Consider the following 1,093,808-nt stretch of genomic DNA (forward strand, 5'->3'; position numbering starts at 1 on the left):
TTTCTTCCAATCCATGTGGCTAAATGGTTAACATAATCTACTTGTCAACTACATTGATGAGTAGACAAAAAACAGCAAACTGCAATAAAAAACTCTCACCATTTTTCTTATCATAATTCTTATTCCACATACACAGTTGAGATGTTTTCAAAGAACAGGTAGCAAGACACACCAAATAAGTTAATACCTCTAGGAATATGATATATAAACCGCTAATTCCTCAATACCATAGAATCATGGCCTCACTGTGGACCTAACACAGTGAGGCCACAACTGGATCCATATGATCTTAACTTTAGTTTTAAAGTAACCTTAGTTGGAGAGTAGATAATCATTCATATATATACAGCCAATTTATTAACCTATGTTTTAATATGTGAAGCTGAAGGTGTAATAAGTACAACAATGTAGGTATTCATTGTTATTATTTAATTTACCTTCTAGTTACTTATGAACATTTGACCTATAAATCTTGGGCAGTTAACTTTTTTTTTTTTTTAAGAGCATTAGCAACTAAGGCCATATTGCTCCGGGGATATGCGGTGGTCATTCCCTGACCTTTCCGCATCCTCCGTATTTGGTGGTCACGGGCTCGAACCCTGGTCTAATCAAGAAGCATGTGCTACGCACTGCTGCTCCTGCCCACTTGGCTACGGAGGTGCCTCTCGTTAACTATTAAAATTGTCTATTAATTAATTATGATCTGTTCTGATGTGTATATTTAACTATTAAGTAAGAAAGCTTATATCTAAGTAAGATTATTAAGATAGCTCAAAATTAAAGAAAATCCCATGTTTAGATAGTTACCAACATTTACGTGTTTTGCTGTTTTCACAGTCACAGAAGTAGTACCGAAAGTACTGCAACATATCTGAGACTAATCTGTAGTCATTTAAGAAATTAAAAACAGTTTATACTCTGTGGAGGTGCTTAATTTCTCCAATGCCTATCTTTAGTAATATCTTCATAGGATAGCCACTTATTTAATGATGGCTGGGTTAGATACTGTGCTATGCAACGTATCAGTACTCATCTACAATGAATTCTACTTTCTCCTTGAAGAATAAGATTCCAACACAATTATATGCAGATTCATCTCAGCACAAATTTTCAAGCCATGCATATTAATGCCAGAAATATAAAGTGAGTCTAATCTGGCTCACTTTATATTTCTGGATAGATAATATTCTTTTCAAATCACACCACAAGTTTAATATGACTGTTTCTCAACATGTTCTAAGAATTAAGAATACGATCCCAACAGAAATTCAGCCTTGATGTTTCATGTTAGTTCACCTGGACTAAAATGATAAAGTTCCACTTGTCAATACAAGAAATATGAAGAATTATCTGTCAAGAATATACTGCTATGCCAGAGCTCATTCTTTTCCAGTTGTGCTGTGTGTTTGATTAGGAAGTTTTCTATCTTGGTCAAGCTAAAATTTGTATGGGAAGCTTTATTGGTTGGCAGAGCATTGTCCATGTAGTCAAGATCATAACAATGGTACCAGCATTTCCTCCTATTCCTGTGGCAGCCCATTCCATTAAGGATTTTATTGACTATATTTACTGACAGTTAATATTACAATCCATGATTTCCAGGAGCAGCCAATAGTTAGATTTGTAATTTTATTCTCAGACAATTCATGATAAGCTTATTTAATACTGAGAGAGAGCATGAAGAGGGATATCAAGTGCATATTCTTTGTAATATAGATATTTCATGCAGGAGTGCCAATGTTTCTTTATGCCCACTTCGTACATTTTTACCAAAAATGATGTTTTATTTGTCTTTCTGTTGTAATGCAGCTTCAAGCCTTTGAAAAGAGACTTTTCTTCCTAGTGTAGCCATTACTTCTACTACTGGTGGTCCTTGCTAAAGCAAAAAAGACAATGACATTTAAAATCAAAAAAAGAGAGGAAAGCTCACCTATTTCCAAAAGCTTAACTACTAATATAGAGTGGAAAAATTCTATAAATAAGAGTAAAAAATAATTTCTGCTGTTGTAGGTATTTATCAAGTTTTTGTTTAAGTTTCAACAATTTAATATTGAATTCTATATATACTGAGTATTTAAGTAACAGACAAAGAATGTTTTAAAGTTTATACCGCTTTCACAAATTTTGAAAGGATTTAAAAAGCACCAATGAAAGGACACTGGGTCTACTGAGACTCTCTTTTTTTTATTTATTTATTATTATTATTTTTTTTTTTTTGTTAATTTTTTTAATGATTTTTTTCCTATATTTCAAATCATAAGCTGGTAGAAGAGTCAAAGACAGTCTCAGCAGACCCAGTGTCCTTTCATTGGTGCTTTTTAAATCCTTTCAAAATTTGTGAAACAGTATAAAGTTATAATTACCCAGAATTTTCTATTTCTGGGGAAAAAAAATTATTAAAGCCATAACAGTAAAAAAGTAAAGTAAAGTGCAGCCATTATCAACCCACTGCAGGATGGAAGCCTCCTCAACAATTCATGCTGAGGGAAGTGGACCATAATCTGCCATGCTGGTCCAGTGCGGGTTGGCAGATCGACCGTATTCAGCAGTCAGGGGCTTGAACCCCGGTCTACTCAAAGAGCATGTGCTACTGCACTCCCGCTCCTGACCACTCGGCTACGCCATAATAGTATCACATAGCAAAAAGTGAAACTATAATTAAATACTTGGCAGGTTTAAATTCAAGGTTATGCTTGTGACCAGAACTTTCAGTTTATTTTAAGATAGCCATAATTAAAGTAAAATGAAGTTCCTCAAATATTTAATCATGCTGTTAATTTTGTCCTGATAGAAATTTGCATTGCAAATTCTTACATTGCTATTAAATACAATTTTTCAAAATTTGAACTGTTTGAAACAGTTTGGTTTTTTACTTCTATCTTAACTCAAAATGAACAGTTTTCAACATCAATAAATAAAGTTGCAAGACTGACTGGTGTTATTTAATCTCCCTTTTTATTTTATTTTTTATAATTAATTTTAAATTTTTTATTATTAACTTTTAAAACATTTTTTTCTCTTATCTTTGCTGAAAGGAATATCTATAATATTTAAATATTTTATTTGTTATTTTTAAAAAAGGATTATAAATTAAAAAGAAAGTTGTTCCTAAATATCAACATTTTCACATACTTCTTTGTTTGCATTCGCTCTGTGTTAAAATAAAAGCATATAAACATGTAAGATGTTTCCTTTTATAGATCAGATGTCCAACTCAGTATTATTGTATAAATATTCCCTAAAAATGTAAGGGAAAAAATTAATAAACCACAGCATTTTTAATGTTGAAAACTATGAAGACAAATGGTGCTGCAATAATTATGACAAAAATATGTATATGTGATTTACATTAAATGTTTCAATAGCTATATATTTAAAAGAGAAAAAAAACTTTACTATATTTATGAAGTAGTAATTTTTTTTTATCTTTTAACTAGTAACTTTAATTTTTTTAATTAGTAACAGATTTTATTTTTTACACTAAATTATACCCAAAGACTAAATAACTTTAATTGTACATTAAATTATAACTATTAGCATTAGCAAAGGCACATGATGCAAGAAATCAAGCTTAAACAGCATCAGCCAAAAAAAAACAAAAAAAAAAAAAAAAAAAAAAACACACACCTTTCTCATTTCACCCATCCACTCGCTCCAAATGTTTGTCAAGTTCTGCCTTGAATCTATTTAAGCTATCAGCTTCTACAACAGATGGAAGTTTGTTCCAGCAATCAACACCCGCTGGCTAAAGGCAAACATCCAGTCTACAACTGTCTTTCCTCAATTTGAATTTATGCCTTCTTAAGCAATTATTCTGAGCAAGAGGAAGAATCCCATCAGCACTGAGCATGCTAAAACCATTCAAGGCTTTATACACCTCAATCAGATCATCTTGTAGGTGCCTAGTCACCAGACACTGTAATTTCCAAAACTTAAGCCTTTCTTCGTAAGAGCAACCCTTTTGTTCCAGTCACTAATCTTGTTCCAACTGCTCTACACCTTTCTTAAAATGAGGTCTCCAGACCTGTATACAGTACTCAAGGTATGGCCTGACCACTGCCTTATACAAGGGGATAATCACCTCATTATCTATGCTAGAAAAATTCCTGTATATCATTGACAAGACACCATGAGCTACTCTTGCAGACCACCTGCACTGCTCAGAAAACTTCATATCTGCTGCACAATTACCCCCAGGTCCTTTTCATTCTCTACCACTGTCAGTGTAGTAACCCCACAGTTGATACATTACTGCTTCCCATGTGCAGTACTTTACATTTGTCAATTTTAAACTTCAGTTGCCACCTCTCAGCCCATCTGCTCAACTTTTCTAGATCATGTTGCAGCAGCATACTGTCATTAGTGTCAATAACAACCCTACTAACCTTCATATCGTCTGCAAACCTGAACATTAAGCCTGATATACCATCATCAATATCATTTATAAATACAGAAAACAATGGGCCCAAAACTGAACACTTAGGAACTCCACTAATAACATTAGCCCACGAAGAGCAGTGTCCATTGATTACCACTCTGTCTTCTCCCACTCAACCATCCCATTATACACAGCAGAAATTTGCCTCCAATGCCACACTGCTCCAATTTGTGCAGCAATCATCCATGTACAACAGTAAAAAAGCCTTTCTAAGATCCAAATATATGATATCAAAATTATTCTTTGCATCCAGTTCCTTTGTGGCCACATCATAGTATCCAATCAAATTGGTCAGACAAGACTTCCCCTTAACAAACCCATGCTACGTCTGAGCTATAACTGAAGTCTTGTCTAGATGATCCTGCAATGCTTCTTTAACCAGTGCCTCCATTAATTTCCCTGGAACAGAACTAATAGGTCTGTAATTACCTGTGTCTCCCTTTGATCCCCCTTTGTGGATTGGGGTCACATTTGCACATCTCCAGTCCATGGGGACCTCCCTCCCCAGAGCCCAAGGAAGCTCTCATAATTATGGCTAAGGGTTTGCTTACTTCATTTGCTGCCTCCTTTAATATAACTGGACAGATTCCATCCATCCCAGGTGCCTTTATGTTTATCTTCAACAATTTCTCCTCTACTTTATTCTCAGTTATTTCAAGAATATCTAGCTTACTGCCAGAGTTTAATACACCTCTGGCAATCCCCTCCCTGAATAACTCCTCATTTTTGAATTTAGATGGAAAATACTCATTTAGTTTGTTAGCTACCTGAGATCACCAACAGTTGAACCACTGATATCGTGGACCAATCTGATTCATCCCCTTTCTTCTAGAGTTTACATAAGTAAAGAACTCTTTGCTGTTTTTCTTTGCATCCTTTGCCAAAGATTTCTTGTAATCTGCCTTTGCCTGCCTAACCTCCTTTGTGACATGGTTACAGACCAGTTTCTATCTATCATAGGCTTCTGTGTCACCAGTTACTTTATATGTATCCCATTCATTTTTTTTTCTCTGCCACATGTCTCATTAGTTTATCTGACATCCATTTAAGCCTAAACCTTGAACAATATTTCTTAGTTAGTATGAAAAGCCTAGTAGCTTCCGAGATTAATTCTTTGAATGCTTCCCAATTTGAATTTGTTGTTGGTAACATCATCAATTGGTCCCACCGTATGGAATTTAAAAACCTTTACGAAAACAAAAACCCTTCCCTTTTTCCTTGATGGTATTTACCTCTGAGTAAGTCCCACTTCAGCACACTGTGATCACTGCCACCTAGTGGTTCCTTTATCTGCAGATTCTTAATGCATGAAGAATCACTACTGAAAATCAAATCAAGAGTATTACTCCCTCTAGTTGCCTCCCGAACATGCTGATGTAGAAAACAATCATCCAATAAATCCACAAAAGCCTTGCTAGTGTGTGAGCGACAACCCACAAGTTCCAGTCGATATGGAAAGTTAAAATCCTCCATTATAAGACATTCTGATTTACTGGCCTACTATTTCTCTGCACAACTGCTCATTATACTCATCAGATTCATTAGTCCTATAACACATACCTACTCTCATTTTTCCTTTTTCAGTGCTTATGTCACACCAAACAGACTCAACATTGCATTGTACAACATCAATTGGATGCACTTCCATTAATTTTATGTTTCTTAACTAACAGCATAACCCCTCCTCCCTTCCTGTACTCATTGTACTCCCCAAATTCCAATTTTGCACTGCTTATGTCTGACACATCTGTGATATCCCAACAATATCGTCCTTTGATGTCTTGACTAGCACTTCAAGCTCATCAAATTTATTTACTATACTCCTAGCATTGGTGTACATGCAAGTATACATGCACCTGTTTCTACTCTTAGTTACCCTAACACAGCCCATGTATTTACTTGTTCCACTATGACTCCCAGCAGGCCTGGAAATCCCCAATGCCTTGCTTTCCAGGCTGCTGCTCAATTGCATTTCAATAGAAGCAGTGAAAGAATCACTTTCACCTCTGCCAGCAGCTACTGTTAATCTATTAGTCCGTGTATCCCTCCAAGCTAGCAGTTTTCCGACCCACCTAACTCTGCTTCGATAGCATTCTTGTTCCCTCTCTCTATTTAAGTGTATCCCATCCCTGTAGAAGGAGTCTCTCCTGTTAACAAGCACAGACCAGGCTGAGAAAAATTCTACTCCTTGAGCCTGTCACAATCTCTCCAGGGCAGAATTGATCGACAAGGCTCTCATCATATACTCCCTGCTATCGTGTCTGGGCAGAACTGCAGACACTTTCAAATTCAACCCTAACTCGCATTTTTCATACTTATACTACCCTTGGTACCCTTGCTTATAAAACAGGTAATCCTTATTCCAAATAAAAAAAAAAAAAAAAAGGTTATTTAAATAAGTTTTGCAGACAGTAAATAACAAAACAACTTTCAGTTTAACCAGACTGAACTGGACCAAATTCGGCACAAACTGAAACAAAAATTCAACCTCTAGTTTACTTTGCACTATACCTGGAACTACACTGATTATCTGAGGTAGCTAATGTGACTAAAGTTGTAAATGTATACAATTTGGGATATTTCTTTGAAAGTAGCACCTATTTACACAAGACTGGACACGTAATAAATACAACAGTCTAACAGTTTTAACTTTTACAGTACACAAACAGATTTACTGCCATATGGAATTAAAAATTCCTTAAGGATATTTATACAAAAAAGAATTTAAGATGGAAGAAGTTCCCTCACACATCTACGAAACATGCATAAGGCAGACAATGCATATAATATGCATAGCTGCCACGTTTTGACTTTCAAAAAGCTGGAGTCTGTGAAACAGGAGGAAAACAAATTTTGCACTTGTGCTGTAAAGTATCTAATTGCACTACTATGTTCCCTGTATATACTATACTGCTGAGTACACTTCCAAGTATCTTGCACAGCTTTTGCAAAAAACATCAACTCAATTCCAACAATGCACAGCTAACAGACTTTACACACCATTATTGAAAGGAGGAGAGGAAGCTAACCATTGGTTAGCTTTTCACATGAAGGCACATAGTACAAACAATATCATTAACAGAGACCAAGGTATGCAGATGCATCCAATTCTGGCATCTATCATCCTTAAACAAAATCAACATATTTACTGTTGGATGTGTATGTGCATGCATTTATGTAAGCATTCCTACTACTCCTTTGTGCCCACTTGTATATAAAAGGTCCTTGAACTTACTGTGTGTGCACGCACGCACACATATTTGGTTTATCATGTTTCATTATTGCTTCTGAAACTACTTCCCCTGAGACCCTTTTGCCATGCAACTACACAATGGTCAGTAGCAAGCATGGGTTTTAACTTCGAGTTTTTGAATACAGCTGTTACAACTGCCACTGTTAATTTTATGGTTCACAAAGGATGTAGGCAGCATCTGAAAGCTATCAATATCCCTTTTTATATTTTTTGTTTAAGTATTTGTTTCCACTCTGATGCTAACTGTACCTGTGTTCAGTTATGTTCATATATATATATATATATATACCTGGTTTTTTTTCCCCTCTGTATTAAATGATTTCCAGGCAGTGAGAACTCCTTGTTCTATGTAAAATACAGACTCATTTACTACATGCTTTCCATTTCATAAATATGCAGATAAATATCATTTTTAGGTCTTAAGAATATAAGTATAAAAAATAAGCTCACCTTTTTTCCTGTAAGGGTTTTTCTTAAGAGATGCATGCAGGTGCTTGACTGAAGCCCATGCTCACTACAATATGACTTTATGACATCATTAAATTTTTTTTTCTCAAATTCTACATCAGAAATGGTCTTCAGTTCTCTAATCATGTATTTAAGGAACATCACTGAAAGAGGATAAGTCGGAATGAAGACTCAGTTACTTCATATTTCCTGTAGAATGAAGTCCACACATTTTGTATACTACAAAACATCATATAAATATCAATAGGAACCAATTTTGGTAATTTTAAGTTTCTTTAGCAACCCCCTATTTATTTGAAGGTGCAAATAAATGCCATAATTTAAACAAATTTATTAAAACCAATAAGACAATGTGTTTTTAAAAAAATCGACGTTAGCTTCATGGATCCAAAGATGGATCCTTGAATAAACTCATGTGAAATGAAAAAATACAATTTAAGCTTAATAAAATTAGTTTTATTTTCATTTACAAACAACAATAAAGGTTCGTGGTAACTAAAGTAGAATACGTGGTTGAAACAATTCAAACTAACATCGCAATTGAAGACCAAGTCGATACACGATTGACCAAGTGTAGTAGATTTTGTATGATCTGATGCGAGTTTAAGATCAAATGTTGATTCCATGAAGTTGAGGAATATGCTTAGATTTGTGATTTTGTCAAAACATTTGAACACGTTTAGTTGCTGTAACTTTTGGCATCATCACAACTTAACTAAATGAAACACAACTGCACTGCTCGACAAATGCGAAGTAACTGAGCAAAGGATCTTCAGAACAAATGACATCATCCCACTGACACTCGATAACTCTGCTTCATACTGCTTCAGGCACCTCCGTAGCCAGGTGGGAAGGAGCAGCAGTGCGTAGCACACGCTTCTTAATTAGATTGGGGTTCGAGCCCGTCACCACCAAATACGGAGTATGCAGAAAGGTCAAGGGAATGACCACCGCATATTCCCGGAGCAATATGGCCTTAGTTGCTAATGCTCCTAAAAACCAAAATAACAATAACATACTGCTTGAAACCGGTTCAAACAGGTTATGGGTGAATAGGCCAACAACACAACCGCACTGCTCGACAAATGTGAAGTAACCAAATGAAGTAGCTACTTTAACAAGTTGTTCAATCCTCGAAAACTAAAAACCCGATTTGAAATCTAGTTATATATCCTTGTAGAGCTCTCAAAGGGCAACAATTTTTTTTGCTCAATTGTATGCAACTCTTTGCATCACTGCACTTGTTGCATACAATTGAGTTTTCTTGGGCACATGCATTGTACTTGTTGCGTCACTGCTATTGGGAGTGAAAGTAACCAAGGTGCAACGGCAAATGACCAAAGTGTGAACTTTTTAGTTTTTTCAAAAAAAATGATATTAAATATCAAAATTTCTAATTTTTTCTTGCACATTTGTCGACGGCATTATATACCTGACAAAATAAGTATAAATTGTTTATACTTTTGTCTATTAGTTTCAGAGATATAACAGCGGTTAGGTGTTTCACTTTTTCTGACACCCTGAGCATCCTAGGGTACCCCCCAGTATAGACATTATTCACGTCAAAATGTCTTTACAGGTTTTTTTTTTTTTTTTTTTTTTTAAATTGTCCTGACTTTGGCTTCCATTATATATTTGCTTATTGATATTTCTTATCAAAATTTATTGTTTACAATCATGTAGAAATTAAATTATGGACTTCGTGAACTGACCTGGTTAACAAAGCACAATAACCAGGAATAATATAAGTGAAAAATCTAGATTTTCTCAACAAAAAAGCAACACTACCTAACAATGGTTTAATGTACGAGAGAGAGTGCTGCAGATTGCATGTATCTTCTGTAAAAATTTAACAGATGGAAAAAGCAAAGAAATACTATGGCAATTTGCTGTGATTGCCTTATAACATGTTGCCTGTGAAAGATAAGTGCTAATGTAATAATATTATCTTGAGTGAAGTTACTGCTTGCTCTATTTCTTTTTATAACGAGTGCACAAAAATGCAACCCTTTGAATATGTAAGCTTAAGCTTATTTAAAAAAAAAAAAAAAAATTTATATAAATAAATAAATTAAGATAATAATAATAAAGTATATGGGTGAAATTAACATGGGAACATTCTGTATAATTAGAAAATTTCAGTGAACAACAATTATACATGCAACAAACAGTTGTAATGGGATTAGGAATAGTCATTAGAAAAATATTTAAGGGTGAGACCATTATTCTCAGAAGTACAGTGAACATTCGACTTACTGAGGGGAGGTCAGGTCGAAATTTAGGTAAAGTTCGGATATATAAGGACTGGTTCGGTGGCAAGAAAGAGTGAGTTTTTCGGAGTTAGCGATAATTGTCGGAGTACGGGCGAGAGAGAATTTTGGTCGGAGTACGAGAGCGAGAATTTTGCCGGAGTACGGGCACGAGAGTTTTTTGGAGTTAGCAAGTTGGAAAGCAGCGAGTAAGTTAGTAGTCAAGAGAAGTCGTGATTGGGAGTTGTAGTTAGTTGCGGATATGTAACTAGAAGTTCCAAGAGAGTAGATAAATTTAAAGTAAGTGGGCAGTTTAGTATGAATAGGCCACTTTAAATGAGTTTGGTCGAGGAGAATCTTGGTTAAAACAAGGCATCTGATGTGGAAGCTATTAAAGAAAGTGCCAGAAGACCAAGGAGCTGGTTCCAAAAACTTGGAGAAACGAAAGTTATTATAAGTACTGTTTCGTATTATTATTCCTAGTCAAGGAAATAATCCAAAAAGGGGGAGAAAGGCATTCTGAAATCCTAACTGTGATAACTTTGACTAGCCTATCAGGTAGCTGGATAAACAAATTGGATGTCGTAAAGGAACTATTTATAATTCAATTTAGAAATGAGATATAGAACGGATTTGTTGTAATTGTCTATCCCAGTGGGGACACCTGTAATAAGGAAAAGTTCTGTGATCAATTTTGTATGTATTTAAGTCAGTTTCTATAATTTAACATGCTAATTTTTCATGTGTATTGTCAATTGTCTCACTAAATTTTCTAGCTAAATAAATAAATTGCCTGGAATTTTGTTAACGTAGTCAGAGGCCCCAGGATAACTTATAGTTACCAGATAAAATTGACATGCCTATTAAGAAAGGAGTCATGCAAACAGTTTATTCTGTAATAGACATTATGCACCACATTACCTATGCCTCCATAATTTAATCTTAACTTTGTTTTAAAATTTTAATATTATAGTTAACCATTGCACAGTGATAACAGCATCTTCCACATGCACTGTTCATATACAGGTAGCCCTTGTTTTGTGCTGGTGTGATTTTCAATAGCGCTGATCACTAACCACAGCACTATTTTTATTTTTATTTGCAATTTTTTTATAAATTGAAAGTTTAAAAATCGCCAGACAAAATTTATCGGTATCATACTGTACTGTGTATCATGCACTGTTAGTGATTTAAGACAATCTGAGCTGATCAGCAATTAGCACATCCGAATCAGAGTCGAGAAAAATTCCCGCCATCAAAGTAGCCACTCGTGGATGTGGGTGATAAAGGTCTATGCGGTGAAGCATTCAGTTGGTTGTTGTTTACGCTATTTACACGTGTTGGAAATCTATTACGCTAACATGTTTTACTAATTGTGCTATTAATAAATTAAATAATAATAATAGTGATATCCGTGTGCAGTTTTTGCCAATCCTGTTATAAGGATTTTAATTTAATAGAATAAAGAAATGTCATGTTTTGTAAAAGAAGTTCATTGAATAGTGCAATATTTGGAGGATGGAATCTGGTGAAAGCCGCCCTAATGTGTGTAGGGCTATGAATAAGCCTCCATTGACTATTACTACGACTATGAAGAATGCTAATAAAATAAAACAATCAATGCAAAGTGGTAGGTAAAATTTTTTGTGCCAGGAACCTAACCCTGTGATTTCCGATTGATTCCATTATATAAAGGGTTCCATTTGCGCCTGTCCCCCCAGGAAACTAACCCTGACATAAATCGAGGGCTATCTGTATTTGCAATGCTTGAAGGTGCCTCTGTAGCTGAATACACTAATAATATACCTCTCGATCATTGGTAAATGCATTAAAACCATAACACTTGATAAGAATTATGCTGGACCTCTGGAAGGTTCTCTTCATTCATTTCTTCACTGGACTTCCTCACTCTCTGTCACTCGATAAGCCAAACAGTGGGAATGAAAGCTACTGCCGTGGCACTCTTCAACAACAGACTTCAAACAAATCTTTACATGTAAACACACCTTTGGGCCTTGGATTATTACCCCCCCCCCCAAATCCATACCCAAAACTATTACCATTTTAGAACTGGACCTCAAAAGTGGCCAGAAAGTGTAGATATTAGGAATTTTTATTTATTTTTTAAGTATTAGTCCCAAATACAAAAGGCTAGTGTAACCTATAGTACTGTACCATATTTTGAGGAAACACATAAGGAAGACTGTTCCAAAGAACTGAAGTAAAAGAAAACTTAGTTTGGGGAGTTTAAAGTTGAACGTGAATTGCTGTTGACATACTAATGAATGTCTTCAGGTTGATTTGGAAAAAAAGAGATGAAATGACATGCTAATTCAGTAGGGATGGATTGTTGGTTGAATAGTGCATCAGCACCTTAGACCATATTGCACCTCTGTGTTATGTCTGTACAAATGTATACCCAAAAGACTGTTATGCAACTTGAAAAACCCAGAATAACTCATGGGGAGAGGGACCCCTACTCCTTTACCTTGAAATCAGTTAACTATAGCCCCAATCCAAGATGCCTTTAAGAATTCCTCCAGTTACCAGCAAGATTTGAACCCAGAATCCCTAAAGGGTCTGGGTTAAAATATTTTGGTCCATTCAGTTTTGCCAATTGCAACTCAAATGAGTTGCAGTTATGTATAAAGTGTAGTGATGTTTCCTGCAGGTATCATATATACATTACCCCACTGGCAAAAAAAAAAAAATAAAAACGCATGCGCATTTTATGTGTAAACGTCTTTGACAAAAATCAGAACCGTTTTAAAATTATGAACGATGTAACGTTTTACTCTACCAAATCAATTTAGTGATATTAGTATCATACTTCAGTCCAAAATATTTAGTATGAGCTATATGTAATGTTTTATGCACATGTCCACTGCTTATTCTACCGAATCAATGTTTGGAAGAGGTTAGGCCAATAGCCTAATTACCCATTTGATTGCAGCTATTTGTTGAATAGTATGATTGCAACAATACAAGTATTTGTATTGTTGAAAATAAATAAAAATTCCTAGTATTGTTACAATCTGCATTTTCATTCCATTCCATTGTTCGGTGCCTAGACATTTTCATATCAATAATTTTTCTGAGTAGTGAAAGGGACTGAATTCCACACTGCTATAACCTTTGTGTGGAACATTACCATCTCGTGCTTGTACATTCTTGAGTTCACGAATAAGACAAACCGAGGGATTGGCAATTTGCAGCGGCAGATCATTGTGATCATGAACAAACATCCAGATTGTCGAAATCACAAAAAAACTATCCATCAACATGCTCAACAGTGTTGAGATCACAAGTCATGCCTGGTACTTGGTACATCAGCCCGTGTCGGAGAGTGCCACGGCAGTAGCTTTCATTCCCACTGTTTGGCTTATCGAGTGACAGAGAGTGAGGAAGTCCAGTGAAGAAATGAATGAAGAGAACCTTCCAGAGGATTCGTGCGACATATGGAAAGAGAATTGGTTTGACTTGATAAATACGAGAAGAGACCACACCACTTAGATAATGTTACTGTCATGCTTTGTCACAAATTACACATGCAGTGCTAACGAGATCTGCAAGGAATGGCAGTATCCATGCATAATACGCTATCGAAACTATGACTTGGCTCAGGATCTCAATAAGTACAAGCACGTGATGATAATGCTGCACATTCCATTTCACAATGAGGAAATAGATACTGTCAGAGATGACATACGTCAAGATCTGATGACAGTGAAAGGCTCATACTAGAACAGTGTAAATTGTATGAATTGGACTTGGGACATTTGCAAAACAATTTAAATATGTAAGATGATGTGTCGAGACAATAGTGACCCTGATGAAGCATGCACTAATGACCTGCATAGCCTTGTAAGGCAACTGCGAGGAGAAGACTCCTTTTGAAACTTTTACAATCATCCAAACAGCAAGATGAATGAGAATCAAAAGCTTGCCATGCTCACCCAACTCACCACAATTGCAAAGAAACGCAAAAACTTGATAACCAACAAGGACTTCTGCAACTTAATGAGAATAGTCAACAACAAGCAAAAGATTCTACTCATTCATGTAATTTGGAGTCTGTTATCTCCCAATCGCGAACTGATTCAAATATTCTTGACCAGCCTAGCCGGTCAAAAAACATTTATAATTTGCCTCTTGATGGAAATATACAACCGCTTCAGTACTACAGACGGGTACTGTAATGCCTACATTACATGCACTTCAACAGGTAAGGCTGCCGGTGCGATAGATGGAACTACTGTGCACACTGTCCTCAAGATATCCATTTCGAGAAATCTGCCTCTGTCAGTGGAAGTTGCACAACAATACAGTTTGCTGTTTAAGTACGTCAAAGTGCTAATCAACGAAGTCAGTAGGATCAGTGCCGAGCTGTTATCACAAATAGATAGGAGGTTAAAACGGATAACTAGAAATGTTGAACCGAGCTTCGGTGGACAGGACATGTTCCTAATCAGAAACTTAGGTCAGTTACCTCTTTTAGTCACCAGTTAACTTAGGTCAGTTACCAGTTTTAGCAACCCAGTCTATAAACAGATAAAGCAGCATATCACCAGCTCCACTCTCTGACACGGCCTCAAATACTATGAACTCTATAAGGCTAGTGCAAACCGTCACGTGAACAAGAACAAGTTGCATTTCTTCACTCGAGAGTAAGCCAATCGCTTCTGCCCAAACAGTATATGACTCTACTTGCGAAATAATTCTGTCAACGAGTATAACCACATGATTCTTGTGGTTGTACTGATTGAGCAACTGATTCCACTTTCTCCTCTGTGGCCATGTGGCCACAGAGGAGAAAGTGGAATCAGTTGCTCAAGACATCTTCGGGGATTGCACGAATGCAGAGCAAGAAGCACATGTTCACCAGAAACTATAAAATGTCGGTTATTGACACTGGTGGATTACCCTATGAACTCTCATTGGTCATTGGAAAGCCATATATCATCACCACCAACGTGGACGTTACTGATGGGCTCACTAACAGAGCCCTTGGTAAATTATCCAAGATTGAATACAACAAAGAGCAACAATTGTGGCTCAAATTTACCACCTCGACTAAGATCGGAAAGTTATCTCAGAAGAAGGCGACGAGATGCTATTTGTTATTGTTATTGTTTGTTTTTTTGGTTTTTTAGGAGCATTAGCAACTAAGGCCATATTGCTCCGGGATATGCAGTGGTCATTCCCTGACCTTTCCACATCCTCCGTATTTGGTGGTGACGGGCTCGAACCCCGGTCTAATCAAGAAGCGTGTGCTACGCACTGCTGCTTCTTCCCACCTGGCTACGGAGGTGCCCGCGATGAGATGCATGCAAGCAAACAACATCAATCATGCAGCCATGCTGCTCACAAGACGAATTGTGAGTATATCATTGAACAACAACAACCACACAATCTATGCCAAAAGAAATCACTTTCCTTTCATATCAGCTTGTGCAATGATGATACACAAGTCGCAAGGTGGCACATTTGATAGTGGTTTAAGAGTATGAAAAGGGGCATGAACAGTAGCTGGTTAATGTCACTCTACTGGCACACGTAACTGACATCAATGGAGTTTACATCATCTCGCCAACCAGCGACAAGAGATTCTACCATGGCCTGAGAAATGCTACATCCAATATCGATCTAAAAAATGAGTTTACCAGGCTTGCGATTAATCAGCTACAAATAAGACAGCTTGCTCGAATTCATCCATGATAGGAAGTCTCATTTCTCTCACTCAACTGCCAAAGCCTACGGGCGCACCACACTGACACTGTTAGACAGCAATACCAAATCTCGCTGCTACTTGAGATTGTATCAGAATCCTGAACTTCGATTGTGTAGTTCAGTTGAAGCGTGAAACCAAACGGACAGCTGGAGTCGCAATATAAGACAAGACGGACAAGGGGCACAATGTTACGCCATACTTAGATGTCATCTATCGACAAATGACTGGTCGGAGAGTCACTATTTGGCCCGCTGGCAATATGTACAATGGAGTGCTTTTTTACCCAAATGGCGAAGTGATACAACGGTTGTCTATATTTCTCCTAACAGTGATATACAGGATATAATTGACGTCATTCATTTCGCTTTGCTCCTGTACTCAATTCACGGTGCAGCACTGTTAAAGAAAGATTTATATAAAATACTCATGATAATGAGCGGTTATTTCAACATTTAACTTCAGATTGGAAGAAACTAAACCATTAATTAGTTTCCTACAAGAAATGTTCAATCTCACAATGAACACTAATCCCTCAATCTCTACAAGGTTGGGCATATCAATCAACACTGTTTTTAAGGGGGTTTTAGATACATTGCAGATGCAATTATATGTCTCTTACTTCAGTTATCATAAATTAGCATTAGCAAAGGCACATGATGCAAGAAAGCAAGCTTATATAGCATCAGCCAAAAAAAAAAAAACACCCTTATTTCACCCATCCACTAGCTCCAAATGTATGCCAAGTTCTGCCTTGAATCTATTTAAGCTATCAACTTCTACAACAACAGATGGAAGTCTGTTCCAGCAATCAGCCACCCGCTTGCTAAAGGCAAAAATCCACACATCTATCCTACAACAGTCTTTCCTCAATTTGAATTTATGCCCTCTCAGGTGATTATTCTGAGCAAGAGGAAGAATCCCATCAGTATTGAGCATACTCAAACCATTCAAGGCTTTATACACCTCAATCAGATCACCTCGCAGGTGCCTAGTCTCCAGTCACTGCAATTTGCAAAACTTAAGCCTTTCATCCTAAGAGCAACCCTTTGTTCCATTCACTAATCTTGTTGCCCTTCTCTATACTCATTCCAAAAGCTCTACATCCTTCTTAAAATGAGACCACACCTTGAGACCTGTATACAGTACTCAAGGTATGGTCTGACCATTGCCTTATACAAGAGGATAATCACCTCCTTACCCCTGCTAGAAAAATTCCTGTATATCATTGACAAACCACCATGAGCTTCTCTTGCAGACCATCTGCACTGCTCAGAAAACTTCATACCTGCCTACACAATTACCCCAGGTCTTTTTCATTCTCTACCACTGTCAGTGTGCTACCACAGAGTTTATACGTTACTCTGGGATTACTGCTTCCCATATGTAGTACTTTACATTTGTCAATGTTAAACTTCATTTGCCACCTCTCAGACCATCTGCTCAACTTTTTCTAGATCCTGTTGCAGCAGTGTACTGTCATTAGTGTCATTAACAACCCCGCCAGCCTTCGTATCTTCTGCAAACCTGAACATTAAGCCTGATATACCATCATCGATATCATTTATAATTACAGAAAACAACAATGGACCCAACACCGAACACTGAGGAACTCCACTAATAACATTAGTCCACGAAGAACAGTGTTCATTGATTACTTCTGTCTTCTCCCAATCAACCATCCCTTTAATCCATAGCAGCAATTTGCCTCCAATGCCACACTTCTCCAATTTGTGCAGCAGTCTTCCATGTGCAACAGTATCAAAGGCCTTTCTAAGATCCAAATATATGATATAAAAGTTATTTTTTGCATCCAGTTCCTTTGTGACTACATCATAGTATCCAATGAAATTAGTCAGACAAGACTTCCCCTTAACAAACCCATGCTATGTCCGAGCTATAACTGAAGTCTTGTCTAGATGATCCTGCAATGCTTCTTTAACCAGTGCCTCCATTAATTTCCCTGGAACAGAACTAACAGGTCTGTAATTACCTGTGTCTCCCTTTAATCCTCCTTTGTGGATTTGGGTCACATTTGCACATCTCCAGTCCATGGGTACCTCCCTTGAGTCCAGGGAAGCTCTCATAATTATGGCTAAGGGTTTGCTTACTTCCTTTGCTGCCTCCTTTAATATCACTGGATTGATTCCATCCACCCCAGGTGCCTTTCTTGTGTTTATCTTCAACAATTTCTCCTTCACTTTACTCTCAGTTATTACAAGATTATCTAGCTTACTGCCAGAGTTGAATACACCTCTGCATTCCCCTCCCTGAATAACTCCTCATGTGTGAATGTAAATGCAAAATATTCATTTAGTTTGTTAGCTACCTGAGCAGGATCATCAACAGATCCATTGTATCTTGTCTTCCAGCTAAAAGTATTGAAATTTGTGAATGATCAATAAAATATTTACAATACAAAAGCACTTTTATTTCGTAATCAATATAAACTTTCCAGAAATGACATTATTGACATCACTTCCAGAAAGTAACTGAGTTAGTGTCAGACCCTATCCAGAAAGTAACTGACATCATTTCAGTTTCATAAAATTGTGTCAAATTGGTTTTACTATGGTCTGACAATTGTAGTGTCAGACTCTATCTGGAAAGTAACTGACACCATTTCCATTTCATAAAATCAAGACAAATTGGTTTTACTACAGTCCAAAATTTGGTAGGTGCTGCAAAAGATGTTTACACATAAAAAAAAATCTAAAGCAGAGTAATATTAAAAGAGCATGGTGCCAACAGAATCAGTCCATTCTGTCCAATCCATAATTCTGGAAATGTTTCTTAGCCCAGTGAGACAAGGTGAGGTACAGTCTTGCTGTAAACTTATTGTTCTGCTTCTTTCAGTTCAGTTATCATAAACAATTGGAGCATGTCCAAGTACATATTTCCAGCTACAGTTTACATTGAGGAAAAAAGAATGAATCAGAAGGGAATTAATGCATGATCATACCATATATTAATCTCTCGAGTGACATAAGATCCATATGGACTCTTGGTCTTCCTGCTATTCATGAAAGACCAAGAGTCTGTATCCTTTTGTATCCATAGATAAAAATGGCTTCATATGAAAACTTAACTTGTACCAGAAATTCACAACTTCTGTTAACACGCTGGCTGCTGCTGATGCTTATGTTTGCAAGGATCCTTTCTATGTGATTTTAGTAATATTTATAAGTTATATTTTTTCTAGATTTTGATTCAATATCATTGTTCTGTAAGTATATTTAGGAACCAAGTGTCTTTTTCCACACAAAAAAAAAAGTGTCACGTATTTTCTTCACCAGGACGGGGAATGAACTTTGCTGAATGCACGCTATTGAACATGCATTCAACAAAGTAATGATTAGTTATAGTTCTGGCCTTTCCACTCCATGTGATGAAGATCTGTACTGAAATCCTGGCAAGATGGTTTACATTTTGTGGACTTTTTTTTTTTTTTTTTTTTACATAATTGCTGAATTACGAAAGGGAAAACCCACGCAGCCCTTGGCCACTGGCATGGGTTGCATGGTTTTTGCCTTGTGGAAACTCAGATTTTTTATCTGGTAAAATAGGCAAAGAGATCACAGAATACATGCAAATTTACAGGCATAATACAGTAGTGCATTGTAGTCTTAACAAAAAAAAAAAAAAAAGCAGAAAAATTGAATAAAATGAACACAGTTTTTGCAAGAAAATATTTCTACTTTATATTAGTTAAATTACATACTCAACTTCACTTTATATATCACTGTAGTTCTTTATAATAATCTGCAATTCAGTCCAAATAAAATGTTGGCTTCTCCGGAAACTTTTCTCGCAAGCTAAAGAATTAAAATTCAGCAAGCATAATCTTCAAAAAATTTTACCCTTTCTTCTTGGGGAAAATACTACACTACAGTGCCATAATTAGCTTTTCATGTGCCCTGTGCAAGGTTTTATTTTTGGATCCCTTAATTTTTTTTTTTTTTTTTTTTTGGGAAAAATAATAAAACAAATATGATATAACAATTGTTTATAAACAATAATTTTTGTGTACACAAGAAATATAAAAGATCATTCACATGTATTTATAAATGAAAATAATTATTTTAATTGCACTTTTCCGGCTTTCATTTCAGCAAATTCATTGATTACATCATCATAATTAATATCTTAAATGGTATATTCAATCGAAATTATGGAAAGACTGGATAATCGTTCTTGTCTGATAGTCAATCTTAAATAACTCTTAATTAATTTTAACTTGCTAAAACTTCTCACACGAAGCAATAGAAACAGGAAGAGTGAGAAATATTTGGAGAGCAACATTGATATTTGGATATAACTCAATTAATCCAAAGTCACGAAGAGCCTGTAGAATAACAAGTGGAGTTGCAATTTTAATGTTTTGTATTAGTGTCGAGGCTTCAAACTAAAAGCTTTGAATTTCACATGTGAGCTCGTACATATTTAAATCTTTGCTATACTTAATAGTGACATCTGCAACCGATTTTTCTAAATCAGCAACGCTCACTGATGAAGAAGAGCCATAGAAAAAGCAAAAATCGTCACAGACAGTTCTCAGTTGCTCATAACGCCAATCTATTTGAAACAACAGTGTCAAAAATGCTGTAAATTTGCATTTTAAATAATTCTTCGGGTGTCATGCTACTTCCTTCATCCGGTGTTTCATCTATTTCCATTTTCTTAACTCTTCTCTTCCGTTTATTAGGGAATCCAATCTCTATATCCATCGTTTCAGCCAAATTTTTTGCTTCCAGGAAATTTTGTTCGAAACCTGTTTCTCGTAGTCCTTGTAAAGTACCACATAGTCCATCAATTAATTTCTTTGAATGGTCTATCGAAAAATCTTTTCGTTGTAATGTTTTATTTGTTTGTTCAATGCATTGTAGAATTTTATTCCACACAGAAAGTGTACAGATAAATCCATAATTAATTTGTAATAGCAAACTTTTTACATTTGATACAGCTTCTGGATTTGATAAATCATTTGTAATCGTTTCCAATCCTTTCTTTACTTTGGATAATTGTAAACATAGTAACTTTATTGCATTGGCCTTTGATGACCACCTTGTATCAGAAAAACTTTTAAGTGACTATTTTAAAGACTTCATTAAAGTTTCCCATTGAGTTGTTGAGGATGAGAAAAAATTAAATATTCTCTGCCTGGGCCCACTCGATGCACTTCGTTCACCGACATCTGAACAACAGAGAACGGCGAAATTTAAAATTTGAAAATATTATATTTGACAATTTTTTTTGTCAGTTCCATTTCAGGGCTCCCTTCGTCCTCGGCAGCTGCCTAGTTATGGCACTGCTACACTAGATAAAATAACTTCAGCACAAGCAAAGCACATATAAAACTGAACCAAGTACACAGCTTTTACAGCACTCTCATATTAGTGCGATTGACGCCAAGCAAAATCCTGGCCATAATTCAAATAGCCCGCTGTTCAATCAGTGTGCTGATACCGATCAGTTTCCCCTTTCCCTTTACAGTGCTCATTTATTGACACCAATTCAATGGACATATTTGCACTAAGACACAACTTTGCAGTTCATTTTGATACAAGTTTGCTTTCTGGCAGCAAATGTGTTATTTTATTTATTTTTTTTTTTATGAAAACCCCAAACACGAGAGGTGTTAGAACCTATAGTACTTAGTATTGTGCATGGCTTGGAGGTTGAGAAGACAAAAGAAGATATCTGTTGACATTGGACTTTAACTTCTGTAGACTGTAATTGTTAGAAAATATGTATGAAGAAATGTTGTTTCAGAAAATGGCAGTTGAATGAATAAACGAGGAAGATGAAAAGTTGGTTCTGTAAGTTTGAAGTTGGACAGTAAATGGATGTTGACTGGTGGTGGCATGTGTTAGAACTGTTTTGAAAGAAACAGCGGGAATTATAGAAGCCAATTCAGAAGAACAGTGCCCGTGGAAGTATCTGTAAAGAGAGGCAGGCAGCAGAAATAGAACGTCTATGAGACAGAAAGTGGAGAGACTGTTAGAGACAAGTCATTAATTAACCTAATTGCTCTCTTCTAAATGGAATCTAAAAGCCTGAGAGAGGTTTTGGGGGCACTGCCCCAGATGTGGGAACAATATTCCACGGTAAGGCAGATTTGCGATATGTACTGAGTGAACAGTTGTTTGGAAGTAAAGTAACACCACGAGCAAAAGAGAAAACCAAGTTTTTTAGATGCAGAGGAAGCAATATTTGTAATGTGCTTGTGCCAAGAGAGATTAGAAGTCAGAGTAATCCCGAAAAGAGATATATCATCTTGCCTAGAAATCGGAGTGTCACCAAAGATAAGCATAGGAGCAGAAGAATCCTTTTTGCGAGATATAAGACAGGAATGAGTTTTAGAAGGATTGAAATCAACTAAGTTGTCTTTGCCCCACTGGAGAATTACCTGGAGATCGACAATTAAGGAACTGTTAGCGGATATTCAAGAAGTTGAAGCTGATTGAGCAGGGTAAGATTTCTCAAACTGGAAAGTGGAATGCAACGTGCTATCATCGGCAAAACTATGGATAGGATTTCTGATCAATGGAAGGTCGTTAATATATAAGAGGAAAAGAGTGGGGGAAAGAACTGAACCTTCAGGGGCACCAGCATTAGTGGAGAAGTTAGAAGATAGAGAGCCGTCTACCATCACCCTCAGTGAATGGTCAGAGAGAAAAGTGGATAACCAATTACAAAAAACAGTTGGAAAACCATAAGATGGAAGCTTGTTTACAAGACCTTTTATACCAAAATCGATTGAAAGCCTTTGAGAAGTTAAGAGCAACTGCTTGTGTTTCACCAAACTTTTCCATTGAATTTGTCATTAATGGGTAACATAAGCCACAATATCACCAGTGGATCGACACTGATAGAATCCATACTGGTGATTGTTAAGATGGAAGGTTTCTAAATAGTTTAAGAGTTGGCAGTTAATTGATTTCTAAATTACTTTAGAAAGAGTAGAAGTAATTGCAATGGGATGATAACTGTATGGGAGGGATTTGTCACCCTTTTCAGGAACAGGTGGATATCAGCAAATTTCCAAGTAGAATAAGAAATTTTGGAATAAGAAAGTGCAAAAAGGCGGCAAAGAACAGGAGTAAGTTCAGGAGCACAGGTTTTGAGAACAAGTGGAGAAATACCATCAGGACCTAGAGCTTTCTTAGCATCGAGATTCATCAAAATCCTTCTGATATCCTTTTGACGGAAGACCACAGGAGGCATTGAATGGAGCGTGTTGGGAATGGTGGGGGTGTTTTTCCAAGAGCATTAATACATGAGTTGGAAGAAAAATGGGATGCTAGCAGGTCAGCTTTATTCTTGGCTGAAGTGACAATAGAACCATTTTAGCGTGACGGTGGAGGGGGGGAGAGCAGAGATGGGCAAAAGTTGCAGTCAATAGTTCTGGCAAGAGACCAGAATCCTCAGCTACCATTAGGGCAAGAAGAAAGTTTTCTACTCGCCTGATCAAAATCTAATTTGGACTGATTAATAACTACTTTACAATTGTTGCAAGCTTTGGTGTAGGCAGAAAATGAAACTGAAGAATTGGAAACAAGCCAATTGTGATATGCAACATTCTTCTCTTGAACAGCCTTAGCACATTTACTGGAAAACCAAGTTTTAGATAAAGGACGAGATTTTAAAGTGGAGGGTGGAATAAAGGGTTCCATTCCTACAAGAATAATTTCATTGACACAATCTGAGCAAATGTTGACATCAGAAGTTTTGAAACAGTAATTCGACCAAGGAAAAGAAGAAAACAAATCTCGCAGGTCATCCCATTTTGCATTCTTGTAATGCCAAACAACATGACATGAGGTTGGGAATAGCCATGAGATAAAGGCTCCATTGGAGAAGAGACAATCACCAAGTTGTGATCTGAGGTGCCTAAAGGACCACTCCCTTCAACCATGTACTTAAAAGGGTTGTTTGTGAGAAAAAGGTCAAGCGTGTTGTCTGTATGGTTAGGATCGTCCGGTATTCTGGTAGGTAAATGGGCAATCTGTGCAAAGTCATTAGTAATTGCAAAAGCCTCAGCATCTTGACCATCTGGGTCTGTGTGACTAGAAAACGGAAGTCAGCTGGAGTTGTGAATATTAAAATCACCAAAAAAAATTCCCTCACTGTTAGGAAAGTTGGACTGGCGAAAGTCAAGTTGCAAAGAGAAGAAGTCAAAGAGTTCCAAGTGATTAGTGAGGTTGGGAGAACGGTAGAGACAACATATGAATTTGACACAATGAGGTAGAGAGATTTTAAGCCAGAGAAGATCAAAAAGAGGAGATTCAAAATTACCAAGTCTCTGACAGGGAATATCGGAACAGACATATGAACAAGTACCACCTTTGAAGCAAAAAGTATCATACAGCAAATAATTTGGGCAACTGAGATGAGCAGTGGTTGAATTAACTGATAACTGAGATTCTGTCATTTTGGAGATGTTAACCGCGAAGGGTATGATTGAGTGGTGAAGTTCATGGTTAACATGAACTTCACCACTCAAGTAAACTTAAGTTCTTGTACCATCTACAGGTCGAATTTTGTGGAATAATGGCTGAGGTTACAATCTTTACTGCTCCTATACTTTTTGTGCTGTAGGTAACTTTAACTCATGTGACGTACAATGAACTGACTTTCTATGATTATACAAACAGCCTTCTTATATACATTATCAATATTCTTTCAAGACAGGTAAACATCAGATTCACTTTTTAACATGCTACCTCTCTTGAGAAACTTTTGCAACCACTTCTAAAAAGTCAGTTTTGAAGAATACTTCTTATTTGCAAAACCGAGAATAAAATTTTAATTCAACAAGCAGCATCAAATGTTTTATCTTTTCCTTCAGAGGTTTTTTTTTTTTTACAAACACCAAGAAATTATCACATAGACCCAACAGAAAAATGCTAAATGAAAAAAAAAAACTCAATAAATAAATAAAATATATAAAATACTTTAATATTTTGTAATGTGTGCATGTGTAAAGTTCTAAAGCAAAACAATAAAAAATGGTTTTCAACAGAACAGAAACAGTAGAGTTGCTACCAGCTTCTCTAACAAGCTTACAGCAATGCAATCTTCCAATTTTTTTTTTTTTAACAGCTGGGTTTTAGTTAAATGTATTTGTTTCGTGTTAGTTTTTGTAGCACGTGCATTTCATATTTGTTTGCTTTTTTTTTTATTTTGATTAGATAAATATTACCACCAGATTTATGAATGGTACTATTTTGAATAATGCTTCCAAATTTTACACAACACTTCTATTATTCCAATCAGATAATCATTCTAATAGCCCAGATTTCAGATTGTGCATTTTTTTAATATTTTGTCTTAAAATATTATGTTTGATTGATTAACATTTCAAGTATAGCTCTTTTTTTTTCCCTTTTTTTTTTTTTTTTTACCCTAGTATAGCCACTTTCTCTTATAAATTTGGTTAAAATAAGATTTCTCGAAGTCAGAAGAAACCTAAAACTAATACATTTCTGAAATGGATTTTAAGGAACCCATTTCAGAAATGTATCAGACTTATTCGTAATGCACACAGTGTGAAATTTTATGAAATCCAAGCAATATGTAGATATATATTACCTTTATTTGGTTGTAATTCTTCTAATTCTTTATTATCAGGTACAACCCATAAATATTCCATGTCAGGAGAAACTAATTCTGTTAATTTGCTGATTCGGTCCTAGAAATTAAAATACATCAGAATTAAGAATACCTTTGCTAGTTACTGGTATTTTTCAAGCAAATAAAATAGTTTTAGATAAGATAGGATGAAGGACAAAGTGATGAAAGACTGGTAAATCTTTCATCACTTTGTAGTTTAACATCGACAAATGCAAAGTACTGTATATGGGTAGTACCCAGTACACGTAACCCCAGGGGCTCACATCTGGTGAGTATGGGCTTGGCACACCCAGGGTCCTCAGCTGGATATCATCATTCTTCTCTTTCTTGGTGATTTCCTTCTACTTCTCTCTCTCTCTCTCTCTCTCTCTCTCTCTCTCTCACACAGGGTAACTCAAATTTTTTTTGGCTGGTGCAGCATAAGAGTCAGGCTTCCTTGCACCATATGGCTAACAATAATAATAATAATAATAACCCCAGATTAAAGTAACAACTGTGTGGTAGTACATTCAGGATAGTGGAAAATGAAGAAGACCTGGGGATAACTGCAGCGAGATATGAAGTTCTCTGAGCATTGTAGACGGTTTCCAGAGCAGCTAATGGTGTCTTGTCAATAATATACAGGAATTTTGCTAGCAGGGATAAGGAAATTATTATTTCCCTTTGTATAAGGCAATGGTCAGGCCATACCTTGCATGCATGTCTGGAGTTCTCATTTTAGGAAGGATGTAGAGTTGCTAGAATGAGTACAAAGAAGGGCAACAAGATTGGTGAGGAGAACAAAGGGGGCGTTCTTAAAAAAAAAAAAGCTTCAGTTCTGCAAGTTTCAGCATCTGGAAACTAGGCACATACGAGGTGATCTGAAGAGGTGTTTAAGGTTTTGAATGGATTGAGAAAGCTCAACACTGATGGGGTTCTTCCTCTTGCTCAGATGATACACACGAGGGGACATAAATTCAAACTGAGGAAGGACGGTAACAGAATAGATGTGTGGAAGTTTGCCTTAAAACCAGTGGGTGGTTGATTGACAGAACAAACTTCCATCTATTGTTGTGGAAGTTGATAGCATAAATAAATTCAAGGAAAAACTAGACATACTATTGGAGTGAATGGATATGTGAAATGGGATTTTTTTTTTTTCCTTTTTTTTTGGCTGATGCTGTATAAGCTTGCTTTCTTGAATGATTTACCACTATAAATACTAATACTAAATGTGCTGAACTACATAAATCTCATAACACATGCGAAGAACAAAGATAATTGCATGACAGGGCAGCCTGTGCAATTGAGAAGTAAACACAAAGCACTGCCGAATACTGTGCACTTTAGTGTGCCAATATTGAGCAATTATCACATCCCAGTGCTTGTGCCTTCATAGTAGGAATTGTATTTGTGCATTGTAATGAATGGGTTAAACATTAATTTCAAAATACTGTTTGCTTTTATACTCATTTTTACTTTGTTTTTGCCCTATTTCACCTTATGAAGTTTTGTCAGTTTTAAGTAAATATAAATTTTTATTTAAAAAATTTATATTATGTTTATTTTGCCTTTATGTCTGTGTTTAATGTTATACCTAGAAGCAATAAAGAATTTTAAGTGGTGAACTATTTTTGACGAATATTAAAACTGTATACCTTCTTGCTCTATACATAGAGTGAGAAGTTGAGTCTGAATGTATCTGTGATTTAGTTATACAGCAGACTCTCGATTAACCAGGACACTTCAAGACTCCAAATAAAAAAAATAAAAAAAAATCAACCAGAAATCAAAAAATTCAAGTAATAACTAGAATAGGTATAAACATATATTTTGCAAGTCGTAAATAAGCGACAAGCGATATTATAAGTCATCATTGGGAGATTAGTGTACCTATTATCTTGCAATCCCCACTGTCTTCACACCCGCCACTCAAACAAAAAAAAAAAAAAAAAAAGAGACCTAATGTTTAGTTTGTTTTAGTGTGTCGCATCAATTTTGTTGTGTTCCATTGCAGCACAAAAGGAAATTTTTTTTTGTTATTTATGTCAGGGATGTCAGAATTTTTTTTATAGTAAAAAAAATTTTTTTTTTTTTTTTTTTTTTGTTTAGAAATCGCAAAAATGATGGGTAAATGCAAAAGAGTTGCGTTTTCAGTTAAACAGAAACTTGAAATTATTCAAAAGTTTGAAAACGGTGCATCTGTTAAATCTCTAAGGGATAACGTTGGTGATCAAACCATATAATGTTGGTGATCAAACCATACGCAACATCGTAAAAAATAAAGGGAAGCTATTAGATTTAAAATCGACATCGTAAAAAAAATATAGGAAAGCTATTAGACTTAAAAACGACATTACAAAAAATAAAGGGAAGCATCGTATTGGACACGCGAGTAGTGCGTAGCAAGTTTTTTTGTTTTTTATCTATCGCTATATTTTTTACGTAGGTTGCTCAACGTTTTTCGATACAGTAAGTCCCCGACTTACGAAACTACGGATTTACGTAAATTTTTTTTCACTCAATTTTCTTTTTTTTTAGGATTGTAAAATTTAAAACAAACAAAAATAATAAATAAATAAAATAAACAATCAATAACGATGATCACGGCATACACAAATTGCACAAGTGAGATACGGAGTAACAAGCAAAAAAATAGGAAAGGAGAGAAGATTCTTACAATTTATGGGGTTTTTTTTATATGACTGAAGTTTTCGTGAGGGGAATGCATTTCGCCATAATAACGTAAAAACCCACACAATTCTAGCTATCGGCATTATCGCAAATGCAATAAGATCGAGTTTACTACTCATTTATAATTAGATGCATGAACAGAAAAGCTCAGTAACCCGGAAGATGCAAATTGTTTAACTCTGTGAAGTTCTTTTCAAAAAATTTAATTTTGACCGTTATGGTGCTGACTAAAAGAATAAGTGACAGTGGTACTAGTAAATCTACCAACAAAAGGAAAGCCATCGATTTGGATCAGAAAATTAAACTAATAAGGATGTATGAAAATGGGCCAAACATCAACAAGTGTAGCACGGAATTCAGATTTTTCAATAATAATATAGTAGCAATATGTTATTAGTCATTCCCGAGTTACGTAAAACTCGACAAAGTAAGAAGTCCTGAAACGTATCTGTTACGTATGTCGGGGACTTTTGTATTTTTGGATTAACCGGGAAATCGATTATCCGGGATTTGTTTTTTACCATCTATCCTGGAAAATCAAGTCTATTGTATTTTATTTTTCTTTTATATTTAACATGCAGGATTTTTATTATTTTTATAAATAAATAACTCTTGTTATCCCTTAGTTTTGCAATAAAGTAATATACATATATACAATACCTTGTACAGTTCCAGCACTCGAATAATGTATTCCTCACTAATATCTGTGAGAAAGCTATTAAAAAAAAAAACACCATTCAATAAGACTATAACTACTTTAAATTTATTAAAATTTACTAATACATATTAGGTTTTTTATTAGTATATTTGATTTGGTATTTTTGAGGAAATAGAATAGAGATTTAAGTAACTTTTTTAGAGGAATTCAGTAAATTGAAGACCATCATGTCCTATGTGTTTTTTGAGGCTTACAGACTTTTGACTGAATATGAACACTATGGTCTTACAATATACTCATAATAGAACTTTTTATATCTCAGAGAAGCCTCATAAATGTTATCGTGAATTCCCGCCATTTTTACACGATAGCATAAGCTTAGTGTAGTATACTGCATAATATAATATTGTCAATTAATCAGTAAATCTATTAATCTTGATAAACTTTATTGTCAATTAAATTATATTTTTAACTCTATAAATATATATAACGACTTAATCGTAACAAATAATTAATACATAACTATAGTGGTACACGTGATACGGAAGTTGTATAAAGGGAACACTAGATACCGAAAGAAAGAAGAAAAAAAAAAAATATATATATATATATATATATATATATATATATATATAACATAACTGTTTTGGGATATAACTTAAGGATTTAATTTTTGTTTTAAATTTTATTGAATTAAATTGGAATCATGACTCTAACCAGAGCAGCAAAGCAAAAGGCTCAAGCTAATGGGAGTGCTGTGGTTCAGGGGAGAACTGAGGGGGGCAGTTGCCCTCTGAATCACAGTCTATTAAAATGCACTGTTTGCTTGATGTTTGCGGAGCAGTCGGGTACGGGACATGATACGGCCAAGGGGGATGTCTTTGTGTGTGCACGATGTAAGGAGTGCAAGGAAATCAGGCGACAACTCAGTGTTGTTATGGGCCTTTATGAGACCTTGAAGGACAGGGTGGATGCCCTCGAAGGAAATAAATTGAGGGGCCCATCAAGCTCTCAGCTGCCCACATCAACGCCAGAGCTTGCACTTGGTCATCAGGCAACACAGGGGCAGCCCCCTAGGCAGAATGCGCTGGTCCCACAGGAACTAGTAGTTGTTGGTGACTCTATTGTCAGGGAAACGGGGAACATGCTTTGTAAAAAGGATAGGTGGAATAGGACCAGGGTAGGTCTGCCAGGGGAAAAGGTTGATGACGTTGTAGAGCGGATATCATCTTTTAAGGGCACAAAAGGTGATATAGTTGTACACGTTGGCACTAATGATATTAAGAGTAGGAGACCGGCGGAATTAGTTAGCAAGTACAGGTCACTGTTGAAAAAAAGCCGTGAATTAGGGTTGAACTTGAAAGTGTCTGCAATTCTGCCCAGACACGATAAGAGGGAGTATATGATGAGAGCCTTGTCGATCAATTCGGCCCTGGAGGGATTGTGCAAGGCTCAAGGGGTAGAATTTTTTTCAGCCTGGACTGTACTTGTTAACAGGAGAGATTGCTTCTACAGGGATGGGATACACTTAAATAGAAAGGGTGCAAGAATTTTTGCTGATGCTGTCGAGGCAGTGTTAGGTGGGTCGGAAAACTGCTAGTTGGGGGGGGGAATACAAGGACTAATAGATTAACAGTAGCCACTGGCAGAGGTGGAAGTGATTCTTGCACTGCTTCTATTCAAATGAGCAGAAGTCTGAAAAACAAGATGCAGGATATTTCAGAGACTGCTGGTAGTCATTGCGTTACAAGTAAACACATGGGTTGTGTTAGGGTAGCTAAGAATAGAAACAGGTGCATGTATACCTGCGTGTACACCAATGCTAGGAGTTTGGTAAATAAATTTGATGAATTTGAGGTATTGCTCAAAACATCAAAGGCAGATATTGTTGGGATATCAGAGACGTGGTGTCACACAGATATAAGTAATGCGGAACTGGAATTTGGGGAATACAATATATATAGAAAGGATAGACAGGACAGGAGGGGAGGAGGGGTTATGCTATTAATTAAAAAACACATAAAGTCAAAGGAAGTGAAGCCAGTTGACATCGATGGACAGGGCAGTGTCGAGTCAGTTTGGTGTGACATAAGCATAGGGAAATCAAAATTGAGAGTAGGAGTGTGCTATAGGCCCAATGACTCTGATGAGTATAATAATATATTGTACAGGGAAATAGAGTGGGCCACTAAATCAGAGAGTCTTATAATGGGGGATTTTAATTTCCCAGATATTGACTGGAATTTGTGGTTTGGTCACTCGCACACTAGCAAGGCTTTTGTGGATTTATTGGATGATTGTTTTCTACATCAGCATGTTCGTGAGGCAACAAGAGGGAGCAATACTCTTGATCTGATTATCAGTAGTGATTCTTCATGCATTAAGAACCTGCAGATAAATGAACCACTAGGTGGCAGTGATCACAGTGTGTTGAAGTGGGATTTACTCAAGGGGGTAACTACCATCAGAGGTAAAGGGAAGGGTTTTTGTTTTCGTAAAGGCGACTATGATGGTCTGAGACAGTATTTAAATTCTATACAGTGGGACCAACTGATGATGTTACCAACAGCAAACTCAAAATGGGAAGCATTCAAGGAACTAATCTTGGTGGCTACCAGGCTTTACATACCAACTAAGAAATATTGTTCAAGGTTTAGGCCTAAATGGTTGTCAGATGGACTAATGAGACATGTGGCAGAGAAGAAAAATGCATGGGATACATACAAATTAATGGGTGACATGGAAGCCTATGATAGATATAAGTTGGTCTGTAACCAAGTCACAAAGGAGATTAGGCAGGCAAAGGCAGACTACGAAAAATCCTTGGCAAAGGATGCAAAGAAAAACAGAAAGGAGTTCTTTACATACTTGAACTCGAGAAGGAAAGGGATGAATCAGATTGGTCCACTGGATATTGATGGTTCAACAGTTGAGGATCCTGCTCAGGTGGCTAACAATCTAAACGAGTATTCTGCATCTACATTCACGCATGAGCAGTTATTCAGGAAGGAGAATGATGTAGGTAAAGTAAACATTGGCAGTGAGCTGGATGATTTTGTAATAACTGAGAGGAAAGTGGAGGAGAGATTGTTGAGGATAAACATAAAAAAGGCACCTGGGGTGGATGGGATCTATCCAGTTATATTAAAGGAGGCAGCAAAGGAAGTATACAAACCCCTAGCCATAATTATGAGAGCTTCTTTGGACTCAGGGGAGGTACCCATAGACTGGAGATGTGCAAATGTAACCCCAATTCACAAAGGAGGATCAAAGGCTGACACAAGTAATTATAGACCTGTTAGTTTAACTTCTGTTCCAGGTAAATTAATGGAGGCACTGGTTAAAGAAGCACTGCAGGATCATCTAGACAAGAATTCAGTTATAGCTCAGACGCAGCATGGTTTTGTTAAGGGCAGGTCTTGCCTGACCAATTTGATTGGATACTATGAAGTAGTCACAAAAGAACTGGATGCAGGGAATAACTTTGATATTATATATTTGGATCTTAGAAAGGCTTTTGATACTGTTGCACATGGAAGACTGCTGCACAAATTGGAGCAGTGTGGCATTGGAGGCAAATTGCTGCTATGGATAAGGGGATGATTGAGTGGCAGAAGACAGAGAGTGGTAATCAATGGACACTGCTCAACGTGGACTAATGTTATTAGTGGAGTTCCTCAGGGTTCAGTGTTGGGTCCATTGTTGTTTTCGGTGTTTATGAATGATATTGATGATGGTATATCAAGTTTAATATCCAAGTTTGCAGATGATACAAAGGTTGGCAGGGTCGTTAAGGACACTACTGACGCTATGCTGCTGCAACAGGATCTGGAAAGGTTGAACAGATGGGCTGAGAGGTGGCAAATGAAGTTTAACATTGACAAATGTAAAGTACTACATATGGGTAACAGTAACCCCAGAGCAATGTATCAACTCTGCGGTACTACACTGACAGTGGTGGAGAATGAAAAGGACCTGGGGGTAATTGTGCAGGCAGATATGAAGTTCTCTGAGCAGTGCAGACGAGCTGCAAGAGTAGCTCATGGTGTCTTGTCAATGATATACAGGAATTTTTCTAGCAGGGATAAGGAGGTGATTATTCCCTTGTATAAGGCAATGGTTAGGCCATATCTTGAGTACTGTATACAGGTCTGGAGGCCTCATTTCAAGAAGGATGTAGAGCTGCTGGAACGGGTACAGAGAAGGGCAACAAGATTAGTAAATGGAACAAAGGGTTGCTCTTACGAAGAAAGGCTTAAGTTTTGCAAATTACAGAGTCTGGAGACTAGGCACCGGCGAGGTGATCTGATAGAGGTGTATAAGGCTTTGAATGGTTTGAGCATGCTCAATGCCAATGGGATTCTTCATCTTTCTCAGAATAATCACCTCAGAGGGCATAAATTCAAATTGAGGAAGGACGGATGTCGGATAGATGTGCGGAAATTTGCCTTTGGCCAGCGGGTGGTTGGTTGGTGGAACCGACTTCCATCACTTGTTGTTGAAGTTGATAGCCTAAACAAATTTAAAGCTCAACTGGACAGGTATTTCGAACGAATGGAGGGGTGAAATGGGAGAGGGTTTTTTTTTTTTTTTTTGGCTGATGCTGAATAAGCTTGCTTTCTTGCATCATATGCCTCTACTAATGCTAATGCTAATATGCACTAATTGTATACTATAGTACTCTGCTATAGTATACTCATAACAGAACTTTTTGTATCTCAGAGAAGCCTCATAAATGTTATTATGGTAATTACATGCACTAATGAGTGTGATAGGCAGAGAAATCTCCTTATGTATCTTGCAATTTTGTATGATGACTGTTTGGCTTGAGTGTTTTCACAGGTAAAAATACAGTTCTTGCATTGATAGGCAGTCGAGAAGGGTAGCAAAACATCCAAAGCCCTTCCTTCTTCCACAGGTAGTCAATGTGCAGATTGAGAAAGATCATGAAATTCCATTTTAAACATTGTCACAAGGTAACTCAATAGGTCTCCATTTCCACAGGACTAAGATTTGATGCATACTTAATGAGATCTGTGGAAGAACCAGCAGTGAGCGCAACAACCTAATCATATCCATTTATAGAAATAGACAGAAAGTAATGCATCAAAGCAGAATGCAGTGTGTAATTAACTCTTTCAGGCACTCAACCTCTATCAACACTGTTTATTCACACTCATGATGAGTGTGAATAAACTTCTATCAACACACTCATATGGATGAGGTAGTCAATCACCGAATTTGACTACCTCATCCATAATGGACTGTGCCACACAACTAACAGTATAAAAAGCTGAACAGCTCTGCACACTAGAGAAGTAGTAATCTGCATCTGGTTGTGAAAGCCAAAGTGATAAAATAGCAGTTATGGGGCATAGTAAAGATATCAGGGAGTTTCAAAAGGGCGTGCTTGTGGGAGCTCATGTATGGGACACTTCTTTATTGGAAATGGCATGTCTTGTTGGGTGCTCACAGCTCACTGTGGTTAAGGTGTACAAAGAATGGTGTCAAACGGGACAAATCACCACTGACTGACAGAACTGTAAAGGATTACACAAGATGGATGTTCATGGCGATTGAAGGGGACAGAGTGTTGTACAGGCTCAATAGTAGGTCACTGTGCGACATTTGACAATGAAATACAATATAGGGAATGCAAGAACAATATCCCAAATGACAATGCTCAGCACACTTAGATGTATGGAGGTTCCACAGCAGATTAGCAATAGCAGAGGCATATGATGCAAGAAAGCAAGCTTATTCAGCATCAGCCAAAAAAAAAAAAAAAACACACACACACACACCACTCCCATTTCACCCCTCCGTTCGCTCGAAATACCTGTCCAGTTGAGCCTTAAATTTGTTTAGGCTATCACCTTCAACAACAAGTGATGGAAGTCAGTTCCACCAACCAACCACCCGCTGGCCAAAGGCAAATTTCCGCACATCTATCCGACATCCGTCCTTCCTCAATTTGAATTTATGCCCTCTGAGGTGATTATTCTGAGCAAGATGAAGAATCCCATTGGCATTGAGCATGCTCAAACCATTCAAAGCCTTATACACCTCTATCAGATCACCTCGCCGGTGCCTAGTCTCCAGACTCTGTAATTTGCAAAACTTAAGCCTTTCTTCGTAAGAGCAACCCTTTGTTCCATTCACTAACCTTGTTGCCCTTCTCTGTACCCGTTCCAGCAACTCTACATCCTTCTTGAAATGAGGCCTCCAGACCTGTATACAGTACTCAAGATGTGGCCTAACCATTGCCTTATACAAGGGAATAATCACCTCCTTATCCCTGCTAGAAAAATTCCTGTATATCATTGACAAGACACCATGAGCTACTCTTGCAGCTCGTCTGCACTGCTCAGAGAACTTCATATCTGCCTGCACAATTACCCCCGGGTCCTTTTCATTCTCCACCACTGTCAGTGTAGTACCGCAGAGTTGATACGTTGCTCTAGGGTTACTGTTTCCCATATGTAGTACTTTACATTTGTCAATGTTAAACTTCATTTGCCACCTCTCAGCCCATCTGTTCAACCTTTCCAGATCCTGTTGCAGCAGCATAGTGTCAGTGGTGTCCTTAACAACCCTGCCAACCTTTGTATCATCTGCAAACTTGGATATTAAACTTGATATACCATCATCAATATCATTCATAAACACCGAAAACAACAATGGACCCAACACTGAACCCTGAGGAACTCCACTAATAACATTAGTCCACGTTGAGCAGTGTCCATTGATTACCACTCTCTGTCTTCTGCCACTCAATCATCCCCTTATCCATAGCAGCAATTTGCCTCCAATGCCACACTGCTCCAATTTGTGCAGCAGTCTTCCATGTGCAACAGTATCAAAAGCCTTTCTAAGATCCAAATATATAATATCAAAGTTATTCCCTGCATCCAGTTCTTTTGTGACTACTTCATAGTATCCAATCAAATTGGTCAGTCAAGACCTGCCCTTAACAAAACCATGCTGCATCTGAGCTATAACCGAATTCTTGTCTAGATGATCCTGCAGTGCTTCTTTAACCAGTGCCTCCATTAATTTACCTGGAACAGAAGTTAAACTAACAGGTCTATAATTACTTGCGTCAGCCTTTGATCCTCCTTTGTGAATTGGGGTTACATTTGCACATCTCCAGTCTATGGGTACCTCCCCTGAGTCCAAAGAAGCTCTCATAATTATGGCTAGGGGTTTGCTTACTTCCTTTGCTGCCTCCTTTAATATAACTGGATAGATCCCATCCACCCCAGGTGCCTTTTTTGTGTTTATCCTCAACAATCTCTCCTCCACTTTCCTCTCAGTTATTACAAAATCATCCAGCTCACTGCCAATGTTTACTTTACCTACATCATTCTCCTTCCTGAATAATTCCTCATGCGTGAATGTAGATGCAAAATACTCGTTTAGATTGTTAGCCACCCGAGCAGGATCCTCAACTGTTGAACCATCAATATCCAGTGGACCAATCTGATTCATCCCTTTCCTTCTTGAGTTTAAATAGGTAAAGAACTCTTTTCTGTTTTTCTTTGCATCCTTTGCCAAGGATTTTTCATAGACTGCCTTTGCCTGCCTAATCTCCTTTGTGACTTGGTTACAGACCAACTTATATCTATCATAGGCTTCCATGTCACCCATTAATTTGTATGTATCCCATGCATTTTTCTTCTCTGCCACATGTCTCATTAGTTCATCTGACAACCATTTAGGCCTAAACCTTGAACAATATTTCTTAGTTGGTATGTAAAGCCTGGTAGCCTCCAAGATTAGTTCCTTGAATGCTTCCCATTTTGAGTTTGCTGTTGGTAACATCATCAGTTGGTCCCACTGTATAGAATTTAAATACTGTCTCAGACCATCATAGTCGCCTTTACGAAAACAAAAACCCTTCCCTCTACCTCTGATGGTAGTTACCTCCTTGAGTAAATCCCACTTCAACACACTGTGAACACTGCCACCTAGTGGTTCATTTATCTGCAGATTCTTAATGCATGAAGAATCAGTACTGATAATCAGATCAAGAGTATTCTCCCTCTTGTTGCCTCATGAACATGCTGATGTAGAAAACAATCCTCCAATAAATCCACAGAAGCCTTGCTAGTGTGCGAGTGTCCAACCCACAAATTCCAGTCAATATCTGGGAAATTAAAATCCGCCATTATAAGACTCTCTGATTTACTGGCCCACTCTATTTCCCTGTATCTTATTATACTCATCAGAGTCATTAGGCCTATAGCACACTCCTACTCTCAATTTTGATTTCCCTATGCTTATGTCACACCAAACTGACTCGACACTGCCCTGTCCATCGATGTCGACTGTCTTCACTTCCTTGGACGTTATGTGTTTCTTAACCAATAGCATAACCCCCTCCTCCCCTCCTGTCCTGTCTATCCTTTCTATACACATTGTATTCCCCAAATTCCAGTTCCACATCCCTTATATCTGTGTGACACCACGTCTCTGATATCCCAACAATATCTGCCTTTGATGTTTTGAGCAATACCTCAAATTCATCAAATTTATTTACCAAACTCCTAGCATTGGTGTACACGCAGATATACATGCACCCGTTTCTATTCTTGGCCACCCTAACACAACCCATGTGTTTACTTGTACCGCAATGACTCCCAGCAGTCTCTGAAATATCCTGCATCTTGTTTTTCAGGCTTCTGCTCATTTCAATAGAAGCAGTGCAAGAATCACTTCCACCTTTGCCAGTGGCTACTGTTAATCTATTAGTCCTTGTATCCCCCCAACTAGCAGTTTTCCGACCCACCTAACTCTGCCTCGACAGCATCAGCAAAAATTCTTGCACCCTTTCTATTTAAGTGTATCCCATCCCTGTAGAAGCAATCTCTCCTGTTAACAAGTACAGTCCAGGCTGAAAAAAATTCTACCCCTTGAGCCTTGTACAATCCCTCCAAGGCCGAATTGATCGACAAGGCTCTAATCATATACTCCCTCCTATCGTGTCTGGGCAGAATTGCAGATGACCCAAGAGACACCTCCCCTCTCCTCACTGCTGATCACCATTGACAGCAAATGCTGTGGTGTCAACAATATGCTGGTCAGACACTGGAGGACTAGAAACAAGTGTGCTAGTGGGATTAGTCCAAATATCTGGTGCAACACACCGATGAAGGATTTTGTGCGTGGCAACAAACAACATGAGCTCATGTACCCATTGTGCACAGTGCCCACTATCCAGGCAAGTACTTACAGTGGTTGCTTAATATGGAGCATGTTTTTGTGGCAAGAACTAGGATCCCCAACATTTGACTAGTGAGGTCTACCGGCAATCCTTAGAAGACCTTTTTGCACCCTGTCATGTTCCATTTTTTTTACAGACAGAAATGGGGGTCTCCCAAGACAATGATTTGCCATGTCATCAGGCTCGCACTATGTACAAGTGGTTCAAGGAACACCAATCTTGATTGGCCTCCAAATTCATCTAACCTCAATCTAATTGGAGACCTGTGAGATGTTTTGAAATGGGAAGTGAGGTGCATGGACATGCAACCATCATCTATTCTGACATTGTTGAAAGCCTTGCAGGCAGCATGGCTGCAGATCCCTACAGATGTCTTCAGATATATATTTTTTTTTTTTTTAGGAGCATTAGCAATTAAGGCCATATTGCTCCAGGTATATGCGGTTGTCATTCCCTGACCTTTCCACATCCTCCGTATTTGGTGGTCACGGGCTCGAACCCCAGTCTAATCAAGAAGTGTGTGCTATGCACTGCTGCTCCTGCCCACCTGGATACGGAGGCACCAATGTCTTCAGATATCTATTGAAGTCAATGCCTAGGTCAATAGTGGCTGTTACCCATGCAAACAGTTTCCAATATGGGATTAAGTAGGTGATCATAATTCAGCAATCAGTAAGTATAACTTCCTTTTCTTTACAACAAATTTGTCCATTGCAAATAAAATTAGAAAACAAAAGGAAAATATTCCTGCACCATTGTGGCAGAGTCTCACAATTCTTCTATTACAACTATAGGAAGCTCATTGATGATACCAAATTTACTCTTTGCAACACCAACATTGCAAAGTGGAAAAATTACAGGAATAAATCCAGATCCACTGTTTGTTCTATAAAATACAGCAAGAGCCAATTTCCAGAATTAACTGCTTATATTCAATGGCTTGTTGTACCAAGTTATACCAACTGTGAGCTATGAAAGCAAGATTAAATCTCAATAGAGGGGCTAAATGTGGTAAATTTTTTAGCATGCCAGTTGGGAATGTCTATTCTAGACCATTTAGTTTTCTTTAAAGGTAGCATATTTAAGAAAAAATGCAAGCTAAATATATAGGCATTTTACACATACAAAGCCCCTGTTAAAATATTATCATCATTTAAAAGTTAACCTAAAAAATGTGCACAAAAAAATGGTCTTTGGTTCCCCCAATCAAATACAAATGGTTGAAAATTACTCATATCAATACTGCTTTTAAACAGTACAGATACAAAAAAATCTAAACCTGCATGCCATGACTAATCTAAAAGTCATACTGAGTGTTCAGCTTCAGGTTGATATCATTACAGTGGTACCTTGGATTACGAGTAACTTGGTATGCGAGTGTTTTGCAAGACGAGCAAAAATTTTTAATAAATTTTAACTTGATAAACGAGCGAGGTCTTGCAATACGAGTACAGTCAGTTCTCGTATAACACGTGTTTACACTACACGAATTCAATCATACACGATTTATAAATAGGGGAACGATATCTTATATAACACGAACCGAATTCGCTTATGCACAATTAGCCTTTGCGTTTACAAGAAATGGCAGTCGAACGCAGAATCACCCCAACCGAACGCAACTCGATAGGAATGAAGAGAAGATTTTGAAAATGTATTTATGGTTTTTTATATCCATGAAGGGGAAACACATTTCACCATAATAACGTGAAAACCAACAATTCCAGCTAGTATAATCGCAAATGCAATTAGATCGAGTTTACTACCAGTTTATAACAGATTCCACTAGCAGGAACGCAACTGGAAATTGTTTTATGGTAATAACCCCTAGAAATGTGCTTTAGTAAAATGTGAGGTGTTAATAGTGTATCTCCGCCTTTATGGTGTTGTTTATTCAGTTGCTACACGCGGGCAGCTTTGTTTATGTGTATCAAGCGTGCCTCCTCGTTTTGTAATAGTGCGAGCGATGAATCTGATTTCCGTGAAATCCTCAAAAGGAGGCAAAAGCAAGCGTCATTGGAAAGATTCCTTGTTAAAGTCGCACAAAAAGAAAAAATCAACAGATAGCAGTGATTCCATTAGAGACAGTGAAAGTCGTCCTACCCAATAATTAATAAATTCGATTGCTTTATGTATATTAAATTTAAATATTAAAAATATAAAAAGGTATGTATTTTGTATTAATCATTTTTACAGTATATGAATATTTTTGAGTTTTGGAACAAATCATCTGGGTTTCCATTATTTCTTATGGGGAAATTCGCTTTGATATACGAGTGCTTTGGATTACGAGCACGTTTCCGGAACGAATTATGATCGCAAACCAAGGTACCACTGTATATCAATTTAAACTGTGGGATTGAGAAATCACTTGAGTTATCCATCGCTAATTATATTATCAATATACCCTAATCACGTTTGTGAATATCAGTAAACATTCTCACAACCTTCTAAAGAAACTTTCAGATAACATAAATTATAGCAATGCAAAAATCCCTTAATTCCAAAACAACTGTTTTGTGTTATTTTTTGCTTACTTCAATGTGGTTAGTATTAGTGGTGGCAAATGATCTAAGGAGCATCAGACAAAAAAAAAAAAAAAAGAAAGAAAGAAAGAAAAATCCCTTCATCTGTTCACCCCCTCTAATAATTTGTTAAGAGTAATACCTCCTTATAAATTAATCTGCAGATAAAAGACCCACTAAGTGGCAGTGATCATAATGTACTAATGTGGAATTTACTTAAAGATATAACTACTGAAGGCAAGGGAAAGGGCTTTGCTTTTGTAAAATAACTATGGCAGCCTTACACAGTTTTAAAATCTATGCAGTGGGAGTAATTGATGAAGTTAATAACAGCAAATTTTAAACGGGAAACTGAATCCTGAGGGAGCTCCACTAATAGCATTAGTCCAAGAAGAGCAGTGCTCATTAATTACCACTGTTCTTCTGCACAGCCATCCCTTTATCCACAGCAGTAATTTGCTCCAATCTGTACAGTAGCCTTTCATGTGGAATGGTAACTGTTTGTTTGTTTGGGAATTTTTTAGGTGCATCGGCATCTATGGCCATAGTGTTCCAGGAATGGTAACAAAAGCTTACTGGAATCTAAATACAAGGGCTGTTCAATAAAGGTTAGTTGTTTTGGTGTTTATTGGCGCATTGACAACAGAGATCATAGTGCGCCAGTTCAATAAAGAATGATCATAATTTTTTTTCACACCATACCTTTATTAATCATCCATATTTTGATGGTTCTTTTCAAAGTAGTGCCCATTTGATGAAATGCACTTACTCCATTTTTGCCATTCTTCAAAAATATGGTGGAAGCAATGTTTTGCTGCATTTCAGAATTGCTTCTGATGGCTTTACAACTTCTTCTGATGACTGGAAATGTTTTCCTCACAGCAACGCCTTTAACTTTATAAATAAAAAAAAAAAAAAAAAAATGCAGGGTGCAAGGTCCAGGCTGTAGGATGGATGAACACATTTGACATTAATGCTGGTTAAGTACTCAATGACAGTACAAGCAATGTGATGTATTGCACTGTTGTTATGCAGCATTCACCCACCTGCATGCAGTTGTGATCGTTTGCAATGAATCTGTTACTGCAAAGTGTGCAGTACAGTTCTGTAGAAAGGTCCCATAACAGTCATATGACATGGCACAGCATGCTGGTAAACCATTCCTTGAATGTTAAAGAAAGAGATAACTATACCCCTTCCTGCAGAAGCCACAACTTTTGCTTCTTGATGATGCAGACTTCCAAACAGAGCGTTGTTGTTTACTCTCTGTGTCAAAATGATAAAGCCATGTCTCATCCACCATCATCACCTTGTGCAGAACCAGTCCATCTTCAGTAACCATCTGTTGCAACTTCTGCCTGACAAACCTCCATGCAAACTTGCTGTTGCTCAGGTGTGAGCAGTCTTGGAACCCAGCGTGCACAAACATGTCATATGCAAATGGTCATGGAGAATACCATGTGCTTCCTACTGATATTCTCACATCTCTGCCAGTTGCCTTACTGTTATACAATCTTTTCTCATGATTACAGAAGCAATGTTTATGGTTTCTGCAGTGATAGCAGTGGTTGGAGGCTGCCAATTTTTGTGATTGAATCATGTTCATCTTTAAACATTCTTAAACCACCTGCAAGCTGTGCTATATGGAAGCATAGAGTCACCATAAGCCTCTTTTTGACATTTCAAACACTTCAGCTGATGTTTTCTTTAGACAGAAACAAAATTTGCGAGCAGCATACTGTTCCTTGTGTGTAATGTCTATTGTTACATAGGCAAAATTGAACCGGCATAAACTTGACTGATTGCCAAGGTCACACCATGCACATGAGTCAACTGTGCAATTGCTATGTGATGCAGATTAAAGAAATTCTGCAGCTCAGCTAGAAATAGAAAGCAGTACATTTAATGAAGGATTATGATCATTCTTTATTGAACAGCTCTTGTATATGATGTCAAAAGTATTTTTTGCATCCAGTTCCTTTGTTACTTCATCCTAGTAGATAATTGCATCAGGTCAAACAAGATCTCCCGTTAACAAATCTCTGATGATATGTAACTGTGTTTCTGTAAAGCTGATCCTGCATTACACCTTTAACTGTTGACTCCATTGCTTTTCCTTGTATAGAAGCCAAGTTATGGGTCTGTAATTATTCACACTGACCTTTGAATAGGGGAAACATTTCCAATCTGTAGGGAACTTTCCTGTGCCCAAAGATGCTCTCAAAATCATGGCAAAAGGTTTAGCGGGCATGGTGGTTGGTGGACATTTAATACCTTTTACAGCACTCACATGAAAATCTGTGCATGTCCGCCTCATGGAACCAGCTTTGATATGCCATTTAGAATGATGGCCAATCCGAGAAATAACTTTTCAAATTATCAGGTGGGTTGTTGGATTCATTCAACAAACACACCTGAGAAAAGGCAAAGTTAAAAATATAAACATAAAATGGACTGCTGAATTTCTGAAGTTCAACTGTATTAAGAGATTGCTGCTATGGCAGATTCTGACGCAAGGGCTACTTAGGTCATATTGCACCTCCGAAAGTAATTGGTGTTACATATGAAAACTGCCTGGGGAGCAGTTAGAAATGGTCATACATTTGAATTTGTTTTAAATAGAAAAAAAGAATTCAGAGAGATTTGCTTCTTTACCTATGATGCAGTTGAGTGATAAAGATCCTTGAAAGAACATGAAAGGAAACTGAAAGAAATGCATTGGGCATTGTTGAATAAACTACATTCATTGAGTATATGTTTTACTATAAGTGGCTGTGAGTTGTGCGTACACTGCAGAGGATCACTTCCTGTAAGCAGAAAGAGATGTGAGAGTGAGTATGACTTATTTGGATTCTTGCTAGGATTACTATTTCTTTTCTATTTTTACACAAGTAAGCAGTCCATACTTGTGGTTCAGATTTTAGTTGAAACAGCTGAGTAGTTCATCAGTAACATCTTTCTTCTGATGCTGAGTGAAGATTCATGAGCCTCAACATAAAGACTTTGAACTGGAGATATTCTGTATCCACCTAGGGCTATCCTAAGAGAAGCGTGTTCGAGGGGAGCAAGACGGGCTAAGGTACTCTCCCTAGCAGTCATAAACAGGTGCTCCGTAATCTAGCCAAGATCTAATTACGGATATATAAGTGGAGCAGGGTATAATGATCTGCAGCCAAAGGTGCACTAGACACAGTGTCATAACTAGAAAAAGTGGGCCCCCAACGCAAAGTTTAGTGTGGATCCCCCTGAAAATATTGAGTGATACAGTGGATTCCGGTTATTTGGGCCACTGGTTAATCGGAGCAGCCGTTTATTTGGGGCAAATATTAAAAAACAGAAACCAATCAAGAAAATAGCCAGGGTTTACTTCACTTAATTGGGGCAGGAGACCGCAGCACTGGAGATTACCCTACGGATTGTCTCCAATGGTACCACGTGGTTCAGTCGAAATTCTGGAGGTCACAACCATAAAACAATAAGCAGTCACCTGTTTATTGGGCTTTTCTGTTAGTGAAATCTATCATAAACGGACAGTAAACTCGATCATATTGAATTTGTGATAATACCAACAGCTGGAATTCTGTGGGTTATTATGGTGAAATGTGTTTACACTTCCATGAAATCTTCAATCATATAAAAAAATTAATTTTCAGCTCTTCTCTTCATTCCTATTTTTAAAGCTTTGTAACTTGTTACTCCGTTCTCACTTGCGCGTATCGTGTTACTTGCAAATTGTGTGTGCCATGTTCTTTGTTATTGATTGCTTATCTTTTTACTGTTTTAAATTTTAACTCCCACCTACAAATGTCAGTGAACAGAAATGTCAACTAGTTCATATGTACATATTACAGTACATATTAATTATTCCGATTATCACGTATATTCTTCCGATTTTCACGTATCATTTAATTTTTTTAATTGGTAAGGTAATAAAGGGTAAATTTGTGCTTAATATATCTTTGCTTTTATAGCCTGTGGATAATATTCCTCCTATTTTCGCTAATTAGAATTGCTGTTTAATAGAATTAAAATTCAATTCACAAACGTGATCACAATGACCGGCGCTTACTGCACATCGTATAGGGAATGGTACTTTACTATGTTGAGTTCGTTGTAACATGATTTGATTGTATAGTGTAAAGGGGGGGGTACATTGTATTTTTAACTATTTACGTGAAACTTCGGATAATTGGGGAAGCTGCTTAATCGGGCCAAAATGCACTAGTCCCGATGTGTCCCAAATAACCGGAATGGACTGTACTATTACTCAATAATAATGACCCCGGTAAGTGGGCCACCTTTTTGACTTTGGCCCCCACAGACACAAATCCTTAAAAATTGCCCTGGAAGCAGTAGCTATGCTAATACAATTTCACCTCTATTCACTGCAGTTTTGCTTGTGCAGCTAGCTAACAATAAACATAATAGAAAATTTTATTATAAACATAATTAAAAAACTTACATTTTTATTCAATTAAATTTTTTTCAGTTTTGGGCGGGAAGCCCCTTTCAAACTTGCACTCCTATGTACTGCAATGGCATAGTCACACCACTGACTACACATGACTCAGAATATATCCATTTTCTTTGTGCAAGTGATTTATAAATATTCAATGTGTTCTGGAAGTTTAGCTTCTTATCAAAAATTACCCTTGGACACAAATACTGTTCATGATTGGAAGAGAATGATTGGCCAAGTGTAACGCGGATTCAGAATGCATTTTGTGCTTGGTGCAGAAATGTATGGCTGTAGATTTGTGGCTTGTCAGTTTGTATCCATTTTGTGCCATCCATAATTCAATGTTAATTATGGACATCCATAGATGCCTCTCAATGCAGTTCATTAGTATTACCATCATGATGCAAGAAAGCAAGCTTATACAGCACCAGCCAAAAAAAAAAAAAAAAAAATACCCCTTCTCATTCCACCCATCCAGTCACTCCAAATGTTTGTCTAGTTCTGACTACACATGGTCCTTGAGGTTGTCACAGACATTATCTCAGATATGCCAGACAAGCTGTACTTGCTACCTGGGAGTCAAACACTGATGGAACTGATATTCGGGTGACACTCAAGTCAAGTGGACCCAATTTCGGCGAAGTCCGGACGGTCTGTGACAGCCAAATCCTCTGCTTGCAACTTAACGATGGTGGGACTGTTAGTAATCCTGGGTATAACCCCCATGCACAGGCACACTGTGGGTGACCACCCAGGTGTGAACCAACGTAAGCAAGGGTCGAGGTGTGGTGCCCATACCACATGGAGGAATGCCGCCCCTCTGTGATACCAGGCGATACTAGATGGTAGATGACTCTCATCAAAAGGTGAAATACCACCACTTTGCTTCTTGGAGACGTCAAGTGGTGGAACCCATGTTTAGCCTCCAGAGCCAAGTTCCGGTCAACCCTTCCCCATCTCTTCCATCGTGCAGTATGATTGATGACTTTGAGGTTATGGTGAACATCATAGCGAGATCCAATCTTCCTTACATTTCGAGGGTACAGCTCTAAAACGGTGTTCACAGGCCAGCCGCTAGTTAGTACACCGGTCCGAACCTATTGGTAACTTTTTAGGAGGCTTCCGGATCAGCTAGTGTATAATCTTGCTACCTCTACTCTGCCAGACAGTGACTGGAGGGAGTCCAAGAAGTGTGTATGCGCGGGGGCATTGTCGAGGCCACGTTATGTCAAAGATCTGTGTATATTCTTACCATGTGTACGCCATATCCAAAAATTTCATTACTCCTTACAGCATGTCCCCCACTTTTTCTTACTATTGAATACACCTTGAATTGTCAAACTAATAGAATAAGATTTTCTACAAAAAGATCTAAACCTCCCAAACACTTCCTAGTTCATTTCACAAATATACGTGGTCTCAGTTCTAATCTTAACGATGTCCATTTCAACTTGCAGTCTGCCAAACCCCATGTACTTTTTCTGACAGAATCTCAGTTATCGATTGATTCAACTACTGCTCATCTTGGTTGCCCAAATTATTCACTGTACGATTCCTTTCGCCTCAAAGGTGGTACTTGTGCATATGTCCATTCCGATATTCCCTGTCAGAGACTTAGTAATTTGGAATCTCCTCTTTTCAGTCTTCTCTGGCTTAAAATTTCTCTACCACATTGTGTTAAATTCATCTGTTGTCTCTACCGTTCTCCCAACTCCACTAATCACTTGGAGCTCTTTGACATCCTCTCTTTGCAACTTGACTTTCTCCAGTCCAACTTTCCTAACAGTGAGGTAATTTTCCTTGGTGATTTTAATGTTCACAACTCCAGTTGGCTTCCGTTTTCTAGTCACACCGATCCAGCTGGTCGATATGCTGTGGCTTTTCAATTACTAACGACCTTGCACAGATTGTTCACTTACCTACAAGAATACCAGACAATCCTAACCGTTAGACAACACACGTGATCTCTTTCTCACAAACAACCCCTCTTAGTACACGGCCGAAGTGAGTGGTCCTTTAGCCACCTCAGATCACAACTCAGTGATTGTCTCTTCTCCAATGGAGCCTTTATCTCATGGCTAGTTCCAACCTCCTGTTGTTTGGCATTACAAGAATGCAAAATGGAATGATCTGCGGGATTTATTTTTTTTCTTTTCCTTGGTTGAACTAATGTTTCAAAACTTCTGATGTCAGTGTTTGCTCAGATTGTGTCAGTGAAATTATTCTTGTAGGAATGAAATCCTTTATCCCACGGAGGATGTGAAAAAGTCAGGAAACGACCACCGCATATCCCCAGAGCAATATGGCCTTAGTTGCTAATGCTCCTAAAAACCAAAAAACAACAACAACTTTATCCCACACTCCACTTTAAAATCTTGTCCTTTATCTAAAACTTGGTTTTCCAATAAATGTGCTAAGGCTGTTCAAGAGAAGAAGGTTGCATATCACAATTGGCTTGTTTCCAATTCTTCAGTTTGATTTTCTGCCTACACCAAAGCTCGCAACAATTGTAAAGCAGTTATTAATCAGTCCAAACTAGATTTTGAACAGGCTATGAGTAGAAAACTTGCCTCTTGCCTTAATGGTAGCCGAGCATTCTGGTCTCTGGCCAAAGCTATTGGCCGCAACTTTTGCTCATCTCTACTCACACCTCTGTCAAAACCAGATGGTTCTGTTGTCACTTCAGCCAAGGATAAAGCTTACCTACTAGCGTACCATTTTCCTCCAATTCATGTATTAATGACCTTGGTAAAACACCTCCTACCATTCCCAACATGCTGCATTCAATGCCTCCTCTGGTCTTCCACCAAAAGGATGTCAGAAGGATTCTGAAGAATCTCAATGCTACGAAAGCTCCAAGTCTTGATCGTATTTCTTCATGTTCTCAAAACCTGTGCTCCTGAACTTACTTCTGTTCTTTGCCGCCTTTTTTTCACTTTCTTATTTCAAAGGTGTTTTTCCTTCTGCATGGAAATTTGCTCATATCCAGCCAGTTCCTAAAAAGGGTGACAAATCGCTCCCATCCAATTATCGTCCCATTGCAATTACTTCTAATCTTTCTAAAGTAATGGAGAAATCAACTAACCACCAACTCTTAAACTATCTACAAATGTCTGATCAACAATCGCCAGTATGTATTCCGTTAGTGTCGATCTACTGGTGATATTTTAGCTTATGTTACCCATTTATGGACAAATTCAATGTAAAAGTTTGGTGAAACACTAGCAGTTGCTCTTGACATCTCAAAGGCTTTCAATCATGTTTGGCATAAAGGTCTTCTAAACAAGCTTTCATCTTAAGGTTTACCAACTGTTTCTTGTAATTGGTTATCCACTTTTCTATCTGATCGCTCACTGAGGGTGATGGTAGATGGCTCACTGTCTTCTAACTTCTCCACTAATGCTGGTGTCCCCCCAACGTTCAGTTCTAATCCCCCACTCTCTTCCTCTTGTATATTAATGACATTCTTCCATTGACTGGCAAACCTATCCACAGTTTTGCCGATGATAGTACATTTCATTCCAATTTCCATTTTGAGAATCCTTGCCCTGCACAATCAGCTTCAACGTCTCGAATATCAGTTACTAATTCCTTAATTGCCAATCTCCAGGTAATTCTCCAGTGGGACAAAGACAATTTAGTTGATTTCAATCCTTCTAAAACTCATTCCTGTCTTATATCTCGCAAAAAGGATTCTTCTGCTCCTATGCTTATCTTTGGTGACACTCCGATTTCTAGGCAAGATGATATATCTCTTTTTGGGATTACTCTGACTTCTAATCTCTCTCTTGGCACAAGCACATAACAAATATTGCTTCCTCTGCATCTAAAAAACTTGGTTTTCTCTTTCGCTCTCAGTGTTACTTTTCTTCCAAACAACTGTTCACTCAGTACAAATCGCGAATCTGCCTTACCGTGGAATATTGTTCCCACATCTCGGGCGGTGCTCCCAAAACCTCTCTCGGGCTTCTAGATTCCATTCAGAAGAGGGCAGTTAGGTTAATTAATGATTCATCTCTAACAGAGTCTCTCCACTCGCTTTCTCATAGACGCACTGTTTCTGCTGCATGCCTCTTCTACAGATACTTCCATGGGCACTGTTCTTCTGAATTGGCTTCTATAATTCCCGCTCTCTCTTTCAAAACAGTCCGAATACGTGCCGCACATCAGCCAACATCCATTTACTGTCTAACGTCTTCAAACTCACAGAGCCAACTTTTCATCTTACTCATTTATTCATGGGTGAGTTGAGCCAACTTTTCATCTTACTCATTTATTCATGGTGCCTCCGTAGCCAGGTGGGCAGGAGCAGCAGTGCGTGCACACGCTTCTTGATTAGACCGGGGTTCGAGCCCGTAACCACCAAATACGGAGGATGCAGAAAGGCCAGGGAATGACCACCGTATATCCCCGGAGCAATATAGCCTTAGTTGCTAATGCTCCTAAAAACCAAATAACATAACATCATTTATTCATTCAACTGGTGTAGTCTACAGAAGTTCAAGTCTAATGTCAACAAATATCTTCTCTTGTCTTCCCAACCTCCAACCCAAGAACAGTATTAAGTACTATAGGTTCTAATACTTTTCGTGTTTGGGGTTTTCATAAAAAAAAAAAAAAAAACACCACTGGTGTTCAAAGAAAGTGCACCACTTAGAAATTTCACATTTCTAACTCTTTTTCGCAATGGTATGTTACATTAATGACTAGCATCACAAATAGAAATATAAACAAAAGATATTTATTAATAGTTAAGCCAAAGCTAAGTAATATTTGATGTGCTCTCAAAATATTCCAAAATAAGCATTTGCAAAGTTTATACAACAGTTTTGGTAAACACAACAATTACAGCTGAAATGTTATCAGAAGCCCTCAATTTGTTCAGTTTATCATTTTAAATGAAAAACAAAACGAAAAGTTCACCAGGTGCAAACTAATATTTACTTCACCTGCCTCAGGTCCTGATGACAGCAGCACACTGTCGAGGCATTGACAAGATCAACTTCTGATGATAATCAACTGATAGTTTGTGGTTCCAAACACAAATTATGGCTTCCTGAAGTTCACAAAGGGTCTTTGGTTTCTTTCTGGCAACTGCAGTTTCTACACGATGCCAACAGTTCTCTATAGGATTCAGGTCCGGCTGGGTTGTTTCCTGGCCAGCTAACAGTTGTAATGGACCATCCTTCCAACCATTTTTTCACCTGTAACAAATGTAAACACATTACTGTCGACCCTCTATGATAATCAACTGATTTACACTTTTTGCCCAATGACAAGGAGCAATGTCGTCCTGAAAAATGCAGTTACTTGGCAGGTTGAAATGATCTGTAATGGTTGGCAGCCAGATGGAACCATTTATAAACTGCAGGTGATACTAAATGCACTCCCATATCATTTGGCTGGTACGGAATTACAGTCTGGATGGTATTCTTCACCACGTCTATGGATAATCGTTTGTCTGGTAGGGAAATACAGTCTGGATGGAATTCTTCACCACGTCTACGGAGAATCGTTTGTCTGGTAGAGAAATACAGTCTGGATGGTATTCTTCACCACATCTATGGAGAATCGTTTGCCTCCATTAAGAGCCATGCAGGTTGAATTTCTCATCCAGGAAAATAACTGATTTCCACTGCTCGGGGATCCATTTGACATGCTCCTTACACCAGATTAATCAGGTCTTTTTCATTTTTTGTCTGAGGAGGGGCTTCTTTGAGGATGATGGGATACAAGTTCATTTTTGAAGAGGCATCTTCTGACTGTTACTGCACTTGATACCACTCCTGGATGTTCTTTCCATTCTCTTTTCAGCTCAGATGAAGAAGCTTTACAGTTTTTAAGGCATAAGCGCTTCAAAATGCAGTCCTGTTTTGGCATAGAGATTCGTTTGCGTCCAGTTCCTTATAGGGGAAATTCATGGGGACTTCCCATGAGTCCAAGGATGCTCTCATAATTATGGCTAAGGGTTTGCTTACTTTCTTTGCCTTTAATATAACTGGATAGATCTCATCCACCTCATCTTAAGTTTGGAAAGAAATCACTCATTTGAACGTCTTCTCTTATCCAGATTGGAAAAACTATAAAAATGCAAATCTCCAGTCCCCAAACCAGTTCGGTTTTCGGTTTTCAGCAGAACATGCTCTTCGACAGCTCACAGATTCAGTCAAAAATTCAGCCACCAAATACTTCTTAGTAATATCAATGGATTTCGCCAGGGCCATTGATTTGCTCTGATGGCCAAGTATACTACGAAGACTCAGAGAAGCTAGCGTTCCAGCAAATCTTTACAGCTGCATACAGGACTATCTTCACAACAGAAGTGTTACAGTCAGAAATGCCTATCTACAAGTCTCCAGAAACGTCTACAGAGGATGCCCCCAGGGCTCTGTCCTTGGCCTTTCCTATGGAATGTGGTCATGGACGAGTTCCTGAACCTAGACCTGGGGGATGTTTCCACCCAAGCCTTCGCAGATGACTTAATACAGACAGTCACTGGAAACAACAGCCAACGGAGTCTTACAAAGCTACAAGAATGGGCCAGCCTCCATAAACTCCATATATCCCCTGAGAAAACTATTTCAATTCTACTCAGAGAACCCTTCAAATAAGCAGGCCGCCACAGATTAAAATTGCTAGTAGAACCATCAAACTAACAACTGAGATGAAGTACCTTGGGGTAATTCTCGACCCCAAGCTCACGTTTTACCCACATATAGACTACCTTCATCGCAAAGTCAGGAACTACACGGCAATGGTAGTGAGGATCAGCAGGTCTGACTGGGGCCTAAATTGCCGCTCACTGCAAATGCTATACAAAGCTGTATTTATTCCCACTATAACCTACTGTGCAGGTGTCTGGTATCATCGTGCACTCATTGTTTGTAACCAAAGGAAGCTCACCTCCATCCAGCGTAATATTCTTCTCACTATCACCCATGCCTGCTGCACAGTAAGCAACCCAGCGCTCCACGTCTTGGCAGGAGTTCTCCCTCTGGACCTGCAGATAATTCGCAAAGGCGTGCACTACCGGCTCGCAAAGGGACTCCCTACCACCATCCTGGATTTTGCTACAAACACAGCAAACACCATCAAAGAAAAAAAAAAAAAAGCACCTTGCAGTCTACCTTCTTAACACCTGGCAAAACAGATGGAATACCACCCTCAGATTCCATCACTAAAAAATTCTTACCTGAAATAGCCCAGATCTACCCTAAAGCTCCAGCATGGTACAGCCAGGGTTATATACCACTTTCCTGATTACAGACCATGGATCCATAAATCACAAACTTGCCTCTATGAACATCGCGGATGACCCTTGCTGTCTTTATGGTGAAAACGAAGACTGGGATCACCTATTCTATTTTTGCCCGCTCTACGAGGACCTGCGAACGTTGTTCATATCAAAAATACGTCTTGCCTCGAGGAAATGAACATTTTCTGATCAATGAGGAAGACCAGTACAACGCTTTCTCTGCCTTCGCCCATGATCTCTTCACCAGAAGAAGATCACTGGTGCAATGTCCTAGAACTGATGCACATTGATCAACACCCTTTTCTCATATACTGAACATCTTCACCTAAATTGTGACCACTTCTAGCTACTAAACTTGACACTCAGGTCACTTGAATTGTTTCATCCATGTCTCTCTTGATATGTGATTGTCTTCCCATCCTCTCGTGGGCCCTCTTCTTCCACTTCCTCTTAGGTGGGAGAATTCCCACCCAAGCTGCGGAGGATGCCTTCCCTTACATCCTCCGTCGCTCTGTCTATACCTCCTTTACTTTACCCTCTCCAGTACATCCTGTACTCCCCTATTTTTTTTTTTTTTACTTTGTCTCTTTCCAGGAAGCTCAGGCGACCTGGAGGAGACTAGCCGGAGAATTATGGGCAGCCTGGCTACCTCCTAGTGGTGTGTGCGGGCAATGTGGGGTCCCACCAGGGGCCCTGCAGCCAAAAGCCAGGACACTCAACAGAACCCAGAAATACTTCATTTACAACACAAAAAATTTTTCTGGCTTTCAGTGATACTGTTTGTCTCCACAGAGTTCATATGGCACAGATGTGGGAAACCACCGGAAGCACCTTTCTCCCAACACTATGCACACTATGTCAATTGATTACAAGACACTCTATAAGCAATATGACGGGAAGGCCAATGTAAAGCAACAATAGCACTCTTACTTCATGGCGTCAACTGCACGTAACTCGCCATCCTGACATAAGCAAGGAATGACTGCAACTCTTGTGGAGCATTCTTATATATCTGAAAGTAACAGCTGATGCAATATTACGTCATCACCTATGCGTGTCAATCTTATCTGATGCAATCGGTAAGAAATATTCCATATACTTACGTTATTTGGACAAAAATTACAATTTTAAGTTGTGATGCACTTTCTTTGAACACCAGTGTATTTAAGCTATCAACTTCTACAACAACAGATGGAAGTTTGTTCCAGCAATCAACCACTCGCTGGCTAAAGGAAAATTTCCGCACATCTTTCCTACAACTGTCTTTCCTCAATTTGAATTTATGCCCTCTCAGGCGATTATTCTGAGCAAGAGGAAGAATCCCATCAGCATTGCGCCTGCTCAGTCCATTCAACTCCTTATACACCTCAATCAGATCGCCTTGCAGGTTCCTACTCTCCAGATGCTGAAATTTGCAGAATTTAAGAATTTCTTCATAAGAGCACCCCTTTGTTTCCCCTCACCTCGTTGCCTTTCTCTGTACTCATTCTAGCAACTCTACATCCTTCCTAAAATGTGGCTTCCAGAGCTGTATGTAGTACTCAAGGTGTGGCCTGACCATTGCCTTATACTAGGGTACCTTGTCCCTGCTCGCAGAATTCCTGTATATCATTGACAAGACAACATGGCAGCTTGCCTGCACTGCTCAGAAAACTTCATGTCTGACTGCACAATTACCCCCAGGTCTCTTTCATATGCAGTACTTTGCATTTGTCAATGTTAAACTTCAGTTGCCACTTCTCAATCCATCCACCCAATTTCTCCAGGTCCTGCTGCAGCAGCATACTGTCATTACTGTTATTAACAACCCTGCCAACCTTTGTATCATCTGCAAACTTGGACATTAAACTTGATATACTTCATCAATATTACTGATAATTATACAAAACAACAATGGGCCTAACATTGAACCCTTGGGGACACCACTAATAACATTAGTTATTAGTGGTGTCCAAAGAGCAGTGTCGATTGATTACCATTCTGTCTTCTCCCACTCAACCATCCTTTTATCCATTGTAGCAACTTGCCCTTAATGCTATACTGCTCTAATTTGTACAGTAGTCAGCCATGTGCAACAGTATCAAAAGCATTCCTGAAATCCAAGTATATGATATCAAAATCATTTTTTGCATTCAGTCTCTTTGTGACCGCATCATAGTATCCAATCAGATTTTTCAGACAAGACTTCCGGTTAACAAACCCATGATGTGCCTGAATTATTACTGCAGTCTTGTCCAGATGATCCTGCACTGCTTCTTTAATCAGTGACTCCATTATTTTCTCTGGAACAGAAGTCAAACTAACAGGTATGTAATTACTCATGTCACCCTTTGTTCCCCCTTTGTGATTGAAGATACATTGCACATATCCAGTCCATGGGGACTTCCCCTGAGTCCAAGGATGCTCTCATAATTATGGCTAAGGGTTTGCTTACTTCTTTTGCCTTTAATATAACTGGATAGATCTCATCCACCCCAGGTGCCTTTCTTATGTTTAACTTCAAGAATTTTCCTCCATTTTGCTCTCAGTTATTACAAAATCATTTAACTCCATGTTAGAGTTTGATAAAAATCTGGCCCTCTCCTTCTTGAATAACTCCCCATGTGTGAATGTAGATGCAAAATACTCATTTTGTTTGGCAGCTATCTGAGAATGATCATCTACAGTCAAACCATTGATATCAAGTGGATTGGTATCACGAATCTGATTCATCCTCTTCCTTTTAGAGTTTATATAAGTAAAGAAGTCTTTGCTGTTTTTCTTTGCATCCTTTGCCAAATATTTTTCATAATTTGCCTTTGCTTTCTTAATCTCTTTTATGATTTGATTACAGGCTAACTTATACCTACCATAGGCTTCAATGTAAGCTGATAATTTATATGCATCTCATGCATTTTTCTTCTCGGTCAAAAGTCTCATTAGTTCATCTGACATCCATTTGGCCTAAACCTAGAACAGTATTTCTTAGCTGGAACAAAAAGCCTAGTAGCTTCCAAGATTACTTCCTTGAATGCTTTCCCTTTAGAATTTGCTGTTGGTAATATCAGTAACTGTATAGAATTTAAAAAACCTCAACAATGGATCATCCAAGTAGTAGTAGTGGCATGTGATGCAAGAAAGCAAGTGTATGAGCCTATGCAGCATCAGCCAAAAAAAAACACACCATTCCAGTTCCTCCTTAAATTAATTCAACCTATCAACTTCCACAACGACAGATGGAAGTTTGTTCCAGCAATTAACCACCTGCTGGCCAAAGGCAAATTTCCGCACATCTATTCTACATCTGTCCTTTCTTAATTTGAATTTATGCCCCCTTAGGTTCGTAATCTGAACAAGTGAAAGGATCCCATCAGAATTCAGCTTGCTCAACCCATTCAAAGCCTTATATACTTCAATCAGATCACCGCGCAGGTGCCTAGTCTCCAACCACTGCAATTTGCAGAAGCCTCTCTTGGTAAGAGGATCCCTTCATTCCCCTCACCAATCTTGTTGCCCTTCTCTGTACACGCTCAAGTAAATCTACATCCTTCCTAAAATGAGGCCTCCAGACCTGTACGCAGCACTCAAGGCGTGGCCTGACCATTACCTTATACAGAGGGACAATCACCTCCTTCTCCCTGCTAGCAAAATTCCTATATATCATTGACAAAACCCCATTACCTGCCCTGGCACCCTGTCTGCATTGCTCAGAAAACTTCATATCTGACTGCACAATTACTCCCAGGTCTTTTTCATTTTCTACCACCTTAAGCGTAGTACCACACAGTTGGTACATTTCTCTGGGGTTACTTCTACCCATATGCAGTACTTTGTATTTGTCAAGGTTAAACTTCAGTTGCCACTTCTTAGCCCATCTGCCCAAATTATCTTGATCCTGTTGCAGTAGCACACTGCCATTACTGTCATTAACAACCCTGCCAACCTTTGTATCATCTGCAAACTTCAACATTAAGCCTGATATACCTTCATCAATATCATTGATAAATATACAAAACAACAGTGGACCTAACACCGAACCCTGTGGGACACCACTAATAACATTAGTCCACGAAGAGCAGCACCCATTGATTACCACCCTCTCTCTTCTCCCACTTAACCATCCTTTTATCCATTGTAGCAACTTACCCTTAATACCATTCTGCTCCAATTTGTACAATAGTCTTCCATGCGCAACAGTGTCAAAGCTTTCCTGAAATCCAAATATATGATATCAAAATTATTTTTTGCATCCAGTTCCTTTGTAACCACATCATAATATTCTATCAAATTTGTCAGACAAGACTTTCCCTTAACAAACCCATGCTGTGTCTCAATTATTGCTGCAGTCTTGTCTAGATGATCCTGCAATGCATCTTTAACCAGTGACTCCATTATTTTACCCGGAACAGAAGTTAAACTAACTGGTCTGTAATTACTCGTGTCACCATTCGATCCCCCTTTGTGAACTGGGGATACATTTGCACATCTCCAGTCCGTGGAAACCTCCGAGTCCAAGGATGCTCTCATAATTATGGCTAAGGGTTTGCTTAGTTGCTTTGCCGCCTCCTTTAATATAACTGGATAGATCCCATCCACCCCAGGTGCTTTTCTTATGTTTAACTTCAACAATTTCTCCTCCACTTTGCTTTCAGTTACTACAAAATCATTAAGTATCCTGCTACAATTTGATAACCTTCTGCCATTTTCAAACCTTAATAATTCCTCATGTGTGAATGTAGATGCAAAATACCCATTTAGTTTGTTTGCTATCTGAGCAGGATCATCAACAGTCGAACCATCGATGTCAAGTGGACCAATCAGATTCATCCCCTTCCTTTTAGAGTTTATAAAAGTAAAGAAATCCTTGCTGTTTTTCTTAGCATCTTTTGCCAGGGATTTCTCGTAATCTGCCTTCGCCTGCCTAACCTCCTTTGTGACATGATTACAGACTAGCTTATATCTGCCATAGGCTTCTGAGTCGCTTGATAATTTATATGCATCCCATGGATTTTTCTTCTCTGTTACGAGTCTCATTAGTTCATTTGACAACCATTTAGGCCTAAACCTTGAACAATATTTTTTAATAGGTATGAAACTTTTAGTAGCATCCACGATTAATTCCTTGAATGCTTCCCACTTAGAATTTACTGTTGGTAACATTGTCAGTTGATCCCACTGTACAGAATTTAAAAACTGTCTGAGACCACTGTACTCACCTTTACGGAAGCAAAAACCCTTTCCTTTACCCCTGATGGTAATTAAATCTTTAAGTAAATCCCACATCAGTACAGTGTGATCACTGCCACCTAGTGGTTCCTTTATCTGCAAATTCTTAATGCACGAATGATCACTGCTGATAACCAGATCAAGAGTATTACAAGTAGAGATACGAGTTGACAGTGTTTGGAATGCTGTTTGATATTGTTTATTCGTATTGCAAACAGAGTGGTGCTGAGAACGGAACCTTGTTGGATTCCTTCTTGTATGTACATTTGAGATAGAACCTGCCAGTACCGAATTTGGAAGGACCTGTTTCAAAGGAAGTTTTGAAGAAAATATGGTAAATGGCCTCATATCAACAGAATGGAGATCTCTTAGGATGCCATGTGGTATCAAAAGCTTTTTCTGTATCAAGGCATATCACGAAGAGATGTTGATTTCTAATGGATGCATTCCTTATGTTTGATTCAGCTTTTGTCATGAAGTCTAGGAAAAGTTCTATTCTTCTTAAAGACATATAAACTGATTATGTTTCGAGATTCAAGGTACCAGATGAGTCAATGGTGCATCACTTTTCCGAAAGTTTTATTTAAGTAATTAGTTAGAGAAATTGGTCTATAGTTGTGAGGAATCCAATGTTCTACTGAAGTTAGTAAGTTTGTTGGACTGAAAGTTAAGATTATAGGTAGGGACTAAACTGTTATCTTTTTGGGTCATGATTCGTTTTGCTTGCATGACTGTTTGATCTTTAAGTTCCTGAACTATTTTACCTACATAAACATTTAATAAATCCCATTCAGTGATCACGCCCTTGGAAGAACTGGGTGTGGTATGATAGATGACTTGAATTGAATTCCATCAAGGATGTGAGCTGTAATAATAGTTCAGAGTGTCATTAATGAGTGGTCTCTATTAGTAAATCTCCTGATATTAGAGATGTTTCACCATTTTCAGTGAGACTGCAGCATTTTTAAGGCATCTCTGAATATGAAGTGGGAGAGCTTGCCCACCCACAGGTTGTGTTAACAGAGAATGTATTATCTGGAATGCTGGTGAGTCCTGTCTGCCAGTATCCTTTATCATTCTCTTTGAGAGAGAGAGTGAAGGCAGTCAGTATTATCATGATTGTCACTTTGTTGAGAGGTATTAGGAGGAAACTGGAGACTATCTCAAATTAATCTGACTAACTCACACACTAGCAAGGCTTTTATGGATTTAATGGATGATTGTTTTCTACATCAGCATGTTCAGGAGGCAACTAGAGGGAGTAATACTCTTGATTTGATTATCAGTAGTGATTCTTCATGCATTAAGAATCTGCAGATAAATGAACCACTAGGTGGCAGTGATCACAGTGTTCTGAAGTGGGAGTTACTCAAAGAGGTAACTACCATTAGGGGTAAAGGGAAGGGGGTATTGCTTTCGTAAAGGCGACTACAATGGACTGAGACAGTATTTAAATTCTATACAGTGGGATCAACTGATGATATTACCAATAGCAATCATTCAAAGAACTTATCTTGCAAGCTACTAGGCTTTACATACCAACTAAGAAATATTGTTCAAGGTTTAGGCCTAAATGGATGTCAGATGAACTAATGAGGCATATGGCAGAGAAGAAAAATGCATGGGATACATACAAATTAACACGTGACACAGAAGCCTATGATAGATACAAGTTGATCTGTAACCAAGTTACAAAGGAGGTTAGGCAGGCGAAGGCAGATTACGAGAGATCCTTGGCAAGGGATGCGAAGAAAAACAGCAAAGAGTTCTTTACTTATGTAAACTCTAGAAGGAAGGGGATGAATCAGATTGGTCCACTTCATATCGATGGGTCAACTGTTGATGATCCTGCTCAGGTAGCTAACAAACTAAATGAATATTTTGCATCGACATTCACACAATAGGGGTTATTCAGCGAGGGGAATGCCAGAGGTGTATTCAACTCTAGCAGTAAGCTAGAGAATCTTGTAATAACTGAGAGTAAAGTGGAGGAGAAATTGTTGAAGATAAACACAAGAAAGGCACCTGGGGTGGATGGGATCTATCCAGTTATATTAAAGGAGGCAGCAAAGGAAGTAAGCAAACCCTTAGCCATAATTATGAGAGCTTCCTTGGACTCAGGGGAGGTACCCATGGACTGGAGATGTGCAAATGAGACCCCAATTCACAAGGGAGGATCAAAGGCTGACACAAGTAATTATAGACCTGTGAGTTTAACTTCTGTTCCCGGAAAATTAATGGAGGCACTGGTTAAAGAAGCACTGCAAGATCATCTAGACAAGACTTCAGTTATAGCTCGAACACAGCATGGTTTTGTTAAGGGGAAATCTTGCCTGACCAATTTGATTGGATACTATGATGCAGTCACAAAAGAACTGGATGCAGGGAATAACTCTGATATTATATACTTGGATCTTAGAAAGGCTTTTGATACTGTTGCACATGGAAGACTGCTGCACAATTTGGAGCAGTGTGGCATTGGAGGCAAATTGCTGCTATGGATAAAGGGGTGGTTGAGGGGGAGAAGACAGAGAGTGGTAATCAATGGACACTTCTCATCGTGGACTAATGTTATTAGTGGAGTCCCTCAGGGTTCAGTATTGGGTCCTTTATTGTTCTCTGTATTTATAAATGATATTGATGATGGTATATCAAGCTTAATGTCCAAGTTTGCAGACGATACGAAGGTTGGCAGGGTTGTCAAGGACACTACTGACACTATGCTGCTGCAACAGGATCTGGAAAGGTTGAGCAGATGGGCTGAGAGGTGGCAAATGAAGTTTAACATTGACAAATGTAAAGTACTACATATGGGAAACAGCAACCCCAGAGCAACGTATCAACTCTGTGGTACTACACTGACAGTGGTAGAGAATGAAAGGAACCTGGGGGTGGTTGTGCAGGCAGATATGAAGTTCTCTGAGCAGTGCAGACTGCATGGTGTATTGTCGATGATATATATGAATTTTTCTAGCAGGGATAAGGAGGTGATTATTCCCTTGTATAAGGCAATGGTCAGGCCACACCTAGAGTACTGTATACAGGTCTGGAGGCCTCATTTCAAGAAGGATGTAGAGCTGCTGGAACGAGTATAGAGAAGAGCAACAAGATTAGTGAATGGAACAAAGGGGTGCTCTTACGAAGAAAGGCTTAAGTTTTGCGAATTACAGTGTCTGGAGACTAGGCACCAGCGAGGTGATCTGATAGAGGTGTACAAAGCCTTGAATGGTTTGAGCATGCTCAATGCTGATGGGATTCTTCCTCTAGCTCAGAATAATCACCTGAGAGGGCATAAGTTCAAATTGAGGAAAGACAGATGTAGGATAGATGTGCAGAAATTTGCCTTTAGCCAGCAGGTGGTTGGTAGGTGGAACAGACTTCCATCCCTTGTCGTGGAAGTTGATAGCCTAAATAAGTTTAAGGCTCAGCTGGACAGGTATTTCGAACGAACAGAGGGGTGAAGTGGAAGTGGTTATTTTTTATTTATTTATTTTACTTCTTTTTTTTTTTGGCTGATGCTGCATAAGCTTGCTTTCTTGCATCAAATGCCTCTACTAATGCTAATGCTAATTAAGTTCTTGGACAGTGTTGGAATTAGTGGAGAATACTATTTGATATTTCTTGTCTTTCTGTTTAGAATCTTAAACTTTTATATTGAGAAGCTTGCTAGCTGGAATAAATATATGGGTTGTGTTATGTTATGTAATGGTCTGATTATGCATTTAGACAGGGGTGTGTGTGTGGTTAGCTGTCTCTAGATATGGGTCAGAAATTGTGTGCAAGATTTTCCATGTTTAATATGTTAAGAAATTGTCTTACTTAATTTAAAAGTTATTGCTAAGATTAAAGTTTTGTAAAGTGTGTCACTTTATTCATTTTGCCAACAGCTATCACTGTACATCAGAAGTTGCTAAATACTCCATCAGTGTAGCATGCCTCACATGGCTATGTCCTTTACTTCTACTGTGACCATTTGTACCACAACTGTAAGATTTTAAAGGTTTTTCCCTTTGAGGTTATATGTCAAAAATGAAATTTTCGTTCCTTCAAAGCTGCAGACTTTGGATTTTTGAAAAACAAGATATGTGCTGCTATATGGAAAGTTTGACCTGATACGCTATGAAGTGTATGGAGGAAAACAGAATACTATTTGATGTTTGCAGAGTCATAAATAATGCATTCATTACAGTAAAAATAAAAACGATTGAATTTTTCTTTATTAGTACGATTTGCTTTCTATGCTTTTTTTTAATTTTTCAATAATAAAATTTTAAAACTGGGATCATAATTTGTAATCATAGCATATAACAGGAATACTGACATTCACAAATTTGCTAACACTTAATACTGTATATTGCAAATAAGACTACGAGGCTTTTGATAAGTCAAGTGCCAGGAGTAAAGTAGCTCTAAGTAATAAGCGGAATGCCACTAAAGGAGGGATTATACTGTTAGTTAAGAAACACATAAAATCTAAGGAAGTGCATCCAACAGATTTGGTGTGATATAAGCACTGGGAAAGGAAAAATGAGAGTAGGGGTGTGTTATAGGCCTGATGAATCTGATGAGTATAATGAGCAATTGTACAGAGAAATAGACTAGGCCAGTAAATCAGAGTATCTTATAATGGGGGATTTTAATATCCCAGATATTGACTGGAATTTGTGGGTTGGTCACTCACACACTAGCAAGGCTTTTGTGGATTTATTGGATGATTGTTTTCTACATCAGCATATTCGGGAGGCAACTAGAGGGAGTAATACTCTTGATCTGATAATCAGCAGAGATTATTCATGCATTAATATTTGCAGATAAAGGAATCACTGGGTGACAGTGATCATAATGTACTGATGTGGGATTTACTTCAAGATATAACTACCAAGGGTAAAGGGAAGGGCTTTGGCTTTCATAAAGGTGACTACAGGGGTCTCAGAGTTTTTAAATTCCATACAGTGGGATCAACGGATGACGTTTCCAACATTGAATTCTAAATGAGAAGCCTTCAGGGACTTAATTTTGGAGGCTACTAGGCTTTCATACCAACTAAGAAATACTGTTCAAAGTTTAGGCCTAAATGGATGTTGGATGAATTAATGACCTCAACTTGTGGCAGAGAAGAAAAATGTCTGGGATGCATATAGATTATCAGGTGACACAGAAGCCTATGGCAGATATAAAATAGTCTGTAATCAAGTCACAAAGGAGGTTAGGCAAGTGAAGGCAGATTATGAGAAATTTTTGGCAAAGGATGAAAAGAAAAACAGCACTTCTTTACTTATGTGAACTCTAGAAGGAAAGGGATGAGTCAATTTGGACCACTTAACATAGATGTTGTTGTTGTTGGTTTTTAGGAGCATTAGCAATTAAGGCCATATTGCTACGGGGATATGCGGTGGTCATTCCCTGAACTTTTCGCATCCTCCGTATTTGGTGGTCATGGGCTCGAACCCCGGTCTAATCAAGAAGCGTGTGCTACGCACTGCTGCTCCTGCCCACCTGGCTACGGAGGCGCCTTTAACATAGACGGATTGACTATTGATGAACATGCTCAGGTAGCTGATAAACTTAATGAGTATTTTGCATCTACATTCGCATGAGTTATTCAAGGAGGGGAATGCCAGAGATTTATCAAACTCTAACAGAGCAAAGTTTTGTAATAAATGAGAGCAAAGTGTAGGAGAAATTGTTGAAATTAAACATAAGAAAGACACCTAGGATGGACGAGATCTATCCAGTTATATTAAAGGAGGCAGCAAAGGAAGTAAGCAAACCCTTAGACATAATTATGAGAGCTTCCTTGGACTCAGGGGAGGTCCCAATGGACGGGAGATGTGCAAAATGGGGGAAAGTAATGGAGTCATTGGTTAAAGCAGCATTGCAGGATCATCTAGACAAGACTGCAGTAATATTTAAGACACAGCATGGGTTTGTTAAAGAGAGGTCTTGTCTAACCAATTTGATTGGATACTATGATGTGATCACAAAGGAACTGAATGCCAAAAATAATTTTTATATTATATACTTGGATTTCAGGAAAGCTTTTGATACCATTGTACATGGAAGACTGCTGTACAAATTGGAAAGGTATGGCATTAAGGGTAAGTTGCTACAATGGATAAAAGGATGGTAGAGTGAGAGACGACAGAGAGTGATAATAAATGGACACTGCTCTTCGTGGACAATTGTTATTAGTGGAGTTCCCCAGGGTTCGGTATTGGGCCCATTGTTGTTTTCAGTATTTATCAAATGTTATTGATGAAGGTATATCAGGTTTAATGTCCAAGTTTGTGGGTGATACAAAGGTTGGCAGAGTTGTTAACAACAGTAAAGACAGTATGCGACCAACTGGATCTAGATAAGTTGGGAAATGGGCTGAGAAGTAGCAACTGAAGTTTGCAGCATTCAACTTGCTCAACCCATTCAAGGCCTTATACACCTCAATCGGATCATCTCGCAGGTCCTCCTCTCCAGGCACTGCAATTTTCAGAACTTAAGCCTTTCTTTGTAAGAGCAACCCTTTGTTTCAATCACTAATTTTGTTGCCCTTCTCTGTACTCATTCCAGCAACTCTACATCCTTCCTAAAATGAGGCCTCCAGACCTGTACATAGTACTCTAGGTGTGGCCTGACCATTGCCTTGTATAATGGGATAATCACTCCTTGTCCCTGCTAGCAAAATTCCTATATATATCATTGATAAGACTCCATGACCTGCCCTGGCAGCCCATCTGCACTGCTCAGCGAACTTCATATTTGACTGCACAATTACTCCCAGGTCTTTTTTGCTTTCCAATTCCCTGAGTGTAGTACACGCAGTTGGTATGTTTCTCTTCAGTTATTCCTACCCATATGCAGTACTTTGCATTTGTCAATGTCAAACTTCAGTTGCCACTTCTCAGCCCATTTGCCCAACTTATCTAGATCCAGTTGGAGTAGCATACTGTCTTTACTGTCATCAACCCTGCCAACCTTTGTATCATCTGCAAATTTGCACATAAAACCTGATATACCTTCATCAATATTGTTGATAAATATACAAAACAACAATGGGAGCAACACCGAATCCTGTGGAACTACACTAATAACATTTGTACACGAAGAGCAGTATCCATTGTTTACCACTCTCTGTCATCTCCCACTCAACAATCCCTTTATCGATTGTTGCAACCTACCCTTAATGCCATACCTCTTCAGTTCCTTTGTGACCACATCATAGTATCCAATCAAATTGGTCAGACAAGACCTCCCTTTAACAAACCCATGCTGTGTCTTAACTATTAATGCATTCTTGTCTAGATGATCCTGCAATGCTTCTTTAACCAATGACTCCATTACTTTCCCCCAGAACACAAGTTAAACTAACAGGTCTATATTTAGTTGTGTCACCTTTTGAATCCTCTTTGTGAATTGGTGATACATTTGCACATATCCAGTCCATGGCGACCTCCCCTGAGTCCAGGAAGCTCTCATAATTATGGCTAAGGGTTTGCTTACTTCCTTTGCTGCCTCCTTTAATATAACTGGATAGATCCCATCCAGTTATATTAAAATTCCCCTCATTGAATAACTCCTCGTGTACGAATGTAGATGCAAAATACTCATTCAGTTTATCAGCTACCTGAGCATGATCATCAATAGTCGACCCATCTATGTTAAGTGGTCCAATCTGATTCATCCCTTTCCTCCTAGAGTTTACATAAGTAAAGAACTCTTTGCTGTTTTTCTTTGCATCCTTTGACAAGGATTTCTCATAATCTGCCTTCGCCTGCCTAACCTCCTTTGTCACTTGATTACAGACTAGCTTATATCTGTCACAGGCTTCTGTGTTACCTGATACTTTATATGCATCCCATACATTTTTCTTCTCTGAAGTATATAATAATGGAAGAGAACACTCAGTAATAAGATCCTGAAATTTTGCAGAGATATTTAGTAAATTTATTAGTAAAACTGACTATAACAGTGAAATACAGGAAATGAAATTTAAGAATAGAAGAAAATATGTGACAAAAAAAAAATAAAAAATATTATTTTATTATAATTATTCTGAATGTTTTATCAAAACAAGATATAAATTTATAACTGAAACAAAAGAATAGAAGAAAATAGGTGACAAGGTATATTTAAACAAGTTGCTAAGTGGTTCAAGAGAAAACTAAAAATCAATACTTATCTTTCATATGTGTGTAATAAACCCCTATTAGTAGGATGTGTCATAAAATAATACACTGCCTCCTTACTTGATTGCTGCACTGGGTCCAGTTTTGGCTACTCATTTAAATTTGATACGTGTATTCACTATTTGACACAAAGTTCACTTAATTGAGGCTACCTGTTTTCTAATGAGTGACCCAAACAGGTCCAAAACTGGTCAAATGGCCTTGAGTTTTTTAACGAATGATAGATCCACCTACTGAGTGATGTTATTTAATTAAAAATGACATTGGTTACTTTAGATTGGCTCATGGATAAACATAGCCATTTCTAGACAGCTTAAGTCCAAACTCTTTACTGCCTGGGAACTATATTTCCCCTCCCATGTCAATGGGAGGGGCAATATAGTTCCCAGGCAGTAAAGACAGAAACACATATGCAGTGTAGTGTTATTTTCTCAAAAAAATGAAGAGGAGTCTCAGAATACATTGCTGATCTCAAACATAAATAAATACTGACCAATAACAAAGTTTAAAATGAAGTAAAAAAAAAAATGCAATTTGTAACATGTAATTTTTCAATAATTTCTTGGTATGTTATTTCTTAGCGTGTTAAGAAACTGCTTACCTCATATTAAAATTTGAAAAAATATATTTTTTGATATCTCCAGTAAGTTTTTCTTTTCCTTGTTTGTTTTGCAACAGGTTCTTTATATGCAGTTGATTATAATTTTCAAGTTTTGCAAAATCTATTTGAGAAGGATAGCGATTTGCCTCATCCAAACTAAACTAAACAGAAAGAAAAAGCAAAATATAATCAAGCTCATTAAAATCAGATATTAACTAAGTTAATTTTAATTTATAAATAATTTAATTATTTATTATTTCATTTAGTTACATAAGTGAATCATAGTTCCTGACTTCGTGGCATATGGGTGTGGAATAGTATTCTTCTCATATTTTGCTGTTAAAATTAATATTTTATGGGAGTGGGATGTGCTGTTGGATATAATATTAGCATTAGTAGAGGCATATGATGCAAGAAAGCAAGCTTATACAAAAGCTGAGAACTATGATTCACTTTAGAGTACAGTCATTTCTGCTACAACATGGTACATGTGTTCCTAAAAATCTGCACATTATGGTATTTCATGCATTAAAAGTAACAGCACTTATGGGAAAAATAGGGATAGAGGCAGAGCACTCATAAAAAAAAAAATGTTCAGTCTGGTAAATAAACAGTAAAAAAAGTTAAAAACCCAATAAAATTTGCTAACACAGGTTTAAAATATCTTAAATTTTTAATAAATAAATAAAAATTACTGTAAATATAGCACTTTTACCTTGATAAGATATGTTTTACTTAATTGATATTTCTTCACTATTTTTTTTTGGATTGTGAAATTTAAAACAGTAAAAGAAAAAAAAAAAAGATAAGCAATCATTAACAATGAACATGGGATGCATAAATTGCACAAGTGAGACAAATTTATGAAGCTTAAAAAATAGGAATGAAGAGAAGATTCTGAAAATTTATTTATGATTTTCATATGATTGAAGATTTCACAGAAGGGAAACACATTTCACTATAATAACGTAAAAATCCACAGGATTCCAGCTATCAGTATTATTGCAAATGCAGTAAGATAGCTTAATACCCATTTATAATTACACTGGTGTTCAAAGAAAGTGCATCGCATCTTAAAATTGTAATTGTCGTCCGACTTACGTAAGAATATGGCAATATTTCTGACAGATTGCATCAGCTGTTACTGTTGGCGATGACATAATATTGCATCAGCTGTTACTTTCAGCTTTATATAAGCATGCTGTGCAAGAGTTGCAGTCATTCCTTGCTTGTGTCAGGATGGAGAGTTATGTGCAGTTGATGCCACAAAGAAAGAGTGCTATTTTCGCTTTACGTGAGAAAGGATGTCCTTCCCATCATATTGCTTATAGTGTCTTGTAATCAGTCAACAGTGAGTAGATTTCTTTCTAAACTCAAGAATACTGGTTCTGCTGATAGGAAAAAAGGAACTGGACACAAACATGTCTTTATGCCAAAATAGGACCGCGGTTTGAAGCGCTTATGCCTTAAAAACCGTAAGGCTTCTTTGTCTGAGCTGAAAAGAGAATGGGAAGAACAAACAAAATTGGCAGCAAATGCAGTAACAGTCAGAAGATGTCTCTTTAGAAATGGACTTGTAGCCCACCATCCTAAGAAGAATCCCCTCCTCACACAAAAAAATGAAAGGCTCGATTAATTTGGTGTAGGGAGCATGTCAAATGGATCCCCCGAGCAGTGGATGTCAGTTTTTTTCTCAGATGAGAAAATAATTGACTTCCTGCATGGCTCTGATGGGAGACAAACGATTCGCCATAGACGTGGTGAAGAATGCCATCCAGACTATATGGTGTCTACAGTGAAATTCCCTACCAGCCAAATGATATGGGGGTGCATTTCATATCGCGGAGTAGATCACCTGCAGTTTATAAAAGGTTCCGTAAATGCCAATGGTTATATGGAAGGCAAATTGCTGCCAACCATTAGAAACCATTTCAACCTGCCAAGTAACTGCACCTTGCAGGACAACACTGCTCCTTGTCATCGGGCGAAAAGTGTAAATAGGCACTTCTGCAGTTACTTTAGCTTCATTTCTGCATTAGAGGGTCGACAGTAATGTGTTTACATTTGTTACAGGTGAAAAAATGGTTGGAAGGATGGTCCATTACAACTCTTAGCTGGCCAGGAAACAGCCCAGCAGGACCTGAATCCTATAGAGAACTGTTGGCATCATGTGGAATCTGCATTTGCCAGAAAGAAACCAAAGACCCTTCGTAAACTTCAGGAAGCCATAATTCGTGTTTGGAACCACAAACTATCAGTTGATTATCTTCAGAAATTGATTTTGTCAATTCCTTGACAGTGTGCTGCTGTCATCAGGACCTGAGGCAGGTGAAGTAAATATTAGTTTGCACCTGGTGAACTTTTCATTTTGTTTTCTGTTTATAATGATAAACTGAAGCAAATTGAGGGCTTCTAATAACATTTTGGCCATAATTGTCGTGTTTACCAAACCTGTTGTATAAAGGTTGCAAATGCTCATTTTGGAAATAATTTGAGAGCACCTGTCAAATATTACTTAGTTTTTTCGCACTTTACCTAGAGAGAGAGAGACTGCATAGAATGACTGCAAAATCCATGAAAAAAAGTTTATTTCATACTTTGCCAGTAATATATACATTGAATAAATAAAGCAATGAATTAGATGAAGAAATGTGCATTATAACAGAGAGAGAGAGAGAGAGAGAGAGAGAGAGAGAGACTGCACAGAACAACTGCACAATCCATGAAAGAAAAAAAGTTTATTTCATACTTTGCCAGTAATATATATACATTCAATAAATAAAGCAAAGAATTAGATAAAAAAAAAAAAATGATTGCCAAACAGCAGAGCAGCAGTTTTGCTAAATAAAGTATCAATTCAGATTTAAAATTGTAGACTAGTGTGCAAGATTTCCTGGCCACCATTAACACAAAACAAGTTAGTTAATGTATGCAATATATTATGTTTCAGAGGTGTTCGATTTTTATTTCTTAAATTACGTGAATTTTTATTTTTTTTGTGATTAATAGAAGTGAAAAGTAAATAACTAATTACCTTTTTACCAATTAATTACTAAAAGATTGATTGACTAATAACACTGGTCAACACGTAAAATGCTATGAAAAAAAAATACCTAATCATGACTAATTTTATGCTGCTGAATACGAAAATCACATTAAAATTTGTCGATTGGCTCTCGTTTTTGAATTACAGTTAGGCGTCTCATATTAGCAAGTTACTCTACATTATCAACTATGGCTCTTGGCAAAACGCATGGCAACATGGTCCTTGAGGTTGTCCCAGACATTCTCTCAGATATGCCAGACAAGCTGTACTTGCTACCTGGGAGTCTAAAACGCTGATGGAATTGGTATTCGGGTGACACTCAAGTCAAGTGGACACAATTTCGGAGAAGTCTGGATGGTCTGTGACAGCCAAATCCTCTGCTTGCACCTTCACGATGGTGGAACTGTTAATAATCCTGGGTATAACCTCCATGCACAAGTACATGGTGGGTGACCACCCAGGTGTGAACCAACGTAAGCAGGGGTCGAGGTGTGGCACCCACACCACATGGAGGAATGCCGCCCCCTCTATGTTACTAGGCAGTACTGGGTGGTAGATGACTCTCATCAACCGGCACAATACCACCACTTTGCTTATTGGAGGCTTGAAGTGGTGGAACCCATGTTTAGTCTCTAGAGCTAAGTTCCGGTCAACCCTTCCCCATCTCTTCCATCATGCAGTATGATTGATGACTTTTGAGGTTATGATGAACATCGTGGCGAGATCCAATATTCCTTACATTTCGAGGGTACAGCTCTAAAACGGTGGTCGCATGCCGGCCGCCAGTTAGTACACCGGACCGAACCTATTGGTAACTCTCTAGGAGGCTTCCGGATCGGCTAGTGTATAATCTTGCTACCTCTACTCTGCCAGATAGTGAGTGGAGGGAGTCCGAGTAGTGTGTATGCGGGGAGCATTGTCGAGGCCACGTGTCAAGGATCTGGGTATATTCTTACCGTGTGTACGCCACATCCAAAAATATCATTACTTCATACAGCATGTCCCACCCACTTTTTCTTACTATTGAATACACCATGAATTGTCAAACTAATAGAGCAAGCTTATCTGCAAAAAGATCTAAACCTCCCAAGCACTTCCTAATTCATTTCATAAATATACGTGGTCTCAATTCTAATCTCAACGATGTCCATTTCCACTTGCAGTCTGCCAAACCCCATGTACTTTTTCTGACAGAATCTCAGTTATCGGTTGATTCAAACACTTCTCATCTCAGATAAGGACGTCAAAATCCCACTGTATAAGGCAATTGTAAGACCACATTTGGAATACTGTGTTTAAGTATGGAGACCTCGTCTGAAAAAAGGCTGTGCTTCTTGAAAGGATTCAAAGATGGGCAACTGGAATGGTGATATCAGCAGAAGAATGACCGTATGAGGAAAGACTCTGATTATGTAGGCTACAGATCCTCTGTAGTTGAGTGGTCAGGAGCGTGAGTGCAGTAGCACACGCTGTTTGAGTAGACCGGGATTCAAGCCCATGACTACTAAATACGGTCGATCTGGCAACCTGCACTGGTTCAGCATGGCAAATTACAGTCCATTTCCCTCAACACGAACCGTTAAGGGGGCTTAAACCCTGCAGTGGATTGATAATGGCTACAGTTTACCATTTTTTTTTTTTTTTTTTTTTTAACAGGGTTTGGCAACCAGGCACCTCAGAGGTGAGCTGATTGAGGTTTATAAAGCAGGATTAGTAAAATGGGATGAAGAGGGATTAGTAAAATGAATGAAGGTGAAACCCCCAGAGCTGCATTATAATTAACACTATACAGAGTTCTAAACAATTCCAGAACTAGGGGTCATAAATTCAAATTTCAGGGCTTGAGGTTTAGATTAGACTGTATGAAGTTTTCTTTTAGCCAGCAAGTCATTGATAGTTGGAACAAGTTACCCTTGCAGATAGTTGCTGACAGTTTGAATAAATTCAAAGGTCTACTGGATACTTGTGTGAGGAGGGAAGCAAATTATGTGTTTTCTTATCTGCTTGGTTGAGTTTTTTTTTTTCTTTTCTTTTTCTTTTTTTCTACCAGTTCAGCAAAGGCCTGTGGCTTCCTTGCACTGTCTAATACTATTACTGAAACCATAAATTATTCATAATATAGTTTAATAACATTTTCTAATACAGTAAACCCCCGCTATTCGCGGGGGTTACGTTCCTGAGAAATGCCGCGAATACCGAAAACGCGAATACCGAGTTATGGCTCCCATAGTAATAAAGGGGTTCCGTTCCAAAGTATGAAATATATAAGAAAAACTAGTCTAAAGTTTTGTCTATGTATGTATTATAAGTACCTTCATAATATGACTATGTACATAGACAGTACATAGTGAAATGCAAGCATATGGCATCGAAATGAAAATAAGAAACAATTTAATATTAAATGTAATATTTATTAGAAATTTCAAACAAATCTTTCAAACCAGCGTCTTTGCTAGCTAAAAAACTTATCCCGCCAGTGCTATCACCAATTTCTCTAAAGTGTTGATAAAGGAGTTTTGCTTTTTCACGAATGATGAGTGAACTTAACGGAATTTTATTTTGGGTTCGGTCTTCTATCCGTAGATTTTAAATCTACAGATAGAAGATTTTTCCATTTTTTCTAATTTAACATCACGAGTTACAGAGCAAATTTTTGAAGCAATTAGTGCGTTTTCACGGACACTACGGCGGATTTTTTCTTCCGATTTTTTGATTGATCGTACCGTTGACTCATTGATTTTATAATGTTTTGCCAGTGAGGAGACACTTTCACCATTAGAAATTTTGTCTAATAGCTCAATTTTATTCGCTAATGTCATCACCTTCTTTGATCTTTTCACATTTCCCTTGTTATTCATAGCCATATTTTTGTATGGGTTAGAAAGAACTTGTCCAAATAAAGTCACTTTCTTCCATTAACACACTCGAAAAAGTCTGTTTTACACTGCAAAACGGTAGATTTATCACTTTTGTAAGCATATCAATTTATAAATTGATAAATTTATAAGCATATAAATTAAAAGCAAACAACAAAACCTTCCATGACAAGCGCATAACACGTACTGAACAAGGATTAGCGAGAAACATCCACACTCGCGATTTTGTCACCCTTCTCAACTGAGCGCTGTTTTGACCGGGAAAGATAATTTTAGCGACGCCCAGGTTTTTTATGGCGAAAATGTTCACGGCGCTTTAAAATTTTTTTAGGTTTCATTTTATATTAAATCAGCGACCGCGAATACGCGAAACCGCGAATACAGATACCGCGAATAACGGGGGTTTACTGTATATGCAAAATGTGATAAACATCAGTAAAAGATGCATACCTTACTGGCTAATTCTTCTAGGCTCAGTATCTTGGCAGTACTCTGGTTACCAAATCCACCTCCAAATGAGCTGAAATAATTGATCAAAACTTCAGGAAAATAGCCTTTTGACTGAAAACAGAAATCAAGTATTAACCATTAAGTGATCACATACTGAACATATATTGTTCATGAAAATACTTTAAATATCACAATTATAAGAAAATAAAGCTCATTAATTCCTACTTAATTCCTACTTGATAATATTTTATCTTTACACTGAAGACAAAATATTATTGTTACATTTTATATTATATTACTCAGCCAAAGCAGAATAGCTGAAATGAGACATTTAATTGTGATCTTGTCAATAAAAAGATCGGAAACCTAAAATATTGGAACTTACCTCCCAATTGTTTGTGTTAATGGATGAGATTAATTTTAAAAAAAGAAGTGTGGATATTAAAAAAACTGGTTAAAATTAAATTGCATAGAGGAAAGTGCCCCTTTCTTAATGCTTGTCATCTGGATTTCACTATATACAGGGTGGCCACTGAAAGACTGAAGGGTTTGAAAAAGTCATAACTTGTTTATTTTTAATCTTTTTTATTTTCTTTTTTTTACAGGTTATAGAGCATCCCTTGGAAATTAAAATGGCTATGTATGACGTCCAGCAACGAGTAAAACTTGTTGGGTTTTTCTATTCCAGTGAAAGATCAATTATTGAAACTCAGAGAAAATACCGGCAACATTTTAAAGTCCTCCTAGCGATAACATGATTCGGAACCTAATCGCCTGGTTTGAAAGAACTGGATCAGTTGGCGATCTTCTGGTAAGAGGTCCTAAGTGCACTGTGCCCACTGATGCAGCGGTGGAAGCTGTACGGCAGAGTGTCCTTGAGGATCCATCTGCCTCTACTCGTCGTCGCTCTGCTTACCTAGGCATCGCCAGAACATCGCTTCAGAAGATTCTGAAAGGGTGGTCAGTTTTTCAGTGGCCACATTTTAATCTCCAAGGGATGCTCTATAACCTGTAAAATAAGAAAATAAAAAAGATTAAAAATGAACAAGTTATGACTTTTTCAAACCCTTCAGTCTTTCAGTGGCCACCCTATAAAATCACTGTTGACCAAAGAGACTGAATGGGGAACTTCAGAATCATTGTCAGTTGGTTCATATTGATAAGGAAGGAAGGAGAGTTTATGTGTTTCTAATTCCTGTGGTGCAATTCGATCATGCACATTGGAAATTTCATGCTATTCAAATTCCATACTGCCAAAAATATTTTATGGAGTTTAGCATTAAGAACTAAAAACCGCATGCTTTGTTTGAACCATTCTATTGCAAGTGCTTCAAAAGTGGTTAATTTATAACTGGAAGGTAATTTGATTAGTATTATTGCTGATTCAATTTTCAGTTGAGGATGAGTGGTTTGGATGTGTTAGCTGAGTTCAGTTGTATGGTATCATGTATGTAAGATAGCTTGGTGATAATAGGCTCTGATATTAGATATATTTTAGGTGCCATATTTAACTGTAGTGCTAATGCTGCAATGACTGTAGTGTAACATGCATTACACTCTTGTTCACACTGAATTAAATATACTATATTTAATGATTTGTGTATAAGTGATTTGTCACAGTACACCCTTGCATTCAGATATCTTCCAAAGCCCATATGTCTTTACTTCCAATCCATTTTAAGCATCCCCATCACTAGGGATATTAAATATATTGATAGCTGACAATTTGAATGTGGCTAAATAAGGAGAAAAAGTCTTTGGCAAGCATTATAATTCAAGGAGTTGCACCATTATGCATGAAGGCCACTTTATTCAGGACACTATATTCTTCCAGATATAGCTTAACAAGTCTTGTAAGAGGCACAGATAACATGTACCTGTCAGTGTGTGCATCTGTATCCTCAGCCTTATGTATGGGCTGTGTAAGGGAATCTGAATGCGGATAATCTACAGCATTTTTTGTTGTTGACAGCACCATTTAATGCAAAATGTGCCTCATCTGACCAGAAAATATTAAGCACCCTTGTTATCAGCAACTTTTGAGACCATACAATCAGTGAAGTCATACAGTTTCTGAAAAGCCAGCAATGCAGCTACTGATCTTGTGGGTACCAAGGAAAGGTAATCTGTAGATCAGACATTTGGCAATCCCAATGTGTTGGAACATGTGATTTGCACACTAACTATCCAATATTGACTACTTGCTGTCAGCTGATCAACTGTGTCCTGTACCCTTTCAATATGAGTTTTTAGAATCTGGGACCTTCTACTTCTTGGGTGATCCAGAACAGGACACAGTTGATCAGCTATATATATAATTTATAACTCACTATTCCCTTTATTTTGATTCTCTTTGGTTAGTTGCTTATTTCTTAGATGGTTTGTTGGAGATTATTTCTTTCCTAGTTATGGTCATAGCATAAGGCCACTTGACCACTTGAATCAATTTAATCTGCCTCAAGTAGTCATCAACGCCCATGATCTTCACCTGAAGAGATTAGTTCTTTGTTCATTTCTCTCTTCCTTTTATTTTCATTTTCTCTGTAATTTATTTTGCTTAACTTGCAATACTTTATCTGAGAGTTTTAGGAATCTTTCAGGGCTTTTATTATCTGATGCTGATTATTTTTACTGCCTTGAAATAGTTGTTGATTTATTACAATCAACCTGATTTCAGCTGGATAAGATTCTTAATTCATTGGGCCTCTTCACAATATCCAGCAGTACTCTCTAATGTTCTAGAGGTAGTTTGGTTTGGTTTTCTGAAGGAGACTGTTAAGTTTGCTTCCAGAGCAGGGATCATTGATTTAAGTGTCCTTGGAGAGAGAAATTATGGGTTAGCAAACTGTTTTCAAATTATTTAGGTCCTTTAAGAATGACACGATTTCTATCAGATCCATTCCATTTCCCCCCTTTGGTAATTTCCTCTTTCCTTTTTGTAATACACATCAAAGAGGGTCCCATATATAGTAATCTTAACTGCATTATTATTCTCAAATTATACAGTACAATGTCATATTTAATTACAGTTATATATTCTTTACTGTGGTACGAGAAACTACACACAAATCTCTTCATGGTTCAGGAATGCCAGGGATTTACAATCTGAATGATGCATTTATAAATAACACATAACAATTAATAGGACAAAATGTTAATATAATAAGAATACCAAATAACAATTATGTTAATAAGACAATTACATGTGAAATGAATTAGATTTATATACACAGGTCAGGGGTCGACAACCTTTTCTGTGTGAAGAGCCATTTTTGATCTAATTAAAAAAAAAGAGAATCCGAAGAGTCACTTAAATTCCCCCCTAGCTCAAGCTAGGGGGGTTTAAGAAATGGAATAGAGTGGGAAGGTGTTTTATTAAAAAATATATATACAGTAGATCCGATTTTCTGAGGTTCCATGTTATCCAAGCTAGCTCTTAGCTCAATTTTTACATAAAGGCTAAGTGATGCCTTAAAGAATTGTGTTCATACGTATGTATGTATGATGAGAACAGACTGTGCTGATTCACGGAATTTCGATGACACATCTCCCTCCACGCCCCTCCACCCACTCAACACGAAACTTCAACAGTTTTATCTGTCGGGTTCAGTTTGACATCTCGTTCAGGTGATTTTACTTGTGACTAAAAAAAAATTAAATTTTCTGTTTATACTCCTGCATGACAACCAAGTCAGTAAAGTTTACAATAAATTGTCAATACAAATATTTATCGTATTTAGTAGTCATGGGCTTGAACCCCAGTCCACTCAAGGAACGCATGCTATGCACTCTCGCTCCTGACCACTCACTCAGCTACATCAGGCCTACCACTAGTTTATTGGTTCTGCGTGGCTTCTTTATTTTTATTTTATGTATGACGAGTGTAAAACAGAAACGTGTCGTAGTTTCATTAGAGTCTAAGTTCGAGTAGACAAGGGCGAAACAATTAAAAAGCTGACTAGAGAGCTAGGTGTAGGTGAAGTGGCTGTAGGAGATTGGGTGAGAAATCGACAGAACATTGAAAAATGGTGTTCACAAAGATCATCTGAGAAAAGTGATGAGCACATGAGAAGAAAAACAATGAAAAAGGGAGAGTTTGAACAAACATCTGAATCACTTTTTTGTGGTTCACGCAAATGAGACAGAAAGGAAGCCCGATATCTGAACCAATTCTACAAGCAAAGGCTCTACAATTTCAGAAAAATTTTCGTGATGGTGATGAAGAATTTACAGCTAGCGTGGGATGGTTAGATAGATGGAAAATGAGGTATGGAGTAAGACAGCTGAACATCACTGGGGAAAAAGTATCTGCTTGTCAGGAAGAAGTGCAGTCTTTTACCAAAAAGTTGGCAGAAGTCATAGAGGAGGAAGGTTTAAGTCTGGATCAAGTTTACAACTGTGACAAAACAGGTTTAAATTATCGAATGCTTCCGACCAAAACGCTCACATCACAAGAAAAAAAGCAGTGCCCAGGTATAAACGTAGTAAGGAGAGACTGACAGTGTTGGCATGTTCAAATGCTCCATAAGTTGCTACTTATTGGAAAGGCTAAGAAACCAAGAGCCTTCAAACATGTGGAAAGTCTTCTTTGTAAGTATGCTAACCAATCATATGCATGGATACATTCATGTTTGTTTGAAAAATGGATCCATGAAGACTTCGTTCCTGCAACAAAGAAATTTTTGGCAGAAAAGAAACTCCCAGAAAAAGCATTGTTGCTTCTGGACAATGCACCATCTCATCAAGATGAAACTGAACTAGTCTCTGGTGACATTAAAAAACTATTTTTTTGCTTCCTAACATAACATCTCTAATCCAGCCACTAGATAAAAGTGTCCTGGAGACTGAAATGGAACTACAAATGACGACTTTTAAAACAACTCCTGAAGATCTCGAAAATGGTGGAACTGTTGCTGAAAGCCTTAAAAACATAAACGTGAAAGATGTCATTTACTGGCTGGCAGAATCATGGAAAGAAGTAAAAACATCAACTCTTGTGAAGTCAGGGAAAAAAAATTATCAGTGAAACCGAGAAAGAAGATGATGATGAAGATAATCTTCCGCTTATAGAGCTAGTAAAAAGTCTTCCAAATTCAGAACCTATTACAGCAGAAGACATTCAAGATTGGATGAATGAGGATGAGCAACAGATGACCGTTGACATGATTATAAATTTAGTGAGTGAGGGGAAACAAGAGAGTGAAGACGAAGATGTGTGTCCAGGAGAAGGCTCAAAAATTTCACATATTGAAGGCCTAAATACAATTGAGACTGCACTGCGATACATCGAACATCAGAATGAAAGCACACCCACTCTGAGAAGCACTGCAGCAAACAAGCGAGAAACTTCTTTAAAACAGAAGACTTTGAAAGACTTTTTTTCTAAAGCCTGATGTTGTAATCACAATGATGCATGAACAGTACATGTACTTAAAACAACTAAATGCACAAGGCATAATACATTAAGAGTTTAATATCTATATAATATTGGTGTGTAGATACACCATAGACAACTCTTAAGAAACTACAAAGTAGTTGTTGTAGACATCATTTGCTCTTTCTCATATTGTGCTCTGCCTTCACGACGAGTTGCCATGATATTGCACCACCTCGAATAAGTAACGCTTCACTAATAGAGAAGACTATTGTTACTTATATATGTATCTACACACCGATATTATATAGATATTAAACTCTTAATGTATTATGCCTTGTGCATTTAGTTATTTTAAATATTGTCATATACACCTTTTGGCATCTCTCATATTGTGTGATTATCTTCACAACTGGGTCATCATGTCTGCAATACCAGGGTACCTGCCCACCCACTGATGATAGGCCAATAGCCTTGAAACATGTCTGGGTGGTGGTACTCACTGAGAATAAGTAACAATAGTCTTCTCTATTAGTGAAGCGTTACTTATTCGAGGTAGTTCAATATCATGGCAACTCGTCGTGAAGGCAGAGCACCATATGAGAAAGAGCAAATGATGCCTATAACAACTACTTTGTAGTTTCTTAAGAGTTGTCTATAGTGTATCTACACACCGATATCATATAGTACATGTACTGTACGGTACTGTCCGTATAGTACAATACTATGTAAGTAAATAAACACAGGCTAAGGTAAAGAAAGGCCACACGAAAAATACAGAAAATTTCGGCAAAGTTTAGTCATGAAAGTAGTATACTTTGCCGTACCGCACTTGTAGCGTTGCTTGCTCGGTAAACAGACAGTGGATGTTATCGGTCTGTAGTAGAAGTTGAAATTGACAGGTAGGCATGACAAACAATGTGCTGATTGGCGCATGAACAGAACAGATAACAACATTTGTTGGCATTATGACGTGTATTAATGAATAAAGAATGGTGCATAATTTAGTTTCGGAAAGAATGGCATATAGATAATATTAGCGATGAATCTTAAAAGTTGGAAGAAATTTGTGGGGAAAAATGAAATGTTGCTTCAACTTCCTTGATTTTTTGATGAAATCTAAATTAATAAGACTGAAACTGTACTGTTTTAAGTGCAATAATTATTTTAAACTAATTAAATCACAAACGGAGTCAAGTGGAAAGTTCTGGCCTTGTAAAATATGTTCTGCACGTGCGAGTGTCTTTAAAAATAAAAATAAAAATTACAAAATAAAAATACAGTAATAATAAACAAATTATCCTCTAGCCCGCCCATGATTCTATAGAAAAAAGGTCAGGTTACCCCCTCCACTTCGGGATTGGTTCAAGCCCCCAATGGGTTTCAATTTCAACTCCTGACCAATAACAGCCACCGTCTGTTTACCAAGCGAGCAACAACACAAATGCCGCCATGGCAAACTAGTTCCACCGGTAAACCACTCTGAAAATTGCTGTACTTGTCATGTGGGCTTTCTTTACCTTTGCCATAAACACAATTACATACATACGTATGTATATGTACTTCCTTAATGGCAGGAATGAGGGAGATCCTAGAGTGAAGGGGAACATTGTCACAAGGTCAGTATACGAAAATTTTCAGTGATTGACCATATCCGAGCTGTTCTTGGTCCACATTAGCTCAGATAATCAGGACTAGATAATTTGGACAGATGGGCTAAGAAGTGGCAACTGAAGTTTAACCTTGACAAATGCAAAGAACTGCATATGGGTAGAAGTAACCCCAGAGAAACGTACCAACTGTGTGGAACTACACTTAAGGTGGTAGAAAATGAAAAAGACCTGGGAGTAATTGTGCAGTCAGATATGAGGTTTTCTGAGCAATGCAGACAGGCTGACAGGGCAGGTCATGGGGTTTTGTCAATGATATATAGGAATTTTGCTAGAAGGGAAAAGGAGGTTGTTGTTGTTGTTGTGGTTTTTTGGTGCAAGGGCTACTTAGGCCATATTGCACCTATCACCGTTATGAATGTTACATATGCATGGTGATTTTGATGGTATTACTCAAAAATGATCATATAATTCGATCTTTTTTATAAAGTGAAAGAACTCCAGCAGATTAGCGTCGTTACCTATGATGTGGGAGAGTGTCAAAGGTTCTTTAAGGTTTGGCAGAAAGCTAAAAGAGACTTGGCGGGCAGTGGTGTATAATGTACGCTCAATAAGAATATGCTTCATTGTGAGTGGACAGTTGCACTGTGTGCATTGTGGAGGATCATTACCTGTGAGGAGATAAAGGTGAGTAAGATGACTGTGGCCAATTCGCGCTCTGGTTAAGATTACTTCCTCTCTCCTGTTTATACGGAAACTGGAGGTCCACGGTTGCGGTTCAGGTTTTATTTGGCGGAGTTTATTGTGCGTTTGGGCTTGCCATTGAATTCTCCATTGTTCTTTACACATTCTTCGAATGTTACTTTTGTAGTCAATATATGGAACGTCATGCTGTGATAATTCTCTGTCGGATGGGTGTTTGGCGGCATAGTCTGCACATTCGTTTCCTTGTATCCCAGCATGGCCTGGGATCCAACAGAAAATGGCCACTCGTTGTAGTTCTTGAAGATGCATCAGTTTCGATTTTATGAGCTTTATTAAAGGATGTGTTTTAGAAGAATTGTTCTTTGTTCTGTAAAGCTATAATCGCACTCTGGGAGTCCGTATATATCATGCTTTTATGGATGGCCAGATGGAGGATATTTTCCACTGCAAGTTTGATGGCGTATAATTCAGCTGTATAGCTGCTGCATTCATTGGGAAGTGGTACGGAGGTTTTATGAGGGAAAATGGCTGAAGCACCCACTCCACTCTCAGATTTTGATCCGTCAGTATATATTTTTGAAAAATGCAGATAATTTTGTGTATGGGCTATATGGAGTTGTTGTATATTAACATTTGCAAGAGAGTGTTTTCCCCAGTTTAGAAAATAATTGTCACAGAGTGGTTTAATAGACCTCCATGGGGGATCCGTACTGCTTAAATCTTGAAGAACTTTATCGGGCTCTATATTCCAAGTTTCTGATAATGCTTGAGCTCTGAGAGCAAAAGGCTGAATTGCTCTAGGTTTATTTCTATAGAATGTTGTGAATTGTGGGTCGTTAAGTATTGGCCTAATGGGATGGGTAGGTAGACTTTGGATTTTAGTTGTTTTTTTTTTTTTTTTTTTTGATTTGGTAGTTGTTGGCGCATCAGCTTCTGTGGTCATATTGCACCTCCCAAGGTTTTTGCAGTACTTTGATCCAAGCCCGAGGCGGGAATCGAACCCGCGACCTTTGGGTTGCCGGGCAGGTACTTTACCCACTAGGCTAGCCCGGTCGGCGATTTTAGTTGTATAGTTAAGAATTAACATCTTTCTCCTGAGGGTTAGAGGAAGTTCATGAGCATCAATATAAAGACTTTGAACTGGTGAAGTTCTATAAGTGCCTATAGAAATCCTCAGGGCAGAGTGTTGAATTGGTGCAAGTCGCGCTAGCACGCTTTCCCTAGCAGAATCATACACCGGGGCACCGTAATCAAGGCGAGATCTGATTAGGGCTCTATACAAATGCAGTAACGTGTACCGATCTGCACCCCATGATGTAGAAGAAATGACTCTGAGTATGTTCATTTTTTCCAGGCAAGACGTCTTTAGATGTTTAACGTGCTCTATGAAGTTCAACTTACTATCAAAAGTCAGACCAAGCAGACGAATGTTGCTCACAACTGAGATAGGCTGATTTGTTAAGTGTACTTCTGGATCTGGATGCATCTTCCTTTTGTTACAAAAGTGAACTACTTTAGATTTTGAACAAGAGAGTCGATACCCATTCTGTGCCATCCATAACTGAATATTATTAATTGAAATTTGGAGCTGCCGCTCAATGAAAGTCATGTTTTGAGAACTGCAAGAAAAAGTGAGATCATCGGCATAGAGGTATGAATTCACAGTGCTGGGCATATATTTAGTAATATGGTTTATTCTTATTGCGAATAAGGTGGCACTGAGCACAGAGCCTTGTGGGACCCCTTCTTCTTGTACATATGTTTGAGAGAGAACTTGTCGGTATCGGACTTGAAAAGATCTGTGCTGAAGGAAATTCAATATGAAGTACGGTAAGTGGCCTCTCAGGTCAAGGGAATGCAGATCTCTTAGGATACCAAAACGCCATGTGGTGTTGAAGGCTTTTTCTACATCAAGGCATACCATGACGAGATGCTCATTTCGAATGAATGCATTCCTGATGTTTGTTTCCACTTTGACCATGAGATCCAGGGCTGATCGATTTTTCCTGAATCCAAATTGATTGTCAGAAATTATATTTTTAGAGTCGAGAAACCAAGTAAGTCGACGGTGAATTATTTTTTCTAGGGTTTTGCTTAAGCAGCTGGTGAGAGAAATAGGTCTATAGTTTTCAGGAATGGAATGATCTTTTCCTGGTTTCGGAATTGCTATTATATAGGAGTGGTGCCAGGAACTGGGGAAACAGTGTTCAAGAAAGATGCGATTGAAAAAAGTGAGCAGTGAAGAGACCGATTCTTTATTTAAGTGTTGGAGCATTATGTAGTATATTCCGTCGGGGCCTGAAGCACTGTGTTTTGAGCTAGATATGGCTTCTTGAAGTTCAAGCATTGTAAGCGGCTGATTATAAGGTAAAGTACATTTACTCGTGGGTCTGAAGTTCAGTTTGGACTTTTCAGCTAATACTTTGATCTTCTGGAATGATAGATCATATGCTGTTGAGGCAGATAACTGTGAAAAAACAGTCCCTAGGGCATTCGCTATATCTGTAGGAGAAGAAAGATCCTGTCCATTCCAGTTGAGAATTGGGGAGGATAATCGGGGAACTTTGCCACTTAGTTGTTTTATTTTCCGCCATATTATTCTTGAATCAGTATTTTTATTAATCGAGCTCGCAAATCGAATCCAAGATTCTCTTTTGGCTTTCTTCCTAATGTGACGGGCCTTTGCTCTGAGTCTCTTGTAGTTTATAAGATTGGCGGTGGTGGGATATTTTCGAAACAGATTCCATGCTCGGTTTTTTTCTTTTTTTGCACCTTTGCACTCTTCGTTCCACTAGTAGTTTATGGTTCTATGGGTTGTTGACTGTGATTGTGGAATCGCAGTGCGTGCAGCAGCCAGTATTTGTCTCGTGATGTGGTCAGTAGCTCTGTCAATAGGACAGGTTTCGATTATCTGTTCATCAAAGGACACTCGGGAAGTGAATTTTGTCCAATCTGCTCTGTGAAATTTCCATTTTACATAGTTTTGGGAAATTATGGAATGTCCTGTTTGAATCTTACATATTAGCGGAAAGTGATCACTATTTAGCGGGTTGTCGAGGGCCGTCCACTCAATACTAGGGAAGAGGATCGGAGAGCATATTGAAAGGTCTATTGCAGAAGTTTTACCCGTAGAGAGATGGATGTAAGTTGGCAAGCCAGTATTTAGTATAGTCAGATTTTGTCTGTCAGCAAGCTGTTCGATAAGTTGTCCTCGTCTATCTGCATTGGGAGAACCCCACAATGGATGGTGTCCATTGAAGTCACCCAATAAACAGATAGGGGTTGGCAACTGCTGAATAAGATCTTCCAGTTCATGGATGGTATAGGAGTGATTGGGCGAAAGGTAGATAGAAACAATTGTGAAAGTAATACCAATCACAATACGTGTTGCAACAGCTTCGATGGAGGTTTGTAAAGGAATTAATCTGCAAGGTACTCGTGAGTCTATGAGTATGGCTACCCCTCCGTGAGAATTATTTGTAGCAGTTCTGTCTTTTCTAAAGAGTGAATAATTCTTAACTGAGAGTGATACATGACATGTTAAATTTGTCTCTTGTAGGCAAATGCCTACGGGATGGTAACGATCAATTAACTCGTGAATATCATCAATGTTACTGCGAATTCCTCTACAGTTCCACTGTATGATTTGGTGCATTATTTGGTTTTGTTACTTGAGGAAGATTCTGAGTCTTTTTTATTCCCAGGCTGTTTGTGGCGATCGAGTTTCATTTTCTCTTTTCTTGGAAAGGTTGGGCGTCCGGTATCCAAGACATCTTCTGCATGAAGATCTAGGATAGGTTCATTTGGGTCAGTGTTGTTATCAGTGTCCATATTTTCTGAAGTGATATTGTTTGTCTTCCTATTTGTAACTGAGTCCGTTTTTGACTTTGAAATATCTGATGGTCTATGTGGGGTTGCTGGTGGGACTGTGACAGGGGTGTTGTTGGCTCTATCTACTACCTTTTGTTCTTTTGGGGTCTGTTTCACTGATGGTGACAGTATAGATCGGGCCCAATCTGCAATCGACATGGTTGGGGGAACTGATACTTCAGTTTGTGTTGCTGTTGTTTGGTATTTTTGCATTGCTGCTGCATATGTGTTCTTAGGTGCGTTAAGCATAATTTGTTTTCTTGCCTCTTGGTATGTGACTTTTCGTTCTACCTGTACTTTTGGATTTTTTTTTCAGTTTTCCATAGATCGCATGACTTGGAGTAGGCTGGATGCACGCCTTTGCAGTTCAGACAGTGCGGTGTTTTGGCGTCACAGTCTGTGTGCGAATGTTCTTTCGACCCACAGTTTGGGCAGACTGGATCTCCTCGACAAGCCATTTGTGCGTGACCAAATTTTTGGCACTTATAGCATCTTATAGGATTCGGGATAAAGGGTCGTACTCGGCAGTTGAGATAGCCGGCTTTGACACTGGATGGCAAGATAGGTGTTCCGAATGTCAGGATGATGTTGCGGGTGGGAACAAGTTCTCCATCTTTCCTGATCATGATGCGTTTGGCTTGTATCACTTTCTGATGTTTGAGTTCTTGGGCCAGTTCATCTTCTGTTACATTTATCAGATCCCACTCTGCAATTACTCCCTTGGAAGTATTTAGTGTTGCATGAGGGGTAACTTGAATGGGTAGTCCGCCAAATATTGATAGCTTCAACAGTCTCTCAGAATGTGCACAACTCACTGTTTCTACCAAGAGGTCTCCAGATCTTAGTCTTCTCACCATTTTGGGAGAGCCCGCCACATTTTCCAAACATTTTTGTATAAGAAATGGTGAGAGAGTGCTCATAGATTTGTCCGACAGACTATGTAAGATAAGGAATGATGGGCATTCCTGTTGGTCTGTGTCTGTACGCAGTCGTTTAGACTTTGTTACATCGTGAGAAATTTCATGATCAGCATTGTTGATGGTACTGGATGAGCGCCTAGGCTGCTCAAGCTCTGGGTAATTGTCGTAGTCCATGTTAGGCTCCTTTTTGCCCTGGGAGGTTGACTTTCCCTCCCAAGTTTCCGGCCCCGCCACGGGGAGGCAGGAGCAGTGCCGCAAGGAGGCCAAGCGGTTAGATAAGTTAGTTGGTTAGTAAAATAGAGTAAATATATGTAATGAAAAAGAAAGGTGAGCTTCCTTCCTTGTTCTTACTTGTGATTTATCAAGTATAGAACTGAATTATTAATGAACTTCCAGTAAAAAACGATATAACTTAAAATGAACTTTTATCACTGGGAAAGATCACTATATATTCGCACTTTGAACGCTTGACCTCGAATTCGCTTGGCACCCGGGGCCGAAAAGGAGGTGACTGTCCCTCTGTATAAGGCAATGGTCAGGCCACGCCTTGAGTACTGCGTACAGGTCTGCAGGCCTCATTTTTAAGAAGGATGTAGATTTGCTTGAGCATGTACAGAGAAGGGCAACAAGATTGGTGAGGGGAATGAAGGGATCCTCTTACCAAGAGAGGCTTAAGTTCTGCAAATTGCAGTGGCTGGAGACTAGGCACCTGTGCGGTGATCTGATTGAGGTGTATAAGGCCTTGAATGGGTTGAGCACGCTGAATTCTGATGGGATCCTTCCACTTGTTCAGATTACGAACCTAAGGAGACAAATTCAAATTAAGAAAGGACAGATGTAGAATAGATGTGTGGAAATTTGCCTTTAGCCAGCGGGTGGTTAATTGCTGGAACAAACTTCATCTGTCATTGTGGAAGTTGATAGGCTGAATAAATGTAAGGAGGAACTGGACAGGCATTTGGAGGGAATGGTGCAATTTTTTTTTTTTTTTTTTTGCTGATGCTGCATAAGCTCACACTTGCTTTCTTGCATCACATGCCACTACTAATACTACTACTCTACTGTATTTTGAAATATTTATTAATACTGAAAAAAACGTAACAAACATCCAATTAGGTACGAGTTAAGGAGTGTCTCGTTGTAGCCGTTGTAGGACTGTTTGTAGCCGCGTGGTCAGGAGTGGAAGTGCAGTAGCACACGCTCTTTGAGTAGACCGGGGTTCAAGCCCCTGACTGCTGAATATGGTCGATCTGCCAACCCGCACTGGACAAGCGTGGCAGATTATGGTCCATTTTCCCTCAGCATGAATTGTTGAGAAGGCTTCCATCCTGCAGTGAGTTGATAATGGCTGCACTTTACCTTTTTTTTAATGTTACTTTTTCTGCTGAACTTCTTGAGCGAGTTTCTCAACATCAGACGAGTATACCATAATATATCTTTAAACATGTATGTTTGTGTCAGACGGCACCTGGGATTTCTCCCATCTCCGCTTTAAACATGTGGAGAGACTCTTATTGCAGCCAGTTTCTTGATTTATTTTTAATATAGTTCATTTTTTAAAACATTTGCTTGCAGAAATAGTCAAAACAAAAACTAAAAGAAGTCCAAATGGAAATATTTTCAAATCTACAGGGTGTCTCAAAAATATTGGTACAAACATTTAGGGGAGGTAGGTAACATCTAAAGGAATGTGAATCGCACAGGAACCCACAACAGGAAACGTCACCATAAGTCGGTAGACGGTGCTGTTCATCAGTTCGCGAGAGGGAAAATTTATGGTTTATTCATTCAAGCAGTAGTCGCCGCACGAAGAGCATGCATCAATATACGAACTGTGAGTTGGCAGACATGCACCTAGTGTATGGATTAGCAGAGGGCAATGGACGAGCCACTCAATGAATTTATGGAGAATGCTTCCCAGACAGACAGACAGACAGATATGTACCGGACCACTGTTTGTTTGCGTGTGTGCATCAAAATTTGTGCGATTATGGGTCATTTAGAGGTAACAGGAGTAGTGTGGGCAGACCACATTCGATGCGAACTCCCGCCATGGAAGAACGTGTGTTGAATGCCATCCAGAATAATCCTACTACCAGCATATGTGCCATTGCCTCTCCCTTAGGAGTGTCTCGTTGCAGTGTACAGTGTGTCTGGCATGATGATTCCTTACGCCTCTTCATCTCCAAAGGGTTCAGTTACTGCTCCCCCAAGATCATCCTGCACGTGTGGATTTTGCGCAGTGGTTTCTCCAAGAAAGTGTTCAAGACTTGAATTTTCCAGCCTATTTTTTATTCACGGATGAGGCTTATTTCACTCGGGAAGGATTATTCAATCACCACAATGCTCATGTGTGGGCTCATGACAGCCCACACGGTGTACACCCCATTTGGCACAAGATCGCTTCGCAATAAATTTTGAACTTAGACATTTTGTGGGTTATTACTTAGTATCGGTAATACTTGTACCATTCGAAACTTGCCATCATCGTGTAGTTGTTGTTGTTGTTTGGTTTTTAGGAGCATTACCAACTAAAGCCATATTGCTCCAGGGAAATGCGGTGGTCATTCCCTGACCTTTCCGCATCCTCCGTATTTGGTGGTCACAGGCTCGAACCCCGGTCTAATGAAGAAGTGTGTGTGCTACGCACTGCTGCTCCTGCCATTGTGTAGCAGCTATACAGAATAGCATTACATATACCTCGAACTTGACAGCGTAAGGTATAACGTAAAACTAGATAGCATAATACATAGCACTGTAGTAGGAATCTGTCAGCTTAGTATAATATTGGTAATTAATCAATTAAATTTATATATCCTTTTAATTTTTATTGTTAATTAAATTGTAATGGAAATCATGCCTCAGACTAGACTAGCATAGCAACGTGTGCAAAATAGCAAAAGTGCTGTGTTTTTGCGGTAGAACCGAAGGGTACAATTCTCCAACACATCACAGTCTAATAAAAAATGTGCAAAATGCATGTTTGCGGAGATCTCTTGAACAGGATATGATCTAGCTGTGGAGGATGTCTTTGTGTGTGCTAGGTGTAGAGAATGTGAAGAAATTAGGCGCCAACTCAGTGTTCTGATGGGCGTCTATGAGAGCTTTAAGAGTCAGGTGGATGCCATTGAAGGAATTAAAATGGGGCTCCCCCATCAAGCTTAACATCCAAGTTTGCAGGGTTGTTAATAACACTAATGACAGTATGCTGCTGCAACAGGATCTAGAAAAGTTAGGCAGATGGGATGAGAAATGGCAACTGAAATTTAACATTGACAAATGCAAAGTATGCATACGGGTAGCAGTAACCCCAGAATAACATACCAACTGTGCAGTACTACACTCAGTGTAGTGGAGAATTAAAAAGACCTGGGGTAATTGTGTAGTCAGATATGAAGCTTTCTGAACAGTGCAGACAGGCTGCCAGAATAGGTATTGGGGTCTTGTCAATGATATATAAAGAAATTTTTCTAGCAGGAATAAGGAGGTTTGTTGTTGTTATTTGGTTTTTAGGAGCATTAGCAACTAAGGTCATATTGCTCTGGGAATATGCAGTGGTCATTCCCTGACCTTTCCGCATCCTCCGTATTTGGTGGTGACGGGCTCGAACCCCGGTCTAATCAAGAAGTGTGTGTGCTACGCGCTGCTGCCCCTTCCCACCTGGCTACGGAGGCACCCGAATAAGGAGGTGATTATCCTCTTGTATAAGGCAGTGGTCAGGCCACACCTTGAGTACTGTATACAGGTCTGGAGGCCTCATTTTAAGAAGGATGTAGAGCTGCTGGAATGAGTACAGAGAAGTGCATCAAGATTAGTGAATGGAACAGAGGGTAGCTCTTATGAAGAAAGGCTTAATAACTGCAAATTGCAGCTTCTGGAGACCAGGCACCTGCAAGGCGATCTGATTGAGGTGTGACTGACAAACATTTGGAACGAATGGATCAGTGAAATGGGGTTTTTTTTTTTTTTTTTTTTGGCTGATGCTGTATATAAGCTTGCTGTCTTCCATGATGTGCCTCTACTAATGCTAATCTATCAGATGACCCTCAAAAGAAAAAAGAAGAAAAAAAAAAAAAAAAAAACAACTTGCATTAACTGTACCTTTGTTTAAAAATCTGTAATTTCTTCTGCCTTCCTAAATATAGTTCAACTGCAATAGTTTCTGAACTGATTTTTTTTAGTTTTCATGCAGGAATTGCATGTAAGAACCCATCAGATAACCCGCATTGTTTCTACAACATTTTGGTTTTTTGCTTGAACAGTGGCATTGTACTGAACAAGTGTCAGATGCTATGTTTCTTTAGTTTCACATTGCTTGTTTTCTTTTTCCCACTAGTTTGATAAACATCTATCTTGCTCTTGTCGTACCGAAAGATCCATTATTGTTTTTGATAAGTGGTTTTACTGGTTTTAATAAAACAAATATTCATTAATTTATATCTCTTGAGAAATTACAAAAAAAAAAAAAAAAAAAATCATTTAGCTTTATTAGTTGTCTTGAAGAGTACATATTGATTGTAATATTAAATTTATAATTAGAAATTGTATATATATATATATATGATATACTTCTTACCATATAGTTCTCAATGTGGACATCTCCATCTCTTTTAGACAACTTTTTACCATCTCTGTAAATAATGAATAATGTGCTGCTTGAAATCTATTACCAAAATATACACTATATATTAACCCAGCAGTAGTGGCAGGTCGCCTGATAGGTGACCTTAAAATAAAAATATCCCACATTAACTGTTAAATTAGTGTTTAAAATTCTTAAAATTTGTCTGCCTGTCTAAATATTTGAACATTTACTGCAACAGTTTCTGAAGTGAATTTTTTTATACTTTTCATGCAAGAACCTGTCAGGTGATCTGCACTGTCTTTGCAACTGTTTAGCTTTTTTGCTTGAAGGGGGGCATGGTACTGGACAAATGCTGATTCTTTTTTCCACTATTTATATAAACATCTATTGACTTATCGTTGCCATATTGAAAGGCTTATTATTATTTTCACATAGTAAAGACAATAACACAAAACAAGATATTCTCTCAAGTTGATCATTAAACTGCACTAAGCAAGAGATACATAGCTTGAAATTCTGAAATACACCTGAAAACATAAGTAACTAATAGTACTGAATAGACGTAATAAGAAAAATTAAGCACATATGTATGTTTGAAATTTTGCACACTTGACAGTCTTTTAAACTGGAAATAGAAGAGAATAAGAGATTGATGTTTCCATTTTATGTCCTAATGTTTTTTGCATGTTTCAGCAGAAGTAATTTTTTTTTTCCTCAAAAATAAAAGGTGCAAAATGCATAACATGTTTTACATTTTTAATTTTTTTATTAAAACATAAAATGACATTGAAAAAAGTACTGCAATATATTAAGATAAGATGAAATATTGGCATTGTTTAACTGGAATTCAAAAAAAAAACCCAAAACCCTCAGATATTAAAAAGAAAGATGGGCACTTGTCAGTTGACCTGCCACCATTTATTTTTGTAGTACATGACTAAAGTTACAGAATTACAAAAACATGACTAAAAACAAGTAATATAAAAAAAAAAAATTTTTTAAAGTCAATTCCTACTTAGGTCAACAAAGAAAAATTTTATTTTAGTTACTTTTTTATTAGTGGCCCTGATGATGGAGTAAGGCTTCTTACAACAGGGGAGCACCCGGTACTCTGAGGGGCACGCTAGCGACATAATTATTTTACTACCCTATGCCATTCACCTTCTCGACACGTAGCTCAATCTTAAGGTTAGGTAGGAGAAGTGACCAACAATTGATGACAAAGATTTTAAGGAGAGAAATCGGAATTGAAACCAAAGCATAAAATTTCTTCGATTTTATTTTTTGAGAAAAATCCTTCATTCTAACCACTAAGCCACAACTGCTAACTCACTCTCGAAAATCATTTGGATAAAACATCTACTTAAAGCAAAAATTTTCAAAAATTTATCAAAAAATTATTGATTTTCGCAAGAATTGAACTCTCATTCTTCACCTTCACGTGAAAAATACTGAAATCCTTGCATTTTACCGATTGAGCTACTGCCTGTTGATTTCAATTTTATTCCTAAATTTATATCCTGCTAAATATCTTATATAAGAGAAATTTTTTTCTCCCATATAAAACTAAAATTAATTAATTAAATTTAATTAATGAATTAATATTTGAAAAAACTGTATTAACATCAAGTGTCATCCACTACAAGTTTAAAAAAATGTATTTGAACTTGAGTGGATGAATAAAAAGTATTTTATTAACGATTGAAAATTTGAACAAGATATATAAATATATATAGGGAGAGTGTGAACTAATAGTAGGAATTGAATAATGGTTGTATTTTGCACAATCTTTGATCATTAACAATTAATTAATGTACATGTGACCATTTTAAATCAACAAAAATTAAAATAATAATAGTAATAAAAATCAAAAAACCAAAAATTAGTTTTCCATCATTCCAGTTTTTTATTTGTTTAGAACTGATTTTAAATCTGTGGAATCCCCCAGGTTACTGCATGTCCAAATAGAAGCATTGCAAAAATCAATTTATCACTGCCATTAAACTATTATATCGGCATTCACCAACTTGCTTTTCACAAGAAATGCACATAACAAATAAATCTATAAATATTTACATATATATTTATTTATTTATGATACATACCTATTTTTAAATTTACCTAAAGTTCGATTCAACAATAAATTAAATATATAATGAATACAAAACTTTTAAAAAATTACCCTATGGGGGCATTGTTTTTTTACATGATCCAACACCCCTTTCTTTTATTGAATATTTGCTAAACATGGTTTTAATCGGCAAAGAAATGTTAAGTATTGAAGAAAAATTTCACTACATGCACATGATGCACAAAGCTTACCTCAGATATATCAGGCTGAATAACAGGCATGGTAAACATAAACATGCTTTGGAAGGGAGAGAGCTTTGTGAATGTGTCACCTCTAAATCCTATGCTAGACTTGAATTTTTTTACCACTTCAAGGCTTACAAAAAGTTGGGTTTAAGTCGAGGTTTACATAAATCAGGAACTAGCTGTATTTTTCGCTGCACAAACAAATTCCACAATGCAATTCATAAAACTTGGAATTATTTAACTGCGCTTCATTCCACATGATCTCTCTCTGCCCATTAACAGCTGAATCCACTCAGTGATTAGCATTAGTAAAGGCACATGATGCAAGAAAGCAAGCTTAAATAGCATCAGCCAAAAAAAAATAAAAAAAAACCCACAACCCATCTCATTTTATCCATCCACTCTCTCCAAACGTTTGTCTAGTTCTGCCTTGAATCTATTTAAGCTATCAACTTCTACAACAGATGGAAGTTTGCTCCAGCAATCAACCACCTGCAGGCTAAAGGCAAACTTCGGCACATCTATCCTACAACTATCTTTCCTCAATTTGAATTATGCCCTATCAGGTGATTATTCTGAGCAAGAGGAAGAATCCCATCAGCATTGAACATGCTGAAACCATTCAAGGCTTTATACACCTCCATCAGATCACCTCGCAGGTGCCTAGTCTCCAGACACTGTAATTTGCAAAACTTAAGCTTTCTTCGTAAGAGCAACCCTCTGTTCCATTCACTAAACTTGATGCACTTCTCTTTACTTGTTCCAGCAGTTCTACATTCTTCTTAAAATGAAGCCTCCAGACCTGTATACAGTACTCAAGGTGTGGCCTGACCACTGCCTTATACAAGGGGATAATCACCTCCTTATCCTTGCTAGAAAAATTTCTTTACATAACATTGACAAGACACCATGAGCTACTCTTGCACACATTCTGCACTGCTCAGAAAATTTCATATCTGCTTGCACGATTACCCCAAGGTCTTTTTCATTCTCTGCCACTGTCAGTGTAGTACCACACAGTTGATACGTTACTCTGGGGTTACTGAGTTCCATATGCAGTACTTTACATTTGTCAATGTTAAACTTCAGTTGCCACCTCTCAGCCCATCTGCTCAACTTTTCTAGATTCTGTTGCGGCAGTGTACTGTCATTAACAACCCTGCTGACCTTTGTATCGTCTGCAAAGTTAGACATTAAGCCTGATATACCATTGTCGATATCATTAATAAATACAGAAAACAACAATGGACCCAACACTTAACCCTGGGGGACTCCACTAATAACATCAGTCCACAAAGAGCAGTGTCCATTGATTACCACTCTGTCTTCTCCCACTCAACCATCCCATTATACACAGCAGAAATTTGCCTCCAATGCCGCACTGCTCCAATTTGTGCAGCAATCTTCCATGTGCAACAGTAAAAAAGCCTTTCTAAGATCCAAATATATGATATCAAAATTATTCTTTGCATCCAATTCCATGTGACCACATCATACTATCCAATCAAATTGGTCAGACAAGACTTCCCCTTAACAAACCAATGCTGTGTCAGAGCTATAACTGAAGTCTTTAGCATTAGCATTAGTAGAGGCATACGATGCAAGAAAGAAAGCTTACGCAGAATCAGCCCAAAAAAAAAAAAAAATCCATTTCAATCCTCCGTTTGTTCGAAATACCTGTCCAGTTGAGCCTTAAATTTATTTAGGCTATCAACTTCCACAACAAGGGATGGAAGTCTGTTCCACAAACCAACTACCAGCTGGCAAAAGGCAAATTTCCAAACATCTATTCTGCATCTGTCTTTCCTCAATCTGAATTTATGCCCCTCTCAAGTGTTTATTCTGAGCAAGAGGAAGAATCCAATTGGCACTGAGCATGCTTAAACCATTCAAGGCTTTATACACCTCTATCAGATCGCCTCGCCGGTGCCTAGTCTCCAGACACTGTAATTTGCAAAACTTAAGCCTTTCTTCGTAAGAGCAACCCTTTGTTCCATTCACTAATCTTGTTGTCCTTCTCTGTACTCATTGCAGCAGCTCTACATCCTTCTTGAAATGAGGCCTCCAGACCTGTATACAGTACTCAAGGTGTGGCCAGACCATTGCCTTATACAAGGGAATAATCATCTTATCCCTGCTAGAAAAATTCCTGAATATCATTGACAAAACACCATGAGCTACTCTTGCAGCCCGTTTGCACTGCTCAGAGAACTTCATATCTGCCTGCACAATTACCCCCAGGTCCTTTTCATTCTCTAATACTGTCAGTCTAAACAATAGTAGAGAATTGTCTTGTCTAGTCTCTTCTTCTAGATGCAAAATACTCATTTAGTTTGTTAGCTTCCTGAGCATGATATCAACAGTATTTAAATTCTATACAGTGGGACCAACTGATGATGTTACCAACAGCAAATTCAAAATGGGAAGCATTCAAAGAACTTATCTTGGAAGCTACTAGGCTTTACATACCAACTAAGAAATATTGTTCAAGGTTTAGGCCTAAGTGGATGTCAGATGAACTAATGAGACATATGGCAGAGAAGAAAAATGCATGGGATACATATAAATTAACACGTGACACAGAAGCCTATGATAGATACAAGTTGATCTGTAACCAAGTTACAAAGGAGGTTAGGCAGGCGAAGGCAGATTAAGAGAAATCTTTGGCAAGGGATGCAAAGAAAAACAGCAAAGAGTTCTTTACTTATGTAAACTCTAGAAGGAAGGGGATAAACTCTAGAAGGAAGGGGATGAATCAGATTGGTCCACTTGATAACGATGGGTCAACTGTTGATGATCCTGCTCAGATAGCTAACAAACTAAATGAATATTTTGCATCGACATTCACACATGAGGAGTTATTCAGTGAGGGGAATGCCAGAGGTGTATTCAACTCTGGCAGTAAACTAGAGAATCTTGTAATAACTGAAAGTAAAGTGGAGGAGAAATTGTTGAAGATAAATACAAGAAAGGCACCTGGGGTGGATGGGATCTATCCAGTTATATTAAAGGAGGCAGCAAAGGAATTAATTTTCCGGGAACAGAAGTTAAACTAACAGGTCTATAATTACTTGTGTTGCCCTTTGATCCTCCTTTGTGAATTGGGGTCACATTTGCACATCTCCAGTCGATGGGTACTTCCCCTGAGTCCATGGAAGCTCTCATAATTATGGCTAAGGGTTTGCTTACTTCCTTTGCTGCCTCCTTTAATATAACTGGATAGATCCCATCCACCCCAGGTGCCTTTCTTGTATTTATCTTCAACAATCTCTCCTCCACTTTACTCTCAGTTATTACAAGATTCTCTAGCTTACTGCCAGAGTTGAATACACCTCTGGCATTCCCCTCGCTGAATAACTCCTCATGTGTGAATGTCGATGAAAAATATTCATTTAGTTTGTTAGCTACCTGAGCAGGATCATCAACAGTTTAACCATCGATATCAAGTGGACCAATCTGATTCATCCCCTTCCTTCTAGAGTTTACATAAGTAAAGAACTATTTGCTGTTTTTCTTTGCATCCCTTGCCAAAGATTTCTCGTAATCTGCCTTCGCCTGCCTAACCTCCTTTGTAACTTGGTTACAGATCAACTTGTATCTACCATAGGCTTCTGTGTCACGTGTTAATTTATATGTGTCCATGCATTTTTCTTCTCTGCCATATGTTTCATTAGTTCATCCACTTAAGCCTAAACCTTGAACAATATTTCTTAGTTGGTATGTAAAGCCTAGTAGCTTCCAAGATAAGTTCTTTGAATGCTTCCCATTTTGAATTTGCTGTTGGTAACATCATCAGTTGGTCCCACTGTATAGAATTTAAATACTGTCTCAGTCTATCGTAGTTGCCTTTACGAAAGCAATAACCCTTCCCTTTACCCCTAATGGTAGTTACCTCTTTGAGTAAATCCCACTTCAGCACACTGTGATCACTGCCACCTAGTGGTTCATTTACCTGCAGATTCTTAATGCATGAAGAATCACTACTGATAATCAAATCAAGAGTATTACTCCCTCTAGTTGCCTCCCGAACATGCTGATGTAGAAAACAATCATCCAATAAATCCACAAAAGCCTTGCTAGTGTGTGAGTGACCAGCCCCCAAATTCCAGTCAATATCTGGGAAATTAAAATCCCCCATTATAAGACTCTCTGATTTACTAGCCCACTATTTCCCTGTACAATTTCTTATTATACTCATCAGGGTCATTAGGCCTATAGCACACTCCTACTCTCAATTTTGATCTCCCAATGCTTATGGCACACCAAACTGACTCGACACTGCACTGTCCAGCAATGTCGACTGGCTTCACTTCCTTGGATTTTATGTATTTCTCAACTAATAGCATAACCCCTCTTCCCTTCCTATCCTGTCTATCCCTTCTGTAGACATTGTACTCCCCAAATTCCAGTTCTGCATTCCTTATATCTGTGTGACACCACGTCTCTGAAATCCCCACAATATCTGCCTTTGATGTTTTGAGCAATACCTCAAATGCATCAAATTTATTTACTAAACTCCTAGCATTGGTGTACACGCAAGTATACATGCACCTGTTCTTTTTCTTAGCTACCCTAACACAACCCATGTGTTTACTTGTACCCCAATGATTCCCAGCAGTCTCTGAAATATCCTGCATCTTATTTTCCAGGCTGCGGCTCATTCCAATAGAAGCAGTGCAAGAATCACTTTCACCTCTGCCAGTGGCTACTGTTAATCTATTAGTCCTTGTATCCCCCCAATCTATCAGTTTTCCGACCCACCTAACACTGCCTCGATAGCATCAGCAAACATTCTTCTACCCTTTCTATTTAAGTGTATCCCATCCCTGTAGAAGCAGTCTCTCCTGTTAACAAGTACAGACCAGGCTGAAAAAAATTTTACCCCTTGAGCCTTGCACAATCTTTCCAGGGCCAAATTGATTGACAGGGCTCTCATCATATACTCCCTCCTATCGTGTCTGGGCAGAATTGCAGACACTTTCAAATGCAACCCTAATTCACGGCTTTTTTTCAACAGTGACCTGTACTTCTTAAGTAATTCCTCCGGTCTCCTACTCGTAATATCATTGGTGCCAAAGTGTACAACTATATCACCTTTTGTGCCCTGAAAAGATGATATCCGTTCTACAACATCATCAACCTTTGCCCCTGGCAGACATACCCTGGTCCTGTTCCACCTATCCTTTTTACAAAGCATGTTTCCCATTTCCCTGACAATAGAGTCACCAACAACTACTAGTTCCTTTGGGACCAGCGCATTCTGCCTTGGGGGCTGCTGGTGCTGTGTTGTGTGATGACCAAGTGCAAGCTCTGGCATTAGTGTGGGCAGCTGAGAGCTTGATGGGCCCCTCACTTTTAATCCTTCGAGGGCATCCACCCTGTCCTTGTAGCTCTCATATAGGCCAATAACAACGCTGAGTTATCGCCTGATTTCCTTACACTCCTTGCATCGCGCACACACAAAGACATCCCCCATGGCAGTATCATATCCCGTACCCGACTGCTCCACAAACATCAAGCAAGTAGGGCATTTTAATAAACTGTGATTCAGAGGGCAACTGCCCCCCTCAGTTCTCCCCTGAGCCACAGCACTCCCATTAGCTTGAGCCTTATGCTTTGCTGCTTTGGTCTGAGTCATGATTTCGATTTAATTTCAATAAAATTTCAATTTCAGTACAAAATTAAAACTCTAAACTTATATCCCAACACAGTTATAACGCTATATTTATGTTTCAGTATCGAGTGTTATCTACGAAATCCCTTTATATAATTTCCATATTAAGTTAAGTATTAATTATTTATTTTTTACTAATTATTTATGTTACATAACCCAAGTCGTTATTTATAGTTAATAGTACAATTTAATTGACAATGAAGTTCAACAAGATTAATTATCTGATTAATTGACAATATTATGTACTATACTATACTATATTAAGCTTATGCTATCTATTATCGCGTAACAATGGAGGCAATTTACGAATGGTAAACACGTGGATTTGATACCCGTTCCGATACTAAGTAATACCTACAAAATCTCTATCTAAGTTACTTTAAACTAAGTATCGTAAATAAGAATATAAAGCTACTCTAGAAAATAAGTTAATATGCCAATTTAAGCTAATAAAACAGAAAATAAATCAGAAAAAACTTCTCTGTTCCAGGAGCGGCTTCTCTGTTCCAGGAGCGCACAGGCTACGCTCGTTCTCGTTCTCATGGAAGACTGCTGCACAAATTGGAGCACTGTGGCATTGGAGGCAAATTGCTGCTATGGATAAAGGGGTGGTTGAGGGGGAGAAGACAGAGAGTGGTAATCAATGGACACTGCTCATTGTGGACTAATGTTATTAGTGGAGTCCCTCAGGGTTCGGTGTTGGGTCCATTATTGTTTTCTGTATTTATAAATGATATTGATGATGGTATATCAAGCTTAATGTCCAAGTTTGCAGACGATACAAAGGTTGGCAGGGTTGTCAAGGACACTACTGCAACAGGATCTGGAAAGGTTGAGCAGATGGGCTGAGAGGTGGCAAATGAAGTTTAACATTGACAAATGTAAAGTACTACATATGGGAAACACCAACCCCAGAGCAATGTATCGACTCTGTGATACTACACTGACAGTGGTAGAGAATGAAAGGAACCTGGGGGGTGGTTGTGCAGGCAGATATGAAGTTTTCTGAGCAGTGCAGATGGGCTGCAAGAGTAGCTCATGGTGTATTGTCGATGATATATACGAATTTTTCTAGCAGGGATAAGACGTGATTATTCCCTTGTATAAGGCAATGGTCAGGCGACACCTAGAGTACTGTATACAGGTCTGGAGGCCTCATTTCAAGAAGGATGTAGAGATGCTGGAACGAGTACAGAGAAGGGCAACAAGATTGGTGAATGGAACAAAGGGGTGCTCTTACGAAGAAAGGCTTAAGTTTTGCAAATTACAAATGTACAGTGTCTGGAGACTAGGGCACCAGTGAGGTGATCTGATTGAGGTGTATAAAGCCTTGAATGGTTTGAGCATGCTCAATACTGATGGGATTCTTCCTCTTGCTCAGAATAATCACCTGAGAGGGCATAAATTCAAATTGAGGAAAGACAGATGTAGGATAGACGTGAGGAAATTTGCCTTTAGCCAGCGGGTGGTTGGTTGCTGGAACAGACTTCCATCCCTTGTCGTGGAAGTTGATAGCCTAAATAAGTTTAAGGCTCAGCTGGACAGGTATTTCGAACGAACAGAGGGGTGAAGTAGAAGTGGTTATTTTTTATTTATTTTTATTTTATTTTTTTTTTGGGCTGATGCTGCATAAGCTTGCTCTCTTGCATCAAATGCCTCTACTAATGCTAATGCTAACAGTTGAACCATCGATATCAAGTTGTGCCAATCTGGTTCATCCCCTTCCTTCTAGAGTTTACATAAATAAAGAACTCTTTGCTGTTTTTCTCTGCATCTTTTGCCAAAGATTTCTCGTAATCTGCCTTTGCTTGCGTAACCTCCTTTGTGACTTGGTTACAGACCAGCTTATATCTATCATAGGCTTCCATGTTACCTGTTAATTTATATGTATCCATGCATTTTTCTTCTCTGCCACATGTCTCATTAGTTCATCAGACATCCATTTAGGCCTAAACCTTGAACAATATTTCTTAGTTGGTATGAAAAGGCTAGATCTTCCAATATCCTTTGAATGCTTACCATTTTGAATTTGCTGTTGGTAACATCATCAGTTGGTCCCACTGTATAGAATTTAAATACTGTCTCAGACCAACGTAGTCGCCTTTACGAAAGCGATAACCTTTCCCTTTACACCGATGGTAGTTACCTCCTTGAGTAAATCCCACTTCAGCACACTGTGATCACTGCCACCTAGTGGTTCCTTTATCTGCAGATTCTTAATGGATGAAGAATCACTACTGATAATCAGATCAAGAGTATTACTCCCTCTAGTTGCCTCCCGAACATGCTGCTGTAGAAAACAATCATCCAATAATCCATAAAAGCCTTGCTAGTGTGTGAGTGAACAACCCACAAATTCCAGTCAATATCTGGGAAATTAAAATCCCCATTATAAGACACCCTGATTTACTGACTTACTGGCCTATTAAGCATGCTATTGCACTGTACAGCTGTTTATTATACTCATCAGTCTTTAGGCCTATAACACTCCTACTCTCAATTTTGCTTTCTCAGTGCTTATGTTAAACCAAAAAAAGAGTCTACACTGCACTGTCCAGCTATATCGATTGGCTGTACTTCCTTGGATTTTATGTGTTTCTTAACTAATAGCATAACCCCTCCTCCCTTCCTATCCTGTCTATCCATCTTGTACACACTGTACTTCCCAAATTCCATTTCTGCATTCTCTATATCTATATGACACCAGGTCTCTGATATCCCAACAACATCTGCCTTTGATGTTCTGACCAACACCTGAAAGTCATCAAATTTATTTACCAGACTCCTAGTATTGGTGTACACAGAAGTATACATACACCTGTTCCTATTCTTAGCTACCCTAACACAGCCCATGTACACTCTTGTTCAAAGAAAGCGCATTACCCCTTAAAATTGTAATTGTCATCCGAATAACGTAAGTATATGGCAATATTTCTTACAGATTGCATCAGACAAGATTGACACATGTAGGTGATGACATAATATTGCATCAGCTGTTACTTTCAGATATATAAGCACGCTCTGCAAGAGTCACAGTCATTCCTTGCTTGTGTCAGGATGGCGAGTTACGTGCAGTTGACGCCACGAAGAAAGAGTGCTATTGTTGCTTTATGTGAGTGTCTTGTAATCAGTCGACAGTGAATAGATTTCTTTCCAAACTCAAGAATACTGGTTCTTCTGATAGGAAAAAAGGTACCGGATGCAAAGGAGTCTCTACACCAGGACAGCGGTTTAAAGCACTTATGCCTTAAAAACTGTAAAGCTTCTTTGTCTGAGCTGAAAAGAGAATGGGAAGAACATACAGGATTGGTAGCAAGTGCAGTAACAGTCAGAAGACATCTCTTCAGAAATGGACTTGTAGCCTGTCTTTCTAAGAAGAAGCCCCTCCTGACACAAAAAAATGAAAAAGGCAAGATTAATTTGGTGGAAGGAGCATGTCAAATGGATCCTCGAGCGGTGGAAGTGTTATTTTCTCGGATGAGAAGAAATTCAACCTGCATGGCTCTGATGGGAGGGAGACAAACGATTCGCCGTAGATGTGGTGAAGAATACCATCCAGACTGTATGATGTTTACAGAGAAATTCCCTACCAGCCAAATGATATGGAGGTGCATTTCGTATCGTGGAGTAGGTCACCTGTAGTTTATAAAAAGTTCCGTAAATGGCAATGAATACCTGGCTATATTAGAAGGCAAATTGCTGCCAACATTAGAGACCATTTCAACCTGCCAAGTAACTGCATCTTTTAGGACGACTCTGCTCCTTGTCATTGGGCGAAAAGTGTAAGTAGGCACTTCTGTAGTTACTTTAGCTTCATTTCTGCATTAGAGGTTCAACAGTAATGTGTTTACATTCATTACTGGTGAAAAAATGGTTCATTACAATGCTCAGGTGGCCATGAAACAGCCCGCATCTGAATGCTATAGAGAACTGTTGGCATTGTGTGGAATCTGTAGTTGCCAGAAAGAAACCAAAGACCCTTCGTGAACTTCAGGAAGCCATAATTCGTGTTTGGAACCACGAACTATCAGTTGATTATCTTCAGAAATTGATCTTGTCAATGCCTCAACGTGTACTGCTGTCATTAGGGCCAGAGTGATTCAAATAAATATTAGTTTGCACATGGTGAACTTTTCATTTTGTTTTCTATTTAAAATGGTAAACTGAAGCAAATTGATGGCTTCAGATAATATTTTAGCCATAATTGTCGTGTTTACCCAAACTGTTGTATAAAGGTTGCAAATGTTCATTATGAAATATTTTGAGAGCACCTGTTAGATATTACTTATCTTTGCCTCGACTATTAATAAATATCTTTTGTTTATATTTCTATTTTTGATGCTAGTCATTAATGTAAGATACCATCGCAAAAAAAGGTTAGCAATGTGAAATTCCTAGGTGTTGCACTTTCTTTGAACACCAGTGTATTTACTTGTTCTGCAATGACTCCCAGAAGTCTCTGGAATCCTCTGCAACTTGTTTTCCAGACTGCTGCTCATTCTAACAGATGCAGTGCAAGAATCACTTCCTCCTCTGGGTGCAGCTACTGTTAATCTATTAGTCCGTGTATCCCTTCCCAAGCTAGTAAGCAGTTTCCTGACCCACCTAACACTGCCTTGATAGCATCAGCAAATATTCTTGCACCCTTTCTATTTGTGTATTCCATCCCTGTAGAATACACATTTATATTTATATCCCTGTGATATAAATATGCAAATGAGAATACATATAAAATAAATTTAAAAAAAAATCTGTTTTCTTTATTAATCTAGTTTTTAATGGAGCTGATTTCTTCTTCTTCTTTTCCTATTAAGCATGCTGTTTGTTGTTTTGGAGAGATCATCTTTCCATCTTCTTCTTGGCCTTCCTCTACTTTGTTTGCCGATGGGTTTCCAATCCTTTAACGTTTCTGTTAAACTGTCTTCTGCATCCTATCTATATGTGCTTCCCATTCTTTGTTTTCCCTTATTATCCACTCATTAATTGGTTGTATTTTACATTTTTCCCCCAATTTACTCAACATTTAACTTTATCTTTTAATCTTTTATTAGTTACTTTCCTTGGTGTTTTCAATTGTATGGTTTGGACTGTCCAAATGATATTATTTAACCACCAATATTCTACTTGCTTTTTAATGCTTGTTCTTCTATTTCTTCTTGATTCATTAATAAACTAATCTCTATTCCTAGATAGCTAAATTTCATAATTTTTTTTTTTTTTTTATCATTTTCTCTTCTACTTTACATCTAAGTGCTTGCTATTGTTAGGCTCTTTATTTTCCCTTTGGATATTTCCACATTACTCTTTTTGCTTTTTTTTATTAAAGTTATGCCGCATTCTTTATTGCAAAACAGATAATATTTAATTTTTTATTCTTTCTATTTTATGTCATTAATTAATTAATTCATTCATTCATTGTCAAACTGAAGAGAGTTTCATTACGCATTTACTGTTCATATACACTGAGTGATCACTGAATTATGACCATCCCCTATGAAAACTGAATGCGACCTTTTGACCACGTGAAGTATGAGAATGCAGAGTTAGTCGATCTACGTAGCATAGATAAGGTGTCAGTGGTTCGATAGGTAGTAAAATTCTGAGAGTGATGGGTAAAAGGAAGGATTTATCACAGACTTTGATAAAGGACAGATTGTGGGTGCTCGACAAGCTGGTGCCTCAATTTCCCAAACGGCTGAACTGGTGAGGTGTTCAAGAGCCGCCGTAGTTAAAGTGTACCAGGACTGGCATCAAAATGGTCAAACAACAACCCGACAGCAAAACTGCAAAGGTCAGCGAAAGGTTGATGTTAGAGGTGAGCACCGGATCCGACGACTCATACAGGCGAATAGGCACAGCACTGTTGAAGAGTTGACTACCTAATACAACATGGGCCAACCCGGAACAATATCTGGCATGACCATGCATTGCACGTATGGGCTATACCAACAGACGACCCCCTACAGCATCCTCTCCTCATAACCAAGGTTCATCGGTGTAAAAGACTTGCCTGGTGCAAAGAGCATGCAAGTTGGATGTTAGAAGACTGGAAGGAGGTGTGCTGGTTGGATGAGTCACGTTATTTACTCCACACCATGGATGGTCGTGTATAGATTTGGCATCAACAACATGAGGTGCTTGATCCGTCATGCATGGTATCAAAAGTGCAGGCCAGTGGAGGCAGTTGTATGGTGTGGGGCATGTTTCACTGGCAGGAACATGGACCTCTGGTGCATGTGGAACAATGTATCATTGGTCTCCGCTATCACCAACTGCTTGCTTACTGTGTACACCCCACTATGTTACACTTTTTCCTGAATGTGATGATGAAAGATGACAATGCACCAAGCCATTGGGCACTTGTTGAGGAATGGTTTGAGGAACACAGTTCTGACTTTCAGCATATCGATTGGCCTCCGAACTCCCACGATATCAATCCCACAGAGCACTTGTGGGACACTATGGAAAGGCACATCAGGTGTCTGGATACACCAATCACCTACATACCTGCATTGCTGACCGCATTACCCACAGCTTGGTTGGCCATACCTCCGGAACACTTCCAACACCTTGTTGAATCAATGCCACGTCAGATAGTTGTTGTGAGGGCAAAAGGAGGACCTATGAAGTATTAGGCAGGTGGTCATAATTCAGTGATCACTCAGTGTATATATACAGACACTTCCCAACTTACGTAATACTTGCCTTACGTAAATTCGACTTAACATAAGTTTTTGCCTGCCAGTGCAAACTGATAAAAACATGGAAACGTATTTTGCATCCTGTATGAATAAAGGAAGGTATTGCCAAAATATCGTAATTGAACCCAACAAGACATCGTAATTGAACTCAAAAAAATAAATAAATAAAGACATATCTTTATTTAATTATTTATTTATTTTTTTGGTAATTCGTTCCAAGATCTCAGAAATTGAAATTTTTCGCTATATAACTAAGATATTTAACTCTCTAAAGATCATTTTTATAATGTAAATTGTATTAGTTTTATATAAATTTAAGTCAAATAAGCACAACACAAAGATCACTTTTAACTAAAGGATGCAAAAATAGAACACATGGCCAATATGTTTACAAATGCTATTGGCTCAGAGAGGAAGGGCAATGCGGTCCAGCCAGAGAATGCACTACACTTTCATCATTATCATAATTATGTTCCATCATAAGAATCACTTTTGAACACCTTTGTGATATTTTTCTAAAGCATATTTCTGGAGGTCACGACCATAAAACAATAAAACAATTTGCATTTTTTGGTTACTAGGCTTTTCTGAGTGAAATGTATTATAAATGGGTAGTAAACTCAATCTTATTGCATTTGCGATAACTGAAATTGTGTGGGTTTTTATGTTATTATGGTGAAACATGTTTCCCCTTCACTGAAATCTTCAATCATATAAAAAACATAAATAAATTTTCAGAATCTTCTCTTCATTCCTATTTACTTATTATAATGATGAATGGAAAGTGCAAGAGGTGGCAGTGCTAGGAAATGAAACAAAATTGATTCAGTAATGAAGATTAGTAGTAGTAGTAGTGGCATGTGATGCAAGAAAGCAAATGTATGAGCTTATGTAGCATCAGCCAAAAAAAAAAAAAAATCACACCATTCCCTCCAAATGCCTGTCCAGTTCCTCCTTAAATTTATTCAAGCTATCAACTTCCACAACGACAGGTGGAAGTTTATTCCAGCAATTAACCACCCGCTGGCTAAAGGCAAATTTCCGCACATCTATTCTACATCTGTCTTTTCTTAATTTGAATTTATGCCCCCTTAGGTTCGTAATCTGAACAAGTGGAAGGATCCCATCAGAATTCAGCATGCTCAATCCATTCAAGGCCTCATATACCTCAATCAGATCACTGCGCAGGTGCATAGTCTCCAGCCACTGCAATTTGCAGAACTTAAGCCTCTCTTGGTAAGAGAATCCCTTCATTCCCCTCACCAATCTTGTTGCCCTTCTCTGTGCCCGCTCAAGTAAATCTACATCCTTCCTAAAATGAGGTCTCCAGACCTGTACGCAGTACTCAAGGCGTGGCCTGACCATTGCCTTATATAGAGGGATAATCACCTCCTTTTCTCTGCTAGCAAAATTCCTATATATCATTGACAAAACCCCATGACCTGCCCTGGCAGCCTGTCTGCATTGCTCAGAGAACTTCATATCTGACTGCACAATTACTCCCAGGTCTTTTTCATTTTCTACCACCTTAAGTGTAGTACCACACAGTTGGTACGTTTCTCTGGAGTTATTTCTACCCATATGCAGTACTTTGCATTTGTCAAGGTTAAACTTCAGTTGCCACTTCTTAGCCCATCTGCCCAAATTATCTAGATCCTGTTGCAGTAGCAGACTGCCATTACTGTCATTAACAACCCTGCCAACCTTTGTATCATCTGCAAACTTCGACATTGAGCCTGATATACCTTCATCAATATCACTGATAAATATACAAAACAACAGTGGACCTAATACCGAACCCTGTGGGACTCCACTAATAACATTAGTCCAAGAAGAGCAGCACCCATTGATTACCACCCTCTGTCTTCTCCCACTTAACCATCCTTTTATCCATTGTAGCAACTTACCCTTAATACCATTCTGCTCCAATTTGTACAATAGTCTTCCATGCGCAACTGTGTCAAAAGCTTTCCTGAAATCCAAATATATGATATCAAAATTGTTTTTTGCATCCAGTTCCTTTGTAACCACATCATAATATCCTATCAAATTTGTCAGACAAGACTTTCCCTTAACAAACCCATGCTGTGTCTGAATTATTGCTGCAGTCTTGTCTAGATGATCCTGCAATGCATCTTTAACCAGCGACTCCATTATTTTACCTGGAACAGAAGTTAAACTAACTGGTCCGTAATTACTCGTGTCACCCTTCGATCCCCCTTTGTGAATTGGGGATACATTTGCACATCTCCAGTCCGTGGGAACCTCCCCTGAGTCCAAGGATGCTCTTATAATTATGGCTAAGGGTTTGCTTAGTTGCCTTGCCGCCTCCTTTAATATAACTGGATAGATCCCATCCACCCCAGGTGCTTTTCTTACGTTTAACTTCAACAATTTCTCTTCCACTTTGCTCTCAGTTATTACAAGATCATTAAGCACCCTGCTACAATTTGATAACCTTCTGCCATTTTCAAACCTTAATAATTCCTTATGTGTGAATGTAGATGCAAAATACTCATTCAGTTTGTTTGCTATCTGAGCAGGATCATCAACAGTCGAACCATCGATGTCAAGTGGACCAATCACATTCATCCCCTTCCTTTTAGAGTTTATATAAGTAAAGAAATCCTTGCTGTTTTTCTTAACATCTTTTGCCAAGGATTTCTCGTAATCTGCCTTCGCCTGCCGAACCTCCTTTGTGACCTGATTACAGATTAACTTATATCTGCCATAGGCTTCTGAGTCGCTTGATAATTTATATGCATCCCATGCATTTTTCTTCTCTGTTACGAGTCTCATTAGTTCATTTGACAACCATTTAGGCCTAAACCTTGAACAATATTTCTTAATAGGTATGAAACTCGTAGTAGCTTCCATGATTAATTCCTTGAATGCTTCCCACTTAGAATTTACTGTTGGTAACATCATCAGTTGATCCCACTGTACAGAATTTAAAAACTGTCGGAGACCACTGTACTCGCCTTTACGGAAGCAAAAACCCTTTCCTTTACCCCTGATGGTAATTAAATCTTTAAGTAAATCCCACGTCAGTACACTGTGATCACTGCCACCTAGTGGTTATTTTATCTGCAAATTCCTAATACATGAATGATCACTGCTGATAACCAGATCAAGAGTATTACTTTCTCTGGTTGCCTCTCGAACATGCTGCTGCAGAAAACAATCATCCAATAAATCCACAAAAGTCTGACTAGTGTGTGAGTGCCCAACCCACAAGTTCCAGTCAATATCTGGGAAGTTAAAATCCCCCATTATAAGACATTCCGATTTACTAGCCCACTATTTCTCTGTACAATTGTTCATTGTACTCATTTGAGTCATTAGGCCTATAACACACTCCTACTCTAATTTTTGTTTTCGCAGTGCTTATGTCACACCAAACTGACTCAACAGTGCACTGTTCATCTATATCAACTGGATGCACTTCTTTTGATTTTATATTTTTCTTTATTAACAGCATAACACCTCCTCCCTTCCTATCCTGTCTATCCTTTCTGTACACATTGTACTCACCAAATTCCAGTTCGGTATTCCTTATATCTGGGTGACACCATGTCTCTGATATCCCAACAATATCCGCCTTTGATGTCTTGACCAACACTTCAAATTCATCAAATTTATTTACTATACTTCTAGCATTGGTATACATGCAAGTATATTAAAATGATTAAGAAGAAGCAGGATAAAGTTTGTCATTTATTGCTTCAACAGTGCATACTATTTTAAAGGACAGTGTGCTTATAAAAGAACTTGTTAAAGGATCAATGCATTTAAGATCAACAGTGATCACAAAACAGCTTCGAGGTGCTATACTGAACGTGGAAAAGCTATTAATAATATGGATAAAAAAATCAGATTCAGAAGCAAGTGCCCCTGAGCCTAATGGGCCATTCAAGCAAAAGCAAGAAGAATTAAGGAAGATATTAAGGATAAGTACGGCTAACCCCCCAAGCAAAGTTCATGGCAAGCAATGGGTAGTTTATTAGGTTCAAGAATCGCAATGGTTTCCACAATGTTAAATTAAAATTTTTGTAATTGTACACTTTCAAAATTTTCCTGCGCATGAGATAAAAAAAATTGAATAAATAATTCTATTTACATGTTCATCAAACATTTCTTTTTTGCTTCAATCAAATTCCATGCAGACAGTGTTCTGCACAAGCCTTTAAGGAAATTCCAACTTACGTAGAGTTCCGCGGAATACAACCCTTACGTAAGTCAGGGAATGGCAATATATATATATATATTTATTGACTGATATAATTAATAAGGATATTAAAACTAACATTAACATACTAAACATAATAAATATTTAAATTTATCTCCTGCTGATTACAGCCTGTATACATTGATGGCAATCAACAGAGAGCAAACATGCATCAATGTACAAGTGAAAGCAATCAGCATAAAATTCTGTTTCTATATAATCCATATTCCAGTTTAACAGATATTTATTAACAGGTATAGAATTATATCAACTGGGGAGTTAATTTAGCTGTAAACTACAAATAATGGGCATTTAATTTGGTTGTAAACTGGAATTAATGGACCATTGGTCCAACAGATAGTGGCATAACTAATTAAATTGCAGAATTAACCTGAAGACATCCCTACCGCAGTGCAGCTAAATGAGAAAAGACCAAAGTGCATTTTTTGTCTTGCTGCTATGTGTACGTTGCAATGCCCTCTAACCAATTTCGTTTAGGTTAGTATTATGTGATATAATAAGGAATAGGTACATATGCCTGTTGTATTTAGGATTAAAATAAATAAGTAAGAGAATAAAGGAAAATGAAGTAAAAATAAAAAACTTATTCTAATGCTTATTTTATTCCTTTTTATTTTTACTCCTTTTTTGGTTCACTGTGTGTTCATTAACTCACTGAAAAATTCCTGGTATTATTTTATTTCCTATTCAGGAAATAAAGTCTCCTGCTATTATTACTAATTCATTCTTATTATCTATTTTATTAATTAAATATAATAGTTAATTATAAAATTTACCAATTTCTTTAGGTTTTCCATCTCCTGGGCCATAAATTAATACATTTAATGTTTGCTCTCACAATTTCAAGCTTTCTCGCTTTTTACAAGCTGTTTGAATTTTAGTAATTATTTATTTTGTCAACACTCATCAGCAACGTAACATTTTATCATGCATGATTAAAACAAACTGAAAGAAAAAATAACCAATACTGTAAACACACTTGTGGAAGTAACAGAATTTAACTTACTTATTTATAATAACAGGTAAATGTGCAAATGCTGGAGGCTTCCATTTAAATGCCTTATACAACATTATGTGTTTATGGGTAGATGGATGCCATTCTACTCCTCTAAGAACATGAGTAATGCCCATTAAATGATCATCTACTACATTTGCAAGATGATAAGTAGGGAATCCATCACTCTTCATTATTATCTATTAAATAAAATAGATATGTACACAGAATTAAAAAAAAAAAAAGTTAATGGACATCAGAAAATAAAATTTAAATAATATATATGAGTGTTAAAATTGAGATAAAAAAAAAGACTGATCAAAAAAGATTTGAGACAAATTAAATATAAAATATATTGAGCCTCTAACAGTTATTCTCCTTCAACATAACTCCCCCACCTAGTACAATACATTTGTCTTTTTTCTCCACCAATGTTTTAAATACTTCAGAGATATCACTGTTTCAGAGAATATTTAAGATACCCAAAGTAATGTCTATTAGCTCAGTGTCTGTTGGAAAATTCCAACCCTTAGTTTACCCTTGAGCTTAGGAAACAGAAAAAAATCACAGAGGCCAGATCTGAAGTAAAGAGAGTATATTACATTTACATTAAAGTGAGCATCCTAGTTACCTCCTAGGCTTCTGCTAATATGCAGCTAGTTCTCACCTGTTCACATAGCTCATCAACTTCTAGTTGGTTAGTTATGTTATATGAACAGTCAAACAGAGATCTCATCTAGGTTAACTTAAATATAATTGCAGCAAATTAAAACAAAGTGCTTGCTTCTCAATCCAGTGACCTTTTGGCTTCATGGAGGGGACAGGTCATCACACTCAACATACAAGGAGGTAGGTCTCTATTATCAAATAGTTGCTTGTATTGCAAAGATGTTTCTGATAAAATCCTAAAACAATGCAAAGAACTACTGACAATCAAAGTGTTCACATACAGTGCCTTCATAAAGAGTGAGAATCCCTTGCTTGAGCTATGTATGGAGATCTGTATATATCAGACAATACAGCATAATGTGGAGGCCAGTCTACAGCTCTCCACACGAGCAGAGGTCCAAAGGTGTTAGGCCCAGCTGAAAAAAACTTGGACCTCAAGCTATGTCCAGTCACTGATTTGCCTCTGCTCGGGTGTCAGGCCATCAGCTGCCCACCCCACTGGGCATGACTGGACACCCAAAATGAGCAGGTCTACAGGCAGTGTTGAATCCAGAGTGTTTGCACCGGGGGGGGGGGGGGTTAAACTTCAGGGGTATATTCACCAGGGAGGGAAGAATGTAAACTTTGGGGGGGGGGTATGAGTAGTATAGGTATATACTTTTTTATCTTTATTTACAATATATGTATAGATTGAGTGATCAGTGAATTACAACCATCTACCTATATGGACCTAATACTTCTTAGGTCCTCCTTTTGCCCTCAGTACAGCAGCTGAACGACATGGCATTGATTCAACAAGATGTTGGAAGCGGGAGGTATGGCCAACCAAGCTGTGTGTAATGTGGTCAGCAATGAAGGTATGGAGGCGTTTAGTGTATCCAGATGCCTGATATGTCTTTCCATAGTGTCCCACAAGTGCTCTATGGGATTAATATCGGGGGTGTTCAGAGGCCAATCGATATGCTAGAAGTCAGAACTGTGTTCCTCAAACCTGCACAAAAAGTGCCCAATGGCTCAGCGCACTGTCATCTTGGAAGACACCATCGCCATTCGAGAAAAAGTGTAACATAGCAGGGTGTACACAGTCAGCAAGCAGTTGATGATAGCGGAGACCAATGATACATTGTTCCACATGCACCAGAAGTCCAAGTTCCTGCCAGTGAAACATGCCCCACACCATACAACTGCCTCCGCCTGCACTTTTGATACCATGCATAATGGATCAAGCACCTCATGTTGTTGATGCCAAATCCATACACGACCATCCATGGTGTGGAGTAAATAACGTGACTCATCCGACCAGCACACCTTCCAGTCTTCTAATGTCCAACTTGCATGCTCTTTGCACCAGGCGAGTCTTACGAACCTTGGTTAGGAGAGGATGCCATAGGGATTGTCTGTTGGTATAGCCCATATGTGAGACGCATGGTCATGCCAGATATTGTTCCGGGTTGGCCCATGTTGTATTCGGTAGTCAACCCTTCAACAGTGCTGTGTCTGTTCACCTGTATGAGTCGTCGGACCCAGCACTCACCTCTAACATCAACCTTTTGCTGACCTTTGCAGTTTTACCATCGGGTCGTTGTTTGACCATTTTGATGCCAATCCTGGTACCCTTTAACTATGGCGGCTCTCAAACACCCTACCAGTTCAGCCGTTTAGGAAATTGAGGCACCAGTTCGTTGAGCACCCACAATCTGTCCTTTATCAAAGTCTGATAAATCCTTCCTTTTACCCATCATGCTCTGAATTTTACTACCTACTGAACCACTGGCACCTTATCTATGCTACGTAGATAGATAAGGTGTCAGGAGTTTTGCCATTCGGAGGCCAATCGACTAACTCCGCACTCCCGTACCTCACGTGGTCAACGTGAGGTACAGGAGTGCGGGTGTTCATAGGGGTGGTCATAATTCAGTGATCACTCAGTGTATGTTACAAAAAAATCTAAATATTTATGAATGTTATAATAAGAGAATGTGAGAAAACAAAACAAAACAGGAAACAAAAGCAAATATTTATTATTTAACATCTAAAATGTTATTTAGATGTTAAAGTCAGTTCACAAAAAAAAAAAAAAAAAACCGGTTCGGTTGACTTTATTGTTGGGTGGTAACGCTACAGGGGATTTAAAATTAAAACCCCTTTTAGTTTACCAGGAAGAGAGCCAAAGCACAAACCAAATTCAACACATTTTTCATGATTAAATTAAATCAATTAAAATCAATTTAGATCAATTAAATTCATGATTTTAATTGGAATTTTAAGTATAATTCTTATTCACATAATTATATACATATGTAATGCAGAATATTTTATATGTACAAATATTTGAATATTAAATATTTTGACCAACATTTTTGCATCTTATCACTACCGTTTATTATTGATTAGGAAATATCCTATGGCACCAACCGCAACTCACAAATACACGTTTCCTTTATGGGAATGTGGCGCTCTGTTTTTCCGGAACGAATTATAAGCGTTAAGTGGGGGTAACCTGTAATTTTATTCCTCTTTGCTTTTCCTTTGCATATGTATCAATCACTTTATTTATTAATTTTTCCAATAACTCATTCAGGCCTTTCTAAGCTTATCTTCATGCAATCTTGCAATATTACAGTATTGATACATATATAATAAAAAGATTATAAAATGTATTGTTTATAAGCTGCAACCAAGCCATCTTGTTTGTATACCACAAACATAGGAAGAATTAGCCACAAGACTCTTGCTGTGAAAAAAAAAAAAAAAAAAAAAAAAAAACAAATAAAGGGAATATGAAAACCAAAAAGTGAAACTGTCGACAATTCAAAGAGTGGCTGCAGTAGACTCCTCTCTCAATCCAGACATTGTTTAGCCCTTCCCCCTGAAAGCCCTGGGACACTTTCTAATTACAATAGCATCCGTCACTGAGGAAACAATTCAGGTGAACCTATTCATGACCTCCGATCCAGTCATCTTGTTTGCGATATACAAACAAAGAATTAGTCGCAAGTACACCGTTTGTGTAAAAATAAAGGAACCTGAAAACCATAAAACAAAAATGAGACACTTGAAATAGTGACTTTTAGTTACAATTTGTGCAGCCGGAAATATTGCCCATTTAATTATTTTGAAAACTGTGTGTCTTTTGAATTTCAGCAATTTATTTTCGCCGTGTACCACCTAACAAGTACTAACACTTAGTTGATGTGATTTTTTGTGTTTATTTGACATAAATTTATTAAATTTGTGTTTTATAATTGCAACATTGTGAAAACTGATAATATGGCCCCTAAAGACAGCAGTAAAAAGAAAATTTCAATTAAAATTAAACAAAAAATGTGACAAAAATTTCAATGTCCGAGGTCTGAACGAAATTAAAATAAAAAATACTATTTTTCACTGGTGGGAAATTTTATTCCACCATGGGTGAAACTCATCCCTGGTCGCCTCCCCCTGGATTCAACACTGTCTGCAAGGATCTTCCCTACAAGAACACCCACAATGCTTGTTTGTTTTTTGGTTTTTAGGAGCATTAGCAACTAAGGCCATATTGCTCCGGGATATGCGGTGGTCATTCCCTGACCTTTCCACATTCTCTGTATTTGGTGGTGACGGGCTTGAACCCCGGCCTATCAAGAAGCGTGTGCTACGCACTGCTGCTCCTTCCCACCTGGCTATGGAGGTGCCTACACACAATGCTTCTGTGGCAATGTTATATTACGCTCAGGTAATACCCAGAAGTATGAACTTTTGTGCAAAGAGAAGGGACTTTCACATACTGCTGTGAGAGGCGTGCTCTTACAAGCACCAGCTGCATAAGTCATGGTTGGGACAAAGATGTTGTCATAAAGGAGATGGAAGACTTTCCCCTTTATGCCCCAATCAGTGTGTATAACTGATTGGGGCATAAAGGGAAAATTCATCAAGACTAATGGGGAACGGTCCATTATCTTGATTACAGACTAATGGAGCTTGCTATACAGTCTCTTCACCTTCTCTTTGACATAAAGGGAGTGGACAAGAAAACTCAGTCATTCTTACAGGCATACACCAAGATACATGGTCTGTCTGATTACCTTTAGTGAGAAGTCCCAGAACAACAAACAGGTGGCCTTGTTGGGCTAAGCTGCCCCTTCAGCAGCAGGGCTAGGGACTTTTGATCAGAGACTTGCAGCTTATGCAAGGTGGACCGTGATAACAGTCTGCCCAGACAAACAGCTGCCTTGACTTCAAGCTCCTCACAGGAGCTGCTCCCACAAAGAACACTAAATCATCTGTATAAGCTACATCAGGGGTGGTCAACAAGTCGATCGCGGCTTTAATTTCAGTCGATCACGACGAATTTTAAATGTATATAAAAATAGATTAGTCAAATTCTAAATGTTATTATTATTACGCCCCCACTGCATATGCTTATTACAAATCCGTTGAACCAAGTAACTACTCTTGTTGCCACTAGACTTGTCTAGTGAAAATTCACACAGTTACGTTTCGGAGAGCATAGTGTATGTGTCGAATTCTTATTTGGCTTACTTAATAACTGGACAGTGCTTATACATTAATTTAATACTCTTCGATTTAAAATGAATACTATGAAAAGGAGTATTAGTAAATTAATAAGAGGAGTTTACCTCAATATAGTACGTGGAACACTTCCGTATGATACCCTCCAGAAATTAGAACGGAAAAAACGAAAAAATCGACAACTTACTGGTACATTAAAGTAAAATATAAATAATTAAATAATTAAAGTAAAATATAAATAATTAAATAATTAAAGTAAAATATAAATAATTAAATAATCAATTCAAAATCAATTCAAAACAATTAAAATTCAAATTAACGCAATTAAAAGAATTAACGAAAATATTCAAAACGATTTTCCTTCCTGAAGCTGACAATGCTTTTCGACCGACTGTCGTGATCACAGGAATGAAAATTACCGAATCAGGATAAACCTGCAACTTAAATAGTGATTATATGTCTTCGCGCATGCGCGTAAAGGTCCATGCATCGGAGATCAAATATGGCCGCCGAACATTAACAGAATTCTCGTGTAATTTAATTTCAACGGTTTCTGCAATTAATAGTCGCGTATAATTACGTTGAACGTTAAGTATTTTGGCCTCGTTAAATAAAAAAGTATGTTTTTCGTTAATGGCATGAAAGGCTAATTCTGACGCTGCTGACCGAGAAGCACGAACTGAGGCTTCGTGTTGATGTACACGAATATTAAGAGAAAACCGCGTCGAACCCTGGTAAGACGAGTCGCAATCACCGCAAGAAATGTTGTATACTAGATCATTAATTTGTGTTGCGAATGCGGAAAGAACCGAGCGATTGTTCAATATAGTGTGTAACTTCCGTATAGGCCTAGCTATAATTTTAAATTCGGTATCTTTAAAGAATCTGTTAAGTTGTTTGTGCCACTGTTCAACATATGGGACAGAAATAAAGTATTTTTTGATATTACTATTGCTGATTGGTGTAGTATTTTTTATCCTATCCTTAGCTTGTACCCTAATTCGATTTATTGTGTTAATGGGATAACCCCTGTTCAAGAATCTGCTAGTTAATATTTGTATTTCTGAGTCCAAAGCAGAATCCGTCGTTGAATATTTATAGGCATTTAGAAATTGATTAAAGATAATCGATCTTTTGTAGGTGAACGGGTGGTAGCTATTATAATGAAGAAGCATACCGGTGTTTGTGGGTTTTCGATAGATGCTAAATTGTATTTTGTTCGAGTCACGGGTAAGCGTGAAATTTAGAAAGTTTAATGACTTAGTATCCGTATCTTCCCTTTCCAATGTAAATTTGAGTCTAGAATGAATATTATTAAACGAATGTAAAATGTCTTGGATAGTACTACTATCAGTAATAACTAGAACATCGTCTAAATACCTCCCATAGTATGTGATACGGGGACGAAAAGGTGTCAAATGTATCTGCTCAATCGTTGAGAGATAGATCTCTGACATTAAGCCACTCAGGCTCAAACCCATTGGTAATCCAAAAATTTGTTTGTACACCTTGTCTCGAAAGGTGATGTAGTTAGCCTCAGCTAATAGTTTAATTAAGTGAAAAATTTCCTTAATGGGCAGCTTCGTATAATTAATCGGTGTCGAGTTTTTATTTAACATATCCCAAATAATATCTAATGTGTATTCAACGTTTACATTCGTATATAATGAGGTAACATCTAATGAGAATAAATTGTCATTATCGCCGAGTCTACAGTCTTTAAGATTATTAAATAATGTATCGTAATTCTTAATCCCAAATTGTTTTTTTTTTTTTTTTTTTTTTTGGAGCATTAGCAACTAAGGCCATATTGCTCCGGAATATGCAGTGGTCATTCCTTGACCTTTCCGCATCCTCCGTATTTGGTGGTGACGGGCTCGAACCCCGGTCTAATCAAGAAGCGTGTGCTACGCACTGCTGCTCCTTCCCACCTGGCTACGGAGGCGCCTTCCCAAATTGTATAACCTGTCTAAAAGGTTTTATAATATTATATACATGTGTGGCTAAGGCTGAAAATGCCGAGTTCCTGTAGGAAACAATAGGTCGAATCGGAAATCCAGGCTTGTGTAATTTTACCTGACCAAAAAGTGCAGGAATATTGTATGTTCTGGACTTCAATTCCTTCAACTGAACCATACTAATGTAGTCGTTTTTACGATATGTGGTTAACGTTTTATTGTATTGATTTACCAAATTGGTAAACAGTGCCGGTTCCACTTCACGATAAGTGGAGGTATCAGACACAACTGAATCTAACTTATTAATATAATCATGTTTATCTAGTATTACCACTGTATCTCCTTTATCTGCCCTCTGTATAATAATGTCCTTATTTTCTCGAAGTTCTCGTAAAGCCGAACTGTCATGTGTATTCAATTTAAGAAGTCGCGTTTCTTTTATGTTATTTACTACTTGGTTAACTTGTTGAATAAATACATCTTTTTGTGGAACACTACGAAGTCCAAATTCAATATCAATTACGCATTGTTTTTTTGGCAGCTTTCGAGGTGGTAAATTATAATTTAATCCTTTGGATAAAAGTGAAATCTGGTCCTGCGATAGTGTACACGAGGAAAGATTTGTAACCTGTTGATATGTTGGTTCGTTGGATACTGGGTGAGGGGGTGTTCGTGAACTAGCCGACATATTCTGTGGTAGTGCGTTATGTGTCTGTGGGGGGGATGTCACCCAACTCGTGTGAACTTGGTCGCAAGCTCGCGACAATGTGTTAGAATTCGCATGAACGTGTCTTGAACTATTCGATAATGTTTGCAACTTATTAACGTGTCTGTTTTTTATTTCTGAGGCTTGTGCTTCCCGTCGCAAATCTATGGAGGTCTTCAATACAGACTAATCGTTTGGATGTAGATAATTTTTTAATTTATCGCGAAGCTTCCTAACTTGGGAAAGGTATTTTTGTTTATCCGAATATCGAGATTTTAAGGCAAGCTTAACAATATTACGTGATGTCGTTATTTAATTATTTATATTTTACTTTAATGTACCGGTAAGTTGTCGATTTTTTCGTTTTTTCCGTTCTAATTTCTGGAGGGTATCATACGGAAGTGTTCCACGTACTATATTGAGGTAAACTCCTCTTATTAATTTACTAATATTATTATCAACGTAGAACATATTGAGTATTACAGCACTGATTCATACTATCTAATTAATTTTCAAACTCTTATTGACTATTTCATTCACTTCCTGTCTCTCCAGTAGTATACAATCGATACACACAATTACGGGAGATTTTTTGAATGGCTTGGTACAAAATTACATTAAATCTACACTAAGGTACTCGGCCCAAAGTTACCATATTTCTTTCCTAAAATATTGCCTTCAAAACAACATCGTTCCGAAGTTCGCCAGGGTGAATTTAAATCAAAAAATTTCAGGCATAAAACAACTATCACTGGCGACATCACGTAATATTGTTAAGCTTGCCTTAAAATCTCGATATTCGGATAAACAAAAATACCTTTCCCAGGTTAGGAAGCTTCGCGATAAATTAAAAAATTATCTACATCCGAACGATTGGTCTATATTGAAGACCTCCATAGATTTGCGACGGGAAGCACAAGCCTCAGAAATAAAAAACAGACACGTTAATAAGTTGCAAACATTATCGAATAGTTCAAGACACGTTCATGCGAATTCTAACACATTGTCGCGAGCTTGCGACCAAGTTCACACGAGTTGGGTAACATCCCCCCCCACAGACACATAACGCACTACCACAGAATATGTCGGCTAGTTCACGAACACCCCCTCACCCAGTATCCAACGAACCAACATATCAACAGGTTACAAATCTTTCCTCGTGTACACTATCGCAGGACCAGATTTCACTTTTATCCAAAGGATTAAATTATAATTTACCACCTCGAAAGCTGCCAAAAAAACAATGCGTAATTGATATTGAATTTGGACTTCGTAGTGTTCCACAAAAAGATGTATTTATTCAACAAGTTAACCAAGTAGTAAATAACATAAAAGAAACGCGACTTCCTAAATTGAATACACATGACAGTTCGGCTTTACGAGAACTTCGAGAAAATAAGGACATTATTATACAGAGGGCAGATAAAGGAGATACAGTGGTAATACTAGATAAACATGATCATATTAATAAGTTAGATTCAGTTGTGTCTGATACCTCCACTTATCGTGAAGTGGAACCGGCACTGTTTATCAATTTGGTAAATCAATACAATAAAACGTTAACCACATATCGTAAAAACGACTACATTAGTATGGTTCAGTTGAAGGAATTGAAGTCCAGAACATACAATATTCCTGCACTTTTTGGTCAGGTAAAATTACACAAGCCTGGATTTCCGATTCGACCTATTGTTTCCTACAGGAACTCGGCATTTTCAGCCTTAGCCACACATGTATATAATATTATAAAACCTTTTAGACAGGTTATACAATTTGGGATTAAGAATTACGATACATTATTTAATAATCTTAAAGACTGTAGACTCGGCGACAATGACAATTTATTCTCATTAGATGTTACCTCATTATATACGAATGTAAACGTTGAATACACATTAGATATTATTTGGGATATGTTAAATAAAAACTCGACACCGATTAATTATACGAAGCTGCCCATTAAGGAAATTTTTCACTTAATTAAACTATTAGCTGAGGCTAACTACATCACCTTTCGAGACAAGGTGTACAAACAAATTTTTGGATTACCAATGGGTTTGAGCCTGAGTGGCTTAATGTCAGAGATCTATCTCTCAACGATTGAGCAGATACATTTGACACCTTTTCGTCCCCGTATCACATACTATGGGAGGTATTTAGACGATGGTCTAGTTATTACTGATAGTAGTACTATCCAAGACATTTTACATTCGTTTAATAATATTCATTCTAGACTCAAATTTACATTGGAAAGGGAAGATACGGATACCAAGTCATTAAACTTTCTAAATTTCACGCTTACCCGTGACTCGAACAAAATACAATTTAGCATCTATCGAAAACCCACAAACACCGGTATGCTTCTTCATTATAATAGCTACCACCCATTCACCTACAAAAGATCGATTATCTTTAATCAATTTCTAAATGCCTATAAATATTCAACGACGGATTCTGCTTTGGACTCAGAAATACAAATATTAACTAGCAGATTCTTGAACAGGGGTTATCCCATTAACACAATAAATCGAATTAGGGTACAAGCTAAGGATAGGATAAAAAATACTACACCAATCAGCAATAGTAATATCAAAAAATACTTTATTTCTGTCCCATATGTTGAACAGTGGCACAAACAACTTAACAGATTCTTTAAAGATACCGAATTTAAAATTATAGCTAGGCCTATACGGAAGTTACACACTATATTGAACAATCGCTCGGTTCTTTCCGCATTCGCAACACAAATTAATGATCTAGTATACAACATTTCTTGCGGTGATTGCGACTCGTCTTACCAGGGTTCGACGCGGTTTTCTTTTAATATTCGTGTAAATCAACACGAAGCCTCAGTTCGTGCTTCTCGGTCAGCAGCGTCAGAATTAGCCTTTCATGCCATTAACGAAAAACATACTTTTTTATTTAACGAGGCCAAAATACTTAACGTTCAACGTAATTATACGCGACTATTAATTGCAGAAACCGTTGAAATTAAATTACACGAGAATTCTGTTAATGTTCGGCGGCCATATTTGATCTCCGATGCGTGGACCTTTACGCGCATGCGCGAAGACATAAAATCACTATTTAAGTTGCAGGTTTATCCTGATTCAGTAATTTTCATTCCTGTGATCACGACAGTCGGTCGAAAAGCATTGTCAGCTTCAGGAAGGAAAATCGTTTTGAATATTTTCGTTAATTCTTTTAATTGCGTTAATTTGAATTTTAATTGTTTTGAATTGATTTTGAATTGTGTTAAATTGATTATTTAATTATTTATATTTTACTTTAATTATTTAATTATTTATATTTTACTTTAATGTACCGGTAAGTTGTCGATTTTTTCGTTTTTTCCGTTCTAATTTCTGGAGGGTATCATACGGAAGTGTTCCACGTACTATATTGAGGTAAACTCCTCTTATTAATTTACTAATATTATTATCAACGTAGAACATATTGAGTATTACAGCTCTGATTCATACTATGAAAAGGAGTAAAACGTATAATTTTCATCAAGAATGGGAATTAGAATTCTTTTTTTTTTGTAATGATAAAAGAAACGTTTGATTTGCACTTCCGTGGCTATACCCAAAAAAGGAAATTTAGAAAGGCACTTCAACGCACTCCATGGTAAATACTAATCAGATTTTCTGCCTAATAGTGACCTTAGAAAAAATAAATTAAAAGAACTTAAATCCAGATTATTTGCACAAAATTTCTTCAAGAAATTTACAATCTACAGCAGTAACTGTAGCATAATTTAAAGTGATTCACCTTCTTGCAAAAAAATGCAAATCAATTCATCAAAGATGCATTTTTAGAAATAACAGATTCTCTTTTTTAAAATTTTAAGAACAAAAATGAAATTAAAAGTGCTCTTCAAGATCTGCAATTATCTCGAAATACTGCGACACGTCGAAAAAATTAGTAAAAATGTGAGCGAACAATGTGCATGCTCATATTGGAAATTGTGTCTCTTTCTTCACAACTGGATGAATCTACAGAGTCAGTGATACATCTCAATTGCTCATTTTTGTTCATATTGTTTTTGATGATTTTGCCACTAGAGAAGAACTGCTGGGTATGGTTTCATTAAAAGAAAGAACTAGAGGTCTTGATATATTTAACAAATTCAAAAATTTTATTGAAAAAATTAAATTACCACTATTTAAGCTCATATCAATAACAACAGATGGCGCTAAAGCAATGACAGGGCATCTTAACGGATTCATTGCATTATGCCAAAAGGATGATGAATTCCAAGATTTTTTGAATTACCATAGTACCATCCACCAACAAGCTTTAGGAGAAAAAGATTAAATACTAAAAGTGTTATGGACATAGCTTCCTAATCATGAATTCCATCAGAGGACAATCTCTTCAAAGGAAACTTTTCAAAATGCATCTCGATGAAAATGAATAAGATACATTACACACACGTGAGGTGGCTGAGTTGAAGTAAGTTTCTACAGAGATTTCGAAATTTGCTAAATAAAATTTAAAAATTTGTTGATCAAAGGGGAGATGATTATCAGTAGCTACAAGATATGGAGTGGTTGTGTGATCTGGCTTTTTTGGCAGATTTTACCAGCAAATTAGGTGATCTGAATTTGGAATTACAAGGAAAAAATAAAAATGTGGATGACATGATTAGTAGTATTTCTGCATATAAATATCAATTTTTGGCAATGGCTAAGGATCCCAAAGGGAAAAAAAAAAAAAAAAAAATCGATCATTTTGAAAATATGCAAGATCATTTGCAAAAATTTCTTGTTTTTGAATTCAGTGATTTTAAATCAATTGAAGACATTTTTCAATATATTTCTTATCCATTTAATGTAAACTTAGATACAAAACAGTATCCAAATGTAAAAAATTGCGGTGAACTTTTAAATTCCTGTTCCGATTCCTATGCGAATCGGCCTTTTCGTATTCGAAACAAACAAAGAAGAATCGCTCTACTCTTATGGACTTGCATACAGGAATTCTTTATGGTTGGCCTTATTACAGTATATCCCCGATTTTGAAAGCTTGGCAGATGACATGAAGACACGAACTTCACATAAATTAAAAATTTATGTACATATGAATTTAAAATAAGCTTTCTGAATTGTATTTAATTTTAAAATTTATAAACAACATTTATGTGTTGATTAACTTTTTTAACCATGTGCAATGAAATTCTTGAGATGGTAGATCAAGGCACATTTTGAAGAAAAAAGTAGATCACATCACAAATTAAGTTGGCCACCCATGAGCTACATTATGTTTGGCCAGGAACTGATCCAAGACCATATTCCAATGGAACAGACCCCAGGATAGACCCCCAAGGGAAACTATATTCCAGTGTTCACCATTGTTCTGCAAATGCCATCCTGACCACAACCTGCCTTTGATGGAGACAGCCATGGAGAAAGCAGTCAAGATTACTCAGGCAAAGGGACATTCTAAACCTACAGAGGACACCTTCCCACTGAATTTCCCCTTAAAGTCCATGAGCAAACTCAGGACATATTGACTAGGGTGTTCAATTACAGTGGTGACTAATTGATTCATGGCATCCTCAGCAGATGAAAACCCTTTCTGAATCCATATTGAATTGGTGAGGCCAAGCCCTGGGCACCATAATATGTCATAAGGTGCCCCAAAACTAGCCTCACAAGTATCTTACCCAAAATGGGTAACAACAGGTTGATGTGTGAGGTTTACTCATGGGCAGGACCTCCGAGAGGAATTTTATCAGGGGGTACAAAGTTTCTTTCGTGCCCACTTCCCTTGTCCATTAGTCATCCTGTTTTTATCCACTATGGTTTTATGCCATGAGCTATATACAGCAGACTCTCAATTTACCAGGATCGGATTAACCAGGACACTTCAAGATTCCAAATAAAAAATAAAAAAAAATCAACCAGAAATCATAAAATTCAAGTAATAAATGGAATAGGTATAAACAGATGTTTTGCAAGTTGTAAATAAGCGACAAGGCATTATAAGTCGTCATTGGGATATTAGTGTTATATTGGGATACTATCTTGCAACCCCCGCTTGTCTTCACATCCGCCGCTCAAAAAAAAAAGAGAACAAATGTTTAGTTTGTTTTAGTGCGTTGCATCGGTTGTTGTGTTTCGTTGCACCGCAAAAAGACAAATTTTATTTTGTTATTTATGTCAGGGATATCAATTTTTTTATAGGAATTTTTTTTTTTTTTTTTTTGTTTAGAAATCGCGAAAATGATGGGTAAACGTAAAAGAGTTGCACTTTCAGTTAAACAAAAATTTGAAATTATTCAAAAGTTCGAAAACAGTGCATCCATTAAATCTTTAATGAACTATTATAATGTTGGTGACCAAACCATATGCAACATCGTAAAAAATATAGGAAAGCTATAGACTTAAAATCGACATTGCAAAAAATAAAGGGAAGCATCGTGGTAAATTTTTTTATCTATCGCCATATTTTTTTATGTAGGTTGCTGAACATTTTTTGATACAGTTAAGTCCCTGACTTACGCAACTATGGATTTACACAAATTTTTTTTTAGGATTGTAAAATTTAAAACAATCAAAAATAAATAAATAAAATAAGCAATCAATAACAACGATCACTGCATGCACAAATTACACAAGTGAAATACAGAGTAACAAGCAAAAAAATAGGAAAGAAGAGAAGATTCCTACTATTTATTTATGTTTTTTTTTTTTTTTTTATATGACTGAAGATTTCAGTGAATGGGCAACACATTTCACCATAATAACGTAAAAACACACAGAATTCCAGCTATTGATATTTTTGCAAATGCAATAAGATCGAGTTTACTACCCGTTTATAATTAGATGCACGAACAGAAAAGCCCAATAACACAAAAAGTGTAAATTGTGTTTATTGTTTTTATGATAGTGAGTTCCAGAAATGCGCTTTAGCAAAATGTGAGCTCACGTGGGGTGATAATAGTGAGTTTTCACCTAAACCCTGTGAAGTTCTTTACAGAAAATTTCATTTTGACCGTTATCATGATGCCGACTAAGAGAATAAGTGACAGCGCTACTAATAAATCTACCAAGAAAAGGAAAGCAATCGATTTGGATCAGAAAATTAAACTAATAAGAATGTAGAATGTACATTAACAAGTATCGCACTGAATTCAGATTTGTCAATAATAATATAGTAGTAATATGTTATTAGTCATTCTGGAGTTACGTAAAACTTGATGAAGTAAGAAGTCCTGGAATGTATCTTTTATGTATGTCGGGGACTTCTGTATTTTTGGATTAACCGGGAAATCGATTATCTGGGATTATCTTGTATTTTACCATCTATCCCAGAAAATTGAGAGTCTACTGTATATTTTTATGCTATAAGCTATATATATAGGTTATATGCTGCATTCAAGAGGAATCTGCTCAGATATAGTATTATTTGGAAAACAGCAACAGATCCTACACACAATTCCAACTTTGAGCCATCTGTGTAAACTGGCAAGAAGTCAGAATGTTCTGCACAGTGTTGTGAATGGAGCTGAAGGTAGACAGAAGGCAGGATTTTAGACTGTCACAGTCTTGAGCGAAAAGTCACATGCTGGTATTTGAGCATGCCAGGGTGGAAGGGGCTGTTTTGGTGGTTGAGCAACCTTCTCAACCATGATGTTAAGCACAGTGAATAGCTCTTGAACATGAATGCTGAATGGGCGATTGGCAGTCGGACGTACAGTATAAAGATTTTCCCATAATGGCTCAAAGAAAGATGTCCACGTGGGATGAGCTGGCAGGGAGTTCAGCTTAAAGGCATATTGCAGAAACAACTGTTTTCATAGAAGTGACAAGGATGGTTTGTTTGCTTTGACATATAGACTTTGGACAGGTGATGCTCTGAATGCACTAGTAGCAATACGAATAGCCTGATGGTGAATGGGATCAAGCCAGAAAAGTGCACTATTTCTGGTTGCCGCATATACCTGAGACCCATAATCTAATTTTGAGTGTGCAAGTGCACGGTAGAGATGGAGTAAAGTGTATTTGTCTGTACCCCAAGAAGTAGATGAGGGAGAGTGGAGAATGGTAAGCCCTCTCATGCACTTTGTGTATAGCTGACGAATGTGTTGGAGGAATGTCAGCTTTTTTGTAAAATATGAGATGTGAAAACAATACAAAGGTTTGCAGGGTTGTATCCCCAATTCACAAAGGGGGATCAAAGGGTGACATGAGTAATTACAGACCAGTTAGGTTAACTTCTGTTCCGGGGAAAATAATGGAGTCACTGGTTAAAGATGCATTGCAGGATCATCTAGACAAGACTGCAGCAATAATTCAGACACAGCATGGGTTTGTTAAGGGAAAGTCTTGTCTGACAAATTTGATAGGATATTATGATGTGGTTACAAAGGAACTGGATGCAAAAAATAATTTTGATATCATATATTTGGATTTCCAGAAAGCTTTTGACACTGTTGCACATGGAAGACTATTGTACAAATGAATGGTATTAAGGGTAAGTTGCTACAATGGATTGGTTGGTTGGTTGGTTTTTAGGAGCATTAGCAACTAAGGCCATATTGCTCCGGGATATGCGGTGGTCATTCCTTGACCTTTCCGCATCCTCCGTATTTGGTGGTGACGGGCTCGAACCCTGGTCTAATCAAGAAGGGTGTGCTGCGCACTGCTGCTTCTTCCCACCTGGCTACGGAGGTGCCCACTACAATGGATAAAAAGATGGTTGAGTGGGAGAAGACAAAGGGTGGTAATTAATGGGTGCTGCTCTTCGTGGACTAATGTTATTAGTGGAGTCCCACAGGGTTCGGTGTTGGGTCCTCTGTTGTTTTGTATATTTATCAATGATATTGATGAAGGTATATCAGGATTAGTGTCAAAGTTTGTAGATGATACAAAGGTTGGCAGGGTTGTTAATGACAGTAATGGCAGTGTGCTACTGCAACAGGATCGAGATAATTTGGGCAGATGGGCTAAGAAATGGCAACTGAAGTTTAACCTTGACAAATGCAAAGTACTGCATATGGGTAGAAGTAATCCCAGAGAAACATACCAACTGTGTGGTACTACACTTAAGGTGGTAGAAAATGAAAAAGACCTGGGAGTAATTGTGCAGTCAGATACGAAGTTTTCTGAGCAATGCAGACAGGCTGCCAGGGAAGGTCATGGGGTTTTGTCAATGATTTATAGGAATTTTGCTATCAGGGAAAAGGAGGTGATTGTCCCTCTGTATAAGAGGCAATGGTCATGCCACGCCTTCAGTACTGCGTACAGGTCTGGAGGCCTCATATTAGGAAGGATGTAGATTTGCTTGAGCGTGTACAGAGAAGGGCAACAAGATTGGTGAGGGGAATGAAGGGATCCTCTTACCAAGAGAGGCTTAAATTCTGCAAATTGCAGTGGCTGGAGACTAGGCACCTGCGCGGTGATGTGATCGAGGTATATAAGGCCTTGAATGGATTGAGCACGCTGAATTCTGATGGGATCCTTCCACTTGTTCAGATTACGAACCTAAGGGGGCATAAATTCAAATTAAGAAAAGACAGATGTAGAATAGATGTGCGGAAATTGGCCTTTAGCCAGCGGGTGGTTAATTGCTGGAACAAACTTCCATCTGTGATTGTGGAAGTTGATAGGTTAAATGAATTTAAGGAGGAGCTGGACAAGCATTTGGAGGGAATGGTGCGATTTTTTTTTTTTTTTTTTTGGCTGATGCTGCATAAGCTCATAACTCTTGCATCACATGCCACCACTACTACTATGTCTGATGAAGCCAGCAGACATTAATGCAGCTTTCGTGCATTTTTATTGTGTTTCAGATTAATAATGCAATCATTAAGTTGATAATCTGACAACTATACAATCTGAAATCTAATCTCTAATTGACTGGAAAGGAATGCTGGAAAGAGAGAGCGATGTTGTGTTGTGGAACTATGTGTGCTTATGTGAAAATTACATTCTGGTTACACCCCAATGAGTAACAGGTTTGGCTAAAAATGGATAAATGCGTGCTGTTTTAAAACCATACTTTTGTCAATTGTATGTCTTTGTCACTGACAACAATTTGTTTAAAAAGTTTCAGTCAGGCCCTGGGGAGGGTTTTTATTTATCATCTGTGTTTGAGGTGATGTTTTAGAATCCATTATAGTGAGTTCAACTTATTTCTATTTTTTGTTATCACGCATATTACAAATGTATTTTCTCGAGATATTGTGCAGTTTTATCCGGTTTTATTGTAGTATTCTAATTGACTCTGCTGTTAGATTGTCAATTACTATACTTCTAGTAATAAAAATGGAAGGGGCTATTCTAGTTAACTGAAAGATAAATGTAAATGTGAGTTTAAAGAGATACCACAAAATAAATCACAGGTAATCCTTTATTACAGAAAAGTTACATATGTATATTTTATATACATATGTATATAAAATATAACATATAAAAAAAACTATAAACATCCACATGGATATACATATATATATACTTACCGGATCTGATTCAATTTTACTTAAGTCTTGAGTACAAGATCCAAATATTATATCACTGTAAGTCAGAGGTCCCTCTAATAACTGTAAAAACAATAATAATAATAAAATTGTTCAGTTGATTCTTAAGTATTAAATACATCATTCAAAGTATTCCAGCAGGCCTGACATTTTACAAGTTTCAAATAATCACGTTTGATTTAAACAAGTAATATAAAAAAAAAATTTTTAAAGTCAATTCCTACTTAGGTCAACAAAGAAAAATTTTATTTTAGTTACTTTTTATTAAATAATTACAATTAATATAAATATGTATATACATATGACAGAATCACAATATTAAGTGGCAAAATAGAAAGCGAATTTCCTTGCAATTTTCAATTTTCCTTTCTATATATGGTGTTGGACTATTATTTTTATTCACATGTTTCATTTTCCATTTTGTTCCCTCCTTGACTCAGACTAGAACCCAGAATGAAAAAAAAATCTGAAAAAGAAATTTTTTTCCAGCGATCTACGCGCTTCGCCACTGACGGCATTTATTCCTAAATTTATATCCTGCTAAATATCTTATATAAGAGAAACTTTTTTCTCCCATATAAAACTAAAATTAATTAATTAAATTTAATTAATGAATTAATATTTGAAAAAACTGTATTAACATCAAGTGTCATCCACTACAAGTTTAAAAAAATGTATTTCAACTTGAGTGGATGAATAACAAAAATTTATCAAAAAATTATTGATTTTCGCAAGAATTGAACTCGCATTCTTCACCTTCACGTGAAAAATACTGAAATCCTTGCATTTTACCGATTGAGCTACTGACTGTTGATTTCAATTTTATTCCTAAATTTATATCCTGCTAAATATCTTATATAAGAGAAATTTTTTTCTCCCATATAAAACTAAAATTAATTAATTAAATTTAATTAATGAATTAATATTTGAAAAAACTGTATTAACATCAAGAGTCATCCACTACAAGTTTAAAAAAATTTATTTGAACTTGAGTGGATGAATAAAAAGTATTTTATTAACGATTGAAAATTTGAACAAGATATATAAATATATATAGGGAGAGTGTGAACTAATAGTAGGAATTGAAAAATTAATTCTATTTAATGATTACTAAAAAAAAAACGATTGACTTGCAAAATAGTTTTCATATTCAGTCATCCTTTTCCATACAAAAATAACCAATATTTCAAAACATTTTTCTGTTTATTACCTAAATAAGGATTAACTGTAATGTCAACACTAACGGCAAACCTTTTTTTGGCCTTGATGGAAAAAATATGGTAAAACAAATTGTTTTTGCTCAGCACTGGGAATGGGGAGCCTAAAATTAGTTTGTTTGTTTGTTATTTGGTTTTTAGGAGCATTAGCAACTAAGGCCATATTGCTCCAGGATATGCGGTGGTCATTCCCTGACCTTTCCACATCCTCCGTATTTGGTGGTGATGGGCTCGAACTCTGGCCTAATCAAGAAGTGTGTGCTACGCACTGCTGCTCCTTCCCACCTGGCTATGGAGGCGCCCTAAAATTAGTAAATAGTTTTCATTGATATTATAGAATGGTAACAATAACTGAGAACTTTGAGAATTCTCAATACAATTTTCTAATGAGGGTTTTGTTGCTATATAATTTTGTGCACTAGGTTTTCGGTTTTGTGCTGGCTGTGGCTGATAGGCTATAAAATAAATCTGTCCTTAAAAAAAAAAAAAATTTATAACAAACTTTTTGAATGACTGGCTCAAGCAAGCCTATGTGAGTACTAAATATGGCAATGTTCTTGTATTCTTTCTATACTGTGAATTCCTCTAACCTTATGTGGTCATACTAAAGTACAAACAATAAATAAATAAATCAGAAATTTATTTATTTATGAGTGGCCATGTGCCAGAAGTTCTCCATAAGTCTAACCCATGTTCTCATTGCAGAGGATTCAAGCAGCACAGTGAAGGGGATTGCTCTTCAGGGTGAAGTACGGTGGGTCCCTTGGGAGCCCTGGGCTGCTATAGTGGCCATGACGGCTGGCAGAGAAAACTTTAAAAGTGGCTGACTAAAGGGGCTCTGGTAAACACTCGTCAGTGTGGTATTTTATGGCCAAAACCTCTTTCCAGTGGAATCTCAAACTGCAACTATATAATGGCTGAACTGTTGCCAAGAATTTAGGCAAAGAGTCACTGGTGGAAAATTTATTATAGTCTCCAAGATTGCTAGAGTACTCCAACCTCACAAGAGGTATAAGAAATAGCAGGGAGAAGGCTAAGGATGGAAGAGAAACAATTAAAAAGGCAAGACTGTTTCTACTCAAAGCGACAGCTGACTAGAGGAATTGATGAAAACATTACAAGCGATAAAGTAAGACATAATCAGATTATCAGAAATGAGAAGAAAAGAGAATCCTTTGATACCACAAAATAACCATCAGTTTTATCATGGTGAATGTGAAAGCAACTATAAAAAGCACAGTGAGCTTCTTAATAAATAAATCACTGAAGAACTAGACAATATTTATTAATAAAATATCAACTAGAATAACTGAAATAGAGCTTCATAAAAATGATAGATATCAAATGAACAGCTTGGAAAAAAAAAAAAAAAAAAAAACCACCCTTAAGATGGACGTGGAGAGGCAAAGCCTGAACAGATTAGCCTTCAATGAAATATATTTTTTCCTTACCAATAAAAAATGTGAAAGAGTTAAATAAATTCAACACTGGAAGTGATCAGAGGATAGGTACAAGTCTTTAAATCAAGAGAAAAAATAATATACAAAAATTGAGCAGCCAAGTTGAACAGTGAAATGAATAGCTTAACAGATTCTTTATAAATACCGAATTTAAAATAGTGGCCAGAGCAATATGCAAATTACACGCTATACTGAACAATCGCTGAGTCCTCTTTCACTACACAAGTAAATGAACTGGTATACAACATTTCTTGCAGGCAGTGATTGCAACTTGTCTTATCAGGGCTCCACGTGGATTATGCTGGATGCGAGAGTAAAACAGCACGTGTCTTTAGTCCATACTTCTATTTCAGCAGCATCAGAATTGGCCTTTCGTACCATTAACAAAAACCATCATTTTTAACATTAGCATTAGCTGAGGCATACGATGCAAGAAAGCAAGCTTATACAGCATCAGCCAAAAAAAAAAAAACTTTCCATTTCACCAGATGGAAGTCTGTTCCAGCAATCAACTACCTGCTGGCTAAAGGCAAACTTCCACAAAACTGTCTTTCCTCAATTTGAATCTATGTCCCCTCGGGTTCTTAATCTGAGCAAGTGGAAGTATCCCATCAGCATTGAGTCTGCTCAAACCATTAAAGGCCAGACCTCATACACCTCAATCAGATCACCTCACAGGTGCGTAGTCTCCAGATGCTGCAACTTGCAGAACTTAAACCTTTCTTTGTAAGTGCACCCTTTTGTTCCTCTCACCAATCTTGTTTCCCTTCTCTGTACTCATTCTAGCAACTCTACATTCTTCCTAAAATGAGGCCTCCAGACTTGTATGCAGTACGCAAAGTGTGGCCTGATCATTTCCTTATACAAAGGGATATTCACCTCCTTGTTTCTGCTAGCAAAATTCCTATATATCATTGACATAACTCCATGACCTGCTCTGGCAGCACATCTGCACTGTCCAGAGAACTTCATATATGACTGCACAATTACCCTGAGGTCTTTTTTTCATTCTACACCTCCCTGAGTGTAGTACCACACAGTTGGTACATTTCTCTTCAGTTACTGCTACCCATATGCAGTACTTTGCATTTGTCGTTAAACTTCAGTTGCCACTTCTCAGCCCATCTGCCTAACTCCTAAATCCTGTTGCAGTAGCATACTGTCTTTACTGTCATTAACAATCCTGCCAACCTTTGTACTATCTGCAAACTTGGACAGTAAGCCCAAGTGGGCTTACTGTCCAAGTTTGCAACAATGGGCCCAGACAGAACCCTGGGATACTCCACTCATAACATTAGTCCATGTACAGCAGTTTCCATTTATTAACATTCTCTGCCATCTTTCACTCAACCATCCCTTTATCCATTGCAGCAACTTACCCTTAATGCCATACTGCTCCGGCAGTCTTCCATGTGGAAAGTATCAAAAGCTTTCCTGAAATCCAAGTACACGATATCAAAATTATTTTTTGCATTCAGTTCCTTTGTGATCACGTCGTAGTATCCAATTAAACTGGTCAGACACGACATCCCCTTAAGAAACCCATACTGTCTGAACTATTACTGCAGTCTTGTCTAGGTGATCCTGTATCATCTTTTTAACCAGTTATTTTCCCCAGAACAGAAGTTAAACTATCTTGCACCATAAAATCACAAACAACAACAAGTTAAACTAACAGGTCTATAATTATTTATGTCACCCTTTGCACCCCCCTTTGTGAATTGGAGATACATTTGCACATCTCCAGTCCATGGGGACCTCCTCTAACTCTAAGGATGCTGTCATAATTATGGCTAAGGGTTTGCTTACATCCCTTTCTGCCTCCTTCAATACAACTGGATAGCTTCCATCTGCCCCAGGTGCCTTTTTTATGTTTAACTTCAATAATTTCTCCCCTACTTTGTTCTCAGTTATTACAAAATCACTCAGCTCCCTGTTAGAGTTTGATAAACTTCTGGTATTCCCCTCTTTGAATAACTCCTCATGTGTGAATGTAAATGCAAAATACTCATTCAGTTTATCAGCTACTTTAGTCACCAATAGTCCACTGAACGTCATCTATTTTAAGCGGACCAATCTGATTCATCCCCTTCCTAATAGAGTTTACATAAGTAGAGAACTCTTTCCTGTTTTTCTTTGCATCCTTTGCCAAAGATTTCTCGTAATCTGCCTTTGCCTGCCTAACATCCTTTGTGACTTGATTACAGACTAGCTTATATCTGCCATAGGCTTCTGTGTCGCCTGATAATTTATATGCATCCCATGCATTTTTCTTCTTTGCCACGAGCCTCATTAATTCATCTGACATCCTTTTAGACCTGACCCTTGAACAGTATTTCTTAGTTGGTACAAAAAAGCCTAGTAGCCTTGAAGATTAATTTCCTGAAGGCTTCCCATTTAGAATTCACAGTTGGTAACATCATCAGTTAATCCCACTGTATAGAATTTAAAAACTGTCTAAGACCACTTTAGCCACCTTTACAAAACCAAAAACCCTTCCCTTTGATGGTAATTACGTCTTTAAGTAAATACCACACCAGTACAGTGTGATCACTGTCACCTAGTGGTTCCTTTACCTGCAAATTCTTAATGCATGAATAATCACTGCTGATAATCAGATCAAGAGTATTACTCCTTCTGCTTGCCCCTCAAACATGTTGCTGTAGAAAACAATCCTCTAATAAATCCACAAAAGTCTTGCTAGCGTGCGAGTGAGCAATCTACATATGGATAGTAAAAATCCCCCTTTACAAGACATTCTGCTTTACTGGCCTGCTCTATTACTCTGCACAACTGTTCGTTGTACTCATCAGAGTCCTTAGGCCTATAACACACTCCTACTCTCATTTTCCTTTACCCAGTGTTTATGTCACACCAAACAGACTCAACATTGCACTGTCCACCCATGTCAACTGGATGCACTTCCTTAGATTTTTATGTGTTTGTTAACTAACAGCATAACCCTTCCTACCCTGTCTGTTCCTTCTGTACACATTGTACTACCCAAATTCCAATTCTGCACTGCTTATATCTGTGTGATACCATGTCTTTGATATCCCAACAATATGTCCCTTTGATGTCTTGATCAGCACTTCAATTTCATCAAATTTATTTACTATACTTCTAACACTGGTGTACATGCACGTATACATGCACTTGTTCTTATTCTTAGTTATGCTAACACAGCCCATGTATTTACTTGTTCCATGATGACTCCAGCAGCTTTTGAATTCCCCAGCAACTTGCTCTCTAAGCTGCTGCTCATTACAATAGAAATGGTGCCAGAATCTCTTTCAATTCTGCCTGCAGCTATTGTTAATCTTTTCATCTGTGAATCCCCCCAAGCTAGCAGTTTTCCAACCCACCTAACACTGCCTCAATAGCATCAGCAAATAATTCTTGCACCCTTTATATTTAAGTGTATCCCATCCCTGTAGAAGCAGTCTCTCCTGTTAGTAAGTACAGACCACACTGGAAAAATCTACCCCATGAGCCTTACACAATCTCTCCAGGGCCAAACTGATTGACAAGGCTCTCATCATATACTCCCTCCTGTTGTGTCTGGGCAGAATTGCAGACACTTTCAAATTTAACTCTAACTTGCAACTTTTTTTTCAGCATTGACCTATACTAGTTAAGTAAATCTGCAGATCTCTTATTCTTAAGGTCATTAATGCCATCATGAACAACAATATCACCTTTTGTGCCCTTAAAAGATGATATCTGCCCTACAACATCTTCAACGTTCGCCCCTGGCAGACATACCCCTGTCCTGTTCCACTTATCCTTTTTGCATAATATATTCCTCGTCTCCCTGACAATAACTAGCTCCTGTGGGACCAGCACATTCTGCCTTGGAGATTGCTGCTGTTTTGCCTGATGCACAGGAGTTAGTTCTGGTATTAAGCTGGGAAGCTGAGAACTTGATGGGCCCCTCATATTAATTTCTTTGAGGGCATCTACCGTACACCTCAAGCACTCATGGACCCCCATCAGAAAGCTGAGTTGGTGCCTAATTTCTTCACAGTCTCTGCACCTAGCACACACAAAGACATCCTCCTTGGCTAGATCATGTCCTGTTCTAGAAAGTTCTTCAAACGTTTCATATTTTGCACATTTTTTTAGACTGATGCGTTAGAGAATCGGCCCGTTCGGTTCTCTCCTGAGCCACAGCACTCCTGTTACTTTGTGCCCATTGCTTTGCTGCTCGTGGGTCATGATTCCATTTAAGTATAATTTAATTAACAATGAAATTTAATAAGATTAATAAATTTTACTGATTAACTGCTAATACTATACTAATCTAGCAGATTTCTAATACAGTGCTATGTATTTCAGTACCTAGTTTTACGTTAAACCTTACACTATGAAGTTTGGGCTTGACATTACGCTATTCCATATCGTATAACAATGGCAGCAAGTTACGAACAGTAAAATTTACGGACATTAAGTATTAACTTTCAAAATTGATATCTATATTCAAAATAAACCACAGAGCTTGACTAGAATTATAAAGCTACTTATAGAAAATAATTTAGTATAACAATTAAGTCAATAAAACAATTAAATATAAATAAAAACTTTGCGTTTGCCGGAGCTGCAAAAATCTTGGCCAAGATTTTTATTATTTTATTTTATTCAACGAAGCCAAAATACTTAGTGTCCAACATATTTATACTAGACTATTAATTGCAGAAACCATCAAAATTAAATTACTTGAGAATTCTATTAATGTTCATTGTCCATATCTAATCTCCAATGGTCTTTTTACACACACGTGTGAAGACAAATAATTTTTGTATTTAAGATTCCGGCTGACACATACTCAGTAATTTCTATTCCTGCTAGGTAATTTTCTTCCTGAAGCTGACAGACCAAAAAGCCCTGTTAGCTTCAGGAAGAAAAGTTTATTTTAAAATTTGTGTTGAACTTGTTTTAATTTTTTAACTGTTTTTTTTTAATTAATTTTATTACTGTAATCATTTTGCAATAATTTTATATATGTTTATTTGGTGGAGAGTGTCATTAGGAAGTGTTCTATCATATTAAGGTAAATTTTTCTTATTCTTCTACAAATTTTAATGCCTGTATACTTTTCATGTGCTATTTTCAAAATCTTACTTAACTTGTCATCCTCAACTAGTGAGATAATTAATGGAGACCAGATTTTGCCAGATGTGATAAATTTCTATATTTTTAATTCTATAAATACTCTTTTTTTTAATATAAAGATTAATCGAGGCACAATTCTGGAGAAAATAAAGTTGTAAAATCTTAAATAAACGACTGTCTTATTTTTACATGGTTCCTCATTTAGTGTTGACTCAAGGGTGTTTTAAATCTGTGCAAGTTTAAAACTAGAAGAATCCACAGAAGTATGGATGTTGTCTGGTATCCATTTCTTTCTCAGCAAAAAGTTCCAAGCCTGAGTTTTCTGTTGCCTCCATCTCTATATCTGTTTGTTCTTGCATTTGAGATGAGGCAGTTTTGATTGCTTTTCCTTGCCACTCACTTTTGGTAGAGTTGATACAGCAGGTGGTATTGATATAGGTGTGGCAATTGATTGGCTCTTTTGAGTTGGTTTTTACAAACTCAGTAAATGGCAGGAAGAAAAGTAAATGACTTTGATGGTGGTATGTCACCTCTGTTTATGTCCTTCCTTCCTTAATTCCCAGAAACCTGGGGGAGGGGGTTTGCTGTTATTTACTAGTTGGATGCATTTTCTGGCCACTTGATGGGAAATGTTCAGTTATGTTTTCAGTTTTTGAATTTTTCTCTTCCTTTCATTGCTGACATGCTTGAGAGTATATCAGGTGCTCTTCTGGGCAATTTCTACAAATTACCTTTGGTGTGGAACATTCCTTGCTGCCACGGTCTTTGGCACCACATGAAACAAAGACAGGGGAGCTAGACAAGCTGTTTATGAGTGGCTGTACTTTTCGCACTTAAAATTACATTGAATGAAAACTTGAGTAGGAATGAGATTCCCATCCAGGCTACATACATACATTCATTTGAAAGGTGTCACACCTTGATCTTTCAGTTCAGAGCAGATCTCTTCCTAGAGATACGAAGATCCCACTCTGATATGACACCTTGTGAAGAGTTCAGAGTTTTATAGGGGTCTCACCAGTGGTCTCAAACTGGTGGCCTGCGGGCTGCATCCCCCCCCCCCCAGAAGCAATTTTATACGGCCCGCAAATACATTTCAATTATGTATTTGTTGTAAATACGGTGCTTACATTCACTCTCATTTTGTTAAAAAAAAATTCCGGTCCGTCAGCTGCTTTCAGATCGTGCATTCGGCCCGCATACAATTTGAGTTTGAGACCACTGATGTAGGCAGTAACTAGGATTTCCAACATAAAGACAGGAACTAAAGATCCAGCAGAAATATACACCAATGAGCCAAAACATTATAACCATCTACCTAATATGATGTTAGTCCTCCATGTGCAGCCAAAACAGCTTGTTGGCAAGACATGAATGCTACAAGATTTCTAAATGTGTCTTGTGGTATCTAGTACCAACACATAACCAGCAGATCCTTTAACTCCTGTAAGGCCTGTCGTGGTTGAGATGCTGCAGATCCAACACAAACCATAGATGCTCAATGGGATTGATGTCTGGGGAATTTGGCGGCCAGGGAAATACCTGGAAGTCTTCCGCGAACCAGTCTCGAACAATCTGGGTGGTGTGGCATGGCGCATTATCCTGCTGAAAGATGGCACCGCCAGAGTGAAAAACCATTGCCACGAAAGGATGTACCTGGTCAGCAATAATGTTTAGGTTGGTGATACGTCAGAGTGCCTGACACATGGATGACTGGACCCAGGGTATCCCCCAGCAGGACATCACCCAAAGCATTACACCACTGCCACTGGCTTGTTTTGGTCACATTGTGCATCCAATGCCCCATCACTTCCCCAGGTAAACGACACACACCTGGCCGTCCACATGGTGCAATAGGAAATGCGATTCATCGGACCAGATGACCTGTCAATCACTCAAGGTCCTGTTTTGATGCTTGCGTGCCCATTGTAGGCACTGTCACCAGTAAACTGTGGTTAGCATGGGCACTCAGAGCAGCCCCATTTTCAGCAGGGTTCGATGTACTGTGTGTGTGTGCGTGTGTGTGTGTGTGTTGTGACACATTACTCCCGTCACCAGCAACTGGTGAGTTGCGCCACAGTCGCCCTTCTGTTGCCACATACCATCCGGAAGAACCTTCCCTCACCTCAAGCATCGATGAGCCGTAGTCGTCCAACACCTCGCAGGCGGTTTATGCGTTTCCCCTCCTCAGACCACTTTCAGTAGGTACTAACCATGGCTGACCGTGAGCACCCCACCAGCTGTGCTGTTTCGGATATACTCTGACACAGTCGTCTGGCCATTACAATTTGGCCTTTGTCAAACTCGCTTAAGTTCGCTGCCTTTCCCATCTGAAGAACAAGAGCAACACTGATTACGGAGCTCAGTATCAGGTGTTTTTTATACCATGTCCCGACCCACACATGCACCATAGTTCACCTGCGGTTGCTTCAATTTGCATAACGACTCGCTGGGCATAATGTTTTGGCTCATTGGTGTATGCTCATGGATTAATACATGTTATATAATTATTGTTTTAATATTGTATTAGAGGTGTTATAATAAAATTATATAGATCCTTGTGTGTGTGTGTGTGTGTGTGTGTGTGTGTGTGTGTGTGTGTGTGTGTGTGTGTGTGTGTGTGCAAATGCACACATTTCTTAATCCTAAAGCAATAAGCTGATAAGAAAGGAAATAATTACAAAACTGACATCTGTATCTCATTATTAACAAACTTTCTCTTACCTTAAAACGAACAGTATAGGACTGAGAATTTTTAAGATATTCTTTTATATCTTCTGCAGAAAGATGTCGACATTTGTTATCATAACGTGGATGATGATGAGCACGAATAGCTTCTTTGCGTAATAAATTTAAACGATTCTCAGTGCAAAAGCATCTATATGCTGCTCCAACCTTAACAAGTCACAGGAAATATTAATATTAATTTAGAATATAAGTGGAAATAAAATAAAAAAAAGTATAAGGATGATTCAGAATTCACCCCAAATTTATTTTTTAGCAAGAACCTTATATGTATTACACTGACAATATTATTACTCCTTTTCAAGATAGTCTCCCTGTGCACTGATATATATATTTATTCCATCATAGTAGCAAGGCACTAACTGGGCAGAGAAAGATACAGACTGGTTATATAGCCACTTCGGAATGCTGCGCTTGAGTACTAAAGAATTTCTTCCCTTCCAGATACTTATTCATTGGTCTGAGCAAGTGAAAACTGTTAAAAGCCAAGTCCTGGCTCATGATTTCTCAGCCCAAAGGTTCCAGCACTGTTGTAAAAGTTGCAGGACAAAGTTATGTACTGTCATACAGCAGGATCATCTACTTTCACAGTTTCTCAGGCCTGGCTCACACTTTTGTACAGCAAGTTACTGTCAAAACCTCAAAACCCTCACAGCAGAAAATCAACGTGAATTATTCCTGCATGACACTGGTCGTGTCTTGAATTTTTGGAGTTGCAGAGAGTCTGTAGCTACTCCATGCTGGAATGCTTGACTTAGGTGTGAAGTAGTGCACCCAGGTCTTGTTACGTTCTTACTACAGGAATGCATCTCCCTCCAATTCAAAACTGGTGCAAGTTTCTGTGGACACTGCGATACGCTGCATCTTCTGGTCAACTGTTAACATCTTTGGCATACACCACGCACATTTTTTTGAATAGCAAGTAGCTATGAATGTTTCTATTTTGAACACTTATGCACAATATGAATAGAATATAATGCACTCTAACACACCTGTTTGACAAAACCAGCTCCTAAATGTAACAAACGTTCATACTGGTGTGAACATTTGTTGCATTTAGGAGCTAGCTTCCAGATGAAACAAATATTCAACTCAGTCAGCTAGTGACTACATAAGGACCACAGATTTGCAGCAGGCTTCATTCTCTTTCATCAGAGATTCAATGACATGGCATCAATCCATACTTACAGTGTCAGGGTTTGATGCCATCTTATACCATGTGTCCACTATGTAAATGTTGGGACCATAATTTCATAGCAACAAGTGAGAGCTATTAAAAAAAAAAATATCCAGGTCAACCTTGAGCCACCAAGGACCAAATATTAACTTTTCTTATAAATGTATTTACAGAATATAATTGAGTATTGAGAGGTTTAGCCTGACTCAGAAATTCTATAAATATAAGAAAAAGTTTAATGGCCTTCTTTGCTCTTCTGATGGAATTAAATGATTAAATTAGTATTAGCATAAATTCAAATCACTGTATTTTTATTATATATAACTCTATATTAACATTGGCGAGTAACAATCATGTGGTAAAGCCATATCAAATTTTAAAAGAAATGAGTTGTAGTACACTTACTTTATATAATGCTTGTGATGAAGTATATAACATCTTATTGAAACTAAACTCAATAGTAACTGAAATTAAAATTTAAAAGTTTAAAAACAGAATGAAACCATTCAGATCATGCAAATAAAGGTAAACTCAATAGGAATTTTAAAAAATTGTAATCTGAAATGGGAAAGGTACTGAAGCATTAAGAAAAGAACACTAGAAACTAAATAATGGTTAACATAACCAAATTTGTTAAAATCAGGCTAATTAAAGGAAATATACAAAAATTCATATATAAACTTGCAAATAATTTACAATACAGGAATAAAATTGGAGAATTGAATTACATAAAATGGAAAAAAGTAAGAAAGAAAATAGGGGGAAAAAAAAAAAAAAAACTGTCAAATAAGGGTGAAGGAAAATTTACAGTAGAATTTTTCTGTATAGAATTTACAGAAAAATCTACCCCCATAAGTCTTTCAGTCTCTTCAGAGACAAACATTGACAAGGCTCTCAAGTGTGTTCTCCCTCCTATAGTGTTTGGGCAGGATTGCAGACACTTTCAATTTCAATCCCAACAAGCAATTTTTTCTCAGCTCTGCCCTGCACTTGTTAATTAAATCCTTAGATTTCTTACTCTTGATATCAGTAGCATATTACCAATGTGTACAACAATATCACCTTTTGTGCCTTTAAAAGATGATGACTGCTCTACAGTGCCATAAACTTTAGCCCTCTGGCATACGTACACTACTAGTAGTCCACCTGCCCTTTGTGGACGATATATATCCCACTTCCTTAACAATTGGCACTTTGACACTAATGATATCAAGAGTAGGAGACCGGCAGAATTGCTTAACAAGTACAGGTCACTGTTGAAAAAAAGCCGTGAAATAGGGTTGAATTTGAAAGTGTCTGCAATTCTGCACAGACACGATAAGAGGGAGTATATGATGAGAGCCTTGTCGATCAATTCGGCCCTGGAAAGATTGTGCAAGGCTCAAGGGGTAGAATTTTTTTCAGCCTGGATTGTACTTGTTAACAGGAGAGATTGCTTCTACAGGGATGGGTTACACTTAAATAGAGAGGGTGCAAGAATATTTGCTGATGCTATCGAGGCAGTGTTAGGTGGGTCGTAAAACTGCTAGCTTGGGGGGATACAAAGACAAATAGATTAACAGTAGCCACTGGCAGAGGTGAAAGAGATTCTTGCACTGCTTCTATTGGAATGAGCAGAAGCCTGAAAAACAAGATTCAAGATATTTCAGAGACTGCTGGGAGTCATTGCGATACAAGTAAACATATGGGTTGTGTTAGGGTAGCTAAGACTAGAAATAGGTGCATGTATACTTGCGTGTACGCCAATGCTAGGAGTTTAGTAAATAAATTTGATGAATTTGAGGTATTGCTCAAACCATCAAAGGCAGATATTGTTGGGATATCAGAGACTTGGTGTCACACAGATATAAGGAATGCAGAACTGGAATTTGGGGAGTACAATATCTACAGAAAGGATAGACTGGATAGGAAGGGAGGAGGGGTTATGCTATTAGTTAAGAAATACATAAAATCCAAGGAAGTGAAGCCAGTGGACATCGCAGGACAGTGCAGTGTCGAGTCAGTTTGGTGTGACATAAGCATTGGGAGATCAAAATTGAGAGTAGGAGTGTGCTATAGGCCTAATGACTCTGATGAGTATAATAAGAAACTGTACAGGGAAATAGAGTGGGCCAGTAAATCAGAGATTCTTATAATGGGAGATTTTAATTTCCCAGATCTTGACTGGAGTTTGGGGACTGGTCACTCACACACTAGCAAGGCTTTTGTGGATTTATTGGATGATTATTTTCTACATCAGCATGTTCGGGAGGCAATACTATTGATTTGATTATCAGCAGTGACTCTTCATGCATTAAGAATCTGCAGATAAAGGAACCAACCACTAGGTGGCAGTGATCACAGTGTGCTGAAGTGGGATTTACTCAAAGAGGTAACTGCCATTAGGGGTAAAGGGAAGGGTTATTGCTTTCGTAAAGGCGACTACGATGGACTGAGACAGTATTTAAATTCTATACAGTGGGACCAACTGATGATGTTACCAACAGCAAATGCAAAATGGGAAGCATTCAAAGAACTTATCTTGGAAGCTACTAGGCTTTACATACCAACTAAGAAATATTGTTCAAGGTTTAGGCCTAAATGGATGTCAGATGAACTGATGAGGCATATGGCAGAGAAGAAACATGCATGGGATACATACAAATTAACACATGACACAGAAGCGTATGATAGATACAAGTTGATCTGTAACCAAGTTACAAAGGAGGTTAGGCAGGCGAAGGCAGAGTACAAGAAATTTTTGGCAAGGGATGCAAAGAAAAACAGCAAAGAGTTCTTTACTTATGTAAACTCTAGAAGGAAGGGGATGAATCAGATTGGTCCACTTGATATCGATGGGTCAACTGTTGATGATCCTGCTCAGGTAGCTAACAAACTAAATGAATATTTTGCATCGACATTCACACATGAGGAGTTATTTAGCGAGGGGAAAGCCAGGGGTGTATTCAACTCTAGCAGTAAGCTAGAGAATCTTGTAATAACTGAGAATAAAGTGGAAGAGAAACTGTTGAAGATAAACACAAGAAAGGCACCTGGGGTGGATGGGATCTATCCAGTTATATTAAAGGAGGCAGCAGAGGAAGTAAGTAAACCCTTAGCCATAATTATGAGAGCTTCCTTGGACTCAGGGGAGGTACCCGCAGACTGGAGAAGTGCAAATGTCACCCCAATTCACAAAGGAGGATCAAAGGCTGACACAAGCATTATAGACCTGTGAGTTTAACTTCTGTTCCAGGAAAATTAATGGAGGCACTAGTTAAAGAGGCACTGCAGGATCATTTAGACAAGACTTCAGTTATAGCTCGGACACAGCATGGTTTTGTTAAGGGGAAGTCTTGCCTGACCAATTTGATTGGATACTATGATGCAGTCACAAAGGAACTGGATCCAGGGAATAAATTTGATATTATATACTTGGATCTTAGAAAGGCTTTTGATACTGTTGCACATGGAAGACTGCTGCACAAATTGGAGCAGTGTGACATTGGAGGCAAATTGCTGCTGTGGATAAAGGGGTGGCTGAGGGGGAGAAGACAGAGAGTGGTAATCAATGGATACTGCTCATTGTGGACTAATGTTATTAGTGGAGTTCCTCAGGGCTCAGTGTTGGGTCCATTATTGTTTTCTGTATTCATAAATGATATTGATGATGGTATATCAAGCTTAATGTCGAAGTTTGCAGACGATACAAAGGTAGGCAGGGTTGTCAAGGACGCTACTGACACTATGCTGCTGCAACAGGATCTGGAAAGGTTGAGCAGATGGGCTGAGAGGTGGCAAATGAAGTTTAACATTGACAAATGTAAAGTACTACACATGGGAAACAGCAACCCCAGAGCAACATATCAACTATGTGGTACTACACTGACAGTGGTAGAGAATGAAAGGGACCTGGGGGTGGTTGTGCAGGCAGATATGAAGTTCTCTGAGCAGTGCAGACGGGCTGCAAGAGTAGCTCATGGTGTATTGTCAATGATATATAGGAATATTTCTAGCAGGGATAAGGAGGTGATTATTCCCTTGTATAAGGCAATGGTCAGGCCACACCTAGAGTACTGTATACAGGTCTGGAGGCCTCATTTCAAGAAGGATGTAGAGCTGCTGGAACGAGTACAGAGAAGGGCAACAAGATTAGTGAATGGAACAAAGGGGTGCTCTTATGAAGAAAGGCTTAAGTTTTGCAAATTACAGTGTCTGGAGACTAGGCACCAGTGAGGTGATCTGATAGAGGTGTATAAAGCATTGAATGGTTTGAGCATGCTCAATGCTGATGGGATTCTTCCTCTCGCTCAGAATAATCACCTGAGAGGGCATAAATTCAAATTGAGGAAAGACAGATGTAGGATAGACGTGCGGAAATTTGCCTTTAGCCAGCGAATGGTTGGTTGGTGGAACAGACTTCCATCCCTTGTCGTGGAAGTTAATAGCCTAAATAAGTTTAAGGCTCAGCTGGACAGGTATTTTGAACGAACAGAGGGGTGAAGTGGAAGTGGTTTTTTTTTGGCTGATGCTGCATAAGCTTGCTTTCTTGCATCAAATGCCTCTACTAATGCTAATGCTAATTAAGCTGCCAACTACTTACTTCCTGGAGGATCAGGATCTCTGCTACTGAGGATGTCGTTACATTGTCTGCTGCTGAAGTATGGGCTCAAGCATTGGGCTGGGCAGCTGGGTGCTTGATAGGTTCCTTTCTTCTAATCCTTTAGGTGCATCAAACCTGCGTGCATCTGAAACAACTCTGTGTGCTTCTCACGTAAGCCCATCAGAATGCTGAATAGTTGAATGATGATAGTTGAACAGCACTATATTGTCAAGGAATGGACAGTGCAAGGAGTTCATTTATGCCTATGAGGAGTCTTAGAAGATGATTACAGTTAGTCATAACTATAAATAACCAAGATAACTGCAGAGCTTGGAGACTAGACATCTTAGAGGTGACCTGATCAAGGTGTTTAAGGGCCTTAAAGGAATAAGCAGAATGAATGGGAGAGGTATATTCATCTCACAGATGATCCTAGAAAGGTGGCACAAATATAAAGTTTGGGAAGCATGTTGGTAATCAATGAAATAAATTGCCTCCCAGATAGTTGTGGAGAGTCAAACAAAGTTCAAGGCAGAAGTGAAGTCATTTTTCAGAAATGGGCAAATTGTGATCAATGAATGGTTTTTCCCTTTCTTGGCAGATACAAAAACAAGTGGTTCTTTGCATAATTTGGCCTGATTAATACTAAAACTATAAGTTGGCTGATAGGCATGTATGATTTACAAATGTATAATATAATGTAATCATTAAAATTATGGTAATGTAATAATTAAAATAAGTTATAATTTACCTTGATTAAATCATTCACTTTCTCCTGGTATAATTTCAATCTTTCAGACTGAAAAACAAAATATTTTATTCAAAATGAGACAAATTCATATTAATTCTGTTACTTTCTTTATCATATAAAATATACTGTTCACATTTTTTTAACAAAAATAAATACAGCATATTATACAACTTACACTGAATAATTAAAATAGCCTAGGCAAAACCCAGTATCAGAAAACAAGCATTCATAGTTTTAGCCAAAACTAAAAAAAACTAATTTCATGAATTTGAGGCCTTATCCTTCTCAAAGTACTTGTAAAGAGTTGAAATTTTAGATACATAATTATAGGTTTGCATATTGCATAGTTTAAGGATATTCTGTCTGAAAAATTATTTTAAATTTATATAGTATAAATATTTGTAAAATAATAAGAGGAGTTTACCTCAATATAGTACGTAGAACACTTTCGTATGATTACACACTATACTGAACAATCGCTTGGTTCTTTCTGCATTCGCAACACAAATTAATGATCTGGTATACAACATTTCTTGTGGTGATTGCGACTCGTCTTACCAAGGTTCAACGCGATTTTCTCTTAATATTCGTGTAAATCAACATGAAGCCTCAGTTCGTGCTTCTCGTTCAGCAGCGTCAGAATTAGCCTTTCATGCCATTAACGAAAAACATACTTTTTTATTTAACGAGGCCAAAATACTTGATATTATTTGATCTCCGATGCGTGGACCTTTACGCGCATGCGTGAAGACAAATAATCACTATTTAAGTTTCAGGTTTAACCCGGTTCGGTAATTCTCATTCCTGTGATCACGATATATGGTTGAAAAGCGTTGTCAGCTTCAGGAAGGAAAATCGTTTTGAATATTTTCGTTAGATTCTTTTAATTGTGTTAATTTGATTTTTAATTGTTTTAAATTGATTTGAATTGTGTTCAATTGGTTTTTTAATTATTTAATTATTTATATTTTACTCTAATGTACCAGTAAGTTGTCGATTTTTTCGTTTTTTCCGTTTTAATTTCTGGAGGGTATCATACGGAAGTGTTCTATGTACTATATTGAGGTAAACTCCTCTTATAATTTTACAAATATTATTATCAACGTAGAACGTATTGAGTATTACAGCTCTTATTCATACTATCTAATAGTATAAATATAAAATTTTATTTAAATTTTATAATCTGAACTGTAATCATGTTACTATGGCTACTGATAAAATGTGGGTCCATCAAGAATTTTACAAAGATAAAAAGAAAACACTTTAAAGTGTTTACTTTAGGTGCTTGATGGGTCCCTTTCTTCTAATCCTTTAGGTGCATCAACCCTGTGTGCATCTGAAACAACCCTGTGTGCTTCTCACATAAGCCCATCTCACATACTTTAGTGTTTACTCGAGGCAGTGGATTTTCAGATGCTGAAAAGGGATAAGTAGTTTCGATATTTTTACCATATTCTTCGTTAAATAACATACTACATTCTGTTCTACAAAGATATTAAATAGGCTTAGTAATGTTCGTTAGCTTATTTTTTAAATTTAATGAGTGATTTTTGTAAGTTACGACTCACTGCTTGTACCGGTGTTGGCTCCAATATTGTTGAACTTGCTGCCATTGTTGTAGTCGGTATGAAATAGCATAATGTCTTAAAGACTAAATGCATAAGGAATAATATGATATGGGTTGGAATTAACTACATAATATCAGTGTATCATAATATATAATATCAGAGTATATCAGATACACCATAGTTTAGCCATAAATTTAACTACATACATAAGTAGTGCGAAGGCATTGTTTAAATTTTATCTCATATTGTGGCTACCTTCACAATGAGATACCAGATACTTCAAATAAATAGTTTCTCTAGTAGAGGAGACTACTGTTATTTAATCTCAGTGGGCACCACCACCCAGACAGCCATTTTGGAGCTTGTTGGCTCATTTATCGGTGGGTGGGCAGGTACCGTGATAATGCAAACTCTTCTCTAGTAGTCTCCTCTACTAGAGAAGAGTTAGTTATTTGAAGTAGTGCAATACCTGGTATCTTGTTGTGAAGGTAGCCACAATGTGAGATAAAATTTAAATGATGCCTTTACACTACATATGTAGTTAAATTTATGGGTAAACTATGGTGTATCCACACCGATATATAGTAAATTTCAACCCATATCATATTATACCTTGTGCATTTAGTGTTTAATACATTATCATTCTCTTCACCATTTGGCATTTCTCATATTGTGGAATTAACTTCGCAACCATGATGGCATGTTTGCATTATCAGGGTACCCACCCACCCACTGATGAGTGAACCACCAAGCACCAAAACGACAGTGTAGGTGATGGTGTCCACTGAGAATAAATAACAGTAGTCTCCTCTACTAGAGAAGCATTATTTATTTGAAGTAGTGCAATACCTGGTATCTCATTGTGAAGGTAGCCACGATATGAGATAAAATTTAAACAAGACTTTACACTATGTATGTAGTTAAACTTATGAGTAAACTATGGGGTATGCACACCAATATTATATAGAAGTAGCGTAATGTATCTGACAGCATAAGGTATAATGTAAAACTAGATAGAGTAACACATAGCACTGTATTAGAAATCTGTTAGCTTAGTCTAGTATTATCAATTAATCAATAAAATTGTATTTAAATGGAAATCATGAATCAGACTAGAGCTGAAGCAATGATCACACATTAGCAGGAGTGCTCTAGCTCGCAGGAAAAACAAAGGGGTGATTTTCCAACGAATCACAGTCTCAAAAAATGTGTGCAATGTTCACAGACCTTTCTAGAACAGGACATGATCTAGCCAAGGATGATGTCTTTGTGTGTGTGTGTGCTAGGTGCCTAGAATGTCAAGAAATTAGGCAGCAACTCAGCATTCTGATGGGCAACTATAAAAGTATGAGGTGTAGGGTAGATGCCCTCGAAGAAATTAATATGATGGGGCCCATCAAGCTCTCAGCTGCCCAACTCAATGCCAGAGATCACTCCTGTGCATCAGGCAACACAGAGGCAATCTCAAAGGCAGAATGCCGGTCCCACAGGAACTAGTTATTGGTGACTATTGTCAGAGAGATGGGAATATATTATGCAATAAGGATAGGTGGAACAGGACCGGGGTATGTCTGCCAGGGACAAAAGTTGACGTTGTAAGGGCAGATATATTTTAAGGGCACAAAAGGTGATACTGTTCTACATGTTGGCACTAATGGCCTTAAGAGTAAGAGATCTGCAGATTTAATTAACAAGTACAGGTCAATGTTGAAAAAAAGTTGCAAGCTAGGGTTGAATTTAAGTGTCTGAATTCTGCCCAGACAAGACAGGAAGGAGTATATGGTGAGAGCCTTGTCAATTAATTTGGCACACAAAAGATTGTGCAAGACTCATGGGGTAGAATTTTTTATGCATTTTCTGTGCTCGTTAACAGGAGAGACTGCTTCTACAGTGATGGGTACACTTAAATAGAAAGGGTGCAAGAATATTCGCTTATGCTATAGAGGCAGTGTTAGGTGGGTCGGAAAACTGCCAGCTTGGGGGCTACACAGACTAAAATATTAACAGTGGCCACAGGCAGAGGCGAAAGCAATTCTTGCACTGCATCTATTGGAATGAGCAGCAGCCTGGAAAGCAAATTGTTGGAGATTTCCAGGACTGCTGGATGTCCTAGTGGAACAGGTAAATACATGGGCTGTGCTAGGGTAGCAAAGAAGAGGAACAGGTGCATGTATACTTGCATGTACACCAATGCTAGGAGTTTGGTAAATAAATTTGATGAATTTGAGGTGTTGGTTAGAACCTCAAAGGCAGATATTGTTGGGATAACAGAGACATGGTGCCACACTGATATAAGGAATGCAGAAACGGAATTTCGGGAGTACAATGTGTACAGAAAGGATAAACAGGAGAGGAAGTGGGGGAGAGGTTATGCTGTTAGTTAAGAAACATACAAAATCTAGGGAAGTGCATCCAATTGATATTGGTGGACACTGACTCAACATTGGTGACTCAATGTTGAGTCAGTATGGTGGGACATAAGCACTGAGAAAGAGAAAATTAGGGCAGTTGTGTATTATAGGTCTAATGACTCTGATGAGTATAATGAGCAATTGCACAGAGAAATAGAGTGGGCCAGAAAATCAGAATGTCTTATAATGGGGGATTTTAACTTTCAAGATATCGACAGGAACTTGTCACTTGCACACTAGCAAGACTTTTGTGGATTTATTGGATGACCATTTTCTACAGCAATATGTTCAAAAGACAACCAGAGGGAGTAATGCTCTTGATCTGATTATCACCAGTGATTATTCATGCATTAAGAATTTGCAGATAAAGGAACCACTGGGGAACACTGATCACAGTATACTGATGTGGGATCTATTAAAAGTTGTAACTACCTTTAAGAGTAAAGGGAAGGGAAGGGCTTTTGCTTTCATAAAGGTGACTACAATGGTCACAGACAATTTTTAAATTCTATACAGTGGGATCAACTGATGATGTTTCCCATGTTGAATTCTAAATGGGAAGTCTTCGGGGACTTAATCTTGGAGGCTACTAGGCTTTTCATACCAACTAAGAAATACTGTTCAAGGTTTAGGCCTAAATGGATGTCAGATGAATTAATGAGACTCGTGACAGAGAAGAAAAATGCATTGGATGCATACAAATTATCAGGTAACACAGAAGCCTATGGAAGATATAAGGTAGTCTGTAATCAAGTCATAAAGGAGGTTACACAAGCAAAGGTAGATTATGAGAAGTCTTTGGCAAAGAATGCAAAGAAAAACAGCTAAGAGTTCTTTACTTATGTGAACTCTAGAAGGAAAGGGATGAATCAGATTGGTCCACTTAACATAGATGGTTTGACTATTGATGATCATGCCCAGGTAGCAGATAAACTGAATGAGTATTCTGCATTTGCATTCACACATGAGAAGTTATTCAAGGAGGGGAATGCCAGAAGCTTATCAAATTCTAACAGGGAGCTAAGTTATTTTGTAATAACTGAGAGCAAAGTGGAGGAGAAATTGTTGAAGATAAACAACAGGGGTGGATGGGATCTACCCAGTTAAAGGAGGCAGCAAAGGAACTGAGCAAACCCTTAGCCATAATTATGAGCATTTCCCTGGACGACTCCGGGGAGGTCCCCATGAACTAGAGGTATGCAATATCCCCAATTCACAAATGGGGGGGGGGGGGTTCAAAACGTGACACAAATAACTATAGACCTGTCAGTTTAACTTGTGTTCCAGGGAAAATAATGGAGTCACTGGTTAAAGAAGCATTGCAGGATCATCTAGACAAGACAGCAGTAATAATTCAGACATAGCATGGGTTTGTTAAGGGTAATTCTTGTCTGACTAATTTGATTGGATACTATGACGTGGTCACACAGGAACTGGATGCCAATAATAATGTTGATATCATATACAGAAGACTCTCGATTTACCGGGATCGGATTAATTGGGACATTTCAAGACTCCAAATTAAAAAAAAAAAAAAAAATCAACCAGAAATCATAAAATTCAAGTAATAACTAGAATAGATATAAACATATGTTTTGCAAGTCATAAATAAGTGACGTTATAAGTCATCATTGAGAGATAATGTACCTATTATTTTGCAACCCCCGCTGTCTTCACATCTGCCGCTAAAAAAAAAAAAAAAAAGAGAAGGAATTACTTTGCGTCGCATCGATTGTTGTGTTCCGTTCCATCACAAAAAGTCAAATTTTGTTTCGTTATTTATGTCAGGGATGTCAGAATTTTTTTTTCTAGTAAATATATATATTTTTTTGTTTAGAAATTGTGAAAATTATGGGTAAACGCAAAAGACTTGCACTTTCAATTTAAAAAAACTTGAAATTATTCAAAGATTTGAAAACAGTGCATCTGTTAAATCTCTAATGAACCATTATAATGTTGATGACCAAACCATACGCAACATCACAAAAAATGAAGGGGAGCTATTAGATTTAAAATCGACATCGCAAAAAATAAAGGGAAGCATTGTATTAGACACGCGAGTAGTACGTGGCAAGTTTTTTCTATCTATCGCCATATTTTTTACATAGGTTGCTGAACATTTTTCGATATAGTAATTCGGGGACTTACGCATTTACTTAAATTTTTTTATTCACTCAATTTTTTTTTTTTTTTTTGGATTATAAAATTTAAAACAAAAAAAAAAAAATAATAAGCAATCAATATCGATGATCATGGCACGCAAAACTGCACAAGTGTGATACGGAGTAACAAGCAAAAAAATAGGAAAGAAGAGAAGATTCTTACAATTTATTTATGGTTTTCTTTTTAAATGACTGAAGATTTCAGTGAATGGACAATACATCTCACCATAATAACGTAAAAACACACAGAATTCCAGCTATCGGTATTTTTGCAAATGCAATAAGATCGAGTTTACTGCCGTTTTTAATTAGATGCACAATGGTAGTGACCTCCAGAAATGTGCCTAAACCCTGTGAAGTTCTTTAGAGAAAATTTCATTTTGACCGTTATCATGGTGCCGACTAAGAGAATAAGTGGCAGCGGTGCTAGTAAATCTACCAAGAAAAGGAAAGCGATTGAGTTGGATCAGAAAATTAAACTAATAAGGATGTACGAAAATGGCCAAACATTAACATGTATTGCGCTGAATTCAGATTTGCCAATAATAATATAGTACCAATATATTACTAGTCATCCCCGAGTTACGTAAAACTCGACGAAATAAGAAGTCCTGGAACGTATCTCTTACGTATGTCGGGGACTTCTGTATTTTTGGATTAACCGAGAAATCGATTATCCAGGATTTTTTTTTTTACCATATATCCCGGAAAATCAAGTCTACTGTACTTGGATTTCAGGAACGCTTTTGATCCTCTTTCACTTGGAAGACTGCTGTACAAATTGTCGCAGAATAGCATTAAGGGCAAGTCACTACAATGGATAAAGGGATGGTTGAGTGGGATACGGCAGAGAGTGATAATCAATGAACGCTGCTCTTCGTGGACTAATGTCATTAGCGGAGTTCCCCAGGGTTCGGTGCTGGGCTCATTGTTTTGTGTATTCATCAATGACATTGATGAAGTTATATCAGGTATTAAAGTCCAAGTTTGCAGATAATACAAAGGTTTGGCAGGGTTGTTAACAATAATAAAGACAGTATGCTACTGCAAATGGATCTAGATAAGTTGAGCAATTGGGCTGAGAAGTGGCAACTGAAGTTGAACATTGACAAATGCAAAGTATTGCATATGGGTAGCAGTAACCCAAGAGAAATGTACCAAATGTGTGGTACTACACTCAGGGAAGTGGAGAGTAAAAAATACCTGTCAGTAATTGTGCAGTCAGATATGAAGTTTACTGAGCAGTGCAGATGGGCTGCCAGAGCAAGTCATGGAGTCTTGTCAATGATATTTAGGAATTTTGCCAGCAGTGACAAGGAGGTGATTATCCCATTGTACAAGGCAACGTTGTACATAGTATGCAAGGTGTGGCCTGACCACACCTTGCATACTGTGTACAGTTCTGGAGGCCTAATTTTAGGAAGGATGTAGAGTTGCTAGAACAAATACAAAGGGTAACAATATTGGTAAGGGAACAAAGGGTGCTCTTACAAGATAAGATAAGTTTGAGACCAGGCTCATACAAAGTGATCTGATTGAGGTGTACGAGGCCTTGAATGGGCTGAACAAGTTCAATGATGGGATTCTTCCTAATGCTCAGATTAAGAACCTGTGGGGGCACATGTTCAAATTCAGAAAAGACAGTTGTAGAATAGATGTGGGGAAATTTGCCTTTAGCCAGCAGGTAGTTGATTGCTGGAACAGACTTCCATCTCTTGTTATGGTAGTTGATAACTTAAATAAATTTAAGGCTGAGCTGGACAAGCATTTGGCATGAATAGATGGGTGAAACAGGAAAGTTTTTTTTTTTTTTTTTTGGCTGATGCTGCATAAGCTTGCTTTCTTGCATCATATGCCTCAACTAATGCTAATGCTTTAGTTTTTAATCCATAATTTACTTACAACAATAATAATATATGCCTTCTATGCAATTTTACTATAAAAATTTGGACTACTATGGAATTCAATATGCAGGAATATACTTGTATACTCAACATACTCAAAGTACTTGTTGTAAAGAGTTGAAATGTTAAATATATAATTAAAGATTTTCATACAGCATAGTTTGAGGACATTCTGTCTGAAAATTCCATATGTTCTATGGTTGATCTGTCTGTTTCGCTGGATGAAAACTCGAGTTTCCAGAAGGAAAAAATATGCAGTCTTTGCCCGAGACCAACTAACCAGTGTAAAAATAGCTAATAAAAATTCTTTCCACAGTGACACATTTTTTAACTATTTTTCCACCCAGCGTAAAAAGACAGCTGTCAGCCAGCAGGTTTTACTAATGACCTCAATGAAATGCTAAAATACCAAAATACCAGACGATCCTAACCATACAGCCAACACGCTTGATCTTTTTCTCACAAACAACCTTTCTAAGTACACGGTCAGAGTGAGTGGTCCTTTAGGCACCTCAGATAACAACTTCGTTACTGTCTCTTCTCCAATAGAGCCTTTATCTCATGGTTATTCCCAACCTAGTGTTGTTTGGCATTACAAGAATGCAAAATGGCATGACCTGCGAGATTTCTTTTCTTATTTTTTCCTTGGTCGGATTACTGTTCCAAAACTTCTGATGTCAATGTTTGCTCAGATCGTGTCAGTGAAATTATTCTTGTAGGAATGGAATCCTTTATTCCACACTCCACCTTAAAATCTCATCCTTTTTCTAAACCTTGGTTTTCCAATTAATGTTCTAAGGCTGTTCAAGAGAAGAATGTTGCATGTCGTAATTGGCTTGTTTCTAATTCTTCAAGTTTTATTTTCTGCTTACACCACAACTCACAACAATCGTAAAGCAGTTATTAATCAGTCCACACTAGACTTTGAACAAAGAGTAGAAAACTTGCTTCTTTCCCTAATGGTAGCCGAGCATTCTGGTCTCTTGCCAAATTTATTGGCCGCAACTTTTGCCCATCTCTATCAAAACCAGATTATTCCATTGTCACTTACACCAAGGATAAAGCTGACCTGCTAGCATCCCATTTTTCTTCCAACTCATGTATTAATGATCTTGGTAAAACTCCTCCCACCATTCCCAACATGCTCCATTCAATGCCTTCTGTGGTCTTCCGCCAAAAGAACGTCAGAAGGATTTTAACAAATCTTGATGCTAAGAAAGCACCAGGACCTGCTGGTATTTTTCACACTCATTCTCAAATTCTGCACTTCTGAACTTACTCCATCTTTTTTCACTTTCTTATTCCAACGGTGTTTTTCCTTCTGCTTGGAAATTTGCTCATATCCAGTCAGTTCCTAAAAAGTGTTACAAATCCCTCACATCCAATTGTTGTCTCATTGCAATTACTTCTACTCTTTCTAAAGTAATTGAGACATCAATTAATCCATTCATTTGATCAATAATCACCAGTATGAATTCTGTCAGTGTTGATCCATTGATGATATTTTGGCTTATGTTACCCATTTCCATTGAAATGGGAAACATAAGCCAATTGAATTTGTCATTATGACAAATTCAATGGAAAAGTCCAGTGAAACACAAGCAGTTACACTTGACATCTCAAAAGCTTTCGATCGTGTTTGGCATAAAGGCCTTCTAAACAAGCTTCCATCTTATGGTTTACCACCTGTTTTTTGTATTTGGTTATCCAGTTTTCTCTCTCACCGCTCACTGGGTGATGGTAAATGGCTCTCTATCTACTAACTTCACTAATGCTTGTGTCCCCCAAGGTTCAGTTCTTTCCCTCTTGTATATTAATGACATTCTTCCATTGACTGGAAATCCTATCCATACTTTTGTTGATTATAGCACATTGCATTCCACTATCCATTTCGGGAAACCTTGCCCTGCTCAATCAGCTTCAACTTCTGGAATATCCGCTACCAATTACTTAAATGGCAATCTCCAAGTAATTCTCCAGTGGGGCAAAGATAACTTAGTTGATTTCAATCCCTCCAAAATTCATTCCTGTCTTATATCTCGCAAAAAGGATTCTTCTGCTCCTATGCTTATCTTTGGTGACACTCCGATTTCTAGGCAAAATAATATATTCCTTTTGGAGATTACCCTGACTTCTAATCTCTCTTGACACAAGCACATTAAAAATATTGCTTCCTGTGCATCTAAAAAACTTGGTTTTCTCTTTCTCTCTTGGCATTACTTTTCTTCCAAACAGCTGTTCACTCTCTACAAATTGCAAATCCGCCCTACCATGGAATATTGTTCCCACATCTGGGGTGGTGTCCCCAAAACCTCTCTCAGGCTTCTAGATTCCTTTCAGAAGAGAGCAATTAGTTAATTAATGACTCATCTCTAACAGAGTCACTACATGTTTACTTATTTATTATTTATTTTTTTTTGTTTGGTTTTTTAGGAGTATTAGCAACTAAGGCCATATTGCTCCGGGATATGCGGTGGTCATTCCCTGACCTTTCCGCATCCTCTGTATTTGGTGGTGATGGGCTTGAACCCCGGTCTAATCAAGAAGCGTGTGCTACGCACTGCTGCTCCTTCCCACCTGGCTATGGAGGCGCCAGTTTTGTCTCATACACGTACTGTTTCTGCTGCATGCCTTTTCTACAGATACTTCCATAGGCACTGTTCTTCTGAACTGGCTTCTATAATTCCCGCTATCTCTTTCAAAACAGTCCGAACACATGCCGCACACCAGCCAACTTCCATTTACTGTCCAACTTTAAACTCACAGAACCAACTTTTCATCTTCCTCATTTATTCATGCAACTGCCGTTTTCTGGAACAACCTTCCTTCATACGTATTTCCTGAAAATTACAGTCTACAGAAGTTCAAGTCTAATGTCAACAAATATCTTCTTTTGTCTTCTCAACCTCCAACCCAAGCACTGAGTATTATAGGATCTAATACCTCTCGTGTTTGGGGTTTTCATAAAAAAAAAAAAATAAAAAAAATCTTAGAGAAGACTTTATTGGGTGTTTAAGGCACTGAGAAGTAAAATGAATGAAGACGAAATTTTCACGGTTATAAGTGATTCTAGAACTAGGGGCCATAAATTAAAGTTACAGGCAAGATGTTTAGACTGTACTGCAGGAAGCTTTATTTTAGCCAGCAAGTTATAAATTGCTGGAATAAATTACATACATAGGTGGTTGAGGCTGATAGTTTGGAAAAATTGAAAGATCAACTGGATAGTTAGCTACAGGAGGAGGGAAATGGACACTGTTAATCAATGGACACTGCTCATCTTGGACTAATGTTATTAGTGGAGTCCCTCAGGTTGTTTGTTGTTGTTGTTGTTTGGTTTTTTTTAAGGAGCATTAGCAACTAAGGCCATATTGCTCCGGGATATGCGGTCGTCATTCCCTGACCTTTCCGCATCCTCCGTATTTGGTGGTGACGGGCTCGAACCCCGGTTTAATCAAGAAACGTGTGCTACGCACTGCTGCTCCTTCCCACCTGGCTACGGAGGCGCCGAGTCCCTCAGGGTTCAGTGTTGGGGGGTCTATTATTGTTTTCTGTATTTATAAATGATATTGATGATGGTATATCAAGCTTAATGTCCAAGTTTGCAGACGATACAAAGGTTGGCAGGGTTGTTAAGGACACTACTGACGGTGTGCTGCTGCAACAGGATCTGGAAAGGTAGAGCAGATGGGCTGAGAGTGGCAAATGAAGTTTAACACTGACAAATGTAAAGTACTACATATGGGAAACAGCAACCCCAGAGCAACGTATCAACTCTGTGGTACTACACTGACAGTGGTAGAGAATGAAAAGGACCTGGTGGTAATTATGCAGGCAGATATGAAGTTCTCTGAGCAGTGCAGCCGGGCTGCAAGAGTAGCTCATGATGTCTTGTCAATGTTATACAGGAATTTTTCTAGCAGGGATAAGGAGGTGATTATTCCCTTGTATAAGGCAATGGTCAGGCCACACCTTGAGTACTGTATACAGGTCTGGAGGCCTCATTTCAAGAAGGATGTAGAGCTGCTGGAATGAGTACAGAGAAGGGCAACAAGATTAGTGAATGGAACAAAGGGTTGCTCTTACGAAGAAAGGCTTAAGTTTTGCAAATTACAGTGTCTGGAGACTAGGCATCGGCGAGGTGATCTGATAGAGGTGTATAAAGCCTTGAATGATTTGAGCATGCTCAATACCGATGGGATTCTTCCTCTTGCTCAGAATAATCACCCTGAGATTGAGGAAAGATTGAGGTTGAGATTGAGGAAAGATGTCAGATTGAGGAAAGACAGATGTAGGATAGATGTGCGGAAATTTGCCTTTAGCCAGCGGGTAGTTGGTTGGTTGGTTGGTGGAACAGACTTCCATCCCTTGTTGTGGAAGTTGATAGCCTAAATAAATTTAAGGCTCAGCTGGACAGGTATTTTGAAAGAACGGAGGGGTGAAATGGTAGTAAGGACTGAAATGGAGTCTGGTTACCCACAAGCAAGACCATCCACAATTCTATTCTTAAAAATTACGCATGGTGCATTAACATTACACACTGTGCAGTTATCATTTGCCTTTAGACAGGTCTCCTGTAAGCAAAAAAAAAAAGTGGCTCATACTTTTGCAGGAGTGCCTTGATGTCTTTACTATTTTGCCAGAATCCACAATAATTCCGCTACAGGAATTTAGCCATTACTTGGGCTTGGTGAATCTGGTGGTTGGCTTCTGATGTGTTGAGGACTTATTATTTCTATCTCTGGTTTTTTATGGGGAGGTATGGATGCTGTTCTGTGTCCATTTCTTCCTTCACAAGGCATTCCAAGACTGATTCATCCTTGGTACCTCCTGGTTTTAACATTCACTTTTCTTGTAAAGCCACTGGCATTTGGATTTTCTGTACTGTTATTTTACTATTCAATTTTTGTAATGCTAGAGCACGGGGAGATACTGATGTTGGAGTGGCAGTTGACTGAATTTTCTGTGCAGTCCTTTTCAGAACTCAGTAAACATGGGTGTAAATGACTCTTCTGGTGGTAGTCATTTCCAATGGTGGTAGTGCATATGTTGCCTTATTGCTATTAACTGGTTTAACTGCTTTTCTGGCCTCCTGGTATGAAATGTTTAGCTCAGCCTTAAGTCCTTGTATTTCTTTTCTTCCTTCCAGCCCTAATATGCTTGAGAGTATGCAAAGTGCTGCCCTTGGCAGTTAATACAGTTGGGTTTTTTAGCTGAATGTGGTGTAATTTCATGATCCTTTACACCATACCAATCACAATGCAACGGCATCGTGGCAGGCCGTTTGTGAATGTCCTCATATTTCTGGCATTTGAAGCACCTTAATGGGTTTGGAACATATGAACATACTGTGCAGTTCAGATAGCCAGCTTTGATCTCATTAGGAGAAGTTGGTGTATTGAAAGGATTAGGTTTCTAGTTGGGATAAAATTGCCATTCTATATACCAGGAGTGGCCAACTTAATTTTTGATGCGATCTACTTTTTTCCTTCAAAATGTGCCGCGATCTAACATCTCAAAAATTTCATTGCACAAGGTGCACAAATCAAGGGATGACTGTACATTTAAAATTCATCGTGATCGACCGAAATTAAATCCGGAATCAACTGGTAGAGCGCAATTGACTCGTTGGCCACCCCTGCTATATACAAACATTCACTTTGCATCTGTCAATCCTTGTGATTTTAGCTCTAAAAAGATCCCCTCTTCAGACACTACACAGAGGTCCCATTCTAAGATAAGGCCTCAGAATGAGTTCAGCATCTTTTGGGGCATTATTGTAATTGACATTTCCACAACAGAGGTGGCTCGGAGGCACTGTTTTCAGTGTTTATCACATTTGGTTTCAACAAGGATATTCCCAGAACACAGCCATGTTACAGATTTAGAGAGCCTGCCAACCTTCCAAACCCTTCTGAATAAAGAAGGGCAACACTTTCCTTATGGGCTTATCTCCAGTGGAATGGAGTATCAGGTATTGAAGTGTAGGACCTAACAGGGTTTCACTTCTTGGCCTGTTTCCTGAAGTGCTAGTGTTTGTATTGGTGTCATTATTTTCTGGTAGGGGCCTTGTTGAGGCAAAGAATAAGGGGATTTAAATTACTCATAAGAGTATAATAAAAAGTTTCCAGTGCCTTTCCTCACGGAGCCATAGCAAGGGGATGTCCACTCAAAAATTAGCAGGTATTGCATATGCAAATGGGATGTAAAGTACGCTAAGCTACATTTCTAATAATTCTTGACCCAATGCCAGGAACAAAAGGAAGGAAATCAATTGGAATGCAGTTGACCTTGGTAGTAATAACCAGACCTATTCGATTGATTCCAATCGAGGTCTGGGAACTCTCATGTTGTCAAAGCAGGGCCAAATTGGTATATTAGGATTGTGTACCTCCCCACCATGATCCCCTTTCCGAATTAACACATGTCACAGTGCATGGCTGCACACATTGTATTTCAATGATGTAACCCTGGAACTAAGGTACAGGCAATGAATCCCAGTGATTCCAGATTAGCATCACTGGGAGATCATTTCACCAGGTGATCTGGTGAGGTGATCTCCCAGTAAAATATCCCCTTGACACCTCACCATGTACAGGTACCTGTACATGGTGAGGTGTCAAGGGGATATTTTATTGCAATAGAATTCCATGATTACCGTCGTTAATCACACCACCAACCTTTCTATCATCTGCAAACTTAAACATTAAGCCTGATATAACTTAATAAATATATTATTAATAAATACAGAAAACAACAATGGGCCCAACACTAAACTCTCGGCTCCTCTAATAACATCGGTCCATGAATAGCAGTGTCCATCGATAACCACTCTGTCTTCTCCCACTCAACCATTCCTTTATCCATAGCAGTTCTTGGGTCATCTGCTGTGGAATCCCATACATTTTGAGTAAGGCGGCGCATTGTCATTTGGGATATTGTTCTTGCATTCCCCATATTGTATTGTACTTTGCCCTTAATGCCACACTAGTCCAATTTGCACAGCAGTCTTATGTGTAACAATATAAAAAGCTTTCCTGAAATCCAAGTATATGATATCAAAATTTTTTTTTTAATCCAGTTCCTTTATTACTACAACATTGTATCCAATCAGACTGGTTGGACAAGATTGCCCCTTATCAAATCCATGATGTGATTGCAACATAACTGCACTCTAGATGGTCCTGCATTCATTACTTCTTTAACCAGTGACTCCATTATTTTCCCTAGATTAGAAATCAAGCTAACACATCTATAATTAATAATTTACCCTCTCGTCTCCCTTTGTGAATTGGATACATTTACATCTCCAATCTGCAGGAACCACCCTTGAATCCAAACATGCTCTCGTAATTATGGCTAAGGGTTTGCTTGCATCCATTCTGCCTACTTAATATACACTCAGTAATCACTTAATTGTGACCATCCAATCCATAATGGGCTATGCCACACAGCTGGCTGTAAAAGAAGCCAAAGCTTACGAAGCTTTGGCTTCTTTTTACAGATTCTTTTACTTCTTTTACAGCTTACCACTGCTCTAGCTTACGAAGCAACTTCGTACGCTAGAGCAGTGGTAATCTGCATCTGGTTGTGCAAATCAAAATAATAAAGTAGCAATTATGAGACATAAAAAAGAAGTCACGGAGTTTCAAAAGGGCATGATTGTGGGCGTTTCTGCTGGGTACTTCCATATCGGAAATACAGACCTTGTCAGTTGCTCCTGGTCCACTGTGGCTATGGTGTACAAAGAATAGTGTCAATCCACTTCCTACTGACAGAACTGTAAAGGATTACATAAGGTGGATGTTTGTGGTGAGCAAAGGGTGAAGAGCATTGTACGGGCTCAACAGCAGGTCACCATGTGACAGCTGACATCACAATACAATATGGGGAATGCAAGAACAATATCCCAAATGACAATGTGCCACCCTACTCAAAATGTATGGGATTCCACAGTAGACGACCCAAGAACACTCTTCTTACCGCTGATCATCTTTGATAGAAAATGCTGTGGTTTCAATACTGGTGGACTGAAAATGAGTATACTGGTCAGATGAGTCCAAATACCTGGTGCAACATGCTGACGGAGGCCTTCATATGTGGCCTTCATGTGTTTTGATGGCAAGAACTAGGACCCCAGGACCAACGTTTTACTGGTGAAGTCTACCAGCAGCTCTCAGACCTTGTGCACCTTGCCATGTTGCATTTTTTCCCAGACAGAAATGGGATCTTCCAAGATGATAATGCACCGTGCACAAGTAGTTTGAGGAAGAGAGCAAAGTTCCTCAAAGTTTCTCCAAATAGTTCTATGTTACACTCATCACAGTCATTAGGTCTATAACACATTCCTACAACCATTTTTGTTTTCCCATCTTGATTGGCCTCCAAATTTGCCTGACTGCAATCCAATTGAACATCCGTGGGATGTTTTGGAACAGGAAGTGACACACATGGACATACAACCATCATATATTCTAACACTGTAGAAAGCCTTGCAGGCAGCATGGATGCAGATCCCTACAGGTATCTTCGGACATTTAATATAGTTAATACCTAGGCAAATGGTGGCTGTTATATGTGCGAACATCAGTCCAAGATGGTATTAGGTAGGTGGTTACAATTCAGTGATCACTGAGTATAACTGAACAGATCTCATCCACCTTTGGTGCCTTTTTTATGTTTAGCTTCAATCTCTCTTCCACTTTCCTATCAGTTATCACAAAATCATTTATTTCCGTATTAGAATTTGATAAACTTCTGGCATCTCCTTTCCTAAAAAATCCTTCGTGTATGACTGTAGCTGCAAAAATACCTTTTCAGTTTATCAGCAACCTGAGCAGGAACATCAAGTTAAACCAATGATATCAAAAGAACCAATGCAATTCACCCCTTCCTTCTAGTGTATACATAAGTAAAGAAGTTTTTGCTGTTTTTCTATGCATCCTTTGCCAGACCTCTCATAATCTGCTTTAGTTGCTAACCTGCTGTGTAATTTGATTACAGACTAGTTTATATCTATCATATGCTTCTATATCACCTGATGATTTATTTGCATCCCACGCATTTTTCTTCTCTGCCATGAGTAATCATTAGTTCATCTGACATCCATTTAGATCAAAACCTTGAGCAGTATCTCTTAATTGGTATAAAAAGCCTAGTAGTTTCTATGATTACTTCCCCTGAGGCGCCTCCGTAGCCAGGTGGGAAGGAGCAGCAGTGCGTAGCACATGCTTCTTGATTAGACTGGGGTTCGAGCCCGTCACCACCAAATACGGAGGATGCGGAAAGGTCAAGGGAATGACCACTGCATATTCCCGGAGCAATATGGCCTTAGTTGCTAATGCTCCTAAAAACCAAATAAACAAACAACAACACTTCCCCCTGAACACTTTCCATTTAGAATTTGCTACTGGTAACATCATCAGTTGTGCTGGTCAGACTGTATAGAATTTAAAAATTGTCTGATTCCTTAAGAAAAAAAAAAAAAGCCCCTTTCTTTACCCTTGGTGACAGTTGCATCTTTAATTAAATTCCTCAACAATACACTGGTTACTACCATGTATTGGTTCTTTTATATGCAGATTCTTAATGCATGAAGAATCACTTCTGAAAATCAGATCAACATTATTGCTTTCTCTTGTTATCTCTCTATCATGCTGCTGTAGATAACAGTCATCCAATAAATCCACAAGTCTTGTTAATGCATGAGGGACCAACTCACAAATTCCAGTAAATATCTGGAAAGTTAGTCTCCCACTATAAGACATTCTAATTTACTTACTGGTTCACTTTATTTCTTCAAGTAGTTCTATGTTACACTCATCACAGTCATTAGGTCTATAACACATTCCTACAACCATTTTTGTTTTCCCAGTGCTTATGTTGCACCATACTGACTCAACATTGCACTGGCCACTGATTTCAATTTGATCCACTGCCTAAGATTTAATATTCTTCTTAACTAAATCCTCCATTCCTTATGTCTGATTGACACCACATCTCTGGTATTCTCACATTTGCATTTTGATGACATGACCGGTGCTTCAAATTCATCAAATTTATTTACTGTGCTCCTAGCATGTGTACATGCACCTGTTTTTACTCTTAGTTATAACACAGCCTATGCTTCTTCTATGAGAATTCTCAGCGGGTCTTGAAATTCTAAATGCCTTGCTTTCCAGGCCACTACACATTCCAATAGAAGCAGTGCAAGAATCACTTATACCTCTACCTACAGCTATTGTTAATCTATTATTCTGTGTATTCCTCCAAGCAAGCAGTTTTCCGACTCACTTAACACTGCCTCAATCGTGTCAGCAAATATTCTCACATCCCTTACATTTAAGGGTATCCCATCCCTGTAAAAACAAGCATAGAACACACTGAGAAAAATTCTATCTTGTGAGCCTTGAATGATCTCTCCAGGGTCAATTTGATTGAGAGGGCTCTCATTATGTACTCCCTCCTATTGTGTCTGTGCAGAATTGCAGCTACTTTTAAATTTAATTCTAACTCGTGGACTTTTTTCTCGACATTGCCCTGTACTTGTTAACCAAGTCCTCAGATAGTCTTAACATCATTAGTGCCAATGTGTACAATAATATCACCATACCCTTAAAAGATGATATCTGCTCTACAACTTTTGCCCGGGGTAGACATACCCTAGTCCAACTGCACGTATCCTTTTTGCACAATATATTTCCCGTTTTGCTGACAATAGGGTCACTAATAATAACTACCTCCTGTGGGACCAGGAGGTAGTTATTATTAGTGGCAATCCCCAAATGCATTCTGCCTTGGGGATTGCCACTGTGTTAGACAAGTGTAAGCTCTGGCAGCTGAGATTTGTGATCTAGAGTGCTGTGTGGGTTCACTGTATTACCCACAACATTTTCAATTAAAATATTATCAACATTTTCATCGCTTGATCTCCCACATCAAATCAATTGCCTGCCTTTCTCCTTTTTCTTTCTGTTGAACCTTTTAATTCAGGTCTTTCAGTGTTGTGCAGCAAAGCAATGATTTTATAAAATTAAAATTGGAACAGCACCCAACCCATGAACTGCAAAATTACTTGAGAACTGGTCCCCACTGTGAATAATCCACTAGTACCTGACCTGATGCAGAACTCTACTGTGATCAACGCTTAATTCACACATATTAATTAATGAAGTTGTTGCATTATATTTCAAGAGTGTTTGCAAATATTAATAATTCATGATTTATAACAAAAAGCAAACAACTTTTAATGCACAAACACTGAAAACATTTCTGTGCATCCTCCATATTGCCCATTCATTCCTTCAATCAGTGCAATGCAACAAACATAATATCCTGTGCTTCAGCTACAATATATGGATAGCTTATGTAATATGTATGAAAATGAAATCTGAAAAAGCTCGACAAATCATTCTAAAAAGAGCCAAATGTAAAATTAATGAAAATCGATCCATTGGAAACTGAGTTATTACATGTGAATGGACAAAAAATAATAATTGCTAGATTTCTATTGGTCCAGTTTAATGAAATTTGGGGTGACTTGACAAATCTTTCTAAAAGAGCTAAATATAAAATTTTATGGAAATTCATCGACTAGGAGTCCAGTTGTTACATGTGGATGGACATAGTGAAGACAATAGGCACTTTATGCAAATATCCTAATGTACCTATAAAGGTAAAGAACCAACTATAAAAAATATATTCTTAAAAAATGTGGTTTTGCTTATGCATGCAAAAAAAAAAAAAAAAAAAACCAATCAATATACAGTTAAAGAACATACTTTTGAATATGCATATGGACTTTGTACTTGACCCTGTATGAGTCAAGGACATATCGTTGATCCCACACCAAAACCACAAATCTGCAAAAAGATAGTTTTTCTCAAAACTTTGAGAAAAACACATTTAAAGATCCTTTGACTTTGGAAAAATCAAGTTTTTAAGTTTTTTTTAACTAAATGTTGTTTTATAAGTACCTTCCAACGATGCTGTTTTTAATCCATTTATTAATAACACGTATCGGACCGCCTGGCAGTCCTTACTGTCAAGGGCACCATCAAGACCCATATTATCTCCGCCTATGCGCCAACTGAGACTAGCCTGGACCCGACCAAGAATGACTTCTACAACCAGCTCCAACATACGCTGGATTCAATTCCGCAGACAGAAGTGATCATCCTCACAGGGGACTTTAATGCCCATATTGGCGTGGACAGATCTGGTTGGGAAACAACAATGGGCAAGTTTGGTCATGGGAAGATCAATGACAACGGCTTACGTTTGTTGTCCTTTGCCGCATCTAACAACCTGATCATTGGAAACAGCCATTTCCAGCACCCTCAAAAACATCAACTTACATGGCGAAATCCATCTGGCAAGGACTCAGCAATCCTGGACTACATTTTGATCAATGCCAGATTTCGCTCATCACTCATGGACGTTCGTGCCATGAGGGGACCTGATTGCGGATCTGATCACTACCTCATCCGGGCTAAGGTGCAGCTCAAATTACGGCATGCAAAAAGATCATCTCGGTCAGCCAAGCTGGACTGGAGGCAGCTAATGAATGCTGCCAACAAACAGGCATATCAGATCGCCCTATCCAACCGCTTCGAGATGCTGGCCGTGCCCGAGGATATAAATGAAGAAGAAAAGCAGATCTCTGATGCCATCCTGGAATGTGCCAAGCCCCTATGTCCACCTGCCCGACGTCGAACGCAACCATGGATATCAGACGAGTGCCTCGACCTCGTGGACAAACGGAAACAGGCAAAGTTGGTCGACTTTGAACGGTACCGGCAGCTAAACCGAGAAGTCCGACAAAGAATGACAGCAGAAAGAGAAGCATACTGGAACCAAGTGGCAGACGATCTTGAAGTGGCGGCATCCAAAAACGAGTACCGCACTCTCTACTGCACCCTCAGATGTCTGAGTGGAAAGACCAAATTGACTAGTGACAACATCAAGAATGCTGATGGGACCTTCGTGCGATCACCATCCGAACGCCTGCAACGGTGGAGTGAATTCTTCAAAGCTTTGTATAATCACGACCCACCTCAGGGACCGCCAGCAACAGCACTCTCGATCGACCCCCCTGAGGTCTCCATGGTCGATGTTGAGCCTACAGTAGAAGAAGTGAAAGCAGCCATACAATCCCTGAAGCATGGCAGGGCACCAGGAGTGGACCAAGTCACCACAGAAGTGATCAAAGCCGGGGGAGATGTACTGCTTCGCCGACTACACTCACTCCTCAAAACCATCTGGTGCACTGAACAAATTCCGTTAACATGGAGGAAAGCCATTATCGTACCGATCCACAAGAAAGGTGATAACCGGGACTGCAAGAACTACCGTGGCATCAGCCTCCTTTCCATCATCGGAAAGGTCTTTATGAAGATCATCCAGTCAAGACTGCAAAAACATCGAGATGCAAACCAGTCGAGAAGAACAGGCAGGATTTAGACCCGGGCGAGGATGCTGTGATCAAATCTTTGCCATTCGTCAGCTGATGGAGGAGAGGATCCGGTGTGGACAGCGAACTGTCATTGTTTTCATTGACTTTAAGTCTGCTTTCGACTGTGTCCACCGGCCTGCCTTATGGAAACTACTAGAGGTTGAACATGTACCTCGAAAAGTCATCACACTCCTCCAAACTGCATACAACGGTTTAACCAGCCAGGTGCGCATCCAGAACGATTTATCAGAGGAATTTACCATCCAAACTGGAGTCCGCCAAGGGGATGTAGCCTCCCCGTTGCTTTTCAACATCGTGGTTGACGCCATTATGAGGCAAGCATTCAGAAACAGACAGGGCATACAATATGACAAGGATCACTATGTGACTGACCTGATGTTTGCTGATGATAGTGCTATCCTTGCCGGTAACGACGGTGAAGCCACGGACATCCTCTACGACATTGCCCGCATTGCCCGGCCATACGGTTTGAAGATCAATGCTGGTAAGACAAAGGCCCTGACAACAGATGGGTCGCAAGCCACCATCTATCTCGAAGGCGTCCAGATCGAGCAAGTGCAGGACTTTAAATATCTTGGGTCGCTGGTCCAGGAGAAGAAAGTTGCATCCACCATGGAAATCCACAGCAGAATTGGACAGGCGGCCACTGCGTTCGCCTCGCTCAAATGGTGTCTGTGGAAGAGGACCAACATTTCCACAAAGACTAAAATCCGACTCTTCCGGACTTTGATCCTGCCCATTCTTCTTTACGGATCGGAAACATGGATTTGTCTCAAGTTAGATTTGAACAAACTTGAGGTATTCCAAATGCGATGCCTGCGGCAGATCTTGGGCATCTCTCTTCGCGACCGCATCACTAATGATACCATCCGCGCCAGATGCCAACAGCAACCAACCATTGCCGACCAAATCCAGAAGCGAAGGCTCAGATGGTTTGGCCACGTATGTAGAATGGGCACGAACAGAATACCATCCACACTCCTTTGGAGACAACGACCCACCCAATGGAGCATCCAAAAGACCGCGCCTAGGAAAACGTGGGCCAAGCAAGTGGAAGATGACTTGAAGAGCCGACGTGTCGACCTTAACCAGGCCAGGACTGAAGCCATGGATCGTAAGGTATGGAAGAACATCACAGAGCAAGTCCGAAACCCTGCGGCACCTACAGCAGCATACTGGTTGCGTGGCCAACCGCCTCCCCCAGCTGCCAGCTAAGGACCAAAGAAGAAGAAGAAGAAGAAGAAGAATAACACGTATTTAATTACAATAACATACAAGTTGGTATAAATTAATTTCAATATCTTCTTCATATTCAGATTGTTCACTTAAATCCGGTTCTTGTACATTATCTGTTATTTCTACTGAAGCTTTTAAATTTAAATAGAATTTGTGATACTCCTTCGATATTGTCAAATCTTGGCACATTTTCATTAGATCTTTAAGCTTTGCTTGAAATATACAAAGTTCCTCATTATAGGCTTCGTTGGGAAGGTTAGGTTGCTCATTGCTGGGTCTTCCTTTAGGTCTTTTTAGGTTTACTGTTATAAATTCATCTTTGTTGTTTGTTTTACTTTCTTGGCTGCTTTCTTTCAAAGTGCATATTAAAATCATCTGTCTTATCTGTTTTTATTTTGGGAGTCAAACTATAATAAACCAAGCATTTTTTACATTGGTCCTTCTTGGAGCAAAAGAAACCTAAATTGAACTCTCTAAACACTTGCCTAAATTTTTCAAATGAAATTTTTTTCAGGCCCTATTCAGTACATTGTTCATTACACATCCTGAACATTATTGAAATGTTGAAAGTAGCATCAAGATACGTTTTAGATGTAGTTTTACAGCAGTAATGAGATTCTACAGGTGGGAGAGACTAAATAAGTTTATGAATGAAATCAGCAGTTTCTTGGGTTGTTGTTGTTGTTGTTTTGGTTTTTAGGAGCATTAGCAACTAGGCCATATTGCTCCGGGATATGCGGTGGTCATTCCCTGACCTTTCCGCATTCTCCGTATTTGGTGGTGACGGGTTTGAACCCCAGTCTAAAATCAAGAAGCGTGTGCTACGCACTGCTGCTCCTTCCCACCTGGCTACAGAGGCGCCAGTTTCTTGGGAGAACTTATTATGAGGTGGATGTTTCCCCCTTAAATCTTGAGATACTACTCATGTTTTTGTGATTTTTGATAATGAGTTACATATTAAAGCGTCAGTAACGTTCAATGTTGCCATGAAAAATTCCCAACAAACTATAACTTTTTCCCCCATTTACAGACAGAGTAAATATTAGTATTTGATCATCTCGAATTATCACCTCTTGTCCTTTTCTTTGGTATCCGCTTGATATGATGTGCAATAAAATTACATTGGTCATTAATAGTTGGCAAACTTCTAAAATCATTATAAATAACTTTCTTTAAATTGTTTTGTTCATTTACCATTGAACTTCACTGATGTTTACTCTTACACCGAACAAGGGGGTGGTAGCAATAGGCGAGCAGCATGCTGTACACCACGAAACCCAATGTATAACTCTCCTTCCAGCCTCATCTCATGACAAATATGTTTTTTCCAAACTATTTTCTTTTGTTTCATTGGTAAAGGCTCTAAAAATCAAACCAAAACAATTAGAATTGTCTACATAGATTAGAAAGTGTTAAGAACTCATCCAGCTAATTATTACAATAATTCCTAAAAGAAATTAATTACCTGGTAATTTGTTTTCTTCTCCATTATTAGAATGTGTTCAGTACATTGATGGGTGAGTTCCCCCAGTAAAGACTCTGACAATACCCCAGGTCAAGGGGTATTGTCAGCAGTACTGCGTACAGGTCTGGAGGCCTCATTTTAGGAAGGATGTAGAGTTGCTTGAGCATATACAGAGAAGGGCAACAAGATTGCTTAGGGGAATGAAGGGGTCCTCTTAACCAAGAAAGGATTAAGTTCTGCAAATTGCAGTGGCTGGAGACTAGGCACATGCAAGGTGATCTGATTGAGGTGTATATAAATAAGGCCTTGAATGGGTTGAGCACGCTGAATTCTGATGGGATTCTTCCACTTGCTCAGATTACAAATCTGAGGGGGCATAAATTCAAATTGAGGAAAGACAGGAAAAAAAAAAAAAAAAAAAAAACTTTATGAAATATTCAAATAAAAAATTATGTCATGATAACCATGTCATATAAAAATATCTTGCAACTCAAACTATTTTTATTTATTTATTTACATTTCAAAATAATAAAATCAACAAAATACTTGTCAGATTATCTTGATCTCCATTGTTAGGACGTGGATGAATAATGCTTGAGAATGAGTCACTATTGTCATTGGAGAGTACATAATTTTGATTGTCATCTGAAACTTAAGTCATTCAAGGAATTGCAATCTTCATCTTTTAAAACAGATTCCATTTAAAGTGAGGAACACATTGCAAGAATTTTTTGTGTTCTTGTACTCATTATTCCAAATTTTACCTTTGACTGCAAAAATGAGATGTTTCAAAGGACAACTAAATAGTAATACTGACTGTCAAACTGAGACAAACAAAACCATACATGTAACAGCATGCACGAGGTGGCCTCCCCCCCCCACCCTACTGTACATGCCAAAAACACAAAAATGGTACTTCTGTGAATTGCTTTGACAGTATCTACCATGCCAAACTAACGAAAGTGCCACATTTGAGAATCTGCATGATGAGAAGTGTTTTTTCACAGATTAGTGAAAATGCATGTAACATTTTCAACCATTTGGCCTTGAAATACACATATGCATCTTTGGCAAGGTGTAGATGACCTCAAATTTGCACCAACCTAAAAAGTGCCAAATTTGCACATTCATGGTTTTGGCGTGGTGCTGACAAAAAATTAAGTGAATGGAGACTAGAATGATTTTTAGCTTAATATAGTTAACAAATATTTTAAGAAATTATTATAAGCAGTATAGTCTTCTTAAGTTTATATTCATACTAATAATTGTATATATAAACTAAATTAGACTTTGAAACATTTTGAACTTACTTGAACATATGGACCATATAAACCACCAACAGAGGGCCCTTCATCAGGAATAATACCTGCCCATTGCAATGTTTCTTCTAAACATTTTACAGCACCAGTTACTACACGTTTCTAATAAAAAATAATAACCCATTTCATAATTTTGTTGCGTAAAATATAAGATAAAATACGAAAAAATATTTCAAATGCATGAAAGTTATTGTTGTTTGTCTATAAAAAATTAAAGAAGTTAATTTGTTGAGGAACAACTGCTCTTATCAAATGACTTCTTTCTTCTACCAGAACAAAGCAAATCAAGTTGGGATTGCCAATAGTTTTGCTATCATATTCCCTAATGCCAACATAAATAAGAATTATTTCTTAGCTTATTTATATACGTGTAGTAATTCTACTCATTCCATTATATTTTTGTCTCATGAAAATAATCAGATAATCCTGTGAGGAAATATTTTTGCTTGTACTTAAGTGAATTTATTCTGTTATTTTAATTAGTGTGCAATTCTATATTATAGAATGTAGCACTGGATATTTTTTGAAGTACATAATTGCATTATGATTATTGTTGTATCAAGTATATTGTGATATTTTTATAATTATCTAATAATAGTTAAGACAAGATAGAGTTAGAATGCTACAACATATAACGGCATTACTCAGCTGGGAGTGGCTGTGATTCCCCTGAGTGATTAGTTCATTGTTTGTACAGCTTCTAGCATGTATTCCAAGGTCACTTGTAGATAATCCTGTTTCAACTGACAATTCTTTTCTATGTGAGGAGTGTGCTTATCTTAAACTAAAAGTTCATGCACTTTTGGCTGAAATTTGGTGCACATCTGAATCACTGAAGATATCAGTGAATGCCCTAGAAAGAAAAAAAAAATTGGGCATAATTCTCAGGATCTCAAGGTTACAGTAACTTGACAGGTTACGCACTCCCAATTCAGAATTTTGAAGAGAGCAGTCAAGTAGACTACGCTGATCACAAAAGCACGGAGCTCACTGGCTCTGGTTCATGCCATAATATGAGATATAATTGAAATGATGCCTTTACACTACACGCGTAGGTTAATTTTATGGGTTAACTATGGTGTATCTACACTGATATTATATACAGAGAGTCCCAAATATCCGAGTCCCAATTTTCTAAGTTTCCGTGTTATTCGAGCTAGCCCTTAGCTCAATTTTTACGTAATGGCTAAGTGATACCTTTAAGAGTTGTTTGTGTTCATATGTATGATGAGTAAGATTGTGATGCTGATTCATGGAATTTCAATGACTCATCCTATCTCCCTCCACACCTCTCCACCCACACTACGAAATTTCAACAGTTTTATCTGTCAGGTTCAGTTTGATATCTCGTTCAGGTAATTTCGCTTGTGACTAAAAAAAAAATTAAATTTTCTGTTTATACTCTGGCATGACAACCAGGTCAGTAGACTTTACAATAAATTGTCAATACAAATATTTAGCTTATTTAGTAGTCACGGGCTTCAGTGAACTCTGGTCCACTCAAGGAACACGTGCTATGCACTCTCACTCCTGACCACTCAGCTATGTCAGTCCTACCACTAGTTTATCGGTGAAGACGAAGATGATGTGCGCCCAGAAGGCTCAAAAATTTCACATACAGAAAGCCTAAATCCAATTGAGACCGCTGCAATACACCGAACAGCAGAATGAGAGTACGCTCACTGATCTGCTGTTGTTGAGATGCCTGAGAAATATTGGAGCAAACAAGCGCGGAACTTCTTTAAAACAGAAGACTAGAAGACTTTGAAAGACTTTTTTTTTCTAAAGCCTGATGCTATAATCACGATGATGCATGTACAGTACAATCCTATGTAAGTAAATAAACACAGGCTAAGATAAAGAAAGCCCATACGAGAAGCACGGAAAATTTTGGCAAAGTTTAGCCATGAAAGTACAGTATATTGTACTTTGTGCCGTACTGCACTTGTAGTGTTGCTTGCTCAGTAAACAGATGGTGGATGTTATCGGTCTGTAGTAGAAGTCGAAAATTATATATTGATAGACAGGTAGGCGTGACAAATGATGTACTGACTGGTGCATGAACAGAACAGATGATAACATCGGTTCATTCATTGGTTGGCATTATGACGTGTATTAATGAAAAAAGAAAGGTGCATAATTAGTTTTGGAATGAATAGTATAAAGATAATATTAGCAATGAACCTTTTAAAGTTGGAAGAAATTTGTGGGGAAAAATGAAACGTTACTTCAACTTCCTTGATTTTTTGATGAAATCTAAATAAGACCGAAACTGTACTGTTTTAAGTGCAATAATTATTTTAAACTAATTGAGTCACAAACAGAGTCAAGTGGAAAGTTCTGGCATTGTAAAATATGTTCTGTGCAGGCGAGTGTCTTTAAAAATAAAAATTAAAATTACAAAATAAAAATACAGTAATAATAAACAAATTATCCTCTAGTCCAACCTGATTCTATAGAAAAAAGGTCAGGTTACCCCCTCCACTTCGGGAGGGGTTCAAGCTCCCGTGGGATTCAATTTCTACTCCTGACCGATAATACCGAAGGTCTGTTTACTGAGCGAACAACAATACAAATGCCATCATGGCAAAGTAATTTTACTGGTAAACCACTCTGAAATTTGTTGTACTTGTCATGTGGGCTTCTTTACCTTTTCAATAAACACGATTACAGTATGTAATTACATACGTACATGTATTATTTTTCTTACAGTACATATGTATGTACATGTACTTCCTTAATGGAAGGAATGATGGAGATCCTAGAGGGGAGGGGAACATTGTCACAAGGTCAGTATATGAAAATTTTCCGTGTTAACCGAGTATCCGAGCTGTTCTTGGTCCACATTAGCTCGGATAATCAGGACTCTATTGTAGTTAATTTAAACCCATATGGAATTATGCCTTGTGCATTTAGTCTTTAAATACAGTATCATTCTGTTCACCATTTGGCATCTCTCATATTGTGGAATTAACTTCACAACTGTGATGGCATGTTTGCATTACAAGGATAACTGCCTGCCCACCGATGATAGGCCAACAAGCCTTGAAACTGTGCCATCTGGGTGGTGGTGCCCACTGAGAATAAGTAACAGTAGTCTTCTCTACTAGAGAAGCATTACTTATTCAAAGTAGTGCAATACCTGGTATCTCATGAAGGTAGCCACAATATGTGGAAAAGTCAAACTCGTTTATAAAGAGCATCAAGGGACCGACAAAATTTCCTCGTTATAACAGTTACTCGCTATATCAGTGATAGTGGAAATGGGGAACCCCCTCGGGCCATTAAACAATGAACACTTTATATGAGTTAAAACCACCTCTTATTTTTTTAAAATTCTCAACAACTTGATAAAAAGATAGATTCAAAAAACAAAAGAAATATTAGAGAGATAAAAAAATATAAGTGTATACATACATATTATTTGTATTAATATGCTTGTATAAACAACAATGCACTTAATATTAAAGACAATTTATTTGTAGTAATTTAAAACCATACACTTAATACTAAACAATTTATTTCTCTGTAATTAAAAAAAACAATACTATTTAATAATAAACACGATTTCAATTAGTCTTTATTTATGAATCTTAAAAATTGATGTTTGTTTTAAAGATTTCACTTTGATATTTCTTAAGTTTCCCCTTAACACACTGAATGCATTAAGTCTCATTACTTGCCTCAGTTCCTTTCAAAAAAATTGACTAATGTGTCCATTGCATCTTGAGCTTGTGAGATTGTCAGCACTGATTTTGATTTCATTTTCAAATGTCCTCATATCATCATCGTCTTTGCCATCGTCGTTATAGTCTTTGTTGAGCACAACATTGCTCTCTATAGACCACTAATCAATAAGTTGTCATCGACTAGTACAAATTCATCGATGTTATCTGTACTAAAACCTACAACGTTGTTACATAACAACTATTCGAATAATGGTAAGTTGTTTTCTTCGTTTCCATCTTCTTCATCTATAATTGAAAATTCATTTGAATTTAATTTCGATTTCTTGAAGCAATTCAATATGGTTGTCGAAGTAACGTTGTTCCATGCATCATTCAATAAATTTATAGCATCCAATAAGTTTCTGTTCTCTTTGACTGATCAGATGTAGATTTAGAAATCTTTTATAAAATCCTTTCAAACTCTTGATTACATCTATGTCCACTGGTTGTAAAATTGATGTCACATTGGGAGGCAGAAACATCAGCTTAAGGTTGGACAATTTTTGAATCTGGGGATGTGCAGTATAGTTATCAAGTAACAATAAAATATTTTTCTTATTTTTTGAATAGCTCCTTATTCCAATCATTTACGTATTCCTGAAAAATATCTGAAGTCATCCAAGTTTTCTTGTTTGAATGTAATCCACAGGAAGTTTCTTTACATTTTTGAAACACCAAGGTTTTAATGATTTTCCAACAAAAAACAGTTTGATTTTTATCAGTTCCTGTCATATTTGCACATACAAGCATCTTTGATTTTTTTTCCACCAACACATTTTTCCCCTTTGAATTTAAATGTATTGTCACGTGTCAAATTATAAAAAAGTCCTGTTTTGTCGGTGTTGTAGATGTCTTCATCATTGAAATCTTTCCTGATTTCTGCCCAAACACGGTCAATCCATTCATTTGCCATTATTGGATCTGCAGATCGAGATTCTCCACTAATTTTTGCATAAACAATGTTATGTCGGTTTTTAAACCGATCCAGCCAACCGCTGTTGTTGCACACAAAATCGTTGTGTCCAAATTGTTTAGAAAATTTTTCCGCTTGAGCCTTCAAGATTGGACTGTCTATGGAAAATCCAGCACTTCTTTGTGTGATAAGCCATTGAAGCAATGCTTCATCAACTTTCTCGCACTTTCTAATTTTTTTTTTGGTTATGTTCTTTTCCAGTGGCGATATGTAAACTTTATTTTATCTTTATTCTTCCACAATGTCGATACACTTGAAGATGACAAAGAAAACATTTTACACACTTCAACATTTATTGTGCCACGTTCTAACTCACAAGGCGCCTCCGTAGCCAGTGGGAAGGAGCAGCAGTGCGTAGCACACGCTTCTTGATTAGACTGGGGTTCGAGCCCGTCACCACCAAATACGGAGTATGCGGAAAGGACAGGGAATGACCACCGCATATCCCGGAGCAATATGGCCTTAGTTGCTAATGCTCCTAAAAATCAAATAACTAACTAACTCACAAATAATTTTGACTTTTTCACGAATCGAAGGAGACACTTTCTTTTGTTCGTAGACAATTTTCCGAGGGAATAGCTCGTTTCTAACTGATTTTCCTTTAAAATGATTAAGTGATTTGCATACAAAGCTCTTAGAAGTCCCAAAATGCATACAAAGTTCTTAGAAATCTGTTGACAAAATTCTTAGAAACTCAAAATAAATTTATGGCTCAGTAAATACAAGACAATCTGCAAATAGAGTAATGCAGCAAGCACCAATGCACTATTGTACAGCCCTTGTCCCCAAAAGGGCAAGATCAAAAACCGGCCACTAATCCGATGCGATGCGGTGGTCATATAAGCTAAGTTGCCCTTTTCATTTTTGTTTATTCCAAGAATTGGGTCTTTTTCGACTACCTGAGTTATCAAAATTTGTTTGGTATATCCATGTAGTACGCTAGTTGTAACAGTGAGCGATTGTATGGGAATACGCATAAATTAAAATCATTATGGCATTTTGCTCATTTCAGCCGTGATCTCATTATTTCCCGCTTGCTATAACCAAGTTCGACAGTAATTAAAACGATGCCTTTATACACTACGTACTTAGTTTAATTTTATGGGTTAACTATGGGGTATTGGCACTGATAATAGACAGTTAATTTAAACCCATATGGAATTATGCCTTGTGCATTTGGTCTTTAAATTAATATTTATAGATTAAAGTCTCTTTACAGTAAGGGCAAAAACTGCATTTTGATTTTAAGCATTGAAAAATCAATGACACAGAAATTAGAGGTTCATATACTAGAAAAATTAAATTTACTAGAAAAAATTTTGAATCTAAAGGCAAGGGAAGTAATGGTCCTGGGGTAGATTGCATATATCCAGTTAAAGTTCATAGGGGCTTGGTTAGACTCAGGGGTGATTGCCTTGGATTAGTGAAGTGCCACTGTTTTATCAATCCATAAGGGTGGTTTCCAAGGATGAAATGAGTACCCACAGACCACTCAGTATGACTGTAGCGGTAGGAGAAAATCATGGAGGCAATGATTAAGAATAGACTATAGGGTTACCTATAGTATTAGCATTAGTAGAGGCATATGATGCAAGAAAGCAAGCTTATTCAGCATCAGCCAAAAAAAAAAAAAACCCTCTCCCATTTCACCCCTCCATTCGTTCGAAATACCAGTCCAGTTGAGCTTTAAATTTGTTTAGGCTATCAACTTCAACAACAAGTGATGGAAGTCGGTTCCACCAACCAACCACCCGCTGGCCAAAGGCAAATTTCCGCACATCTATCCGACATCCGTCCTTCCTCAATTTGAATTTATGCCCTCTGAGGTGATTATTCTGAGAAAGATGAAGAATCCCATTGGCATTGAGCATGCTCAAACCATTCAAAGCCTTATACACCTCTATCAGATCACCTCGCCGGTGCCTAGTCTCCAGACTCTGTAATTTGCAAAACTTAAGCCTTTCTTCGTAAGAGCAACCCTTTGTTCCATTTACTAATCTTGTTGCCCTTCTCTGTACCCGTTCCAGCAGCTCTACATCCTTCTTGAAATGAGGCCTCCAGACCTGTATACAGTACTCAAGATGTGGCCTAACCATTGCCTTATACAAGGGAATAATCACCTCCTTATCCCTGCTAGAAAAATTCCTGTATATCATTGACAAGACACCATTGAGCTACTCTTGCAGCTCGTCTGCACTGCTCAGAGAACTTCATATCTGCCTGCACAATTACCCCCAGGTCCTTTTCATTCTCCACCACTGTCAGTGTAGTACTTTACATTTGTCAATGTTAAACTTCATTTGCCACCTCTCAGCCCATCTGTTCAACCTTTCCAGATCCTGTTACAGCAGCATAGCGTCAGTAGTGTCCTTAACGATCCTGCCAACCTTTGTATCATCTGCAAACTTAGACATTAAACTTGATATCCCATCATCAATATCATTCATAAACACCGAAAACAACAATGGACCCAACACTGAACCTTGAGGAACTCCACTAATAACATTAGTCCACGTTGAGCAGTGTCCATTGATTACCACTCTCTGTCTTCTGCCACTCAACCATCCCCTTATCCATAGCAGCAATTTGCCTCCAATGCCACACTGCTCCAATTTGTGCAGCAGTCTTCCATGTGCAACAGTATCAAAAGCCTTTCTAAGATCCAAATATATAATATCAAAGTTATTCCCTGCATCCAGTTCTTTTGTGACTACATCATAGTATCCAATCAAATTGGTCAGGCAAGACCTGCCCTTAACAAAACCATGCTGCGTCTGAGCTATAACTGAATTCTTGTCTAGATGATCCTGCAGTGCTTCTTTAACCAGTGCCTCCATTAATTTACCTGGAACAGAAGTTAAACTAACAGGTCTATAATTACTTGTGTCAGCCTTTGATCCTCCTTTGTGAATTGGGGTTACATTTGCACATCTCCAGTCTATGGGTACCTCCCCTGAGTCCAAAGAAGCTCTCATAATTATGGCTAGGGGTTTGCATACTTCCTTTGCTGCCTCCTTTAATATAACTGGATAGATCCCATCCACCCCAGGTGCCTTTTTTATGTTTATCCTCAACAATCTCTCCTCCACTTTCCTCTCAGTTATTACAAAATCATCCAGCTCACTGCCAATGTTTACTTTACCTACATCATTCTCCTTCCTGAATAACTCCTCATGCGTGAATGTAGATGCAAAATACTCGTTTAGATTGTTAGCCACCTGAGCAGGATCCTCAACTGTTGAACCATCAATATCCAGTGGACCAATCTGATTCATCCCTTTCCTTCTGGAGTTCAAGTATGTAAAGAACTCCTTTCTGTTTTTCTTTGCATCCTTTGCCAAGGATTTTTTGTAGTCTGCCTTTGCCTGCCTAATCCCCTTTGTGACTTGGTTACAGACCAACTTATATCTATCATAGGCTTCCATGTCACCCATTAATTTGTATGTATCCCATGCATTTTTCTTCTCTGCCACATGTCTCATTAGTCCATCTGACAACCATTTAGGCCTAAACCTTGAACAATATTTCTTAGTTGGTATGTAAAGCCTGGTAGCCACCAAGATTAGTTCCTTGAATGCTTCCCATTTTGAGTTTGCTGTTGGTAACATCATCACTTGGTCCCACTGTATAGAATTTAAATACTGTCTCAGACCATCATAGTCGCCTTTACGAAAACAAAAACCCTTCCCTTTACCTCTGATGGTAGTTACCTCCTTGAGTAAATCCCACTTCAACACACTGTGATCACTGCCACCTAGTGGTTCATTTATCTGCAGGTTCTTAATGCATGAAGAATCACTACTGATAATCAGATCAAGAGTATTGCTCCCTCTTGTTGCCTCACGAACATGCTGATGTAGAAAACAATCATCCAATAAATCCACAAAAGCCTTGCTAGTGTGCGAGTGACCAACCCACAAATTCCAGTCAATATCTGGGAAATTAAAATCCCCCATTATAAGACTCTCTGATTTACTGGCCCATTCTATTTCCCTGTATCTTATTATACTCATCAGAGTCATTAGGCCTATAGCACACTCCTACTCTCAATTTTGATTTCCCTATGCTTATGTCACACCAAACTGACTCGACACTGCCCTGTCCATCAATGTCAACTGGCTTCACTTCCTTTGACTTTATGTGTTTCTTAATTAATAGCATAACCCCTCCTCCCCTCCTGTCCTGTCTATCCTTTCTATATACATTGTATTCCCCAAATTCCAGTTCCGCATTACTTATATCTGTGTGACACCACGTCTCTGATATCCCAACAATATCTGCCTTTGATGTTTTGAGCAATACCTCAAATTCATCAAATTTATTTACCAAACTCCTAGCATTCGTGTACACGCAGGTATACATGCACCTGTTTCTATTCTTAGCTACCCTAACACAACCCATGTGTTTACTTGTAACGCAATGACTACCAGCAGTCTCTGAAATATCCTGCATCTTGTTTTTCAGACTTCTGCTCATTTGAATAGAAGCAGTGCAAGAATCACTTCCACCTCTGCCAGTGGCTACTGTTAATCTATTAGTCCTTGTATCCCCCCCAACTAGCAGTTTTCCGACCCACCTAACACTGCCTCGACAGCATCAGCAAAAATTCTTGCACCCTTTCTATTTAAGTGTATCCCATCCCTGTAGAAGCAATCTCTCCTGTTAACAAGTACAGTCCAGGCTGAAAAAAATTCTACCCCTTGAGCCTTGCACAATCCCTCCAGGGCCGAATTGATCGACAAGGCTCTCATCATATACTCCCTCCTATCGTGTCTGGGCAGAATTGCAGACACTTTCAAGTTCAACCCTAATTCACGGCTTTTTTTCAACAGTGACCAGTACTTGCTAAGTAATTCCGCCGGTCTCCTACTCTTAATATCATTAGTGCCAACGTGTACAACTATATCACCTTTTGTGCCCTTAAAAGATGATATCCGCTCTACAACGTCATCAACCTTTGCCCCTGGCAGACATACCCTGGTCCTATTCCACCTATCCTTTTTACAAAGCATGTTCCCCGTTTCCCTGACAATAGAGTCACCAACAACTACTAGTTCCTGTGGGACCAGCGCATTCTGCCTAGGGGGCTGCCCCTGTGTTGCCTGATGACCAAGTGCAAGCTCTGGCGTTTTCTTATGGAAACCAGCATGGTTTTGTAAATGGAAAACCTTAACTAAACTAATAAACTATTATGATTGATAGTGTAACTGGTGAGTTGGATGCCAAACACAATAAACACTGTGGATGCCAAACACAATAAACACTGTGCTCAAGTCAAAATAACCACTTGTTTATTTTGACTTGGTACTGCATAAAAGATAGCTATATGTAAGCTGGAATATATTTTTTTAATTATAGTTGGTGAGTGCTGATATACAAGTGGTTATGCCAGTAAATTTTCACAAATTATTCAGGAGCACAGATACAGCTCTAAGCAAGTTTCCAACATAGATGAAATGGAGCTGTTCTGGAAGGTGTCCAGCAGAACTTCCATTACAAAGGAGGAGAAGAATTTGCCATATTATAATCACCTAAGGATCAACAAACTTATCTGGGAATTTCAAACCAAAACTAAATACTCATTTACCACTCACTCAAGAATCCAAAAGCTTTGAAAGGCTCCCTGAAAGTTAACCTTCCTGTGGTTTTCAAGTCAAGAAAGACAGCATGACTTATAAGGACCTTATTAGTATCAGCGAAACAGTGCAAAAAGAAAAAAAAAAAAAAAAGAATACAAAACAACAAATTATGTACTTCCCTCCTATTCAGTTCAAATTATCAAGCTGCAGAGGTAACTTGTTCCAGTAATCAACAACTCACTGGCTAAAAGAAAACTTTCTACAATTTAGTCTAAACCTCTTCCCTGTAATTTGAATTTATAGTGTCCAGTTCGGGAATTCTTTATAACAGTGAAAATTCCACCTTCACTCATTTTACTAACTCCTCTCAGAGCCTTATAAACCTCAATCAGGTCCCCTCTGAGGTGCAGGTCGCCATATTCTGCAGTCAACATAACTGGAGTCTTTCCTCATATGGTCACCCTTTTGCCAAACTCACCACATGAGGTACTCATCTTTGAGCCCATTCAAGAGGTGCAATGTCTTTTTTTTCAAATGAGGTTTCCACACTTAGAATTCCAAATGTGTTCTAACAACTGTGTTCTTATTCTAGGAAAGGTTCTGGTTCTTATTCAGCAGTCAAAATTTACCTCAGAAGAACAACTCGGCAGAGAAGAGATTTGACAATTCTGCAGGTTACCCAAACAACCTTAATGAGTTTGCTAATGGGATATTAACGTCCACCTTCTTGTTTCCCAATAGAATGTAAAGCTTACAACCAATGGATCAGAATGCAATTTCTAATTTCAAGCATTTTTTTTTATGTAAACCTCAACATGAGAGGTGGTTGTTATTGTTATTTGGTTTTTAGGAGCATTAGCAACTAAGGCCATATTGCTCCGTTATATGCGGTGGTCATTCCCTGACCTTTCCGCATCCTCCATATTTGGTGGTGACGGGCTCGAACCCTGGTCTAATCAAGAAGCGTGTGCTACGCACTGCTGCTCCTTCCCACCTGGCTACGGAGGCGCCGCCATGAGAGGTATTAGAACCTATAGTACTTAGTACTGTGCTTGGGTTGGAGGTTGAGAAAACAAAAAAAGATATTTGTTGACATTGGACTTGAACTTCTGTAGACTGCAATTTTTAGGAAATACGTATGAAGGTTGTTCCAGAAAATGGCAGTTGAATGAATAAACGAGGAAGATGAAAAGTTGGTTCTGTGAGTTTGATGTTGGACAGTAAATAGATGTTGGCTGGTGGCGGCACGTGTTCGGACTGTTTTGAAAGAGAGAGCGGGAATTATAGAAGCCAATTCAGAAGAACAGTACTCATGTAAATATCTGTAGAAGAGGCATGCAGCAGAAACAGTACGTCTATGAAACTATAACTATGACTCATCTCTAACAGAGATGAGTCATTAATTAACCAAACTGCCCTCTTCTGAATGGAATCTAGAAGCCCGAGAGAGGTTGTGGGGGCCACCATCCCAGATATTGGAACAATATTCCATGGTAGGACAGATTTGTGATTTGTACAGAGTGAACAGCTGCTTGGAAGAAAAGCAACGCCGAGAATGAAAGAGAAAACCAAGTTTCTTAGATGCAAAGGAAGCAATATTTGTAATGTGCTTGTGCCAAGAGAGATTAGAAGTTAGGGTAATCCCCAAAAGAGATATATCATTTTACCTAGAAATCAGAGTGTCACCAAATATAAGCATAGGAGCAGAAGAATCCTTTTTGCGAGATATAAGACAAGACTGAGTTTTAGAAGTATTGAAATTAACTAAGTTTGTCTTTGCCCCCTACCTGGAGATCGGCATTTAAGGAATTGGTAGCAGATTTTTGAGAAGCTAAAGCTGATTGAGCAGGGTTTTAGCTTCTCAAATTTCATTGAGCTTCTCAAAGCTTCTTTAGCTTCTCAAAGCTGATTGAGCAAGGTTTCTCAAAATGGAAACTGGAATGCAATGTGCTATCATCGGCAAAACTATGGATAGGATTTCCAGTCAATGGAAGAAGGTCATTAATATACAAGAGGAAAAGAGTGGGGGAAAGAACAACCTTGGGGGACATCAGCATTAGTGAAGAAGTTAGAAGACAGAGTCATCTATCATCACCCTGGGTGAGCAATCAGAGAGAAAACTGGATAACCAATTACAAAAAACAGTTGATAAACCATAAGATGGAAGCTTGTTTAGAAGACCTTTATGCCAAACACAATCGAAAACCTTTGAGATGTCAAGAGCAACTGCTTGTGTTTCACTGAACTTTTCCATAGAATTCGTCCATAAATGGGTAACATAAGCCAGAATAACACCACTGGATCGACACTGATGGAATCCATACTGGCAATCGTTGATCAGTTAGAAGGTTTCTAGGTAGTTTAAGAGTTGGCGGTTAATTGATTTCTCCATTACTTTAGAAAGAGTAGAAGTAATTGCAATGGGATGATAATTGGATGGGAGGGATTTGTCACCCTTTTTAGGAACTGGCTGGATATGAGCAAATTTCCATGCAGAAGGAAAAACACCTTCGAAATAAGAAAGTGAAAAAAAGGCGGCAAAGAACAGGAGTAAGTTCAGGAGCACAGGTTTTGAGAACAAGTGGAGAAATACGATCAAGACTTGGAGCTTTCTTAGCATTGAGATTCTTCAAAATCCTTCTGACATCCTTTTGACAGAATACCACAGGAGGCATTGAATGAAGTGTGTTGGGAATGGTGTGAGGTGTTTTACCAAGATCATTAATACATGAGTTGGAAGAAAAATGGGATGCTAGCAAGTCAGCTTTATCCTTGGCTGAAGTGATAACAGAACCATCTGGTTTGGACAGAGGTGGGAGCAGAGATGAGCAAAAGTTGGGGCCAATAGCTTTGGCAAGAGACCAGAATGCTTGGCTACCATTAGAGCAAGAAGCAAGTTTTCTACTCTTAGCCTATTCAAACTCTAGTTTGGACTGATTAATAACTGCTTTACAATTGTTGCGAGCTTTAGTGTATGCAGATAATGAAACCGAAAAATTAGAAACAAGCCAATTACGATATGCAACATTCTTCTCTTGAACAGCCTTAGCACATTTATTGGAAAACCAAGGTTTAGATAAAGGACAAGATTTTAAAGTGGAGTGTGGGATAAAGGATTCCATTCCTGCAAGAATAATTTCACTGACATGATCTGAGCAAATGTTGACATCAGAAGTTTTGGAACAGTAATCCGATCAAGGAAAAGAAGAAAAGAAATCTCGCAGATCATCCCATTTTGCATTCTTGTAATGCCAAACAACATGAGGTTGGGAATAGCCATGAGATAAGGGCTCCATTGTAGAAGAGACAATCACCAAGTTGTGATCTGAGGCTAAAGGACCTCTCACTTCGACTGTATACTTAGAAGGTTTGTGAGAAAAAAATCAAGTGTGTTGGCTGTATGGTTAGGATTGTCCAGTATTCTTGTAGGTAAACGAACAATCTGTGCAAGGTCATTAGTAATTGCAAAATCCTCAGCATCTTGACCAGCTGGGTCGGTATGACTAGAAAACGGATGCCAGCTGGAGTTGTGAACATTAAAATCACCAAGGAAAATTACCTCACTGTTAGGAAAGTTGGACTGGAGAAAGTCAAGTTGCAAAGAGAGGATGTCAAAGAGCTCCAAGTGATTAGTGGAGTTGGGAGAACGGTATTTGACACAATGGAGTAAAGAGAGAGAGAGAGAGAGAGAGATTTTAAGCCAGAGAAGATCAAAAAGAAGAGATTCCAAATTACCAAGTCTCTGACAGGGAATATCGGAATGGACATCCTTAATGAACTTTGAAATGTACTCTGTATATTTCAAAGTATGTACTCTGTACGCATGTACTCTGTATGCATGAAGGATGGTTTATTTTATGTGAAAACATCTATGGTGGCACTAGAGTAAAACTGTTTAAATTTTTGAATGGTTTGATCAAAACTTACTTATGCTACTTAAAAGGTTGATGTTGATCAAAATCTTGAGAAGCAGATTTTATTAAAGTCCGCATTTTATTGTTGCATAATATTACTACCTGCTGCCTACTCTACCTAATCAACGTTAGTGACTGAGTTGGTGTCATTTAGGAAGTGACATCATTTCCATATCTTAGTATGAACTTACTGTACTGAATCAACTACTTACTCTACCGAATCAACGTTAGTGACTGAGTTAGCATCGTTAGCACCAATTAGGAAGTGACGTCATTTGCATCACTTAAAATCTAACAGCCACCTAATAGGAAGTGACATTGATTGTGCCATTTCAGTAAAAAAAAAATTTGTTAACAATCAGTTGTGTCATTTCCGTTACCAATCAACTTTACTCTAGTGCCGCTATAGATGTTTTCACATAAAAAAAAACAGTTTAAATGGTTAGCATTAGTAGAGGCATATGATGCAAGAAAGCAAGCTTATGCAGCATCAGCCAAAAAAAAAAAAAAAAAACACTTCCACTTTACCCCTCTGTTCGTTCAAAATACCTGTCCAGCTGAGCCTTAAATTTATTTAAGCTATCAACTTCCACAACAAGGGATGAAAGTCTGTTCCACCAACCAACTACCCGCTGGCTAAAGGCAAATTTCCGCACATCTATCCTACATCTGTCTTTCCTCAATTTGAATTTATGCCCTCTCAGGTAATTATTCTCAGCAAGAGGCAGTATCCCATCAGCATTGAGCATGCTCAAACCATTCAAGGCTTTATACACCTCTATCAGATCACCTCGCCAGTGCCTAGTCTCCAGACACTGTAATTTGCAAAACTTACCTTTCTTCGTAAGAGCAACCCTTCGTTCCATTCACTAACCTTGTTGCCCTTCTCTGTACTCGTTCCAGCAGCTCTACATCCTTCTTGAAATGAGGCCTCCAGACCTGTATACAGTACTCAAGGTGCGGCCTGGCCATTGCCTTATACAAGGGAATAATCACCTTCCTATCCCTGCTAGAAAAATTCCTGTATATCATTGATAAGATACCATGAGCTACTCTTGCAGCCCATCTGCACTGCTCAGAGAACTTCATATCTGCCTGCACAATTACCCCCAGGTCCTTTTCATTCTCTACCACTGTCAGTGTAGTACCACAGAGTTGATATGTTGCTCTGGGGTTGCTCTTTCCCATATGTAGTACTTTACATTTGTCAATGTTAAACTTCATTTGCCACCTCTCAGCCCATCTGCTCAACCTTTCCAGATCCTGTTGCAGCAGCATAGCATCAGTAGCGTCCTTAACAACCCTGCCAACCTTTGTATCGTCTGCAAACTTGGACATTAAACTTGATATACCATCATCAATATTATTTATAAATACAGAAAACAACAATGGACCCAACACTGAACCCTGAGGGACTCCACTAATAACATTAGTCCACGATGAACAGTGTCCATTAATTACCACTCTCTGTCTTCTGCCACTCAACCATCCCTTTTCCATAGTAACAATTTGCCACCAATGCCACACTGCTCCAATTTGTGCGGCAGTCTTCCATGTGCAACAGTATCAAAAGCCTTTCTAAGATCCAAATATATAATATCAAAATTATTCCCTGCATCCAATTCTTTTGTGACTACATCATAGTATCCAATCAAATTGGTCAGGCAAGACCTTCCCTTAACAAAACAATGCTGTGTCTGAGCTATAACTGAATTCTTGTCAAGATGATCCTGCAGTGCTTCTTTAACCAGTGCTTCCATTAATTTTCCTGGAACAGAAGTTAAACTCACAGGTCTATAATTACTTGTGTCAGCTTTTGATCCTCCTTTGTGAATTGGGGTTACATTTGCACATCTCCAGTCTGTGGGTACCTCCCCTGAGTCCAAGGAAGCTCTCATAATTATGGCTAACGGATTGCTTACTTCCTTTGCTGCCTCTTTTCAAAGGTTTTGTCAAGAAAATCTTTTGCTTGAAGATGAAGGAAGGAAGAAAGAAAGAAAGAAAGAAAGAAAGAAGCAGTCACCCATCAACATGGTGAAACAATTAAAACATCAATGAAATTCACACCATCACTCAACTGGTTTGACATCTGGCCATTTAAGAAACTGCTGAAATGTCTCTCTCACTTGGTTTGCATCAAGCCATTTTGACTAAGCATTGGTTAAACACGTCAGTTGGATAAAAGATAATTTGATGTATTTATGTGAGACAATCTGATGCATGACATTTCATTGTATGTGACAATTTGATGAAAGACAATATTATTAGTGATAAACTGGCAAGTACGACATTTCAGTATATCATAGAGACCACAAATTAAGGAAAATCAATGGAGGTTTGGGAAACCAAGAGAAATTTTGGTCACTTATAGAGGAAGAATGCAGAAATGCAGAAAAGAACATAAAAAATAAAATATATTTTAAAATAATTTATTATTTATTTACAGGTTGGAAAGTCCATCCATATTGCAACAGCTTTACAATATGGATGAAGCTAATATTTGCTTGCTCCCATTTGATGCTCCTGCCCTTAACCCATCTATAGAATTAGTCTACCACTAATTTTAACTACTTTCAATAAGTATGTGGGTTGCAAATGAACACCAGAAATGCACATTAACCAGCCATTATCCATTAATGATCTCTACTTTTTCCCTCCATAACAACTTACCTCAATATACAGAGTGTTTATAAATGGTGGGAACACTTTCAGTAATTTATTGCACAAAGACTAGGACAGATATCAGTGTCATAACCTTGTGAAAGAGAAAATATCAAAATTATTTTTACATCACATCACTTCACAATGATTCAATGTGGGAACCATGTGTGACATGGCAAATGTCCACACGGTAATCAAACTCTACGTGGTAGATGACTTTCATCAACCAGTGAAATACCACCACTTTGCTTATTGGAGGCTTGAAGTGGTGAAACCCATGTTTAGTCTCTAGAGCAAAGTTTCCGGCATCCCCCTCCCCCCATACTTCTCCTTCAACCCATGCACGGTACTAAGTACTATAGGTTTTGATACCTTTCGTGTTTGGGGTTTTCATAAAAAAAAAAAAAAAAAAAACCCTGTCCAGCATATCCTGTGTCAACATGGTTCCCACACTGAATTGTTGTGAAGTGATGTGATGTAAAAAAAAACTTTGACATTTTCTCTTTCACAAGGTACGAATATGACACTGATATCTGTCCTAGTCTTCCCACCATTTATAAACACTGTATATTTCCTTATAAAAAGCCTACAGAAGCAAAAGTAAAATAATTGGAAGTAAATAATCAAAAAGAAAGTAACAGTGTTCCAATCTTTAACCTGTCCATGCTACTTTTTTTTTTATAAGATCTCTCTAAAAAAGTAGAATGAGCATAAAGCAAGTTAGTTAATGTACACAGTGCATTACATTATATTGCCATTACATTACATTATAGTGCATTACATTATCATTCAGACATCCACTATATTGCCCATTCAATCAGCACACAGCAAAAAAACAGTATCTAGTGCTTTAGCTACAATGCACAGCATATGGATAGCCTACGTGATATACATGAAGAGAAAAAAAAAAAAAAAAAGAAAGAAATAATATTTTCTGGATTTCTATTGGTTAATTTTAGTGAAATTTTGGCTTGACAAATCATTATAAAAGAGCTAAATATAAAATTTAATGAAAATTCATCCAGTAAGAGTTGAGTTATTACATGTAGATGGATGGATGAACAAAGAAACAATAATTGCCAGATCTGTACTGATCTGAGTTTAATGATATTTGGGTTGACTTTATAAGCCTGTTTGAGAGAGCTTAACTATAAAATTTCACAAAAATCCATCCACTGGGTGTCAAGTTATAACATACAGATAGACACAAAGAAATAAAACCATTGGATTTCTATTTGTACAATTTTTAAAAAAACTTGAGATGACATTTTTTTTAAATTAGTCAAATATAAAATTTTATGAAAATCTTTCCATTAGGGGTCAAGTTATTACATATAGACAGATGGATAGATGTGGTGAAGATAAGAGGTGCTTTACACATATATGCTAACATGTCTAAAAAGGCAGTTGGTGTGCTCTATCAAAAATATGAACAATACCATTATCACCAATTAACTATTTACAGCATAGCATATTAAAAGCTTGCATTTTTGGTCTTGTTTTGTCATATATTGAATTCACCAAATTGAACTGTTGTAGCCACCAACTGTCTTTCACCAAATTTTCACATGCAGCAAAATATCATGCATCAAATTGTCTCATAACCAAACTGTTGTACACCAAACTGTGAAGCACTAAACTGATGTGGACCCAAGGCAAATGAGCACAGAATTTGTTCCACATATTCTCACTTAACATCCCTGATAGCACTAGATGACACGGACAGCATCTCACTTTATGTGAGCTGTTTGGATAAGCTGCATTAGAGCCTATATTTTAAAAAAAATTACAGTAAGTGATGAGTCTTAGGTGTATAGATATGAACCAGACCACTGAGATTCAAAGCAATGTGTGGCACTTCAAAATCACATACCGACTGTATTCTTTAATGAGAGAATGGTATTATCAGAATTTGTTCAGTAAGGTGTCACTGTTAATGCAGCACATGATCAAGAAGTTTTAAAACTGTTGAGAGATAACAATCTGCCATGAATGACCTGAAGAACCATTACAGTGCATCGTGCCACACATTTTTACTTATTTTGTTGTGCCACTTATTTTTGTTGGTCAGAAATTGCTGGATAACAATTTCTGACCAATAAAAATTCTCCCATTGTACTGTTGTTGTTATTTGGCTTTTAGGAGCATTAGCAACTAAGGCCATATTGCTCTGGGGATATGCGGTGGTCATTCCCTGACCTTTCCGCATCCTCCGTATTTGGTGGTCATGGGCTCGAACCCCAGTCTAATCAAGTAGCGTGTGCTACGCACTGCCACTCCTGCCCACCTGGCTAAGGAGGCGCTCTCCCATTGTACTGTACTCACCTTATTTGTCTGATTTGGCACAATGAGAAATAAAAACAGAACATGAAAAGGAAATGATTTGAACCAATTCAAGATATTCAATCAAGCATGATGGACTGACTAAAAGTACTCATGAAGGACCTCCAAAACTGTTTGGATCGGTGGCAGGCACAACAGAACGAGGGTATCATTAATATCTGGATATCTGTTTATCTACAAATAACCTTATTTACAGGAAAACTAATAAAATCAGTAAAGGCACATGATACAAGAAAGGAAGCTTATATAGCATCAGCCAAAAAAAAAAAAAAAAAAAAAACCCTTTTCATTTCACCCATCCTATGTGGCTCAATTTGATCCCATGCAAAGAATTTTGTGCTTCATCTACTCTGTCCACACAACTGAAACTTCTCATACCTGTTGTTGGAAGTGGTTTTTTGAATTGTTTGCAGAAAATTCTAGAATTTTTGTGATAATTAGCAGATTTAGCAAAACTGCATGATTAAATTAAACCTAATTATATACAGGTGTTAACATGCGTCATGAAGAGATACTGAAAATAATTTTTCTTTAATGCTGCAAGCTTTCCTCGAATCAGTCATGCTCTCTGGCTTTGTGACATTGATGCACTATCTGGAATCAAACTGTTTACATGCACACACGCCACTTTTTCATGCAGTGAGTGCTGCTGTGATGCACTCTCCTCACATCAAAGTGTAAATTGAAGGATGAGATTTTAAAATCTGCATTTGCTTTGCTCTCCAATACGTGTAAATCGAATTTTAATTTTCAAAAATTAATTAAAAATATATGTTTTTAAATACAGAAAATAGATTTTCACAGTTGTGTTCAGAAAAATTTGAAATTATAAGCGGTATAAAAAAAATGAACACTTCTGAATTACGATTTTTCAAATTTTTGCAGGCACAGAAGAATTTTGAATTTTCCCAAGACTAATACAGGGTTAATGATGAATATTGAGGGCCCACCATACTAATATCTCATAGCCTGAGACCAACAAAGCCAGAAGCAAAATGTTCATTATATTTTGATTTAATGCAGAGCAATTAGATAACTTTCTGAGGAAATAACTTGCCTACACAGTCTGACATCAACAAATTGAGAAGCAAATGGAAGTTAATCTTGAAGAAAAATGCCCATTGATTCTCCCTGAAGAATCCAAAATTAAATTTATTGTTAAATGTAAGCATTCCTTACCTATTAACACAAGTCTCTTGCTTTATCTCAAATATTCAAAATTATTTTGATCACTACCATACTATTACTATACTCTCACTACCAGGTACAGCTGAACCTGACTGAGCTTTTTGTTGGGGGGGGGGAGTTACATAAAATAAATAAATTATACCATGCCAAGCAAGACTAGATTTACCAACTGTAACTCAAGATGAGCCCCTAGAACAGCTGTGTCACTTTACAAGGTGAAGTGACAAGTTGCTCAAGGCAGCAGTAGGCCCCAGAACAATACAACTGTTATTGGTTCAGTATCTCCCCCCCCCCCATACCCATGATTTAAATCCAGCACTGGCAGCCCAAGCTCAAGACAATACACTACCATGGCAAAGCCTTCTAGTATAATCCAAAATTATCTCTAAACTGGATAATTTGCTAAATAAAAACTGTACATAAATACCTGATCTGTATCTTCTATTCTTAAGATAAATGATCCTCTATGTTTTTTTGCAAACAAATAATTTAATAAAGCTGTACGCAGGCCTCCTAAGTGAAGAAAACCAGTTGGACTCGGTGCAAAGCGGACACGGATTACCATTTTCTACATTCAAAATATAATATGAAACTCAATAAATATATATATATATATAAATAAAGAATTTCTAATGTCATATTCAAATAGAGAAAGAGAAAAAAAAAAAAAAAACACACTTCACTCTATATATGATGAGATAAAAGACATTTAATGGCCAAAAACACATACTCTCATATATGATGAGATAAAAGACATTCACTCTATATATGATGAGATAAAAGACATTTAATGGCCAAAAACACATGGTAGAAGAATAAAACTAGATTATAGGGTAAATATACACAAAAAGTGAAAGAAACAGGTTTGTTTTGACAGTTCAGAAGGGCATAAAATCCTTCAGGGTCTCTTCACCATGGCCTTAGACATTGAAAATATCATCTATGATATGGTTCAGTTTGGAGGTAGGGAGGAAGAACTGTCTGGTAGTTTCTAGGCCCAAAATTAATGTACTCAAAGAAGAACTATGGTCGTTCTTTTGAAATGGAGGTAAGTTTGCTCAACTGTTAAATTTATCAGGTCCATAATATCATCTGTATATAGGGTGGCACACCATACTTGTTTTAATATCAAGAGGGAGATGATGTAAAATTTGAACTCTCTACACTGAAATTTATTAGCATGAGTTGTAAATAAATAAATTTCTGTTTATACTAGAGATGGCAGAGTATAAAACTGTTTTATTGTGGCTAATTTACCAGTGCAACAGATAACAATGTGCCATGTACTTTATATAGAGGTGTACAGGCTCAATATTTTTATTAGTAGAGGTCGAACCTGAGGATTAATGCCTAAGATATCAACTTATGTCCCTGTGTTGCAGTCGTAACTAAATTTCTCTAGTTTTTTTATAGTGTGCAGGTTTGTGTATACAGCAGCAAGCTGTTTTGTAATGGCTTGCCTTACATAGTTGGCGCCTCTGTAGCCAGGTGGGAAGGAGCAGCAGTGCGTGGCACACGCTTCTTAATTAGACCGGGGTTCGAGCCCGTCACCACCAAATATAGAGGATGCGGAAAGGTCAGGGAATGACCACCGCATATCCCGGAGCAATATGGCCTTAGTTGCTAATGCTCCTAAAAACCAAAATAATAACAATAAAATAACAGCCTTACATAGCATTTGCTGAACACTGAGGAGGAAACTGGAACATCCCTTTTCATGAGATTTTATGCTCTCAAAAACATATGAGGCTTCTGAATTGTTAGGGGTGAGGCATTTGAACATGATCTAGTCAATTTTGTTAGTGCTATGAAGGTCCTTAATTTTAAGGACCACTGCAGCACTTTAATTGCCAATTTCTAGCTATTTAATAGGATTGAGTTCCAGAATGGAGTGCATTTTGGGTTCCTATAAAATGTCCAGCATCTTGTTATTATAAACCTCAGTGGTAAGAATGCTTAATTCCCAATCCTTTGGATGATTTAATTTTTGGATGTTGCAGTGCCTCCTTTAACAATTTTATTGCTCTGAACTCCAAGAGGTTCGGATTCCTGTGTTTTCTATACATCAGCAATGGGTTAGTCTTTCTTAGCATGGACATCCTGAACTAGGGCTTACAATACAGAGATTCTGCGATTTTGGTCATTTTTTTTCAGGTATTCAAATCCCAGTATTGATACAAAAATACCGGTTTCTCGGTACTAATTTAAAAAATATAAAATTTCCAAGATACCCCTTTTTTAACATTTGAAATGGGGAATTTGAAAAAAGCAGTAATCATAAAACACCCTGTTCAGATGGTTATTTAGGAAGAATGAATTAACTGACGATAAAGTTGTTGTTGAAATGCACCCTTAATTAAAGACTCGAAAAACGACATTCTATTCTATTTACAAAGACGGTTGTAGAATATTTATATTATGCTTACTCTGTAACCTTTTACATTCTACTTGACTTCTTTTTTATTTCGTTGTAATGGTTTAAGGCTCGGGCAACAATTTTTTTATTTAAAATTCCCAATATCAGTATCGATTTGCTGTATGAAGAATACGTATGTTCTGTTGAAATCATTCCATAAAAATATTGCGACAAAAGACCTCAAAAATACCACAGATGTTTGGATAAAAATTTTAAATGCGTACAAAGTACGTACTACAAAAAAATATATTAATTTTGTTTTTGCTTTGCCTCACTCAAATGCAGTGAGTGAGGGAGTATTTAGCTTAATGTTTAACGCGTGGAAAAACGACAGAAATAAGAATGATGAAGGAGAACTGTTGCCGAAAACAAACCAATCACAGTGTGTCATAAAAATAATTTTACGCAAATGCACTAAAAAATTAAAAACTGTTAAAGAAAATTCGCTCAAATGAAAAGTATTGCAAGGTAAATATTTTCTTTTTGATAAAATAAATCAGGTTTATTGAATGTGTATTGTAAACAATTATGTAAAACATTTGACGTTAATATTTATAAAAAGTTTCCTTTAGTGTTTTATAACTGTTGCAATAAAATTTTCAGAATTAAAGCACGGGCTATAATTAGGTTAATTTTATTAAAATTTGACGAATTTTGCATTCCACGAAGTTGTAAAAATCAACAAAATAGAAATAAAATGTTATTAAAATTGTTCGGTTTTCTTAAGATAAATGCTTTGCCTGGTATGTTACTAAACGTGACTTACCTTTGGCCACAGATGGGGTTACCATCTGTACTCTTTTACGTGTGGTAAAACAGCGTACTCTTACTTTTCACTTATCGAAGCCGAATATACTCTTTTTGAAATTATAAAAATCAGATTATTTAACCCTTCTCTTCAACCACATATATTACATAGCACGCAAATTCCACACAACAAATTGCAAGTAATAAACGATAACTGTGCGCAAAGAGTAGTAACTGTAACGTGCGTACCCAGTTTCGCTTTCACCGTTACTCGTTTGATTTGAATTGCGCGATGGCGCCGCTACTGTAGCAACACCCCACCTAGACACATAACCTCTGTGTACCAAACTTGACGTGTTCAAGATTCGAATAAAACTAAAGTTAGAAAAAGTTTAATTATTGAATCAGTTTGTAATGTTGGTTGAAATTTCTTGTTGTTTTTAAGAATTATCTATTACTATTACAGTTACGCAAGTTTTACGGTTACGTCGTGTTATTCAGTTACAGTTACGTCGTGTTACATTTACGTCGTTACATTACAGTTACATCGTGTTATTCACGAAGAACGGAAATAAAGAAATTGTTGTATATTATTGTACTCTTGTACATTGGCGTCTGCAGAGGGGGGAAAGGGGGCACTTCCCCCCACCCCACACACTGGAATCGAGTAAAAAACTCCGCAAATTATAATCAAAAATTTCAGAAATTATAAGTGTGCACAGGAAGAAACTAGAAGAGGAAGCGGTAAAGAAGAAATTTATTGTAAATGTCATCAATAGGTTTGCAAGCGATAGACAGAGAATTCAATTCTTATACGATAACTAAGCGAAAACTATTTTCGATTAGTTATAAAGCATCGTCGATTTCTATAGTTTTTAGAAATCGATGATGCTTTGCTATACGACCAATTTTCTAACTTAAGTAAATTTTTGGATAATGTGAATACCAATGCCGAATTTTCTATGAAAAATCATCGGATAAATGGTTAGATTACTTCTAAAACGCGAAAAAAACTGCGAGTTCGGAGTTTTTAAAAATATGTTCTTTCGTTTTTGGAATAACAAGCCACAATGCTAGTGTTGAATGAATCTTTCGCATGATGATCGCTCAATAGACAGATGAAAGAAATAGATTGGCTGTCGACTCCGTGAAAAATTTGTTAATTAATGGTTTAGTATAATTTCAAACAATTTGATTGCTTACAATTTTACATTATTATATGGGGAACCAAAAAATGTTAGCCGAAGTTCGAAGTAAGTCAAAATATTCATTCAATTAAATCTTTATATTTATATTATATATTTTGTTAAAGCTATAATTACACTAACCAACATGATTTTTTACCTCCAGCAAATCAAAGGTTGTTTCTGGTAAAGTTTTATGTATAGAGTTTAAAATCAATCAAAAAAATTTTCCTATCACCTCTCAGTTTTACGATATAGATAACTGGGTTCTGTACAAAGATATCATTACTGTTTGAAATACAATTTTTAAACTTATTAACTTTTGATTGGTTTTGTTTATTGGGCTAAAAGTTAAGCAAGTACATCATTACTGTTCTTGCGATATAGTATATTCTGATTCTGATGCACTTTTCCAGTACAAGTCAGTATTTTTATTACACCATTCAACTCTTCAATATATAGTGTATGATAAACTACACTACAAGAATTCACCTTCTGTTCAAATTTACCAATTGCTTTTACTGTTTTTAGGTTAATGCATTGTTAAAATGGAGAAGACAAAACACAAACTGGTGTCAATCACCCAGACAACTTCTGCTATGTTTGTGGACACTTATCCCCAAAAAACTCAAACGAAGAAAATATACAATGTTACAAAATTTGCATATTCAATGTACTTCGGCTGCAAGATCGGTGACCAAGAAAAAAAATTGGGCTCCGCATATCTGTTGTATTACTTGTACGAACTTAAGGCTGTGGTTATATGGCAGGCTGAGAGCATTATCTTTTGCTATCCCTATGGTGTGGCACGAGCTCAAGAATCATTTCGACGACTGCTATTTCTGCATGACAAAAATAAAAGAAATTTCTAAAAAGAGCAAGCAATACATCAAATATCTCATCAGCAATTAGGCTAGCGCCACACGGTAAAGAACTGCAAGTACCTGTGCCACCAAAATCGCGAGGTATTTGAAGTACTGATGAAGGTACAGAAGAAATCGTTTTACCAGATGTCGTGGAACCGTGTACTTCACATGATTTGGACTACAAGCCAGAAAAAGAAAAGGTCCCACACTATATTGAATAAGAAGAATTAAGCGACTTGATCAGAGACTTGGGCTTACACAAAGAGAAGGCCGAATTACTCAGTCCAGACTACAACAGTGGAATTTACTCGCCAAAGGTACAAACATTGCAATATACCGTAAGCGAAATGAAGAGTTTTCAAGATATTATTTTGTAATGGAAAACAACATGTGTGTCTGCAAAGACGTCGTTGGTCTTCACTGATATCTTCAATTTTTTTTTCAGAATTTTCAGAAACTTCTCTTCATTCCTATTTACAATATAATATTGGTGTAGATACACCATAGTTTACCCATAAATTTGAACTACGTATGTAGTGTAAAGGCATCGTTTTAATTATATTTCATATTGAGGGTGCCTATCTCGTTGATTGAAGGCACCCACAATCTGAGATACAATTAAAACTAATGCCTTTACATTTACATTACATACGTAATTCAAATTTATGGGTAAACTATGGTGTATCTACACCGATATTAAATAGTTAATTACCTAAACCCATAAGAAATTATGCCTTATGCATTTAGTCTTATGATTTCTATTTACGTATTTCAATGATGAAGGGAAATCGACCAACGGAAAGTGCAAGTGCTGACAGTATCAGGAAACGAAACAAAATTGATTTAGAAATGATGAAAATGATTAAGAAGAAGGGACAAAGTTTGTCATCTATTGCAAGGGAATTAGGTCTAGCTGCTTCAACAGTGAATACTCTTTTAAAGGACAGTGCGCGTATAAAAGAACATGTCAAAGGATCAACGCACTTAAGAGCAACAGTGATCACAAAACAGTGTTCAGGTGCTATGTCAAAGATGGAACAGCTGTTAATAATATGGATGGAAAATCAGATTTAAAAGCGAGTGCCCCTGAGTCTAATGATCATTCAGACAAAAGCAACAAGTATTTATAAAGATATTAAGGATAAGTACGGCGAACCCCAAGCCAAGTTCGTGGCAAGCAACGGGTGGTTTAATAGTTTCAAGCAGCTGATTTCCACAACGTTAAAGTATGCGGTGAAGTCGCTAGTGCCAATTCTGCAGCTGCAGAGAAATTTTGTGTTGTATTGTAAAAAACTATTGATGAAAGCAGCTATTCAATGAAGCAAATTTTTAACATTGACGAGACTGCTCTGATTTGGAAAAAAATGTCGGATTGAACATACATTACCAAAGAGGAAAATACAATGCCAGATTTAAAGTTGTCAAAAGATAGGGCCACTCTCTTGCTTGGGGCTAATGCAGCGTGATATTACTGATTAAAACCACTGCTTGTGTACCATTCTGGAAATCCTCGTGCATTTAAGGGCATCAATAAAGCTACCCTACCTGTGCATTTCCGATCGAACCAGAGAGCATGGATAACAATATCTCTCTTTCAGGCTGGAAAGAGAGATATTGTTTAAATGCTGCTTGATTCCCGAGATTGAAAAATATCTTAAACATTAAGAAGGCCTGCGCGGAAATTACTAAAAGTTGTTTAAATGGCACAGGGAAGAAAATATGCCCACGGCACGTAAAAGGCTTCAAAGGATTTCAAAAAGACGAATCATATGACGAGGTTACAGATAAGATTGTAAAGGTTGCAGAGCTACTTCAGTTGGAGGTTGATGTCAAAGACGTCGAGGAGTTAATGGGGGATGAAGAGAAGGAATTATCTAACGAAGAACTTATTGACTTGCAGGCAGCGATAGTGAAAGAAGAAAATGCTGACGTAGCTCAAGATGAACAATATGAAGTTCATCTTGATGAACCAGAGAGATGGCAATGGCATTTCGTGAAATTGCATCGGCAGTGGCAAGGTTTGAGAAAATGGATCCTGACAGCGAACGAGTCTTGTGATGATGTCACGACATCATTGACGTGACTCCCGTATGTAAATAACTTCACAGCTATTTGAGCACTGCGCACAAAACTGCAAGTGGGAGACGGTTCTGTCAATTAGAACACCTGTTAGTGTTCAATGTTGGTTCGCTATGAGATTCGGCTTAAAGCAAAAAAATGGACGGGTAGAACAGAATTGTAATCGCACGAGGGAAAATTGAATCAGCATTTGTTTTTGTGCAAAAAGAACAATTCTTTGTCGATAATCGGAACCAGTTTTCTAGATTAGAAGACCAAGACAATAGCCATTAGAAATTCGGCAAATGTCTTTGTTCGTGAAAAATCTGCGAATGAAATGTTTTAACCTTGATCGAATGTTGTCATTTCCTCACAATCCTTAAGCAAACATTTGGGGGGGGGGGGGTGATATCTGAAGAGGCGCAGTAATTTCTGTAAAGGAAGCCGGTATAAGGTTTCAATCGACATGGCAGTGATATGGGATATGGCTTGTCATGTGAGGCTGCGAAATATGCAACTCGGAGTGAAGATAAGGTGTAGAAATCCAATGCAAATCAAAATCAGTTCAGCATTGAACATTGTCTCATCTTTAAAAAAGTCTGCCACAAGCATAAAATTCTGTTTTACTAGATACACTGTGCTGCCACTTTATTAGGTACACCTACCTAGTAGTGTGTTGAGCCTCCTTTAGCCTTCAAAGCAGCCTGAATTCGTCTAGGCATGGATTGAACAAGATGCTGAAAACGTTGTGCAGGAACGGAGTAACATCCAGACATGATTGTGTCACGCAGTTCCTTGAGATTCGACGGAGGTGTAGGCCTGCAGTAAACAGCCCTTTCCAGCTCATCCCAAAGATGTTCAATATGATTGGGATCCGCGGACTGAGCAGGCCACTGCAGCAAAGAAAAGTCATTGTCATGTTCCTGGAACCCTTCCATAGTGACTCGGGCTTTGTGCACCGGCGCATTATCCTGCTGAAAGTAACCATCTGACTGAGGATAAACTGTCAACATGAACGGATGCACTTGATCAGCATCGATGTTTAGATACGATGTGGCATTCAGACGTGAATCTATGAGTATCAATGGACCCAACGTGTGAAAAGAAAACATTTCCCACACCATAACACTGCCCCCACCACCTTGCGCAGTAGTCGTCAGAGATGACGGGTCCATGGATTCATGTTGTTTTCGCCAAATTCTGAGCCTTCCATCAACATCATACACCAGGAACTTCGACTCGTCAGACCAAGCAACTCTTTTCTAGTCCTCGATAGTCTAGTGCTGGTGTTACTGTGCCCACAGGAGGCGTGCTCTCTTTTTCTTCATTGATAACAAAGGTACGCGATGTGGCCGTTGGCTGTGGTAGCCCATTCGCGACAAAGTGCAACTAATGGTGAGTTGCGATATTTTGTTCTGCGCACCAAGGCTGTATTCTGACGTGATGTGTGACATTGTGGCCCGTCTGTTTGCTTGCACAATTCTAGCCATCCTCCTCTGACCTCTTTTTCTTCATTGATAACAAAGGTACGCGATGTGGCCGTTGGCTGTGGTAGCCCATTCGCGACAAAGTGCAACTAATGGTGAGTTGCGATATTTTGTTCTGCGCACCAAGGCTGTATTCTGACGTGATGTGTGACATTGTGGCCCGTCTGTTTGCTTGCACAATTCTAGCCATCCTCCTCTGACCTCTCTCATCAACAAGCGATTTTCTTTCACAGGAGTGCCGTTGAGAGGATGTTTTCTGTTCGTTGCACCATTCTCGATACACCCTTGAAACTGTGGTGCATAAAAAGTTCAGAACTGCCGTTTCAGAGATGCTATGTCCAGCACGTCTTGCACCTACTACCATGCCACGTTCGAAATCCATTAGATCACTCCTTTTCCCCATTCTTGCTACAGTTTGTATGCTTAACTGATACTAGAACGGTTGTTCTGCTGCATTTATATCCGCAACTGTGATCATGTGCCTTGCAACGTTGTGGGACAAACCATTTGTGTGCACAGCAGGGGGTGTACCTAATAAAGTGGCAGCACAGTGTATATACTATCAGGTCGGTCCTGAATATATCATTTGATGCTATGTGTGTCCATAAGAAAACTTTGTGGAGTTTCTGCAGCTGGTTTCTTTCTGGACATTGAGGAAATTTCTACAAATAAAGGCAATTTCTTCTTCCAGGATTATTGAACTTGTGAATAACCTTGTGACTGTCTTGTAAATTATTTTTAAAAACATTCACAAACATGCAGACCATGGAGCCTAAAAGTGGTAGGTCAGGTAAACAAGATGATAAAGACTACAAACTCATCTTCAGAAAAACATGATTGTGTTGTGGAAGATTATCTCCTCCTTTCAGTCTCAGCATTGAGTTAGTCTAGTCAGACTACCCAACGAAATACTGCCAAGACAAAGTATAAGAAACTGAAAGTTATTCTCACTAGGATAGATCAATCTTCTTATCAGGAGAGCACTAATTCTTCCCCTTGTCACAGCAAATTCTTGGTTCTGATTTTGGTGGAATTGATAATCCAGGAGCTCACATCTGGTGAATATGGACTTGGCACAGCCAGGGTCCTGAGCTGGATATCATCATTCTTCTTTTTCTTGGTGATTCCTCTCTGTCTCTCTCTCGCTCTCTGTCTCTCTCTCAGTGTAACTCGGGGAATTTTTTTTTTGGCGGTGCAGCATAAGCCTCAGGCTTCCTTGCACCATACGGCTAATAATAATAAAATAAAATTCTGTAAATAGCGATAACGAAGAATCTGCCCTTCTTCCGAAAAGTAACGGTACGGTCGATGTCAATCGTAGTTCTGATTCTCACGTGCAGTTCGCCTCGTTCATCTGCTGGAAGGCTGATTTGCTTTGCTGAACAAATATGATATCCTGATGCTTTAGGAACCTATTAGTTTAATTCTCAGAAATTACAATACATATAAAGTTATGAGGTATCCACTATCTGCAAGAACTGTTTCTGACTCCGTACAGCCTAAAACTGCTATTGTGATCTTCAATAATAATCCGACAGTTACGATTTCTTGCTTTTGTACATATGTACAAACATGTACATATCTCCACTCCAGGGGCATATTTAGGGGTGGGCACAAGGAACATATGCCCCTTAACCAAATATTTTAAATTAAAGATAAAGAACGAAAGCGTTCTAAAAAAAAACCTCAAAAACCTGATCACCATGCCCCTTATGATGGTACCTGGACCTGGTCGCCATGCCCCCTTACACTGCTCCGCTCAACTTATTGAATTTTATCTAGTCTCATTATACTGTGCCCCAAGTGAGGATACAACTATCAATACATCTTGAAGAAATCTGTAAACAGTGTGCACATTCTAACATATCACCGCAGGGGCTCACATCTAGTATGGGCTTGAGTATGATGTGAGTATATATATATATATATATATATTTTTTATTTTTATGAAAACCCCAAACACGAGAGGTATTAGAACCTATAGTACTTAGTACTGTGCTTGGGTTGGAGGTTGAGAAGATATTTGTTGACATTAGACTTGAACTTCTGTAGACTCTAATTTTCAGGAAATACGTATGAAGGAAGGTTGTTCCAGAAAACGGTAGCTGAATGAATAAACGAGGATGATGAAAAGTGGGTTCTGTGAGTTTTAAGTTGGACAATAAATGGATATTGGCTGGGGGCGGCACGTGTTCGGATTGTTTTGAAAGAGAGAGTGGGAGTTATAGAAGCCAATTCAGAAGAACAGTGCCCATGGAAGTATCTGTAGAAAAGGCATGCAACAGAAACAGTACATCTATCAGACAGCGAATGGACTCTGTTAGAGATGAGTCATTAATTAACCTAACTGCCCTCTTCTGAATGGAATCTAGAACCCTGATAGAGGTTTTGGGGGCACCACCCCAGATGTGGGAACAATATTCCATGGTAGAGTGGATTTGCGATTTGTAGAGAGTGAACAGCTGTTTGAAAGAAAAGTAACACCAAGAGCGAAAGAGAAAACCAAGTTTTTTAGATGCAGAGGAAGCAATATTTGAAATTTGCTTGTGCCAAGAGAGATTACAAGTCACCGTAATCTCCAAAAGAGATATATCATTTTGCCTAGAAATTGGAGTGTCACCAAAGATAAGCATAGGAGCAGAAGAATAATTTTTGCAATATACGATAAGACTAAGTTTTATAAGGATTGAAATCAACTGTTATAAATGGTCATGGTGCCCTAAATGAAAAACTTTTCAACTTGGACTTGGTTGCCACTCTCTTCTGCTTCTGTGAAGAAAGAGAAGGTTGGTGGCACGTGCTGTTTTACTGTCCAGCCTATCATGAACTATCAAGGTTTTCTCAACCTTGTTTTTGTTGAGAATGCCAAAACCAGCCCAACTTTGAAGCTCTGCAGAGATTCTGTTTAAGAGATTGACTTTCCTGAGTAACAAATTTTGTTATACCTGACAGACAAACTGACTTAGATGATCTGAACTGTAGCAATGTTTATATATCGTTATGTGGCTGAATATGTATTGTCGTAGCATTTGACTAACCTTTAATCGCCGAGTTGAATGATTTTGAAACATTGTAAGGTCCAGATAATATTTGCTAAATTATATGGTTGTACTAAAATTTTCTCAGTTTTAAAGTATTTATCTTCAGTTCTAAATGTATATACATTTTGTATTTGTATATTGCCTAATAATAACATCTTGGCTTGGCTGTTGTGTTGTCTCTCATTGGAGAGACAACACAACACAACACAGCACATTGTGTTGTCTCTCATTGGAGAGACAACACAATGTGCCTACTAAACTTCCTTTTGTCCACTGCTGGGTAAACTTTGTGGCCTAATTTAATTGTCTATATGTATAGACAGAGCCTGTCACCAGTTTAATTTTCCTTAAACTTAACTGTATGTAGTATTATATTCCGGTTTATCTTGTTGGGCTGGTTTTGGGCTTATCTTCAAGTGTTGGTTAAAAGCTTATTATGCTAGGTTCTAAAACTGTAACCATAGTAACTCAAATTACTTATTTAAATTAAAAGAAACTAAAATTAAAAGAAATTACTTATTTTCTGAATATTTTAATTATGCCCTCAAGCCATAACTTTGAAAGTTATAATTCTCCTTCAACTAAGTCCCTCTTCTGCTAAGTTGGCCACAAGTTCTAAATTTTATGTGCAGTTGGTAATGATTCCAGAGCCTACAGCTACCTGTGTGAGGCTAGAAGATAAATGGCAGTCATACAGTTGATCTTTTTAGGCTTCCATAGTCACGTTTCAGTGAAAATGTGGGAATATGTTATGGGTAAAAACCTCGAATGCTGAATATAAGTTTGATTCAGCACTTTAATCAGATCTTTTAGATAAAGAATTTTTTTTTTATTGCCTGGAATTTATGGATATGTGAAATTTATGGTTTGGAAAGAATGGATGTGTGAAATGGGAATTTTTTTTTTTGCTGATGCTGCGTAAGCTGCTTTGTTGCATCATATGCCTTTACTAATTCAATTAATTCTAAATTAATTCTTCCAATATTATGCTGTAAATGCATGCCAACTAGGGGTAATCCAGAAGTCACCAAAATACTTATTCCGATGATCCATGCCAAGTTACATGTAATGTTTTTGCTATGTAAAGGAATTTTAGGCTGAGTACTTGTAATAAAGAAAAATAAAACTTTATTTATAAAAAAAAAACAAAATAAAGGTTAACAAATATTGATCCTCAGATAATCAATATCTTGAGTTCACTAGCACTCCTATTTACCTGTGCTAAATTAATGCTAAAAGACCATAAATATGATCCAGTAAACAAGGTTCCCATTACACCCAGCTCATAATTTCTGACAATAAAGATGGAATTTAAACTGTATGTCAGTGCTTACAAGACCAACACCCCACACATGCCACCAAAAAAAAAAAAAAAAAAGATTCCAGCCAGAATTTTGCAATTATTTAACGCACCCTTTTTTTTTTTTTTTTTTTTTTTGTTCCTTTTCTTTAATTTTTTTTGCAAATGCATTAGCGCAAAACTTTCTGTTTCAGGCCAAAAACATATAAAGAGTAAAGAGAAAGATGTTGGGCACGTTCTGTCTTATATAGGGCAGCTCCTAAATGTCTATCCTCTAACTTCTTCATTAATGCTAGTGCTCTTCAAGGTTCAGTTCTCTCTCCCACTCTTTTCCCCTTGTATATTAATGACCTTCTTCCATTGACTTGAAATCCTATCCATACTTTTGCTGATGATAGCACATCGCATTCTACCTTCCAGTTTGAGAAACTTTGCCCTGCACCAACAGCTTCAACCTCTTGAATATCCACTACCAATTTCTTAAATGCTGATCTCCAAGTAAATCTTCAGTGGGGCAAAGATAACTTAGTTTATTTCATCTTCTAAAACTCAGTCCTGTTATATCTCATAAAAAGGATTCTTCTGCTCCTATGCTTATCTTTGTGACACACTGATTTCTAGATAATATCACATATCTCTATTAGGGATTATCCCGACTTCTAGTCTCTCTTTGCATAAGCACATCACAAATATTGCTTCCTCTGCACCCATCTAAATAATCAGGTGTTCTCTTTTAACTTTTGGTGTTATTTTTCTTCTAAACAGCTACTTGCTCTGTACAAATCTCAAATCTGCCTTATCATAGAATATTGTTTCAACATCTATGGTGGTGTCCCCATCTCTCTCTCTCTCTCTCTCTCTCTCTCTCTCTCTCTCTCTCTCTCTCTCTCTCTCTCTCTCTCTCTCTCTCTCTCAGGCTACTAGATTCTATTTAAAAGAGGGAAGTTAGGTTAATTAATGACCCATCTCTTACAAAGTCTCTCCACTCATAGGTGTTGTTTGTGCTACATGTTTTTTTTTATAGAACAGGGCCATGGGCACTGTTCCCCTAAATTGGCTTCTATAATTCTGGTCCCCCCCCATGCCTATCTCTCTCTCTTCAAAACCAGTCTGAACACATCCCCCAACCAGTCAGCATCCTTTTAAAGTTCAACTTCAAACTCACAGAACCAACTTTTCTTCTTCCTCATCATTTATTCCTTCAATTTCTGTTTTCTGGAACAAATTCCCTCACACATATTTCTGGAAAATTACAATATACAGAAGTTCAAGTTTAATGTCAACAAGTATCTCCTTTCATTTTCTCAGCCTACAACCCACACACTGCATTAAGTGCTATAGGTTCTAATACCTTTCATGTTTGGGGTTTTATATAAAAAAAAAAGAAAAGAAAAGAAAAGAAAAAAAACGCATGTTTCTTGCAATTGTATGAATAAAGGGAATCCATATCTTACAAGTAACAGAACAAGTCTTTAGGTATTACTTTATTACAACTAAGCATTTACATTTTTAAAATTATAGTTCATGCAGCAATTCCTATTAATTACATATCATTTTTAACTTCATTTATGCATGATAAAGAAAAAATGTAATTTCTACCCATAATTTCCTAAAAAATTAACTTTTTTTTGGAAAGTCAGGAAGTCCTTCTAGTCCCTGTAAAAGGAAATATAAATCATAATATAAATTTGTCCTAAATCACAAATATAAGAAAATAATCTTTTTTATATTTTTGTAATTGCAGTAAAATAATATTACAGCAAGTCATCTATGCAAATTAATTTAGGTCTTGTTGTACATCCAGAAGCAAATAACCTTATTGTTGTTAAAGTTTTATGACATAAGGGCAACTAAACCCAAAATGTGTCTGTGAGAATTATTATTTCTGTATCTATTTTATTTATGGTTAAAACATCAAAGAACATCTATTATCCAAAAATGTTTGAAATATAAATAAAAAGTCAGCCTAAGTGTGATTTATCACCAAGTACATGAGAGGTTAGAAGAATTTGCAAGTTTGCCAATAACTGGAAGGGATAGACTGGGAGGCTGAGAATGGTGAGTAAATCAAAATGTTCCCAAGTTAAATTGAATCTGACATATAAAACAGTTCCTCTGTTATCTTCCTCTAGGAGCAAGTGTTTGTGCATAAAACGATGTGTTCAATACAGTCTTGTCAGCATAACTTCCCTTCATCTATTTGTCCATAAATTTAACTCCATAAAAAAAGACCTATTAAGCTATGGAGTTTATTATACACTAGTAGGCGTAGTGTAGTTTGCACAAAAGATATCTAAACTGTATAAGGCACAAATTGAAAGTTATCATTATGATCTGGATTTTTTCCAACTCAACCTATGTGATCATTTCAATACATAACAAAATGGCTAGAAATCCAATTGACTAACTTTCAGTAAGTTTTTTTCTCTTCTTATTAAAAATCCCTGAGTTGATATAATATGCTGCAGCAATGGGTGTGAGGAGAGTTTTATTGTTGTGTAGATCTAGTAATGTGCTAAGAAAATCTGTATAAATAAGGGCAGAAAATTGTGATGTTCACTTATTAGTGAACATCAACAATGCTAATTTATTTCATTTTCCACTATAGTGAGGGTAGTTTAAAAGCACATAGTTTTGCCAAAAAATACTACAATACAGTACACAGATATGCAGTTTCAGGTTTTGTAATAACAAGGTTGAAATTGTAAAAACTGTACCTTTGTGCACACCTTTTAACACCAACTTAAGATTTGTCAAACAATAATAAGAATAAGAAGATTTAACACAAGAAAAGTAGAACAAGCATTAAGGGAAAACAAAGGATTTAAATCAGCAGCCTTGAGCAGTAATACAGAAAGACAAATGATACTGAAACTGAAGAATAGCGATGGTGTACTTATAAACAGCAGAGAAGGCATAATTCAAATAGCAGAAGACTACTATAGAGAATTATACAAGGAGCGAGGGAATGATACCAGCAGTGGGGAAGATGGATTGCAAAGTAGCAACACATACGACATACCCGATATTCTTCCTGATGAGGTAGAACATGCATCGAAGAAAATGAAGAATCGGAAAGCCCCGGTAACTTCATAAAGTTACAGTAACTTCATGAAGATGAAGTTACTGTAGAGTTGTTAAAATTGGGAGGAAGAGACATAACACAAAAACTGGCAAGGCTCTTCACAAAGTGCATTAGAAAAGGTGTGACGCCTAAGCAGTGGAATAATGCAATCATAGTTCTGCTGCATAAGAAAGGAGATAAATCAGAAATTGGAAATTATAGACCAATTAGCTTGTTATCCCACATCTACAAGTTGTTCACAAGGGTCATTACTAACAGATTAGAAAGAATACTTGATGAGAATGGAGAAAGCAAATGAATATAAAACACCATTATGCCTGGCATTTGTGGATTATGAAAAGCATTTGACTCCATACAGCATAAGGCAATGTTTCGGGCACTGGAAAAACAAAGCATAGATACCCCATATATTATGATTTTGAAGAAAATATATGAGAACGCTACCTCCTTTATTAGCCTAGACAAAGACAGTAGCAAATTTAAAATCGAGAAAGGAGTTCGACAAGGAGACACAATATCTCCGAAGCTGTTTACTGCTGCCCTTGAGGAAGCTTTCAGAAGATTAGACTAGTCACAGAAAGGAGTCAATGTGAATGGAGAGTACCTAAACCATTTACGATTTGCAGATGACATTGTGGTTATAAGCCACGATCCCAAAGAATTAGAGGAAAATCTTAATCAGTTATGCACAGTTAGTAAGGATTTTGGACTAAAGCTGAATATAGCTAAAACAAAAGTAATGATGAACAAGTATGCCACGGAAAGGGAAATAATGATTGAAGGAGCAGTAGTTGAAAAGGTGGAGTCATATACTTATCTGGGACAAGTTATTAGCTGTAATAATGATAAATGGCTGGAAGGCAAGAGAAGAATAAATTTTGGATGGATAGCATTCAGGAAATATAGTCACATACTGAAGAGCAATATCCCAGTTTGTCTGAAAAGTAAAATAATGAACCAATGTATACTCCCCACCATGACTTATGGAAGTGAAACTTGGGCACTCACCAAAAGAATGGAAGAGAAGCTGAGAACTACACAGCGAAGAATGGAATGAATTATATTGGGAATCAGACTGTTAGATAAGAAGAGAAACACATGGATTAGGCAGCAAACTCAAGTAAAGGACATTCTTATCAAAACTAAAGAACTAAAATGGTCTTAGGCAGGACACATAGCTCGAAGACATGATGACAGATGGACTAAGAAAATAACAGAATGATACCCAAGAGGAGCAAGAAGAAAACCTGGAAGACAAAGGCGGAGATGGATAGATGAAATTCATGAGTTTTTGGGTAGTAAATGGATGGCCAGTGCTCAAAACAGAAGGAACTGGAAAGTTGCTGGAGAGGCCTTCATCCTGCAGTGGATTGAAAATGGCTGATGATGATGATGATGATGAATAAGAATAGCATTTTGTTTAAATTTTATTTTATTTAGAAGAGAAACAAAGAGAAAAGAATAACTGAAATGAAATCATATAATTAGTATGACATAAACTAGGTAAAGTATTATTAGTATTAGTAGCGGAAACTTATGCAAGAAAAAGCTTATAAAGCAACAGACAAAAAGTTCTTCCTTGAATTTATTCAAACTACCCACTTCCACAACAACAGAAAGAAGTTTGTGCCAATAATGAACCACCCACTGGCTGTACACCTATCCTGCAACCATCCTCCCTCAATTTGAATTTATGGTCCCTCATTGGCGTAATCTGAGCATGAGAAAGAATGTCATCAGCATTGAGATTGCCCAATCCATTCCAAGCCTTAAACAATCTAATCAGATCACCTTGCAGGTACTTAGTCTCCAGAAGCTGTAATTTGCAGAGCTGAAGCCTTCCTTGGCAAGATCATCTTTTTGTTCCCATCACTAATCTTGTTGCCCCTCTCTGCACCATTTCTACATCCTTCCTAAAATGAGGCCTCCAGACACAAGATGTGGCCTATCCGTGGCCTTGTAAAAAGGAATAATCACCTCCTTATCCCTGCTAGCAACATTCCTGAATATAATTGATAAAACCTCATGAGCTGTCCTGGCAACCTCTTTGTATTGCTCAGAGAACATATCTGACTGCACAAATACCCCATTTTCATTTCCCACTATAGTGAGTGCAGTACCACACAGGTGGTACATTAATCTTGGATGACTTCTACCCATATGCAGTACCTTGCAGTTGTCAATGTTAAACTCGCGAATATCATCTTTTAAGGGCACAAAAGGTGATATAGTTGTACACGTTGGCACTAATAATATTAAGAGTAGGAGACCGGCAGAATTACTTAACAAGTACAGGTCACTGTTGAACAAAAGCCGAGAATTAGGGTTGAATTTGAAAGTGTCTGCAATTCTGCCCAGACACGATAGGAGGGAGTATATGATGAGAGCCTTGTCGACCAAATTCGGCCCTGGAAAGATTGTGCAAGGCTCAAGGGGTAGAATTTTTTTCAGCCTGGACTGTACTTGTTAACAGGAGAGATTGCTTCTACAGGGATGGGATACACTTAAATAGAAAGGGTGCAAGAATATTTGCTGATGCTATCGAGGCAGTGTTAGGTGGGTCGGAAAACTGCTAGCTTGGGGGGAGACAAAGACCAATAGATTGACAGTAGCCACTGGCAGAGGTGAAAGAGATTCTTGTACTGCTTCTATTAGAATGAGCAGAAGCCTGAAAAACAAGATGCATGGTATTTCAGAGACTGCTGGGAGCCATTGCGGTACAAGTAAACACATGGGTTGTGTTAGGGTAGCTAAGAATAGAAACAGGTGCAGGTATACTTGCGTGTACACCAGTGCTAGGAGTTTAGTAAATAAATTTGATGAATTTGAGGTATTGCTCAAAACATCGAAGGCAGATATTGTTGGGATATCAGAGACGTGGTGTCACACAGATATAAGGGATGCAGAACTGCAATTTGGGGAGTACAACGTCTACAGAAAGGATAGACAGGATAGGAAGGGGGGAGGGGTTATGCTATTAGTTAAGAAACACATAAAAACCAAGGAAGTGAAGCCAGTCGACATCGCTGGACAGTGCAGTGTGGAGTCAGTTTGGTGTGACATAAACATTAGGAGATCAAAATTGAGAGTAGGAGTGTGCTATAGGCCTAATGACTCTGATGAGTATAATAATGAACTGTACAGGGAAATAGAGTGGGCCAGTAAATCAGAGTGTCTTATAATGGGAGATTTTAATTTCCCAGATATTGACTGGAATTTGGGGGCTGGTTACTCACACACTAGCAGGGCTTTTGTGGATTTATTGGATGATTGTTTTCTACATCAGCATGTTCGGGAGGCAACTAGAGGGAGTAATACTCTTGATTTGATTATCAGCAGTGATTCTTCATGCATTAAGAATCTGCAGATAAATGAACCACTAGGTGGCAGTGATCACAGTGTGCTGAAGTGGGATTTACTCAAAGAGGTAACTACCATTAGGGGTAAAGGGAAGGGTTATTGCTTCCGTAAAGGCGACTACAATGGACTGAGACAGTATTTAAATTCTATACAGTGGGACCAACTGATGATGTTACCAACAGCAAATTCAAAATGGGAAGCATTCAAAGAACTTATCTTGGAAGCTACTAGGCTTTACATACCAACTAAGAAATATTGTTCAAGGTTTAGGCCAAAATGGATGTCAGATGAACTAATGAGGCATATGGCAGAGAAGAAAAATGCATGGGATACATACAAATTAACACATGACACAGAAGCCTATGATAGATACAAGTTGATATGCAACCAAGTTACAAAGGAGGTTACACAGGCGAAGGCAGATTACGAGAAATCCTTGGCAAGGGATGCAAAGAAAAACAGCAAAGAGTTCTTTACTTATGTAAACTCTAGAAGGAAGGGGATGAATCAGATTGGTCCACTTGATATTGATGGGTCAAGTGTTGATGATCCTGCTCAGGTAGCTAACAAACTAAATGAATATTTTGCATCGACATTCACACATGAGGAGTGATTCAGCGAGGGGAATGCCAGAGGTGTATTCAACTCTAGCAGTAAGCTACAGAATCTTGAAATAACTGGGAGTAAAGTGGAGGAGAAACTGTTGAAGATAAACACAAGAAAGGCACCCGGGGTGAATGGGATCTATCCAGTTATATTAAAGGAGGCAGCAAAGGAAGTAAGCAAACCCTTAGCCATAATTATGAGAGCTTCCTTGGACTCAGGGGAGGTACCCATAGACTGGAAATGTGCAAATGTGACCCCAATTCACAAAGGAGGATCAAAGGCTGACACAAGTAATTATAGACCTGTGAGCTTAACTTCTGTTCCAGGAAAATTAATGGAGGCACTGGTTAAAGAAGCACTGCAGGATCATTTAGACAAGACTTCAGTTATAGCTCAGACACAGCATGGTTTTGTTAAGGGGAAGTCTTGCCTGACCAACTTGATTGGATACTATGATGCAGTCACAAAAGAACTGGATGCAGGGAATAACTTTGATATTATATACTTGGATCTTAGAAAGGCTTTTGATACTGTTGCACATGGAAGACTGCTACACAAATTGGAGCAGTGTGACATTGGAGGCAAATTGCTGCTATGGATAAAGGGGTGGTTGAGGGGAGAAGACAGAGAGTGGTAATCAATGGACACTGCTCATCGTGGACTGATGTTATTAGTGGAGTCCCTCAGGGCTCAGTGTTGGGTCCATTATTGTTTTCTGTATTTATAAATGATATTGATGATGGTATATCGGGCTTAATGTCCAAGTTTGCAGACGATACAAAGGTTGGCAGGGTTGTCAAGGACACTACTGACACTATGCTGCTGCAACAGGATCTGGAAAGGTTGAGCAGATGGGCTGAGAGGTGGCAAATGAAGTTTAACATTGACAAATGTAAAGTACTACACATGGGAAACAGCAACCCCAGAGCAACGTATCAACTTTGTGGTACTACACTGACAGTGGTAGAGAATGAAAGGAACTTGGGGATGGTTGTGCAGGCAGATATGAAGTTCTCTGAGCAGTGCAGACGGGCTGCAAGAGTAGCTCATGGAGTATTGTCAATGATATACAGGAATTTTTCCAGCAGGGATAAGGAGGTGATTATTCCATTGTATAAGGCGATGGTCAGGCCACACCTAGAGTACTGTATACAGGTCTGGAGGCCTCATTTCAAGAAGGATGTAGAGCTGCTGGAATGAGTACAGAGAAGGGCAACAAGATTAGTGAATGGAACAAAGGGGTGCTCTTACGAAGAAAGGCTTAAGTTTTGCAAATTACAGTGTCTGGAGACTAGGCACCAGCGAGGTGATCTGATAGAGGTGTATAAAGCCTTGAATGGTTTAAGCATGCTCGATGCTGATGGGATTTTTCCTCTAGCTCAGAAAAATCACCTGAGAGGGCATAAATTCAAATTGAGGAAAGACAGATGTAGGATAGACGTGCAGAAATTTGCCTTTAGCCAGCGGGTGGTTGGTTGGTGGAACAGACTTCCATCCCTTGTGGTGGAGGTTGACAGCCTAAATAAGTTTAAGGCTCAGCTGGACAGGTATTTTGAACGAACAGAGGGGTGAAGTGGAAGTGGGGTTTTTTTTTTTTTTTTTTTTTTTGGCTGATGCTGCATAAGCTTGCTTTCTTGCATCAAATGCCTCTACTAATGCTAATGCTAACTCCAACTACCATTTCTCAGCCTATTTGCCTAATTTTTCTACATCTTGTTGCAGTAGTTTACCTTGATTACTATTATTAACCAGCTTGCCAACCATTGTAACATCTATAAACTTAGACAATAAGCCTGATATACTTCTTTAATATCATTAATAAATAGAGAACACAACAACAATGGGTCCAGCACCAAATGCTAGATGACTCCAGTAATAACATTAGTTTATGAAAATCAGTGTCCATTGTTCAATTAATAACCACTCTCTGTCTTCTTACACTCAACCATTCCATTATCCATAGCAGCAACTTGCTCTTAATGCCAGACTACTCCAATTTATATAGCAGTCTTGTATATGAAATAGTATCAAAAGCTTTTCTGAAATCAAAATATAAAAATATCAAAATTATTTTTTGCATCCAGTTCCTCTGTTACTACATTATAATTTCCAATGAGATTGGTCAGACAAGATCACCTCACAACAAATCCATGCTGTGACTACAATATAACTGCATTCCTGTCCAGATGGACTTGCATTACTTATTTAATCAGTGATTCAATTATTTTCCCTGGAACAGAAGTTAAGCTAACAGGTCTATAATTACACATCTCCCCTTTTTATCATCCCTGATGTGAATTGGGGATATATTCATGCATCTTCAGTACACAGGGACCTCTCCCGAATCCAAAGACGTTCTCATATTTATGGCTAAGGGTTTGCTTACCTTCTTTGCTACCTCCCTTAATATAAGTGGACAGATCCCATCCATCCCTAGGCATCTTTTTTATGTTTAGCTTCAACAATTTCTCTTCCACTTTCCTTTCATATATCACAAAATCATTTAGCCCGATTATAGTTTCATAAACTTCTGGCATCCACTTCCCTAAAGAATTACTTATGTGTGAACATAGATTAAAAATACCTATTCAGTTTATGTTTCTGTATATCCTATACTGTTTTCCAATTAGTATTATAAAGGATAAACATTGCAAGGAAGCAGAATTTTTCTACATCTGCCAAAAAATAAATAAATAAAAGAAAAACAACAAAAAATTATCATTTACTTTTCCCATTGCCAAAAGGTCTACTTTCCAGGTCTACTTTCAACTTTACTAAACTATCAGTCTCAACCACTGTGGCTGGAAATTTATTCTGATGATCTACAATACACATTATGTATGCCTGAAAGTACACCTCACAAGATCTAGCCTTCTGTTACTTCCTAAAAGTTTGTATTTGTGCCCTCTGGCTCTTCTCTCTTCTACTATTGAAAATATACTTCCCTTATTCATTTTACCAATTTCTTTCAGTGCCTTATAAAGGGTGTTTATAAATGGTGGGAACAAGTTCAGTAATTTATTGCACAAAGACTAGGAAAGATATGAATGTCATATACATACCTTGTGAAAGAGAAAATGTCAAAGTTTTTTTTACATCACATCACTTCACAACAATTCAATGTGGAAACCACGGTCACACAGGATATGCTGGACAGGGTATGGCAAGGGTTCGATTACCGCGCTGACATTTGCCATGTCACACGTGGTTCCCACATTGAATCATTATGAAGTGACGTGATGTAAAAAAACTTTGACATTTTCTCTTTCACAAGGTATGACACTGATATCTGTCTTAGTCTTTGTGCAATAAATTACTGAGTGTTCCCACCATTCATAAACACCCCTGTATATCTCTATCAGGTCCTCTAAGATGTCTTATTTGCCAAGCTTTACAGTCTGAACTCTCTAGGCCATTATTCATATAAACATCAATTACCAATCCTTACTAATCTGGTTGCCCTTCTTTGAACCCTTTCTAGAAGTTCTACATCCTTCTTCAAGTGTGATCTCCAGACCTGAACACAATACTCTGAATGTGTCTCATCACTGTCTTATATAAAGGGACAATAACATCCATTTCTCTACTTGCAAAGGCCTATCTTTCCTGTCTATGATATATACCATCTGCTTTCCAAGCTGTCTATTTGCATTGCATGGAAAATTTCATGTCTGATTGAGTCATAACCCTTAAGGTTTTTTTGCCCTGAAATGCTTTTAACTCCACTCTTCCTAGCTTGTAAGTAACTCCTGGCTTTATCTTCCTTAAGTGCAAAACTTTACATTTAGAAGTATTAAAGTTCAGCTATCATTTATTAGACCATTTCGATCTATGTAATTTTGGAAGCAAAATGGCCTGGTTCTGGTCATTAACCACCCTTCCTACCATTAAATCATTAGCAAACTTTGACAACTTCCTCTGCACTTCATTAATGTCATTAAGGAAAATAAGAAACAGAAGTGGTGCCAAGACTGATCCTTTAGGGACTTCACACTTGTTACACTAGTTCACCCTGCAGTATGTCCATTTATGACTACAGTCAGTCCTTGTATAACACGTGTTTACACTACATGAATTCGATCATACACGATTTATAAATAGGGGAACTGTGTCGTATATAACATGAACCAAATTCGCTTATGCATGATTCGCCTTTGTTTTTACAAGAAATGGTAGTCCAATGCAGAATCACCCAACCGAACGCAACACAATAAGAATGAAGAGAAGATTTTGAAAATGTATTTTATTTTTTATATTAGTGAAGGGGAAACACATTTCACCATAATAACGTAAAAACTGGCACAAATCCAGCTATCGGTATTATCGCAAATGCAATTAGAGCAAGTTTACTACCAGTTTATAACAGATTCCACCAGCAGAAACACAACTGGAAATTGTTTTTGTTTTATGGTAGTGACCTGCAGAAATGTGCTTTAGTAAAACGTGAGCTAGTCAGGTGTTAATAGTGTGTCTCTGCCTTTACGGTGTTGTTTATTCAGTTGCTACACGTGCCAGCTTTGTTTATGTGTATCAAGCGTGCCTCCTCATTTTGTAATTGTGCTTCATTCCTTAAAAATGAGTAAAATACTTAAAAGGTGTGAAAAGGAAGCATCCTGGTGAAGACACTACAGATTCAGAGAGAAAAAGAAAAGCAATATGGATAGACAGAGGTGGACTGGGTCAAAAATTCTTACCGGGGAAAATTTGTAGTGGCCTCATACTAGCGTTTATGGCCAAAATCACACCGGCCTCCACCGTCATTCTGAAACGCTGTGCCATAAACCCATATGACTGGTCATTCTTAAGCAGTCAACCAACAAGTTATGTCATGTTATGTTATGTTATTTGGTTTTTAGGAGCATTAGCAACTAAGGCCATATTGCTCCAGGGATATGCGGTGGTCATTCCCTGACCTGCCACATTTGGTGGTCACGGGCTCGAACCCAGGTCTAATCAAGAAGCGTGTGCTACGCACTGCCGCTTCTGCTCACCTGGCTACGGAGGCGCCAACCAACAAGTGCTGTAAACATAAAGGCACATTAAATTAACAACTACTCGGCTTTGGCACTACTCGGCATTGGCACACTGATTGAATTCTTTGCATCAATAGTTGGCTTTTGTTTATAGACTCGGCATACAGTTTTATTTGTTCTTTGCTTGTTGATGTTAGTTTATGTATGTGAATAAATATTTTATAAAATTTTATCATCTGATTTACAGCTTGGTACAAAAGTGTTTGCTTTTAGTAATGAATTTTAAACTTTTAATTTCAACCATTTTGTATGAATTTTTAGAATGGGTATGGTGGAATATTGATTTTTTTCAACATTCTAAAAATTACAACAGACTGAATGGGTTCCCTCATGTTTAGGTTAGTTAAACATGATTTTCCCTTAACAAAACCGTGCTCCATATCCTTCAGAATTCCATTTCTGTCTAAAATATATTATATTACATTCTTTATCACTCCCCCCCCCCATTTTTATTGCTAAAGTTAGACTGACAAATCTTTGGTTACCCACTTCAGTCTTAGAATTATCTTTATGCATTGGTGATAGATTTGTATTTCTTCATTTCATTTCACAAACCTATTACCAAGATAACAAATATTCTCGCGCATTCTTATTCACCACTAAATTAGCACACATGATGATTCGTGTTTTTTTAACTGTATGTGAAATGGTAGCATATATTTTGCTGATTGAATAAAATTGGTTTCAAATACTTAATTCCTCTCTATCTTGCTCTAAACAGCAGCTTTCAATGTCTTTTGTCCAAAAGGAAATTTTAGAAAACTCTATACACATTTATGAAATAATTTTTTTCCCTTGTAACAAGAATGAAAATTCATAATAAATTTTAATTACTATAATACTTATGGTTACAGAGTTTATAACAACAATCAAAAATTCATAACGAAAGCATTTTAGGATTAACTTACAACTGTTTTATGAGCATCTCCCGTAAGCTTTTCATCTCTGAAATATAGCCATCTTCCTTCTGGAGATAATACAGACCTTCGGTAAGGCTAAAATAAAACAACAATGTTAATTATAATTATATTCCTTTGTTTTTACTTCATTGTATTTATATTTCTGTCTGTGTGATTTATTTTTTCTTAAAATTAACATGAAAGATGCATTCCCAAAAAGTGCTGCACAAATTAAAAATATATAAATAAAGAGCTAATTTCCTATAAGAAATAATGGAACTGGAGAGGAGCTTACAAGAATTATTATTTTTTTATTTTATTATTATTAGCCATATGGTGGAAGGAAGCCTGAGACTTATGCTGCACCAGGCAAAAAAAAAAAAAAATTCCTGAGTGAGTGAGTGAGTGAGAGAAGAGAGTCAGAAATAGAAGGGAATCACCAAGAAAGAGAAGAATGATGATATCCAGCTCAGGACCCTGGGTGTGCCAAGCCCATACTCACCAGATGTGAGCCCCTCACTTGAGGTTGCGAAGAAAGAGACTTAGGGTAATTGTACTATCCAACATGAAATTCTCTGAGCAGTGCAGAAGGGCTAGAACAGCTCATGGGGTTCTGTCAATGATATACAGGAACTTTTCCAGCAGAGAAAGGAAAGTGATTATCCCATTGTATAAGACAATGGTTAGGCCACATCTTGAGTACTGCATACAGGAATAGAAGTTCCATCTGGAAGATGTGGATCTCTTAGAATGGGTACAGCAAATAGCAACCGGATTAGGCAAGAACACAATGGGTTTTTCCCCCACAACAGACTTTGGGTCTGCAAATTGCATTATCTGGAAAATTAAGTACTTGCAAGAAGACCTGATTGAAGTGTTTAAAATTTTAAATGGATTGAGTAAATTTTGCATTAGCATTAGTTGAGGCATATGATGCAAGAAAGCAAGCTTATACAGCATCAGTCAAATGTTTGTCTAGTTCAGCCTTAAATTAATTTAAGGCTATCAACTTCCACAACAACAGATGGAAGTCTGTTCCAGCAATAAACTATCTGCTGGCTAAAGGCAAACTTCCGCACATCTATTCAACATCAGTCTTTCCTCAATTTGAATCTATGCCCCATCAGGTTCTTAATCTGAGCAAGCGGAAGTATCCCATCAGCACTGAGCCTGCTCAAACCATTCAAGGCCTTATACATCTCAATCAGATCACATCACAGGTGCCTAACCTCCAGATGCTGCAACTTGCAGAACAATGGTATTCTAACTTTTTTCTCAGATTGCATACAGCAGGGTATAAACTGAAAAATGATGGCCAAAGGATAGATGTGTAAAAATTTGCTTTTCAGCCAGAGAGTACTTGATTGTTAGAATAAACTACCATCTAGTGTTGTGAAAGTGGATAGTTTGAACAAATAAGGAAGAATAATCATACTATTAGAGGAAATAGACAGATGAAGTGGGAGTAGCATTGTTTTTTTTGGCTGATGTTGTTTAAGTTTGCTTCTTTGCAGCACCTGACTGTACTACTACTAATAATAATAAAAAATAAGAAGTCAAGCTAACAAACAACATTAACTTTTGGATAATCTTCTTTTATTTTGTTAAATGATTTTATAGTTTAAAGTTCCATTTCATGTCTTTTATTATTTTGTATTTCATGTTTTTTTTCCTTTTGGAAAAAAATTTTTTTTTTTTTTTTCACCAAATCTAAGGAAAGATGATTAAGCAGACAAAGTTTTCACTTTGGGATGCAAGGATTTTTTTTTCCAGCATCAAAACTCATGCTACAATATTATTGAATAATTAATTGATTTACAAGCATATATTTGTCATGAATGTCTCTCATTGAAAAATGAATTTTATATCGAGCTTAATAGTTCTTAAGAATAATTCGATTACAAGAATTTTTACAAGTATTCAGAAGCAACAAAGTGTCAAACCAGTACCATACATAAATTTCTTGCTGTAAGCTAATAAGAAATTATTGGCATATTCTGACTGGAAAAAGTTGTCAGATTATGAGGAACCAATGAGAGAATGATTCATCAGAGTTTGATTATAAATAATCCATACAATATCATAGTAGAAATGTGACTGACACAAGTAAAAATACTGCATCTGTAAGCCTAAACTCACTTGCCTGGTGAGGTGCAGTATACTGGATGGGCAAGACTAAGTCAATAAAACAGCTTTATATTTTACTATTAGCAGTAGATGAATAAAATAAATAAAATACATCCATCATGCATCCAGCACATAGACACTTGATGTGGGCTTTGTTGCTAACCATATTGCTAATCACGTTAACTTAAAATGTGTAAATGAAATGGGCATAAGTTAAGAAATTACTACAATAATGTAGTCATTTCTTAATTAGCATTAACACATGATGCAAGAAAGCAAGCAACATCAGCCAAAAAAAAAAAAACAAAAAAAACAACTTCCCATTCACCTCTCCATCCACACCAGAAGTTTGTCCAGTTCTTTGATTTTAATCTATCAACTTCCACAATGACAAATGGAAGTTTGTTCCAGCAATCAACCACTCACTGGCTAAAGGCACATTTCCATACATCTATTCTGCAATTGTTTTCCCTCAATTGGAATTTATGCTGCTCAAATGCGTAATCTGAGCAAGAGGAAGAATCCCATCAGCACTGAGCTTGCTGATACGATTTAAAGCCTTAACACCTCAATCAGATCACCTTGCAGGTGCCTAGTCTCCATACACCACAACTCACAGAACTTAAGTCTTTTTTGGTAAGAGCACCCCTCTGTACCCCTTACCAATCTCATTACCCATTCCAGCAGCTCTACATTCCTCATGAAATGAGGCCTTCAAACCTGTATGCAATACTGTAAGTGTGGCTTGACGGCTTGACCATTGCCTTATACAAAAGGATAATCACCTCCTTATAACTGCTAGCAAAATTCCTGTATATCACTGACAAAACCCCCTTGTCCTGTTCTTGCAGCCTGTCTGAATTTCAGTCAGATATGAGAATGAAAAAGACCCCCCCCCCCAAGATCTTTTTCATTCTCTATTACCCTGAGTGTAGTACCACATAGTTGGTATACTCTGGTGTTACTGCTACCCATATGCAGTACTTTGCATTTGTCAATGTTAAACTTCAGTTGCCACCTCTCAGCCCATATGCCAACTTTTGTAGATCCTGTAGCAGCAGCATGACATCAGTACTGTGATTAGCAACCCTGCCAACCTTTGTATCATATGCAAACTTGGACATTAAACCTAATATACCTTATCAATATCACTGATAAATATAGAAAACAACGATTGGCCCAACATCGACCCCCCTAGGAGACTCAAATAATAACAATAGTCCGTGAAACGCAGTGTCCATTGATTATCACTCTCTGTCTTCTCCTCTCAACCATCTCTTTATCCACAGCAGCAACTTGCACATAATGGCCAATCAAAAGTAACCAATCAAATTGGTTAGACAAGATTTCCCTTTAACCCATGATCTGTCTGAACTATAACTGCAGTCTGGTCTAGATGATCCTCCACTGCTTCTTTAACCAATGACTCCATTATTTTCCTCTGAACAGAAGTTAAACTAGCAGGTCTGTAATTACACGTGTCACCCTTTGATCCCCCTTTGTGAATTGGAACACATTTGTACATCTCAAGTTCGTGGGGACTTTCCCTAAATCCAAGGATGTGCTCATAATTATGGCTAAGAGTTTGTTTACTTCCTTTGCTGCCTCTCTAAATAGAATTGGATAGATCCCGTCCAGCCCAGGTGCCTTTCTTATGTTTAACTTTAACAATTTCTTCTCTACTTTCCTTTCAGTTATTACAAAATCATTTAGCTCCCTATTAAAGTTTGATAAACTTCTGTCCACCACTTCCCTAGAAAATTTGTCTTGTGTGAATGTAAATGCAAAATTCTCATTCAGATTGTCAGCTACATGAGAAGCATCATAAAGTCGAACTGTCGATATCAAGTGGACCAATCTGATTCATCCCCTTCCTTCTAGAGTTTATATAAGTAAAGAAGTCTTTGCTGTTTTTCTTTGCATCCTTTTCCAAAGATTTCCATAATCGACCTTCACTTGCCTAACTTCTTTTGTGACTTGATTACAGACTAGCTAATACACTTCTGTGTTGTCTGATAATTTAATGCATCTCATGAATTTTTATTCTCTGCCATGAGTCTCATTAGTTCATCTCACATCCATTTAGACCTAAACCTTGAACAGTATTTTTACTTGGTATGATAAGCAAGTCTAGTACCTTCCAAGATTAATTCCTTGAATGGATTAATCCCATTTAGAATTTGCTGTTGGTAACATCAGTCAGTCCCACTTTACAGAATTTAAATACTGTCTGAGACCACCATGGTCACCTTTTTGAAAGCAAAAATCTCTCCCTTTACTCCTGATGGTAGTTACATCTTTAAGTTTGTTTGTTTGTTATTTGGTTTTTAGGAGCATTAGCAACTAAGGCCATATTGCTCGGGGGATATGCGTTGGTCATTCCCTGACCGTTCCACATGATCCGTGATCACGGGCTCGAACCCCGGTCTAATCAAGAAGCGTATGCTACGCATTGCCACTCCTGCCCACCTGGCTACGGAGGCACCACATCTTTAAGTAAATCCCACGAATACAATGTGATCACTGCCATCCAGTGGTTCCTTTACCTGCAGATTCTTAATGCATGAATAATCACTGCTGCTAATCAAATAAAGAGTATTACTCCCTCTGGTTGCCTCTTCAACATGCTGTTGTAGAAAGAAGGTGTAAAATCAGGGATTAAACTGTAACTCGTCTACAACTATCTCAGTACAAAGCACCAACCGGCACAGAAACCAAAAGGTTGTTTTCTGCCACTAATTAAATATGTACCAAAATTAGATCCAGTTTAAACCATAACACTATTGAGTTTTTTAAGGGCTCACTTTATTCGGATAGGTAGTGTGGATGTTATTTTTTTGTTTTTAGAATAACTGTATGTTTAATAATTTTTGCCACAATATTTATTATTGTAATAAAAGTTTGATTTCAAACGTGAATTCAAGTAATTACTTGGTTTTCCTTACTTTATTGCACCTAATTGTCATCAAAATTTATTGCAAAAAATGTGTTTTTTGGAATACCGGTATCCCAGTTTCATAAATTAAAAATACCGAAATACCGGTATTGTGGGCTCTACTTGTGACCAAAGTGATCTTTTGGGATGGTGATATTCCACAGACAACTGTCGCTGAAGAAGTGGTAAGAAATTACAACAAAATGTTTTGACTACATTATATTACATATTTCCAATTTGGAAATAAACATAATACCAATGTAAGTTTTGAGTGCTTTATTATCTTCAAACAACACAGTTTATCTATACATCATGCTGCTCAAGGAACACCCTAAAAATAAACCTAATATAGTTCATATAAAATATATGAACTATATTATATGAATATAGTTCATATAAAAATAAACTAATATAGTTAATTGAGGCCCATCTTGTTGGAAGGCCACAAGACAGCAAAAATAAATAAAAATAAGGAAACATGTAATTAGTATGAATAAACATTTTACCATGTGTGTGTTTTTATTCTTTTTTTTTATTAGTTTTTACATAAAAAAAATCTTATCTTTTCAATTTCAAATAATCATAGCTCTGTAACTGTTCAGAATCAGACACGTTTGTATAAACATTTTTCAATGTTTTCAGATCATGAAAGTATGGCCCACATTACAAAACACCCTACACACACACATATATATATATATTTTAAATTTAAGCATATGTGATCCTTTTAGTGGTTTTAAATAGAGAAGCAAAAGTTCTGTGCAAAAATAAAAAAAGAAAATTTTTTTTTTTTCCCAAGTAGATAATTTGTCTCAAACTGTTGTATACAAAGAAATACACTAAATATGCCACAAAAGTAATGCCGTTCTCAAAATAGAGAATGTGGATTATGTTACACCCATAACACAGTCCACATTCTTCTGTTGCTCCCCTCTTTGATTTCTGTGTTTCTTCTGTTCCACTCTTTCCTTTTTAATTCGAATACTCATGACTACCCTTTGATTTCTTCATTACATTTTAATTTAATCTGTCATTTGTTTATTTTAATGTCTTTATTAGAACTGATTTATTTATGTAAATTCTATTTATTATGGCTTAGTTTTTGAGATTAATTTGCAAATAAATTAAAGTAGGTAATGCAACCTACTGTTAGCTGGTTGCAGCAGCATATTTTGGAGTTGTTACATTTGATTATTTAAACTACAGAGGGCAGTGGACATGGCATATGATATGTCTACTGCTCTCTACAATTTTGAATTTAGTTTGTTCGTTACTTTCATTCTGTATCTGGATTATATAAGGATATCTGTATGAGTGGCACTTGTTCCCTGTCTTTTGTTTACTGTGAAATCAGCACTTTGATTATTAAGGTATTTTGGTAAAAACTATAAAAGCCCTACTCCTTTACTAAATGATCATATTATTTCACAACAAACTTTTTTGGCAGCTAACTTGATATTTACTTTTCATAAAGAAGTATTTGCTGGTTCAATCTTCTTTGAAAATCCTACTTTCAAAACAAATTTTGTTTTCTTGATGCCATGATTCAGAAAACACAAGTTTATATCATTCACAAAAAACGAACAATCAAACCTTTACTTAAAAAGCACCGCTGAACAGAGCCTTACACTCACTAACGTCCAAAAGGGCCCTACTCACTTAGAAAGGGCTGTGGAAAGTATACTTTTCTGGAACATTACAAGATTTCTCTAGTTGTTCTATGCTGAATTAAAGTGTCACATTTGTTTACTTCTAATAATCAGTGTGGCACAATGAATTATTTTAACCGTTTTTCTACTCTTTTCTACATCCAGAGCAAATCCTTAAAATTATCTTCCCCTCTTTATTCTATATCAATCACCTGTTTGGCTAAAGTATGCCATTCGCTATCGAGTTTCATTTTGTTACCTGCTTTTCTACGCATTTTATACTCTTAGTTGATCAGAATTCATAAGCGCGCAATATTTTGCGCTATCGTTCAAATACCGCGGGCTACTAATTATAAAACTATGGCTTGGAATATGCGCGGAGGAAACTAAGGCCATCAGGCACTTGTGTTTTTTTTTTTTTTTTTTTTTTAAAGTAGGACCCATTGGTAACCTCTATGATTGTATATTGGATGCAAAAAATTTACAAGCAGTGAACTCCTCTGATCCTTCCCGTGAGAAGCATAAACGGAAATTGTTTGTATTGTTCTTTAGGTTGAAGTTACTAATATCTTTACTTACTCTACCAAGATATAAATACTGAAGACCATACGCGGCCACCGAAGGTACGGACAAGGCAATCAAAATTACTGCAGCAGAAGGAACTATTTCGTACCACATGCTGCCGGTTTAAAATACTCACTAAACGCACGAGTAAAGCTAATCGACTACAGCCTAGCCAACCATTTTTCAGCCATTACGTTCTCAGTGGGAAAAGGTATCCCTGTTATTAACAAATCCCTTTTCTGACATCTAATCAAAATCGAATTTTAATTATCCTCTCTTGTTTGAAATGGAACATAAGTTTGTAATGTAGTTGTCAGTGTGCTCTAAACTTTCCATTACCATCTCCCACTCCAACAAATGAATTTTTGTTATAAACAGGGCCGGTGCTATCATTACGTTTACTAGGCTGCCGCATAGGGCTCAAACGGGAAAGTACTGAACTTTGAGGGGCACAGTTTTATACAGATTAGTTTTTTTTAACCCATATAAAAAAATGCAACTGACAATTTATATTTTTTATTTTAAGATAAATACTACAACAGTGCTATGAATTATAATTAATTATAACGTTTTATAAAAAAAATTCTATACTCTAAAGGATGTTGTGCATGTTACAACATCCTTTTTGAAGTCAATTTTACAAGCAAGCTACTAGAAAATAAGGAAGCTGATTTAAATTCAGCTACAAGCCAACTGCAAGTCACCAAGAATTACATTGTGGGCTATTGATCTAGAGAACTACCAAACTTTGAGACAGAAAAAGTTAGAAAGAGAAGAAAGAAACGATAATCTGAGCATGAGGTCCAAGAAGAGGGACCGCAAGATTCAAAGCAGAAATTCAAAGTAGGTTTCTATTATGCTGACTTAGACATAGCCTTACAATCTGTTGAAGAAAATTCCCTATTTGGCTTCCTATATGATATATATGGTATCAACAAAAAAATCTACTGAAGATGTGCTTAAGGCCTGCGAGAATTTGGAAAAATCATTGATGCACAATGGAAACAAAGATATTGATGCTGAAGATCTCTGCTGTGAACTTATAGTAATAACTTATAGTCGAAGACTTCCAACGTCTATGCCCCCACAAGGAGTACTCTTCATACTACAACAAAAACACTTGGATAATGTGCCTAATGTGTCTGTTGCTCTAAGGATGGTTCTCACACTTCAGTGTCAGTGGCAAGTGGTGAATAAAGTTTCTCAAAGCTCAAACTTATAAAAACTTACATATGCTCAACACTGTTGCAAAAGAGACTAGTTTGCTTGGCATCAATATCAATTGAACATGCCCACTTGACCTGAAGGAATCGGCGACAAAATTTGCAAAGGAAGAGGCATGCAAAGTGAGATTTTGATATGCCTGAAATTGAAACTTTTAAGAAACTTAAATTTTAACATCACAATTAACAGGGTCTGAGTGGGTAGCACAGTGGTATCGTCACCGTCCTCCCCACACCGGTGGAAAAGGCCTGGGTTCGAATCCCGTCGATGATGCGAGGAACTTTAATGGGCTTTTTTCACTCCGTGGCTGAGTTAGTTGGTCTCAGGCGTAGATAGCAAGGTTTTTCTCCCCAGTAACTGGGGTTTTTTCGTCCAGCAAAACAGGCAAATCAACCATAGAACATACGCAATTTACAGACACAAATACGGGTTAATGTATTTAATTACGGGCAACCCTAAAATAATATTTTTTTTAAATCACAATTAACAAGATTATTCAAAATGATTTGTGTGCTAAAACATTTTATTTTGTATTTGAGAAAGATAATCAAAGATTGTTGTGTTACTTATTCTTGCAATTTAAAATAATTTAGCAGTTTCAAGTTTTGTGCTTTTCACTTTCCCTACAAGACATCTATTTTTGAAATTTGAAGTTGGAAATTTTTTTGGGGTGTGCCTTGCATAGGGCGCGAAATAGCCTGCCACCGGCACTGGTTATAAGGTATGTTTGTGGTGCACCACTAGTTATGACATTAATGTATATCAGAGCTTGTTCTAGTTCCACGATCTCGCTGGTATCACAGAGTGATACCAGCGAGATAGATTAGGTTATCTTACTACTCTATGGATTGTATTGTATTACAGTGGTTTAAACTGCGGTCCCTCTTAATATGTGCAAAAGGCTTGGCTAGGATCTGTCAAGCTAGGAGAGAATTTTCTGAACTTTTTTCATACTCTGCCTGAGCTAGTTTAATGCTAGCCAGAAACGCAAGGTTTCCCGCTCCTGAAAACCGGTTAATTATCACAACGACAGGCACACCCAAGAAAGCCACTGACGTCGCAAGGCTTCACTTACTTTGAAGCAAATAAAAAAAAAAAAAAAAAAAGGGAAAGTCCCTCAGTTTATCATACTGCCCGCTGCTTAATGAACGTTCATAGTGTAATGAGATATGGCCAGGCTGCAGGTTTGCTATCAGTGAGTAATCAGCGTGGATGTTGTGAGACATAAGACACACAGCACGGCAAATGAATTTCATTATTCGGGTGCCCTCAAAGTAATAGTTTTTTTTTTTTTTTAGACTGATTACATGCTGTGAGGGTTGAAACATCGGAACAACTCAAAGGAAAACAACTACTCAAAGGGAGTAGAGCAGTTCCCCATCTAGACATTAGCTAACTACATCCCTGATTAAAGAGGCCTTTAAGAATTCTTCAAGTCTCCAACGAAATTTGGGTAGATGCCCTGGAAGGATATAAATGGGGACCTTTCAAGCTCTCAGCTGCCCACATCAACACCAGAACTTGTAGCTGATCACCATGCAACACCAAGGTTATCCCAGGGGCAGAATGCGCTGGTCCTTCAGCAGCTAGTAATTGTCGGTGACTCTATTTTTAGGGAAACGAGAAATATATTGTGCAAAAAAAGAATAGATGGAATAGGACCAAGGTATGTCTGCCAGGGGAAAAAGTTGAGGACATTGTACAGCAGATATAATCTTCTAACTGCGTACAAAATGTGATCTTGTTGTGCACGTTGCATTAATGATATTAAAAGTGGGGGTTAAACTCCATTATTTGGGTACCACTTGTCTTCACGTAGTGGGTGTGACCGTAGTGGGTGTGATTGTACGATCGAATTCTGGGATTGGGTGATTAAACAATTATTATTTAGTAGTTTAATCACCCAATATTTCTCGTTTCCCTAAAAATACAGTCATCGACAGTTCCGTGATTGGGTGATTATTGTGAAGGCGTTTTCTTTCTGATTATTTTGTGTCATCAGGGAGGGGGTGATTAGCTCAGGTAGGGTATTTACCTCCCCATTTCTCTGTTTTAAAATCGGAAATCGAGTTCGCCATTTAAAAATAGTTTGCAAGTGGGGGGGGGATAAATACCCTAGGCATATCAACCTAGAAGGACAATTGGCGGGGAAAGCAGTGGGTGGCACATACCAATCACTGCTTTATTCCTGTTCGTTAGTCGAAATATGAACTAGTATCCAAGATCTGGATAATTACCAAAGTAGGAGATCTGAGGACTAAAAAGTACAGGTCAATGCTTAAAACAGGTTGCGAGTTAGGGTTAAATTTGAATGTGTCTGTAGTTCTCTACAGATACGATAGATGGAGTACATTATGAGAGCCTTGTCAATCAATTCGGCCCTGGAGAGATTGTGTAAAGCTAATGGGGCAGTATTTTTTGCAGCGTGTCTGTGCTTGTTAACAGCAGAGACTGTTTCTACAGGGATGGGATATATTTCATTAGAAAGGGTGCAGGAATATTTGTCGATGCTATTGAGGCGATGTTAGGTGGCTAAAAAAACTGCTAGCTCAGGGGTGGGATACACAGACTAACAGATTAACAATAAGCAGAGGTGAAGGTGATTCCTGTTGGAATGAGCAGCAGCCTGGAAAGCAAGGTGGCGGGGATTTCAAGAACTGCTGGAAGTCATAAAAGAACAAAAAAATACATTGGCTATGTCATGGTAACTAAGAGTAAGAACGGGTGCATGCCCACAAATGGTAGGAGTATAGTAAATAAATTTGATGAATCTGAAGTAGTGTTAACACATCGAAGGCAAATATCGCTGGGTGTCACAGACGTGTGTCACACAGATATAAGGAATGCAGAATTTGAATTTGGAGAGTACAATGACTACAGAAAGGATAGACAAGATTGGAAGGCAGGAGAGGCTATGCTGTTAGTTAAAACACACACAAAATATAAAGCAGTGCATCGAGTTGACATGGGTGGCTAGTAAAATGTTGAGTCAGTTTGCGTGTGACATAAGCACTGGCAAAGCAAAAATAAGAGTAGGTGTGTCAAAGGTCACGTGACTATGATGAGAACAACGAACAACAAGACAGAGAAATAGAGTGGGTCAGTAAATCAGAATGTCTTATAATGTGGGATTTTAACTTTCCAGATAGAGACTGGAACTTGTGGATAGGTCACTTGCACACTAGCAAGACTTTTGTGATGATTGTTTATTACAGTAACATGTTCGAGAGGTAACCCGAGGGACAAATTCTCTTGATCACATTAAGAGCAATGATTAATCATGCATTAAGAATACGCAGATAACGGAACCACCAGGTGGTAGGATCATAGTATACTGATGTGTGATTTATGTAAAGATGTAATTACCATCAGAGGTAAATGAAAGGGTTTTTGCTTAGGTACAGGTGACTGTGATGGTCTCTGGGTTTTAATTCAATAAAGAGGAACCAACTGATGATGTTACCAGCAGCATATTTTAAACGAAAGCACACAAGAATTAGTCTTTTAAGCTATTACACTTTTCGTACCAACTAAGAAATACTATTCAAGTTTTAGACCTAAATGGATGTCAGATGAACTAATGAAACTCGTGACAGAGAAGAAAAATGCATGGAATGCATATAAGTTATCATGGTAGATATAGTCTAGTCTGTAATCAGGACACAAAGAAGATTCGAAAAGCGAAGGCAGATTACGAGAAATCTTTGGCAAAGGATGCACAGTCGATGGTTCGAGTGTTGATGATCTTACTCCGAGAGCTGCCACACTGAGTATTTTGCATTTACATTCACACATTAGGAATTCTGTTGAGAAGTGGAGGCAAGAAGTTCATCAAATTCTAATAGGGAGTTACACCGAGGAGCCAAAACATTATGACCATCGAGTCTTGCTGCAAATCGAAGCAACTGCAGGTGAACTACGGCGCGTGCGCGGGTCGGGACACGGTATAAAAACAAACACCTGCTACTGACCTCCGTTAATCAGTGTTACTCTTGTTCTTTAGATGGTGAATGCAGCGGACTTAAGGGAGTTTGACAAATGTCAAATTGTAGTGGCTAGATGACTGGGTCAGAGCATATCCGATATGGCACAGCTGGCTGGATACTCACGGTCAGCCGTGGTTAATACCTATCGAAAATGGTCCGAGGAGGGAAAACCCACGAACCGCCGGCGAGGTGTTGGACGACCAAGGCTCATCGATGTTCCAGGTGAGCGAAGGCTCTCTTGGATGGTACATGGCAACAGAAGGACACTGTGGCGCAACTAGACGGTAATTAGAATGCTGGTGATGGGAGTAATGTGTCACAACAGTACAACGAACCCTACTGAAAATGGGGCTGCAGGCCACTCCGAGTGCCCGTGCTACCCACGGTTCACCGGCGACAGTGCCTACAATGGACACGCGAGCATCGAAACTGGACCTTGAGTGATTGGACGAAGGTCGTCTAGTCCGATAAATCACGTTTACTGTCGCACCATGAGGACGGCCAAGTTCACGTGCGTCGTTTACCTGGGGGAGTGATGGCACATGGGTGCAACAATGGAAGAAAACAAGATGGTGGCAGCCGTGTAATGCTTTGGGTGATGTTCTGCTGGGATACCCTGGGTCCAGTCATTCATGTGCTGGGCACTCTGACGTCTACCGTCTACTTAAACATCGTCGAAGTCCCATTTCACCGATCCAAGCACAAAACTGCCAAGTAATAACAATGTTTGTTTTCCCTATTCCCCACCATAAACTTTCCATGGGGTTACGCAAACATTAGCATTAGCATTAGCATTAGCATTAGTAGAGGCATTTGATGCAAGAAAGCAAGCTTATGCAGCATCAGCCAAAAAACAAAAAAAAAAAAAACCCCACTTCCACTTCACCCCTCTGTTCGTTCAAAATACCTGTCCAGCTGAGCCTTAAACTTATTTAGGCTATCAACCTCCACCACAAGGGATGGAAATCTGTTCCACCAACCAACCACCCGCTGGCTAAAGGCAAATTTCCGCACGTCTATCCTACATCTGTCTTTCCTCAATTTGAATTTATGCCCTCTCAGGTGATTTTTCTGAGCTAGAGGAAGATTCCCATCAGCATTGAGCATGCTTAAACCATTCAAGGCTTTACACAACTCTATCAGATCACCTCGCTGGTGCCTAGTCTCCAGACATTGTAATTTGCAAAACTTAAGCCTTTATTCGTAAGAGCACCCCTTTGTTCCATTCACTAATCTTGTTGCCCTTCTTTGTACTCGTTCCAGCAGCTCTACATCCTTCTTGAAATGAGGCCTCCAGACCTGTACAAAGGTGTGGCCTGACCATTGCCTTATACAATGGAATAATCACCTCCTTATCCCTGCTGGAAAAATTCCTGTATATCATTGACAATACTCCATGAGCTACTCTTGCACCCGTCTGCACTGCTCAGAGAACTTCATATCTGCCTGCACAACCACCCCCAAGTCCCTTTCATTCTCTACCACTGTCAGTGTAGTACTGACAGTGGAAAATTCTGTCAGTGTAGTACTGACAGAAAACAAACTTTTCTCTAGTGTAAAATACAGCATATTAGATCTCACCATCGTTTTTTGCCACCCCCAGAAACGTCACAGGGAATTAGTCCCACTCCTCTAGGCGAATTTTAACTGTTGGCTGTTTCCCCTCACCTGAACTCAATGGTAGTCAGCCCAAATCTTTGCTGATGGACGTCAGCCTTATTTCACTTTGAAATACGCGACAGCTTTCGATCTCCACCGACCTACGGGCTCTATAACGGAAAATCCAAGCAACCTCACTGAACAGGATAGTCTCGAAAATCAGGATTTTATTCAATATGGCAGACCCCCCCCCCCACAATGAAGCCCCACAGACTGGCAAGATGAGAAATAGAAATCCATCAGTGCTCAAGTTGGAGCGGAAGTCGTGGTCACAAACCGAATTGAAAGAAACAAAATAAATCCAAGATAACCAGCCAAGTTAGAGAGAAGCCAACAATGAAAAACAACCGGAACCCCATACACCCCTCCCTGCCGGAGACCATCGTTCCTGAGAAGGCGATGTTCCTCGAGGCTGTTCTTGAAGCCTTGTTCAAGGAACAGACCAACAGGGTAACCACAGCAAATTGTCAACCTCTGGAACAAGCTAGACATACTCTTAACCGAAACCTACATTGAGAGCGAAGGAGAACAGCCAAGTTCCAGGCTTATTTGAATGTGGAGCGAAACAAATTCAACAGCGTGCACCCATATATGCAGAAACGCTGAGGAATTCCTCCAACGTACCCAACAATATACAAACAAAAAACCAACCTGCCAAAAGAAAAACTCTTCTGCCAACTCCCAATATTGTTGTGCTGAGACCACTCATCCCTGATGGTACCACCTCCAGTAAAAGTATAAAGACCCACTTTATACAAGAACTATCTCATTATCTGAAATCGACAAGAATAAAAACAATCAGAAAAACAAGGATTCCGGGAATCGTCATAGAGACGGAAACTATCGAATAAGCCAGCCAGATTATGACTAACACCATAATAATAATTCTAGGATTGAAGGCGGAAGCATCGAAGAAAAAAGGACCCTCCATCAAAATATATGACCTGAATAGCAATATTATGCCAGAAGAACTGACCTCTGGGATATACTTCAGAAACCTGCAGAGGTCCTCTCAAATACTAACATGAAAGAACTGGTCATAGTGAAATATGCGATGGAACCCATGACAGAAAACTCCGAGAACTGAGTCGTATAATTAATCCCCGCCGCATTGCAAGTCCGTGCCAAGCAAACAAGGATCTTTGTAAACTGTAGCAGCCACAGATTTTACGAGCACATCGTGGTATCCAAATGTTATAGGTACTGCAAGTTTGGCCACACCACCCATACTTGCAGCCAAACAATCCAGACATGTGGCGACTGTGCCGAAAAAGGGCAGGACTGCAAGTACTATCCTAAGAAAGATGAACAACCAATATGCGCCAACTGCAAAGGCCAATAACTCGACGCAGCGCACTCAGTAAGAGCAACAAATGCCCGATCTACATTAAAATCAAGAGTTTGAACCAATCCAGAATCGACTATGGCAGCACACCATAAGCAATATAACACCACGATTGTCAAATTCTTCCAACACAACGCACAAAGGGCGAGGGCTGTAAGAGACCAAATCAGGCTCAAAGCCGACGAAGTAAATGCTGACATCATCATCCTTCAGGAACGATAATTCCACTCCAATCTAGTCAGAGGATATTCCCTAAAATACAAAATAATACAGACAGAGGAAACAACTCCATGGACTGCAATTCTAATAAGAAACCCGGATCAATTTATATCACCTTGCAACTGTCTTTCTACCATTTGCATATTAGGAGAATGGCAGGAGATACTGAAATCATTGGCATACAAGGTAGTGGACACTGTTTGTGGTAGATCCTGTGTTATAGAGTTCATTATTATGTTAAATAGGGTGGCACTTAATACTGAACCTTGTAGAACCCCTCCTTCCTTGATAAAATTGGAAGATAACTGGTTGTTGACTCTAACTTGAAATGAGCGATGGTGGAGGAAGTTTCTGATAAACTCTGACAGGTGTCCGTGTAGTACTAGATTGTATAGGTTTCGCATTATAGAATACCTCCAAGCTGTGTCAAACGCTTTTTCTTTGTCAAAGAGAACCATGACATGGTGTTCTTTTTGTACAAAAGCATCACGGATGTTTATTTCTGCCCTTCATGGAAACCGCACTGTACTGGGTTATGAAGGTTGTTTTGGACTACAAACCAGGAGAGGCGGGTATTGACAATTTTTTCCAGGACCTTGCTCAAACAGCTGGTGAGCACAATAGGTCGGTAGTGTCGTGGATTTTTAGGATCTTTTCCTGGTTTGGGAAATGCCAAAACAAAAGAGTGATGCCATTTGACCGGGAAGGTATTCTGTTTGAAAATTCTGTTATGAAAGAGTAACAATGTCTTAAGGGCTGGTTCAGTAAATTGTGCTATCATGATGTAGTGTATTCCACCTGGTCCTGCTACACTCAGTTTGCTGGTGGCTAAAGCATTGTGCAATTCTGTCATTGTGAAGAGGAGATTGTATGCGGCACTAGATGCTGATTCGAAGTTGAAATATTTCCCAGCCTGTGCCTTGCGTACCTAAAAATGACGTGGGTAAGATGTCGTGGCTGAGATTTTCATGAACGATTCGCCCAGTGCATTTGCAATCTCCACTGGTGTTGTAACATCACAACCAATTACAGTTAGTATGGGAAGGTTGATGTGTGGACGTTTAGAGTATATACATCGTATCTTTTGCGTTCTTGTAATTGTGGAGGCGAAACGTCTCCATGCTTCCCTTTTGCTAGTCTGCCTAATGTTTTGCTTTGGCCCGAGCCTGTTTAAAGTGGATGAGATTAGCAGCTGTTGGAAACTTCCTGAAGATGTTCCATGCTTTGTTCTTTTCTTTTTTTAGCCGCGCTGCATTCCTTATTCAACCAAAATTTGAGCGTGCTGATGTTTTGTTGGAATTCTTTAGAATCGCTTGGTCTGCTGTCTGTAGTATTTAGTTAGATTTATATTCTGTGGCTAAGTTTATGGATGCTTGCTGGACCTGCTTTTCTTTCAATATTGCTAGTTGTTTGCATATATCCCATTTCGCTTTGAAAAAGTTCCATTTGACAGTTCTGTTAGAAAAGTGGGGGATGTTTGTATCAATCCGGCATATCACTGGGTAATGATCACTACTCAGTGGATTGCTATGAATAGTCCATCCAAATAGAGGATATATCGATGGTGAGCATAATGAAACATCAAAAGCTGAAGAAGATCCTGTAGGTAAATACATATAGGTGTGTGCGCCATTATTGAGAATAATCAAATTGTGCTGGTCAAGTAACTTTCTATAATTTGTCCTTGTTTGTCCATATTTTGATTTCCCCATAATGAATGATGACCATTGAGGATGAAGTACGGTTGAGGAAGTTGTACCACTAGTTCTTCTGGCCGGTGCAGCTTAAATTTTGATTAGACGGCAAGTATAGCGAGACGATAGTGAAGTCAAAATTAACTTTGACTCTCACTGAAACTGCCTTAGAGTTTGTTTTTAATGGGAGTGGTTTGGAGGGTATTTGAGCGTTTATTATCAATGCGACACCTCCATGCGCCTGATTGTTATGGTTGTGTACAAACACGATCTTTTTATTGTGCAAGATCTAGGATGTCATTTAAATTGCTGCGATATCCTCTGCAGTTTCACTGCAGAAATATAAGCATCATTTGGGTTTAGTAGAACTCTCGATTTGTTTTGGAAAGTATGGTTTTCCGGTGTCCATATCCTCATCAGCAAATAGTTCTAGTACGTGCTCATCTTGTGTGAGCTGTCATCTGTCCATGCAATCTGTTTGGTTTGCATCAGGAATAGTTGTTACTTTAGTGTTTTGCTGTGCAGAGGCATCTGGCTATACAGTAATTGAAGTATTTATGGCTTTACTTTGTCCTTGTACTGTTTACTTTGTACTGTTTGGTTTACTGGTACAGTGGCCAATACTAACCTTGCCCACTGAGATAGCGATTCGCTTGGTGGTATGGTTGCCACAGTTTGGGCTGCAATTGATATGTCTTTTGGTTGCTTGAGCATACGTTGGTTTATTATTATTCCGGACTGGTAAAGATTTTTTTGGCCTCTCGATAGGTGACATTGTGTTCAGTTTTATATCGTTATATGTGTTTTTTACGTTTCCAAAGGGGACACTCTTTAGAAAACGCCGGATGTGCTTCTCTGCAGTTTGGACAACTAGGTGTTGTAGCTGTGCATTCAGTGTTCGTGTGCGCAGTGGATCCACATGCGGCACAGGCAGCTGCTCCTCTACAGACTGGCTGTGAGTGCCCAAACTTCTGGCACTTGTAGCAGTGTAGGAGTTTGGAATTTACGCTCTAACACGGCAATTAAGATAACCTGCTTCGATCGCTGTTGGTGGTTTAGGGTTATCGAAAGTGAGTATTACGTTTCGAGTAGGAATTAGTATGCCATCTTTCTTTGTCATTATTCTTCTTACATTGATTACTCCTTGATCTTGCAATTCCTGTTTTAACTCTTCATCTGACACGTTCATGAGGTCCCATTCGATCATGACACCTCTTGACGTGTTCAGGGAAACGTGTGGCGAAACAGTAACGGAAGTTGCACTAAACGTTTTTAGTTTTAGTAGTTGCTCAGACTGTCGAGCAGTGGCAACTTAAACCAGTAAGTCTCCCTATCTTACGCGATGAATTGTCTTGGGGTACCTATTATGCTTTCTAGGCATTTTTGCACTAGAAATGGCGAGAGTTTGCCAATAGGTTGTTCTTCGGTTGAGTGAATGATAAGAATGGTTGGAGTTCTCATTCTGGCTAGGTCAGTTTTTGACGTTTAGCTGCAATGAAATCAGTTCAGACTGTTTTTGCCCTGTAGACTGTTATGCACCCAGTGGATTTCTGGGTTTTAGGAACTGTTTGCTTCATTTCGCCCTAGTAGAGCAGGTTACCCCCCCTCCCACCTTTGTGACCAAGCGGTAGTGGGTTAGTATTAAAAGTAAAAATTAACAGAAGAAAGATTTCTTTTCCTCATGACCTAGTAAAGTGTTTTCTTTACTGAATTAATTGAGTGTTAATATAACGCTGAAAACAAGGAAAGCGATTTTATTTTATCAAGAAAGAGGGCAAATTTACTGGCAAAGACACTTGATCACAAAATCGTTTGGCACCTAGTGCCGTCTGAGATGAGATGCGACCATCGATATCTCCCTCACCACTCGAAATATAGCGGGTAACATTTCTGGTTGGATGGTGCATGTAGACATGTATAGTATCTTCTGTATAGCGGCTCCAGGAACATAAATTCATCTCTGCCCTGTTACTCTGTGATGATACAAAACTCTGTAGAGCGGCCAGAAACTTTTAGCGTTATGTTTGTGTATATTATGTGTTGTTTAGTTGTTTCTGGCCTCTTTGCCACTGGGTAGGCAATCTCCTGGAAAGCGTGCCCGGTGCCCGTCTACACCACGAGAGGTGGGCCACAATTAGATATGTCCTTAGCCAAGTGGAGATAGACCATTACAATCTTTGTTTGCCCTGAAGAGGGCGAAGTCCCACACCCACTGGAGATAGTGCTATATCAGTGGGTGCCAAGAAATCCCGTACCCACAGCTACCCAAACTTGAGGGTACCAGCATAGAGAAAAAAATTAATAAATAAAATCATAATTTAAAAAAATAATAATAAATAAAAATAAAACGAAAAAAAGTTAAAAAAAAATAAAATAAAATAAAAATTTATAGATCACCAGATAGATAGAATACAAGAACCAGCACCGTATTCAGTGGTCACGGGCTTGAACCCCGGTCACTCAAGGTACGTGTACTTATGCACCCGCGCGCCTGACCACTAGGCTACAGCGGCCTCATGCGCTTGCCTATCAATGTACTCGTGAATCACTCGCTTCAGCAAGACCGCACAATATCATGTGAATCCAGAAACCCTGGGTTTTAAATGATCTATCTAGCCATTTAAATTAGGACAATATCCTGCGCCCTGAAGTCTCACTCAACATGTCACAGTGAGCAACTCGCAGCAACAGAATTGCGTTGTGTTCAACTCAAAGGTTTTTTGTGTATTGGCCTTTGAGCCCCGCATTTAATGGTTCTACAAGTTTGTTCAGTGAATTGCATGTAATTAAAAAGAATGGTCAGGACGTAAAATATTAACAACAAAAGGTTTATTAAACATATATGTATACAAATGAGGTACAATATAACTGGTACATAAGTTCGATTAATTGGTATGTAATTGTTAGTTAAACTAACTGGATACAAGCAGTATCTTACTTTAGCAATATTATAATTTTGTAATGTTCTTCATGTGGCTTTTACATTAATTCTCTAGCAGGAACAAAATAATTTGTGTTCGTCATGACATAACACTGTTCAAATACTAGAACAGGGAATTATATTAACTTAATAGTGTAATCAGTATTTGAGAATTAAATTAATAAATCGCATTCTCCATTAAAACTGAATACTAAGAAAATAATACAATTGTCGGGGTATATTTATATATATGTGAGAAAAGATGTCTTATAAATGCCTTAAAACGTATGCAGATGGTAGGTTCGGCTTTTGGGTAATTTAATAGTTTGTTATTAAACAATAAGGGTTGACTTACACGAAAATATTCTGCACCGCCTCGGTGGGGGGGGGGTATCAGACATCAATATGGTTCTTTTCTCATCTTTTCCCTAGTAATTATTAATTTACCTCTTCTTCACACAATGACAAAAATCGGCCAAAACTCTCACTGCTCTTCTGTTCCTGTCATGTTTCACTCATGAACTTCCTATCCTCCTTTCCCCTTTTCCATTATATATATATACCTCCGCATCCCCTCAACTGAAATTTCTCATGGCCTTTTACTGATCTCACGCGTCAACAATGTGGGGAAAAGCACTACACTTGTGACTTCCAACTCGTGGGATTTAACACCTATAAATGATATGCTATATTAATGTGTTTATAGAGTTGATTACTCAAGACGTGCTGTGTCTTGTTCTCTAATTTTGACTCGTATAACAATCTACTCTGTCCTTAGGACCCTGCGTGATCGACGGTCCCGTTACACAGGAGAACAGGTGACGTGACTGAGTGTAGTATTACGGTGACCGCATCCCTGCGGTGATTGAAAACGAATAAAAGTTTAAGCTCCATCAAGTGACGCTAACGTTATATCCTTTAGTTGTACAGCTCACTGAAAAAAGTATTCGGGCACTATGAGACGAAATTACTTCTTGAAAGCAAGTAAAAGGGCTAAAAAAATGAAAATATTTGCCTTTTTACAAAATAAAACAGTATTAAAAAAAGAGAAATAAAAAAAAGGAAATTGCTAATAAAATAAATAAAAAAATAAATTGAAGGTGAAGTAAAATTATATAAAATAAAATAAGATAAATAAAATAAAATAAAAAAACCCAGCTGCCCGGACTTTCTTCTATTTTCTCTAGCTGGTACAGTTAAAGAAAATAGAAGGAAAAAAATTGCACAAAAGTAAATAAATAAAATGTATTAAAAATAATAAAAAATAAATAAATAAAAAAAAAAAAAGAGAAAAAAAATATAAATAAATTTAAAAAAAAATAGTTAAAAAAATAAAAGTAAATTGTCTAAGATTGGACAAAACCCACACCCACTGGAGGCAATGCAAAACCAGTGGGTGCCAGCAATCCTCAGGTTGCCTAGGCTTGAGGGAATAAAAGTAAAAAAAAAAATTGGATCTATGTGATCTTTTAAGAGCTATTGAAGGTGACAATATTTTATCTCTGCAAGACACCACTCATTGTTGAGGCTGACATTATTGTAGGTGAAGCTGAAGCAGGATTGGCCAACAGAAGTTTTCTAGCAAATAAATCAGAAGCCGATTGTTGTAGGATTCCAAGGTGTGAGGCAGATTCTACTAGATGCTTTTCGTTGCCAGGTGAGAAGGTGTTTATACGGTGTTGTAGGGATTTCCGTAGGTCACCATAAAGAGGGCAGTGATAGAGCAGCTTGTTCCAGTCTTCCAGCTGGAGACAAAGGCAAGAATCTGTATTGCTTATTCTGAATTGAAAGAGTTTGGAGATGAAAGAGCCATATTCAGTTATGACAAATAATGTGTAGAGGTTTGAAGAGAACCATAGGGAATTTTTCTTGTTGGCAGGAAAGGTGACGTCTGGTATAAATTTATATGTAGTTCTGCTTTTAGGGGTCGTATTCCAACGACCTTGCCAAATTTTTGTTAAAGCAGACCAAATCCGGGTTTTTTCAGCTTTGGTGTCTACAAGGACATCATTCTGTATTCCATAGAATTCGATGGAGGTCTGATGTTTTTGAAAGTAGCAGAAGGTACGATGTAAAATGTGCAAGTCGAGAGGTAATACTCCAGCTATGACCTGTAGGGTATCAGTTGAGACAGTTCTGCAAGCACGGAGCATTGTAAGAATCGTGGATCTTTGCAAGGAGTAGTTTTGATTTCAGTTTGACGTTCTTAATTCTGTCATACCAAACCAGCATAGGTTGCAATAGGTATGAATATTGCCTTGTAATATAAGAGAAGAACTCTGCATCCAAGCCCCCAGTCGGTTCTTGTAATCCAAACAATAGCCATAGTAAATTTCTTGATTTTATCTACTAGGTGCTTTATGTGGAGAGTAAAATTGAGCCTATCATCAATGATCCCATCAAGGTGTTTTAAGTGAGTGATATATGGTATTTGTTTGTTAGCTATTTTCAAGATAGGAGGACAATGGATAGTTAGTTGACCCTTAACGATCATGAGCCAGGTTTTGGATGGAGATATTTTAAGTTTGTTGAGAGTTGCCCATTTAATGAGATCCTTTAAGACCGGAGATCTTTTTTGAATTTGTTTCCCCGAGTTACCTGAGAAGACAATGACAAGGTCATCAGCATATGCGAATGGGGTAGCAAAATAAAAAAGGTCTGGTTAGCCACGTATTTAGTGTAATGTTCCAGAAGAGCGGCCCAAGAACAGAGCCCTGAGGACATCCTCTATTGACAGCTCGTGTTATGCTGCAGGTTTTTAAAATAACCCGTATAGACCTGTGATCAAAGTAGGCTCGGAAAGCTTGGTACAACTAAGAGGAGCATGAGGTGTTCCGAAGGCTTGCGAGGGCACTCTACAACTAGAGGGAGTCAAAAGCACCTTCAAAGTCTATGAAGATGGCCATTTCATATTTTGACATGGAATTCTGGCTGTAATTTTTTAATGCAAGAAGTGCATCTTCATAAGACTTGCCCTCAACAAATCCATACTGGTGAGGTGAAAAGATGTCTTGAGCTTGGAAAAGATCATAGATTGTTGGGGCAAGTAGTCATTTGTAGAGTTTTCCCAAATTTGGTAGGAGAGAAATGGAATGGAAGGCTGTGGGGTCTGATGGGGGCTTGTTGGGTTTCCTTAGTAATTTGACTAGTGCATTCCTCCAGAGATAAGGGAAAGTACCACAGAGAAGACATTTGTTGAAGAGATTTAGGATAAGTTCCTCCGAACTTCTTAATGACAGTATTCTCCAGCGTCAGGTCCAGGACATTGATTTTATTTAAAGCTGTTTGAAGCTCTTGTTGAGTAATCAGGTCAGTATCCACAGTGGAGGAGTATTGAAGATTGAGGGTCCTTGTTATGGACTGAGTGAGAGAATCTGTTGACTGATCATCCTGAGGGGTTTATCCAGAATCATTGTGACAGTATCATGCCAGGTCGTGGTTTCAGGGTCATTAGTCACTATAATTATAAATATCATTGGTTGGCACTTTATCTCTGCAAAGTTTATAGAGTAGTCCCCACGGGTTCGAGTTGCCCACAGTGGAGACGAAAGACTGCCAGGTGGTGATTTTTTGCTTTGAGATTTCGAGATTATACTGATTTTTTATGGTTCTGTATTAATTTCTGAGTCTTTGTACTTCATTGGGAGGCCAAGAGTGTCATCTTTGTTACAGTTTACTTGCCCTATGAACACGTCTTCTTAAAACCGTTAGCTGGGGAATTCCACCAGGGAACAGATGATTTCTTTGGAGCTATTCTCTAAGTTGAGCATTCAGTTGCTCATAGTAAGGCAGTTTGGATATAGAAGGCTTGTTCTTCGGCATTAAGCTGATTCTGAGAACAGTGGCCATTTTGTGCTTTATAAATCCAATTAACCCAGTGCCTTCTTCACAATAAATGGTGAGTCTAACATCGACCTGACTCTCACAACTGCAAACATCACTAACAAAATATCAAACTGGGCTATGATCTTCTCAAATCTTGAGGAAGTAACCTCCGATTTTGTAAATTTGTGATTAGTTTAAATGAAATTGCACGGTGGTCACTACATTTTAGATCCTCAATCACAGCCCAGTTTGATATTTTGTTAGTGATGTTTACAGTTGTGAGTCAGGTCGATGTTAGACTCACCATTTATTGTGAAGAAGGTACTGGTTTGATTGGATTTATTTAGGATGTGCAGGTTATGTGCCAGTATGAAGTTCTCCAGTTGTTGTCCTCTGTGGTCAGTGGAGGTACTAAACCATAATGGAGGCTTGGTATGATTGGAGTCTGTAGCTATAATGATTGGTGATGGGCATAGTTTTTCAATGATAGAATCTAGGTAGTTCAGGGAGATTTGGATATCTTCAGATGGAGAACAGTAGAGTGATCCCAAATAGAAAGTATGAGAAAGTGACGAGATTTGTACACGTAGCATTTAGTCTACACAGGGAAGAAATAGCTGTTATATCAAGTGAGGTATTAAATGCCACTATTACAGATTTTGGATGTTCTGCATCAGCATGTATGATCTGGGCAGAGACTGGGAAACCCAATTAATTTTGAGTTGTGTCCATGGAGACTTCTGGAAAAATAGGGTTCTTGTTCTTGATGCATTTTGGTGTAACCTGTTTTTGAGGACAGTCTCCCATGGTGCAATGACCACATGACACTACTTTTTGATTAGTTGTGGGATGAATGACCAAAAGCCAGGCATCTAAAGCATTTGTTCACCATTGTAAACCGATGGTACTTATGGGCTTGATACCCAAGATAAAGTCTGTCCTGTTCAAAAAGACATTTTAGAAATTTTTCAGAGAAGCCCAATGACCCAATTTGTTGAGCTGGCTTTAGATCCTGTATTAAACCTGTGATTGGTGGATTCTTTGACTTCATCAAATTTCAAGCCAAAATTCTATAGGTTCTTATGGTATATGTCAGACATGATATCATCTTTTGATAATTCTTTGGGAACATCATACACAAGTATCGTGGGATCATTCATCTTCGGCTTGGCTGTAGAGAGAGACCTTGTTTTATAATTGTCTCAGAAGATGCAGTCTTGTCTAGATCATCAGAGCTAGCGGTTTCCAGAATAATGCCTTTATTCTTAATTGTGCGTAAAGATCTAATTTTAACATTTCCGTACTCTTCTCTCAGTGTTTTTGCAATTGTGTTTTTGATTTCATTACTTGTTTCCATTTTGCAATTATTTGTGGTGTATGATCCATACATTGTTTTGGAGTTGTCTGGAAAGTTTGATGCTGTTCATTTGATCTATGCTATCTTAGAATATAGTTGTATTCTGCAAGTTGTGGTGAAGCAACAGTCAGAGTAACTTTTGCACTTCACAGTGTTCAATCCCTGTTGCAATGTGGTGGCACATGTCTTCTTAAGAGTCCGATGGGCCTTGAAAATGGCATTCTTGGTAGAGAACTTGTTTTCTGAGTTCTTCTGCTCTTACTTTTAATTTCTCATTTTCCATTATGAAAGTTGCTGTTATGGCTTCCATTTCAGTCCATTTATCCATAATAAAGTTTATGGCAGACATTGTTATTTGCCTTATGGGTGATATAGACCACCATGTCACTTTTAATCTGTGATGTGGCTTCATTTATAGATGTTAGGGAGTCAGTTATATCCTCTTTATTAATGTAATTGTTATTTTTTGTTATTGTATCTTCTGCTTTGCTCTGCAGGTGTGCACCTGGCTGGAGTCATCAACAGCACACAGATGCTGTTCTGGCAGTTGGGAGCATTCTTGTGTTTCATTTGCTGGTGGGAGATGGTTTGCCTCTATTTCTTGATTAATAATTTCCCCCAGCTTTTCTAGTTCTGGGAATTCCTGATGGTCTAACCTGTCAACCTGCACCACCAGTCTTCCCTTATCTGACATTGCACTGTCTGTGGGCCTATTGTCAGGGGTCTTGAACTTTGGGTGTTCCATTTTGTTTTTGTTGTAGGTGTGGTTTCCAGAAGAGAGTTGGATAATGGTTGGATACATGGCTTACTTTTAAGGCTGGGGTGTTTGGTTATTGTTTCACATTCTTTGAAAGTCCACAAAAGGGGATGAAAACTGATGTGGTTTCAGGGACAAGTCTTTTTTATTATCAATTTTGATGGTGTGGTCCTAGAAGGGTATAGATGGTCTTAATGGAAAAAGGAGATCAAACTGATCCTGGGAGATCTTAATTCTTATCCAGAAAAGTACTTGGATGAAGGTGAGGGGTAAACTAAGACTACTCTTGGAGGTGGTTGCTGCAACATAGATACTGACACATTTTGCCTCCAATTTTTGTAAATAAATTTGTTTCAAAGTGGGGTTCCTGTCAGAGGTAGCAAATGATGCTGATTCTTTTGAGGCCTGTCCTAAGTCTGTGGGTAGTGTAGTTACAGAGAATCACCTGTTGTAGATGACACTCATCCACATGAGAGTAGTGTGGGGGTTTGGTGTCACAAATCTTTTTGACAGGAAATTCAATGAACAGCCTCTTGGGTGCATATAAGGCACTGGGAGGGTATACTTATATGCTGCTGATCCTGTTGGGATGGTTATTTCTTCCCCAGCAGATTCTTGTGGAAAGCTATAGTTCAATTAATAGCCCTTTTTCCAGGGTAGTCATTAGGCAGGTGTTATCCATGGTAGAATTTTGAGAGTAAGGCAGATTGGTATAAATAAGGATGCTTTTATCTTAAGGGAAGTCCTAACGAGTGTTTTGAGGTGTTTATTGTTGGAATCCGTTAAGTAGTTGATTTGTCATGGGAGTTTGAAGTTGACTAACCTCCATAGACTTAGCATGGGGGCGGGGGATGACAGAATATTTTGGGAATACTGATGATTCCGATTCAGAGAAGCGATTTCTGATCGATGCTGGTTTCGCTGGTGTTCAATGATGATTTATCTTGATGGGGTTACAAAGTTATTGGTCTTGGAAGTTACAATATCGTAACATTATCCAATATGGCGAAAAGACAAAGGCAAGTACATCGTCAGGGGTATGTCTTAAGAAATACTGTCAAAATAATTTGTGAAAATGGTCTCAAGAGAAATTTCACAGTCTTTTTAAATCTGGAAATTCAAAGCGGCAGATGATGGAGAGTGACGATACAGCCTCTCTAATGTTAATCCTATGGCTTACCATTGGTTACTACCATAGGAACGTTAGATTGGTTCTAAGAATTTCCGGCCCTCCCCATTATAGGTACTTGAAATTTTACTTACATGTACTTCAAATAATTCTATATCAGATACATTTCTTGGCACTATCTGGAAACTCGATAGTCCGAAGTTCTTGCTCATTAATTTGGAGCACTGAAATAGGCAGCCAACATTTCATATAGAGGGCATACAGAGGGCTCCACCACTACCCACTCCACACTGCAAACTAGGATCTATTTAGGGAGACCATAACTGCTAACAAAAACAGGAGAACAATAAACTTAGAAAACACCAGAAGCTCAGATGAATTGCATAGGACAATCACAGATATCATCACCAACACTGCCAACACTGTAAAAAGAAAATGGCCTACACCTGGCGCTGTGCCGTGGTGGACTCATGAGTTGCAATGAATCCGGAAGTCCAAAACAGGACGAAAACCTTCCAAAAAAAAAAAGAGCAGACGGACTTGGCCCGCACAGGAAGTGGAGACACTCAGGGAACTCTATAGAGAATCATGGAACTCATACACTGCTCTAATACGGAAAAAAAAAATCAAACAAGAATCATGGAAATGACTTGTGACTAACACGGGGAATGCTGACTCTTTGGACACTGTCTATAAAATCGCCACAAACAAATTCCCCTGGGGGAAGGTAATAACAACCACAATCACACCAGGTCTTGCAACGTATTCCTGGGACGCATCGACAAACAACAACCTGGATACTGCCTTTTGCCCTCATGTGGACCCATAAACAGAGAAACAGATTAGGACATGTCGGGAAAATGATGATGTGGAGCCACAATTTTCTAAAGGGAGCTCTTCTCGTCTGCATCACTAACTGCTAGAAAATGCACAGAGCCGGAGATCATTAAGGTCGCTGAAATAGACCCTGATCTACTGCTCCAACTGTTCAACCGATACATGCTAGACGGATCCTTCCCACTCGACTGGAAGATAGCAAATGTAAAACTTATAATCAAAAATTCGGACAAACCACCATAACAACCATCTTCATTCTACAGACCAATCACCCTTCTCCATCTGCAGTAAACTTTTTGAAAGATTACTGCTAGCAACAATCCAACACTACCAACAAGTGAACCTACTTTCATCCAACCAATATGGATTCAGACAGGGTCGCTCCACTGTTGATGCCCTTCAAAGCTTAATCGCACAACCACAGGAGACATAAAAAATACCTACTAGCTATTTTCATTGATTTTGCCGAGGCGTTCAACACTCTATGGTGATCGAGCATTCTGAGCCGGCTCCGGGAGGCCAGGGTCCTCGGAAACCTGTACGTTATTCGGAGCTACCTCACTGACAGAACGATCATTGTTAACACCCCTTACAAGGCACTACAAAGACAAATCCGCAGAGGCTGCCCACAAGGGTGGTGTTGGGACTAACTATGTAGAACTTGCTGATGGACGATTTCCTGAACTAAGACCTAGAGGAATATGGTCTTAGCCGCTGATGCCACTAAAATCCGCTTACCACTAACAACATTCAACCTATGCTTTGTGTTTATGGTTTAATAAAAAGTAGTTATTGAATTAAGATCTCGCTAGGGCATTAGTTGTTATCGGATTCCAAGTTTAATTTCTTGGAGCATTCAAGCTTTTCTATAGATTTCTTTTTACGGAGAGCTCAAAATTCACCCAGCTGTTTGCACTTTTCTGCACGAAGGTCGTCGAAGAACAAGGAACCACAGAGAAAACAGAAAATAATGCAATCTAAAGGAGTTTAGGAGACTATCTGTAGGATAGTCTCCTAGAGAGGATGGCTGGTTTGTGTACCTGCTGCTAAAGGTTTTTTCTGGTCATTAGATAGCATACATTGATGTAAGTGTAGTAAGTGGACATTTTAATTACACAATTCTATATATTTAATTCTAGTAACATTGGTACAGCTTGTGTCACTATAAGTGGTCGCGGAAACTCTGAACTAGTCCGACAATGCTAGGATTATGCTGCACTTTGAGATTACATCCTTCTCAGATATGTCACCCTAAGGAGGGAAAACATCATGCTACCATGACAGACCTTCTGAGATCAACTAATTCAAGCCCCTTGTGAAAAAAAGGGCTCATAAAATTCCTCAAATTCGACCTGGTCTTTTCATCCCAGTGTGGGGACTGCAATTATATCAATTGCACTACACACAAGGGCACTATCATCTGTATAGGGAAAAATTTAAGTTTATGAAGGTTGAATATTTATTCTGCATTATTTATTTACCACATATGGTAGATGTTCATTGTGTTTAGGAAGCTAAATGCATGTTCATTGTGTTTAGGAAGCTAAATGCATATGTTCATTGTCACTTAGGATATCTTAGAGGGCGATGTTTTACCATTTCTAAAATAATGTGACAATCCTTCATCAATAGTTTTCATATGTTGAGTTATCTATTAATGTATGTTAAACTGTTTGATTAGTGTTGCATGTTCAATATCTTGGGAGTTCTCCAGCATGGAATAACCATGTGTAACATGTGCATCCTGTCTGTAGCCTGGTCAGCAGCATGACTTCCCTTCTCAATTTCATCGTGCTTGTGTCAGGTTTTCTTGATTTTTTAGGTGAATTGGTGACTAAGGCAGTGTTGCTCCGTGTATATTGTTTGTAAATTGTGTTCTGAGGTCTAATTTCTGTTTGCTGGATGAAAATTCTGAATTTCTGGCTGAATAACTCAGCCACATCGTGAATGAAGCCCATAAAAATTCTTGGTCTCTTAGATGGGACTCAACCTCAGCTCTTTTTCACCTGGCATGGGAAGGATAGCAATGCTACCAACTGTGCTACCCACAAGGGCAAAGCCATGGGATGAATTCAGGATCTCATGGAGGAATTGTGATTTGCATTCCTCCACACATTAGCATAAATAGTGGCTAATGTTGCAAAGAAGCAAAGCTTATACAGTGTCAGCAAAAAAAAAAAAAAAAAGTGGCTCCAGGAGCTGGAATGTTTTTCACTGTGGCATATTTTCAGGTTAAATCCTTGTAGGGACCAGTTCTTGTCTCTCCAAGGCTATCACTTGAACAAAGCTGTTTGCCTGATCTAGAAAGGCATGCCAACCTTTCTGGATAAATTTTCCCATTACGTTTCTCGCTAGCAGTATATTATGAAGTAACGAGGGGGTTAGACCCGATTTTTCTTTTGCATTATTTTTGCTGAGGTGGGTTGATGACTAGATTTTTCTGGTAGGGACCATGTTGGAGACTTTAGAAGGAAAGTTTACAGTACCAGGATTCAGTTTTTGCATTTTGGTTGTGTCCAGGCTCCTGCACCTCCACAAGTCTGAATCCTATCCTCAGATCATGAGGGTAGGGACATGGCATTGACAGGGTAGACCCTTGTAGGTGATCCCACGCCAACTGATCCTGGGTGAGAGATTCCAGAACCACCTGCATTGCAAAGAGGGGCCAAAGGGGTGTTGGAGCTGGGCTCCTCAACCACCAAGTCCACCCCTTCTGAGTTTCCACATCACAACACGACCTATGATATTAACCTGACATTTAAGTTGTGGGCAGGCATTGCATCCAGTGATGTTAATCTGGAGGACCAGCAGCATCACTGGGAGGTCCTGTCAACACATACAGGTGCCCACATCGTGGGGCTAATTCAGGTAGAACTAAGGAAGTGAAAGTAGGTATGCTGACCATTATGAGTAGAGAAATCTTAGATCGTCTATTATTCCTTTGTTGATGTCATTTCCCCATAGAGGTTTACATTTATATTTGTTCAGGTTTCCCATCATACAGGTGGTGGGAGTTGGGAAATTAGTTGGGCTATTTCTTCAAATGGTATAACTTTTCCTGGTGGTGCATACAATGAACACATTAGTTCCCCATTAGGTGTTTGAGATGCCCCATCCAAAAAAGAATTTTTACCATAATGCTCTTCATTTTAATTTTCTAATCAGCTGCAGTTCACAGCACCTGCCTTCAAAGGAACATACTTTGATTTTAATTGCCTTTTAACTGATACTGTAATTAAAGAAAGAAATGGCCGAATTTCCATTCACACTGGAAATGATGCATATCAAATTTGTGACCAAGGAGAAATTTTGAAAGCCATGCTTTTGCCTCAAAAGTTATCTTTTTCTGTGTCCATGGCTGTAAATTGTTAGTCATTCTTTGCTATACATGGAAAATATATTAAAGTAGTTAGTAGTTACACCATTTCTTGCATATTACAGAAATATATTTTATATATCATACTCAGTGTCATTGAAAAGGGAGTGCTACTTGGGAAGGAGGGATTAATTAGCTGAAGTTTATTAAAGTGTTTATAAAACTCTTTAGGAACCATTGTTTTCTGACAGGTAGTTGCTTTGAGCTGCACACTTTGCAATAGCACTGCTCAGCACATTATTTTCAGTTTAATCCTGGCTTACATACTGTTTGTGAATTTTATGTCCATGTTATTGATTTCAGCTTACCATGTAGCTAGTTTCAACTTTTCTCTCTCTCTTTTTTTTTTTTGGCCTCAAAGAGATTCAAATGAGTCAGCTAGTACTAATAACAGGAAACAGGTAAAACTTTTCAATGGAAACTAAATTGGACATTCTAAAAGGAAAAAAAAAAACAATCTACATTTGGATGAGCATTAGATTTACACTCCATTTAGTGGTTTTTGATTAATTTGAAAATCAACAGCATTATATACTGCTTGTAAACACAGTGTACACATAAGATTTCATAATTTTAAGGTGAGCTTTCTAGCATTTTATTGAACATATAGTATTTACATTTTATTGCATAAATTATGTATTTAAAGCTTTAAATGTTCCTGCTACAATTAATAAGTATATAGAGGAATGGTGTCATAAAACCAGCCGGAAACACTGGTCACACTAATCAGTTAAACTTATCAACATTATACTCCGTAGATAAATCTCTCCCGTTTAGCTTAGATTCATTTAGTGCTTAGGCGCCTCCATAGCCAGGTGGGCAGGAGCAGCAGTGCGTAGCACACGCTTCTTGATTAGACCGGGGTTCGAGCCCGTCACCACCAAATACGGAGAATGCAGAAAGGTCAGGGAATGACCACCGCATATCCCCAGAGCAATATGGCCTTAGTTGTTAATGCTCCTAAAAACCAAATAACTAACAAACAAACAAACATTTAGCACTCCATTTTTAAGGCCCCAGTTAAGAGTACAGTGGTACCTCGACATATGAGTTTAATTCATTCCGTAACCTTGCTCGTATGTCAAATTGCTCGTATCTCAAAGCAATTTTCCCCATTGAAATTAATTGAAATGCCATTAATCCGTTCCAGCTCCCAAAAAACCACCTCAGTTGTTTTTGTTAAGTGTTTTTGAATAAGAAAAATGTATTTACAAGAAGAAACATTTATTTATAAATAACAAATACATATTCTATAGAAACAATAAAAGAAAAGGTGAAGTGCTTACGGAAGCGTATAATTTTCATCATTGGTCTTCGCTTTTTTTGTCACGCTTTGCTCATTTTCACCTGCAGATCATTTAAACTGTCCAAGGAGGTTTGTTTCTTCCTCCCTTTCAGGATATTGCGGAAATGTGTTAGGCAAGTTTCGTTGAACAACTCCGATGCAAGACCAGTTGCAACTTTTTCGGGGTGATTTTTATCCACAAACTCTATAACTTTCTCCCACATTCCCAAGATCTCCTTTATATTTCTTGTAGAGATAACCTTCTCCATCTCTGGCTCCTCTTCAAAACTAGTTTTTCGTTGAACCACCATATGCTGCTGCGAATGTAGATCGTGTAACTCCTCGGTTGTCAACTCCTGAGTCTGTTCCTCGACAAGTTCGTTCACATCTCTCTCATCCACCAGCAGACCCATGGATTTTCCCAGAGAAACAATCTCCTCTACCACTGACACTTCGGGTTCCAATCCTTCAAAAGCCCTTTCAGCTACAGCCACAGCTTCTTCCATGCAGATATTAAGGTCCTCGTTGTAACACCCAGCCAGGCCTGATCAATAATTCTTAGGCATATCACGATGTTAAAGTGGTCCTTCCAGAACTCTCGAAGGGTAAGGTTTGTGTTCTCCGTCACTTCAAAGCAGCGCCGAAAAATGTGCTTGGTGTACAACTTCTTAAAATTAGAAATCACCTGCCGATCCATGGGCTGCAGGATAGGAGTGGTGTTGGGTGGTAGGTAGAGAACCTTTATAAACTTGAACTCTTCGAGTAAATCATCTTCGAGATTTGTTGGGTGAGCAGGGGCATTGTTGAGGACGAGAAGGACTTGCATGGGTAGGTTGTTTTCCTGTAGATATTTTTTAACAGAAGGGCCAAACACCAGGTTTATCTACTCCACAGAGAATTTCCTGGTGACCCACGCCTTTGGATTTGCCCTCCACATAACTTGTAGTTTTTCTTTTAAAATCTTATGTGACTTAAAGGCTCTGGGATTTTCCGAATGGTATACTAGCAGAGGCTTGATTTTGCAGTCACCACTCGCATTGGCGCAAACTGCTAGAGTTAATCTATCCTTCATGGGTTTGTGACCTGGCATCGTCTTCTCCTCTGCCGTTATGTAAATCCTATTCAGCATCCTTTTCCAGGAAAGCCCTGTCTCGTCACAGTTGAAGACTTGCTGAGGGATGTATCCTTTGGCTTCTATCAGTTCGGAAAACGTTTTGATGTAAACCTCAGCTGCCTTCACATCCGAACTTGCTGCCTCACCATGCCTGACGACGGAGTGAATGCCGGTCCTTTTCCTAAAGTTGTCAAACCAGCCCCGACTGGCTTTAAACGAGTCTACCGATTCCTCGTTTGTGGAAGTGTGTGGGATCTGCTTCAGCAAATCACCGTAAATCGCTCGTGCCTTCTCACATATGATACTTTGTGTTAAGAATCCTCCTTGAAGCTGCTTCTCTGTCACCCACACCATCAGTAGTTTCTCCATTTTCTCATGGAGAGAGGTCCGGAGCTTAGAAATTATTGTAACGCCCTTGGCTGGCGTTATACCCTTTATCAACTTCTTCTGTTTAAGCACAGTACATATCATTGATGTGCTACGCCCGTACATCCTCGCCAAGTCAATTACTCGCACACCTTGCTCATGTTTTTCTATGATTTCACGCTTTAATTCAATAGACATCATCTTCTTCTTCGGACCCATGGTTATAAAAATAAATTTGATAATGTTTTGTAAATGTACAAAAAGCAAAAAACCCGAACCCAACTTATCAAAAATGCTACGAAAACGAGGGAAACAAGCACACAGACTGAGGTCTAGTCTGAGGTGGGAGAAACTGTTAGACGCTGCACACGACCCCAACATGCGCCCCGCATGTTGGGGTTGTGTGCAGCGGTGTAGTGTGCGATTCCTCGTATCTCAAATCTTGCTCTCATCTCAAAGCAAAATATCGCTCGCTCGGCGGCTCGTATCTCAAAACACTCGTATATTAGGGCACTCGTATATCGAGGTACCATTGTACTAAGAAGGGGATATCCGTACAAATCTAATTTCAATTAAGTGAATGTGTAGATAAAGAGAATAAAAAAAATTCCTTGATAAAAGAACAAACAAAATAATAAAACTTAACACTTAAGGCAAAATTTACATAAAACTGATTTACTAGTTCCTATAATGTACATTTACAGTGTTGACAAATATTTCATTCGTGAGAAACACATTTGTAAAAATGGACATGTTATTTCTGCTGTGCACCTCTTCTGATTGGCATTTTTAGATCACAGTATTGATGATAAATGGCAGTGAAGAAATGATTTATTGATAAATCCTTTATAGATGATTTTAAAATAGTCGATAAGCTAGAGGATACCTCACTAAAAGTGATTTCTCAAACATTTCTACACAGTGGGACCAACCAAGTCTTTTGTATAACTGCGAAAAAAAAAAAAATTATTATAAGCATAATGCCAATATAAATAAAATTATATTATAAAAGCTAATCCATAATAAACTGACATATTTTAACAGACAAGAAGGAAATAAAAATTAAGTTAAATATTATATTAATGCTTTTATTTATTTAATTGGGGAAGCATGGTAATATGCACATTAGTTTAATTTTCACATGCTTAATGGTTTTATGTTTACATTTTGTTTGTAGCATTTTTTAACAGAATTAATAAAAGTTTTATTGTTGAAAATGGGTAAAAAACATTTAAATTTTTTGAAAATTTCATAAAAGAATAATAAAAAATAAAAACATTTAATGAGTACAGCAATCCATCACTTAAAGGTCTAGAATTTCTTTATTTTAAGACTTCATTTTAAAATAAAGCTTTTCAGAAAAAAAAAAAAAAAAAAAAAAGACAGTCCCCCTTTGCTACTGATGCAAGATTGAGAAATGAAAAAATTTCAAGCAAAAAGTTACTCAAGTGACAATATCACACTTAATTTCCAAACAGCCAAAATCTTGTACAGATGAACAAAGCTGGAACTAGGGTGGGACAAGCGGAGTGCAAGTCCCAGGTGCAGCATTTTAAGGGTACATTCAACCAGTTATATATTTTAAAATTGCTTATTTTTGATTTAATTACAGTCGGAGGGACCTGTGTTTAACGAAGTTCTTTATAGCAAATTTTTTGAATTCCTTTTGGTAATTACATTTAAAAGTTTCTGTAGAATGAAGAGAATTTCCATATAACAAATGGATTAAGAGAGAATTAACTTTGTATGCTTTGTTCCCACCACCTCTAGCCTTTAGGCAATTTAAGCAATTAGAAAGCACAAATTAAGGGTTAAAGGGATTATTCCAAAATGTAAGTGGAACATAAAACATATGCAGCCGCCTATAAATATTTTATTAGAAGAAATGCTGCATTTTTGTGAGTGAAAAAAAAATTAAATTCGGGATTTATATTCACTTACAGAAAAAAAAAAAAAAAAAATCAGGGAGGAACAGTGTTTTACAAATTTCGAAAATAACAGAGAAACTCCAATTACAAACTTCTAAAAAGTATGGCCCATTTTGTGACATCACACCTCTAAGCATTTCGGTTTGTCCTCCAGTGCTAACCACTGGAGGACAAAAGTTGTTGAAATATCAAATATCTGTTGAAATATCAACAGATATTTGAAAAATCATGTTTTATCAATTCTTCAGGATATAAAATCTGTAACCCCTTTACAACTTCTCCAATTCGTTCATGAATTCTATTATGTCTAATAGAATCTTATCCAAATATAGAAATAGTGCTATGAATTTTTCTTACCCTGCCTATAACGGTAGCTTCTTGTGAAAGGTCCTTCACAGCAAGAAAAATTAAATTAAAATGATACACCTTCATTGTATATTTTGTTTTTATGATTTTATACTAGATATATAAACAAGCTATCTGGTTTTCTAATTTCTTTGATATTTTTGTTATATTCATTTTATTATTTAAATTATTTTGGACTATGTATATATAAAGTGCTTTAGCATCATAATACACAGCCATTTCTGAATAAACAGAAAATTTTTTTAAGGCGGCATCGTTTTAGGTTATATCTCATATTGTGAATACCTTCACAACTAGTTGCCATGATATTGCACTACTTCGAATAAGTAACGCTTCACCTAAGGAGAAGACTAATGTTACTTATTCTCAGATAGGTACCACCACCCAGACGGCACCGTTTCAGGGCTATTTGGCCCTTCTTCGGTGAGCGGGTAGGTACCCAAGTGATGCAATGATGGCAAAAACAGTTATGAAGTATAACTCCACAATATGAGAGATGCCTGATGGTGTATGATGTATCAGGCATCTCTCATATTGTGGAGTTATACTTCATAACTGTTTTTGCCATCATTGCATCACTTGGGTACCTACCCGCTCACCGAAGAAGGGCCAAATAGCCCTGAAACGGTGCCGTCTGGGTGGTGGTACCTATCTGAGAATAAGTAACATTAGTCTTCTCCTTAGGTGAAGCGTTACTTATTCGAAGTAGTGCAATATCATGGCAACTAGTTGTGAAGGTATTCACAATATGAGATATAACCTAAAACGATGCCGCTTTAAAAAAATTTTCTGTTTATTCAGAAATGGCTGTGTATTATGATGCTAAAGCACTTTATATATACATAGTCCAAATTTGTTCGCAGCTTGAGGCTCTAGCCCTAAATGTGCCTTAGTTTAAATTATTTTGTTAATAAATATATGCAAATCGTAGACCGTTGCAATAATAATTTTTATAAATTCATAAAGACTGCAGAGGCATAGTGGGGGAATTTCCCCCAGGTGTTGACAATCTTAGCTAGGCTACTGAAAGATTGACTACCTGCATATAATGGGGGCATACTTAACACTTTTTCCACAGGCATAGGATTGCTTAGTTCTGGCTCTGCAGATGAACATTAATTCCTTATGCAGTATGTCACAGTTGCATTTATAACTGCGGTGACAGTCTACTGGCTTTAAAAAAAAAGTTACAAGAAAGCTGTAAATCCACTGACCACATTGTATAAGATCGTGAATATCAAATTCACAATCTTATACACATATATATCTAATATGTATCAAAATACTATAGTTAAATGAGAGAATTTCTTTTTCACTCAAGGACACAATTACACCCATTCACAGTATTGCTATTTGCTGTTCTCTCTCTCTTCTGAATAGTAAAGCAAACATAAACATAGAAGAAAGAGAGCAGCAATCTTTTATAAGTAACAGCTGAAACCAAAACAGGTTCCAGCAAATAACTGTACCCTTAGATCTAAAAGATAAGATTTAAGTATTTATATTTGTTTTATCACAATCACTCGTTCACTGTTAAAAATGTTACTGGTTTGGGGTTTCCTAGCAACAGATTTGAAACCAAGCTTCGATAAAACAAAGATTATATATGTTTAAGGAAAAAAACTAAAAGAAATTGTAATTCATGTAATGCTTAGGGGTAATATTTTAGTGAGATTATTTTTTCAAATTTATAGTTTAACATTTAGCTTCAATGCACTTGAAAGTAAGCTCTACACTAACGTCTGAATATGGCATTTGAATTTTAATCAATGGCAGCCACTGGTATACTATTAAACTTATGAGTTAACATTTATAATAGAATGGATAATTCTTAAATAGCATATATATAAACATTTTTCTTTTTTATAAATAAAAGTGACTTAAACCATATTGTGCTGTATTAGGTCAGAGAAGTTCAATTATTTTGACAATGAATACAGCCATAAACTGTATCTAACAGTCACACAGAAAATAATCATGGTCCACTCAAATGCATGTGCATTACTGCACTCTTGTGCTTGACAACTTAGCTATATTGTGACTAAAATGTGAGTACTGTTTTAAGAAAATGTTCTTGAGAAATGTTATAAACATTTCTCTTTTTTATAAATAAAAGTGACTTAAACCATATTGTGCTGTATTAGGTCAGAGAAGTTCACAATTATTTTGACAACGAATACAGCCATAAACTATATCTAATATTCACACAGACAAATCATGGTCCACTCAAATGCATGTGCATTACTGCACTCTTGTGCCTGACAGCTTGGCTATATTGTGACTAAAATGTGAGTACTGTTTTTGAGTTTCACTTTTAACAATTTCTTTGGTTGCAACTTGTAATGCTTTAATTCAATATTTTCCATTTCATATTTCCTTAAAATTCCACAGGTCTTTTCTAACAGAAAAGGTTCCGAAATGGACCTTTGCTGAATACATTCATAGCATACTAATTAGTTGGTACCATACTGAAGGTTGTGGAGAATAAAAGAGATCTAGGGTAACTGTGCAGTCTGACATGAATTTTTAGTTCTGAGTAGTGCTTGATTTTTTTTTTTTTTTTTTTTTGATTTGGTAGTTGTTGGTGCATCGGCTTCTGTGGCCATATTGCACCTCCCAAGGTTTTTGCAGTACTTTGATCCAAGCCCGAGGCGGGAATCGAACCCATGACCTTTGGGTTACCGGGCAGGTACTTTACCCACTCGGCTAGCCCGGTCGGCTCTGAGTAGTGCAGACAGGTTGCTAGAACAGCTCATAGAAGCCTCATTTCAAGAAATGATGTGGATCTCTTGGAACAGGCGCAAGCCGACCGGGCTAGCCAGATGTGTAAAATGTCTGCCTGGCAACCGAAAGGTCGCGGGTTCGAATCCCTACTCGGGCTTGGATCAGAGTAAAATGTGAAAACTTTGGGAGGTGCATTATTGGCCACAAAAGTCGATGCCCCAACAACTAACAAAAAAAAAAAAAAAAAAAAAAAAAGAAAAAAAAAAAAGAATGGGTGCAAAAAAGAGCAACGAGAATAGTCAAGACCATGAAGGGGCACTCTCTTACTACAAAAGCCTTTGGTTCTGCAAATTGCACCCTTTGAAAACTAGACACTTGAGTTGAGGAGACTCAACCAGGTCTTAAGGCTTTAAATGGATTGAAAACACACACACACACACACACACACACACACACACACACACACACACACACACACACACACACACACACACACACACACACACACACACACACACACACACACACAACTAAACTTAAATTGAAAAAGGATGGCTGAAGGACAGGACAGATAAGCGAAAAATTGCTAACAGTCAGAGAGTAATTGATTGCGGGAACAAGATACCATCTTCTGTTGTGAAGTAGGTAGTTTTTTTGGGGACTGATACTGTGTAAGCTATCTCCTTGCATTATTTTCCAGTACTAGTTAATAACAATAAACTGCAGAATCCAAGTCTGAGCATTCTTTGTTTTATCATTTTACTTTTAAATCATGCCACAACAGGAGTCCAATGATGACAAATTTTAGCATTTTTTTCAAAATATTCCTCATTGTATGTACATCAATATCACAATCAACAGCTAATTTTGAAACACATCCTCCATTTTGCAATCGATCAGTGATTTACAGTTTACCTTGCAATGTCAAACCATTATGTTTTCATTTTAGTGGCATTTCTGTTTTATACACAGTTTTCACCAAATCACTTTACAGCCTATGGAATCTCCAGAATAATCACTCATGGTTGTGCTACATTGCAAGCTGAAACATATTTAAGATCAAGGACACGTTGCCAAGTGACTTAATGATGTCATAAGCATGGTTAACAGAATGCCTTGGTTGACAGAAGCATGGAAAAAACAGAAGTCCCACTGTATTCAAATCTTCAGCTTTTAAATTTTTGACATTATTCAAGTCCAGTTTTCGAAAACATGAAAATAAGCATGCGTGTTAGATAACTGGAATGACTACATATATAGAAGAAGTGGAGTTGTGTATTTACTACGCATTCTTCCCAACAATTATCATATTTCTTGGAAAACGTTGCCTAAAACTCTTTTGCATCTTATGGTATGAAGGTACTAGGTGCACATAGTGTTTTTATCTTTAGCTGTGGCTATAGAAGTGTGGTCAAATGTTCATGTATTCTTCTGAAAATGTCAGCCCTTTTAGTGTGTAACCACTTCAGATTACATATCACAATGGCAAAAAAAAAAAAAAAAAAAAGGGTGCAGGGCTGAATTAATCAGTTGCCAAATTCCAGCAGGCCTTAGCCGACTGCAGCCACTGGACATCTATATTAATAAACCCTTTAAACCAACTATGCTTGAGGAATAGACTGAATGAATGAAGACACAAAACCATGATTTCATGCCAAGTGGAATGAAGTGACTAAAAATTTCATGGGTGTGTGAGTTCAGACTGAAACAGTCAGCAATGCATTCTTAGAGTTATAAAAGTAAAAGCTTCATTATATGTCAACATTTTATTTAGTAAGCACTTTAGAATTTCTGTTTAAAATATATGCAATAAAATATTTTTTCCCAAAATCTGCCTCCTAAAACATGGGGCACACCTTATCATCCATAAAATATGGCAATCAAATATACTATATCTAAGTAAGAACTTCCACAGGACCAATTTATCCTACGTTATATTAACATTCAAGAATAAACGAAGGAATTTAGCTTTATTCTATCTATAGGACATCTTATCCAACTCTTCTAGAATGCTGATAAACTAAGAATGATAATTTAAAATAATTTTAAAACTCAAAATGTGTTCCTTAAAAATCAAAGTGCACGAGTAATTCAATACCCCAGGATTGCAGTCATAGACCCCAGAAATATCGACCCCATGTAACCTCTAGTGATGGAAGACATTGTCAGAAAAAACAAGGGTTAAAAATATAAAATCCACTAAAAATTTCCTCCCCGAAGTGGACCAAAACTGATGAATTTTGTGCATATGTATTACTTTATTAATAGGACACTAATCTTTAGTGCGCCTGCATTTGAGCAACCACGAATCAGATATGAGAAATGGTCGGCGGATGTTTTATAGAATTACTTTGTAGTTTCATCTCTAAAGTTTCAGCAATTAGCAACTTAGTATAATTATGCTGAATATTCTTCATTCATTAAAAAGAAATGTGTGATTTTTGTTTATCGCATGAGTTCCAAGCATTGGCACGCGATCCATGAATAGTTGCTTCTTGCTGTTTAACGCTAAGATTTAAAATGCATCTGGTTGATCCAACATAATACTGAGTGATCCCTTAATATTACATGTAATTTATGTGTCGGTTTAGCCACTATTTTCATTTCAGTACCTCTAAAAAGATTAAGTATTTTTTATTTTTTATTGATCCTGTCATTATGTCTAGTGTTAATTATTTTATTTTTAGCTTCTAATTTAATACTAATAATAGAGGCAAGACGGCTTCCTCTATTTAGAAACCTTTTTGTTATTTCATCTATTTCTGTCTGTATGGCAAATTAACAGCAGACATGACAGGATCAATAAAAAATATTTTATTACAATTCCGTATATTGAAAACTGGTAGGGACAACTTAATCTTTTCAGAGGTACTGAAATGAAAATAGTGGCTAAACGGACACATAAATTACATTCGATAATAAGGAATCACCCAGTATTATCTTCTTTTGAACAGTCACATGACCTAGTTTAAAACATTTGGTTGGTTGGTTGGTTGTTAGATTTTTTTTTCAGCGCAAAGGCAACTTTGGCCATATTGCGCCTTTACAACATTTCTTGTAGGGATTATGACTGTAATCTTAAGGTTAAACAGCATGAAGCATCTGTTCATGCATCGTATGCCAATGCTTTGGAACTAGCTTAGATTAAGTTCTAACATCGGAACGTTTCTTGTTGCAAATGGGTCTCTTACCCACAAATATTTTGGTATCAAGAGATGGGAAGTAATGCTCAATTTTTGTCTTTAACAGCTCAAATGTTTTGCTTATTACATTAATTATTTTAGTATAATTCGTTTTGGCAGCAAGGGAAACATTTATAATTTTTTTTCATTTACATATTTTTTTCCATATACTCAACTTTTCTTTAAAGATGAACTTGTCAGTAGAAGTGAGTAAATTTTCCTATGGGCCTTGCACACTGATATTTAATTCATTAAGCTGCACGAATAAATCTGCTAGAAAAGCTAATTTACAGCACCAAATTTCATCACTTAAATAATCACAAAATTTTGATTGCTCCTGTGAAAAAAATGAGCATTTCCTCATGCGCAACTCGTATGTACGGATAAGTATATTTCCTTTTGATAGCCACTGAACCTCAGTATGAATCATTAAACAAAAAATGATGCATCTTGGCTGGTTGTTCTTTCATTGAGTTCATCGCAGCAACAACAACAACAACAACAACATAATAATAATAATTGTGTCATTTTTGAGAGACCTGACAAATGCTATTAATTGGGCTTTCCCGCTAATATCTGAAGAATTATCTGCTTGCAATGCAAACAGTCGCCCAAAATTATTAATATTTCGAACAAATTGTCCTTTAATATCGTTGGACATTTCTTTTATATGCCTGCTAATTGTGTTGTTCGAAAGTGGTACTGTCATTATTTTATTTTATTTATTTTTTTTTTCAGCTTCCTCTCCCAATACCTGGGCCCCCTTCCCAGTTCTTGTCATTTTTGAGAGACCTGACAAATGCTATTAATTGGGCTTTCCCGCTAATATTTGAAGAATTATCTGCTTGCAATGCAAACAGTCGCCCAAAATTATTAATATTTCAAACAAATTGTCCTTTAATATTGTTGGACATTTCTTTTATATGCCTGCTAATTGTGCTGTTCGAAAGTGGTACTGTCATTGGGAGAGGAATATTTCCTCTCCCAATACCCCCCCCCAACAACAAAGTTGCCAGGTGCCAGCACTCAACATTCAATAGAACCACACACGACACACCCACACTCTCACATACTGCTGGCTTTGGCAGACGAAACTGCGGCATATAGGGGAAACCCTGGAGACCGCATGAAAAACAAAAATACTTTGAACCTCCAATAATGTGACTTTGCTGTTGTGACTCTCGCAGGTTAGTAGTAGTGGCATGTGATGCAAGAAAGCACGTGTATGAGCTTATGCACCATCAGCCAAAAAAAAACACACCATTCCCTCCAAATGCCAGTCCAGTTCCTCCTTAAATTTATTCAACCTATCAACTTCCACGACAGATGGAAGTTTGTTCCAGCAATTAACCACCCGCTGGCTAAAGGCATATTTCCGCACATCTATTCTACATCTGTCTTTTCTTAATTTGAATTTATGCCCCCTTAGGTTCGTAATCTGAACAAGCGGAAGGATCCCATCAGAATTCAGCGTGCTCAACCCATTCAAGGCCTTATACACCTCAATCAGATCACCGTGCAGGTGCCTAGTCTCCAGCCACTGCAATTTGCAGAACTTAAGTCTCTCTTGGTAAGAGGAGCCCTTCAATCCCCTCACCAATCGTGTCCTCTCTGTACACGCTCAAGCAAATCTACATCCTTCCTAAAATGAGGCCTCCAGACCTGTACGCAGTACTCAAAGCGTGGCCTGACCATTGCCTTATACAGAGGGACAATCACCTCCTTTTCCCTGCTAGAAAAATTCCTATATATCATTGACAAAACAAAACCCCATGACCTGCCTGCATTGCTCAGAAAACTTCACATCTGACTGCACAAATACTCACAGGTCTTTTTCATTTTCTACCACCTTAAGTGTAGTACCACAAAGTTGGTACATTTCTCTGGGGTTACTTCTACCCATATGCAGTACTTTGCATTTGTCAAGGTTAAACTTCAGTTGCCACTTCTTAGCCCATCTCCCCAAATTATCTAGAGCCTGTTGCAGTAGCACACTGCCATTACTGTCATTAACAACCCTGCCAACTATTGTATCATCTGCAAACTTCGACACTAAGCCTGATATACCTTCATCAATATCATTGATAAATATACAAAACAACAGTGGACCCAAAACCGAACCCTGTGGGACTCCACTAATAACATTAGTCCACCAAGAGCAGAACCCATTAATTACCACCCTCTGTCTTCTCCCACTCAACCCTCCTTTTATCCATTGTAGCAACTTACGCTTAATACCATTCTGCTCCAATTTGCACAATAGTCTTCCATGTGCAACAGTGTTAAAAGCTTTCCTGAAATCCAAATATATGATATCAAAATTATTTTTTTCATCCAGTTCCTTTGTAATCACATCATAATATCTTATCAAATTTGTCAGACAAGACTTTCCCTTAACAAACCCATGCTGTGTCTGAATTATAGCTGCAGTCTTGTCTAGATGATCCTGCAATGCATCTTTAACCAGTAACGCCATTATTTTACCCGGGACAGAAGTTAAACTAACTGGTCTGTAATTACTCGTGTCACCCTTTGATCCCCTTTGTGAATTGGGGATACATTTGCACATCTCTAGTCCATGGGGACCTCCCCTGAGTCCAAGGATGCTCTTATAATTATGGCTAAGAGTTTGCTTAGTTGCTTTGCTGCCTCTTTTAATATAACTGGATAGATCCCATCCACCCCAGGTGCCTTTCTTATGTTTAACTTCAACAATTTTTTCCTCCACTTTGCTCTCAGTTATTACAAAATCATTAAGCACCCTGCTACAATTTGATAACCTTCTGCCATTTTCAACCTTTAATAACTCCTCATGTGTGAATGTAGATGCAAAATACTCATTCAGTTTATTTGCTATCTGAGCAGGATCATCAACAGCCGAACCATCGATATCCAGTGGACCAATCAGATCCATCCCCTTTCTTTTAGAGTTTATATAAGTAAAGAAATCCTTGCTGTTTTTCTTAGCATCCTTTGCCAAACATTTTTTGTAATCTGCCTTCGCCTGCCTAACCTTCTTTGTGACCTGATTACAGACTAGTTTATATCTGCCACAGGCTTCTGAGTCGCTTGATAACTTATATGCATCCCATGCATTTTTCTTCTCTGTCATGAGTTCATTAGCTCATTTGATAACCATTTAGGCCTAAACCTTGAACAATATTTCTTAATAGGTATGAAACTTTTAGTAGCATCCACGATTAATTCCTTGAATGCTTCCCACTTAGAATTTACTGTTGGTAACACAGTCAGTTGATCCCACTGTACAGAATTTAAAAACTGTCTGAAACCACTGTACTCACCTTTACCGAAGCAAAAATCCCTTCCTTTACCCCTGATGGTAATTATATCTTTAAGTAAATCTCATATCAGTACATTGTGATCACTGCACCTAGTGGTTCCTTTATCTGCAAATTCTTAATACATGAATGATCACTGCTGATAACCAGATCAAGAGTAATACTCTCTCTGGTTGCCTCTTGAACATGCTGCTGCAGAAAACAATCATCCAATAAATCCACAAAAGTCTTACTAGTGTGTGAGTGACCAACCCACAAGTTGCAGTCAATATCTGGGAAGTTAAAATCCCCCATTATAAGACATTCTGATTTACTAGCCCACTCTATTTCTCTGTACAATTGTTCATTGTACTCATTCGGGTCATTAGGCCTATAACACACTCGTACTCTTAGGTTGGAGAGTGATCAGAAAGATTCAAATTCTGGTAACATGGTGATAGGCACATTCAATAAAAATATGTAAGCATAGAGTTACAGTAAGCAGTAGCATAATGTGAGGGAATCCTCCTGCAGCAATAAAAGGAGAGCAGTTCAGGGCTTAGCTGAATTCAGATGTTATTCACTGCACACCTAATGTCCTATTTTTCTGCTACATTTCTTCCATATCTCAAAGCTGCTACAGCTTTGAGATATGGAAGAACCACTTAATTTCCAGTCAAACACCTTTGAGATGGATGCATTTGAGAAACCTGTTGTCTTTCATTTCTTGAACCATGGCTCTTGCTAGATATGCACTCACAATAAAACCTTTCCTAAAGTCTGATAGATCACGTATTTTCACCATTATGGCTTCAGATTACTGCAGTTGAAAAGCCTGTGCAGTATTTATACACAAAAATGCAACACATCATCATCCATCACAGTTTTATTTATATCTATTTGCATTTATTCACATTCCTTCTGTTTGTGACTGTCTTAATACAAAGATTCACATCTTTTTTTGCCAGTGCATGCAGTCAGTAAAAGGATTCTGGATGGATTTAGTATGAGAAGTATCTCTTTTGTTGCTTCATCTGTGAATTCATTTACCAGTATTAAGCATTCCCAATAACAAATGAATGCAGCAAAATTTTTATCTGTTTACTGATGTGAAATAGCCGAAATCTAATTTGCTTTAACAGCTGATGAGAAGTTTTTGGAAACAGTTCTGCAAGGCCATCATTGCAATTAGAATCAGTACAAGGCCGTTTTAATAATAATAACAATAAGTGCAGGAAAAGTTATTTATTTTTTTGCCCAACACAGAATAAGTTTACATCATTGCATCCTTTAGTCATTGTGACACTAATAATCATATATTATAGGACTGCTGTGTAAGTATGGGTGTTGGATACTCAACATAAGGCAGGACTGTTGGTTATAGTTCATGCTGTGAACAAGTATGGATATGTCCAGACTTGTTTCACACTCAGCATTAGGGAAGGAAAGATGATGCTAATATTCTTTTTTGAGATCAAAACAGACTGACAGCCTGGCTGTTCCATGGCACTATAGTCAATGTTTCATAACTATGTGAACCAAAACACAGTTCTTTCTGTCAGCTATACGGTATAAGCGGGAAGTACAAAAGCTTCTAGCTGCAGCCTTGGCCTGTGACTACATCTCTCCCACCCAATTAGGCATTCAAAGATTTTTCCTTTGGATGATGAGCTGATGACAACAGCAGCTCAAGAGTTTTGTTTGGTTTGGATTTTATTGGCGCATTAGCAACTAAGGCTATAATTCGCCAAGACCAGGTACAAGAGTTCTGTGATGTCTCATCTGGTGAGATGATACCAATGTGTGAATGTTGTGGGTGCTTACTTTTAACTGAGTGAGACAGAGTTGTTTATTCCAAAAGTACACTTTATAAATAAATTTGCTGCAAAGTATATAAAATTGTTTTGTTTGAATGACCATTTCAAATACTTCATTAAAAAAAAACATTAATGAAGATGGAGACAACTAAAACTACCTATATATCCTAAACTGAATCTGCTGTTCAAAAATTATACTACTTAGTGTATGATTTCATTCACATTTCCATCTTTTACTACTTTGTTATCACTAACTTAACCCCTTTTAATTAAAGGTATGTTGTTTGTGCTACTTAACAGCTGTGGAAGGCTACAGCAGTGAAACTCTTATTAGACAGGAACTATCAACTTGATTAAGAATGATGCTAATAATTAACAGAAAGCTATCAATAACACTCACTCATTAGACAAATGATGGACCCCTCACTAAATTTTAGGTACAAATCAAAGCTATAAATTCAAATTGAGGAAAGATAGGTGCAGAATAGATGTGTGGAAATTTGTCTTTAACCTGCAAGTGGTTGATTGCTCAAACAAACTTCCATCTGTTGTGGAAGTTGATAGCTTAAATAAATTCAAGGAAGAACAGAACAAACTTTTGGAGCAAATGGGAATTTATTTATTTTTATTTTTTTTGGTCGATGCTGTATAAGCTTGCTTTCTTGCATCATATGCCACTACTAATGCTGATGCTATATATATATATTTTTTGGTAATTATTGGCGCATCGGCTTCTGTGGCCATAATGCACCTCCCAAGGTTTTTGCAGTACTTTGATCCAAGCCCGAGGCGGGATTCGAACCCACGACCTTTGGGTTGCTAGGTAGGCACTTTACCCACCCGGCTAGTCCAGTCGGCAATGCTATATATAATAAATAAGATGCGCATTTTAGAGGACATTGCCTTTTGATTTTGGATGGGATTTTCTACTAGCAGTTGTTGCATTATTACTAAAAAGATCTAGCTGGTGATTTATACAAGACACTGGCTAGCAGTTAAACAGAACTAGAAGAATAAGAATAAGTTAGTACCAAACATCATTTTTGTTACATCTCATATTGTGAATACCTTCACAATGAGTTGCCAGGATATTGCACTACCTCGAATAAGCAACATTTCGCCAGTAGAAAAGACTAATGTTACTTATTCTCATCAAATACCATCAACCAGAAGGCACCATTTTGAAGCTTTTTTTGGCTTCTTGTCGGTGGGGGAGTAGCTATCCTGGTGATACAATGAGTGACAACCCAGTTATGAAGTATAACTCCACAATATGAGAGGTGCTGGACAGTGTGTGACAGTAAAGACTAAAGAGGAGTTTATGGCTAAAACCTTTAAGTCTGAGGCTTTTAGCCCCAAACCCCCTTTTAGTCTTTACTATCGCACACTGTCCAGCACCTCTCATATTGTGGAATTATACTTCATAACTGGGTTGTCACTCATTGTATCACTGGGGTACCTACCTGCAGAGAATAAGTAACATTAGTTTTCTCTATTGTTGAAGCATTGCTTATTTGAGGTAGTGCAGCATCACGGCAACTCGTGAAGGCATTCGCAATATGAGATGTAGCAAAAATGATGCCATATCACCTACTTCGGTGATTGTCTATGAACTGAAATGATGCTTGGCACTAACTTGTTCATCTAGTAAATTTCCTGCAGTCTGAGGCTTTTAGCTCTAAATCCTTTTTTAGTCTTAAACAGACCTAACAATACCTACGTAGTATTTAAAAAAAGATTTAGACATTGGTGAAAGAAAAGGGGTTAACAGATACATTCTATAGCAGCAGGAATTTGGCAAAAATGTGGAAATGATGATTCTTACCTCTATACATTTCTTTTCAGTTTCTTTAGTTGGTTTTTCTTCTTGCTGTTTGAGTAATATTTTGAGAGCTTTGTTATAATGTTTATGGGCAAGAGCATGCTTCTCTGCAAAAGGACTAGCCTGTACAGAGAACAACGAAACAGTTTATGAAATAAAGTAAGATAAAGTATTAAAAATTTACCAGGTGAAAACATATAATAAATAAAAATAATTAAATCACAATTTTAAATCCTGTTATTTAATGGTTTGGTGATTAGTGCTGCATGGGCTTCTCTGGCCATGGTGCACCAGAACTCAATGTTTACAAATACCGTGCTGAAACGTTTCAGTTTGGAATGTGTTAAAACACGGCAGTTTTTTTAATGAAAAAGTGCGTTTTTTTATTTGGATATGTGTATTTTATGTTCATAACACAAAGTTATAGTAGTTTATTGCATTCAAAAATTTAAATACATCATGTATGTTATTTCTGTTCCCTAACACAGTACAGGAGTAAAAACAGAAGTAATCTGTTTGTGTGTCTTAAGTAATGAATTAACGGACTTAATACCATTTCTTTTAAAATTTGGGAAATCTATTAGTATGTTAGAGTAGCATTACAAATCTGGCACTTAGGTTGATTGTCAGCCCAATTCTGAGTCTAACTAGGAAGATGACTTCTTGCCTATTTGATCTTAAACTGGTGTTCCATAGTTATAACTTCTATTTTATCTGGAACAGTTTGTTTTCAGTTTGTCGGCCACCGTGTTATACAGATATTGCAGATCAGTGGTATAAAGTTGGTGCATGATATTTTAAAGTCTTCATATATCAAAGTAGTGGTTGATTTTGTGACTTAGTCAGCTGCTCTGTTGCCAGTTATACAGCAAAAGTGGGTACCTTTGCTTTGTTTAAAGAATAGGATATCTGGAATTTGCCACAGAATTGGATTATGAGTGTTGTAAGGATCTCTCAGTGTTCCTAGTGCACTCAAGGAATCTCCATAGATACTCTTCTGTATTTGCATTCCTGTGGTAGCTGTTGTGTCTCAGTTTTCTCTGGAAAGATTGCTGCTGCTTCTACACAACATCTGGATTTTGAGCCATCCATGTATATTGGCAAAAAAAGGTTACAAACTAGATGCAATGAGCTGCATGAAACTGTTGATAAGCTTTGTCAGACATGGACTTGTTTTCCCAATTATGGAATAGGGGATCACTGGTTATCTGTAGGCATCCGCAAGGCAGAGGTGGAAGTTTTGGCAAGCCTGCTATTCTGTTCATTATTAGGTTGTGTTGAGTTAGACTCTTGAAGACAGATGTATAGAGGGAAATTGGTGTGTTTGGTACATGGCTTCCCACTGTGAAAGGGAGAGGATCGGAAACACACAGGGTAGTCCAGTATGGATTTTTTTTTTTATTATAAGCATAGTTCAGAATCAGTTTCTATCGTATTATGGATAGTGGTGGTTCATAAACTTCAGTGTACAGGCTATGGATTGATTAAGTTCATTCAGTATGTTCTGAAGGCCATATGGATTGCTGTGATGTATTGGGTCTAGCCAGTGAAGGGAACTTAGTCTGGCCAAGCTTTAACAATGTGTCTCGATCTGCTCCCCACGCTGCAGCAGAGAATGCTTGAAGCAGATTTTTTTTTTCAAGCATTCAGTTGTTTTGTGTGTTCAAGGAAGGTTAATTTCTTGTCAAATATTAATCTGAGGAATCATATACTTGTTTGTACTGGAAGTGTTTGTCCAGGGAAGGAATGGTGGAGGTTACGTTTTTGACAGAAGTGGATACATGTTTTTTGAGTGGACAGTCAGAACCCGTTGGTTTGAGCCCATTTACTGATGTTGTTTACGATTGTTATAGTTCATCTGTTTAACAGTGGGGCAAAATTGTGAAGTTGTCTACACAGAAGGCACTGTTTACTATAGGTGGTTTTTTCTTTTATGGTGAACTGTATGGCACTAAGCAGGGTTGTATCGGGGGGGGGGGGGCATATGCCATCCCCTAACCACATGTATAATTGTTTCTAGGTCTATCTAAAAAAAAAAAAAAAACACACACACACAAAAACTTGGTCATGACCCCTTATGATGATACCTGGAAACGATGCATGCACTAAGAACAGATCCCTGCAGAACTCTTTGATGGCAGATGAGAAAGAGAGAAGTTCATATTCGAACTTGAGAGGTTCTAATCTTCAAGAAGTTCTGAACAAAGATAAGTGTCCCTTAGGCCTAATGTATGTATATTTTTCAGAATTATGTACTTCCATACTGTGTCATATGCCTTTTCTACATCAAAGCAGACTGTTAACTGATGATTTGACAAATGTGTTATATGTGCTGGCTTCCATTTTGACCAAATAATCTAATGTTGATCTATTTCTTCTGAATCCACATTGTATATTGTTTAATAGATTGTTTTCTATGTACCGGTTCAGTCTAGTAGCGATAATTTTTTGCCAGGATCTCACATAATCAGCTAGTTAAATGTGATTAGATGAGTTTCTTGGTTTAGCAAAAGCTAGTATTATTGCATGGTGCCACTGTTCTGGGAACTTGTTTACCAGGCCAACATTACATTTGGTTATAAAATACTGTATTCAATGATTTATTGTTTAGCTGTTTTATCATGGAATAATGTATGCACTTCTGTAGAGCTTTGTCTTGTTTGGTTCAGTGTTCTGTTTAGTTCATCTGCTGTGAAAGGCAAGATGTATGGTTTGTGATTTTCAAATTGAAAATTCTTTTGTTTTTCTATTTTCTATTTTTATCTATGGAAATTTAAAGGCAGGAGGTTTCTACTGGTAAGGCTGGTGAAAGCCTTGCCTAATGCATTTGCAATTTCAGTTGGTTTGCTATTTTTCACCATTCCCAATGGAGTATCAGTGGTCAGTTCTGATATTTACCATTCATTTTATATTTTGATTTTATCCCACATTACTTGGGTTTTGGTTGCTTTATTGCTGAAGCAAATTGTATCCACGTAGCTTTTTTTTTTAGCTTTTGCATATAATCTTTGTTTTTGCTTTAACTCATATCATATTAGATTATCTTTATGGAGGAATTTCGAAATTTATTGTTTTGCTCCTTTTTGCATTCTTCACCACCATGGTTTCAGGTATATTGGAAATCATGATGTTTTGGGAATAGCATGCTCTGCCATATGTAATAACTTCTCTGTGACACATGTTACAGACATTTCAAGTATTTGCCTTGGACAATTAAAGAATCTAATGTTGGCAAATTTCCATTTTTCTCCCAGTTTGCTTCTTCAATTTTCCATATCACAGCAGCTGGTATTTCTTATCATTGTGGTTATAACAGGGAAATGGTCACTCTTTAACTGATCTCTGAGTACATCATGAGTGAAAGTTGGGAGAGTGCTGGCATTAGTAGGAGTATGATCATATGTATGTGACCCATTGTTTAGCAGGTTGGGTTAGACTGTCTTGATCTAAAAATTTTTGAATAATCTGTCTCCTGTTTGTGTTAGAACTTCTCCAAATTGGGTTATTATGACCATTCAGTTGTATAGAACTGCTTTTTTGATGTATAGAGGGTGGTGTGAGTGGTAAAATAAGAATTTACCTGTATGTGTGTTTTTTCTGTATATTTTGGTGCCTAAAGATGTGCTTATTTTGTATATAGTGAGGTTTAGAAAATTAATTTTATTATCGGTTTCTACTTCGAGGGTAAATTTGAGTCTTTCATGTGTTGTGTTAAAGATGTTCAGTAACTGGCTAGGGTAATTGTTCAAGGAGGTCATCCAAATTTTTGTATTGTACATCTTTGTTCAGTGGCAAATATATAGTGCATATAGTAAGAAAGACACCAATGGCTATATAGACTGCTGTTGCTTCTAAGTGATTGAGTAAGCTCAATGCTGAGACTACAACATGAAGGGACATAAATTCAGATTGAGGAAGGATTGTTAATAAATGGGTGGAAATTTGTCTTAAGATAGTGGGGTAGTTTGAATGCATTCAATCTTGAAGGTAAGGAAGAAGACAAACTATTAAAGAAAATGAACAGGTGATAGGGAAAGTGATTTTTTTTTTTTTTTTTTTTTTGTATCAGTCTGCTTTTTTGTATTATTTGCCACTACTAATACTAAATTGCTAATTATTTTAATATAAACAGTGAACAAATTAGAAAATGAGAATGATGCTAGAAAAAAATAATGATCCATGTATGAGTAAATTAACCTCAGTTTATTCAAAGTAACTTCCTCCCATGTCCTCACGCTGCACGCAATGATCACAAAGTAAACGGAACAACTGGTGAAAGGCTGACTAGTATACTGTTTAATATTCTCATTACAGTTCTTTGAATGGTATTGATTCATGAAAATAACAGTATTTCAGTAGTGCCTTGAGCTTCGGGAAGAAAGAAGTCACATGGGACTAAGGCTGGTGAATACAGTGGGTGCGACAGTATACAGACTTTTTTTTGCTAGCCAAAAACTCACGAATAATGAGAGCCTTGTGGCTTGGTGCATTGTTGTGCAAGAGGAACCAACTGCTGCCATCTCCATACTGAGACCACACATGACAGTCTTTGCAACAAGCATTTTAAAGCATCCAGATAGCAGGCAGCAGTAACACTTTGGCTATTGGGTACGAAAATAAATTCACTTTCTTTTCGTACAAAGTGATGAGCATGGTTTTGATTTTTGACCTTTCTTGACAAACTTTTTTTGGCTTCGGAGAGCTTGCTGACTTCCATTTCACACTTTGTATCTTTGTTGAGGGGTTGTACTGAAAACACCACGTCTCGTCATCTGTAACGACTGAATTCAGGAAGTCAGGTTTGCTTTCAGCAGCCTCAATGAGTTCTCTGCAGTGTTCAACCCATGCCTGTTATTGGCCATTTGTTAAAAAAAAATGTGGAACAAACTGTGCACAGACCTTTTGTTTTTTTTTCAAATACTAGGTTATTGTTTATTTAATGGTTTCTTTATTAATGCACAGATCTTCTGAAATCATTCAGAGAATTGCACAATGGTCATTGGTAATGATTTCCCACACCTTTTCATTCAACTCTGGTGTTTGAATCATTTATGCTAGGCCTAGGATGTTCATTGTCTAAGAGTGATGCTCTTCCGTGGGTGAAATATTGTTGAGTTTAATGACACATAGGCTGCTAGGACCATATTGTGACTTTCAAATGGTGAATATGAACAAATAAATATATTTTATGATATATTCCTCTGATTTAGGAACGTAAATAGTTCTTTTTATTAGGATCAATCTCCCAGAATCTGCAATAAATCCATTGATGACAGTGTATTCGCAATTGATTTGAAGGTATTTAAGCAGATATTTTGGAAGTGGGGACAGTCCACTGACAAATGGTCAATTGTACATGACAAGATGTACATTGGGGAGCGTTGTCAAATCTAAAATTGTTTCATCTCATCTGCTGTCCTGGAAGCTGGAGACCCAAAGTAGTGGTTCTGGTTTTATTTGGTATAGTTTGTTTCCTGGATAATGTCTCCAGATTAGTGATCAGATCAGCCCTGTAACATGCTTTCCGGATAATATGTTTATAATCAGTATATGGAGTTTGAAAAGTCTGCAAATGAGTAGTATCTGGCTGTTTGGCTGCAAGATCTGCTCTTTCATTTTCTGTTATTCCAGAATGTCCTGGAATCAGCAGAATGTAGTAGTAGTAGTGGCACGTGATGCAAGAAAGCAAGTGTATGAGCTTATGCAGCATCAGCCAAAAAAAAAAAAAAAAAAAAAAAATCACACCATTCCCTCCAAATGCCTGTCCAGTTCCTCCTTAAATTTATTTAACCTATCAACTTCCACAACGACAGATGGAAGTTTGTTCCAGCAATTAACCACCCGCTGGCTAAAGGCAAATTTCCGCACATCTATTCTACATCTGTCCTTTCTTAATTTGAACTTATGTCCCCGTAGGTTCGTAATCTGAACAAGCGGAAGGATCCCATCAGAATTCAGCGTGCTCAACCCATTCAAGCCCTTATACACCTCAATCAGATCACCGCGCAGGTGCCTAGTCTCCAGCCACTGCAATTTGCAGAACTTAAGCCTCTCTTGGTAAGAGGATCCCTTCATTCCCCTCACCAATCGTGTTGCTCTTCTCTGTACACGCTCAAGCAAATCTACATCCTTCCTAAAATGAGGCCTCCAGACCTGTACGCAGTACTCAAGGCGTGGCCTGACCATTGCCTTATACAGAGGGACAATCACCTACTTTTCCCTGCTAGCAAAATTCCTATATATCATTGACAAAACCCCATGACCTGCCCTAGCAGCCTGTCTGCATTGCTCAGAAAACTTCATATCTGACAGCACAATTACTCCCAGATCTTTTTCATTTTCTACCACCTTAAGTGTAGTACCACACAGTTGGTACGTTACTCTGGGGTTACTTCTACCCATATGCAGTACTTTGCATTTGTCAAGGTTAAACTTCAGTTGCCACTTCTTAGCCCATCTACCCAAATTATCTAGATCCTGTTGCAGTAGCACACTGCCATTACTGTCATTACTGTCATTCATCTGCAAACTTCGACATTAAGCCTGATATATCTTCATCAATATCATTGATAAATACACAACACAACAGTGGACCCAACACCGAACCCTGTGGGACTCCACTAATAACATTAGTCCACGAAGAGCAGCACCCATTGATTACCACCCTCTGTCTTCTCCCACTTAACTATCCTTTTATCCATTGTAGCAACTTACCCTTAATACCATTCTGCTCCAATTTGTACAGTAGTCTTCCATGCGCAACAGTATCAAAAGCTTTCCTGAAATCCAAGTATATGATATCAAAATTATTTTTTGCATCCAGTTCCTTTGTGACCACATCATAATAACCAATCAAATTTGTCAGACAAGACTTTCCCTTAACAAACCCATGCTGTGTCTGAATTATTGCTGCCGTCTTGTCTAGATGATCCTGCAATGCATCTTTAACCAGTGACTCCATTATTTTACCCGGAACAGAAGTTAAACTAACTGGTCTGTAATTACTCGTGTCACCCTTCGATCCACCTTTGTGAATTGGGGATACATTTGCACATCTCCAGTCCGTGGGAACCTCTCCTGAGTCCAAGGATGCTCTCATAATTATGGCTAAGGGTTTAATAAATGTTTAATAAAATATATGAATCATCAGGAGGCAGTGGCCACAGAGAAAAACTTGCTTACGTAGCTGTAAGGGATGTGTCAGACAGCAAACCATGATCGAATAAAAATGTATCCCCTCTATATAGTAGTGACAGAAGTATTATAAACAAAATAAAAGAATCTCAGCTCCTGGTTAAGTCAATTAACGTTGATATTGTAGGAATAGCTCAGACATCCGGGGTTTCCGGGAGACAGTTTAGTTTGTCATGGGGCGCTGATCGACATACCTTGATCCATCTTTGACATGATCCATCATGTCACAGTTTAGTTTGATTTATTACAAGCAAGTAATTTAGAATGGTGAACATGTACCTTGAAAAGTCATCACACTCCTCCAAACTGCATACAACGGTTTAACCAGCCAGGTGCGCATCCAGAACGATTTATCTGAGGAATTTACCATCCAAACTGGAGTCCGCCAAGGGGATGTAGCCTCCCCGTTGCTTTTCAACATTGTGGTCGACGCCATTATGAGGCAAGCATTCAGAAACAGACAGGGCATACAATATGACAAGGATCACTATGTGACTGACCTGATGTTTGCTGATGATAGTGCTATCCTTGCCGGTAACGACGCTGAAGCCACGGACATCCTCTACGACATTGCCCGCATTGCCCGGCCATACGGTTTGAAGATCAATGCTGGTAAGACAAAGGCCCTGACAACAGATGGGTCGCAAGCCACCATCTATCTCGAAGGCGTCCAGATCGAGCAAGTGCAGGACTTTAAATACCTTGGGTCGCTGGTCCAGGAGAAGAAAGTTGCATCCACCATGGAAATCCACAGCAGAATTGGACAGGCGGCCACTGCGTTCGCCTCGCTCAAATGGTGTCTGTGGAAGAGGACCAACATTTCCACAAAGACTAAAATCCGACTCTTCCGGACTTTGATTCTGCCCATTCTTCTTTACGGATCGGAAACATGGATTTGTCTCAAGTTAGATTTGAACAAACTTGAGGTATTCCAAATGCGATGCCTGCGGCAGATCTTGGGCATCTCTCTTCGCGACCGCATCACTAATGATACCATCCGTGCCAGATGCCAACAGCAACCAACCATTGCCGACCAAATCCAGAAGCGAAGGCTCAGATGGTTTGGCCACGTATGTAGAATGGGCACGAACAGAATACCATCCACACTCCTTTGGAGACAACGACCCACCCAATGGAGCATCCAACGGACTGCGCCTAGGAAAACGTGGGCCAAGCAAGTGGAAGATGACTTGAAGAGCCGACGTCTCGACCTTAACCAGGCCAGGACTGAAGCCATGGATCGTAAGGTATGGAAGAACATCACAGAGCAAGTCCGAAACCCTGCGGCACCTACAGCAGCATACTGGTTGCGTGGCCAACCGCCTCCCCCAGCTGCCAGCTAAGGACCAAAGAAGAAGAAGAAGAATTTAGAATGGATTTGTTTTATAACAGGATGAGATGTGTTCGTATTATTATTATTATTACTAGCTATATGGTGCAAGGAAACCCGAGGCTTATGCTTCACCAGCCAAAAAAAATTCCCGAGAGAGAGAGAAAGAGAGAGAGAGAGAGAGAGAGAGAGAGAGAGAGAGAGAGAGAGAGAGTCACCAAGAAAGAGAAGAATGATGATATCCAGCTCAGGACCCTGGGTGTGCCAAGCCCACACTCACCAGATGTGAGCCCCTGGGATTTATTACTGCTTAAAGAAGAGATAGCACTAAACGAGTCACTGCATATCAAGGCAAACGAAATTAGAAGTTGAGTAATATGATCCTTTTATAAGCTCAGCAGTGAAGATACTGCATTCGGTTGGTAATCAAGCAGAAGTGGTGAATGACGGGAAGACTGCCGCAGCACCTACGTGGGTATCAGTTTTTGATCCATGTATATAGTCTTCACATGCCTTTGAGTTAGAACGAGAGTAAGTTGCATGTAACTGCACGATATTGGAAGGAGATAAGGTGTTCTTTCCCCATTGTTGAAAATAATCGTCATAAATTGTAGAGATATTTGTCCAAGGTGGATTTGAATGTCCCGAAATATATTACCAATTTCTATATCCCATGATTCAGCTAGTTCTTTGAGTCTAAGGGGAGCAGGTTGGTTTTCATTTGGTTTGCTATTGTAAAATGGCTCCCATTCGGTATTGTATAGGTATCTCCAATTAGGGTGACAAGGAAGACTGTGGATTTTTGCAGCATACAGGATAAGTAATGTTTTTCTGCAAAGATGTAATGGAGGTTCTGAAAGCCACTAGAGAAATTCTCAGAGCACAATGCTGGATGGTGTTTAACCACTCTATGCTGTATAGTAACTTTCCTCACAGAGTCATACACTGGAGAGCCACAGTCCAGGCAGGACCTGATGAGAGCCCTACAAAGATGGATCAAGGTATGTCGATCAGCGCCCCATGACATGGATGACAAACACCGGAGAATATTCAACTTCTTCTCTTCAAAAAGATGGTTCGAAGATAGGCCACATGTGCTTGAAAGTTAAGTTTTATATCTAGTACCGGGCGAAGAAAACCTACAGTGGAGCAAGGAGAATTGAAACATTATTGATCTTTAGCTCAGGATCAGGATGAAGTGACCATAATTTGCAAAAGTGAGTAGTGGTGGATTTCTGCTCAGCAAGATGATATCCATTATGTAAGGTCCAGGATTCTATTCTGGAAAGAGCAATTTGTAACTGTCTTCAACAGTATTCATACTTTGTGACTGGCAGAATATGGTAAGGTCATCCGCATACATGTATATTTGAATGGTTTTTGGAAGATCTTCCAATATGTTGTTGACCTGAATCGCAAATAGGGTAGCACTCAATATGGAAGCCTGCGGACCACCCTCGTAATGTGAGATGCTGACAGCATGTTTCGATATCGGACCTGAAAGATGCATAATCTTAAAAAAAGTTCTGAATGATTTGAGGAAGGTAGCCTCTCAGCCCCAAATGATGCATATCTTTAATAATACCATGATGCCAAGTGGTATCAAATGCTTTCTGAATATCTAGATTCACCATCACTAGATGTTGCCTCATGACGAAGGCATTACAAATGTTCAATTCAATTTTGACAAGTAAATCTAGGGCAGACCTGTTTTTATGGAAGCGATACTGGTGACCAGAAAAGAGATTTTGGGAGTCTAGAATCCAGGTGAGCCACTTATGCACCATCCTTTCGAAGATTTTGCCCAAACAGCTTGTCAATGATATTGGTCTGTAATTCTGAACTAGAGAAGGTTGTTGTTATTTGATTTTTAGGAGCATTAGCAACTAAGGCCATATTGCTCCGGGGATATGCGGTGTTCATTCTCTGACGTTGCCGCATCCTCCATATTTGGTGGTCACGGGCTCGAACCCCGATCTAATCAAGAAGCGTGTGCTTTGCACTGATGCTCTTGCCCACCCGGCTACAGAGGCACCAACTAGAGAAGGATCTTTGCCTGGTTTTGGAAAAGCATAAATATGATGCCATGACAGAGGATATGTATTTTCTGAGATCTGATTATAAAAGAATAATAGTATGTAGAGATAGACTTCACATAGATGTTTTAGCATACTATAGTGAATGCCGTCTGGTCGCGCTGCACTATTTGAGGATTTGCTTATAGAGTCTCTGAGTTCAGATAAAATAAAGGGCTGGTTATATGGAAGCGAGAGTCTGAAAAATTTAATTTATGGCATTCTTCATCAGTTTTAATGCATTGAAAGGAGGTTACATAAGAGGAGGAGGCAGAAACGTTATAAAAATATTCTGTTAAAGTATTTGCAATATCAGTTGGGGAGGATAGGTCATGCCCATTCCATTGTATTATCAGAGATTGAAGCGGAAGAAATTTCCCATTTGAGAGCTTGTATTTTTTTTTTCTACATAATTCGAGTGTCAGTATTTTTGTTGATAGCTGAAGCGAAAATAGTCTAGGAGTCACGTTTTGCTTTCTTCATAACTTGTCTCGGGGTGGCTCTGAGTTTTTTTTAAGCAATTAGGTTGGTGGTAGTTGGGAATTTGTGAAACTGGTTCTAAGCATGTTTTTTCTCGTTTCGCTTTGGAGCATTCTTCATTCCACCACGGATTTTGGTGTACAAGCTTATGCGGGTCAGATTTTGGAATGGAAATTTCTGCTGCAGATAATATATGGCTGGTAATGTAATCAGTTACATCACTGATATGTTGTTTCTGTACATATAGTTTGTCAAGTAGGACACAATTGGAATAGTTTTTCCAGTATGCTTTATGAAAATTCCAAGAAGACAGCCTTTAGGACATGACATGACATGACCTGTGTTTGAATTGAACTGATGATAGGAAAATGATCACTGTGGAATGGATCAATCAGCACTGACCATTCCATGCTTGGAAAAAATAGATGCTGAACAGATGGATAAGTTTATGGCTGATGTAGCACCTATAGAAAGTTGAATATGAGTTGGAGAGCCAGGTTGTGGTTATCGAGAAATTTTTCAATTAATTGGCCTCTCATATCCATAGTGGAAGATCCCCACAATGGGTGGTGACTGTTGAAATCACCAAATAAACAGACAGGAGGTGGTAGTTGTGTGATAAGATTATCAAGTTCAGTCTGAGAGCAAGGATAATTCGGTGGGATATAAATAGATGCAAAGGTTAATGATATTCCCACTGTCATCCGAATTGCTACAACTTCAATTAGGTCTCCAGATTGGAGATGTTTAACCATTTTAGGAGATCCAATAATCGATTCTAAACATTTTTGTATTAGAAAAGGTGATAGCTTGTTGACAGGTTGTGTGGATAAGGAGTGCATTATGAGAAATCCTGGCATATCTCTGTTTTTCAGTTCGCCTTTTCGGAGTCATGTTCTGAGACTGAGATACTAGGTCTGGAGCCTGCTGGCTCTAGCAATCCATCATTGCTCCTTTTAGCTCTGGAAGAGGGAATTACTTCTCCCAGGTGTTGGCCCTGCCACGTGGAGACAGGAGCAGTGACCAAGTGACCCAGCAGGATAGGAGAGCAGCATGTTGCTAGCAATAGCAGTAATGTTGCAAGCGGGGTAAGCAGTAACGTTGAAGCAGTGATGTTGCGAGTGGTGGAGGGTTTATGAGAGCACTAGTACTTGCCCTAGGAAAAACGCAAGAAAACCCCACTAGAAAGATCGCTTGGCACTCGGGGGCGTGGTGAAATATTTATGCCACTCAAACATACATGCACAAGACAGACCATTCTCTCCATACATTTGCTTCATCATTTGAAATGTTTCTATGGAACTTTTGCCCAGTCAAACATAAAACTTGATGTTTGTTCTTTGTTCCATTGGCCCCTCACAACACACAGAGGAGATGTGTAGTTCAGGTATCACTATATTCTGAAATGGCAGCAGTTTTCCGCTGACCTTGACTGCAGTGCTCAAAAAGAACAATCACTCTTTCTTTTTATGTTTGCTTCTAGTAGATGGCAGCAGAAGCACTCATCTCATAATGTCAGTCTTATTTTTCGATTGCCACACCATGTATATAGCAATCATCAGAAAGGTAAATCCATTATTTAAAGTTCAACGCATCAACATGACATGTTTTGAGACTTACTCGTTTCTCATCAGACAATAAGCAGTTTCTATTAGGAAACTTATTCTGACAAGTAAATAATGTACAGAGTCTAAATAAACATAAATTGGTGTGTGGAAGAAAAACTTTCAGACACCACTCAATATACTGAATGCGGAATTTGAGTATGGCAAATACAACATGAACAGGAGGGAGAGATTTGACAGAAGGGGAGGAGTGGTAATGCTTTTAACTGCCAAGCATACAGATTCAAGGGCAAGCATATCCAGTAGATAACTATTTTATCAGTATGGTGTGACATAGTGGGAAAACAAGGAGAGGGAATCACAAGCTTTATTAAGGATGATGACTGACTTTGTTAAGGATGATGTCTCTCTGAGAGGGCGGTGAGTGTAATTGCAAGTGGAATTCAAGCTCCAAGAAATAGGTTTTTTTAGCCATTTTATTTACTTGATTGTCATGTTATATTGTACTTTATAAGTAGCTTTACAGACCTAGTTATGCTTGTTATGCTTGTTATTTTTAATTTAGATAGAGATTTTGTAGGTTACTACTTAATATATGTAAAACCATTGTTTCTTTTAAATCTTGCTGCCATTGTTATAGTATAGAGTGAGTGATCGTCATCAGCCATTTTTAATCCATTGCAGGATGAAGGCCTTTCCAGCAACTTTCCAGTTGCTTCTGTTTTGTGCAATGGACATCCATTTACTACCCAAGAACTCGTGAATTTCATCTCTCCATTTTTGGCATTGTTTTCAAGGTTTTCTTCTAGCTCCTCTTGGGTACCATTCTATTATTTTCTTAGTCCATCTGTCATCATGTCTTTGAGCTATGTGTCCTGCCCAAAAGAATTTTAGTTCCTTAGTTTTAATAAGAATGTCCTTTACTTGAGTTTGTTGCCTAATCCATGTGTTTCTCTTCTTAACTAACAGTCCGATTCCCAATATAATTCATTCCATTCTTCACTGTGTAGTTTTCAGCTTCTCTACCATTCTTTTGGTGAGTGCCCAAGTTTCACTTCCATAAGTCATGGTGGGAAGTATACACTGGTTCATTATTTTACATTTCAGACAAATTGGGATATTGCTCCTCAGTATGTGACTATATTTCCTGAATGCTATCCATCCAGAATTTATTCTTTTCTTGACTTCCAGCCATTTATCATTATTACAGCTAATGACTTGTCCCAGATAAGTATATGAATCCACTTTTTCAATCACTGTTCCTTCAATGATTATCTCCCTTTCTGTGGCATACTTTTTCATGATTACTTTTATTTTAGCCATATTTATCTTTAGTCCAAAATCCTTACAAACTTTGCATACCTGATAAGATTTTCCTCTAATTCTTTGGGATCGTGGCTTATGATCACAATGTCATCTGCAAATTGTAAATGGTTTAGGTACTCTACTTTCACATTGACTCCTTTCTGTGACCATTCTAATCTTCTGAAAGCTTCCTGAAGGGCAGCAGTAAACAACTTTGGAGATATTGTGTATCCTTTTTTGAACTCCTTTTATTTAATTTTGCTACTCTCTTTGTCTAGGCTAATAAAGGAGGTAATGTTCTCATATATTTTTTTCAAAATCATAGTATATGGGGTATGTATGCCTTGTCTTTCAAGTGCCCAAAACATTGCATTATGCTGTATGGAATCAAATGCCTTTTCATAATTCACAAATGCCAGGCATAATGGTGTTTTATATTCATTTGTTTCTCCATTAACTATGATATTATGTGGAAGCGATCCCTAGTTGAAAATCCTATCCTAAAGCCAGCTTGCTCTTTTGGTTGATTCTTATCAAGTATTGTTTTTAATCTGTTAGTAATGACCCTTGTGAATAACTGGTAGATGTAACAAGCTAGAGCTTGCACTTGGTCATCAGGCAACACAGAAGCAGCCCCCTAGGCAGAATGCGCTGGTCCCACAGGAACTAGTAGTTGTTGGTGACTCTATTGTCAGGGAAACGGGGAACATGCTTTGTAAAAAGGATAGGTGGAATAGGACCAGGGTATGTCTGCCAGGGGCAAAGGTTGATGACGTTGTAGAGCGGATATCATCTTTTAAGGGCACAAAAGGTGATATAGTTGTACACGTTGGCACGAATGATATTAAGAGTAGGAGACCGGCGGAATTACTTAGCAAGTACAGGTCACTGCTGAAAAAAAGCCGTGAATTAGGGTTGAACTTGAAAGTGTCTGCAATTCTGCCCAGACACGATAGGAGGGAGTATATGATGAGAGCCTTGTCGATCAATTCGGCCCTGGAGGGATTGTGCAAGGCTCAAGGGGTAGAATTTTTTTCAGCCTGGACTGTACTTGTTAACAGGAGAGATTGCTTCTACAGGGATGGGATACACTTAAATAGAAAGGGTGCAAGAATTTTTGCTGATGCTGTCGAGGCAGTGTTAGGTGGGTCGGAAAACTGCTAGTTGGGGGGGATACAAGGACTAATAGATTAACAGTAGCCACTGGCAGAGGTGGAAGTGATTCTTGCACTGCTTCTATTGATATGAGCAGAAGTCTGAAAAACAAGATGCAGGATATTTCAGAGACTGCTGGTAGTCATTGCGGTACAAGTAAACACATGGGTTGCGTTAGGGTAGCAAAGAATAGAAACAGGTGCATGTATACCTGCGTGTACACCAATGCTAGGAGTTTGGTAAATAAATTTGATGAATTTGAGGTATTGCTCAAAACATCAAAGGCAGATATTGTTGGGATATCAGAGACGTGGTGTCACACAGATATAAGTAATGCGGAACTGGAATTTGGGGAATACAATGTGTATAGAAAGGATAGACAGGACAGGAGGGGAGGAGGGGTTATGCTATTAATTAAGAAACACATAAAGTCCAAGGAAGTGAAGCCAGTTGACATCGATGGACAGGGCAGTGCCGAATCAGTTTGGTGTGACATAAGCATAGGGAAATCAAAATTGAGAGTAGGAGTGTGCTATAGGCCTAATGACTCTGATGAGTATAATAAGATATTGTACAGGGAAATAGAGTGGGCCAGTAAATCAGAGAGTCTTATAATGGGGGATTTTAATTTCCCAGATATTGACTGGAATTTGTGGGTTGGTCACTCGCACACTAGCAAGGCTTTTGTGGATTTATTGGATGATTGTTTTCTACATCAGCATGTTCGTGAGGCAACAAGAGGGAGCAATACTCTTGATCTGATTATCAGTAGTGACTCTTCGTGCATTAAGAACCTGCAGATAAATGAACCACTAGGTGGCAGTGATCACAGTGTGTTGAAGTGGGATTTACTCAAGGAGGTAACTACCATCAGAGGTAAAGGGAAGGGTTTTTGTTTTCGTAAAGGCGACTATGATGGTCTGAGACAGTATTTAAATTCTGTACAGTGGGACCAACTGATGATGTTACCAACAGCAAACTCTAAATGGGAAGCATTCAAGGAACTAATCTTGGAGGCTACCAGGCTTTACATACCAACTAAGAAATATTGTTCAAGGTTTAGGCCTAAATGGTTGTCAGATGAACTAATGAGACATGTGGCAGAGAAGAAAAATGCATGGGATACATATAAATTAATGGGTGACATGGAAGCCTATGATAGATATAAGTTGGTCTGTAACCAAGTCACAAAGGAGATTAGGCAGGCAAAGGCAGACTACGAAAAATCCTTGGCAAAGGATGCAAAGAAAAACAGAAAAGAGTTCTTTACATACTTGAACTCGAGAAGGAAAGGGATGAATCAGATTGGTCCACTGGATATTGATGGTTCAACAGTTGAGGATCCTGCTCGGGTGGCTAACAATCTAAACGAGTATTTTGCATCTACATTCACGCATGAGGAGTTATTCAGGAAGGAGAATGATGTAGGTAAAGTAAACATTGGCAGTGAGCTGGATGATTTTGTAATAACTGAGAGGAAAGTGGAGGAGAGATTGTTGAGGATAAACATAAAAAAGGCACCTGGGGTGGATGGGATCTATCCAGTTATATTAAAGGAGGCAGCAAAGGAAGTATGCAAACCCCTAGCCATAATTATGAGAGCTTCTTTGGACTCAGGGGAGGTACCCATAGACTGGAGATGTGCAAATGTAACCCCAATTCACAAAGGAGGATCAAAGGCTGACACAAGTAATTATAGACCTGTTAGTTTAACTTCTGTTCCAGGTAAATTAATGGAGGCACTGGTTAAAGAAGCACTGCAGGATCATCTAGACAAGAATTCAGTTATAGCTCAGACGCAGCATGGTTTTGTTAAGGGCAGGTCTTGCCTGACCAATTTGATTGGATACTATGATGTAGTCACAAAAGAACTGGATGCAGGGAATAACTTTGATATTATATATTTGGATCTTAGAAAGGCTTTTGATACTGTTGCACATGGAAGACTGCTGCACAAATTGGAGCAGTGTGGCATTGGAGGCAAATTGCTACTATGGATAAGGGGATGGTTGAGTGGCAGAAGACAGAGAGTGGTAATCAATGGACACTGCTCAACGTGGACTAATGTTATTAGTGGAGTTCCTCAAGGTTCAGTGTTGGGTCCGTTGTTGTTTTCGGTGTTTATGAATGATATTGATGATGGGATATCAAGTTTAATGTCCAAGTTTGCAGATGATACAAAGGTTGGCAGGGTCGTTAAGGACACTACTGACGCTATGCTGCTGCAACAGGATCTGGAAAGGTTGAACAGATGGGCTGAGAGGTGGCAAATGAAGTTTAACATTGACAAATGTCAAGTACTACATATGGGAAACAGTAACCCCAGAGCAACGTATCAACTCTGCGGTACTGCACTGACAGTGGTGGAGAATGAAAAGGACCTGGGGGTAATTGTGCAGGGAGATATGAAGTTCTCTGAGCAGTGCAGACGAGCTGCAAGAGTAGCTCATGGTGTCTTGTCAATGATATACAGGAATTTTTCTAGCAGGGATAAGGAGGTGATTATTCCCTTGTATAAGGCAATGGTTAGGCCACATCTTGAGTACTGTATACAGGTCTGGAGGCCTCATTTCAAGAAGGATGTAGAGCTGCTGGAACGGGTACAGAGAAGGGCAACAAGATTAGTAAATGGAACAAAGGGTTGCTCTTACGAAGAAAGGCTTAAGTTTTGCAAATTACAGAGTCTGGAGACTAGGCACCGGCGAGGTGATCTGATAGAGGTGTATAAGGCCTTGAATGGTTTGAGCATGCTCAATGCAAATGGGATTCTTCATCTTTCTCAGAATAATCACCTCAGAGGGCATAAATTCAAATTGAGGAAGGACGGATGTCGGATAGATGTGCGGAAATTTGCCTTTGGCCAGCGGGTGGTTGGTTGGTGGAACCGACTTCCATCACTTGTTGTTGAAGTTGATAGCCTAAACAAATTTAAAGCTCAACTGGACAGGTATTTCGAACGAACGGAGGGGTGAAATGGGAGTGGGTTTTTTTTTTTTTTTTTTTGGCTGATGCTGAATAAGCTTGCTTTCTTGCATCGTATGCCTCTACTAATGCTAATGCTAATGCTAATGCTAATTGGTCTACAATTTCCAATTTTTGATTTATCTCCTTATGCAGCAAAACTACGATTGCATTATTTCACTCCCTAGGCTTTACACTTTTTCTAATGCATTTTGTGAAGAGTTGCCAGTTTCTGTGTTGTCTCTTCCTCTCAATTTTAACAACTCTACAGTAACTTCATCTTCCCCCAGGGCTTTCTGATTCTTCATTTTCTTCAACGCATGTTCTACCTCATCAGGAAGGATATCGGGTATGTTGTATATGTACAAAGTGCACTATAAAGGGCATGATGCCTTAGGACTGGAATACTGCAATCACAGTTTTGTGATCCATCTTTCCCACTGCTGGCATTTGTTTCCTCACTCCTTGTATTTGAGTGAGTGGTAGGGAACTCAAATATTTAATTGTGGTAAATAGGTAGCTAATGTAAAACTAGATAGTGTGGTACGTATCACTGCATTTAGGAATCTATTATATTAGTATAGTATTGACAATTAATTAAGTTAATTTTCATTATCAATTAGTTATAAATTATTATTATTATTCTTATTAATTTTCAATATTAATTACTTGAATGCAAATGTCAATCATGCCCCAGATTAGAGCAGAAAAGCAACAGGCAAAAAGTAGCAGGAGTGCTGTGGCTTGGGGGAGAACTGAAGAGGGATGATTCTCCCATGCATCACAGCCTAAAAAAATTTACAACTTGTGAAATGTTTGCAGACCATTCTGGAACAGGACATGACCTAGCCAAGGAGGATGTCTTTGTGTGTGTGTGTTGGGTGCAGTGTGTCAAGAAATTAGGCACCAACTCAACATTCTGATGGGAGTGCATGAGAGTTTGAAGAGTGAGGTAGATGCCTTTGAAGGTATTAAAGTGGGGGACCCATCAAGCTCTCACCTGCCTAACTCAATGCCAGAGCTCACTTTTGTGCATTAGGCAACACAGAGGCAACGTTCAAGGCAGAATGTGCTGGTCCCAAGGGAGCTAGTTATTGTCGATGACTCTATTGTCAGGGAGAAGGGTAATATATTGTGCAAAAAGGATAGGTGGAATAGGACCAGGGTAATGTCAGGAGCAAAAGCTGATAACTTTGTAGAGCAGATATCAACTTTTAAGGGCACAAAGGGTGATATTGTTGTATACATTGGCACTAATGACATTAAGAGTAGGAGATCTGTAGATTTACTTAACAAGTATATGTTAATGTTGAAAAAAAGGTGAGTTAGGGTTACATTTGAAAGTGTCTGCAATTCTGCCAGATATGATAGGAGGGAGTATACGATGAGAGCCTTGTCGATCAATTCGGCCATGGAGAGACTGTGCAAGACTCATGGGGTAGAATTTTTTTCAGCATGGTCTGAGCTTGTTAACAGGAGAGACTGCTTCTACAGGTATGGTGTACACTTAAATGGTGCAAGAATATTTGCTGATACTATCGAGGCAGTGTTAGGTGGGTCGGGAAACTGCCAACTTGGGGGGGGGGGGGATTCACAGACTAAAAGATTAACAGTAGCCGCAGGCAGAGGTGCAAGTGATTCTTGCACTGCTTCTATTAAATTGTAGCCCGGGGTGTTGGGTTTTTCAGAGACTGGTGGGAGGGATAACAGAACAAATAAATATATGGGCTGTGTTAGGGTAACTAAAAATAAGAACAGGTGCATGTATACTTGCATGTACACCAATGCTACGAGTATAGTAAATAAATTTGATGATATGAAGTGATTTCCAGGGCATCAAAGGTGGATATTGTTGGGATATCAGTCACACTGAAATAAGGAGTGCAGAATTGTAGTTTGGGGAGAGCAATGTGTACAGAAAGGATAAACAGGATAGGAAGGGAAGAGGGGTTATGCTGTTAGAAGAAACACATAATCTAAGGAAGTGCATCCAGTTGACATATATGATCAGTGCAATATTGAATCAGTTTAGTGTGACATAAGCAGTGGGAAAGCATAAATGAGAGTAGGAGTGTGTTATAGGCCTAATGACCCTGATGAGTACAACCAACAACTTCTATTAAATTAAATTGTAAATTAAATTACAGAGAAATAGAGTGAGCCAGTAAATCTTACTGTCTAAAAATGGGGGATTTTAACATCCCAGATATTGACTGAACCTTGTTGGTTAGTCACTCGCACACTAGCAAGATGTGGATTTATTTGATGATTGTTTTCTACAGCAACACATTAGAGAGGCAACCAGAGAGATTAATACTCTTGATCTGGTTATCAGCAGTGATTATTCTTGCATTAAGAATTTGCAGATAAAGGAACCACTGGGTGGTAGTTATTAGTGTACTGATTTCTAGTACGAAGGCAGATTATGAGAAATTTTTGGCAAAGAATGCTAATAAAAACAGCAAGGACGTCTTTAGTTATATAATCTCTTGTAGGTACGGGAGATTGGTCCACTTGATACTGATGGTTCAATTGTTGATGATCCTGCTCAGATGGCTGACTATCTGAATGGGTATTTTGCATCTACATTCACACATGAGGAGTTATTAAGGGAGGAAAATGCCAGAAGTTTATCAAACTGTAACAAGGTGCTTAATGATTTTGTAATAAGTTAAAGATATTACGACCATCAAGGGTGAAGGGTGAAGGGAAGGGTTTTTGCTTCCGTAAATGTGACTAAAGTCTCAGACAGTTTTAAAATGTTATACAGTTGGATCAACTGATGATGTTACCAGCAGCAAATTCTAAAAGGGAAGCATTCATGGAAGCTATTAGGCTTTTCATATCATTTAAGAAATACTGTTCAAGGTTTAGGTCTAAATGGATGTCATATGAACTAATGAGAATTGTGGCAGAAAAGAAAATATGGAATGCATATAATTTATCACGTAACATAGAAGTCTATGATAGATATAAGCTAGTCTTTAATCAATTCACACAGGAAGTTAGGCAAGAGAAGGCAGATTATGAGAAATCTTTTGCAAAGGATGCTAAGAAAAATAACAAAGAGTTCTTTACTTATGTAAATTCTAGAAGGAAGGGGATGAATCAGATTGGTCAACTTGATATCGATGGTTCAACTGTTGATGATCATGCTCAGGTAGCTAACAAACTAAACGAGTATTTTGCATCTACATTCACCCATGAAGAGTTATTCAGGGAGGGGAATGTCAGAGGTGAGTTAAACTCTGGCAGTGAGCTAGATGATTTTGTAATAACTGAGAGGAAAGTGGAAGAGAAATCAAAGTTAAACATAAGAACATAGGAACAATATTAAGAAAGGCACCTGGGGTGGATTGGATCTATCCAGTTATATTAAAGGAGGTGGCAAAGGAAGTAAGCAAATCCTCAGTCATAATTATGAGAGCATGCTTGGACTCAGTGGAAATCACTACGGACTGGTGATGTGAAAAATGTACCTCCAATTCACAAAGGGGGATCTAAGGATGACACAAGTAATTACAGACCTGTTACTTTAACTACTGTTCTGTGGAAAATAATGTAGTCACTGGTTAAAGATGCATTGCAGGATCATTTAGACAAGACAGCAGTAATAATTCAGAAACAGCACGGGTTTGTTAAGGGAAAGACTTGTCTGATATATTCGATTGGATACTATGATATGGTTACAAAGCAACAATATTCAAAAATAATTTTGATATTATATACTCAGATTTCAGAAAAGCTTTTGTCACTGTTGTGCATTGAGAAATGCAAAGTACTGTATATGGGTAGAAGTGGTAGATGACTTTGGAGGTGGGTAGAAGTATTTATTTTATTTGGAGGTGGGTATATGGGTAGAAATGGTAGATGACTGTGGAGGTGGTAGATGACTTTCATCAACCGGTGAAATACCACCACTTTGCTTATTGGAGGCTCGAAGTGGTGAAACCCATGTTTAGTCTCTAGAGCAAAGTTTCCGGCATCCCACTTCCACCATACTTCTCCCTCAACCCATGCATGGTACTAAGTACTATAGGTTTTGATACCTTTCGTGTTTGGGGTTTTCCATAAAAAAAAAAAAACAACCAAGAGAAATGTACCGACTGTGTGGTACCACTGTAAAATTGGAGCAGTATGGTATTAAGGGTAAGTTGCTACAATGGATAAAAGGGTGGTTGAGTGGAAGAAGGCAGAGAGTGGTAATCAATGGATGCTGCTCTTCGTGGACTAATGTTATTAGTGGAGTTCCCTAGGGTTCAGCTTTGGGCCCACTGTTGCTTTGTCTATTTATCATGATAGTGATGAAGATATATCAGGCTTAATGATAGTAATAGCCATGTGCTACTGCAATAGGATCTAGAAAATTTGGGCAGATCGGCTGAAAAATGGCAACTGAAGTTTAACATTGACAAATGCAAAGTACTGTATATGGGTAGAAGTAAACCAAGAGAAATGTACCAACTGTGTGGTACAACATTTTGGGTGGTAGAAAATGAAAAAGACCTGGGAATAATTTTTCAGTCAGATATGAAGTTTTCTGAGCAATGCAGACAGGCTGCCAGAGCAGGTCATGAGGTATTGTCAATGATATACATTTTTTTTTTGGTTGATGCTACATAAGTTTTTTTTTTTTTTTTTTATGAAACCCCAAACACAAGAAGTATTAGACCTTATAGTACTTAGTACCATGCTTGGGTTGGAGGTTGAGAAGATGAGAGAAGACATTTGTTGACATTAGACTTGAACTTCTGTAGGCTCTAATTTTCATGAATTACATATGAAGGAAGGTTGTTCAAGAAAACGGCAGCTGAATGAATAAACAAGGAAGATGAAAAGTTGGTTCTATGAGTTTGAAGTTGGACAGTAAATTGTTGATGGCCGGTGGTGGCACATGTTCAGATAGTTCTGAAAGAGTGAGCAGGAATTATAGAAGCCAATTCAGAAGTGGCCATAGAAGTATCTGTGGAAAAGGCATGCAGCAGAAACAGTATGTATATGAGACAGTGAGTGGAGAGACTCTGTTAGAGATGAGTCATTAATTAACCTAATTGCCCTCTTCTGAATGGAATCTAGAAGCCAGAGAGAAATTTTGGGGGCACCACCCCAGATGTGGGAACAATATACCATAGTAGGGCAGATTTGTGATTTGTACAGAGTGAACAGCTGTTTGCAAGAAAAGTAACACCAAGAGCGAAAGAGAAAACCAAGTTTTTTAGATGCAGAGGAAGCAATATTTATAATGTGCTTGTGCCAAAAGAGATTAAAAATCAGGAAAATTCTCAAAAGAGATATATCAACTTGCGTAGAAATTGGAGTGTCACCAAAGATAAGCAAAGGAGCAGAAGAATTCTTTTTTGCGAGATATAAGACTGTTTCAGAAGGATTGAAATCAACTAAGTTGTCTTTGCCCCACTGGAGAATTACCTGGAGATTGGCATTTAAGGAATTGGTAGCAGATATCCCAGAAGTTGAAGCTAATTGCGCAGGGCAAGGCTCTCAAAATGGAAAGTGGAATGCAATGTGCTATTATTGGAAAAAAATTTGGATAGGATTTCCAGTCAATGGAAGAAGGTCATTAATATACAAGAGGAAAAGAGTGGGGGAAAGAACTGAACCTTGGGAGACACCAGCATTAGTGGAGAAGTTAGAAGACAGAGAGTCATCTACCATCACCCCTCAGTAAGCGATCATCAGAGAGAAAACTGGATAGCCAATTACAAAAAACGGTTGGCAAACCATAAGTTGGAAGCTTGTGTAGAAGACCTTTACGCCAAACATGACTGAAAGCCTTTGAGATGTCAAGAGCAACTGCTTATGTTTTTCACCGAATTTTTCCATTGAATTAGTCCATAAATGTGTAACATTAGCCAAAGTAAAGAGTATCACCAGTGGATCGACACTGATGGAATCTATACTGGCGATCGTTGATCAGACAGAAGTTTCCTAGGTAGTTTAAGAGTTGGCAGTTAATTGATTCCTCAATTACTTTAAAAAGAGTAGAAGTAATTGCAATGGGACGATAATTGGATGGGAGGGATTTGTCACCCTTTTTCGGAACTGGCTGGATATGAGCAAATTGCCAAGCAGAAGGAAAAACACCTTTGGAATAAGAATGTGAAAAAAGGCAGCAAAGGAACAGGAGTAAGTTCAGGAGTACAGGTTTTGAGAACAAGTGGAGAAATACCATCAGGACCTGAAGCTTTCTTAGCATCAAGATTCGTCAAAATCCTCCTGACATCCTTTTGATGGAAAACCACAGGAGGCATTGAATGGAGCGTGTTGGGAATGGTGGGAGGTGTTTTACCATGATCATTAATACATGAGTTGGAAAAAAAATGGGATGCTACCAGGTCAGCTTTATCCTTGGCTGAAGTGATCACAGACCCATCTGGTTTGGACAGAGGTGGGAGCAGAGATGGGCAAAAGTTGTGGCCAGTGGCTTTGGCAAGGGACCAGAATGCTCGGCTATCATTTTGGCAAGAAGCAAGTTTTCTACTCATAGCCTGTTCAAAATCTAGTTTGGATTGATTAATAACTGCTTTACAATTGTTGCGAGCTTTGGTGTAGGCAGAAAATCAAACTGAAGAATTGGAAACAATCCAATTACGATATGCAACATTCTTCTCCTGAACAGCCTTAGCACATTTATGAAAACCAAGGTTTAGATAAACGGCGAGGTTTTAAAGTGGAGTGTGGGATAAAGGAATCCATTCCTACAAGAATAATTTCACTGACAGGATCTGAACAATCATTGACATCAGAAGTTTTGAAACAGTAGTCCGAACAAGGAAAAGAAGAAAAGATATCATTCAGGTCATCCCACTTTGCATTCTTGTAATGCCAAACAACACGAGGTTGGGAACAGCCATGAGATAAAGGCTCCACTGGAGAAGGGACAATCACCAAATAGTGATCTGAGGTGCCTAAAGGACCACTCACTTCAACCATGTACTTAGGGTTTTTTTGTGAGAACAAGATCAAGCGCTGACTCTATGGTTAGGATTGTCCGGTATTCTTGTAGGTAAATGAACAATATGTGCAAGGTTTAGGGAATAATTTCGACATTGTTTATTTAGATTTCAGCAAAGCTTTTGACTCAGTCCCACATGAGCGGTTGCTTGATAAGCTGGAACAGGTTGGAATCACTGGGAAAATCCTTAAATGGATAACAGGATGGCTTCAGGGCAGGAGGCAGAGGGTTGTGATAAATGGCTATTCCTCAGATTGGGTTGATGTAAGAAGTTGGGTGTCCCAAGGAGCAGTATTAGAACTGCTGTTGTTTTTAATTTTCATAAACGACATCGATGAAGGGATAGAGGGCGTGATGTCTAAATTTGCAGATGATGTTAAAATTGGTAGAGTAGTTAATGATCACTGTCAAGCTGAGCTTCTTCAGAGAGACTTAGACAGACTTCAGGAATGGTCAGAAAAATGGCAGCTATGCTTTAATCCAACAAAGTGTAAGGTATTAACACCTGGGAAACAGTAATCCCAAAATAACTTATTCACTTGGTGGAGTTCAACTAAACCCAGTACTGGAGGAAAGGGACTTGGGTGTTACGATATGGTCAGGCATGAAATTCTCTGAGTATTGTAAACAGGTTGCAAGGAAGGCACATGGTGTCCTACCGAACTTTTGCAAGTAGAGATAGGGACATGATAATCCCATTATATAAGGCTTTTGTTAGACCACACTTGGAATACTATGTTCAAGTATGGAGACCGCACCTAAAGAAAGACATCGAGCTTCTTGAAAGGGTGCAAAGACAGGTAACTCGCCTGGTGAGATCGGTAAAAGGGCATCCTTATGAAGAAAGACTTTGAATATGTGGGTTGCAGAGTTTGGAAACTTAGAGGAGATTTGATTGAAGTGTTTAAGGCTCTGAGAGGCATCAGTAAAATGAACGAGGACGAAATATTCAAGGTTATAAATGATGCTAGAACTAGGGGACATAAATTCAAGTTATGGAGGGAAATGTTTAGATTGGACTGCAGGAAGTTTTATTTTAGCCAGCGAGTTATAAATTACTGGAATAAGTTGCCTACACGGGTGGTAGAGGCTGACAGTTTGGGGAAATTCAAAGGTCATCTGGATAGTACCTTCGGGTGAGGGAAGCGCATAGGATGATAGGTTTAATTTAATTTTCTTTTCTTTTATTAATTATTATTATTATTTTTTTTATTTTAATTTTTTATCAATGTTTTATTTGGGTTTTTTTTTTTTTTTTTTTTTTTTTGGCTGGTGCAGCATAAGCCATAGGCTTTCTTGCACCATGCGGCCATTACTAATACTAGGTCATTAGTAATTGACAAACCTCAGCATCTCAACCAGCTGGTCTGTATGACTAGAAAACGGAAACCAGCTGGAGTTGTGAAAATTAAAATCACCAAGGAAAATTACCTCACTGTTAGGAATGGTGGACTGGAGAAAGTCAAGTTGCAAAGAGAGGAAGTCAAAGAGCTACAATCACTTGGAGCTCTTCGACTACCGTTCTCCCCAACTCCAATGGTGGAGTTGGGAGAATGGTAGAGACAACAGATGAATTTTACACAATGAGGTAGAGAGATTTTAAGCCAGAGAAGATCAAAAAGAGGAGATTCCAAATTACCAAGTCTCTGAGAGGGAATATTGGAATATACATATGCACAAGTACCACCTCTGAGGCAAAAGGAATCACACAGCGAATAATTTGGGCAACTGAGATGAGTAGTAATTGAATCAACTGATAACTGAGATTCTGTCAGAAAAAGTACATGGCGTTTGGCAGAGTGCAAGGGGAAATTGACATCATTGAGATTAGAATTGAGACCATGTATATTTGTGAAATGAACTAGGAAGTGTTTGGGAGATTTAGATCTTTTCGCAGATAAGCTTATTGTATTAGTTTGACGATTCATGGTGTATTCAATAGTATGAAAAAGTGGAGGAGGACATGCTGTATAAAGTAATGAAATTTTTGGATATGGCGTACACATGGTTAGAATGTACCCAGATCCTTGACATAACGTGCCCTCGTAAACTCCGCTCCGCCCCCCCTAGATATAACGTACTATTTGAGTACCACCAAACTCAAGATGGTATTAATGAAAATGACTTGGGATTAACTATACAATTTGGTACGAAGTTTCTTGAACAATGTAGACAGGCTGCTAGGCCATCTCATGAGATTTTGTCAATGATATATGCATTTGATTTAGATTTTCTTGGCACATCAACTAAGGATATAATGCACCAAAACCAAGTCATAAAACAAATAAAAACATATAAATAAAGCAAGGTTATATAATGACCTACAAGGATAGGTCACCATGTCTAAAGGAATTTATGGTGTATATAAAGGTAAAATATACAAAATGATATATGAATATAAATAATTATTTAAAGTATATTTTAAATAAAACTAAATAGGTTTTATGGATTTTATGTAATTAAAAACATAAGCCACATGGTTGTCATCAGATAAAATCCGACTGCGTATAAATGTTAAATTCAATGAATTGAGTAAGATGATTATATAGAGGCAAGCAAGAACAACAACCTCTCTAGGGTTCCCATGCAAACTAGACTAGCAGTGTTCGATTACAGGCTTTACTTGATATAGCTTATTTGTGACCTGTCTGCGCCACAAATGTTGATACTGGAAGTATAATTTGTTACATAAAATCTGTATTATATTCTGTATAGGGCAGGGCAGGGTCAGCAACCTGCGGCTCTTTGGGGATGTAACTGTGGCTCTTGAACTTTTAGCCCACACAAAGCACAATTTGAAATGGAGTTAGAGGCCTTAAAAATCAAGGACATGTGGAGTGCAAGACTAAAATACTATAAAACGGAAATTGAGGATTTGGAGAGGCCTACACAAATAGACAGATAGATGAGTTGAAAAAGCAAGACCAAATTGTGCTTGATGAGTGGAGTAGTTGGAATTTGAAAATATTTTAAAATATTTGCATTTGGACTTCTCTCAGTTTTTGGTTCGACGAATTCCTGCAGGCAAATATTTTCAAACATGAACTATATTAAAAATAAATCAAGAAACCATCTGAACAACGTGACTCTCTCAGCATGTTTAAAGATGAAAATTACGGTATACTCGCCTGATGTTGAGAGACTCGCTCAAGAATTTCAGAAGCAAAAGTCACATTAATTTGTACTTAATCGAATGTTTGTTACATTTTTTCAGTATTAATAAATAATATTTCAAAAAATATATATTTTTTATAAAACACCTTCCCACTCTATTCCATTTCTTAAAAAACTCCCCCACCACTCCTCCTCTTCCTCCTTCCAGCTTGAGCTGAGGTGCGACTCTATGGATTCTCTCTCTTTTTTTTTAATTAGATCAAAAATGGCTCTTCATTCAAAAAAGGTTGCCGACCCCTGGTATAGGGGATTAGTAGGCTGTGACTGTTCAGGGATTGTGCTGACCTGGCTGCAACATCCAGTTCATTAACCCTGATCCCAATGTGATTTGGAATCTAACAAAAATCAATGTCAAATAAACATTCTTAAAGAGCATGTAGTAACATCTGCTGAACCTGGGACAGGATTGAATGAGACATATCTCAGAGCCGATAAAGCCCGTGATGCACTTAAAGAATCAGTACATATTGTTCACCTTTGGTAATTGTGGTTTTTAATATGGTCCAAGTCCAATGCTATAGTATACAATTTTGCTGTGTATATGCTGCATTTGGCTTGATGGGCAACATAGACAGAGTAGGAAGGGGGAGGAGTTATGCTGTTAGTTAAGAAACAAAAAATCTAAGGAAGTGCATCCGGTTGACATAGATGGACAGTGCAAAAACAAGTCAGTCTGTGTTACATAAGCACTAGGAAAACAAAAATGAGTACAATGAACAATTATACAGAGAAAGAGTGAGCCAGTAAATTAGTGTCTTATAATAGGAGATTTTAACTTCCCAGATATAGACTGGAACTTGTGGGTTAGTCACTCGCACACTAGCAAGGCTTTTGTGGATTTATTGGATGATTGTTTTCTACAGCAGCATGTTAGAGAGGCAACAAGAGGGAGTAACACTCTTGATCTAATTATCAGCAGTGATTATTCATGCATTAAGAGTTTACAGATAAAGGAACCAATAAGAGGAAGTGATCACAGTGTACTGATGTGGGATTTACTTAAAGATGTAACTACCATCATGGATAAAGGGAAGGGTTTTAGCTTAAGTAAAAGCTACTACAGTGGTCTCAGATATTTTTTAGGTTCTATACAGTGGGACCAACTGATGATGTTACCAACAGAAAATTCTAAATGGAAGCAATTCAAGGAAGAAATTTTGGAAGCTACTATGCTTTTTGTTCCAACTAAGAAATACTGCTCCAGGTTTAAGCCCAAATGGATGCCAGATGAACTAATGAGACTCGTGGCAGAGAAGAAAAATGCATGGCATGCAAATAAACTGTCAAACAACACAGAAGCCTTTAGTAGATACAAACTAGTCTGTAATCAAATCACAAAGGAGGTTAGGCAAGCAAAGGCAGATTATGAATCTTTGGCAAAGGATGCAAAGATTTCTTTACTTATATAAACTCTAAAAGGAAGGAAATGAATCAGATTGGTCCATTTGATATCAATGGTTTGACTGTAGATGATCATTCTCAGATAGCTGCAGAACTAAATGAGTATTTTGCATCTACATTCACATGAGTTATTAAGGGAGGAAAATGCCAGAAGTTTATCAAAGTAACAGGGTGCTTAATGATTTTGTAATAAGTGAGAGCAAAGTGGAGTGGAAATTGTTGAAGTTAAACATAAGAAAGGCACCTGGGGTAGATGGGATCTATCCAGCTATATTAAAGGAGGTGAAAGCAAATCCTTAGCCATAATTATGAGAGCATCCTTGGACTCAGAGGAAGTCCTCAAGGACTGGAGACATCTCCAATTCAAAAAAAGGGGGGGGGGGTCAAAGGGTGACATGAGTAATTACAGACCTGTTAGTTTGACTTCTGTTCCAGGGAAAATAATGGAGTCACTGGTTAAAGAAGCATTGCAGGACCATGCAGATAAGACAGCAGTAATAATTCAGATACAGCATGGGTTTGTCAAGGGGACGTCTTGTCTGACCAATTTGATTGGATTCTATGATGTGGTCACAAATGAACTGGATGCAAAAAATAATTTTGATATCATATACAGTAAGTGCTGGTTATAGTTATCACGTTTGCAAATTGAATTTTGATTCTAATAAGCAAATATCGACAAATATTATCCAGAAGCTATAAAAATAAAGATATAAAGCAAAAATATACACTTTATTACCAATTAAATTATTCGTAAAAATCGGAAGAATATTCCAATTTTTACATTCTGATTTTGTAATAAAAATAAATTTATACTTACGTACATAGCTTAATTAATATACGGATTAATTAAACAACACTTTGTAATATGATTATAATTTTAAAGTCACCTATTTTAGATTGCTTTAAATTATTGCTGCAAAGTCTATAGATTCATCAATATTGTATAACAGTCTATATTCACGATCACTTGCACCAGTTTCTTCCAACGCTCTCCTCAGGATGGCTATAGCTTCACGAGCTTACAGTTTTATAACTGGAGTTCGTTTGGGGTTCATCTTCATTTTCCTAATTCACAGCGAAATTATCAGTAATAGACTGGGCAATTTCTCCATCTGTTAAAGCTGCAGTAACTTGTAGATCGCCATCTATGTTCACCCAATTATTAAACTCCTGTTCACCCATGTCTTTGGGCTTTTCAACATGATCAGTATTGCAACTTAGTTGCCCATCATGAATAATTAATCCACATTTTTTGAAACAGTTGCTAAAGCAGGTTTCGGAAACTTCCAGGCACTCGTTGTCATATGAAGTGTATCTAGAACAGTTATCTGCTTGGCAGTATCAGATGATGTTCCCAAACCTTCATCTATAGACTGAATGATTCTTTGCCTCACATCCAATCTATAAAAGGTCTTAAAGGTTTTTATTATTCCCTGGTTGAGAGGTTGAATCAGTGATGTGGTATTTGAAGGTAGAAAAACTAATTCAATGTTTTTGAAAGTCAACTTTGGATGAGCTGGGCAGTTGTCCAAAACCAATGCAATTTTTGTTTTTCTTATCCAATTTCAAATCCCATTTACGAAGATAATCTTCAAATGAAGAAGCTGTCATCCAAGAATTAGTATTATTGGCATATTCAACAGGCAGCTGTTTTACTCCTTTAAAACATCTAGGCGATTTACCCTTGCCAATAATGGCTTCATCTTGATTGTTCCATGTTAAAAGAACTGTAATCCTGCCCTTGATCTTCTTTCCTGCAGATGAAGAGGAATTTTTAAAAATCATGCAGTGGTCTGGGGTAGTCCTGTAGTTGTACTACAGGACTACCCCAGTCTGTATTAAAAATTGTATTAAAAATGTCTTCAGGATTATAAGTGCTTACAGTTTGCCAAGAGGTTTTCAACCAGGTGTCAGCTGCAGAATCATTGGAATCCTGTTTTTCTCCGTGAAGTTTTTTGTAAACAATATCATGCCTCTCTTTCCATCCTGTCAGCCATCTGTCCGTCACCTTAAACTGTGTGTAGTTTTTCAACAAAATAATTAGCTTTTTGAAGAAGAATACTAAAACTGATTGGCGCATTAAATGAGCTGGCCTGTTTGAACTAAACGAACAGAGCTTTGCCTACTGTTTGGCATTTCCCTTCCGGTTCCTTCTTCTGGTTTCACCAATCACATTAGTGTTTAATGTGTGACATGATTTTAACAATTTTGATAAAGTTGACTGAGGCACTCCTAATTTTACTGCCGCTTCCCTTTGAGACATATTGCCTAAGTTTAATTTATCATACGTTTCTATAATTCGTAATTTATCTTTTACACTCGAATTCACTCTTTTTCTGTTTACTGACATTTATTTTTGGTAGTAAAATTTAAAACCTAGTAAAAAAGATACGCTTCAATCAATAACAAAGCACATGGCACACATACAAATTGGAACTAACATGACACACACAAGTGAAACGAAGCTTAGATATAGAAATGAAGAAGATTTCAGCAAGGGGAAACACATTTCACCATAATAACGTGAAAACACAGAGTTCCAACTATCGGTATTATCACAAATGAATAAGATTAAGTTTACTACCCATTTATTGCACTAACAGAAAAGCCCAATAAATGTAAACTGCAAATTGTTTTCTGGAGGTCAGAAATGTGCTTTAGAAAAATATCACAGAGGCATTCAAAATTGATTCTTATAACCGAAAATGTGATTCTAGTAAACAATGAAAGTGTAGTGCATTTTGCTAATTTTGATCGGTTCTTCGAAATTTGATTCTATTGAGCGGCTGATTCTAATAACCAGTGATTACTACAACTGGCACTTACTGTACTTGGATTTCAGGAAAGCTTTTGATACTGTTGTGTATGGAAGACTATTGTACAAATTGGAGCAGTATGGCATTAAGGGCAAGTTGCTACAATGGATAAAAGGATGGTTGAGTGGGAGAAGACAGAGTGGTAATCAATGGATACTGCTCTTCGTAGACTAAGGTTATTAGTGGTGTCCCTCAGGGTTCGGTGTTGAGCCCATTGTTGTTTTGTATATTTATCAATGATATTGATGAAGATATATCAAGCTTAATGTCAAAGTTTGCAGATGATACAAAGGTTGGCAGTGTTGATAATAACAGTAATGACAGTATGCTGCTGCAACAGGATCTGGAAATGTTGGGTAGATGAGCTGAGAAGAGGCAACTAAGTTTAACATTGACAAATGGAAACAACTGCATATGGGTAGCAGGTAGCAGTAACAACAGGTAAATGTACCAACTGGGTGGTGTTACATTCAGGGTAGTGGAGGATGAAAGAGACCTAGGGGTTATTGTGCAGTCAGATATGAAGTTTTCTGAGCAGTGCAGACAGGCTGCCAGAGTAGGTCATGGGGTCTTTTCAAAGATATCCAGGAATTTTGCGAGTAGGGGATAAAGAGATGATTATCCCCTTGTATAAGGCAATGGTCAGGCCACACCTTGAGTACTGTGTACAGGTCTGGAAGTCTCATTTTAGGAAGGATGTAGAGTTGCTAGAATGAGTATAGAGAAGGACAACAAGACTGGTGAAGGGAACAAAGGGGTGCTCTTATGAAGAAATGCTTAAGTTCTGCCAATTTAGATTCTGGAGACTAGGCACCTGTGAGGCAATCTGATTGAGGTATATAAGGCCTTGAATGGATTGAGCAGGCTCAATGCTAATGGGATTCTTCCTTTTGCTCAGATTACAAACCTAATCTGAGGGGAGCATAGATTCAAACTGAGGAAAAACAGTTGTAGAATAGATGTGCAGAAGTTTTGCTTTAGCCAGATGGTAGTTGATTGCTGGAACAAACTTCAATCTGTTGCTGTGGAAGTTGATAGCTTAAATAAATTCAAGGCAGAACTAGACAAACATTTGGAATGAATGGATCAGTGAAATGGGAAGGGTTTTTTTTTTTTTTTTTTTTGTGATGGTGTATAAACTTGCTTTCTTGCATCATGTGCCTCTACTAATGCTAATTACACGAGCAGCAATTGTGGATCAGTTCATATGATCCTCAATTGTTTTGGTGGCCATGTTCTGGTTACTTATAAATCAAGAAATGGAATTTATCTTTCAAAACATTCATACTTAAGACTAAAGAAAATTGACATACAACTGTCAGTACTCATTATTAGCATACCTTTTCCTTTAATGTTTAGTGTGGTGTTCTTGGAGACAATCTTATTGTTCCTTATTATTTTACTATCAACTTTCAGTACTGCAACAAGTTTGGCAGCTTGAATTTATTGCTTTCAGCAGAAAAAGAAGCCTCAATTACAAGGCTTATGTTGAATAGGGGAATAGCAGAATAATGATGATGATAAATACTTTCAAGAGTGACATACTTATATTTTCTGTGGAATAATCTGTTGGAACTATGGAAAGACATACCCCTTAAAAACCAGCAGAAGATATTTGTTTTATATAAGTGCACTGGGCTAATTTTCCCCACGACTATTAATAATAATAATAACTATTATTATTATTATTTTATTTAAACACAGAGCATTAATGGGTGGAATGAACAGCCCTTTACACCCGATCTTAAACTCTTAGATGACCTTTTGTGGTGACCTGACATCCATGGTTTATTCTATATGTATTATCATGCAAGATGAACTGAGAAATAGCATTTTTGAGAGAAACTATTAAGAACAGCCCTAAATAATAAGGCAGGACAGGGAATAATCACGAATTCGTTGCACTGAATGCTGACTTGAACAAATTGGAAGTCACTTTGAACAAATGATATGTTTAATATCTTGGAAATAACTATTTTTGAGATATTTATAGGAACTTTTTTCTACATTTGTTCCCTGCAATTTTAAAACAACCTGTACAGTAAACTAAACCAAATGAAGCCTAAGTGATAATGTTTTTGGAGGAATGTGGATCAACTAGAAAATAAGCTTTTAGATTGACTGGAGTGAATCTGAGTTGAGTTACAGAGAAAGTACCATTGGTACTGTACTTGGTTTATCAAGAATGCATGCAGTAGTGGTTGTCAGTGATTTCAACTGGTAGTGCCAAAATAAATTTTTTTTTTTTTTGTTAGAATATTGCTTCTTCATATTAAAATCAGGTAGAGCCCAACCTAATTATTCAATTTCATCATCACATGATGGTGAAAAGATTTTATTTATTTATTTTTTTTTCAAATAAATAAATTACTTATCTCATTGAGAATAGCCATTAACAAAAGTAGGCAGGACTAAAAACTGGAGCCAATTTCACTCTGGCACATTCAGTGATGTGCCAGAGTGAAATGGATGGTAGGCGAAGCATTCAAAATCAAATCATTAATATCACATTTGTAGGTTATTTGCTATACGTAAGCAACGATAGTCAATTTTAGAGCAGCACCTTGTTCGTCCTGTTCACTTATGAATATAGCTACATTATGTACCATTTAATCATTTAGAACACTGATTGTATAAACACAAAATAAATACCAATCGTTAATAAAAAATAAATATAAATCAGTAATAAGTACAAAAAAAATTTTATAGTCATCCATAACTGGACACATATAAGCTATTCATCTTTTCATTATCTCTTATTATCCTTAATTCTATTTCAATAGAATATTTAATAGTTCAGATGTAGTGAAAATCAAACCAATTTAACAAAAGCTTGTTTAAGTATATATATTCCTGTCCTATTTTCTCAACTTTCACCTTGTAATATTACACTGAATGGACAGAAATCATGGGATACCTACCTAGTAAGGGGTAGGTCTACCTTTCGCCTGGATAAGGGTAGTCACTTGGTGAGGCACTAAGTTCACGAAAGCTATCCACAGGTATTTCCATCCATGCTTGCCACGGCTCTGTAGGGAGGCACACTGTCCTGCTGGAAGAGTCCATTGCCCTGTGGGTGCATAATGACTACGAAGGGATGCAGATGGTCTTCAAGGATGGACACAACCTGGACCATTCAGAGATGCATCTAGAAGTATCAGAGGTCCAGATGTGTGCCAGTTGAACATGCCCCTTGTTGACATGACAAGTACATAGCTTCGTGCGGTTTCAGCCAGATACGCACCCTCTCGTCTGCTCGAAATAACTGGAAATCAGACCAGGAGACCCATCTCCAATCATCCAAGGTCCAGTCTGATGTTGTTTTGCCCAGTTGAGGTGTAGTCCTGTGTTGTGGTATTAGCAATGAGAGTCTGGTTGGTAAGTGGCTCCCATAACCTACTGCAGCTAATGATCGCCTGATGGTCTTGGTGGTGGAGATGTTTCCAGCACCTCCCTCTTGAAGTCGGTGGCGATTTATGCCACTGTCGCTCTTTGGGTGGTTGAAACAATGCAAGAAAGACATCAACAGCACGTTCATCCACCACCTTTCTCTGCCCACATGCTGTACACAATGAGATGTTATTCCGGAAATGGCATATTTCCACTACACTCTTAATACTGTCGAACAAGGATAGTGTGATTTCTGTACCATCTCCATGATAGAGTGACCCATGCGTCGGTGCATTCACTATCATCCCTCTTTCAAAGTCGGTTAACTCATGACATTTATCCATACAGTCAATGAATACCACCTATGGGAATGCAGCGATGCAATGTACTTACATACCTGCCAAGTGGTGGGTTCGTCTATTAGTGAGAGGAGTGACAGTGTAGCGTTACCCAGGAACCAGGTAACCCATGAATTCTGTCCTTTAAGATAACACAAAAAATTAACAATTCAGTGCTGTTTGTTCTAGATGTAGCTTATTTCTACCAATCATGGAACTGTATTGCATCTAGATCTTCCCAAGAACACCACATTACTAAAATGAATTTCCTTTTTTAAACTAACTTTCTTATTTTACAAGAAATATTTGATCTCAGTCAATTCCTTCATTCTACTTGAAATAATTTTTGAATTATTTTTTGAATTTTAGAATTTTTGTAAAGAATAGCAGAAAGGGACTTCTTATTACTGAAAAAAACTGATTATAAAGATAAACTGAAATAGCAAGTATATATTTAAATGCTTACTTTCACATCATTCATTTCTATCCACCTTTGCAATTCATTATATACATTATCCACTTGGGCTATAGTAACTGTAGTATGTGCATCGACAGAATGAGTGTCACCATGATCATTACAAACTTCTACACTGTCATCTTGATTTGTAGCACTTGTACCACGATCATCTGAAGTTCTGTGCAATGTATTCTCTTCTGTGTTTTGCATTCTGTTATTTTCTAATTTATTATTTTCTTCAATGTCCACTAGATCACATATTGCAATTCCTTTCTTCACCAATGCTTCTATCACTATTTGTTTGTTTTTTTCATTCCTAAATTTTAATTAGGCATATAAGATAATAAACAATATCATTTAAATGATTAATTAAAATGTTACTAAAGTTTTTATACTTTAGTAACATACTAACAAAGTACTTTATACAATACTGAAAATTGCTCAAAATACTATTAAAACTGACTACAGAAGACTTAAATAAAAGAGACTTAATATTTACTTAAACCTAAAAAGAGAGAAAGGAAAACTTAAAAAGCAAATAAATAAAACATTTCAAATGTTTCTCAATACTGTGCACAATTCGTTGTTTGGTCAATGAAAGAATGAGCTCTTATGATGTGGAAACTGGCATTATATACTGTTTGGGGAGAGGTGTGGATCTACCGGGTTAGTCAGTTGTGCTGGTGCCTCCGGCAGAATTAAACTGACTAACCTATTAGACACAATGTGTCATTGTGTCAATACAACCTCATGAAATCTGAAAGGCAATTCTGAGCAGTTTTTGCTTTGCGAGAATGCTAATTCTTTTCTCATTGGCAAAATTTCATACTTGTCTTTATTGAAAATATGCACCTCAATAAAGCAATTACACGAGACCAAACCATGTGTAATAGTAACAGAGGTATGTGATGTAAGAAAGCAAGCATATAAACTTATGTAGCATCAACCCAAAAAAAAAAAATACTCTTGATCTGATTACCAGTAGTGATTCTTCATGCATTAAGAATCTGCAGATAAATGAACCACTAGGTGGCAGTGATCACAGTGTGTTGAAGTGGGATTTACTCAAGGAGGTAACTACCATCAGAGGTAAAGGGAAGGGTTTTTGTTTTCGTAAAGGCGACTATGATGGTCTGAGACAGTATTTAAATTCTATACAGTGGGACCAACTGATGATGTTACCAACAGCAAACTCAAAATGGGAAGCATTCAAGGAACTAATCTTGGAAGCTACCAGGCTTTACATACCAACTAAGAAATATTGTTCAAGGTTTAGGCCTAAATGGTTGTCAGATGAACTAATGAGACGTGTGGCAGAGAAGAAAAATGCATGGAATACATACAAATTAATGGGTGACATGGAAGCCTATGATAGATATAAGTTGGTCTGTAACCAAGTCACAAAGGAGATTAGGCAGGCAAAGGCAGACTACGAAAAATCCTTGGCAAAGGATGCAAAGAAAAACAGAAAAGAGTTCTTTACTTATTTAAACTCAAGAAGAAAAGGGATGAATCAGATTGGTCCACTGATATTGATGGTTCAACAGTTGAGGATCCTGCTCAGGTGGCTAACAATCTAAACGAGTATTTTGCATCTACATTCACGCATGAGGAGTTATTCAGGAAGGAGAATGACGTAGGTAAAGTAAACATTGGCAGTGAGCTAGATGATTTTGTAATAACTGAGAGGAAAGTGGAGGAGAGATTGTTGAGGATAAACATAAAAAAGGCACCTGGGGTGGATGGGATCTATCCAGTTATATTAAAGGAGGCAGCAAAGGAAGTAAGCAAACCCCTAGCCATAATTATGAGAGCTTCTTTGGACTCAGGGGAGGTACCCATAGACTGGAGATGTGCAAATGTAACCCCAATTCACAAAGGAGGATCAAAGGCTGACACAATTAATTATAGACCTGTTAGTTTAACTTCTGTTCCAGGTAAATCAATGGAGGCACTGGTTAAAGAAGCACTGCAGGATCATCTAGACAAGAATTCAGTTATAGCTCAGACACAGCATGGTTTTGTTAAGGGCAGGTCTTGCCTGACCAATTTGATTGGATACTATGATGTAGTCACAAAAGAACTGGATGCAGGGAATAACTTTGATATTATATATTTGGATCTTAGAAAGGCTTTTGATACTGTTGCACATGGAAGACTGCTGCACAAATTGGAGCAGTGCGGCATTGGAGGCAAATTGCTGCTATGGATAAGGGGATGATTGAATGGCAGAAGACAGATAGTGGTAATCAATGGACACTGCTCAATGTGGACTAATGTTATTAGTGGAGTTCTTCAGGGTTCAGTGTTGGGTCCGTTGTTGTTTTCGGTGTTTATGAATGATATTGATGATGGTATATCAAGTTTAATGTCCAAGTTTGCAGATGATACAAAGGCTGGCAGGGTTGTTAAGGACACTACTGACGCTATGCTGCTGCAACAGGATCTGGAAAGGTTGAACAGATGGGCTGAGAGGTGGCAAATGAAGTTTAACATTGACAAATGTAAAGTACTACATATGGGAAACAGTAACCACAGAGCAACGTATCAACTCTGCGGTACTACACTGACAGTGGTGGGGAATGAAAAGGACCTGGGGGTAATTGTGCAGGCAGATATGAAGTTCTCTGAGCAGTGCAGACGAGCTGCAAGAGTAGCTCATGGTGTCTTGTCAATGATATACAGGAATTTTTCTAGCAGGGATAAGGAGGTGATTATTCCCTTGTATAAGGCAATGGTTAGGCCACATCTTGAGTACTGTATACAGATCTGGAGGCCTCATTTCAAGAAGGATGTAGAGCTGCTGGAACGGGTACAGAGAAGGGCAATAAGATTAGTGAATGGAATAAAGGGTTGCTCTTACGAAGAAAGGCTTAAGTTTTGCAAATTACACAGTCTGGAGACTAGGCACCGGCGAGGTGATCTGATAGAGGTGTATAAGGCTTTGAATGGTTTGAGCATGCTCAATGCCAATGGGATTCTTCATCTTGCTCAGAATAATCACCTCAGAGGGCATAAATTCAAATTGAGGAAGGACTGATGTCGGATAGATGTGCAGAAATTTGCCTTTGGCCAGCGGGTGGTTGGTTGGTGGAACCGACTTCCATCACTTGTTGTTGAAGTTGATAGCCTAAACAAATTTAAGGCTAAACTGGACAGGTATTTCGAACGAACGGAGGGGTGAAATGGGAGTGGTGTGTGTTTTTTTTTTTTTTTTTTTGGCTGATTCTGAATAAGCTTGCTTTCTTACATCATATGCCTCTACTAATGCTAATGCTAATTCTTTCCTCATTGGCAAAATTTCATACTTGTCTTTATTGCAAATATGCACCTCAATAAAGCAATTACACGAGACCAAACCATGCGTAATAGTAATAGAGGTATGTGATGTAAGAAAACAAGCATATAAACTTATGTAGCATCAACCCCAAAAAAAAAAAAAAAAAATTATTTACACATCCATTCCCTCTAAAAGATTGTCCAGTTCTTCCTTGAATTTATTTAAGCTGTCAACTTCCAAAATGACAGATGGAAGTTTATTCCAGCAATTAACCACCCGCTGGCTAAAAGCAAATTTTTGCACATCTATTCTACAACTATCTTTCCTCAATTTGAATTTATATCGTCTTAAGTTCATAATTTGAGCAAGCAGAAGAATCCCATCAGAATTCAGCGTGCTCAACCCATTTTCAAGGCTTATACACCTCAATCAGATCACCCTCACCTTTGTTCCCTCACCAATCTTGTTGCCCTTCTCTGTACATGCTCAAGCAACTCTACATTCTTCCTAAAATGAGGCTTCCAGTCCTGTACGCAGTACTTAAGGTATGGCCTGACCATTGCCTTATACAAAGGGATAATCACCTTTTCGCTACTAGCAAAATTACTGTATATCACTGACAATACCCTGCTCTGGCAGCCTGTCTGCCTCCGGCACCAGCACAACTGACTAACCCAGTAGACCCACTACTCTCCCCAACAATACATAATGCCCGTTTCCACATCATAAGAGCTCATTCTATCACTGACCAAACAATGAATTGTGCACACTATTGAGGAACATTTGAAATGTTTTATTTGTTTGCTTTTTAAGTTTTCCTTTCTCTCTTTTTTACATAGTCATAATTTAATGACAAATTTTTTAGGTTCAATTTTATGTTCACCCTGGGGGTCAACTACAATTGGCATAAGAGGCAAATTGATTGAAGATTTTCTTAACAATAGCAATCTTAATTTACTAAACTTTAAACTCGGCTGCAAGAGCAGGCCATGGGGTATTGTCAATGATATACAGGAATGAAGGGGTCCTCTTACCAAGAGAGGCTTAAGTTCTGCAAATTGCAATGGCTAGAGACTAGGCACCTGCGAGGTGATCTGATTGAGGTGTATAAGGCCTTGAATGGGTTGAGCATGCTGAATTCTGATGGGATTCTTCTTTAGCTAGTGGGTGATTAATTGCTAGAACAAACTTCAACCTGTCGTTGTAGTTGATAGCTTAAATAAATTCAAGGAGGAACTGGACAAACTTTTAGAGGGAATGGTTGTGTGAATTTTTTTTTGGCTGATGCTACATAAGCTCATACGCTTGCTTTCTTGCATCACATGCCTCTATTACTATAATATAAATCTCATGGTGTCTAGCATTCTTCTGCCTGTGCAGTGGCAGAAGAATGCTAGTTGTAAAGCTTTAACTCATTTAAACCTCTCAAAATTGACTATGGCGGATGTTATTCAAATATGCAAGGCCATAGGTGACACTTTGATGAAAAAAGGTCTGGACAGCTTGTGCAAACTTGTAGAACATGTTGAAAGAACCAGACAGAGGGTAATTTGTACTTCACCAATCATTGCCTTCAGAAAACATCAATGAGCAAGTCTAAGAGGTCATAGGAACAACTACTATCGGTAACTATAAAGACTTCAGTCCAATAGCAGGGAGTGCTGCCATCACTGTCACCAATGTGAAGCAGCATTTGGGGGTGGCATCTTCCCAATGTGCATATCCTCTAGAGCAGTGGAAGAAGGTTGTACTATGGAGTTAAGAATCTTGCTATGCAATGCTTTGTTCTAATGGATATGTTTGAATGTGGAGATTGCCTAGAGAGCACTTCCTGTTGAAGTGTATCATCATTATTATTATTATTAACCATATTGTGCAAGGAAGCCTGAGGCTTATGCTGCACCAGCCAAAAAAATTTTGAGTTACCCTGTGTGTGTGTGTGTGTGTGTGTGTGTGTGTGTGTGTGTGTGTGTGTGTGTGTGTGTGAGAGAGAGAGAGAGAGAGAGAGAGAGAGAGAGAGAGAGAGAGAGAGAGAGAGAGAGAGAGAGAGAAGGAAATCAACAAGAAAGAGATGAATGATGATATCCAGCTGAGGACCCTGTGTGTGCCAAGCCCATACTCACCAGATGCGAGCCCCACCAATCAAAGTTTGGAGGCTGTTTAATAGGATGGAACTGCTTTAGCTGGCTTTTTGTCTAGTGATAAAGTAAAGTGATAAAGTAACAACAAAGTCCATAATGTACTCAGACATGCTGAATAATTGTGCTACATACAGTCTAGTATAACTACAGGATTAGGTCCTATCAGTATTAGCAGTAATACTTCACATCATACAGAAATGGTTTGTAGGTGGAGTTGCTGAGACGTAAGATTGACTGATCTGGGGTTTGCACTTCAACCCTACTAAATGCATGCAGGATGAATCAGAGCACTAAATTAGGCAGCAGTCAAAATGGTCATCTTACAAAAAGACTCATTTTGGAGGTTATTTTACAGAAGGAATTAAGGTGAATTGACTTAAATGTGAATTTTACAGCAATTGTGACAGATTCCACAGTCACCTCATTTAATCTGGGCCTTCTAGTTCACAGTTTATTATTAATGGAAGCAGCCTCTCTAAACTTCTTCACTGAGTTTGAAATGCGCAGTGCTTTTGCATAAAATGCTATAAATTTTCCTCTAACCACTGATATGGACTTAAAGCTGTGCAAGCTAGAGATTTTTCAATCCATGCCCAGTACTAAGTACTACAGATTCTAATACTTCCTGGGTTTGCAGTTTTCATAAAAAAGAGAGATAGTTCACTTTCTCTTCTACTGAAACCATCTCCTGTAGAGCAGATAACCAGAAAAAATAAAAAACAAAATTAGAGTAAATTAAGTAATTTTTCTGTGAACAGCCAGATTTCTGGCAATTAAAACAGTGGCAGTGGTTTAATTGCTAATATGGCAATGTAGATACTCCACTTTTACTGAATTTGTGGCTTGGCATATTGAAGGTGAGTTGTTAGAGTTATTCCTCATACAAAAGAGCCTTGAGAGTTTTAAGACCTACAAAAAAATGTTAAGTGACTAAAATCAGGTGATAAAGGGCGATAAACGACCTACTGATTTCTCTTTATTTAAGTGAATTATCAAGAAAGCATGTGTAAATAAATTCATTATATGTGTTCATTAGTCTTTAGCCTCTTCATAGTTATGAACTTGTTTCTTTTGCCTTTTCTGGTTGCTTGGGCTGAAGCTGTAAGGGAATGCAGTTCCAAGTATCTATGATTAGTTATATTTTTATCCACGTATTGAGTGTATTTCAGTGTTTTGGAGTCAGTTTGCTCCATTTTATTCCAGAGAAGAAGACCTCTTCCCATTCAGGTTGCTGATCCTGCCATGTGAAGGAGGGGCAGTGCCTCCTTATGCTCAAGTGGTATATGGATTTGTAACAAGCATATACAGAAAAAAAAAGGAAAAGAGAAAGTAACTTTCTTTCCGTCCTACACCAGTGAAGTATGTTTCTTAATATATATTAATTCATTGGGTATTAGTATATACTTAAAATAAGAAAAATGATTTTTCAGTTCAAGAAAGTGAACAAAAAGAAAAAAGAAAGTGAAAACAAGAAAGTGAACAAAACTGATTCCCATGAGGAGGCCCAGGTGTCAAAGCAAACCTTTGTGATCAAGCAATTCAGGGAATTGCTTGATCACGAAGGTTTGCTTTGACACCTGGGCCTCCTCATGGGAATCAGTTTCATACATAAGGATAAACCCAAGAAGGAAGAACTGTATATTACACAGAGGCTTCAGATGAGATCACAAAAACTGAATAAGGCAGGAAAACGTTTAACAGGAATTTAAATCAGGGTTTCAATGTATTTATATCTGCTATGCAATAAGGTTATATTATCAATAAGCAAAATGGGGAGGAAGAAAACAGCTATTCTCATAATAAGGATATTACATTGCAACTAATATTGTTTATGGGAATATAAACAAAAAGAAAATTTTTAATCTCATATCAACTGTTTCTACTTGCATTTTATGGTTGGCACTATTTTCTTTTTTGCCATTTTTTGTTGCCAAGGAAGCCAATAATTCTGTAGTATTAACAACTCTGAGAATCTGATCAGCTAAGTTAATTATCTCACGAAGATGCTCTTTCCGATCCTAAAGGGAAAAAAAAAATCTGAATATTCAAAATATCATTCATTTAATGAATTAATCATTCTACAGGGTGACACAAATAAGACAGGTCTTCTGAACAAGAGATTTTAATTAGTAAATAAAATCTTACAAATTTTAGAATAAGTAATAAAAAATATGTAAAACATGACAGATGGGGTCACTTATGCTGAAAAGCTAATCAAATATCAGATTTTACATAAAACAAAAGGCAAAACTGTCTTATTTGTGTCACTCTGTTTTTCACAGAGAATGTAACTCTTATGCATATCATAGGATCTTTATTATGCAAGGTACATGGGATCAAGACCTTTGAATAACAAACACCAGGGATAATAGATGTCTAACTGGGATAAAAGCAGCTTTTATTAATTAATTTATTGTTTATTAATTAAAATACTAAATGTTACAGCAATATTGTACGTGTGAAATGTAAAATATACAGTACCAAACAATAAGTAACATACACTATAACATTTAATAAAATTTTAAAAACACTGTGTAAACAAAGTTCTAATAAGTTTCCATTTTGACTAGTAACTGTAAGCATACTGTTCACAGCTATCTTTTCAGAAAAATTAAGTTACCTTCTTTTGGAAAACACAGAAACTTAAACAACAGCTGTGCAATCTTGACAGTACTTCAAGAACAGGAGATCAAGTGGAAAACATTTCTTGTTCCAAGTAGGGGGAGAAGTTTATATAATGCTGTTACCCACTCTACATGGCTAATTCTGAAATTTGTACAGTTTTCTTGTCTTTCTTCCTTGCCACTTAAATTTGTTTCCTTTATTTTTTGTTATTGCACAAACGATTTCTTCACCATTTGGAATGTGAACAGCAAGTATATTATTTTCTGTAATTAGACAATCACTGATGTCATCTACAAGGATTTCTTCACAATCATCAATCATTGTAACTAAGTAACAAATACCTAAGCAATAGGTAGGGGTACACTCAGGGCTTATGAATATTTTAACAATGGGCTCGCAGTTCTTCCGAATTTCTACCGAGTAATTTGATCGGTCATGGAAGTGAAGTCATCCGCGGTTTCCACCAGAGGTGCTTCCCATGCTCCCACTACTAGTAGTGTGATTAGTGCGCGTGATGCATTATTCACGACTGACTTGTATGATGTCTCGAGTCAGGAGCGGATTCAGGGGGGTGGAGAGATGGGGCTTGTTACCCCCTTAACCATGCATATAAGTGCATGTGTATAAGGAGGTCTATCTAAAAAAAAAAAAAAAACCTCGTCGTCATGCCTCCCCTTACAATTATACCTCAATACGATAGTGACTGGAGTTCTTTTTAGAATTTTTGATTAGTATGACATCACAATCATACTTTCTGAAGTTACTACTACAGTGTAAGTATGAATGCAACAATAAAAGTATGTCATATGACTGCGAGAATACAAGTGTTTATCATACAACTGCAACAATACAAGTATTTGTCATACGATGGTAACAATACAAATATTTGTCAACAATTTCTTTTTTTCATCTCGCATTTTTGTTACATTCCATTGTTAGGTGCCCCTAACTATAGTTCAGTACTTCAATCAACACTGTTTTCCAGAGATATTTAGATACGTTGCAATCGCAAGTATACGTCTCTTATTTTAGTTATCATAAATACATTGTATCATGCCTTCCAGAAATTATGAAAATTTGCAAATTTTCAATAAAATATTTACAATACAAAAGCTCTTATTTTGTAGTCAATATGCACACCCAGGGTCCTGAGCTGGATATCATCATTCTTCTTTTTCTTGGTGATCCCCCCCCCCTCTCTCTCTCTCTCTCTCTCTCTCTCTCTCTCTCTCTTAGGATAACTTGAGAATTTTTTTTTTTGGCTGGTGCAGCATAAGCCTCAGGCTTATGCTGCACCACATGGCTAATAATACTAATACTAAGTCAAATTAACTAAAAAAAACGCAAATGATGTTTCACATAAACCGTCTACCGCATGTGCTCGACACGCGCAACTTTTTTATTCGTCTTTTTTTTTTTAACAACTCGGGAAATATAATGGATAAATTTTTTTATGATAAAATTTTAATATTGCGAATAAAAAATAACATGAAATATTTCCCATATCACAAATAACAAAAACTATCTCAAAACATTCTACAATATAAAAACAAATATTACATGAAAAAAATAAAATAAATAAAAATACACAAATATTCAAGAATAATTTATTCTAAAAATTGCCATATGCAAATTTACTTCTTTATTAATATCTGTTGTCGATCTGCTTTGCTCAATTCCTGAGCGATGATTACAGAGGAGTGATTTAATGTAACGATCTGGATCAAATTGAAGCATAGTGTGCATAGTATTAGGGTTAGGCGCCACTTGTGGTTTCCCACATCTGTGCCATATGTTTGCTGTGAAGGAATACAGTACTACTGTAAATGTCAGAAAAGAGTGTTGCGTGTTGTATATGACATATTGCATTAGGTTCTGTTGTGTGTCCTGGCATTTCGCCGCAGGGCCCCTGGTGGAACTCCACGTTGCCCACACACACCACTAGGAGGTAGCCAGGCTACCCATTATTCTTTGGCTTGTCTCTGCCAGGGTCACCAGATCTTCCTGGACGGAGACAAAAAAAAAAAAAAAAAAGTAGAGTCGGGGAAGTACAGAGTGTACGCAAGAAAGGAGGGTATAGCTAGAAATATTTAGGATGTAGGCGAAAGCACCCTCCAGGTTATCAATCGAGCAATAAGCGCCATCAGGTGAAAGGGGAACCTGGGAAGGATGATAAATAAGACACAGCAAGAGAGCTGCGTGTAAGTTGCCACTGAGGAATCAGGTGGCCTGTACGCCAGTTGATCCTATCCAGGTTAAGATCGGTTGGCCAGTTAGGTAAGGATCAGATGTTTGGGTTGTTCCTATTTTGTGTTGGTAATAGGGTGCTCCGTCTTGTGAAGAGGGCTTGCGCAAACTTGGTAAATTCATAGTAGTAGTTTTCTTCTGTGATGAATAAGTGTTCGTTTCCTTGAGGGTTATCTTGCATACGAGTAAACAGGATGCTGCGAAGATCCTCATAGTGTTGAATCAGTTCTATTTCACCACATGCACAGTAGGGGTTGTCAATGATTCCCATGGATGTTAGGTTATGGTTTATTGATCCGTGTCCGGTAATAAGGTAGGTGGCATAAAGACCAGGAGAGAACCAATTTGGAGACTTGGGAAATACGGCATTCACATAAGGTATAAATTTCTTGGTGATTGGGCCCGTGTCGGTAGCAGTCTATCTATCCTGCCAAGTCTGAAGTAGTAGGATGGCAATTTGGTCTTTTCCTGCCTGATTTCATTCAGCTTATTGATGGAGTGTCCAAGGATAGTTGCTGGTATACCACATGGATAGACAGTAGTGGAGGTCCCTTCGAATAACCTCCAGATCAAGCAGAAGAACACCCACAAGAACCTGAAGGACTGGGTTGCTAACTGTGCAGCATGCCCTTGTAATAGTAAGAAGGATGGTGCGCTGAATGGTTCCTAGTTTACATTTGTTGTTGTAAAGAGTTGCCCTGCAAAATCAGACCCCAGATCCATATGTTATGAAGGGAAGGAAGATTGATTTGTACAGAACCTTAAGGGTGCATTGATTCAATCACCAATCACAACAACTCACCCGTGCAATGAGAGCAGTGTAGTTTCTCATTTTCGCATGGAGGTGTGAAAGATGCGGAGAGAAAGTGAGCTTAGGGGCAAGTACTATTCCCAGTAGTTTTAACGTAGAATCAAATTGAAGCAATGGTTTTCCATTTAGATCATAATAATCTGCGATGTATTCAATGGTCAACATTATTCATTCATTCACACGATATTTTTCATTACGCTGAAAGCTCGCTCAGCATCATCACTGCTAATCGCAATGGTTTCAAATATATTTCTGGCTTTCTTAATTGAAGAGGGATTTTAAAGATAAACCGTCTTTGACAAAATGTCTAAAATCATTAATTTTTATTTCATATTTTATCAGAAAACTTAAATTTCTTATTTGGTTTTCACTGTCTGACCACCAAGACAAAATTTCTTTCACATTCCACGATTTTGGGTAGCATATGTTTCAAATTTCTTTCAATTTCTCATTGTCATTGGAATCATTATTTAATTTAAAATTGCTCTGTTGCATTAGTAACTTATCCTTTAAGGATAAAACAATGTATTTAATAACTTGTCACGAGGTAATTTTTTAAATGTGTTCTTCCTTTCGAATTTGATTCCTTCAAATTCTCTCCACTTCAACATGCTCTCAATTTTAGCTTCATAATTTCCTTCAGAATTTTTCGATTTAGCAACAGCATTTATAGTTTGAATAATAAATTTATCTGCTTTTACCATTGTGATTCTGTAAAGCTTCTGAAAGGTAAGAGAGCTACTGCAGGATATTGATCATTAGTGCTAAATTATAACAGCTATCACCCATTCACCTAAAAAATATCTATTATCTTTAATCAGTTTCTCATTGCCTATAAATATTCAGCGACGGAATCTGCTTTAAACTCAGAAATACAGATATTAATCAGCATTCTTAAACAATAAACTGAATTAGGCAGATCCTTGCTACAATAAACTGAATTAGGGGACAAGCTAAGGATAGCATACAAAAAACTATACCAACCAACAATAGTAACATCAAAAAATACTTAATTTCTGTTCCATATATTGAACAGTGGCACAAACAGCTTTAAAGATACTGAATAAAACTGTGGCCAGACCAATATGAAACTACACACTATTCTGAACAATCACTCAATCCTTTTGCAACACAAATAAATTACTTGGTACACAACATTTCTTGGGGTGATTGTGACTCGTCTTATCAAGGTTCTATGCGGTTACCTCTGAATTTTCGTATTAATCAACAAGCAACCTCAGTTTGTGCTCCTCGTTCAGCAGCGTCAGAATTAGCTTTTCATGCTGTTAACAAAAAACATACATTTTTATTCAACAAGGCCAAAATACTCAGTGTCCAACGTAATTATACGAGACTTAATTGCAGAAACCATCGAAATTAAATTGCATGAGAATTCAGTTAATGTTTGCCGGCCATATCTAATCTCCGATTTGTGGTCTTTTATGCACATGTGTGAAGACAAATAATCCCTATTTAAGATTGATGCTCACCCCTATTTGGTAATTTTCATTCCTGTGATCGTGACATACGGTTGAAAAGCGTTGTCGGCTTCAGGAAGGAAAATTATTTTGCAATATTTTCGTTAAATTCTTTTAATTTTATTTTTACTTAATTTTTAATTGCATTCAAATTGATTTTTAATTGTGTTCTATTGTTTTTTTTTAATTGTTTTCAATTAATTTTTTACTGTAATGTAATATTTTCGATTTTTTAATTTAATTTTTACTGTAATGTTATGTTCGTTTTGATTTCTGGAGAGTATCATACAGAAGTGTTCTACGTATCATATTGAGGTAAACTTCTTTTATTCTTTTACAAATATAAAAATAAATAAATAAACTTTGGTTAATGCTCATAAAAGCTCAGATAATTATGGCCCTACTGTAATAATATTAAAAGAACATTCTGAAAGGAAGCCAGATGGTTCACTTTCCTAAAATAAGGTTTTTTTTTTTGCCAACATTACATGCATCGGCGGTTAATTATATTTTCAATAGTTAATTTTATATGTTTACAGATGTCTAAAAACAGTTTTTGTTCATATGAAAAGATAGAAGCTAATCAGGTAAGTTTTAATGTGTAAAGATACTCAATATGATCAATTAACTCCTCTTTAATCTAAAGTAATCTAATTTCACTTGCATTTACTATCTTATATGCATTATTAAATATTGCACAGACATTATGAAATGAAAAATTTGCTTTTTTGTTACTCAATTACATTCAATGCATTTTGGGCATCTTTTTTAGAAGGCAAACTGTGTGCTTTTTCACTTTCACCACTGGTAACAAAAACTTCATTTTGCTTGGTACTCAGCAACTCTTCTTGTGTTGGCAATGCTATAGTAGCAACTTCATCATCCGCCACAATAAACTCCTTACATTCACCAACAAAATCCACATGCTCCTCCAAGCTTCCCCACTTCTCAACTCTCAAGAATTGAACAAGCACATGCAGGCTTCCTTAAAATGAAGAATTTCTATGCCACAGTGATCTTATACTTCCTTTAAGAACAAGAATATTGAGATGTTTTGTCTTTTCTGTCCTCCTTTATGGAGCTGAGGCGTGGACACCGACAAAGAAAACCCAGAATAAGTTAAATGCTTTTTAGATGTGGTTGTTACAGACAAATGTTAAGGGTGTCATGAACTGATAAGATAAAGAATGATGAGATCATGAGACGAATGAAGAAAAAGACAGAAATAACTAACACTATAAAGCAGAGGAAACTAAAATATTTAGGACATTTGATGAGGAATGACAAATATAAGATGCTGCAATTGATAATCCAGGACAAGATCAATGAAAAGAAGTCGAGGGAAAAGAAGGAAATCTTGGTTAGCAAATCTCAGAGAGTGGTATGATCAGAGTAACGACGGTTAAGGGCTTCTACCTCAAGTTCGTCCATGAAGATAACAGCCAACCCCCTGCAAAGAGACAGCAAACTAAAGAAGAAGAGGATTCTCGTCAATATTGCTATCACATTCATTTTCTGGACCATGTTCTTTAATGATATTCTTTCCAAAGCCACTCTTTCTGAAACAGTTGACAATATTATGCTTGATACAATACTGTTCCAAGCAATAACAATATTTTGCATAGCTTGGTTTGGAAAATTTATAAATCATAAGTGGGTTACGTTGCAGCACAGATGCATCATATTTTTACAAGAATGGACCATACAGAACACCATTCTGTGGCCTTTTCTTTGTCAACTAATCCAGACTTTCCACAAATATTTTGCAAAGTTAAGTTACTCCTATCCTTAAATCTTGGGAGCCAGCTACTGATGCATTTGAAGCCACTAATTTCAAGTTGTAGATAATCAGCTTTTTCTTGTAAAATTGGATCCAATACTGGAAAATTAGATTCACACATTTGTTGGTACCACTCAAAAAGTTTTGTTTCAAGCTCATGTTTTGCACAATGAATTTGTTTCCTGTTATTTTATCGCTGTTTCAGTGCCATGTACTTCAAGTTTTTTTCCCATTTTTTAGTATCATAGCCAAAGTAGGAAAAGGGAAGTCGTATTCTTTTTCAAATGTCTGTTTTATTTTGTTCCATCCTACCACACTCTTGTATAATTTTCAGTTTACGTTCCAGGCTAAATTCTCTCCATTTTTGCTTTGTCACCGTAACTCTAGAAGACATTTAATATAAACAGATGTTGAATTAATTTAACAATACAAGCTCAGATCCTTTTAAAAATGTCACAAATAATAGACTATAACAAAAGACTGAACATGGTGCAACAATTGCAACTGACATTTTTCAGATTTTATATGTTGTAGCAACCATAAACTGGCTTTGTGGCTTTGTTTGCATAAAAGTAAATTAACAAGTCCGTGCTATCTTTTGGGAAATGCAGAAGCAGGTGGTCACCTACATGCTGGTCAGAATGCAATAATAGAACAACTATGCCAAGGTTTGTATTAACCATGCAAAATGACATTATTTCTCAGGAGATAAAAATGAACTTTGTAATACATATTAACTGAAATTTGTAAATAAATGAATATGAAAAGAAAAGACTCCTTTTGCAAGGGAATAATATGTGCTTCATACAGATGACAATTTTATATTAACTGAGTCTGAATTAAACAAGATGCTACTGTAGTGGTAAATTTCCACCAATTATTCATCTACTTTCACAGGAAGGCATACCAGCTCCCTTTCAGCACAAATTAATAATATAGCAAGAATAACACATTACCACCAAATACTCAATCGCCTCTTTTATTATCCTTGCCATGCCAGATTTTAGGCTTACCATAACAGGAACATTATCAACACTAGTGCTAGACAGTTTATTAAAGGAATCCCACATGCTTTCAAAGTTGTGCAGACGAAGATATCTATGGAGATATCTATGCTCTCATTCTGCTGAGAGCATAGATATCTCCAGATCATAGTTCTTTACTCATTGTAGCATTCTGTTGGCTTCTTCCAAACCTTTCTGGATTAAGAAGGGTAACTTTTTCTGATAACCTGAATAACTGTTGAATGGGTGATGGGTGGGAGAGGACTTTCATATGTGGGGTTTCAGTCTGTTGTCGTTTAATTAAGCGAGACTCTGTATGGTCATTTTGTTGGTTAGATTTGCCATTTAAAGGAAGATCAAGAAACAGTAAGATTTTTGAATTTTTTCTAGTCTAGCCTGCCATGTAGAGCCAGGAGTGTTGCCTCCTAGTGACCACAACTTTATGAAAATCAGTAAAAATGAAAAAGAAATGGCAAAAATGGATTTTATATACAGTGTGTGTTTCAGAATTCCAGAACAAATGAAGGAGCACACTCTACAACTTAATATAAGAAAAAAGTTTCTGCAAAATGTCTCAAAACCTTATTTCCAAGATATAAAGCAGAGTAAAGTGGCAAAACATTTTTATGTTCAAATTTATGCCATAAAAATATGACTACGTAAAATGGGATTTAAAACAGAGCAACACATATGTATCAACATTGACATGAATAATACCAATTACTCAGTTGTGAGTAAGCATAGCAGAGTACATGCTTGCAGTGTCATGATGACTGCCTTGTTGTTCACAGCACAGCATGTGTTAACCTGACATTATGGGGGACACTACACATCTGTTTGTTTTGTCAAGTTAAATGTGATTTTAATTTATGGCGAGGTTTATAGGAATTTCTTAGCTGCTGTTAACAGATATGAAGAAAAATTTTTCAACTTGATGAGTACCAAATCATAAAAATTTACTGCTGCGGAGAGCAGACTTAGAGAAACAGGTATGCTAAAACAAAAAAAAAAAAAACTACAGCTAAATGCTGGTAGAAGATTTCAACAAAATGAAAATTTTGAATATAAAATACTTCATGCTGTACAAGTATCTTCTACCAAAGTACCAAAAGGTTGTCAGGTTGCATAAACAATTCATCTGAAAGCATATGGAGGACATTACATGAACAGCGATTGAATCCATTTCAAGAATTGTTGTCACAAGTTAATGAATAAACAGAGAAACTTTTGCCCAGTGACTCAATTTGTAACGTACACCTCATCCTACATTTCTCAGCAATTTTCTAGTCACAGATAACTCACATGTTGCAAGAAATGGTATTCTCAGCTCTCAAAACACTCATATCTGGGTGAAAGAAAACCCATATACAATTGTCAATTTTATATGATTGATAGGACATTCTTCGGGCAATCCTATTGGTCCTTGTTTATTTTATTTTTTAACCAGCAAAGCATATATTTCTGAAGGACAATTTGTGCAAACTACTGGAAGACAGACCCCTTGAAAATTATCAGAGTTGTAGTTTATGCATGAAGTCACCATCCCACTTTTCCTGTGATATTTCAGGCTTTTTAAGTACTGAGTACTATAACTAATGACTTGGTCTTATGGTCCTGAACAGTAGTCAACAAGATTAGCCAACCACACACCCTTAAATTATTTTATGTGTAGTCACATGAATCTCTGGCAATCCTGGCATGTAATGTGTAAAGATATTATACAGGTAAAGGCCAAGTAGTGAAATTGTGTTTGTTTGTTGCATTGTTTTATTTTCTGTCTTTTTTTTTTTTAAAGTACATTAGGGACATTACATGAACATTAAGTACATTAAGGACATTACATGTTCTACTGTTGTCTGTAAGGTGACTGGTCACTTGTCCAGGAGGCTGAGGAGTATGCAATCACATGGTTTCTGTCACTGTTCCATGGAAGCAGACTAGGATCTGCTATGCACAATGCATTCCAAATAACTAGTCCCCCGCTCCTGTACACTTCATCATGTTACCACCCAGTTCTACACTAGATGAAAAAAAAAAAAAAAAAAAAAATATATATATATATATATATATATTTTGGAAGCTGCTCACTACCATCAAGGACAGTTCTGAAACAATAAGACAGGCCAGGGAAATGTGAATGTGTCATGCCCAACTGAACAGAGGTCATTTTGAAGAGCTCTGGTATTTTTTTTTTTGAAGTTATTTCAGTTCATTTTTTATAATTTATGTTTTATGAGATATATGTTTATAGGAAGTTTCTTCCTTTTTCTTTTTTTGCTGTAGACTTTTGTTTAGTGCAATTTTAAAACTCTGCATGCACACGCACACACGTATGTATGTACATTTCATTATGAACACAAAAAATAAAAGAACGTAGGAATTTTAAATCAAAGAGTGGCATATATATGTACCAAAACCTGACCAATTTCCTTGAGATTTAGTGGTAGCTTACTGAAAGATTCCAGAGGCATTAGTGTTCGATCAGAGACTGTTAGACAGAAGAACCATTTATGTGTTAGTAAGGATTAATGATAAAGAAGCATCCTCACGTGATTAAGTTCACTCTCCTACTAATGTTTAATACTAGTAAATTCATGCCTAATTCATGCTGTTCCAAGCTATATGGAAAATATGTTTATCATTATTACTATTATTATTACTGACTATTTTAAGGAAAATAATTGAGAGTAATTACAAGTTAATCTAAAATTCAAAGGCAGGCAAGTATAAAGTTTCACTCTCTGTTGTTGATACTATTCAAGGACTTTAAAGGATTTGTTAGTTAGTTAGTTTGTTAGGTTTTATTGGCGCATTAGCAACTAAGGCTATAATGTGCCAAAACTAGGTGATATCTAAAAATTTTAAGACTTTAAAGGACATCTCAGTATGCTGCCAAGTTGACTTAGACATCTGTTATGGCATCTGGAATGAAGTTTCACACTATTGCTGTTGTTAAGTAAAACATTAGTTTGAATTCTTTATGTTGGAAGAATTTAATTGAAAAAAACCCTCCCAAGGAAAAACTTGGAAGGATCTGCAGAATGATCAATGTTTGTACATTTTCTTCATTAATTGGTGGCTATCTGTGTATAGCAGAATTCTTTAAATATTAAGTATAGTGACCTTATCTGTGTACCTGGTGCATATATTGGTTAATCAAGGGTAATTTCATTAGATTTATATCCTTTCTACTGTTGTCTGTAAGAACCTAATCTGTATTGGCATCCTAAAAACTTTGTTTTTAGGATGCCAATTATGTAGTAAATGAAGACATTACCTTGCTAAAATGATATCATACCAAGAAGCATATTTTAAGCTCTTTCCTTAGCATTTACATGCAAATAGTATTAAAGCATCCTTTCTGTAAATAGCTGATAAATTGCAAGCTAAGTTGTTTAAATACAACTTATTTAAACAACTCTTTTCTTAATGTTGGCTTGGCATTTATCATTATTCATAACAAATAATTAATCTACAATGAATAAACAAATAACTAGTTCTTCATCTACCCAGTATACTTCATCCTGTTACCACTCCGTTTTATAAAATAAACTGAGAAATTGTATTTTTGGAATTACAAATAGCTCTCCTGAGCAGCCACGGAATACGGCTTCTGATCTGATAATCTATGATTAAATAACATAAAGCTGATCAAAATTTCATAGAGGATTTTAACAATGGATGACAATTTCTAATGTTTAACACAAAAACAAAAATGGTAATCACAATGGAAGCAGTGAGTCACTAGCAAAGAAAATTCACAGAACAGCTTCTCACTCAATTTTTGTTGAATTATTTTTGCCCAACCCGATTGATGTCAATAAAACTATACATGGTGAGGAAAATTATGCGAGCGTTCTTGCCACTTCAGAAAACCATAACCAGCCAACCTGTTGTTGACTGGCTGTTTTTCATTACCACAATACATCTACTTGCTAATCATGCTCAGTTAAGTTATTTTTCCACTAAACCAGAACTGTTTTAAAATAATACCTCATATATTCTACCTTACTCAATTCTAATGACTTCTGACTACCTAGTTCCCAAATATTGCTTAATAGGCAATCATTTAGTATTAAATTTACTAGTATTAAACAAAATAGAAATTCTCAGCAGTACTCCTAATCCACACTTATTAGGCATTATGGATATTTTTATTATTTTTTTTTTTTGTAGTTATTGGCACATCGGCTTCTAGAGCCATAGTGCACCTCCCAAAGTTTTTTGCAGTACTTTTATCCAAGCCCGAGGCGGGATTCGAACCCACGACCTTCGGGTTGCCAGGAAGGTGCTTTACCCACCCAGCTAGCCCGGTCGGCACATTATGGATATAAAACTGTGGATGCTGCAAACCTTTTGTTCCCCAAAATAAACTTGCAAAATGCAATGTTGTTTGTGAATTCTATTAAAGTGATTGCTATTGTATAAATAACATTTATCTTGCTATAGGGAGAGGAGGATTCATAATTATGAAAGTAATTTTACTATGCTCACCTTTTCTGAATCTAAAGACTGCAACCTTGCTTGAAGAAGAGGTAGATGTTTAGGATCTGATGCAATAATTTCTTCAAATAATTCTTTAGATGCTTTACCCTGTAGCCTTTAAAAAGAAATTAATTTTCTATGAAAAATTAATAGACTGTAATTCCAATTAAATCACAAGTGAAAAGTTTCACATACACATTTCCATACCTGCCAACTTTTAGAAATTGAAAAACAGAAGACTTTTAACAAAACAGAGATCCAGATTTCTTGCAAATTATTGCATGTCATATACTGTATTTTAAAGTTCTTTGCTTAATTTATTTTTAATGTTCTGTTCAATTACTATGCAATTGAAGAGAACAAAATTCAAAATCTTTTTCAAAATTTTGTTGATTCCTCAAACTCAGCAAAAATTAGATTACAACTCAGCTGTAATCTAATTTTCTTTTACAAACAAATTATCTTAAAAAGACAAAACATATTGAAACTAAATCCTTTTCTAACAAAAAACACAACTATAATACACAATTGTGATAAATAAGTAACTCAAAGTTCTAATCACTTGTGGGGCATATATATTTTTTTTGTGTTTAGCTAAGGAATTTAACATTGCAATCGTTACAGTATAGCATAACTTTATAGTGCAAGGTATATTGTTTGTTTGTTTGTTATTTGGTTTTTAGGAGCATTAGCAACTAAGGCTGTATTGCTCCAGGGATATGTGGTGCTCATTCCCTGACGTTTCTGCATCCTCCATATTTGGTTGTCACAGGCTGGAACCCCAGTCTGATCAAGAAGCGTACTGCTGCTCCTGCCCACCTGGCTATAGAGGCACCGAGTGTAAGGCTGTGATTTTAAAGTTCTTTGCTTAATTTATTTTTAATGTTCTGTTCAATTACTATGCAATTGAAGAGAACAAAATTCAAAATCTTTTTCAAAATTTTGTTGATTCCTCAAACTCAGCAAAAATTAGATTACAACTCAGCTGTAATCTAATTAAGAGGTACAACTAGATAATATAATACATGTATCGCTGCATTTAGGAATCTATTAGCTTAGTGTAGTATTGTCAATAAATTAAATTTATTAATCTTATTAATTTTCATTGTTAATCAATTAAATTGTATTTAACTGCAAATCATGCTGCAGACTAGAGCAGCAAAGTAATGGTCAGAAAGTAACGAGTGCGGTGGCTCAGGAACAATTGAAGAGGGCCATTCTCCAACACATCACAGCCTAAAAATATTTAGCATTAGCAGAGGCATACGATGCAAAAAAGCAAGATAAATGCAGCATCAGCAAAAAAAAAAAACCTCTCATTTCACCCCCCTGTTCGTTCCAAATACCTGTCCAGCTCAGCCTTAAATTTATTCAGGCTATCAACTTCCACAACAAAAGATGGAAGTCTGTTCCACCAATCAACTACCCACTGGCTAAAGGCAAACTTCCGTACATCCATCCAACAAATGTCTTTCCTCAATTTGAATTTATGCCCTTTCAGGTGATTATTGTGAACAGAGGAAGAATCTCATCAGCATTGAGCATGCTCAAACCATTCAAGGCTTTATACACCTCAATCGGATCACCTTGCAGGTGCCTAGTTTCCAGACACTGTAATCTGCAAAACTTAAGCCTTTCTTTGTAAGAGCAACCCTTTGTTCCATTCACTAATCTTGTTGCCCTTCTCTGCACTCATTCTAACAGCTCAACATCCCTCTTAAAATGAGGCCTCCAGATCTGTATACAGTATTCAAGGTGTGGCCTGACCTTTGCCTTACACAAGGGGATAATCACCTCCTTATCCCTATTAGAAAAATTTCTGTATATCATTGACAAGACACCATAGGCTACTCTTGCAGACCGTCTGAACTGTTCAGAACATTTCATATCTGCCTGCACAATTAGCCACAGGCCCTTTTCCTTCTCTACCACTATCAGTGTAGTACCACAGAGTTGATACATTACTCTGGGGTTACTGCTTCCCATATGTAGTACTTTATATTTGTCAATGTTAAACTTCATTTGCCACCACTCAGCCCATCTGCTCAACTTTTCTAGATCCTGTTTGAGCAGCGTACTGTCATTAGTGTCCTTAACAACCCTACCAACCTTTGTATCATCTGCAAACTTCGACATTAAGCCTGATATACCATCATCAATATCATTTATAAATACAGAAAACAACAATGGACCCAACACCGATCCCTGAGGGACTCCACTAATAACAGTCCACTAATAGCAGTGTCCATTGATTACCATTCTCTGTCTTCTCCCACTCAACCATTCCTTTATCCATAGCAGCAATTTGCCTCCAATGCCACACTGCTCCACTTTGTGCAGCAGTCTTCCATGTGCAACAGTATCAAAAGCCTTTCTATGATCCAAATATATGATATCGAAGTTATTCCCTAGAACCAGTTCCTTTGTGACCACATCGTAGTATCCAATCAAATTGGTCAGACAAGACTTCCCCTTAACAAAACCATGCTGTGTCCGATCTATAACTGAAGTCTTGTCTAGATGATCCTGCAGTGCTTCCTTAGCCAGTGCCTCCATTAATTTTCTTGGAGCAGAAGTTAAACTCACAGTCTATAATTACTTGTGTCAGCCTTTGATCCTCCTTTTTGAATTGGGGTCACATTTGCACGTCTCCAGTCCAAAGAAGCTCTCATAATTATGGATAAGGGTTTGCTTACTTCCTTTGCTGCCTCCTTTAATATAACTGAATAGATCCCAGCCACCCCAGGTGCCTTTTTGTTTATCTTCAACAATTTATCCTCCACATTCCTCTCAGTTATTACAAAATTATCTAGCACACTGTCAGAGTATAATTCACTTCTGGCATTCCCCTCCCTGAATAACTCCTCATGTGTGAATGTAGATGAAAAATACTCATTTAGTTTGTTAGCCACCTGAGCAGGATCATCAACAGTTGAACCATAATTATCCACTGGACCAATCTGATTCATCCCTTTCCTTCGAGAGTTTACATACTCTTTGCTGTTTTTCTTTGCATCCTTTGCCAAAGATTTCTCATTATCTGCCTTTGCCTCCCTAACCTCCTTTGTGACTTGGTTACAGACCAGCTTATATGTATCATAGGCTTCCGTGTCACCCATTAATTTATATGTATTCCATGCATTTTTCTTCTCTGCCATACATCTCATTAGTTCATCTGGCATCCATTTAGGCCTAAACCTTGAACAATATTTCTTAGTTGGTATGTAAAGCCTAGAATCTTCCAAGATTAATTCTTTGAAAGCCTCCCATTTTGAATTTGCTGTTGGTAACATCATCAGTTGGTCCCACTGTATAGAATTTAAATACTGTTTTAGACCACCGTAGTTGCCTTTACGAAAGCAAACACCCTTCCCTTTACCCCTGATCGTAGTTACCTCTTTGAGTAAATCCCACTTCAGCACACTGTGGTGTGCTGAAGTGGGATTTACTCAACACCTCAAATTCATCAAATTTATTTATCAAACTCCTAGCACTGGTGTATACACAAGTATACATGCACCTGTTTCTCTTCTTAGCTAGCCTAACACAACAGATATGTTTACTTGTACTGCAATGACTTCCAGAAGTCTCTGAAATACCCTGCATCTTGTTTTCCAGGCTGCTGCTCATTCCAATAGAAGCAGTGCAAGAATCACTTTCACCTCTGCCAGCTGCTACTGTGAATTTATTAGTTCGAGTATCTCCCAAGCAAGCAAGCAGTTTTCTGACGCACCTAACACTGCCTCGATAGCATCAGCAAATATTCTTGCACCCTTTCTATTTAAGTGTATCTCATCCCTGTAGAAGCAGTCTCCTGTTAACAAGTACAGACCAGGCTGAAAAAAGTCTACCCCTTGAGCCTTGCACAATTTTTCCAGGGCCAAATTAATTGACAAGGCTCTCATCATATACTCCCTCCTATCGTGTCTGGGCAGAATTGCAGCCACTTTCAAATTCATGGCTTTTTTTCAACAGTGACCTGTACTTGTTAAGTAATTCTGCCGGTTATGTTGTTTGTTATTTGGTTTTTAGGAGCATTAGCAACTAAGGCCATATTGCTCCGGGGATATGCGTTGGTCATTCTCTGACCTTTCCGCATCCGTATTTGGTGGTAACGGGCTCAAACCCCGGTCTAATCAAGAAGCGTGTGCTATGCATTGCTGCTCCTGCCCACCTGGCTACGGAGGCGCCAATTCTGCCAGTCTCCTACTCTTAATATCATTAGTGCCAACAATATCAATTTTTGTGCGCCCTTAAAAGATATCTGCTGTACGTCATCAACCTTTGCCCCTGGCAGACATACCCTGGTCCTGTTCCACCTATCCTTTTTACCTACCATGTTTCCCATTTTCTCTGACAACAGAGTCACCAACAACTACTAGTTACTGTTGGCGATGGGAAATGTGCAACTTGTGAAATGTTTGCAAGACCTTTCTGGAACAGGACATGATTCAGACAAGGAGGATGTGCATGCTAGGTGCAGAGAGTGTGAAGAAATTGGTGTTCTAATGGGCATTTATGAGAGTTTGAAGAATAGGGTATTTGCCCTCGAAGGAATTAAAATGGGGGGCTCATCAAGCTCTTAGCTGCCTAACTCAATGTCACAGCTCACTCGCTCACTCTTGTGCATCAGCCAACACAGCAGCAATTTTCAAGGCAGAATGTGCTGGTCCCACAAGAGCTAGATGATGTTGTAGGGCAGATATCATCTTTTAAGGGCACAAAAAGTGATATTGTTGTACATGTTGGCACTAATGACATTAAGAGTAAGAGATCTGAGAACTTAATAAGTATAGTGCAATATTGGTAAAAAGTTGTGCATTAGGATTGAATTCGAAAGTATCTCAATTCTGCCCAGGAGTGGGTATATGTTGAGAGCCTTTTTGAATCAATTCAGCCCTGGAGAGACTGTGCAAGACTTATGGGGTGGAATTTTTCTCATCGTGGTCAGTGTCTGTTAACAGGAGAGACTGTTTTTACAGAGTTAGGGTACACTTAAATAGAAGGGATGCAAGAATATTTATTTGCTCATGCTATCAAGGCAGTGATAGGTGGGTTCAAAAACTGCTAGCATGGGGGGGGGTACACAGACTAATAGTTTAATTAGAGCCACAGGCAAAGGTGAAAGTGATTGTTGCATTACTATTATTGGTACATGAAGCAGGCTGGAAAGCAAAGTGTCACTGGGATTTTAGGTCCTGGTGTGGGTCATCATAGAACAAATGAATACACGGGCAACTAAGAGTAAGAACATGTGCATGTATATTTGTATGTACACTAATGCTAGGAGCACTGTAAATAAATTTGATGATGAAGTACTGAGAGAATTGTAGGAATAGGGGAAACATGGTGTTACTCAGACATAAGATAGGCTGAATTTGAATATGGGGAGTACAACGTATACAGAAAGGAATTCGTAGGACAGGAGAGGTGGAGGGGGTTATGCACTTAGTTAAGAAGAATATTAAATCTAAGGCAGTGCATCCAGTTGCCTTGGGTGATGAGTGCAATGTTCAGTCAGTTTGGTGTGATATAAGCTGGGAAAACAAAATTGAGATTAGGAGTCATTAAACCTGTAACACAGGTTTAATGACTTTGACGAGTATAACAAACAGCTATACAGAAAAAGAGTGGGCCAGCAAATCAGAATGTCTCAATGGGGGATTTTAACTGCCCAGATTTTGACTGTAATTCGTGGATTGGTCATTCACATACTAGCAAACTTTTCTGGATTTCTTGGATGACCGTTTTCTACAGCAGTTCTTGATCTGGTTATCAGCAGTGATTCTTCAGGCATTAAGAATCTGCAGATAAAAGACCTACAGTGTGGCAGTGATCACAGTGTACTAGTGTGGAATTAAATTAAAGACATAACTACTGTCAAGGGTGGAGGGAAAGGCTTTTGCTTTCATAAGGGTGAATACAGTGGTCTCAGGCAATTTTTGAATTGTGTGCAGTGCAACCAACTGGTGATGTTCTTCCAGTCACATAGTTCCCTGAGGAGCTGTTGAGTTTAATGGCACACAGGTTGCTGGGTCCATACTGTGTCTTTCTAATGGTGAATATGAACAAATAACTACATTTTATAATATACTCCTATTCGATTTAGAAACATAAATAGTTGTTTTTATTAGGATCATCACCAGAATCTGCAATAAATTTATTGATGACTGTGTATTAGCAATTGATTTAACGGTGTTTAAGCGAATGTTTTAAAAGTGGGGACAGTCCACTAACAAATGGCGAATGGTCAGTTGTACTTGACATGTACATTGGGGAGTGCTGTCATTAGTTAATAGATACAGGTGAGTATGCCCAATCTTTAGCCTTCCTAAAATTGTTTTTTCTTATCTGCTTTCCTGAAATCTGGAGAGCTGCCACAGCTTTGGTTCTGGTTTTATTTGGTATAGTTTATTTCCTGGATAACCTCTCTAGATTAGTGACCAGCTATTCTAACATGCTTTATGGATAAAATGTTTATAATCAGTATATGGGGTCTGTAAAAGAGTAGTATCTGATTGTTTGGCTGAAAGATCTGCTCTTTCATTTCCTGTAGTAGTAGTAGTAGTAGTAGTAGTGGCATGTGATGAAAGAAAGCATGTTTATGAGCTTATGCAGCATCAGCCAAAAAAAAAAAAAAAAACCACACCATTCCCTCCAAATTGCCTGTCCAGTTCCTTCTTAAATTTATTCAACCTATCAACTTCCACAATGACAGATGGAAGTTTGTTCCAGCAATTAACCAGCCACTGGCTAAAGGCAAATTTCCGCGCATCTATTCTACACCTGTCTTTTCTTAATTTGAATTTATTACCCCTTAGGTTCGTAATCTGAACAAGTGGAAGGATCCCATCAGAATTCAGTGTGCTCAACCCATTCAAGGCCTCATAAACCTCAATCAGATCATCGTGCAGGTGCCTAGTCTTCAGCCACTGCAATTTGCAGAACTTAAGCCTCTCTTGGTAAGAGGATCCCTTCATTCCCCTCACCAATCTTGTTGCCCTTCTCTGTACACGCTCAAGTAAATCTACATCCTTCCTAAAATGAGGCCTCCAGACCTGTACGCAGTACTCAAGGCGTGGCCTGACCATTACCTTATACAGAGGGACAATCACCTCCTTCTCCCTGCTAGCAAAATTCCTATATATCATTGACAAAACCCCATGACCTGCCTTGGCAGCCTGTCTGCATTGCTCAGAAAACTTCATATCTGACTGCACAATTACTCCCAGGTCTTTTTCATTTTCTACCACCTTAAGTGTAGTACCACAAAGTTGGTACGTTTCTCTGGGGTTACTTCTACCCATATGCAGTACTTTGCATTTGTCAAGGTTACACTTCAGTTGCCACTTCTTAGCCCATCTGCCCAAATTATCTAGATCCTGTTGCAGTAGCACACTGCCATTACTGTCATTAACAACCCTGCCAACTTTGTATCATCTGCAAACTTTGACATTAAGCCTGATATACCTTCATCAATATCATTGATAAATATACAAAACAACAATGGACCCAACACCGAACCCTGTGGGACTCCACTAATAACATTAGTCCACGAAGAGCAGCACCCATTCATTACTACCCTGTCTTCTCCCACTTAACCATCCTTTTATCCATTGTAGCAACTTACCCTTAATACCATTCTGCTCCAATTTGTACAATAGTCTTTCATGCGCAACAGTGTCAAAAGCTTTCCTGAAACCCAAATATATGATATCAAAATTATTTTTTGCATCCAGGTCCTTTGTAACCACATCATAATATCCTATCAAATTTGTCAGACAAGACTTTCCCTTAAAAAACCCATGCTGTGTCTGAATTATTGCTGCAGTCTTGTCTAGATGATCCTGCAATGCATCTTTAACCAGTAACTCCATTATTTTACCCGGAACAGAAGTTAAACTAACTGGTCTGTAATTACTCGTGTCACCCTTCGATCCACCTTTGTGAATTGGGGATACAGTTACACATCTCCAGTCCGTGGGAACCTCCCGAGTCCAAGGATGCTCTCATAATTATGGCTAAGGGTTTGCTTAGTTGCTTTGCTGCCTCCCTTAATATAACCGGATAGATCCCATCCATCCCAAGTGCTTTTCGTATGTTTAACTTCAACGATTTCTCCTCCACTTTGCTCTCAGTTATTACAAAACAATTTGATAACCTTCTGCCATCTTCAAACCTTAATAATTCCTCATGTGTGAATGTAGATGCAAAATACTCATTCAGTTTGTTTGCTATCTGAGCAGGATCATCAACAGTCGAACCATCAATGTCAAGTGGACCAATCAGATTCATCCCTCTTCCTTTTAGAGTTATATAAGTAAAGAAATCCTTGCTGTTTTTCTTAGCATCTTTTTCCAAGGATTTCTCGTAATCTGCTTTGGTTCTGGTTTTATTTGGTATAGGAAATTTCCTGGATAACCTCTCTAGATTAGTGACCAGCTATTGTAACATGCTTTACGGATAATATGTTTATAATCAGTATATGGGGTTTGAAAAGTCTGTAAAAGAATAGTATCTGGTTGTTTGGCTGCAAGATCTGCTCTTTCATTTCCTGTTATTCCACAATGACCTGGAATCCAGCAGAATGTCACTGTTTGGTTTGGCTCATTACATGCAAGTAATTTAGAATGGATTTGCTTTATTACAAGGTGAGAGGAGTTGGCATTACTATTTATGGCAAAGATAGCACTGAGTGAGTCAGTGTATGTTAAGGCAGACAAAATTAGAAGTTGAGTAATGTGATCTGGAGCTAAGTTTATAGCATAAAGCTCAGCAGTGAAGATACTGCATTCTACAGGTAATGAGAGAGAAGTGGTGAATGACAGGAAGATTGCTGCAGCACCTACTTGGGTCACAGTTTTTGATCTGTCTGTATAGATCTTACAGGCCTGTGAATTAGAAGCAGAGTGAGTTTCATGTAACTGTGCGATATTGAAGGGAGACAAGGTGTTCTTTCCCCACTGTTGGAAATAGTCATTGTAAATTGCAGTCCGTGATGGATCAGGCAACATCACATCCTGATATATATTGTCGATTTATATGTTCCACGTTTGAGTCTGTTCTTTAGGTCTAAGTGCAGCAGGTCTGTTTTCATTTGGTTTACTATTGTAAAATGACTCCCATTCGGTGTTATTATTATTATTATTATTAGCCATATGGTGCAAGGAAGCCTGAGGCTGATGCTGCACCAGCCAAAAAAAAATTTCTGAGTTACCCTGTGTGTGTGTGTGTGTGTGAGAGAGAGAGAGAGAGAGAGAGAGAGAGAGAGAGAGAGAGAGAGAGAGAGAGAGAAGTAGAAGGAAATCACCAAGAGAGAGAAGAATGATGATACCCAGCTGAGGACCCTGGGTGTGCCAAGCCCATACTCACCAGATGTGAGCCCCTGGGGTTGTACAGAGATCTCCAACTAGGGTGAGAGGGAACACTGCGGATTTTTGCAGCATACATCAAAAGCAATGTTTTCCTCCGAAGATGTAAGGGAGGTTCTGAAAGCCCCTAGAGAAACTCACAGCACTGTGCTGGATGGTATTTAATTGCTCTAAAGTTCTCATCCTCACAGAGTCATACATTGGAGAATCGTAGTCCAAACGGGACCTGATGAGAGCTCTATAAAGACGGATAAGGGTATGTCGATCAGCGTCCCATGACATAGATGACACAACCGAAAATGATATTCATTTTCTTCAAGCACATAGTTCAAAGATAAGACACATGTGCTTGTAAGTTCAGTTTTCTATCTATCAGGTCAAGAAAACGGATGGTGTTAGCAAGAAGTGGCACATTTTTTATTTTTAGCTCAGGATCAGAATGAAGTGATTGTAGTTTGCAGAAACATGTGGTTGTGGATATCTGTTCAGCAAGATGGTATCCACTGCGTAAGGTCCAGAATTCTATTCTGTTTAGGGCAATTTGTAACTGTCTTTCGATAGTGTTCATACTTTGTGATTGGCAGGATATGGTGAGGTCATCTGCATACATGTATACTTCAATATTTTTTGAAGATCTTCCAATATATTGTTGACCCTAATTGCAAATAAAGTTGGACTCAGTATGGAACCCTGTGAGACACCCTCTCACATCTCAAAATGTGAGATGTTGGTGGTGTTTTGATATCGGACTTGAAAGGAATGTAACTTTAGAAAGTTCTGAATGATTTGAGGGAGATAGCCTCTCAGCCCTAATTGATGTATATCTTTGATGATGCCATGTGGCATCAAATGCTTTCTTAATATCCAGGTTTACCATCATGAGATGCTGTCTCCCGATGAAGGTGCTACATATGTTAGATTCAATTTTTACAAGTTAATCCAGGGTGGACTTGTTTTTACAGAAGCCATATCAAGAAGATTTTGGGAGTCTAGAATCCAGGTGAGCCTTATATGCACCATCCTTTCGAAGATTTTGCCCAAACAGCTAGTCAATGATATCAGTCTGTAATTCTCAACTAGAGATGGATCTTTGCTCAGTTTTGGTATGGCACAAATATAGGAATGACACCATGAGTGAGGGTATGCATTTTCTGAGAAGATGCAGTTATAAAATAGCAATAGTATGTATAGATAAGCTTCACACAAATGTTTCAGCATACTGTAGTGAATGTCGTCAGGTCCTGCTGCACTATTTGGAGATTTGTTTAAAGATTCCTTGAGCTCAGCTAGAGTAAAGGGCTGGTTATATGGAAGTGAGAGATTAGTTGACAAATTCAATTTATGATGTTCTTGATTAGTTTTAATGTGTTGAAAGAAAGTCACATAAGAGGAAGAGGCAGAAATATAGAAAGATCTGCTAAAGCATTTGCAATGTCAGTATAGGTCTTGCCCATTCCATTGTATTACTGGAGACTGTAATGGTAGAATTTTTCCATTGAGAGCTTGTATTTTTTCCCATATAATCCGAGTCAGTATTTTTGTTAATAGTCGAGGCGAAGTTAATCCAGGAGTCATGTTTTGCTTTTTTTCCTAATTTGTCTTGCTTTGGCTCTCAGTTTTTTGAAAACAACATAGGTTGTTTTCAAAAAACAACCTATGTGGTAGATTGGCAGTAGTGAGGAATTTGCAAGACTGGTTTCCAAGCACGGTTTTTTTTTCTTATTTCGCTTTGGAGCAATCTTCATTCCACCGCTGGGTTTGGTGTACCCATTTGCACTGGTCAGATTTTGGAATGGAAATTTTGGCTGCCAATAATATATGGCTGGTAATGTGATTGGTTGCATCATCAATATTTTGTTGCTCTATGTACTGGTTGTCGAGTAGGAGGACACAAGTGGAGTAGTCTTTCCAGTCTTGGAATTTATGAAAATTCCAAGAAGTACGACCTTTAGGGCAGGACACGACCTGTGTTTGAATTGAACTGATTATAGGAAAATGATCACTGCGGAATGGATCATTCAGCACTGACCATTCCATGCTTGGAAAAAAGAGATGCTGAACATATGGATAAGTCTATGGCTGATGTTAGTACCTGTAGGTAGTTGAATATGAGTTGGAGAGTCAGAATTTAACAGAGTCAGGTTGTGTTTATCCAGGAATGTTTCAATTAATTGGCCTCGTACCCATGGTGGAAGATCCCCACAATGGGTGGTGACTGTTGAAATCACTGAGTAAATGGACAGGAGGTGGCAGATGTATGATAAGATTGTCAAGTTCAGTCTAAGAGCAAGGATAATTCAGGGAGATATAAATGGATGCAAGGGTTAGCAACATTTCATTTCCATCCAAACTACTACAACTTCTAAGGAAGTTTGCAGTTAGAGATATCTTGATGGTACTGTATTTTTGACAAGAATAGCTACTCCTCCATGAGCAGGAATGCCAGAATCCCTCTAGACTAAATACAGTGCCATTTTTGAATTTCAGAGAAATTTGTTGTGATAAAAATGTTTCCTGTAAGCATACACCTAATGCATCAGTTTGTATGAGTAAATCATTCTGGTCATCTGTATTACTACATAATGCTTTACAGTTCCATTGTAGGAATTTATTCATTGATTGGTTTTATTTGAGGAAGATTAAGCTGACTGTTTTTTTCTGAGAAGGCTTCTGTCTGTTAGTTTTTATTTTTCATTTCTGGGAAATGTTGAGTGTCTATGGTATCATTGGCATGTAATTCTAGTACTCTGTAATCATCTGATTGAACATCAATTTCCATGTTGCCATTGCGTGTTTTCACTTTTTTCTGTTTTTTAACAATACTTGATTTTATGATCTCAGGCAAGGTTGGGATAGCATCAGTTGGGATACTGATTGGCTTATTGCTTGTTTCATTGACTGTAGGTTTCTGATTGCATGTTAACACAATTTTTGCCCAGGTGGCAAAGGAAATGATCAGTTCTATACAGACATCTATTTGGGTTGCAGTTGAGCGGCTGTTTCTGGTAACCGATGCATATGATCGGCTAGGCATGGTTAGCGGCACTTGCTTTCTTGCTTCAGGGTATGTGACTTTATGCTCCACTTTATATTTTTGGATATTTTTGTCTGTTTTCCAAAGGGCACACGCTTTAGAAAAAGCAGGATGGCTTCCATTAGAGTTTGGGCAAGTAGGAGTGGAAGCTGTACAGTCTCCTTGGGAATGCTCCTTTGAGCCACAAATAGGAGACACAGCATTGCCTCAGCATGCTGTCTGAGAATGGCCGTACTTCTGCCACTTAAAGCAGCGAATGGGATTTGGAAGGTCAGATCTTGCAGTTTAGGTAACAGAAGATGGAAGAGTTGGAGTACTGAACGTTCAAAATGATGGATGGTTGGTAGTTGGTTGCCATCTTTTTTGGTCATTATTCTCTGTGCATGGGTCGCTTTTTGTTCACAGAGCTCTTGTACTATTTCTTCTTCTGAGACGGTAAGTTCCATTCGCCGATAAACACTTTTAGAGGTGTTTAGAGTATTACGGGGCGTAACCGACACCGGAATATTGTGAAATATTGTTAAATTTTAACAATTTTTCTGAATGACTTTGGCTTGGAAGCTTCAATCAGAAAATCTCCAGATTGGGGACGTTTGACCATTTTAGGAGATCCAACAACTGAACATTTCTATATAGCAGGTCCTCATTAGAATGCGATTCGCTATAATGCTGTTCTTATATTATAACCCATATGACTATAAGCTGTCACAAATCACTATAATGCTCTTTTATAGATTGCATTTTTGGCATATTTAATGAAATCGTTTCATTTGATGGAGTCGATAGCTTGAAAATGAATAGCAAAACAGCATTAAAATGTCTTCCATGCCGACTTGAGAAATTTTCCCACACTCTTTGATATTTTCTCGCATTCTAATTTAATTGCAGTACAGTGACTTGTTACGTAGTTCCGAGATTAACGTTTAAAAAAATGATCAAGTATATTGCTTATAATATTTGCGTTATATGCATTTATCCGAAGTCTAGTCATCACTTGGTACTGTGTTAGACATTGTCTGTAAAGGACAGTTTACTCAAACATTGTATCATAATTAATGCAACCAACACAATTACATTTATGAAGAGTTAATAATAGCGGATAAGAATGAAAAAGCAACAACGTCTGGACACAGACGTTGTTGCTTTTTCATTCTTATACAGCTTTTTCATTCTTACACAGCATGAAGATTATAAATGTAAGAAAAAGACTGAATTTGAAAATTAAATTAGGAGTTTTGAAGCGAATCGATTCCTGTCAACGACAAGCGGATGTGTGCCATAATTTAGGACTGGCAAGTTTAACTGTAAGAACAATTATAAAAAATAAAGAATTAATTTTAGCAGCGGGAAAGACAGCTGCAAGCAACTAGGGCTAGGCCGGCTATTAGGATTGAAATGGAGAGACTTTAACTAATTTTATTGAAGATAATATCCAATGCAGAATTCAGTTAAGTTAAATATTATAAAAAAAAAAAAAAAAAGAGGGAGAGAGAGAGAGAGAGAGAGAGAGAGAGAGAGAGAGAGAGAGAGAGAGAGATTAGCCTATATGATGATCTGAAGAAAACTCACCTAAAAAAAAAAAAAAAAAAAAAAAAAAAATGTGGAACCACTTAAAACTAGTAAGGGCTGGTTGAATAGATTTAAAATCCAGAGAGAAGCCGCAAATGCAGATCAAGGAGCCGAAACTTTCAAAAAAGAACTTGTTAAAATTATTGAAAAGGAGTATTATGTGTTATACTTCTCAACAAGTTTTTAACATAGATGAAGCAGGAATTTTTTGGAAATGAATGCCTAAGAGAAGTTTCATATTGAAAGAAGAAAAAAAAAAAAAAAAACATGCCAAGTTTCAAAGCGGCGAAGGATCGGTTGACTTTATTGTTGGGCGGTAATGCTGCAGGGGGATTTCAAATTAAAATCCCTTTTAGTTTACCAGGAAGAGGGCCAAAGTACAACCCGAAATCGACACATTTTTCATGATTAAATTCATCAATAAAATTAAATCAATTTAGATCAATTAAATTTTAATTTTAATTTTGATACGTAAGTAGTTACCACAATAATACATATGTAATGCAGAATATTTTATATGTACAAATATTTGAATATTAAATATCCTATGGCACCGACCACAACTCACAAATACATATGTTACCTTATGGGAATGTGGCACTCGCTTAGCGTGGATTCACTTAGTGCTCTGTTTTTCCAGAACGAATTATCAGCGTTAAGCGGGGGGGGGGGGGTCACCTGTATTAGAAAAGGTGATAGCTTCCCAACAGGTTGTGTGGATAGTGAATGCATTATGAGAAATGTTGGCATATCTGTCACCATCAACCTTGCCAGCATTTGGTTGTGCCTCTGCCTTTTTTTGGGAGGAAGGGTGGCACATGCTTCCACTATTTTTGACACTTGTTTATTTTTGGAATCATAGTGATGGATCCATGTTTCATCCATGGTGACTAGCTGTCGAAAAAATACTCTTGCTTTTCCTGGCACATCCAACAACGTTTCGTGTGCACGCTGTGCCCTTTTCTTCTGGTAAGGAGTCATGTTCTCCACAGACCCTGCACTAATTTGGAGCTCTGCAGCCAGTTTTTTTTTATGCTAATACAGCAACCTACCAGGATTAATACCTCAATTTTTGAAACACTCTACTGTTACAGCAATTGCTGGGGATCCTGGGATTTCTTCATCATGCACTGTGGTTCTTCCACATTTAAATTGTTTATACCAATGTACAACAACACTGTAACCCGGGCAGTCTTCTCCATAAACAGTGATTATTTCTTCGTGGATTGTTTTGGGTCTTTTCCCTTGCAGAAAGTGGGCCTAAATCACTGATCTGTATTCCACTTTATCCATTGTGACACTTCACTTCATTCAGTGCTGCAAAGAAAAAAATAAAAAATTAAAAATTGCCAAATCGAAACAAATTTGTGTGGTTGCTATAGAGATTTCAAGGTATTAAACAAAAAAAAAAAAAAAAACATCTTTCTATCAACAACTACTCCTGAGTGAATACAAATTTTTTTTTGAACCTCCTTTGTATTAATTGCATTTTTGAACTTTCTCTACAAATATGGAATCTCCTGCAGGCTCAGTAGTGGTTATACTATTGGTGGACATCTCACAAGTTTAGTGAGCATTGTGTCGTGTTGAAGTACTTTTTCTGTCATCGCTTTGGGTACATTTTACACAAATGCACACACAAAAGGATAGAATGTGTGGACACTGTGCTACCAATGGACATGCATACAGCCAATGTGAGTTTAGAAACAATCCACCTAAATACTCTAACTGTAAATTGCCACATTTAAATCCAAATCATTCTATACAAGGCCCTAACTGTCCAGTTTATCAGCATGCTGTTAAACAGTACAAATTTAGGTTAAGTTATGGATAATCACCCATCTCACACATCACTGAAGTTCCTCCAATTGAATGTGCAAGGAGCACATGCCATACCAGAGCAGGTTAAACTTTAAAATGGACTCAAGAGAAGATGCTATGCAGCACCTGCTTAACAGAGCTAACATAGAGGAAAAATACATGCCAGTCATTTCTGTTAACTTGCCGGTGCCTTTGACACCTTGTGGTAGCCTGGCATTCTCAGAAGGCTATGCAAGGCCAATGTGCCAATGAACCTCTACAAAATCATCTGTTGCTACCTTGAAGATGACAAGCTACAGTAAGAACCAGATTCAAAGAAATGTTCATACCAGTTTTTAAAAGCTGCCCACAGGGTTCAATACTTGATTCATTCTTTTGGACCACAGTGTTGGATGAAGTTTTAAATATGAATCTAAATCCTTTGGATGCTTTTGCCTTTGCACATTATCTTGTTATCACTGTGATGGCAAACAAATGAGTAGAAATAGAAAATTAGGAAAATTTCACTTTGAAGAAACTACAGGAGTGGGTGCAAGTCAGAAAAAACAAACTATATTATTAAAGGGCTCACTCAGAAGGGCACCAGTTATTAAAATCTATGAGTCTCTATCAGGATGGTCAAAGAATTAAAGTATTAAAGTATCATTTCTGATAGTAAGTTATCCTTTGCACCCAATACACTTGCTATATATATTCCAAATCATTAATACCACTACTTATTACAATGGTACAATAATATCATGTGCTTTCGACATTAAGTGCATCAGTATGACATCCATTGTTGCCATGGCATAAGATAATTCTTCTCCATGTACGATGTGAAAACCAATACAATGTTTTGTGTGTTATCATTGAAAAGTGCATCCTGAATTCATTGTTTCAGTTCATCAACAGATGCTATGCAATATTCTGTAACCTTAGCTTTCATGTACCCCCCCCCCCACAGGGCATTATCACAAGTAATCAGGTTGGGACTGTGCACTGCCCACAGAAGTGTTGGCAAAAACCTGACAATCCAATGGAGGGAAAATTTGGTTGAGATGATTTCGAACTACACAAGTGTGACGTGCAAATGTCTCATCCTGCTGAAAATAAATTTTATGGGCTACATCTCTCAAGTTCTGGTAAGAAATAATTTTCCAGAATGATATGACTGCTAGTTGAAAGGACCTTCAAAAGTAAGCACCAATGAGATGGTGGACATAATGCTGCCAAAACCATAACATGTGGTGGATGGTCTTGCACTTCTTTCACATAATGTGGATTGGCATCACTCCAGTATACATTGCGTGGAGAGGAACTGAGGTAAACAGCACACTCATCACTAAATATGACCTTTGATCTTTTAGTAACAGTATCAAAATACTGCAGCAATCTGTCACAAGCCATCAGACTCTGTGATCAGCACCTAATAATTCACATATGACGGTTGGTTTATATGGTTTCATTTTATTATTTATTTTGCAATATAATGCTGTCATGTGAATTTTGCAATATAATGTCTTATTTTGCAATATAAAACATTATATTGCAAATCTTTTCTGTAATGATGTTTTTGGATATTTGAGAATGGATGCTTGAATATTTTGCAATTCCAGATGCCAAATTTTCAACCGTCTGCTACGTTTAGTATCCAGTACTCTTCTAGTATGGAAAGGCTTCTTTTCCCAATGATGAAGACTATTTGGATGGTGCAGGCCTTCCAAATCTCTCTTTGAAGTCTTCTTGCATTTGTTTTACTGCCTTGTTTATGTGTGTCCTCTCATGGTACCACACCATTGTGATAGTCTTTCTTCCACTGTAAATGGACAGAATCTGTCATATTACACGAAACAAGCAAACAAACAAGCAAGCAAGCAAAAAGAAACAATACATTATCATCAGATCTTGAATAAGCAGGAATATAGACAACACCCTGGGCCTTATGAAACACCCTGTAGATCACATAGCCAAGAAAATCAGAAACTATGCTGCCTTGATCACCAGGATCGGCTGTGCCGACTGGGGTCTAAACAAGAAAACAATCAGCCTAATCTATATATACAGCAGTATTTATCCCTGTTGTCTGCTATGGAACTGGCATCAGGTTCCATAGGACAGCAATTGTAAGAAATAAATGAAAATTAGAAAGCATTAGGGTTATCCTACTGGCTATCACCAGAGCTTGATGCATGGTGAGTGCCCCACTCAACAAGTTTTGGGCAGGTATTCTTCCACTGGATTTAGAGATAGTACACCAAGGTCTGTACTACAGACTTAGAAAGGTCATACCCACAGAATATCACGGTATAATGCTCGATTTAGTCAACCAAATTAAGAGAGAGTGAGAGGAAAAGAATTAGCATTAGTAGAGGCATATGATGCAAGAAAGCAGGCCTATATAGCATGAGGAAAAGAAAAAAAGTCACTGTCCTTACCTGCCATCATAAAACAGACTGGTAACAGTCGGCCAAAGGTGAGGTAACAAAGGGATTCTTCCCCAATGTGGCTCTGGTCCTCCCCCAAACTACCTCCCTGGTTTTCCCATTGTGACTGTTTATGACCTTTATCTCAACTGGACATGGGTCCTTCAAGGTTAAGCTGCATCAGCTTGGCCACACTGACAACAAAACTATGACAATCTCTGAATTCTACTTATTATGAGGATTAGCCCATTAACTATAAACTAAGAGAATTTGCTCATCACAGATAGAGTATACAAAGCTCTCACAAAGTTTGCCCAAACTGTCTTGAATGGGGAAGACAGGCATTAAGACGGAACACCTCACCTGTTCTCCACATATTATAAGTCCACCCCCTGCTTGGTTTCAACTTACTAATATATCATAACCTACCAGCTTATCCTTTCCAGCCTTGACTCCCTAGCTTTAACTTCCCCATCTGGCACTTAGGGCCCTGTCTGTGTGTGGATGTTGCAAAGGATCATACGCAAGAAGACTGCAGCACGTGGTGCAAGGAAGCCTGAGGCTATTGCCGCACCAGCAAAAAAAAAAAAAAATTCTGAGATATCCTATGGGGGGAGAGGGGGGGTCAGAAGTAGAAAGGAATCACAAAAAAAGAGAAGAATGATGATATCCAGCTTAGGACCCTGGGTGTGCCAAGCCCATATTCACTAGATATGAGCTCCTGGGGTAAATTTCAATCAATGTGCCTTTTTGTTTAAGAGCATGAAATTTCAATTTTTTTCACACGAGCATATATTTCTGATTATATATTACATATGGATGCAGCAACTTTTATTAATTCTGCTTAAAATTATTTAAAAATATTAGTAATAAAATATAAACACTAAAAGTTAGGCACTTCGATTTTAGAGATGATAAAATCACTCAGCATGCAGAAATTCAATTTTACACATGCTCACAATATGTCTGCCTTTTAATCAATCTTCCAAACAGAATAATTAGCATTCTGTTTGGAAGACTTATGGATAATATCCAGACTTCTACCTGTTACATTCTGATAGTTCTATTGCATCTTCTAGAGATAAAGTTGATTTGTTAGCATGTTACAAGGGTTATCCCAAAAATACTGTGCATGTGCTCCTCACTGCATATACCTGTGTGACTGACATTTATCAGGACAATAATCTGAAATTTAACCTCAATATTAAGTGTGTTTGAAACAGAGTTCTTGCATTGAATGTTTATGTAGAGGCTTTTAAAAATCAGTGGTGATACTGCTTCAGATCAGATTACAGTTTCAGATTAAAGATCTTTTATCAAAATTGAAATTTTATGTGGTCAAGCACCAACACAAATTTATGAATTGTTGTAGGAAGTGTGCAGGGAATCAACAGTAGAGCTTAATGATTTCACATTGGCTCAAAGGTTTCGTCAAGGTTAGGCTAGGCTAGTGTTCAAGACAAGCAATGCTCAGGTCATCATCATTCTAAGGACCAAGCCCTGTCGCCATAGAGATCATTTTTCTCCAACCCAAATTTGGGTTTTTTGTTTTGCTCCCCTGTAATTCACTCTTGAGAGTCAGAGCACATCATCAAGTGGTGTGATTTTTGGTTGTCCTCTGCTTCTTGTCCCTTCAAGCTGTCCTTCTAGTATGTTTACTATCCAATCACTGTGTCTATAGAGATTGTCCTAGGAATTGCATCTTCCTCTTTATTATGTTTTTTTTTTTTTTTTATTGTTCTTTGTTCCTCGGCTACTATGAGGACCTCTTCAATCGTCTTTTTGTCTCTCCATTGATTTTCATCAATGTTCTCCATCAAAACATCTCAAATGCTTCTATTCTCCTCGAGTCTGTTCCTGTTATTGACCATGTTTCAGATGCATACAGCAGTATACTCCATATATAGGTTTTCAAGAATCTCTTCCTCTTTTCTTTGTTTATCTTCTCGCAATAAATTAATTCTTTTTCCCAAGTGCTTCTTTTGTTATTGCAATTCTTCTTTTTATTTCTAAAGGGCTTTTGCCATCATCTTGTATGTTGCTTCCAAGAAAAACAAATGAACTTGTCCAATTTCCTTGTTTTTTTGTCTACCTTATTTATTTTTCTTTGACTTTTTCTGACAACCATTATTTTTGTATTTTTTGTGTTAATTTTGAACCTGTATTCTAAGAAAACTTTTAACATTACTTCTATTGTGTTTTTCAACTCTTCATTTTTTGCTAGTGCCACTGTATCATCTGCAAAACGTATGAATTGCACCTGTACTCCTATGTTTATAACTTTGGTTTTACACTTCACTTTCTCTAGAGCAGCTTCCATGTACAAGTTAAATAGTAATGGTGATAATGCACACCCCTAACTCCTTTTCTTATCTTGGTTATTACTCCATTATTTTGAAATTCAATTTTTGTCATTTGATTTTCATATAATTTTTTGATGGCTCTTCGATCTCTCCAATCAAACTGGGTCTTCTTTATGACTCTGAAAAGAATGTGTGTGGTTTATTATTAATCTTAGTGTGTGGTTTATTATTAATCTTCGATCTACAATTATGCATAGTTTAGGGTCTCAAGATGGCTTCTTGTGTTCCTCTTCTATTTTGAAAACCAAACTGAGCTTCACTTAAAAACTGTTCTGTTTTCAGCTTAATTCTGTATTTTATTATGCTCAAAAGTATTTTGGATGCGTGGCTAAGCAGACAAATGGTTTGGTAGTTTTTAGACTGTCGCATTTCCTCTTTTTGGCAATGTCACTGTCTGGCTTTAAAAGTCATCCACATCTTTCCCTTTTTCATAGACTACTTTTATGATACTGAACATTTCTTTCCTTGTTTTGTCTCCTGCTTTTTTTTTTAGCAATTCAGCTGGAATTTTATCTGTTCCTACTACTTTTCCATTGGGGATGTCATTTAGAGCTTTTTTTATATTCTACTAAGTCTGGCCCCAAACAACCCTCTTTTACTTCATCTTTGGCCTCCAAGGCTTCCTCACTTATTTGGTTCCCATCATAGAGTTCTTCCATGTACTCTTTCCATCTTAATCCCATGTCTCTATTTCTAATCAGTAGTTTTCCATCTTTATCTCTTATTGCTGTGCTTTTGGTTTTAGGGTCTCAAGTATATGTGGCAATCATCTTGTAAGCTATGTCAGTTTTTCCATTGTTTAAATTATTAGCATTAGCATTAGTAGAGGCATATGATGCAAGAAAGCAAGCTTATTCAGCATCAGCCAAAAAAAAAAAAAACACACACCACTCCCATTTCACCCCTCCGTTCGTTCGAAATACCTGTCCAGTTGAGCTTTAAATTTGTTTAGGCTATCAACTTCAACAACAAGTGATGGAAGTCAGTTCCACCAACCCACCACCCGCTGGCCAAAGGCAAATTTCCGCACGTCTATCCGACATCCGTCCTTCCTCAATTTGAATTTATGCCCTCTGAGATGATTATTCTGAGCAAGATGAAGATTCCCATTGGCATTGAGCATGCTCAAACCATTCAAAGCCTTATACACCTCTATCAGATCACCTCGCCTGTGCCTAGTCTCCAGACTGTGTAATTTGCAAAACTTAAGCCTTTCTTCGTAAGAGCAACCCTTTGTTCCATTCACTAATCTTGTTGCCCTTCTCTGTACCCGTTCCAGCAGCTCTACATCCTTCTTGAAATGAGGCCTCCAGACCTGTATGCAGTACTCAAGATGTGGCCTAACCATTGCCTTATACAAGGGAATAATCACCTCCTTATCCCTGCTAGAAAAATTCCTGTATATCATTGACAATACACCATGAGCTACTCTTGCAGCTCGTCTGCACTGCTCAGAGAACTTCATATCTGCCTGCACAATTACCCCCAGGTCCTTTTCATTCTCCACCACTGTCAGTGTAGTACCGCAGAGTTGATACGTTGCTCTGGGGTTACTGTTTCCCATATGTAGTACTTTACATTTGTCAATGTTAAACTTCATTTGCCACCTCTCAGCCCATCTGTTCAACCTTTCCAGATCCTGTTGCAGCAGCATAGCGTCAGTAGTGTCCTTAACAACCCTGCCAACTTTTGTATCATCTGCAAATTTGGACATTAAACTTGATATCCCATCATCAATATCATTCATAAACACCGAAAACAACAACGGACCCAACACTGAACCCTGAGGAACTCCACTAATAACATTAGTCCACGTTGAGCAGTGTCCATTGATTACCACTCTCTGTCTTCTGCCACTCAACCATCCCCTTATCCATAGCAGCAATTTGCCTCCAATGCCACACTGCTCCAATTTGTGCAGCAGTCTTCCATGTGCAACAGTATCAAAAGCCTTTCTAAGATCCAAATATATAATATCAAAGTTATTCCCTGCATCCAGTTCTTTTGTGACTACATCATAGTATCCAATCAAATTGGTCAGGCAAGACCTACCCTTAACAAAACCATGCTGCGTCTCAGCTATAACTGAATTCTTGTCTAGATGATCCTGCAGTGCTTCTTTAACCAGTGGCTCCATTAATTTACCCGGAACAGAAGTTAAACTAACAGGTCTATAATTACTTGTGTCAGCCTTTGATCCTCCTTTGTGAATTGGGGTTACATTTGCACATCTGCCAGGGGCAAAAGTTGATGACGTTGTAGAGCGGATATCATCTTTTAAGGGCACAAAAGGTGATATAGTGGTACAGGTTGGCACTAATGATATTAAGAGCAGGAGACCGGCGGAATTACTTGACAAGTACAGGTCACTGATGAAAAAAAGCAGTGAATTAGGGTTGAAATTGAAAGTGTCTGCAATTCTGCCCAGACACGATAGGAGGGAGTATATGATGAGAGCCCTGTCAATCAATTCGGCCCTGGAAAGATTGTGCAGGGCTCAAGGGGTAGAATTTTTTTCAGCCTGGTCTGTACTTGTTAACAGGAGAGACTGCTTCTACAGGGATGGGATACACTTAAATAGAAAGGGTGCAAGAATGTTTCCTGATGCTATCGAGGTAGTGTTAGGTGGGTCGGAAAACTGCTAGATTGGGGGGGATACAAGGACTAATAGATTAACAGTAGCCACTGGCAGAGGTGAAAGTGATTCTTGCACTGCTTCTATTGGAATGAGCCGCAGCCTGGAAAATAAGATGCAGGATATTTCAGAGACTGCTGGGAATCATTGGGGTACAAGTAAACACATGGGTTGTGTTAGGGTAGCTAAGAAAAAGAACAGGTGCATGTATACTTGTGTGTACACCAATGCTAGGAGTTTAGTAAATAAATTTGATGCATTTGAGGTATTGCTCAAAACATCAAAGGCAGATATTGTGGGGATTTCAGAGACGTGGTGTCACACAGATATAAGGAATGCAGAACTGGAATTTGGGGAGTACAATGTCTACAGAAAGGATAGACAGGATAGGAAGGGAGGAGGGGTTATGCTATTAGTTAAAAAACACATAAAATCCAAGGAAGTGAAGCCAGTCGACATCGCTGGACAGTGCAGTGTCGAGTCAGTTTGGTGTGACATAAGCATTGGGAGATCAAAATTTAGAGTAGGAGTGTGCTATAGGCCTAATGACTCTGATGAGTATAATAAGAAACTGTACACGGAAATAGAGTGGGCCAGTAAATCAGAGAGTCTTATAATGGGGGATTTTAATTTCCCAGATATTGACTGGAATTTGGGGGCTGGTCACTCACACAGTAGCAAGGCTTTTGTGGATTTATTGGATGATTGTTTTCTACATCAGCATGTTCGGGAGGCAACTAGAGGGAGTAATACTCTTGATTTAATTATCAGTAGTGATTCTTCATGCATTAAGAATCTGCAGATAAATGAACCACTAGGTGGCAGTGATCACAATGTGCTGAAGTGGGAGTTACTCAAAGAGGTAACTACCATTAGGGGTAAAGGGAAGGGGTATTGCTTTCGTAAAGGCGACTACAATGGACTGAGACAGTATTTAAATTCTATACAGTGGGATCAACTGATGATATTGCCAACAGCAAATTCAAAATGGGAAGCATTCAAAGAACTTATCTTGGAAGCTACTAGGCTTTACATACCAACTAAGAAATATTGTTCAAGGTTTAGGCCTAAATGGATGTCAGATGAACTAATGAGGCATATGGCAGAGAAGAAAAATGCATGGGATACATACAAATTAACACGTGACACAGAAGCCTATGATAGATACAAGTTGATCTGTAACCAAGTTACAAAGGAGGTTAGGCAGGCAAAGGCAGATTACGAGAGATCCTTGGCAAGGGATGCGAAGAAAAACAGCAAAGAGTTCTTTACTTATGTAAACTCTAGAAGGAAGGGGATGAATCAGATTGGTCCACTTGAGATCGATGGGTCAACTGTTGATGACCCTGCTCAGGTAGCTAACAAACTAAATGAATATTTTGCATCGACATTCACACATGAGGAGTTATTCAGCGAGGGGAATGCCAGAGGTGTATTCAACTCTAGCAGTAAGCTAGAGAATCTTGTAATAACTGAGAGCAAAGTGGAGGAGAAATTGTTGAAGATAAACACAAGAAAGGCACCTGGGGTGGATGGGATCTATCCAGTTATATTAAAGGAGGTAGCAAAGGAAGTAAGCAAACCCTTAGCCATAATTATGAGAGCTTCCTTGGACTCAGGGGAGGTACCCATGGACTGGAGATGTGCAAATGTGACCCCAATTCACAAAGGGGGATCAAAGGCTGAGACAAGTAATTATAGACCTGTGAGTTTAACTTCTGTTCCCGGAAAATTAATGGAGGCACTGGTTAAAGAAGCACTGCAGGATCATCTAGACAAGATTTCAGTTATAGCTAGGACACAGCATGGTTTTGTTAAGGGTAAGTCTTGCCTGACCAATTTGATTGGATACTATGATGCAGTCACAAAAGAACTGGATGCAGGGAATAACTTTGATATTATATACTTGGATCTTAGAAAGGCTTTTGATACTGTTGCACATGGAAGACTGCTGCACAAATTGGAGCAGTGTGGCATTGGAGGCAAATTACTGCTATGGATAAAGGGGTGGTTGAGGGGGAGAAGATAGAGAGTGGTAATCAATGGACACTTCTCATCGTGGACTAATGTTATTAGTGGAGTCCCTCAGGGTTCAGTATTGGGTCCTTTATTGTTCTCTGTATTTATAAATGATATTGATGATGGTATATCAAGCTTAATGTCCAAGTTTGCAGACGATACGAAGGTTGCCAGGGTTGTCAAGGACACTACTGACACTATGCTGCTGCAACAGGATCTGGAAAGGTTGAGCAGATGGGCTGAGAGGTGGCAAATGAAGTTTAACATTGACAAATGTAAAGTACTACATATGGGAAACAGCAACCCCAGAGCAACGTATCAACTCTGTGGTACTACACTGACAGTGGTAGAGAATGAAAGGAACCTGGGGGTGGTTGTGCAGGCAGATATGAAGTTCTCTGAGCAGTGCAGACTGCATGGTGTATTGTCGATGATATATATGAATTTTTCTAGCAGGGATAAGGAGGTGATTATTCCCTTGTATAAGGCAATGGTCAGGCCACACCTAGAGTACTGTATACAGGCCTGGAGGCCTCATTTCAAAAAGGATGTAGAGCTGCTGGAACGAGTACAGAGAAGGGCAACTAGATTGGTGAATGGGACAAAGGGGTGCTCTTACGAAGAAAGGCTTAAGTTTTGCGAATTACAGTGTCTAGAAACTAGGCACCAGCGAGGTGATCTGATAGAGGTGTACAAAGCCTTCAATGGTTTGAGCATGCTCAATGCTGATGGGATTCTTCCTCTTGCTCAGAATAATCACCTGAGAGGGCATAAATTCAAATTGAGGAAAGACAGATGTAGGATAGATGTGCGGAAATTTGCCTTTAGCCAGCGGGTGGTTGGTAGGTGGAACAGACTTCCATCCCTTGTCGTGGAAGTTGATAGCCTAAATAAGTTTAAGGCTCAGCTGGACAGGTATTTCGAACGAACAGAGGGGTGAAGTGGAAGTGGTTATTTTTATTTATTTATGTTACTTTTTTTTTTTTTTTTTTTTTTTTTTTTGGCTGATGTTGCACAAGCTTGCTTTCTTGCATCAAATGCCTCTGCTAATCTCCAGTCTATGGGTACCTCCCCTGAGTCCAAAGAAGCTCTCATAATTATGGCTAGGGGTTTCCTTACTTCCTTTGCTGCCTCCTTTAATATAACTGGATAGATCCCATCCACCCGGGTGCCTTTCTTGTGTTTATCTTCAACAGTTTCTCCTCCACTTTACTCCCAGTTATTTCAAGATTCTGTAGCTTACTACTAGAGTTGAATACACCTCTGGCATTCCCCTCGCTGAATAACTCCTCATGTGTGAATGTCGATGCAAAATATTCATTTAGTTTGTTAGCTACCTGAGCAGGATCATCAACAGTTGACCCATCAATATCAAGTGGACCAATCTGATTCATCCATTTCCTTCTTGAGTTTAAATACGTAAAGAACTCTTTTATGTTTATCTTTGCATCCTTTGCCAAGGATTTTTTGTAGTCTGCCTTTGCCTGCCTAATCTCCTTTGTGACTTGGTTACAGACCAACTTATATCTATCATAGGCTTCCATGTCACCCATTAATTTGTATGTATCCCATGCATTTTTCTTCTCTGCCACATGTCTCATTAGTTCATCTGACAACCATTTAGGCCTAAACTGTGAACAATATTTCTTAGTTGGTATGTAAAGCCTGGTAGCCTCCAAGATTAGTTCCTTGAATGCTTCCCATTTTGAGTTTGCTGTTGGTAACATCATCAGTTGGTCCCACTGTATAGAATTTAAATACTGTCTCAGACCATCATAGTCGCCTTTACGAAAACAAAAACCCTTCCCTTTACCTCTGATGGTAGTTACCTCCCTGAGTAAATCCCACTTCAACACACTGTGATCACTGCCACCTAGTGGTTCATTTATCTGCAGATTCTTAATGCATGAAGAATCACTACTGATAATCAGATCAAGAGTATTGCTCCCTCTTGTTGCCTCACGAACATGCTGATGTAGAAAACAATCATCCAATAAATCCACAAAAGCCTTGCTAGTGTGCGAGTGACCAATCCACAAATTCCAGTCAATATCTGGGAAATTAAAATCCCCCATTATAAGACTCTCTGATTTACTGGCCCACTCTATTTCCCTGTACAATATCTTATTATACTCATCAGAGTCATTAGGCCTATAGCACACTCCTACTCTAAATTTTGATCTCCCAATGCTTATGTCACACCAAACTGACTCGACACTGCACTGTCCAGCGATGTCGACTGGCTTCACTTCCTTGGATTTTATGTGTTTTTTAACTAATAGCATAACCCCTCCTCCCCTCCTGTCCTGTCTATCCGTTCTATACACATTGTATTCCCCAAATTCCAGTTCCGCATTACTTATATCTGTGTGACACTACGTCTCTGATATCCGAACAATATCTGCCTTTGATGTTTTGAGCAATACCTCAAATTCATCAAATTTATTTACCAAACTGCTAGCATTGGTGTACACGCAGGTATACATGCACCTGTTTCTATTCTTAGCTACCCTAACACAACCCATGTGTTTACTTGTACCGCAATGACTCCCAGCAGTCTCTGAAATATCCTGCATCTTGTTTTTCAGGCTTCTGCTCATTTCAATAGAAGCAGTGCAAGAATCACTTCCACCTCTGCCAGTGGCTACTGTTAATCTATTAGTCCTTGTATTCCCCCCCCCAACTAGCAGCTTTCCGACCCACCTAACACCGCCTCGACAGCATCAGAAAAAATTCTTGCTCCCTTTGTATTTAAGTGTATCCCATCCCTGTAGAAGCAATCTCTCCTGTTAACAAGTACAGTCCAGGCTGAAAAAAATTCTACCCCCTGAGCCTTGCACAATCCCTCCAGGGCCGAATTGATCGACAAGGCTCTCATCATATACTCCCTCCTATCGTGTCTGGGCAGAATTGCAGACACTTTCAAATTCAACCCTAATTCACGGCTTTTTTTCAACAGTGACCTGTACTTGCTAAGTAATTCCGCCGGTCTCCTACTCTTAATATCATTAGTGCCGACGTGTACAACTATATCACCTTTTGTGCCCTTAAAAGATGATATCCGCTCTACAACGTCATCAACCTTTGCCCCTGGCAGACATACCCTGGTCCTATTCCACCTATCCTTTTTACAAAGCATGTTCCCCGTTTCCCTGACAATAGAGTCACCAACAACTACTAGTTCCTGTGGGACCAGCGCATTCTGCCTAGGGGGCTGCCTCTGTGTTGCCTGATGACCAAGTGCAAGCTCTGGCGTTGATGTGGGCAGCTGAGAGCTTGATGGGCCCCTCAATTTATTTCCTTCGAGGGCATCCACCCTGTCCTTCAAGCTCTCATAAAGGCCCATAACAACGCTGAGTTGTCGTCTGATTTCCTTGCACTCCTTACATCGTGCACACACAAAGACATCCCCCTTGGCAGTATCATGTCCCGTACCCGATTGCTCCGCAAACATCAAGCAAACAGTGCATTTTAAAAGACTGTGATTCAGAGGGCAACTGACCCCCTCAGTTCTCCCCTGAACCACAGCACTCCCATTATCTTGAGCGTTTTGCTTTGCTGCTCTGGTCAGAGTCATGATTCCGATTTAATTCAATAAAATTTCAAAACAAAAATTAAATCCTTAAGTTATATCCCAAAACAGTTATAACGCTATATTTATTTTTTCGGTATCTAGTGTTTTCTACGAGTTCCCTTTATACAACTTCCTTTATCTTCAACTTCCTTGCATATGTCATCCACTCACTTTTACTTTGCCCTTCTGCATCTCTCAGTCACTTTATTTCTTAGACTTCTGCACTGTTTTTGTCCTTAGGCTGTACAGGTGATCCCCCCCTCCACTTAACGCTGATAATTCATTCCAGAAAAACAGAGTGCTAAACGAGCACCACATTCCCATAAGTCAACATGTGTATTTGCGAGTTGCGATTGGTGTCACAGGAAATAATCAATAATAAACGGTAGTGAAAAGACACACAAGTGTCGGTCAAAATATTTAATATTCAAATATTTGTACATATAAAATATACTGCATTACATACGTATGTAATTACGTGGTAACTACTTACGGATCAAAATTAAACTTAAAATTCCAATTAAAATTATGAATTTAATTTAATTGATGAATTTAATCAAGAAAAACGTGTCGATTTTGGGTTGTACTTTGGCCCTCTCCCTGGTAAACTAAAAGAGGTTTTAATTTTAAATCCCCTGCAGCGTTACCACCCAACAAATAAAGTTTTGAAACCTGGCATGTTTTTTTCTTCTTACAATATAAAACTTTTTTTAGGCATTCGTTTCCAAAAAAGTCCTGCTTCATCTATGTTAAAAACTTGTTGAGAAGAATAACACATAAGAGCCGTCTTCAATAATTTTAACAAGTTCTTTTTTGAAAGTTTCGGCTCCTTGATCTGCACTTGCAGCATTTCCCTGGATTTTAAATCTATTCAACCAACCCTTACTAGTTTTTAAATGGTTCCACATTTTTTTTTTTAGGTGAGTTTTCTTCAGATCATCATATAGGCTAATCTCTCTCTCTCTCTCTTTTTTATTTTATAATATTTAACTTAGCCGAATTCTGCATTGGATATTATCTTCAATAAAATTAGTTAAAGTCTCTCCATTTCAATCCTAACAGCTGGCCTAGCCCTAGTTGGCATTAGCATTAGTAGAGGCATCTGATGCCTCTACTAATGCTAATGCATCAGCCAAAAAAAAAAAAAAAAAAAAAACGCACTCCCATTTCACCCCTCTGTTCGTTCCAAGTACCTGTCCAGCTCAGTCTTAAATTTATTTAGGCTATCAACTTTCCACAACAAAGGATGGAAGTCTGTTCCACCAACCAACCATCCTCTGGCTAAAGGCAAACTTCCTCACATCTATCCAACGTCTGTCTTTCCTCAATTTGAATTTATGCCCCCTCAAATGGTTATTCTGAGCAAGAGGAAGAATTTCACCAGCATTGAACATGCTCAAATTATTGAAGGCTTTACACACCTCAATCAGATCACCTCTCAGGTGCCTAGTCTCCAGACACTGTAATTTGCAAAATTTAAGCCTTTCTTCATAAGAGCAACCCTTTGTTCCATTCACTAATCTTGTTGCCCTTCTCTCTTCTCATTCCAACAGCTCTACATCCTTCTTAAAATGAGGCCTCCAGACCTGTAGACAAGGCGTGGCCTGACCATTGCCTTATATAAGGGGATAATCACCTCCTTATCCCTGCTAGAAAAATTCCTGTATATCATTGACAAGACACTATGAGCTACTCTTGCAGACCATCTGCACTGCTCAGAAAACTTCACATCTTCCTGCACAATTACCCCAGGTCCTTTTCGTTCTCTACCACTGTTAATGTAGTACCACAGAGTTGATACATCACTCCGGGGTTGCTGCTTCCCATATGTAGTACTTTACATTTGTCAATGTTAAACTTCATTTTCCACCTCTCAGCCCATCTGCTCAACTTTTCTAGATCCTGTTGCAACAGCGTACTGTCATTAGTGTCCTTAATAATCCTGCCAACCTTTGTATCGTCTGCAAACTTAGACATTAAGCTTGATATACCATCATCAATATCATTTATAAATACAGAAAACAACAATGGACCCAATACTGAACCCTGAGGGACTCCACTAATAACATTAGTCCATGATGAGCAGTGTCCATTGATTACCACTCTCTGTCTTCTCCCCCTCAACCACCCCTTTATCCATAGCAGCAATTTGCCTCCAATGCCACACTGCTCCAATTTGTGCAGCAGTCTTCCATGTGCAACAGTATCAAAAGTGTCCTTTCTAAGATCCAAATATATGATATCAAAGTTATTCCCTAGATCCAGTTCCTTTGTGACCACATCATAGTATCCAATCAAATTGGTCAGGCAAGACTTTCCCTTAATAAAACTATGCTGCGTCAGAGCTATAACTGAAGTCTTGTCTAGATGATCCTGCAGTGCTTCTTTAACCAGTGCCTCCATTAATTTTCCTGGAACAGAAGTTAAACTAACAAGTCTATAATTGCTTGTGTTGCCCTTGATCCTCCTTGGTGACTTGGGGTCACATTTTCACATCTCTATTCCATGGGTACCTCCCCTGAGTCCAAAGAAACTCTCATAATTATGGCTAAGGGTTTGCTTACTTCCTTTGCTGCTTCCTTTAATATAACTGGATAGATACCGTCCACCCTGGGTGCCTTTTTTATGTTCATCTTCAACAATTTCTCCTCCACTTTCCTCTCAGTTATTACAAAATCATCCAGCTTACTGCCAGAGTTTAACTCACCTTTGGCATTACACTCCCCGAATAACTCCTCATGGGTCAATGTAGATGCAAAATATTCATTTAGTTTGTTAGCCACCTGAGCAGGATCATCAACAGTTGAACCATCAATATCCAGTGGACCAATCTGTTGCTTGCAGTGGAACAGCTGTTTTTCTCGCTGCTAAAATTAATTCTTTATTTTTTATGATTGTTCTTACAGTTAAACTTGCCAGTCCTAAATTATGGCACACATCTGACATAAACCTGTCATTGACCGGAATTGATTCGCTTCGAAACATCTACTTTAATTTTCAAATTCAGTCTTTTTCTTACATTTATAGTCTTTGTACTGCATCCAGACGTCGTTGTTTTTTCAATCTTATCTGCCATTATTAACTCTTCAAAAATGTAACTGTGTTGGTTGCATTAATTATGATACAACGTTCGAATAAACTGTCTATTACGCACAATGTCTAATACTGTACTGAGTGATGATTAGACTTCGGACAAATGCATATAACGCAAATATTACAAGCAATATACTTGATCATTTTTTAAAATGTTGATCTTGGAACTATGTAACAAGTCACTGTACTGCAATTAAATTAGTGCAAGAGAAAATTTCACTGAGTATGGGAAACATTTTAATGTTGTTTTGCTATTCATTTTCAAGCTGTTGACTCCATCAAATGAAACGATTTTGTTAAATATGCCAAAAATGAAATCTGTAAAAGAGCATTATAGTGATTTGTGACAGCATTATAGTCAGGTACAGGTTATAATATAAGAACAGCGTTATAGCAAATCAGCGTAAAGCAAACTGCATTATAACAAGGGCCTGCTGTATTCTTCTTTTTGGCTTTGTTTCTTTCTAAAATCAAGTCGAGAATTTTACTTGTTATCCACGGCTTTCTTAGTCGTAGTCTCATGGGTTCAATACTTTGTTTGCTGTATCTTCCAGAGTCTCTTATACTATATTCTATTTGATTTGGTCTTTTTGTTTCAAGTATTGCATCTGTTTGTTTCTTTCTTAAACTCTTCTTCCACTTTGTATTCCTGTAATATTCTTACATTCCACCTTTAATTCTTTGTATTTTCTTATGCCTTAACTTGCATTTTGCTCAGGTGACAGAGAAAATAATCTACAGACAACACATTGCCAGTCATTATTACAACCATTCTGATGAAAGCCAGATGTATGACTTATGAAGAAATAGCCAATGAATCTGGAATACCAAAATCATCTCTTCAACGAAGTTTAAATGAGGTGTTACAAAAATGAAAGGTCACCATCTAATGGGTTCTACATCTGCTGTCAGATGAACAATGAAGAAAGCTTAAAGAAATTGCAGAGCAGTTTTATGTTACTGACAAGATGAAAAGTTTTTAAAATACACTGTTGCCATTGTTGTGACTGTGAACTGAAGTCACAATCAGTTCAGTGAAAGCATCCATGTCTGTCATGCCTCTCTAAATGTTACCAGCAACAATCAAAGGGTGAAACAAATGCTCATCATGGCTTAAGATGAGACATTCTTGCTGCTGATCATGTCCCACTTGGAGGATAACCAGAGACGACTACTATGTAACTTTGTCAGAAATTACACCCAAAAATTCATCAGAAAGGACTACAGATGTTGGAAGCAGGTGTGTTCATACTCCATGTATGTGTATTGTTATTCTGCATTATTATTAGTAATTCCACTTCTTTCTTCCAAATTAAGCTGAATGTGCATCAGCTAGTCAGCATCCATTCACAGTTCATCTCCAAAACCTACCAAAAAACTTTTCTTCTTCACTTGTACGAAGAAGAAAAGTTTTTTTGGATTAAGTCTTTCGACTTGGTCCTTAAGGTTGTCACAGACATCCTCTGAGATGTGCTAGACAAGCTATAATGGCTATGTGGAAGTCTAAAATGCTGATGGAACTGATATTTGGGTGACATTCAAGTCAAGTGGACCCAATTTCGGCGAAGTCCAGACGGTCCGTGACAGCCAAATCCTCTGCTTGGACCTTCACAATGGTGGGACTGTTAGTAATTCTGGGTATAACTTCCATGCACAAGCACACTGTGGGTGACCACCCAGGTGTGAACCAACATAAGCAGGAGTCGAGGTTTGGCTGCCACACCACATGGAGGAATGCCGTACCTCTGTGTTACCAGGCAATACCACCACTTTGCTTATTGGAGGATTGAAGTGGTGGAACCAATGTTTAGTCTCCAGAGCTAAGTTCGGGTCAACTCTTCCCCATCTCTTCAATCATGCAGTGTGACTGATGACTTCTGAGGTTATGATGAACATCATGGCAAGATCCAAACTTCCTTACATTTCAAGGGTACAGCTCTAAAACAGTGTTCACAGGCTGGCCACTAGTTAGTACACCGGACCGAACCTATTGGTAACTCTTCAAGAGGCTTCCAGATCAGCTAATGTATAATCTTGCTATCTCAACCCTGCCAGATAATGACTGGAGAGAGTCCAACTAGTGTGTACGTGGGGGCATTGTCGAGGCCACATTATGTCAAGGATCTGGGTATATTCTTACGATGTGTATGCCATATCGAAAAATTTCATTACTTCACACAGCATGTCCCCCCCCCCCACTTTCTCTTACAATTGAATACACCATGAATTGTCAAACTCAGAGTAAGTTTATCTGCGAAAAGATCTAAACCTCCCAAACACTTCCTAGTCCATTTCACAAATATACGTGGTCTCAATTCTAATCTCAATGATGTCGATCGTGCTTTCGATCGTGTTTGATATTCTAAAGGTCTTCTAAACAAGCTTCCATATTATGGTTTGCCAACTGTTTTTTGTAATTGGTTATCCAGCTTTCTCTCTGATCACTGAGGGTGATGATAGATGGCTCTGTCTTCTAACTTCTCCATTAATGCTGGTGTCCCCCAAGGTTCAGTTCTTTCCCCTCACTCTTCTCCTCTTGTATAATAATGATTTTCTTCCATGGACTGGAAATCCTATCCATAGTTTTGCCGATGATAGCACACTGCATTCCACTTTCCATTTTGAGAAGCCTTGCCCTGCTCAATCAGCTTCAACTTCTCAAATATCCGCTACCAATTCCTTAAATGCCAATCTCCAGTGGGGCAAAGACAACTTAGTTGATTTCAATCCTTCTAAAACTCGGTCTTGTCTTATATCTCGCAAAAAGGATTCTTCTGCTCCTATGCTTATCTTTAGTGACACTTCGATTTCTAGGCAAAATGATATATCTCTTTTGGGGATTACCCTGACTTCTAATCTCTCTTGGCACAAGCACATTACAAATATTGCTTCCTCTGCATCTAAAAACTTGGTTTTCTCTTTTTACTCTCAGTGTTACTTTTCTTTCAAACAGCTGTTCACTCTGTACAAATCGCAAATCCACCCTACCATGGAATATTGTTCCCACATCTGGGGCAATACCCCCAGTACCTTCAGGCTTCTAGATTCCATTCAGAAGAGGGCAGTTAGGTTAATTAATGACTCATCTCTAACAGTCTCTCTCCACTCACTGTCTCACAGACATTGTTTCTGCTGCATGCCTCTTCTACAGTTACTTCCATGGGCACTGTTCTTCTGAATTGGCTTCTATAATTCCTGCTCTCTCTTTCAAAACAGTTCGAACACGTGCTGCCACCAGCCAATATCCATTTACTGTCCAACTTCAAACTCACAGAACCAACTTTTTATCTTCCTGGTTTATTCATTCAACTGCTGTTTCCTGGAACAACCTTCCTTCATACATATTTCTTGAAAATTACAGTCTACAGAAGTTCAAGTCTAACGCCAACAAATATCTCCTTTCATCTTCTCAACCTCCAATCGAAGCACAGTACTAAGTACTGTAGGTTCTAATACCTCTCGTGTTTGGGGTTTCCATAAAAAAATTAAAAAAAAAACAAACAAACTCAAAACCCATGTACGTTATGAGAATACTATAAGTTCAAATAACTTTTCATGTTTGCGGTTGACACTTATAGAAAAAAACTATTTTCAAAATTTTATGTTTATCAGATTATACAGGTGGATCATCATAAGGAATTAACTGTGTTCTTTTAATTTGAAGGGCGTGTTCTTTTAATTTGAAGGGCATTTCCTTGAATGTATAAGTATATAACTCCTGTATAAAGTAGATTTTTGGAGATAGAGAGAATTATTAAATATAAATTCAATACTTAGCAACCCAGGAAACTTTTAAATCTCGCAGAGCTTCCATGAATTCTTCTTCCAGATTTCTTTCCTTGTCTTGTGAATTTTTGGAGGTAGATACTTTCTTTGGCAATTCTGGAATAATATATTTGAACTGGTAGGAATCCTATGAAATAAATTGAAACGAATTAAAAGAAACCCTATTGAAATATATAGGGGGTAATTCAAAAATGACATTTTAATTTCAAAAATTTATTAACAAAAACAATGACATTAAAAAGAATAAATTAAATTTAGATAGACCAGCTTGAATTTTCTTTCAAACCAATAAAGTTTAACTCTCCACAAACTCAGCATTCATGGATCACATCTTTGTACAGTATACCAATTTAAAATTTTCAGTTTTGATTATTCATAAGTATTTCTTCTGCAAGCCCATGTTACATTTGTAGCATTTATATAGCTACAAATGTAACAACAAAATCATAACTTATGTTGCAGAGGCATAGATGAGACCCTAAAAAAACCAATGGATAAGTGCTCATCAGAACATTTGAGTTGTATTACATTTGCAAGAATTCTTGAACAGATAGAGAGTAACTGCTGGAAAAGTACTTCACTGACTGTAACTTGGAGGACTCTCTAGATGGAATCAAACTAGCATCTTGGAATGTGTGCTGGAGGAAGCTGTTACCTGATGCAGTGAAAGACCAGAAAGGCATTTCATTCATAGAATGAAAAGGGGCTGTGGAGGACTAAGTCTGGCGCATGACGTGAAAGAAGAGTTTTGATGATGTCAAAGAAAAGAAGATGAAAGCAGTGAGGAAGAAGAGTGATGTGATTTGAAAGCCCCAGCTGGTGCTTAAATCACTGGTAGAGACTTTGGACATGTCCCAAGCCCTAAATGAGGAAGTGTTTGAAAGGGAGCTGAAATTTAAAAAAAGTGGAAGAGAAATTGCTGAAGTTAAATGTAAGAAAGGTACCTGGGATGGATGGGATCTATCTAATTATATTAAGGGAGGTAGCTAAGGAAATAAGCAGACCCTTAGACATAATTATGAGAGCATACTTGGATCCAGGAGAAACCCCATGAACTGGAGGTGTACAAATGTATCCCCAATTCACAAAGGGGAATCAAAGAGTGACATGAACAATTACAGATCTGTTAACTTAATGTCTGTTTCAGGAAAAATAATGGGGTCACTGGTTAAAGAACTAATGCACAGCCATCTAGACAGGGGCATAGCTTCAGTCACAGCATGGATCTGTCAAGGGGCAATCTTGTCTGATCAATTTGATTGGATACTTATATAGTAACAAAGGAACTGGATGCAAAAAATAACTTTGATATCATATACTTAGATTTCAGGAAAGCTTTTGCTGTTGCACATAACAGACTGCTATACAAACTGGAGCAGTAAGGCATTAAGGGCAAGTTACTGTTATGGATGAAGGGATGGTTGAGTAGAAAACAAAGCTGTTATTAACAGGCACTGCTCTCTTTGTGGACTAATGTTATTAGTTTAGTTCCCCAGGGTTCGGTGTTGGGCCCATTACTGTTTTCTATATTTATTAACGATACTGATGAAGGCATCAGGTTTAATGTCCAAGTTTGCAGATGATACAAAGATCAAAGGTTGGCAGGATGGTTAATGATAGTAATGATGGTATGTTACTACAACAAGATCTATAAAAATTAGGCAGGTGGGCTGAGAAATGGCAATTGAGGTTTAAAGTACTGCATATGGGTGGTGGTAATCCCACAGTATATCATAGACAAAAACCCCATGTACTGTCCTTGTAGACAGCTGCCAGAACAGCACATGGGGTTTTGTCTATGATATATAGAAATTTTGCTATAAGCGATGGGGAGGTGACTATTCTATTGTATATGGCAATGGTGAGTCCAAATCCTTAGTACTGTATACAGGTCGGTCTGGAAGCCTCATTTTAGGAAGGGTGTAGAGTTGTTGGAGCAAGTACAAAGGGCAATGAGATTGGAATGGCTAATGATGAAGTATAAAAAAAAAAAACATTCCCGCAGACGGTAATGTTTTAAACGCTACAGCTGAATCATTTGCACATTGAATGGATATTGAAGAATTTAAAAGTTCAGATGGATGGTTATAGAAATTTAAGACTTGTCGTGGCCTGTCTTTCAAAAAAACGTGTGTGGCAAAAGTGTAGCCATGGACATTGACGCTACAAAGGAATGCAAAGAAAAATGTTTAAAAAAATATTTTGCTGAAATATGTCTGCAATGCTATCTTCAATGCTGATGAAACTGGACAATTTTTTAAAAAGGCATTGTTGACATCACAAATCTAAGAAGAATGGATCAGAGATTTAGATCGCAGGATGAACAAGAAAAATGGAAAAATTTAATCCACTTAATCCAATTTTAAGAGCAACTACTGAAGAATGCTATTAAACAAAATTGTGCTATGTCTTGAAAGTAAAATTCAATGCGAAGTTGACAACTGCAGGCAACGTATTTGTGTTTCAACATGGGATAAAGTTGATGAAAAAGTGATCGCCAACTGCTTTAAACATGCTGGATTTATCGCCTTGAAGGATGCAATGTGTGAAGCTTTGCATGCTTCTTCCTCTATTAATTGCGAAGAACAGTCCAATAATAGGGAAGAAATATTTGAGCAGCTGCATCATCACCTAAACTTACAGAAAAACTTAAGCTTCCAAGATTATGCAGAAGTGGATGTGGACAACAAATATTTCAAGATGAATGAAGGATGCAATGTGTGAAGCTTTGATTGCTTCTTCCTCTATTAATTGCAAAGAATAGTCCAAGAATAGCGAAGAAATATTTGAGCAGGTGCATCATCACCTAAACTTACAGAAAAACTTAAGCTTCCAAGATTATGCAGAAGTGGATGTGGACAATGAATGTTTCAGGATGTGCATGACACAAATGAAGAGGAACCATTTCAGATGTAATGGAATCTTCTGAAATTTATAGTGGTGAATATTACTGTGGTTGAACAAGAAGTTTCAGTGAAAGATGCTCATCAAGGATTAGAACTTGTATATTGAATTTTTTCAAGTGTAGCCTAACAGCAAAAGTGAAATAACTGTTATTACGCACCTTTATAATTTTCTTTTGAAACATGCTCTGCCATTGAAACAATCATGTTTTGACATATTTTAAAATATGAAAAAATTTCTTGTTAGGTCTCGATAGGTATGTAGCACATGTAGTGAAATTTAAAATTTATTGTACACTTATTGCACTCTACATTCAATGCAAAATTGGCAATCATAATTTTCTTGTTTAATACTGTAGTACATATTATAAATAAGATTATATATATTGTATCAGTAATTAAAATTACATTAAATGTTCAAGCTTTTACTTGTTTTGTTGCTGATATTATGAGCAACTGATATAATGTCCTTCCAACATAATGCCAGTTTTTCCTTATTCCCGTAGGAGGTAATTATACAGAAATTCATTGTATATCACTCCGCTAAGAACTGGTTTTCCCTAAAAATAAACAGAAAAGACAACAGCAGATACCACACTTGATTCCAACATAAAGCTATCTGTGTACACTGGCAAAAAGTCAGAATGTTCAGCTTAGTGTACTGAACAATGGCTAAAGTAGATGGAAGACAGATTTCATCCAGTGCTTAATGGAGAGGTGTCACATGCTGGTACACGAGCATGCCAAGGTTGCCCAAGTTGTGGATGTCCATGTCTGGAGGGGATTTCAGCTTAAAAACATGCTGTAGAGATAACTGTTTTCAATTAAGCAACACGGTGGTTTACACAACAAGTCAAGAAGTCACCTAGGTCACAAGTTCTTGTGACCTAGAACCTAGCTGACCTTTTGTGATGGTGATATTGCAAAGACAGCTGAAGAAGTGGTAAGAAACTACTACAAAACATTTGAGTGCAGTATGTACATAATTCCAACTTGGAAATAAACATAATTAAACCAACGTAGGTTTGAGTGATTTATTATCTTCAACAATGGTTTATTTGGTTCCACATATTGGCTTTGGACAGATGTTCTGTCTGCAACAGCAGCAATGCAAATAAACCATTGATGGATGGGGTCAAGGAAATGACGGATGCTATTTCTGGCAGATGCATATACCTGAGACTCATAATCTAATCTGACTACACAAGTAGTACAGGCATATGATGCAAGAAAGCAAACTTGTGTAGCATCAGCCAAAAAAAAAAAAAAAAAAAAGAAAGAAAGAAAACCATTTCACATACCATTCCCTCTAAAAGTTTGTTCGGTTCTCTCCTTCAATTTATTAAAGCTGTCAACTTCTACAACAACAGATGAAAGTCTGTTTTACAAATAACCATCCGCTGGCTAAAGGCAAATTTCCACACATCTATTCTACAACTGTCTTTCCTCAATTTGAATTTATGCCCACTCAGGTTCATAATCTGAGCAAGAGGAAGAATCCCACCAGAATAAAATTCCTTTCATCAATCTTGTAGCCCTTCTCTTTACTCGCTCAAGCAACTCTACATCCTTCCTAAAATGAGGCCTCCAGACCTGTATGCAGTATTCAAGGCATGGGCTGACCATTGCCTTCTACAAAGGGATAATCACCTTTTCCCTACTAGCAAAATTCTTGTATATCATTGACAATACCCCATGACCAGCTCTGGCAGCTGGTCTGCAAAGGTCTTTTTCATTTTCTACCACCCTAAGTGAAGTACCACACAATTGGTATGTTTCTTTGGAGCTGAGAAGTGGCTTGCCACTTCTCAGCCCAGTTGCACAACTTTTCTAGATCCTATTGTAGTGCACATTGCCATTACTGTCATTAACAACACTGCCAACCTTAGTAATTGGCAAATTTGGATATTAAGCCTAGTATACTTTGATCAATATCACTGATAAATATACAAAACAACAGTGGGCCCAACATCAAACCCTGGGGGAATCCACTAATAACATTAGTCCACAAAGAGCAGCATACATTGATTACCCCTCTGTCTTCTCCCACTCAACCCTCCTTTTAATCATTGTAGTAACTTGCCCTTAATACAACACTGCTTCAATTTGTACAGTAGTCTTCCATGCACAACAGTATCAAAAGCTTCCCTGAAATACAAGTATATGATATCAAAATTATTTTTTGTATCTGATTCCTTTGTAACCACATCATAGTATCCAATCAAATTTGTTAGACAAGACTTTCCCTTAACAAATACTGTGTCCCAACGCTGTGTCTGAATTACTACTAGTCTTGTCTAGATGATTCTGCAAAGCTTCTTTAACCAGTGACTCCCATTATTTTCCCTGGAACAGTAGTTAAACTAACAGGTCTGTAATTACTTGTCACCCTTTGATCCCCTTTTTTTAATTGGGGATACATTTGCATATCTACAGTAAGTGGGGACTTCGCCTGAGTCCAAGGATGCTCTCATAATTATGGCTAAGGTTTGCTTACTTCTTTTGCTGCCTCCTTTAATATAACTGGATAGATCCCATCCACCCCAGGTGCCTTTCTCATGTTTAACTTCAACAATTTCTCCTCCACTTTGCTCTCAGTTATAACAAAATCATTAAGCTCCCTGTTAGAGGGTAATAGGCTTCTGTCCTTCACTTTCCTACCCGAATTCCCCATGTGTGAACGTGGATGGAAAATATTCATTCAGTTTGTCAGCTATCTGAGCAGGATCATAAACAGTCGAACCATTGATATCAAGTGTATGATATGGACAGAGTAAAGTGCACCGGTCTATACCCAATAGAGTAGAAGACAGAACATGGAGGATATTTGGCTCTTCTCATGCATTTTGTGTGAGATGATGAATATATTGAAAAAATGCCAACTTTTTATCAAATATGCATATCAAGAATTTTGTCTCCAGTATTACTAGAGTAGTGCTTTTTTCAAACCTCAATTCAGGTTCAGGACGAAGGTAAAACTTGCAACAAAAATGTATACAAACAGTTTTTGAGCTGTTTGTGTACCTGAAACCATCAGCCACTACTCAGGAGTTGAGGCAATCAATGGCTTGTTGCAGTTGTTGCTCTATTTGGCACAAGACTTTGAAAATATGCTAAAGTTGTAAACAAAGTGGGCACTGTTTATGGTTGGTGTTAGTTGTTCAGTAATGGAGTTCATTTTAGTGGCAAAAAAGGCTTAAAACAGATCCCTGAGCTACTCCTCTTGGCAATAGGGCAGAGAGAGAGAGAGAGGGAGGGAGGATCCTACATGACCTTAGAAAGCACAATGGGATAAAAAGTTTTTAATAAAAACAGGAGGTGCTCTCTTAAACTGGGTCATAAAGATCCTTCAAATCCCCTGGTATTTTCTACCGTGAAGGGAATTTGTCACTTACCAATGTATCACTGTATTTAAATTTGGTAGGACAAATAAAATAACAAATCTACAAGATGTGTCATATGCTTTTTCCATATCAAAGAATATAGACACCAGGTGCTCTAATTTTAGGAAAGCTTCTCGTATAGATGTTTCCAGTCTAACTAAGCAAAGTGCACCTTTCTTTGGAAGCTGGAGAGAAATTCATTTGATTCTAAATGCTATATAAGATGAGCACTGGCCATTCTCTCCAGTTCTTTGCACAAACAGCTAGTCAGAGCAATAGTATAGTAGATTGTTTTCAGATGCAGGAATAGTTGCTTTGTGCAACTATTCCTGCATCTGGAAACTGCTCTTCAAGGAAGCAAAGCAGGAATAGGAAGAGCAGGTGGTTCATGGATTTTGGTGAAAGGTGTTCAGTCATTTCATAATGGATGTCATCTGGTCCAACAGCACTTACGATCATAAAGGTAAGAGCTGTTTTCAGCTATTGAATGGTAATTAGCCCATTAAACAAGTAAATATGCTTTAAGGTAAAATTAAAGACCAGTGAGGGGTGCAATGTGTACTTTCCCTTCATTTTCTGCATTTTGTTCTAGGTGTGTTGCTGGTCACCTGGTTAATGATGGAGGATGTAAGTGGATCTATGATCCCTTTTGGATCTGATATAAAATGTAGCATGCTTTGGCTCATGCATATTTAAAGGCTAAGAGATTAGCTGTCATAGGATATTGTCAGAATATGCCCCAAGCTTTGTTTTTTGCTGCATTGCACTATGGTTTTGGAAATAGTGGAAACTGGGTAGATGTTTTTGGAATTGCAGTTGCATGGATAATACTTTGTGATATACTCGACTGCAGCACTGATAGGACTCTGACTGAATGCAGTGATGTTGAATTCTCTCAGATGTTGAAAGGCATTCCCAGTTAGTCCGATCAAACTTCCACTGGAATAACCTAAAAAGAAGATGCTGTCGCCCACTAAGCAGTGAAGTTATCACATGGAAGTCACTTCCATAGTGATTCTTCTCCACCAACACTGGCTGCAAGTATGTTCAACTGGTTCTGTCAAAAAGGGCTCCATGCTCAAATGGTCTAAATAATAATATCATCCATGTCTTTTCTGCATTTCTATCAATGAGCCTACCACCATCTTAACATCTAGTTACCCACATTATCACAACTCCAAGAGTTGTAAAATTTGAAAATCTGAATACTGTAAAATTTGAAAAAAATTAAAAAAAAATCACTATTACAAAAACACTTTATAAGTTTTGCACAGGAACCTAAGGGCCCTGCAAATAACTGTTGAATAGGGTCCCACAAATTGAGGTCAGCCCTGTCTCCACCTCCCAAGAAAGTATAGGGAGAAGAAAAGGGGAACAGATAGAAAGATCAATGGCATAGAACTCATGAGTAGGAATATGGAAGAAGGTATTTAATTCCCACATTTAAAAGGGAGAGGTCAATGTTAGTGAGTATATGTGCTAAGACATCTCATTCTATTAATATCAGCATTACATCACAGGGTGAGGTAATGCTGATCTATTGAAATCTCTGAGAAGTAAAAGGGGGGGGTAAGGCAAGTGCATAATGAAATCAAATAAAAACCTTACTGTAAGGCAAATTGCTACTGCCTTGAAGTTGGTGGTAAGTGGTACTGGTTCAAATGGAGCTTGGTTGCTACAAGGAAAGTGACTCTGTGGGCAGGTCCATCCACAGTTCTGTCCTCATGGATGCTGGTAATGTTATGCAAGGTAGGGTCATTATTTTCCTTTATTATTATTATTAGCCATATGGTGCAAGGAAGCCTGAGGCTTATGCTGCACCAGCCAAATAAAAAATAAAAAAAAAAAATTCTGAATTACAGAGAGAGGCTTTTGATCGTGTTTGGCATAAAGGTCTTCTAAACAAGCTTCCATCTTATGGTTTGCCAACTGTTTTTAGTAATTGGTTATCCAGTTTTCTCTCTGATTGCTCACTGAGGGTGATGGTAGATGGCTCTCTGTCTTCTAACTTCTCCACTAATGCCGGTGTCCCCCAAGGTTCAGTTCTTCCCCCCACTCTTTTCCTCTTGTATATTAATGACCTTCTTCCATTGACTGGAAATCCTATCCATAGTTTTGCCGATGATAGCACACTGCATTCCACTTTCCATTTTGAGAAACCTTGTCCTGCTCAATCAGCTTCAACTTCTCGAAAATCTGCTACCAATTCCTTAAATGCCGATCTTCAGGTAATTCTCCAGTGGGGCAAAGACAACTTAGTTGATTTCAACCCTTCTAAAACTCAGTCTTGTCTTATATCTCGCAAAAAGGATTCTTCTGCTCCTATGCTTATCTTTAGTGACACTCCGATTTCTAGGCAAAATGATATATCTCTTTTGGGGATTACCCTGACTTCTAATCCCTCTTGGCACAAGCACATTACAAACACTGCTTCCTCTGCATCTAAAAAACTTGGTTTTCTCTTTCGCTCTCGGCGTTACTTTTCTTCCAAACAGCTGCTCACTCTGTATAAATCGCAAATCCGCTCTGCCATGGAATATTGTTCCCACATCTGGGGTGGTGCCCCCAAAACCTCTCTCAAGCTTCTTGATTCCATTCAGAAGAGGGCAGTTAGGTTAATTAATGATTCATCTCTAACAGAGTCTCTCCACTCGCTTTCTCATAGACGTACTGTTTCTGCTGCATGCCTCTTCTACAGATACTTCCATGGGCACTGTTCTTCTGAATTGGCTTCTATAATTCCTGCTCTCTCTTTCAAAACAGTTCGAACACGTGCCGCCACCAGCCAACATCCATTTACTGTCCAACTTCAAACCCACAGAACCAACTTTTCATCTTCCTCATTTATTCATTCAACTGCCGTTTTCTGGAACAACCTTCCTTCATATGTATTTCCTGAAATCTACAGAAGTTCAAGTCCAATGTCAACAAATATCTTCTTTCATCTTCTCAACTTCCAACCCCAGCACGGTACTAAGTACTATAGGTTCTAATACCTCTCGTGTTTGGGGTTCACATAAAAAAAAAAAAAAAAAAAAAAGAGAGAGAGAGAGAGAGAGATAAGTAGAATGGAATCACCAAGAAAAAGAAGAATGATGATATCTACCTCAGGACCCTGGGTGTGCCAAGCCCATACTCACTAGATGTGAGCCTCTGGGTTGATTTAGTTATGTCTCCTGCAAGCAAAAGCAAACTGGTGTATACTTTTGCAAGAGAACCTTCATGTTATTTACATTTTGCTGGAATTCCCAATTCCACTGTAAAAATTTAGTCCATATTTGGGATTGGTGGATTCATCAGTCAGCTTTTGATGTGCCGAGGACTTGGAATTTGTGTAGTTTCGTTTTTACTGATGGGTAGTGGTGGAGCACTAAGAGATGTTGATAAATAAATTTTCTGTTTTTAGTCCGGGACGGCCAAATGGTCAGAGGAGTTCACAAGATACACAGAGTATAAGAAACAGCACTGTATTCAGCAGTCACAGGCTTGAACCCTGGTCACTCAAGGCACATGTACTTATGCAGGGCATGCGCGTGTGATAACTTGGCTACAATGGCCAGATATTGGATGCAACTGGTTGAGCTTTCTCTGCGGGATTTGGAGAATTAAGTAAATAACAGGCAATGGGCATAAATATTCTTTTGGTAGTATAGTCATTTCCATTTGTGTCCCGATGAAATATTCTGCAACCTTTTCAGCATATATTGTCTTATTGCTATTTACTGGTTTCCCCAATTTGCTCATCTCCTGGTATGAGAAGTTCAATTTTGTTTGTATTTTTTTTCTTCCTTCCAACTCTGGCATGCATATGAAAATGCAGTGCTTTCCTTGGTGGTTCACAGAAGTAGGTTTTATTATTATTATTAGCTATATGGTACAAGGAAGCCTGAGGCTTATGCTGCACAAGCCAAAAAAAAAAAAAAAAAATTTTCCCCGAGTTACCCTGAGAGAGAGAGAGAGAGAGAGAGAGAGAGAGAGAGAGAGAGAAAATTAGAAGGGAATCACCAAGAAAGAGAAGAATGATGATATCCAGCTCAGAACCCTGGGTGTATCAAGACCATACTCACCAGATGTGAGCCCATGGGGTTTATCTGAACATGATGTAATTTCATGGTCCTCTGCATCACAGCAAGCCATTTATGAGTTTCCATATTTCTGACACAAAGCACCTTAAAGGATTTGGGATATAAATCCTGTGTGTAGTAAATATATAAATCGTGTGTAGTATCCTGGAGTGACAGAATTAGATGTTGGCATATTTAAAGTATGAGGTTTCTAGTTGAGACTAGATTCCAATTCCTATGTATAAACATTAATTATGCAGCTGCCACTCCTTGTGATTTTAGCTCTAAACAGATTCCCCTCTTGAAGCATCTGAAGTACCTCTTCAAACACGTCAAGAAGTACCCATTCAGAGATTGTGCCTTGGAACAAGTTTAGTGTCTTGTGGGCATTATTGCAATTGGCATTCCCCAAACACAGGTGACTTGGAGGTGCTGTTCAGGGTGCTTCTCTCATTTTTTTTTGGTTTCTACAAGTATGTCCCCAGAAAACAGCCAATTTATAGATTTAGGGAAGTCTGTCAAACTTTCTGAATAAAGAATAAAGAAGGGTGAACATGTTTCCTACAGACTTCTCACCAGTTGAGTGAATTTTGGTATCTGGACGTTGGACCTGATAGAGTTTCAGTTTTGGACCTCTTTGCTGAAGTGGTGATGTCTGTATCAGTGTCATTATTTTTCTGGTAGGGACCACAACCATGTTGTGGTTCCAGAAGAAAAGTTTAGATTACCAATATTCATATTAGTTTTTATTTTGGTTCAGTGCCCAGGCTTCCACCCTGGGCATAGACAGATTTAGGAGAGCCTGCCAGCCTTTATAAACCCTTCTTTATAAACCATCGGCTTCTGTGGCCATAATGCACCTCCCAAAGTTTTTGCACTACTCTGATCCAAGCCCGAGGTGGGATTCGAACCCGCGACCTTTGGGATGCCAGGCAGCTACTTTACCCACCTGGCTAGCCTGGTCTGCGTGTTGGACCTGATATTGTCTCGGTATTCTGTATTTGATATTGTCAGTATTCTGTATTTTTGCTGAAGTGACATCTGTGGGGTCAATGTTCACAATTTCAGATAGGGGCAAGGTTGGGGCAACAGAAGAAATACTCTTATCATAGTTTTTATTTTTTTTTAGCACCTGGGCTCCCCACCCACCACAGAATCAAAATAGGAAACCCAGTATCCAGAAAGCAATAAATGCATTCAGGAGTGGGATGCCAGACATTGTACCCACACTGTCACTGGCCTGAATCCTGAACATGAGGGTAGGAGCATGGTTGACCCTCGCAGGTGAATCCACTAGCCAATTTATCCTGGTCGGGCCTTCCAGGACCACCCATCTTGCCAAAGTAAAGGCCAAAGTGGTCTGTTGAAGCTGAACCCCTCAACCACCAGGATCCCCCTTTCCAAATTTCCATGAGTTGCAGCACACAACATGCTGGATTCTTATGATGTGGTCTGTGGTTGTGAGATCCCAGTGATGCTAATCTGGTAAGCCCAGCAGCATCTGGGAGGTCCCCTCATCACGTACAGGTGCCCATTGTTGAGGAGGTTCACTCAGAGGGCTCTGGTTATTTGGCTGCCTCATTGGCCAAATGATTTCCCTTGATTCCAATATATAATCCAAAGGTGAATGTTCACCCTGATCCCAAAAAGTGGTGGAAGAGTATTTTGCAAACCCGACTCAACTTGAACTTTATATAGCATACTCTGATTCCATGAATGTTAAGCATTCATGGAATCAGAGTATAGCATTCACTTAAAATATGGAATAGTTTGAATAAAATTAATACCTGGGAATGTAAAATGCTGATGGAAATGATATTCAGGTGGCACTCATGAGTCAAGTGGATCAAATATTGGTGAAGTTCAGTAGTTCCAAATCTTCTTCTGATGTCCAAGACGATGGGACTGTTAGCTTTGAGTACACACCCATGAAAGAGTGCACCTATGAATGCCAACACTCTGTGTGATCAGGAACGACTAGGTGGTAGATGATGCTCATCAACTGGTGTTTTTTTTTTTTTTTTTGATTTGGTAGTTGTTGGCGCATCGGCTTCTGTGGCCATATTGCACCTCCCAAGGTTTTTGCAGTACTTTGATCCAAGCCCGAGGCGGGAATCGAACCCGCGACCTTTGGGTTGCCGGGCAGGTACTTTACCCACTCGGCTAGCCCGGTCGGCATCAACTGGTGTAATATCACAACTCTGCTCACTGGAGCTTTGCAGTGGTGAAACTCATGTTTAGTCTCCAGAGCAAATCCCTTTCTGAAAATGATTATTTCCCAAAACAACAGTCATAATGAATTGCTGCTTCCTTTAAAAAAATTGTTTGTGTTCTTGCAATTAATGTTTATGCTAATGAGTAATTTTTTAAAAAAGCTAAAACATTAGAAGTTCATTTAACCAGTTTTAATTATTATATTCCTAGTCCTCTTTCCACACTGACTTTAAAAAACAGAATACAATGAATACAATGTCAAAAACTAGAAAAATATGCTTACTGCTTTTTTAATCAGTTCGTCTTTGGATAATGTCATTGTGCCTAACAGATATTGTCCAGGACAACAAACCTTTGGAAGTCTGGAATTCCAAAAAAAAAAACATAAATTATTATAAAGAGGCTAGCTATATATAAATTAGGGGGTATATTAAATAATTATTAATTCTTCTTAAAAGTAAATCTATCATAAATCTATCTTAATACATACAGTTATGTGCACAAAGGAACTTGACATCAAATGATACCCCACTGCTTACCGGAGTCACTGATTTTCTGATGTGATGAAAACAGCGATGTGATGAAAACAGCGATACATTTTTTGTTTTAATACATCTAAAATTTAAATCTTTTAGATAATGTTAATTTGTTGAAATGAAATTATCTATAGAAAAAGCTATTTACGGGTAGAAACTGAGCAATTAGAGAGTTGTTGTTGTTGTTATTTGGTTTCTAGGAGCATTAGCAACTAAGGCCATATTGCTCCGGGGATATGCGATGGTCATTATTATTATTATCCATATGATGCAAGGAAGCCTGAGGCTTATGCTGCACCAGGAAAAAAAAAAAAAGTTCCCGAGTAACCCTGAGAGAGAGAGAGAGATGGAGGGAGAGAGGGAGAGTCAAAAGTAGAAGGGAATCACCAAGGAAGAGAAGAATGATGATATCCAGCTCAGGACCCTGGGTGTGTGCCAAGCCCATACTCACCAGATGTGAGTCCCCGGGGCATTCCGTGACCTTTCCGCATCCTCCGTATATGGTGGTCACTGGCTCGAACCCCGGTCTAATCAAGAAGCGTGTGCTATGCACTGCTGCTCCTGCCCACCTGGCTACGGAGGCGCCAATTAGAGAGAGAGAGAGAGAGAGAGAGAGAGAGAGAGAGAGAGAGAGAGAGAGAGAGAGAGAGAGAGAGAGAGAGAGAGAGCTGTAAGCAATGGGTCATTAACCTGATTACCTTCTTTTGAATGGAGTCAAGAAGGTTGAGGGAAGTTTTAGGGACATTGTCCCAGATGCAGGAACAATATCCTATGATAGGGTGGATTTGATATTTGTAAAGAGCAAGTTGTTGTTTAGAAAAGAAGTAACACCAAGAGTAAAAGTAAAATCCAATTTTTTTTATGTAGAGAAAGCAATTTTTGTGATGTGCTTATGTCAAGAGACAGAAGTTGAGGTCATCCCTAATAGACATCATCATCCATTTTTAATCCACTGCAGGATGAAGGCCTCTCCAGCAACTTTCCAGTTCCTTCTGTTTTGTGCAATGGCCATCCATTTACTACCACCAATTTTTTAATTTCAATTCTTTTAGTGAGTGCCCAAGTTTCACTCCCATAACTCATGGTGGATAGTATACATTGGTTCATTATTTTACGTTTCAGACAAATTGGGATATTGATCCTCAGTATGTGACTATATTTTCCGAATGCTATCCATCCAAAATTTATTCTCCTCTTGACTTCCAGCCATTTATCATTATTACAGCTAATGACTTGTCCCAGATAAGTATATGAATCACCTTTTCAATTACTGCTCCTTCAATGATTATATCTCTTTCTGTGGCATACTTCTTCATCATTACTTTTGTTTTAGCTATATTCATCTTTACTCCGAAATCCTTAATAACTTTGTATGACTGATTAAGATTTTCCTCTAATTCTTCTAGATCATGGCTAATGATCACAATGTCATATGCAAATCATAAATAGTTTAGGTACTCTCCTTTCACATTGACTCTTTTCTGCAATCAGTCCAATCTTCTGAAAGCCTCATCAAGGGCAGCAGTAAACAACTTCAGAGATAGCGTCTCCCTGTCGAACCCCTTTCTCGATTTTAAATATGCTACTGTCTTTGTTTAGTCAAAGAGAAGAGGTTCTCATATATTTTCTTCAAAATCGTAATGTATGGAGGTGTCTATGCCTTGTCTTTCCAGTGCCCAGAACATTGCCTTATGCTGTATAGAGTCAAATGCCTTTTCATAATCCACAAATGCCAGGCATAATGATGTTTTATATTCATTTGCTTCTCCATTAGCTGTGATATTACGCGAAGGTGATCCATAGTTGAGAATCCTGTCCTAAAGCCAGCTTGCTCTTTCGATCGATTCTCATCAAGTATTCTTTCTAATCTGTTAGTGAACAATTGAACAATTTGTAGACGTGGGACAACAGGCTAATTGGTCTATAATTTCCAATTTCTGATTTATCTCCTTTCTTATGCAGCAAAATTAAGATTGCATTATTCCACTCCTTAGGCATCATGCCTTTCCTAATGTATTTTGTGAAGTCTTTCCAGTTTCTGTGTCATGTCTTTCCTCCTAATTTTAACAATTCTACAGTAACTTCATTTTCAGTTGGGGCTTTTTGGCCCTTCATTTTCTTCAATGCACGTTCTACCTCATCAGGAAGGATATCGGGTATGTTGTATGTGTTGCTAATTTGTGATCCATCTTCCCCACTGCTGGCATCATTTCCTTGCTCCTTATATAATTCTTTATAGTAATCTTCTGCTATTTGAATTATGCCTTCTCTGCTATGTATAAGTTCACCATAACTATTCTTCAGTTTTAGTGTCATTTGTCTTTCTGTATTACTGCTCATGATTGCTGATTTAAATCCTTTGTTTTCCCTTAATGCTTGTTCTACTCTTATTGTGTTAAATCTTTTTATGTCCTCTCTGAGTCCCTTTTTAATGGCTTTGAATAACTCAGTATACTCAATTTTGTCCTTGTCAATGTTTATCTTGCTCTTCATTTGTTGTCTTTGGTTCATCATGACAAGTGTTTCTTAATTAATAGACATATGATCTTATCTAGAAAACTGAGTTTCACTGAGATGAGCACAGTAACAGTTGACTTTTTTGCAATAAATAAAACAAGACTGAGTTTCAGAGTTGATGTTAAGTTTGCCTTGCCCCACTGGAGAATTGCCAGCATATCAGCATTTACGAAATATCCACCATCAGTTGTTAGTGGATATTTGAGAAGTTGAGGCTGTTTGTGCATGAGTTGGTTTCTCAAACTGGAAAGTGGAATGTAGTGTTACCATTAGCAAAACCATGGATAGGACTTTCCATCAGTGGTAGAAGGTCATTAATATACAATAGGAAACAAGTGGGAGAAAGAACTGAACTTTATGGAATACCAGCATTAATGGAGTAGTTAGAAGATGAGTATTGTCTACCATCACTTGCAGTGAGCTGGATAGGGATAAAAAAAACACAGTTGGCAGGATAAAAGATGGGAGCCAGTTAAGAAGATCTTAATGCCAAATACTATCAGCCTTAGAAATATCAAAGTTTTGCCAATATTCCACTGAATTCATCCAAAAATGAGTAACAATATATCATCAGCCCTTCATTTTTAACACTGACAGAATCCATAATGGCAAGCATTTCCAGGGCTCCTCCTGAGAATGGATAAGGTGGATCAGAAAACTGCTAGCTTAAGGGCAGGGGGCACAGACCAATAGCCAGAGGCAGAAGTGAAAGTGATACTTGCACTGCTTCTATTTGAACATGCAGGAGCCAGGAAAGCCCTGTACTTGGGATTTCAAGGCCTAATGTGGGTCAAATCAAATCAAATCATGGAACAAAAAATACATCAGCTGTGTTAGGATAACTAAGAGCAAGAATAGATGTATGTACACCAGCACATACGCCAATGCTAGGAGCACATTAAATAAATTTCATGAATTTGAAGTGCTAGACAAGTCATCAAATGGAGAAAATGTGGGGACATGAGAGATGTGGTGTCACTCAGTTATAAGGTATACAGAAGATGAATAGGGGGAAGACTATTACAGAAAGGACAAGGCAGTGCAGGTGGGGCACGTAAAATCTAAGGAAGTGCATCCAGTTGACATAGGTAGCCAGTCCACTAAATCAGTCTGGTGTGATTTAAGCACTAGAAAAACAAAAATGAGAGGAGTGTATTACAGGCTGAATGACTGTAATGAGTACAAAAAACAACTGTACAGAGAAACAGAGTGGGCCAGTAACTCAGAATGTCTTAGAATGAGGGATTTTAATTTTCCAGATATTGAATGGAACTTGTATATTGGTCACTCACACACTAGCTAAACTTTTTTAGATTTCTTAAATGACTTTTTTTATAGTAGCATGTTAGAGAGAGCAATACTCTTGATATGATTATCATCAGTAATGATTCATGCCTTAAGAATCTGCAGATGCTTGACTGCATTCTGCATCCCATCTTCTCTAATACATGCTTCACATTTCCAAAGTCTTCTTTAATATGAAAACAGTAAGAAATAGGAATTGATGGATGCATATTCACATTGTGAAGTTACATGGCTTTCAATCTTTTACTTGAACTGTCTATGAAACTACACCACTCTTCTGGATTGTAACCAACACCAATTTCTTCATAACAGTCAATCAAACCAGAACATTACAAAAAAATGTTCATTTATGACATGTCTTTTTCTGTATGTGAAAGTCTTTCGGTGGGATCTGGTTCATTCCACTTTTCTAAGTAAGATGTCAGGAGCTCTGAAATGGATTTGGCTAGACTCAAGTTCCTCGTTAAGTCATCCAATTGTTGTTGATTAGGGAAATATCATGCTATACTTGAAGAGGGTTCTGAGGTGTAATTCCAATTATCTGTTCACCAAACTCATCATAAAATTCTGCATACACTTCTTGGAAATGTGGATTCAGAATGGACAGGTGTTCATTGTATGGCACTGGAGCAACAGAGGATTGAATGTTAGGATGCAGTATAGTTTTTTCATTCACAAACTTTTGAAACTTTGATACAACTATCATAATATAGGAAATGGCCAAAACACACTATATGAATACTTCAGGTTTTTTTTTTTTTTTTTTTTTAATTGGTATGTACTCATGTAATTCATATAAATGTCAAGAAAGCATTAAAAAACCAATTACCACCAAGTTATTGATACTAGAGTAAAATCAATGACACCACTGAATTTGGCAGACAAAATACATGTAAGAAACAGTTAAATATATTAAAAACGTTTTTGTCACAGTGATTTTTTTATCATGTTTTAAGAATCTTCAAGTAAGGAACTCTAAGTTGCAGTGACCATGGTACATTGACATGGGGTTAATCAAAGAGAAAACTATTGTCAAACATAAAGGGAAGGGGATTTTGTTTTGGTAGAGGTTATTATAACTGGCTAAAGCATGTTTTAAGCTATTTTCAGTGGTATCAACTGATGTTAAAAATGCAAATGCCAAATAAGAAGCATTCAGGGAGGCAATACAAGAGGCAACTAAGCTTTTTATACAAACTAATAACAATCAAGGTTCAGATCAAAATGGATGTCATTTGAACTTAGGAGTTTAGTAGCATAGAAGAAAAATGCACAGGTTTATTCTAAAATTATTGGGGGCAGGGGACAGAATCTTACAACAAGTACATATTAGTTTGTAATTTGATCACTGAATTCTCAAGTGATTCAGTGATCAATCAAGTGATTCAGTGGGTGACACATGCCAAGGCAGATTACAAGTCTTTGAGTGAAAAGAAAGTAGCAAGGAATTCTTTGCCATATGTTAATGTTAGAAAATAAAAGAGATTAATCACTTTGGTCTATTTTAAACAAATAGCATTACTATTGATGATTCTGTACAGGCTGTTGGCAAATTAAATAAACATTTTGCATCTAAATTCACACATGAAGATTTTAGCAACAGGACTAGCAGACTGGTGTGAGTGTAACTGCAGATCCATTTGCTAATCCAACTACTGGTTATACTCACTCCCTCCTCAAGAGTATTTGTGATATCTAGGCTTTTCATATAAACTAAGAAATACTGTTCAAGGTTTAGGCCTAAATGGATGTCAGATGAATTAATGAGGCTTGTGGCAGAGAAGAAAAATGCACGGGATGCATATAAATTATCAGGCTACACAGAAGCCTATGGTAGATATAAGCTAGTCTGTAATCAAGTCACAAAGGAGGTTAGGCAGGCAAAGGCAGATTACCAGAAATCTTTGGCAAAGGAAGCAAAGAAAAACAGCAAAGAGTTCTATACTTATGTAAACTCTAGAACAGTGGTCGCCAAAGTGGTCGATATTGACCCCCAGGGGTCGATAGAAAAATATAAGACATCACTGTACGGGTAATATTTAATTCGGTTAATTTGGATTACCTCCATCCTGAATGTCGGTGGTTCCCAGCTGGCTGGCGTGGCGGGAGCGAGATTGCAACATGTGAGTGGTTGCTTATTTACTCATACTTACACGTATTCGATCCCAGTCTCATTTTTGCGCATTGACATACAAGTGAGCATTAATGTTCTAAAATTCATCAACATACTTATTATAATTCGATCATTATTCATTCACGAAATAAAATTCTCTATAGTAGTAGTAGTGGCACGTGATGCAAGAAAGCAAGTGTATGAGATTATGCAGCATCAGCCAAAGAAAAAAAAAAAAATCACACCATTCCCTCCAATTGCCTGTCCAGTTCCTCCTTAAATTTATTTAACCTATCAACTTCCACAATGACAGATGGAAGTTTGTTCCAGCAATTAACCACCCGCTGGCTAAAGGCAAATTTCCGCACATCTATTCTACATCTGTCTTTTCTTAATTTGAATTTATGCCCCCTTAGGTTCGTAATCTGAACAAGTGAAAGGATCCCATCAGAATTCAGCTTGCTCAACCCATTCAAGGCCTTATACACCTCAATCAGATCACCGCACAGGTGCCAAGTCTCCAGCCACTGCAATTTGCAGAACTTAAGCCTCTCTTGGTAAGAGGATCCCTTCATTCCCCTCACCAATCTTGTTATCCTTCTCTGTACACGCTCAAGCAAATCTACATCCTTCCTAAAATGAGGCCTCCAGACCTGTACGCAGTACTCAAAGCGTGGCCTGGCCATTGCCTTATACAGAGGGACAATCACCTCCTTTTCCCTGCTAGCAAAATTCCTATATAACATTGACAAAACCCCATGACCTGCCCTGGCAGCCTGTCTGTATTGCTCAGAAAACTTCACATCTGACTGCACAATTACTCCCAGGTCTTTTTCATTTTCTACAACCTTAAATGTAGTACCACACAGTTGGTACATTTCTCTGGGGTTACTTCTACCCATATGCAGTACTTTGCATTTGTCAAGGTTAAACTTCAGTTGCCACTTCTTAGCCCATCTGCCCAAATTATCTAGATCCTGTTGCAGTAGCACACTGCCATTACTGTCATTAACAAGCCTAATACATCCCATCCCATATACCCACCTGTTTCACGTTGACTGCCATCAGTCCCTGAAAACGACAGCATCCCCTCGCTCCAGGTCGCTACTTATTTTAATAGAAGTTGTGCAAAAATCACCTTTACCTCTGCCTGCGGCTACTTTTAACCTTTTAGTCTGTGAATCCCCTCAAGCTATCAGTTTTCTGACCCACCTAACACTGCCTCGATAGCATCAGCAAATATTCTTGCACCCTTTCTATTTAAATGTATACTATCCCTGAAGAAGCAGTCTCTCTTGTTAACAAGCACAGACCACGCTGAAAAAAATTCTATCCCTTGAGCCTTGCACAATCTTTTCAGGGCCGAATTGATTGACAAGGCTCTCATCATGTATTCCCTCCTATCAGTGTGGGCAGAATTGCAGACACTTTCAAATTTAACCCTGACTCAAGACTTTTTTCCAACATTGACCTGTACTTGTTAAGTAAATCTGCAGATCTCCTACTCTTAATGTCATTGGTGCCAACGTGTACAACAATATCACCTTTTGTGCCCTTAAAAGATATATGCTTTACAACGTCATCAACTTTTGCCCCTGGCAGACATACCCTGGTCCTGTTCCAGCTATCCTTTTTACACAATATATTCCCTGTCATCCTGACAATAGAGTCACCAAGAATAACTAGTTCCTTTGGGACCAGCGCATTCTGCCTTGGAGATTGTCGCCCAGAGCTCACTCCTGATGCCCAGGAGTGAGCTCTGGCGTTGAGTTGGGCAGCTGAGAGCTTGATGGGCCTCTCATATTAATTTCTTCGAGGGCATCTATCCAACACCTCAAGCTCTCATAGACGCCCAGTAGAACACTACACTGAGTTGATGCCTGATTTCTAGACACTCTCTGAACCTGGCACACACAAAGACATCCTCCTTGGCTAGATTCTGTTCTAAAGTGTTCGGCAAACATTTCACAAGTTGCACATTTTTTTAGGCTGTGATGCATTGGAGAATTGGCCCCCCCCTCAGTTCTCCCCTGAGTCACAGCACTCCTGCCACTTTATGCCAGTTGCTTTGCTGCTCTAGTCTAAGGCATGATATTTTAAATTAATAAGATCAATAAATTTAATTAATTGTCAATACTACGCTATCTAATAGAATCCTAAATGCAGTGATGCATATTACACTGTATAATTATACATTAGAGCTGCCTACTTACCACAATTAAAAATTTGACTTCCCTACTACTCTATACAAAAACAATGGCTGCAAGATTCGAACAAAATAACGGTTTTACGTATATTAAGCAGTAATCTACAAAAAATCTTTATCTAAATTAAAAATAACCAGCGTAACAATAACTATAAGACTACATTTAAAGTACAATATAAAATAACAATTAGGTTGAAGAGTTGAGTAGGGATGGTAGTTTTGTACATCCTATAGAAATACGTGAGTAGGTATATTATTTAGACTTATTACTTTTGCTTACTGACTTCAATTTTAATTATTTTGTTACAACCTCAGTAACCACAATGGTAGTTTCAGATTCTAAAAAGAAATGCAGACAATATTCGTTAGAATATTTGAAACTTGGGTTTATTGCTTCATTAACAAACGAAACAAGGCCTATGTGTCTTCTTTGTGAAAAAACTTTTAGTAACGATGTAATGAAAGCAGCAAAAATGAAAGATCATCTTCAAAGACTCCATCCCGATAAGAAAGATAAAGATCTTGACTTTTTTAAAGAACTGAAAGAGAAATACACACGTCGACCAACTATAAAATCATTTATGAAAGCACCTGCCGAAGCTGACAATAAACAAGGATTAACAGCCTCCTACAATATTTCTTTTAATATAACAAAAAAAGGAAAACCATATACAATTGCAGAGGACATTGTTACCCACAATCAAAGAAGTAATTGAAACTATAATGAAAAAAGATTCTGGCCCTGTTTTAAAATGCTTACTATTATTGAGCGTGAATACCGTGAAAAGGCGTATTGGTGAAATGGCTGAAGATGTAGAAAAAAAACTGTAGTATCAGAACTCAAAAATAGTAAGTTCTCCATCCAAACTTGATGAATCTACATTCGATAGTTCTTCTATTCTTATGGCTTATGTAAGATATTATAGTAAAACCAAACATCAAATTATTGACGAATTTTTATTTGCAAAATATCTTGAAAGTGATGGAACGGTGTTGACAATTTTTCCGCGATTGGAGGAATATTTAAATAAGTATGATATTCCATTTACTAATATAACAGCAGTAGCCACAGATGGCGCACCTGCAATGGTGGGCTGTTATCGAGGTTTCGCTGCTTTTCTGAAATAAAAGGTTCAAAGTGTACGTACTATTCACTGTGTGTTGCACCGAAACCATTTGGTGGCAAAAACTCTCAGTGACAAATTGCATGGTACTCTAAGGGTGTGTATTAAATATATTAATCAAATTAGACCTCATCCTCTTAAATCGCGATTGTTTGCCAAACTTTGGGAAAAAAATAATGAAGTAAGATGGTTGTCTAGAGGTGCAAGTCTACAAAGATTTGCTGAGTTGTTCGACTCAACCCTAGACTTTCTCACAGATGTTAATTTGTTTTTGAATGATGAACTGAAGAGAAATAAGAATCATATTTTCTACTTGGAGGACTTATTTTCAAAATTTAATGACGTACAGACCCGTCTTCAAGGTAAAGATGTCACGATTATTTAAGCTTGGATGATTCTTTTTGGCTTCCAAGCTAAATTAGCCTTATTTAAATCATCATTGTTACGAAAATGATTTTCAGTACTTTTCGAATCTACAGCAATTGGAAGTAAAAGATGAAGACTTAGAAATATACTCAAAACATCTTCAAAATTTGAGTGATGATTTTAAATTGCACTTTGCAGATTTTGAAAACATGCACATTCCAGATCAGATTATCAGGCTATTTTCTGCAGATATTAAAAATATTGAATGTAACTTACAAGATGAACTTATTGAATTGTCAGTTGATCTTGAAGCTAAGACGCTTTTTAAAAATAGGACTTTAAGTTACTTTTGGACGAATATAAATGTAGAAAAATATCCAAAACTTTCTGAAGTGGTACTTCCCTTTTTTCTTGCATTTCCAAGCTCGTACATGGTTGAAGCTGGTTTCAGCCATGTTAATTCCATTTTAACAAAACAAAGAAATAAGCCAGATATAGAATTCTGTGGCGATTTAAGGCTGAAACTTACTAATTTTGAACCAAACATTGCTAACCTTGTCAAGAGTCACGAAGCACACCCTTCACATTGACAACGTTAGTAAATTGTATACTAAGTTAATAAAAGTCTTATTTTCATATATATATAAGGAAGATTGTATTATTATTATTTTGTTATCTAAATTAAATTTTATATTTTATATATTATTTATTCCTCCCATCAAATATGTAATGTTAAGAAGGACGTCAAAAACATAAACGAATCCTTTTGATGTTAAGCCAATATAATAATATTTACTATATTATACATACAATAAACACTAACTATAAAATAAACAAATCTAAAAACTCACATAAGTGTCTTTTTTGCTTGTCCTATTATAATTACGTAATAGTAAAATAGAGGGGGTCGACAAAAAGTCAAGAAACGTTTGAAGGGGTCGACAGTCACAGAAGTTTGGCGACCCCAGCTCTAGAAGGAAAGGGATGAATCAGATTGGTCCACTTAACATAGATGGTTTGACTAATGATGATAATGCTCAGGTAACTGATAAACTGAATGATTACTTTGCATTTACATTCACACACGAGGAGTTATTCAAGGAGAGGAATGCCACAAACTTATCAAACTCTAACAGGGAGCTAAGTGATTTTGTAATAACTGAGAGCAAAGAGGAGAAGAAATTGTTGAAGTTAAATAAAAGGAAGGCACCTGGGGTGGAGGGGATCTATACAGTTATATTAAAGAGGCAACAAAGGAAGTAAGCAAACCCTTACTTCATTAAACTCAAGGAAGGTCCCCATGGACTGGAGGTGCGGAAATGTATCACCAATTCACAAAGGGAGTTTCAAAAGGTGACACGAGTAACTATAGATCTGTTAGTTTAACTTGGGTTCCGGAGCAATTAATGGAGTCATTGGTTACAGAAGCATTGCAGGATTATCTAGACAACACTGCAGTAATAGTTAAGACACAGCATGGGTTTGTTAAAGGGAGGTCTTGTCTGACCAATTTGATTGGATACTATGATGTGGTCACAAAGCAACTGGATGAAAAAAATAATTTTGATATCATATACTTGGATTTCAGGAAAGCTTTCGATACTGCTGCATATGGAAGACTGCTGTACAAATTGAAGCGGTATGGCATTAAGGGCAAGTTGCTGCAATGGATAAAGGGATGGTTGAGTGGGAGACAATAAATAGTGGTAATCAATGGACATTGCTCTTTGTGAACTAATGTTATTAGTGGAGTCCCCCAGGATTCATTGCTGGGCCCATTGTTTTTTTGTGTATTTGTCAATGATATTGATGAGGGTATATCAGAATTAATGTTCAAGTTTGCAGATGATACAAAGGTTGGCAGGGTTGTTAATGACAATAAAGACAGTATGCTACCAACTGGACTTGGACAAATGGGCTGAGAAGTGGTAACTAAAGATTAACATTGACAAATGCAAAGTACTGCATCTGAGAGCAGTAACTGAAGAGAAAAGTACCAACTGTATGGTATTACACTCAGGGAAGTGGAGCAGGTTTGTTTGTTTGTTTGGTTGAGTTTTATTGGCGCATCAGCAACTATGGCTATAATGCGCCAAAACCTGGTCATAAAAAGTAAAACATTTTCAGTGACCTACTGAATTAGGTCACTACGTTAGGTTATAAAAACAAGTATATAACTGTAACAGACAAATATCAGTAAACAAGTAACAATAAAAAATAATAAGATTTTTAAATATGATTAAAAAGGTTTACTGATTTTAGGAAATTAAAAATAGGAGACACATGGTCATTGTCGGATAAAATCTGACTGAGTGTATACGGCTCAGTCAGATGGTTAAAAGCGGTAAAACGAGCATTTCTAAAACTGGTACAGTCAACTAAAATGTGTCTGATTGTTAAAATTGTACCACAGGACTCACACATAGGAGGGTCATCAGCCCTCAGCAAAAACGAATGAGTTAAATGACTGTGTCCTATGCGGGTCCGGGCAAGAACAACTTCCTCCTTACGATTCCTGCGCAGACTAGACTGCCATGGTTCAATTACAGGTTTTATATGATATAATTTATTCGCAGTGTCTATTCCACGAATCCTGCCATTGGGAATGTATACTTTGATGTATTATTTGCCTGTAGTCTGTATAGGGGACTAACAGGCAGTGGTTATTATTGGGAATTGCTGATTTGGCTGCGGCGTCAGCCAAATCATTTCCCCTAATCCCAATGTGGCTGGGAATCCAGCAGAAGCGGATATCATATTCACGTTCATGGGGAACGTGAATCTTCTGCTGAATGCTAGACAGAACTGGATGAGAATTATATCTCACGGTTATTAAAGCCTGTAACACGCTGAGAGAGTTGGAATATAACATGAACCGTTGGTATTGGCATTTACTAATGTGATCCAAGGCTAACTTTATAGCGTGCAGCTCTGCAGTAAATATGCTGCATTCAGAGGGAATCTGCTCCGATGTAGTGCTGTCTCTAAAGACAGCAGCAGATCCCACATATGATTCCGCCTTCGAGCCGTCTGTGTAGACTGGCGCGAAGTCAGAATGTTCAGCTCGGTGTGCTGAAAAAAGCTGCAGGTAGACAGACGATGGAGTGTCCGACTTTCCCCAATTTCTAAGGGACAAGTCACATGCCGGGACATGAGCATGCCAGGGTGGAAGGGGTTGCTTTGGTGTTTGGGCAACCTTGTCTACCTTTATATTCAGTTCTTTGAGTAGCTCTTGGACACGAATACCAAAAGGACGATTGGCAGTCTTACGGGTGTTGTACAAATTTTCCCATCGTGGCTCAAAAACGGTTAGCCATGTAGGGTGATCTGGCAGGGATTTCAGTTTTAGAGCGTAGTTTAGAAACTGCTTACGTCGAAGCGATAACGGTGGTTCGTTTGCTTCGACATATAAGCTCTGGACTGGAGAGGTTCGATATGCTCCAATAGCGGTACGGAGAGCCAGATGATGGACAGGATCCAGCCAACGAAGTACACTGTCTCTGGACGAATTGTAAACCAGGGACCCATAATCTAGTCTGGATTGCACAAGTGCACGGTAAATCCGAAGAAGGGTACATCGGTCTGCTCCCCAAGATGTAGAGGAGAGCAAGCGGAGAATATTCAGCCCTCTTGTGCACTTCGTGCGGAGTTGACGTATATGATCCAGAAAGGTCAACTTTTTGTCAAATATGAGTCCCAAGAATTTTGTGTCCGGTGCTACTAGAACAGCATTTTGTCCGAGCCTTAATTCAGGTTCAGGATGAAGATTACGCTTGCGACAAAAATGTACGCAAACGGTCTTCTCCGGCGAGAACCTGAAGCCATTAACAAGTGCCCAGGAATTGAGACGATCAATGGCTTTCTGCAGTTGTCTTTCAATAACCCTCATGTTGCATGACTGACAAAATATGCTAAAGTCATCAACATAGAGGGCACTGTTTACAGTTGGAGGAAGTTGTTCTATTATGGAATTTATTTTGATGGCGAAAAGCGTGACACTTAATACTGATCCTTGTGGTACTCCCTCCTCTTGGCTGAAGGAACGAGAGAGTGAGGATCCCACACGAACTTGGAAAGATCGATTGGCTAAAAAGTTTTTAATAAAAATGGGGAGTTGCCCCCTAAGACCAAGGCTATGCAGATCTTTTAAAATGCCAAATCTCCAAGTTGTGTCATACGCTTTCTCCATATCAAAGAACACCGACACCAAGTGTTCGCGTTTTAGGAAAGCATCCCGGATGGATGTTTCCAGTCTAATAAGATGGTCCAAAGTGGACCGGTTCCTTCGGAAGCCGCACTGGATGTTGGAGAGAAGGTCATTTGATTCTGAGAACCATATTATACGAGAATTAACCATTCTCTCCAGGATTTTGCACAGACAGCTAGTCAGAGCAATAGGACGATAATTGGTGGTGACTTTTGGATCCTTTCCTGGCTTAGGAAAAGCAAGGACGATTGCCTTCCGCCAGGAGTCCGGAAACTGCCCTTCAATAAAGATTCTGTTATATAGAAGGAGCAGATAATCCATAGATTTTGGTGAAAGACGTTTAATCATTTCATAATGGATGCCATCTGGTCCAACAGCACTTGCATTAGAAAGAGTGAGGGCTCTCTTCAGTTCCTGCATAGTGAATGCCCCGTTGTAGGGATAGAGGCCCTTGGACTTGAAATTGAGTGCCTGCTTTTCGATTTTATGTTTCAGGACCAGGAACTCTGGGGAATACGAAGATGTTGCGGAGATGTTAGAGAATGTTTCCCCAAGAGCATTGGCTATTGCAGCTGGATCTGCAATAGCGCATCCATTATAATCTAGGATTGAAGAAGGGTGGGATGTATATTTTCCCTTCATTTTCCGGATTTTATCCCAGACTACCTTAGAATTGGTAGCCTGGTTAATAGATGATGTAAAACGGATCCATGATTCCTTTTGACTCTGACGGCGAATGTAGCGTGCTTTGGCTCATGCACGCTTGAAGGCTATTAGATTAACAGTGGTAGGATATCGACGGAATATCCCCCACGCTTTGTTTTGAGCCTTTTTTGCTGCTGTGCATTGTGAATTCCACCAAGGTTTGGGAAATGGTGGAAACCGGGCAGACGTTTTTGGAACAGCATTCGCAGCTGCTTGGACAATGATTTCTGTGATGTACATTATTGCGTCATTGATAGGCTCCTGACTGACTGTACTGAGGTCAAAATTTGCCTGATGTTGGAAGGCATTCCAGTCAGCCTGATCAAACTTCCACCGTGGTACCCTAAAAGGAAGACATGGTCTCCCACTGTGTAACAAGGTTATCACAGGGAAGTGATCACTTCCGTATGGATTCTCCTCCACTTCCCAAGTGAGTGAAGGGAGTAGAGAAGGGGAGCAGATAGAGAGATCAATGGCAGAAAAAGTACGGGTAGGCATGTGGAAGAAGGTGTTTGTTCCAGTATTTAGAAGGGAAAGGGCATTGTCATTGAGCATACGCTCTATGACCACCCTTCCAGTGATGTTAGCACTACCCCACAGGGTGTTATGTCCATTAAAATCCCCAAGAAGTAAGAAAGGGGGAGGCAACTGCGTTACAAGATCATCAAGGTCTTCCTGGGAGATGTCAGTCCCAGGTGGCAAATAAATAGAGCAGATCGTTAATAGAAATCCCACTGTAAGGCGAACTGCAACAGCCTCTATGCTGGTTGTAATTAGCAAGGGCTGAACTGGGGTCTGATTATTCACAAGGATAGCCACTCCTCCATGAGCAGGACCATCCGCAATTCTATCCTTACGAAAGATTGTGATGTTATGCATGGTGGGATCATCATTTGCCTTTAGATAAGTCTCCTGCAAGCAAAAGCAAACTGGCTCGTGCTTTTGCAGGAGGGCCTTGATGTCATCTGTATTTCGCCGGAATCCACGACAATTCCATTGTAGGAATTTAGCCATTATTTTGGCTTGGTGGGTCCGTCAGGCGGCTTCCAAGGTGCTGAGGGCTTACTTTTATCAGTCTTGGCTTTATCTTTTTTGGGGAAGAATGGACGCTGTCCCGTGTCCATTTCTTCCTCCACAAAGAGTTCCAAGACTGATTCATCCTGTACCTCCTTGTTCTCTACATCCATTCTTTCTGTTGTTACTTGAGGCTCTTTACCACTTGGCTTTGGTAGTGGTGGAGCACTAGGAGGTACGGATATAGGAGTGGCAACTGACTGTGTTTTTTTGGTGGGCTTTTGAGAACTCAATAAATAGGGTGCAATCGGGGTGAATGACTCTCTTGGTGGTATAGTCATTTCAGTTTGTGGGCCGATAGTGCACTTCGCAGAAACCTTCTGGGCATATGAAGGTTTCCCGCTATTTACTGGTTGGATACGTTTTCTGGCCTCTGGGTAGGAGATATTCAGCTCTGTTTTCAGTTTTTGTATTTCTTTTTCATCCTTCCACCACTGGCATGCTCTAGAGTAGGCGGGATGCTCTTCTTGGCAATTGACACAGATAGGTTTTGGAGCTGAGCATTCCTTGCTCTCGTGGTCTTTAACACCACATCGAGCACAGGCAGGATTACCACGACAAGATGTTTGTGAGTGGCCGAATTTTTGGCATCTAAAGCACCGCAGTGGGTTTGGGATATAAATCCTCACTGGGCAGTTTAGATAGCCTGCCTTGATGGAACTTGGAGGCCGTGGGGTGTTAAACGTTAGGATGAGAACTCGGGTAGGGACGAGATTCCCATCCTTTCTCATTGATATTCTTTTGACAGCTGTCACTCCTTGTCCTTTTAATTCAGAGCAGATCTCTTCTTCAGAAACATGAAGAAAGTCCCACTCTGATATGACACCACGTGAAGAATTTAGAGTTTTGTGAGGGGTTACGATGATAGGTATTCCCCATATGGATGTAGACTTTATGATTTTTTCCGCTTGCTTGGTGGTAGAAGCTTCGACCAAAAGGTTGCCAGAACGCAGTCTTTTTACAGTTTTAGGCGAACCTGCCAACCCTTCTAATCCTTTCTGGATAAAGAAGGGTGACATCTTCCCAAGACTGCTCTCCGGTGGAATGGAGAATGAGGAAAAGCGGTGTCACTGATGATGATGGTGTATCCTCAGTCCTGGCTCTTTTTGCAGAGGTGTTTTCTGCGTCTTCATTTCGATTAGGTAGGGGCCTTGTTGGGGCCCCAGAAGAAAGGGGATTTAAATTACTCATATGAGTAAAGAGAAAATGTCTGATGCCTAAGTACCTCACCCACCACGGAGCCCTACGAGGGGGCGCCCACTCGTGAACTAGCAGGTACTGCGTACACGAATGGGACGCCGAGTTCGCTTAGAACACCATACCCACATTACCAATAAGTCTTTATCCCGTCCCAGGACCATAGGGAGGGAGACTTATTGGAACGCAGTTGACCCTAGCAGTATAAAACCACCCGCCGATTGATCCCAGTCGAGCCGGTCCGGGACCACCCGTCTCGTCGAAGCAGGGGCCAAAGTGGTGTATTAAGGCTGGGCCCTCAACCACCAGGATCCCCCTTTCCGCTTCCACGGGTCGCGGCGCACGGCTGCACACGCTGGATTCCAATGTTGTAACCCTGGAACCAAGGTATGGGCGTTGGATCCCAGTGATGCTAATCTGGCAAACCAGCAGCATCACTGGGAGGTCCCCTCACCACGTACAGGTGCCCACGTCGAGGGGAGTGGAGCAGGACAAAGACATGGGAGTAATTGTGTAGTCAGATATGAAGTTTGTTGAGCTGTGCAGATGAGCTGCCATAGCAGGTCATGGAGGCTTGTCAATGATATATAGGAATTTTGCTAGCAGGGACAAGGAGGTGATTATCCCGTTGTACAAGGCAATGGTCAGGCCACACCTTGAATACTGTGGTAATACCGGAGGCCCCATTTTAGGAATGATGTAGTAGTAGTGGCATGTGATGCAAGAAAGCAAGTGTATGAGCTTATGCACCATCAGCCAAAAAAAAAAATCACACCATTCCCTCCAAATGCCTGTCCAGTTCCTCCTTAAATTTATTCAACCTATCAACTTCCACAACGACAGATGGAAGTTTGTTCCAGCAATTAACCACCCGCTGGCTAAAGGCAAATTTCCGCACATCTATTCTACATCTGTCTTTTCTTAATTTGAATTTATGCCCCCTTTGGTTCGTAATCTGAACAAGTGGAAGGATCCCATCAGAATTCAGCGTGCTCAACCCATTCAAGGCCTTATATACCTCAATCAGATCACCGCGCAGGTGCCTAGTCTCCAGTCACTGTACAGTTACTAGAATCAGTATATCGAAGAAGATTGGTGTTAAGAATAACAAATGTGTGCTCTTACCAAGATAGGCTTAAGTTCTGAAAATTGCAGTGCCTGGAGCCTAGGTACATGCGAGGTGGTCTCACTGAGGTGTATAAGGCCTTGCAGCAAGCTCAATGCTGATGGGATCCTCTTGCTCAGATTAAGAACCTGAGGGGGCATAGATTCAAATTGAGGAAACACATTATGTACAGAAATTTGCCTTTATCCAGTGAGTAGTTGGCTGCTGGAACAGACTTCCATCTCCTCTTGTGGAAGTTAATTGCTTAAATAAATTTAAGGCTGAGCTGGACAAGCATTTGGAATGAACAAGATGAGTGAAATGGGAGGTTTTTTTTTTTTTTTTGGCTAATGCTGCATAAGCTTGCTTTCTTGCATCGTATGCCTCTGCTACTGCTAAAAATCACTGTTTACCCATCTCGGTAATAGTAGGAAATACCTGTACAAATAGCACTGAAACGTTCATGAACATTTCAGTGCTATTCAGAATTCAGCGTTGAGCATGCTGAATTCTGATGGGATCCTTCCACTTGTTCAGATTACGAACTTAAGGGGACATAAATTCAAATTAAGAAAAGACAGATGTAGAATAGATGTGCGGAAATTTGCCTTTAGCCAGCAGGTGGTTAATTGTTGGAACAAACTTCCATCTGTCGTAGAAGTTGATAGGTTGAATAAATTTAAGGAGGAACTAGACAGGCATTTGGAGGGAATGGTGTGATTTTTTTTTTTTGGCTGATGCTGCATAAGCTCATACACATGCTTTCTTGCATCACATGCCACTACTACATCACAGCAGACTTACAGAGATCATGTATCACTGAATGAACAGGCACAGTTCTTTAGACCACTATCTAGTAAAATGACTCATTTCACAATACAGGAACCCCCCAACTTACGTAATACTCGACTTATACAAATTCGACTTTACGTAAGTTTTTGCCAGCTGGTGCAAACTTAAAAAAATCGTGGAAACGTATTTTGCAACCCATAGGAATAAATGGAGCTATCGTGAAAATATCATAATGTGAACCCAATAACACATTGTTTTCATTTGGTAATTTGTTCCAAGACCCTGGAAGTTGAAAATTTTGCTATATAGCTAAGCTATTTATCTCTCTAAAATTTTGATCATATTTATAATGGAAATTGCACTACACTTTCATCATTATCATATGTTCCATTATAAGCATCAATTTTGAACGCCTTTTGTGATATTTTTCAAAAACACATTTCTGTAGGTCAATACCATAAAATAATAAAAACAATTTGCACTTTCCGGTTTAATCAATTATAAACGGGTAGTAAACTCGATCTTATTGCATTTGCAGTGATCCCGATAACTGAAATTCTGTGGGTGTTTACATTATTTACGTATTACAATGAAGAGAAAACGCCCAACAGAAAGTGCAAGTGCTGGGATTGCTAGGAAACGAAACGAAACAAAATTGATTTAGAAATGAAGATGATTAATTAAGAAGTATGAAGCATGATGTTGTTGTTGTGGTGGTGGTGGTGGTGTTTTCTGGCACAAGGGCGACTTAGGCCATACTGCATCTGCATCTCCCAAATTAATTGAGTCACTTATGATAACTGCACGGGGAGCAGTTAGAAACGGTCATACATTTTTATTTGTTTCAAATAGAAAAAGAATTCAGAGATTTGCTTTTTTACCTATTATGCTATTTAGAGAGAGGTTGTTATAGATCTGAAATGAAACTAAAAGACATTCGTCGGGCATTGTTGAACAAGTTACATTCAAGGAGTATATGTTTTACTGTAAGAGGTTGCGAGTAGTGCATACACTGTGCAATGAAACATGACAAAGTTTGTCATCTATTGCATGGAATTAGGTCTCGCTGCGTCAACAGTGAATACTATTTTAAAGTACAGAGCGCGTATCAAAGAACATGTTAAAGGATTAACGTATTTCACACTGGGGCTAGTCTGCCCCAACAATGATCACAAAACAACGTTCAGGTGCTATATCGAAGATGGAAAAGCTATTAATAATATGGATGGAAAACCAGATTCAGAAGCGAGTGCCCCTGAGTTCAATGGCCATTCAAGAAAAAGCAAGAAGTATTTATGAGGATATTAAGGATAAGTACAGCAAACCACAAGCCAAGTTTGTGGCATGCAATAGGTGGTTTAATACATTCAAACAGCGCTCGTTTCCAAGACATTAAAGTTGCCAATGACGATTTTGCAGCTGCAGAGAAATTTTGTGATGTGTTGGAAAAATCCCCTTCTAAATCTCCACAGCCCTCAACTTCTGCAGCGGCGTACTTATCAGCTGGACATTTAATTCTGGCAACAATGCTCGAAAGGTAAAACTTGCTTACATTATGCCTGTCTCGTCTCTCTTTTTGTAATTTTTTAATTTTGAAATTTTTGTAATTTTGTACACCTTTGTAATTTTTCCTGCCCGAGATAAAAAAAATTTGAATAATTCTATTTACATGTTCATCGAACATTTCTTTTTTGTGTGCGGAATTTCCCTAAATGCTTATTTAGGGAAATTCCAACTTATTTAGGGAAATTCCAACTTAGGTAGTGTTCCGCGGAATGGAACCCTTACGTAAGTCGGGGAGTTCCTGTACCAAAGTGTATTGGTAAGTATTCCAGTTACCTCACTCCAAGAACTAGGCAAGATGTGGCTGATGAATGGTTTGCATTTCTTAGTATTATGTCATTTTTATTTCAAATGGTGATAACCATAGTATGCTGTTAGGAACACAGTGAAATCACTATGACTCTGCCACAGCAATGTTTTGTGCTTCTTGATTACAACTGAAACAAGGCTATAATTTTACTTTTCAATGTGTTCCCACTTATTACTATTATTATTAGTGCTAATGGCAAATGGTGCAAGGAAGCAAGCTTATAAAAAAAAAGACCCACCTTACCTGCTAATAATAAGTCTAATTCTTCTTTATTCAAACTCTATCCCCAACACCCTCCTAAAACACCACAGTTTGTTCTAGCAATCAATCACTCTCTGGTTGAAAGCAAATTTGCACATATCTTATCTGCACCATCCTCTTTCAGTTTAGTTGTGTGTGTGTGTGTGTGTGTGTGTGTGTGTGTGTGTGTGTGTGTGTGTGTGTGTGTGTGTGTGTGTGGGTGGGTGGGTGGTCTGAGAAAAAGTAAGAATACCATCATCATTAAGTTTACTGAATCCATTTAGACTTAACTACTTTAATGTCTACTTCTCAAGACCTGAAATTTGCAGAGTCAAAGTCTTTTTGTGATAAGCATTCTCGATTTTCAAGATATCCAAATCTTTCTTCCTCGTATGTAGCCTAACCATTGCCATATACAAAAGGATAATCTCCTTGTCCCTGATGGCAAAACTCTTGTATATCACTGACAAAACATCATTTTGTCAGTGGTATACAAGACATGCAAACAAGCTGTTTTCTTAACAGCTTGTCTGCATTGTCCGAAGAAATGTTGTTAGGCTGTACAATTTCATTCACAAAGGTCTTTTCTGTTCTCCATTAACTTGAGTGTGATACCACCCATTTTAGTATATTATTCTGGAATTATTTCTACCTATTTATCGTTGTTAAACTTCAAATGCCACTTGTCAGCTCACCTATCTAATTTTTTTAGGCTTTGTTGCAGAAATGTACCATGATTCCTATCATTGCTACCATCATATACTCCCTCCTATCGTGGATAGGAGGGAGTATATGATGAGAGCCTTGTCAATCAATTCGGCCCTGGAGAGATTGTGCAAGGCTCAAGGGGTAGAATTTTTTTAAGCATGGTCTGTACTTGTTAACAGGAAAAACTGCTTCTACAGGGATGGGATACACTTAAATAGAAAGGGTGCAAGAATATTTGCTGATGCTATCGAGGCAGTGCTAAGTGGGTTGAAAAACTGCTAGCTTGGGGGGGAAGATACAAGGACTAATAGATTAACAGTAGCAGTTGGCAGAGGTGAAAGTGATTCTTGCACTGTTTCTATTGGAATGAGCAGCAGCCTCGAAAACAAGATGCAGAGTATTTCAGAGACTGCTGGGAGTCATTGCAGTACAAGTAAACACATGGGTTGTGTTAGGGTTGCTAAGAATAGAAACAGGTGCATGTATACTTGTGCATACACCAATGCTAGGAGTTTGGTAAATAAATTTGATGAATTTGAGGTATTGCTCAAAACATCAAAGGCAGATATTGTTGGGATATCAGAGACGTGGTGTCACACAGATATAAGGAATGCAGAACTGGAATTTGGAGAGTACAATGTGTTTAGAAAGGATAGACAGGGTAGGAAGGGAGGAGGGGGTATGCTATTAGTTAAGAAACACATAAAATCCAAGGAAGTTAAGCCAGTCGACATCGCTGAACTGTGCAGTATCGAGTCAGTTTGGTGTGACATAAGCATTGGGAGATCAAAATTGAGAGTAGGAGTGTGTTATAGGCCTAATGACACTGATGAGTATAATAAGAAACTGTACAGGGAAATAGAGTGGGCCAGTAAATCAGAGTCTTAAAATGGGGGATTTTAATTTCCCAGAAATTGACTGGAATTTGTGGTTTGGTCACACACACACTAGCAAGGCTTTTGTGGATTTATTGGATGGATGATTGTTTTCTACATCAGCATGTTCGGGAGGCAACTAGAGGGAATAATAATCTTGATCTGATTATCATAGTGATTCTTCATGCATTAAGAATCTGCACATAAAGGAACCACTAGGTTGCAGTGATCACAGTGTGTTCAAGTGGGATTTACTCAAAAAGGTAGCTACCACCAGGGGTAAAGGGAAGGGTTTTTGCTTTCGTAAAGGCGACTACGATGGCCTGAGACAGTATCTAAATTATATACAGTGGGACCAACTGATGATGTTACCAACAGCAAATTCAAAATGGAAGCATTCAAACAATTTATCTGGGAAGATACTAGGCTTTACATACCAACTAATAAATATTGTTCAAGGTTTAGGCCTAAATGGATGTCAGATGAACTAATGAGACATATGGCAGAAAAGAAAAATGCATGGGATACATATAAATTAATGGGTGATATGGAAGCCTATGATAGATATAAGCTGGTCTGTAACCAAGTCACAAAGGAGATTAGGCAGGCTAAGGCAGATGAGAAATCTTTGGCAAAGGATGCAAAGAAAAACAGCAAAGAGTTCTTTACCTATGTAAACTCTAGAAGGAAAGGGATGAATCAGATTGGTCCACTGGATATTGATGGTTCAACTATTGATGATCCTGCTCAAGTAGCTAACAAACTAAATGAGTATTTTGCATCTACATTCACCCATGAGGAGTTATTTATGGAGGGGAATGCCAGAGGTGAATTAAACTCTGGCAGTGAGCTACATGATTTTGTAATAACTGAGAGCAAAGTGGAGGAGAAATTATTGAAGATAAACATAAAAAAGGCACCCAGGTTGGATGGAATCTATCCAGTTATATTAAAGGAGGCAGCAAAGGCAGTAGGCAAACCCTTAGCCATAATTATGAGAGCTTCCTTGGACCCCAGGGAGGTACCCATGGACTGGAGATGTGCAAATGTGACCCCAGTTCACAAAGGAGGATCAAAATGTGACACAAGTAATTATAGACCTGTTATTTTAACTTCTGTTCAGGGAAAATTAATGGAGGCACTGGTTAAAGATGCACTGCAGGATCATCTAGTCAAGACTTTAGTTATAGCTCAGACACAGCATGGTTTTGTTAAGGGAAAGTCTTGCCTGACCAATTTGATTGGATACAAAATTATGCAGGGAATAACTTTGATATCATATAGTTGGATCTTAGAAAGGCTTTTGATACTATTGCACAAGGAGGACTGCTGCACAAATTGGAGCAGTGTGGCATTGGAGGCATATTGCTGCTATGGATAAAGTGATGGCCAAGTGGGAGAAGACAGAGTGGTAATCAATGGACACTGCTCATCGTGGACTAATGTTATTAGTGGAGTCCCTCAGGGTTCAGTTTTGGATCCATTGTTGTTTTCTGTATTTATAAATGATATTGATGATTGTATATCAAGCTTAATGTCCAAGTTTGCAGAAGATACGAAGGTTGGCAGGGTTGTTAAGGACACTACTGATGCTATGCTGCTGCAACAAGATCTCGAAAGGTTGAGCAGATGGGCTGAGAGGTGGTAAATTAAGTTTAACATTGACAAATCTAAAGTACTACATATGGGAAGCAAGAACTGCAGAGTAATGTATCAACTCTGTGGTACTACACTGACAGTGGTAGAGAATTAAAAGGACCTAGGGGTAATTGTGCAGGCAGATATGAAGTTTTCTGAGCAGTACAGATGGTCTGCAAGAGTAGCTCATGGTGTCTTGTCAATGACATACAGGAATTTTTCTATCAGGGATAAGGAGCTGATTATCCCCTTGTAAGAGGATAATCACCTGACCATTGCGTTATGAGGTGATTATTCCCTTTTAAGAGGATAATCACCTCATAATGGAACAGAGAGATGCTCTCACAAAGAAAGGCTTCAGTTTTTGCAAATTACAGTGTCTGGAGACATGGGATTCTTCCTCTTGCTCAGAATAATCACCTGAGAGGGCATAAATTCAAATTGAGGAAAGACAGTTGTAGTATAGATGTGCGGAAGTTTGCCTTTAGCCAGTTGGTTGGTTGGTGGAAGACTTCCATCCTTTGTTGTGGAAGTTGATAAATTTAAGGCTGAGCTGGACAGGTATTTGGAAAGAATGGAGGGGTGAAAATGGGAGCGGTTTTTTTTTTTTTTTTTTTGGCTGATGCTGCATAAGCTTGCTTTCTTGCATCATATGCCTCTACTAATGCTAATTAACTATTCTGCCAACCTTATAATTTTTTTTGTTTTGTTTTTGTTCTTGTTAGACTCTGGCATGACCACCAGGTCAGTGGAGCTTACAATAAATCATCAATTCAAACGTTAATCGTATTCAGCAGTCACGGGCTTGAACCTCAGTCGACTCAAAGAGTTCATGCTACTGCACTTACTCTCCTGACCACTTGGCTATGTCACATCATTTGCAAACTTAGACAATAAGCTTGGTATGTTTTCATTAATATCATTAATAAATATTGTAAATAGTAAGAGAAAAAACACTGAGTGACTTCACTAACAACATGAGTCCAAAAGAGCAGTGCCCATTTAGAACTATGCTGTATCTTCTGCCACTCAACCATTCTTTCACCTATAACAGTAACTCATCCCTAATGCCACACTACTCCAATTTATACAGCAGTATTTTGGGCAGAATGGTTAAAGGTATGCTGTAATCTAAATATATGATGCTAAAATTAGTGTTTACATCCAGTTCCTTTGTTAGTACATTGTAATAGATAAACAGATAAGATCCTGCAATACTTCTTTAATCACTGACTTCATTATTTTCCCTAGAACAGAAGTAAAGCTTATAGTTCTAAAATTATCCATATCATTCTTTGATCTCTCTTTGTAAATAGGAGACACATGCATATCTCCAATCTATAGGAACCTCCCATGAATCTGAGGATGCTCGCATAATCATGGCCAAAGGTTTGTTTACTTCTTTTACTGCTTCTTTTAATATAACTCAACAGATTTCATCAGCCCCAGGTGCCTTGTTTACATTTAGCTCCAGAAATATCTCTTTAACTTTTTTTCTTCAGTTATATCAAAATGATTAAGCTTCCAGTTATGACTATATGTATTTCTTGTGTTCCTATCCCTAGAAACTTCTTCATGCAGGAACCAAGATGTGAAATATTTATTTCGTTTGTCAGCAACCTGAACAGAAGCATCAATAGTTATTCATCCTTTTCTTTCTAATGTGAACATACTTTTTTCTTTGCATTCTTAGCCAAGGACTTCTAACAATGAGTTTGCCAAACCCCCTTTGTGATCTGACTGCACTCTATTTTTACATGCTACAGGTTTCATTTCATCTGCTAATTTAAAATTATCCCAGCATTTTCCTTGTCTCATCAGTTCATTTGACATTTATTTAGGTCTAAATCTTGGATAACATTCTTAGTTGGTATAAAAAGTTTAGAAACTCTATGATTACCCTAAACGTCTTTCATTTAAAATATGCAGTTAGTAACATTATCAGTTAGTCACATTGAACAGAATTTTAAAACTGTCTGAGACCAATACAGTCATCTTTACAAAAGCAAAAGTCCATTCCTTTACCCTTGAAAGTAGTTATATTTTTAAGTAGATCCCACATCAACATATTATGATTACTTCGGCTTAATGGTTCCTTTAAATAGATATTTTTAATGAATAAAAATCCACTGCTAATAATCACATCTAGAGTATTGCTTTCTCTTGTTGCCTCTCTGACATGCTGCTGTAGAAAACAGAAATCAATAAATTAATATCCAGAAAATTGAGTGAACAACCTACTTTGAACTACTTAGAAAATCAATGACTGGTACATTACTTTCCACATCTTACACAATGAAGTTCAACTGTAATCATTGGATACATGTAAATTCTCAAGATATTACAATATTTTAATAAGTTATATATATATATATATATATAGGGCAGTCATTCTAGAAAATTGATACTTACTTTTCAGATGAAATGGGAACAATAAATAAAGGACAGGACGATCCTGGTGCTAGAATACTGGAAGATATTTTCTTTCCTCCAGATAGGGCACTAGAATAAGTAGGATATATATCTACAGATAGAGGACAAGGTAATTTCATCTGGACAAGCATTGGCATATCTGTTATTTTATCCAACAATGAACGCTCTTCATGCCGCACTTGAAAACGAATTGTGTAATCTCCTTTTTCTAATTTAAGGGAATACTAACAAAGGGGGAAAAAAAAAATCTTAGATAACCAATGTATACATATGTGATTTATATTATATATGAATTAAGCTGATTATTTTGCATGAAACATGGGACTATGCTTAAGATTCACTATTGAATGGTCAGTGCCTTTGCACCATGTTTTGTTTGTAGTGAACTGTCCAAGTCAATAATAAAACTGATGAGAAGCTAATCAGCTTCCAAATGGTGCCGTATGGGTGGTGGTATCGGATGAGAATAAGTAATATTAGTCTTCTCCACTGGTAAACCGTTACTTATTCAAAGCAATGCAATACCTCGGACACTCGTGAATACCTTCACAATGAGCTATGAAGGTATTCACAATATGAGATACAATTAATATGACGCTAATTATCAACTTGGACAGTTCGCTAAAACATGGTGCAAAGACAATGACCCATTCAATACCATATATGAATGAATGTACTTTGTTTTGTCAAGTTCAACAAAATTGTAATTTCTTACTATTTGCTACAGGATAACACTTAAATTGACTGAAAAAAATAAAATATAAAAAATGATTTTATCCACTTTGTTCACTTATTTTTTCTTTCAAGAAATCGGAACGTAAATCCTGAAAATTAGTCTACAGAAGTTCAAGTCTAATGTCAACAAATATCTTCTTTCACCTTCTCAACCTGCAACCCATGCACAGTACTAAGCGCTAAAGGTTCTAATACCTCTTGTGTTTGGGGTTTTCATTAAAGAAAAAAATAAAAAAACACTTAAATCTAAGCCAAGATTCTTTGTATTTTTATTTCTTTGATCCTTGACATGACCATCTATGAGTTTCCCTATCGCACATAAACAGGTCACGATTACTAAATATTTATGTCAAAATCTTATGTAGCCAACCTTTTCCAATTTAAATTTATGGTCACCCTCACCCAATTATGAGTGTCATTTCAGAAAGAGTAAGGATTCCATCAGCATTTAGTTTACTCAATACATCTAAAGCCTTAAACACTTCACTCAAGTTTAATTTCACAGATGCCTAATTTTCAGACACTGCAATTTAGAGAATTTGGGTAATTTTTGGTAAGAGTAGTCCTCTTCCGACTACTAATCTTGACCATCTTCTCCACGCTCATTCCAACAGATCTATGTCCTTCCTAAAATGAGGCCTTCCAAACTTGCATGCAATAATCAAAATGCAGATTTTTCATTTTTTAGTGAGATTGAATGAGATGATTACTACCCAAATGGATTGATTATCTTGAATTTATCAGTTAAACCTAAATCCCTCCCTTTTTTTTTTTTTTTCTCCTCTTTTTATTCATTGGAAACTCCAAACATGATAGGTATTAGACCCTATAGTACTTGGTATAGTGTGTGGGTTGAAAGTTGAGAAAGTGAAAGAATATAATTATTGACATTAGATTGCCATTTTAAAGTCTGTCTGCCAAATTTATCCAGGTCTTAGTGAAGTATCATATCCGGTTTACTATCTTTAACCACCCTGCTTACCATTGAATTATCAGAAAACTATTGTGTTTGACAAAACAGCAATTGGAAAGACTGAGGTCCACAGGAAATAAGAGGTTAGGGAGAAATTACAGAATTTAATGTGAGCACTGGGTAGCGAGATAAATTTAAGAGGCACCACAGAATTGTGAAAAAGGTTATTTGCGGAGAAAGCATTAATGTAAGTGAAGAAGATTGCAACAGTTGGAGGAACAATACCTTAAAGAAGATTTTGGAAGACTATGAACCTAAGGATTTTTTTTATTGCTGACGAAATGGGTTTATTCTTTAAATGTTTACCGAATAGAACACTTGCTTTTAAGGATGATAAATGTTTTGGCAGAAAAAAAAGCAAAGAACTTATTTTTTTGCTCCAACTAGCACAGCAACTTTCACTGTGATAGTTGGAGTAAATATGACAAGAAGAAAAAAATTAAGACTTTTAGTCATTGGAAAATCAAAATACTCAAGATGTTTTAGAGGCACAAAATTTTTGGAAGTTGACTACACCTTTAATAAAAAAGCATGGATGACAAGTGATATTTTTGAAGAATGGATATTGAAACTAGACAAGCGTATAACAAAAGAAAAAAGGAAAATCATGTTGGTAACTGACAACTGTCCGGCACATCCTGCCAGTATTTTTGCCAAACTTAAGTGTGAAGTTGTTGTTTTTACCACCAAATGTAATGTCAAAACTCCAGCCAATGGACCAAGGCATTATTAAAAATTTTAAATTTCATTATTGAAAGAGAATAATAATGAAGATTGTCAATGCATTATCAGAAAATAGAAACTTGGAGGCTACAATTAACCTTAGAGATTGCATCTCTGAACTGGCAAAAGTTTGGACAAATGATGTCATGAATACAATATTCAAAATTGTTTTTCGAAAGTGGGATTTGCATTGAATGCAGAAGTCGAACAACAACTGGATGAACAAGATGACCTGCCCCTTTCACAACGGAAAAACTTTTGGACATTATTAGAATCATCCGGAAATATCGAAAATGAAATAACACTGGATAGTAATGTTTATGTAGATCAAGATCTGACTACAACTGAACATCCGAATGAAGATGAAATACTGCTGAACAGTGTTAGACACGACCATGATCACGAAGAAATTAATGATAATGCTGAAAACGCATCAGAACAACCCGCAGAAAAGCCAACTCGCAAAGAAATGATTCACGCTTTTAAAACAGTTCGTATGGGTCTACAGTTTTGTGAAAATGTTCCTGATAATGTTTTTAATGATCTGAACAAATGTGAGGTTTTCTTTGAGAATCAGACATTTTTTAATTGAACTGTGCAAACGAAAATTACAGATTTTTTTTTAATTTGTGATACTTACCGGCGAAAATTGTATAAATTAACGTAATTTAAATAAGTGTTTTTGAAATAAAATACATTAAAAATAAATGTAGATTCGTTTTCATTTTCTAATTAGATAACAATTTCTAATAAAAAGATTTTTTGTACAACGAAATTTCTCTATAACGAATTTTTTCGCTGGATTTATTGAATTCGTTATAGGGAAGTTCGACTGTATATGAAAAGAAGCACAGTACACTTCACTTTCCATTTATATAACAAGATGATGAAACAAGATTCACTTACTGAATCCCGTTCCATCATCTTGTCCACATCAATTTCAGCACTTATTGAATATTTAAAGGACATATTAAAGGATAAAAATTCTTAATTCATATTACAATATAACAAATATGGTAACATTCAGTGTTATGTAAACAAGTCCAAAATACACCAGGGAAAATGTAAATGTTGCTCATAAACATTTACTCAATAAAGGTTTTTGAGTAATATTTACATAAGTAACATTTGACTGCATTTCCATGAGTAAGTATCCAGTTGACATTTTTTTTTTTTTTTTTTTAAATGTAAACCCCAAACACGAGAGGTATTAGAACCTATAGTACTCAGTACCGTGCTTGGGTTGGAGGTTGAGAAGATGATTTTTTTTTTTTTTTGTTTTTTTTTTTTTTTTAGGAGCATTAGCAACTAAGGCCATATTGCTCCGGGATATGCGGTGGTCATTCCTGACCTTTCCGCATCCTCCGTATTTGGTGGTGACGGACTCGAACCCTGGTCTAATCAAGAAGCGTGTGCTACGCACTGCTGCTCCTTCCCACCTGGCTACGGAGGCGCCATTGAGAAGATGAAAGAAGATATTTGTTGACATTGGACTTTAACTTCTGTAGACTGTAATTTTCAGGAAATACGTATGAAGGAAGGTTGTTACAGAAAACAGCAGTTGAATGAATAAATGAGGAAGATGAAAAGTCGGTTCTGTGAGTTTGAAGTTGCACAGTAAATGGATGTTGGCTGGTGGCGGCACGTGTTCAGACTGTTTTGAAAGAGAGAGCAGGAATTATAGAAGCCAATTCAGAAGAACAGTGCCCATGGAAGTATCTGTAGAAGAGGCATGCAGCAGAAACAGTACGTCTATGAGAAAGCGATTGGAGAGACTGTTAAAGATGAATCATTAATTAACCTAACTGCCCTCTTCTGAACGGAATCAAGAAGCCTGAGAAAGGTTTTGGGGGCACCACCCCAGACGTGGGAACAATAATCCACGGTAGGGCAGATTTTTGATTTATACAGAGTGATCAGCTGTTTGGAAGAAAAGTAATGTCAAGAGCGAAAGAGAAAACCAAGTTTTTTAGATGCAGAGGAAGCAATATTTGTAATGTGCTTCTGCCAAGAGAGATTAGAAGTCAGGGTAATCCCCAAAAGAGATATATTATTTTGCCTAGAAAGCAGAGTGTCAAAAAAGATAAGCATAGGAGCAGAAGAATCCTTTTTGCGAGATATAAGACAAGACTGAGTTTTAGAAGGGTTGAAATCAACTAAGTTGTCTTTGGCCCACTGGAGAATTACCCCGATTTTTTTTTTTTTTTTTTTTTGATTTGGTAGTTGTTGGCGCATCGGCTTCTGTGGCCATATTGCACCTCCCAAGGTTTTTGCAGTACTTTGATCCAAGCCCGAGGCGGGAATCGAACCCGCGACCTTTGGGTTGCCGGGCAGGTACTTTACCCACTCGGCTAGCCCGGTCGGCTAGAATTACCCGAAGATCGGCATTTAAGGAATGGGTAGCAGATTTTTGAGAAGTTGAAGCTGATTGAACAGGGAAAGGTTTCTCAAAATAGAAAGTGGAATGCAATGTGCTATCACCGGCAAACCTATGGATAGGATTTCCAGTCAATGGACTTACTTGTATATTTTCCTCTTAATATACAAGAGGAAAAGAGTGGGAGAAAGAACTGAACCTTGGGGGACACTGGCATTAGTGAAAAAGTTAGAAGACTGAGAGCCATCTACCATCACCTTCAGTGAGCGATCAGAGAGAAAACTGGATAACCAATTACTAAAACCAGTTGCCAAACCATAAGATGGAAGCTTGTTTAGAAGGCCTTTATGCCAAACACGATCGAAAGCCTTTGAGATGTCATGAGCAACTACTTGTGTTTCACTGAACCTTTCCATTGAATTAGTCCATAAATGGGTAACATAAGCCAGAACATCACCAGTGGATCGACACTGACAGAATCCATACTGGTGATCATTGATCAGAAGGAAGGTTTCTAGATAGTTTAAGAGTTGATGGTTAATTGTTTCTCCATTACTTTAGAAAGAGTAGAAGTAATTGCAATGGGATGATAATTGGATGGGAGGGATTTGTCACCCTTTTTAGGAACTGGTTGGATATGAGCAAATTTCCAAGCAGAAGGAAAAACACCTTTGGAATAAGAAAGTGAAAAAAGGCACCAAAAACAGAAGTTCAGGAGCACAGGTTTTGAGAACAAGCGGAGAAATACCATCGGGACCTGGAGCTTTCTTAGCATCAAGATTTGTCAAAATCCTTCTGACATATTTTTGACGGAAGACCACAGGAGGTATTGAATGGAGCGTGTTGGGAATGGTGGGAGGTGTTTTACTAAGATCATTAAAATATGAGATGGAAGAAAAATGGGATGCTAGCCGGTAGGCTTTATCCTTGGCTGAACTGACAACAGAACCATCTGGTGTGGACAGAGGTGGGAGCAGAGATGGGCAAAAGTTGCGGCCAATAGCTTTGGCAAGGGACCAAAATGCTCGGCTACTATTAGGGCACGAAACAAGTTTTCTACTCTTAGCCTGTTCAAATTCTAGTTTGGACTGATTAATAACTGCTTTACAATTGTTGCGAGCTTTGGTGTGGGCAGAAAATGAAACTCAAGAATTAAAAACAAGCCAATTACAATATGCAACATTCTTCTCTTGGACAATCTTAGCACATTTATTGGAAAACCAAGACCAATCTAAAACCAATTAGATAAAGGACGAGATTTTAAAGTGGAGTGTGGGATAAAGGATTCCATTTCTGCAAGAACAATCTCACTGACACGATCTGAGCAAACGTTGACATCAGAAGTCTTGAAACAGTAATCCGACCAAGGAAAAGAAATCTCGCAGGTCATCCCACTTTGCATTCTTGTAATGCCTAACAACACGAGGTTGGGAATAGCCATGAGATAAAGGCTCCATTGGAGAAGAGACAATCACCAAGTTGTGATCTGAAGTGCCTAAAGGACCTCTCACTTCGACTAGTGAGAGGTCCTTAGAATCCCCCCCCCAAACATACTTTTAAGTAATTTTTCATTAATAACTTTTGCTCTTTTTAAACATTCTTAATTAATAAGCAATAATTAATCTTCATTATAACTATTAATTTTAAATTATCTGCATTTTTATTATTAACATTCTTAAAGTAAACGTAACAATAACGTAGATGTTACAGTTACCTTAACCTCTACGTTATTGTTACCTTTACATATTTAAATAAATTCATTTCGTTTTAATAATTTTTTGGCCACACACTAAAATGTATATGTACATAGTGAAATAGTGAAATAGTGAAATAATGAAATAGTGAAACGGCGTGGCATTCTGAAGAGATAGCATTTCGCAACAGGATATAGAAAAGTTAGGTAGATGGGCTGAGAAGTGGAAACTGAAGTTTAACATTGACAAATGGAAAGTACTGCATATGGGTACCAAGTAACCCAAGAGGAATGTACCAACTGTGGTACTACACTCAGGGAGGTGGAGAATGAAAAAGACCTGGGGGTAATTGTGTAGTCAGATATCAAGTTCTCTGGGCAGTGCAGACAGGCAGCCAGAGCAGGTCATGGAGTTTTGTCAATGATATATATGTATGTATTTTTTGCTAGCTGAGACAAGGAGGTGATTATCCCTTTGTATAAGGCAATGGTCAGACCACATCTTGAGTACTGTGTACAGTACTCAAGATGTGGCCTGACCACGTCTTGAGTACTGTGTACAGGCCTGGAGGCCTCATTTTAGGAAGGATGTAGAGTTGCTAGAATGAGTAAAGAGAAAGGCTTAAGTTCTGCAAATTGCAGCATCTGGAGACTAGGCACCTGCAAGGTGATCTGACTGAGGTGTATAAGGCCTTGAATGGTTTGAGCAGGCTCAGTGCTGATGGGATACTTCTGCTTGCTCAGATTAAGAACCTGAGGGGGCCACAGATTCAAATTGAGGAAAGACAGTTGTAGAATAGATGTGCAGAAGTTTGCCTTTGCCTGTTGTGGAAGTTGACAGTTTAAATAAATTTAAGGCTGAACTTTTTTTTTTTTTTTTGGCTGATGCTGTATAAGATTGTTTTCTTGCTTCATATGTCTCAATGCTAATGCTGACAGATATTGGCCAGTTAACCACTAATTTAAGTTTAAAATCTAAGTTTAAATTATAATTACATAAGTGTAAATTATAACACTAAATTATAAATATAAGATTTTAGTGTATATATATACATATACAGACAATCACTACCAAATGCAGAAACCTACCACCATGCCCAGGGCCGTTACTAACTTGGATGGGAAATTGTGTTTCCGGATAACAGCACCAGCTTTATATTCTTCAGTCATATACGCTGGTGTTAAAAGAAAGTGAATCACCTAGGAATTTCATGTTTCGAACTCTTTTTCGAGATGGTATGTTACATTAATGACTAGCATCACAAACAGAAAAATAAACAAAAATATTTATTAATAATTAAGGCAAAGCGTTGACAGGTGCTCTCAAAATATTCCAAAATGAGCATTTGCAACCTTTATCCAACAGTTTTGGTAAACACGACAATTATGACTGAAATGTTATCTGAAGCCCTCAATTTGCTTCAGTTTATCATTTTAAATGAAAAACAAAATGAAAAGTTCACCAGGTGCAAACTAATATTTAGTTGACCGCCTCTGGCCTCGATGACAGCAGAACACTGTCGGAGCATTGACAAAATCAATTTCTGAAGATAATCAACTGATACTTTGTGCTTCCAAACACAAATTATGGCTTTCTGAAGTTCACGAAGGGTCTTTGGTTTCTTTCTGACAACTGCAGATTCAACATGATGACAGTTAGCATTAGCATAGGCACAAGAAAGCAAGCTTATATAGCATCAGCCAAAAAAAAAAAAAAAAAAAAACCCTTATTTCACCTGTCCACTTGCTCCAAATGTTTGTCAAGTTCTGCCTTGAATCTATTTAAGCTATCAACTTCTACGACAGATGGAAGTTTGTTCCAACAATCAACCACCTGCTGGCTAAAGGCAAACTTCCGCACATCTATTCTACAACCGTCTTTCCTCAATTTGAATTTATGCCCTCTCAGGCAATTATTCTGAGCAAGAAGACGGATCCCATCTGCATTGAGCATGCTCAAACCATTCAAGGCTTTATACACCTCAAAATCACCTCGCCGGTGCCTAGTCTCCAGACACTGTAATTTATAAAACTTAAGCCTTTCTTCGTAAGAGGAACCCTTTATTCCATTCACTAATCTTGTTGCCCTTCTCTGTACTCGTTCCAACAGCAATACATCCTTCTTAAAATGAGGCCTCCAAACCTGTATACAGTACTCAAGGTGTGGCCTGACCATTGCCTTATACAAGGGGATAATCACCTCTTTATCCCTGCTAGAAAACTTCCTGTATATCATTGACAATACTCCATGAGCTACTCTTGCAGACCATCTGCACTGCTCAGAAAACTTCATATCTGCTTGCACAATTACTCCCAGGTCCTTTTCATTCTCTACCACTGTCAGTGTGGTACCACAGAGTTGATACGTTACTCTGGGATTACTGCTTCCCATATGTAGTACTTTACATTTGTCAATGTTAAACTTCATTTGCCACCACTCGGCCCATCTACTTAACTTTTCTAGATCCTGTTGCAGCAGTGTACTCCGTAGCCGAGTGGTCATGAGCGGGAGTGCAAGTAGCACACGCTCCTTGAGTAGACCGGGGTTCAAGCCCCTGACTGCTGAATACGGTCGATCTGCCAACCCGCACTGGACCAGCGTGGCAGATTATGGTCCATTTCCCTCAGCATGAATTGTTGAGGAGGCTTCCATCCTGCAGTGGGTTGATAATGGCTGCACTTTACCTTTACTTTTTTACTGTCATTAATGTCATTAAAAACCCTGCCACCTTTGTATCGTCTGCAAATTTGGACACTAAGCTTGATATACCATCATCATTATATCATTTATAAATACAGAAAACAATAATGGACCCAACACTGAACCTTGAGGGACTCCACTAATAACATTAGACCACGATGAGCAGTGTCCATTGATTACCACTGTGTCTTCTTCCACTCAACCATCCCTTTATCCATAGCAGCAATTTGCCTCCCATGCCACACTGCTCCAATTTGTTCAGCAGTCTTCCATGTGCAACAGTATCAAAGGCTTTTCTAAGATCCAAATATATAATATCAAAGTTATTCTTAGCATCCAGTACCTTTGTGACTACATCATAGTATCCAATCAAATTAGTCAGACAAGACTTCCCCTTAACAAACTCATGCTGTGTCTGAGCTATAACTGAAGTCTTGTCTAGATGATCCTGCAATGCTTCTTTAACCAGTGCCTCCATTAATTTCCATGGAATAGAAGCTAAACTAACAGATCTGTAATTACCTCTCTCCCCCTTTGATCCTCCTTTGTGTATTGGGGTCACATTTGCACATCTCCAGTCCATGGGTACCTCCCCTGAGTCCAGGGAAGCTCTCATAATTATGGCTAAGGGTTTGCTTACTTCCTTTGCCGCCTCCTTTAATATAACTCGATAGATTACATCCACCCCAGGTGCCTTCCTTGTGTTTATCTTCAACAATTTCTCCTCCACTTTACTCTCAGTTATTACAAGATTATCTAGCTTACTGCCAGAGTTGAATACACCTCTGGCATTCCCCTCCCTGAATAACTCCTCACGTGTGAATGTTGATGCAAAATATTCATTTAGTTTGTTAGCTACCTGAGCAGGATCATCAACAGTTGAACCATCGATATCAAGTGAACGAATCTGATTCATCCCCTTCCTTCTAGAGTTTACATAGGTAAAGAACTCTTTGCTGTTTTTCTTTGCATCCTTTGCCAAAGATTTCTCGTAAACTGCCTTCGCCTGCCTAACCTCCTTTGTAACTTGGTTACAGACGTAGGCATTTCTGTAGTTACTTTAACTTCATTTCTGCATCAGAGGTTCGACAGTAATGTATTTACATTTTATCACCTGTAACAAATGTAAACACATTACTGTCAACCTCTGATGCAGAAATGAAGTTAAAGTAACTACAGAAGTGCCTACTTACACTTTTCGCCCGATGATAAGGAGAAGAGTCGTCCTGAAAGATGCAGGTTGAAACGGTCTCTAATGGTTGTCAGCAATTTGCCTTCCAATATAGCCAGGTATCCATTGGCATTTACAGAACCCTTTATGAACTGCAGGTGACCTACTCTGTGATAGAAATGCACCCACATATCATTTGGCTGGACACCATACAGTCTGGATGATATTCTTCACCATATCTACAACGAATTGTTTGTCTCCCATCAGAGCCATGCGGGTTGAATTTCTTCTCATCCGAGAAAATAACTGGACTTCCACTGCTCGGGGGTCCATTTGACATGTTCCTTACACCAGATTAATCAGGTCTTTTTCATTTTTGTGTGAGGAGGGGCTTCTTAGGATGATGGGCTACAAGTCCATTTTTGAAGAGGCATCTTCTGACTGTTACTGCACTTGCTACCACCACTGTATGTTCTTCCCATTCTCTTTTCAGCTCAGACAAAGAAGCTTTACAGTTTTTAAGGCATAAATGCTTCAAAACGTGGTCTTGTTTTGGTGTAGAGACTCGTTTGCATCCGGTTCATTTTTTCCTCTCAGCAGAACCACTATTTTTGAGTTTGGAAAGATATCTACTCACTGTCAACTGATTACAAGATACTCTATAAGCAATATGACAGGAAGAATGTCCTTCCTCACAAAGCAACAACTGCACTCTTTTTTCGTGACATCAACTGCATGTAACTCGCCATCCTGACACAAGCAAGGAATGACTGCAATTCTTGCAGAGCGTGCTTATATAGCTGAAAGTAACAGCTGATGTAATATTACATCATCACCTACATGTGTCAATCTTATCTGATGCAATCTATAAAAAATATTGCCATATACTTATGTTATTTGGACAACAATTACAATTTTAAGGGGTGATGCACTTGCTTTGAACACCAGTGTACCTTTTACTTTCCTACAACTAAAATTCTTCCACACTGAGCTATTAGTTAATAGGAGGGCAGGAGTGTATTTCTATTCTAATTACCTTATATATATATATTTGTCTGTTTTGGATGTGTGGAAAATTTGTACGGCTTATTTAGCTAACTGGTCATGTATAAATAAATAGTACACTGCAATTTCTTTCCCTAGTATGAAATGGCAAAGCATCAAACATGCAAAGTTAATATTGTAATTCTAAGCCTAGTTATTTAGTTAACGTGAATGATTTATGAAACTCATAACATAAAAGAATTTATCATCATAAAAGTAAGAGAAAGTAATGTTTTGTACTGACTGTTACAAATGAGCTAAATATGATCCATTTTTTCAAGATGTTTTATGCTGTTAATATCCATTCTTGATATGAGAAAAGGAAATACTCTCTCAGCATTTCAATTCACATTATAATTAATAATTTGCAACAACAACAAAATGTTGTTGCAGAAGTTATTATTGTAGTGTAACAGCGTATTTTATTCGGTGAAATATTGATGGTATTCTATGAATAGAAAGAGACAACAGGCGGAAGCAAAACAGCCACTAATCTCAAAACATATTATCAAAATCAAAATTAATATTTGGTATTTGTGTGCAAAAATTAAAGTGCAGTAAACATCAAATTTTAATGTTTTGTGCTGATGCCTAATGGAAATTCATGATGCACGGAAATACATGGACTTTATTCTTATAATATCTGATAATCTGCAGAAAATATGAAGGAAACAAGTTTAATGTTTAAAAAGGCTTCCTGAAAGATAATTAAAGAATGTTGTATTTCCCAATGACAGCTGGAAATGTGTGCTAATTTGGTGAATCTTGTTGCTGTAGAACTATTGGTAGGTGTGAGCATATCTTCATACTGGACAAATATCTGAGCATATGTAGATAATGACATGGATCAAGGCATACTACTACAGAGAGACCTATATGGGTTGAGTATATGCTACTTATGTTGAGAAGTAGCAATATGCAACATGCAGTGATAAATGCAAGGTAAAGCACATTGTCAATGTATAGGGGCAGCAGTAATCCCAGACTAATGTACCAATTAGGTGCTACTACATTTAAGGTGGTGGAGACAAAAAGAGACCTAGAGGTAATTGTATAGTTTGATATGAAGTTCTCTGAGCAGTACAGATAGGTTGCTAGAACATCACAGCGCATTGGATTCTGTCAATGATATAAAGGAACTATGCCAGCAGGGACAAAGGAGGTGATTATCCCTAATATAACACAACAGTTAGGTCACATCTTGAGTATTGCATACAGGACCAGAAGAGCCTCATTTGGATCTCCTGGAACAGGTGCAAAGAAGAGGAACCAGATTAATCAAGAGCATAAAGGGGTACTCTTACCACAAAAAAACAGTTTGGAAACTAGGAGGGCTGTTTGACTAGTATTCTTGCTCTTTCTCAGACAAAGCACACCAGGGAACACAAATTTAAATTGAAAAAGGATGGCTGCAGGACAGATGTGTGAAAATTTGCTTTCAGCCAGAGAGTAATTGGCTATCATCTGATGTGGAAGTGAATTTGAGGTAGTTTGAATAAATTTAAGGAAGAGAGTTTTTTTTTTGGCTGATGCTGTATAAGCTTGACTCCTTGCATAATTTTACACTACTACTAATAATATCAGTTTGTTATATAAGATGTCCAGAGTTCAAACAGTTTGTTACAGTTTTAGTTTAGGAATCCTAGTTGGCCTTTGCTCTAACGAACTATCATTTGATTACTTAAAAAAAAAAAAATTGTTCTTGTGTAATCAATTTTTTTTTGTCAACTACCTATATCAAAAGAATCTAATTAAGGGAGAATACCAATGGGTTTGTTATAATTTTATTTTGAAGACTAAATGCACAAGGCATAATGTGTTATGGGTTGAAATTAACTATATAATATCAGTGTAAATACACCATAGTTGACCCACAAATTTAACTACATAAGTAGCGTAACGGCATAGTTTGATTTTATATAATATTGTGGCTATCTTCACAATGAGATACCAGGTATTGCACTACTTCGAATAAATAACACTTCTCTAGTAGAGGAGACTACTGTTATTTATTCCCAGAGGGGCACTACCACCCAGACGCATTTCGGAGCTTGTTGGCTCACTCATTGGTGGGTGGGCAGGCACCCTGATTTGCAACTGTGATGGCAGACGTGCCATCACAGTTGCAAAGTTAATTCCACAATACGAGAGATGTCAAATGGTGAAGATAATTTCAACTCATAACATATTGTGCATTAAGTCTTCAAAATATTATCATTATCTTCACCATTTAGCATCTCTCATTTTGTGGAATTAACTTCGCAACTGTGATGACATGTCTGCATTATCAGAGTACCTGCCCGCCCACCGATGAGTGAGCCAACAAGCTCCGAAACACGTCTGGGTGGTGGTGCCCACTGAGAATAAATAACAGTAGTCTCCTCTACTAGAGCAGCGTTATTTATTCAAAGTAGTGCAATACCTAGTATCTTGTTGTGATGGTAGCACAATATGAGATAAAATTAAACGATGCCGTTACACCACTTATGTAGTTAAATTTATGGGCAAAGAATGGTGTATTTACACCGATATTATATAGTTATATTTTTATATATAACAAACCACAGACTGGATATTTTGAAGGAACAAATCTGTGACAATATATAAGTATACACACAGATTCAATATACACTACATTGACATCCTTTGTATTTGAGTAATTGTTCATTAATAGTGCAATGCTTGCAAAAGTGTACACTGTCATTGAATTAGCTAATGATTTATCACAAATATTTCTGGTCATAGCCTTCCTCTGATCTCTTGCAATCTTATTAACAAAATGGTGGCTGAAGCAAGAAACTGGAATATGATTAATATATTATGTGCAAAGTCATAGTATCTTTTAAGATTGAATATCCATGTTCTAATGACCAGTTCTTCACATGCATATGTGTCACCAGATATGTACAGAAGCAAGGTAAATGCTACGATCTCTGAGTCAGTTGTGTTATAATAAATGTTTCTTGCTTATTGTGAAGAGAAATATTTCTTTTATTACAGTATTATCTAATAATAAATTTCAAGCTTCTAAAGATGTGTGTGTGTGTGTGTGTGTGTGTGTGTGTGTGTGTGTGTGTGTGTGTGTGTGTGTGTGTGTGTGTGTGTGTGTGTGTGTGTGTAGTCTGGAAATTCTTGCCTTTTAGCATAGCAACATTTTGAAGTTTTATTGATACTTCTACATTATCAGCACTATCTCACAGTCTGATTCAGATTGGGTTGCTGCTTCAGAATCATCTCTCCAACATCACTAGAAGAGGGGCGAGTGACATCTTTTAACTATCAATATACATCAATTATCTTCTTTGAACAGAATAGGTTTCCTTCGAATTGAAGATACCAGTAAGAGGTCTAAAAGGTTATAAACCTGAAAATGAACACTACTGTAAGGTTTCCTCCTCATAAGGTTGCTGAAGTAAAGTAAAACAACAAAAATTTACTACAACTAAAAAAAAATAATAATCAACCTAATACGCCATATCAGAAACTTGCAGTCTGTACAATTTTTCTGAGCAGTTGCTGAAAGACAGGAGAACTGAGTTTGGCTGGTGGTGGTGGCCACCACCAGCCAAACTCAGTTCTCCTGTGGTGGTGGCCACCACTTTAGACCACAGGATACCAAATGTACTTATAGGAAGGATACTGGGATATTTGAAGAGCTGTATAATCTATAACAGGGATGGGCAATCTTCAGCCTGCAGGCCAACTACGGCTTGCAAACGTGTGTAATCCGGCCCCTGTGGTCATTTTCAAAATATATTTATTATTATATATATTTCTGAACTAATGGAATTTCTGATGTAACTTTAGAAAATACTCTGCACATTGATATGACAAATATCAGTCCAGATATCAAATAAACAGAATCAAATCTGAAAAAATAAACAGAATCAAATCTCTCATTAAATATTACAATTTTTGTTACTAGAACTGTATTTGTATTTTGTTAATATAATTGTATTTTTGTAATTTTATCTTCAATTTGTATTTCTTTTTCTTATTAATAAAATTAATTATATGCAGTGTATGTATAAACTATAAACTGTTCGCTTGCCGCCATTGTGTAGTATCGAAACGGAATAGCGTAACGTATATTTCGAACTTCATAGCATAAGATATGAAATAAAAATAGATAGCATAATATTTTTTTTTTTTTTTTTTTTTTTATGTGAACCCCAAACACGAGAGGTATTAGAACCTATAGTACTTAGTACTGTGCTGGGGTTGGAGGTTGAGAAGACGAACGAAGATATTTATTGACATTGGACTTGAACTTCTGTAGATTGTAATTTTCAGGAAATACGTATGAAGGAAGGTTGTTCCAGAAAACGGCAGTTGAATGAATAAATGAGGAAGATGAAAAGTTGGTTCTGTGGGTTTGAAGTTGGCCGAAATGGATGTTGGCTGGTGGCGGCACGTGTTCGGACTGTTTTGAAAGAGAGAGCGGGAATTATAGAAGCCAATTCAGAAGAACGGTGCCCATGGAAGTATCTGTAGAAGAGGCATGCAGCAGAAACAGTGGGTCTATGAGAAACTGAGTGGAGAGACTCTGTTAGAGATGAATCATTAATTAACCTAACTGCCCTCTTCTGAATAGAATCAAGAAGCCTGAGAGAGGTTTTGGGGGCACCACCCCAGATGTGGGAACAATATTCCATGGCAGGGCGGATTTGCGATTTATACAGAGTGAGCAGCTGTTTGAAAGAAAAGTAACGCCGAGAGCAAAAGAGAAAACCAAGTTTTTTTAGATGCAGAGGAAGCAATATTTGTAATGTGCTTGTGCCAAGAGAGATTAGAAGTCAGGGTAATCCCCAAAAGAGATATATCATTTTGCCTAGAAATCGGAGTGTCACTAAAGATAAGCATAGGAGCAGAAGAATCCTTTTTGTGAGATATAAGACAAGACTGAGTTTTAGAAGGGTTGAAATCAACTAAGTTGTCATTGCCCCACTGGAGAATTACCTGAAGATCGGCATTTAAGGAATTGGCAGCAGATTTTCGAGAAGCTGATTGAGCAGGACAAGGTTTCTCAAAATGGAAAGTTGAATGCAATGTGCTATCATTGGCAAAACTATGGATAGGATTTCCAGTCAATGGAAGAAGGTCATTGATATACAAGAGGAAAAGAGTGGGAGAAAGAACTGAACCTTGGGGGACACTGGCATTAGTGGAGAAGTTAGAAGATAGAGAGCCATCTACCATCACCCTCAGTGAGCGATCAGAGAGAAAACTGGATAACCAATTACTAAAAACAGTTGGCAAACCATAAGATGGAAGCTTGTTTAGAAGACCTTTATGCCAAACACGATCAAAAGCCTTTGAGATGTCAAGAGCAACTACTTGTGTTTCACCGAACCTTTCCATTGAATTAGTCCATAAATGGGTAACATAAGCCAGAATATCACCAGTGGATCGACACTGACGGAATCCATACTGGCGATCGTTGATTAGAACTTAAACTCTTAAACTACCTAGAAACTTATAAGTTTCTAGGTAGTTTAAGAGTTGATGGTTAATTGATTTCTCCATTACTTTAGAAAGAGTAGAAGTAATTGCAATGGGCCGATAATTGGATGGGAGGGATTTGTCACCCTTTTTAGGAACTGGCTGGATATGAGCAAATTTCCAAGCAGAAGGAAAAACACCTTTGGAATAAGAAAATGAAAAAAGGCGGCAAAGAATAGGAGTAAGTTCAGGAGGTTAAATAGCATCAGGACCTGGAGCTTTCTTAGTATCAAGATTCATCAAAATCCTTCTGATATCCTTTTGACGGAAGACCATAGGAGGCATTGAATGGAGCGTGTTAGGAATGGTGGGAGGTGTTTTACCAAGATCATTAATACATGAGCCGGAAGAAAAATGGGATGCTAGCAGGTCAGCTTTATCCTTGGCTGAAGTGACAACAGAACCATCCGGTTTGGACAGAGGTGGGAGTAGAGATGGGCAAAAGTTGCGGCCAATAGCTTTGGCAAGAGACCAGAATGCTCGGCTACCATTAGGGCAAGAAGCAAGTTTACTACTCTTAGCTTGTTTCGAACTTCATAGCATAAGTTATGAAATAAAAATAGAAACTGATTAATAACTGCTTTACAATTGTTGCGAGCTTTGGTGTAGGCAGAAAATAAAACTGAAGAATTAGAAACAAGCCAATTACGATATGCAACATTCTTCTATTGGTCAGCCTTAGCACATTTATTGGAAAACCAAGGTTTAGATAAAGTTTGAGATTTTAAAGTGGAGTGTGGGATAAAGGATTCTATTCCTGCAAGAATAATTTCACTGACACGATCTGTGCAAATGTTGACATCAGAAGTTTTGGAACAGTAATCCGACCAAGGAAAAGAAATCTCGCAGATCATCCCATTTTGCATTCTTGTAATGCCAAACAACACGAGGTTGGGAATAGCCATGAGATAAAGGTTCCATTGGAGAAGAGACAATCACCAAGTTGTGATCCGAAGTGCCTAAAGGACCTCTCACTTCGACCTTGTACATAGAAGGGTTGTTTGTGAGAAAAAGATCAAGCATATTGGCTGTATGATTAGGATTGTCCGGTATTCTTGTAGGTAAACGAACAATCTGTGCTAGGTCATTAGTAATTGCAAAAGCCTCAGCTTCTCGACCTGCTGGGTCGGTGTGACTAGAAAAAATAAGCCAGCTGGAGTTGTGAACATTAAAATCACCAAGGAAAATTACCTCACTGTTAGGAAAGTTGGACTGGAGAAAGTCAAGTTTCAAAGAGAGGAAGTCAAAGAGCTCCAAGTGATTAGTGGAGTTGGGAGAACGGTAGAGACAACAGATGAATTTGACACAATGAGGTAGAGAGATTTTAAAGCCAGAGAAGATCAAAGAGAGGAGATTCCAAATTGCCAAGTCTCTGACAGGGAATATCAGAACGGACATATGCACAAGTACCACCTTTAAGCCGAAAGGAATCATACAGCGAATAATTTGGACATCTGAGATGAGCAGTAGTTGAATCAACCGATAACTGAGATTCTGTCAGAAAAAGTACATGGGGTTTGGAAGACTGCAAGTGGAAATGGACATCGTTGAGATTAGAATTGAGACCACGTATATTTGTGAAATGAATTAGGAAGTCCTTGGGAGGTTTAGATCTTTTCGCAGATAAGCTTGCTCTATTAGTTTGACAATTCATGGTGTATTCAATAGTAAGAAAAAGTGGGTGGGACATGCTGTATGAAGTAATGAAATTTTTGGATATGGCGTACATGTGGTAAGAATATACCCAGATCCTTGACATAACGTGGCCTCGACAATGCTCCCCGCATACACACTACTCGGACTCCCTCCAGTCACTATCTGGCAGAGTAGAGGTAGCAAGATTATACACTAGCTGATCCGGAAGCCTCCTAGAGAGTTACCAATAGGTTTGGTCCGGTGTACTATCTAGCAGCCGGCCTGCGAACACCGTTTTAGAGCTGTACGCTCGAAATGTAAGGAATATTGGATCTCGCCACGACATTCATCATAACCTCAAAAGTCATCAATCATACTGCATGATGGAAGAGATAGGGGAGGGTTGACCGGACCTTAGCTCTAGAGACTAAACATGGGTTCCACCACTTCAAGCCTCCAATAAGCAAAGTGGCGGTATTTCACCGGTTGATGAGAGTCATCTACCACCTAGTACTGCCTGGTAATATAGAGGGCGGCGTTCCTCCATGTGGTGTGGGCGCTACACCTCGACCCCTGCTTACGTTGGTTCACACCTGGGTGGTCACCCACCATGTACTTGTGCATGGAGGTTATACCCAGGATTTCTAACAGTCCCACCATCGTGAAGGTGCAAGCAGAGGATTTGGCTGTCACAGACCGTCCGGACTTTGCCGAAATTGGGTCCACTTGACTTGAGTGTCACCCGAATATCAGTTTCATCAGCGTTTTAGACTCCCAGGTAGCAAGTACAGCTTGTCTGGCATATCTGAGAGAATGTCTGTGACAATCTAAAGGACCATAATATGTAGCACTACTGCAAATACTATATGTACACTATTACATATAGTACTGGCAATTAATCAATTAAATTTCTAAATCTTTTTAATTTTTATTGTTAATTAAATTGTATTTAAATGGAAACCGTGCCCCACACTAGAGCAGGAAAGCAACGTGCACAAAGTAGCGAAGATGCTGTGGTTCAGGAGAGAATCGAAGGGGGTGATTCTCCAATGCATCACAGTCTAAAAAATGTGCAAAATGTGATATGTTTGCGGATCTCTCTCTCTCTCTCTCTCTCTCTCTCTCTCTCTCTCTCTCTCTCTCTCTCTCTCGAATAGCACATGATCTAGCGATTGGGGAGTCTGTGTGTGTTAGGTGCAGAGAATGAAGAAATTAGGTGCCAACTCAGCGTTCTGATGTGCATCTACAAGAACTTGAAGAGTCGGGTAGATGCCATCAAAAGAATTAAAATGGGGAGCCCATCAAGCTCTCAGCTGCCAAACTCAACACTAGAGTTCACTCTTGTGCACCAGGCAACACAGCAGCAATCTTCAGGGCAGAATGCACTGGTCCACAGGAGCTAGCTGTTGTCGGTGACTCAATTGTCAGGGAAATGGAAAATATATTGTGCAAAACAGATAGGTGGAATAGGACCTGGGTATCTTCCAGGGTCAAAATTTGATGACAGAGCAGATATCTTTTAAGGGCACAAAAGTTGATATCATTGTATACACATTGGCACTATTGGCATTAAATGTACAAAATCTGCAGATTTATTTAGCAAGAACAGGTCAATGTTGAAAAAAAAGTTGCAAGTTATGGTTAAATTTGAAAGTGTCTGTAATCCTGCCCAGATGTGATAGGAGGGAGTAGGTGATCAGAGCCTTGTCAATCACAGTGCTGGTGAGGTTGTGCAGGACTCATGAGGTAGAATTTTTCTCAGCATGGACTGTGCTTGTTAACAGGAGAGACTGCTTCTACAGGGATGGAATACCCTTAAATAGAAAGGATGAAAGAATATTTGCTGATGCTATTGAGGCAATGTTAAGTGGGTCGGAAAACTGCTAGCTTGGGGGCATTTGGAGATTAATAGATTAACAGCAGATTAGCAGACAGAGGTGGAAATAATTCTTGCACTGCTTCTATTGGAATGAGCAGCAGCCTGGAAAGCAAGTAGCTGGGGATTTCAGGAACTGCTGGGAGTCATGAAACAAGTAAATACATGGGCTGTGCAGAATAACTAGGAGAGAAAACAGGTGCATGTATACTTGCATGTACACCAATGCTAGAAGTATAGTAAATAAATTTGATGAATTTGAACTGCTGGTTAAGATATCAAAGGCAGATACCGTTGAGATATCAGAGACGTGGTATCACTCAGATATAAGGGATACAGAATTGGTATTTGGGGAGTAAAATGTGTACAGAAAGGGTAGACAGGATAGGAAGGGAGGAGCTGTTAGTTAAGAAACACCTAAAATCTAAGGAAGTGCATGTTTGTTTGTTTGTTTGTTAGTTATTTGGTTTTTAGGATCATTAGCAACTAAGGCCATATTGCTCCAGGATATGCGGTGGTCATTCCCTGACCTTTCCGCATCCTCCATATTTGGTGGTCACGGGCTCAAACCCCGGTCTAATCAAGAAGCATGTGCTGCTCCTGCCCACCTGGCTATGGAATCGCCTGGAAGTGCATGTGGTTGACATAGATGGCCAGTGCAACATTGAGTCAGTTTGGTATTACATAAGCACTGGGAAAACAAAATTGAGGGTAGGAATTTCTTATAGGCCTAATGACTCTTCAGGGTACAATGAACAATTATAAAGAGAAATAGAGTGGGCCAGTAAATTAGAGTGTCTTATAATGGGGGATTTTAACTTCCCAGATATAGACTGAAACTTCTGGGTGAGTCACTCGCACACTAGCAAGGTTTTTGTGGATTTATTGGATAACTGTTTTCTACAGCAGCACATTGGATTAAATGCAACAAGATGGATTATCAGCAGTGATTATTCAGGCATTAAGAATTTACAGATAAAGGAACCATTAAGTGGCCGTGATCACAGCATACTGATGTGGAATTTACTTAAAGATGTAAATACCATCAGGGATAAAGAGAAGGTTTTTTGCTTTCGTAAAGGTGACTACAGTGGCCTCAGAGATTTTTTTAAGTTCTATACAGTTCTGATGATGTTACCAAAAGCAAATTCTAAATGGGATGCATTCAAGGAAGTAATTTTGGAAGCTACTAGGCTTTTTGTTCTAAAAGAAATACTGTTCTTGGTTTAGAGCCAAATCGTTGTCAGATGAAATAACGAGACTCGTGGCAGAGAAGAAAAATGAATGGGATGCACACAAATTGTCAGACAACACAAAAGCCTACGGTAGAACCAAGCTAGTCTGTAATCAAGTCATAAAGGAGGTCAGGCAAGTGAAGGCAGATTATGAGAAATCTTTGGCAAAGGATGCAAAGAAAAACAGCAGACTTCTTTACTTATATAAACTCTAAAAGGAAGGGGACGAATCAGATTGATCCACTTGATATCAATGATTTGTCTGTAGATGATCATTCTCAGATAACTGCCAGAGTAAATGAGTATTTTGCATCTACATTCACACATGAGGACTCAAGGACAAGAGAGCCAGATGTTTATCAAACTCAAACTCTATCTATTGGTCTTTGTCTCCCCCCAAGCTAGCAGTTTTCCGACCCACCTAACACTGCCTCGATAGCATCATCAAATATTCTAGAAAGGGTGCAAGAATATTTGCTGATGCTATCGAGGCAGTATTAGGTGGGTCGGAAAACTGCTAGCTTGGGGGGAGACAAAGACCAATCGATTGACAGTAGCCACTGGCAGAGGTGAAAAAGATTCTTGCACTGCTTCTATTAGAATGAGCAGAAGCCTGAAAAACAAGATGCATGATATTTCAGAGACTGCTGGGAGCCATTGCGGTACAAGTAAACACATGGGTTGTGTTAGGGTAGCTAAGAATAGAAACAGGTGCAGGTATACTTGCGTGTACACCAATGCTAGGAGTTTGGTAAATAAATTTGATGAATTTGAGGTATTGCTCAAAACATCAAAGGCAGATATTGTTGGGATATCAGAGACGTGGTGTCACACAGATATAAGGGATGCAGAACTGCAATTTGGGGAGTACAACGTCTACAGAAAGGATAGGAAGGGGGGAGGGGTTATGCTATTAGTTAAGAAACACATAAAAACCAAGGAAGTGAAGCCAGTCGACATCACTGGACAGTGCAGTGTTGAGTCAGTTTGGTGTGAAATAAGCATTGGGAGATCAAAATTGAGAGTAGGAGTGTGCTATAGGCCTAATGACTCTGATGAGTATAATAAGAAACTGTACAGGGAAATAGAGTGGGCCAGTAAATCAGAGAGTCTTATAATGGGGGATTTTAATTTCCCAGATATTGACTGGAATTTGTGGGTTGGTCACTCACACACTAGCAAGGCTTTTGTGGATTTATTGGATGATTGTTTTCTACATCAGCATGTTCGGGAGGCAACTAGAGGGAGTAAAACTCTGGATTTGATTATCAGCAGTGATTCTTCATGCATTAAGAATCTGCAGATAAATGAACCACTAGGTGGCAGTGATCACAGTGTGCTGAAGTGGGATTTACTCAAAGAGGTAACTACCATTAGGGGTAAAGGGAAGGGTTATTGCTTCCGTAAAGGTGACTACGATGGACTGAGACAGTATTTAAATTCTATACAGTGGGACCAACTGATGATGTTACCAACAGCAAATTCAAAATGGAAAGCATTCAAAGAACTTATCTTGGAAGCTACTAGGCTTTACATACGAACTAAGAAATATTGTTCAAGGTTTAGGCCAAAATGGATGTCAGATGAAATAATGAGGCATATGGCAGAGAAGAAAAATGCATGGGATACTTACAAATTAACACATGACACAGAAGCCTATGATAGATACAAGTTGATATGCAACCAAGTTACAAAGGAGGTTAGGCAGGCGAAGGCAGATTATGAGAAATCCTTGGCAAGGGATGCAAAGAAAAACAGCAAAGAGTTCTTTACTTATGTAAACTCTAGAAGGAAGGGGATGAATCAGATTGGTCCACTTGATATTGATGGGTCAACTGTTGATGATCCTGCTCAGGTAGCTAACAAACTAAATGAATATTTTGCATCGACATTCACACATGAGGAGTTATTCAGCGAGGGGAATGCCAGAGGTGTATTCAACTCTAGTAGTAAGCTACAGAATCTTGAAATAACTGGGAGTAAAGTGGAGGAGAAACTGTTGAAGATAAACACAAGAAAGGCACCCGGGTGGATGGGATCTATCCAGTTATATAAAAGGAGGCAGCAAAGGAAGTAAGCAAACCCTTAGCCATAATTATGAGAGCTTCCTTGGACTCAGGGGAGGTACCCATAGACTGGAAATGTGCAAATGTGACCCCAATTCACAAAGGAGGATCAAAGGCTGACACAAGTAATTATAGATCTGTGAGCTTAACTTCTGTTCCAGGAAAATTAATGGAGGCACTGGTTAAAGAAGCACTGCAGGATCATCTAGACAAGACTTCAGTTATAGCTCGGATACAGCATGGCTTTGTTAAGGGGAAGTCTTGCCTGACCAATTTGATTGGATACTATGATGCAGTCACAAAAGAACTGGATGCAGGGAATAGCTTTGATATTATATACTTGGACCTTAGAAAGGCTTTTGATACTGTTGCAAATGGAAGACTGCTACACAAATTGGAGCAGTGTGACATTGGAGGCAAATTGCTGCTATGGATAAAGGGGTGGTTGGGGGGAGAAGACAGAATGGTAATCAATGGACACTGCTCATCGTGGACTAATGTTATTAGTGGAGTCCCTCAGGGCTCAGTGTTGGGTCCATTATTGTTTTCTGTATTTATAAATGATATTGATGATGGTATATCAAGCTTAATGTCCAAGTTTGCAGACAATACAAAGGTTGGCAGGGTTGTCAAGGACACTACTGACACACTATGCTACTGCAACAGGATCTGGAAAGGTTGAGCAGATGGGCTGAGAGGTGGCAAATGAAGTTTAACATTGACAAATGTAAAGTGCTACACATGGGAAACAGCAACCCCAGAGCAACGTATCAACTCTGTGGTACTACACTGACAGTGGTAGAGAATGAAAGCGACTTGGGGGGTGGTTGTGCAGGCAGATATGAAGTTCTCTGAGCAGTGCAGACGGGTTGCAAGAATAGCTCATGGAGTATTGTCAATGATATACAGGAATTTTTCCAGCAGGGATAAGGAAGTGATTATTCCCTTGTATAAGGCAATGGTCAGGCCACACCTAGAGTACTGTATACAGGTCTGGAGGCCTCATTTCAAGAAGGATGTAGAACTGCTGGAACAAGTACAGAGAAGGGCAACAAGATTAGTGAATGAACAAAGGGGTGCTCTTATGAAGAAAGGCTTAAGTTTTGCAAATTACAGTGTCTGGAGACTAGGCACCAGCGAGGTGATCTGATAGAGGTGTATAAAGCCTTGAATGGTTTGAGCATGCTCAATGCTGATGGGATTCTTCCTCTAGCTCAGAAAAATCACCTGAGAGGGCATAAATTCAAATTGAGGAAAGACAGATGTAGGATAGACGTGCAGAAATTTGCCTTTAGCCAGCGGGTGGTTGGTTGGTGGAACAGACTTCCATCCCTTGTAGTGGAGGTTGATAGCCTAAATAAGTTTAAGGCTCAGCTGGACAGGTATTTTGAACGAACAGAGGGGTGAAGTGGAAGTGGGTTTTTTTTTTTGGCTGATGCTGCATAAGCTTGCTTTCTTGCATCAAATGCCTCTACTAATGCTAATGCTAACAGGGAGTTAGATGACATTGTAATAACCGAGAGCAAAGTGGACAAGAAATTGAAGTTAAACATAAGAAAGGAACCTGGGGTAGATGGGATCTATCCAGTTATATTAAAGGAGGTGGCAAAGTAAGTAAGCAAACCCTTAGCAATAATCATGAGAGCATCCTTGGACTCAGAGAAAGTCCCTACAAACTGGAGATGTGCAAATGTATCTCGAATTCACAAAGGGGTATCGAAGGGTGACATGAGTAATTACAGATCTGTTAGTTTGACTTCTGTTACAGGGAAAATAATGGAGTCACTGGTTAAAGAAGCATTGCAGGATCATCTAGATAAGACAGCAGTAATAATTCAGCCACAGCATGGGTTTGTTAAGGGGAAGTCTTGTCTGACCAATTTGATTGGATATTATGATGTGGTCACAAAGGAACTGTAGGCAAAAAATAATTCTGATGTCATATACTTGGATTTCAGGAAAGCTTTTCATACTATTGCACATGGAAGACTACTGTACAAATTGGAGCAGTATGGCATTAAGGGCAAGTTGCTAAATGGATAAAAGGATGGTTGAGTGGGAGAAGACAGAGTGATAATCAATGGATACTGCTTTATGCGGACTAATATTATTAGTGGTGTCCCTCAGGGTTTGGTGTTGGGCCGATTGTTGTTTTGCATATTTATCAATGATATTGACAAAGGTATATCAATCTTAATGTCAAAGTTTGCAGATGATACAAAGGTTGGCAGGGTTGTTAATGACACTAATGACAGTACACTGCTGCAACAGGATCTTGAAAAGTTGAGTAGATGGGCTGAGGAGTGGCAACTGAGGTTTAACATTGACAAATGCAAAATACTGCATATGGGTAGCAGTAACCCCAGAGAAATTTACCAACTAGGTGGGGTTACACTCAAGGTAGTGGAGAATGAAAGAGACCTAGGGCTTATTGTGCAGTCAGATATGAAGTTTTCTGAGCAGTGCAGACAGGCGGCCAGAGTGGGTCATGGGGTCTTGTTAATGATATACGGGAATTTTGGGAGCAGGGATAAGGAGGTGATTATCCCCTTGTATAAGACAATGGTTAGGCCCCAACCTTGCGTACTGCACACTGGTCTGCATTCTCTACATTCTTCCTCATTTTAGGAAGGATGTAGATTTGCTAGATTGAGTACAGAGAATGGCAACAAGACTGGTGAGGGAAACAAAGGGGTGCTCTTACGAATAAAGGCTGAAGTTCTGCAAACTGCAGCTTCTGGAGACTAGGCACCTGCAAGGTGGTCTGATTGAGGTGTGTAAGGCCTTGAATGGATTGAGCAGGCTCAATGCTGATGGGATTCTTTCTCAGATTACCTCAAACCTGAGGGGATATAGATTCAAACTGAGGAAAGACAATTGTAAAGAAATTTGCCTTTAGCCAGCGGGTAGTTGATTTCTGGAACAAACTTCCGTTTGTTGTTATGGAAGTTAATAGCTTAAATAAATTCAAGGCAGAACTATACAAATATTTCGAACTAATGGATCAGTGAAATGGGAAGGTTTTTTTTTTTTTTTTTTTTTTTTGCTAATGCTGTATAAGCTTGTTTTCTTGCCTCATATGCCTCTACTAATGCTAGAGATAAAACTGTTTATGACAATATTTTCATTATGCAAAATTGTAATAATCATAAAAATCATGGAAAGCTAAAAAAAAATTTGGCTTGCATGTATCTCACAAACATTTTATTTGGCCTGCCATTTATAAATGGTTCCCTAACCCTGATCTATAATATTTAAAAAAATGCTGGGTTCCCACGGACTGCAGTGTGACTGTCAGATGAAATCCTAAAAAGTATTTTTTTTGGAAAAAATAGTTTAAAAATTAATATTAAAGAATAATGTTGCATTATAAACCAAACTCACCCTACAGGGATAGGCATCCCCAGATGCCAAAAGGTGCTTGTTACAGTCAAACAGCAACCAAAGCTGAGATTCATACTCGGATTCATAAAGGAGTTCACTAAGAAGAGGACAGTTTGGTGTTACTTCTGTGGGCCTTACCTATATGTGCAGATTATACGTGTGTATATATATATATATATATATATCATACAAACTCATACACAAATATACAGTTAAAAAAAGAAAAACATTATACATTATTTGTGAAGGGTGAGAAAAACTATAAATTTATTCAATTTATATACTCGGCTTAGAAAATGCAAGTTCAGTAATTTCCTACAAACTTGTTTACTAACAATTTTTTGTTTATACTCGAGGATGGCCACATACAGTCAGTGGAGTCATATAGGGAGTGCAAGAACATAACTGTATTAAATGATCATACAGGCTTGGTCAAGTCAAATGTGCACCACTGTTAGTCAGTGTTGATCACTTTGTTACATCAGGCCTAATAAATACAGCAAATCAGATTACAAGCAATGTGCTTGCAGGCCCATATTTAAGTAAACAGCACACAGTTTTCTTCCTATTGTTCCTCACAATTAGATTATATACAGAACTAAACTTTTTCCTACAAATGGATTTGTTCAATTTAGTTCCAACTTTAGGTGTCTGTTATCAAGACACTCAAAGTTGGAACTTAATTACATAAACTGTACCAAGGGATTTGTAAAATATTCAGATGTCTATTGCATCATCAAATTAAAACAATATAATGTAATGATTACTTCCAAATTAATTACTAAATACATATAGATTCTAGTATAAGAAACACACAGAACACCCCTACTTTAATGGGCCTCAATTTAACAAACTTTGGAAATAACAAAAGTCCACTGAACCAAGCTTTCCATCTGTATGGGAGTCAGTGATATAACTCCGAGGTAAACTGAATAGAGGGGAGAAGCTATTAAGAAAACTGAGCACCTCATCCTCTCTCTCCCTCCATACAATGGCGAATGTGTCGTCAACGTTTACATGTATCCCCATCGAGCACGGGGTGAAATGTGTGCACATGGCATTGAAGAGGGATGACACCTTAAGGGACAGGACTCCATTGAGCATATAAGATATTTGTAGTGGGTACTACTCAATAATACTCAATATCTCTTATATTTTTTGCAACCTTTAATAAATAATACAGGGATTATCTTGGTCTCTTTATAGGAAGGCTTCTTTTCCAACTCTCCTAGTCCATCACAAAGATAAAATTCATTTATGTGTTCCATACCGCGATTTAATAACCCAGAATCACTGTTGAGACCCCAACCCGACTCAAAGAATATCAACCGCGATGCAAACATCAGCATAGGAAAACATTATGTCAAAATTACAGTACAAATAGATTAAAAAACTAAAATGAAATATGTGAAGATGGATTTTTTCCTCCTTAAGTTAGACAAATACTTTTCGATGCCTCATGTTCATGTGACAGAATGAAACTAAAAAATGTGCCGCTGTATATGTATGTAAAAGGAAATTTAATTTTCACCATGCATGCATTTATAGGACCAATCATCTGATTTTTAAAAAAGTATGTTCTTTTTTTAATCTCTTTGTAATTTTGACAATGTCTTCCTATGCTGATGGTTGCATTGTGGTTGATATTTCTGGAGTCAGGTTGGGGTCTCAACAGTGATTCCGGGTTATTAAATCGATGTCGTACTGTCGGTGTGGAACACAATAAAATGAATTTTATCTTTGTATTTTAATTGTTTTACGTGATGAGGAGAGTTGGAAAAGAAGCCTTCCTATAAAAAGACTGTAAGGTAATCTCTATATTATTCATTAACAATACCTTCTATGCACATCTATGTTATCACCTTCATTCAATTTTTAATTTTATCTGAATTTAGAGAATTTTTTAAATTTCAGCTTTTTTCGTAAGTCAAAACTGGTCAACTGAGGCCAAAAGGTGTGATTTCCTCCTGAACTTTCAAATTTATTTTTGTGCTACCCATCTATCATAAAAACTGTCTTCTGTTAGTTGGAAACACAGATTGCAGCATGACTTGAAAAATTAAGACAATCCATATTAATGAACATACTGTTTAAATCAACCTTCAAAACACAGATCTACAGATGTACTCCTGAAAAGGTTAATGGAATAGTAAACATACAAGGGAATACTCGAAAGCTGTCAAAATATAATGATGATCTGAAGGTTTAAGAGGATGACCAATGACAGAACCAAATAGTTTCTCCTTCAAAATGACCCAGACTGGTTACAAATATAGTCTGAAAAGTGGCAACTAAGGTTTAATGCTATTTACGTAAGGCCTTTCACCTGAAGAATAAAAACCCTAGGATTAAGTGAAAGACTATTCGGGGAAAAGAGAAGTTAAAAATGGGTCCAGAGAGAAAGACAAGGTGTTATGATATAAATGAACAAGAAGTGTTCTTTACAGTGTAAAAGGCAGTCAGGATGGTACGTGGTGTCATATCAATGATTTATTTCACCTTTGCAAGTAGCGCAAGAGATGTGATTGCTCCTCTATATAAGGAAGTGAGGAAACTGTACTTTTAATATTGTATTCAAGTCAAAAGGCCTCATCTAAGAATGACACTAAACTATCTAGAGGGTTCAAAAGAAAGATAGCAGACTGGAAAAGGGGCATTAAGTGTTGTCTCTATAAGGAACAACTTATAAAATGTGGACTGCAAAGCCAGGCAACAAGACATTTTTAAACAACTGAATGAGATATAACTGAAGGGAATGAATAAAATGAGTCAGGGTACACAAATAAAAAATCTTATTGGTAGCAGTGGATTGCACCTCATGAAGTTCACTTTCAGCAGCATGTTGTAGATCAGTGGAACAAGTTACCTCCCAAGGGACTAAAATGAAGAATTTTACAAAGTTTATGCCAAAATTTGATGGTTTCTTTCTAAGAGACCATCAAATTTGGAGGACGATAGGAAAAGGATTTTTTTTTTTTTTTTTGTAGAATAATTCCTGCTTCCTTGTATTATATTAACCATTCTAATACTAATAAATACATTCCCTTACTTCCTCTATACCAGGGAGGGCCAACAAGTCGATCACGGCTTTAATTTTGGTGGATCACGATGAATTTTAAATATATATAAAAAATTCATAACAAGAAATAACATGTAGGCTGAGGAAACCCAGCCTACATGTTATAGAAGAAAATATTACTTGAAAATGAAATTATTACATTGCAAAACGATATCTTCCTAAAAGCCAGGTCATCAGAAAAAGACTTTTGGAAATATGTTTGCCGAGAAAAGTACTGTAAAAAAAAAATGCAGTGAATTTTTAAATTCCTGTTTTGGTTCCACATATCTATATGAATTGGCCTTTTCGTATTTGAAACAAGAAAAAAAAAAGTGAAGAATCGCTCTACTCTTACATGCAGAAAGTAAGAGTAGACTTGCATGCAGAAGATTCTTTACGGTTGGCCTTATCACAGTACATCCCCGATTTTGAAAGCTTGGTAGATGACATTAAGACACAAACTTCACATAAATTAAAAATTTAAATAAGTATTCTGAATTTTATTTTATTTAAAAATTTATAAACATTTTTCAATGTGTTGATTAACCTTTTTAACCATGTGCAATGAACTTCCTGAGATGGCAGACTGCGGCACATTTTGAAGAAAAAAAGTCGATCGCATCACAAATTAAGTTGGCCATCCCTGCTCTATACCTTGCTAATTTGGTCCTTAATCTTGAAATATGTCCTTAAACTTATATCATTTAAATATTTCCTAATTAGGTAATCAAATGACAGAAAATTCCCACTGCATCATTTCAACATCAAATTTATCAACAAATTGGTATCATGTGTTACTGTTTATTGGCAATATAAAGCCATCCAGTGCCTCCACTACAGCCAGTCAAAGTGCCTTCGAGTACCTCCTACAGTAGTGAATTCCATCCAAGAATATCACAGCCAGTCCATCTCTCTGGTTTAAACATTCTAAATTTAATCCAGCATTTGTCAATGATGCAGGCAGGATTTAATAGCTATGCACTTTGATGTTGATCCTTTAATCTTTGATCTTAATGCTATGCAGATACATAAGGTCTATAGAAAGGAATACTTATACAAAAAGAGGACCGCCTAAAAAAAGTGTATTCTTTTTCTAGAAAAAGAATTTCTAGTTAAAAATATTAATGCACGTTTTAAGCACAAACCATTATTAAACTCAACTGATTTTTAATTTGTCAAGTTCATTTTGATAGCTTTTCAATTAAAGTATCTGGAAGTCTGTTTACAATGCCATTTTGTAAAAATTGTATATATATCTTAAAAAATGCAATTTTAAAATATAATTAATTGGTTACTTTGATTTGGTATCTTCTTATCTGGAATGGAACATTTCAGAATGAATTTTTTTTTTTTTTTATATATTAACTTTCTTTAGCTTGCCTGAATTGGGGTATTGGCATTTAACTTGTTTGGCTGGCAATAAATGATTTAGTATTTATTTTTATATTACACCTAAACCTCTTTTTATGCGATAGATACATTCCTAAAAATTAAGTGTAAAAAGAGTTCGCGTAAAAAGAACTACTGACTCGATAGAAAAAGTGAAGATTGGTTTCAAACCTGAAATATAAGCAAAATAATGAAAACAACAAATATTAAATTCGTTAGGATCATAAGATTCTTATTTACATTTCATGGAGAACACACATACATATAATGAATTTTAATAACTTTAAAAAAAAAAAACATTCATTTCAGTTGTTTGCTAAGGATTCTATAAAAAAAATTGTTATTCATAATCAGTTTCTGACAATAAACACGAAAGCTTTCGTTTTTGTGAGACTAATATCACTATAATTACTAGATATGGTATTATCGTCATCGACTTCCGCCTCAACTTGTGGAATTCTTGTCATTACTTGAACAAAAGTACCACTGGTTGTTTCAGTAGTTTTAGGCATGAACTCAGTTATTAATCGCTGTGTTGATGCTTTAGATAAGTCGCAATATAATTCTCTGTATGAAGACATTAACAACTTAAGTTCACATGAAAACTTCCCAGTACGTTCTTCATTTGGATCACGTTGGGCAAAATACTTGCCTAAATTACTGGCCAGTTTAAGACCTTCTTTAATTATATCAGCAGTAGAATTTTAGTAAAAGTAGAATTTTTTAAATTTCTATCTTGATCATTATCATTAACTTCTTCGCTTTCGGAGTCTCAGAAACAATCTCCACTATTTCGTCTTTGCTAAGAGGTTTATCAATTAACAATTCTTTGATATCTGCCGACGTAAGATCATCGAATCCTTCTCCGCCAATTTCACATACCAAACTTATTATATTGGGGAATTCTGCAGTATGACTGAAGGGAACAGGAGCATTCTCTTTAACACATGCCGGCCAAATAGCATTCCAGCATGCATTCATAGTTTCTAGTCTCAGTTCAGATAATGAAAATCGAATCTGATCAATACAATCCATAATTGAAAATTTTTTCCACACATCCATAACTGACGGTGTTTCATCATCATTTAGCTTGTTCAAAACGAACTGAAATGTTCATCTGACAATACATTTTAAAAGTCGCAATTATACCCTGATCTAGAGGTTGTAGCAATCATGTGGTATTGGGTGGCAGAAAACAAAATTGCACATTTGGGTGTTCTATGGCAGGATGACCGGGTGCATTATCAAGAATCAAAAGCACTTTAAATTCAAGACACTTGTCATTCAAATAACGTCTAACTTCTGGCACAAAATGTTTGTGAAACCACTCAGTGAAAATATCAATGGTCACCCAAGCTTTTATGTTGGCCATCCAATGAACTGGCAATTTTTGAAAATCTACGCCATTCATTGGCCGTGGTTTTAATAATCGATTTATGAGCAGTGGTTTTAACATCCAATCTCCTAAAGCGTTCGAACAAAATAGGAGTGTTATGCGATCCTTTGCTGCTTTGAACCCACCAACGGTTTTTTGCATTTTTAATACATAAGTTCTGTTTGGCATTTTTTTCCAGAAAAGGCCAGTTTCATCCATATTCCAAACTTGTTCACGAGTGTAACCTCCATCTTCAATTATTTTAGCAAGTTTTTGTGGAAATGCTTTAGCAGCTGTTTCATCAGCAAAAGCCGTTTCACCTTTAATTTTTATATTATGAAGAGCATGTCTTTTAATAAACTTAGCCAGCCAACCATTGCTTGCATGAAATTCATATTCTTTCCTCGATTGAGATGAAGTATCTGGCTGCAGTTTTTTAATCTGTTCATAAAATCTCAATGCTGAGAGCTTGATGGAATTTCTGTCAACTGGCATTCTTTTTTGTACATTATCTTCTATCCACATCACTAAAGCTTTTTTGGCCTTTTCTAGAACAACATCTCTTGTGTATGATGATAATTTTGCACTCGATTTTGTACAAGAACATACTGCTTTTCTAATAGCCTCTTCATTTTTCTTTATAGATCTGATAGTTGATTCACGGACTCCAAAATGCTTACCCACAGCCGTTGCACCTTCCCCAGTTTGAAGGCGATCTAAAATATAAATTTTTATATCCAAGGAAACGGCTTCCTTATTTTTTTGGTTATCAGCAACATCATGTGAGGGATGGATTAAAATCTTCAGTTAATGAAATGAAAGTTTGAAAATTACATACAATGTAGCTTACCATTTATTATTTCTTGGCAAAATTATTAATTTTATAACGCGATTTTTATTTTGATTTCACTTAAAAAATGCAAATGCAAAAAATGCGGTAACTGTGTTGTCTACTCAAACACTAAATTCAAACTGCTAAAAACTGCTTTTTTATGTGCAGTCAGTTATGTAATTCGGGGAATTCCCTAAGTTGATACGAGAAACCAAATTTCAAACTGCAAACAACTGCTGTTTATTTTTGTTTATGCGCAGTCAGTTATGTAATTCAGGGAATTTAGAATTTTCTTAATTGAAACAAGAATGCAATTCTACAAAATTCTCAGAGTTTTCTTGAATTACGGATTTTTTCCTAACTTAGACTTTAGGTTGGTCGTGTAAACGTGAATAAAAATCGCGTAAAAAAACATTATTATTTTTGATATCCCAATTCGCGTAAAAAAATTTGCATAAAGAGAGGTTTAGGTGTATTTATTTTTAGATTTTATATTTATGTTTGATTTGTATCAGCTTCCATAAATAGTCCTACTTTGTAAAATATTTTTAGTATTACGCTCACAGCTTTTTTTTTTTAATCTAAGGGAGAATACTTGAGGCAGTGGAGATGATACCATAATGTCAATTATTTTAGTATTATCTGCATCCTAATGGCAAAAATCAAGAAAATAAATTTATGAAATGACACATTTTTTAAATAAGGAAGATACTACATAAAAAAAAAAAAAAAAAAAAAAAATCTGTAAGATGTGACATATTTGAGTTTATCTACAGAAATGAAATGCACACAGATAAATCAAGAAATACAAACATTTAAAAAATACTGAAGTCTGTTTACAGTGCCATTTGGTAAAAATCGTATTTATATCTTAAAAAATCTAATTTTAAAATATAATTAATTGGTTACTTCGATTTGAGTATCTTCTTATTTGTAAAAATTAAATTGTCTTGATAAAAATCAAGACAATTTAAATTTTTTTTTTTATATCTTCCACAAACAAGCAAAATATTGTACAATCCAAATGATACTCACAACACCAAACAAGTAAGTTAACTGAAGTTCATATATCTGGCGGCCTTCGGGAATTACATCTCTGCATCCTAATGGCTGTAATTTGTGTTCTGTTGGCCTATAGAAGAAATTCACTTAATTTTATAAACAAGAAGTCATTAACTACTTAGATAATGCACAATTGAGTGATAACCACATCAAGAGATTTTAACTCCAAGACTTGACAACTCCATTTCTCTCTGAACTTTTCTTTCTTTAAAAGAATTATTTTAACAGTAAAGTTATTTTGCTTAGGAATTTAATGTTATTAATCCAAGCTGGTTTCACTAGTGTACCTGTACAGACCCAACTGGTAGAGATGCTGGAGCCTTTGCTATTACCAATGATCACATACATGGTAATTACCTGTTGAAATATGAAACAATGATAACCGCACATACCTAACACTGTCTTTTCCTTATTAACAATCTTTCAGAGTACACATTTAATAGTTGATCTCTAAGTACATCAGATCACGAATTGCTGATGGCTACTTTTCCAAAAGAGCCTCTTTGCCATGTTAGCATTAGCATTAGTAGAGGCATACAGTGCAAGAAAGCAAGCTTATGCAGCATCAGCCAAAAACAAAAACTACCATTTCACCCCTCCATTCGTTCCAAATGCCTGTCCAGCTCGGCCTTAAATTTATTTAGGCTATCAACTTCCACAACAAAAGATGGAAGTCTGTTTCATTAATCAACTACCTACTGGCAAAAGGCAAATTTCCACACATCTATAGGCACCTCCGTAGCCAGGTGGGAAGGAGCAGCAGTGCATAGCACACACTTCTTGATTAGACCAGGGTTCGAGCCCGTCACCACCAAATACGGAGGATGCGGAAAAGTCAGGGAATAACCACCACATATTCCCGGAGCAATATGGCCTTAGTTGCTAATGCTCCTAAAAAAAAAAAAAAAAAAAAACACCACACATCTATTCTACAGCTGTCTTTCCTCAGTTTGAATCTCTGCCTCCTCAGGTTCTTAATATGAGCAAGAGGAAGAATCCCATCAGCATTCAGCTTGCTCAACCCATTCAAGGCTTTATACAACTCAATCAGATCACCTTGCAGGTGCCTACTCTCCAGGTGCTGCAATTTGCAGAACTTAAGCCTTTCTTGGTAACAGCACCCCTTTGTTCCCCTCACCAATCTTGTTGCCCTTCTTTGTACTCGTTCTAGCAGCTCTATATCCTTCCTAAAATGAGGCCTCCAGACCTGTACACAGTACTCTAGGTATGGTCTGATCATTACCTTGTATAATGGGATAATCACCTCCCTGCCCCTGCTAGCAGAATTCATATATATATCATTGACAAGGTGGGGAATTCCACTAATAACATTTGTCCACGAAGAACAGTGTCCATTGATTACCACTCTCTGTCATCTCCCACTCAACCATCCCTTTATCCATTGTAGCAATTTACCCTTAATGCCATACCTCTCCAATTTGTACAGCAGTCTTCCATGTGCAACAGTATCAAAAGCTTTCCTGAAATCCAAGTATATCATATCAAAATTATTTTTGGCATTCAGTTCCTTTGTGATTAAGTCATAGTATTCAATAAAATTGGTCAGACAAGACCTTCCCTTAACAAACCCATGCTGTGTCTAAACTATTATTGCAGATTTGTGTAGATGATCCTTCATGTTTCTTTAACCAGCGATTCCATTATTTTTCCCGGAACACAAGTTAACACAGGTGACCTGTGTCACCTTTTGAACCTCCTTTGTGAATTGGTGATACATTTGCATACCTCCAGTCCACGAGGACCTCCCCTGAGTCCAAGAAAGCTCTCATAATTATGGCTAAGGGTTTGCTTACTTCTTTTGCTGCCTCCTTTAATATAACTGGATAGACCTCATCCACCCCAGGTGCCTTCTTCATGTTTAACTTCAACAATTTCTCCTCCACTTTGCTCTCAGTTATTACAAAATCACTTAGCTCCCTGTTAGAGTTTGATAAATGTCTGACACAATTCTTAGCTAATGTTAATTCTTAGCCTTGTGTTGTTTGGCATTACAACAGTGTGAAAGGGTTACTTTGTGATTTCTATTCTTTTTCTTGGTTGATTAAAATTTTATTCTAACATTCTTTAATTTGATTTTAACATTATTCTACAATTTATTCTTGTAGAAATGAAATCCTTTACTACACATTCTGCCAATATTTTCATCACTTATTTAAACCATAATTTTCCAAAAAAAAAAAAAAAAACGTGCTAAGACATTCAGGATAAGAATAAAGGATACTAAGGTGTTACTTCACTATAAAAATAAAGTAAGTATCTAAACATTCTGGCTACTTCTGGAAGTATCATCAGAAGTCAGCCAACAGAGTCACTTTATTTCTACTGTTGAATAGTTCTCTAATGTCCTCAAGTATATCTTGAGGACATTAGAGAACCACCATACTCAAAACTGTTCTATCAGTTTTGAGTATGGTGGGAGAAGAACATGCAGGAAAAGGTCATTTTTTTTTTTTTTTTTTTTGTGGGCCAAAAATTCTTCAGTAGAGAGTGTGATGTATGCAGCTGCACTGTCATGTTGGAGAAACCACCTGGTATTTTCAAACAGTTGCTAGTGGTATTTTGTCCCTACTTTTTTTTTTTCCCTTAATTTGACCAAACTTTTTTTTTTTCCTTGGAGAAATTGATTTCCACTAGAAAGGCTGGAATTCTGTTTCAGAATCATAGCCATACATGCAAGGGCAAACAGGACAGGAAAGAAGGAGGGATTATGCTCTTGGTTAAGAAACATAAAATCAAAGGCAGTGCATCCAGTTGAGATGTGTGGCCTGTGCAATGTTGGTTCAGTTTGGTGTGACATAAGCCTTGGGAAAGCAAACATGAGAGTAGGTGTGTTATAGGCTTAATGACTCTGATGAGAACAACGAAAAATTGTACAGAAAAATAAAGTGGGCCAGTAAATCGAATGCATTAGAATATGATGCAAGAAAGCAAGCTTATGCAGCATCAGCCAAAAAAAACCCACTCCCATTTCACCCCTCCGTTCGTTCGAAATACCTGTCCAGATGAGCCTTAAATTTATTTAAGCTATCAACTTCCACAACAAGGGATGGAAATCTGTTCCACCAACCAACTACCCACTGGTTAAAGGCAAAAATCTGCACATCTATCCTACATCTGTCTTCCCTCAATTTGAATTTATGCCCTCTCAGGTGATGATTCTGAGCAAGAGGAAGAAAATCCCATTGGCATTGCCCATGCTCAAACCATTCAAGGATTTATACACCTCTATCAGATCACCTCGATGCTGCCCAGTCTCCAGACACTGTAATTTGCAAAACTTAAGACTTTCTTTGTAAGAGCAACCCTTTGTTCCATTCACTAATCTTGTTGACCTTCTCTGTACTCGTTCCAGCAGCTCTACATCCTTCTTGAATTGAGGCCTGACCATTGCCTTATACAAGGGAATAATCACTTCCTTATCCCTGCTAGAAAAATTCCTGTATATCATTGACAAGACACCATGAGTTACTCATGCAGCCCGTCTGCACTGCTCAGAGAACTTCATATCTGCCTGCACATTTATCCCCAGGTCCTTTTCATTCTCTGCCACTGTCAGTGTAGTACTACAGAGTTGATACGTTGCTCTCGAGTTGCTGTTTCCCATATGTACTACTTTTCATTTGTCAAAGTTAGAGGTGGCAAACTTCATTTGCCACCTCTCAGCCCATCTGCTCAACCTTTCCAGATCCTGTTGTAGTAGCATAGCATCAGTAGTGTCCTTAACAACCCTGCCAACCTTTGTATCATCTACAAACTTGGACATTAAGCTTGATATACCATCATCAATATCATTTATAAAACAGAAAACAATAATGGATCCAACACTGAACCCTGAGAGACTCCACTAATAACATTAGTTCACGATGAGCAGTGTAAATTGATTACCACTCTCTGTCTTCTCATCCTCAACCATCCCATAGCAGCAATTTGCCTCCAATGCCACACTGCTCCAATTTGTGCAGCAGTCTTCCGCGTGCAACAGTATCAAAAGCCTTTCTAAGATCCTATTTATAATATCAAAGTTATTCCCTGCATCCAGTTCTTTTGTGACTGCATCATAGTATCCAATCAAATTGGTCACACAAGACATTCCCTTAACAAACCCATGCTGTGTCCGAGCTATAAATGAAGCCTTGTCTCCATGATCCTGCAGTGCTTCTTTAACGAGTACCTCCATTAATTTTCCTGGAACAGAAGTTAAACTAACAGGTCTATAATTACTTGTCATCCTATGATCCCCCTTTGTGAATTGGGGTCACATTTGCACATCTTCAGTCTATAGGTACCTCCCCTGAGTCCAAAGAAGCTCTCATAATTGTGGCTAATTATTTGCTTACTTCCTTTGCTGCCTCCTTTAACATAACTGGATATATCCCATCCACCACGGATGCCTTTTTTATGTTTATCCTCAACAATTTCTCCTCCACTTTCCTCTCAGTTATTACAAAATCATCTAGCTCACTGCCAGAGTTTACTTCACCTCTGCCATTCCCCTTCCTGAATTACTCCTCATGTGTGAATGTAGATGCAAAACACTGATTTAGTTTGTTAGCCACCTGAGCAGGATCATCAACAGTTGAACCATAATTATCCACTGTACCAATCTGATTCATCCCTTTCCTTTTAGATTTTACATAGGTAAAGAACTCTTTTCTGTTTTTCTTTGCATCCTTTGCCAAGGATTTCTCATAATCTGCCTTTGCCTGCCTAATCTCCTTTGTGACTTGGTTACAGACCAGCTTATATCTATCATAGGCTTCCATGTCACCCATTAATTTCTTTGTATCCCATTCCTTTTTCTTCTCTTCCATATGTCTTCATCAGTTCATCTGACATCCATTTAGACAATTTTCTTAGTTGGTATGTAAAGCCTAGTAGCTTCCAAGATAAGTTCTTTGAATGCTTCCCATTTTGAAGAATGATGTTGGTAACATCATCAGTTGGTCTCACTGTATAGAATTTAAATACTGTCTCAGACCATCGTAGTCTCCTTTAAGAAAGCAAAATCCCTTCCCTTTACCCATGATGGTAGTTATCTCTGAGTAAATCCCACTTCAGCACACTGTGATCACTGCCACCTAGTGGTTCCTTTATCTGCAGATTCTTAATGCATGAAAAATCACTACTGATAATCAGATCAAGAGTATTACTCCCTCTAGTTGCCTCCCGAACATGCAGATGTAGAAAACAATCATCCAATAAATCCACAAAAGACTTGCTAGTGTGTGAGTGACCAACCCACAAATTCCAGTCAATATCTGGGAAATTAAAATCCCCCATTATAAAACTCTGATTTACTGGCCCACTATTTCCCTGTACAGTTTCTTATTATACTCATCAGAGTCATTAGGCCTATAACACACTCCTACTCTCAATTTTGATCTCCCAATGCTTATGTCGCAAACTGACTCGACACTGCACTGTCCAGCAATGTCGACTGGCTTCATTTCCTTGGATTTTTATGTGTTTCTTAACTAATAGCATAACCCCTCTCCCTTCCTATCCTGTCTATCCTTTCTGTACACATTGTACTCCCCCAGATTCTAGTTCTGCATTCCTTATATCTGTGTGACACCACGTCTCTGATATCCCAACAATATCTTCCTTTGATGTTTTGAGCAATACCTCAAATTCATCAAATTTATTTACCAAACTCCTAGCATTGGTGTACATGCAAGTATACATGGCCGACCGGGCTAGCCAGGTGGGTAAAGTGCCTGCCTGGCAACCCAACGGTCGCCGGTTCGAATCCCGCCTCGGGCTTGGATCAATGTACTGCAAAAAACTTGGGAGGTGCACTATGGCCACAGAAGCCGATGCGCCAACAACTACCAAAAAAAAAAAAAAAAAAAAAAGTATACATGCACCTGTTCCTATTCTTAGCTACCCTAACACAACCCATGTGTTTACTTGTACCGCAATGACTCTGAGCAGTCTCTGAAATATCCTGCATCTTATTTTCGAGGCTGCTGCTCATTCCAATTGAAGCAGTGCAAGAATCACTTTCACCTCTGCCAGTGGCTACTGTTAATCTATTAGTCCTTGTATCTCCGCCCCGCCCCCCCAAAGCTAGCAGTTTTTTGACCCCCCTAGCACTGCCTCGATAGCATCAGCAAATATTCTTGCACCCTTTCTATTTAAGCGTATCCTATCCCTGCAGAAGCAGTCTCTCCTGTTAACAAGTACAGACCAGGATGAAAAAAATTCTACTCCTTGAGCCTTGCACAAACTTTCCAGGGCCGAATTGATCGACAAGGCTCTCATCGTATACTCCCTTCTATCGTGTCTGGGCAGAATTGCAGACACTTTCAAATTCAACCCTAATTCATGGCTTTTTTTCAACAGTGACCTGTACTTGTGGTTAAGTAATTCTGCTGGTCTCCTACTCTTAATACCATTAGTGTTAGCATTAGTATTAGTAGAGGCATTTGATGCAAGAAAACAAGATTATGCAGCATCAGCCAAAAAAAAAAAAAAAAAAAAAAAACCCCACTTCCACTTCACCTCTCTGTTCGTGTACAACTATATAACATTTTGTGCTCTTAAACAATGATATCCGCTCTACATCATCAACCTTTACCTCTGGCAGACATACCCTGGTCCTGTTTCACCTATTCTTTTTACAAAGCATGTTCCCCATTTCCCTGACAATAGAGTCACCAACAACTACTAGTTCCTGTGGGACCAGCGCACTCTGCCTTGGGGATTGCCGCTGTGTTGCTTGATGACCAAGTGCAAGCTCTGGTGTTGATGTGGGCAGCTGAGAGCTTGATGGGCCCTCAATTTAGATCCTTCGAGGGCAACCACCCTGTTCTTTAAGCTCTCATATAGGCCTATAACAACACCGAGTTGTCGCCTGATTTCCTTACATGCCTTATAATGGGGATTTCTACTTTCCAGATATTGACTTGAACTTGAGTCAATCACTCACACAATAGCAAGACCGCTGTGGATTTATTGGACGAGTTTTCTACAGCGGCATGTGCAAGAGGCAACCAGAGAGAGTAATAAATACTCTTGATCTGATTATCAGCAGTGATTGTTCATGCATTCAGAATCTGCAGACAAAGGAACCACTGGAATCAAAGGAATCGCACCAAACAGTGATTACAGTGTACTGATGTGGCATTTACTTAAAGACGGAACTACCATCAGGAGCAGAAGGAAGGGTTTTCACTTTCATAAAGGTGACTATGTTTTTAAATTCTTTACAGCCACTAATGATATTTCCAACAGCAAATTCTAAATGTGATGCATTCAAAGAATTAATCTTGGAAGCTACTAGGCTTTTCGTACCAACTATGAAATACTGTTCAAGGTTTAGGCCTAAATGGATGTCAGATGAACTAATCAGACTCGTGGCAGAGAAGAAATATGCATGGGATGCATATAAATTATCAGGCGACACAGAAGCCTATAGTAGATATAAGCTAGTCTTTAATGAAGTCAATGAGGATAGGCAAGCATGAAGACAAATTACAAGAAATCTTTGGCAAAGGATGCAAAGAAAAACAGCAAAGACTTTTTTACTTAGAAGGAAGGGGATGAATCAGATTGGTCCACTTGATATCGATGTTTTGACTGATGATGATCCTGCTCAGATAGCTGACAAACTGAATGAGTATACTGCATCTACATTCACACATGAGGGATTCTGTAGCAAAGTGAAGGCCAGAAGTTTATCACACACTAACAGGGAGCTAAATGATTTTGTAACAACTGATATGAAAGTGGAGGAGAAATTGTTGAAGTTAAACATAAGAAAGGCAACTGGGGTGAATGGGATCTATCCAGTTACATTAAGAGAAGCAGCAAAAGAAGTAAGCAAATCGTTAGCCATATTCAGGGGAGATCCCCATTGACTGGAGATGTGCATATGTATTCCCAATCCATAAAGGGTGATTAAAGGGTGACATGAGTAATTAGATCTGCTAGCTTAACTTTTGTTCTGGGGAAAATAATGAAGTCAATTGTTAAGGAAGCAATTCAAGGTCACCTAGACAAGATTGCAGTCATAGTCCAGACACAAAAAGAGTTTGTTAATGGTAAATCTTGTCTGACCAATTTGAATTGATATCACGATGCTGTCACAAAGGAACTGAATGTAAAAAATAATTTGGATGTCATAGACTTGGATTTCAGGAAACATTTGATACTGTTGCACATAAAAATTGGTGAACTATGGCATTAAGGGCAAGTTGCTGCTATGCATAAATGGGAGAAGACAGAGTGGCAATCAATGAACACTGCTCTTTGTGGACTAATGTTAGTCCCCCCAGGGGTCAAGTGTTGGGCTCGTTGTTTTTTATATTTATCAATGATATTGATGAAGGTATATATTAGGTTTAATGCCCAAGTTTGTGATGACACAAAGGTTGGCAGGGTTGTTAATGACAGTATGCTGGTGCAAAAGGATCTAGAAAAGTTGGGGAGGTGGGTTGAGAAGTGGCAACTAAGTTCAATATTGACAAATGCAAAGTACCGCATGTGGGTAGCAGTAACCCTAGAGTAACATATGAACTGTGCAGTACTACACTCATGGTAGTGGAGAATGAAAAAGACCTGAGGGTAATTGTGTAGTCAGATATGAAGTTTTTTGACTGAGATTCTGCTAGAGCAGTTCATGGGGTCTTGTTGATAATGTTGAAGTTAAACATAAGAAAGGCACCCAAGGTTTTATTGCAATGTATCCATTGTATTACCATTATTATTATTATTGCAATAAAGATTTCTACATATTAAAGGAGACAACAAAGGAAGTAAGCAAACCCTTAGCCATAATTAAGAGATCATCCTTGGACTCAGGAAAGGCCCCCACTGACTGGGGATGTGCAAATGTATTCTCAATTTACAAATGTGGATCAAAGGGTGACACGAGTAATTACAGACCTGTTAGTTTAACTTCTGTTCTGGGAAAAATAATGGAGTCACTGGTTAAAGCGGCATTGCAAAATCATCTAGTCCAGCGGTTCCCACACTACCAAGATTTAAGCACCCCTTCAAAATACAAAACAAGTGTGGGGACACCATACATATGAAATCGCCAAGTGACCAGCAATACTCTCTTGAATATTTTCATTAGTAGGCTGAACAAATAAGAGGCACTATTGAAAGAATTAGACATACCCGGTAAGCCTTTCAAAATCAATACCAAGCATCTTTCTTATGCCTCCTTAAGGATTCAGATTGATGGGCCTAATTACCAATAATACCTCAATGCCGAATACTGGTCCAGAGGCCTGTTGGTGATGCCATACTATGGAAGACTAAAGGCTAAGAACTCATCAAGCCTGAACCCCATTCCACAACAATGCATAACTGCGCAACACAGCACATCGAACATGACATTGGTCCCCGCACGAGATTTAAAATCATTATATGAAAAGCAGATACTATTCTGAGAGAAATCTCATCATATTACAACCCTCTGTGGGGGTAAATATCCAATTTTTCCTACAAAACATCAGGAGTGTCAAATACAAACTAGATGGCCTACTTGATTTACTTTCCTGTGGTGAGTATGACTTCATTATTCTGATTGAAACCTGGTTCAGAGATGAAATGAAAATTGCTACCTTCATCTCAAATCTTGGTTTTCACATGCTGGCTGCTAATAGAATTAGGAGACGAGGTGGCGGTGTAGCAATCTGTGAAAGGAGTTCACTCCCCCTAATTAAGGCATCCACTTATCCAGGAGGAGACATAGAAGCAGTTCTTGGAATCTACCGAATTGCTGGTTTGTCGATTTCTGTGTGCGCCATTTATTTCCCGCCGCTGGTTTCTGAGGATTGTGTCCTCAATTTGACAGCATGGCTGTCATCCACAATCAATCATTGTCAAAAGGTCATCCTCCTCTGAGACTTTAACCTTCAATTGCCAGCCACAAAGAAGCACCTAGATACACTGTCATTAATCATGTCAGAAATGGGCATTAGTCTTATTCATGTTCCTCCCTCACATGGAAATGCCACTCTTCAGCGCATCTTCTCAAACTGTTCAGTAAAGGAAACCTTGACCATAACTGAGAACTTCTTTCCATCCGATCACTGCTGGCACCTAAGGATGAATGTATGCAAGTACAAGCTACAAACACTGTCAGGAGAGTATACAATCCAAAATGTATCAACAATGGAAAAGTTACTACCCTTTTCCAGCTTTACCTATGGAGCATACTGGCAGAGCTTAACATCAACGAGGCTGCCTACTGGCTTTCAAAATGGATGGAATTCATTGCAGGGTATGCAATGTCCAAAACATTGCATCCTTCGTCCCCACTCAAAGCTATGATGGAATGACTTCCTGACTAAAGCCTTTATGGGAAAACAGGCAGCCTACACCTCTTACAAGAAGTTGCCTTCACAAGACTCATATACCAAATTTTCCAAAGCAAAGATGGATTGCCAGAAGAGTAAACAATCAGCTATTGACAATTTCATGAACAGCCAGCTATCCAGGGGAAAACACGTGGTCCACAAGTCACGATGCATGACTTGTGGACCACAAGTCATGCATCCTAAATTTAATACCTCACCCTATACCATATGCTTGTGCTAAATAATTTTAATTCCTCTAATTTTCACAAAATTCCAACACCAATATATTTTTCCAAATTTACTTAAAAATCTACATATAATTCAAAAACTTTTTTCTCACTCTGAAAACACTTTAATTATATTTTATTTTTACCTTAATTTTCATATCATTGACACTGCATTGGATCTACTTTGTCCATATTGTAAGAGAATGTGCTAATTTTATTCTTTTTGCTTTATTTCACCTCTCTTCCACTGTTATGGACAAGTATAGACACACGGTTCCTGATACATGGTCAGGTGTAGTTCCCTGATGAAATACTTGGCCATGTATCAATATTTACTTCAGCTGACATCAGATTTTGCATGTTTGCTATCCCTGTTTTCTACTTAAAACTAAATTTGCCCACCCATATCTGATGACAGCTCTACCACCTTTTATTTTTCTTCATTTTGTTTAATCATTTGGTATTAATCATTTTACTTTACAGCTCCCTCACCTCTAATTGGCTTTGCAATTCAGCCCGTAATTTTCTTAATTCTTCATAACTTTTAGGATATTAACATTCTTTTGCCTTTTACAAACCTACTATACAGCTAGGTTGCGATTAGCGCGACTAATGAATCCCATGAAGTAGTCGCATTATTTGAATTCGCACTAAAGTTATAATTATATGTAAAATACGGTAATTGGTTCCAGCTTGAAGGAAATAGGTAATGAAAAATTTTAAACAAGTTTTTATGTTTATTAACAAAACATTACAGTAAAAGGATAAAAAGCATATACTTATAATTTAAATTTATTATTAACAGAGTCATATAGTACTGTAATTATAGAAAGCAAAATAAAAACAAAAAAATTCTAAATATTATTCCTAAAGGTAAGCTTATACTGACAAAAACATCTTTATTGTCTTTCGAAATATTTTAGCAGTGTAGACTGAACTGTTTTCTCCTTCTTTAAATCTTCATACATATGCTGGTAGATGCAGAGTGCTTTATCCACATCTCAGCGAATTTGCATGCTTCGATCAAGGTTAGGGTCAGCAACCATAATTTTTTGCTTCATGACTTCTACAGCTCGGAACATATCTTCGAATTCCTTGAGTGAACTCCTTCACTTGCACATTATCTCGTTCTTCGGCATCATTGTCAGCTTCTTCAAATGCTCTTTGTTGATCTAAAAGTAGGAGATCATCATCAGTCAATTCTTCCAAGTGTGAATTGAGCAGTTCCCAAACATCGTAATTTTCTAGTTCATCAAATCCAGGTTCTCTTCCAATATTTGTTATTTCTCTATAACAGTTTCTCTATAACTTTGAAACCACTACTATTTGCACTATGAGGCAAAATGTGCATTCACACTCCACACATGTTGTTTGCAATTATTTGTTGCCAAGCATGCTGAATATTTTCTATTGCATGTTTGATGTTATAATTTTTCCAGAACTCTGTTAAGGAAATTGCATTGTCTCCTGTAGTTTTAGCAATTGCCTGTTCAAATGTTTTTCTTATGTAGTAGGCCTTAAATGTTGTGTGGTCCCTGGATTCATGGGGTGCAACAAAGATGTGTTTGGCAGCAAAAAATGATTTTTACATTTACACATAATCAACCAAGTGTAGTTGGATGACCTGGGGCATTATCCAAAATTAGTAAAACTTTAAATGCAATGTTTCTTTCCTTGCAATATTTTTGAACAGCTGGGCAAAACTAGCTTGAAAACCAGTCAGTGAACACAGCTTGGGTCACCCATGCTTTCTTATTTGATTGCCAAATAACTGGAAGTGATCTATAGTTGTAGCCTTTTAGAACGAGAGGATTTGGAGACAGATAAACAAGCATCGGTTTCAATTTAACATCGCCTTGAGCATTGCCTCCCAATAAAAGTGTTAGGCGATCTTTAGACACTTTAAATCCAGGTTGAGTTTTTTCTTTCTTAGAAATGTAAGTTCTGGAAGGCATCCTTTTCCAGAATAAACCGGTTTCATCCATGTTAAATATTTGTTGATCAGTGTATCCACCATCTTTGATTATTTTTTTTTTTTAAATATCAGGATATTTAGATGCTGCATTCTCATCTGCACTGGCCACCTCACCGGCAATTTTAACATTATGCAGCAGAAATCTATTTTTAAATCGACCACACCAACCAGTACTCTCACTAAACATTTCTTCTACTTCATTATTATTATTATTATTTTTTTTTTTTTCACTCTTAAACAAATTTAAAGCTTTTGTCTGAATGGCTGCTCTGCTAAGGGGAATGCGTTTAAAAGATGTTAAAAGATGCTCCATTTCTATCATAGTAATACTTATATTCCTTGTAGATGTTTGCAACCCACAAAAGGTTTTTTTCTTTTATTTCCCCTGCATGTTTTATAATATTCCGTACCGTAGATTCAGGCATTCCAACATCTCGTCCTATTTTAGAGTTGCTATGACCACATTCATGTCATTCAATCATCAATTTTTTGTTCTAATCTAATAACGAGTGTCTTCTTTTTTGCACTCAGTGTTTTTATCTGAAGGAATCTTCCTTTTGTCCATTTTGTTAAGGGCACTTCTTAAAATTATTAAAACAAATCATGAAAACTAACGTATATTACGACATGCGGTAGCACATGCAAAGATAAACAAGTGTAGCAGCGTCTAATGAAAGACTAATCGTATAATACGAGGCTAGCTGCGCTAGCCTCAAATTAACTGAATTTTGGTTCACATTAAACGCGACCTGGTATCGTTATACAATTCGCACTAAATAGAATATTACATTATTCGAAATCGCATTAATCGTAACCTAGCTATACTCTTTTCTACTACCCTTATAGTCCTTGGCACTTTGTGTATTTTTCATCTCCATCTATGCAAATTTTATCATATTTACCTATTCTTACATACTTATATATATTATATATAGGAGCATGGTTTTATTTAAATTTTTGTGGGTGATTTTTATTTGTATGGGATGCATTTCAGGCATTATGGCCTGACTGTTTGCCTAGTAATTGGGGTGCTGGCAGTTGTCGGTTAGCCTACTGTTATATGTTTAAATTTAAAACAAATTAATTAATTAATAATTATATACTTTTGGGCAATAGTATCTATGTGCAAAGTAGAGGGGTGGCAATGAGAGTGAGCTGCTCTAGTTCCATTGCAAACTTCTACTTACATTAATATGAAAGCAAAATAAAAGACAACATAATATTCTACAGATATATAGAGGATGTTTTAGTTGTCTATTATGATAAATTCAACAGACTAGCATCGGAAATATATCCCACAGACTTGACCATAGAACACACTGATTCCAATAGCCACTTCCAAGCCATCTACCTGGACGGTGAAATTACAATTATAGAAAATGAAGTCTGCACACGACACTTTGACAAAAGAGACCACTTTAGCTTCCAAACCATTAAACTTACAAATTGAGAGATAAATTTAACAAAGCAGATACATGGCAACATTATCTGTTTGTTATTTTGGTTTTTAGGAGCATTAGCAACTAAGGCCATATTGCTCCGGGGATAAGCGGTGGTCATTCCCTGACCTTCTGCATCCTTCATATTTGGTGGTCACGTGCTCGAACCCGGTCTAATCAAGAAACGTGTGCTATGCACTGCTGCTCCTGCCCACTTAGCTATGGTGGACTGGATTAACTACTTACGTATCCCAAAACACCGGACACAAAAGCACAGATGGGACTATACGACAGTTATATCATAAAAAAAAAAAAATCAAAAATGCAAATACACATTACACTTCACCCACCTACAGTTTAAAAATCAAAATGAAATCCAGGGCACTATAAGGATAAAAATCACTGCAGTGGGAGGATGTAAAAATGTATATAGTTATCCTGCTGGACATTGGTTGGCTGTTATGCTGTAGAAAGGTTATACCAGTCCTTGCCCAGAGGATAGCATTACTTACTTAGTATTAGTATTTAGTGTTTTATAAAAATATGATCCTATAGGCATTTATCGCTAATCTTAAAGAACTATTACAAATTTAATTCTTAAGTTTAACATTGACAAATGTAAAGTACTACATATGGGAAGCAGTAATCCCAGAGTAACATAACTCTGTGGTACCACACCAACAGTGGTAGATAATGAAAAAGGACCTGGGGGTAATTGTGCAGACATATGAAGTTTTCTGAGCACTCCAGACAGTCTGCAAGAGTAGCTCATGGTGTCTTGTCAATGATATTCAGGAATTTTTCCAGGAGGAATAAGGAGGTGATTATCCCCTTGTATAAGGCAATGGTCAGGCAACACCTTGAGTATTGTATACAGGTCTTGAGGCCTCATTTTAAGAAGGATGTAGAGCTGTTGGAACAAGTACAGAGAAGGGCAACAAGATTAGTGAATGGAATAAAGGGTTGCTCTTACGAAGAAAGGCTTAGGTTTTATAAATTACAGTGTCTGGAGACTAGGCACCGGCGAGGTGATCTGATTGAGGTGTATAAAACCTTGAATGGTTTGAGGATGATCAATGCTGGTGGGATTCTTCCTCTTGCTCAGAATAATCACCTGAGAGGGCATAAATTCAAATTGAGGAAAGATGGTTGTAGGATAGATGTGCGGAAGTTTGCCTTTAGCCAGCAGGTGGTTGATTACTGGAACACAGTTCCATCTGTTGTTGTAGAAGTTGAGAGCTTAAACAGATTCGAGGCAGAACTTGACAAACATTTGGAGTGAGTGGATGGGTGAAATAAGTGTTTTTTTTTGGATGATGCTATATAAGCTTGCTTTCTTGCATCATGGGCCCTTGCTAATGCTAAAATGCTAATACCAGCAAGCAGTGAACCCTTAGACCTTAATAAATAAAATAGTTCAATTAATTATTTAAAAAATAAAAATTATTATCACCACTAAATAGACCAGAGGGCAAGTCCCAACTACCTATAAAATCAGCAGATGAGCTGTCCTAAGGCCTTTTCATACTGGCCGCAGTCCACAATGATCACAGGCCAATGCCTATTGTGCTTTGTACTGATGCATTTCCGTTGCACTTTGGGTACCAATCCCAGTTTACTGTTAATACCAGGCTTTAATTTAAATTTCTCGATACTTATAATCAGAATATTTAAAAATAAAAACTAAACATGATAATGTACTAGTAAAACTGTTATTGGGACAACAGAAACGGATATGCATGTTAATATTGGCTATCTAGTAGTAGTAGAAGTGACATGTGATACAAGAAAGCAAGTGTATGAGCTTATGCAGCATGAGCAAAAAAAAAAAAAAAAACACACCATTTTCTCCAAATGCCTGTCCAGTTCCTCCTTAAATTTATTTAACCTATCAACTTCCACAATGGCAGATGAAATTTGGTACCAGAAATTAACCACCTGCTGGCTAAAGGCAAATTTCTGCACAGCTATTCTACATCTGTCTTTTCTTAATTTTAATTTATGCCCTGTTAGGTTCGTAATCTGAACAAGTGGAAGGATCCCATCAGAATTCAGCGTGCTCAACCCATTCAAGGCCTTATACACCTCGATCAGATCACTGCGCATATACCTAGTCTCCAGCCACTGCAATTTGCAGCACTTAAGCCTCTCTTGGTAAGAGGATCCCTTCAATCCCCTCACCAATCTTGTTGCCCTTCTCTGTACACGCTCAAGCAAATCTACATCCTTCGTAAAATGAGGCCTCCAGACCTGTATGCAGTACTCAAGACGTGGCCTGACCGTTGCCTTATACAGAGAGACAATCACCACCTTTTCCCTGATAGCAAAATTCCTATATATCATTGACAAAACCCCATGACCTGCCCTGGCAGCCTGTCTGCATTGCTCAGAAAACTTCATATCTGACTGCACAATTATTCCCAGATCTTTTTCATTTTCTACCACCTTATGTGTAGTACCACACAGTTGGCACATTTCTCTAGAAGGGGGTTACTTCTTCCCATATGCAGTACTTTGCATTTGTCAAGGTAAAACTTCAGTTGCCACTTCTTAGCCCACTTGCCCAAATTTTGTAGATCCTGTTGCAGAAGCACAGTGCCATTACTGCCATTAACAACCCTTCCAACCTTTGCATCATCTGCAAACTTTGACACTAAGCCTGATATACCTTCATCAATATTACTGATAAATATACAAAACAACAGTGGACTGAACACTGAACCCTGTGGGACTCCGCCAATAACATTAGTCCACAAAGAGCAGCACTCATTGATTACCACCCTCTGTCTTCTCCCACTCAACCATCCTTTTATCCATTGTAGCAACTTACCCTTAATATCATTCTGCTCCATTTGTACAATAGTCTTCCATGCGCAAAAGTGTCAAAAGCTTTCTGAAATCCAAATATATGATATCAAAATTATTTTTTGTCCAGTTCCTTTGTAACCACATCATAATATCCTATCAGATTTGTCAGACAAGACTTTCCCTTAACAAACCCATGCCGTGTCTGAATTATTGCTGCACTCTTGTCTAGATGATCCTGCAATGCATCTTTAACCAGTGACTCCATTATTTTACCTGGAACAGAAGTTAAACTAACTGGTCTGTAATTACTCGTGCCACTCTTTGATCCCCTTGGTGAATTGTGTGTGAACTGCATTTCTCATCTCCAGTCCGTTAGGACCTCCTCTGAGTCCAAGGATTCTCTCATAATTATGGCTAAGGGTTTGCTTGCTTCCTTTGCCATAATTTCTAATGTAACTGGATAGATCCCATCCACCCCAGGTGCCTTTCTTATGTTTGACTTCAACAATTTCTCCCCCACTTTGCTCTCAGTTATTACAAAATCATTAGCACCCTGCTACAATTTGATAACCTTCTGCCATTTTCAAACTTTAATAACTCCTCATGTGTGAATGTAGATGCAAAACACTCATCCAGTTTGTTTGCTATCATCAACAGTCGAACCATCGATATCCAGTGGACCAATCAGATTCATCCCCTTCCTTTTAGAGTTTGTATAAGTAAAGAAATCCTTGCTGTTTTTCTTAGCATCCTTTGCCAAAGATTTCGCGTAATCTGCCTTCGCCTGCCTAACCTCCTTTGCGACCTGATTACAGACTAGCTTATATAGGCTTCTGATTTGCTTGATAATTTATATGCATCCCATGCATTTTTCTTCTCTGTCACGAGTCTCATTAGTTCATTTGATAACCATTTAGGCCTACACCTTGAACAATATTTCTTAATAGGTATGAAACTTTTAGTAGCTTCCACGATTAATTCATTGAATGCTTCCCACTTAGAATTTACTGTTGGCAACACCGTCAGTTGATCCCACTGTACAGAATTTAAAAACTGTCTGAGACCACTGTACTCATCTTTACAGTAGCAAAAACCCTTTCCTTTACCCCTGATGCTAATTATATCTTTAAGTAACTCCCACATCAGTACACTGTGATCACTGCCACCTAGTGGTTCCTTTATCTGCAAATTCTTAATACACGAATGATCACTGCTGATAACCAGATCAAGAGTATTACCCTCTCTGGTTGCCTCTTGAACATGCTGCTGCAGAAAACAATCATCCAATAAATTCAAAAAAGTCTTACTAGTGTGTGAGTGACCAACCCACAAGTTCCAATCAATATCTGGGAAGTTAAAGTCCCCCATTATAAGACATTCTGATTTACTAGCCCACTCTATTTCTCTGTACAATTGTTCATTGTACTCATTCGAGTCATTAGGCTTATGTCACACCTATTATTTCGCAGTGCTTATCTGTCTGCTCAAAGCCCTTGAGAAGGTAGCAGAAAGATGGCCATGTGAATGAATGTAATTAACCTTAGTATAACATTCTTTTAAAAATTCTTTTAACTTTATTTTGTTTTAAATTTAAACATAACAATAGGATGACCAACAACTGCCAGCACCCCAATTGCTAGGCAGACAGTCGGGCCATAATGCATCCCATACAAATAAAAGTCACCCACAAAAATGCAAATAAAATCATAACCCAATACTATTAGTGTGAGTGTAATTGATTGCAATAGCTGTTTGTTTGTTATTTGGTTTTTAGGAGCATTAGCAACTAAGGCCATATTGCTCCTGAGATATGCAGTGGTCATTTCCTGACCTTTCCGCATCCTCCGTATTTGGTGGTCACGGGCTTGAACCCTGGTCTAATCAACAAGTGTGTACTATGCACTGCTGCTCTTGCCCATGGAGGCACCAATTGCAATAGCATTAATGCCACATTACAAATGGAAGTTTAAATAGTTTATCCAACACAGAGTAAAAACTTAAAACTAGCAGTCATATTCTTCTAACAGGCCTCTGAGGTTGGGTATATTCATATTGTAGTTTTAAATGTTTTTCACCAACTGTAGAAATAAATGTAGAAATAAAACACAATGAAAACTGGAATCTTGATAGCTATGTATTTATAATAAATTATATTTGCCTGTATTTACAATAAATTATATTTAACTTTACAACTAAAATATATGAAATATACATATAAAATATACATTAAAATATACTGGGTTAAGAACAATAAAATACATTAAAATATACTAAATTAAAAGCGATAAAACCATAGCTTTCGAAGGCTCCTGTCTTCTTCTTCAGCGGTATTTTCTTTGTTCTGCAGTGTGTCTTTAAATACCAGCAGGTTCACAGTACTCATCACATGTTTCATTCCCACGTGTTCCGTTCTCTTGTGTTATGGAATCGGAAGCGGCTCGAGAGTGGGCCATATGGAACCGTTCATCCCTTCTGAGGATAGTAGCCTCAAAGAGGGGATGGATCCGCGTTCCTCTATCTCTATTAATGTTCATTATGGAACAGATCCGCAAACTCTCGAGCCACTTGCAGTCCCAGAACTTATGCGCCCCGATCGGTGATGATAGCATCGTCCGGGGAGATCTGGTGCTGGGAGATCTAGCAGTCATATTATATATATATATATATATATTTTTTTTTTAAAGGAAGTTGGAAGTGATCACAGAGTGGTAAGATGCACACTTGATACAGTTGTATGAAAAGAAAGGAAAAAAATTGACTCAAGTAAATACGAAGGTCTATGAGATAACACAAGAGGAGAAAAAGAAGAATGTACTGGAACTTAAGAACAAGTTTGAGATTCTGCAGACAGCTCAGGACCAAGATATCGACGAGGAATATTACAACTTTCTGAAAGTGATAAAGCCCAAGAAACCTATAGCTAAAAAGAAATCCAAAGAAGAAAAAATTAGTCAGGAAACACTTGTCATGATGAACCGAAGATAACAAATGAAGAGCAAGATAAACACTGACAAGGAAAAAATTGAGTATACTGAGTTATGCAAAGCCATTAGAAAGAGACTCAGAGAGGACATAAGATTTAACACGAGAAAAGTAGAACAAGCATTAAAGGAAAACCAAGGACTTATGAGCAGCCATGAGCAGTAATACAGAAAGACAAATGATACAGAAACTGAAGAATAGCGATGGTTTACTTATAAATAGCAGAGAAGGCATAATTCAAATAGCAGAAGACTACTATAGAGAATTATACAAGGAGCGAGGGAATGATGCCTGCAGTGGGAAGACTGATTACAAATTAGCAACACATATGACATACCTGATATCCTTCCTGATGAGGTAGAATATGCGTTGAAGAAAATGAAGAATCAGAAAGCCACGCGGGAAGATGAAGTTACTGTAGAGTTGTTCAAATTGTGAGGAAAAGACATGGCACAAAAACTGGCAAGACTCTTCAGAAAATGCATGTGATGCCTAAGGAGTGGAATAATGCAATCACAGTTTTTCTGCTTAAGAAAGGAGATAAATCAGAAATTGGAAATTATAGAAAAATTAGCTTATTATCCCACATCTACAAGTTGTTCACAAGGGTCGTTACTAACAGATTAGAAAGAAGACTTGATGAGAATCAACTGAAAGAGCAAGCTGGCTTTAGTACAGGATTCTCAACTATGGATCACCTTCACATAATATCACAGCTAATGGAGAAAGCAAATGAATATAAAACACCATTATGCCTGGCATTTGTGGATTATGAGAAGGCATTTGACTCCATACAGCATAGGGCAATGTTCTGGGCACTAGAAAAACAAGGCACAGATACCCCATATATTATGATTTTGAAGGAAAATATATGAGAATGCTACCTCCTTTATTAGACTAGACAAAGACAGTAGCAAATTTAAAATTGAGAAAGGAATTCAACAAGGAGAGACAATATCTCCAAAGTTGTTTCTGCTGCCCTTCAGGAAGCTTCCAGAAAATTAGACTGGTTGCAGAAAGGAGTCAATTTGAATGTAGGGTACCTAAACCATTTACAATTTGCAGATGACATTGTAGTCATAAGCCACAATTCCAAAGAATTAGAGGAAAATCTTAATCAGTTATGCAGAGTTAGTAAGGATTTTGTACTAAAGATGAATATGGCTAAAACAAAATGTAATGATGAATAAGTATGCCATAGAAAGGGATATAATGATTGAAGGAGCAGTAATTGAAAGTGGAGTTATTACTTACCTGGGACAGGTCATTGGCTGTAATAATGATAAATGGCTGGAAGGCAAGAGAAGAATAAACTCTGGATGGATAGCATTCAGGAAATATAGTCATGTACTGAGGAGCAATATCCCAATTTGTCTGAAACATACAATAATGAACCAATGATTTTGTTCATTATTGTATGTTTCATACATATGTTTCATTTGACTCTCCCCACCATGACTTATGAAAGTGAAACTTGGGCACTCACCAAAAGGATGGAACATAAGCTGAGAGCTACACAGCAAAGAATGGAACGAATTATACTGGGAATAGACTGTTAGATAAGAAGAGAAATACATGGATTAGGCAGCAAACTCAAGTAAAGGACATTCTTATCAAAACTAAAGAACTAAAATGGTCTTGGGCAGGACACATAGCTCGAAGACATGATGACAGATGGACTAAGAAAATAACAGAATGGTACACAAGAGGAGCTAGAAGAAAACCTGGAAGACAATGACAGAGATGGACAGATGAAATTCATGAGTTTGTGGGTAGTAAATGGATGGCCATTGCAAAAAACAGAAGGAACTGGAAAGTTGCTGGAGAGGCATTCATCCAACAGTGGATTGAAAATGGCTGATGATATATATATATACACAGGTCGACCATCACTAATCCGGCCACCGGTAATCCGGTTCCACTGCTAATTCGGACACAATTTCCACGAACGTAATTTCAAATTTCCCAGGTCGGCGGACTGATCTGCCGTTACTGTTTTGGTGGCATTGGTTGCAGCATCAGCTGTTGGTGCAAACTCATCAGCACGAAAACACTGGCAAGCTTGATTTTCTGCATTTATCATTATAACCTGCTCGTATTTAGCTACAGCCATGGTTCCAATGCATAAAGGAAGTGCCCCTCATGATGGTTGGTTGGTTGATGTATTGTTTAATGGCACAAGGGCTGCTAAGGCCATGTGCCTGATTCTATTCGGTAGTGCAATTTACAGTTAAAATCTGTAAAATAATCCCGTCTGCTTTAAGAAATAAAAGAACTCAGCTAGATTTGCATTGTCTCCAATCAGATGGGGTAATGTCAATGGATCTTGCAGATGTGAAAGCGATTTGAAAATTTTTTTTCGATAATTATTATAATGATTGCAATTTATTAGAATATGCCTCACCGTAAGTGTAGTCTGACAATATGTACAAATAGGCGGATCTTCCCCCATGAGCAGATAAATATGGGTTAGATGCGTGTGCCCAATACGCGTCCTAGCCAGGATCACCTCCTCTTGCCTATTTGATCGCATACTTGATGGCCATAACTTAGGTTCCTGTTTAAATTGAAGCAGTTTATTTCCACACTGAGCCTGCCAGATTTGCAACCATTGCTCTTCACACACGTTTTTTATGACTGATTTGTAATCTACATATGGCACTTGGTAGTTAGGAGATCTTGCAGTGATTGGATGTTTAGCGGCTTGATCTGCATATTAATTTCCTTTGATGCCTACATGACCCAGTATCCAACAGAAACGGACTGATTGGTTTGCAGCTTGTAACGCAATTATCTGTGATCTAATTTGCTTCAAGATGGGGTGGATTGGTTTGGATGGATTTTTCAATGATTTTATTGCACTCAAAGAATCAGAGTAGATCATAATTCGCTTACTAGACAGATTAATAACGTGATCCAGGGCTATTTTAATCGCCCACAGTTCAGCAGAATAGACGCTGCATTCCTTTGGAAGGGACATAGAAGTAGAAAAGATAGAAGAAACTGCTGCTGCGCCCACTGTCATACTTGTTTTCGAGCCATCGGTATATATTTGAAGATACCGAGAATTTTCTGCTACATGTGCAGCATGGAGTTTCCTGATGGTAAGGTCTGCTGCTTGCTTTTTCCCCCATTGTTGGAATGAGAAGTCACAAATTGGTGTATAATCAGACCACGGAGGGTCGTGATTGCTCATTTCCTGAAAGACATTACCCATGTCTAGATTCCAACATTGTGTTAACTGTAGCAACCTTATCCCAATAGGCTTGTTTTTGTTAGGTTTGTTTTGATAAAATGTGGTCCACTGGGGCTCAAATAAGTATGGCGAGATAGGATGAAAAGGAAGAGTCCGTATTTTTGCTGCATAGTTGAGGATCAACATTTTCCTCCGAAGATGGAGTGGAGGTTTGTGTGCATCTATATATAGACTCTGTACAGGGGATGTTCTAAATGGTCCTAAAGCAGTTCTTAGGGCACTGTGATGGATGGTGTCTAGCCGAGTTAGTGCACTTTTCCTGGCAGAGTCATAGATTGGAGCTCTGTAATCCAAGCGAGATCGGATTAATACCTGATGTAGCCGAAGCAGAGTGTATCGGTCAGTACCCCACGTCAATGAAGATAGTACTAGGAGGATATTTAATTTTTTCAAGCAAATGGTTCTCAGATATGTGATGTGATGTAAGAAGTTTAATTTATTGTCCAGGATTAGGCCAAGAAACCTGATACTATTGGAAAGAGGTATGGTGGTATTTTTAAGATGTAGTTCAGGCTAAGGGTGGATCTTACGTTTTTTACAGAAATGAATACAGTTAGATTTTTGTGCTGATAAGCGGTAGCCATTGCGAGACATCCACAGCTCGATTTTGTTAATTGAGATTTGAAGCTGTCTCTCAATAGAATTCATAGTTTTCCCTTGGCACGAAATCATGAGGTCATCTGCATAGTGATATAATTCTACTGTGCTTGGAATATCATGGATGATTTTGTTTATTCTTATTAAAAATAGAGTTGGACTCAAGATAGACCCTTGAGGGATCCCTTCCTCCTGTATGTGAATTCTAGATAGAGTATTTAGATGACTAACCTGAAAGGTTCTGCCCTGGAGAAAGCTCTGAATAAACAGAGGAAGCCTGCCTCGTAGACCAAAGGTGTAAAGGTCACGCAGAATACCGAAATGCCATGTTGTATCAAAGGCCTTTTCTAAATCAAAACTTACCATAACGAGGTGGTCATTTCTGACAAAAGCGTTTCTGACGTTCGATTCTGCTTTGGTCATCATATCTAATGCAGATCTATTTTGCCGAAAACCGTACTGATTTTTATGTAAGATGTTATGTGACTCAAGAAACCAGGTGAGGTGCTTCAGAACCATTTTCTCCAGTGTTTTCCCCAAACAACTAGTTAAGGAAATTGGACAATAATTTCCTGGATTAGAGAGGTCTTTCCCTGGTTTAGGGATGGCTAATATAAGTGAATGTTTCCAAGAGCTAGGATAAATATGTTCTTCAAAAATTCTGTTGAAAAATATTAAAAGAATTTGCAAAGCAGTATCATTCAAGTGTTTTAGCATAATATAAAATATACCATCAGGGCCAGCTGCACTATTGGGTGCTCTGTTAAGAGCATCCGTTAACTCGGATATAGTAAAAGGCTGATTATATGGAAGAGACAGACCGGTGTTGAAATTTAACTTATACCTTTCTGCTACCACTTTAATTTGTTGGAATGAAGCATCATATGAATTTGCTGCTGAAATTTTTGCAAAGGCTTCAGCAAAAGCATTTGCTATGTCTTTGGAGGAAGACAGTTCCTGTCCATTACAGATCAATATTGGAGAGGATGACAATGGATATTTGCCATTCAGATGTTGGATTTTCCTCCAGATTAATCTTGTATCGGTTTTTTTGGTGATAGTGGAAGCAAACTGTATCCAGGAATCTTTTTTGGCTTTCCTTCTTATTTGTCGTGCTTTAGCATTTAATTTCTTGTAATTTATAAGGTTTATAATAGTGGGATGCTTGCGGAAGATATTCCAAGCTTTGTTCTTTTCTTTTTTTGCTCTATTACATTCATCATTCCACCAGTAGTTTTTGCACCTGCGTGGATGAGTCGACGACTGAGGAACAGCTTTGTTAGCTGCTGCTAGTATCCATTTAGTAATATGGTCATTAGCTTCATCTATTGACTGGTTCAGAATGAAGTTTTTATCTAAAACTGTATTTAAGGAAAATTTTTCCCAGTTTGCCTTTGTAAATTTCCATCTTCTGCGAGTTTCAGGATAGGTGGTGGTAGTTTGGAATTTACAAGTAATTGGTGTTGAATAATCAGACCACGGAGGGTCGTGATTGCTCATTTCCTGAAAGACATTACCCATGTCTAGATTCCAACATTGTGTTAACTGTAGCAACCTTATCCCAATAGGCTTGTTTTTGTTAGGTTTGTTTTGATAAAATGTGGTCCACTGGGGCTCAAATAAGTATGGCGAGATAGGATGAAAAGGAAGAGTCCGTATTTTTGCTGCATAGTTGAGGATCAACATTTTCCTCCGAAGATGGAGTGGAGGTTTGTGTGCATCTATATATAGACTCTGTACAGGGGATGTTCTAAATGGTCCTAAAGCAGTTCTTAGGGCACTGTGATGGATGGTGTCTAGCCGAGTTAGTGCACTTTTCCTGGCAGAGTCATAGATTGGAGCTCTGTAATCCAAGCGAGATCGGATTAATACCTGATGTAGCCGAAGCAGAGTGTATCGGTCAGTACCCCACGTCAATGAAGATAGTACTAGGAGGATATTTAATTTTTTCAAGCAAATGGTTCTCAGATATGTGATGTGATGTAAGAAGTTTAATTTATTGTCCAGGATTAGGCCAAGAAACCTGATACTATTGGAAAGAGGTATGGTGGTATTTTTAAGATGTAGTTCAGGCTAAGGGTGGATCTTACGTTTTTTACAGAAATGAATACAGTTAGATTTTTGTGCTGATAAGCGGTAGCCATTGCGAGACATCCACAGCTCGATTTTGTTAATTGAGATTTGAAGCTGTCTCTCAATAGAATTCATAGTTTTCCCTTGGCACGAAATCATGAGGTCATCTGCATAGTGATATAATTCTACTGTGCTTGGAATATCATGGATGATTTTGTTTATTCTTATTAAAAATAGAGTTGGACTCAAGATAGACCCTTGAGGGACCCCTTCCTCCTGTATGTGAATTCTAGATAGAGTATTTAGATGACTAACCTGAAAGGTTCTGCCCTGGAGAAAGCTCTGAATAAACAGAGGAAGCCTGCCTCGTAGACCAAAGGTGTAAAGGTCACGCAGAATACCGAAATGCCATGTTGTATCAAAGGCCTTTTCTAAATCAAAACTTACCATAACGAGGTGGTCATTTCTGACAAAAGCGTTTCTGACGTTCGATTCTGCTTTGGTCATCATATCTAATGCAGATCTATTTTGCCGAAAACCGTACTGATTTTTATGTAAGATGTTATGTGACTCAAGAAACCAGGTGAGGTGCTTCAGAACCATTTTCTCCAGTGTTTTCCCCAAACAACTAGTTAAGGAAATTGGACAATAATTTCCTGGATTAGAGAGGTCTTTCCCTGGTTTAGGGATGGCTAATATAAGTGAATGTTTCCAAGAGCTAGGATAAATATGTTCTTCAAAAATTCTGTTGAAAAATATTAAAAGAATTTGCAAAGCAGTATCATTCAAGTGTTTTAGCATAATATAAAATATACCATCAGGGCCAGCTGCACTATTGGGTGCTCTGTTAAGAGCATCCGTTAACTCGGATATAGTAAAAGGCTGATTATATGGAAGAGACAGACCGGTGTTGAAATTTAACTTATACCTTTCTGCTACCACTTTAATTTGTTGGAATGAAGCATCATATGAATTTGCTGCTGAAATTTTTGCAAAGGCTTCAGCAAAAGCATTTGCTATGTCTTTGGAGGAAGACAGTTCCTGTCCATTACAGATCAATATTGGAGAGGATGACAATGGATATTTGCCATTCAGATGTTGGATTTTCCTCCAGATTAATCTTGTATCGGTTTTTTTGGTGATAGTGGAAGCAAACTGTATCCAGGAATCTTTTTTGGCTTTCCTTCTTATTTGTCGTGCTTTAGCATTTAATTTCTTGTAATTTATAAGGTTTATAATAGTGGGATGCTTGCGGAAGATATTCCAAGCTTTGTTCTTTTCTTTTTTTGCTCTATTACATTCATCATTCCACCAGTAGTTTTTGCACCTGCGTGGATGAGTCGACGACTGAGGAACAGCTTTGTTAGCTGCTGCTAGTATCCGTTTAGTAATATGGTCATTAGCTTCATCTATTGACTGGTTCAGAATGAAGTTTTTATCTAAAACTGTATTTAAGGAAAATTTTTCCCAGTTTGCCTTTGTAAATTTCCATCTTCTGCGAGTTTCAGGATAGGTGGTGGTAGTTTGGAATTTACAAGTAATTGGAAGATGATCACTATTGTGGGGATTATCCAATACAGCCCAATGTATACTTGGGTACAGAGCCGGGGAACAAATAGATAGATCTATGGCTGAAGTATTTCCTGAAGGAAAATGAACATGAGTATGTGCACCGGTGTTCAGCAGAGTTAGATTTTGTTTGTCCAGTAATGCTTCTATTAGCTGCCCTCTTTTATCCATATGGAGACTTCCCCATAATGGGTGGTGTCCATTAAAATCACCCATCAGACAAAAAGGAGGTGGTATCTGGACAAGGAGCTCATCAAAGTCTCTGAGTATATACGTTTGGTTCGGCGGAAGATAAATAGAAATAAGAGATAAAGATATTCCAATTTCTATTCTTACAGCAACAACTTCTAAATTGGATTTTAAAGGGATTTGTCTAGACGGAATAGTAACGGATACCAAAACCGCTACACCTCCATGGGCTGCAGTTGCTGCATTCCTGTCACGCCTGTACAAAATATATTTCTTTATTGAGGGGGTCACTTGTGGAGTTAAAAATGTTTCCTGCAAACAAATGCCTGCTGGATTGAAATCTCGGATTAGGTCATAAAGTTCATCTGTATTAGTACGTAGTCCTCGACAGTTCCATTGTAAAATGCACTTCATTATTTAGTTTTAGTGGTAGGATGATCCGGTTGCCTTTTAGAGGCAGTAGGCTTATTGCGATCTATTTTAATTTTATCTTTTTTAGGAAAGGTAGGCCGTCCAGTGTCCATATCTTCTTCGGCATGAATTTCTAATATAGGTTCTTGTTCAGTTTTGTCATCTGTATCCATTTCTGCAGTATTAATTTGGGTTTTAGTAGAAGATTTGGCTTGTGTCATCCTGGTCTCACTTTGGGACTTAATGCCACTAGTATTTGGGATGGAGATTGGAGTATTGCAAGTCTGGTCTCTGTTGTTTTGCTTCAAAGATGGCTGAGGAACTGAAAGCTGAGCTCTAGCCCATTCAGCAAGTGATATGTTCGGTGGAACTGAGTCAGTGGTTTGTGTAGCAATTGAACGGTATTTCTTTGTAACATCTGCATATGTACGTGCAGGAGTATCTTTCAGTACTTAGCATTAGCATTAGCATTAGTAGAGGCATTTGATGCAAGAAAGCAAGCTTATGCAGCATCAGCCAAAAAAAAAAAAAAAAAAAAAAAACCACTTCCACTTCACCCCTCTGTTCGTTCAAAATACCTGTCCAGCTGAGCCTTAAACTTATTTAGGCTATCAACCTCCACCACAAGGGATGGAAGTCTGTTCCACCAACCAACCAACCACCCGCTGGCTAAAGGCAAATCTCCGCACGTCTATCCTACATCTGTCCCTCCTCAATTTGAATTTATGCCCCCTCAGGTGATTATTCTGAGCTAGAGGAAGAATCCCATCAGTATTGAGCATGCTTAAACCATTCAAGGCTTTATACACCTCTATCAGATCACCTCGCTGGTGCCTAGTCTCCAGACACTGTAATTTGCAAAACTTAAGCCTTTCTTCGTAAGAGCACCCCTTTGTTCCATTCACTAATCTTGTTGCCCTTCTCTGTACTCGTTCCAGCAGCTCTACATCCTTCTTGAAATGAGGCCTCCAGACCTGTATACAGTACTCTAGGTGTGGCCTGACCATCGCCTTATACAATGGAATAATCACCTCCTTATCCCTGCTGGAAAAATTCCTGTATATCATTGACAATACTCCATGAGCTACTCTTGCAGCCCGTCTGCACTGCTCAGAGAACTTCATATCTGCCTGCACAACCACCCCCAAGTCCCTTTCATTCTCTACCACTGTCAGTGTTGTACCATAGAGTTGATACGTTGCGCTGGGGTTGCTGTTTCCCATGTGTAGTACTTTACATTTGTCAATGTTAAACTTCATTTGCCACCTCTCAGCCCATCTGCTCAACCTTTCCAGATCCTGTTGCAGAAGCATAGTGTCAGTAGTGTCCTTGACAACCCTGCCAACCTTTGTATCGTCTGCAAACTTGGACATTAATCCCGATATACCATCATCAATATCATTTATAAATACAGAAAACAATAATGGACCCAACACTGAGCCCTGAGGGACTCCACTAATAACATCAGTCCACGATGAGCAGTGTCCATTGATTACCACTCTCTGTCTTCTCCCCCTCAACCACCCCTTTATCCATAGCAGCAATTTGCCTCCAATGTCACACTGTTCCAATTTGTGTAGCAGTCTTGCATGTGCAACAGTATCAAAAGCCTTTCTAAGATCCAAGTATATAATATCAAAGTTATTCCCTGCATCCAGTTCTTTTGTGACTGCATCATAGTATCCAATCAAGTTGGTCAGGCAAGACTTCCCCTTAACAAAACCATGCTGTGTCTGAGCTATAACTGAAGTCTTGTCTAAATGATCCTGCAGTGCGTCTTTAACCAGTGCCTCCATTAATTTTCCTGGAACAGAAGTCAAGCTCACAGGTCTATAATTACTTGTGTCAGCCTTTGATCCTCCTTTGTGAATTGGGGTCACATTTGCACATTTCCAGTCTATGGGTACCTCCCCTGAGTCCAAGGAAGCTCTCATAATTATGGCTAAGGGTTTGCTTACTTCCTTTGCTGCCTCCTTTAATATAACTGGATAGATCCCATCCACCCCGGGTGCCTTTCTTGTGTTTATCTTCAACAGTTTCTCCTCCACTTTACTCCCAGTTATTTCAAGATTCTGTAACTTACTGCTAGAGTTGAATACACCTCTGGCATTCCCCTCGCTGAATAACTCCTCATGTGTGAATGTCGATGCAAAATATTCATTTAGTTTGTTAGCCACCTGAGCAGGATCATCAACACTTGACCCATCAATATCAAGTGGACCAATCTGATTCATCCCTTTCCTTCTAGAGTTTACATAAGTAAAGAACTCTTTGCTGTTTTTCTTTGCATCCCTTGCCAAGGATTTCTCGTAATCTGCCTTCGCCTGCCTAACCTCCTTTGTAACTTGGTTGCATATCAACTTGTATCTATCATAGGCTTCTGTGTCATGTGTTAATTTGTAAGTATCCCATGCATTTTTCTTCTCTGCCATATGCCTCATTAGTTCATCTGACATCCATTTTGGCCTAAACCTTGAACAATATTTCTTAGTTGGTATGTAAAGCCTAGTAGCTTCCAAGATAAGTTCTTTGAATGCTTCCCATTTTGAATTTGCTGTTGGTAACATCATCAGTTGGTCCCACTGTATAGAATTTAAATACTGTCTCAGTCCATCGTAGTCGCCTTTACGGAAGCAATAACCCTTCCCTTTACCCCTAATGGTAGTTACCTCTTTGAGTAAATCCCACTTCAGCACACTGTGATCACTGCCACCTAGTGGTTCATTTATCTGCAGATTCTTAATGCATGAAGAATCACTGCTGATAATCAAATCAAGAGTATTACTCCCTCTAGTTGCCTCCCGAACATGCTGATGTAGAAAACAATCATCCAATAAATCCACAAAAGCCCTGCTAGTGTGTGAGTATCCAGCCCCCAAATTCCAGTCAATATCTGGGAAATTAAAATCTCCCATTATAAGACTCTCTGATTTACTGGCCCACTCTATTTCCCTGTACAGTTCCTTATTATACTCATCAGAGTCATTAGGCCTATAGCACACTCCTACTCTCAATTTTGATCTCCCAATGTTTATGTCACACCAAACTGACTCCACACTGCACTGTCCCGCGATGTCGTCACGCTTCCTGATAAGTCACTTTATTTTCAACTTTAAATTTCTGTATTTTTTTCCCAACTTTCCATAACTCACAATTTCTAGAATATGCAGGATGTTCTTCCCTGCAGTTAGGGCAAACTGGAGATGTAGCAGTACAGTCTGTTTGAGTGTGATCCTGGGATCCACATTTTGGGCATATTGTGTTTCCTCGACATGTTGCCTGAGAGTGGCCGAACTTCTGACATTTAAAACATCGTATTGGATTTGGTATATATGGGCGGATATGGCAATTTAAATAACCAGCTTTTACAGTATTTGGTAAGTTTGGGGTATTGAATGTGAGAATTACACTGCGGGTTGGAATGAGATTGCCGTCTCTACGAGTCAAAATTCTCTTAGCTTGTATGACCTTTTGGTCTTTAAGTTCTTGTACAAGCTCCTCTTCGGTTACATTCAATAGATCCCACTCAGAGATAACACCTTTGGAACTATTTAGGGTTGAGTGGGGAGATATTTTAACAGGGATACCACCAAATGTTGTCATCTTTAACAATAATTCTGAATGTTTCGACTGTGTAGTTTCCACCAGCAAATCCCCTGACTGTAACCTTTTGACCATTTTAGGTGATCCAGCAGCATTTTCTAGAAATCTCTGTATAATAAATGGGGAGAATTTGCTCACTGGTTGACTAGTCAAGGAATGGATAATCAGGAAAGTTGGATACTCAGGTTGATTATCTACTTTTAAGCGCTTATGTTGCGCACTACCTTCATCAGAGTTATACCAATCTATGGTATTTGAGCTTGAAGGCTCTAAAGGCTGGATAATTTTCTTTATCCATGTCGGCTCCTTTTCGCCCTGGGGGATTAGCTTTTCCACCCAGGTTACCGGCCCCCGCCACGGGGAGGCAGGAGCAGTGCTGCTTGTGGCCAAGCGTAGGAGTTAGTACGGTTAGTATATACAATAAAGAAAAAGGTACTTTCCTTTTTCTGGCTCTCATTCTATACTTTTAAAAAGTAGAGCTAATCAACAGAAAGACTTACGAACGAAATGAAACAAGGAAAAGCTCAGTCGCTTTAGAAAATCGCTATAGGAATCGCAGTACTATTTAGCACAGAAAATCGCTTGGCCTCAAGAAACGCTTGGCACCCGGGGCACCCTCATGATGGAAAGCGCAAACACTGTACGTTGTCCATAATAGATAAAGTTGAACTTCTAAAAAACACAACAGCGGTGTGTCTGTAAGTAGTTTAACTCTGCTTAATTGTAAATTCCAGCAATTTCTCTCAGTTCCTCTTATTTTAGTAATTTTCTTTTAGTCATTCCCTTTTAGTTTTTTTTTTTTTTATAACACACTTGTACAAACTTGTGGAAAAACACAACACAATATGATGGATAATACAGTGCCCTAATGAACTTCTTTTCACAAAATCTCTAACAATACTGACAAACTTATTGTGATGTTTGAGAGTTTATTTTATTGAAATTAGTTTTATTGCAGTGCTCGTCACGCATGCAATAAACTAATCACAAACAAGTTTCATATGTATGCCATAAAAGCATCACATGTACGTGGCTTACATGGCCTCTCAAGAAATAAAGTAACCAACATATGCGACGACGTTGGCCACATATATGCGACATAAAAAAAAAAAAAAACCCTTATTTTTTTATATTTTAAGCAAAAAAACGACAACACAGACATTACAATGTTTATTTTAGAATTACTAATCAAATTATTTGCTAAATATTTTTTGGCCCCTAGGGAATTTTTTTCTTAAACTAGCTAGTCAACATGTTAAAGGTAGGAGGAGGTAGTTAGCTGTTGGGTAAACTGTATGTCTAAAATAACCACTAGCGATCCAGCAAACTCACTAATCCGGCACCCCACAAGTCCCAACGCTGCCGGATTAGTGATGGTTGACCTGTATATAATTACTCTTGTAAGAGTATAATTGGTATTATATAAGTTAGCCATAAGGCCAAAAGAACCTATAAAGACTAAGATAGCCTGTGTTGGTTTACATTGCTATACCCTAGAAATAAACATATAATTAGCGATAAAATAAAATAATAATTATGCAGATTATGCAAATAATGATTATATTTTTAGATTATATTGTGATAATTAACATTATGAGCTATTACGCTACAAATAATAATAAGATACCACGTTGGTCGCATAGGATAAACTGTACCGCAGATTCCACTGGGGCTTAGGGTGGTCAGATAAGTAGTCCAACTAGCCATTCAATGCTTTAGGTCTTCAGGAAGGCTATAATATTGAGAATGGCCAAATTACAGATATAACAATTAATCCAGATTCTGAAACTAGACTATCGCTCAATACCACAGAGCATAGCATTAGCAGAGGCATATGATGCAAGAAAGCAAGCTTATGCAGCATCAGAAAAAAAAAAAAAAAAAACCACCCTATTTCACTCCTCCGTTCGTTCCAAATATCTGTCCAGCTCAGCCTTAAATTTATTTAGGCTATCAACTTCCACAACAAAAGATGGAAGTCTGTTCTACCAATCGACTACCTGCTGGCTAAAGGCAAACTTCCACACATCTATCCTACAACTGTCTTTCCTCAATTTGAATTTATGCCCTCTCAGGTGATTATTCTGAGCAAGAGGAAGAATCCCATCAGCACTGGGTATGCTCAAACCATTCAAGGCTTTATACACCTCAATCAGCACTCAAACTGCACGATAAACATAATTTTTAAAATTTTAAAACCTGTGGAAATCAACTTTGTCTAACTTGTCCCACGATGCACCCTAAACATCACAAAGTAAATGCAGATTCTCCAGTATTCCGCCATGCTAGTGGTGTTGTTTACCTTATTAACTGCAATGAATGTGAAGCAAAATATATAGGACAAACTAGTGGTGAATTACTTATTAGAATAAATGTATACATAGATCTCATATAAAAATTTCTTTAATAAAATACAGATATTCAACTGCAGCATTTTCAGGTTCACAGCTTCAATAATATCTCCATTACTATATTAGCAACAAAAGTAATAATTTTAAAAGATTGGAAATAGAAAATTGGAACATATTAAGACATAAATCACTTTATCCTTATGGACTCAAAAATTCGATGGGCACTGTGATACTAATAATATACAAGACCACTTTGTCTATAAAATTTTCCAAATGGTCTAACATCTAAACACAGAAGAGTAAGAAATGCTAATAATAAAACACGCATAGTTAATAAATTAGGTAGTTTTTTTGGCAGTCAGGCAATAAATTGGCAGTTAGGTTAATTAATGACTCATTTCTAACAAAATCTATCCACTATCTGTCTGATAGATGTTCTATTTCTGCAGCCTTTTCTATATATACTAATGTGAGTGCTGTTTTTCTGAATTGGCTTTATAATTCCCATTCTCTCTCTCTCTCTCTCTCTCCCCCCCCCCTCCAAAACTGTCCGAACACATGCTGCAACCATCAGAATCCTTTTTACTGTCCAACTTCAAGCTCACAGAACCAACTTTAACTTTTCTTCTTCCTCATTTATTCTTTCAACTTCTGTTTTCTGGAACAGCCCAACTTCATACTGATTTCGTGAAAATTACAATCTACAGAAATTCATGTCTAATGTTAACGAATATATCATTTCATCTTCTCGACCTTCAACCCATGCATGGTATTAAGTACTACAGGTTCTAATAAGTCTGATGCTTGGGGTGTTCTTAAAAAAAAAAAAAAAAAAAAAAGCAGACCTTGTGAAGCATTTGTATGAAAACAAAGGCAAACACTAGGGAAAATTCAGCAAAAGAGTCTTATTCCGTCAGGCCAATTGCCCTTGCTCAAGTCTGTCACTGCCATGGCTGCACTACATGAGCGCTGCTTTGAAATCTTGACCCATCCCCATATTCATCACATATCGTGGACTTTCACCTATTTCCTAATTTGAAAAACTGTGTGGATGACATCCATTTTTCCATTGATAATGATGTCACTGCTGCAGTAGATGTATTCTTAGTGGCTCAAGAGAAAACTTTCTTTGTAGATGGAATTAACGCATTGCCATAATACACTTACTTAGATAGTATGAATCAGAGCTGTAATACTCAATATGTTCTACGTTGATAATGATATTAGTAAATTAATAAGAGGAGTTTACCTCAATATAGTACGTGGAACACTTCCGTATGATACCCTCCAGAAATTAAAACGGAAAAAACGAAAAAATCGACAACTTACCGGTACATTAAAGTAAAATATAAATAATTAAAGTAAATTATAAATAATTAAATAATCAATTTAACACAATTCAAAATCAATTCAAAACAATTAAAATTCAAATTAACGCAATTAAAAGAAGCTAACGAAAATATCGAAAAAATCGTTTTGAATATTTTCGTTAGCTTCTTTTAATTGCGTTAATTTGAATTTTAATTGTTTTGAATTGATTTTGAATTGTGTTAAATTGATTATTTAATTATTTATAATTTACTTTAATTATTTATATTTTACTTTAATGTACCGGTAAGTTGTCGATTTTTTCGTTTTTTCCGTTTTAATTTCTGGAGGGTATCATACGGAAGTGTTCCACGTACTATATTGAGGTAAACTCCTCTTATTAATTTAATAATACACTTACATAAGTGTATTGACTCCAAAGGGACTATGTTGAAAAGTAACATATTACTGGATTCCTCAAATAAAACCTTCATACTTGACCCATGAACTTTATAAATGCCTCTTATATAAAGGAGTATGAGATAAGACATTATCAGGACAAAAGCCACTGTGATTGAAAACTTAATTCATCATCATGACAGAACATTTTACTCATCCTCAAAATTTGGACCAGTTGAACATATTAAAAATTAATATACTGAATATACAGTGTTCCCAGTGTCTTGTATTCCCCATTCTGTAATGATATTCTATATCAATACGTAATATAGAAATGATATAATCATGCAGTATAAATAACATTTATTGATAATGTCTTGTCATTAAGTTTGAGTGGTGGGAAAAGACAGTGGTTATCCTGTCTATCAAATTTATTGACTATTGTTTTTAACTGTAATGGTATTAAGGAAATCTAATTGCGTGAATATTATAGATACAAAATTGCTTTTATTCATAATGTTATAATATTACTTTAGTAAGAAATATAATACACACTCTCAGTTATAATATAATCAAAAATGGGATGGGGTGATAATGGCTCTCTGATTAAATTACATAATAACATACTAACCTCAGGACCATCACTTGACTTCTTAAAGTGATTGATGGAAATAATTCTTCATACTGTAGAAGAGATGACACGTGGACACGGTGAATACCTTCAGCTGCATGCTATTAAGAAAAATATTTTAATTTTAAATATTCTAAACAATCTCAGAAGTTTCACTTCTGAGATTGTTTAGAATATTTAAAATTAAAATATTTTTTTAGTGATTGTTTATTTCTATTTAAAATACATAATAATAACTGTTCTTTATATGCAACTCCAAAGCAAATGCATTAAGCTATAGGATTTCAGTGATATAATGGTTTTTGATAACCAAATACATTCTTGTGTACTTGTACACTTCATTAAAACAAATGTCTGATCACACACATAATACCCCTCTCACCAACTAATGTAAATCGCAATAAGGATATTATTTTAAAATGTTTTAAATTTCGTTGTTAGGGTATATATGCTACATAAACGTCATGGTTATTCCAGGTATGTGTGGGAATTATTATTATTATTTTTTTTTTTTTTTGGAACACATCCTATCATTATAATCCCTTCTGATTTATGAATTTTTGCTGTAAAAACTATTTTTTAGGAACACATGGTGTTCATAACTCAGAAGGGTCCTGATAATCCAACATATTGCCATAAAAGCTGTTATTGAAAATATGATTTGTTTTAAAAAGAATAAATGTTATCACAATAAAAAAAAAACCAAAAAAAAAACACAATTACCTCACTTTCAATATGAGGCAAAATCAAAGTCAAAATGAAAGTTATATGAAAAATCAACACAGGAACTGGTATGCAGTGTGTTCTGAATACAAATGTGAAACTATAAAGAATTTATAGCTATACTTCTGAAATTAAAAAATAATTAATAATGCAGATTGAGCATGGATACCATACTTCAGAAATACTATAATTAGTACTGACATAATTCTAAGATATATTTTAATAAGTGTGTGTACAAACTATATAAAGAACATCTACTGGAGAGTTAATGAAGATTATAATTTTCAGGGAAATTCAAAGGCCAGCTGGATTTCTTACACTGTATGGACAAACCTAACACTAAATAAAAACATAAAAATAAAAAGCTGGGCTGGTTGTGGTTCTGGGGCAATAAACATGCTTGCTGGAACATAAACTGTGCATTTGAATTAGGGCTTGCATAAAACCGAGAAATTTCAAAACCGAGTTTAACAGAAGTTTACTCTTAAAACCGGTTTTAAACCGATTTTCTCAGACTTAGGGAAAATAATTAAAAGCTTATAACACAGGTTTTATTTTATCTTGGGTAAATTGTACAAATCGTAATCAAATCTTTTAAACAAAATCTATCACCTCTTATAGTAAAAAAAATAAAAAAATTAAAATGCTCCAAAAAAGTAACCAGCTTGAGATTATACAAAATTACAAATTGTATTCAAATCCTTTGAATAAAAACTATCCTCTCGTATAGTAAACAAAAATAATAAGCCTAATAATAAATAAATAAAAATAATGTGAAAAAAACAGTTTAGGGAAATTACTTTACTATTTATTGCTCAGCTTTTTTCTGAAAATGATCCTTTAAAAAACAGTATATTAAGCATTTTTCCTGGTAGACTTGACCTTATTTTTGTGTTAAAGAGACCAGTGATCGAAAACACTCTCTCAGATTGGACACTTGTTGGTTTAATGGTCAGCAGTGTTCTATAAACTTTCTCCAGCTTTTCACTTCTGCTTCTAGTTGCCTCCAAAATTTTAAATTCTTTGCTGATTTCCAATTCACTTGGATATTTTGAAGGCTCTTCAGTTAATCTCTTTATTACAACTATCATACTCTCACGTGAGTGTATCTCCAACATTGGAACTAGACGAGTCTTTGTTTTATTCTAAAAGAACAGTTCGTTTATTTTCAGTTTCTTCATTCAATGCTAAGACTCCTTCGGAATGTTTTGCAAATAATCTCTGATAAATCTCTTCAGCATGCTTTTTCAAAACTTGCTTACTTGGAAATTCAAAAAGTTCTTGAACCTGAATCTTCTTTCCTAAACTTTTTGTAGTTGTGTAGATAGCTCAGCAAAGCCATAGTTTGGCAATTTCATCTTGCATTGTAACGTTGCAAAAGGCTTTGGTGAAACTTTAAAGCAAATGGGTTTTCTGCTTTATCAAGCTTAGCAAGCAAAAATTCTATTGAAGATTCTGCTTTGAGTAAGTCTGTATCTTCTGAGGTTATAGCCTTCAGAATCATTTCAACTGGTCACAAAGTTTCACATAGCAATTCAAGCGTTTTCCAGTCATTGTCAGACAACTTCAGTTGACAGTACTGCACATAGAGCATTTGGAATGCAATTTTCCAATTTCAAAAATCTCTCAATCATATAGAATGTGCTATCCCATCTAGTCTTGAAATCTAATAAGTTTATATTCTTTCCCATTAAATTTTGCTCTAACAAAATTTTGTAATATGTCATTTTTGATAGGCGATTTTTGAAAAAGCATGCAAATTTTTCTGACTTTATTAATAGTTTGTGCAATATTCGTCATTGGATTGAAGAAATAAATGAGCTCATCGGTAAAGTCAGTTTGATAAAGCATGCCTTGCTGTCTTTCTTCAACTTCTTCATCATCACTACTTTCTTCATTATTTTCATTTTCTTCATTGTCTTTGGGAGACTCAGAGACTGTGGCACCAAAATTGATTGCTTTTGCATAAAGTACATCTATAACTGACAGTTGTATACAATGGGCTATACATTGTTGATGATTAGGCGTAATTTGCTTGCCAAACTTAACCATCATTGCTGCTCCATTGGTGGTGCAGGCAACAATATCCTCATCCAAGTTCAAACCAAATTTCTTCATATGTCCATTCACAATTTGCTTAGTTCTTCTGCTATCAGGTGAACCATTAATCTCAATAAGTCCTAACGACCAATGATTGTCTTTTGAATGCACATTTATATTCATATACCTTTTATTTTGTATAGACGTATATTCGTCTAGAGCAGTGTTTCCCAACGTGGGTCCCACGCCCCACATGGGGGCAATTTGATTGTTCAGGGGGGCAATTCAAAAATTGCTCGTCTAGAGTTTAAAACAACCGCCTACTATGATTTAACTTGTACAAAAGAAGAATTGTTGGTATCTCAATTTTAAATAAGCATTCGTTAAATGTTGTACTTTCTATAGAGCTGCACTTGAAAGTTTGGAGTAATATCAACTACAGTTTGCTCGGAGAGTATTGCTTACTATGCCTAGTGAAGGAATAGTACATACTGTATTGGACGGTTGCTTATGGCATATGCAATGTGCAAGCAAAGTGGTTGTCTACTGTAGCCTACCGCAAACTCAGCATGTTATATGAAATAGGTAATTCCTTTCATACAAACGCTCGTTTGGGCATCGTGACTGTACATTTGGATAGGTTTGACGATCTCAGATTAAAATAAAAATTACTTTGTCCACGCACAGAATTATTATTAATGAAGAACCGTGATATACAATGGTATGTATTTGTCATATATGTATTTCTGTGGTCTCAGTAAATAAGCAAATAAGTCCAAAAACTCGAATTTGCAGGAGAGGAAAAATAAACTTCACACTCTCATATAAACACGCATATATTCGAATATACAAATATTTATTACTCACGCTAAAACTACAATAACGAAGATAGCTGCGTGTCACATAATAGTAAATAATAAATACTTTATTATAGTGCACTTATCTCATTTTTGACAAATTAGACTTATCTGCTTGTTCACAGAGACCACAGATTTAATAGCCCGAATTCAGTAATTCGTGTGATTTATTCATTCAAAAAGCGTACTAATAATTAATTTTGATATATTAAAATAAAATTAAATTAACTTTAATGCATAGTTTATTTTTAGTTTTTGATTTATCTTATATTTATTTCTTTCAGTTGCGCAGTAAAATGAGTAGTGCAAGTAAAAAAAAAGTTCGTCAGTATTCAGAGGAATACTTAAAATTTGGTTTCATACCCGCTATCCACGATCAAAGGTCACCTTTTTGTCTTTTATGCCAACAATGCTTGACCAACGAATCAATGAAGCGAGGTCGGCTTGAGGCGCATTTGAAGGCGAAACATAATGCTCATGTAAATTCAGATTTAGATTACTTTCAAACTTTAAAGAAGAATTTTGAAAAAAGAGCAACATTAAAGTCTCTGTTTATTGCTCATACTGCAACTGTCAATCGTACTCTTGAGGCTAGTTATGAAATTTCTTTACTCATTGCTAAATCTGGGAAAAATCATACTATAGGAGAGAATTTAATCAAACCATCAATATCAGCATTTCTTAAAACAGTTCTGGAAAAAGATGACAAAGACGTGAAAGCTATGCCACTCAATAACAATACTGTTAGCAGAAGAATAGATGAAATGAGTGAAGATATTGAAATACAACTTGTTGGAAAGCTGAAAACAAGAAAATTCTCAGTGCAAATGGATGAATCAACTTTGAGAGACAGTGAAGCCGTACTGATAACTTATGTGAGATATATTGATAAAGGTAATTTTGCTGAAGAAATGTTATTCTGTAAATCATTAGAGAGCACCACTACCTCCAAAGATATATATAATAAGCTAAAAAATTACTTAGATGACAATAATATACCAATGAAAAATATAACATCTTGCGCTTCAGATGGTGCTCCTAATATGATGGGCAAGAAAAATGGCTGCTTAAAATTGATGAAAGATGAGAATCCAGAAATGCTTCTTGTGCATTGTGTTATTCATAGGGAAAACTTGGTAGCTAAAAATATTTCGCCTGTTCTTCATGAAGTACTAAAATCAGTTATAAAATGTGTCAATGCTATTAAAGCTAATGCCAAATGTGAGCGTCTCTTCAAGCTTTTTTGTGAAGAACAAAATGGAGACCATGTGAGACTTTTACTTCACACTGAAGTAAGGTGGCTCTCGAAAGGGAACTGCTTGAAAAGATTCATGGAACTATTTGATACTATTAGTGACTTTTTAAGTGACAAACCTGAAATGAAGCATCTGTTAACGGTCGATGGTAAAGCATTTGTGAGTTATTTAGCCGATATCTTTGAAAAACTAAATATATTAAATAAACAACTTCAAGGAACAAATAAAACTCTCGTCGATGCAAAAGCGAAGATATTTGGTTTCATTACATTTATTGAATTATGTCAAAAATATATTTGTAACAAAAATTTTGAACAGTTTCGTTGGCTGCAAAAATGTGAAGTGACTGATACCGCTGTACTTGTTATTGTCGATCATCTGAAAATTCTGTCCGCTGATTTAAAAGAAAGGTTTTCTGATTTAAAACAAATTGATTTTCCAACCTGGATGATGCAACCAATGTTAGTGGATTTGTCTGATGTATCAATGCAGTACCAAGAAGAACTCTCAGAAATGCAAAATGATGAGTCAGTTAAAACTTTATTCAATATAAAAGGAGCGATGGCATGGCTTTGTGATGAAACAGAAATTAAATACCCAAATTCAACCAACTTTGCAAGAGAGCTATTGTTACCGTTTCCATCTTCATATTTAGCTGAATGTGGATTTAGTGTCATAAATGATTTGTTCCTAAAGAAAAGAAATCGACTGGATATCACAAAACGGGGAGACTTGAGACTGAAGCTGACTAAATTGGAGCCCAATATAAAATCTCTCTGCGGCAAGCATCAAGCACAAGGGTCTCACTAAATTTAGTGCACTCATCTAGAAGTGACTTCACATGGAATGTTGAAATTATTAAACAATTAAATAATAATTACTAAAAATTAAAATATTATAAAAAAATCTTTCATATAAATTATTTTGTACTTGAATTTTAGTTGTCCATTACATGTTTTGAAAATTTACTTACTGTTTTTTTCTTAATAATTTCCTAATGATTTCTTCCTAAAACCTAAGTTTTGTGTCCTGAACAAGTTGTAATTAGGCTTCATTTAGGAAATAATTCAATTTTTGAATATAAAAAATATGTATATCGGTGTTTCCCAACGTTACATAGGGGGCATCAGAATTTTAGAAAGACTTAGGTGGGGCATGGTAAAAAAAAGGTTGGGAAACACTGGTCTAGAGTCAATGAATACCGTGCACCCAAAACCAATGAATTTTTGAAATGCTGAATGAGTTCTTCTTTTAGTTTTATAATAATTCAGAACCATATTTTTAATTCCATTCACTGAGGCTGGTGGTAATTTATCGTATTTATTTCTCTGAAGGTGAAGGCTTGATTGTATAAACTCACTCTTGGCAATTGAATTAAAAGAAAATCCATCTAAAGCAGCTAATTTTGAAATCTCTTCTTCCATAGATTTTTTAACGATAAAGTTTTCTAATGTTCATACCATTTTTGCGGGAGGTTCACTGTTATCTTGTTTAATGTCAATCTGATGCATTTTCTTTAAATGCAACATCAAAGATGATGTAGATACTCCAGACGACTTCATTATTTTCTGACATTTCGAACATTGTTTTTACAAGCAAAATAATTCCATACATTTTATTTCATCTTAGACATATTAAGAGTTATAAATATTAATTAGTAGGAATTTATATCACCGACAATTTTAAATAAAAATATTGAAGATAACAAAGGCACAATACTTTGCATCACTCTCACAAGCACTGAATGAAGAGTCTAAACGAGGCAAGTTTCAAAATTTTCACGAAAGAAATTTTTTATTTATTTACTTGCAATTTTTTTTCCCCCAATTAAATCTGTTGTATTTTCAAAATTACATAAAAGCTAAATTTGGTGAAGCTGCTTTTTGGAAAACATTTGATTGCAAATTTAATAGGAATAAAGAAGCAAAAAACTTTCTATGATTGAAATTTGATGCAATATTCAGCGAATCTGTTCTAGTGGGTAACCATCAATAAGGCACGTTCCATAACTTGCCTGGCAAACAAGATAGATAGAATGGAGAAATGTTGAGCATTTTCTTTTACGCTATCGCTCCGACTCACTCAGTTGTAAATGAATACACCTGCATCGTGCCATGATACAGGTGGGAAGATAAAAGGTACCCCTCCTAGATTTGGGCCACTTGCCCATGAGATTCGTACCTAAACATAAAATAAAACATGTTTAAAACGTAAAGAAGTTGAACGATCCAGACAAACGAACAAACAAAAGAAAATGTGTGTAACAAAAAACTATATTCGAGGGCTAACTAAAAAAAAAATATTCGAATCCGGTTTTATAAAACTGGTTTGCAAGCCCTAATTTGAATCCATAGGCCATTGTTAGCTGAATACTGTTGTTTAGTTGCTGTAACAGCATATTTGTACAACTTCTTTGAGCAATAAAAATCAAAGGCCTGCTGGATTCCTTACATTGTAAGGACAAACCTAACACTAAATAAAAATAAACATAAAAATAAAAAGTTGGGCTGAGTGTGGTTCAGGGGCACCAAACATGCTTGCTGGTACACAAACTGCACATTTGAATCCACAGGTTATTGCTAGCTGAATACTTATAATTCTAATTTAGTGTTGTTGTTGTTGTTGTGGGATTTCTGGCGCAAGGGCTACATAGGCCATATTGCGCCTATCAAAGTAAGTAAGTATACATGTGATAACAACTGTGGGAGCAATAAGAATTGGTCATACATTTTAATATTTTTCAAGTAGGTGAAAAATTCGGAGAGTTTTGCGTCATTACCTATGATGCTGTTGAGTGATAAGGGGTTTGAGATGAAGTTGAAAGTAGACTGTCGGGCAGTGTCGAACAAGCTACATTCAATCAGAATGTGCTTCACTGATAGCGGCTGCAAACAGTGCGTGCACTGAGGAGGATCATTTCCTGTGAGCAGAAACAGATGAGTAAGGTGAGTGTGGCCAATTCGGGTTCTGGCTAGAAGTACTTCTTCCTTTCTGATTTTACGGAGGCTAGAGGTCCATAATTGTGGTTCAGGTTTCAATTGAAACAGTTTATTATGTGTTTGCTTTTTCCGCAGAAGAGTCCATTGTTCCATACATATTTCCTGTATTTTATGTTTATAATCAGGATAGGGGACAAGATCATTTGATAAGGCTACATTGGAGGGATGCTTTACGGCATCATCAGTGCACTCGTTTCCAGGAATACCGCTGTGACCTGGGATCCAGGAGAAGACAACAGTGCCTTGTTGCTCATGGAGATGTATCAGTTCTTGTCTTATTAGTTTTACCAAAGGATTGCAAGGTGAGGTGTTTGTGAGAGCTAAGAGAGCACACTTGGAATCAGTGTATACTATACTTTTATTCGTTGACAGGAGGGAAATATTTTCCAGGGCAAGTTTAATTGCATAGAGTTCAGCAGTATAGCTGCTGCATTCAGCTGGAAGTGGAATAGAAACAGTTGTATTAGGGAAGACAGCAGCTGCACCCACTTTATTGCCAGACTTTGAACAGTCAGTATAGATCTTAGAAAAGTGGGAATAATTTTCTTCATGGACAAGATGCAATTGTCTGATGTTAACATCTGCTACAGCACCTTTTCCCCATTTTTCAAAGTAATCATCATCATATGAAGGAGTTAAGGTAATCCATGGGGGATCCGGGTCTTTTAAATCTCTGATGATATTATGAAAGGAAATATTCCAGCATTCTAATAGGTTCTGTAATCTGATACCGGCAGCTCGGATTGTTCTGGGTTTGTTTCCATAGTGTGTTCTCCACTGCGGATCATACAGTAGTGGCCAAATAGGATGAGTGGGGAAGCTTTTAATTTTAGCCGAGTAGTTTAACAGTAACATCTTTCTCTGATACTGAGTGGAGGTTCGTGAGCCTCAACATACAGACTTTGAACAGGTGATGTTCTGTATGCACCCAGGGCAATCCTAAGGGCAGCGTGTTGGATAGGAGCAAGACGAGCCAAAGTACTCTCTCTAGCAGAGTCATAGACAGGTGCTCCATAGTCTAGGCGAGATCTAATTAGAGACCTATACATGTGGAGCAGGGTGTACTGGTCTGCACCCCAGGATGTACTACAGACGACCCGAAGTATATTAATTTTCTTAAGGCAGGTGGTTGGTAGGTGTTTAACATGCTCCTGAAAATTTTGATTCTTATCAAAAATTAGCCCTAGGAGACGAATACTGTTAACAATTGGAAGAGGATGATTGGCCAAGTGTAACTCGGGTTCTGGATGCATTTTGCGCTTGTTGCAGAAATGCATGGCCATAGATTTGTGGTTTGATAGTCTATATCCATTTCGTGTCATCCATAGTTCAATATTATTTATTGATATTTGTAATTGCCTCTCAATATAATTTATAGTCTGAGAATGGCAGGACAAGGTAAGATCATCAGCATAAATATATGAGTCAACAGTGTTTGGAATGATATTGTTAATTCGTATAGCAAATAGAGTGGCACTGAGGACAGAGCCTGCCGGTATCGAACTTAGAATGTCCTGTGGCAAAGGAAGTTTTGAATAAAATATGGTAAATGCCCTTTCATATCTATAGAATGGAGATCCTTTACGATTCCATAATGCCATGTGGTATCAAAAGCTTTTTCTATATCAAGACACACCATGACGAGATGTTGATTCCTGATAAAAGCGTTTCTTATGTTTGATTCAGCCTTTATCATGAGATCTAAGGATGATCTATTCTTCCGAAAGCCGAACTGATTGTTGCTGATTATGTTTCTAGACTCAAGGTAACACGTCAATCAACGGTGCACCATTTTTTCTAAAGTTTTACTTAAGCAGCTGGTTAGAGAGATCGGTCTGTAGTTGTTAGGGATCGAATGATCTTTTCCTGTTTTAGGGATAGCAATTACATATGAATTTTGCCAGGAGCTAGGAAATGTGTGTTCATAAAATATCCGATTGTAAAATTTTAGTAGAGAGGATAACGATTGCTGATCTAGATTTTTAAGCATTAGATAGTAAATTCCATCAGGGCCAGGGGCACTGTTGTGGGAAATATTTATAGATTCTTTCAATTCTGATAGTGAGTGGTTGATTATAGGGTAAATGGCGGGTAGTTTTGAAATTTAGTTTGAATTTCTCAGCATCGGCTTTAATTTTTTGGAATGATGGATGATAAGCAATGGAGGCGGACAATTCAGAGAACACAGTTCCTAAGGTATTTGCAATATCTTCTGGATTAGAGATCTCATTCCCAATCCAATTAAAAATAGGTGCAGGTAATGTAGGGTATTTACCATTTAGCTGCCTTATTTTTTTCCATATTATTCTGGCTTCAGTGTCTTTATTGATTGATGAAGCAAATTTTATCCAAGAGTCCTTTTTAGCCTTTCGCCTGATGTACCGTGCTTTGGCTTTAAGTTTCTTATAATTAATAAGGTTGGCAGTGGTAGGGCATTTTTGGAATAAGTTCCATGCTGCATTCTTTTCTCTTTTCACCTTATTACAATCATCGTTCCACCAGCGATTGGTATGTCTACGATTTCTTAATTGAGACTGTGGGTTAGCAACCTTTGAAGCTGATAGTATCCGCATTGTGATATGTTTGGTGACAGTATTGATAGAGGAAGATTCAATGATGTGATCATCAAAAGAGATATGACTTATATTTTGTCCAGTCTGCTTTAGAAAATTTCCATTTCATTTGTGTGTCAGTTGTTTTGGAATTCGTGGTTTGAATTCTGCATATTACTGGATAGTGATCACTGTTGAGAGGATTGTCAAGTGTTGTCCATTCGACACTTGGGAAGAGGATCAGAGAGCAGATTGAGAGGTCTATTGCAGATGATGCTCCAGTAGGAAAATGAATGTAAGTGGGTAAACCTGTGTTCAGTAATGTTAAATTCTGTCTGTCTAGCAGTGTCTCAATGAGTTCTCCATATCTGTCTGAGACAGGGGATCCCCATAGTGGATAGTGTCCATTAAAGTCTCCTAATAGGCAGACTGGTGACGGTAATTGCAAAACAAGGTTTTCTAGTTCATGAATCATACATTGCTGATTGGGAGGGAGATATATTGAAACGATCGTTAAAGAAATGCCAATCATTACACGAGCCGCAACAGCTTCTAAGGCAGTTTGAAGAGGAATTTGTTTACAAGGAACCCTTGAGTCTATGAGTATGGCCACTCCACCATGAGCACTGTTTGTCCTGTCTTGTCGAAAAAGAGTGTAATGTTTAACTGACACGGACACTTGTGGTGTTAGATTTGTTTCTTGTAGGCATATGCTCACAGGATGATAACGATCAATTAGTTCATATATGTCATCTATGTTGCTGTGAAAGCTTCTGCAATTCCACTGAACTATGTTGTTCATTGTGTAGGTTTTGAATTAGAAGTTGAATCTGTCTGTTTTTTAATGTTGCTCTGCTTGTGACGGTCAATTTTTATTTTGTCCTTTTTTGAAAAGAATGGACGTGTGTCCATGTAGTCTTCTGCATGAAGATCTAGAATGGGTTCATTACAAGTATTGTTTTCTGCAATATCCATAGCTGTGTTATCAGATAATTTCTTTCTAACATGAACTGAATTTTCCTTCTGATCTGCAGTAACTAGATCTAATTTAGCAGTAGATGGTATCGAGATCGGGGTATTGTTTGTCCTATCTACTGTTAGGTGTTTTGTTGACTGTGATGCAGGTGATAGCAATGATCGAGCCCATTCAGAAATTGACACTTTTGGTGGGACTGATATATCTGTTTGCGTTGAAACTGTTTGTTATCTTTTGGATGCTTCAGCATATGTATGCTTAGGCATGTTTTGTAGTAGGTTCTTTCTGGCTTCAGGGTATGTGACCTTGTTCTCCACTTTGTATTTTTGGATTTTTTTCTCCAGCTTCCATTGCTCACAGGATCTAGAAAAAGCTGAATGGTTGCCTTTACAGTTTGGACACCATGATGATTCAGCATTACAATCAGTATGGACATGTTCTTTTGATCCACAGTTTGAGCAAACTGAATCTCCTCGGCAGACAGTTTGGGAATGCCCAAACTTCTGACACTTGTAGCATCGAATAGGATTGGGTATATAAGGATGGATGCGACAGTTTAGGTATCCTGCTTTTACTGATGAAGGAAGGTTTGGTGTAGAAAAAATGAGAATGATGCTACGAGTAGGACAAATTCTCCATCTTTCCTCACCATTATTCGTCTTGCTTCAGTAACTTTCTGGTCTTGGAGTTCTTGAACAATTTACTCTTCTTTGACATTCAACAGATCCCATTCAGAAATTACTCCTTTGGAGCTATTCAGGGTAGCATGAGGAGATACTTTAGCAGGAACTCCACCAAACGATGTAAGTTTCAGAAGGGACTCAGAATGTTTACGATTGGTGGTTTCGACTAATAGGTCACCAGACTTCAGTCTTCTTATCATTTTTGGTGATCCGGCTACACTTTCTAGACATTTCTGTACATAAAAAGGAGACAAAGTACCCAAAGACTGATTTGTTAGGGAATGCAGTATGAGGAAAGATGGATATTCCATTTGAGGTACATCTGTTTTCATCCTCTTCCGTGTTTGATATTCAGAGTCAGTTTGTTGCAAATCCAAAGAAGCAGGATTTACAGTCTTGAGAGGTGAAAAATTTTCTGTTTCCATAATTGCTCCTTTTGGCCCTGGAAGGATAACTTTTCCTTCCAGGTTTCCGGCCCCGCCACGGGGAGGCAGGAGCAGTGCCACGAGGTGACCAAGCGGCTGTTAGTTGTATTAGCGAGAGAAGAAAAAGAAACAGAAAGGTGACTTTCCTTTCTGGGCCTTTGCCTACTGCCTGTAGTGCGAAAGAGCTACTCTAATAGAAAATGAGGAAAACGGTATTTAGAACGAAAAAGAATCTATATCTGGCAAAAGCTCTTTGGAAGGATCGCTTTAACGAACGCACTGAAATCGCTTGGCCACGGAACGCTTGGCACCCGGGGCCCTGTAGCAGTGAATTTGTAAAACTTCTTTGAGTTATAAAAATGAACTACACATTATAGTGCAATTCAGGCTATACAATATAGCCTCTGCAGCCTTCACAGTGTGTGCGTGTGGGGGGGGGGGAGAAGCATGCTTCTGTGCAGTAACATTTAAACATCGTCATAGCCTGAGCCAAATATTATAACTGAAACTTTATAAGTAACAGTTCTTAGCAATTTAAAAAAAAATTGGGCAAGAACTTACTAGGCTACTCATGCCACGAGCCTGCTTTGGCAGTGGAGAGCTCCATTTTTCTATTAGAAGCTCATCTTTATTTCCAGCTTATGATGGTTCATTTCACCATGATCCATTTCCAGCAGCAGAAATGCTGATTCCCTCCTAATAGTAATATAAATATTACAAAAACAGAGTCCACATTCACACTTTTTTTTGGTTATCTGTAAAACACTTGGAAATCCAAGTTGCTATTGTTATTAGTATTAGTAATGATCCAAAAAAGCAAAGTTATACAACATTGCTATAAAAAAAAAAAAAAAACCCCTTCAACACTAGATTGCATCTAGTGTTGAAGGATAGTTGCATCTATCTGCAACTATCCTTCCTCATATTAAATTTATGCTCCCTCATGTGTGTAGTCTGAGCAAGAGGAAGAATTGTGCAATCCAGTTCTGCAAGTTGCAGCATCTGGAGACTAGGCACCTGTGAGATGATCTTATTGAGGTTTATAAGGGCTTGAATGGTTTGAGCGGGCTCAATGATGATGGGATACTTCTGCTTGCTCAGATTAAGAACCTCAGGGAGTCTTAGGTTTAAATTGAGGAAAGAGTTGTAGAATATATGTGCGGAAGTTTGCCTTTAGCCAACGGGTAGTTGATTGCTGGAACAGACTTCCATCTATTGTTGTGGAAGTTGACAGCTTAAATAAATTTAAGGCTGAACTAGACAAACATTTGGAGTGATCGGATGGGCGAAATGGGAAGTTTTTTTTTTTTTTTTTTTGGCTGATGCTGGATAAACTTGCTATCTTGCATCATATGCCTCAACTAATGCTAATGCTAATTTAAAGCCTTAAAGCATTCAATCAGGTGCCTGTCTCCAAGCACTGCAGCTTGTCGTGGAAAGAGCACCCTCACTGATCTTGCTCTTCTCTGCATCCATTCCAATAGGTCCACATCCTACCTAAAATAAGGCTTCCTGACCTGTATAATACTTAAGATGTGGCCTAACCTCTGCTTTATACAACGCGATAGTCGCCTCCTCATTCCTGCTGGCAAAATTTCCTATATATCATTGACAAAATGTCATGAGTTAACCTGGCGGCCTGTTTGCACTGCTCAGAGAACATCATGTCTTACTGTACAATTATATTCCCCCTAGGTCTTTTTCATTCTCCATTATCTTGAGTATGGTACTACACACTTTATGTTAATCTGCTAGAATTACTTCCACCCATATGCAGTACGTTCCATTTGTCAATGATAAATTTCAATTGGCACTTCTCCGTTTTTGTTTGGAGAGTTTTTGCCACAGCAGCAGCTTAGGCCCTATTATACTTAACAAACGATACTGAAGATATTATAATTTCATTAGGTGTTAGTAATGACTACATTTTATTAAGCAGATTATTATTTTTCGAAACATGAACACTTTGTCATGAGTGCACTGTCTCCTATTAGGTGTGTTAAGGCAAGCAGGTCCTGCCTATAGTGTGTAACCCAACAAACTTAGATACCTCATCCTACCAGGATGAGGTACCTATGTTTCGTTTGTATTTGGGAAAGACATTGTTATATTTGGGAAAGATACTGCAGTGCCTACATGAATATACATTTCAAAACCACCTGTGAATAGTGTAGAGAGTGAGCTGTATGCATCTGTATTACAGGTAAGTAGGCAAGGACTTGTTTTTCTCAAACTACCAAAAATAGTCATCACAGCATATTGAACATATTTGCTATGGAAGTGTTGTAACAGTATGCTCGCTGAAAACTTTACTTGGGGTCATTTCTCAGGATTGTTATTATATCCTGCAATTGTATGCTGGCTGGCTTATTTATCCTAGGTTTGTTTTTATATAGACAATCCTAATGTGGATGGAAAAGATATTGTTAGTCGATCATTTTGATGGCTTTGGATTTTTGCAGCATAGTTTACCAACATTTGTCTACAGAGTTGAAGCAGAGGCTCATGTGCCTCTCCATATAAATTTTGTATGGATGATATTCTATAAGCTCCCAAAGAAACATGTAAACTATTATGATGAACTGGATCGAGCAAACTTGGTCTCCCTGAGCTATATACTGGGGCACCATAGTCTAGTTTAGGTCTAATCAGTGCTCAGTATAAATGCAGTAGGGTGCAATGGTCAGATGGTCATAAATCAGCACCCCACTTTAGTGCAGACAGTGCTCTAAGTATGTTTAGCTTTTTCACACAGACTATACAAAGATATTTAATATGGTCTAGAAGGGTAAGTTTGCTATTGAGAATTAGAAGGCAGATACTGGTTGTAAGAGGTAAGAGTTCCCCCTCCAAACCAAGGACCTCTAGCATGGGTAATCTCCCTTTCACACTTGCTTGCAGAAGACTTCATGGTGGACCCCATATGAACTGTCATTTCCACCTTCACAGTTATGTGCGTCAGGCTGATACATATGCATACTAGGGGCCAGGTTTGTTGACAATGCACTCTTAATCTGGAACTGCAACAAAGATAATTTGAACAAATTACTAATCCATATTAACAACTTCTCTATTTTGGAACTGAAACAACACAACACTTTACCATTCCTCAACATACTCATCACAAAAGAGGTTACGTTTTTCCATACAAGGGTTTGCACAGAAGCCACTAACTCACCTCATTTTGGAATTTTTTTAAATCACCCCTTCCCCAGCCAAGCATCAAGGCCAGTTTAGTTAGGAGCCTAACTTTGAGGGCTCTGAATTGTTGTAGTCCAAGACTTGGCCCTTGAACTTGACCTAATTAGAAACATTTACCTCTTCAACTATCTTTCACAGTTAACAGATGTATCCAATGGCATAGACACTCCCCTACATCAGAACAATCATGAGAATCCTTTCCATTACTACACAGGAGGGGTGGATCCATCATTAAAATAGCTACACAGCACAAAATAGAAGTGCATTTTACAAGCAACCACTAGCTCTGCCAGATACCGAGAGCAAATTCTGTGTTCTACTTTTTACGCTTATCACATCGTGTTACCTGCATGTAGAAAATTGCACTTCAACTGCTATATTATGTATAAACAGAAAGAATCAGTTTTTCTCAACAATTTTAATATCAAAAGACAAAACGTTACCATTGTGATGGAAGAAACATCTAGCTGGAGTCCACGAAAGTTAACACTGTAGTCGACAGTTATTTGTCCTATGTTAGCCCACCATTTTCCAACAGCAAGTTCCAGTGTTCTCCTTCCCTGAAACAAATATTAGATATGAAAACCAATAGGAAAAAATCTTGTCAGATGGCCAAACTTTTATCTGAAGCTTTGTAGTTCAACTTATTATACATTATCATCCATTCTTGAATATATATTTTTGTTCACGACTGTACAAAATTGACTATTCACAACTGAGTTTGCATATCATATATCATTTGAGACATCTTCACAAGGAATCAAGTTTAATATTAACCAGATTTAAGCAAATTTTTAAATATTAAATTATGCAAGTGAATGGCACAATTACTTTAGGTCAAACTCAAACTACCAATGTTTTTGCAAGTTTGCCACCTTGAGTATTACGGCATGGCAATAGATCTCCACAAGTGTCTTTACTAGTTTATTAGCAAACTGTATAATATACTGTGTAGATAAAGGAATTCAGTGTGTGTGTGTGTGTGTGTGTATTTCTGATTCTATAACTAGTTCCGACTAGGAATTAGTTTATTTCTAAAATTCCTTTTTGACAAAAAAAAAAAAAACACACACACACACAATGAAGTGCAGATATGTTCTTGTTAGCATTTACGTATTCTGTATATAGTGCATCAGCATCTAATGTTCATGGGCCAATTTGAAAACTGAGTGGGCTGGAAAGCCCAGAATAATTTATGGTAAAAACTCTACTTTTTCTACTTGAGATCAGCTGACCACAGCTCTGGTTGATGAGACGTTCAAGAATTCCTACAGATCCCCAAAGGGATAAAATATACACAAAATGATAACCACAACTTATGTCTGAATACTGGAGAGATTTTTGAACTTACCAAAACATTTGGAAGCATGGTATGTTTCCAATCTAATAACAAACCTCCCTGGCAAAATGTTGGGAGTTGGTGATCTCTTTATGAAATACAAATGTACATATTTTATACAACTACAATGCAGTTAAAATCAGAAAGAATATTTTGGAAGGAACTTACAAAAGCACACAAATATATAATGCTTGCCGAGACATCTCTTTTACAGTTGTTACTTTTTTAAGGGTGTCATCTTTGTAAAATAAGATACCCAAAATTAAATTAAACAGAATATAAATTATATAAAAGAAGGAATTTTTCAACCAGGCCTACATCTTATCAGGAATCACAAATGGTGGAAAAAGAATCCAAAGGACACAGCATTTCAATAACCCAAAAACCCCATGATATAATTTCAATGCAATGTAGCAAACTGGTTTACATACTTTTAATGTCTACTTTTCATGGCAGAATAATGGCTATGCTACTTACCTATTATTTAGAAAGGCTTGGATTTGATTTCAATCATATACAGATGCTTTACACAGGCAATATCAGCCTCAAGTGAAAGCAGCCGTACAGTCACTCTCCAACTTACGTTAGGGTTGCATTCTGCAGAACTCTACACAAGTCGGAATTTCCCTAAATGCTTATGCAGCACTCGCAAATTGATTGAAGAAAAAAAAGAAATATTCAATGAACATGTAAATAAAATTATTCAATTTTTTTCTATCTCATGTGCAGAAAAATTACAAAAAGAGAGAGGAGACAGGCATAACGTCAGCAAGTTTTACCCTTTCGAGCATCGTTGCCAGAATTAGCTCTCCAGCTGATAAGCAAGCCGCTGCAGAAGTTGAGGGCTGTAGAAATTTAGAAGGGGTTTTTTCCAACATATCACAAAATTTCTCTGCAGCTGCAGAATCGGCACTGGTGACTTCACCGCATACTTTAATGTTTTGGAAACCAGTGTGATGCTTGAACCTATTAAACCACCCGTTGCTTGCCATGAACTTGGCTTGGGGGTTCACTGTACTTAATCCTTAATATCTTCATAAATACTTCTTGCTTTTGCTTGAATGGCTATTGGACTCAGGGGCGCTTGCTTCTGAATCTGATTTTCCATCCATATTATTAATAGCTTTTCCATTTTCGATATAGCACCTGAATGCTGTTTTGTGATCACTATTGATCTTAAATGCGTTGATCCTTTAACATGTTCTTTTATACATGCACTGTCCCTTAAAATAGTATTCACTGTTGAAGCAGTGAGACCTAATTCCATGCAATAGATGACAAACTTTGTCCTGCTTCATACTTCTTAATTAATCATCTTCATTTCTAAATCAATTTTGTTTAATTTCCTAGCACTGCCAGCACTTGCACGTTCCATTGGTCCCTTTCCCTTCACCATTGTAATAGGAATGAAGAGAAGATTCTGAAAATTTATTTATGTTTTTTATATGACTGAAGATTTCCGTGAAGATCTCATTTCGCCATAATACTGTAACGTAAAAACCCGCAGAATTCCAGTTATCGGGATTATCACAAGTGAAATAAGATCGAGTTTACTACCTGTTTATAATAGGTTGCACAAACAGAAAAGCCCAATAAACTAGAAAGTGCAAATTGTTTTATGGTAGTGACTTCCAGAAATGTGCTTTAGAAAAATATCACAAAGGCATTCAAAATTGAGTCTTATAACGGAACATATGATAACGATGAAAGTGTAGTGCAATTTCCATTATAAATATGATCAAAATTTTAGAGAGATAAATAGCTTAGTTATATAGCGAAAATTTCAACTTCCAAAGTCTTGGAACGAATTACAAAAAAAAAAAAAAAAAAAAGTGTTATTGGGTTCACATTACGATATTTTCACAATACAGGACCTCCATTTATTCCTATGGGATGCAAAATATGTTTTCATGATTTTTTTTAAGTTTGCACTGGCAGGCAAAATCTTACATAAAGTCGAATTTCCGTAAGTCAAGTATTACGTTAGCCGGGAAATGGCTGTATACAATATTCCAATCATATCCAGGTGCTTTCACTTGAGGCTGATATTGCCAGTATTGGGCAGGGGGGGGGGGAGGCGTGGGACCCCCTCCCCCTAGGTATTTTGATTATTTTCAATATAGAGGGTGTGCTACCAGCTGCCATATCCAAGTGGTAAAACAAGGGTACAATGGTACACATGTCTGAGTAGATTTGCTCTATTGTAGAGCAAATCTATCCTGTAAATCTCTATAAATCCGGTAAGGCTGTCCTGGAGTATAAACAGAAACTTGTTTATTTATATGTCAGTTTATAGAGAAGAGATACAATATACCAAAAGAGTAAATTATTCAAAACAGTTTGAACAATTAATTTAAATGCCACAAATAACATTATGCAAACAAAATCTTGTAGGTGGTAGATGACCCTCATCAAATGGTACAAAATCACCACTTTGCATAATATAGGCTTGAAATGTAAACCCATGTTTAGTCTTCAAGGCAAGCTCCAGGGAACTCCTACCCCATCTCTACCAACGTGCAGTATGATTGAGCTTTTGAGGTTATGATGGGCATCATGGCAAGATCCAACCTTCATTACATTTCTAGGGTACAGTTCTAAAATGATGTTCACAGGCCAGATGCTAAATAGTCAGCTGGACCGAACCTACTGGTTAATTCTGTAGGAGGTTTCTGGCTCAGCCAGTGTATAATCTCACTGCCTCTACTGGAAGGAGTCCAAGTAGTGTGCATCATTGTTGAGACCACATCTAACGAGTTGCTTATATTCTTGCTGTGTGTAAGCCATATCCAAAAATTTCATTACTTCATACAAGTTCTCCCCACCTTTTCTCACTACCGAAATACATCAGGAATAGTCAAACTAAAAAGACAAACAAATCTACAAAAAGATTTAAGGCTCCCAAATGCTTCCTCATTTAATTCACAAATATGTGGTTTCAGTTCCAATCTCAAAGATGTCCCTTTCTCCTTACAGTCTGCCAAGTCCCACATACTTTTTCTGACAGAAGCCCAATTATTGGTTGATTCAACCACTGCTCATCTCAGTTCTAATTATTCACTGTACAATTCCTTTCGTTTCAAAGGCATGTGTCCACTCTGATATTCCTTAGTAATTTGGAATTTCCTCTTTTTGATCTGTATAATTCTCTCAAATTCATCTGTTGTTTCTATCATTCTCTGAATGGCACTAATCACTTAGAACTGCCCCCCCCCCTTGAAACTTGACTTTCTCAAGTCCAGTTTTTCTAACAGTGAAGTAATTTTCCTTGGTGATTTTAATGTTCACAACTGCAGCTGGCTTCTGTTTTTTAGTCATTTGGTGATGGTCTCCTCTACAATGGAGCCTTTTTCTCATGATCATTCTCAACTTCTTGTTTGGCATAAGAATGCAAAATGGGATGATCTGCAAGATTTCCTTTCTTGGTTGGATTACTGTTTGAAATCTTCTGATGTCAATGTTTGCTGAGATTGTTTCAGTGAAAATATTCTTGTAGGGATAAAATCCTTTATTCCACACCCCACCTTAAAATCTCATCCTTTATTGGAAAACGAACCTTTTTTCCCCCAATAAATGAGCTAAGACTGTTCAAGATAAGAATGTTGCATACTGCAACTGGCTTGCATCCAAATCTCCAGGTTCATGGTCTGCCTATATCAAACTCATAACAATTGTAAAGCAGTTATTAATCAGTCCAAACTAGATTTTGAACAGGTTAAGGCCTATACTAGATGAGTGCTTAAACTGTGGGCATCAGCTGATGGTGTAAATGCCTTCAAAACAGCAAACTACATGTAGCATTCCTAACATCAGACCGTTTAAAAATAGAAACTAGTTTTTGTTTTTCAAACTAGAAAGTGTGTTTCTAATATTGTATTGGATACCACCAGCAACTCCTTTTTCTATTCTCTGTTTCAAGATGGATGTCGTTCAAGTTGAATACATTGCACATTTATGTGTACAGTTGATTGCCAGTAGAAATAGAAAATGGTTTACATTCCACCCTGTAACAAATTACCTTGGAAACAAAGGGTAACATCCTGTTTGATTTTACCGGAAGGGACTACTCAGAATAAAACACCTATTGTTACTATCTTCACACTAGTTAACATTATTTCCAGATGAAATAGTGACAAGTACTTTCCATCGATCTGAAGAAGAAAACATTCTCCACTACCCACACTGTAGTGGATTACTTTCTGTGAAATAAAGGATTACTACTGTTTGATTTCACAAATGTTCATGAGAAGTTCCTTCAACACCAGTTTTCAAAGTTTATAATGCAGCAATCAATATAAATATTTTCTCGAAATTTCGTTAGATCAAAATATACATCCAGAAAACGTGATGTACCGATATTGTTCCCTAAAAACAATTACAACAAAGTAAACTTTTCTTTTATCCAATATGAATTGTAGTGTTATCAGTTTTACACCAGTTTAGTAGATGCTGTTGTTATTTGGTTTTTAGGAGCATTAGTAACTAAGGCCATATTGCTCCGGGGATATGCGGTGGTCATTTCCTGACCTTTCCGCATCCTCCGTATTTGGTGGTCAAGGGCTCAAACTCCGGTCTGATCAAGAAGCGTGTGCTACACACTGCTGCTCCTGCTCACCTGGCTACGGAGACGCCTTAGTAGAGGCAATACACAATGAAGAAAGGAAGTCTATCTTTTTGTTTTTCAAAAATATTTGTTGCCATTCTTTCAGTTATGTTTCTTATGCTAAGAAACAGTTGCATGTTTCTTAGCATAAGAAACATGTAACCCCCCCCTCCCAATATCAGGCTCACAACATCACTGTATGCTGCACCTTCTGCTTCCTTTCACTATACTTTTCAAAATAAAAAAAAGAGAGAGAGATGTTATAAAATTATTTCAGATACAAAAAGACAGTGAAGTTGTTTGAAATAAAAAGTTAAAAATTCATTTTAAATTTTTAAAGAAAGATGCCGCACATGATTCTTTTTTTGTTAACACTGACATTAGTTCTACTGTTGCAGTGGATATTCTTCAGCAGTTTTGATCTTATTTAATAATAATAACTTAAATTATATACATTCTTGATTCCATACACAGATAACCAAAGGAATCTAACAATTGTCTATACAAATGAACAAACTTGTATTTCATTAACTAATTAAACAGTACTAAAATTGAAGTGATATTTACAATAAATATAAGGTTCAGAACTTAGCTTTCTGATTCTTCTCATTAATACATAGCTCATCCCAATTTGGACAAATTTCTTTTCCAATTTCTACCCAACACTGCCCTCCCCAAAATATAACAGCCAAACAAATGAAGGCTCATGGGAAGAAATTCTCCACAGGTGATAGAAATGTCAAGTCACTGGCATTACCTGGTGTTGAATGCCAGTTAATGTCATCCAATGTGGTGTTTGTAATGCCTGTGTAGTTTGCATTGCCTTTTCCTCTGTTTCTTGTAAAACCGAGTGTTCGAAGGTGCTTCCAATGCCGCATTTTAAGCACTCATCTAGTATAGCCCCAAGAGCAGAAAATTTGCTTCTTGTCCAAATGGTAGTCAAGAATTTATTTTGGTCTCTTGTCAAAGCTATTGGCTGCAACTTTTGCCCATCTCTATTCTCACCTCTATCAAAACAGGATGATTCTATCACCACCTCAGCTAAAGATAAAGCTGACCTTCTAGCATCCTACTTTTCTTCCTAATTTGTGTATTGATCATCATCATCTTGAAACAACCACTTCCTATCATTCCCAGTACACATCATTTAATGCCTCCTGTGGTCTTCTGTCAAAAGAATGTCAGAAAACATTTGAACAGTGTTGATGCCAAAAGAAAGCACCAAGTATTTCTCCTTGTTCTCAAAACATAAGCTCCTGAGTTTACTCCTGTTCTATGTTGCCTTTACACACTTTCTTTTTCTAGCATGTTTTCCCTTCTGGTTAGAAATTTGCTCATATCTATCCAGTTCCTAAAAAAGATGACATTTCCCTCCCATCTAATTATCATGCCATTGCACTTATATCTGCTCTCTCTAAAGTAATGGCAAAATCGCCGACTGGCTAGCCAGGTGGGTTAAGTGCCTGCCTGGCAACCCAAAGGTCGCGGGTTCAAATCCCGCCTCGGGCTTGGATATCATGATGGTTCCGCACCTCCGGTTACGGTTGGATTTCACGGCCACGATACATGAAGGAAGCAGGAAAAAACTGGTTCCTTCGTGTATTGCTCACATCATATGAAATAAATAAATAAATATATGGCGAAATCTATTAACTGCCAACTTCTAAACCATCTAAAAACCTCCTATCTGATAGTGATCATCATCAATACAGATTTCACATCAATCCTCTGGTGATATGTAGTCTTATGTTACCCATCTATGGACAAATTAAATGGAAAGGTATGGTGAAATTCAAGCAGTTGCTTTTGATAGTTCAAAGGCTTTTGGTAAAGTTTGGCATAAAGGTCTTCTAAATAACTTCCATCTTATGATTTATCAACTGTTTTTTTCTAATTGCTTATCCAGTTTTGTCTCTGCCTGCTTACTGTGTTCTAACTTCTTCACTAAATCATTGTGCTATCATCAGCCCAATGCATTTCATGTGTGTGTGTGTGTGTGTGTGTGTGTGTGTGTGTGTGTGTGTGTGTGTGTGTGTGTGTGTGTGTGTGTCATCTGAGAAGGAGTAAGGATGCTATCGGTATTTAGTTTACTTAACCTATTTAAAACCTTATATGTGTCAATCAGGCCACAACACAGATGCCCATTCACCAGAGATTACAATTTACAGACATCCAGTCTTTTTCGGTAAGAATACTTTGTGCTCCTGATGAATTTTGCTCTTCTCTACACCCATTCTAAGAGATCCATCTCTTTCCTGAAATGAGGATTCCAAACCTCCATATATTACTCAAGATGCAGCCTAATCACTGCTTTGTACAATGGGATAATCACTTTTTTTTGTTCCTACTGGCAAAATTTCAGTATATCACTCACAAAACTCCACCAGCAGCTACCTAACAATCTATCTGCACTGATCAGAGAACTTCATGTCAAACTATACAACTACTCGTAGGTCTTTTTGATTCTCTACCACCTTGAATTTGGTATCAACCAAATGATATGTTATTCTGGGATTACTGCTATCCAAATGTAGTACTTTGGATTAATGTAATTACATTGTTACCAGTTGTAACTAGTGCAGTGGTTGGGTTACTGATTTTACACCCACCCACTCCACTCAGTAGTCAACAACATTTAAGTTTCATTCATCTGTTTAGGCATTCTCAAAGAAAATTCTTGAGTCCTAACCTGCAATTTCAAGGCTTTTGTCATTCAAGTTTAGAAGAAACAACTTGTATAATTTATTTCTAAAATGAAAGCACCGAGAGTATACTTATGAATAATAAAAATCCCTCAATGATAAGAAAATACAGCTGACAACACTACAAAAAAGGGGTAAGAGATCAAAGGGATTTATGTTGTTATAAAACGCTCACTTTTGCTGCATAAGTAACCATGCAGGATACATCTCAAACTCCATTAGTCAAAAATTTACCTTCACATACTTTTTTTTTTATAAAAATGATTAGATTTATGGAATGTAATATGTTATGTTTTATAAGCTGAAACAAGAAAAAATAAGCATTTCAGGAGTTATCAGTAAGTCCAAACAGGTATGTAAAATACCTCTAAGGTTAATACAAGCATAAGAGTAAATTACCATTGTCAGCTTGTCATGATCACTTTAATTAAGGCATGTTTACGAATAGTATGGCATGTATTTAATAAAATTTAAATAGCATTCCAAACTGAGTCTGAACAAGAAATGGTTTTCACAAGCTAAGAGAAAACTATCTTTTGTTCTATAAAATTTAATTAATTTCAGAATGGTTACTTTTAAAATTATTTCATTAAGATATACTGACATAAGTCAAATTCTGACTTACCTTAACTGAAAATACCAGGACAGTTTCTGCTTGAGGCCCAATTCGAAATACTTTGTAAAATTCTAAAGTTTTAATAGAAGACTGAGGAAACAGTTGGACGGCATGAACAACGAGCTGAGCACAATTATCTGGATCACGAGATCGCACTTTAAAAACTAAAGAAAAGAAAAGAATTTAGGAGAGCATCAGCCAATACAAACTTCACTATACATTCTGGTTTAAAATATCAATTTCAACTTTTAAAGAGATATTTTAAAAACAACTTCAACTGACTGAAATAACAAAACATTTTTATACAAAAAATGTTTATACAAAAAGAATAAAAGCATTCCTCAAAGTTTCAAAATTTTACTGCTTGTAATTCTCAATAATGGACACACTATAAACTATGAAAACAGGAAGGGAAGCAGATAACCAACTTTTCAACTTCATCCTAGAGAAAAAAGAAATACCAGATTGGAGGAGAGTAATCCTTATCTCCAAAAGAAAGGAGATAACTGCTTGTAATTGCTCAAACTAGGGGCCTGCCAATCTCCTCAACCATGCCTACAAAATATTTATTATACAGGTGACCCCCGCTTAATGCTGATAATTCGTTCCCGAAAAACAGAGCGCTAAGTGAATCGGTGCTAAGCGAGTGCCGTATTCCTGTAATGAAACATGTATTTGTGAATCATGATCTATGCCATAGGATATTTCCTAATATAATAAACGGCAGTGAAAAGACACACAAATATCGGTCAAAATATTCTCCATTACATATGTATATAATCATGTGGTAACTACATTATGTATCAAAATTAAACTTAAAATCATGAATTTATTAATCCGATTGATGGCCCTGGGTTGTCGAGTTTTCGTAACTTTGGTCGATTTTGGGTTGTACTTTGGCTGTCTTCCTAGTAAACTAAAAGGGGTTTTACTTTAAAATCCCCACAGCATTACCACCCAACAATAAAGTCAACCAATCCTTCGCCGCTTTGAAGCCTGACATATATATTTTTTTCTTCTTTCGATATGAAACTTCTTTTAGGCATTTGTTTCCAAAAAAGACCTGTTTCACCTATGATAAAAACTTGTTGAAAAGTTTAACACCACTCTGCAATAATTTTTAGAAGTTATTTTTTGAAAGTTTTGGCTCCTTCTTGATCTGCACTTGCGGCTTCCCCCTGGATTTTAAATCTATCTTACCAGCCCTTACTAGTTTTAAATGGTTCTACATTTTATTTATATTTTTTTTTAAAGGTGAGCTTTCTTCAGATCATCATACAGGCTAATTGATTTTTCTTTAATAATATTTAACTTAACGGAATGGTGCGTTGGATATTACCTTCAATAAAATTATTTAGAAGTCTCTCCATTTCAATTATAATAGCTGGCCTAGTTGCTTGCAGTGGGACAATGGTCTTTCCTGCTACTAAAATTAATTCTTTATAATTGTCCTTACAGTGGAATCTGCCAGTCCTAAATTATTGCACACATCCACTTGTCACTGAACAGAATCGATTCATTTCAAAACATATAATTTAATTTATTTTCAAATTCAGTATTTTTCTTACCTTAGTACTGCGTCCAGACATTGTTCCTTTTTAATTCTTATCCACCATTATTAATCTTTGAAAAGTAAGAGCGTTCTATTAATTATGATACAATGTTCGAGTAAACTAACAATGTCTAACACTGTACCGAGTGACTTCGGATAAATGCATATAAAGCAAACATTACAAGCAATATACTTGATCATTTATTTAAATGTTGATCTCGGAACTATATAACAAGTCACCATAGTGCAATTAAATTAGTGTGGGAGAAATTTTCACTGAGCGTGGGAAAATTTTGCAAGTCAGCGTGTGAAACTTTCTATTCATTTTCAAGCTATCAATCAAATTAGATGAAACGTTTTCGTTAAATATGCAAAAATTCAATCTGTACGCTGGTAAAAGAGCGTTATAGTGAGTTGTGACAGCATTAGAGTGAGATATAGGTTATAGTGAATCAGCGTAGAGCGAGCCGTGTTATAGCGAGGGCCTGCTGTAATCTTACAAAGACAGGCTAAAGAACAATATGAAGAGATTACAGAAAAAAAAAAAAAAAGATGGGTTTCAGAACATGAAGGACAGCTGATATTATCTTCATGTTCTTAAGGGACACAAAGCTTTTGGGACACAAAGCTTTTGGGACACAAAGAGCTGTATTGCTGCTTCGTAGACCAATAGGTTTCTGGCCACTTAATAAAGGTCATTAGCACATAATGGTGCCAACATCAACACAAAAGAATAACCGATTTCTATAGAGACACTAACACAATAGGAAATCTTAGGAGTAGTGATCCAACAAAATCTCCAGTGATCAACAAACTCAAGATCATGAAAATCAATAAAAACTAGAAAACTATCTATCTAATGATTAATAAACAAGCAACAGTACAGGTATGCAGTGTCACTCAGGAATTCAAAAAAGTATACGAAATCGGTGAAAGGGAGAATTAGAAAGGGTTAGCTGGCTAATGGCAAACTTTCTAAAATAATAATAAATAATTGTATTGTCTACTGTGTACCCCACTACTTCATGCTACACAGATCTGGGCTTCAGCCACAACAATGAATATCAAACATATTTTTGCAGAATTCTAGCCTCAAGTGGGCAATCTACAAACATAGAATATCATCCTGGCTCCACAGTACAGTCATGGCCCTGGCCCAAGGTATTCCTAAGCTCCCATCATTTATAGACAAAAGAGGACTCTTTATTACAGTAAAGTTGATCACTGGAGAGTTCCACTTCCTCAATGTAGAGTAAGCCGCACAATTCGTTCTCTCCAGTGCCACCTGCATTTATTGGGTAGCATTGTCCCTCATTAGATGCATAAACAAGTAGTGAAAATTGATGCTGACCCCAACAAATTTGCTACCGGTATCCCCTTAAAGGAAGCACATGAGCCTTGTCAATCAATTCAGCCCTGAAGAGATTGAATAAGGCTCATGGGATAGAGTTTTTCTCAGCGTGGCTAGTTCTTGCTAACAGAAGGGACTTACAGGTACACTTAAACAGAAGGGTGCAAGAATATTTGCCAATGCCATTTAAGAAGTGTTACACAGATAGACTAACAGTTTAACAGCAACTGTAAGTAGAGTTGAAATCTATTCTTGTGTTGCTTTGTCTGAGAAGTTTGAATTTTTGCTCAGACTACACATATGAGGGGGAATAAATTCAAACTGAGGAAGGATGGTTGGAGGATAGATAAGCAGAAATTTGCCCTCAGCCAGTTGGAATAAATTCAAAGAGTTAGGAGAGAGTGGAGGTAATATGGGAAGTTCTTTTGGTTTTTTGCTGATGCTGTATAAGCTTGCTTTCTTGTACCATTTGTCACTACTAATACTAATACTAAATACCATTAATTCATCAAATGCTGACATTATAGGTATAACAGACATGGTGTCACTCTATAAATATATTGATTATAATATGTACAGAAAGGATAGACATTACAGGAAGTAAAGCTTTTAGTTAAAAAGGACACTCTCTCTCTCTCTCTCTCTCTCTCTCTCTCTAAAGCAGTACCATAGATACAAGTTGTCAGTGGAATACTGAGTCAGTCTGATATGACAAACACTGGGAAAATAAAATGAGAATAAGAGTCTGTAATAGGTCTGTAACAGATGTATAATGAAGAACAATACAAAGAAAATGCCCCAGAATATTAGAATGCCTTATGGGAGATTTAAATTTCCAGATAACTAAATAGCAAACCATTTCTTAAGTAGCTAGACAACTGTTTTCTACATTAACACATTAGTACAGATTGGTTGGTTTAGATTTTATTGGTGCATTAGCAACTTAGGCTATAATGCGCCAACACATTAGTACAGAGACAACAAGAGAAAGCAATACTCTTGATCTGATTTTCAGCAGTGATTTATCATGTATTAAGAATCTTCAGTTAAAGGAACTTATAAGTTGCAATGGCCATAGCATATTGTTGTGGGATTCAATTCATTCAAAGAAATAACTATTGTAAAGGGTAGGGATAAGTTTTTGTTTTTGCAAAAGTGATTATAATAGGCTTTGATATATTTGAAACTCTTTTCAATAAGATGAAATAATGTTGAAAAATGTACATGCCAAATGAGAAATGTTCAGAGAAGTAATCATAATGGCCACTAAACATTTTATACCAACTAAGATACACCATTCAAGATTTAGACCAAAATGGATTTCACTTGAACTGATGAGTTTAGTAGAAGTGAAGTAAAATGCATGGGTTTAATATAAATTTCAATAGTTAGAGAAGTAATGCAAGATCATTTTGATATGAATGGAGCCACAAGGCAATCATAGCATAGATTTTGCTAAAGGGAGTTCATGCATCACCAAGATGATTAGCTACATTGAAGTTGTTACAAAGGAACACCCGGATGCAAAGAATAATTCTGCATTTTATACTTAGATTTCAGCAGTCTTGGACATTATACTGTGTGCACATATTAGAGCAATGTAGCAATGATCAGACCAATGACTGTTCTATAAATTGGGCAGTGCGGCAACAGGAGCAATGAGATGGGTAAGAGAAGGAGACAGTAGAATTCAAGAGGGGTCCCTTACTGTTTTTAATATATATTAATGACACTTTCATAGGAATTTCAAGGTTGATGTTAGGTTCAGTAATGATACAAAAGTGGAAAAAGTAGTTAATCACAGTAATCAGGTGTGCTACTTCAAAAGGATCTAGATTAATTGAATAGATGGGAAGGAAAATGGTAATTGAACTCTAACAGCGATAACTGCAAGGTGCTCAATTTTATTAATCCAGGAATAACATATCATTTGGGTGATACTAAACTCAAAGTACTGGAGTATGAAAGAGATCTAGGGATAATTAGCATTAGCCATACGGTGCAAGGAAATCAGAGGCTTTTGCTGCAACAGCCAAAATAATTAAAATAAAATAAATGACAAAATAAACTATCTGTTTGACTCCCTACACATATAGGTATCTATCCAGCTGACTTTTGAATCTCCACAAGCTCTCAGCTTCAACCACCCATAGAGACAACTTATTCCAGCAACCAACAGCTCGCTGGCTAAAGGAAATTTTTGGCAATCCATTTAGTAAACCTCGTCCCACCTCCGTTTAAATTTACTCCTAGTTCTGGAATCATTTATGACAGTGATAATTTTGCCCTCAATCATTTTACTTTGTCTTCTCAGAGCCTTATACACCTCAGTTAGGTCTCCTTTAAGGTAACTAGTTAGCAAACTCTGTAGCCCATATTCACAGTCTTTGCTTATATGGCCATTCCTCTGCCAATCTCACTAGGTGCACTGCCTGTCTTTGTACCCAATTCAAGTAGTTCAATTACTTTTTGCATGCAAATGTTCAACAAATCATCAATAGAACACCATGGGCCCTCCTTGCCAATTGTCTACATTATACAGAGAACTGTATATCTGATTGTGTCATAACTCCCAAATTCCTTTTTTTCTTCTATGTTTTTAATTCAACTTCACCAAGTGTTTAAGTTATTTTGAGATTACTATTCCCCAAGCACAAGACCTTGCATTCTGCTGAAGTAAAATATAGCTGCCACTTTTCTGACCATTGCTGAAGTCTTTTAACATTATCCCCAGTATCCCTTGGTCGATGTCATTTAAGAAAATCAAAAAAGTACAGTAGTCCAATTAACAGTCCTTGGGGAATCCCCCTTCTTACCCAAATCTAAAGAACAGCCATTAATTAAGGTGCTCTGCCTACTAACCTGCAGCCACTCTCTGACCCATCTAAAGATTTTTGCCTGTGATTCCAACATGACTCAGTTTATACAGTAAACTTTCATATTGAAATGAGTCAAATGTTTTGCTGAAGTCTAAGTAAACAATGTCGAAATTATTTCCTGCATTCAGCACAAGAGTGACTGTCAAAACAGCTAACCAGATTGGCTAATTATGATTTTTTCCTTTATAAAACCATGGTGTTTCCTTCAGAATTCCATTTCTATCTAAATGATCCTGTACAACTCTTGATCATTACTTGAAAGATTTTCCTTACCACTTAAGTCAGACTGACTAGTTGATAATTATAGACTAGTTGATAGTCTATAATTCTCCAAGTTTGGCAGTTCTCTAAGCAAAGGGAATTTTCCTTGAGTCCAGTGATGTTCTGTGAATGGTTCCATGCGGTCTCTGCCACCTCCTTTGAAATTAATAGTTATATGCTATCAGCTTTGGGAGCTGTTATCAACAACTCTCTGCTTTACAGCCATCCTGCAACCCATCTTATAATCTTTTCCGTGATCCCAGCCTTTTTCAGCTTATACAATAAACTCTCATGCCGGACTGAGTCATATGCTTTGCTAAGTAAACAATGGCGAAATTGTTTCTTACATCCAGCTAAGGAGTAACTCTGTCAAAATAGCTTGGTTAAACATGATTAAAAAAACCATGCAGTGTTTCCTTCAGAATTACATTTCTATTTAAATGATCTTGTACCGCACTCTTTATTACTGCTTCCATGATTTTCCCTCCAACTGAAGCCAGACTAACCAGTCGGTAGTTACTCATTTCACTCTTAGAGTGATCTTTATGTATTGTTGATACATCAGCACTCTTTCGATCCAAGGGAATAGCTCTGAAGTCTAGTGACAAACTCATAATTAACATCAATGGTTCAATGCACTCTCTTGCTGCCTTTTTAAAACTTACTGAGTATATGCTGTCAACTTCAGGAGCCTTATCACCTTGAAGCTTGAAGGTTTTTCTAATAAATAATCTCAAATTTCAACACTGTTGATTTCATGCCATCTGACTTCATTCACACAGTTTCTCCTCACCACAAAGGGTCTTTCTTCTGTAAATATCGATGCAAAATACCTTCTCAGTTCATCCAAAGCATCAACTGGGTTATTGAAGTTGTTCCTGTGCCCATTACACAAGGGTCTATTCGGATTTGTTCTTCACTACTTTGTATTCAGTTACTTTTATTTGGTTTTTAGGAGCATTAGCAACTAAGGCCATATTGCTATGGGGATATGCAGTGGTCATTCCCTGACCTTTCCGCATCCTCCGTATTTGGCGGTCACGGGCTCGAACCCCGGTCTAGTATTCAGATACATGAAAAACATTTGTGCCTCTTATTTATCCTCTTAGATAGAAACTTCTCATAAGCTGTCTTTGCCTGCTTGATTCTCAGTCTAATGTGAAATTAGACTGAGAATGTGAGATTCTCAGTCTAATGTGAAAATTTCTGAGCAGTACAAGCAAGCACCATCAATGATATACAGGAACTTTGCCAGCAGGGATGAAGAGGTGACTATTCCATTGTATAAGACAATTGTTAGGCTACATCTAGAATTCTGCACAGAAGTTTCGAAACCTCATTTTAGTCAGGACAGATCTGTTGGAAAGGGTGCATAGAACAGCAACAAAATTAGTTGGCAGAAAAAAGAAAAAGAAAAAAAAAAAAAAGACCTAAATGAAGTGTATAAGGAGGTTAATAGGTGGGTATTTCAACAAATTTAAGGAAGGTTCAGACAAATTATTAGAAGGAATGGGGATTTTTAATTAATTTATTTATATTTTGTCTGGTGCTGCATAAACTTTGCTTCTTTGTAGCAATTTCAAATAATATTAACAGTAAAAAAATAAAACTACAAAACAATAGATGGGCCAGAAATATCAGCTGGGGGAGAGTTGCAGGGAAGAATTATTTACCCATGAATAAGAGTGTGAGCACTAACTGAAATTTAACCTGCCAGTGCTCATGCTACACCTAATAGTAGTAACTTGGACATCTTGATTTTGCATTAATTGTTGTTTCAAGGGCAACGGCTGGCAGCACTTTCTCTACCTTCCTAAATATAGACCACTGTCTTATTAAAGTAGTTTTATGACTTTTGTGATAATATTCTTGTCCAATAACTAGTTGTAAGTTTCTCTAACTTATGTGGAGATACTGGAGTATAAACAGAACAAATATTTCTAATCATGTAAAAACACCTGCAAGGAACAGTGCAGAGATTTCTTGTCTATGTTTAGTGGTCATGCAGTACCTACAGGTATCACTCTAGGATATTGATTGCATACTGACTGTTGGATCAACATCACTGGCAGTAACTTTCTGTACCTTCCTAAATATAGATATAAACTGAACATACATATGTGTATGGATTTTTCTTTAAATGTTTATATATACAGGGGAACCCTTTTAATACAATTCTGTCCATGTTGACATCTGATTTTCTTGACATTTTTTCCAAGTCGCGGTCCGCCTGCCTATAGCATGTAGTAAGTTTTGACTGTTACATAGAGATGCACATTCACCCACTTATCTCAACATGATTTTCCAGGATACAATTTTATCTACTTTTATCATTGTTCATGGCGACTTCTCAATTTTAGTGATGTAAAATTACCAGATATTGTTGCTCCAAGTGAGTTTATTAAAATTGTGTTTCTTGCTTGTGCAGGGTGAACTTTACTTTCTGTGGTGTATTTTTAAATATTTTTTTTTTTTTTTTTTTCTTTCTTCTTTATATGTCTGCACTGTACTATTTATACCAATAATGGCTGCTGAAGAACAAAAACGAAAGCTAGAAATGCACATTCTTGAGACAAAATATCTAGCAATTAAAGCATTGGAAGATAGAAAAAAGTGTGTAGATATGTGCAGCCAATTTAACATCAAACACAACACAATGAGTGGCTGGGTGGCAAATTCAGCAAAAATTAAGGAGCAGTACAAGGGTGGAAACTTCTAAGACCAAGATAAAGTTCACCAAAAATCCTGTCCCAGAATAAGCCATGTACAAGTGGTACTGTGATGCCCTCAAGAATGGCCCAACCTCCCCGGTGGGCATGATATGTTTACAGAAAGGCTGAAAAGGCTTTGCCAAAACACTGGGCATCACAAATTTTATTTCACTGAATGGATGGTTAAAGCAATATTATTATTTGACTTACAAGCGTAGTTGTGGCGAAGGGAAGGATTGTGACATGTCACAGATAGAAGATTGGAAATAATATTAGTACAATCAGTCCTCGTATAGCACGATAGTTGTGTTCCTAGAAACCCTTGTGCAATGCAAAATCGCACAATATAAACAGGCCCTATGGGAAAAATAGGGTTAGGTGCCGACTGCCCAAGTTTGAACAAACATTTGTAACCAAAACATTACCAAACACAAAAATAAGTATTTTATTACGACTATTACATAATAAAATATTGCTACTGATTTTGCTTCTATCTTAAGCAAACTTGTTCTTTGTTTGATTTTCTATCCAAACAGATGGTAGCAGTTCCATCTCTTCCAATTCTTTTTATCTTGATCTAATGGATTTTATTACACTTTTCAGTTGTTCCTGCTATTAAAGTTGTTTTTATTTAGAATTCTTTCTAATTCTCGGTGTTGCCTCATTTAGGCTTGTAGCACGTGCAATATCACGTGGTCTTTCATTTTGCTCAAAGTGTTTCACAATTTCATATTTTTTCCCTATTGACAGAGGCGGACTGGCCATAAGCCTTACCGGGAAAACTCTGGTGGGCCAGAGGCCAGTGTGATTTTGGGCATAAACGCTAGTATGAGGCCGCTACAAATTTTTCTAGGTAAGAATTTTTAACCCAGTCTGCCTCTGTCTATCGATATTGCTTTTCTTTTTCTCTCTGAATCTGTAGTGTCTTCACCAGGACTTTTCCATTTCATATCTTAAGTATTTTACACATTTTTAGGGAATAAAGCACAATTACGAAATGAGGAACGCTTGATACACACAAACAAAGCTGTGTGCGTGTAGCAACTGAATAAACAACACAGTAAAGGCAGAGACACACTATTGACACCTCACTAGCTCATATTTTCCTAAAGCACATTTCTGGGGATTACTACCATAATACAATAAAAACAATTTCCAGTTGCGTTCCTGCTAATGGAATCTGTTTTAAACGGGTAGTAAATTCAGTCTAATTGCATTTGCAATAATACCGATAGCTGGAATTGTGTGGGTTTTTATTTTATTATGGTGAAATGTGTTTCCCCTTCACTGATATAAAAAACAAATACATTTTCAGAATCTTCTCCTCTCTTCATTCCTATCATGTTGTGTTTGGTTGGGGCGATTCTGCATTTGACTGCAATTTCTTGTAAACACAGGCGAATCGTGCATAAGTGAATTCGGTTAGTGTTATACACGATATCGTTCCCCTATTTATAAATTGTGTATGATCGAATTCGTGTAGTGTAAAAACACGTGTTATACAAGGACTGGCTGTATTAGTAATGGCCATATGGTGCAAGGAAGCCTAAGCTGTTTGTTTGTTTGTTTGTTATTTGGTTTTTAGGAGCATTAGCAACTAGGGCCATATTGTTTGCATCCTCTGTATTTGGTGGTGACGGGCTCGAACCCCGGTCTAATCAAGAAGCATGTGCTACGCACTGCTGCTCCTTCCCACCTGGCTACGGAGGCGCCCAAAGCCTAAGCTTATGCTGCACTAGCCAAAAAAATAATAAAATAAATAATTAATAAAAAATAAAAGAAAATGAAATAGATAACCTATGCATTTACCTCCTTCAATAGGTAACTATCCAGCTGACCTCTGAATTTCCCCAAATGGTCAGCCTCAACCACCCATGTAGGTAACTTACTCCAGTAATTTATAACTTGCTGGCTAAAATAAAACTTCCTGCAATCCAGTCTAAATACCTTCCCCCGTAATTTAAATTTATTGTCCCTAGTTCTAGAATCATTTATAACCATGAAAATTTCATTCTCATTCATTTTACTTTTGTCGCTCAGAACCTTAAACACTTCAATCAAGTCTCCTTTAAGGTGCCTAGTTTACAAGCTATGCTTTTTTTTTTTTTTTTTTTTGGTAGTTGTTGGCGCATCGGCTTCTGTGGCCATAATGCACCTCACAAGGTTTTTGCAGTACTTTGATCCAAGCCCGAGGCGGGAATCGAACCCGCGGCCTTTGGGTTGCTAGGTAGGCACTTTACCCACCCGGCTAGCCTAGTTGGCTCACAAGCTATGCAACAAAGATATTGAAGGTCTTTCCTCATATGGACACCCTTTTGCTGATCTCACCAGGAAAGTCTTTGAACCCTTTCAAGAAGTTTGATGTTTTTTTTAGGTGCGGTCTCCATCCTTGAACACAGTATTCCAAGTGTAGTCTAACAATAGCCTTATATAATTGGATTATGACTTTATATTTATACTAGCAAATGTTAGATAAATCATCAATAGAACACCATGGGCCTTCCTTGCAACCTGTCTACAATGCTCGGAGAACTTCATGTCTGACCATATCATAACTCCCAAGTCCCTTTATTCCACTACTGAGTTTAGTTCAACTCCACCAAGTGTATGTTATTTTGGGGTTACTGTTTCCCAGGTGTAAGACCTTGCACTTTACTGGATTAAAGCATAGCTACCACTTTTCTGACCATCCCAGAAGTCTAAGTCACTCTGAAAAAGCTCTGCTTGGCGGCGATCATTAACTACTCTACCAATCTTTACCTCATCTGCAAATTTGGACATCACACCCTCTATCTCTTCATTAATGTCATTTAAGAAAATCAAAAACAACAGTGGTCCCAATACTGATCCATACAATAATGTAAGAAGTGGGGTTCTTCTTGGAGAACCCCACTTCTTACATTACCTCATTCTGAGGAATAACCATTTATCACAACCCTCTACCTCCTGCCCTGAAGCTATTTTGCTATCCATCGGAACTTCCCTGTTATTCCAACCTGTTCCAGTTTATAAAGTAGCCACTCATGCAGGACTGAGACAAATGCTTTGCTGAAATCTAAATAAACAATGTCGAAATTATTCCCTAGATCCCATCCACCCCAGGTGCCTTTCTTGTGTTTATCTTCAACAATTTCTTCTCCACTTTACTCTCAGTTATTACAAGATTATCTAGCTTACTGTCAGAGTTGAATACACCTCTGGCATTCCTACCCCCCCCCCCCCGAATAACTCCTCATGTGTGAATGTCGATGCAAAATATTCATTTAGTTTGTTAGTTACCTGAGCAGGATCACCAACAGTTGAACCATCGACATCAAGTGAACCAATCTGATTCATCCCCTTCCTTCTACAGTCTACATAAGTAAAGAGCTCTTTGCTTTTTTCTTTGCATCCTTTGCCAAAGATTTCTCATAATCTGCCTTTGCCTGCCTAACCTCATTTCTAACTTGGTTACAGACCAGCTTATATCTATCATAGGCTTCTGTGTTACATGTTAATTTATATGTATCGCATGCATTTTTCTTCTCTGTCAGATGTCTAAATAGTTCTTCAGACATCCATTTAGGCCTAAATCTTGAAGAATATTTCTTTGTTTTATGAAAAGCCTAGTAGCTTCCAAGATTAATTCTTTGAATGCTTCCCATTTTGAATTTGCTGTTGGTAACATCATCAGTTGGTCCCAATGTCTAGAATTTAAATACTGTCTCAGACCATCGTAGTCACCCTTACAAAAGCAAAAACCCTTCCCTTTATCCCTGATGGTAGTTACCTGTTTGAGTAAATCCCACTTCAGCACACTGTGATCACTGCCACCTAGTGGTTCCTTTATCTGTACATTCTTGATGGATGAAGAATCACTAGTGATAATCAGATCAAGAGTATTACTCCCTCTAGTTCCTCCCCAACATGCTGCTGTAGAAAACAATCATCCAATAAATCCACAAAAGCCTTGCTAGTGTGTGAGTGACCAACCTACAAATTCCAGTCAATCTCTGGGAAATTAAAATCCCCCATTATAAGACACACTGATTTACTGGCCCACTATTTCTCTGCACAACTTCTCATTATACTCATCAGATTCATTAGGCCTATAACACACACACACACACACACAGCTACTCTCATTTTTCCTTTCCCAGTGCTTATGCCACACCAAACAGACCCAACATCGCATTGTCAACCAACATCAATTGGATGCACTTCCTTAGATTTTGTGTGTTTCTTAACTAACAGCATAACCTCTCCTCCCTTTCTGTCCTGTCTATTCTTTCTGTACACATTGTACTCACCAAATTCCAGTTGTGTGAGACCATGTCTCTGATATCCCAACAATATCTGCCTTTGATGTCTTGACTAGCACTTCAAGCTCATCGAATTTATTAACTATACTCCTAGCATTAGTGTACATACAAGTATACATGCACTTGTTTCTACTCTTAGTTACCTAACACAGCCCATGTATTTACTTGTTCTACTATGCCTCCCAACAGTACTAGAAATCCCCATTGCCTTGCTTTCCAGGCTGCTGCTCAATTGCATTTCAATAGAAGTAGAGTGCAAGAATCACTTTTACCCCTGCAAGTGGCTACTGTTAATCTATTAGTCCGTGTATCCCCCCCAAGCTAGCAGTTTTCCAACCCACCTAACTCTGCCTTGATAGCATCAGCAAATATTCTTGCACCCTTTCTCTTTAAGTGTATCCCATCCCTGTAGAAGAAGTCTCTCCTGTAAACAAGCACAGACCAGCCTGAGAAAAATTATACCCCTTGAGCCTTGCACAATCTCTCCAGGGCCGAATTGATCAACAAGGTTCTCATCATATACTCCCTCCTATCGTGTCTGGGCAGAATTGCTGACACTTTCAAATTCAACCCTAACTCATGGCTTTTTTTCAGCATTGACTCATACTTGTTAAGTAATTCCGCCAGTCTCTTTCACTTAATATCATTAGTGCCAACGTGTACAACAATATCACCCTTTGTGCCCTTAAAAGATGATATCTGCTCTACAACGTTATCAACCTTTGCCCCTGGGAGACATACCCTGGTTATGTTCCATCTATCCTTTTTGCACAATATGTTCCCTGTTTCCCTGACAATAGAGTCACCTACAACAACTAGTTCCTTTGGGACCAGCATTCTGCCTTGGGGTTTGCCGCTGTGTTGCTTGATGTTCAAGTGCAAGCTCTGGCATTGATATGGGCAGCTGAGAGCTTGATGGGCCCTTCAATTTAAATCCTTCGAGGGCATCCACCCTGTCCTTCAAGCTCTCATATAAGCCCATAATAATGTTGAGTTGGCGCCTGATTTCGTCGCACTCCTTACATCATGCACACACAAAGACATTCCCCTTGGCAATATCATGTCCCGTTCCTGATTGCTCCACAAACATCAAACAAGTAGTGCATTTCAATAGACTGATTCAGAGGACAACTGCACCCCCCCCCCTCAGTTCTCCCCTGAGCCACAGCACTTCCATTAGTTTGAGCCTTTTGCTTTGCTGCTCTGGTCTGAGTCATGATTTCTATTCAAATTCAATAAAATTCCAATACAAAATATAACCCTAAACTTATATACCAATGCAGTTATAACACTATATATATATATATATATGTATTTCGGTATTGAATGTTATCTCCGAGTTACATTATATGACTTTCTTATCCCCTGTCAACTTATATGTATTAATTTATGATGTTACATTTGTAAAAACTAGGTCCCTATATTTATTTAGTTAAAGTACAATTCAATTGACAATGAAATTTAATAAGATTAATAAGTTTTTCTGATTAACTGATACTACTATACTCGCTATCTAGTTTTCCATGAAACCTTATGCTATCTAGTTCGGTGAACAAGTTGTATCGTATAACAATGGCAGAAGGTACGAACGGTTAATCTACGGACACGAGGTATTATTTACTTTCCAAATCGCTCTATTTAAATTCAAAATAAACCACTGAGCTTGACTGCGTGGTTTATTTTGAGTAGGTCTATAAGTTGCTTATAGAAATAATTTAATCTAAGAATTAAGTCTATAAAGTGGCTAAGTATAATTTAAAACTTGTGTCCACAGAAGCTGCAAAACCAGTTCAACACGTGGATTTGATACCCATACCGATACTAAGTAATAACCTACAAAATCTCTATCTAAATTCAAATTAAACTAAAGTATTGTTACTAGTAATATGAAGTAACTCTAAAAAATAAATTAATATGCCAATTTACGTCAATGAAAAGCAAACCTTCTCTATTTGCTGGAGCCCATAAAAACTTTGCCTGTTCACGTGTACTCTCATACCACCACCATTACTGTATAAACAATTAAGATTAGTGTTTTTCCACCCTGACACGCCTCTTGAAGTTATTTAAGAAAGAAAGGCTTTAAACTATCTTAGTAGAGTACTGTCCTACAATGGTGATGAAACAGCCCCTTTCTTCAAATGCACCCCGGTTGAGATATACACACTGAAAAGAGTTGTTGCAATTGGAGGAAAGCAACTGAAAGACCATTTAACAGTTCTAGTGGCTACAAACATGGACAAGGAGTAATAAAGTCAGGTTGCTGGTTGTTGGCAAATTCAAAAAGCCAAGGTGCTTCAAGAATGTGCAACACTTACCCTTGGCTTGAGTCGCCATCTTACCAGTTTGATTGTAAGTTGGTGACGCAAGACCATGAGGTGGCCTTAATTACCAACTACTGTTCCATGTTCAAGGCTTGAAAGCACTCAAACTGATGCTTCTCCCCCCCCCAACTCAATGTCATTAACTCAACTCATAGACCGAGGAATTATCCGAATAAGTATTACTACTGCGAGATGATCACGGGGAAGCTGTCCTATCTTGAAGCTGGTGAGTGCTAACATGAGAAACTTCTAGGTGCCATGCACTTGCTCTCATGGGATTGGTGAAAAAACAGAGACCAATCACAATTGTTTTATGTGTGCCTTTTTTCCAGATGGCACAGGCAATTCATTTGAAGGTTTCAATCCGTCTGAGATTGATGATCATCATGTTGATTTGGAATTCTGCTCGGCTATTCGAATGCAGCCGAAAGAGTTTGAGAAAGTGGATGCAGCTGCAGGGTTCAATGTTCTATACTTTGCACTGATGAAGAAATCCTGGCCACAGCGATCCACCCAATAAATCACAGAAATCAGATGAAACTCAGCGTTGTTTTGGGCCTATATGAGAGTTTGAAGGACGGTGGATGCCCTCGAAAGATCTAAATTGAGGTGCCCATGAAGCTCTCAGCAACCCACATCAACGCCAGAGCTTGCACTTGGTCATCACGCAATACAGCGGCAACCCCCAAGGCAGAATGCACTGGTCCCACAGGAACTAGTAGTTGTTGGTGACTCTATTGTCAGGGAAACGGGAAACATGCTTTGTAAAAAGGATATCATCTTTTAAGGACACAAAAGGTGATATAGTTGTACACGGTGGCACTAATGACATTAAGAGTAGGAGACCGACAGAATTACTTAACAAGTACAGGTCACTGTTGAACAAAAGCCGAGAATTAGGGTTGAATTTGAAAGTGTCTGCAATTCTGCCCAGACACATGATAGGAGGAAGTATATGATGAGAGCTTTGTCGATCAATTCGGCCGAGAAAAAAATTGTGCAAGGCTCAAGGGATAGAATTTTTTTTCAGCCTGGTCTGTGCTTGTTAACAGGAGACTTCTACAGGGATGGGATACACTTAAATAGAAAGGGTGCAAGAATATTATCGAGGCAATGTTAGGTGGGACGGAAAACTGATAGCTTGGGGGGGGGATGGATACAAGGACTAATAGTTTAACAGTAGCCGTAGGAAGAGGTGAAGGGTATTCTTGCACAACTTCTATTAGAATAAGTAGCGACCTGGAGTGAGGGGTGTTGGGGGTTTCAGGGACAGATGCCAGTGATTGTGAAATAGGTGGGTATATGGGATGTGTTAGGGTAACTAGGAATAGGAATATGTATGCTTGCATGTACACCAAAGCTAGAAGTATAGTAAATATTTGAAGTGTTGGTCAAGACATCAAAGGCGGATATTGTTGGGATAGCAGAGACGTGGTGTCACACAGATATAAGGAATGCAGAACTGGAATTTGGGGAGTACAATGTGTACAGAAAGGATAGACAGGTTAACAAGGGAGGAGGTGTTATGCTGTTAATTAAGAAAAACAAAATCAAAAGAAGTGCACCCAGTTGATATAGATGAACTGTGCACTGTTGAGTCAGTTTGGTGTGACATGAGCACTGTGAAAGCAAAAATTAGAGTAGGAGTGTGTTATAGGCCTAATGACTCAAATGAGTACAATGAACAATTGTACAGAGAAATAGAGTGGGCTAGTAAATCAGAATGTCTTATAATGGGGAATTTTAACTTCCCAGATATTGACTGGAACTTGTGGGTCGGTCACTCACATACTAGTCAGACTTTTGTGGATTTATTGGATGATTGTTTTCTGCAGCAGCATGTTTGAGAGGCAACCAGAGAGAGTAATACTCTTGATCTGGTTATCAGAAGTGATCATTCGTGTATTAAGAATATGCAGATAAAGGAACCACTAGGTGGCAGTGATCACAGTGTACTGATGTGGGATTTACTTAAAGATTTAATTATCATCAGGGGTAAAGGAAAGGGTTTTTGCTTCCGTAAAGGTGAGTACAGTGGTCTCAACTGACGATGTCACCAACAGTAAATTAAGTGGGAAGCATTCAAGGAATTAATCGTGGATGCTACTAAAAGTTTGATACATATTAAGAAATATTGTTCAAGGTTTAGGCCTAAATGGTAATCTAATGAACTAATGAGACTCGATCGTATGTATAGCTTAGCTTAATTTTCAGCACTCACCTCATGAAAATTAAGCTAAGCTATACATACGATCTAGTTATTACATTACAGCACATAAAGACTCCTTAAAAAATCAAGAGCTAATGAGACTCGTAATAGAGAAGAAAAATGCATAATTTATAAAAATTTATATGCATCTAAATTATCAAGCGACTCAGAAGCCTATGGCAGATATAAACTAGGCTGTAATCAGGTCACAAAGGAGGTTAGGCAGGCGAAGGCAGATTACGAGAAATCCTTGGCAAAAGATGCTAAGAAAAACAGCAAGGATTTCTTTACTTATACAAAGGGGGATCAAAGGGTGACACGAGTAATTACAGACCAGTTAGTTTAACTTCTGTTCCGAGTAAAATAATGGAATAACTGGTTAAAAATGCATTGCATTATCATCTAGACAAGACTGCAGCAATAATTCAGACACAGCATGGGTTTGTTAAGGGAAAGTCTTGTCTGACAAATTTGATAGGATATTATGATGTGGTTACAAAGGAACTGGATGCAAAAAATAATTTTGATATCATATATTTGGATTTCAGGAAAGCTTTTGACACTGTTGCACATGAAAGACTATTGTACAAATGGATAAAAGGATGGTTGAGTGGGAGAAGACAGAGGGTGGTAATCAATGGGTGCTGCTCTTCGTGGACTAATGTTATTAGTGGAGTCCCACAGGGTTCGGTGTTGGGTTCACTGTTGTTTTGTATATTTATCAATGATATTGATGAAGGTATATCAGGCTTAATGTCAAAGTTTGCAGATGATACAAAGGTTGGCAGGGTTGTTAATGACAGTAATTTAGTGTGCTACTGCAACAGGATCTAGAAAATTTGGGCAGATGGGCTAAGAAGTGGCAACTGAAGTTTAACCTTGACAAATGCAAAGTACTGCCTATGGGTAGACGTAACCCCAGAGAAACGTACCAACTGTGTGGTACTACACTTAAAGTGGTAGAAAATGAAAAAGACCTGGGAGTAATTGTGCAGTCAGATATGAAGTTTTCTGAGCAATGCAGACAGGCTGCCAGGGCAGGTCACGGGGTTTTGTCAATGATATATAGGAATTTTGCTAGCTAGCAGGGAAAAGGAGGTGATTGTCCCTCTGTATAAGGCAATGGTCAGGCCACGCCTTGAGTACTGCGTACAGGTCTGGAGGCCTCATTTTATTTTTAGGAAGGATGTAGATTTACTTGAGCATGTACAGGCAACAAGATTGATTGGCGAGGGGGAATGAAGGGATCCTCTTACCAAGAGAGGCTTAAGTTCTGCAAATTGCAGTGGCTGGAGACTTGGCACCTGTGCGGTGATCTGATTGAGGTGTATAAGGCCTTGAATGGATTGAGCACGATGAATTCTGATGGGATCCTTCCACTTGTTCAGATTACAAACCTAAGGGGGCATAAATTGAAATTAAGAAAGGACAGATGTAGAATAGACGTGCAGAAATTTGCCTTTAGGCAGCTTGTGGTTGACTATCAACTTCGTTGTGGAAGTTGATAGGTTGAATAAATTTAAGGAGGAACTGGACAGGCATTTTGGAGGGAATGGTGTTTGTTTTTTTTTTTTTTTTTTTTTGGCTGATGCTGCATAAGCTCATACACACTTGCTTTCTTGCATCACATGCCACCACTACTACTACTACTACCCATCCTGTGATGAGAAAAGATGAAGAAAATGAATCCATCCCACCCCGAACTGTAAAGAAAGCTATGCATGCCCTCAATGTTCTCAGAAAATACATCATCGTCAAGTGGTGATGACAGTATTCTCAGCCATATCGACATTGTTGTGAATGGAACTGAAAAACGAACAGCTGAAAAAACTGAAGAAAAGAGAGATGAGGGACTGTTTTACATGTTAGCTTTTTTTCTAAAAAAATGCTGTAGTGCCAGTTTAAGAGATGATCTTTTGTGTTTTTTTCCCTAACTTTTATGTAAACTAGTTTGGTGATTTTATGTCTACATTTATATTAATTTTAGTTTGTTTCTGATGTTGTTTTGCAAAATAAATGCTTTTGCTCAATTTTGTGCAATGAATTGAATTATCGCACAACATGTAACAGGGACACCTGATATAATTTTTTGCGGTGGAGGAGGGAGATTGGTAGGGGAAGAGTTATATCAAAAACTGCTTATGTCACTATGAACAACTCAATCCCTTGGATGTCAAGTTAAATGATGGGTTCCACTGTAATTGGAATAGATAATCATATCAGAATGTTTTTTCACAGGAGACTATACAGATATAGATTGGGACTCATAGAAAGGATACTTGGTCAGTTCTTGAACCAGTTGGATCACTGCTTTCTATATCAACTTGTGAAGTATAAAACTGGGTCAGTGATGTGTAACTTGAGGTGTGGGGCATGGCAGTCACTGCATTCAATATATTTTATTTAACTGCTTAATTATCAAACATCCAAACACACACATATAGAATGTATATTCATATGACAGGAAGCTGCAGTCTCCAATGCCACTGTAATAAGATCAAAACACATGATTGATAAATTTTAATTCTGTGAGAAGTATATAAAAGGCAGAACACTGCAACGTGTGAATTTAAAAATAAAAATAATTTATTGAACATAACAGCCAATCTTAGAAATATAGCTAATAAAACAATATACATTAGTAGAATTACTGAAACAGAATAATTAAAGAGTAAGGGAGAGGTTACCACATGAACTTCAACAGCAGATTCAGGGTCATGGGCTAAATAATGTTACTACTATATAAGATGTATAATAGAGTTTTTAATTTCTCATAATTTTTACTAATAAATCTATATATATAATTATATACATATACATAGCAGCTAGCCTCTTTTCCTTTGACAGCAGATTCATAATTTTTTTATGGAAAAAGCAGAAATTTTTTTTTAATCCAAATTTTGCCTTTAAATTAAATTTCATTGACAATATACACGTTTATAATGAACAACTATACAAATGAAGAGAGCTAGTAAATCAGAATGTCTCATAATGAGGAATTTTAACTCTCAATATTGACTGAAACTTATGGGTTGGTCAATCATGCAATAGCGAGAATTTTCTGGATTTACTGGATGAATTTCTACACCAGCTTGTTAGAGAGGGAATTGGAGAAAGCAATACTCTTAATTTGATTATCAACAGTGACTCTTCATACATTTGGAATATTAGCATTAGTAGAGGCATCTGATGCAAGAAAGCAAGCTTATGCAGCATCAGCCAAAAAACATTCCCACTTCCACTTCACCTCTGTTCATTCGAAATACCTGTCCAGCTGAGCCTTAAACTTATTTAGGCCATCAACTTCCACGACAAGGAATGGAAGTCTGTTCCACCAACCAACCACCCGCTGGCTAAAGGCAAATTTCCTGACGTCTATCCTACATCTGTCTTTCCTCAATTTGAATTTATGCTCTTGCAGGTGATTATTCTGAGCAAGAGGAAGAATCCCATCAGCATTGAGCATGCTCAAACCATTCAAGGCTTTATACACCTCTATCAGATCACCTCGCTGGTGCCTAGTCTCCAGACACTGTAATTTGCAAAACTTAAGCCTTTCTTCGTAAGAGCACCCCCTTTGTTCCATTCACTAATCTTGTTGCCCTTCTCTGTACTCGTTCCAGCAGCTCTACATCCTTCTTGAAATGAGGCCTCCAGACTTGTATACAGTACTCTAGGTGTGGCCTGACCATTGCCTTATACAAGGGAATAATCACCTCCTTATCCCTGCTAGAAAAATTCCTATATATCATTGACAATGCACCATGAGCTACTCTTGCAGCCCGTCTGCACTGGTCAGAGAACTTCATATCTGCCTGCAAAACCACCCCCAGGTCCCTTTCATTCTCTTCACTCTCAGTGTAGTACCACAGATTTGATACGTTGCTCTGGGGTTGCTGTTTCCCATATGTAGTACTTTACATTTGTCAATGTTAAACTTCATTTGCCACCTCTCAGCCCATCTGCTCAACCTTTCCAGATCCTGTTGCAGCAGCAGCATAGTGTCAGTAGTGTCTTTGACGACCCTGCCAACCTTCCTATTGTCTGCAAACTTGGAACCACTAAGTGACAGTGATCAGATGATATGGGATCTACTTAAAGAGGTAACTACTGTCAAAGCCACAGGGAAAAATTCTGCTTTTGTAAAAGTGACTATAATAAACTCAGTTTTAAAATTCTATTCATTGGGACTAAATGATGATGTTACCAGCTGCCAATTTTAAATAAGATAATTTAAGATATAATTATTGTCAAAGGAAAAGAATTTTGCTTTTGTAAAGTGACTATAATGGAGTTTCTAAATTCTAATCACTGGCACCGATTAATGATGTCATCAGGTGCAAATTTTAAATGAGAACATTCAAGAAAATAACTGTAGAAGTTACTATATTTTTTAAGAGATACTGTTCAAGGCTTGGGCTAATGTTATAAGTAATATTCTTCACTGTTCAAGAGTTAACCTAAAACAGGTTACATGAACTGATGAGACTAGTGGCAGGGAATAAAAATACACGGGGCACTTATAAAGGCAGGTTCCAAGAATCCCTTGCAAACAATTCAAAGAAAAGTAGCAATTGTTGAAGTGCTAAAAATAAATAAGGTAACTAGGGTGGATGATATATATCCGATACATTAAGAGAGGCAGCAAAAGAGGTAAAGAAACTGTTAGCCACAATTATGAGAGCATCCATGGAATCAGGGGAGAGGCCCTATGGAGTGATGTGCAAATGTCTTCCCAGTCTAAAAGGGGGGATGGGGGGCCCAAAGGGTGAAGTGAGCAATTACAGACCTGCAAGCACTTCTCTTTCAGGGAAAATAATGGAATCACTGGTTAAAGAAGTAATACACAGCCATGTGGACAGCAATGCAGTTAGAAGGCAATCACAGCAATTTGTACACTATGATAGAGTAACAAACTAACTGGATGAAAAAAATAATTGACATCAAGACCCGCTTATAACATGGTAGTTTGGTTCCTACAAAATCTTGTGTAATGTGAAACCGTGTAATATGGGGCTAAGAATCAGTACAAAAAGGGTGATTACATTCCAAAAGAAAACAAAAATACACCTTTTTTTTTTTATAACTACTGGAAACTTAATTTTTAGAGTAGTAATAAATTAAATAAGCGAGAGCATACATGTGCTTGATATTTTCCCATGTTGTATTAGTATTTAAGAAGTTACCTATTATTTCATTGGAAGGAATTCTTCCTGATCAACTCTCATTTTTGTGAATTATAAAATAATAAAACAAATTGTCGTTAAATTAATCTAAAAATAATTTAAAACTCATAACATGTTCCATACTGTCAGTCCACGGGTAATCCAATACTCCCAGGATCGGCGCAGCACACCCCAACCCAACCCCAGGAATATCAAAAACCCCCATGTAACCTCTACTACTGGAAAACATTTTGTCAAAATCGCAAATCTAAATAGAAATAAAATATTCTTAAGAGTGATAAAATTTACGATTAAAATCCACTGCAATTTTCTCCCCTTAAGCAGACCAAAACTTTTCTACAAGCATCGTGTTCACAGGGCGGAATAAAGCTGACGAGATTAGTATGTACAGGAATTTATAAATGGGAGACTAATCTTTGGTACACATGTTCAAATGACCAAGAATCAGAAATGAGGAATGGCCAATGGATACTGATAGAATTTCTTTGTAATTTCATTTCCAAAGTTTTGGCAATTAATAGTTTAGTATAATCATGCTGTATATTTGAAGCATTGAAGCTTCTGTACTGATCATTGTTATATACGATATTCTTGTTATCTTTGTGTACATTGGATATATTAGCTCCACTTCTAAAGCATCCCAATGCAAATTAATATAGGTTTTCAAAAATGTTCCAATCATTAGAATGTAAATATTTTTTAACCTCGTTATGGCACCATTTTATTTGTCTAAAGGATATCTTTTTATCTGCGAACTGAGCTTCAAGAGCGAGTTTAACAATTTTACATGAAGTAAACAGAACTAACTGATTTATACCTGGAATCCTCTGATTAAAATTTATTTTAGCAAACTTAGGTATGATATTTTCTTGAAGCCACTGTTTTAAAAATGAAATATGATACTTTTGAGCAAAATATTTAAAAGCTTAATGTTAAAAACATTAATGTAAGTATGTGTTAAACCAATTAACTAGTCTCCCATTTTTCCTAGATCATATTAACAACGATAACGAAATTTTATATACAGTAATACCCCGACTTATGCGAACTCTGAGTTACGCGGTTCTTGATTTTTTTCGTTTGGTGTATATCTAAAATTAGCTTACCAGTGATTTGGAAGTCAATTCATAAAGCTTGGGTGACAGCTTCCATTTTTGAGGACTGGTTTGGTCACCACTTCATACCCGAAGTCGAACGTTATTGCAAATCTAAACAGATTCCATTTAAAGTGATGCTTCTTATTGAGAATGCACCCGATCACCCTAATTAATTTTGACCCATGTGTGAAAGTTGTGTTTTTGCCTCTAAACACAACCAGCTTGCTTCAACCAATGGACCAAGGAGTCATCAAAACATTCAAAGCTTACTACACGAGGTGTTTGTTTGCACGTCTTAATGAAGCTATGAGACAAAATAGTGAGATATCTGTTAAAAACTTTTGGAAACAATTCAATGTTTTAGATGCCGTAAAAATCATTGAAGAATCTTGGGATGAAATTCACAAAAAAACATTGAATGGTGTCTGGAAGAAACTGTCCATTTTTTTTTCCAAAACGAGATGAAAACAATGCCAGAAACTGATCATGTCGCTCATGTGATAGATGAAGTTGTTAATCTTGCCAGACAATTAGATGTGGAAGTCAATGGTGATGATGTCAACGAAGGCTGTTGGATTCACATAGTCAGGAGCTGACAATGAACGAGCTCATAGAGCTGCGTGAGCAAAACGTCACTGAAGTATCCGACACTTCAGGCCCAGTTCCACCAGAAAAGCACATGACAGTTGCAAGTTTGACAGAAGGTCTCAGCTCAATTGAAAAAGGCTTAAAAATTTTAGAACACAGACTCCAACGAAGAACGCGTTATAGCTACAAAGCAAGGAATAAAAAAATTATTAGCTTGCTACAAAGAAATTCTGCGTGAAAAAAAAAGGCGATGTGTCATCAGACGAATTTGTTAGATTTTATGAAACCATCGACATCGAAATAACTTTTTTACGAACTCATTTATTTTTTAATACATATTTTGTATTAATATGTATAAATAACTGCAATTTTATTAAATATTTTTCTTCTAAACTAGTGTTTTTTTAGTCCTTGGTCCCAATTAAACAAAATTTATATGTATTTATATGCAAAATTGTACTCCGACTTATGCGATTTTCATCGGACCCACCTATTGCGTAACTTCGGAGTATTACTGTATATATATATATAAGGAGGAGACGAAGAGAATAATCAGTCAGAGACAAAGTTTATGGGGATTTAGAAATGTGTATCAATATATTCAACATATACAGAAATAACGAGAATACCATATAATAACAATGATCAGTACAGAAGCTTCAATGATAATAATCCAGTAACTCAAAATACAATGGACCCACTCAGGGATATGAATCTAATATGCCTGCGTGCCAACTGTACCCTTACTTGTGGTACAGTTGGCACGCAAGTTTATACAAAAAAGTTAATCAGATTATCAACTATCCAAAAATGCCAGATGTACCTAAACTAAATTAAATAGAAATGAAATTATTATCAAGAGTATTGCTTGTTATTCATAAAGCTGATAAAGGGGGGGGGGACACATTAGTGATTTTAAATAAAACAGACTAAATTAACAGATTACAGGTTATCATTTCAGATAGTTCTACATATCAAGAAGTAGACTCTTCCATGTTTAATAATGTAGTCAACCAACAAAATAAAATACTTACATTATATCAAAAAAAGGATTACACTTCAATGAACCTCCTGAAGCTGTTTGTTGTTTGTTTGTTATCTGGTTTTTAGGAGCATTAGCAACTAAGGCCATATTGCTCTGGGATATGCGGTGGTCATTCACTGACCTTTCCGCATCCTGCGTATTTGGTGGTGACGGGCTCGAACCCCGGTCAATCAAGAAGCGTGTGCTACGCACTGCTGCTCCTTCCCACCTGGCTACAGAGGCGCCACCTCCTGAAGCAATCAAAAGCCAGAACAAATAGTGCTCCTGTTCTTTTTGGACAAATAAAATTATACAAATCTGGACATCCAATTCATCTTATAGTACCTTACAAGGACTCTGCATTGTCGGCCTTAGCTACTCATCTATATTGGATTATAAAGGCTTTTCGGCAAGAATTAAAATACAGCATAAAGAATTATGATACCTTATACACTGAATTAAAGATCGTAAAATTGGGGGGGCGAAGCCAAATTATTTTCCCTGGATGTAACTGCATTATACACTAATGTTAACTTAGAATGGTAAGTATATTCCAAATTACACTAGATGTAATTTGGAATCTACTAAATAATGATATGATTAATATTAACAGTACAAAGTTATCAAAAAGAGAGATATTTGAGTTAATTAAATTATTGGTTGAAGCAAATTACACTACATTTGAAAGTAAAATTTATAAACAGATTTTCGGTTTGCCCATGGGTTTAAGCTTGAGTGGCCCGATATCAGAATTATATTTAGACAGATTAGAAAATATACACTTAACACTGTTTCTACCTAAAGTCACTTTTTATGGAAGGTATCTCGATGACATACTCATTATTACGGATCATCACACCATAAACAAAGTGTTACAAACTTTTAATAATATCCACACCAGATTAAAATTTACTCTGGAGAAGGAGCAATAAGAGACAAAAACCATAAATTTTTTTAAACTTCACACTAAAAAGGGTGGGTGATAATACAGATTTTAGTATTTCTCAGAAACCCACGAATACAGGGTTGTTTCTACATTATAGCAGTTATCACCCATATTCTTATAAGAGGTCAATCGTGTTAAACCAATTTATAAATGCGTTCAAATACTCTACTAAACATACTTCTTTACAGATAAAAATAGAATTGACAAATAGGTTCCTAAATAGAGAATATCCCATTACATCCATCAATAATATAAAATTAGAAGCTGAAAATAGAATACTTAATAATACAAATAATGATAGAATTAAAATTAAAAATATTTTATTGTAATACCCTATGTTAAACAATGGAACAGACAAATTAACCTTTTTAGAAGTATAGAAATGAAAATAATAGCAAAACCTGTCCATAAATTAATTTATGGACAGGTTTTGCTATGGATAAATAATTATAATTATTTATGATGCTAAAGAATCACACTGTATTATCACCTTCAGTACAATCACATGACCTCATTTACCACATGTGAGGACAGTGATTCTAGTTATGTTGGATCTACAAGATGTGTCTTAGACTTGAGGGTAAAACAACAGGAAGTATCAGTCCATGCTTTGTGTATGAATGCTTCAGAACTTGCATTTCACGCGATACATGAAATTCACACATTCCTTTTTAATCAGGCCAGAATTTTAAATATACACGATTATACTAAGCTTATTTCAATTATTTAAATAAGCTTATTATTTTGTTTTATTATTTAAATATACAACATGAGTATACTATTGCCAAAAACTTGGAAATGAAATTACAAAGAAATTCTATCAATATCCGTCGGCCATTCCTCATTTCTGATTCGTGGTCATTTGATGTGTTCAAATGACCACGAATTAGTCTCCCATTTATAAATTCCCGTACATACTAAGAATTCCTTCAGATGGAATAAAAAGGAACTCCTTGTTTATTCTTAAATAGTAGTAATAACTTAATATTTTAACTTTATTTTTATAATAGTACAGCAGGCCCTTGTTATAATGCAGTTCGCTTTACGTTGATTCGCTATAATGCTGTTCTTATAACCCGTATCTGATTATAATGCTGTCACAAATCGCTATAACGCTCTTTTACAGATTGCATTTTGGGATATTTAACGAAATCGTTTCATTTGATGGATTCAATAGCTTGAAAATGAATAGCAAAACAGCATTAAAATGCTTCCCACGCCGACTTGAGAAATTTTCCGACACGCAGTGAAATTTTCTCGAGCATTAATGCAATTGCAGTAGTTTGTTGTTATGTAGTTCCAAGATCAACATTTAAAAAAATTATCAAGTATATTGCTTGTAATATTTGCATTATATGCATTTATCCGAAGTCTAGTCATCACTCAGTACAGTATTAGACATCGTGCGTAACAACGGACAGTTTACTCAAACATTGTATCATAATTAATGCAACCAACGCAGTTACATTTACGAAGAGTTAATAATGGCGGATAAGAATGAAAAATCAACAATGTCTGGATGCAGTACGAAGACTATAAATGTAAGAAAAACACTGAATTTGGAAATTAAATTAGATGTTTTGAAGCAAATCAATTCCGGTCAACGAAAAATGGATATGCGACATAATTTAGGACTGGCAAATTTAACTGTAAGACCAATTATAAAAAAATAAAGAATTAATTTTAGCAGCGGGAAAGACAGCTGTTCCACTGCAAGCAACAGATTGGTCCACTGGATATTGATGGTTCAACTGTTGATGATCCTGCACAGGTGGCTAACAAACTAAAACTATTTCTCGCTGCATTAATAAATTATTTCTCGCTGCATAAGAACCACCGCCGTGCAATCCTCTGTATTGGTGGATCGATCGGAGGAGGAGGAATGGGTGGTTTGGTTCTTCGATTGTTTCGCCTTTGCGACGATTTGTATAGCAATTGAAATGCAGCGATTCCATGACCATTATTGGCCTCATGGTCCTCTGTCGATATGGGGCATAATGGTCAGTCTATTATTTTGATATTTTGTTTTTCTTTTAGTAGTTCTTTTAACCCCTTTTTTGGTGATATTTCACGTTTTTCAGAACTGGTACCTTCGAGGGGGGGTACCTCTAAATCATATTATAATTGGCATTATTTTATATCGGTTTTATTAATTGGATTTAAAGTGCTAAATTATATAGGGGACTATCAGCTACTGTTTGTCTCATTACCTTTACTTCTCCCTCCCTGTTAGGTTTATTTTATTTTACGTTATTTTTATGTTAATTTTTCGCTCTACATTTTTTGCCATACTACTGGCTTATGTTTTATTTTGTTTTATTTTGAATTATCGGATATATCTGGGCTTCATGTGGAGGATATGCATTTTGCTGCCTTTAATGATAGTTTAATATTTATTTATTTCTTTTCTTATTTTATGTTAAACTTTTCAGCCTTTATTTAAATATATACATATATACTGCAGTAAAGTTTGCACCAGAATTCATAATTAACCTCTTCTTTTTTTCTTCCAAGAAATCCATGGACAACTGTTTTAAATGATTGTTTGTTTGTTATTTGGTTTTTAGGAGCATTAGCAACTAAGGCCATATTGCTCCGGGATATGCGGTGGTCATTCCCTGACCTTTCCGCATCCTCCGTATTTGGTGGTGACGGGCTCAAACCCCGGTCTAATCAAGAAGCGTGTGCTATGCACTGCTGCTCCTTCCCACCTGGCTATGGAGGCGGCATGTTTTAAATGATTGCCAAGTTGCTAGCTTAGAATTCTGTAGCTTTGTTTCAAATATATCTTTGAGGAGTTTAAGGCATAATGGAAATTCCTTCTTTCATATTTTTTTTTTCAGTTGTTATATTGAGAATCATTTATGTTAGGCAGCAGCATCCACTTCTTTATCCAGAGCCTTAATAGAATTCTTCATTAATCTGTTTTATATACAAAGGTGGAAGACGAATCTCTTTTGGTTTAACCAGTGGAACATATTTCATATTACTTTTCCATAGTAAAAATTCTTCTCTCTTTTTGCACCTCTGCATAATGTTTTTCTATCGCATGACTGTCGCACAAACATAGAAAACAATAGTATTTTGTGAAATCTCCTTACAGACAAATGAGTAATCCAGTTACTTAAGATTGCTACAGATATTCCGAGCAAAGACATGATACATTATTGCACTCAGGAACTTAGACAATTTCATATGCTCCTTTGAAGATAACAGCTGAAATAAATGTAATAATGGCAATGCACTTCCATTTGGCAGCAAAATTGCTTTTAAACTTAATTTTGAGGTATCAATAAATAATGCCATTCATTAGGACGATGGTCAATGTTAAGATCATTCAGAAGACCACTAATATCTTTACAGAAACATATACCATCTTCCATGATGAAATATTCTGAAACCACTTCGTGATGTTTTCAATATACAGTTGGACCTTTATATAAGGAAACTGATCGTTCACTTGAAAAAATTCATTAAACAGAAATTTTGTTATAAGAAATATGACCTTTTCAGCAATGTAAAATACTGTAATTCAACATTTGAAATATAGAAAATAAATCAGAAATAAGTGGAAATTAATAAATGTTTTAACATTTTAAAACAATTCATTAGTAATATATACATATTAAGAAATGACTGCTTATGCAATACATACAATATATTAGTGCACTTTTAAGAATTATTTTGTAAAATATTTGGGTACTTTTTTGTTGTACATTGGATTTTACTGTACATAATTCAGAAAAATGTTCGAATTTGTTTAAATACTCAAATATATTTTCTGGCACATTTTCTTCACACTGAAGACGTAGATGCAAAGTTTCAAATGCTGCCAACATTTCATGTTTGGAAGGTTTAATACTGCCTTCATTTAGACAACTTACGCATTTACCTCCTCCCATGTGTAACTATCCAGCTGACCTTTAAATTTCTCCGACCTGTCAACCTCTACCACCTAAGCAGATAACTTATTCCAGTAATTTATAACTCGCTGGCTAAAATAAAAAACTTTCTGCAATCCAACCTATACTTCTCCCCATAACTTGAATTCATGGCCCGATGATGGGCTGGATATTTTCATTCAATCCATCGTCTATCACTAGGTCTCTGAATACTCTCCAAAATGTTGGAGTTACTTGGATATTCAGCTACAATAACGTCAACTCCTAATAATTCGTCAAGAACAATTTCTCCACTGATCAAACCTCTCACTTGGAGTTTTTCCCAAGATAGTTCAATATCTTTAGTAGTTCATCCCTCTCTTCACTGTTAATTGGTGTTTTAACAAAACTTGCTTTTTTGTGAAAAAATTCTTAATTGTTTCTGTCACACCTGGACTCCACACTTGCACCAACTCTGATATGCATATCTGCAAATCTATAACAGAATCTATAGGTTAGTTGGTTGATTGGTTTCTATTCTTGGTATAATTGTTTTCCCATATGAGCCTTCGGTAGTGCATTTTTAAATTCTTGATAATGCCTTGGTCCATTGATTGCAGTTTAGATGAAGTTTTTGGAGGAAAGAAAAGAAGCTCCACACTTGTAAGTTTCAAAATTACTGAGCAAAGGTGAGCAGGGCAGTTGTCAACAATCAATGTGATTTTTCTGTTTTCTTTCATCATCTTCCTATCAAAATTTAAAATCCACTGTTCAAAAATTTCACTTGTCATCTAAGCTTTTTTGTTGTAATTCAACCCTAATGACTTTACTCCTTTGAAATGTCGGGTTGTTTACTCTTGCTTATTACCAAAAGCTTCAATTTTTCATTATTGGCTATATTTGCACCAATCAAGGCTGTAATTCTCTCCTTACTATTTTTACCTAAACATTTATCACCTTTAAAAGTTTGTCTTTTTTGGCAAATATTTTAAAAACAGACCTGTTTCATCAACATTGAATATGTTTTTGGGCTCGTAGTTCTCCATAATTTTTTCAAAGCTGTTTCTTTCCAATGGGTACAGTTTTCTTCGATTACAACTCCACTTTCACCAGAAATAAAATTTTCAAGAAAGCTGTGGTGCTTTTTAAATTTGTCAAAACTGGCTTGGAATGTTTTATGACCCAGAAAAGATGCATACTCCATAGCCTTTTCTTTTATTCCTAATATCAGTATGTTTTTGTCTAGAATCAACTTCACCCACTCTACATCTTCATAAAGGCATAATTTCGCACAAAAAAACTATCTGCCATGTGGGCACCCTATTGGCCATTACAGACTTGAACAAATGCCTATTATATTAATTTAATCTTAAGAAAGTTTATTATAACGTTGCATTGAAATATAATTTAAATTTATAAATAATTACTAGTATGTAATATAACCATATAAAATACAAAATACTAATAAAATTTAACTTCTAAAATTACATTTAGAAGTTAAATTAGAATTAAAGTTGTTAAAAAGGACACAACCTTGGTAAAATGGTTGTAATGGCTGTAAGACATACTTAAATGTCAACCTAAAAGTTTACTCACTATTGAATCTGTTGTATTTTACTAAGGCAACTGATCCTATTATAACAATCCTCATCTGTTTTAGAATGATGCTCATAACTGTTCAATAATCAACTGGAGTTTCCTCTAGGAAGTTGCATACATTGTATGTTATACTGTGTCAAGATTATGGCAACTGCACCATACACAGAAAAGTATACACTTTGCGCTGGTCTTTGAGGGTTTGGTCTCTCAAAATATTCTTTTCCCCAGAGGTCCAAACTTCAGGTCTTGAGTGATATGCAGCTGGAGCATCCAAAGAAAGAAAGAACATCAAGAGGCCTAACCTTTGAATACCAGTATAGATCATATACTGTTTTCTCCAAAGCTAAAAGGCAAAGCTGCCAGCATCCTGAGACCACACAATGTACAACAATTGCAACTTCCCAACAGAAAACTCCAATTGATGTGTACTTCGGTAATTCCCACCCCTGATATGAGCAATAGAGTGATATATTAAGATATAATATTACTATGTCAGGAATATAATGCATGCTACAATGATAAGCAAAAGGACTGACTGTCTAGCACATGCACAAAAAACATTAACAGACAGTTGCATGGTGTCTTTGTTTTGCCAATCATTCGGAGCAGGGGATGCAATAAAAAAACTAAAATGGGAAACTTCAAAATTTCGTTTTTAATTCTTTTAATTTTAATCATTAAATTGTATAATGAAATGAAAGCATATCATTAGAAACAACAGCCGTGTTATCCAAAAGAAAAATTTCTGGAATAGAGTAAAGTGGGTGAAAAACTAGAAATTGAAACACCATGAAAAGTTACCATAATAACAATAGTTTTTGATGTACATTGTGCCATAAAGAATTTTTTTACATCTAAACTATTGCAATCAAAAATAATTAATGGTAGAGATTGAAAGTGAATATCATACTGGACAAATACTAAAATTCATAATGATGTGATTATAATAGATATTTAAATTTATAACTTTTACTGTTTTCAGTGTATAGAATACACAAAGTGAGCCAACTAATGGGTTAAGGATGGCCTTTAACCCACTAGCTCAACCTAACCACACGGACACCATCTGCAATGAGGAATGTAGTTTAGCTATAGTTAAGAATTTTTAGTAGGAAACACATCATATTAATTTCTGTGATGCTTGATTATTGGCCATCCTTGATAAAATTATTCAGGATGACCAACAATGCCATCACTGCCTTGAATATTCATAGTACAGGGTCAACTATTGAGATTAAAATGAAAGCTCAGAATTCACTTCATCTTTGAATCCTTGATAAATGACATGTAATGGTAAGAGAAGGGGTGGAGGGAGAAGGAGAATACAACAGATTGAAGATGGCTAACAAGAAGATATCATTTTCAGTCATTGCCATATGGAAGATCACATGAACCTACCTGTAGTTTGCCTATATATATAAGGGTTTACCAAGCAAAGGCTTCTTGGTTAATAAAGTTGAGGTAGAAAGCCAAAAGGTACAAAGATTTAAATAAAGTCTGAAGGTATATTTCCATGTTCTCAGTTAAGTCAGTGCATTACTTATAGTATCTTAATTTAACTCACCTGCCCAAGTTGCTCCTGAAGGCACTTCTAAAAATTCTCTAACAACCATACCCGGCTTCAAAACAATATTATTAAAATTCATTGTCCAGTTAGCAGTGTCTGTAATTCTGAAAATATACCAAGATCCATAGCTTTCATGACAAGAAGCGCATTTTGAAATTAATCTTCATAAATATTAAGAAAATAAAAGATAATTACACTAATTGGTTTTAAAACAAAAACTTGAATATTTGAAGTAATCCAAAAAAATTAACTTTAATATTCAAAAACAAAACTTACTAATGTGAATCTGTATAAAAATGAGTCAGTACACATTAAAACAATTAAAAATGAATTTCTTATATATAATTTCTCCCTGAATGAAAAGTAATAAAAAAAAATTCTTTTTAAAAGTTAGTAACATTACATACCATTTCTGCACAATCTTGCATCCTACACCAACTTATCATAAAGAAAGACAGCTTATATGTTATTATAAAAATTATATAAAGAACTGAAATTGATAATTTCACCCTATCCAGGTTCTTGAACTAATTGTCAAGAATTCCTGAAATTCAAATTATGGGTGCTGTTATAGTATAATTGTTCCATTTTTCAAGTCAATTTAATTGCTGATGCATTATAATTTTTATTTAATGATATTTATACAGTCGATTCCGGTTAATTGGGACACATTGGGACAGATCACTTTGGTCCAATTAAGCGGCTGCCCCAATTAAGCGAAATTTTAATGAACTGAAAAGCACATTCTAACGGAGGCAAAAAAGGTATGGATAAAATAAAGGGAATGTGGTATTTAAAGAAAGCACAATGTATTTAAGTTATATTGGTACAAACATTTATTTAAAAATAACTAAAGCTAAAAGCAAACAAAATGTATGTATGAACATATAATGTACATATGTAAAATGAAGATACAGTACAGAATAATGTCTGTGTCAAGCAAAGGTTACACATTACTTAAGGGTTCTTCCTTTTGAAAAAAATTATGAAGTGTACCCTGACATGTTCTCTTTATGGACTGCAATTGAACAAAGTCGGCGCAGGTATCTAATGCTGATAAAGGACTGCCTTCATTGCCTTCCTGCATGAAATAACATCTCAATTCAGCGATACATTTCCTAGCATCCTGGTTAGTCACTCACTTAGGTATATCATCATCATAATTTTCTTGGTCTTTTGGTGTCTCTGAGTGTTTTGCCGCAATTTGTTCAATAATCGTTTCCACATAATCTTCATTTCCATCGTGGCATTGAAGGTTATTGTCAATCGTTAAAATTTCTTCACAATTTGGGACTTCTTGCAGTTCCAAAGCCATTTCATTTTCTGTACAGCTTATCGCGTCTGAATCACAATTAGTTGTGAAACCACATTTAGCAAAACAATTCCAAATTATTTTGCTGCTTATTCCTTGCCAGCTATCGGTGATAAATTGTACAGCTTTTAACCTAGAAACTTTTGCACTAACTTCTATTGATTTTGAAGATGATGTCAGCAGATTTTCCTCAATTGCTTCAAGGATGTGATTAACCAGCTTTCCGCAATAATAGGTCTTCAAATTTTTTATAATTCCCGCATCCATAGGCTGTATCAGGGATGTGGTGTCCATAGGCTGTATTAGGGGGGTAAAAATTCCAGTTCAATATTTTTTAAACCAGCTACAATAGAGTGTGCAGTGCAGTTGTCCAATATCGACAGAATTTTTCTCGACTTCCATTGCAGTTCCGCATCCCGGTTCATTGGCCATTGTGTAAAAATATGTGGTCATCCACGCCTTCTTATTGGCATAATACGAAACTGGCAAACTGCCTATTGTAAGCCCCTTGAAACAACAAGGTTTGGTACTTTTACAAATAACCAAAAGTTTGAGTTTATCATTTCCTGACATGTTTGAGCAGCACAACACTGTTTCATTTCCTGACATGTTTGAGCAGCACAACACTGTTACACGATCCATTGCTTTCTTTGAACCAGACAGTGTTATGTGTTGATAGCTGAGGGAACCATCCAGCATAGCACGATAATACAGACCTGTTTCATCGGCATTGTAAATGCCATCCCCACTAAATTTTTTAAACAACTCAGGGCAGTTTTTCAGATTTACATTGCTCAGCACTGTCCTTCTCGCCATGTGCTTTTTGTAACTGATGTCATGTCTACACTTCCATCGAGACAACCAACCATCCATCGCTTTGAAATTTATGTGACCTAGCATTTTGGCCAACTCTTCTGACTTGTTTTTTAGCATAGGGTCGCTTACACACACTCCTCGTTTAGATACAGTGGAAAACCATTGATTAAAAGCATCTTCGACGTCTAGATCTTTGCCTTCCCTCTTTCGCTTATGAGATGTTTTCTTTAAATCCACGCGCAATGTCCACTCTTCTCTAAGTTTTTCTTGTTGCTATAGCAGTCGTGAAATTGTAGATTTTGGCACCTTTATTATCTCCGCTAGCTGACAATGACTGATGTTAGGAGGTTGACTTTTTATCTTGTCAAGAATAGAGATTTTTTCTGAAAGCGACAAATCTTTACGTGGCATCTTGACAGGGGTCTTAAATGTACTGAAAAAAAGGGGAGGGGAAACCAAAATCAGTGCACTGTTTGGTACAGTTTTTAACCTATTCTAACCCACAAGATGTATACATATGTAGCTAGTGTGATCGTAAACAACTGCAAGCAAAATTTCTTCAGAGCGGAACACGTGAGAATGGAAACATGTGATGCCTACCATTACCCTGCTGATATTTAAAGGTGTACTGAATAATAGAGAGTACTGCTGAAGAAGAAGGCTGGAGCCTTTGAAAGCTACGGGATTTTATCGCTTTTAACTTAGTATATTTTAATGCATTTTAATCTTGTGTTTTAATACTTTTAATATTGTAATACGTATATTAATTTTGTAAATACAGGTTATTGTAAATATAGTTATCAAGATTTGTTTTGTTTTATTTTAATTTTATTTTACTCCATGAAAGGTTGGTGAAAAAACGCTAAGAACGTAATATGAATATATCCAACCTCAGAGGCCTATTTGAGGAGAAAATTTCTTCAGAATCCGATTACCAGGACATAGAACAAACGTAAAACAACCACTATACAGCATGATTTTGCAATAACTGATTCGGCTGCTGCCTGCACATGATCTCTTTGTTACGAACAATCTAAATTAGTTTATTGTTCAATAAACTATATTTAGATGTTTGTGCGCACCATCTAAATATAGTTTATTGTTCAATCAAGACCTTCATTGCCCCAATTAAGCGGCAAGTTGGCCCAAATAAGCGGAACAAATTCAGGCTAAATATTTGTTTTGTTTCTGTTCTCCATAATTTGCCCCAAATAAGCAGCTGCCCCAATTAACCGGAATGCACTGTTTTATGAAATTTTAATTTCATAATATAAATACAGTCGATTCCAGTTAATTGGGACACATCAGGACTAGTGCATTTTGGCCCGATTAAGCGGTTGCCCCAATTATCCGAAGTTTCACGTAAAAAAAAGTTAAAAATACAATGGACCCCCGCTTTACAATTGGTTCACTATACAATCAAATCATGTTACGATGGAGTCACCTAAGTAACGTACCGTTCACTATACGATGTGTAGTAAGCACTGTTCATTGTGATCACGTTTGTGAATTGAATTTTAGTTCTAATAAACAGTGATTCTAATTAGCGAAAATAGGTGGAATATTATCCACAGGCTATAAAAGTAAAGATATATTAAGCACAAATTTACCCTTTATTACTTTACCAATTAAAAAATTAAATGATACGTGAAAATCGGAATTAATACATACTCTACTATGTACATACTAACTAGATGACATTTCTGTTCACTGACATTTGTGGATGGGGGTTAAAATTCAAAACAGTAAAAAGATAAGCAATCAATGACAAAAACATGGCACACACAAATTGCAAGTAACACGATATGCACAAGTGAGAACAGAATAACAAATTACGAATCTTTAAAAATAGGAATGAAGAGAAGATTATGAAAATTAATTTTTTTATATGATTGAATATTTCATGGAAGTGTAAACACATTTTACCATAATAACCCACAGAATTCCAGCTGTCGGTACTATCGCAAATTCAATAAGATCGAGTTTACTATCCGTTTATGATAGATTGCGGTAACAGAAAAGCCCAATAAACATGTGACTGCTACTTGTTTTTATTGTTTAATGGTTGTGACCTCCAGAAATCGGATCGAACCATGTGGTAAGATCGGAGACAATCGTAGAGTGATCTCCAGTGCTGCGGTCTCCTGCCCCGATTAAACGGCATGTTGTCCCAATTAAGCGAAGTAAACCCTGGCTATTTTCTCGATTGGGTTCTGTTTTTTAAGATTTGCCCCAAACAAATGGCTGTTCATATTAACCGGTGGCCCAAATAACCAGAATTCATTCTATCATTAAATGTGCAAAAATACTAGTGATATTCCCAATGAGTCCTACAGATTGAATATATTAAATTAACTACTGACAAGCAATATAATGGATATATGCTAGTAATAATATTAATTTTAAAAAATAATGAAAAGCATAATTTCTCAAAAGCTTGACTAAAATTACACATTCATACCAACTAAGAAATACTGTTCCAGGCTTAGACCTAAATGGCTGTTAGATGAAGTGATGAGACTTGTGGCAAAGAAGAAAAATGCATGGGATGCATATAATTATCATGTGATACAGAAACCTATGGTAGATATTACTGGTTTATGATCAATTCACAAAGCAGAGTTAGGCAAGCTATGGCAGATTACGAGAAGTCTCTGGAAAAAGAATGCCAAGGAAAGGAGCAAAGACTTCTTTACTTATATTAACAGCAGAAAGAAGGGGCTGAATCACATTGGTCTACTTGATGTCGATGGTTTAACTGTTGACTGGATTGGATCAGATTTTTCTAGCACATGAGCAGCAGTGGCTAATCTGCACCAAGACAAAGATAACAATTGATTCTTGTAACTTTGAAAGAGGTTATCTGGTAAAACGTTTAGGTATAAGTTTAAAAGGCGGTATATATTCTAAAAATATAAGCTTATTTTATATACATGTATATAAATTAGTAAGCAGTAAAAAACTAAAAGGAGCTGACACCTTATTGTCAGATAAAATTTGTGTAAAAATGAGTGTACGAGGCTCAGTCAGATGGTTAAAAGCGGTAAAGTGCATATTATTAAAATCTGGACACTTGATTAAAATATGTATCACAGGACTCACACATAGGAGGGTCATCAGCCCTCATCAAGAAAGAATGTGTCATCTGACACATTCTTTCTTGATGAGGGCTGATGAAGAAAAAATGTGTCAGATGACTGTTTCCTATGCGGGTCTGAGTAAGAACTTCCTCTTTATGATTCCTGCATAGACTAGACTGCCACAGTTCGATTAAAAGCTTTAATCTGATGTAATTTATTGGTAGTCTGTCTATTCCATGAATCATGCCACTGGATGTGAATCTTTTTGTGTATTATGCCTGTAGTCTTGCACAGCAGGCCCTCGTTATAACGCAGTTCACTTTATGCTGATTCGCTATAACGCTGTTACAAATCACTATAACGTTCTTTTACAGATTGCATTTTTGGCATATTTAACGAATGCTCAGTGAAAATTTCTCGCATGCTAATTTAATTGCAGTACAGTGACTTGTTACATAGTTCCGAGATCAACATTTTAAAAAATGATCAAATATATTGCTTGTAATATTTGCATTATATGCACTTATCCGAAGTCTAGTCATCACTCAGTATGAGACATAGTTCGTAACGGACAGTTTACTCGAACATTGTGTCATAAATGCAACCAATGCAGTTACATTTTCGAAGAGTTAATAATGGCAGATAACAATGAAAAAGCAACGTCTGGACACAGTACGAAGACTACAAAATGTAAGAAAAAGACTGAATTTAAAAATTAAATTAGATGTTTTGAAGTGAGTCAATTCCGGTCATCAACAAGCAGATGCCATAATTTAAGACTGGCAAGTTTAACTGTAAGAACAATTATAAATAATGAATTAATTTTAGCAGTGGGAAAGACAGCTGTTGCACCGCAAGCAACTAGGGCTAGGCTGGCTATTAGGATTGAAATGGAGAGACTTTAACGAATATTGTTGAAGATAATATCAAATGCAGAATTCAGTTAAGTTAAATATTATTAAAAAAAAAGAGAGAGAGAGTTTAGCCTATATGATGAGCTGAAGAAAAGTCACCTAAAAAAAAAAAAACGTTAAACCATTTAAATCTAGTAACAGCTGGTTGAATATATTTAAAATCCAGAGAGAAGCTGCAAGTACAGATCAAGAAGCCGAAACTTTCAAAAAAGAACTTGTAAAATTATTGAAGAGGGGTATTGTGTCTTATACTTAATATATGATACTTCTCACTTTCAATATGATACTTCTCAACAAGTTTTTAACATAGATGAAGCAGGACTTTTTTGGAAACGAATGCCTAAAAGAAGTATCATATTGAAAGAAGTAAAAAAAAAACATGCCAGGTTTCAAAGCGGCGAAGGATCGATTGACTTTATTGTTGGGTGGTAACGCTGCGGGGGATTTAAAATTAAAACCCCTTTTAGTTTACCAAGAAGAGGGCCAAAGTACAACCCAAAAATTGACACATTTTTCATTATTAAATTCATCAATTAAATTAAATCAATGATTTTATTTAGAATTTTAAGTTTAATATTGATACGTAAGTAGTTACCACATAATTATATACGTATGTAATGCAGAATATTTTATATGTACAAATATTTGAATATTAAATATTTTGACCGACATTTGTGCATCTTTTCACTACCATTTATTATTGATTAGGAAATATCCTATGGCACCGGCCGCAACTCACAAATACATGTTACCTTATTGGAACGCGGTGCTCGCTGAGCGCAGATTCACTTAGTGCTCTATTTTTCCAGAACGAATTATCAGCACTGAATGGGGGTCACCTGTATAGGGGACTGACAAGCAGCAATTATCGGGAATTGCTGATTTAGCATCAGCTAAATCATATTCCCTAATCCAAAGGTGGCTGTGAATCCAGCAGAAACAGATATCGTATTCACGTTCAAGGAGAGAGTGGATCTTCTGCTGAACTTGAAACAGAACTGGGTGAGGATTATATCTCACCGATAATAAAGCCTGTAAGACATTCAAAGAATCAGAATATAAAATGAACCATTGGTGATGTTATTCACTAATATGGTCCAGGGCTAACTCAATAGCATGCAACTATGCAGTAAATTTGCTGCATTCAGGGAGTATCTGCTCTGATATGAGGAGACAGCTGCAGATCCTACATATGTTTATGACTTTGAGCCGTCTGGTGCGAAGTCAGAATATTCAGCTTGGTGTGTTGAATAGAGCTGTAAGTAGACAGACGATGAAGTATCTGATTTTCTCCAATTTTTAAGGGAAAAGTCGCATGTTGGAACGTAAGCATGCCAGGTTGGAATGGGCTGCTTTGGTGTTTGGGCAACCTGTCTACCTTGATTTCAAGTTCTCTGAGTAGGACATGAATACCAAAAGGACGATTGGCAATGTGACAGACATTGTATAAACTTTCCCACCGTGGCTCAAAAATGGATGGCCATGTAGGATGATCTGGCAGGGATTTCAGTTTGAAAGCATACTTTAGAGACAGTTGCTTAGGTCGAAGCAATAACGATGGTTCATGCACTTCAACATATAGGCTCTGGACAGGAGATGTTTGTTATGCTCCAGTAACGAGATGAATAGCTTGATGATGAATAGGGTCCAGCCATCAAAGTATACTGCTTCTGGCTGACAAGTATACTTGGGACCGGTAGTCTAGTTTGTATTGTACTAGTTCAAGGTAAATGTGTAATAGGGTGCTTCGGTTTGCATCCCAAAGTGTAGAGGAGAGACAGCGGAGAATATTTAGGGTTCCCTCTCTTGCACTTGGTACAGAGTTGACAGATGTGTTTCAGGAAGGTCAACTTTTTATCAAATACGAGTCCCAAGAATTTTGTGTCTTCTACTACTGGAATAGCATTGTCTGAGCTTCAATTCAGGTTCAGGGTGAAGATCATACTTATGACAAAAGTGTACACAAATGGACTTCTGCAGCAAGAACCTGAATCCATTAGCAAGAGCCCAGAAATTAAGAATATTAATGTCTTGTTGCAGTTGTTTTTCAATAACCCTCATGTCGCATAACTGACAAAATATGCTAAAGTCCCTAGCATCAGCAAGGGCACATGATGCAAGAAAGCCAGCTCATATAGCATCAGCCAAAAAAAAAAAAAAAAAACACCCCTTATTTCACCCATCCCCTCACTCCAAATGTTTGTCAAGTTCTGCCTTGAATCTATTTAAGCTATCAACTTCTGCAACGACAGATGGAAGTTTGTTCCAGTAATCAACCACCCGTAATTAAAGGCAAACTTCCGCACATCTATTCTACAACCGTCTTTCCTCAATTTGAATTTATGCCCTCTCAGGTGATTATTCTGAGAAGGAAGAAGAATCCCATTGGTATTGATCATGCTCAAACCATTCAAGGCTTTATACACCACAGTCAGATCACCTCGCAGGTGCCTAGTCTCCAGACACTGTAATTCACAAAACTTAAGCCTTTCTTCTAAGAGCAACCCTTTGTTCCATTCACTAATCTTGTTGCACTTCTCTGCATTCACTTCAGCAGCTCTACATCCTTCCTAAAATGAGGCCTGTAGTCCTGTATACAGTACTCAAGATGTGGCCTGACCACTGTCTTATACAAGGGGATAATCACCTCCTTTTCCCTGCTAGAAAAATTCCTGTATATCATTGACAAGACACCATGAGCTACTCTTGCAGATCATCTGCACTGCTCTGAAAACTTCTTATCTGCCTGCACAATTACCCCCAGGTCCTTTTCATTCTCTACCACTACCAGTGTAGTACCACACAGTTGATTCATTACTCTGGGATTACTGCTTCTAATATGCAGTAGTTAACATTTGTCAATGTTAAACTTCAGATGCCACTTTCTGCCCATCTACTCAACTTTTCTAGATCTTGTTGCAAAAGTGTGGGGGGTGTGGAATTAAATGATGTTTTATTCTTATTTTTTTTTTTATTTTTTTTTCGTTTGTTCCCTTTTAATGTTTATCCACTTTATTCTTATTTCCCCCACTTATGCATCTGACTTTTACTTCCTAGGAGAATTCCAAATTCAAGGGAACTTCTCGATTAATCGTAATTCCCTTCGGAAGAGATGGGTGTTCCAGGATGACAAACTACACACACAAATATATAATATAACATAGTTTATTCATATATATATACAACATAAAAAAATTGAACAAATAAGGCATGTACTATTAATATTCAACTTTGTCTACTTAGTATTAGTTATATATATAACTAAGTACATTGGTTATACTCTATTAACATTATCCCTTCCTTTACAACACAAACAATATTAGTACAGCAACTGTTATAGTTTCTTCCTTGCACATGATCCATAATTCCCTTACATGCTCCATAATTCTTACCTTATACACTGGTCTAGGACTTTACCCTCCCCTTCCAAAATGCTAATCATACCTACATTTTTCAGGAAACAACTTATGACAAATATTCCCTTTCTCTCCTTTGCTTATAACATAACATATGTTTTATTATTAATCAAAGCCACTACTATCATTAACACCCTCTTCTTCTTCTTTAGTTCCTTTCACTAATTACAAAGTTATACCTGTCAAATTTCTATTATTATTATCTAACTTATCTCTCTCTACATTACGTATATATTTTTATACATGTATATATCTCTCAGTATCTTAAATCTCCACTAATCTGTTATTAGGGTCCTAAAGTCCTTTAAGGTAACGAGAATACTATGTTTGTCACTTACTTAATTTCTTCTTAGGCGGCTTCGCTGTTTTGTATCCTCCCACTCTTAGTTGGAAATGTCATCATCGTATATCAGGGCATTCATTCTAGAACTCCTAACGAATTTTCTAGTGAGGATCACAATTCTGGTATTCTGATGGACTCACTGTACACCTGAACTGGGCTGGCACGTTGCATACTATCATACTCCGTCGATATGGAGGTTGCTATCTCCATCCTGAGGCCTTTTCTCACCTTATACGGCTATCTTGTCCACAAGAGAGCTCACAGGGGCTACCTTCGCTCCACCTAATAAAACACTTTCGAGAAGAAGACTTCACAGGGCTCTACCCTTTTTTACTCCTCCTTTCACAAACTTCTTATTAAAATAAGAATTATTGGACAGTGCTCGTTAGCATATGGCTACTATCCATGACGGATTGACTCGCAAAAACGGCCACTGCTCTTGCCTTCCTATGACGGACCGGCTTAATCTTCTTACTCTTCCTAACACCCCCAAAAACTCAACTGCTGCTAACACATAATTTCTACAACAACGAAACCCTCCACTATTAACTGTTACTAACTTACTTTTCCTTACACTGACGAAACTCTTAACTGTTGTGTCCACTGACTATTTAAATTTCCTTAAAACCATCACCAAACTCAATTCAGTGTGTTGTGTCCAAACTATCTCACCCAACTATCAGACACGACAGAAGACTCAACTTTGTACAGCATTACCCCATTTCCAAAAAAACTCACATCACTTCATTCTGCTTCTAACACCCATTTTTACCAACCACTCCAAGAAGGCTCCCTTCTTTGTCCCGTTTCTCACTTTTTGTTTCTCTGAATTACGTACCGCCTTTGTATGTCAGTTCTGCCCCCTTTTCTTTTTCTATAACCAATCTTCTCCTTTTCTTCGACTTTCTTTCTGCCCTATTCGTCCTTCGACTTTTCTCAAGCTAATTTTACTATGTACAATACAACCTCTTATTTTAATAAATTATAATTTTCCCAGATTGTCTGTTCCTTTGTGGCGCGCCGCTACTTTGTTTGTGCTTTAACGAATTTGTTTTTCACTATCTTCTAACCTTGCGATCTCCGACAGTCGGATGCCAATTTTAAAATCTCAATTTGACCCCTATTTACCACCAGGCTGGTCTCCGGGGGTCCTCGATCAAAAAGGAATGTCCGACCGATTGTGTCCTTCACGTATTTTTCTGTCCTAGCCTAAATTGTTCGCACCTCCTCGTCAGTAGCTCTGGCTACGTTCGGCCAGTAGTCTCCCACGGTAACTTTTACTGTTACCTTTTCTACATTTAATCTCTTTGCCTGTGACCCATTATCTAATTAGTATTTGTGGCCAGTACTGTTCTGCTGCTCCATATTGCCATTTCCTAATCTTTATTTTAAATAAATCTCACTCATTTCTAAAATAGTAAACGTGTAAGATTTTTCATCTTACAACAGCATACTGTCATTAACAACCCTGCCAACCTTTGTATCATCTGCAAACTTGGACATTAAGCCTGATATACCATCATCAATATCATTAATAAATACAGAAAACAATAATGGACCCAACACTGAACCTTGAGGGACTCCACCAATAACATTAGTCCATTGATTAGTACTCTGTCTTCTCCCACTCAACCATCCCTTTAACCATACCAGAAATTTGGCTCCAATGCCACACTGCTCCAATTTGTGCTGCAGTCTTCCATGTGCAACAGTATCAAAAGCCTTTCTAAGCTCCAAATATATGATATTAGCATTAGTAGAGGCATACAATGCAAGAAAGGAAGCTTATGCTGCATCAGCCAAAAAAAACCCCCTCCCATTTCACCCCTTTCCATTCGTTCCAAATGCCTGTCCAGCTCAGCCTTAAATTTATTTAGGCTATCAACTTCCACAACAAAAGATGAAAGTATGTTCCACCAATCAACTGCCCACTGACTGAAGGTAAATTTCTGCCATCTATTCCACAACTCTCTTTCCTCAATTTGAAATCATGCCCCCTCAAGTTTTTATTTTCAGCAAGAGGAAGAATCCCATCAGTATTCAGCTTGCTCATCCCAAGGCCATATACACCTCAATCAGATCACCTCACAGGTGCCTAGTCTCCAGACACTGTAATTTGCAATACTTAAGCCTTTCTTCATAAGAGCAACCCTTTGTTCCATTCACTAACCTTGTTGCCCTTCTCTTCACTCACTCCAGCAGCTCTACATCCTTCCTAAAATGAGGCCTGTAGTCCTGTGCACAGTACTCAAGGTGTGGCCTGACCACTGTCTTATACAAGGGGGTAATCACCTCCTTTTCCCTGCTAGAAAAATTCCTGTATATCATTGAAAAGACACCATTAGCTACTCTTGCAGACTTGTCTGCACTGCTCAGACCTCTTCATATCTGACTGCACAATAATCTACAGGTCTTTTTCACTTTCCAGAGTGTAGTACCACACTCTGTGACTCCAATATTTTTCCCTGGAACAGAAGTTAAACTAACAGGTCCATAATTATTTGTGTCACCCTTTGAACCCACTTTGTGAACTGGGGACACATTTGCACATGTCCAGTCCATGGGGACCTCCCCGACTCTAAGGATGCTCTCATAATTATGGCGAAGGGTTTGCTTACTTCCTTTGCTGCCTCCTTCATTATAACTGGATAGATTCAATCTGCCCCAGGTGTCTTTTTTTATGTTTAACTTCAACAATTTCTCCTCCACTTTACTCTCAGTTATCACAAAATCACTTAGCTTCCTGTTAGTTTGATAAACTTCTGGCATTCCCCTCCTTGAATAACTAATCATGTGTGAATGTACATACAAAATACTCATTTAGTTTATAGTTTCCATAAGTAAAGAACTCTTTGCACTTTTCTTTGCATCCTTTGCCAAAGATTTCTCATAATCTGCCTTCGCCTGCCTAACGTGCTTTGTGACTTGATTACTGACCAGCTTATATCTGTCGTAGGCTTTATGTCACCTGATAATTTATATGCATCCCGTGCATTTTTCTTCTCTGCCACGAGCCTTATTAATTCATCCAACATCCATTTAGGCCTGAACCCTGAACAGTATTTCTTAGTTGGTATGAAAAGCCTAGTAGCCTCCAAGTTTACATCCCAGAAAGCTTCCAATTTAGAATTCACAGTTGGTAACATCTTCAGTTGATCCCACTCTATAGAATTTAAAAACTGTCTGAGACCTCTGTAGTCACCTTTACAAAAACAAAACCCTTCCCTTTACCCTTGATTGTAGTTACATCTTTAAGTAAATCACACATCAGCACACTGTGATCACTGTCCAATTTCTTCTCCCAATTGTCACCAAACATACACTTGACAATAGCTTTTACACATGGGAAAATCAAATTTTCCACAATAGTATGGGCTTGCCCAGCCTTTGCTAATTAATAGCTTACTAAGTATGATACCTCAAGTGCTTTTCCGCCATCTTGATTTCCGAATGATATATGTGAATCAATATTATGTTATGAATTCTTGCAATTTCCGCTTAAAAATATCAACTGGCTTTCCCGCATAATTTTCATGTTTTGTTTCTAAATGACAAGACAAGAGGAGAAGGTTTCAAACTACTATTAGCGAGCACTTCTCCACAAATGACATACTGCGGACATGGATAGTCCTCATCTCCAAGAAATGAAAACCCAAATTCAATATAACCTTCACTGTATTTCCTCTTTTTACTATTCCTTTTCATACAGGTTTTTTGAAGGTTGTCTTGGGAAGAATTTGAGGGATGATTTTGATTTCCATGGTTCTCATTAATTTGCATTTTAACATCACTGTTCTTCATGCTTCCAGTCTTCAACCAACGATTCATAATGATTTTTAAAGTTTAAAAATTACTAAGAATAAACAATTTAATACTGCACAACATTCAAATCCAACACAATATTGTGCAGTGCAGAGACTAGCAATGTTTACTGGAGTTTGTCTGACACATGACTGAATGGTGCGATGCATATTGGCACATTTGCACCCAATCCTCCCACTGGCTATCTAATAGAAACCTTTGAAATTAAAGATTCTATATCCACGTTGTAACCAAGTTACAAAGGAGGTTAGGCAGGCCAAGGCAGATTACGACAAATTTTTTGCAAAGTATGCAAAGAAAAACAGCAAAGAGTTCTTTACTTATGTAAATTATAGAAGGAAAGGGATCATTTGCCTCTACTAATACTAAATCATTAGTATCAGTAGAGGCAAATGATGCAAGAAAGCAAGTTTATGCAGCATCAGCCAAAAAAAAAAAAAAAAACACATTCCACTTCACACCTATGCTCGTTCGAAATACCTGTCCAGCTGAGCCTTAAATTTATTTAGGCTATCAACTTCCACAACAAGAGATGGAAGTCTGTTCCAACAACCAACTACCCACTGGCCAAAGGCAAATTTCCACACATCTATCCTACATCTGTCTTTTCTCAATTTGAATTTATGCCTTCTCAGGTGATTGTTCTGAGCAAGAGGAAGAATCCCATCAGAATTGAGCATGCTCAAACCATTCAAGGCTTTATACACCTCTATCAGATCACCTCGCCAGTGCCTCGTCTCCAGACACTGTAATTTGCAAAACGTAAGCCTTTCTTCATAAGAGCAACCCTTTGTTCCATTCAATAATCTTGTTGCCTTCTCTGTACTCGTTCCAGCAGCTCTACATCCTTCTTGAAATGAGGCCTCCAGGTCTGTATACAGTACTCAAGGTGTGGCCGGACTATTGCGTTATACAAGGGAATAATCACCTCCTTATCCCTGCTAGAAAAATTCCTGTATATCATTGAACTACCTACTACCATGAGCTACTCTTGCTGCCTGACTGCACTGCTCAGAAAACTTCATGTCTGCCTGCACAATTACCCACAGGTCCTTTTCATTCTCTACCACTGTCAGTTTAGTACCACAGATTTGATACGTTGCTCTGGGGTTGCTGTTTCCCATATGTAATACTTTACATTTGTCAATGTTAAACTTCATTTGCCACCTCTCAGCCCAGCTGCTCAACCTTTTCAGATCCTGTTGCGGCAGCATAGCATCAGTAGTGTCCGTAACAACCCTACCAACCTTTGTATCGTCTGCAAACTTGGACATTAAGCTTGATATACAATCATCAATATTATTTATAAATACAGAAAACAACAATGGACCCAACACTGAACCCTGAAGGACTCCAATAAATAACATTAGTCCACGATGACCAGTGTCCATTGATTACCATCCTCTGTCTTCCCCCCTCAACTACACCTTTATCCATTGCAGCAATTTGCCTCCAATGCCACATTGCACCAATTTGTGCAGCAGTCTTCCATGTGCAACAGTATCAAAAGCCTTTCTAAGATCCAAGTATATAATATCAAAGTTATGTTGTTGTTTGGTTTTTTAGGAGCATTAGCAACTAAGGCCATACTGCTCCGGTATATGCGGTGGTCATTCCCTGACCTTTCCGCATCCTCCGTATTTGGTGGTGACGGGCTCGAACCCCCAGTTTTAAACTGTTCCTTCCCACTTGGCTACGGAGGTGCCTATCAAAGTTATTCCCTGCATCCAGTTCTTTCGTGACTGCATCATAGTATTCAATCAAATTGGTCAGGCAAGACTTTCCCTTAACAAAACCATGCTGTGTCCGAGCTATAACTGAAGTTTTGTCTAGTTGATCCTGCAGTGCTTTTTTAACCAGTGCCTCCATTAATTTTCCTGGAACAGAAGTTAAACTCACAACTCTATAATTACTTGTGTCAGCCTTTGACCCTCCTTTGTGAATTGGGGTCACATTTGCACATCTCCATCTATAGGTACATCCCCTGAGTCCAAGGAAGCTCCCATAATTATGGCTAAGGGTTTGCTTACTTCCTTTGTTGCCTCCTGGATAAATCTCATCCACCCCAGGTGCCTTTCTTATGTTTATCTTCAACAATTTCTCCTCCACTTTACTCTTAGTTATTACAAGATTATCTAGCTTACTGCCAGAGTTTAATACACCTCTGGCATTCCCCTCACTGAATAATTCCTCATGTGTGTCGATGCAATGCAAGTGCCGAATGTCGATGCAAAATATTCATTTAGTTTGTTGGCTACCTGAGCAGGATCATCAACAGTTGAACCATCGATATCAAGTGGACCAATCTGATTCATCCCCTTCCTTCTAGAGTTCACATACGTAAAGAACTCTTTGCATCCTTTGCCAAAGATTTCTCGTAATCTGCCTTCGCCTGCCTAACCTCCTTTGTAACTTGGTTACCGATCATCTTATATCTATCATAGGCTTCTGTGTCACATGTTAATTTATATGCATCCGATGCATTTTTCTTCTTGCCATATGTCTCATTAGTTCATCTGACATCCATTTAGGCCTAAACCGTGAAGAATATTTCTTAGTTTGTATGTAAAGCCCAGTAGCTTCCAAGATAAGTTCTTTGAATGCTTCCCGTTTTGAATTTGCTCTTGATAACATCATCAGTTGATCCCACTGTATATAATTTAAATAGTGTCTCAGACCATCGTAGTTGCCTTTACGAAAGCAAAAACCTTCCCTTTACCCCTGATGGTAGTTACCTGTTTGAGTAAATCCCAAATCAGCACACTGTGATCACTGCCACCTGGTGGTTCCGTTATCTGCAGATTCTTAATGCATGAAGAATCACTAGTGATAATTAGATCAAAAGTATTACTCTCTCTAGTTGCCTTCCGAACATGCTGATGTAGAAAACAATCATCCAATAAATCCACAAAAGCCTTGCTAGTGTGTGAGTGACCAACCCACAAATTCCAGTCAATAAATCAATATCTGGTAAATTAAAATCCCCCATTATAAGACTCTGGTTTACTGGCCTACACTATTTTCCTGTACAGTTTCTTATTATACTCATCAGAGTCATTAGGCCTATAGCACACTCCTACTCTCAATTTTGATCTCCCAATGCTTATGTCACACCAAACTGACTCGACACGGCACTGTCCAGCGATGTCGACTAGCTTCACTTACTCGGATTTTTTATGTGTTTCTTAACTAATAGCATAACCCCTCCTCCCTTTCTATCCTGTCTATCCTTTCTGTACACATTGTACTCCCCAAATTCCAGTTCTGCATTCCTTATATCTGTGTGACACCACGTCTCTGATATCCCAACAATATTCCACCTTTGATGCTTTGAGCAATACCTCAAATTCATCAAATTTATTTACCAAACTCCTAGCATTGGTGTATCCGCAAGTATACATGCACCTGTTACTATTCTTAGCTACCCTAATACAACCCATGTGTTTACTTGTTCCACAATGACTCCCAGCAGTCTCTGAAATAACCTGCATCTTGTTTTTCTGGCTTATGCTCATTCCAATAGAAGCAGTGCAAGAATCACTTTCATCTCTGCCAGTGGCTACTGTTAATCTATTTGCCTTGTATCGCCCCCAAGATAGCAGTATTCCGATCCACCTAACACTGCCTCGATAGCTTATGCAAATATTCTTGCACCCTTTTTATTTAAGTGTATCCCATCCCTGTAGAAGCAGTCTCTCCTGTTAACAAGTACAGACCAGGCTGAAAAAAAATTCTACCCCTTGAACCTTGCACAATCATTCCAGGGCGGAATTGATTGACAAGGCTCTCATCATAGAATCAGATTGGTCCACTGGATATCGATGGTTCAACTGTTGATGATCATGATCAGGTAGCTAACAAATTAAATGAGTATTTTGCATCTACATTCAACACATGAGGAGTTATTCAGGGAGGGGAATTAAACTCTGGCAGTGAGCTAGATGATTTTGTAATAACTGAGACCAAAGTGGAGGAGAAATTGTTGACGACAAACATAAGGAACCTGGGGTGGATACGATCTATCCAGTTATATTAAAAGAGGCAGCAAAGGAAGTAAGCAAACCCTTAGCCATAATTATAAGAGCTTCCTTGGACTCAAGGGAGGTACCCATGGGCTGGAGATGTGCAAATGTGACCCCAATTCACAAAGGTATCATAGGCTTCTGTGTCACACAAGTAATTACAAACCTGTTAGTTTAACTTCTGTTCCAGGGAAATTAATGGAGGCACTGGTTAAAGAAGCACTGCAGGATCATCTAGACAAGACTTCAATTATAGCTTGGACACAGCATGGTTTTGTTAAAGGGCAGACTTGTCTGACCAATTTGATTGGATACTATGATGTGGTCACAAAGGACATGGAGGCAGGGAATAAGGCTTTTGATACTGTTGCAAATGGAAGACTGCTGCACAACTTGGAGCAGTGTGGAATTGGAGGCAAATTGCTGCTATGGAAAAATGGGTGGTCGAGTGAGAGAAGACAGAGCATGGTAATCAATGGACACTGCTCTTTGTGATGGTATATCAGGCTTAATGTCCAAGTGTGCAGACAATACGAAGGTTGGCAGGATTCTTAATGACACCATTGACAGTACGCTGCTGCAAAAGGATCTAGAAAAGTTGAGCAGATGAGCTGAGAGGTGGCAACTGAATTTTAACATTGACAAATGTAAAGTACTGCATATGGGAAGCAGTAACTCCAGAGAAACTTATCAACTGTGTGGTACTACACTGACAGTGGTAGAGAATGAAAAGGAACTCGGGGTAATTGTGCAGGCAGATATTAAGTTTTCTGAGCAGTGCAGACAGTCTGCAAGAGTAGCTCATGGTGTCTTGTTAATGATATACACAAATTTTTCTAGCATGGAAAATGAGGTGATTATCAAGTTGTATAAGGCAATGGTCAGGCCACACCTTGAGTACTGTGTACAGGTCTTTTAGGAAGGATGTAGAGCTGTTGGAGTGAGTGCAGAGAAGGGCAACAAGGTTAGTGAATGGAACAGAGGGTTGCTCTTATGAAGAAAGGCTTAAATTTTGCATATTACAGTGTCTGCAGACTATGGACCTGCGAGGTGATCTGATTGAAGCGTATAAAGTCTTGAATAGTTTGAGTATGCTCAATGCTGATGGAATTCTTGATCTTGCTCAGAATAATTGCCTGAGATGGCATAAATTGAAATTGAGGAAAGACAGCATAAACCGAAATTGTTTGATACCTATTAAGAAATATTGTTCAAGGTTTAGGCCTACATGGCTATCAAATGAACTAATGAGACTCGTAACAGAGAAAAAAAATGCATGGGATGCATATAAATTATCAAGCGACTCAGAAGCCTATGGCAGATATAAGCTAGTCCGTAATCAGGTCACAATGGAGGTTTAGGCAGGCAAAGGCAGATTACGAGAAATGTTTGGCAAAAGATGTTAACAAAAACAGCAAGGATTTCTTTACTTATATAAACTATAAAAGGAAGGGGATGAATCTCATTGGTCCACTTGACATTGATGGTTCGACTGTTGATGATCCTGCTCAGATAGCAAACAAACTGAATGAGTATTTTGCATCTACATTCACACATGAGGAGTTAAGGTTTGAAAATGGCAGAAGGTTATCAAATTGTAGCAGGGTACTTAATGATTTTGTAATACCTGAGAGCAAAGTGGAGAAGAAATTGTTGAAGTTAAACATAAGAAAAGCACCCGGGGTTGATGGGATCTATCCAGTTATATTAAAGGAGGCGGCAAAGCAACTAAGCAAACCCTTAGCCATAATTATGAGAGCATCCTTCGACTCAGGGGAAGTTCCCTCGGACTGGAGATGTGCAAATGTATCGCCAATTCAGAAAGGGGGATCGAAGGGTGACACGAGTAATTACAGACCAGTTAGTTTAACTTCTGTTCCGGGTAAAATAATGAAGTCAGTGGTTAAAGATGCATTGCAGGATCATCTAGACAAGACTGCAGCAATAATTCAGACACAGCATGGGTTTGTTAAGGGAAAGTCTTGTGTGACAAATTTGATTGGTTATTATGATGTGGTTACAAAGGAATTGGATGCAAAAAATAATTTTGATATCATATATTTGGATTTCAGGAAAGCTTCTGACACCGTTGCGCATGGAAGACTATTGTACAAATTGGAGCAGAATGGTATTAAGGGTAAGTTGCTACAATGGATAAAAGGATGGTTAAGTGGGAGAAGACAGAGGGTGGTAATCAATGGGTGCTGCTCTTTGTGGACTAATATTATTAGTGGAGTCCCACAGGGTTCGATGTTGGGTCCACTGTTGTTTTGTATATTTATCAATGATATTGATGAAGGTATATGAGGCTTAGTGTTGAAGTTTGCTGTTGTTATTGTTGATGGGGTGTTAAGTGCAATGGCTACTTAGGCCATATTGCACTTAGAAAAGTGGTTCATACTGCCTGTGTTGGTTCGTGTAGATTCAGTTAGAAATAGCTATACAGTCCTATTCGTTTTAGGAAGGAGAAGAATTCTGCAAGATTTGATTTTTCACCTATGATATGGCTAAGTGACAAAGTTCCCTCTAAGCTTGCCAGAGAACTGAATGACACTAGTCGAGCATTATTATACAGAGTACATTCCAGAAGTATGTGTTTGACTGTGATGGGTGTATGACAATGGTTACACTGAGGAGGGTCATTCCCTGATAGGAGGAACAAATGAGTTAAATGAGTATGGCCGATTCTAGCTCTGGCTAGAATTACTTCTTCTTGTCTGTTTGCAATGAGGCTGAAAGCCAATAATTTTGGTACAGGTTTAATTTTAAAAAGTTTATTATGAATTTGCACTTGCCATTGAAGAGTCCATCGACCTTTACATAAACTTTGGATCTTAATTTTATAATCTGTGGACAGTACTAAGGAATTCGTCGGGGCTGCTCTTGATGGATGTTTGGCAGCATCATCCGCAATTTCATTTCCTGGTATTCCAGTATGGCCAGGTATACAGAGAAAATAACCTTTTGTTGATGCTCTCTCAGACGTATCAACTCTGTTCTAATGTGCTTTAATAGAGGGTGAGTTGTTTTGCAAGGCTAATAAGGAACTCTGTGAGACTTTGTATATTAAGACTTTGCTCTTTTGAATTGAGATATGGAAAATATTTTCTATAGCAATCGAAGTTTGCAGATGATACAAAGGTTGGCAGGGTTGTTAATGACAGTAATGGCAGTGTGCTACTGCCAACAGGATCTAGATAATTTGGGCAGATGGGCTAAAAAGTGGTAACTGAAGTTTAACCTTGACAAATGCAAAGTACTGCATATGGGTAGAAGTAACCCCAGAGAAAAGTACCAACTGTGTGGTACTACACTTAAGGTGGTAGAAAATGAAAAAGACCTGGGAGTAATTGTGCAGTCAGATATGAAGTTTTCTAAGCAATGCAGACAGGCTGCCAGGGCAGGTCATGGGGTTTTGTCAATGATATACAGGAATTTTACTAGCAGGGAAAATGAGGTGATTGTCCTTCTGTATAAGGCAATGGTCAGGCACGCCTTGAGTACTGCGTACAGGTCTGGAGGCCTCATTTTAGGAAGGATGTCGATTTGCTTGAGTGTGCACAGAGAAGGGCAACACGATTGGTGAGGGGAATGAAGGGATCCTATTACCAAATGAGGCTAAGTTGTGCAAATTGCAGTGGCTAGAGACTAGGCACCTGCGTGGTTGATTGAGGTGTATAAGGCCTTGAATGGGTTGAGCATGCTGAATTCTGATGGGATCCTTCCACTTGTTCAGATTACGAACCTAAGGGGGTATAAATTCAAATTAAGAAAAGACAGATGAAGAATAGATGTGTGGAAATTTGCCTTTAGCCAGCGGGTGGTTAATTGCTGGAACAAACTTCCATCTGTCGTTGTGGAAGTTCATAGTTTGAATAAATTTAAGGAGGAACTGGACAGGCATTCGGAGGGAATGGTGTGATTTTTTTTTTTTTTTTTTTTTGGCTGATGCTGCATAAGCTCATACACTTGCTTTCTTGCATCGCATGCCACTACTACTACCGCTGTAAGATAGATGTGAAGATTTCTTTAGCCAGCATGTAGTTGAATGCTGGAACAAACTTCCATCTGTCGTTGTAGAAGTTGATAGCTTAAATAGATTCAAAGCTGAACTAGACAAACATTTGGAGCAACTGGATGGGTGAAATTAGATTTTTTTTTTTTTGGCTGATGCTATATAAGCTTGCTTTCTTGCATTCATGTGCCTTTATTAATTCTAATGCAAGGGCACTTCAGCGAAAACCACAACTAAATATAAATTTTGAACTGAATAGCATAAGTTAACATTAAACTATTTTGTAGTTAAACCAAGGAAAGGAGTGATTAAGGTGTGGTGTCCATATTACACATTCCTCTGTGTGTTGTAGTGTTCCCCTGAACTGTCAGGCAATAATAGGTGGTAGATGATGTCATCAACCAGTGCAATATCACCAGTTTAATTATTTGAGGCTTGAAGTGGCAAAACCCATGTTTAGTCTCCAGAGCAGCGGAACTCTGGCATCTCTGCCATCAGGCAGTATGAATGGCATTTTTTGAGGTTATGATGAGCTTAACACTGCAAGAGGCATTGGGATCAGCTAATGTACAATCTGGCTGCCTCTACGCAGACAGCCAGTGACTGCAAGTTGTTGTTATTTATTTCTTTATTAGTGCCAACTGGGCTAGCCAGGTGGGTAAAGTGCCTGCATGGCAATCGAAAGGCCACGGGTTCGAATCCCACCTCTGGCTTGGATGTTGTGCCGTACTCTCCGGTTGGACCTCATGACCACGATACATGAAGGAAGCAGGAAAAAACTGGTTCCTTCGTGTAATGCTCACATTATACGATAAAAAAAAAAAATTATTAGTTGTTGGTGTATCCGCTTCTATGGTCATAATGCACCTCTCTTAGTTTTGCTTTCCTAGTCTGGTTTTTTTCAAATTTTAAATCTAAATAATACCTGACTTTATGAAGAGACAGAGTTCAAATGTATTCAATGACTTGCGGTGACTTTTGTTTTTTAAATCTGATTACATAAGCCTATTAATTTTAGGAAGTGAGAAACTTCTCTTTTATTATTTTCTTCACTTAAAATGTTTTCCCCAGCTAGAGCATCTTGAGTTTTAGTTACTGACCTAAAAGCTATTTTACTTTCGTTTATAATCGCTGGACAATCTAGTAGTAAATGTTTAACTGTTTGTATTACATGGCATTGACTGCACACTGTGGCAGTTCTTTGGCTTTAAGTAGATAGGAATGGGTTAGGTATGTATGTCCTATCTGTAACGTGATATGGGTTACTTCTTTTCGGACATCTCTTTCATGGGATTTACACTTCTTTAAAACTGGTTTAATTTGAAAAATTCATTATGAGTTTGATTCTCTATATTCTTTGCCACTATTTTTTGCTGTTCACTTTAATACTATGTCTGTAGTCTGTAAAAGGTACTTTGGTGGTTGAAAACATGATGCCTGTTGCAATTTTTGCTGCCTGGTCTGCTTGTTCATTTCCTTTAATTACTTATGTCCAGGAATCCAACAAAAGGTAACATTTTGTTTTCTTTTAAGGAGTTTGTTTAGGGTGACTTGGATTTGTCTCAAAGTTGGGGTGACTGCAGGGAGTCTGAGTAGTGTGTAAGTGGGGACAGGGTCATTGTCAATGCACTATCATTTTAAGAAGTTGGATATATTCATTCTTGATGTAAACTATATCCAAAACTTTCATTACAGTAATGAAATCTCCCTCTCTTCTTGTACTTTATCTTCTGAATGCACCATGAATAGTGAAACTAAGAACACATCTGCCAAAAAAAAAAAAAAAAAAAAAAAAAAACACAACCTCCTAAAAAAACTTCCTTGTTAATTTCACATATACACATGTTTTTAGTTCCAAACTTAATGATGTCCATTTCCACCTACAGTCTGCCAGGACCCACTTATGTTTTTTGACAAAATCACAATTATTAGTTGCTTCAACAACTACTCATCTCAGTTTTCCTAATTACTCACTTTGATTCCTTTTGCTTTAAAGGAAATACTTATGCATATGTCCACTCTGATATGCCTTCATTCTACCCTATTCTGTCCAATTCATCTGATGCATTTATCATGCATTTATCCAGTCTAACTTTCTTAACAGTAAGGTAATTTTCCTTGGTGATTTTAATATTCACAACTGCAGCTGGATGAGATGCTGAAGCTTTTGCAATTAGTAATGATTGCACTAAGCTTGTTCCTTTACCTACCAGAATACTAGATAATCCAAACCACACACATGACTTATTTCTCAAAAAGAATCCTTCAAATTACATAGTCAATGTTATTGGTGCTGCAGGCACCACAGATGATAACTTTTGGTAATGCTCTCTCTCTCTCTGCCCATTCTCATTCTTGTGCTGTTTTCCATCACAAGAATGTGAAATGGAAAGAGCTGCAAGATTTCTATTATTTTATTTGGTTGGATTACTGTTTTAAATTTTTAGAGCATGTCAGTAAAATTATTCTTGTAAGGATGAAAACTTATTTCACAATCCACCTTACAACCTCATCCTTTATCTAAATTTTGATTTTCCAATAAATGTGCCAAGGCTGTTCAAGATAAGAATGTGGGATACAAACAACTGGCTTACATTGAAAAATCCAGGTTCATTTTCAGCCTACACTAAAGCTTGCAACTACAGGAAAACAGTTATTAATAAACCTATACTAAACCTATGCTTGCAACAACTGTAAAACACTTATTAATCAGTCTAAACTTGATTTTGAACAGGCTAAATGTGGAAACTTGCTTCTGGTCTCTTGAACCAATGGTTCAAGAGACCAGAAGCAAGTTTCAGCATGTTACGGCATACCAGCACCTTTATTAACAGCGACTTGTGGCATTTGGATGCAATGCGCTTCGAAATTTGTAATATTCCATAAATTTTTTCACACATTTATCTACTATTCAAATAAGCTTAAAATTATTTAACTAAATTGCATTTTTTGCTGTCTATTGTTAAGATATTTACTATATAAAACTGTATAATTATTTTTATAATTCTAAATTACTCAGTCGGACCTCTGTTTAACGAAGTTGTTTTATAGTGAATTATTTTGAATTCCCCCTGGAAGTTAAATTTAAAATAGTTTCCGTTGAGCGAAGAAAATTTTCATTTGTCTAGAGTTTTCTTTGTCTACTGGCGTTTTTCTGCCAAAACTAGAAAATCACAATTTTTGACTTCTACCGGGCCTACACTGGAAATAAGTACTTCAAATCACTACTTAAAAAAATCTGCAATCTACTTATTGCTACGAAAGTGTACTTAATTCAGAAATTATGGCTGAAAAATCAAATAATGAAAAAATCATGAACAATGGCTTAAAAGACTCCTCTGAAAATGATGTTAGAGTGGTCAGGGGGAAAGCCCCTAATAATGAAGAAAATAATAACGAACTAGACAGCTGTCCTCCTGGCCTCCTCAGTATTAAGAAGGCCAGGAAAAATCAAGAAACTATAGAAACTCCAGAGTTGGAACAAAAGACAGAAGAAGAAAAACTAGACTACTTAACAAATTTGACTGACCCTATCAAACAGGCAAAAGAAACCAGAGTGTATCTAGAAGAATACAGGCACAAGCAAATAGGATTACTTCTGCAATTAGGCTTCAGATAGTGAACTGTTGGTCACTGCTTGAGCAGTACCTGATTGAATTAAACACAGAGAACTAAGTGCTAAAAACAAAATTAGAGATTATTCCAACTGAAGAGGAGAAGAACAACTATAAACCAATGAACATATTAACCTATGCTCAAGCCACAAAGGTTAATGGCAAACAGGACATAACCAGAGCTAAACAAATAGCTGCTAAGTAACCTAATATAAACAAGGAAAGCAACATTATTATTCAAAAAGCAAAAAGTGACTCAATCCATAAAACCAATGAGGCAGTTAAGCACACAGTGGAAACAAAGTTGAGGCATCATCTGAGAGAAATAAAGGTAAACAACATGCAAAAAATTAGAAATAATGGAGTCCTGATCGAGGTAGCAAGCAAAGAAGATCTAAGAAAAACCGAAAACCATCCTGTGGTGGAAAAACCGGGCTTGCTCACTGAAAAACCAAAAGGAAAAAACCCAAATATTATAATCTTTGATGTATCTCTGTCAGTAATAGAAAAAGAATTCATGATGGACATATACTTCAAAAACTTTAACAATGAAATGGCAATAGATGAATTTGCTACTGAAATCCTGCTGAAAAGTGAAACAAAAAATAAAAGGAATGGATAGCTCAATATAATTGCAGAAATTATACCGAAAATTTGGAAGGTATTCCAGGGACAACAGAGAATCTATGCTTGCTGGACAAGTCATAGATTTAAGGAACATTTCCCTATCCAAAGATGTTTTAACTACCATAAATATGGTCACACTGCCAGAGACTGCAGTCAGAAAGAACCTATCTGTGGTCACTCTGAAGTAACTGGCCATGATTACAAAAATTGCATGATGAACCAAAGACGACAAATGAAGAGCAAGAAAAACACTGACAGGGAGAAAATTGAGTATACTGAGTTATGCAAAGCCATTAGAAAGAGACTCAGAGAGGACATAAGAAGATTTAACACAAGAAAAGTAGAACAAGCATTAAGGGAAAACAAAGGATTTAAATCAGCAGCCATGAGCAGTAATACAGAAAGACAAATGATACTGAAACTGAAGAATAGCGATGGTGTAATTATAAACAGCAGAGAAGGCATAATTCAAATAGCAGAAGACTACTATAGGGAATTATACAAGCAGCGAGGGAATGATACCAGCAGTGGGGAAGATGGATTGCAAAGTAGCAACACATACGACATACCCAATATTCTTCCTGATGAGGTAGAACATGCATTGAAGAAAATGAAGAATCGGAAAGCCCCGGGGGAAGATGAAGTTACTGTAGAGTTGTTAAAATTGGGAGGAAGAGACATAACACAAAAATTGGCAAGGCTCTTCACAAAGTGCATTAGAAAAGGTGTGATGCCTAAGCAGTGGAATAATGCAATCATAGTTTTGCTGCATAAGAAAGGAGATAAATCAGAAATTGGAAATTATAGACCAATTAGCTTGTTATCCCATATCTACAAGTTGTTCACAAGGGTCATTACTAACAGATTAGAAAGAATACTTGATGAGAATCAACCGAAAGAGCAAGCTGGCTTTAGGACAGGATTCTCAACTATGGATCACCTTCACGTAATATCACAGCTAATGGAGAAAGCAAATGAATATAAAACACCATTATGCCTGGCATTTGTGGATTATGAAAAGGCATTTGACTCCATACAGCATAAGGCAATGTTTCGGGCACTGGAAAGACAAGGCATAGATACTCCATATATTATGATTTTGAAGAAAATATATGAGAGTGCTACATCCTTTATTAGACTAGACAAAGACAGTAGGAAATTTAAAATCGAGAAAGGAGTTCGACAAGGAGACACAATATCTCCGAAGCTGTTTACTGCTGCCCTTGAGGAAGCTTTCAGAAGATTAGACTGGTCGCAGAAAGGAGTCAATGTGAACGGAGAGTACCTAAACCATTTACGATTTGCAGATGACATTGTGGTCATAAGCCACGATCCCAAAGAATTAGAGGAAAATCTTAATCAGTTATGCACAGTTAGTAAGGATTTTGGACTAAAGATGAATATGGCTAAAACAAAAGTAATGATGAACAAGTATGCCACGGAAAGGGAAATAATGATTGAAGGAGCAGTAATTGAAAAGGTGGAGTCATATACTTATCTGGGACAAGTTATTAGCTGTAATAATGATAAATGGATGGAAGTCAAGAGAAGAATAAATTTTGGATGGATAGCATTCAGGAAATATAGTCACATACTGAAGAGCAATATCCCAGTTTGTCTGAAACGTAAAATAATGAATCAATGTATACTCCCCACCATGACTTATGGAAGTGAAACTTGGGCACTCACCAAAAGAATGGAAGAGAAGCTAAGAACTACACAGCGAAGAATGGAACGAATTATATTGGGAATCAGACTGTTAGATAAGAAGAGAAACACATGGATTAGGCAGCAAACTCAAGTAAAGGACATTCTTATCAAAACTAAAGAACTAAAATGGTCTTGGGCAGGACACATAGCTCGAAGACATGATGACAGATGGACTAAGAAAATAACAGAATGGTACCCAAGAGGAGCTAGAAGAAAACCTGGAAGACAAAGGCGGAGATGGATAGATGAAATTCATGAGTTTTTGAGTAGTAAATGGATGGCCAGTGCTCAAAACAGAAGGAACTGGAAAGTTGCTGGAGAGGCCTTCAACCTGCAGTGGATTGAAAATGGCTGATGATGATGATGAAGTCTAAGCAGCCAAAATGTGCTACCTGCAAGGCATCACAACTGACTGACTATGCACATAGTATCAGGGATGATAAAATCCCCCTGTTGTTATTATTATTATTAGATATATGGTGCAAGGAAGCCTGGGCTTATGCTGCACCAGCCAAAAAAAAAAAAAATTCTGAGTTACCCTGTGAGTGAAAGAGAGAGAGAGAGACAAAAGTAGAAGGGAATAAAAAAATTGTAATACTTATACAATCTAGGACCAACTATGGGCCAGATTGAAAACATAAATGTGACTAGGGCTCTAAATCTTGTCCAACTGAATGCTCAAAGAGCAAGGGCTCTTGTAGACCAGATCAAACTCAAATTAAAAGAAAATAATATAGATAACTTGGTGCTCCAGGAGCCCTACACACATATGGGTAGGGTTCAACGATACCCAAGAGACTATAAAATAATAGAATACATCTCAGGTGTCCCTTCCACAGCTATAGTAGTTAAAAATACTGGCCTTACAGTCACAAAGGTGGGTCACCTCTGCTCCCCAGTGGCAATGTGGGCCCATATCACCAGTGCAGTAGGACAGTTCTATATTACCTGTTTTTGAAAGACCAGTTGAAGACATAAATCTTAATATAGATTACTTACAAGCATTTATAAATTTGTTACCTACTGCAAATATTGTGTGTGTGTGTGTGTGTGTGTGTGCGTGTGTGTGCGTGTGCGTGTGTGTGCGCGCGCGCGCGCTGATGTCAACTGCAGGTCAGCCCTAAGGCAAAGCTGTACAGAAGAGAGCAGGCACACACAATGGCCAGATTTTATAGCCACCTCACCCTTTCAAGTGATAAATCAACCTAATAACTTACCAACTTTTAGCAGTACCATGTGGGAGAGAGTGACATTGATGTCACTCTTGCCACCAATTCAATAGCCTATAAAATTACAGACAGGTATATCCAGGCAGCCAGGACACATCAGTTCATAGAGCCATCACCTTCAAAACTGAACAGGCAATTACAAACAACCCAACACTCCTTCTTGGATATCAAAAGGTACAACCTTAAAAAGGCAAACTGGCAGATTTTCACAGAGCATACAGCAGCTGAGCTGCAAAATCAGGTAAATGAGTGGACTAGATCAGGCAACTGTAGCCCGGACAAACAAGCACTAACTATGACAAACATTTTAACAAAAACAGCAAACCTGTCTATCCCACAGAAAAAAAACCAAGGAAGCAGGCAGTCCCCTGGTTGATGCCCTGAACTGACTATACTCAGAAGAAGGGTGCACAGGGCAAGGAGAAATTGTCAAAGAGCAAGAACATCTTGGCCACAAAATAAGGTGGATGCACTGAGAGATTCCTACAGAACTCTCAGGAATCAGTATACAGCCCTCATAAGAGACAAGAAAAAGGAATGCTGGAGGCACTTGGCACCATCATAGATGGCAGCACAGGCGTTATCAATGACAGCTTAATATTTATTTATTTTCTTATTTTATGTTATTGCATTCTAACGTTTAAGCCATTATTTAAATATAACTCAGGTGGTAGTAGTGGGTTGATATGCAAAAAAGCAGCGCCTGTGCCGTCATCTATATTTCTCCTTTTTCTGTCTGTATAAACTGGCTAAGCTTACATTATGTTGGTGGTGTGGCTCTGCTCTAGATTTCTGTTTGTTCTATAGTTTATTTCTCGCTGCACAAGGACCACCGCTATGCAAATCCTCAGCATTTGTGGATAGATCGGAGGAGGAAGGGGTGGTTTGGTCCTTCAATCTGTTCATCTTCACGACGATTTGTATAGCAATTGAAATGCAGCGATTCCGTGACCATTATTGGCCTCATGATCCTCCATCGATATGGGGCATAATAGTCAGTCTATTATTTTGTTACTTTGCTTTCTTTCAGTAGTTCGTTTTAGTCCCTTTTTGGTGATATTTCACGTCTCTCGGAACTGGTACCTTACAAGGGAGGGTACTGCTAACTTATTATATAATTGGCATTATTTTAAATTTAAATTGGATTTAATATTATTAATTGGATTTAATTGAGCTCTAAATTATTTAGGGACTTTCGGCTACGGTTTCTGTCTTGTTGCCTTTACTTTCTCCCTCCCTGTTGATTTAATTTTTATGTTAACTTTCACTCTACAGTTTTGCCATACTACAGGCTTATTTTTTATTTTTATATGAATTATCAATTAAGTACTGGACATCATGTGGAGGATGTGCATTTTGCTGCCTCTAATGATAGCTTAATGTTTATTTATTTTCTTATTTTATGTTATTGCATTCTAACTCTTAAGCCATTATTTAAACACACACACACACACACACACACACACACACACACACACACACACACACACACACACACACACACACACACACAGTGTGGAACTTCTCTATTACGAAACTGCTATTTAATGAATTTTTCTATATATTACGAATTTTTTCACAAAACATTGCACCTTGAAACAAAATTACGTGTAAAATTAACCCCATGTAGCGAAGTTAGGTCTCTGTTAGGTCACTTCTCTGGTCTTTTCTTCGCTCGGAACACCGGTCTACTGAGTTCTGGACGCTAGTGTCAGCTTCTGCTCTTATATGGAGACAATGCACTGTGTGGCAGTGATTACAGCAGATGTCATGCATGAAGGCTTATGTATACATGTATGCAATTGTTCCATTATCCTTTCACTGCTGTAGACTCAAAAAAATTCATGAAAAAAATTCATCTATTTGGGAATCCAGTAGATGAGAACAGACATATACAAAAACTATCATATAATGATTGATAGGAAGGTCAAGTGGTATGGTTGAGGTGAGAAATGAATGTCACTCAGTAGGCTTTACTAAAAACTAACTATCGAAGCATTCTCTGTATTGCCACCACAGCATGCTAAAGGTTTACCTGCAGCGAATTTCATTTACCCTTTAGCCAACATCAATTTACAAATCTACCCTATTTATTGCAAAGTTCACGATCACTTCTAAAAAACCCATTTGGCTTTATAACTGTAACAAAAATGAAACAAAGACCCTCCTATGGGAGTCAATGGCCACAAGTGTTCACTAACAGGATGATTAATTCCAGATGCTAATGAGCAATTTTGGAGGGAAGGAGGCCATATATTTGAGCGTAAAATCTTCAAAAATTCTTTTGCTAATTTTTTAAAAAATTCATTATAGAGAGACTAATAACTTCGCTATATGGGGTTAATTTTACATGTAATTTCATTTCAAGGTTCAATGTTTTGTGAAAAAATTCGTAATATATAGAGAAATTCATTAAATAGCAGTTGGTAATAGAGAAGTTCCACTGTGTGTGTTCTTCTAGAACAATTTGTCCCCAATCACATAGGCTATATGCTCTTTTTTTTTTTTTCTGAAAAGTAACATACAGCATACATTAACCATAAATTTTCTTTCGTATATATATGAATGAAAGCAGAATAAAATAAATTCACAAAGTCATATATTTCTTCAAAGTGATCAATAGGAAAGGGGTCACGTGATAGTGTTGAACTGACAAGAGAATGTCACTGAGTAGGTGGTACTAACAATTCACCATATGGCCAGCGCAGCGAAGTTTGCGGTGGTTAGTTAGTTAGTTATTTGGTTTTTAGGAGCATTAGCAACTAAGGCCATATTGCTCCGGATATGCAGTGGTCATTCCCTGACCTTTCCGCATCATCCATATTTGGTGGTGACGGGCTCGAACCCCGGTCTAATCAAGAAGCGTGTGCTACGCACTGCTGCTCCTTCCCACCTGGCTACGGCGGCGCCAGTTTGCGGTGGCTACACGGTGTATGTTGTCATGATTGCAAATGGCAATCGTGACAACCAAACACATTTTATTGCATATTCGTGAACAAACCGAAATGACAAGTTAGCGTAATAACATTAGGCACTGTAAATCAGCAAAATAAGTCCTCAATATTTTGTTGTTCCTATTCGAGCTGCAATTACAGCCTTGCAACAATCTGGCATAGAGCTAATCAACTTCTGGACATACAACTGCCCAGTTTCATGGTACTACACCCTTACAATGCTCTCCTGCAGCTGAATCTTACTCGTTGGCTTCTTTCGAGCAATTTAGACAACATTATGTACCAGCAATTTTCAACAGGGTTCAAATCTGCACTGTTTCCAGGCCAATCCAACACTGTAATGCCAGAATTTCTGAGGTATGACTGCACATTAAGGGAGAAAAATGTTTGTTTGTTATTTGGTTTTTAGGAGCATTAGCAACTAAGGCCATATTGCTCCGGAGATATGCGGTGGTCATTCCCTGACCTTTCCGCATCCTCCGTATTTGGTGGGCACAGGCTGGGAGAAAAATGAGTGAAAACATTGGTGTAAGTATGTTTTAAGCCTTGTGAAGACAAACTCATCATTAAATCTATATAACATAAAACTTACCAATTTTGCTGTGTGACAAGGCTAAGTCATGTTGAAAAATATAAAATGTTGAAAAATTTTGCTGAGTCATGTAAAAATAGTTTTGGACATCTGTGTGGTGATCCCTAATAATGGGATCACCACACAGATGTCCAAGATAGCAGTGTAGGTTTCTGCATTCACCATTCCGTTAATAAACTTAATTCGCCCCACCCCTTTGCTTGTTATGCATCCCCAGACCATCTAACCAGCGGGGAACTTTACAGTCTGTGTTATGCAGTCAGGATGGTATGCCTCCGATTTTCATCTTCTGACATATCGCTTCCCATCCGAGCCATGCAGGTTGAATTTCGATTCAGCAGAAAAGATAAAATGAAATGTGTTTTTAGCCCAAGCAAGTTGCTTCTTCCTTATTTGTTGGGTCAACAAAGGCTGCTTCTTCTTGGCCAATATTCATGCAAACCACATTTCGAAAGCCGTTTTTGGATAGTTCGTGCATTGTTTCAACACCAGAGCCCATCTTAAAGTCCAGTTTTGAATCAGGAGCACTGGCATGGTCACTCTTATAGCTTGATCCAGGTCTTTTCTTGACATCACAGGTTTCACTCTTTAATTTCAGCACCCAGGATACTGTTGATTGGTGGCAGCCTATTTTATCAGCGATAGCACATGTAGAAAACGCTTCCTGGGACAAAGAACAGCTACACTTTTCTTTCTTGACATCATCTGAACATATGGAGCCATGTTTACATCTCTGCAAAACAGGATACTAATGAGTGCGTATACCCTTCCAATGCTGTATTTATAGAAATGGCTGATGCACTACCTTGCAATTACTGTCTGATGCAATACCTTTGCTTTGGGACAAACAAAATGACTGTAATCAAACAATATGCTATATACGTTTCACTACAAATGTTACTTTTTTTTTTTTTTAAGATGCAGTTTTTTGTCTGCCACTGTATATATACATATACAGTGAAACTTCCCTTTAACGGACAGCCATGGGGAACGAAAATTTGTCCGTTAGAGAGAAGTGTCCGCAAACAAGAAGTCTGAGGGAGAAAAAAAAAAGAAAGAAAGAAAAATCGTTAAACGTTTAATGTAAAATTAAATTAAATTAAATTATATACAGATTTTGCACAATATTTTTGTAAATAATATACATACAATTGTGCTATGCATATTATGACTTTATCTTAAGAAAAATGCATACAGTAATCACTTATTTTCTTCGGCACCTTCTTCTGGCTGATAATTTTGTTTTCAACATTTGTTTGGAGTGAAGAAACCATTGAAAGTCCTTCAGTACCTTCTTCAGCGGCGAAAAACATTTTTAAACGATTGATTTGTATGAGCGCTTCTATTTTCATCGGTGGATCGTCATTAATATGTTCTTCGACAGAATGACCTCCTTCCATTTCTTCATCATCATGAGGAACTTCTTGAAAAATATCGATGATAATGTCGTTGACATCTAGACCACCATCTTCTGTAGTGAGGTTTGAGTCTATATCTTTGTAGCCAGGGTCACTTGTAGCTGAAGTATCGTACATTATCAATAGATGTTGAAGTTCTTGTTCTTCTTGGTGCTCCACACTGCTATTCACAACTTCAATTTTTGCGTTTGAGAAGCCAGACTTTACAAAACAGTTCACGACAGTTTGTTTTCTAACTGCGTTTACAAGAGGAAATCCATTGAATCGCATCTAGGATGCTGATTTTCTTTGCAAGGTCACTCGCACATGTTGCATCGTTCATGTTTGCAATGAGATGTCTTAAAACACGTTTTCTGTAGTGAAGTTTAAATTTTTTTATTATCCCTTGATCCAAGGGCTGACACTCTGCAGATGTGTTTGGTGGCAGAAAAACGATTTGAATGTTGGACAATCCAATGTGCGGGTGAGATGCAGTATTATCCATGAAAAGGATAATTTTTCTGTTTTGACGAATCATGTTTTGGTTAAAGTGACTTATCCATTCGCTCATAATATGTCGTGTCATCCACGCTTTTTTTATTAGACTTCCAGTCAAGATTCAAAAGATTCAACTTTATGCCCTTGAAACAACGAGGATTTTGTGGTTTTCCTATAAAAATAGGTTGTTCAAAGTCTGCCAGCATATTTGTACACAATAGTACAGTCAAGCGTTCCTTAGAAATTTTTCCGCCCTGGCACTTTTCTTTTTTTAGACTTGTTTTTTCATGAAGAGCTTTAAAAAACAACCCTGTTTCGTCACAGTTGTAAATATCCTTAGCTTCGAAATCACGACATAAATCTTCCAATTTAACGGTCCACTCTGTTACAACCCCAGTATCAACAGATCCACCTTCACCACTTAAGGTTTTCCAAGAAATTTTATGCCGAGTTTTGAACTTGTCTAGCCATCCCACAGAAGCTTTGCACTCATTTACTCCCATAGATTTCGCAACCTCCAAAGCCTTTTCCCTAATAATAGGCCCATTAATGGGAATTTTTTTAGCATATGCACGACAAAACCACTCATACGTAACAGTGTCAATTTGAAGTCCAACAAATTTCGGGAACGATTTTTGAATCTGATCATTTCCGTGTTGCCAAAATTGCTTGAGCAGTTCATTTTTTTCTTTAGGATGTCGCTTACCTGCATCTTCCCAATTTTGAATTTTGCAGCGAGATTGCGAACACTGTTTTTTTGCCGATCATACGCATTAATGAGTTCGACTTTATCTTTTAAAGTTAAATGTTTACGAGAAGACATTGTGCACTTCACAACACTGAACAAAACTGAAACTCAAAAGACAAAAGGCCGACAAAATCCCCCCCCCCTGCACACACCGAATTCATCAGAAGTTTTACACGTGCCTTAAAATTCTTGAAAAAGGGTTTAGAACTGCGACGTAAACCTTGATAAAATTCAGAGAATCGGAAATAGAAAATAAACACACGATTGAGACAATACGTGGAAGAAAAGTTCCTAGAAAAAGGGCCATGAGCTCTCACGCAGTCCGTTATGGGGAGATCAAATTAAGTGCTAATCTAAACGAAACAGTACAGATTGCCTGTCCGGGTCCATTACAGAGAATGTCCGCTAGACAGAAGCTGAAAACACATTAAAACCAATAGAGGTGAGTTGGGGAATATGAAAATGTCCGTTGTAGAGAGATGTCCGTTAAAGAGAGGTATCCTTTAGGAGTAGTTTCACTGTATAACCTAACAAAAAAAATTTATAAAATATAAGAAAAAAAGATAAAAATAGAATAAAAGTAGAGGGAGAATGCAGATTATGAAAGAAGTAAATCTCTCTCACTCACTCACACCTGGCAGTGGGGCAGATTGCTCTCCCCACTGCCAGCTAACATATCCTATCCCCGCGGCAGGCTGGGCAGTTTGACTATCCTACCAGATTCAAAACTTACATGGACCTGACAAAGATCACCGACAGAGACATACTGTAGCTCCACTGCCCACAAGCCATTTGACAATCTGAACCTCGTACTCAAACCTGGTTCCCCTTTAAAACCCCAAATATGCCCCCTAACAATGCCATCAAATTCTAATCAACATCTAAATCCAATTGCTTTCTCGTAAACCGCTTTTGGCCTTTCCAAATTCCAGTGTTCACCCTTTTTTTTGCTGTGCCACTGAAAACCTTGGAAATTAGGTGGTAGGGCCTGCCAGGGAGCTTAAATAAACTATTGGGTGCCTGACCAGTGCCTCCTCATGGCAAAGTGTGGGCATTGGTGGGTGCCAATGGCTAAATGGTCAGAGAAACAACGGAACATAACACTACACAACAAACCACTTCCCACACATTATTTAAATCTCTGGCCTTCACAAAGTTCTGTGTCACACCTACAAAGAATTCAATGCGGAGATAGCGGAAACCCCTGGTGCCGTCATACAACTAACACACTTTACACTTTACTGTGTAATGCTCCAAATATGTAAAGAATTTATTCTCATGGGAGCTAGAAATTAAATATTTTTAATTTATAGTTCAATGCAGATTAATTTTTGCTGTCATTTAGAAATACAGATATTTCGTTATTAGTGTTATTCACTATTTAGGGAAACAGACCTGTACTTTGAAACTTAGTGTTTCACACCTGTGTCAGTAGAGGGGAACTCACAGCCCAATATACTGAACAGTTTTAATGATAGTTCTCAATTTGTTTATGGTGTGTATTTGATACAAGAACAAATTTTGAAAACATACTGTTCAATGCAATCATGCTGTTGTCCTCTTAAGTTATATCTGATATTTACTTATTACAGAATAATTGCATGATTTGTAGTAATTACAGGAAGGTAAATATATTGTTCATATTCTTTATCTACACAGATTAAGAAATACTCAGTCTCATATCGACATTTTTATTTAAGTAAAATTTCCCACACAAAGTGACACTAGAAAAAGGGGTATAAATTCAAACTACGGGGGAAAGAATTATAGACATTATTGTGAAAAGTTTTCCTTTAGCCAGCAAGCTGTTAATAATTGGGTATTTGCACTTTATGGGTAATACTTATACTAAATCAGCACAAATAGTAGCTATAATCTTCTGATTATGGTCAGAGTTGTCATAAAAATCGTGATGGGGGATACATAGCTCATTAATTTATCAGTACTGTAGGAGAAAACAGAGATTAATAAAAATTAAATTAAATAGTGGTCAGAAAGCGGGTGGTTTGTTTTCATTTTTTGAGACTATAATGAATGCTTCACATACTTCAGGAATTATTCTGCCTAGAAACTGTGCTGAAATCTCAAACATAGTTCTGTGAGAATGCCAAAGAAATATCAACCATTTGAATTCTGAAGATGATCTTCTTTGCTAAACTAAGCACTTACATGTTCATTCTTATTAAGATGTGATGTGCACACATTTTAGAATTACATCTATTTTTTTGTAATCATATGAAACAAGAAACAAAATGAAGTTCATTATTACAAAAATTGCAAACAAAATGCCATTTAGAATAATTAGGATTGGTCTAAGTGGCTTTTCATTTTCCAAGTGCTAGTTCAAGAATGATTACTCCATTTCAGTTGTATGATAAACATTATATAAATGAAAAGTAAGTTACTTTGGAATATTCCTTACACTAATTTAAAAAAATTCTGTTCAAATACTACCTACTAAGATTTATTTTAAATACTATAATGCAAGGTGCTAGCAAATTTATTCTTAACGTTTATGCCAATCCTTTAAAATATAAATAATTAAACTTACTTTTTTGGCTTAATAACAGTGACTGGAATAACAAATACTGAACCTTTTTCTATGCACTTAACATCATAGGCTTTTATCTAAAAAAATGAGAAGAACTGGTAACATAAAATACTTTCAATCCTAATGACTTAAGTTTTAAATTATAACCTTTTTTCTTAAAAAAAAAAATTCATAATCTTGTTTGTTCTACCAAATAGTGGGGTTGTTTTTTTTTTTTTTTTTTTTTTTTGAGATTTATGTTGCTCTTCATAATATGAGTTAAAGGGTATCCTGCAGGTAATACTATCTGATAATGAACTAGATTAAATTAAACAAAACAAAACACTGCATAAAATTTACCAAGAATACATTAGGTGACCAGATAATAGTTTATCTGGTCACCTAATGTATGGTGCTCTGATTTAATTCATATATATGTATGTTTGAATGTTATTTTTTTTGTGTGTGTGCGAAATGGGTGCTACTAAGTCACCATTATGTGTTAGCTATTTTAGTTAATCTTCATTTAATGTGTTTTACAATGCTCCAATATTCTTCCAAAGAGAGGCAAGGTTATTGATTTGCTAAGTAAGTCACCTTTTCTCTCCACTGCTCTTAATTAACTTATCAAAATCAAACTTCAGAATTTGTTGTGCAAGAAAAAAAAAATTCTAAGAGGATTTCAGTTGTTCCTGTGATGAAGCTGCTGCCATCAAGTCCTGTATTCAGTAGCTATGATTATTCTCTCACCACTATTGTGTCCCATAATAGATATTTTTCCTACACCACGAGATATTCTACTATCTTGTTTCATCCACACTTTAAGTCCCATTGCTCTGTCAAATATGAATAGAACAACTGACCACAAAAGATTTCAACAAACATTTTTCAGCATAAATATTTGTAGTTTTAATAATAAATGGGTCAATTCTGCCAAATGTCATTTGCATTACTGAAATCTGGCTGTCCAATAAATACTAGTTCATTAGTATTTGTCTCCTTAGTTAGTTATATGTATCAGCTTGATTCTAGGACTGACAGAAGGGTGGTGATGGTGTTTTAACTTAAGTCAACTCTTGAAGTACTGTATTTTCCGGCTTATAAGACGCGGTTTTTTTCGTGAAGAAATACTCGGAAAATCACCCTGTGTCTTATAAGGTCAATGTCAGATTAGGCCTAAAGACTGCCGGCAATGCATTTTTGATGACACAGTGCCAGTAAACTGAGTTCTGAAAACTTCCCTTTGAAATTCACACCAATTTTACTTAAGATTTATCTGTTGAAATATATTTTTAACAATTATCAGTGGTTACAATCTATGGCAACAATACATACCAGTAATCTTTTTTTCATGGAAAATTTGTTGAAATCTGCGTGATATGAATCTCACAATCGGACATAAGTAAAAACTTTTTCTTACTTCTTGTTTCATTTTCCCATGTGTTTGCTTCCTCTATAATATGATCTCGGGCTTTTATGGTATGGCGGGCTAATTAGACTGGATCGGGATTTTTCAATTCCAACCGTCTTTTACAAAGAGAAAGTGATGCCCGTATTTGTCTTAGGGTGAATAAGAATTTCTGTTACGTTACTTCTGTCAGCTATTTTCAGAAACAAACATATCATTATTGGTTGAACATTTACTCAAGCGTATACCATTAAAAAAAAAAAATAAATGTAACTCCATTTAATTTATTTTCAATACCTATCCCCTGATTACATCCTGTATTATGCCATGTTGCCATATTTGTTTACATCAGTCGGTAAAAGATCGCTTCTTAGTTTCACCGTAAATAGTATCGAAGGATAATAGAAGGGTTATTATTTTTTCCAAAATATGTGGCCAAAACTAGGGTGCATCTTGTATGTCCATGCGTCTTATAAGCCGGAAAATACGGAATTAAAGTGGTGAAATGCCATTCTGCTAAATTTGAAGCCATTATTGTGGTGTAGATCTGGTATTTATTTAACAGTAATCAATGTTTATTTTTCTCTATGCTGAGACCAATAATTATCATGAATTTTTAGTTTGGTTTCCTCTAAATGTTAATTTAAAGGTCTCTCTTATTTTCTTTGGTGACTTTAACCTTCCTCTTCTTATCTATACAGTAGTTTGTATTTCTGTGGATAATATGCTGGTTGCAACTGACCAGGTTCAGGTTGTTTATATTAATACTGGATATTTACAGGCTCTTGATCTATCGTACACGAATACTGAAAATTTCACTTCTCTCCCATTTTGATCTCCATTTCTCTCCAATCGTACTAATGTTGCTTTGGATTTAAAATTAAAAAAAAAAAAACACTACTTTAATTCATCTCATACTAAAGCATTACTAAAAACAGTTTTTTCTTCCAAATTCTTAAACTCCTCAGTTACTCTTAACTTGCTTAGTATTTTTCCTTCATGTTGATTAACTTTCCCATTCAGTTCACTCTTGAACTACATGGCCATCATATACTGCTCTCAACTCTTGATCCTGCCTTTTTAACATCTCAAAATTATGGTAGGATGAAGAACTAAGTGTTTCATTTAAGCTTGAATACAAATTCTTTATAAAAAAATTAGGGATCCTTCATCTCAAAATTACCATTATAATTTTTGCTAGAGCTGCCTTTGTCTCAAGACTGAAATTAAATTAATTATGAACAAGGATACCTCAAATAGGAAGAATGCATTTTATAAATTTTCAGCTACATTCTCTGATGATGCAGTCATTGTTTCAGTTTGCTTCCATTCCTTTAAAATCTCATTTTCCAACATTACACATCCTCCATTCCTTTTTTTCTATTGGTGACATTAAAAAAACTAATATATGATCTTTATCTAATGCTGTTCCCAATTATGTAATTAAATTCTTTAGTGTATATATTCTTGACTATCTTACATCTACTTTTTGATAGTTGTTTTAAAGAGAGAGATTTTCCTAACTCTTGGCTCTGTTATAACGTCAATCCGGTACCTAAAATTAAATACCCCTATCTTCCTAAGATTTTAGACCAACTGCAATTTTCCCTTCTTTGCTCAAATTGTTTCAAAGATTACTGCTTTCTCTGCTTACTGCAAATTCTTCCTCAGAATTTCTCTCATATCTACTATGGAAAGAAAGGTGACATTACAGTGACCAACTTGCTTGAAGTCTCTTTACTTTAATCTAAATGGGCAGATAGACTTTGATATTACATTATCTTTGATTCTGCAAAACCTTACATACTTTGCTCTCTGTTAAACTCATTCAGTATTAAAGGTGATATTTTTCATTTTATCCTGTTTTCTCTTTTGAATCGCACTGATTCTATTGTCAGGTAATCCGGTTCTAACTAAAAAAGTTTCTACAGGGATTCCTCAGATTGGTACCCTCTCTTCTCTTCTGTGATTCCTCCTCTGTTGATGTCCCTCAGATTTTTTATTTTATTTTATTTTTTTTATGAAACCCCACACACGAACAGTATAAAAACCTATAGTACTTAATTACCATGCATTTATGGATGACTGAAGATACATTAGACTTCAATTTCATTTCTGTAGGTATACACATGAAGCAAGGTTGTTCCAGAAAACAGAAGTTAATGGGATATGTGAGAAAGAAGAAAAGTTGGTTCTGTGAGCTTGAAGTTCGATAATAAATGGATGCCAACTGGTTGCAGCACACGTTCAGACTGGTCTAAAAGAAAGTGAGGAAATAAGGGATGCCAATTTAGAAGAACAATATTCATAGAAATATCTATAGAAAAGGCATGCAGAAGAACTAAACATCCATGAGACAGAGAATGGACTTTGCAAGAGATAGATCTTTATTAACAGACTGACTTCTTCATAATAATTACACAATCATACACCAACCGTTATTAAAAAATATAAATAGTGTTATGTTATATTAATATAATGATGTAGATAAATGGAATAAACAGAATGATAAAATGCTGCCCATGCTCCTGTAAAATCACATGCTGAGAACAGTGAGCCTGCTGATATTTAAGGATGTGCCATAGGATAAACCTCACTGTTGAAAAAGGAGGCAGATGCCTCTGAAAGCTATGGTGTTTTAGCGCTTTTATCATCCTGTGTTTTATCTACATTGTTTTATTGTAAATAATTCTTTGCAGTTTAAAATTTCATATTTTATTGTACAGACCCAACCCAAGAGGCCTATTTGAAGAAAAAGACAAAATTCTTTTGAATGGAATCTAGAAGCTTTCCAAGAATGCAGAGTAATCCAAGAAGTCAATGCAATCCTTAATAGAGTCAGCTAGTAGTTTCTGACTGCCAGCAGTCAAATATCAAACTTTCCAACTGCTAGCAAATAATCTTGAACCTTTACTATTTAACTGTATCCCATCCCTGTAAAATCAGTCTCTACTGTTAACAAGCACAGACCATGCTGATAATAATTCTACCCCATGAGCCTTGCACACTCTCTCCAGGGCCAAACTGAATAACAAGGCTCTTAACAAGTGTATGATAGCTGATGACATTTCCATGAAGATATCAGATGATGGATGAATGTGTGCCCACACCATCATCCATGATTTATGTTTTTAGAAGGTTCTAAATGATTTGCCAGGATGTCATGAATGAAATGAAGGAAGCCAGCACAAAAGCAGTAACCAAAAGACTTTTACCAGTAGGTATACACTTGGAATAAGTGCTTAAATTCTGGTGTAGATTTATTATATAGTAAAATACCAGTTATTGGTAAAAAAAAAAAAAAAAAATCATTTTCACTCAGACTAATTCTGGTTTACTTTATTCCTTGAACTTTCATGATTCCAAATCTGAACAAAAAAAAGAAAAAAAAAAACTTTGTATGGTAGAGGCATTCGTTCACCTTTAGTATAGCTTACCACATCAGATGCAGATAACCCTCACTGCAACTGCAAGGAATATGACTACTGCTCTTCCACAATTTGTGGAAAAGGGACTGGGCTTTAATTCTGTCTTTACAAGAGGAAATGGTATGCAATTTTTTCCACAGTTAGTGTCTGTTACTGTGGTTCAGTTAGTCAGTCTTGATTAAGGATTGCATGTGCCTCCACCTGATACTTGGATTTCTCATCCTATAAAGCAATCACACCAACCATAAAATACATGCAATTTAAAGACAAGTTATTTAGCCATACTGAAACTAGCTATTACTGTAAACCCATTCATTAACAGAGTAATACGTGTACACTTTCCTAGAGGCGGAATAATATCTATATAGGTCTTGGAAGTTTTTAGATCTGTAACTCTTAGGGGGAAAAGCAGTAAGTATGACAACAAGACATCTGTTGATAGCTTGGAAATGTGGCATTTACCACTAACAACTGGGATAGTGGGATAACTCGATTTGTGGGACTTAATAGTTGCCAACTTAAAGAACACCCTAGACTGTTGGAATTGAGCATTTCATGGATAGTCTTTCTGTGATGATAGCTAAGGTGGTTGGTCATGTGGGGGTCTAAAATGCTGATAGAACTGATATTTAGGTCACATTTAGTAAACAATGAATTGAATTTTGGCAAACACCAATTTGCTGAAACTGTTTTTCTATAACAATTAAATCCTCTGCTTGCAGCTTCACTGTTGTGAGACTAGTAATTACAGGTACATTCTTCTATGTGCAAAGTCAAAACATACTATGGATGATTACTATATTAGAGGTAACGATTCAAACATGAACTAACTTAACTGTTTATTTCAAAAATTTCATCTCTGGATGATTCATGATTTGCTGCTTACAGATGACCAAAGTGAAACACTAATTATAACCACAAGGTATTCAATAAGTCAGCATCCACAGGAGAAGTCAAATTATTAGGCATTTGAAATAAATTGGTGTGTGGGTATGCACATGCATTAACTATCAATTAAACCACTCAGAAAATAAGTAATAAGAGCTGATGGCAACCAAAATATTTAATCTGTTCACTACATGTTTGAATTAATTCTATAAATTTAAAAAATGTCTCCATATAAAAAAACATAGAAAACACAAGTCTATTCCCTTCTCCTGAAATTGTCTAATACAGCCTTGATTGAAGAGGACTTCAAAAATTCCTCCAGTCATAGGTGGGAATCGAATGTGAGCCTCTCCAAACAAATGACAACTGGCAAAACTGCTGTACTGACATGAAGGGCACCACATGGAATATACTAGAAAATTTTAGTTATAGTTCCATATGATTTCATCATAATGATGTTTGACTGTTGGTTTTGGCAGTCTTTTTGAATTACAAAACTATTTGCAAATCAGAGGAGCCAAGTCAGACTTCAAATTTAAATGTAGACATATTTCTAATAACTCATCTGTACTAAAATGCACTTAAAATCCTATACTATTGGTCAAAAAGACATCAGAAACTTCAAAATACATCATATTTCAAATGAAATTAATCTGATATCAAATTAATGGGGTATACTGCAATAAGTTTATTGCACTTAAAATTGAATTTTTATACTAATACACAAAAATTTAAATTAAAAACAAATTATTTTAAAATTATATGGTACTGTATTTCTTATAAGTAAAATATGCTTCAAAAATGATAATCTCTGGACAAATATATTTACTTTTTATATACTTACATATAAATATATTGCACATATTTATATAAATGTATTTAATATATTTTTATATAAACATATTTACATATGTTGTCAGATTTGACAACATACGTAGCTGACATGTAGTCATTAATTTTTAAAGATTGATATTTAAATCAAAAATTACCAGAGAAACTAACAGCTCTTTCAAAATAACAGTGATATTCATTAGAATGAAATTTCAGCAGGGCAATATGATTTATGCTACCCCTCCCCACCAGAAATTCATTATAACATAATTTACTGCATACTGGTAAAGAAATTTGAAACCAATCTGAAATACAGGAAATTTAATTGCTGGTAACAGTTGTCAAGTGAACATTTGAATCTTTTTCAAGAAGATTCAGAAAATTTCCTTCACAGAAGAGTTGTGGGCCCATCACTTTCAGCCAAAGACAGTGGAAACACAGCTCTTCTTCCCCTCCAAAAGAAAGAAAAGTTGATTCCTTCTACTGGCAAGATGATGGAATTCGTTTTTTTAGGATGCTGATGAAGTGTTGCTAGTGGATCTTTCAGAAAGGCTAGACAGTCACAGGTGCATATTAAGCAGACTCTGTGAGGCATTTGCATGAACACAAAGACACACACTGAGGGAAACTAGACAAAGGAGTCTTGTTCCTCCAACACAACACATCTTTTCACAAGTCTGTCATTGCCATGAAATGTTTTTCACATTCACCGGATCTAGCATCGTTTTTCTCATTTGAAAAAATACCTTGCTGGCATCCATTTTCCCATTGACAGTGACATCATTGCTGCAATTGATGCATTCCTGGAGCCCGAGAGAAAACTTTCTCTACAGCTGGAAGCAAACACATTGGAAGCATCTCAAAAGAAATGAAAGTCCTCTACTGTTTATTTTATTTAGCTTCATTTATAAAGCTACATTTCTGTAAGTCCTGAAAGGGGATGGTAACAGTTGTTAAATCCTGAAATGAGTTAATAAGATATCTTATTATGTTGGCAAAAATTTAGGATTCATGTTGTCTACTAAGCAAACAAAAAGTCATTCAAAAATTCTACAAAAAAAAATCTCAATCTCTCTCTCTCTCTCTCTACTATATGGTCTGTGCAACAACACCCAGCTAAAGAGAAATTAAATCCCACTAATTATTAATTATCACACAAAATATAACCAGCATATGAAAAAGTTATGGAGACAGGAGAATGGTTAATTTAGCAAGGAGAGAATAAAGGGATGAAGTATTAGTATTCAACAGCAAATTTTTGAAGACTGCTACAAACACAGTTTGCACCCTCGGTTTATAATCACTGGAATAAGACTGATTGATTTATAAGCTAGGAGATTTGCCTGTATTGTTTGCAATTGATTCTAATGCCAAGCGTTCATTTTTGTTAAGTGGAACTACTGATGATAGAGGGAAAGCTTTAGATGATATGATAACGGCACAGAAGCTTATGGTTCACCATCAACCTTGGGAGGGGTTACCCTTGTGGACAGTAAATGGTGAATCAAACATAGATGTAACTCTTACTAACTCAATTGGCACTAGATTTGTCTGTGGATGGAAAGTCAAATATGACTGGATATTGAGTGATCATCGTGCAATATTTTATGAAATCAATACACATAGGAAAAACAGTGTTGGCTTGATTACATTACGGTGCTTTGCTGTCAAGTATACAAACTTGGATAACTTGGAGAAAAATCTTTAGAGGGCCATGATTGTGGTCTCTGAGTTATTTAACATGACAGTGAGAGCTCTGTGGAGTTTTATCAAAAGGTTATCTATGATAGATGTGTAGCTTCTATGAAATGGAAACAGATAAAACAGACTGGTTAAGTGGTGTCCACCACTTAACCAGTCTGTTTTATATTCTGTCCACCACTTAACCAGTCTGTATTATATTTAATGCTCTATTCTATACATCGAGTTACGTTACTCAAAATGGTTCTGGCCTGCAGAACGGTTTCCACAGAAGTTTTGTCACAACTGTTAGCTGGCAAGATGCCACTTGATTTACAGTTAGTATTTAGAAGCCTGTCCTTTTATTTGAGAAGAGGTATAAAATCTGAGTTTCTGGGCATCAACTTACTCTATTGAAAAACATGTTAATAAGGCCAGAAAGCAATTTCAGAAGAGCAAACATGGGAAAAGAGCCTTGAAAGTTGTTCGATTAAAGAAAGACTATCAAAGTCTTTGTAACAAGTATGTCCATGCTATCGCTAAACAGAAATATGACTGCTGGAAAATGGTGGTGAAAACAGCAGGAAATAATGACTCTTGGGGATTGGTTTATAAAATTTGTAATGGCAAATTCAGAGCAGCTGCTGATGTTATATATTCCATTGGCAAGGGTACCAATGAATGTGTAGTTGGGAAGATTCCAGGAGTGCAATCTTAGATCACCTTATAGGTAATGATAACATGGCTGATAACCCCGTATTAATCTAGAACATCATCATATGCATGCGTTGTATGGTAATGACATTGAAGAAGTACCCTTTACCCATGATGAACTTTTCACCGTTGTTAAGTCCATTAAAAATAAAAAATGTCCAGGTATGGACCTACTGGTAATCAAAAAGTTCTCTTATCTTTATTCGAACGAATTGTTACAAGTTTTTAATAACTGTCTAAGAAATGGTGTATTTCTGTCTCGCTGGAAGGATGCAATGCTGAAGATTATAAGGGGGCATAAATTCAAATTAAGAAAAGACAGATGTAGAATAGATGTGTGGAAATTTGCCTTTAGCCAGCGGGTGGTTAATTGCTGGAACAAACTTCCATCTGTTGTTGTGGAAGTTGATAGGTTGAATAAATTTAAGGAGGAACTGGACAGGCATTTGGAGGGAATGGTGTGATTTTTTTTTTTTTTTGGCTGATGCTGCATAAGCTCATACACATGCTTTCTTGCATCACATGCCACTACTACTATCTCCAATCAAGCCAACCAGTTCACCTGTTTCATATAGACCTATTGCATTGCTTTCTGGTCTTGGTAAAGTTTATGAGAAGCTTTTAGCCATGTGGATTACTATCTACCAAAGAAATAATATTGGCCTTTCTAACAAACAATATGGTTTCACTCCTGATATAGGTATTGAGGGTGCATTTCACTCTTTAGTTCGTAATGTTCGAGAATTGAATTATAAATATACCTTGGGAATTTCTGTAGACTTTGCTGGTGCCTTTGATTCCATTAGTTGGGACAGTGCATTGATGATGTTGCACATGGCTAATTGTTCTTTTAATATCTTCTCTATAATAAAAGATTGCTTTAGGGATCACATAGTAACAGTTAAGTCGAATTTTGGATCAATTACGAGTTGTGTGACTTGAGGCTGTCTGTCTGTCTTTGGTCCTTTAATGTGGAACTTGGTTTTGGAAGATTGGCTCAAGAGAGAATTTGACCACTCGCACACAATAGCCTATGCAGATGATATCATAATACTTGTGCACAGAAACTCCAGAAAGGAGCTTGAAATAAGAGCTGATTACGTATTGAAAGAATTATGCAAATGTAATTTACATAGGTTGATAATCTCTACATCCAAAACTAAAATCATGATGTTGAAGGATAAATTAGCTCTTAGTAGATCTCCTCTCGTATAATTTCTCGTAAGGTTGAATAGTATTTCCTTATAACAGGTGTTAATGATTAAACACTTGGGAATATATATTGCTAGTAGCTTGAACTTTATATCTCGCATATTAACTATATATCAGAGAAGGTGAAGAAATTTATTGCAATGATCTCAAGAATAACGAGGATGGAATGGAGGATAGAGGGGAAAGCACTACAATTGATTTATGGTCACATTTTTCTGCTGATTGTCATGTATGGTTAATCAATCTTAGTTGGCCATGAAATCAAAGTAAGCAACGCCAGAAAGCTCTATTCTATACATCAAGTTATGTTACTCAAAATGGTTCTAGCCTGCAGAACGGTTTCCACAGAAGCTTTGTTGCAACTGTTAGCTGGCAAGATGCCACTTGATTTACAGTTAGTATTTAGAAGCCTGTCCTTTTATTTGAGAAGAGGTATAAAATTTGAGTTTCAGGCATCAAAATTAACACTTTAAATGACTTGAGAAAGGAAAATATGATTTGGGAGATCCTTTTACAAAAATGGCAAAGCAGATGGAATTGTTCAGAAAAAGGTAGAATAACATTCAAATTTTTCCCTTATGTTAGTGGCATAAATTATATTAAGCCAATCTGGTTAGTATCTAATCTATGTTGTGCATTCTTATTAAAAGGTCACAGATCATTTTTTGCTAAACCGAATAGTCTTGGAATCATACAAAGATGCAACTGTACTTATGGTGATCTGGAAACATGGGAACATGCTGTTCTTAATTGTTTGGAATACGCTGATTTTGATTTGGATTTATTGAATAATGTTGATAATGTAACTCATCTGATGGATGGGACTGAGCCATTACTTATTAAAAAAAATGGAAAATTTTACTGCCTTTTAAAATTTTGTAAATTCAGTTTTCGTGTGAAGGAATATTCTTTTGCAATTGGAAGAGTTAAGATTGAATAATGGATGAATTGGTGCATTGTTCACTTTTATTTACATGGAACAGTATGTTATTTTTTATATAGGATTTTGATTTGATTTGATTTTTTATGGCACATTGGCAGCTAAGGCCATAAATGCACCAAGTAAAATTTTAAAACGCTACTAAACATTTTGGTAGCCAAAGCTACCACGTCAAGTAATTAATTATTGTCAAAAGATGAGTAGTAAAAGTATAAAAAGTATAAACCTTAGATTCTTGTATAAAAATTAATAGACTGTAAAAAGTTAAAAACGTCAGACATATTGTCTCTGTCACCTATAATCTGACTGAGTGTAAATGGCTCAGTCACATTACTAAAAGCAGTAAAATACAAGCGTCGTGCTTCTATAAAAACAGGACATTCTATTAAAATATGACTAACGGTTAAAATAACATTACATATCTCGCACATAGGTGGGTCATCCGCCCTCAGCAAGTAGGAATGGGTTAGATGACTATGACCTATGCAGAGCCGAGCAAGAACAACTTCCTCTCTTCGGACCCTGCGTAGACTGGACTGCCATTGCGTAATTACAGACTTAATGCGATGTAATTTATTTGTGGCCTGTCCGTGCCAAGAATCTTGCCATTGGGAGAGTAAACTAGAACGTATTATTTGTCTGTAGTCTGTATAGGGGACTGACAGGCAATGATTATCCAGGGAAATGGCTGATTTGGCAGCGGTATCAGCTAATTCATTTCCCCGGATCCCAATGTGGCTTGGGATCCAGCAAAAGCGAATATCAAATTCTAATTCCACAAGAGAAAAAAGAATCTTCCAGATCCTGGACAGGATCGGATGAGGGTTATACCTGACCGATACTAGAGCCTGTAATACACTCAATGATTCACAATAAATCACATACCTCTGGTAGTCGCGATTTTTAATGTGATCTAGGGCTGATTGTATTGCATGCAACTCGGCAGTATAAATGCTAGTTTCTTGTGGGATCTTATAGGATAATGTTTTGTGAGGGAACACAACAGCAGATCCCACATCTAACTTTGAGCCATCTGTGTAGATTGGCAGAAAGTCAGAATACTGCTGTCTATGTGATGCAAAGAGTTGCTGGTAGACAGATGGCGGTGTAGTAGCCTTCTCCCAGATCTTAAGGGAGAAGTCGCAATTTGGAAAATAAGCATGCCAGGGTGGAAAGAATTGCCTTGGTGACTGGGCAACGTAGTCTACCGTCAAGTTTAGCTCATTCAGCAGCCCTTGAATGCGAATACCAAAAGGTTTGTTGGCAGTCCGACAGGTGTTGTAGAGGTTTTCCCAGCGCGGCTCAAAAACGGATGGCCACGTGGGATGATCGGGCAGGGATTTTAATTTGAAGGCGTACTGTAAGGACAACTGCTTACGTCGAAGAGACAGAGATGGTTCATTTGCTTCAACGTAAAGGCTTTGGACAGGAGATGTGCGAAATGCTCCAGTGGCTGTCCGGATGGCTTGATGGTGGATTGGATCTAACCACCGAAGTGCACTATCTCTAGCAGAACCATAGACCTCAGACCCATAGTCGAGTTTGGAATGGACAAGTGCTCGGTAGAGACGAAGAAGGGTAGCACGATCTGCGCCCCATGAGGTTGACGAAAGGGCACGAAGGATGTTAAGCCCTTTGACACATCTTGTCCTCAGCTGACGAATATGTTGTAAAAATGTCAGCTTTTTGTCGAAAATAAGTCCAAGGAATTTGAATTCTGCTACAACTGGGATGTTATTTTGCCCAAGCCTTAATTCTGGGTCAGGATGAAGATTACGTTTGCGACAGAAGTGTACACAAACAGTCTTCTGTGATGAAAATCTGAACCCATTAGCCAAAGACCAAGCTGTAAGATGATCAAGGGTTTTCTGCAGTTGCCTTTCAATGACCCTCATATTGCATGAATGACAAAATATAGCAAAGTCATCAACATAGAGGGCATTGTTTACAGTGGGTGGAAGTTGTTCTGCGATAGTTTATTTTGATTGGGAAAAGTGTGACACTTAGAACGGATCCTTGTGGGACTCCCTCTTCCTGAGGGAAAACTCGAGAGAGGGTGGATCCTAAACGGACTTGAAACTGGCGATTCAAAAGAAAGTTTTTAACGTGCTTTTGCACGTGCACGTTTGAATGATATTAAATTTTCAGTGCTGGGATATCGGCGGAATATCCCCCACGCTTTGTTTTGTGCTTTTTTTTGCTGCCGTGCATTCTGAATTCCACCAAGGTTTGGGGAATAGTGGGAACCGGCTGGATGATTTTGGGATTGCAATTGCAGCTGCTTGGACAATCGTTTCTGTGACATACATGACTGCTTCATTGATTGGCTCCTGACTGACTGTAGTGATGTCAAAGTTTGCCAGATATTGAAAGGCATTCCAGTCAGCCTGATCAATCTTCCACCGCGGTAAACTAAATGGCAGGCAGGATCTACCACTAGTTAGGGTTGTTATCACGGGGAAGTGATCGCTTCCATATGGATTTTCTTCTACCTCCCAAGAAAGTGAAGGAAGGAGAGAAGGGGAGCAGATAGAAAGATCAATGGCAGAGAATGTACGGGTAGGCATGTGGAAGAAGGTGTTTGTTCCCACATTTAAGAGGGAGAGGTCATTATCAGTGAGCATATGCTCTATGACTCGTCCCCTTCCATTGGTGTTAGTACTACCCCACAGAGTGTTATGTCCATTGAAATCCCCAAGAATTAAACATGGGGAAGGCAATTGCTTGATAACATCATTAAGGTCTGTCTGGGAGATGTCTATCCCAGGTGGCAAATAGACAGAGCAGACAGTTAATAAGAACCCCACTGAAAGGCAAATTGCTACAGCCTCAATGCTAGTTTTAAGCTGCAAAGGCTGGATTGGGATCTGGTTGCCGATGAGGATTGCGACTCCTCCGTGAGCAGGACCATCCACAATTCTATCCTTACGAATGATGTTAATGTTATGCATAGTGGGGTCATCAGTTGCCTTTAAATAAGTCTCCTGTATGCAAAAGCAAGCTGGTTTGTGCTTTTGCAGGAGTGCCTTGATGTCATCAGTATTTTGCCGGAATCCACCACAGTTCCACTGTAGGAATTTAGCCATTATTTTGGCTTGGTGGGTCCATCAGGCGGCTTCTGAGGTGCTGAGGGCTTACCTTTTTCAGTTCTGGCTTTCTCCTTCCTGGGGAAGTATGGACACTGTCCAGTGTCCATTTCCTCCTCAGCAAAGAGCTCCAAAACTGAGTCTTCTTTTACCTCCTTCTGCTCGACATCCATGTTTTCTTGAGTACTAGGTGGTATTTCACCTTTCTTATTCTTTTCTTTTGCATTTGCTTTTGTTATATGTGGAGCATTAGGAGGTACCGATATAGGAGTGGCAGCTGATTGGTCCTTCTGTGCAGGTTTTTGGGAGCTTAAAAGATAACGTGCAATGGGAGTAAATGATTCTTTTGGGGGGACGGACATGTCCGTCTGAGTCCCAATGGAACACCTCCCTGCTACCTTCTGGGCGTAGGTAGGTTTTTTGATGTTACGAGGTTTCACTGCTTTCCTTGCCTCCTGGTACGATATGTTTCACTCTGCCTTCAGCCGTTGAATTTCTTTTTCTTCTTTCCACCTCTGGCATGCTCGTGAGTAGGCCGGGTGTTCACCTTCACAGTTAATGCAGGTGGGTTTCGTGGCTGAACATGCTGTTGTTTCATGGTTCTTTGCACCACATCGAGCACATGCAAGGACTCCACGGCAGGCCATTTGAGAATGTCCATATTTCTGGCATTTAAAACACCGTAAAGGGTTTGGAACATATGGACGCACTGGACAGTTGATGTAGCCAGCTTTAATCTCATCAGGTGGTTTGGGAGAGTTAAAAGTCAGGTTAACACTCATCGTTTTAACAATTTTTCCATGCCTTCGCGCAGTGATTCTCTTGACGGCAGTAACTCCCTGTGGTTTTAATTCGGAGCAGATTTCCTCCTCGGTTACGTCGAGAAGGTCCCACTACGAAATGACACCTCTCGATGAATTTAGTGTTCTGTGTGGTGTCACTGTTATGAGTATTCCTCCGATTGATGTTACTCGGAGTAGATGTTCAGACTGCCTGTCATTTTTTGTTTCAATCAAGAGGTCCCCAGAACGGAGCCTCTTAACTGACTTGGGTGTACCTGCTAATCCATCCAACCCTTTTTGTATAAAAAAGGGTGACATTTTACCAATCGGTGTTTCGTTGGTGGAATGAATTATTAAGAACCTTGGGACAGGCCCTGATGTTCGGTTCGCTGCCTCTTTGTAGCAATAATGCTATCTGCCTCTCCGTCATTATTTTCAGATAAGGACCGGGTTGGGGTCCCCCGAAGGAATATGTTCATCAGGATTCATGAAGTTTTGAAGTGGTTCAGTGCCCGGGCTCTCCACCCACCATGGAGCCCAAAGGGACGCCCACTACCCGGCATGCAATAAATGAGCTCGGGAGTGGGACGCCAGGGCTACCCAGACACTATACCCGCACTGCCGCCAGCCTGAATCCTGTCCCTCGGACCATGAGGGTAGGGGCGTGGCATTGGCACGGTTGACCATCGCAGGCGAGCCTACTAGCCGATTGATCCTAGACGGGCCTTCCCGGACCACCCGTCTTGTCGAAGCAGGGGCCAAAGTGGTGTATTGAAGCTGGGCCCCTCAACCACCAGGATCCCCCTTACTGAATTTCCACGGGTCGCAGCACACGGCAAACACGCCGGATTCCATTGATGTAAGCCTAGAACCTGGGCTGTGGGTGTTGGATCCCAGTGATGCTAGTCTGGAAGTCCAGCAGCGTCACTGGGAGGTCCCCTCACCACGTACAGGCGCCCACGTCGAGGGGTTTTATATAGGAACAGAGAAATTTCTTTGCAGAGGTGACAGGATGTTGGTACTCTGTTTCCTTCATGGGTGGGTGTCCACTTCTGCTCCTGCCAATGAACTTGGCAAGAAGCCTTGGCTGTTGTTTTTCTTGGATTTGATCCTGCAATAACACCTTCTTCCAGCTTGGTTTTTTCTGGTTAATAAGATTAACTTCTGCTCATTGACTGCTGGTGGATGGCTGTTCGTTGAACTGTTTATCTTTTGGAAATTACTGGCAATGATCAGACCTAGGATGTGATGCTCGTGCTCATCTGTGGAGAGTGTCTCATCATCGGTTTCTGTTGTAGCCTGCTTGTCCAGTTCATTGTGCTGTAGCTGAGGGGATGACCATTGCACAGTATAGTTGATCTGTCATGTGATAATTGAATTGATTGATGATATACAATGTCTCATGTATATAAGAATGTTGTTAATATTGTATACTGTACCATGTCTATATGTGTGGTGGATTTGCTAGATTTTTTTTTTGGCTAGGGGCCACTTTGTTCAATAAATGAAATGACACTCAGTTTTTCATTATTAAAGAAAAATAAAGTACAGATGATCATTACACTAATTACTACAATACAAAAAGGGATTTAATCTTAATTGTAACTTATATACCATATTTAATAAACCATACTTTCTGATTCGTCTTCATACAAAACAATCTGCATGTTCTAAGCATGCTTAGAAAATGCAGTGTTTGTCAAGTTTCTACCATGTTTCTAAAGTATAAGACTCAAGGACTGATTAGATCAATATCAGTATATTTGGTATTAACCTTTTCTTTTGGACTGTTTAGATATAAACTACCAAAACCAAGACGAACTACTTTTCATGGTGTCCACTTGTTGGCTAATTTCCAAAGAAATTAAGTGGATGAAGTCACAAATCAAACAGACTAAAAACCTAAATTATGATCTTAACTTACTTCTGTATAATGGGCACCTGGAGATAAGCCAGTAGGATCCACCTTGACAGAGAATGAACGACATCCACACATCAGTGAAAGATGCACAGGAGCACTAACCCATGGCACATCAGTTACCAACTTTAAATTTAAACAAAAAGATATCTTCTTTTGTGGATCTGTAAGGTTACATCATTTTAAAACAGTGACATATGCAGTATTAAATTAATATATAAACAGTAGAGTACATTATTCTAACATAGCAATATTACTAATGATACAATATAACATGTCATTTAAATTAGCTATTGATAATTCACAGTAATAATTATTTAGAGAATACTTTCATTTCAGAGAATATTCTGAGAATATTTGCCAATCATATCAATGACTAATCAAAATAATTATTTATGACTATGTTTTCCATTGGGCAAAGGACCTACCTGATTTACTCTTTTTCTTTGTATTTAATGTGAGTTCCCACTCACAATTCCTACAGGCAAAGTTTTTACAGCTCAGGAAAATGGAGAAGTTTTTTTCTGTTTCATTAACTTAAATTGGCATATTAACTTATTTTCTAGAGCAGCTTTATATTCCTAGTTACGATACTTAGTTTAAATTTTAACTTAGATAGAGATTTTGTAGGTTATTACTTAGTATCGTAAGGGTATCCAAATCCACGTGTTTTACAAATTTTGCCTAGTAAACTCCAAAATCAAGTCCCTGAAGGCTTCCCATTTAGAATTCACTGTTGGTAACATCATTAGTTGATCCCACTGTATAAAATTTAAAAACTGTCTGAGACCTCTGTAGTCACCTTTACGAAAGCAAAAGCCCTTCCCCTTAGCCTTGATGGTAGTTACATCTTTAAATAATTCCCACATCAATACATTGTGATCACTGTTGCCCAGTGGTTCCTTTATCTGCAGATTCTTAATGCATGAAGAAAATACACTACTGATAATCAGATCAAGAGTGTTACTCCCTCTGGTTGTCTCTCGAACATGTTGCTGTAGAAAACAGTCATCCAATAAATCCACAAAAGTCTTGCTAGTGTGCGAGTGACCAACCCACAAGTTCCAGTCAATATCTGGAAAGTTAAAATCTCCCATTTTAAGACATTCTGATTTACTGGCCCACTATTTCTCGGCACAATTGCTCATTATACTCATCAGATTCATTAGGCCTATAACATACACCTACTCTCATTTTTCCTTTCCCAGTGCTTATTTCAAACAGACTCAACACGGCATTGTCCACCAACATCAATTGGATGCACTTCCTTAGATTTTATGTGTCTCTTAACTAACAGCACAACCCCTCCTCACTTCTTATCCTGTCTATCCTTCCTAGATACATTGTACTCCCCAAATTCCAACTCTGCACTGCCTATATCTGCCTTTGATGTCTTGACTAGCACTTCAAGCTCATCAAATTTATTAATTATACTCCTAGTATTGTTGTACATGCAAGTATACATGCACCTGTTCCTGCTCATAGCCATCCCAACACAGCCCATGCATTTACTTGTTCCACTATGACTCCCAGCAGTCCTGGAAATCTCCATTACCTTGCTTTCCAGTCTGCTGCCCGTTCTAATAGAAGCAGTGCAAGAATCACTTTTCCCTCTGCCTGCGGCCACTGTTAACCTTTTTGTCTGTGTATCTCCCCCACACTAACAGTTTTCCGATCCACTTAACACTGCCTCGATAGCATCAGCAAAATTCTTGCACCCTTTCTATTTAAGTGCCTGTCTCTCCTGTCAACAAGCACAGACTAGGCTGAAAAAAATTCTACCCCATGCACAATCTCTCCAGAGCCAAATTGATTGACAAGGCTCTCATCATATACTCCCTCCTATCGTGTCTGAGCAGAATTGCAAATACTTTCACATCCAACCCTAACTCGCGACTTTTTCAACATTGACCTGTACTTGTTGGGTAAATCTGTAGATCTCTTACTCTTAATGTCATTAGTTCCAACGTGTACAACAATATCACCTTTTGTGCCCTGAAAAGATGATATCTGCTCTACAACATCATCAACTTTTGTTATTTCAGTTATTCCCTGAATCACTCCTGTTTCCACTTATGAAGAAAACAATGACATCAGCAACCCCTGTGATGAGGATAGGAGAAGCAGAATTCCCTCAGTGGTGAGGATAGGGGAATTCTGCTTGGCATGCTCCAAAACCTTGCACAGGTAGCTGATTAAGGCAATGGGTCTATAATGAGTCAGACTGGTTGAGCCTTTTCCAGTTTCAAAAAAAGCAATTACACTATCTTTGTTCTGGGAAGCAATTTTCTGTATAATTTGATTGTAAAGAACTTTCACTCGGTAGTTTGACCATTGGGTAATGAATGTTTTCTGGTCCCACAGCTCTATATCCAGATATTGATAACACCTTTTTAATTTGTGCACTATAAAAGGTTGGTTCTCTCTTTCATCATAAGCCTTTCATCACAGGCCTAAATGGTTGTCAGATGAACTAATGAGACATGTGGCAGAGAAGAAAAATGCATGGAATACATGCAAATTAATGGGTGACATGGAAGCCTATGATAGATATAAATTGGTCTGTAACCAAGTCACAAAGGAGATAAGGCAGGCAAAGGCAGACTACGAAAAATCCTTGGCAAAGGATGCAAAGAAAAACAGAAAAGAGTTCTTTACATATTTAAACTCAAGAAGGAAAGGGATGAATCAGATTGGTCCACTGGATATTGATGGTTCAACAGTTGAGGATCCTCAGGTGGCTAACAATCTAAAGGAGTATTTTGCATCTACATTCACGCATGAGGAGTTATTCAGGAAGGAGAATGACGTAGGTAAAGTAAACATTGGCAGTGAGCTAGATGATTTTGTAATAACTGAGAGGAAAGTGGAGGAGAGATTGTTGAGGATAAACATAAAAAAGGCACCTGGGGTGGATGGGATCTATCCAGTTATATTAAAGGAGGCAGCAAAGGAAGTAAGCAAACCCCTAGCCATAATTATGAGAGCTTCTTTGGACTCGGGGGAGGTACCCATAGACTGGAGATGTGCAAATGTAACCCCAATTCACAAAGGAGGATCAAAGGCTGACACAAGTAATTATAGACCTGTTAGTTTAACTTCTGTTCCAGGTAAATTAATGGAGGCACTGGTTAAAGAAGCACTGCAGGATCATCTAGACAAGAATTCAGTTATAGCTCAGACGCAGCATGGTTTTGTTAAGGGGAAGTCTTGCCTGACCAATTTGATTGGATACTATGATGTAGTCACAAAAGAACTGGATGCAGGGAATAACTTTGATATTATATATTTGGATCTTACAAAAGGCTTTTGATACTGTTGCACATGGAAGACTGCTGCACAAATTGGAGCAGTGTGGCATTGGAGGCAAATTGCTGCTATGGATAAGGGGATGGTTGAGTGGCAAAAGACAGAGAGTGGTAATCAATGGACACTGCTCAACGTGGACTAATGTTATTAGTGGAGTTCCTCAGGGTTTAGTGTTGGGTCCGTTGTTGTTTTCGGTGTTTATGAATGATATTGATGATGGTATATCAAGTTTAATGTCCAAGTTTGCAGATGATACAAAGGTTGGCAGGGTTGTTAAGGACACTACTGACGCTATGCTGCTGCAACAGGATCTCGAAAGGTTGAACAGATGGGCTGAGAGGTGGCAAATGAAGTTTAACATAGACAAATGTAAAGTACTACATAATGGAAACAGTAACCACAGAGCAACGTATCAACTCTGCGGTACTACACTGACAGTGGTGGAGAATGAAAAGGACCTGGGGGTAATTGTGCAGGCAAATATGAAGTTCTCTGAGCAGTGCAGACGAGCTGCAAGAGTAGCTCGTAGTGTCTTGTCAATGATATACAGGAATTTTTCTAGCAGGGATAAGGAGGTGATTATTCCCTTGTATAAGGCAATGGTTAGGCCACATTTGAGTACTATATACAGGTCTGGAGGCCTCATTTCAAGAAGGATGTAGAGTTGCTGGAACGGGTACAGAGAAGGGCAACAAGATTAGTGAATGGAATAAAGGGTTGCTCTTACGAAGAAAGGCTTAAGTTTTGCAAATTACAGAGTCTGGAGACTAGGGACCGGCGAGGTGATCTGATAGAGGTGTATAAGGCTTTGAATGGTTTGAGCATGCTCAATGCCAATGGGATTCTTCATCTTGCTCAGAATAATCACCTCAGAGGGCATAAATTCAAATTGAGGAAGGACGGATGTCGGATAGATGTGCGGAAATTTGCCTTTGGCCAGCGGGTGGTTGGTTGGTGGAACTGACTTCCTTCACTGGTTGTTGAAGTTGATAGCCTAAACAAATTTAAGAAGGCTGAACTGGACAGGTAATTTCGAACAAACGGAGGGGTGAAATGGGAGTGGTGTGTGTGTTTTTTTTTTTTTTTTGCTAATGCTGAATAAGCTTGCTTTCTTGCATCATATGCCTCTACTAATGCTAATGCTAATAATTTGACTGAAAGTTTCCTGCACATTTCACTTTCTGCTTTATGTCTTTTGAAAATTTTGGGGATAGGATGAAGAACCATTGATGCTGGCTCTTCTAATTTGTCTGGCACTTGCTCTTTTGTATTGATTGAGGTTGGCTACAGTCAGGTTGTGGCAGAAGTAGTCTCATATTTTATATTGTTCCCTTTCCGGCTATAAGGCAGTCAGTTCTACCAAGTTTCTGGGTGTACTGGTAGTTTTCCAAATGTTTTCAGTATAGCACTATTAGCAGAATCTAGCACTTTCTTGGTAATGTATGTGCCTTCTTCTCTGGACAAAGACTACTCAATTGACTGAAAATCCAGTGTTATTAAAGTTTAATATTTTGTTCAATGAGCTTTCTCAAGATTTCTGTTAATGAGATCTGGAGTTTTGCATAATATGTTGATTATAATGCCTGTTTAACCTCCTTTGTGAAAAGGAGGTTAGGCAGGCCTTTTTTTCTTTGCGTCCTCTGTCAAATGTTTGACAGAGGACACAAAGAAAAATAGCAAACAGTTCTTTATTTATGAAAACTCTAGAAGGAAGGGAATGGATCAGATTGATCCACTTAATATAGATTGACTATTGATGATCCTGCTCAAGTAGCTGATAAACTGAATGAGTATTTTGTATCTACATTCACACGAGTTATTTAAGGAGGGGAATGCCAGAAGTTTATCAAACTCTAACAGGGAGCTAAGTGATTTTTGTAATAACTGATAGCAAAGTAGAGGAGAAATTGTTGAAGTTAAGCATAAAAAAGGCACCTAGGGCAGACGGAATCTATCCAGTTATAATGAACGAGGGAGCAAGGGAAGTAAGCAAACCCTTAGCCATAATTATGAGAGCATCCTTAGAGTCAGGGGAGGTCCCCATGGACTGGACATTTGCAAATGTATCCCCAATTCACAAAGGGCGGTTCAAAGGGTGACAAATAATTTTAGTCCCGTTATTTTAACTTCTGTTCCATGGAAAATAATGGAGTCACTGGTTAAAGAGGTGATATCGGATCTTATAGACAAGAAGCAGTAATAGCTCAGACACAGCATGTGTTTGTTTAAGGGGAAGTCTTGTCTGCCCAATTTGATTGGATACTACGATGTGGTCACAAAGGAACTGGATGCAAAAAATAATTTTGATATCATATACTTGGATTTCAGGAAAGCTTTTGATACGTTTGCACATGGAAGACTACTGTACAAATTGGAGCAGTATGGCATTAAGGGCAAGTTACTGCAATAGATAAAAGGATGCTTGAGTGGGAAATGGCAGAGAGTGATAATAAATGGACACTGCTCTACGTGGACTAATCTTATTAGTGGAGTACTCCAGGGTTTGGTGCTGGGTCCATTGTTGTTTTGTGAATTTATCAATGATATCGATGAAGGTATATCGGGCTTATTGTCCAAGTCTGCAGATGATATAAAGGTCGGCAGGGTTGGTAATGACACTAAAAACAGTATGCTACTGCAACAGGATCTAGAAAAGTTAGGCAAATGGGGTGAGAAGTAGCAATTAAAGTTTAACATTGACAAATGCAAAGTAATGCATATGGGTAGCAGTAACCCAAGAAAAATGTACCAACTGTGTGGTACTATACTCAGAGAGGTGGAGAATGAAAAAGGCCTGGGGGTAATTGTGCCAGATATGAAGTTCTTTGAGCAGTGCAGATGGGCTGCCAGAGCAGGTCATGGAGTTTTGTCAATGATATATAGGAATTTTGCTAGCAGAGACAAGGAGGTGATTATCCCTTTGTATAAGGCAATGGTCAGGCCACACCTTGAGTACTGTATACAGGTCTGGAGGTCTCATTTTAGGAAGGATGTAGAGTTGCTAGAACGAGTACAGAGAAGGGCAATGAGACTGGTGAAAGGAACAAAGGGGTGCACTTAGGAAGAAAGGCTTAAGTCTGCAAGTTGCAGCCTCTGGAATCCAGGTATCTGTGTGGTGATGTGATCGAGGTGTAGCCTTGAATGGTTTGAGCAAGCTGAATGCTGATGGGATACTTCTGCTTGGTCAGATTAAGAAACTGAGTGGGCTCAAGTTCTTAATCTGATTCAAACTGAGGAAAGACAGTTGTAGACCAGATGTGGGGAAGTTTGCCTTTAGCCGGGGGCAGTTGACTGCCGGAACACACTTCCATTTGTTATTGTGGAAGTTGACAACTGAAATAAATTTAAGGATAAACTAGACAAATATTTGGAGTGACTGGATGGGTGAAATTAGCATTAGTAGAGGCATATGATGCAAGAAAGCAAGCTTATGCAGAATCAGCAAGAAAAAAAAAAACACCCCTCTGTTCATTCCAAATAACTGTCCAGCTTAGCCTTAAATTTATTAAGGCTATCAACTTCCACAACAAAAGGTGATTATTCTGAGCAAGAGGAACCATTCAAGGCTTTATACACCTCAATCAGATCACCTCACAGGTGCCTAGTCTCCAGACACTGTAATCTGCAAAACTTAAGCCTTTCTTTAAGAGCACAACTTCATTCCATTCACTAATCTTGTTGCTCTTCACTGTACTCGTTCGATCAGCTCTACATCCTTCTTAAAATGAGGGCTCCAGACCTGTATACAGTAATCAAGGTGTGGCCTGACCATTGCCTTATAAAAGGAGATAATCACCTTCTTATCCTTGATAGAAAAATTCCTGTATATCATTGACAAACACCATTAACTACTCTTGCAGACCGTCTGCACTGCTCAGAACACTTCATATCTGCCTGCACAATTACCCCCAGGTCATTTTCATTCTCTACCACTGTCAGTGCAGTACCACAGATTTGATACATTACTCTGGGGGGTACTGTTTCCCATATGAAGTACTTTACATTTGTCAAGGTTAAACTTCATTTGCCACCTCTCACCCCATCTTCTCTACTTTTCTAGATCGTATTGCAACAGCATACTGTCATTGATGTGCTTAACAACCCTGCCAACTTTGTATCGTTTGGAAACTTGGACATTAAGCCTGATATAGCATCATCAATATCATTTATAAATACAGAAAACAATGGACTGAAAACTGAGGGACTCCACTAATAACATTAGTCCACGAAGTGCAGTGTCCATTGATTACCACTCTGTCTTCTCCCACTCAACCATCCTTTTATCCATAGCAGCAATTGGCCTCCAATGCCACATTGCTTCAATTTGAGCAGCAGTCTTCCATGTGCAAGAGTATCAAAAGCCTTTATAAGATCTAAATATATGATATCAAAGTTATTCCCTGCTTCCAGTTCCTTTGTGACCGCATCATAATATCCAATCAAATTGGTCAGACAAGACTTTCCCTTGACAAAACCATGCTGTGTCCGACCTATAACTGAAATCTTGTCTTGATGATCCTGCAGTGATTCTTTAACCAGTGCCTCCATTAATTTTGCTGGAACAGAAGTTAAACTAACAGGCTATAATTATTTGTGTCATCATTTGATCCTCCTTTGTGAACTGCGAATCTGCACATCTGAAATCCATGGGTACCTCTCCTGGGTCCAAGGAATCTCTCATATCTATGGATAAGGGTTTGCTTACCTCCTTTGCTGCCAACTTTATTATAAATGGATAGATCCCATCCTCACCGGGTGCCTTTTTTATGTTTATCTTCAACAATTTCTCCTCACTTTGCTCTCAGTTATTACAAAATCATCTAGCTCACTTCTGTAATTCCCCCTTCCTGAATTAACTCCTCTGTGTGAATGTAGATGCAAAGTACTCATTTAGTTTGTTAGCCACCTGAGCAGGATCATCAACAGTTGAACCATCAATATCCAGTGGACCAATCTAATTCATCCCTTTCCTTCTAGAGTTTACATAAGTAAAGAACTCCTTGCTGTTTTTCTTTGCATCTCTTGCCAAAGATTTCTCATAATCTGCCTTTGCCTGCCTAACCTCCTTTGTGACTTGGTTATAGACCAGCTTATATCTATCATAGGCTTCCATGTCACCCATTAATTTATATGTATCCCATGCATTTTTCTTCTCTGCCACATGTCTCATTAGTTCATCCGATATCCATTTAGGGCTAAACATTGAACAATATTTTTTAGTTGGTATGTAAAGTCTAGTAGCTTCCAAGATGAATTCTTTGAATGCCTCCCATTTTGAATTTGCAGTTTAAATACTGTCTCAGACCACCGTAGTCGCCTTTTACGAAAGCAAAAACCCTTCTCTTTACCCCTGATGTAGTTACCTCTTTTAGTAAATCCCACTTGAGCACACTGTGATCACTGTCACCTAGTGGTTCCTTTATCTGCAGATTCTTAATGCATGAAGAATCACTAGTGATAATCAGATCAAAAGTATTACTCTCTCTAGTTGCCTCCCGAACATGCTGATGTAGAAATCAATCATCCAATAAATCCACAAAAGCCTTGCTAGTGCGTGAGTGACCAACACAAATTCCAGTCAATATCCGGGAAATTAAAATCCCCCATTATAAAATTCTCTGATTTACTGGTCAACTCTATTTTCATGAGTATAATAAGAAACTGTACTCATCAATGTCATTAGTCCTATAACACACTCCTACTTTCAATGTTGATATCCCAGTGCTTTTGTCACACCAAACTGACTTGACACTGCACTGTCCATCGATGTCATATGGCTGCACTTCCTTCGATTTTATGTTTCTTAACTAATAGCATAACCTCTCCTCCTTTCCTATTCTGTCTATCCTTCCTTTACACATTGTACTCCTTATATCTGTGTGACACCAAGTCTCTGATATCCCAACAATACCTGCCTTTGATGATTTGACCAACACCTCAAATTCATCAAATTTATTTACCAAACTCCTAGCATTAATGTACACACAAGTATACATGCACCTGTTCCTATTCTTTGCTACCCTAACACAGTCTGTGTGTTTACTTGTACTGCAATGACTCCCAGCAGTCTCTGAAATACGCTGCATCTTCTTTTCCGGGCTGGGAAGTGTTCCCCCCCCCCTTTGACTGATGCTATATAAGCTTGCTTTCTTCCATCATGTTCCTCAACTAATGCCCTCTTAATTCCTTATACTTGTATGAGGATGAATTTTCCCAAAAATTCATCCTTACATCATTTTGGTAAACACGTTTTGTTTAATTGGAAAATATGTCTTGAGCTTCGGGTTGCATATCACAAAACTTTCTAGCGATGAATGGCAAACTGACTTAGAATAAATTTATTAATATCGATAAATAAATTAATAATATAAATAAATTAATATAAAAAAATAAATAAATAATATATAAAATTCTAAAACAGAGATAAAATAAAATGAAATAAAATATACACTAAAATAATCCTAATAAAATATACAATAGTTTTCGAGATGAAGTGCCTCTTCATCAGCTGATGTTATGCTTGTGATGTTATGTTTAAATTTTAAAATCCTGGAACCACTGAAATGAGATACACATTTTTATTAAAAACAAAATGAGTGGCTGTGGAAACTTGCATGTTTTCTGAAAGATTGAAACCTACCTCTTAATGCATCTAAATACATTATACAAAAATTTCACATAGGTAACCCCCCGCCCCCCAATGCTGCTTTTAACATGAGTACCTTTCTACAGTTGCTGGTACTTGATATTTTCCAGACTACAAACACTGAACGTGCTGAAACTCTGAAATCAAGTAATCCAGTATTTGACTATGTTGCCAACTAAGACCTGGCAAGGACTAGGTCCCAAAGGTGCCAGATTTGAGAGGTTAGATTATACGTAACCCCCCACAATTTTTTCATGAGTTGGTAAAATTCTGACATGCAAACAAAAAAAAAAGAAGCAAACTGAGGTTGCTCAAAATGCATCAATCTTATATTACAAAGCAATTCACCACAAGTTTTGCCTTGCACCTCAGATGACTAGCACTCTTTCCTAAGTAGATGTATATTAGTATTCATTTTTAATGCATGCCATTACCTACACAGACATTTAGTGACTCTCCATAAACTTTACTTTTAATTAATACTTTTCATTTAGACGACACTAATAATGAATTACCTATCTCTAATTAGTTACCAATAAAGGATTTTCTATACTTTAGAAATAATTATTTGCATCCTTGTTTCATAAGCAGCCTCGCCTCCTCCTGCCTAAAACTGATACAACTCTCAAGCAGCCCACCCGATTTACAGAGATCTTAAAGTAGACCCCGTTTGTGAAAAAATTTTAAGAACACTACTCCAGAACTTAAATAAAATAAATACGAGGGTAATTCAAAAAATAAGTTACACTTGATCATTGTAGCCCAAGAGACATTTATTGAGATATGTGATATTATGCGATAGAAAACACATACCTTGCACTACTTTTCCACATAGTCACCAAGTTGGTGTAAACACTTCTCGGAACGTGTGACTAAACGTTTGATTCCCTGATAATAGAAATCCACTCCTTGATTAGTCAGTCACCATAGAACCGCTGTTTGCACCTGCTCATCATTCGCAAATCGTTGTCCCCCTAGATGTTCTTTCAGCTTGCCGAAGATGTGATAGTCACAATGCAAAAGATCGGGACTCTACAGCAGACGTTGCCATACCTCCCATCCAAAACGTTGGAGAAAGTGTCGTGTTGTGCGTGCATCGTGTGGCGTGGTATGGCATTGTCCCGAATGAGAACAACACCTTTGCTTAACTTTCCAGACCTCTAGTTTTTCATGGCTGTTTGCAAAGACCATAATGTTTGGCAGTATGAGGCAGCATTAATTTTTGTGCCTTATGCCATAAATTCGGAGTAAGCAACTCCTTCACAGTCGAAAAACACAGTGGCCATGACCTTTCCTGCTGATGGTGCAACTTTGAATTTTTTCCGAACAGGCGATGTTGTGTGTCTCCATTCCATAGATGCTCTCTTCATTTCTGGGGCGAAATGGTGCACCCACATTTCATCGCCAGTGATGATGTGGCATAAAAAGTCATGGCCTTCCACAGAATAGCATTGAAGGAAGGCTAGAGAAGACAAAAAACGTTGACCTTTGTGTTCATCTGTCAGTGAATGAGGAACCCATTGTGCACACAATCTGCAATAGTCAAGATGTTCACGGATGATGGAATGAACACTGCCTATCGAAATATCCAACTGCTATGCCATTTCTGCAACTGTCAGTCTTCGATTATTGCGAATTGTTTCATCAACCTGCATCATGTTGTCTGCAGTGGTCAAAGTTGATGACCTTCCTTTTAGATCAGCATCTATCAATTCTGTGCGACCACTTTCAAACTGCTGGCATCACTTCACTATGGCTAGACACAACATTGCATTTTCCCCATATTCCGCCGTTATTTCATGATGAATCTCGGAACAATTCAGCCCTTTTGCCCATTAAAATCGTACTGTTCCACGTCCTCAAACTTGTAGTAGCACTCTAGCTGGTGTGCCATTATGAATGCTTGCTCCTACACAACTGTTACCACTATGTCAACAAAACTCACCTATGGGGGGGGAGGACAATATGAACTTCATTCCAGGCAGGCGCCACATTTGTTGTGCAATTATACCAAGAGATGGTGGCAGGTGTAACTTATTTTTTGAATGTCCCTCGTATCTAACAAGAAAATAAGAGATTAAAAGATAAAAGACCGGCTGATTGAATCAGCAAGGCAGTGAACAAATTAAAATACACTACATGACACTCAATTAGAAGATAAGGGAAATCATACATATTTACCTGAATTCATATCATTTAAAAATATTGCATCTACTGTGACATCATAAACGCCTGGTCTTTGTACTTTATAAGCTTCTCGAATATAGATTCCCCTAAACTGGCCAGCACAAGATATGTGAAAGCGGACATTGTACTCTTGGCAATCTGAATATTGAAGAAGATGGTCAAATGCTTTTTCTACCTGCAATATTAGAAACTAATATTTAAAAGAGCTTTACTAATTTTTTACATTAAATTACTGATATGTAACTAGCAAATGCAACGTTACTTTATAAATCAGATTAACTGCAAGAGTGCAAGTGACAAATTTTTCCCAGAGCTTTCCTGAAAAGAAGAGCATTGCAAATTAATGTCATTCTGCCTAAATATTCATATAAAGAGTAGCACACAAGTATTAAAGAATATTAAATGTGGAATAGAAATTAATCCCATCAACCTGGAATTACTGGATCTCATCAATCTGGAAGATGCAGGATATTTCAGAGACTGCTGGGAGTCATTGCGGTACAACTAAACACATGGGTTGTGTTAGGGTAGCTAAGAAAAAGAGCAGGTGCATGTATACTTGCGTCTACACCAAAGCTAGGAGTTTGGTAAATAAATTTGATGAATTTGAGGTATTGCTCAAAGCATCAAAGGCAGATATTGTTGGGATATCAGAGATGTGGTGTCATACAGATATAAGGAATGCAGAACTGGAATTTGGGGAGTACAATGTCTACAGAAAGGATAGAAAGGGAGGAGGGGTTATGCTATTAGTTAAGAAACACTTAAATCCAAGGAAGTGAAGCCAGTCGACATTGCTGGACAGTGCAGTGTCGAGTCAGTTTGGAGTGACATAAGCACTGGGAGATCAAAATTGAGAGTAGGAGTGTGCTATAGGCCTAATGACTCTGATGAGTATAATAAGAAACTGTACAGGGAAATAGAGTGGACCAGTAAATCAGTCTTATAATGGGGGATTTTAATTTACCAGATATTGATTGGAATTTGTGGATTTATTGGATGATTGTTTTCTACATCAGCATGTTCGGGAAGCAATTGAGGGAGTAATACTCTTGATCTGATTATCACTAGTGATTCTTCATGCATTAAGAATCTGCAGATAAAGGAACCACTAGGTGGCAGTGATCACAGTGTGCTGAAGTGGGATTTACTCAAACAGGTAACTACCATCAGGGGTAAAGGGAAGGGTTATTGCTTTCGTAAAGGCGACTACGATGGTCTGAGACAGTATTTAAATTCTATACAGTGGGACCAACTGATGATGTTACCAAGAGCAAATTCAAAATGGGAAGCAGTCAAAGAACTTATCTTGGAAGCTACTAGGCTTTACATACCAACTAAGAAATACTGTTCAAGGTTTAGGCCTAAATGGATGTCAGATGAACTAATGAGACATATGGCAGAGAAGAAAATTGCTTGGGATACATATAAATTAACATATGACACAGAAGCCTATGGTAGATACAAGCTAGTCTGTAATCAAGTCACAAAGGAGGTTAGGCAAGCAACGGCAGATTGACAAATCTTTGGTAAACGATGCTAAGAAAACCAGCAATAACATCTTTATTTATAAAAACTCTAGAAGGAGATAAATCAGATTGGTCCACTTCATATCGATGGTTCGACTGATGATGATCCTGCTCAAATAGCTGACAAACTGAATCAGTATTTTGCATCTACATTCATATATGAGGAATTCTGTAAGAAAGTGGAAGACAGAAGCTTATTAAACTCACTTATTAAACAGGAAGTTAATGATTTTTTAATAACAGAGAGCAAAGCAGAGGAGAAACTGTTAAAGTTAAACTGTTAAGAGAAATCTTTGGCAAAGGATGCAAAGAAAAACAGTTCTTTTCTTATGTAAACTCTAGAAGGAAGGGGATGAATCAGATTGGTCCACTTGATATTGATGGGTCAACTGTTGATGATCCTGCTCAGGTAGCTAACAAACTAAATGAATATTTTGCATCGACATTCACACACGAGGAGTTATTCAGTGAGGGGAATGCCAGAGGTGTATTCAACTCTAGCAGTAAGCTACAGAATCTTGAAATAACTGGGAGTAAAGCGGAGGAGAAACTGTTGAAGATAAACATAAGAAAGGCACCCGGGGTGGATGGGATCTATCCACTTATATTAAAGGAGGCAGCAAAGGAAGTAAGCAAACCCCTAGCCATAATTATGAGAGCTTCCTTGGACTCAGGGGAGGTACCCATGAAAATGTGCAAATGTAACCCCAATTCACATTTATTGATAATTTGATTGTAAAATTTGATTGTAAACTGTATAATTTGATTGTAAAGAACTTTCACTCGGTAGTTTGATCATTGGGTAATGAATGTTTTCTGGTCCCACAGCTCTATATCCAGATATTGATAACACCTTTTTAATTTGTGCACTATAAAAGGTTGGTTCTCTCTTTCATCATAAGCGTTTCATCATAGGCCTAAATGGTTGTCAGATGAACTAATGAGACATGTGGCAGAGAAGAAAAATGCATGGAATACATGCAAATTAATGGGTGACATGGAAGCCTATGATAGATATAAATTGGTCTGTAACCAAGTCACAAAGGAGATAAGGCAGGCAAAGGCAGACTACGAAAAATCCTTGGCAAAGGATGCAAAGAAAAACAGAAAAGAGTTCTTTACCTATTTAAACTCAAGAAGGAAAGGTTTTTTTTTTTTTTTTTTTTTTTGGTTTGGTAGTTGTTGGCGCATCGGCTTCTGTGGCCATAGTGCACCTCCCAAGGTTTTTGCAGTACTTTGATCCAAGCCCGAGGCGGGAATCGAACCCGCGACCTTTGGGTTGCCCGGCAGGCACTTTACCCACCTGGCTAGCCCGGTCGGCAAGAAGGAAAGGGATGAATCAGATTGGTCCACTGGATATTGATGGTTCAACAGTTGAGGATCCTGCTCAGGTGGCTAACAATCTAAAGGAGTATTTTGCATCTACATTCACGCATGAGGAGTTATTCAGGAAGGAGAATGACGTAGGTAAAGTAAACATTGGCAGTGAGCTAGATGATTTTGTAATAACTGAGAGGAAAGTGGAGGAGAGACTGTTGAGGATAAACATAAAAAAAAGGCACCTGGGGTGGATGGGATCTATCCAGTTATATTAAAGGAGGCAGCAAAGGAAGTAAGCAAACCCCTAGCCATAATTATGAGAGCTTCTTTGGACTCGGGGGAGGTACCCATAGACTGGAGATGTGCAAATGTAACCCCAATTCACAAAGGAGGATCAAAGGCTGACAAGTAATTATAGACCTGTTAGTTTAACTTCTGTTCCAGGTAAATTAATGGAGGCACTGGTTAAAGAAGCACTGCAGGATCATCTAGACAAGAATTCAGTTATAGCTCAGACGCAACATGGTTTTGTTAAGGGCAGGTCTTCCCTGACCAATTTGATTGGATACTATGATGCAGTCACAAAAGAACTGGATGCAGGAAATAGCTTTGATATTATATACTTGGATCTTAGAAAGGCTTTTGATACTGTTGCACATGGAAGACTGCTACACAAATTGGAGCAGTGTGACATTGGAGGCAAATTGCTGCTATGGATAAAGGGGTGGTTGAGGGGGAGAAGACAGAGAGTGGTAATCAATGGACACTGCTCATCGTGGACTAATCTTATTAGTGGAGTCCCTCAGGGCTCAGTGTTGGGTCCATTATTGTTTTCTGTATTTATAAATGATATTGATGATGGTATATTAAGCTTAATATCCAAGTTTGCAGACGATACAAAGGTTGGCAGGGTTGTCAAGGACACTACTGACACTATATAAAGGTTGAGCAGACGGGCTGAGAGGTGGCAAATGAAATTTAACATTGACAATTGGAAAGTACTACACATAGGAAACAGCAACCCCAGAGCAACGTATCAACTCTGTGGTACTACACTGACAGTGGTAGAGAATGAAAGAGACTTGGGGGTGGTTGTGCAGGCAGATATGAAGTTCTCTGAGCAGTGCAGACGAGCTGCAAGAGTAGCTCATGGAGTATTGTCAATGATATACAGGAATTTTTCCAGCAGGGATAAGGAGGTGATTATTCCCTTGTATAAGGCAATGGTCAGGCCACACCTAGAGTACTGTATACAGGTCTGGAGGCCTCATTTCAAGAAGGATGTAGAGCTGCTGGAACAAGTACAGAGAAGGGCAACAAGATTAGTGAATGGAACAAAGGGGTGCTCTTATGAAGAAAGGCTTAAGTTTTGCAAATTACAGTGTCTGGAGACTAGGCACCAGCGAGGTGATCTGATAGAGGTGTATAAAGCCTTGAATGGTTTGAGCATGCTCAATGCTGATGGGATTCTTCCTCTAGCTCAGAATAATCACCTGAGAGGGCATAAATTCAAATTGAGGAAAGACAGATGTAGGATAGACGTGCGGAAATTTGCCTTTAGCCAGCGGGTGGTTGGTTGGTTGGTGGAACAGACTTCCATCCCTTGTAGTTGAGGTTGATAGCCTAAATAAGTTTGTAAGGCTCAGCTGGACAGGTATTTTGAATGAACAGAGGGGTGAAGTGGAAGTGGTGTTTTTTTTGGCTGATGCTGCATAAGCTTGCTTTCTTGCATCAAATGCCTGTACTAATGCTAATGTAGCACCTTAAGGCATTGTAATTTAACTTTCTTGAAATTATAACCCATTCCACTGCCTTTAACTACTGCTACCTACCTCTCTTCACCATCCACCATAGAACTCCATGATCACTTCCTGCTACTAGTTGCTGTGCTGTCAGCGCTATTATGTCGTCTGGTTCATGGGTGATGATGAGGTCTAGAGTATTCTTTTCCCTAGTACTTTCCTTGATATGTTGATACAAATAACAATCATCTAGCTGATTTAAAAATTTTGTCCCCCATGTGGAGTTTCCTTCCCATTTGCTCCAATCAATTAGAGGCAAATTAAAATCACCCATAATAAGACATTCAACACTTACTTGCCCATTCCATTTGGTGTCATCATAATCTTCACAATCACCTGGCCTGTAGATTACTCCCACTCTCATTATACCTTTGCTTCCAACTATTTCACACCATACAGATTCTATACTAGCATGTGAAACGTCTGAATCTGGGAAAGCTTTCATCATGCTCAGACTACTTTTGATAAGAAGCATGATCCCACTGTCCCTTCTATCTTCCCTGTCCTTCCTAAATACATTATACATACCGTACTGAAACTCATCATCCCTTATCTCCAGGCGGCACCACATTTCTGTAAGCCCTATTATGTCAGCGTTACTTGTCCTAACCAGCAGTTCGAATTCACTCATTTTATTGACACTTCTGACATTACTGTATAAACAAATAAGACTTAGTCTTCTTGTTTAGTTAACTACCCTGACACACCCCTTAAAGTTATTTAAGCTTGCTTCCCTGGCATTTGCTACCCGCTCATTTGAAATGCTTTTGCCTTCAGAACATCTTGCTACTATGGTCTATTGCGGTAAAAAACAAACTCTTGAGGTATGTGCAAGAGTTAATTTGACCAATACTAACAGATAAATGTTATCTATATTACCCTTGTCTCCCCAAACTAGTCGCTTCCCTGAACCTTTCAGGTATTCTCAATAATACGGAAATTTGCGAAAATTTGCCTTTAGCCGGGGGTAGTTGATTGGTGGAACAGGCTTCCATTTTTTTTTTTGTCGTGGAAGCTAATAGCCTAAATAAATTTAAGGCTGAGCTGGACAGGAATTTGGAACGAATGGAGGGATGAAATGGTTTTTTTTTTTTTTCTTTTTTTTGGCTGATGCTGGTTTCTTGCATCGTATGCCTCTACAAAAAAAATAAAATATGCTTATACACTTTCACCCTATCACTTGATGCAAAATGGTGTAAATCAAGACTTGTCATAACACAGTCTTTGTCCAACGTTCAAAGTCCAGTCCTGTACTGGACTGTTTTACTGAAGAACAAAAGCCTCCCAGACTTGAAGCATGCAAAGGGCTCATTCAAGCATCTGCTGATGATCCCTCCAGGCTAGATTCAATTGTAACAGGAGACAAGTCCTGGTTTTTCAAATATGATCCACAAACAAAACGCAGAATGACAACTGACATCCTCTCGGAGACAAAAAAAATTTTAATTTTCAAAAACCACTAGGATTTCTTATTTCCCAAATTATTTTCAATATCACATGAAGATGATCCACAAAACAAAGTAATGCGGATTACTTTTTTTCAAGAGCAAGGGAATCATTTACAAGGTTTGTTTTGGGGTTTACTGATGCATTGGAACGTGCCTAAACCAGTTCATTCACAAGGAATTTGTTTCTCTAAGTAAGAAAATAAATAAGGAGTACTATGTACACATCTTCATGCTGTGCTGCATTCTGTCCTGCCTGATTTAGATTTTTTTTTTTTTTTTTTTTTGTAAATGGATTACTTATTTTTCAAAATCAAATCCAAGCTGAAGAACAATGATTTGAAGGTATAGAGGGCATTAAAAGAAATGTGACAAAGGAATTTGTAGTGGGCAGTTTACACACAATTGTTTCCAACAGCTCAATTAACAATCTCACAAGAATGCAGCTATTCATGGCAATCAGTTTGAAAATAATCAAGCTATTTTCATTCTAACATCTGGTTTTCTTTAAACTGCCTCAGTCTTCAAACTTATTGTGGAACCCTCCCACTATTACGATCATCTTTTCTTCTGTTTCCATGGGCAGTTTACATACAATTAAAAAACAAAGTGACAAACTTTATACTCTCCATAAGAGGCCATTTTTATAAATATTTTTATTCTTTGACTTGATAAATGATATTTTAATAATAATAATAATAACAATAATATTAAACTCATTAACAAACCAAGCATTGCTAAGGCCAGACAAAAATGTAATTTCACAAATAGTATGTTACAGGAAGGAAAAACATCATCATGATGGTAATCACATCACAGTGCAACTTCATAATGATATGCTTTCTGAAATATGTTATTACATTTAATTCATTTCTAATTAAAAATTTTACTAATTAAAAATTTTTTTTTATTGTGACAGGCCAAAAAGATCTGGCCTCCACTTACTGGGAAAGTTGGCTAATTTTACAGCATAGCCCAAACTATACCATAAAACTGGCCAATAGTTAATCTGATAAATTTAAACTTAGTTGAAGAAGAAAGTGCCAAAGTGAGTTTTCATATTGCTCATGGAAAACAAGTTTTTTGTGCATCTGGAAGAGCGCAAGATGTACACAAAACTTGACATCTGCTTGTTGAACAAACTGTGACAGTCTAACAAATGAAGAATGATAAACTACAAAAAAGTGTGGGGATTTTTTTTTTTTTACCTGAAGTAATCCATGACCCATACTAAAAGGATCCCATGACGATACTATGACTGCAGTATTTTCTAGAGCCCTTCGAATACTATATGGCGAATAAACTATATCTCTTGCTTTTATACCAGATAAGAGGAGACCTAATGTGAAAAAAAATATATTTTGACTGAACATTAACATATAGGGAAATAAAATTTAATTCACAATTTTCAAATATTTGTACTGTTCATTTTGAATGGAAGCAGATATGGCTGTAAAATGAACAACTTGTGTAAAAACAACCAAATTTTTACATATGGCAGTAATATTGCATGCATGCCATCAGCAGCCCAGTAGTTGTTCCAATAACTGAAATGAGAAATAACAGAAATCAATAAGATTCTAGTTCAATCAAACACTGTGCTGTGGGAATACAGTACCATTTCTATATAAATTACCACAAATAATCCCCATCTTTTCAGTGTAATCAGGTACAGCATTAGTATTTTGTTCAGGCAGGCTCATTTTTAACTAAAAACATATCCAAAACAGATAACATGTATCCAATAATACATGAAACATGCACAGGCTACATCTGCATGAAACCAGTGTAAGTCAAATATTGTGCCAGTGTGAAATTTCCAGTTATACTGAAAACTGGCATAGAACTTCAACTCTAACAAATCCTATAAGAATTCCTGCAAAGCAAACCTTATAAAGCAGTTGCTCCAGGCAATGCCCAACAATGACAACCCTATTTCTGAACAGACAGGTTTCAGTGTATCCCATCCCTGCTTCTACAGGTATGGGGATACACTTAAATAGAAGGTGTGCAAGACTGTTTGCTGATACTATTGAGGCAGCATTAGGTGAGTGGAAAAACTAGTTTGGGGGATTCAGAGACTAAAAGATTAATAGTAACCACAGGCAGAGTTGAAAGTGATTCTTGCACTGCTTCTATTAGAATGAGCAGTGACCTGGAGGGCAGGGTGCTGGGTTTTCAGGGACTGGTGGGAGTCAACATGAAACAAATATATACTTGGGCTGTGTAGATGCATGTATACTTGCATGTACACCAATGCTAGAAGTATAGTAAAGAAATTTGAATCTGAAGTGCTAGTCAAGACATCAAAGGCAGATACTGTTGGGATATCAGAAACATGGTGTCACACAGATATAAGCAGTGCAGAATTGGAATTCAGGGACTACAATGTGTACAGAAAGGATAGAGGAAGGGAGGGAGGAGGGGTTTTGCTGTTAATAAAGAAAAAAAAAATCTAAGGAAATGCATTCAGTTGACATAGCTGGATAGCAAAATGTTGAGTCAGTTTGGTGTGACATAAGCATTGGGAAAGCAAAAATGAGAGTAGGAGTGGCTTAATGACTCTAGTTAATACAATGAAGAATTGTACAGAGAAATAGAATGGGCCAGTAAATCAGATTGTGTTATAATGGGGGTTTTAATTTCCCAGATATTAACTATAACTTGTGGATTGGTCACTCGCACAATAGCAAGACTTTTGGGGATTTACTGGATGACTGTTTTCTGCAGCAGCATGTTCGAGAAGTAACCAGAGAGGCAGGCTAAGAGGTTAGGCAGGCGAAGGCAGATTATGAGAAATCCTTGGCAAGGGATGCAAAGAAAAACAGCAAAGAGTTCTTTACTTATGTAAACTCTAGAAGGAAGGGGATGAATAAGATTGGTCCACTTGATATTGATGGGTCAACTGTTGATGATCCTGCTCAGGTAGCTAACAAACTAAATGAATATTTTGCATCGACATTCACACATGAGGAGTTATTCGGCAAGGGGAATGCCAGAGGTGTATTCAACTCTAGCAGTAAGCTACAGAATCTTGAAATAACTGGGAGTAAAGTGGAGGAGAAACTGTTGAAGATAAACACAAGAAAGGCACCCGGGGTGGATGGGATCTATCCAGTTATATTAAAGGAGGGAGCAAAGGAAGTAAGCAAACCCTTAGCCATAATTATGAGAGCTTCCTTGGACTCAGGGGAGGTACCCATAGACTGGAAATGTGCAAATGTGACCCCAATTCACAAAGGAGGATCAAAGGCTGACACAAGTAATTATAAACCTGTGAGCTTAACTTCTGTTCCAGGAAAATTAATGGAGGCACTGGTTAAAGAAGCACTGCAGGATCATTTAGACAAGACTTCAGTTATAGCTCAGACACAGCATGGTTTTGTTAAGGGGAAGTCTTGCCTGACCAACTTGATTGGATATTATGATGCAGTCACAAAAGAACTGGATGCAGGGAATAACTTTGATATTATATACTTGGATCTTAGAAAGGCTTTTGATACTGTTGCACATGGAAGACTGCTACACAAATTGGAGCAGTGTGACATTGGAGGCAAATTGCTGCTATGGATAAAGGGGTGGTTGAGGGGGAGAAGACAGAGAGTGGTAATCAATGGACACTGCTCATCGTGGACTAATGTTATTAGTGGAGTCCCTCAGGGCTCAGTGTTGGGTCCATTATTGTTTTCTGTATTTATAAATGATATTGATGATGGTATATCAAGCTTAAAGTCCAAGTTTGCAGACGATACAAAGGTTGGCAGGGTTGTCAAGGACACTACTGACACTATGCTGCTGCAACAGGATCTCGAAAGGTTGAGCAGATGGGCTGAGAGGTGGCAAATGAAGTTTAACATTGACAAATGTAAAGTACTACACATGGGAAACAGCAACCCCAGAGCAACGTATCAACTCTGTGGTACTACACTGACAGTGGTAGAGAATGAAAGGGACTTGGGGGTGGTGGTGCAGGCAGATATGAAGTTCTCTGAGCAGTGCAGATGGGCTGCAAGAGTAGCTCATGGAGTATTGTCAATGATATACAGGAATTTTTCCAGCAGGGATAAGGAGGTGATTATTCCATTGTATAAGGCAATGGCCACACCTAGAGTACTGTATACAGGTCTGGAGGCCTCATTTCAAGAAGGATGTAGAGCTGCTGGAACGAGTACAGAGAAGGGCAACAAGATTAGTGAATGGAACAAAGGGGTGCTCTTACGAAGAAAGGCTTAAGTTTTGCAAATTACAGTGTCTGGAGACTAGGCACCAGCGAGGTGATCTGATAGAGGTGTATAAAGCCTTGAATGGTTTAAGCATGCTCAATGCTGATGGGATTCTTCCTCTAGCTCAGAAAAATCACCTGAGAGGGCATAAATTCTAATTGAGGAAAGACAGATGTAGGATAGACGTGCGGAAATTTGCCTTTAGCCAGCAGGTGGTTGGTTGATGGAACAGACTTCCATCCCTTGTGGTGGAGGTTGATAGCCTAAATAAGTTTAAGGCTCAGCTGGACAGGTATTTTGAACGAACAGAGGGGTGAAGTGGAAGTGGGTTTTTTTTTTTTTTTTTTTTTTGGCTGATGCTGCATAAGCTTGCTTTCTTGCATCAAATGCCTCTACTAATGCTAATGCTAATTTGTGTATAAAGAATTTGCAGATAAAGGAACCACTAGGTGGCACTCATCACAGTGCACTGATGTGGGATTTACTTAAAGATATAATTACCATTACGGGTAAATGGAAGAGATTTTGCTTCCATAAAGGTGATTATGGAGGTCAAATGAACTAATGACACTCGTGGCAGAGAAAAAAAATGCAAGGGATGCATATAAATTATCAGGTTACACAGAAACCTATGGCAGATATAAGCTAGTCTGTAATCAAGTCACAAAGGAGGTTAAGCAAGTGAAGGAAATGAGAAATCTGGCAAAGTATGCTAAGAAAAACAGCAAGGGCTTCTTTATTTATATAAACTCTAGAAGGAAGCGGTTGAATCAGATTGGTCCACTTGATATCGATGGTTCAATTGTTGACGATCCTGCTCAGATAGCTAATAATTTGAATGAGTATTTTGCATCTAAATTCACATGAGTTATTAAGGGAGGAAAATGCCAGAAGTTTATCAAAGTGTAACAGAGTGGTTAATGATTTTGTAATAACTTAGAGCAAAGTGGAGGAGAAATTGTTGAAGTTAAACATAAGGCACCTGGGGAAGATGGGCTCTATCCATATATTAAAGGCGGTGGCAATGGAAGTAAGCAAACCCTTAGCTATAATTATGAGAGCATGCTTGGACTCAAGGGAAAGTCCACATGGACTGGAGATGTGCAAGTGTATCTCCAATTCACAAAGGGATCTAAGGGTGACACGAGTTATTATAGACCAGGTAGGTCAACCTTATATTCTGGGGAAATAATGGAGTCACTGGTTAAAGATGCATTGCAGGATAATCTAGACAAGAGTGCAGTAATAATTCAGACACAGCATGTGTTTGTTAAGGGAAAGTCTTATCTGACAAATTTGATTGGATAATATGATGCGGTTACAAAGGAATTCGATGGAAAAAATAATTTTGATATCATATACTTGGATTTCAGTTAAGCTTTTGACACTCATGCATGGAAGATTAATGTACAAATTGGAGCAGTATGTTATTAATGGTAAGTTGCTACAATGGATAAAAGGATGGTTGAGTGGGAGAGGACAGAGAGTGGCAATCAATGGGTGCTGCTCTTCGTGGACTAATGTTATTGGTGGAGTCGTACAGGGTTCCATGTTGGGTACACTGTTGTTTTGTATATTTATCAATAATATTGATGAAGGTATATCAGGCTTAGTGTCGAAGTTTGCAGATGATACAAAGGTTTGCAGGGTTGTTAATGACAGTAATGGCAGTGTGCTACTGCAACAGGTTCTAGAAAGTTTAGGCAGATGGGCTGAGAAGTAGCAATTGAAGTTTAACAATGACAAATGCAAAGCACTACATATGGATAGAAGTATTGGTGGCAAATGAAGTTTAACATTGACAAATGTAAAGTACTACATATGGGAAACAGTAACCCCAGAGCAACGTATCAACTCTGCGGTACTACACTGACAGTGGTGGAGAATGAAAAGGACCTGGGGGTAATTGTGCAGGCAGATATGAAGTTCTCTGAGCAGTGCAGACGAGCTGCAAGAGTAGCTCATGGTGTCTTGTCAATGATATACAGGAATTTTTCTAGCAGGGATAAGGAGGTGATTATTCCCTTGTATAAGGCAATGGTTAGGCCACATCTTGAGTACTGTATACAGGTCTGGAGGCCTCATTTCAAGAAGGATATAGAGCTGCTGGAACGGGTACAGAGAAGGGCAACAAGATTAGTGAATGGAACAAAGGGTTGCTCTTACGAAGAAAGACTTGAGTTTTGCAAATTACAGAGTCTGGAGACTAGGCACCGGCGAGGTGATCTGATAGAGGTGTATAAGGCTTTGAATGGTTTGAGCATGCTCAATGCCAAAGGGATTCTTCATCTTGCTCAGAATAATCAGCTCAGAGGGCATAAATTGAAATTGAGGAAGGACGGATGTCGGATAGATGTGCGGAAATTTGCCTTTGGCCAGCGGGTGGTTGGTTGGTGGAACCGACTTCCATCACTTGTTGTTGAAGTTGATAGCCTAAACAAATTTAAGGCTGAACTGAACAGGTATTTCGAGCGAACGGAGGGGTGAAATGGGAGCGGTGTTTTTTTTTTTTTTTTTTTTTTTTGGCTGATGCTGAATAAGCTTGCTTTCTTGCATCATATGCCTCTACTAATGCTAATGCTAAAGTAATCCCAGAGAAATGTACCAACTGTGTGCTACTACTCTTAGGGTGGTAGAAAATGAAAAAGATCTGGGAGTAATTGTGCAGTCAGATATGAAGTTTTCTGAGCAATGGAAACAGGCTGCCAGAGTGGGTCATGGGGTATTGTCAATGATATACAGGAATTTTGCTAGTAGAGAAAAGGAGACGATTATCCTTTTGTATAAGGCAATGATCTAGCCATGCCTTGAGTACTGCATACAGGTCCAGAGAACTCATTTTAGGAAGGATGTTGAGTTGCTTGAACATGTACAGAGAATGGCAATAAGATTGGTGAGGGAAACGAAGGAGTCCTCTTACCATGAAAGGCTTAAGTTCTCGAAATTGCAGCAGCTATAGACTAGGCACCTGAAGGTGATCCGAACGAGGTGTATAAGGCCTTGAATGGGTTGAGCAACCTGAATTCTGATGGGATTCTTCCGCTTGCTCAAATTACGAACCTGAGGGGACATAAATTCAATTTGAGGAAAGACAGTTGTAGAATAGATGCGCGGAAATTTGCGTGGGTGGTTAATTGGTGGAAAACACTTCCATCTGTCGTTGTGGAAGTTGATAGCTTAAATAAATTCAAAGAGGAACTGGACAAATGTTTGGAGGGAATGGATATGTGAAATTGGGTTTTTTTTTTTTTTTTTGGCTGATGCTACATAAGCTCATGCGCTTTCTTGCATCAGATGCCTCCATTACTACTACTGCATACACGGTGAAGAAGACCTTCCATTATTGTGGTTTTCAGCAACAAGACTATGTTACATTTTAATGAATCAACTAGCATAATACTAGGATGTGGGGGTAGCAGCTTGTTAACATGAAATGCAGTTAACAAATAGCAAAAAGTTAATGTGTTCAACACGAAAGTATACAAAACGTTTTTTCGTCACAGGGTAAACAGTAATGTGGAATTGTTATCTTGCTATGCTACAGTAGATGCACTGATTGGAAAACTCTGCAGCAATATGCACTAAAGTTCATTTCTATATAATCATCACATTTCCAAATGTTGAGACCAGCCATAGGGAGCCCAAACTGCTAGTCATCACAGTCCCTTTATTTTAACCCAGTTAATTTCATCTAGGTGAATGATGGTGGATCTGAAAGCTGGTATGTATCTCCTCATTATTAATATCGAATTACTGTTGACACAGAGAGAAACGGAGACAGAATAAATCTAATATATGTATGTGTTTCCTATTATTAAACCTGTCATTATTTATTCTGTCTCCGTTTCGCTCTGTTTCAACAGTAATTCGATATTAATAATGAATCCAGGGCACACAGGCCTCTTTAATCATATGTATCTCCTCATTAACAACTGTTATATGATCTGAATCATGGAATACAAGAACTGGTACAAAAGTAATGCCTCCCAATTTTTTGCTTTCAAATGTGGTGGCATAGGTCATTTTGCGTGTCACCGAGTGGCACTGTGATTGGTCTAGAGTGTAGCAATTCAAAATGGTCGATGTTAAAGAGATACATATAAAGCAAAAGCAATGACTGAATTTCTAACCAAAGAATAAGTGACGCCTATCGAAATCCATATGTGTCTCAAAAATGTTTATGGTGACAAAACTGTAAATGTGAGTACAGTTAGACGTTGGTTAAGACACTTTAAGAGTGGGGAGAGTAATATTGGTGACAAGCCCTAAAGTGGCCAGCATACAAATAAGCCTGGAAAGCTATCTGTACAGAACTTCTCCAACACTACAAGAGTGAAGGAGAGGTTTTTCTTTCACGCATAGTGGCATAGTATTTAGGGTCAGCCGCAACGGGTGGTTTCCCACATCTGCGCCGTATATACTCTGTGATGGAATAAAGAACTACTGCACAGCCAGAAAACATATGTCTGGTTTATGTAGTATTGTGCTTTATTCTGTTGTTGGGTCTCTGGCTGCTTGGCCGCGGGGCCCATAGTGGGACCCTACATTGCCCGTCACAGCCACTGGGAGGTGAGCCAGGGTTGCCTGAGCTTCCTGACAGATGTCATAAAAAAGTATATATTAATTAATTTTTTAAAAAAAAAATTTATTTTTTTTTTGAAGAGAGCATATGGAAAAGTAAGAAGAGGTCATAATGTGGGAAACAGAAATTGGAGTGGACCAATAAGGAAGGCAGTCCACTCTAAGTTAGGCGATGGAGAATGGAGTTGAAAGTCACAGGAGCACATGCTCCTGCGTGAGCACTTTGCTCTCTCTCTATATCCTGCACTCTGAAGAATGCTAGCATGAATCCTACCTTATCAGGTTAGCAGGGCAACCTGCTTTTGAAATCCTGCACCCAGGGTGCTGCACTATCTTGGCCCCAGTTGAGGTTAGCAGGGGTGGCACGTTACTCTGTTCTGTCCTGAGTTCTGCACATCTAGCTCTTCTGAAATTGAATACAGCCTGGGCGTAGCATGTTAACACTAGGTATGTGGCCTCTACATGAAGTAAAGTTTACTCCTGATTGCAGGGGTTTCCTTGTATCTCTATGAGTAATTGAAGTCTGGTATTGTCATAAGTGAGACACTCATTCATCATTCATAAGGTGTTCCCAGGACTCCTCTTCACCACGGTGGCAATATGGGTTATTTCTATTCCCATTGCTGTCAATTTTTGCTGAAATGGTCCATGTAAGCAGGAAGGTGACTTGCAAATCCTGGCCGGGGAGGAGGCTTTGGAAAAGTGCGACTTATTGAGGGAATAAACCTTTTGGCGATTTCTTGCTCCTTTCGGCGGCGTATCCCATGTTTGTTGCCAGAGGTTTTGTAGGTGGCCTGCAATTTTTCTTCTTTCCTTTTTAGGGTCATTTGCATGGGCCAACTGCAGGTTCAACAATTCCGTTGGGATTCCCTTCTTCAGGCAGTGGAAGAGACCCCCCCCCCCCCCTTCACAACTTCCAGATAGAGAGGTAGGTATCCTGCAATGACTTGTAATTCAGGGGTGCTGACAGTACAGCACACCCTGGTAACTGATAGTAACATAAATCTTTGAATGGATTCAAGCTTGCACTTGTTACTTGCCAGGATTGTCTTTTCACACCAGATGGAGGCACCACAGCACACAATTGGAACATATACTACCTTATATATTAATGATAGAGCTTTATTCTTTAGGCCCCAATCTGCTCTACTAATCTGCCTTATCATTGTAGTGTATTTTTAGATTTTAGCTGAAAGGTATTTTAAGTGGGAGTGGAAGGATAAGTTAGCATCTAGATATAAGCCCAGATACTTGATTTCTGCATAGAGACGGATCGGGGTGTTGTTAATTTTCATCACTGGTGACCTTCAGATTTGGAGCTTTCTTTTTGGAAGGATTGACTTGTTTCACTGGAGATTGTTAGTTTGTGCATGGCAGCCGTCTTGTAGTTTTCCCAATGCAAAGTTGGCTCGTACTTCCAATGTGGCTCTTGTACCAGAATGAACAACCAGTACGAGATAATCAGCAAAGGCCAGGGGCTTGACCTCACTGAGATTCATCCCCAGGAACTTGTCCAATACAATGGATCAAAGAAATGGCCCAAGGACAGCCTCGCAGTATATTCCTGGTGACTGTTTGGTATTTCGTGGTGACCTGCACTGTTCTATTGCTAAGGTAGGATTTTATACTGTTATAAAGACTGGTGGCCGTCTTGGCCTGCCAAAGTCTCCGAAGTATGCTGGGCCACCATGGTCGATCAAAGGCCCCAGCAAAATCCACCATTATGGCTAGAGAGTATTTAGATTCTGTCTGGGTACTAGAGAGATTAATCTGTGGACAGCAACTTCTGTACTGCAGCCTGTTTTAAATCCAAATTGATGTGGTGGTGGTAATTGTTGCTCTGTGTAGTAGATGGTGAGACGGGAGAGCAAAAGTCATTCTTGGAGTTTGGCCAAAACAGAAAGCAGGGCTATTGGTCTGTAAGAAGTCGGGACTTGAGGTAGTTTTTTTTTCGGGTATTTTAGGATTAACTTGAGCGTTGAAACTTTCCAGAAGTCAGGAAACGTTCCTTCAGCAAGGCATCTATTAAACTTAAGAGAGTTATAGGATAGTGTTTTGCAAACTTTTTTACTGTGTCGACCTCCAGTAAGTCCAAGCCTGGGGTTTTACCCTCCTTCGTTTGGCCAGGGCCAAATTCATCTCCAGGGATGTGAAGGGCAGTTCACTAGTATCTGATATATATGCCCTGTTTCTGTCAATGATTTCTTGTTGCATCAGTGTTGATACCAAGTCAGTTGGGTAGATATTGTCCAGTATGTTGTTGAGAGAATCAGACCAGAGTATGTTGAGGTTCCATCCAGCCTGAGTGTGGTGTCCAAAACTTCTCCTTTGGGGAGCCTATTTGTAATGATCTGGAATACAATGCCCCATGGATCGCCATTTCCCACTGTGGAAACTAGAGTTTGCCACGACTCCTCCTTATATCTGCGTATTTCTTTGAAGTATGCACTTCTTATCACATGTTAAGCCTTCTGTGCCACAGCTACCTCTCTGGGGGGGGAGGTTTACTCAGGCTCGTTGAAATGTCTTCCTGGCTAGTTGAACTCTTCTCAGATCTCGCAAATGGAAGCATCACAGGCACTCTTGATGGGAGTTGTTACCTTGGTAATGCATTCTTCAGGTGTGAGGGTAACAGGTAGTGGAATGTCTTCCAGGAGAAACTTGGCCAATTCCTCTTGGAATCGATGACAATCTGCTTTTTTTTTTTGGGGTTGTACGTTACTATGTCCCTGAGAATTGGTGGTGCACGTTCCACAGAACAAACGAGAGAGAAGGTGATCACTCTGTGGTCTGACGTCCATGACTCTTGAACAGCCCAGTTGATCAGTTTACTTTCAAAGTCAGGTGTTGCTATAGTGACATCAATTGTGCTCTCCCAGAGAGAGCTGCTAAAGGTGAAGGTGACTGCAGACCAGACGAAATGATGTAATCTTCAAGTCTTGTACCATTTCTGGTTAGTGTTCTGTCTGGATTTAGGCTGTGCCAGAGTGCTGAGCAGCAGTTAACATCCATGCCTATCAGCAACTGCCCAACTGGGCAGAGATGGAGTGCTTCCTGGATGATGGAGATTGCAGTAGTAATATCCTTACCTGAGTGAAAATATAGTGAAAGAAGATATAGGAATCCGAGAGATGTCATAATCTGTGCACAGGCACTGATGGAGGTGCATAATGGCATGATTTTGGTCACCGTTATTTCTGGACTCCTCACAACAACAGCTGCCCATGGATTGCAGTGAATGATTTTATATGAAGTGGGATATCCCACAACATTCCCAGAGTGGACGCATGGTTACTGCAACATCATGGCATCAATTTGGTTTTCCTCAACTTTGATCTTTAGCTGGTCTGCGACTACTCTTGCTCTCTGTGCATTTAATTGCAGTAACTTGATCCCTTGTTGTCTATTTTTTGTGGGGCATCTATTCATAATTTACTCTCATTTGGTAAAGGCTCTTCACGTTTTTGTATACTGGGCAGTTTGTGTCACGAATCGAATGATCATGTGGTGCTCTAGCAGCCTTGCAGTTCGTGCAGGTTGGTGACTGTTCCTTGTTGGGGCAGGCAGTCCTTAAAACCATGCCCCTTTTGAGCACAGTGGTCTCATGCTGGTTGCAGGTATAGGATGTATGCCCAAAGCGGAGACACCTGTAGCACTTATGGACCGAAATGTGCTCTTTAAACCTATGGCTGCCCCAGCCAACATAAATTCCATTTTGTGTTTTAACAAATCGCAGATGACAAAACCTGGGTCCACCATTATGATCCTGACATGAAGAGACAGTCGAAGAAGTGGCACCATCAAAATTTGAAAGAAGTTCAAAAGACAGCCTTCTTTTGGTAAAATCATGGCGACAGTGTTTTGAGACAAAGATGGGGTGTTACTTGTAGACTTCTTGGAGCATGGCACCACAATCAACTCAGATTGATACGTGGAAACATTGAAATTGAAAGCCTGCATCCATAGAGTTCCACTGGACAAAGAAGAATCTTAATGAGGTTCTTCTCTATGACAATGCACAACCCCAAACCAGTTTTTGCACACCGACCAACGAGAGTTGGTCGGCGGTTCCCATAACCCATTCCTAATACGACAGCAGACTCTATGCTTCATTGTCCCATTGCTCATGCGACATAGGACTCCATGCTTCAAAATAATCAGCAAAAGAACATCGGCACTGGTCTCCCGGTCCAATGAGTCCCATTTCTAGTTATTTTGAATGGATGGGAGGGTGCGTATCTGGCGGAAACCGCACAAAGCTATGCACCCGTCATGTCAATAAGGAACTGTTCACGCAGGTGGACGGTTGGTAATGGTCTGGGACATGTTCAACTGGCACACATTGAGACCTCTAGGTATGTGTCTAGGCATACCTCTGGTATGTTTAGACACATCTCTGAATGGTCTAAGTTATGTGTCCATCCTTGTAGACCATCTGCACCCTTTCCTGATCATCATGCACCCAAAGGACAATAGACTCTTTCAGCAGGACACTGCGCCTCCCCACAGAGCCATGGTGACTAGAACATGGTTTGAAGAACATTCCACAGATTTTACCACCATGGAATAGCCTCTGCATTCACCGGACACGAAACCTGTGGAGCATCTTTGGGATGCTGTGGAAAGGTCCGTTCACACTTTGGATCCTCCATCCAGGAATGCAACAGAATTATGGACAGCAGTGCAGCAAGCATGGATGGAAATACCTGTGGAGTGCTTTTATGAACTAGTGGATCAATGCCTTGCCATGTGACTGCCCTTGACTGTGACTTATCTGGGCAAAAGGTGGGCCTACTTGTTACTAGGTAGGTATTCCATGATTTTGTACTGAACAGATGGGAGGGTGCGTATCTGGCAGAAACCGCACAAAGCTATGCACCCGTCATGTCAATAAGGAACTGTCCACGCAGGTGGACGGTTGGTAATGGAGTACTACTCAGAGTACTACTAATATTCAGTCATCAGAACTAACCAGACTGCACCACAAAGAGACATGGTTAATAGCTGGTTAAGATATTCTATATTTGAACCTTACCAACCACTGCCACAATTTAAACATAGTTTAAATGACCTTTAAGCTATTAACCATATTTTTGTATCCTGAGGTCTGGTGGACCCAGTTCAAAGGTCAACTAATAAATTCTATAATTTTTACTCTATGGACATAGCTGAAATTCGCTATAGATGAAGCCAGAACTGTTTTCTTCAATTTTCCCACTTCAATTTTCAAAAATTTCTATTGAATTTCACGCAAATGACTAAAATGTGACATCAAGTGTGCATTTTTTTAGGCCTTTTTCTGTTATTTTTCTAAACCCACCCTAATTAACCTATGGCTTATGAAACACGATACTTGATTCATTTGTTTGTTTTGGAGCGGGAGTTTCTGTTTACAGAGCAAAATTATTTTCGTGGAGCAAGGTGTGAAAACGAAGCCAGTGGTTATGTCACACTTCCTAGATACAGCTACATCGAGAGAGGGCCAAACGACGTTCTTATATCTCCGCACGGCTACTTCGGGACGCTAAGAAAATAAAAAAAAAGACACTGGTGAGCTACTGTTAGTCGATAAAGTGAAACAGAAGCAACAACTGTTTATTTAAGGGCAAACAGATCGTATTTCCTTTCTTCCAACGTGTATTGCTCCTAAAAACAGAAAATCAAGGAAATTCATCTGTTGGAAACAGAAAAAACTGGTGTAAAACTGATAAGCATTTGATAAAAAAAAAAAAAAGTTTGCTTTATTGTAATTGTTTTTAGTAAACAATATCGGAACAGCAGTTTCCTGGGTTTGATCTTCTAACCAAATTTCAAGAAAATATTTCTATTTATAGCTGTGTTATAAACTTCTAAAACTGGTGTACAAAAGAAGAAAAAAACAAAAATCATCCGCTATGAATAATGGATTGTTTCTTGAAATGTGTATTGTTCACAAAACAATATTTCTAACAATACAAAGCTAACAGATTACGACTAACGGCTGCTCAAAAAATATTGTTAGAAGATATTTGCTTGTTATGCTTTGATGTCATCGCAAAGGGAGAAATTCTATTTTAGTACAAAAGCCGAATAAATCCACGGTCATCTGCTGTTCTGAGCTGTAATAAAAAGAAAAACCCTGCTGAAAAATAGATTTTCTCCCCATCACTTCTCTTGTTTTTCTGTGGTTTATGGCGAGCAATTTCACACACAAACAGCACTGCTAAATGCGGTGCGGTTTCTTGTATTCTCTCTCTATTTCGGAATCTCTGACCGTATGGTCATCCCGGAGTATAAACAGAAAATTTGTTCATCAGAATGCTGCCCACCAATGGCACCAATTATCAACACTTTTACTGTCCTTCTAATTTTCAATATGTGCAGATAATCGACTTGGGAAAAATTCAAAAGTGCTACTTCAATTAGGAGCAAAACCGGTTTCCCCCAACAGAACGAATTACTTTATAGGTATAATAAAGGACGACTACTAATGATTTTACTGACTGGAAGGAAGTGTCCACAATAAAACATCTGTACAAGGCGGTCACTCAAAGGAAAGTAACCGTAGTCATTTGTATTCAAGGACAAGCTATACAGCGATGTTTGAAATGCATGATGCAGTTAGCATTAGCATTAGTAGAGGCATTTGATGCAAGAAAGCAAGCTTATGCAGCATCAGCCAAAAAAAAAAAAAAAAAACCCCCCACTTCCACTTCACCCCTCTGTTCGTTCAAAATACCTGTCCAGCTGAGCCTTAAACTTATTTAGGCTATCAACCTCCACCACAAGGGATGGAAGTCTGTTCCACCAACCAACCACCCGCTGGCTAAAGGCAAATTTCCGCACGTCTATCCTACATCTGTCTTTCCTCAATTTGAATTTATGCCCTCTCAGGTGATTTTTCTGAGCTAGAGGAAGAATCCCATCAGCATTGAGCATGCTTAAACCATTCAAGGCTTTATACACCTCTATCAGATCACCTCGCTGGTGCCTAGTCTCCAGACACTGTAATTTGCAAAACTTAAGCCTTTCTTCGTAAGAAGAAAGGCTTAAGTTTTTGTTCCATTTGTTCCATTTTGTTCCACCCCTTTGTTCCATTCACTAATCTTGTTGCCCTTCTCTGTACTCGTTCCAGCAGCTCTACATCCTTCTTGAAATGAGGTCGCCAGACCTGTATACAGTACTCTAGGTGTGGCCTGACCATCGCCTTATACAATGGAATAATCACCTCCTTATCCCTGCTGGAAAAATTCCTGTATATCATTGACAATACTCCATGAGCTACTCTTGCAGCCCGTCTGCACTGCTCAGAGAACTTCATATCTGCCTGCACAACCACCCCCAAGTCCCTTTCATTCTCTACCACTGTCAGTGTAGTACCACAGAGTTGATACGTTGCTCTGCGGTTGCTGTTTCCCACGTGTAGTACTTTACATTTATCAATGTTAAACTTCATTTGCCACCTCTCAGCCCATCTGCTCAACCTTTCCAGATCCTGTTGCAGCAGCATAGTGTCAGTAGTGTCCTTGACAACCCTGCCAACCTTTGTATCGTCTGCAAACTTGGACATTAAGCCCGATATACCATCATCAATATCATTTATAAATACAGAAAACAATAATGGACCCAACACTGAGCCCTGAGGGACTCCACTAATAACATCAGTCCACGATGAGCAGTGTCCATTGATTACCACTCTCTGTCTTCTCCCCCTCAACCACCCCTTTATCCATAGCAGCAATTTGCCTCCAATGTCACACTGCTCCAATTTGTGTAGCAGTCTTCCATGTGCAACAGTATCAAAAGCCTTTCTAAGATCCAAGTATATAATATAAAAGTTATTCCCTGCATCCAGTTCTTTTGTGACTGCATCATAGTATCCAATCAAGTTGTTCAGGCAAGACTTCCCCTTAACAAAACCATGCTGTGTCTGAGCTATAACTGAAGTCTTGTCTAAATGATCCTGCAGTGCTTCTTTAACCAGTGCCTCCATTAATTTTCCTGGAACAGAAGTTAAGCTCACAGGTCTATAATTACTTGTGTCGGCCTTTGATCCTCCTTTGTGAATTGGGGTCACATTTGCACATTTCCAGTCTATGGGTACCTCCCCTGAGTCCAAGGAAGCTCTCATAATTATGGCTAAGGGTTTGCTTACTTCCTTTGCTGCCTCCTTTAATATAACTGGATAGATCCCATCCACCCCGGGTGCCTTTCTTGTGTTTATCTTCAACAGTTTCTCCTCCACTTTACTCCCAGTTATTTCAAGATTCTGTAGCTTACTGCTAGAGTTGAATACACCTCTGGCATTCCCCTCGCTGAATAACTCCTCATGTGTGAAATCCCTCTGGAAATAGCCAGTTAACTGGCTATTTCCAGAGGGATTATTGCAAAATATTGTTCCGTAAAACAATTACAGTAAAGCAAAGAGGATTTTTTTTTTTATTGAATGCACACCGGACAAAAATCGGACTAATCCGAACTTAGGCATCCTATGATGACATTGACTTATTAGAACTTTAGCATCTGTTGTGAAACTGAATGCAATAAAGAAATAAACTTAGAACTCACGAATTCGCGATGAAATTGACATACTAGAACTTCAGCATCTGTGATGTGAAAGTTACATTTGTGGACCTTTGACAATCTCCTGGCCTTCCCACCACCAAAAGAGTATTTTTATTTCTTTCTCTCTGTCTCTTTCCCTTAGGGTCGGACTAGAAAGGAGAACTCTCTCCCCTAAGGAGTTTTTCCCTCCCTGGTGAATGAAAGGAACTGGAAATTTCAGGGAAATGAACCCTGTTTTCCTTCATTCGGCAAACAGCTACTCTGTCAGTGCAAGAGAAGTGAAATTACATTTGCAGCTCAGAATGAAATTCAGGCATCCAAACATATGACACTTTATGGTGAATTTTTCGGGTGTGTGTGATAATAAAAATTCAATTTTTCTCTCAAAAATTTTTGATGGTATCAAATGCATATCAAGGAAATATCAAGCGCATTTTTTTTTTTCGTTTGCACACCAGGTGAGATGACAGCGAAGTTCCTTGGACATCAGTTTTCGAAGTTTATAACGCAGCTATGAATAGAAATATTTTGTTGAAAGTATGTAAGAAGATTAAATACACATCCATGAAACTGCTGTTCCGATTTAGTCCTCTAAAAACAATTACAATAAAGTGAACTTTTTTTTCTATTTTATGAAATGCGTGTTGTAGTGATCACTTTTACGACATTTTTTTTTCCTTTATCTTCTGTTTCCACTGTGGTTTCCAATAGATGAATTTCCTTGATTTTTTGTTAGATCCAATACATACTGAAGAAAAGAAAGAAGATATTTTAGTTTTTCAAAACCAATTCGTTGCAGTTCTTTCGTATAACAATTATGAAAAGCAGTAAAGCAAACTGCTGTGAGAGAACCATGCAAAATAGTGTTCACAAGTAATGACGCTCAACTGTTTGTTTTACAGTTTTATTTTCTCCTTGGATCACCTGGATAACACTAATGAAGTAAGCTTGACCAGTCAATTATCTTAGAGGGAGAACTAGTCTAAAGAGTACAGGGAAGAGGGCAAACCAGGTGGGAGAATGGCGAATCAGACATTGTTTCTGTTGTTATTTCTATTGATACTTTAGCTGTGTTTGCTTCTAGAGGCTGGCATAAGCCTCTAGAAACTGTCTATTGGAACAATTGTGTAAGACATGGAGGATCTTAATATGCTTAAAGTGAAAAGGTATGGCTCACAGATTCAGTGAAGCACAACATCAGGTTACCCCTGCTCAGGTTACTTCTGCCTGTCACTCCAAGTTACGCAGATACCCAGACAATGGTTACACTGCCCAAATGCAGTGGATATGCTACACATGCTGGTATAATCCATATAGGAAACTTGGGGAGAGTGACATTGCATTTCACAACATATGCAAGAGCCATATTTTTAACATCAGGAGATCTAAGAGTTCCTTCAAGTTTCACACAATCATTCCCAGAGAGAGAGAGAGAGAGTTCCTAAAAGCCTGGTCCAACAGAGCCCTAGTGCCAACATCAACAGAACATTTTTCTTCTCGTGACAGAGAAGAAAAATGCATGCGATGCATATAAATTATCAAGCAACTCAGAAGCCTATGGCAGATATAAGCTGTTGTTTGTTATTTGGTTTTTAGGAGCATTAGCAACTAAGGCCATATTGCTCCGGGAATATGCGGTGGTCGTTCCCTGACCTTTCTGAAATCCTCCGCATTTGGTGGTGACAGGCTCGAACCCCGGTTTAATCAAGAAGCGTGTGCTACACACTGCTGCTTCTTCCCACCCGGCTACAGAGGTGCCAGATATAAGCTAGTCTGTAATCAGGTCACAAAGGAGGTTCGGCAGGTGAAGGCAGATTATGAGAAAAAACAGCAAGGATTTCTTTACTTATATAAACTCTAAAAGGAAGGGGATGAATCTGATTGGTCCACTTGATATCGATGGTTCGACTGTTGATGATCCTGCTCAGATAGCAAACAAACTGAATGAGTATTTTGCTTCTACATTCACACATGAGGAGTTATTAAGGTCTGAAAATGGCAGAAGGTTATCAAATTGTAGCAGGGTGCTTAATGATTTTGTAATAACTGAGAGCAAAGTGGAGGAGAAATTGTTGAAGTTAAACATAAGAAAGGCACCTGGGGTGGATGGGAACTATCCAGTTATATTAAAGAAGGCAGCAAAGCAACTAAGTAAACAGTTAGCCATAATTATGAGAGCATCCTTGGACTCAGGGGAGGTCCCCACGGACTGGAGATGTGCAAATTTATCCCCAATTCACAAAGAGGGATCAAAGGGTGACAAGTAATTACAGACCAGTTAGTTTAACTTCTGTTCTGGGTAAAATAATGGAGTCACTGGTTAAAGATGCATTACAGGATCATCTAGACAAGACTGCAGCAATAATTCAGACACAGCATGGGTTTGTTAAGGGAAAGTCTTGTCTGACAAATTTGGTAGGATATTATGATGTGGTTACAAAGGAACTGGATGCAAAAAATAATTTTGATATCATATATTTGGATTTCAGGAAAGCTTTTGACAATGTTGCACAGGGAAGACTACTGTACAAATTGGAGCAGAATGGTATTAAGGGTAAGTTGCTACAATGGATAAAAGGATGGTTGAGTGGGAGAAGACAGAGGGTGGTAATCAATGGGTGCTGCTCTTCGTGGACTAATGTTATTAGTGGAGTCCCACAGGGTTCGGTGTTGGGTCCACTGTTGTTTTGTATATTTATCAATGATATTGATGAAGGTATATCAGGCTTAGTGTTGAAGTTTGCAGATGATACAAAGGTTGGCGGGGTTGTTAATGACAGTAATGGCAGTGTGTTACTGCAACAGGATCTAGAAAATTTGGGCAGATGGGCTAAGAGGTGGCAACTGAAATTTAACCTTGACAAATGCAAAGTATTGCATATGGGTAGAAGTAACCCCAGAGAAACGTACCAACTGTGTGGTACTACACTTAAGGTGGTAGAAAATGAAAAAGACCTGGGAGTAATTGTGCAGTCAGATGTGAAGTTTTCTGAGCAATGCAGACAGGCTGCCAGGGAGGGTCATGGGGTTTTGCTAGCAGTAAAAAAGGAGGTGATTGTCCCTCTGTATAAGGCAATGAACAGGCCACGCCTTGAGTACTGCGTACAGGTCTGGAGGCCTCATTTTAGGAAGGGTGTAGATTTGCTTGAGCGTGTACAGAGAAGGGCAAAAAGATTGGTGAGTGGAACGAAGGAATCCTCCTACTGAGAGAGGCTTAAGTTCTGCAAATTGCAGTGGCTGGAGACTAGGCACCTGCACAGTTGATTGAGGTGTGTAAGGCCTTGAATGGGTTGAGCACGCTGAATTCTGATGGGATCCTTCCACTTGTTCAGATTATGAACCTAAGGGGGCATAAATTCAAATTAAGAAAAGACAGGTGTAGAATAGATGTGCAGAAATTTGCCTTTAGCCAGCGGGCGGTTAATTGCTGGAACAAACTTCCATCTGTCGTTGTGGAAGTTGATAGGTTAAATACATTTATAAAGGAACTGGACAGGCAGGCATCTGGAGGGAATGGTGTGATTTTTTTTTTTTAATACACTTGCTTGCATAAGCTTATAATTGTCAACCCTCCGGATTTCCATCTTCTCTGACCTCCAATGCCATCCCAGGAAATGGACTCAAACTCTAAAGACACCTTAGTTACTTCTACTGGTACTAGACAATCCCAAACACTTCAGGACAGACTTTCCAGACAGTTATCAGCCTGTCAACTAAGCCAAGCTCCATCCATTAACACTGAATACCAATCATTCTATGACAATCACTACATATTTAAAACAGACCCAGAAAACAATCAGCATAATGCAGCTTTTTTTTGGGGCCACAGAATCCAACTTCAGGAAATAGTAATTGTTGTGAACATTCAGCTCTCACAAACATCTGATAGAGACCATTTGCAGTCTTCCTCCTTCTATGTTTTCTGTTCTTGTCATCAAGTTTCTCTTGAAGGTAAATAAGTCAAATGTAGTATTTTTACCTACATTATATTCCCCAAAATCCACTATTGCAAGCCATAATGTAATGTAATGCAGGATTACACTTACATTTAGTTGTAACCCTCAACACACACACAAATTGTTTTCTTACTTGTTTAATTTTCACTAGTTCAATATCCTCATCTGATTTCAACTCTAGGATTTTTTGAAGTATTTGCAAATAATTCCCTACACATTACAAGAATTGCAATGAATCAAATAATGTATTTTTAATGTAACACCTGCAACTCTTTATTGTGCCTTGGAATTCATGGTAAAATGTGAAAATTGGTTCTACCAACAAGTTAGTGGTTTGTTTAAGCATGTTTTTGAGTATGACATAATATACACTGTTATGAATAATATCAGCAAGCATGTAATCTGACATAATAATATTATATGTTTCAAGAATGAAAAAAGCTAAATAAAAAATATATTCAGTTTGGATTGTGCAACTTTATGTATAATAAAAAACAAGCACTTCCAAATTTTATAAGTAAATATTAAAGCTATAAAATAACAACTTATAACTTTCAAAATTACTTAGACAAGGGAAAATGGCATTTATATTTATATACATAAAATACACAAAAAAAGTTCATCTGATACAAAACCCAGTACCACTTTAATAATTATAATGATGAAATAAAATAAACAAAGTATGTCAGACCATTAGAGGATATGAGTGACAAAATGTTCTGAATCACTTATTAACAATAACCAAAATGATTACTATTACTTCAGGTATTACTAATATAATACATTACCTACAGCTCCAGCCACATGTGGTGAACTCATCGATGTCCCATTCATTAACTGGGATCCACGAAGTGTCCAATTTGGCACTGAAGTAATAGCACCTCCAGGAGCACAAACACAAATTCCTAAGTCTCCATTTAACCTAAATTATATGATGGGAAAAAAAAAAAAAAAAAAAAAACAATAAGAATAATCATAATTATCAATAAAATATCTGCATTTGGTTTCAGACTAGGATGACCACATATTAAAATATAAAAATATAAAAAAAAGACACACACTGGTGCACATTAATATTAGTACTGGCAACACAATGCAAGGAAGCAAAGCTTACAACAACATATACAAATATTCCTCAATTTTTGGTTTGGACAGATTTCAAAACATTTAAATTAATTCAGAGGATCCACTTCCACACAGCACCAGGCTTACAACTTTTTTTTCCAATATTGGAATCATGGATTCATGATTGGGAACCTATTGGGGCTTCAACTAAAAGAGGGCATCCCTTATGACAAATAGGAGTTTGACATTCTATCGTGTCGCTTCCTTTAATATATCAGTGGTTGTTGCTATTGTTGTTATATTTAACGACACAAGGGCTACTGTGGCCAAATTGTGTCTGTTCATAGCTTATGTAAAGGCAACATATTGTTATAGATGTTAAATTATATCCTCCTGTACAGGCCAATACATTTTAAATATGTCAAAAGTTAGTCTATATTTGCTTCATTTCCTATACAATGAGATAGATCATGTAAGATATTCAACGTGGAAAGTGACTGACAAGTGGTTGATCGGATGGGACAATCAACCAGAAATTGACCAGGTTGAATGTAAGGGACAATCAACCAGAAATTGACAGACTAAGTTGTCTCTGACAGTTTGAGCACTGCAGTGGGTTTTCTCCCAATAATAGGAAGAGACGAGTATGAGTGTGTCCAATTCTGAGTCTTGCCAGTACCACTTCCTCTTGTCTATTTCATCGGAAGCCAGAGAGCCACAGCTTTGATTCTTGCTTTATCTGGTAAAGTTTATTGTTGGTGTTACTTTTCCAGATCTGTAACCATTTATCATAGACAGCTTTGCATATCACAGACTTATATTCAGCGTATGGAACCTGAGGATGTTTAGTGGCAAAGTCAGCACTTTCATTTCCCGGAATGCCAGAATGGCCCAGGATCCAGCAAAAACTGATTGACTGATTGAACACACTGCAAGAGAATAGCTGTGAGTGAATGTGTTTCAATGTAGTGAGAGGAGGAGAAATTCTTTCTTATAGCAGAGACAGCACTGAGAGAGTCAGTGTAAATTATAGCAGACGAGATGGAAAGCTCTATAATCTTACTAAGTGCTAACTTTATGGCATATAATTCAGCAGTGAAGATGTTGCAGGCTAGTAGTAGTGAGACTGTAACTGAAAGTGAAGGAAAACTGCTGCAACACCTACCATACAGTTTTTGATCCGTCAGTGTAGATTTTACAGGCATGCGAGCTTTAAGTAGAGTGAGCTGAGTGCAACTGCCTGATATTGCAGGGAGGTGTGACATTCTTTCTCCATTGCAGAAAATGTACATCATAAGAGGCAGAAACATACGTCCAAGGAGGAACAGGTGCACGTGTGTCCTGAAAAATATCATTTAAGTCGATATCCCAACTCTGGACAAGCACTCTAATCCTGAGTGAGGCCGGTCAATTCTCATTTGGCTTACACTCAATAAAAGGAAACCCACCTAGTTAGTATTATAAAGAAACTCCCAACTGGGGTACAATGAGAGACTGAATCTTAGCAGCAAAGTGGAGCAGTAATGTTTTCCTACGAAGGTGTAATGGGGGATCTTTGTGCTTTCAGAAGTCCTGAAAGCACCAAGAGGTCCTCAGAGCACTGTGTTGGATGACGTTCAGCCGTTGCTTCGCACTAACTTGTTCAATTACCAAAATGTTTATATTGTTTTATATTTCTTTTTAATATAAAAATAAAGAATTTCTGTATTTAAAAAACTGTATTTAAGTGGGAAATAATACATTATGTATTCTTTATCACAAAATTTTTATGCGAGAAACTTCTTATGCAGAAATTTCTTATCCGGCTTCTACTGTATATATAACATTCTTTATTAGAACTAATAAAAATCATACCTGATATAGGATAGGATGGGAAAAAACATGACTAGTTCTACTAGTCATGTTTTTTCCCATCATTCGATTCCCTCATCTGCCAAAACTATAATTTTAAATCAACAAAATTACAGTTTTGAGGCCATTTTCTGCATTACTTCTTCTATCTAGTAGCTGACCATTCTGTAACAGAATATATATTTGACAACTCCTGCTTTTAAGATACTGGAATCGTTGGAAGATCAAGATAAAGTTTGTCAGCTTCTTAGAAACTGTGCTGTGATTGATCAGTCTTCTCTCCTTAGAAGAACATAAGGAAAACTGGTGATCTGCTCTTTCTTTTTATAATGGAATCAGATGTTAGGATTCCAACTGTTCAGGAATACATACAAGGCATTTAAAGTATACTATACTCTCCATGCAGATGGATAATTCTTCTTCAAGCAGCATATCCAGATGGATGGCTTCAGATTGGCCGCTGTGTGCTTTGGCCCGAAAGTCACTGATAAACAGGGGTTTCATTAGGAGTACCCACTATCTGCCATACTAGTGGATTCCCCATGATCAGTCCCCTGTGCTGTATGCATAGTATTTTCCATCCCAAAATATGATTTTGGGGTGATATCAGTTATGGTAACTACAACATTTAGGCACCTCTGTAGCCAGATGGGCAGGAGCACCAGTCGTAGTACACGCTTCTTGATTAGACCGGGGTTCGAGCCCGTGACCACCAAATATGGAGGATGCAGAAAGGTCATGGAATGACCATCGCATATCCCCGGAGCAATACGGCCTTAGTTGCTAATGTTCCTAAAAACCAAATAACAAAACAAACAAACAACATTTAGCTCACAGGTTTTGTGTTCCATATCTGAATGGGTCCCTGCCATGTTAACTGAGAATGGCGGCATGAGAACAAAAGTACCCTTCTGCATTTATTTTTAACAACTTTTATTTTGCTTATCAAAATTTCTATTCTGTCATTCTCAAGGACCTTTCTCCATCCCCTTCCTTTATATGTGAAGGTCATAACCACTTATTTCTGGTTTACTAATTATTCTGTACATCATAATGATCCTAAAAGATCCTAATTTGTATATGTTTAGTTTATGGGTAGGATTTCTCTTGTATCCCAAATAAGGTTGGTGTAAAATTTCACTTTTGTAGTTTCAAGTATTCTCTAGTTTGCTGTGATTTTGGCATCTCACTGTAAACTGTGATCAATGAAAGACAAAATTGAGGTATATAAAATTTGAGCCATTTTGAAAACGTAACCTGAAACTCACGATTACAATCAACAACTTCATAAGAGTGCAAAATGAAGAGTACAAAATGAACACCTAAACCTCTGTCAAAGAGATAAATCAAGAAAGTGAACTATGTTCTAGAAAGACTTGGAAATCAAAAAACCCAAGTGAAATATCCAAGGAAGTGCTGTGCAAATACCATATGGTCATAACTGATAAGAAGTGTGAGCCACAGTAGCACTATGAAGTGTGTATATATTTCAAAATTCAACGTAAACTCATAATCCAAGTCTTACCAACTAATTATCTCTGGTGTGAGAGATGGGCAAAATCACACAACTAAGTATTGTGTGTTTCAGATGCAAATTCATGAGGAAGTGCTTTACATTTACATGTGCAAAATGCTAAAGCAATTTACTCTTTCTCAGAAAGACACACAAACAGACAAATTTAATCAATCAATAAGATAACCAGGACCTGCATGGAAGAAAACCTTTAACCACTCCAACAAGGGAAACCTTTAATCAATAAGTAATGAGCCACATTTGCCCTATACAATAAAGATTGAGGAGTCATATTTCAGTGGAGGCATTTAAATAATTTAAAAATTGTATACATTAATGAAGAGATCAATATACTGATCTCTTCACTGGTCGGTATTAATTTCAGCTGTCAATGCTTGTGTTCATTATTACAAGCTAAATACCATTATTAAAAAAAAAAAAAACTACACATGCAATTTCACTCATTTAGTATTAGCCATATAGAGCAAGGAAACCTTATGCTTTTGCTACAACAAAAAAAAAAATAATAAATAAATAAATAAATAAAAAAAAATAAAATAAAATATATATATATATAGGGTGTTTCAAAAATACACGGCATAACTTCAGGAATGAGTTCCTCATATGTAGACAATAAAAATATTTTGTATCAACATAGTTCCGGAAATGCTTGGTTCCCGAGTTATTAATCGGAATATCTTATCTCCCGCAGGTAATTTCCTTCAGGTACAGGTACAGACAGAATCTGGTGGTTTTCCATTCAGACCGTGTACTCAAATCAGGACAAGTGGATATGCACTTTATGTAAGGTTTGGCGGACGGCAATGCTCTGTAGGCTCATCATTTGTACCACGAAAGGTTCCCAGAATGAAGATGTCCAGACAGGAAAATGTTTAAAGTTGTCCATCGCCACCTTTGTGAACATGGGACCTTTACACCTCGTGCTGCCAACAGAAGACAACCAAGATCTACAACTCCGTAAGCAGAGGAGGAGAATTTGGATGTTGTGCATGCCATTCCTGGAATCAGCACATGCAGAATAGCAATGCAACTGGCTGTTCAACATTTGACTATTTGGAGAGCACATCAACTGTATCCTTACCATCTGCAACGGGTACAGGCCTTGTCACCAGCAGATTACCCTGCGCAAGTTATGTTCTGCCAGTGGTTCTTGCAGCGGTGTAGTACAACTCCTCACTTTCCTGCCTTAGTGATATTTACAGATGAAGCACAGTTCACATGAGACAGAATCCAAAACTTTCACAATCAGTACATATGGGCTGAGGAAAACCCACATGCAATTCTTCCATCACATCACCAACAGTGGTTCAGCCTCAACATCTGGGTGGGTGTTTTTGGTGATAAGTTATTTGGGGTCCATGTACTTCCAAACAAACTCACAGGGCAGGCATACAGAAACTTTCTGGAAAACAACATGCCTGATTTCTTAGATGACACGCCACTGATCAAGCACACTTCGTGCATGATGGCGCTCCCGCACATTTCAGTCACCTAGCCCGCAATTACCTGAGTCGAAGGTTTCCTGGTCGGTAGATAGGTATAGGTGAACCAACTGCCTGGCCTCCACGCTCATCTGATTTAAGCCCACTAGATTTCTTGTGGGGCTATTTAAAGTCATTGGTGTATTCGACTCCGGTAGCTGATGTGGAAACTCTCCGCATTCGAATTGTGGCAGGTTGTGAGACAATGCGAAACGTGCCAGGAATTTGGCATCGTCTTTGCGGGTCCATGAGACATCGATGTGAGGCCTGTATTCGGGCAGAAGGTGGACATTTTGAACAATTACTATAAGGTGATGTGAACAGTTAAGTGTCATAAACAGACCTTCAAAACTCAGAACCCAAGCATTTCCAGAACAATGTTGATATAAAATATTTTTATTGTCTACATATGAGGAACTCATTCCTGAAGTTATGCTGTGTATTTTTGAGATACCCTGTGTATATATATATATATATATATATATATATATATATATATATATACATATATACACACACACAACAGCTGAATATCTTTTTTTTTTTTTTACAAAAAAAGCCCTGTATGTGTATATGTATGTATGTATACCCATATGTATGTATGTATGTATATATATATATATATATATATATATATATATAAATATTGTAGGTAGAACATGTTAACGAGCTTTATGTAAAAATTAAAACTGATGAATATACGGTATATCCTGGGAGCAATATATGTTGTGAAATAAAAGGGGGGTGAAATGAACAGGAAAATAAAACGATAAGATTTGCACCGATTGAAACAATACTAAATAAATTTAAATTTTAAAATTTATTTAGTTTATTTATTTTATTTATTTATTTAAAATTTATTTTTTAAAAATTTAAAATTTATTTAGTATTGTTTCAATCGGTGCAAATCTTATCGTTTTATTTTCCTGTTCATTTCATTCCCCTTTTATTTCACAACATATATCGGCTCCCAGGGTATACCGTATATTCATCAGTTTTAATTTTTACATAAAGCTCGTTAACATGTTCTACCTACAATATTTTATATATATTGTGTACACATTATGGCTGTATGGTATTTTTTGCTATAGCAGTGTCCCTGATCCATAAGTTATGTTATTGTAATTCAGACTTATCTAATTTTAAACTTAATTTTCCTCCCATATCATATAGCTTCTCTATATCATTATTCTTGACTATATAATATAAATATATATATATATATATATATATATATATATATACAGGGTGTCTCAAAAATATTGGTGCAAATGTTTAGGGGAGGTAGGCAACATCTAAAGGAATGTGAATCGCATAGGAACCCATAACCGGAAATATCACTGTAAGTTGGTACACTGAGTTGTTCATCAGTTCGCGAGAGGGGAAAATTTCTGGTTTACTCATTCAAGCAGTAGTGGCCACACGAAGAGCATGCATTGCTATATGAACTGTGAGCTGGCAGCCATGCACCTAGCGTATGGATTAGCAGAGGGCAATGGACGAGCCACTCAACGAATTTATGGAGAACACTTCCCAGACAGACATGTACCAGACCACCGTTTGTTTGAGCGTGTGCATCAAAATTTGTGCGATTATGGGTCATTTAGAGGTAACAGGAGTAGTGTGGGCAGACCATGATCGACGCAAACTCCCACCATGGAAGAAAGTGTGTTGAATGCTGTCCAGAATAATCCTACTAGCACATGTGCCATTGCCTCAAGAGTGTCTCATTGCAGTGTACAGTGTGTCTGGCACGACAATTCCTTACACCCCTTTCATCTCCAAAGGGTTCAGTTACTGCTCCCCCAAGATCATCCTGCACGTTTGGCCTTTACGCAGTGGTTTCTCTAAGAAAGTGTTCAAGACTTGAATTTTCCAGCCTATGTTTTGTTCACGGATGACGTTTATTTCACTCAGGAAGGCTTATTCAATCAGCACTATGCTCATGTGTGGGCTCACGACAACCCACACAGTGTGCGCCGCCATGCGGCACAACATCGCTTCGCAATAAATGTGTGGGCAGGTATGGTTGGTGACTGCTTAGTTGGCCCATACCTGTTACCATTCTGCAAGAACTCCGCTAAATATCGGATCTTTCTTGAACAAGTTCTACCAGGGTTACTTGACGATGTTCCAGCAAATGTAAGGCGCAACATTTGGTTTCAACATGATGGGGCACCTGCCATTATGGAAGGTGTGTTCGTGACCAATTGAGCAGGCATTTTGGGTGTCGATGGATTGACCGGGGTGGATCCGTTGTCTGGCCTCCACGCTCACCTGATTTATCGAGCCTTGATTTCTTTCTGTGGGGGGCCCTCAAATCTATTGTGTATGAATCGCCTGTGGAGATGGAAATGGATCTCGGGGCGAGACTCGTCTGCGCTTCTGCTACTGTCAAAGAAACTCCAGGTGTGTTCGACTGTGTCCGCCAATCCATGCTGCGTCAGTGTCACGCATGCATCGCGTCTCATGGTGGAACCTTCGAACATCTGTTGTAACATCATGAAATGCATCCATCTCGTACTCCATTGTTAATATTATGTCAAATAAATGTTTGCCACTAATTACTGTCTTGTGTCATTTCTGCTTCTTGTGCCTCTGCTACTACTTTCCCGTGACGTTTTTGGTTATGGGTTCCTATGCAATTCACATTCCTTTAGATGTTACCTATCTCCCATAAATGCTTGTACCAATATTTTTGAGACACTGTGTGTATATATATGCCTTTTTTTGTTAAAAAAAAAAAAAAAAAAAAAAAAAAAAAGGTGCGGGTGCCCATTCTTTGCTGTCAGGAAAAAAAAATTGAAAGTTAAAGGGACAGAAAAGTACAGTACTCTAAAATAGTATTTCCTGATATTGTTATTTTAGTAGTAATGTTTTTGGAATAAGAACAACAAATTAAGTATATTAACACACAGTTTATTAAGCATAAATTTATTATTCAAGTATATAAAAAAAATAAGTAAATTGTGTAAAAAAAATAAGTAATAAGAAAAAAAATAAGTAAAAAAAAAAAATTCGTAATAAAGTTTTTATAGGATATTCCAAATTTTTATTGAGTTCTCATCCGACACATTATGCTGACTTCTTTTCATTTGTTTGTGTCCGTTGCTGAATGACGTTTCCGAAGCAGCCACAAATTGACATATTTTTTGCTGGATCGAAGTGTGTCACGGTGGGCCTACAATTTAAGAAATAGTGAAGAAATTGTTTTTGTCATCAACGAAGCTCTGGTTAGGCTGACAATCAGATTTGTTTGTGAAAATTCTCATTCACATTCACTTGATGAAATTGGTATTGTACTCAGAGCGTTCATCAAATGCTCATCAATTTTTCTGAAACCACCTTTTCGATTAGGTATTCTCGAAATCCACAAATTCTATCTCTTTCATTTAATTGAAGCCTAATTGACAATTTTCTAACTTCATTCTCACCAAACGCCAACATTTTATGTTTAGAAGGTTTAATACCCTTCATTGTACTCATTTTCAGTCTCTTGTCATTGATATTGTTACTAGTTCTTAAATTTGAATTTTTTCTTTTCTTTTCTTTTTTTTTTTTTTTTTCTTTTTTTAACTGTCCAGAATGTCATTGTCATTCGGATATTCAGCTACTGTGACCATGTAAACAGAGATAGGGAAAATTTACGGAAAAATGTGGATAACACACTTCCATGAAACAACAGATGATTATTTGTCGAAGTAAAATTAAATTTCTCCTAATTCTCGAACAAGGCGCTTACAGCTGGATTCACAGCGGTGTCCAACCTATGGCCCATATGTAAAGTGAATACAGCATTTTCAATTTTAGCTGTTATCATTATTTTTATTTATTCACCTTATATTCATATTAAGCAGTGATCCCTTCAGGTTGTAAATTTTCTAAAGTGAGCATTTAAAGGCAAAAATAAGGTATTTTTTTTTGAAAAACAAAAGAAAATCATTTTTATAATTTTAATAAAATGTAAAAAATAAATTAGTGACATTTTTGTTACACATAAAAAAAAGTATTGAGAATTTGCATTTTTTTATATATAGCCTGAAAATAAAAAACGGTAACATGAAAACAGAAACTTCCTTTTACATGTAACAAGATATGGAAAATGTAACACACTAATTTTTCTCGAATCACTCAGTGCGGCTCCCGAAAAAAATCCAACTTTGAATATGTCCCCTGTATGGGAAAAGGTTGGACACCAGTAGTGCAATAGAAGAGGGACCAGAGCCCATTGGGAATACCCCTTGATCTGCTCTCTGTTGACCAGTGCGACTTCTCTGTATGTGGGACAGGTGGTGTGATAGGTTTTACCATGTACCCCTAAATTGTAGAATGGTAATCCCTTTAGCTCTCTCAATTCTTGCTTAGCAGCAGCACTAATTTCCTCAATTGCCTGAAGACCAAAAGTGCAAACAGTGCATACCTAGTTAAGTTTCTCCTAAGCTGTTCGTTATATGAAAATTTTCTTCGCTCGCAGAAACTATTTTAAGTATAATTTCCAAGGAGAATTCAAAAAAAATTTGCTATGAAAGGAGTTCATTAAACAGAAGTCCAATTGAATAATTTAGAATTCTAAAAATGGTTATAAAGTTTTATATTGAAAATATCTCAACAATAGACAGTGAAAAATGCAAATTTAGTTAAATAATTAAGCTTATTTGAATAGTAGGTAAACATATGAAATAATAAAGGTGCAGTATGACATACCATTGCGTACTGTCCCAAAAAAAGCACTGTATGCAATGGTACAGCATACTGGCAGCTTTATCAACAGTGACTTGTGACATTTGGATGCAGTACACTTCGAAATATATATATATATATATAAATGTATATACGTTTCATTGTAGATTGTTACCGATTATTGGTGTTTTTCATATAAGTATTAGTGTTCATACAAATTTGTAATCAAGTTAACCTAGTTTGGTTATCTTCATTCCATATGGCCTATCATTATATATATATATATATATATATATATATATACACACACACACACACACTGTGCTGCCACTTTATTAGGTACACCCCCTAGTGTGCATACAAATGGTTTGTCCCACAACGTTGCAAGTCACATGACCACAGTTGTGGATATAAATGCAGCAGAACCTTTCTAGTATTAGTTAAACGTAAAACCATACAAAAGGAGTGATCTAAAGGACTTCGAATGTGGCATGGTAACAGGTGCAAGATGTGCTGGACAAAGCATCTCTGAAATGGCAGTTCTCCTAAACTTTTCACGCACCACGATTTCAAGGGTGTACGAGAATAGTGCAACGAACAGAAAACATCCTCTCAGCGGCAACTCCTGTGGAAGAAAATCGCTTGTTGCTGAGAGAGATGTCAGAGGAGGAGGGCTAGAATTGTGCAAGCAAACAGACGGGTCACAATGTCGCACATCACATCAGAATACAACCTTGGTGTGCAGAACAAAATATTGCAATGGACCACTAGTCACACCTTGTCATGAATGGCCTACAACAGCCAACGGCCACATCGCGTACTTTGTTATCAATGAAGACGAGAGCACACCTCCTGTGGGCACAGCACTGGACTATCGAGGATTGGAAAACAGTTGCTTGGTCTGACGAGTTGAAGTTCACATCCTGCCTAAACATCGTTGCTAACCAAGTGCATCCGTTCATGTTGACAGTTTATCCCCAGTCAGATGGTTACTTCCAGCAGGATAATGCACTGGTGCACAAAGCCCGAATCACTATGTAATGGTTCCAGGAATATGACAATGACTTTTCTTTGCTACAGTGGCCTGCTCAGTTTGCAGATCTCAATCCTATTGAACATCTTTAGGATGAGCTGGAAAAGGCTGTTTTGCTGCAGGCCTACACCTCTGTTAAATCTCAAGGAACTGTGTGACACACTCGTGTCTGCATGGTACTCCATCCCTGCATCTTGTTCAATCAATCCATGCCTAGATGAATTCAGGCTGTTTTGAAGGCTAAAGGAGGCTCAACACACTACTAGGTAGGTGTACTTAATAACGTGGCAGCACAGTGTGTGTGTGTGTGTGTGTGTGTGTGTGTGTGCGCGCACATTTTACTTTACAGTTCACCCACCTTCTATTGGCTTTGTAATTCAGCCCATAATTTTCTTAATTCATCATAACTTTTAGGATATTAACATTCTTTCACCTTTCACATATCTACTATACTTCCTTTTCTACTATCCTCACCCTTCTAGTTACTGGCACTTCGTGTAATTTTCACATCCATTTATGCATACTTTATTCAATATATTAACACAAACTTATATATATATATATATATATATATTAAATAAATAATAATAGTAATAATAAACTACATATTTGACTCCCTCCTCGTGTGTGTTTGTCTATACAGCTGACCTTTGAATTTACAAATGGTCAGCCTCAACCACCCCTGGAGGTACCTTATTTCATTAATTAATAATTTACTGACCAAAAGAAAATAAATAATAACAGGTAGATAACAAAAATAAAATAAACTACCTTGACTTCCTCCTCAAGTAGATGTCTATCCAGCTAACCATTTAATTTCCTCAAGCTTGCAGTCTCAACTACACATGCATGTAACTATTCCAGCAATTAATAACTCATTGGCTAAAAGATGACTTCCTGTAATCAGTCTAAACCTTTTCCCCATAATTTGAATTTAGGACCCATTGGAATCATTTATAATTGCGAAAATTCTGCCCTCATTCAGTTTCCCCTCTCAGAGCCTTATATACTTCAATCAAGTCTTCTCTAAGGTAACTAGTTTCCAAGTGCTATAGCCCATATATTCAGTCTTTCCGCATATAGATACCCTTTTGTTGATCTTTGGACCCTTTTTGAGCACTTTTTTTTTTTTGTGCTGTCTCCATACTTTAACACAGTATTCCAAGTGTGATCTTACAGTTCCCTTATATAGTGAGATTATAACCCCAATCTCTACAAGCAATTGTACAATACATCATCAATAGTACACCATGGGCCTCCCTCACTATCTGACTACATTGCAGAGACAGAACTTCATGTCCAACTGTATCATAACTCCCAAATCCCTTTTTAATTCTACTGTTTTTAGTTCAGCTCCAAACAGGTATGTAACTTATTTTGGGGTTGCTGCTCCCTGTAAGAACTAGCATTTAGCTGTATTAAAACATAGCTGCCACTTCTTTGGCCGTCCCTAAAGTCTATCTAAGTCATCCAAAAGAAGCTCTGCTTGGCACCAGTTATTAACCACTCTACTAATCTTGACATCATATGCAAATTTTGACATCGCACCTTGTATCCCTCATTGATGTCATTTAGGAAAATCAAAAACAGCAGTGGTCTCAGTACCAATCCTTCAGAAGCCACATTTTTTACATTAGCCCAACTAGAAGACTAACCATCAATCATAGCCTCTTGCCTTGCAGCCATCCTGAAAACTACCTAAGGATTTTTGTTCCGATTCCAACATGTTACTATACAAGATAGGTTACTATATAAGCTGTTCCAGCTTGTTTAGTAACTTATCATGTGGGTCCAAGCCAAATGCTTGCTGAATCCAAGAAGAAATGTCTAAATTATTTCCTGCATCAAGCTCATAGGTGACTTTACCAAATTAGGTAACCAGGCTAGTTAAAAGTGATTTTCCCTTTACAAAACCATGTTGTGTTTCATTCAGAATTTCATTTCTATCTAAATGATCCTGTATTGCACTCTGGATTACTCCACAATTATCCCTACCACTGAAGTCAGACTAACCGGTCAGTTACTCACTTCTCTCTTTGAACTGCCTTTATGTAATGGTGGTACACTGGCAATGCAATTCTCCATTCCAAAGGAATCTCTCCAAAATCCAATGTCCCCATAATTAACCTCAATGTTTCAGTACACTCTGGCTGCCTCCCTCCCTCAAAATTACTGGGTATACTCCAGGAATTTTACTTGCCTTTAGGCTTGAAAGTTTTTCTAATAAACAGTCATTTGTAATTTCGAAATCACTAATTTCACACGTCTCAGCCCCACTCGCACAGCCTCTCCTCAGCATGAAAGGTCATTCGACAGTAAAAACTGATGTGAGTACCTATTCAAATGTTCATATTTGTAAAGTACCTATTCAAACCTATACCTAGACCTATTCAAATCCTCATACCTATTCATATTATCGTCATGAATTGCCTTTGGCGTGCCTTTTTTCCCCAAATATTGGATGACTGCACGGTGACTAATTTCATCCATCTTTCCTCATTCACACAACTTTGACTTCAGGACCTGTATTAAATTAATTAATACAAAATAAATAAATTAATAAATCTTTTTATTAATTTAATAAAATTAATAAAAAGATATTCAAACTGAATGAAACTTGCTGGATTACTATTTGAAATGTTATACTGAAATTTTTTTAAGCTGTACTACTACCGTTTCATAATCAGGCCAAACATTTTTCAAAAAAAAAAAAAAAAAACAAGTTCCTCTCATGAGGTCCTTTATGAGAGGAACACGGAATTACTGAGAGATTCTAAATGGAGTGCAGGGCAGAAGGTTGTGATTAATGGATATTCTTCAGATTGGCAAACATCGAAGTGGTGTTCCTCAAGGAGTGGTTCTTGGACAAGTGTCGTTTCTAATTTTCATAAAAGACATCAACAAATGGATAAAGAGGGTGATGTCAAAATTTGCAGATCTAAGGATGGGAGAGTCATTAATGATCAATGCCAAGTAGCACTCCTTCAGGATGACTTGAACAGGCTTAAAGAATGGTCAAAAAAGTGGCAGCCTATATTTTAATGCAGCAAAATGCAACCCAAAATTAACTTATTTATTTGAATTAAATAAGGTTGAATTAAAAACAGCAGAGGAAGAACTAGATCTCAGAGTTATGATGCGAGCAGATATGAAGTTTTCTAAATAGTGTAAACAGGCAGCCAAGAAAGCCTACAGTAGTCCATCAATGATTTATTGAACAATATCGTGCAGAGATATGGATGTCATAATCCCACTGTGCAAGGCAATTGTAAGACTGCATTTGGAATACGGTTTCGGTTTTTTTTTTTAGGAGCATTAGCAACTAAGGCCATATTGCTCCGGGAATATGCGGTGGTCATTCCCTTGACCTTTCCGCATCCTCCGTATTTGGTGGTGACGGGCTCGAACCCCGGTCTAATCAAGAAGCGTGTACTACGCACTGCTGCTCCTTCCCACCTGGCTACGGAGGCGCCGCATTTGGAATACTGTGTTCAAGTATGGAGACTTCATCTGAAAAAATACAACTGAGCTTTCTGAAAGGATCCAAAGATAGGCAACTCATATAGCAAGATTGACAAAAGAGTAACCATATGAGGAACAACTTTGTTTATGTGGGCTACTGAGCTTGGCAACCAGGCACTTTAGGGGGGGGGGCGAATTCCATAAACTAGGGGCATGTATTCAAATTACAAGGGAAGAGGTTTAGACTTGATTGCAGGAAGTTTTCTTTTAGCCACTGAGTTGATTATTAGAGCCAGTTGCCTCTTAGAGGTAGCTGAGGCTGAATCGTTTGAAAAAATTCAAAGGTCAATAGTCTATGTAAGGAGGGAAATGCATAATCTGTATTTTCTTATCGTGAATCCAGAAATGTAGACCAATATACATAAGGAGCTCACACATGAAATCTGTGAATCAACATGCTCACATCTTATTAGCAAAAAGGCCTCTTGCATCAGGAATATTCATTGATTCAATTTCTCAAATACACTAATACCAATGAAATAAGACTAAAACAAGATTTATAATCATAATAAATTAATGATCCTTTTAATCACAAGTACAATCTTGAATATGCCAATATTGTATTGGCATATTCAAGAAACTGATGCAGTGTTTACTCCTGAAAGTATTAAATCCTATACAAAAATAAATTTAAAAAAATAAAACAGAATAGAAATAATATATAAATCATTTGACTAGAGGGGTCTCATCTCATCAGGACCCAAAAGGCCTTGGTGAGTGAAAAAACTTGTCATAAACAGTTACTGATTTAGAAATAATAGATCAAGGTTTACATGGCACAGCTGCTCAACCTCAGACCCATAGCAGAGTTTAGGGGGTTATTGATGAGATGAGGGTGTGGTGAATGAAATCTTTATGTAAGGCTTCATCAAACAGCTCAGTGAATGACCATATAATCCTTGAACACACAGCAGTAGTTAAAAGATTGTGGAGGACTTATCAATATCTTTTGAACAGGCACACACCAAGTTTCAACTTGCTATGCACCAGTTTAGCAGAAAACTGTTTTGAGCGACTACTTCTCATTTGTTGTAAGTAACAAAAATGACATTTGAACATTAGATTTTGTTGTAAAATTGGAAAATCAGCCAAGAAAACATATCAAATGCTCATTACAGTTTATAGGGATGATGGTATGTAAAAAAAAAAAAAAAGAAAGAAAAGAAAATTTTTTGCTTGAAGATAAAGAAAGATGTAGTTGCCCATTTACAACCTGAAACGATAAAAAACATCAAACATCAATGCTATGTTAAAAAATGATAAGGCATAATCTAAAAAATACATTCAAAATATAAAATCATTATGAATACAAGTATAATACAAATCTTACGTAGGTCCACGAGAACTCCATGTATATCCCATACCAGGTAGTTTCTCTCTTAATGAATATTCTGCTAACATCATATCAGGGGAAACATATGCAGCAACACCTAATGAAATAATATTAAGTTAATATAATATATTAATGAATCTACAAGAGCTAATTCAAGAAAGCTAAAATTCAAAATGCAATTTCTCAGCCGTATAAAAATGCCAGTTACAATGGAGGTTTTACATTTTATATTAAAAATAGAATAATTTATAAAGCCTTAAAACAAACTAAGTAGTTTGTTTTAAAATTTTGATAAAAATTTGGACTTTTAATGTTGCCAATGTTATTTCCAACTTATGATATACTCTAAGCAGAGTGGCATGGTGGCAATGGAAATCACACAAGGTGCATTGTCAACTTTAGTTACACAACTATCGTAGTTGCTTGGATGGAACACATCGCTTTATGTGACAGTGTGTGCACAGGCAATTTTTATATTTTAGCAACTAAAAGGAGGCAATATGTTACATAGTGCTTTAAAAATGTATATACAATATTAAATGTGCCCTAACCATTGTCTTATCCTGTTGTAATAAAGCAATGGTTAAGACATTTAATATTGCATAGAAATCTTGGAAACCTTATTTTGAGGAAGGATGTGGTCTGTTGGATCAAGTGCAAAGAAGAGCAACAAGATTGGTCAGGGGTACAAAAGGGTTCTTTTTAACCAATAAAAAAAATCGGTTCTGTAAATTTCAATGTCCAGAAACTAGGCTTCATTGAAGCGTTTAATAAAGTGAGTAAACTAAATGCTCGTGGCACCTTTACTCTTTCTCAAACATCACACATAAGTGGACAAACAAATTGAAAAAAGGGATGGTTGGGGGGGGGGGGTGACAGATGTGCAAAAATATGCTTTCAGCCAGAGGGTAGCTGATTATTGGAGCAAGCTGTCACCTTTATTTATTTTGTAGTTTGAATAACTTTAAGGAAGAATTAAACAAAATTAAGAGAGATCAGTTGGGTAGTTTCTTCTTTTTAGTTGAAGTTGTATAACTTGCTTCCTTGCATAATTTGCCACTACTAATAACTAAATAAATTGTACATATAGTTTTTGTACATATGGTTCTTTGGTGTCACCTATTTCTAGGTGACACCAAATTTCTATTAGCCCCATTATGTCATCACTGGTTGCCCTACCAGGAGTGCAGACTCTCATTTTATTAACAACACTTGTAATACTGCTGCGGACACAGTTCAAATTGTGTTTTTGTTTATTTGTACCCCTGCACATCACTTAGAGCTGTTGCGCGTGTATTAGTATTAGCTTACCATTCATATATATAAAATATTGCTGTCCTTTTCATATTTCCAAAATTAGACAACTCTTTGTCTTTTGAAACTTCCTAACTCTTGTGATATGTATATTTTATTATCTCTAGGAACGAGGTTTTTCTGTGACATGTTCATTAGCTTGCTAATGAAAATTCAGGACTTTTTGTGATAATTTCAATGTCTTATACTTAACAAGCATTGTAATCTGTAGTAAAGAAACAGCTTTAAGTGCCTTAATTACAGATATTTATTAATTTTTGTATTTATCTAAATATTTAGAAAATTAAATATAAAAGTAAAGTTGGCCTTACCATTGTGAAAATCGCAATATTATTGTAGTAGCCAGAAGTTTGTAAGCAGAATCAGAAGTTGAGTCTTCAATATTTTCTTTTGCAAGGTTCTGCGAGTATATATATTAATATTGTAGTGTTTTATAAATTTATCCTAATACAGTAAGACCCCCATATCGGGGGGGGGGGGGGGAAGATACGTTCCAAGACCTACCATGGATGGCTGAAACTGCGGTATAAGCGAACACCTGCCGACCCCATATATAACGTGGTTTTCTTGTACATACATACGTATAAAGTTTAATTCATAAATTAAACATACAGTAAGATATTACCAACATTAAATACGGTAATAATAAAGTACATTGTACATTATTATACAGTACTGTACTCTCTCGAATGAAAATGATACTGACATTTTAGCCTAATCCTCAAGAAACGATAGAGCAATGAAAAAATATCATGTATCAAAGGATGATGGAGCAATGAAAATTATACTTTCTATACACCTCAAAGGAAGAAGGCACAACAGAAAAACATACCTGTACTGTTACACATTTTACAATGAAAAATACCTGTACAGTACTATTGTATCATGTACTGTACCTGTATATCATGTAATGAAAAGAGTTTTACTTGTTAGAAAATATCTTAGCCTATTGTGGGTGCTCACTGGCTTTTCCATTGTTGCTGTGATGATCCATAATGACGATGATACTGTACAATGCCTATGATGATGAGATGAAGTGGGGCGATAGTGTAGGCATTGTGTGTTCTTCTAGGCTAATGACCATCTGACAAGACGCCAGTAGGATCATCTTCCGAAGCTGGAGAAGACGAAGATGACTGTCGTTGGATGACATCAGGAGTAGACGATGTTGGTGGCTGTGGATCATCGATAGTGGACACTTTTTTTTTGACCTTTTTGAAGAACATTGTGATAGGGAGTTGTTTCTTTTGCCTTTTTAATTCATCAAACATATGCTGGAGAGGTTCTGTTGCTTCCGTTATCAAATGGGTAACTTTAATGCAGCATTCCATCACAGGATCATAATCCATTATCTTCTCCTTTAAGTTTTGTACCATCCGAAACATTTCAGCAAATTTTTCAAGCATCCACTTTGCTGGTTCAGCTTCAGTTTCTTCTTCCTCATGTTCTTCCTCTGTAGACGACCTAACAAGGTCTTCCAACTCCTCGTTCGTCAAAACCTCAATTTCTTCGATATGATCTACGATTTCTTCAGCTATCATATCGACCAATTCATCACCACCAACTTCTCTTGCTGTTCGGATGATCCTGTTTACCTCTCCATCGATTCCTGGGAAGCCCTTGAAATCATGGATGACTTCACTCCACAAATTCTTCCAGCACATTCACCATTTCTGGTTCATCCATTGCACCTTTTATGAATGTTATTGCATCAGCAATGATGAATGATTTCCAGAAGTCCATGATTTCAATGTCAGGGTCGGCATCAATCGCTGCTCAAATCATCTTGAACACTTGCCGACTGTATGTGGCCTTGACACACCTAATGGTTCCCTGATTGAGTCTCATCTTTTTTCCAAAAGTCCTCGTATAGGCTTAAGGCCTTTTGCCATAACACATTTCAATCAATGGGCATCCTTTTTCTGTTCATATCTTCCACCCAAAAATTGAATGCTTTTCCACCTTCACTAATTCGTTCTTACCATGCAACCTGGAAATCTCCAGATGCGATTTTCTTTCTTTTTCAATCATATCGAGAATTTTTACTTTTTCACTAATGGGAAGCACTTCACAGCTTTGCCTAGAAGCACTACCAGCACCACTACTCTTGTACTTTGGGGCCATTATTACAGTAAATAAGGGCTTTCTTAAACAAAGACAGTGCAATAACGCTACAATGAATGCGATCAGTGAGAAACTGGAGGCAGATTGGGCGAAGTTTAGCATGGGAGTGTGGGTATGGGGACAAAGGGAGATGAGTCATGTACTGGGCTGGCAGACTTCACCATGTTACAGCCTGTACTAGCTTGGCAGGCAGTTTGAAACTTATGAACAGTTTATATTTTTATTTTCTGGAATTTTTCAAATTTCATCCCCCCCCCCCCCGGTTTTTTTTTTCCATGGTTAACCGGGGGTAACTGAATCAGTGGATATGGGGGCACAACTGTACATATATTGCTATTGTGGCTGGGGAATAGTGTAATGTTATTACTAGGTAGAAGCGTATCACACAGCACTGGTGTGTTTTTAGTTTAGAATTCTAGCTTATTGCTGTATGACTAATTAAATTTTTTTCTTTTCTATTTTTTTTTTTTTTTTTAATGAGATTATATCTAGGACTAGAGCAGCAAAGCAAATGAATTAGAATAGTGAGACTGCTTCGGCTTGAGGAGAATGTGTGTGGAGATGGGGGGATTGTAGATGGTGAGTCTCCTACAAATCAGGGCTTTATTACATGCATAATGCCAAGATGGCTTTGTGTGCTAGGTGAAGTGAGAGTGGGAAAATTGAGTTTAGTGTTTTGTTGGATGAATGAGTGCTTAAAGAAAATGATAACTGTCTTGCAGTTCCAGTTACACACTGCCAGTACTTCAAAAGAATTAAATTAGGGAACTCATCAAGCAATCAGTTACCCAGCCAACCTTCATGTTAGGGTCTAACCACAGGGATGTGGTGCACAGCAGGATTATCATAAGCTGTATGCACTGGTCTCACAGAAGGTAATTACTCTTGGTGACTATTGTCAGAGAAATGGGGAATATTTTATTCAATAAGTAAAGAGAGGGAATAGGAGCAAAATACAGCTGCCAGGGACAAAAATTGAAAATATTGAGGAACAATTATCTTTTAAGGATACAAAAGGTGATATTGTCGTGCTAAGGATGTTAAGCATAGGCATTCTGATTTTACATAAGTATGAGGTGATGTCAAGAAAAAGCTGCAAAAACTTTGCAAGTTTCTTTTGTCACAACGTGATAAGAGGGTGTTTATCCCAAGAATCTTGCCAATCAATTCAGCCTGTGCTTGTAACATATGGGACTGTTTTTTCAGGGAAATAAAAGGGTTGGAAGAATATTTGCTGATATTATCTAGGCAGTTTTAGGTGAGTAGAAAATTGCTAGTTTGTGGGGGGGGGGGGGGGAACAGACTAATGGTTTAACAGCAGCCATAAGCAGAGGTGAAATTGATTCTTTCATTGCTTCTGTTTTGACATGCAGTAGTCTAAAAAGAAGGGGAGAGCACTGCATGCCCTGCTGGGGATGCACATGGGACTAGCAAATATATGGGCTATGTAAGAGTTTTAAAAATACAAATAAGCATATGTTTACTTCCTTGTACACTAATGCTGAGAATACAGTAATTAAATTTGATAACTTTGAAGTATTGTTAAGTTATTAGATGATAAAATTATAGGTATAAATTGAAGAATGGTGTTGTTCTGATATTGGGGGGTGCAATATTTGAATACTGTGATTATAATGCATAGAAAGGACAAGCATTAGAGGAGGAGGAGGACGACGAGGAGGTGAGGAGTGATTCTTTTAAGAAGAAGCACAGACTCTAAAACAGTACAACCAGTAGATGCATGTCGTAATATTAGTGTGGTGTGATGTAAGCCCTAGAGAAACAAAAGTGACATTTGAAGTGCTGACCAAATGACTGTGATGAGTATAATGGACAATTATACAGACAAATAGTGTGCCAGAAAACAAGAATGGTTTATCATAGGGGACTTAAACTTTCTAGATATCAATTTGAAAATGTGGATTGACAGCTCTCAGTAACAAAACATTTCTTAAACTGCTGGATGACTACTTTCTATGAAGTAGAAAGTAGTCATCCAGCATTAGATGGATGGATGATCTAAGAATCAAGAGAAGGAATTTTAGGTGGGTATGAACATAGCATATTGATATGTGATTTATTCAAAGAAATTGGTGTCAAGGATAAAGGGAGTTTTTTTTTTTTTTTTTTTAAATGATTTTTTTATGAAAAATGATTTAATGATTTATGAAGGCATATCATGCCTTCATAAATAACAATCTAAGTTTGCAGATGACACACAGGCTGGCAGGGTAAGAGGAATCAACGCATAATGCTGCAGCAACAAGACCTAGATAAATTAGGCAGAATGGGATGAGAAGTGGCAACTGAGGTATAACACTGGTAAATGCAAGCCACTTCACTTGATAATCCCAGATTAACTGTCCAATTATATGTCCAATCACACTCAAAATGTTGAAGAACAAAATAAATGTAGGGGTAATTGTAGTCTGACATGAAGTACTCTGAGCAGTGCAGCAAGCTGCCAGGACAGCTCATGGAGTTGGTTGGTTGATATGTTGTTTAATGGCACAAGGGCTGCTAATGCCATATTCTGCGTGATTCTATTCGGTAGTGCAATTACCAGTTAAAATCTGTAAAATAATCCCATCTGCTTTAAGAAATAAAAGAACTCAGCTAGATTTGCATTGTCTCCAATCAGATGGGGTAATGTCAAAGGTTCTTGCAGATGTGAAAGCGATTTGAAAATTTTGTTTTGATAATTATTTTAATGATTGCAATTTATTAGAATATGCCTCGCCATAAGTGTAGTCTGACAAAATGTACAAATAGGCGGATTTTCCCCCTTGAGTAGATAGATATGGGTTAGATATGTATGCCCAATACACGTCCTAGCCAGGATCACCTCCTCTTGCCTATTTGATCGCATGCTTGATGGCCACAACTTAGGTTCCTGTTTAAGTTTGATTTGATTTGATTTTTTATGGCGCATCGGCAGCTAAGACCATAATGCGCCAAGTCACATTTAAAATACTACTAAAAATTTTGGTAGCCAAGGCTACCACGTCAGGCAATTAGTTTTTAGGTAAAAGAGGTAGTAATTAAAAGCATAAAACTTATATCTTTGTATAGAAATTAATAGAATGTAAAAAGTTAAAAACGTCAGACATGTTGTCTCTGTCGCCTATTAACTGACTGAGTGTAAATGGCTCAGTCAAATTATTAAAAGCGGTAAAACACAAGCACCGTGCTTCAATAAAAGTAGGACATTCTATTAAAATATGACTGATGGTTAAAATGACATTACACATCTCGCACATAGGTGGGTCATCCGCCCTCAGCAAGTAGGAATGGGTTAGATGACTATGACCTATGCAGAGCCGAGCAAGAACAACTTCCTCTCTTCGGACCCTGCGTAAACTGGACAGCCATTGCGTAATTACAGGCTTAATATGACGTAGTTTATTTGTGGTCTGTCCGTGCCAAGAATCTTGCCATTGGGAATATAATCTAGAGCGTATTATTTGCCTGTAGTCTGTATAGGGGACTAACAGGCAATGATTATCCAGGGAAATGGCTGATTTGGCAGCGGTATCAGCTAGTTCATTTCCCCGAATCCCAATGTGGCTTGGGATCCAGCAAAAGCGAATATCAAACTCCAATTCTACAAGAGAAAATAGAATGTGCCGGATCCTGGACAGGATCGGATGAGGGTTATACCCCACCGATACTAGAGCCTGTAACACGCTTAATGAATCGCAATAGATCATATACCTCTGGTAGTCGTGATTTTTAATGTGATCTAGGGCTGTTTCTATAACACGCAACTCCCAGTATAAATGCTACTTTCATGTGGGATCTTATAAGACAATGTTTTGTGAGGGAACACAACAGCAGATCCCACATAACATTCTAACTTTGAGCCATCTGTATAGACAGGCACAAAGTCAGAATACTGCTGTCTATGTGATGCAAAGAGTTGCTGGTAGACAGATGGCGGTGTAGTAGCCTTCTCCCAGATCTTAAGGGAGAAGTCACAAGTTGGAAAACAGGCATGCCAGGGTGGAAGGAATTGCCTTGGTGACTGGGCAACGTTGTCTACCGTCAAGTTCATTCAACAGCCCTTGAATTCGAATACCAAAAGGTTTGTTGGCTGTCCGACGCGTGTTGTAGAGGTTTTCCCAGCGCGGCTCAAAAACGGATGGCCACGTGGGATGATCGGGCAGGGATTTTAATTTGAAGGCGTACTGTAACAACAACTGCATACGACGAAGACACAGAGATGGTTCATTTGCTTCAACGTAAAGGCTTTGGACAGGAGATGTGCGAAATGCTCCAATGGCTGTCCGGATGGCTTGATGGTGGATTGGATCTAACCACCGAAGTGCACTATCTCTAGCAGAACCATAAACCTGAGACCCATAGTCGAGTTTGGAACGGAGGAGTGCTCGGTAAAGGCGAAGAAGGGTAGAACGATCTGCGCCCCACGAGGTTGACGAAAGGGCACGAAGGATGTTAAGCCCTTTGACACATCTTGTCCTCAGCTGACGAATGTGTTGTAAAAATGTCAGCTTTTTGTCGAAAATAAGTCCAAGGAATTTGAATTCTGCTACAACTGGGATGTTATTTTACCCAAGCCTTAATTCTGGGTCAGGATGAAGATTACGTTTGCGACAGAAGTGTACACAAACGGTCTTCTGTGATGAAAATCTGAACCCATTAGCTAAAGACCAAGCTGTGAGACGATCAATGGTTTTCTGCAGTTGCCTTTCAATGACCCTCATATTGCATGAATTGCAAAATATAGCAAAGTCGTCTACATAGAGGGCATTGTTTACAGTGGGAGGAAGTTGTTCTGTGATAGAGTTTATTTTAATTGCGAAAAGCGTAACACTTAGAACGGATCCTTGTGGGACTCCCTCTTCCTGAGAGAAAACTCGAGAGAGGGTGGATCCTAAACGGACTTGAAATTGGCGATTCGAAAGAAAGTTTTTAATAAAAACAGGAAGGTTACCTCTAAGACCAAAGTTATAGAGGTCTTTTAAAATTCCAAATCGCCAGGCTGTGTCGTACGCTTTTTCAATATCAAAGAAAACTGCTACCAAATGCTCGGATTTAATAAAAGCATCACGAATGGACGTTTCCAATCGGATTAAATGATCGAGAGTGGATCTATTTCTTCGGAAGCCGCACTGTGTCCTGGAAAGCAAACCATTTGTTTCTAAATACCATACGAGGCGTGCATTAACCATTCTTTCCAGGACTTTGCACAAACAGCTTGTCAGAGCAATAGGACGATAGTTACTTGGATTGCTAGGATCTTTTCCTGGTTTTGGAAAAGCAAGGACGATAGCCCTTTGCCAGGAATCCGGAAATTGTTTCTGAATAAAAATTCTGTTAAACAGAATTAAAAGGTGATACTTAGATTGTGGTGAAAGGTGTTTTAACATTTCGTAGTGGATGTCATCGGGCCCTACAGCACTTGCATGCGTGAGGGCAAGTGCTGCATTTAACTCTTCATGTAAAAAGGGCTTGTTATACGATTCAAGCCCTTTTGAAGAGAAGTTCGGTGGGTTTTTCTCAATTTTCTTTTTCAGGGCCAAAAACTCCGTGGGAAAAGATGTTATCGCAGAGATTTTTGCAAATGTTTCCCCTAGACTGTTTGCAACTGCAGTTCGATCTGCAATTGGACATCCGTTGTGTTCGAGGATCACTGAAGGGCATGGTGGATATTTTCCCTTCATTTTCCGGATCTTATCCCAGACTACTTTTGAGCTAGCAGCCTGAGTTATGGAAGATGTAAAACGAATCCAAGATTTCCTTTGACTCTGACGTCGTACATAACGTGCTTTTGCACGTGCACGTTTGAATGATATTAAATTTTCAGTGGTGGGATATCGGCGGAATATCCCCCACTCTTTGTTTTGTGCTTTTTTTTTGCTGCCGTGCATTCTGAATTCCACCAAGGTTTGGGGAATAGTGGGAACCGGCTGGATGATTTTGGGATTGCAATTGCAGCTGCTTGGACAATCGTTTCTGTGACATACATGACTGCTTCATTGATTGGCTCCTGACTGACTGTAGTGATGTCAAAGTTTGCCAGATATTGAAAGGCATTCCAGTCAGCCTGATCAATCTTCCACCGCGGTAAACTAAATGGCAGGCAGGGTCTACCACTAGTTAGGGTTGTTATCACGGGGAAGTGATCACTTCCATATGGATTTTCTTCTACTTCCCAAGTAAGTGAAGGAAGGAGAGAAGGGGAGCAGATAGAAAGATCAATGGCAGAGAATGTACGGGTAGGCATGTGAAAGAAGGTGTTTGTTCCCACATTTAGGAGGGAGAGATCATTGTCAGTGAGCATATGCTCTATGACTCGTCCCCTTCCATTGATGTCAGCACTACCCCACAGAGTGTTATGTCCATTGAAATCCCCAAGAATTAAACAAGGGGAAGGCAATTGCATGATAAGATCATCAAGGTCTTTCTGGGGGATGTCAATCCCAGGTGGCAAATAAACAGAGCAGACAGTTAATAAGGACCCCACTGTAAGGCGAATTGCTACAGCTTCAATGCTAGTTGTAAGCTGCAAAGCCTGAAATGGGATCTGGTTGCCGACGAGGATTGCGACTCCTCCGTGGGCAGAACCATCCACAATTCTATCCTTACGAATGATGGTAATGTTATGCATGGTGGGGTCATCATTTGCCTTTAAATAAGTCTCCTGTATGCAAAAGCAAACTGGTTTGTGCTTTTGCAGGAGTGCCTTGATGTCGTCAGTATTTTGCCGGAATCCACGACAATTCCACTGTAGGAATTTAGCCATTATTTGGACTTGGTGGGTCCATCAGGCGGCTTCCGAGGTGCTGAGGGCTTAATTTTGTCAGTCTTGGATTTATCTTTCCTGGGGAAGTACGGACGCTGTCCTGTGTCCATTTCTTCCTCAGTGAAGAGTTCCAAAACTGACTCATCATGTACCTCCTTCTGCTCGACATCCATGTTTTCCTGGGTACTAGGTGTTACTTCCCCTTTCTTATTCTTTTCTTTTGCTTTTGTTACTTGTGGAGCATTAGGAGGTATCGATATAGGAGTGGCAGCTGACTGGTCCTTTTGTGCAGGTTTTTGGGAGCTTAAAAGATAACGTGCAATGGGAGTAAATGATTCTTTTGGAGGGACAGACATGTCCGTCTGAGTCCCAATCGAACATCTCCCTGCTACCTTCTGGGCGTAGGTAGGTTTTTTGATGTTACGAGGTTTCACTGCTTTTCTTGCCTCCTGGTACGATATGTTTCACTCTGCCTTCAGCCGTTGAATTTCTTTTTCTTCTTTCCACCTCTGGCATGCTCGTGAGTAGGCCGGGTGTTCACCTTCACAGTTAATGCAGGTGGGTTTAGTGGCTGAACATGCTGTTGTTTCGTGGTCCTTTGCACCGCACCGGGCACATGCAAGGACTCCACGGCAGGCCATTTGAGAATGTCCATACTTCTGACATTTAAAACACCGTAAAGGGTTCGGAATGTATGGACGTACTGGACAGTTGATGTATCCAGTGTGGTGTCACTGTTATGGGTATACCTCCGATTGATGTTCAGACTGCCCGTCATTTTTTGTTTCAATCAAGAGGTCCCCAGAACGGAGCCTCTTAACTGACTTGGGTGTACCTGCTAACCCATCCAACCCTTTTTGTATAAAAAAGGGCGACATTTTACCAATCGGTGTTTCATTGGTGGAATGCATTATTAAGAACCTTGGGACAGGCCCTGATGGTAGTTCGGTTCGCTGCCTCTTTGTAGCAATAATGCTATCTGCCTCTCCTTCGTTATTTTCAGATAGGGACCGGGTTGGGGCCCCTGAAGGAATACGTTTATCAGGATTCATGGAGTTTTTTTAATTGTTCAGTGCCCGGGCTCCCCACTCACCACGGAGCCCAAAGGGACACCCACTACCCGGCATGCAATAAATGCGCTCGGGAGTGGGACGCCAGGGCTACCCAGACACTATACCCGCACCGCCGCCAGCCTGAATCCTGTCCCTCGGACCATGAGGGTAGGGGCGTGGCATTGACACGGTTGACCCTCGCAGGCGAGCCTACTAGCCGATTGATCCTAGCCGGGCCTTCCAGGACCACCCGTCTTGTCGAAGCAGGGGCCAAAGTGGTGTACTGAAGCTGGGCCCCTCAACCACCAGGATCCCCCTTTCCGAATTTCCACGGGTCGCAGCGCACGGCAAACACGCCGGATTCCATTGATGTAAGCCTGGAACCTGGGCTGTGGGCGTTGGATCCCAGTGATGCTAGTCTCGGAGTCCAGCAGCGTCACTGGGAGGTCCCCTCACCACATACAGGTGCCCACGTCGAGGGGCCTGTTTAAGTTGAAGCAGTTTATTGCCGCACTGAGCCTGCCAGATTTGCAACCATTGCTCTTCACACACGTTTTTTTATGACTGATTTGTAGTCTGTATATGGCACTTGGTAGTTAGGGGATCTTGCAATGAGTGGATGTTTAGCGGCTTGATCTGTGTATTCATTTCCTTTGATGCCTACATGACCTGGTATCCAACAGAAACTGATTGATTGGTTTACAGCTTGTAATGCAATAAGTTATCTAATTTGCTTCAAAATGGGGTGGATTGGTTTGGATGGATTTTTCAATGATTTTATTGCACTCAGAGAATCAGAGTAGATCATAATTCGCTTCCTGGACAGATCAATCACGTGATCAAGGCTATTTTAATCACCCACAATTCAGCAGAATAGACGCTGCATTCCTTTGGAAGGGACACAGAAGTAGAAAAGATAGAAGAAACTGCTGTTATGCCCACTGTCGTACTTGTTTTCGAGCCATTGGTATATATTTGAAGACACTGAGAATTTTCTGCTACATGTGCAGCATGGAGATTCCTGATGGTAAGGTCTGCTGCTTGCTTTTTCCCCCATTGTTGGAATGAGAAGTCACAGACCGTTGTATAATCAGACCACAGAGGGTCATGATTGCTCGGTTCCTGAAAGACATTACCCATGTCTAGATTCCAACATTGCTACAGTTAACACAATCTTATCCCAATAGGCTTGTTTTCGTTAGGTTTGTTTTGATAAAATTTGGTCCATTGGGGCTCAAATAAGTATGGGACAGATAGGATGAAAAGGAAGACTCCGTATTTTTGCTGCATAGTTGAGGATCAACATTTTCCTCTGAAGATGGAGTGGAGGTTCGTGTGCATCTATATATAGACTCTGTACAGGGGATGTTCTGAATGCTCCTAAAGCAGTTCTTAGGGCACTGTGGTGGATAGTGTCTAGCCCAGTTAGTGCACTGTTCCTGGCAGAGTCAGACTCTGTAATTTCCGCCCAAGTCTTATTAATGTTTTAGATGACGTGGTAAATATTGTAAGATTTCCAAAAGTCTCTTAACGTAAAATTTTTCTCACCGTCTACTGCAGACAATGCCTGAGCAAATGTTGTGCGTAAATAGTATGCTTTTAAATTCGAAATAACACTCTAATCCATAGGTTGGGTGAGTGAAGTCATGTTTGGTGGTAGAGATATAACTCTCATGTTCAAATTGAAATAATCTAGATGTGTAGGTTGTCCAAGAGCATTATCTAATACAAGCAAATACTTGAAAGGAACATTGTTGTCTTTACAATATTTTTCAACCTCGGGAATGAAGCAGAATTTAAACCAATCCTCAAAGACAGATATTTTTATCCATGCTCCCTGGTTCGATCAGAAATGCACGGGTAGGGTGACTTTATTGATGAACTTAAATGCATGAGGATTTCCAGAATGGTACACAAGCAGTGGTTTTAATCTGTAATCTTCCTCTGCATTATCCCCAAGCAAGAGCGTGGCCTTTTGATGCCTTGAAACCTGGCAATGTATTTTCCTCTTTGGCAATGTACATTCGATCCGGCATTTTTTTTCCAATACAGAGCAGTCTCGTCAATGTTAAAAATTTGCTGCGTTGAATAGCCGCCTTTATCAATAATTTTTTCCAACACATCACAAAATTTCTCTGCAGCTGCAGAATCGGCAACTTCACCGCATACTTTAATGTTGTGGAAACCAGCCCGATGCTTGAACCTATTAAACCACCTGTTGCTTGCCACAAACTTGGATTGGGGTTTGCCGTATTTATCCTTAATATCTTTATAAATACTTGTTGCTTTTGTTTGAATGATCATTAGACTCAGGGGCACTCACTTCTGAATCTGATTTTCCATCCATATTATTAAAAGCTGTTCCACCTTCGATATAGCACCTGAACACTGTTTTGTGATCACTGTTGATCTTAAATGTTTTGATCCTTTAACATGTTCTTTTATACGTGCACTGTCTCTTAAAATAGTATTCACTGTTGAAGCAGCAAGACCTAATTCCGTGCAATAAATGACAAACTTTGTCCTGCATCGTACTTCTTAATCATTTTCATCTTCATTTCTAAATCAAATTCTTTTCGTTTCCTGGCACTTTCCATTGGTTGCTTTCCCTTCATCCTTGTAATAAGCAAACAGGAATGAAGAGAAGTTTCTGAAAATTTGTTTTTTTATACGATTGAAGATTTCGGCAAAGGGGAACACATTTCACCATAATACCGTAATGTAAAAACCCATTTCTATATCGGGATTATCACAAATGCAATAAGATCGAGTTTACTACACATTTATAATAGACTGCATTAACAGAAAAGCCCAATAAACCGGAAAGTGCAAATTGTTTTATTGTTTTTTGGTCGTGACCTCCAGAAATGGGCTTTAGAAAAATATTACAAAGCCATTCAAAATTAATTCTTATAATGGGAACATATGATAATGATGAAAGTGTACTGAAATTTCCATTATAAATATGATCTTTTAGAGAGATATATAGCTTAGTAATATAGCGAAATTTTCAACTTCCAAGGACTTGGAATGAATTACAAAAAAAAAAAAAAAACACAATATGTTATTGGGTTCACATTACAATATTTTCACAATATCTCCATTTATCCCTACAGATGCAAAATACATTTCTATATTTTTTTGTTTGCACCGGCTGGCAAAAACGTACATAATGTCAAATTTGCGTAAGTTGAGTGTTACGTAAGTTAGGGAGTTCCTGTATCTGTCTGCATTTCCTCTGAATAGGAGGCTTCAAGCTTGGTTTTGGGAACTCTGTTTATAACTAGTGAGTACATTTTGAATATTACTTTTTTTTTTTTTTTTCTTCTGCTATTGGAAGTTTTTGAATAAGTTATAATATTTGTTTTCAATGTTCTATTTATATGAATGGTTATCCAATCTCATCCCATTTCTGGGCTCTTGCTGTTGAAATGAGGTAAGGTCAACCGTCACTAATCCAGCAGTGTTGGGACCTGTGGGGTGCCAGATTAGTGAGTTTGCCGGATGACGGGTGATTATTTTAGCACATATAGTTTACCCAACAGCTAACCACCTCCTCCTACCTTTAACACTTTCACTACCAAGCTAGGTTAAGAAAAACAAATTCCCCAGGGGCCAAAAAATATTTAGAAAATAATTTGATTAGTAATTCTAAAATAAATATTGTAATATCAGTGTTGTCGTTTTTTTGCTTAAAATATTAAAAAAAAAAAAAAGTTTTTTATGTCACATATATGTGGCTGACATGGCCCAGTAGGTTACTTTATTTCTTGAGAGGCCATGTTGGTCACATACGTGTGACACTATTACAGCATACATATGAAGGTCGTTTGTGATTAGTTTATTGTGAGCGCTTCAATAAAACTAATTGCGACAAAATTAACTCTCAAGTGTTGCAATAAGTTTGTCAGTATTGTTAGAGATTTTGTGAAAACAAGTTCGTTATCGCTGTATTATCCATCATATTGTGTTGTATTTTTCCACAAGTTTGTACAAGTGTGTTATTAAAAAAAAAAAAAAAAAAAAAAACGAATGGCAAAAGAAAATTACTAAAATAAGAGGAACTGAGAGAAATTGCTGGGATTTACAATTAAGCAGAGTTAGACTTCTCACAGACACACTGCTGTCGAGTTTTTTCAGAAATTCAACTTTATCTGTTACAGACAATGTACGGTGTTTGTGCTTTACACCACGAGAGGTACTTCCTTTATGCATTGGAACCATGGCTGGGGCTAAATGTGAGCATGTTATAATAATAAATGCAGAAAAACAAGTGGGAATGGCTTGCTAGTGTTTACAAGTTAATGCCAACAGCTGATACTGCAACCAACGCCACCAAAACAGCAGCAGGTCTGTGCACCGACCCAGGAAATTTGAAATTACATCCGAATTAGCGGTGGAACCGGATTAGTGATGGGCGACCTGTACCACATATTTCAATATACAAGTCATCCATTGAAGTACTAAAAAAAAAACTAAAATTTTAAAATCGACTTATATGCAAAGTATGAAATTCTAAAGGCATGCTTAGAGCTTTTATTCAAAAATTATTATAATTTCAATGGCACCCAAGCTTGTGACTCATACCCATGTAGTTTGTTGTAGCAGAAGTGTGTGTGTGTGTGTGTGTGTGTGCGTGCGCACGTGCATGCACACATGTCAGATTTGCAGATCTGTGCTGAGAAATCTGGACTAATTCACTGGGAAAACCCACTCCCTTGACTGGAGTCAGCCAACTACAACTTCAGTTGAGGAATTCAGGAACTCTTCCATTCATCAATGTTATTTAAATCCAGAACCCCCCCCCTCACCTTGCAGTGATTGCATAACTATAGCCACAGTTAAAGAAACTTCTTCCATTAGTTAACAGTACTCAAACCTAGATGTCTCAAAACAAGTGGAAGGTGGTAATGTATCCCTCTAGGTAAGCTGCCACGGAGAATCATGTTTACAGTTATTCAAGTTAAAATTATTATTTTAAAAGCACTGGAGTTTGTCACATGTTCTTAAAATGTCTATTTTTCTGTAGAAGTGTGTTTACAGGTTTACACACAAGTTGTGTGGGCTAAAAAACCCAGGATAACTGATGGGAGGAATACTCCCTCCACCTGAAATTGGAAAACTGCAGCTGTGATTTATAAAGAGGTCTTTTTAATTTTCTCCAGTCTTCAATGGGAATCACATCAGAGCTCTCCAAGTAAGTAGCAGATGGTGATGTATTGTGCTGACTAAACTACCACTGGGAATGCTTACGGCTCAAAAAAATGAGTTTTTTTAGAAAATTTCCAGACACACCTAGAATTTTGGAAAAGTGGATATCTGCCATCTACTTTTGGGAATGGGAATAAAACAATAGCATTCAAGGTAGAGGTAAGCTGATCTATTGTAGAGGGTAGAGGCATTCAGCTTAACAATTTCCAATGGGGAAGCATTATAGAATGCCATATTAGTAATCAATCTGTTTGTGCCACTGCAGAAAAAATGCAACACCCTATATGAATGGTGGCTGATGAAATCACCATACGGAAATGAAGTGGCATTACTACATGAAACATGCGGGCAGTCAGCAGAAATTGGCAGAAAGAGACCAAAGGGCACTCAGAAGGGTGGTCATCATTCACTAAGAAGGGTGGAAAGATCAGTCATCATTCACTGAATATCACAATGAGAACTTAAGGGAAGCCACAGTACTGATGTTAGTACAAATATGATATTCAGATCCCACAGAGCACTGCACAGTGGATTTTATGGAAATGCCACAGCACACAAACCAAACATTATAGCACAGAATTAACCTGACCAATACGCAACACATCATAATTGGTTTCTGAAATGTTGGAGTGACAAATCATGGTACATGGTTTTACAACCTAATGGCTGCATTTAGGTTTTGCAGATGCCCAGAGAACATGTTTATCAGAATGTGTCATCACAATTGTGAACTTTGACAGAGATGTTGTCACTGTCTGGAGTTTTGGTGGTTTGAGCTTATTGTTAATGAAACAATGAATGCCATACAGTACACTAACATTTTGGAAAATTCTGCTCTTACTACACTGTGGCAGTACTAAGGGACTTTTCTTTGGCATAACAATGCATCATGTTATTTTGCCCAGGCTGTAGTGACTTTGTTTGAAGATAAGGGCATGTAAAAGTTTCACTGCCCCACCCAGAGCCACATCTTAAGAGCTACACTGAATATCATCATTGGGGTGAAATGGAATATTAGCTTTTCGGGAGGCAGAGGCACACACAATCAGTAGTTGAATTGAGTGCTGTGTTAAGAAGAAACAGACCAAAACACCACCATTGTCTTATCAAATATTGGTTCAGAATTTGCTAAAAAGGATACGGTGCATAATTAAGGCAGATATAATATAAAATATAAATGTGGCTAGGGCACTAAATCTCATCCAATTGAATGATCAAAGAGCAAGAGCTGTTATAGATTAGAACAAACTCAAATTAGAAGAAAATAATATACATATATATTGGTGTACTCCAGAACCCCTAAACACATATGGGTAGGGTTCAGAATACCCAAGAGGCTATAAAATAATAGAATACACCTCAGGTGTCCCTTTTACAGCAATAATAGTTAAAAATACTGAGGTGAGCCACAGAGGTGGCTCACCTCTGCTCCCCAGTGTGTGCCCATATCACCAGTGCTTTAGGACAGTTTTACATTATTTCCCTATATTCCAGACCAGTTGGAAGATATAAATCCAACTGTTGAATACCTACAAGCAGTCATAGACTTGCTACCAACTGCAAATATTAGTGTGTGCTGATGTCAACTGCCAGTCAACCTTATGGCATAGCTGTACAGAAGACAGAGCAGGCACAAAACAGCCAGATACCAGTACAACTAACTCACCCTTTCAAGTGCTAAACCAACCAAATAATCTCCCAACTTTTATCAGTACCATGTGGGAGAGTGACATTGATGTTACTCTTGCCACCAATTCAATAGCTTAAAAAATTACAGACTAGTGTGTCCAGCCAGGCTGGACCACATCAGATCATACAGTCATCACCTTCAAACTAAAGAGGCAATTACAATCAACCCAACCCAACACTCCTTGTTGGATATCAAAAGATATAATCTCAAAAAGGCAAACTGGCAGATTTTTGTAGAACATACAGCAGTTGAGCTGCAAAAACAGGAAAATGAGTGGAACAGATCAGGCAACTGTAGTCTGGACAAGCAAGCATTGACTATGACAAACATTTTAACAAGAACAGCAAACCTGTCTATCCACAGAAAAAACCGAGGAAGTAGGCAGTCTCCTGGTTGATGCCCTGAACTGACTATACTCAGAAGAAGGGTGCACCAGGTGAGGAGAATTTTCAAAGAGCCAGAACATTTTGGTTACAAAATGAGGTGGATGCACTCAGAGATTCTTATAGAACTCTCAGGAATCAGTATACAGCCTCATAAGAGACAAGAAAAGGAATGCTGGAGGCACTTGGTGGGAACTACTGGAAAAAATGACCCTTGGGGAGTTGTCTACAGAATAGTGACCAACAAGCTGCGAAGAGTCTCGATGTCCTAGGAACTACTGTCAAAACAGATGGAACCCCCAACCCTGTGTTGGGCTGATTCTGTAAATGACATCCTAGACAATATTATTCAGACTGAAACTGGGAATCATTCCCAGTTTCAGTCTGAATAATACCCAGCTAGACATTATAAAAGAAAACACTAAATATCACAATGCCAATATTGAACCTCTGTTTACTACACAAGAGTTAGAAATAGCATTATCTAAAACCAAAAACAATAAATGCCCAGGTTTTGATCTCTTAGAGGTTGAGATTATCAAAAAATTAGCGGAAATAGCACCAGACAAATTAATAGCACTATATAATAACTGTATGACAGAAGGTATATTCCCAAAAATTGGAAAAAAGCTGTGTTAAGATTAATTCTCAAAAACCCTGAGAAACCTCCAACTGATCACAAATCCGAATAGCCTTATTCTCTGTACTAGGGAAAATATACGAAAGACTAATATATAGCACATTAGCTCAATACTACACAGAAGCAGATTTACATTCCATCAATCAGTATAGTTTTAAGCAGGGCAACTCTACAAAAGATGCCATGCACCACCTACTGACAACAGTTAAAAACTCAGAGGAAAAATATATGCTGGCAATTTCTATTGATTTTACCAGGGCATATGAATCACTCTGGTGGCCTAGTGTCCTTAGGAGACTCCACCCTGCAAATGGCCCACAAAATCTCTATAAGGTAATAAACAGCTACCTTACAGAGAGAAGTGTCTCAGTACGCACAAGGTTCCAGGAATTGACATGCCCCATGAATAAAGGCTGCCCACAGGGTTCAATCCTTGGCCCTTTCTTCTGGACAAATTTTTGGCCTTGGTTCTGGGGTCTGTGGAGAGCCTGGCCTTTGCAGATGACATGATTTTCCTTGTAAAAGGTAACATGCAAGTGGCTGTGTTACCTTTTACTGATGACCCAAACTGCACCTGTGGTGAGAGTGAAGACTGGATAAATTATACAATCTATATGAATGTATAATTTATGACATCCCCAGAACACAGCTAGTAGCGCAGATTGGCCAACTTCCCAGGGTAGAAGAACATCTATTCATCCTAGAAGAAAATTATAAAGCCTTTACAACCTTCACACAAAGTATTTGAAATGTGCAGCACTATCCAAAGTATGGCAATTCAGTCCCCAAGCATTAAACAATAATCAATAGTTAAAATTGCCCACATCTACCACCACACCCAGATGATGACTTAAAAACTGTCAAGGTAGCAGTATTCTGCATCCTGACAGAAACCTGACATCACAAAACCGGATTTACCTGGGTACCCCCCCCATGTGTAGGAACCTGGAGCCCCATATGAAATAACCATGTATGTGGGAGGGAGATGTACAGGCAGCCAGGGAAGATTAGCTGAAAAATATTAGTAAACTAGTAGCAAGGGAATGCAATATAGAATGAAAGAATGAATGAGAATGAAAGACAGAATGAATGGGCTGGGCACTGAGTGATAGAGCGAATTAGGAATTAGTAAAAGGGAATAAATGTCAGTTTTTGTGAAAGAAAGAGAGAGCAACCGAGAATGAGGGAAAGAGAGAGTGAATGAGTACTATGGTGAATGGGAATGAGTGAAAGAGCAAACATAATTCGCCAAAAGAATACAAAGCTAATAATAACTTACATTTCTTTATATATACTAACAACACTAACACTATCACTGCATTCTTCCCTGGCCTGCAAAAAATTTACTTAGCTAAATTATTATGCATTAGTATTATATTACATACCATTGCATCCCCCCCACAGTGTGCACAAAAAAAAAAAAAAAAGATGAATGATATGAGTAAAAAAAAATTATATATATATATATATATATATTCATTTATTGCAAATACAGCAAGCCCATCACAGCACTAGGTTAGGGGGCATAAATTCAGTACAAAGGAGATAAATATAAAAACAAATACAGCAATACCTCATTTAGCATGGCTTCAAACAGCATGGGTTTTGCTATAACACGGTTTTTGATTAACTTTAAGTCAAAAATTTACTGTACATATGAAAACTCCTTGAATAGCCTAGACAAGTACTCTGCATATATGCTGTACTATCATAGCCTAGGTACACGTACATATATGCTGCAGTGCCAACTCTATTGTCTCACATGCACATGTGCCAATAGCTCCCATCAGGCAGGCAGTGGCAATGTGCAACAGCGTTCAGTATTCTTAATTCCATCCTGATGAGACTATGTGAAAGCTTTTCATTCCATAATTTATTTTTTGCCCAGCAGTGATTTCTTGGCTAGAAGAAATCATTGCAAACAATGTACGTACTGTTTGTCAGCATTTTTGTCCCATTTGGTAAATGATTTCACTGGTTTTGAATAGCAAATTCAGACAATTGGCGAAGACTTTGTGAAGATCAGAAAAGACTTTGGATTCGAAACTTTGGACACTGCCAACGTGACTGCAGAACACATACAAATGACAAATGATGCAACTGTCCTTGAAACTGACAAGCAAACTACATATGAATATGAGAAAAACAATTCTGAAGTGGATAACATTCAAGTGGCACCAAAAGAATTTTCAACAGAAGAATTGGAGAAAGTTTTTTGGGGTGGGGGGGGGTTGACATGGCCTGCGAGGAGATTATGAATGGAGATCAGGAAGTTGAATGCAGCATCGAGATACAACGAATTTTACAAGATGGGATTCAGTGCTATAAAGACTTGTACACCGAGAAAACGAAGAGACAACTTCACAACATTCATTATTGAAATACCTAAATAAACAATACAGCTTTTTTCTCATCTCTCACGATGTTACCTTTTCATTAAAAAAATTTTTACAATATATTTTATTTCAAATCCTTTTAATTAGCTATCAAGCGTAAATTGTTTATAGATTTATTATAGTTTGTTTCTCTGGTACACATTCAATTAAAACCTTCTTCTTCTTCTTTGGTCCTTAGCTGGCAGCTGGGGGAGGCGGTTGGCCACGCAACCAGTATGCTGCTGTAGGTGCCGCAGGGTTTCGGACTTGCTCTGTGATGTTCTTCCATACCTTACGATCCATGGCGTCAGTCCTAGCCTGGTTAAGGTCGAGACGTCGGCTCTTCAAGTCATTTTCCACTTGCTTGGCCCACGTTTTCCTAGGCGCGGTCCGTTGGATGCTCCATTGGGTGGGTCGTTGTCTCCAAAGGAGTGTGGATGGTATTCTGTTCGTGCCCATTCTACATACGTGGCCAAACCATCTAAGCCTTCGCTTCTGGATTTGGTCGGCAATGGTTGGTTGCTGTTGGCATCTGGCACGGATGGTATCATTAGTGATGCGGTCGTGAAGAGAGATGCCCAAGATCTGCCGCAGGCATCGCATTTGGAATACCTCAAGTTTGTTCAAATCTAACTTGAGACAAATCCATGTTTCCGATCCGTAAAGAAGAATGGGCAGGATCAAAGTCCGGAAGAGTCTGATTTTAGTCTTTGTGGAAATGTTGGTCCTCTTCCACAGACACCATTTGAGCGAGGCGAATGCAGTGGCCGCCTGTCCAATTCTGCTGTGGATTTCCATGGTGGATGCAACTTTCTTCTCCTGGACCAGCGACCCAAGGTATTTAAAGTCCTGCACTTGCTCGATCTGGACGCCTTCGAGATAGATGGTGGCTTGCGACCCATCTGTTGTCAGGGCCTTTGGTCTTACCAGCATTGATCTTCAAACCGTATGGCCGGGCAATGCGGGCATGTCGTAGAGGATGTCCGTGGCTTCAGCGTCGTTACCGGCAAGGATAGCACTATCATCAGCAAACATCAGGTCAGTCACATAGTGATCCTTGTCATATTGTATGCCCTGTCTGTTTCTGAATGCTTGCCTCATAATGGCGTCGACCACGATGTTGAAAAGCAACGGGGAGGCTACATCCCCTTGGCGGACTCCAGTTTGGATGGTAAATTCCTCAGATAAATCGTTCTGGATGCGCACCTGGCTGGTTAAGCCGTTGTATGCAGTTTGGAGGAGTGTGATGACTTTTCGAGGTACATGTTCAACCTCTAGTAGTTTCCATAAGGCAGGCCGGTGGACACAGTCGAAAGCAGACTTAAAGTCAATGAAAACAATGACGGTTCGCTGTCCACACCGGATCCTCTCCTCCATCAGCTGACGAATGGCAAAGATTTGATCACAGCATCCTCGCCTGGGTCTAAATCCTGCCTGTTCTTCTCGACTGGTTTGCTCGCGATGTTTTTGCAGTCTTGACTGGATGATCTTCATAAAGACCTTTCCGATGATGGAAAGGAGGCTGATGCCACGGTAGTTCTTGCAGTCCCGGTTATCACCTTTCTTGTGGATCGGTACGATAATGGCTTTCCTCCATGTTAGCGGAATTTGTTCAGTGCACCAGATGGTTTTGAGAAGTGAGTGTAGTCGGCGAAGCAGTACATCTCCCCCGGCTTTGATCGCTTCTGTGGTGACTTGGTCCACTCCTGGTGCCCTGCCATTCTTCAGGGATTGTATGGCTGCTTTCACTTCTTCTACTGTAGGCTCAACATCGACCATGGAGACCTCAGGGGGGTCGATCGAGAGTGCTGTTGCTGGCGGTCCCTGAGGTGGGTCGTGATTATACAAAGCTTTGAAGAATTCACTCCACCGTTGCAGGCGTTCGGATGGTGATCGCACGAAGGTCCCATCAGCATTCTTGATGTTGTCACTAGTCAATTTGATCTTTCCACTCAGACATCTGAGGGTGCGGTATAGAGTGCGGTACTCGTTCCTGGATGCCGCCACTTCAAGATCGTCTGCCACTTGGTTCCAGTATGCTTCTCTTTCTGCTGTCATTCTTTGTCGGACTTCTAGGTTTTGGGGGGGCGGGGGGGGGGGTTTGACATGGCCTGCGAGGAGATTATGAATGGAGATCAGGAAGTTGAATGCAGCATCGAGATACAACGAATTTTACAAGATGGGATTCAGTGCTATAAAGACTTGTACACCGAGAAAACGAAGAGACAACTTCACCACATTCATTATGGTGACAGCCACAGCCACAATTAAAACCTATTATAATTATACCTCAGTCAGCTGGGTTTTGCATAACACAGAACAGGTTTGGTACCAATTATCAGTGCTATGCAGGGTATTACTGTACTCAGCAGCATTCTTACACATTAACAATGAATACTTCATGCATTAAGAATCTGCAGATAAAGGAACCACTGGGCGACAGTGATCACAATGTATTGATGTGGGAATTATTTAAAGATGTAACTACCATTAAGACTAAAAGGAAGGGTTTTTGCTTTCATAAAGGTGACTACAGAGGTCTCAGACAGTTTTTAAATTCTATACGGTGGGATCAATTGATGTTACCAATAGTGAATTCAAAATGGGAAGCCTTCAGGGACTTAATTTTGGAGGCTACTAGTTTTTTCATTCCAACTAAGAAATATAGTTCAAGGTTTAGGTCTAAATGGATGTCAGATGAATTAATGAGGTTAGTGGCAGAGAAGAAGAATGTATGGGATGCATATAAAGTATCAGGCAACACAGAAGCCTATGGCAGGTATAAACTAATCTATAATCGTCACAAAGGAGATTAGGCAAGCGAAGGCAGATTATGAGAAATCTTTGGCAAAGGATACAAAGAAAAACAGCAAAGAGTTCTTAACTTATGTAAACTCTAGAAGGAAAGGGATGAATCAGATGGGATCACTTAACATAGATGGGTTGACTAATGATGATCATGCTCAGGTAGCTGATAAACTGAATGAGTATTTTGCATCTACATTCACACATAAGGAGTTCATGTGTGAATGTAAGAGGAGGGTGCCAGAAGTTTACCAAATTTCATTCAATGAGAGGAGTGCCAGACGTTTATCAAAGGCTAACAGGGAGCTAAGTGATTTTGTAATAACTGAGAGCAAAGTGGAGTAGAAATTGTTGAAGTTAAACATAAGGAAGGCACTTGTGTGGATGGAATCTATCCAGTTATATTAAAGGAAGTAAGCAAACCCTTAGCCATAATTATGAGAGCTTTCTTGGACTCAGGGGATGTCCCCATGGACTGGACGTGTGCAAATGCATCACCAATTCACAAAGGAGGTTCAAAAGGTGACACAAGTAACTACAGACCTGTTAGTTTAACTTGAGTTCCGGGGAAAATAATGGAATCACTGGTTAAAGAAGCATTGTAGGATCATCTAGACAAGACTGCAGTAATAGTTAAGACACAGCATGGGTTTGTTAAGGGAGGTCTTGTCTGACCAATTTGATTGCTTACTATGATGTGGTCACAAAGGAACTGAATGCCAAAAATAATTTTGATATCATAAACTTGGATTTCAGGAAAGCTTTTGATACTGTTGCACATGGAAGACTGCTGTACAAATTGGGGAGGTATGGCATCAAGGATAAGCTGCTACAATGGATAAAGGGATGGTTAAGTGGGAGACAACAGAGGGTGGTAATCAATGGACACTGCTCTTCGTGGACAAATGTTATTAGTAGAGTTCCACAGGGTTCAGTGTTGGGCCCATTGTTGTTTTGTATATTTATCAACAATATTGATGAAGGTATATGAGGTTTAATGTCCAAATTTTCAGATGATACAAAGGTAGATAGAGTTGTTAATGATAGAATGCTACTCCAACTGGATCTAGATAAGTTAGGAAAATGGGCTGAGAAGTGGCAACTGGAGTTTAACATTGACAAATGCAAAGTAATGCATATGGGTAGCAATAACCGAAGAGAAACGTACCAACTGAGTGGTACAACACTCAGGGAAGTGGAAAGTGAAAAAGACTTGGGGATAATTGTGCAGCCAAATATGAAGTTCGCTGAGCAGTGCAGACAGGCTTCCAGGGCAGGTCATGGAGTCTTGTCAATGATATATAGGAATTTTGCTAGCAGGGGCTGGAAGGTGATAATCCCGTTATACAAGGCAATGGTCAGGACACACCTAGAGTACTGTGTACAGGTCTGGAGGCCTCATTTTAGGAAGGATGTAGATTGCTAGAATGAGTACAAAGAAGGGCAACAAGATTGGTGAGGGGAACAAAGGGGTGCTCTTACCAAGAAAGGTTTAAGTTCTGCAAATTGCAGCGCTGGAGAGTAGGCACCTGCAAGGTGATCTGATTGAGGTGTATAAGGCCTTGAATGGGTTGAGCAAGCTGAATGCTGATGGGATTCTTTGTCTTGCTCAGACAAAGAACCTGAGGGGGCACAGATTCAAATTGAGGAAAGATAGTTGTAGAACAGATGTGTGGAAATTTGCCTTTAGCCAGCGGGTAGTTGATTGGTGCAACAGGCTTCCATCTTTTGTTGTGGAAGCTAATAGCCTAAATAAATTTAAGGCTGAGTTGGACAGGGATTTGGAACAAATGAAGGGATGAAATGGAAGGGTTTTTTTTTTTTTTTTTGGCTGATGCTGCACAAGCTTGCTTTCTTGCATCATATACCTCTACTAATGCTAATATTCCTATACATTAGCAATGAATAAGAATTATAATGATAAAAAATATATATATATATATATACACACAGACACAGTAAACCCCGCTATTTGCAGGGGTTACGTTCCTGAGAAATGCTGCGAATACTGAGTTATGGCTCCCATAGTAATAAAGGGGTTCCGTTCCAAAGTACGAAATATATAAGAAAAACTAGTCTAAAATTTTGTCTATGTATGTATTATATGTACCTTCATGATATGACTATATATAGTGAAATGCAAGCATATGGCATCGAAAGTGCCATATTGCATTTCACTATATACTGTCTATACATAGACAGTATATAGTGAAATGCAAGCATATGGCATCGAAATAAAAATAAGAAACAATTTAATATTAAATGTAATATTTATTAGAAATTTCAAACAAATCTTTCAAACCAGCGGCTTTGCTAAATAAAAAACTTATCCCGCCAGTGCTATCACCAGTTTCGCTAATGTATTAATAAAGGAGTTTTGCCTTTTCACGAATGATGAGTGCACTTAACGGAATTTTATTTTGAGTTCGGTCTTCTATCCACAGATTTAAAGCTTTTTCTATTTTTTCTAATTTAACATCACGAGTTACAGAGCAAATATTTGAAGCAATTAGCGCGTTTTCACGGACACTACGGCAGATTTTTTCTTCCGAATTTTTGATCGACTCATTGATTTTATAATGTTGACTCATTGATTTTATAATGTTTTGCCACTGAGGAGACACTTTCACCATTAGAAATTTTGTCTAATAACTCAATTTTATTCGCCAATGTCATCACCTTCTTTGATATTTTCACATTTCCCTTGTTATTCGTAGCCATATTTTTGTACGGGTTATAAAGAACTTGCCCACAATAAAGTCACTTTCTTCCGTTAAAACACTCAAAAAAGTCTGTTTTACACTGCAAAATGGTAGATTTATCACTTTTGTAAGCATATCAATTTATAAGTTGTTAAATTTATTTAATTTATAAGCATATAAATTAAATAAATTAAACAACGACGAAACCTTCCATAACAAGTGCATAACACATACTGAACAAGGATTAGCGAGAAACATCCACGCTCGCGATTTTGTCACCGTCTCTCCCACCCCCACCCACTGAGCACTGTTTTGACCGGAAAGCTAATTTTAGCCACGCCCATGTTTTTTTATGGTGGAAAATGTTCACGGCACTTTAAAATTCACATTTTTTTTTTTTTTTTTTTTTTTTTAGGTTTCATTTTATATTAAATCAGCGAGCGCGAATACGCGAAACCGCAAATACAGATACCACGAATAGTGGGGGTTTACTGTGTATATGTATATATATATATATATATATATATATATACACACAGGAACTCCCCGACAAACATAATACTCAACTTACAGAAATTTGACTTTTGTAAGTTTTTGCCAGCTCGTGCAAACTTAAAAAAAATCATGGAAACGTATTTTGCATTCCATAGAAATAAATGGAGGAATTGTGAAAATCTCCTAACATGAACCCAATAACATATTGGATTTTTTTTTTTTTTTTTGTAATTCGTTTCAAGTCCTTGGAAGTTGAAAATTTCACTATATTACTAAGCTATTTATCTCTCTAAAAAGTCATATTTATAATGGAAATTGCACTACCCTTTCATCATTATCATATTTTCTCCATTATAAGAATGAATTTTGAATGCCTTTGTGATATTTTTCTAAAACACATTTCTGGAGGTCATAACCATAAAACAACAAAAATGATTTGCACTTTCTGGTTTATTGAGCTTTTCTGTTAGTGCATCTAAAATTATAAATGGGTAGTAAACTCGATCTTATTGCATTTGCTACAATACCAATAACGGCAATTGTGTGGGTTTTTACATTATGATATTATGGTGAAATGTGTTCCCCTTCACTGACTCCCCTTCACTTCAATCATATAAAAAACAAATTTTCAGAAACTTCTCTTCATTCCTATTTACGTATTACAATGATGAAGGGAAAGACACCAACTAAAAGTGCAAGTGGTGATAGTGCCAGGAAACTAACAAAAGTGATTTGAAATGAAGATGAAAATGATTAAGTACGATGCAGGACAAAGTTTGTCATTTATTGCACAGAATTAGGTCTCGCTACTTCAACAGTGAATACTATTTTAAGGCACAGTGCACGTATAAAAGAACATGTTAAAGGATCAAAACATTTAAGATCAACAGTGATCACAAAAGTGTTCAGGTGCTATATCGAAGTGGAACAGCTGTTAATAATATGGATGGATTCAGCAGCGAGTGGCCCCTGAATCTAATGACCATTCAAGCAACAGCAACAAGTATTTATAAAGATATTAAGGATAAGTACAGCAAACCCCCAACCCAAGTTTGTGGCAAGCAACAGGTGGTTTAATAGGTTCAAGCATCGGGCTGGTTTCCACAACATTAAAGTATGTGGTGAAGTCGTCAATGCCGATTCTGCAGCTACAGAGAAATTTTGTGATGCGTTGGGGGAAAAAAAATATTGATAAAGGCGGCTATTCAATGTAGCAAATTTTTAACATTGACGAGACTGCTCTGTATTGGAAAAAAAATGCCAGATCGAACATACATTGCCAAAGAGGAAAATACAATGCCAGGTTTCAAGTTGTCAAAAGATAGGGCCACGCCCTTGCTTGGAGCTAATGCAGCGGAAGATAACAGATTAAAACCACTGCTTGTGTAGCATTCTGGAAATCCTTGTGCATTTAAGGGCATCAATAAAGTCACCCTACCTGTGCATTTCCAATTGAACCAGAGAGAATTGATAACAATATCTCTCTCTCTTTGAGGATTGGTTTAAATGCTGCTTCATTCCTGATGTTAAAAATTATAGTAAAGACAACGATGTTCCTTTCAAGATTTTGCTTTTATTAGATAATGCTGCTGGGCATCCTACACATCTAGATGATTTCAATTCAAACGTGAGTCATGTTTCTACTGCCAAGCATGACTTCACTCATCCAACCTATGGATCAGGGTGTTATTTCGAATTTAAAAGCATACTATTTACGTATATTTGCACAGTCATTGTCTGTAGTAGATGGTGAGAAAAATTTTAAATTAAGAGACTTGGAAATATTACGATATTTACCACACCATCTTAAATATTAAGAAGGCCTGGGCAAAAATTACTAAAAGTTGTTTAAGTGTCTCATGAAAGAAAATATGTCCAAGTCATGTAAAAGGTTTTGAAAAAGATGAATCATAGTTACAACAGATAAGACTGCAAAGGTTGCAAGCTATTTCAGTTGGAGGTTGATGCCAAAGACGTGGAGGAGTTAACAGAGGAAGAAGAGAAGGAATTATCTAACGAAGAACTTATTGACTTGCAGGCAGCGATAGAGAAAGAAAATGCTGAGCTGACGAAGCTCAAGAAGAACCAAATGAGGAGCCGAGACGCTTCATCACCAGAGAGAGAGATGGCAGTGGCATTTCGTGAAATTGCATCGACAATAGCAAGGTTTGAGATAATGGATCCTGACAGACAACGATTCTTAAAAGTTAACAGAGGGGTTAATGATATGCTTGATTGCTACAAAGAAATCTATGATGAAAAGAAAAAAGCCACCCTCCAGTCATCCATTAATATGTTCTTTTGTAAGGTTGAGCTGCCGACTCCTAAATCTCCACAGCTCTCAACCTCCACAGCGGTGTACTCAGCTGAAGAAGTCAATTTTGGCAACGATGCTCGAGAGGTAAAATTTACTGGCGTTATGTCTCCTCTTTTTTTGTAATTTTATAATTTTGAATTTTTTTTTTTTTTAAATTGCATGCTTTTGTAATTTTTCCTGCACATGAGATAAAAAATTGAATAAATAATTCTATTTACATGTTTGTCAAACATTTCTTTTTTGATTCAATCAATTCAGCAAACACATTTGCGAGTGCTGAACAAGAATGGGGGAAACTGCGACCTATGTAAAATCCGACTTATGAAGCATTCCACGGAAAGCAACCCTTACATAAGTCGGGGAGTGTGTGTGTGTGTGTGTGTGTGTGTGTGTGTGTGTGTGTGTGTGTGTGTGTGTGTGTGTGTGTGTGTGTGTGTGTGTTTCAAAAAATGATGGTCGATAATTTAAAGGTCAAAAGTATAAACTAAAATAAGCAAAAAAAATCCCAGTGAACATCGGGCCGGAAATGAACCATTTTAGAGATAATGCACATTTTCTGTTAAGATCCGCCATTGACTATGGGAGCACTAGTTTAGCAAAACGCAATGAATCCTTTGCTAAGGGTGGTTTTATTAAACATAAGATAATACATTTTTAATTTTTGGTTTCAACACCACAGGATTTTACAGATGTTACTTGATGTTCTAACACCCCTCCCTCAACATCAGGTGTTATGCTTTTGGGCCTCCCTGCTTGTACTCAATGTGTGAAGCACCCATGTTCTCTAAGACATTGATGTACCCTGATGAATGTGCACCTGTTGGACTGCCTTCAGCAGGGAAATGCTTCTTGGCACAAACATGCAGCTTTAAGTGCACTGCCATTGGCTTTACCATACAACAGAGAGTATGCTGTAATCAAACCATACAACAGAGAGTATGCTGTAGCAACAGAGAGTATGCTGTAGCAACAAAGAGTATGCTGTAATCTCTTTCCACGTTGACTATCCTTTGGCAAGTACTAGTATACCTGCTACATCTCAGAGCATTGAGAGAGGGGAAACGGAGAGAATCAGCATAGCCTAACCTAACAAACAAGTCAGTGGTGGGGTCCGACTAGAAATGTGCAATATCTAGAAAATGATTCACTTAAGGACCCATGTTTACTAGGCTTTTTTTGCATATTGTAGTCTGTACAGTTCACCTTTGGCGCCTCCATAGCCAGGTGGGAAGGAGCAGCAGTGTGTAGCACACGCTTCTTGATTAGACCGGGGTTCGAGCCCGTCACCACCAAATACAGAGGATGCGGAAAGGTCAGGGAATGACCACCGCATATTCCAGGAGCAATATGGCCTTAGTTGCTAATGCTTCTAAAAACCAAATAACAAACAAACAGTTCACCTTTAAATTATTGACCATCACTTTTGAAACACCCTGTATATATATATATATATTTTTAAATATATATATTGCAGAACATTTGGCTCTTGGATGCATTTACTGGGTTGCAGGCACACAGCTGTTTTTATTTCTCATCATATGATTGGAAATCTGACTGTAGGCTTCAGAGTTGAGTAACCTCTTGCAATCAATGTTATGATCATTTATGAGGTGAAGGGATATATTGGAGAATATTCTGTCCATTTGTTTGAGTCTGGAGAGTTTGGATTTGAATTGCTGGTTTCTTAAATTTTCTCTGTTGGGAGGAGCTATTATGTTGGCTAAGTTTGGTGAATCGCTTGTTTGCAGAGGTAATTAACTTTACAAAAAGCATGATTCCAGACTCATTGATCATCTGTTGCAGAGGCTTTGTTTTTAAGTTTTCATAAAGCTGTTGCCTGGATATTGTATTGGAAAAACAAAGTTTACTATTCAGCCACCTAAGAACCTAATACTCTAGGGTAAAGAACTTCTTGACAGTAACTTGAGGAGCACCAGACCAGATTTAGAAGAATAATCCAGAATGTGAAAGATGCATCTTTGAATATGATTTATGACTGTTTTTTTTTTTTGTGGTGTATCACTGCTGTTTCTTATATATATATATATATATATATATATATATATTGATAAAAAAGTAAAGAAAGAAAGTTAAAACGACAATAACTGTAACTAAAATGTAAATAATATTTATGGGTCAATGCAGATGCAAGCAATCATGCAATACACCCATAATGTCTATAATATTAAGGATAATATAAAGAACCATTAGAATAAGCAAATCAATCCAATAATAATACCATCAGGGACCTAAGAAAATGCAAAAAAAAAAAAAAAAAAAAATATATTATCGCTTTTTACCAACAATCTAGATGACTTCAACTGGGGCCAACCACCCAGAATGAAGGTAAAAAACGACAAGAGGTTCTCTGTTTCTGTGATGATCAATATATGCTAAGTAATTTAAATCTAAACCAAATATAAACCAGTATAGCCCGAATGTAAATCAAATATAAATAAATCAAAAGATGATAATAAAAGTTAAGAAAATTTTGGAAATATTAGAATCAAAGGTAAGAAATATAAGTAAAATATAAATGTAAGCATATATTAATCATCATTGACCCGACAGAGAACGTAATTTAATGTTTAAAATAAGATTAAATATATAATACATACTACATATTGACCGTATCTAGGACATAATGTAATAGTCGTCAAAATAATGTGGTGCCCCCTATGTGATGGATACGGTAAAAATAAATAATTAAATTAACGCATAGAGAAACATGCAGATAGTAAGAAGAAAAACTAAAGGAGTAGGAATAATAGAATTATATATATATATATATAGGAATTATATATATATATAAAAGTTTATATGTATATATATATATATATATCTGATAATTAAACTAAATCTGATATTTAAAATAATGTTATTACCTTTGCCTAACTTTTATATTACATCATATATATATATATATATATATATATATATATATATATATATATATCTAGTCATCTAGCTTGTTAACCACCTTAAAATTGTTCCCCCCCCCACCTTATCTAAATATCGCATACTATAATCTAGTATATCTTAACGAATTATATATCCTTAAGATACCTTATGATTCATCAGGTATAACAAGCAGAGGACAACAGAAACTGATAGCTCGCTAATTGTAGGTAAACACATTACAAGGGTTAGCCCTCGATAAAGTCCTTTGTAATGTGTATCCACCAATCTATACTGCAATTGGCTTGACATGGGAATTTAGTAATTATCCTTATTTATTTGTTTTATTTTGCCTATAACAATTATATGTTTCCCTACTAGGTTATACCATGGACCAAAGTCAGCTAGGATTGATATCACATCCCTTAGTTGCCACCTACTCGTTCATACTATGTTCATAGTTATTAAGACTGATGTAATGTTTTATCTAGACATTGATGGCATTAATCAGCTCTTCTCACCTTTATTAGGTCTTTGATTTAATTTTTGGTTTTTGCTATAGTTTTCACTGTTTGCATCACCTTCACAATTGAATATTTTACCTTTCAACTGTTAACCATTTGCCATATCTACTATATATATATATATATATATAAACCTAACAGAAAATATACATTAAAAAAAATTACTATAAAATGTAAAAGAAATTACTATAAAATGATTGAATGATGGGGAGGATAGGGAAGGCAGCCCCAAGTAAATGTCTCTCTTCCACCCCCACCTGAAAACATGCAGCTCTGCTGCCATCTGGCAATCTGTATCATGCTGTAAAATAATGCAGGTTTCCTAATCATGATACATAAACACTCTTCAAAAATTTAAATATGTAAAAATGCTACTATAAAACTTACCAATAACCGAAGAAGAATACATAGATGGAGGTGTGCCAACTGTAGATAATGCAGGGCCATGGTTTCCTGCACTAGATATCATGATAATGCCATGTTTGTTCACAACTTCATGTATCATCTGCAATACACGACTATAAAAATACAATAACACAATTAAGTTTGTAATAAACTTGCTAATTTTATCATTTCTACATCAACAGATTTTTAAAAGAGTGATTATTCAAAGTTCGTTTTAGTTAAAGTCAACTCAGTTTAAGCCACCTTAGAGATTTTGCGAGTCCTGAAATAAGGCACCTAGCACACTGCGGGTGACCAACCAGGTGCAAACCAACGTAAGTAGGGGTCGAAGTGTGGTACCCACAACACATGGAGAAATGCTGCCCTTCAGTGATACCGACAATACTAGGTATAGATGACTCCAACCGGTGGAATAACTCCACTTTGCTTATTGGAGACGAAGTGGTGGAACCCATGTTTAGTCTCCAGAGCAAATCTCTGGTAAACCCTTCCCCATCTCATCTATCATGCAATATGACTGATGTCTTTTGAGATTATGGACACCATGGTGAGATCCAATCTCCCTTACATTTCGAGGTTACAGCTCTAAAACGGTGTTCGCAGGCCAGCATTATTTAGTACACTGGACTAAACCTATTGGTAATTCTCTAGGAGGCATCCAGATCAGCTAGTGTATAACCTTGCTGCTTCTACTCTGCCAGACCAAGGAGTCCAAGTATTGTGTATACAGGGAGCATTATTGAGGCCACATTATGTCAAGGAGCAGGATATATTCTTGCCATACACAAAAATTTCATTACTTCTTACAGCATGTCCCCCCCCCCCATCTTTCCTTATTACTGAATACACCATGAATTGACAAACTTATCTGCAAAAAGATCTAAACCTCCCAAACACTTCATTCATTTCACAAATATACGTGGTCACAATTCTAATCTCAACAATGTCCATTTCCATTTACAGTCTGCCAAACCCCCGTGTACTTTTTCTGACAGAATCTCAGTTATCAGTTAATTCAAGCACTGCTCATCTCAGTTATCTGAATTATTTGCTGTATGATTCCTTTTGCTTCAAAGGTGGTACTTGTTCATATGTCTGTTATGAGATTGCCTGTCAGAGATTTAGTAATTTGAAATCTCCTCTGGCTTAAAATCACTCAACCGCATTCTGTCATATTCATCTGTTGCCTCTATTGTTCTCCCAACAACATTAATCATGTGGAACTCTTTGACTTCCTCTCTTTGAAACTTGACTTTCTCCAGTCCAAATTTCCTAACAGTGAGGTAATTTTCTTTGGTGATTTTAATGTTCACAACTCCAGCTGGCTTCGGTATTCTGGTCACGACGACCCAGCTGGTCGAGATGCTGAAGCTTTTGCAATTACTAATGACCTTGCACAGATTGTTCATTTACCTACAAGAATATCAGACAATCCTAACCATACAGCCAACACACTTGATCTTTTTCTCAAAAAGAACCCTTCTAAGGACCACTCACTTCGACCTACACGGTGAGATTAGGTGCCTAAAGGACCACTCACTTCGACCTACACGGTCGAAGTGAGTGGTCCTTTAGGCACCTAATCTCACAAATTGGTGATGGTCTCTTCTCCAATTGAACCATTCTCTCATGTTGTCTAGCATTACAAGAAAGCAAAATGGGATGACCTGCAAGATTTATTTTCTTCTTTTCCTTGGTCAGATTACTGTTTCAAATCTTCTGGCATCAATTTTTTCTCAGATTGTGTCAGTGAAATTATTCTTGTAGAGATGGAATCCTTTATTCTACACTTCACCTTGAAATCTTGTCCTTTATCTAAACCTCGATTCTCCAATAAATGTGCTAAGGCCGTTCAAGAGAACAATGTTGCATGTTGTAATTGGCTTGTTTCTAAATCTCCAAGTTCATTTTCTGCTTACACCAAAGCTCGCTACAGTTGTGAAGCAGTTATTAATCAGTCCAAACTAGATTTCGAACAGGCTAACAGTAGAAAATCTTGTCCAAATGGAAGCAGAGCATTGTCCAGATGGTTCTATTGCCACTTCAGCCAAAGATAAAGCCAACCTGTTAGCATCCTATTTTTCTTCCAACTCATGTATTGATGATCTTGGGAAATCATTCACCATTCCCAGTACACTCCATTCAATACCTCCTGTGGTCTTCAGTCAAAAGGAGGTCAGAAGGATTTTGATGAATCTTGATGCTAAGAAAGCTCCAGATCCTGATGGTATTTCTCCACTTATTCTCAAAACCTGTGCTCATGAACTTAGTTCTGCTCTGTGTTGCCTTTTTTCACTTTCTTATGCGAAAGGTGTTTTTCCTTCTGCTAGGAAATTTGCTCATACTCAGCCAGTATCTAAAGAGGGTGACAAATCCCTCCATCCAATTATCGTCCCATTGCAATTACTTCTACTCTTTCTAAAGTAAAGGAGAAATCAATTAACCACCAACTGATACTTTATCTATAAACCTTCCATCTGATCAATTATCACCAGTATGGAGCCCATAAATGTCGATCCACTGGTGACATTCTGGTTTATGCTACCCATCTGGTGAAATGTCAAGTGAAATGCTTGACATTTCAAAAGCTTTTGGTCGTGTTTGACCTAAAGGTCTTCTAAATGAAAGTCTTCTTATGAAAGCTTCCTTGATCTCAGGGAAGGTCCCCATGGTCTGGAGATGTGCAAAATTCACAAATGAGGATCAAAGGGTGACACAAGTAATTACAGACCTGTTAGTTTAACTTCAGTTCCAGGGAAAATAATGGAGTCACTGGTTAAGGAAGCGATGCGGGATCATCTAGAGAAGACTGCAGTTTTAGTTCAGACACAGGGTTTGTTAAGGTCTGACAAATTTGACTGGATACTATTATATGGTCACAATGAAAGTGGACGCAAAAAATAACCTTGATATCGTGTACAGCCATCCCCGATTTGCACGGGGGTTAAATTCAGGGAAAACACCATGCAGTCCAAATCTGCGCAATGCGAAACATAGTTTATATGACATAATGAGGGTTCCGTATCTGTATAAATAAAAAAAAAAATTTTAAAAAAGCAAAAAAAAATTAAATTAAAATTTGCTTCATTCGGTAAAAAAAAAAAAAAAAGAAAAATATTAGAAACATGTCCATAAAATTAATCTTGCTATACTTGCATCTATACCTTTAATCTAAATTCATTGCTTCTTTGTCGCTGTTTTCCTGTGATAAACTTGCAACAGTATCCGGCGATTGGTTAAAAATTGGTTAAAATTGTATGCTTAGAAGCACGTTGTTTTTCTCTAAATTTCTTCATAAGGAACTAAAACTAATGATAAAGTTCTGCAAAAATTTAACTCCTCTCTAAATTAGGATCCATATTCAGAGCTTCTTGGCTAAGCTGATTTGCAAGACTTAAACTCAGCTAGTCTCTTTGCAGTCAAATTTTTGTGTGCATCTTCTTTAGTGCAGCTTTATGGCCACAGCTTTTTCCACACTACATTCATTGTTCAGTCCTTAACTTCATCCCACATGAATTCAATATTTTTTACAGCATCAAGAATGCTATAATTCAGCCAATAATCTCAAATTGAAAGACTGTCTATTCAATCAGTAGCTTGTACCAGTTGTAAAAAAGATCTTCTTAGGTAATAAAGTTTAAAGGAAGCTATAACACCTTGGTAGTAGTAGTGGCATGTGATGCAAGAAAGCAAGTGTATGAGCTTATGCAGAATCAGCCAAAAAAAAAAAAAAAAAAATCACACCATTCCCTCCAAATGCCTGTCCAGTTCCTCCTTAAATTTATTCAACCTATCAACTTCCACAACGACAGATGGAAGTTTGTTCCAGCAATTAACCACCCACTGGCTAAAGGCAAATTTCCGCACATCTATTCTACATCTGTCTTTTCTTAATTTGAATTTATGCCCCCTTAGGTTTGTAATCTGAACAAGTGGAAGGATCCCATCAGAATTCAGCATGCTCAACCCATTCAAGGCCTTATACACCTCAATCAGATCACCGCGCAGGTGCATAGTCTCCAGCCACTGCAATTTGCAGAAGTTAAGCCTCTCTTGGTAAGAGGATCCCTTCATTCCCCTCACCAATCTTGTTGCCCTTCTCTGTACACACTCAAGCAAATCGACATCCTTCCTAAAATGAGGCCTCCAGACCTGTACGCCGTACTCAAGGCGTGGCCTGACCATTACCTTATACAGAGGGACAATCACCTCCTTTTCCCTGCTAGCAAAATTCCTATATATCATTGACAAAACCCCATGACCTGCCCTGGCAGCCTGTCTGCCATCAGCTGAATTAACGAACTTGTATTCAGTTGAAGAAAGGTAACTTTCACATTTGGGTGCAGATCAGACAAATGTGTGGGATGTATGGGCACATTGTCAAGAATGAGCAAGATTTTGAACACTATGTTCTTCGTCAGGCAATATCTTTTTGTTTCGACACAAAAGCAATTTAAAAACCAAACCTCATAGATTTTCGCTGTCATCCAGGCTTTTTTTTTGCTCAATTTCCAATGAACTGGTAAAGAGCTCTTTGATATTCCTTTAAAAGCACAAGGATTTTCTGACGTATAAATTAGCAGCAGTTTACACAAAGTCACCCTCTGCATTGCCACAAAACAAACTGTGTGTGTGTGTGTGTGTGTTATGGAGGTTTAATGGCGCATAAGCTGCTGGGGCTATAATGCGCCTATTCATAGGAAACTGTTAAAAACAAATTTTTGTTATAATAACTTGATTTTTGTTAAAGTGGTCTTTCAGAATTTATGATATAGTCCAATTTTTTTCAGGAAAGAGAAAAATTCATTGATATTTGCTTCCTCGCCAGTAATATGATTTAGGGTCATTGGTTCTCGCAGATTTATCAGGGAAGACAGGACGGATGTTCTTTCTTGTTGATACTGTGGGCAGTCAATTAGAATATGTTTCACTGATAATTGAGTTAAACAGTGTGGGCACTGAGGAGGATCCTCTCCTGTGAGTAGATGGAGGTGAGTGAGATACGTATGTCCCCTTCGTGCCCTTGCAAGTACCACTTCTTCTCTTTGCACTGTTTTGGTACTAGTGTGCCAAAGCTTTGGGTGCTGTTTCAACTGATAGAGTTTATTATTGGTTTGGGAGTGCCATAGATCTTTCCACTGCGCGAGACATGCCGTTTGTATGATGCGATTGTAGTCGGAGGCTGGAACATGCACGGAGGTTAAATCAAAAGTTGATGGATTTTTAGCAGATTTGTCAGCGAGTTCATTCCCCTTTATCCCCGAATGTGCTGGGATCCAGCAAAAGGTCACTGATTGATGACGTTCTTGTATTTTCAGTAGGAGACTTCTGATTTGATCTAACACAGGGTGAACCTTGTAGGAGGAATGTTGCATTGCTGTAATTGAGCTGAGCGAGTCCATGTATACTACGTATTTTACAGATGGGTAGTGAATCAGATTTTCTAAGGCTAATTTGATTGCATGGAGTTCTGCTGAGAAGCTGCTATACTGAGCAGGAAGAGCAGCCAAAATGATTGAAGTGGGAAAAACTGCCGCTGCTCCTACCGCTGAATGTGATTTGGAGCCATCAGTATAGATCGGTAAAAAATCGGCATATTTATGAATATGGCTTGCATGGAGTTGTTTCACATTAATTATTGGTAGGCGATTCTTTCCCCATTCTTGAAGATAAGTATCGCAGGTTAATTGTAGAGGCGGACTCCAAGGGGGTTGAGAGTAATTCATTACTTGTTGCCTGTTGGAAATTGGAACATTCCAACTCTGTGTTATTTCAATTAGGTGTAAGCCTGCTGGTCTTATTTTAGTGGGTTTGTTTCTATAGAGATTTTGCAGTGGTGGATTAAAGAGGTATGGCTCAACAGGATGCTGCCAGCAACTTTGTATTCAGGCTGCATACTTAAGAAGCAGCGTTTTTCTGCGGAGGTAACGAGGTGGCTCATTAGCTTCAATATATAAACTATGAATAGGAGAGGTCCTGAACGCCCCAAGTGCAATCCGCAAAGCACTATGCTGTATAGGATCTAGCCATCGTAGTATACTCTTACGAGCAGAATCATAGAGTGGAGCGCCAAAATACAATCGGGATCTAATCAGTGATCTATATAAGAGCAACAAAGATGTACAATCTGCTCCCCAAGACAAGGCAGATAAAGCTCTTAGTATGTTTAGTTTTTTGAGGCAGGAAGTACGTACAAATTTAATGTGCTCAAGGAAATTTAGTTTCCTGTCAAGGATTAATCCTAAGAATCTGATGTTGTAGTTACTGGAATGGTAAAGTTTGATATATGAAGTTCAGGGTCTGTATGCATTTTTCGTTGATTACAAAAATGGATGGCAACAGTCTTCTGCTGTGATAGACGACAGCCATTTAACCTTGCCCACCTTTGGACTTTATTCAGGGATATCTGCAGTTGCCGTTCAATGGATCTCATGTTCTGGGAATGGCAAGAAATAGAGAGATCATCAGCGTAAAGGTAGGTCTGAACAGCATTTGGAAGTTCTTTTGTGATGGAATCGATTCTAAGGGCGAAAAGGGTTGCACTCAGTACAGACCCTTGTGGCACTCCTTCTTCCTGTGAAAATATCGCAGAAAGTGAGTTGTGATATCGAACTTGGAATGAACGATTCTGAAGAAAGTTCCTAATGAATATGGGCAGGTTGCCTCGCAAACCAAGAGCATAAAGGTCACTGAGAATGCCATGACGCCAGGTAGTATCAAATGCCTTCTCAATGTCTATGGAAACCATAACAAGATGTTCATTTTTTACAAAGGCATTACGAATTGCAGACTCAGCTTTGATCATGAGATCTAAGGAGGACCTGTTCTTACGAAACCCATGTTGGTGATTACTCATTAGGTGTTCTGTTTCGATGATCCAAACAAGTCGATTATGGATAATTTTTTCAAGTAGTTTACCAAGGCAACTGGAGAGGGAAATTGGCCTGTAACTGTACGGACTGGTAGGATCTTTACCGGGTTTCAAAAAGGCAAGAACTGCTGCATGATGCCAAGAGCTGGGATAAATGTTTTCTAGAAATATTCGGTTATAATAGATCAGCAGTATTTCTAAGTTTTTGTCACCAAGGTTTTGTAACATGATATAAAATATTCCATCTGGCCCAGCGGCACTGTTGCGTGTTGTGTTAATGGCATGTAAAAGTTCAGAATATTGAAGAGGCTGGTTATACGGAAGGGAAACTGATGTTCGAAAGTTGATGGCATGTTGTTCAGTTGTGGTCTTTATTTTCTGGAAATCCGGAGAATAATTTGATGCCGCAGAAACTTCGGCAAAAGTTTTAGCCAAGGCATTTGCTATGTCTTCAGGAGCAGACAGTTCTTGCCCATTAAACAAAAGAATTGGCGAAGGGGTGGTTGGAAATTTGCCAGAAATCTGCCTAATTTTCTTCCATATTAACCTGGAGTTAGTGTTTCTATTTATGGTAGATGTAAACCGGATCCAAGAATTCTTCTTGGCTTGCCTCTGAATGAGGCGAGCTTTTGCCCTTAATTTTTTGTAGTTGATAAGGTTAGCTGTGGTTGGGGATTTACGAAATAAATTCCATGCTTTATTTTTTAACTTCTTTGCTTTGGTGCATTCTTCATTCCACCAATAGTTAATGTGCCGTCGGAACTGGGTATTCGACAGTGGAATTGAACAGTTAGCTGCAGATAGTAGTTTTGAAGTAATATAATCAGTGGCTTCATCTATCGACTGTATTCTTATAAATTTCTCATCCAGATTGACAGCTGACTGAAATTTGGCCCAGTTGGCTCGAGAGAACTTCCATTTCTTGCAAGGTTTGGCTACTGGCGGTGGTGCAGTGAGCAAATCACAAATAATCGGAAAATGATCACTGCCCATGGGATCGTCCATAACTGACCATTCCATGATTGGATACAGAATAGGGGAGCATATCGAGAGATCGATTGCAGAAGTTTGTCCAGTTGGTAATTGTATGTGAGTAGGTGCACCGGTATTAAGAATGGTAAGGTTTTGCTTATCTACGAAGGTTTCAATCAGTCGGCCATGACTGTCCAGTTTAGTAGATCCCCATAAGGGGTGGTGGCCATTGAAATCCCCCAGGAGACAGATAGGGGATGGTAGCTGTATTAGCAGGTTTTCAAGGTCTTGGTAAGAGAAGGTATGACTTGGTGGAAGATAAATTGATACTAATGTTAACTCAATTTCGGTTACCAAACGCACAGCAATGACTTCAATTTCATAATTTTTCAAATAGATATTTACAGTATACCCAGTATAAAATAAAATATAAGTACAAATTCAGTAGCTTTCGGAACTCGTGTCCCTTTATCAACTGACAAATTTGAATACATTACAAGCAAAGTGTGGCACGTTACTCATTCGTCATTGTTGTAGCACGGACGTGTGCTGCCTTGCGCCAGTGATCATCCATCAATAAAATGGTTGTCTCCATGATGGGATGTATACGCATGCCTTTCTGGCGATTTAATGCCTTAGGGTTGTTTATTATGTTTAGTGACTCTAGCCATAGGCGGTGGCGAAAGCGTCGCGCGTGGTCCACTATCTCAAAGTCGCGCTTGGGGTCAAGATCGTGGTTGGTAGCCCAAAGATGTTCTGCAAGCGCGGACTGGTCAGTTTCGGCAAGCCGGATTGCTCTGTCGTGTTCCGTGAGGCGATCCTGGAGACGTCTCGATGTCTCACCTACGTAGCAACTGTTACAGGCCCTACAGGTGATACGGTACACTATATTGCTGCGTAAGACAGGTGTGACAGGGGTCTTCACACTGGAGACAAGTGAACGTAGGTTCCTACCTGGTAATTGCACACATTTGATGTTGTAACTTCTCAGGATCTTCGAGATACGTCCTGACACTCCTGGATAGTACGGAATGTAGGCGGAAGATATGCCGACTTGCTTCGGAGGTCTTGGGTTGGAAGTAAGTTCTTGTGCCTGTAACAAGCATCTGTTTAGTACATGGGATGGATAACCGCATCTGGTTAGGTCCGCCTTCACACGGGAGATCTCGTTACGTCTAATTGTGTCGGTGCTGGAATGGCTCCAGGCCCTGGAGAACAGGGTGCGGGCAGTGCTATTGAGATGGCTTGGAGCGTGGCCGGACCCGTAGTTGGTGAATTGACCGCACCACATGGGTTTGCGGTATACTGAGGTCTCTAGATGTGGGCCTACGCGATGCACTAGTACGTCCAGAAACGGGAGCGAACCGTCCATCTCTGATTCTACCGTAGAATCAGAGATGGACGGTTCGCTCCCGTTTCTGGACGTACTAGTGCATCGCGTAGGCCCACATCTAGAGACCTCAGTATACCGCAAACCCATGTGGTGCGGTCAATTCACCAACTACGGGTCCGGCCACGCTCCAAGCCATCTCAATAGCACTGCCCGCACCCTGTTCTCCAGGGCCTGGAGCCATTCCAGCACCGACACAATTAGACGTAACGAGATCTCCCGTGTGAAGGCGGACCTAACCAGATGCGGTTATCCATCCCATGTACTAAACAGATGCTTGTTACAGGCACAAGAACTTACTTCCAACCCAAGACCTCCGAAGCAAGTCGGCATATCTTCCGCCTACATTCCGTACTATCCAGGAGTGTCAGGACGTATCTCGAAGATCCTGAGAAGTTACAACATCAAATGTGTGCAATTACCAGGTAGGAACCTACGTTCACTTGTCTCCAGTGTGAAGACCCCTGTCACACCTGTCTTACGCAGCAATATAGTGTACCGTATCACCTGTAGGGCCTGTAACAGTTGCTACGTAGGTGAGACATCGAGACGTCTCCAGGATCGCCTCACGGAACACGACAGAGCAATCCGGCTTGCCGAAACTGACCAGTCCGCGCTTGCAGAACATCTTTGGGCTACCAACCACGATCTTGACCCCAAGCGCGACTTTGAGATAGTGGACCACGCGCGACGCTTTCGCCACCGCCTATGGCTAGAGTCACTAAACATAATAAACAACCCTAAGGCATTAAATCGCCAGAAAGGCATGCGTATACATCCCATCATGGAGACAACCATTTTATTGATGGATGATCACTGGCGCAAGGCAGCACACGTCCGTGCTACAACAATGACGAATGAGTAACGTGCCACACTTTGCTTGTAATGTATTCAAATTTGTCAGTTGATAAAGGGACACGAGTTCCGAAAGCTACTGAATTTGTACTTATATTTTATTTTATACTGGGTATACTGTAAATATCTATTTGAAAAATTATTAAACAATGGACCCCAGTACTCCAGGCCCATTTGTCACTTCAATTTCAGTTTTCAAAACAATTTGCTTAGATGGGATTTTTGCATTGACCAAGATGGCCACACCCCCACGAGCGGAAGTGGAAGTATTACGATCTTGTCGGTAGATAGAGTAGTTCTTTGTGCTGGCAGAAATTTGGGAAGTTAAATAGGTTTCTTGTATACAGAAACCAACTGGATTGTAGCAATTAATTAGGTCTTGAATATCATTAAAATTGCAACGAAATCCTCTACAATTCCATTGAAGAATATAAGGCATTATTGGTGTTTAGTAAAAGAAGCTGTATCTGACTGTTTTTTTGATGTGACTGTTTTATGGCGTTCAGGTTTCGGTTTGTCTTTTTTGAAGAATGGCCGACCGATGTCCATATCTTCTTCCACATGTATTTCTAAGACTGGGTCTTCCTGTCTGGATGAGTCAATTGTATCCATGGATGTGTCTTGAATATTCATTTTGATGTTTGAACCTCGATTATTTGATGGAGCAGCAGCATTGGTTGGAGGAGTAGGAGAAGGAGATTTCGCCGGTACTGTAAGAGCAGTATTGCTTGCCTGGTTCAACTGTTTCGGGATATTGGACTGTTGCTGGGAGAGAACAGTTCGTGCCCAGTCAGAGATTGAGTTGTTTGTGGGGACTGTAACATTAGTCTGGGTGGCCACTGATTGATATTTTTGTGCGACACTGGCATATGTACGTTTTGTAATACTGGGAGCAATTAATTTTCTCGCTTCTTGAAAGCTTACTTTATTTTCGATTTTATACTTCACAATTTTCTTTTCGGTTTTCCACCTGTCGCATGTCTTAGAATAGGCGGGATGGTTGCCTTTACAGTTAGGACAGCTCATTTCTGTTGCTGAACAGTCATTTTGAGTATGATCGGTGGACCCACATTTGGGACAGACTGGGTTTCCTCTACATGCCGTTTGAGAGTGGCCATACTTTTGGCACTTATAGCATCTCAATGGATTAGGGATGTAGGGTCTAATGCGGCAAAGAAGATAACCTGCTTTTATGGAAGACGGTAGGTTTGGAGTATTAAAAGTGAGTATAATATTCCTAGTAGGTGCCAGTGTGTTGTCCTTTTTAATCATGATTCTTTTTACTGCAATTACATTTTGCTCCTGAAGTTCTTGACATATCTCCTCCTCCGACACATTCAGTAGGTCCCAGCTGGATATAACACCCTTAGAAGTGTTTAGGGTACCGTGGGGAGAAACTTTTAGTGAAATTACAGCAAAATTTGTAATTTTTAGTAGATGCTCCGAATGTTTCCTGCTGATTGTTTCTATTAGTAGGTCTCCTGATTGCAGTCGCTTGACTGTTTTAGGAGATCCTGCAAGACTTTCGAGATGTTTCTGAATAAGAAACGGAGACAATTTGGTGAGAGGCTGATCCGTAAGTGAATGCATTATGAGAAATGCAGGAAAATCTATGTTTGAAGAGTTGGTCTTAAACCGCTTCGGTTGAGACATGTCATGTTCATTTTCTATGTCTGGCCGAGAACTTGTCGGCTCTAGTGGAGGAAACATATTGTGTTCCATAATTGCTCCTTTTGGCCCTTGGCAGATTAACTGTTCTGCCAAGATTTCCGGCCCCGCCACGGGGAGGCAGGAGCAGTGCCTGGTGTGACCAAGCGAGAAGTAGTAGGGGTTAGTAATAAATATATAAGAAGTAAAGAAAGGTGACTTTCCTTTCCGGCTCTGTAAAGTACTTTTTTTTTTTTTGACAAGAGCTGCTACTGAAAAAATAAGTTATTTTAAGGACAGGAACGTAAAAGAACTATAATATCACTTTTGGAAAATCACTCTTTAAGCACAAAGAATTCGCTCAGTCACAATCGCTTGGCACCCGGGGCCCACAAAACAAAGGTGTTAACCTATCTTTTGCAGCTTTGAAACCTGGAGCAGTTTTCTCTTCTCTTCTTTTGAAATGAGTGTTCGGCTTGGCATATGCTTCCAAAATAAACCAGTCTCATCAGCATTAAACAGTTGACTTGCTAGATAACCCTCAGTCGCAATAACATTCTTGAAAGTTTTTGGATACAAAGAAGCTGCTTCCATATCCTCACTGGCTGCCTCCCCGTTAATTTTAGATTGTGAAGATTGATTTTTTTTTTTAAATTTTCAAACCAACCCTTACCGGCCTTGAAAGATGTTTGCATTGAATGGATTGGCTTCTTCTTCTTGTAAGCAATTAAAACTTTGCAGAGCTTTGGCATGAATAATATCTGAACTAAGAGGCATTCTCTTTTGATTAAGATCTTCTATCCAGAAGAAAGTAATTTTTCAGTTTTCTCTGTTAATGGATTTCTCACTTTTGTAGTGCTTTTTGCAGCCAAATATGTGGAACAGATAACTGAACTTTTAATTTTCTCAGCATTTTCCTAATTCGTCGAATGCTAGATTCATTTATGCTGTATTTCTTGGCCAATGTCACAACCTTTTTGCCATTTTTTAATTCCTTAACGATTTGTAATTTTTCCTCTAAATTAAAAATTTTTTTTGTTGTAACTTTCTTCAATTTAGGTACTAATTAAACACACTTTATATAGACAAGAAATATTAAATCAACAAAAGCAATGCTTACCAATTAAAACACTTTACATTGCGACTGGAAAAATATTCTGTCTGAACAGCTAAAGTAGGATAACTGATGAAGAGGGTTCCCAAATGAGGAAGTTGTTTCAAAAATAACCGGACAAACATACCACCTTTTATTGCTATGTTTAGTTATAAGAATCAGTTTTGAACGCCTTTGTGATATTTTTCTATAACACACTTTTCTGGAGGTCACGACCATAAAACAATAAAAACAATTTGCAATTTCTAGTTTATTGTGCTTTTCTGTTATTGCAATCTAATTATAAATGGGTAGTAAACTCAAATCTTATTGCATTTTCAATAATACAGACAGCTGGAATTCTGTGGGATTCTACGTTATTATGGTGAAATGTATTTCTTCTTCGATCATGTAAAAAACAAATAAATTTTCAAAATCTGCTCTTCATTCCTATTTTTGAAGCTTCATAAACAAAATCATGCAGGTAGGGGAAACTCGCCATGCAATCTAAAATTTTGGTAGTTAATACCTGACCGTGCAATAGGGAAACCGCACAAATCGAGGAATGACTGTACTGGGATTTTAGGAAAGCTTTTGATACTGTCACACATGGAAGACTACTGTACAAATTGGAGAGTATGGAATTAAGGGCAAGTCACTACAATGGATAAAAGGATGAGTGAGTGATTGTTGTTGTTTTGGATTTAACTACACATAGGCTCCCAGGGCTATATTGTGTCTTTCCAACGGTTAATAATGAAATACTAACTTTATTTAAAACAACTTATATTTTCCTACACAGTTTAGAAAGGTAAACAGTTCTGTTTCATTAGGATCATCTCCAAGAATCTGCAGTAATGTGATGACTGTGAATTAGCAGATGATTTAAAGGTGTTTGAATGGATATTTAGAAACTGGGGGCAGTCCACTAACAAATGGTGAACAGTCAGTTGTACGTGACATGATGTGCACCGGGGAACACTGTTATTCATTAATAGATATTAATTCATTAATAGTTATTCATTAATAGATATTAATAGAGTGAGGTGAGTATGCCCAATCGTAAGCCTTGCCAGAATTATTTCTTCTCGCCTGCTTTTTCGGAAGCTGGACAACCACAGCTTTGGGTCTGGTTTTATTTGGTAAAGTTTGTTTCCTGGATAACCTCTCCAGATTAGTGACCAGCTATTGTAACATGCTTTATGGATAATATGTTTGTAATCAGTATATGGAGCTTGAAAAGTCTGTGAAATGGTAGAGTCTGGTTGTTTGGCTGCAAGATCTGCTCTCTCACTTCCTGCTATCCCAGAATGCCCCGGGATTCAGAAGAATGTCAGTTTGGTTTCTCTCATTACAAGCAATTAACATAGAATGAATTTGCTTTATTACAGGATGAGAGAGTTGGCTGGTATTACTACTTATATAATGGAGACAGCACTGAGTGAGTCAATGTATATTAAAGCAGTTAATTAAAAGTTCAGTAATGTAATTCAGAGCTAAGTTTAGGGCGTAGAGCTCAGCAGTGAAGATACTAGCAAATGAGGGTAAGATTGTTGTAGCACCTATTAGGTCTCAGTTTTCGATCCATCTGTATAGATCTTACAGGACTGAGAGTTAGAAAGAGAGTGAGGTTTATGTCACTATGCAATATTAGAGGGAGACAAGGTGTTCTTTGCCCACTGTACAAAATAGTCACCATAAATTGCAGGAATATTTGTCCAAGGTGGATCTGATGGTGTCATGTCCTGAAATATATCCCCGATTTCTATATTCCGTGATTGAGTCAGTTCTTTAAGTCTGAATGGAACAGGTCTGTTTACTATTATAAAATGACTCCCATTTGGTATTGTACAGGCATTTCCCATTAGGGTGAGAAGGAAGACTACGAATTTTTGCGGCATACAGGAGAAACAATGCTTTCATACATAGATGTAATGGAGGTTCATGGGCTTCGATGTAAAGACTATGAGCTGGGGTGGTTCTGAAAGCCCCTATTGAAACTCTCAGAGCACTATGCTGGATCGTGTTTAACCACTCTAAAGTACTTTTCCTCACAGAGTCATACGCTGGAGAACCATAGTCCAAGCTGGACCTGATGATGGATCAAGGTATGTCAATCAGTGCCCCCGAGATATGGATGAGACACGCCGGAGGATATTTAACTTCTTCAAACAGATGAATCAAAGACAGGCCACATATGCTTGGAAGTTTAGTTTCCTATCTAGCACCAGGCCAAGAAAGTGGACATTGTGAGCAAGAGGAATCGAAACGTTATTGATCTTTAGCTCACGATCAGGAGATGAAGTGACCGTAATTTGCACAAGTGGTGAATTTTTGCTCAGCAAGACTGTATCCGTTATGCAAGGTCCAGGATTCTATTCTGGCAAGAGATATTTGTAATTGTCTTTCAACAGTATTCATATGCTGTGACTCGCAGGATATGGTTACCTACATACATGTATATTTGAATGATTTTTGGAAGATCATCCAATATATTGTTGACCTGAATCACGGTAGCAATCAATATGGAACCTTGCAGGACACCCTCTCCTTGAATGCCAGATATTGACAGCACATTTTGATATCAGACTTGAAAGGTATGTAATTTTAAAAAGTTCTGAATTATTTGAGGAGGGTAGCCTCTCAGCCTCAACTGATGCATATCTTTAATAATACCATGACGCTAAGTGGTATCAAATTCTTTCTGAATATTTAGGTTAACCATCACTAGATGCTTTTTCATGACGAAGGCATTTCGTATGTTGTATTCTTTTACAAGTAAATCTAGGGTGGACCTGTTTTTACAGAAGCCATATTGGTGATTAGAAAGATTTTGGGAGTCTAGAATCCAGGTGAGCCTCTTATGTACTATTTTTTCAAATATTTTGCCCAAATAGCTTGTTAATGATATCGGTCCATAATTCTGAACTAGAGTGGTACCTTCGCCTGGTTTTGGTATGGCACAAATATAGGAATGCCGCCATGATAGAGGATATGTATTTTCTGAAAAGATACGGTTACAGAAGAGTAATAATATGCCAAGATTGGCTTTATATAGATGCTTCAACATACTGTAGTGAATGCCAGCTGGTCCTGCTGCAATATTTGATGATTTGCTCAAGAACTCTTTGAGCTCAGCTAAAATGGTTGGTTATAAGGAAGTGAGCATTTAGTTGAATATTTTAAATTTTGACATTCTTGATTAGTTTTAATGCATTGAAAGGAGGTCACATAAGAGGATGAGGTGGAAATATAAAAAGACTCTGTTAATGCTATGTCAGTAGGGGAAGATAAGTCCTGCCCATTCCATTGCATTATTGGAGATTGCAGCAGTAGAAATTGACCATTGAGAGTGTGTATTTTTTTCCAGATAATGCAAGTGTCAGTATTTTTGTTAATAGATAAGGCAAAATTAATCCAGGATTCATGTTTGCTTTTTCCTAATTTGTCTTGCTTTGGCTCTGAATTTTTTGTAAACAATTAGGATGGCGGTAGTTGGGAATTTACAAAAGTGGTTCCAAGCTCAGTTTTTATCACATTTCGCTTAGGAGCATTCTTTGTTCCACCACTGATTTTGGTGTACATGCTTGCATCAGTTGGATTTTGGAATGAAAATTTCTGCTGCAGATAATCTGGTTGGTAACGTGGTCAGTTACATCATCATCAAGATGGTGTTTGCTGCACATATTGCCTTCGAATGTGATACAAGTGCAATATTTTTCCCAGTAGGCATTAATGAAAATTCCAAGAAGTACGGCCTTTAGGATATGACACGACCTGTGTTTGAATTGAACTGATGATAGGAAAATGGTCAATGAGGAATGGATCATTCAGCACTAACCATTCCATGCTTGGAAAAAGAAAAGCTGAACATATGGATAAATCTATGGCTGATGTAGTACTTATAGGTGATTGAACATAAGTTGAAGATCCAATGTTTAATACAGTCAGTTTATGGTTATCCAGGAATGTTTCATCAATTGGCCTCTCCTATCCATGGTGGAAGATCCCTACAATGGACAGTGACCATTGAAATCACCAAGGAAAACAGATAGGAGGTGGAAGTTGTGTGATAAGACTGTCAAGTTCAGCTGGGAGAAAGGATAATTCGGTAAGATATAAATGGCCACAAGTGTTAATGATATTCCCATTGCTATCCGAACTGCTACAACTTCCAAGGAGGTCTGTAGTTGCAGATGTCTTGATGGTATAGTAGTTTTCACAAGAATAGCAACCCCACAATGAGCAGGAATGTCAGAATCTCTCTCTCTCTCTCGCCTAAACAGTATAATTTTTTAATTTGAGAGAAACTTGTGGTGACAGAAAGGTTTCCTGTAAGAATACACCTACTGCATTAGTTTTAATTAATAAATCTCTCAGGTCATCTATATTACTGCATAATCCTCTATAGTTCCATTGTTGGAATTTATTTGAAGATTGATCTGACTGTTTTTTCTGAGAAGGTTTCTGCCTGCTTAGTTTTGATTTTTCATTTCTGGGAAAGGTTGGGCTTCTTGTATCCATGATATCATTAGTATTAGTAACGGCCGCATGGTGCAAGAAAGCCTATGGCTTATGCTGCACCAGCCAAAAAAAAAAAAAAAAAATCCGAACAAAACAATGATAAAAACAAAAAAAAAATAAATAAAATAAATAAATAAATAATAATAATTAATAAATAAAAAATAAATAAAAAGGAAATTAAACCTATCATCCTATGCGCTTCCCTTAACCAAAAGTACTATCCAGATGACCTTTGAATTTCCCCAAACTGTCGGCCTCTACCACCCATGAAGGCAAGTTATTCCAGTAATTTATAACTCGCTGGCTAAAATAAAACTTCCTGCAGTCCAATCTAAACATTTCCCCCCGTCACTTGAATTTATGTCCCGTAGTTCTAGCATCATTTATAATCTTGAAAATTTTGTCCACATTCATTTTACTGATGCCTCTCAGAGCCTTAAACACCTCAATCAAATCTCCTCTAAGGTATCTAGTTTCCAAACTCTGCAACCCACATATTCGAAGTCTTTCTTCATAAGGACGCCCTTTTGCCGATCTCACCAGGCGAGTTACCCTTCTTTGCACCCTTTCAAGAAGCTCGATGTCTTTCTTTAGGTGCGGTCTCCATACATGAACACAGTATTCCAAGTGTGGTCTAACATAAGCCTTATATAATGGGATTATCATGTCCCTATCTCTACTTGCAAAAGTTCGATAGATCATCGATAGGACACCATGGGCCTTCCTTGCAACCTGTTTACAATGCTCAGAGAATTTCATGTCTGGCCGTATCGTAACACCCAAGTCCCTTTCCTCCAGTACTGGGTTTAGTTGAACTCCACCAAGTGAATAAGTTTTTTTTGGGATTACTGTTTCCCAGGTGTAATACCTTACACTTTGTTGGATTAAAGCACAGCTGCCATTTTTCTGACCATTCCTGAAGTCTATCTAGGTCTCTCTGAAGAAGCTCAGCTTGGCAGTGATCATTAACTACTCTACCAATTTTAACATCATCTGCAAATTTAGACATCACACTCTCTATCCCTTCATCAATGTCGTTTATGAAAATTAAAAACAACAGTGGTCCTAATACTGATCCTTGGGGAACCCCACTTCTTACATCAACCCAATCTGAGGAATAGCCATTTATCACAACCCTCTGCCTCCTGCTCTGAAGCCATCCTTCTATCCATCTAAGGATTTTCCCAGTGATTCCAACCTGTTCCAGCTTATAAAGCAACCGCTCATGTGGGACTGAGTCAAAAGCTTTGCTGAAATCTAAATAAACAATGTTGAAATTATTCCCTAAATCCAGCTCGTGAGTGACCCTTTCGAAATATCGAACCAAATTTGTTAAACATGATTTTCCCTTTACAAAACCATGTTGAGTATCCTTGAGAATTTCAATTTGATCCAAATGATCCTGAATTCCACCCTTGATCATTGCCTCCATGATTTTCCCTACTACTGAAGTCAGACTGATAGGTCGATAATTTCCAACTTCACTTTTAGAGCCACCCTTATGTATGGGAGATACATTTGCACTTTTCCAATCCAAGGGAATCTCCCCAGAGTCTAGTGCTGCTCGCATAATTAGCCTCAATGGTTCAATGAAACATTGAGGAACCAATTAGCATGGAACTCTAGCAGTGTGTCGTCATCCTCTGAATGAACATTCATTTCCATGTTGCTATTGTGTGTGTTTTCACTTACTACTGATTTTCAACAATAGTTGATTTTTTTGTTTCTGGCAAGGTTGAGATAGCATCAGTTAAGATAGTGATTGGCGTATTGCTGGTTTCATTTATTGTAGGTTTCTTATTACATATTGACACAGTTTTGGCCCATGTGGCAAAGGAAATGCTCAGTTCTATGGAGTTATCTGTTTGAGTTGCAGCTGAGCAGCTGTTTCTGGTGACCGATGCATACGATCAGCAGCACTTTCTTTCTTGCTTCTGGGTATGTGACTTTATGCTCCACTTTATATGTCTGGATGGATTTTTTTTCCTGTTTTCCAAAGGGCACATTCTTTAGAAAATGCAGGATGACTTCCTTTACAGTTTGGGCAAATAGTACCGGAAGCCATAGAATCTCCTTGGGAATGCTCCTTGCAGCCACAAATACGGCACACAGCATTGCCTCTGCAAGCTGTCTGAGAATGGCTGTACTTCGAACACTTAAACCAGCGAATGGGATTCGGGATGTAAGGCCAAATCTTGCAGTTTAAGTAACCTACTTTAACAGAAGATGGAAGAGTTGGTGTACTAAATGACAGAATGATGGACCATTGGTAGTAGGTTGCCATTTTTTTTAGTCATAATTCTTGGTGCATCAGTCACTTTTTGTTCACTAAGCTCATGTACTATTTCTTCCTCAGAGACAGTTAGTAAGTCCCATTTGCTGATGATGCCTTTTTGAGATGTTCAGAGTGTTATGGGGTGTAACTGACACTGGAATATTGTTACATATTAATAAGTTTAACAGTTTTTCTGAATGACTTGGAAGCTTCAATTAGGTCTCCAGATTGAAGATGATTTACCATTTTAGGAGATCCAACAAGACACAGTATGGGCTTGTTAAGAGGAAGTCATGTCTGACCAATCTGATTGGATACTACGATGTGGTCACAAAGGAACTGGATGCAAAAATAATTTCAATATCATATACTTGGATTTCAGGAAAGCTTTTGATACTGTTGCACGTGGAAAACTGCTGTATAAATTGGAGCAGTATGACATTAAGGGCAAGTTGCTAAAGGGATGACTGAGTGGGAGATGGCAGAGAGTGGTAATAAACGGACACTACGTGGACTAATTTTATTAGTGGAGTCCCCCAGGGTTCAGTGCTAGGCCCATTGTTGTTTTGTGTATTTATCAATGATATTGATGAAGGTATATCAGGTTTAATGTCCAAGTTTGCAGAGGGTTAGTAATGACAGTATACTACAGAAACAGGATCCGGGAAAGTTAAGCAGGTGGGCTGAGAGGTGACAACTGAAGTTTAACATTGACAAATGTAAAGTACTGCATATGAGTAGAAGTAACCCCAGAGTAATGTATCAACTATGTGGACTACACTCAGAGTAGTGGAGAATGAAAGGACCTGGGGGTAATTGTGCAGTCAGATATGAAGTTTTCTAAACAGTGCAGACAGTGTGCAAAGAGTAGCTCATGGTGTGTTGTCAATGATATACAAGAATTATTCTAGCAGGGATAAGGAGGTGATCGTTCCCTTGTATAAGGCAATGGTCAGGCCATACCTTGAGTATTGCATACAGGTCTGGAGGCCTCATTTTTGGAAGGATGTAGAGCTGCTGAAATGAGTAGTGAGAAGGGCAAGATTTCTGAGTGGAACAAACAGTTGCTATTACCAAGAAAGGCTAAAGGAAAATTGCAGTGTCTGGAGACTAGGCATCTGCAAGGTGATCTAACTGAGATGTACAGGGCCTTGAATAGGTTGAGGAAGCTCAATGCTGATGGAATTCTTCTCCCTCTTGCTCAGATTATTCACCTGAGGGGACACGAATTCAATCTGAGTAAAGACAATTGTAGAATAGATGTGCGAAAATTTTCCTTTAGCCAACAGTGGTTAACAGCTGGAACAAACTTCCATCTGTCTTAGTGGAGGTCAGCAACTTATATAAGTTCAAGGCAGAACTAGACAAACATTTTTAGTTAATGGATGGATGAAATTGAAAGGTTTTTTTTTTTTTTTTTTTTTTTTTTGACTGATGCTATATAAACTTGCTTTCTTGCAACATATGCCTCTGCTAATGCTAAATCAGCTTCATGTTATTATAGTTTGCCATCTGGTTTTTTTGTAATTGGATATCCAGTTTTCTCTCTGACCACTCACTGCGGGTGACGGTAGATGGTTCTCTGTTTTCTAACTTCTCCACTAATGCTGTTGTTCCCCAAGGAACAACAGCATTAGTGCTGTTGTTCCTTGGGGAACAACCTTCTTCCATTGACTGGAAATCCCATCCTTAGTTTTGCTGATGATAGCACATTGTAATCCACCTTCCAGTTTCAGAAACCTTACCCGGCTCAAACATGAGAATCAAAGGGTGATACAAGTAATTATAGACCTGTTAGTTTAACTTCTGTTCCAGGGAAAATAATGGAGTCACTAGCTAAAGAAGCATTGCACGATCATCTAGACAAGACTGCAGTAATAATTCAATTCAGGCACAGCATGGGTTTGTTAAGGGGAAGTTGCTACAATGGATAAAAGGATGGTTGAGTGGCAGAAGAAAAAGTGGTAATCAATGAATGCTGCTCTTCTTGGACTAATGTTATTAGTGGAGTCCTCCAGGGTTCAGTGTTGGGCCCACTGTTGTTTTGTATATTTATCAATGATATTGATGAAGTTTGATTTGCCCAAAGTTTGCAGATGATAAAAGGGTTGGGTTGTTAATGGCAGTAATGACAATGTGCTACTGGCACAGGATCTAGAAAAGTTGGATAGATGGGCTCAGTGGTTTAACATTGACAAGTGCAAAGTACTGCATATGGGTAGGAGTAACTAACCCCAGCAAAACTTGCCAACCATGTGGTACTGCACTTAGAGTGGTAGAAAATGAAAGACCTGGGAGTAATTGTCCAGTCAGATATGAAGTTTTCTGAGCAGTGCAGAGAGGCTGCCACAGCAGGTCATGAGGTGTTGTCAATGATATACAGGAACTTTGCTAGTAGGGAAAAGGAGGTGATTATCTCTTTGTATAAGGCAATAGTCAGGCCACACCTTGAGTACTGCGTACAGGTCTGGAGGTATCATTTTAGGAAATGATGTAGAGTTGCTTCAGTGAGTACAGAGAAGGGCAACAAGATTGATGAATGGAACAAAGGGGATCTCTTATCAAGAGAGACTTACGTTCTACAAATTGCAGCATCTAGAGACTAGGCACCTGAGAGGTGATTTGATTGAGTGTATAAGGCCTTGAATGGGGTGAGCAGGCTCAATACTGATGGGATTCTTCCTCTTGCTCATATTCCAAACCTGAGGGGGGGGACATAAATTGAAATTAAGGAAAGACAGTTGTAGAATAGATGTGCAGAAATTTGCCTTTAGCCAGCCGGTAGTTGATTGCTGGAACAAACTTGCATCGGTCATTGTGGAAGTTGATAGCTTAAATAAATTCAAGGAGGAACTGGACAAACCTTTAGAGGGAATGGATGTGTGAAATAGTGTTTTTTCTGTGCCTCCTCTCTTTTCACTGAGCATGGATCTTTAAGTGCAAAACTGGCAGAGTTCAGGATTGTGGGAGATCCAAACTGGTGCTATCTTATCAAAGAGCAAAAGAAGCAAAAGGAGCACACTGCTAACCTCCATCTTGAACAGTATCACAATGAAGAGAACATACAAAGGGTACTAGGAAAGTTTTGCAATACAGCTTTGTTTATTTAATTTTTTCAAAGTAATTTCCTCTACATTCAATACACCTCTCCATCCTCCGAAACCAATCTTTAAACCAGTTCTGCCAAGTTTCACTAGGGAGTAAAGCACACTCGTTGTCCCAAGCCCGTAGAAGGTCCTCATCACTGGAAAACCGCCTCCCTTTATTTTCACATGCGGGAACAGTGCAAAGTCGCAGGGAGCAAGGTCTGGACTGTAGGGAGGGTGCTCGAGAAGTTTCAGTCCTGTCGTGGTCAAATATCCGGTGCAGGCTTTGGCGCGGTGAGCTGGAGCATTATCGTGATGGAGGTACCAGGTGTCCATTCTTGACTTTGGCCGCAGGTTCTTCATAGATCCAATGACTTTAGGCAGGCATTGTTCAGTATACCACTTAGCTGTGACTGTCTTCTGCGTGTCCAAAACGACACGTTCCACAATTCCACTCGATTTGAAAAATACAGCTATCATTTTCTTCTTTACAGATCGGGATTTTCTGACAATTACGGGTGTGTCGTCATCATCAAAGACCCAAACTTTGTTTTGAGCCTTGGTCGGCAGATCGTAATAGTACAGCCAAGTCTCGTCACCTGTCACGATGTTGTTCACATACCGAGATTGTCCCTTATCAAACTTTTTTAACATCTCCCGGTACCAAGTCACACATTGTGTCATCTGCTCTTCAGTCAGTTGATGCGGCACCCAGAGAGAACAAAGTTTCTTCACGTGCAAATGATCTTGCAGAATCGAACGATTTGCTGGTGCATTTAGGCCCAAAGTATCCTCTATCTGTTGGTAGGTCACTCGCCTGTTTTCGTCAAGCATTTTCCTCACAGCAGTAACGTTTTCCTCCGTAACTGACATTCGTAGCCTTCCCGGCCTCTCAGAATCCTCCAGAGTGAAATTTCCCCTTTGGAATTCTCTATACCACCTGAATATCATTGTACGATGTGGACAATCATCATCTAGTGAAAGAGTCATTTCTTCTAAGCACTGGTCTATGGTTAAACCACGCACGAAATTATACCGCAAAACTGGCCTTATCTCATTTCGTGACCACGATGCCATCGCAAGCACTTTACACTCTCACTACTAATGAATAACTGAGCTCATCGACTTGGCGCGGCGGCTACTATGCACGTATGAACATGTCTCAACATGCAGCAACAAGCAGCTTCCTGTGATTCATTGTTGCGTCATATTGCAAAACTTTCCTAGTACCCTTTGTACATCAATGAACCAAAACATTATGACCACCTACCTAATAAAATGTTGGTCCTCAATGTGCAGCTAAAACATCTCATACCTGGCGAGGCATGGATGCTGCAAGATTTCTAAATGTGTCTTGTGATATCTGGTACCAACTGGTAACCAGCAGATCCTTTAGCTCCTGTAAGGTGCGTGGTTGAGACACTGCAGATCGGAGTTGGTGTTCCAACACAAGTGACAGATGCTTGATGGGATTGATGTCTGGGGAATTTGGAGGCCAGGGCAATACGTGGTGAACCAGTCTCGAAGAATCTGGGCAGTGTGGCATAATGCATTATCCTGCTGAAAGATGGTACTGCAAGAGGGGAAGACCGTTACCACGAAAGGGTGTACCTGGTCAGCAATGATGTTTAGGCATTTGTATGTATGTATGTATAGCACATACATACATACATAAAGGAATTCAACGACTGCTTCTTCAGTTCCTCATCCAGTTCGGAAACCATATTGATCATCTGATACAAGGGAGGTGTGGGTGAAAAGAGAAGTTTAGGTAGGTGGTAGACGTCAGAGTGTCTGGCACATTGATGACTGGACCCAGGGTATTCCAGCAGGACATCACCCAAAACATGATGCCACCGCCTTGTTTTTGTCCCACGGTGCATCCAGGCGCCATCACTTCCCCAGGTGAATGATGCACACACGTACCCGGCCATCCACATGATGCAACAAGAAACGTGATTCATCAGACAAGACAACCTTCTTCCAATTACTCAAGATCCAGTTTCGATGCTCGCATGCCCATTGTAGGCACTGATGCCGGTGAACTGTGGTTAGTAGGGGCACTCGTAGTGGCCTGCAGCTACACAGCCCCATTTTCAGCAGGGTTCGATGTATTATGTGTTGTGCCACATTACTCCCATCACCAGCATTCCAATTACCAGCAAGTTGCGTCACAGTCGCCCTTCTGTTGCCACATACCATACGGGAGAGCCTTCACTTACCTCGGGCATTGATGAGCCATGGTTATCCAACACCTTGCCAGCGGTTCATGGGCCTCCCCTCCACAGACCACTTTTGGTAGGTACTAACGACAGCTGACCAGTCGTGCCGTTCCAGATATGCTCTGACTCAGTCGTCTAGCCATTACAATTTGGCCTTTGTCAAATCCGCTTAAGTCCTCTGCCTTTCCCATCTGAAGAACAAGAGTAACACTGATTAACGGAGCTTAGTATCGGGTGTTTTTTATACCATGTCCCGACCTGTGCACGTGCCATAGTTCACCTGCAGTTTCTTCGATTTGCATAACGACTTGTTGGTCATAATGGTTTGGCTCATCGGTGTATTTTGTCATATCATACCCCATGACAAAACTTGGGCATGGGCTTATGAGCCCAAAATTGAAATGGAATTTTTATGAATGCCAACCATCCAGATTCTTCACATCTGAAAAAAACAACAGGAGCCAAACAGTTCAAGTGATGCTAATCATTGCTTGCTTACAATATTGAGGGAGTCATCCTACAACAGGCAGTCCCAGAGAACTGAACTATAAATTTGTTGTACTACTGAAATTTCTGGCGCATCTGAATTCAGTGATGCAACAAAAGCATCCACATTTCATTAACATTGTTCTTACCACTTGTCTGTCCTGAATAACAGTATGTGCTGCCATATGGCAAAACGTGGCACAGTAGCAATGGGAAACTATAAAGTAATGGTGAGCAAATTTTTTTTTTAAATCATGGCTCAATTTATAATTTTCCCTACATTTGATGTAGTCAATTTGCATTAAAAAAAAAGCCTTGAAGTGAGACTGATGATTGTTTATGATACTGAGGGCATCATCATCCACTATGCACTACCAGAGGGCTGAGCTATCAGTGTGGAATAGTACTGAGCATTTCTGGAGAATCATCTGCATCCATTTTGTTACCAGTGCTCCCATCACTTATGCTACATAACAATACATACTGCCATATGGAAAGACCAGTGCAAGGTCTTAACAGTAGCTAGTTTACTATTTTCTGGTATCCTATTTTTTTTTTTAAATTTTACTTGAAGTTCATTTATTTATTTTTGAAGTTCAGGCAGTAGGTCAGAAGACCAGTGGTGGTGGCAGTCACCAAGCAGCCTACAGGTCCAACCACTGCTCTATAGCAGTTCCCAGCAATGAATTCACATGACTTTGGTCTGTTACTGAGAAAGGACCCCTCCAAGGCAAGTAGTTTTATAGTATAGAGATGGTAATGCAGGCAATATGGTGGTTTCTTATGACTATTAACAGGAATTGATCTGATAGATCACTACACTGAAAGTGTGTAATGTTATTTCATCAAAATAAAATTTCATGATATGGGGATGAAATGAAAAGTAGTGGTATTAGTTTTCATTCCACTCTCACATATCAAGATTTGTGAAAAAAAATTACAGCCAGTTCCCACTTTACAAGTTACCAGGTTTATGAGTTCTTTTTTCAAGTATGAAGTGTCAACAAAATCGAAATATGAACATTAATTGCAATAAATAAATGCTAAACATTCATAAATATGGCATTTCAAACCATGCGCATAGCTATACAATATGCGCATAGCTATACATTTTTTCAGTCAAACGAGAACTTCTCATTGACTCACATAACTAAAAGCAGTTACCATGCTGACATTACAAAGAGCGATTGTATCGTTCTTCATTTTGGGATGTCTTGTCTTATTTCAAATTTATCTGGCTTATTAAGGGGGGATAAATTTTAAGGGTGTTTGGAATAAACTCTTTCTCAGTTCATTGATAATTTTAAAGCATTTCAAGGACCAGCAATCGTACAAAATGAAACAGAAGCAGTTTAATATTACTAACCAATTGCAGATTAAGGTTTCTACAACTGACGTCACTGGTCAAGCACACAATGGAGGGTTCACAAATGAAGACCTCCATAAAATGATAAAATGTCAAAAAGCAGAGGAGGAAGATTTAACAGCTGAAACTCCTGTTTGTTCCATCACGCTCAAGGAGCTTCTTAAAGCTTTTCGACACAGAAAAAGCAATTGAGATTTGAGTCACAAGATTAAAATTGAGCGCACTAGAAAAGTTGTTACAGATTTAAAAAATGCTTATTAGCATTAGCAGAGGCACATGATACAAGAAAGCAAGTTTATACAGCATCAACCAAAAAAAAAAAAACTTTTCCATTTCACACTTCCATTCGTTCCAAATGTTTGTCTAGTTCTGCCTTGTTGAATTTATTTAAGCTATCAACTTCCACAACTCACAGAAGCGTGTTCCAGCAATCAACTACCCGCTGGCTAAAGGCAAACTTCCACACATCTTTTCTACAACTGTATTTCCTCAGTTTGAATCTATGCCCCCTCAAGGTTTGTAATCTGAGCAAGAGGAAGAATCCCATCAACATTGAGCCTGCTCAATCCATTCAAGGCTTATACACATCAATCAGATAACCATGCAGGTGCCTAGTCTCCAGAAGCTGCAATTGCAGAACTTAAGCCTTTCTTCATGACATCCTTTGTTTCCTTCACCAGCCTTGTTGTCCTTCTCTGTACTCGTTCTAGCAACTCTACATCCTTCCTAAAATGACGCTTCCAGACCTGTACACAGTACTCAAGGTGTGGCCTGACCATTGCCATATACAAGGGGACAATTACCTCCTTAATCCTGCTCACAAAATTCCTGTATATCATTGACAAAACCCCATGACCTACTCTGACAGCCTGTCTGCACTGCTTAGAAAATTTCATATCTGACTGCACAATTATCCCCATGTCACTTTCATTCTTCACTACCCTGAGTGTAACACCACCCAGTTGGAACATTTCTCTGGAGTTACTGCTACCCATATGCAGTACATTGCATTTGTCAATATAAAAATTCAGTTACCACTTCTCAGCACATCTACCCAACTTTTCCAGATCCTGTTGCAGCAGCATACTGTCATTATTGTTACGATAACCTGGCCAACCTTTGTATCATCTGAAAACTTGGACATAAAGCCCGATATACCTTCATCAATATCACTGATAAATATACAAAACAACAATGGGCCCAACACCAAACCCTGAGGGACACCACTGATAACATTAGTCCACGAAGAGCAGCATCCATTGCTTACCACTGTCTTCTCCCGCTCAACCATCCTTTTATCCATTGTAGCAACTTGCCCTTAATGCCATAATTCTCCATTTTATTCAGTAGTCTTCCATGTGCAACAGTATCAAAAGATTTCCTGAAATCCAAGTATATGATATCAAAATTATTTTTTGCATCCAGTTTCTTTGTCACCACATCATAGCATCCAATGAAATTGGTAACACAAGACTTCCCCTTGACAAACCCATGTCTGAATTATTACTGCTGTCTTGTCTAGATGATCCTGCATTTGCTTCTTTAACCAATGGCTCCATTATTTTCCCTGGAACAGAAGTCAAACTAACAGGTCTGTAATTTCTCATCACCCTTTGTGAATTGGAGATATTTTCACATCCCCAGTGCATAGGGACTTCGCCTGAGTCCAAGGATGCTCTCATAATTATGGCTAAGGGTTTGCTTACTTCCTTTTCCACCTCGTTTAATATAACTGGATAGATATCATCCACTCCAGGTGCCTTTCTTATGTTTAACTTCAACTAATTCTCCTCCACTTTGCTCTCAGTTATTACAAAATCATTTAACATCCTGTTAGAGTTTGATAAACTTTTGACCCTCTCCTCCTTGAATAATTTCTCATGTGTGATTGTAGATGCAAAATGCTCATTTAATTCAGCAGCTATCTGAGAATAATAATTTAAAGTCAAACCACTGATATCAAGTGGACCAATCTGATTCATCCCAAACACAAAGTAAAGAAGCCTTTACTGTTTTTCTTTGCATCCTTTGCCAATGATTTTTCATAATGTGCATTCACTTGCCTAACCTCCATTGTGACTTGATTACACGATTAGCTTGTATCTACCATAGGCTTCTGTGTCGCTTGACAATTTATGTGCATCCCATGCATTTTTATTCTCTGCCACAAGTCTCATTAGCTCATCTGACATCCATTTGGGCCTAAACCTAGAGCAGTATTTCTTAGTTGGAACAAAAAGCCCAGTAGGTTCCAAAATTACTTCCTTGAATGCTTCCCATTTAGAATTCCTGTATATCATTGACAAAACCCCATGACCTACTCTGGCAGCCTGTCTGCACTGCTCAGAAAACTTCATATCTGACTGCACAATTATTCTCCACTACCATGAGTTACACTCAGGGTAGTGGAGAATGAAACCCTGTTATGCATGCTATCGTGAAATTTGTAATAAAAAAAAAGAGAAGACTGTCTAGGAAACAAACAACTCTTGAAGCATTTCTGAAAAAGAAGACTACTCCTTGTGTCTCCAACAAACCAACAACAGGTGCTGAACCAGCAATGAGTGACGAACCATCAACAAGTGTGCATTTCGTTGATGATGATGAAGAATAAACATTCTTTATCATTTGTACGACATAAATAATTTCTTTATTATTATAATTTGGTTCATTTTAAAGGCTGTTTTCATTTCTTTGGATAAATAAATCACTGTTTATGCATAAACTATTGTTTTGTTGACTTTATTTAACATTACGCTGGTCAAATTTCATTGTTGTGAGCGTAACCTCTGTTTTCAACATTACATCTATGGGATATAAATTCCAGCTTTACAAGTGCACACTAGGAACGAATTAACTCAAAGTCGGGAACTACCTGTACCAACAGGTACAGGTACCAACAGGTAGTTCCCAGACCAACATAGCACAGGTAGTTCCCGGACAAAAAATGACTATAAGTAGTTCCACAAAATCTCCACAACATAAGTAGCAAAGAACAGTCCTGAATATTAATTTAGGAAAGGTTGAAAAGTTAAAGTTTTCCTTAGCAACTGTTAAGAATGGCAGAACAAAATAACTGAAATGACACACAACTACCATGCAAAATACATACTCTTTTGTGCTAATGCACATCTTTCAAAAAATCCCATATTACAGTATAAGGAAGTCAAAGCAATTAGTTCTGTACTTTATAAACTATTCCTATCCTAAGACCTGTGGTCTTAATTATGCTATGAAAAGTTAAAAATTCAATTCGTTAAACAAATTAGCCTTAGCATTAGAAGAGGCATGCAATGCAAGAAAGCAAGCTTATGCAGCATCAGCCAAAAAAAAAACCCCTCCCATTTCACCCCTCCATTCATTCCAAATGCCTGTCCAGCTCAGGCTTAAATTTATTTAGGCTATCAACTTCCACAACAAAAGATGGAAGTCTGTTCTACCAATAAACTGCCTGCTGGCTAAAGGCAAATTTCCACATATCTATTCTATAACTGTCTTTCCTCAATTTGAATCTATGTTCCCTCAGGTTCTTAATCATAATCAAGTAGAAGTATCCCATCAGCATTTAGCCTGCTCAAACCACTCAAGGCCTTGCCCACCTCAATCAGATCACAGGTGCCTATTCCCCAGATACTACAACTGACAGAATTTGAGCCTCTCCCAGTAAGAGAACCCTTTTGTTCCTCTCACCAATCTTGTTACCCTTCTTTGTACTCGTTCTGGAAACTCTACATCCTCCCTAAAATGAAGCCTCCAGACCACTACACAGTACTCAAGGTGTGGCATGAACATTGCCTTGTACAACAGGATAATCACCTTCCTGTCCCTGCTAGCAACATTCCTGTATATCATTGACAAGACTATGACCTACCCTGGCAGCCCGTCTGCTGCAAAGAAAACTTCATATTTGACTCCTCCCAGTTACTCCCAGGTCTTTTTCACTTTCCACTTCCCTGAGTGTAGTACTATACAGTTGGTACGTTTCTCTCGGGTTCTTGCTACCCACATGCAGTACTTTACATTTGTCAATGTTAAACTTCAGTTGTCATTTCTCAGCCCATTTGCCCAACTTATCTAGATTCAGTTAGAGTAGCATACTGTCTTTACTGTTGTTAACAACCCTGCCAACTTTGTATCATCTGCAAACTTGGACATTAATCCTGATATATATACCTTCATCAATATCATTAATGAATACACAAAACAACAACGGGCCCAGCACTGAACCCTAGGAAACTCCACTAATAACATTTTTCCACAAAGCGCAGTGTCCATTGATTACCACTCTCTGTTGTCTCCCACTCAGCCATCCCTTTATACTTCTTTGATACTCTGGAACAATCAGTTCCAGAGTATCAAAAGCTTTCTTGAAATCCAAGTATATCATATAAAAATTATTTCTGACATTCAGTTCCTTTGTGACCACATCATAGTATCCAATCAAATTGGTCAGACAAGGGCCCCCCCCCCCACACTTTAACAAACCCATGCTATATCTTAACTATTACTGCAGTCTTGTCTAGATGATCCTGCAATGCTTCTTTATCCAGTGACTCCATTATTTTCTCCGGAACACAAGTTAAACTAATAGGTCTACAGTTACTTGTGTCACCTTTTGAACCCCTTTTGTGAATTGGTGATACATTTGCATATCTCCATTCCATGGGTCCTCCTCCCCTGAGTCCAAGGGTTTGATTACTTCCTTTACTACCTTCTTTATTATAACTGGATAGATCCCGTCCACGTCAGGTGCCTTCTTTATGTTTAACTTCAAAAATTTCTGCTCCACTTTGCTCTCAGTTATTGGAAAATCACTTAGCTCTGTTAGAGTTTGATAAACTTCTGGCATTCCCCTCATTGAATAACTCAGTTTATCAGCTACCTGAGCATGATCATCAATAGTCAGCCCATCTATGTTAAATGATCCAACCTGATTCATCCCTTTCCTTCTAGAGTTTACATAAATAAAGAACTCTTTGCGGTTTTTCTTTGCATCCTTTGCCAAAGATTTCTTGTAATCTGCCTTCACCTGCCTAACCTCCTTTGTCACTTGATTATAGACAGGCTTATATCTGTCATAGGCTTGTGTGTCACCTGATAATTTATAGCATCCCATATATTTTTCTTCTCTGCCATGAGCCTCATTAATTCATCTGACATCCATTTAGGTCTGAACCTTGAACAGTATTTCTTAGTTTAAATGAAAAGCTTAGTAGCCTCCAAGATTAAGTTCCTAAAATGTTTCCCATTTAGAATTCAATGAAGATGTTCCACATGTTTTGTAAAATTGATATTGCCTTCCCAAAGAATTATTAGCACGTTGGAGCAGGAGAGTTGGTTGGAAAAGAAGCTTCCTATATCTAAAATAAAGGTAATTCCTGTTATTTCATAATATAATAGAATATAGGAATTATCGAGCACTTAATAGCTCTCTATTATCAAAAAGAATTTCTTGTAATCTGCCTTCACCTGCCTAACCTCCTTTGTCACTTGATTATAGACAAGCTTATATCTGTCATAGGCTTGTGTGTCACCTGATAATTTATAGCATCCCATATATTTTTCTTCTCTGCCATGAGCCTCATTAATTCATCTGACATCCATTTAGGTCTGAACCTTGAACAGTATTTCTTAGTTTAAATGAAAAGCTTAGTAGCCTCCAAGATTAAGTTCCTAAAATGTTTCCCATTTAGAATTCAATGAAGATGTTCCACATGTTTTGTAAAATTGATATTGCCTTCCCAAAGAATTATTAGCACGTTGGAGCAGGAGAGTTGGTTGGAAAAGAAGCTTCCTATATCTAAAATAAAGGTAATTCCTGTTATTTCATAATATAATAGAATATAGGAATTATCGAGCACTTAATAGCTCTCTATTATCAAAAAGAATTTTTTAAAAACTGTCGGAGACCCCTGTAGTCACCTTTACAAAAGCAAAAGCCCATACCTTTAGCCTTGATGGTAGTTACATCTTTAAGTAATTCCCATATCAGTACATTGTGGTCACCTAGTGGTTCCTTTATCTGCAAATTCTTAATGCATGAATAAACAAACACTGCTGATAATCAGATCAAGAGTATTACTCCCTCTAGTTGCCTCTTGAACATGCTGCTGTAGAAAACAGTCAATCCAATAAATCCAAAAAAAGTTTTGATAGTGTGCGAGTGACCAATCCACAAGTTCCAGTCAATATCTGGAAAGTTAAAAATCACCCATTATAAGATATTCTCATTTAATGGCCCACTATTTCTCTGCACAATTTCTAATTATAATCATCAGCTTCATTAGGCCTATAACACACACACCTCCTCTCATTTTTCCTTTCCCAGTGCTTATATCACACCAAACAGACTCAACATTGCATTGTTCACCAACATCAATTCGATGCATTTCCTTAGATTTTATGTGTTTCTTAACTAACAGCATAACCCCTCTCCTTTCCTGTCCTGTCTATCCTTTCTGTACACATTGTACTCCCCAAATTGCAATTTTGCACTGCTTATATCTGTGTAACACCACATCTCTGATATCCCAACAATATCTGCCTTTGATGTCTTAACTAGCACTTCAAGCTCATCAAATTTATTAACTATACTCCTAGCATTGTTTCTCCTCAAGCTCTGATAGGTGCCCATCAGAATGCTGAGTTGGCACCTAATTTCTTGACACTCTAGGCTTCTAGCACACACACAAAGACATCCTCCTTGGCTAGATCATGTCCTGTTTTAGAAAGTTCAGCAAACATTTCACACATTTTTTGAGACTGATGCATTGGAGAATCACCCCACCTTCGTTTCTCTCCCAAGTAATAGCACTCTTGCTAGTCTGTGATCTTTGCTTCGCAGCTCTAGTCTGGGTCATGATTTCCATTTAAATACTGTTTAATTAACAATGGAATTTAATAAGATTACTAAATATTTTTGATTACTTGATAATACTATACTAAGCTAACAGATTCCTAATACACTGCTTCATATTACGTTATCTAGTTTTATGTTTTACCTTACACCATCTGTTCGAGATATATACGTTGCGCTATTTCTTATCGATTACAATATGACGGCTAGTTCAACAATATTGGCGCCAACACCAGGAGTCGTAACTTCCAAAAATCACTAGTTAAATTCAAAATAAGAAGCTAACGAATGCTACTAAACCTATTTAATATCTTTGTAAAACGAATGTAGTATATTAATTAAAGAAGAATATGGTAAAACAGTCTAAATACTTATCCCTTTACAGCAGCCAAAAATCCGCCGATTTAATTTACAAATATATTTGAAGAGTTCTCATCTGTGCTATTCAAGATCAAGAAATATTACCTATACCTATTATGAATAATGCAAATCATTCAATGCTCTAGAAATTCATCATTCATTTTACTTACCCTTCAGGCCAATGAGCATGCTCTCCATAACTCATGTTGATGATGTCACATTTAGCCATTACCACTTTTATCATCTGTTTAAAAAATATGCACTTATCAGTGACAGATTTTATTATTATAACACATGTTTTACACGCAAAAAATGTTAAATATATGCTTAAAGCTTTTTTTTTTTTTTTTTTTAACTGTTATTCCAAGATATCAAGTAACAATTTCATATGGTACCTGTGCTTATTAATATCAAGATAATTGCTTTAGCCATATCTATCAACTTCTAGAAATTAGAAATACAGAATGGCATTCAACTGAAAGGAAACCAGAAGTTCAAAAAGTTTCACAAAATGTGCATTTAACCCTTTCAGGAATGCAAATTGACCCTTCTTTTCCACATATGAGCCTTGGGAAGTATATTTTTGTTTCAATACATTTCAGATAATGTATTTATTTATATATGAACTGTCGAATTTTTTTAGTACATGCTGCCATTTCTTTTCTGTGTGTCCAACTAATAGCAGACGTTGCTTTAATAGATGGCAGCATGGAAGCAACTTTGAAAACTTGAGGAGGATATTGAACTTGTTGGAGATTGTCTGATTTTGGTATACAGAAGCAGGATTCTGTGAAGTGGAATTCAGATCCAGAAGTTGAAGAAACTGAATTGTGTGATACATAAATAGATAATGAGGATATTACTGCTTTAAAAAAAAAGTATACAATTTTTTAAATTCTAATTTCACTGTTGACAACAATTTTATTTTAATAATTGCCATAAAGTCAAAATAAGAATAAATTAATATTTAAAAGCAATTATGTACCAAAAGTATAAAAGTTTTCATTTTATTATAAAACTGCAAAATTTAATATTAGTCAACAAAGCACACCAGAAAGCAGCTTGTTCATGAAAGTGTTAAAGAGAAAAGCAATAAGCACTTTAGTATAAGTTAGTCAATAAATGTCAGCTGTTATTAACAGCTACTATTTATTAACAGAAAAATTTAACATAAACCAGAAATAAGAGTAATTTAACTGGTGTTGCTTGTCTGAAATATTTAAGAATGATAAAACTAACTCTGTAAATTGATTACTATTAATACAGTTTTTCCAAATATTAATGGTAGATATAGCTGCCACTTCACTTTAACATTAGCACATTAGCCGACCAGGCTAGCCGGGTGGGTAAAGTACCTGCCTAGCAACCCAAAGGTCACGGGTTCGAATCCCGCCTCGGGCTTGAATCAAAGTACTGCAAAAACCTTGGGAGGTGCATTATGGCCACAGAAGCCAATGCGCCAACAACTACCAAAAAAAAAAAAAAAAAAAAAAAAAAAATTAGCACATTTCAAAAGTAAAGCCTCCTAAGAAAAATGTTTTTGAATTTTAAAGACATACAATTACGAGTTTTACAATAGATTACATAAGTTCTACTGTAAAATGGAATATATACAACAGTTCTCGCTTTACGACTTCCCAGGTTTACGAGTTTTTTCCCCCAAGTATCAAGTATCAACAAAATCGAAAATATGAACATTAATTGCAAAATATGAATGTTAAACATTAATAAATACTCAATTCCAAACCACGTGCGTAGCCATACAATACAGTGTACCCCGCTTAACGATATTAATCAGTTCCAGAGACACCACCCTATTGTTAAAATAGGTTTTTTAGTAATTCGTTTCAAGATCTTGGAAGTTGAAATTTTCGCTGTATAACTAAGTTGTTATTTATCTCTCTAAAATGTCATTTTTAAGGTCACACTCATGTCCTTAGGACCATATACAAGGTCATGAGCATGGTTTGTAAATTGTATTAGTTACCAATTCAAATCATTAAAATGCACTACACATTCATCGTTATCATATGTTCCGTTATAAGATCAATTTTAAATGCCTTTGTGATATTTTTTTAAATCACATTTCTGGAGGTCATGACCATAAAACAAATTGCACATTCTGGTTTATTGGCTTTTCTGTTACTGCAAGCAATTATAAACGGGTAGTAAACTCGATCTTTTTGCATTTGAAAAAATACCGATAGCTGGAATTGTGTGGTTTTTACATTATTATGATGAAATGTGTTTCCTCTTTACTGAAATCTTCAATCATATAAAAAACAAATTTTCAGAATCTTCTCTTCATTCTTTTTTTTTTTTTTTTTTTCAAGCTACATAAACTTGTTGCTCCACACGAATCGTATTAGTTGCAATTTGTGTGTGCCTTAAAAAAATGCTTATGCATGAAATCGTGAAATTTATAATTAAAAGAGAAGATTATCTTGGAAACAAATGCTTCTTGAAACATTTCTGAAGACGACGATTCCTTGTGCAACAAACCAATGAGTGCCGAGCCAATAATCAGTGATCAACAAGTGTGCATTTAGTCGATGATGATGAAGAATAAACATTCTTTAACATTTGCAAATGTCATAAATAATTTCTCTATTATTATAATTTGCTTGATTTTACATTCTACATTCTCATTTCTTTCGATAAATCAATCGTTTAAATATAGCACGCTAGGAACGAATTAACTCGTAAAGTCAAGAACTACCTGTATACACTTTCCAGCCAAAATATTATTTCCACCTACCCAATAGTCAGTATGTCCTCTTCTTGCCACGAATACTGCTAACACACAGCGATTCGTGGACTCTAAAGTATCTGAAAGTTGCAGGAGGTATGTTGTACCATGTAATAAGGATCTACGAGATCCTAGTGACATGATACAACACGTTTTCTGTAGATCAGTGATTTGTAAAAAACACAGAGCTACTAGGTTCAATAGCTTCTACGTAACTATATTTAAAAGAGTAAGAGATTACCACAATCTTTTGCGTAGAATACTTCCAGTCGATGCTCTCCAAATGTAAACGAATAAAATAAACATAAAAATATATTAATGAATTCTCTCACCCATAGAGGCATGACCGATCTGACACACAACGGAATCGAAAGCAGAGACCCCAACCCGATCGACAAAACAACTCGAGAAAAACCATGAGCAAGAAAACATTCTGTCAGAATAATTAAAATAGTTAAAGTCAGGCTGACTGGGATAGCCGAGTGGGTAAAGTGCCTGCCTAGCAACCCAAAGGTCGCGGGTTTGAATCCCACCTCGGGCTTGGATCAAAGTACTGCAAAAACCTTGGGAGGTGCATTATGGCCACAAAAGTCGATGCGCCAACAACTACCAAAAAAAAAAAAAAAAAAAAAAAAAAAAAGTTAAAGTCAGAAAAACATATACGAGAATAAATAATTATACGCAATTATAAAATTTGGATAAACACATTGACATACGGTCTTCCGACTAACTATATCTGCAATAAGGCCTCTAAGGTTGGGATTATTCATACCACAAATTTAAACATATACACCAACCGTTTATAACTGATTTAATAATAAAATAAAATAAAATGATACAAAAGACTAAAATAATATTTACAAAAAATGATTATTTACAAAAAACTAATTTACAACAAAAATAAAATAAAATAAATAAGTTAAAATGCATTAAAATATAAATTTAAAATCGATAAAAACACTATTACAGCTTTCGGAGATGTCTGCCTCCTTCCTCAGCAATAATGAATATTTAAGCGACACATCCTTAAGTACCAGGTTCACGGCACATGTGGATGACCAGTCGTATACTCGGTATCCCTTTCATTTATACCAGAACCGGAAGTGGTCTGGGGACGTAGAAAACTAAAACGTTTATCTCAGGCAAAAACAACCGCCTCAAAAAGGGGGTGAAGCCTAACTCCCCTGTCTCTGTTCATGCTATTGTTGCCAGAGGATCCAATCCACAGACTTTCCAGCCACTTGCGGTCCCAGAATCTATGCGCCCGGTCAAGGATGACAGCGTTGTCAGGGGAGATCTGGTGTTGTTTTTCCCAATAGTGCTCGGCAATGGCAGATTTATTGAGCTCTGCGGTCCGTATCGCTCTTGAATGTTCCGCCAGACGGTCCTTGAGACGCCGTCCTGTCTTCCCCACAATCCGGGCATGTGATCTCATATACGACCCCACTACTAGAATCCCTGGTAATGGGGTCTTTGACCTGTGACACTACTGTGTGCAACCTCCGGCCCGGGAGCTGCACACAGCGTGTCTGAAAATCGTGAAGCATCCTCGCAATGCGATCCGACAGGCCCGGATAGTAGGGACCATACACTGTGGTAAGCGGTACAAGCAGAACTACCCGATTGGGCTCTTCCTCTCTATTGTATTTATCAATGACCCTCTGGGGGTAACCGCACCTCATAAGATCCGTTATTATTTGCCTAATTTCCTTCTCCCCCTTCTCAGAGGTGCTGCAATGTGTTCTCACCCTACCCAAAAGTGCTCTGGCCACACTATTTTTATGTTTGATTAATGTAGATTAATTAATGTAGCATTAGGTGATATTAGTAGATTGTCCCCTCTACACCTGATGAGTGTGAAGAGGTTAGTTTTGGAGAGGACGAATAGGATTATCTATTCATATAAACAGAGACATATTAGGAAGTTCAACACATTATTAGAGGAGCAGTCCACTGTATTTAGGGGTAGTAACCATTCTAACTTTATTCAAAACTTAAGTGGCAAGCCTTTAACCCAAGAACAAGAGACTATTGGCTCTTGGAGCTAAGTTTGCATTGCTGCCCCCCCAAACCTCCAATCACCGAAACATCTATGGGCATTGAGAGGGCAATTAGCAAATTACCTGAACACATTGCCAATCAAATTCGTGTTAAAGCTGTTGCCATTCTGGGCCAGGCAAAAACAGTTGCTCCAAATCTTACCCTGAAACAGAAGAAAGCACTAGAAGAACTTAAACGGGACGAAGATATTATAATCTTACCAGCAGACAAAGGCAGATCTACGGTGGTATTAAGCAAGGAAGGTTACCACAAGAAAGTGTTAGACTTCTTAGGTGATAGTGGTACTTATAAGATTATCCATAGAAACCCCTTGGCTAGCTTAGAACAGCGTGTAAATAAGATGCTACTTTCCTGGCTAAAAAATGGAAAAGATTCCAAAGGACAAGTATTGGTCCATGCATGCAACAGGGTGTCGGCTGCCCAGATTTTATGGGTTACCTAAGATGCACAAGGAGAATGTTCCATTACAGCCCATAGTTTCCTTCATTGGTAGCCCTACGTATGCTCTATCTAAATATCTGGCGCAGCTGATTTCTCCGGTTGTGGGTCGGTCCGCGTTGGTTTTCACAAATTCCACACTATTGGTGATAGTGTGGAATTTGTGAATTTTGTAAGGAGTCAAGATATCAGAGAGGACGAGATGATGATGTCATTAGATGTCATATCATTATTCACGTGTATCCCCATAGCACATGGGGTAGAATGTGTGAAGTTGGCTTTACAGAAGGATAATACCTTAAGTGCTAGATCCCACCTAAACACAGAAGATATATGTTGTGCTGTTGAATTATGTCTTTCCAGTACAACCTTGGTTTTCCAAGGAGTGATGTATAAACAGGTTCAAGGCACAGCCATGGGTTCTCCAATCAGCGCCATTGTTGCAAATCTGGCTATGGAGGAACTAGAGAATAGGGTTTTTGCGAGATTGGAGTTCCCTATGCGTAAGTGGAAACGATGTTGATAACACGCTTACTATTGTAAAGAAGGGGAGAGAGGAAGATGTGGTCTCGTTTCTCAATGGTTTTTCCCCCTTTATAAAATTCACCTCGGAGGTAGAAATAGATGGTACCCTCTCATTTCTGGACATTATGGTATATAGGGAAGGCCCCAGACTTAGAACTAAGGTTTATAGGAAACCAATGTGTAGGGGCCAGTACACACATTATAGGACGGCACAGACTGCCCAACATAAAAATAGTGTGGCCAGAGCACTTTTGGGTAGGGTGAGGACACATTGCAGCACCTCTGAGGAGGAGGAGAAGGAAATTAGGCAAATAATGACGGATCTTATGAGGTGCGGTTACCCCCAGAGGGTCATTGATAAATACAATAGAGAGGAAGAGCCCAATCGGGTAGTTCCGCCTGTACCGCTTACCACAGTGTATGTTCCCTACTATCCGGGCCTGTCGGATCGCATTGCGAGGATGCTTCACGATTTTCAGACACGCTGTGTGCAGCTCCCGGGCCGGAGGTTGCACACAGTAGTGTCACAGGTCAAAGACCCCATTACCAGGGATTCTAGTAGTGGGGTCGTATATGAGATCACATGCCCGGATTGTGGGGAATGTTACATGGGGGAGACAGGACGGCGTCTCAAGGAACATTCAAGAGCGATACGGACCACAGAACTCAATAAATCCGCCATTGCCGAGCACTATTGGGAAAAACAACACCAGATCTCCCCCGACAACGCTGTCATCCTTGACCAGGCACATAGATTCTGGGACCGCAAGTGGCTGGAAAGTCTGTGGATTGGATCCTCTGGCAACAATAGCATGAACAGAGACAGGGGAGTTAGGCTTCACCCCCATTTTGAGGCGGTGGTTTTTGCAAGAGATAAACGTTTTAGTTTTCCACGTCCCCAGACCACTTCTGGTTCTGGTACAAGTGAAAGGAATACCGAGTATGCACCTGGTCATCCACGTGTGCCATGAACTTGGTACTTAAGGATGTGTTGCTTAAATATTCATTATTGCTGAGGAAGAAGGCAGACACTTCCGAAAGCTTTAATAGTGTTTTTATCGATTTTAAATTTATATTTTAATGCATTTTAACTTATTTACTTATTTTATTTTATTTTTGTTGTAAATTAGTTTTTTTGTAAATAATCATATTTTTTTTAAATATTATTTTACAGTCTTTTGTATCATTTTATTTTATTTTATTATTAAATCAGTTATAAACGGTTGGTGTATATGTTTAAATTTGTGGTTCCGACTAACTATTTTAATTATTCTGACAGAATGTCTTCATGCACTCATGGTTTTTCCTGAGTTGGTTTGATGTGTTTCAGGGTTGAGTTGGGGCTCTCAGCTTTTGATTCTGTTGTGCGTCGGATCGGTCATGTCTCTATGAGTGAGAGAATTTGTTAATATCTTTTTATTCATTTATTTTATTTTATTCGTTTACATTTGGATAGCATCGACTGGAAGTATTCTATGCAAAAGATTGAAGTAATTTCTTAATCTTTTAAATGTAGATCAGTGATAGATCACGGTGGACAATCCATGTAATCCCAGAGGTCTATGGGACTCACATCTAGCAAATTTGGCAGACAAGGTAGCACCAAAGTCACTTTCATGTTCTGCAAACCACTCTCATTATCCTGCTGGAACACAGTAGAATTAGTTAATTAATTAGTTTTAGCATTTAGTGTACAATCTAGGGCAGTATGAGGGCTCCAAGAGATTCTCAGTAGAACTTCCTCGTACCAAAACACTGCTGCCACCTGACCATTTCTGTTAGACCAGTATATTGGAGGAATTCCTCTCTGCAGTTTGTTGCCATATTCTCCATCTACCATCCACACAGAATAACAGGAAACGTGAATCATGTGACGATTGGAAAATGCAACTTTTCCATTCATCAATGGTCCAATTACACTATTCAGATACAAACTTTCTACTATTTTGCATCTAGTGGCTAGCACAAGGCAGTATAGCCTACAGTGACTTTGTAATTTGACCCTGTCCCACTATCAATGAGTTGTGGGCACCCAATACTGTTGGAACATCTTAACTACAGCATTCTGAGAACAGCACAAGATTTGAAGCTTCTGTAATATATCACCGTCCAACTGGAACCCAACAACCATCCCTTTTTCAAGGTCTGTCAGATGACATCTCCTACCCATGTTTACCAAACACTTCTTACGGATCTCATGCCATGAACCTGCAGTATCATATTTAATGGTTCTCATCATGGCTGTGCCACCAGGGATGATAGAACATCTATTAAAACATGAGGTGGGTCATGACGTTTTAGCTGGACAGGTTGTGTGTGTGTGTGTGTGTGTGTGTGTGTGTGTGTGTGTGTGTGTGTGTGTGTGTGTGTGTGTGTGTGTGTGTGTGTGTGTGTGAGTGAGTGAGAGTTTGTTTGTTATTTGGTTTTTAGGAGCATTAGCAACTAAGGCCATATTGCTCCATGAATATGCGGTGGTCATTCCTGACCTTTCCGCATCCTCCGTATTTGGTGGTGACGGGCTCAAACCCCGGTCTAATCAAGAAGCATGTGCTACGCACTACTGCTCCTTCCCACCCTGGCTACAGAGGCGTCTGGCTTCACATTTTTTATACAAAATGACTGTTATTAAATTTCCTTATTTTTAATGAAAATATTCAAAGGTACAAATATAAAGTATTGTTTGAGTAGTGTAAACTTTAGCAGCGAAAATCAATGAAAAATTCATTTTTACCACACTTTCACAATCTATAAAATGAAAGGTTTTTTTTTTTACCAAGCCACCACCAAATATTCTGACGTCCGATACCTACCATCAGGGATAAAGGGAAGGGTTTTTGCTTTCATAAATGTGACTACAATGGTCTCGCACAGTTTTAATTCTATACAGTGGGACCAACTGATGATGTTACCAACAGCAAATTCTAAATAGGAAGCATTTGAGGAATTAATCATGGAAGCTACTAGGCTTTTCATACCGATTAAGAAATACTTTTAAAGATTTAAACTTAAACGGATGTCAGATGAACTAATGAGACTCATAACAGAGAAGAAAAATGCATGGAATGCATATAAATTATCAGGTGACATAGAAGCCTATGGTAGATATAAGCTAGTCTGTAATCAAGTCACAAAGGCAGTTAAGCAAGCAAAGGCAGATTAGGACAAATCTTTGGCAACAGATGCTAAGAAAAACAGCAAGGACTTATTTATATAAACTCTAGAAGGGGATAAATCAGATTGGTCCACTTTGTATCGATGGTTCGACTGATGATGATCCTGCTCAGATAGCTGACAAACTGAATCAGTATTTTGCATCTACATTCACTTAATAACACAGAGTAAAGTAGAGGAGAAATTGTTGAAGTTAAACATAAGAAAAGCTCCTAGAGTGGATAGGATCTATCCAGTTATATTAAAGGAGGCGGAAAAGGAAGTAAGCAAACCCTTAGCCCTAATTATGAAGTCCCCATGGACTGGAGATGAACAAATGTATCCCCAATTCACAAAAGAGGGTCAAAGGGTGACACAAATAATTACAGACCTGTCAGTTTAACTTCTGTTCTGGGGAAAATAATGGAGTCACTGGTTAAAGAAGCATTGCAGGATCATCTAGACAAGACTGCAATAATAATTCAGACACAGAATGAGTTTAAGAGAAAGCCTTGTCTGACAAATTTGATTGGATACTATGATGTGTTTAGAAAGGAACTTGATGCAAAAAATAATTTTGATATCATATACTTGGATTTCAGGAAAGCTTTTGATACTGTTGTGCATGGAAGACTATTTTACTAATTGGAGTGGGATGGTATTAAGGGCAGGTTGCTACAATGAATAAAAGAGTGGTTGAGTGGGTGAAGACAGAGAGTGCTAATCAATGATACTGCTCTTGGTGAACTAATGTTATTAGTGGATACCACCAGGGTTCGATGTTTGGTCCACTTTTGTTTTGTATATTTATCAATGATAGTGATGAAGGTATATCAGGCAATATGAATGGGAAGCATTCAAAGAACTTATCTTGGAAGCTAATAGGCTTTACTTACCAACTAAGAAATATTGTTCAAGGTTTAGGCCAAAATGGATGTCAGATGAACTGAGGCATATGGCAGAGAAGAAAAATGCATGGGATACATACAAATTAGCACATGACACAGAAGCCTATGATAGATACAAGTTGATATGCAACCAAGTTACAAAGGAGGTTAGGCAGGCGAAGGCAGATTACGAGAAATCCTTGGCAAGAAATGCAAAGAAAAACAGCAAAGAGTTCTTTACTTATGTAAACTCTAGAAGGAAGGGGATGAATCAGATTGGTCCACTTGATATTGATGGGTCAACTGTTGATGATCCCGCTCAGGTAGCTAACAAACTAAATGAATATTTTGCATCGACATTCACACATGAGGAGTTATTCAGCAAGGGGAATGCCAGAGGTGTATTCAACTCTAGCAGTAAGCTACAGAATCTTGAAATAACTGGGAGTAAAGTGGAGGAGAAACTGTTGAAGATAAACACAAGAAAGGCACCCGGGGTGGATGGGAACTATCCAGTTATATTAAAGGAGGCAGCAAAGGAAGTAAGCAAACCCTTAGCCATAATTATGAGAGCTTCCTTGGACTCAGGGGAGGTACCCATAGACTGGAAATGTGCAAATGTGACCCCAATTCACAAAGGAGGATCAAAGGCTGACACAAGTAATTATAGACCTGTGAGCTTAACTTCTGTTCCAGGAAAATTAATGGAGGCACTGGTTAAAGAAGCACTGCAGGATCATTTAGACAAGACTTCAGTTATAGCTCAGACACAGCATGGTTTTGTTAAGGGGAAGTCTTGCCTGATCAATTTGATTGGATACTATGATGCAGTCACAAAAGAACTGGATGCAGGGAATAACTTTGATATTATATACTTGGATCTTAGAAAGGCTTTTGATACTGTTGCACATGGAAGACTGCTACACAAATTGGAGCAGTGTGACATTGGAGGCAAATTGCTGCTATGGATAAAGGGGTGGTTGAGGGGGAGAAGACAGAGAGTGGTAATCAATGGACACTGCTCATCGTGGACTAATGTTATTAGTGGAGTCCCTCAGGGCTCAGTGTTGGGTCCATTATTGTTTTCTGTATTTATAAATGATATTGATGATGGTATATCAAGCTTAATGTCCAAGTTTGCAGATGATACAAAGGTTGGCAGGGTTGTCAAGGACACTACTGACACTATGCTGCTGCAACAGGATATGGAAAGGTTGAGCAGATGGGCTGAGAGTTGGCAAATGAAGTTTAACATTGACAAATGTAAAGTACTACACATGGGAAACAGCAACCCCAGAGCAACGTATCAACTCTGTGGTACTACACTGACAGTGGTAGAGAATGAAAGGGACTTGGAGGTGGTTGTGCAGGCAGATATGAAGTTCTCTGAGCAGTGCAGACGGGCTGCAAGAGTAGCTCATGGAGTATTGTCAATTTTATACAGGAATTTTTCCAGCAGGGATAAGGAGGTGATTATTCCATTGTATAAGGCAATGGTCAGGCCACACCTAGAGTACTGTATACAGGTCTGGAGGCCTCATTTCAAGAAGGATGTAGAGCTGCTGGAACGAGTACAGAGAAGGGCAACAAGATTAGTGAATGGAACAAAGGGGTGCTATTACGAAGAAAGGCTTAAGTTTTGCAAATTACAGTGTCTGGAGACTAGGCACCAGCGAGGTGATCTGATAGAGGTGTATAAAGCCTTGAATGGTTTAAGCATGCTCAATGCTGATGGGATTCTTCCTCTAGCTCAGAAAAATCACCTGAGAGGGCATAAATTCAAATTGAGGAAAGACAGATGTAGGATAGACGTGCGGAAATTTGCCTTTAGCCAGCAGGTGGTTGGTTGGTGGAACAGACTTCCATCCCTTGTGGTGGAGGTTGATAGCCTAAATAAGTTTAAGGCTCAGCTGGACAGGTATTTTGAACGAACAGAGGGGTGAAGTGGAAGTGGGTTTTTTTTTTTTTTTTTTTTGGCTGATGCTGCATAAGCTTGCTTTCTTGCATCAAATGCCTCTACTAATGCTAATGCTAATATCAAAGTTTGCAGATGATACAAAGGTTGGCAGGGTTGTTAATGAGAGTAATGGCAGTGTGCTACTACAACAACATAATCTAGAAAAGTTGGGCAGATGGGATGAGAAGTGAAAACTGAAATTTAACATTAACAAATAGAAACTACTGCTTATGGGTAGAAATAACCAGAGTACCATACCAACTGTGTGGTACTACACTTAGGGTGGTAGAAAAAAAAAAACCTGGGAGTAATTGTGCATTCAGATGTTTTCCGAGCAGTGTAGACAGGCTGCCAGAGCAGGCCATGGAGTGTTTTCAATGATAAACTAGTCTGTAATCATTCCTGTAATCTGATATACAGGAATGTTGCTAGTAGGGAAAAGGAGGTGATTATCCCTTTGGCCTCATTTTATGAATAATGTAGAGTTGTTTGAGTGAGTACAGTAAACCCCCGCTATTTGCGGGGGTTACGTTCCTGAGAAATGTCGCGAATACCGAAAACGCAAATACTGAGTTATGGCTCCCATAGTAATAAAGGGATTCCGTTCCACAGTATGAAATATATAAGAAAAACTAGTCTAAAATTTTGTCATGTACCTTCATAATATGACTATGTACATAGTACATAGTGAAATGCAGGCATATGGCATCGAAATGAAAATAAGAAACAATTTAATATTAAATGTAATATTTATTAGAAATTTCAAACAAATCTTTCAAAACAGCGCCTTTGCTAGCAAAAAAACTTATCCGGCCAGTGCTATCACCAGTTTCGCTAAAGTGTTGATAAAGGAGTTTTGCATTTTCACGAATGATGAGTGAACTTAACGGAATTTTATTTTGAGTTCGGTCTTCTATCCATAGATTTAAAGCTTTTTCCATTTTTTCAAATTTAACATCACGAGTTACAGAGCAAATTTTTGAAGCAATTAGCGTGTTTTCACGGACACTACGGTGGATTTTTTCTTCCGATTTTTTGATTGATCGTACCGTTGACTCATTAATTTTATAATGTTTTGCCACTGAGGAGACACTTTCACCATTAGAAATTTTATCTAATAACTCAATTTTATTCACTAATGTCTTTGATATTTTCACATTTCTCTTGTTATTCGTAGCCATATTTTTGTAGGGGTTAGAAAGAACTTGTCCACAATAAAGTCACTTTCTTCCGTTAACACACTCGAAAAAGTCTGTTTTACACTGCAAAACGGTAGATTTATCATTTTTGTAAGCATATCAAATTTATAAATTGATAAATTTATTCAATTTATAAGCATATAAATTAAAAGCAAACGACGAAACCTTCCATGACAAGCGCATAACACATACTGAACAAGGATTAGCGAGAAACATCCACGCTCACGATTTTGTCACCCTTCTCCCCACACCCTCTGAGCGCTGTTTTGACCGGGAAGATAATTTTAGCCACGCCCATGTTTTTTTTATGGTGGAAAATATTCACGGCGCTTTAAAATTAACATTTTTTTAGGTTTCATTTTATATTAAATCGGCGATCGCGAATAAGCGAAACCAGATACCGCGAATAGCGGGGGTTTACTGTATAGAGAAGGGTTACAAGATTGGTGAGGGCAACAAAGGGGTCCTCTTACCAAGAAAGGCTTAAGTTCTGAAAATTGCAGCATCTGAATGAGGTGTATACAGCCTTGAATGGGTTGAGTAGGCTCAATTCAGATGAGATTCTTTCTTGCTCAGATTATGAACCTGAAGGGACATAAATTCAAATTGAGGAAAGACAGTTCTGTAGAATAATGTGTGGAAATTTGCCTTTAGCCAGCGGGTAGTTGATTGCCAGAAAAAACTTCCATGTGTCATCATGGAAGTTGACAGCTTAAATAAAAATCAAGGAGAAACTGGACAAACTTTTAGAGGGAATGGATGTGTAAAATTGTTTTTTTTTTTTTTTTTTTAGCTGATGCTACATAAGCTTGCTTTTTTGCATCACATGCCACTAATACTACTACCTGGTACAATTGGATATAATGCTCAAAGATGACTCAAAATCTACGTACACATGGAATAAATTGCACAATTGCACTGCCACTGTTCAAAGAGCAGAAAATGAAAAGCATATATGATATTCTTTGGGTAAATATAGAGAACTGACTAACAATGGATTTTTAATAATTATCAACAAATAAAATATAGAATGTTCAAGAAAACTGCAAAAATTTCAATATCAAACTTTGTGCAGCACAGCCATAAAAGTCTGTAAGTATACTGTTCAAAGAGCAGAAAATGAAAAGCATATATGATATTCTTTGGGTAAATATAGGTAGAACTGACTAACAATGGATTTTTAATAATTATCAACAAATAAAATATAGAATGTTCAAGAAAACTGCAAAAATTTCAATATCAAACTTTGTCCAGCACAGCCATAAAAGTCTGTAAGTATACATATTCATTTCAGTCTACATATATTCAGATTTATCAATTTCATTCCATCAAACCAAGAGTTTGCCGTATAAGCTGGAGCATTTAGGATCATAGATAAGATTCTTAGATAGACTGCAGGACATGTGGAAAAGGATTGTATGATATGGTCAAAGAGGAATTGGATGCAAAAAATAATTTGATATCATATACTTGGATTTTAGGAAAGCTTTTAATACTGTAGCACAAGGAAGACTACTATACAAATTTGAGCAGTATGGCATTAATGGCAAGTTGCTGCAATGGATAAAGGGATGGTTGAGTGGGAGAAGACAGAGTAGTAATCAATACACACTGCTCTTCGTGGACTAATGTTATTAGTGGAGTCCTCCAGAGTTCGGTGTTGGGCCCATTGTTGTTTTCTGTATTTATCAATGCTATTAATGAAAATATATCAGGCTTAATGTCTAAGTTTGTAGACAATACGAAGGTTGGTAGGGTTGTTAATGATGGTAATGACAGTATGCTACTGCAAAAGATCTAGAAAAGTTGAGCGGATGGGCTGAGAGGTGGCAACTGAAGTTTAACATTGACAAATGCAAAGAACTGCATATGGGTAACAGTAACTGCAGAGTAATGTACGAACTGTGCGGTACTACAATTAAGGTAGTGTAGAATGAAAAAGACCGGGGGGGGGGGGGTAATTGTGCAATCAGATATGAAATTTTCTGAGCAGTCAGACGGCTGCTCAGAAATAGATGTGAAGATCATGGGACCTTGTCAATGATATACAAGAATTTTGCTAGCAGGGAAAAAGAGGTGATTATCGCCTTGTATAATGGTCAGGCCACATGTTGAGTACTACATACAGGTCTCTGGAGGCCTCATTTTAGGAAAGATGTAGAGCTACTGGAAGAGTATAGAGAAGAGTAATGAGATTAGAGTGGAACAAAGAATTGCTCTTACCAAATACAGCTTAAGTTCTGCAAATTGCAGCATCTGAAGACTAGGCACCTGCAAAGTGATCTGATTGAGGTGTATAAGGTCTTGAATGATTTGAGCAAGCTCAATGCTGATGGAATTCTTCCTCTTGCTCAGATTATGCACCTGAAAGGGCATAAATTCAAATTGAGGAATGACAATTATAGAATAGATTTGCAGAAATTTTCCTTTAGCAAGCAGGTGGTTGATTACAGGAACAATCTTCCATTTGTCATTGTGAGCTTAAATAAATTCAAGGCAAAACTAGACAAACATTTGAAGTGAATGGATGACTGGATGAAATGGGAAGGGATTTTTTCTTTGGCTAGTGCTGTATAAGCTTGCTTTCTTGAGTGTATAGTCATATGCCCTGACTATACACTCTTATTATTGATAAAGTTTTTTTATCTCTTTTGATACTCTTTTAGTGTGTTCTTAAACATCTGTGATTTCCTAAACGCTCAATCATTTTTGTGTGGATACATTTGTAGTTATCCATTCTGTAGGATCTCCTTTGAATCCAATGATGCTCTCATTATAGTTAACTGTTTAGTTCTCTTTTGACATTTCTTTTAATATAATTGGATAGAGTCCATCAGTACCAGACACTCTCAGAGTGAGTTAGGACTAATCTGAAAGTGTCTGAAATTTTGCCCAGGCATGACATGAAAATCTTTATGGAACAAGCTTTGGCAATCAATACGCTGGAACTTTCAGGCTATAAAGTCATTACAAAGATCATGCGGTAGAATTTTTCTCAGCATACTCTGCATGCACTTACTGACAGAAAGTACTGCTTTTGGAAAGAGAAAGCTTATAGTAGTAGTAGTAGTAGTAGTAGTATACTTGAGGACTTCCCATTTTTACAAAACTATGAATACTATAATGGAAGGAAGAATCTATTCTCAACAAGATCACGTCTGCTGGAGGGAAGGGACAGCTGAGGTTGCCTAAAGTGACATTATTTGGTTGGAATTTTCTGTAATGATACAAAAATAATGTTGTATTAATTAATCTTGTATAATTGTACCATTATCTGTGTGCATTTAACTTTCCCAATTCATAAAACTTAATTTACTTCTAACAGGCATCCACACATTCTTACACATACATTTTTGTAAAATAATACTGCAAGAGGACTATTGTTACCATAGTGTGATTTACTTCTATTACTTTTAAACTGGCTCAGAAAGATCCATAAAGTTACTTAACAACTCACGGCTCTCATTAATGCTGCTCCAGTTTCCATGGATCCTAAACGAATATCTCCAATGGATATACTAATTATCTGCGCTCCAGGAGCAACACCATTCCTCTCAGGCTCATCTGGGAAGTAAGCAGCAGCAATACTTGCCACGTGGGTTCCATGTGCAGCTGTTTCAAAAGTTACATAACAAATTTTATTATTTTAAATAATATTTATCAACAGCAAATTTAAAAACTTCAAGGCAAGAATTTATAACATATGGGGTCATTCAAAATACAAACGTATCAAAAAATAAATGCACACAAATACTTTTTAAAAAATGTATGTTGGATTATTTAAGCATTCTAAAATTGTAGCACAGAGGGGGGTGTGTGTGTGTGTGTGTGTGTGTGCACGCGCAAGTCTGCATTCAAAGTTTAGGTTTCTAGATTACGACAGTACTCTCTCTTTCATCATTATAAAATATACTATATACAGTGATGTGCCCTATACCTTCCAGCTTCAAACAGTACAAAAATACATTAAAATTGAATTCATAAAAATTAATCAAATATTTAAATATCCTCCTGTTTGTAATTTTATGTATAATACCAACCATCAAGTTATTTTTTAGAAGATAAACCATCCATCAATGTTAGAGGCTTGACTGACAATGAAGTAAAATAACAAGTCAAATTAGGCTCATTAATATCTGAATAGCAGGTATCACTAAAATTAAGATAACAAATACTAGTGAACTGCAGCTAAACAATAATTATAAATTGATTTATTCTGCAAGTAAGATTAAGGATACAGAAAAAGGAAGGTGCAGCAATAGCCCTTAGAACTAGTCTGGAAGAAAGTTCAATTGGATGGGAAGCATTTTTCAGGAGAGTGAATTGGGCAAAATTTAAGACAGAAATTTTGGCCATGAAATCTGTCTGTAGATACAAAGAAGTTGAAAGTTCCGAAAAAGACAAGATCTTTAATATCTTAGAAATACTATATTGATGTTATGGATAACCCTTTAGTTCAGAGTTGTTTGTTTGTTATTTGGTTTTTAGGAGCATTAGCAACTAAGGCCATATTGCTCCGGGAATATGCGGTGGTCATTCCCTGACCTTTCCGCATCCTCCGTATTTGGTGGTGACGGGCTCGAACCCCGGTCTAATCAAGAAGCGTGTGCTATGCACTGCTGCTCCTTCCCACCCGGCTACGGAGGCGCCTTCAGAGTTGAAATGACAAAAAGATCAGAAACCTAAAATTCCAGAACTTACCTCCCAACTACTTGTGTATTAATGAATGAGATGAATTTATAAAGGAGGTGCTTATATTAAAGACTAGTTAAAATTAAATTGCATAGAAGAAAGTGCACTTTTCTCAATGCTCATCATATGGGTTTCACTGTATAAAACCAACATTGAACCAAGAGTCCAAACGAGAAATGTTCGCACCATCATCGGTTGGTTCATAATGGCAAGGAATGAAGAGAGTATTTGTTTCTAATTCACATGGTGCAAATTGGAAATTTCATGTTATTTAAATTCCATACTGCTAAAAATATTGTGGGTAGTTTGGCATTAGGAACTAAAAACTTTTGTTTGAACCATTCTATTGCAAGTGCTTCAAAAGTCGTTAATTTATAACTGGAAGGTAATTTGATTAGTGTTACTGCAGAATTAATTTTTGATTGATGTAATGAGTGGACTGGATGTGTTGGCTGAGTTCAGTTGTATGGTATTGTAAATGTGTAAGCTGGCATGGTGATAACAGGCTCTGATATTAGATACATTCAAGGTGTCATATTTAACAGTAGTGTTGCCAATGCAACATGCATTATATTCTTATTGACATTGAATTAACCATACTATGTTATTGATACTTGCAATATTATACTTTAAAAGTGTCTATAATTATTAAAATACGTACTGATTTTATTATAAAATGAAAATACTAAAGTGATTTTAGTGTTAGAAAATACATTTTTGAGTTGTCTGGCTAATTGACTATGATATGGGAGGATTATTTTTGTGTCTGTAATGTTTTTTGTTGTTAGATGATTTTCTAATTTATTTCTTGTTTCATATATGGTATTTTGAATGAGGTGGTATGGATATTTTTTAAGAAAGCATTAGTTTAGTACTGTAATTCTGTTTACAAGTCATTTTCATAAACAGAGATTTGTAGTTTTGAAAATACCTGCTAATGTCTTATATTCTATAAAATATAAGACATAATATTTCTTTCATACCTATTAAGAAATATTGTTCAAGGTTTAGGCCTAAATGGTTGTCAAATGAACTAATGAGACTCGTGGCAGAGAAGAAAAATGCATGGGATGCATATAAATTATTGGGCAAGACAGAAGCCTATGGCAGATATAAGCTAGTCTGTAATCAAGTCACAGAGGAGGTTAGGCAGGCGAAGGCAGATTACAAGAAATCTTTGGCAAAGGATGCTATGAAAAACAGCAAGGATTTCTTTACTTATATAAATATATAAATTCTAAAAGGAAGGGGATGAATTTGATTGGTCCACTTGATATCGATGGTTCAACTGCTGATGATCCTGCTCAGATAGCAAACAAACTGAATGAGTATTTTGCATCTACATTCACACATGAGGAATTATTAAGATTTCAAAATGCCAGAAGGTTATCAAATTGTAGAAGGGTGCTTAATGATTTTGTAATAACTGAGAACAAAGTGGAGGAGAAATTGTTGAAGTTAAACATAAGAAAGGCACCTGGGGTGGATAGGATCTATCCAGTTATATTAGAAATTATGGCAAAGGAAGTAACCCTTAGCCATAATTATGAGAGCATCCTTGGATTCAGGGGAGGTCCCCACAGACTAGAGATGTGCAAATGTATCCCCAATTCACAAAGGGGGATCGCAGGGTGACACGAATAATTACACACCAGTTAGTTTTTAACTTTTGTTCCGGATAAAATAATGGAGTCACTGGTTAAAGATGCATTGCAGGATCATCTAGACAAGACTGCAGCAATAATTCAGACACAGCATGGGTTTGATAAGGGAAAGCCTTGTCTGACAAATTTGATTCGGTATTATGATGTGGTTACAAAGGAACTGGATGCAAAAAATAATTTTGATATCATATACAGTCCATTCCGGTTATTTGGGACACACCGGGACTAGTGCATTTTGGCCCGATTAAGTGGTTGCCCCAGTTATCCGAAGTTGCATGTAAATAGTTAAAAATACAATGTATCCTCCCCCTTTACAATTGGTTCACTGTACAATCAAATCACGTTACGATGGGAGTCACCACAGTAAAGTACAGTTCACTATATGATGTGCAGTAAACCCCGGTCATTGCGATCACATTTATGAATTGAATTTTAATTCTATTAAACAGTGATTCTAATTAGCGAAAATAGGAGGAATATTATCCACAAGCTATAAAAAGCAAAGATATATTAAGCACAAATTTACCCTTTATTACCTTACCAATTAAAAAATTAAATGATACGTGAAAATCAGAAGAATATATGTGATAATCGGAATAATTAATACATACTGTAATATGCACATATGAACTAGTTGACATTTCTGTTCACTGACATTTGTGGGTGGGGGTTAAAATTTAAAACAGTAGAAAGATAAGCAACCAATAACAAAGAATACGGCACACACACACAAATTGCAAGTAAAACAATACGCACAAGCAAAAACGGAGTAACGAATTACAAAGCTTTAAAAATAGGAATGAAGAGAAGATCTGAAAATTAATTTTTTTATATGATTGAAGATTTCATGGAAGTGTAAACACATTTCACCATAATAACTCACAGAATTTCAGTTGTCAGTGTTATCGCAAACTAAGTAAGATCGAGTTTACTGTCTGTTTATGATAGATTTCACTAACAGCCTTTCTTCGTAAGAGCAACCCTTTCTTCCATTCACTAACCTTGTTGCCCTTCCCAATAAACAGGTGACTGCTACTTGTTTTTATTGTTTTATGGTTGTGACCTCCAGAATTTCGACCAAACCACGTGGTACCGTTGGAGACAATCGTAGGGTAATCTCCAGCACTGTGGTCTCCTGCCCCAGTTAAACACCATGCTGTCCCAATTAAGCAAAGTAAACCCTGGCTATTTTCTTGACTGGTTTCTGTTTTTTAAGATTTGCCCCAAATAAACGGCTGCCCAGATTATCCGGTGGCCAAATAACTGGAATCCACTGTACTTGAATTTCAGGAAAGCTTTTGACACTGTTGTGCATGGAAGACTACTGTACAAATTGGAGCAGAATGGTATTGAGGGTAAGTTGCTACAATGGATAAAAGGATGGTTGAGTGGGAGAAGACAGGGGTAGTGAAAAATGGATGCTGCTCTTTGTGGACTAGTGTTATTAGTGGAGTCCCACAGGGTTTAGTGTTGGGTCCACTGTTGTTTTGTATATTTATCAATGACATTGATGAAGGTATATCAGGCTTAGTGTCAAAGTTTGCAGATGATACAAAGGTTGGCAGGGTTGTTAATGACAGTAATGGCAGTGTGCTACTGCAACAGCATCTAGAAAATTTGGCAGATGGGCTGAGAAGTGGCAACTGAAGTTTAATATTGACAAATGCTGACAAAAGTACTGCATATGGGTAGAAGTAACCCCAGAGAAACATGCCAACTGTGTGGTACTACACTTAAGGTGGTAGAAAATGAAAAAGACCTGGGAGTAATTGTGCAGTCAGATATGAAGTTTTCTGAGCAATGCAGACAGGATGCCAGGGCAGGTCATGCGGTTTTGTCAATGATATACAGGAATTTTGCTAGCAGGGAAAAGGAGGTGATTGTCCCTCTATATAAGGCAATGGTCAGGCCATGCCTTGAGTACTGCATACAGGTCTGGAGGCCTCATTTTAGGAAGGTTGTAGATTTGCTTGAGCGTGTACAGAGAAGGGCAACAAAACTTGTGAGGGGATGAAGGGATCCTCTTACCAAGAGAGGCTTTAAGTTCTGCAAATTGCAGTGGCTGGAGACTAGGCACCTGCAAGGTAATCTGATTGAGGTGTATAAGGCCTTGAATGGTTGAGCACGCTGAATTCTGATCGGATTCTTCCACTTGTTCAGATTATGAACCTAAGGGGGCATAAATTCAAATTGAGGAAAGACAGATGCAGAATAGATGTGCGGTAATTTTCATTTAGCCAGCGGGTGGTTAATTGCTGGAACTAACTTCCAACTATGATGAGAGCCTTGTCGATCAATTCGGCCCTGGAAAGATTGTGCAAAGCTCAAGGGATAGAATTTTTTTCACCCTGGACTGTACTTGTTAACAGCAGAGATTGCTTCTACAGGGATGGGATACACTTAAATAGAAAGGGTGCAAGAATATTTGCTGATGCTATCGAGGCAGTGTTGGGTGGGTCGGAAAACTGATAGCTCGGGGGGATACAAGGACTAATAGTTTAACAGTAGCTGTAGGCAGAGGTGATGGTGATTCTTGCACAACTTCTATTAGAATAAGTAGCGACCTGGAGCGTGGGGTGTTAGGGGTTTCAAGGACGGGTGGCGGTCATCGTGGAACGGGTGGGTATATGGGATATGTTAGGGTAACAAAGAATAGGAGTAAGAGCATGTATGCTTGCATGTATACCAATGCGAGAAGTATAGTAAATAAATTTAATGAATTTGAAGTGTTGGTCAAGACATCAAAGGCGGATATTGTTGGGATATCAGAGACATGGTGTCACACTGATATAAGGAATGCCGAACTGGAATTTAGGGAGTACAATGTGTACAGAAAGGATAGACAGGATAGGAAGGGAGGAGGTGTTATGCTGTTAATTAAGAAAAACATAAAATCAAAAGAAGTGCATCCATTTGATATAGATGAACAGTGCACTGCTGAGTTAGTTTGGTGATATAAGCACTGCGAAAGCAAAAATAAGAGTAGGAGTGTGTTATAGGCCTAATGACTCGAATGAGTACAATGAACAATTGTACAGAGAAATAGTGGGCTAGTAAATCAGAATGTCTTATAATGGGGGATTTCAACCTCCCAGATATTGACTGGAACTTGTTGGTTGGGCACTCACACCCTAGTCAGACATTTGTGGATTTATTCGATGATTGTTTTCTGCAGCAGCATGTTCGTGAGACAACCAGAGAAAGTAATACTCTTGATCAGGTTATCAGCAGTGATCATTTATGTATTAGGAATTTGCAGATAAAAGAACCACTAGGTGGCAGTGATCACAGTGTACTGACGTGGGATTTACTTAAAGATTTAATTATCATCAGGGGTAAAGGAAAGGGTTTTTGCTTCCGTAAAGGCGAGTACAGTGGTCTCGACAGTTTTTAAATTCTGTACAGTGGAATCAACTGATGATGTTACCAACAGTAAATTCTAAGTGGGAAGCATTCAAGGAATTAATCGTGGAGGCTACTAAAAGTTTCATACCTATAAAGAAATATTGTTCAAGGTTTAGGCCTAAATGGTTGTCAAATGAACTAATGAGACTCGTAACAGAGAAGAAAAATGCATGGGATGCATACAAAAATACACACGTGACGCAGAAGCCTATGATAGCTACAAGTTGATCTGTAACCAAGTTACAAACGAGGTTAGGCAGGCGAAGGCAGATTACAAGAAATCCTTGTCAAAAGATGCTAAGAAAAACAGCAAGGATTTCTTTACTTATATAAACTCTAAAAGGAAGGGGATGAATCTGATTGGTCCACTTGACATCGATGGTTCGACTGTTGATGATCCTGCTCAGATAGCAAACAAACTGAATGAGTATTTTGCATCTACATTCACACATCAGGAATTATTAAGGTTTGAAAATGGCAGAAGGTTATCAAATTGTAGCAGGATACGTAATGATTTTGTAATAACTGAGAGCAAAGTGGAAGAGAAACTGTTGAAGTTAAACGTAAGAAAAGAACATGGGGTGTATGGGATCTATCCAGTTATATTAAAGGAGGCGGCAAAGCAACTAAGCAAACCCTTAGCCATAATTATGAGAGCATCCTTGGACTCAGGGGAGGTCGCTGGTTAAAGATGCATTGGTTAAATGGAGTCGCTGGTTAAAGATGCATTGCAGGATCATCTAGACAAGACTGCAGCAATAATTCAGACACAGCATGGATTTGTTAAGGGAAAGTCTTGTCTGACAAATTTGATAGGATATTATGATGTGGTTACAAAGGAACTGGATGCAAAAAATAATTTTACAAAGGAACTGGATGCAAAAAATAATTTTGATATCATATATTTGGATTTCAGGAAAGCTTTTGACACTGTTGCACATGGAAGACTATTGTATAAATTGGAGCAGAATGGTATTAAGGGTAAGTTGCTACAATGGATAAAAGGATGGTTAAGTGGTAATCAATGGGTGCTGCTCTTCTTGGACTAATGTTATTAGTGGAGTCCCACAGGGTTCGGTGTTGGGTCCACTGTTGTTTTGTATATTTATCAATGATATTGATGAAGGTATATCAGGCTTAGTGTCGAAGTTTGCAGATGATACAAAGGTTGGCAGGGTTGTTAATGACAGTAATGGCAGTGTGCTACTGCAACAGGATCTAGATAATTTGGGCAGATGGGCTAAGAAGTGGCAACTGAAGTTTAACCTTGACAAATGCAAAGTACTGCATTTGGGTAGAAGTAACCCCAGAGAAACGTACCAACTGTGTGGTACTACACTTAAGGTGGTAGAAAATGAAAAAGACCTGGGAGTAATTGTGCAGGCAGATATGAAGTTTTCTGAGCAATGCAGACAGGCTGCCAGGGCAGGTCATGGGGTTTTGTCAATGATATATAGGAATTTTGCTTGCAGGGAAAAGGAGGTGATTATCCCTCTGTATAAGGCAATGGTCAGGCCACACCTTGAGTACTGCATACAGGTCTGGAGGCCTCATTTTAGGAAGGATGTAGATTTACTTGATCGTGTACAGAGAAGGGCAACAAGATTGGTGAGGGGAATGAAGGGATCCTCTTATCAAGAGAGGCTTAAGTTCTGCAAATTTCAGTGGCTGGAGACTAGGCACCTGCGCGGTGATCTGATTGAGGTGTATAAGGCCTTGAATGGGTTCGGCACTCTGAATTCTAATGGGATCCTTCCACTTGTTCAGATTACGAACCTAAGTGGGCATAAATTCAAATTAAGAAAAGACAGATGTAGATTAGATGTGCGGAAATTTGCCTTTAGCCAGCGGGTGGTTAATTTCTGGAACAAACTTCCATCTGTCATTGTGGAAGTTGATAGCTTGAATAAATTTAAGGAGGAACTGGACAGGCATTTGGAGGGAATGGTGTGATTTTTTTTGATTTTTTTTTTTTTGGCTGATGCTGCATAAAGCCCATACATTTGCTTTTTTTGCATCACATGCCACTACTACTACTGTCATTGCGGAAGTTGATATGATAATTAAATTTAAGAAGGAACTGGACAAAAATTTAGAGGGAATTGGTTTGGAAATTTTTTTTTTTTTGGTTGATGCTACATAAGCTCATACACTTGCTTTCTTGCATCACATGCCACTACCACTATAAGCTACGTAGGACTAAAATAGAATAAATAAAGATCTGCTGTACTGTTTTAATATATTTTATATGCACAAAAAAAAAAAAAAAAAAACTTTATAAAACAGTTTAAAATAATAAAAATTGATACATTTTTAGTAATTGAAAAAAAAAAATAATAAAATAAATCACACTGATCAGCAAAATGCATAAAATCACTTAATTCATATTTGACATTTCTTCGCCTGTCATTTGTACCTCACATCTGAGCATCTCTTGTCCAAAGTCCAGCAATAGTCAGTCAGCATTGCAGAGTTCCATTGTCTTTAGTTATCACTTCTCCATTGCTCAGATGTAATGATTTAATCTCTCGCCATTCTCGTCACCTAATATTCCCGGGATGTCCGGAGTAAAAATCCAAATGGAAGTGACAAAAGTGTATTTTTAATAACATGTTACAGCCTAATTTATGGTGATGAGAGAAGATTTTTCACAAGGAGTTGACAGTTATTTGCTTTGCGTTTCCCATAAAATTTGTTGCTACAAATTTTCAGGGACCACCAGTGAGACCAACTAACTAATAATGTTACTAACAGTAAATTCTAAATGGGAAGCATTCAAGGAATTAATCGTGAAAACTACCAGGCTTTTCATACCAATTAAGAAATACTGTTCAAGGTTTAGACCTAAATGGATTTCAGATGAACTAATGAGACTCATAGCAGAGAAGAAAAATGCATGGAATGCATATAAATTATCAGGTGATACAGAAGCCTATGGTAGATACAAGCTAGTCTGTAATCAAGTCACAAAGGAGGTTAGGCAAGCAAAGGCAGATTGACAAATCTTTGGTAAACGATGCTAAGAAAAGCAGCAACAACATCTTTACTTATATAAACTCTAGAAGGAGATAAATCAGATTGGTCCACTTCATATCGATGGTTCGACTGATGATGATCCTGCTCAGATAGCTGACAAACTGAATCAGTATTTTGCATCTACATTCATATATGAGGAATTCTGTAAGGAAGTGGAGGAGAGAAGCTTATTAAACTCACTTATTAAACAGGAAGCTCAATGATTTTTTAATAACAGAGAGCAAAGTAGAGGAGAAACTGTTAAAGTTAAACATAAGAAAGGCACCTGGGGTGGATGAGATCTATCCAGTTATATTAAAGGAGGTAGCAAAGGAAGTAAACGAACTCTTAGCCATAATTATGAGAGATCCTTAGACTCGGGGGAAGTCTTCATGGACTGGAGATGTGCAAATGTATCCACGATTCACAAAGGGAGATCTAAGGGCAACACCAGAAATTACAGACCTGTCAGCTTAACTTCTGTTCTGGGAAAAATAATGGAGTCACTGGTTAAAGAAGCATTGCAGGATCATCTAGACAAGACTGCAGTAATAATTCATACACAGCATGGGTTTTTTAAGGGAAAATCTTGTCTGACAAATCTGATTGGACACTATGTGGTTACAAAGAAACTGGATGCAAAAAATCTACATTGGCTCCATGGAACCAAAGGTGGATCCATGAATAACATCATGTGAAATGAAAAAAATACAATTTAAGCTTAATGAAATCAGTTTTATTTTATTCAGTATTTTCATTTACAATCAACAATAAAGATTTGTGGTAACTAAAGTAGGATACATAGTTGAAACAATTCAAACTATTAACTAAACTAAACAAAATTCTATTTCAAACTAAACATTGCAATTGAAGACCAAGTCGTTACCATAATTGACCACATTAGTAGATTCTGTAGGATCTGATGTGAGTTTAAGTTTGAATGTTGATTCCATGAAGTTCATTGGCAATTAAATTGTACTTTTAACTATACATATAACCACTTAGGTTACGTAATATAAATAATTAGTAAAAATAAATAATTAATACATAACTTGATACGGAAGTTATATAAAGGGATTTCGTAGATAACACTCGGTACTGAAACAAATATTTCATAGATAACACTCGTTACTGAAACAAATATCGTAGCTAACACTCGTAGATTTCGTAGATAACACACGTTACTGAAACATAAATATTTCGTAGATTACACTCGTTACTGAAACAAATATTTCGTAGATAACACTCGTTACTGAAACAACTATATCGTAGCTAACACTCGTAGATTTCGTAATAACACTCGTTACTGAAACATAAATATAGCTTTATAACTGTGTTGAGATACAAGTTTAGGATTTAATTTTGTACTGAAATTGAAATTTTTATTGAAAGTAAATCGAAATCATGACTCAAACCAGAGCAGCAAAGCAAAAGGCTCAAGCTAATGGGAATGCTGTGGCTCAGAGGAGAACTGAGGGGGGCAGTTCCCTGTGAATCACAGCCTTTTAAGATGCACTATTTGCTTGATGTTTGCGGAGCAGTCAGGTATGGGACATGATACTGCCATGGGGGATGTCTTTGTATGTGCGCGATGCAAGGAGAGTAAGGAAATCAGACATCAACTCAGCATTGTTATGGGCCTATATGAGAGCTTGAAGGACAGGGTGGATACCCTGGAAGGATTACAAGTGAGGGGCCCATCAAGCTCTCAGCTGCCCACACCAATGCCAGAGCTTGCACTTGGTCATCGCGCAACACAGCGGCAGCCCCCAAGGCAGAATGCGCTGGTCCCAAAGGAACTAGTTGTTGTTGGTGACTCTATTGTCAGGGGAAACGGGAAACATGCTTTGTAAAAAGGATAGGTGGAACAGGACCAGGGTATGTCTGCCAGGGGCAAAGGTTGATGACGTTGTAGAGCGGATATCATCTTTTAAGGGCACAAAAGGTGATATAGTTGTACACGTTGGCACTAATGATATTAAGAGTAGGAGACCGGCGGAATTACTTAACAAGTACAGGTCACGGATGAAAAAAAAAAGCCGTGAATTAGGGTTGAATTTGAAAGTGTCTGCAATTCTGCCCAGACACGATAGGAGGGAGTATATGATGAGAGCCCTGTCGATCAATTCGGCCCTGGAAAGATTGTGCAGGGCTCAAGGGGTAGAATTTTTTTCAGCCTGGTCTGTACTTGTTAACAGGAGAGATTGCTTCTACAGGATGGGATACACTTAAATAGAAAGGGTGCAAGAATGTTTGCTGATGCTATCGAGGCAGTGTTAGGAGGGTCGGAAAACTGCTAGATTGGGGGGATACAAGGACTAATAGATTAACAGGTGCCACTGGCAGAGGAGAAAGTGATTCTTGCACTGCTTCTATTGGAATGAGCAGAAGCCTGGAAAATAAGATGCAGGATATTTCAGAGACTGCTGGGAATCATTGGGGTACAAGTAAACACATGGGTTGTGTTAGGGTGGCTAAGAGGAAGAGCAGGTGCATGTATACTTGCGTGTACACCAATGCTAGGAGTTTAGTAAATAAATTTGATGAATTTGAGGTATTGCTCAAAACATCAAAGGCAGATATTGTTGGGATTTCAGAGACATGGTGTCACACAGATATAAGGAATGCAGAACTGGAATTTGGGGAGTACAATGTCTACAGAAAGGATAGACAGGATAGGAAGGGAGGAGGGGTTATGCTATTAGTTAAGAAACACATAAAATCCAAGGAAGTGAAGCCAGTCGACATCGCTGGACAGTGCAGTGTCGAGTCAGTTTGGTGTGACATAAGCATTGGGAGATCAAAATTGAGAGTAGGAGTGTGCTATAGGCCTAATGACTCTGATGAGTATAATAAGAAACTGTACAGAGAAATAGAGTGGGCCAGTAAATCAGAGAGTCTTATTATGGGGGATTTTAATTTCCCAGATATTGACTGGAATTTGGGGGCTGGTCACTCACACACTAGCAAGGCTTTTGTGGATTTATTGGATGATTGTTTTCTACATCAGCATGTTCGGGAGGCAACTAGAGGGAGTAATACTCTTGATTTGATTATCAGTAGTGATTCTTCATGCATTAAGAATCTGCAGATAAATGAACCACTAGGTGGCAGTGATCACAGTGTTCTGAAGTGGAATTTACTCAAAGAGGTAACTACCATTAGGGGTAAAGGGAAGGGGTATTGCTTTCGTAAAGGTGACTACGATGGACTGAGACAGTATTTAAATTCTATACAGTGGGATCAACTGATGATGTTACCAACAGCAAATTCAAAATGGGAAGCATTCAAAGAACTTATCTTGGAAGCTACTAGGCTTTACATACCAACTAAGAAATATTGTTCAAGGTTTAGGCCTAAATGGATGTCAGATGAACTAATGAGGCATATGGCAGAGAAGAAAAATGCATGGGATACATACAAATTAACACGTGACACAGAAGCCTATGATAGATACAAGTTGATCTGTAACCAAGTTACAAAGGAGGTTAGGCAGGCAAAGACAGATTACGAGAAATCCTTGGCAAAGGATGCAAAGAAAAACAGCAAAGAGTTCTTTACTTATGTAAACTCTAGAAGGAAGGGGATGAATCAGATTGGTCCACTTGATATCGATGGGTCAACTGTTGATGATCCTGCTCAGATAGCTAACAAACTAAATGAATATTTTGCATCGACATTCACACATGAGGAGTTATTCAGCGAGGGGAATGCCAGAGGTGTATTCAACTCTGGCAGTAAGCTAGAGAATCTTGTAATAACTGAGAGTAAAGTGGAGGAGAAATTGTTGAAGATAAACACAAGAAAGGCACCTGGGGTGGATGGAATCTATCCAGTTATATTAAAGGAGGCAGCAATGGAAGTAAGCAAACCCTTAGCCATAATTATGAAAGCTTCTTTGGACTCAGGGGAGGTACCCATGGACTGGAAATGTGCAAATGTGACCCCAATTCACAAAGGAGGATCAAAGGCTGACACAAGTAATTATAGACCTGTGAGTTTAACTTCTGTTCCCGGAAAATTAATGGAGGCACTGGTTAAAGAAGCACTGCAGGATCATCTAGACAAGACTTCAGTTATAGTTCAGACACAGCATGGTTTGTTAAGAGGAAGTCTTGCCTGACCAATTTGATTGGATACTATGATGCAGTCACAAAAGAACTGGATGCAGGGAATAACTTTGATATTATATACTTGGATCTTAGAAAGGCTTTTGATACTGTTGCACATGGAAGACTGCTGCACAAACTGGAGCAGTGTGGCAATGGAGGCAAATTGCTGCTATGGATAAAGGGGTGGTTGAGGGGGAGAAGACAGAGAGTGGTAATCAATGGACACTGCTCATCGTGGACTAATGTTATTAGTGAGTCCCTCAGGGTTCAGTATTGGGTCCTTTATTGTTTTCTGTATTTATAAATGATATTGATGATGGTATATCAAGCTTAATGTCCAAGTTTGCAGACGATACAAAGGTTGGCAGGGTTGTCAAGGACACTACTGACACTATGCTGCTGCAACAGGATCTGGAAAGGTTGAGCAGATGGGCTGAGAGGTGGCAAATGAAGTTTAACATTGACAAATGTAAAGTACTACATATGGGAAACAGCAACCCCAGAGCAACGTATCAACTCTGTGGTACTACACTGACAGTGGTAGAGAATGAAAGGGACCTGGGGGTGGTTGTGCAGGCAGATATGAAGTTCTCTGAGCAGTGCAGACGGGCTGCAAGGGTAGCTCATGGTGTATTGTCAATGATATATAGGAATTTTTCTAGCAGGGATAAGGAGGTGATTATTCCCTTGTATAAGGCAATGGTCAGGCCACACCTAGAGTACTGTATACAGGCCTGGAGACCTCATTTCAAGAAGGATGTAGAGCTGCTGGAACGAGTACAGAGAAGGGCAACAAGATTATTGAATAGAACAAAGGGGTACTCTTAAGAAGAAAGGCTTAAGTTTTGCGAACTACAGTGTCTGGAGACTAGACACCAGCGAGGTGATCTGATAGAGGTGTACAAAGCCTTGAATGGTTTGAGCATGCTCAATGCTGATGGGATTCTTCCTCTTGCTCAGAATAATCACCTCAGAGGGTATAAATTCAAATTGAGGAAAGACAGATGTAGGATAGATGTGCGGAAATTTGCCTTTAGCCAGCGGGTGGTTGGTAGGTGGAACAGACTTCCATCCCTTGTCGTGGAAGTTGATAGCCTAAATAAGTTTAAGGCTCGGCTGGACAGGTATTTCGAACGAACAGAGGAGTGAAGTGGAAGTGGTTATTTTTTATTTATTTATTTTACTTTAATTTTTTTGGCTGATGCTGCATAAGCTTGCTTTCTTGCATCAAATGCCTCTACTAATGCTAATGCTAAGTTGAGGAATGGAGCATTTTCAGATTTCTTAACGTCAAACTCCAATGGAGAGCTAAATGATTGTGTGATAACTGAAAGGAAAATTGAAGAGAAGTTGTTGAAGCTGAACATAAAAATGGTACCTGGGGCAGATGGGATCTATTCAATCATATAAAGGGAAATGGCAAAGGAGGTAAGCAAACCCTTAGCCATTGAAGGATGGTTTCATTATCATGAGAGCATCCTTCAATCCCTATGGACTGGAGATGTGAAAATGTATCCCCAATTCATAAAGGGGGATCAAAAGGTAGTATGAGCAATTACAGACCTGTCAGCTTAACACCTGTTCCAGGGAAAATAATGGAATAATTGGTTAAAGAGGTAATGAAAGACCACCTGGACAGGAATGCAATTATACTGCAGTCATGGTATGGATTTGTTAAGGGTCAGTCTTGTCTAATCAATCTGATAGGTTACTATGATGCAATGACCAAGGAACTGGATGCAAAAAAAAAATAATTTTGATATTGTATATTTGGATTTCAGGAGGGCTTTTGATACTGTTGCACATAAAAGACTGCTGTATAAAATGGAGCAATGTGGCATTAAGGGAAAGTTACTGTTATAGTTGAAGGGATAGTTAATTGGAAGAAGACAGAGTGGTTATCAGTGGGCACTGCTCTTTGCAGACTAATGTTATCAGTGTAGTTCCCCAGGGTTCAGTGTTAGGCCCATTGTTGTGTTCAACATTTATTAATGATACCGATGAAGATATGTCAGGCTTAATGTCAAAGTTTGTAGATGGTAAAAGGTTGGCAGGGTAGTTAAGTACAGTAATGAACAACTATATAGCTATACAATGAACGACTATACCAAGAAATATAGTGGACCAGTAAACCAGAATGTCTTTATAATAGGAGATTTTAACTTCCCAGATACTGACTGGAACTTGTAGATTGGCCATTCACACACTAGCAAGAATTTTGTGGATTTACTGGATGATTGTTTTCTACAGCAGGTTTACTCCCTCTGATGGCGCCTCCATAGTTAGATGGGCAGGAGCAGCAGTGTGTAGCACATGCTTCTTGATTAGACCGGGGTTCAAGCCTGTGCCCACCAAATACGGAGGATGCGGAAAGGTCAGAGAATGACCACCGCATATTCCCCTGGAGCAATATCGCCTTATCTGCTAATGCTCCTAAAAAACAAACAGCCCTCTGGTTGCCTCTCGAACATAGTTTTCTATGTCAGAGAGGCAACCAGAGGGAGTAATACTCTTGATCTGATTATCAGTAGAGATTATTCATGTATTATGAATTTACAGAAAAGGAACCACTAGATGGCAGTAATCACAGTGTACTGATGTGGGATTTATTTAAAGATATAATTGCCATCAGGGGTAAAGGGAAGGGTTTTGCTTCCGTAAAGGTGACCACAGTGGTCTCAGACAGTTTTTAAATTCTGTACAGTGAGAATTGTGGATGAAAATTCAACAAGCAGCAGAAAAATTTCACTTGATTTGTGCATTTCAGTATGTTGATCTGTTGAAGATAGATGCCACTCGTACATTAATTCTGATGGAGGGCACTTTGAACAGAGGGCATTTTGAACAGAGGGCATTTTGAACAATTAAAGTTTTACTGTTGTAAAAAAAATGTTTTTTTGTCTTCAAAGTACCAAAAAAAAAAAAATTTACATTTGTATACATTGTTCATTAAATATAAATTTTTAAAGTATGTATACATAATTTTGAAACACCCTGTATATATGAAATAAACCATGAACTTACATGATTTGGCCTCAGTTGACTTGCGACAAACTTCAAACCAACAACCCCTGCCACACCCATTTCCAGGAAAGTGGAAATGAGTGGGGGAAGGCTAATGTAACAGGTGGACCAATTAGTATGTCAATTTTCTAAAATGACATCAACAAAGGGATATATGTCAGGAGATAGTTAATGATCAGTGACAAGCAGCAAACTGCAAGGCTACACTTTATAGATCTTATATTATCCTACTCTGAATCTTGCACTTTATAAGAACAGACATGAAGTTCTCCATGTAGCGCAGACAGGTGGCAAGGAGGACCACTCTGTCCTACTGATGATTTAACAAACTTGTAAAGAGAGGTAGGTCAAAATCCCACTGTATAATAAATTACAGGAAAGGGGGGGGGGGGAGGTTTAGACTGGATTATAGGAAGATTTCATTTACATAGCAAGTTGTTAATTATTGCTTGCAACAAGTTGCTTTCATAGGCATTTGAGATTGACAGTTTGGGGAAATTCTAAGCAGCTGGATAGGCACCTATGTGAGAACAAAATACATAAGTTAAATTTCTAGGTGTGTTAGCACATACATGTAAAGTGCCTATTATCTTCACCATGTCTGTCTGTCTGTCTGTCATGTAAAAACTACATGTACCAGATGAGTTTCATAAAATTTTATATTTGGCTCTTTTAGAAAGAGTTGAGCCATCCCAAATTTCATTAAAATTGGATCAATAGAAATCCAGCAGTTATTTCATTTTTTTTTTTTTTTTTTTTAAATATACAGTGGCGGTTATAATAATCACATTTGCAAATTGATTTTGATTCTAATAAACAGCAATTCTAATAAGCGAAAATTAACAAATATTATCCAGAGGTTATAAAAATAAAGATATAAAGCACAAATTTACACTTTATTACCAAAGGTTTATTACCAATTAAATGATAAGTGAAAATTGGAAGAATATTATCCACAAGTTAGGAAAATAAAAATAAATTTATACTTATATACATAGCTTAATTAATACACATAATTAAACATAATACTTTGTAATATGATTATAATTTAAAATAGTCACTTATTTTAGATTGCCTTAAATTATCACTACAATGTCTATTTACAGATTTTTCAACAATGTATAACAGTCTATATTCACGATAACTTGCACAAGTTTCTTCCAACACTCTCCTCAGGGTGGCTATAGTTTCATGAATTTGCCATTTTGTAACTGGAATTCATTCCGGTTAATTTTCACTTTCCTCCTCGGCAAAATTATCAGTAACAGACTGGGCAATTTCTTCATCTGTTAAAGCTGTAGTAACTTGTAGATCACCATTTATTCCCACCCAATCATTAAACTCCTGTTCACCCATGTCTTCAGGCTTTTCAATGTGATAGTATCATGATTTAGCTGACCATCATGAATAATTAATTAATCCACATTTTTTGAAACAATTGCTGATGCAGGTTTTGGAAACTTCATTCCAGGCACTCATCATATGAAGTGCATCTGGAACATTTATCTGTTTTGTGATATCGGATGATGTTCCCAAACATTCATCTATAGACTGGATGATTCTTCACCTCATATCCAATCAATAAAAGATCTTAAAAGGTTTTTATTATTCATTGGCCGAGAAGTTGAATCAGTGATGTGGTATTTGAAGGTAGAAAAACTAATTCAATGTTGTTGAAAGTCAACTTTGGATGAGCTGGGCAGTTGTTCAAAACCAATGCAATTTTTTTTTGTTTTTCTTATCCTATTTCAAATCCCATTTATAAAGATAATCTTTAAATAAAGAAGCTGTCATCCAAGCATTGGTATTAATGTTTGGATGACAGCTTCTTTATTCAACAGGCAGTTTTACTCCTTTAAAACATCTAGGCGATTTACTCTTTCCTATAACTAATGGCCTCATCTTGATTGTTCCCATCATGTTCCATGTTAAAAGAGCTGTAATCCTAGATCTTCTTTTCTGCATATGCAGAGGAATTTTTAAAAATCATGCAGTGTTCTGGGGTAGCCCTGTAGTACAACTCTGTTTCATCTGTATTAAAAATGCCTTCAGGATTATGGGTGCTTAATACAGTTTGCCAAGAGATTTTCAACCAGGTGTCAGCTGCAGAACCACTGGAATCCTGTTTGTCTCCGCGAAGTTTTTTGTAAATGATATTAAGCCTCTACTTCCATCTTGTCAGCCATCCGTCTGTCGCCTTAAACTCTTCATGTAGTTTTTCAGCAAAATCATTAGCTTTTTGAAGAAGAATGCTATGACTGATTGGTGCAGTGCATTAAATGAGCTGGCCTGTTTGAACCAAACGAACAGAGCTTCATCTACTGTTTGGCATTTGCCTTCACGTTTCCTTTTTCTGGTTTCATTAATCACATTACTGTTTAATGTGTGATGTGATTTTAACAATTTTGATGATGACTGAGGCACTCCTAATTTTACTGCCGCTTCTATTTGAGACATTGTCTAAGTTTAATTTATCGTATGTTTCTATAATTCATAACTTATCTTTTACACTCAAATTCACTCTCTTTCCATTCACTGACATTTTTTTGGGTAGTAAAATTTAAAACATAGTAAAAAAGATAAGCACCAATCACAAAGCAGATGGCACACACAAATTGTAACTAACATGAGACATACAAGTGAGATGAAGTTTAGATATAGAAATACACATTTCACCATAATAACATGAAAACACAGAATTCCAGCTATCAGTATATCACAAAGCAATAAGATAGAGTTTACTACCTGTTTATTGCACTAACAGAATTGCATTAACAGAAAATGCCCAATAAACCAGAAACTGCAAATTGTTTTTATTGTTTTAAGGTTGCTTTAGAAAAATATCACAGAGGCATTCAAAGCTGATTCTTGTAACCGAAAATGTGATTCTAATAAATAATGAAAGTGTAGTACATTTTATTAATTTGAATCGGTTCTCCGAAATTTGATTCTATTAGGCTGCTGATTGTAAAACCACTAATCACTATAACCGCCGCTTAATGTATATCACACAGGCTATCCATATACCATGAAGTGAAGCATTCAGCTACAAAATAAAATATATGGTATTTGATATTATATTTACTCCCATGCACTTATTGAAAGAATGAACAGAATATATGCTGTCTGAAAAAAATGGTATATGTGAAAAAGTGAAATGCTTGTAGTTTGCACATAAAAGTTGTTGCTTTTTGTGCTGGTCAGTAAAAGCTTAGGATATTCTTGCAACATAATTATAGCTAATACAAAATTCAGGAAACAGTTTGATGTGATGACTGCTGGTGTAGTTAATGCTGCACAGGGCAGTCCAGTCAACATCATAAAGTAGGATGTCAACCAGGTGAACACAACAGTGGTGGCTATTTAACAAGAAACATACAATCTTATCTGACATAATCATAATTCTAGGAGAGATTTAAAGGGTCTGGAATGTTCAACACAGCCCAGACTTTAATATAAACAGAGGAGCCTACCATCTTCGCCCTATTAAGAAATGAAAGACATTTACCAGAAGAATAGCACAACCCAATGCCAACTACAGTGATCAGCTAACAAATGATAAAGCCCACAGTCTCACCTCTACCATGATGTACACTTCAACCCCACCCCTAGGCCTTAGTTAATCTCAGAGTTTAGTGGCTAGGAAGGATGCCCCTCCACAGCTAGTACTGCCCCCATTCAACGGTAGTCTATTTCTTCCAGCCACATGGTACCAATGTCACACGAAATAGACTGCTACCAGCAAACCTTTTGCTGGTAGCAGTCTATTTCATGTCAATCTACAGTTGTTCTTTTCTTTCTTCAGTTGGTAGGAAGAAAAACCTAGCACTAGCCAAGGATTAAGCTGAATATGTTAGAATTTATTATAACTGTTATTTATTCTAGCCAAAGGAAGACAGTCTGAAAAAGGAGACTAACATGTTACCAGCTTGTTCAGTTTTAAGTGATTTCAAGTTCAAAGCTCAGAATAGCAGTTTTCAAAGCAAAACATTATTTTTAAACTTGAAACTTAAATAGCAGAGTATTTCTTTCATGCTATCTATACCTACATATTGCCAGACCCTTTCACACATATGACGGTGGTCCAATAAAGAATCGCCCTGACCTAGCTACAGAGGTGCTAGCCTGTTGATTCTTGGCACAGGTTTTAGTCCTCTACATAGCCACCGTGCAGATTTACACATTTTTCTCATCAATGGATGAGGCTACAGATGCCATTTTTGTAGAAGTGGTGAGGCTGGTCTTTGAACCATGACTCTGTTCAAATGAGTGTCTCGTCGTCAGGGAAATGGGTTCCCCAAAGAAATGATTTGAGGGAAGGAAACAAGAACAAGTCCGATGGTGCAAGATCAGGTGAGTAGGCTGGATGGGGCAGTATTTCATATCCACAAATGGCCGCTTGTGTTGTTGCAATTTCAAAAGTGTGAACTGGGGCATTGTCTTGAAGCATTCTCACACCTTTGGACAGCATGTTAACACTTACATGTTTTGATTTTCTCCGTAATTTTGTGAGTAAGTTGGCATAATAGGCACCTGTAATTGTTCTACCTTTCGGCAGGTAATCAGTCATTATTACGCCTTTCTCATCCCAAAACACTGTCAGCAAGACCTTTCCTGCTGACGCTTGGACCCATGCCTTCTTGGGGAGTGGGGAACAATGTCACCATTCCATGGACTGCTTTTTACTTTCAGATTCGAAATGGTGTATCCAACTTTCATCCTGAATGATTAAACAAGAGAAAAAGTCTTCCTCATTTTTTTAGTACAGGGCTAACAATTCTTGTGATTTCTGTTGTCGATCAGACTTCTGGAAACCAATCACTCAATTTCCGTAAATGGAGTGGTCATGAAGTGCTGTTTCAACAGAGCCCACAGTAATCTTCACTTCCTGGGACAATTCACGTACAGATATCCGGCGATCTTCCATGATTAACGACTCCACTTTTCTGATCGTGCTGTCATCAATGGCTGAATGGGGATGACCTGGAATGGGCTCAGATTCTACCGATGTCCAACCACACCTAAACTGTCTATGCCAGTGTTTCACAATGCCATAGGATGGGGCTTCATCCTTATATACAGCAGCCATCTCCTCGTGGATTTCTTTAGGAGATTTCCCCTTCAAGAACAGATACCGGATTACAGCTCTGGCTTTAACTTTGTCCATGATGCTATTTCGTCATGCATTCAGCTCTGTAAGAGAAAAACAAATTAAAACACAGGGCTAAAATTTTACACCTTTAGTACAGAGATATGTATGATGCTACACAATATATCATGATTCTGTAATATGTGGAAGTAGGTGAGGGCGATTCTTTATTGAACCACCCTTGTATTAGGATTAGCCATATAGTGTAAGGAAGACATGGGCTTTAACTGCATTATCCAAAAAAATAATAATAATAAAAAAAATAAATACATAAAAATCCTGTTTCCCAACTCACCATGCTAATTATCCAGCTGACCTCTGAATTTCTCGAAGCTGTCAGCCTCAACTACCCGTGGAGATAATTTATTTCGATAATTATATAATATCTGCTGGTTTTATGCATTAAATATTAAATCTTTAATAATATTTAAGATTTGCATACCAAAGTTCTGATAAATCAATCTAAAACTTTTAGGGTTGGAAACCTTTTCTGATACTGATTATGTATATCCAAAACAATTTAAAACTGAAATGATAAAAATCAGTTTTTACTTACTTGACATGCTAACAATTTCTAACAAATTTCCATCATTATACACATTAATGGAATAATTCAGCATGTCTGAAAATAAAGTAACACATATTAATATTAAAAATCAAAAAAAAAAGTGTAAACTTTGTTTAGAAAAATAAGCAAAGAAAATGAATGTTACGTTTACTATTAATTCTTACTCTTGATTTTTAAGGAGTCCTTATGTGCTGTAATGTAATAACTAGATCGTATATATAGCTTAGCTTAATTTTCAGCACTCACCTCATAGTAATCCGCTTAGCTGGTGGAGAGTGTTACCACATACATAGTGGTTATAGGATTCTAATACCTTACAGGGGTTATGGGTTTAAAATTAAGTTATGGGCTATAAAATTTTTAAGAAAGGAAAGTGCACCTTCCATTCTATGGTTGCCTAATTAAATTAAATGAAGAGAAAAATTAGAAGCTAATAATCGCGCACGAGCAACTTTCGAGATTCCTCGTCTTCAGTTAGCTATAGTGGGGGGGAGAGCGCACTTGTGTTATATACGGGTTTGGTTCCCGAAATGCATTTCAGTGCACGTGGAAACTTAATATGTGCTAAATTCCAAATGGGGGAGAAATTGGCGGGAATCTTTTTGTTTAACACGTTGAGCGATGTATGGCGCTTAAACCATTCGATAACGAGGGCTTCGTTTTCAAGGATTTTGTAGCTAGAATTTAATTTAATTACTGTGATGGCTGAATCGATGAGTGGGTTGTGATTTTGAGATTGGACGTGTTGTGTTAGTTCTGTACTTGCTGAATTAGTTTTGAAACTATTAAAGTGGTAGTATGCACGCGTGTTGGAAATTTTTGATGTCCCGAATTTTGCTGTTGTACTGCCTATGTAACATGCTTGGCAATCCGATTGGCATCTGATCAAATATATAATGTTGTTGTAATCTTGTGTCTCGTACTTGTGTGTTGTCTTGTATGAATTGAATTTGGAACTTAATTTGTTATAAGATGTGAATATTAATATGATATCTGTATTTTTAAAAATTTGTTGACGTCTTCTAGGGTATGTTGATGATATGGGAGCGCGATAAGGGGTTTATGTATTCTTGTTCTTATTCGTTCTTGTTCTTGTTCGTATTCTTGTTCACGTGGTTAATAATTTTGTTGGGTTATTAGTGTTATTATGAACTTTGGTGATGGTTTCTTTTATTAGTTGTGGTGGGTATTTTCTGTCGAATTTTTTGGTGAGGTATTATAATTCTACAGATAGGTCTGTTTGTGTGTGGCTATATTTTTCAGCGTTATATATCTGGTCGTATAGAACTGCTTTTTTTGATGTATAGAGGGTGGTGTGAGTAGTAAAGTAAGAATTTACCTATATGTGTGTTTTTTCTGTATATTTTGGTGCCTAAAGATGTGTTTATTTTGTATATAGTGAGGTTTAGAAAATTAATTTTATTATCAGTTTTTAATTTGAGGGTAAATTTGAGTCTTTCATGTGTTGTGTTAAAGGTGTTCAGTAAAGTATCGATGGTGGTTCTGTTGCCTATTAAGAGGACGTCATCTGCATACCTCATGTATAGTTTAATTCCTGGGGGAAAGGGTTGGAGAATATAATTCTAAAAATTCTAATTTTTCTCTTCATTTAATTTAATTAGGCAACCATAGAATGGAAGGTGCACTTTCCTTTCTTAAAAATTTTATAGCCCATAACTTAATTTTAAACCCATAACCCTTGTAAGGTATTAGAATCCTATAACCACTATGTATGTGGTAAAACTCTCCACCAGCTAAGCGGATTACTATGAGGTGAGTGCTGAAAATTAAGCTAAGCTATATATACGATCTAGCTATTAATTCTTATTAACTTCGGGAAGAAGTTTATTGTATAAAGAAACTAAAGGAGTAAAATTGTTCTTGTGGAAGTTATTGGTTGTGCTGGAAAAACTTTTTCTTATCATGAGTTATCTAAAGCCAAGCAATGAGTTATCTAAAACCTCAAATCTAAATATGTTTTAAAATTCTTTAACACTGTTACAGTCCACTTCAGCCCAATGTTGTGACCACATTCTCAGAAGAAAAAATGTTCTTGACACATCTGACCCACAACTGAGGTAGCTTAGGCCTATAAATCAGCTATAAAAATCTTAGTATGAAGAATAGAGTTCACTTCTTTGCTATAGCTGTTTTTTGGCAACCAATAAACTAGCACAACAGATAGCAATGGGCAACACATTTTTTTAGGAAAGAACACAGGTTCAATATCTCAACGTGCAAACTGGTGACAAAAACCTGCCCTTCAACAGCAGATGATACAAGCAAATTTCATAAAAATAAATATTACATTACATGTAATATTTATTGACATTTCTCCAGTATTTGATTCTGTTATTATTTCTTCTCTGTTAAATCTGTTACAAGTTCTTCTCTGTTACAAGTTCTTCTCTGCTCTTGGCAATTTGTTATTGTAATTTTTACTTACAAACAGAGAACTGCTTTTTTTTTTTCTAGCAGGTCTAAATCTATAATTGGAGCTTCAAATATGGGTATTTGAAGTGGATGAGATTATACAAGTGCAAGCTGTGAATTTCCAGCTCCAAGAAATCATAAGTTTTTGAAGACTTTTGACATTTTATTGAATTAACTGTCATATTATATCATACTCAAAACGTAGCTTTATAGTCCTAATAATGCTCGTTATTTTATATTTTTAATTTAGCTAGCAATGTTGTAGGTTACTACTTAATATAGGTAGAACCGCTATTTCGTTCGAATCTTGCCACCACTGTTATAGTATAGAGTGAGTGGTAGGGGAATTCTAATTTTTAATTGTGGTAAATAGGTAGCTCGAAAATTTGAATTAATTAGGTAAGCTTTAGTTGGATAATTTTGTTATACTGTATATAGTAATTAACTCCAAATCACTTGTTGAGGATATATCTTTGTGTTTAGCTAAGGATATAACTAATTTAATATTGTGATGGTTACAGTATAACGTAACATATATTCAGAACTCATTAGACCAAAGTATAAGGTAGGCATTTAGGAATCTATTACATTAGCATAGTATTGACAATTAATTTAATTAATTAATCTCATTAATTTTCATTGTTAATTAATTATTATAAATTATTAATCTTTAATTTTCATTATTAATTAATTGAATTCAAATGGAAATCATGCCTCAGATTAGAACAGAAGGAGTGCTATGGCTTGGGGGAGAACCGAAGGGGACGATTCTCCAATGCATCGCAGCCGACAAAAAATGTACAACTTGTGAAATGTTTGCAGACCTTTCTGGAACGGGACATGACCTAGCCAAGGAGGATGGTCCTTGTGTGTGCTAGGTGCAGTGAGTGTCAAGAAATTAGGCGCCAACTCAACGTTCTGATGGACATGTATGAGAGTTTGAAGAGTGAGGTAGATGCCCTTGAAGATATTAAAGTGGAGGACCCAGCAAGCTCTCAAGTTGCCTAACTCAATGCCAGAACTCAATCTTGTGCATCGGGCAGAATGCACTGGTCCCAAAGGAGCTAGTTATTGTTAGTGACTATTGTCAGGGAGAAGGGTAATATATTGTGCAAAAAGGATAGATGGAATAGGACTAGGGAATGTCTGCCAGGGGCAAAAATTGATGATGCTATAGAACAGGTATCTTTTAAGGGCACAAAGGGTGATATTATTGTAAACGTTGCACTAATGATATTAAGAGTAGGAGATCTCCAGATTTATTAAATATATACGGGTCAATGTAGAAAAACAGTTGCTAGTTAGGGTTAAATTTGAAAGTGTCTGCAATTCTGCCCAGACACAATAGAAGGGAGTATATGAAGAGAGCCTTGTCAATCAATTTGGCCCTGGAGAGATCGAGCAAAGCTCATGGGGTAGAATATTTTCAACATGGTCTGTGCTTGTTAACAGGAGAGACTGCTTCTATACAAGAATGGGATACACGTAAATAGAAAGGGTGCAAGAATATTTGCTGATGTTATTGAGACAGTGTTAGGTGGGTCAGAACACTGCTAGCTTGGGAGTGGGAGGGATTCATAAATAAAGATTAACAGTAGCAGCAGGAAGAGGCGAAAGTGATTCTTGCACTGCTTCTATTAGATTGAGCAGCTACCTGGAAAGCAAGATACTGGGGATTTCTGGGAGACATCATCAAACAAGTAAATACATGGGCTGTGTTAGGATAACTAAGAGTAAGAACAGGTGCATGTATATTTGCGTGTGTACCAATGCTAGGAGTACAGTAAATAAATTAAATAAATTTGAAGTACTGGTCAGGACATCAAAGGTGGATATTGTTGGAATATCAGTGACATGGTGTCACACAGATATAAGCAGTGCAGAATTGGAATATGGGAAGTACATATACAGAAAGAATATACAGGATAGGAAGGGAGGAGGGGGTTGTTAGTTAAGAAACACAATCTAAGGAACTGTATCCAGTTGACACAGATGGTGAGTGATACAATGTTGAGTCAGTCTGGTGTGACATAAGCACAGGGAAAGCAAAAATGAGAGCGAGAGAGAGAGAAGGGACATGTTATAGGCCTAATTATTCTGATGAGTACAACAAACAATTGTACAGAGAAATAGAATGGGCCAGTAAATAAAAATGTCTTATAATAGGGGATTTAAACTTTCCAGATATTGACTGGAACTTCTGGGTTGATCACTCACACACTAGAAAAACATTTGTGGATTTATTGGATGACTGTTTTCCACAGCAACATGTTCAAGAGGCAGTCAGAGAGAGTAATACTCTTGATCTGATTATCAGCAGTAATTATTCATGCATTAGGAATTTGCAGATAAAGGAACCACTCGGTGATAGTGATCACAGAGTACTGATATGGGATTAACTTAAAGGTAGCCAAGTGGTCAGGAGCGGGAGTGCAGTAGCACACGTTTTTTGAGTAGACCGGGGTTCAAGCCCCTGACTGCTGAATACGGTCGATCTGCCAACCTGCACTGGACCAGCGTGGCAGATTATGGTCCATTTCCCTCAGCATGAATTGTTGAGGAGGCTTCCATCCTGCAGTGGGTTGATAATGGCTGCACTTTACTTTTTTTTTTTTTTTTTTTAACTACCATCAAGGGTAAAGGGAAGGGTTTTTGCTTTCTTAAAGGTGACTACAGTGGTCTAAGACAGTTTTTAAATTCTGTACAGTGGGAACAATTGATGATGTTACCAACAGCAAATTTTAAATGGGAGCATTCAGGGATTTAATCTTGGAAGCAACTAGGCTTTTCGTACCAACCAAGAAATACTTTTTTTTTTTTTTTTTTATGAAAACCCCAAGCACGAAAGGTATCAAAACCTATAGTACTTAGTACTGTGCATGGGTTGAAGGAGAAGTATGAGGGGAGGGGGAGGCCGGAAACTTTGCTCTAGAGACTAAACATGGGTTTCACCACTTCAAGCCTCCAATAAGCAAAGTGGTGGATTTCACCGGTTGATGAAAGTCATCTACCACCTCTGTTCAAGGTTTAGGCCTAAATGGATGTCAGATGAACTGATGAGACTCGTGGCAGAAAACAAAAATGCATTGGATGTATATAAATTATCAGGCGACACAGAAGCCTGATAATTTATATACATCCCATGTATATAAATAATTTGATATGTGGTAAATATAAGCTAGTCTGTAATCAAGTCAAATAGGAGGTTAGGCAAGCAAAGGCAGATTATTAGAAATTGATACAAAGGCTGGCAGGGTTGTTAATGTCAATAATTACAGTATGCTACTGCAACAACAGGATCCAGAACAGTTTGGCAGATGGGCTGAGAAGTGGCAAGTGAAGTTTAATATTTAAAAATGCAAAGTACTGCACATGGGTAGAAGTAACCCCAGAGTAACATACCAACTGTGTGGTACTACACTCAGGGTGGTAGAGAATGAAAAAGACCAGGGAGTAATTGTGCAGTCAGATAAGAAGTTTTCTGAGTTTGCAGACAGGCTGCCAGAGCAGGTCATGGAGTCCTGTCACTGATATACAGGAATTTTGCTAGTAGGAAGGAGGTGTTTATTCCTTTGTATAAGGCTATGGTCAGGCCATGCTTTGAATACTGTGTACAGGTCTGGAGGCTTCATTTTAGGAAGGACACAGAGTTGCTAGAATAAGTACAGAGAAGGGCAACAAGATTGATGAGGGGAACGAATGGGTGTTCTTACCAAGAAAGGCTTAAATTCTGAAAATTGCAGCATCTGGAGACTAGGCACTGAGGTAATCTGATTGATGTGCATAAGGCCTTGAATGGGTTGAGCAAGCTCAAAGCTGATAGGATTCTTCCTCTTGCCCACATTACAAACCTGAGGGGGATATAAATTCAAATTGAGGAAGGATAGTTGTAGAATAGATGATCAGAAATTTGCCTTTAAGTGGGTGGTTGATTGCTGGAACAAATTTCCGTCTGTCATTGTGAAAGTTGATAGCTTAAATAATGTTTAATGATGATAATATTTTTATTTTTTCTTCCTGCATTTTATCAATAACTTTCTCCAGTAGTAAACAGGTAAATCCAACTGTTCTGTATTATTTGTTAAAGCTCAGTTTTTCTGTTAATTAAACAAAATCCAAATATGCTAAATTTTGCTTATCATGTCTTCGATAACTTGAATATTATTTTCATTCATTCAACTTATATTTATCCATTTGTGTCTATTTTAAATTTTTTGGGACTCATCCAGAGGAGATGAAAAGGTAAAGTTTTCCGTTTGTGGTCATCGCATTCAATGTAAAAATTAAGGCATTTGGGCTACCTAAATTATACCTGGTTTAGATTTCTGATTATAAGTCAGTTCTGAAGTATTTTAACCAATTTTTTTTTTAAATTTGTTTATTTATGTGTGGATCCATCATATGATTTACTGCTGCCGCCTCTTCTATGATGCCAATTTTAGCAATGAAATATTGCTGTCAAAAATAGTTTGAAGTGTAAATTGAAGTATACAAGTGTATTATCTCAATTTAAAAATTCAAAATAAATTTCTTCTGACCTTCTAACCATATCTTTCAGCATTTTATCAATTTTGGATTCACCTGGGTGAAGTAATAGTGTTCATTAGAAGCAACAATGGAAGCTTATTCGGACCAAGAAATGACAAACATGCATATCACATGCAGACTTGCTGAGTGTAACATGACCACATCAAGACATTGGTACACAAAAAGGTTTCTGAGTTGTCATAGTCGCAGAATACTTTTTTAGAGACTAGACAAGTGTCTGGCAATAAAAGATCATCCAACAAGTGAGTTTCAGATGGTGGTACACCAATCCACAGGAAAACGTTTAGGCCAAAGAATTGAATCCCAAAATACATGGAGAAAAATTACAGTAACAACACATGAAGGGCAGCAGCAGAGGGTGTAGGACAACCAACTATGCGAGAATCTTACAGAAACAACAAATTTGTCCATATTCAAAGATTATAAGGCTTTACTGAAGCTGATCTCGTACCATAAAAAGCTTTTTGCACTTGGTTTCTACAACAGCATGCTCACAATCCTCTTTTTCTACTCTTCATGTTGTTTTCTGATGAGACTGATTTTACAAGAAATGGTGTTCAATTTTGAAAATACTCATGCCAATAACAATTTAGTATGACTACATGAGCAGGGATCATTGCCGACAGCTTAATCAGTCATTCTGTTTAGTGTGTAAGATTAACCAAAGAAAGCTATTCTGATTTTTAAGGAATATGCACTTTACTAGATAAGTCCAATGTCATGTGGTTTATGGATATCTGTGCCTCATTTCACTTTATCAAGTAGCCAGAGGCTATTTGGATAAGCATTTCTCTGATAAATGGATAGGCTGTGGAGGCCACACTGCATGGCCTGCTCACTCCCTGGACCTGAATGCAGACAATTTTTATCTCAAGGGCCATCTGAAATCCATTGTTCACATGATACCACTGTCAGTGTTGAAATGTGTCACCAACGCAGAACAAGGATATCAATAATTTTAAAAACACTTGACATTTTTCAATATCAATATCATACTTGAATGTACCGTATCAGATATGTGTTAATGTAAGTTGATCATTTTGAGCTCTTCTTATAAATGTAAATTGGATAAGTTGAATAACCCTGTGTGTGTTTGTTGTTTGGTTTTTAGGAGCATTAGCAACTAAGGCCATATTGCTCTGGGGATATGCAGTGGTTATTCCCTGACCTTTCCGCATCTCCGTATTTGGTGGTCATGGGCTTGAACCCCAGTCTGATCAAGAAGCATGTGCTACACACTCCGTGTGTGTGTGTGTGTGTGTTACAAATAAAATGGAATAGTTAGGGTTGTGATAGATAGAAACTGTTAAATATAAAATATCCGACTGACACTGAATAACACACAGCAGAGACAAATATTGCCAGAAGTAATATCATAATTTATTGTAATATTGTTTCTTTATAACTTTAATTATGAAAGAGAGAACATATAGGCAAAACAATGCAGTAAATTACAGAATGAGAAAATTTAGAATTATGCAAAAGGCATAAATATGCAAAAATTATTAAAAATCCTAAAAGGCAAAAATTAACTACCCTGAGTGTAGTACTCAGGGTAGTGGAGAATTAAAGACCTTGGGGGTAATTGTGCAGTCAGATATGAAGTTTTCTGAGCAGTGCAGACAGGTTACAAGAGTAGCTCATGGGGTCTTGTCAATGATATATAGAAATTTTGCTGTAGGGATAAGGAAGTGATTATCCCCTTGTATTAGGCAATGGTCAGGCCACACCTTGAGTACTGTGTAGAGTACATGCAGGCCTCATTTTAGGAAAGATGTTGAGTTACTAGAACGAGTATAGAGATTAGTGAGTGGAACAAAGGGTTGCTGTTACGAAGATAGCCTTAAGTTCTGCAAATTGCAGCATCTAGAGACTAGGCACCTGCCGTTTGATCTGATTAAGGTGTATAAGGCCTTGAATGGTTTGAGCACACTCAATACTGATGGGACTCTTCCTCTTGCTCAGATACCTGAAAGACACTTTTTTTTTTTTTTTTAATAGGCCTAGCCAGTGAAATTTTTGGAAACTAGGTAGTAGAGCCTGCCAAAGTACTCAAATAATCTACTGGGTGCCTGTCCTGCCTCCTCGTGGCAAAGTGTGGGCAAACAGTGGGTCCCAAATAGGGGCCCGACAGTTAAATGGTCAGAGAAACAATAGAACATAACACTACACAAACCACTCCGCACACACTTTTTAAATCTCTGGTTTCCACAGAGTTTTGTGTTACTTGCAAAGAATACAATGCAGAGATGGGGGAAATCCCTGGTGCCATCAGACAACTAACACACTTTACACTTTACCTGAAGGAGCATAAATTCAAATTGAGGAAAGACTGCTGTAGGACAGATGTGCAGAAATTTGCCTTTAGCTGGCAGGTGGCTGATTGCTGAAACAAACTACAGATGGAAGTTTGTTTCAGCAATCAATCACCCACTGAACTAGACAAATTTTTGGAGTGAATGGTTGGGTGAAACCAGAAAGAGCTTTTTTTTTTTTTTTGGCTGATGCTAAATAAGCTCACTTTCTAGTATCATAGGCTTCTACTAATGCTAATACTCTTCAAGAAACTTGTAACAGATATGTCAAAAAGTAAGGTTGAGCATTATCGTATTCAATCTTTGATAGATAAGATCCTCAAACTTCTTAAAAACCTCACAACCTCTCAATCACCCTAGCCATATTTTGGTAATCCTTCAGTTTTACTACCATACAAATAATTTTAATATTCTTATGAATTTTTTAAATTTGTGTTTCTGTGTATCATCACAGAAAATGGAAAGAATTGCTCTTTCTATTGAACCAAAAGTTCGGTTCATCAATAAACACAAAAATGTTGCTAAAATGTCAGTTTTAATGAGTCTACTCAACTACATGGAACAACAAGGTCATTTCTCTCAATGACCAAATGTTTTGAAATTTACATAGTACCAATCACAATATGACAAACCAAGGACAAAAGTAAACGTCATTATCCTTATTTAAAAATATACACACACCCACATATACAAGAAATTAAACTTTTATTAAATGAGTAATAAAGAGTATAAATAAGAAAGAGAAAGGAAAAGAAAATTGTAAAGCAAACATCACTGGTTTCAAAGCATTACCTAATACATGTTGCAGAGGCATAATTAATTTATATAAAATAAGAATAGGCCACTCATACAAGCCAAGCATAGAAGAGAAGGCATAATTCAAATAGCAGAAGATTACTATAGAGAATTATACAAGGAGAAAGGGAATGATGCCAGCAGTGGGGAAGATGGATCGCAAATTAGTAACACATACGACATACTATATATTCTTCCTGATGAGGTAGAACATGCGTTGAAGAAAATGAAGAATCAGAAAGCCCCAGGGACAGATGAAGTTACTGTAGAGTTGTTAAAATTGTGAGGAAGAGACATAACACAAAAACTGGCAAGACTCTTCACAAAATGCATTAGAAAAGGTGTGACGCCTAAGGAGTGGAATAATGCAATCAGAGCTTTGCTGGATAACAAAGGATATAAATCAGAAATTGGAAATTATAGACCAATTGGCTTGTTATCCCACATCTACAAGTTGTTCACAAGGGTCATTACTAACAGATTAGAAAGAATACTTGATGAGAATCAACCAAAAGAGCAAGCTAGCCTTTAGGACAGGATTCTCAACTATAGATCACCTTCATGTAATGTCACAGATAATGGAAAAAGCAAATGAATATAAAACACCATTATGCCTGGCATTTGTGGATTATAAAAAGGCATTTGACTCCATACGGCATAAGGCAATGCTTCGGGCACTGAAAGACAAGGCATAGATATCCCATATATTATGATTTTGAAGAAAATATATAAGAATATTACTTCCTTCATTAGACTAGACAATGACAGTAGCAAATTTAAAATCGAGAAAGGAGTTCGTCAAGGAAACACAATATCTCTAAAGTTGTTTACTGCTGCCCTTCAGGAAGCTTTCAGAAGATTAGACTGGTCGCAGAAAGAAATCATTGTGAATGGAGAGTACCTAAACCATTTACAATTTGCAGATGACTGTGGTTGTAAGCCACGATCCCAAAGAATTAGAGGAAAATCTTAATCGGTTATGCAGAGTTAGTAAGGATTTTGGACTAAAGATGAATATGGCTAAAATAAAAGTAATGATGAACAAATATTCAATCATTATATCCCACAGAAAGGGATATAATGATTGAAGGAGTAGTAATTGAAAAGGTGGAGTCATATACTTATATGGGACAAGTCATTAACTGTAATAATGATAAATGGTTGGAAGTCAAGAGAAGAATAAATTTTGGGTGGATAGAATTCAGGAAATATAGTCACATACTGAAGAGCAATATCCCAATTTGTCTGAAACGTATATACCCCCATCATGACTTATGGAAGTGAAACTTGGGCACTCACCAAAAGAATGGAAGAGAAGCTGAGAACAACACAGTGAAGAATGGAACGAATTATATTGGGAATCAGACAGTTAGATAAGAGAAACACATGGATTAGGCAGCAAACTCAAGTAAAGGACATTCTTATCAGAACTAAAGAACTAGAATGGTTGTGGGCAGGAAAAATAGCTCAAAGACATGATGACAGATGGACTAAGAAAATAACAGAATGGTACCCAAGAGGAGCTAGAAGAAAACCTGGAAGACAACGACAGAGATTGACAGATGAAATTCATCAGTTTGTGGGTAGTAAATGGATGGCCATTGCACAAAACAGAAGGAACTGGAAAGTTTCTGGAGAGGCCTTCATCCTGCAGTGGATTGAAAATGGCTGATGATGATAATGAAAAGTCAAGTAAATAGGAAACAAGTTACTGTATGTAGTGCATTACATTTCATATCCATTAGCAAACAGTAATAATTCATCATTTATAACAAAAAAAAAAAAGGAGCAAAATGCAATTACTTTTATGCATGAACTAAAAACACATTTTGTTTCTGTGTATCTGCTGCATTGCCCTCTCATTCCTCAACCAACAAATGCAAGAAACAGTGCATTGTAACTAACAAATTATTTTGGGTTGATTAGTGTGTATCTCAGTTCATCGACGCATGGAATTTTTTTTGTTTAATGTTTGAAAAGCAGCAATTCCACATCCACTGTTAACCTTGTGGCCTTCCAAAGAAGTACAATGGTCAGTCAACTGTTTATTTATTTTTGTATCGCTAACTGTCACATTTGTTTTGGTCAATTGGCATTTTATAAATTTTTATTGAATGGTATGTTTTACAATTAGATATGTTATAGAATATCTTAAAATATCGTTATGATTGGACTAAGTTCAATAGCAAAGCTTAATTAGACGGTACTCACCTTATATGATCTGCAGTTGTTACTTGGAGTAGGATAGATAGATAATTTTGGGGTTCGAAATGTTTAAATAATTTAGAATTTGAATGAGTTAATTAGTAAGGATACGGGATTAAACTTAAAAATGAATTAAAATATGCTCAAGGAAGTAGAAGTGCACAACTCCGTCCTTGGTTGTCATTGAAGAATTAGTTAATTAAAAACTCTAAAAAATATATAAAACCCGGTGAAGCCAAAAGTCATAACGACTGACTTTCGAAGACGTTTTTTAAACGTCTTCAGTTGGCAATAACTAAGTGAGGAGGAAACGCGTGTTATTTAAAAGAATTTATATGTTCCCATGATGCTCTTTGTGACATGCAGGAATCTAAGGTGCATGAGATTCCAGACCGGGGAAAAGTTGGAGGGTAGTTTCGCATTTATGATGTTTAATTTAGAATGACGGTGGAACCATTCTATAACAAGGGATTCGTATTGAAAAATTTTGTAACTAGTTTTTAATTTTATAATGGTGATGGCTGAATCAACTAAAAGGGTGTGGTTGTGGGAATGTACGTGTAGTGTAAGCTCGGTACTGGATTGCCCTGTTCTGAAACTTGTAGTGGTAATAAGCTCTGTGTTTTATTAACTGGCAATCCTTCTAAATTATTTTCAGAATGCATTTCTTCTGCAACACCCTTATCCTGATTTATTTCTTCCCTCCCCTTCCCTTCTGTTGTTGCTACAGTTATGTACTGGTTTATTTTTGCCTACTTACTTGGCTTGCCATATGACTGGCATTCCTTATTTTGTGTAAATAAAATGTGCGCGCGTGTGTGGGTGTCACATTTGCAAGTTTTTCTTTCATTTTGCAGATTACTTGGTGTTTCGCTTATCCAATAAAATTAATTTCCCAACCACTCTGAATAAGCAGATGTAAATTTAAATCTACTGCACATTTAAATTATAAGCTACTGATATGCAAAGCTTTAGTTATCAAAATGGTTCTAGGAAAATTCCTCTCTTGACATTCTCGGTGTTTGTTTACCAGACTTTTCATAAGTTTGAAGAGTAAGCCACATCAAATTTTCCCACAATTCCTGTAAAAATTAACTATGGCAGTGAATCATGGACAAAAAAAAAAAAAAAAAGAAACTTACTTTAAATACCACTCAATCCTTCCATGCCAGCATTTTGGACAAACTAAAGAAGAGATTCAAAACCCAATAATTCAAAATTTCTCGGTTTTCAGTCTTGCTTTTCAAAAGGGATGTTATCACCTTAAATACTTGTTTTTAATTATGTTCTTTTACTTCATTCCTCAAGGTACACAAAACTATATACAGACAAGTGAGCCTTGCAAGCTTTCACAGCTTAATTCATCAAGTTATTCATTATGAAGCTTCAGAATTTACCATTAATACTTTTCTTCTTTAATGTTTATTTTTAAAAAATTAAAGGATGCCATCTGTGGATTGCATGAATTGAGCTGTGAACTGCACGTGGCACGCTGGCTTCAGTTCCCCCTAGTTTTTATTATCATCATGGGGATTTCCATTTTTCTTGAATAAGAATAATAATGTCTGTTGTTCAACTTGTAATTTGTAGAGTTTGTGTCATATACAATTAATGGTTTAGTGAAGTATTTCCTAATGCCAACTTCAGTATGGCATCAGGAATGCAGTTAAAACTACAGCATAAAACTTGATCAATGGATTTACCATACTCATATAATGACCTGTTTTCTATAAAGTAAGGCATCCAGGAAAGGAAATTGATTTTATTCTATTTCAATTAGAAGTCCTATGTCCAGATGAGCAATTTTCACATATTCAAAGAAAGAGGACAGATCTTTGCTATCAGGCTAGAAACACTATGAGAACTGAATGATAATTTTAATTAATAGTATAATAAAGATGTATTTTATACTGCTGATTTTATATAATATATTTTTTTTTAAATTAAAATTTAGTGGAACCATGCTGAATAATCTGATTCCCGTTAATATTTATCATAACAGACTTTCTTAAAAGCGGCTATACTATGCTCCATTCAGCTATACTTCAGCTATATACAAAGAGCAACTGAATTCTGAATTTTTTTTTTTCAAGTATCTGAACAATTATCTTTCTTGTTTACATCGAGGTACTGTTACTTATGTAAAAAAAAATTTAACAAATCTGTCTACAATCAAAATTTTGGTTCATGATAATTATGAAAGAAAGAAAGAAATTCAAATGAGCTCAAGAATAGTTTTGTTAACAAATACCTGAGTTGTTGATTGTTCCATACTGATGTGTCTCAGAAAATGGCCCAAGCAATGTACAAGAAGCAAGATCTCCCTTTTCACTTGTATCCAGTGCAGCCCTAAAATTAAATAATATTTCATATGAGAGAGAGAGATGGGGGGGGGGGGAAAACACCTACTGGATATTTATAAATCTGTAAATGAAACAGGGACCTCCAATAACATTATTAGTCTTAAACCTTATAAATATTACACCATAAAATCAAAGGCCTGAATTCATGAACTGGAAGAAAAATAGCCTAATATTCAGGAAACTAACCTAATTAATCTATTTGTTTTCAAGTAAGTTTATTTCATTTCAATATAATGTTTCTTTGTGAAAATGTTTTTAATTTGTCAACTGAAATGCAAACAAAACTTTAGAGTTAATAATTACATAACTGCTACCAAATTTTAAACTGTTCTTTAAACTGTGGGGTTTAGATTAACAAAACATTAAAAATTAGGGGAAAAAGTCAAAAACAGAGCTTACATTTTTACCTATAAAAAAATTCACTGAAAATCAACATTATTATTGGATGCTCAGGAAGGATCCACTAAGTGTTAACCTTTTATGCGCAGATGCAAAAGTTCAAGAAAACTGAAAGTTCACTGCATGATAATGGTAATGGATGGCCTTGAATGGCTGTTGAAGTTCAAGAGAACATTCATAATAGATTCCATTATGAATGAATGTGGAAAAAGAAGAGATTGAAATCTAAGAAAGTCAATTCAATGCACTTCAAATTCTGAAATCAACAGTACATGTTGTCGTTCACAAAAGATTCAATTATTTGCCTTTAAAGTTTAAGTGGTGCAGCAATTATTACCAACAGACAGGCCAGCACATGAATTGTTTGCCACCATAATGCTGCATTCAATTGAAGAAGACATGTTTCATAAAAAAAGGGTGCTTTCTGATGAAGCAACTGTTCAATGTTTCAGGATATGTAAATCAGAAAAATATTTGCTACGGCAGTATGAGAAACCACATGCAGTGCAGAAAAATATGATTAATAGTCTGAAAGTCTATATCTGGTGCAGGCATTGTTGTAATCAGATAATTGCCCCCCCCCCCTCTCAGAAGTCAAATAATGAACAATTTATTAAGATCTTTTAGGGAATTGAGTTTTCACAACTGTGAGAATGCCAGCTGAATGCTTTTTTTCCCAACAGGATGGACCTTACCTTACCTTACTAGTATTCTTCTGTATGCAACACTCATGATGCTGTTTTCTCAAATCACTGAATCAGTTGTGATGGACCAATTGAACAGTCACCTCTGTCATTTGACATAACTTCACCCACTTTTTTCTTGTGCAGTTACATTAAGGATAAGGTATTCACAACAACAGTTCTTGTTTTGCTAACATTAAAGAAACAAAATCTCTATGATTTCACCTGAAATGCTAAAAGCTACAAGGGGTCACATGTTCAGTTTTTTTCACGTATATAAAAAAAGTTTGAGCTACTATTTGTAATTGTGAAATCAGTTAATGTAAATATGCACCTGTTCAAAAGTTATGGACTTTTCTAATAATAAAGATTTTTTTCTCTTGTATTATTTACAGACCAGGAAAAAAAAATAATAATTCAATGAAAATTCATCCAACTAATTAATGTACAAATTTTTCAATTTCTGCATACTCCCAAATTTTTCAAAAAAAAACTCACTCCAGGTGGCTGATGTACTATTAGAAATCCACTCAAGAAATAATTAAAAAGATATGGAGGATCAAGATAAAAGCATGAAAATGGTTACCTCTAATATGCAGTGTCTATCACACATAAGCTGTTTCTCTCATATTTCTTTATTAACAAGCATCAGTAGTTGTGCATACTACAGCAATCAGACAAGGCTGCAATATCATTACTGCTCTGGCATAACAAAATTTATGCTGGCCTTAATGCTGAAACATTCATCCCAATGTACTGCTGATATTAATACGCTGATTACAGCAATCAACAAGGTGCACAGAATACCATGAATGACAAGTTTTTTATAAAAGGATAGTTGTTTTGCCACTATCATAGATAACTTGTCAGACAGAGATCAGCAGTAGTTAGCTGATCTCTAGCTGAGGTCAGCTAACCACAGCCTTGATTAAAGAGGTCTTCAGAAATTATTCCAGTAACAGACAGGACCCAACTCATTTGGAGAGGTCTAAGTGATTCCTGTTTATGAATGGAAAAATTTCTTAAGTCCTCTTCAATTGAGGATTTAGTTAATTTTAGGTGTAAAAAAGCAGGGCATTCCTCTGCAAGTTATTTCAGGTTTTTCAGCCGAGCAACATGTAAACTGGCCTGTGAACACACATTTGTACAACATAGCATAAAATGGCACAACATGGCCTAAGTCACTCATGCACCTAAAACCCAATAATACAAATGACAAATAAACAGTCAAGAATCCCATACATCTGTTTGGATTTCTAAAGAAAGTAATGCGATTACGTTTAATCGTATTACTTTCTTTGGTATTTCCCTAGGATATAAACCAAGCACTGAAATTTACTGCTTATTGGCATTTAGACAATCCCTAGTTTTAGTACATTAATCAAAAAGCTTAAATTTCTGTATGGGCTTGTTCCATACCATCTTAACAAGAATTATATATTACCCTATATATCTTCCAGGCAAGAGAGAAACAAATTCAGATTTGTACATTTTGTAATTTAATATGTCAAGAAAGGCTTGTTTCACTTTAATATGCTGAAAAGGCACTCAACAAACTGTGTTGGTAAACATGTACACTTATCTTAATAAATAATAGCAATAGCTTAATTTAGTCAATTAAATCAGTATCCTAAGGAATCCTACAATTTATTTAATTGTACACTTATCTTTAAAACTGAATCATTAGACAACAAGAGGTTACGCAAGCAAAGTGTTATTTGCCAGACTATGAGAATAGTCTGGCAAATAATGCCAAGAAAAGCAGCAAGGACTTATTAGCATTAGTTGAGACATATGATGTAAAAAAGCAAGCTTGTAGAGCAACAGAAAAAAAAATAATAAAAACTTCCCATTTCATCCATCAGGTCACTCCAAATGTTTGTCTAGTTCAGCCTTAAATTTATTTAAGCTGAAGAATCCCAGCAATCAACTACCCACTGGCTAAAGGCCAAACTTCCACACATCTATTCTACAACTGTCTTTCCTCAATTTGAATTATGCTCCCTCAGGTTCTTAATCTCAGCAAGTAGAAGTATCCCATCAGCATTTAGCCTGCCCAAACCACTGAAGCCCTTGCACACCTCAATCAGATCACCTCACAGGTGCCTACTCCCACAGAAGCTGCAACTGACAGAATTTGAGTCTCTCCTGGTAAGAGAACCCCCTTTGTTCTTCTCACCAATCTTGTTGCCCTTCTCTGTACTCATTCTAGCAACTCCACATCCTTCCTAAAATGTAGCGTCCAGACCTGTATGCAGTACTCAAGGTGTGGCCTGACCATTGCCTTATACAAAGGTATAATCACCTCCTTGTCTCTGTTAGCAAAATTCCTATATATAATTGACAAAACTCCATTACCTGCTAGGCAGCCCATCTGCAACACTCAGAGAACTTCATATCTGACTGCACAATTACCCCCAGGTCTTTTTCATTCTCGACCGCATAAGTGTAGTACCACACAAATGGTACGTTTCTCTTGAGTTACTGCTACCCATATGCAGTACTTTGCATTTGTCAATACAGGCAACCCCTGTATAACACGGTACTTCTACAAAACAGTTTTGCTTTAACATGATTGATAAGAAAGCTCCAGGTCCTGATGGTATTTCTCCACTTGTTCTCAAAGCCAGTGCTCCTGAACTTATTCCTATTCTTTGCCGCCTTTTTTCACTTTCTTATTCCAAAGGTATTTTTCCTTCTGCTTTGGAAATTTGCTCATATCCAGCCAGTTCCTAAAAAGGGTGACAAATCCCTCCCATCCAATTATCGTCCCATTGCAATTACTTCTACTCTTTCTAAAGTAATGGAGAAATCAATTAACCGCCAACTCTTAAACTACCTAGAAACCTTCTGTCTGATCAACGATCGCCAGAGTGGATTCCGTCAGTGTCGATCCACTGGTGATATTCTGGCTTATGTTACCCATTTATGGACTAATTCAATGGAAAGGTTCGGTGAAACACAAGTAGTTGCTCTTGACATCTCAAAGGCTTTTGATCGTGTTTGGCATAAAGGTCTTCTAAACAAGCTTCCATCTTATGGTTTACCAACTGTTTTTGGTAAACCATAAGATGACTGAATACTGAAAACTGGATAACCAATTGGTTATCCAGTTTTCTCTCTAATCGCTCACTGAGGGTGATGGTAGATGGCTCTCTGTCTTCTAACTTCTCCATTAATGCCAGTGTCCTAGTTCAGTTCTTTCCCCCACTCTTTTCCTCTTGTATATCAATGACCTTCTTCCATTGACTGGAAATCCTATCCATAGTTTTGCCAATGATAGCACACTGCATTCAACTTTCCATTTTGAGAAACCTTGTCCTGCTCAATCAGCTTCAACTTCTCGAAAATCTGCTACCAATTCCTTAAATGCCGATCTTCAGGTAATTCTCCAGTGGGGCAAAGACAACTTAGTTGATTTCAACCCTTCTAAAACTCATTCTTGTCTTATATCTCGCAAAAAGGATTCTTCTGCTCCTATGCTTATCTTTAGTGACACTCCGATTTCTAGGCAAAATGATATATCTCTTTTGGGGATTACCCTAACTTCTAATCTCTCTTGGCACAAGCACATTACAAATATTGCTTCCTCTGCATCTAAAAAACTTGGGTTTTCTCTTTCGCTCTCGGCATTACTTTTCTTCCAAACAGCTGCTCACTCTGTATAAATCGCAAATCCGCCTTGCCATGGAATATTGTTCCCACATCTGGGGGGTGGTGCCCCCAAAACCTCTCTCAGGCTTCTTGATTCCATTCAGAAGAGGGCAGTTAGGTTAATTACTGATTCATCTCTAACAGAATCTCTCCACTCGCTTTCTCATAGACTGCTGCATGCCTCTTCTACAGATATTTCCATGGGCACTGTTCTTCTGAATTGGCTTCTATAATTCCCGCTCTCTCTTTCAAAACAGTCCGAACACGTGCTGCCACCAGCCAACATCCATTTACTGTCCAACTTCAAACCCACAGAACCAACTTTTCATCTTCCTCATTTATTCATTCAACTGCCGTTTTCTGGAACAACCTTCCTTCATACGTATTTCCTGAAAATTACAATCTACAGAAGTTCAAGTCCAATGTCAACAAATATCTTCTTTCGTCTTCTCAACCTCCAACCCAAGCACGGTACTAAGTACTATAGGTTCTAATACCTCTCGTGTTTGGGGTTCACATTAAAAAAAAAAAAAAAATATTGCAGCAATCCTTGCACAACACGGTACTTATATAACACAGTTTCACTCTAATACAGTTAGAGAATTTCGGTAAACCTTGCGTAACGGGGTATTTGAGCTTTTGTGCGAGAAAACCCTGCTATTATGTTGGATGTAATTTTTCAAAAATTCCACTCTGTTTGAATCCCCGCTGTTGACTCGCTAGTCAAAAAAAAATATTGAGAAATCCCTGTATTTTATTTTGTTGAAAAATCCCCGTGTTACATTCTACGCTATTGAACTTGTGGAAAAAATCTAGATTTCAAAGTTTTATTACTATTGGATAGCAACACCAGGCTATCCAAAAGATTTAAGTCATTCCAATGTTGAAGTTATGTTTCTACCACCACAGTTGTACTAAGTTAATAAAACTTCTTTCATTTAGCCATTAGATTATCAAGGCATTATATCCACCTTTAAAGCTTATTACATCAGAAAATCGTTATAATGGATTTTGGAAAAAATTTATTCCGAATCTATTGAAGTAATGGAGGCATGGAAACATTTCTCAATTGTGGACTGTATCAGAATCATAGCTTTATCGCTGAAAGAACTAAAACTGTCAACGTTAAATGCATGAGGGAAAATGTATGTCCAGAGTCAGTTCATTCGGGAAATATGGTCAAACCGGCAGAAAACGGAATCTGTGCGATAGTAGAACTTTCCACATCGGTAGGAGAGGGACGGTTTTGATGATATGACTACTGAAGCCCTCGTGGGTAGCACAAGTGATAGAATCGCCCTCCTCCCACGTACTGGGTGGAAAAGACCTGAGTTCGAATCCCGTTGATGATGGAAGGAATTTTTATTGGTCTTTTTCACAACGTGGCGGAGTTAGTTGGTCCCAGGTGAGGGTAGCATGATTTTTTTCTCCCAGAAACTCAGGTTTTTGGCCCAGCAAAACAGAAAATTGACCTCGGGACACGCAATTTATAGACAATACACAGAGTAATAACATGGCCTTAGTTTCCTATGCTGCTAAAAAAATTTAAAAAGATATGATTACTGAAGACATTCAAGAATTACTGGTAGAAAAAGAGGCCAGCGAAGCGGATTTGGTGGAAATGGCATCGGTAGTAAAACCAAATCAATTCAGAGGATGACAGTGCAGATGAAAATTCTAAACTTCCAAATTTTACACTAAAAAAGCATATAGGAAGGCAGAAAGTTAGCCTAACAATTAGAATCTTATTTGTTGAATGCAAATTCTTCGACTGAAAGGAGCCCAAAATTCAAAATTCAAAAATGCTTAATTTCATACGATGGCATTCACAAAGATTTATCAAGCAAACCCAGATACTGAATTTTTAAAGAGAGTAAAAGATACATGAAATCTAGAATGGTGTATTTTTTAGTTTTTTTAACATTTTGTTAACAAAATAATGTATTTTTGTTAGCTTTTGAAATGTAACCCCCTTTTTGACGGGCTTTCTTTTTCTTAGTCCCATAAAACACAGTTTTGCACAACCTGACATTTTATAGGAACCTTAACTACCGGGTTATATGAGGGTTACCTATATTAAACTTCAGTTGACACTTCTCAGCCCATCTACCTAACTTTTCTGGATCCTGTTGCAGTAGCATACTGTCTTTACTATCATTAATGACCCTGCCAACCTTTGTATCATCTGCAAACTTGGACATTAAGCCTGATATACCTTCATTGATATCATTAATAAATGATATCAATAAATAATATCATTAATAAACACGAAACAACAATGGGCCCAGCACCGAACCCTGGGGTACTCCACTAATAACATAGTCTACATAGAGCAGTGTCCATTTATTACCACTCTCTGCTGTCTCCCACTCAACCATCCCTTTATCTATTGCAGAAACTTGCCCTTAATGCCATACCACTCCAATTTGTACAGCAGTCTTCCATGTGCAATAGTATCAAAAGCTTTCCTGAAATCCAAGTATATGATATCAAAATTGTTTTTTGCATCCAGTTCCTTTGTGACCATATTGTAGTATTCAATCAGATTGGTCAGACAAGATTTCCCCTTAAAGTGCCTGAACTATTACTGCAGTCTTGTCTAGGTGGTCCTGCATCACTTTAACCAATGACTCCATTATTTTCCCCTGAACAGAAGTTAAACTAACATGTTTATAATTATTTGCATCACCCTTTGAACCCCCTTTGAATTGGGGATACAGTTGCACATCTGCAATCCATGGAGACCTCCCCTGAATCTAAGGATGCTCTCATAATTATGGCTAAGGGTTTGCTTACTTCCCTCGCTGACTCCTTCAATATAACTGAATAGATTCCATCTTCCCCAAGTGCCTTTTTTATGTTTAACTTCAACAATTTCTCCTCCACTTTGCTCTCCGTTATTATAAAATCATTTAGCTCCCTGTTAGAGTTTAGTAAACTTCTGTCCTCCCCTTCCTTACAGAATTCGTCATGTGTGAATGTAGATGCAAAATATTCATTCAGTTTGTCAGCTATTCGAGCAAGATCATCAACAGTTGAACCACCAACATCAAGTGGACCAATCTGGTTCATCCCCTTCCTTCTAGAATTTACATAAGTAAAGTCTTTGTTGTTTCTCTTTGCATCCTTTGCCAAGGATTTCTCATATGTTCTTTGTGACTTGATTGGAGACTAGTTTATATCTGCCATAGGCTTGTGTCACCTGCTAATTTATATGCATCCCATGCATTTTTCTTCTCTGCCACAAGACTCATTAGTTCATCTGAACCATTTAGGCCTAAATCTTGAATAGTATTTCTTAGTTGGTATGAAAAGCCTAGTAGCTTCCATGCTTACGCTTATATTAACTAAAAGGAATGGGTTGAATCACATTGTGCCACTTGATATCAACTGATTAACTGGTGATGATCTTGCTCAGGTTGCTGACAAATTGAATAGATATTTTGCATCTACATTCACAGATGAGGAATTCTTTATAGAAGGGGATGTCAGAAGTTTATCAAACGCCAACAGGGTAATAACTGAAAGGAAACTGGAAGAGAAATTGTTGAAGCTATAATTATGAGACCATCCTTGGATTCACGGGAGGTCCCTATGGACTGGGGATATGTGAATGTATTCCCAATTCATAAATGGGATCAAAAGACAACATGAGTAATTACAGACCTATCAGCTTAACATCTATTTCAGGAAAAATAATGGCATCACTGTTTAAAGAAGTAATGCAGCACAGCACCATCTGGACAGGAATGCAATATACTGCAGTCACAGCATGGATTTGTTAAGTGGAAGTCTTGTCTAACTAACCTGATAGGTTACTACAATGCACATTGTAGTAACCTATCATATACAGTGCAAGGCACAAGGAACTGCATGCAAAAAATAATTTTTATATCATATAATTGGATTAAAGGAAGGCTTTTGATACTGTTGCACATAAGACTACTGTATAAACTGGAGCAAAGTGGTATTAAGGGCAAGTTACTGCTTTGAATAAAGGGATGGTTAAATGGAAGAAGACAGAGTGGTTATCAATGGGCTCTGCTCCTTGTGGACTAATGTTATCAGTGGAGTTCCCCAGGGTTCAGTGCTGTTGTCAATATTTATTAATGATACTGATGAAGATATATCAGGCTTAAAGACAAAGTTTGCAGATGATACAAAGGTAGGCAGTTTGGTTAACGACAGTAATGACAGTATGCTAGTGAAACAAGATTTAGAATAATTATGTCGATCGGCTGAGAGATGGCAGTTGAAGGTTTACACTGACAGATGCTGCATATGGGTAGCAGCAATCTCAGAGTAACTAATCAACTGTGTGGAACTACACTCAAGGTAGAAGAAAATGCAAAAGAAGTTGAGGGTAATTATGCAATCAGATATGAAATTCTCTCAGCAGTGCAGATGTGCTGCCAGGACACCTCATGGGGTTTTTCACTGATATACAGAAACTTTGCTAGTAGAGATAAGGAAGTGACTGTCCCTTTGTACAAGGCCATGGTTAGGGTGCATCTAGAGCATTGTATACAGGTCTGGAAGCCTCACTTTAGGAAGAATGTAGATCGACTGGATCTACAGAGAAGGACAACCAGATTGGTGAAGAGAACAAAAAGGTGCACTTACCTAGAAAGGCTTCAGTTCTGCAAACTGGAACATCTGGAGACTAGGCACCTGTAAGGTGATGATCTGATTGAGATGTTTAAGACCTTGAATGGATTGAGTAAGCTGAATGTGAATGGCATTCTTCCTCTTGCTGAGGGGGCATAAATTTAAATTGAGGAAGGATAATTACAGGATAGATGCGCAGAAGTTTGGCTTCGGCCAGTGAGTGGTTAATTGTTGGAATAGGCTTCCGTCTGTTGTTGTGGAAGTGGATGGGTTGAATAAATTCAAGGTAGAAGTAGACAAATTCGACAGGTAAAGATGAATGAAGTTTATTTATTTATTTATTTTTTTTTTTTTTTTTGGTTGATGCTATATAAGCTTGCTTTCTTGCCTCATTTGCCTCTACTACTACTCCTGCATCCCAAAACATAGATGCCATGACTTTTACAGCCGATTTCTGCACTTGAAATTTTTAGGAGGGCAGAAGAGGGATACTTCCACTGTTTTGACTGTTCTTTTGTTTCAGGGTCAAAGTGGTACAACCATATTTTGTCCATAGTGACATACTGCCCCAAAACTGAGCTTCGTTAAGCTAAAAATGCTGCATGATCTCATGACAACATCTCACTCTTTGCCCCTTCTGATCCGCATTCAGTGCTTTAAGGTCCCAGCTGAAAAAAAGCTTCGTCATTCCTAAAACATTCACCACACTAATTGAGAGCTTGCTCATGGGGGGATGCTGAATGTTGTCTCAATGTGTATAAATGTTATTGTTCAGTCTTGCATGACCAGATTATAAATGGCATCCACATTTTCAGGTGTCAACACAGTAACAGGCTTCCCATTGCAAGGGCATCCTCAACGCCAACTCACCCACGCTTAAATTCTGCAACCCAGTTTTGTCACTGTGGAATATAGAGGACAAAGTTCTTCTAATGCTTGCTGCAAGTCTACATGAATTTCTTTTGTTGACATTCGTTTTAAAGGAGGGTACTTTATGGCTGCATGGTGTTTGATCCTCTCAATAGTCACCACCTTCATTTACCTTCAACACTTCAATGTTACAAACCTGAAATTTTTCTGTGAACACACAAGAAGGGTCTCAGCACAGATTAGCAATACTGTCTTTCATGAAAACCTTAGTGATCTATATTGGGCTAAAAACTACAACCTATGTTCCATATATTGTCACACTGTGTTCATGCAAGCTTACACCTGGTGAGCAGTAATTCCTCACAAGCACAAGTAAATTGCTGCATAATCAAAGGGAGGTCATATAAATTGTGGTGCAACTTCTTTCTTCACTCAAAACAAACAGGGGACGGGCTTTCTTTGCTTAAGCCACAATTTTACAGGACTTTGTGAGATGAAAAAATAACACCATATTTCACACTAGTAGCATATGTGGTACAATCAATTTTATACTCAAATAGTGACAGTTTATTATTCAGCTATTTTTGTGTCAGTCTGAATAAGATAGATTGTAGACGTATAATAAATCAGTTCTGAGATATAAATTTTGGACATCCCAAACGATACCTATCGTTTGGCCACCCCATACTTAAATTAGCTAGAATGTGAGGATCCATGATTATTTTCCGAAGCCAAAAGGAGTCTGCGAGCAAAAAAAGTTTGGGAAACACTGCTCTAGAATAATAACAAACATTTATGATTGAATAAAATTAATTTTTTGCAACATTCACAAAATTTTTTCATGAAACCTTGTACACAGAAGTAAAATAAATTTTCCTATCACCATTTACAAGGTTAGATAACACACAACCCAAGCCGGAAATATGTTTTCATCTGCCATTTACTCTAATCTACTTACAGCTTATAATTCAATACTTTCAAATCTACTATCACCTGATTACCTATCTAGTTAAACAAGATTCATAATATATATCACACAACCACATATTCTATAGCCTTATATTTGCTGTATTTGCCTATGAATAAACTTATTTGTTCGTAATTTTATCACAGTTCAAAGAAATACTTATCTTATTTTGATAGATAAAAAGATTCATCAATCAAGTCAATAATCTGCTTAATTCCTTTAACATGACAATGTACTTACTGCACTCCCTTTAAATTACAAGGGAATTCAATCAGTATGCAGTAACTAAAATAACACCTACAAGATGTAAAACAAAACTCCACTAAGATACTAGATTTTAACCTATCAGATTATAAACTGTGGGTATATTAGAGTAAGTGGCTTGCAGCAGATAAAAACCCCAACATAGCTTCAAACAATCTCAAAGTCAACTTTCCAATGGATATCATACATACATGTATACTGCCACTGATAACCCATGCATAAGATATTTTTAACTACTGTAATACATAATCAGTGATACAATACATATTATACTACTGATTATGTAAAGCAACCACAAATGGTAAGTAAAATTTTTTAACTTTTCTTGTATAATTACTCAAATGTTCTGTTAGAGTATTTAGTACAAGGCTTTAGAAATATGAAAACAAGGGCTGCAGGGGATCATTATTAAATAATAACATTTCTTGAATTTTTTTAATTTTTTATCTGCTTATAGAACAGTTAGCATTAGTTAAGGCATACGATGCAAGGAAGCAAGCTTATGCAGCATCAGCCAAAAAAAAAAAACATCAAATTTCACCCATCTGGTCACTCCAAATGTTTATCTAGTTCAGCCTTAAATTTATTTAAGCTATCAACTCTCACAACAGATGGAAGTCTGTTCCAGCAATCAACTACCTGGCTAAAGGCAAACTTCTACACATTCATACAACTGTCTTTTACTCAATTTAAATCTATGCCACCTCAGGTTCTCAATCTGAGCAAGTGGAAGAATCCCATCAGCATTGACACTGCTCAAACCATTCAAGACATTAATACACCTCAATCAGATCACCTCCTAGGTGCCTAGTCTCCAAATGCTGAAATTTGCAGAACTAAAGTCTTTCTTCATAAGAGCACCCCTTTGTTCCCTCACCAGTCTTGTTGCCCTTCTCTGTACTCGTTCTAGCAACTCTACATCCTTCCTAAAATGAGGCCTCCAGATCTGTATGCAGTACTCAAGGTGTGGTCTGACCATTGGCCTTATACAAGGGGATGGTCACCTCCTTATCCCTGCTAACATTCTATACCAACATGTTCGAGGTGCAACCAGAGGGAGTAATACTCTTGATCTGATTATCAGCAGTGATTATTCATGCATTAAGAATTTGCAGATAAAGGAAACACTAGGTGACAGTGATCACAGTGTAAAACAAACTCATGTAAAGGATTTACTTAAAGATGTAATAACCATAAAGGGAAAGGTTTTTGCTTTTTTAAAGGTGACTACAGTGGTCTCAGGCAGGATGCATATAAATTATCACTTGACACAGAAGACTATGGCAGATATAAGCTAGTCTGTAATCAAGTCACAAATGAGATTAGGTAAGCAAAAGCAGACTGCAAAAAATCCTTTGCAAAGGATGCAAAGAAATCTTTACTTATGTAAACTCTAGAAGGAAGGGGATGAATCAGATTGGTCCACTTGATATTGATAGTTCAATTGCTCAGATAGCTGACAAACTGAATGAGTATTTGGCATCTACATTCACACACAAGGAATTCTGTAAGGATAGGGAGAACAGAAGTTTACTAAACTCTGCCAGTAATTAAATGATTTGGTAATAACAGAGAGCAAGGTGAAGGAGAAATTGAAGTTAAACATAAAGAATGTGGGGTGAATGGAATCTATCCAGTTAAATTGAAGGAGGCAGCGAGAGAATTAAGCAAACCCTTAGCCATAATTATGAGAGCATCCTTAAATTCAGGGGAGGTCACCATGAACTGGAGATGTGCATATGTATCCCCAATTCACAAAGGAGGTCCCCAAAGGCAGAGAAATAATTATAGACCTGTTAGTTTAACTTCTATTCCAGGGGAAATAATGGAGTCACTGGTTAAAGAAGCATTGCAGGATCATCTAGACAAGACTGCTGTAATAGTTCAGACAGAGTGTGGTTTTGTTAAGGGAAGGTCTTGTCTGACCAATTTGACTGGATACTACGATGTGGTCACAAAGGTACTGGATGCAAAAAATAATTTCAATATCTTATACTTGGATTTCAGGAAAGCTTTTGATACTGTTGCATATGCAAGACTGCTGTACAAATGGCCGCAATACGGCATTATGGGCAAGTTGCTGCAATGGATAAAAGGTTATGCTTGGTTTTTTTAGGAGCATTAGCAACTAAAGCCATATTGCTTCGGGATATGCGGTGGTTATTCCCTGACCTTTCCGCATCCTCAATATTTGGTGGTGACGGGCTCAAACTCCAGTCTAATCAAGAAGCGTGTGCTATGCACTGCTGCTCCTTCCCACCTGGCTATGGAGGTGCCTGGATAAAAGGATGATTGGGTGGGAGACGGCAGAGATTGATAATAAATGGACACTGCTCTACATGGACCAATGTTATTAGTGGAATCTGCCAGGATTTGGTGCTGGGCCCATTTTTGTTTTGTGTATTTTTCAATGATATCGATGAAAGTATATCAAGCTTAATGTCCAAGTTTGCAGATGATACAAAGGTTGGCAGGGATGTTAATGACGATAAAGACAGTATGCTACTGCAACAGGATCTAGAAAAGACAGGCAGATGGGCTAAGTAGCAACTGAAGTTTAACATTGACAAATGCAAAGTACTGCATATGGGTAGCAGTAACTCAAGAGAAACGTACCAACTGTGTGGTACTACACCCAGGGAAGTGGAGAATGAAAAAGACCTGGGGGTAATTGTGTAGTCAGATATGAAGTTTTCTGAGTAGTGCAGACAGGCTGCCAGAGCAGGTCATGGGATTTTGTCAATGATATAGTTTCAAGAGTATTACTCTAAATTTACAACCATAGCCTTTTAAATTTTAAAATACTAAAACAAAAATATTTAAGAAAACAAAAAAAAAAAAAAAAAAATCAATACAAACCTCCACATTGCGCCATCATGAAACACAATACAGTCATAAATAGGTCCAACATCATTATATTTTTTTTCCAGTATATTAAGAACCTCAACTTGCGCTTCTAACTCCTCAAGCTCTAATCTTTTTTCTGGACTCAACTGAAACAAAAATTTCAGAATTAAATGGAAACTAGTAGTTATTCTTCATGAGAATAACTAAAATCTGTTTAGCTTTTATAAAACTCACTTATTTATATTATTACTTGTACTAAAATTAAAGGAAAAAATTATCTCCAAATCATGACAAACTTATAAAACAAGGAATGAGATCTGACAATAACAATTACAAGGCAACTGGATGGCAAGGTCACAAGTATAATACCCATTATATTTTAAGCTTGCCATCCACTTAATTACAAAATCCAAATGCTAACGGGAACAGAAAAATATGGAATACTATGATGACTTCTCAAAATAATAACTGGACTTATAATGTTACTAACGAAAACACTTTACATATAACAAAAGTTATGCCTTTACAATGAATACCTAGAAAGTGACTATACAGGTTAGGGTGGCATTGTCCATGCTTTTTCAACACTGACACACCACGTCTGTCAAAAATAATTTAACATTCTAACTTTTAGTTCTTTAAGTTAATTGTAAACATAACTTCCGTTGTTTCGAGCCAAAATCATATGGGGGGGGTAGAGAAGATTGTGTGGTACTAATCAGATGTTTAGTATTAATCGTCTGCGAACTTGGACATTAAGCCTGATATACCATCTTCAATATCATTTATAAATACAGAAAACAACAATGGACCCAACACTGAACCCTGGGGGACTCCACTAATAACATTAGTCCACGAACAGCAGTGTCCATTGATTACCACTCCCTGTCTTCTCCCACTCAACCATCCCTTTATCCATAGCAGCAATTTGCCTACAATGACACACTGCTCCAATTTGTGCAGCAGAATCAAGCCTTTCTAAGATCAAAATATATGATATCAAAGTTATTCCCTGCATCCAATTCTTTTGTAACCACATCATAGTATCTAACCAAATTGGTCAGACAAGACTTTCCCTTAACAAAACCATGCTGTATCCGACTGCTCCAATTTGTGCAGCAGTCTTCCATGCCCAACAGTATCAAAAGCCTTTCTAAGATCCAAATATATGATATCAAAGTTATTCACTGCATCCAGTTCCTTTGTGACCACATCATGGTATCCAATCAAATTGGTCAGACAAGACTTTCCCTAAACAAAACCATGCTGTGTCTGACTATAACTGAAGTCCTGTCTAGATGATCCTACAGTGCTTCTTTAACCAGTGCCTCCATTAATTTTCCTGGAACAGAAGTTAAACTAACAGGTCTATAATTACTTGTGTCACTCCTTTGTGAACTGGTCACATTTGCACATTTCCAGTCCATGGGTACCTCTTCTGAGTCCAAGGAAGATCTCATAATTATGGCTAAGGGTTTGCTTACTTCCTTTGCTGCCTCCTTTAATATAATTGGATAGATCCCATCCACCCCAGGTGCCTTTTTTATGGTTATCTTCAACAATTTCTCCTCCACTTTCTTCTCAGTTATTACAAAATCATCTAGCTCACTGCCAGAGCTTAATTCACCTCTGGCATTCCCCTCCCTGAATAACTCCTCATGTGCGAATGTAGATGCAAAATACTCATTTAGTTTGTTAGCTGCCTAAGCAAGATCATCAACAGTTCAACCATCAATATCCAGTGGACCAATCTGATTCATCCCTTTCCTTCTAGAGTTTACATAGGTAAAGAACTCTTTGCTATTTTTCTTTGCATCCCTTGCCAAAGATTTCTCATAATCTGCCTTTGCCTGCCTAACCTCCTTTGTGACTTGGTTGCAGACCAGCTTATATCTATCATAGGCTTCCATGTCACCCATTATTTATATGTATTCCATGCATTTTTCTTCTCTGCCACGTCTCATTAGTTCATCTGACATCCATTTAGGCCTAAACCTTGAACAATATTTCTTAGTTGGTATGTAAAGCCTAGTAGCTTCCAAGATGAATTCTTTGAATGGCTCTCATTTTGAATTTGCTGTTGGTAACATCATCGGATGGTCCCACCATGTACAGTTTTAATACTGTCTCAGATTACTGTAGATGCCTTTACGAAAGCAAAATCCCTTCCCTTTACCCCTTATGGTCGTTACCTCTGAGTAAATCCCACTTGAGCACCCTGTGATCACTGCCACCTAGTGGTTCCTTTATCTGCAGATTCTTAACTTGATATTGATAAATCCAATGTGGATTCATTACTATCAAGACACTGATGATGGCTTATGTTACCCAACGTGGACAAATTCAATGGAAAGCTCAGTAAAAATCAAGTACAGGATGAGTTAGGGAAATAGGCTGTTTTAAAAACTCAATAATTAAATAAAGAATCTGTATTTGCCAAATTACAAATATGCCATCATAAAGTACATTGGACGCCTTTTATTTTTTTGAAGATGATATCCTCGAAGTGATCTCTATCTATGCTCAGGCATTCTAATCTTCTATGCATGTTTCCCATTATGCAGTGTAGAATTTCCAAAGAAATTTTAGCAATTTCTTCATAATTTTTTTCATGCAGCCCTTCAATATTGTGTGGACAATATGAATACATTTTTCTCTTTAAGTGACCCCATTAATAAAAAAAAAAAAAAAAAAAAAAGTTGCATGCTGATGGCCTGGGGACCTTGGAAGCCAAGAAATGTTACAATTCCTGGAGATGATATGGTTATGAAAAAACAACTGTACAGCACCCTCTGACAGTATATGACATTGTACGATCATGTTGAAACCGACTGGCCTCATTAACTTGAGGAAACCTAGTAGCTAGTTCATCAGTAAAAAAGTTGAGATTATATTAGAATATGTTATCATGGCTGTATCCCTTCCATTATCATCTTCAAAAAAATATGAGCTGATAATTCCGTGAGATGAAATTGCACACTATGCTGTTACCCAGTCACTGTGCAATGGTTACTGGTAAAATTGGTTAGAGTTTTCTTCTGGACAATAATGAAAGTTTTGTTTATTCACAAAAAAGGTTGAAAGTGAGCATCATCATCATCATCATCATACATCCATAGAATGGAAATAAAGTCTTCATGACGACACATTTGAGTTAGCATTTCTTGACAAAAATTTTTACAAGGTCACAAAGTTTCAACTCTTGCAGTACCTATAACCTTGTAAAAATGAAAATTTAAGTCCTGAGGCAATATTTGTTGTACAGCCCTATTGGATAAGTTGCACCAGCAAAAAATCCTCTAATGTTAAATATGCAGTAAACCTCACTTTAACGGACTGTATGAGGAAAGCACTGTTCCTAATGTCAACTGTTCATTAAATTCAAAAGAAATGCCTATGTTGCAAAAGTTGCTACAATATTATGAAAAGTGCTGTACTAAGAAATAAACCTTGAAATATTATAACACTGGAGGAAGAATGATCATAATACTGTAATTTAGTGCACTTACCAATCTTGAAATTTTGCATAATTGCACAGTGGCAACTCTAACTAAAGCTTATTCAAAGTCTGAAGAGCTGCTGAGGTTCAGTAATACCCTACTGATGTCTGAAATGCTTGACTGATTAGGTAGTGATTTAAGGACACATTTCAGTCCCAAAATAAACTAATGAACTTAAGACCATATATCCAAAAAAACTCTGACCTTTAAGAGCTTTGGCTTGAAGGGGTTTCCTTCTTTATCTATGTCCTTTTCTTCAACATTACTAGTAATGTTTTAGAAATAGACTATAGAGAAACTACCACGGCAAGCTTTTTCTCAGCAAGAATCAGATACCTGGGATCTCACCCATCACCTTCTGGCCATTTATCAGATTTACCAGACTCTGACAATCCTGTGATAGTCATTGACCTCAAAAAATCCCTTTAAGTTAAAAATCTACATCCCTGTCAATTGAAAGGGTACTGATCTTTATTTTCTTCCAAGAAGCACTCCAGGTATGGCAAATTACAGATGTTCTACAATGTCCTTTGTCCTTTAATATCCTTACTTTGTCCTTCTCATTCTCCAAAACAACCATAATTTCAACAAGTAATTTTTTCCAGAATAACCTTCTGCATGTCTTGCTGATAGCTTGATCCATAGCTAGATCAAAGAAATTGGATTAAGTAGTGATACCAGGCACCTAACCATCCTGTGGTAGCTAGAGCAGTTTTTTACTGAAGGAAATGAAGAATGTTGCCAATAATTGACAAAGCTCTGACATCTTGAAGGAGAATCTTAAATCTAAGAGCTTCAATCTGATAATGCCTTAGGTTAGAATGGTTGTACAACCAGTCAGAGGTAATCTCCAATGTGAACCATGAACTGGATTAATAAATGACTAATAAATTCATGCATAATATTCTTCAGCATTCAAGGTCACTACAACTCCCTGACTACAAGAGACTTCAATAACTTCCATTAGCATTAATGCAGTTCATGACAGATTCTCTTCTTGTTGAGCATTCCTCCACAAGTAGAGCTCTCGTGCTTAGGAGTGTTTTCACATAGCAAATTCTTAAAAAAGTCCAGTCTTGTCAGCATTACCTATCTTTATTATCTCACTGAGATATTTTCTGAAAGGCTCAACACTCTCACTGGGAGAATTCAAATATTCACCATATGATCTTTTGTTGAAAATGCCACAATCAACTGTCACTAGCATTAAAATTTATGTTCACGTGCTTTGCAAGTTTATTGGCAGCTGCTTAAAGCTCAACATCACTAAAATGCTGCTGCACATACTATTTGCACCCAACTTCATTCTGGCTTGTTCATGCAACACCTTCTATGGTTTCTACAACCATCAGTTATTTTCCTCAAGTACAATTCAACAAGTTCTATAGTACCTAGAAGCACTAAACATCAAATGTTATACTTCATAATAAACTGCTTGAGCTTTTACCTGTTCTTATGAATATCAGCAGTTGATATTCTTAAGAATATCATAACCACCCTTCTTAGATGCCATTATGATAAGAAAAGTGCAGTACCCATGGAAACCAACAGTACCCATGTAAACTAAAGTAGGGCACCATTATTTGAAAATTTAACACCACACTTGTTAATGATACTAAATGTATTACAGTACAGAAAGCGAAGTTCACATAAAGGCAAAATTTCTCCTCTCTTGCAGTTTCACCCATACACTGGGAACTTCCCCCATGTCATAAATACATTAATACAAAGGGTACTAGGAAAGTTTTGCAATACAGCTTTGTTTATTTAATTTTTTCAAAGTAATTTCCTCTACATTCAATACACCTCTCCATCCTCCGAAACCAATCTTTAAACCAGTTCTGCCAAGTTTCACTAGGGAGTAAAGCACACGCGTTGTCCCAAGCCCGTAGAAGGTCCTCATCACTGGAAAACCGCCTCCCTTTATTTTCACATGCGGGAACAGTGCAAAGTCGCAGGGAGCAAGGTCTGGACTGTAGGGAGGGTGCTCGAGAAGTTTCAGTCCTGTCGTGGTCAAATATTCGGTGCAGGCTTTGGCGCGGTGAGCTGGAGCATTATCGTGATGGAGGTACCAGGTGTCCATTCTTGACTTTGGCCGCAGGTTCTTCATAGATCCAATGACTTTAGGCAGGCATTGTTCAGTATACCACTTAGCTGTGACTGTCTTGTGTGTGTCCAAAACGACACGTTCCACAATTCCACTCGATTTGAAAAATACAGCTATCATTTTCTTCTTTACAGATCGGGATTTTCTGACAATTACGGGTGTGTCGTCATCATCAAAGACCCAAACTTTGTTTTGAGCCTTGGTCGGCAGATCGTAATAGTACAGCCAAGTCTCGTCACCTGTCACGATGTTGTTCACATACCGAGATTGTCCCTTATCAAACTTTTTTAACATCTCCCGGCACCAAGTCACACGTCGTGTCATCTGCTCTTCAGTCAGTTGATGCGGCACCCAGAGAGAACAAAGTTTCTTCACGTGCAAATGATCTTGCAGAATCGAACGAATTGCTGGTGCATTTAGGCCCAAAGTATCCTCTATCTGTTGGTAGGTCACTCGCCTGTTTTCGTCAAGCATTTTCCTCACAGCAGTAACATTTTCCTCCGTAACTGATGTTCGTGGCCTTCCCGGCCTCTCAGAATCCTCCAGAGTGAAATTTCCCCTTTGGAATTCTCTATACCACCTGAATATCATTGTACGATGTGGACAATCATCATCTAGTGCAAGAGTCATTTCTTCTAAGCACTGGTCTATGGTTAAACCACGCACGAAATTTTACCGCAAAACTGTCCTTATCTCATTTCGTGACCACGATGCCATCGCAAGCACTTTACACTCTCACTACTAATGAATAACTGAGCCCATCGACTTGGCGCGGCGGCTACTATGCACGTATGAACATGTCTCAACATGCAGCAACAAGCAGCTTCCTGTGATTCATTGTTGCGTCATATTGCAAAACTTTCCTAGTACCCTTTGTAATTTGGGTTTGTTTAGTTTCTTCATAACAGCAGAAACTGCAAACAACTAAGGTTACTTCAATTGTTATAAAAAAGAACAAAATGCTGCTTCATACAGCATAACAGTTTTTCTATCTGATTTTGTACTAAGATAATTACATCACAGTCTCATACAAAAAAGAAATCAAACTTATTGTAAATTCAATGGATGCTATCCATTCCTTATGAAATACATAAAATCCAGTAAAACCTTAGTTTTACTGGATTTTATTGTTAACAGATTGTTTGCTTATTTAAGATTGTAAATAATAACCAGAAAATATTTTCAATATAAAAGGTTTCATTAACTGATATAATAATCAGCTTTAATCAAAACTTTAAACAAGTCATTTTCCTTGTAAATGTTATCTATAAAGATTGATGCTAAAGTATGGCTCAGAATAAAGTAAACCAAAGTTTAGCAACCCTGCATTAGATATTGTTGCCACCTAGACTCTGGACTTGTTGTGTTAGCCCGACATTGGCTAGAGCTGAGAAATGCTGTGAAGGTTGGTAATGGTAATCTCACTGTCTGAGAAAAGGCTTTATTGTAGAGCATTATTTCTGTTCATACAAAATAGGCCAAGAAAGTGGACCCAGTGTGAAAACTGTACATGAATATTTCCAAGTCGAGTTCAATAAAGATCCACAAACCAAGTGAACAGTGTTGTTTTTGGCAAATAAACTTAGGCAGACTGGTTCAATTTTGTGCCAGTATAAAAAGAAGCGGAAGAAAATGAAACTCCACAGACAAACACTGTGTCCATTGCCCGGGAGTACTTTTCAAAATTGGGTGGCCACCCAGGAAAAAATAAGAGTATGTCTGTTCAAAGAATGATTCTAACTGTTAGGCACTCTTTTGTATCATATGTAGGTGAGTCACCATCTACAAGTACAGGATTTGGAACAAAGACATTTGCTCTCTAATTGCACTCTTGCAAACATATACAAAAATATTTTCTCTGCACTATTTGATTTTCTGATAAGTGCCAGTTATGCTGGACAGTTATGTGAACAAGCAAATGATGTGGTTTCTCAGACCCGAAAGACCAGCTGAACATGTCAAAGCATTCTCTACACAGCAATAAAGTACTTGCCTGGTGGTGCAATTTCAGGTCATGGTCTCACTAAACCTTATTTGTAGATAAGCAGAGAAAGCATGTTACTATGAACCAAGAAAAATACTGTCAATTCTGTCTTGCTCTTTGTTCTAAATCTGCAAAGACTGAATAAAGATGATGCCACCCCCAGATGCTGCTAGAGACACTGCTTGTTGAACAGCACTTCTGTGGATATACATCTCCTCCAAATCAGTTGAATTTGCACCACTTGATGCTTATTTGTGGGGCATACTGAAGGAAGCTGTTTACAAAACCCAGCTGTTTACACATCATACAGCTGAAAGGCATCAGACTGAGCTCCACTCAATTTCAAAAGATTGCATTACGAAATGTTTGATACCTAAAAATAATGATATAAAAAATTGCCTGAAGCATGATGCATATTTACATGTATTTATTAGATTTTTTTGATTTTTTTGTAGTTGTTGGGCATCGGCTCCTGTGGCCATAATGCACCTCCAAAGTTTTTGCATTTTCTACTCTGATCCAAGCCCGGTCAGCTAGAAATTTGTAATTTGATGTATTCTGCTTCAGATAATTTATAAATAAATAAGCAATTCTTTCTCTATCCATTTCGGTTTACTTATTAAAGGCATACTGTAATTACTTACAATCTTAGCACAATAAAACCGATTACTTGAAAACTGGATGTGCTGAAATAAAGAAATACTAACATTAAAATAAATGTTTTTTTTTCCTCTCGCAAACTAACAGATAGAACGAACTACTGATAAATTCAAGAATAAGGAAAACAGAAGTTAGTGACAATACTTAGATTATAAAAGAGGCAATATTCATACAATACATTAAAAGAAATGGGGGGAGGGGGGGGAATATGATTTCAAGTTAATTTTCAAGCTATAAATAAGGCATCTGTTAAAAGATGAAGTTATCAGAATATTTGTGAATGTGGGAAGAATGTACATCATGGAGACAGGTCAGATGGGAAAACTCATGTTAGCAAACATTCAAAAGGCAATAAAAAAAAATCATAAACAGTGGAACTCATAAATAGTACAAATTTGCTTATAATGAAACTCAGTTATAGTGTAATTCAATGGACAGGAGCATTCTTAACATTATAACCAAGTGACATTATAACACAAGTTACATTTTTTTTTTTAATTTCAATTAGTAGACTTTTAATAATGAAATTTAATAACAGATATAAGGTGAATACGCATTACACACAGTTATGACTCCATCTACACTAAATAATGTTTCACTTTCATTGTTACCATTTACATATACAGTACATAAATAATCTTTTATTGCACACATCCAGATATAGCAGGCAACAAATATCCATCACAGACTACAAACAAGGCAAGGAGTTTGGCAAGTTGCATATACATTATACATCAACGTACAATTAGAGATTAACAATTGGGAAAATTAATAGGTTATGTTAACAGTTGTGATAATGGAAAGTTAAGTGAATACAAAAATAAGTGAGCACAGTAGTAAATGAATATAATGTAAGAAATATAAAATAGGTTAACAAAATGTATTTGCATTTTTTTTTCTAAAAAAAAAAAAAAAACAAAAGGTGGAAGGTAAATTATAGCTGAAGTACAAATTATAAGATAATTACATATAATTATAAAAATATACACAAAAATCAATTCCAGTTGATACAACTGTCAAAGCATGCAATTACAGTGTGCAGCAGAAGGTATCCAGTTGCACATTCCACAACACAGCTCAGTTTTTCCATCTTAAATGCAAACCAAATCTTGCAATCACTATTAGATTTTTTTATGTCACAACTTTTACCAGATTTCAATTAGACAGTTCACAAATTGCATGACCAGAGAAGCATGGGTACTTATTTTGGTAGACAACTTTAGACTTCATCACTAGGATCTAAAGGCAGCACACACACACACGCGCGCGCGTGCGTGCACACACACACTTCCCTGAAGTTGTAAAAATGATTCCAGTGCAAGAAGCATTTTGATGTTGATGCTATCAAAGGCTGCCTCCATGTCAACATATAGAACAGCTTAACCTGCTAAACAGCTTAACCATCAAAGGTTTTGAAAGCAAGGTTAGACATTGCCAGGAGATTTGTAACAGTAAAGTGGTTAGCTAATGCATAGTAATATTGTGGAGACTCGAGTGGAAGAAGCCGCTTTGTTAACACAGGCAGGATTGCTTTTACCAGTATTTTGAGTTGGGTTGAAGCTAATGATATAGGCCTGATGTGCTTGGGTACTGTGGGCACTGATGGCTTCATCAAAACAAATTTTATATGTGCAGTATTACTTGTATACAGTATACTGCATGTTTAATAATACAGAAAAAATATTTCTAATTATAATATATATAATCAGAAATTTTATTTTTGCTTTCAAATTATTTTCAATTTTTTGCAATCTGTGAAACAATATTATGATTGGACTCTTGTGTTTTTATAAAACTGATTCAAAAGTTTAGCTGCTTGAAACGCTTCACTAATAGTCGGAACTGGGTTCTAAGAGAGGGGTTCAAAAACAGATTTGTATTCACCCAGAAGTAGTTGTGATAGAAGGTTGAAACAAATACCATATATATTACACTTTTTCAACATAGTCACCATGCAAAATGACAATTTTTGTCGTGTTTAAATACAGTTCCACAGGCAAGTTTTAAAGAAGTCCTATGACTGTCCTTCAAAACACGACTCGGCAGCAGAGATCATCTCATTAGCAGCAAAGTGCTGACTTCAGGCAAAGGGGAAGAAATCCAAGGGTCAAAGGTCATGGGAATAAGCAGGATGCAGCAATATTTCAAACCCACATTTGTGGACCTCACTGCAGCATGCGAGGAATATGCAGGGGCATTATCATGGAGCAAGCACACACCTTTTGACAGCTTTCCCTGTCTTTTTTCTTTTATAGTAACATATAGCTCTACGAGGAAGTTGGAATAATACTTCGTCACCACAGTATAGCCCTTTTCAAAGTAATCTGTTAGTATTATACCATGCTGATTGCAAAAACTGACATCACCTTGCCAGCACTTGGGTGCACCATTGCCTTATTGGGTGGGTGGGTGGGTGGGTGGTGATTCTGCATAGGGTGGCTTAGAGGGGAACAGGTATTCTGTGTGTTATCAGACACTCAGTCTAAAACACTGATGGATCCAATATCTCTCTATTACAGAAGATTTAGGAGAAGTCCGGTTGGCCTGCCTCCCTAAAATCCACTCATGCACACCTTCTCGATGGTAAGCCCTGTTACGTCACTTAGGTGGCAACGAACGTGTAGAGTGGTTCTCTTCAAGACGCCTGGTCAGCGTGAAGAGGAAAAGACCAAACCCTCAGGCATATGAGAGCAGGATGAAACAAATGGCCCTCAGTCCCCAGCGGCTTTCACTCCCCCTCTTACAACAGTGAGAGGATCAGAGTGGAAGCAGAGGGTGCTAAGAATCTCTGGGTACGACCAGGCTGCCATGCACGGAAACTAAACTTGGCCTGTTACAATGTAAGATCGCTCATCAGTGAAGACAGGATATTAGAGCTGGAAAAGGAACTAGAAAATGTGAATTGGAATATCATCAGTTTGGCTGAAACAAGAAGAAGAAGAAATTAATCACTTATAAGTTTATCAAGTGGAAATCTGCTGTACACCAATGGAAACGGTGAAAGGAGCAAAGGTGGAGTTGGGTTTCTGGTCCATAAAAATATAAAAAACATTTTGGAATTCAAAAGTACATCACCAAGAGTGTCAAGACTAATACTCAAGATTTCTAAGAGGTACAAGCTAAAGGTTATAATGATTTATGTACCAACCTAGAGCCATGATGATGAAGAGGTTGAAGAAATGTACACCGAAATTGAGTCTTCTAGATGAGCAGAAAACCCCACTACACTATTATTATGGGAGACTTCAATGCTAAGGTTGGAAAAAGACAAAACAGTGCAGAAAAGAGAACTATAGGAAATTTTGGAATTGGTGCAAGAAATGAAAGAGGTGAAAGACTTGTGGAATTTGCAGAATCTCAAGGATTGTCAGTAATGAACACTTTTCAAGAAAACGGCAAACAGAAGGTGGACATGGAAGAGTCCAAATGGATTAACTACTAATGAAATCAACTTCATCCTCGCCAACAGAAGATATATCGTGAATGATGTTACCGTCCTGAATAAGGTAAATGTTGGAAGTGATCACAGAATGGTAAGATGCACACTTGATATAGATGTAGGAAAGGAAAAACTAACTCAAGTAAATAATACGAAGATCTTTGAGATAACAGAAGAGGAGAAAGAGCAGTATGTACTGGAACTTAAGAACAAGTTTGAGCTTTTGCAGACTGCTCAGGACCAAGATATCGACGAGGAATATTACGACTTTCTGAAAGTGATAAAGCCCAAGAAACCTATAGGGAAAAAGAAATCCAAAGAAGAAAAAACTAGTCAAGAAACACTTGTTATGATGAACCGAAGGCAACAAATGAAGAGCAAAATAAACACTGACAAGGAGAAAATTGAGTATATGAGTTATGCAAAGCCATTAGAAAAAGACTCAGAGAGGACATAAGATATATCACAAGAAAAGTAGAACAAGCATTAAGGGAAAACAAAGGATTTAAATCAGCAGCCATGAGCAGTAACAAAGAAAGACAAATGATACCGAAACTGAATAATAGCAATGGTGTACTTATAAATAGCAGAAGACTACTATAGAGAATTATACAAGGAGCAAGGGAATGATGCCAGCAGTGGGGAAGATGGATCGCAAATTAGCAACAATACAACATACCCGATATTCTTCCTGATGACGTGGAACATGCGTTGAAGAAAATGAAGAATCAGAAAGCCTTGGGGAAGATGAAGTTACTGTAGAGTTGTTAAAGTTGGAAGGAAGAGACATAACACAAAAACTGGCAAGACTCTTCACAAAATGCATTAGAAAAGGTGTGAGGCCTAAACAGTGGAATAATGCAATCACGGTTTTGCTGCATAAGAAAGGAGATAAATCAGAAACTGGAAATTATAGACCAATTAGCTTGTTATCCCACATCTACAGGTTGTTTACAAGAGTCATTACTAACAGATTAGAAAGAATACTTGATGAGAATCAACCGAAAGAGCAAGCTGGCTTTAGGACAGGATTCTCAACTATGGATCACCTTAACGTAATATCACAGCTAATGGAGAAAGCAAATGAATATAAAACACCATTATACCTAGCATTTGTGGATTAAGAAAAGGCATTTCACTCCATACATCATAAGGCAATGTTTCGGGCACTGGAAAAACAAAGCATAGATACCCCATATATTATGATTTTGAAGAAAATATATGAGAACGCTACCTCCTTTATTAGACTAGACAATGACAGTAGCAAATTTAAAATTGAGAAAGGAGTTCGACAAGGGGAGACAATATCTCTGAAGCTGTTTACTGCTGCCCTTGAGTAAGCTTTCAGAAGATTAGATTTGTCGCAGAAAGGAGTCAATGTAAATGGAGAGTACCTAAACCATGGACAATTTGCAGATGACATTGTGGTCATAAGCCACAATCCCAAAGAATTAGAGGAAAATCTTAATCAGTTATGCACAGTTAGTATGGACTTTGGACTAAAGATGAATATGGCTAAAACAAAAGTAATGATGAACAAGTATGCCACAGAAAGAGAAATAATGATTGAAGGAGCAGTAATTGAAAAGGTGGAGTCATATACTTATCTGGGATAAGTCATTAGCTGTAATAATGATAAATGGAAGTCAAGAGAAGAATAAATTTTGGATGGATAGCATTCAGGAAATATAGTCACATACTGAAGAGCAGTATCCCAGTTTGTCTGAAACGTAAAATATAAACCAATGTATACTCCCCACCATGACTTATGGAAGTGAAACTTGGGCACTAACCAAAAAGAATGGAAGAGAAGCTGAGAACTACACAGTGAAGAATGGAACTAATTATAAATAGCTGATGACGATGATGATTCTGCATGCTTCTATTGTTTTGACATTTGTTTAATTTCGGCATCATAGTGATAGATCCAAGTCTGATCCAACTAGCCATGAAAAAACTTGATTTTTCTGGCATGTCAACAAAACTCACGAGCTGGATTTAAGGAATAATTTCGACATTGTTTTATTTAGCTTTCAGCAAAGCTTTTGACTCAGTCCCACATGAACGGTTGCTTTATAAGCTGGAACAGGTTGGAATCACTGGGAAAATCCTTAGATGGATAGAAGGACGGCTTCAGGACAGGAGGCAGAGGGTTGGGATAAATGGCTATTCCTCAGATTGGGTTGATGTAAGAAGTGGGGTTCCCCAAGGATCGGTATTAGGACCACTGTTGTTTTTAATTTTCATAAACGACATTGATGAAGGGATAGAGGGCGTGATATCTAAATTTGCAGATGATGTTAAAATTGGTAGAGTAGTTAATGATCACTGTCAAGCTGAGCTTCTTCAGAGAGAGACTTAGATAGACTTCAGGAATGGTCAGAAAAATGGCAGCTATGCTTTAATCCAACAAGGTGTAAGGTATTACACCTGGGAAACAGTAATCCCAAAATAACTTATTCACTTGGTGGAGTTCAACTAAACCCAGTACTGGAGGAAAGGGACTTGTGTGTTACGATACGGTCAGACACGAAATTCTCTGAGCATTGCAAACAGGTTGCAAGGAAGGCCCATGGTGTCCTATTGATGATCTATCGAACTTTTGCAAGTAGAGATAGGGACGTGATAATCCCATTATATAAGGCTTATGTTAGACCACACTTGGAATACTGTGTTCAAGTATGGATACTGCACCTAAAGAAAGACATTGAGCTTCTTGAAATGGTGCAAAGATGGATAACTCGCCTGGTGAGATCAACAAAAGGGCGTCCTTATGAAGAAAGACTTCGAATGTGTGGGATGCAGAGTTTGGAAACTAGACACCTTAGAGGAGATTTGATTGAGGTGTTAAAGGCTCTGAGAGACATCAGTAAAATGAATGAGGATGAAATTTTCAAGATTATAAATGATGCTAGAACTAGGGGACATAAATTCAAGTTACGGGGGGAAATGTTTAGATTGGACTGCAGGAAGTTTTATTTTAGCCAGCGAGTTATAAATTACTGGAATAAGTTGCCTTCATGGGTGGTAGAGGCCGACAGTTTGGGGAAATTCAAAGGTCATCTGGATAGTACTTTCGGGTAAGGGAAGCACATAGGATGATAGGTTTAATTTCCTTTTTTTTTTCTTTTTTTTTTTTGTTTTTAATCATTGTTTTTTTTTCGGAATTTTTTTTGGCTGGTGCAGCGTAAGCCATAGGCTTTCTTGCACCATGCGGCCATTACTAATACTAAATACTAACACTTCGTATGCACATTGTGCCCATTCCTTCTTCTGGTAAGGGGTCAGAAGTCTGGAAACCCATCTAGCAGACACTTTACTCATATGTAACTGTTGATGATGATGATGTTCTCCACAGACCTTATGCTATTCTGGAGCTCTGCAGCAGTTCAAATTAGTGTAGGCAATCTTTCACGATTAATGCCTCAATTTTTGCAACACTCTTCTGTTACAGCAGTTGCTGGGCATCCTGGGATTTCTTCATGATGCACTCAGGTTCTTCCACATTTGAGTTGTTTATACCAATGTGCAACAAAACTAATCTAGGCAGTCTTGTCCTCTCCATAAACAGCGACCATTTTTTCATGGATTGTTTTGGGTGTTTTCCTTTGCAGAAAGAGGAACCAAATCACCGATCTGTATTCCACTCTATTCATTGACACTTCATTCAGTGTTACAAAGGCAAAAAAAATGAATTGTCAGATTGAAACCAAAATTTTTGTGATTGCTATAGAGATTTAAAGTTATCAAAGAAAAAAAAAATTCATCTTTCTATCACAACTACTTCTGGGTGAATAGAAATTTTTCTTGAATCCTCCTCCCCTTCCTCCAGTACATCATCTTTTTCTTCATTTCCATTTTGCTCAACCATTTGATTCTTCACTTCATCAACAATTTTATATCTGTTAAAGTCTATGATGTAATTATGTTGTATCAATGTAGTATCAATTCATAGTTTATTATACCTTGCGCGGGTTTTTTTTCCTTTTTAGTTGTATCAACATGGCATAAGCATCTAAATCATACTAATTTAAATCAATGTGATTAGCTTTGCAAATACATTCTGATAAAGGAAAGTGTTCCTCATTAGTATCAGTTCAACAGAATCAGTTCTAGGAACTTATGTACCAAATCCTGCACAATAATATTTCTCAGATAATCTGTTCCACACCTTTTCTACTGTATCCAGTAATGTTACATGCAGCCTTCCTTCTTTCTAGACAAGCAATCATTTTAAGCAAAACCAACTTCTGAAAATTAGATTGGAAATTTCACATTACCCTTGTATCCATGGGATGCAAGTTGCTTGCTGTGTTTGCTGGAAGAAACACAAGTTTCGGGTGGTTTTTTTTTTGTTTTGTTTTTTTAAATCTTATTTTCAACCACTTTGTGTGATGTGCATATATCCCAAACAAAGAATTTTTTTTTATCACATCTACATAACTCGTGGTTCCCAGATAACTTTCAGATACAAATAAGGCTGATATCATCCAATTTTTTTTTTTTTTTTTAATTTGTGATAACAAGCAATCATTTTAAGCAAAATCAACTTTTGAAAATCAGATTTGAAATTTCATATTACCCTTGTATCCATGAGTTGCAAAGTGTTTGCTGTGTTAGCTGGAAGAAACACAAGTTTCAGGTTTTTTTTGTTTTTGTTTTTTAATTTTTATTTTCAACCACTGTGTGATATGCATATATCCAAACAAAGAATTTTTTTGATCACATTTCCATAACTCATGATTTCCAGACACATTTCAGATTCAAATAAGGCTGATATCATCCAAGCTTTTTTACTTGTGATATACTGAACAGGTAATGTTCTAACATTTTTGAAACACTGCAGATTTTTAGATTTTCCAATCAAATATTTTTCATTTCTGTGCCATTCAAATTAGCACAAATGAGGACTGTGATACAATGTCTTGATAGTTTACTGCCTACACACTTTTCACCTTTGAATTTTAACATTCATTCAAGAATTATTTTAAAAAAAAATAATCCTATCTGAACCACATTAAAAATGTCTTTGTCCTTGTATTCTTATTTGGGCCCTTACCAAATTGAACTACTGCAGAATGATTGTATTGTTTATGTTTTTTGCTTCACTGTAACTTTTCCAAAACGTATGTTGTGATGCAACTATCAATCTATCCAACCAGCGGAAAACAACATTTTCAATTCAAAATAATTTGGCAAAATTTTTGGCTATAATCATTAAAAGTGGACCATTTAATAAGAAATTCTTACTCCTCTGCTATTAAAACCACTTTAAAAGAGCTCTATCAACATAAGAATGTTTTGGTTTATTATACATTTCATTTTGTAAGAATTCCTTCCAAATGACTAAATTTTTTGTTTTAAATTTCAAATTGAATACAATTGGGTTTAATAAGTTAAATTCATGAGCACACACACATTTCTGCTTCCTATTTTCTATTTCTCTAATAACCTCAACACATTTTATCCTCGATACAACTTTTTCTTTCCATCCATTGTAAAAGTACTATGTAATAGTCATACAATGCAAGGAAGTCAAAGACTTTTGCTGTACTGGCTTGGGAAACAAAGGAGCCAATAAGAATTACTAATTATTTGCTTCCCTCACATAAGTAACTATTCAGTTGATCTTTTAATTTATTCAAACTGTCAGCTTCAACTACCTGCGAAGGCAACCTGTTCCAGCAATCAACAACTCGCTGGATAAAAGAAAATTTTGTAGTTAACAACAACATATTAATATTTGCAAAAGAATAATGCACACTGACCAGAATTCAAAATGAAAATAACGTCGTTAAGAAGAGGATAACTACACATGCAGTTGAAACTAAATGCTTGAGAGTTTATCCTTGTACAGTAAACATTCAAGATTGCCAATTTCTTATAGTAAATATACTTCTATATTAAGGCATTGTTTACAGAGAAACCAATTTAAAGTACAATACTACAGGTCACAGGACATGGCTCAGTTACATAATCAAAGCCTCTCATGTAAACATATAACATCAATAAGAATGATATTACATCACCTAAACCTGCAAATTTTGCTTTTGACTTTTTACATAAGGGAGGTAAATACTATTACTTCTTTACAGTTTACTGTACAGTGTAATTAAATGTCAGGATGATATAATTAAACTTTTAAAAGAACAAGCAGAAATAATTCAATTAAAAGCAGACAGTGGTTTGTAATAAAGATTTTAGTGTAATATACTGCTAAGCTTTTTTCAAGAAAAGGATGAACAGAAAGCAGATATGAAAGAGCACAAATGGATTAACAACTAATGAAATCAACTTCTTCCTCACTAACAGAAGATATCTGGTGAATGATGTTACCATCCTGAAATAATGAACCAATGTATACTCCCCAAAATGAAATAAAAAAAAAGGAACTAATGTATACTTCTCACCATGACTTATGGAAGTGAAACTTGGGCACTCACCAAAAGTATGGAAGAGAAGCTGAGAACTACACAGAGAAGAATGGAAAGAATTATAATGGGAATCAGACTGTTAGATAAGAAGAGAAATATATGGATTAGGCAGCAAACTCAAGTAAAGGACATACTTATCAAAACTAAAGAACTAAAATGGTCTTGGGCAGGACACATAGCTCAAAGACATGATGACAGATGGTACCCAAGAGGAGCTAGAAGAAAACCTGGAAGACAACGACGGAGGTGGACAGATGAAATTCACGAGTTCGTGAGTAGTAAATGGATAGTCATTGCACAAAACAGAAGGAACTGGAAAGTTGCTGGAGAAGCCTTCATCCCGCAGTGGATTGAAAATGATGATGACCACTAAGCAAGATGTGAAAGGTAAGTGTCAACTTATACGGTGAACATGTTGCTGGTCAGTTTGCTGTTTGTTTGTTGTTTGGTTTTTAGGAGCATTAGCAACTAAGGCCATATTGCTCCAGGATATGCAGTGGTCATTCCCTGACCTTTCCGCATCCTCCATATTTGGTGGTGACGGGCTCAAAACCCGGTCTAATCAAGAAGCGTGTGCTACGCACTGCTGCTCCTTCCCACCTGGCTACAGAGTTGCCGATCGGTTTGCTAAAAAATTTTATATCACAGTGGGGGCCCAATGTCCGATGGTAATTCCTTCCACAAAACCCAATGTATGTTGAAAATATTGTAAGTTGAAACCAATAATACGTTGAATTGCTGTAATTAGTTCCCCAATATCACATGAAATAAGTATTTCTTACACATTATACTTGATTTTTACATTAAAATTTGTGTTTTATAAAGATTATTTAATAAATAGTCATAAAATATCTTAAAATAAAAAACAAACAATAAATCTGCATTTAAGTTAGACTTGAAGTGCAGAGCTGATGAAATCAGTGTACTGGTGGAGAGACTATATCAAGCGTCGGGTGTCTTTTCAGTCTTTTGTTGCTACTGGCAAAGAAACTGTCCAAAGTGGACTATTTTTTTACGACATTTTTTGGAGCTTCCTGAAGTAAGAAGTCGGGGTGTTTTTTTACCACTTCGCTTAAACGCTCCCAACAAGAAAGGACAGTTTTCAGCTGACACTTTTTGAGTATCTTTTTCTTCCTCTCCAGTGTCACTCGCTGTAATTTTCTCTAACTCTTGTAGTTCCTCTGTTGTTAGCTCATGCCCATGAGCTAACAATAGATCTTCCACAACCTCTTCGCTAACCTCCAGACCCATTGATTTACCGAGAGCGACAATATCATTTGTCAAAGCACCACAGTCTTCAAATCTGTCAATGTTATGGATAATTAAAAGCCACATGGTTTTCAAGGCTGAATTTAAGCACTTGGTGAAAACATCATTTCAAGAACTTACAATCAGCCTCACACAATCCAGCATGTTGAACTTCGACCGTGACAGCATTTTCACCAGAGGTTGCTGCAAAGCAACTTGTGAACATTTTCGTGGTGTAGATTTTCTTGAAGTTTGCAATAACTTCCTGGTCCACTGGTTGAAGAAGAGGAGTGGTGTTGGGTGGCAAAAATTTGACTTGAACAAAGTCAAATTGTGCCTCAAGAGATTGAACAAGGTTGGGATCATGGCCTGGCACATTATTCAGCAGGAGCAGTGCCTTCACAGGAAGCTTATTTTTCCTCAAGATAACTCTTCACTGAAGGATAGAAAACTTCAAGCTCCCATTCATTGAAGACATCCTGTAACCAAGGCCTTGTTACTGCACCAAAACACTCCCAGCATGCCTTTGTCAACCTTTTGTTGTTTAAATATTCTGGGGGTGTTAGAGTGATATACAAGCAAAAGCTTCAGCTTAAAATCTTAAGAGGCATTGACACCCAAAAGGAGGGGGGAGCCTATCTTTCATAGGCTTATATCCACGTAAACTAGCCTCATTATTAGTGATGTATGTTCTGCTGGGCATTCACTCCCAGAAGAGGCCGGCTTTGTCAATGTTAAAAACCTGCTGGGGAAGATAACCCTCCTGATCAACAAACTCTTGGAATTCAATTTTAAAGGTCTCAGCTGCTTTTTTATCAGCACTGGATGCCTCAAGGCTTTCAACACTTTTTGATATTCACCCTTTTTTGAAGCACTTGAACTAGCCTCTGCTGGCTTTAAAGTCTTTAAAGCGTACAGTACTGTCACTAATTAATGGAGCTTTAAGTTTCAGATCGTCATAGATCTAAAACAATCATACGAGAGATGCTTCGCACGCCATCGTGTTGAACAATAAAAAAGACGCTAATTGGTTGAGAATAATCATATGAGTGATGTTCCGTGCACCACGTGTCTGAAAATTTCCACCCATGTATCACTCCACCTTAAAATAAATGATCGTATGGAAGGTATGTTGGTTCCTGAGAATATCAGATGTCTATTTCACCGTAAGTTGAGGCCCCACTGTATAGCTGAGGAATGCAATTTTGAAATGATGTAGCCAAAGTAAAACAGCATGAGTTATGTGGAGATTTTTCTTAGCTGAATTAATTACGACATTACAACAGTTGTTATTTCTGATGTTATTTGATAAAAGTGACATCAGAAATAACTGTGTACAGCAATAATACTTGAATATTAATTTTGACAATTTGAAAAATACTATCATTATAAAATTTAGTTTCCAATAGAATCTTCTTTAATATTGAAACCTTTTAACCCGTGGAATTTTAATCTCAGTAATTTTGAATTTTTTTTTACAAAAATTCTATTTTCGTTTTCATTTGTTTTGGTAACAAAAAAATTTTATTGGCAACCCGGGTCTTTCCTGGAAGTTGCAAAGATTAGTTATGATATTATTTATACACTGCTGTGTATAAAGCAATCAAGCTTACCTGTTCATTTGTAGTTAATTTATTATTAAATTCCTGCAAATTTCTTGATGCGTCAGCAAGTATTGTTTTGTGATAAGGATTCCACAACTTTTCTTTCCTCTCTTTCTGCAATAATATTAAGAAAATATTACACACAATAACTATTTTATTATTTCTATTTTTCAAATTGTTCATTTTTACAAATTTAAAAAAATAATATATATATATATAGGCTTTATTTTATTATTTTTTAGTGTTATCTTATTTTACATATAATATATATATATATATATATACACATACACATACACATATATATATATATGTACAGGGTGTCCGTAAATGATGTTTCCGATTTTGATATTTTTTTTATTCAGAATTACTTCAAGCTACACTCATGAAACACATACCAGCTGAAAGGTCAATTCAATAAGTTTTATGAATGTAAATAAAGTCATTGGTAAAGTTCAATGTGGGCACCATGAATAACTCAAATGATATCATAGCAATATTCAATCTCCTGCCACACACTGTGCTTCATTTTGTGCTCAATTTTATCAAAGGGCTCTGTGATCCATGCCTTCAGCTCCTGCAGTGTCATTGGTAGTGGAGGGATGTACACGTTATCCTTCACATAACCCCACAAAAAGAAATCCAGATTTTGTTTCATGAAATGCTAACATGCAGAACGCTTTTTCCGGCGAGTCGCCATTTTGCCATTCTGGCGAATGTAGCGCTGCGTAGCAGGTAGAATGCAAAACTGGCAGTCAAGTGACAATTTAAAAAAAACTTATCGAACTGATGTTTCAGTTGGTATGTGTTTCATGAGTGAAGCTGGAAGTAATTCTGAATAAAAAAATATCAAAATCAGAAACATCATTTACAGACAACCCTGTATATATATATATATATATATATATATATATATATAAAAAATGTTGGTTTATATATTAATATTACGTTTAGATGTATGTATTCTTTTGTATTTTAATCTTTCTTTTGTGCATCGTTAATGCCATTGTTTTTTGCCGTATTGGCCAATTGAACATTATACGTGCCAGTATATATTCATTTCTAATTGTTCTAATATGTGAAAACCACCAATAATAATTGGTGGTTTTTACATATAGGCATTAGTGTTCATACAATTCTGGTCATTAAGCTGGCCTTATTTAGGTCATCTTAATTCCGCATGGCCTATACATATTAGATTTAGAAGTTTAATGCTTAATGATAATGAATTTTCATGACAAATTATTGATGAAAATTTTTATCTGTAGCAAAAGGTAATTACTAGTTATTATTAACAGTATACTTCTATTTTATTACTATTATAGATTTTTGCATTCCATCACGTGGCCATCAATCCCCTACTTCGTCGGGGGCTTTGAGTGGATTGACAGCCCTTTCGATGTAATGCCTCCTACTTACTCATTTCTGTTTGTACCTATCACAGTTTTGCTATTTTAAGTTCCTTTTCTTTTCTTTTGTTTAATTTCTAAAGTTCCTTCTATAATTTTAGTTTTAAGTTTTTGAATTTTTTTAAATTCTTAATTATTGTTTGCATGTCTATTTATAGTATTAATTAGTTTTAATTTTTATTTTTTACAATCTCTTCAGCAAACTGTGATAGAGTACACAAAGCCCAATGGGTAAGTATCCAATATTGTAAAATTCCTACTTACTTAATGTTGTACTCCGGTGGAGGTCGTAGAATAGAAAGGGGGAAATTTCCCGCCTTCTATTTGTTTTATAGGTAGCAATTTTTATAGCAAATATTTCACTAACATTATCCTGTGTATTGATGGTGCATTGGCCTCCGGCCCCGATTTTCATGCCAATGCCTGCGATGGAGGTTTATTGTTGGATCGATAATTTTCTGTAAGCTTTATATGGGTTGTGTTAACATGTGGATTAAAATCTTTTATTTACATATGTATTAACATTATTTTTACATGCATTTTTGTGCCTTACCTCGGACTCTGCCGGTACCCGCTTTTCTAAGGCGTAACAGCACATATTTGTCCAGAGGTAAAGCTATATACATATATACAACCTCTTACTATGGGTGGGGGGTTGGGGGGGTTAAATTTGGCAATAGGTTGTAGTGCAGTCAGGCGATAAGCCTCGTCTGAGTGCAATAAACCTTATAAACTTGGGGATACTTTTTCTGAGTAAATACTATTTTATTTTTAGATGGTTTTTGATGAATATATGTGGGTCTACACTGGGATGGTGTGTTCTAATATTTGCATATATGGCAGTTTTTATGTGATACCTACTGTATCGGTTGGGAATTTTGTTTATATCTAGGGTTTTGATGAGTTTTTGTATTGCCATCTTTACGCTTTCTATATTGTTGCAGATTTTTAAAAGTCTGTTTGTTTGATTTCTTATAGTATTACCATGTGTATGCTTCACTATGTTGTTTTCCCAGTGTGTGAGTTTTATTGTATCGAAATTAAAATAGTCCCTTTTATCATAGTGATGTGTATATATTTTGTTTTGGTTGATGGCAATTTTGCTGTCTAAGTAGACAGCTTGTTGGTTGTTATCCGGATTTGTACATTCAATTTTTAAGTCTGTTGGGTAAGTATTCTTTGCTACATTTGCAAAGTAGTCATAGTTGATCACGAGGACGTCATCTATATATCTGTAGAATTTAATATTTTCTGTGATGTTGTTTTCATAGTGGTGCAGGTAGAGGTTAGCTATGGTGCATAAACTGCTGGATCCCATAGCTATCCCCCTGAATTGCATATATGTTTTCTCTCCCATGACACTGATTTTTGTTAGGTCATTCCAGTATTGTTTTCTGCATTGTAAGATATTGTGATATTTCTGGTAGTATATCTATAGTACTTCTATAGGTTGTTATGTGCTATGCTTGTAAAGAGGTTTTTGAAATCGTATGTGTATATACTTTTTATGCTATTGTTTTGTTTTTTAATGTCGCCCAAATATTCTTTGTTGTTGATAATTCTGGTGTTCTTGATTTCCTTGGCGATATCTTTTAATTTATTTTCCATTATCTTACTAGTATACTTTATGTAACTATTTTTGCCCAAAGTAATGAATATTTTTCCTGTAGGCACCTTGTGATATTTTGGTATCCAGTATATGTAAGGGTATTGCATCCTGTCTATTTTAATTTTAAGGTTTTTATGCATTGCCAAAAATTTTTTTGCTGATGCTGTTTGGATTGGTGTCTATGTACTTGTATGTTTCATTGTTATACAATTCCACTTTTATAGCTTCAATGTAGAATCTTTTGCATATAATACTGAAATTATTGTTTGCCTTATCAGTTCTTGTGATCACAAATTTGTTTTGCATTTCTTTTATTTTGCTGTTGATACTTCTTAAATTTAAATGCTTATCGTGTTTTTGTAGTGTTATGTTTTCTCTGAAGCGGTCTAATATGTTTTCAGTATTGGCGTTTATCCAGCTTTGGAATGATTCTATGGGTTCGTTGTTTTTGTATGAGGCTTTGAATGCAAATTGTAACAGATCTGTGTATATTGATTTTTTTATATATTCCAGCCTAATTGGGGTGTTAGTTCTGAATTTTGCACCCTTTTTCATTGTTTCTCTTAGTGCTTTGTCTTCGATGATATTGAGGTCTCCTGTTACTATATGCTTGTAATGTGTATTGATGAAGTTTCTATATCTACTTTGTTGGCAGTGACATGGTTGTTCTTCTTCATTCATTTTATCAATGGTGTTTTTGTAATTGCAGAGGGTTAGTCCTATTGGCTTGGTGTAGCTGTATCTAATTTTTATTTGTGTATTGTTGATGGGGTAGGTAACTTTTGTTATTATTTATGATGTTACCGATATTAACTGTGTCGTATAAACAGTTTTGGTATTTTATTATGCAGTACTCTTTTTTAGTGTGTTCATTGAATTTTATGCCTATTCTGAATTTAAATATGTCTTCAAGTATATTGTTGAGGTTTATGTTCTGGGTTTTTTGTCTTTGGTATATTTTGCTAAGTGCTTTAAGCTTACTTATTTTAATAGAGAATAGTGTATTGTGTATGTTTTTGATGTTTATAGGATCTGTGTCCCATTCTGTTAGGAGTTTTTCAAAGTCATTGATATTTATTGGTATTTTGTAGTTGTTTTTATTGTATTCTTGTAGTATTTTTCCGTTTTTAATCCCGTTATTTTGCCAGTTTTTGCTGATCTGGAAAATGGTGTAAGTACATATTTCTGGGCTGGTGAATGCAAAGTTCCTTCCGTTAAAGCGATTGTTTAAACCATAAGGGTATAGGGATTTATATAATAGAATGAACATATCTTCCATGATTCCTCTTTGTGTGTTGTTATCAATAATGGTCAGAATGGCAATGGATGTGTTGGCAAAGTCATGCATTTGGAAATGTCCATATTCAATTTCATTATTGTATTTGTCTGCCCTGTTTGGTTTGCCGTCTTTTACAGCGTTTTCATCGTATTTGTTGATTTGTGATCGGTGAAGGTTCATCCGAAGGTGGAGCTCTGTACTGGTTTGTCCAATGTATTGTATCCCACATATCTTACAGATAATTAGGTAGATTGCATTTTTTGAACAGGATGTTGGTGCGTTTTTGGAATTTAGATGGTGTATGCTGTGCATGGGGCAGATTTTACAGAGTTTGCTATTGCATTTTTTGAATTTAAGTTGTTTTATTTGTTGCATTTGTATCCCGATATCTTCATTGTTTAGTCATTTAGGGTTTTTTGTTTCTTTGCTTATGCTTTTTTCCCCTAGTGATGTGGCAGCATTGTATGCTATGTGACCTTTGTTATGAAGAGACGGGTCCAGTGTGGTCATTTCCGGTTCCCGGGGTGCAATTTATGCTGTGATACCCGTACAGCATGTTATTCATATTTGTTTTAGCGTCCATGTTGTTATTTATTGTGCATTTTGTATTTAATTTAAGGCCCATTATGTATGTACCGTAATACCTAGACGTCTGAATTTTTTATGATGGTTTATCTTGTTTTTTATAATTTTTCCTAATATATTGGTTTTAATTTATTTTATTTCTTTTATTTCTTTCTTACTTTTGCTACAGATAAAAATTTTCATCAATAATTTGTCATGAAAATTCATTATCATTAAGCATTAAACTTCTAAACCTAATATGTACAGAACATGCGGAATTAAGATGACCTAAATAAGGCCAGCTTAATGACCAGAATTGTATGAACACTAATGCCTATATGTAAAAACCACAATAATAATCAAAAATTCGAACAATTAGAAATGTGTGTGTATATATATATATATATATATATAGTAATATATATGTGTGTGTGTGTGTGTGTGTATATATAAGTGTCATCGATGTAAGTAAAATAAAATAAAAATAAATATAGATGGAGAAGTTATTAAACACAAAATGCCGAGCCTAGTTGAAGAAAAAAAGAATGTTAAGAACCTATATAAAATTAAGTAGAATTAAATCTGAATTAATGCCGAATTAACAGGCCAATCATATGTACAAAAGCTGAAAGAAAAAGAGGGGAGGGAAAAGAAGTTAAAAATATAGAGGCGAAGATAGTGAGAATAAGAAAAGTGAGAATGTCCGAATCACCCTCGTATTACACTAATAGTTCAACGGACGGAAAAACGAAGATCAGAAAGTAGAAAGATGTAAAGAGAAGGAAAAGAGTTTAAAGGATACTAGGCAAGCTGGGTGTGTAAGTACCCAACCTCATAGAGAGGGCCTTGGCTATGAGAGTGTTAGTAGAAGTGGAAATTAATACCGCTAGCTTGTAGTGTATATTTTGAGTGATAGATATGAAATATAATAAAAAATATGAAGAGGAGAAAAATTAAAAATATGAAGAGGAGAAAAATTAAATACCTATGATATTTGGCAGAAATAAGTTGAGTGAGATATAATCAAGAAATGAAGATACAAATTTGCGATCATGATTAATAAGATACAATTATGCGAATATGATTAATAAGAATGGAATGTACACAGAGGGAAAACTATGACAACGATGGTGGAGTTGCTCAGAAGAGAAGAACTGTGGGAGCCCTCTGTGGTTAAAATAGAGAAAATAAGATTGGACATAAATAAATACTGATATTAAATTACGAAAAATGAAAAGAAAAACTTAGGTAGTGAAAGAACACGAACATCGTTCTAATAGAAGTCATAATGTGTGATCACTTTCCAAGCAGTGGAAATACCACCATTCAAATGTACAACTATACAGGTATCGAATTAACCCTAATCAAGGTGGAGCAAGGTGAAACCGAATTTTTCTTTAATGAAATCAGGGAGATTTTTTATAATAAAATTTAAAAAATTAATGGGAATGTCATTATTGCGAAGTTTGGTATAAAGATCATTTAAAGAACCAGCGAAAAGTGATTGATTGCTACTAATATTAGCCAAACGGATAATTTGTGTGTAGATTATATTTTTATGAACCTTAATCGAAATGTTCGAGTTCCAATTTGTTAAATAGATAATATTAAAATTAAATTCGCTTCTTTTGTCGAATAGTTCCAAATTGTGACGAAGAGGAGGACTATTTAGAGTAATACTTAAATCTAGAAAATTTGCATGTTGGTTGCCAAGGTTTTCTTTATTGAGAGTGAGTTCAGTTGGATATATGGATTTAGCAATATTTTCAAAATGAATGTTGAGAATAAGAATGTCATCAATATAGCGGAATGCATAAAAATTAAGGTTCGGATTGTTATGCATATATAGATGTTCGTAATAATGAAGAAATAGATTAGCTACTATGCTGGAAATTTGTGAACCCATGGGAACTCCTATGGATTGTTTATAAGCATATTTATATATATATATATATATATATATATATATATATATAGTAGTAATATATATGTGTATATATATATAGTAGTAATAATATACATATATATATACACACATATATACATATACATACATATACACATACATATATATTAGTAATATATATATATACAGTGAAACTTCCCTTTAATGGACAGCCATGGGAACGAGAATGTGCCCGTTAAGAGAGAAGTGTCCGCTAACAAGAAGTCTGAAGGAGAAAAAAAAAAGAAAGAAAAATCGTTAAACTTTAAATGTAAAATTAAATTAAAATATATACAGATTTTGAAAATTATTTTTATAAATACAGTAAACCCCCGCTATTCGCGGTACCTGTATTCGTTGGTTTCGCGTATTCGTGATCGCTGATTTAATATAAAATGAAACCTAAAAAAAATGTGAATTTTAAAGCACCGTGAACATTTTCCGCCATAAAAAACATGGGCGTGGCTAAAATTATCTTTCCCGGTGAAAACAGCGCTCAGTGGGTGGGGGAGAGGGGTGACAAAATCGCGAGCATGGATGTTTCTCGCTAATCCTTGTTCAGTGTGTGTTATGCGCTTGTCATAGAAGGTTTCGTCGTTTGCTTTTAATTTATATGCTTATAAATTGAATAAATTTATAAATTGATATGCTTACAAAAGTGATAAATCTACCATTTTGCAGTGTAAAACAGACTTTTTCGAATGTGTTAACGGAAGAAAGTGACTTTATTTGGACAAGTTCTTTCTAACCCATACAAAAATATGGCTACGAATAACAAGGGAATGTGAAATGTGAAAATATCAAAGAAGGTGATGACATTAGCGAATAAAATTGAGTTATTGGACAAAATTTCTATTGGTGAAAGTGTCTTCTCAGTGGCAAAACATTATAAAATCAATGAGTCAACCGTGGGATCAATCTAGAAATCGGAAGAAAAATCCGCCGTAGTGTCCGTGAAAACGCACTAATTGTTTCAGAAGTTTGCTCTGTAACTCGTGATGTTAAATTAGAAAAAATGGAAAAAGCTTAAAATCTGTGGATAGAAGACCGAACTCAAAATAAAATTCTGTTAAGTTCACTCATCATTTGTGAAAAGGCAAAACTCCTTTATCAACACTTTAGCGAAACTGGTGATAGCACTGGCGGGATAAGTTTTTTTTAGCTATAGCAAAGGCGCTGGATTGAAAGATTTGTTTGAAATTTCTAATAAATATTACATTTAATATTAAATTGTTTCTTATTTTCATTTCGATGCCATATGCTTGCATTTCACTATGTACTGTCTATGTACATAGTCATATTATGAAGGTACATATAATACATACATAGACAAAATTTTAGACAATTTTTTCTTATATATTTCGTACTTTGGAACGGAACCCCTTTATTACTATGGGGGCCATTATTCACTATTCACGACATTTCTCAGGAACATAACCCCCACGAATAGTGGGGGTTTACTGTAATATACAATTACATACACAAGAGATAAAGAAAAATCGTTAAACGTTTAATGTAAAATTAAATTAAATTATATACAGATTTTGTGCAATATTTTCATAAATAATATACATACAATTGTGCTATTCATATTATGACTTTATCTTGAGAAAAACACATACAGTAATCACTTATTTTCTTCGGCACCTTCTTCTGGCTGATAATTTTGTTTTCAACATTTGTTTGGAGTGAAGAAACCATCGAAAGTCCTTCAGTATCTTCTTCAGCGGCGAAAAACATTTTTAAACGATTGATTTGTATGAGCGCTTCTTCTATTTTCATTGGTGGTTCGTCATTAATATGTTCTTCGACAGAATGACCTCTTTCCATTTCTTCATCCTCATGAGAAACTTCTTGAAAAATATTGATGATAATGTCGTTGATATCTAGAGCACCATCTTCTGTAGTGAGGTTCTAGTCTATATCTTCGTAGCCAGGGTCACTTGTAGCGGAAGTATCGTACATTATCAATAGATGTTGAAGTTCTTGTTCTTCTTGGTGCTCCACATTGCTGTTCACAACTTCAATTTTTGCGTTTGAGAAGCCAGACCTTACAAAACAGTTCACGACAGTTTGTTTTCTAATTGCGTTTAGAGGAAATCCACTGAATTGCATCTAGGATGCTGAGTTTCTTTGCAAGGTCACTCGCACATGTTACATCATTCATGTTTGCAATGAGATGTCTTAAAACACGTTTTCTGTAGTGAAGTATAAAATATTTTATTATCCCTTGATCCAAGGGCTGACATTGCAGATGTGTTTGGTGGCAGAAAAACGATTTGAATGATACAATTCAATGTGTGGGTGAGATGCAGCATTATCCATGAAAAGAATAATTTTTCTGTTTTGACGAATGTTTTGGTTAAAGTGACTTATCCATTCGCTCATGATATCTCGTGTCATCCACGCTTTTTTATTAGACTTCCAGTCAACATTCAAAAGATTCAACTTTATGCCCTTGAAACAACGAGGATTTTGTGATTTTACTATAACAAGAGGTTGTTCAAAGTCTCCCAGCATATTTGTACACAATAGTACAGTCAAGCGTTCCTTAGAAATTTTTCCGCCCTGGCACTTTTCGTTTTTTAGACTCGTTTTTTCAGGAAGAGCTTTAAAAAACAAACCTGTTTCGTCACAGTTGTAAATATCCTTAGCTTCAAAATCACGACATAAATCTTCCAATTTGACAGTCCACTCTGTTACAACCCCAGTATCAACAGATCCACCTTCACCACTTACAGTTTTCCAAGAAATTTTATGCAGAGTTTTGAACTTGTCTTGCCATCCCACAGAAGCTTTGAACTCATTTACTCCCATAGATTTCGCAACCTCCAAAGCCTTTTCCCTAATAATAGGCCCATTAATGGGAATTTTTTTAGCACGTGCGCACAAAACCACTCATACGTAACATTGTCAATCTGAAGTCCAACAGTTTTCGGGAATGATTTTTGAACCTGATCATTTACGTGTTGCCAAAATTGTTTGAGCAGTTCATTTTTTTTTCTTTAGGATGTCGCTTACCTGCATCTTCCCGATTTTGAATTTTGCAGCGAGATTGCGAACACTATTTTTTTTGCCGATCATACGCATTAATGAGTTCGACTTTATCTTTTAAAGTTAAATGTTTATGAGAAGACATTGTGCACTTCACACAATACTGAACAAAACTGAAAACTGAAACTCAAAAGACAAAAGGCCGACAAAATTCCCCACCCCCACTGCACACACCGAATTCATCAGAAGTTTTACGCGTGCCTTAAAATTCTTGAAAAGGGTTTAGAACCGCAACGTAAACCTTGATAAAATTTAGAGAATCAGAAATAGAAAATAAACACACGATTGAGGCAATACGTGGAAGAAACCTTCCTAGAAAAAGGGCCGTGAGCTCGCCCGCTGTCCGTTATGGGGAGATCAAATTAAGTGCCAATCTAAACGAAACAGTGCAGATTGCCTGTCCACGTTCGTTACAGAGAATGTCCGCTAGACAGAAGCTGCAAACACGTTAAAACCAATAGAGGTGAGTTGGGGAATTTGAAAATGTCCATGGTAGAGAGATGTCCGTTAAAGAGAGGTGTCCGATAGGAGAAGTTTCACTGTATATAGTAGTAATATATATATGTAGTAATATACAACTGTTAAGAAGCAAAATAAGCAGAAAAAGGAGAATAACAAAAGTTATTCTATGTCTAATGCTCCAAAACATGCAGTGCAGCAGTAAAGGAAGCAAAAGGATATAAATAATGTGTGGTTAGTAAAATAGATAAAGTGTCTGTGAAAATGGAAATGAAAAGTACACACAGTGCCTGAACTAAGAGAAGTTTAAGGGGTAGTTGAAAGTGGAAATGAAGTAGTGGTTAAACAGGTGAAAGAATTTGAAAAACCCAGTACAAAAATGAACTGCAACCGAGGAAGCAAACTAATAATAATAAATAACAAATAAATAAATACATAACACTATATTCAGATATGGGAGGACAATTTTAGCAGGAGGTCAAATCAGGGGATGGCAAATATAGTATATGAAAATATGATACATAGTCAGGAAATTCATCAGGAGACTACTCCCGATCATGTATCAGGCACTGCATATCCAAACTTGCCTGTAGTATTAGAAAAAGGGGGAAGCAAATATGCGGCCTTTATCATAATACTAGTAGACAAGGTAGTCCCTACGCAGTGTAAAAACAAAGTTAATAATGTAAATTAAAATAAATACAAATTTACAAAAGTGTAATGCGAAATATAATACAAATGTATGTGAAGTGCGAAAGGGGTAAAAAGTAATTAAATTAACGTGGTTCAAAATTCAAATTCAAATATAAAGCCAAGAAATTTGAACGAAAAAGTGTGGACAAGCAAATGGTATAGGGAATGGTAACATTCTTAGGGAGGGGAAGGGAAAAAAGATGGTCAAAAGAAGGAAGGCAAAAATAGCGATAGGATTGAGGATCGCCAAAGCAATCGTATCACCCTCGTATTACACTAATAGTTCTACGAACAGGAAAAAAATAGAAAAAGACAGTATAAAGATAAAAATTATAGAAAAATTCATTAAAAATACTGAATTTACTGGGTGTGTATGGCCTAACCATAAAGAAAGAGTTCTGGTATAAGCAAGCATTAGAAAAAATGGGTGTTAATACCATAGACTTGTACAGAGGAAGGGAAATCGAAACGAAAACTAAAAGTGGGAGTTACCTGGAGTCATTAAACTGAGTGGAGGAGAGAGACATAGGCAACCAGGACGCAAAAGGGGGAAACAATGACGTCATGGAATTATAAAGATTTAGAGACACAGATAGGGATGACCTCTATTGTTGGGAAAAAAAAAAAAAAAATGTGGGAAAGATGGCCTAAAAACATGAAACGCCAGACAAAAGCCTGCAGACATACCATTATGTGAAGGAACATGCGAAACAGAAAGTAGAACAAGAATAATTCCAAACTACAGGAGATAAAATTCTGGTAAAATTTAGATGATCAGAGAACAGGGTTTTAAAGATCACGGCTCCAAACTTAAAAGATGACAAACCACTGTAGAAAGAGAAAAGCTCAGTTTGGCACAAACTAAGGTTGACTGAAGGTTTAGTAAATCCATTGAAGAGCGTGACAAAAAATCCGACAGGCGAAAAAACTACAGATGGAAACAGAATTAAAAACCACGAAGAAGAAGAATTTTCATATCTATTGTTAAAATTTATTCCACCAAATAAAAAGCCTGGTTAAATGAAGCAAGGCTATCATACAGATAGTAAATCTGAGACCGGTGTCAGAGAAACAAAGTGCCAAACATAGTGGTTGCAATCAGGGAAGAAACATACTTAATAAGTCCAGGAATGAAAAGCCAAATGTACACGATTCCAAAAAGTAGGAAGGACGAATTCAAACTAAACATGTGAAAAGACTTAGAGAGTTGAGCAACAGTAATCTCATTCCGAGAAAGAACCTTAAACGGAAGTCATGTAGGTGATAGATGACTTTCATCAACCGGTGAAATACCACCACTTTGCTTATTGGAAGCTTGAAGTGGTGAAACCCATGTTTAGTCTCTAGAGCAAAGTTTCCGGCATCCCCCTCCCCCCATACTTTTCCTTCAGCCCATGCACGGTACTAAGTACTATAGGTTTTGATACCTTTCGTGTTTGGGGTTTTCATAAAAAAAATAAAAAAAAAAACTAAGTAGTGGAAATCCCACAAAATAACATACAACTGTACGATATCTTTAACATGGATAGGTGCCAAGTAAATCGAAACTGAATTTATTTTTAATTGTAGAAGGGGCAAAAAAAAAGTGAGAAAGATGGCCTAAAACATGAAATGCCAGACAAAAGGTGGTAGATATACCAATATGAGAAGGAATATGTGAGACCAAAAGTAGAACAAGATTAATTCCGAACTACAGGAAATAAATTCTGGGAAAATTTAGATGATCACGGCTCCAAACTTCCAAGATGACAAATCGGGGAAAAAAGAGGAAACTCAGTTTTGGCACAACAGAGGTTGATTGAAGGTTTAGTGAATCCGTTAAAGAGCATGACAAAAAATCCAGCAGGTGAAAGAACTATAGGTAGAAACAGAATTAAAAACCACGAAGAAGAAGAATTTTCATATCTATTGTTAAAATTTATTCCACCAAATAAAAAGCCTGATTAAATGAAGCAAGGCTATCATACAGATAGTAGATCTGAGACCGGTGTCAGAGAAACAAAGTGCCAAACGTAGCAGTTGTAATCAGGGAAGAAACACGCTTAATAAATCCAGGAACGAAATGCCAAATGTACAAGATTCCAAAAAGTCGAATTCAAACGAAAATGTGTGAAAAACTTAGAGTAAAGCAGCAGTAATCTCATTCTGAGAAAGAACCTTAAACAGAAGTCATGAACAGTGATTACTAACTAAGTAGTGGAAATCCCACCAAACACGGACAGGTGCCAAGTAAATCGAAATTGAATTTATTTTTAATTGTAGAAGAAACTATACTGAAAGAGTATTTGATGAAAAAGGGAGGTATGTTATTATTTAAAAGCTTGTTATAAAAAACTTTTATTGCTTTGCTGAAAAGGATATGGTTGCTGCAAATGTTGGCTAATCTGATAGCTTGAATACAAATTGTATTTTTGTGAATTTTATTGGAAATATTAGATTGCCAATTTGTGAAGTAAATGATCTCAAAGTTAAAATAGTTTTTCATCATAAATGTCAATAAGATGAGGAACTGCATTATTGCTGAGTATAATTTTCAGATCAAGGAAGTTGGCTGTGCAATTATCAACATTTTCTTTATTATTATTATTATTAATAGCTATATGGTGGAAGGAAGCCTGAGGCTTGCTGCACAAGCCAAAAAAAAAATTTTTTTTTTTCAATATCCAGAGAGAGAGAAAGAGAGGTAGAAAGGAATCACCAAGAAAGAGAAGAATGATGATATCGAACTCAGGACCCTGGGTGTGCCAGGCCCATACTCACCAGATGTGAGCCCCTGGGGTTAAATATTGAGTTTAAGTTCAGAAATGTAAATATCTGCAGCTAAGCGTTCGAAGTCGGAATTTAAAAGTAAGATGTCATCAACACACCAGAAAGCTAAAAATTTATGATTGCGATTGCTAGTAAAAAAAAAATTCCTCAATAGTACAGGAACTCCCCGACTTACGTAAAACTCGACTTACAGAAATTCGATTTTACGTAATTTTTTGCCGGCCAGTGCAAACTTTAAAAAATCGTGGAAACATGCATCCCGTAGGAATGGAATATCGTGAAAATATCATAATGTGAACCCAATAACACATTGTTTTATTTATTTATTATTTATTTGTTTTTTTTGTAATTCGTTCCAAGTCCTTGGAAGTTGAAAATTTCACTATATTACTAAGCTATTTATCTCTCTAAGATGTCATATTTATAACGGAAATTGCACTACCCTTTCATCGTTATCATATGTTCCTGTTATAAGAATCAATTTTGAATGCCTTTGTGATATTTTTCTAAAGCACGTTTCTGGAGTACACGACAAAAAAACAATTTCCACTTTCCAGTTTACTGGGCTTTCTGTTAGTGCATTTAATTATAAACGGATAGTTGTTGTTGTTGTTGTTGTATTTGGGTTTTTGGCACAAGGGCCTCTTGGGCCATATTGTGCCTGTTCAATATTTGATTATCACAAATTTCGCATGTTATTGTGATCACAGACTATTATAAAGATTTATCTGTTTCAAATAAGTAAACAGTAAACAGTTCCTCCAAATTTGCATCATTGCCAAGAATCTGCAATAAGGTTATCGGTTCCTTCAAGTGGGATAGGGAGGTAAAGCATGATTTTCTGGTAGTTGAAAGTTGGGGACATTCAATGAGAATATGATTTATTGTTAGCTGTGACTGGGAAAAGAAACACTGAGGAGGGTTCTTTCCCATAAGCAAATACGAATGAGTTGGATGCAAATGACCGATGCAGAGCCTTGCTAGAATTACTTCTTGTCGCCTGCTTTTCCTGATACTAGATGTCCACAGTTTTGGCTCTCTTTTTATCTGCAGCAGTTTATTATTTATTTGAGCTTTCCAGAGGTCAGACCATTGCTTCCTACATGATGTTTCAATGATGGATTTGTAGTCTGTGTAGGGCACTTTTAGTTGCCTGGAAGAGCCTGGGTCAGGGTGTTTAGCAGTGGCATCCACTTGTTCATTACCTGGAATGCCTGCATGACCAGGTATCCAGCAGAAGGTAACCTTCTGGTTGGCTTTTTGACAGTAAAATAACTTAGACCATATCTCTTTAAGAATCGGATGAGAGAGCGACACGGTAGATTGAATGGCAGTGATTGCAATTAAGGAGTCTGCGTGTATCAGAGATTGCTTTATACAGCTGTTGTGTATTCTATCTAGAGCTAGTTTTATTGCAAATAATTCTGCAGTATAGATACTGCATTCCGTAGGAAGAGACACAGCAACTGAGAAGGTGGAAGAAACTGCTGCAGCACAAATGGCTGCATCCGTTTTGGAGCCATCAGTATAGATAGGTATTTTATCTGAGTTTTCCAATGAATGAGTTTTATGGAGCTGTTGATATTTGCCAGAGGATTTTCCCCATCTTAAAAAGAAATTGTCACACAGAGGTGAGCATTCAGTCCAGGGAGTTTCAGGAGTAGCAAGGTCTTGGAATATGTTCTGAAATTATAAACAGGTAGTAAACTCGATCTTATTGCATTTGTGACAATACCGATAATTGCAATTGTGTGGGTTTTTAAGTTATGGTGAAATGAGTTCCCCTTCACTGAAATCTTCAATCATATAAAAAACAAATTTCTCTTCATTCTTCTCTTCATTCCTATTTATGTATTACAATGATGAAGGGAAAGGGACCAACGAAATAAGTGCAAGGTGGTAGTGCCAGGAAATGAAACAAAATTGATTTTGAAATGAAGATGATTAATTAAGAAGCAGGACAAAGTTTGTCATCTATTGCAAGGGAACTGGGTCTCGCTGCTTCAACAGTGAATACTATTTTAAAGAACAGTGCGCTATACGTGCACTGTCAAAGGATCAACAGTGATCACAAAACAGTGTTCAGGTGCTATATCGAAGATGGAACGGCTGTTAATAATATGGATGGAAAATCAGATTCAGAAACGAGTGCTCCTGAATCTAATGGCCATTCAAGGAAAAGCAACAAATACTGATAAAGATATTAAGGATAAGTACGGCGAACTCCAACCCAAGTTCGTGGTAAGCAACAGGTGGTTTAATAGGTTCAAGTATCTCGCTGGTTTCCAACAATGTTAAAGTATGCGGTGAAGTTGCCAGTGCCGATTCTGCAGCTGCAGAGAAATTTAGTGATGTGTTGGAAAAAATTATTGATGAAGGCAGCTATTCAATGCAGCAAATTTTTAACGTTAATGAGATTGCTCCATATTGGAAAAAAATGTCGGATCAAACATACATTACCAAAGAGGAAAATACAATGCCAGGTTTCAAGGTGTCAAAAGAGAGGACCATGCTCTTGCTTGGGGCTAATGCAGCAGGAGATTACAGATTAAAACCACTGCTTATGTACCATTATGGAAATCCTAGTGCATTTAAGGGCATCAATAAAGCCACCCTACCCATGCATTTCCAATCGAACCAGAGAGCATGGATAACAATATCTCTCTTTGTGGATTGGTTTAAATGCTGCTTCATTCCCGAGCTGAAAATTATATATATATATATATAATTGTAAAGACAACGTCGTTCCTTTCACGATTTTGCTTCTATTACATAATGCTCCTGGACATCCTATGTATCTAGATGATTTCAATTCAAACATGAGCAATATTTCTACTGCAAAACACGGCTTCACTCATCCAACCTATGGATCAGGGTGTTACTTCGAATTTAAAAGCATACTATTTATGTACATTTGCTAAGGCATTGTCTGCAGCAGACAATGAGAAAAATTTTACGTTAAGAGACATTTGGAAATCTTACAACATTGACCACACCATCTTAAACATTAATAAGGCCTGGGCAGAAATTACAAAAGCAGTTTAAACAGCACATGGAAGAAAATATGCTCACGGCATGTAAAAGGCATCGAAGAATTTGAAAAAGACGAATCATATGTTTGTTTGTTGTTATTTGGTTTTTAGGAGCATTAGCAACTAAGGCCATATTGCTCCGAGAATATGCGGTGGTCATTCCCTGACCTTTCCGTATCCTCCATATTTGGTGGTGACGGGCTCGAAACCCGGTCTAATCAAGAAGCGTGTGCTACGCACTGCTGCTCCTTCCCACCTGGCAACGGAGGCGCCAGGAATCATATGAAGAGGTTATAGATAAGATTGTAAATGTTGCAGAGCTACTTCAGTTGGAAGTTTTGCCAAAGACGTGAAGGAGTTAATAGAGGAAGAAGAGAAGGAATTATCTAATGAAGAATTTACTTTTTTTTTTTTTTTTTTTTTGATTTGGTAGTTGTTGGCGCATCGGCTTCTGTGGCCATATTGCACCTCCCAAGGTTTTTGCAGTACTTTGATCCAAGTCCGAGGCGGGAATCGAACCCGCGACCTTTGGGTTGCCGGGCAGGTACTTTACCCACTCGGCTAGCCCAGTCGGCGAAGAATTTACTGACTTGCAGGCAGAGATAATGAAAGAGGAAAATGCCGACGAAGTTAAATGAACTAAATGAGGAGCTGATACGCTTCACCACCAGAGAGATGGTAATGGACTTTCGTGAAATTGCATCGGCAATGGCGAGGTTTGAGAAGATGAATCCTGACAGCGAACGATTCTTAAAAGTTAATAGAGGAGTGAATGATATGCTTGCTTGCTAAAAAGAAATCTACGACGTAAAGAAAAAAAGCCGCTGTCCAGTCACCGAATAATGTTATTTCGTAATGTTGAGCGGCCAACCGCTTTAAATCTCCACAGCCCTCAACCTCCATAGCGGCGTACTTATCAGCTGAAGACGTCGATTCTTGCAACAATGCTCGAAAGGTAAAACTTACTGACGTTCTGCCTGTCTCCTCTTTATTTGAAATTTTATATTTTGAATTTTTTTTAAATTGCACATTTTTGTAATTTTCCCTGCTCATGAGATAACAAATTGAATAAATACAATAATTAATTCTATTTATATGGTCGTAGAACATTTCTTTTTTGATTCAATCAATTCAGCAAGCACAGTTGCGAGTGCTGCACAAGCATGGGGACAATTCCGACTTACTTAGCGTTCTACGAAACACAACCTTTACGTCAACACAACAAACACAACCTTAAGTCAAGGAGTTCCTGTAGTGTAAAAACAAGTTGGAGCCAAGGCTGGAAATATGCGAGCCCATGGGAACTCCAATTATTTATTTGTATGCAAGCTTGCTATCGAAAATAAAGTTATTGAGTATGCAAAGATTGACAATGTTCTTCCAAGTACTCTTGTGGATATTAAGTTTCTCATGGTATTTGTTGAACAATTGTTTTAGCACAAACACCAGTATGTTAAGTGTAATGGAAGTGAACAGGTTGGTGAAATCGAAAGTTTCAATACTGGTTATAGAGAGATTGGATCTAAAAATGGTTAAAACAGATGGGTTATTGTTAATAATCCAGGTAGAAGTAAGATTGCTGAAGATGGTTTTTAGTTGTCTGAAGAATTGCTTTCAGGGTAGTAATGAATGGTAATGAATTTGAAATCTACTGGTTGTTTGTGGAATTTGGCTATCATATAAATGAAGGGAAGGGCAGAGTTTTGTATTTTGGTGTGCAGTTTTTTATGTAAAATTATAAGCTTTTTTATTGTTGAAGCAGGATTGAGACTGCATGCTATAAATGTGGAGCTATTCTCTATTTCAGATTTTAGTTGGCTGAAGTAGAATTGTTTGCAGAAGATAGCAAAGTTGTTGGATGCTTTGTCAACTAGAGTCATAATAAAATTGTCCTGTAATTCTGAAATATGTTTTTTCAAATTGGAGGATGGAGTGTGGTGGTTATCGTTGAGTTTGTAGGACTTGGCAATAGCTTTTTTGATGTCTTGATAGATAATAGTTATCCAGTTTTGAAATGCTTCTTATGGAATGGTATATTTATTTATAAGAAAGCTTGTTGGCAAAATGTGTAAGGTCTAGACATAGCTTTTTGTTGATGTAATTAAGATTAGCTCGGTAAATGGGTCTGAATTTCACCCCCTTACTCATAGCTGTTTTTAGATTATTGTCATTTATGACGTTTAGATTTCCAGTTATGATATTTCCATAATGTTGATCCACAAAAGGAGCATAAACAGGATTATTGCAATGGCAGGGGAGATCAGTAAGCAAAATATTATCTAAATTAGTGGCAAATTGTTTGCAGTTGAAGATTTTTAATCCTAATGGATGGAGGGTCGTAATTGAAACAGTGATGTATATCAAATTTATAGCGGTTGTTGAAAAGCAGTAGGTTATTGTTTGTGTTAAGAATAGAGGACCAAGGATAAATTGTCAAACCATTTATGGAGAAATATAATGTTACAGTATTCAATGCAGTGAGAAGTAATAGTTACATTTCTAAAGAGACTGATGTCTTTTATTATGAGTTTAAGCTGTATATCGGTAAACTCTAATTTATGGCTGGATGAGACAAATGCCTTAAGAATAGACTTTTTAATGCTAAAAAGGAATAGGTAAATATTATCCAAATCAAGTGTAGTATGGTCCCATAAACATAGGATATTGGAGAAGTTGAATTTGATATTTTTATTTGGTTTTTGTTTCTTGTTACCACAAGCATGTCTGTGAATTTTGTTTTTTAACATATGACCAAGGTTAAATAATTTGTAGATACAGTGCTCAGTGTTCAAGGATCAACTGCTGCAGACAATTTTTTTACTATGCCCCCCCCCCCACACACACACACAGTGTGTGTGTAATTACAGACCAGTTAGTTTAACTTCTGTTCCAGATAAAATAATGGAGTCACTGGTTAAAGATGCACTGCAGGATCATCTAGACATGACTGCCGCAATAATTCAGATATTCAATAATTCAGCAATAATTTCCCTTAACAAACCCACAGCATGGGTTTGTTAAGGGAAAGTCTTGTCTAACAAATTTGATAGGATATTATGATGTGGTCACAAGGGAACTGGATGCAAAAAATACTTTTGATATCATATATTTGGATTTCAGGAAAGCTTTTGACACTATTGTGCATGGAAGACTATTGTACAAATTGGAGCAGAATGGTATTAAGGGTAAGTTGCTACAATGGATAAAAGGATGGTTGAGTGGGAGAAGACAGAGGGTGGTAATTAATGGGTCCTGCTCTTCGTGGAATAATGTTATTAGTGGAGTCCCACAAGGTTCGGTGTTCGGTCCTCTGTTCTTTTGTATATTTATCAATGATATCGATGAAGGTATATCAGGCTTGGTGTCGAAGTTTGCAGATGATACAAAGGTTGGCAGGGTTGTTAATGACAGTAATGGCAGTGTGCTACTGCAACAGGATCTAGACAATTTGGGCAGATGGGCTAAAAAGTGGCAACTGAAGTTTAACCTTGACAAATGCAAAGGGTAGAAGTAACCCCATATGGGTAGAAGTAACCCCAGAGAAACGTACCAACTGTGTGGTACTACACTTAAGGTGGTAGAAAATGAAAGACGTGGGAGTAATTGTGCAGTCAGATAAGAAGTTTTCTGAGCAATGCAGACAGGCTGCCAGGCCAGGTCATGGGGTTTTGTCAATGATATATATAGGAATTTTGCTAGCAGGGAAAAGGAGGTGATTGTCCCTCTGTATAAGGCGATGGTCAGACCACGCCTTGAGTACTGCGTACAGGTCTGGAAGCCTCATTTTAGGAAAGATGTAGATTTGCTTGGGCGTGTACAGAGAAGGGCAACAAGATTGGTGAGGGGAATGAAGGGATCCTCTTACCAAGAGAGGCTTAAGTTCTGCGAATTGCAGTGGCTGGAGACTAGGCACCTGTGCAGTGATCTGATTGAGGTGTATAAGGCCTTGAATGGGTTGAGCATGCTGAATTGTGATGGGATTCTTCCACTTGTTCAGATTACAAACCTAAGGGGGCATAAATTCAAATTAAGAAAAGACATGTAGAATAGATGTGCGGAAATTCGTCTTTAGCCAGTGGGTGGTTAATTGCTGGAACAAACTTCCATCAATTGTTGTGGAAGTTGATAGGTTAAATAAATTTAAGGAGGAACTGGACAGGCATTTGGAGGGAATGGTGTGATTTTTTTTGGCTGATGCTGCATAAGCTCATACACTTGCTTTCTTGCATCATATGCTGCTGCTACTACTACTACTACACGCGCGCGGATTGGTAGATGCCAGATAACTGTAGTCTCTGGTTGCTTGAGAGTTAGTATTAAAAAAATACTTGACTATTATACTTAGAAAATTAAGACAAACAGACAAATTTTACTAAAGAAACTGAGTTTTATTATAGAAACCGCTTTTTGAATACGGTAACTTACAAAAAAACTCTCAAAATTGTTGCAGTAGGTAGAGAGTTTACTGGGTAGACATCGCATGAGGATAGTCAGGATCTGCTGATGTAGCTGGGACAGGATCGGGAGGGTCTGTATAAGGTTTTGGATCTGCATCAGTAGATGACGTGCTGCCAAACTTGCTTTCAGCATTCTTCAAAAATGAATGAATATCACCTTGCTTTGAGGTCTTACGTCTCTCAGACAAAGTCAAGTTTTGCATGATGTGGAGCTGCATAAGATGCTGAGAAGTGAAGAAGGGTTCTTGTTCTGCAAAAGCTATTAAAGTTTCAAATGCTGCAGTAGCTCTCTGCCAGGATACTTTTCCCACCTGACACAAATCATAATCGCTTTCTTCCTCCTCTGCAACTTTCCTTTTTCCATGATTCACAACAGCTTCTACAAGGTGTCACAAAAATATTGGTACAAACGTTTAGGGGAGATAGGTAACATCTAAAGGAATGTGAATCGCATAAAAACCCATAACCGGAAACGTCACAGGAAAGTAGTAGCAGAGGCACAAGAAGCAGAAATGACACAAGACAGTAATTAGTGGCAAACATTTATTTGACATAATATTAACAATGGAGTACAAGATGGATGCATTTCATGATGTTACAACAGATACTCGAAGGTTCCACCATGAGACGCAATGCATGCGTGACACCGACGCAGCATGGATTGACGGACCGGTCGAACACACCTGGAGTTTCTTTGACAGTAGCAGCAGCGCAGACGAGTCTCGCCACGAGATCCATTTCAGTCCCCACAGGCGATTCATACACGATAGATTTGAGGGACCCCCACAGAAAGAAATCAAGGCTTGATAAATCAGGTGAGCATGGGGGCCAGGCAACGGGTCCACCACAGCCAATCCATTGACACCCAAAAAGCCTGTTCAAATGGTCACAAACCCACCTTCCATAATGGGCAGGCACCCCGTCATGTTGAAACCAAATGTTGCATCTTACATTTGCTGGAACATCGTCAAGTAACCCAGGTAGAACTTGTTCAAGAAAGATCTGATATTTAGCGGAGTTCATGCGGGATGGTAACAGGTATGACCGACTAAGCAGTCACCGACCATACCTGCCCACACATTTATTGCGAAGGGCAATAAATGTGTGGGCAGGTATGGTCGGTGACTGTGACAACCCACACCGTGTGGGTTGTCGTGAGCCCACACATGAGCATTGTGCTGATTGAATAAGCCTTCCCGAGTGAAATAAGCCTCATCCGTGACAAAAACATAGGCTGGAAAATTCAAGTCTTGAACACTTTCTTGGAGAAACCACTGCACAAAAGCCACATGTGCAATATGATCTTGTGGGAGCAGTAACTGAATCCTTTGGAGATAAAAGGGATGTAAGGAATCGTCATGCCAGACACTCTGTACACTGCAACGAAACACTACTAAGGCAGAGGCAACGGCACGTGTGCTGGTAGCAGGATTATTCTAGATGGCATTCAACACACTTTCTTCCATGGTAGGAGTTCCATGGCGTTAAAGTGTCATCAGCTATTAGAAGTACGCATAATGCTTGTAGGATGAAAGGAATATGCACATTACTGTATAGGGATATGACGTCGGATATGGTGGTGTTGCTGATTTTTTGGAATGCTTGGTTGGTATTATTAATTTTGAATTAATAATTCAAAATTAATAATTTTGAATAATTCCAAAAAATCAGCAACACCACCATATCCGACGAAGACGTATTAGCTTCTTTTGACGTCATATCCCTATACACTAATGTGCATATTCCTTTCACCCTACAAGCATTATGCGTACTTCTAACAGCTGATTACACTTTAACGAAACGTACCTCTCTTTCAGTTGACCCATCCTTGAACTTACCACTCTTTTACTAGACACTAGATACTTTAGATTTAATAATAAAAATTTATTGATTCTGGCCCCCTTTCTGAAATTTATCTTGCCCCTATTGAAAACCAAATTTTACAACCTTTCCCTTCTGAAATTAAATTATGCATACGCTACGCCGATGATATCCTAATAATAGGCAGAAGAACAACCATAGACAATCTTTTTTTAAAATTCAATACATACATGACAGGCTAAACCTTACCCTCGAAATCGCAACAGACAACCAGATTAATTTTCTTAATCTCACTATTTATACAACAGACACAAATTTAAATACCAAGATTTTTCAGAAAAAACACGCACACGGGTAAATATCTACATTTCACTTCACATCATCCCCTTAGTACCAAAAAAGTCGTCCTACACAACCAAATCTACAACGCTATCAAATTCAGCTCTTCACAAAACGATCTATACAATGAACTTCAATACCTTACTGATAAATTCATAGCCAGGAGATACTCCCCCTCTCAACTCATCCAACACACAATATCCACCGTTAAAAACAGTATTAATAACCCCACCAGACACAGTAACAAGACAAATACTCGCATAGTTCTCCTTACCATAGTGAACTCGCAGCACAATTCCGACGTACATTCAAAGATACCGACATCTCCCTCACCTTCTCTACTTACAATAAACTAGGTTCCTTAATTCTTATAAAGATACACACAAATATCCCATCAATGATCTCAATAATATAATATATCTCATAAAATGCCAACCAAACTGCGACACCTGTTACATCGGCAGCACTACCACCAAATTCAGTTCCTCTACAACTTCCAATACTCGTGCATACTACCACTTCAATGCCAACCAAACTGCGACACCTGTTACATCGGCAGCACTACCACCAAATTCGGTTCCTCTACAACTTCCAATACTCGTGCATACTACCACTTCAACAGTTTCAGGACAAGTCAATCCTGCACTGAGTTAACAACCCATGCTCAAACCCACAACCACACCTTCCTTGTTGACTCTGCCATCACTATTATTAAACTTAGATCGAGCTACAGACTTCTTCAATATGAAGCCCTCACCATCGAATGGTACCGACACCATTCCGATCTCAACATTATTAACGCTAAACTTCCCTTCAACCTCTCACCGGCTTGGAACCTCTTGCGGCTAAAGTTCCCATGTGTCAAAAAGAGCATCACGAGAGTATAGATAAACTTTAAATACAACACACACACACTCACTCCTCTCCCATTTGCCAACTGATGACGGTTTATTCAACGAAAGTCCCTCATAACGACTATTGGCACACCAGTCTTCTCTTTTTTTCATTTTTTTCATTTACGCCCTTTAACCTCTTTATGACAACCAAGGATTGGAGATCTGCACTTCTACTTCCTTGCGCTCATTTTAAAATCTGTTTAAAATATTTTCACCCCATTCTCCGCCTTAGTTCTTTTTAATGCTTCTTCCAACCTAAATTTAGCCACCATCTACCAATAAATTTATTGCAGATTTATACAAGGTGAGTACCGTTTTTAAAGCATTTGCTACTCATTTTTTAGTAAATTGTAACCAACAAACTATAACTAATACTTATTGGCCAAAGCACTTGCAACAGCAATAATCCTATACGACCATAATGTGTATATAATATGTGTATATAGTAATTAATATGTGAACACAATCCAAGATAGATTTACAGAAAACGCAAGGGATAATGTAAGGTAAGTATAAGGAAGAAAAATATTTTTAAAAAAAAGGAAAAATGAGAATATAAATTAAAATATATACAAAACTTATCGCTATTTACCCACAATCTTGTTGACTTTGTCTGGGGCCAACCACCCAGACTGAAGGCAAAAAACGACAAGGATATCTCTGTTTCTGTAATGATCAATATCTGCTATATATAAAAAGTTGTATAAAATGATAATAGTAATAAATTTAGAGATTAAATAATTTGAATCTAAACCATAAAAGGTAGTTAAAAATTTAGAATCAAAAGAAAGATAATATAAAGTAATAATGCAAGCACACATTGAACATCACTGATCCGACAGAAAACGCAATTTATTAATTAAAATATGAATAAATGTAAGGCATATATACAATATCCAAGACGTGACCCAAATGTAGTAACAACAATAGTAGTCATGAAAGAAATGTAAATCCTTCTACTGAGAGTTAATGTGCATGTGGTGAACCTTATGTGATGGAAGTGGTAAAAGCCTGTAAATAGCCAATTAGTTAAAATTAAGTTAACGAAAAGAGAAACATGCGGATAGTAAGATGAATAAAAACTAACAGAGAAGGGATAATAGTACCTGAACTCCATGAAGGCAAAAATATAGTAGTACAAATAAGTAGTTTCTTCTACATCCTCAGATTACAATAATAATTTCAAAGAAATAAGAAAAAAGAGTGCACGGCCAGCTTAAAGATGATGCAAGATATAAGTTGTAGCTCGGGTAAGCCCAAGATCGCAAACCCGTTCCTATAGTAAGACCCTGAGCTGAATTTGCATGTCACCTTAGCGTGAGAACAAGTATATACAGTGTTATTATAAAAAGTAACATAAAATAAAATAAATAATACACTATAATTTACAGGTTGGTGGGTACAAGTTTTCTAAGCTCTAACTCACCAAGAAAGCAATATCCTATGTACATTATATACATGGCTCTAAATCTGTAAATTATGGCAATTATATTGGAGCAATGGGTTCTGGAAATAATTTTTTGAAATTAATTATATTTATCGCCTTCCTGAAGTGGTATTTCAGGTAAGCAATAGAGAAATTATTATGAATCAACTTATTGTACAATGCTGTTATGTTTGCTGCACAGGTTGTATTTTTATTGCAAATGGAAGCAATTCTGAGGCAATGGGATAAAATGATATTTGCATGAACCGATTTCGATATATTAGAATTCCAGTTTGTAAGGCAGACTACATTGAAATTAAATGAGTCTATTTTATACGTTTGAATTTCTGACGAATCGAAATTCAACCTGCATGGCTCGAATGGGAAGCGATATGTCAAAAGATGAAAATCTGAGGCATACCATCCTGATGGCATAACACTAACTGTAAAGTTCCCTGCCGGTCCGATGGTCTGGAGATGCATAACAAGCAAAGGGGTAGGGAAAATTAAGTTTATTAACAGAACGGTGAATGCAGAAACCTACACTGCTATCTTGGAGGAGTGCCTGAAACCTGTTATTAGGGATCACCACACAGACATCCATAACTGCATTTTTCAACAGGACTCAGCACTTTACCACACAGCAAAATTGGTAAGTTTTATGCTATTTAGATTTAATGATGAGTTTGTCTCTTTGTCTTACAAGGCTTAAAACATACTTACAGCAATGTTTTTCCTCGTCAGAAATTGCGGCATTACAGTGTTGGTCTGGTCTAGCAACAGTTTAGATTTGAACCCTATTGAAAATTTCTGGTACATAATGTCATCTAAAATTGCTCAGAAAAAGCCAACAAGTAAGATTCAGCTGCAGGAGAGCATTTTAAGGGTGGGGTACCAGGAAATTGGGCAACTGTATATCCAGGTTGATTAATTCTATGCCAGATCGTTGCAAGGCTGTAATTGCAGCTCAAGGAGAAAATAACAAAATACTGAGGACTTAATTTGCTGATTACAGTACATAATACTATTGCATTAACTTGTCATTTCAGTTTGTACACATAAATGCAATAAAATGTATGTTTGATTGTCGTGATTGCCATTTGCATGATTTCTCATATTTCCATTAATTACACATTATACCCTTTGGTAAAATATTTATGGCAATTAGGTATATCAGGTGGAGTCTTTTTATTGGATTTCATTCACAGAGATATATATCCCATCTAACAAATCATTTCGAACATTTCTGCAACCCACATTGCAGCACAAAACATTTGAAAAACAAGTGATGCAATTTTTTTTGTCCGCCACTACATATATATAACAGATATTAATGCCAGTAGCATGGCAAAACTGTTGAGCAAAAAATAATAAATTAAACAATGATTAATCAACAGGGAGGGAGAAGAAAAAGTAAGACTAAAAATTGTAGCAGAAAATCTCCAAATAATTCAGAAAATCCAATTCAAAATAATAGATCAATTTTAAAATTTAGAGCCAATTACATAATAATTTAGCGGCATCCCCCTTGTACGGTGCCAGCTCCGAATTAAGTGAAATATCACAAATAGAGACTAAACTAACTACAATAAAATAAAACCAAAATAACAAAAATAGACTGACCATTATGCCCCATATCAACGGAGGATCACAAGGCCAATAATGGTCAGGGAATCGCTGCATTTCAATCGATAGACAAATTGCCGCAAAGGTGAACCGATCGAATGGCAGTATGGGTGCCATCTATAGTATTTTATTTATTTGTCTATATAAGTTGGTTAAGTTTACAATGTCAGTGGTGTGGCTCTGTGCTGGAGTGTTAGTCTGTCTGTTCCATATTTTTATTTTTTGCTGCATAAGGATCACAGCTATTCAAATCCTCTGCATTGGCGGTTCGATCAGAGGATCGGGTGGCGGACTGATCCTTCGATCGGTTCCCCTTTGCGGCGATTTGTCTAGCGATTGAAATGCAGCAATTCCCCACCATTATTGGCCTTGTGGTCCTCCGTTGATATGGGGCATAATGGTCAGTCTATTTTTGTTATTTTGGTTTTATTTTATTGTAGTTAGTTTAGTCTCTATTTGTGATATTTCACGTAATTTGGAGCTGGCACCCTACGAGGGGAGGCAGCGCTAAATTCTTATGTAATTGGCTCTAAATTTTAAAATTGATTTATTATTTTGAATTGGATTTTCTAAATTATTTCGAGATTTTCTACTACAATTTTTAGTCTCACCTTTTCTTCTCCCTCCCTGTTGATTAATTATCATGTTTAATTTATTATTTTTCGCTCAACAGTTTTGCCATGCTACTGACATTAATTTTGATTTAATATCAGTTATACATTGGGCATCATGTGGAGGAATGTGCATTTTGCTGCCTGTAATGATAGATTTATATTTATTTTCTTAATTTTCGTATTATATTTTGTACCATTTTTTATTTTTTAACTACTTCATTATGCTAATATATGTATATATACATACATACATATATATATATATATATATATACACATGCATATATAAATAATGTGTGGTTTGTAACATAAATAGTGTCTGTAAAAATGGAAATGAAAAATACAAAGTGCCTGAACTAAGAGAAGTTTAAAGAATAGTAGAACCTGGAAGTGAAGTAGTGGTGACAAAGTGAAAGAATTTGAAAAACTTAGTACAAAAATGAACTAGGACTAAGGAAGCAAACAATATATAAAAATAATTTTATACAAATAAATAAAGAATTATAAAAATACACAAACAAATAAATAAATAAATAACACTGTATTCAGATATGGGAAGACAATTTTAGCAAGAGGTCGAATTAAGGAATGGCAAATATGCAAAATCTGAATACAGTAAATGAAAAGATAATACATAGCCAGGAATTTCATCAGGAGACTACTCCTGACCACATATCAGGCACTGCATTTCCAAACTTGTCTATAGTATTAGAAAAAGGGTGGGAACAAATATGCTGCCTTTATCAAATACTGAAAGACAAGGTAGTCCTTATTTAGTGTAAAAATTAAGTTAATGATGTAATTTTAAATTTAATACAAATTTACAAAAGTGTAATGTGAAATATAATAAAAATGTTTGTACTGTGCAGAAGGGGTAAAAGGTAATTGAATTAACATGGTTAAATGTAAAATAAAATTCAAATATACAGCAGAGAAATTAGATTTAAAAAGTGTGGATAAGCAAATGGTATAGAGAATGGTAAAATTCTTGGGGTGGGGAAAGGTAGAAAAAGATGGTCAAAAGAAGGCGAAAATAGCAACAGGATGCAGGATAGTCAGAGCATTCGTATCACCATCGTATTACACTAACAGTTTTACCAATGGGCAACAAAATAGAAAAAGACAGTATAAAGATAAAAAGTGTAGAAAAAGTCATTAAAAATACTGAAATTACTGGGTGTGTAAGGCCCAACCTTAAAGAAAGAGTATAAGCAAGCATAAGTAAAAAATGAGTGTTAATACCATAGGCTTGTAGAGCAGAAGGGAAATCGAAACCAAAACTAAAAGTGGGTGTTACCTGGAGTCATTAAGTCAAGCGGAGGAGAGAAGTACACAGCCAAGATGCAAAAAAGGAAACACTGACAAGTCACCGAGTTTTATAGATTTAGAGATACAGATAGTGATGATCTCTATCTTTGAAAAAAAAAATAAATGATCTTAACGATCTCCCATGACATTGCAATAATCCAGTTTATGCTCCTTTTGTGGATCGATATCATGGACATATCATAACTGGAAATCTAAACATCACAAATGACAAATAATCTAAAAACAGCCATGAGTAAAGGGTTCAAATCAGACCCAATAACTGAGTTAATCTTAATAACATCAACAAAAAACTATTTCTAAACTTTACACATTTTGCCAACACACTTGCTTATAAATTAGCATTAGCATTAGTAGAGGCATTTGATGCAAGAAAGCAAGCTTAGGCAGCATCAGCCAAAAAAAAAAAAAAAAAAAAAAAACCACTTCCACTTCACCCCTCTGTTCGTTCAAAATACCTGTCCAGCTGAGCCTTAAACTTATTTAGGCTATCAACCTCCACCACAAGGGATGGAAGTCTGTTCCACCAACCAACCACCCGCTGGCTAAAGGCAAATTTCCGCACACCTATCCTACATCTGTCTTTCCTCAATTTGAATTTATGCCCTCTCAGGTGATTTTTCTGAGCTAGAGGAAAAATCCCATCAGCATTGAGCATGCTTAAACCATTCAAGGCTTTATACACCTCTATCAGATCACCTCGCTGGTGCCTAGTCTCCAGACACTGTAATTTGCAAAACTTAAGCCTTTCTTCGTAAGAGCACCCCTTTGTTCCATTCACTAATCTTGTTGCCCTTCTCTGTACTCGTTCCAGCAGCTCTACATCCTTCTTGAAATGAGGCCTCCAGACCTGTATACAGTACTCTAGGGTGGCCTGACCATCGCCTTATACAATGGAATAATCACCTCCTTATCCCTGCTGGAAAAATTCCTGTATATCATTGACAATACTCCATGAGCTACTCTTGCAGCCCGTCTGCACTGCTCAGAGAACTTCATATCTGCCTGCACAACCACCCCCAAGTCCCTTTCATTCTCTACCACTGTCAGTGTTGTACCACAGAGTTGATACGTTGCTCTGGGGTTGCTGTTTCCCATGTGTAGTACTTTACATTTGTCAATGTTAAACTTCATTTGCCACCTCTCAGCCCATCTGCTCAACCTTTCCAGATCCTGTTGCAGCAGCATAGTGTCAGTAGTGTCCTTGACAACCCTGCCAACCTTTGTATCGTCTGCAAACTTGGACATTAAGCCCGATATACCATCATCAATATCATTTATAAATACAGAAAACAATAATGGACCCAACACTGAGCCCTGAGGGACTCCACTAACAACATCAGTCCACGATGAGCAGTGTCCATTGATTACCACTCTATGTCTTCTCCCCCTCAACCACCCCTTTATCCATAGCAGCAATTTGCCTCCAATGTCACACTGCTCCAATTTGTGTAGCAGTCTTCCATGTGCAACAGTATCAAAAGCCTTTCTAAGATCCAAGTATATAATATCAAAGTTATTCCCTGCATCCAGTTCTTTTGTGACTGCATCATAGTATCCAATCAAGTTGGTCAGGCAAGACTTCCCCTTAACAAAACCATGCTGTGTCTGAGCTATAACTGAAGTCTTGTCTAAATGATCCTGCAGTGCTTCTTTAACCAGTGCCTCCATTAATTTTCCTGGAACAGAAGTTAAGCTCACAGGTCTATAATTACTTGTGTCAGCCTTTGATCCTCCTTTGTGAATTGGGGTCACATTTGCACATTTCCAGTCTATGGGTACCTCCCCTGAGTCCAAGGAAGCTCTCATAATTATGGCTAAGGGTTTGCTTACTTCCTTTGCTGCCTCCTTTAATATAACTGGATAGATCCCATCCACCCCGGGTGCCTTTCTTGTGTTTATCTTCAACAGTTTCTCCTCCACTTTACTCCCAGTTATTTCAAGATTCTGTAGCTTACTGCTAGAGTTGAATACACCTCTGGCATTCCCCTCGCTGAATAACTCCTCATGTGTGAATGTCGATGCAAAATATTCATTTAGTTTGTTAGCTACCTGAGCAGGATCATCAACACTTGACCCATCAATATCAAGTGGACCAATCTGATTCATCCCCTTCCTTCTAGAGTTTACATAAGTAAAGAACTCTTTGCTGTTTTTCTTTGCATCCCTTGCCAAGGATTTCTCGTAATCTGCCTTCGCCTGCCTAACCTCCTTTGTAACTTGGTTGCATATCAACTTGTATCTATCATAGGCTTCTGTGTCATGTGTTAATTTGTATGTATCCCATGCATTTTTCTTCTCTGCCATATGCCTCATTAGTTCATCTGACATCCATTTTGGCCTAAACCTTGAACAATATTTCTTGGTATGTAAAGCCTAGTAGCTTCCAAGATAAGTTCTTTGAATGCTTCCCATTTTGAATTTGCTGTTGGTAACATCATCAGGTGACATCTTCATGTGGAAATATACCATTCCACATGAAGCTTCCAACACTGGATAATTATATACTATCAAAGACATCAAAAAAAAGCTATTGCCAAGTCCTACAAACTCAACAAGAACCACCACACTCCATTCTGCAATCTGCAAAAACATATTTCAGAATTATGGGACAATTTTATTATCACCTCAGTTGACAAAGAATCCAACAACTTTGCTATCGTTTTCAAACAATTCTACTTCAACCAACTAAAAACTGAAATAGAGAATAGTTCTACATATACACCATGCAGTCTCAATCCTGCTTCTACAATAAAAAAGCTTATAGCTTTACATAAAAAACTGAACACCAAAATACAAAACTCTACCCTTCTCTTCCTTTATATGATTGCTAAATTCCACAAACAACTGGTAGGTTTCAGATTCATAACCAGGTCCAAAAATAGTGGCTGCTACCTACCCTGCAAGCAATTCTTCAGACAACTCAAAATCATCTTCGGCAATCTTACAACTACCTGGATTATTAACAATAACCAAGCAGTTTTAAACCTCTTTAGATTCAATCTCTCTATAACCAGTATTGAAACTTTTGATTTCACCAACCTGTTCACTTCCATCCCACTTAACCTACTGGTGTTTGTGTAAAACAATTGTTTAACACATACCATGAGAAACTTAATATTCACAAGAGTACTTGGGACAACCTCGTCAATCTTTGCATACTCTTAACTTCATTTTCAATGGCAAGCTTGCTTACAAACAAATAATTGGAGTTCCCATGGGTTCACAAATTTCCAGCCTTGTTTCTAACTTGTTTTTACACTACTACGAGGAATTATTTTTTATTAGCAATCCGAATCATAAATTTTTAGCTTTCCGGTATGTTGATGACATCTTAGTTTTAAATTATGATTTTGAAAGGTTAGCTGCTGATATTTACTCCTCTGAACTTAAACTCAATAAAGAAAATGTTAATTACACAGCCAACTTCCTTGATCTGAATATTACATTCTGCAATGGTGCAGTTCCTCATCTTATTAACATACATGACAAAAGAAACTATTTTAACTTTGATGTCATTTACCTCACAAGTCAGCAATCTAATATTTCCAATAAATTTCAAAAAATACTATTTGTATTCAAGCTATCAAAGATTAGCCAACATATGCAGCAACCATATCCTTTTCAGCAAAGCAATACAACTTTTTTATAACAAGCTTTTAAATAATAATATACCTCCCTTTTTCATCAAATACTGTTTCAGTATAGTTTCTTCTACAATTAAAAATAAATTCAATTTTGATTTACTTGGCACCTGTCCGTGTTAAAGGTATTATATAGTTGTATATTATTTGGTGGGGTTTCCACTACTTAGCTAGTAAACACTGTTCGTGACTTCTGTTTAAGGTTCTTTTTCAGAATGAGACTCCCGTTGCTTTACTCTCTAAGTTTTTCACACGTTTAGTTTGAATTCTTCCTTTCTACTATTTGGAATCCTGTACATTTGGCTTTTTATTCCTGGACTTATTAAGTTATGTATCTTCTGATAATAACCACTCGGTTTGGCTCTTTGCTTCTCTGACCAGTCTCAGATCTACTGTCTATATGGTAGCCATGTGTTGTGAATGGTTTTGTTTTTCTTTAAGAAACTTGCATCGTTTAACCAGACCTTTTATTTGGTGAAAAAAAATTTTTTTCAATGGATATAAAAATTCTTCTTCTTCATAGTTTTCAATTTTGCCTTCCTGTTGTCATCAAAGTTAGTTTTTTGCCTCCTCCTGGATTTTTTTTGTCACGCTCTTCAATGGATTCACTCAACCTTCAATCAACCTCAGATGTAGCCAGACATTGCATTTCTCTATCTCCAGCAGCTGGTTAACATGGAAGTTTGGAGCCACAATCTATAGACCCTGTTGTCTGAGCATCTAAAATTTCACCAGCATTCCATCTCCTGTAGATTGGAATTATTATTGTTTTACTTTCTGTTTCACATGTTCTTCACATATTTGTATTCCTGGGACCTTGTGTCTGGCGTTTCATGTTTTTAGGCCATCTTTCCCACATTTTTTTTTTTCAACGATAGAGTTCATCACTATCTGTATCTCTAAATCTACATAACTCGGTAACTTGTCATTGTTTCCCCTTTTGCATCTTGGCTGTGCGCATCTCTCCTCCGCTTGACTTAATAACTCTAGGTAACACCCACTTTCAGTTTTGGTTTCAATTTCCCTTCTTCTTCTCTATGGTATTAACACCCATTTTTACTAACGCTTGCTTATACCAAAGCCATTTCTTTAAAGTTTGGCCTTGCACACCCAGTAAGTTCAGTATTTTTAATGACTTTTTCTACACTTTGTCTTTATACTGTCTTTTTCTATTTTTTTGCCCATTTGTAAAACTATTAGTGTAATAGGAGGGTGATAAGAACACTCCAACATCCTCTTCCCCACCCCAAGAATTTTACCATTCCCTATACCATTTGTTTGTCCACATCTTTTAGATCAAATTTCTCTGCTGTATATTTGAATTTTATTTTGCATTTTTTAAACACGTTAATTTAATTACCTTTTACCCCTTCTGCACGGTACAAACATTTGTATTATATTTCACGTTACACTTTCGTAAATTTGTATTAAATTTAAAATTACATCATCAACTTAATTTTCACACTGCGTAGGGACTACCTTGTCTGTTAGTATTACGATAAAGGCTGCATATTTGCTCCCACCCTTTTTCTAATGCTATAGACAAGTTCGAAAACATAGTGCCTGTAACATGGTCAGGAGTAATCCCCTGATGAAATTCCTGGATATGAATCATCTTTTCATTTACTGTATTCAGATTCTGCATATTTGCCATCCCTTGATTCGACCTCTTGCTAAAATTGCCTTCCCATATCTGAATACAGTGTTATTTATTATTTTTTTTATTTATTTGTACCAAATTAAAATTATTTTTGTATATTGTTTGCTTCCTCAGTCCCAGTTCATTTTTGTACTAGGTTTTCAAATTCTTTCACTTTTTCACCACTAATTCACTTCCAGTTTCTACTATTCCTTAAACTTCTCTTAGTTCAGGCACTTTGTGTATTTTTTATTTCCATTTTCTTAGACACTTTATTTATGTTATGAACCACACATTATTTATATCCTTTTGCTTCGTTTACTGCTGCGCTGCACATATTGGAGCATTAGACATATCATAACTTTTGTTATTTTCCTTTTTCTACTTATTTTGCTTCTTAACAGTTTAATATTATCACGCGCGCGCGCGCAATATACAACTGTTAAGAAGAAAAATATGCAGAAAAAGAAAAATAAGAAAAGTTATTGTATGATTAATGCTCCAAAACACACTGTACAGCAGTAAAGGAAACAAAAGGATATAAATAATGTGTAGCTTGTAAAATAGAAAAATAGTCTGGGAAAATGGAAATGAAAAGTACAAAAGGTGCCTGAACTAAGAAAAGTTTAAGGGATAGTCAAAAATGGAAGTCAAGTAGTGGTTAAACAGGTGAAAGATTTTGAAAAACCTAGTACAAAAATGAACTGGGACTGAGGAAGCAAACAATAATAATAATAAATAAGAAATAAATAAATAACACTATATTCAGATACGGGAGGGCAATTTTAGCAAGAGGTCGAATTAGGTGGATGGCAAATATCCGAAATCTGAATATAGTAGATGAAAAAATGATACATAGGAAATTCATCAGGGGACTACTCCTGATCATGTACCGTGTTTCCAAACTTGTCTAAAATATTAGAAAAGGGGGAGAGCAAATATGCAGCCCTTATCGTAATATCAATAGACAAAGTAGTCCCTACACAGTTTAAAAATAAAGTTAATCATGTAAATTAAAATAAATATAAATTTACAAAAGTGTAAAGTGAAATATAATACAAATCTGATGTGCGGAAGGGGTGATAGGTTGTTAAGTTACCGTGGTAGAAAATTAAAATTCAGAGAAATTTGAACGAAAAAGTGTAGACAAGCCAATGGTATAGGGAATGGTAAAATTCTTGGGGAGGGGAAGGGAGGAAAAACTGCAATAATCCAGTCTATGCTCCTTTTGTGGATAAACATTATGGACATATACCTGGAAATTTAAACATCATAAATGACAATAATCTAAAAACAGCCATGAGTAAAGGGTTCAAATTCAGATCCATTAACCAAGCTAATCTTAATTACATCAACAAAAGGCTATATCTAGACCTTACACATTTTGCCAACAAGCTTGCTTATAAATATACCATTCCACATGAAGCATTTCAAAACTAGATAACGATTATCTATCAAACATCAAAAAAACTACTGCCAAATCCTATAAACTCAACAATAACCACCACACTCCATTCTACAATCTGAAAAAACATATTTCAGAATTACAGGACAATTTTATTATAACTCCAGTTGACAAAGCATCCAACAACTTTGCTATCTTCTGCAAACAATTCTATTTCAACCAACTAAAATCTGAAATAGAGAATAGCTCCACATATACGGGAGAACGAGAATAGCCTGTGCGGACATAGCTTATTGCCACTCCTGGAACAGAAGTTTTTTCTGATTTATTTTCTGTTTTATTAGCTTAAATTGGCACATTAACTTATTTTCTAAAGTAGCTTTATATTCCTAGCTACGATACATAGTTTAAAATTTAACTTAGATAGATTTTGTAGGTATTACTTAGTATCAGCAAGGGTATCAAATCCACTTGTTACAAGTTATAGCTCCGTTGAACGAGAGGTTTTTTTTTAACCATATTTAGCCGACTTATTAACCAATTGTTATATCAAATTATTTTCTGTAAGTAGCTAGTCAGGATCCTTAGTTTATTCTGAATTGAGACAGCGAGATTTGGAAGTTAATCGATACTTAAGTGTCCGTAGACTTACCGTTCGTAAATTGCCGCCATTGTTACGCGATAGAAAATATCTCGAAATAGATAGCATAAGCTTAGTACAGTATAGTACATAATATAATATTGTCAATTAATCAGTAAATCTATTAATCTTGTTGAACTTCATTGTCAATTAAATTGTCTGTTAACTATATACATATAACGACTTAGATTACGTAACATAAATAATTAGCAAAAATAAATAATTAATACTTAACTTGATACAGAAGTTATATAAAGGGATTTTATAGATAATACTCAATACTGAAACATAAATATGGCGTTCTAACTGTGTTATACAAGTTTAGGGTTTTAATTTTGTACTGAAATTAAATCGAAATCATGACTCAGACCAGAGCAGCAAAGCAAAAAGCTCAAGCTAATGGAAGTGCTGTGGCTCAAGGGAGAACTGGGGGGGGGGCAGTTGCCCTCTGAATCACAGCCTTTAAAATGCACTATTTGCTTGATGTGTGTGTGTGTGTGTGTGTGGAACAGTCAGGTACGGGACATGGGGCAGCTAGCAATTCCATTAATAGAGACAAGGGTGTACGTTTACATCCCCTCTTGGAAACCGTGGTTCTTTGGCGAGATGAACAGTTTCAGCTAGCGCACTCCTGAGCCACTGCCGGAGCATAAATGGGAAATTCCAGCCTTACTCCCGAGGAACCATGTGATGAGTACCGTGGATCTGCTATTTAAGGATGTGCCACACAGCAGAAATATGCTGTTGAGAAAGGGGATCACTATCTCCGAAAGCTACAGTTGTTACGGTATTTTATTATTTGTTTTTATCGCTTTTATCATCATATTTTATATTTTATATTTTTGTATTTTATTATAAATTAAATCACATCAGTTTTAGACTACTATATATTTTATTTCATTCGCTCATATTTAATTTTATTTTATTGCAAATAAAGTGTTTTAGTTGCAGGATTGGAATTTGTTTATTTGAATACTGGCTGGTGTAAAGTCTAATTGTTCAATATGAATTGTCCCAGCCTTGTAGGCCTATTTAGAGATATAGTTGTACACGTTGGCACTAATGATATTAAGAGTAGGAGAGCGGCGGAATTACTTAACAAGTATAGTTCACTGTTGAAAAAAGGCCGTGAATTAGGGTTGAATTTGAAAGTGTCTGAAAATCTGCACAGACACGATAGGAGGGAGTATATGATGACAGCCGTGTCGATCAATTCGGCCCTGGAAAGACTGTGCAAGGCTCAAGGGGTAGAATTTTTTTCAGCCTGGTCTGTGCTTGTTAACAGGAGAGACTGCTTCTACAGGGATGGAATACATTTAAATAGAAAGGGTGCAAGAATGTTTGCTGATGCTATCGAGGCAGTGTTAGGTGGGTCGGAAAACTGCTAGATTGGGGGGATACAAGGACTAATAGATTAACAGTAGCCACTGGCAGAGGTGAAAGTGATTCTTGCACTGCTTCTATTGGAATGAGCAGCAGCCTGGAAAATAAGATGCAGGATATTTCAGAGACTGCTGGGAGTCAATGGGGTACAAGTAAACACATGGGTTGTGTTAGGGTAGCTAAGAAAAAGAACAAGTGCATGTATACTTGCGTGTACACCAATGCTAGGAGTTTGGTAAATAAATTTGATGAATTTGAGGTATTGCTCAAAGCATCAAAGGCAGATATTCTTGGGATATCAGAGACGTGGTGTCACACAGATATAAGTAATGCAGAACTGGAATTTGGGGAGTACAACGTCTACAGAAAGGATAGACAAGACAGGAAGGGAGGAGGGGTTATGCTATTAGTTAAGAAACACATAAAATCCAAGGAAGTGAAGCCAGTCGACATCGCTGGACAGTGCAGTGTCGAGTGAGTTTGGTGTGACACAAGCATTGGGAGATCAAAATTAGCATTAGCATTAGTAGAGGCATATGATGCAAGAAAGCAAGCTTATTCAGCATCAGCCAAAAAAAAAAAAAAAAACCACCACTACTCCCATTTCACGCCTCCGTTTGTTCAAAATACCTGTCCAGCTGAGCCTTAAATTTGTTTAGGCTATCAACTTCAACAACAAGCGATGGGAGTCTATTCCACAAACCAACTGCCCGCTGGCTAAAGGCAAATTTCCTTCCTCGATTTGAATTTATGCCCTCTCAGGTGATTATTCTGAGCAAGAGGAAGAATCCCATCGGCATTGAGCATGCTCAAGCCATTCAAAGCCTTATACACCTCTATCAGATCACCTCGCCGATGCATTCACTAATCTTGTTGCCCCTTCTCTGTACTCATTCCAGCAGCTCTACATCCTTCTTGAAATGAGGCCTCCAGACCTGTATACAGTACTCAAGGTGTGGCCTGACCAATGCCTTATACAAGGGAATAATCACATCCCTGTCCCTGCCAGAAAAATTCCTGTATATCATTGACAAGACACCATGAGCTACTCTTGCAGCTCGTCTGCACTGCTCAGAGAACTTCATATCTGCCTGCACAATTACCCCCAGGTCCTTTTCATTCTCTACCACTGTCAGCGTAGTACCACAGAGTTGATACGTTGATCTGGGGTTACTGTTTCCCATATGTGGTACTTTACATTTGTCAATGTTAAACTTCATTTGCCACCGCTCAGCCCATCTGTTCAACCTTTCCAGATCCTGTTGCAGCAGCATAGTATCAGTAGTGTCCTTAACAACCCTGCCAACCTTGGTATCGTCTGCAAACTTGGACATTAAGCCTGATACACCATCATCAATATCATTTATAAATACAGAAAATAACAATGGACCCAACACTGAACCCTGAGGAACTCCACTAATAACATTAGTCAACGTTGAGCAGTGTCCATTGATTACCACTCTCTGTCTTCTGCCACTCAACCATCCCTTTATCCATAGCAGCAATTTGCCTCCAATGCCACACTTCTCCAATTTGTGCAGCAGTCTTCCATGCGCAACAGTATCAAAAGCCTTTCTAAGATCCAAGTATATAATATCAAAGTTATTCCCTGCATCCAGTTCTTTTGTGACTACATCATAGTATCCAATCAAATTGGTCAGACAAGACCTGCCCTTAACAAAACCATGCTGTGTCTGAGCTATAACTGAATTCTTGTCCAGATGATCCTGCAGTGCTTCTTTAACCAGTGCCTCCATTAATTTTCCGGGAACAGAAGTTAAACTCACAGGTCTATAATTACTTGTGTCAGCCTTTGATCCTCCTTTGTGAATTGGGGTTACATTTGCACATCTCCAGTCCATGGGTACCTCCCCTGAGTCCAAAGAAGCTCTCATAATTATAGCTAGGGGTTTGCTTACTTCCTTTGCTGCCTCCTTTAATATGACTGGATAGATCCCATCCACCCTGGGTGCCTTTTTTATGTTTATCCTCAACAATTTCTCCTCCACTTTCCTCTCAGTTATTAGAAAATAATCTAGCTCACTGCCAATGTTTACTTCACCTACGACATTCCCCTTCCTGAATAACTCCTCATGTGTGAATGTAGATGCAAAATACTCGTTTAGATTGTTAGCCACCTGAGCTGGATCCTCAACTGTTGAACCATCAACATCCAGTGGACCAATCTGATTCATCCCTTTCCTTCTTGAGTTTAAATAGGTAAAGAACTCTTTTCTGTTTTTCTTTGCGTCCTTTGCCAAGGATTTCTCATAACCTGCCTTTGCCTGCCTAATCTCCTTTGTGACTTGGTTACAGACCAACTTATATCTATCATAGGCTTCCATGTCACCCATTAATTTGCATGTATCCCATGCACTTTTCTTCTCTGCCATATGTCTCATTAGTTCATCTGACAACCATTTAGGCCTGAACCTTGAACAATATTTCTTGGTTGGTATGTAAAGCCTGCTTACTTCAATTCCAAGATTAGTTCCTTGAATGCTTCCCATTTTGAATTTGCTGTTGGTAACATCATCAGTTGGTCCCACTGTATAGAATTTAAATACTGTCTCAGACCATCATAGTCGCCTTTACGAAAGCAAAAACCCTTCCCTTTACCTCTGATGGTAGTTACCTCCTTGAGTAAATCCCACTTCAGCACACTGTGATCACTGCCACCCAGTGGTTCCTTTATCTGCAGATTCCTAATGCATGAAGAATCACTACTGATAATCAGATCAAGAGTATTACTCCCTCTAGTTGCCTCCTGAACATGCTGGTGTAGAAAACAATCATCCAATAAATCCACAAAAGCCTTGCTAGTGTGCGAGTGACCAACCCACAAATTCCAGTCAATATCTGGGAAATTAAAATCCCCCATTATAAGACTCTCTGATTTACCGGCCCATTCTATTTCCCTGTACAGTATCTTATTATACTCCTCAGAGTCATTAGGCCTATAGCACACTCCTACTCTCAATTTTGATTTACCTATGCTTATGTCACACCAAACTGACTCGACACTGCCCTGTCCATCAATGTCGACTGGCTTCACTTCCTTGGATTTTATGTGTTTTTTTAACTAATAGCATAGCCCCTCCTCCCCTCCTGTCCTGCTTGATGTGTGCTAATATACACATTGTACTCCCCAAATTCCAGTTCTGCATTACTTATATCTGTGTGTCACCACGTCTCTGATATCCCAACAATATCTGCCTTTGATGTTTTGAGCAATACCTCAAATTCATCAAATTTATTTACTAAACTCCTAGCATTGGTGTACACGCAAGTATATATGCACCTGTTTCTATTCTTAGCTACCCTAACACAACCCATGTGTTTACTTGTACCGCAATGACTTCCAGCAGTCTCTGAAATATCCTGCATCTTGTTTTTCAGGCTTCTGCTCATTCCAATAGAAGCAGTGCAAGAATCTCTTTCACCTCTGCCAGTGGCTACTGTTAATCCATTAGTCTTTGTCTCCCCCCAAGCTAGCAGTTTTCCGACCCACCTAACACTGCCTCGATAGCATCAGCAAATATTCTTGCACCCTTTCTATTTAAGTGTATCCCATCCCTGTAGAAGCAATCTCTCCTGTTAACAAGTACATTCCAGGCTGAAAAAAATTCTATCCCTTGAGCCTTGCACAATCTTTCCAGGGCCGAATTGATCGACAAGGCTCTCATCATATACTCCCTCCTATCGTGTCTGGGCAGAATTGCAGACACTTTCAAATTCAACCCTACTTCACGGCTTTTTTTCAACAGTGACCTGTACTTGTTAAGTAATTCCGCTGGTCTCCTACTCTTGATTCCGAGTAGGAGTAGGAAATTGAGAGTAGGAGTGTGCTATAGGCCTAATGACTCTGATGAGCATAATAAGAAACTGTACAGGGAAATAAAGTGGGCCAGTAAATCAGAGAGTCTTATAATGGGAGATTTTAATTTCCCAGATATTGACTGGAATTGTGAGTTGGTCACTCACACACTAGCAAGGCTTTTGTGGATTTATTGGATGATTGTTTTCTAAATCAGCATGTTCGGGAGGCAACAAGAGGGAGCAATACTCTTGATTTGATTATCAGTAGTGATTCTTCATGCATTAAGAATCCGCAGATACAGAAACCACTAGGTGGCAGTGATCACAGTGTGCTGAAGTTGGATTTACTCAAGGAGGTAACTACCATCAGGGATAAAGGGAAGGGTTGTTGCTTTCGTAAAGGCGACTACGATGGTCTGAGACAGTATTTAAATTCTATACAGTGGGACCAACTAATGATGTTACCAAGAGCAAATTCAAAATGGGAAGCATTCAAAGAACTTATGTTGGAAGCTACTAGGCTTTACATACCAACTAAGAAATATTGTTCACAGTTCAGGACTAAATGGATGTCAGATGAACTAATGAGACATATGGCACAGAAGAAAAATGCATGGGATACATATAAATTAACATGTGACACAGAAGCCTATGATAGATATAAGTTGATCTGTAACCAAGTTACAAAGGAGGTAAGGCAGGCGAAGGCAGATTACGAGAAATCTTTGGCAAGGGATGCAAAGAAAAACAGCAAGGTGTTCTTTACTTATGTAAACTCTAGATTGAAGGGGATGAATCAGATTGGTCCACTTAATATCGATGGTTCAACTGTTCATGATCGTGCTCAGGTAGCTAACAAACTAAATCAATATTTTGCATCTACATTCACACATAAGGAGTTATTCAGAAAGGGGAATGCCATAGATGAAGTAAACACTGGCAATGAGCTAGATGATCTTGTAATAATTGAGAGTAAAGTGGAAGAGAAACTGTTGAAGATAAATACAAGAAAAGCACCTGGGGTGGATGGGATCTATCCAGTTATATTAAAGGAGGCAGCAAAGGAAGTAAGCAATACGTTAGCCATAATTATGAGAGTTTCCTTGGACTCAGGGGAGGTATCCACAGACCGGAGATGTTCAAATGTAACCCCAATTCACAAAGGAGGATCAAAGGCTGACACAAGTAATTATAGACCTGTGAGTTTAACTTCTGTTCCCGGAAAATTAATGGAGGCACTGGTTAAAGCAGCACTGCAGGATCATCTAGACAAGACTTCAGTTATAGCTCGGACACAGCATGATTTTGTTAAGGGGAAGTCTTGCCTGACCAATTTGATTGGATACTATGATGCAGTCACAAAAGAACTGGATGCAGGGAATAACTTTGATATTATATACTTGGATCTTAGAAAGGCTTTTGATACTGTTGCACATGGAAGACTGCAGCACAAATTGGAGCAGTGTGGCATTGGTGGCAAATTGTTGCTATGGATAAAGGGATGGTTGTGTGGCAGAAGACAGAGTGGTAATTAATGGACACTGCTCATCGTGGACTAATGTTATTAGTGGAGTCCCTTAGGGTTCAGTGTTGGGTCCATTGTTGTTTTCTGTATTTATAAATAATACTGATGATGGTATATCAAGCTTAATGTCCAAGTTTGCAGACAATACAAAGGTTGGCAGGGTTGTTAAGGACGCTACTGACGCTATGCTGCTGCAACAGGATCTGAAAAAGTTGGGCAGATGGGCTGAGCGGTGGCAAATGAAGTTTAACATTGACAAATGTCAAGTACTACATATGGGAAACAGCAACACCAGAGCAACGTATCAACTCTGTGGTATACACTGACAGTGGTAGAGAATGAAAAGGACCTGGGGGTAATTGTGCAGGCAGATAAAAAGTTTTCTGAGCAGTGCAGATGGGCTGCAAGAGTAGCTCATGGTGTCTTATCAAGGCAATGGTCAGGCCGCACCTTGAGTACTGTATACAGGTCTGGAGGCCTCGTTTCAAGAAGGATGTAGAACTGCTGGAACGAGTACAGAGAAGGGCAACAAGGTTAGTGAACGGAACGAAGGGTTGCTCTTATGAAGAAAGGCTTAAGTTTTGCAAATTACAGTGTCTGGGGACTAGGCACCAGCGAGGTGATCTGATAGAGGTGTATAAAGCCTTGAATGGTTTAAGCATGCTCAATGCTGATGGGATTCTTCCTCTAGCTCAGAAAAATCACCTGAGAGGGCATAAATTCAAATTGAGGAAAGACAGATATAGGATAGACGTGCGGAAATTTGCCTTTAGCCAGCGGGTGGTTGGTTGGTGGAACAGACTTCCATCCCTTGTGGTGGAGGTTGATAGCCTAAATAAGTTTAAGGCTCAGCTGGACAGGTATTTTGAACGAACAGAGGGGTGAAGTGGAAGTGGGTTTTTTTTTTTTTTTTTTTTTTTGGCTGATGCTGCATAAACTTGCTTTCTTGCATCATATGCCAATGCTAATTCTATACAGGGTGTCTCAAAAATATTGGTACAAATGTTTAGAGGAGGTAGGTAACATCTAAAGGAATGTGAATCGCATAGGAACCCATAACCGGAAACATCACCATAAGTCGGTACATGGCGCTGTTCATCAGTTCACGAGAGGGGAAAATTTCGGGTTTACTCATTCAAGCAGTAGTCGCTGCACGTAGAACATGCATCAATATATGAACTGTGAGCTGGCAGACATGCACGAAGTGTATGGATTAGCAGAGGGCAATGGACGAGCTGCTCAACAAATTTATGGAGAACCTTCTCAGACAGACATGTACCGGACCACCTTTTGTTTGCACATGTGCATCAAAATTTGTGCGATTATGGGTCATTTAGAGGTAATAGGAGTAGTGCGGGTAACACGTTCGACGCAAACTCCCTCCATGGAAGAAAGTGTGTTGAATGCCATCCAGAATAATCCTACTACCAGCACACGTGCAGTTGCCTCTGCCTTAGTAGTGTCTCGTTGCAGTGTACAGCATGTCTGCACGATGATTCCTTACACCCCTTTCATCTCCAAAGGGTTCAGTTACTGCTCCCCCGAGATCATCCTGCACATGTGGCTTTTGCACAGTGGTTTCTCCAAGAAAGTGTTTAAGACTTGAATTTTCCACCCTATGTTTTTGCCGTGGATGAGGCTTATTTCACTCGGGAAGGCTTATTCAATCAGCACAATGCTCACGTGTGGGCTCACGACAACCCACACGCTGTGCGGCACAACATAGCTTCACAATAAATGTGTGGGCAGGTATGGTTGGTGTCTGCTTAGTCGGCACATATCTGTTACCATCCCGCATAAACTCCGCTAAATATCGGATCTTTCTTGAACAAGTTCTACCAGGGTTACTTAACGATGTTCCAGCAAATGTGATACGCAACATTTGGTTTCAACATGACGGCGCACCTGCCTATTATGGAAGGTGTGTTCATGACAATTTGAACAGGCATTTTGGGCGTCGATGGATTGGCTGGGGTGGACCCATTGCCTGGGCCCCATGCTCACCTGATTTATCGAGTCTTGATTTCTTTCTGTGGGGGAGCCCTCAAAGCTATCGTGCATGAATTGCCTGTAGAGACGGAAATGGATCTCGTGGCGAGACTCGTCTGCGCTGCTGCTACTTTCAAAGAAACTCCATGTGTGTTCGACCTTGTCCGCCAATCCATGCTGCGTCGGTGTCACGCATGCATCGCGTCTCATGGTGGAACCTTCGAGCATCTGTTGTAACATCATGAAATGCATCCATCTCGTACTCCATTATTAATATTATGTCAAATACAGGCATACCTCGGTTAACGTTACCTCTGATAACGAAGCTTCGATATAACGAAGTCCACAATTTCAAGCCCCATTTAACATAAAAAAATATTCCAGTTTAATCACCTGAAATCTAAACAAACTGAAGAAATTACGGAAACTTTTGGGGCTTCTCGTGGTTGGTTCGAGAAATTTAAAAAACGGGCCAGCATTCATAGTGTAAAATTAACAGGAGAAGTTTCCAGAAAAACTAAAGGAAATAATTAAACGTGAAAAATTTCCACAAAATTTGGTGTTCAATGTTGACGAAAGCGGTTTGTTCTGGAAACAGCTACCAACAAAAAGCTTCATTTCTATTGAAGAAAAATCAGCTGCTGGGTTCAAAGCAGACAAAGACCGTTTAACGTTACTCTTTGGATCAAATGCCTCTGGCGATTATAAATTAAAATTGTTATTAGTTTACCATTCAGAAAATCCAAGGGCGTTAAAAGGTAACATAAAAATGAATTTACCTGTAATATGGAAAGCAAATAGAAAAGCGTGGGTTACCAAGGAGTTGTTTACTGATTGGTTTGTTAACCACTTTTGTACTGAAGTAAAACGGTATTGTCAAAAAAACAACTTTGAAGAAAAAGCTCTTTTGTTGTTGGACAATGCTCCGGAACATCCTACTGATCTTAACACGTTGGACACATGCATTCCTGTCAAAGTTGTGTTTCTTCCAGCAAACACAACTTCCCTGATTCAACCATTGGATCAGGGAGTGCAGGTACTCTGTCTGGCCCCTTCCTAAGCACCAACAATCGATGCTCCCAAGCCAACGTAGGCCCATCGCTTGTGCCTCTGTATTGCTAAAAATTCTGGAGAAAGCATTGCTACCGTCTGTCACCCATCAAATTCTCCGTGACAGTCCTCAGCAAATACACTATGGGATATCAGGAAGGTCAACTATAACTAACCTTGCAACAACCACTCTGCACATCTTAGATGCCTTTGAACAAAGACAGGAATTGTCAGTTATATATCTTGACATCCATTCCGCATTTGATGCCATCTATATACCTCATCTCCTACGTCTCTTAGAAAACTACAATTTTCGCGGCGATGTTCTCTGGTTCCTAGAATCTCTCCTATCGAAGAGGACCCTTGTTCTAAAGATCGGAACAAAGACCTTCATGCGTCACATAACTGCCGGTGTATCTCAAGGGGGGGGGGGTCCTGTCTGGCATTCTCTTCTCAGCAATCATGGTGCCATTTGTGACCAATAGGTGCAATTGGATCACATATGCTGATGATGTCAAGCTCCTTACTAGAATATCGCCATCCAACTCGGCAGCCAAAATCACTCAGCAAATCACTAGCAAACTGCAGGACGTGGCTGACTACCTCAATATCTTCAACCTCCAAATCAACCCCCTAAAATCGGCACAAATAACTTATTCTCTAAAGGACAGCCCAACAACGTTGGAGCCTGTGCTTAACAGCTCCTCAGTTCCAAGTGTTCAAACACACAAAGATCTGGGGGTCGTCTTCGACTCCAAACTATCTTTCAACGATCACATAAACCTCATACAGTCAAGGCTGAATTCACTACGCTGGGTCGCCAAACAACAGCTGCTCCACACCACCGACCCACAACTGGTAAAAAGATACATTGTATCAATCCTTTACCCGACAATACTGTATGCTTCAGAGATATGGGCATCGGCCGCCGAATCCAACATTAAAAGAATATTCTCTGCCGAATTCTGGCTTCTAAAATGGGCCAACAACAAACTCCACCTTCCCCCAGCTCTCAGATCAACGCAGTTAGCAGAAATTCTTCACCTACGCAGGCTCCGGTCCTACATCGGAGAAAGAAGGCTGCTGTTCACCATCAAGATGGCCACTGCTAAAATTACAGAGCCGAACTTCTGGGATCACTGCTCTTTGCGCATTCCTCCCCCTTATCTCCGGTCTTCAGCACAGCTGCTAGCAAACCGTAACCGGCTAGTACTAACCGACAGATTCCTGCCAAAGCAAATGCTGCCCTCACTGCAAGCCATAGACGGGGACCTCCAAGAAGTGGTCAATAATAAAAAATACAGGAAGGGTATCCTCGTCGAACTGAAAATGTAAAACTGTGATTTGTTAATAATCTGATTTATCTTTTTTTCTCATGTGTATCTCTTTTGTAAATATGTTTTGTTAACCCCTGGCACCACCTTGCCGTGACGGGACTAATTGTATGTCTATCATTGCTGCAATTAAAGATTCTATTCTATCTGCGTCGAACATTAAGCAATTTAACTGAACTAGAGGATAAAGAGGACAGTTAAAACTTTTTGGAAAAACTACACCATTAAAAACGCAATTGAAAACATTGATAGTTCTTGGAAAGAAGTCACTAAGAAATGCTTACATGGAGTTTGGCGCAAAATATGGCCAGAAGTTGTACTAGAATTAGAAAATAACATCCAAGAAATTAGAAATGAAGTTATCCAGATGGCTCAATCAATAGGTTTCGAAAATGTCGATGAAGAGGATGTTAGAAATTTATTGGATGCAGAAGATGATGGTTTTTCAGTGGAAGATTTAGAAAACCTTGTTAGCAACGAAGACAAAGATAATGAAGACGAAGTTAAAGACGTTCCTGCTGAAAAAGTGTTAACAACCAAAGATTTAAAAAGGTGCTTAAATGACATTGAAAACGTTTTAAATTTTTTTAGTGAAAATGATCCTGATTTAGGAAGAAGTTTTATTGTTAAGTGATCAGTGTTAAATGCAATAACTCCAAATAGGCAATTGTTAAATGAAAGAGAAAAAAAAGCATAAGCAATCAACTTTAGACTCATATTTTAAAATGCAATTTCACTTTGTATGTAAGTTGACTGTTTATTTAATAAAACTTTTCTTTGTTCGAAAAAAAAGCTTTTTATTTTCTTTACATAGGAATGTATCCCTATTCTGGCCATAGTATTTTTACCTCTGAAAACGAAGTTTCGCTTAATGAAGTAATTTCGTGGAACGCATCTATTCGTTATTCGAGGTATGCCTGTAAATGTTTGCCACTAATTACTGTCTTGCGTCATTTCTGCTTCTTGTGCCTCTGCTACTACTTTCCCGTGACATTTCCAGTTATGGGTTCCTATGCAATTCACATTCCTTTAGATGTTACCTACCTCCCCTAAACGTTTGTAAAAATATTTTTGAGACACCCTGTATAGCATGCAGTTTAAATTCTGCTTCAACAATAAAAAAGCTTATAACTTTACATAAAAAAAAACTGCACACCAAAATACCAAACTCTACCCTTTCCTACCTTTATATGATAGCCAAATTCTACAAATAACCAGTAGGTTTCAGATTCTTGACCAGTTCCAAAAATAGTGGCTGCTACCTACCCTGCAAGCAATACTTCAGACAGCTAAAAACCATCTTTAGCAATCTTACTACTACATGGATTATTAATAATAACCCATCTGTTTTAACCATTTTTAGATCCAATCTCTCTATAACCAGTATTGAAACTTTTGATTTCGCCAACCTGTTCACTTCCATCCCACTTAACCTACTCGTGTTTGTGCTAAAAAAATTGTTCAACAAATACCATGAGAAACTTAATATCCATGAGAGTACTTGGGACAACCTTGTCAATCTATGCATACTCAATAACTTTATTTTCGATGGCAAGCTTACATACAAACAAATTATTGGAGTTCCCATGAGTTTGCAAATTTCCATCCTTGTCTCTAACTTGTTTTTACACTACTACGAGGAATTATTTTTTACTAGCAATCCGAATCATAAATTTTTAGCTTTCCGGTACGTTGATGACATCTTAGTTTTAAATTCCGACTTTGAACGCTTAGCTGCAGATATTTACCCCTCTGAACTTAAACTCAATAAAGAAAATGTTGATAATTGCACAGCCAACTACCTTGATCTGAAAATTACACTCTGCAATGATGCAGTTCCTCATCTTATTGACATTTATGACAAAAGAAACTATTTTAATTTTGAGATAATTTACCTCGCAAACTGGCAATCTAATATTTCCAATAGAATTCACAAAAATACTATGTGTATTCAAGCTATCAGATTAGTCAACATATGCAGCAACCATATCCTTTTCACAAAGTAATAAAAGTTTTTTATAAAAAAAAAAGTAAAGTGCAGCCATTATCAACCCACTGCAGGATGGAAGCCTCCTCAACAATTCATGCTGAGGGAAATGGACCATAATCTGCCACGCTGGTCCAGTGCGGGTTGGCAGATCGACCGTATTCAGCAGTCAGGGGCTTGAACCCCGGTCTATTCAAAGAGCGTGTGTTACTGCACTCCCGCTCCTGACCACTCGGCTACGGAGGCCTTTTATATAACAAGCTCTTAAATAATAATATATCTCCCTATTTCATTAAATACTGTTTCAGTATAGTTTATTCTACAATTAAAAATAAATTCAATTTACTTGGCACCTGTCCATGTTAAAGGTATTGTACAGTTGTATATTATATGGTGGGACTTTCCTACTTAGTTAGTAGTCACTGTTCTTGACTTCCATTTAAGGTTCTTTTTCGAAATGAGATTACTGTTGCTTTACTCTCTAAGTTTTTTCACATGGTTAGTTTGAATTCGTCCTTTCTACTTTTTGGAATCATGTACATTTGGCTTTTCCTTCCTGGACTTATTAAGCATATTTCTTCCCTGATTACAACCACTATGTTTGGCACTTTGTTTCTCTGACACCAGTCTCAGATTTACTATCTGTATGATAGTCTTGCTTCATTTAACCAAGCCTTTTATTTGGTGGAATAAATTTTAACAATAGATACGAAAATTCTTCTTATGGTTTTTAATTCTGTTTCTACCTATAGTTCTTTCGCCTGCCAGATTTTTTGTCATGCTCTTCGACAGATTCACTAAACCTTCAATCAACCTCTGTTGTGCCAAAACTGAGTTTTCTCTTTCTTCCGCGGTTTGTCATCTTGGAAGTTTGGAGCCGTGATCATCTAAATTTTCCCAGAATTTATCTCCTATAGTTCGGAATTATTCTTGTTCTACTTTCGGTCTCACATATTCCTTCTCATATTGGTATATCTACGGCCTTTTGTCTGGCATTTCATGTTTTAGGCCATCTTTCTAACTTTTTTTTTTTTTTTTTTTCCCTCAACGATAGAGGTCATACCTATCCGTTTCTCTAAAACTGTATAACTCGGTGACTTTTCCTTGTTTTCCCCTTTTGCCTTGAAGTTTTGGCCTTGTGTTTCAACACAATCAAGCATTTCTTTGCTGTTTTTGTTCTAGAGTCAAATTGTATGGGATCCAGCAGGTACAGATCTGCGACATTTTCAAGTGAGCTTGCTTATACCACAACTCTTTCTTTAAGGTTAGGTCTTACACACCCAGTAAGTTCAATATTTTTAATGACTTTTTCTACACTTTTTATCTTTATACTGTCTTTTTCTATTTTTTTTCCCGTTTGTAGAACTATTAGTGTAATACGAGGGTGATACGAATGCTCCCTCTATCCTCAATCCCATCACTATTTTTGCCTTCTTTTGACCATCTTTTCCTCCCTTCCCCTCCCCAAGAATTTTTGCCATTCCCTATACCATTGGCTTGTCTACACTTTCGTTCAAATTTCTCTGAATTTTAATTTTCTACCATGTTAACTTAACAACCTTTCACCCCTTCTGCACATCTCATTTGCATTATATTTCACTTTATACTTTTGTAATTTTGTATTTATTTTAGTTTACATGATTAACTTTATTTTTACACTGCATAGGGACTACCTTGTCTATTAATATTACAATAACGGCTGCATATTTGCTCCCCCCTTTTTCTAATACTTTAGACAAGTTTGGAAACACAGTGCCTGATACATGGTCAGGAGTAGTCTCCTGATGAATTTCCTGACTATGTATCATTTTTTCATCTACTATATTCAGATTTTGCATATTTTCCATCCCCTGATTTGACCTCTTGCTAAAATTGCCCTCCCATATCTGGGAGGGCAATTTTAGCAATAAATAACAAATAAATAAATGTATTTATTTATTTGTTATTTATTATTATTGTTGTTTGCTTCCTCAGTCCCATTTCATTTTTGTACTCTATTTTCCTTCCTCAGGAAGGAAAATAGTTTTGAATATTTTCGTTACTCTTTTTAATTGCATTAAATTGGTTTTTAATTGTGTTAAATCGATTTGAATTGTGTTAAAGTGGTTTTTAATTATTTTTTACTCTAATATAAGTTTGATTTTTTCGTTTTATTTTCTGGAGAGTATCATACAGAAGTGTTCTACGTACTATATTGAGGTAAATTCTTTTATTATTTTACAAATATACACTGTATATATATATATATATATATATATATATATATATATATATATATATATACATATAGGGGGCTTAGAGGGGAACAGGTATCCTGTGTGTTATCAGACACTCAGCCTAAAACACTGATGGATCCAATATCTCTCTATTACAGAAGATTTAGGAGAAGTCCGGTTGGCCTGCCTCCCTAAAATCCACTCATGCACACCTTCTCGATGGTAAGCCCTGTTACGTCACTTAGGTGGCAACGAACGTGTAGAGTGGTTCTCTTCAAGATGCCTGGTCAGCATGAAGAGGAAAAGACCAACCCCTCCAGCAATATGAAAGCACGACGAAACAAATGGCCCTCAGTCCCCAGCAGCTTTCACTCTCCCTCTTACGGCAGCGAGAGGATTAGAGTGGAAGCAGAGGGTGCTAAGAATCTCTGGGTACGACCAGGCTGCCATGCACGGAAACTGAACTTGGCCTGTTATAACGTAAGAACACTCATCGGTGAAGACAGGATATTAGAGCTGGAAAAGGAATTAGAAAATGTGAATTGGAATATCATCGGTTTGGCTGAAACAAGAAGAAGAAATGAATCACTTATAAGTTTATCAAGTGGAAATCTGCTGTACACCAATGGAAACAGTGAAAGGAGTGAAGGTGGAATTGGGTTTCTGGTCCATAAAGATTTTAAAAACAACATTTTGGAATTCAAAAGTACATCACCAAGAGTGTCAAGACTAATACTAAAGATTTCTAAGAGATACATGCTAAAGATTATAATGATTTATGCACCAACATCGAGCCACGATGATGAAGAGGTTGAAGAAATGTACACTGAAATTGAGAGTCTTCTAGATGAGCAGAAAACCCACTACACTATTATTATGGGAGACTTCAATGCTAAGGTTGGAAAAAGACAAAACAGCACAGAAAGGGGAACTATAGGAAATTTTGGAATTGGTGAAAGAAATAAAAGAGGTGAAAGACTTGTGGAATTTGCAGAATCTCAAGGACTGTCAGTAATGAACACTTTTTTCAAGAAAAGGGTGAACAGAAAGTGGACATGGAAGAGTCCAAATGGATTAACTACTAATGAAATCGACTTCATCCTCACTAATAGAAGATATATTGTGAATGATGTCACCGTCCTAAATAAGGTAAATGTTGGAAGTGATCACAGAATGGTAAGATGTACACTTGATATAGATGTAGGAAAGGAAAGGAAAAAACTGACTCGAGTAAATAATACAAAGGTCTTTGAGATAACAGAAGAGGAGAAAAAGCAGTATGTACTGGAACTTAAGAACAAGTATGAGCTTCTGCAGACTGCTGAGGACCAAGATATCGACGAGGAATATTACAACTTTTTGAAAGTGATAAAGCCCAAGAAACCTATAGGGAAAAAGAAATCCAAAGAAGAAAAAATTAGTCAAGAAACACTTGTCATGATGAACCGAAGACGACAAAGGAAAAACAAGAAAAACACTGACAGAGAGAAAATTGAGTATACTGAGTTATGCAAAGCCATTAGAAAGAGACTCAGAGAGGACATAAGAAGATTTAACACAAGAAAAGTAGAACAAGCATTAAGGGAAAACAAAGGATTTAAATCAGCAGCCATGAGCAGTAATACAGAAAGACAAATGATACTGAAACTGAAGAATAGCGATGGTGTACTTATAAACAGCAGAGAAGGCATAATTCAAATAGCAGAAGACTACTATAGAGAATTATACAAGGAGCAGGGGAATGATGCCAGCAGTGGGGAAGATGGATTGCAAAGTAGCAACACATACGACATACCCAATATTCTTCCTGATGAGGTAGAACATGCATTGAAGAAAATGAAGAATCAGAAAGCCCCGGGGGAAGATGAAGTTACTGTAGAGTTGTTAAAATTGGGAGGAAGAGACATAACACAAAAACTGGCAAGGCTCTTCACAAAGTGCATTAGAAAAGGTGTGACGCCTAAGCAGTGGAATAATGCAATCATAGTTTTGCTGCATAAGAAAGGAGATAAATCAGAAATTGGAAATTATAGACCAATTAGCTTGTTATCCCACATCTACAAGTTGTTCACAAGGGTCATTACTAACAGATTAGAAAGAATACTGGATGAGAATCAACCGAAAGAGCAAGCTGGCTTTAGGACAGGATTCTCAACTATGGATCACCTTCATGTAATATCACAGCTAATGGAGAAAGCAAATGAATATAAAACACCATTATGCCTGGCATTTGTGGATTATGAAAAGGCATTTGACTCCATACAGCATAAGGCAATGTTTCGGGCACTGGAAAGACAAGGCATTGATACCCCATATATTATGATTTTGAAGAAAATATACGAGAGTGCTACCTCCTTTATTAGACTAGACAAAGACAGTTGGAAATTTAAAATTGGGAAAGGAGTTCGACAAGGAGACACAATATCTCCTAAGCTGTTTACTGCTGCCCTTGAGGAAGCTTTCAGAAGATTAGACTGGTCGCAGAAAGGAGTCAATGTGAACGGAGAGTACCTAAACCATTTGCGCTTTGCAGATGACATTGTGGTCATAAGCCATGATCCCAAAGAATTAGAGGAAAATCTTAATCAGTTATGCACAGCTAGTAAGGATTTTGGACTAAAGATGAATATGGCTAAAACAAAAGTAATGATGAACAAGTATGCCACAGAAAGAGACATAATGATTGAAGGAGCAGTAATTGAAAAGGTGGAGTCATATACTTATCTGGGACAAGTTATTAGCTGTAATAATGATAAATGGCTGGAAGTCAAGAGAAGAATAAATTTTGGATGGATAGCATTCAGGAAATATAGTCACATACTGAAGAGCAATATCCCAGTTTGTCTGAAACGTAAAATAATGGACCAATGTATACTCCCCACCATGACTTATGGAAGTGAAACTTGGGCACTCACCAAAAGAATGGAAGAGAAGCTGAGAACCACACAGCGAAGAATGGAACGAATCATATTGGGAATAAGACTGTTAGATAAGAAGAGAAACACATGGATTAGGCAACAAACTCAAGTAAAGGACATTCTTATCAAAACTAAAGAACTAAAATGGTCTTGGGCAGGACACATAGCTCGAAGACATGATGACAGATGGACTAAGAAAATAACAGAATGGTATCCAAGAGGAGCTAGAAGAAAACCTGGAAGACAAAGGCGGAGATGGATAGATGAAATTCATGAGTTTGTGGGTAGTAAATGGATGTCCAGTGCTCAAAACAGAAGCAACTGGAAAGTTGCTGGAGAGGCCTTCATCCTGCAGTGGATTGAAAATGGCTGATGATGATGATGATGATATATATACATATACACTTATATTTGAATAATGTTTGAAATAATTGAAAACTGAATCTTACATAAAAAAGGGGTAAAGCATACATCAGAGGCAGCAAGAAGCATTTTCCTCTACATGACGCTTGAGATATAAACTTAAGTAAGAATAATAATTAAAAAATAATAATAATAATAAGTAAATAAATAAAAATGCCAGCAGCATGGCTAGACAGAAGAGCAAAAATTGTGAAATTATACGTAACGATCAAACCAACAGGGAGGGAAGAGAATAAAATTACTGCAGCAGAAATTCTCCCAGATAATTTAGAAAGTCTAAATACAAAGATAATAAAATATAATCAATTAAATTTTGAATAGCCAATTAAATTAAATTTAACGGCACCCCCTCTGAAGGGCACCAGGTCCAAATTTATGTGAAATATCACGAGCAGTGATGTAAACAAAAATGTAAAACAAATCGCCACAAAGGCGAATCAATCAAAAGATCAGTCCATGATCTGATCCCCAGATCGAACCGCCAATGCAGAGGACTTGAATAGCAGGTCTCCTGAGGCAGCGAAAATTAAAAATAGGACAGATACAAGCACTCAAATGCAAAGCCACACCACTGACAAAAGTAGTCTTAACCAGATTATATAGGCAAAACATGAACTATGGATGGCAGCACAGGTGCAGCGTTAGCAAATCAGCCCACTACTGTCATGTGATATACTTATATATTAATGTTTGAAATAATTGAAAACTGAATCTTACACAAAAAAACAGGGGTAAAGCATACATCAGAGGCAGCAAGAAGCATTTTCCTCTACATGACGCTTGAGATATAAACTTAAGTTTTATATATATATATATATATATAAAAAATTATATAAGATTAGGTAATTAATGTGGCTGGTGGTGAGTAGGTAGTATAATAAAAACATAGGTAGTATAATATAATAAAATATTATTTTGATACGAATTGTCCACATTCTAGTAATACACTACATACTAGCCGCATTAATTACCTAATCTTAGAATTATTTATTCATTTATAGTCATTGGGTGCTTTCTACTCTATATAGTAGTAACCCAGGTCTTAATCATTCAAATATTCCCCTTATAATTACTCTTTTCAATTTCAATCATGAAATGATAAATCATTATGTAACCTATTCACGAGTAGCTTTGATTAAAAGACATAAGTAATCTTTGATTTAAAAAAAGTAGTTTCAATGATGAAGGCTGAGGTGTAGGAAAGTTGTATGCTGAGAAATAATTATTTATTTTTTTTACTATTACTTCATAGTTTATAAAGAAATAGTCAAAAAAACTTTAGTCCCATTAAAGGACTATTGGGACTAAAGATTTCTACAGATTACTAAATCTAACCTACTAAAAAGCAACAATTTTATTCACAGTCTGATAAAGGTAATCAAATGTACTTATAGTTGTCTATATATTATGCATAAATATTGTTGATTAACTTTTTAATATTGAGTGAGAAAAAACATACTTAAAAAAGTTGAACCTAACCTGCATCCGATCCCTTAGTATTTTACTGTAAAGTTCAAATCCACTTTTAACTCCTATGTGGTATTTATTACTTGGATTGCACCAATTTGCTGGTATCTGCAAAAAATTATTTTAAAAAAAGTATTAAACTGTGAAAAAATTTTTTCCAAAAAAATTTTCAATGGCAGATATAAAATGACTGACTAAGAAAAATTATTAAGCAGGGCTAGGTGTGACCTGGCATTGCTACTGCATGTATCATTTATTCACAGTCCCCATTTGATTGATTGATTGACAGACAGACAGATAGATAGATATATTTTTTTTTTTTATTCTTAAAACGTGAACAGTAGATACATTTTCAACAACAACTATTTACATTCTATGTACAAAGCAAAAAAAGAAAGATCAAGAAAACTTTTTAGAAAGAAAAACAAAAGTTTCAATATTTTAATTTCAGGAAATAAGAAAAAAAAAGTTTCTTGGGGTTGGGTCATTCTCATGTTAAGTGTCACACGTTGAAGGTGATGGACTGTTCAGTGATGGTGAAGAGGTGACCGCCACTGTTCCATTCGCTTGTAAGATGATCCACAGTTTCTGGTTTTTTGCTGTAGAATTCGAGTAGAAGTCTGCTCTGCAACTTCCTCTGTAGGCTCCACTTCAGATGTTGCGCCGATGTGTCGACAGGAGGCACGTCGTCACTGCTTCTCGTGTGCTTCAAGTAGAAGTTGTAAATGACGGCCTTGGCCGCAATGAATAGGAAGTTGCAGGTGGTGTGTGCTGTCTGCTCAGAGTGAAGTAGATACCAGTAGTCCTCCAGAGTGTGGCGTGGTTGCAGGCAAGCTTTGCTGCATCCAAAGCGTATTTGACGAGTTCCTTGTTCACAGGGCATGCCAGGTATATGTGTTCCAGGGTACCTGGGGTGGCGCAGAAGAGGCAGTAGTTTGAGGAGCATAACCCGAAGATTTGTAGCTTGACTGGGGTGGGAAGGATGTTGTGCCACAGTTTCCACTGGATGTCTGCGTCCGATTTGGAACATTTCGTCCTGTACGGAAGGTTCAACTGAAAGTTTGATGGTGGCTTGTGGTGAGTGGAGAGGGGTGCAGGGACAGCTTGGCAGGTGGATGACGGGAAAAACGTGGTTGCATGGCGAGACATGATTAGCTGATAGACTTTTTTGGAGGGTGCAGGAAACAGAGGTGCCGTGTCTTCTGGTGATGTGATGACGAAGGTTGGTGTAAGCAAGGATCCAGTGACATTTCCAATCCCTTTAGTTCTAGTGATGTCTGGAAGAGCTTGTGTGATCGCTGATTTTAGATGTATGTGTTGCTGCTTTGCATTAATGGTTTTAATGGGCAAATCTTCTGATCCTTTCCATTCAAGGCTTGGTGACAGGAGGTCGCCTATGGTTCTTATTCCTGCCCAGTTCCACGTAGGGAAGAAGAGAATATCATCATTTGCAGGGTCTATTATTCTTTTATTGTAGAAGAGCGGTTCTGAAAGTATTCCGGGAAGGGATGTTCTCTCAAGATTATGGTGAAGGTTTAGCTTTTTCCAGCAGTATAGTGCGTCTTTATAAAACGGCGGTAGTTTGAGTGGTACTGGTGCCATGTCCATTCTCAATATTGTTGAAAGGGATAGTCCTCTAGTGGCTGTTGCTAGTAGTTTATCCGTAGTGTTGGAATGTGCGTATTTTGTTTGCAGCGTCTTAAGAAGAAAGGTGATCCGGAATGCTGTGATTTTGTTGTCTAAAGAGACCAACCTTGACCCCCGTGAGTAAGTGGTTGGCTAAGTTTGGAGCAGGACATCCAGTTGGTTTTGTTCCAAAGGAAGCTTCGGACAGATGCCTGGATTTGGTGGAGGAAGTCAGCAGGTGGAGTGAGAATTTTGAAGGTGTGCCAGAGAACGCTTGCCACATGATTGACCACAAGCACTCTCCCTCTCAGCGAAGATGTGGCGCACACGCTTCTCCATCTCCCGAGTACTTTATTGAAACGACTCAGCAATTCGGGCCAGTTCTTCTGGGAGAAGAGGAGGGTATTGCCGAGGTACACACCTAGGTATTTCTGTCCCTCGCTGGACCATGTGCCTTGGATGGGGGAGTCGGTTCTAGTTTTCCAGTTGCCAGCCCACAGGCCGCTGGTCTTACAGTGGTTGAGTTTTGCGCCTGATGCTTGAGCATAAAGATCATGAGCCTTTTGAATGACTTCAAATTCACTCTCGTGTCGTATTGCAATTGTGAAGTCATCTGCGTATGCTGAGTAGGTTATATTTAGGTGGGGTTCTGGTAGCAGCATTCGTCGGGATTGTATACTGGTGGCAATTTTATTAAGGAATGGTTCTATGGCAATTGCATAGTTTTCCAGAGAGTGGGCAGCCTTGTTTTATTCCTCTGGAATACGGAAAGTGGCAGGTGAGCTGGTTGTTGAGTTTCAGGCAGAATTTGGCTTCCTTGTATAGCAGATGGATTGTTCCGATGATGTAAGGTCCATATCCAAAGGCTTTCAAGGTTTGAAATAGGTAGCTGTGTTCTACTCTGTCGAATGCCTTTTTCTGGTCAAGACTAATTAGTGCTAGGAATTCTCTTTGGCTGTTTGCAGTGGAGAGGAGGTCTCGGATCAGATATAGATTGTCGTGAATCTGATCTTCCAGGTACAGAGCATGTTTGTTGGTGATTGATGATATCAGGGAGAGTGGCTTTTAATCTATTGGCGATGGCTTTGGAAATGATTTTACAGTCCGTATTCATTAAGGAAATCGGGCGCCAGCTTTGTAAATTGGTGCGATCTTCTTTCTTGGGAATCAGTCGAGCGACAGAGGTGGTGACCAAAGCTAGTAGTCCATGGAACTGAGCTTCTTCAAGCATTTCAAAGAGTAGCACTCCGAGTTGATCCCAAAACGTTTGGAAGAATTCAGAAGTCAGTCCATCCAGACCTGGTGATTTATTTTTGGAAAGGGCTTTGCATGCTGCTGTTAGTTCTTGTTGGGTGATTTGTTTCTCCATACTGCATTGGGCCATATGGGAGATTTTTTTTAAGTCCTGAAAGGATTTCCTCCATTGCCTTTGTAGAGGTTTCTTGAGAACTGTATCTCTATAAAATCTTGTTACTTCAGAGAAGATTTCCTCTGGGGTCTTCAGTGATGTTTCCGTTTTGCAGCTGAATGGCAGTGATGGTGGTTGATTTCTGATGTCTGTTTTCTAATGAGAAAAAGTATTTGGTCGGGGCATCAGATAGATTTATGTGGGTGTATCTTGATCTGAGCAGGGCGCCTTTTGCAGAGTGTTCTAAGTGGGTTTGTATGGCTTGTAGTGTTGACTGATAGGTCTGACTATCAGATGGGAGATTTTTCAGCCTTTGCTCAAGTTGATAGAGGTTATTACGCTTTTGTTGACTTTTATGATGGCTGTACGTTTGCGAGAATGATTTCAGTTTACTTTTAAATCTAGGCCACCACATGTTCATGGGCTCCAATCTGTCTTTGGATTGAGCAAGGTTGGATATCAGGTCTTGCAGCTTAGAAATGTATTCCTTGTCTTGAAGAAGGCTATTGTTGAACATCCAATAAGCACCTCCACTTTTGTAGTGATTGGGTGAGAAAGAGAGCTGTAATTTGATAAAGGAGTGATCTGAGATATAAGATGGCAAATGTGTGATGCTTCTGACCAGGGGGATGGTGTGTTTTGGGATGTAGTATCTGTCCAGTCAGGCTTGGTAAGGTAGTCTTTCAGATGCTGTATTTGCTGATCTCCAGGTGTAGGACTTTTCTTCTGGGTGCTTGTGTCTAAATACGTCGACCAGTTCACTGTTGTTTATCAAGGCCTGCAGGTTATTGATTAATGTTGTGCGGTGCTCAGTGCATCGTACTCTGTCCATTTTTGGGTCGAGAGTGCAGTTGAAGTCGCCAGCAAGAATGATGTGTTCTTGATCTATAGTAGAGATGTGGCTTTGTATGAAGTTGGTTATTTGAATAGCAAGTCTGTCTTGCTGTGGCATGTAGATGTTAAAAAGGTGCAGGGTTTCCTTCTGGGGTGTATCCAGGCGGGCGTAAATTGCGTAGCCAGCGATCTCTGCTATCACATTGAGCTTGTAGGCAGACTTTTGATGAAGGCCGACACTCACTCCTGCCCCATGATGTTGTTGTGTTGGAGAATGGTGAAATACATATGACCAATCTGTCCATTTCAAGGATGGCCTTGTGTCTGTTTTAAATTTGTTTCTTGTAGGAAGAGTAGGTCGGCATGATGTCGTTGGACCTGGTGAAGGATCAGCTTACTGCGCAATGCAGAGGAGCATCCTCTTGCATTAAGTGATAGCATGCTAAGAGTCAGCATTATCTGCAGGAATAAAGATAAGGGTTTTGCAAGTTTTGGGGCGGTTAACATCCTGATTGATGATATTGCTGTTCAAGCCCGTTAATCATTTTCAAGGCGTTTGGATCTATTCACATCTGCTCTGTCTTTCTTTCCTTTTAGTTTGGAATGCAGATCCGTAAGTTGTGAGATCAGCTCGGGTATGTTAGAGGTGAACTTCAGAACTGTCATCAGCTTCTGTGGGGAGCTGCATACTTCCCGTAGAAAGGATCATAGTTTCTCCACAGTTAAAGGACCTTTAGTGTAGGGAAACTCTTTTTCCTCGTCTTCTGAAGCACTTGAATCGTGAGAAACACAGTTGGTCTCTTCTTCAGTGCCCAGAAATTCGGGTTCTTCTTCATTTGGATCGTGAGTGGTTTGTAGCTGTTTATTTATTTCCATACTTGGTGGTATGATGGACTTATTTGAGATCTGACCGTTTATCTTCTGTGGTGTTCTGTATTTATTTTCGTCGCCCCTGTTGTTTTTGTTAGCGGTTTGCTCTTTTCCTGCCACCGTGTGTGTTGTCTTCTTCCGTTTTGTGGCTTTGGACGTCGTCTGCCTTGATTCCGAGATAAAACTCTTGTTTCGGTTGGTCGGTTTCCTGAAGAGATTGCGTCCTGGTCTTCTGTGGTCTTTGAATTTTCTTTTTCTGAAGAGTTTGTTGTGGGATGCATCTCAGACTGTTTGACAGTTTTTTCAGCATCCCCATTATCTCCAACAGTCAGCTCGCTTTGTGCATCTGGCCTGACCCGGGTTGTACCGCCTGAATTTCGGTATTACTTTCAGAAGAGTTAGAGATATGCGGGCAGTTTTTCCTGATGTGACCCTCTTCGTGGCAGAAGAAACATTGTGAAGAAATGGAGGTATAGAAGGTGCAAATTATTCCGTTTAGATCGGTGTTGATGCGTTTTGGGATGTTTGCTGCGTCATTGTTGGCGAAGTGCATAAGTGCTTGCCTGCAGAAGCTTTTTATATGCGAAAATTCCGGTTTCGTGGTTGCTGCAGAGAGTGTGCGTATTTTCCCGGTAACTGATCCGTATTTGGATAAAATCCCTCTTAGAAATTGATGAGGGATTTCAGGTGGAACGTTTGAAATTGTAACTTTCGTTGGTGCTAAGGCAATTGGTGCCGCTTTTAGGTGATGAAGACTGATGTCTATTCCATTTTGCAGGATAGTTTGCGCCCATGAGGGGTGGCTGAAATACACCTGCACAGTTCCCGCCACACGGGATGCGTGGGTAATATTTTTCGGTGGTACTTTCTCCTCGATCGCTGTAAGGTACTGCTCTAGGGGAGTGTTTTCCTTGGTAGCGAAAATTACTATTCCATTTTCCCGGGAAGTAATAGCGGTTGCTACATTTGTAAGAACGTTGTTCGACCGCATGTGTACTATTGTTGGTCGCGAGAGAGGGGTTTTTGCTGTCGTCAAGCGTAATCCATTAGATACGGTATTAGCATAAGTATTAACAGTTGCTGACCTTTTGCACCTTGAGGTATTCACCTGTTGTCGCAGGATGTGGCTTCCGATATCTTGGTCACTGCTGGCAGTAGAAGTAGGTTCCGTTGCTGTGGTTGTTTGACCTTCGCTGGCCATAGCTGGAGGCAATAGATGGGATGGGTGGGAGGGTGGAATAAGCCATTACTGGAATGTCCAGCTTTACATGGCTAAAGTTAAAAATTAAAAATCTAACCTAAGTCAAACTCCGCTAATTCTGGACACACAAATTTATTATTACTCGAAAGTTCTTCCGAAGAGGAATCTAAACATGTTAGTCTTGACTAGGGGTTCTCGCAGACAAAAGTCAAAGGGACAAAAGGGGCAGGAGCTCAAAGGCACGTGTCTGTTTCGTGTATAGAGCACATACTGTTCTTGGGCCCACAGATATCCTGATTGTCAGCTCTGGATGTCTTCTTATTATTTTAGCCAGGATGCACAAAGGGCTTCTACTTACAAAACACTAATGAAAGTGAAAACACGTGACTAATAAGCAGGCAGATAGATATTTTTTTTTTTTTTTTATTAAAACGTGAACAGTAGATACATTTTCAACAACAACAACTACTGTATTTACATTCTATGTACAAAGCAAAAGGAAAGATAAAGAAAAACTTTTTAGAAAGAAATACAAAGGTTTCAATATTTTAATTCCAGGAAATAAGAAAAAAACAGTTTCTTGGGGTTGGGTCGTTCTCCTGTTAAGTGTCACACGTTGAAGGTGATGGACTGTTCAGTGATGGTGAAGAGGTGACCGCCACTGTTCCATTCACTGTTAAGATGATCCACAGTTTCTGGTCTTTTGCAGTGGAATTCGAGTAGGAGTCTGCTCTGCAACTTCCTCCGTAGGCTCCACTTCAGATGTTGCGCCGATGTGTCGACAGGTGGCACGTCATCACTGCTTCTTGTGTGCTTCAAGTAGAAGCTGTAAATGACGGCCTTGGCCGCAATGAATAGGAAGTTGCAGGTGGTGTGTGCTGTCTGCTCAGAGTGAAGTAGGTACCAGTAGTCCTCCGGAGTGTGGGCGTGGTTGCAGGCAAGCTTTGCTGCATCCAAAGCATATTTGACGAGTTCCTTGTTCACAGGGCATGCCAGGTATATGTGTTCCAGGGTACCTGGGGTGGCGCAGAAGAGGCAGTAGTTTGAGGAGCGTAACCAAAAGATTTGTAGCTTGACTGGGGTGGGAAGGATGTTGTGCCACAGTCTCCACTGGATGTCTGCGTCCGATTTGGAACATTTCGTCCTGTACGGAAGGTTCAACTGAAAGTTTGATGGTGGCTTGTGGTGAGTGGAGAGGGGTGCAGGGACAGCTTGGCAGGTGGATGACGGGAAAAACGTGGTTGCATGGCGAGACATGATTAGCTGATAGACTTTTTTGGAGGGTGCAGGAAACAGAGGTGCCGTGTCTTCTGGTGATGTGATGACGAAGGTTGGTGTAAGCGAGGATCCAGTGACATTTCCAATACCTTTAGTTCTAGTGATGTCTGGAAGAGTTTGTGTGATCGCTGATTTTAGATGTATGTGTTGCTGCTTTGCATTAATGGTTTTAATGGGCAAATCTTCTGATCCTTTCCATTCAAGGCTTGGTGTCAGGAGGTCGCCTATGGTTCCTATTCCTGCCCAGTTCCACGTAGGGAAGAAGAGAATATCATCATTTGCAGGGTCTATTATTCTTTTATTGTAGAAGAGCGGTTCTGAAAGTATTCCGGGAAGGGATGTTCTCTCAAGATTATGGTGAAGGTTTAGCTTTTTCCAGCGGTATAGTGCGTCTTTATAAAACGGCAGTAGTTTGAGTGGTACTGGTGCCATGTCCATTCTCAATATTGTTGAAAGGGATAGTCCTCTAGTGGCTGTGGCTAGTAGTTTATCCGTAGTGTTGGATTGTGCGTATTTTGTTTGCAGCGTCTTAAGAAGAAAGGTGATCCGGAATGCTGTGATTTTGTCGTCTAAAGAGACCAACCCTTGACCCCCGTGAGTAAGTGGTTGGCTAAGTTTGGAGCAGGACATCCAGTTGGTTTTGTTCCAAAGAAAGCTTCGGATAGATGCCTGGATTTGGTGGAGGAAGTCAGCAGGTGGAGTGAGAATTTTGAAGGTGTGCCAGAGAACGCTTGCCGCCATATGATTGACCACAAGCACTCTCCCTCTCAGCGAAGATGTGGCGCACACGCTTCTCCATCTTCCGAGTACTTTGTTGAAACGACTCAGCAATTCGGGCCAGTTATTCTGGGAGAAAAGGAGGGTATTGCCGAGGTACACACCTAGGTATTTCTGTCCCTCGCTGGACCATGTGCCTTGGATGGGGGAGTCGGTTCTAGTTTTCCAGTTGCCAGCCCACAGGCTGCTGGTCTTGCAGTGGTTCAGTTTTGCGCCTGATGCTTGAGCATAAAGATCATGAGCCTTTTGAATGACTTCAAATTCACTCTCGTGTCGTATTGCAATTGTGACGTCATCTGCGTATGCTGAGTAGGTTATATTTAGGTGGGGTTCTGGTAGCAGCGCTCGTCGGGATTGTATACTGGTGGCAATTTTATTAAGGAATGGTTCTATGGCAATTGCATAGAGTTGTCCAGAGAGTGGGCAGCCTTGTTTTATCCCTCTGGAATATGGAAAGTGGCAGGTGAGCTGGTTGTTGAGTTTCAGGCAGAATTTGGCTTCCTTATATAGCAGATGGATTGTTCCGATGATGTAAGGTCCATATCCAAAGGCTTTCAAGGTTTGAAATAGGTAGCTGTGTTCAACGCTGTCGAATGCCTTTTCCTGGTCAAGGCTAATTAGTGCTAGGAATTCTCTTTGGCTGTTTGCAGTGGAGAGGAGGTCTCGGATCAGATGTAGATTGTCGTGAATCGATCTTCCAGGTACAGAATATGTTTGTTGGTGATCGATGATATCAGGGAGAGTGGCTTTTAATCTATTGGCGATGGCTTTGGAAATGATTTTACAATCCGTGTTCATTAAGGAAATCGGGCGCCAGTTTTGTAGATTGGCGCGATTTCCTTTCTTGGGAATCAGTCGAGCGACAGAGGAGGTGACCGAAGCTGGTAGTCCATGGAACTGAGCTTCTTCAAGCATTTCAAAGAGTAGCATTCCGAGTTGATCCCAAAACGTTTGGAAGAATTCAGAAGTCAGTCCGTCCAGACCTGGTGATTTATTTTTGGAAAGGGCTTTGCATGCTGCTGTTAGTTCTTGTAGGGTGATTTGTTTCTCCATGCTGCAATGGGCCGTATGGGAGATTTTTTTAAGTCCTGAAAGGATTTCCTCCGTTGCCTTTGTAGAGGTTTCTTGAGAACTGTAAATTTCTCTATAAAATCTTGTTACTACAGAGAAGATTTCCTCTGGGTCTTCAGTGATGTTTCCGTTTTGCAGCTGAATGGCAGTGATGGTGGTTGATTTCTGATGTCTGCTTTCTAATGAGAAAAAGTATTTGGTCGGGGCATCAGATAGATTTATGTGGGTGTATCTTGATCGGAGCAGGGCGCCTTTTGAAGAGTGTTCTAAGTGGGTTTGTATGGCTTGTAGTGTTGACTGGTAGGTCTGACTTTCAGATGGGAGATTTTTCAGCCTTTGCTCAAGTTGATGGAGGTTATTACGCTTTTGTTGACTTTTCTGATGGCTGAAGGTTTGCGAGAATGATTTCAGTTTACTTTTAAATCTAGGCCACCACGTGTTCATGGGCTCCAATCTGTCTTTGGATTGGGCAAGGTTGGATATCAGGTCTTGCAGTTTGGGAGATGTATTCCTTGTCTTGAAGAAGGCTATTGTTGAACATCCAATAAGCACCTCTACTTTTGTAGTGATTGGGTGAGAAAGAGAGCTGTAATTTGATAAAGGAGTGATCTGAGATATAAGATGGCAAATGTGTGATGCTTCTGACCAGGGGGATGGTGTGTTTTGGGATGTAGTATCTGTCCAGTCGGGCTTGGTAAGGTAGTCTTGCTGATGCTGTATTTGCTGATCTCCAGGTGTAGGACTTTTCTTCTGGGTGCTGGTGTCTAAATACGTCGACCAATTCATTGTTGTTTATCAAGGCTTGCAGGTTATTGATTAATGTTGTGCGGTGCTCAGTGCATCGTGCTCTGTCTATTTTTGGGTCAAGAGTGCAGTTGAAGTCGCCAGCAAGAATGATATGTTCTTGATCTATGGTAGAGAGGTGGCTTTGTATGAAGTTGGTTATTTGGATAGCGAGTCTGTCCTGCTGTGGCATGTAGATGTTAAAAAGGTGCAGGGTTTCCTTCTGGGGTGTATCCAGGAGGGCGTAAATTGCGTAGCCAGCGATCTCTGCTATCACATTGAGCTTGCAGGCTGACCTTTGATGAAGGCCGATACTCACTCCTGCCCCATGATGTTGTTGTGTTGGAGAATGATGAAATACATATGGCCAATCTGCCCATTTCAAGGATGGCCTTGTGTCTGTTTTAATATTTGTTTCTTGTAGGAAGAGTAGGTCGGCATGATGTCGTTGGACCTGGTGAAGGATCAGCTTATTGCGCGATGCAGAGGAGCATCCTCTTGCATTAAGTGATAGCATGCTAAGAGTCAGCATTATCTGCAGGGATAAAGATAAGGGTTTTGCAAGTTTTGGGGCGGTTAACATCCTGATTGATGATATTGCTGTTCAAGCCCGTTAATCAAGTAGTACAGGCGTTTGGATCTATTCACATCTGCTCTGTCTTTCTTTCCTTTTAGTTTGGAACGCAGACCCGTAAGTTGTGAGATCAGCTCGGGTATGTTAGAGGTGAACTTTAGAGCTGTCACCAGCTTCTGTGGCGAGCCGCGTACTTCCCGTAGAAAGGATCGTAGTTTCTCCACAGTTAAAGGACCTTTAGTGTAGGGAAAATCGGTTTCCTCGTCCTCTGAAGCACTTGAATAGTGAGAATCACAGTTGGTCTCTTCTTCAGTGCCCAGAAATTCGGGTTCTTCTTCATTTGGATCGTCAGTAGTTTGTAGCTGTTTATTTATTTCCATACTCGGTGGTATGATGGACTTATTTGAGATCTGGCCGTTTATCTTCTGTGGTGTTCTGTATTTATTTTCGTCGCCCCTGTTGTTTTTGTTTGCGGTTTGCTCTTTTCCTGCCGCCGTGTGCGTTGTCTTCTTCTGTTTTGTGGCTTTGGACGTGGTCTGCCTTGGGGGTTGCTTTTGAGATAAAACTCTTCGGTCTCCTGAAGAGATTGCGTCCTGGTCTTCTGTGGTTTTTGAGTTTTCTTTTTCTAAAGAGTTTGTTGTGGGGAGCATCTCAGACTGTTTGACAGTTTCTTCAGCATCCCCATTTTCTCCAACAGTCAGCTCGCTTTGTGCATCTGGCCTGACCCAGGTTGGTGCCGCCTGAATTTCGGTATTACTTTCAGAAGAGTTAGAGATATGCGGGCAGTTTTTCCTGATGTGACCCTCTTCGTGGCAGAAGAAACATTGTGAGGAAATGGAGGTATAGAAGGTGTAAGTTATTCCGTTTAGATCGGTGTTGATGAGTTTTGGGATGTTTGCTGCGTCATTGTTGGCGAAGTGCATAAGTGCTTGCCTGCGGAAGCTTTTTATATGCGAAAATTCCGGTTTCGTGGTTGCTGCAGAGAGTGTGCGTATTTTCCCAGTAACTGATCCGTATTTGGATAAAATCCCTCTCAGAAAGTGATGAGGGATATCAGGTGGGACGTTTGAAATTGTGACTTTCGTTGGTGCTAAGGCAATTGGCGCCGCTTCTAGGTGATGAAGACCGATGTCTACTCCATTTTGCAGGATAGTTTGCGCCCATGAGGGGTGGCTGAAATACACCTGCACAGTTCCCGCCACACGGGATGCGTGGGTAATATTTTTCGGTGGTACTTTCTCCGCGATCGCTGTAAGGTACTGTTCTAAGGGAGTGTTTTCCTTGGTAGCGAAAATTACTATTCCATTTTCCCGGGAAGTAATAGCGGTTGCTTCATTTGTAAGAGCGTTGTTCGACCGCGTATGTACTATTGTTGGTCGCGAGAGAGAGGTTTTTGCTGGCATCAAGCATAATCCATTAGATACGGTATTAGCATAAGTATTAACAGTTACTGACCTTTTGGACCTTGAAGTATTCACCTGTTGTCGCAGGGTGTGGTTTCCAGTATCTTGGTCACTGCTGGCAGTAGCTGTAGGTTCCGTTGCTGTGGTTGTTTGACCTTCGCTGGCCATAGCTGGAGGCAATAGATGGGGTGGATGGGGAGTGGAATAAGCCACTATTGGAATGTCCAGCTTTCCATGGCTGAAGTTAATAAATTATTTTCTAACCTAACTGAAACTCCGCTAAATCTACACACACAAAATTATTATTACTCGAAAGCTCTTCCGAAGAGGAATCGAAATATATATATCTTGACTGAGGGTTCTCGCAGACAAACGTTGAAAGGGGCAAAAGGGCGGGAGCTCAAAAGCACGTGTCCGATCGGCGTGGACTAGAACAAAAGCAGGCAGATAGATAGATAGATAGATAGATAGATAGATAGATAGATAGATAGATAGATAGATAGATAGATAGATAGATAGATAGATAGTGACATGCCAAGTGCAATAATTACAGTTAATGATTTTGTAACTATGATTTTTATAGAGAAGATGCAGGAATGAATTAATATTTATCCCCATAATTCTGATCAAAAACTGGACACCATGATAATCATATCTGGAAGAAAATGCAAATGGTTATGGGGACATCATACCCTGTGCATCTCTGTGAATACCACCAAGTTCATTCACTGAATAAGAACATATTTCAAATAAGTAATAACAGCTTAATTTTCATTAAAAGAAGTAACATTCCATATTCTTGTAATATCACCTAACTAAAATATGTTAATTCTGCATGTACATGAGGTATGGCTATTAAATAATGACTGATATAAAATGCCTTATTGAAAAAAAATTATTGATTACACAACTTACAACTCTTCTTCAAAGTAATTCCTCTGAGCAGCTATGCAACACTTGCTCCTACCATGAGTGACAACATTTTTAGAAGTCATTTTTCATGTGCTTTTTTAGAAACTGTCATACTTCATATTTTTGTGAATGTCCTCATTAATTAAGTTTCAGAAAAAACATACATACACAGCAAGATCAAAAGAGTATTAGCATTAGCATTAGTAGAGGCATTTGATGCAAGAAAGCAAGCTTATGCAGCATCAGCCAAAAAAAAAAAAAAACCCCACTTCCACTTCACCCCTCTGTTCGTTCAAAATACCTGTCCAGCTGAGCCTTAAACTTATTTAGGCTATCAACCTCCACCACAAGGGATGGAAGTCTGTTCCACCAACCAACTGCCCGCTGGCTAAAGGCAAATTTCCGCACGTCTATTCTACATCTGTCTTTCCTCAGTTTGAATTTATGCCCTCTCAGGTGATTTTTCTGAGCTAGAGGAAGAATCCCATCAGCATTGAGCATGCTTAAACCATTCAAGGCTTTATATACCTCTATCAGATCACCTCGCTGGTGCCTAGTCTCCAGACACTGTAATTTGCAAAACTTAAGCCTTTCTTCGTAAGAGCACCCCTTTGTTCCATTCACTAATCTTGTTGCCCTTCTCTGTACTCGTTCCAGCAGCTCTACATCCTTCTTGAAATGAGGCCTCCAGACCTGTATACAGTACTCTAGGTGTGGCCTGACCATTGCCTTATACAATGGTATAATCACCTCCTTATCCCTGCTGGAAAAATTCCTGTATATCATTGACAATACTCCATGAGCTACTCTTGCAGCCCGTCTGCACTGCTCAGAGAACTTCATATCTGCCTGCACAACCACCCCCAAGTCCCTTTCATTCTCTACCACTGTCAGTGTAGTACCACAGAGTTGATACGTTGCTCTGGGGTTGCTGTTTCCCATGTGTAGTACTTTACATTTGTCAATGTTAAACTTCATTTGCCACCTCTCAGCCCATCTGCTCAACCTTTCCAGATCCTGTTGCTCAACCTTTCCAGAGTACAATGTGTTCAAGGACAGGAACTTGTTTTTAGGTGAGAAACTACCAAACATATACTATTACTAAACATATATTCTACATGATCTTGATATAGAATCCACCTCTCATAACACACTCTCTCTCTCTCTCTCTCTCTCTCTCTCTCTCTCTCTCTCTCTCTCTCTCTCTCTCTCTCTCTCTCTCTCTCTCTCTCTCTCTCTCAATTTTGACAAAAGCGGAGTAATACTGCTGAGTGTCTATTTGACTAGGTACTCAGACGTGATCACTCCTTTTACATCAAAAGAAATGAGCATTATCTTGATCTTCAATTTTTACATTTATGCTTTCTTTAGTGATTAAGAGTAAAGTGTTTTTCAATGCATCAACTGTCATACAGTTGCCAGGTCATACTAGAACAACCAAGTTTCATCATAAATAATACTCAGAAAGTCTGTATCATCTTTTTTTTTTTTTTTGTTAGTTGTTGGCGCATTGGCTTCTGTGGCCATATTGCACCTCCCAAGTTTTTTGCATTTTCTAGCATGATCCAAGCCCGAGGCAGGATTCGAACCTGCAACCTCTGGGATGCCAGGCAGGCACTTTACCCAACCGGCTAGGCCAGTCAGCATCTGTATCATCTTCAAGTTTAATATTAGTATCAGTAGTGGCATATAATGCAAGAAGGCAAGCTTATAAAATATCAGCCAAAAAAAAAAAAAATCCTACATCACCTGTCCATCTCCCTAATAACTTGTCTACTTCTTCCTTAATTTTACTCAAACTGCCCACTTCCACAATTGATGGAAGTTTGTTGCAACAATCTACCACCCAAAAGCTGAAGGCATACATTCACACCTCTATTCTGCAACCATCCTTCCTCAATTTGAATTTATGCCTCCTCATGTGTAGTCTTCTGAGCTACACACATGAGGGGGCATAAATTCAAATTGAGGAAAAATACCAACAGCATTGAGCTTTCTCAATCCATTCAAAGCCTTGCTTATACCACAACTTAAACACCTCAATCAAATCATCTAACAAGTGGCTAGTCTCCAGACAATGCAATTTGCAGAACTAAAGCCTGTCTTGGTAAGACCACCCTTTCATTTCCTTCACTAATCTCATTCCCTTCTCTGCAGTTCCATCAAATCTACATGCTTCCTAAAATAAAGCCTCCACACCGTATGCAGCACTCAAATGCAGCCTAACCACTGCATTATGGCAGTTGTCCCCAACTTTTGTTTCACGAACCCCTTTCAACAAAATTTATACCATAGGCAAATTAATATTCCCAAAAGTAGTTTTAGATTTATATTATTAAATGCTTAAAATAACTACAGTTTCTTTCTGAAAAACTGCTTCTGTTTCATTGCTAAAATTAAGAACATTAATATCGAATAACAAAATAATAATTCATATTCGGTGAATATGGGCTTGGCACACCCAGTGTCCTGAGCTGGATATCATCATTCTTCTCTTTCTTGGTGATCTCTCTCTCTCTCTCTCTCTCTCTCTCTCTCTCTCTCTCTCTTCTCTCTCTCTCAGGGTAATTCAGAAATATTTTTTTTGGCTGGTACAGCATAAGCCTCAGGCTTCCTTGCACCACATGGCTAATAATAATACTTAACAATTATTTTTTTAAAAATTAAAAAACAAATATACATAAATAAAATATTTATTTTATAGATTTATAGGTCAGAGTTGTCATCGTGCATTTGTTTGCTAGTCGATTTTTAATCTTCACTCAAATTTTTTGATACTATATTTTGGCAGACTTTTTTCATGTTCAAATAACTTGTTAAAATTTGCCTCACTGTTTCCTCATCTGGATTTAATGCCTCTCTGTTATCATTCTAATACTCAAACAACTATCATTTTGCACAGTAGTTTTGCACTATAGTAAACAGATATAAAAATATTGTTTTTTAGATAATGTTGTGCCCTATAGATTTTTCTAAAAACTCTACAGAACACAACAGCAGTTTGGAAATTTTTCAGTCCGGTATCATTTCATAACCACAGTGAATAATGGTTTATTCTATAGACAAAATAACAACGGTACAACTCTCACAGTGGACAGAAATTATGGTATAATTTTAATAATATGGGCTGGGTTTTGATGTAATATACTTATATAACTTACTGTTATTAGTATCCTGTGTTCAATCAGGGTATAGCACAAAAAATGTATTTTTCATTATTAATTGAATGCTGTTTGTGCACCCATAACAGTCAATGTCACTGGTCTACTAGGCACCTCAGATTACAATTTGGTGATGGTCTCTTCTCCACTGGAGCCTCTGTCTTGCATGTGGCCATTCCCAGCGTTGTGTTGTTTGGCATTACAGCAATGTGAAATGGGATGTTTAAAATGTTTCTACTCTTTTCTTTTTTTCTTTTGTTGGATTACTGTTCTTAAATCTTCTGATCCCAATGTTTGCTTAGATTGTGTTATCGAAATTATTCTTGTAGGGAAGAAATCCTTTATTCCACTCTAAAATCTCATCCTATATCGAAACCTTGGTTTGATAAAGATCAAGATAAGACTGTTACTTATTGCAGTTGGCTTGTATCCAAATCTCCAGCTTCATTTTCTGCCTACTTTGTTTGCAACAAACAGCCAGTGAAGTAATTTTGTGAGAGGTGGCAAGAGAATGCATTTAACTTTTTTAAAATTGAAAAACTTAATTTTTTAAAAATACTTTTTAAAATAAAACAAAATTAAATACAATTTTAAAATAAATTATGAATTTTTTTGATTATCAGTGTATTAAGGACTGAGATATGATCTAGCTTTTTTTTATTGCCCGCACTATGCAAGTATTGATACCTTATCTAATATAAATGACATTTCATGCTTTGTATGACATATTTGAAGTGAACTGTATTCCAACAGCAGTAGATGTGTATTGATCAGTGTTATTGAAAAGCAGTTTAATATGGTTTCATAATATAATCAGTGTTCATGCTCTTGTAAACTGTGGGCATGATACTTAACCTCCTTCTTGCATTTGTATGTTATAGCTCATGTCAGTACATTGACTGTCAAATTAAAGGTTTTTTTTTTTTTTTTTTGTAATGAAAGGTTCTGCATGTTCTGCAACAAATACTGGATTTAAAAAAAATTGAGAAACATTAAACATCAAATTTTTATTAAGGCTATTATTATAATAAAACTACTCTTATACCACATGAAAATTAATACTATAGTTTATTAGGCTGCTCACCTATATTTCTATACATTAATGACATTTCGGTTACCTTACCATTACCCATCATCAGACAAAGCTGTTGGGGGAACAGAAAACTCTTTCTATCAATGTATAGTAATGTAGGCGAACAGCCTAATAAACTATAGTATTAATTTTCACGTGGAATAAGAGCAGTCTTTAATATAATAATAACCTCAATGGAAAACAATCACATAGCACTCTTCCCTAACTTTATCAAATTTTTAATGAAATTGAGGCATTGACTGAAACATGCCATTTGTTATATGAGATGCATAGGAAAAACATGTTATCAAGAGCACGTTTCTGAATGACAAAAAGCATTTTCATCAGGAATAAAAGATGGAAAACTATGAATGATCCAGCCCAGTCCTCCAGTAACGACAAAAATTCAGCAGAATGTGGAAAATGTGTGGACTTGCTACCCAGGAGTCAAAAGCAATGATGGAACTGATATTCAGGTGAAACTCAAGTCGAGTTGTCAGATTTCTGCAAAGTCCAGTCATTCTATGACAACCAAATCCTCTGCTTCTACCTTCATAATGGTGGGACTGTTAGTAAAGCTGGGTATAACTTCCATGTGCAATTCTGAAATGTGCACTTGGAATACTGGAGATGACTCCACACCCAGGTATGAACCAATTAAGCAAGAGTCAAACTGTGGGCATTCACACCACACAGAGGAATGCCACCCCCCCTCTGTGCTATCAGATAATACTAGGTGGTAGATGATTCTCGTCAATCAGTGTAATAACACCAACTGCTTATTGGAGGCTTGAAGCAGTGGAATCTATGTTTAGCCTCATGAGCAAAGCTCTGGCAACCCATCTCTTCCATCATGTAGTATAATTGATGTCTCTTGAGGTTATGATGGACATCATGACGAGACCCAATCTTTCTTACATTTTGAGGGTACAGCTCTAAAATGGTGTTTGCAGCAGGCCAGCCATATAGTCCATCACACTGGAATTCTCTAGGAGGTTTCCAGATCAGCTAGTGTATAATCTTGCCACCCCTACTCTGCCAGACTGGAGGGAGTCTGAGTAGTGTATGCAGTGGGGCACTGTACTGTTCAAAGCCATGTTATGCCAAGGAGCTGGGTATGATCTTGCCATGTATACTAAGGTGGTCCTTATTTATATAGAAAAACGTTTTTTGGAGAATTTTAAAATAATTTTCTCCAATTTTTTACCTTTCTATCACTTGTGAGAAAAACTGCAGAATTTCAAATGGGTTTGATATCAGGAAAATGTGCCACACTGATGTTGAAACCTAGTTCCTCGCTGCACTGAACTTGAAGCCCTGAAATGTAGTTTCAGTTCAACATGGCATGTGTTATCATTGTATAAGCAAATTTCATTCATTGTGTAAACAAGTTTCAGTATGGTGTTTAAGTTTTTTTTAAAACAAGAAAAGATTATGGCTTGCCTTGCAGCAGGTCTGGACAGATGTAAAATTAGTGCAGAGATGCCATTCATATTTTAACAGCTTGCATCGATGCCAGCCTCGCTGAATCCCAATGAATATGTAATTAATCAATCATCTATTAAAAGAAGCAGAGACATTATGAGCAGAAAGGTATTTCTGCTCATAATGAAATCGACCGAAATGAACTCTGATTTTATAGTTTGTCATTTTGATTCAAAGATACTGCTTGATATTTTGGGAAATAATAACATCAACTATCCGTGATTGACAGTGGTTTAGATTTAGAACAATTATTAGGAACCTACTATAGCACCATTTCAATGAATAGAAGTATGCACTGCCATATTTAACACTTTAGAAGAGTGGGGTTTGACTGAAAGTGATTCAGGCACTTTGTTTTAATACCCAGCATCAATTACCAGACATGTCAATGGATGAGAGGTTTTGCTGCAACAAAAGTTGACAAGGCAGATGGAAAAGAACCGCTTGAAATTTTTTTTTATTTAGTGATCAATTTGAACTAAAGAAAAATGAAATTAAAGCAATTATGGAGATATGTGTTTCTAATACATTGCTATACAAAAGTTTGGTTTTCTGCACCAATGAACAATATAGTTTTTTTGAAAAATTTACATGAGTTTAAAAAAGTAAATGAAGAAGTTGCCAAAAGGGGCAATGAAAGAGTTTTTGAACCACTTGTGGTACCTGAATCCAGAATGTGCTTGCATTTTCATTATTTGACAACCAATTGGAACAGATGAAAAGCAACTCTGGATGATGAAGATCACAGGGAACAAGAAATTGAAAATAAAATGATTTTAAATCAAAATATAAACAAGGTTCATTTCTAGGAATGTACCCACTGCCTTATTATCTCTGAATTCACTTAATTTATTTAACTGGTTTAGAATATCCATTGAATTTTTACATACAGATCCATCTTAATGGGAACTTCAAGAAGACTATTAAAGAAGCAAGAAAATCATTTCTCCTTTGAAAAGTATAAACAACACTACTGAAAGAGGTGTCAAATTGATGGAGGAATACAACTGTTGTTGTGCTGAGGATTTTTTGGCAAAATCCTGGGCCAGTTCATGATTAACTTATGACTGATTCTTTTATAATATAGTTATCAAAGGCAATTATACTATATATTAATGCTTATCAAGTATTGAAACAGAGCTTCAAAATCTGCATTATTGCCGAGTATGTGTTGTAAAGTCAAAGGCTCCTGAAAGTTAGATAGAGAGGGCAAAAACTAGATTTCCGGATATTTGAATATTGAGGGCATTCTATGAGAATGTTTGATTGCTAACTGGGATTGACAGAAGGAACAGAGGAGGGTTTTCTCCCATAAGCAGGAACAGATGAGTTATATAAGAATGACCAATTCGGAGTCTTGCGAAAATGACTTCTCGTCTGCTTCTCATAAAACTAGAAGTCCACCGTTGAGGTTCTTTTTTAATCTGGAATAGTTGATTATTGACTTGAGTTTGCCACAGTTCAGATTTCAGGTGGTAGATGACTTTCATCAACCGGTGAAATACCACCACTTTGCTTATTGGAGGCTTGAAGTGGCGAAACCCATGTTTAGTCTCTAGAGCAAAGTTTCCGGCATCCCCCTCCCCCCATACTTCTCCTTCAACCCATGCATGGTACTATGTACTATAGGTTTTGATACCTTTCGTGTTTGGGGTTTTCATAAAAAAAAAAAAAAAAAAGTCCATTGATTCCTACATGCTGGTTTTAATGATGGATCTATAATCAGTGTATGGCACTTTTAGATGGCAGAAAGATCCATTATCAGGATGTTTAGCAGCACAATCCACACATTCATTACCTGGGAGGACAGACATGACCAGGGATCCAACAAAATGTGAGTATCTGGTTGGATATTTGATATTGATATAATTGAGCCCAGATATGCTTCAGAATGGGATGGTGAGAAGAAGTAGTAGATTGAAAGGCAGTGACTGCACTTAAGGAGTCTGTATATATATAAGAGCAACTGGTGTTTTAGTTAGAATATCGTGGCATAAATAGTAGCACAGAAGAATAGCGGGGTTTTAATTGTAATAAATAAGTATTTTTAAGGTTTTAATCACTTTTTGGGCATATATCTTTTGTATTTAGCTAAGGATATAGTTAAATACAAAAGATATACAAAAGACATTTAATATTGTGATTGTTACAGTATAGCGCATATCTCAAACTTGAAAGCTAAGGTATAAGGGAAAACTATACAGCGTAATAGGTATTACTGCATTAGCTGAGTATAGTATATTAATCAATCAAATTTATTAACCTTATGAATTTTTATTGTTATTTAATTTTATCGTATTTAAGCAGAAATTATGACTAGAGCAGCAAAACAACATGCACAAAGTAGCGGGAGTGCTGTGGCTCGGGAGAGAACCGAGGGGGGGGGGCAGATACTCCAATGCATCACAGCCTAAAAAATGTGCAACTTGTGAAATGTTCACGGATTCATCTGGGACAGTACATGATCTAACCAAGGAAGATTTCTTGGTGTGTGCTAGGTGCACAGAGTATCAAGAAATTAGGTGCCAACTCAGCATTCTGATAGATGTCTATGAGAGTATGAAGAGTAGGGTAGAAGCCCTCAAAAGGAATTGAAATGGGGGCACATCAAACTCCCAGCTGCCCAACTCAACACCAGAGGTCACTCTTGTGCATCAGGCATAACAGCAGCAATCTTCAGGGCAGAATGAGAATGTGCTGGTCCTACAGGAGCTAGTTTTTGTCGGTGACTCTATTGTCAGGAAGATGAGAAATATACAGGCAATTCTTGCTTTACGAGTTTTTTTTTTTTTCCCCCCAAGTATCAAGTATCAACAAAATCGAAAATATGAACATTAATTGCAAAAAATAAATGTTAAACATTCCTAAATACTGCTTTCAAACCAGGTACGTAGCTATTCAATACAGTGTACCCAGCTTTACGATATTAATCTGTTCCAGAGACACCATGTATCGTTAATATATCGTAATATGAACCCAATAACACATTGTTTTTTGCTAATTCGTTTCAAGATCTCGGAAGTTAATTTTCACTATATAACTAAACTATTTATCTCTCTAAAATGTCATTTTTAAATTCATGAGCATGACCTTAAGGCCGTATAAATGGTTGTTAGCTTGGTTTGTATTAGTTACCAATCAAACCATTAAAACGCACTACACTTTCATCGTTATCATATGTTCCGTTTTAAGAATCAATTTTAAACGCCTTTTGTGATATTTTTCTAAAGCACATTTCTGGAGGTCACGACCATAAAACAATAAAAACGATTTGCACTTCAGGTTTATTGGGCTTTTCTGTTACTGCAAGCAATTATAAAGCGGTAGTAAACTTGATCTTGTATTTGCGAAAATACTGATAGCTGGAATTGTGTGGTTTTTTACATTATTATTGTGAAATGTGTTTCTCCTTAACGGAAATCTTCAATCGTATAAAAATCATAAATTTTCAGAATCTTCTTTTCATTCATTTTTTTTTTAAGCTTCGTAAACTTGTTACGCCATGCGAATTGTGTTAGTTGCAATTTGTGTGTGCCATTAAAAAATGCTTATGCATGCAATAGTGAAATTTATAATTAAAAGAGATTAGCTTGGAAACAAATGTCTCTTGAAACATTTCTGAAGAAGAGGACTCCTTGTGCAACAAACCAGAGAGTGCCGAGCCAATAATGAGTGATCAACGAGTGTGAATTTAGTCGATGATGATGAAGAATAAACATTCTTAACATTTGTAAGTTGTAAATAATTTCTCTATTATTATAATTTGCTTGATTTTAGAGACTACATTTTCATTTCTTTGGACAAATCAATCATTGTTTAAACAAACTAATTAGCTAACTAATTTCATTGTTGAGAATGTAACCCCTATTTTTAACCTTATATCTATGTGAAATAAATTCCTGCTTTACGAGTTTTCACTTTACGAGCACGCACTAGGAGCAAATTAACTCGTAAAGTCGAGAACTACCTGTATTGTGCAAAAAAGATAGGTGGAATAGGAGCAGGCTATGTCTGCCAGGGGCAAATGATGATGATGTAGAGCGGATATCATCTTCTAAGGGCAAAAAGGGAGATACTGTTGTACACGTTGGCATTAATGATTGTTAAAAGTAGGAGACTTAACAAGTACAAGTCAATGTTGAAAAAAAAGCCGTGAGTTAGGATTGAATATGAAAGTGTCTGCAATTCTGCCCAGACACGATAGGAGGGAGTATATGATGAGAGCCTCGTCGATAAATTCAACCCTGGAGAGATTGTGCAAGGCTCAAGGGGTAGAATTATTCTCAGACTGGTCTGTACTTGTTAATAGGAGAGACTGCTTCTACAGTGATAGGATACACTTAAATAGAAAGGGTGCAAGAATATTTGCTGATGCTAACGAGGCAGAGTTAGGTGGGTTGGAAAACTGCTAGCATTGGGGGATACACGGACTAATAGATTAACAGTAACCACTGGCAGATGTAAAAGTGATTCTTGCACTGCTTCTATTGAAATGCAATTGAGAAGTAGCCTTCTATTGAGCAGTAGCCTGGAAAGCAAGGCAATGGGGATTTTCATGACTGCTGGGAGTCATAGTGGAACAAGTAAATACATGGGCTGTGTTATGGTAACTAAGAGTAGAAACAAGTGCACGTATACTTGCACGTACACCAATGCTAGGAGTATAGTTCTTTAGTTAATAAATTTGATGAGCTTGAAGTGCTATTCAAGACATTAAAGGCAGAATATCAGAGACATGGTGTCACACAGATATAAGCAGTGCAGAATTGGAATTTGGGGAAAACAATGTGTACAGAAAGGATAGACAGGAAGGAAGGAGAGGTTATGCTGTTAGTTAAGAAACACAAAATCTAAGAAAGTGCATCCAATTAATGTTGGTGGACAATGCAATGTTGAGTCTGTTTGGTGTGACATAAGCACTGGGAAAGGAAAAATGAGAGTAGGTGTGTGTTATAGGCATAATGAATCTGATGAGTATAATGAGCAATTGTGCAGAGAAATAGAGTGGGCCAATAAATCAGAGTGTCTTATAATGGGGAATTTTAATTTCCCAGAGATTGATTGGAATTTGTGGGTTGGTCACTCACACACTAGCAAGGCTTTTGCACATTTACTGGATGATTGTTTTCTACAGCAGAATGTTCAGGAGCCAACCAGAGGAAGTAATACTCTTGATCTGATTATTAGTAGTGATTCCTCATGCATTAAGAATCTGCAGATAAAGGAACCACTAGGTGGCAGTGATCAGTGTGCTGAAGTGGGATTTGTTTGTTTGTTTGTTTGTTAGGTTTTATTGGCGCATTAGCAACTAAGGCTGTAATGCGCCAAAACTAGACTGAAGTGGGATTTACCCAAACAAGTAACTACCATCAGGGGTAAAGGGAAGGGTTTTTGCTTTCATAAAGGCGACTATGGTGGTCTGAGACAGTATTTAAATTCTATACGGTGGAACCAACTGATGATGTTAACAGCAAATTCAAAATGGGAAGCATTCAAAGAATTAATCTTGGAAGCTACTAGGCTTTTCATATCAACTAAGAAATATTGTTCAAGATTTAGGCCTAAATGGATGTCAGATGAACTAATTTGACATGTGGCAGAAAGAAAAATGCATGGGTAACAGGTGACACGAAAAAACAGTATGTACTGGAACTTAAGAACCAGTTTGAGCTTCTGCAGACTGCTCAGAACCAAGATATCGATGAGGAATATTACAACTTTCTGAAAGTGATAAAGCCCAAGAAACATACAGGGAAAAAGAAATCCAAAGAAGAAAAAATTAGTCAAGAAACACTTTTATGATGAACCGAAGGCGAAAAATGAAGAGCAAGATAAACACTGACAAGGAAAAAATTGAGTATACTGAGTTATGCAAAGCCATTAGAAAGAGGACATAAGAGAGGACATAAGATTTAACACAAGAAAAGTAGAACAAGCATTAAGGGAAAACAAAGGATTTAAATCAGCAGCCATGAGCAGTAATACAGAAAGACAAATGATACTGAAATTGAAGAATAGCGATGGTGTACTTATAAACAGCAGAGAAGGCATAATTCAAATAGCAGAAGACTACTATAAAGAATTATACAAGGAGCGAGGGAATGATGCCAGCAGTGGGGAAGATGGATTGCAAATTAGCAACACATACAACATACCCAATATTCTTCCTGATGAGGTAGAACATGCATTGAAGAAAATGAAGAATCAGAAAGCCCCGGGGGAAGATGAAGTTACTGTAGAGTTGTTAACATTGGGAGAAAGAGACATAACACAAAAACTGGCAAGGCTCTTCATAAAGTGCATTAGAAAAGGTGTGACACCTAAGCAGTGGAATAATGCAATCATAGTTTTGCTGCATAAGAAAGGAGATAAATCAGAAATTGGAAATTATAGAACAATTAGCTTGTTATCCCACATCTACAAGTTGTTAGTAATTACCCTTGTGAACAACTTGTAGATGTTATCCCACATCTACAAGTTGTTCACAAGGGTCGTTACTAACAGATTAGAAAGAATACTTGATGAGAATCAACCGAAAGAGAAACCTGGCTTTAGGACAGGATTCTCGATTATGGATCACCTTCACGTAATATCACAGCTAATGGAGAAAGCAAATGAATATAAAACACCATTATGCCTGGCATTTGTGGATTATGAAAATGCTCCACAAAAGACTCCATACAGCATAAGGCAATGTTTCGGGCACTGGAAAGACAAGGCATAGATATCCCACATACGATTTTGAAGAAAATATATGAGAGTGCTACCTCCTTTATTAGACTAGACAAAGACAGTAGGAAATTTAAAATCGAGAAAGGAGTTCGACAAGGAGACACTATCTCCGAAGCTGTTTACTGCTGCCCTTGAGGACGCTTTCAGAAGATTAGACTAGTCGCAGAAAGGAGTCAATGTGAACGGAGAGTACCTAAACCATTTACGATTTCCAGATGACGTTGTGGTTACAAGCCACGATCCCAAAGAATTAGAGGAAAATCTTAATCAGTTATGCACAGTTAGTAAGGATTTTGAACTAAAGCTGAATATGGCTAAAACAAAAGTAATGATGAACAAGTATGCCACAGAAAGGGGAAATAATGATTGAAGGAGCAGTAATTGAAAAGGTGGAATCATATACTTATCTGGGACAAGTTATTAGCTGTAATAATGATAAATGGCTGGAAGTCAAGAGAAGAATAAATTTTGGATGGATAGCATTCAGGAAATATAGTCACATACTGAAGAGCAATATCCCAGTTTGTCTGAAACGTAAAATAATTAACCAATGTATACTCCCCACCATGACTTATGGAAGTGAAACTTGGGCACTCACCAAAAGAATGGAAGACAAGCTGAGAACTACACAGCGAAGAATGGAAAGAATTATATTGGGAATCAGACTGTTAGATAAGAAGAGAATCACGTGGATTAGGCAGCAAATTCAAGTAAAGAATATTCTTATCAAAACTAAAGAACTAAAATGGTCTTGGGCAGGACACATAGCTCAAAGACATGACAGATGGACTAAGAAAATAACAGAATGGTACCCAAGAGGAGCTGGAAGAAAACCTGGAAGAAAAAGGCAGAGCTGGATAGATGAAATTCATGAGTTTGTGGGTAGTAAATGGATGGCCATTGCACAAAAGAAGGAACTGGAAAGTTGCTGGAGAGGCCTTCAACTGAGAGTGAATTGAAAATGTCTGATAATAATGATGTCACTGGATTAACCCATGAACCCAGTGCACACTCTCCTTCCCTGTAAAATAAATTTGCTACATAAATTTCACCTGAAAGATACCCATTATCTCAACATCATGATAAAGCTTTAGTAAACATTTCTTGAGTAGTCCTAAGGTAGATTGTTTGATAATCTACCTTAGAAGTTAAAGGAGCTTATTTTGTTCCCATTAAAAGGAACTATCTATATATAGAAAAGAATATTTTGCTTTTTCACATGCACACTTTTTGCTTTCCACAAGGCGAGGCTAACTGCTATTTCACCATACTACAACAAAATTATTGACAGGTCTGTCTCAAAGATTTACAAACTCTTTATTTTTTACAATCTTTTAAATTTTTCTATATATAAAAGAATATTTATAGTGCTTTTAATTTTTAGTTTAGTGCTTTTAATTTTTTAGAATTCTACCTGTCTCAAGGCAACGATTCAATTTTTTAAAAATGTTTCTTCAATTATTAGCAATGATATCAGTTGTTAATAATGGCAGTAGAAAAGAGAAAGGTCGGCTAAATATCGGATCAGAAAGGCTGAGAAGAAAAGAAAAGATCTTGAGTATGAAGCAGCACTTAAAAATCTTGATATCGAAGAAAAAGAAATTATTAAAAATTATAAGTTAAAGGTAAAGGCTTCACATCTGTCAAGGTAAAGGCTTCACAAGAAAGGAAAAATACAAAAAACGAAAGGTTACTTTTATATCACAAGATTATGTGTAGTGGAAATAAGGAAGAAGTGTTTGGCTTGTGAACACATAACAGGTGACAGAGTTGGATCGAAAGCATATAATTCATATGTATTCAAACAAAGGGGAATATAACTTCATTTTTCAACGAATACAGTTTCCTGTGAAACTGGCTTTTATTATGACAATAAACAAAAGTCAATGTCAAACATTATCTAAGGTTGGTGTTGACTTAACACCAACCTTAGATAAGGTTGATGTTAAGTCAACCTTATCTAAGGTTGACTTAACATCATGTTTAAGTTTTTTTGCATGGACAATTGAAGGCAGCTAAAAATCTCTGTATTAACAGAAAACAAATCAAAAATGCTGTAGAATGGGGTGTTGGAGGTTCCCGCCTAAAAAAAAAAAATTAAAATATAAAAACATATAATTCAGGTTCTTGTGCTAGTAAAAATGCTAAACGGATATCATAGTTTGAGTCTTGAAAAAATCTGTTACTATTCAGATCACATATAACAGCGAAAACCCTCAAAATTTATAGTTTTACAAATATGGAATTTATTTGAGAGCATTTTTTCAAAATAGTTAGTCTAGTGCATAAAATGTTAAAATGTAGAAAAATTCGTATATGTTTCAAATTTCTGGATTACATCAGTAATACATTCAAGGTGATTAAATATAATATCACACAAAATACTTAACACACAAGGTGGTGAAATTTAAAAGATCAATGTATCAGTAATTAGAACTACAAAAATTATAAAAATATATAAAACATATTTGTGTATGTGGAACAGATCGAACTAAATGAATTTTTTAAAATACAAAATTGCTTTATATATATATATATATATATATATATATATATTCAAAAACCTTTAGGGTTCGTCCAGTCAATCCTACAAGTTCTCCATTCAATGACTCTTCTACAGTTGATGTATCAACGTCTCCTGCTCCACTGGCATCCATCATATCAATTATCTTAGGTTTTCCATCGCTGGTTTTCTAAGTGAGTAATTATTAAATGAATCATTACCATTTAATTGGTCTGTGTTTTGGAAAAGCATGTCCATTGCATATGCTTTTATCCTAGAAACAATGATATTAACAGTAATGTATAAAAGAAGTTCAATAAGTAGAAAGAAGGAATTTATATTTAGCTTCCTACTTGAAATTAGTTATACCTGGTAATTGTCATCCTTGAAATATCCACTAGCTGAAATGCAGTTATCCCATTATCTTTGCTGTTCCTTGAAGGCATGCATGTAGGAAGAATACTCTCAAATGTTTCAACTGTACTAACCTGGGTGCATCAATCACTATGAACACCATATTGCCTATACTGCCACTGTGCCTCACTCTCCATACACAGGATGGCCAACATGCTTTTATTGTTCAGTAGAAATATTAATACTAATCCTTAAATTTAAACACCCTTGTATTAATTTATAATTTTATGTATCAGGAATTAAATATTTAAGTTATTCATGCAAAGGTTGTTACTGATGTTACTGATGGACAAACATTATAATTTGAGATTATGCTTTAAAATAAGCTTGAATTATTTTAAAGAGGAAAATAATCTTGGATTATTCATGTTTATAGACTACTGATGCTTCTTCTCCATGGCATTACCTGGAGAAATGAGAATTTGTTGTACTTGGTCACAGATAATTTTCATCACACTACTATAAAATCTAATTCAAGATTGAAATAACTTATCACACTACAAGAAGTAATTTAATTATGCAAATTCAATGGGAAGGGGGGCATACTTCAATCTCTCTTGGATATAACAGTGAGCACTTCTGAATAGCTGACTGAGGTGCAGAAATACCTGGTCCTGGTTTAGGCAAGAGATGGATTTGTTGGGTATATTCAAGTTCTTGTATACAAAGAGGTTTAAAATATATAGTTTATCTGCAGGTGTTTTTGAAATACAGAGATTTGAAAATAAGTAGTTTCATCCCAATAATTTTAAAACATGGATAAAGAGTGGAATGTCTTGCTCTTGCAGGCCATATCTAAAAATCTCATCAATTCATAATATGCCCCCCTTTTAACCTTAACTTTTATTTCATCTACATATCATGAATAATCAAAATACTCATACAAAATATTTTAGCAACTAATGGAGCAAACCTATCTAGAAATGGAACTAAACCCCAAAAACTTCCTAATTCATTTTAAAAATACTGTACTGTATATAAGATCCGATCAAAAAGTTCTAAGATTATTTTTCCAAAAAAAATACTGTACATGTTTTTGTAAGCCCCTTCAGCGCAGATTCCTCATGGCATGCAAATGTCTCAAACATTCCTGACACGTCTGGAAGCATTATGAAAATCTTAAAAACTGAGTCAATTGAGTTCCACTGTCACATTCTGTTGGATGGTTGGAAATCATAATCTTCATCTTTTCAGCTTTGAGTTTGGAGAAGACAAAAAAAAAAAAAATAATGGGACAAGGTGAGTATACCAACCTCCATATGGATGGTATACTTATTTCAAAAAATGTGTTCTTTGAACAAAAAATTATTGAATGGAGAATGCAGGTGCATGCAGGAGCATTGTTGTGGTGCAAAAACTCATCTGTCATTTTCAAATAGCTGGTGTTGGTTGAGTTTCTTCAAACCTTCTCCCTGAATCAAATCAGAATCTCTTTATAATAGGTCATCTAACTGTTTTGAACAAATTCATAATGAATGATATCCTGAAAGTATTTAAATGAGATACAGATGAAATGATGCCCTTTACACTATTATAGTAGTTTTTTCTTTAAGAGTTGTCTAGGGTGTTTCTACACCAATATTATATAGATAGTCTTAAACTCTGAAAATATTATGCTGAGTAGCATTTAGTTTCATTTAATATTATCGTGTACACCTTCTGGCATCTCTCATATTGTGGGATTAACTTCACAACTGAATGGGTTGTCATGTTTGCAATACCAGGGTACCTGCCCACCCACCCACCGATGAAAGGCCAACAAGCCTTGAAACGGTGCCATCTGGGTGGTGGCGGTGCCCACCGAGAATAAGTAACAATAGTCTTCTCTATTAGTGAAGTGTTACTTATTCAAGGTAGTGCAATACATGGTAAATTGTTGTGAGGGATGAACACAACACGAAATACAAATGAAATAATGCCTAATGTTTTCTTTAAGAGTTGTCCATGGTGTATCTACACCGATATTATATAGATAATCTTAAACTCTTAAAATATTATGCCTAGTAGCATTTAGTTTCATTTAAAAAAAATAAAAAAAAGAACATTGAACTGGAATTCCATTTTGGGGTTATAGAATTACTCTATCAGTAAAAATGCATCTAATGAAATTAGGCTCCATTACTACCCTTATCAATACCATGCACAATCCTTGGGGGGGAGCTGCTGAATGATAATGACTTAGCATTAGTAGAGGCATATGATGCAAGAAGGAAAGCTTTATACAGTCAGCAAAAAAAAAAAAAAAAAACTTTCCCACATCACCTATCCAATTCGCTCCAAATGTTTGTCTAGTTCTGCCTTGAATTTATTTAAGCTGTCCACTTCTACAACTATGATTTTCAAAATCATTAGGCATAATCCAAAAGGTATTACATATATCCTTATTACTGATAAATATTACCAAAATTTTATCAGTAATTTTTTGAATGGTTAGTTGCTAATCAGAGAAATTTTTTTAAGCACTTTAAGCAACCATTTTATTATTGCTTCAAGTCAACATGAACATTGGTTATCTTTGACAGATTACCAATCATTTATCAGCAGATGAAAAACATTTTCAAAACATTTCATCCACTGATAAATTACTTCTTTAGTTATACAAGGAGCATTTGAAAAGTTTGTGGCCTGAATATGAAAGAGGTGGTACAGTCTTAAAATTTTCTATTGTTAACACTTCAAATAGTAACTCACCAAGTTTCATGTAGTTTCAATAATTCCTTTTTTTTTTTTTAATTATAGGTCTCAAAAGTCAACAAAGTTATGCAAAGGAGGAAAGATGGACAAAATCAGTCATCATGTAGTCATCCAATATTTGGGAAAAATGCCAAAGGTTCATGAGAATAGGGTTACAACCTTGGGGAAGGTTGCCCCTTCTTTTTCCATTACGTTATACAGTTCTGAAGGCTTCATTTTAGGAAGGAATGTAGATCTGCTTGAACAGGTGCACAGAAAAGCAACAAGACTAATGAAGGGAATGAAAGGGTGGTCTTACCAAGACAGGTTTCAGTCTGAAAACTGTCTGCAAAGTGATCTGATCGAGATTTGTATTAGTAATGACCACAAGATGTAAGGAAGCCTATGGTTTATGTTGAACCAGCAAAAAATAAAATAAAATAATAAGAAAATTTTATAAAATAAATAATTAATAAAATAAAAAGAAATATACGACCTATGCATTTCCCACCACCAGTAGGTGACCTTGGAATTTCTCCAAATTCAAAGGTCACCTTTGAACATGGGGAAATACTTATACCGTATTTCCCCATGAATAAGACACACCGTTTTTCGAAAAATTTGGGGTCTAAAATCTGGGTGCATCTTATACAGTGGTTGTAGATTTTTTACTTGCATTTCCCGCTTTTTCTCGTTGCACTCATTGTTTCGCACTTGTTACCGGTATATTAGGTTACATTTTGCCACGTTCTGCCCAGAAATGGCTCAGAAAAGATTTTCATACAGTGCTGAATTCAAGTAATGAGGAGTTCTATGAATTTTATGATGAATAAAACTTGAGTTCAATAACTTTATGTAATACATTTTTTTTCAAATTTCGGGCCCCAAAATTAAGGTGCATCTTATACATGGGGAAATACGGTAACTTATTCCAGCAATTTATAACTCATTGGCTAAAATAAAATTTCCTGCAATCCAGTTTAAACATCTACCATTAGGGCTTACAATACCAGTCAAAATCTTAATACCAGTATTTCGGTATTTTCAGTTTATGAAACTGGGATACCAGTATTAATACCGGTATTCCAAAAGCAAATGTTTTTCTCAATAAATTTTGATGACAATAGGTGCAATAAAGTAAGGAAAAAACAAATACTGTAATTACTTGAATTCATGTTTTAAATAAATTTTTATTGCAATAATAAATATTCTGAAAAAATCATTAAAAATACAGTTATTCTAAAAACAAAGAAATACATATTGTTACTGCAAAGTTTAGTTATGCTTAAGCATCCACACTACCTGTCCGAATAAAGTGAGCTCTTAAGAAACATAAGCAATCAATAGTATGATCATTTAAAATGGATATAATTTTGGTACATATTTGATTAGCGGCAGAAAATGCCCTTTCAGATTCTATTCTGGTACTGAGATAATCGTGGACAATCTCAGTCCATAATTTCTAGGCTTTGAACTTTTTTAGCAAAAATAGTTAAAAGTATTTCATTAATTTCCGACTCAAGTTCATCTTTTAAAATCTCATTGGAGTCAGGCAATTTCTTATTTTGGAAAGAATTTGCAGAACACTGATGTTCTGTTCCATGTTGGCCTTCCATGGTTGAATTATGTTTTTTGAAGGAGAAAGATATTTTATTCAGTGAAGTATAATTTTCAACTGTAGTATCTTTACTGAGTCTGGGAGAGAGCAAAGAGTGGGGATAAGGAATAAAGAAGAGAGCAAAAGAGTGCAGTTAAGGAATTCTTCACATATATAAATGCAAAGAACAGAAGGACAAATCAGATTGGACCCTTATGTAATGGATGTGGGACAGTATTAGATATCACAGCTGAAGTTACAGATGAACTCAACAGTTACTTTGCATCGATAGTTACATAAAAAAAACCTTTGTGTCAATGAGATATTATGGAAGTGAAGTTGAAAAAAATGTAATTAATGATGTTGAAATTTCAAATGATTATTTAATGAGAACTTTTGGGCCTACAGGCAAGTAAGGCTCCTGTGGTTGATGGCATATACCCTATAATCTTAAAGGAGGTGGCAAGTGAGTGCAGCGAACCATTAAGGCTAGTTACGAGAGCATCACTGGACTCAAGAGAGATTCCGTTGGATTAGTGTAAATTGGAACATAAAGGCAGTTCTAGGAGTGTAACGAGAAATTACCGACCAGTCAGTCTAACTTCAGTAGTAGGGAAAATCATGGAGGCAATGATCAAGGGTGAAATTCGAGATCATTTAGATGGAAATGGAAATCTGTAGGATACACAGCATGGTTTTGTAAAGGGAAAATCGTGTTCGACAAATCTGGTTAGCTATTTTGACAGGGTCACTCAAGAGCTGGACTTTGGGAATAATTTTGACATTGTTTATTTGGATTTCAGCAAAGCATTTGACTCAGTCCCACATGAGTGGTTACTTTATAAGTTGGAACAGGCTGGAATTATAGGGAAAACCCTTAGATGGATAGTATGATGGCTTGAGGGCACCAGGCAGAGGATTGTGATAAATGGTTATTCCTCAGATTGGGTTAATGTAAGAAGTGGGGTTCCCCAAGGACAGTATTGGGACCACTGTTGTTTTTGATTATCTTAAATGACATCTATGAAGGGCATGAGGTCTAAACTTGCAGATGATGTAAAGATCAGTAGAGTAGTTAATGATCACCGCCAGGCAGAGCTTCTTCAGAGTGACCTAGATAGACTTGTGGGATGGTCAGAAAAGTGGCAGCTATGCTTTAATTCAGCAAAATGCAAGGTCTTACACCAAAATAACTTATACACTTGGTGAAGTTGAACTAAAGTCAGTAGTGGAGGAACGGGACTTGGGAGTTACGATACAGTCAGACATGAAGTTGTTCCGAAAATTGTGGACAGGTTGCAATGTTGTATGGTGTCCTATCAATGATTTATCGAACATTTGCTGGTAAAGAGTCATAATCACATAAAGGTGATTTTATAACCTTTATGTGATTAAATTATAAGCAATTTTTTTTAAATTAGTACTGAAAAACCAGTATTTTTTGTATCAATACCAGAAAAAAATTACTGGGATCCCAGTATTGTAAGCCCTACTACCCCATGTAACTTGAATTTATGGCTCCTAGTTCTAGAATAATTTATGACCGTGAAAATTTTGTCCTCATTCATTTTACTTATGCCTCTCAGAGCCTTAAACACCTCCATCAAGTCTCTTCTAAGGTGCCTAGTTTCCAAGCTCTGCAACCCACATATTTGAAGCCTTTCCTCATATGACGGTATTTTGCCGATCTCACCAGGCGAGTTACTATCTTTACCCTTCCAAGAAGCTCAAGGTCTTTCTTTAGTAGTCTTCATACTTGAACACAGCATTCCAAGTGTGGTCTAACAATAGCCTTATATAATGGGATTATAACGTCCTTATCTCCACCAAGTGTATAAGTTATTTTGGGGTTACTGTTCCCCAGGTGTAAGACCTTGCACTTTGCTGGATTAAAAAATAATTGCCAGTTTTCTGATCATCCTCGAAGCCTATCTAGGTCACTCTGAAGAAGCTCTGCTTGATGGTGATCTTTAACTACTCTACCAATCTTTACATCATCTGCAAATTTAGATATTGCATCCTCCATCCTTTCATCGATGTCATTTATGAAAATCAAAAACAACAGTGGTCCTAATATTGATCCTTGGGAACCCCACTTCTTACATCAACCCAATCTGAAGAATAACCATTTATCACAACCCTCTGCCTCCTGCCCCGAAGCCATCCTGCTATGCATCTAAAGATTTTCCCTGATTCCAACCTGTTTCAGCTTATAAAGTAACCACTCATATGAGACTGAGTCAAATGCTTTGCAACAAATAAAAAAAATGTCAAAACTATTCCCTAAATCCAGCTCATGAGTGATCTTGTCAAAATAGCTAACCAGATTTGTTAAACAATTTCCACTGTACAAAACCATGCCAAGTATCGTTCAGAATTCCATTTCTATCTAAATGATTCTGAATTCCACACTTGATCATTGTCTCCATGATTTTCCCTATTACTGAAGTTAGACTGACTGATCGGTAATTTCCCACTTCACTCTTAAAATGGCCCTTATGTACTGCAGATACATTGGCACTTTTCCAATCCAGTGGAATCACTCCTGAGCCCAGTGATGCTCTCATAACTTGCCTCAATGGTTCAATGCACTCACTGCCACCTCCCTTAAGATTATAGGGTATATGCTATCAACCTGGGGTTGATACCCTATAATCTTAAGCCTTACTGACCTGTAGGCTCAAAAGTTTTTTCAATAAATAATCATGTGAAATATCAATATCATTAATTACATATTTTTCAGCCTCACTCCCATAATTCCTCTTTGACATAAAAGGGTTTTACTTCCATAAATATGGATGCAAAGTAACTGTTGAGTCAATGCGCAACATTGGCTGGGGTATCTAATACAATCCTCATCCATTGCATAATGGTCCGATCTGGTTTGTCCTTCTCTTCTTTGTATTTATATATGTGAAGAATTTCTTATCCCCCTCTTTGCCAGCAATTTCTCATAATCTGCCTTTGCCAGCCTAACCTTTTCTCTAGCAATATTACAGACCACTTTGTAGCTGTTATAGGCTTCAGTACCTTTTAATGCTCAGTAACTTTTCATCCCATCTGTTTATACTCGAATAATCTGGCAACTTCATTATTCATCCAACTTGGAATCCTCCCCATTGAGTATTTTTTTAAAGATCTACACAGTGTGCAAATTAAATACCAAGACTGACTGACGCTACTACAAAAAAAAAAGAATAAAACTGATGGCAAAGTAAGGTTATATATTTTTGAAGTAATCACCCCGATGTGTACTCACTGTTTACATCTTTTATACAAGTTTTGAAAACACTTCTGGATCTCCTCTTCTGGTACTGCTTTCAGCTGGTCAGTCACTACAACCTGGATGTCCTCTATCGTTTCATATTACATTCCTTTCATGGCTGTTTTGATTTTGGGAAACAAAAAGTAATCTGTGGGAGACAAATCCAAAGAAAATGAGGATGGAGTGTTTGATGATTGGAATCAATTGTTTTGCCAAAAATTGCTTGATGCTGATGGAAGAATGTGCAGGTGCATTGTCTGATTTTTCATCCTCTTTTCATCATCCTCTAATTACTAGTGTCGTTTACGAAAATGAGAAAACCATTCAAACACTCTTGGTCGAGACAAACAATCATCAGCATAAACTTTTTTGTAAATTGTCAAAAGTTTTCATAGCACCTTTTTCCAATTTACAATAAAATTTGATAACTGCTCTTTGCTCCATTTTCAATTTTCTAATGACATGCGCACAACTACTATTACTCTTTCCGTCAAATAATCACGAACTACTGATCGGACAAGTTTCGACTTGCACTTGTTGGAAAGAGCACACTCTAGCAGATCTAATCATGTACTATTTTGGCCTCTTACGTTAATACTAAATGCAGAGGGCACACAGTCTCATTATTTAATTGCCACACAGTGTATATGCATTCAAAGCTTCTGTGATTAATGTTTTAAAGGTATGCCATAATTCAATTGTATTTGCTCTCTGTGCAATATCTACCCAGTTAATAGAGGCCATGTAGCAGCTTAAGGCATAATTTCCTTTTCTGAAATTATAACACAACCCATTCATTTGCCTTTAACTGCTGCTACCTCTCTCTTCATCGTCCACCATAGAACTCCACAATCACTTCCTGCTACTGGTTCCTGTACTATCAGCCCTATTATGTCATCTGGTTCATGGGTGATGATGAAGTCTAGAATAGTCTTTTCCCAAGTACTTTCCCTGACATGTTGGTACAAATAAAAATCATCTAGTTGATTACATTGTACCTTTTGCCATTACTGATGACCACGCACAACTTGATTACTTACCCTACTAGAACAGCAGACAATCCTAACCACACATACACACCTAATCTCTTTTCCTCACCACTTTTAAAAAAGTACACAGTTAATGTTAGTTGTCCTTTAGGTACCTCAGATTACAATTTGGTTAATGGTCTATTTTCCAGTGTTCTCCACTGTCCCATGGCAATGTCAGCCTTGTGTTATTTGGCATTACAAAGATGCAAAGTGGGATGATCTATTTGATGTTGCTATTTGTTGTTATTTGGTTTTTAGGAGCATTAGCAACTAAGGCCATATTGCTCCGGGGATATGCGGTGGTCATTCCCTGACCTTTCCGCATCTCCCGTGTTGGGTGGTCACGGGTTTGAACCCCAGTCTGATCAAGAAGCGTGTGCTACACACTGCTGCTCCTGCCCACCTGGCTACAGAGGCGCAGACAGGAAGGGAGGAGGAGTTATGCTATTAGTTAGAAAACACATAAAACCTAAAGAAGTGCATCCAATTGATGGGCAATACAATGTTGAGTCTGTTTGGTGTGACATAAGCACTAGGAAAGGAAAAATGAGAGTAGGTGTGTGTGTGTGTCATAGGCCTAATGAATCTGATGAGTATAATGAGCAATTGTGCAGAAAAATAGAGTGGGCCAGTAAATCAGAATGTCTTATAATGGGGCATTTTAACTTTCCAGATATTGATTGGAACTTTTGGTTGGTCACTCGCACACTAGCAGGACTTGTGAATTTATTGGATGACTTGTTTCTACAGTAACATGTTTGAGAGGCAACCAGAGGGAGTTGATCTGATTATCAAGAGTGATTATTCATGCATTAAGAATTTGTGGATGAAGAAAACACTGGGTGACACTGATCACAACATACTGATGTGGGAATTACTTAATGTAACTATCAAGGCTAAAGGGCTTTTGCTTTCATAAAGATGACTACAGGGGGTATCAGACAATTTTTAAATGCTGTACAGCGGGATCAACTAATTATGTTACCAACATTGAATTCTAAATGCGCAGCCTTCAGAGATTTAATCTTAGAGGCTACTAGGCTTTTTATTTCAACTAAGAAATACTGTTTAAGGTTTAGGCCTAAATGAATGTCAGATGAATTAATGAGGCGCGCGGCAGAGAAGAAAAATGTATGGAATGCATATAAATTATCAAGTGACATAAAAGCAAAGCCTATGGCAGATATAAGCTAGTCTGTAATCAAGTCACAAAGCAGGTTAGGCAAGCGAAGGCAGATTACGAGAAATCTTTGGCAAAGGATGCAAAGAAAAAGAGTTCTTTACTTAGGTAAACTCTAGAAGAAAAGGGATGAATCAGATTGGACCACTTAACATAGATTGGTTGACTATTGATGATCATGCTCAGGTAGCTGATAAACTGAATAAGTAATTTGCATCTACATTCACACATGAGTTATTCAATGAAGGGAGTACCAAAAGATTATCAAACTCTAACAGGGAGCTAAGTGATTTTGTAATAACTGAGAGCAAAGTGGAGGAGCAATTGTTGAAGTTAAACATAACAAGGCACCTGGGGTGGACGGGATCTATCCAGTTATATTAAAGGAGGCGGCAGAGATAGTAAGCAAACCCTTAGCCATAATTATGAGAGCTTCCTTAGACTCAGGGGAGGGCCCTATGGACTGCAGGTGTGCAAATGTATCACCAATTCACAAAGGGGGTTCAAAAGGTGACAAGTAACTACAGACCTGTTAGTTTTAACTTGTATTCCAGGGAAAATAATGGAATCACTGATTAAAGAAGCATTGCAGGATGGATCATCTAGACAAGATTGCAGTATTAGTTAAGACACAACATGGGTTTGTTAAAGGGAGGTCTTGTCTGGCCAATTTGTTGTATACTATGATGTGGTCACAAAGGATCTGAATGCCAAAAATAATTTTGATACGATATACTTGGATTTAAGGAAAGCTTTTGATACTGTTGCACATGGAAGACTGCTATACAAATTGGTGAGGTATGGCATTAAGGTTAAGTTGCTACAATGGATAGAGGGATGGTTGAATGGGAGAAGACAGAGTGGTAATCAACGGACACTGCCCTTTGTGGTCAAACTTTATCAGTGGAGTTCCCCAGGGTTCGGTGTTGAGCCCATCGTTGTTTTGTATATTTATCAATGATATTGATGAAGATATATCAGGTTTAATTTCCAAGTTTGCAGATAATACAAAGGTTGGCAGGGTTTTTAATGACAGTAAAGACAGTATGCTACTCCAACTGGATCTAGATAAGTTGGGCAAATAGGCTGAGAAGAGGCAACTGAAGTTTATTATTGACAAATGCAAAGTACTGTATATGGGTAGCAATAACCCAGGAAAAACATACCAACTGTGTGTTATTACACTAAGGGAAGTGTAGTTATTTTTGTTATTTTGGTTTTTTTTTAGGAGCATTAGCAACTAAGGCCATATTGCTCCGGGGATATGCGGTGGTCATCCCTGACCTTTCCGCATCCTCCGTATTTGGTGGTGACGGGTTCGAACCTCGGTCTAATCAAGAAGCGTGTGCTACGCACTGCTGCTCCTTCCCACCTGGCTACGGAGGCGCCAGGGAAGTGTAGTAAAGTGAAAAAGATCGTATTTGATTGCACAATTACCTGGGTATAATTGTGCAATCAAATATGAAGTTTGCTGAGCAGTGCAGATGGGCTGCCAGGGCAGGTCATGGATGATATATAGGAATTTTGCTAACAGAGACAGGGAGGTGATTATCCCATTATATAAGGCAACGGTCAGGTCACACCTAGAGTACTGTGTACAGGTCTGGAGGCCTCATTTTAGGAAGGATGTAGAGTTGCTAGAACGAGTACAAAGAAGGGCAAAAAGATTGGGGAGGGGAACAAAGGGGTGCTCTTACCAAGAAAGGCTTAAGTTCTGCAAATTGCAGTGCCTGGAGAGTACACACCTGCAAGGTGATCTGACAGAGGTGCATAAGGCCTTCAATGGGATGACCAAGCTGAATGCTGACGGGATTCTTCCTCTTGCTCAGATTAAAAACTTGAGGGGGCATAGATTCAAACTAAGGAAATACAATTGTAGAATAGATGTGCGGCAATTTGCTTTTAGCCAGCAGGTGGTTGATTGGTGGATCAGACTTCCATCTTTTGTTGTGGAAGTTGATAGACTAAATAAATTTAAGGCTGGGCTGGACAGGCATTTGGAACAAATGGAGGGATGAAATGGGAGGGGGTTTTTTTTGTTTTGTTTTTTTGTGGCTGATGCTGCATAAGCTTGCTTTCTTGCATCGTATGCCTCTACTAATACTAATGCTAACTTTCCCACCATATCACTGGAACAGCAAAATTCATCAATTTATGACTACCTCTAAGCCAGCTTGCTAATGTCCTTGAATTTGAGCTACAGGAAATTGTTGGAGCCCATACTATATCTTGATCTCTGATCTTACATCCAAAATAGAGTTCATAAGCTTTTCTCACAAGTTATGACAGTGGCTTCCATTGCAATTTTAATACCACTTCTCCAAAAATATAGCAAAAGCTATCAGGCTTATTTTGGCAAGAACATAACATATTCCATGTATGGCTGAGGTAAGCACATATAAGAACACAATGAAGAAATTAGATTTTTATTTCTAATTTAAACACTGTTCACAATTCATACTTATACACACAACAATTATATACAAACACTTAATTCACTAAAACACTTGTTCACTTTGTTCACCACTCACTCTCTAAAATGCATATGCTTTTTGAATTATGAAAATGCTTGCTTGGTGCAGAACTCACTCATACATATACTGGTAGAGAAGTTTCTAGAAGGCTCGCAATATTTCTAGAGAACTCTTTGTCTAAAGTTATAGACCTTCCAGAAACATATCGACCTTTCTTCCACCCATAACAATATTCTAGAACATTTCAGAACATTCTCATATGTTGCAGAAAGCTTCCTAATACACTAGAAAAAAAAATTTTTTTAAATAAATAGATAAAATGGATGGAAAATATGATGATTAAAGTAACTACAGGCCTTGGTTTTTTGGTCTTTAATCTAAGATATTTGAAAATTAAGGGGTGATAAGAAATTTTTAAACACATCTCAGTTTTTGAACATATTTCCTATGAGAATACGTTGCAATTATTTCAGGGAGGAATATAATGCTGACCAGTATAATTTGCCTAGTTCTCCCTTGAATTTATTCAAACTACCCACTTCCATAATAACAGATAGAAATTTGTTCCAACAGCAACCATCTGATGGCTGACAGCACACTTCCACATATGAATCCTGCAATAACCCTTCCTCAATTTGAATTTATGCCCCCTCGTATGTAGTCTGGGCAAGAGGAAGGATGCCATCAGCACTGAGCTTGCTCATTCCGTACAAAGCCTGAAAACACATCACTCAGACACCTTGAAGGTACCTAGTCTCCAGACTGCAATTTGCAGAACTGAAGCCTTTTATAGTATGGTCAGCCTTTCACTAATATCACTGCCCTTCTTTGCAGCTATTCCAGCAGATATACACCCCTAAAATGAGGCCTCCAGACCTGTATGTAGTACTCAAGTACAGCTATCCAATGCCTTGTACAATAGTTAATCACCTACTTATTCCTGCTAGCATAGTTCCTAAATATCACTCAAAAATACCATCTGTCCTGGCAGCCTGTTTGCACTGCTCAGAGAACATATCTGATTGTACAATTATCACTACCTGAGTGTAGTACCACACAGTTGATACATTAATCTGGGATTACTGATGCCCATATGTAGTACCTTGCATTTGTCAATGTTAAATTTCAACTGCCATTTCTCAGCCCAACTGACTAATTTTTCTAGATCTTCTTGCAGTAGCATATCCTGATTACTATCACTAACCACCTACAAACTTAGACATTAAGCCTGATGTACCTTCATCAATATCATTAATAAATACAGAAAACAATAATGGGCCCAGCACTGAACCCTGAGGAACTCCACTAATAACATTAGCCCACAAAGAGCAATAGTAGTAGTCATGTAGTGCAAGGAGCAGATAAGAAAATATAAATTATTTGCTTCCCTCCTCACATAGATAACTATCCAGTTGACCTTTGAATTTATTCAAATTGTCAGCCTCAAATACCTGTGAAGGCAACTGTTTCAGCAAAAAATGACTTGCTGGCTAAAAGAAAACTTCCTACAATCTAGTCTAAACCTCTTCCCTTGTAATTTGAATTTCTGCCTTCAAGTTCGGGAATTCTCTATAACAGTGAAAATTGCACCTTTGTTCATTTTATTAACCCCTTTCAGAGCCTTGTAAACCTCAATCAGGTCACGTCTGAGATGCCTAGTTGTCAAGCTCTGTAGCCCACATGGTCACCCTTTTACCAATATCACAATGCGAGTTGGCAATCTTTGGACCCTTTCGAGAAGCTTTATGTCCTTTTTCAGATGAGATCTCCATACTTGAACACAGTATAACAAATGTCATCTTACAATTGCCTTATACAGTGGGCCTATGACATCCACATATCTACAGGATAACGTCCAATAAATCATTGATAGGACACCATGGGCTTTCCTGGCTGCCTGTTTACACACCATATCACTGCAAAGTACTGCAAACCCAAAATAAGAGTAGAAGTATGTTATAATGACTCGTATGAGTACAATGAACAATTTTACAGAGAAAAATTCATATCTGCCCTAATTATAACTCCCAGATCCCTTTCTTCCTCTACTGTTTTTAATACAACTCCACTAAGTGTATAATTTATTGTGGGATTGCTATTCCCCAAGTGTAAGATTGCATTTTGCTGCAATAAAACAAAGCTGCCACTTTTCTGACAATTCTTGCAGCCCGTTCAAGTCATCCTGAAGAAGCGCTGCTTGGTATTAATGATTAACTACTCTACTACCAATCTTTATGTCATCTACAAATTTTGACATCAAGCCTTCTATCCCATTGTTGGGATATCAGAGATGTGGTGTCACACTGATATTAGGAATGCAGAATTGGAATTTGGGGAGTATAATGGGTACAGAAAGGATAGACAGGATAGGAAGGGATGTCATGCTGTTAATTAAGAAAAACAAAATCAAAAGAAGGGCATCCAGTTGATATAGATGAACAGTGCACTGTTGAGTCAGTTTGGTGTGACATAAGTACTGCAAAACCAAAATAAGAGTAGAAGTATGTTATAATGACTCGTATGCGTACAATGAACAATTGTACAGAGAAATAGAGTGGGCTAGTAAATCAGAATGTCTTATAATGGGGGATTTTAACTTCGCAGATATTGACTGCAACTTGTGGGTTGGTCACTCACACACTAGTAAGACTTTTGTGGATTTATTGGATGATTGTTTTCTGCAGCAGCATGTTCGACAGGTAACCAGAGAGGTAATACTCTTGATCTGATTATCAGCAGTGGTCATTCGTGTATTAAGAATCTGCAGATAAAGGAACCACTAGGTGGCAGTGATCACAGTGTACTGATGTGGGTTTTACTTAAAGATATAATTACCATCAGGGGTAAAGGAAAGGGTTTTTGCTTCCGTAAAGGTGAGTACAGTCGTCTCAGACAGTTTTTAAATTCGGTACAGTGGGATCAACTAACGACGTTACCAACAGTAAATTCTAAGTGGGAAACATTCAAGGAATTAATCATGGAAGCTACTAAAAGTTTCATACCTATTAAGGTTTGAAAATGGCAGGTTATCAAATTGTAGCAGGGTGCTTAATGATTTTGTAATAACTGAGAGCAAAGTGGAGGAGAAATTGTTGAAGTTAAACATAAGAAAGGCACCTGGGGTGGATGGGATCTATCCAGTTATATTAAAGGAGGTGGCAAAGCAACTAAGCAAATCATTAGCCATAATTATGAGAGCGTCCTTAGACTCATGGGAGGTTCCCACAGACTGGAGATGTGCAAATGTATCCCCAATTCATAAAGGCGGATCAAAGGGTGACACGAGTAATTACAGACCAGTTAGTTTAACTTCTGTTCCTGGTAAAATAATGTAGTCACTGGTTAAAGTTGCAGGATCATCTAGACAAGACTTCTTCTTCTTCTTCTTCTTTAATGCTGCCGAATGGCGTTTGCGACTTCGTTTTGATATTGTTCTCTGTCTAGCGCTGCGTGTAGAATTTGTGCTGTTGTCATGTGAAGCCAGGTGTTGATGTTATCTAGCCATGCCATTTTCGGTCTGCCTGGGCGTTTCTTGCCTTCGATCTTCCCCTCCAGGATGAGTGGTAGTAGGTGATATTTTTGTTGGTTCCTAGCGATGTGACCTAGGTATTTGCATTTCCTGCTGATGATGGTTTTGAGCAGGTCCCGTTCCGTGTGCATGTCCTGCAGGACCTGTGCGTTGGTTATCTTGGCTGTCCACGGAATTTTCAGCATTCTTCGGTAGAGCCACATTTCGAAGGCCTGGAGCTTTTTTGTAGTGGCTGATGTTCAGGTTTCTACACCGTAGAGCAGTATTGGCCAGATGTAGCATTTCAATGTGCGTAATTTGAGCATGATGTTCAAGCTTCTGTCGGTGAGGAGGGTTCTCCATTTGGTGAATGCCTGCCTGGCTTGTTCAATTCTGCTTTCGGCCTCATGGTTCAGCTGGTCATCAATGAGTACTCCGAAATACTTGAAGCGGTGTATTTGCTCTAATTTTTCGTTGTTTAGTTTGATCGTGATTTTGCTTGCAGTCCTGCTGACCTTCATCACCTTTGTTTTCTTTTTGTTGATTCGTAGCCCCCATGCTTGGCTTTCTATGTCCACTTCGTTCAAGATAGTCTGTAAATCTTGTTCTGAATCCGCTATTAGTGCTGTGTCATCCGCATATCTTAAGTTATTGATGTAGTGTCCGTTAACTTTTATGCCGATGTTCTTGTCAGCCAGTGTTTGGTCGAAGATCATTTCCGAATAGATGCTAAAAAGAATGGGAGATAATGGACAGCCTTGCCGGACGCCTTTTTTTTATTGGAATTGGGTCTGTCAGGTCGTTGTCATAGCGAAGCCGGGCTGTTTGATTCCAGTAGAGAGTTGTAATAAAGTTGATATCATTGTTTTCAAGCCCAAGTTTTCTCAGTCGGTCAATTAGGCGGTCGTGGTCTACTGAATCGAAGGCTTTCTCGTAGTCAATAAAACATATATACACGTCTTTCTGATGTTCGTAGCACCTTTGTAGCAATATTTGTAAACAGAAAATTGCTTCTCTGGTGCCTAGTCCCCTGCAGAATCCGAACTGTGTGTTTCCTAGTGCACTTTCGCACTTACATCCAGCAGTAATTCAGACACAGCATATATTTGTTAAAGGAAAGTCTTGTCTGACAAATATGATAGGATATTATGATGTGGTTACAAAGGAACTGAATGCAAAAAATAATTTTGATATCATATATTTGGATTTCAGGAAAGCTTTTGACACTGTTGCGCATGGAAAACTATTGTACAAATTGGAGCAGAATGGTATTAAGGGCAAGTTGCTACAATGGATAAAAGGATGGTTGAGTGGGAGAAGACAGAGGGTGGTAATCAATGGTTGCTGCTCTTCATGGACTAATGTTATTAGTGGAGTCCCACAGGGTTCGGTGTTGGGTCCACTGTTGTTTTGTATATTTATCAAGGATATTGATGAAGGTATATCTGGCTTAGTGTCGAAGTTTGCAGATGATACAAAGGTTGGCAGGGTTGTTAATGATAGTAATGGCAGTGTGCTACTGCAACAGGATCTAGATAATTTGGGCAGATGGGCTAAGAAGTGGCAACTGAAGTTTAACCTTGACAAATGCAAAGTACTGCATATGGGTAGAAGTAACCCCAGAGAAATGTACCAACTGTGTGGTACTACACTTAAGGTGGTAGAAAATGAAAAAGACCTGGGAGTAATTGTGCAGTCAGATATGAAGTTTTCTGAGCAATGCAGACAGGCTGCCAGGGCAGGTCATGGGGTTTTGTCAATGATCTACAGGAATTTTGCTAGCAGGGAAAAGGAGGTGATTGTCCCTCTGTATAAGGCCACACCTTGAGTACTGTGTACAGGTCTGGAGGCCTCATTTTAGGAAGGATATAGATTTGCTTGAGCGTGTACAGAGAAAGGCAACAAGATTGGTGAGGGGAATGAAGGGATCCTCTTACCAAGAGAGGCTTAAGTTCTGCAAATTGCAGTGGCTGGAGACTAGGCACCTGCGCAGTGATCTGATTGAGGTGTATAAGGCCTTGAATTGGTTGAGCAGGCTGAATTCTGATGGGATCCTTTCACTTGTTCAGATTACGAACCTAAGGGGGCATAAATTCAAATTAAGAAAAGACGTGTAGAATAGATGGGCGGAAATTTGCCTTTAATCAGCGGGTGGTTAATTGCTGGAACAAACTTCCATCTGTCGTGGAAGCTGATAGGTTAAATAAATTTAAGGAGGAACTGGACAAGCATTTGGTGTGATTTTTTTTTTTTTGGCTGATGCTGCATAAGCTCATACACTTGCTTTCTTGCATCACATGCCACTACTACTACTACTATTGTCAATGTCGTTTATAAAAATCAGAAACAATAGTGGTCCATGAACCGATCCTTGGTGTACCCCTACTTCTGCATTTACACCAATCTGAAGAATATCCATTAATCATAACTCTCTGCCTTCTGCCCTCAGTCACCCAGAAATAAATCTTAGAATTTTTCCAGTAATCCCAACATGTTCCAGCTTATACAATAACCTCTCATGGGGGACTAAGTCAAATGCCATGCTAAAATCCAAAAAAACTATGCTGAAATTGTTTCCTACATCTAGCTCATGAGTAACTGTGTCAAAATGCTTAGCAGATTAGTTAAACATGATTTTCCCTTAATAAAACCATGTTGCGTGTTATTTGGAATGTCATATCTATCTAAATGTCCTTGGATTGCACTCAATCATTGCTTCCAAGATTTTTCCTACCCTTTAAGTCAGACTAGCCGGTCTGTAGTTGTCAACTTCTCTTAGAACTGCCTTTATGTATTGGTGACATGTTGGCACTTCTCCAATCCAAAGGAATCTTTCCCACGTTCAAAGATGCCCTCATAATTAACTTTTGAGGGAGCCTGGTGGCCTCCCTCAAAATTACTGGGCATGTCATCAGCTCCAGAAGCCTTACTTGCTTTTCTGTTTAAAAGTTTTTCTAATAAACAGTCATCTGTAATTTCACATGTCTCTGCCTCACTTGCACAGCCTATTCTCAGCACAACATGAAGTGTCTTTCTTCAGTAAAAACAGATGCAAAGTATCTTCAATTCATCTGCAACATCAGCTGGGTTGTCTAAACTTTCCCGCACTCAGTGCACAAGGGTCCAATCTGATTCCCTTTTTTCTTCCTTGTATTCACACACATGAAAAATTCCTTGTCTCCATTCTTTGCTCAATTAGCCAGTGCTTTCTCGCATTCAGCCTTAGCCTTTCTGACCTTATCTGTGATACTATTACAAATCAACCTACAGCTGTCATAGGCTTCAGTACTTTTCACTGCTCTGTAACTGTTCCATGCTATCTTTTTCTGCTGTATCTGACCAGCAAGCTGTGCATTCATCCATTTCGGTATCCTGCACCTGCAATATTTTCTAATTATTTATGCATTCAAGGCTTCTGTGATTTTCACTTTAATTCAAGTGTATTCACCCTCACTCTTCAATCTACCCAATTAATAGATGCCATACTGCATCATAAACTGTCGGAACTTACTCTTTCTGGAGGGAATCTATGTGATACAGATGTAGTGTTAAAATTGGAAAATATTATCAACAAACAAATTTTTGGTGACAAAAACAAAATTAAATATCAATTTTATTTTTTGAATAAGTAACATGTGTAAATATTATAACCAGTTCTCACATTCATACATGATGGGAAATTACTAATGTGAGTGAACTTTGTAAATGGGAATGGCTATCAATGTCTTATGTTTTACTGGCTGATGACAAAGATGGGCAGGGTAGCAATGAACTATCTGTCGCATAAGCTCACTAGAAACTTGGGTTGGGGGAGCTTTTCATTGCAATTCCTAGGTTTGGGGCCTTCTTTTGGTATTATTTATTACAACCATTTGCGAAAAGTTTTTGGTCCCTGGGGGGGGGAGCACTAAATGCATCACATCCTCGTGAAAAGGGGAGAACCCGGTGCACTCCCCTTTGAACAACTTTCGTGGGATCTGAGTAACGATAAAACGTACGTTCCAAGTGCATGATGAAAAGTGTTATACTGCTGGAACCTTTGAACAATCATAAAATTGCTACTTCTCACGAACGTTCCTTCTACATTCGAAATATAAAATATATGAAATATCGACTTTGCGTACCGATGAAATCACGTGGGAGGGGTAAAATGTCTTCCCCTTCGGTACGCCCATCACCATGGGTGTTGCTCCAAACAGGCCTAGTTGAATTATTCAGTTGATCAAAAGTAACGAATACAATTACAACAATGGTAATGGTAAATAAGAAATATTTTAACTCCACAGCATGACATTTTTCGAACACACAAATTTCACCTGAAATCGTTATCTCACTATTTATCAAAGAACAGTATTCGTACAACGGAGCGAACTACAAAGGGGGAAAGAAAGGGAAGGGTTGAAAGGTGAAGATTATCCTTTGGATGAAAAGTAAACAATGTTCTATCACCTTCAAACCGCACAAATTTATTATAAACCAAATATTCACCTGAAGCCCGGACGCTCCTGGATCAATGCCCGAGTCCAAAATAGCAATCACAACTCCTCTTCCATCATAATCAGGATATTTACTTAAAAAGGCTGTAACCGCTGTTTCTCGTTTCGGTAATAATGCCCACACTGGAAAGTCCGATATGTCATCTGCCATAGTCTAAACCAGTGTGCATTAAAAACTACATCAACGCTACATGAGACCTATTCAAACTGAACCACAACAGACAGACAGATGGCAAGAGAAATATTCACTCAGTGCCATCTATGCCAACGCAGCGTAAGAGTTATATATATATATATATATATATATATATATATATATATATATATATATATATATATATATATATATATCTGTTCTTTCTTTTCGTTCGATTGTTTATTTGGGTTATTTTTATGTTAATTTTCGCTCTACAGTTTTTGCCATCCTACTGGCTTATGTTTTATTTAATTTAAAATAATGGATGTATTTCAGCTTCATATGGAGGAATTGCATGTCGCTGCCTCTAATGAAATTGAAAATTGTAGCAGGGTGCTTAATGATTTTGTAAAAAATTAGAGCAAAGTGAAAGAGAAATTGTTGATGTTAAACATAAGGAAGGCACCTGGGGTGGATGGGAGCTATCCAGTTATATTAAAGGAGGCGGCAAAGCAACTAAATAAATCCTTAGCCATAATTGTGAGAGCATCCTTGGACTCAGGGGAGGTCCCCACGGAATGAAGATGTGCAAATGTATCCCCAATTCACAAAGGGAGATCGAAGGGTGACACGAGAAATTACAGACCAGTGAATTTTAACTTCTGTTCCGGTTAAATAATGGAGTCACTGGTTAAAGATGCATTGCAGGATCATCTACACAAGACAGCAGCAACAATTCAGACACAGCTTGAGTTTGTTAAGGGAAAGTCTTGTCTGACAAATTTGATAGGGCAAATTTATGATGTGGCAACAAAGGAACTGGATGAAAAAAATAAATTTTGATATCATATATTTGTATTTCAGGAAAGCTTTTGACACTGTTGCACATGGAAGACTATTGTACAAATTGGAGCAGAATGGTATTAAGGGCAAGTTGCTACAATGGATAAAAGGATGGTTGAGTGGGAGAAGACAGAGGGTGGTAATCAATGGTTGCTGCTGTTTGTGGACTAATGTTATTAGTGGAGTCCCACAAGGTTCGGTGTTGGGTCCGCTGTTGTTTTGTATATTTCTCAATGATATTGATGAAGATATATCTGGCTTGGTGTCGAAGTTTGCAGATGATACAAAGGTTGGCACACTGCCATTAATGTTAATGACAGTAATGGCAGTGTGCTACTGCAACAGGATCTATATAATTTATGCAAATTGCCTAAGAAGTAGCAACTGAAGTTTAATCTTGACAAATCCAAAGTACTGCATATGGGTAGAAGTAACCCCAGAGAAACGTACCAACCGTATGGTACTACATTTAAGGTGGTAGAAAATGAAAAAGACCTGGGGAGTAATTGTGCAGTCAGATATGAAGTTTTCTGAGTAATGCAGACAGGCTGCCAAGGCAGGTCATGGGGTTTTGTCAATGATATATAGGAATTTTGCTAACAGGGAAAAGGAGGTGATTGTCCCTCTATATAAGGGAATGGTCAGGCCACGCCTTCAGTACTGCGTACAGGTCTGCAGGCCTCATTTTAGGAAGGATGTAGATTTGCTTGAGCGTGTACACAGAAGGGCAATAAGATTGGTGAGGGGAATGAAGGGATCCTCTTATCAAGAGAGGCTTAAGTTCTGCAAATTGTAGTGGCTGGAGACTAGGCACCTGCGCGGTGATCTGATTGAGGTGTATAAGGCATTGAATGGGATGAGCACGCTGAATTCGGATGGGATCCTTCCACATGTTCAGATTATGAACCTAAGGGGGCATAAATTCAAATTAAGAAAAGACAGATGAGCATAGATGTGCGGAAATTTGCCTTTAGCCAGCGGGTGGTTAATTGCTGGAATAAATTTCCATCTGTCATTATGGAAGTTGATAGGTTAAATAAATTTGAGGAAGAACTGGACAAACATTTAGACGGAATGGTTGTGTGAATTTTTTTTTTTTTTTTTTTTTTTTTTGGCTAATGCTGCATAAGCTCATACACTTCCTTTCTTGCATCACATGCGACTACTACCGCTATATGTCTACTAATGTGCAAAACGTAAGGACCAGCAGAATTTTTACCTGTAGCTTCTCATACGAGTGGCCTGGATATGGGAAAAGCTTAACAAAGGAATGTCGTGAAGTACAGAAATGAAGAAAGAAACAACACCGACACAACGACGGAAACAAAACGGTACAGAGGGATTTTATTCGAAAATGGCAATATAACGCTGGCTGCCATGATACAGATGCATCACTGCCAAAAATGAAACAAAGGGAAGAGGTGGTCCTCAGTAGTAGAGATGGCCACCCCTAATGTCGATGCAGGCTTTCTGCCGCATGTCCATACTTAGAACCATGTTGTTGATACGTTCTTGCCATAACATCCCCCATTCCTCGGTCAGCGCCCTCTTCAGCTAGTGAATATTTTCTGGTTGGGTGGGGACGTGCCGCTAGGGTCTACCCAAAGCGTCTAATATGTGTTCAATAGGATTCAGATCAGTGGAACGGGCAGGCCAATACGAAAAATTTCCTCACTTTCCAAAAGCATATCAACAGCTGCAGTGCGATGGGGTGTGTCATTATCATCCATAAAAACGAACTCTAGGCCAATGGCACCTCGGTGAAGGATTACATCAGTACAGTAACGTGGAGGATTATGGTGAAGGATTATATCAGTACAGTAACGTGGAGGATTATGGTGAAGGATTACATCAGTACAGTAACGTGCACTGGTTATAGTACCGCCTTCCAGTATCTGGAGTTGTGTACATCCATCCAAGATAACGCTTCCTCAGACGAGAACGCTTCGACGGCTATATCGATCCTTTTCAGTGATGTTTGCGGGGTGATACCGTGCGCCAACCTCTCGCCAGATCAACTGACGTCCAGAATCGCTGCTGAGAATGAATCTACTGTCATCAGTAAAGAGTACCTAACCCCATTGCGTTGCTGTCCAGTCCTTGTGTTCGAGGCACCACTGTAAACGGTGTCTCCGATGGACAAGTTTTAAAGGGACAAAGCGCATTGGCCGTCGGGAAACCAGTTGACCTTTGTGAAGTCGCCTGGTCACAGTAACCCACAATATCCTGCATCATCTGCTCCTGTGCAGCTGGGTTGCAAATGATCACCCTGTCTGGTGTCAGTCACTCTTAGCCTGTAGGAGTATATTACGATCATAATTGGGCGCTGTTTTTCGTGGAGGACCAACACTGGTCCTTCGAACTGCTGTACCTGTCGTTCTGAAGGCCGACCACGCATGTGAGACGAAGCTCCGAGCGATACCGAACACTGCAGTCACACACCTCGCACCAAATATATATTTTTTATATGTATTATTTATTTCATTTTATTTGTTATTTATTTATTTTTCTTATTTTATTTGTTTATTTATTATTTATTTTTTTTTTATTTGCTGGCTCCCTGGTTTGGGCAGCCTTGGAGCTGGCACCCACCGGTACAGCACTACTCTTGTAGAGGCGGCACTTCAGTGCAAGAGACACTGTCAGAATGGTGGACTCCGTCCAAAATCTATGTGCCTGGGGACAGTGTACGGAGGGGAATGTCCGTGTACGGGCTGCTTCCCGATGGCCTCTGCGATGCAGTCCATACAGGCCCGTTTTGCAGAAGTTCTGCATAAATTCAGCTTTTCAGGTGGGGATAGACGGAAGTCAAGGTGCCACCATAGACATGATAATAATAATGCGGTCCCAGTGCTAACATACTCCTTCAGGTCATAGATTGGACTAACACAGAGCTGGAGGATATCATCAGAAAGACAAGGACAATGATGACCAAGAACCGCCAACACCACCCGAGAGCTACCGTGGAGAGAGTGACAACTGCCCGAAAAGAAGGAGGAAGGGAACTGACAGACCTTATTGAGCAATAGAAGACAGCGATAGTTAACCTGGACGATTACTTTCAGAAACCCACAGCAGCAACATTACAGTACGCCATAAGGAAGATAGACAAGCGGTATACCCCACTCAACTTAAGCGAGGAGCCCCCCCCCAACCAGGAGGCACAAACAAAGCTAGAAAAATGGACAGAGAAGACACTCCAAGGCAGACAATACAATGATCTCCATCAAGATCACATAGATAAAATTGCTTCCAATACATGGCTCACAAGCGGGAAGCTCTTCTCCGAGACTGAAGGATTCATGCTCGCCATCCAAGACCACATAATCAACCTCAGAAACTATAGAAAATAGATCGCTAAAGAGCCCGGAGTGGTAGATGACACATGTCGAAGATGCCACCTGGCCTCAGAAACGATCCAACACATCACCGCGGGATGAAAGGTGATCACCCAGACAGTACACTCATAGACACAACCAGGTAGCCAGGATAATACATCAGAAGATAGCAAGGAAATACCAGTTGGTCGAAGCAAGTGTATCGTACTACAAGTACGAACCCCAGGCAGTACTAGAGACCCCAACCCACAATCAGTACTGGGACAGCGCCATAATAACTGATAGGACAATCCTATACAACAGACCGGGCATAAATCTTGGGGTCAAAAAGGAAAAGGCTACCTATCTGATTGACATGTCGAGTCTGGGTGCGAGGTTAGCCTGTGCAGACATTGCTCCTTAAAGCTCTTCAAACAGAGAAGTTTTTCCTGATTTATTTTCTGCTTTATTAGTTTAAATTGTCATATTAACTTATTTTCTAGAGTAGCTTTATATTCCTAGTTACGATACTTAGTTTAAAGTTTAACTTAGACAGAGATTTCGTAGATATTACTTAGTATCGGTAACGGTATCAAATCCACGTGTCACAAATTGAACTAGAGGTCTTTTAACCAAATTTAGTCGATTTATTAACCAATTGTTATATCAAATTATCTTCTATAAGTAGATTATAGACCTAGGCAGGATCCTTAGTTTATTCTAAATTGAGATAGCGAGATTTCGAAGCTAATCAATACTTACGAGTCCGTAGAAATACCGTTCGTGAATTCCCGCCATTTTTACACGATAGCATAAGCTTAGTGTAGTATACTGCATAATATAATATTGTCAATTAATCAGTAAATCAATTAATCTTGATAAACTTTATTGTCAATTAAATTGTATTTTTAACTCTATAAATATATATAACGACTTAATCGTAACAAATAATTAATACATAACTATAGTGGTACACGTGATACGGAAGTTGTATAAAGGGAACACTAGATACCGAAAAAAAAAAAAAAAAAATATATATATATATATATATATATATATATATATATAACATAACCGTTTTGGGATATAACTTAAGGATTTAATTTTTGTTTTAAATTTTATTGAATTAAATTGGAATCATGACTCTGACCAGAGCAGCAAAGCAAAAGGCTCAAGCTAATGGGAGTGCTGTGGTTCAGGGGAGAACTGAGGGGGGCAGTTGCCCTCTGAATCACAGTCTATTAAAATGCACTGTTTGCTTGATGTTTGCGGAGCAGTCGGGTACGGGACATGATACTGCCAAGGGGGATGTCTTTGTGTGTGCACGATGTAAGGAGTGCAAGGAAATCAGGCGACAACTCAGCGTTGTTATGGGCCTTTATGAGACCTTGAAGGACAGGGTGGATGCCCTCGAAGGAAATAAATTGAGGGGCCCATCAAGCTCTCAGCTGCCCACATCAACGCCAGAGCTTGCACTTGGTCATCAGGCAACACAGGGGCAGCCCCCTAGGCAGAATGCGCTGGTCCCACAGGAACTAGTAGTTATTGGTGACTCTATTGTCAGGGAAACGGGGAACATACTTTGTAAAAAGGATAGGTGGAATAGGACCAGGGTATGTCTGCCAGGGGCAAAGGTTGATGACGGTGTAGAGCGGATATCATCTTTTAAGGGCACAAAGGGTGATATAGTTGTACACGTTGGCACTAATGATATTAAGAGTAGGAGACCGGCGGAATTACTTAGCAAGTACAGGTCACTGTTGAAAAAAAGCCGTGAATTAGGGTTGAACTTGAAAGTGTCTGCAATTCTGCCCAGACACGATAGGAGGGAGTATATGATGAGAGCCTTGTCGATCAATTCGGCCCTGGAGGGATTGTGCAAGGCTCAAGGGGTAGAATTTTTTTCAGCCTGGACTGTACTTGTTAACAGGAGAGATTGCTTCTACAGGGATGGGATACACTTAAATAGAAAGGGTGCAAGAATTTTTGCTGATGCTGTCGAGGCAGTGTTAGGTGGGTCGGAAACTGCTAGTTGGGGGGGATACAAGGACTAATAGATTAACAGTAGCCACTGGCAGAGGTGGAAGTGATTCTTGCACTGCTTCTATTCAAATGAGCAGAAGTCTGAAAAACAAGATGCAGGATATTTCAGAGACTGCTGGTAGTCATTGCGTTACAAGTAAACACATGGGTTGTGTTAGGGTAGCTAAGAATAGAAACAGGTGCATGTATACCTGCGTGTACACCAATGCTAGGAGTTTGGTAAATAAATTTGATGAATTTGAGGTATTGCTCAAAACATCAAAGGCAGATATTGTTGGGATATCAGAGACGTGGTGTCACACAGATATAAGTAATGCGGAACTGGAATTTGGGGAATACAATGTGTATAGAAAGGATAGACAGGACAGGAGGGGAGGAGGGGTTATGCTATTAATTAAGAAACACATAAAGTCAAAGGAAGTGAAGCCAGTTGACATCGATGGACAGGGCAGTGTCGAGTCAGTTTGGTGTGACATAAGCATAGGGAAATCAAAATTGAGAGTAGGAGTGTGCTATAGGCCTAATGACTCTGATGAGTATAATAATATATTGTACAGGGAAATAGAGTGGGCCAGTAAATCAGAGAGTCTTATAATGGGGGATTTTAATTTCCCAGATATTGACTGGAATTTGTGGGTTGGTCACTCGCACACTAGCAAGGCTTTTGTGGATTTATTGGATGATTGTTTTCTACATCAGCATGTTCGTGAGGCAACAAGAGGGAGCAATACTCTTGATCTGATTATCAGTAGTGATTCTTCATGCATTAAGAACCTGCAGATAAATGAACCACTAGGTGGCAGTGATCACAGTGTGTTGAAGTGGGATTTACTCAAGGAGGTAACTACCATCAGAGGTAAAGGGAAGGGCTTTTGTTTTCGTAAAGGCGACTATGATGGTCTGAGACAGTATTTAAATTCTATACAGTGGGACCAACTGATGATGTTACCAACAGCAAACTCAAAATGGGAAGCATTCAAGGAACTAATCTTGGTGGCTACCAGGCTTTACATACCAACTAAGAAATATTGTTCAAGGTTTAGGCCTAAATGGTTGTCAGATGGACTAATGAGACTTGTGGCAGAGAAGAAAAATGCATGGGATACATACAAATTAATGGGTGACATGGAAGCCTATGATAGATATAAGTTGGTCTGTAACCAAGTCACAAAGGAGATTAGGCAGGCAAAGGCAGACTACGAAAAATCCTTGGCAAAGGATGCAGAGAAAAACAGAAAGGAGTTCTTTACATACTTGAACTCGAGAAGGAAAGGGATGAATCAGATTGGTCCACTGGATATTGATGGTTCAACAGTTGAGGATCCTGCTCAGGTGGCTAACAATCTAAACGAGTATTTTGCATCTACATTCACGCATGAGGAGTTATTCAGGAAGGAGAATGATGTAGGTAAAGTAAACATTGGCAGTGAGCTGGATGATTTTGTAATAACCGAGAGGAAAGTGGAGGAGAGATTGTTGAGGATAAACATAAAAAAGGCACCTGGGGTGGATGGGATCTATCCAGTTATATTAAAGGAGGCAGCAAAGGAAGTATGCAAACCCCTAGCCATAATTATGAGAACTTCTTTGGACTCAGGGGAGGTACCCATAGACTGGAGATGTGCAAATGTAACCCCAATTCACAAAGGAGGATCAAAGGCTGACACAAGTAATTATAGACCTGTTAGTTTAACTTCTGTTCCAGGTAAATTAATGGAGGCACTGGTTAAAGAAGCACTGCAGGATCATCTAGACAAGAATTCAGTTATAGCTCAGACGCAGCATGGTTTTGTTAAGGGCAGGTCTTGCCTGACCAATTTGATTGGATACTATGATGTAGTCACAAAAGAACTGGATGCAGGGAATAACTTTGATATTATATATTTGGATCTCAGAAAGGCTTTTGATACTGTTGCACATGGAAGACTGCTGCACAAATTGGAGCAGTGTGGCATTGGAGGCAAATTGCTGCTATGGATAAGGGGATGGTTGAGTGGCAGAAGACAGAGAGTGGTAATCAATGGACACTGCTCAACGTGGACTAATGTTATTAGTGGAGTTCCTCAAGGTTCAGTGTTGGGTCCATTGTTGTTTTCGGTGTTTATGAATGATATTGATGATGGGATATCAAGTTTAATGTCTAAGTTTGCAGATGATACAAAGGTTGGCAGGGTCGTTAAGGACACTACTGACGCTATGCTGCTGCAACAGGATCTGGAAAGGTTGAACAGATGGGCTGAGAGGTGGCAAATGAAGTTTAACATTGACAAATGTAAAGTACTACATATGGGTAACAGTAACCCCAGAGCAATGTATCAACTCTGCGGTACTACACTGACAGTGGTGGAGAATGAAAAGGACCTGGGGGTAATTGTGCAGGCAGATATGAAGTTCTCTGAGCAGTGTAGACGAGCTGCAAGAGTAGCTCATGGTGTCTTGTCAATGATATACAGGAATATTTCTAGCAGGGATAAGGAGGTGATTATTCCCTTGTATAAGGCAATGGTTAGGCCACATCTTGAGTACTGTATACAGGTCTGGAGGCCTCATTTCAAGAAGGATGTAGAGCTGCTGGAACGGGTACAGAGAAGGGCAACAAGATTAGTAAATGGAACAAAGGGTTGCTCTTACGAAGAAAGGCTTAAGTTTTGCAAATTACAGAGTCTGGAGACTAGGCACCGGCGAGGTGATCTGATAGAGGTGTATAAGGCTTTGAATGGTTTGAGCATGCTCAATGCCAATGGGATTCTTCATCTTTCTCAGAATAATCACCTCAGAGGGCATAAATTCAAATTGAGGAAGGACGGATGTCGGATAGATGTGCGGAAATTTGCCTTTGGCCAGCGGGTGGTTGGTTGGTGGAACCGACTTCCATCACTTGTTGTTGAAGTTGATAGCCTAAACAAATTTAAAGCTCAACTGGACAGGTATTTCGACCGAACGGAGGGGTGAAATGGGAGAGGTTTTTTTTTTTTTTTTGGCTGATGCTGAATAAGCTTGCTTTCTTGCATCATATGCCTCTACTAATGCTAATGCTAATGCTAACCCAACACTGGCAACCTGCAGAAAACCCATGGGGAAAAAAATCAGGAAGTACACGAACCTAAGACAGGAGATCAAAGAGATGTGGCATATGCAACAAGCAGCGACCATCTCGATCACCGTGTCAACCACAGGTATGGTGCCAAAGACCTACATAACAGCCTAGCAGCAACAGATCTCCCAGTGAACACCTACAAGGAACCCCAGAAAGTTGCAATCCTGAACACCTTAGGATTGTATGAGAGTTCCTCGACCAACAGTAACATCAGACAAAACAACAACCACCCTGTGTACTTGGTAGCAATACCCAGGGCATGCAGCTTGGCCCGAAACGATCCATGACCAGTGAGGAAGAACGAGACGTGAAGGCCTGGTGAGTACCACAGAGGAGGTTTGGTGCAGTTATCATAACTTGTGGAATAAATCTTTTAGTTGTTTCACCTTTGGTTGTTTGCTCTCAAGATCTTTGTCAATGCTGGAAGAGCTTAGAGTAAATCTGTTTCATTTCGTTTTTTGGATCATTAGCAAGATTGAGTGTTATATCCAGAATGGTGGTGGGAATTCCTCTCTTTATGCGGTATGCAAGGCCGCGACGAATAACCTCCAGGTCCAGAGGAAGAGTACCTGCTAAAACCTGCAGGGCAGGATTACTGACTGTGCGGCAAGCTCTAGTCACAGTGAGTAGGATATTGCGTTGAATTGTATGTAGCTTTGGTTTATTACGGGCAATGATGGCACGAGGGAACCATATGGCTGCACCATAGCACACAGCTGGTAAGAAGATGGTTTTGTCAAGTAGCTTGAGAGTCCTCCTCTTCAAACCCCAGTCTGCTCTGCTAATTCTTACAATCATGGCAGTATAACGACGTATTTTGTTGGAGAGGTAATTAAGATGAGGTAAGAATGTTAATCGGGAGTCGAAGGTTATGCCTAGATATTTTAGTTCTATTTTGAGTTGCAATGTCTGCCCAGAGATTTTAATTTGGGGCGGTCTTCTTATGTCCAAGGATCCTTTGAGGAGGATAGTCTTCGTTTTTACCCCAGAGATGACTAACTTGTGGTTGTTTGCCCAATTTTGGAGGATCGTTAAGGCAGGGGAGGCAATTTGCTCAAGCTGAGTTCTAGAATCAGCTTTGATAAGGAGGATGAGGTCATCTGCATAGGCCATGCAGTCCACAGGACATAGATCCATAAGAAGGAATTCATCTAGTAACAAGTTCCAGAAGTAGGGCCCAAGAACTGAGCAATGTGGACACCCTCTAACAACTGGTCGGGAGGTATTCTGAAAATTTGTTTGAACAGTTACTGAGCGGTTGAAGAGGTAGTTCTGGAGACAGCGGTAGAGGTTGAGTACTGTATGACCCATGCAGATGACCTCATCCTCCTTAGCAAAGCTGAATCTAGAACTCAGCTTGAGCAAATTGCCTCCCTTGCCTTAACGCCTCCAAAATTTGCAAACAACAACAAGTTACTCATCTGTGGAGAAAAACGAAGACTATCCTCCTCAAAGGGTCCTTGTACATTAGCATTAGCTAGCATTAGTACAGGCATATGATGCAAGAAAGCAAGCTTATGTGCAGCATCAGCAAAAAAAAAAAAAAAAACTTCCAGTTCACCCCTACCGTTCGTTCGAAATACCTGTCCAGCTGAGCCTTATATTTATTTAGGAGATCAACTTCCACAACAAGGGATGAAAGTCTGTTCCACCAACCAACTACCCGCTGGATAAAGGCAAATTTCCGCACAACTATCCTACATCTGTCTTTCCTCAATTTGAATTTATACCCTCTCAGGTGGCGCCTCCGTAGTCAGGTGGGAAGGAGCAGCAGTGCTTAGCACACGATTCTTGATTAGACCGGGGTTCGAGCCCGTCACCACCAAATACGGAGGATGCGGAAAGGTCAAGGAATGACCACCGCATATCCCGGAGCAATATGGCCTTAGTTGCTAATGCTCCTAAAAACCAAACAAACAAACAAACCCTCTCAGGTATAAATTCAAAGCAAGAGGAAGAATCCCATTCTGAAGAATCCAATTGTGAGCAAGAGGAAGAATCCCATCAGCATTGAGCATGCTCAAGCCATCCAAGGCTTTATACACCGCTATCAGATCACTTCGCCGGTGCTTAATCTCCAGACACTGTAATTCGCAAAAATTTAAGCCTTTCTTCGTAAGAGCAGCCCTTTGTTCAATTCACTAATCTTGTTGCCCTACTCTGTGCTCGTTCCAGCAGCTCTTGAAATGAGGCCTCCATCCTTCTTGAAATGAGGCCTCCAGACCTGTATACAGTACTGAAGGTGTGGCTTGACCATTCCCTTTTACAGGAGAATAATCACCTCCTTATCACTGCTATAAAAATTCTTGTATATCATTGACAAGACACCATGACCTACTCTTGCAACCCTTCAGCACTGCTCGAGAACTTCATATCTGCCTGCACAATTACACAGTTCCTTTTTATTCTCTACCACTGTCAGTGTAGTACCACAGAGTTGATACGTTGCTCTGGGGTTGCTGTTTCCCATATGTAGTACATTACATTTGTCAATGTTAAACTTCATTTCTCACCTCTCACTCTACCTGCTCAAGTTTTCTAGATCCTGCTGCAGCACGGTACTGTCATTAATGTCACTTATAACCCTGCCGAACTTCGTATCGTCTTCAAATTTGGATATTAAGCCTGATAAACCATCATCAATATCATTAATAAATACAGAAAACAACAATGGACCCAACACTGAACCCTGAGGGGCTCCATTAATAACATTAGTCCACGATGAAAGTGTCCATTAATTACCACTCTCTGTATTCTGCCACTCAACCACCCCTTTAACCATAGCGACAATTTGCCACAAATGCCACTCTCCTCCAATTTGTGCAGTCTTCCATGTGCAACAGTATCAAAAGCCTTTCTATGATCCAAATATATAATATCAAAGTTATTCCCTGCATTCAGTTCTTTTGTGACTACATCATAGTATCCAATCAAATTATTCAGAAAAGACTTCCCCGTACCAAACCCATGCTGTGTCCGACCTATAAATGAAGTCTTGTCTAGACGATTCTGCAATGCTTCTTTAACCAGTGCCTTCATTAATTTCCCTGAAACAGAAGTTAAAATCAAAGGTCTATAATTGCTTGTGTCAGCCTTTGATCCTCCATTGTGAATTGAGTTCACATTTGCACATCTCCAGTCTCTGGGTGCCTCCCCTGAATCCAGAGAAGCCCTCGTATTTTAATAGTTTGCTTACTTCCTTTGCTGCCTCCTTTAATATAGCTGGATAGATCCCATCCATCCCGGGTTCCTTTTTTATTTTTATCCTCAACAATTTCTCCTTCACTTCCCTCTCAGTTATTAAAAAATCATCTAGCTCACTGCCAGAGTTTACTTCACATCTGAAATTCCCCTTCCAGAATAACTCCTAATGTGTGAATTTAGATGGAAAATACTCGTTTAGTTTGTTGGCCACCTGAGCAGGATCATCAACAGTTGAACCATCAATATTCATTGGACCAATCTGATTAATCCCTTTCCTTCTAGAGTTTACATAGGTAAAGCATTCTTTTCTGTTTTTCTTTGCATCCTTTGCCGAAGATTTCTCATAATCTGCCTTTGCCTGCCTAATCTCCTTTGTGACATGAGATAATTTATATGTATCTCATGCATTTTTCTTCTCTGCCAAATGTCTCATTAGTTCATCTGACATCCGTTAAGTTTGAAAAATATTTCTTAGTCGGTATGTAAAGCCTAGAAGCTTCCAAGATAAATTCTTTTAATGCTTCCCATTTTGAATTTGCTGTTGACAACATTATCAGTTTGTCCGACTGTATAGAATTTAAATACTGTCTCAGACCATCGTAGTCGGCTTTACGAAAGCAAAAACACTTCCCTTTACCCCTGATCGTAGTTATTTGTTTGAGTAAATCCCATTTCGGCACACTGTGATCACTGGCACCTAGTGTATTTCTGCAGATTCCTAATGTTTATCTGCAGAGTTTATCTGCAGATTCCTAATACATGAAGAATCACTTCTGGTAATCAGATCAAGAGCATTACTCTCTCTAGTTGCCTCCCGAACATTCTCATGTATAAACAATCATCCAATAAATCCACAAAAGCTTTGCTAGTGTGTGAGTGAACAACCCAAAAATTCCAGTGAATATCTGGGAAATTAAAATCCCCATTATAAGACTCTCTGCGTTACTGGGCCACTCTATTTCTCTGTACCGTTTCTCATTATACTCAATAGTGTCATTAGGCCTATAACATACTCCTAGTCTCTTGATCTCCCAATATGTCACACTAAACTGACTTGACACTTTACTGTCCAGCAATGTCGACTGGCTTCACTTCCTGGGATTTTATGTGTTTCTTAACTAATAGCATAACCCCTCCTCCCTTCCTATCCTTTCTGTACACATTGGTCTGCGCGCGTAGCACAGTGGTATCGTCACCGTCCTCCTGACACCGGGTGGAAAAGGCCTGGGTTCGAATCCCGTCGATGACGCGAGGAACTTTAATGGGCTTTTTTCACACCGTGGCTGAGTTAGTCGGTCTCAGGCGTAGATAGCAAGGTTTTTCTCTCCAGTAACTGGAGCTTTTTCGTCCAGCAAAACATGCAAATTGACCATAGAACATACGCAATTTACAGACCCAAATACGGGTTAATGTATTTAATTACGGGCAACCCTAAAATAATAATTTGATTTGATTTTTTTTTTCTGTACACATTGTCCTCCCCCAGATTCTAGTTTCTTATATCTGTGTGACACGACGTCTCTGATATCTCAACAATATCTGCCTTTGATGTTTGAGCAATATCTCAAATTCATCAAATTTATTTACCAAACTCCTTGCATTGGTGTATACACAAGTGTACATGCACCTGTTCCTATTCTTAGCTACCCTAACACAACCCATGTGTTTACTTCTACCGCAATGACTCCGAGCAGTCTCTGAAATATCCTGCATCTTGTTTTCCAGGCTGCTGGTCATTCCAATAGAAGCAGTGGAAGAATCACTTTCACCTCTACCAGTGGCTACTGTTAATCAATTTGTCCTTGTATCCCTCCAAGCTAGCAGTTTTCCGACCCACCTAACACTGCCTCGATAGTATCAGCAAATATTCTTGCACCCTTTGTATTTTACTGTATCCCTTCCCAGCAAAAGCTGTCTCTCCTGTTAACAAATACAGACCAGGCTGAAAGAAATTCTACCCTTTGAATTTTGATATGATGAGAGCCATGTCGATCAATTTGGCAGGGCCGAATTGATCGACATGGCTCTCATCATATACTCCCTACTATCGTGTCTGGGCAGAATTGCAGACACTTTCAAATTCAACCTTAATTCAGGGCTTTTTTGAACAGTAACCTGTACTTTTTAAGTAATTCCACCGGTCTCCTACTCTTAATATCAATAGTGCCAACGTGTACAACAATATCACCTTTTGGACCCTTGAAAGATGATATCCGCTCTACAACGTCATCAACCTTTTCCCCTGGAAGACATACCCTGGTGCTGTTCCACCTATCCTTTTTACATACCATGTTCCCCGTTTCCCAGACAATAGAGACACCAACAACTTCTATTTCCTGTGGGACCAGTGCGTTCTGCCTTGGAGATTGCAGCTATGTTGCGTGATGATGAAGTCCAGGTTCTGGCGTTGATGTGGGCAGCTGAGAGCTTGATAGGCCCCTCAATATAGATCCAAGCTCTCATATAGGAAATTGCATTGTCCAGCGATGTCGACTGGCTGTACCTCCTCGGATTTTGTTTCTTAGCTAATAGCATAACCCCTCCTCTCTTATTATCCTTCCTGTAAACATTGCACTCCCCAAATTCCAGTTCTGCCTTCCTTATATTTGTACGACACTACGTCTCTGATATCCCAACAATATCAGCCTTTGATGTTTTGGCCAACACCTCAAACCCATCAAATGTATTTACCAAACTCCGAGCGAGCATTTGTGTATATGCAAGTATACATGCACCTGATGCCATTCTTAACTACGCTAACACAACCCATGTGTTTACTTGTACCACAATGGCTCCCAGCAGTCTGTGAAATCCGCTGCATATTATTTACCAGGGTTCTGCTCATTCCAATAGAAGCAGTGCAAAAATCTCTTTCAGTTCTGCCAGCGGCTACTATTAATCTATTAGACCATGTATACTCCCAATCTAGCAGTTTTTCGGATCCCCTAACTATATTTGCTGATGCTATCCTCGATAGCATCAGTAAATATTCTTGCACCCTTTCTATTTAAGTGTGTCCCATCCCTGTCCTATAATAGCAGTCTCTCCTGTTAGCAAGCACAGACTAGGATGGGAAAAATTCTACCCCTTCAGCCTTGCACAATCTCTCCAGGGCCGAATTGATCGACAAGGCTCTTATCATATACTCCCTCCTATAGTGTCTGGGCAGAATTGCAGACACTTTCAAATTCAACCCTAATTCACGGCTTTTTTTCAACAGTGACCTGTACTTGTTTAGTAATTCTGCCGGTCTCCTACTCTTAATATCATTAGTGCCAACGATATCACCTTTTGTGCCCTTAAAAGAGGATATGTGCTCGTCATCAACCTTTGCCCGTGGCTGACATATCCTGTTCCTGTTCCATCTATCCTTTTTACACAATATGTTCCCCGTTTCCCTGAGAATAGAGTCACCGACAACTACTAGTCCTGTGGGACCAGCGTATTCTGTCTTGGGGGTTGCCGCTGTGTTGCATGATGTTCAAGTGTAGGCTCTGGCATTGATGTGGACAGTTGAGAGCTTGATATGTCCTCAATTTAGATATTTTGAGGGCAACTACAGTCCTTCAAGCTTTCATATAGGCCCATAACAACACTGAGTTGTCTGATTTTCTCACACTGCTTACATCGCGCACAGACAAAGCCAGCCATTCCTCTTGTCAATATCATAGCTGATTGCTCCAGAAACATCAAGCAAGCACTGCATTTTAAAAGGCTGTGATTCATAGGGCAAATGCTCCCCTTCAGTTCTCTCCTGAACCACAGCATTCCCATTAGCTTGAGCCTTTTGCTTTACTGCTCTGGTCTGACTCATGATTTAGATTTAATTTGAATAAAATTCAATTTCAGAAGTCAGACCAGAGCAGCAAAGCAAAAAGCTCAAGCTAATGGGAGTGCTGTGGCTCAGAAGAGAACTGAGGGTGACATTTGCGTTCTGAATCACTGTCTTTTTAAATGCACAGCTTGCTTGTTGTTTCTGGAACAATCAGCTATTAATTAATAAGCTGATTAATCATTATTAATTAATGTTACGTTTGTAAGTTCTAAGTCGTTATTTAGTTTAAAAAAAGTATAGTTTAATTGATAAGGAAGTTTAAGATTAATAAATTTTACTGATTAATCGATACTATATACTATGCTGTGCTAACGCTGTTAGTACAGGATATGTTGTATTGTATAACAATGGCTGTAAGTTACAAACGTTAAATCTACGGACACTTAAGTATTAACTAACTTCCAAAATCTACCTATCTGAATTCAGAATAAAACAAGGATCTTGACTAAAAAAAAAAAAAAACCAAACTATTATATTTAGCCCATCGGAATAATTAAATTCATCTGTCATGCTGTGTCTAATGTCTGTTAATTGCGTGTGTTTTATGGTCGATTTTTCTGTTTGCTGGACGAAAAACCCTAGTTTCTGGGAACAAAATCCTTGTTATCTAAACCTGAGACAGACTAACTCAGCCAAGGGGTGAAAAAAATACATTAAAGTTCCTCATGTCATCGACGGGATTCGAACCCGGGTCTTTTTCCACCCAATGAAGATACCACTGTGCTACCCTCGCAGAAGGTTCTTGACTACATCTATAAGCTACTTATAGAAAATAATTTAATATAACGATTAAGTCAATAAAGCGGCTAAATATAGCTAAAAATCTTAGCGTTTGCCGGAGCTGAAAAACTTGTAAAATACGTGGATTGGATACCCTTACTGATAATAAGTAATAACTTACAAAATGTCTATCAAATTTAAAAATTAAACTAAGTATCGTAACTAAGAATATAAAGCTACTCTAGAAAATATATTAATATGCAATGATAAGTCAATAAAACAACAAAATTTAAAAAAAAAATTCTCTATTTACAGAGCTGTAAAAACTTCGCCTGCACAAGGCTAGAGAAGACTACAAAGGTGTTTATCTCTCACGGAACACTAATGTTCCTTGAGAAGGAAACGCTGCCTTAGACAATTTCCTTTCTTTTGTTTCTCCTCAGGATGGGAAACGCTGCCTTAGACATCGTTTCGTTTGTTTGTTGTTTATTACAATTTGTACTGTCCTTAATTCTGTTGTCTTTTGCTACTAGGGCTACAATGCCCATATTTTATCTTTCAAATTATTCAATTTAAAGTTTAAGTTTGGTAAGTCTTTATATTTGAGAGAATATTCTTATCTTCTTTAGGAAGGCCATGACTTCATCTTGGTTTTCTTCGTTATCCCAGATGTGTTTTTCTTATAGATTCTTGTAAATCTACCTAGTAACTGGCCCCTGTGGGTAGCAAAGTTGGTGGAATCACTGTTCTCCCCTCAGTTCGAGTATCGTCAATGATGTAGGAATTACGGGACTTTTTGACGTGGTTGAATTAGTTGGTCTTAGAGAATGTTAGCATAGTTTTTTTTCTGCTGGAAACTAGGATTTTTCATCCAGAAACAGAAACCGACCATTGAAACCACAATTTATAAAAAGTACACATGGACCGATATAGCCTTAGTTACTGACGCTCCTAAAACAGTACTATTACAATAGTAAATAAATTTTAGGAATCTGTAGTTCCAGCCAAACCATCAAATGCACATTGTGGGGGACATTAGCCTAAGCTAATGAGGTATGCAGAATTTGAATATGGTAAATACAGTGCATCCAGACAGGATAGAAATGGGCAGGGAGTTATGCTCTTATTTAAAAGTATAAAATCTAAGGCAATGCATTAAGTTGACATTGCTTGTCAGAGTAATGCTATGTCAGTTTGGTGCGACATGCACTGAGAAAACAAAAATGACAGTAGGAGTGTGTTACAGGCCGAATGGCTATGATGAGAACTATCGAGAATAGTGTGTGCCAGTAAATCATTTCTTTTAATGGGGAATTTTAACTTTTCAGATATTGACTGGAACTTGTCCCTCACACATTAGCAAGACTTTTGCGGATTTATTGGATGACTGTTTTCTACACCATTTTAGAGAGCGAAATACTTTTTTTCTCATTTCAACAGTGATTCTTCATGTATTAAGAATCTTGCGATAATACAACCACTAGGTGGCAGTGATCACAGAGTACTTTTGTTGGATTGACTTAAAGATATAACTACCATCAAACACACAGGAACAATTTTTGAATTGATATAGATGACTACAGAAGTCTCAGACAGTTTTTAATTATGAGATCTTTAGGTTAAGGGGAGTTCCTCTGGATTGGAGATGTGAATGTATTCTCAATTCACAAAGGGGAATCAAAAGGTGACATGAGTTATTACAGACCAGTTAGCTTAACTTGTTTCAGGAGAAAAAATAAACTCACTGGCTAAAGGCAGACTGTTCATCATTTAATGTTATTATTTGAGTTCCCCAGGGTTTCGTGCTGGGCCTATATTTAGTTTTCACTAATGGTATTGAGGAGTATATATCAGGCTCCATATCTAAGTTTGCAGATGATACAGAGTTTAGCAGAATTTATGACTAATGAAGGTATGCTGCTGGAAAAAGTTCTTGAAAAATTAGGCAGACGGCTGAGAAACTGAAATTTAAATTTGACAAATGCAATATGCTTCATATACATTGGTTTCAAAGAAAGCGCATCACTCCTTAAAATTGTAATTGTTGTCCAAATAACATAAGTATATGGAAATATTTCTTACAACTTGCATCAGATAAGATTGACACACACAGGTGATGTAATACTGCATGAGCCTTTACTTTCAGTTAAATAAGCATACTCTGCACGGGTTAGTCGACCCTATGGCAAAAGAGTGCTACTGTTGCTTTACGTGAGGATGTTCTTCCCATCATATTGCTTAGTGTCTTGTAATCAGTCGACAGCGAGTAAATTTCTTTCCAAACTCAAAAATACTGGTTCTGCTGATAGGAAAAAAAGGAATGGGACGCAAGCAAGTCTCTACACCAAAACAGGACAGCGTTTTGAAGCACTTATGCCTTAAAAACCGTAAAGCCTCTTCATCTGAGCTGAAAAGAGAATGGGAAGAACATACATGAGTGGTAGCAAGTGCAGTAAGTCAGAAGATGCCTCTTCAGAAATGGACTTGTAGCCCATCCTAAAAAGTCCCTCCTCACACAAAAAAATGAAAAAGGCCAGATTAATTTGGTGTAAGGAGCATGTCAAATGCACCCCTGTGCAGTGGAAGTCAGTTATTTTCTCGGATGAGAAGAAATTCAACCTGCACTGCTCTGATGGGAGACAAACCATTCACCATAGACATGGTGAAGAATACCATCCAGACTGTATGGTGTCTACAGTGAAATTCCCTACCAGCCATATGATACAGGGGATGCATTTCGTATTTCAGGCAGAATAGGTCACCTCCAGTTTATAAAAGGTTCTGTGAATGCCAGTGGATACTTGGCTATATTGGAAGGCAAATTGCTGCCAACCAACCATTAGAGACCATTTCAACTTGACAATTAACTGCATCTTTCAGTGCTCTGCTCCTTGTCATCAGGCAAAAAGTGTAACTAGGCACTTCTGTAGTTACTTTAGTTTCGTTTCTGCATTAGCAATTCAACAGTAATGTGGTTACATTTGTTACAGGTTAAAAAAATGGTTGGAAGAACGGTCCTTAACTGGCCAGACCCGAATCCTATAGAGAACTGTTGGTATCGGGTGGAATCTGCAGTTGCCAGAAAGAAACCAGACTACTCGTGAAATCCATGAAGCCATAATTCGAACTATCAGTCATTTATCTTTAGAAATTGATCTTGTCAATGCCTGGATAGCGTGCTGCTGTCATTAGAGCCAGAGGCAGTTCAACTAAATATTAGTTTGCACCTGGTGAACTTTTCATTTGTTTTCCATTTAAAACAATAAACTGAAGTAAATTGAGGGCTTCTGATATTTCAGCCATAATTGTCGTGTTTACCTAAACTATTGTATAAAGGTTGCAAATGCTAATTTTGTGGCACCTGTCAAATATTACTTAGCTTTGCCTTAACTATTAATATCTTTTGTTTATATTTCTATTTGTGATGCTAGTCATGTAACATACCAGTGCAAAAAAAGGTTAGAAATTTGAAATTCCTAGGTGATGCACTTTCTTTGAACACCAGTGTAGGTAGCAGCAAACCTAGTGTAACTTATCAACTGTGGTACTAGACTCATTGTAGAAGAAAATTAAAACCTGAGGGTAAATGTGTAGTTCGATATGAACTTCACTGAGCAGTGCAGGGAATCTGCCAGACAGCTCATAGTTTTGTCAATGATATACTGGAATTTTGATAGCAGGTATAAGGTGATTGTCCCCATTGTATAAGGCAATGGTTGGGCCACATCTTGAATACTGCATACAGGTCTAGAGCTCTCACTTTAGAATGTAGAGTTGTGGGCTTGGGTACAGTGAGAGGAACAAAGGGCATAGTTTCCAAGAAAGGATTGTTGTGCAAATTGCAGCATCTGTAGACAAAGCACCTGTGTGGTGAATTGATTGAAGTGTTTAAGGCTTTGAGCAAGCTCATTGCTGATGGGTTTCTTCATCAGATTAAGCATGGAGGGACAAATGCACATTCAGGATGGATGGTTGTAGAATATGTAAGTTTGACTTTAGCTAGCAATTGATTGCTGGAACAAACTTCCATCTATTGTGGAAATAGAAATCTTAAATTCAAGGAAGAACTAAACAATTGGAGTGAATAGGCGATTTTTTTTTTTTTTTTTTTTGTTGCTGATGCTCTATAAGCTTGCTTTCCTACATCATATCCACTACTAATGCTAATGTGCAATTTGGGCAAGTAGTTAAATTTCAGGAATGGGTAAATTTTTAGTTACTTTCCCACAAAGATACTTTTTTTTTTTTTTTTTTTTGCATCAGTTTTCTGTCAGTGGGAAGACCTCATAGCTTAGCTAAGAAAGAAAATTTTACATTTTTCACTTATAAGCATTATATTAAAACATTGTTCTAAGACTAGAACACCTGTGGAAAATACTGACATAAAGAAACCCCTCCCTCAGTTCTCTTCGTACCTAGCTAAGGTGTCAGTGGGATGGATTCTGTTAATAAAATGACTAAAAATGCAATTCGATAATTTTGAGCTCTAGACACATCTCTTTGTGATGTATGATTCTCTCTTGCTTTTGCACGGCTTTCAGCATTACATTGGAGTCTCATTTAATTCTGCTCACTAGTTTTCTTAGCAAATCTTCCTCTTATGTGTGTTTCTTCCTGTCTTGCAACCTTCACCTGTTTGCTTTACTTTCAGCTGCTTTTTCACCACTCTGCTGAGATGTATATCTTTGCTTCCTTTCTTTGTATGTTAGTGATGTCTTTGAGGAGCAATTTCTCCTGGAATTTTCTATTTTCTTCTTCAAGAGGAGTGTTTCCATTTACAATGGGATTCCTCAACCTATAAGTTATTTCTTGTTAGGAATTTTTTCCCGCCATAAAGTGCGGTTCAAAGTGCCTTGGTCGGTTAAGCCTCGGGCTGTCAAGCACTCCCGTACTCCATCCATCTATGTCCTCCTAGGTCTTCCTCTTCTCCTTCCAGGAGATATCCATTCCAGCATAGCCTTTGGATATGTTTTCTTGCATTTGTTTTACATGTCCATACCATGTTAGACGCTTTTCTTTGATGGTGTCAATAATAGTCTTTTTCACTTCCATTTTTTCCCTTTTATGTCTTCATTCCGTTTTCTGTCTCTTCTAGAAGTTCCTGCTGAGCGTCTCCAAAAATCCATTTCTGTGGAGAGCAATTTGTTTTTTGCTCACCTATTCAATGTCCAGGTTTCCGCTCCATACAATAGAAGACTTTGTACAATCGTTTGAAATATAAGTTTCTTTGTTTTATGTAGGATACTTTTGCTCCACAGAACAGAGTTTAACATGCCGATAGCCTTTCTGCCATCTGTAATTCTCTTATTGATCTCTGCTTGGGATGATCCATCACTTTGTAAGATCCCAAATATTTGAATTTATCGACTTGTTTGATTTTAAAACCTGCAATAATTAGAACATGTCCTGGCCCTGAAGACATTTCAGTCTTGCTAAAATTGATTTTTAGACCCCCATTGTTTATATTCCTCAAACAATTGACAACATGCATACTTTGCATCTTCTAAGTCTTGTGCTATCACCACCTGATCATCTGCAAAAAGCAAATTGTGAATATAGGTGTTCTTATTAATCGGCAATCCCATTTTATTACATTTTTTTGACCAGGTTCTTAGGCAGATGTCACTATAAATTTTGAAGTGTTGGTGACATGCAACAACCTTGTAATAAGCCTTTTGAAGTGTGGAATTCAGGTGACAAAGCTGATTCCACTTTAATTCTGCATCTATTATTCCTGTAAATTGCCTTAATAATGTTAATCAGTTGTCCATCAATATTTGCCCCTTTTAGTGCTTCCCATAAGTTTTCTTGGAACACTGTCATATGCCTTTTCAAGGTCAATGAAAATCATAAAAGATTTTTTTCCCTTTTGATTGGCATTTTTCAAGGATCTGTCGTACTGCTGAGATATGATCTATACATGACCTCCCAGCTGAAAAACCGCTTTGTTCTTCTGATACCTCGATTCGGGCTTCTAAATGGTTCCTGATCCATTTTCCAAGGAGCTGTAACAGTGGGTTCAGGACGCATATTCCTCTGTAATTTGAACAGCTTTTCCGACTGCCCTTCTTATAAATTGATGTAATATATCCTGTTATCATTTCTTTTGGTGTTTCTTCTCCTCTCAGTATAATATTTAACAGTTTTTGTATCAGAACAGCCACTCCTCTTCCTCCATTAAACTCCTCCAGGTCCAGGTGATTTGCCATTCCTTCCTTCCTTCCTTTAGCAGGAGTTCCACTTCCCTAACAGAAACTTTTAAGCCCGAGTCTTCTACACCAAAATCCTCCATTGTCTTGATCCATTTTCTATTTTCTAAAAATTAAAAAATAACGTTAACTGAAATTTTGGAAATCAGTCAGGAAAAAAAAATTACAGAAATTTTGAAAATTGTTTGGTAAATTTTACTGCTATATAAAATGTTTTGCAAAAGGAATCAGGTCCAAAGTATCTGTGGCGAATATTTTGTCTATACTGTTTCAGAGAAGTGAAGTTTAACATTGAAGCAATTACAAAAACCTTTCCCACAGCTCCTCTCACAAAAGGAATTTACTGCTAAATAAATTTAGCAGCAAAATTTTGATCTAATTCCTTTGAAAACTGCAAAAGGAATCAGGTCAAAAGCTTGTTTAGCCCTTGAGTTATTCAAGTTCAGAGTACTGTAGAGAGAGGAACATAAGCAAATTATTATGTAGATGTTTTCACATTTTCCACTTACCAAAAAATATTACCAGATTATGAAAATTTTTTTTGCATGTTACTGCTATATATTTTGTGAAATAACTTTCCAAAACATATACGAATTCTGATGCACTTGTGTAACTGTATTTTTATAGGTAAACACAGATATAAAATTCACTTTATATTTAATTCACCTCTATAGATAAATTAAATTTCCATCCAGTATACAATATAAATAGGCATGGTAATTATGTACACAACTTACATAAATTTACAGATTTTCAATTATGTTTTCTCAGAAGGGGGATAGATAACTATACATGGTAGGGAAAAAGATGCTGCAACAAACCAAACAGCTTCATAACTTTTAAGTTGTGCTTATTATTTACACTAGGGAAACACCTTTCAACACCACAACTGTGCTGTTGCATATTATTCTGTATAACTTCTAATATCAGTTCTGCATAATGTTTGCAGCAATTAAGGCTTCTATAACACATTCTCCTCCATAAACGTGTACTGTATATATACAACAAATGACACCTCAAGCAGAGTGACAAATAAGACTAATTCACATTCTGTAGATATTAGGTATTCTTATGACTAAATATGGATAGCTAATACCTCAAACACCGATTTTTTGAAATAATCTTTGTTTCTTTTTTTTTACCCTCCCCCCCCCAGAACACAATTACGGTACTTATGTTTTATAAACACAATTTATGAAGGTTGAAAAAATGCACATAAACTAAAAACTAGTATTACAATATTGCTATGTGAAAGGATAGTAATTTAAATTGGTATTTTAAATGGTACACAAAAATGAAGATGGACGAATGACAAAAAATTACACAGATATGTAAATATGGCAAGTTAAAAAAATACATATATATTTATATATATACAAATTTTATGACAAAATTTATGATTAAGATAAGCGTAACTTCAATCGAAATTTATCCCAAAGATAAAAAGTTCTCCGTGGGCTCTGATTCCCCCTCCCCCTCAACCTCACAAAGGAATATCAGTAAATCAAAAATAAGAGCAAAGCCAATTTCTACATTATGCAAACTTTTAAAAAATCTTCGTAATTTAGTAATTGGTTTACAGCATCATTCCAATAGTCATTTCAGTAAAAGCCGGGATTTAGAAATTATCCACTACAATAAAAAAAAAAAAAAAAAAAAAAAACTTAGAATAGTCATTTCAAGACTGTTCTCACAAAAATTCATAGGAAAATTTTAGTAAACATAAATTTAAGCATCAATAAGCAATGAAAATAAATAAATAAATAAAAACCACACCGAAATTCACCAGCATAAACAAAAATATTTTCAAAAAGAATTTCCAGCTGTATATAAACAAATTCTATTACTTGTTGCAACACTGAATAATTAATTCACTGTAAAATATTACTGATATTAATGTGTGCATATATGTGGTTATTAAATAAACTTTCTAAAGAATTTACCGAAAAGATTTATGGATATACTAACCCAAAAGTTATGGTCTGAACGGAATACTATGCAAAATTCTATTCAGTTACACTCAGAATTTTCACACACCATGAAAATGTTCAAAACAGAAAACAGACTATTCAAAACAATGCAAACTCCTTTGGTAAATTAAAAAATAGACTTTCATCATCTTTTCATCCAAACAATAACTGCACATCCTCCTGAGTAGAATGAAAAATAAACTACATATTTTACAGTTATAAAACAGTTTCAACTAAATTTTACTATACAGAATACTTATATATACATTAGTAAAACAATAAAACTGCTAGTTTATTATATTCCGCACGAGAGAGAGAGATGCAAGCAGAAGTTATTTGGATTGCTATTTTATCCACTACAGTATTACAGATAGAGAATAAATACATAACTGTAAAACCAACAGTGTCTGAATTAAAAGATTAGTGCTCACAAGCTGAAATTTTTATATCTTTGGACTGAAAAATATATAGTTACTAGAGCACATAAGCTGGAGTTCTCATATAATATCTATACGTACACACAATAGCATGTCTACCTCAAATACTAATTTCTGACAAAAGTATTTACAATTAACAACAATCGCTGTTATAAGTTTAAATTTTTAACATTTTTTTCAAAATATCTCCCCTTTAGAAAGAAATTAAAAGTGCACTGTTTCACATGCTTTGAATTGTTTTATCTAAGGAACGTCATATGTGCTTCCAGATAAAGTAGCTTCCTTCTATTGCTGATAAGAAAACTATATATATATTAATGATAACAATATTCAAAGTGAGTAATTATGTAACTTTCTGAAAACTGCTTTAACAGGTAGAACATGTTCTCGCAAACAACAAGAACTGAGAATTACACTCATATACTAAGCCAGATTTGCAATTTTGTTCAAATATCCAGTATCTCAGCATCCTAATTTCACTTAATATCAAACATACGATCATACAACAAGAACAGTAATGCAGAACATTGAGTTCTCTCTGTCTTAATTCTGACATCTAAAAGGCTAATTATACTACAATTTCACACAATAATACAAATTTACAAAGTGTGTGTGTGTCAGTAAATGAATGAAAGAAGAAAACCTGTACATCAGAATAGACTGTTATACATTATACTTTTGTGAAGAAAAACAAAACCACATATTGTAAGTACACGTATACACCTGTTTTAAACAAACATATATAGTCAAATAGGGGTTCCATCCATGCCACAACTATTATCTTGTCTTGATGAAGGAGGTTCCAGAGGCTTAAATGTACTACAGGGTGAATCACTGCAACTTGACATTGAATCAGTGTTATCAACACACTCATGTGGAACAGTTTGTTCTGGACTTGACACTTCTAATGTACTTGACGAGAGACTACAAAAGAATTTTTGAATGATAATATAAATAAAACAAAACTTACAAATCATAGGGATAAATGATAAATTACAAGGGCAAAATAATTTGTAATAAATTAAAATTAAACTATATACCACAATGATGTAATTTAATTGCCTTTAAGAGAAAACAACAATAATAAATGTATATAAATGTACACATACAATGTTAATTTACTGAAAAAAAGCTAACCTAGTTTATACCATATATTAATGAAATTATGTTAATCCCACTAATAATGAAAATAAAGTAACAGAAATAGTCATTACAGAACAGAACTGTCTGCATACCTAACTACTATCTTTTGTAAAATTTCCATCCATCTCAGTATTGCCCTACTATTAATATCTGAATACCTAACTGCTACCTTTTGTAAAATTTCCATCCATCTCAATATTGCCCTACCATTAATATCCACACACCTCCAGTGATAGTTGGTCATGTCCTATCCAAGCACCACATATCAGATACAACTATAAATATACTCAAAGGCCTTCAAGGAGACAGTACGATTATGAATGCAAGATCCCTCAATCAACAGATTTTCAGCCGGATTTCAGGACACCAATTATCATGTGGAATGATAATCAGTGTCCCATAAATAGCTGGCCTGATATTTCAAGATCCCTAGGTCAATGATAAGATCTGCAAATGAAAGTGAACTGATAGTGAAATTGTCACAAAGCAACTGAAAACTTTCGAAGCTGACAGGGGAATACAAGTTAATATCATTGCAGCGCGCGCACACACACACACACACACACACACACACACACACACACACACACACACACACACACACCCCTTCCCCCCAGTAAGATGAATGGGATACATGTCAGCACCAGTATAGTGTGCAGGATGCTGCATGACACAGGTTACTATGGTCGCAGCCATCTACAAGACACCAGTCACACAAACTAATGCTAGACAGTGTAGATAAGGACCACCATTCTTGGACTGTAGACCAAAGAAAAGCTTTGAAGTGATGAGTCACGTTACATGGTCTACCAATCTTATGTTCGTGCCAGGGTGTAATGGATACTCAGAGAAAACTACCTGCTGGACTATACTGTCTTGACAATGAAGAGTGGCAGAGGCAGCATGATGGGCTGGGTTTTTTCATGGTTTGAGCTGTGACCATTAGTTTTCTTGGACGAAATCACAAATGCTGAAGTCTAGACATCTTGGACAATGTCTTACCTACATTGTGGCAGCACATCGGGGAAGGCCCATAACTGTTTCATCAGGACAATGCTCCGTGTCATACTGTTTGCATTGTGGTGGACTATTTTGAGAATATAAGCATCAAAAAGTTGGACAGGCCAACCCAGAACCCTGGACTTCAAATCCTAAAAAGAACCTTTGTGATGAATCGGATTGTTGAGTGCATGTGAGGAGAGAATGCCCAAAAAAATAGAGTTAAACTGATCACAACTTTGAAGGTTGAATTGCAGAAAGTATCAGAGGACATTAAAAAAAAAAAAAAAAAAAACTGGTGGAGAGTGTCCCGTGGAGACCAGAGACTGTCATAAAGGCTGAAGGTTTCAGCATTAGTTTATCTGTAAATAAAGGTTATTTGTAGATATGCAAGTGTCTGGATATTAATGGTAAGGCAGCAGATAATGTGTTTGGATATGCAACCATTAAAGTAATCCTTAAGGAGATCCCAATATACAAAGTGCCTTAAAAGTTGCACCATAAGGTAAAATAGTGTTTCGAATTGTAATTTTAACTTCTTGCAGGTTTAATTTCAACAGAGTGGAAGGAAAACAATGGAGGAAAGATTTGCTATAGTATTTCTTAACAGAAATTCAGGAGTATCACAGATCTGCTGCAGAAAAATTTAATCAGCTATACCTGGTGAGGCACATCAGTCACACAACCATCATGAGGTTGCTGATTGCTAACTGACAAGAAAACAGGAAGAGTCCATAACAGCCTCCACAACACCAGAGCAAGAAGTGCAACTAATTAAAAAGATGCAATAGCAATACACAGAAAAACTGCAATAAATCCAAAGAAGTCAAGAAGGAAGCTATTACAACAATGTGGAATCAGGTGTAGTGGTGATCACTGCATTCGAAGAAAAAATAAATTCTATTTGTATAAGATTCACCTCATACAAGAGATTGTGTTCTACATTACAGGTCGTGGTGATGACATGGAGTATAGAACACAATTCTGTAAATGATTTTTGCAAGAAGATGAATTTCAATTAATATTGTTTTAGTGATGAGTCCTAAAAATTCCTAAGGTCTATGATGGGATTCAAATTGGACCCTCTTCAAATGATTGACAAGCAGCAGCAGAACACCACACACTGTCTTAGAAACAAAAATTAAAAGAATGAAATAAAATGAGTATTCCTAATCCTCAAATATTCTAATAGTCTAGAAGATAAAAAGTAAATCAATTCTATAACAAGTACAGAAAGGGAATGAGAATAAAGAAGTGAGGGTCCAAATAAATTAAATAGTTTATGCCAACTCTCACAGTTCAGTTCATTCATACTAAATGGTGATACATAATACAGAAATGTCCAGTAATATTTTTATATTACAATTCTTTGTTAACTTAAAGTGAAACGATTTGTTTTGGAGTTATGTCAGTATAAAAGTGATTAGAATGAAAGTTAAAAATAAGTTTTATGTAGTCAAGGAAAAGAAACTGAAAACGAAAATCCTATGATTCCACTTCTCAAAGTGGTTGAATGGACTTATGCAATGACTTGCCTACACAAAGTACATATCAAATAAAAAAAAAAAAAGAAATGAAAAGCAGACATGGTCTTATTATATGGATATTACTATAAAATACTGCCAAGTTGACTTTCGTATTACTTAATCATTGATTTTTGTAATATTTTTGTTTAAAATATTACAAAAATCACACTGTCTTGTGTTTATCTAAAAAAGTTGGTTAATTTGTTTACTCAGTTTTCAAAATTGTTTAAAAAAACGAAAGCTGCGAGCTGCCCCATTGTTATAGTAGTGATTCTAAACTGGGGACACCTTGGGCATTGCATCCAAAATGGCGAGTTTTGTGTGCCAAGTTTTTAGAAAAATATTCATCAGCTAACTGGGAAATTTTACTGTGTGATTTTGCCATGAATCACTTCTCACTTCATGTATATTTTTATCTATTTTAGCCCTTAGCAGTTTTTGCTATCCTATTCTAGTTGACAAAAGGATCTCATATGTCACTGTTTACAAAAGTTACTTACTTTGTAACTAATATACCACACTTGAAAAAACAGTAGCCATATTCCCCTCCAGAGATAGCTGTTTGTAATTAGTGTTCCACTGAAATACTCTTGTATTGTATCTCCAGCTGAGGGGTTGTTGTTTGTTATTTGGTTTTTAGGAGCATTAGCAACTAAGGCCATATTGCTCCGGGATATGCGGTGGTCATTCCCTTACCTTTCCGCATTCTCCGTATTTGGTGGTGACGGGCTCGAACCCCGGTCTAATCAAGAAGCGTGTGCTACGCACTGCTGCTCCTTCCCAGCTGAGGGGAAAAACGATGTTTACAGTAATTATTCACTAATGAGTCCTGTTGTTTACAAAAATTATTAGGCAACTGAATACATCAAAATGAATATACAGCCAATTTTTAACTATTTCCCCCCCACCCCTTAGAAATACGGATGTACAGTACAGTACATACAAGTCCCAGAAATGCTTTATTTTGTGAGTTTGTGCTGGAGCAACATGGTGGTTTTTCTGCGTAACTATTTTTAATTTCCCACCATCCAATCATGGATAAATTTTTAGTAAGAGGAACAAAGAAAAAGTTATATTCTATGAAGAGAACAGAAAATCCTGAGAAAAGATGCAAGAACATCTCAATATGACAGCCTAAGTAGCGAGTGTAATCATGACCATTCACCAAGTCCATCTACAAGCAAATCAGCTGCAGATAAGAATAAAAAAAATAATATTATCAAAATGAATATTTGAAATATGGTTTCTATTATTGTGGTGATGAGCAGAATCAAATCTTTCTGTATTTAATATATGAACAGAAACTCTGAAAATTTCATAATGCCATGCACTATTGACCTGTGCAAAACAATATGTGGACAAATAGGCAAAAATAAAACTAACTCGTTGTAAAAAGAAGAATTTTGTTTTGCATAGGCAATCTTCTCAATGAACTCATTCATAGACTTAAGTTGTTGCCTTATTTCACATTGCAACTCGATGAGAGGACTGATGATAGTAGCCTAGCTGTTCAATACATGTATAATGGTGAGCTGTATGCGACATTCTTATCTGTGATGATTTTAAAACCACAACAGAGCTGATATTTTAAAAAAAATTGACAGCTTGTTTTGAACTTGACTGGAAGAAGTGTACTGATATCTGTGCTGATGGTGCCAAGGCTATACAGGGTCCCAATTCAGGTGTTGTATGAGAATCAAGGCAATAGCACACCCTTCCTGTTCAAGTAGTCACTGTGTACTCCACAGGGAAAATTTAGCTGTGAAAAACATTCCTGCAAAAAAAAAACCTAAAAGATATTTTTAAGACACTAATAGAAAGCATCAAATATACAAAATCTAGTGGCTTAAAATACAAGGCTTTTCCAGAAAATTTGTGACAAAATGGGCAGCGACTATGACTGCTTACTTTTTTTTATGGCAAAGCATGTTGGCTGGGTCAAGGTAAAGTGCTGATGAGATTCTGTGAATTATGATCTGAAATTGTATTGTTTATTACTAGTCATAAAGCTGAAGCCACAAGAAAAACAACTAGCTATCACTTCAAGGTAAAAACATGATACTTTTCATAGCTAATGATAAAATCTCTACATTCAAAGATAAAATTATTCTTTGGAGACAGAGAACTGAAGCAGAACAATATGATATCTTCGATGTTTTTTGAAAAAAACAGCTCTGCAGAGTCAGACTCACAGAAAGTAATAATTGACCACCTTACACAGTTGTCAATCTCTTTTGATATTGAAAATTACAGGTGGATAGCTAACCCTTTCTTGAAAAACCAAAACTACTCTGTCCTAATCACAAAAGAAGAACTGACTGATATCTCTTGTGACAAGTCAAACACCAAGAAAAGTTTTTTAATGTTCCACTGTCTGTTTTGGACTAGTTTGTTGGACTCTTTCCCTAATATAGCAGACAAAGCAGTTTGTAAATTTGTACCATTTGTGATGACTTATGTGAACATGGGTTTACTAATACTGTGATACAAAAATCAATAAAGACAAACAGATTTGAGAAGTCAGCAGACATTCACTGTCAATTATCAGCTCTGACACCTCATTTCAGCCAAATCGCTGAAAATCTGTCACAGCAGGTCTCTCATTAGATTCACTGAAGAAGTCTATTTTTTATTTTTTTAATTTGGAGTCATAATAATACTTAAATTTTGCGAAAATTTAGACAAATCCATAGACAAACGCTGGCCACATCACCACCATACGTCACAGCCACAAACATCAACAAACAATTAACCACATGCCTCACGCACCATCCTGGCAGTGCATCTCTATTCCAACTGCCATTCAAGTATTTTAATCCGATGAAGGCTGCCACCCAGCCGAAAGCTAATTTATTTATTGTAGTTTATTAATGCTCTGTGTAACAAAATAAAAATAAATTTTCGCATTATGAATCCAGAGCATGTAGGCCTGTTTTATTATACTTAAATTTTTTTAAATTTGAAATTAAGAGTAGCAATTATTTTTGGTTCCACTATAATACAGTACACAAATACCCCTTTCTTAGGGTTCCATGCCTACAATAATCTTAGGGGGATACATGAGAACCTTGCTGAACTACAGAGGGGGGGGTTCCTTGGCCAAAAAGGTTGTGAACCACTACCATAGCCTATATAACAACGAACTAATATCCGGCAAATGGTCCATCTGGATACTGGCCTTGCTATTCTTACATTGTACTGGGTGGTTACATGGCATACTGCGCTGCATCCTGTTGTGTTACGACACACACTAGGCTCACCATGGATATCACACATGTGGGCAATCTACGTGTGACCTTTTCTGATTGGTTGACAACTGTTAAGCCTGTTATAATGGACTTGTGAGACCACTGAATGGGAACACAATCATGTTGGCTGTTGTCGAGATACTGGCACCTGCACAGCATCAGACTAGTTCATTCCTACACAATTGTTGTTGTTGCGGTGTTTTTTTGGTGCAAGGGCAACTTAGGCCATATTGCACCTCCCAAATCAATTGACTTTACATACGGGAACTGCTTGTACAGCAGTTAAAAACGATCATACACTTTAATTTGTTTTAAATAGAGAAATAATTCAGAGAGATTTGCTTCTTTGCCTATGAGGCTATTGAGAGACAGAGGTTGTTGCAGATCTGAGATGGAACTAAAAGTCATTCGTTGGGCATTGTTAAACAAGCTACATTCGACAAGTATATGTTTTACTGTAAATGGCTGTGAGCAGTTTGCACATTGAGGAGGATCATTCCCTGTAAGCAGATAGAGATGTGTGAAGTGAGTGTGACCTATTCGGATTCTGGCTAAGATTTCTTCTTTTCTATTTTTACAAAGGCTAGAAGTCCATAATTGTGGTTCAGATTTTATTTGAAATAGCTTGTTATTTGTTTGCATTTTCCACAGAAGTGTCCATTGTTCTATGCATGTTTTCTGAATTTTGTGTCTGTAATCAGGATATGGGACTAGATCATTTGTTGAGGCTATATTAGAAGGATGCTTTGCAGCATCATCTGCACATTCATTTTCTGGAATTCCACCATGGCCTGGGACCCAAGAAAAGATAACAGTTTGTTTATGCTCATGAAGCTGCATCAGCTTATGTTTTATGAGTTTTAATAAAGGATTGGTAGGTGAGGAAATACCTTTCAAAGCTAAAATAGCACTTTGTGAATCGGTATATACTATACTTTTATTTATTGACAGCAGTGAGAATTCCTACACAAGGGAGTGTTGCCAATGCAAAGCCAACTCAGTATAGTTTATATTATACTCTTATCCCTTAATTTTGTGTAGTATTAAATTTTGATTAGAATCGTGCCTTGACTAGAGCAGCTAAGCAAAAGGCTCAAAGCAGCATGAAAGCTTTGGCTCAGGTGGGAACTGCAGTTCCCACCTGAGCCAAAGTGGATGTTCAACGTCCAACTCTAACTCACAGAAATAGAACTAACCTTTTCATTTCCTCGTTTATCCCTTCTGCCTCTGTTTTCTGGAACAGCCTATCTCCATGAGTGTTTCCTGAAAATTACAATCTACAGAAATTTAAATCAAATGCCGACATTTATCTTCTCAGCCTTCATCCCATCCATGATTACAAGTATTATAGGTTCTAATTAAAGCTAACTGGTTGCGGCACAGGTTAAAACTTGTTTGGTAGAAAGTGAGAAAATTATGGAGGCCAGTTCAGAAGAACAGTGCCGGTGGAAGTAGTTACAGAAAAGGCAAACGATAGAAGTTAAATGGCTAAGACTGAGTCACGCTTGATCTTTTAGCTATCCCTGTGCATTCAAGAATTATAATCATAAAAATAATTATAATTATGTAATAATTGTAAGATCATTCGCCAAACTTTTTATTCTAGTATATAAATTGATTTCTAATTTTTGCCTTGAAAATTCGTGCAAATAATTTATTTTTATTCTTTTATTATTTTTTTTTTAAATTCAAAAGTTGATATACTAACCTGTGCATGACAGGATGAGCAATTGGAGGTGTATGTTCTGGGGTCATCATTCCTGTATTAAGGCGTTTAGCAGAATTAGGGATATTTTCTAGTTGTTCCATCTCAATATCATCTAGCAGAGAACGAACCATCACTTAATTTCAAATGAACTTGAGCATGTGCACACAAATTAAAACATAAATAAATTAGAAGATTAGAGTACTAATTAAAGCAAAAATTTCCAATATTAAACAAGTCAGTATAATTCTGCACAAGGAATTTATTCTTACATTAATGGTAGAAACAGGAAAAACTTTTGTGATTTTCAACCAACCTGATATTATAGAAAAGCTTTCAGGTAAAAAACTCTTTATATAAAACTGTTTCATATAAAAAACTCTTTATATGAAACAGTTTTCTGAAAGAACTTATGATATTCCTTTGTAATAAAACTAATGAAACTGTACTATAAGACTGCAGAGGGATTTCAGCAATAGCCAAAATAAAATTAAAATTCATATGCTCTACCTGCATTCAATTTCAATTCATGGAGAGACTTTTTGCTCTCACTGAAGACTGAGTACCCAGTGCTAAAGCTTGGGGTTATGATCAACTTAGAGATTAAATACCATTATACATGGTTCTACCGAAATTGCTAAGGGGCTCAAGTCTGGTGAGTATGGGCTTGGCACACCCAGGGTCTTGAGCTGGATATAATCATTCTTCTCTTTTTTGATGATTTCCTTCTCTCTCTCTCTCTCTCTCTCTCTCTCTCTCTCTCTCTCTCTCTCTCTCTCTCTCTCTCTCTCTCTCTCTCTCTCTCTCTCTCTCTCTCAGACGGCGCCTCCGTAGCCAGGTGGGAAGGAGCAGCGGTGCGTTAGCACACGCTTCTTGATTAGACCGGGGTTCGAGCCCGTCACCACCAAATATGGAGGATGCGGAAAGGTCAGGGAATGACCACCGCATATCCCGGAGCAATATGGCCTTAGTTGCTAATGCTCCTAAAAACCAAATAACAACAACAATCTCTCTCAGGGTTATTCAGAATTTTTTTTTTTTTTGGCTGGTGCAGAATAAGCCTCAGGCTTCCTTGCACCATATGGCTAATAATAATAATAATAATAATAAATATTATAAATAATAATAACAAAGGATAAAGAATATAGAACCAGAGGAGGAAGAACATATCACCGCCGAACCAGAGGCAGAAGAGAAGAGGAAATACAACTTGCAGCAACTGAAGTGGAAACAGACGAGGTCGTGATATCCAGAATAGAGGACGAGTGGAAGAAGGCCCTAACAGAATTCGAAGGAATGGACTCCACAAAGACTCACGTGATACCGAAGCAGAGGCCGAATAGACCCTTGTGGAGCGTCACAGACCACCTGAATCGGCACATAATACCGCATTACCTCGATAGCAACGGTGCAACAGTGGAGGCCATCCACACAGCTATGTATTGTGCTGCAGTAGCAGCCATGAGGATTAATGGAAGAGAAATGAGAGACCAGCAACAGAAGGAACCACCAGCTTGGGAAAGAAGACTTCAGCAGAAGATAGAAGAATTAAGAGTCAAGATAGGCCAATTGACCCAGTACCAACAGGGCAATAGGAGTAAGAAAATTGGAAAAGTGAAGAGCATCCTCAAGAGAGACAGCGTCCACAGCAAACATGAGACAAAAAATTAGAGAATAGGAGAGTAATTGGACACGTTGAAGCAGAACCTCCTTGCACTCAGCAAGAAACTATGCCGATACAAAGAGAGCTCCAAGAGGAAAGTAAACAACCGAATCTTCAATGAGGACCAAAGAGGTTTCTACAGAAATCTTGGAGAAGACAGGAAACAAGGGAACGGCCCACCTGAGATGAAGAAGATTGAGGATTTCTTGGGATACATATGGAGCAGGGAAATAAAACATAACAGCCGAGCCACCTGGATAGAACTAGAACGCAAGAAAACCAAGGATGTACAAGAAATGAGAGGTTCGGGAAGAAGAAGTAAAATAGACAATCAAGAACTCTCACAACTGGTGAACTCCAGGAATAGATAACATCCACAACTACTAGTACAAGAAGCCCACTTGCACACACGTGCGCGCGCGCACACACACACACACACACACACACACACACACACACACACACACACACACACACACACACACACACACCTCGCAGAGCAGTTCATCCAAATGATAAGGCACACAGAGACAATCCCGAAGTTTCTCACTCAAGGAATCGCATATCTGAAACCTAAAGACGAAGATACAAGAAACCCGGCAAAATATAGTCCAATCACCTGCCTCCCAACAATGTACAAGATCCTGACCAGCTGCATAACCAGGAAGATAACACACTTGGAGAGCCTGAGCATAATGGCCAAACAGCAGAAAGGATGCAAGCAGCTGAGCAAAGGATGAAAGGAGCAATTAACCATAGATGCTGCGGTTATGGAGCAAGGATACAAGAAGCACTGCAACATGTACACAGCCTACATTGATTACTGCAAGGCCTTTGACTCAGTGCCTCATAGCTGGCTAACAGAGGCGCTGAAAATCTACAAAGTCAATCCAATAGTGACAAACTTCCTAGGAGAAACGATGGCGACATGGAATACCACCATTAAGGTTGAAAACATCGCAACCAGGCCAAACTCCATCAGGAGAGGAATCTTTCAGGGAGATGCCCTGAACCCATTGTGGTTCTGTCTAGCACTTAACCTGCTATCTACTATGCTCAACAGTAGCAAGTACGGATATAACCTCAAAGATGTATATGGATGACATCAAGGTGATGTCACCTGATGTATATGGATGACATCAAGCTCTACGCGGGAACCGAGAAGTACCTTCAGCAACTACTCCAGATCACCGAAGAATTCAGCAAGGATATTAGGATGGAATTTGGTCTAGACAAATGCAAGACCCACGGATTGCGTCAGGGAAGATTAGTCAACCAAAACTACCACTGCAGAGTGGTAAAGAGATCAAAGCCATGGCAGAGGGAGAGGCCCACAAATACTTAGGGATGATGCAGGCTCAGCAGTTACAGCACAAGGAAATTAAGGCCTGCCTGACCAAAAAACACCATCAGAGACTCAGAAGCCTGCTGAAAGCAAAGCTGAACGGAGGGAAGACAGCTAAAGCCATAAACACCTATGCAGTCCCAGTGCTAACATACTCCTTCGGGGTCGTAGATTGGACTAACACCAAGCTGGAGGATACAAAGACAATGATGACCAAGAACCACCAACACCACCCGTGGAGAGACTGACAATTACCTGGGAAGAAGGAGGAAGGGGCCTGATAGACCTCACTGAGCAACATAAGACAGCAATAGTTAACCTGAAGGATTACTTCCAGAAACACACAGGAGCACTCCACCAGGCCATAAGGAAGATAGACAAGCGGTATACCCCACTCAAACTAAGCGAGGAGTTCCCCCCCCCCCAACCATGAGGTACAAACGAAGCTAGGAAAAATGGGCAGAGAAGACACTCCATGGCAGACACTCAATGATCTCCATCAAGATCACATAGATAAAATTGCTTCCAATGCATGGCTCACGAGCAGGAAGCTCTTCCCCGAGACTGAAGGATTCGTGCTCGCCATCCAAGACCACGTAATCAACCTCAGAAACTATAGAAAATAGAACGCCAAAGAGCCCAGTGTGGCAGATGACACATGTCGATGATGCCACCTGGCCTCAGAAACGATCCAACACATCACTGCGGGATGCAAGGTGATCACCTAGACTGAGAACACTCATAGACACGACCAGGTAGCCAGGATAATAACATCAGAAGCTAGCAAGGAAATACCAGTTGATCAAAGAAAGTGTACTGTACTACAAGTACGAACCCCAGGCAGTATTAGAGACCCCAACCCACAAGCTGTACTGGGACCGCACCATAATAACAGATAGGACAATCCCGCACAACAGACTGGACATAACCCTTGTGGACAAGAAGGAAAAGGCTACCTATCTGATTGACATAGCGGTACCCAACACTGGCAACCTGCAGAAACCCATGGGGAAAAAAATCAGGAAGTACACAAACCTAAGACAGGAGATCAAAGAGATGTGGCATATGCAACAAGCAGCGACCATCTCGATCACCGTGTCAACCACAGGTATGGTGCCAAAGACCTACATAACAGCCTAGCAGCAACAGATCTCCCAGTGAACACCTACAAGGAACTCCAGAAAGTTGCAATCCTGAACACCTGTAGGATTGTCAGAGAGTTCCTCGACTAACAGTAACATCAGACAAAACAACAACCACCAACAACAACAACAAACACTTGGTAGCAATACCCGTCACGAGGTGGAACCCCCAATCAGGGAGAAATAATAGAAGAGCAGCAATAATATTAATCTTTTTAAACTGTATATCACTGAACAGAATGTGAAAATCGCTATACATTTAAAATCTGAGAGACTACTGGGACAGTTGTTTTGAAGCTTAACAGTCAGTGGGTGCTTCTATTAGCAAGCATATGCCAAAATGAGAATAACATTTTATCTAAGTGAACAACCAAGCAGTATATGGAAATAAAATTTCCACAAACTGCTTAAGCATGAGTTTTCACATGAAATGAAAACTTTGTGATATAATACTATTGGAATTTATTGCTTTAATTACTTTTAATAGTGAAAAATGCTAGTCTTATAATTAGTCTGTGGACAAATTATTTTAATTGTATTTTATTATTAGTAGTGGCAAATGATAAAAGAAATAAAGCTTACACAGCATCTGTTAAAAAAAAAAAAAAAAAAAAATCCCATTTCACCTATCCATTCCCTCCAATAGTATCTCTAGTTCTTCCTTGAATTTATTTAAGCTACCCACTTCAACAACAACGGACAAAAGTTTGTTCCAGCAATCAACCACCTCCTGGCTAAAGGCAAACTTCAGCACATATTCTGAAACCATCCTTCAATTTGAATTTATGCACTCTTGTGTGTGTGTGTGTGTGTGTGAGAGAGAGAGAGAGAGAGAGAGAGAGAGAGAGAGAGAGAGAGAGAGAGAGTGTGTGTGTGTGTGTGTGCCATCATCTAGCTTGCTCAATCCAATCAAAGACTTAAGTACCTCAATCAGATCACTTCACATAAGCTCCAGCTAACTTTTTTAACATTCAATCCAGTCCAATATGTCTGTCATCAGTGAATCATGTTTATATGAAAATATGCATATAATGTTCTGTACAATTTACCACAAGCCATAAGCTCATAAAATAATACAGATATAATTTTGTTTCACCTGTTTAGTTTTCACTGGGACATACAGATACAGAATTTCTGGAAGAAATCCAAACTCAATTTGTATAATTGTTACATCACAAACTGTTTCTCATTAATCCTTCTATTAACAATATTTGAAGTACTTAGTCTAACCGAATTGGCAGGGATTCTCAGGCTTTTGATATTATTATTATTATTATTACTGATCTCGTACTTGTACGAGATATCTTGTTTTCACCTACAAAATAAGCATACAAGACATATACCCATCAACTTTTATAAATTGCAAAGCAAAAGACTTAATAGGATGATTTTTATGGCAAACAGGGTAGCACAGAGTACTGATCCCTGTGGCACTCCTTGTATAAAGACCTGCAATAGTGTGGTTAATATCCTAACTTGGAAGGTTCGTTGTTGCAAAAAATTTCGGATATATATATATATATATATATATTTTTTTTTTTATGAAAACCCCAAACACGAAAGGTATCAAAACCTATAATACTTAGTACCGTGCATGGGTTGAAGGAGAAGTATGGGGAGAGGGGGATGCCGGAAACTTTTCTCTAGAGACTAAACATGGGTTTCATCACTTCAGGCCTTCAATAAGCAAAGTGGTGGTATTTCACCAGTTGATGAAAGTCATTGGAAGGCATCCTCTCATTCCAAAATCATAAATGTCTTTTGAGTATTCCATATCTCCATGCAGTGTCATACGTCTTTTCTAGATCAAAACATATCATTGCTAGATGTTGTTTTCTTATGAAAGCATTTATTATGTTGTTTTCTGCTTTAATCATTAAGTCTAAAGTGGACCTGTTCTTTCTGAAACCACATTTGGCTGTATTTAATAAGCTATGGGTTTCTAAAAACCACATTAGTCAGGCATTGACCATTTTTTCCAGTATTTTTCCAAGGCAGCTAGTTAAGGCTATTGGGTGATAGTGGTTTGGATTTGTGGGATCTTTATTTGGTTTTGGAAAGGCTAAGACTATCGCATGATGCCACTGCTTCAGAAAGGAATTTTCTAGGTATATCCTGTTATACAACAAGAGTAACGATATCAATGATTTCTCATCTAATTGTTGTACCATCATGTATACTATTTCATCTGGACCCGCTGCACTTTGCCTCATCTCTGAAATAGCTTTATTAAGTTCTCTGAGAGTGAAAGGTTTGTTATAGGATTCTTTACTTTTACTGGAGAAATTTAATTTATATGTTTCTGTATTTGCCTTATGTTTTTGGGAAGCTGGTTCATAGGAGCTACTGCTTGAAATGTCCTACCAAGGACATTTCATATGTCCTACCAAGAGCATTGGCTATGACTTCAGGTTTTAATATATCTTTTCCATTCCATTTTATAAAAGGAGGAGAAATTCTTTGGTATTTATTGTTTATTTTATTTATTTTGTCCCAAACCTTCCTGCTGTCTGTTTTTCTAGTAATTGTAGATGCAAAATGAGTCCAAGATTCTTTTTACTGATCTTAGTAATGCGTTTGAAATTTGCTCTTGCTTTTTTTAAATTGAATCAGGTTAGTTGTGGTAGGGTATCTTGGTATTATATGCTTTGATTTTCTCTTGTTTCGCTAGAGCACATTCATCGTTCCACCATGGCTTTGGATGTATGGGAAACTTTGAAGAGGTTTTGGTAGTGTTAGTTTTGCAACCTGGAGGAGTTTATCAGTCACATATTTCACCGCAATGTCAATTGACACCTGATGGATTTGCTGTTCTTCTAATATGGCCAGCTGCTTATATCTTGCCCAGTTTGCCTTATCTAATCTCCACTTTGGAGTTCTTTCCGGTTGACAAGGGGTCAGTTCGTTTAAAGTAATCTTTACTGGAAAATGATCACTACCTAGTGGATTACTGTGAGCTGCCCACTCCAGTAGAGGGTATAGTGATGGAGTGCATATAGAAAGGTCTATTGCTGTGCTAGTTCCAGGGGAACTAGCACAGCAATAGATATATGTATATATATTAGTTGTATATAGTATTGTTAGTATATATGTATAAGTATATAATGTTAGTATATATATATATATAGTATTGTTAGTATATATGTTAGTTGGTTATTTGGATTTTAGGAGCATTAGCAACTAAGGCCATATTGCTTCGGGAATATGCAGTGGTCATTCCCTAACCTTTCCGCATCCTGCGTATTTGGTGGTGACGGGCTCGAACCCTGGTCTAATCAAGAAGCATGTGCTACGCACTGATGCTCCTTCCCACCTGGCTACGGAGGCGCCCATGTATATATGTGCGTGTTCTGTCATTTAAGAGTGTTAGGTTGAGCTTATCTAGTAGTTTTTCTAGAATTTGACCTCTTCTATGTTTACATTTCCCCATAGAGGATGATGGCCATTCATATCTCCCATGATAACTAAAGGAGGTAGTAGTTGGACTATCAGGTCTTCAAGTTCTGTATAACTTATATCTTGGTTTGGTGGCAGGTACATGGAGGCGACTGTTACATGAAAGTTTACTGCAATGCGTACTGCTATGACCTCTAAATAGGTCTGCAAGGGAACCTATTGGGTAGGTATACTGGAATTTACTAAGGTTGCTACTCCACCATGTACTGCACTGTTGGTAATCTTGTCCTTTCTGTATATTATAATGTTTTAGTGTTTTTTTTTGTTTTTTTTATGAAAACCCCAAACACGAAAGGTATCAAAACCTATAGTACTTAGTACCGTGCATGGGTTGAAGGAGAAGTATGGGGGGAGGGGGGGGGATGCCGGAAACTTTGCTCTAGAGACTAAACATGGGTTTCACCACTTCAAGCCTCCAATAAGCAAAGTGGTGGTATTTCACCGGTTGATGAAAGTCATCTACCACCTCCAATATTATTCTGAGGTTTAAGATATGTTTCTTGCAAACAGACTAATCGGATTGTACTGCGATAGGAGATCATGAATATCTTCAAAATTGCTGCGGAATCCTCTACAGTTCCAATGTAAAAAAGTATTCATTATTTGGTTTTGTTAGTATTTTCAGCTTGTTTTCTTGAGGTTGTTGGCTTAGGGTTCTCTGATTTTTGCCTTCTTTTTTAGGGAAGTATGGCTTTCCAGTATCCATCTCTTCTTCCTCTGCAAAAATTTCTAGTATTGTTTCTTCTGTCTGATTCTTTTCTTCTACTTCCATGTTGTCCATTTTGTTCCCATTTACTTCAGTGGTTCTATCTTGTTTTGTGGATTTGCTGGTTTCTCTGGTTGGTGGTATAGTAATGGGCATGTTTATTGCCTGTTCTGCTTTTTGATTTGGTTTTGGGTCAATAAGCAGTGAGCGTGCCCAATCTGACATGGACTTTTTTTGGTGGGATCGTTACTTCTGTTTGTGTTTCTATTGTTTTATAACTCTGTGTTACTTGTGCATAAATTGGTCTATTTGTTCTTTGTGGTTGTGTTGTTCTTTTAGATTCTTAATATGTTACATTGTTTTCCACTTTATATTTCTGTATTCTCTTTTCTCTCTACCACTCTTCACATTCTTTCGAGTAAGCATTATGTTCTCCTCTGCAGTTGGGACATCTTGAATTTTGTGCTGTACAGTCTTGTTGGGTATGTTCTCGTGACCCGCATTTTGTACAGATAGCGAAACTTCTGCATACTGCTTGAGAGTGTCCGTACTTCTGACACTTAAAACATCGGACAGGATTTGGTATGTATGGTCTCAGTGGGCAGTTTAGATATCCAGCTTTTACATTTTTGGTGGTTTTGGAGTGTTGAAGGTCAGAATTATATTCCTCATTGGGATAATTTCTCTGTCTCTTTTAATTGTTATTCTTTTGACTTGTATAACCCCTTGATCTTTCAGCTCTTCTTTGATTTCATCTTCGGGAACGTTGAGGAGATCCCATTCAGTAATTACTCCTCTCAAGGTATTCAGAGTGGAATGGGGAGTAACTGTTATTGGAATATCTCCAAAAGTTTTTGCTTTCATTAGATGTTCAGCTTGTTTTTGGTTTGTCACCTCTACAAGCAGATCTCCTGACTTTAGTCTTCTGACTGTTTTAGGGGAACTAGTTATGCTTTCGAGAGTTTTTTGGATTCGAAATGGTGACAAACTTCCTATTGATTGTTCATTCTTGGAATGAATAATTAAGAACAGCGGTGCAACTAGAGGGAGAGTCTCTGTCTTTTGTCGCTTAGCTGTACCTGAATCTATTTCGTCTAATTTTCTGCTAGTTTGAGTAGCAGAAACATGGTCTGTGCTTGCCATGTTTGCTCCTTTTGGCCCTTGGCTGGAGGACTTTTCCAGCCCCGCCACGGGGAGGCAGGAGCAGTGTCGCTAGGAGGCCAAGCAGTTAAAGTGTTAGTTGGTTAGTGCTACAAAAAATATATGGAAAAGGAAAAGAAATGTGAATTTCCTATCTGCATTCTGAGTTGTAGTTTTCAAGTATGGAACTATTTTTAAATTAAACTGTTGAAAGAAAAATGGGAGCTGAAAAATAACGTTATTCACTTATCAAAAGCACTCTAAGTCGCAGTAATGTCGCTGGGCCTAGAAAAACACTTGGCACCCAGGGCCACCACATTCTGTCAAATTAACCTGTTCCCTCTAATGTTTTCCTGCCTCCACTAATCACTTGTAACTCTTTACCTTTCTCTCTTTGAAATTTGACTTTCTCCAATCCAACTTTCCTAACAGTGAGGTAATTTTCCTTGGTTATTTTAATGTTTGCAACTCCAGCTGGCTTCTATTTTCTAGTCACATGGACTCAGCTGGTTGAGATGGTGAGGCTTTTGCAATTACTAATGACTTCACATAGATTGTTCATTTTTGTCCGTTTTGTGCAATTTCTATTATGATGTCAATATTTGCTCAGATTGTGTCAGTGTAATTATTCTTGTAGAGATGAATCTTGCATCCAAATCTCCAGGTTTATTTTCTGCCTCCACCATAGCTCACAACAATTGTTGTTGTTATTTGGTTTTTAGGAGCATTAGCAACTAAGGCCATATTGCTCCAGTGCGGTGGTCATTCCCTGACCTTTCCGCATGCTCCGTATTTGGTGGTGACGGGCTCAAACCCCCGGTCTAATCAAGAAGCGTGTGCTACGCACTGCTGCTCCTTCCCACCTGGCTACGGAGGCGCCTCACAACTCACAACAATTGTAAAGCAGTTATTAATCAGTCCAAACCAGATATTGAACAGGCTAAGAGTAGAAAACTTTTTTGTCCAAATGACAGTTTAGCATTCTGGCCTCTTGGCAAAACTATTAGCTGAAATTTGCTCATATTTGGCCAATTCCTGAAAAGGGTGCCAAATCCCTCCCATCTAATTATTGTCCCATTGCACTTACATTTACTCTTTCTAAAGTAATGAAGAAATCCATCAACCACCAACTCCTAATCTATCTAGAAACCTTCCATCTGATCAACGATTGACAGTATGGATTCAGTGTCGATCTACTGGTGATATAGTGGCTTATGTTACCCACCTATGGACTAATTTAATGGAAAAGTGTGGCGAAACTCAAGCGGTTGCTCTTGACATTTCAAAAGTTTTTTTGATCATGTTTGGCATAAAGGTCTCCTAAATAAGCTTTCGTCTTATGGTTTGCCAACTGTTTTTTGTAATTGCGTGTCCAGTTTTGTGTATCCCAAAGTTCAGTTTATTCTCCTACTATTTTCCTCTTTATATTAATGACCTTGTTCCACTGACTGGAAATCCTATGCATAGTTTTGCTGATAATTAGGTAATTCTCTAGTGGGGCAAAGATAAAATTGATATCAATCCTTCTAAGACTCACTTCTGTCTTATATCTAACAAAAAGAATTCTTCAATGACACACAGATTTCTAGACAAGATCATTCATCATGAACTTAGTCCAGTTTAGGTCTTTTAAGACCTGTCCGTTGTAGCTCTTGGACGTGGTCTTGATCGACCCACATCTCTCTCTCTCTCTCTCTCTCTCTCTCTTGCCTGTAGGTTTGTAGTTAAAGCTAATTTTGGGATCCGTTCTGGGTTCATTCTTTCTAGGTGGCTGATCCATTTTTTTCTGATACCGTTTTATGTCATTTACTATGCTATCTACTTTTAATTTCTTGAGGATATCCAAATTTCTTTGGTGGTCTAGTCTTGTAAAACCTAATAATGGTCTTAAAAATCTCATTTGTGCTGCTTCTAGTTTGTTTGATCTTCTCTAGACAAGATCACAATATCTCTATTAGGGATTATATAACCTTCACTTTAATTTCTCTTGGCACAAGTACATAACAAATATTGCTTCCTCTGCACTAAAAATCTGGGTTTTCGCTTTCATTTCCACTGTTACTTTTCTTCCAAACAGCTGCTCACTCTGTAAAAATCTGAAATCTGCCCTACCATTAAATATTTTTCTCATTTCTGGAATGGTGCCCCCAAAACCTCCCTCAGGCTTCTAGATTCCATTCAAAAGAGGGCAGTTAGGTTAATTAATGACCCATCTCTAACAAAGTCTCTCCACTCTGTCTCATAGATATTTCTGCTGAGTGCCTTTTCTATAGATATTTCAATGGGTGCTGTTCTTCTGAGTTGACTTCTGTAATTCCCCCCCCCCCCTTCTCTCTCTCTCTCTCTTCCAAACCAGTCTGAACAAGTGCTACAAACAGTCAGCATTCTTTTACTGTCCAACTTTTCCTCTTCCTTATTTTCTGAAAATTACAATCTACAGAAATTCAAGTCTAATAAGTGTCCTTTCGTCTTCTCAATCTTCAACCTATGTGAAATACTAAGTATTACAGGTTCCATTATTCTCTCTCATGCTTGCAGTTTGGCAGTTTTCAAAAAAAAAAAAGAGAAGAGTACACAAAGCTAAGCAGAAGCCTGTACTTGGCAGAACCTCCAGCACTGCTGTAATCTCTCTATAAGATTGTGATAGTACTGAAATATCAGCTATTGTGGATGGACATGTATCAAACTATTTTTGAAGTCTTCAGAAGTATTCCAAAATTTCTGATTGCTATATGTTGTCTATTTTATATTTTAGCATGTATTATTATTAGTTACATGGTGCAAGGAAGCCTGAGGCTTATGCTGCACCAGCCAAAAAAAAAAAAAAAAAATCCCTGAGTTACCCCGAGAGAGAGAGAGAGAGAGAGAGAGAGAGAGAGAGAGAGAGAGAGAGAGAGAGAGAGAGAGAGAGAGAGAGAGAGAGAGAGAGAATGTCAAAGGTAGAAGGGAATAACCAAGAAAGAGAAGAATGAAGAATGATGATATTCAGCTCAGGACCCTAGGTATGCCAAGCCCATACTCACCAGATGTGAGACCCCCTGAGGATTATTTTATACAGTAAAATAATACAATGCTGTGACCTTTAAAAAAATTTCCATCTTCCATAAATTAACTGTACCACATGTAAGAACTGTATCCACAAGTATATCCCTTGTTGAGTGGTTTAGCGTGGTTTTCAAACAGAGGAACATTTTTGTTTTCCGTCGTTTTTCCTCATTTTCATTTTTCATGGTTTTCCTGCCAAAGAACTTATTATTCAAATCTTAGTGTTTTATACATATGAAGGAAAATTGAGAAAAACCCCATCTTTCTTCATACGCATCACATTACATTAAAGGATGTAAATAGTTAATTTGCAAAATTAAGTTCTGGATTGCAATTTGCCACCATTTATATACTCATTCAATATGGGGGGGGAGAAAAATGGAATATATATGGTGTTTTGTTGTGTATTTTTGAGTTGGTAGCATTGTGCACTCCTTATGGTCTGTGATCCTGCTACAAGCAGCTGAATGCATTAAAATGTAGAAAAAAATTATTGACAATCAAAATTGTCATCACTTGTTATTTTATATCTGTGTCAGTCTTCTGCAGTGCATCCCACAGTGAAAATTTCTTTTTCACTGTGGGATGCACTGCAGAAGAAAGAAGTGAAATTTCTTTTTCACTGCAGGACAACACCAGGGTGAATTTTTTTGAAAATCGCAAATAATTTGAAAATTATTTTCAATTCATATTTTAAAGGAAATTATCCCTTATGTCTTAAAAAATACGATCTTCTTTAACTTGTGCTGGTAAGAGAAAATGTATTAATTTAGAAGTGAAAACTGCAGTGCTTCAATGAATTCAGTCAACCCTACTGAATTGGAAATATAAATCACACGATCACCCTTTTCAAGGCATTTAAGGATGTAATTCCATCATCAGCTATTTATATATTCCACCATTTACTATGTAAATTCCAATTTCACTGCAATTAATAAATGCTGGATTATGTGAAATAGCAATTCACATAATAAAGCATTCACTATATAACTGACAAAGGAAATGGAGGCCATGTTAATAATCTGTGAGAGTAAGTCATTTCATTTGGTGTGGTGGATATCTCCTCAATACCAACAGGAGCAAAGTGCTTTCACCCACATCTGCTTCTAATACTTAGGCTATCCAAATCCTCAAATTTGACTGAATCTTCCTAAAGAGCCTTTGATGTCAAGTATTAATCCTTTTCACCATCTGCATGCCTTCAAACATACATAAATGTATGCAGATTTGTGTACCTTTACAATAATAACATTTTCCAAATGCAGAGAATAATTGTCTTTTATTGTTGTAAATCTACCCAAAGTGCATGTATCAGTATATTTGCACAACCACTGTCGATGCTAAGTTTGTAATAATTTATTTTTTATTCTATAATCCTTCTTTTCTACATTCTTTGAAACATAACAGAATCTAAATTTGAAAGCAATACTATATTGCTTTCAACAGAAGACTCAGGGCTATACTAGACGAACACATGAAGCACGAGTGTCAGTTGGCATCATAAACACCCCAAAACAGCAAACTACACACACAGTGTTCCTAATGTCAAATCGTTTCAAACTAGATGGAGCACCTCTAATGTTTCACTGGATATCACCAGTGGCACTTTTTCTATTCCCAGTTTCAAGACGGATGTTGTTCAAGATGGATGTACTGCGCACTTATGGATAGTGTTGATTGCAAGCAGAAAAATAAAATGATGGTAGCTTCATGCAAAAAATTCAAATAGGTTAAAAACAGGACAGTTTTATATTATGTTTGAAACACACAGGAAGTCTCCCGAGAAGTTTTTTATTTTTTATTTTTCTGAATGTCGATACAGTTTTGATGAACTGTTAATTAGTGGAAAAAAACCCACAAAATGTGATACTGTGGAAATCACTACCAATGTTTACATCTATGCTTTATGTGCTGTACCGACAGGCCAACTCTCCCTAATTGAAATATTTCTGAAATGTTTTCTTTGTTTTTTTTTACCCACTGTTTTCTTTGTTTATTTCTACCCACTATTCTTATTCAGAGATTAAGGTATTTGTAAGACTTGGTGTTTGACAGGATTACTTTCAGTAACATAAAGGGCAACTTCCTGTTTTATTTTACCACATGGGACTTCTCAGAATAAAACACCTCTTGTTACTGTCTTCCTAAGTAACGAGGCATTATTTCCAGATGGAATATTGACAAGTACTTTCCGTCCCTTTGAAGCAGAAAACATGCTCCACTACCCACATTGTAACGGATTACTTTCCATGCAATAAAGGATTAGCATTGTTTGATTTTACGAATGTCCGTGCAGAGTTTGTTTTCGAAGTTTGTAACACAGCTAAAAATAGAAATATTATCTTTAAATTTCATTAGAAGGTCAAATATACATCCAGAAAGGGTGCTGTACCGATATTGTTCCCTAAAAACATTTACAATAAAGCAAACTTTTTTTTATTAAATGTGCATTGCAGAGTTATCAGTTTTACACCAGTTTTTCCCATCTCCAGTGTGGCTTCTGATAGAATTTTCTCAATTTGTGTTAGTAGATGCAATACACATTGAAGAAAGGAAGTATGATCTTTTTGTTTTTCAAAAACAATCTGTTACAAATCTTTCGGTCATGTTTTTTATGCCAAGAAACAGTTGTGTTCATTTTTTCCCCCCTGTATCATGCTGGTAACCACTCTGTACTTTGCAGCTTACTGCCTGCTTTCATTGCTTTCACAATACTTTTCAAAAAAGAAAAACACTATACTGAAAGTTATGTTTGAAATGAAAGGTTCAAAATTCATTTTGGAAGAAGACAGACTGCATGTGATTCTTTTTTGTTAACGACGACATTAGTTGTACTGTTGCAGTGAATATTCTTCAGCAGTTCTCCAATTACTGTTTTCATCTTATTTAATAATAATAAGGTTCTTTATTACCTTAAATTATATACATTCATGATACTGTACACAGATAACCAGAGGAATCTACCAATAAATTGTCTTTGCAAGTGAACAAACTTGTATTTCATTATATCCTGAAAGAGGCCTCTGAGGTTGGGAAAACTCATATCTAGGAAATTAACTCATACACCGACCATTGAACAAAATTTACTGTAACTAAAATTTTTAAAAATTGTATAAAAATATAAAACAAATTATTTACAATAAACTAATGACTGTACATTACGGAATACTAAAAACTGTAATAAAAGATCATTTACAATAAAATAAGGTAAAATATAAAATTAAAAGCGCTAAAAACCTGGAGCTTTCGAGAGCATCAGCTCTCTTCTTCAACAGTAATATAACTTTCTGCAACATCTCCTTAAATAGGTTCAGGGTACTTCCACATGTGGTATTTCTCTACGTGGTTCAATCGGCACATGGTCAGAACCGGAAGCGGAAATGTCTCAGGTACGCGGCAAAGAAAATCGTTCATCCGAATTTAATACAATTGTTTCAAAAATAGGATGAACACGCATGCCTCTATCTCTATTCATGGTATTCTTACTGGATGAACCAATCTGTAAATCCTCGAGCCATTTACGCTCCCAGTATCCGTGTGCATGATCCAAAATAATAGCGTCCTCCGGGGAGATTTGATGCTGCTTCTCCCAAAAATGTTCGGCCACGGCAGACTTACTGTAGTCAGCAGTCTTATGGCATTTAAAATGTTCCCCCAGGCGATCCCTAAGCCGTCGTTTTGTTTCCCCCACAAGGAGAATAGTGTAGCGAAAGCTTTATTTGACAGAGTAAGATCACACTGTACCACTTCTGAGGATAAAGAGAAAGAAATTAATCGTGTCACGGCAGAACTTAGAAAGTGCGGATACCCCTAGAGGATCCTGGATAGATACAGTAGAGGGGTGTCCGAGCGTAGGGAGTCGTTCGTCCCAGTAGCCACCGCATACATCCCCTACTATCCGGGCCTTACTGAGCATCTGGCAAGAATTTTACGGGGTTATAAGACACGCTGTGTACAGCTTCCTGGGCGGAGGCTGTGCACAGCTGTGTCTCAGGTCAAAGACCGTATACCAAAAGATCTCAGTAGTGGAGTTATTTATAGAATAGAATGCCCAGATTGTGGGGAGTGTTATGTGGGGGAAACAAAACGACGGCTTAGGGATCGCCTGGGGGAACATTTAAATGCCATAAGAACCGCTGACTACAGTAAGTCTGCCGTGGCCGAACATTTTTGGGAGAAGCAGCATCAAATCTCCCCGGAGGACGCTATTATTTTGGATCATGCACACGGATACTGGGAGCGTAAATGGCTCGAGGGTTTACGGATTGGTTCATCCAGTAAGAATACCATGAATAGAGATAGAGGCATGCGTGTTCATCCTATTTTTGAAACAATTGTATTAAATTCGGATGAACGATTTTCTTTGCCATGTACCCGAGACATTTCCGCTTCCAGTTCTGACCATGTGCCGATTGAACCACGTGGAGAAATACCACGTGTGAAAGTACCGTGAACCTGCTATTTAAGAAGATGTTGCAGAAAGTTATATTACTGTTGAAGAAGAGAGCTGATGCTCTCGAAAGCTCCAGGTTTTTAGCGCTTTTAATTTTATATTTTAGCTTATTTTATTGTAAACGATCTTTTATTACAGTTTTTAGTATTCCGTAATGTACAGTTATTAGTTTATTGTAAATAATTTGTTTTATATTTTTATACTATTTGTAAAAATTTTAGTTACAGTAAATTTTGTTCAATGATCGGTGTATGAGTTAACTTCCTAGATATTATATTTCATTAACTAATGAAACAGTACTAAAATAGAAGTAATATTTACAATAAATATATAAGGTTTAGAACTGAGCTTTCTGATTCTTCTCATCATTATATAGTTCATAATTAATGATGTAATGATGTTCATAAATGTAATTATGTTTCCAAACTGGAAACATCATTACATGTTTCCAGTTTGGAAACATTTATTTTCCAATTTCAATACAACACTTTGCCTTTATTTCTTTGTTGGAGTAATCTTTTAATGACGTGTTGTATGAGGGAGGCTTCCTTTCCACCTCACAAATAAAGTCCTCTATGTCAAACATAGTCTTCCCAAAGTATAATAAACGAACCAATTAAGGCGAACCACCCCATGTACAAGGAGAATGTTTCCTCAGGCTATACAAAGGTGGTCACACTTGAAATGCCTCCAATGGCGATGGCAGGCATTCAACGCCAGCTAATGTCGTACACTGTTGTCATTGGAAGGGTCCATCTAGTTTGCATGCCTTTACCCTGTTTCCTGTAAAACTGGGCATTGGAAGGTGTTGCCGACGCTGTGCTTCAAGCACTCATCTAGTATAGCCTTTAGAGCAGAGGTTCCCAAACTTTCTCAGTTCATGGGGACCTTAGTGTCTCAATAAATTTTTCACGGCACCCCTATGCCAAAAGTTCCGTTTATTAAGCAGTTAGGTCCAAACAACTTAATAAGTAATGTTGAAACAAAACTGTGAACTACCTTGAGCTAGTAGTTCGTGTGATGTTTCCATCGAAAATTTAAAATATCCCAGGGCACACTTTTGAGTTTGCTGTGCCACATAGTTTGGGAACCGCTGCTTTAGAGTATTATATAACTGCTAAGCTTCTTTATATCAGTCATATATTTATTTTAAAACATTCTTAAAAACACTCTTACATTTTCTTTTAATTGAAAACTGACTTGGTCTTAACGATATGGGACTTTGGCTGCGCCTAAAAAAGAAAAAAAAAAAAATTAAAAAAAGAAATAACTATAAATAAATATCTAAACAGGCAAAGAATACACTACACTTTATATAACATACCTGGTTGTAAAATTCTTGCGTGTAGGACTAGGACTTGGACTGGGAGAAAAGGCACTTGACCTTACTGGTAGACAGGTTGATGGGGAAAAACATTGCTTTAAAAATATAGGATAGCAATTTTTATTATGCCAAATAGTGACAATAAAATTACTTATACAATAAAGATTTTTTTTTAATCACAACATATATCATATAATTTAATTTCAATAAACTTAAACATTTTATCATTATTCCAAAACATGGATAAACAGATTGTTTTAATCATTAAAAAAAACACTATCCAGGAATGTATTCTGAATAGGATATCATTGAAAAAAATGAAAAACATTAATTAAACCTAACTAAGCTGTTATATACAGCTTAGTCAGAGAGCATTTCATAAAATAAAGGCATTATATATAAATTCATGGTTGAAACTGGGAAGCAGGAAAGATATTCTGATAACTTCATGTATTCAAACATCAAAGTGGCTGTTCCATTAGCCTGTAAAAATTAAATTTTCCACATTTCAACATAAGTCTCTGTCCAGTAGTTCATTTTAAAAAAATGCATTAATCTTTTGCAGTACCATTATATGAGTAATGCAGGTCAAATGGGAGTCAGATTGAGTATGTTGTAGGATTTGCCATTATTTTTTGAGAGAGAGAGAAAGAGAGAAAGGGAGTTTGAAACCCTTGAGATTTAAAACAGAAAATTCATTAATATCTGATATTTTTATTTTATTAATCAATTATTGATTAAAATTTGTTTATTTTTTTGGCATATCAGAAAAAAATATTGGAGGAAAGAAAAATTAGGTATTTTATCAGGTAAATTTTCAGAAACTGCAATTTTTGGAGAAAATAAAGGGCATCCTACTTGTATAATAATGCGATATGGATAAGAGCGAAGCCTTCTCCTTCAGCAAACACAATTTTAAAAAAATGCATATGAACATAGGTCTATTCAGATTTCACAAATAAGATACAGCTTCATAAACTTTTTTTTTTTGCATGGCAAAAACTGAGTTTTATCAACATTTAATTATAATTTATATATCTTTTAAATCAAACAGGTGTTCATTTTTTTTTTCCTCCTTTTAACTTGCAATCAGTGCATCTCAAATAGATAAACAAAAAAAAAAAAAAAAAAGTGGCACACAGGAAAAAATTTCTTATATATTTCTAGAAAGTTATTTTGTTTTTTAAAAATTTTGCTTGCAGTATACCAAAGCTTGACATTTTGTGAATGGATTGCATTATTACATGTAACTTTTTAATTTTAATTAAACATTTTCATATTGTGCTTTTTCACATGTCATTTTCAATTAAGACTCAAATAATAAAAAAAAAAAATCAAAAGTATTAAATATAAGCACGTAAGCATTAGTTACTTTTATTTTACAGTTTATAAAACTATAAGGGTGCGAAATTTAAAAATTAAATCATCCTTATTTCTGCTAATATCTTAAGTACAGAAGTAGAAATATGCAGAAACTTTTATTAATTCTGCTGAATATAAATTTAAAAAAAACTATAAAAATACAATATGAACATTAAACTACAGTATTAGGCACTTCCATTTAAAAGTTGATAAAATTATTAAGCTTGCCAAATTTCAAAATTATGTGAATGTACATATTTCTGCTCATAGAGTATATGACAATATGTACAAACTTTTATTAATTGTTCTGAAAATAAAAAAAAATCTTTTTTTTTTATAAATATACAGTATAAATATTACACTATTTGGCACTTCCATTTTAGAGTTAATAAAATTAACCACCAAATTTCGAAAATACAAATCAAATGCACGCACAGACACAATATATATTATATTTTATGCTAAATTTTTGCATTACTGTATTCTTGTTCTTATAATTCTCAATACTTAGACATGACCAAACATATCATTGATATGTTTTTTTCAAATAAATAAATGATAATAACTGAGGCAACGAACTCATTTTTATATAATAAATCATACATAAAACGAATAGAATCTAACTTAGCATATCAGAAGAATCTGTAATTTTAATTTTAAAAAAAAAGTAGAACTTATTTACTTCACAAACTTCTTAAACTCAACACAAAAATAATTACAAGAGCTCCAAGGAACAAATCCTATTGACAGTTTTCATATGTTTTTGGCTTTCAAGAGTAATTTTAAATAATTACTCTTGAAAAGCCCTGAAACATCCTTCCATGTTGAGATGATACTATATTTATGAAGTTAAAAAAGGTTGAGAACCTTGAACTAGCATGGCAACTGTTTGCTAATCCACAATCAAAATATAAACAAGTAACAAGAGCAGCACTTGTGAGGTGGCCCATGCCTATGCAGCACAAAAAGATACAAAAACAGGCATGCAGGACTGGTCAGGTTCTTTCATGCTACTATTCTGTGAAACATAAAAAACAGCTTTAAAAAAAAAAACTTGACTATTCTATCCTAATTGTAGTACATCTTTTACACTTTGTGCCAACTATGAAAGAAAAAAGATATAAGCATTATTTTTTTTTTTAATAGAGTTTATTTTTAAATAATTTTATCAAGTCCCTACATAAATATCAGGTCTCAAGAATTAGCAACATACCAAATTCAATAACCAACCAAATATATTATTTCTTCACTGTACACTTTCCAACAGATCCATATCCTAGTTAAAATGACAGTTCCAACCCTGTGTACAATATAATAATTACCACTTTGTCAATATTCTTGGTTCATAGAAAAATAGAATAAAATACTGTGGCAACTTGTCTAAACCATTGCGCAAACTTCACGTTTAGTCAATGACATAGGCAAGTTGTCAAGATAGAAAACATGAATGAAGTTAAGCAAACATCATGTTAGATTGCACAATTATTCCCAAATCTATTTTATTATTGACTTCCTTAATTTTATTGCATCTCAAAAAGCAAGCTTAAACAGTATCAGCAAAAAAAAAAAAAAAAAAAAAAAGTCTAGTTCTTTGTCTAGTTCTTTCATGAATATATTCAAACTACACAACTCCACATCAATTAGACAAATTTGTTCCACCAACCTTCAGCCAACTACTTGCTGGCTGAAGGCAAATTCCTACATATCTATCCTGCAACCATACTTCCTCAATTTGAACTTGTACAAACTGAGGGGGTATGGTTGCAGGATACTTATGCCCTCTCACATGTGTTGTCTGAACAAGAGGAAGAATGTTACCAGCATTGAGCTTGCTCAATCCACTCAAAGCCTTAAACAACTCAATCAGATCCATCATCTCACAGATGTCTAATCTTCAGATGCTGCAATTTGCAAAAATTTGAATCCCTTTCCTGGTAACAGCACCCTTTGTTTCCCCCTTACCAATCTTATTACCTTTCTCTGTACTGTTCCAGCAGACGTACATCCTTCCTAAAATGCCTCCAGACTGTAATACTCAAGATGTGGCCTAAGCATTGCCTTATGCAATGGGATAATCATCTCCTTATCACTACTATAAAAATTCCTGTATAATACATGTTATAATCCATGTTTAATCCCTGTATAATTCTGTTATCATTAATTTACCTTGAAAAGGCTTTTGGTTACATTTTTGCCTTTACTTTTACTTTCATTTAACAATCTCAACATCTGGTTTTTCTTTCAGGATTTCTGATTGGACCATTCGCACTGATTACTGATTAGCAGGGTTCGGATTTTTATGTATTATCATATTCATTTTTCGTTTACATAAAGGCATGAAACAGTGTGTCCGTGTTACATGGTCTGAGGATCATAAAGAAGCGTGTTTATAATTTCATATTTCATCATATTTTACACATTAGGTCATAAATTCAAAAAATATATGAAATATCCTATTTAATAGCATATTTTATACTTGTTGACATAAAATTTTCATATTTCGTCTTACGATAATCAACAAATATTTATTAGATTGATTTAAAATATATTTCTAAAAAACTGTGGGAATTTACATTTAATCATTTCACATTCCAGCGTGAGCGGGCACGAGCGTCTAAATCCCAAAGTTATTTCAATTGGCTCTTTAGTCACTCAACAACATCGTAGTGTAATTTTAGCTATAATTTAAAACTTTACAGTAGTTTCGTCTTATACAGAGTTCAACAAATTATTTGTTCAACTTATTTTATACAGTAGAAACTTCAGCTGTTGGCGAAATGAAGACAAAATCGAGCAAAACTGAGCTTTTTAGAAAACAGTTTTTCTTTTAGAAGAGTCTAAAGACACATACCAAACGGATGCAAAAATAATATACTGCAACGCGTGCAATACAGAGGTACGGAAATTAATTAATAAATATAATATCGGTGTAGATACACCACAGATAACTCTTAAAGAACAACTATGATAGTAGCGTGAAAGGCATCATTTTGTCTGTATCTCATATTGTGCTCTTCCTTCACGAGTTGCCCATGTATTGCACTACTTCAAATAAGTAATGTTTCACTAATAGAGAAGACTTACTTATTCTCAGTGAGTACCATCTAATTGTCAATTTCTAAGTTTCTTCAAAACCCCAGATGGCACCATTTCAAAGCTAGTTGGCATTTCATCGGTGGGTGGTGGTAAGACAAGTAACAACAGTCTTCTCCATTAGTGAAGCATTACTTATTCGAGGTAGCGCAGTACATGGGCATCTCGTTTTGAAGGAAGAGCACAATATGAGATACAGACAATATGATGCCTTTCACACTACTATCATCGTTGTTCTTTAAGAGTTCTCTATGGTGTATCTACACCAATATTATACAAAATCTTAAACTCTTAAATATTATGCCCTGTTGCATTTAGTTTATTTAAGCAAATAAATTAATTACCTGGTAATAGATCTATCATAATTTTTATTTTTTAATGCTTCGATATATGGACATTCCAAATTTAATGCTCATGCATATTTAGTTTTTTCATATAAATCGAAAAATAATAATAATTTTAATAAATAATCTTAAATAAATATATAAATATATTTTTAAGGTTCCGTGCACGAAAGTATCCCAATTACAACAGCATAATATTACTGCTTTGTATGAAGCGAACATAAGGAGAAGGAGAATTTCGGGGGTGCCTACTATATAGCAGCTGCTTACTGCAGAAAACCAAAAAACACCAGATCCATTCTTTGCCGATTTATGCTGCAAATATTCCTTGGAACAAAGTGAAGAATCCGGTCTTCAAAAGCTTCTTGGAAAAATACTGCTCCCGAAAAATTGCTGACAAATCAACGTTATGGAAATATTACCTTAAGTACTGTTATAAATCGGTATGCTCTCAATGATTTTATTAAATAATTTATTATTTAATAAAATCCAAAAGACTGAACACTGTGTAGGCTATATTTTTATTAATTAATTTTTTTTATTTACTTATTATTTGCAGTGTCTAAACAATATTTGCGAAGATATTGGAAGCAGCTGTGTGTGGTTGATGAAACCATGGATTGTGAAGGCAGATATATAGCTTATTTTATTGTTGGAAAGCTTGATTCAGATGAACCATTTAAATCGTATCTCCTTGCATCAAAAGTTCTGGATAAAACTAATCATGCAACTGTTGCTAGATTCACCTTTTGCAGTGATGCATCTGTATCATGGCAGCCAGTGCTATGTTGCCATTTTTGAATAAAGTCCCTCTGTACCGTTTTGTTTCCGCTGTTGCGACAGTGTTGTTTCCTTCATCATTTCTGTACCTCATAAGGTTCCTTTGGTATGCTTTTCGCATATGCAAAATTTCTCAAGTTTTAGAGGATATGGCCGTTGAAGGACTTCCTCTAGCTCCCGATGTCATTAAGGCATTTAATTTTGCCCCGATCACATCTTGTGATGTTGAGAGGTCCTTCTTTGCTTACAAGCGAATAATAGCAGATGATAGAAGGAGATTAACTCCAAAACATTTGGAGTGGATACAGGTATCGCAATGCAATGGAAAGTACTTAGCAACTTAAGTGTTAGTAGCCTAGTACCTTAGCCTATACATTTTGGTTTTTGTATGTTTAAAAAAAATTTTAATGTTTATATTTCAAAAAAAAAAAAAAAAAAAAAAAAAAAAAAAAAAAAAAACTTGCAAATTGTAATATTTTCGTTATATTTCGTTAAATTTCTAACGTTATGTTAGAAATTTGTAATTCTTGTACCCTGAACGAATAAAAAAAGTAAATGTAAATATTATTATTTGTACAGTACGTAAAGGTAAATTATTTAGTCATATTTAAGGTCATATTTGGTTAAATTTAATGACATGTTTTCATCATGTTTTGACATTTTTAAGGTCATAAAAATAAGAACCCTACTGATTAGTAACAACAAAGTAATCAATGTTTAATGTGTCTCTCCAATCTTCTTTCTCAACCAATTCTCCTCCTCAGGATATCAGAAGATATTCCATTAAATACATCAAATGTCTAACTTTAAGTCCTCTATTCAACATGATTTGAATGCAGATATTTTGGGTTCTCTAAGTCTGCTTAATGTCTCTGAATAAGCATTCTACATTCAAGCTGCCCTTCTTCATGCTACAGACTGCTGTGCTAGGAAGAAAATTTGCAGATCTAATGGTGTTCCTTGGTGGACAGAAGAACTTTCAATTTTATTTCAAAGTCCACAAAGCACATAAAAATTTCCACAGTGTAGGTCGTGGCCAGAACTTCAGGTTAGAAGACTAAGAATATTTATAGAGAACTGAAAAGAGAATATGTAAACGCAATTGCCAAACAAAAATGTGCCTCATGGAAAAAATTTAGTTCAAACTAAAGGAAATTCTGACCTGTGGGGTCTCTTATAAAAGATTAGCAAAAATAAATTTAATTTGCATGATATTTAAGAGGGGCATTTGAAAATTTCATGGCCAAAGTGTGAAGAATTTATCTGAGGAGCCTAGTAACATGTTGCTCTACAACATTTTCAACCCTTTGGAGTCAATCCACTTTTGCCACTTATGCTGCAATCACTGATTCCAGCTGCAAAGAAAGTTTCCTCTTGGGCCTCCAGGAATGCATCCATTGCAGCAATGATATCATTGTCACTGGGAAAATGGATGCCAGCCAGGTATTTTTCCAAATTAGGAAATAAGTTAAAGTCTAATGGTTCTAGACTTGATGAATATGGAAGATGGTACAAGATTTCGAAGATACACTCATGCAGTACAGCCAGGGCAACGTCAGACTTATGAGCAAGAACGCTGTCCTGGTAGACAATATGCTTGTTCACAAGATTTGTGCCCCTGTGACTGATTCACTTTTCTGAAGTTAATCCACTAGCAACAAACTACCATCATACCAAAAAATTATGCCATCACCTTGCCAGCAGAAGAAATCTTGGCTTTCTTTAGGGGGAGAAAACAGTTGAGCTCCCACTGTTTGGGCTGCTCCTTTGACTTTTAGCCAGCGGGTGTTTGATTGCTGGAACAAACTTCCATCTGTCGTTGTAGAAGTTGATAGCTTAAATAGATTCAAGGCAGAACTTGACAAACATTTGGAGTGAGTGGATGGGTGAAATAAGGGGTGGTTTTTTTTTTGGCTGATGCTATATAAGTTTGCTTTCTTGCATCATGTGTCTTTGCTAATGCTAATGGTCTGAGGTGGTAGATGACTCTCATCGATCGGTGCAATACGATCACTTTGCTTATTGGAGGCTTGAAGTGGTGAAACCCATGTTTAGTCTCTAAAGCAAAGTTTCCGGCATGTCACCCCCCCCTCCCCTCCCCCATACTTCTCCTTCAACCCATGCATGTTACTAAGTACTATATGTTTTGATACCTTTCTTGTTTGAGGTTTTCATAATTTAAAAAAAAAAAAAAAAAAAAAAAAAAAAAAAGGTTTACAAAAATCATTTTTTATGTTAATTCAGCATAAATGCTCTGTGAAGTTATGCATTTCTTAGGGTGGATGCAGTATGTAGATGAACACATTTACTAATAGCACAGTACATGCTTTATGCTTTATTCCATACACTTGCACTTTTTAAATTAAATTTTATTTACCTTACTCAAAATTAATATGGAAAGAAAATAAAGGTACATTGCAAGTGTGACAATTATTAGTGAAGTACCCAGAGTTCATTGCTGGGTCCATTATTGTTTTTGTTATTTATCAATGATAGTGATGAAGGTACATCAGGCTTAATGTCTAAGTTTGCAAATGATGCAAAGGTTAGCAGGGTGAATAATAACAGTCATCAGGGTGAGTTTATTGCAACAAATGTACGAAAATTGGGTCGATGACTGAGAAATGGCAGTTGAAGTTTAACATTGACAAATGCAAGGTACTGCACATGGGAACAGTAACCTCAGGATAACATTCAACTGTGTGGTACTACACTCAGGGTAGTGGAGAATAAAAAAACCTGGGAGTAATTGTGCAATCAGACATGAAATTCTCTGAGCAGTGCAGATATGCTGCCAAGACAGCTCATGGGCTTTTGTCAATGATATACTGAAATTGTCATTTGTTATTTTATAGCTTAATTAGCTTATCTCCTTATAGGTCATTTTTGCTATTTTTATCCACACTATTTATATAGGGATAAGCAGGTGATTATCCCTTTGTATAAGGCCATGGTTTGGCCATACCTTGAGAACTGCATACAGGTCTGGAGGCCTCATTTTAGGAAGGATGTAGATATACTGGAACAGGTGCAGAGAAAGGCAACGAGATTGGTGAAGGGAATAAAAGGGTGCCCTTATCTAAAAATGCTTCATTGCTGAAAATTGCAGTATTTCGAGACTAGGCACTTGCAGGGTAGATTTTATTGAGGCGCTTAAAGCCTTGAATGGATTGAGTAAGCTGAATGTTAATAATATTCTTCCACGTTCTGAAACTACACATATGAGGGAGCATAAATTCAAGTTCAATTTATGCAATAAAGACTGGTTGCAGGATAGATGTATGGAAGTTTGCCTTCAGCAAAGTTTGGAAGAAGCCTCTTCCAAAATTTTTGGAAGAGGTTTCCATCCGTTGTTGTGGAAGTGTATGGGTTGAATAAATTCAAAAGAAAAATAGACAAATTCTTGGTTTTTTTTTTTTTTTTGGCTGATGCTATATAAGAGCACCCTTTTCTTGGATCATTTGCCATTTGCAACAGCTCTACTACTAGAGCTGTTGCAAAGTACTGGGTAGAAGGGGACTATGCTTTGATTCAATCTGCATGCATTGATATGATATGGAGTGATCCTAGAGGGAAAGGAACCTGTGCAAAAAACTGCCAGTGGGTTTTTTATTTTGGTGACAGTAATGTTTCTATTTCTGACTACTATGGCAGCCCATGCAATATCTATGGGAAAGCCCAGCAGATTTGCAATTGGCGCATTTGGCCTCTTGCATTTTTCTTCAAACTTTATATTCATGGCCTCTGACAGTTCAGTGTACACAGGTAGTCTCTTTTGGGAACAAATGTGTGAGGTACGCCCAAACCTCAGACACCTGTAGCACTTAGGTTCCCTGTACCTGTGGCTACTCCATCCTATATAAATTCTTTGTTGCTTAGAGATTATCTGCCGATCTCTTGGTGCCAGATTCCTGGTGGATTGTGTTGATTTTGATTTGGTATTATATTTTAGTATGGATTCACTGCTCAGTTCATCTTTCATCATGTACTCTGCAAGTTCTTGTCACATGTCCGCTAGGATTTCATTCCTGCCTTTACTTTTGTTAAGATCAAAAATAATAATATTTGGGCCACTAGTTTTGGGTTTATCTGTTCTTAATTCCTAGACCTGTTACTACACAGTTATTCCTGATTTTATCAGGATCCTCTTTAGTTTCTGCTTCTATAATTACACCAGTGTTGTGTATGTTCCTGAGATATTTTATCTTGACATGTTCCAGAATTTTAGTGATAGCTACTTTGAACAGCTTTGCAGAGTCATGTTTACTGTCCTCTGTGGGTCTCTAAGTATTATGACATTTTCATCTTGCTTTTGAGTAGTAGGAATAGTCTGATACTTGGCTGTTTATGTAAGGGTTGATTTGCCTTAACTGCTTGTGCATATGATTTGGAATATTGCTGCTTTTGCTTTTCCCAATCAGATTCTTTAGTCTCACGTTCTGCTTTTAAGCCTCGTTTTCTATATGTAGGTCTGTGACAATTAACTCTAGTGTTGTCCAATATTTTATTATTTTTTCTTTACTGTTGCTGCAATCCTGCTAGTTTGAGTAGCTATAAGTTCCTCTAACTGAAGGCAAGCACTAATTACTTTGTTGAGGGCAGACCCAGCAACCTGGGAAGATTGCTCAGAATGCTCTGTAATTGTTTCTGCTTGTGCATTTTCCACACATTGTGGGGGACTCTGCCTTTGATCTTGTTTTTATGCAATTTCTCCTGCTGGAAGTAGGTCCAGGTCTAGTATCTTCACCTTCAAGAATACTCACAGCAGTGTATAGTTATTTGTTATGGGGGTTCCCCCAACTCAGCATCAAGCAATGTGATGAATACAAACTCTGTAATGGTCAGATTTATGTAGGTTAGCAAGTGTTTGTGTAGTGTTAGTGTGGGTTGTGTTGTTCATTTGGCCTCTTAGCCTAGGGGCCTGTGTTTTCATACAAAAACCTGTAGTTTACCATCCAATGCCATGAGGAGGCGTGCCAGGCAGTAGGGGGTATAAAGCACTGGCGGGGCAAACCCTGTGATAGCCAAGGCTACAGACAGGGAGAGCCCAGTTAAAAAAAAAAAAAAAAAAAAAAGTGAAACTTAGAAAGGAATAGTAAGGAGACAGGAAGTGGGAGGGGATTAAAGTGGTAGACAGAAAAAGAGGGGCAGTGGTGAAGGTGCCCACTTGGTTGAAAGCGGGGACAGAAGTGGGCCACCAGGTCAGGATGCCCACCCTCTTCCCACCAGGCAAAAGGAGGAGGGTTCCACCAAGGGTGGGGGAAGTGAGAGGACAACCACCCCCAGATGTTAGGTATAAAAGATCACAGGGAAAGGGTTCCTGTGTTGAAGTTCCATTTTTGGATACTTTCCCACACTGGCCAGGAATAAAACCCTACTGGCCAGTGCCTGCATCCCAAACCATACTGGCTAGGTAGCCACAGCACGGTGTCTGCTTAGATGGGCAGGGGGCCATAAAAGGCCCACCTGCCCATCAGTCAATCGGGTGGGGGGAGACATTTTGTTTCACCCATATCTCCCATCCAAAGAAGTTCTACACCCAGAAGTCTGTCAGGAAGGTCATGAATAATACATTCAGCATGTTTCCTGGACATGCCCAGAGTCTCTGCTATCCATTTAGAAATTTTAGCATGCCTCTGTCTTTTAGAATAAGGATGGGATTTTGTTTATTGATTACCTGGAAAAGGGTAAAACAATAACTGCTGGGCTTTATTTATCATTTTTGGACAAACTCCAGGAGGAAGGCCTAATTTAGGGTAAAGCTCACTTGAGGAGTGCTGTTTTAGCAGGTAAATTCTTCAGCGCGCGCGCACGCACGCACACACACACACACAGAGAGCACAGCAAATCAACTTGACTGAACTAGGCTTCATCATCCCCCATGTTCATCATACATTGCACTCTCAGACTACTTCCTCCCAAATCACAAAAAACATTTACAGCATATCAACCCTGCATCAAATGTTGCTGGTCATACAAGCAACAGAAGCCTGGTCTGGTTTGAGGAGAAGTCTTTCGATTTCTATTTAGGTTTTCACATGCTAGAACATTGTAAAAAATGTGCAGAGTTGAAAGATGAATATATCGAATAAACTATATACTTAGCAGGGAAACTATATATTAAGTATATATAAACTATATAATTAGATTGGAGGGCGGGTTGCTGGGGTTTACAGGGACTGGTGGGAGTCATCACGGAACAAATAAATACATGGGCTGTGTTAGGGTAACTAAGAATAAGAACAGGTGCATGTATACTTGCATGTACACCAATGCTAGGAGTATAGTAAATAAATTTCATGAATTTGAAGTGCTGGTCAAGACATCAAAGGTGGATACTGTTGGGTTATCAAAGACATGGTATCACACAGATATAAGTAGTACAGAATTGGAATTTGGGGAGTACAATGTGTACAGAAAGAATAGACAGGATAGGAAGGGAAGAGGGATTATGCTGTTAGTTAAGGAAAACAAAATCTAAGGAAGTGCATCCAGTTACATAGATGGTCAGTGCAAGGTTGAGTCAGGAATTTTGCCTTTAGCCGGTGGGTAGTTGATTGCTGGAACAAACTTCCATCTGTTGTTGTGGCAGTTGATAGCTTAAATAAATTCAAGGAGGAACTGGACAAACGTTGAGCAGTGATTCCCAAAGCGGGCACTACCGGCCCCCCTTGGAGGCACTAGAAGGCAAGGGGGATACAAATCGATAATACCTCCTACGCATAAAGTTATGTGTCTGAAAAGCTGATTTTACAACAGAGCTGTTTAAAGTTCAAATATTTTCAATTTTTCTGATTTAAAGAATTCTAACTTATTTAACTAATTTAATCACAACTAAATCAACATAAATTTGTTTTGAAACAAAAAGCTTACCATTAAACTTCACACAGCTCTATTGTGAAATCAGCTTTTCAAGCATACGACTTTATGTGTAGGAGGAATTGAAATAGCGCTTCTTGCATTCGATGTAATATGGCGAGAAAACACGCAAGTCACAACCATATGAATTGAGCAGACTACACACAAGCGATGTGGGGAGCGCTCACACAAGTACTGTCGAGTCCAGTGTTTCATTCTTTGGGACAATTAAACAGAACTAAACAAGCGCAATGTCAGTGCGATGCGACAAGCGATCATGCACGTTCTGGCAAGTCCAGTGCAGAATACTATAAATATAATCTTTCCTGAGGCTAGCCTTCAATCAATTGGTGCACATCCACCAAGTCTGTATGTACAGACCTTTTGCTCTTTGATGCTGTGCTATTGCTATTACTACTACACCCTTTTGCAGCATTATCCACGTGCCAGTGGCAGCAATACATAGTGTGCTACATATTGTTATTGGTTTTATTACTCTACCCAGATCCAGACATTTCGTAAGTACATTTTTTTTCTTTCTTTGTAGAATTTTGGCATTAACTATTGGAGAGACTGATCAGTTCAATATGAAATTATTAGAGAAATTAGTGGTTGTTCATAAAACTGTAACCGGTGTTAAGTGCAATGATAGTGTTATCTTATTTAATAAATAATATATAAAATAAATAATAATACATATATCTATAATAATATATTTTTTACAGATATAACCATGGCAGAACCAAAGAAGAAATGTAGGCAGTATAGTATAAAATATTTAAAATATGGCTTCATTCTGTCACCTGCAAATAAGCTATTACCAATGTGCCTGATTTGCCAAAAAAGTGTTTTCCAATGAATCTATGAAACCTTCAAGATTAGGAGAGCACTTGAAAAAAATTCATGGTGACAAGAAATAAAGATTTATCTTATTTTCAAGCACTTTGAGACCAATTCTGCAAACAGCTGACATTGTCAAGTATGTTTTCAGATGCATCAAAGCAAGAATATGATGCTTCCCTGCGAGACAATTTGGCAATCAGTAATGAAATGTTGTAAGAGGTGCATAGCCTCTTACAACATTTCATTACTGATTGCCAAATCTGGTAAGCCACATACTATTGGTGAAGAATTAATTCTACCAGCTGTTAGTGAGATTCTACGTACCGTGTTGCACAAGCCAGTGACTGACATAATCAAGAAATTTCCTTTGAGCAATAATACAGTACAATGACGAATTGACGAAATAGGCAAGGATGGGGAAGACACATTATGCAATTTTTTGAGGACTACCCAATTTTTGTTACAACTGGATGAATCAACTCTACCAGGAAATGAAGCCTTACTGTTAGCTTATGTTCGGTTTATAAAAGAAGAAAATTTAATTCAAGAGTTATTATTTGCCAGACATTTGGTAACAGATACTAAAGGAGAGTCGATATTTCTTGTGGAAGAGTTTTTTTAAAGAAAGGGAGATTCCTCTTACAAATATAATGACGGATGCAACTGATGGAGCTCTGTTGATGGTGGGCTGCCATCATGGATTCATTGCACACTTAAAAAAGTCAGTGGCGAATGTAATGGTGGTGCATTGCGTGATTCATTGACAACATTTAGTCGCAAAAAAAAAAAACTTAGTGATCGCTTGCATCACTCATTGCAATACGTCATTACAGCAATTAACAAAATCAGAAACAATTCTCTTGATGACAGATTATTCAGCCAGTTGTGCATACAAAACAATGAAGAATTTAATTGTTTGCTACTCCACACTGAAGTTTGCTGGTTGTCGAGGCCGCCTGTCTGAGTCACTTTTATAGCCTTTTTTTTTGAGACAGTTTTAGAATTCTTTGAAAACAAAGATGCTTCCCTGTGAGACAATTTGAAAAAGTTTAAAAGTGACACAGCTTATATGTCAGATTTATATTCAAGTTCAATGAAATGAATTTGCAGCTGCAAGGAGATGAACTGAATTTGATTAAAATGAAGGCTGTGATATCTGCATTTGTTTCAAAGCTTGTTCTGTTCAAATGCAACTTGGGATGTGGAGAATTTTACCAGTTTCCGAGTTATTCAGCACTCAAGGAAAAGACAAAAATATATGATGATGACATTCAAGTCTACTGTCATCATTTTGAAGCATTACATAAGGACTTTTCCGAATGATTTGAAGATATTCTCACCACGAACATTCCAGATTGGGTTTAAGACCCATTTTCAAGTGCTGAGGAAACAGTAATGCAATTACAAGAAGAACTGATTGAATTAAAAACCAACGAAGAGTTTGAGATCAAATTTAAGAACGGGTACCATCATTTCTGGTTGCAGTAACAAATTACAAATCTTTATCCTGGATTATGGACCGTTGTGAAAAAGTTCCTAATTGTGTTTCCAGTGTCATATTTAGTTAAACGAGGATTTAGTGCCGTTACGGACCTTTTGATGAAAAAGAGAAACCAACTACAAATAGTGGAACAAAGCGATTTAAGAATGCTGCTTACTAATATTGAGCCAGATGTGGAAAAATTAGTGTCATGGCATCAGACCCGTCCTGCACATTAATATTTTTAGACTGTTGTACAATTATATTTTTGTTTATAAAATAAATGCTTAAATTTCAAATAGTTTTTTATTATAATTTAATTTTCAATGTATCATTTTTGACTCGCTCTTCGGAGGGGGCACTGACGAAATATATGCTCTAAAAGGGGGGGGGGTAATCTGAAAAAGTTTGGGAAACTCTGGTTTAGAAGGAATGAATGTGTGAAGTGTTTTTTTTTTTTTTTTTTTTTTTGGCTGATGATACATAAGCTTACTTTCTTGCATGTAATTGGATTATCTTGTTTCTCTTTATTATATGCCAAGAACTCAATACCCTCTCGTATATCTTTTCAAATCAGGTCCTTATCACCCTAAAATGAGGTTTCTAAACATGAATGCAACAGATGCTCAAGATATGACCTAACTACTGCCTAACTATTATATAATGGAATAATAAACACCTCTGTCTTTACTAATAAAGTTCTTTGATATCACTGACTGAAGTCGAATAGCAGTCCCAACAAACTGTTTGTACTACTCGGAGAATATCAGAATATATAATTACTACTAATTTTTTTCATTATCAAATACCTTGAGTTTACTGTTACGCTAGTATTGTTTATTGTTACCTAGGATTACAGCTATCCAAATGCAAAATCATTTATTTACCAATGCTATTCCAAACTGTAATGTTTCAGATACATCTGCATAGGTCTTATTCAAATAGCATAGTCTGATTACAGAGTAATTAGGTTTTTGATACAAAAGGAAATCAGTTGTAACTATATCACACGTTTTGCTAAAGCTTAAGTAAATGATGCATAATTCTAACATTGTATTGATCCTGTATTACAACCCTAACTATGGACTCTGCAATTTTCTCAAGCACAGAAGACAAACTTCATTCCATATTGGATGATTGTTTTCTACAGCAGCATGTCTGGGAGGCAACTAGAGGGAATAATACTCTTGATCTGATTATCAGTAGTGATTCTTCATGCATTAAGAATCTGCAGATAAAGGAACCACTGAGTGGCAGGAATCACAGTGTGCTGAAGTGGGATTTACTCAAAGAGACAACTATCGTCAGGGGTAAACGGGAAGGGGTTTTTGCTTTTGTAAGGGTGACTACGGTGGTCTGAAACAGTATTTAAATTCTATACGATGGGACCAACTGATGATGTAACCAACAGCAAATTCAAAATGGGAAGCATTCAAAGAATTAATCTTGGAAGCTACTAGGCTTTTCATACCAACTAAGAAATATTGTTCAAAATTTAGGCCTAAATGGATGTCAGATGAACTAATTAGACATGTGGCAGAGAAGGAAAATGCATGGGATACATATAAATTAACAGGTGATACAGAAGCCTATGATAGATATTAGGGCTTGCAAACCGGTTTTATAAAACCGGTTAAATCGGTTTTCATATTGAGTTGTTAAATCCGAAACCGAGCTACTAAAACCAGATTCGAATATTTTCTTAGTTAGCCCTCGAATATAGTTTTTTGTTACGCACATTTTCTTTTGTTTGTTCGTTTGTCTGGATCGTTCAACTGCTTTATGTTTTAAACATGTTTTTTATTTTATTTTATGTTTAGGTACGAATCTCATGGGCAAGTGGCCCAAATCTAGGATGGAATTTCTTTTATCTTCCCACCTGTATCATGGCACGATGCAGGTGTACTCATTTACAACTGAGTGAGTCGGAGCGATAGCGTAAAAGAAAATGCTCAACATTTCTCTGTTCCATCTATCTTGTTTTCCAGGCAAGTTATGGAACGCGCCTTATTGATGGTTACCCACTAGAAACGGATTCGCTGAATATTGCATCAAATTTCAATCGTAGAAAGTTTTTTGCTTCTTTATTCCTATTAAATTTGCGTTCAAATGTTCTCCAAAAATCAGCTTTACCAAATTTAGCTTTTATGTAATTTTGAAAATACAACAGATTTAATTGGGGGGAAAAAAATTGCAAGTAAATAAATAAAAAATTTCTTTCGTGAAAATTGTCTCGTTTAGACTCTTCATTCAGTGCTTGCGGGAATGACGCATAGTATTGTGCCTTTGTTATCTTCAATATTTTTATTTAAAATTGTCAGTGACATAAATTCCTACTATTTAATATTTATTACTCTTAATATGTCTAAGATGAAATCAAATGTATGGAATTATTTTGCTCGAAAAAAGCAAAGATGAAGCACAATGTTCGAAATGTCAGAAGATAATGAAGTCGTCTGGAGGATCTACATCATCTTTGATGTTGCATTTAAAGAAAATGCATCAGATTGGCATTAAACAAGATAACAGTGAACCTCCCGTAAAAATGGTAAGAACGTTAGCAAACTTTATCGTTAAAAAATCTATGGAAGAAGAGATTTCAAAATTAGCTGCTTTAGATGGATTTTCTTTTAATTCAATTGCCAAGAGTGAGTTTATACAATCAAGCCTTCACCTTCAGAGAAATAAATACAATAAATTACCAACAGCCTCAGTGAATGGAATTAAAAATATGGTTCTGAATTATTATAAAACTAAGAAAGAGGAACTCATTCAGCATTTCAAAAATTCACTGGTTTTGGGTGCACGGTATTCATTGACTCTAGACGAATATACGTCTATAGAAAATAAAAGGTATATGAATATAAATGTGCATTCAAAAGACAATCATTGGTCGTTGGGTCTTATTGAGATTAATGGTTCAGTTGATAGTAGAAGAACTAAGCAAATTGTGAATGGACACTTGAAAGAATTTGGTTTGAACTTGGATGAGGATATTGTTGCCTGCACCACCGATGGAGCAACAATGGTGATTAAGTTTGGCAAGCAAATTACGCCTAATCATCAACAATGTATAGCCCATTGTATACATCTGTCAGTTACAGATGTACTTTATGAAAAAGCAATCAATTATGGTACCACAGTCTGAGTCTCCCAAAGACAATGAAGAAATTGAAAATAATGAAGAAAGTAATGATGATGAAGAAGTTGAAGAAAGACAGCAAGGCATGCTTTATCAAACCGACTTTACCGATGAGCTCATTTATTTCTTCAATCCAATGGCCAATATTGCACAAACTATTAACAAAGTCAGAAAAATTTGCAAGCTTTTTCGAAAATCGCCTACCAAAAACGACATATTACAAAATTTTATTAAAGCAAAATTTAATGGGAAAGAATATAAACTTATATTAGATTGCAAGACTAGATGGGATAGCACATTCTATATGATTGAGAGATTTTTGAAATTGAAAAATTGCATTCCAAATGCTCTATTTGCAGTACTGTCAACTGAAGCTGTGTCTGACGATGACTGGAAAACCTTGAATTGCTATGTGAAACTTTGCGACGAGGTTGAAATGATTCTGAAGGCTATAACCTCAGAAGATACAGACTTACTTAAAGCAGAGTCTTCAATAGAATTTCTGCTTGCTAAGCTTGATACAGCAGAAAACCCATTTGCTTTAAAGTTTCACCAAAGCCTTTTGCAGCGTTACAATGCAAGACGAAATTGCCAAACTGTGGCTTTGCTCAGCTATCTACACAACCCCAAAAAATTTAGGAAAGAAGATTCAGGTTCAAGAACTTTTGATTTTCCAAGTAAGCAAGTTTTGAAAAAGCATGCTGAAGAGATTTATCAGAGATTATTTTCAAAACATTCTGAAGGAGTCTTAGTGTTGAATGAAGAAATTGAAAATAAACGAGCTGATCTTTTAGAAGAAAATAAAGACTCGTCTAGTTCCTATGTTGGAGATACTCATGCGAGAGTATGTAATAGTGTAAAAAAGAGATTAACTGAAGAGCCTTCAAAATATCCGAGTGAATTGGAAATCAGCAAAGAATTTAAAATTTTGGAGGCAACTAGCAGTAGAAGTGAAAAGCTGGAGAAAGTTTATAAAGCACTAATGAACATTAAACCAACAAGTGTCCAATCTGAGAGTGTTTTCGATCACTGGTCTCTTTAACACAAAAATAAGGTCAAGTCTATCAGGAAAAATGCTTAATATAGTGTGTTTTTTAAAGGATCGTTTTCAGAAAAAAGCTGAGCAATAAATAGTAAAGTAATTTTCCCAAGCTGTTTTTTTTGACATTATTTTTATTTATTTATTATTATTATAAGGCTTATTATTTTTTGTTTACTATACAAGAAGATAGTTTTTATTTAAAGGATTTGAATACAATTTGTAATTTTGTATAATCTCAAGCTGGTTACTTTTTTGGAGCATTTTAATTTAAAAAATTTTTTTTACTATAAGAGGTGATAGATTTTGTTTAAAAGATTTGATTACGATTTGTACAATCTACCCAAGATAAAATAAATACCTGTGTTATAAGCTTTTAATTATTTTCCTTAAGTCTGAGAAAATCGGTTTTAAAACCGGTTTTATGAGTAAACTTTGGTTAAACTCGGTTTTGAAATTTCTCGGTTTTATGCAAGCCCTAATAGATATAAGCTGCTCGCTCAGTAACCAAGTCACAAAGGAGGTTAAGCAGGCAAAGGCAGATTACGAGAAACCTTTGGCAAAGGATGCAAAAAAAAAACAGCAAAGACTTCTTTAGTTATGTAAACTCCAGAAGGAAGGGGATGAATCAGATTGGTCCACTTGATATCAATGGTTCAACTGTTGATGATCCTGCTCAGATAGCTAACAAACTAAATGAATATTTTGCATGTACATTCGCACATGAGACCTTATTCAGGGAGGGGAATGCCAGAGGAGTATTAAACACTGGAAGTAAGCAAGATAATCTTGTAATAACTGTGAGTAAAGTGGGGGAGAAATTGTTTAAGATAAACATAAGGCACCAGGGTGGATGGAATCTAACCAGTTATATTAAAAGAGGCAGCAAAGGAAGTAAGCAAACCTTTGGCCATAATTATGTGAGCTTCCTTGGACTCAGGGAAGGTACCCATGGACTGGAGATGTGTAAATGTGACCCTAATCCACAAAATAGGATCAAAGGGAGACACAGGTAATTACAGACCTGTCAGTTTAACTTCTGTTCCAGGGAAATTAATGGACACACTGGTTAAAGAAGCATTGCAGGATCATCTAGACAAGATTTCAATTATAGCTCGCACACAACATGGGTTTGTTAAGGGGTAGCCTTGTCTGACCAATTTGATTGGATACTATGATGTAGTCACAAAGGCACTGGATGCAAAGAATAACTTGGAACATGGAAGACTGCTGCACAAATTGGAGCAGTGTGGCATTGGAGGCAAATTGCTGCTATGGATAAATGAATGGTTGAGTGGGAGAAGACAGAGAGTGGTAATCGATGGACACTGCTCTTCGTGGACTAATGTTATTAGTGGAGTTTACCAGGGTTCAGTGTTGGGTCTAATGTTGTTTTCTGTATTTATTGATGATGGTATATCAGGCTTAATGTCCAAGTTTGCAGACGATACGAAGGTCGGCAGGGTTATAAGTGACACTAATGACAGTACCGTGCTACAGCAGGATCTAGAAAAGTTGAGCAGGTAGGCTGAGAGGTGTCAACTGAAGTTTAACATTGACAAAAGTAAAGTACTGCATATGGGAAGCAGTAACCCCAGAGTAACGTATCAACTCTGTGGTACTACACTGACAGTGAAAAGGACCTGGGGGTAATTGTGCAGGCAGATATGAAGTTTTCTGAGCAGTGCAGACGGTCTGCAAGAGTAGCTCATGGTGTCTTGTCAATGGTATACAGGAATTTTTCTAGCAGGTCTGGAGGCCTCATTTTAAGAAGGATGTAGAGCTGTTGGAACGAGTACAGAGAAGGGCAACAAGATTAGTGAATGGAACAAAGGGTTACACTTACGAAGAAAGGCTTAATTTTTTGAAATTATGGTATCTGGTGACTAGGCACCTGCGAGGCGATTTGATTGAGGTGTATAAAGCCTTGAATGGTTTGAGCCTGCTCAATGCTGATGGGATTTTTCCTCTTGTTCAGAATAATCACCTGAGAGGGCAGAAATTCAAATTGAGGAAAGACAGTTGTAGGATGGCTGTGCGGAAGTTGCCTTTAGCCAGCGGAAGGTTGATTGTTGGAACAAACTCCCATCTGTCGTTATAGAAGTTGATAGCTTAAATAGATTCAAGGCAGAACTAGACAAACATTTGGAGCAAGTGGATGGGTGAAATGATTGATTTGATTTGGTAGTTGTTGGCGCATCGGCTTCTGTGGCCATATTGCACCTCCCAAGGTTTTTGCAGTACTTTGATCCAAGCCCGAGGCGGGAATCGAACCCGCGACCTTTGGGTTGCCGGGCAGGTACTTTACCCACTCGGCTAGCCCGGTCGGCTCGGGTGAAATGAAAAAGGGTGTTGGCTGATGCTGTATAAACTTGCTTTCTTGCATCATGTGCCTTTGCTAATGCTAATATCACTCTAAAATGAGGTTTCTAAACATGAATTCCACCTTTTTTCACTTTCTTATTGCAAAGGTGTTTTCCTTCTGCTTGGAAATTTGCTCATATCCAGCCAGTTTCTAAAAAGAGTGACAAATCCTTCTCGTCTAATTATCATCTCATTGCAATGACTTCCATGCTTTCTAAAGTAATCAAGAAATCAATTAACAGCCAACTCTTAAACTACCTAGAAACCTTCTGTCCGATCAATGATCGTCAGTATGGATTCCGTCAGTGTCGATTTACTGGTAACATTCTGGCTTATATTACCCATTTATGGATAAATTTGATGTAAAAGTTTGGTGAAAAAGAAGCAGTTGCTCTTGACATCTCAAAGGCTTTCGATCATGTTTGGCATAAAGATCTTTTAAACAAGCTTCTATCTTATGGTTTACCAACTGTTTTTTGTAATCCAATTTTCTCTCTGATCACTCACTGAGGGTTATAGAAGATGGCTCCCTGTCTTCTAACTTCTCCGCTAATGCTGGTGTCCTCCAAAGTTCAGTTCTTTCCTCCACTCTTTTCCTCTTGTATGTTAATGACTTTCTTCCATTAACTGGAATTCTTATCCATAGTTTTGTTGATGATAGCAAATTGCATTCCACTTACCAGTTTGAGAAACCTTGACTGCTCAATCAGCTTCAACGTCTCAAATATCCGCTACCAATTCCTTAAATGCTGATCTCCAGGTAATTCTCCAGTGGGGCAAAGACAACTTAGCCGATTTCTATCTTAATAAAACACAGTCCTGTCTTATATCTCACAAAAAGGATTCTTCTGCTCCTATGCTTATCTTTGGTGACACTCCTATTCTAGGCAAAATGATATATCTCTTTTGGGGATTACCCTGACTTCTAATCTCTCTTGGCCCAAGCACATTACAAATATTGCTTCCTCTGCATATAAAAAACTTAGTTTTCTCTTTCGATCTCGGTGTTACTTTTCTTCCAAACAGCTGTTCACTCTGTACAAATCGCAAATCCGCCCTACCATGCAATACTGTTCCCACATCTGGGGCGGTACCCCAAAACCTCTCTCAGGCTTCTAGATTCCATTCAGATGAGGGCAGTTAGATTAATTAATGACTCCTCTCTAACAGAGTCTCTCCACTCGCTGTCTCATATACATATTGTTTCTGCTGCATGCCTTTTCTAAAGATACTACCATGGACACTGTTCTTCTGAATTGGCTTCTATAATTCCCGCTCTCTCTTTCAAAATAGTCCGAACACGTACCACCACCAGGCAACATCCAACTTCAAACTTACAGAACCAACTTTTCATCTTCCTCGTTTATTCATTCAACTGCCATTTTCTGGAACAATCTTCCTTCATACGAGGGTGGTTCAATAAAGAAATCGCTCTCACCTACTTTCACATATCGCAGAGTCATGATATTCTGTGTGTAGCATCATACATATCTCTGTACTAAAGGTGTAAAATTTCAGCCCTATGTCTTAATTTGTTTTTCTCTTACAAAGCTGAATGTGTGACGAAATAGCATCATGGACAAAGTTGAAGCCACAGCTGTAATCTGGTATCTGTTCTTGAAGGGGAAATCTCCTAAAGAAATCCACAAGGAGATGACTGCTGTATATAAGGATGAAGCCCCATCCTATGGCATTGTGAAGCACTGGCATAGATAGTTTAGGTGTGGTTGGACATCAGTAGAATCTGAGCCCATTCCAGGTTGTCCCCATTCAGCCAATGATGACAGCACGATCAGAAAAGTGGAGTCGTTAATCGTGGAAGATCGCCGGATATCTGTGTGTGAATTGTCCTAGGAGGTGAAGATTAGTGTGGGCTCTGTTGAAACAGTCCTTCATGACTAACTCTATTTACGGAAATTGAGCGCAAGATGGATTCCCCGATTATTGACTGGTTTCCAGAAGGCTGGTCGACAACAAAATCACAAGAGTTGTTAGACCTGTGCCAAAAAAATGAGGAAGACCTTTTCTCTCATCTAATCACTCAGGATGAAAGTTGGATACACCATTTCAACCCTGAAAGTAAAAAGCAATCCATGGAATGGCAACATTAGGGTTCCCCCCCCCCCACAAGAAGGCAAGGTCCAAGCATCAGCAAGAAAGATCTTGCCGAGAGTGTTTTGGGATAAGAAAGGTGTAATAACAACTGATTACCTGCCGAAAGGTAAAACAATTACAGGTGCCTATTATGCTAACTTACTCACAAAATTACAGGAGAAAATCAAAACATGTAGGCGTGGCATGCTGTCCAAAGGTGTGAGAATGCTTCAAGACAATGCCCCAGTTCACACTCCTGAAATTGCAACAGAAGCAGCCATTTGTGGATATGAAATATTGCCCCATCCAGCCTACTCACCCAATCTTGCACCACTGGACTTCTTGTTTCCTTCCCTCAAATCATTTCTTCCTGGGACCCACTTCCCTGATGACGAGACACTCATTTCTGCAACAGAGTCATGGTTCAAAGACCCTCACCACTTCTACAAAAATGGTATCCGAAGCCTCATCCATCGATGGGAAAAATGTGTAAATCTGCACTGTGGCTATGTAGAGAAGGACTAAAACCTGTGCCAAGAATGAACAGGCTAGCACTTCTGCAGCTGGGTCAGGGCGGTTCTTTAATGAACCACCCTCGTACATATTTCCTGAAAATTACAGCCTCTAGAAGTTCAAGTCTAATGTCAAATATCTTCTTTCGTCTTCAACCTCCAACCCATGCACGATACTAAGTAATATAGGTTCTAATACCTCTCGTGTTTGAGAATTTCATAAAAAAAAAAAAAAAAAAAAAAAAGTTCAAAACTCACGGGCCAAAGTTTTTAAATGTCCTTGGAATTTAAGGAAAAATTTAATTCATTTTTCTGACACTTCTCATTGGTTGCATTATTTAGTCAGTTTTAGCTAAAACTAATCTTAGTCTTTGCCTCTCAACCGAATTGCCCATCCTTAAATAGGTTAACGTAAAAGTTGAATGTAGAAATATGGGTATATTCAAAAACCTTGAATATACCCCTATTTCTAGACTTGTAGTAACTGAATCCCTTAAAATTTTGCTAAAATGTACTTTTCTATTGATCCTTTTCCATCCATATAGATAAAATTGGCAAGAGAATCCCTGCAAAAAACACCTAACCACAATGTGCTTTGCTGTCCTTGCAAAATAGAGTAAGGTTTCTTAACAGATTTTCCCTTATCCAAGGATTAACTTAGTAAACAAATATGACATTGATATTCTTCTGTGTTTAAAACAAAGAATACTGCTCTAAAATTATTACTGATATTCATTCAGGTGAAATGTCTGTTTAACAAGTGCTCTATGTGAAGAGTTTGCAGATTTTCTTCCTTTCTTTTAATGTATTACTATTAGGCATACTGCTTTATTTTACTATTGTTTTGTGAATAGTTGAAGTGTACTAATTGGATGTTCAATTTTTTTTTTTTTTTTTTTGTATATTTTAATATCACTGTTGTAAATATTTATCTTTATGTAAGAAATATTTTTCTTTATCTTGTGTAAATATAATTATTTACACAAGATAAAGAAAAATAACAATGTAAGAACTGAAGGACACCAAAAATTACAGATATAACAAGTTTTAAACACTTCATTGTATTGATTGATAATTAATTATGAAACTAATTATATAAGTGAAACTGAATGGCAAATGTTTTAGAGAACTTTGTTCCCTTCATAAGTGGCAAACAGAATATACATAAAAAAAAAAAACGAAATTTATTTGTTCAGAAATTGTCAATTAAATAATACAGTCGATTCCAGTTATTTGGGACACATTGGGACTAGTGCATTTTGGCCCAATTAGGCGGCTGCCCGAATTATGCGGTTTCACATAAATAGTTAAAAATACAGCTTTACGACTGATTTTGTGTATGATCAAATCACTTTATGATGGACTCACCATAGTAAAGTACCATTCACTATATGATATGTAGTAAGCGCCGGTCATTGTGATCACCTTTGTAAATTAAAGTTTAATTCTATTAAACAGCAATTCTAATTAGCAATAATAGGAGGAATATTATCCAAAGGCTATAAAAGTAAAGATATACAGTATTAAGTACAAAATTTACAATTTATTACGTTACCAAATAAAAAATTAAATGATACATGAAAATCGGAAGAATATTTTCCACAGGTTAGCAAAATAAAAATAAATTTACACTTACGTGCATAGCGTAATTAATGCGTACTGTAATATGTACATACTAACTAGTTGACATTTCTGTTCACTGACATTTGTGGGTGGGGTTAAAATTTAAAATAGTAAAAAAGATAAGCAATCAATAACAAAGAATACGGCACACACAAATTGCAAGTAACATGATATATGCAAGTGAGAATGGAGTAACAAGTTAAGAAGTTTAAAAATAGGAATAAAGAGCAAATTCTGAAAATTAATTTTTTTATATGATTGAAGCACTAAAAGAAAAGCCAAATAAACAGGGGACTGCTAATTGTTTTTATTGTTTTAGCATTAGCATTAGTAGAGGCATTTGATGCAAGAAAGCAAGCTTATGCAGCATCAGCCAAAAAAAAAAAAAAACACTTCCACTTCACCCCTCTGTTCATTCAAAATATCTGTCCAGCTGAGCCTTAAACTTATTTAGGCTATCAACTTCCACGACAAGTCTGTTGGAAGTCTGTTCCACCAACCAACCACCCACTGGCTAAAGGCAAATTTCCGCACGTCTATCCTACATCTGTCTTTCCTCAATTTGAATTTATGCCTTCTCAGGTGATTATTCTGAGCGAGAGGAAGAATCCCATCAGCATTGAGCATGCTCAAACCATTCAAGGCTTTATACACCTCTATCAGATCACCTCGCTGGTGCCTAGTCTCCAGACACTGTAATTTGCAAAACTTAAGCCTTTCTTCATAAGAGCACCCCTTTGTTCCATTCACTAATCTTGTTGCCCTTCTCTGTACTCGTTCCAGCAGCTCTTCATCCTTCTTGAAATGAGGCCTCCAGACCTGTATACAGTACTCTAGGTGTGGCCTGATCATTGCCTTGTTTTATGGTTGTGACCTCCAGAAATCCAACCGAACCATGTGTCAGAGACAATCGAAGGGTAATCTCGAGTGCTGCGGTCTCCTGCCCCGATTAAATGGCATGTTGTCCCAATTAAGCAAAGTAAACCATGGCTATTTTCTCAATTGGGTTCTGTTCTTTAAGTTTTGTCCCAAATAAATGGCTGCCCCAGTTAACTGGTGGCCCAAATAAGTGAAATCCACTTTATTAACAAATGTCTAATTTCTATAAAGGAAGCAATTCCTTCTGTGTTTAAATTTTACAGTTACAAAAAACACTACCATTAGCTCATTATTTAAATTACATCAAACTATGTAATTATTACAAGTATTATTCAAACTTGTCTGAATATTTTTTAAAAATGGATGTTGGTAGAAATTACATGTAAAATATAATTTTTAAAAACATTTCAATAATTACATTTATCGAAAAATTACTTTCACATATTGGCATTAGCAGAGGTATACGATGCAAGAAAGCAAGTTTATGCAGTATCAGCCAAAAGAAACTCCTCCCATTTCACCCCTCCATTCATTCCAAATGCCTGTCCAGCTCAGCCTTAAATTTATTTAGGTTATCAACTTCCACAACAAAAGATGGAAGTCTGTTCCACCCATCAACTACCCACTGGCTAAAAGCAAATTTCTGCACATCTATTCTACAACTGTCTTTCTTCAATTTGAATCTGTGCCCCCTCAGGTTCTTAATCTGAGCAAGAGGAAGATATTAAATGAATAACGGGAAAAAAATAATCAGCTTGTCACTATAAAAACTTACCTTACCGGTACGTGTTGGAGAAGGGGAATTACAAAGACCAAGAGGTGGAGTGAATACATGTAATGGGTCAGTTAGTGATCTCGGTCGTTTACTTGTTTCACCAAAAGAAGGGTCATCCTTAGGAAAAAAAAAAAAAAAAAACAGAAAATTTACCTTTAATAAGTATTCAATCTCAAACTATGCAGTACATTCAAAAAATTCTCAGAATCACACACTAGCATTTAAATGGTTTGTGCTATGATCGTAAGGTTTCATGGAGCATTGACACTGACCTTAGTGAGCACATAAGCCAAGTGGGAACTGGCTTGGCCACTTCACTTGTGTGTCACAGCTGACTGATTGCAGAAATTTCACAGTTTGAACAGCATGCTAATGTCAAGTTCTTCTTTCAACTTGAAAAGTGATAAATAAAGAGACATTGCAAGCATTACAGAAAGTTTATGGAGATTATATTTGAAGAAAACAGGAGTTTACAAGTGGTTTAATTAGTTTAAAAACAGACAGGAAACAGTGGAAGATGGAACCTCACAGCGGACACTCTTTGTTGTCATGAAATGATGTCACAAAAGTAAAGGAACTCATGCAAAATTATTGTTGTCGAGTTTGCTCATGAAGTTGGACTGTCTGTAGGCTCAGTATACACACCTGATGCAAGATTTAGGTTGAATCGCATGTGTGCAAAGTTTGTTCCAAGCTTGCTGTTAGACAAAGGAAAGGTAGTCACTGGGGATGAGGGTTGGGTGTTCACTTACGACTCCAAGACCAAGGAGGAATAATCCAAATCACACACGAAAATGTCCCCACAGCCCAAGAAGTCTTGTGCAGCAAAATCCAACATCAAAGCCAAGCTGATCTTTTTTTTTTTTTTTTTTTTTTTCAATGATGAGGGCATAGTGCACCACCAATTGTAAGTAGGAGTAGAAGCATTAATGCAGCTTACTCTTTGGGGTTTTGACACTTGCGTGACATCAAAAATGGAAGGATGGCTGGATCCTGCACTATGACAATGTACCCAAGTCACATGGCGATGGCAGTTCAGCTGTTCTTGGATGTGAGGAAAAAAAAAAAATCATAGTCATGCAGCAGCCTCCCTAATCCCCCGCACCATATGACATCTGACTGTTTCCTAAACTGAAAAGGGGGCTTTGGGGTTATTTCGCTACAATGAATGACATCAAAGAAAATGCCCCATGCACTAAAAAAAAACATGAATTTAAGGAATGTTTCAAAAGGAAGACTTATGAAAGAAGTGTGTGTATGCAGAAAGAAGGCATTTTGAAGGTGATTACGTTAGTAAATCCAACGATTCACTCAATAAAAATTTATAGTAAAATTCCGGGAACTTTTTGAATGTACCTTGCATATAAAAAATACCAATATAAAATGCTGATCAATTAGAAAAAATAAATTACCAGTGTGAGGTCTTCCCAAGATTGTGACATTTGTAGTTTGGACTGAATTTCTCTGAAAATAGACAAATTATTTAAAAAAAACTTATTTGATCTAGTTGAAATGGATGTACAGTGAATAATCAAGTTAACTGATTAATTTAGCAAAGATTGCTGTTAGTCAGCAATTTTTTTTTCACAAAGCTGTAATCAAAGAAAAATTTCTAGCGGAGAGCAATTGCTGTCTGATACATCTATCTTAGTCAGTTAAAATATATCATTACTTCATGAAAATGTCTGATTTAAAGAAAATTTTATGAATTTTATGAAAAAAGTCTTTTTTTCAGTAATGTAAAATAATGTAAAGTAAAAAAAGAATACTATAAAGCAAGAAAACAAATAAAAAAGATTGGTTGTTAATATACATTTTATTATTTTTTTCTGATGTGCTGATATTTTTTATATATATTTTTTAGACTTCTGTGGCCATACATTGTACTAGACGTGAATTCTATATTCTATGTATTTAGCCTAAATTTTTGTTGTGCTTTCTATAATCGCTTTTTTTTCCCCATTAATTATCTATACATAATATTATGCCATGACAAAATTCTCCAGCACTTTATTAAATATGACAATACAATGAACAAATAGCCCTCAGTCCCCAGTGGCTTTCACTCTCCCTCTTACAGCAAAGAGAGGATCAGAGTGGAAGCAGAGGATGCAAAGAATCTCTAGGTACGACCAGGCTGCCATGTACGGAAACTGAACTTGGCCCACTACAATGTAAGATCGCTCATCGGTGAAGATAGGATATTAGAGCTGGAAAAGGAATTAGAAAATGTGAATTGGAATATAATTAGCTTGGTTGAAAGAAGAAGAAATGAATCACAAGTTTATCAAGTGGAAATCTGCATCTGGCTTCATCCAGCTGGTCACCTAATGTCGAGAGACTTTCGAGCAATAAACAGCATCAACACTCGCACTAATTGCTTGTCCTTATGATATAATATTACTTAAATAAAATAAACATTATTCATAGTTTATTATGGTTTATTATTATTACCTTCAATTATTAGCTATAGAGATGAATGTGGCCTGCCATCCACTCACAGACATGGCCTCTGGCCCCTATGCGGAAGAAGGTTGCCGACCCCGGGGGTAGAACATGCATCAAAGAAAATGAAGAATCAAAAAGTCCCAAGTGAAGGTGAAGTTATTGTCGCATTGTTAAATTTAGGAGGAAGAGACATGAAACAAAAACTGGCAAGACTCTTCACAAAACACATTAGAAAAGGTGTGGTGCCTAAGGAGTAGAATAATGCAATCATAGTTTTGCTGCATAAGGAGATAAATCAGAAATTGGAAATTATAGACCAATTAGCTTGCCGTCCCATATCTACAAGTTGTTCACAAGGATTAGAAAGAATACTTGATGAGAATCAACCGAAAAAGCAAGCTGGCTTTAGGACAGGATTCTCAACTGTGGATCACAGCTAATGGAGAAAGCAAATTAATATAAAACATCATTATTCTGACATTTGTGGATTATGAAAAGGCATTATACTCCATACAGCATAAGGCAATATTAAGGGGACTGAAAAGACAAGGCATGAACATCCCACACATTATGATTTTGAAGAAAATATATGAAAAGCTACATCCTCTATTAGACTAGACAAAAACAGTAGCTTATTTAAAATTGGGAAAGGAGTTTGACAAGGAGGCAGTATCTCCAAAGTTGTTTACTGCTGCCCTTGAAGGGGCTTTTAGAAGATTGGACTGGTCGCAGAAAAGAGTCAATGTGAATGGAGAATACCTAAACCATTTATGATTTGCAGATGACATTGCAATCATAAGCCATAATCCTGAAGAATTAGAGGAAAATCTTAATCAGTTATGCAAAATTAGTAAGAATTTTTGACTAAAGATGAATATGCCACAGGAATGGATATAATCACTGAAGAATGAGAAATTGAAAAGTTGGATTCATATATATCTTGGACAAATAATTAGCTGTAATAAGATAAATGGCTGGAAGTCAAGAGAAGAATAAATTTCCGATGGATAACATTCAGGAAATATAGTCACATGCAGAGGAGCAATATTCCAATTTGTCTGAAACATAAAATAATGAACCAATGTACGAGGGCTGTTCCGAAAATATGCGGACTGAGATCATTGCTCTGAGCTGAGTCACTTGGGAGGTTGGTATGAGCCACCTTTTCAAAATAGCATCCTTCACATTCTATACACCTTTTACAGCGGTTCACTAGCTTCTGAAACACGTACTGCAGCCCATATTCTGAAAGGCATTGCAGGATAGTGGATGTGGCAGATTTAACTTCTTCATTTGTGTTAAATTTTTTCCCTCTCAACTCTTTTTTGAGGCTCGGAAAAGCTCAGAAATCACATGGTGCGAGGTCTCGGCTGTATGGATGGTGGTTTAGTGGTTGACCACCAATTTTCACTAAAGCTTGCATTACTGGTTGTGCGGCATGTGGCCTAGCAATATCTTGAAGAAGATAACCATTCTTGATTAAGCAGTTCCAGTCTTTTCTTGCGAATTGCTCCTTTGAGGTGAACTCGCAAAATGTTAGCATAATATTCTCGTTTTACAGTCTGTTTCTCAAGAACCCAGTGCTGCAATATTATTCCATGGGCATCAAAAAACAAAATTAACATAAATTTTTTTGATGAACCAAAAATTGAATTTTTTTTTTATAGGCGGTGAATCGTGGTGTTTCCATATGCTTGACTGCTGTTTGGACTCGGGATCAAAATGTTTAATCCAGGACTCTTCTTCCACCTTGTCAATGAAGGTTTGATGAAGTTCAACACTGCATTCTTTTTGTTCTGCAGTAAGATCGCATAGTACCCATCTTGCGCAAACATGTGACACGTTAAGGTGCATCTTTACAATTTTGTGATATCTTGCTACACTGACATTCAACTGAACTGCCAGATCACAAATCGATAAACGTCTATTTTCTTTCAATAACATTTTGGCTTCCTCAATGTTTTCATCGTTCACTGAGGCTGACGGATGCCCACTTTGTTCATCTCATACGCTTTTTTTTTTTTCCGTCCTTAAAATGCTTCCACCATTTAAATATGGCTGTTCTGCCCAAGGCTCCTTCACCGTATGCTTCTTGAATCATCTCAAATGTTTTCTGACCACTTTTTGCCTAACTTTACACAAAATTCAATTGCGATTCTTTGTCTACTAATTAACAAAATATATCTTTCTCATCCCCAATCATAAAACACACTTCACATAAACTGTTATAATGAACACAAAAATGAATATTACATGATATGCTTGCACAAATTGACTAAGACAAGGTGGGGGAACATTTCTAGACTGCAAATTCGTAATTTGTTTCCATAGCAATGAAGCAGTGTTGCCAGTCTGCATATTTTTGGAACAGCTCTCGTATATTCCCCACCATGAGTTATGGAAGTGAAACTTGGGCACTCATCAAAAGAATGGAAGAGAAGCTGAAACTGCACAGCGAGGAATGGAACGGAATATATCAGGAATCAGACTGTTGGATAAGAAGTGAAACACATGGATTAGGCAGCAAACTCAAGTAAAGGACATTCTTATCAAAACAAAAGAACTGAAATGGAATTGGGTAGGACACATAGCTCAAAGACACGATGACAGATGGACTAAGAAAATAACAGAATGGTACCCAAGAGGAGCTAAAAGAAAACCTGGAAGGCAACAACGGAAATGGACAGATGAAATTCAAGAGTTCATGGGCAGTAAACGGATGGCCATTGCACAAAACAGAAGGAACTGGAAAGGCCTTCATCCTACAGTGGATTGAAAATCTGATGATGATGAATATTATGCTATCCACCTACAGGGTGTTTCAAAAGTGATGGTCAATAATTTAAACGTGAACTGTACAGATTACAATATGCAAAAAGCTTAGTAAAGATGGGTCCTTAAGTGAATCATTTTCGAGATATTGCACATTTCTAGTTGGGATCCACCACTGACTTGTTTGTTTAGGTTAGGTTATGCTCATTCTCTCCCTTTTCCCCCTCTCTCAATGCTCTGAGACATAGCAGGCATACTAGTATTTGTCAAAGGATAGTCAACACGGAAAGAGGTTACAGTAAAGTGTATGCAGACATGTACTTCATGTATGGTAAAGCCAACAGCAGTGCACTCGAGGCTGCACATTTGTACCAAGAAGCATTTCACTGCCTAAGGCAGCCCAACAAGTGCACATCAACACCATAGAGAACATGGGAGCTTTGCACATGCAGTATGAGCAGGCAGGCCCAGAAGCATAACACCTGATGTTGAGGAAAGGGTGTTAGAAAGAACAGAACAGAATCCAGGAATTTCGAAAGGAGGGTTGCTCTGCAAGAGGGTGTACAGAGTCATAGCAGCGTGTGGCGAATTTTATATTGCCAATTTCTGTACCCCTACCATATCCAGAGAGTACGTCTCAGTACCTAACTAGAAGGTATGGTCAACGGTGGATAGGTAGAGGTGGGCCTGTAATATGGCCTTCCAGATCACCAACTTAAATCCTATGGATTTTTGTATCTGGGGTCATGTAAAAAGATTGGTGTACACTTCTGACATTAACACAGTTGACGAATTGCAGCGTCGGGTTGAAGGAGCCTTTCAGCAAATCAGAAATGACCCAGGAATGCCTGAGAGGATTCGCAACTCAATGCAGAGAAGACAACAAAGCTGTGTACGGATGCAAGGGCAGCATTTTGAACACCTTTTGTAACATCATGTAACATCTGTAAAATCCTGTGGTGTTAAAACCAAAAATTAAAAATGTATTATCTTATGTTTAATAAAACCACCCTTAGCAAAGGATTCACAGCTTTTTGCTAAACTAGTGTTCCCACACTCAGTGGCGGATCTTAATAGAAAATGTGCATTATCTCAAAAACGGTTCGTTTGTGGCCTGATGTTCACTGGGACTTTTTTTTTTGCTTATTTTAGTTTGTACCTTTCACCTTTAAATTATTGACCATCATATTTGAAACACCCTGTATACTGTGGGACCTCAACATCCGATGGTAATTCGTTCCACAACACCCATTGCACGTTTAAAATATTGTAAGTTGAAGCCAAGGCCAATAATACATTGATTTCCTGTAATTTCCAGGCTGGTTGAGTGGGTTGGGTTTGAATTGGATTGAATTTTATAGGCGCATTAGCAACTAAGGCAATAATGCACCAAACCAGGTTATATATAAAAATTAAACATTCAGTGACCTAATTAGTTAGGCACCATGTCAAGATATATAATAACGTAGGTATAAAACATATCAACAAAGAAATAACAATAAAAGGTAAATTTTAAATAAGAGTAAAAACGTTTACTGATTTTAAATAGCTAAAAACAGCAGACATGGTCATTGTCAGATAAAATCTAACTGAGTGTGTAAGGCTCAGCCAGATGACTAAAAGCGGTAAAATAAAATCACATTCGTGTCTAAAACATGGACACCCGGTTAAAATATGATGAATACTTAAAATGGTTTCACAATTCTCGCACACAGGACAGTCATCTGCCCTCAGCAGAAATGCATGTGTAAGATGACTGTGTCCTATGCAGAGGCGGTTGGGTGGGAGAAGACAGAGGGTGGTAATCAATGGGTGCTGCTCTCCGTGGACTAATGTTATTAGTGGAGTCGCACAGGGTTCGGTGTTGGGTCCACTATTGTTTTGTATATTTATCAATGATATTGATGAAGGTATATCAGGCTTTGTGTCAAAGTTTGCAGATGATACAAAGTTTAGCAGGGTTGTTAATGACAGTAATGGCAGTGTGCTACTGCAACAGGATCTAGAAAATTTGGGCAGATGGGCTGAGAAGTGGCAACTGAAGTTTAACATTGACAAATGCAAAGTACTGCATATGGGTAGAAGCGGTGGTGAGCTGTGAATATTTTAACAATGGGCTCACAGTTTTACCGACTTTTAGATGTGAAACATCCTTGGAGATTCCTGCCGCGGATGACGCCATGCACGGCAGGATTCCGCCAGAGGCGCTTCCCACGTTCACACTACTAGTAGTATGATTAGAATGCATGACGCATTTTTCGTGACCGGTGTGATATCTCAAGTCACCTGGTCCTAATGCCCCTCCCCCCCCCTTTATGATGATACCTGAATACGATAATATCTCAAGTTCTAACTTTTCAGAATTTTCTTAATAGTATGACTTCTCAATTATACTTCCTGAAGTAAGCATGACTGCAGCAATACAAATATTTATCAACAATTTATTTTTTCATCTCGCATTTTCGTAACATTCCATTGTTAGGTGCCCCGAACTGCTGCGTATGTCATTTCAACTACAAGGTCGGTACTTCAATCGACGCTGTTTTCTAGAGACATTTAGATGCGTTGCAATCGCAGGTACACGTCAATTACTTTAGTTATCATAAATCCATTGTATCTTGTCTTCCAGAAATTATAAAAATTTGCGAATGTTCAATAAAATATTTACAATACAAAAGATCTTTTATTTCATAATCAATATACAAATCAAAATACTGTACCTAAAAGAAACACGAAGAATTCACATAAAAATATCTACCGAGTGTGCTCGGTACACACGCCACTTTTTTATTCGTCTCTCTTTTTTTTTTAACTAGGGAAATATAATGGATGCATTTTTTTTTCATGATAAAATTTTAATATTGCGAATAAAAAATAACACAAAATATTTCCCATATCACAAAAACTATCACAAAACATTCTACAATATAAAAACAAATATTACATAAAAAAACAAACTCTTCTAGAAAAGGTACACAATATTCACAGATTACATAAAAAAATTATTATACAAATATTCAAGAAAAATTTATTCTAAAAATTGCCATATACAATTCACTTCTCTATTAATATTTGTTGTTGATATTCTGCTTTGCTCAATAGCTGAATGATGATTACAGAGGAATGATTTGACTAACGATCCGGATCAAATTGAAGCAATGGTTTTCCATTTAGATGTATGGTCATCATAATCAGCAATGTGTTTAATGGTCAACATTATTCATTCATTTAAACAATATTATTCATTACGCTGAAAGCACTGCTAATCGCAGTGGTTTCAAAGATATTTCTGGCTTTTTTAATTGAAGAGGGAATTTCACTCGATTTTAAAGATAAACTGTCTTCGACAAAATCTCTAAAATCATAAATTTTTATTTCATATTTTATCAGAAAGCTTAAATAAATTTCTTATTCGTTTTTCACTGTCTTGCCACGGAGACGAAAGTTCCTTCATATTCCACAATTCCAGGTAGCATATGTTTAAAATTTCTTTCAAGTCAACAGTATCATTATATTCTTTATTTAATTTAAAAATTACTCTGTTGCATTAACAACTTATCCTTAATAACTTGTCACGAGATAATTTTTTAAATGTGTTCTTACTTTCAATTCCTTCAAATTCTTTCAACTTCAACATGCTCTAAATTTTAGCTTCATAATTTAACTTCAGAATTTTTCAAATCAGCAATAGCACTGATAGAATAATTAATTTATCTGCTTTTACCATAATGATTCTGTAAAGCTTCTGAAAGTTAAGAGAGTTCCTAAAGGATGTCGATCATTTGTGCTAAATCGTTAAGAAATTCCAGATTGAAAAGGCAGTTTAATAATATAGATTATTTAATTAACTTTCTGATTCAAAATGTTTGCACAAAGCGGGGTAATTCCCTCAGCCCTCCATTGCCGTCTGTAAGCTACAAGCTGCCCATCGTGGCCCGAACATGCTACCACTCTTTATAGTTTCCACATCAAGTTCTTTAGCAATCATCCTTAACTGGTGCTGGTGTTTTGCAGATTGGCGATTGATTTTTTTTTTTTTTTTTTATTATTATTATTGCCTGTATGCTATTATATTTTGGAGCATTTTCTTCACAGTGAAAGCCTCGACACGGTTTCCATATCTGCCAACATTTCATCTTCGGAAAGTTTACTTAATATCTTAGTTGCCTCAATCCTGCCTCCTCTACATTGTACTGTCACTAGTTCTATCAATACTGTGCAAAATATCGGAATCACTCAGATATCCAGCTACTGTAAACATAGACGGAGAAATTTACTGAAACGCGTGGATCACTCACTTCTACGAAAAACATATGACTTCTTGTCAGAGTAAAGGGGAACCACAACACAGGTTGACCAGAGGCTATTATCCGTGTCGGGAATCTTCTTAATCCTCTGGCTGGCTATGGAAAGCATATGAACTAGCGCAACTTCTCAGAATGTGGCTGCATAGGTTTTACAGACACCATTAACGTTGTGGGTGAAAGGGATTACCATCCCCACTATAGCTCACCACTGGATAGAAGTAACCCAAGAGAAACGTACAACTGCGTGGTACTACACTTAAGGTGGTACAAAAAAAGGGATTACCATCCCTTTCACCCTTAATTCGTGCTTTCTAATTACCTAAAGTCCAAAGGGGAGGATAATGCACACAAAGTTGTCTATCGTAATCCATTCGTTCTACGAAAATTATTTTAAATGTTTCCGTAGAAACCAAGGGATCAAAAAAATTCGCTATGAAGAAGTTCGTTAAACAGAGGTCCCACTGTAATTAACTCAAAAATGAAGCAATTTTAAAATACATAACTGGTCGATTGTGCCATTAAAATGCTGGGGATGGGGCCCCGCTCGCTGCACCGTAGTCCTGGCTCTAGATGCTCAATAATTAAATTCAGGATTACATTTGTAAAATAAATAATCGTTTCAACGATGGGCTTGCAAATTCTCAAAAAAAATAACAATAGACTCTCGAGAGCCCATGCGAGCGCACTATAGCTCACCACCGGGTAGAAGTAACCCCAGAGAAATGTACCAACTGTGTGGTACTACACTTAAGGTGGTACAAAATGAAAAACACATGGGAATTATTGTGCAGTCAGATATGAAGTTTTCTGAGCAATGCAGACAGGCTGCCAGGGCAGGTCAAGGAGTTTGGTCAATGATATACAGGAATTTTGCTAGCAGGGAATAGGAGGTGATTGTATAAGGCAATGGTCAGGCCACGCCTTGAGTACTGCATACAGTTCTGAAGGTCTCATTTTAGGAAGGATGTAGATTTGCTTGAGCATGTACAGAGAAGAACAACAAGATTGGTGAGGGGAATGAAGGGATTCTCTTACCAAGAGATGCTTAAGTTCTGCAAATTGCAGTGGCTGGAGACTAGGCACACCTGCAAGGTGATCTGATTAAGGTGTATAAGGCCTTGAATGGGTTGAGCACACTGAATTCTGATGGGATTTTTCCACTTGTTCAAATTACGAACCTAAGGGTGCATAAATTCAAATCGAACAAAGACAGATGTAGAATAGATGTCTGGATATTTGCTTTTAGCCAGCGGGTGGTTAATTGTTGGAACAACCTTTCATCTGTTGTTGAGGAAGTTTATAGGTTAAATAAATTTAGGAGGAACTATCCCAGGTGCCTTTCTTATGTTTATCTTCAACAATTTCTCTTCCACTTTACTCTCAGTTATTACAAGGTTATCTAGCTCACTGCCAGACTTTAATTCACCTCTGGCATTCCCCTCCCTGAATAACTCCTCATGTGTGAATGTAGATGCAAAATATTCATTTAGTTTGTTAGCTACCTGAGCAGGATCGTCAACAGTTGAACCATCGATATCAAGTAGACCAATCTGATTCATCCCCTTCCTTCTACAGTTTACATAACTAAAGAACTCTTTGCTTATGTTATGTTATAACATAAGCAAAACATAAGCAAATTATAAAAACCTCATTTATAAATTGTATTTTCTAAATTAATGAATATGTGTTTCTGTTTTTAGTAGTAGAATAGCTTGTTTTTGCTTAACTAATTATTCATGTGACTTTTCAAAACAAGTGTATGTACTGATTAATTAACACACTGGTATGTCACAAGATACCAATGTGGTTGACCGGTACGTGGGCTTACAAAGGTTAGGAACCTCTGCCGCAGGTGATCATACACCAGAGGTGGAGCCCGAAATCTGAGGAAGGACGCTGTAGTGACAAAGTGGAGTATTGAGCAGTGATCAAATTAATGCATTTGCAGGGCAAGAAAGCTCAGGAAATTGATGACGAAATGAAAGCTGTGTATGAGCAGAATTGTCCATCCTATGACACTGTAAAAAGTGTAAACGGGAATTCCAGTGAGGTCATACAAGTGTTTTTGACAAGCCAAGAGAAGGAAGACGGTTGCAAAGGTTGAGCAGCTGGTGCTGAGTAACAGACATGTAACAATTCATTTCATCGCAAATGCAGTGGGAATTAGTTATGGATCTTCCTGCAGCATCTTACATGACCATTTGCACATGTCTAAGGTCTCCACATGATGGGTTCCAAGATTGTTGACGTCTTTGCAGAAGCAATGTCGAATGCAATATTCTTGCCAACTGTTGGATTTGTGTAATGCGGATGTTCGGAACTTTTTTGATCAGTTGGTGACAAATGACAAATGCTGGGTGTACAATGTAGAAACCATTGCATGGATGCCACTTTGATTCGTCTCAGGAAGTCATCAATGAAGTGGAATCGTGGTTTCAAGCAAAAAGTGCAGACTTCTATGATCAAGGCATTAAACAGCTGATCCACAGATAGGAGAAATGTGTTACTATATATGGAGAGAACATAGAAAAGAATTAAAGTTCCTGTGAAGTTTCACCTTTCTAGGGCTATTATTTCTAGGTAAGGGTACGAACTTTTTGATACCCCCTCATATGTATATTGCCTTCACGCTTGTTTGTTTTCAAAGGTCTTGAAATTTAAAAATATCACACATCTACATATAGCACACAACACAAACTACCTTTTTAACGTTTTAAAATAGATGGAAATTCTTGTGTACATCTTCTGAAATTATGTTGTATTTCTTTGACATCTCACTGAAAGACCATTAATTAGCTTTACATCAGACAAATACAATGAAATGGTTGCAGGTTACAGAGAACCATTATCCCACATTTCTATTTTGCAATGTAGAATAGCCCTCAGGCTATTCTACATTGCATTATTGAAAATTCATTATTGAAAATAAACAGAAATTTGCAGAATGTTTAAAATATTAATCTTATAAATATTAATTTAAAATATTGGCAATCTATCCTTGTTTGTAGTGTAGTTTTTATTATTTTTGGAGAAAGAAAAAGATGAAGAAAAACTTTTTTTTTTTTGCAATAAGATATAACACAATATAAAAGTGGTGAAACTGAGTGACAAAAGTCTATGTTATAAATCCAGAGAGTTAGCAGCTATGCACTCCTCCCATAAGGATGAGACTAGTTCCCAGCTTACATTAAACTAGATGTCTTGTCCTGGCTCTCAACTATTCCAAAACATCCTAAAGGTGATTAAACAGATTCAGATCAGGACTGGAAATGGCAGTTTTTATCAGTTTATATCAGAAATTCCTCTAATGACTAATAAAAGGTCTTCCAATATCTCTATAATTATGAATATTAAACTTTAAAATATATTAAATATAAAAATCTTTACTTTTCATGAGCTGTTTCTCTAAACATGATATCCATTCCTTCTTCATGTTTAATTTGATTTACTCGAGATGGCACAGGAGACAACGAGGCCTAAAAAAATTTGTAGTTTTTGATTAATGAACCAAAAATTTACTTACTAATGAAATTCAAATATCAGTTCTGCACTCTTGTACATTGATCAAAAAACAACCCTTAGGATCCATTATTATATAAATTGCAATTAATAATAATTGTCAGTTAACAGGATCTGTGAATTCTTCAAAATATTCAACTTAAATCTAGAATTTAATACAATTTTCTACTTTTTATTCAAGCTCTTATGATATAGTCATTACACATTCCTACAATTCTCAAGAAATATATCATTCAATATAATAATCTTTTGAAATTGTATCAGTGTGAATATTACTAAATATTAAACTTTTTCTTCAACATTTATCTTTTATTTACATTTAACTTCAATATTCATTCTCTAAACATTACAGCTGTCAGTTGCAGGCTCCGAAAAAAACGATAAGTGTTTGCCTTTTTATTTACATAATTGTTATTTTATATTGTACTTAATACGTAGTCTTATAGTTATAATTACGCTGGTTATTTTTATTTTAATTTAGATAAAGTTTTTGTAGATATACGTAATACTTAATAACCGTTATTTCGTTCGATTGCAGCCATTGTTTTTGTATATAGGGGTAGGGAATTAAAATTTTTAATTGAGGTAGTTAGGGAGCTATAACGTATAATTTATAGAGTATTACACTTCACTGTCTCTATTAGATAGCGTAGTATTGACATTTAATTAATTTATTGATTTTATTAATTTAAAGTATCATGCCCCAAACTAGAGCAGCAAAGCAACGGACTCAAAGTGGCACGAGTGCTGTGACTCGGGAGAGAACTGAGGGGGGGGGCGATTCTCCAACGCATCACAGCCTAAAAAAAATGTGCAACTTGTGAAATGTTTGCCGAACTCTCTGGAACGGAACATGACATTGCCATGGGGGGTGGTCTTTGTGTGTGCGCGATGTAAGGAAATCAGGCGACAACTCAGCGTTGTTATGGGCCTATATGAGAGTTTGAAGGACAGGGTGGATGCCCTCGAAAGATCTAAATTGAGGGGCCCATCAGGCTCTCCACTGCCCACATCATGCCAGAGCTTGTACTTGGTCATCACACAATACAGCGGCAACCCCCAAGGCAGAATGTGCTGGTCCCTCAGGAACTAGTAGTTGTTGGAGACTATTGTCAGGGAAACGGGAAACATGCTTTGTAAAAAGCATAGGTGGAACAGGACCAGGGTATGTCTGCCAGGGGCAAAGGTTGATGCTGTTGTAGAGCGGATATCATCTTTTAAGGGCACAAAAGGTGATATAGTTGTACACGTTGGCACTAATGATATTAGGAGTAGGAGACCGGCAGAATTACTTAACAAGTACAGGTCACTGTTGAACAAAAGCCGAGAATTAGGGTTGAATTTGAAAGTGTCTGCAATTCTGACCAGACACAATAGAAGGGAGTATATGATGAGAGCCTTGTCGATCAATTCGGCCCTGGAAGGATTGTGCAAGGCTCAAGGGGTAGAATTTTTTTTCAGCCTGGATTGTACTTGTTAACAGGAGAGACTGCTTCTATAGGGATGGGATACACCTATATAGAAAGGGAGCAAGACTATTTGCTGATGCTATCGAGGCAGTGTTGGGTGGGTCAGAAAACTGCTAGCTTGGGGGGGATATAAGGACTAATAGTTTAACAGTAGCCGTAGGCAGAGGTGATGGTGATTCTTGCACAACTTCTATTAGAATAAGTAGCGACCTGGAGTGTGGGGTGTTGGGGGTTTCAGGGACGGATGGCAGTCATCCTGAAATAGGTGGGTATATGGGATGTGTTAGGGTAACTAGGAATAGGAGTAGGAGCATGTATGCTTGCATGTATACCAATGCTAGAAGTATAGTAAATAAATTCGATGAATTTGAAGTGTTGGTCAAGACATCAAAGGTGGATATTGTTGGGATAGCAGAGACGTGGTGTCACACAGATATAAGGAATGCTGAACTGGAATTTGGGGAGTACAATGTGTACAGAAAGGATAGACAGGATAGAAAGAGAGGAGGTGTTATGCTGTTAATTAAGAAAAACATAAAATCAAAAGATGTGCATCCAGTTGATATAGATGAACAGTGCACTGTTGAGTCAGTTTGGTGTGACATAAGCACTGCGAAAGCAAAAATAACAGTAGGAGTGTGTTATAGGCCTAATGACTAGAATGAGTACAATGAACAATTGTACAGAGAAATAGAGTGGGCTAGTAAATCGGAATGTCTTATAATGGAGGATTTTAACTTCCCAGATATTGACTGGAACTTGTGGGTTGGTCACTCACACACTAGTCAGACTTTTGTGGATTTATTGGATGATTGTTTTCAGCAGCAGCATGTTCGAGAGGCAACCAGAGAAAGTAATACTCTTGATCTGGTTATCACCAGGGATCATTCGTGTATTAAGAATTTGCAGATAAAGGAACCACTAGGTGGCAGTGATCACAGTGTACTGATGTGGGATTTACTTAAAGATTTAATTACCATCAGGGATAAAGGACAGTGTTTTTGCTTCCGTAAAGGTGAATACAGTGGTCTCCGACAGTTTTTAAATTTTGTACAGTGGGATAAACTGACGATGTTACCAACAGTAAATTCTAAGTGGGAAGCATTCAAGGAATTAATCGTGGAAGCTACTAAAAGTTTCATACCTATTAAGAAATATTGTTCAAGGTTTAGGCCTAAATGGTTATCTAATGAACTAATGAGACTCGTAATAGAGAAAACAAATGCATGGGATGCATATAAATTATCAAGCGACTCAGAAGCCTATGGCTAGTCTGTCATCAGATGACAAAGGAGGTTAGGCAGGTGAAGGCACATTACGAGAAATTCTTGGCAAAAGATGTTAAGAAAAACAGCAAGGATTTCTTTACTTATATAAACTATAAAAGGAAGGGGATGAATCTGATTGGTCCGCTTGACATCGATGGTTCGACTGTTGATTTTTTTTTTTTTTTTTTTTTTTTTGATTTGGTAGTTGTTGGCGCATCGGCTTCTGTGGCCATATTGCACCTCCCAAGGTTTTTGCAGTACTTTGATCCAAGCCCGAGGCGGGAATCGAACCCGCGACCTTTGGGCTGCCGGGCAGGTACTTTACCCACTCGGCTAGCCCGGTCGGCTTCGACTGTTGATGATCCTGCTCAGATAGCAAACAAACTGAATGAGTATTTTGCATCTACATTCACACATGAGGAATTATTAAGGTTTGTAAATGGCAGAAGGTTATCAAATTGTAGCAGGATACTTAATGATTTTCTAATAACTGAAAGCAAAGTGGAGGAAAAATTGTTGAAGTTAAACATAAGAAAATCACCTGGGGTGGATGTGATCTATTCAGTTATATTAAAGGAGGCGGCAAAGCAACTAAGCAAACCCTTAGCCATAATTATGAGAGCATCCTTGGACTCAGGAGAGGTTCCCACGGACTGGAGATGTGCAAATGTATTCCCAATTCACAAAGGGGGATCGAAGGGTGACACGAGTAATTACAGACCAGTAAGTTTAACTTCTGTTCCGGGTAAAATAATGGAGTCACTGGTTAAAGATGCATTGCAGGATCATCTAGACAAGACTGCAGCAATAATTCAGACACAGCATGGGTTTGTTAAGGGAAAGTCTTGTCTGAGAAATTTGATAGGATATTAGGATGTGGTTACAAAGGAACTGGATGTAAAAAATAATTTTGATATCATATATTTGGATTTCAAGAAAGCTTTTGACACTGTTGCGCATGGAAGACTATTGTACAAACTGGAGCAGAATGGTATTAAGGGTAAGTTGCTACAATGGATAAAAGGACGGTTGAGTGCGAGAAGACAGAGGGTGGTAATCAATGGGTGCTGCTCTTCGTGGACTAATGTTATTAGTGGAGTCTCACAGGGTTCAGTGTTGGCTCCACTGTTGTTTTGTATATTTATCAACGATATTGATGAAGGTATATCTGGCTTAGTGTCGAAGTTTGCAGATGATACAAAGGTTGGCAGGGTTGTTAATGATAGTAATGACAGTGTGCTACTGCAACAGGATCTAGATAATTTGGGCAGATGGGCTAAGAAGTGGCAACTGAAGTTTAACCTTGACAAATGCAAAGTACTGCATATGGGTAGAAGTAACCCCAGAGAAACGTACCAACTGTGTGGTACTACACTTAAGGTGGTAGAAAATGAAAAAGACCTGGGAGTAATTGTGCAGTCAGATATGAAGTTTTCTGAGCAATGCAGACAGGCTGCCAGGGCAGGCCATGGGGTTTTGTCAATGATATATAGGAATTTTGCTAGTAGGGAAAAGGAGGTGATTATCCCTCTGTATAAGGCAATGGTCAGATCACGCCTTGAGTAATGCGTACAGGCCATGCCTTGAGTACTGCATACAGGTCTGGAGGCTTCATTTTAGGAAAGATGTAGATTTGCTTGAGCGTGTACAGAGAAGGGCAACAAGATTGGTGAGGGGAACGAAGGGATCTTCTTACCAAGAGAGGCTTAAGTTCTGCAAATTGCAATGGCTGGAGACTAGGCACCAGTGTGGTGATCTGATTGAGGTGTATAAGGCCTTGAATGTGTTGAGCATGCTGAATTCTGATGGGATTTTTCCACTTGTTCAAATTACGAACCTTAGGGGCATAAATTGAAATTGAGGAAGAACAGATGTAGAATAGATGTGTGGAAATTTTCCTTTAGCCAGCGGGTGGTTAATTGCTGGAACAAACTTGCATCTGGCGTTGTGGAAGTTGATAGGTAAATAAATTTAAGGAGGAACTGGACAAATATTTAGAGGGGATTGTTTTGTAATTTTTTTTTTTGGCTGATGCCGCATAAGCTCATACGCTTGCTTTCTTGCATCACATGCCACTATTACTATTATGGATAGGATTTCCAGTCAATGGAAGATGGTCATTAATATACAAGAGGAATGGAGTGGAGGAAAGAACTGAACATTGCAGGACACCGGCATTAGTGGAGAGGTTAGAAGACAGAGAGCCATCCACCATCAACTTCAGTGAGCGATCAGAAAGAAAACTGGATAACCAGTTACAAAAAACAGTTGGCAAACCATAGGATGGAAGCTTGTTTAGGAGACCTTTATGCAAACACGATCAAAAGCCTTTGACATGTCAAGAGCAACTGCTTGTGTTTCACAAAAGTTTCCATTGAATTAGTCCATAAATGGGTAACATAAGCCAAAATATGATGAGTGGATCAATACTAATGGAATCCATACTGGCAATCGGTGATCAGACGCAAGGTTTCTAGGTAGTTTAAGAGTTGATGGTTAATTGATTTCTCCATTACTTTAGAAAGAGTAGAAGTAATTGCAATGGGACGATAATTGGATGGGAGGGATTTGTCACCCTTTTTAGGAACTGGCTGGATATGAGCAAATTTCCAAGCAGAAGGAAAAACACCTTTGGAACAAGAAAGTGAAAATAGGCGGCAAAGAATAGGAGTAAGTTCAGGAGCAGAGGTTTTTGAGAACAAGTGGAGAAATACCATCGGGACCTGGAGCTTTCTTAGCATCAAGATTCATCAAAATCCTTCGACATCCTTTTGACGGACGACCACAGGAGGCATTGAATGGAGCATGTTGGGAATAGTGGGAGGTGTTTTACTAAGGTCATTAATACATGAATTGGATGCTAGCAGGTCAGCTTTATCCTTGGCTGAAGTGACAACAGAACCATCTGGTTTGGACAGAAGTTGGAGCAGCGATGGGCAAAAGTTGTGGCCAATAGCAAGAGACCAGAATGCTCGGCTACCATTAGTGCAAGAAGCAAGTTTTCTACTCTTAACCTGTTCAAACTCCAGTTTAGACTGATTAATAACTGCTTTACAATTGTTGTGAGATTTGGTTGTGGCAGAAAATGAAACTGAAGAATTAGAAACAAGCCAATTAAGGCGTTCTTCTCTTGAACAGCCTTAGCACATTTATTGGTAAACCAAGGTTTAGATAAAGGATGAGATTTTAAAGTGGAGTGTGGGATAAAGGATTCCATTCCTGCAAGAATAATTTCACGGACACTATCAGAGCAAACTTTGACATCAGAAGTTTTGAAACAGTAATCTGACCAAGGAAAAGAAATCTCGCAGGTCATTCCATTTTTCATTCTTGTAAGGCCAAACAATACGAGGTTGGGAATATCCATGAGATAGAGGCTCCATTGGAGAAGAGACAATCACCAGTTTGTGATCTGAGGTGCCTAAAGGACCTCTCACTTCAACCGTGTACTTAGAAGGGTTGTTTGTGAGAAAAAGATCAAGCGTGTTGGCTGTATGGTTAGGATTGTCCGGTATTCTTGTAGATAAATTAACATTCTATGCAAGGTCATTAGTAATTGCAAAAGCCTCTATATCTCGACCAGGGTCGGTGTGACTTGAAAACGGTAGCCAGCTGGAGTTGTAAACATTAAAATCACCAAGGAAAATTACCTCACTGTTAGGAAAGTTGGAGAAGAGAATGTCAAGTTGCAAAGAGAGGAAGTCATAGAGCTCCAAGTGATTAGTGGAGTTGGGAGAACGGTAGAGACAACAGATGAATTTGACACAATGAGGTAGAGAGATTTTAAACCAGAGAAGATCGAAAAGAAATTCCAAATTAACAAATCTCTGACTGGGAATATCGGAACGGACATATGCACAATTACCACCTTTGAGGCGAAAGGAATCATACAGCAAATAATTTGGGCAACTGAGATGAGCAGTAGTTGAATAAACTGATAACTGAGATTCTGTCAGAAAAAGTACATGGGGTTTGGTAGACTGCAAGTGGAAATGGACATTGTTGAGATTAAAATTGAAACCACGTATATTTGTGAAATGAATTAGGAAGTGTTTGGGAGGTTTTGATCTTTTCACAGATAAGCTTCCTCTATTAGTTTGACAATTCGTGGTATATTCAATTAGTAAGAAAAAAAATGTGTGGGACATGCTGTATGAAGTAATGAAATTTTTGGATATGGCGTACACATGTTAAGGATATACCCAGATCCTTGATCTAACGTGGCCTCCACAATGCCTCCTGCATACACAATACTCGGACTCCCTCCAGTCACTGTCCGACAGAGTAGAGGTAGCAAGATTATACACTAGCTGATCAGGAAGCCTTCTAGAGAGTTACCAATAGGTTCGGTTCGATGTACTAACTAGTGGCCAGCCTGCGAACACCGTTTTAGAGCTGTACCCCCGAAACGTAAGAAGATTGGATCTCGCCACAATGTTCATCATAACCTCAAAAATCATCAATCATACTGCATGGTGGAAGAGATGGGGAAGGGTTGGCCGGAACTTAGCTCTGGAGACTAAACACGAGTTCCACCACTTCAAGCCTCCAATAAGCAAAGTGGTGTTATTGCACCAGTTGGTGAAAGTCATCTGCCACCTAGTACTGCCTGGTAACATAGAGGGGCAGCATTCCTCCATATGATGTGGGCACTACCCGTCAACCCCTGCTTACGTTGGTTCACACCTGGGTGGTCACCCACCGTGTGCTTGTGCATTGGGGGTTATATCAAAGATTACTGACAGTCCCACCATTATGAAGGTGCAAGCAGAGGATTTGGCTGTCACAGACCGTCCGTACTTCGCCGAAATTGGGTCCACTTGACTTGAGTGTCACCCGAATATCAGTTCCATCATCATTTTAGACTGCCAGGTAGCGAGTACAGCTCGTCTGGCATATCTGAGAGAATGTCTGTGACAACCTCAAGGATTGCAAATACTGAAGTTAAGCATAAATAGTAGTAGTAGTAGTGGCATTTGATGCAAGAAAGCAAGTGTATGATCTTATGCAGCATCAGCCAAAAAAAAAAAAAAAAAAAAATCACACCATTCCCTCCAAATGCCTGTCCAGTTCCTCCTTAAATTTATTCAACCTATCAACTTCCACAACGACAGATGTAAGTTTGTTCCAGCAATTAATGCCCCACTGGCTAAAGGCAAATTTCCACACATCTATTCTACATCTGTCTTTGTTCGATTTGAATTTATGCACCCTTAGGTTCGTAATTTGAACAAGTGGAAGGATCCCATCAGAATTCAGCATGCTCAACCCATTCAAGGCCTTATACACCTCAATAAGATCACCGCGCAGGTGCCTAGTCTCCAGCCACTGCAATTTGCAGAACTTAAGCCTCTCTTGGTAAGAAGATTCCTTCATTCCCCTCACCAATCTTGTTGCCCTTCTCTGTACACGCTCAAGCAAATCTACATCTTTCCTAAAATGAAGCCTCCAGACCTGTATGCAGTACTCAAGGCATGGCCTGACCATTGCCTTATACAGTGGGACAATCACCTCCTTTTCCCTGCTAACAAAATTCCTGTATATCTTTGACAAAACCCCATGACCTGCCCTGGCAGCCTGTCTGCATTGCTCAGAAAACTTCATATCTGACTGCACAATTACTCCAGGTCTTTTTCATTTTGTACCACCTTAAGTGTAGTACCACACAGTTGATATGTTTCTCTGGGGTTACTTCTACCTTTATGTAGTACTTTGCATTTTTCAAGGTTAAACTTCAGTTGCCACTTCTCAGCCCATCTGCCCAAATTTTCTAGATCCTGTTGCAGTAGCGCACTGCCATTACTGTGATTAACAACCCTGCAAACCTTTGTATCATGTGCAAACTTCGACACTAAGCCTGATATACCTTCATCAATATCATTGATAAATATACAAAACAGTGTACCCAACATGGAACCCTGTGCGACTCCAATAATAACATTAGTGCACGTAGAGCAGCACATACTGATTACCACCCTCTGTCTTCTCCCACTCAACCATCCTTTTATCCATCGTAGCAACTTACTCTTAATACTATTCTGCTCAAATTTGTACAGGTTTTCCATGTGCAACAGTGTCAAAAGCTTTCCTGAAATCCAAATACAGAGGAACTTCTCTATTACGAACTTCTATTTAACGAGTTTCTCTATATTACGAATTTTTTCGCAAAACACTGCACCTTGAAACGAAATTACATGTAAAATTAACCCCATATAGCGAAGTGTTAGTCTCTCTATAACGAATTTTTAAAAATATACGACCTCCTTCCCTCCGAAATTACGCATTAGCATCTGGAATTAATCATTCTTTTAGTGAATACTTGTGGTCATTGACGCCCGTAGGAAGGTCTTTGTTTCATTTTTGTTACAGTTATAAAACCAAATGGGTTTTCTTAAAAGTGGTCATAAACTTTACAATAAATAGGATAGATTTGTAAATTGATGTTGGCTCAGGGGAAAACGAAATTCGCTGCGGTAAGCCTTTAGCGTGCTGCGGCGGCAATACATAGAATGATGCCATAGTCGATTTTTAGTAACGAACGCCTACTGAGTGACATTCGCTTCTCACCTCAACCGTACCATGTGACCTTCCTGTCAATCATTATATGATATGTCCGTTCTCATCTAACTGGACTCCTAGTAGATGGTTTTCATGAAAAAAAAATTTTTTTTTATTTAGTTCTTTTAGAACAATTTGTCATCAATCACATAGGCTATATGCTCTTGTATTTTTTTTTTTTTTTTTTTTTTTTGAAAAGTAACATACAGCATACATTAACCGTAAATTTTATATATGAATGAAAGTCGTATATTTCTTCAAAGTGATTGATAGGAAAAGTCACGTGATAATCACGTGACTTTTCCTATCAATCACTTTGAGAACTGTACCGTACTATCATTCACTATATCACCACAATTTGCGGTTAATGTCCATGCTAGTCATGTTACTTTTCAAAAAAAAAAAAAAAAAAAATACAAGAGCATATAGCTATGTGATGATGATAAAGTAAAGATTCTTCATGATATTGACCAGGGTTTTAAGAAAAAAGATATTGCGGAGAAATATGGCATACCTGCAAGCAGCTTATCTACGATTTTAAAAAATCGAGAATCAATTTTAAATGCAATTGAAGGAGCAGCAGACAAGAAGCGAATTAAGTTGTGTATATACGAAGATGTTGATAAAGCTGTTCTAAAATGGGTGCAAATGATACGTGAAAAGAATATACCAATATCGGGTCCAATAATTAAGCAACAAGCTCTGAAATTTGCACAGTCCCTGGGACATACAGAATTTAATGCGAGCACTGGGTGGCTAGATAAATTTAAGAAGCACCACAGAATTGTGGAAAAGGTTATTTGTGGAGAAAGTGTTAATGTAAGTGAAGAAGATTGCAACAGTTGGAGGAACAATACCTTAAAGAAGATTTTGGAAGAATATGAACCTAAGGGTGTTTTTAATGCTGACGAAATGGGTTTATTCTTTAAATGTTTACCGAATAGAACTCTTGCTTTTAAAGATGATAAATGTTTTGGCGGAAAACAAAGCAAAGAAAGAATCACTGTGCTAGTTGGAGCAAATATGACAGGAAGTGAAAAATTAAGACTTTTAGTAATCGGAAAATCAAAAAACCCAAGATGTTTTAGAGGCACAAAATCTTTGGAAGTTGACTACACCTTTAATAAAAAAGCATGGATGACCAGTGATATCTTTGAAGACTGGATATTAAAACTAGACAAGCGTATAACAAAAGAAAAAAGGAAAATCGTGTTGGTAACTGACAACTGTCCAGCACATCCTGCCAGTATTTCTGCCAAACTTAAAAGTGTGAAGTTATTGTTTTTACCACCAAACGTGACGTCAAAACTCCAGCCAATGGACCAAGGCATAATTAAAAATTTTAAATTTCATTATCGAAAGAGAATAATAATGAAGATTGTCAATGCGTTATCAGAAAATAGAAACTTGGAAGTTACAATTAACCTTACAGATTGCATCTCTGAACTGGCAAAAGTTTGGACAAACGATGTCACTGAATACACTATTCAAAATTGTTTTTCGAAAGCGGGATTTGCATTGAATGCAGAAGTCGAACATCAACTGGATGAACAAGATGAACTGCCCCTTTCACAACTGAAAAACTTTTGGAAAATATTAGAATCGTCCGGAAACATCGAAAATGAAATAACACTGGATAGTTATGTTTATGTAGATCAAGACCTGACTACAACAGAACATCCAAATGAAGATGAAATACTGCTGAACAGTGTTAGACACGACCATGATCACGAAGAAATTAACGATGACGCTGAAGACACATCAGAACAACCCGTAGAAAAGCCAACTCGTGAAGAAATGATTAACGCTTTTAAAACGGTTTGTATGGGTCTACAGTTTTGTGAAAATGTTCCTGATAATGTTTTTAATGCTCTGAACAAATGTGAGGTTTTCTTTGAGAATCAGACATTTTTTAATTGTACTGTGCAAACGAAAATTACGGATTTTTTTTAATTTGTGATACTTACTGGCGAAAATTGTGTAAGCGTAATTTAAATAAGTGTTTTTGAAATAAAATACATTAAAAATAAATGTAGATTCATTTTCATTTTCTAATTAAATAACAATTTCTAATAAAAAAGATATTCTCTGTATAACGAAATTTCTCTATAACGAATTTTTTCGCTGGATTTATAGAATTCGTTATAGGGAAGTTCGACTGTATATGATATCAAAATTATTTTTTGCATCCAGTTCCTTTGTAACTACATAGTATCCAATCAAATTGTCAGACAAGACTTTCCCTTAAACCAATGCTGTGTCTGAATTATGGCTGCAGTTTTGTCTAGATGATCCTGCAATGCATCTTTAACCAATGATTCCATTATTTTACCCGGAACAGAAGTTAAACTAACTGATCTGTAATTACTTGTGTCACCCTTCGGTCCCTTTTGTGAATTGGGAATACGTTTGCACATCTCCAGCCTGTGGGGACTTCACCTGAGTCCAAGGATGCTCTCATAATTATGGCCAAAGGTTTGTTTACTTCCTTTGCCACCTCCTTTAATATAACTGGATAGATCCCATCCACCCCAGTACCTTTCTCATGTTTAACTTCTACAATTTCTCCTCCACTTTCTCTCAGTTATTACAAAATCATTAATCACCCTGTTACAATTTGATAAACTTCTAGCATTTTCCTTCCTTAACTCCTCATGTGTGAATGTAGATACAAAATACTCAATCATTTTGTTTGCTATATGAGCAGGATCATCAGCAGTTGAAACATCGATATCAAGTGGACCAATCTGATTCATCCCCTTCCTTTTAGAGTTTATATAAGTAAAGAAATCCTTGCTGCTTTACTTAGCATCCTTTGCCAAAGATATCTCACAATCTGCCTTTGCTTATCTAATCTCCTTTGTTATTTTATTTCAGACTAGCTTATATCTGCCATAGGCTTCTGTGTTGCCTGATAATTTATATGTATCCTATGCAATTTTCTTCTCTGCCACAAGTCTCATTAGTTCATTTGACAACCATTTAGGCCTAAACCTTGAACAGTGTTTCTTAATAGGTATGAAAAATCTAGTGGCTTCCATGTTTAATCACTTAGAATTTGCTGTAGGTAACATCATCAGTTGGCCCCACTGTACAGAATTTAAAAACTGTCTGAGACCACTGGTAGTCACCTTTACAGAAACAAAAACTGTGGCGCCTCCGTAGACAGGTGGGCAGGAGCAGCAGTGCGTAGCATATGCTTCTTGATTAGACCGAGATTCGAGCCCGAATCTCGGTCTAATCTAACCCCTCCACCAAATACAGAGGAAGTGGAAAGGTCAGGGAATGACCACCGCACATCCCCAGAGCAATATGACCTTAGTTGCTAATGCTCCTAAAAAACAAACAACAACAACAGCAAAAACTCTTTCTTTATCCCTGATGGCAATTATATCTTTAAGTAAATCCCACATCACTACACTGATCACTGCCACCTAGTGGTTCCTTTATCTGCAAATTCTTAATACACAAATGATCACTGCTGATAATTAGATCAAGAGTATTACCCTCTCTGATTTCCTCTGGAATATGCTGCTAAAGAAAACAATCATCCAATAAATCCACAGAAGTCTTGCTAGTGTGCGAGTGACCAACCAAAAGTTCCAATTAATATCTGGGAAGTTAAAATCCCCCATTGTAAAATATTTTGATTTACTAGCACACTATTTCTCTGTACAACTGTTTGTTATACTCATTTGAGTCATTAAGCCTATAACACACTCCTACTCTTATATCACACCAAATTGACTCAACATTGCACTGTCCATTATGTCAACTGGATGCACCTCCTTTGATTTTGTTTTTCTTAATTAACAGCATAACCCCTCCTCCCTTTCTATCCTTTCTCTACACATTGTACTCCCCAAATTCCAAAACTGCATTCCTAATATCTGTGTGACACCATGTCTCTGATATCCAAACAATATCCACCTTTGATGTCATGACCAAAACTTCAAATTTATTTACTATACTTCTAGCATTGCTGTACATGCAAGTAGTCATGCACCTATTCTTATTCTTTAGTTACCCTCACACATCCCATGTATTTATTTTATTCATGATGACTGCCATCAGTCTCTGAAACCCTCACCCCCCCTTTTCTCCAGGCCTCTGCTCATTCTAATAGAAGTAGTGCAGGAATCACTTTCACCTCTGCCTGTGGGTACTCTTAACCTTTTAGTCTGTAAATCCCCACAAGCTAGCAGTTTTCCGACCCACCTAACGCTGCCTCGATAGCATTAGCAACCACTCTTGCAGCCTTTCTATTTAAATGTATCCCATTCTCTGTAGAAGCAGTCTCTCCTGTTAACAAGCACAGACCACATTTTAAAAAATTCTAGCCCTTTAAGCCTTGAATAATCCCTCTAGGGGCAAACTGACTGACAAGGCTCTCATCATATACACCCTCCTATCATGTCAATGTTGTCAATATTGATATACCAATTATCAATTGTCAATATATCAATATTGAAATAAGTCATCAATGATATATCACTGATGAAGGTATATCAGGCTTATGTTCAAGTTTGCAGATGATACGAAGGTTGGTAGAGTTGTTAATAAGAGTAAGGATGGTTCGCTACTGCAACAGGATCTAGAAAAGTAGAGGAGATAGGTTGAGAAGTGGCAGCTGAAGCTTAACATTGACAAAGGCAAAGTATTGCATATGGGTAGCAGTAGCCTCAGAGGAACATACCAACTGTGCGTTACTACATTCAAGGTAGTGGAGAATGAAAAAGACCTTCAGGTAAGTGTGCAGTTAGATATGAAGTTTTCTGAGAATGCAGGCAGGCTGCAAGAGTAGCTCATGGGATCTTGGCAATGATATATAGGAATTTTGCTAGCAGGGAATAAGGAGGTGATTATCCCCTTGTATAAGGCAATGGTCAAGCCACAACTTGAGTGCTGCATATAGGTCTTTTTTTTTTTTTTTTTTTTATGAAAACCCCAAACACAAAAGGTATCAAAACCTATAGTACTTAGTACCATGTATGGGTTGAAGGAGAAGTATGGGGGGAGGGGGATGCCGGAAACTTGGCTCTAGAGACTAAACATGGGTTTCGCCACTTCAAGCTTCCAATAAGCAAAGTGGTGGTATTTCACCTGTTGATGAAAGTCATCTACCACCTATTTTAGGAAAGATGTTGAGCCAGTAGAAAGAGTACAAAGGAGGCCAACGAGATTAGTGAGTGGAACAAAAGACTTTCAGCCTATCTTGCTGTTACCAAGATAGGCTGAAAGTCTGGAAATTTCAGCATCTGGAGACTAGGAACTGTCAGGTGATCAGATTGAGGTACATAAGGCCTTAAATTGTTTGAGCACGAGCTCAATGCTGATGGGATTTTTTTTTTTCCTCTTGCTCAGATTCCGCAGCTAAGGGGACATAATTTCAAATTGGGCAAAGATAGTTATAGAATAGATGTGTGGAACTTTGCATTCGACCAGCAGGTGGTTGATTACTGGAACAAACTTCCATTTGTCATTGTGGAAGTTGACAGCTTAAATAATGGAGTGAATGGATGAATGAAACAGAAAGGGTTTTTTTTTTTTTTTTGACTGATGCTATATAAGCTTGGTTTATGGTATCATACGTCTCTACTAATACTAACCATCTCCCATTGACAGAACTGTAAATGATTATGCAAGGTGGATGTTCGTAGTGAGTGAAGGGTGGAGTGCAAGGCATTGCATGGGCTCAAAATCAGGTCACTCTACAACCGATGACATTGCAATACAATATGAGTAACGCAAGAAAAGATTCCAAATGATGCACCACAAACCGAGACATATCATGTCTCAGTTTGATGATGAGAGCCTTGTCGATCAATTCGGCCCTGGAAAGATTGTGCAAGGCTCAAGGGGTAGAATTTTTTTCAGCCTGGAATGTACTTGTTAACAGGAGAGATTGCTTCTACAGGGATGGGATACACTTAAATAGAAAGGGTGCAAGAATATTTGCTGATGCTATCGCAGTGTTAGGTGGGTCGGAAAACTGCTAGCTTGGGGGGAGACAAAGACTAATGGGTTAACAGTAGCCACTGGCAGAGGTGAAAGAGATTCTTGCACTGCTTCTATTGGAATGAGCAGAAGCCTGAAAAACAAGATGCAGGATATTTCAGAGACTGCTGGAAGTCACTGCGGTACAAGTAAACACATGGGTTGTGTTAGGGTAGCTAAGAATAGAAACAGGTGCATGTATACTTGCGTGTACACCAATGCTAGGAGTTTAGTAAATAAATTTGATGAATTTGAGGTATTGCTCAAAACATCAAAGGCAGATATTGTTGGGATATCAGAGACGTGGTGTCACACAGATATAAGGAATGCAGAACTGGAATTTGGGGAGTACAATGTGTATAGAAAAGATAGACAGGACAGGAGAGGAGGAGGGGTTATGCTATTAGTTAAAAAACACATAAAATCCAAGGAAGTGAAGCCAGTCGACACTGATGGACAGGGCAGTGTCGAGTCAGTTTGGTGTGACATAAGCATAGGTAAATCAAAATTGACAGTAGGAGTGTGCTATAGGCCTAATGACTCTGAGGAGTATAATAAGATACTGTACAGGGAAATAGAATGGGCCAGTAAATCAGAGAGTCTTATAATGGGGGATTTTAATTTCCCAGATATTGACTGGAATTTGTGGGTTGGTCACTCGCACACTAGCAAGGCTTTTGTGGATTTATTGGATGATTGTTTTCTACACCAGCATGTTCGGGAGGCAACTAGAGGGAGTAATACTCTTGATTTGATTATCAGTAGTGATTCTTCATGCATTAGGAATCTGAAGATAAAGGAACCACTGGGTGGCAGTGATCACAGTGTGCTGAAGTGGGATTTACTCAAGGAGGTAACTACCATCAGAGGTAAAGGGAAGGGTTTTTGCTTTCGTAAAGGCGACTATGATGGTCTGAGACAGTATTTAAATTCTATACAGTGGGACCAACTGATGATGTTACCAACAGCAAATTCAAAATGGGAAGCATTCAAGGAACTAATCTTGGAAGCTACCAGGCTTTACATACCAACCAAGAAATATTGTTCAAGGTTCAGGCCTAAATGGTTGTCAGATGAACTAATGAGACATATGGCAGAGAAGAAAAATGCATGGGATACATACAAATTAATGGGTGACATGGAAGCCTATGATAGATATAAGTTGGTCTGTAACCAAGTCACAAAGGAGATTAGGCAGGCAAAGGCAGATTATGAGAAATCCTTGGCAAAGGATGCAAAGAAAAACAGAAAAGAGTTCTTTACCTATTTAAACTAAAGAAGGAAAGGGATGAATCAGATTGGTCCACTGGGTGTTGATGGTTCACCAGTTGAGGATCCAGCTCAGGTGGCTAACAATCTAAACAAGTATTTTGCATCTACATTCACACATGAGGAGTTATTCAGGAAGGGGAATGTCGTAGGTGAAGTAAACATTGGCAGTGAGCTAGATGATTTTCTAATAACTGAGAGGAAAGTGGAGCAGAAATTGTTGAGGATAAACATAAAAAAGGCACCCGGGGTGGATGGGATCTATCCAGTTATATTAAAGGAGGCAGCAAAGGAAGTAAGCAAACCCCTAGCCATAATTATGAGAGCTTCTTTGGACTCAGGGGAGGTACCCATGGACTTGAGATGTGCAAATGTAACCCCAATTCACAAAGGAGGATCAAAGGCTGACACAAGTAATTATAGACCTGTTAGTTTAACTTCGGTTCCAGGAAAATTAATGGAGACACTGGTTAAACACAGCATGGTTTTGTTAAGGGCAGGTCTTGTCTGACCAATTTGATTGGATACTATGATGTAGTCACAAAAGAACTGGATGCAGGGAATAACTTTGATATTATATATTTGGATCTTAGAAAGGCTTTTGATACTGTTGCGCATGGAAGACTGCTGCACAAATTGGAGAAGTGTGGCATTGGAGGCAAATTGCTGCTATGGATAAACGGATGGTTGAGTGGCAGAAGACAGAGAGTGGTAATCAATGGACACTGCTCAACGTGGACTAATGTTATTAGTGGAGATCCTCAGGGTTCAGTGTTGGGTCCATTGTTGTTTTCTGTATTTATAAATGATATTGATGATGGTGTATCAGGCTTAATGTCCAAGTTTGCAGATGATACCAAGGTTGGCAGGGTTGTTAAGGACACTACTGATACTATGCTGCTGCAACAGGATCTGGAAAGGTTGAGCAGATGGGCTGAGAGGTGGCAAATGAAGTTTAACATTGACAAATGTAAAGTACTACATATGGGAAACAGTAACCCCAGATCACCGTATCAACTCTGTGGTACTACGCTGACAGTTGTAGAGAATGAAAAGGACTTGGGGGTAATTGTGCAGGCAGATATGAAGTTCTCTGAGCAGTGCAGACGAGCTGCAAGAGTAGCTCATGGTGTCTTGTCAATGATATACAGGAATTTTTCTAGCAGGGACAGGGATGTGATTATTCCCTTGTATAAGGCATTGGTCAGGCCACACCTTGAGTACTGTATACAGGTCTGGAGGCCTCATTTCAAGAAGGATGTAGAGCTGCTGGAACGAGTACAGAGAAGGGCAACAAGATTAGTGAATGGAACAAAGGGTTGCTCTTACGAAGAAAGGCTTAAGTTTTGCAAATTACAGAGCCTGGAGACTAGGCATCGGCGAGGTGATCTGATAGAGGTGTATAAGGCTTTGAATGGCTTGAGCATGCTCAATGCTGATGGGATTCTTCCTCTTGCTCAGAATAATCACCTGAGAGGGCATAAATTCAAATTGAGGAAGGACGGATGTCGGATAGATGTGCGGAAATTTGCCTTTATCCAGCGGGCGGTTGGTTTGTGGAATAGACTCCCATCGCTTGTTGTTGAAGTTGATAGCCTAAACAAATTTAAGGCTCAGCTGGACAGGTATTTCAAACGAACGGAGGGGTGAAATGGGAGTAGTGGTTGGTTTTTTTTTTTTTTTTTTGGCTGATGCTGAATAAGCTTGCTTTCTTGCATCATATGCCTCTACTAATGCTAATGCTAAATGCTAATATGGGATTCAAAAGCAGACAACCCAAGTTACTCCCTCTCCCCACCACTAATCATTGTCAATGGCGAATGCTGTGGTGTCAACAACATGTTGGTTGAATACTGGAGGCCTGGAAATGAGTGTGCTGTTAGGACAAGTCCAAATACCTGGTGCAGCGTGATGAGGGAAGACTTTGTGTGGCACAAGCATCATGAGTCAGTGGACCCACCCTGCATGTAGCCATCTATCCAGGCAGATGGTGGTTTCTTAATATAGGGCATGTTTTGCTGGCAAGAACTAGAACCGCTGGTGTATATGGACCAAAGTTTTACAGTGAGGTCTACGAGCAGCTTTTAGACGACCATGTGCACTTTGCCATATTGGATTTTTTTCCTGGAGAGAAACAGCACCTTCCATGATGATTATGTACTATGTCATCAGACCCGCACTGTACAAAAGTGGTTCAAGAAACACAATGAAGATATTACCCATCTTGATTGGCCTCCAAATTTGCCAGACCTCAATCCAATTAACACCTGTGGATGTTTTGGAACAGAAATGAGGTATATTGACAAGCAACTATCATCTATTCCGATAATGTGGAAAACCTCACATGCAGCATGACCCCTCTGGACATCTTCAGACACCTAGTGGAGTCAATGCTTAGGCAAACAGCAGCAGTTATCCATGAAAATCGTGGCCCATAACGGTATTAGATAGGAGGTCACAATTAAATGATTGCCGCATGTTTCTACGTACACACACACACACACACACACACACACACACACACACACACACACACACACACACACTTATTAATTCTCTATTCAGATTTGTGCAGACTTCTTTCTACGAAAACGGGAAAGCTCTTGCCATGATTATTTTAATCTATTTTCAGGAACAACTGATTTACAAAACATGTTGAGATGAAATTACCATAGCTGCAAATTCATATCATTAACTCATATGTGGTATTTCATTCTGTCCACACTGGCGCCTTCGTAGCCAGGTGGGCAGGAGCAGTAGTGCGTAGCACACACTTCTTGATTAGACCGGGGTTCGAGCCCGTGCCCACCAAATACGGAGGATGCGGAAAGGGCAGGGAATTACCACTGCATATCCCCGGAGCAATATGGCCTTAGTTGCTAATGCTCCTAAAAACCAAAAAAACAACAACAAACAACAACAATTCTGTCCACAGACAATTACCGTCTCTATTTTTACAGTTATCTCAGATGAATGGAAATAGCTAATTCTATGGTCTAAATAGAGCAGTCAATCCAGCTACAGCCATGCAGTATTCACTTGTGACATGGCCCTTTAATAACCCTGCAGGAACATACTGTTCATTGTTCCTCCTTAAATTTAAATATTAAAATATCTTGAATTGGGTCAGTGTGAACTTTAATATGTGCCCAATAGTCTTTTCAACTTCAATTTGCATCACTGATTAGTATTAGAAAATGTGGGGAAGAGGAATTTTTCTGCATCTGCCAAATAATAATATAAACCCCAACACATTCACACTTTCCACATCCCCAAAAAATGACATTCAAATCTTCCTTGAACTTTACATAAATTCCCAACTTGGCAGGTAATTTATTCAAACAATCTATAGCACACTGCCTGAAAGCAAACTTCAATAGTCCAAGCCTTCTATTAATGTCTAAGATACTATTATTATTATTATTATTAATAGCCAAGGAAGCCTGAGGCTTATGCTGCACCAGGGGAAAAAAAAAGTTCTCGAGAGAGAGAGAGAGAGAGAGAGTGTCAAAAGTAGAAGGGAATCAATGATATCCAGCTCAGGTGTGCCAAGCCCATACTCACCAGATGTGAGCCCTCGGTGTTTACCTGCCCCATTAATTTTATTGATCCCTTCAGAACCTTATATACACATATATGGACCTTTTTTTTTTTTGTCCAACCCCAGATACCAAAGGTTTCAATTTTATATCCTTTAATATTTTCATTATATTTAGCTCAAATAGTTCTCAGGAACATTGTCCTGTTGACTTTTCTGATGAGTGGTCATTTGAGGAAGGACGGTTGCAGGAGAATGTGCAAAAATTTGCTTTCAGCCAGCATCTCTACAACACAACACTAAATGATAGTTCCCAGTTGATTGTGGGAACTATCATTTAGTGTTGTGTTGTAGAGATGGGCAATTTGAGTAAATTAATAAATTTTTAGAGAGGTGGACAGATGATATGGGCAAGTGTTTTTTTTTCTTTTTTTTTTTGGCTGATACTGTATAATCTTGCTTTCTTGCATTAAATGCTACTACTAATACTAATATACACTTCTAAAGCCTACCACAGCTTTCCTTATTAATGTTGTGAAGAGTTCAAACTTATCACAAAGGTGGATTGCTGTTAGATGCATTAGTGCCTTTGTAGCACATTGATGTCTTCAAATGCTAGTTGATTATTCTCCATATTTAATGGGTCACCAGTAAGTCTACAATATACTAAAAAGATTAACTGGGTTGTGATGACTGCCAGGTTAAGTAATGAAACTCTTGAATTCATCATAATGTCACTTTCATAATACTTTTCATTAGGCAAGTTTAATGCAGAGAAATGAAAGGAAACTCTTCACTAGATTCACTAACAGAACATACCGTAGACTACACATTTGTGGCTTATACATACTTGTTTGAGGCTGTTCGTGTCTACGTAATAGTCTACAGTAGAACAGCTGACCCACAGGCATAAGAAAAAACAATATTTTGTGAACCCTTTCTTGCATGCCCATTAACATACCAATGATAAATCACCACAAATGTTCCACTGATGAGTGCTGTATTGAACTGCTTCGGGTAGTACCTTCACGTCATTGCATGTCCCCTTTATGAATGGAGTGAGTAGTGGATGGCTTGGCTTTGTAAGTTCCTGTTCTGTAGTAGAAGAGCTTTCAAACTTCTCTGTGGGGAGTCAATGAAGAGGCACTATTCAAATAACATGGAAGTAGCAGAGCAGACCATAAAGAATGTCACCAAAACTTGTTTAAATTTTTGATGGTGAGACACTTTAATGTTCTTAAAATGTTTCTGCTTTAATTTCAAGGCAAGAAATTCAGCTATATCTCTAGAGAGTGCAATATCTCCAACGAGGTCATTCAATTCATCTCCGGTAAACAGCTGAAGCTTCAATGTCTCTTCTAATGATTATAGTCCATGCTGTAGAGGCATTGGAATTGGCATACTATCATCATGAAAGTCTCATTGCTGAATCCAGGTTTGGATAAACAATCTTATGCTGAGGATTCAGTTACATTCATATTACAAAAGTAATAATCATCATCGTGGTCCTTTGACTCACCCCATATCGTGGGTATGGCAAATAGCACTGATTAAGATTATTACTGATACACATCAGGTTTCTGGGAGCATCGACAAGAGGAGTCTGTCAGCAGCATGGTCTGATGATGGGTATTGGTAAGATACCTGAAACATTACCTTAATGTATAGTAGTTTAGGCGAATAGCCTAATAAACTATATTATTAATTTCACGTGGTATAAGAGTGATATTAAATACAGTAATAATCTTAATGGAAAACAACCAGGTAATGTCTTTCCCTAACTATATTAAATAGCATTGATATTTTCCTTTAGTTCAACCAGTCAAGTAATCCATTCAATCAAGCAGTACAAATGGCACATGGTGCCTGCATTATTCTGATAACTAAGAGTATAACTAGCAAATTTTCCAAATATCCATCTTGATAGCATCCACTGTGATTAAGGAAAGAGCCACACACACAGCAGAATTTGTTGGAGTGATTTTTGCACTTTCAAAGCATAACAATAAATGTGTTTCAGTAATTCACCAGATCTTACCTGAAAAAATTTATAATCAAATAATTAAATTATGAAATAACAAAAATATGGATATATTCAAACAATTACATAAATATAAATGTATAAATAATAATAATTACATTCATGTAGGGTGGCTGAATAAGTATAGTGGCAGTGGTATAATTTTCATCGTGTTCATGTAATCAGTCCCATCACAAAAAACTGAAAGAAGATTTAGAATCAGCATTCAAAGATCTGTCTAGTCCACATAACTTGTTTTCCCGATGGAAATATACTTGATCTGTGTAATTAAGGAAAGTGAGATACATTGTGGTGGTTGAAGCAACCAATAATTCAGTCTGTTAGAAAAAGTAAGTGGGGCTTATCAGATTGTAGGTGGAAATGCCTGGGTATAACCTCCATGCACAAGTACATGGTGGGTGACCACCCAGGTGTGAACCAACGTAAGCAGGGGTCAAGGCGTGGCACCCACACCACATGGAGGAACACTGCCCCTCTACGTTACCAGGCAGTACTAGCTGATAGATGACTCATCAACTGGTGCGATACCACCACATTGCTTATTGGAGGCTTGAAGTGGTGGAACCCATGTTTAGTCTCTAGAGCTAAGTTCTGGTCAACCCTTCCCTATCTCTTCCATCATGCAGTATGATTGATGACTTTTGAGGTTATGATGAACATCGTAGCGAGATCCAATATTCCTTACATTTCGAGGGTACAGCTCTAAACCGGTGTTTGCAGGCCGGCTGCTAGTTAGTACACCGGACCGAACCTATTGGTAACTCTCTAGGAGGCTTCCGGATCAGCTAGTGTATAATCTTGCTACCTCTACTCTGCCAGATAGTGACTGGATGGAGTCCGAGTAGTGTGTATGCGGGAAGCATTATCAAGGCCATGTTATGTCAAGGATCTGGGTATATTCTTACCATGTGTACGCCATATCCAAAAATTCATTACTTCATACATGTCCCACCCACTTTTTCTTACTACTGAATACACCATGAATTGTCAAACTAATAGAGCAAGCTTATCTGCGAAAAGATCTAAACCTCCCAAGCACTTCCTAATTCATTTCACAAATATACGTGATCTCAATTCTAATCTCAACGATGTCCATTTCCACTTGCAGTCTGCCAAACCCCATGTACTTTTCTGACAGAATCTCAGTTATCGGTTGATTCAACTACTGCTCATCTCAGATGCCCAAATTATTTGCTGTATGATTCCTTTCGCCTCAAAGGTGGTACATGTGCACATGTCTGTTCTGATATTCCCTGTCAGAGACTTGGCAATTTGGAATCTCCTCTCTTTGATCTTCTCTGGCTTTAAAATCTCTCTACCTCATTGTGTCAAATTCATCTGTTGTCTCTACCATTCTCCCAATTCCACTAATCACCTGGAGCTCTTTGACTTCCTCTCTTTGCAACTTGACTTTCTCCAGTCCAACTTTCGTAACAGTGAGGTAATTTTCCTTAGTGATTTTAATGTTCACAACTCCAGCTGGCTTCCGTTTTCTAGTCACACCGACCCAGCTGGTTGAGATGCTGAGGCTTTTGCCACAGATTGTTCATCTACATACAAGAATACCAGACAATCCTAATCATACAGCCAATACGCTTGATCTTTTTCTCACAAACAACCCTTCTAAGTATACGGTCGAAATGAGAGGTCCTTTAGGCACTTCAGATCACAACTTGGTGATTGTCCCTTCTCCAATGGAACCTTTATCTCATGGCTATTCCCAACCTCGTGTTGTTTGGCATTACAAGAATGCAAAATGGGATGACCTGCGAGAGTTCTTTTCTTCTTTTCCTTGTTCGGATTACTGTTTCAAAACTTCTGATGTCAACGTTTGCTCAGATCGTGTCAGTGAAATTATTCTTGCAGGAATGGAATCCTTTATACCACACTCCACCTTAAAATCTCGTCCGTTATCTAAACCTTGGTTTTCCAATAAATGTGCTAAGGCTGTTCAAATGAAGAATGTTGCATATCGTAATTGACTTGTTTCGAATTCTTCAGTTTCATTTTCTACCTAAACCAAAGCTCGCAACAATTGTAAAGCAGTTATTAATCAGTCCAAACTAGAGTTTGAACAGGCTAAGAGTAAAAAACTTGCTTCTTGCTCTAATGGTAGCTGAGCATTCTGGTCCCTTGCCAAAGCTATTGGCCGCAACTTTTGCACATCTCTGCTCCCACCTCTGTCCAAACCAGATGGTTCTGTTCACTTCAGCCAAGGATAAAGCTGACCTGCTAGCATCCCATTTTTCTTCCAACTCATGCATTAATGATCTTGGTAAAGCACCTCCCGCCATTCCCAACACGCTCCATTCAATGCCTCCTGTAGTCTTCCGTCAAAAGGATGTTTGTTTGTTATTTTGTTTTTAGGAGCATTAGCAACTAAGGCCATATTGCTCCGGGATATGCGGTGGTCATTCCCTGACCTTTCCGCATCCTTCGTATTTGGTGGTGACGGGCTCGAACCCCGGTCTAATCAAGAAGCGTATGCTACGCACTGCTGCTCCTTCCCACCTGGTCAAAAGGATGTCAGAAGCATTTTAATGAATCTTGAAGGTAAGAAAGTTCCAGATCCCAATGGTATTTCTCCACTTGTTCTCAAAACCTGTGCTCCTGAACACTCCTATTCTTTGCCGCCTTTTTTCACTTTCTTATTCCAAAGGTGTTTTTCCTTCTGCTTGGAAATTTGCTCATATCCAGCCAATTCCTAAAAAGGGTGACAAATCTCTCCCATCCAATTATCGTCCCATTGCAATTACTTCTACTCTTTCTAAAGTAATGGAGAAATCAATTAACCGCCAACTCTTAAACCACCTAGAAACCTTCCGTATGATCAACGATCGCCAGTATGGATTCCGTCAGTGTCGATCCACTGGTGATATTCTGGCTTATGTTATAATTCAATGGAAAGGTTTGGTGAAACACAAGTGGTTGCTCTTGACATCTCAAAGGCTTTCAATCGTATTTGGCATAAAGGTCTTCTAAACAAGCTTCCATCTTATGGTTTGCCAACTGTTTTTAGTAATTGGTTATCCAGTTTTCTCTCTGATCGCTCACTGAGGGTGATGGTAGATGGCTCTCTGTCTTCTAACTTCTCCACTAATGCCGGTGTCCCCCAAGGTTCAGTTCTTTCACCCACTCTTTTCCTCTTGTATATTAATGACCTTGTTCCATTGACTGGAAATCCTATCCATAGTTTTGCCGATGATAGCACATTGCATTCCACTTTCCATTTTGAGAAACTTTGTCCCACTCAATCAGCTTCAACTTCTCGAAAATCTGCTACCAATTCCTTAAATGCCGATCTTCAGGTAATTCTCCAGTGGGGCAAAGAGAATTTAGTTGATTTAAACCCTTCTAAAACCCAGTCTTGTCTTATATCTCGCAAAAAGGATTCTTCTGCTCCTATGCTTATCTTTGGTGACACTCCGATTCTAGGCAAAATGATATATTTCTTTTTGGGGATTACCCTGACTTCTAATCTCTCCTGGCACAAGCAAATTACAAATATTGCTTCCTCTGTATCTAAAAAACTTGGTTTTCTCTTTCGCTCTCGCCATTACTTTTCTTCCAAACAGCTGCTCACTCAGTATAAATCGCAAATCCGCCCTACCATGGAATATTGTTCTCACATCTGGGGTGGTGCCCCCAAAACCTCTCTCAGGCTTCTTGATTCCATTCAGAAGAGGGCAGTTAGGTTAATTAATGATTCATCTCTAACAGAGTCTCTCCACTCACTGTCTCATAGACGTACTGTTTCTGCTGCATGCCTCTTCTACAAATACTTCCATGGGCACTGTTCTTCTGAATTGGCTTCAATAATTTCCTCTCTCTCTTTCAAAACAGTCCGAACATGTGCCGCCACCAGCCAACATCCATTTACTGTCCAACTTCAAACTCACAGAACCAACTTTTCATCTTCCTCGTTTATTCATTCAACTGCCATTTTCTGGAACAACCTTCCTTCATATGTATTTCCTTAAAATTACAGTCTACAGAAGTTCAAGTCCAATGTCAATAAATATCTTCTTTCGTCTTCTCAGCCTTCAACCCAAGCACAGTACTAAAGGTTCTAATACCTCTCGTGTTTGGTGTTTACATAAAAAAAAAAAAAAAAAAAAAAAAAAAAAATGGACACCATTGTGATTGGAACTGAGAACACATATTTGTGAAATAAATTAGAAAGTTTTTGGGAGCTTCAGATCTTTTCATAAATTTGTTCCATTAGTCTGACTAGTACACATGTGGGTTACAATTAGACTCAAGTTGGTGGGGGTGGAGGAGTGAACATGTATGAATCGATGAAATTTTTGGATCTTAAACACACACACACACACACACACACACACACACACACACACACACACGCACACACACACACACAGAAAGAATATACTTAGCTCCTTGACAGTGAACAACGCCACATACACATTACTTGGACTCTCTCTCTCCAGTCACTAGTTAGCAGAGTAGAGGCAAAAACACTGTACACTAGCTGATCCTTTCTAGAGTTACCAACAGGCTCGGTCCACTGGACTATCTAGCGGCCAGTCTGCAAAAAACCATTTTAAAGTTGTATCCTCAAAATGTAAGGAATAACAGGTCTTGCCATGATGCAAATCACAATCTCAAAAGATGACCTATGCATGATAGAAGAGATGGGGAGATGCGATAAATGTTATAAATTATAAAAACTGATATGAACTTGACTGTAGTATACCCAAGCAGCACATTTTCAAATATCAATCAGAAAGTAATATCGGAAATCATTTCAGAAACTTAACTGCACATACATTTCTAAATTGCAAGTTCTGATATTATAGTATACCATCATCTAAGAAAACCTTTCATGTCTCTCAATGCAGAAGCCAAGGGAAAGTTGCCTGAGCACCACATTCCAAGCCTTACCTTGCTTGCTTACATTAAAATTTATGTGATGTTATCTATGAATGATAGTAACTATAATATGTGATTAGGAATAACCAATGACAGATATATATCTGAGTTTAAATGAATTGCTCAATCATAACATAGCATGAATTTACTAATATTGGGAAACATGCTACTTCAGGAAGTTACAGCAAAGTTTCCAGTGATTGCAATATAATTTACACCAGCCAATGACAGCTAGGATTTTCACAGAATCCTAATATCGCACTGTTACAATAGATATACACAGTAAATATATATCACAAACTGAAGGTTACCACACAAAACAAATACATACTGATCGCAGAACTTTGCAGTGACAACTGTTAAACCAGTGGGGCACTCTGGAAGCAATAGGGGTCCGGGATCCTGGGCTACTATTGTGAATAGAATTCAGCATTCTTCATTGATATTTTAAGTGTTTATTTGTTCCACAAAAAACATTGCCAGAATGACGGTTGTTATTTGGTTTTCAGGAGCATTAGCAACTAAGGCCATATTGTTCCGGGATATGCGGTAGTCATTCCCTGACCTTTCCACACCCTCCGTATTTGGTGGTGACGGGCTTGAACCCCGGTCTAATCAAGAAGTGTGTGCTACGCACTGCTGCTCCTGCCCACCTGGCTACGGAGACACCGCCAGAATGACAGAAATTATGTGGAAATACTAATAGGTAATAAAATTTAATAAAAGACACTTTATCACATGAATATTTAATTAGTTTATTAAATTTGTTACTCACGGATGGAGACTGTGGGGAATGAGTGGGACTAAAACTGGCACTAAAACGTCTAGTACGAGGAATGCTTAACAACAGTGGAGAAGTGGGTGCAGGGCTTTCTCTGAAATAAGTAAATAAAACAAGATATATGGTAGAGGTGAATGGTAGAAGACTGTGACCAAAATTAAAGTTTAATAATAATAAAAATTGAGGTGCCTAAAAACTATAATTTGCATATTTTAAACATGATTCTGAAATTTCGCTGCCACTTCAGTAAATTCTGTTGTGCACCTCTCTCCAAATTCTAGAAATGCCAACAAGATAATATCTGTTCTCTGTCTACATTCACATTAAAAGTTGGCTAAAAAAAGTTATAATAGTTACAGCTGTTAATTAGCTGTCCACACTAACATAACAATCAAAAGTCATTGCAAAAAAAAAAAGCATAACTTGTTGCATGTTTAATTGAAACAGTGCAGTTTCAGGACACTGTTCCAAAATACCATAACTTTTTTAACGTATATCAGCATTGTATATCATGCAACCCTGATATACAGTGGAAGACAAAAAAACAGTATCACTTGTGAATTTTGCAAATAATGTGTTTTGCGCTGCATTCGAAATGCAGAAACGTTCGAAATGCATTTGTTAGATGGGATATATATCTCTGTGGATGAAATTCAATAAAAAGACTCCACATGATATACCTAATTCCATTAATAACTTCCCAAAGGATAAAATGTGTAATTAATGGAAATATGAGAAATCATGCAAATGGCAATCATGACAACCAAACATACATTTTATTGCATTTATGTGTACAAACTGAAATGACAAGTTGATGTAATAGTATTATGTACTGTAAATCAGCAAAATAAGTCCTCGATATTTTGTTGTTCCTCCTTGAGCTGCAATTACAGCCTTGCAATGATCTGACATAGAGTTAATCAACTTCTGGAAGTATGATTGCCCAATTTCATGGTGCCACACGCTTACAATACTCTCCTGCAGCTGAATCTTACTTGTTGGCTTCTTCTGAGCAATTTTAGATGACATCATGTACCAGCAATTTTCAATAGGGTTCAAACCTGCACTGTTGCCAGGCCAGTCCAACACTGTAGTCAGCATTTCTGAGGTATGACTGCACCCTAAGGGAGAAAAACTAAGGAAAACTTTGGTGTAAATATGTTTTAAGCCTTGTGAGACAAGAAGACAAACTCATTATTAAATCTAAATAGCATAAAACTTACCAAATTTGCTGTGTGGCAAGGTGCTGGGTCCTGTTGAAAAATGCAGTTTTGGATGTCTGTGTGGTGATACCTAATAACAGGTTTCAGGCGCTCCTCCAAGATAGCAGTGTAGATTTCTGCATTTGCCATTCTGTTAATAAACTTGCATATGAACTTTGCAGTTATGACCATCTGACTGGCGGGGAACTTTACAGTTGGTGTTATGCAGTCAGGATAGTATGCCTCCGATTTTCATCATCTGATATGTCGGTTCCCATCCGAGCTATGCAAGTTGAATTTCGATTAGTGAGAAAAGATAATGGTGTCCATTGCTCTTTTGTCCATGAAGCATGCATATTTTAGCCCAAGCAAAGTCGCTTCTTCCTCATTTGTTGGGTCAACAAAGGCTTTTCCTTCGGCTGATAGGCATACAGACCACATTTCAAAAGCAGTCTTTTTATAGTTTGTGCACTTGTTTCAACACCAAAGGCCATCTCAATGTCCAGTTTTAGATCAGGAGCACTAGCATGGCAATTACGAAGACAGCCATTTCAAATATCGATCTTGGGAAGGTGCAGTCACTCTCTCTCTCTCATGGCCTGATCCAGGTCTTCTCTTCACATCACCAGTTTCACACTTTAATTTCAGCACCCGGGATGCTGTTGACTGGTGGCAGCATATTATATCAGCGATAGCACACTTAGAAAGCCCTTCCTGGGACAGAGCAACAGCTACACTTTTTTTTCTTGGTGTCAACTGAACATATGGAGCCATGCTTACACCTCAGCCATTTCTATAAATACGGTGTTGGAAGGGTATACAATAATGAGTGTGTATACCCTTCCAACACCGTATTTATAGAAACAGCTGATGCAATACCTTGCAATTACTGTCTGATGCAATGCCTTTGCTTTGCGACAAACAAAATGACTGTAATCAAATAATATCTTATACGTTTCACTACAAATGTTACTTTTTTTTAAGATGATGCAGTTTTTTTTGTCCGTCTGTACCTCATCTCTTTATACCACTGGAATGATCATATCTTCCCAAGACAAATATAACAAAAACTATGTAAAACCACCAAATGAAAAAACTAATTTCATACTATAAATCTGCAAAAGTAATTGTACCTCAGAGAGAAACTCCACCTATTGCATTTATTTATCTATGATACACTGTTTTTTTTTTATAAACAACAGGATTTATCCAAGACTAATTACTATAGTTTCACAATTTATCCCCTACTTTGCTTAAATTAAAGATACAATAAAAAAAAAATATTGATGAAACATTAATTTCACATGGGAAACATAAAAGCCTAACTATGAGAGGGAAATCAGCCACTGTATTCGTCAATTTAAATATATTCAGTTAAAGTTAATTTTTGTAAATAAAAGCATGTGACATCCCTTCCTGGGCTATTATACAGTGCAGAGTTTCCAAACTTTCTTGGTTCATGGTGCCCTTAGTGTCCCAGTAATTTTTCCACGACACCCCTGGGCCAAAAGAAATACCTAACACAATGATTTTCAACCTTTTAATAATTGGATTCTCTCTGTGTATATAATATTAAAAAATATGTTATGATAGTTATTATAATGATATAATTATAAACAAAATTACAATTCATAATACAAATTATATATACTTATATAATAATTTTATTCTTTATATATAGGTAATAAATAAACATCAATTATATATATATATCACTACAAAATTAAAAAGATATGGTATAACAAATACAGTGGATTCTGGTTATTTGGGCCACTGGTTAATTGGGGCAGCCGTTTATTTGGGGCAAATCTTAAAAAACAGAAACCAATTGAGAAAATAGCCAAGGTTTACTTCGTTTAATTGGGACAGCATGCCGTTTAATCGGGGCAGGAGACCGCAGCACTGGAGATTACCCTACGATTGTCTCTGACGGTACCACGTGGTTCGGTCGAAATTCTGGAGGTCACAACCATAAAACAATAAAAACAATTAGCAGTCACCTGTTTATTGGGCTTTTCTGTTAATGAAATCTATCATAAATGGACAGTAAACTCGATCTTACTGAATTTGCGATAATACCAACAGCTGGAATTCTGTGGGTTATTATGGTGAAATGTGTTTACAATTCCATGAAATCTTCAATCATATAAAAAATTAATTTTAAGATCTTCGCTTCATTCCTATTTTTAAAGCTTTGTAACTCATTACTCCGTTCTCACTTGCATGTATTGTGTTACTTGCAATTTTTGTGCCGTGTTCTTTGTTATTGATTGCTTATCTTTTTACTGTTTTAAATTTTAACCCCCTCCACCCACAAATGTCAGTGAACAGAAATGTCAACTAGTTCGTATGTACATATCACAGTACGTATTAATTATTCCGATTATCACGTATATTCTTCCGATTGTCACGTATCATTTAATTTTTTAATTGGTAAGGTACTAAAGGGTAAATCTGTGCTTAATATACCTTTGCTTTTATAGTCTGTGGATAATATTCCTCCTATTTTCATTAATTAGAATCGCTGTTTAATAGAATTAAAATTCAATTCAAAAACGTGATCACAATGACCGGCGCTTACTGCACATCATATAGTGAACGGTACTTTACTATGTTGAGTTTGTCGTAACGTGATTTGATTGTACAGTGAACCAATTGTAGGGGGGGGGATACATTGTATTTTTAACTATTTACGTGAAACTTCGGATAATTGGGGCAGCCGCTTAATCGGGCCAAAATCCCGATGTGTCCCAAATAACCAGAATGGACTGTACTGTACACCATTTTATAATGAAATAAATATATAAATTTCAAAAAAAAAAAAAAAAAAAAAAGTTTAAGTAACTTAAACCCCTAGAATGTTGTTGCGGCACCCCCAGTTGAAAACCACATTGATATAATGCTACAAACAGTGAACAGCTTAACATAACAGACAAAATGTAAATAAACTAAAACTAACTAATCAATATAATAAAATCACATTGTTAATTCGTTACTGGCTGAAAGTTGTTGTTCTTCATAAGGGGCTCATCTGGTGAGTACGGGCTTGGCACACCCAAGGTCCTGAGCTGGACATCATTTTTCATCTTTCTTGATGATTCTTTTCTACTCTCTCTCTCTCTCTCTCTCTCTCTCTCTCTGGGTAACTTGGTTTGTTTGTTTGTTTGTTATTTGGTTTTTAGGAGCATTAGCAACTAAGGCCATATTGCTCTGGGAATAGTCGGTGGTCATTCCCTTGACCTTTCCACATCCTCCGTATTTGGTGGTGACGGGCTCAAACCCCGGTCTAATCAAGAAGCGTGTGCTACACACTGTTGCTCCTTCCCACCTGGCTACGGAGGCGCCTGGGTAACTTGGAAATTTTTTTTTTTTTTGGGTGGTGCAGCATAAAAGCTTCAGGCTTTCTTGCATCGTATGGCTGATATTAATAATAATAATAATTCACCATAACATTTGGTTGTGCTGCTCATAATCCAAAGTACATCCATAAAAACAAATAATAATAATAATAAAATAAGAAATAAATGTAATCAAGCTTATTAACTATGGGAAACAATAACTAATATGAGTTTTTCAATCCACATAATTCAGCTGATTAAGCTACTGTACCAGGAACAGAAAGGAACTATGAGAACCAACATGGGAAACACAGACTTTTTCACAATAGGTAACGGTGTTAGGCAGGGCCGTATTTTGTCACCGCACCTTTTTAATCTTTATGCCGAAGATATCAATACTTGAAGCTTTGGAAGATTTAGAGACTGGCATCAAAATTGGAGGACTGAAAATAAACAACCTTCATTATACAGATCATACTGTGCTAATTTGCAATTCTAAGGATCGTCTTAAAGAAACTCTGAGGAGAGTATGTGAAGCAAGTAAGAAAAAAGGATCGTTTCTGAATGTGTGTAAAACCAAAATTATGGTGATTGGTGATAATCTTGGTTCCAGTAAAGTAAAATTGGGGATGATGAGTTTCAGTACGGCTTGTATAATGTATTTAGGAAGGATAGGTTAGATAGAAGGGGTGGTGGGGTAATGCTTCTTATCAGAAGCAGCCTGAGTGCGACGATAGCTTTCCCGGATTCAGACGTTTCACATGCTAGTATAGAGTCTGTATGGTGTGAGATAGTTGGAAACAAAGGTATAATGCGAGTAGGAGTAATCTACAGACCAGGTGATTGTGAAGATTATGACAAAAGCCTCTACATGCAAATGGAATGGGCAAGTAAGCGTCAATGCCTTATTATGGGTGATTTCAATCTGCCTCTAATTGATTGGAGTAAATGGGAAGGAAACTCGACATGGGGAACAAAATTTTTAAATCAACTAGATGACTGTTATTTGTATCAACATGTCAGGGAAAATACTAGAGAAAAGAGTATCCTAGACCTCATCATCACACATGAATCAGATGACATAACAGGGCTGACAGTAGAGGAACCAGTAGCAGGAAGTGATCACGGAGTTCTACGGTGGATGATGACGAGAGAGGTAGCAGAAGTAAAAGGCAAAGGAATGGGTTTTAATTTCAGAAAAGGAAATTACGATGCCTTAAGGTACTACATGGCCTCTATTAACTGGGTAGATATCACGCAGAGAATGAATACAATTGAACTGTGGTACGCTTTTAAAACATTAATCACAGATGCCTTGAATGCGTATATACCATTAAAAAAATACTCCACGAGGAGGGTTCCAAGTTGGATGACTAGTGAAGTTGCCGCATTACTTGAGCAGAAAAAGGTGGCATGGAAAGGTTACAGAACAACAAAAAGTACTGAAGCCTATAACAGCTACAAGGTGATGTGTAATAGAGCCACAGAAAAGGTTCGACAGGCAAAGGCAGTTTATGAGAAATCACTAGCAAACAGAGCAAAGAGGGGGGATAAAGAATTCTTCACATATATAAATGCCAAGAAGAGCAGGACAAACCAGATCGGACCTTTATGTAAGGGAAAGGGGATAGTAATAAATACACCAGCTGCCGTTGCAGATGAACTCAACAGTTATTTTGCATCGATATTTACAAATGAAAAGCCTTTTGTGGCAAAGGGAAATTGTGGGAGCGAAGTTAAAAAATATGTAATTAATGATATTGAAATTTCGCAAGATTATTTAATGAAAAAACTTTCGAGCCTACAGACCAGTAAGGCTCCTGGAGTTGATGGAATATACCCTATAATCTTAAGAGAGGCGGCAAGCGAGTGCATTGAACCATTGAGGCTAATTATGCGAGCATCATTAGACTCTGGGGAGATTCCCTTGGATTGGAAAAGTGCAAATGTATCTCCCATACATAAGGGTGGCTCTAAAAGTGAAGTTGGAAATTATCGACCTGTCAGTCTGACTTCAGTAGTAGGGAAAATCATGGAGGCAATGATCAAGGGTGGAATTCAGGATCATTTGGATCGAATTGAAATTCTCAAGGATACTCAGCATGGTTTCGTAAAGGGAAAATCATGTTTAACAAATCTGGTTCGCTATTTCGAAAGGGTCACTCACGAGCTGGATTTAGGGAATAATTTCGACATTGTTTATTTAGATTTCAGCAAAGCTTTTGACTCAGTCCCACATGAGCGGTTGCTTTATAAGCTGGAACAGGTTGGAATCACTGGGAAAATCCTTAGATGGATAGAAGGATGGCTTCAGGGCAGGAGGCAGAGGGTTGTGATAAATGGCTATTCCTCAGATTGGGTTGATGTAAGAAGTGGGGTTCCCCAAGGATCAGTATTAGGACCACTGTTGTTTTTAATTTTCATAAACGACATTGATGAAGGGATAGAGGGCGTGATGTCTAAATTTGCAGATGATGTTAAAATTGGGAGAGTAGTTAATGATCACTGTCAAGCTGAGCTTCTTCAGAGAGACCTAGATAGACTTCAGGAATGGTCAGAAAAATGGCAGCTGTGCTTTAATCCAACAAAGTGTAAGGTATTACACCTGGGAAACAGTAATCCCAAAAAAACTTATTCACTTGGTGGAGTTCAACTAAAGCCAGTACTGGAGGAAAGGGACTTGGGGGTTATGATACGGTCAGACATGAAATTCTCTGAGCATTGTAAACAGGTTGCAAAGAAGGCCCATGGTGTCCTATCAATGATCTATCGAACTTTTGCAAGTAGAGATAGGGACGTGATAATCCCATTATATAAGGCTTATGTTAGACCACACTTGGAATACTGTGTTCAAGTATGGAGACCGCACCTGAAGAAAGACATCGAGCTTCTTGAAAGGGTGCAAAGAAGGGTAACTCGCCTGGTGAGATCGGCAAAAGGGCGTCCTTATGAAGAAAGACTTCGAATATGTGGGTTGCAGAGTTTGGAAACTAGACACCTTAGAGGAGATTTGATTGAGGTGTTTAAGGCTCTGAGAGGCATCAGTAAAATGAATGAGGACAAAATTTTCAAGATTATAAATGATGCTAGAACTAGGGGACATAAATTCAAGTTACGGGGGGAAATGTTTAGATTGGATTGCAGGAAGTTCTATTTTAGCCAGCGAGTTATAAATTACTGGAATAAGTTGCCTTCATGGGTGGTAGAGGCCGACAGTTTGGGGAAATTCAAAGGTCATCTGGATAGTACTTTCGGGTAAGGGAAGCACATAGGATGATAGGTTTAATTTCCTTTTTATTTATTTTTTATTTTATTAATTATTATTATTTAGTTATTTATTTTTATTTTTTTGTTTTTATCATTGTTTTGTTCGGATTTATTTTTTTTAATTTTTTTTTTTTTTTTTTTTTGGCTGGTGCAGCATAAGCCATAGGCTTTCTTGCACCATGCGGCCGTTACTAATACTAAATACTAAATACTAAAAGTTAATGGGTAAGATATTGAAGAAGTTGATGAATTTGACTACTTAGGGTCAAGAATAAATAAAAATAGTGACTGCTGAAATGATATAAAGAGATGAGAGGTAATTGCTAAAACGTTGGTCACTGATCTGACAAAAATTAGGGAGAGATCAAAATCTACCCCTAAAGACGAAACTGAGAATCATTGATTCGTTAATTTTTTCCAGTTGCCACTTATGGATGTGAAGGATGAGATCTGAAAAGAGTTGACAGAAAGAAAATTGAGACATTTGAAATGTGGTGTTACAGGAGAATACTGCGTATTTCTTACTTGGATCAAAGAACAAATGAGTGGGTATTGAATAAAATTGGCGGGCCTAAAATTCTTCTTCATAGCATCAACAAAAGAAAACTTAAGTTTTTTGGTCATATAGTAAGAAAGGAAAACTTTCTGTTGAAGAATATAATGGAAGGAAAAATCGAGGGGAAGATGTGCAGAGGAAGGCCTGCAACTAGGGGGAAGGATGGGATCAGTGAACTTCTGGACATGACACTTTGCGATGCCGCTCGTAGAACACATGATCAATGCAGTTGGAGGAATTTGTTGGTGGCCACAACAGCTCCTCAGGGAGCTATGTGACTGGAAGAAGAAGCTTATTAAATTCATTCCTTGAGAAAATGATTTCAGTGACATGGGTTTTAGTCTTATGCAGCGATTTCCAGAAGCACTTTAATCATATAACTCAAGGAAAACCTGTTAATGAAAAATAAACTGCAATGGCATGCAGATGTACTTCTATTCTTTCTATTAAAAGCAAAGACTTTTCCTGTCACTATTAACTGTTTTGCATAGATTTTCATTCCTCAATTTTGAAAGGGATTTTCAGAAAAAAAAAAACCACATGCTAAGCTGAGTCAAATAATATTTAATACAAATAGTCAATTATTTGTATTAAATATTATGTATTAAATATTATTTTTATTATTTAATACACTAAAACAAAAGAGGTGAAAAAATATTTTCTGATGCTACTGAGTCTGTTAAATTGGTCAGAAAAAAAGATGATACATAGATGAATAGTTTAATAGCACACTGCAACCAGAGGCAAAACTGATTTTTGTAATATGTCTATTGAGACAAGCAGCAATCTGGATAGAGGTGAGAAAGATTACAGGGCTTTTGAAGACCCTCATGTGACAAGCAAATATAAGTTAGGGTTACTAAGAGCACAAGAAGGCATACTTGCTGTTTGTGCTCTTACAAACTTATACTTGCTGATACACAGGACTGAAATGGAAGGATTTGGCCACAGTGGCTACCAACAATTCTGTCCCAATCTGAATCACTAATCATGTCACAACTATTATTCAATGGCCCAAATTTGCCATTAGACTCAGCAGCAGCCTGTGCCAGTATACACCTGCTCATAGACCAATGGAAGGGGCAAGGTAAATGAATTTGATGAATTTAAACTGTTAAGTCATCAAATGTGGATATCAGAAATAACAGAAACATGGTGCCATTCTGATACTGGGTCTGAGAATTTGAATATTGTGAATATGTACACAAGAAGGACAAAGAGAGGAGGTTGTTGTTGTTGTTTGGTTTTTAGGAGCATTAGCAACTAAGGCCATATTGCTCCGGGGATATGCAGTGGTCATTCCCTGACCTTTCCGCATTCTCCATATTTGGTGGTCACAGGCAAGAGAGGGGGAGTTATGTTCTTAATTAAGAAGCAGACAGAATCCAAGGCAGTACACTCAACTAACATGGGTTGACAGTGTTGTGGTAAGGCAGGGTTGACATAAGCACTATGAAAACAAAAATGAGAGCGGGAATATGTTACAGGCTAAATAACTGATGAGTACAATGATTAATGAATACGGACAAACAGAGTGGGCAATTAAATCAGAATGTCTTATTGTGGGGGAGTTTAGCTTTCTGGATACTGACTAGAATTTGTTGGTTGATTTTTCACTCGGTAGTAAAACATTTCTAGATTTTTTTGGATGAATATTTTCTATACCAATATCTCAGAGAGAACTATTACTACTACTACTACTCTTAAAGTGATAGAGTAGATAAAAGAACCATGTGGCTGTGATCACAGCTTATTAATGAGGGATTTATTTAAAGATAACTGCTGTCAAGAGTAAAGGGAAGAGATTTTGCTTTTACAAAGGTGATTATAATGGCCTCAAACAGTTTTTCAATTATTTTCAGTGGTACCAACTAATGTTAACAAAGGCAAATGTTAAATGGAAGGTGCTGAGGAAAGTAATCGTAATAAGTTTATTTGGTATAAAAAGCTAATAAGCTTTTTATACCAAATAAGAGATACCGTTCATGGATAAATGAATGTCAGAGAATGATAAGATTAATGGCAGAGAAAAATCCACAGCATGATTATAAATAATCAGTAAACTCAGATACTTACAGTATCAACTAGTTGTTGTTATTATTTGGTTTTTAGGAGCATTAGCAACGAAGGCCATATTGCTCAGGGGATATGTGGTGGTCAATCACTGACCTTTCCGCATCCTCCGTATTTGGTGGTCATGGGCTTGAACCATGGTCTAATCAAGAAGCGTGTGCTACGCACTGCCGCTCCTGACCACCTGGCTACAGAGGCACCATATCAACTAGTCTGCAATCAAGTTACTCAGGTTGTTAGGAATACTGAGGCAGATGAGAAGTCTTTGGCTATAAGTACAAAGAAAAGTAGCAGTAATAATTCTTTAGATACGTTAAAGCTAAAAGGTAAAGGATTAATGACGCTAATCCAATGGATATGGATAGTATAATTACTGATATTCCTGGTGGATAGTATACTGATATTCCTGGTGGATAGTATAACTACAGGTTGCTGACAAATTGAATAAATATTATACATTTACCCACACGAAATGTTACCACCTTGTCCGGGTGGGGAGGTTTGAGTATCCTGATGACCCAGAGAGCTATGCTGGCAGTAGCTAGACTACCGGTAGGGCCACCCTAGCCAGACAGGTCAAACGGTAGGGATCAGATAAGGAGTAACATACTGGTCCTCCAGGTTGGGGGTTGTGTGTGAGGCTGGTTCCCTCCCCATGTATAAAAAATAAAAGCTCAAAGAGGAAAACCAGATGGACAAAGGAACACGACTCGGACTGGGAAAAGGAAATGAAAAGGAATAATGGACATTTTAAATATTGTAACATGGAACATAAGAGGAGGATTAGGATATAAAGAAGTCAAACTACTTAAACATTTAAAACAGAAGAAAGTAAATATAGCAGTAATAACAGAAACAAAGAAAAAATTAAAAGGAACGAAAGATTATGATTATTATACAATGATATACAGTGGAGTAGATCAAAAGAAAAGAACTAGTGGAGAGGTAGCAATATTAATAGATCGGAAATGGAAAACCAAAATACAGAGCTCTACAAATTTATAAATAATAGAATAATAACAGTAAGATTTAAATTAGACAGAGGTTATTTATGTATAATTGGAATTTATGCTCCAAAAGATGGAAAAGAGGAAGAAACAGATAAATTTTATTTAGAGTTACAAAAAGAACTAGATAAGATTGTAAAAAAGGACCACGTAGTTATTTTGGGAGATTATAATGCTCAGGTAAGGAATAAGCCAATAAAAAATATTATGGGATGTTATGGAGAAAATAAAGTAAATGGAAATGGATATAAATTAAGAGATTTTGCAACATTTAATAATTTAAAGATAACAAATACATTTTTTAGAAAACATGATATACATAAATATACATGGTCAGCAAGAGGTACACAATCAATAATAGACTATGTAAAAGTAAATCAAATATTAGCAAAACAATGTCGAGATACTAGGGTGTTTAGAGGATATGATGTTAATTCATATCATTTTTTAGTCGCTTAAAAAATAGAGTTACGGGCTAAATAGAAGAAGAGAAAAGCTATTAAACAGGGGAAGGAGGAGTTGGGTTATAAAGTATATCTACTTCAAGAAGAAAGTATACAAAATTTATATGAAAAAAGGATTAAAGATGAAATAAGTAAAACATCGGAAAGAGAACAAATAGAAGAATGGAATAATATACAAAATATAATTCAAAAGATAGCAAAAGAGACACTAGGACAATTCAGGAAAAACTATAAGAAGAGGAGGGTAAAGATATGGAATGAAGAAAATAGCTAAAGCAGTACAAGATAAACATCTTAAATATATACAAAACAGGACAAGTGAGAATGAAGAAATATATAAACAAGAATGCAATAAAACTAAAGATATAATAAGGAAGGCTAAAGCACATGGGATAGATTTATAAACACAATAGAACATGATGTTCATGGAAGACAAAATTTGGCATATAAAATGATGAAACACTTGAATAGCACAGAGAAAGACACTTCAAGAATAAATATAATAAAGGAAGAACAATGGAAAAAACATATGAAGAATTGTGGAAAGACCCGACATATCAAACAGAAGAGATACAGTTAGACCCAGTTAGTGACATAGATCCGATAACGAAGGAAGAATTGGAAAAGGCATTGAAAGCCACAAAAAATAGGAAAGCAGTAGGATGGTATAAATGCAGAACTGATCAAGTATGGAGGAAGTTTTTTTAAAAGACAGGATACTAAATTTATTTAATAAATGTTGGGAACAATATAAAATACCAGAACAATGGAAGATAGCAAAAATTATTTCAATATTTAAAAAAGGAAATAGAAATGATACAAAGAATTATAGAGGGATTAGCATACTAAATACAGTATATAAAATGTATAGCAAAATAATAAATAATAGAATTAAAATTATCTCTGATGAAATATTAATAGAAGAATAGGCAGGATTCAGAAAAGGAAGATCATGAACAGATAATATATTTATATTAAAACAAATAATAGAAAAACGAAAAGAGTTTAATTTAGAAACGCATTTAGCATTTATAGATTATGAAAAAGCATTTGATCGAGTAAACAGATGAAAACTATGGGATATATTGAGTAATAAAGGATATCCGAAGCATCTTACAAAAATAATACGGAGTTTATATCAAGGAACAAAAATAGTAATAGATACAGGTAATAAATTAACAGAAGAGAGCATAATAAATCAAGGAGTTAGACAGGGATGTAGCTTGTCACCAACGTTATTTAACATATACCACATTTCCCCATGTATAAGACGCACCTTTTTTTTGAAAAATTTGGGGTCTAAAAACTGGGTGCATCTTATACAGATAGGTTGTAGATTTTTTTTACTTGCATTTCCCGCTTGTTGTCTTTGCACTCATTGTTTTGCACTTGTTACCTGTATATTATGTTACATTTTGCCACATTCTGCCCAGAAATTGCTCAGAAAAGATTTTCGTACAGTGCTGAATTCAAGTTAAAAGTGATCCAGTTTGCAAAAGTGAATAGAAATCGTGCTGCTGAACGTAAGTTTGGTCCTCCAACTGAGAAAACAATCCGAGACTGGCTATGGGAAGAAGAAACCCTACTGAAAACGCCACGGCAGAAGAAGGCCATTAGAGGCAAGTTAGCAAAATGGCCTGATTTAGAGAGGAAATATTGAATTTTATGAAGGGCAATTGGAATTCCTGTGTCCACAAAGATGGTTCAGCATGAGGCAAGAAGAATTGCTGATGAAAAAGAAGTTACTGATTTCAAAGGAGGACACAATTGGTGCTTCAGGTTCATGAAACAGAATGGACTAAGGATGCGTATATGCACCAGACTTGCCCAAAAGATGCCTGAAAGCTATGAGCAGAAGGTCCTTGAATTTCATCGTTTTGTCATTCAATGTCGGAAGACACATCAGTTTGAGTTGGGACAGATTGCAAATATGGACAAAGTCCCCCCTTCAATTTGATGTCCCAAGTAACAGAACTTGATAAGAAGGGGGTGAAAACTGTAACTGTGTTGTTGTTATTTTAGTTTTTAGGAGCATTAGCAACTAAGGCCATATTGCTCCGAGATATGCGGTGGTCATTCCCTGACCTTTCCGCATCCTCCGTATTTGGTGGTGACGGGCTCGAACCCCGGTCTAATCAAGAAGCGTGTACTACGCACTGCTGCTCCTTCCCACCTGGCTACGGAGGCGCCACTGTAACTGTGAAGACAAGTGGACATGAAAAGAGCCATTATACAGTTGTTCTAGCTTGTTGTGCCGAAGGAACCAAGCTGCCTCCTATGCTGATTTTCAAATGCAAAACAATGCCAAAAGAAGACATTCCTCGAGGAGTGATTGTCCGCATTCATAACAAGGGTTGGATGGATCAGGATGGGATGAAGATCTGGTTTGAGAAAGTTTGGAGGAGACCAGGTGGGCTCTTACGCAAACCTGCCCTATTGGTGCTTGATCAGTTCAGGGCACACATAACAAAAAATACAAAGAAGATTGCTGCAGAGCAAAAAACAAAACTTGCTGTCATACCTTGACATCCCAGCTCCAACCACTTGATGTCAGCATTAACAAACCCTTCAAAGCTGCCATGAGAGACAAATGGAGCCAATGGATGAAGTCTTCTGGGGACAATTTGACACCAGCAGGAAGAGTGAAGCCAACTATAGGAGAAGTTTGTACCCGGGTGAAAAGATCCTGGAATAATATCAAGATTGAGATCATTGTCAAGTCATTTAAGAAGTGTGGCATTTCAAATGCCATAGATGGCACTGAGGACGAGACAATATACGAAGACAGTGATTCGTCATCAGACACAGATGAAGACAAGCTAATGGATGGGAGTTTTGACAGTGATGAGTTGTATGAATTTTATGATGAATAAAACTTGAGTTCAATGACTTTATGTAATACATTTTTTTTTCAAATTTTGGGCCCCAAAATTAAGGTACGTCTTATACATGGGGAAATACGGTATATCGAGGATATGAAATATAAATGGAAAAGAAGAAATACGGTGAGAACAAAAATAGTTATTGACAATAAAATATTAGAACAAGTAAAACATTTTGAATATTTAGGATGTGATATAACATATGATGTTGAAGAAGATATGAACCAGAAATTGGCAAAATTTCAAAATATATGTGGAACAATAAAAAGAATTCTGGCTAAGAAAACAAGGAAAGAAACACAACTGAAATTTTACAAAGTAATGGCAATACCAACACTTCTTTATGGTTCTGAAACACGGATACCGAAACAAAGAGACATTAATAGAATGCAAGCTGCAGAAATGACATTTTTAAGATATGTTAAAGGATGTACAAAATTAGATAAAATACCAAACGTAAATATTAGAAAGGAATTAAAGATTTACTCAATTAATGAAAAAATTATAGAATATAGACAAAGATGGAAAGAACATGTAGAAAGAATGGAAGATAATAGATTCCCTAAATTAGCTTACACATATAGAGCAAAAGGAAAAAGAGACAGAGGAAGACCGAAGAAAAGATGGGCAGACCTCTTTGAGATCGGAACAGGCAGATCGCCTAATCCGTGAAAGAAGATAAGATAAGATAAGATTATACATTTATGTTCATGCATGGAGACATTTTTAGAGTGGGATACCAAAAATATATCTAATTCCAACTAGGAGTTAAATGATTTTATAACTGAGAAGAAAGCAGAAGAGAAACTGTTGAAGCTAAAAGTAAATAAGACACCTCAGACTAATAAAATTTATCCAAGTAATTAAATGAAGCAGCAAACCTTTAGCTATAATAATGAGAGTAATCTTAGGTTCATGAGAAGTCCCTACAAATTGGAGATGCGAAATCTATCTCCTATTCACATGAGTAGTTCAAGAGCTGAAATGCACAACTACAGACCTGTAAGTTTTACCTCTGTGCCAGGGAAAATAATGGAGTCAAATAATAATGGGGTTAATACATGATCATCTCAAGAGGAACACAGAATTTATTTGTTAAGGGAGAGGGGAATCACGCCTGACAAATCTCATTACTAGTTAACTATTATGATGTAATCACAAAGGAACTACAGCAGACTCTCGATTTACTGGAATTGGATTAACTAGGAAGCAGATTAAACGGAAGACTTCAAGACTTCAAAAAAAAAAAAAACACAACCATAAATCATAAAATTCAAGTAATAACTAGAATAGGTATAAACAGATGTTTTGCAAGTCGTAAATAAGTGACAAGAAGCGGCGTTATAAAGTCTTCATTGGGAGATTATTATCTTGCAAACCCCACTATCTTCACTCCCGCCACTAAAAAAAAAAAAAAAAAAAAAAAAAAAAAAAAGGAGAGAGAACAACTGTTTAGTTTGTTTTAGTGTGTCGCGTCGACTGTTGTGTTCTGTCACACCACAGAAAGAAAAATTTTATTTTGTTATTTATGTCAGCGATAACGAAAAAAATTTTTGTTTAGAAATCGCAAAAATGGGTAAACGCAAACGAGTTGCGCTTTCAATTAAACAAAAACTTGAAATTATTGAAACGTTTGAAATTAATCCGTTATATCTTTAAAGAACCATTATAATGTTGTTGACCAAACCATATGCAACATCGTAAAAATAAAGGGAAGCTATTAGATTTAAAATTGACAGCGAAAAAAATAAAGGGAAGCATCTTATTGGACACGCGAGTAGTGCGTGAAGTTTTTTATTTATCGCCATATTTTTTACGTAGGTTGCTGAACCTTTTTAGATACAGTAAGTCCCCAACTTACGTAACTTCAAACTTACGTTAATGTTTTTCACTCAAATTTTTTTTCTTTTTAAGGATTGTAAATTTAAAACAGTAAAATAATAATAATAACCAATCAATAATGATGATCACAGCACACACAAATTGCACAAGCAAGATATGGAGTAACAAGCTTAAAAATAGGAATGAAGAGAAGTTTCTTAAAATTTATTTTGGTTTTTTTTTTTTTTTTATATGAACGAAGATTTCAGTGAAGGGTTCCACCATAATAACGTAAAATCCCACAGAACTGAAGCTATAGGTATAATGGCAAATGCAATACGATAGTTTACTACCCGTTTATAATGAATTGCACTAACAGAAAGCCCAATAACCCAGACAGAGTGCAAATTGTTTTTATTTCTTTATGGTAGTGACCTCCAGAAATGTGTTTTAGTAAAATGTGATCTTGCGTGGGGTGATAATACAGTAGCATGTTTCCACCTTAACCCTGTGAAGTTCTATATATATTTCATTTTGACAGTTATCACGGTGCTGACTAAGAGAATAAGTAACAGTGGTACTAGTAAATCTATCAAAAAAAAATTAAAGCGACCGATTGAGATCAGAAAATTAAAATAAGGTCAAAATAAGGTTGAAAATGGTCAAACATTAACAATTATTGCACGGAATTCAGATTTGTCAGTGTCAGTGTCAACAATAATAAAGGACAAAGACAATAAGAGAAGCGGTGAAGGGATCAGTACCAATGAAGTCAACTATAATAACCAATAAAGTCAACTATAATAACCAAGGCTGCGAAATACATATCAATTTTTACAGTACAATAACATGCATTTTTTCTTCAATTTATGTTTTCTTTTCTTATGTGCCACTCCGGCTACTTCACTGCTGTCCCCAGATAAAGTTATTAATTGAACTAATTAAAAATATATAACTTTTTTTCTATATATAGAGCTAATATATAAAAAATACATAACTAACTAATTGAAAAATATATAACTACTTTTCTTCATTCTTCTGAGGATATTATATGGTTTTTGTCATTTTGGTATATCACAGATATAGTAGCAATATTTTATTAGTCTTTCCAGAGTTATGTAAAACTCGGCTTATGGAAGAAGTCCTGGAACGTATGTCTGCATTTTTGGATAAAGTTCCACATGAAGTATGAAAAAGGCTGTTTAATCATGGGTAATGCATCTCCATCATTTCTACTACCCAGGTAGTATGCATGCATGCATCGTTTTATTATATCTCATAATGTGAACACCTTCACAATGAATTGCCTAGGTATTGCACTACTTCGAATAAGTAATGCTTCTCTGGTATAGAAGACTGTTACTTATTCTCAGATGAGCACCACCACCCAGACAGCACCGTTTCGAAGCTGGTTGGCTTCATCACTGGTGGGTTCATCCTGTTGCAATAGTGAACCCAGTTATGAAGTATAACTCCACAATATGAGAGATGCATGATGGTGTGCATGGTTTAATCTAAATATATTTCTTGATAAAAAGTCCAAGAGTTTGAAAAAGGCTGTTTAAGCATCGGTAATGCATCTCCATCATTTCTACTACCCAGGTAGTATGCATGCATCATTTTATTATATCTCTTATTGTAAATACCTTCACGAGTTCCTAATCTCCTTTCAATTAATGAAATGTTGTGTCTATGAAAACTAAGTTAGATGCTCTAGAAAGACTCAATAAAGGTGAGTCTTAAAAAAAAAAAAAAAAACACTGTTGAATTAGGTGTGTGCAAGACAACTGTACAAGACTAAAGAAATGGTAAAAAATCTAGACAGATTTTGCACTCAGTTTGTTTCACAAGGATATTTAAGTTCTCACTCAACTTTAAAGAAACCAAAATTTGAGATAGTAGACAATCTATTATGGCTGTGATTCATGCAGAAGAGAGACACAGAACTCCAATCAGCAGATTAATAATAGCAACATCAAAGAAAGGCCTTAGTCTCACATAAAAAGACCAATAGTGCAGAAAGTTTTATATCAAGTGATGGATGGTTTAGACATTATAAAAAATGTATTGAAGAAAAATAGTATTAGAATATTGAGTATTAGTGGGGAGAGATTATCCACAGATCAGCTTGCTGATGATATTTACAGAAGATTTAAGATTATTTATCAGCAGAGAACAAATTGACTGGAGAACAACTCTACAACACGGATAAAAAACATCTAAATTAAAGATGTTACCTACAAAAATGATGGCAAAAAAAAAAGCAGAGCCTGTAGCACAAATATACTAAAAATCCAGAGAGAAACACATTTGCAACAGTGCAAACTCATTCATTAACTGCCACTTTTTGTTGTTGGCAAATCAACTAATCCTGGAGCTTTTAAAAATATAAATTGTTCATCTTTACCAGTTTACTACCACTCACAAAAATTAGCATATATGAACTCTGCATTATTCAAAGAATGGTTCTTTCAAGAATTTGTATCCTCTGTAAAGAAACTGAAGAAAATAATATACTTATCTTTAGCCTGTTCTCTTTCTGGATAACACACATTCATATCACAATTGTGATGAATTTAAAGAATGGGACACAAAAGGCCATGTTTTTACATGGCATATATTCTCTTTCTTTGATCCAGCCTATGGATCAAGGGGTTCTAGAATGTTTAAATAGAAGAAATAGGCAAAAGTTTCTGAGCTCAGTTTCGTCAAAAAAAAAAAAAACAAAAGAAATGAATACAGGTCTTACAAAATTTTTAAAAGTTATCAACGTCAAAGACATGTTTACAATATAACATTAACATGGAATTCAAAGTTGAGTAAGGAACCCACTAGTCAGGAATTGAGTAACATAAATACAAGTCACCTTGTAAGCAATGTCTAACTCAAGAAAATTTATTATAAAAAAATATACAACTTAGAATTCCACATCTGGCTCAAAGCTGATATTGAAAGTCCTGAACTACAAGAAGATAATGAAAACAGTTTATTAACTGTTTTCATTATCAGAGGCAGAGTTAGGTGGGTCGGAAAACTGCTGGCTTGGGGGGATACATCGACTAATAGACTGTTTTCAAAAATCACAAAACAAAATTAGATTTATTATAAATTTTTATTAATTTTGGCAGAATTTGTGCACTGAAATTATAACAAAATGCTACTTTTAGCAGACATTTAAATTTAAATACATGTTGACAACACTATTAAAAAGAGAGTTTGTTTGTTTAGTGGTTTTATGGTGCATCAGCATCTGAGGCTATACTGAGCCAAGTAAAAAGGGTATAAAATATAAAAATACATTATTATAATAAACTAATATATTATTATTATAAAAGAAGAAAAGTGGTTTTATGGTGCATCAGCATCTGAGGCTATACTGAGCCAAGTAAAAAGGGTATAAAATATAAAAATACATTATTATAATAAACTAATATATTATTATTATAAAAGAATATATGATATAAAACAGAGCATAAATCAATAAAACATTCTAGATAAAATCATATAAATTGATAAGTTGTAAAAACTTAAATATATCTGACATGCTGCCATTGTCCAATAAAATATGTCTGAGTGTATAAGGCTCAGAGATGGGTAAAACATAAACGAAGATCATTATTAAAATATGTACATCCAATTAAAATATGACAGACTTAAAACGGTGTCACAATTTTTACACATAGGACGATCGTCTGCCCTCAGCAGATAGCAATGTGTCAAGTGACAATGTAGAGCTGAGATAGAACTTCCTCTTTTCAGTTCCTGCACAGACTAGACTACCAGTGTTCGATTACAGGCTTAATCTCACATAACTTATTTGCAGTCTGCCCATGTCATGAGTGTTGCCATTGGGATACCAGTTTCTTTTGTATTAATTGCCTGTAGTCTGTATAGGGGACTAACAGGCATGAGTTAAAAAGGCTCATTGATTTGGCTGCAGTGTCTGCCAAATCATTTCCTAAGATCCCAATGTGGCCAGGGATCCAGCAGAAATGAACATCAAATTCAGATTGCAAAAGGAAGTGCAGCTTCTGCTATATCCGGGTCAGGACAGAATGAGGGCTGAACCTCATCAATGATAAAGCCTGCAATGAACTCAGAGATCGGTATATATAATATATTTTTTGTGGTGGGTGGTTTGTACATGATCCAAGGCTACTCAACTGCATGCAGCTCTGCAGTGAACACACTGCATTACCGTGATGTCTGGGAAGACAGCTGCAGATCCCACATACACTTCTGACCTTGAGCCATCTGTGTAAACTGGCAAGATATCAGAATGTTCAGAGCACTGTGCTAAAAAGGGATGCAGGTAGACAGCAGTTGGAGTACTGTCCTTTCTCCAGTTGTTAAGAGAGAAGTTGCAGCTTGGGACACAAGCATGCCAGGATGGAGAGGGTTTCCCTGGTGATGGGGCAACCTTCTCCACTCTGGCATGCTTGTGTGCCAGAGTGGTATTTGTGTCACATTGTCTAATGTGATATTCAAATCTCTGTGTAGCCTTTGGATATGAATACCGAATGGATGATTGGCAGTCTGACGAGTTTAGAAAGTTAGTGTATAAAGTTTAACGTGGACATTTTTTAGTCTGTGCTAAGCCTGAGATGGGAAATCTGTACCACATTTCAATGTATTTTGTTATTCAAACACATTATTTTATTTTGATTAAAAATGCAAGGGAGATGACAATGATAATGGCTGCAACTGTAAAAAAAAATAGACTGCGGCATTCATAGAAAATGGAGAAAAATTGAGGAAGCACAGAAACATCAAAAAATATATGTCCACCAAATTGATAGGGAGAAAAACAATATATCACTATACTGCTGGCATTTCTGTAAATGTTATCGCTTAAATAGGGGATCGACATCCGTGATCACATATGGCAATTACCATTTTCTAAATTTTAAAGCTAACCATACATTTATAGAAGCATTCAGATCATAATGAAATATCGATACAAAAAATTACAAAGTTTACTTCAAGGAAATAAGCAGAAGAATAAAGTTACGTTAAAAATGATGCTCAGAATACACTTTTCATCTAACCAACTTCTTTTTATTTCGCAAATTATATATTCATCAATGATTCATCTAGGTGCTGCAGCATGCTCCTAGTTATGTAGGAAAAAAATTTAACTAAATCTAAATTTTATTTAAAAAATTTATTTATTTACTTTTATGATTTATTTACTTTCATTTTATTATTTTATTTTATTAAATTTTGTTTTATTTAATAAATAAAATGTATTTACTTTCAATGCAAACTAGCTGGAATCACTGAGAAATATGGTAATTGGAATTATGAGTACAGGTGACCCCCGCTTAACGCTGATCATTCGTTCCGGAAAAACAGAGCGCTAAGTGAATCCGCGCTAAGCGAGCGCCGCTTTCCCATAAGGTAACATATGTATTTGTGAGCTGCGGTCGGTGCCATAGGATATTTCTTAATCAATAATAAACGGTAATGAAAAGATGCACAAATGTCGGTCAAAATATTTAATATTCAAATATTTGCACATATAAAATATTCTGCATTACATACGTATAATTATGTGGTAACTACTTGCGTCTCAAAAGTAAACAAAATTCCAATTAAAATAATGAATTTAATTGATTTAATTTAATGGATGAATTTAATCATGAAAAATGTGTGGATTTTGAGTTGAACTTTGGCCCTCTTCCAAATAAACTAAAAGGGGTATTAATTTTAAATGGCCCGCAGCGTTACCACCCAACAATAAAGTCAACCGATCCTTCACCGCTTTGAAACTTGGCATGTTTTTTGTTCTTTCAATATGAAACTTCTTTTAGGCATTCGTTTCCACAAAAGTCCTGCTTCATCTATGTTAAAAACTTGTTGAGAAGTATAACACATAATACCCCTCTTCAATAATTTTAACAAGTTCTTTTTTGAAAGTTTCGGCTCCTTAATCTGCACTAGCGGCTTCTCCCGGGATTTTAAATGTATTCTACCAGTTTTAAATGGTTCCACATTTTTTTTTTTAGGCGAGTTTTCTTCAGATCATCGTATTGGCTAATCTCTTTCTCTCTCTCTCTTTTTTTAATATTTAACTTAACTGAATTCTGCATTGGAATATTATCTTCAAAAAAATTAGTCTTTCCATTTCAATCCTAATAGCCGGTCTAGTCCTAGTTGCTTGCAGTGGAACAGCTATCTTTCCCGCTGCTAAAATTAATTCTTTATTTTTTCATAATTGTTCTTACAGTTAAATTTGCGAGTCCTAAATTATGGCACACATCCTCTTGTCGTTGACCGGAATCGATTCGCTTCAAAACGTCTAATTTAATTTTCAAATTCAGTCTTTTTCTTACATTTATAGTCTTCGTACTGCGCCCAGACGTTGTTGCATTTTCATTCCTGTCGGTCATTATTAGCTCTTCGAAAATATAACTGCGTTGGTTGAATTAATTATGATACAATGTTCAAGTAAACTGTCCGTTACGCACGATGTCTAATACTGTACTGAGTGATGACTAACTAGACTTCGGATAAATGCATATAATGCAAATATTACAAGCAATATATTTGATCATTTTTTAAAATGTTGATCTCGGAACTACGTAACAAGTGACTGTACTTAAATTAGCGTGAGAGAAAATTTCACTGAGCGTGGGAAAATTGCTCAAGTCGGCGTGGGAAACGTTTTAATGCTGTTTTGCTATTCATTTTCAAGCTATCGACTCCATCAAATGAAATGATTTCGTTAAATATGTCAAAAATGTAATCTGTAAAAGAGCGTTATAGTGATCTGTGACAGCGTTATAGTCAGATACGGGTTATAATATAAGAACAGCGTTATAGCGAATCAGCGTAAAGCGAACCGCGTTATAACGGGGGCCTGCTGTATATAGCTAATAATAAGACCATATAGCTAATAAATTATATAACTCTGTAATCTCAGAGTAACCAGATTGCATTTAATGACATAAAGGAAAACCAAATGCACAAATCAAATTGTCCTAACAACCAGAAATTAATAGTTTTCACTTTACAACATACACTAAATCCAAACTGGTGTTACTTACCTTGAACTAGTTAAAACATTAATCATTGGGGCACTGCTAGATCGCTTTAAATTTGAACAACTTAGAGATGGGGGATCAACGTCCATGATCACGTATGGCAATTACCATTTGCATGAAGCCTTATTCTTCCTTAATGCTAAAAATAAAATATACTAAAATTAACAAACTTAAAAAATTTGGAAAGACCATACAAAAAAATAATGCAGTATACAGAAAATTATTTAAGACGACAACCACCTCAGTAATATCAAGGGGAACAAAAAAATACTCTGAGTCATCAAAAATTCAATTTATTGAATTTTGCTGCTTTTCTGTTTAGAATAAGTTACTGTATAAACAAAACTGAAAATATACAGCAGGCCTTACTGATACATTGTTTTATCATTTGAATTTTAAATAAAATTTAAAAAATTTTATAACTACAGAACTGTATTACTCTATATTAAAGTGTAAGTGTAATCTCACCACTTTATTAATTAACCACTTATTAGTCAACTTCGTATTATTTTGCACAAAGTGCAGCAGTTAGTTGATATAAGTTACATTAATATAAGAGGCCTCTGTAGCCGAGTGGTCAGGAGCGGGAGTGCAGTAGCATACACTCTTTGAGTAGACTGGGGTTAAAGCCCCTAACAGCTAAATACTCTTGATCTGCCAACCTGCACTGGACCAGCGTGGCAGATTATGGTCCATTCCCCCTCAGCATGAATTGTTGAGGAGGCTTCCATCCTGCAGTGGGTTGATAATGGCTGCAGTTTACTTTTACATTAACATAAAAAAATTCTGCATTTTTTTTATGTTAATGATTAACACATAATTAGTCTTACACTATAACTATCTTAATACTCACTTTATGCAAAATATTCAGTAAGATTATTTTACCAGACAAACATTTGTAAACAAACCTGTCTAGCCTGCATTGAACATATCATTAGGGCTATAATCTTAGAATTTCAGACAAATTTTTGCAACATTTATCACAGACCTAATCGTTAACAAAAAAAAAGTTCTGAAAAAAAATATCGTGTCTTTTTTTGAAATTTACTAGCCACCCACTATTTGCCTTAAATCAAGATTAAAATATATAAGCAAATTGTTCTGCCTTTTCACAAATAAGTGTTCCACTTAAAGGAATGTTTTCTTGGCACTGAGGAAATCACTTTAATACACACTGGTCTATATATTGACAACCTGAACTTCTCATTCATTTCTTATAATAAGGAATTAGTTAGGATCTACCTGTTTCCAACTTGCATTCTTATTTGTTAGTTAAGGTGAGAGCAAATTAGGAGAAGTCACAATTCAACAGCAATTACAGACAATCTATTACCCTCTTCTACAGCCAGAAGTTCCAGATGCATTGTCCTGATGCTTAATTGTATCCAACTTTTTCACAGAATGTTGGTAGGCTTCCAGTTTACTCTTTGATCCCATCCTGCACAATGCTGAAGCTTAAACTAAAGGTATACATGCATTCTGAAAATGAAGGCTACAGAATTACTGCAGCTGTAAGTACAATCTCATGTCAGACTAATTGACCAGTCAACTAAAGTTAATAACTGACCACAAAAGTAATTGTCATGATTCTGCCAAAGTAATATAATGAATGTGCTGCTCCCTGCCTGCAAACTTCTCTGTGGATTAAGCCTACACAGAAACATTTTTGTTAATCTAGTTTTAAGGGATCAAATCACAAAAATGTACAGTTATTGAGAATGGTATTAAATGCAGTTTGAGTTAACAAAATTTTTTACAGCATCGTTCATACCTTTGAAGGTTTCCATCGAAGATTGTAGAACTTCAGGATATCAAGGAATTCTAGTTAGCAACATTCAGGTTATCTACTATATATAATAACATAAATTATTATGTCACCATGATAGTAAAGTTGGTTATTTTTCAGTTTAACTACTGAATCCCTTCCACTTTAAATGAAGCAGTACATCAAATTATAATATCTCAGATTTTAATGTTTTTTTTTTTTTTATGTGAGATGGAAGAAATCTCTTTCATGAGTCAATACATTACAGATACTATCCTATTAAGGTGGTCAAATATCATATCCTTTAACACAAGCTCCATGATTTTACCCACTATTAAAGTCAAACTTGCAGGTCTATAGTTGCCCATTGTCTCTTTTGCCCTTCATTTGTGGAGTGGGGTAACATCAGCACCTCTTCAGTCAAAAGTTGAGGTAGTTCTGGAATCAAATGATTTCATTAACATTCCCAAATAGGTTTATACACTCACATGCAACTTTTAATACAACAGGATACGTCTACCCTTGGAGCCTTATCCTCCCATTGTTTCAGTAACTGATCTAAACTCTTGTCTGAGATAAGTATATTTTCCAGAAATCTGATTCCTTGATCTCCCTCTCCCTGACAGTTTGAAAGATCTTTCAACTGTAAATATTGCTGCAAAGCACTATCCAACTTGTCAGCCACTTCTGTAGAGCACTCTATGACACTTCCACTTCAATTAAGAGACTTGCAAGGAAGCAAGCATATACAGCATCAACAAAAAAAAAAAAAAAAAAAAAAAAAAACACCTAAAGGTTTGCTTCCTTGCAAGTCTCTTACGGGGTTGAGGGGAGACAATTTAGAAGAATTTGTCTAATTCTTCCTTAAATTTATTCATACCACCCACATTTGCAACACCACATGGAATTTTGTTCCAAAAGCTATCACTCCCTGGTAAAAACTGAATTTCGCACATCTATCCTGTAACCAGACCTTTTTCAATTATGTACCCTTATGTGTTTTATCTAAGAATGAGTGCAAATACCATGGACATTACATTTAGTTTACTCAAACCATTAAAGACAAACTTCGAGTGGGTCAGTCATCTTGCAAGTGCCTAGCACCCAAGCACTGCAATTTGCAGATCTGAAGAGTACCCTCCAGACTAATCTGTTACTGTTCTCTTCTGTGCCCATTCCAACAGATACACCCGATCTTAAAATGAGGTTTCCAAACTTGTATGCAGTTATCCAAATGCAACTTAACCTTTGCCTTGATACAATGGGATAATGATCTCCCTTGTCCCTGCTGGAAAAATTCTTGAATATCATTGACAGAACCCCGTGAGCTGTCCTAGCAGCCTGTCTGCATTGTCAGAGACCTTCATGTGTGACTGCACAATTACCTGCAGGTATTTTTATTTCTCCACTACCTTTAAATATATTCTCATCTGGGATTACTGCTTCCCATATGTAGTACCATGCATTTATCAATATTAAACCTCAATTGCTAATTCTCAACCCATCTCTATAATTTTTATAGATCTTGCTGCAGTAGTATACCTTTATTCCTGTCAAAGTCATGTGATTGAAGCTGTAAAGCAAGAAATTAGTGCTACTGAAATAGCAAGGGATGGATTATTTATTAGAAAACTTTCAAGCCTAAAGACAAGTAAGGCTCCTGGGGTTGATGGCATATACCCAGTAATTTTGAGGGAGGTAGCCAGAGAGTGCATTGATCCATTGAGATTAATTATGCAGGCATCACTGGACTCGGAAGAGATTCCTTTGGATTGGAGAAGTGGGAACATATTGCCAATACATAAAGGCAGTTCTAAGAATGAAGTTGGTAAGACTGGTTAGTCTGACTTCAGTCGTAGGGAAAATCTTAGAGGCAATGATTAAGAGTGCAATCCAAGGACATTTAGATAGAAATGACATTTGGAAGAACACACAACATGGTCCTATTAAGGGAAAATCAAAAACTTATCTAACCTGGTAAGTATTTTGACACAGTTAGTCATGAGCTGGATGTAGGGAACAATTTCAACATAGTTTAATTGGATTTTAGAGTAAGCAGGTGTCGAGGTGTGGCACCCAAGCCTCACAGGAAAATTCTGCCCCTCTGTGTTAACAAGCAATACTAGGTGGTAGATAACTCTCATCAACTGGTGCAATACCATCATATTGCTCATTGGAGGCTTGAAGTAGTAGAATCCACGTTTGGTCTCCAGAGCAAAGCTCTGTCCCCCCCATTTCTTCCATCGAGAAGAATGACTGATGTCTTTTGAGGACCTGGACATCAAGGGGAGATCCAATCTTTCTTACATTTCGAGCGTACAGCTCTAAAACAGTGTTCGCAGGCCAGCCACTAGTTCACCACATCGAGCCTATTAGTAACCCTCTAGAAGGCTTCTGGATCAGCTAGTGTACAATCTAGCTGCCTCTACTCTTAGAGATGGTAACTGAAAGGAGTCCAAGCAGGGTGTATGCATGGGGCATTGTTGATGCCACATTAAGTCAAGGAACTGGGTAAATTCTTGCCACGTTTATGTCATATCCAAATTTTTATTACTTTATACATATCCTCCCCACCTTTTCTTATTAGTGAATACACCATGAATTGTCAAACTAATAGAACAAACTTATCTGTGAAAAGATCTAAACCTCACAAACACTTCCTTGTTCATTTCACAAATATATGTGGTCTCAGTTCCAATCTCAATGATGTCCATTTCCACTTACATTCTGCCAAACCAATGTACTTTTTCTGACAGAATTCCAATTATTGCTTTATTCAGCCACTACTTATCTCAGTTGTCCTAATTATTCTCTGTATGATTCCTTTCGCTTCAAAGGTGACACTTCTGCATAGGTCCACTCTGATATTACCTGTCAGAGACTTAGTAATTTGGAATCTCATCTTTTTGACCTTCTCTGGCTTAAAATCTTTTTGCCACATTTTTGTCAAATTCATCTTTTGCCTCTATCGTTCTCCCAACTCCATTAATCACTTGGAACTCCAACTTCTTAACTTTGAAACTCAACTTTCTCTTGTCCAACTTTCCTAACAGTGAGGTAATCTTCCTTGGTGATTTTAATGTTCACAACTGCTAGCTTCCATTTTATAGTGTAAAAGACCCAGCTGGTTGAGCAGCCAAGGCATTTGCAATTACAAATGACCTCACACTGATTGTTCATTTACCTACCAGAATACCAGACAATACTAACCACACACAGCAAGCACACTCGATCTTTTCTCATAAATAATCTTTCTAAGTACCCAGTTGAGTTGAGTGATCCTCTAGGCACCTCAGGTTATAAGTTGGAACCTCTTCTCCCAAGGAACCTCTCTCTCTCATAGCCGTTATCAACCTCCTCGTGTTGTTTTTCATTACAAGAATACAAAATGGAATGATCTGCAAGATTTATAATTTTATTTTCCTTGGTCATATTACTGTTTCAAATCTTCTAATGTCAATGTTTGCTCAGATCATGTCAGTGTAATTATTTTTATAGGGATGAAATCCTTTATTCCACACCCCACCTTAAAATCTCTTCCTTTATCTAAACATTGGTTTTCCAATAAATGTACTAAGGCTGTTCAGGATAAGAATGTTGCATATCACAACTGGCTTAAATCCAAACCTTCAGATTCATTTTCTGCCTTCACAAAAGCTCGCAACAATTGTAAAGCAGTTATTAATCAGTCCAAACTAGATTTTGAACAGGCTAAAAGTAAAAACTTGCTTCTTGTTCAAATGGCAGATGAGCATTCTGGTCTCTTGCCAAAGATATTAGCTGCAACTTTTCACCATCTCTATTCCCAACACTGTCAAACCAGTTCTATTGCCACTTCAGCCAAATATAAAACTGACTTGTTAGCACCCTAATTTTCTTCTAACTTGTGTATTGATAATTTTGGTAAACCACCTCCTACCATTCCCTTCTATCAAAGAATGTCAGAAGAATTTAGAACAGTCTTGATGCCAAGAAAGTGCCAGGTCCTGGTGGTATTTATTCACTTGTTCTCAAAACCTGTGCTCTTGAACTTACTCCTGTTCTGTGTCACCTTTTTTCACTTTCTTATTCCACAGTCGTTTTCCCTTCTGCTTGGAAATTATCAATTCCATTCAATTGTTCAATTGCAATTATTATCCCATTTCACTTACTTGTTTGTTTGTCATTTGGTTTTTAGGAGCATTAGCAACTAAGGCCATATTGCTCCGGGGATATGCAGTGGTCATTCCCTGACCTTTCCGCATCCTCCGTATTTGGTGGGCACAGGCTCGAACCCTGGTCTAATCAAGAAGCGTGTGCTACGCACTGCTGCTCCTGCTCACCTGGCTACGGAGGCACCCTTGCACTTACTTCTACTCCTTCTAGAGTTATGGAGAAATCTATTAACTGCCAACTCTTAAACTATCTAGAAACCTCCCATCTGATCAATGATTACCAGTATGGAATCTGCTAGTGTCAATCCACTGGAGATATACTGTCTTATGTTATCCATATCTGCACAAATTTAATGGAAAAAAAGTTTAGTGAAACTTAAGCAGTTGCTCTTGTCATTTCAAAGGCTTCTGATTGTGTTTGGCATTAAGTTCTTCTAAATAAGCTTCCATCTTATGGTCTGCCAACTGTTTTTTTTTTTTTTTTTTTTTTTCTGTAATTGGGTATCTAGTTTTTTCTCTGATTGCTCACTGCTGCTGCTGACGTTCCTCAAGGTTCCGTTCTTTCTCCCACTCTTTTCCTCTTTTATGTTAATGACCTTCTTCTATTGACTGGAAATCCTACCCATTGTTTTGCTGATGAAGCACATTGCATTCCACCTTCCAGTTTAAGAAACCTTGCCCAGCACAAATAGCTTCAACTTCTTGAATATCCACTACAAATTCCTTAAATGCTGATCTCCGGGCACTCCAGTGGAGCAAGGATTCTTCTGCTCCTATTCTTATCTTCGATGACACTCAGATTTCTTATCTTTCTTGGCATAAGCACATCCCAAATATTGCTTCATTTGCATCTAAAAAACAGAATTTTCTCTTTCACTCTCAGTTTCTTCCTAACAGCTGTTCAACTCTGTACAAACTGCAAATCTCCCCTACCATGGAATATTGTTCCCACATCTGGGGTGGTGCTGCCAAAACCTCTCTCAAGCTTCTGAATTCCATTCAAAAGAGAGCAGTTAGGTTAACAAAGTCTTCTCTAACAAACTCTTTCTACTCTCCCTCTCTGCCTCATAGACATTCTGTTTCTGCTACATGCCTCTTCTACAGACACTTCCATGGGCAGTATCTACAGAAGCAGGCATTCTACTATAGGTTCTAATACCTCTTGTGTTTGGGATTTTCATGAAATAAAATTAAAAAAATAAAATAAAAATAAACTTTAATTTGTGTGCCTGCGGTATTCACATACACAAAACAGTCAACCTGTCCTTAGCATCCTTAACACCTGTTGGTGCTCTCTTATCAGTCGTTATTAATGAATTACTTAACAAGTACAGGTCACTGTTGAACAAAAGCCGAGAATTAGGGTTGAATTTGAAAATGTCTGCAATTCTGCCCAGACACGATAGGAGGGAGTATATGATGAGAGCCTTGTCGATCAATTCGGCCCTGGAAAGATTGTGCAAGGCTCAAGGGGTATAATTTTTTTCAGCCTGGACTGTACTTGTTAACAGGAGAGATTGCTTCTACAGGGATGGGATACACTTAAATAGAAAGGGTGCAAGAATATTTGCTGATGCTATCGAGGCAGTGTTAGGTGGGTCGGAAAACTGCTAGCTTGGGGGGAGACAAAGACCAATAGATTGACAGTAGCCACTGGCAGAGGTGAAAGAGATTCTTGCACTGCTTCTATTAGAATGAGCAGAAGCCTGAAAAACAAGATGCATGGTATTTCAGAGACTGCTGGGAGCCATTACGGTACAAGTAAACACATGGGTTGTGTTAGGGTAGCTAAGAATAGAAACAGGTGCAGGTATACTTGCGTGTACACCAATGCTAGGAGTTTAGTAAATAAATTTGATGAATTTGAGGTATTGCTCAAAACATCAAAGGCAGATATTGTTGGGATATCAGAGACGTGGTGTCACACAGATATAAGGGATGCAGAAATGCAATTTGGGGAGTACAACGTCTACAGAAAGGATAGACAGGATAGGAAGGGGGGAGGGGTTATGCTATTAGTTAAGAAACACATAAAAACCAAGGAAGTGAAGCCAGTCGACATCGCTGGACAGTGCAGTGTTGAGTCAGTTTGGTGTGACATAAGCATTGGGGGATCAAAATTGAGAGTAGGAGTGTGCTATAGGCCTAATGACTCTGATGAGTATAATAAGGAACTGTACAGGGAAATAGAGTGGGCCAGTAAATCAGAGAGTCTTATAATGGGAGATTTTAATTTCCCAGATATTGACTGGAATTTGGGGGCTGGTTACTCACACACTAGCAGGGCTTTTGTGGATTTATTGGATGATTGTTTTCTACATCAGCATGTTCGGGAGGCAACTAGAGGGAGTAATACTCTTGATTTGATTATCAGCAGTGATTCTTCATGCATTCAGAATCTGCAGATAAATGAACCACTAGGTGGCAGTGATCACAGTGTGCTGAAGTGGGATTTACTGAAAGAGGTAACTACCATTAGGGGTAAAGGGAAGGGTTATTGTTTCCGTAAAGGCGACTACGATGGACTGAGACAGTATTTAAATTCTATACAGTGGGACCAACTGATGATGTTACCAACAGCAAATTCAAAATGGGAAGCATTCAAAGAACTTATCTTGGAAGCTACTAGGCTTTACATACCAACTAAGAAATATTGTTCAAGGTTTAGGCCAAAATGGATGTCAGATGAACTAATGAGGCATATGGCAGAGAAGAAAAATGCATGGGATACTTACAAATTAACACATGACACAGAAGCCTATGATAGATACAAGTTGATATGCAACCAAGTTACAAAGGAGGTTAGGCAGGCGAAGGCAGATTACGAGAAATCCTTGGCAAGGGATGCAAAGAAAAACAGCAAAGAGTTCTTTACTTATGTAAACTCTAGAAGGAAGGGGATGAATCAGATTGGTCCACTTGATATTGATGGGTCAACTGTTGATGATCCTGCTCAGGTAGCTAACAAACTAAATGAATATTTTGCATCGACATTCACACATGAGGAGTTATTCAGCAAGGGGAATGCCAGAGGTGTATTCAACTCTAGCAGTAAGCTACAGAATCTTGAAATAACTGGGAGTAAAGTGGAGGAGAAACTGTTGAAGATAAACACAAGAAAGGCACCCGGGATGGATGGGATCTATCCAGTTATATTAAAGGAGGCAGCAAAGGAAGTAAGCAAACCCTTAGCCATAATTAAGAGAGCTTCCTTGGACTCAGGGGAGGTACCCATAGACTGGAAATGTGCAAATGTGACCCCAATTCACAAAGGAGGATCAAAGGCTGACACAAGTAATTATAGACCTGTGAGCTTAACTTCTGTTCCAGGAAAATTAATGGAGGCACTGGTTAAAGAAGCACTGCAGGATCATTTAGACAAGACTTCAGTTATAGCTCAGACACAGCATGGTTTTGTTAAGGGGAAGTCTTGCCTGACCAACTTGATTGGATACTATGATGCAGTCACAAAAGAACTGGATGCAGGGACTAACTTTGATATTATATACTTGGATCTTAGAAAGGCTTTTGATACTGTTGCACATGGAAGACTGCTACACAAATTGGAGCAGTGTGACATTGGAGGCAAATTGCTGCTATGGATAAAGGGGTGGTTGAGGGGGAGAAGACAGAGAGTGGTAATCAATGGACACTGCTCATCGTGGACTAATGTTATTAGTGGAGTCCCTCAGAGCTCAGTGTTGGGTCCATTATTGTTTTCTGTATTTATAAATGATATTGATGATGGTATATCAAGCTTAATGTCCAAGTTTGCAGATGATACAAAGGTTGGCAGGGTTGTCAAGGACACTACTGACACTATGCTGCTGCAACAGGATCTGGAAAGGTTGAGCAGATGGGCTGAGAGGTGGCAAATGAAGTTTAACATTGACAAATGTAAAGTACTACACATGGGAAAAAGCAACCCCAGAGCAACGTATCAACTCTGTGGTACTACACTGACAGTGGTAGAGAATGAAAGGGACTTGGGGGTGATTGTGCAGGCAAATATGAAGTTCTCTGAGCAGTGCAGACGGGCTGCAAGAGTAGCTCATGGAGTATTGTCAATGATATACAGGAATTTTTCCAGCAGGGATATGGAGGTGATTATTCCATTGTATAAGGCAATGGTCAAGCCACACCTAGAGTACTGTATACAGGTCTGGAGGCCTCATTTCAAGAAGGATGTAGAGCTGCTGGAACGAGTACAGAGAAGGGCAACAAGATTAGTGAATGGAACAAAGGGGTGCTCTTACGAAGAAAGGCTTAAGTTTTGCAAATTACAGTGTCTGGAGACTAGGCACCAGCGAGGTGATCTGATAGAGGTGTATAAAGCCTTGAATGGTTTAAGCATGCTCAATGCTGATGGGATTCTTCCTCTAGCTCAGAAAAATCACCTGAGAGGGCATAAATTCAAATTGAGGAAAGACAGATGTAGGATAGACGTGCGGAAATTTGCCTTTAGCCAGCGGGTGGTTGGTTGGTGGAACAGACTGCCATCCCTTGTGGTGGAGGTTGATAGCCTAAATAAGTTTAAGGCTCAGCTGGACAGGTATTTTGAACGAACAGAGGGGTGAAGTGGAAGTGGGGTTTTTTTTTTTTTTTTTTGGCTGATGCTGCATAAGCTTGCTTTCTTGCATCAAATGCCTCTACTAATGCTAATGCTAAAATGCTAATGTTTTTCTAGGAACATAGCACCAGTACACAATGTCTCATCAGCACTGTTAATTTGTTCAGGAACAAACTTTTCGTCAGATATTATTTTGGCAAATTCGTCAGTGTATGTTGTGTTGATGATTAAGTGTCACACCAGCCAGAAGATAAATAAATTCAATACTGTAACTAAAAATACTTTATTTACAATAAAATAAGTATAAAATAGATATATATTTACAATAAAAATATAAATAACACTGATAAAATATACCAAAAATAGAAATTAAGTGATAAAATTTGCTGTAGCTTTCGGAGGCAGCAGTCTCCTTCCTCAGCAGCATATGTTTACTGTGCGGCACATCCTTAAAAAGCAGATCCACGGCACATGTCACAAGGTTCCACAGTTGGAATTTTCCATTTGTGCACCAGGACCAGAAATGACTCGGGAGTGCGCTAGCTGAAACCATTCATCCCATCCAAGAACGACAGTTTCCAGGAGGGTGGGGGTACAGATGTACACCCCACAGCAGATCATTTCTCGAAGAAACAACATCAAATTTCCCCAGAGGATGCTGTCATCACAGATCATGCAAAAGGGTTCTGGGACAGTAAATTGCTTGAGAGGTTACGTATTGGGGCAGCTAGCAATACTAGGATAGGGGTGTACATATACACCCCTCCTGGAAACCGTCATTCTTGGACGTGATGAACGGTTTCAGCTAGCACACCCCCGAACCATTTCCGGCCCCGGTGCACAAATGGAAAATTCCAACCGTGGAACCATGTGACGTGTGCCGTGGATCTGCTTTTTAAGGATGTGCCGCACAGTAAACATATGCTGCTGAGGAAGGAGACTGCTGCCTCCGAAAGCTACAGCAAATTTTATCGCTTGTAATTTCTATTTTTAGTATATTTTATCAGTGTTATTTATATTTTTATTGTAAATATACATCTATTTTATACTTATTTTATTGTAAATAAAGTGTTTTTAGTTACAGTATTGAATTTATTTATCTTCTGGCTGGTGTGAAGCTTAATCATCAACATGAATTGTCCCAGCCTTGTAGGCCTATTTAGAGATATAATTTTCACGTACTTCATGATCAGCAGGTTTCATGACCAATCATTTGTCGAATCCTCTTTCAGAACATGGTCAAGATCTTCATTTTTTGCCATATGCAATGTTTTCCTATTTTTCATTAGTTTATGGTCATAACTCTCAGTGTAAAACTTCAACAACTTGCATTTTTGTTTCTTTAAGTCACATACAGTGGTAGTTACAATACTATATTCTTCAGTAAGAAGCTGCACAGACACACCAATAACTCTACTTTCTGCACTATCAATAATAAGAAATGCTTCCATTTCTTCTTCCCATTGTTACCCATAGGGGTATCTACAGTTTTTTTGACATTTTTAGAGTGAAATTAAACTCAAAATCATTAAAAAAAAAAAAAAAAAAAAAATATATATATATATATATATATATATATATCAGAGAGCAGTAGACATACATGTGATTGGTAGCAGCACTGAGATAACTGACCATGCTGTGCTTACAACTTGTCTAATGTATTAAGCAGGCAACAGTGTAGCAGTATAGGCACATTGCCAGGAAACAAACATTTTCAGATTTTATTCATTTGTTTTTTTTTTTTTTTTTGATTTGGTAGTTGTTGGCGCATCGGCTTCTGTGGCCATATTGCACCTCCCAAGGTTTTTGCAGTACTTTGATCCAAGCCCGAGGCGGGAATCGAACCCGCGACCTTTGGGCTGCCGGGCAGGTACTTTACCCACTCGGCTAGCCCGGTCGGCCTATTCATTTGTGATCTTTGATAAGTTACTGTTAACATGCGTATTTCTTAATTATGTATATTATGGTTATTCAAAATTTAAAAATTCCTGTTTATATTAAAAATTAATATTAAAATTGAATGTTCTTACAATCTTAATTAAAAGTGATCTTTATTATTTATTACCATCTAATGTTGAAAGCATAAAAGTTTTATAATTAATAAAAATATTTTTAATGCCAAAATTTTAAAATTTTAGAGGAGTTACAAATAAACAGTTTTCTAAAATAAGTATTTAATAAATATTTGAAAATTTCGCCAATTAATCGTTGTCAAAATGTAGCAACACAGAATGTAAAATGCAATTATGTACATAGTACTGTGTGGGTTATTGTATTACTGTGGTCCATCTATAATTGAATAGAAGTATTTTGTCTATGCAACTGACACCTTTCACTTGCTTGGATCATGTAGTGCACATGAGTGATGGGCCACAAAAAAAACCTTCGGTTTTCATAACTTTTCAAATTTCAGATAATGAATCATGGACCTGTACCATGATGCTCTGATAATAGGCAGATGCAAATTACTACAAACATTAAAAAAATATTCACAAGAAATTTGTAGCAAAATTATAAAATAATGAACATTAAAAGCATTTTGCAAGTAAAAAGACTGCACTAGGATTATTGAGATAATAGAATAACTAAGAGCTATATGGAACAAGAGCAAGTATCATTAACCTGAACTGGAAGGAAGGAGAGTTTAATCCAGTAGTGGTGGTTTTCCCATTGATAGAAAAAAAATGTTGGTAGGGCACCTTACAGGTGCCCACCACCATTTTATTTTTAATTTTTTGAAAACATTTTGGATTTTCTTTAACTGTCCTTGAAAAATGCAAATATTTCACCCTTTCTTAATGGATTTCAGTGATTACTGTAAATAGCTTTTTAAATTTTAAAACAAGCTGTATATTTTACACCTTTTATTTTTAAAATAACAAAAAAATATAAATTTTTCTAAAAAATTACAAAAAATGTATTAGACATAACACATAAGCATCAGTTTCTTAGTCCATTTTCCAATTTAAAAGACCTTTAAGTTCATTAAATTTCAAACTACACATCACATATATTTCTGTTTAGTATCTATATAAATATTATTAAAAAATTTAATAACTTATGTATATTCTATACTATTAGTTACTTCTATTTTCAAGTTTAAAAATATATTTCAAATGGTGCCTTTCACAGCACACAAAATTTTTAATTATGTTTCTTCCTGCAGATTATCAGCCATTGAGAGAATACCAGGTTCTGTGTTACCATCTTTATGCTGTGAAAACGATAATAAATTTTTCAAAAAACAACTAGTATAAGACAGATGTTTATTGATCCAGTAGGAGAGACAAAACTGAAAGAAAATAAGTAAGCTGAAACTTTAAAACTTTGAACAAACACAGTGACAGTGTTTATCCAGTGCCATGCCATTCTTCAAGCAAAATCCAGTTGCAAAAATGTGGCAGAGGATCTGACAGCTTCTTGATACCCCCACCCCAATTTCTATAGGAAAACCATAAAAAAAATCACTTCACAAACTACTGCAGTAAAAGTTTGACTTTATTTAAAAAGATAGAAAAATTTCAGCATATGTTCTTCAGTATAGGAAACAAAAAATTTCAACATAAGAAATGGTGGATTTTTAATTATTGATTAGCAATTAATGCAGGGATGTTATTTTCAAGGGATGTAAGGTGCCCCACCACTACCGCTGGGTTAACATCTAAGTTTGACTAAACTAAAATTGCACATGTGATAAACAAATACAAAGAATTCCCAAATCACAAATTCCACAAAAAAAAATGCATTTGGTTTAACACTGCTTTTAAAGTAGGGCTGGTTTTCAAATAACACAACTCATTGCTTGTCTCAACATGATTTCTCCACAAATTCTTCATGGCTGCAAGAAAGTGGAAGAAGCATTATACTCTGTGCGGCTTCACAATGTACGGCTCGTGTTATAAAGAAAAGCAGTGGTTGTAGGATGTCTCGAACTGTATTTTTAAACATATTTAAAAATACAGTTGAAGAAGGTAGTTATATTCCAAAGCAACTGTTTAATGTTGATGAGACAGGTTTGTTTTGAAAAAGGATGGCCATAAGAAAACACATTTGGAGTGACAAACAAAGGCACCAGGATTTAAGGTAAAAAAGGACTGTGTGAGTGAGAGGAGAATACAAATGGTGATAAAAAGTTTTGGGCTATCATGCTAAGAATTCAAGGTCATTTAAAAGACTTTCTCATATCATACTTTCTGTTTATTCAACATCCACAAAGAAGAGTTGCATTTCAAAATATTTATGAATGGTTTAGTGGACAACTGCACAACACAATTAAGGAATACTGCAAGGCTGAAAATACGAACTTCAAGATTTGGTTAATGTTGGATGACACTCCACGACAACCTCTTGTTGTGAAAACATTATTCAAACACGTTAAAGTTGTTTTTGTTGATAACCAAGTGTGATCACCAGGATGTGACAGTTATGGCTTATTACCTTAGAAAAAATTTGCACAGCTTAATGAGGCAACTTTAGGAAAAATTTGCAAAGTTAACTAGGCAATTGATGGTGAAAACAAGACAACGCTTAAAGAAATTTGAAAATCTTTCAATATTAAACACATGATAGACATCAGAGATGAAGCCTGGTAAGAAAGAGGGTGTCTCAATCATGATGGAGACACCTCTCATTTTTAGTTTACTTTCCAACTAAAAAACTAATTTGTTAAACATTATTTGTTAGGAAAAAATTATTAAGCAAACTTTTGTAATAATATTTACTTGTATAGATTTCTAATTTTCAGTTCAGGATCTTATCAACACCATAGTTTAAAATTAGGGACTGCAAATCGTCAATCACATGGAAATAAAAATAATTTTTTAGAGAGCACAAATGCCAGAAATCTTATTAATTACTTTCCTGATGTATTTTTAATAATAAAAAATTATAACTCTACAACTGGTGAATTTTATTTAAAACAGAGATACACTTGTAAAATATTAACAGATTAATCTTGTAATCTTGTTTATTTTTAAAGGCTGTCAGCCCCTGGTTAAAAACATTGTGGTATATGATACAAGTATTAAATAGTTTTGTAAGTTCCAAAAAAAAAAAAAAAGGATATAATAGCACACAATAATATCAAAAATTTGCTTCAAAATGGATTTATATATATAAATATATATATTTGTCGTAATTTTTCCGAGTCATGGATTGACTCGGAAAAATTACGACAAAACACAATGCCCAAACATAGCATGCTTAAACCCAGAGGGAGGTGACAAATCTACTTGTATAGCCTGTGGCATATATTACAAGGCAAATCTAGTATACAATCTTAATTAAACTAATGACTGTCATGTGTATGCCAGATATAAGTAATGTACTTGGTGCACTAATAGATGAAATTCAATCACTCCAAGTGGATGCCCCAGAGACAAAAAAAAAAAAAAAAAAAAAAAAAAAAATCAGGGTTTCAAGCATCTAGTGACTTACCAGGTGATACATTCCCAATTCAGGCATCAGGAGAGAATGGGCAACTGCAGAGTGCTTTGGATCAATAGGAAATAGTTTTATTGGGCAATTCTAGAGAAATAGGTAACATTTGATGTGTACCAAGAGATTATCAGTTTTTAAGGAGGGAAGTTTAAGAAAGTGTTATTCATGTGAGAACATCAACATACAGTAATTGCAAAAAAAAAAAATTGGCTATTTATCAAATAAACAAGACATACTGAAAAAAATGTTGCCAGTCAGGTCATGAATGAATGTGTCTCAAATTCTGCCCAGGAATGATAGGAGGGATTATATAGTAAAACCTTTAAGTATTAACTCAAGACTTGAGGGATTCTGCAAGACTTTTAGGGGGAAATTATTATCCGCATGGCCCACAGTTATAGGATAGAAGGAACCTATTTTGTAGTGATGGAACATATTTGAACAAAGATGGTAACAAGATCAACGAAGAGGCTTTAAGAGTCAGGGAAAGTGCTAGTTTGTGGGGACAGAAATGATTCTGTCACCTCAAGAATTCTTGTAAGAGACCTAAGAAAAAAAAAAAAAGCCGTCTGATGGCGGAAAACCGTACCACTGGCAGCGATATTTTAAATGAATGGGAAGCTAAGGCAGGAAGTAAAAATAAAGGGAAGCAATAACTACATGGGATGTACAGAATCAACAACAAACACGAAAATGAAAACATATGCTTGCCCACCAATGCTAGGGATGTATTGATGAATATGAAGTTCTGGTTAAAGAAACAATCAGAAACATGGGAACAGGCTGATATACTGGATGCAGAATTTAAATGTTGCAAATGCTACTGAATAGGAGGGTTACACTTAATGGAAGAGGGCAAATGCTTTTAATTGCTAAGCATATAGATTCCAAACAAACATATATACTGAATGGGCATGGTGTGACATAAGCATTAGGAAAACAAATATGAGAGTAAGAGTGTGTTACAGATTAGACAACTCTAATGAGTATAACAAATATCTTTACAGACAGAATGGCCAAACAAATCAGAATGTTTTACTATGGAAGATTTTAATTTTCCAGAATGACCGGAACTTGTGGACTGGTCATTCACCTAGTAATAAGGCATTTCTAAAATTGCTGAATAACTGCTTCTTACCAACAACCTTCAGATACCACAAGGGAAAGAAATATTCTTAACCTGGTTATCATTAAAGAGCCATCAAAGTGGCAGAACATTAAGCATCTTCAAATAAAGGAACCACTGGGGAGCAGTGATTACAGCATATTGAGGTGGGATCTATTTAAAGAAGTAACTACTGTCAAGAGAAAGGGTTTTATTTTCATAGGAGGAATTAGCTCTTAAAATAAGACAAGTTCTTTTCAGTTGGCCAAATGGTAACTTTAACAAATACAAATGCAAAATATTTAAGTTATCCTAGAAATTACTCTACAAAGCTTTTTATACCAATAAAAAGGTACTCTTCAAGGTAGGCCATGAATGAATGAATGAATGAGATTTAAAGTGCCAAAATGAATGAAAAGAAAAACGAAATAAAATCTTACAAAAAACACTCTCAAATCAAGAGTTAATAGAGAGAACTTGGCCTTGTTGGTTAAGGATCAAGAGGCAGATATATTTAAAGGAGAATCTTTACATAAGCTGACAAAAGATGTTCTGGTTAGAAACAGCATAAGATCAAATCTTTAAATGAACTCTCACAATGAGACTACCAAGTTGAGCACACCTTTAAAATTACAAAAGGCATAAAGGGCATTTCTAACCTTATTATTCGCTGTTTAGAGAGAAGAGGAAGATAGCAACAACTACTAATTTATACTATCTTTAAAATATTAAAGAACAAAGAGGAAGCTTTAAGCCAAAGCTTTATATGAAAGACTCCAACATTGCTTAAAAAATGCAAAAAAGACATTAGCCATAGTTAAGTGTTAAAATCATAAACTCAACGTGAGCAAATAGTCGTCGTCATCATCCATTTTCAATCCACTACAGGATGAAGGTCACTCCAGAAACTTTCCAGTTCCTTCTGTTTTGAGCACTGGCCATCCATTTACTACTCAAAAACTCACGAATTTCATCTATCCATCTCCGCCTTTGTCTTCCAGGTTTTCTTCTAGCTCCTCTTGGGTACCATTCTGTTATTTTCTTAGTCCATCTGTCATCATGTCTTCGAGCTATGTGTCCTGCCCAAGACCATTTTAGTTCTTTAGTTTTGATAAGAATATTCTTTACTTGAATTTGCTGCCTAATCCACGTGATTCTCTTCTTATCTAACAGTCTGATTCCCAATATAATTCGTTCCATTCTTTGCTGTGCAGTTATCAGCTTCTCTTCCATTCTTTTGGTGAATGCCCAAGTTTCACTTCCATGTCATGGTAGGCAGTATACATTGGTTCATTATTTTACGTTTCAGACAAACTGGGATATTGCTCTTCAATATGTGACTATATTTCCTGAATGCTATCGATCCAAAATTTATTCTTCTCTTGACTTCCAGCCATTTATCATTATTACAGCTAATAACTTGTGTCAGATAAGTATATGACTCCACCTTTTCAATTACTGCTCCTTCAATCATTATTTCCCTTTCTGTGGCATACTTGTTCATCATTACTTTTGTTTTAACCATATTCATCTTTAGTCCAAAATCCTTACTAACTCTGCATAACTGATTAAGATTTTCCTCTAATTCTTTGGGATCGTGGCTTGTGACCACAATGTCATCTGCAAATCGTAAATGGTTTAGGTACTCTCCGTTCACATTGACTCCTTTCTGCGACTAGTCTAATCTTCTGAAAGCTTCCTCAAGGGCAGCAGTAAACAGCTTCGGAGATATTATGTCTCCTTGTCGAACTCCTTTCTCGATTTTAAATTTCCTACTGTCTTTTTATAGTCTAATAAAGGAGGTAGCATTCTCACATATTTTCTTCAAAATCATATGTGGGGTATCTGTGCCTTGTCTTTCCAGTGCCCGAAACATTGCCTTATGCTGTATGGAGTCATTAGCTGTGATATTACGTGAAGGTGATCCATAGTTGAGAATCCTGTCCTAAAGCCAGCTTGCTCTTTCGGTTGATTCTCATCAAGTATTCTTTCTAATCTGTTAGTAATGACCCTTGTGAACAACTTGTAGATGTCAGATAACAAGCTAATTGGTCTATAATTTCCAAATTCTGATTTATCTCCTTTCTTATGCAGCAAAACTATGATTGCATTATTCCACTGCTTAGGCATCACACCTTTTCTAATGCATTTTGTGAAGAGCCTTGCCAGTTTTTGTGTTATGTCTCTTCCTCCCAATTTTAACAACTCTACAGTAACTTCATCTTCCCCTGGGGCTTTCTGATTCTTCATTTTCTTCAATGCATGTTCTACCTCATCAGGAAGAATATCGGGTATGTCGTATGTGTTGCTAATTTGCAATCCATCTTCCCCACTGCTGGCATCATTCCCTCACTCCTTGTATAATTCTCTATAGTAGTCTTCTGCTATTTGAATTATGCCTTCTCTACTGTTTATAAGTACACCATCGCTATTCTTCAGTTTCACTATCATTTGTCTTTCTGTATTACTGCTCATGGCTGCTGATTTAAATCCTTTTGTTTTCCCTTAATGCTTGTCCTACTTTTCTTGTGTTAAATCTTCTTATGTCCTCTCTGAGTCTCTTTCTAATGGCTTTGCATAACTCAGTATACTCAATTTTCTCCTTGTCAGTGTTTATCTTGCTCTTCATTTTTTGCCTTCGGTTCATCATAACAAGTGTTTCTTGTCTAATGTTTTCTTCCTTAGATTTCTTTTTCCCTATAGGTTTCTTGGGCTTTATCACTTTCAGAAAGTTGTAATATTCCTCGTCGATATCTTGGTCCTGAGCAGTCTGCAGAAGCTCAAACTTGTTCTTAAGTTCCAGTACATACTGCTTTTTCTCCTCTTCTGTTATCTCAAAGAGCTTTGTATTATTGACTCGAGTCAGTTTTCCTTTCCTTTCCTACATCTATATCAAACGTACATCTTACCATTCTGTGATTGCTTCCAACATTTACCTTATTCAGAATGGTAATATCATTCACAACATATCTTCTGTTAGTGAAGATGAAGTCAATTTCATTAGTTGTTAATCCATTTGGACTCTTCCATGTCCACTTTCTGTTCACCCTTTTCTAGAAAAAAAGTGTTCATTACTGACAATCCTTGAGATTCTGCAAATTTCACAAGTCTTTCGCCTCTTTCATTTCTTTCACCAATTCCAAAATTTCCTATAGTTCCCCTTTCTGCACTGTTTTGTCTTTTTCCAACCTTAGCATTGAAGTCCCCCATAATAATAGTGTAATGGGTTTTCTGCTCATCTAGAAGACTCAATTTTGGTGTACATTTCTTCAACCTCTTCATCATCATGACTCGATGTTGGTGCATAAATCATTATAACCTTTAGCTTGTACCTCTTAGAAATCTTGAGTATTAGTCTTGACACCCTTGGTGATGGACTTTTGAATTCCAAAATGTTGTTTTTTAAATCTTTATGGACCAGAAACCCAACTCCACCTTCACTCCTTTCACTGTTTCCATTGGTGTTTAGCAGATTTCCACTTGATAAACTTATAAGTGATTCATTTCTTCTCCTTGTTTCAGCCAAACCAATGATATTCCAATTCACATTTTCTGATTCCTTTTCCAGCTCTAATATCCTGTCTTCACCAATGAGTGATCTTACATTGTAACAGGCCAAGTTCACTTTCCATGCATGGCAGCCTGGTCGTACCCAGAGATTCTTAGCACCCTCTGCTTCTGCTCTGATCCTCTCGCTGTCGTAAAAGGGGGAGTGAAAGCCGCTGGGAACTGAGGGCCATTTGTTTCGTCGTGCTGTCATATTCTGGAGGGTTTGGTCTTTTCCTCTTCACGCTGACCAGGCGTCTTGAAGAGAACCACTCTACACATTCGTTGCCACTTGACGTAACAGGGCTTACCATCGAGAAGGTGTGTATGAGTGGATTTTAGGGAGGCAGGCCAACCAGACTTCTCCTAAATCTTCTGTAGTAGAAAGATATTGGATCCATCAGTGTTTTAGACTGAGTGTCTGATAACACACAGGATACCTGTTCCCCTTTAAGCCCCTAAAGTAAATAGTACCATATATTAATTTTTTTTTTAACCTTCTGCTTCTAGTAGTGTCTGGCAGATGCCACTTTTTAAATTTTTCTCTTTTTTAAGTTTGTAATTGAAATCAGATCCTCCCATGTACTTTTGACTAACAATATTCTCTAAATGGTTATACAAGCGTTGTTTTAATTTCAACTAGAGGGCTTCGCCCCTGTTCACTTTGCTCACCAACCCAGTGCATGCTTTACTACATAAAATGTAAAGATATGATGGAATAAGTCAAATATTTCCTATATAAAAGACACACCAGTCGAAACATACTGATCGATATCTAATCAGGAAATTACCTATGTAATTATTTACCTGTGCATTTGTAGTGACATAATTTCCCCACCCACTTGTACCACGTGATCCACATCCCTCTTCTCCCATTGGCTACCCCGCCACGTGGAATTCTCAAGGTGGAATAAATATCACTATGCAATTATTTACCTCCTGCATTTACATTGGTCACTTAGGAAAAGGCCTTTTGCTACAGGTTCCTTAATGTATGAGGAATATTGTTGCATCCGAAAGAGCAGAACTAAAATATTTAACTAAAATATTTACAAACTATACAAAACATAAAAATACTTACAAAATACTAAACTATTTACAAATATAAAAACTATATCAGAATCCTTCATCAGCTGACATTACAATGGAACATCAAATGATGCCGAGAGTGGTCATGTATTAGACATTGAAGCACGTGCACGAGGTTGATGACATATGGGGGCAGTTGTCTTTCAATGGAAGACAACAATGTAATTATTTACCTGCTCATTTATAGTGACGTAATTGCTCCACCCTCTTCTCCCATTAACTCAATTAAATATTACTAGGCGGAAAACTTTTTTAATGTATTGAGAAACATTAATTTTTTGTTAGACATTTAATAAATGGCAGGCAAGCAATGCATCTGCCTTTCTTCTAGGCAATTCCCATGACAACTGAGATGCTATTGTGTCTACTCTTGCCAGAGCAGCTTTTGTTTCACTGACTAAATGCAAACAGCTGAAAAAATGAACGAGTACAGAGAAGAGAAACGCAACTGATGAGGGGAACACAAGGGTACTCTTACCAAGAAAGGCTTCAGTTCTGCAAATTGCAGCATCTGGACACTAAGCACCTGCAGGGTGATCCGATTGAGTTGTTTAAAGCTTTGAATGGACTGAGCAAGCATCAATTCTGATGAGATTCTTCCTCTTGCTCAGACCACATGCAAGGAGGGCACAAATTCAAACCAAGGAAGGACAGTTGCTGAACAGATGTGTGAAAGTTTGCTTTTAGCCAGCAGGTGGTTGATTGCTAGAACAAACTTCCAACTGTTGTTGTGGAAGGTGATAACTTAAATAAATTCAAGGAAGAACTGGACAAACTATTGGAGGAAATGAATAGATTTAATGGGAGGGGTCTTATTTTTTTGGCTAATACTGTATAAGCTTACTTTCTTGCATCACTTGCCACTGCTAAAAAATACAACCATTCATGTTACATCTGTGCTTCAATCTAGGGGATGAAGGTGCCTCCGTAGCCAGGTGGGCAGGAGCAGCAGTGCATAGCGCACGCTTCTTGATCAGACCGGGGTTCGAGCCCGTGACCACCAAATGCAGAAAGGTCAGGAAATGACCACCACATATCCGCGGAGCAACATGGCCTTAGTTGCTAATGCTCCTAAAAACCAAATAACAACAGGAGATGAATGACCTTAAAAATTCTAAAAAACAAAAAAAAAAAGGCATTATTACTGATTTCTCTCGTTTATTTTTCTTTTATCTTTTTCAGTTGAGTTTAGCAAGTCATGATGAATAGATCACCATTTTAAATTCAGTAAAAAATATAAAAATTTATTTTTGTTATAAATAAAACAAAAACGGCATGCTTACAAATGCCACACAAGCATCTTTGGTAAATCAAAGGCACAAGTATTGGAAGGCTAATTAAGGGAAAAAAAAAAAAAAACATTAACAAAAGATAAGTCCAAGGAAGCTTTCATAATTATGGCTAAAGGTTTGTTAATTTCCTTTGTCGCTTCCTTTAATATAACTGGATAGATCCCATCCACCCCAGGAGCCTTTCTTATGTTCAATTTCAAAATTTCTTCTCGACTTTACTCTGTTATTACAAAATCATTTAGCTCCCTGGCAGAGTTTGATAAACTTCTAGCATTCACCTCCCTGAATAACTCCTCATGTGTGAATGTAGATGCAAAATACCCATTCGGTTTGTCGGCTACCTCAGCAGGTGCATAAATCATTGAACCATCAATGTCAAGTGGACCAATCTGATTCATCCCCTTCCTTCTGGAGCTGGAAAATACCCATTCGGTTTGTCCGCTACCTCAAAAAAAAGCCTAGTAGCCTCCAAGATTTATTCCTTGAATAATTCCCATTTAGAATTTGCTGTTAATAACATCATTAGTTGGTCCCACTGTATAGAATTTAAAAAATCTGAGACCACTGTAGTCACCTTTATGAAAGCAAAAACCCTTCTCTTTACCCCTGATGGTAGTTACATCTTTAAGTAAATTCTAAATCAGTACATTGTGATCACTGCCACCTAGTGGTTCCTTTATCTGCAGATTCTTAATGCATGAAGAATCACTGCGGATAATCAGATCACGAGAATTAGCCTCTCTGGTTGCTAAATACATTCACAAATCTCCAGTCTGAAGGACCTTCACCTGAATCCAAAAATGTTCTCATACTTATAGACAACTTTTGCTTACTTTCTTTGCTGCTTCCCTTAATATAATTGGATAGATCCTATCCACCCACCCCTGGTGCCTCTCTTGTTTAACTTCAACAACTTCTATTCCAATTTCTTCTCTTAGTAATTACATCCCCAGGGGCTCACATCTGGTGAGTATGGGCCAGGGTCCTGAGCTGGATATCATCATTCTTCTCTTTCTTGCTTTCTTGGTAATTCCTTTCTACTTCTCTCTCTCTCTCTCTCTCTCTCTCTCTCTCTCTCTCTCTCTCTCTCTCTCTCTCTCTCTCTCTCTCTCTCTCTCTCTCTCTCTCCTCCCTCCCTCAGGGTAATGCAGGATTTTTTTTTTTTTTTGGCTGGTGCAGCATAAGCCTCAGGCTTTCCTGGCACCATATGGCTAATAATAATAAAATCATTTAGCTCCCAGTTACAGTTTAATATAATAATTAAAAGACACTTCAAGATTTATACCAAAATGGGTGTCAGAGCTTAGCAGCGGATAAAAAGATGGGCTTAATAGCAGATAGCATAAGATCAGTGCTTTTTTTGTAAAAGAATAGGTGCTGGTACTCATTCTTTGCTATCAGGTAAAATTGAAAATTAAAAGGATATGAAAAGTACTCTAAATTTTTGTTTTTCCTGATATTGTTACTTTAGTGGTAATTTGGATTAAGAACAACAAATTTAGTATATTAACACAGTTTATTAAGCATAAATTTATTATTCAAGTATATAAAAAAAATAAGTAAAATGTGAGTAAAATAAGTAAATAAATCAGTCAACTACTGAGTTCTGGGCACTCAGGATGAAGGGTCCATAGTCACTAATGGTCGCTAGTGTAGTATCTCAAATAGAGAGCTTTATGGTAACTGAAAAAAGTTTCTAGTGCCCTGGCTTGACATAAAACTGAGGAACTAAGGAAAATGTTTTCTGTTTGAGTCTTTCCAGTTGTGTGAATGACAAGGGTGGGAAAAGCGACTCAGACTTCTTCCTGGAGAAGCAACTAAACCCATGGGGGAGAAGCGACTGGCAGGTGAGGACTGTGCAAGGCTCCACGCAGGTACCTACCCACCACCGCCGCCGCCTCAACACTGGCTCTCTGAGTACCTCCTTGCCGGGGCAACTGCAGCTTTGAAAAATTTTTTAAAAATACTTCTCGTCACAAAATTTATAATTGACCTATAAAGGTCATTTATTAACTGAAAAATAAAAACTGCAGCCATTATCAACCCACTGCAGGATGGAAGCCTCCTCAACAATTCAATTCATGTTGAGGGAAATGGACCATAATCTGCCACGTTCGTTGGCAGATCGACCGTATTTAGCAGTCAGGGCTTGATCCCCGGTCTACTCAAAGAGCTTATGCTACTCCTGCTCCTGACCACTCGGCTACAGAGGCCATTTATTAACTAACTATTTAGCAACCTTTTTTGTCACAAAAAGGAGTTACTTAGTACAAAGAAGTGCGCTATCAAAGTGCAATATTTTTTTTTTTTTTAACACAAAAAGTAAATGATAGATTTCAATGGGAATAGTTTTCGCTTGATAAGCATCGAATAACGCAGAACTAATCTGATTTTTAAATTTTTAGTTCCATTAGCGACGTAAATAGGGGGGACACGAAAATTGGTCACATTTTCCTGTCTGGCGGCGCCATTTTTAATTTAAAAATTATTTTAAAATTATGTTTTAAACCTACCCTTTCCAACAGTGTATAATAAGTAAGCTGTAGTCGATATTTTTGTCACCCCCCCCATTTTACCCCTCCATTTCTCAGACAAATTTTGTCAACAATGATCAATATGTCATTATGTTGGCCCACATGATGTACAAACCCATGAAAATTTTCGAATCAATAGGTTGAGTGGTTCCAGAGATGCAATGCTGTGACAGACGGACGGACAGACAGACACAACTGAGTGACATTATAAGGGTCCTTCGTTAGACTACGGACTCTTAAAAATAATAAGTAAAAATAATTCCATAATAAATTTTTTATAGAATATTCAAATTTTTATTAAGTTCTCATCTGACACCCTATGCTCACTTCTTTTCTTCCTCTTTATGTGTCGGTTGTTGTCGTCCGAAGCAGCCACGAATCGACATATTTGTTGGATCAAAGTTGGTCAGCGGCAGCCTACAATTTTAAGAAACAGAAGTGAAGAAACTGTTTTTGTCATCAACGAAGCTCTTGTTGGGCTGGCGATCAGATTCATTTGTGAAAATCCTCGTTCACATTGCCACAATGAAATTGGTATCGTGCTCAGAGCGTCCATCAAATGCTTCAATTCTTACGAAACCATCTTTTCAATTAGGAATTCCCGAAATCTAGGAATTGCATCTCTTTCATTTAACTGTAATTGACAATTTTATAACTTCATTTTCACCAAATGGCAAGAATTCATATTTAAAAGGTTTAATACCTTCGCTGTCCTCGTTTTCCTTCTCTCATCATCGATCTTGTCATTAGTTCTTAAATTTGAATTTTTTCTTTTTTTTTTTTTGCAACTGTTCAAAATGTCAGTGTCATTCGGATACTGTGACCATGTAGTAAACAGAGATAGGGTAAATTTACCGAAAAATATCGATAACGCACTTCCGCGAAAGAACAGATTATTTTTCAGGGTAAAAGAAAATCACGCTCTCCTAATTCTTAAACGGGGCACTTACGGTTGATTCACAGTGGTGTCCAACCTACAGCCCACCCGGAAAGTCAACTAAAACAGCATAAAGAAATCTAACTTTGAATTTTTTTTTAATATGGTCTCTGTACAGGAAAAGTTTGGACACCACCACTGCAGTAGAAGGTGTTGTTATTTTGGTTTTTAGGAGCATTAGCAACTAGGGCCATATTACTCCAAGGATATGCGGTGGTCATCCCTGACCTTTCTGCATCCTCCGTATTTGGTGGTCACGGGCTCGAACCCCAGTCTAATCAAGAAGCGTGTGCTACGCACTGTTGCTCCTGCTCACCTGGCTACGGAGGCGCCAGTAGAAGGTGGACCAGAGCCCATTGGGAATACCCCTTGATCTGCTCACTGTTGACTAGCGCAACTTCTCCGTATGTGGGACAGGTGGTCGGATAGGTTTTACCAGGTACCACTAAGTTGTAGAATGTTAATCCCTTTAGCTCTCTTAATTCACACAGCAGCACTAATTGCCTAAATTGCCTGAAGGCCAGAAATGCGAACAGTGGATACCGAATTAATTTTCCGTTCACTATATGAAAATTCTTTGCTCAACGGAAAGTATTTTAAATGTAACTTCCAAGGGGAATTCAAAATAATTTGCTATAAAAGGACATCATTAAACAGAGGTCCGACTGAATAATTTAGAATTATAAAAATGGTTATACAGTTTTATGTAGAACATATCTTAACAACAGACAGTAAAAAATGCAAATTTAGTTAAATAATTTTAAATTTATTTGAATAGCAGGTAAACATGTGAAAAAAAATTTACAGAATATTACAAATTTTGAATTGCACTGCATCCAAACGTCACTGTTAATAAAGGTGCCGGTACGCCGTACTGTTGGGTACCGTTCCAAAAAAAGCACTACATAAGATGATTATAAATTATTAAGGCATACAAAACTCTACAATAAATACAAACTAGTGTGTAACCAAGTTACTCAAGGGGTTAGGCAGATTACAAAAACTCAATGGCTAAGAGTGTAAAGAAAAGCAGCAAGGAATTCTTTGTACATGTTAACACTAAAAGGAAAGGGTTCAATTACATTAGTTCACCAGATATGAATGGTATGACTGCTGATGATCCTCTAGGGCAGTGGTTCCTGATCATTTGTCACAAGTGACACTAAGTTAAAAGATGAATAAGACGAATAAGAGAATATCATTAACTGCACACCGAAATAGTGATTGCCATTGAACTCAATAGAATTTTTCCTAATCTTGCAGCACATCGATTGGGAACCACTGCTCTAGGGATTGCTGATATAACTGAATAAATATTCAGTTATATTTACATTTGCATATGAAATTTTTAGAGATTTCCTTACCAGAAGTCTTTCAAACTGACTTGGAGTTAAATGATTTCATACTAATAGAAAGTGCAGATGTAGAGAAATTACTGTAATTAAAAGTGAACAAAGTACATGGGCCAGATGGAATCCATTATGTTAAGAAAAACTGCAAAAAAGGCAGCTAAACCTTTTTGGCTTGAATAATGAGTACATCCTTTGATTCAGATATACCTGTAAAGATTGGAGATATGCAAATATAACACCTATTCACAAGGGTGAATGAAGAATTATGGACATGTGAGTTTAACCTCTGTGCCAGGGGAATAATGGAATCATTAGTTAAGGAACATTTGGTAATAAATTATTGGAATCAATAGGCAATTAACTTTTTCTTTTCTTTTTTTTTGCTGGCTGTATGAGAACTGGCACATACTCTTTGAGTTAACTGTAGTCAAGTCCATGCGATTGCTAAACATGATTTATGGTAAAATTTTCTGGCATAGTGGTCATGTGGGAGTATAAACAAGAACATCATGCTAACAATATGAACAATAAAATTTTCTATTTCCAACTTTTGTCATAAAACAAAACAGAAATAATCCATCTTTTACACACTTACATTATTTAAATTTCAGAATTAGTTCAAACATGTGTGGTCTGTGCTTGTTAACAGGAGAGATTGCTTCTACAGGAATCGGATACACTTAAATAGAAAGGGTGCAAGAACCCACAGCAAAATCTAAATGAGAAGCATTCAAGGAATTAATCTTGGAAGCCACTAGGCTTTTCATACCAACTAAGAAATATTGTTCAAGGTTTAGGTCCAAATGGATGTCAGATGAACTAATGAGACTCAGTTGTTGTTATTTGGTTTTTAGGAGCATTACCAATGGAGCAATAAGGCCATATTGCTCCGGGCATATGTGGTGGTCATTCCCTGACCTTTCCGCATCCTCCATATTTGGTGGTCACAGGCTCGGACCCCAGTCTAATCAAGAAGCGTGTGCTACACACTGCCGCTCCTGCCCATGGAAGCGCCTTGAGACTAGGGGAAGAGAAGAAAAATGCATGAGATACATATAAATTATCAGGCAACACAAAGGCCTACGGTAGATATAAGCTAGTCTGTAATCAAGTCAAAAAGGAGGTTAGGCAAGCGAAGGCAGATTACTAGAAATATTTAGCAAAGGATGCAAAGAAAAACAGCAAAGACTTCTTTGATTATATAAACTGTAGAAGGAAGAATGAATCAGATTGGCCCACTTAATATTGATGGTTTGACTGTTGATGATCCTACTCAGATAGCTGACAAACCGAATGACTATTTTGCATCTACATTCACACATAAGGAATTCTGTAGAGAATTGGTGAACAGAAGCTTATTAAACTCTAACAGGGAGCAAAATCATTTTGTAATAACTGAGAGCAAATCGAGCAAAAAGTTAAACATAAGTTGAAGTTAAACCTAAGAAAGGCAACTGGGGTGAATGGGATCTATCCAATTATATTAAAGGAGATGGCAAAGGAAGTAAGCAAACCTTTAGCCATAATTATGAGAGCATCGTTGGACTCAAGCGGAGGTCCCCATGGACTGTCGATGTGCAAATGTATCTCCAATTCACAAAGGGGGATTCAAAGAGTGACACCAGTAATTACAGATCAGTTAGTTTAACTTCAGTGAAAGTAGTAGTAATAGTGGCATGTGATACAAGATAGCAAGCATATGAGAGCTTATGCAGCATCACCAAAAAAATAAATAAATAAATAAATAAAATAAAATAACACAAAAATTCCCTTTAAATATTTGTCCAGTTCCTCCTTAAATTTATTTAACCTTCAACTTCCACAACGACAGATGGAAGTTTGTTCCAGCAATTAACCACCCCGCTGGCTAAAGGAAAATTTCCGCACCTCTATTCTACATCTGTCTTTCCTCAATTTGAATTTATGCCCCTTTCAGTTCGTAATCTGAACAAGTGGAAGAATTCCATCAGAATTCAGCGTGCTCAACCCATTCAAGGCCTTATACACCTCAATCAGATCACCTTGCAGGTCCCTAGTCTCCAGCCGCTCCAATTTGCAGAACTTAAGCCTCTCTTGGTAAGAGGATCCCTTCATTCCCCTCACCAATCTTGTTGCCCTTCTCTGTACGTGCTCAAGCAAATCTAAATCCTTCCTAAAATGAGGCCTCCAGACCTGTATGCAGTACTCAAGGCATGGCCTGACCATTTCCTTATACAGAGGGACAATCACCTCCTTTTCCCTGCTAGCAAAATTCCTGTATTTCATTGACAAAACTACATGACCTGCCCTGGCAGCCTGTCTGAATTGCTCAGAAAACTTCATATCTGACTGCACAATTACTCCCAGGTCTTTTTCATTTTCTACCACCTTAAGTGTGGTACCACACAGTTGGTACATTTCTCTGGGGTTACTTCTACCCATATGTAGTACTTTGCATTTGTCAATGTTAAACTTCAGTTGCCACTTCTCAGCCCATCTGCCCAAATTTTCTAGATCCTGTTGCAGTAGCACACTGCCGTTAATGTTATTAACAACCCTGCCAACCTTTGTATCATATGAAAACTTCGACACTAAGCCTAATATACCTTCATCAATATCACTGATAAATATACAAAACAACAGAGAACCCAACACCGAACCCTGTGCGACTCCACTAAAAACATTAAGCCACAAAGAGCAGCAGCACCCATTGATTACCACCCTCTGTCTTCTCCCACTCAACCATCCTTTTATCCATTGTAGCAACTTATCCTTAATACCATTCTACTCCAATTTGTACAGTAGTCTTTCATGTGCAACAGTGTTAAAAGCAAAGTAGTGGAATCACTGGTTAAAGAAGCATTGCAGGAACATCTAGACAAGACTGCAGTAATAATTCAGACGCAGAATGGGTTTGTTAAGGGAAAGCCTTGTCTGACAAATTAGATTGGCTACTATGATGTGGTTACAAATGTAATGAGCTGCAGCCTAGAGAGCAAGTTGCTGGGTATTTCAAGAGCTGCTGGGAATCATCACAGAACAAGTAAATACATGAGCTGTGTTAGGATAACTAAGAGTAAGAACAAGTGCATGTACACCAATTCTAGAAGTATAGTAAATAAATTTGGTGAATTTGAAGTGCTGATCAAGGGATCAAAGGAAGATATTGTTGGGATATCAGAGACATGTTGTCACACACATATATAAGCAGTACAGAATTGGAATTTGGGGGGGAACAATGTGTACAGAAAGGATAGACAGGTTATGCTGTTAGTTTAGAAACACGAAATCTAAGGAAGTACATCCAGTTGACATTGTGGGCAGTGCAATATTGAGTGTTTGGTGTGACAAACACTGTGAAAGGGAAAATAAGAGTAGGAGTGTGTTCTAGGCCTACTGATTCTGATGAGTACAATGAACAGTTATGCAGAGAAATAGAGGGGACCAGTAAATTAGAATGTCTTGTAATGGGGGATTTTAACTTTTCAGATAGTGACTGGAACTTATGGTTGGTCACTTGCACGCTAGCAAGACTTTGGTAGATTTATTGTTTTCTACAGTAACATGTTGGAGGGGCAACCAGAATGAGCAATACTCTTGATCTGATTATCAGCAGTGATTGTTCATGCATTAAGAATTTGCTGATAACGTAACCACTAGGTGACAGTGATCATAGTGTACTGTTGTGGGATTTACTTAAAGATGCAACTACCATCAAGGGTAAAGAGAAGGGTTTTGCTTTCGTATAGTATTAAGGACACTATAGTATATGCTAAAAATATGATATATGAATAAATATAAATGGGTTAAGAACACAAAATTATGTGCTAAATGATTTTTAATAAAGACTAAATATTAGCTTAAATGATATCCTTTATGAATTATATACAAACAGGTTAAATTGTACATTTAAATTAATGGCTTACCTTTCTTATGCTTTTTAACGATATACACTTTGAATATCATTTAAAAATGTCACAAACAAATCATCTACATCTTAGCACTTTCCAGCAAAAGTGATTAGGGCGAGATTTTTTTTTTTTTTTTTTTATGAAACCCCCAAACACAAAAGGTATCAAAACCTATAGCAGTTAGTACCATGCATGGGTTGAAGGATAAGTATTGGGTGGGGGGGAGAACTTTGCTCTAGAGACTAAACATGGGTTTCACCACTTCAAGCCCCCAATAAGCAAAGTGGTGGTATTTCACCGGTTGATGAAAATCATCTACCATAATGTCTCTCATTTTCTTTAGAATACGTGTTTTGGAATCCAACTATGACCATTCAATTGTTTGCATGTTTGCTCCTGTCACTGGGTCCACAATTTTCTTGATGGTTCACCATAAAATTGCAGTAACCGTTACACTGCTATAAGCAGGCCATTGATTGGAATGAATCACTGAACAATTCATATTCCCATTCAATGATGGGGATCAAGGTGCCTCTGTCAGGCCATTGCACATAAAAATACCGACAATCAGAGCCTTTCTTGAGACCAAAAACCCAAGGCCCATCAATTCTTAGTCCATAGTGCTTGTTGTTTTGTACAATTGCATTACTATCTTTGGAGAGAGGAGCTTGGTAGCCACTTAACATTCTTCCACAATTATATTTCCATCAACCAGCAAACCTTGCTTCATCACTCGGAATGGTGTTAGGCTCTGTATCAACCATCTTACCTCATGCATTGTGAGAAACAGGGGCTCCACACACTTCTCTGCACATGTTATACCAGTCAATTATAGAATTGTAAGACTTTCCTGTTAGAGTAACCACCTTATCCATTGGTATTTCCAGTAAAAAAAAAGAACACCAGTTCTAAAATTTCACACAAACTCAGATTGCAGTGTAATTTGTTGTTCATGTCCATATAATGGAAGAACGCACTGCCTTTCTAGACAGAACATGAAGTTTGGCACACTTTTATTCGGACAATGAAGTACACCTCTATTCTCCACCTCTGTCACATTTTCTTTTTTCTTGCATGATGCTACCACATCAATGACAAGGCCTTACATCTTGGGGTATGTCCAGAAAATGGTGTTCATATTGAAATGCAACTGCCGTGTCTTCTGTAGAAATCTTTCAACAGCATTGCATAGGGTAAAATTTTCAGATTTTTATTCTTTAACTTCAGGTTTCCTATTTTTAGCTGAAGGTAGACCGCAAGCTATAGTTTAAATGTCACATCAAAAATCATTCAGCACATAACTGTGTTTTTATCATAATACTGAACTACATAAAATCAGAGTAGATAATATTTAGTCTTTTGTGTTTATATCAGATTCATATTTTTAGCATCCACTATAGTGCCAGTAGACCGCACGCTATAGTGCCAGTAGTGTATTCTCATACCCTAGCATCCGGTTGACACGGTAGACAGTACACTATAGTAGCACCAAGTTCTCACTGGAAAGGATAGATTACAGTGAGAAATACTAATCTAAAATAAAAGGAAACTAAATTGAAACTTTATTTATTTGATATAATAATCAACACCTTATAATTTATAATTTGGTTGCCCAGCATTTATCTTTTATTTTATTTATTTATTTTATAAAAAAAGCATCTTTCACATTCAAAGAACTGAAGGTATATTAAGAAATAAAAGTTACTTCGTACAAATTCAATATAGACACTTATGTTCGTCTGTCCAGAGAAACTGAAATTTCAGTGAAACAGTGGAAAATGTTATTTAGGCTATGTGACAATAATAAAAATTATAGAATGTAGATCTACCTAAACAGCAACAATGATTGCAAAATTCACTCAATTTGTTAACTGGAAGGGTGCTCAAATACCAGCCTATCTGGCCAAAAACTTGGCAACATTACATACGTGTATATATCCCCAAGGGCTCACATCTGGTGAGTATGGGCTTGGCACACCCAGGGTCTTGAGCTAGATATCATCATTCTTCTCTTTCTTGGTGATTCCCTTCTACCTCTCTCTTTCTCTCTCTCTCTCTCTTTGGGTAATTCAGAAATTTTTTTTTTTTTTGCCTGGTGCAACATAAGCCTCAGGCTTCCTTGCACCATATGGCTAGTAATAATAATAATAATATTCAAGTTTTTCATACCCACATCAGTTTTTACTTCACCAAAAACATGCATGGAAAGGCTGACATAGCCAAGCAGTCAATGTGGATGCACAGTGGTTCAGTACTCACCATTTAGGTTGACTATGGCTTGAATATATATATGACCACTAAATACAATTAATGATAATATTTGTGCAAATAAACTTAGCAAACCTTCCTGACTCTTGTGGTCATGCCAGAATATAAAGAGAATGTCCCCCCCCCTCCCTCTTTTGTTCAATTTCAGTAAAAAACTTTTTGAAAGTGAGAACTCACATCACAAGCAATTTCATAAGAGGTTTTTACTATTTCTAAGTTTCATCTGACAGGCAATTTTAATATATGGAAACATACACTCAAGCTACTTGCACACTGTGTCAATAATAATAAAAGGAGTCACATTCTACAACCTTCAACAGTCCATATAATTTCTACCTTTGTAACTTCATCATTATATTCTATTATTTGGAAGTTTGCTAGATTATATACAACTTCCACTTCTAAAGAACTAAATAGTGACAAGTTTGATATTAAACTTACTCTGTCTTTCATGTAGAGCACAACTTATACCTCTGTTTTTACTAAATGAATGATGTAAATTTGTGTTTACCCACCATTCCTATGTCAAAAGTTTTCTTGCACAAAGATTATCACCAACGTTATATCCATTATTATACTGCTCAATTAAACTAGCTTTTGTTAAATTTAGTCTCCAGGCATAGAGTTTGATTCACAGAAACAATACTGATTCACTAAATTTCAGCCAAACTAGAAAAAAAGATATATATATCTAAGTTTTCAATAAATTTTATAGAAATAATTCCAATATTCCACTGAATAAACAAAGTTAGTTAGAACAAAAATGTCAAAAATTGTTAAAAATGAATTTGGAATGCAAGGCAAATGGCTGTCTCTTTACACAAACCCACCTAAAAATTTAAAATGATAGGTGCAAAATTTTGCAATTTTTCTTTTGAGGGAAAAATTCACTTCCTTAACAGGTTCGCTGCAAAAAAAAAATTTTAACATCCGATCATGATAGCCAAAATTCACACATGATAAATGATCTAATATAAACCGAACTTGCATCAAGATACTGTACAAATTTTGGGGATTTCCTGAAGTACTGGACATAATTTTGAGCAATTCAAAATAAAAAGCAGGCTCTATTCACATTTTATGGCTGATTCCACATTCTGAAACAAACATTTTTGTTCTATAAGAACAACCTGCTCCTATAGCAGATATTTTAAAATCTAAATATACTGCATAATCAGAAGGGGACCTTAACCATGGCATTAAGATCCTCTTCCTCCTCCCTAATGAAAGTGACGCAGAAGTCCTGGAGAGATAGTCTCCCAAAACTGAATTTTATGATGTTTTTCATTTAAAATTATAAAAACTGAGAACAGGAAAGAAGAGGTGGCAGGTTAAACTTGGAAGGGAGGCAACTGTTTAAAAAAGTTAAAAACCACCATTCTATAATATAGCTGTAATCTTTGCATGTTGTTACCAAATGAGATATTTTACAGAACCTTAAATTCTTTTTAACCCAAAATAGAAAACTGACATACTGAGTTCTGACCAGATGGCCTGCACTCAACCACCTTAGCAGACCCTAAAAAAAAACCTACCAAACTGCCCTCAGTTATTGACAATGTACAACATATTAGAATATCCTATCAACTTAAGTACATAATGAATCAAAATATGAAAATTATAGGACATTTAAAAATACACAGGAAACAGTACATTACAGGGCATATCTGAAAAACATAAAATATGGGACAAGTAAAAGCAATACATCAAGTCTGGTAAACTAGGAAGCCATTTCCATTGACTATGAACCTACTAATTTTCACTCTTCCCTTGTCTCTGGTTATCGACAGTTCTAATGCAAGTATATAGTGATTACGGTTTTCTATTAAGCCACTGATGATCTTTAGCACTGCAATTAACCATTTTTGTTTTCTATCACAGTTATGGAATTACTGATATTTTCTAAGAAATTCCACTACAGACACTGCAATCTAGCTAGTCACACAAGCCTTTTTGTCTATATATTTGGCATTCAGATACCTGTAATATTGTGAGTTACTAAGATTTTGCTCAGTAGAGACTTTATTAATTACCCTGAATATGCAAATAGGCCAGAGAGTTATTTGATACAGGCAGAGAATAAGTTATAGTAGATAATCACAAAAAAAAAAAAAAACAGCTAAACCCAACATTCCCATATATGGAAGGATATTTTAGTAACTTCATTATGCAAAAATAAAATGTTTTAACCATACTGTACAGTAGTATTTCACATTTTATGTGACATAATAGTAATGTTGACAAACAATTTGCTGGCTAGGCCAGTCTTAAATGATGGAACATCTAGAGTACCGAATCTATTTTCTTTATGAATTAAAAACTAGGTTAGATCTATATAAGTGAATGAAGACAGAAAATGCAGAACGAGAAGGGTATTGTTGCTTAGTCTGTCTCAGAAGTACCAAATAACATCAATGAAATATTACGCGACAGTCTAAGGAAAGTCGTTAGTAAACGACTTTAATTGTTACGGTAAAAACGCAAAAATTTAAACCCTAAAGATAGATTTTCTGCTAAAATAAATAAAATATACACATATCGGCTTTAATTTGGTATTCAATTTCAAATCACATTAAATGAAAAGCAGGAATAGCTAATGCAAAAATAATTTCTATATATAAGGCGTGTGCAATCAAAATTCAAAAAAGAAAAGTTATTTGGCGTTACACATATACAAAGTTAAGTACACTTCCCTACCTTTATTAGTTCATAAGTGAAATTTACCTAAATTACGCAGTTTATCATTTAAATAAACGGGTTAAAGTGAAAACACAGGCTCATGTCACAGCTTTCACTATAAGAAAGCTAAAAATAGGTAAATAAAAAAAATTCACACAATGGCTGCATATACCGTTTCATTTCAGTGTACAACGGTAGGATGAAAAGTGATATAATAAAGGTTTCTGGGGAAAATGCGATCCTCTACAAAAGTCGTATAAGTGATTTCGTCAGAGATTTAAATTTGGTTATGTACTAAAAATTTTGGTTCTTGATAAAACGGTATCTACATTCAAAATTCAAAAATTCTGATTTCAACAGAATTTTTTTTTTTTTTTTAATAAAATTTCGCTTGTAATTTTCATTACCAGATGGCGATACAACCATTACACTACTTGCAAATGTAAAACAATTATCTTAGCTTATCTTAACTATCATATTCCAAGATTAAAACCGAATTCAAATTTCCTACAGCAATATATGCAAATATTTAAAATAACTCATAAAGTTTTCCTGCCATAGTGAACGCATGGATCGAACAGAGAGAGAGAGAGAGAGAGAGAGAGAGAGAGGGGGGGGGGGAACGTTAGAGCTTATCTACACATAGGCCACAATCGGGCCCGCTATGCAAAGATAATTTCATTTGTCCCTATGTCGTGTGGGCATTCCATGATTGATTTCTCTCTCTTATTGCATAAAAAAATTGAGTTCCAATAAACAGACCATGCGTGATACGCTAGAGACAGAGTATCCCAGGCAAGGAATGAAAATAATACATAAAATTTCCTCCTTTCTTGGATTAAAGGTATCCCTCAACTTCGGCCGGAGACGGATGTCGAAACTAAGCCACTACTTGCCTAAATTCGATTCCCAATTACTCAGCTGCGGATATACAGAGAAAAAGAACAGCGAGAGCACACCCACGCGTTGTTTTTGTACGGTTTTTAGGCGACTTTAGACCATACTGCTCCATATACACACATACAGAACATAACCACTCAGGCAGGGATGTAGCTTGCCCTGAATACCAACGTGCCCTGGAACTAGCAAGAACAAGGACCGCTGATGGCACCAACACTCACCAATCCTGCTCAGAACAGCAATAAACTGAAAATCATGCACAACATCAACGGTCAGAATTCACGAGCCGTTGCAGACGAGATTAGAATGGCTACCGAGAATCAATCTGTTGACATCATCTCCATCCAAGAACCTTACGCCTCCAGAATCCCCACGGGCGAAGGCCACACCATTATGGGATACTCAATGCATACCAGAGTGATACAACCTGTTCAGGTTGATCCGAAAACCTGTATTGTGGTGCTGAACGATGAACTGGACATATTGGTCATCCACGGACTCGGCACACAGTTTGACACATGTATTCAGCTCCGTCCACCTCTTTTCTCTTTACTTAATCTCATTATACTTCCCTCCTTCCAGGGACTTTGCTGGCTCACTCAACTACTTGGAGTATGCACTTAATTTTCTGAGGGCCAGGAATACAATTATTGCAGCAGATGTCAATGCGAAATCCACTTTCTGGCACTCCCCAGCTAATGATCACCGCTGCCTGCTGCTCGAGGATCTGATACTAACCAGAAACTTAGCACTTCATAACAAGCCTAATCAGCTAACCACATAGTGTAGCTCTCATTGATATCACGACTTCAACTAATGATCTACGAACGCAGATCAGTGACTGGACACTGAGTGAACATAGGGTTCACTCAGTGAAAGTCATTTCACTGAGTGCAGTTGCGTAAGTCTCCGACTTACGCAACTACGGATTTACGTAAATTTGTTTTCACTCAATATTTTTATTTTTAGGATTCTAAAATTTAACACAAAGAAAAATAATAATAAGCAATCAGTAATGACGATCACGGCAACACAAATTGTACAAGTGAGATCGGAGTAACAAGCAAAAAAATAGGAAAAAAAGAGAAGATTCTTACAATTATTTATGACTGAAGGGGACACACATTTCACCATAATAACGTAAAAACCCACAGAATTCCAGCTATCGGTATTATCGCAAATGCAAGAAGATCTAGTTTACTACCCGTTTATAGTTAGATGCGCTAACAGAAAGGCCCAATAAAACAGAAAATGCAAAATTGTTTTTTGTTGACCTCCAGAAATGTGCTTTGGTAAAATGTGAGTTCGCGCGCTATGATAATAAGTTTTCGCCTTAACCCTCTGAAGTTTTTTACAGAAAATTTCATTTTAACCGACTAAGATGGGGCCGACTAATAGAATAAGTGACATGTATTTTTATTTTCCCTGTCTCTCTCTTTTTTTAAGGGACCCAATATTTTCTTCTCCGCCCGGGGCCCCAACCGACCTTAATCCGCTCCTGGCCACAGAACTCAGTCAACCTTCGCATTCACATAATTATAACATTCAAACAGATTCTACAATAATATTAACAAAACTCAGTTCCAGTTATAAGCTATTATTAATACACGAAGCTTTAGCCATTGAAAGATTTTCCGACAGAACCTCGCAGGATAACATGTAAAATTTCCGGCGCACGCGCGCTAACCATGCACCACGGGAGCTAGAGTTAACCTTTAGCATTTAGCATTAGCATTAGTAGAGGCATTTGATGCAAGAAAGCAAGCTTATGCAGCATCAGCCAAAAAAAAAAAAAAAAAAAAAACCCACTTCCACTTCACCCCTCTGTTCGTTCAAAATACCTGTCCAGCTGAGCCTTAAACTTATTTAGGCTATCAACCTCCACCACAAGGGATGGAAGTCTGTTCCACCAACCAACCACCCGCTGGCTAAAGGCAAATTTCCGCGCGTCTATCCTACATCTGTCTTTCCTCAATTTGAATTTATGCCCTCTCAGGTGATTTTTCTGAGCTAGAGAAAGAATCCCATCAGCATTGAGCATGCTTAAACCATTCAAGGCTTTATACACCTCAATCAGATCACCTCGCTGGTGCCTAGTCTCCAGACACTAATTTGCAAAACTTAAGCCTTTCTTCGTAAGAGCACCCCTTTGTTCCATTCACTAATCTTGTTGCCCTTCTCTGTACGCGTTCCAGCAGCTCTAGATCCTTCTTGAAATGAGGCCTCCAAACCTGTATGCAGTTCTCTAGGTGTGGCCTGACCATTGCCTTATACAATGGAATAATCACCTCCTTATCCCTGCTGGAAAAATTCCTGTATATCATTGACAATACTCCATGAGCTACTCTTGCAACCCGTCTGCACTGCTCAGAGAACTTCATATCTGCCTGCACAACCACCCCCCCAAGTCCCTTTCATTCTCTACCACTGTCAGTGTAGTACCACAGAGTTGATACGTTGCTCTGGGGTTGCTGGTTCCCATGTGTAGTACATTACATTTGTCAATGTTAAACTTCATTTGCCACCTCTCAGCCCATCTGCTCAACCTTTCCAGATCCTGTTGCAGCAGCATAGTGTCAGTAGTGTCCTTGACAACCCTGCCAACCTTTGTATCGTCTGCAAACTTGGACATTAAGCTTGATATACCATCATCAATATCATTTATAAATACAGAAAACAATAATGGACCCAACACTGAGCCCTGAGGGACTCCACTAATAACATTAGTCCACGATGAGCAGTGTCCATTGATTACCACTCTCTGTCTTCTCCCCCTCAACTACCCCTTTATCCATAGCAGTAATTTGCCTCCAATGCCACACTTCTCCAATTTGTGCAGCAGTCTTCCATGCGCAACAGTATCAAAAGCCTTTCTAAGATCCAAATATATAATATCAAAGTTATTCCCTGCATCCAGTTCTTTTGTGACTGCATCATAGTATCCAATCAAGTTGGTCAGGCAAGACTTGCCCTTAACAAAACCATGCTGTGTCTGAGCTATAACTGAAGTCTTGTCTAAATGATCCTGCAGTGCTTCTTTAACCAGTGCCTCCATTAATTTTCCTGGAACAGATGTTAAGCTGACAGGTCTATAATTACTTGTGTCAGCCTTTGATCCTCCTTTGTGAATTGTGGTCACATTTGCACATTTCCAGTCTATGGGTACCTTCCCTGAGTCCAAGAAAGCTCTCATAATTATGGCTAAGGGTTTGCTTACTTCCTTTGCTGCCTCCTTTAATATAACTGGATAGATCCCATCCACCCCGGGTGCCTTTCTTGTGTTTATCTTCAACAGTTTCTCCTCCACTTTACTCCCAGTTATTTCAAGATTCTGTAGCTTACTGCTAGAGTTGAATACATCTCTGGCATTCCCCTCGCTGAATAACTCCTCATGTGTGAATGTCGATGCAAAATATTCATTTAGTTTGTTAGCTACTTGAGCGGGATCATCAACAGTTGACCCATCAATATCAAGTGGACCAATCTGATTCATCCCCTTCCTTCTAGAGTTTACATAAGTAAAGAACTCTTTGCTGTTTTTCTTTGCATCCCTTGCCAAGGATTTCTCGTAATCTGCCTTCGCCTGCCTAACCTCCTTTGTAACTTGGTTGCATATCAACTTGTATCTATCATAGGCTTCTGTGTCATGTGTTAATTTGTAAGTATGCCATGCATTTTACTTCTCTGCCATATGCCTCATTAGTTCATCTGACATCCATTTTGGCCTAAACCTTGAACAATATTTCTTAGTTGGTATGTAAAGCCTAGTAGCTTCCAAGATAAGTTCTTTGAATGCTTCCCATTTTGAATTTGCTGTTGGTAACATCATCAGTTGGTCCCACTGTATTGAATTTAAATACTGTCTCAGTCCATCGTAGTCGCCTTTACGGAAGCAATAACCCTTCCCTTTACCCCTAATGGTAGTTTCCTCTTTGAGTAAATCCCACTTCAGCACACTGTGATCACTGCCACCTAGTGGTTCATTTATCTGCAGATTCTTAATGCATGAAGAATCACTGCTGATAATCAAATCAAGAGTATTACTCCCTCTAGTTGCCTCCCGAACATGCTGATGTAGAAAACAATCATCCAATAAATCCACAAAAGCCCTGCTAGTGCGTGAGTAACCAGCCCCCAAATTCCAGTCAATATCTGGGAAATTAAAATCTCCCATTATAAGACTCTCTGATTTACTGGCCCACTCTATTTCCCTGTACAGTTCCTTATTCTCATCAGAGTCATTAGGCCTATAGCACACTCCTACTCTCAATTTTGATCTCTCAATGTTTATGTCACACCAAACTGACTCCACACTGCACTGTCCAGCGATGTCGACTGGCTTCACTTCCTTGGTTTTTATGTGTTTCTTAACTAATAGCATAACCCCTCCCCCCTTCCTATCCTGTCTATCCTTTCTGTAGACGTTGTACTCCCCAAATTGCAGTTCTGCATCCCTTATATCTGTGTGACACCACGTCTCTGATATCCCAACAATATCTGCCTTTGATGTTTTGAGCAATACCTCAAATTCATCAAATTTATTTACTAAACTCCTAGCATTGGTGTACACGCAAGTATACCTGCACCTGTTTCTATTCTTAGCTACCCTAACACAACCCATGTGTTTACTTGTACCGTAATGGCTCCCAGCAGTCTCTGAAATACCATGCATCTTGTTTTTCAGGCTTCTGCTCATTCTAATAGAAGCAGTGCAAGAATCTCTTTCACCTCTGCCAGTGGCTACTGTCAATCTATTGGTCTTTGTCTCCCCCCAAGCTAGCAGTTTTCCGACCCACCTAACACTGCCTCGATAGCATCAGCAAATATTCTTGCACCCTTTCTATTTAAGTGTATCCCATCCCTGTAGAAATAATCTCTCCTGTTAACAAGTACAGTCCAGGCTGAAAAAAATTCTACCCCTTGAGCCTTGCACAATCTTTCCAGGGCCGAATTGATCGACAAGGCTTTATAACACTCAGAATTTCTTTCCCAATTAAGTGAACCAACTGATGACGGAACTGCAAAACTTCAACGTTAGGACACTTGGTTCTTCTCATTCTTAGTTTCTTAATCGTTAATTTTTATGTACGACGATCGAAGCGGAAAAGAGTGCACTTTTTTCCCCCTCGGGGAATTTTTTTATATTTTCTAATTTCCCATTTTAATTTCTTCATTATATTTTAACCATACGAATTAGGAGGTAAGTTTCGTGATATTTATAAGCAATGCTGAAAAATTGAAATCGCATAAAGGATCGAAGTTATAAACATATGCTAACAAATAAGTTGCACGTGGTAACACAAAAAAACACTTACTCTGAGAAAAAATTAAAATACAGTATATAGTACTGTCAGGCCTCGTATAACACGTGTTTACACTGCACAAATTCGATCAGAAATGATTTATAAATAGGGGAACGATGTAGTATATAACACGAACCGAATTCGCTTATGCACGATTCGCCTTCGTGTTTACAAGAAATGGCAGTCGAACTTTGGAATCACCGGAACTGAAAGAAGAGAAGTTTCTTAAAATGTATTTGTTTTTCATACGATTGAAGATTTCAGTGAAGGGGAAACAAATTTCACCATAATAACATAAACACCCACAATTGCAGCTATCGGTATTATCGCAAATGCAATTAGATCGACTACCTGTTTATGACAAATCCACCAGCAGGAACGCAACTGGAAATTGTTTTTATTGTTTTATAGTAGTGATCTCTAAAATGTGTTTTAGTAAAATGTAAGCTAACGTGTGGGGATAACAGTGTTTCTGTCTTTACTGCTTTGTTGTGAAAATGAAGCTTGGTGGTGAAGATACTACAGATTCAGATAGAAAAAGAAAAGCAATACCGACAGACTGTCAAAATTTCTTACTGGGGAAAACTTCTAGCGGCCTCATACGAGTGTTTATGGCTAAAATCACACCGGCCTGCGGCCCACCGGGATTTCCCCGGTAAGGCCAGTCCACCTCTGTCGATAGAGGCAAAAAACGAAATTATGAAATGCTTTGAGCGAAATGAAAGAATATGTGATATTGCGCGTATTGCTAAATAGAAAATTTCGCTATAAAGAAGTTCGTTAATTAAACAGAGGCCCTACTTGTATATGTCAAAAGTTTTTTTAGCGCCCTCTTGAACTGTCGCCCATAAGCTACTCTTACCTCGTCTACGTTTCACTTGCGGCGGCCCTGATTGTGGTAGCTCATGCTTCGGGTGCTTCCATATCGGAAACCACAGAGTAGTAACATATATCTTCTCTGTGCCGGAAACGACACTTCCTGTCGGTTACTTACGGCTCGCTGTGGTTAAGGTCAGTAGTGAGCTATAGTGGATTCGCGAGAGCCCATTGTATTTTTTTATTTGAAAATTTGTGAGCCTATTGTTGAGACGATCATTTATTTTACAAATGAAATCCTGAATGCAATTATTGAGTATCCAGAGCTGAAACTACGGTGGGGCAAGCGGGGCTCCATTCCCAGCATTTTAATGGCGCAATGGATCGGTTATGTATTTTAAAATTGCTTCATTTTTGATTTAATTACAGTCAGACCTCTGTTTAAGGAACTTTATAGCGATTTTTTTTTATTTCCCTTGGTAATTACATTTAAAATATTTTCCGTTGAACGAAGATTTTTTTTTTTTCATAAAACGAACGGATTAGGAGAGACAACTGGTCTTTAGGCAATTTAAGTAATTAGAAAGCGCGAATAAAGTGTGAAGGGGATTACCGTTTCACAATGTTAATGGTGTCCATAAAACCTATGCAGTTTTATGCATCAATCTGCTTTCCATAGCCAGTCAGAGGATTAAGGAGATTCCCGACACGGATGATAGCCTCTGGTCAACCAGTGTTGTGGATCCCCTTTACTCTGACAAACGGGCATATGTTTTTCGGAGGAGTGAGTGATCCATGGCTTCCATGCCTTCCACTAAATTTCTCCTGTCTATGTTTACTTGGTCACAGTAGCCGAATATTCGTGTGAATCCGACATTTTGCACAGTATTGAAACAACTAGTGACAGTAGCAACGTAGGGAGGGGGGGGGGGATTGAGGCAATTAAGATACAGTACAGTATATGTAAACTTTACGATGAAACGTTGGGAGATTTTGAAACTTTGTCGAGCTTTTCACTGTGTAGAAAATGTTCTAAAATATAATGGCCTACAGGCAATAATATTTAAAAGCGCCTCCGCAGCCAGGTGGGCAGGAGCTGCAGTGCGTAGCACACACTTCTTGGTTAGACTGGGTTTCGAGCCCGTGACCACCAAATACGGAGGATGCGGAAAGATCACCGCATATCCTCGGAGTAATGTGGCCTTAGTTGCTGATGCTCTTAAAAACCAAATAACAACAACAGCAATAATTTAAAAAAATAAATAAACTGTATTACCAATCTCCAAAAAACTAGCGCGAATTAAAGATGATTGCTAAAGAACTTGATGTGGAAACTATAAAGATCAGTTGTGTGTTCAGGCCACGATGTAACTTGCGGACGGTAATTGCGGGTTGAAGCAATTATCCCACTTTGTGCAAACATTTTGAATCAGAAGTTAAATATTCGGGATTATTAAATCGACTTTTAAATTTGGAATTTCTTAAAAATTGAGCCCTAATGATCAACATCCTGCAGGAGCTCTCTTACCATTCAGAAGCTTTACAGAATCACAATGATAAAAGCATATAAATTAATAATTCGAACTATCAATGCTATTGCTAATTTGAAAAAATTTGAAGGAAATTATGAAGCTAAAATCGAGAGCATGTTGAAGTGGAAAGAATTTGTAGGAATCAAAATCGAAAGCAAAAAAATTACCTCGTGACAGGTTATTAAATGCATTGTTTTATCCTTAAAGAATAAGTTATTAATGCAATAGAGTGATTTTAAAAGAAAATAACGATACCATTGAACGAAATTTTAGACATATGCTACCCGAAATCGTGGAATGGGAAAGAACTTTCGTCTCGGGGGCAAGATGGTAAAAACCGAATAAGAAATTTGTTTTCTGATAAAATATGGAATAAAAATTAATAATGTTAGAGATTTGTCAAAGACAGTTTATCTTTAAAATCGAGTGAAATTCCCTTTTCAATTAAGAAAGCCAGAAATATCTTTGAAACTATTGCGATTAGCAGTGCTGAAGCTGAGTGAGCTTTCAGCGTAACGAATAATATTGTGACAATTGAACACGTTGCAGATTATGACCATACATCTAAATGGAAAACCTTTCTTCAATTTGATCCGGATCGTTACGTCAAATAATTCATCCATAATCATCGCTCCGCTATTGAGCAAAGCAGAAGATCGACAACGAATATTAATAAAGAAGTAAATTCCATGTGGAAATTTTTAGAATAAATTTTTCTTGAATATTTGTGAAATAATTTTTTTTCATGTAAGCTGTGATTTTTTGTGTACTTTTTCTAAAAAGTTTGTTTTTTATGTAATATTTGTTTTTATATTGTGGAATGTTTTGTGATAGTTTTTAGGTTATTTGTGATATGGGAAACATTTCATGTTGTTTTTTTATTCGACATATTAAAATTTTATCATGAAAAAAAAAAAAAAAGACGGATAAAAAAGTTGAGCGTGTGTCGAGCACGCGCGGTAGATGGTTTATACGAAACATCCGCGTTTCTTTTAGGTATTTTGATTTGTATATATCGATTACGAAATAAAAGAGCTTTTTTATTGTAAATATTTTATTGATCATTCACTGATTTTCATAATTTCTAGAAGACAAGACACAATGGATTTATGATAACTAAAGTAAGAGATGTATACTTGCGAGTGCAATGTATCTAAATATCTCTGTAAAATAGCACGGATTGATGTACCGATCTTGTAGTGGAAGCGACATACGCAGCTGTTAGGGGAACCTAACAATGAAATGTATCGAAAATGCGAGATGAAAAAAGAAATTGTTGACAAATATGTGTATTGTTGCAATCATACTTACTGCAGTAGTAACTTCAGGAAGCATGATTGTGACGTGTTATTATTCAGAAATTCCTAAAATTTAGAACTCCAGACACTGTCGTATCCAGTTATCATCGTAAGGCGAGGCATGGCGACCAGGTTTTTAAGTGTTTTTTTTTTTTTTTTTTACACATTCACTTATATGCATGGTTAAGGGGGGTATAAGGCGAATCTATCCACCCCCTAAATCCGCCTCTGACTCGAGATATCATACCGGTCACGAAAAATTCATCACGCGCTCTAATCACACTACTTGTAGTGCGAGCGTGGGAAGCGCCTCTAGTGGAAGCAGCGTAAGACGTCACTTCCGTGAATGATCAAATTTCCTGGGTAGAAAAACTGCGAGCCTATTGTTAAAATATTGACAGCTCACCACTGGTTAAGGTGTACAAAATACGGTGTCGAACGGGTAAAACTATGGCCGTACTTATGAATAGCCATATGAGGCGCTAGCCTCAGGCCTCATCATAGAGGGGGAGGGGGCTTCGATGGCCTCTGTGATCTCAAATTTTTAAAGCGATTTCTTTTCTTAACACCCTGATCTAAACTAGGGCCCGCTTGTACCTACCATGTAAACAGAGACAGGTGAATTTACTGAAAGTATGGATGATTCATTTCTGCGGAAGGACAGATTAATTTCCAAAATAAAGGACATTCACTCTCTCTTCTAATTCTCTTATAGGGTGTAACAGTAGAAAACAGGCTGGCCACCACGTATTATAGCCGTGGGGAAGCTGCCTTAACCTTTTCCACTGGCCATAAACACAAGAAAGCAGTTGAGCAGTGGGACTTCTCGGTACAGTCTGTGGGAGTCGGTTGTAAATGTGTTACGGACACGGTAAATTGTGCAATATCTCTTTAGTTCTTAATTCGTGCATTCTACAGCAGCAGCCCTATTGCCTGAAGACCAGAGATACGAACAATGCGCGACACAGAGTTTAGTTCAGTACTGTTCTTTATATTTCGCAGTATTACAACGTTTGTGTTTAAACAGATCAGTAAAATAATCCTTTTTTCTGAATATATTTATATATATGCAAGTTTTTTTGTTTTTTTTATGGACTCTGATATCTTTAAAGGGGGTCCTGCGTCGAACCACCTGATGCTTACAGAACTGTAAAGGATTACACAGATGATGTTTGTGGTGAGCGAAGGGTGCAGCACGTTGTACTGGCTCAATCGTAGGTCACTGTACTACAGTTTACAATGAGTTTCCAATACAAAGAGACAATGTAAGAACAACGTCACAAATGCGATGCGCCGCACACTCAGACATTTGGGGTTGCACAGCAGAAAACCCAAGAGACACCGGCTCCTCCCCAGTGATAATCGCCGCCGGAGTGCTCTCCTGTCAACGACACGCTAGTTGGACATTTGGAGTGGCCAGATGGGTGAAATGGGAAAGGGATTTTTTTTTTTTTTTTTTGGCTGATGCTGTATAAGCTTGCTTTCTTGCATCATATGCTTACACTAATGCTAAGTAGTAGAAATGAATGTGCTGGTCGGATGAGTCCAAATGTTTGGTGCCACATGCCAACGTGTTGGCGCAAGCAACACGAGTCCATCGACGTATCATGCCTGGTGCCCACTATCCAGGCATTGGCGGTGGTTGCTTAATATGGTGCATGTTTTTTTCTTGCATGAACTAAAACCCCCGGAGCGTATGGACCAATGTTTCACTGGTGAGTTCCACCGGCAGCTCTTAGGAGACCATGTGTACCCTGCCAAGTTGCTTTTTTTCCAGACAGAAACGGAATCTTCAAAGACGGTAATGCTCTATGTATTCGGCTCTGTAATGTGCACAATTGGTTCAAGGAACACTGAGAAGATTACTTCTATTTTGATTTTCCTCCAAAGTCGTCAGACTTCAATTCAATCACACCTGTGGGGTGTTTTGGAACGGAAATGAGGCGTATGACCATACATCTGTTATATGTTCCAACAGTGTGCAAAGCCTTGCAGGCAGCATGGCTTTCCACAATTGTTGTTGTGGTAGGGTTTTAGGAAGATCAGCAACAAAGTCCATATTGCACCGTGTGCACTATCTGTAAATTCTGTTTTTGGACAAAAAATCCTTTCCGACAGAAAAACCATGCTACCATAGCCTGAGGCCGCCCAACTCAGCCACGTTGAGAAAACGGCACACAAAAATTTCTCACGCCATCAACTGGACTCGATTTCAGGTCTTTACCACCCGGTGTCGAAAGGACAGCGATTCTACCAGCTGTGCTATCAACGCGGACGGCTTTCCACAGTGTTGCCTACAAATTGCGTAATGTCTAAGGACGTCCTTAGACATCACCCGAGGATCTTTTATGGGCTTTTTCACCCCATGGCTGAGTCAGTGGGTTTCAGGCGTAGATAGCAGGGTTTTATACCGGAAAAACTAGAGCTTTTGCTGCAGCAAAGTAGGCAAATCGGCGAAGACACACGCAATTTAAAGACACAATACACATAGCTGGTTGAAAACAAATTTCAAGGTGATCCTAATAGAATACACTGGTCTGCAAAATTTAAGAACCAGTCAGGTTTCCACCGTAGCTTCTCACAGGAGTGGCCTGGAAATGGGAAAAGCATACCAAAAGCATACCATAGTGGACTAATGTTATTAGTGGAGTCCCTCAGAGCTCAGTGTTGGGTCCATTATTGTTTTCTGTATTTATAAATGATATTGATGATGGTATATCAAGCTTAATGTCCAAGTTTGCAGACGATACAAAGGTTGGCAGGGTTGTCAAGGACACTACTGACACTATGCTGCTGCAACAGGATCTGGAAAGGTTGAGCAGATGGGCTGAGAGGTGGCAAATGAAGTTTAACATTTACAAATGTAAAGTACTACACATGGGAAACAGCAACCCCAGAGCAATGTATCAACTCTGTGGTACTACACTGACAGTGGAAGAGAATGAAAGGGACTTGGGGGTGGTTGTGCAGGCAGATATGAAATTCTCTGAGCAGTGCAGACGGGCTGCAAGAGTAGCTCATGGAGTATTGTCAATGATATACAGGAATTTTTCCAGCAGGGATAAGGAGGTGATTATTCCATTGTATAAGGCAATGGTCAGGCCACACCT

General features: G+C 37.7%; 4 protein-coding genes across 8 annotated transcripts; all 4 read right to left on the reverse strand.

The window, feature by feature from the left end:
* Nucleotides 1–947: 947 nt before the first annotated feature.
* On the reverse strand, nucleotides 948–194,495 carry GluRS-m (putative glutamate--tRNA ligase, mitochondrial). 3 transcript variants are annotated; one of them, XM_090387440.1, is made up of 14 exons: nucleotides 194,410–194,495; nucleotides 191,655–191,795; nucleotides 170,833–170,943; nucleotides 145,303–145,350; nucleotides 138,772–138,942; nucleotides 128,241–128,321; nucleotides 109,937–110,124; nucleotides 89,982–90,036; nucleotides 72,927–73,037; nucleotides 66,555–66,715; nucleotides 29,106–29,160; nucleotides 25,731–25,830; nucleotides 8,142–8,302; nucleotides 948–1,876 (listed from the first exon to the last, which is right to left on the reverse strand). In XM_090387440.1, exons 2-14 carry the CDS (start codon nucleotides 191,790–191,792, stop codon nucleotides 1,784–1,786), a joined length of 1,473 nt encoding a protein of 490 aa, XP_090243566.1. In that variant the 5' UTR covers nucleotides 191,793–191,795; nucleotides 194,410–194,495; the 3' UTR covers nucleotides 948–1,783. The 3 variants fall into 3 exon arrangements, with proteins under 3 accessions (XP_090243566.1, XP_090243567.1, XP_090243568.1); XM_090387441.1 differs by lacking the exon at nucleotides 89,982–90,036 and having other exon boundaries at nucleotides 72,927–72,996; XM_090387442.1 differs by lacking the exons at nucleotides 191,655–191,795; nucleotides 194,410–194,495 and adding an exon at nucleotides 169,252–169,419 and having other exon boundaries at nucleotides 170,833–170,908.
* An 11,300-nt stretch (nucleotides 194,496–205,795) lies between these two features.
* On the reverse strand, nucleotides 205,796–224,775 carry ND-MWFE (NADH dehydrogenase (ubiquinone) MWFE subunit). Its single transcript, XM_090387755.1, has 3 exons — nucleotides 224,600–224,775; nucleotides 217,319–217,405; nucleotides 205,796–205,982 (listed from the first exon to the last, which is right to left on the reverse strand). The coding sequence occupies exons 1-3, from the start codon at nucleotides 224,696–224,698 to the stop codon at nucleotides 205,944–205,946; spliced, it is 225 nt and encodes a 74-aa protein (XP_090243881.1). The 5' UTR covers nucleotides 224,699–224,775; the 3' UTR covers nucleotides 205,796–205,943.
* Nucleotides 224,776–252,389: 27,614 nt separating this feature from the next.
* Nucleotides 252,390–900,032, reverse strand: TppII (Tripeptidyl-peptidase II). Its single transcript, XM_090387764.1, has 30 exons — nucleotides 899,812–900,032; nucleotides 879,243–879,371; nucleotides 851,504–851,599; nucleotides 794,744–794,848; nucleotides 773,771–773,904; nucleotides 759,355–759,452; nucleotides 744,796–744,861; nucleotides 722,636–722,790; nucleotides 706,383–706,456; nucleotides 672,192–672,322; nucleotides 638,506–638,605; nucleotides 622,798–622,931; nucleotides 601,914–602,044; nucleotides 594,604–594,784; nucleotides 582,474–582,631; nucleotides 565,602–565,678; nucleotides 527,939–528,045; nucleotides 494,475–494,629; nucleotides 485,649–485,765; nucleotides 469,494–469,594; nucleotides 433,315–433,411; nucleotides 425,626–425,763; nucleotides 398,490–398,734; nucleotides 371,780–371,858; nucleotides 358,920–359,059; nucleotides 323,272–323,377; nucleotides 310,720–310,850; nucleotides 303,421–303,727; nucleotides 266,798–266,917; nucleotides 252,390–252,625 (listed from the first exon to the last, which is right to left on the reverse strand). The coding sequence occupies exons 1-30, from the start codon at nucleotides 899,968–899,970 to the stop codon at nucleotides 252,536–252,538; spliced, it is 3,861 nt and encodes a 1,286-aa protein (XP_090243890.1). The 5' UTR covers nucleotides 899,971–900,032; the 3' UTR covers nucleotides 252,390–252,535.
* Nucleotides 900,033–925,826: 25,794 nt separating this feature from the next.
* Nucleotides 925,827–1,080,975, reverse strand: LOC150075991 (P2R1A-PPP2R2A-interacting phosphatase regulator 1). 3 transcript variants are annotated; one of them, XM_090387131.1, is made up of 10 exons: nucleotides 1,080,868–1,080,975; nucleotides 1,044,233–1,044,368; nucleotides 1,020,568–1,020,667; nucleotides 992,628–992,716; nucleotides 981,126–981,177; nucleotides 979,719–979,830; nucleotides 952,526–952,589; nucleotides 952,378–952,433; nucleotides 934,255–934,366; nucleotides 925,827–926,554 (listed from the first exon to the last, which is right to left on the reverse strand). In XM_090387131.1, the coding sequence occupies exons 2-10, from the start codon at nucleotides 1,044,316–1,044,318 to the stop codon at nucleotides 926,377–926,379; spliced, it is 849 nt and encodes a 282-aa protein (XP_090243257.1). In that variant the 5' UTR covers nucleotides 1,044,319–1,044,368; nucleotides 1,080,868–1,080,975; the 3' UTR covers nucleotides 925,827–926,376. The 3 variants fall into 3 exon arrangements, with proteins under 3 accessions (XP_090243257.1, XP_090243256.1, XP_090243258.1); XM_090387130.1 differs by having other exon boundaries at nucleotides 952,526–952,620; nucleotides 979,714–979,830; XM_090387132.1 differs by lacking the exon at nucleotides 979,719–979,830 and having other exon boundaries at nucleotides 952,526–952,620.
* Nucleotides 1,080,976–1,093,808: the final 12,833 nt, after the last annotated feature.

Source organism: Mastigoproctus giganteus, chromosome 13, assembly GCF_048544385.1.
Source record: "Mastigoproctus giganteus isolate SK-2022 chromosome 13, ASM4854438v1, whole genome shotgun sequence".
Taxonomy (NCBI): Eukaryota; Metazoa; Arthropoda; class Arachnida; order Uropygi; family Thelyphonidae; genus Mastigoproctus; species Mastigoproctus giganteus.

Coding starts and splice junctions, on each gene's coding strand:
- LOC150075991 (XM_090387130.1), bottom strand. CDS start 1,044,318: ATGGACGTTGATCCCCCATCTCTAAGTTGTTCAAATTTAAAGCGATCT. Junction 981,178..992,627: donor AGAGAAACAGCTCATGAAAA/GTAAAGATTTTT, acceptor GTCTATTTTCAG/AGAAATTCAGTCCAAACTAC. Junction 934,367..952,377: donor GTTTTCAATTAAAAGAAAAT/GTAAGAGTGTTT, acceptor GTTCTCTGCTAG/ATGATATTGAGATGGAACAA.
- ND-MWFE (XM_090387755.1), bottom strand. CDS start 224,698: ATGTGGTACGAAATAGTTCCTTCTGCTGCAGTAATTTTGATTGCCTTG. Junction 217,406..224,599: donor AGTATTTATATCTTGGTAGA/GTAAGTAAAGAT, acceptor GTTTTATTTTAG/CCTTACCGAAGGTCTGTATT. Junction 205,983..217,318: donor GAGATGCTCATAAAACAGTT/GTAAGTTAATCC, acceptor TTCCTTTTACAG/GGACTAGAAGGACTTCCTGA.
- TppII (XM_090387764.1), bottom strand. CDS start 899,970: ATGGCAGATGACATATCGGACTTTCCAGTGTGGGCATTATTACCGAAA. Junction 879,372..899,811: donor CAGGAGCGTCCGGGCTTCAG/GTGAATATTTGG, acceptor TTACTCACTTAG/AAAACCAGCGATGGAAAACC. Junction 638,606..672,191: donor GTATTCTTCTTCGGTTATTG/GTAAGTTTTATA, acceptor TTATTTCATTAG/GTGTTGCTGCATATGTTTCC.
- GluRS-m (XM_090387440.1), bottom strand. CDS start 191,792: ATGGTAATCCGTGTCCGCTTTGCACCGAGTCCAACTGGTTTTCTTCAC. Junction 128,322..138,771: donor CCTATACTGTTCGTTTTAAG/GTAAGAGAAAGT, acceptor TTGTTTTTACAG/TTATTAGAGGGACCTCTGAC. Junction 110,125..128,240: donor GTAAAATTGAATCAGATCCG/GTAAGTATATAT, acceptor TTTATTTAATAG/ATAATAATGAAGAGTGATGG.